We start from the raw sequence: 999,579 nt of genomic DNA on the forward strand, positions 1-999,579 counted from the left end.
GAGAACGGAAGAATGAGCGACACTGGCGTCATCTGATATTGTAGCCATCTTCCAAATTTTGTTCCAAGCAAATCATAAGAAGAAGAATTTGACATATGTTTTGGCTAAGGGTGTTGGCAGACTTTGCAAGTGAAATTATTTTTCCACTCGTTGGTTTTCGCAAGTAAAAACTGCAATATAACAAATGAATACGACACAAAATATGTTAACAAGTATTTTTGTTGTATAGGGAGAATGTTTACAACAGTGCTTCGCGAAATTTTGTATGTGAGTGGGCAAGTCGTAATAAACTTCAATTGCCAAGTCTGAAGTTACTTCATATTTACAAACGCAACATATTGGTCGATTGTGGCGATGTTACTGGAATGCATAAGCTTGTGTTAAACGCATCTATATAAAAATGTCGTTGTGTCACCGCCTTAAGGATATTCAATAGCCTAAACTATACGGCACGAGTGTTGTACGGCCAAGCCGAAAAAACATTCGAACGTTTTCTAATGTTTAATTGATTTGCTAACATTTTACATTGATATAGTAAAACGAAATAAAAGCAAGTAATTTACATATATAATATACTTGTTCTTATTTTAATTCACATACAAAACGTTTGACTCTGTCAATCATGAGCTTTAAGTTTACAAACTTGATTTACATGGGTTTCCGAAGCATTTACTTTTATGACTTCAAAGCTATGTCGTGAATCGGACTCAACAAGTTTTGCTTAAAAACAGTCTTTCAAGGTTGTTTAATGTAAAGTCTGGTGTGCCTCACGGTAGTCATTTGAGTCCGTTACTTTTTACCTTTTTTATAAATGACTTACCACAAACTCTCATATATTCCCGAACTCTTATGTATGCGGATGATATTAAACTTTGCTACTCATTCTTGCCTTCGAAGTCTTCCCGCATGGAGTTTCTTCAAGCAGACTTGGACTCATTTCAATGCTGGTGTATTGCAAATTTACTAGTTTTGAAAAGCTCAAAGTGCACACTAATGACATTTCACCGAGTGAAGCCAAGTTTGATATCGTATACCTTAAACAGCACGCCTTTGGAACGTATATCTGTTGCAAGTGATCTAGGCGTTCTTTTTGATCCAAATCTGATTTCTAATATGCATATTTCATCAATGGTAAGCAAAGCAACGGGTATACTCGGTTTCATGAATCGATGGGCTAAGGAATTTAAAGATCCTTATCTGAATAAGACCCTCTACACATCGTTGGTACGACCAATCTTAGAGTACTGTTCGTGTGTCTGGTGCTATATAAAGCGCATTGATTCGGTACAGAAGCAATTCATTATATTTGAACTACGTGGTGCCACCATATAGAAATAGGCTTCTCCTTATTAATCTGCCAACTTTAGAAAATCGAAGAACTTTACTCGGGGTAATGTTCATCCATAAACTCATGATGGGCGAGATTGACTCCTCTGATCTTGTTAGTCGACTAAATTTTGCTGTTCCTGGTAGAACGTCCAGGCACTTCGTGCCTTTTCATTTACCACTTTGCCGGCAAAATTTTGCCAAAAATAATCCACTCTTTGTCTCGTTATTGGCCGTTAGTATTTAGAAAAACTAAAATTTTTAGTTGACCTCAAGACCGGGTTTTCTTAAATAAAACACTTGGATGTGTTATTTTTCAATATTTCGACTTCAAAAATTTTAGTTTTTATAAATAATCCACTGCTTAACTGGTGTTCGCACTGCAACAACTTTTATAACTGCATCAGTTTTGAATGTTCGTTTTACGCGTTGCATAATTCAATACTCTTACGTCTGGCCTGATATTTTGTACTTCCTTTCATATGTATGGTTGAATTTAATATATACATTTGTACAAAAATAAAAATAAATAAATATTTACCTATATAAATAGTTCACGAAGAACTTTTCTGTCGAACACTCCCAGAGCCGCTTCATCTGATGTTGTCATGGTCCATGCTTCAGCACAATCGACGTAGAGTTGATGTGTGTGGCATTTTGGAAATCTGGTGCACGGTAGATTTGCCAGGTCTGCAGCCGCACAGATAAGGTACAATCAGCCGGTTCACGGTGGGCTTCAATCATTCGTTTAATACAATTAACAGGACGATATTAAGAAGGCTTTTTCCGCTATAGTTGGCGCAGATTGCAGGTTTATTGAATACTGCCCATTAGGGGGAAATGTTGAACAACAGTTTCTGTTGAATATCCAGAAACCTGGGCATCCCAACGGGCATCTGATTGGTGAGGCCACACCAGGCGGCGGACCTCTATGCCAGAAATTGCCCGGCGAATCTTGCTCTTAAAAAAAATTACCCAGAACTCGCAGAAGAGAAACGAACCCTCTCTAGGGAAATACGCGTCGCTCTAGCTCAACTTCGATCTGGGTACTGTAACAGGTTAAACTCTTACATATATAGAATCAACCCCGACATACAAAATGTATGGCCTGCTTACAATATGCCCGCACATGTCACCAACCATCTCTTCAATTGTAATTTGGAATCAACACCGCTAACACCATTCTCACTATGGTCCACCGATGTTGAAACTACAAGTTTCCGTGGACTCCCGCAGATATATACATATGGGGTATTCGATCCCATTTCAACCAATTTTGAACCCGACCCCTTTAGAATTGGCTGAAAGTTTTTCTTCTTTTTCTAGCTTACGAAATACGTTTTTCAGAATTTTTTCAAATTTTTTCATCCAACTCAAAAAAATTTATGAATTTTTAAAAAAACACCGTTTTTGTTTTTAAAATACTATAACTTTTTCAAAAATTTACCGTTAAGGATCTATTTTTTAAAAAAAATTTGTTTTAATGTACTTTTCGGAAAAAATACAAAAAAAAATATTAAAGTTTTTTTTTTTTTGTAATATTTCAGTTTTTCGAGATTTTTCGAATTTCGCCTTCTTTTTTTTCTCATAAAAAACTTCAATCCATTCTGCAATCATCCACACTAATCCCGGAGTGGGGCGATTTTTTTTTTTTTTTTTTTTTTTTTATTGAAAAAAAAACTTTAAAAATTTTTTTGTATTTTTTCCGAAAAGTACATTTAAAAACAAATTTAAAAAAAAAATCCCAAAAGGTCAATTTTTGAAAAAGTTATAGCATTTTGAAAACAAAAACGGTGTCCAACTCAAAATAAGTTATGAATTTAAAAAGAAAAACGGTGTTTTTTTCAAAAAAAAAAACTTTTTCAAAAATTTACCGTTTGGGATCTTTTTTTTTAATTTTTTTTAAATGTACTTTTCGGAAAAAATACAAAAAAATTGTTAAAGTTTTTTTTTTCAATTCGGCCCACTCCGGGATTAGTGGGGATGATTGCAGAATTGATTAAAAAAAAAAAATGGCGAAATTCGAAAAATCTGGAAAAACTGAAAAATTACAAAAAAAAAACTTTAAAAATTGTTTTGTATTTTTTCCGAAAAGTACATTTAAAAAAAATTTTTAAAAAAAAAAAAGATCCGAAACGGTCAATTTTTGAAAAAGTTATAGCATTTTGAAAACAAAAACGGTGTTTTTTAAAAATTCATAACTTTTTTTGAGTTGGATGAAAAAATTTGAAAAAATTCTGAAAAACGTCTTTCGTAAGCTAGAAAAAGGAAAAAACTTTCAGCCAATTCTAAAGGGGTCGGGTTCAAAATTGGTCGAAGTGGGATGGAATACCCCATATATATTCGTGTTTATTTATTTCACATTTATGTACTTGAATTGTGACCAATATTTATTGTGTATATATAGAAAGTAGGAAATTCAGCAATTAATGTATGATACTGGTAGTCGCTTTATGTGAAAATAAAGTAGTTAGTAAGCGTTACATAAGTATTTTAATTCATTAAGCACATGTATAAAAATGCAATGGATATGTTATGAGCATTTAAAATTAAATTTGTTTAATTTGGTTATAATGTACCAGAAAATTGTTATATATAAGTTGCTATTTATAACAATAAAACAAAAAAAAGACAAGCCTAGGATATAATTAAATAAAAAATTAATGTAAATTAAAAAAAAATAAAACAATTACTTAAAATGAAGATAAACCTACAAAAAACCTTAGGAAATATTTAAGTAATTGCTGCAAAATATTGTGTATGGAAATATAACCAAAGTAAAAAAAAACTAAAAAAACTACAAATTGAAATGTTGAAAACAATAAAATGTTATACATGCGATGGCAAAACTATGATAAAACAATAAAACTAAATATGTACTCATATAGATAATGCCAAATTAATTTGGAAGTGTGTTTTTATTAACAATGGAGTACAAATGCAAAGTAAGTACGGAAATGTGAATTAGGATGCAATTTTATTTCTAAGTAGTTATATGAAAGGTATTAACCAGCGGGTCTGCATAAAATCAGAAATATTTCTATCTGGAGCGATGCAGGTTTTGACCCATCACCTTCTTGTAACGAACGGCAGACAGCAATGGTTCTGCACAATGCAAAAAAAGGCAACACATCAGAAATCGGCGTATTACCCATTTAGCTACTCCAATATGAGGCATAAGAGTTGAACAACAAAAAATTAGAACTTTTTTTTGAAAACGCTACCAAGTAAACGGTTTTATTTAGTTTGACTCTATTGTTTACAAATTTTGTAAATAAGATTTAAGTAATTTCCCGATAAGCTAAAAACTTGAAATTTGGAATATAGTTCAGGACCCGATGAATAATAAGAAGAAAAAATGTAATAATAAGAAGAACCAAACTCCCGCTAGGTGGCGCAAGGATCGATATATTTAAAAAAAATCATATTCGTGGTTTCATTTGGCTCATATTAGGAACTTATATTACATACGGGTATAGAAATCGCTTTGGGAAATAAACTCCCGCTAGGTGGCGCAAGGCTCGAGATATTTAAAAAAATCGTATTTGTGGTTCGATTTGGCTCATATTTGGAACATATATTACATACAGGAATAGAAATCGGTTTGTGAAATAAATTCCCGCTAGGTGGCGCAGGGATCGATATAATAAAAAACAATCGTATTTGGGTTCGATTTTGTCCATATTTGGAACACATAATACATACATAAATAGAAAGCGACCCATGATGTCCGATTTGGCACATATTTAAACAAATATTACATACAGTCCGGTAGAAGTGACATCAAAATACTGTGGAGTTCGAGGAGGAACAAGCATACGTGGCGCTGAGTCGAGTAAAGTTTTTCGAAGGATTATATATTGAGGACTTAGATTGTAACAAATTGTAAGGAAAGAGTCCTTCTAATAATGAGTCACCAAATGATCTAAATAGAATGAGAAATAATAGGTAATAACTTGAAAATAAATAATTAAAAAAAAAAAATTTAAGTTAAACGGTTTATTAAAAACAATACTTACATTAAGTAATAATAATACTAAAAGCTAGAAAATAATTAGGTAGGTCCTAGGTACTAGTCTTCACACTCCTCATTAATCTAGGGCGTTGATCAGACAATTAACTAAAAGCGTTGGGCTCGTGAAATTTCCAAAAATGTGAGGTGTAGCATAACCTAAATAAGGTTCAGTTGGTCTTACTTATAACTGTTAATAGGAATTTTACGCGTCCAACGCTTTTATTTAATTTTTTAATCAACACCCTAGATTGATGAGGAGTGTGTTGATAATACCTAGGACCTACCTAATTATTTTCTAGCTTTTAGTATTGTTATTACTTAATGTAAGTATTGTTTTCTATAAAACCGTTTAATTGAAAAAAAAAATTTATTAGTTTTTTTTTTTTATAAAATGAACTACGTATACATAATTTTCGCTGAATATACTTAAACGGTTAAAAGTTTGAGCCTAATTTTAACACATTTTTGGGCTACATATATGATGAAATAAAAACACCAAGGCTATTTGGAGAACAACAGCGCTGAGATCGGTTTCCATTTTAAATATTGTGGTTTAAGATTTGAACGAAATATTTTCTCAATTTTAAACTAAAAAGTCTGAAATTCAAAGTAACCACTTTGGCCTAAAAGACTAAACTATTTTTCCATTAATAATTCAAAATTCAAATAGTTTTGAAAAACGCTCATATTATTTTATTTCTTTGGTAAGTTTTGAACAGTCAAAATATGCATTTATTATTGCATAGTCACAAGAGGTCTGCTTTGAGTACTAATAAAATTAGTGCACTTAGTCATGAGCCAAAAAATTGTGTCTAAATGTGTAGTTAGTCAAGTACAGACAAATACTATGAGTGAATAGCACATAAAATAGAAAATACATACTAGTGCCCCGCAACACATATGTCCCATACATATATGACATTGTTGAGTATAAACTGAAATCATAGTCGCTTTAACTCAGTAGCATATTGGTTTCGTGTGTAATACACTGTATACTTCATTTATTATCGGTTTTTCTTTTGCGCTGTATTCAGTTTAGTTTCGTGTACATCGTTGTGTTGATATGACTATATTCATTTTATTGTACTGTTAGTCATACTGATCCAAATTAGTGTTTTCGTATAACACAGTTGACTTTCTTGCTCAATAAGACAATTGAGTACTGAACTGCTTCGTGGCTTATGAGCGGTTATTCATTTTACGAAGCATGACTATGTAAATGTGTTTTAGTGGATATACATAAGTGCTTGATATTCTTTGCTTGTGTACGCACTAATACTAATTTTTTGGTTAGTCCACTAATAACCTTAAAACATTAATAATTGCAGCTCACTGATAGGCACATATGTTTACATGTATAAATGCAATGAAAAGGTCTTACATTTCTAATAAGAAATTTATTTATAATGCCCACTAATCCACACATACATTATGCACTTAGCAGTCCATATAAAGATTAAGTGCATATGTACATATGTACATGTAAAAAAACACAACTTTTGTTGATGATATTTTGTCTATAAAAGCAAGTGGAGTTAAGATGCTGAAGAAAGTTCAAACGGTGGCTGATGGATTATGAAATGGCTTTTGATGGATCGCTGCAAAATTTTCCAGTAGCTCTAGAATAGAAGGATTGATCAGAGATGGAGTAGGGGTCTATATCGAATGGTAGAGCATCAGCCGATTGTTGGCAACATTGCTCGCGGAGATAGATTAGTGACTGATGAGTCGATGTCCAACTAAAATAATAAATATATTTATTTGTCAGCTTGAATATACATATGTACATATAATTAACAGATGGCAATTACATATCGTCGATGCCTTTGCAAAACCGTCTATCTGACGGCATTTAAATGTGGCAGGAGATTAGAAAACCGTATTTTACACCCTTTTTTCTTTAGGAATTTTTTTCTTATTATGTAAGTTAGTCATATTTTTTTCTAAATATGTTAGAACATTAAGTTAAATGCAATTTAATAGACGAAACTCCATTTAACAATTTTTATACAAAATTGACATTCAAATATGAAAGTTATGATTTTTTTGAATGGAACCGGATATACTGAGACTATGTTCACATGCATAGAATGATCCTAGGGATAAAGATGACCAGGCCAGGTTTTTGAATTAAATTTTTGTAATAAAGTTGAATGAAATAATTAAACTTTCTTTGCCCGTTCCCAACATGTTAAAATTTTGATTTACATTTATTTACAATAAAATGGGTGATGTGTTGAACTTTATTACTCATCACAAGTTTTTGCCGTTTGATGAATTTCTAATTGTACCAATTTTTTATATTTTGATTTTGGCTCTTGCAGCATTGTGGATAAAACAATTGTGATAACTTCTGCACAGACGTCAAAATTACAAATAGAACCAATCACCTAATTTCATTGACTCATTCTGTATCTCTTTCTATCACCCGCTGAAGATAGATGGCCCTATGCGTCGCTATGTTGAACATCCTGTCAAAACGCTAAAAGGTGGCCATCTTGAATATAATGCAAGGCAGTTGACGGCTAAGATATCACACCTGTTTTATCAACAATTGCCGTCTTTCAGTGAGTTTTACAGCTCCGGCTCACGCTCAATTCTCACGGGAATGCTCTGGATCATTGAGAGACTTGAGAAGCAGATGTCGTGAAATTTTCGCACACGTGAAATGTGATAGGCAGATGTCGCTGCTGTTTTTCATTTAACTCAAACGGCGAAATGATAAGCAGCGACATTTAGTTTTGAAAAAGTAGGTATATTAAAGGCCGCGTTGCCAACCTAAAAAGAAGTAATTAACAAATTATCTGGCTCACAAATTGAACCAGACTTCTCTCTGGATTTATCTGACTCAAATCGTTGTTGTTGCATTTACATGCAAAATTATTTATCTGGCTCAGGATTTTGCCACCGGATGATAGCTAATATCTTGAAGCTTTTAAATTAAATATGTACATATGTACGTAAAACTTTTTGATTTCAAAATTCTTTTCTTCTGACAAAAAATTTTATTATTTTCATTTTGTTGATTTTCCGACAGGGTGGATAAATGATGTATATTGGAACGATTTTCCTTCATCCCAAACAATCGACACTGATAATGGCACAACGCTGAAACCGGTTTGTCTCGAAACAAAATTTGACAAGGGATGACGAAAAATCAATATACAACATTATTTTCACATCATTATCTTTTTCTTTTTTGATTCCACTGACTTCAATTACAATTAGAAACTTTTTCGCTTATACTTTAATTCATTTTCAGATCTAACTCGGCTTTACTCATAATTCTTACATTTCAGGATGAATTGCAAACCGACAATTAATCAAAAGACTTGTAGTACTTCCAAAGGTTTCAAACTTGGCACAAAGAAGTTTAAATTTTTCAGTATTCTAATCAATGGTTTAAAATTAAGGTTCAAATTTCTAACCGGGACCAGAAAGTCTTAGCAATTTATTATTTGGTATTAAAAATAAGTGAGCGAAAAATGGTCTTTACTGAAGGAGTCAAAACTTAGATAATATTGCTCTCTGTACAATGCTTGATATTTCAAACTACCACTTGAGCGTTCCCCGTCAAGTCCTTCCATAGTTTTTTTTTACCCCAGAAATGGAAATACTGAGTAAAGACAAGTCGGTAGACACCGCATTGCATAGGGTGGTAATAAGCATAGAGAAATCCCTGGAATATAAGGAATATGCTCTAGGCCTTCTTGGACATTGCCGGGGCTTTCAATAATGTTTCTAAATGGGCGATTATGGATGGTCTTAATTACATTAAAGTATATCCAGCCTTAACCAGATGGATCAGCTGCATGTTAAATTGCAGGAAGATCACATCACAATGGGTATTGTACGAGGCCACGAAATCAGTGGACAGGGGCAAGACGCAGGGACGGGTGCTATCACCACTGCTGTGGATGATGGTCATCAACCAACTGCTCTTCGACGAGGGACCCGTAAAACTTACGGCTTACGCAGATGATGTTGCAATTGTCATAAGTGGAAAGTGCCTTCCAACGATTAGTTCTTGGATGGATCGGGGGCTTCGTGATATTCATACCTGGGCATCTAATGTCGGGTTGAAAGTCAATGCGGAGAAGACGAAATGGTCTTGTTCCCAAATTGGACCAGGCCTAAGTTAGGAGGGGGGACCTTACACGAGAAATCTTGCACAAAATATCTAGGAATCATCCTAGACAGTAAGCTGGCATGGAAGCTCAACGTGGAGGAGAGGGTGAAGAAGGCATCAATGGCACTTTATGCATGTAAAGGAATGCTAGTGGCTTATCGCTCTCTCTCTCTCATTGGGATTTTACAGCAATTGTAAGCCCTATTCTATCCTTTAGAGTTCTTGTTTAGTGGAAAGCCACACAAAAAACAATATACCTCAAAAAATTAGAGGGGGTATGCAGACTATCGATGCTTAGCATTACGGGAGCCCTGACGGCTGCACTGTATGCCATTCTGCGCATTCCACCTGTAGACCTGGTAGCAAAGAACATAGCATTAACAACTGCAACCAGGCTCGGTGCCTCGGGGCAGCTTGACCGCCGACCATATGGCCATAGTAGTATAGCGTCATGAATCACAAGACGAACAGACTACCTGATTCCTTATCTGCGCTTGGAGGGAGATCTTAAGGCCACAATAGAGTTGGACGGTTGGCGCTAGGGCGCTCAAATGGCGGACGAGGCGATACATGTGTAAACAGATGGTTCCAAAGTAGTGGAAGGAGTAGGGCCTGCGGCATACTATGCTGATCCGGAAAAACGCAGATCCTACAGGCTGCGGGATTACTGTAGCGTTTTCCAAGCGGAAATATTAGCCGTAAGCAAAGCAGTAGAAATCCTGGAAGAGAATAGCTTAAGCTGCAACCGTGTTATCTTTTATATTGACAGTCAAACAGCAATTAAGGAAATAATCTCGCATAGCACAGCATCTAAATGCGTGTTAGAGTGTAAGCAGTCTCTGGAGAGAATCGGGGCAGGAAGAAGCATACATATATATTGGGTCCCAGGGCATATGGGAATAGATGGGAATGGAAAAGCGGATGAACTAGCTAAAGAGGACGCATCCCTTGAAGCTTACTCTGTAGACGTTCCAATTAGACTGGGCGAGATTAAGCGAAGGTGGGAGGTGCACATAATCGACCAAGCGGGAAAGACGTGGGTTCAAGCGCGGGGCTGTAAAGTGTCCAAGATTATGTGTAGGTCTTAAAAAAGAGAGGATTTTAGACTCATGACGGGTATTTGCCAAGAGGGCGGAGTTATTTTATAACATAGGTCCTGGTTTTTGATAGGGTTTTACGGACTCAATCAGTCTATATGAGGTCCTCATGGACCGGCCAGTTCAATCTAACCTTACCTACGTCAGCACCTGGTAACTACTTGATGCCTTTTGATAAAATATGAAAAATTGGTGGAGTGAGAAGAAGTGGAATTTGCAAGTGGTAGGCTCCATGAGGAAGTTAACCCTAGTACTGAGATAATTTTTCTTATAAAACTGGAAACCGTGTATTTACAAATGTTGTAAAAACCTCTAATCACCTTAAAAATATTAAACTTAATCTTAAAGTTTTTCCTCTTAATGTAAAATGCTGATTCACATATTGTAATGAAGTTGAAATAGCATGTTTTGAAAAAACTGTCAAACAATTGATTATTTACCACTCGAATTATTAATAAGAAAAATAACTCGTCTTTATTTAATGAACTGATTTAAATGCCAATTTATATAGGCCCTACATTTTTGTTATTTGATGTATCGAAAGTTATTAGCTTTGTCCCACCCGTGTCAAAAGACTAAAATTCTTTTTCAAAATTTTGGATTTGTACCTATTAGACTTCTCAGTACTATCGCGATTTCAACTAGATGACTCCAATCCCTCTTCGTGTCCCGATATCACATACAATCAATATCTCGATACATTCCCCTGTTACACAAATACATCTACAGCAGCAAATTCGCTGCGGTACACTTTTTTCGCATCACGCAAACGTTTGCTTATCCCGGCTGCCATAAAATAGTAGTCCGAGTCGATAGTGGGACCGAAACAAACTACGCACATAAAAGGGGACGAAATTTTGAGCCATCGGAATCAAAAAGCTGCATTCCATTAGAAGATGTGGCAAAGAATAGGAGCAAAAGCTTTTTCATTGCGCACCCGGTGGTTTAAATCACCAAGTTCTATTTATGTGTGTCTCTGGGTGCAGGGATAATAATAAACCCAACGGATAAACCACTATTGTTTACCTAACCGATATGAGGGGCGATTCCACATGAGACACAGCTTTTTTTTATACTCAGCGTGCAAATATTGAGATATATTATTAAAATTTGGCACTCATCTCCCATCGCTATTTAAAATTAGCTAAATCGGATGATAACCACGCCCACTTTTTACTTATATAACATTTTGTAAAACACAAAAACCCTGATTATTTATTAAATAATACAAATAGAATGTTGAAATTCGATGGTTGTACTGATATTGAGACTCTTGATACAATTTTTTAAAAATGGACGTGGCACCGCCCACTTGCGATAAAATCAATTTCATAAATATTATTAATCATAAATCAAAAACCTGTTAACCTATCATTACAAAATTCGACAGAAAGGTTCCTTTTACTATAAAGAATGCTTCGAAGAACAAGTAAGGAATGCTAAGTTCGGGTGTAACCGAACAATACATACTCAACTGAGAGCTTTGGAGACAAAATAAGGGAAAATACCATTTAGCAAAATGAACCTAGGGTAACCCTGGAATGTGTTTGTATGACATGTGTATAAAATAAAAGGTGCTAATAATGATTATTTAAAACGTAGTGAGCCTTAGTTCTATAGGTGGACGCCTTTTCGAGATATCGCAATAAGGGTGTACCAGGGGTGATTCTAGAATTTGTTTGTACGATACGGGTATCAAATTAAAGGTATTAATGAGGGTTTTAAAAAGGAGTAACCATTAGTTGTATATGTGAAGGTGTTTTCGAGATATCGACCAAAATGTGGACCAGGGTGACCCAGAACATCATCTGTCGGGTACCGCTAATTTATTTATATATGTTATATCACGAACAGTATTCCTGCCAAGATTCCAAGGACTTTTGATTTCGCCCTGCAGAACTTTCTAAAGTTATAGTTTGCGTCAATAGACCAATCCAATTACCATGTTTCATCTCTTTTGTCATATTTGGTACAGAATTATGGCATTTTTTTCATTTTTCGTAATTTTCGATATCGGAAAAGTGGGCGTGGTTATAGTCAGATTTCGGCCATATTTTACACCAAGATAAAGTGACTTCAGATAAGTATGTGAACTTAGTTTAGTTAAGATATATCGTCTTTTGCGCAAATTATCGTGTTAACGGCCGAGCGGAAGGACAGACGGTCGACTGTGTATAAAAACTGGGCGTGGCTTCAATCGATTTCGCCCATTTTCATAAAAAACAGTTATCGTCATGGAATGTATGTCCCTACCAAATTTCACAAGGATTGGTAAATTTTTGTTCGACTTATGGCATTAAAAGTATTCGAGACGAATTAAAAGAAAAAGGGCGGAGTTACGCCCATTTTGAAATTTCTTTTATCTTTGTATTTTGTTGCACCATATTATTACTGGAGTCGAATGTTGACATAATTTACTTTTATACTGTAAGGATATTAAATTTTTTGTTAAAATTTGACTTTAAAAAAAATTTTTTTAAAGTGGGCGTGTTCGTTATCCGATTTCGCTAATTTTTATTTAGCACCCATACAGTAATAGGAGTAACGTGCCTCCCAAATTTCATCTTGATATCTTCAACGACTGCCAAATTACAGCTTACAAAACATCTAAATTACCTTCTTTTTAAAGTGGGCGGTGCCACGCCCATTGTCCAAAATTTTTCTAATTTTCTATTTTTCGTTATAAGGTCAACGCACCTACCAAGTTTCATCGCTTTATCCGTCTTTGGTAATGAATTATCGCACTTTTTCCGTTTTTCGAAATTTTCGATATCGAAAAAGTGGGCGTGGTTGTGGTCCGATTTCGTTAATTTTAAATAGCGATCTGAGATGAGCGCCCAGGAATCTACGTACCAAATTTCATCAAGATACCTCAAAATTAACTCAAGTAATCGTGTTTACAGACGGACGGACAGACGGACGGACGGACGGACATAGCTAAATGATTTTATTTTTTCGCCCAGATCATTTTGATATATAGAAGTCTATATCTATCTCGATTAGTTTATGTCGTTACGGATTACCGTTATGCGAACAAGGTTAATATACTCTGTCAGCTCTGCTCAGCTGAGTATAAAAATGTATGACATCAGTTTAGGACCACGCCCACCTATTAATAAAAGTTTTTTAAAAGGGACGTGAACGAATAAAATAAGCTATATTTTTGCTAAAAGTAGTTTTGTATCAAAGATATTTTACTTACCAAGTTTTATTAGAGGCGTTGGTTCTACATTTCAATTAAAAAGTGGTTTGTGTCATGTGGGGACACGTTGAAAGCAGGCTGAGTTCGCACGCGTCTTAATTCCTCATATTGTTGCGGGGGCCTCTTCAATCAGATATGTTGGGTTTCCCAGGTTTCTGGGTATTCAACAGATACTGTCTGTTCAGCATTTTATTTCTCTCCGTAATGGGGAATACTCTCGCCTCGCTGTATAGGTGGTGTTCTGGGAACATAAGAAGACAGCGCATAGCGATTCTGAGAGCAGGGTTTTGGCAGTGAGTAAACGTTGGGCTGGCGACCGTTTCGTATAAACGCAGGAGATATGGGCTAGAAACCGAACCGTCTAGTCATTTCATAATAAAAATAATTCCAAGCATTTCCATAGGATGAGAAGCTTAATAAGTTTCTGAGAACTAGTATATAATGGGCAGATTATACAAGGAGTCCCATTTAAAATCACTTAACGCGAAAAGTAAGAACTGTTTCTGCACTGACTCAATTTATATCTTACTCACTTTATCCACCCCCTTCGCTTTTAATTAATTGCTTGCTTAAATTACTAATGGAATTCAGGGGTTTTATTTAAATTTCTATATAAACTGGATCACGCAAATCTCCTAATTAAGCTTAAACTTTTAATTAAAATGTTTAATTCCTTGTGCACAATTTAAAACGAGAAAATCGAACAGAACTAACAAACTAACCCAATTTTTCAATTAGCACAATATTTTTATTATTGATGGCATTTACGGATATCGAGCTATAACCGATAAAAGGATATAAGCAATGAAATAAAAATTTTGTTTAGTTACTCAATAGTATGAAGTTGAGGTTTGATGTATGTAAAGCTGCAACGGCAGATTACGAGCCTTAGAATATTCTCGCAATAGGCATGTCTTTTGTTAGAGGCGACTAAAATTCGCAAACCTGAAAGTTCTAGCGATCTATAAAAACCGCAGTTGGGCCGGTATTGGAGGAATGTACCTATAACAGAAAATACGGGATCTATATTCGAAAAAACCTGGGCCCGTATCGTATGTAACGAGCACGGATCGAAAAGCATATTCACTCAAACCACAAATAATGGAAAACGAGAACCAATTATATGTCCTAAGTGTTTGCGTAGTCAGTAGTTCGCATATGACTTTACCTCAATCAACCACTTCAGAGCTGCTGTGATTTAAAATATGGTTTTCTATCGCGGATCCCCAACATTATTGGCTATTGATTCCCCTCAAAAGTGGAAGTTTATTTTGCGGTTGTGTTTGGACTTTGAAAACAAAACAAAAACTTCATTATTATTCTAATTGTAAATAAATCGTTTTTAATCAATTTTCGCCATTAACGAAATGAAGTTTCTAAACAAATCGCAAATATATGAAATTCAATTGTGTAGATTTTATACAAAGTGAACCACAAAATAAAAGTTTTTATCCAAAATTGAAACAACTCTAAATTCAATATTCCAATTTGTGTGCATTAACTGCAAATTCATTTATGTTTGACTTTCGATAAATTTAGCTTCCAGCCTCTCGCAGACTTTACCTACAAAATATAATCATGAAATACATTTAAAATACAAATACAAATGCAAAGCGCTAAAACACATATTCAATGTCATTAATTAATCAACATTTCCGACACACTCAGATTAGGGAGGAGAAAAAAAACGATTATGCCAACTTCCGATACTTTCAAAATAACGAATAAAAATATCGATAATATCGACAAAATTTAAAAAGAATGTCAAATTCTTATATGAGTTGACGATACGTTATTTGCAATAAAATCACTTTGGTTGCATTTAGTCTATGCGAGGCCTTTTTTTATATTTCATGCGCTGATTGGAATATTTAAAGCTTCACTGCGAGGCTCTAAGAGTGTAGAACTCCTTTCCTCCTTTAAAGGGTTACCCGCTATAACTTACCACTCCACGGCTCTCGCAATTCCCCATATATGGAGCCACGTTTGGCATTTCTTAGCGTACGGGTGCGTGCAACGTGAGCTCCGTAACTACTCTCACGCTTCAACCATGTTCTCAGTTCGGGGATGGTTTTCGTAGTTCACTTTACTACATTACTGCTGCTCCACTGTTGTTAACGGCGTCGAATCGTTTCTTTTCGCGCTTTCGTCTCAACAGCATATCTACTCCATTGTGAATCATAACCAAGTGTAATATCTTCTGCAGAGACGTCAAAATTCCAAAGCGATTGGATCACCAGATTTGTATTTGACTATCGCTGTCTCATTCTGTATCTCTTTCTATCACCCGCTGAAGATAGGCGCCGCCATATTGAACACCCTGTCAAAACGCTAAAAAGTAGCCATATTGAACATCCTGTCAGGCATTTGACAGATAAGATATCACACTTAGTTATCATTCACAATGATCTTCTCGCTTTTTTTTCCGCTGTCGTCTATTGCTTTTTTTCCAGTGGCTTTTCCACAGTGGATAGTAAGACGATGGAGAGTTGGGTATGTAAGGTTTTTGTTGAACGTTAATTTCAACTTACGGGTGCCATGGCGGTGCCTCCTGTGAGTCCGGAATTTTAATCGGATTTTGAAAATTTGCTTTAAAGTCTCAATCTGTATACAAATTGGAAACCAAATCAGTGTAGGTATAAGGCAGACTTATCGTCATAAGCGGCGTTGTTAAACACTTACGTCTGACCATCTGTTCATGTTCCGTTGTATAGCCCCATCATGATTTTCGAAGCCTCATGATTTCATTATTTAAAAAAAAAAAGTAACCGAGAAGTTTTAACTTACGCGTGTCATGGAGAACGACAGTATATGAGTATAATATTGAAAATGTATATAATACCGTCCGCCAGAGCAGAACTCCATAGTTGACAATCTACTTGACCAGTGCAAGGCAACCGAAGCCCCCTCTTCCTGTATCTCTGAAAACACCCATACCCCTACTCACCTTCTTCTGAGTTTCAACTCTCCCCCTTCCCATCACCTGTGTCCACTCTGACCCTCAGCAGCCTTGTAGTAAAACCACATCCGCTTTCGAAAACCCATTTGTGATATAGTTCAATCTCAGACTATTGTCGTAAATTAAATTCAGCTAACTGTACAAAATACAAAATTATTTCAGGCAAGTTTGCTTTCCCCATGGAAGATGGCCCCATTCCATCATGCGAAGTTTTCACGGAAGGTTGCCCTGAAGCTTCGTTTGCTCGGCTCTTCGAAGTGCTTAAGTTTCGACTTATTTAAAGAACCCATATCGACTTCGTCAAAACATACATACAGATTTTCAGGAAAGCAAATAGTCATATAAGCATAAAAAAAATGGTACCAGAGCGTATAAGTAACATTTTTTTAAATCTATAATATAACAAGTAAAGAAGGCTAAGTTCGGGTGTAACCGAACATTTCATACTCAGCTGAGAGCTATGGAGACAAAATAAGGGAAAATCACCATGTAGGAAAAGGAACCTAGGGTAACCCTGGAATGTGTTTGTATGACATGCGTATCAAATGGAAGGTATTAAATAGTATTTTAAGAGGGAGTGAACCATAGATCTATAGGTGGACGCCATTTAGGGATATCGCATAAAGGTGGACCAGGGGTGACTCTAGAATGTGTTTGTACGATATTGGTATCAAATTAAAGGTATTAATGAGAGTTTTAAAAGGGTGTGGTGTTAGTTGTATATGTGAAGTCGTTTTCCAGATATCGACCAAAATGTGGACCAGGGTGACCCATAACATCATCTGTTGGATACCGCTAATTTATTTTTTATATATGTAATACCTGCCAAGATTTCAAGGGTGTTTTATTTCGCCCTGCAGAACTTTTTCATTTTCTTCTACTTAATATGGTAGGTGTCACACCCATTTAACAAAGTTTTTTTTCTAAAGTTATATTTTGCGTCAATAAACCAATCCAATTACCATGTTGCATCCCTTTTTTCGTATTTGGTATAGAATTATGGCATTTTTTTTTCATTTTTCGTAATTTTCGATATCGAAAAAGTGGGCGTGGTCATAGTCGGATTTCGGCAATTTTTTATACCAATACAAAGTGAGTTCAGATAAGTAAGTGAACTAAGTTTAGTAAAGATATATCGATTTTTGCTCAAGTTACGGTCGTGTTAACGGCCGAGCGGAAGGACAGACGGTCGAATGTGTACAAAAACTGGGCTTGGCTTCAACCGATTTCGCCCTTTTTCACAGAAAATAGTTATCGTCCTCGAGTCTAAGCCCCTACCAAATTTCACAAGGATTGGTAAATTTTTGTTCGACTTATGGCATTAAAAGTATCCTAGACAAATTTAATGAAAAAGGGCGGAGCCACGCCCATTTTGAAATTTTCTTTTTTTTTTTGTATTTTGTTCCACCATATCATTACTGGAGTTGAATGTTGACATAATTGAAACAAATTAAACAAATTTTTTTTAAAGCGACCACGCCGATCGTTCTCCGATATTGCTTATTTTTATTAAACGTACATATAGTAATAGGAGTAACGATCCTGCCAAATTTCATCATGATATCTTCAACGACTGCCGAATTACAGCTTGCAAAACTTCTAAATTACCTTCTTTTAAAAGTGGGTGGTGCCACGCCCATTGTCCAAAATTTTACTAATTTTCTATTTTGCGTCATAAGTTCAACTCACATACCAAGTTTCGTCGCTTTATCCGTTTTTGGTAATGAATTTACGCACTTTTTCGGAATTTTCGATATCGAAAAAGTGGGCGTGGTTATAGTCCGATATCGTTAGTTTTAAATAGCGATCTGAGATGATTGCCCATCAACCTGCATACCAAATTTCATTAAGATACCTCAAAATTTACTCAAGTTATCGTTTTAACGGCAGACGGACGGACGGACATGGCCCAATCAAATTGTTTTTCGATACTGATGATTTTGAAATGAAAGCTGTTGATGAGTGCTTTAGTAGAGGGTAAATTTCATATCCCTGCGTGAATAGGGTCTCGAGATATAGGACAACACGTGGACCCGGATATCCCTAGAATGTGTTTACAGAATATAGATGGGGTTTCGAGATATAGGCCAAAACATGGATCAGGGTAACACTAGGATGTGTTTTTACATTATGGATATCAAATTGAAGCTGTTGATGTGTGTTTTAGTACAGAGTAAGTTTTACACCGCTGGGTGACTAGGGTCTCGTGATATAGGCCAAAACATGGACCCTGGTACACCTATAATGTGTTTTTATATTATGGGTATCAAATTGAAGCTGTTGATGTATGCTTTAGTACAGAGTAAGTTTTACACCGCTGGGTGACTAGGGGCTCGAGATATAGGCCAAAACATGGACTCGGATACCCCTGGAATGTGTGTGTATTATGGATATCAAATGACAGCTGCTGCTGAGAGCTTTACAGAAATTTTCATTGTGATATTCGATTTAGTCGCATCAACCTGGCAAAACTGATAAATATGCATGCGAATCCGAAATAAAGACATGAGGTAATAATACCCACATACCTACTTACATACGTCCTATTCGATTTGCCAGAAATTTGGTATATAAATTTGCCTAGATGCTTTTTCCGGGAAGTATACCAGAGACGGACTGGGACTGGGATTAGGACTAGGACTGGGACTGGGACTGCGACTGAGACTCGGAATGGGACTGGAACAAAATACATACAGACCCAGTGGGTGAACTGGAAATAACATATGAAGAAGAATGGGATGGGAACAACTTGAGAGAAGAGAAAAGAGAGAAGGAGAAGGAGACTGAGAAAGAGATAGAATAAAACGAAGGTGGAGATAGATGAAGCGAAAAATACGGAGGGAGGAGTGAATACAAGGATTAGGAAAAACTATAGAGGGGCGATGGCAGAGCTAGACAGAAAAAGCTTATTAAAATGTATGCAGATAGGCCAAATTTAGGGCAGAACAACGTCTGCCGAGTCTGCTAGTTGGGTATAAAAGATTTATATACACACATGCCAACCTACAATTGAAACTTATACAGGCGTGTGAAAAATATCGATGTTTCTTCAGAAAAAAAAACGATTGATGCTATCGACCTTGCCAACAATTTTTCACATCTCTAAGTCACATTCACTGCGTGTGCCTAAGCTTACCAAAGCTGTCATACGCCACTAATGCCTTCCTCACGAATCATTTTCAAATTATGCTATGTTTGGATGCCATACCCAGCAAATATTTGGCCTACAATTGTTAAAATATGCAATTTTAATTTCCGTTAGTAAATTGTAAATTCCACTCAGTCTACAACATAATTTCAATGCTATATTCATTTCCTGTTAGCACCCCAGCCTCTTGATTTGCACATCCTTTTTTCGCTGCCATTCTAGCCCAATTGCGTATGTAGCATGGTGTAATTGCGCTCACTGGGATGTATAACAGACAGCCATTGACCGTTAACTAAAGTTACGCAGCTCACGATAAACAGCTGTTCATTAAAATTTGCTAATTTCTGATGATTTTCAATTGCACAAATTAAAATTGGCGTGAAAAAACGCATCGCGGTTGTTTGGGCAAAACCTAATTAAAAATTAAAATTTCTAACGCCATTTCCAAATTGCTGAATGATGAGCTTATTTTACGTATGTACGGAAATATGTGTATGTGCATGGATACACATTAGGGTGGGCTTATTTTGACACTGAATTTAACCTCAAATACCTACGTATATATCTATGTATTTATTTATTTGAGTCTTTGAATTTATAGATTCTTACAGACTATATTATGCAAATTTCTACATTAACTTAATCCTAAGAAAAATAAGATCTTAGATTATTATTAAGGCAGCGTAAGGAAAAGTATAGTCAGCACCTGAGGAGTTAAAAAACATATTCAGATCAGCACAAGCCCTAGAAATGGGAGCATTTATACCATAAATAGTTCTAGAAAAACCAATTTTTAAGGGTTCAAACTGTCGGAGGTTTATGCGTGGTACATTAAACTGAATTTTTTCAAGAAGTGATGGACAATCAACGGTCCCTGAAATTATGCCAATGACAAATGAGCAAGATAGAATGGATCGTCTATTTGCAAGCGTGTTTAGATCAATTAAGAGGCATCGAGATTCATATGAAGGCATTGGCTCAGAGAAGTTTAAAGATCGAAGAGCAAATCGTAAAAAAACTTTCTGAACACGCTCAAGCCGATTAGAGATGCCAATTTGATAGCGTCTCCATATGGCAGCCGCATACTCCAACTTCGACCTGACAAAGGCACAATATAGTGACTTCATAGTATAGGGACTGGTGAATGCGGAACAATTCCGTCGTAACGCAAACATTGCGTAAGAGCGAGTTATGACATAGTTTACATGCGTAGAGAAATTAAATTTAGTGTCAAAATGCGACCCCAGGTCTTTGATTTCTTCAACAGATTGCAATGTATAGCCAGCGATATTATAGCAAGTACAAAGGGTATTAACTGATTTTGAAAAAGTCACATGAAAGCATTTTTTAATGTTTAACGATAAACGATTTAAACTACACCATTTTTCGACATTATTAAGGTCCGATTGCAGACGTTCAGAGTCACCAGAACTATTTATAACAGCAAACACTTTTAGATCATCCGCATACAGCAGATATTCCGCAAACGAGAAGCATGAGCCAATGTCGTTTATAAAAAGTATAAACAAGAGAGGTCCTAGAATGCTATCTTGTGGGACTCCTGAGGATGCAATGAAGGGACGGGATGTGGTATTATCAACGTCTACGACACAGCGCCTGTTGGATAAGTAAGACTTAGTCCACATCAAAAAAGTAGAGTGAAAACCCAAAGCAGCCAGCTTCAATAAAAGTATTCTGTGAGAAACTTTGTCGAATGCCTTTGAGAAGTCAGTATAAATTGTATCAACTTGAAATCTATTCTGAAAAGCAGAAATGCAGTATTCACTAAACACTGTTAGGTTGCTTACAGTTGAGCGATTTGGTACGAAACCGTGTTGGTTGATAGTTATTAAACTTTTAACCGCAAAATACAATTTGTCATTAACAATAATTTCAAAAAGTTTGGACACCGAAGATAGCTTCGAAATCGGTCTATAATTGCGAACATCGTTTTTATTGCCGCTCTTAAATATAGGTGAAACCGTTGTCAATTTCCAGCCATTCACAAAAAGACCAGCGGCCAGAGAATTGTTGAAAATGATTGTGAGTGGCATTGCCAAACACAGACAGCTTTTCAGCAAAATGACCGAGAGGCCATCAGAGTCAGTCTTAGTTGACGGCTTAAGTTTCTTTATGCAGTTTATAACATCCGCAATGGATACACGCAGAGACCCGAAGTTAATAGAAAAATCCTTCGTGGAAGGAAAACTTGAATCAGAGAGCAAATCGGATTCAAAATTGGAGCAAAAAAATCAGCAAATAAATTAGCGGAATCTACAGCACTATTAGCAAATGTGCTATCGTAGAATACATTATTTGGAACTGTCGAAGAAGCCTTTTTAAATTTTATGAAGCCGCAAAAAGCCTTCGAGTTAGAAACTATATTTTTCTCAAAACTTAAAATGTAGTTTCTACACAGAAACTTATTCAAACAGTTGAACTCCTGCAAATAGTATTGAAATTTAGGGTGGTGTACTGGATTCCCAGTTTTTTTGTACAGCTCCCAAATTTGTTTTTTAGATTCCTCAAATGCATTGACCGCTTGAAATGCCGGGGTGTCTTGTATGGTTTTATTTTTACAATAGGAACATGCTGCAAGCACAACTCATAAACCTTATTTTTAAAAGATGAATAACATGATGTAACATCTTTGCCACAGAAAGCACCAATCAATGCTTGACAAAATTTCGTTTAAAGTAGATAGGTCACAAGCGCTATAGTTAAATTTTATACCAGCCTCAGGAGCAACGTCGGCAAATTCATAAAATTCCAACTCCAGAGAAAGAGGAACGTGATGTTTATCGGCTTGCGAGATTGGTGTGATGCATTCCGACAAAGTATAATCAATATTATTAGAAATGAATACTAAATCTGGAATTATATTTAAACAGTTATAGAAAAGATTAATTTGAACTAATTCAGTACTTAAAATTTTATCTATAAGGTGAATTTCGGCTGAAGAGTTGACATTAGTGGCCATAAGTGCACCCGTGCTATCAATTCGGGACCAATTCAAATGGCATAAATTAAAATCCCCGAGGACACAAAGATGGTTGTCACCAACAATATTTGATGCTAATGAAACAACATTGTCAGCATGTGCAAAGTATAAACCATCTGCACTATTCGGTGGAATATACGAGGCGCATACATAGAATATATCAAACGAACCATGCACACGTACGCAAAGCTGGTCAATGATTGTGCCCGAGTTGGTAAGTATTACCAATGCGGCGCGGAATTTCCTCCGAACAGCAATAAGAACGCCACCACCTCGGATGCAACCAGTTTTAGCAGGATCACGGTCTTTACGAAAAACGTTATAAAGATTAGGATCAAAAATTTCGCTATCAAAGAAGTTATCATTCAGCCAAGATTCAACAAACACGAATATATCATAATCTAGGTCAGAGCTATACTTATATACAGCCGAACATTTGGTCCGAAGGCCAGACATATTTTGAAAATATATTTTTAAGCATTTTTTAGCCGAATTTGATACAGCTACATTATGAGGAGGCGTCCTGGTTCGCACGAAAGGAACGAAAAGGTCGTACTGGGACATTAGCTGGCCAGAGTTCTGATTTTAAAACAGTGTCAGAAATTGCAACAGGAACGCCAAGCTTGAAATTAACCCATTTAAGGGGTTTTGGCTCAACGCCTTTTTTGACCAATTTGTAGCAATTTAGTTGACATTTATCAAGAGCAGCATGTAGGGCAACGTAATCTATTTTGTTTTCTTCGGTTATAGTGTGCAAAAATGATGATAAATGAAACCATTCAATTCACCTCACGGCGTCACGTCGCACAGCATCCAAATCTGAATTTATGCTTGTACCAACAACAATTTTTTGCATTTGTTTATTTTGCGTGATCGCCTTATTTGACTGAGTGTTCTTCTTCTTATTTTTGTTTCTGCGTTTGTCCACAGTGATCCACTCAGAATTGCCTTCTGACGTAGATGCTTCCACTGGGATGACGTCCGCAGTATCATTATTATCATAAGCAGATACAAAAACATTGCTATTATTATTGTCAACATAGCTAAGGGTAGCATCAGTTATAGCAGGTTGAGACCGAGCATTCATTATTGAGGTACTCTCGTTGCATTTGCTTTGGGTATTGTTCGTAGCATTAACTAAATTATTACTATATTGACTATTATTGTCAGTTTGAGCAGTTACGGAAGCACTCAAACACGAATTATTATTGGTCGGGCCAACAACAACCTCAATAGTAGCATTTGAACTAGCTACACGAGAATCTTTTATCAACGATTTCTCAGCAACAGCATTATCCAACTCATCACAAGAGCAAAAGCGCGAATCTAACAGCGGCAGATTTGATTTAATGAGGGCAAAGTCAGCTCTCAATTCTTTGATGCCATTAGTAGCAACACTGCCACTGTCACCAGCCAATTTTTTAACAGAGAGCAATTCTGCATGCAAGTCATTGACCTGAGCACGGAGAAATTTGCATTCATTGAGTGCCAAATCAAGCAAAGATGAACACACTGATTTAAAATCTAACTCGATAGCACCACCACTGCATGTTTTGTCAAATGAGCCATTGTAGCGATCGAATGAGTATAATTTCCGGACATTGTGTTTATCGAGAAAGGGGGCGAGCGAAGGGAGTTACGATGCGCCCTCTCACAAGTTGCACAATAGAAAGCAATGCTGATTTACTTAGGTAGTCAAGATCAGTAGGAAGAACATTAACACAGGAAAGATGAAAAATTCACTGCAGCTAACACACTCGATCTTAGGTTGATTGCGGTCAACCCTCTGCCCACAACTACAAGGCATTTTAATGATAAAACAAAACGAATGGAGATAAAAGATTCTCTCTCGCACAGATGATTTAAAAATCTTTAAAACTTTAATGCGAGCACTTAGCAAACACGTCCGAACAGCGCGACGGTCCGATGAGTATATACGTCGATATCTAGAAAGAATCGCGAAAGACAATGCTAGGATGCACGTGGGGCCTATCACCCAAACTCTCTCAATGGGTATTTACGGCGAAACCCATACTTTACTATGGAGTCCTTGTTTGGTGGACAGCTACAACAGTTACACCAAAAAATTATGGATGCCAAAGAACTTGAGACGGTATACAGAATATTAATGATTAGCATAACGGGAACCCTAAAAACTACGCCGACAGACCGAATGGTCAAAAACATCGCCTTAGCAACTACAACCAGGCTTAAGGCCTCCGGGCAGCTTGAGTACAGGCCATATGGCCATAGCAGTGTATCGCCATCTAATATCGGTCAAACGGAATATATGTTCCCGTACCTGAGCTTCGAAAGAGATCTGCGGGCCACAATTGGGCCGGAAGGTTGGTGCATAAATGACAGAAAATACTATACGTGTGTATACCGATGGCTCCAAAATAATGAAAGAGGTTGGGTCTGCCTTTTACTGTGTCCATCCAGGAATAAGTGGATCCAACAGGCTACCAGATTAAAACAGCGTCTTTCAGGCGGAAATTATAGCCGCGAAGAAAGCAGCAGAAATTCTGGAGGAAGCGCGTTTAAAAGCTGCAGTCGCGTCAATATTAATATTGATAGTCATGTGACAATTAAGGCAATAATCTCACACAATACTCCATCAAGAAGTGTTCTGGAATGCAAAAGGCATTGGAAAAACTTCGTTCAAGCCGAATCATACGTCTATACTGGGTTCCCGGTCATAAAAGGATAGAAAGTAACGAAAAGGCCGATGACTTGGCAAAGGAGGGTGCAGCACTCGCTGACCCGAGAATAGACGTCCCAGTCCGTTTGGGAGCAAATAAAAAAGACAGGAGCTGCATATCATCCATCAAGCAGGAAAGGCGCAGAAAAAAACGCGGGGCTGCAATATTTCTAAGATAATGTGCAAATCCTACGATATTAGACTCACAAAGTGGCTCATATCCCTGACGAGAGAAGACTTAAGGTTCACGACGGGCATACTAACTAACAGGAGTAAGAAGTCCGAACAGCTTTTAGGGGCGGCATAGTTGCCAGATCCCGAAGCAGCAATTAAGCCAGGGCCTAGAATACTTCTAGTATTAGCCAAGAGGAAGGAGTTATTCTATAACAAACATAAGCCCTGGTACCTGATCGGGGTTCTTCCGTTTGGTCGTCAAACAAACACTGTGGACACATTCAGTCTATGTGAGGTCTTTGTTTGCCGTCCAGTTCAATCTAACCTAACCTATCGCAAATATCGCGATACTCTCAATTATTTTGACAAATTTGTGTATATAAACATCATTAAGGGAGGTCAAAATTTTGTGTATTTGATGTTGAAAACGTTTCTATAGAAAATAAAAGCTGCAGATCGTGAATAACGTTTTTCGATTAAATATTTTATAATTTTTTTTTTCATATTTTGCTTTGTTTTGACAGTTGTTGACTACGGTTTTTAATGTTGCATATATGCCATGACGTATCAAATGCATAGCCGTGTGAATTGTTTGTGTATTGTTAAACATATGCCACACAAGTGCGCATCGCAATGAAGCTAAACCATTTGCCAAGATCCTGAACTCCTTTATTATAATTTGTAGGTTTGAAATACCTGGGAAATATTTTCATACACATAACTTTTTTATACGATTTATTAAAATACTAAATAAAACTATAATCTCTTGGTATCTAAACTATGTGCAACTATTTCCAGGAAAATCGTTCTAGTAATGTTGCGGACCATGCAAAATAATTAACCACTAAATTTTAATTGAGATTGCACTAGATGCTTCAAAAATTTGAAATATATATAGTATTTCATGTTACATATTTATAATATTCAATTAATCAATATGCTTTAATATATACCTTAGTTCTTTATATTAATTTCAATATTCTGCTGTTCTATGTAAAAAATTTATTTTCTGACTGATCAACGTTAAGAAAAAATGGCGAAATTAATATGAAGAAAACTAACGCAAAATACAATGGATATGCACGCATGATTGCATTTTTAGTGCATTTTAACAGAGTTGCTTTAACTGGTAACAAGTAGATTATGTATACATCCCAAACATATTTACCTTATCATAAAGAGTTTCTTGAGTTTTGTTACCTATAGAACTTTACGTAGAACCAAATCTGCAAGGAATGCTGTAGAAAAGCATATTGTCTAACATACCGACCCACCCTAATGTACGTGTATATGTGCGCCTATTTGTATACCTAAAATGGATTAAACTTCACAGACTTAAAATCAACTTAATTTAACAAACTTAGAATTTAAAACTTTAATTACATAAATTAACAGATGCAAGGCGCGATAACCCCCGAAAAGTTTTTTGGTCGATCTTCTATTCCAATTTGCGTACTGCTCCTTTTTAAATTTTCCTACAAATTGGGGGTACGGGATCTACATGTATTATGCTGACTCCGAACGGCATCTACAAGGCAGATGAATTTTCAGTGAGAAGCTTTTCATGACAGAAAAATACTCGGTGTGTTCGCCAAATCACTGCCGAGAGGCGATCGCGCTTAGAAAAACTTTTCTAATAGAAAAAACTTTTGTCTAAATTTTCGATTTGGCTTGAACTCAGGATCATCGCTGTGGTGAGCAGAGCATGCTACCGTCACACCACGGCGGCCGCTTAGCGTTTTAGTTATATATTTAACATAATATTGTTTCAGTTTTAGTTGGTTGCCTTTAAAAATGGCAATTATTCATAATCAAAAATCAGCTAAATTTCCCAGGATATGGATAAACGTTGCAAAGATTGTAGCTCTGGGTGTCATATGAATGAAAGTGTATAGTGTTTTTTTTTAATTGCAGTTTAATAATTTATAATTGGCGACTACCTTGCAGGGCGACCTTAACCGTTGCTTTACATATTAAAACAGTTATCCGTTTAAGCAATAACTGACGCCACAGCTAACAATGGGGAAGCCTATCCCTTTCTCTGCTGCAAAGGTTGGGATTCGATAACAAAAAAATTATCCATTGGCCTAACCTAACATTGCCATTAATCGGTTCGAAAGGTATGTGCAATAATATTAAGAGAAGAAGGCCAAAGTAGCAATCGTTGACGAGAATATTTCTCCGTTAGATTTATAGACTGATCATTTTTCACTGTTCTAAAAACACAATCCGTTTTGAATACGTGATTGGCTTTTTAAATAGTAACCGGTTTCGAAAACGTAGTGGGTTTAAAAAATAATCGGTTTCCAAAATGTAATTGATTCCAAAAACGTAAACGTTTACAGAAAAAGTATTCAGTCTCAGAAAGATAATATTGATGTACCTGATTCAAAATACTCAATCGAGGAATAATAAGCATACGTCTTAATTTCTTAGCACTAGATTCGATGGCCATTAAATTATTATAGAAATACATAAATAAATAAATGTAAGGCGCGATAACCTCCGAAGAGATCTAAGGCCGAGCTTCTCTTCCAATTTGCGTCGTGCTCCTCTTGTTTTCCCCTACAAATTGGCCGGACGGGACCTACATGTTTTATGCCGACTCCGAACGGCATCTGCAAGGCAGATGAGTTTTCACTGAGAGCTTTTCATGGCAGAAATACACCCGGAGCGCTTGCCAAACACTGCCGAGGGGCGACCCCGCTTAGAAAAATTTTCTTCTAATTGAAAAACCTTATTTCTAAAATTTTGATGTTGCTTTGCCCGGGAGTTGAACCCGAGGCATACGGTGTGATAGGCGGAGCACGCTACCATCACACCACGGTGGCCGCCAATATAATTATAGAAATACAGCTCTTCAAAAATATCTATGGACCTCTGTGAGTAAGAGTCGCTAGCCCTCGGGAGATTCTTTAAAACAGAATTTAACATTATAACAGAGTCTAACTTCGCGAATCACATGGTCGAAAATGAATATTTGCCAGCAAGCATCAATTAAACAGGGCCCTTCACATACAAGACATTCGACGGAAGAATAATAAGCGAAGAGATAAACACAATTTCTGACAAAATATTCGAGCCTTTAAAATTTCTTTACAAGAAACAAAGTACAGGTACAACAGGCAAACACACAACAACAAATATACACAAAAAAATTGACGCACCAAAACTACAAACCCACAAAGAAAAAGGAGAAACGGCTAAAATTACGGACTTTTACCTTCCTCAGTCAGCCACATAAATCGATCAGTAAACCCCACCCTCGGTTCTGATTGAGCAAACATCACATACGCATAACTAAATGTACACAAGCATCAATTTTGACAATACTTGCCCATGTACCTACGAAATGTAAATACAGGACAAACGACAACAACAGGTCAGAACGAAAATCGACACTGATGATGGCACAACGCCGAAACCGGTTTGTCTCGAAAAAACATTTGACAAGGGATGACGGAAAATCGTTCCAATATACATCCTTTAACTTATCCGTGTCAGTCGTAGAGTTTTAACGATCCCTCCCGGCCATCGAGATATCTGAAACCTCTATTGAAGCAAAACCGAAGAAATTTTGAATTAAGTAAATGAATTTTTTGTTGCTTTTTCAGAGTTATAACTTTCACTACGCCAAATTTGATATTTTGGAGTCGCTATTCAACCTAAAGTAAATTGTTCTTTGCTCTCGCAATTATAAGGAGCTTTTCGTAGTCATTGACATAACTATTCCAAATTTCACTCAATTCATTTGTTTCTCACATTAAAAAACGTTCTATCCCCATTTTGCAATATATTCATATTTAAACGGTTTTATTTAGCTTGAGTTGACAGGCTCCACGGCCGCATGCACGGCCGTTGTGAACGAATCTTGTAATTGAAATTTAAGTAACTTCGCGATAAGCTACAAGCTTGAAACTTGGAATATAGTTCAGAACCCGATGACAGTGCAATAAAAAATCGCCGCTAGGTGGCGCAAGGATAAAGATATTCGCAAAATTCGCATTTGTGGTCCGATTTGGCTCGTATTTGGAACACGTAATACATGCAAGAATATAAATCGACCTGTGAAAAAAAATCGCCGCTAGGTGGCGCATGGATCGAGATATTCGCAAAATTCACATTTGTGGTCCGATTTGGCCCATATTTGGAACACATAATACATGCAAGAATAGAAATCGATCTGTGAACAAAAATCGCCGCTAGGTGGCGCATGGATCGAGATATTCAGAAAAATCATATTTGTGGTCCGATTTGGCTCATATTTGGAACACATAATACATACAAGAATAGAAAGCGACCTATCAAAAAAAATCGCCATTAGGTGGCGCAAGGATCGAGATATTCACAAAAATCGTATTTGTGGTCCGATTTGATTTGGTCCATATTTGGAACACATAATAGAAAGCGACCTATGATGCCCGATTTGGCTCATATTTGGAACAAATATTGCATACAGTCCAGTAGAAGTGACATCAAAATATTTTGGAGTTCGGGGAGGGACAAGCATACGTGGCGCAGAGTCGAGTAAAGTCTTTGGAAGGATTATGTATTGAGGACTTAAGTTGTTACAAATTGTCGGGAAAGAGTCCTTGTAATAATGAGTCACTAAATGAACTAAATAGAATGAGAAATAATAGGCAATTAAATAAAGACTAAAAACTTGAAAATAAAATAATTAAAAAAAATTTTTTAAGTTAAACGGTTTTATTGAAAAAAATACTTACATGAAATAATAAAAATACGAAAAGCTAGAAAATAATTAGGTAGGTCCTAGGTACTAGTCATCACACTCCTTATCAATCTAGGGCGTTGATCAGACAATTAAATAAAAGCGTTGGACGTGTCATATTTCTATTGATAGTCATAAGTAAAACCAACTGAACCTTAATCAGGTTATGCTACGCCTCACATTTTTAGAAATTTCACGCGCCCAACGCTTTTATTTAATTGTCTGATCAACGCCCTAGATTGATAAGGAGTGTGATGACTAGTACCTAGGACCTACCTAATTATTTTCTAGCTTTTCGTATTTTTATTATTTCATGTAAGTATTGTTTTCAATAAAACCGTTTAACTTAAAAATTTTTTTTTAATTATTTTATTTCGTATTAAATCGTATGCGCATTTTACTTAGCTGATGAGGTTTTCTCTATAGCTAAGTAGTTTTAGATCTCGACGCTTAACAAACTTCAGCCTTTCAACGACTGGGCAAACGAAAATAACAAATCCGTACGTCATGCCGATGTGCTGTTCTTTGGACGGGCTCTGGCGGTTATTATATTAATTGCCTTGTTGTTGTTGTTAGTTTCCAGTTGATTGACATCGTTCACATTTTCCAATTGCGAAGTAGATGGTTTCAAATTCTTGTTGTATTCTATGTCAGTTCCCCTTATTTAATATTTAAGGGCTGGATTATGTATGTATGTATGGTGCCGTGACACTTTGCGTCGCAGTCACTCACTTTCACATTGACCACTATATAGCACCAAAAACTTCACAATGGCACTTAGGTTTTCTTGCATTAACTAAAGTGAACGAAGGCTCTTACGTACATATATTAAACGAATTTTTGTTCACACAAGAAAAAAGAATCGTTGCGTCATACATAATTTGCCCCTAAAATTTGATACATCTCCCCAAGTTTTCGAGATACATAAATAGATTTTACATAGAGATATAAGATATTATAAAACTAAGATAGATATAAAATATTTTGTATGTGAATACAGAAAAAAATCATGACTACCCAGTTCGTGTAGCTTCTATTAAGGGAAAGGAAGAGTAAAGTTATTTCAAACCTGTATTTATTATCTAGAGAGAGAGAAGGCTGAGAAAAATAAGATAGTGCGGTACCTGTCGTCAATGCAACGATTTTTATTGACAGCCAGGCCGCCTTAAAGGCATTAGAATCTAATGTGATACATTAGCATATCGTGCGAAGGTATCGATCCTCGCTGGTGTTCACAAGGTACCTAAATGTCTGTTGTTGTTGTTCTTGTAGCGATAAGGACACTCCCCGTAGGCATTGGGGAATGTTATCGATGTTGATGGTGCTTGCCGTATGCAGATCCGGTACGTTCCGGTACAGGCACCCGACCATCTCGGAAACGATTTGGTATGACCACGTAAAACCTTCTAGGCCATACTGCCCTCCCACCCCTTATTACCGGAAGGAACTTGGGGTCGCCAGAATCTCGGCTGTTAAACAAACAAGATTCGCCACGGGTAGGTGAGGTTGACAATTGGATTGAAGAAGCTATATATTGCGCTGGCAACCTCTTAAATCAATTTGGTATTTTAGTCGCCTCTTACTGAAATAAATTTGCAGATAAGGTGGCTAGGAAAGGTTCCGTAACGTACCAGCTCCGTAAGACTCCCAATGGGTTATCTTTTGAAGGAACTCGAAGAATATGAGATTAGGGCAACAGATTTGCTGTGAACCAACCTGGAAGATTGCGTTGTCTCGAGGTAGATATGGCGTTGTTTGGATAGGGAACGAACTAGCTTACTGCCTAAGCTAAGGAAATTTGCACTGAGAGTACTTACGAGTATCATCACAAGTAATCGTGCTGTTGCACCAATGCTCCGACGGAAGCGCATTCCAACAAGCTGCAAGATATGTATTAACATTTTTAAGTAACCAAACATGCTGGTCTTGTGTACGCTCCACGGGCAAAGCAACATCAAAATTTAAGAACAAGTTTTTTTTATTAGAACAAAATTTTTCCAAGCGGGATCGCTCCTCGGAAGTGATTTGGCAAACACTCCGAGTGTATTTCTGTCCTGAAAAGCTTTTCAGTGAAAACTCACCCGCCGCCAATTTTTAGGAAAAATTAATAGGAGCACGATGCAGTGAAGCTTGGCGTAAAAATCTCTTCGGAGGTTATAGCGCCTTACATTTATGTATTTCGTAAACATGCGGACATTCATTATTTCTGCATACATACGTATCAATTACTTTTGTAAACTATAACCTATATCCCCATTTGCACCTAAAAATGTCAGCACACCACGCCTCCTTAATGTTGAAATCACGCCAAAAATGTGAAGATTTCGTAACCAAAACAAAATTGCCGCACAAGCAAATTGAGTTAAAAGGAAAATGTCATTGCCGCAGCCACACGCATACACGGTTGCAACATAATACTTGTGTACAACATCTGCTTGACTGCTTCAAGCGTCGCATGCAACATACCGAATACGGAATACGGTACACCACGCATATCACAATCCACTCGCCACATGCAACACGCCACACAAGAGAATAAATGCATTGCGAGCTATTCGACACTGCACAGTGTGGAGCGAGTGAGTGCATTCACTTACACAACTGCGTACATATTTACATGTTATCGAGTTTCTGGCTTAATAAATATGTATGTAAACTAATTAAAATGCATAACAATAAAGGTGTTAATCCGCGCATACAACAAATGTGCTACAGAGCAATGCACGCAGACCAATTTCATGGTGCAGCTGTAATGAAGGGTTTGGTAAAACAAGCTGCTAGTCTTTTAAGGACTTGCATACGCATTCATAAAGGCATTCATTAAATATTTTTATAAAATATGCATTTTACGTTTTTCATTGGGCTTAAAAATTTGCGGTAAATATAACTTGACTTCATTTCATATTCATTAACTATGATATCGAACTTCTTCCAACAAGTTAATCAATTTTCAATAAATTTAAAAATCTGCATATTTTAATGACGTCATACTCAACAATTAAGGATGTCTAAGTTTGGTGGAAACCGAACATTACATACCCAGCTGTACATTTGAAATGCTGTTGTTGTTTGTTTTGTGTGCTTAATAGTGTTACAAGGCTGCGCAATAATACATATACATATGGTTCTATTCTGAACTAATTTTTCTTGGAGTTATGGCTCCCAAAACATAGAAAATTGCTTAGTCATAAAGGAGGCGGTGCCGCGGCCATTTTTTTAAATTTGAAATTTTTCCTATTTATTATTATAAATCCCCTTGGGAAATGAAATATCATCGATATAAAGCCCTTTTTTGCAAAGATATAGCTTATTTTATTCGTCCACGACCCTTTTAAAAATCTTATATAAAAGTTGCCGTGGTCCTTAACCCATTTCGTTAATTTTTCTTCAAAGCAATCCTTATAGTAAAGGCAACCTCTCTGCCGAATTTGTTACGATAGGTTTAACGATTTTTGATTTATGATTAATAATATTTATAAAATTGATTTTGTCACAAGTGGGCGGTGCCACGCCCATTTAAAAAAAAAATTATATCAAGGGTCTCAATATCAGTCCACGCGTCAACTTTCAACATTCCAGGTGTATTATTTACTAAATAATCAGGTTTTTTTGTGTTTTCGGAAATCTTATATATATAAAAAGTGGGCGTGGTTATCATCCGATTTCGCTCATTTTGAATACCAATCTCGCGTACCAAATTTGGTGTAAATATTTCAATATTTACTCAAGCTATCGTGTTAACGGACAGACGGACGGACAAACGGACGGACATGGCTCATTCAACATTTTTTTCGATAGTGATGATTTTGGTATATGGAAGTCTATATCTATCTCGATTCCTTTATACCTGTACAACCAACCATTATCCAATCAAAGTTCAGCTGGGTATAAAAACATATAACGTAGCACATGGTTTGTGTAAATTTTACAACCAGTCTCTCCACCGTAATTAAATTTTGCTCAGCCGCCTTTACGATTTTAGCTGACGAATTCCTTTTAGCGTTAACTGAAGCCAACACGTGATTTTCTTTGTCGAGACAGAACTTTACTTTTCATTTGGCTATTTAGTTCAACCTAGCATACCATAATTTGGAAAGATTAATTCTGAGTTGAACTGTTAATGCTAGTCCCCAAACCGACAAACTTCTCCATAGTTTGGAATTGGCATCTTTCAACAATGAAGTGGGTGCTGAGGCTCTAATACATGGGTCTCGCATATTCAAAGGGCCCACAAATGTACTGTGGAATGCAAACCCCTGCTTCAATGCACGATTTATCCTCAACAACATGATATTAAGAAGAAGTTACACAAAATGTGCACTCTTTCTGAAGGCTACTGCAGTTTACATACGGAGCTAATGGTACTGTTCAAATTCTTTCCGCAAAGTCGGGCTAATTTTACATTAAACCCAAATCTCGCTGTAAAATGCCGATCTGGAGTCGAAAAAAATACGAAGTGTATCGCTAAAATCTGGTAAAATGGCACAGGTAAAATCGCATTTAAATATCGGTACTTCACATAAGCCGCTTGATAGGACCAGGAGTTCTGTTGCAGTCTGTAGAAGCTGATCTGTGTGGCCGAATTGCTAACCTGGTCGAAGTTGAAAATTTCAGCGCAAGAGATTTCGGATGGGTCGACAGCGACTACGGGTAGGGAGAGCGCCTAGCAAGAAAGCATTTTAAGGTGGATGTTACTACAATATCGACCACTAATCAAGCTGAATCCCGACATATACATATTTGGGCGTACCAATATGGCCAACGCTTAGAAGACCCCTATGGAATAATAAAATTGCGGAGTTACGAATGTACAACTAGAATACAGCATGCGTGGCAGGTCTAATCATTCCAGTTCGTCGACAGCAAGTCCGTTGTCCTTATCTTTTATACCTTGATTTCCTTAAGAAGATAACCCAGCGTTGGTCGTGCGAAGCTTCCCACCCCGGCGGTGGAGGGCGATTTAGATACTACTGCTTCGCACGCGCATTTCTATTCGCTCCTTTCGGCATGCATCAATCACGTGATCACTAGAAACGCCATTATTCGCCATGTTCACAGCAGTCCATCAATGTGTTTCTCTTAACACTAGACGAACTAAAATCCCAATATAAGGCTACCCTCCAAAAACTCTGTGTACAGTGAATATTTTGCCGGAAAAACGGAGGCAATGACGTGTTCTTCGTTTTCTAATTCGATGGGAAAGTGTGGCCAGAATAGATTATCCTCTATCCTACGTTTGTGTAGATCCTCCTTGAAACTGTCGTGCCCACTCAATGAGGTGGACTAAACTACCGCCATGCTTCCGCTCGTACTATTTCACTATATTCCGAACTAACATGAAAATCCAGCTTCCTTTATTCAATTCTTCCCACCTTTCTTGCCAGCTAGACAATGTTCTTGAACTTGCGATTTTTGGCGATTGATTTCAATGCCATACTGATCGGTCATTTCACTTGACAGTAGATCTACTGGTACTTTCCGAGGTAAAACAAGGACCGCGTCGTTGGAAAACGTCCGATAATCGCATGCTATACTTATAGCAGTAAACGTTAAACTGCAACACTGGGTTATCTCGAATATATTTTTGGTGGTTCATTTAAGATCTGTGGCATATTTTTGCTCCATATTACATACATTATCGAGCTAGTTACGTTGAGTAATAGTGTAACGAATATTAGCAGCACTAAGGGATACTATCATCTTTAAGCCGATGCTAAGCAATGACTTGATGCACATCAATAATTCAATCATTATGTCTACACATATGTACGTACACGCAGCGGAGAAGAGACGCACAAACACATGCATATATCTTATCTGAGGTGCTCACAAGAGAGGGCAATAATTTGTACAAGTATTACTCACGCGCATATGAGAAGCTATAAACGTAGTTGCGGCTGGTGATTTTGTAGCTGATAACTAACTAGTAAGTTCTGGAATGGAAAAGCCTAGAAGTATGCAACGAGGAAATTAGACAGTATAAAAGGCGACAACAGGAGAGGCGCGAGAATCAGTTGGATTTAAGAAGATATCTAGCGAGCAATAGCAGTATTATCAGTTTCGTTTAAGCAAGCTATTAGTTGCGAGTTATAAGTTTATTGTGCAGTACTTTAATAAAGGTCATTTTGCGTTATTAAATATTGGAGTTATTTATTCAACTGTTTAGTGACTCGAACATTAGCAGAAGATTGCAAGTAAGGGGAATTGCAGTAATTCCGTTACAATAGCGTACGGGTAGCTTCACCTGGGCTGATGGTGTTGGGTATTATTCGCGTTAGGGCTCCACTAACTATACATACTTTCTCAGGCACCGCCCTAAAGTGCTTCTTAAAAAATTAGTTTGGGTCAATGTTTACTCCTAACTACTCATGGTTTATTAACAATTGTTTTTGTTTTTATCGGCCTATTGATAAATCATTCAATGTTCGAATCGAGCTCAAGGCCTGAACAATAATTTTTTTCCAATGATAATTATTGTTATTTTTTAATTTTTCTAAATTTGAAAAATTGTATTTTGTTTTTGGAATAGTAACTAGACAATTTTTCAGACAACCTGCCATAGCTGCGTAGATAGATCCATTTCGAAGGGTGCTAAACCGCTGTATAGCTAAATGGTTAGCGCAGCATGCCTAAAGCGTACTGATGATGAAGGCTTAGCACCCTTCGAAATGGATCTATCTGCGCAGCTATGGCAGGTTGTCTGAAAAATTTTCTACTTGCTATTCCAAAAACAAAATACAATTTTTCAAATTTAGAAAAATTTACGAATAACAATAATTATCATTAGAAAAAAATTATTGTTCTGGCCTTGAGCTCGATTCGTTTACTCCTAACTATTTCAAAAAATGGCTTTGACTTCATGTCGTAATCCCCTATGGTTAAAACTAACTCGTCAACAGTCCTTTTTGATGTCGCCAAAACCACTTCTGTCTCATTGCTAGGCATTTCCAGCCCCTTTCTCATCATCCATTCCTTAATTCTTCCTACGATGTCATTACATAATGCTTGAAGCAGATTCATTTTCTTGGCCCTGCTACTACGGCAATATCATCTGCATAGCTGACAGTTTGCGAGCCTCCGGGAAGGTCGATTTGTAACACACTGTCAAAGATCACATTCTATAGCGTTAGCCCTTTAACAGATCTCTGATCACAAGGTATTACCTTGGTAAGATATAGGGTCTGTCTAAACGCCTTACCATTTTATGGATTATGGGATCCGGTTGTAAGTCAAATCCATCTCCATTTCCATTACCATTCTTTTGTAAGCATAAATAATTCGTTGCATCATGTTCTGATCTTTGATACACATCCAGATACATGAAACATTTCCAAAATTTCAATGCGAGTAGATGTAAGCACCAGGATAACAATATTACATACTACGCCTGCAGTTACATTCAACATACATATTTTAGATATTACAAATTTCTTTGCACAATTTTCCAAATCTAATTATTCTATAATAAGCTCCGCTCAATCACACAATTTTCCCTATCAATTGCACTCTTATACTATGTTCAAACAGAAGAATAAATTGAGATAATTTCGACTTTAATTGAGTGGTGTTCATACAACTCAATTTAGCTTACACAATAGTAATTTGATATCTGGTTGGCTCATCTCTACAGCAACAACATACCTTTGTTCAGACTGTCAAAATGTGCGTGTTGGTATTAGGCGAATGAAATGGAATGAAAACATAAAACTTTGAAATTTTTGTGTGTTGTAAGAAAATGTGTTCAATGTTTTGGTTTCATTTTGAGTTTGCCATCATCTTTTGGCCATCCCTACTCCAGTGAAATGAAAAAATTAAATCAGCTGATGAGATGAGTCAATCATATAATTGAGCCATGCATAACTGACGTTTAAATCTACTCAATAAAAACACTTTTCAAGGTTTCATTTACAGTTTGAAACAATTTATTAGGCAATTTTTTTTAAATTGACAATTTATTATTAAAATGTATTATATTGTAACAAATTTAGGGAAACTCCGCTTATTTTACACCTTCTACTAATAACTCTAATATTCTGTAATGCATAATATCCTTTATTAAATTACTTCACAATAACACTGATACTTCACAACCAATAGCTTGCTTAAATCAAACTGATTGATTGTGCCTCAGCTGGTGCTGCTTTTATACTCTTCGGTTTCCTCGTTGGCATATTTCTAGGCGTTTCTATCTCTAGAATTTGCTACTTGTTTACCAGCTATAAACTTATCAGCTATAAACTACAGATGCACGATTATAGCTTCTCGCATAGCCATATACGCGTGTATATGTGACTGAAACTTCCACCGATTATTGCCTACTTTTGGGAGTATATCAGTTATATGCATGTGATTGTGCGTTTCTCTCCGCTGCTTGTATGGACATATGTGTAGCAGGCCGGGTCGATTTGTGGGGAGGCAAAAAAATCGCCCATTGCTCTGTGAAAATCATATTCTAGGGATCAAAATAAGAAACTTTGCCGAAGTAACCATACCTCTAAAAGAAATTATGATGTCCCCCCCACTTTGGGTCGTAGGGGCAAATTTTGAAAAATCCCACTTTGAAATGCCTATGTTTTTTCTTTTTGGAGTATATTTTTCTCTTTAGAAATTTATTTAGTCAGAACATATGTAAATGAAAAAATGAATTTAACTTAGTAATAGAAAAGAAATTTAAAAAAATTATTAGAAATTAGCGTTTTTACAACCCCCTTTTAAAACCAAGGCATCACTGTGATGCATTTGCATGTCGTAAACATAGTTGTGTGGGTTTTTTATTCAACCGTTTTAAAAAATGAAGGTATCACTGTGACACAATTGCAGATCGTAAAATTGCTTGTGTTGTTTTTTTAAGCCACCACAAGACACAGCAGGTAGAATTGAAATTGCCCCTACCCAAAAGTTCGACCCAAAGGAGGGGGGGGGGGGGGCATCAGAATTTGTTTTAGAGGTATGGTTCCTTCGGCAAACTTTCTTATTTTGATCCTTAGAATACGATTTTCATAGAGCAATGAGCGATTTTTAAATCGACCCGCCCTAATGTGTAGACATAATGATTGATTTGTTTATGTGCATACAAGTCGCTGCTTAGTATCGGCTTAGAGATGATAGTATCCCTTAATGTTGGCAATATTCATCACAATATGATAAATTGCGTAACAAATTGTCCAAAATGGTATAAATTGCCAATTTGGTGTGTGTTTATATATAGTATTACAATTTAATCACCACGCCAGCTACCTCTTTTGAAGATGATTTTATGGCAGACACTTAAAAGAATCTTCCACAAGCGGTATTGATATGATTCCCACGTGTTTTTTATAAAATTTTTAATAAAGCTTTTGACAAAGTATGTCACTCGTTACTGATTCATAAACAGGAGATGATGTGCTTTCAACTAGGTCTCACGCAATGGATATCGTCTTATCTTCTGGACAGAACTCAAAGAGTAATCTTTAAAAATGCTTTGTCTAATATCATTGATATAATTTCTGGAGTTCCTCAGGGCAGTCACATTGGCCCGTTTCTGTTCTTTCTACAAAAAGAATTTGATGTACGCTAATGATGTAAAAAACTGTCAAGCGAAAAAATGTCTTTGCTATAATCAGATCTGTACACATTGGTCAATTCGTGTGACATCAAACTTTAATGTCCCTTCCCGGTTTTCAAAACATTTTTAACCTCTCTACCTAAAACAATGTAGAAAAAAGATTTGAGGTAAATGAGCCCTTCCGCTATTTGTGTCAAAACTGCAACTACTCTAATACATCCGACATTTCGGAATCGCTTTCAAGCATTAAAAAATCTGTTCATTCCTCTCTTAAAAGCAAATTTTGTTTATTAATTATTATGCAATTTCTACTAACTCTCGCCATTTTTCTAATTACTTTTATATATTATTACTATGTAATAGTCGTTAGCTGATGAGATTTCCTCTGTAGCTGAGCAGTTTTAGATCTCGACGGTTAACAAACCACTGCCTTACAATGACTCGGCTTGAACAGGATTAGCCTGGTTCAATTGGACCACTTAAGGGCAGTATGCTCTCACGACGTTCATTAAAAAAAAAAAGATATACCCCATATAACATACCATTTACATAACTACTCTTACGCCTTCGCCTACACTTACACCTTATGGTCAGGACTCCCCCATACCGTGAGCAATATTAGTACATCAAAAAACCATGAACTTCTGCAAAGCAGTTAGGTATTTTATACTACACTGCAGCTACAATTACGATTCTGAAGAGACGTGGGCTTGTAGGTACATAAGCATCCATAGAAGCTCCGAATTCTTAGTAGAGAGTATGAGTAACCTATGCCACAACGATCTTCTCTACTAAAGCTGACGACGCGAGCAGCCCCCACACCCAAAAAGTCATCGTTGTACCATCTCAAATTTTATGTTTTGTTTAATAAACCATTTTTTTTCGCACAACAAATCGCACAACAATCGCAAAGGCAAATATTCTTAGCAAATTCTTCTTCAAAGCAGTGCGACCAGTTGGTTGTGCGCTAGTTGAGCCTTCAGTTTGCTCGCGGCATAAACCAAAAAAGTAAAAAAAAAATCAAAGAAAAAACAGGATGTACAAATTTGTGATTTCCACCTCTTGTAAATTTATTTAGCATTTCCACAAAAGCCCACCTCCAACACTTTAATCCAACAAACTCACATTTTTCTTGAGGCTGTCAGCAGTACAACGCAGCAACACGCGAAGGAGTGTGAAAATACTTAACTTTAAACCACGAAACGGTATATCTAGAGGATCGAATAGAATGTTTATACGAAGCTCCGAAGGGGCGGACGGCTTTCATGATATCCGTTTGCTCAAACATCTTCGCAATTCTGTCATTTCGTACACACCTCACTTTAAATTGGTCGGCCTCTTGCTTTGCCATTGACTTGTGTGGTTAGGCAAGATAAATACGAATTTTCTAGCTAGCCTCATTTTTTCAATTCCAATTTGCAAGATTCCTCCCACACGCTGATGAATCGTCCTTCTTCTAAGATAACACCATTTAACCTGAGCCTCTGTATTGTTATGAATATTTAATTATCATTTTGAATGAATTTTGTTGTTCCGTTTCTTGGTATATATGTAAGGCATCAACTAATGGTGCCAAGTTGTTGATGCCAACAACAACGACAACAAAGCAAACAAACAATTGCAATAAACTCATAAACATGAAGAAAGCAATAACAATTGAAACTAACAAAAGCCAAAGGCCAAAAGCAGTCAAAGTGGCAGCTGCACCAACAAACACTCAACAATTTGATATGCCAGACAAGATGTAAAATGCACATAACGACTTTACGCCCAAAAATATGCTTTATGGTTTTTCGGTTGAATGTACGCCGACAAAAATTTGTTATCGCCATAACTTCAAAGCTGTGCGACGTTTGCTTTTTTTCTTACCCAGTCATCCAGAATACGGGGGGAAACTATTCGTTTTCAAAATAATATTTTAACAGACAAAAGTGGTGTGAGATTAAAACTGGAAGTGGGCGGTGTAGGATGGGTGGAGTTGTAACAGCATGAAAAGAAAATGTTAATATGGTGAGAAAAGAATTTATGGCCTAAGGTCTACTGAGGTCGTACAAGGTAAATACTTTACTTTTGAAATGTGTGCTTATATGTTTGTGTGTGGTAGTGCAAGCTCCTGTTTTTCGCTCCGCGATTAACTAGAAAAGCGTGAATAAATTTAAGGTTTTGTTGTATAGCGTACTTATATTAAAACTACACAGCAAGACTGTGCCGTTTCGTGTATCCTTTAGTTCTAAGTCCATATCCTAAGAGCGATGCAGCTGATTCTAGCGAAAGGACGGATAACGCAGAGCTATAACCCGAGCGAGTTAGCGGGCTAAGAATATATCCGCGGCAGTTATACCTGTCGTAAGAGGCGACTAAAGTACCCAAGTTATTCAAGGGGCTGTGTAGCGCAACCCTTTGCAGGGGTTGCCAGTGCAATTTATAGCTCCTCCAACCCAATTTTTAACCTCACCTACCAGTGACGAACACTGTTTCCTTAGTAGCTGAGGCTCTGGCCACCCCTAGTTCCTTGGAACTATGGGGTGGGGGAGATATGGCCTATAAGTTTCAATGTGGTCACATTAAATCATTCCGAAAATGGTCGGGCTTGTACCCTAATGGTGCTTGTTTCCGGAACGAAACAATTTCCAGCAAAGGACCATAAACATCAATAAAACTACCCAAAACTACACCCCGAAGGTGTTTATCGCTACAACAACAACAACACAGAGCCTTCTTATATCGCAATGATCTGATTGGATAAAAAAACCCTGGAAAGTGTTCTTCTGCGTATCGAGCGTAGATAGCTAGCTAGACCGAGACAAATCGCAGTATGAGATTAAAAAATGTGGATGTTGTGGTAAGAAAGGGCAAGACGATGTACTTTCTTTCACCCAAGAAAAAATCAGCGCATTCGATACTGTTAAGCTTTTTCTATTAACTAGAAAACAAACGGATAATAGCTCTTGGCAATAAATACTACTTTAAACCGAGTACGCAATTGAAAAGTAAATAGGACTTTACAAAAAAAGGTAACGCCCCACAAATCGCTCATGATACCTGTCCGGATCTGTGCCTCGGAATCATGGACGGTGTTGGGAGAAGATAAGACCGCTCTTAAAGTGTTGGAAAGAAAATTTATACCGCAAATTTATGGTCCTCCCGTAATGCCGACAAAGAGTATCGAAGATGTATGATGAGCCTTGCGCAGCCCAAAGCTCCGCTGGCTAGGTCATGTTATGCGAATGGAAGAAGACGCTCCGGCCAAGAAAGTATTTCAAGGTACGATGTGGTTTGGAAGCACAGGGAGCTTCATGGTGTTGGGATATGCAGGCGGTTGAAAACTTAACCTCCCTTGGCGTCAGCTATCAAAAAACTTGTTATGAAACGGTCAAAATTGCTATGGCGGTTAGGCATCAACTAGTGATGATGGTGCTGATAAGTTATGAAATTTAACACGTCTCCTAGTCTCGACCGCGCTGTACTGTGCAATGTTCCCGCGACTTCAATATCTAAAAAAGAGAGCTCAATACCGGGTTGGGGAACTCCCCTTTATTCAACAACAAAGCGCTCCGCATTTTCAGGGTGAAATTGAGAGCAACAGGGGACTCAGAAATGAAGTTGCATGTAAAAATTCAGAGCCACTTTGCTCAAGTGGTCAACCGTTTTATATCCAAGAACTCTCAAGTAATCAAGCATGGACAATATAGATACATTAATTACCTGCCAATGCTATGTTGGTATATCTAGATTCTGACACTGCAGAAGGCGCAGCGTATCCTCCAATTTCATTGCGCATGGTATGCATACTTTGACTTTGACAATCCCAATCCTCGCGCTCGTACCCTTCTTTTGGGGTTAGGGAGAACTTTCCCTACCATCTTTACGCCATTTTACCACAACGCAAAATCAAAGGTTGAAAGACGCTTACTTGGTTCTTTCCGCTTACTCTTGAACACTAAGCTAATAAGCTCCCATTTTACAAATTTTCACCTTTCAGTAGACATATGTCCTAAAGGACTGCTACGATCAACGAGCTGACTCCTTGCCACATCAATCATACTCACCGGAACAGCTGGCTCTTCCTTTGGCCCCTTCGAGAAAAATCCGCGGTGTTATCGTTACTCGCCTTTGGTTTATCACATCAACCGTCATTAACAAATCGCCACTTTTCACGTCCTCCATCTGATTTGCAGCTTTGAGATTCAAAGTAGCTCCTCTCCCATTACTGAAGTACATCGCTCCTACAGTTGTAGACCCACTTGTCTTGCCAATGCGGTTGGTCAGCCCAGCGGCCCTGGGACTGAATACTTTCTGCCTCTTGAAAGCATACTTGCATATTAATTATACTGCCAGAAGCTTTTTTCTCCTCGAAACGGTTACAGTACCATGGGTTTCTAGCAGCAAAACTCTTGAACTGCTTTCAACTGACTTCTACCGCTTCACGGGCCCATTCCAACTGCTCGCAAGCATTATAAATTTCTTATTGCTGCACGGTTCTGCGAGAGAGCTTTCTTATTTCCTCTTCTCGGTACCGTGCTCCACTCTATTTCTCCGTTTGAATTCACCTGCTGTTCCATCACCGAACTCGTTGTCTCTCCATTAGTTTCACACCTCGAGTCCAACTCATCGTTTGTAGCACGTTAGTTTTGCTTTGCTTGAGACTCCACTCTCCCTCTCTCATTCTCTTTATTAACATAAGATCTTGAGTTGGTAATTTTATTCGTTCCAGCCCCTGCCCTATAATGCAGCCTCAGGGGTCTAATAAATATGGGAAATAATACTGTTCGCCACGGCAGCGCTCCTTACTTTGGTAAGGCCATCTTTACTTACTTAGTCGGCCTGGTATCCGGCAGGTTTCTTTCACATACAGCCAAGATTTTGTTGCAAAAGATCCAATAGGTATGGTCTACATAACACTCTCAATTAGGAGGATTGGCTTCTTGTACAAATACCAACGGCCTAGTGGACTAATTACTCACTCCTATACGCTCGTTTGTGCCTTTGGGATCTTTAGATTCTTCGTGAATATTTTCAGCGTGCTGTCATACAAAAGAACACTCCGTACCCAGTCAGATTTTGCAATATTTGTTAAAAGCACTTGAGTTTCATAAAATTTCGAAACAACGAAACACAAAAATGTGTATTCGCCATTGCCTCCTTGTTATGTGAACAGCCAACAACACGATGCAGGACACGAGAATAAAACAAGCTGATTTCACAGTGAATAGCAATAGCTGTGTTGGGACCATAACCCATTGGGAAAACAATAACAGCACTAAAATTGTTTTGGTAGTAAAACGAGCGCTGCTCTTAAATTCGTTCATTGAATTGGCTACAACAACACGAAAGACATGCCCACTAAACACTTATTGACGGTCGAATATATTAAGCCAATGTTAGATTTATCAAAGTGCACTTTTTGCACTACTTTTTGCTATAAATGATGCAGCACCACTCACACGCTCACGCTCACAAACCTTTATTATCGCGAACGACTACTTCAAAGTCAGCTAAATCGTGAGCGTAGCAAACAAAAATATAAAATTAAACAGCAACAATTGAACACACTAAAATTACAACGAAAACGCGATTTATGAACGAACACCAATGAGAAAACAACAACAAAAACGTAAATAAAAGCAAATGCACCAAAATGATCAGCGAATTGTAGCAAGAGTACTTTAGAGCGCATTTAAAGCTGTAAAAATAACAGCAAAAACAAAATCAACAAATGAAAAACTGTAAGTTGTTATGTGAAAAAAAAATAATGCGCGCTACGTTTGCTGCATTTAAAGGGCGTGGAGTGAATAAATTTTAAAACTCCTGTAAACATGCTATGCACCATGAAAAATATTTAGCGTTTTAGGTTTTTTACTCGAGAGTTTCTTTTACTGCTGTTTGCTTTCGTTAAGACTTCGCAGTGTTTTTGAAGTGAATACTTTTACCCTTTTGTTTAGGGTTTTTTGTCTACGAAAAGGAAGCATCGAAAGCCTTAAAGTCAATGGACCGCACTGAACTTCATACCGTCTGAGTACCATTTACGCCCTCCCCTTCTACTACCGTCAAGTATTCCGTCGGGAGTAGGTAGAGACCTATGCTCTACGTCTGTCGGGGTCACGTTGCCATACGGTCACAGTCGCACGGCGTGGACTGGAACCCGCGTGCGTATATGTCGATTTAATCGCCACTGCTTCGCCAGTTCGCAGTTGCCCTGGGGCCCGGAAGGTTTTTGGGGGCCCGGCAGGGCAAAGCAGTATTGAAAGTACTCTAACTAGAATTTCAGAGATACATACATATTTTGTTGCTTTTCGCATTATTCTAAAGAAAAAGTTTGTAAGAGGTTACACGACAGAATTTCTGAACATGAAAATAGTCAAAATCATAAAACTTGCTATATAGAGTGACGCCAATATGAAATGAGAATTCGAAATGCAAGTTCAGTGGATTTTCTCTTAGCGGAAACCTTTAAAAATGAAGCAGCTCGCTGGAGAGAGATACTGCGCAGAATTCTTGATGTTGTTTTATTTCTGGGAGAAAGAGGATTGGCATTTAGAGGGGATAATTCATTGATCGGAAATCCAAAAAAGTAATTAGAAAGATAGAAAGCGAGGGAAAGTCCGTCAAGTATTACACAGTAATAGTGGATGCAACCCCTAATTCGGCGCATATTGAGCAGACTGTTTTTATATTGCGTTATGTTTTATTAGACAGGGACTCCGGAAAACGGAAAATCCAAGAACCCTTTCTTAGAGTTTGTCGATTGTAACGCAAAAACAGGAGAGGCTATCGCTGAGCTGATTCGCAGCACTCTAAAAAAGCACAATATTCCACTGGATGACTGCCGTGGGCAAGGGTATGATAATGGCAGTAACATGAGCGGTCTTTACAAAGGAGCGCAGAGTCATATCCTGAGAGATAACTCCCTGGCAATATTTGCACCTTGTGCTTGTCATAGTTTAAATTTATGTGGAGTGCAAGCTGCTGAATGTTGTGCAGAAGTCATCAAATTTTTCGGTATTATGCAGAAATTGTATATTATACAATCTTTAGCGCAAGCCCTCAGAGATGGGAAATTCTCAAGGAAAAAAACTAATTGCTCCTTGCACAGCATGTCACAAACACGATGGTCTGCTCGCGTGGATAGTGAGAAACCTTTAGCAACTCACATTCCCCAAATATAGAAAGGTATTTATGAAATCAAGCTTTTGAATCTGACTTCAAGAACAGTAACAGATTTGAAAGGTATTGAAGAATATATGGGGAAATTTGAGTGTATCCTCTTAGCCTCCATTTGGCTCAAAGTGTTAACGGTAATCAACCATCGAAATCTAGTACTTCAAGCTAGAAATTCCACACTGGACGTGGAAAGAGAAAATATTCGCAGCCTGATTGGTGAGTTGAAGAAGTTCAGGGATCAATGGTCGATCATACTTCAAGAATGTAAGATACTGGCAGGGGGTATATGAGTTGTGAGTACCTTCGCAAAGAAAAGAAGGAAGATAAGAAAGCGCCAGTTCGATGAATTACCTGGCGAATCACCTGAGTGTGATTCCAAAACTCAACTAAAATAGCAAGTTTTTTACGTTCTTTTGGACTGCTTGATTGGTAACATGACCAGATGTTTCGAAGCCGTAAATGACATTGAGATTAAATTTAGTTTTTTGTGGAAGTATCAGGATCTGACGGGAGAAGAGCTCAGAGAAGAGGCAGCGGCATTCTGCATGATTTATGGCATCGATATTTCTACGGATATAATAGATGAAATAATCTCAAAGCCATCCACTTATCATATTTCGGATGTGATTTGCTGCCACAATTTCAACTTCTGAACAAATTTCATGATTCGGATTTTTTTAACATTAATGATCACAAATTGTTCTGCCGAACGATCCTTTCGCAATTAAAAAGAATCAAATCTGCTGAAAGAGCTACAACGCGACAAGAGCGACTCAAGATGTTAGGTATACTTTGCATTGAGTCAAATTTATTGAAAAAAATCGATATTGATGAATTTGCCGAAAATAAATGTAGAAAACGACATGTTTAAAATGTAGTACATTGTAGGCTATATCTCGAGACCCTAGCCTCCCAGTTGTATGAAAATTATCCTGTACTATAGCACCCATCAACAGCTTTCATTTGATATCCATATTGTATAAACACATTCTAGGGGTACCCTTTTCCACGTTTTGGGCTATATCTCGAGACCCTAGCCTCCCAGTTGTATGAAAATTATCCTGTACTATAGCACACATCAACAGCTTTCATTTGATATCCATATTGTATAAACACATTCTAGGGGTATCCGGGTCCACGTTTTGGCCTATACCTCGAGACTCTAGCCTTCCAGTTTTATGAAAATTATCCTGTACTATAGCACCCATCAACAGCTTTCATTTGACATCCATATTGTATAAACACATTCTAGGGGTATCCGGGTCCACATTTTGGCCTATACCTCGAGACCCTAGCCTCCCAGTTGTATGAAAATTATCCTGTACTATAGCACCCATCAACAGCTTTCATTTGATATCCATATTGTATAAACACATTCTAGGGGTACCCTTTTCCACGTTTTGGGCTATATCTCGAGACCCTAGCTTCCCAGTTGTATGAAAATTATCCTGTACTATAGCACTCATCAACAGCTTTCATTTGACATCCATATTGTATAAACACATACTAGGGGTACCCTTTTCCACGTTTTGGGCTATATCTCGAGACCTTAGCCTCCCAGTTGTATGAAAATTATCCTGTACTATAGCACCCATCAAAAGCTTTCATTTGACATCCATATTGTATAAACACATTCTAGGGGTATCCGGGTCCACGTTTTGGCCTATACCTCGAGACCCTAGCCTCCCAGTTGTATGAAAATTATCCTGTACTATAGCACCCATCAACAGCTTTCATTTGATACCCATATTGTATAAACACATTCTAGGGGTACCCTTTTCCACGTTTTGGGCTATATCTCGAGACCCTAGCCTCCCAGTTGTATGAAAATTATCCTGTACTATAGCACCCATCAACAGCTTTCATTTGACATCCATAATGTATAAACACATTCTAGGGGTATCCGGGTCCACGTTTTGGCCTATACCTCGAGACCCTAGCCTCCCAGTTGTATGAAAATTATCCTGTACTATAACACCCATCAACAGCTTTCATTTGATATCCATATTGTATAAACACATTCTAGGGGTACCCTTTTCCACGTTTTGGGCTATATCCCGAGACCCTAGCCTCCCAGTTGTATGAAAATTATCCTGTACTATAGCACCCATCAACAGCTTTCATTTGACATCCATATTGTATAACCACATTCTAGGGGTATCCGGGTCCACGTTTTGGCCTATACCTCGAGACCCTATCCTCCCAGTTGTACGAAAATTATCCTGTACTATAGCACCCATCAAAAGCTTTCATTTGACATCCATATTGTATAAACACATTCTAGGGATATCCGGGTCCACGTTTTGGCCTATACCTCGAGACCCTAGCCTCCCAGTTGTACGAAAATTATCCTGTACTATAGCACCCATCAAAAGCTTTCATTTGACACCCATATTGTATAAACACATTCTAGGGGTATCCGAGTCCACGTTTTGGCCTATACCTCGAGACCCTAGCCTCCCAGTTGTATGAAAATTATCCTGTACTATAGCACCCATCAACAGCTTTCATTTGATATCCATATTGTATAAACACATTCTAGGGGTACCCTTTTCCACGTTTTGGGCTATATCTCGATTCCCTAGCCTCCCAGTTGTATGAAAATTATCCTGTACTATAGCACCCATCAACAGCTTTCATTTGACATCCATATTGTATAAACACATTCTAGGGGTATCCGGGTCCACGTTTTGGCCTATACCTCGAGACCCTAGCCTCCCAGTTGTATGAAAATTATCCTGTACTATAGCACCCATCAACCGCTTTCATTTGATACCCATATTGTATAAACACATTCTAGGGGTACCCTTTTCCACGTTTTGAGCTATATCTCGATTCCCTAGCCTCCCAGTTGTATGAAAATTATCCTGTACTATAGCACCCATCAACAGCTTTCATTTGACATCCATATTGTATAAACACATTCTAGGGGTATCCGGGTCCACGTTTTGGCCTATACCTCGAGACCCTAGCCTCCCAGTTGTATGAAAATTATCCTGTACTATAGCACCCATCAACAGCTTTCATTTGATATCCATATTGTATAAACACATTCTAGGGGTACCCTTTTCCACGTTTTGGGCTATATCTCGAGACCTTAGCCTCCCAGTTGTATGAAAATTATCCTGTACTATAGCACCCATCAACAGCTTTCATTTGACATCCATATTGTATAAACACATTCTAGGGGTATCCGGGTCCACGTTTTGGCCTATACCTCGAGACCCTAGCCTCCCAGTTGTATGAAAATTATCCTGTACTATAGCACCCATCAACAGCTTTCATTTGACATCCATATTGTATAAACACATTCTAGGGGTATCTGGGTCCACGTTTTGGCCTATACCTCGAGACCCTAGCCTCCCAGTTGTATGAAAATTATCCTGTACTATAGCACCCATCAACAGCTTTCATTTGATATCCATATTGTATAAACACATTCTAGGGGTACCCTTTTCCACGCTTTGGGCTATATCTCGAGACCCTAGCCTCCCAGTTGTATGAAAATTATCCTGTACTATAGCACCCATCAACAGCTTTCATTTGACATCCATATTGTATAAACACATTCTAGGGGTATCCGGGTCCACGTTTTGGCCTATACCTCGAGACCCTAACCTCCCAGTTGTATGAAAATTATCCTGTACTATAGCACCCATCAACAGCTTTCATTTGATATCCATATTGTATAAACACATTCTAGGGGTACCCTTTTCCACGTTTTGGGCTATATCTCGAGACCCTAGCCTCCCAGTTGTATGAAAATTATCCTGTACTATAGCACCCATCAACAGTTTTCATTTGATATCCATATTGTATAAACACATTCTAGGGGTACCCAGGTCCACGTTTTGGGCTATATCTCGAGAGCCTTGCCTCCCAGTTGTATGAAAATTATCCTGTACTATAGCACCCATCAACAGTTTTCATTTGATATCCATATTGTATAAACACATTCTAGGGGTACCCGGGTCCACGTTTTGGCCTATACCTCGAGACCCTAGCCTCCCAGTTGTATGAAAATTATCCTGTACTATAGCACCCATCAACAGTTTTCATTTGATATCCATATTGTATTAACACATTCTAGGGGTATCCTGGTCCACGTTTTGGCCTATACCTCGAGACCCTAGTCACCCAGGGGTATGAAAATTATCCTGTACTATAGCACCCATCAACAGTTTTCATTTGATATCCATATTGTATAAACACATTTTAGGGGTACCCAGGTTCACGTTTTGATCTCAAGACCCTAGACACGTAGCGAAAAAAAAAGGTAGACGTTGGCCGATTCTCAGACCTACCCAATATGCTCACAAAATTTCATGAGAATCGGTTCGGGGGTTTCGGAGGAGTTCGGCCTCTAAAACCGTGACAGAAGAATTTTATATATTAGATTACATTGTGACAATAAAACTTATTTTTATTTATTTATTATTTAAAGTCGACGACAAACTATGGTCGATTGCATAATATAAAACATATATAAATATACAACTCAAAAGATAAAATTTAAGATATATCGAGATTTCAACAATGTTATATTACAAACAAAGAAATATTAATGAACATTACTCTTTAATTTCAGAATATAATAATAATAAGAAATATGAGCAGAAATAAGATCTTATGCCGAAATCTTATACTGGCGGAATGCATCAGATTCCAATCTTCCTGTTGGAATGCAACAAGATTCCAATCAGCATGTCATGGGAATCCGGCAGTGCTAAAAGTAGTGTAATGAGGATACGCCATCACAAGGCATAAAAAAGTAACATGACCTGTGTTGTTGGAATGCACCGGATTCCAATCAGCTCGATGCTTGACCCCTAAGATTATACTGCCGGAATGCATACGATTCCGGTCAGTGACTCATGAAAAAGCATGTTTTTTTACGTTGTTGGAATGCACCAGATTCCAATCAACACAGTACTGTCTTGTTCCTTCTTAATGATACATGTTGATAAATGTTCCTCCATCCTTAAGCGAGATAGTTCCTGTTATTTATGGAAGGAATAAAATACCGGCAAATTAAATTAGCTTGTATCTCTTAAATTAGATAGGCAAGTATTGCATTACGTATAGTGGCAAAAGTACATTGAAGACTGATACAGCTATACAAGTCATTGTAGTGCGCGCACCAGATAAGAAGAGGATTATTTTTAGCAAAGTTTCGTCGACAAAGGGGTAAATAGAAAGCAACGTAGTGTCTAGATACTCTAGGGGGGACCGCACAAAACAAGCGGCTGAGGAGGTCCGCAGAATGAATTTCTCCAATAATGAGCTTATTGATAAACAATACCCCCAGTAATATTCTCCGATTTTCCAGAGTGGGTAAGTTAATAAGAAGAAGTCTACTTCTGTATGGAGGAAGGTGGAGACTTGAGTCCCAATGAAAGATATAAGTTTATATTTCTTAATCGAGAAAATAAGGGAACGGACGTGAAAACAAGGGCCCTCAAATTGATGGTTGCCTAGGTCTCCGTTGAGGTTTAATGTAGCCCTGGCTCCCTCTCAGCATCTATCAGGCGTTTCATGACTATAAAAGCCATTTTGCTCACTGAAGCCCAGCATTGCTTCTTGTTGCACATTTGTGATACTAAATTTCTCGTAGTAGATTCCTCCCCAAAAACCTTATGCTAGGTGAAAAGGGGGCAGTGGAACATGACATGTTCTGCTTTTTCTAGCTCCGTGGTACACCTTGGGAAAAGAGGATCTTCCTCTATCCTAAGCTTCCATAAATACTCTTTGAACCCGCCATGTCCACTCAGTATCTGCGTCAGATCGCCGTGCTTCCGCTCATTCCATTGAGCTACGCCCCGAACTAACGTGAGGGTCCAACGCCCTTTACTCAATGCTTCCCACCGTTCTTGCCACCTAGCTATTGTTTGTGTCCTTGCTCTTTTCTTGGCGTCTTCAGATGGTCACTCGATATTAGTATTATACAGATCGGCCATTTCGCCAGTAAGTCCACTGTTATTTTCTGGATTAGGACCAGGATCGCGTCATCGGACACCATCCGATAAGCACTTGGTATTCTTATAGTCGGTATGCTCCTAATATGTCTTTGTTATGGGTCCGTTTAGATCCGTAGCACAATGGTGCTACATATAGTATTATCGAGCTGGTTAATGTGGAAAATAGGTGACGTGTAGCTTCATTCGGACCACCAATGTTAGGCATTATTCGCATATGTGCTCCATTAACTTTGGTAATTTTTTCTCCCACCGCTCTGAAGTGCTCTTGCGTATTACACGGGTCCTACTTATGGCTTCTTTTTTTTTTCTTTTTTTTTTTGCTTTTGATTTTATTTATTTCTTTTAGAATAATACATTTTTTTTATTATTATTTTTTTTTGTTTTTGTTTTATTTAATAAAAAGTTTGTTTTTATTTTTTTGCTTGAAAAAAGGCTGAGTAGTTTGCATCTCGAGCTATAGAATTTAGGACACTCGAAAAATACATGACAAAGATATTCTACTGCATCGCCCCCACAGTGAACGCATATTAGGCTCATGATAGAATCGGTGCAGATAAACTTTGAAACATCCATGGCCACTTAGAAATTGTGTGAGGTAGAAATCTACCTCGCCATGCTTTCTCGATATCCATATCTGTGATACATCGGTGTGTCAGGCGGCCTTTGGCTGAGGTACTTCACCTGGGTTGCCAGCTTATATCCGTATTCCCTCACGTCATTTTTGATCCTGAATAATCGTCGCTGTTCTTTTGCCAATATGTCCATAGGACATATTCCAGCGACGACTAGGGCTGCGTCGTCAGAGGCAGTTTTAAAGGCGCTACAAATGTGTAGCGCGCACAGACGGTAGATTGACTTTACCCCGCGAAAGTATGATTCGTAGTCCGTGGCCTGGTGCCAGACAGGATCCCCGTAGAATATTTGGCTTTTTACAACGTCAGCAAGTTGTTTGCCCCGTCGTTGCTTTGGTCCTCTTGCATTTATCTTATCCTAGATACTAGTGCCAGACTTTTCTTGAACAGCCTTCTCGAATAGTTGTTTATTTATTTCTCATTTATGTATCATATATGTTTTATTTTCCGCTTTTAGTTGATGTTTACATGTATGTCTAATAACATCTGAGCTCTTATACGCTCTCACTGTTGCCCTCTATGCATATGTGTATATGTGTGGCTGGTTTTTCTTCCAGTGGCAATGTTTCTTATCGTAACTGCCATTATTCGCCATACAATGTATAACCAAATAGATTGAACTATTTCGTGTAATCATTTTATTTAGTTATTAATGAAGAAAGGGCTAGCCAAGAGTGAATAGCCGTATTATATTAGGTACCAGATATCAACGAAGGTGACTCTGAGCTATTTTCTAAGGTCAAAGTGAATTGGAGCCAAGAAAAATCTTTGTGGGGCAGCGTAACTAACCAAGTAGGGCGCTGTAGCAGCATTCAAGGCCCCGAGCCCTTCCGTGAACTAACACAGGTACACAATAGAGAACCCGTAAGAAATTGGGAAACAAAGCAGTTCAGAGAACCCTGGATTGCCTGCCGATGGCAATTACGAGCCAAATTGTATATACTCCTAGCAATTAGAGTATCGGCCAAACTTTTTAATCTAAGCAAAGAAAACCTACGTACTCCCACTCGATACCATACCGGACACTGTAATCTTCGATATCACCTAAGTAAGTTAAATCTATCTGATACAAACATCTGGTACTTTTGTGAGCTGGAGAATGAAACGCCGGCTCATATTTGCTGCGAATGCGTCGTTCTGACAAGTCATAGACTTTCCCATCAAACATGAACTCCTAGGCAATTGAACTAGCTAAGAAGCTGTACTTCTGCTTCGCGTGGAGTTTACACACATTGTTACATTCTTTTGTTTAAACCTCATGTAATTATAGTTTTACTTGATTGTGGCTGCCCGCCTTAAAGCATGCAATGCAATTTAATCGTACAAAGGCTTAACATTTTCGATATTTGCGGTAAGTCTTCTGCATATTCGACATTTCTCTTAGTTCAACATATTTTAAGCGTTCTTATTATTGCTTTCGAACATATCAAGACAAGTTCATTCATCCATACACACAGAAAAATTCATTGCGGAAGTCAAATGTGTTAGGTCACGTAACTCAAATAGAGACTTCATCGTTACATGACAGGAATCGTGTAAATAATTGGTCTAAGAAAATGTAACTAAAGTATATTAGGCCTGTAATAAGCAAATGTGCTGGCATGCAAACTGATGAAGGCTGGAGGGGAAAGGATATGCAATGGAAGCATTCCTTTTTAAACAATAACTTTAGTCATGTTTTTTGTGGATTCAATGCCGAGTAAATTCAGATTTAATTACTCTTTGTACAAACTAATGGTTTATTAGCCTTAAGTGAACTTCACGCTTTTTATGCTAATTTCGTTTAGCAAAGAACAGAGGCTTTGTTTTTTGATCAAGCCTCAATAAATTGCTAAATTCAAACTATTTTAAGTTTGGCGAAACTGGAAAAAAACGATGACCATGTTGGGCCGATTACTTTGTACAACAAAAATTACCCTGAAGTTAACCCCAAATGCTGCTGGAAAATGATTGTGAAAATTTTGGTCCAGCACGAATCTGCATTCTTTATTTTCTGAAAAATTTTGAATAAATTAACTTGAATAAGAATTTTTCACATATCTTATATGTTGGGTATGGATCAATATATTTTCAAGCTTCAGTGGATGAAATGATCTTACAGGTCTCCTTTTCTCGGTAGTGATGATTGTCAACCATTTAGAGTGACATAATTCTAATTCATCAGTGGGAGCACTTTTTACACTTTAAAAAGCATTCCCAGCCAGCCTGGTTGAAGTTGAATAAGGTTTGGCTTTTTGTGATGAGGAAATGATGATCTGGCCTCCCGATTCAAAAGAGTATCTACAATCAGCTCCAAAAAAACCAATTTTTTAAATCTCCTAGATATGGCGAATAGTCCTGTTACAATATGCACATATTTAGCAGACGACACTCTTACTAACACAACTCCCTTCCTGAAAGAGTCGATTTGGGTGTGGGATGACGTAGATGGATCGAAGTATACATATCAAGAGGTGATTGGGCTAGCACCTTAAGGAGCTTACGGCCTTTTTTTCCAGAAAAGCAATATGGAGAATACTTTCGGATAGTGCCTTTATAATTACAACAACAAATATATTAGTAAGACGCTTTCAGTTATTTAAGGAATCGCTGCGTGGCAATGATATGGTAAATTCTTTTACAGTTACAGCGGCGGATATCATCTTATCTACCGCATCCCTTATAGCGGCGACCTTCACCGAAAAAGTGCTGCAGTTATCATCATTGGCGCTTAAACGCCTAAGCGATTTTGGTCGTTTTGTAACAAGTCGCACCAGATGTCCCTGTTTCGCTTTAACTAAACGCAATCGCGAGCAACAAGGGCAGTCAAGTTCCAATACATGCCTCTCCCAACTCGTTGAAAGTTTCCCCCTTCATCTGCTTCTAAACTGCTGAGTCTATTGAAATACTTTCTTGACCAAAGCACCTTCGTCCATTTTCATAACAAGACCTAGCCAGCGAAGCTTTGGATTTTATTCGCTGCACTATCGTCATATCTACGAAAAAGCTCATACAGCTCATCAATATACCTCCTTCTATACTCGCCTTCAGCATCGCGGACAGGAGCCATCTCATGTTCTCCCGACACCGGCCATGACTCTGAGCCATACATCAATCAGGACAGGTATGACGAGCAACTTGTAAAGCGTAATTTGTGTGCAGTAATGTACTTCTTTTTTCATTTTGGGGTAAGTAGAACTGACGGCACGGGTGTTTAGACCGATGAAATCAATGTCATCAGCATATGACAGTAATTGCACGCTTTTATGGAATATTGTTCCATAGCGGTTAAGTTCTGCAGCTAGTATAATTTTTCATGACTGAATACCCCACCTCAAATCCTCCCGTCAGCTTTGATTTATCGGGGAACAGGTTTAACAGACTCTCCTCCCATATTAGTTTCATTCATCCCTTGATGGAGTATGAGTTGTGAATGTAGCAATAGAAGCGTAACCGGCGCACTGCCGGAGATGAAACCCGGTTCCGGTCATTTAGCCTACGATGTCAGCAAGCTACAGATTTAGCTTCGCGTTCAGTGCCAGTATAGGTGTTGTACGAAAAGTAAGATCTGGCATAAAGTAACGGTTGCTTATAAAATAAATAGATTAAGTAGTCCTGCAATAAAGATGACCATATCGAAAGTAGAGTAATAGTTTCTTAATTCTAGAAGTAGTAGTAGTAGCTCAGCTGCGGCCCAGAAAATATTACTTTCGACTGTCGTCCTCTGTAACAGAAGAAATACATGTACTACTTTTGAAAACCCGGAAGGGGTGGACTTGTTCTCTCTCATTGCCCCAGACTGGCATACATTATTGCACGAATCATGCGAGTAACTTGCAACGTAACGCCAGAAAACTGATGATGGTCGAGGTCTTCGAAATTGCTGTCGCAATAAATCTATGTGGCCAAATGAAAGCTCGAACAATGTCGGCGTACCGACCAGATTGTATTGGGTACTAGAGAAAAGTACCTTGTTAGCTCCAGTGCAGTTTAAATGAACTAACTCTAGTACCTGCTAAGCACTTTGATGTCCGAAATAACCGAAAACCGTCCTCTGACCTGTAGATAGCTTGGTCTTAGAAACGCTGAAGTAGCTAAATTTCGGCCACTCCCTAATAAAACTTATGGGACTTGATGAAGTTACATGAAAGCTGTGACCTTTAGTTAATCTCAATATTGAAGTCTGTTACTTCCAAATTCAATGGAAATTGAAGTCATTCAATGCATACATATATACATATACTACTACATTGAAAAATATGTTTTATTAAATGTGACAGCCGTATTAAAAAGTATTTCGTACAACCTCAGCTTTGCTTTGTAAATATTTCCTCTAACAGAATAGCAAATCAAACTAATCGAACACTTCTTCCCCAACTGATCAAATCTCATATCTAACTCATTTTCCGCACTCGAAAAGCCATGCAATTCAAACACGTTCATCTTAACCAATCACTGGAAATGCTTATTTGAGCCTGTTGCATAATACACAATGGAACAGCAGCCGTCTGCGGTTGGATTATATTTTCTTTTAGGTTTTGCATGTTCATTTCACATTTCGATATTTTCAACACGTTCAAAATTAATGCGTGCAATAGCTATTTTATTCAAACTATGACACCTCAACGGTTGCATTCCACTTGTCGATCTCAACGATAGTGATGCAGAGAATTCACGTCATTTCGTTTATTTATTTGAGTCTATGGTTACAACGAGCTTACAGACTAGAATGCAATATTGGCTTAGTACTAAAGACTTGCTATCTTAAAATACATTTACAAAGTAATGAGATATAATCTTTGATAAAAATAAGAATCTAGGCATCGCAAAGTCTAAATCATGATCACTAAAGATTTTATTACACTCAGTTAAAGCCTCATTATGGGCGCAAAATTATAATAGTTGTATTTAGTGATTGTAATAGGGAAGGGTAAGTTAGATCTTAACATCCTATTAGGTGTATTGAAGTGTAGGAACGCGAGAAGATCCCGAGAATCAACTAAGCCACTATGAATGTCAAAAATGAACATAAGCATCTCTACAATCTAGAGATTTTACATCAATAAGCATACACCGATCTAGGTAAGATGGGATAGGCTCATTAAAATGAAATGGCTGCAAAGAAACCTAATGAAAGACCTCTGTACTGTTTCCAATCTGAGGGAGTGTGGGGCATAGATCGGGTTCCAGATTATGGAAGCATACTCCAATTTAGACCGCACTAAGGAATTATAGAGCATTTTCCTTGTATACGGATATTTAAAATCTTTAGCATATCGCTTTACAAAAGCTAAGTTAGAATATGCCTTAGGGATAATGTAGTTGACATGGTTAACGAAAGAATAACCTGATTCAATAAGCACGCCGAGATCCAGATATTCAATTACTGCACTGAGTTCAGTACTTAAGAGTGGGTATGCAGAGGGAAATCGAATTATTTATTTCGAAAATGTCACGTGGTAACATTTGTTGATGTTAAGAGCCATTTTGTTTCTTATACTCCACTCAGCAAACTCATTTAGGTCGCATTGAAGAGCAAGAATATCGGATGGACACGAAATTGTAATAAAAAGCTAAGATCATCAGCATATAATAGAAATTTGGAATGACTAAAACATTCGCCAATATCATTTATAAAGAACAAAAATAATATAGGACCAAGAATACTACCCTGAGGCTCATCAGAAGTGACCACGAGGGGGTATGATCTGGTACCTTCGATTTCTACAAATTCAGGAACCGTACCCATAAGAATAAATAGTGTAAATAGCATTCTGTTTTAAAAACCCAAAATATATATCTTAAGAAATGGAGTATTGATTGCAAACGACACGATACACGGATTAAGAATAACCTTAGATTGCTCACACCAGGCTCGCAAAGAAATTCAAAAGATCCTAAAAAACATCATTTCTCAAGGCTTGCATTACAGTTTCAACAGTAGAGGCTATCTCCGTACCATTGCCACTTTAGTTTAGATATATTACCATCCTCAAGATTAATATTGTCAACAGTGCTCTAGCCGTTCTTTTACTTGGACTTTTGTCAGCTCCGGCTCCAATTCAAGCAAAAAGGATCATTTTCATCTGCTTCACCAGCTGGCATCTATGGGCCAAACTTCAAAAAATCGATACCAATGAGATGTAACCCCACCATATTTCAGGCAGAAATTCATGCAATAGAGGTCTGTGGTAGAGAATGCCTGCGGAGAGGCTCAACATCGAAGAGCATCTACATTAAGTCGGATATCCAGGTGGCCCTGCGTGCCTTGCAATCCTACACAGTTACATCTAAGCTAGTGGATGAATGCACTGAAATCCTTAAAGCCCTGGGAGCCAAAAACAAGGTTTTTTTGGGATGGATTCCCGGACATCAGGGACATGAAGGTAGTGAACATGCAGATTACCTAGCAAAGCAGTGTGCTACATCAGCATTCTATGGTCCAGAGCCCTTTTGTGGACTCACAAAAACACACACCAGGGAAAATATAAGTAACTGGGAAACTAAACAATTCAGACGTCACTGGATTTATTGCCCAAGGCAAAGGCAGGTCAAACTGTTTATACTTCCGGCAACGAAAGTATCAGCCAAACTCATTAACCTAAGCAGGAAGGACCTAAGAACTCTTACTGGGTACTACTCGGGACACTGCGGTCTACGATATCACCTAAGTAAATTAAATCTATCTGATACCCAAATTTGTCGTTTCTGTAAGCTGGATGGTGAAACGCCGGTTCAGATTCTCTGCGAATGCGTCGCTCTATCTAGGCAGGGACTATCCCATCTAGGTGGTGGGAATCTTAATCCCTATGTGATATGGAGTAAAAAGACTGAAGAGGTACTTAGATACATCAGGAGCCTCCAGATACAAAGGCTGAAAGGTCTTGCACAATAAATCTGCACAAAAGTGGCAGTGCTTCCAGACCTATTAATAATAATAATAATCTGCTTCATCGTGTACGCATTTTTTATATTCGGTGCTTACCATTTTTTGTAGGTATTTATTAAAAAACCTGCGTACAAAGACCATTTGTTTCCTCTAACATTTGTAATTAGTATCGCTGTCCGTCTTCTTTGTAGCTCTTCTGGGTAGAGAAAATCTCTAGTTCAAAACTTGTGACGTTCTAGTGCATTCGGAACTACTACTAGTTCATCATTTATCTTTTTTCTATGCTTTCAGTTCGCGAATTTAATATGGCGATGTCCTAGGCGGTGGAAATTGTTCCAGTTGCATTACCTTTTCACTAGTTCCGAACTAGATAAAAATTTCCACTTTAGAACTAGTTTATCGGCGCTTTTTCGATAGTTCCTATAGTTAATGGCGCTATCAGAAAAGATAAGATATCCAGCAACACTCAGTGCCTTGTTTCATTTTGTATAAGATCGTAATATATTTGCTTCTGACAGGCAATGATCTGAAGATGTTAGAAGTACATGCCGTCAAACATACAGGGACTGACGTTCGATAATAATCTGCTTTTCGACGAGCATACAGCCGCAATTATACCAAAAGTTCACAGCTCTAACTAAATCCTCTAGTCCCGCGCTGGCAGCATTTGAGGCAAAGAAAAAGAAACTCCCATGGAGCCTTTTTGACAACCACTTTTATGATATGCATCATCTCAGCAATCTTTATGGAAATATCCAGCACATAATAACTCAGCTGTTTCAATTAAAAATGCCTATACATGCCCTCAACCTCTTTCAAAAAGTGGCTGAAGTTTTAACAGTAACCTCGTTCTTCCATCTTTCTCTGGTCAAAAACTATTGAATCTATAAGTGTTTCCCAAGACTCCTATAGAGGACAGCGATGAAGATTTGTGCGTGGTCTCACCCCTTCGATGAGACGAAGCACTGCCACGAGGGGAAGAAGATGAAGGAGAGGACTATATTCGCATGAAGAACTTTTTCCCAGTATGTTTGTCAAAAGCCTTACGCTCAAATATTAAACTTCATTCTTTGAGGCTACATTTCCAGACAAGATTTCGTAGCTTACTTCAAGCGGTATATGCGCTTTTGTGAGAAATATAATTTTTATTTTTCCTAGATAACTTTCCTTAGATGCGAAACGTTAATTGATCTCTATTCTGCTCCGCATATGAATTTCATCGTTTGAGGTTTGGCTTGTTAAAATGTTATCTCTGTGACAGCTTATGATCACTCAACGGGTTCGGAATCGTGAGGCAAACCATAAGAGATTCTAAACACCTACGTTTAGAAGAGCAAAACAGGACGAGCTGCTCGCTTAGCTACCTTTCGCACATGTGCGCTTAAAATTGTTAGCAGTTTTTTGGTACTACATGAGTCGATTGGGATTTCGAAAGCTGATATTCTTGGAATGGAGTATCGCAAGCCCTAGTATTATTTACCCGGGTCTTCTTATTATGTCTGATATTTTTATATTTAAAGGAACGCAGTATTCGGCACTTATAGGTAGACCTTATGTGACTGAAGCTATCATAGCTAAAATGTAACGGGTATTTAAATTTTGCAAGCACTCCAAGTGTATTTCAGCCATAAAAAGCTTCTCAGCGAAACCTCATTTGCCTTGCAGATGCCGTTCGGAGTCAGCATAAAACAAGTAGGTCCCGTCCCACCAATTAGTAGGAAAAACTAAAATCTCTTCCAAGGTTATTGCGCCTTACAATTAGTTTACTATTTATTTAAATTTTGAGTGAATTTTTATGAAATCTTGTTTTCCCTTAATTGATCCGACTACTTGAACCTGCTGTTGCTTACACCACGACCTTATTCACATTTGCTCAGAATATCTTATCTGTCGGGTTGCTCAATATGCTCACTCTACAAAAAACGATATATTGATTGCATTCATTTCATCATTATTGTACGTGTAGAATTGCAATCGCACCTTCAATCAAAATATTGCCCGAATGGATTTGCTGTGCTGGTTGCTCGTCCACCCTTATTATGAGTAACATCAGAACACACACACACACACATACATATGGCGATATCTACGCAGCACTTCAATTTCATTCACACAAAATCATGGCAGCAATATCAGCCGGCGTTATAGTCAGAGGGCTGGTAGCAGCAATTTTGATGAATTTTATAAAGGCCTTTAGTTTGGTGTGGCATTGTACATCATAAACCAGGAACTTTCAATGCCACAGGTAGGTGGGCACATTTTATATGATCCAATTGGTCTTGAAGAGAACTGAAGCAGTATTCGTTTATCTTTAAATGTCGTTCCAAGTGATCAAGTATAATTTTCTTCAAGAAGATGGAGCAATCCCTACTTCTTTACTCCAAATTTACATGTTCCCAAAATTTTCTTCGAATTTAAAAAACTTGTTGACGGCCGCTTGAATATCACTCCCATTATTTGTTGGTGCCAGAGTGTCGGTAGCATAATGCCATCGACGTGGATGTGCAATATTTTCGAACCTTACCTTGACAGCTAGATTATCATCGAGTGTTTAACTTGAGCTTGATTCTACTGAAAATTGAAGGAGTCTGCGCTTCATTAAGCGGCTATTGGTGAAGCGGCTGCTTTAACCTGATCTAGAGGTAATCAAAAAGCTCAACTATCTTAATATCCTGAAGCAATCTCCAAGTAGGTTCTTTTGTACTTTTCTATGCAAACTTTCGGCCAAGAATTTACATATTCATATAGCTATTCTATAAGACGTCTTAACGAATTGAACGATCCTTAAAGACTATGTATCAAAGCGAATACTTTAAACTCGGCTACTTTAACCTGATCTAGAGGTAATCAAAAAGCTCAACTATCTTAATATCCTGAAGCAATCTCCAAGTAGGTTCTTTTGTACTTTTCTATGCAAACTTTCGACCGAGAATTTACATATTCATATAGCTATTCTATAAGACGGCTTAACGAATGGAACGATCCGTAAGGACTATGTATCAAAGCGAATACTTTAAATTGATCCGGGTAAACTGGAGTATTGCGAAGACTCCCCGTTCTTCTTTGAATACGCTGAATTATACAAAGAAGGTTTTACTAAGTTAGCATTGCATACTGATTCCGAATAAGGCAGTTGATTTCTGACTAGCGTGTTGTATGCCCATAGCACGAATCAGCCAACATGAGCTCCACACTTCACTTTATAATGTTTACATACGTATGCTACATATATCCTAGGCTTCAAATAATCATTATATTACAGGTCTTTGTATGCGCCCATAGGCATTTGTTTGTGAGATTTGCTGCTACTGACACACGAACTCAGAATAACACATCCATTGATACTGAAATTGACATAAAGTAGTTCGGTATTTGACGTTTCGCATTTCGCACACAGCGGCCTTTGGTTGACTTTTGGCGGCTTTGACTAGGCAGTTGGCATTACTATTTGGCCATGATTACCAGCTTCCATCTGTCACTGCAACGTTTTGTATGGATGTGTGCATGCTTAGGTGCACTATTTGTGACATATTTTTATTTGAAAATACGTGATTGAGTATTTTGTGCAAGTCAAATTTAACAGTCATTCTCAATATAGCCTAGCTTAACTACTTTGAATAAGGATATATGCTAGGCATATTTATTTTCCTTTCGTTTGTGGTGTGAAGGGAAAAATTCGTGATTTGGCTTAACACACATTCAGATAGCAAAAGTCCGAGAACAAGTAGCATTAAAAATAACGCAATGCTTTCAATTTACTATTCTTGCTATCTTTCTTATGATACCTTGAACCTTGGAAGACCACCATAAGCTCTAATATCCGAGGGGCAACCCCGCTTAGAAAATCTTTTTTTTTTTTTATTTGAAAAAACGTTCTTCTAAATTTTTGATATTGCTTTGTCCGGGACGTGAGCCCAGGATCTGCGGTGTGATTGGCGGAGCATGCAACAACCGCACCAAGATGGCTTTTATTACTTCCTTTATATTAGGTCTGTTGAATGTTTGTCCGCTTTTCATACAAATCTTGCACTCGATTTTTAAGTAACTTCTCATTGAGCCACAAACGTGAACCTTTACACATAGGTTAGAACACCGTGACAATGCAACAAAAGGCTTTTAAGTAACCTTTCGATGAGGTAGAGGCTAAAAATTTAGAGCTTAATTCAGAGGTCGATGACAGCCGATGACACAATACAAAAAGTATCGCTAGGGGGCGCACGGTCTGAGATATTTACAAAAATCAAACGGAACGGAGGGAATTTTGGGATTGACTTTTGTGCAAGATCTCATTTAGCTACAAGCGTAAAACTTAACAGATAGGTTAAGACACCGAAAAAATGTAAGAAAAGGAGAAAAAATTCAGTTAGACGGCGCACGGATCGAAATATTTAGATAAGTACTAGCAGACCCGGCAGACGTTGTTCTACCCCAAATTTCGCCTACCTGCATATATTTTAAAAAGCTTTTTCCGTCTAACTCTGCCCTACCCCCCCACTTTTTTCCTACTCTTTTTATTCACTCCTCCCTCCGTCTTTTTCGCTTCATCTCCATCTTCGTCTCATTCTATATCTTTCTCAGTATCCTTCTCTCTTTTCTCTTCTCTCAAGTTTTTCTCCTTCTTCTTCATCTCTTATTGCCAGTCCCAGAGGGTGGTATGTATTTTGTTCCAGTCCCTTTCCGAGTCTCAGTCTCAGTCCCAGTCCTAGTCCTAATCCCAGTCCCAGTCCGTCTCTGGTATACTTCCCACAAAAAAGCATCGTAAATACTAATACAGGCAAATTTATATACCAAATTTCATGCAAATCGAATAGGACGTATGTAAATAGGTATGTGGGTATTATTAATTCATGTCTTTATTTCGGCTTCGCATGCATATTTATCAGTTTTGCCAGGTTGATGCGACTAAATCGAATATCACAATGAAAATTTATTTTAAAACTCCCAGCAACAGCTTTCATTTGATATCCATAATACACACACATTCTAGGGGTATCCGGGTCCATGTTATGGGCTATATCTCGAGACCCTAGTCACTCAGCGGTGTAAAACTTACTCTGTATTATAGCACACATCGACAGCTTCAATTTGATACCTATAATATAAAAACACATTCTGGGTGTATCCGGGTCTACGTTTTGTGCTATATCTCGAGACCCTAGCCACCCAGTTGTATGAAAATTATCCTCATAGCACTCATCAACAACTTTCAATTGACATCCGTATTGTATAAACACATTCTAGGGGTACCCGAGTCCACGTTTTGGGCTATATCTCGAGACCCTAGCCTCCCAGTTGTATGAAAATTATCCTGTACTATAGCACTCATCAACAGCTTTCATTTGATATCCATATTGTATAAACACATTCTAGGGGTACCCGGATCCACGTTTGATCTCAAGACCCTAGGCACGTAGCGAAAAAAAGTTAGGACAGCTTCAATTTGATACCTATAATATAACAACACATTCTGGGTGTATCCGGGTCCATGTTTTGACCTATATCTCTAGACCGTAGTCACCCAGAGGTGTAAAACTTGCTCCGTACTATAGCACTCATCAACAGCTTTCAATTGATATCCATATTGTATAAACACATTCTAGGGGTACCCGGGTTCACGTTTTAGGCTATATCTCGAGCCCCTAACCTCCCAGTTGTATGAAAATTATCCTGTACTATAGCACTTATCAACAACTTTCATTTGATATCCATATTGTATAAACACATTCTAGGGGTACCCGGGTCTACGTTTGATCTCAAGACCCTAAGCACTTAGCGAAAAAAAGGTAGACGTTGGCCGATTCTCAGACCTACCCAATATGCTCACAAAATTTCATGAGAATCGGTTCAGCCGTTTCGAAGGAGTTAAGCCTCTAAAACCGTGACAGAAGAATTTTATATATTAGATTTGGAAATTTGGTGTTTTGAGATCGATTTTAAAGTAACTTCTCATTGAGCTGCAAACATGAAACTTCACATATAGGTTAAGGCGCCGTGACAAAGGAGCAAACTGAGAAATTAAAAATAAAATAAAACAAGTAAGGAAGGCTAAGTTCGGGTGTAACTGAACCATATATACTCAGAGTGAGCTTCAATTGTACATTTCATTTCAGATAAATTACTTTTCTACATTATACGTAGCACCGCCCGTTTAAAAAAAAATGTCGCTCCATTTCTCTTACAATGAAACTTGATAAGAGAAATATCATTGACTCAAAACTGTTTTTTGCTAAGTTATAGCTTATTATTCTAGCCTACGACCCTTTTAAACTTGTTTTATATCTAAGTTGCCGTGGTCTTTAACCGATCCCGTCCATTTTTACTAGAAATATTTCCTGCTATAGGGAAAATTTGTGTACCCAATTTTATTACGACCCGTTAATTTTTGTTCGAGTTGTGGGTCAGGAAACATAGAAAATCGCTTAGTCATAAAAGGGGCGGTGCCACGCCTATTTTTTTTTAAATTTGAAGTTTTTCCTATTTATTGTTACAAATCCACTAGGGAAATGAAATACCATTGATATAAAGCTCTTTTTTGTAAAGGTATGGCTCATTTTATTCGTCCACGGCCCTTTTAAAAATCTTTTATATAAAAGTGGGTGTGGCCCTTAACCGATTTCGTTAATTTTTCTCCAAAGCATTCCTTATAGTAAAGGCAACCTCTCTGCCGAATTTTGTTACGACTTTTGATTTATGATTAATAATATTTGTATAATTAATTTTATCACAAGTGGGCGGTGCCACGCCCATTTTAAACAATATTTCCGAATTTTTATCAAGGGTCTCAATATACATTGGAGTGTCAAATTTCAACATTCTAGTTGTATTATTTACTAAATAATCAGGTTTCTTGTGTTTTCCAAAATTAATATATATAAAAAGTGGGCGTGGTTATCATCCGATTTCGCTCATTTTCAATACCAGATAAGCTCGTGTACCAAATTTGGTTAAGATATCTCAATATTTACTCACGTTATCTTGTTAACGGACGGACGGACATGGCTCAATCAAATTTGTTTTCGATGCTGATCATTTTAATATACGGAAGTCTATATCTATCTCGATTCCTTTATACCTGTACAACCAACCGTTATCCAATCAAAGTTAGTATACTCTGTGTGCAAAGCATGCTCAATTTTAAGCACTTCCTTTATATAAATGGAGAAAAATCGGCGAAAATGTCTCCTTATATAAAGACATATTCTTGCTAAACTTTGATTTTTAAATTTTGATATAGAAATTGCAAAAATATTTATGAGAAGTGAAAATATAAAGGTGGAGCGCACATTACTTGGAGTGGAAAGTTGCTAGGAACGGAGATATCTATATATATAAAATTCAAATTATGTATGTATGTAGGTATAGATCGGGTTGCGTCCTAAACGGATCAACTGATCACAACCAAATTTGCACAACCCACTTGAAACCTTGCAGGGATGGTCATAGGCTAAAAATAATTTCGATATATAAAATGGAATCTTTGATACTGCATAACTCTAAAGGTATTCATGGTAGAACATTGAAATTCAGTAAGGAGTTATATGAGGTCAATCCTTAACACGTCCAAGAAAATGTGGGGTGGGGGAGAAGGGGGCGTGGCACCTCCCATATAAATGGAATAATGGAAATTGGTATGGAGCTACATGACGTTAAGACAAATGGGGCTTTCAGAACTATGGCTGCCTTAAAAACTTAGGTTATTTCAACACGTAAAGTTGGATTGCAGAGTTGGGTTTGGCTGTTATTCCTTTAGTATTCTTTTATGTTATCTTTAGGGTTGGTATTTTTGGATACGCATAGAGGAATCGGAAAAAACATTTCTGTTTAATTTGATATTAACTGATGTAATTTTAAGGGGTAATGATCATTCCAAAGGCGGTGCTTTCCAGTTACTTGCTGGAACAGCCACAGTTGAAGTAAATGCGCGCTTTTTCGTCTATAGACGGCTTTACGTACAAAAATTCACTCTCTTTAGAAATATGAGAGGGCATTTTTGGCGGAAACACTTCAGCAGCAGCTTTTGCTAAACAACTTTTTGAAATTAATTATGGCGAAATTCCTATTTCTTTACTAACAGATTTGATTACTTTTCCTGCAAGTTTTTGGAAATTATGACATCACCTGAAGCTTTAATATCTAATGTTTCTTCCAAATATTGAATCTATCTTTACAAACTACAAATTGCTTTGAGAAAAGGCATTTTAGGCACCTTGAACTGAGGATGTTAATATCACTAGAACCAAGACACCTTATCACTCTATTAACACAGTCGTGGAAGAGTTCCAAGCTGATTGTCCGATTGAGTTTATTAGCTCTTTTGAGCCATCAGGAATTTCTCATCATCGATTGATCCTTAAAAAAGGACCCAAAATATCATAATATTTATGCTTCGTTATTTCGATTCTCCACGCTTATGTAGTGGGAAAGACAAAGCTTTTCATCACAAAACTTTTATGGATGTCATTGAAGCAATTCATTTTATCGGAAAATTTCGAAAACAATAAAGCTTAAAACCAAGGAATCCATTGATACCGATAGATTTGTCTTTTCAATTTTAAATGCCTCAAATTTCCTATCTCTATCAATGAAGCTCAACGACAATCATTATATGCGAATCAAGGGACTGATGAGCGCAATACAAACCTTTTTAGCTTCAGAGCCTCTGCAACTCAATTGTCAACCTCACCTACGCGAGGGGAATCCTGTTATAAATATGATTATATCATACAACAACAGTCATTAGCTGTAGCAGAAGTCAATCTTACCAACTCATGTTTTACCCATGGCCAGTTACGCGTAGCTTGCATATTTTTATAGAAACGTGGCGCAAAACCCACGGGCATAAGCTCGTTATTTATATTTTTACTTCTCATAATTATTTTTGCAATTTCTATGTCAAAATTTAAAACTCAAAGTTTAGCAAGAATATATCTTTATATAAGGAGACATTTTCGCCGATTTTTCTCCATTTATATAAAGGAAGTGCTTAAAATTTGTTACATAACATATATTTTTATTTTTATGTTCAACTTATAAAAAAGTTGCAAAACAATTTTTTTTTTTTTTTTAATATTTTATTTAAATTTAAATCATTATATTACTACATAGAATATTAGACTTAACATTTCAAAGAATTGACTTTTCTTTAATAGCAAATTAAATCATACAATAAAACTGAAATACACATATATCAATATTACTTACTTACTTACTTAATTGGCGCTTAACCGTCTAAACGGTTATGGCCGTCCAACAAGGCGCGCCATTCGCTCCTTCGCTCCGCCAACCGGCGCCAATTGGTCACACCAAGGGAGTTTAAATCGTTTTCCACCTGGTCCTTCCAACGGAGTGGGGGCCGCCCTCTACCTCTGCTTCCATAGGCGCGTTCCGATAGAAACACTTTCTTAGCCAGAGCATTATAATTCATTCGCATAACATGGCCTAGCCAGCGCAGCCGCTGCGTTTTCATTCGCTGGACTATGTTAATGTCTGCGTTTAGCTCGTACAGCTCATCATTAAATCTTATTCGGTACTCGCCATCGCCAACGCGTAGAGGTCCATAAATCTTTCGAAGAACTTTTCTCACGAACACTCCCAAAGACGCTTCATCTGCTGTTGTCATAGTCCATGTGCTTCTGCCCCATATAGCAGGACGGGTACGATAAGTGACTTGTAGAGTATGATTTTCGTTCGCCGAGAGAGGACTTTACTTTTCAATTGCCTGCCTAGTCCAAAGTAGCATTTATTGGCAAGATTGATTCTTCGCTGAAATTCAGTGCTGATGTTGTTGCTAGTGTGCTAGTGATGCTGGTTCCCAAATAAACGAAGTCTTTTACTATTTCGAAATTATGGCTGCCAACTGTAGCGTGGTTGCCAAGGCGCGTATGCGCTGACTCTTTGCTGGATGACAGCAGGTACTTCGTTTTGTCCTCATTCACCATCAAACCCATCTTTACCGCTTATTTTTCCAGTTTAGAGTAGGCAGAACTAACAGCGCGGGTGTTTAGGCCTATGATATCAATGTCATCAGCATATTCATCATATATCAATATTATTCACTTTAAAACGGCCAATGATATAAAATTAACACATTTAGCATATACAGCAAGAAGGTCTAATTAAATTTATGTAGTACTTCAAAAGGTGCTGTAACAAACACTTTACATAAATTTTCAATGTAATTAATTTCCATTATACCTATGTCGCTATGTAAGTATGTATATGTTAAGCTCATACACACACATATGCACATATGTACTACACGTGTTGTTACACCCGCCAGCTATGTATAGTACAAAAGACAACAACAACCAAAAACTATATGTAACAAGAGCAAGTTACAACAATTAAGTTTCAGTCAATTCAGCTTCTCGTCTCCACTCAATGGCATACGAGTGTGTCCTTAGAAATAATTTCAAGTATCGATGTTGCTGCAACAAGAAATTATCGATTTGCATAAATCTTCAAAAAGCTTAAGTATGCATAGTAAAATTACAAAATCAAATACACATACATATAAACACGCATATACAAGTATGTTATAAGCGTGTACTGCTCCTAAAATAGAGTATAAGTAAGCATAGCTAGCAAAACACAATGTGAAAGAGTCAAAATGGCGAGAAGTTCCTTTTCATGTCTTTGCACTTTTAACATCAGCCAAGTACTTTCGAATGTGCTCAGCCTTTCCATGCTGCGCGCCTCAAGATTTTGCAATGGCTTTTCATTTTCTTAAATGTTTATACCCAGCTGTACTACAAGCAAGAGCAGGAAAAATATTCGCCGGTTTTGCTGGGTCGCCGTGCATCATTATTTTCTGACGGCGCGTTACTACCACAGAAAAGAAGTTTTAATTTATTTTGAAAATTTTAAAAAGCTGTTATGTTTAGTTGTTACTTATGAACAATACTATCCTACTCTCCTCTTCCACTCTGTCAGGGACAAGATGCAGAATTTTCGGGGCAGTTGCGTCGCGTCATTTGTATAATACATCGTGGCCTCTTCCTAGCTTGTGCCACTTATGGGACCGCCATATAGTACCCAACAGTCTTGACTGCTCAAGGTCTGAGGCGCGTGCTGAGCGTACAGAAGTATGTGATGTTCCCGTGCTGGCCTCTGTTTCGCCCCGTGTCAACAGATGCAGTGCAGATGCTTCTTGGTGCAGCGCCTCTCGACATAGTAGTGATATACGTTACTGTTTCTTTCAGGGTGAGAAGGAGGGCAAGCATAATGCTATTGGAAGATCAGTGCGTCATCGACAATAATGTGGAGAATGTATTTTTCGCATGTAAACGTCGTTTAGAAGGGGTGGCAAAAGAGGGAAGTGGCAAAAGTATTGGGACAATAGTCTTAACGGCATGGTATTTTACGAGTACATCTTGGACGTTTCGTTTGTGGCAGAAAATCCAGTTTCAGATTTTATCTGAGTCTGAGCTTTCTGCTAACAGGTCATGGTCTTCTTAATGCATTTTTTCATAAGCGGAAGGTGAGCAAAACTCGGTGTTTGTATGTATTGCGTTGTGGGAAGACTGGCTGCATGTGTTGTATGAGTGTCCAGAGTACTCGGAAATCAGGGACATCTGCAGTCGAAGAATAACTATTGAGGTGGAACGGGTGGATAGAAGTGGGGCGCTCTTCACTTGTCAGAATATTGACTTGCTCAATAAGTATACTTTGAAGGTATTTAGACGAAGGAGACGGCGGGGACCATTGATGATCGCAGGGGGTATTTGTTTGTGTGTTCGCGAATGTGCGGTGGGTCCTAACCCCAGCACACCTTTAGACGGATGGTCCCGAATAGGTGAAAACTCAATCGGTGGACAAAGACTCTAAAGTGCTACCACGGGGAGCAGATAGCCTGCAGAGCTTGCTCCGTTTCTGCTCATTTGTGGTATACCCTTTTGGGAGCATCGTAATACTTTTGGTTGATATCCGAATACGGTAAGACTTGTTTAGCTTGAATGTGGAGTTGCATTGCAACTGGATGCAATGACCCCTAGATTGAAAAAGGTATTAGATAGGCCTCCAACCACACCAAGGTGATGGTGTGTCCACTGACATCATTGGCAATAAGGAAAGCGAGCCTTGAGGGCTTGTTAAACCTACTTTGTCTAGTTTACTATGGTGCATACGTGACGTTAGGCAGACGTCGGCAGGTATTCATATAAAACCTTACACTCTCCTATTCAACTCTCCTTTTTTAACTTCCTGGGTTCTTCTCAATCTATTCTAATACAGCTATCTTCTCCTTTAATTTTCCATTTTCCTCCCCCCCCTCGCCTTCTACCTGTTATCAGTAAACACCTATTTAAATTTGGGAAAGGTATATGTCATTTAAAGACTTGGATTAGGAATATCGGCCCAGTAGATAGTCCTTTTTGAATGAAAGGAATTTGCACTTTTTATTCTATATTATTAGTCTTAAAAAAATTAAAAATTAAAATTATTTTTTCCTTTAAACTTTATAAATAGAATAATAGTTACACAAGTTGCTGAGACTAGAGAATTTCTAAGCCGCAACACACTCTTTCCCCTCCATCCTTCCGCCTACGAAATAATTTCTGAGTTCTTAAGTGATCAACTTGATATATTTGTTTTGATATTGTTTCAGACTATTTGTTTTCGGGCTTATTTCAAGACTATCCTCCGATTTGATCTGAGATTTTTTCATCTTCATAGAGGCGGATGGTAGGTATTTGACTGTAACAAGCTTTAACTGCATATGACGGTAGCTGGTGCTTTATAATCCCAATAAATCAGCTTCTTTCCATTATTAGATACATCTACCAGGCAATACCTCGACAATATATGCTGTATAATCTCTTATAGAAAATTTAACCACGAGGTTCTTCTGTTCAACACACCCGACACTAAAGGTGACATACTTTGTTAGGCTTTGCCTGATGCTTTGCATTTTCTGTAGGTCACTGATTATATCCCTCGCATCTATCAATACGTCAACGTTGAAAATAGTTTAGTCCACAAATCTGACGCTTCGTACAGAATCCAGATCACAGGAATACAAATGATATTCAAACACATGTATATATGGAAAAACATTCAAATGTGGTGCACAGATATTCTTTGAAGCTTTAAACTGAGCATGCGGGAGTGGCCCAAAATACCACCCTCAAGTATGGGTAATTAAGCGCGAAAAAATAAAGTATTTCATACAGTCCTATTTTTAATGAATGCATATATCTTTGGCTTAGAGTATAAACCTGCTAAGTGACTTAAACCTAAGTTTAAAGGCCGACCAAAAAACTTTCTAATTTTTCATAGAAATCATAGAAAGCAAAGTGAATACAAAGTTTCCTTACTTTATTGAAAGCTACTATAGGATATTAACGTTTTGCCTGGTTGATCGTATCGAAGGTATCTATTATTTTCGAAAGTGATCGATATGTTTCCTAAAGTTATCGAATATTTAGCAAAGATTTGTTGATATTGTATCAAAATGTCATTTTGTTATCGGCATGTTGATAATTTTTTTTTGAAAAGCAACGATTTTTTATAGCTATCGATTAATTGGCGAAAAGTTATCAATTATTTATTTAAAATATTTTGATTTATAACAAAAAGGTTATCGAAAAGCTTTAGATTTACCATTAGAGTGTCACCAATTTGGTACTGGCGCACTATCAAGTCGTTAGCGGAAAGGATTTGTATGTTGAAGAAAATATATCGATTTGATGTCAACAACTTATCGAAAAATTATCGAAAAAGTTTTACGATTTGTATGTGGAGTATTACCAACCTACTATCGATTAGTTATAGACAATTTTTCGATATGTTTTAAAAAATTTGGCGATTTGTTCTCGGAGTTATTACCACCTTGTTACCAATTTGTTATCGACGGCTTGTTGTGAAAGAGATACAAATATAACATCAATATAAAATATATGACACATCTCCAACATATCCATACAGAATACACCACGCAATCGGCTTGGTGTAGCTATAAATTGCGCTGAAAACGCTTTGAAAGGATTGCGCTACACCTCCTAAAGCCGTACAAGATAGTCCAAAATATTATAAGCGCTCATAACCCGCTCCTTCTGCTACAAAGATTTTCGTATTAAGTATATAAATTAATATTAGTAGTTGGCCTCGATACAATGTGACCTTTATTTAGGTCAATTGTGCTTGACCTCTCAGCCTATTACTGGATGCGGATCTTTAAATATATTTAAGTACCTGTTCAGCCTCCATACCACTAAGGAATTAAGAGTCCAGCCACTTAGCGGGCAACATAACTGCCTTGCTAAAGCGATGCATTTGCAGAGAATCTTAGCCGTCATTTCATCCTTTCATCCTCCTCACAAAAGCGACAGATTTGTGTTTCGGAAAGATTTAACTTACTTGGGTGATATCGTTAACTACAGTGTCGTGTATAGTCCCCAGTGAGAGCCCGTAGCTTAGATAAATGAGTTTGCCTAATACATTCCGTGTTGGGAGCAAAAACAATTTGGCTCACCCTTTGCTCTGGACATTGAGTCCAGTGTCGTCCGAACTGCATTGAAATCTGATTACAAACATGATCCTTAGTAGTAGCTCAGCTTCACCGCTCTCTATCGAAATTTTTTTTCCTACCTATAAGCTTTTTAAATAAAGCCACATGTGGGTATACAATTTAGCTTAACTTTCGCAGATGAATGCAACTCATTTCTTAATGCCATCAATGCGGTTCATTCATTCCTTTATCCACAACCTCATCTATTTCCACTTTAACCCGCATACTTTGCACTTGGCAGTAGGATTATGAATAATGAGCACTTTTACTATGTAAGTAAGAAAAATAAAAATAAAATAAAAAAATGACAATCACTTCCTTTATATAAATGGACAAAAATCTGCGAAAATCTATATAAATATAAAGGTGGAGCGCAATTGATTGACTTCTCATAAATATTTTTGCAATTTCTATGTCAAAATTTAAAAATCAAAGTTTAGCAAGAATATGTCTTTATATAAGGAAACATTTTTCGTTGATTTTTGTCCATTTATATAAAGGAAGTGCTTAAAATATTTTTATTTTATTTTCTCCTTTTTTATACTTTCTCGGTGTCTTAAACTACCTGTTACGTTTTACGCTTGTAGCTCAATGAGAACCTACATAAATGTCAATCCCAAAATTCCCTCCATTCCGTTTGATTTTTGTAAATATCTCAGTCCGTGCGCCCCCTAGCGAAACTTTTTGTATTGTGTCATCGGCTGTCATCGACCTCTGAATTAAACTCTAAACTTTTAGCCTCTAGCTCATCGAGAAGTTACTTAAAATCCGGTTGCAAATTTCCAAGTTATTATCTAATTTTTTCGATCAATGCGCCACCTAACGGAATTTTTTCGCCTTTTGTTCCTTTGTCATGATGTCGTAACCTGTATCTGATGTTTCATGTTTGTAGCTCAATGAGAAGTTACTTTGAAATCGATCTCAAAACACCAAATTTCCAAATAGTTATCGAAATATTTCGATCCGTACGCCACCTAACGAAATTTGTTTTTCCTTTTCTTAAATTTTCTCGGCGTCTTATCCTATCTGTGTAGTTTTACAGTTGTGGCTCAATGAGAACTTACATAAAAATAAATCCCAAAATTCCCTCCGTTCGTACGATTTTTCTAAATATCTCATCGCGCGTGCCCATCGATTGCAAAATTTGTATGAAAAGCGGACAAGCATTCAACCGACCTAATATAAAGGAACTAAAACGCCAAGAGCAAGTATAAGCGTCCAGCAGAGTATACAAATTTTTATTGAATTTTGTCTACGGAATTTGGAAAACGTGGAAGCAAATCTGCTTCTTAGCATTCATGAAAAATATGAGTTTAAAGAACAAATAATATTAATGCTGATCATTTTTGAGATTCACTAAAGGACGCAAACGCAAGAAAGCATTTATTTGATAATCCAAAAGTATAAGCCACAACCCACACTTTGAGCCAGAAACTTGACGTTGGATAGTAAAAAATCGAAAAGATGCGAATATTGTCGCGCTTCCTTTTCTTCCTTCATACAGACACTCAATGCATTTTCCTTAATATTATGTCCACAAATATAGCTTTCATGTTTACAGCGGAAGTTTATGTGTCATTGCATGGCTTTGCAAAAAATATGCGCCGATGCTGCGTCTGTTGGTCTTCTTGCCCCTTGCACTCTCTCACATTGTTCTTCGATTTTGGCTGGTCGTCGAGTTGGTGCACTCAATTGAAAACTCATTGAAAACTAATGGAACGAAAGAGAATAATGACTCACATTGAAATTGCACACTTTGATGCGAACGCGTTTATTTTGCATTTTTGCGCCTAGATGCAGACTACGTACATATTTCTAACAACTAACATATACATACATATGTACATCTTTATATGTCTTCTAGCTTGTAGCATGAAAATAAATGTTTATATATACAAGTTCATTTATTAAGTCGATAACAAATGTCGCCCTTTATTGAAATGCAATAAATACTCAACGTCAACTGAGGCCTTTATTCATTCACATTTGGGAGCGTTAATTGTGTGCAGTGCAGTGGGGAGCATAAAATGTGTGTAAAGAAATACAGTTAAGCATCTAATTAATAATGAAAGTGTTATGATTTATGGTTCTTCAATTAAACACTGAGGGCGTTTAATTTCTATAGAATTTTCATGCTATATTCAAGTTATACCCTTGAGTCAAATGTTGTTAAGTTATATGAAAAAAGTTACTCATACGACATGTCGCACCTGAGTGAGCAATATTGTATGTACATATGACGTAAAGAGCAAACTAAGGGAAGACTTAATTTTTAGGAGACATTTACTAACTACTAAAGTGCACGTGAAGTGCTCCAAGGAAATATAACTCATCAGAGTTCATTTTATTAAACGGTTTTATTTAGCTTGACTTGACAGGTGCACGGCCAATTTGCAAGAATTTTGTAATTAAAATTTACCCTGCAAAAATTGTTGGATTACGTGTTCCATTTTGTTCATGTTGGAGTACTCTAACAATACTCCTTTGCAATGCGTTTGCGGACCACCATCAGCCGATCATTACTCGTTTTTTAATGACCGTGATCACGACACAAAGACGATCGAACAGAGTTGCCAAAAGTAAAATATTGCATACAAATAACTGATAATAAAATTTTACTATGGCAACTCTGATAAAATGCAACCGCGCACTGGTTTTATGTATACATACTATAGTATAGAGAAATGTTAGTTTCTTTATTCACTCACATGAGAATATTCGTAGTATAAAATATAAAAGTTGTATTGCCCCTCTTCATTTACTTTCATTTTAAATTAAATTCACTCCGATAATTCATTCCGACACAATTTCTCTTTAGCACTTTGGCATATGATCCTCTGTGGGTGCTCCATGGAGTACTACAGTGAGAGTACTTTGGAAAGTACTCTTACGTATGTACTCTATGGAATAATCACAAACAAAGCGAGAGTGGGATCACCTACTCCTCTCCTAGGACATCGCAATGTTAATTGGAGCACATTTTTTGTATGAGTACAGATTAGTTTTGGAACACTCCTATACTCCTAAAGGAGTATTCCTTACACTATTCATGGAGTACTCGTGTTTTTTGAAGGGTAAGTAACATCCCGATAAGCTGCAAGCTTGAAACTTGGAATATAGTCAAGGACCCGATGACTATGCAATAATATGAAAAAACTCCGATAGGTGGCGCATGGTTCCAAATATTTCAAAAAATCGTATTTGTGGTCCGATTTGGCTCATATTTGGAACACGTATTACATACAGAAATAGAAATCACTTATGAAAAAAAAATCCCGCCAGGTGTGGCAAGGATCGAGGTATTAAAAATACTCGTATTTTTGGTCCGATTTGGCTCACATTTGGAACACATATTCCATACATTCCGGTAGAAGTGACATCAAAATACTATGGAGTTCGAGGAGGGACAAGCATACGTGGCGCTGAGTCGAGTACTGTCTTTGGAAGGATTATGTATTGAGGAGTTAGATTGTAACAAATTGTCAGGAAAGAGTCCTTGTAATAATGAGTCACTAAATGAACAAATAGAATGAGAAATAATAGGCAATTAAATAAAGAATAAAAACTTGAAAATAAAATAATTAAAAAAAAAATTTTAGTTAAACGGGTTTATTGAAAACAATACTTGCATGAAGTGATAATAATACTAAAAGCTAGAAAAAAATTAGGAAGGTCATAGCCATCACACTCATCAATCTAGGACGTTGATCAGACAATAAAATAAAAGCGTTGGACGCGTTAAATTTCTATTGATAGTCATAAGTAATACCAACTGAACCTTAATCAGGTTATGCTACGCCTCACAGTTTTAGAAATTTCACGCGCAGAACGCTTTTCTTTAATTGTCTTATCAATGCCCTAGATTGATGAGGAGTGTGATGACTAGTACCTAGGACCTACCTAATTATTTTCTAGTTTTTAGTATTATTATTACTTAATGTATGTATTATTTTCAATAAAACCGTTTAACTAAAAAAATTTTTTTAATTATTTTATCCTTGCTTTACTTAATATTTGCAGTTAGGATAGGGACACATAATATTGGCAAAGAAATCTTTATTTTCAGCAGCTAGGCTGCCATCAAATCTCTTTGCACCTACTCGTTCAATTTTGAACTAACACTAAACTGTCGCGGATCTCATCAAAGGATGGCCCAACAGAACCATGCACACCACACATGGGTCCCGAGATATATGGACTTTGAGGGAAATGCATTGCATATAAACTCGCTAGGTAGGGTACAATCAAGCAGATTCATAGGTATGACCCTTGCCAGATGCAAGCTTTTTCTAAAAAAGCACATCCATCATCAGGCCAAGGAAATATGGCTACAAACACCGGGGTGTCGGACAAAAAAGGAAACCTAGCTAAAATGGGATCCTAAAAGATCTCTTCACGTATACAACCTAGGTATTTCCTTACAGGTAAGCATGCAGAAATATTAGGAGTGCTTTATAGTCAATGCTGCAGGATTTGTAAAGAGGATGAGGATGAAGAAACGGTGGTTAACCTCAACTGCAACTGGAGCATAATGTCAAGGACTTGGTAGCTCTTATTAGCTCCTCAAAATGGTTTTCGTGGTATCAAAGCGGGCCTAATATTACTGCCCTAAGTGCGCCCTCGGGTAGCCACTTCAATCTAACCTCGTATTTGCAACATCTGAGAGAAGCTTATATAGGCTTAAAACGGCATAAGGAATATCTCCCTCATCTGTTAAAGCAATGAAGGGGTACGGACGTTTGCTGTTAAGGAACATATTTTGGACGCCATTTTTTTTAAATGTGCTAAAATTTATATTAAATCACACCCGAGATGGTCGCGCTAGTACCTTAATGCTGCTCGTTACCAAAACGTACTGGCCTATATACAGCAGAGAACCATCAACATCGATAACACTCCCCAAAACCTTAGGGCAGTGACTTAAATGCTACAACAACAAAAATTATCTGGGATATACGCAAGAGTCTCCGCTGGCATTTAGCAAGAAGTAAACTTTTAACTTTCTCCATGTGTTCCCGTTTTTTTTTTGATTACCTTTGGGACTTGCAATTTCATTTGTAAAATTTCAGTGGGGCAGGACTGCTTTGAGACACTTATATATATGTAATTGAATCGGCTCTATATGATCTATGTACCTGTACCATTGTTCCAATATTTCAGAGATTATCGGACGTCTTCCAGAAATAGTGTCGCCTTTATTGGATATGTGATCCGTTGTTTTTCCCGGCCTTTCAAAGAAGGCTGTCAGGCCAGTTTAGCAATTTTTGTGTATTTTATGCTAGTATACAAGGGCAGACCCTGGTAGCTCTTGTTCCCGCTTGGATGAGCTTTGTGCTGTAAACACACATCATGGTCTCAAGTTGGTGTGGTTATTTTTGTTGTTTTAACAGTTCTTCGCTCTATTGACACAAGGAAGCTAGCAGTTTCAACAGGGGTGGATCATGGGGACATTGGTGTTAAAGGCGAAGGTTCCACATTACAATTTAAAAGCTAGTTGGTGTCATGTGGGAATACATCGAATATGGACATACATTACATATGTCAGGGTTGATTCTGGATGAATAAGTGTTTAACCTGTTACAGTATCCAGAACGAAATTGGGCCAAGGTGACTCGTGTCTTTCTTCTGCTGCAAGATTAGGATATTGCATATTGATAACAGAGTTCACCGGGCGCGTTCTGGCTAAGGCGTTTACCGATTTCGCCACATTGGCGTGGTCAGATCATCTGACGGTAGTGCCTTTCTTCTGAGCTCCTTTATTAAGTTTTGACAATATGGCTAACAAGACTTTTTAAACCGCTCTGTGACAAATCTACTAAAGTACTAATGATGGTTCTTGGTGTGTTCGAGAGAAAAATTGTTCGTATGATGTTTGGTCCAGCCCTTGATGGCAACTGCATGTATCGAAGTAGGTATAAAAATGTGCTGTATATATGAAGATGAAAAATCCAATAGAAGTCCAAAGACTTCGCGAGCTGTACAAATCATAGAATGCGAATGAACGGAAACGCTCCGACCAAGAAAGAATTTCAATCGAACCGGCAGTTTGGAAGCATAGAAAGAGTGGGACATCCACTGAGTTGGGAGAGGAAGGTGTAGGAAACTGGTGTCCCTGGCGAATTGGCATTGGTTATTGCAAAATAAAGGTGGCTAGCGTGAGTGGTTACATAACGGCCAAAATCGCTGAGGCGATCAAGAAGGGCCAATTAGTGATGCTGAAGTTCGAAACCAAGTTTTAACCCAAATCCCTTTTATAATCCGAAAGAATACTTTATGCCTTTTAAATTCTTTAAAAGAAATACTTTTAACAGCCAAGAAATTGATAAGCTCGCGTAAAAACTGACTCTACCAATTTCTTATTCAAATATTATAATATCTTTACCTCATAAACTCTGCTTCCTGGAAAAAAACAATATACTTTTATTTCAAATATTTATGTAGAAATGCATTTATCTCCTTCATGTATCCGTTTCCGATGGCGGCAGCCACTGTTGCATACCACAATTTTTGCTTTATCTGTATTGCAACTCATCACTGCCACTTAACTTTATCCACGATGCAACGAACCAACAACTTGGCTCGATAAGCGTCATTTACATCGCTTGCTATATACAAATGTTGCCAATGCTGTTCAATAAACCCATAATCACTTAGGAAAACTTCACTGGAAAAGCGATAAACAGAAACGACAGCAACAGTTGTACATAGAAGCAACAGCAAGCAATAACAACAACAGCAGCAGCAGCAGCGTCAATAATGGTAGAGATAAGCGTGCGCATTTACAGTTATAACGGCAATAGCAACATTGAAAATAGTAAGAAGAAGCATCAATTTTAGAATGACTGCGGGTAAGTACAACATGAAATAATTTTATATGCACTTAGATAAAGAGAATGCTCGAACGAACATGAAAGCCGGGACCATTTTTGTTCATTAGGGTAGAACCAATTCAGGTTTTTTGTGATGTTGTTTCGAACTAACGGATTCTGCTTCAAATTCTTTGAAGAATTAAGATTACAGGGCGAGTTGTCGAGTCTGCTGAAATTTGAAAGAAGCTTTGCATGCACAAGGGATTATTCAACGCTTTCACGCCGAAGTCACTAAAACCATCCTCCGTAGATTCAAGTATCCAAAACATTACATCAAATATTTCAACGCATAAAAAACAAATTTTTTATGAGGTGAATTTTTTCGAAGGCTAAGGTAGCGTTTTGTGGATGCAGGGTAAAGTAGAGGCACCACAAATCTGCAGTAAATAAAAGAATCGAGTACACGCGCACGGTCTTGAGAGAGCAGTGGCATCTCCATCGTCACCATCCTATTCATAATAATAAGCCAGTATTATTAGTATGAGTCAGACAATAACAGAGATTACCACTTACAGTAGGATAATCATTGCTCTGCAACAGTGATGAAACGATGGAGAGAGGAGCCGAACAACGGACAATAATAGCTGGTGAGTGGTATGATAGCGCGCGGCTCTATTTTAATAGCAAACATCCTAACATTCAGCAATCGATGATGGAGAGCGTACCAATAGCAGAACTGGAGAGGTGGTAGTGACGGTGATGCCGGAGAGGCTGCAAACATCGATGTTTACCCCAAGCAGTGGCTGCTTTTGCACAGGTAGTCGTGTGCGACAGATGCTTCATTCGGCAGGGTTTAATCTATAAAGAGAGCTGCAATTATTGAGGTTAAAACTGGCTATCGTAGCGCGTAAAGCGCTTAAGACAATATTGAAACTGTATCCGGTTAACATCGAGAGCAAAATTGCAGCAGAACAATTTACACTCCGGCATTTTTACTGGCATTTACTAGCGAAATAATCAACTATGCAGCGATTTCTGCCCCCTTCAACACTCATACTAACTCCATGTAGGAATGAAGTGCAGAACCAATCTGAAGTTCAAGTTCAGCTAAGAACTTTACGGAAGGATCAAAGGTGAATGGCAGGAGAAAGGAGATTCAGTTGGGGGGAAAACGGAAATATTTTGCTAGCAGCTCGAAATTAGTTACAAATATAGGCTAAACGATTGCTGCAGCGTATATTAGACGAAGGTCGTCACTGAAAGAAAAATGTGGATGGCGAGCAATCTACCACCTCCACTGCTATTAAATCTAATATTTACTAGAATAGCACCAAGTTTCTGCCGCGCACTTGCGAAATGACCGAATGTAGTTACCAGCAAAATTATTAAAATTCATTTGTCGCACGCTCTCTGCTTCTGGATAGGTGGAATTTGAGGTAGCTTAGAAAAAACTGGGAGACAGAATACCATACCAGGAATCAGATTTCGGATTTTTGTTGACTTCAGGTACCAGGCAGAACTATTTTGATAGTTGTATGGAAAACAAGGCGAAAATGCTTGCTTGGGGCTAGCTCAACTCTCCTAAAGAAATATGTACGAGCCGCCTCTACCTTATCTGACACTTTATGGTTGCTGCGCCATAATTTGCTACATAATTGAAAACCGTTATTACCGTTATTTAATGTGGATATTACAAGGCACCATTAAAATATCCAAGTGAGTTTTCTCACAACCTATGCGGCGATCACAAAACTTAACACTCAGAAGATCAAATGATATGCGCTAATGGTCCTGTTTCTTTCGAAATTGTAATATTATGACAAGAATGTCGAAAACTCATCACGGGCCAAAAAATTATCCACCCTAATATATATGTATGCATGAATGCATGTCCTTGTGGTGTGCTTATAGTCTAAGTACGCAAACGAAGTGTTTTGTAAATATTTATTATTATGTTGTTGTTATACTTCAACGTTGATGAGTGGGCAAAGGTTTAGTTCTTAATTATAGTTTTAGCATTGATTAAACGTGGTGATCTGCAATATAAAATGGGATGAGAATTAATTAATCAAAAATTAGACAAGAAATAGTTCTTTAAAACAGTCACAAATTCAAATGCATAATTTATTAGATGTTTACAGGTCAGTCGCCACATCTTCCATAGCTTTTACTCAAATGCGGAAAATTTTTTTCAGGTTACCACTAATAAAGATCCATTATATGTAAGACGCGATAACGTCCGAAGAGCTTTTAGGCGGAAATTCGCTTCCAACTTCCGTCGTGCTCCTTCTTAATTCTTCGTCCTATGAATGGGCGTGACGAGACCTACTCGTTTTATGCCGACTCCGAACGGCATCCAATAAGCAGATAATTTTTCACTGAGATATTCTCAGAAAAATTGTCTTCTAATTTAAAAAACCATGTTTCTTAAATTTTGTTGTTGCTTATCCTGAGGCGTGCACCCAGGATATTCGGTGTGGCAGACGAAGCACGCTACCATCACACCACTGCGGTGAGATCCATTACACAACTCAAGCAATAAACTTGCAAATTGCGCACCCTAATAATCATATTAATTGACGCTTAACCACCTAAGCGATTTCTCCTTCCTCTGCTTCTAAACTGCGGTGTTGACTGAAATATTTTCCTAGCCGAATACGATCCGTATTCGTCCATTCGCATAACATGACCTAGCAAACTAGGTCTTTGGGTTTTAATCGCTGCACTATCGTCATAACTCCGCAAAGCTCATACAGCTCATCACGTTTATTAACCTCCTTCGATACTTGCCATCGGCGTCACTGCCAGGACCATAAATGCTCCGGAAAATGTTTCTTTCGAACACTCCAAAAGTCATCTTCTCTCGACGCCGTCCATGATTTCGAGCTGTTCATCAGGACAGGTATGATGAGCGATTTGTATTGCATGCTTTTTGTTCCAAGAGGACTTTATTTTTGCATTGCCTACTCAGTTCAAAGTAGCACTTGTTGACAAGACTTTTTCACCGTTTGATTTCTGAACTGACATTGTTTTTGCTGTTAATGTATATTCCCAAATAGATGAAATTCTTCAAAATCTTAAATTTGTATCCTTCAACATTGACGTGGCTACCAAGGTGCGAATACGTCGATTTTTTCTTGTCTTGTCCTCATTTACCTGAAGACGCAATTTTATGCTTCCTTATTTTACCCAGAGAAGGTAGAACTCACAGTGCGTTTATTCAGGCGAACAACAGCAATATCGTCTGCATGCGCCAGTAATTGCACGGTCTTGTAATGGATTGTATCATCACTGTTTAGTTCTAGCTTTAATAATGCATCTACAAATAGTCAGTGAGTCTACATCTACAACTACAGCATTAAATACAGATACGTGAGCCGCAGCAGTAAGAATGCAGTCGCAGCCCACAGTAGTGTTACGCCGGTAAATACTCAACAGAGAATAAAGTGTCAGAAACCGTATTCGAAGTACACCGAATCAAGGCGCAACAGAAAACCACCGACGTAAGCTTCGTCACAAAAACGTCGTCGCAAACCGCAGTAGAAACCAGTGATTGCTTAATATAGACTGGATTAAATAAAGTACATAGTTTAAATAAGAAACAAAATGAGCTACACAAAGTGACAAAAAAGAGAAAAGTGCGAGTGCCTCATTCCATTTTCATATACAGCTTGAAGGTCTTAAAAAGGATTGCATATAGGATTTCCTCCGGACACCCATAAAACCGTGAGTTATGGGCAAAGCCCCGGTTTTTCGTACTTTGTTAGGCGGTTCTCGGATGGTATAAGAAGCGATTTAAACCATTCCAACGATATATGTATCAACTAAGAAAACATAATACAACTGTGAAAGGCTTAGGACGGTACCTACATAAGTAACGGTTATATTACTCTGCAAAGGTTGACTCTAAACTAAATGAGCTAATTAAACTTTCCTAGTCGTTTCGATACAACTTAATATTTTGTTTTTTGTAGCATCAAAGTTAGTAAAACCAGAAAATATTTTAAAATATGTTTCCATTGCGCAAATTTTTACAGTTTGCTTTGTTTCCTTCTTGATAAACATATCGTGGGAAAAGTCTAAGGGCCTTATTCTCTATTACGAAACGAACATTCGTGTCGCCTCAGCGACGAATCGATAGTGTATTTGCACTATGGTAAACGATGGTAACATATGAGTTGACTATTGATTTCGCCTTTCTGTTTGACATAAAGCAATAAACGTAAAGCCGAATGAAAAAGATAAAGAATAACATTGCTAGAGGAAATAATTTTTAAGCCAAACCGTTCGTCTGAGCTATCGTTCGCAATACAGAATGAAGCCCTAAGTCTCTTCTTAAAAGATTCGGGAAGATACTGCTTATAGCCGAGAAAGTTATAGGCTAGCAAGTGTCCAAAGGCACGAAAAACGTGTTTTTTGCCAGAACATCACGATTTTGGACATGTTTGCAGACAATTTTGTATGCAGTCATTCTTAGATTTTCAAATTCTACCAGAAAAATTGTATGAGTTCTCAGGTATTATTTGATGTCGCATAGTGTTACTGAACTCATTTATTAAAATAAAACCATTTTCAAGAAGCTCAGAAAAGGCTTTGTTATAAACGAATCTTTAAGTGCATACCAGCGACTATTGAAGAGCATCACTGAGGGAGGAAAAGATTTTTCATACCATGATAAACATTTATTTGCTCTCCTGAGATATAAAGATTTTTTTGCTGTTGTTGTTGTTGTAGTGATAAGAACACTCCACGAAGACCATGGAGAGTGTTATCGATGTTGATGGTTCTGTGCCGGATGCAGATCCGGTACGTTCCAGTAACAACCATCTCGGGAGCGAATTTGTATAACCACATGAAACCTTCTAGGCCATACAGGTCTCCCACCACCTAGATAAATTAGGAATTTAGGGTCGTCAGAGCCTCGGCTGTTAAAGAACAAGGATTCGCCACGCGTATGTAATGTTGAAAGTTGGGTTGGAAAATCTATATATATTGCGCTGGCAACCCCTTGAATGACTTACGCTACACAACCACTTGAATCAATTTGGTATTTTAGTCGCCTCTTAAAACTGGGGGAAGATTTTTTCATTAAAAACATTTAACGCAATTACCTTTCATTTTTCGACGATGGCGCGTGAGTGAATTTTAATCAGAATCTGCATATGCACCGCTTTATCTAAAATGAAGTCTTCAGCATTTTTCTTTCCAAAATGGTATTTATTGAAGTCTAAAAGAAGTATTTCACACACAAAGTACCACGCATCTACTCATACTCTTACATTCTAGATTTACTCATACCTTGATCAAAGCTGTTTATACATCAAAAACACAGCCAATATTATGTGTAAACCACTTCGAGAATGCCTTATAAGCAAATATATCACTCATACGCCATGGCAAACGGCTTCCTTATATATACGCCGAGCAGTGCTTTCAATTCGTTACGTTGGATTTATTATGTGCGAAACCTACTTTCTCTATAATTGTACTTAATAACATAACAAATGGTTGTTATGCCAAGTTTGCAAAGAAATTAAAATTCCGGCGCATCGAAGTGCAACTGGGAATACAAATTAGGACAATAACAAATAAACAAATGCAAATAAACAGTTACACAGCGGAAGTACGTACGCAACGCGAAAATATTTGTATACAAAAGCGTGCAATCAACACATTTTAATAGCATGGCAATTTATGTTATGCCATGTAAAATGTCATGCGAAATTTTATTATTATTAAGTTGATAAATTGATGAGGATGCAACAAATAAGTGAGAAGCTAATATTTCAATGGTGACGTTACATACATACAGTAACGTGCAAAAGTCTACATACACACCCTATTTCTGCTGGGTTCAAAGACTTCTATCTTATTTTAAAAATGTGTTAATACAGTTTCATTTTAAACCTTTTTGGTTATCATAATAAACCAAACAAATTTTAAATTATTATCGTCGCCCGCTTGCCAGAAGCATTAATGTGCCAAAATGAAAATGTTGGGAAATCGAGTTTCAAAGTTTATTGCTCTCTCAAAATTAGAAGAATTAGTTTCTAGTGTAAAAATGTACTTATATATTATACTAACACTATCCTCTTTTAACTGAGATAATTGTTCTGCTCGCATCCTTTCTATTCTCCGAGATTTAGCATATTAATTTTTCTGACACTACAAAAATTTAAAAAGCTGATATATTTTTCGTTAACACATCTATACAAAAAAATTAAAAGTAGTCGGATCAGGTTAATCTGCTCGTGCTTTCTATGTATTTTGATGTGCTGAATACGAATAAGCTATAAGAATTGGCCCAACTGGTCACGATATGGCCTTAACCTCAAAAGACGTAAAAAAATAACTACAGATTGATTTTAAATAACGATAGGGCCAAGCCAAGACCTGGTAGGCCAATTCCGTTGGCGGATTGGGATTCAGAGCATCACAGCACTTTGGAGAACATCCGCGGTTTTGACTTATCGAAAGTATGTACGTAAATGAAAAAAGTTACATATTCAATTCAATTTCATATACTCTAATGTGTTTTTATTTAAGATATTATTGCAAACATAGAACTAGTTCTTATTCTCATCAGAATAAGAAACTCCTAAAAAGGTGGGTTCGGGAAAAGCGTTGCCCTCAAGATTTTTATAAAAGGAATGATATTATTTTGGTTTAAGCCGTTTTTCACACAACTTTTCCAAGTATTTTAGTTTTTATTCGGGAAGAGGCAACGGTTTCGAATAAACCGGTTCGCCTTCAATTAAACAACTATTTTTTTTTTTTTTTGATATTAAGCTATTAAAAATTCTTCATCGTTATAATTTTTTTTTGAAGAATACCAGGCACCTATACCCGAACGATCGAACATACGAATATGTGCTGTTTTAATATTTTTCAAAAATTGTAAAAATTGTTTAGCCATATCAACGTATGTGTCATACAAATTTTTCTGGCACAATTTTGTGTGATTGAATTATAAATTCGTGAAAATGGACCTAGAGAATTAAAGGGTAATCCAAAGAGGCCTCTAAAACAAAATCGGAAAAATTGCACATTCATGTTTCTGGCTAGCGGACGACTATATGAAATAGGAAAGTTATGGGAAAGAAACCTAAAAACAGCGTAAACAAAAACCTACATACACTACACCAATAACCTGTTTTAGTACGAAGAACTTCACGCAACACTAAATAATATTGTTTTTAAGTATTAAGTCGGTCCATCCTGAGCATCAATAACAGCTTAAAACCATTGGGGCATTCAGACTACTAAATTTGCTAACACTGCTGCTGTTAGACTATATTAGAAACTTCTATGATGCGTTCTTTGGAAACTTGTTTTTTTTTCTAACTTTCCTTTCTTAAATTTCCCTAACTTGCCCAATATATAATATCTTTATTTAAATAGCGAGACATATTCATATTGCTTTATACAATTGTTTTTGTTATTGACATTAGAGAATAAAATAATTTAAAAAAAAAATTTTTGTTAAACGGTTGTATTGAAAACAATATTTAGACAACAATTTAAGACCAACTGAACCTTAATCAGGTTATGCTACGCCTCACATTTTTAGAAATTTCACGCGCCCAACGCTTTTATTTAATTGCCTGATCAACGCCCTAGATTAATGAGGAGTGTGATGACTAGTACCTAGGACCTACTTAATTATTTTCTAGCTTTTGTTATTATTATTACTTTATGTAAATAGGGGAAATGGTATCAAACAGTTTCATAAATTTTGTTTTGTTTTTGTAAATGTGGTATCTATATATATAAAAAGAAGTGTACATTTTGATTGTCACTCCATAACTGGAGAACGGCTCGACAGATTGCCATAAAATTTTTAGGAAAGATACAGGAAGGAGAGGTGATGGTTAGTTGATTTTGAAATCCCAAATCGGTTTAGCCATATATATATAAAACTCAAATTCTGTGTGTGTGTGTGTGTTCGCTATGTTCCATAGGTGGACGCCTTTTCGAGATATCGCCATAAAGATGGACCAGGGGTGACTCTAGAATGTATTTGTACGATATTGATATCAAATGAAAGGTGTTAATGGGTATTTTAAAAGGGAGTGATCCTTAGTTCCATAGGTGGACGCCTTTGCGAGATATCGACCAAAATGTGGACCAGGGTGACCCATAACATCATCTGTCGGGTACCGCTAATTTATTTATATATGTAATACCATGAACAGTATTCCTACCAAGATTCCAAGGGCTTTTGATTTCGCCTTACAGAACTTTTTCATTTTCTTCTACTTAATATGGTAGGTGTCACACCCATTTTACAAAGTTTTTTCTAAAGTTATTTTTTGTGTAAATAAACCAATCAAATTACCATGTTTCATCCCTTTTTTCGTATTTGGTATAGAATTATGTCATTTTTTTTATTTTTAGTAATTTTCGATTTCGAAAAAGTGGGCGCGGTTATAGTCCGATTTCGTCCATTTTTCGTACCAAGATAAAGTAAGTTCAGATAAGTGCGTGGACTAAGTTTAGTAAAGATATATTGGTTTATGCTCAAGTTATCGTGTTAACGGCCGAGGGGAAGGACAGACGGACGACTGCGTATAAAAACTGGGCGTGGCTTCAACCGATTTCGCCCATTTTCACAGTTACCGTCATAGAATCTATGCCCCTACCAAATTTCAGAGGGATTGGTAAATTTTTGTTCGACTTATGGCATTAAAAGTATTCTAGACAAATTAAATGAAAAAGGGCGGAGCCACGCCCATTTTGAAATTTTCTTTTATTTTTGTATTTTGTTGCACCATATCATTACTGGAGTTGAATGTTGACATAATTTTCTTATATACTGTAAAGATGTCAACTTTTTTTTTTAAATTTGGCTTTAAGAAAAATTTTTTTTAAAGTGGGCCTGGTCGTTCTCCGATTTTGCTTATTTTTAGCGTTCCTACCAAATTTCATCATGATATCTTCAACGACTGCCAAATTACAGCTTGCGAAACTTCTAAATTACTTTCTTTTAAAAGTGGGCGGTGCCACGCCCATTGTCCAAAACTTTACTAATTTTCTATTCTCCGCCATAAGTTCAACTCACCTACCAAGTTTCATCGCTTTGTCCGTCTTTGGTAATGAATTATCGCAATTTTTCGATTTTTCGAAATTTTCGATATCGAAAAAGTGGGCGTGGTCATAGTCCGATATCGTTCATTTTAAATAGCGATCTGAGATGAGTGCCCAGGAACCTACATACCAAATTTCATCAAGATACCTCAAAATTTACTTAAGTTATCGTGTTAACGGACAGACGGGCGGGCGGACGGCTTCTGATGATTTTGATATATGGAAGTCTATATCTATCTCGATTCCTTTATATCTGTACAACCAACCGTTATCCAATCAAAGTTAATATACTCTGTGAGCTCTGCTCAACTGAGTATAAAAATATTTCAAGAGCTATATTTTCGAAGCACCCTTAATTGAAAGTACTTGTCACTAACACCAAGTTAAGCTGCGCTTGCATGGCTCATACAAAATGCAGGTGCTGGCAAATAGTGACAGCTGCGTGTCGGTGTCAGTTTTAGTTATTCATAATTCATTGCACGATTTATTATGTAAATATAACGTATTAAGAATTACATACACTAATGTAATAATTTGGTATATTAAACTCAACTAAACGCATATATGTACATACGTGTACGTATTTAGAAATTTTGTGTTGGCATTTAAATTAAGCAGATTGTTTACGTTGGCTTTTGCATGCATTATTTGATGTTTACTTACTAAGCATTTGTGTGTGTAAATGTAAGTGTGCCTTTTAATATGTGTTTATGTATGTAAGTATTGAAATTTGTAAGTACATTCATTTATATTTAGTACCTGGGCGACCGACCTTTGCTCGGCAATCTTCGAGTATGCCGCATAACATACTTTGTTTTACATGTCACCATTAATCAAGCTCTACTTTTTTTAAAGATATTATATATTTTTACATACCAATATTTGGTTTCCTTAAAAATAGATTTCAAAAACATATCAAACACTAACCGCAAAATGAACTGGAATGAAAAATTTGAAATGAGTAATTCCAGCCTATAGTATAAGGGATTGGTATGACAATTAGTGGAATCGAGAACTAAGTTATTTAGGTCGAGTATCTTCATGCGCCGAATTATTAACTTTAAACATTTTTTTAGTTATACACTATGAAAATTCTCACAATTTTATTACATTCCAAAAACTTGTAAATTTCACGAATGACAACTACCAGTTAGTTTAATTAAATGTCAACTTCCCTAAGCGCCATCTGTTGGTAAGTATTTAAATGGTTAGATGTCGTTTTCAAATTGAACATATGCCTCTAGTATTCAACGGTAGCAAATTACCATGGTGAGATATCTTTTTGCTATGATGCGAAGTCTTTCTAATTGTAATCTGTGAGAAATTGCAATTATTAATTTCATATTTGCCAAAAATATGCATTTAAATATATTTTGCTAGAATTTGCCACGGTGCCTTTATATTGCATTTCTATTTTATTAGCGTATGTGAAATTAAGAAAATTAAGTCGAATAATGTGTAAGATTTTTTACGAAGATTTTTAACTTTAATGTTCTCCTTTAAAGCTTTAATAGAATATGAGTAAGTATAGTACCATTTCGTCTAACTACTCCAACCCTAAATGGCACTTACTTACTTACTTAATTGGCGCTTAACCGTCTAAACGGTTATGGCCGTCCAACAAGGCGCGCCAGTCGCTTCTTCGCTCCGCCAACCGGCGCCAATTGGTCACACCAAGGGAGTTTAAATCGTTTTCCACCTGGTCCTTCCAACGGAGTGGGGGCCGCCCTCTACCTCTGCTTCCATAGGCGGGTTCCGATAGAAACACTTTCTTGGCCGGAGCATCATCTTTCATTCACATAACATGGCCTAGCCAGCGCAGCCGCTGCGTTTTAATTCGCTGGACTATGTTGATGTCTGCGTATAGCTCGTACAGCTCATCATTAAATCTTCTTCGGTACTCGCCATCGCCAACGCGTAGAGGTCCATAAATCTTTCGAAGAACTTTTCTTTCGAACACTCCCAAAGCCGCTTCATCTGCTGTTGTCATGGTCCATGCTTCTGCCTCATATAGCAGGACGGGTACGATAAGTGACTTGTAGAGTATGATTTTCGTTCGCCGAGAGAGGACTTTACTTTTCAATTGCCTACCTAGTCCAAAGTAGCATTTATTGGCAAGATTGATTCTTCGCTGGATTTCAGTGCTGATGTTGTTGGTAGTGTTGATGCTGGTTCCCAAATAAACGAAGTCTTTTACTATTTCGAAATTATGGCTGCCAACAGTAGCGTGGTTGCCAAGGCGCATATGCGCTGACTCTTTGCTCGATGACAGCAGGTACTTCAAAAAAGGCCCTGCGGAGTGAAATACCTTTCGTTTGATACCCATATCGGCATATCTCATGCAATTTGTTTTAATTTCGATTAGTTGCAACTCTAAATGGCAACCCTACTCAAAAATGTCCCTATTATAATGCAGGGTGAAATACCTTTCGTTTGAGACCCATATTGGCATATTTCAAGGAATTTTTTTTAATGTCGAATATGTGGCAACCCTAAATGTCAACCCTGCTCAAGAATGTCCCTATTATAATGCGGAGTGAAATACCTTTCGTTTGAGACCTATATCGGCATATTTCATGCAATTTTCTTTTTTAATTTCGAACAGGTGGCAACCCTAAATGTCAACCCTACTCAAAAATGTCCCTATTGTAATGCGGAGTGAAATACCTTTCGCTTGATACCCGTATCGGCATATCTCATGCAATTTTTTTTTAATTTCGAATAGGTGGCAAACTTCCTGACCTAGGTAGCAAGTCTTAGAAGGTGATACATTATCTAGGTGCCAAATTTCATTTAATCGTTCGGCTATACAAATATACGAATATACAAGAATTGCTCGTTTAAAGTTGTAAGATAAGATACTATGTTCAGCTTAGTTGAACTCGATGTCTTCTCTCCATCTTCCCATATACTTAAAGTCCATTTGCAATCAGTCCCCTGACTTCGACTTTGGCTTCAACTTTGACGCACCATAAGTTTTGATAATTTCTACAAACTCTGTGTAGCAAGACTATATCTAAACCGGTATTGCACTTATCTACCAAAGGCAATCGCTAGCTAAAACGAATCATTGTACATCAGCTCCTATGTATTTGCTAAATATTTTACTGGTGTCATTGTCTTGTCGCATCCTTTTCAACTTTTGCATCTCAATGAGCTTAAATATGCTAATATTAATAGTGATTCATTGCAAAATGAGTAAAGTTTGCGGTAATTCTATATGGTATATTCTAATAGTGAAAATTGTGCAGTATTTCTTTACAACAATATTAGTACATGAAATTGAGAAGCATTCAAATTATTCAGCAAAGCATCAAACTATTGAATATAACCGTTTAAGATGAATAAGATAAATTTCTAATAATGAAGTGGCTTAATATTCCTGAAGTAATAATTAAAATTTATATGTATGGATGTTAGCATGGCTTTCTATTCAATGAAACATAGAAATATTGTGAGGGCTACGTACGATTTATTAATTACATAAATGCTTTAGCCTTTTATTCTTCATAAATATTGTCTAATTCAAAAACCAGAAAAAGTGGGAACATTTTTGGATCAGCAGGAGCTGTGGGGTAACAAAGCTTGCTGGAGCAGAATGAAAGTACATTGTGAAACCCCATAAGATAACGGCAGCGTCAGCCTTAATAGCACAGATAACCGTTGCGTAGCAATGATGAAATCAAAAGTGATATCGAGCTTGGGTTTGTTCATTCCGGAGATCTGAGCAAATGGAAACCGAAACAGTATTAGCTAGAAAGTCAAAGATTCTGTTATTCGATGATTCCTGCTCGTTCTTTTCCTTGCAAATCTATAAAAGGAAGGGGTTTTCTAGCTGTTTGAGATGAAAAGTTGCGCTGGATTAAAGTATGTAATTGGGCAATGATGACATGAATTCCTAAATAGTTTGAAGCAATATCGAATGTGGTCAGATACTTCCGCAAGAAGATTTTAAAATCTGTATCTTTAATAGATAACATCCTATCATTCATTTATTCATTACTTGGCGTTTAAGCACCTAAGCGATTTTGGCAGTTTCGTTACAAGTCACGCCAACTATCCCAGTTTCGCGATAACTGATGCCAGTTGGGAGTACCAGGATGAAGTCTTCCTCCAGCAGTCTCTGCCAATTCAGTTGAGTGATTCTCCTCCCTCCGCTTGTAAACTGCGTTATTTCTTAACCGAAGCGTCTTTGTCCATTCGCTTAACGAGACCTAGCCAGCGAATCCAGATATTGTCGTATCTGCGTAAAGCTCATACAGCTCACTATTATACTCGCTGTTGGACAGGACCATAAATCTTCCGGAGAACTATTGTCTGGAACATGCATCTCATGCACCGCATATTTCTTTGCGCCGACGTCTACTTGGAATACACCACCGTGATAGGGAAGATAGAACTTGCGATTTAAATGCTGCTCCTGGTGGAAATGCCTCCTCTTCCTCCTTCCATCTACCAACTTCAACCCACTCGTGAACTAGTTTCGCAGTCCACTGCCTCAAATAAGCCCTCAATAGAATGAAGGTGTTGAAGCTTGCACAGCGTAGGTAAAAAATTTTTCTGTCCTGCCTGGCATAAATTCGAAGCTGGTAAGAAGGTTAGAGTGTCCAGAATCGCAAGCTCACCATAGAGCCGAATAAGTTTGAATGCATTTAGAAAATAATTTCTTCATATTTAGGTTAGGTTGAACTGGCATATCAATAAAGACCTCACAAAGACTGAATGTGTCCCAAGTATTACCAGGATTTGTTTGACGATCAAACAAAAAAACCGCAATTAAGTCAAATACTAAAAGTTTCCGCCTCGAGGTCTGGCAACTCTGCCACCCCTAATAACTGGTGCCTTAATCTGGCGAGCGCCGGACATGAACACAGCATCTGCTCAACCGTTTCTTCCAACATCTCACACTTCCTTTACCTGTTGTTGGCGAGGCCTAACTTATAAGTATATGATGCCAGAAAGCAGGATCCAGTCAGTATGCCCATTGCAAGCCTAAATCTTCTCTCTTCCGAGATATGAGCCAATTTGTGAGTCTAATATCGTAAGCTTTGCATATGATCTTAGAAATTTCAAGATATATAGAAGATCTACTTCGAAGCTCAGACACGGGACCATATTGATATTTAGCTTTATAAGAAAGTTTCAGCGGACAAACCGTGGAGAATCAGCCTTTCACGTAATTTACATAGTGTGTCCGTTCCCTGCTCTCAATAAAAAAAGGAAAAAATATTCGCAACGTCGTTTACGACTTTGAAATGTGTTGTAGTGTTAGCCGTCATTGAAGTAATAGAAAGAATATGACTCCTAATATAGCGGGGTTTCTCTCCTTTTTTTGGCTTCGTTTTTCAAGTCCTTCAATTTTTCATAATTCATTTATGCGCTCAGTATGTTTGGCAAATCAGCGACGATGTGCCTTTCTATGTAAATTATATGCTGCGTGTACTTCTCTATCTCCATCTTTTTTTCTGTGTTTTTTCCACAGTCCTCTGTGGAAGTTCGTGCATTACTTGTCGCCATACATAAACAAATTACATACCTGAATTGAAAATACCCCTCATATTATTTACTTAATTGGCGCTCAACCGTTTAAACGGTTATGACCGTCCAACAAGGCGCGACAGTCGCTCCTTCTCTCTGCCAACCGGCGCCAATTGGTCACACCAAGGGAGTTTAAATCGTTTTCCACCTGGTCCTTCCAACGAAGTGTGGGTCACCCTCTACCTCTGCTTTCATAGACAGGTTCTGATTGGAACACTTTCTTGGCCGGAGCGTCATCTTTCATTCGCATAACATGGCCAAGCCAGCGCAGCCGCTGCATTTTAATTCGCTGGACTATGTTGATGTCTGCGTATAGCTCTTACAGCTCATCGTTAAATCTTCTTCGGTACTCGCCATCGCCAATGCGTAGAGGTCAATACATCTTTCGAAGAACTTTTCTTTCGAACACTCCCAGAGCCGCTTCATCTGCTTGTCATGGTACATGCTTCTGCCCCATATAGCAGGACGGGTACGATGAGTGACTTGTAGAGTATAATTTTCGTTTGCCGAGAGAGGACTTTACTTTACAAATGCCTACCTAGTCCAAAGTAGCATTTATTGGCAAGAGTGATTCTTCCCTGTATTTCAGACCTGATGTTGTTGCTATTGTTGATGCTGGTTCCCAAATAGACGAAGTCTTTTACTAATTTGAAATTATGGCTGCCAACAGTAGCGTGGCTGACAAGGCGCATATGCGCTGACTCTTTGCTCTATGACAGCAGGTACTTTGTTTTTCCCTCATTCACCATCAAACCCGTCTTTACCGCTTCTTTTTCCAGTTTGGATTAAGCAGAACTAACGGCGCGAGTGTTTAGGCCGATGATATCAATGTCATCAGCATACTCCTCATATAGAGCTTCCCAATACGCCACATAACAGCTCTCTAACAGTTGGCTAAAACAAAATTCTTCTAACCACAACCTCACTATGGTCGAAGCTTTAGCTTATAATTTTTTAGGCTTCCGTGAGAAATTCTTGATAAAATTTCAGAAGGAGAATAAATTATCTGTCTGCAAGGGCATTTATGGTGAATTTCTTCCTAGAATTGTTGAATGCACACACGTCCAACCAGGTATTTCTAAAAATACGACAACTATTCCCTTAGTTTATGTACTTAAGCGCTAGTGAAATATCAACCACCCATCCTCATTCTGTTTAATGTGTCACATTTCATTACAATGATCGAAGTTCTGCAACAACCACTCGTCTTCCTCCATATCCTAACAGCTACTTAAAAGCGCAGTTTTTGGTATATGACACCTTCTAAAAATCGGCCCGATACATCTATGACCTGTGATGATGACCGTAAGAATTCGCACTGTGAATTTGCTTTGAGAAGGGAACTGTAGAGATATTATCATTCATTCGACCTCGCAATCATTCACTTCATTCCCTAGCAATTTCGATGACCTAGCAATGCATTTCTCGACTTTTTTCACCCCCATTCAGTCGTCTCCTTCGATATTGTTGCGCGCAGTAAAAGGAGAAGTTTGGCTTTGACGCTCGATCTCCATACAATACTTTGGCTTTGAGTTGCAGTAGTCAGAAATCTGTAAAGATTCATCTGCAGATGCTTAAGTGTAGATACCTTCAAAGCTGCAGTGCCACGCCAGGCAAATACTACCGGATCCTGTGGCAACAGCGCCGACTTTCACTTACAAATTTTGTATTTATAATACTTAAGGACACTTAGGAAGACGATATTGTTGCGCGCAGTAAAAGGAGAAGTTTGGCTTTGACGCTCGATCTCCATACAATACTTTGGCTTTGAGTTGCAGTAGTCAGAAATCTGTAAAGATTCATCTGCAAATGCTTAAGTGTAGAGACCTTCAAAGCTGCAGTGTCACGCCAGGCAAATACTACCGGATCCTTTGGCAACAGCGCCGACTTTCACTTACAAATTTTGGATTTATAATACTTAAGGACACTTAGGAAGACAATAACATATTTTACCGTTATAATTACGTTATATCGACTATATGATGAACTCGAAACGTGTAACAGACGACACCACGGATTGTCAGAAAATTCTTGCCAAATTTGTGACGATACAAATGGGATTTGTTCTTGTAAAAGTTGCTTTTGTTGTTGATCAAACACGGTAATTTGTATTTTCTCTCTGTTTGTTACTCAATATTGTAATTGTTGTTTCTATTGTTGCAAATGCGGCTGTCGGTGTCCACTCATTTTGCAACATGAAATTTCAATTAGGCTGTCAACCGTTTTTTTTATAGGTTAACAGCATTCGATTTGTCTGTAAACCCTAACGCTACCACATAGAGGTTAAATTTATTTTGAATATTGTTGTTGTAAAGTTCATGCGCCTCGTTGTTGCCTGTTATAAAGTTGTAGTGCATTAAAAGTCTGAAAGTGTTTCATGAGTTGGGCCTATATTTGTATGTATTTATACATAGGGTTATTAGGGAGCGCCTATTTCGATTTCGAAAAATCGAGACATTTAGTTTGAGCCCCGATACGGGCTGAAACTGGGAACGTTATTAACAAAGAAACCGGGCGAAAACAGAAACCGTAACCGAGACAAAAGCAGCAACTCGAACCATAATAGAAAATAGAATCGGAATACGGGCCAAATGTAGGAAACGAACCGAAACAGAATTGAAACCGGATCCGTAACTGTACTTGCACTCAAACCGAATTGAACCGAATCGGGATCCGGTACTGAAATGGACACCAGAACGGAATCGGGGTGGAACCAACAACTCCAACCGGAATCGGGGGTGTAACTTGGATAGAAATCGGGCAAAATCTGAAATCGGTACTGAGGCGGAACAAACAACTCGAAACGGAATCGAAAACAGGACCGGTATAGGGGCCAGAACCGAAGCTGAAACTGGCATATATACCGGACCGAAACCGAAACGGGATCGAAAGTAGGAAATAAGCCGAAATCGAATTGATATCGGATCCTGAAATGTAACTGATATAAAACCAAATGAAACCCGAATCGGGGAATGGTACTGAGATGGCCACCGGAATCGGAGCGGAAACTGGGACAAAAGCGCAAGCAGCTCGAACCGCAATCGAAATGAGGACGGGGTACCGGGACCGAGAACGGAATCGAAATCGATACAAAAACCGGACAAAAATCAGAAAACGGAACCGAGACGGAAACAACAACTCGGAAACGAGATCGAAATTTGGGGCCAAAAATAGGAAATGATCCGAATCCGAACTGAAATCGGATCCAGAACCATAACTGAATTAAAAACAAATGGAAACCGAATCGGTATTCGATGCTGAGTTGGGCGCGGGCCGGAACCGAGGCAGTACTAACAACTCGTAATCGGAATCGTAATCAAACCGAATTGAAAACGAATCGGAAGCTGGAACCGAAACTGAAATAGACGCCGGGCCGAAGCCGCACCAAAACTAGAATATCCGGAAATAAATGGCAATAAGAGGGGACTGACTGAAACCGAAACCGAACCTAAAATCCGAACCTAAACTCAATTTAAGCTTAAACGGCAAAAGTTACTCAAATCGGCCCTGTTGCTATATAGCGGCCCGCCTATATGTAAATAAAAATTTAAAAATTCGATTCTGGTTCTGGCAAACTCACTTCCAGTACATGGCTCGCATATTACACGTACATACATATGCATCTACATACATGAACTTATCCTTGTTTCGAGGCGCCACAGCAACCGGTCGCTGAGAATTGTATGCCTCAACTCTGTAAATTCGATTCAAATTGTTCGTATAGCAAGCCTCAAAGGATTTTATTTAATTTTTTCATTTCATTGTTGATGCTGTTTTTCGGCTTTACCCACTTGCTTGCCAAGTTTGCCACACTTTGTTGTTATTTTTTTTGTTGCCACTATAAATGTGTATTTGTTGTTGATCTCCAAAATGATTGTATTACATTCAGTGGCTGTTAGTTGATATTCGGAGGCAGCGTACGGTCAGGCAATACAGCAGTTGTGGCAGCACCATCGACACCAACCGTTGTAGGTTTTATACTCACCGGACATACATAAATGTTTGTACATACAGTTATATGTGTGTATGTATATTTATTGTATATTTCCCCAATCGGGCTCAACGCCATCAAACCCATGCACTTACATATATACGCACAATGTGATTTACTGCCTACGAATTGCAAATGTGAAATGCTGTGACCCAATATGCCACATGCGTCAACAATGGTAATTATTGTTGCCACATTTGGTATCGTTTGGGAACCCCAACTTTGCATCATTGCATTGCAGTCTTTGAACTTGATGTTTTCTTATAACCAGCTGCCCTCGGATATACGGTGTAGTAACATCTTAACCATCTGACGTTTGGTCGAGTTCTATAAACTTCGGCAGTCATTTCACTTATGTGATGACATTATTCAATTCAATTCAGTTCAATTTTATTAAACATTTTGCTTACACCTATGTACATAGTGAATAATATTCCAAAAAACAAAAGTAAACACAATATTACAGTGAATATAAAAATACTACAGGTATAAGAAAAGTTAAGGCATTTTATATGTTAAGCTTAACATAGTGCTAAATGCCAATATCTAGTAGTTAAAAAAATACAGTGGGGTGGCTTTAAAAAGTTAAATAAATTGTAAAATTTAAATTTATTTAGTAATCTATATATAGAATAAAATAATTTTAAAAAAATTTTAGGTTAAACGGTTTTATTGAAAACAATATTAACATGAAACAAGTAAGGACGGGACTGTCTTCGGCTGTGCCGAAGACTTCATACCTTTCATGAATGGGGCTGAACAATAATCTTATCCTATTCGTAATCTCCGAATAATCGGATGTATAAGATAAGAAATATATAGTGAACAGATCTACATACCTAAACGATTTCTAAGATAAATATAAAATAAAAAATAGGTAGGTACTTTGTGTGAGGATGCAAAGTTTCAGGTTTTTTGTGGTCTGCGTGTAAAAACTATGACTACGAATCACGTATTTCAACAATATATGACGTAAACGTAACTATTTGATGAAATTTTATGAATTTTGAAGCTTCTAGCCGTAAAAAAGGGGCAAAAAAATACAGTTTATATGGGGTATATAATATATGTACCACCGATCTCTATGATTTTTTCAGACAACAATATATGCTATATACGTAAGCATTTGGTGAAATTTGAAGCTTCTAGCTGTTAAAATGGGGCAGAAATTTCGCAAAGTTTCTTATCTGAACAATCGGTTGTATGAGATATATAGTATATATACCACCGATCTCAATGATTTTTTCAGACAACAATATATACTATACACGTAAGCATTTGGTGAAATTTGAAGCTTCTAGCTGTTAAAATGGGGAAGAAATTGCGCAAAGTTTCTTATCTGAACAATCGGTTGTATGAGATATATACTATGTATACCACCGATCTCAATGATTTTTTCAGACATCAATATATACTACGTAAGCATTTGGTGAAAATTGAAGCTTCTAGCTGTTAAAATGGGGAAGAAATTTCGCAAAGTTTCTTATCTGAACAATCGGTTGTATGAGATATATACTATGTATACCACCGATCTCAATGATTTTTTCAGACATCAATATATGCTATACACGTAAGCATTTGGTGAAATTTAAAGCTTCTAGCTGTTGAAATGGGGCCGAAATCGCAAAAAAATATATATATACTATATATACCATCATATATATATTATATATATCACCGATCTCTATGATTTTTTGACACAACAATACATACTATATACGTAAGCAATCGGTGAAATTTGAAGCTTATAGCTGTTAAAATGGAGTAGAAATTGCGAAAAGTTTCTTATCTGAACAATCGGTGGTATGAGATATATACTATATATACAACCGATCTCTATGATTTTTTCAGACAACAATATATGCTATATATGTAAGCAATCGGTGAAATTTGAAGCTTATAGCTATTAAAATGGGGTAGAAATTGCGAAAAGTTTCTTATCTGAACAATCGGATGTATGAGATATATACTATATATACAACCGATCTCTATGATTTTTTCAGACAACAATATATGCTATATATGTAAGCAATCGGTGAAATTTGAAGCTTATAGCTATTAAAATGGGGTAGAAATTGCGAAAAGTTTCTTATCTGAACAATCGGATGTATGAGATATATACTATATATACAACCGATCTCTATGATTTTTTCAGACAATAATATATGCTATATACGTAAGCAATCGGTGAAATTTGAAGCTTATTGCTTTTAAAATGGGGTAGAAATTGTGAAAAGTTTCTTATCTGAACAATCGGTTGTATGAGATATATACTATATATACAACCGATCTCTATGATTTTTTCAGACAACAATATATGCTATATACGTAAGTAGTCGGTGAAATTTGAAGCTTCTAGCTGTTAAAATGGGGCTAAAATTTGCGAAAATATATATATATACTATATATACCACCATATATATACTATATATACCACCGATCTTTATGATTTTTGAAATTTGAAGCCTCTAGATCTTAAAATAGGGCAGTAATTACGAAAAGTTCCTTATCTGAACAATCCGTTGTGGGGGTTATATACTATATATACGACCGATCTCATCAATTTTTTCAGGCAACAATATGTGCAATATACGAAAGTATATGGTGAAGTTTGAAGCTTCAATCTGTTAAATTGGGTAAGATATTACAAAAATCCTCTTTTTCTGGAAAATCGGTTGTATGGAGGAGGCTATAGTGGTCCGATCCGGTCGGTTCCGACAAATGTCTAATCGGACACCCAAATACACCCGCTCACCAAATTTTATCAAGATATCTCAAAAATTGAGGGACTAGTTTGCATACAAACCGACAGACGGACAGACGGACATGGCTAAATCAACTCAGCTCTTCAACCTGATTATTTCGGTATACTTAATGGTGCGTCTATCTATTTTCCTTTAAGGACTTACAATTTTCGGTTTCGTGACGAAATTAATATACCATTTCATTTTCATGAAAGGTATAATAATAATAACAATAAAAGCTAGAAAATAATTATGTAGGTCCTAGGTACTAGTAATCACACTCCTCATCAATCTAGGGAGTTGATTAGACAATTAAATAAAAGCGTTGGGCGCTTGAAATTTCTAAAAATGTGAGGCGTATCATAACCTGATTAAGGTTCATTTGGTCTTACTTATGACTATCAATAGAAATTTTACGCGTCCAACGCTTTTATTTAATTGTCTTATCAATGCCCTAGATTGGTGACGAGTGTGATTACTAGTACCTAGGACCTACATAAATTTTTTCTAGCTTTTAGTATTATTATTATTTCTTGTAATTATTGTTTTCAATAAAACCGTTTAACTTAAAACATTTTTTTTAATTATTTTATTTTCAAGTTTTTAGTCTTTATTTAATTGCCTATTATTTTCATTCTATTTAGTACATTTAGTGACTCATTATTACAAGGACTCTTTCCTGACAATTTGTTACAATCCAAGTCCTCAATACATAATCCTTCAAAAAAGTCTTTGCGCCACGTATGGTTGTTCCTCCTCCAACTCCAAAATATTTGCATAAAATTTGTTCCAAATATGGACAAAATCGGACCACAAATACGACTTTTTGAATATCTCGATATTGGCGCCACCTAGCGGCGATATTTTTCATAGGTCGCTTTCTATTCTTGTATGTATTATGTGTTCCAAATATGAGCCAAATCGGACCACAAATATGATTTTTGTGAATATCTCTATCCTTGCGCCACCTATCGACGATTTTTTTCGTATCATTTCATTGGCATCAAGTTCTGAACTATATTTCAAGTTTCAAGCTTGTAGCTTATCGGTTAGTTACTTAAATTTTAATTACAAAATTCGTTCACAACGGCCGGCCGGGCAGCCGTGTGGCCTGCCTGTCATGTCAAGCCAAATAAAACCATTTAATAAAAATCAAACTCTGTGTGTGTGTGTGTTCGCTATGGAAACGTATTTCCCACACGTCAATCATCACCAAATTTTGGCTATAGGTTCCTTCGATCAACACTAAGGTTTTAGGCTAAAAATAATTTCGATATACATATAAAAGGGGCATGGCACCTCCCGTACAAATAGAATCCTTGTACTGCATAACTCTGAAGGCCTTACAACTTACGCCGGGTAAAGCTAGTACTTAATAAAGAGCGCTCAGTCCTTTAGCATCTTTATATATTCAGAAAGTAGCAAGTTTCTCTGTTCCTTTAAAAACAATGAAGGTTATCGAAATGAGCTCATTTTGTGAAAGAATATCTTAATACAACCATCAATTTCGGTCTAAATAGGTCATTTCTTGTTTAAGTATCTAAAGTCCTCTTTAGAGGTAGGTTACTAGGCTAACATTATTTCTAGTATCAAATTGATGGTTTAAGAGTAGGAAAGGTCCGGTAAACTTTCAGGCATGTTGTTTTCCGCAATTACAAGTTTGCCGAGGCGCATTTCAGCATAGCATCCTAATTATTTGACGTCAGAAAGTACTTTGTTTAATTTATTACCATATCGAAAGTACCAGGTTCAAGTTTTGGAAAAAGCAACAGAAATACTGCGCAAAATCTTTCCAGCAAAAACTTATCTGCCATGGCATTCGGAATCGCCATAAAACATGTCGCCTCCGCCAATTTGAAGAAAAAAATGTAAAGTACAACGCTTTATGCCTCCACATTATGTTATTATCACAGATAACGATAGTTTGTCGATAACAAACCAATAACGCGCCGATGCAAATTCGGTCATTCGTGACCTATGTTTTCGATCACAAATTTATAAAACTTCGATAACAGATCGATAACTCGTCTATAATATGTGCATATCATACCCATAACCCGTCTATAACAGATCGATAACTCATCGATAGCAAACCGTTTACACATCAATAACAAATTTATAACACGTCTTAAGGTTTCGGTTCCGACTTCCATTTGAAATGCTTGTATTTCCTTTCCTGCCCCCTCTTTTTCCGTTGTTTTTTTTTCTTTTCTTTTTTTTCTTTTTCTTTTCTTTCTTTTCTTTCTGCACTTTTCTTTCTGCTCTTTTCTTTTCTTTCTTCTTCTTCTCTTTTTTTTTATTTTCTTTTCTTTTTTTTTTCTTTTATTTTCCTTTCTCTTCTCTCTTTTCTTTCCTTTCCTTTGCTTTCTTCTCCTTTCCTTTCCTTTCCTTTCCTTTCATTGTTATCCTCAGCTGAGTAGAGCTCACAGAGTATATTCATTTTTTTCCCATAACGGTACCCCATAACGGCATAAACTAATCGTATATATATCAACACGATCTGTGCGAAAAAAGAAATTCATTTAACCATGTCCGTCCGTCCGTCCGTAAAAACAATAAATTGAGTAAATTTTGAGCTATCTTGATGAAATTTGGTATGTGGGTTCCTGGGCACTTATCTCAGATCGCTATTTAAAATGAACGAAATCGGACTATAACCACACCCACTTTTTCAATATCGAAAAATTCGAAAAACCGAAAAAGTGCGATAGTTCATTACCAAAGACAGATAAAGTGATGAAACTTGGTAGGTGGGTTGACTTTTTGGCGCAGAATAGAAAATTAGTAAAATTGTGGACAATGGGCATGACACCTCCCACTTTTAAAAGAAGGTAATTTAAAAGTTTTGCAAGCTGTAATTTGGCAGCTGAGTATGTAATTTTCGGTTACACCCGAACTTAGCCTTCCTTACTTGTTTTTCTTTAATTTTGTTACCTCACCTATAATACTTCAACTCTTACATTCTATATTCTGGCATATAGAATCCCACATCCAAAGGCTTCACTGATATTAAATCGCCCTTACGCATACCTTCTGAATTCCTCTTCAGAAACTCTACTACATGTGTGCTATTGTTGATGCTCACAGTGGGGTATATATAGTAAGATTTCACCCGCCGTAAGAGTACTTCACTTATTTCGCCTGCAATTTAAATACTTATACCTTAATTTTTGCCATTCACTTTGGGTCAGAATATTGCAGCAGTGCGCAAGCGAGTGGTACGGTGAGTTGATAGTACATTTTATGCATTCAAACACTCTAATTCCACAATGCAATGAGATATATTTACCAACTAATCGCCGAAATTTAAAAAAAATTCTTGCAAATGCATTTAGCAATGCGCACTGTCAGGGGCGATAGAGAGCTTGACTTGACTCAATGCGTAGCATTCATTCACCACCAAAAAGTGGGCATTCATTGTTTTGTTTAAATGTTATTGAAACACCACTACGGCCACCAATTCGGCTACCAATATTATTGTTACATTCTTGAACACGTTGTTGCTATTATTACTGCCATTGCTGGTTGATTGTTACTTTTTTGTTTTTGTTGTTACAACACTCGTTGATGCTCCGGGTATTTGCATAATGAATGAGCTGTTCGGTCGTTTGCCAATATTCAACATTCTTTCCCTCTACTTTACCTTTACTGATATGCCCTTTTACTACTTAGTAGAGCCAACTACTTTTCACATGAATATTGCAACAATTGGTTGTGCGTGCAACCGAAATGTGATGCGATCATTTACACGTCGTTGGACTTGCCGACCAGTGATTGTACGAAAATTGTTGAACAATGCATGCATACTTTTTTACATGCATACATTCAGTGGCTGGCTTGGTGTGTTGTTGTTGATTTTTCTCATGTAGTGAGTGTAGCCTATATTGCATTTTTTATACCCTCCTGCCCTAAGCAGTGGTGGCAGCAAAATAAATTTTTGTTTTCATGACTAATGGACGTAACGCCATGAGTTGTAGAGTGTAAAAAGAAGTCCAAAATGAGCCAAAATATGTATTTACTGTGGTAAGTTTATTTATTTATTGTTATCGGCCCGCTGCACTAAATAGAGAGCTTTATTCACCATTAACAATATTTAGCACTACATGTTGTTGTTGTTGTATTAACGATAAAGACACTCCCCGAAGGCCCGACCATCTCGAGAACGGTTTTTATGGCCACATTAAACCTTCAAGGCCATCGCTCCCTCACCACCCCCTAGTTCCATGATGAGCTTGGGGTCGCCAGAGCCTCGTCTGTTAATGAAACAGGATTCGCCGCGGGTAGTCGAGGTTGACAATTGGGTTGGAGAAGCTATATATTGCGCTGGCAACCCCTTTAGCACCACATATTCACACTTTGCGGTATTTTATTTAGCTCACTTACAACGACTTAACATTTAACTCTCGACACCTCGGATATGTTCGTCGCATTTTGTAAATCTGCAGAAAGATATTGCCTCACTTGATAGCTCTTATAAGCGTCTGGAATACTCTCATCTCATATTCTCGAATTTCTCTTATGTCTCCTCTTCACCTTACTTCTGCATACATTTTGGTTTTTGTTGTCTGGTGCTTATATTTTGGTTGTTGCTGTTGTAGAAGAGCTACCAAACTAATGTTGTGAGTTTTTGATTTGCATAGCTATGTGCGGGACCTGACCACAATATTCCAAATTCTGCATTATCCCTACCGTAGGTCTCGATTTAATCAACTCATGTTTGTGTTCTTTGATCAGAAGCCAGCAAAGTAACTTTGGCTTTTTTCATCTTGGAAGCTGGTTCCTACTTATGACCATATGTCAACTCGTTGGGAAATGTTTTAGCATGAAGGCTGAGCTTTTTCACTGAACTAAAGACTACTTCCTCAAAGCAGTTTTTATGTCAAAAGTGTAATTATTTATGTTGTTGTTATCGCTGTTGTTGTCGTTGTTTTAGTGATAAAGGCACTCCCCGAGTATTATCGATGTTGATGGTCCTTTGCCGTATATAGATTTGGTACAAGCCCGACCAACTCTGAAACGATTTAATATGACCACATTGAACCTCCTTGGCTATACCGCATACCACCCCCTAGTTCTATGAGGGGATCGCCAGAGCCTCGGCTGCTAAAGAAACTGTATTCGCCACGGGTAAAAATTTAGTGCACTACGTCCAACTTTGACATTAATACTAAAACATTAAACCTACACCCACGAAACAGTCCACACGAAGAAAGTACAACGTTAAATTGTTGCGGTGTAGTCACGATATGATGCTGAAAACACTTCCAGTATAGTCTAGAAAACCATCTTTTATCAGTCCTTCAAAGGTCCCTGAATTTACTACAGGGCACGCAACCACGAGATAAATAGACTAATGATAAAACCGCAATGAAAGGAAATAGTTTAGAAAACAATAACGTAATGATCCTCGATATGATTTCCGAACAGCCCCGAAATAGTTCCGAGAATAATCTCGAAAGCAATATTGAAACTGTACGGAAATAATCATGAAATTTTTACGAAAATAACCGAGAAAGTGATCCGAAACTATCAGTAGAAGATCTCGATTACAATTTCTAAACGGTGCCGAAATATTTCTAGAAAATCTTGAAATAGCTCCAAAAAGGAGCAAAAAATAATTCCGAAACAGTCCCTAAAAGTGCCGAAGTAACTTAGAAACAGGCCAAAAACCATTCCAAACCCAACATGTCTCCTCAATAATTCTGAAGTAACATAGAAAAAGTCATCAATAGTCTTATCCTAAATAATCTCCTAGTGATCAAGAAATAACTAGCCCCAAAATGACAAGAAACAACCTAGAGAAAATAATAAAATAAATAATAATCCGTTAATGATCCCGTAATGATCGCCGATACTCGCCGCTTCTCCTTAATTGCTAGACCACGACTTATGTTACCCGTCTGCAAAATATATTTGGTCTAAGTAACATAGACCCAGAGTAACGAGGGAAAGTCACTGTTCACTTTTTCATAGTTCTTTAGAACTTTATCTCTTTGTGTTAGATACCAAATATTATTGGTCTGGAACAAATACTCGAAACATTATAGTAATTTAAAATTATTGATCTAGAGAGGAGGAGCGGGGAAGGGCGTAATTTTGAACTTTTCTGAAACTGTTATAACTCTTTGTCAATGGGGTATGACTTCATATCACTGGTAAAAGTCAATATAATCAAAATTATAATATCAACGTAAGTAAAAAGTTATTGCTTCCATCCCACAGTGGTCGGTTCCATAGGCCAAAAATAAAGAAATGAAAGTGAAAAGTTTGTCACCAAATGTATCGTCGGTATCTCTTATTAGAACATCCTTTTAAAGGGTATATTTATTTTTGTAGTATTCGAACTGTACTCTTTAAGAATAGCTTCAAAAGTGAGGTCATTGTATTATTAAAATAAAGTGCAAACTTAAGCTATTTAAATATACATAAAACATCATTGTATTGAAATAAATAAAAATGAATATTGAAGTAAAAGGTATTTGCTTCATTTTGAAATAATTTTGAAATAAATAAAGGCTCTAAAGCTTGTTGCGTTTTATTTTTTTTTTTTATTTTTTTATTAAAAATTTCACCAGTGCCTTTATCAGTGTTTATTTGCACAAATATTTAAATTTCAGCTAAAGGTTAAGTTGGGTTCCTTACCGAACCCCACGTTGTGACTTATATCTTATTATTAGTCAAAGTTTTAAAATTTCTAAGTGTTAATATCAGCTGCCACTTTCTGCCACTAACTATGTTTTGCGACAGTTTTCTAATAGCGTCACCCTGATAAATTATTGTCGTATGTTATATGTGCTTACATGTAACATACGACATTATTTTATCCAGTCGACGATGTGCAAATGTAAACATTTGTGTGTGTTTGTTGTTTTGTTATTGTTATGTATGCAAGATCTTTTAATAACTTTACATTCTTTATGTATTCATATTAAACATTGTATTTGCAATAAACACATCTTACCTCTTCCCCCCCCCCCCCCCCCCCCACATCTATTTACTTTTTTTATGCATGCGGTGAAAGTGGGTGGTTGTGGGTCGGTATGAAAGTATCACCCGCACCAATTTTATTAAAAACATAATTCTCATATATTTGTAAAGCCGTTACCGAAGTTTCCAGTTGATATCTCTACTAGAAGCAAGTTGATCCGATAACGCTACGATTACGAAAAAATGTCATTGCAATAATTCTTTGGCCACAAGTCAAAACAGCCAAAGTCTAAAATAATGATGTCGAAGAGGTTGTTAAAACACACAATACACAATTATTATTCAATATCCAAAGTTCAAATATAGGCAATTATAATTCTTAAAAATTGGAATTCGTTGGTGCTTATTTAGTAGCTATTAAATGCTAACAAAAATAAACTTGGCTAAACCACTTATATTGACTTTGGCGATTATGAGTTGTGACCAAAAAGCAGAGCTGTGTATTTGGTAATCAAAAATGTAATTATCAAGTACAATTACTTTTTACTGGTACTTGGTAATGAATATATCTTTTTTCAATTACTGGTAAATTATTTCAATACTTTCAATTACTTTAAATTTATTTTATTTTTTCAAGTATTTGCTAATATCTGTCAAACTAAAAGAGACGAGGGAATTTGGGGAACGGAATGCTGATGATTTTGGGAAGCAGAAATCTGAAAATAATACTTTCATTCAATACAATAATAACCTTGAACTCTAAAATGGGTTTCAAAGTGGCATATGTATTTCATTAGGTTTTCTTAGTAAAAAAAAACGAATATTGGCCGCTTTGCAGGTACTTAAGTATTAAGCAACTATTGCGAACTGAACACTACTGAATACTTGGACGGTTATTCTTTATAATCCATGAAGTCGCATAGAAGTTTTATAAAAGCTCTGCTCAAGTTTTGAAGATCATGTTTAGGTCTTACAACCTTGAACTAACAAAGTTACTGCTATCATTAAAAAGAGGGTACTGCGTAATCATGGCGAGTAATTTGGCAGGGTACTGCCTTCTGGTCAGTGACAGAAGGCGTAGGAAGTGCGGGTTGGGTTAGGAAACGATCGCGCACTTTTTGTGCTCGTGTCCTGAGCTCGCTGTCAAATCTGGAGGCAGCAAGGGACATTAGTACTAGAAAGCTTCTAGTATATGCCAAGATGACGGAGCTATTTTATATTGCTATATATGATTTTGATAGGTGTTTTTTTTAGTGTGGTCGCTAAACAAACTTCTGTTCAGACTACGGACTCATTCAGCTAGTTCACCCTAAACCAATCTCTCCTCAAGCTGCCGAAGCGCCAATAGATGTCAAATGTATCCTCTCTTACTGCAATGCAACATCACGTGGATCAAACACCTTTTAAAAATATTTTTCATAATGCTAACTATTAAGAGGTGATGACCGCGACTTTCACGCATTTTTACAGTGATCATCGAATTTTCGCTGAATATTATAATTCCTGGAACTATACTCTATGAAAATAAAATTCACGAAACCGCTAAATTTAGGAACCTAGCGATCATCCCGACGTGATCTTTTGTGGAACAGACTCGGACGCACTTTCTATTACAGAAATGCAATCTTATGTGACAACTTTTTCACATTTTTCATATGTCCTCTTGCATTTTCCGCTACTCAGCAGTTTGAACATTGAACTCTTGGTTTTTTATTTCCTCAGTCTTTACCAGTTCTCAACATTTCTGAAACAATTTCATTTTACCTCTAAATTTCCACGCACCCTAAAGGTCTGGGATCATATCAAAGAAAAAATTCGATGACAGCCGATGACACAATACAAAAAGTTTCGCTAGTGGGCGCTCGGACTGAAATATTTTGAAAAATCAAACGGGACGGAAGGAATTTTGGGATTGACTTTTATGTAAGTTCTCATTGAGCTACAAGCGTAAAACTTAACAGATAGGTTAAGACGACGAGAAAGTATAAAAAAGGAGAAAATAAAATATAACATTTTAAGAACTTTCTTTATATAAATGGACAAAAATCTGCGAAAAATTTCTCCTCATATAAAGACATATTCTTGCTAAACTTTGCTTTTTAAATTCAGATATAGAAATTGCAAAAATATTTATGAGAAGTAAAAATATAAAGGCGGCCACCGTGGTGTGATGGTAGCGTGCTCCGCCTATCACACCGTATGCCCTGGGTTCAACTCCCGGGCAAAGCAAGATCAAAATTTTAGAAATAAGATTTTTCAATTAGAAGAAAATTTTTCTAAGCGGGGTCGCCCCTCGGCAGTGTCTGGCAAGCGCTCCGATTGTATTTCTGCCATGAAAAGCTCTCAGTGAAAACTCATCTGCCTTGCAGATGCCGTTCGGAGTCGGCATAAAACATGTAGGTCCCGTCCCGCCAATTTGTAGGGAAAAATCAAGAGGAGCACGACGCAAATTGGAAGAGAAGCTCGGCCTTAGATCTCTTCGGAGGTTATCGCGCCTTACATTTATTTTTTTTTTTTTAAATATAAAGGTGGAGTTTAATTGATTGACTAATAATATCTCTTTCCTACCAACTTTCCAATCCAAGTAATGTGCGCTCCACTTTTATATTTTTACTTTTCATATATATTGTAACGAATTTAGTGCAATTCCTCTTATTTAGAACCTTCTGCTAACGTTCGAATCACTAAACTGTTGAATAAATAACTCCACTATTCAATAATGCAAAATAGCCTTTATTAGACCACTTTCAAAATAACACTTCTATTGCTCGCCAGATAGCGTCTTAAATCAAACTGATTGTCGTCCCTCTACTGTTGCTGCTTTTTATACTGTCTGGTTTCCTCGTTGCATATTTCTAGGCTTTTCTGTTCTAGAATTTACTAGTTAGTTATCAGCTATAAAATTACCAGCTATAACTACGTTTATAGCTTCTCATATGCGCGTGTACATATATGTGAGTGATACTTGCACAAATTATTACCTTCTTTTGTGAGCACCTCAGATAAGATATATGCATGTGTTTGTGCGTCTCTTCTCCGCTGCTCGTATGGACATATGGGTAGACATAATGATTGATTTGTTGATGTGCATACGAGTCACTGCTTAGTATCGGCTTAGAGATGGAGTACCCTTAGTGTTGCTAGTATTCTTCACAATATTTTTGCCATTTCTATATCAAACTTAAAAATCAAAGTTTAGCAAGAATATGTCTTTATATAAGTAGACATTTTTCGCTGATTTTTGTCCATTTATATAAAATAAGTGCTTAAAATTTGTTCATTAATTTTTATTTTTTCATACAAAAATTGTAAAAATTTCAAATAATTGAAAGTAATTGAATGTAAATGTAGTTTAAAAAAACTAAAAAACATGCAAATATCGTGCTGTTTTAGTATCTACAATCCACTTATATGTTTGCTGTTGATAGCATCCCAGGATCCTCCGCTATTAAGCACAACTCGTTTTGCCGCTAATTGCCGCTAGATGGGTCTAACTCTCCTTGGAGCGCCTAGGCAAGAGAGTTACAAACAAGCGTCATACAAGTGAAGCTAATATAAGCGTGTTAATAAGGATAATGGGAAGCTGTTCTCAAATAATTACGTTGATAAGTATGCAAAGTTTCAAATTAATCAGACTTCTAGAAACCGGTGAAAATTAAGCTCAAAGATTCCGTTATATACATATATGGATACATAGATAGATACAGGCCAAGCTAATAAAAGCGTGTTAAAAAGAATTAGAAATGAGTGTATTGAATTACAATTACCAATAAAATGTACTTATACTGGGTGACTGGTGTTTTCAATTATGAAAGTATTTATAATGGTAATGGTAATCATACTTGATTCTACTAGCTCTGCCAAAAATTTATATAAATACAAATTTATTCGAATAATTTCCAACTCTGCGCGGATGCGATGTTGACATTGTACAAAATATCCTGGGTTTAAAAATCATTCATATGCAGTGGCATACAATTAACTGTCATCATAAAATTATTTATTTTTTCATCCAAAGTTTTATTGCGTTTGTCAATTCAAAGACTTGTGACCTTAGCAACTTTCTTAAAATTGCCCTATACTACAATTTGCTTTAAAAGCATGAAAGCAGCGGCATGATCTAGAAGCTGCAATGTGGTCATATTAAATCGTTCCCGAGATGTTCGGTCTTGCAGATTAATTGTAACCGGAACGTACCGAATCTATATCCGGCAAAGGACCATCAACATCGATAACACACCCTTAAACCTTCGGGTAGTTTCTTTTTCGCTACAACAGCAACAACATTACTAATTAAATCTTAAATCTAACTACAAATACAAATACCTATACGTACATATACATTAATATATTTGTCCTACCAATATTAGCATATTTACTCGTACCAAACATCTAAGTGCTAATATCTGCATAATTGATTTAATTTCAACTAGTTGGTCTCTAGCGTGCAGCTAGCAAAAGTAGACACTAATAATTCATGTGGCCATAGCATTGGGCAAAAGGCAAAACTTGACTTTCGTTGTAACTAAAATGTATAATACGTAGGTACATATGTATGTTACGAGCACGTAAATGCTGACAGTTGCCATTTTGCTTTTATTACACATTTTTTACTTGCTTAATATTAGTAGAAGTGTTCATGTTTGCATATGTACGAATGTGTCAGCATGCAAACATTTAAACATTTTTGCATTTTGTAATGGACAGATTTCAACTAATTGCTTATGTGAGCAACTCGTTATTGTTAAAGGCATGCCAACTTGTGCAGTTCTTTATAGTTGCACGATATGAACTTAATATATATACACACATACATACGTACTTACATATATAATTGAGTACACCCATACCATTAATTTTAGTAGCAGCGTGGTGAGGGTCTTACAAGTTACATCAGCTTTTTTTTCTAGTGTCCAATCCGAGTACCCGTCATGAGTCTACAGTCGTCTCTTTTTAATGATAAGAGTAACTTTGTTAGTCTAAATTTATAAGACCTACACATAATCTTCGACCCTTTACTGCCCGCGCCTGTGTTCACGACTTTCCCGTTTTGTCAAACATGTGCAACTCTCGCCTTCTTTTAAACTCGCGCATTCTGATTTGGACGTCTATGGAGCGAACTTCGCGGGATGCGCCCTTTTTGCTAGTTCAACAGCTTTTTCATTCCCATTTATTCCCCGAAATCCAATTTCCCCATCCCGATTCTTTTGAGGGACTGTTTACACGCTAACACATTTTAGGATGCTGTGCTATGCGAGATTATAGCCTCAATTGCTGCTTCACTGTCAATAAAAACGTTGACGCGAATGCAGTTTAAGCAATTCTCTTTCAGTGTTTCTACTGCTTTGGTTATGGCTAAATAACAATAACGCCTGAAAATCGCTACTGTGATTTGGCAGCTTTTAGGATCTGTTTATTTCCGGATCAGCACAGCATATCAAAGACCCTACTCTACGGAATAAGGTAGCCTATTCTTCCTGTGGATGCTTATTTATGACGCAATACTACTATGGCCTTGTTTTTGGCGCTGTGCTCTTTGCCACAAGGTCTACAGGTGGAATGTGCAGAATGGCAAACAGTACAGCCGCCGAGGTTGCTTTCAGGGCTCCCGTAATGCTAAGCCTTGCTAGCCTGCATCCCTCTTCTAATTTTTGAGTTGGGTCCTTTTTTGTGTGGCTTTCCACCAAAAAATGGCTTCAAAGCATTTTAAATGCTTTACAATCGCTGAAAATACCAAGTGAGGGAAATGAGGCGACCCCATGTATAATCCAGCATTCTTTTATATGCATAAAGTGCCATCGAGACCTTCCTCACTCTCTCCTGCATGAGCCGTAAGCTTGACGAATCATTTGCGAACCGCCTGAGCAGTTGTTTGGTGACCAGCGTCCACAGCAGAGGTGATAACACTCTACCCTACGGCATGCCTTTGTCCACTTATGTGAAAGTAGCAGACCCAGCAGGCGTTTTTCTGCCCTAAATTCGGTTTATTTGCATGACTTTTAAATAGTTTTGATCTCTTACTCCAACTCTCCATGTATCTCTTCCCCCTTTTCCCTTTGTCTTTTGCACCCTCTGTCTCTTCTTTCCCTTCTATGTCTTTTTCTCTCTCTTACACCCTCTCTCTCTCTCTGTCTCTATCTCTCGATCTATCTGTCACTGCGTCCCCCTTCCCTTCTCCCACTATCCCTATCTCTACATCTTCGTCTACTCTATATCTTTCTCAATCTCTCTTTCATTCCCTCGTTTTTCCTTTCTCTCGCTTCTTCTAGCACAATTTCAAGTAATCCGGTTTCTAAAAAAAATTTACGAAATATTAATGTCGGCAATTAAAAAAAAATCGCATAATAAATTTGATGTTCCCGTATTGATCTTTCTCTGGTCTAGTTCCAAGAAAAATAGTGTCCCAAATACCTCATAATCTAGGCAAGAAACTATGAAGGTCTGCAGTCACATAACCCGTATTTGCGTGTCTTTGCAGCTCTCTTGAAAAGGTTAACAAAATCGGTTGAGTATATATTAATATGCTTTCCCTAGCTGACCTTTTCCCTACTTGATCTAATTCAACAAAGTAGAGTGGTGGAATGCTTTTTCGGATACGTGTTTGTACGGATGGTTGACAGCGAACACACACACAAACTGCTATTTTTAAAAAAGCGTTCCTTTTTTTTTTGTTGACTACCTTATACCCTTAACTTTTCCCTGTCTACACGGTTCCGTTCCCCTCCGCTCTTTCCACGATTCTCTGATGATCTATAATTTGCTTTACCGCTCTCTTCTTTTTTTTAACAACTTCTGCATTTCATCTTTCCCCTTACTTATTGCACCCCTCCTTAATCGTGTTTCCTTTGCTTTTTTCTCTTCTATTTCCCTTTCTCTCTTCCTCTTTCTTTCGCTTTCCTTACATTTCTCTCACCCTCTCGCTCTTCCTTTATCGCTTCTCACTTTTTCCAACCCTTTTTCACTCCTTTCTATTTCCCCTTACTCTCTTTCTCACTCTCCTACTAGCTGCCATTCTCTCTTTGTTCCACCCAAATCCTACCAACAAATTACTTAAGAATTATCCTTCGACTCTACGAAATATTACTCTCCCCTGCGCTTTCCCATTCAAAAGCATTGACATTTGCTTTACGTCTGACTCAGTGTTGAATAATTTCAATCGAGTTAAATTGAGAAAGTATTAATTTATTATTGGTTTAGCGAATTAACATTCGAAACCATTACCATTACAGGGTATGGTCACCCCTTCTGGTGGTGAAGGAATCATCAAACCCAAGCATTCGCCCTAGTCAGTTCACGGAGCCCACATCCAGAAAAGAAGAAACATTCCTATGCAAAATGGTTAAGTGCTATTCGTTATTACACTAAACTGAAACTTATGTATTTTTCTCAGTCTAGTTTACATTCCTAGTACATAGTACATAGTACATAGTTCATAGTATAGCACAGATGGTCCACTGCATTCAAAACTAGCAGCATTTCCTTACAATGCATCCTGACTTAATTTTCGCTCTCGAACTTTAACTTCAACATGTTTTTCATGATAAATTCAAACGACAGACGTCACTCGACTTCACCTCAAAATCCAAAACTGTTACACATTAATACGGCAGCTCTTACAACTTTATTCACATTTGCCTTACTTGGTTGCATGTAAAAGACAACAACTACTTTCACTTGTTCTATGTCTTACAACAAAGGCAAACTTCAACTTTAGTAAGTCTATTGTTTTGCCGTAGATTTCCTAACCGCTTTATCTCCTTTAGGCTACTCTATATGCTTACTAATACTACTTTATATGTATATGTATATTCATAAATATATTTTCAAATTAAGCAGTTGTTATATAGTTTCATTGTATACTGTTGTTAGATACAGAATAGCAAATTTTGTGAGGATCCTTTAAACTTTGGCCGACCGCCCATACGACAAATGACTTGCAACAATTTTGTAAGCCTCCTTACATGCATATCATACATACATGACAAGCGTTCAAGCCTTTAAAAGTTACTCAGCTAGTCATTGTGTCAACCAGTTAGTTACTAAATTTTGCTGAATAGTCACATAAGCTTGTATAAAGGGTGTTTTATTAGAGGCAAGTCGCGGCTCCTTTAGCAAGAAGATTTTAAAGCTAAATCTAGATTCCTTCCACTTCGATCAATATACTTAAAAAAAATGTTAACAAAGGAGAATAACTCCGAAATAATATGGTGACATAATGTCAACGGCCGAAAGGTAAATTAGTTAATGATCAAATCAGTTAGCTTTATGACCACTTCAAATGGTCACGAGGTCAGCTAACGTTATGGCCGTTGAACTTATGTCACATTATTCCTCTGAAAACACCATTCAATAACTCAAACAACTTGAAAACGATGCCTTAAACTGTTCCGGAATGATCCCAAAGATATACTGGAAAAAATCCCAAAATAGTCCAGAATGATCCCAAAGCACTCGCAAAGTGATTCTCCAAACGACCCTTGGAACGTTCCCAAAAAAACCCGTAAAAGCCCTGAAAATATTGGAATTACGAAATGTTTGGCAAATTATCCCGAAATTATTCAGAAAACCGAGCTGAAATTTAAGCAGTTTTGAAATAATGCTTAAAGCATTGCTTAAAAAGGAAATTATCAACAACAAAAATCCCAAACAAGTCCTGAATCAATCCCGAAACGATGCCCCGAAAGAGTACGGTATAATCCCTAATACGGAGGTAATCCCGAAGTGATACCAAAATTATATTTATTATATTCAAACAAAGTGATCTTATACACCTGAAAGTCCGTGAGTTTCTATCTTTTAAAACCTTCTTAAGGTTCTTCTCCTTTTTCGATTTTAGAGAAGTACCATTATACGCTAATTAATTCCGGAAAAACGAGCTCAGACGCCAAGATTATTTGAAAATTTTAACGGTAAAATTATATCTAGCACCCTTTGCATGCAACGACCTTTTGTCTTCGACTAACATTAATAATAATTTGGTACTGGTTACATACAAATTCAAGCGCTTATATCCACATATTAAGACGTATGTTTTGATGCACTTTTGCCCACTGCGCTTTATTTTACCCTTTTTTGAGTGTACATCCCCAACCCAGCGGCTTCCTAAGTTCCTTTTGAAATACGTAAGAACTAGCTTTCAAATCCTGACCGCGTATTCGAGAATCTTGTTTCGACGACCAAACAGTCATATATAGAGCCGATATGCTACTGACAGTAGCTTAGGTTAGGTTGTGTTGAGAGAACGGGCATGAAGATTATCCACACAAAATATCCTTCGTGAGTGGCGAGTGGGGAAAAATTTGTCTACCTAAAGCTTACGACTTCTTCTCGAGCACAAGCGAGAATTTCAAAACTCGAAAAATCTTGATTTTGGCTTGTCTCGAGATACTCGAATCTTGTAATATGTAATACAAATAAAAACAAGCTTTTCGAGACTCGAAAGATCAGGATTTCGGCTTCTCGCAAGATTCTCGAATCTCGCAATACGTAATACTCGTAAAGCTCGCTTTTTTAATCTCGAAATAATCGTATAGCCTGCTAGCTAAGTATTTTATATAAAGCTTACGATGTCTTTTCGAAATTCTTCTGGACAGCCTACTCATGCTGACAACTTTTCTAAATGGAGCCTGTTGGTATACGCCATCGTGGATGCATCGCTACGATAACACAGTTACCTGTGATATTCACAATCACTGCAGACTTTTGAAGTTTTAGAGGCAAGCTCATTTCTTTCCAATCCATATATGACCATTGGGCACAGATGCCTTACCTATCTACCGGTGCCCTAATAGCGAATTTCTTGATTTCCCGTAGGAGATAACTCAGTGGAAATATTCTGAAGCTGTCAGCTTCATTTGTATCCCTGCTGGATATATATGCCTGGGGATACAACAAGCGGTAACATTAAAATAGGAGTTCAAATGAAGTTATGACCATCCGAAATGGCCATATTGCTTTCCCGAAATGGTCACAAAGTTATCTCATATTTTCTCAAGAGACTAAAAGGACTATTATTTTTTTTCCCCGAACGTATTAAAATGTTGGAAACTGGTGAATTTACAGTTGCTTTTATAAGTTTTGCTAAGCACTTATGGCAGTTGATCTAATGTCACCTCACCGTTAAAATAACACGTGGACGCCAGCAACATCACCGTGCGATATTCGATATCATCAAGTTCCTTCTTCGCGTTACTCGCGTACGGGATTTGAGTTTTGGTCTGCTCTTATGACAGGCATATATTACCGCAAGTATATTCTAATCCGTCATAACCCCGCTGGCGGTGCAAACATTTTTCTCAGTTTACATATCGCGCCCTAACAGCAACTTTAGCGTATCCAACAAAAATGAAATTTTACAGGAGAATGTTTTCAAGGTGCCGCCCGATGTTTGCAATGAGAAAACTACCGAGATAGGAGTAAGAAAGCTAAGTTTGGGTGAGACCGGACATTACATACCCAGTTGTGTACTTGAAACGCGAAACTAACTAAGTTAAGGTTAGACCTTTAGGAAAAGGGAACGTCGTCTTTAACCGATTTTGATTATCTTCACTCAGGATAGTGTCTCTGCCAAATTTCAATGTAATATCTTTGACGGCTTTTGATTAACGGCTTGTCCAACTTCCAAATTTTCTTCTTCTTAATGTGGGTGGGGCCCATATTCCAAAATATAGAGTTTATATTTTGCGTCATAAATTCAATACACGTACCAAATTTCATTAGCTTGGCGGTATTCGTTTTTGAATTATCTAATTTTTTCCATTTTTCTAAATTTTCGATATCAAAAAAGTGAGTGTGGCCTCTCGTCCGATTTTGCTCATTTTCAATACCAATCTATTCTTGGTCTAGATAAGCCCGTATACCGCCCGGGCATCGCTTACTCAAATTCTTTATACCCAGCTGTACTTGTACACAGGGTAGTATGCATAACTTTGATTGGATAACGGTTGGTTGTACAGATACAAAGGAATCGAGATACATAGATATAGACTTCCATATATCAAAATCATCAGTATCGAAAAAAAAAAATGATTGAACCATGTCCGTCCGTCCGTCTGTCTATCTGTTAATACGATAACTTGAAGAAATATTGAGATATCTTCACCAGATTTGGTACACGAGCTCATTTGGACCCAGAATAGATTGGTATTGAAAATGAGCGAAACCGGATGATAACCACGCCCACTGTTTATATATATAACATTTTGGAAAACACAAAAAACCTGATTATTTAGTAAATAATACACCTAGAATGGTGAAAATTGACGTGTGGACTGATATTGAGACTCTTGATAAAAATTTGAAAAAAAAAATTTTAAATGGGCGTGGAACCGCCCACTTGTGATAAAATCAATTTTACAACAACTAATAATCATAAATTAAAAATCGTTAAACCTATCGTAACAAAATTCGGCAGAGAGCTTGCCGAGGAATCTGCTTTGACGAAAAATTAACGAAATCCGTTAAGGAGCACGCCCAATTTTATATAAAAGATTTTTAAAAATGTCGCGGACGAATAAAATAAGCTATATTTTTCAAACGGGGCTTTATATCAATGTTATTTCATTTCCCATGTGGATTTATAACAATAAATACGAAAAACTTCAAATTTTAAAAAATAGGCGGGGCACCCTCCTTTTATGATTAAGTCATTTTCTATATTTCTGGAGCCATAACTCGAAGAAAAAATTGTTCAGAATAGAACCATATTTTAACGAATTTAGTGAAACTTCTCTAATTTCACACCTTCTGCTAACGTTCGTATCGCTAAACTGTTGAATAAATAAGTCCAATATTCAATAATGCAAAATGGTTTTATTAAAATACTTCACAATAACACTTATACTTCGCAACCAATAGCGTGCTTAAATCAAACTGATTGGTTGTGCCTCAGCTGGTGCTGCTTTTATACTCTTCGGTTTCCTCGTTGGCATATTTCTAGGCGTTTTTGTTTCTAGAATTTACTACTTCGCTGAAGATTGCATACTTTTGTGAGTAACTCAGAAATATATATGTGTATGTGTGAGAACTATTTTGCTGATGATTGCATACTTTTGGGAGTACCTCTCCGCTGCTGTATGTACATATGTGTAGACATAATGACTGATACAAGTGACTACTTAGTATCGGCTTAGAGATGATAGTATCCCTTAGTGTTGCTAATATTCGTCACAATAAGTATATGTATTATTGCGCAGCCTTGTAACACTATTAAGCACACAAAACAAACAACAACAGCATTTCAAGTGTACAGCTGGGTACGTATTGTACGGTTTCACCCGAACTTAGACTTCCTTACTTGTTTTCGATACTAATGATTTTGATATATAAAAGTCTATATCTAACGCCATTCTTTATACATGTACCACCATCCGTTTTCCAATCAAAGTTATAATACCCTGTGCACAAGTACAGCTGGGTATAAAAAGTTAAAATTATTTCACCTCCTGTAGAATGACATAATGCCAACTTTTTTCTTATAATTTTTCCGCCACTTCAAACACCTTCTGTTATACAATTCTTTTTGCTTCGTTGCACTTAAGGCTTAAAATTTTCGTAGCGTATAAATTTTATATGAAAAATTTTTGCTGCAATTTTTTGAAATATTTCAGCAGCATCACTGTTTTTATATTCATTCAAAATTTTTCATTTCATCATCAGCTGCATACGACATTTACCAATTTCAAATAAGTGACACATTTTCATACTGAACTTGCCTATTTCTTTTTTCACATAGTCCTCTTCCCCATTTTTTCGTGCTGCTAGAATAGCTTAATAATGGTTGACGTTTAGGTCGCATTTGATTGGATGATTTTGATATTGTACACCTTATGTTTCTAAATTTTTTTGCATATTACACAACTATTACTGCAACTGCAACTTTTATTGGTGACCTTTTTCTCCACTTCTCCAGATAAGGCTGAACACTTTTGACGTATATATAATGGATACTGCCAACTCAGAACTTTGGCGAAGTAACTCAGAATTTGCAGAAGTAAGCAATTTTATTTCTTATAGAAAATTTAATGCAATAATGAAGTTGTGTGGAAAAGAGTCCGATGTAGAAAAAGATTTTATAATATTTTTCCATAAAATCAAAAAAATAGATAAGAAGCACTTATGATACAAAATCATGGATATATCACGTATATACCAGGAAAGGCGTGGACAAAAGCGTGGTGCTGCAAAATTTCTCAGTTCATGCGCAAGGTCTATAATATTAGACTCACAAAGTGGCTCATTTCTCTGAAGAGAAAAGACTTAAGCTTACGATGGGCATACTAACTGGGCACTGCCCTATGGCGTCACATACTTATAAGTTAGGCCTCCTCAGTAAGAGCAGTTGCAGGAAGTCCGTGCTGCAGTAAGAAACAGTTTAGCATGTTCGGTGTTCGTGTCCTGCGCTCGCCAGATCAAAGTTCCAGATATTAGGGGCAGCATACATAGGTCTTAGAAAACTTCTAGTATTTGCCAATGAGACGGAGTTAACATAAGTCTTATCAGACGATTGGGTTTTAATGCGTTTGTTCGTCAAACAAAATCTGTTAACATTATGGACACATTCATTCTATGTGAGGTCCTTATTGACCGGCCAGACTAATGAAACTAACAGTAATGGTACAAACGTTCTTTCTTATTCCGCAGCACTTACATCATTATGCACGCAAGGATATACCAGGGAGTGCTAATAAGTTGCCGACTTTAGCTATGAATAATAGTTTAGCTTAGTAGTTTGCGTACCAGAGGTGCGTAGTAATGGCCACTTTATGAATCAAATTACCATCGACTCACCATTACAATTACTTCAAAAAACTAATCAATAACTGATTGAATTTGAATTCCTTTAAAAAAATGCAAAAAGTAATTTCGTGTTTTTGAGGATCAAATACAACAAATTTCCTTTTTTGTAATTGAAAATTGAAGTAAAGAAGTCTATGTTGGGGCAAAACCGAACTGTGTATACCTAACGTGAGCTCGTATATATATATATATATTTTAATAAGCTTTTTCCGTCTAACTCTGCCCTACCCCTCTACACTTTTTCCTAATTTTCCATTCACTCCTCCCTCCATCTTTTTCGCTTCATCTCCATCTTCGTCTCATTCTATCCCTTTCTAAGTCTCCTTCTCGTTTTTCTCCTTCTCCTTCATCTCTTATTTCCAGTCCCAGAGGGTGGTATGTATTTTGTTCCAGGCCCATTCCAAGTCTCAGTCCCAGTCCTACTCCGAGTCTCAGTCCCAGTCCTAGTCCTAATCCCAGTCCCAGTCCATCTCTGGTATACTTCCCGGAAAAAACCATCGTAAATACTAAAATTGGTAAATTTATATACGAAATTTCAGGCAAATCGAATAGGACGTATGACCTAGGTATGTGGGTATTATTAATGCGACTTAATCGAATATCACAATGAACTTTAGAGCTCACAGCAACAGCTTTCATTTGATATCCATATTGTATAAACACATTCTAGGGGTACCCGGGTCCACGTTTTGGGCTATATCTCGAGACCCTAACCTCCCAGTTGTATGAAAATTATCCTGTACTATAGCACTCATCAACAGCTTTCATTTGATATCCATATTGTATTAACACATTCTAGGGGTACCCAGGTCCACGTTTTGGGCTATATCTCGAGACCCTAGCCTCCCAGTTGTATGAAAATTATCCTGTACTATAGCACTCATCAACAGCTTTCATTTGATATCCATATTGTATAAACACATTCTAGGGGTACTCGGGTCCACGTTTTGGGCTATATCTCGAGACCCTAGCCTCCCAATTGTATTAAAATTATCCTGTACTATAGCACTCATCAACAGCTTTCATTTGGTAATCATATTTATAAACACATTCTAGGGGTACCCGGGTCCACGTTTTGGGCTATATCTCGAGACCCTAGTCTCCCAGTTGTATGAAATTATCATGTACTACAGCACTCATCAACAGCTTTCATTTGATATCCATATTGTATTAACACATTCTAGGGGTACCCAGGTCCACGTTTTGGGGTATATCTCGAGACCCTATCCTCCCAGTTGTATGAAAATTATCCTGTACTATAGCACTCATCAACAGCTTTCATTTGATATCCATATTGTATTAACACATTCTAGGGGTACCCGGGTCCACGTTTTGGGCTATATCTCGAGACCCTAGTCTCCCAGTTGTATGAACATTATCCTGTACTATAGCACTCATCAACAGCTTTCATTTGATATCCATTGTATTAACATATTCTAGGGGTACCCGGGTCCACGTTTTGGGCTATATCTCGAGACCCTAGTCTCCCAGTTGTATGAAATTATCCTGTACTACAGCACTCATCAACAGCTTTCATTTGATATCCATACTGTATAAACACATTCTAGGGGTACCCGGGTCCACGTTTTGATCTCAAGACCCTAGGCACGCAGCGAAAGAAAGGTAGACGTTGACCGATTCTCAGACCTACCCAATATGCTCACAAAATTTCATGAGAATCGGTTCAGCCGTTTCGGAGGAGTTAAGCCTCTAACACCGTGACAGAAGAATTGTATATATTAGATATACTAGCAGATCCGGCAGACGTTGTTGCGCTCTTACTTTCGTCTATCTGTATAACTTTTAAGAACTGTTTATCCCTTACTCTCCCTCCCCCTCCATCAGCTTTGTCCTTATCCTTTTATTCACCCCTCTCTCTGCCTTTCTCTTTCTCGGCAACTCTTTCCCCCTCTCCGTCCTTTCCCTCACTTCTTTCCCGCTTCATTTATCCCTATCTCCTCTATCTCCTTTTCAGCCTCTTTCTCTCTCCCTCTTTTGCCTTCTATCTAGTTCTTATTCTTTTCCGTACTTTGTTCACAGTTCCAGTCCCATTCCTAGTCCCAGTCCCAATCGGTCTTTTTATTCACTTGCGGAAAGCTTTTAAATTTTATTATTCCACATGAGCAGTGCAGAATGGAATAATTAGTCCGGACTATCGCATTCCGTAATATTCCTTAACAACTTTGAAAAGAAATAATTTTTGGTATTTTTCTTTCAGGAATTTAAACGAAATCAATGCCTTTGCTGCCGAGAGATGGAATTGCAAGACTCGACACAACAATTTTTTTCAAAAAACTGTTATCGCCAACGGTATACAAATTTGCATATATTAGTATTTACGATCCTTTTTTCCGCGAAGTAGACCAGAGACGGACTGGGACTGAGACTCGGAGTGGGACTGGGACTCAGAATGGGACTGGAACAAAATACATACCACCATCTGGGACTGGCAATAAGGGATGAAGAAGAATGGAAGAACTTGAGAGAAGAGAAAAGGGGGAAGGAGAAGGAGACCGAGAAAGAGATGGAGTGAAACGAAGATAGAGATAGATGAAGCGAAAAAGATGGAGGGAGGAGTAAATAAAAGGATTAAGAAAAAGTGAAGAGGGAGGAGGGCAGAGATAGACGGAAAAAGGTTATTAAACTGTATACAGATAGACCATATTTAGGGCAGAACAATGTTTGCCGGGTCTGCTAGTATGTATATCAGGCATGCTTAACGAACGAAACGATATCATTTCGTTACGATAATCAACGCTAATAAACGAAACGAAGTCACTTCGTTTCGTTTATTAACGTTAAGATCGTCAAATTAACGTTAATTTGACGTTCTTAACGTTAATAAACGAAACGAAGTGACTTCGTTTCGTTTATTAGCGTTGATTATCGTTCCGTTTATTAGCGTTGATTATCGTAACGAAATGATATCGTTTCGTTCGTTAAGCATGCCTGATGTATATAAAGTCTATATGCAGTAGTGTGAACGGGGGGCGATGCATTGCCACGCCAGAAATCGGGTTTCCGTACGTCTACAAATGCTTAAAAAATAAAAATGGGAGTTAACAGCTTCACTTACCTTTGAGACTTTCCATTTCGGTGTTTATGTAGCTTATTGATTCCGACGTTTCACTAATCCCTTAAGACTCTTCAGGGTTTATATTCAGACCCAATAGCAATATAAGCGTATATGCTACTCAGATCAACTTCTTGCATGCTCGATGTAGTTATGTGTTAACCTTGACAAATTTCAGTAACCGAGAAGCTTGTGGCGAAGAATCTGGTAAATCAGAAATATGCAGGTGTTTAGGTTTTGTAATGTTTCTCTCACACAATAAATTACATACAAGCTTATCATTCAACTCTCGCCTTCATATGCATTACATATGCAATGATTTAAGTTTGCTCGTAATTGCAATGCGTCAGGCATGAACCAAATAAACACATACTACTCAGGCTGTCAACAGTGACTGTTGTTGGTTGTTTACTGAATGGCAGCAAAATATGTTGGCACACTCTTTTCCAGTATTTCTCATTGTTTGTGCATCACTGATGTGTATGTTGTGCTTCACCTACGTCTTCATATACATACGGAATATTACTGCCTATTGCGACTATGAAAGTACAGTCGACCACGGAGCGAATGCGAATGCGGATGCCAGTTAAGTTTAAATTCTATTCGAGAGGTAATCTAGTATAGAATCGAAATAGTTTGTTCGCATATAGTTCCGATTACGCTATTATTACTAAGACATATTTCAACAGAAAGCAAAGATAACAAAAACATCTACTATAAATCGAATATGAACAACATCGATAAAATAGACACGTTGTTTTATTACAAGCCGACCGATTACACGCAAACTTAACGGTATCAACTGATAATGCGAGCACCGGGCGTATACGTAACATTTCTTGATGTGAAACTTCGCATGTGGACGCGTCGCCCCGCTTATATGATAGTATATAGATATGTACATATCAGGGGCGTAGCCAGGAAATTGCATTGGGAGGATTCAAAAAAAAATTTTTTTTTTTAGTTAAATAAAAAAAAAATGTTGTCTTTAGCTTTAACATTAAAGTACGTGTATTTAGAATATGATATGAAAAATGTTACATTAACAAGTAAGGAAGGTTAAGTTCGGGTGTAACCGAACATTACATACCCAGTTGAGAGCTATGGTGAGAACATAAGGGAAAATAACCATGTAGGAAAATGAACCGAGGGAAACCCTGGAATGTGTTTGTATCACATGTGTATCAAATGAAAGGCATTAAAGAGTATTTTATGAGGGAGTGGGCCATAGTTCTATAGGTGGACGCCATTTAGAGATATAGCCAAAAAGGTGGATCAGGGTTGACTCTAGAATGCGTTTGTACGATATGGGTATCAAATTAATGGTATTAATGAGGGTTTTAAAAGGGAGTGGTGGTTGTTGTATAGGTGGTCGCCTTTTCGAGATATCGCCATAAAGGTGGACCAGGGGTGACTCTAGAATGAGTTTGTACGATATGGGTATCAAATGATAGGTGTTAATGAGTATTTTAAAAGGGAGTAATCCTTAGTTCCATAGGTGGACGCCGTTTCGAGATATCGCCATAAAGGTGGACCAGGGGTGACCCTAGAATTTGTTTGTACAATATGGGCATCAAACGAATGGCGTTAATGAGTATTTTAAAAGGGAGTGGGCCTTAGTTCTATATGTGGATGCCGTTTCGAAATATCGCCATAAAGGTGGACCAGGGGTGACTCTAGAGTGTGTTTGTACGATATGGGTATCAAACTAAAGGTATTAATGAGGGTTTTAAAAGGGAGTGGTGGTTGTTGTATAGGTGGTCGCCTTTTCGAGATATCGCCATAAAGGTGGACCAGGGGTGACCCTAGAATTTTTTTGTACAATATGGGTATCAAAAGAAAGGTGTTAATGAGTATTTTAAAAGGGAGTAATCCTTAGTTCCATAGGTGGACGTCGTTTCGAGATATCGCCATAAAGGTGGACCAGGGGTGACCCTAGAATTTGTTTGTACAATACGGGCATCAAACGAAAAGTGTTAATGAGTATTTTAAAAGGGAGTGGGCCTTAGTTCTATATGTGGATGCCGTTTCGAAATATCGCCATAAAGGTGGACCAGGGGTGACTCTAGAATGTGTTTGTACGATATGGGTATCAAAGTAAAGGTATTAATGAGGGTTTTAAAATGGAGTGGTGGTTGTTGTATAGGTGGTCGCCTTTTCGAGATATCGCCATAAAGGTGGACCAGGGGTGACTCTAGAATGCGTTTGTACGATATGGGTATCAAATGAAAGGTGTTAATTAGTATTTTAAAAGGGAGTAATCCTTAGTTCCATAGGTGGACGCCGTTTCGAGATATCGCCATAAAGGTGGACCAGGGGTGACCCTAGAATTTGTTTGTACAATATGGGTATCAAAAGAAAGGTGTTAATGAGTATTTTAAAAGGGAGTAATCCTTAGTTCCATAGGTGGACGCCGTTTCGAGGTATCGCCATAAAGGTGGACCAGGGGTGACCCTAGAATTTGTTTGTACAATACGGGCATCAAACGAAAGGTGTTGATGAGTATTTTAAAAGGGAGTGGGCCTTAGTTCCATAGGTGGACGCCGTTTCGAAATATCGCCATAAAGGTGGACCGGGGGTGACTCTAGAATGTGTTTGTACGATATGGGTATCAAATTAATGGTATTAATGAGGGGTTTAAAAGGGAGTGGTGGTTGCTGTATAGGTGGTCGCATTTTCGAGATATCGCCATAAAGGTGGACCAGGGGTGACTCTAGAATGCGTTTGTACGATATGGGTATCAAATGAAAGGTGTTAATTAGTATTTTAAAAGGGAGTAATCCTTAGTTCCATAGGTGGACGCCGTTTCGAGATATCGCCATAAAGGTGGACCAGGGGTGACCCTAGAATTTGTTTGTACAATATGGGTATCAAAAGAAAAGTGCTAATGAGTATTTTAAAAGGGAATAATCCTTAGTTCCAAAGGTGGACGCCGTTTCGAGATATCGTCATAAAGGTGGACCAGGGGTGACTCTAGAATGCGTTTGTACGATATGGGTATCAAATGAAAGGTGTTAATTAGTATTTTAAAAGGGAGTGGACCTTAGTTCTATAAGTGGATGCCGTTTCGAAATATCGCCATAAAGGTGGACCAGGGGTGACTCTAGAATGTGTTTGTACGATATGGGTATCAAATTAAAGGTATTAATGAGGGTTTTAAAAGGGAGTGGTGGTTGTTGTATAGGTGGTCGCCTTTTCGAGATATCGCCATAAAGGTGGACCAGGGGTGACTCTAGAATGCGTTTGTACAATATGGGTATCAAAAGAAAGGTGTTAATGAGTATTTTAAAAGGGAGTAATCCTTAGTTCCAAAGTTGAACGCCGTTTCGAGATATCGCCATAAAGGTGGACCAGGGGTGACCCTAGAATTTGTTTGTACAATATGGGTATCAAAAGAAAGGTTTTAATGAGTATTTTAAAAGGGAGTAATCCTTAGTTCCATAGGTGGACGCCGTTTCGATATATCGCCATAAAGGTGGACCAGGGGTGACCCTAGAATTTGTTTGTACAATATGGGTATCAAAAGAAAGGTGTTAATGAGTATTTTAAAAGGGAGTAATCCTTAGTTCCAAAGGTGGACGCCGTTTCGAGATATCGCCATAAAGGTGGACCAGGGGTGACCCTAGAATTTGTTTGTACAATATGGGTGTCAAAAGAAAGGTGTTAATGAGTATTTTAAAAGGGAGTAATCCTTATTTCCATATGTGGACGCCGTTTCGAGATATCGCCATAAAGGTGGACCAGGGGTGACCCTAGAATTTGTTTGTACAATATGGGTATGAAAAGAAAGGTGTTAATGAGTATTTTAAAAGGGAGTGGACCTTCGTTCTATAGGTGTTCGCCTTTTCGAGATATCGCCATAAAGGTGGACCAGGGGTGACCCTAGAATTTGTTTGTACGATATGGGTATCAAATGAAAGGTGTTAATGAGTATTTTAAAAGGGCGTGGGGCTTAGTTCTATAAGTGGTCGCCTTTTCGAGATATCGCCATAAAGGTGGACCAGGGGTGACTCTAGAATGAGTTTGTACGATATGGGTATCAAATTAAAGGTATTAATGGGAGTTTTAAAAGGGAGTGGTGGTAGTTGTATATGTGAAGGCGTTTTCCAGATATCGACCAAACTGTGGACCAGGGTGACCCAGAACATCATCTGCTGGATACTGCTAATTTATTTATATATGTAGTACCTGCCAAGATTTTAAGGGTTTTTTATTTCGCCCTACAGAACTTTTTCATTTTCTTCTACTTAATATGGTAGGTGTCACAACCATTTTATAAAGTTTTTTCTAAAGTTATATTTCGCGTCAATAAAACAATCCAATTACCTTACCATGTTTCATCCCTTTTTTCGTATTTGGTATAGAATTATGGCATTTTTTTCATTTTTCGTAATTTTCGATATCGAAAAAGTGGGCGTGGTCATAGTCGGATTTCGTTCATTTTTCATACCAAGATAAAGTGAGTTCAAGTAAGCACGTGAACTAAGTTCATTAAAGATATGTCGATTTTTGCTCAAGTTATCGTGTTAACGGCCATGCGGAAGGACAGACGGACGACTGTGTATAAAAACTGGGCGTGGCATCAACCGATTTCGCCCATTTTCACAGAAAAGAGTTAACGTCATAAAATCTATGCCCCTACCAAATTTCAAAAGGATTGGTTAATTTTTGTTCGACTTATGGCGTTAAAAGTATCCTAGACAAATTAAATGAAAAAGGGCGGAGCCACGCCCATTTTGAAATTTTCTTTTATTTTTGTATTTTGTCGCACCATATATTATTGGAGTTGAATGTTGACATAATTTACTTATATACTGTAAAGATATTTAATTTTTTGTTAAAATTTTACTTTAAAAAAAATTTTTTTTTAAAGTGGGCGTGGTCCTTCTCCGATTTTGCTAATTTTTATTAAGCGTACATATTGTAATAGCAGTAACGTTCCTGCCAAATTTCATCATGATATCTTCAACGACTGACAAATTACAGCTTGCAAAATTTTAAATTACCTTCTTTTAAAAGTGGGCGGTGCCACGCCCATTGTCCAAAATTTTACTAGTTTTCTATTCCCCGTCATAAGGTCAACTTATCTACCAAGTTTCGTCGCTTTATCTGTCTTTTGTAATGAATTATCGCACTTTTTCTGTTTTTCGAAATTTTCGATATCGAAAAAGTGGGCGTGGTTATAGTCCGATATCGTTCATTTTAAATAGCAATCTGAGATGAGTGCTTAGGAACATACATACCAAATTTCATCAACATACCTCAAAATTTAATCAAGTTATCGTGTTAACGGACGGACGGACGGACGGACATGGCTCAATCAAATTTTTTTTCGATCCTGATTATTTTGATATATGGAAGTCTATATCTATCTCGATTCCTTTATATATGTACAACCAACCGTTATCCAATCAAACTTAATATACTCTGTGAGCTCTGCTCAACTGAGTATAAAAACTCAAGCGCATGCGTCGGATTTTCTTTGCCATTTCATATAAATCTTCATCAACGGTAACAATTTGATCACGGTGGATGCTTAGTGATTAACAGCCATTCTATCGATTTTCACTCATCGTGTTTCTCAAATAGTTTTTAATCAGCCTAAGAGTTGAAAAAGATCTCTCGTTCGTTGCCGTTGTTACTGGAAGCGTGCACAAGACTTTCAACAATATGTGAACATTAGGAAAAGCCCCAGAATTGCATTCCTTTAATATTAATTATAGATAAATTGATACCGAAGTACCTCCTTCAGGAATAAGTAGAATTCATGCTTTTTGAGCCTATGCATGAGATCTAACGTATACGTATATAAAATTCAAAAGAAAGAAATTGATCGAAAAAAGTTTAATTTAAAAAGTCATATCTACACGAAAAAAACAGTAATGTGTTTTTTACATTTTCACATTTTAAAATGTGAAAAACACATTATTTTTTCATTTATGAAATAATTTGAATTTTACAATTTTGAAATGTGTTTTTGATATGAAAAAATGTAGATATTACATTATAATAATGTGTTTTCCACATGGAAAATAATGTCAAATTTGCATTATATTTCAAAATAGGAAATGTGTACTTAGAAAAAATGCTGTAAATTTAACATTATTTAAATGTGGAGAATAAAATCAAAGCACGAGAATTAGTATCGTTTAGTTCGGCAAACAAACAGAACCGTAAGCGATGTTTATATGTATGTTTATATGTAGCTTGTAGCCGTGACGTAAGGGCAGAAGAATCATGCAAATATTCAGACGCATTTAGTTTTCATATTTGCCTTTTCATTCCGATGAATGTAATGGCGGTTGAGGCAAACGAGCAAACGCCTGAATTGATTATATTCACGCATGCAATAAGTTGGTTGATTTTAAATCAATGTCGATTATGTTCGTTTAAGCAAGTTGGATCATTAAACACGATCATGTTGCCGAATGTAGTCGAACGTTGTTGTGTTCGATTTTTGCTGTTCTCTGATATGTATGTAGATGGTCGTTAGGCAAATTTACAAAGAAACTTCTTTATGAAATTATAGTAAAAGTTAACGTGTACATTTGTATATTTAATAAATTGCAGAATTATTATGAAACAGAATATGATTAAAATATAAGTGTTCATTTCGTACATAAAAATGCTTGCATGTTAAAAATATAATATCACCAACAAAGTAAATACGTAGCAGAATTATAAAGAAATTTATTAACATAGACATAAAAATATCATGGGGGGTTAACCCCCAAAACTCCCCTCGTCGCTACGCCCCTGGTACATAAGCATATATAAGGCTACATGCAGTAATGTGTACGCTGCGACGACGGGTCGCCATGCCCAATGGACTGTGCGATTCTCTTTCCAGTCGATTCTGCGTTTAGCCACGGTCCTCCCGGGGTTATTTGGATGATTTGGGGATTTTGCAAGGGCTGTGTTAAGTAAGTGTGAGTTTTGAAATAAAGAGCTAATTTCGAGATGGTTTGGCAGCTCCCTCAAACTCTTCCAGGCGTCATTTGTATGTCAATTTGGGATGATTTTAGACTCCCTCGGATGCTTTATGGTACTCCCTATGGACTTTTGGGGCGCCATTTCGGGATGATTTCGGGGACTATCTCGGGCTCGTTTGGGGGTTATTTTATGATGATTTTTTGAACTCCTCGATATCTTCTCGAAGCCATTTCCGGATGGCTTTGAGGACTCCATTGGGGTCCTCCTGATGTTATTTGAAGGATTTTGGGTACTGTTTCTGGAACCTCCCGTGTTCATTTGAGTGTCATTTGGGGATCACTTCGGGGTCTTACCGGGTCATTTCGGAGGATTTTGGGGACTCTCCAAGATTCCTGCCAGGATATTTTGTGGTTCGTCTCGGGGTCATTTGGGGGTCAGTCCAGCATAACTTGGGGGCTCGCTCGCAATCCTTCGGGCGTAACTCAGGGATAGCTTGTAAGTTCTTAAAAGCTAATTTTGACGGCTCACTCGTAGTCCTCCAGGGTGCATTTGGGGGTCGTTTTATGATGAGTTTGAGGACTCCATCTGAGTCCTACCGGGTCATTTGGGGATCACTTCGTACAAAAATCGTAATATTTTATTTTACCACTGTGCCATATTTAGTTCCCATCGCAATCTGTTCTTTTATGAATATTACTTTTAAAAAACAATGTCAATGTTTTACATCTGCCAAGCGTCCTGTGACAGCTCACATTAGTTTGCATAAAAGTTTCTTATATATAAATATACCAGTGAGCTAATCTTTTCGTATTTAAAACTGAGAATTTCTTTTTGATTTTTCTGAATGCGAATATTCGTCGCTTCTCTAATGCATATTTTTATACTCAGTTGAGCAGAGCTCACAGAGTATATTAACTTTGATTGGATAACGGTTGGTTGTACAGGTATAAAGGAATCAAGATAGATATAGACTTCCATATATCAAAATCATCTGTATCGAAAACAAATTCGATTGAGCCATGTCCGGCCGTCCGTCCGTCCGTCCGTTAACACGATAACTTGAATAAATTTTGAGGTATCTTGATGAAATTTGGTATGTAGGTTTCTGGGCACTGATCTCAGATCGCTATTTAAAATGAACGATATCGGACAATAACCACGCCCACTTTTTCGATATCGAAAATTTCGAAAAATCGAAAAAGTGCGATAATTCATTACCAAATATGCATAAAGCGATGAAACTTGGTAGATAAGTTGACCTTATGACGGGGAATAGAAAACTAGTAAAATTTTGGACAATGGGCGTGGCACCGCGCACTTTTAAAATAAGGTAATTTAAAGGTTTTGCAAGCTGTAATTTGGCAGTCGTTGAAGATATCATGATGAAATTTGGCAGGAACGTTACTCTTATTATTATATGTACGCTTAATAAAAATTAGCAAAATCGGAGAACGACCAAGCCCATTTAAAAAAAAAAAAAATTTCAAAGTCAAATTTTAAAAGAAAAATTAATATCTTTACAGTATATAAGTAATTTATGTCAACATTCAACTCCAGTAATGATATGGTGCAACAAAATACAAAAATAAAAGAAATTTTAAAAATGGGCGTGGCTCCGCCCTTTTCCATTTAATTTGTCTACGATATTTTTAATGCCATAAGTCGAACAAAACATTACCAATCCTTGTAAAATTTGGCAGAGGCTTAGATTCTAGGACGATAACTATTTTCTGTGCAAAAGGGCGAAATCGGTTGAAGCCACGCCCAGCTTTTAAACACAGTCGACCGTCTGTCCTTCGGCTCGGCCGTTAACACGATAACTTGAGCAAAAATCGATATATCTTTACTAAACTCAGTTCACGTACTTATATCAATTCACTTTATATTGGTGTAAAAAATTGCCGAAATCCGACTATGATCACGCCCAATTTTTCGATATCGAAAATTACTAAAAATATAAAAAAATGCCATAATAATATACCAAATACGAAAAAAGGGATGAAACATGGTAATTGGATTGGTTTATTGACGCAAAATATAACTTTAGAAAAAAACTTTGTAAAATGGGTGGTCACCCTGGTCCACATTTTGGTCGATATCTCGAAAACGCATTCACATATACAACTAAGGGCCACAACCTTTTAAAACCCTCAATAACGCCTTTAATTTGATACCCATATCGCACAAACACATTCTAGAGTCACTCCTGGTCCACCTTTATGGCGATATATCGAAAAGGCGTCCACCCATAGAACTAAGGCCCACTCCGTTTTAAAATGCTCATCAACACCTTTCGTTTGATACCCATATTGTACAAACGCATTCTAGAGTCACCCCTGGTCCACGTTTATGTTGACATCCCGAAAAGGCGTCCACCTATAGAACTAAGACCCACGCCCTTTTAAAATACTCACCAACACCTTTCATTTGATACCCATATTGTACAAACGCATTCTAGAGTCACCCCTGGTCGGCGATATCCCGAAAAGGCGTCCTCCCATAGAACTAAGGCCCATTCCCTTTTAAAATACTCATTAACACTTTTCATTTGATACCCATATCATACAAACAAAGTCTAGAGTCACCCCTGGTCCACCTTTATGGCGATATCTCGAAAAGCGTCCACCCATAAAACTAAGGCCCACTCCCTTTTAAAATACTCATTAGCACCTTTCGTTTAATACCCATATCGTACAAACAAATTCTAGAGTCAGCCCTGGTCCACAGCTATGGCGATATCCCTAAATGGCGCCCATCTATAGAAGTATGGCCCACTCCCTCTTAAAATACTCTTTAATACCTTCCATTTGATACAAATGTCATACAAACACATTCCAGGGTTACCCTAGGTTCATTTTACTACGAGGTGATTTTCTCTTATTTTGTCTCCATAGCTCTCAACTGAGTATGTAATGTTCGGTTACACCCGAACTTAGCCTTCCTTACTTGTTATTTATAATATGCGTATGTTGCTGTTATTTGTGGCCTTTAGAAAATTGTTGATGTCAGATTGTTCTTTTTTTACTTTTTTCGTTTTGTTTCTTCATCATGTTTTGATTTTAATACACTTGCTTATTATTCAAATCATATAATTTCATTTTCTTCATCCTTTGTGTCAGCAACAAATGAAAACATATTTCACGCAGAGCTAATAAAGTAAAATTGAATTAGCACAGTAAGGTTGCACCGTGATGAAAATTGAATTTTATATTTGTTTATATACTAGAAAGTGTATTTTTTAAATATGAAAAACATGTATTTTTGCTTTTTTGTAAGACGTTAATGGATGACATTGACACGCATAAGGAGCGCCAAGAAAAAGAACTTCTTTCAGCGAACTAAATATTGATGATCCAGCACTTTTCCAGTATCTATGTAAACATTTTTACTTTTCACGCTTAGTCCTTGTTTTTCGGTACGAGTTTAAAATTCAGTTAAAGTCGACTATAATTTAGCCTTGCCACTTTGATCGATAATGTAAAGTTTTACTGCTCATCTCAGTTTTGCGGCCTAAGTTATTTTAGCCTTTTCCTGACAAGTCACGCTCGCTATCCCTTCTTCGCGATCACTGACGCCAATTTAGGGCACCAAAGTTACGGTGTAAATTAAAACACTTTCTTCGCCGTAATGCCTTCGTCTATTCGTATGATATGACCTATCCCTAGATCTTTTATTCGCTGCGCTACCTTTATAATTGCGTAAAGCTCATTCACGCCATCAATATACATCCTTCGATACTCAGCGGTGGCATCACGGACAGTACCATAAATATTCCGGAGAATTTTCTCTTGAATACGCTTAGAGGCATATGATCTTCGTCCACACAATCCATGATTCCTTGTCGTACATCGAACGACATGTAGAACGTGATTTTTCTCCGTCCCGAGAAAACTTTACTTTTCAGTTGCCTTATCAGTCCAAAATAGCTATATCCGGCCTGAGTAACGTGCCTGTCAAGGCGCGATCCGATCTTGTCGTGTTTACTAGGAAATATAAAGTCACGAATTGCACTAGGACTTAGCTAAGAGGGATAACCCTACAAGACAGCAGCATTGTATTCAATTTTGCACTTAACGCTTATAGACCTAAATGAAAATATAGTCTCAATAACTGCAACAAGAGACGAGGTATAAGGACCCCAGGGGATTAGGGGGTTAGAATATACCCGCGGTAGGTATGCCTGTCGTAAGAGGCGACTAAAATAGCAAATAGATTCAAGGGGTTGTGTAGCGTAACCTTTCAGGTTGCTAGCGCAATATATAGCTTATCCAAACCCAATTGTCAACCTCACCTATTCGTGGCGAATCCTGTTTCAATAACAGCCGAGGCTCTGGCGAACTCGAACTTCTCATGGATGTGGGGGGTGGGAGGGCGGTATGACCTAGAAGGTCGCATGTGGTCATAAAAAATTGTTCCCGAGATGGTCGTGTCCTTATTATTATGGGAGTGTCCTTATCGCTATAACAAAAACAACAACAACGAGGTCGCAGGGCAGCTTGAGTGCAGGCCGTATGGCCATAGCAGTATAGCATTGTAATTTGATAAAGGGCAAGGGTCCGTGCTTGAGCTTCGAAAGGGATCTTTGAGCCGTAAGGGCTGCAGGGCTAGCACAAGGTGCGGGAATGGCGCAACATGCGATACATATGCAAATCGATGGTTACAAATTGTAGGAATCGATTACGAAATAATTAGATCAAACAGGCTGCCAAATTTATTTACCTAATAGACAGGAAATCTCATAGCCAATCATCAAGAAGTGTAATGGTGTGCAAAGAAGCATTAGAGACTTCGTTCAGGCTGAACCGTATATATATACGGGCTCAAAAGGAGATAGGATATTGGGCTCACAAAATAGCTCTTATCTTTAAAGCTAGACAGATCCGGATGGGCGTACTTACTGGACACACACTCGGTAACCGTAGATGTAGGAAGTCTGTACTACAATAAAAAACTGCTAAACACCTTCGGTGCGCATATCCTGCGTTCGCTAGTTCAAGGCTCTAGCTGCTTGGCGAGGCAGAGCTGCTAGATCAAGAGGCAGCCATAAAAAAAGCTCCTAGAAAACTGGTACTAGTTTCCAATAGCACGTAGCTATTCTATTTCAAAAATCCTGCTACCTAATTGGGGTTTTCCCTTTGGTCGTCAAACAGATTCCGGTAACACCATGGACACATTCAGTCTCTGTAAGGCCTTTAGTGGCCGGCGAGATCAACCTAACTTAACCCATTTCATCATGATTCAGCAGCTTACACGGAAAATGCACAACCTTTTTTATGGTAGTTTAACCACTAGAACCATCCAAATTTCACTAATCAATATATCTTAATAACATTAACTAGCAGATCCGGTAGCCCAAATTTAGTTTATCTGCGTGACGTTTAAGATATTTTATCTTTTATTTCCCTCTCTTTTTCCTCTTTCTTTTATCCGCTTTTCTCTCTCTCTCTCTCTCTCTCTCTTTGTGTTTCTTTCTTTCCCTCCGTTTTTACTCTCTCATCCTCGGTCTCTTTGTCGAATAGCCCCTTTAACGAACAAAACTTACTCTTTGATATTTCAAATACTTTGCCTCGAACTTCCTTACTGCACCAACACTCATGCATGGCGCATACGTTGACTGGTACAACTTTCTTGAATATTCGAGACTTGAGTGTTAAGTATATGATCCCTGGTAGACCACAATCGGCAAAGCGGTTTCAGACTTAGTTCGTCATACAATAGAATACTTTACTGGCATCCCATTTCGTAGAAAAGAACAGCAAACAGTTGATGCCAAGCCAACACCTTGTACCGAATTTGCCTTTGGTATTATAGTTGCCCTTTTCGCCACTTCATCAACCTTTTTGATATCATCTTGTCACCTTAATATGTAAATAAATTTTAAAACCAAAAGCAATTACAATTCTGTCTAAAATTACTTATTATTTTTACTCAGCCTTGCCATTTATACTTGGACCGAAACGCGTTTTCACTGTGCTTTAATTAGCATTCATTATGCGTTATTGGTGGGGCGACAGAGCTCAATATTTTCAATATTCATCATCTCACTGATTATCTTTCATCTTTGCTCCGGGCATCATTTATGACATTCATAAGTCTGAATAACATGGCTTAAAGTGTAGGCTATGGGGGGAGCTGGAATGAAGTCGGTGCGTTTATTGAATGTATTCCGTTTTTTCATTACAGGGAAGGTATTGGCTAGCAACTTTTCGGAATTATTATAAATTTGACCGTGAATACATACAAATGTACGTATGTATATACATTAGGGTAGTTCTGACTCATAAGTTAAAAAAAATTTAAGCTTGTTTAGATACCTCATTTAAGTTTTAATTTGTGCTTTAGGGTCCATTTTGATAACACAGGCCGACAGCATCTCAGACCCAGAAACCGGACTATATATTTTCGAAGGATTTTGATGCGAGAATCGCAATCTCGCCTCAAAAGTGCTCTATCAGCTCTGGTTTTCGAGATATCCTAACCTAAAAGTGCAAAAAACACCGTTTTTGCCCATATTTGAGGTTATGTAGCCTTGCAGATGTTTTCTTTCACCAAAATAATAGGCCGGTATGTTTAAGCACAAGTCTTCTTCTTTCAAGTGGCGATGAGTTTGCTCAAATATCATTTCTTTTCACTGAAATATCATATTTTGAAATTTTCATGTTTCTAAATTTTCCTACACCTGAAAATCGATTAAGATAACATAGACATGATGTAGTCGATTACTAATTTTCTTGATTTGAGTCTTATTTTTCTTAAAATTTTGTCTCACACCATAAATGTGCTAACTCACCACACCCCTACACTATCTAACCTTCGGGTACCAAATCGCACACAGCCCTAACCCCTACAAACCATCCCTACAACACCACAAGCAGGCAAACCCACCTAATCTTGGGAACAGCGTGCTATCTCAGCGAAAAAAATGATATTTGAGCAAACTCAACGCCATTTGAAAGAAGAAGACTTATATTTGAAGATGGCATCCTTTAATTTTGGTGAAAGAAAACATCTGCAAGGCTACATAGCCTCAAGTATGGGCAAAAACGGTGTTTTTACTTTATGTCAGGATATCTCGAAAGCCAGAGCTGATAGAGCAATCCTGAGGCCAGATTTGGATTCAGCCCATCATAAACCTTGGGAAATATAAAGTCTGTTTTCTGCGTCTGAATGTTGGTTAAATTTTGTCGGCCTGTGTAATTTTTCTCAATAGACATTTAAGGCATAAAACTGGACTTTTTTATCTTTAAGATATACACATTAGGGTGGTTTTATCTTATAGTGTAAAAAAAGGTCAGAATTTTTTTGGGTGCACCCCGCTAAAATGTTTCATTTTGTTAAATGGGTATGAGCACAATTGGAAGATGTTAACCCGTGGCACTGGGGCCACTGTAAAGCCTGGTTTAACGCACCCAGAGGGTGTTTAGCGTCAAAATAAAACCTAGACCTCATTGAAAATTTATTATATACGAAAGCATAGACAAAGAAATATCAGAAAAAGGAATTAACAAAATACAGTAGAAACGCGAAAAAGTTAACTTTCGAGACAATTAAACGCTCGGCTAAGTTGACCAATCTTGGGCGTCCACGTAGCGCTCTAAATAGTTAATTATTGGTTAACTTTTCTGAGCCTTTTTTAAATTCAAAAGTTTGCTTGGCAATAAAAACAAGTGCGGGTATTCCCCTTTTTCTGTGTTATTGTCAAAGGTGGGTGGTGTTGACGACAGCATTGACGACATTGAAAATTGGAACGACGTTCAAATTACGGAAGATGACGATATGCAACAACAGAAAGTGAGTTCTTCGGAAGCAATTGGATGCACCAAAATCTTAATAAAATGGTATGAGAAGAATAATGATACAAATCAGATCTTATTAATATGCGGGCGAAAATTGTCAAAAGCTATTACACAAAAGAAAAAAAAAAACAAACAAGTATAGACTGCTTCCTTAAATTAGCTCTTAAAAATTAATAAGTACAAATCAACGTGCCATACGAAAAGTAACACTTAAAAAATTTTTTTCATAGGATTTCTTTGTAAAAAAATTTTAAAGTTTTATACTATGTTCAAACAGAAAAATAAATTTAGGAAATTTCGATTTGAATTGAGTGCTGTTCATACAACTCGATTTAGCTTGCACAATAGTAATTTGATAGCTGGTTGGCTCATCTCTACATCAAGAACATACCTTTGTTCAGACTGTCAAAATAAACACGCACACTGAAATGGAATGAAAACATAAAACTTTGAAATTTTTGTGTGTTGTAAGAAAATGTGTTCAATGTTTTGGTTTCATTTTGAGTTTTCCATCTTCTTTTGACAATCCCTACTCCAGTGAAATGAAAGACATAAAATCAGCTGATGAGATGAGCCAACCATATAGTTTAGCCATGCGTACTTGACGTTTAAATATACTCAATAAACACACTTTACAATGTTGCATTTGCAGTTTGAAACAATTTATTACGTAATTTTTTTTAAATTGGCAATTTATTATTACAATTTATTATATGACAAATTGCGTAATAAATTGCCCAAATAGTATAAATTGCCAATTTGGTGTGTGTTTGAACCTAGTATTACTTTTGATACGGCACCTCGATATTTACAATGTAAATAAATTAATATCTAGTATGTTCCGTGAATTTGAAATCAGGCAGTACAAATTAAATCTAAGTTTATGCTTTGTAATGATTAAAACTAAGTCATTTAAATAAATTCAATTTGTTATATCCCAAAAACTATATTTATTACTGCATTTTTTCAAATTTGGAAACCGCTTGGAAAAGTTAACTACCCTTGGGACGTTTTGGTTAACTTTTTCGCGATTCTACTGTGATAAATCACCTGTGGTATCTTAGTCCTGAACTTATTGCCTTGGCATTATTTGACCCGGCAGTGCAAAACACCGTAGTTATCTTGAATTCAGTACCACTTACGTATTTTTACTAACAGTGTTGCCTTTAATTTGATGTATCACACGGGCAAATAGCGTTAGCTCTTCCATCTCAGAGATGGGTTGCCGAAGTCGCCAAACCGCCAAAAAATTTAGATTTTCAAAACTTTGAGGTCCCAATGGCACGGGTTAACATCTTCCAATTGTGCTCAAACTTTGGTAAGCTTAAAATCGAACAAAATGAAACATTTTAGGGGGTTGCCCCAAAAAAAATCCGGCATCGATTTTTTAAAAGCACCCTAATATATATACATACATTCATTATTTCGCCTCCACGAAAATGCGGAAATTCTGTGTTCAGTAAACGTAATTTCATTGTTTTTGTCATATCTACCACCTGTCGTTGGCTTGGCCGATATAATGGTGGTCCATGTACGAGTATATACAATGTACATATGTATTTGTTTGTTTGTCATCATTGCCAATTTGGTTTCCTTTTCATTTCATCTATATGGCGACAACAGCGAAGTTGTATACAATGGCTGGCTATTAATGTCGTTCATTGTCACTTCCGGACTCAATGGATTCTTGGTTTTTGGTATTCATGAGCCTTGCTGCACGTAAAAATTAATTTAAGGATAATTATATCTGAAGGGACGTTACTTGCAAAGAATATGCGCAGAACATCGCTAATATCAATAATGATATACATATTATCGATCTTGGAAGGGGTCAGTTGATCTTATGATCTCTTCAAAAAGCCACAAAGTCATTTGAAGTTGTGACCATATTTATACCAACGTCAAACTTCAATTGAGTACAATGTCAATGATATTGACATTATGGCCATACTGCTTCCGAAATGGGCATAAAGTCAAACCCCTTTCTCAAATGGCAATAAGGTCAATTACATTTTTTAGCACCTCCACGTGTTAAAGTGTTAACAACCGTTGAATGACAGTTACGATTTAATATTTTCGCTATATTGTTGTTCAGTCGGATTAAAAGAAAAATTTCTTACTACTTTGTTAATTTTCCTTTGTCAGAACGAAAAATGGGACTCAAGATGGCACAACGCCAAAATTAGTTTTTCCAAATTTAAGCAGGGATTACGAAACATACATCCGGAAAGCCGGTAAGAACGCCTGTTATGGCCCAGGCTTCGAAATATGGGCTAACAGACTTCGAGCGTTTACGCCAACTTTTTCCTCAGCCCAAGCAGCACAGACTATTGTGTGCCGACAACTACTCCTGTACAAGCTTCAAATTCCATTCCGTCAAAAGGAGTTTAGAAAGAGAGCCTGACCTGAAACAGTTGACATATTAACTTGTTCGCGGTCGGGTTAAATTTTCTTTCAGGAACTTTGTTTTATCTTCCAAGAGAAAGTTGCCGCAATAAGGAAAGCGGTTTGCGTTCCATTGCTACTACGGCTAGAAGGTATAACTTCTATTCGGATATTCAAGTTATTATTAAAGCCTTTAGCACAATCAGGGTCCGGTCGGGAGGGGTCCCGCTGGCAGTTAAGCAAACCAGTTTAAGATTATTAAAATCTGGATCCGAGGCCTATCCTTTAGCTCGCATGGAACCATAACTATGCTGGGGTGAATTCAGCTACCTGTAACCCGATCTTGTACACATGGGCAGGCCATCTAAGCAAGCGCTGCGTAAACACTATTTTTTGCTAGGCGGAAGTGGATAGCATACCTGATCTATAGCGTTCACCAAAGTTCATCTATAAATAGTCATTTATATTCTGTCGGCGTACTTCATTTTGCGTGTCCGCTGTGGTTTGTACCAATGCCAGCAGTGCTTAGTACACTATTGTCTCCACTGTAGCTGTATCAAACAACTTTTTTCTTAATAACAAAAACTTTTTTCAAAATTTTTTAAGCTGCTTTTTCCGGGACTTGGACCTAGAATATTCGGTGTGGTAGGCATAGCATGCTACCACCACAACACGACGGCGCCGATAGGGCATCTCAATATCTCTCTTTGATTCGTTGTTGTTGCCTTTGTAGCGACGGACACTGCCCGAATTACCTGGGGAGTGTTATCGATGCCGATGGTCCTTCAGGCCGTTTTCAGATCCGGTACATTCCGGCAACAAGCACCATTAAGGTTCTAGCCCAACAGTCTCGGGAACGATTTGGTATGACCACATAAAACTTTCCGGGCCCTACCGCCCTCCCATCCCTTAGATCCATGAGGAACTTGGGGTCGCCAGATCCTCGGCTGTTAAAAGAACAGGATTCGCCACGTGTAGGTGAGGTTGACAATTTTAGTCGCCTCTTACGACAGGCATACCTCCCGCGGGTATATTCTAAGCCTCCTAACCCGCTTATTCGTCCCTGACAACAAAGTGATTGAAATTAATCAATTTGTTATTGAGATGGCCAGGAAAGGTTCCAAAATTAACAAAGCCGAGATGGATAGCTCCATGTGACCCCCCAGTGGAGAATCGAGGCACATGAGAATAGGGCAAAATACTTGCTGTTAACCAACCTGAATGATTGGCAGGTCTCTATGGTCCTTATGGCCATATTTGGATAGGAAAGGAACTAGCTTCCTTCTCAAAGTAAATAACTAGATAATAAGAGTACTTATGGACGTCATCAAAGATTAGTGCGCTATTGCACTTATGCTCCGACGCTGTCGCATACCAATGAGCTCCCTCTGTAGAAGTTGTCAGAACGAGGAGGAAGAGGGGACATTTCATCACTTTCTCTGCCGATGTCCATGATTGCAAACAAGATCACGCAGATTTCAGGGCACATGGTTTGTCAACAGTCTGGTGGAGGTTGGGCAGTTTGATCTTTTGATCCCAAATAAATTCACAAAAGAAAGCGGTTTAGGCCTCCTACGAGATAATCTGGTTGAACGAATGTGCATTCGCTGAGAGCATTCACCATGCAAATATGTATCTGAATGGAAAGTTCCCATGGTTTATGAAGGGAAGAAAAATGTTTCTCACACATTAATGGAGAGGCACCCTAACTTTGGCCAGTAAATGCATGTTCCGTTATCGATATACAGGCCTGTTCTGAATTCCGACTCGTTTTGAAAAGTAAAACGAGGCTGATTCCGAGTCGATTTCTCTTTGGTGTTCTCAATTCCGATTGAAACAAATCGATTCGATAAACAAATAGTCCAGGAAAAAGTTGGTATAAATCTTCCAACTAAAATGAATAATTTAACAAAACTTATTTGTGGGAAAAATAATGTAATTATTTGTGCTTAATAGGCTATTTACTTTCGATTCCAACTGCTCAGAGGCAAAACTTTTCAACTCGACCAAGTCTGGTCGGAGTCGATATCCAGAACAGGCCCGATAGGGTAATTAATCGCACTAGAAGTCACACGGCACGTAATGAAGGATATCGCCTGACAATGACCTACAAGTTTGTAAAAAAAAAACAAGGCTCATCCGTGTCAGAATAAATTAACCTTTTAATGCTGTCCGGCTATTTTTCATTACGCTAACTCAAACAAATTAAATAAAACAGTTAAGTTTTCAGCAAGCATATTCATTATGACGGGTATCATCTACTAATTACACACTGCGCCAGACAACACGCATCAACAATGTAAATAAATGAATATAGCTATCTCGCTATCAATTACTATCTATCTCTTTCTAACGTACGCTTGATTGATGCATGGCAAAATGTAATTTAACAAAGTTTTTATTTAAACTTAACGGAAAGTTTCATAAGTTAAGTAAGCCAAACCATTACGAGCCATTACAGGAACAACAACAAACAACAAAACCACTTTAGGTAAATAAAATATTTCAAAGGCCGTCCAATGCTATATTAAATCACTTCTGGCTAATTTCAGTCTTCGTTGTAACATCAACCTAATATTTCGTATTAATTAAACGCATTTTGTTTTGCTTTTTTCTCCAACACAAATTCTAGTGTAATGTTTGGCGGTTTTGTGTTGATTATCATTTTGAGATTTTCACTTCATCTAACGTTTGCTTCATTGAACGATATGAATATACCTCAAAGCGCTTGTAACTCAACTATAAGACCCAATGTCAGAGTCGCATTGTGGGATGTAATCGTCGAACATTTTGTGCCAAGCACCAGTGAATTTTTAATCTCGGTTCATGCGAAGCATATCGAGGCGTGGATGCTGATGCAAGATTTGCTCACTTGTACTCTGCCTTATTTGAATAAAAGTAAAATACAAATTGAAACTTATGAAGCAATACGCCTACCAACAAATACACGGCAATTTAATTTGTTGCTTATAGATGGAGTGCAGGCTTTAAAGTGAGTTGATATCTGTGTGTATGTGTGTATTAGAGATATACGCCGCCGATAAACGCCGCCGCCGCCGCCGCCGATTTTGGTCGTTTTTCGCACGCCGCCGCCGAATGTCAAAAATATCGGCGTGGCGGCGCGGCGTCCGGCGCGTTAATATATTTTCTACTCGTTTAAGACTGTTTAGGCTATTTATTGTTCATGTCGAAAATTTGGCGGATATGGTCGAAAGTGGTATCAACGGATGCGCATCACTGCCAGTTATAAGAAACTAATTGCGAAATTTAACTCTTTATAACTATTCAAAAGTTATTTAAAATAACAGGCGCTTTCTATATCAGCTTAACACGGACTTTCCATCACCCAATTCGGCAAGTTATTCAAACAAAATACTAAAAGAAAAGTTATATAATAAATTTATATGCTCACTTTGCATTTTTGAAAAAATTAATAATGAACAATTAATTCAAATAAAATGACCCATGGCGAACATGTTTTTAAATTGTCATCGAGAATAAGCGAAATCAGTGATGCAAAATCCTGTAGAAGGTTTTAGGGGCATAAACACCCCTTTGAAATTATTCTTACCTCATACTTAAGGTGAGGATATATGTACTTATGAGAAGGGTGTGAAAAATCACTTGGGCTTACATTTAAACATCTGTTGTTTATTTGCGAAACTATACAATACCGTCTGAAATGTTAATTTTGATTTTCACACTTCATCCTTCAATACCCAAGTCTCCCGGTTTGACATTTCCTAAAATTGGCGGCCCTATCCAAAACTGGTCCCTTGGAGTGAATCACATTGATTATAGCCTATCAACCAAGTTTAAATATCACCTACACGTTACGGCTCCTTTTACAATTGTGAATACGTAGGCACATATATCTACCGGGTGAGGTTTTTTCCTTCGCAAGAACACTCAAAGTGGTGAAGCAAAAGCTTTCCCAAGACAGTGGAACTAATGACTGTGTGTGATACTACCCTAACGTAGTGGACAGTCGAACTTGTCTGAAAACTGAAGCTACGCGGTCATCCATAATGAGCTCCTATATCGTAAGGCCGGAAAATAATAGTTAACAACTTTCAACTTAAAATCCGTCGACTTTCATTCTAAATTTGATTTAACGGAGACAATTGAAATCAATGTTGTGAACACAAACGTCTGCAATCTTTGGTCTACATTTTAAAAATTTTATCCAGGGTCCTTGTAAAATTTTAATTATGTAGATGCCCCGAGGATTATACGGATTTTCACCCATTACGCAATGACCTCCACTTAGATTGCTTATGATTTCGAAGGCGGCATCCTTGGCCGAATAGTCACTCCCTAACGTTTCATGGCGTTTCTCTGGTGTAGCTCGGCAGCATAGCACGACAAAAGCATCCGTTGGAAAGTCTTCGGGGCTACACCTAGAGCTTCTAGGAAAGTGAAGGCGACGAAGGTATGAGTTCGAAGTCGCAGTCCTATATCTTCTGTACTGGGATATGGTGTGAGGCTCAGGAGGCGTGGTAGCGACTGGTGGTAGGGATTCCTACTGTTCGCACATCGGAAATTTTAGCTCTTAAAAACAGCCGAAAAAACTGAAGGCGCCCTGTGCCACGATAGTCGTGAGTATTAATAGACCCTTCATAGCAACCCTAAGTCGCCTTTATGCGTGACCGCCAAGGAGCGACACATGATTTAAAGAAATTGTGTTCGCGACGATTATTAGGAGTTAACCCTAGGTGAAACTACGCTTTGCACGAGATATACAGGCAAAAGTTTGACTATTTTATGTATCTCTATTTCTTTTCAGCAGAAGCAGCAGTACCAATTCCAAAGACCAGGGTTAGGTTCGAAGCCTCTCTGGAGCATGCGAACGAGGGGCAATCCCTTCGCAAGGAGCTACTCCTGAAAATTTCTGAACGGTCTGCGAGATTTTGATGCAAAAACCGCGGATCTTTCCGAAATGGCCAACACGTTGATTTCCTTAAATACATATAAACAAAACCTTTCCTAAATATTATTTTTTTAAATAGAAAAATCAAGCTTTTAAAGTAAGAACACCGGCGTACGCCGGCGCGCCGCCTACACCGCCGCCGCCGGTATATAATAGAGCCTACGCCGCCGCCGCCGATAAAGTGATCGGCGTAAACCTCTAGTGTGTATGTGTAGTGTGTTTCCACCCCCAAATCATCCCTCGAAAGGCAAGAATCTTTCCTACTGTCCTACGATTTTATTTATTTAAAAATATAAAAATAAATGTAAGGCGCGATAACCTCCGAAGAGATCAAAGGCCGAGCTTCTCTTCCAATTTGCGTCGTGCTCTTCTTGATTTTCCCTACAAATTGGCCGGACGGGACCTACATGTTTTATGCCGACTCCGAACGGCATCTGCAAGGCAGATGAGTTTTCACTGATAGCTTTTCATGGCACAAATACACTCGGAGCGCTTGCCAAACACTGCAGAGGGGCGACCCCGCTTAGAAACATTTTCTTCTAATTGAAAAACCTTATTTCTAAACTTTTGATGTTGCTTTGCCCGGGGTTCGAACCCAGGGCATACGGTGTGGTAGGCGGAGCACGCTACCATCACACCACGGTGGCCGCCATTATATTTATTTATTTATTTAAATTCAACAACTAACACAACGAGTTCGACTACAAAAGTTAATATAATTCAATAACAAATATTTGTAAGTTTAAAAGCTACCATTAAGATTAAATACATAAGGACTTTAAGAATTAAATTTAACTCTGAACAAAAAGATAATTTTTTACGATTTATGTTCTTGAAATTATCTTAACAGTTGTGGTCGCAGTGGTGTGGAGGTCACGTCAAGCTCGTGTCCAACTGACGCTCTAAATCTACTTTTAAAACAGCTACGTCTGGACCTCAACATACGTGAAACTGTACAATTTTCGACAGTTGGTGGGTTGGTTAGTGTGGGGCCCGGATACGAAAGACCGGAGCACAAGTAATACACGGTATAATTTTAGCACGGCTAGTCGGCGGCCACCGCCTACCACACCGTATGCCCTGGGTTCACACCCCGGGCAAAGCAACATCAAAAAAAATTTTAGAAATAAGGTTTTTCAATTAGAAGAAAATTTATCTAAGCGGGGTCGCCCCACGGCAGTGTTTGGCAAGCGCTCCGGGTGTATTTCTGCCATGAAAAGCTCTCAGTGAAAACTCATATGCCTTGCAGATGCCGTTCGGAGTCGGCATAAAACATGTAAGTCCCGTCCGGCCAATTTGTTGGGAAAATCAAGAGGAGCACGACTCAAATTGGAAGAGAAGCTCGGCTTTAGATCTCTTCGGAGGTTATCGCGCCTTACATTTATTTATTTTTTATTTGGTGTGCTACCATTGAACCTGCTGATATCTTTAACAAAGGTTTTAGCTACTGCCCGAAGATCTATTGTTTCTTTGTTGCTTTCCTCGCCGCAGCTCCTATAAATGCTGTTGGTAAGGATTCTCATTAACTCAGTTTCAGGCCTAGCGGCCATTACCCCGTTATTGTGGCAGTGATCATAAAGTATTCTTGCCTTGACCTATTAAGTAGGTCCTCTGTTCTAATTATAATTAAATAAAGGAACTAAAAAAATACGCACTCACAACTCAAGTCGTGACCATTTAAATCTATCTAGATAGCTGTGTTCGTCAAAAACGAAGCTATTTCAAAAAAGCGCATTTATTCAATTGGTACTATAGGCTTTAATCGAGTCAATCTGTAAAAATATGTTGGGAAATCCCAAAAAAAAAACTTGTTGACAGGAGCTTTAAGGTACTTCTGTTCAAGAGCGACCTGGAGGGGACGGAGTACACAAGAAGGACACAATTTCGCTCTACACCAACCGGTCCAAAATGCACTGCGGGTTGGGAGCTATTGTTTTCTCCAAACAATTTAAAGTGTCGTTGTCAGTCCGACTTCCTGACTCGTTTATTATCTGTCAAGCGGAATTTCTGGATATAAGGAAGGTTTTGACGCTCATTTCGAAGCAGTAAGTGCGAAGGCGCGAGGTATGCATTTACTCAGCAAGCAGCACTTTTGGCGCTTACATCCGCCATCATTTTGTCCAAGGCCGTCAACAGCTACTAAAGATCGCCTCATGCTGCAGCTACCATCTTAAATATCATGCTTATAAATGTTCCTGGTCAAAGGAATATTGGGAGCTCCGAGGAGGTAGACGAACTTGGAAAGATACGAGCGCTGCTGGATACTGCGGAGACATTCGTAGCAGATTCCTGGAGATAGCAGTCCCCAAATGACACTCCTCGGGCACCTGCAACAAAACTAAGCAAACTTGACTGACTTATGGTAGGAGGAGAACAGATGAAATACTCTGTTTGTGAAGGAAGGGCATTATTAGGATCACAACGATAACCACGGAATACATGCAGCTTGGCCCATAAGTTGAAAAAATGGCGGTCACTTTTAACAAAATTAACAAGAGCTGCGTCGCGTAGCACAACAAGCAAACTCGCATTGTTTCATTTTTTCTATTTTAATAAATTTTGATAATCAAGCAAGTTCAAGAATACTTGTTTGAATATTTCTTACAATATTTACATGTTCGAACTAGCTCATTGGGAAGAGCTTAGCGCATAGACTAGAAGTACACTGCCGTGAAAGTTACATGATTTCACACACAAATTTTCCGAAATATCCTCTAACTGGAGACGGAAGAAACATCCAGTTTAAACAGGGGTGGACTAGAGAGAAAGGAGGGTTAGGAGTGAAAAGATGGCTGGTGTCATGTGGAGACACGTTACAAGCAGGACATATATTATGTGTGTCGGGGTTGATTCTGGATGGGTAAGAGTTTAATTTTTACAGTCTCCAGATCAAAGTTGAGCTAGGGTGACGTGCATCTCCCTAGGGAGGCTGATTTCCTCTATTGCCAGTTAAGGGTACTTTACTTTAAGAACGGAGTTCACCGGGCAATTTCTGGCATAGAGGTTCGACGCCTTGTGAATATCTCTAAGTATCTCTTTGTGCTTTTTCCACATACGGTTGAGTTCTCAAGTGCCGTATTTCCTCATAATGCTTGCGGTCCTGGAAGGCGAGGACCTTTAAATCAGGTGTCTGTTGGAATGCCCTGGTTTCTGGGTATTCAGCAGAAACTGTTTTATTGATAGATTACAAGCATGTTTCCGTTGACTGATAAAGATTTCGTTTTATGAACGTCGAATTAACCCAACTGACACCCAACCCTTTAGAATTGGCTAAAAGTGTTTCTTCTTTTTCTAGCTCACGAAAGACGTTTTTCAGAATTTTTTCAAATTTTTTCATCCAACTCAAAAAAAGTTATGAATTTTTAAAAAAAACACCGTTTTTGTTTTTAAAATGCTATAAATTTTTCAAAATTCCCCGTTTGGGAAATTTTTTTTTTTAATTTGTTTTTAAATGTACTTTTCGGAAAAAATACAAAACAATTTTTAAAGCTTTTTTTTTTTGTAAGATTTCAGTTTTTCGAGATTTTTCGAATTTCGCCATTTTTTTTTCTCATAAAAAACTTCAATCAATTCTGCAATCATCCCCACTAATCCCGGAGTGGGCCGATTTTTTTTTTTTTTTTTTATTTAATTGAAAAAAAAACTTTAAAAATGTTTTTTGTTTTTTTTCCGAAAAATACATTTAAAAACAAATTTAAAAAAAAAAGATCCTAAACGGTCAATTTTTGAAAAAGTTATAGCATTTTGAAAAAAAACACCGTTTTGTTTTTAAATTCATAACTTATTTTGAGTTGTACACCGTTTTTGTTTTCAAAATGATATAACTTTTTCAAATATTGACCGTTTGGGATCTTTTTTTTTAAATTTCTTTTTAAATGTACTTTTCGGAAAAAATACAAAAAAAATTTTAAAGTTTTTTTTTTTCAATTAAATAAATAATAATAATAATAGTAATCGACCCACTCTGGGATTAGTGGGGATGATTGCAGAATTGATTGAAGTTTTTTATGAGAAAAAAAAATGGCGAAATTCGAAAAATCTCGAAAAACTGAAAAATTAAAAAAAAAACTTTAAAAATTTTTTTGTATTTTTTCCGAAAAGTACATTTAAAAACAAATTTAAAAAAAAAAGTTCCCAAACGGTCAATTTTTGAAAAAGTTATAGCATTTTGAAAAGAAAAACGGTGTTTTTTTAAAAATTCATAACTTTTTTTGAGTTGGATGAAAAAAATTGAAAAAATTCTGAAAAACGTCTTTCGTAAGCTAGAAAAAGAAGAAAAACTTTCAGCCAATTCTAAAGGGGTCGGGTTCAAAATTGGTCGAAATGGGATGGAATACCCCTATACAAATTTATATGTACACTGAAACTTTTTAAATTGAAAAAAGAATATGAAATTTATTTTGAATGTTTAATAAATTTTGATGGTCCCTTAATGAATAAATTTTGAATTAAAATTTTTCTCAGTGCTACAATATTTTTGAAAAATTATTTGGTGTCAATTTGTGAGTGAAAATTTCAGTATAATACCGAAGTGCCTTGGCTTCATATGGAAGTGCTTTTCCTTTGCACTTTCATATGAAATTCAGGAACTTTCATATGAATTGAATTTATATGTATGTGTGGGCATATGCGAGTGCTATGAAAATTTTTTTTTTAATATTCAAAGTGTGAATTTGTATCTGTGCCTATGCTTCAGGGCAAAACAAAAACAAAAGTGCTACAAGTGTAAAGGGGTTGAGCAACTCTGTTAAATTAAGAAGAAAAATTTGTTTCTTAACCAACACTTAAACTTAATGATTATTTATTTTATTACGCACCCTAATTATATATTATTTACTTTTTTCTTTTATACAGGGAACTTGATCCAGCTTCCCTTACCAGTCAGTTTGATTTTCCCGAACATTATTTAGTTCTACTGATCGATACAGATACTACGCTAGTTCCGGATTTGCTTATTTCTAGCATTTTAAGTTACTTCTATCGTAATTATCTGGTCAATGTCAGTTTATTGTTTGAACGCAAACCAAATTATGTTGAAGTTTACACATATTTCCCATTTATGGCGAATGGTCCGTGTAAAAAGAATAATGTAAAACTTATAAATATTTACAATGGCAGTTGGCATCATCCATTGGCTACGCACATATTTCCAAAGAAGTTGGCTAATTTTCAAAATTGTTCGTTAACTATAGCTGTTTGGGATACGCCACCATATTTGAGCTATTATCCCGAAGAAAGTGGTTATGCGCGATTGGGTTCTTTCGAGGGTGATATGCTGGTAGAATTGGCCAAGAAGTTGAATTTTACAATGAATCTTGTTGAACCGGAACACAGAACGGAACGTGGTGAACAGTTGCCTGATGGCAACTTAACAGGTGCTATGCAGTTAGTAAGTTTGATACTTCGTATATGACTTTGCATGATATAAAAGTGAACAATTTTTCTAGAATATTTTAACTAAACGAAAACATAGCTAATAAAAGCTATCCATTTGTCAAATACGTAGCTGTAACATAAGGAAGATTGCTGAACTTTTTTTTATTATGAATAGCAAATCGTCACAGCCCACAATAGCCAAGAAAACAGAAAGTACTCCCCTAACCCCAACGGCAGTAAAAGATCTCTCAATCTGCCTCCCATGCGCATTACTCTCTCAGAAAATCGGCTTCAAGGAGTGTATGTGCTTACCTACGAGCTTGAATGAAACCGAATATTTAGTCTTATTCTCGCAATGGCGTTGCAATCGAGAAAGATCTGCTCTGCGGTCTCATATGCGTTGACGCAGAACCCACAAATACTGCTGGAACAGATGCCCGCCTGTCTGCATATGACTTTTGGGTGAGTGCCCATTAATTATCGTTGTTAACATTCTCAATTTGCTTTTAGATATTTTTATAGTAGCTCTGTATCGCTTAGTGTTGTACCCTCCAGAAATGCCTGAAGTAGTAACTCTGTCGTTTGGACTCGGTTTTGGTTTCTGTCTGCCTCCCCCTACTGATTTCATCCCTTATTGTGCAAGTTTCTTTTTCTATGTGCATGGCTGTTGTTGATAGATATTTCGGTCACCGGATACAGCAGTACTCCAACCAATATGATTGTTCTAACTTCAAGGGATATTTTCTTCGAGAAGGAAATGCTGGCTGCGTTTCTAGGATTGATATTATTCGTTAACCTTATTTTCCTCTGGGGAATAATCGTTGTAGTATGAATTTGTACCGTGACGTCCTAGACGATTTGGGTAATCTCGTACGAAGTAAAGTGCTTACCCACATTTTTATAGGTCGCTCAACTTCCCTTATTTTAAGCGTCCGACTTATGTTGTTGTGAGCTATGTTGTATAAGGCTCCCTCTATGCCAAGAAGGCGCAAAGCAGTACGACTCGGCACCACGAACGAACTTTGGATTTCGTTTTCAGCTGGTATAAGGTGGCGTACGTTTACCTACCCATGTATGTATTCACTGAAGCGTGTTCGCTCTGATCTCACTGTCTTTGGTCTTCTACATTACTTCCAGAACGAAGTTATATATACTGATTTGGTATAAAAACGATTTTCGAGATATGTTCCAGCTCAAGACTGTCCCTTATAATTTTCGCAAGACGCCTCCGAAAGTGGGCTGCTAGCAAAAGCCAATATTCAGACTATATGTACCAGTGACTCAGTGTCCATTACTCGCTTATGCAGAGCATGGAATTCTTCAAAAACAATATCGGAATGGTCAAGAGAAAGTCGCTGAATGTTTGAATCTAAATTGTGAAATAATCGGGAAAAAACTTTCAAAATTATGCCTAAAACAGCCACGAAATTTTTCCGAATCCAGTTCCAAAATTATGGAAAATAGTTCGGACATGATCCCGAATTAATCACTAAATAGTTACTAAATTATCCCAAAGTGGTACCAAACTAATATGAGCAGTCCCAAAAAAAATCCCAAAATGACCCCGATGTGATCAAGATTTAATCCAGAGAGCAACATCTAGATGAGCCTAAAATGATTTTCAAGGTATCCCAAAATGAACCCGAATACAATCCTGGTTTTCCAGAAAAATTCCAAAATGGTCATGGAAGATCCCGGAAGCGATTCTGAAACGAACTCGAAGTGAACGTCAATTTTTTCGAAAATTGTCTCGAAACAATCCGGAAATGATTCTGAAATGGTCTGCATAAGACACGAGTTGAACCAGATATTATTCCGAAATAATCCCAAAATGTTTCATATATAGCTATAAGAGATCATATATAGCCATAACTGATCCAACAAGATCAAATTTTCCCAACAGTTCCTAAATGACTAAGAACATTTGTCAAAAGATAGCGAAGATAGTCCCGAAACGATCCCAACGCGATTATTGAAATGATTGAGTGATAGTTCCAATATATTCGCAAAATATTCACAAATTGTTTCCAAAAATAAATTTCGAAATAGTCCTTAACTTATCGGAAAACGGTCCCTATATTATTCACAATGGTTCAAAAAGATCTCGAAATTGTCTCAAAGTGATCTCGAAATTTCCCGAAAATTTTCACGAAATAGCGCGGATTTGATTTCTTATATCATTTCCGAAAATCATTCAAATTGGTATTCAAATAATAGCGAAATAATCTCGAAAACCATTCCGAAATGACAAACACTTTCCCGCTATAAATAGAAGTATATATTTTCTAACGATCTCTTTTCTTTAGTAGCTCAAGATCTATTTTGCAATTTGAAGGGACTTATGCATACCATAATAAGTACTTTCACTTTATCTTGTTTCTCGTCTATATAGATGTGCCTCGCTAGCTAGCTGTTACCTAGCTGAAAGTAATCAAATATTGAGACTCACCCCAGTGGCGTGGTGAGGTTTTCTTGCGCCCGGGCAAAAATATATTTTGCAGTCACATTTTTCGATAAAAATGTATATTCCATCGAAATCTGTATTATAAAATTCACCCAAGTTCTTAAAATTTCTTTCTAAGTCGTTATTATCCTTGTTTAACAAATCCAAATCTAAAGTTAAGGCCATTTAGTCGTGTAAATCTTGTACGTATTTCTTGTTGGAGACGATCGAAAACGCTTTTCATAACGTTAGAAATTTCACATTCTGCGAAAAGACCAACAACATCTCCAGCCGATTCTCCGTACATTTTGCGGCGCCTTCTTACACGTTTTACTATATCAATATCCCATTTTTCACAAAGAGATTTCGCTTTTTTTATTGCTTCTTCACAGAGAGTGTCTCGAATTTCGGATAATTCAGTCGCTAATGATTTAAGATCATGGTACGTTTCCCTAAAATTTATCCCCGGATCTTCCAGTCTGAGCTGCACGCGATCAGTCCTCCTTAAGATTCCATACCAGCAATGAACTAATGTTATGAAATTAAAATTTAGTATATTTTGTAACAGAATTGTAGCTTCACTTCTGGTGTCACTTGTGGTGTTAGTGTTCTCTGCTAGTTGTTCTAAGAGTTCTACTACATTCTCTAGCCCATCGACGATAGAGCTAACCGCTTGTATTCTGGCGCTCCATCGTGTTTCAGACTCACGTTTAACAGTTTTAGTTAAAGCATTTTTTAATAATTCCCTTCGTAACTTTGAATGTGAGAAAAAAAGATATATGCTTTCAATTATTCCACAACCTGTCGCAAGTGTTCCGGATATATGCGTGCATTTTTTTGGTGCAGGAAATTTTTTCCAGAAATCAATATTTTCAAAAAATCAGTTATAATAAAAATACAAATTATCCAGGAGATTCTGCTATGCGGACCATTTGTCCCCCCTGTGTGTAGCGCTTGTGCAAGATGACCTCTTGCATCTCCCTCCCCCCCCCCCCCCTCATTACGCCACCATCTCACACTAAATCCACATCAAGTACACTGTATTCAAAGTAGAGCTAAAGACTTCTTCTCAAACACAAGCGTGTGCTTAAAGACTCGATTAATCGAGAACTTGGCATATCGCGAGATATCTAAATAATTAATTTTGAGAATTTTGGCTATTTTAACTTCCTATATCCTTTAGTCTGTTTGCAGAGCATCGACTTTTGTATCGTGCATTGTTTTAAAGCATCACAGATATAACACATATTTAAATATTTTCTTCTTCTCCTTTTTAAAGCTCTACGACCACATGGCCGACTTAAGTCTGGGTTGCTTTCGCTATACCGCTGAACGTTGCGAAATCCTCACCGCTGCATTACCCTACTATCAAACATGGCAAATTTTCGGCGTCGAAATAACCGGTCAAACCTACTCATCACTAGAAATATTCGGTTTTCCCTTTGATCTAACAACTTGGATATGTTTATTAATAAGTTTTCAATTAGTCTTACTTCTAGCCTATACCATACACAGTCGCTGTGATTATTCACCACTCGCTCGCATTATTATTGGTTATCCGCGTACACGTACACCAATAACAAATACCTATAGTTTATTTCTGGGTATACCAATTGAGGAACCACCACGTACAAATTTTGCACGTTTCGTTCTATGTTCTTGGGTCATTTATGGTTATTTGATGCGTAATTCATATCAAAGTTGTCTCTATAAACTTTTACAAACAGATATATTTCGCACGCCACCACAAAATATTTTTGAACTAATCGATCAGGGTTACTCCTTAGTTATGACAAAGGCTACGTATAACAGCGTTAAGGTTGCACCATTAATGCGTCAAGATCGCATACCAATTATTTTCAATAACGATACTTATGAGTGGAAATCTTATCAATTGGTGGAACGTTTAGGTGGAAAATTGGCAGGTGTATCACCACGTGATTTTCTCACTTACTACATAATGTCTACACGTCAACGTGGCGGATTCTATGTATTGAACGATAGATTTTTTGCTCAATATATAACGATATATTTTCCAAAGCACAGCTACTTGATTAATCGTTTCAATGATTTAATTTTGCAATTACGCAGTCAAGGAATGATCGATTTTTGGGCTCGAAAGTATTTGGATGTAAGTTATTATAAAATGGTGCCACCAACTAATAATGATGCACTCGACATGGAAGATCTTTGGGGTGTATTTATAGCTTATTTCATACTAATTGGCTTGACGATGGTGGTGTTTTTGGCAGAATTGATTTGGTATCAAGTGACATTGTGGATGGTAGGCTGGATTTAATCAATAGAGTAAATTTATAAATAATCTAATAAAATGTTGACTAAATTAAATGTATAATGTATATTTTGTATTTATTTGACTTTTTAAACCAAGCTTACTTTCCAAAACCTTATTTTTATACCCAGCTGTACTTGTACACAGGGTATTATGACTTCGATTGGATAACGGTTGGTTGCACAGGTATAAAGGAATCGAGATAGATAAACACTTCCATATATCAAAATCATCAGTATCGAAAAAAAAATTTGATTGAGCCATGTCCCTCCGCCCGCCCGTCCGTCCGTCTGCCCGTTAACACGATAACTTGAGTAAATATTGAGATATCTTCACCAAATTTTGTACACGCGCTTATATGTACGCAGAATATATTGGTATTGAAAATGAGCGAAATATGATGATAACCACGCCTACTTTTTATATATATAACATTTTGGAAAACACAAAAAACCTGATTATTTATTAAATAATACACCTAGAATACTGAAATTTGACATATGGACTGATATTGAGACTCTTGGTAAAAATTTGAAAAAAACTTTTTAAAATGGGCGTGGCACCGCCCACTTGCGATTAAATAAATTTTACAAATATTATTAATTATAAATCACAAATCGTTAAACCTATCGTAACAAAATTCGGCAGAGAGGTTGCCTTTACTATAAGGAATACTTTGTAGAAAAATTAACGAAATCGGTTAAGGACGACGCCCAATTTTATATAAAAGATTTTTAAAAGCGCCGTGGACGAAAATAATAAGCTATATCTTAGCGAAAAAGAGCTTTATATCAATGGTTGTTCATTGGATTATAACAATAAATAGGATAAACTTCAAATTTTAAAAATTGGGTATGGTACCGCCCCTTTTATGACTAAGCAATTTTCAATGTTTCGGGAGCCATAACTCGAAGAAAAATTTACATATCGTAACAAAATTGTGTACACATATTTCCCTTATAGCAGGAAATATTTCTAGTAAAAATGGATAAGATTGGTTAAGGAGCACGCCCACTTTTATATAAATGACTTTAAAAAGGGTTGTAGGCAAAAATAATAAGTTAAATCTTAGCGAAAATTAGTTTTGTACCAATCGCAGTTTGTGCCATTATAACAAGAAGTGAGAAAAAAATCATATCTTAAAAAATGAGCGTGGCACTGCCCCTTTCTTACAATGCATTTCCCAGCGTTTCTGGAGCCATAACTCGACCAAAAATTTGGTCCATATGTATGCCTTTTAGCAGGAAATATTTTCGGTAAAAATGGACTAAATCGGTTAAATTGCCTTTTTTTATATAAAAGACTAGCTTTACCAGGCGCACGTTGTAACGCCCGAGATCGAATGGATGTTGCGTTATTTTTGCTGTTTTGTTTGTTGATAATTTAATTTATTTTTCTGTAAATTGAATTGAATTTTGTACGCATATTTGGTGAAATTTTCTGTTAAAACATTTTATTCTTGTATCTTATTGTATCTTATTTTATATTATTGTATTGCTTTTACCGCCGATGATTGTTGCTTTGATTACATTCCGAAGAAGCATGACTGGTGAGCCAATTTGCAAAGTTGATATATGCGCAGGCATTCCTTTTGGTTCTAAGGAGTATAGAAATTCATTTGGATAATTCACAATTTTATCTTCATCTGTAAATGTGTCTATCAATTTATATTTCGTCACTTCACCAGGATATTGATTTTGAAAGCGATCATTGATTTTGTTAACATGATCATTTTTGGGAGCTAAGATAGTTCTTTCGCATAGCCAAAAAACAAAAACATTTAAATTTAAAATTCTTAATTCTGAAATATGAAAAACTTTCGTCTTGATCGAAGGAACCTCGAGCCCAAATTTGGTGATGATCGAAGTATAGCAAACACGTTTTCATAGGGAACACACACACAGAGATTTGATTTTTATAGAAGATGCAGATAGACTGAAGCTAAACAATTTTTTTAACAGCGGCAGATTACTAAACTTCCAAAAGGCATAACAGCTAAACTCAACAATGCTGTCAAACTTTAGGTGTTAAAATAACTTAAGTTTGTACGGCAGCCATAGTTTTTCCCCATTCCACATTTTACTGGAGGTTATAGGACTTAACGTCACATAGCTCCTTACCAATTTTAATTATTCTACCATTACGACATCCAGATATATGCAGTATAATATATTCCATTTGTATGGGAGGTGCCACGCCCCCTTTTTCCCAATTCCGCATTTTCTTGGTGGTGTTAGGGATTGACCTCATATAACTCCTTACTGAATTTCAATGTTCTGGCATGTATACCTTCAAAGTTATGCAGTACCAAAGATTCCATTTGAATGGGCGGTTCCACGCCCCCTTTTTCCCAATTCCGCATTTTCTTAGTGGTGTTAGGGATTGACCTCATATAACTCCTTACTGAATTTCAATGTTCTGGCATGTATACCTTCAAAGTTAAGCAGTACCAAAGATTCCATTTGAATGGGAGGTTCCACACCCCCTTTTTCCCAATTCCATATTTTCTTGGTGGTGTTAGGGATTGACCTCATATAACACCTTACTGAATTTCAATGTTCTGGCATGTATACCTTCAAAGTTATGCAGTACCAAAGATTCCATTTGAATGGGAGGTTCCACGCCCCCTTTTTCCCAATTCCATATTTTCTTGGTGGTGTTAGGGATTGACCTCATATAACACCTTACTGAATTTCAATGTTCTGGCATCTATACCTTCAAAGTTATGCAGTACCAAAGATTCCATTTGAATGGGAGGTTCCACGCCCCCTTTTTCCCAACTCCGCATTTTCTTGGTGGTGTTAGGGATTGACCTCATATAACACCTTACTGAATTTCAATGTTCTGGCATGTATACCTTCGAAGTTATGCAGTACCAAAGATTCCATTTGAATGGGAGGTTCCACACCCCCTTTTTCCCAATTCCATATTTTCTTGGTGGTGTTAGGGATTGACCTCATATAACTCCTTACTGAATTTCAATGTTCTGGCATGTATACCTTCAAAGTTATGCAGTACCAAAGATTCCATTTGAATGAGAGGTTCCACACCCCCTTTTTCCCAAGTCCATATTTTCTTGGTGGTGTTAGGGATTGACCTCATATAACTCCTTACTGAATTTCAATGTTCTGGCATGTATACCTTCAAAGTTATGCAGTACCAAAGATTCCATTTGAATGGGCGGTTCCACGCCCCCTTTTTCCCAATTCTGCGGAATTTTTGGTGGTGTTAGGGATTGACCTCATATAACTCCTTACTGAATTTCAATGTTCTGGCATGTATACCTTCAAAATTATGCAGTACCAGAGATTCCATTTGAATGGGAGGTTCCACGCCCCCTTTTTCTCAATTCCGCAATTCCAATACCTTCAAAGGTTTGGTACTGCATACCCATGGAAGGTGCCACGCCCCTTTTATATATCGAAATTATTTTTAGCCTAAAACCTTCCCGTTGATCGAAGGAACCCATAACCAAAATTTGGTGATGATTGATGTGTGGGAAATACGTTTCCATAGCGAACACACACACACACACAGAATTTGATGTATATATATATATGGCTAAACCGGTTTGGGATTTCAAAATCAACTAACCATCATCTCTCATTCCTGTATCTTTCCTAAAAATTTCATGGCAATCTTTCTATCCGTTCTCGAGTTATGGAGTGACAATCAAAATGTACACTTCTTTTTATATATATAGATTTTGTAAAAGTGCGTAGATGCAGGTAATAAGCTATTTCTAGTAAAAGTTGGAAATTTTCGTTACTGACCTGCCCTTTTTTGTAATAACGTTTTTTAGTACAATGGCACTTGTGTGTTTATGTTTATTGTTCTGTTATATCTTTACTTTAAAATAAAAAGTAGGGAAATCCCCATATCTGAAGGCAAACTGCATTATTACCCGCTCAAGGTTATTGGTGTTAGTCTCTGTATCTGTTTTTCTTATTTTGAGCGAAAATTAGTTCAGAATAGAACCGTATGTAAATGTATTATTGCGCAGCCTTGTAACACTATTAAGCAACACAAAACAAACAACAACAGCATTTCATTTCGGTTTCACCCGAACTTAGACTGCCTTACTTGTTATAACTCTAGTTAGTGAATATTAGTGAAATCAAGCTTAATATTTGTTTTGTCAACATTAAAATGCCGAAAACATTGAATCTACACATATAAACACATTTTTTAGCTGGCCAGGGTACCTCTGAATTAAATTTAACGATTTGTGTATCAAAGGAAAGGTATTGATGAGAATACCGATATGTCATTTTACGTAGAGCTGGTAGGTATGTGAATACGTTTCTTAAAAATATTCGAATAAATCATATAATCGAATATTCGATTGTTCGACTTTTCTTGGTTTGTTAATCGAATTTCACTATTCGAATAGTTGATTTATTTAGATTATTCGAATAATCGCAAACTCAACTATTCTTCGATGCTCAAAATCGAATTTCGATTTTGTGTGTTCATACAAAAAAGTTACGTAAACGTCATGCGTGTGCCAATTATTCCTTCTTCGTTGAATCTTTGTACATTTTATGGACTAGTAGATATGTAAATCTGGGAATCGGTTGTCTCCATTAGTTCAACCATTACTATGGCCATATTCATTATATGTGCACTAAAACAGAGTTATCCTGCAGTCAAAAGCCAAAGTAGCCAGCAAACATTCTAGTTCTTTGACTAGAATTTTGTGGGACTATTCATATTAGTTGGTGTTTGAATATTTCACTGACTAGATTTTTTGAGGTTAAACATACTACTCAGTTTTTGAATAGTTTATAGACTAGAATTTTGTGGCGTTATTCATAATAGTTAGTATTTCATTTGGATTTTGTTTGTCGAACTAGATTAAATACGACCTCACCGTTACTACTGCAGATTAAAGAAGCCATTAAAAGGGCCAAGCCATTTAAATCGATAGGCCCAGATGGAATAGCTATTCCGATGCTGAAACACCTTGGGCATGAGGGCATCAGTTACCTAACGCATGTTTTGTTCTTTTCATACGGCACCTTCGAACTCATCCGGTTGATCAAGATTAACATAAGGAGGTCCTAATCCTAGTCCACACTAATTTGGGAAGTAGCATCGCGAGGTCGCGCCCAGAGAACGCTGTTATCAATAACTATTGCTTAAACTAAGTAGTATGCCATCTGGTATAATTCTGGCGAGAGGCTGACTGGTGCATTAATTGGTATGCCCCTGATGCATATACTGAGTAGTATGTCATCTGGTTCGATTCTGAAGCATATAATGACTAGTTTGTCAACAGGTATGATGCCGATGCTGAGACTGGCAATTGATATTTTGTAGAACATCGCCGTGTTAAAAATACCAGTTGCTAATATGAAAAAGACAGAGCTCTAAATAGTTGTGATTTCTGACAAAGTAGTATTCTTCTAGTATACAAGTAGTTGGTTTGACTGCAGGGTATCTATCATAGGGTTAACTATACAAGTCTCAGGTAAAGTATAGATTTAATCTAATATATAAAATTCTTCTGTCACGGTTTTAGAGGCTGAACTCCTCCGAAACGGCTGAACGGATTCTCATGAAATTTTGTGAGCATATTAGGTAGGTCTGAGAATCGGCCAACGTCTACCTTTTTTTCGCTACGTGTCTAGGGTCTTGAGATCAAAACGTGGACCCGGGTTCCCCTAGAATGTGTTTATACAATATGGATTTCAAATGAAAGCTGTTGATGAGTGCTATAGAACAGGAAAATTTTAATACAACTGGGAGGCTAGGGTCTCGAGATATAGCCCAAAACGTGGACCCGGGTACCCCTAGAATATGTTTATACAATATGGATATCAAATGAAAGCTGTTTATGAGTGCTATAGTACAGGAAAATTTTCATACAACTGGGAGGGAAGGGTCTCGAGATATAGCCCAAAAAGTGGACCCGGGTACCCCTAGAATGTGTTTATACAATATGGATATCAAGCTGTTGATGATGCTATAGTACAGGATAATTTTCATACAACTGGGAGGCTAGGGTCTGGAGATATAGCCCAATACGTGGACCCAGATACACCTAGAATGTGTTTTTACATTATGGGTATCAAATTGAAGCTGTTGATGTATGCTTTAGTACAGTGTAAGTTTTACACCGCTAGGTGATTACGGTCTCGAGATATATGCCAAAACATGGACCCGGATAGCCCTAGAATGTGTGTGTATTATGGATATCAAATGAAAGCTGTTGCTGAGAGCTTTAAAGTTCATTGTGATATTCGATTTAGTCGCATCAACCTAGCAAAACTGATAAATATGCATGCGAAGCCGAAATAAAGACAAGAATTAATAATACCCTCATACCTATTTAAATACGTCCTATTCGATTTGCCTGAAATTTCGTATATAAATTTGCCTATATTAGTTGGGATTGAGACTGAGACTCGGAGTGGGACTGCAACAAAATTCATACCACCCTCTGGGACTGGCGATAAGAGATGAAGAAGAAGCAGAAAAACTTGAGAGAAGAGAAAAGAGAGAAGGAGACTGAGAAAGAGATGGAATGAGATGAAGATGGAGATGAAGCGAAAAAGACGGAGGGAGGTATGAATAAAAAGATTAGGAAAAAGTGTAGAGGGGTAGGGCAGAGTTAGACGGAAAAAGCTTATTAAAATATATGCAGATAGGCCAAATTTAGGGCAGAACAACGTCTGCCGGGTCTGCTAGTATTAGTATAAAATTAATGGCAACAAAAATTATTCAAATTTTATTTTACACCCACTTCCTCATTCTTAAATCTCACACACGGTGGATTTCGAATAAAACAATTAATCCTACTTTGTTTGTAAATTGAAATGCAGTTCACGCCATTAACAAATGCCATTATGAGCCGTTTAAGAGATGATTATCTAAAATTACAGACTGCTTACTGTTATTTTACACAAAATTATTTATATGCATGTGAAATTTTAACGTAACCAGGATATACTAAAATATTATCTGCATACATATGTACATATATATAAAAAAAAAACAAGTAAGGGTGTCTAAGTTCGGGTGTAATCGAACATTATATACTCAGCGTGAGCTTCAATTGTACAGTTAATTTCAGATAAATTACTTTTCTATATAACAAGTGGCACCGCCCATTTAAAAAAAAATGTCTCCCAATTTCCTCTTACAATAAAACTTGATAAGTGAAATATCTTTGACAGAATACTCTATTTTTCGCTAAGCTTATTGTTCTAGTTAAAATTTGTTTAAAAATTCTTTTTTTATGTGGGCGTGTTCGTCATCCCATTTTGCTAATTTTTATTTAGAACACATATAGTAATAGGAGTAACGCTCCTGCCAAATTTCATCATTATATCTTCAACGACTGCCAAATTATAGCCTGCAAAACTTTTATTTATTACCTTCTTTTAAAAGTGGGCGGTGCCACGCCCATCGCCCAAAATTTTACTAATTTTCTATTCTGCGTCATAAGGTCAACCCACCTACCAAGTTTCATCACTTTATCCATCTTTTGTAATGAATTATCGCACTTTTTCGGTTTTTCGAAATTTTCTATATCGAAAAAGTGGGCGTGGATATAGTTCGATTTCGTTAATTTTAAACAGCGATCTGAGATGAGTGCCCAGGAACTTACGTACCAAATTTCATTAAGATATCCCAAAATTTACTCAATTTATCGTGTTTACGGACGGGCATGGCTAAATGAATTTCTTTTTTCGCCCAGATCATTTTGATATATAGAATATAGTCTATATCAATCTCGATTAGTTTGTGCCATTACAGGGTACCTTTATGCGAACAAAATTAATATACTATGTGAGCTCTGCTCAGCTGAGTATAAAAATAATGGAGTCGCCAGTTAATGGAATTGGAACATCATCAGCGTGCAGCCAATTTTTTAAGCAAGACCACATTTCGTGTACGAAAACCCGTCAAACGCTGGTCGAAAACATGCAAAATGAAAATGAAATAAATTTTCAGCATTTATTGAAATATACAACTCGTTAGTTGAAATAGTTCGCAAATGGCATTGGTGCAAATCGGTTTATTTGCATTGGATCGCTAAATACAATAAAATTCGGTATGGATATAATATTGAGTAACCTTGACAAAAGTGGCATCGAAGGTAACGGAAATTATTCACTAGCATTAGCCCTCGCTTGGGTGATACTAAATGTCTATGAATATGCTGAATATCGTGCATTACCGTTAATTATATCGCAATATGCGAATGATCGTCAGCATCTCAGACTTCACGCGGATTTGATCCAAACATTGATGGTGCATTTGGAGCGTCGACATTATAGAGTTTACATTTTGGAGCAAGAGAAATTATTTGGTGATGTTAGACGTATCGAATGGGGCGGCTCCTCAAACTCAGCGATTTGGTTTGTCGATAGTTGGAACTCATTTCAGTAAGTATTTAATTCAGTTTTCTAAGTTTGTTTCTCATGTCTCAAATGTTTTTGTACGCACTGCTGAGTTGGCCCCGTTTTTTTTTTTAACTAAATGTGTACTTGTGATAAAAATACTTAAAACTTTTGAAAAATTTTAGTTGCATCAAAAATAAAATAATGTATAACTTGAATATGGATCTATCGTGGAGCTGATTTTGAAGAACTCTGATTTCATTGCTTTAAATGTCGACACAGATTTGTGACTTTTCTTGTGTCAGAATTTTTCAAAATAAAAGAATTTGATAGAAAGTAATTTTAGGTTTTTGTTCTGATAGTAAATAATTCCATCTGCCTTTAAACAATTTAGCGAAACTACTTTTAATGAGTCGCTATAACACGAATTACTCTTTAACCTAATTTTTGGATCATACGTTGACAGTCTTCTGAAATTCTGAAGAAGATGGAATTGTACCGTATATTCTTGAACCATTCTGGGACTACTTTGAGACTGTTTCATGGACATTTCGGAACGAAGTCAGAAGCACTTCGGAATTACATATTTTAAAGAGCACTTCAGAAAAACTTTTTGGGGCAATTTCAGGGTCAATTTTAAATTATTTTCGGAATATTTTCTAGGCTCTTTTGGGACTAACTTAGAACAAGTTCAGGATCACTTCAGGATTATTTAAGATACAAACTAGGGGCAATTTCTATATCGTTTCGTTAATTTTTTGAACTCATTTTGGGACAATGACTTCGGAATTATTTTGGGTATCATTTCGGGATAGCTTCAGATTCATTGCGTGGCTATTTCGGAACAATTTTGGAACATTTTTGAAATCATTTTGAAAAATACCGAAATAAATCATGATATGATACTACAGCTGATCCCGAAATAATCTTGAAATTAACACAAAAATACTCTAAATATTCTCGGAATGATACCGAAATTGTCTTAGTATGATATTGTTACGAATATTAGCAAAACTAAGGAGTGCTGCCATCTCCAGGCCGATGCTAAGCAGTGACGTGAATTCACATCAATAATTCGATCATTATGTATCTACATAAACGAATCAATAATTGCGTCTACACATATGTACACATTCCGACGAGCAACATTTACATACAAGGCAGCGAGAGATGAGATGTCACACACAGATGAATTTACTTATACGCTTATGTGTGTGCGGGAGACTGTAAACTACAAACTCACATACATCTGAGAGACGCTGAAAAGTAGAAAATTGTAAACAAGTAGAAACTATATAAGAACTATAAACACTCGAAATAGTTGGTAAGTTCTGGAAATAGAAGAGCCTAGATGTATGCAGCGTAAACTATAAAAGCGGCACGAGCGAGTGAAAAAGTTTTCAGTTTGATTTGAGTTGTCAAGCAGTTTGATTAAAACGATATCTAGCGAGCAATAGCAGTGTTATTTTGAATAGTAGAGTTTCATTGAGCTATCAATCAGTGTGGTTATTAAGCAAGCTATTCGTTGCACAGTTTGTTATTGTGAAGTACTTTAATAAAGGCCATTTTGCATTATTACAAATTGGAGTTATTTATTCAACAGTTTAGTGATTCGAACTTAGCAGAGGATTGCAAATAAGAGGATTTGCAAGTAAATTCGTTACAATTGGTGTCAGAAGAGGAATTGTTGAATAAATTCCGAAGACTTCGAATAAACTTGGACATGGCAAAGTTCAGGAAACTGCCTCCCTATTAAGTAAACCAGCATATAAGGCTCATCGTGTAGAAGTAGAAAGGCCAGAATGGGTAGACACAATTTTGGAAGCACTGAAGGGATCACAACAGAAGAATGCCGGAGTTATTAAATGTTTCAAGTGCGGCAACCCAGGTCACATTGCACGTCATTGCGATCTTGGTCCTAATAGTTCCAACAATGTGGGTGGCCGTAAACGCAAAGCTGGCGGAAATGAGCAAGAGCGTGTCGAATGTAAAGAACGAAAACTTGCCCCGGCTGTTGAATGTCCTGTGATATCTGTGTCGCAAATTGGAAGGAAATCAAGCAGTCTTACCGTCAGAGGGAATGTGGATGGTAAAGAGCGTGAACTGACTGTAGATACGGGGGCATCTCATTCCTTGATTCGATCTGATTTGGTCTACAGGAGAGTAAAGTCATTACCTGGAGCAAGGTTGCGTACGGTCACAGGCGAATATAATCAAGTCCAAGGCGAAGTGGTATGTGAGGTATTAATTGGGAAAGTCATGGTTCTACACAAATTCGTTGTGGCGGAGATCGTTGATGAAGTCATATTGGGAGTGGACTTCTTGGTTGACCATGACGTCAGGATCGATATGCGGAGAAAAATTATGCGCTATAAGAACCAGGACATATCACTTAACTTTAGTTTGGAAAAAGGGTTCAGCAGTAATCGGGTACTGGTGGAAAAGACTCGACAAAGACCACGAAAGTCAAAGGCAAAGGTTGATAGATCGAATGGGCCAAATAAATCAAAATCAAAAGTACCTGCGAGAGAAACACTGGCATTGACAAAACCTAAAAGACGCAGGAAAACGAAGCAACGAATTTCCGAGAAAGAATGCGAGGGTAGTTTCAAGCCGGAGCGCACTACTCTTGTGAAATGTGGGAACGATACCGATTATGCAAAGCAAATCCGTCCAGCCCAAGCTCTACGAAATGGTTCATTGACCAAACAACAGAGTGTGAAGGAACGGCCCAGGGTAATGAGTACTAAGATGAAACACTGGCATGACAAGAACTTTAATTCGGAAGATTTCTTGGCGGGAGATTTGGTACTGTTAAACAACCCTCACCGGCGGAAAGGTGTTCCAGCCAAATTTCGGTGCAGTTGGGAAGGCCCGTACAAAGTTGTGAAGAAGATCAGTGATACCATCTACCGCATACAAACCACTGGGAAACCACGGATTAGAAGGGTGGTACATTTGGAGATGCTAGCGGCGTTTAGATTGGGAGATTTGTCTGATCGGGACGATCAGACTTAGGTGGAGGGCAGTGTTACGAATATTAGCAAAACTAAGGAGTGCTGCCATCTCCAGGCCGATGCTAAGCAGTGACGTGAATTCACATCAATAATTCGATCATTATGTATCTACATAAACGAATCAATAATTGCGTCTACACATATTTACACATTCCGACGAGCAACATTTACATACAAGGCAGCGAGAGATGAGATGTCACACACAGATGAATTTACTTATACGCTTATGTGTGTGCGGGAGACTGTAAACTACAAACTCACATACATCTGAGAGACGCTGAAAAGTAGAAAATTGTAAACAAGTAGAAACTATATAAGAACTATAAACACTCGAAATAGTTGGTAAGTTCTGGAAATAGAAGAGCCTAGATGTATGCAGCGTAAACTATAAAAGCGGCACGAGCGAGTGAAAAAGTTTTCAGTTTGATTTGAGTTGTCAAGCAGTTTGATTAAAACGATATCTAGCGAGCAATAGCAGTGTTATTTTGAATAGTAGAGTTTCATTGAGCTATCAATCAGTGTGGTTATTAAGCAAGCTATTCGTTGCACAGTTTGTTATTGTGAAGTACTTTAATAAAGGCCATTTTGCATTATTACAAATTGGAGTTATTTATTCAACAGTTTAGTGATTCGAACTTAGCAGAGGATTGCAAATAAGAGGATTTGCAAGTAAATTCGTTACAATATATAAAACTGTCCCGATATGATTCTGAAGTTTTTCCAAATTTTTTTTAATAAATCCGAAGTTATCCGGAAATTATTGCAGATTGGTTCAAAATTGTTTTGAAATAATTCCGGAAATAATATCGAAACGATCCAAAAATAATCCTGTTACTGTCCTAAAATGAGTTCAAAATAATCCTTAAGTGATCTTGAAATAGTTCCGGATTGATCCCGGAATAGTTGAGAAATTTTTCCAAAAATTAAGTATAATTGATCCTGAAATTGGCCTAAAAGTACATGAAAATAGTTTCGAAATTATTCCTAATATAATCCAGATCGGCGGCCACCGTGGTGTGATGGTAGCGTACTCCGTCTATCACACCGTATGCCCTGGGTTCAACTCCCGGGCAAAGCAACATCAAAATTTTAGAAATAAGATTTTTCAATTAGAAGAAATTTTTCTAAGGGGAGTCGCCCCTCGGCAGTGTCTGGCAAGCGCTCCGATTGTATTTCTGCCATGAAAAGCTCTCAGTTAAAACTCGTCTGCCTTGCAGATGCCGTTCGGAGTCGGCATAAAATATGTAGGTCCCGTCCGGCCAATTTGTAAGGAAAAATCAAGAGGAGCACGACGCAAATTGGAAGAGAAGCTCGGCCTTAGATCTCTTCGGAGGTTATCGCGCCTTACATTTATTTTATTTTATAATCCAGAAGTACATGTCCACCTTTATTCAATTTTTTTAGTATGTGTGAACTGATACCTCGTCATTTTAATGGAAAAATCGATAACTCTCGTTTTATGATATATTTATAAGTTTCACTTTTCTTCACTCTTAATGCAAATTCCGTTTTTACTGGCGACCGCTCATATGTATATCTGTATCTTTCTCTGACACGACAATTTGTAACATCCGTTATGTCACAAAAAATAATCATAGTTCTTTAATAAACGAGATTGTTTTTGGAAAATGCCTCAGGCTTTTCAGATTCTTAAAATTGTAAATTTGTTACGTCGGATACACAAGAAACGCTTTGCCAAAAGCTTAAACTTTGACAGATAAGCGAGCCCTAAGTTAAAACTCTCCCAAATTTTTGCTTCACTTTACGTCTCACAAGAACACTTTAGGGATACTCCACTCAAACCATACATTGAACTCATCTATCACATTATAGGCAAAGCGAACTCAGCAACTCAGGATTATCATAATTCATCTCATCAACTCAGGATTACCATGATTCATCTCATCAACATCATCTCATCATTATATTCCATCCTTTATTACTTATTTAATCTTCCAACTACCCGTAGAGCCCTATCAAGAGACTTAGATGATTCACGCAGCAAATACAAACGCAATGGTTGGTTTATTCTCATCTATACCGGCACGGAAAAAGAACGTTTGGAAACCGTAAAGCGAATATTTACGAGATTCTTTGAGCTTTACGTAATAAATATAAATGTTTTCTTATTAATGGATATAACACCGTTTGCTTTTACCTATTTCCCGTTTACCCGCACGAAATGTCATTCCGCCAAACCGGAACTATTATTCTCATTTCATAATAATCGTCCAAAGTTCAAAGTAGGATACAACAAGTTTTTTCCAACGAAAGTAAACAATTTTCATGGTTGTGAATTATCTGTAGTAACATGGCATAGTCCGCCATTTATGATTTTCGATCGAGATGAAGAAAGCGGTGCAATCAAGTCATTGGGTGGTATCGAGGGTATGTTGATTGCTATTATATCGGAGTTGATGAATTTTTCCATTCGAACTGTCGATCCAGAAATGCATGAACGAGGCGATATTTACGAAAATGGTACGCTGACTGGTGTTACGAAAATGGTAAGTTTTCTGAAAATGAATTGAGTTATATACTTATACTAGTAGATCCGGCAGACGTTGTTGTAATCTAACTCTGGTTTGTCTGCATTACTTTAAAGCGTGCCATAGCTCAAATGAGCTAGACCTGCTTCACACATATTCTTACTCTCCACCGTTCAGTCGTTGGCCAGACAGCAACGAATAAACACTGCGCCCAGCTCAAGGTGGGGTTTTTGATCAATCTAGCTGGCCAAAATTAAAACAGCAGTTATTTCTGTTTCACTTCATTATTATGAAAGGAAATATTTGACAGTAAATTCACGGTGTTCCGCGCAGAATTACTATGGATCGGTCCCCCGGTTTCGGATGAACCCATGGCCATTTTTTGACATTACATACATAAGATATGTCAATATGGGTATCAAACGAAAGGTATTTTACTCCGCATTTCTATTTACATTTTGAAAAAGGGTTGCCACTTAGGGTTGCCACCTCGGCTTTTTTTCCTATATTTCTTTGTTTATCCACTACCACCTCGGAAACGGCTTAACCGATTGAATAAAATTTGGTACATCGATATATTATTTCATTTTAAAACTGTTTACCTAGGTGTTGGCACTGAGGATGGTTTCACAAGGTTGCTACCATTTGCCAATATGGGTATCAGTCTCAGTATCGTTTTTATTATTAAACTGTGAAGCAAACACAAGCTTATGTATTGCCAAAAAATTACTGACATGATATGCTATGAAAAAAAGATATATCTTTTTGTTTGCAAGGTTTTTAAAAAATTTAATATTGAAAAGTAGTAGTATTACAAGTAGAATAACTTAGTAAAAACATGCGGTATAAAAAATCTTACATATGAATTAAAAGCCCTTAAAGAAAATGTAACTAGATTTGATTAAGGCTAAACAAGTGAACAAGTATTTAGGTTAGGAGGGTATATTGCTTTTTAGTCCAAAAATACATCGAACTGCGCACAATTTTTATACAAATTTAGATGTCCGCGCTTAGCTCCGTTGATGTAGCAGATGGGTTTTTAAGTTATACTATTCATTGGACATCTAGGAAGTATATTTTAAGAAAATTGGAATATTTTGAAAAATCGACTTTTGGCCAGCTAGATTGATCAAATATCCCGCCGTGCGGCTGTGGCAGAAATGTTAAGATTCCCTGTGAGAAATATTATGATGGGGAAAAGCAACTTTTAAGACGGCCTTTCCGTAATTAACTCATGGTTTAGATATGTTTAGGGTGAAGTTTTACCTTTTTAGGTTTGTTATAGCTAAACAATATAATTTTTTTTTTTTTGATAAAAATGTTCACAATAGTAAACAGTCTTGCTCAATAGTGGTTTTCAAACATTTTTGTATACGACTGGTATATTGCATTACATATTTACATATTGTAACGAATATTAGCAGCACTAAGGGATACTATCATCTCTAAGCCGATGCTAAGCAGTGACTTGTATGCACATCAATAATTCAATCATTATGTCTACACATACGTACGTACACGCAGCGGAGAAGCAACGCACAAACACTTGCAGATATCTTATCTGAGATGTTCCAGAAGTGTGCAATTATAATTGTGGAACTGTCGCTCACAATTACACGCGCATATGAGAGCTATATATATATATATATATAGCAGTAACTAAGTAAATTCTGGAAGAGCCTAGAAGTATGCAAACGAGAAATCCCAGAGTATAAAAGGCCGCCACAGTAGAGGCGCGACAATCAGTTTCATTTAATCAAGCTATTGGTTGTGAAGTTTCGGTGCATTATTAAATATTGGAGTTATTTATTCAACAGTTTAGCGATACGAACGTTAGTAGAAAGTTGCAAATAACAGGAATTGCAGTAAATTCGTTACAATATTTTAAAATGTTTGCTTAATTGGATGCTCATATCTATCTGTTAACTAGATTTTGATAATGAATATTAACATGTAGTCTTATTTTCTGTAGACAGAAAAGTTAGTTTGAAACACAAATGGGAAATTCATGGCCCTTAAGTTTTTTAACCGTGAGAAAAAAAACAAACCATATTTCCATTCTCTGGCCATTCGCGACAGCCGTTCTCCCTGCCATTTATTATTTGGTAGGTATGGCAATGGAGGAATGGTTAGGTTTTTCACTTGTATGAATTCGCAATGGTTTAGAGTAACTTAGCAAAATTGTAAAAAAATTAACATGAATGAATCTTTATGTTTTTTTGTAAGTCAACCACATAATTTTTAAACATTCCGCATTATTCGAGAAGATATAATATTTTAAGGGAGTGATCGCTACTATTCTAAGCGCTATTTGTCGTGTCAAGCCGCTTTTACAATCCAAGTTTCATGTGCACGTACCGTAAATAAATACCGGCCACCCCTCGAAGCGACTACAACTTAACGAATAAAGGATCTTGAAAATATTTTGATGCATTTCTGAATAAAAAATCAAATTTTCCAAAAAGTTTGATAAAACTGTTTTTAATAAATTTAAGTTGCCATTTTAAATTTATTTTTCTGCTGGGATGCTCTTGCTCTGGCTCTCACTAATACACTTACATTCAAATTTTTTCCACCACTACTTTAAATTCGTATTTACTTATTACCCCCTCTCTTCTTTCTTCACTTCCTTTTAGTCGCTCCTCTTTTCCCTCCCTCTCTCACTTCGTTTCTCAATCTCTCAATCTTTTTCTCTCCTTGGCTCTTGCTGTACCCAACTTCCTCTCATTCTCCCGCCCTTTCCCGCTATGTAGTTCAACATCTGATTTTGTAGAATGCTCTCGTTAAACGAATGTTTTAAAGGATGGTTGACAGCGAACACACGCACAAAGTGCATATTTTGGAAAATGTAGTTTCAATTTAAAAAATTTTGGTTATATTAGAAAGCAATCAACTATTTTTGGTTTGATCCCTCCAACCTTCGGGTCTGTGGATTATATTCGCCTCTGATAAGTGTGTCCTATGCGACAAGCATGCCTTACTGCCGGTATAGCCCTTGTTGTTGTTGTTGTAGCGATAAGGACACTCCCAGACGGCCTTGGGAGTGTTATCGATGTTGATTGTGCTTTGTTCCGGATGCAGATCCGGTATGTTCCGGTACCACGCCCGACCGTCTCGGGAACGATTTGGTATGACCACATGTCACCTTCTAGGCCATACCGCCCTCCCACCCCCTAGATGCGTGAGGAGTTCGTGACCGCCGTAAATAGGTGAGGTTGACAATTGGGTTGGAGAAGCTAAATATTGCGCTGACAACCCCATGAAAGGGTTGCGCTACACAACTCATTGAATCTATTTGGTATTTTAGTCGCCTCTTACGACAGGTATACCTACCGCGCGTATATTCTAACCCCCTGACCCGCTGGGGCCGGTTAAGCCCTTCTTGGGTTGTCTATCAAACTAAATGCCAATTTAATCATCTCGGACTTATGCTGAAAGGCACTTTACTGACAGAAGTCAATTTAACTGCCCGATTGCGTTAACCGGAAATGGTAAAAGCGGCTCTAGAGAACAAACTTAAAGGCGGCGGCCGAATGACATTTTTCATATAGATGCGTTTAACACAAGCTTATGCATTCCAATAACATCGCCGCAATCAACCAAGATTTTGCGTTTGAAAATATGAAGGGACTTCATACTTGGCAAGTTATGTTTATTTCGCCCATTCACATACAAAATTTCGCGAAGCACTGTTATAAACATTCTCCCTGTATAACAAAAATATTTGCTAACATATTTTGTGTCGTATTCGATTGTTAAATTGCAGTTTTTAATTACGTAAAATGTTAGAAAAGTTACCAACCAGTAGGAAAAATAATTTCACTTGCAGAGTGTGCCAACACTCTTAGCCAAAGCGAATGTCAAATTCTTCTTCTTATGATTTGCCTCCAACAAAATTTGGGAGTTGGCTACTTTTCCATATCAGATGGCGCCAGTGCCGCTCAATCTACCGTTCTCCATAAAAATACGTGCAATCTACTCATAATGCATAAGGTTGAGTTAAATTCATCGATATGAAAAACTGCTTATTTGACGGAGATATATTAATATAAAATTTGTTTTCTACCCCTTAGATAAACCAAGCTGAAGCAAATATCACCATTATATTCTTTATGTACGAGCTAAAGCGGGCCAAAGTTATGGATACATCATTTTCTTATATGAGTTTTCCACTGCTCGTCGCCATACCACATGGACGTCCACTGTCACCGATTCAGCGCCTTTACCGGCCATTTAAATATATAATTTGGTCGCTCATTGGTTCTAACATTATTCTCGCCATTATAATTATTTATGCACTGAAACTTTTAGGAAGCAAAAAAATTATTTCATTTGTCTTTGGTAACAGCAATCGATATCCATTTAGTAACTTTTGGGCCTCAATTTATGGTGGCGTTATTCATACTCATTTGCCATATCGCAACTTTTCACGTTATATTCTTGGTTTATGGCTATTGTGCACTTTGGTCTTACGCGCAGCTTATACAGGGCAACTTTATACAATTCTGCAGGATGGACGTGCTCTAACACCTTTGCAAACATTTCAAGAAATCGTCGATAGAAATTTCACCGTCAATACGGTGTCAGTGTTAGCTGAATTACTAAGCGCAACATTTGGCAATGCCTCCCTTGGTTTTACGGATGGTGCCAGCAATTCAATGCCAAATATTATGAAACGAATCGCTCGCGGCAGCAAAGAATGTTTAACCATAGTTGAGCCGGCGTTGTTGTATTACAATTATGAACAAGAAAATGAGGACGAGCGCGTAGCAATTTTGCCACAAAAATTAATAATGACACCACTAACAATGTATATGTGTAGACATTCCTATCTAATTTGGCCAATTAATAGGGTTCTTCTAGAGTTAAGTGCTGTTGGTATTATAGATAAATTTAGAAAACGTTATATATTAAGTAATGAAGTACAGGAGTTGCAAGAACCGGTCAAATTGACATTATATTTGCTTTTTGGAATTTTTGGGCTTTATGTTGCACTAATGTTACTTTGCACTTTAGTTTTTATTTTGGAGCTTTGGACAACGCGATCGCATTTAGCTAAGTTGTTAGTCGATTTTTTGAATTATTAGAAATGCAGGAGCTAATTTGTTGTGGATGGCGAATGAACAAAAGCTTTGACAGACCACGCCACTTAATCTTGATTCGCTGAGCTTTTTTTTTTTTCGAATCAAATTCTATCATGTCAGATAAAAGTATTGTAAACTCAGACAGATCAGTTAAACATCAATACCTCAAAAGCAATGTAAATGATTTTATGGCAGAAATACAATTGGAATGCTTACTCGAGGGGATACCCTTTAATAAAAATCTTTCGAAATGCTTGAATTTGGGATCTTAGGATAGGTTGTGCTGACCAGTCCGTGAGGACCTCACATAGAGTATATGAGTAAACCAGTCCATAGGGTTACCAGAAGTTTGTTCAACGACCAAACTAAAAAAAACCCTATTAAAACCTAGACCTCTTGCCAAAAAATAAAAGTCTTCTAGTACGTATACTGCTTGCTGCTTCTAGATCTTACAGCTGTATCACTCCTAGAAGCAGGCGTCTTAGTTTGGCAAGCTTAGTGCACGAGCCCAAAGCGTACTCAATCGTTTTCTCCTCCAACCGAACTTCCTACAACTGCTTTCATTGGCCAAGCCTAATTTAAAGCGTATGACGCCAGAAGGCAGTATCCAGTCAGAATACCTGTCATGAGTCTACAGTCGTCAATTTTTAATGATAGCTATACCTTTGTTAATTTAAGGTTATAAAACGTACACATGATCTTCGACACTTAACAGTCCTGCACTTGAGCCCACTCCTTTTCCGCTTGGTCGGTCATGTAAGATCAAATGGCGTAGGAATTAGACGTTCACCTCGATGGCTACCCAACGCCGATCACCGAAAAATCATAGGTGTAACGTTCGACAAGACTCTTGTCTTGAAGGCAATTGCCTACGAAATTGTATATACAAAGTCGCAACAAAATTTTCAAGTAGCTCAGCGACAGCTCCTTGGGAAAGAGTAAAGAATCGCTGCTAACAACCTATAAAGCAATTGGCCGGCTGCTCATGTGCTACAAGTCGCCAGACAATGGAAAACACTACACTCAGAACTGCCATGGGAGCTCAATTTAAAGCAACATGAAGAAATGCTGAACAGACGGTTCCAGCTAAATTGTCACAAAATGACTTCCAGGAGGATAGCTGACATCTGCGTAAGCTTCTTGATGAGATTCGGCATTTACTAGCTCTGTCATTTGAGCCAGATAAACACAAAAGGGTCCCAACCCTTAGATAGTCAGTGCGTATTGTTTGGGATTTTGGCAAACGAGGATTAAGTATTCAAGTAGTTAGTTTGAGCGCATGAAATACTCCCAGCGGTTTACGGGGCTTAGAATATATCCGCGGCAGGTATGCCTGTCGTAGGGGGCGACAAAAACTTACAAGGGATTGCCAGTGCAATATACAGCTTCTCCAACCAAATTGTTAACCTCACCTACCCGTGGCGAATCCTGTTTCTTTAACAGCCGAGGCTATGGTGACCCCAAATTCCTCAAAGATATTTGGGGATTGAAGGGCGGTTTGGCCTAGAAGGTTTCAAGTGGTCATACTAAATCGTTCTCCAAATGGTCGGGCTAGTACCTCAATAGCTCTTGTTACCGGAACGTACCGAATCCTCATCCAGCAAAGGACCATCAACATCCATAATATTCCCCAAATGCTTCGGCGGTGTCCTGATCGCTACAACAACAACAACAACAGCGCTTGAATTGCCTTTAAGAAGTTTTGTTTCTAGGGGTAATATTAGTATATACCACTAAAAAATATATTAAAATTACTACTAGAGAATTTCACTTTCTTTAAATCAAAATGAAATATGTTACCACAATAGATGAGATAGTTTTTAAAGACATCTAGAAAAAATTTAAAATAAACAAGTAAGGAAAGCTAAGTTCGGGTGTAACCGAACATTACATACTCAGCTGAGAGCTTTGCAGACAAAATAAAGGAAAATCACCATGTAGGAAAATGAACCTAGGGTAACCCTGGAATGTGTTTGTACGATATGGGTAACAAATGAAAGGCGTTAATAGGTATTTTAAAAGGGAGTGGGCTTTAGTTCTATAGGTGGACGCCTTTTCGAGATATCGCCATAAAGGTAGACCAGGGGTGACTCTAGAATGTGTTTGTACGATAGAGGTATCAAATTAAAGGTATTAATGAGGGTTTTAAAGGGGAGTGGCCCTTAGTTTTATATGTGAAGGCGTTTTCGAGGTATTGACCAAAATGTGGACCAGGGTGACCCAGAACATCATCTGTCGGGTACCGCTAATTTATTTATATATGTCATACCACGAACAGTATTCCTGCCAAGATTCCAAGGGCTTTTGATTTCGCCCTCCATAACTTTTTCATTTTCTTCTACTTAATATGGTAGGTGTCACACCCATTTCACAAAGTTTTTTCTAAAGTTATATTTTGCGTCAATAAACCAATCCAATTATCATGTTTCATCTCTTTTTTCGTATTTGGTGCAGAATTATGGCATTTTTTCATTTTTCGGAATTTTCGATATCGAAAAGTGGGCGTAGTAATAGTCGCATTTAGGCCATTTTTTATACCGAGATAAAGTAAGTTCAGATAAGTACGTGAACTAAGTTTAGCAAAGATATATCGATTTTTGCCCAAGTTATCGTGTTAACGGTCAGCGGAAGTACAGACGGTCGACTGTGTATAAAAACTGGGCGTGACTTCAACCAATTTTGTCCATTTTCACAGAAAACGGTTATCGTCATAGAATCTATGCACCTACAAAATTTCACAAGGAGCCACGCCCATTTTGCAATTTGCTTTTATTTTTGTATTTTGTTGCACCATATCATTACTGGAGATTAATCTTGACATAATTTACTTATATACTGTAAAGATATTAAATTTTTTGTTAAAATTTGGCTTTAAAAAAAATTTCTTTTTAATAGTGGGCGTGTTAGTCATCCGATTTTGCTAATTTTTATTTAGCACACATATAGTAATAGGAGTAACGTTCCTGCAAAATTTCATTATGATACCTTCAACGACTGTCAAATTACAGCTTGCAAAACTTTTAAATTACCTTCTTTTAAAAGTGGGCGGTGCCACGCCCATTGTCCAAAATTTTACTAATTTTCTATTTTGCTTCATAAGGTCAACGCACCTACCAAGTTTCATCGCTATATCCGTTTTTTGGTAATGAATTATCGCCCTTTTTCGGTTTTTCGAAATTTTCGATATCGAAAAAGTGGGCGTGGTTATAGTCCGATATTTTTCATTTTAAATAGCGATCTGAGATGAGTGCTCAGGAACCTACATAACAAATTTCATCAAGATACCTCAAAATTTACTCAAGTTATCGTGTTAACGGACAGACGGACGGACGGACGGACATGGCTCAATCAAATTTTTTTTCGATCCTGAAGATTTTGATATATGGAAGTCTATATCTATCTCGATTCCTTTATACCTGTACAACCAACCGTTATCCAATCAAAGTTAATATACTCTGTGAGCTCTGCTCAACTGAGTATAAAAATTTAAAATAAACAAGTAAGGAAGGTTAAGTTCGGGTGTAACCGAACATTACATACTCAGTTGAGAGCTATGGTGACTACATAAGGGAAAATAACCATGTAGGAAAATGAACCGAGGGAAACCCTGGAATGTGTTTGTATGACATGTGTATCAAATGAAAGGCATTAAAGAGTATTTTATGAAGGAGTGGGCCATAGTTCTATAGGTGGACGCCATTTAGGGATATCGACATAAAGGTGGATCAGGGTTGACTCTAGAATGCGTTTGTACGATATGGGTATCAAATTAAAGGTATTAACGAGTATTTTAAAAGGGAGTAATCCTTAGTTCCATAGGTGGACGCCATTTCGAGATATCGCCATAAAGGTGGACCAGGGGTGACCCTAGAATTTGTTTGTACAATATGGGCATCAAACGAATGGTGTTAATGAGTATTTTAAAAGGGAGTGGGCCTTAGTTCTATAGGTGGACGCCGTTTCGAAATATCGCCATAAAGGTGGACCAGGGGTGACTCTAGAATGTGTTTGTACGATATGGGTATCAAATTAAAGGTATTAATGAGTATTTTAAAAGGGAGTAATCCTTAGTTCCATAGGTGGACGCCATTTCGAGATATCGCCATAAAGGTGGACCAGGGGTGACCCTAGAATTTGTTTGTACAATATGGGCATCAAACGAATGGTGTTAATGAGTATTTTAAAAGGGAGTGGGCCTTAGTTCTATAGGTGGACGCCGTTTCGAAATATCGCCATAAAGGTGTACCAGGGGTGACTCTAGAATGTGTTTGTACGATATGGGTATCAAATTAAAGGTATTAATGAGTATTTTAAAAGGGAGTAATCCTTAGTTCCATAGGTGGACGCCATTTCGAGATATCGCCATAAAGGTGGACCAGGGGTGACCCTAGAATTTGTTTGTACAATATGGGCATCAAACGAATGGTGTTAATGAGTATTTTAAAAGGGAGTGGGCCTTAGTTCTATAGGTGGACGCCGTTTCGAAATATCGCCATAAAGGTGTACCAGGGGTGACTCTAGAATGTGTTTGTACGATATGGGTATCAAATTAAAGGTATTAATGAGTATTTTAAAAGGGAGTAATCCTTAGTTCCATAGGTGGACGCCATTTCGAGATATCGCCATAAAGGTGGACCAGGGGTGACCCTAGAATTTGTTTGTACAATATGGGCATCAAACGAATGGTGTTAATGAGTATTTTAAAAGGGAGTGGGCCTTAGTTCTATAGGTGGACGCCGTTTCGAAATATCGCCATAAAGGTGTACCAGGGGTGACTCTAGAATGTGTTTGTACGATATGGGTATCAAATTAAAGGTATTAATGAGTATTTTAAAAGGGAGTAATCCTTAGTTCCATAGGTGGACGCCATTTCGAGATATCGCCATAAAGGTGGACCAGGGGTGACCCTAGAATTTGTTTGTACAATATGGGCATCAAACGAATGGTGTTAATGAGTATTTTAAAAGGGAGTGGGCCTTAGTTCTATAGGTGGACGCCGTTTCGAAATATCGCCATAAAGGTGGACCAGGGGTGACTCTAGAATGTGTTTGTACGATATGGGTATCAAATTAAAGGTATTAATGAGTATTTTAAAAGGGAGTAATCCTTAGTTCCATAGGTGGACGCCATTTCGAGATATCGCCATAAAGGTGGACCAGGGGTGACCCTAGAATTTGTTTGTACAATATGGGCATCAAACGAATGGTGTTAATGAGTATTTTAAAAGGGAGTGGGCCTTAGTTCTATAGGTGGACGCCGTTTCGAAATATCGCCATAAAGGTGGACCAGGGGTGACTCTAGAATGCGTTTGTACGATATGGGTATCAAAAGAAAGGTTTTAATGAGTATTTTAAAAGGGAGTAATCCTTAGTTCCATAGGTGGACGCCGTTTCGAGATATCGCCATAAAGGTGGACCAGGGGTGACCCTAGAATTTGTTTGTACAATATGGGCATCAAACGAAAGGTGTTAATGAGTATTTTAAAAGGGAGTGGGCCTTAGTTCTATAGGTGGACGCCGTTTCGAAATATCGCCATAAAGGTGGACCAGGGGTGACTCTAGAATGTGTTTGTACGATATGGGTATCAAATTAAAGGTATTAATGAGAGTTTTAAAAGGGAGTGGTGGTAGTTGTATATGTGAAGGCGTTTTCCAGATATCGACCAAAATGTGGACCAGGGTGACCCAGAACATTATCTGTTGGATACCGCTAATTTATTTATATATGTAATACCTGTCAAGATTTTAAGGGTTTTTTATTTCGCCCTGCAGAATTTTTCATTTTCTTCTACTTAATATGGTAGGTGTCACAACCATTTTATAAAGTTTTTCTAAAGTTATAATTCGCGTCAATAAACCAATCCATTACCTCACCATGTTTCATCCCTTTTTTCGTATTTGGTATAGAATTATGGCATTTTTTTCATTTTTCGTAATTTTCGATATCGAAAAAGTGGGCGTGGTCATTGTCAGATTTCGTTCATTTTTCATACCAAGATAAAGTGAGTTCAAGTAAGTACGTGAACTAAGTTCATTAAAGATATGTCGATTTTTACTCAAGTTATCGTGTTAACGGCCATGCGGAAGGACAGACGAACGACTGTGTATAAAAACTGGGCGTGGCATCAACCGATTTCGCCCGTTTTCACAGAAAACAGTTAGCATAATAAAATCTATGCCCCTACCAAACTTCAAGAGGATTGGTTAATTTTTGTTCGATTTATGGCGTTAAAAGTATCCTAGACAAATTAAATGAAAAAGGGCGGAGCCACGCCCATTTTGAAATTTTCTTTTATTTTTGTATTTTGTTGCACCATATCATTACTGGAGTTGAATGTTGACATAATTTACTTATATACTGTAAAGATATTAAATTTTTTGTTAAAATTTTACTTTAAAAAAAATTTTTTTTTAAAAGTGAGCGTGGTTCTTCTCCGATTTTGCTAATTTTTATTAGGCGTTCATATAGTAATAGGAGTAACGTTCCTGCCAAATTTCATCATGATATCTTCAACAACTGACAAATTACAACTTGCAAAGTTTTAAATTACCTTCTTTTAAAAGTGGGCGGTGCCACGCCCATTGTCCAAAATTTTACTAATTTTCTATTCTGCGTCATAAATTCAACTCATCTACCAAGTTTCGTCGCTTTATCTGTCTTTGGTAAGGAATTATCGCACTTTTTCGGTTTTTCTAAATTTTCGATATCGAAAAAGTGGGCGTGGTTATATTCCGATATCGTTCATTTTAAATAGCGATCTGAGATGAGTGCTCAAGATACCTCAAAATGTACTCAAGTTGTCGTGTTAACGGACGGACGGACGGACGGACGGACATGGCTCAATCAAATTTTTTTTCGATCCTGATTATTTTGATATATGGAAGTCTATATCTATCTCGATTCCTTTATATATGTACAACCAAGCGTTATCCAATCAAACTTAAATGGATTTCTGTGAGCTCTGCTCAACTGAGTATAAAAATCCGAGGAGATTTAGTGCGAGCTTTTTTCCAGTGTGCGTCATGATCCTTATAACTTTCCTTCAAATTGGCGGACGAGGACGTACAAGTTTTATGCCGACTACGAAGGGCATCTTCAAAACAGATTAATTTTCACTGAGAAGCTTTTGATGGCAGAAATACATTACGAATGATTACCAAATCACTTCCGAGGGGTAGGTTAGGTTAGGTTGAACCGGCCGGTCCATGAGGACCTCACATATACTGATTGAGTCCGTAGTGTTACCAGAAGTTTGTTTTAACGACCAAACTGAAAACTCCTATTCGAGGGGTGATCCCGATTAGAAAATGTTTCTAACTAGACACACGTTTTTCTAAATTTTTGACGTTACTTTGCCCGGGAGTTGAACCCAGGAGCATGGGTGTGGGATGCGCAGCACGCTACCACCACACCACGGCTGAATTTAATGTTGAACTCTATTAGTTTTATGCAGATATCAATATACTTGAGTCTCTGATATGGCTAGGCCTTGATATTTGACTAAATCGAGATGCTTCTCAAAAACAAGAAGAGAAAGTTACCCACTCTCAAGTCTCATACTTACACGGTGAATATGACAATTAATCTTGCCTTGTTTGTAAAACAAATCTGCAAATTGAGAGCCAGTTCACACCATTAAGAAATGCCATTATAATTAAATACATGAGCCGATTAAGAGATGATTATCTAAAATTATAGACTGCTTACTGTTATTTTACGCTCAATAATCTCTTTATCTGTGAAATCTGAATGTAACAAAGTAACTTATATGCTTATATACTATGTTTATAGCAACAATAACGTTGCTTGAGTTAATGGAATTGAAAGATCAGCAGCGTGCAGAAAATTAAGCCATCATTATTTGAAACGACATTTCGTTTTCGAAAAACAAAGGCTGGTTAAAAACATGCAAAGCGAAAATTAACAAGTAAGGAAGGCTAAGTTCGGGTGTACCGAACATTACATACTCAGTTGAGAGCTATGGAGACAAAATAAGAAAAATCACCATGTAGGAAAATGAACCTAGGGTAACCACGAACGAGGCCAATAGAGGACTAAAGCAGATACACTATCTGCCACCGCATACCCCAAACAAAAAAAAAAAAAAATTGTTTTTATTCATATACACATCCGAAACCTAAGTTGAAATTCAGCGCTCCACATCAACTGGACCAGCAAAGCGACTCGCGTAAAAATGTCATTAAAAACAATGGAGATGCCATAACGAAATGTAGCCATTGAGTACGTTAACTCATTTAATCCGTATGTACGGAACATACGTCTCCATTTAAGAATTTGTGGAATCGTTTTATATTTGGAATATTATGTGCATGCATACTTATTTGGAATATTCGAACCTCGCGAGGTAGCATCAGGCGAACGTGTGCCGAATATTCTAAATTAAAGTTTCTCCGCAACACCTCATTGAATACTTAAACGGGAAAGAGCTTTCCGAAGTATCAGAATAAAAAGGTAAATACCCCCGTGTAGCAGGACCGCACGAAATCTTAACTCTTCTGTCAAGATTAAGGCCGGAATATAACGATTAGAGTATCACCCCATCTCGGCTGGGAGTTCGAAATCATCCTATATCAAAATTACGTTCAAGAACGCCTTAGCTCAGAAACATTTTCATTAACTCGCTCTTATGTCAAAATGCATTTAACTTTTGCTCAAGATAGGGAGTTTTTGAATTCTTAAAAAAATTCTAACGGAATAACCGAACCAACATAACTCTCTTTCAAGTCACGAGATATTTAGTAGCGAATTATTGATTTCCCCCAAAACCTGTTTGCGTTTACAAAGTTATCATCACTACTAATATACTACTCCTGGTACCGTCAATATATTTTTCCTTGGAGGGGATTAAATGATTCCCCGTCTGCCTTACTTCATAAAAGCAACCCGTTCAAATTTTAGATTTTGGGAGTGTCGAAGGTCCGTTCGAATAAACCTCTAGTAATTGAATCATGTCGAACATCGGTGCAAATTTGGACTCAATTATTTATATATTTGTCGCGCATTCGATTTACAAAAAATTCTATAATAAGTTACCTGACACTTGATAATAGCTTTACAATATTCTTCCGATTCATATGGCCCAGCGCCGTAATATTTTCCTGTCTCAAAATTTAACAAGGAATTGACGTCGTTCATCATCAGCCAACTTCGGGCGACGTTGATATTGCGTACACCATTCAGTTGCAAGTATAGTAGCCATAAAATGAAATAAACCTTTAAATTGGTCAAGCTATAAGTAAATACACTATTATTTACAGTATAACAATTTGGAGGCAACTTCCCGAGTCCTTCGAAAATTTACTTGAAGACTTTCCTGTTACTAGATAGGTGAATCAACTACAAACGTACTCTCCTTGCAACCCAAAGTTGTTATAAAGCTATTTTGAATAACACTTACCAATGTAGAGAAACATCGTTATTTGAAGTTTCTACCCCCTTTCAAGTAGCTTCGGTTGCTGCCACGATGCATGCTGATTTATAATGACGAGTTCGCGTACTGTGTCTGTTGGTGGTCGAATATCCATCAATTGTTCACACCATAATTTTGGTAATTTTTCATCGGTACCCGGTATAAAAACAATCCCAATCCATTGAATCTGTAGCCAATTCCAGATAGTAAACTAAACGCACAAACTCTAACCCCGGTGCTGATATCTCTGGCATATCATGACGATATAAATGTTGCCGTAATACTGCGGCAATACGTAAAAATGGTAGGCAAAGTGTTTGTAATTGAGCTTCCATAGACTTTAGGTCAACCTCAACTTCAGAAGTTAAAACACAGCTACTAGCAATTCCACTCTCACTACTCGTCGAAGGATATACAGCAGGATTACTAAAGGCATTTGAACCAAGACATGCGCTCATTGCTGCAGCTGCTGTTGACGTACTTGGTATACTTTCACATCTCAAATGTGACATACGATTCGTATTAGTCAAAACCAAAGCCGTAGCATCGCCCAAATAAGAATAGCTCCATCATAGAATTAGGATTGAGCGAATTCTCATCATCGGCACATACTAGCAATTTAGCTTTGATTGAAATTTGTAGCACCTGTTTGAGATTTGCGTATTTTCTTGCAATTGTTGTAATGTGCACTTAGTCTGATCATTAAATTGTAAAAGTACAGCCATTTGGAAAGTACTTGCTTGCAATATATAACGATTACGGAAACAGTTTGTTACCAAATCACCTTTCCACAAATTATACAGCCAGTTAAGCTTACGACCTGAGTGACGATTTGCATAGAACTCATTAAGTTGCTGTACAGACCGTTCCAATTCGCATCCTTATGTGGTGATTTGATTAAATGACCACGAGCCCGATGACAACACTTCAATGCTAAAAACCATTTCTTGTGGGATTCTTGCATGAGCCAAATGTTGTTTGAAGCTCAAATTTTAAATCTTGAGCGAGACCTATATCTTGCAACACCTGGAATGTGGTTGTATGACATGTGTATCAAATGGAAGGTATTAAAAAGTATTTTAAGAGAGAGTAGACCATAGTTCTATGGATGGACGCCATTTAGGGATATCGCCATAAAGGTGGACCAGGGCTGACTCTAGAATTTGTTTGTACGTTATAGGTATCAAATGAAAGGTGCTAATGAGTATTTTAAAAGGGAGTGATCCTTAGTTCCATAGGTGGACGCCGTTTCGAGATATCGCCATAAAGGTGGACCAGGGGTGACTCTAGAATATGTTGTACGATATGGGAATCAAATGAAGGGTGTTGCTGAGCATTTTAAGAGGGAGTGGGCATTAGGTCTATAGGTGGAAGCCTTTTCGAGATATCGCCATTAGGGTGGGCCAGGGGTGACTCTAGAATGTTTGTACGATATGGGTATCAAACGAAAGGTGTTACTGAGCATTTTAAGAAGGAGTGGGCATTAGGTCTATAGGTGGACGCCTTTTCGAGATATCGCCATTAGGGTGGGCCAGGGGTGACTCTAGAATGTGTTTATACGATATGGGTATCAAATGAAAGGTGGTAATGAGTATTTTAAAAGGGAATAATCCTTAGTTCTATAGGTGGACGCCTTTTCGAGATATCGCCATTAGGGTGTCCCAGGGTGTTATTAATCCTTTAATTTGATACCCATATCGTACAAACACATTCTAGAGTCACCCCTGGGAGGGTTTTAAAAGCGAGTGGCCCTTAGATGTATATGTGAAGGCATTTTCGCGATATCGACCAAAATGTGGACCAGGGTGATCCAGAAAATCATCTGTCGGGTACTGCTAATTTATTTATATATGCAATACCACGAACAGTATTCCTGCTAAGATTCCAAGGGCTGTTGATTTCGCCCTGTAGAAGTTTTTCATTTTCTTCTACTTAATATGGTAGGTGTCATACCCATTTGACAAAGTTTTTTCTAAAGTTATATTTTGCGTCAATAAACCAATCAAATTACCATGTTTCATCCCTTTTTTCGTATTTGGTATAGAATTATGGCATTTTTTTCATTTTTCGGTTTTTGCTCAAGTTATCGTGTTAACGGCCGAGCGGAAGGACAGACGGTGGATTGTGTATAAAAACTGGGCGTGGCTTCAACCGATTCAGCCCATTTTCACAGAAAACAATTACCGTCATAGAATCTATGCCCCTACCAAATTTAAGAAGGATTGGTAAATTTTTGTTCGACTTATGGCATTAAAAGTCTTCTAGACCAACGAAATGAAAATGGGCGGAGTCACGCCCATTTTGGAATTTTCTTTTATTTTTGTATTTTGTTGCATCATATCATTACTGAAGTTGAATGTTGACTTAATTTACTTATATACAGAAAAGATATTAAATTTTTTGTTAAAATTTGACTTTTAAAAAAATTGTTTTTAAAAAGTGGGCGTGTTCTTCATCCGATTTTGCTAATTTTTATTCAGCACATATATAGTAATAGTAGTAACGTTCTGCCAAATTACAGCTTGCAAAACTTTTAAATTACCTTCTTTTAAAAGTGGGCGGTGCCACGCCTATTGTCCAAAATCTTAATACTTTTTTTATTCTGCGTCATAAGGTCAACCCATCTACCAAGTTTCATCGCTTTATCCGTCTTTGGCAATAAATTATCGCATTTTTTCGGTTTTTCGAAATTTTCGATATCGAAAAAGTGGGCGTGATTATAGTCCGATATCGTTCATTTTAAATAGCGATCTGAGATGAGTGCCCAGGAATCTACATACCAAACGGACGGACGGGCATGGCTCAATCAAATTTTTTTTCGATACTGATGATTTTGATATATGGAAGTCTAAATCTATCTCGATTCCTTTATACCTGTACAACCAACCGTTATCCAATCAAAGTTAATATACTCTGCTCAACTGAGTATAAAAATCATATATTTACCACTATCGACAAAGTGCAACTCGTTAGTTGAAATAGTACGCCCGTGGCATTGTTGCAAATCGGTTTAGTTGCTTTCGATTGCTTAAAACACGAAACAATAAAATGGAAACCCTTTTGAGTGAACTTACCAAGGATGGTATAGGTAATGGGAATTATTCACTAGCATTAGCCCTCGCTTGGGTGATAGTTAATGCCTACGAATATGCTGAATATCGTTCATTACCGTTAATTATTTCGCAATATGCGAACGATAGACAACATCTCAGACTTCACGCGCATTTAATCGAAATATTGAGGGTACATTTGGAGGGTTGACACTATCGAGTTTACATCTTAGAGCAAGAGCAATTATTTGGTGGTGTTAGACGTACCGACTGGGGTAGCTCATCAAGCTCGGCAATTTGGTTTGCCGATAGTTGGAACTGATTTCGGTAAGAGCAGATTTCACGTGTGAATTTGAATTGTTGCCCTTATTTAAAAAAGTTGTATTTTTTCATTCAGGCGTGTTTAGTTTTAGATATATTTATAAGTAAAACCGTTGTATAGAAAATCGTATCTGAATTCAGTTATCCCATTGACTCTGTACCTCCTGTGAAATAACTTGGCACAGAAAGTTCCGATTTGAAAACGATTTTTACATTTTAAAGCTAAGCTTGATTAGTTCGTTGATTTCGATACTATGTGAAGGAATATTTAATAGCGGCGTAGGAATTTGCCAAAACATGAAAAAAACATAGAATTGTAGTTTACATCACTACAAATCAACAAAGAGTTACTCAATTACATACTATTCACTTTCGAATTTGTAATATTTGCTTTCGTTCCGCGTCAAAAAAATAGTTTATGTTTTTTAGTATAACTGAATTGTTTAAACAAAAACAAGAAATTTCTAAAAATATCAGTTTGTTTGTGTGTTCGCTTTGAACCAAACGTTCAAACACGCGTTCAGCAAGCGTATTGCACCATATCATATGCATACTACATACATATAGAATTAGATCAACGCTTAGGGACCATTGTTATAACTGCACCGGCTTGTCTTCTTATGCCCCCAGAATACCATCTTCATATACAGTGAAGTGAGAGTACTGCATATAAGGAGAAATTAAATGCTGAACCAACAGGTTCTGCTGAATACCCAAAACCTGGGCGTGCCAACAGACACATGATTGAAGGGGCCCTCCACAGGTACTTTATGCAGCAAGCATTGTGAGGAAATACGGCAGCTAAGAATTCATCCGTTTATAGAAGAAGAGCATAATGAGGTCCGTAGTGATATCCACAAAAAGGCGTCGGACCTGTATGGCAGGATTTTCTCGGTGAGCCACGTTCTTAAAATGAAATACCATGAACTCGCAGTGGAAGAGAGCAACCTCCTCAGGGAGATGCGCGTAACTCTAGCTCAACTTCGATCTGGATACTGTAATATGTGAAACTCTTTCGTATCAAGAATCAAACCCGACATAAATACATACATATAATATGTCCTGCTTGCAATGTGTCCACACATGACACCCACCATCTTTTCAATTGCAATGTGGAACCAACGCCTCTAACTCGCCTTTCTCTCTGGCTCACCCCTGTTTAAACTTGCAGGTTTGCTTGGACTTCCATTAGAGGATTTTGATGACAGTTTGTGCGTGGTCACACCTATTGGATGGGGCGAAACACTGCCGCAACCAGAACAACAACATGAGTATGAGTCCGAGCTGCTCTTCCAGTTTGCGTCGTCATACTTTTTATTTTTTTCCTACAAATTGGTGCGGCGAGATCTATGTGCTTAGCCCCGACCGGTATCTCCAAGTCAGAAGAATTTTCGGTGAGAGGCTGTACGTGGCAGAACTACACTTCGTGTATTTGCAAAACCGCTACGTAGGATCGGTCTGGATTAGAGAACTTGTTGTCAAGTAAGTAAAGTTACTTTTCATAGAAATTGAACGCAGTACCTTCTGTGTGGTGGACGTAATATGTCTGTTTATCAGCTGATGTATATTTCTATGGAGGATTGGGCACAATGTGAAAATGTTGTTCTTATGACGTCACGGCGGCTCTGGTGAAGTCAAAATTTGGTTGATGATCCAATTTCTGATGTGTTGGGCTAGTAGTCAGTCCGTTCACACAATTGAAGATTTAAATTGATTTGCGTATGAACCATAACTTCCCGATTTTGGCTTATGAAGAGTAATGTATAGCTTCCCTTATTATTACAGAGAGAGTTAAAAGAATATTGTTGTTATCAAAAAAAAATGTTTATGGGGAACCTTTTTTATCAAAAAACCTGAAATCATAATCTGAAAATTTTCTGTTCCATCCAAACTTTTACTTATAAATTTTAAAATTATTTTCTTACAATCGGTAGAGCCCTATCAGGAGACTTAGATGATTCACGCAGCACATAAAAGCGTAATGGTTTTTTTCTTCTCATCTATACCGGCACTGAAAGAGAACGCTTGGAAACCGTTAAACAGATATTCACGAGATTCTTTGAGGTTTACGTAATAAATATAAATGTTTTCTTATTAATGGATATAACACCGTTTGCTTTTACCTATTTCCCGTTTACGCGCACCAAATGTCATGCTGCCAAACCGGAACTCTTATTCTCATTTCGTAATAATCGTCCAAAGTTCAAAGTAGGATACAACAAATTTTTTCCAAAAAAAGTAAACAATTTACATGGTGGTGAATTGACTGTAGTAACATGGCATAGTCCACCTTTTATGATTCTCGATAAAGACGAAGATAAAGGTGTGATCAAAAAAATTGATTGTATAGCGGGGATCATGAACTTTTCTTTACGAGTTATTGATCCGGAATTACGTGAACGTGGCATTATTTGCGAAAATGGTACGCTGACTGGTGTTACGAAAATGGTAAGTTGTAAGATGTGTCATTGAAACTTGCTTATTCTTATTCTATTTCAAATTATAGATCTTGTAGTGTAATTTAGGGGAGTTCTTATATATAATTTTTTGGGGGTTTTTCCAGTCTTACCCTTTAAAACGATGATACTAAGATCAAAAATATCACGTTTACATTTTGGTCCAGATTGGAGACGATTAAGGGGTGTCGCACAGTGGTTACAGTATATATTTTAATATATTAAGGCCCGGTTTCTCAATACAAGTTCGACCCAGATTGTCAGTTAGACTAAGTTCAAACTTATTATGCAGTTTTCCAGTTATCTTAAACTGAACTTTTGACTGTGCTTAAACAACCGATCTAGCAGGGTGAGCCTCTAGTTAAGCTATCAGCTGTTTGTGTTCTTTTTTGTTTCGATTTCAAACAGTTAAATTGAACACACTCAAAATTTGTATGGTGACCGCCGTGGTGTGATGGTAACGTGCTCCGCCTACCACACCGAGTATCCTGGGTTCACAAAGGCAAAGCAACTTCAAAAATATTAGACAAAGTTTTTTCAATTAGAAGAACATTTTTTGGAGAGCACTTTGAGTGTATTTCTGTCATGAAAAGCTCTCATGAAAACTCATCTGATTCATACGTCGCAGGCATTTCGGGAGTTTAATGTATCAATGATAATTGCAACATGCGGTCTAGCTCTCGCTATTCTCGTATCTGTCTTAGAAATTTTATCGAAACGATATGATGTTTTGAAACAAATATTTTTAAAACTTTAATGTTGCAATCGAAATTTAATTTAGAAAAGGCCAATTGTTATAAAATTTGGTTAAAGAGCCCAGAATCTTCACAAATGAAGCACTTTATTTTTATAATTTCAGCAACAAGTTTAAACTATTGGGTTTCGTTTTAAAACCAGAAGCATATAGATTTTTGAATCTTTTTACTTTATTTTAGGTCCAGAATGGTCTACAATTATCTGTTTATAAATATTTAAACTTTTTAGTTCTAAACTAATTGTTCAGTTAAGTTTAAAATTTAAACCGAATAAAATTCAAGAACATCGTACATTGAGTTTCTAATGCAGATAAAAAAAGTATGACATATTGCTTAAACCGACGAATAGCTTAGAATTTAGGCTCAAGTTTCTAATCGATCTAGTGGATTTGCACACTATACGATGTCCAAATATCGACTCTTGAGGCGGCCGATATATGAATGTGTGCAACGCAGAAGGTGCACGCAATGATGTGAAAGAAGCTGCTCACTAACCCATTGTTCATTATTTTACTCGGCTGTCACACCAGCTCATTGAAAGCAAGGTTTGGCCTGACTATGTAAATGATCATTTGGCGCAAATTTCTCCTTCACTTTGTCTCACTGCTGCGGACAAATAGCTCGACGAACAACTAGTGAAGAAGGAAAAAAAGGACCTTGTATGGTAACGCTGTCGTAACGCGGAGAGAGAAAATTACTTACAAGAAATAAACGTTAAAACGTCGTCGTGAATGTAAAGAGCTTCAGATTCTGGCTAATAGGAATAATGCCCGAAAATTCGATCAGACAATCCAGCGGATGGCGAAAGGATTCAAGACCGTGACGGCACCGCTGTTGTGGTGCGAAGAAGAAACAGAGAAACCGGCTTACAAGGAGGCAACTTCCGAGGGTTAGGGGGCTAAAAATTCCCGCAGCAGGTATACTTGTCATAAGAGGCGACTAAAATACCAAATTGATTCAAGAGGTTGCCTAGCGCAACCCTTTCAAGTGGTTGCCAGCGCAATTTATAGCCTCTCGAACCCAATTGTCAACCTCACCTACCCATGACGAATCCTGTTTCTTTAACAGTCGAGGCTCTGACCACCCCAAGTTCTTCATGGATCTAAGGGTGGAAGGGAGGTATGGTCCCAAGGCCTTTGGGGAGTGTCCTTAGCGCTACAACAACAACAACAACAATAACAACAACAGCAGAACTTCAGAAACTTGCAGATGGAAATAATGCCCGAAATGTATACCAATAAATCCGACATACGAAGAAAGGGTTCAAAACGGGGCAGATTTCTGCAGGAATGCTAATGGGGACTTGGCAACCGAGGTACAAAGTTTTTTAATTCCTGCTAATATGCTCTTAAGTTTTAGGTACAGTCGTTCTTACATAGTCACTTTTTTCTAAATGTCGTGAAACAGCTCGCTTAGCCGAAAAAACTATATGAATTCGGCTTGAGAGCTCAAAAGGACCATATAAAGAAAAATTCAGATTATGGCGACCGCGGTGATGTTGAGGTAGCGTGTACGCTTACTACGCCAACGAACCTAGATTCAAGTCCGGGGAAAAATAACATCAAAACACTAAAGAAAAAGTTTATTCCAAGAGGATTTGGACAATGGTTTGGCAGTAACTTCGAGTGTATTTCTGACATGAAGAGCTTCTATGCGAAAACCCATCTCGATTTCAGTTGCCGTTCGAAGTCGGCATAGTCGGCACTAAAATCGGCCCAAATATTCTTGTTGGTATATCGCGCCAAGTTTCGATATTATTATAGAGATCATGATGACTCAAAATGTCTGTCTCACTTTTCACATCAATTTACAAAATCTAATGTCAACTTACCAAGTTCGTCTGTGTTTCCACTGAGTGGAATATCCCCCTATTTCACCCACCGTTTTGAGAATATCCTATCTCAGAACGCCCTATATGAGCGCAAATTTAATATATTTTGTCATTAATGATAAAATTTCTAAGACAGGACGTTCTTCAGCCGATTTCTGTCTTCCGTCTTTGAAAAAAATTCTGGGACCGTATCATGTTCTACGATCCGGGATCGAAATCTATTTTTTAAATCACAACAGCTCTGTAATGGTGAATCTTTTGAATGACATATGTTTTCTAGTGACCTCATTAGATCCATGTTTTATTACAATTTTTATAATTCGTTGTTATATACAGAGTGTCGATTTGAATAGATCGTACAAAATATAAAAATAAAAATACAGGGACCCATCCAACATAAGCTTCAAATGTATGAGATGTACTTGTACACAGAGTATTATAACTTTGACTGGATAACGGTTGGTTGCACAGGTATAAAGGAATCGAGATAGATATAGACTTCCACATATGTATCAAAATCATCAGCATCGAAAAAAATTTGATTAAGCCATATCTGTCCGTTAACACGATAACTTGACCAAATATTGTGATATCTTCACCAAATTCGGCATGCGCACTTATCTGGACGCAGAATAGATTGGTATTGAAAATGGGCGAAATCGGACAATAACCACGCCCACCTTTTCGATGCCGAAAATTTAGAAAATTGGAAAAAATTAGATAATTCAAAAACGAATACCGGTAAGCTAATGAAATTTGGTAGGTCGATTGGTTTTATAAGGCAAAATATAAACTGCAAAATATTTTGGAATATGGGCGTGGCCCACCCACATTTAGAAGAAGAATATTTGGAAGTTTAACAAATCAGCAACTGTTCATACAAAACAAAATGTGTTAGGAAAAAATTTAATAAATATAGTTGAAAAACTAAAAAAACACGGAAATATGGTACCGTTTTAGTATCTAAAATCCACTTAGATATTTGATGTTAATAGCTACGTAGCACAGAGATTGATATTTAATAAAAAAACATATTTTTAATAAATTTTGTTAACTCATTTTCCGTAACGTCCGAACTTAATGAATTTTAAGAAGAAAAAATACAAAATAAGGTTTTATAATTTTAGTCATAGACAACTGTAACGGGTTGAACACTTCTATTCTTTTTCTGGCAGTCACCGGGGTGAAATATTGCATACATATTAGTAGAAATATCAGTGAGAAAAGAAAAAAAAGAAGAACAAGACAGAGAGTGTAGACCAACAGTAGGAAGTAGTTATGTATAATCGCACTCATTAACTCGATTTAAAGTAGTTAAGTATAAGTCCTTGTAGTTATTCCTATTTAGCACGGATTTAACAGACTCTGGGATGTTGTTTCAGAGCCTCACAGCGTTGATGAAAAACAGTCTGGATGATGTCAAGTAGTTGTATTTCGGTATAACCAGATTAGGAATCCTAACGGATTTTGTTGGATTTAACTTTTCATACAAATAGTTTGGGGACTTCCAGACTAGTAATTTGAATATGAACATACTTTTTCTAGCAGCAAGTTATTCATGAATACTACAACCCAGAATATCGTTCCTCCATTGTGATATGTGATCAAATTTCTTTAGACCATAAATATAATGAGTAACATTATTAAATTGGACATTAATTTTATGGGCGAAAATTGAATCAAGCTTGCTATAGACAAGTTGAGCATACGTTGTGTGGTGAATGATAAGCAGTTTAACTAATTTTCGCCTAGTTTCTAAAGGCGTGAACGACGCAGACATTCTCAAACTACGTAAGATACAATACACCTTACTGACAGTACTATTAATGTGATCAGAGCAGGTCAGCCTAGAATTGACGACAAAGCCTGAGTTTTTAATTTTGTTTGTAAACTGTAGAGCACTATTACCAATAAACAGCTCCGGAACATCCTCAACTTACACTACACTATTACATATTGGCAACACATATGACTTAGATGCATTAAGGTATAAACAGTTATCACTTGTCCATTAGGATATATCTACTTTAAAACATAAATCCTCAACAAGACCAATCTAACTAGACAATTAGACTTGGATATCATCAGCATATGCGTGCACATTAACATATTTACAAACTGAGAATACGTTTTGTAGCGAGTTATTTAACCACTGCCGCGAGTCTGCAATAATTGCCGCTAGATGGGTCTAACTCTCCTTTGCGCACCTAGCCTAGAGAGTTACACACAAGCATATATACAAGTGAAGCTAATATAAGCGTGTTAAAAATGAAAAAGTTGCTTTTGCAACTTTTACAATATCAAATGCACAAAACCTTGAACTACCTTATAATTTTTGTATTTTATTGAAACTAATTATATTTATCGTTTTAATTTTATTAAATATAGATATAACATATCGCACACTAACTACAAAAGAGTCACAACTTGAAAAAATGTTAATGTTCAGGAGAGAAGAAAAACGGTTTATGTGAAAACGTCTGTAATGTTATACTGAAATCCAGTTTTACAAAGAAGGATACCTTCATTATAAAATGAATTGACGAAATTTTGTTGTAATTATTTGTTTACGGACAAAATATATAGCAATTTTGAATTAAGACTATTTCTAAGAAAACTTACTACTCGTACATTCACAATTATTTCATCAAAAAAAAGCATATTTCACTATAATACAAGCAACTTTACTCACTATTTACGTTTAAAAAGACACAATTTTAATTAATACACAACAAAGTTAAAAGTTTTTTGCAACAAGATAGTCAGAATTTAAAATAATACACTTTATGCGTAAAAAAAACTGTTCACTTGTTCTTAAGCACATTGACACAACTAAAAATAGTACTCCTTACTTGATAGAGCGCAAACGATGCATTCAACACCAAAACTGGCATAACGGTAATTTTCCAGTTAAAAAAGAAAATAATGACAACGAAATTTAAGGGGCAGTTAGAGATGTGTACTGTGGATTGGTTTATGGAAAAAAACCGATTTTGAAAAATTTTTAGGTTGTGACTCTTTTGTAGTTAGTGTGCGATATGTGCTTGTTATTGAGATTTTCGTGGTCTTGAGACTTCACAACACTTATTCCTTTTGAAATTGATAACATTGTACTTAAGTTAGCTACAACATTTAACAACTCTCTATATCCAATAACGTTCTATTAGAAATACCAACAATGCAATCATCCACATACCATATTGAACAACAAAAATCCCATGCATTTGATTTATATTTAACGGTTTCTCTTTTTGCGTTGTGTCCATCGTGTTCTCCAATTTATTTTGTGCAAAAGAATTCCGCCAATATTTCACAATTCCACTTCCTTCCAATGTGAATAATACATCATTAATTGTCAGCAAAAGAAATGAATGTTTCGTTAAATATATGCAATTATGTTGCAAAAACATTTCATCTTTCAAAACATGAAAAACTCCATATTTACGATTTTGAATTACATAATATGCAAGAAAATCAAGTGGTGTAGATGTAGCGTATAGTTCATGTGGATACTCCTCCAATACAGCAAAAATATCTGAATCATCCTTATTCATTATTAACAAATGGATATGACCATCGCTTACGTCCTGAACTTCAGATAGAGTATCGGCAGTGGCACTACTCACAACGATTTGATATTTATTTTGAACCAATTGAGCCAATGTTGATGGTGGTGGAATATCTTTTTGAGAATTGAAGAAATCATAAAGTAGCCCTTGATAGGAGGAACGTAAAATTAACGTAAGTAATATCCACATCATTAATATGTAACGGGCAAAATTCGCGGTAGGTATTGATAAAGCAGTTTGCTGTAGAAGTATGCTCGTCCACATTGCAGTCATCTTATCAATGCTTGAAATACCAAAGATGAAACGATAAACTTGTCTATGAATTCTATGAAGAATATTAGCCAATATTATTGGAAATAAATAGAATATGATTAAGGAACACCACACATAAATATTGAAAGGATACAGTATAGTTTCGTAGGAGGACCAATTTTCTCGTTTCGCCAATACAGTGAGTACGTGTTTGTTTTGGTAAAAACTTGATGTCGAGGTGAGTATTGTTGAACGTTGCCTTGTACGACGAAAGCTGCCTAAACTTAAGTCGGCTACTTTTTCATTTAACTGCAATAAAATAAATGAAAATAAGGGAGCACAGAATTTTGTTGAAATGGTCTACCATAATTGTACTGCAAACTAACAATATTGTCACGGATATTAGAAGGAATTGACGTGGAAGAGTATGACTTTCATCTTGATGGCGAGGAAACAGCAAAAATGGAAGAGACAGTTACGCAGACAGTTACGAGCACAGACTTGAACATGATATTGGCTGCAATATCTGCACAAACATCGACAGTAGCATTAATGTCGTCACAAATGTCATCACAACTGGAAGAGCAGAAGACATATATGGCATCACAACTAGAATCACAGAAGACACATATTGCAGAAATGTCGTCAGAAATAACATCAAAGATTGAAGCACAAGAAACGCGTATTTCAGAAATGTCGGCACAAATTTCAGTACAGATATCATCTCAGATCTCCACACAACTAGAAGAGCAGGAAGTCCGTATATCATCTAAACTGGAAGCGCATATGGAAGAAAAACTAACCCAGTTTCATGAAGGCTTCAGTGGTCGACAGGATAAAATCGAGGCCGAGGTGGATGCTTTGAGAGAACGTATCGAGCAGTTACAACTAAATCGTCCAGCAGTTTCAGCGAGTAATCCAAAGGTAAAAACACCATCCTTTGACGGTTCTGTTCCTTTCCAGGTGTTCAAGCTACAGTTTGAGAAGACCGCAGCAGTGAACAACTGGAATGCGGAAGATAAAGTTGCTGCACTTTTCGTGGCATTGAAAGGACCAGCAGCGGAAATCCTACAGACGATTCCCGAAGGAGAGCGGAACAATTATGAAGCATTGATGGCTGCTGTAGAACGACGTTATAGAAGCGAGCATAGAAAACAGATATTCCAAATCGAGTTGCAAAACCGCTACCAAAAAGCAAATGAGACATTGCAGGAGTTTGCTTCAGATATTGAAAGATTGGCTCATCTTGCAAATGCGGACGCACCCGTGGAATACACTGAAAGGGTAAAAATCCAGAGCTTCATAAATGGCATACGAGATGTGGAAACGAAGCGGGCTACATATGCGAATCCAAAACTAACGTTTGCTGAAACGGTATCGCATGCACTGACTCAGGAAACATCCTCACTTTTGAGTAAGCCAGCGTACAAAGCTCATCGAGTGGAAGTGGAAAAGCCAGACTGGGTAGACGCAATTTTGGAAGCATTGAAGGGCAGAAGAATAATGATGCAGTCAAATGCTTTAAGTGTGAAAAGCCAGGGCACATTGCACGTCATTGCGATCTTGGTCCTAATAGTTCCAACAATGAGGGTGGCCGTAAACGCAAAGCCGGCGGAAATGAGCAAGAGCGTGTCGAATGTAAAGAACGAAAACTTGCCCCGGCTGTTGAATGTCCTGTGATATCTATGTCGCAAATTGGAAGGAAATCAAGCAGTCTTACCGTCAGAGGGAATGTGGATGGTAAAGAGCGTGTACTGACTGTAGATACAGGGGCATCTCATTCCTTGATTCGATCTGATTTAGTCTACAGGAGAGTAAAGTCATTACCTGGAGCAAGGTTGCGTACGGTCACAGGCGAATATAATCAAGTCCAAGGCGAAGTGGTATGTGGGGTATTAATTGGAAAAGTCATGGTTCTACACAAATTCGTTGTGGCGGAGATCGTTGATGAAGTCATATTGGGAGTGGACTTCTTGGTTGACCATGACGTCAAGATCGATATGCAGAGAAGGGTGATGCGTTATGAGAACCAAGATGTGCCACTTAACTTTAGTTTGGAAAAAGGGTTCAGCAGTAATCGGGTACTGGTGGAGAATACTCGACGAAGTTCACGAAATTCAAAGGTAAAGGTTGATAGATCGAATGGGCCAAATAAATCAAAATCAAAAGTACTTGCGAGAGAAACCCTGGCATTGACAAAACCTAAAAGACGCAGGAAAACGAAGCAACGAATTTCCGAGAAAGAATGCGAGGGTAGTTTCAAGCCGGAGCGCACTACTGTTGTAAAATGTGGGAACGATACCGATTATGCAAAGAAAATTCGCCCAGCGCAAGCTCTACGAAGTGGTTCATTGACCAAACAACAGAGTGTGAAGGAACGGCACAGGGTAATGAGTAGTAAGATGAAACACTGGCATGACAAGAACTTTAATTCGGAAGGTTTCTTGGCGGGAGATTTGGTACTGTTAAACAGCCCTCACCGGCGGAAAGGTGTTCCAGCTAAATTTCGGTGCAGTTGGGAAGGCCCGTACAAAGTTGTGAAGAAGATCAGTGATACCATCTACCGCATACAAACCACTGGGAAACCACGGGTCAGAAGAGTGGTACATTTGGAGATGCTAGCAACGTTTAGATCGAGAGATTTGTCTGATCGGGACGATCAGACTTAGGTGGAGGGCAGTGTCACGGATATTAGCATCACTAAGTTATCCCATCACTAAGGCGATGCTAAGGCCATGCCAAGCAGTATTTACGTTAATAATCAAATCAAGTATACACATATATAAGGCAGCCCAGAGAGATGTCACACACAGATGCATTTACTTATACGCCTATGTGCGCGCGAGATACTGTAAACTACAAACATTCACATCAATAATTCAATCTTTATGTGTCTACATAAACGAATAAATAATTGCGTCTACACATATGTACCATGTACGAATGCGAGCAGCGGAGAGTCAATGCGCAAACACATGCATATATCTGAGAAGTTTGAGAGCTACTGGACTAGTAGATTCTGGAAGCGCCTAAAAGATGTATAAAATTGTGCAATTTTAGTTATAGCTGAGAAGTTTGAGAGCTCATGGACAATGCTAGTACATTCTGGAAAAATGCGAACGAGGAAACCAAAGGGTATAAAAGGCAACGGATGAAGAGGCGCTGGAATTCAGTTTGAGTAGAGCTATCAATCAGTTTGATTAAGCACGCGATCTGGCGGCCAATAGTAGAGTTTCATTTGAGTTATCAATCAGTTTGGTTATTAAGCCAGCGAGTAGCAAAGTATAAGTGTTATTGTGAAGTACTTTAACAAAGGTCATTTTTCCATTATTCAATATTGGAGTTATTTATTCAACAGTTTAGTGATTCGAACTTAGCAGAGGATTGCAAATAAGAGGATTTTCAAGTAAATTCGTTACAATATACACGGCTAAGCATGTGCTAAAGAGCCGTTTAAACTTGATGTATCCATATACACTGGCGGCCACCGTGGTGTGATGGTAGCGTGCTCCGCCTATCACACCGTATGCCCTGGGTTCAACTCCCGGGCAAAGCAACATCAAAATTTTAGAAATAAGATTTTTCAATTAGAAGAAAATTTTTCTAAGCGGGGTCGCCCCTCGGCAGTGTTTGGCAAGCACTCCGGGTGTATTTCTGCCATGAAAAGCTCTCAGTGAAAACTCATCTGCTTTGCAGATGCCGTTCGGAGTCGGCATAAAACATGTAGGTCCCGTCCGGCCAATTTGTAGGGAAAATCAAGAGGAGCACACCGCAAATTGGAAGAGAAGCTCGGCCTTAGATCTCTTCGGAGGTTATCGCGCCTTACATTTATTTTTTTTATTTTTTTATCCATATACATATAAAACAGCTGATCGAACCAACCGTATGGAAATCAATGTAATTGGTCAGGCACCATTGACCATAACACCCCAGCCATAACCATACCATAGCCAATCTATCGGTCCATAAAAAATATTTGAGTTCGAGAATTTATTAACTGTTTTTAGATTTTATTTAATGTTTTGGATACGTTTTGACTAAGAAACTTATTTTTTGTGGTATATGTTAGTAATTGTTTGCGTTTTCTTCATTTTTATGAAAATGTCACGATTTTTAGGTTAAGGCACCAAGAACTGATGCCAGTTGATATGATAAGTAAAAATATGGTTATGAATATGGCGTTATGACTATGGCAACTTTGCCAGACCCTTAAGCATTGCAAATACGCAACATAAAAATCCGTATAGTTTTTTCAAAATTTAAAAGCAAAGCAGCAACTGTAAATACCAAAAAAAAATTCGGAAAGAAAAACTTTAATATAAAGAAAGTTGCTCACGATCCGTAGCTTATATTAGCTAAAGCAACGTTTACAACGTCAAATACACAAAATTCTGAACTCTCGTAATAATAGGGGAGTTCAGGATTTTTTTACAAGTGGTCTAGCATCTTTGCATTGCAAACTCCCAAAGCATACTTTTTAGAGTACACTAACAAAATACATGGCTATGCATTTGCTACGTCATTACAAAAAAAGCAACACCAAAAATCGTAGTTTATTTTTGCAATATTGAATAGCAAATCATCAAGTGTCAAATTAAAAACGATAATTTCTGATTTATCATTTTCCATTGCAAGACTCCTTCATAATATTTGCAAACATTTTGGATATGCGAATACTCGATTTCCAGTTAGATAACGCTTATCTCAAGATTTTTTTGAATGTATGCTCAGATATGTTGGGCATTTTTAAAACAAGTTGTCAGCAAGAGAATTTAGGAAAATGACTAAAATAGAGCGCTCTCAAAAGTTTTCTGACACAGACAGTCTTCGAAACGGAGGTCGAGATAAGGGGTGATATTCCGCTCAGAAGTCGACATATGGAAATCTCATGTGACAATGTAGGTGCGAGGTGTTATCCGAAACTAAGCAATCAACCCTCTGTAATCAAATTTGATAAATTGGACCGACTTAGACTACCGGGTACTTTTCATCTTAATTAACAAAAAAGGTGAGCGGTGTCATGCATCCGTGCAAAAAATTTATGATGAGAAAAATCAGACAACAAAAGGAAAGGATGGCAAAAGAAAGGAAGAAGAGGAAAGGTTAGAAATTAAAGCCGAAACCGGTCGACGTACTATCAACTTGATATCAAAGCGTTAACTGTTTATTATCTAAGTGTTAAGGGCTTCTTATCAACAAGTTATCGGTTTTCTATCCATTTATTATCGATAAGCGGTCGATTATTTATCGAAAATGTTATCAAAATCTTTTTGAAAAGTAATCGATTCGTTATCGGAGTGTAACACATTTGTTATTGGCATGTTTCCGGTTTGTTATGAAAAAGTTATCGATTTGCCAGCGTTATATTATCAAAAAACTATCCATCTTGCATCAAACATTTTTCGTTTTTTATCGAAAAGTTATCGGTTTGCCACGCAGTGTTACCAATTTTATTAACGACATGTTGTCGATTCGTCATCTACGACGGGAAATGAAGTGGGCGATTAATCGAAAAAAGGTACGCAATATTAGGAGAACAAAACTGTTAAGGGCAATGAGATGCAGAAAGACAGTGTGCAGCAATGAATTGAAGAGAGAGAGGGCAGGACGGAGGGCAATAAGAAGTGGAAAAGCTTGAAAGACTGAAAGAATTTGGTGTAGAAGAGTGGAAGGGGAAAGAGAGTGAGCTCTGGCAGGTAGCCTGAAAGCTAGAAGGAGGAGGATAGGAAGGAAACGTACGAAATCAAGACGTGACTGAAAAGGGGAAGGAGAGGTGAAAGGGAAAAGGAGCAGTGGAAGGTTAAGAGGGCTGTTACAGATATAGAGAAAGAGGGGAGAGAGGGGATGGAATGCACGAGAAAGGGGTGGGAGAGGGTAGAATGTACATACATATGTATATATTGCTATTTCGCATGGCATGACACTGCTTTTAACCATGATCACACCACAGTCTCCATATAAGCATTATTCAACATATCCTCAACTGCGCCTATAAATGAACATTTCTAAATTTTCCATTTTGTTCTATCATCATTGCCAATCAAACCTACTTCACCAATGTGGCTGCAAATTGGAGACACCAAAAGAGATCAGAACTTCCTCAACCTGTCTCTTCCAACTCAGTGGATATATTACCTTCCGCTGCTACTTAACACATGTGTCGGTAGGAACATTTTCTGGGCCAACGATAAATTTTCCGGAGAACTTTCCTCTCGAATACTACATGCTCCATTCCTTCTCAGTATACCAGAACGGGTATGATGACAGACTTCAACAAGCTAATAATCACAATAGTATCATCATATCTTTAGTCCAACTTTAACGAATGTGTTTAGTTTGAAGAACGAAAGCTGTACTAATTTCCAGGGGAAAAGGGTCTACCGATCTAAATTTTTCAACACTGGCGCCACATGGTTGTAAACTAGCCCTTGTCTGATACTCACTAAGACGACGAAAATATTTTAGTCCTGGTGCTTGGAATACTTTGTATAATAAATTTCTCGATGTGATGTTTTATCGTATCAGCGTTTTTAGTAACGACTGCACCACCGAAATATAAGAAATCATACGTCTTCATCATCTCCGGTTAACACTAACTGGCACTTGATTAACAGAAATGGTTCGGTGATCTATCAGGTGGGGCTCCAGTTAGCGTTAACCGGAGATAGGAAAAATGGCCTGAAAAGGCTTCTAGTAACTAATACAAATAATAAATGGTTATACTCACAAACTTTATGGCTCCTGTTAGCGTCCCATTTTCCAACACCAGGCCCCGTAGTTCATTATTAGGCGGAACAAAATAATCTACAGTAAAATTTATCTCATTAGCCAAGAGATGCAAAAGCTGTCCTTCCGTGCCGCCAAATAGCAATTCGCTTTGATTCGGTCGAGGCAAAATAATATAGGGTGGAACATTAAACAAAGCTACCGATAGCGGGCACCCATATAAATTTTTTACTTTATTGGGAAATAATGTTGATGAATGCATTTGTGGAATTGAATTTTTGGGGTTTATTTGTTTTGGCTCAACACTTTTACAATGATGACGTGAAAATGGAAAATATGTATAGAGTTCAATGTCGTTGGGATTTACTTCCACAAGTACTGCAACATTTATTATGTAATGGGACCAGCAATAATCAAAAATTTGTTGTAATTCAGAGTGTAAATTTTGGGGACTACTTGTCATTCTGTGCAAAATAATCAAATAATATTCGCTAAAATCCATCTGCATAGCATTCCAGCCTGGGTGGATCTCTCTATAAAGAAAAAATAGAATAGAAAAGTTAGTTAGTGTTATTAATGTGAACTAAGATTTTAAAAATGTTTAATCGGGCAACTTTTGGCTCTTGGAATAAATTTTGTATACGCCTTTCAGCTCACTGACTATATATCGCCGCTGTGGACATTATCAGATCTCAGTAAAAAGAAATGCTACGATGAGGAATCTCGTGTATCCTCGGAAAATTAAAGCGATACCTACTGGGCCACTTGCATTCGATCGCAGTAACGCGCAGTGTATCGTGAGTGCGAAGATCTTTAGAAGCTGATAAGGTATGTTTCCAAATAGTACAGCAGAGCTTTTAACTTCACGTGGCAATATACGTTTTAACTATGTATTAATGAATAGGAAAAGTCCAATACTAGTCCCAGATTTACCAGTAGACGAAATGGATACAGAAAGGAGTGTTACTACTAACACATAGACAAAAAGCAAGCAGTCGCACTTGCAACCACCTCTGTTAATACAAATCAGTCAAATGTTACGCTAAAAGAATTTATTCAATTTAGGCAATTGCTAGGGAACCTTCACGTCAATCAAGACACTAGGGCACTTTTAGTGAATGCAGCTTCTTTAATGGCGGAAGGAACACCAGTAAGATCGAATAATTCATAGCGACCATCCAAATATGTACATACATAAACACGCAGAGAACATATCAGACGAACGACAATTTCTTAGTTTACCATTCATTAGTTTACCGTATCCGCATAGTGCCAATTGAGTTACTTGACAAGGCATTTTCCCCTAAAACAAGATTACGTATTTTTCTGACATAGGTCAAGAAAAACAAAAGTTTTCCGAGCCCATTGACTCCTTTATACGCAGAAAAAATGCCAATTATTTGACTTTGATTTACTTCTGAAAATTCCAGAACGAGTTCCTAGAGAAAGCGTAAGAAGTTTTAGCGAATTGTTAGATATAGCAATTGAGGTTGAGTTGCTTCTTGTTGAGAACACAGAGGTTTACAAACCCAAAGAATTAACTGTCATAACTCCGCCCCGCTAATCGTATTGCAGAAAGAAAAACAATTTTACAAAGAAAAGTTATAGAAAATGTGAAAAAATACAGAAAACGCGAAGATAATAACGGAAAAAGTGAAGGGAGCTCCTGAAAAGTGTTATGATTGCGGTGCACCTGGGTACTACAGGTCGAATTGTCCAAAATGCAATCAATAGAACCCGTTACCTAGAATCGAAAAACTGGACTTTAACAGCTGATCGAACCAACCTTACGGAAATCAATGTAGTCGATTAATGGTACCATACCATAACGCTAACGCCATAACCATACCATAGCCAACGAATTGGTTTTTGGTTTTTCGCCACATCCATAACCCAAAAATATTTTAGTTCGAGAATTTATTAACTTTTTGCAGATTTTTTTATTGTTTTGGATACGTTTTGACTAAGAGGATTATTTTTTGTGGTATATGTTTGCAATTTTTTGCGTTTTCTTCATTTTTATGAAATTTTCAATATTTTTAGGATAAGGCACCAATAACTGATGCCAATTTGATATGGATAAGTAAAAATATGGATATGACTATGGCGTTAGGGTTAAGGAAGTCTAATTGGCCCTTAAATGCTTGCCATATGCAGAAAATAATCGAACCCTGCTGGGTACCGATTTTCTGGAACAGGCAGCTACAGTTAGGGATTCATCACAGCGGACGTAGCATTTTAGAGATGACCCTAACAGCATACAAATTATAAAATATCAATTAATAACTCGAAGTTCAAAGTGGATAATTTATTTTTATAACCGAAAGCACTTGCTTTTTCGGTGAGTTTCAAAACTAAAACTAAACTTACAAACTACTCGATTTTTAATCCTAACCTACAGCCGCCACCGTCGCAGTCGTTGCTGGTATCGCCGCTGGGAAGAGTTCCAGGAACGCAGCGCTGTGACTGGCTTGTGATGATGTTGTGGAATTTGCTGATGTTCGAAATACGATATCTGCATGAATTCACTTCCACGATTCCAGGAAGTTGTTATGATTGCTGAACATTAATACTGTAACGAATTTACTTGCAAATCCTCCTATAGGGCCTCTAACGCTGGTGTTTTTATACTCTGTGATTTCCTCGTGGCATCTTCTAGGCGCTTCCAGAATTTACTTAGTTATCGCCATATAATTATAACTACAGATGCATGTATATAGCTCCTCATATGCGTGGATTTGTGAGCGACACTTCCCCAATTAAAATTGCATACTTTTGGGAGCATCGCACTGTTTCTCATTGCGTGTACCGACATACATATGTGTAGACATACTTTATTGATTCGTTTGTGTAGATACATAATGATTGATTTATGGATGTGCATGCAAGTCAATGTTTAGCATCGGCTTAGAGATGGCAGCATCCCTAATATTCGTAACACTGCCCTCCACCTATTCTAGTACGGGGGCGAGGAGTTGGTAAGGCGCATGCAACAGCTTCTTAGCAAAATATGGGCGGACGAGTGCATGCCCGACGGTTGGAATCTAAGTGTTCTTTGTCCAGTCCCCAAGAAGGGGTATACTGCAAAATGCACCAACTATCGTGGAATCAGCCTTCTTAATATCGCATATAAGGTCCTTTCAAGTGTATTGTGCGAAAGATTGAAGCCCACCGTGAACCGGCTGATTGGACCTTATCAGTGCGGATTCAGACCTGGTAAATCTACCATCGACCAGATTTTCACAATGCGTCAAATCTTCGAAAAACCAGTGAAAAGAGAATCGACATACATCACCTCTTCGTCGACTTTAAAGCCGCCTTCGACAGCACGAAAAGGAGCTGCCTATATGCCGCTATGTCTGAATTTGGTTTCCCCGCAAAACTTATACGGCTGTGCAAAATGACGTTGAGCAACACCATCAGCTCAGTCAGAATTGGGAAGAACCTCTCCGAGCCGTTCGAAACTAAACGAGGTTTCAGACAGGGTGACCCCCTACCGTGCGATTTCTTTAATTTGATGCTGGAGAAAATTATACTAGCTGCAGAGCTTAACCGCACTGGAACAATATTCTATAAAAGCATGCAATTACTGGCATATGCTGATGACATTGATATCATCGGCCTAAATACCCGCGCTGTTAGTTCTGCTTACTCCAAACTGGAAAAAGAAGCGGTAAAGATGGGTTTGATGGTGAATGAGGACAAAACGAAGTACCTGCTGTCATCGAGCAAAGAGTCAGCGCATACGCGCCTTGGCAACCACGCTACTGTTGGCAGCCATAATTTGGAAATAGTAAAAGACTTCGTTTATTTGGGAACCAGCATCAACAATAGCAACAACATCAGCACTGAAATCAAGCGAAGAATCAATCTTGCCAATAAATGCTACTTTGGACTAGGTAGGCAATTCAAAAGTAAAGTCCTCTCTCGGCGAACGAAAATCATACTCTACAAGTCACTTATCGTACCCGTCCTGCTATATTTGGCAGAAACATGGATCATGACAACAGCAGATGAAGCGGCTTTGGGAGTGTTCGAGAGAAAAGTTCTTCGAAAGATTTATGGACCTCTACGCGTTGGCGACGGCGAGTACCGAAGAAGATTTAATGATGAGCTGTACGAGCTATACGCAGACATCAACATAGTCCAGCGAATTAAAACGCAGCGGCTGCGCTGGCTAGGCCATGTTATGCGAATGAAAGATGATGCTCCGGCCAACAAAGTGTTTCTATCGGAACCCGCATATGGAAGCAGAGGTAGAGGGTGGCCCCCACTCCGTTGGAAGGACCAGGTGGAAAACGATTTAAACTCCCTTGGTGTGACCAATTGGCGCCTGTTGGCGAAGCGAAGGAGCGACTGGCGTATCTTGTTGGACGGCCATAACCGTTTAGACGGTTAAGCGCCAATTAAGTAAATAAGTAAGCCCTGCACCTAAGTCTGATCGTCCCGATCAGACAAATCTCTCGATCTAAACGCCGCTAGCATCTCCAAATGTACCACTCTTCTACTTCGTGGTTTCCCAATGGTTTGTATGCGGTAGATGGTGTCACTGATCTTCTTCACAACTTTGTACGGGCCTTCCCAACTGCACCGAAATTTGGATGGAACACCTTTCCGCCGGTGAGGGTTGTATAACAGTGCCAAATCTCCCTCCAAGAAACCTTTAGAATTATTGTTCTCATCGTACCTGCGTTTCATCTTACTAGTCATTATCCTTGTTCTTTCCCTCGCACTCTGTTGTTTGGCCAATGAACTACTTTGTAGAGCTTGCTCTTGACGGATTGGCTTCACATACTCAGTATCGTTCCGACGTTTCCCAACAGAAGTGCGCGCTGGCTTGAAACACCCTTGCATTCTTTCTGGAAAATTCTTTCAGTAGTGTTAGTGCGTCCATTAGGTTTTGTCAATACCAGTATTTCTCTCGCAGGTACTTCTGATTTCGCTTTATTTGGCCCATTCGATTCATCAACCTTTGCTCGATCTACTTTCCTTGACTTTCGTGGTTTCTGTCGAATCTCCTCAACCAGCCCTCGCTTACTTCTGAACCCTTTTTTCAAACTGAAGTTAAGTGGCACATCCTGGTTCTCATAACGCATCACCCTTCTCTGCATATCGATCTTGATGTCATGGTCAACCAAGAAGTCCACTCCCAATATAACTTCATCAACGATCTCCGCCACAACGAATTTGTGTAGAACGATGACCTTCCCAATTAAGACTTCACAGGTCACTTCTACTAGGACTTGGTTATACTCCCCAGTGACCGTACGCAACCTTGCTCCAGGTAATGGCTCTACTCTCCTGTTGACCAAATCAGATCGAATCAAGGAATGAGATGCGCCCGTATCTACAGTCAGTACACGCTCCTTGCCATCGACATTCCCTCTGACGGTAAGACTGCTCGATTTTCTACTAATTTGTGACACAGATATCACAGGGCATTCAATAGCTGGATCTAGCTCTCGATCTCTACATCTTACTCGCTCTTGCACATCCCCTCCAGCTTTGTTATGAAAACCACCCATGCTGTTGCATCCACTAGGATCAAGATCGCAATGACATGGAATATGACCTGGGTTGCCGCACTTGAAACATTTAATAACTCCGGCTTTTTCTGTTGTGATCCCTTCAGTGCTTCCAAAATTGTGTCTACCCAATCTGGTCTTTCCACTTCCACACGATTAGCTTTGTGTGCTGGTTTACTAAATAGTGAGGCAGTTTCCTGAGTCAATGCATGTGATACCGTTTCTGCAAATGTTGGCTTTGGGTTTGCGTATGTGGCTCGCTTCGTTTCGACGTCCCGTAAGCCATTTATAAAGCTCTGAATTTTTACCCTTTCGGTGTATTCCACGGGTGCGTCGGCATTCGCCAAATGTGCAAGCCTTTCGACATCTGACGCAAACTCCCACAAAATCTCATTAGCTTTTTGGTAGCAGTTTTGCAACTCTATTTGGTGTATCTGCTTCCTGTGTTCGCTTCAGTATCGCCTCTCTAGAGCGCTCATCAATGTTTCGTAGTTGTTCCGCTCTGCTTCGGGAATAGTCTGTAGGATTTCAGCAGCATATTCTTTCAATGCCACGAACAGTGCAGCAGATTTATCTTCAACACTCCAGTTGTTCACTGCTGCGGTCTTCTCAAACTGAACCTTAAACACCTGGAAAGGAACAGAGACGTCAAAAGATGGAGTTTTTACCTTTCGATTGCTTGCTGAAACAGCAGGGCGATTTAATTGCAACTCCTGTATATGACCTCTCAAAGCTTCTATCTCAGTACCAATTTTGTCCTCGAGCTGCACAATTTTTGTATCCCGTGCTTCCAGCTTTGATGTTACCCTTGCTTCCTGTGCTTCCAACTGCGAAGACATTTGCGCCACCTGCAATGATAAGCGCTCCTCTTGTGCTTCCATCTTAGATTTTATACGTGTCTCTGGCGACTCCAGTTGTGATAACATGTTGGTGGATATTTGTGATGACATTTCGGACATTTGTGCCGATATTCCAGCCAATATCATGTTCAAGTCTGTGTTCGCCTTTGGCTGCGGTGTTTCATTTTTCTCCTCCAATTTTGTTGTCTCATCGCCATCAAGATGAAAGACATACTCTTCCACGTCATTTCCTTCTAATTCCATTGCCTCTCGTAGTCGTGCCTGAAGTTCGAGTTTAATGCCGGTTGTATTCAATCCACGGTTCTCCAACTCCTTCTTCAGTTGCGGGATCTTCAATTCACTTAACTTTGCCATGTCCTTGTTGTCCTCTGGAAAATATTCAACAGTCCCACTTCTGACACCAATTGTAACGAATTTACTTGCAAATCCTCTTATTTGCAACCTTCTGCTAAGTTCGAATCACTAAACTGTTGACTAAATAACTCCAATATTTAATAATGGAAAAATGGCCTTTATTAAAGTACTTCACAGTAAATAACTCTACTATTGCACGACAGATTGCGTACTTAATCAAAACTGCTTGTAGCGCCTCTACCGCTGGTGCTTTTATACTCTGTGATTTCCCCGTGGCATCTTCTAGACGCTTCCAGAATTTACTTAGTTACCGCCATATAACTATAACTACAGATGCACGTATATAGCTTCTCATATGCGTGTATTTGTGAGCGACACTTCCCCAATTACAATTGCATAATTTTGGGAGCATCTCAGATAAGATATATGCATGTGTTTGTGCACTGTTTCTCCCTGCGTGTACGTACATATGTGTAGACATAATTTATTGATTCGTTTGTGTAGATACATAATGATTGATTTATGGATGTGCATGCAAGTCACTGTTTAGCATCGGCTTAGAGATGGCAGTACCCCTTAGTGTTGCTAATATTCGTAACAATACGAACCGCCATGCAGCTGCATGTTGGTGTTGAATTGCAGATTCGCAGTAATTAGCGAATGCTGGCTAGCCGCTAGTGAATTTCTTATTTTGATCGCCAGCTCTAGGAGACAAATTTGCTGACTTTGTTTATGCTCTAGTTTAGCGGCTGGCCTTAGGCTGAAGGTGTTAACTTATATTCATTTAAGATGCAAAAAGAACAACTGAGTGAGAATTTATCATTAGCTTAAACGAATATGCAAACACAGAATATGAAAACCAATGAAATTGATATTTTTATGTCCTGGTTTGAAAGGATAAATAGTAGTGCGGATACACGCATATTCGAGGGCAGTATTTCACCGGAATAAAGTAATTTATTCCCAGGATTGAATAAAATAATTTTAAAAAAATAATGTTTACTTACATGAAATAATAATAATATTAAAAGCTAGAAAATAATTAGGTAGGTCCTGCGGCCACCGTGGTGTGATGGTAGCGTGCTCCGGCTGCCACACCGTTTGCGCTGGGTTCGCACCCCGGGCAAAGCAACATCAAAATTTTAGAAACAGGGTTTTTCAATTAGAAGAAAATTTTTCTAAGCGGGGTCGCCCCTCGGCAGTGTTTGGCAACCGCTCCGAGTGTATTTCTGCCATGAAAATCTCTCAGTGAAAACTCATCTGCCTTGCAGATGCCGTTCGGAGACGGCATAAAACATGTAGGTCCCGTCCGCCAATTTGTAGGGAAAATCAAAAGGAGCACGACGCAAATTGGAAGAGAAGCTCAATCTTAGATCTCTTCGGAGGTTATCGCGCCTTACATTTATTTATTTTAAGTATTGTTTTCAATAAAACCGTTTAACTGAAAATTTTTTTTAAATTATTTTATTTTCAAGTTTTTAGTCTTTATTTAATTACCTATTATTTCTCATTCTATTTAGTTCATTTAGTGGCTCTTTATTACAAGGACTCCCCCCTGACAATTTGTTACAATCTAAGTCCTCAATACATAATCCTTCCAAAGACTTTACTCGACTCTGCGCCACGTATGGTTGTCCCTCCTCCAACTCCAAAATATTTTGATGTCACTTCTACCGGACTGTATGTAATATTTGTTCCAAATATGAGCCAAATCGGATCACAAATACGTTTTTTTTAATATCCCGATCCTTTCGCCACCTAGCGACGATTTTTTTTCTCATTATTGTATTGTCATCGGGTTCTGAACTATATTTCAAGTTTCAATCTTGTAGCTTATCGGGAAGTTATTTAAATTTTAATTACAAAATTTGTTCACAACGGCCGTGCAGCCGTGCAGCCTGTCAAGTCAACCTAAATAAAACAGTTTAAAAAACTGAAGCCGAGTAATTAAGCCGAATGGATAATCAGCTGCTCGGTGGAAGTTAATTCTACTATTTTTGTACCGATTTACGAACTTAATATAAGACTGAGCTACAAACATCGATTTTGTCACAAAAAAAAAAGAATTGTTGAGTAGAGCAAATCACCATGGTCTTTCGCGTTGCATTACTAAATACCCTGGAAAGATTCATGAGTCAGGTTTTTGTGTAGCTTATAGGCATCTGGATGCCATAATAACAACAGATATTTATCCTCTATCAAGAATGGACGAGTTATTACACGCGACGGCCACCGTTGTGTGGTGGTTGCGTGCTCCGCCTACTACGTCAAAGTTCCTGGGTTCGCGCCCCTAGCAAGGCAGCATCAAAATTATAGGAATATGTATTTTCAGTTAGAATAAAATTTAATGACATAAGATCTTAAAATTTATAACGAAAAGACAAATTATCAAGCGCCAATCGTATCATTTATGCAGGCGTATTCATCTTATAGAGGGTTCATTCCACATGACAAAACCAAGAAGAGCAATGTATATTCAATAGTTTAAAACGATTGCTTTCGTATCCGCCAATACTGCAACAAGTGGAAGCATTTCGTCTTAAAAACGGATGCCAGCGGGTATGCACTTGGAGCTGTTCTACTGCAAGGGGCGAATGAACAAGAACACCCAATAGGAAGTGGTAGTCGCCTTCAGCTTCCAATAGAAATAAATTATTTAACTTAACAAAGAGAAGCGCTCGCAGTAGTTTGGACTCAACAGAAGTTTCGTGGCTATGTAGAAGGAACAGAAATTAAAGTTTTAATGGACCTTCAGCCACTTAAATAACCTTTTATCTTAAAAACTCGTATAAGACGGCTTACTGGCTCTGCAGCTCCAAATGTATAATTTAAAACTGAAGTATACAGCCCAAAAACAAAATGCTGCAGCTGATATGCGTTTACCCCGCCCTGCCATTCTAAGAACAGCGCCATTTTAAATTCGTTTGAAAGAATATTTCCCTAGAAGAAGTGCGGAAGAGCTTAAAAAGGAGCAGCTAGAAGACGATAATTTGAAAGAGATCATTCAGTCATTTGAAAAAGTAGTAGAGTAAAGTACGGAACCAGACATACAAAGCGATTTTATATAATGATTAATATTGTACGTTCTGCTCAGAAAAAGAATCCGAAAAGGGTCAACTGTTAGTAAACCGCAGGACATTATGGTATTGATTGTGCAGCCAATCGAATGACCCCACTTTATTTTTGGCCAGGTATGCGTTCCCAAATTGCTCAGTATGTGAAATCGTGCAACTGGCTTGATCCAAACAGAGTTGAGTAGCCATAGATTTGAAATTAATGCATATTTCCTCTGAGAGAAGCATCAGCATAAGATTGCGCTGCAGCTCTGCTAAATGATGTCATATTGAGGTTTGGTGTACCACGTCGTATACATGTTGATAATGGAATGCTATAAACCCAATGTTACTAAGCTTAGAGACCAATTGCTAAGCGAGCAGCACGGTATTCATATGGCTGATAGGATAAAGGTATCTGCCTTTACACTAGCATAAGATATGAATGTATGAGATTTCGAGTTCATTACTCAGCTCCCGAAAAGCTAGATGATGAAGAAGTGAACATGACCTAGCAACCATCAATAACAAAAACAATTGTATAAAGCAATATTAGCATGTTTCGCTAATTAATAAGGGAAGTCAGTTAATTTCAGGTGTATTGCAAAATCTAGCACATTGCATAGGAAAACTGCAAACATTTACATTTAAGGGAAGATTCTTCCTTTGCAATAACGTACTGAACTTGACTGTGTCACAAGCTTTTGACACGTCTATCGTAGCGAATGTTTTTCTGTGAAGGGCTGATTCTTGTTGTAGCCCCACCATGCAGTTGGCTGGAAAAACCTAGCCTAAAACTTTCGTTTGGGGTCCAAATTTAAAAACCCGTTCTAGTATTATCCCTGGCCCCAAAAAACATCTCCGGTACAACGTATGTTCTTGAAATAAAAACTAGCGCTTGCGATTGATCGAATTTGTTCGAGAAGAGATTTCCCGCGAGTATCTGCTTCCCTCGAGATTTTCCACATTCAATTTAATCGCTGCATTGGCAGTATTATATAGAGCTGGCGATATCTTCTGCAATACAAGCGGAGGTAATTCTTTCCTTTAGCTCACAACTGCTAAAACTCGACCAAAAATATCGGGAGAGGTGTCAAAAGACGCGTTTTGATCCCAGGACCACGAATCCGAAAGCGAAAATTCAACATTTTATTTCTGTCAAGAGATATTTGCAAAAAACCGAAAAATGGCTCCGGAGCGCTTTGAAACCAGGGGTGGGATCCATAGTATTTTTGCGCAAAACACCTTTCTGCATTGGCGGCCTTCGGCCGCGCTTATAAAAAATTACCCTGGGTGGGTCCAACACTGGTTTGGAGACCAAAACTATATCCGCGCAAAACACTTTTACCCACAGTTTTTCTTGTGGGTAAGCCAAAATCATCAAAATTACAACAACCACATGAAAATTTGCAACTTTGTCTGCAAATATCTCCGGAGCGAAGTAAAATTTTAAATTTCCGCCTTCGGATTCGTGATCCTGGGTCAAAAGCGCGTCACCTCTCCCGATATTTTTGGAAGAGTTTTAGCGGTTGTGAGCTAAAGTAAATAATTACCCAAGCGGAAATTGCCACATAACCAAAAGTAAAAAAAACAACGGCCACAGCTTAGAGTTTTCCAAAATCGTTTATTTTTCTCTTAACCCAGATAACCCTAAAAGTTGCTCAGGCGAAAACTTTTGATTTTTTTTGGAAATTTCTGTTTAAAACCTCTATAGAAAGAGGACTCTGATACTTTAAAAAAAAATGTTTTTATTATTTTAGAGGTGTCCTATATATAGGAATATAAGGGATAAAAACATATTTTTATTTATTGGAATGGAAGTTTACAAAACACTTGTTATGTACTCCAATATTGTGTTTTACACATCTTGTAGTGGTTTTTTGATGGCAATATCCACATCGGGATTGTTTTTCCTGTGGCTCTACAAGATGATCCATACGGTCATAGCGAATCTCGGCATCTTTGGAGCAACTTACATGGCCTTTTTGGTACGTTGATTGCTTTCGATGGGTAGTCAGCAGCATGGTAGCCACTGCACGCCTAAAGCTCAGTTGGTCAAAACTTCCACCCCGTTCGCAATGTATGGTCCGAGCGTTTTTGGATCAATGCAGTGGGCTAGCAAAGGCAGGTACCATTTTTTGCCCCTGATTGAAATCCTATACAGGCTTATATTTTGGTCAGAACGGTCCACTCCTCCCATGTCAGAGTTATATATGTAAATCAAATGCGGCTATTCTACATATATAACGGTATGTTATCGTCCGACTCATCGGATGAGCTTTCAGGCCCGGCTGCACTAAATTTTATTTCTGCTGGCGCTTGCAGTTGGGCAGATGGAAAATTATTCCTCAGGATCAGAATCTTCGTCGTTTGCATTAACTGGAGGAAACAAAACCACTTCATCGATGTCGCCAGTGTTTTCTTCACCATCTTCCAAGACAACAAGAACCTCATGAAGCGAGAGACCCCTGCAAAAAAATTGTTCTTGTATACACCTATCTTCCTAATGTCCTATATGTAGGACACGAGCATTTGCTCATTTTTACTACTAACTAATTTTCGATGTATTTAACTATAATTTTACACAATTGAAAGCTCATTTATTTCTCTATAATTTTTTAATAAAAAAAATATATTTGTTAAGTTTTATCATATAAATTTTAACTCACTTTTGAAATCGTTTGTGACGAATATTAGCAACACTAAGGGATACTATCATCTCTAAGCCGATACTGGGCAGTGACTTGTATGCACATAAACAAATCAATCATTATGTCTACACATATGTCCATACAAGCAGCGGAGAGAAACGCACAAACCATGCATATGTCTGAGATACTCGCAAAAGTAGGCAATCATCGGTGGAAGTATCACTCACATATACACGCGCATATGACTATGCGAGAAGCTATAATTGTGCATCTGTAGTTTATAGCTGATAAGTTTATAGCTGGTAAACAAGTAGTATATTCTAGAATAAGAAACACCTAGAAGTATGCGAACGAGACAGCAGAGACTATAAAAGGAGCGAAAGCTGAGTAAACAGCAATCAGTTTAATTTAAGCAAGCTATTGGTTGTGAAGTATCAGTGTTATTGTGAAGTATTTTAATAAAGGCCACTTTGCATTATTGAATATTAGAGTTATTTATTCAACAGTTTGGCATTACGAACGTTAGTCCCCCAGCGGGTTAGGGGATCAGAATATACCCGCGGTAGGTATGCCTGTAGTAAGAGGCGACTAAAGTACCATATTCAAGGGGCTGTGTAGCGGAACCCTTCAGGTTGCCAGCGCAATATTTAGCTTCTCCAAACCCAATTGTCAACCTCACCTATTCGCGGCGAATCCTGTTTTACTAACAGACGAGGCTCTGGCGACCCCAAGCTCCTCATGGAATTTGAGGGTAGGGAGGGAGGTAATGGCCTTAAGGTTTAATGTGGCCACATAAATCGTTCCCGAGATGGTCGGGCTAGCACCTTAATGGTGCTATGGTACCGGAGCGTACCGGATTTGTATCCGGCAAAGGACCATCACATCGATGACATTCCCCAAAGCCTTCGGGGAGCAACCTTATCGCTACAATAACAACAACAACGAACGTTAGTAGAAGGTGTAAAATAAGCGGAGTTTCACTAAATTCGTTACAGTATCTTATAATTTTGCCTTTTTCAAAATTAGTAATTTTCTGAATAAGACAATGTGCACTTCTGTCACTGAGGGACTGTAAACACTTACTAACGCTGTTGCGCAATTTCTACTGCATGCAAAAATACATTCCTATTATTTCCTGGCCATCGGTCGCGTGCGTCTGTCGACATGAAATTGGTGTCCTACATATAGGACATTAGGGTTACAACAATAGATCTCCCGCGACTATAATAATAATAAACCCAACGGATTAATACCCTCCAAAGCCCGCCCAACCGACACGTGGGGCGCATCCGCATGACGCACGGATTTGATTTGTTTTTGCCGAGTTGTTGATAGGCGGAGGTTTGTTAAGCGTCGAGATCTAAAACTGCTCAGCTACAGAATAAAAATCATCAGCTGAATATTATATACATAACAGGTAAAAATTATACATATAGTAAATTTAAATTGTTAAATAAGTTAACGCTTTTAGCATATAAAGATTTTTATTTCTATATTTTTATTTTGTTACGAGTTAAGATAGGATAGGACAGTTTTCCTTATAGTAAAAAGTGAATCCGTTATATCAAATGAATTCGAATGAGAGTTAAAATCATGACACACATACCGGAAAGGTTGATTTAATTCGAAATTAGTTCTGCCCTGCCTCAAAAGAAGAGGTTTGTAATGTCTTGATGTTCGTGATGGGATTCAAAAGAAATGGGCTAGAAATTAGTCCATTCAGTAGTTTAGCCATAAATAATATGCCTAGCATTTCTCTACGACTAGCGAGAGTTGGAAGATTGATAAGCTTTAACCGACTAGTATAAGGTGGAAGATTATATGCAGAGTTCCAATGAAAATTCTTTAAAGAAAAGAGTAAAAATTGCTTCTGTATTGTCTCAAGCCTATCTTCAATAGACGCATAGGACCTAAAAAGTTTTACATCATCAGCATACATTAAAATTTTGGAATATTTTATTATGGTACAGATATCATTAATAAATAGCAAGAACAGAATTGGACCGAGATGGCTGCCCTGTGGAAAGCCAGAGGGAACATTAATTACATCTGAAAGAGTATTTTTAAAAATTACTTGTTGCGTTCTACCGCAGAGTACGAAGATATCCACTGAGTAAGACCAGGTTGGAAGCCAAGTCGATCCAGCTTGTGGATAAGCAATGAATGAGAAACTTTGTCAAATGCTTTACTGACATCAGTGTAAATAACATCGGTGTGAAGATTTTCTCTAAATTCATTAGAAACATTAGTTGTAAATTCAAGTAGGTTGGTAATGGTAGATTTGCCTTTACAGAATCCATGGTGAGAGTCTGCAATCAATGCAGAAAGGGAAAATGTTAGCTGATTGGTAACAATGGCTTCAAATACCTTTGGGATGGCAGACAATTTTGCAATTCCTCGATAATTTTCTACACATGACCTACTGCCGTTTTTTGGAGGAGTATTAGAAAAGATGCCTTCCAAGCAGCAGGAAAAAGTCCATGTTTTAGGGACATGTTGCATAAATCAGTTAGGGGCTGATAAATGTGTTCTGCGCATTTTTTGAGAAAACATGTGGGAATTAGGTCAGGACCGTATTTATAAGATTCCTTCAAAGAAGTTAAATATGTAAGAACCTCTTCTGGAGATATTGATGGAATATTAATTGCGTTAAGTGAGTTAAGTTGATAGGGGTATTCACTAGACAAAGAAATTAATTAGCAATATCTTGATCGTCGCTAGAGAAATCATCACGCTATTTCATACTAGAAGGAAAGCCTTTAACCCTACGTTTAAAGTTCACGAAATCATAGAAAGCTTTCGGATTGCAAGTTATTTTCTTTTTCATCCATATTTGCAAAAAAAAATTGTTTGTCTCTCTTGAGTAATTGATTTTTTTTTTAATTTCGTGACTGTTTTTGGTTTAGAATGGGGTATTTTTAAACCAGCGATTGCGTACTTACGCCATTGCTTTAAAGGAATCTATCATTAGCACATTGTAATAATCAAAAGGTTTCGGTTCTCGTTGTTTTGAATCATCAACTTGAACATGCATCTTCAGCTTGGGTTCCGTGGTGAGCAGCAATGTAAGAATATCATTAAAATAATGTAGAGTTCTTTCGTCGTTTGTGCGTACAACAACCGATAAGCTATCAGTTTTATATCTAAAAAATTCCGTCTTGAAATGTAAAATCGCCTCCGACATAGCCAAAAGAGAAGTTGAAATATTTGAATTGAATAAAATATTATTCTTAACACTTTGTAGTCTGCAAAACGGCAGTAAGCAGCTTAGAATGAAGAGACGAATTTGCATCGACCACATCGCGTTTAGAACTATGAAATAAACTCTCAGAAGCAAATCATTTAAACTCGAAGACAGCTCAATTGGCTCAGAAACAAACGATTTGCTTATTTATTGAGCTATTAAATTGAAAACCTGTAATTATTAACGATATTTAATGTTAAAAGATATATAAACATCTACATACATACATACATGTACATATGGTAGGGCTTTAATAATGAAATAATGAATGGAAATCCATTAGAGAGGTGTGTTCATATGGGCAAATCAATTAATGGCTTAGCGTTTGTGGTTTAATCGTAGGTGACGAAAATTGATTCACCAAAATCGCCTGAAATCTCCACAACTTTTTACTCAACAAAAAGAAGTTGGGAAACATGAGGGGACGAAATAAGTAAGAGATGCTTCTAATATCCATATACGCAAAAGCGGAGCTTAGACATTACGCCTTTGTATTAAACCGTAACCGATTTTTTCAATTTAGGAGACCCCAAGCTCAAACACACTTGGGTTCAAACGATCTGACATTAGCTTTCTCGGTGAACCACAAACACTATCCAGTATTTGCAAGCAGCAAGAAGAAAAGCGATATTTCTTAACTGGCTTAACTTGGTCTGTTCAGTGGTTGTTGTTGTTGTAGCTGTAGCAGTGCTTCACCCCATTCAATTGATGTGCCTATTCACAAATTGTCATCAATATCGTCTAACGGTAGTCCGAGGAAGCTTGCAATTTCTGGCATAGAGGTCCGACGTCTTTTTGTGTATATCACTGAGGACGTCTTAATGCTTACGGAGATAACCCCTTAAGCCCCTGGGCGGTATAGCCTCATCAATCAGATGTCTGTTGGGATGCCCAGGTTTCTGGGTATTCAACAGAAACTGTTTGGTTAGCATTTCATTTCTCTCCCTAATGGGGAGTATTCTCGCCTCATTATGTAGATGGTGTTCTGGGGACATAAGAAGACAGCCCGTAGCCTTTAGGCTTGGCGAACATATCAGGGCCGCGTAGCATTCCATCGGCTGGCCAATTTCTTTGTAAGTGGTAATGAGCGTTTCTTTATCTTTACCCCAAGTATTGCCGGCAAGAGATTTGAGGATTTTATTATGCCTCTGGATTTTCGGTACAATTGCGGCTGCATGCTCTCCAAAATTTATATCCTGATCCCAAAATTTTGGGGTGTAAGACAGTCGGTAGCGTGGTGCCATCGACGTGAATGTTCAATATGCTCGACATTTGGAGTGTCCATTTTGTAAATAAGGTCGCCGATGATTTAGTCAGGTTGCGCGAGGCGAAGAAACTGAATAAATCAGGGAGTAACCGTTTTGTTACAAAGCTCATCGCTCTGTGGGCCTGGACTTGTGGCCGTTATTGTACAGTCATCGGCGTAGGAAACGATAGTGATTCCTTCTGGTAGTGAAGGTAGCTTCTATATGTAGAAGTTAAACAGAAGGGGGGATAATAAGACACCATCCTGTCGCACCCCTTGTGTAATTCTTCTTGGTTTGGATGTTACATTCCTGAATTGCACCGATGCTTGCCGTACAGACAGATAATTTGCGGTCCACCTTTTAAGATTTGGGGGAATGGGAAACCCTTCCAAGTCTTGCAGTAGCGTGCCATGGTAGACCGTATCAAAAGCTTTTGACAAGCCTAAGGCAACGAATACTGTCCTATGGTGGGGGTTTTGATTTAATCCGCAATTTATCTGAGTACTAATGGCATGTAACGCGGTAGTTATGCTGTGTAATTTTCTGAAGCCATGCTGATAATTGGCTAGTTGCAAATTTGCATTAAAGTAGGGAAGCAGAATGGCTTCAAGGGTCTTGGCTACTGGCGATAGGAGTGATATCGGACGATAAGAATCTCTTATGTTAGCTGGTTTCCCAGTCTTTAGTAGCGGGACCACCTTGGCCATTTTCAAATTTTCGGGGATAACAAAAGTGGAAAGGGACACGTTGAAGGCATGTGCTAGATAATTAAATCCCTCTTTGCCTAGGTTTTCAAGCATCGCCATGGCTATGCTACCTGGGCCGACTGATTTAGATGGTTTAGCATGAACAATGACAACCTCAACCTCTTTGGCGGTGATGGTAATTGGGGACGCGCTGTATTTATATTTGTGTGCGCGTCTGTTGGCCCGCCGTCTAACTGCCGTCTAAATTTGTCAACCGTAGAATGTATTATATATTGTCGGCAAAAAGTGCTCGCGCATTTTTTCGCATCCGGCAGCACTTTATCGCCAAAGGCGATGTAAACTTTGTGCTTAGACGGATTCGATAGGGACTTTGCGGTGGACCAAAGCTTACCGGAGAGAGGTTAAAATTCTTTAAATTCTTCCGCTTGTGTTCATCCACAAGCAATCTGATGCGTTGGCTTATATCACCGGGGGGTCGTGCTGTCTTATAAGGTCACGTCCACTCGCTAAATTTGATCGTAATGGGAATTGAAATCGCCAAAGATAGTGCGATTATTGCTGTGATATCAGGGCGGTATCCACTGGGATGTAGATGTTGATGATTTCTAGGTTTACATCGCCTGACCGGACAGATATGGCGCGACGTTTAAGGACACTGTTCCTGGGGCCGATGTCGGGATCAAATACATATATTGTATTGCACTGAGTGGTGTATGATAAACGCAAGACCGCCTCTATTTCCGCTCTCGCTATCTTTTCTGTGGACGTTATACCCAGAGCAAGACTGCAGAGCAGATCTTGCTGTGAATTTGGTCTCTTGAATCGCAGGAATGTTATGCCGCTTCATGAAATCGACTATCTCCGTGATCTTCCCATTTAATCCATTACAGTTTAACTTCAGAAATGGCCTACGGGACGCCATTGGGCGCGAACAGCAAGCAGCCGCAAAAGATTTATAAAAGTAACGAAGACGTCGGATTTTGGGGTCTAGCCCTGAACAACCTATCCGATGCAACCATTCCTTGCACGTGACACACTGACAAGAGTGTGACCGTCCTAAAAAGATAATTTTCCGGCAAACGCAGCAAAACCATTTCTCAGGACCGGGGTCTGGTGAAGGACCCGTAGCAGAAGAGTATGGCGCAGTCCCCCTGCAAGGATATGCTGGCAGGATGACAATTGGTGGGGGCGACGCAACAAATTAAGTGGGGTTACACTGAAATGACAGCCATTGGTCGGGAAAAATCCGAGTTGCTCCGGCACATAGAACCGGATGCCTTGGGAAACGCACGTTTACTGATGTTGTTGTTGTTGTAGCGATAAGGGCACTCCCTGAAGGCCTTGGTTATCGATGTTGATGGTCCTTCGCCGGATGCAGATCCGGTACGTTCCGGTACCAAGCCCGACCATATCGGGAATGATTTGTTATGACCACATGCGACCTTCTAGGCCATACCGCCCTCCCAACCCTAGATCCATGAGGAGTTCGGGGTCGTCAGAGCATCGGTTGTTAATGAAACAGGATCCCTGGCAACCCCTTGAATCGATTCGGTATTTTAGTCTCCTCTTACGACAGGCATTCCTCCCGTTGGTATATTCTAACCCCCTAGCCCCGCGTGTGGATTTTGTGCATATTACCTACTCAAGAGGTCAAGGAACTTTCTTGCGATCAAGAACACACCAAATTGGGTTTTATCTCCTTTCTTTATTCTTCTTATAAATATATAAACATGAATATGTCCAGCCCATAAGAGCGATAAGCACGTAATTGACCGATAGTAATATTTACAAATGTATGTACATAGAATTCTTGAATAAAAAGAAATTTTAATACATACACTCATTTAAATATTTTTTGCTTAAATCTATTTTTCTTAAAAGGTTAAAAAATAAATGCACTTTAACGGTCTATTAGGTTACTTGGAGCCGTTTGTTTTACAACTTCTGTAAAAGAATGGACGATGCACCGCCACCACCATTACAAATAGAAGCACATCCAAGCTCACCAGCCTTCAGAGCGTGCGATAAGTGTGTTACCAAACGGGCGCCAGACATACCAATAGGGTGGCCTAGGGAAACAGCCCCACCATGTATATTCACCTTGGCAGGATCCACATCCAATTTTTGCACATTAGCCAAAACTACCACCGCAAAGGCTTCGTTGATTTCCCACATTGACACATCTTGCTTATTAACGCCTCCGCGTTCCAATAGTTTGGGTACTGCTAAAGCAGGCGCAATTGGAAAATCAATAGGATCAGTTTCGGCATCTTGGAAAGCAATGATACGTGCAAGTGGTTGCAATTTTAAACGTCCTGCAGTCTCCGCTGTCATAATCACAGTGGCTGCACCGCCATCGTTTAAGGTGGATGCATTGCCCGCTGTTACAGTACCTCCTTCGCGCTGAAACACTGTAGACAGTTGACCAAATTTATCAAAATTAACGCGCTTATATTCTTCATCTTCACTGATAGTCACTTCTGGTTTGCGTTTTTGTTGAATTTTTACTGAAGCTATTTCAGCATCAAAAGCTTTTTCAGCCCACGCTTTAGCCGAGCGTTTATATGATTGTATGGCGAACTCATCCTGTTGCTGACGGGTTATACCCATTTTTTTGGCTGTATTCTCTGCGCAATTTCCCATATGAAATTTGTTGTAGACATCAGTGAGGCCATCATGTACAATGCCATCAATGAGTTGGACGCCTCCGTATGGTGTAGCACCTCGCTTCATATAATATGGCACATTCGACATTGATTCCATACCACCGGCAACTACAACTTCAGCCTGACCAAGCATTAGCGACTGCGCACCCAACATGACTGCTTTCATTCCCGAAGAGCAAACTTTGTTCACTGTTGTGCAACAAACATTCTTCGCTAGGCCAGCGAAAATTGCTGACTGACGCGCTGGTGCTTGTCCCAAGGCAGCAGACACCACATTACCCATAATTACCTCATCCACTTGATCTTTGCTGATGCCCGCGCGCTGCACAGCCGCCTCTATGGCTACAGCTCCTAGTTGTGTAGCAGTCAATGGTGCCAGTTGACTTTGAAAACTACCAATTGGTGTACGCGCAGCCGATACAATCACTACATCTCGTATTTTAGAGCTATATTTACGAAATTGAGAACCCAATGTACGCGTTGCTTGAAGAAAATTGACCATTTCAATTGCAAAATTGTTTAATTTAATTCTAATTAGAAGTAGGTAGTCCCAATCGTTCAACAGGTTTATTGGCAAGCAGATGTTGAAGAGCTGTCATATTTACATAACAGCTCAACAGTTAAATAAAGCAAGATTAAAGGTTCATGCACATTATACGACGCGACATATAGCGACACGTTCCGACTGTCGTGTCGAACGACTGTCGCTGGATGTGCATGGCTCCATAAGAATACATGTAAAGAATATTTTGTCGCTATATGTCGTGTCATATAATGTGCATGAACCTTAACAAAGAACAGTGGTGCGTTGACTCGCTTTCAAATCGGCGTCAGATAAAAGTTTACGTACCTAAGCCTTAAATTTCACAATAAAGTTATAGGTCCGACACATAAGCAGTTTTTCATATAGATGAGTTTAACACATGCTTATGCATTATGAGTAGATTGCACGTATTTTTATGGAGAACGGTAGAATGAACTACACTGGCGCCATCTGATATTGAAAAGTAGCCAACTCCCCAATTTTGTTCCAAGCAAATCATAAGAAGAATTTGACATTTGCTTTGGCTAAGGGTGTGTGCACGCTTTGCAAGTGAAATTATTTTTCCCACTGGTTGGTAAAATTTCTAACATTTTTCGCAATTGAAAACTGCAATATAACAATCGAACACGACACAAAATATGTTAGCAAGTATTTTTGTTGTATAGGGAGAATGTTTATAACAGTGCTTCGCAAAATTTTGTATGTGAATGGGCAAGGCATAATAAACTTCAATTACGAAATCTGAAGTTCCTTCATATCTTGGTTGATTGTGGCGATGTTATTGGAATGCATAAGCTTGTGTTAAACGCATCTATATGGAAAATGTCATTGTGTAACGGCCATTAAGGCATATGAATTTCGTGAAATTTAATAGAATGAATGCTTTGACTTAAGTACGGATAAAAGTTAAAAAAATTAAAAAGATATTAAAAATTTAAATTTTAACTCGTCCAAAAAATATTAAAGAAAAACGAAAAATTACCCGCGGGTCCCTCCGAAACCGGGGTGTTATTCAGAGTATTTTTGCGCAGAACACTTCTGCGATGGCGGCCTTTGGCCGCGCTTATAAAAAATTACCCAAGGTGGGTCCAACATCGGTTTGGAGACCAAAACTATATCCAGGCAAGCCACTTATGTTCATAATTTTTTTTGTGGGTACAACAACATTACAAAACCCACCTTCCGCCTTCGGATTATTGTTCTCGAGGTCAATACGCGTCTACGCAAAAATACTCTGAATTCCCCCCCCCCCCCCCCCGCATTCGAAGGAACTCGCGGGTAATTTTTCGGTTTTTCTTTAATATCTTTTGAACGAGTTAAAATTTTTTTTTCCGCCTGCGGATTATTAATACTGACATCAAGACGCGTCGTTTGACACCTCTCTCGATATTTTTGGTAGCGTATTAGCAGCTAGACTATTACCCGAACTTTTTTGGTTCACAGTATTCTTTTACAGAATCAGAATTTCAAAAATTACATAATTTCTTGTATACACTTTAAAACTCACAGTTAGCGAATAGGACCCCTGGCCTGTCATGCCATATACCCTAGTATTCTTGTTGGGTGCTACATAAAAAACTAACGGCTGAATTCTGTAATTCAGTCTCATCTCAAGTATCTAAATTTGAGATTTTCCTTTAGAGACAATTTTTGTGACTTGAGATGATTTCGGTATTCAGTAAACGAAAGTCACAAAAACAATTCACCATATCAACGAAATTCACCAAAATGACAATTTACTCATACATTGAACAAATAATATAGCATTGCATTTTGTCAACGCAATGTTGAGTGGTGTTTTGGCTGAGCTCGCTAAGACGCCGTTCACAAATTTTATAGAAAAACCAAAAGTGTGTATGTTCGAATCTCAGCGGCGCCACATAGAGTTCGATGTTTTTTTAAGTATTTTCTGTTTTTTAATTTTTTCTATGCTTATTTTAATTTGAGGAATAAAAAAAAAATATATTTAAAGCGTTTTTCGCAAATAATTTTCATACTTTTTCTGAAATTTTCACGTTTGTGATCTGCCCCGGCCCAGCTCACAAATTAGTGATTGCTTTTGTGAGGCTGGAGACGCGAGACAGCTTACAGAATGGCAAATTGTCTCAAAAGTGATTTTCACCCCAAATAGTCTCTAATAGTGACTAGAGACGGCTTACTGAATTCAGCTATAAATACATTTTCAATGTGGTATCACTAGCACATTCTTTCGTTACACTTCCCAAATTGTCAAATTTTTACAGACATAGTAGAGTGGAGCTGACATATTCTGAAGAAGAAGCATCTCAGAAAATTTGCAATTCACTCAACTCTTTAACAAAAATTTGTAAAAAGACGATAAAAGTAAAATACACATATTTTATTTAACAAAAATGACTACAGGAGCTGTGCCCGCAGAAGGAGCGCGTGAAAAGGGGTTGGTTGAATATAGAAAAAAGTTATTGGAGCACAAAGAAGTGGAGTCGCGGCTGAAAGAGAGTAAGTACTCGGTAGATTTATATACTCAACTTAAGCGGTGATACTTCCAGAACGTGAGGAGATTAAGGAACTTACCAAACAATATGACAAATCTGAAAATGATCTGAAAGCATTGCAGAGTGTTGGCCAAATTGTTGGAGAGGTGCTGAAACAGTTGACTGAAGATAAATGTAGGTAATATGTGAAAATTTGGGAAGTGTATATCTAACATATATTTTCTTTCAGTCATTGTTAAAGCTACTAATGGACCACGTTATGTTGTGGGTTGTCGCCGACAATTAGATAAGAGTAAATTAAAATCAGGCACTCGCGTTGCTCTGGATATGACTACACTTACTATAATGCGCTATCTACCACGTGAAGTCGATCCACTTGTATACAATATGTCACATGAGGATCCTGGTGAAGTTAGATATTCTGCTATAGGCGGTCTCTCAGAACAAATACGAGAACTACGTGAAGTTATCGAATTACCATTGTTAAATCCAGAACTGTTCTTGCGCGTTGGCATTACACCACCAAAGGGTTGCCTACTATACGGGCCACCTGGTACAGGAAAAACATTATTGGCCAGAGCAGTGGCTTCACAATTGGATGCCAACTTTTTAAAAGTTGTTTCTTCAGCTATTGTTGATAAGTATATTGGTGAGAGTGCACGTTTGATACGTGAGATGTTTAATTATGCACGCGATCATCAACCATGTATTATTTTTATGGATGAAATCGATGCCATTGGTGGTCGTCGTTTCTCTGAGGGAACATCAGCTGATCGTGAAATTCAACGTACTCTTATGGAGCTGCTAAATCAAATGGATGGTTTTGATTCGTTGGGTCAAGTTAAAATGATAATGGCCACCAATAGGCCTGATACTCTAGATCCTGCACTCTTGCGTCCTGGCCGTTTGGATCGTAAAATTGAAATTCCATTACCTAATGAGCAAGCACGGTATGGTTTAAATGAATAAAATATGTAACAAACCGTATATAAGAACTGTCTTTTATATTGCAGCTTGGAGATATTGAAGATTCATGCAGCTATAATTGCAAAGCACGGAGAAATCGACTATGAAGCTATTGTCAAATTATCGGACAACTTTAATGGTGCTGATTTGAGAAACGTTTGTACTGAAGCTGGTCTTTTCGCCATCAGGTAAGCATTACATAGACTTAAATGAATAAAATAGCTTATTCAAGGCGAGCGTTGCCTTTCCTTTTTATTCAGAGCCGATCGTGAGTATGTAATTCAAGAAGATTTCATGAAGGCTGTACGCAAGGTAGCAGATAACAAGAAATTAGAAAGCAAATTGGATTATAAACCCGTTTAACTAGATTTAATATAACATAAAAAAAAATCATTTTCTATTTTTAATAAAATTTCATAAAATGCAAAATAAACTGTATTGATTGTATTTCGCTAGGTATGCAAACTACGAGCTTACATAGTAATTTGTGAAGTGCCACGCGAAAGCGAAACATTCCTACACGATATCACTTTTGTTTTTCTTCTATGCGCCGTTTCTTGCGCTCCAAGTAGTCGGTAACATTATCATAGCGTTTTTTGAACCAAGAGGATATATCTTCAGGTTTCCACACTTGTGTCTTGAATAGTTCTTCGACCATTTCTGTCCAGTTTTCAGGCACTTTCGCACGGTTTCCTGATAAATCTAGCACTTTCAGCTTGAAGCGTTCATTCAGAATACCCGCAGCATAGAGATTTTGGTTGACAAAACATAAATTGCTAATAATTACCTCCGGAATATTAAATAACGTGCTTTCTGAAATCATCCACTTATCGGCATCGATTTTGTTCAGCTCGTAAATAAAAATGCATTCATCGGCCTGATATAGCAGCACAGCTAATTGAAATTTATCTTGATTATGAGAGCGTACTGCTATTCGTAACGCAGGCGCCGGCAATTCGATTTTAGATAGTTCACGTCCACTTATAAAATTCCAAACGCGTAACGTTTTATCGCCAGACACCGAAACTAAAGTTTCATCATCTAATAAAGCAAGTCCAGATACAAATTCCTTATGTCCCAAGCAATAACCATGTATATCATGTGTATCAGGATAGTTTGTTATACGAATTTTATCATCCCTATCGCAGGTGATGATATATTTTGTATTTCTAGTCCACAGCACATCGTAAACTATACTTAAGTGGCCGAGTAAGATGCGCGGTTCATCCTCAACATTAACACAATCATATTCATAGCAATCCCCTGACTTATCAGTGACTAAAAGCAACTTTGAATCTGCACTGAAAGTAAGTGCACTGGAAGCACGAGCTAGTGAACGCGCCGATATGAGTTTAGCATGCTCAGATCGACACTGATATAGCAGCACAGCCTTTTGACCGGCTGTGGTTACTGCACAAAGCTGTTGATCCGGAGCAAGTTTTACATGTAATATTGTTGGTACTTCTCCTTTCGCTTCTTTCGTTTTACTTGCCGCTTTCGCCGGTGCATTGCTACCACTAGTGTCATTCAATTCATTGGGATTGGCTAACTTCAGCCCGTGCTCAGTCAAGTCATCGGGTAATAAGATCTCCTTGAATACTTGTAAATCGTTTGGATTTACAAAAACAACTTTTCTATTCAATGCAATTACTAGCTCAGGATCAGCATAGAAAAGTGTTGTCATGGTTTACAACAATTTTATACTTTTTTGCATTGCAGAATCATTCAACGCCCATGATTAATTATGAAAGTCGACCACTTCGGATCAGCTGATACGGCATGTTACAGTGGTCCATAAACTTGAAAGGGTTTACGAAATTCGATAAAGTAAACGGAGTGGGTGTTTTGGATCACAATCGAGCGATAACTTTCTGAACGTACCGATGAGTATTTTTGATTAATTCAACGGGTTAGCGCTTTCAAATGAAGCAAAGCAACCGAAGCGGTTATGTAAGTTCACCTTTAAGGGTCCATTAAACTTCCTTAACCCTAACGCCATAGCCGTAAGCATACCCATATCCATAACCATCTCCAATGTGATCGATTAATGGTGCCTTAACCTAAAAATCGTGAAAAGTTCATAAAAATGAAGAAAACGCAAAAAATTACAAACATATTCTACAAAAAATAAGTCTCTTAGTCATAACGTATCCAGAACAATGAGTAAAATCTACAAAAAGTTATTAAATTCACCAACTCAAATATTTTTAGGTTATGGATATGGCGAGAAACCAAAAATCAATTGGTTGGCTATGGTATGGTTATGGCGTTAGCGTTATGGTATGGCACCATTAATCGATTACATTGATTCCCATAATACCTATATGACACTTCTTTATTTTCGTGTATTTTTTCTTGTATTTTATCTTCAATTTTTTGTCGCACTCCCTCCTAATACAGCTTCAATACTGGTGTAAGTGTGTAAACTATATTTCAAAAAACTAACGAAATACAAGGAAAATACAATCTAGTTCATTATAAACAAATGAGCCAGTTTGTATTTCGATAGGTTTTTTTGACATTCGGCCGTTTTTTCTTTATTTTTTTCTGACACATGAAAATTTTGTTTTTAGTTTGAAAATTTGGTGAACCATTAGAGACCGAAGTAATTTTCGCGTGTTATTTGCATTGTTTTTATTGTTAAAAGTGTTAGTGTAAAATTAAAATGTAAAACATAAACAATAATATGTCAAACTCACTAATTTTGGTGGAATGGTGGTCTCGCTTTTTCATGATAGAAATTGTTTTTGTGTTTTAAAGTTCCGATAAAGTTTCGTCAGTTTTTCTAGCTTGGAATCCAAGCAAAAATAAATTAGTGTCATATATGCTTAAGGTTGGCTCTATCAGCTGTACTATCTGGTTATGGTTTTATGGTTATAAGCATTATGAATGATAACTAAGTGTAATATCTTCTGCGTAGACGTCAAAATTCCAAAGTGATTGGATCACCTGATTTGTAATTGACTATCGCTGTCTCATTCTGCATCTCTTTCTATCACCCGCTGAAGATAGGCGCCGCCATATTGAACACCCTGTCAAAACGCTAAAAAGTAGCCATATTAAACACCTGTCAGGCTGTTGACAGATAAGATATCACACTTAGTTATCATTCACAATGGTTATAAGTTATCATTAATTGGCCCTTTATAGCCCAAGGTGTCAAAGCAAAGTAAAGGTCCAAACATATTCGATTTTTTTCGACAAAAACTTACGTTTTTCCATGTCAATCCTTTATTCCAGTCTCGTAAATTGTATGCGAAATCCATTAATTCTTACTTTTGTTTTGAACAATACTTCCATATACACGGGAAAACATTTTTCGTATTTAAAATTCAGTCAATGTTTTTTATCAAAATTTGAGTTTTCTTGCGTTCATTGTGTTCAACGTTTCACTCCAAAAATATCGGGAGTGGTGACAGACGATGCGTATGGTGACTACTCAACTGTGAGTTGAGATGACTTCTCAACATATGTGTTTCCTGAAAGAACATATTAAAGGTTCATGCTCATTATAGGACGTGACATGTAGCGACACGTTCCGACAAAATATTCGCGGCATTTTTGCCTAGTTGGCCGCCGACGGCTTGGTCGTGTCGTGTCGTTCGACTGTCGCTAGATGTGAATGGCTCCATAAGAATACACGCAAAGAATATTTTGTCGCGTCGTATAATGTGCATGAACCTTAATGTGATTACTTTTCGTTTCAAAACTTTTCGCACTGGCAAAGGAACACAACTATTGATAAATGTTTTATTGCGCGACAACTTTCAACACTTTTTTTATTAACATTCAAAATTAATGTGGAAATGAACTAATTTATAAATAATAAACAGAAAAACACAAATTGAAAATGTCCAACGATCCGGATTACTTAATTGCGCTGGAGATGCAAAAGCGCTGGAACGCAGAGTCTAGCGTGGACTTAAATAGCAGCATCAATAGCGATGGCAGTGTGAGTACGATTTCTTTTGCATATCAACTAACTTTTATTAATATTATATTGAGGCTGAATTTTCTCATAATTCGTTAGGAGCCTGAGATTGTAAATTTTAGCATGCCACCACCTTCGAAGAAACCAATACGTATCAAGCGCAGCAATCCGTCATCAAATCAAGATGAAGATTACCTAAATCGTACACAAAATCTGGTACACCCACAATGGGAAATGCTAGATCCCACACCTGATGTGTTTTCTCTCTTTACCGCTTTCGACGATAAGTTCTTTCAAAGCCGTTTGAAATGCGTAACTCTCGAGTGGAGTAAACGTATGTATAGTTGCGCTGGTATATGCTACTCTCGACGTAATCGTTTTGGTATGGATATAACAATACGTTTAAGTGAACCACTACTTAAATTAAGACCACGCAAAGATTTGGTTGAGACGATGTTGGTACGTCATTGTGGAAATAACCACTGTTTTATTGTGTAAAATAATTGTATATCATTGCAGCACGAGATGATACATGCTTACTGTTTTGTCCTGAATATACGTGAAGGAAATGGTGGACATGGTCCAAATTTTAAAAAGATCATGTATGCTATTAATAAAGTAGCTGGTACCAATATAACTGTACGTGTTTATGAGATTTTCTAGGTATTTTGTAAAAAAAATTGTATACTTTTATGTTTATTCTATAGGTCTATCACACATTCAACGACGAGGTGGACCTTTATAAGCAGCATTGGTGGCGCTGTAATGGTAGCTGTCAAAATCGTGCACCATTTTTTGGTTATGTTAAACGTACATCAAATCGTGCACCAGGTCCCAATGATCAATGGTGGGCAGCGCATCAAGAATCGTGCGGTGGAACATTTATGAAAATCAAAGGTCCGGATAAACCTAAGAAACAAAGTGCCCAGAAAGACAAAAGGCAAACGAGTGACAGAGATTTGCGTACATTCTTCCCTACTACAAATAACAATAAACAAATAAGCGCAACACCCAAACTTTCAGACGCAAATAATGTTCGAAGTCTTAATAATGGGGTGCCAGGCTTTGTTGGCATCAAAGGTGTGTTTTCTTAGCATGTTTCAGCCCCTTCCTGTGCGCCTGCTAAGCTTTCATTGCCATTTTGTTTCTTTTTTAATAGGGCCAATCAAAACTAATGGAGGCGGTACTCTGCTTATGAATCCCAAAACAAAATCGCCATTTACAAAGTCAAATGAACGACAGCCTTCCATTGCTACTGCCTTTCCACCCTCCTCTTATCCTGGACTTTCAACAGATCCCTTTAATACTAATAAAAGATTTACCCCAACTAGCACGCCTAAAAGAACCATGACATCAGGTGGGGGTAATCTGCGCAATGTTGTTGGCTTGGCCAATTTAAATGAAAGTAGTAGTAGTAGTGGATCTGGTGGACACGTAAATGTCAGCCCTAAGCATGCTGTGTTCAGTGGTAGTGGTTGCCTCGTAGGCGCCGTAACCAATTCAAGCGTTAATTCCAAAAATGCTACTGCAGGTAGAGAAGTAGATCATAAGCATTTGCGTGAAATATGGCTAAAACGATTTGACAATAATAATGTCAATTCGAATACAAAAGATGCTAACAACAAAAAGACGGCGCGTAATCTTGAAAGCGATGCAGAAGAAGCGCCTACAGGTGAGGGAGCATAGCTACATATTTTTTAATTCGATATTTATCCCTTAAATTATTTTAGGTGACAGTAAACGGAGACGCCTTTCAACTGAAATTCTACCAGAAAATGATGCGATGCCTGGTGGTGAGAGCAAATCTAAATCAGATGACTGGCTTGTATTAGATGATGAGATAATGATGAGAGAGCAACCTACCGAAACTATTGCCATATTATCTGACGACGACGAAAGTAGCGGTGAGGAAAGCGGTAATGATGTAGATGAAGATGGAGTTGATGCCCAACCAAAGAAGTCTTCTACGCCACTCACCGCCGGCGAGCGCCAAAAAGCAATCAAACAAGAAATACTCGAAGACACCGCTGATTTGTTGGATGAAGATATTATACTCATAGATGATGAATATGATGATAATGGAGATAATGATTTACAGAACATAACTGCTGCTGCCGAATTGGCTGATACCTCTGTGATAGATGAATTTTTTGGTGACGATACAATGTTGAAAGATTTCAATCGAGAAAATGATGTTAAACCATCTGGATCACGTTATTTTCCCAATCCAGAAGACGACATAATTACATGCCCTATTTGTCAGGGTAAAATGAAGCGTTGTTTATTTTCAGATCACATGAATGGTTGTACTGGTATTGCTATAAAAGTTGCTCCACCTAAAATCGCTCTAAAGAAGTTGGCGAATACATCGCGTCCGGTTAAACCGTCACGCAAAGCACGTCCATGTCGCAAGGATATCTTACGTAAAGCTGGTTACTCTGAGCAAGATTTACTAAAGTTTACATCGAGTAGTGATGATGAATTTTCAACCAGTAATAATAGCAGTGTAAATCTTGTTTCGCCCCCGCGCACCAACAATTCAACAACTACAGATTGGAGTCCAGAAGATATGGAAACCAGACTGTATCGTCAGAGAAATATACTAAAGACTACAATTCAATGTCCCAATTGTGGCCATGAGGTTGAGCAAGATTCAATCAATGATCATCTCGACGATTGTTTGTCGCCATAATCAGAGTTCATTAGTTTTCAAATAGTTTTGTTTACCGAAAATATATACAACACATGTATGTTTGTTATCCTTTTGTTAAATGTACTTATTTAAGCTTATCACAATATCATTTATGTTTGCTACATCATTAATTAAAATTCTTTGGCAGATATAATCATTAAATAAAACATCGCTTTCGTTCACATAATTGGTCCAAAATATTTTACTTTGCTATCATTTTTATAAATTGTTGCAAGCGCTGGCCATTGAACAACCAGTAAATCAACAAAGGGGCGTAGTAATCTAGCGCTAAGTGATAGTGTACGTACGCGACACCAACTTTCCACAAAAACGATTTTTGTGTTGCGTGGTAGACGCCGCGAAAGCCGCCAGAAATAAACTGCTAAGCAATAAGGTACACAGGTCCCAGGACCATTGCAGAGTATCATCTTTGGTTGATCTTTATATATTATCCAGAGAGCATGTAAAATTGCATATATTGTCGGAAATATGCTGTTTATCATACTCTGTCCCACCTTTCTTGCACGTGGAACATAAACAAACGATGTTTCGTCCAGAGCTACCCCAACCTTTTGCATGGTACTTGTGATTTTACTTCTTGATGTGGTATCATCTTGGGCGATAAGGAAACGCAGCGGATTGTAAATTTGCATATCTTTGTCGGCGCTTAAAAGCGCTGTACTTATGGTACACATTTCAGCCGTATGTCCACCAGATCCTAACACAATATAAGCAGGGTTCACGCAAAGATTTGTAGTTTTTGTTGAAATCATCGTTGGAGTTTTTGGTTTGTTACTTTTTTTGGGAAAAATTGGTGCTTTGTCAACATATAAAGTCTTGATAAGAGGTAGTGATAGCATCCATAGAAAACAGCTGATCGAACTAACTTTCATTGTGAATCAAACTAACGGCGTTATTATGTATAACCCAAAGCGCCGCGAAGAGTCACTTTCACCCAAGTGAAACCAAATTCGTATCATATAAGAGCATTCATTCACTTCGGTGACCCTCCGTGACTATCGGTGACTGTAGGTGATTGTCTTACGTCTTTTCGTATTATAAAGCGACGCACAATGTCACGAACACTCATTTTTGCTGTCAAAATATTCACTTGCTTCTGGCTCGCGTTTGAGGTATTCACTTGGGTGAATATTTGCTTATTATCGGCGTTATTATGTATAACGCACAGCGACGCGAAGAGTCACTTTCACCCAAGTGAAACCAAATTCGTATCATATAAGAGCATTCATTCACTTCGGTGACTCTCAGTGACTATCGGTGACTGTAGGTGATTGTCTTACGTTTTTTCGTATTAAATAGCGACGCAAAGTGTCACGAACACTCATTTTTACGGCGTTATTATGTATAACGCAAAGCGACGCGAAGAGTCACTTTCACCCAAGTGAAACCAAATTCGTATCATATAAGAGCATTCATTCACTTCGGTGAATCTCAGTGACTATCGGTGACTGTAGGTGATTGTCTTACGTTTTTTCGTATTAAATAGTGACGCAAAGTGTCACGAACACTCATTTTTACGGCGTTATTATGTATAACGCAAAGCGACGCGAAGAGTCACTTTCATCCAAGTGAAACCAAATTCGTATCATATAAGAGCATTCATTCACTTCGGTGAATCTCAGTGACTATCGGTGACTGTAGGTGATTGTCTTACGTTTTTTCGTATTAAATAGCGACGCAAAGTGTCACGAACACTCATTTTTACTGTCAAAATTATGATCTTTAGGCCCTTATTATGTATGTCACCGTGAATGTTTGCGTCGCATTCACTCACATTCACCCAGAATTCGTATTATATAACTTTTTACGTATTCGCGTTCGTTCTCTTACGTAGTCACTACGTATTCACTGCGTATTCACTGAGACTGTCAAGCCCAATACGTAGCCAATATAGCCACTTATTACTTTTGTTATTTCGGAAAAGTTTGCAGTGCAATTTTTTCGGAATAACATCATTTTAACGAGCTGGCAATATTACAGCGAACCACCTGACAAATGTTACAAACAATTGTAAACAATGGAGAAAACTTCATCTATGGAGAAAACAGTGTAAAGCAATAAATCAATAGATTATTAATATTGTTTGGTAATATTTTTATGTGAAGTGTTTATTATTGTTATTATTGACTTTTTGTGAACATATAAAAATAAATTTATAAAAGAAAACAAACATATGCCTGTGTGTATCAATTTAGCCTCCTTCAACCAAATTTTGTTTCAAGATTTCTTGTTCGAACTTCATTATAAAATTGCTTCAATGTTCCTTCAAATTGTATGTCGGGGTTGATTCTGGATAAGTAAGAATTTAACATGTAACAGGTATCCAGATTTAGGTTGAGCTAGAGTGACTCCCGTCTCCCTTCTGCTTTCCTTCTCAGCGAGTTTGTGTTATTTAACTTTAAGAATGGGGTTCGCCGGGCAATTTCTGGCATAGAGGTCCAGGAGCCGACATTGAATGTCATCAAAGGCATGTGCATCATGGACAATGATGGCAATCGCATTTTCGCCAGGTAGGTAGGTTGAACTGGCCGGTCCATGAGGACCTCACATAGACTGATTGAGTCCGTAGTGTTACCAGAAGTTTGTTTTAACGACCAAACTGAAAAACCAGGACCTCTGTTATAAAATAACTCCGTCCTCTTGGCAAATACTAGAAGCTTCCTAGGACTTAAGCCACTTGCTGCTTCTAGATCTGACAGCTGTATCACTCCTAATAGCTGGAGTCTTAGCCTGGCAAGTGCAGGGCACGAGCACAGAACGTGCTCGATCGTTTCCTCCTCCAACCCGCACTTCCTACACCTGCTATCACTGACCAAGCCTAATTTAAAGGCATGTGACGCCAGAAGGCAGTGTTCAGTCAGAATACCCGTCATGAGTCTACAGTCCTCTCTTTTTAATGATAGAAGCAACTGTGTTAGTCTAAGGTTGTAAGACCTACACATAATCTTCGACACTTTACAGCCCCGCGCTTGAACCCACGCCTTTTCTGCTTGGTCGATCATGTGCACCTCTCGCCTTCGCTTAATCTCGCCCAATCTAATTGGGACGTCTACGGAGCAAGCTTCAAGGGATGCGCCCTTTTTAGCTAATTCGTCCGCTTTTTCATTCCCATCTATTCCCATATGCCCTGGGACCCAATATAGATGTATGCTTCTCCCTGTCCCGATTCTCTCCAGAGACTGCTTACACTCTAACACGCATTTAGATGCTGTGTTATGCGAGATTATTGCCTTAATTGCTGCTTGACTGTCAATATAAAAGTTAACACGGTTGCAGCTTAAGCTATTCTCTTCCAGGGTTTCTACTGCTTTGGTTACGGCTAATATTTCCGCTTGGAAAACGCTACAGTAATCCGGCAGCCTGTAGGATCTGCTTAATTCCGGATCAGCGCAGTATACCGCAGACCCTACTCCTTCCACTATTTTGGAACCATCGGTGTACACATGTATCGCCTCGTCCGCCATTTGCGCACCCTTGCGCCAACCGTCCACCTCTATTGTGGCCTTAAGATCTCCCTCAAAGTGCAGGTAGGGAATCATGTAGTCTGTTCGTCTTGTGACTGAGGACGCTGTACTACTATGGCCATATGGTCGGCGCTCAAGCTGCCCCGAAGCATCGAGCCTGGTTGCGGTCGTTAACGCTTTGTTCTTTGCTACCAGGTCTACAGGTGGAATGTGCAGAATGGCATACAGTGCAGCCGTCGGGGTTGTTTTCAGGGCTCCCGTAATGCAAAGCATCGATAGTCTGCATACCCCCTCTAATTTTCTGAGGTATGTTGTTTTTTGTGTGGCTTTCCACCAAACAAGAACTCCATAGTATAGAATAGGGCTTACAATCGCTGTAAAAACCCAATGAGAAAGAGAGGGCGATAGGCCCCACGTACACCCCAGCATTCTTTTACATGCATAGAGTGCCGTTGAGGCCTTCTTGACCCTCTCCTCCACGTTGAGCTTCCATGACAGCTTACTGTCTAGGATGATTCCTAGATATTTTGTGCAAGGTTTCTCCTGTAAGGTCACCGCTCCTAACTTAGGCCTGGTCCAATTTGGGACCTTGTACCTCTTTGTAAACAAGACTGTCACTGATGCTACTGGCAAGTAAAAAATATATGTTTACTAGTTTTAAAATGAACATTTAATTTACAAGTCTTGAGCGTGTTACACTTTGTTGGCGTCATTGTAAATTTTACCAAGTAGCGCAACTAACAGCTGATCGGTGAAAATTCGCACATTCACACGAACAGTTCTCGACTCAGTTTCAAAACAAAACTTACGATTATTTAACTCAAATTTTAAAGAGAGATAATCTTTACGAATTTATGTACATAGAATATATAAGGCGTTTTTGTTGTTATTAAAACAGTAGTTTTATTTTTATTAAAGCTTTTATCAATTTTTTTTTTAATTTTGAAAAAACTCCGAACACCATTCCTTCATTTTATGACATTCGACTGCCTAGTCCACTGCCTTCCACTCTATTCGCAACATAACCTCTGTTTAAGTTGCCAAACTATATAGTAAACAATGGTTGGCGTCCAGTATTTAACTGAACTTATAAGTTACAAAGAAAAGTTAACAACGAATAAATTGAACGAGTGAAATAGAACAACATAAAGAAATATGATAAATATTCAGCAATACGAAATACAAGAAATAAAGAAATAAGGCAAATATTCAGCAATACGCAGGGTTGCGTTTGTTAATACGATAATGGAGCAGTTACATTCCACCCCTCCGTGAATCCATGGGGATTCACAGCGCTAAAGCGGCTAGCTTACAGGTCGGTCTTCGCAGGATACCGTGGCTTGTTCGCACCGTGGCGCTCCTCACGTGACCATCCTTTGCGGTAATGACTTCGGTTATGCGGCCTGTTTGCCACTGACTTCTTGGGAGCTGTGAGTCACACACCAAAACCAACTGGCCTACCTCCAATGGTCGAACTTCTTCACGCCATTTTTGCCGAAGGAGCAATTGGGGCAAATATTCGGATATCCACCGTTTCCAGAAACGGTTCTTTAAGTTTTGTGCTATACGCCACTGTTTACGTAAACAGACATTCTCCTCACTGGGAGCTGGGGTCTGTGTCGAATTCAGGCCACCTAATAAAAAATGATTTGGTGTCAATGGTTCAGGGTTGTCGGGCGTCACCGGGATGTCTGTCAACGGACGACTGTTTATTATATTTTCAGCTTCGATAAGCACGCTTCGCAATGTCTCGACTCGTGGTGCTTCGTCTTTGAGAACTCTTTGTAATATGCGCTTAACACATTGCACCAGACGCTCCCAGCATCCACCAGCGGCAGGATGACCTGGGCAGTTGAAAACCCATTCAATTCTATTTTTAGCGGCCTCCTGTTGTATTGCGTCGAAATCAAACATTTGCTGATCCTTTTCCAGTACCTTTTGGGCCCCAATAAAGTTGGTGCCGTTGTCGCTTCTCAAACGAATGGGCACGCCCCTACGGTTAACAAAGTTTCTCATACATATAATGAAGGCATCGGTTGATAAGTCCTCAGCGATTTCTATATGGACAGCTCATGTTGTCAGGCAAGTAAATAGCGCTACCCAGCGTTTTTCACGACGTCGGCCGATGGCGACAAGGAATGGCCCACAATAATCTACACCCGCATATGTAAATGGGCGTACATAGGGCGTAAGGCGGTACGGTGGCAATTGACCCATCCGCGGCACAATAGGTTTAGCGCTACTTTTAATACACACAGGACAGTTTCTTTTAACAGTTTTCAATAGATGACGGGACCGGGGTATCCAGAAGTGCTGTCTCATTTCGTTGATTATAAGTTGATCGTTATGATGATGCCGTTTTGTATGGTAGTAGTCCATTACTAAATTCGAGAGGGCGTGACCATTCGGCAGTATAATGGGATGACGAGCTGAGTATGGGAGACAGTAAGCTGCATCGATTCTGCCGTTCACCCGTAGGATACCCTTTTCATCGAGCTTCGGGGTAAGCTGGTATAGTGCGCTAGACTTCGGCACAGATTGGTTATTTTGTAGAGCGTAGATCTCTTTATAAAAAACTTCATGTTGGACCTGTTGGCACAGGTAGATTTCGGCCTCAGTCAGTTCCTCTGCTGTAAGTTCTCCGCGTCTGCTCTGTTTAGCCTTTACATTATCAACAAAACGTTTAACCCAGGCAATAACTCGCAACAGTCTCAAATATGACGAAAACTTGCTAATTTCCACAATGTGCTTTACCTTGTTGGCTGTGACCAGCAAAAATTTGTGAGTTTCTTCTTTGACGCAGTGCTCGGAATGCATGTGCAAGGGTTCCTCCGGCCACATGTCTTCGCTGACATGTAGGAAATCGGGACCTTTTACCCACGGTGAATTTGATTGGAGTATGGGTGGCGACTTTATTTTTGTTGCGGCATCGGCTACGTTTATTGCCGATGGTATCCACCGCCACTGTGAGGGTGCGGTGTTGTTTAGTATCTCTGCAATACGATTGGCGACAAACTGTTTGAAATTTCGCGTGGTAGAACGAATCCGTAATAATACGGTTTTAGAGTCACTCCAAAACGTTATACTGTCCATTTTTTGCTCAAGACATTCTTCTATGGAACTCTTTAAACGGCTACCCATCACAGCGGCTTGCAGTTCTAATCGTGTAACGGATATTTCTCGTTTAGGGGCGCACCGCGATTTTCCAGACAAAAATGCGACGTCGATACTGTCATCTTGCTTGATTCTTAAATATGCCACTGCAGCATAAGCTGTGTCGCTTGCATCTACGAAGATGTGTAACTGTTTTTCGCCTGCCGCTGAGTAACGGGGTGAGAGGCATCTGGGCACCGCGAACTGTTCCACGTTCTGAAAGGATGACCACCATATTGCCCACTGCTTGTTAAGCTCCGCTGGTAAAGGATCGTCCCATTCAATGCTTTGTTTCCAAGTAGCTTGGATAATTATCTTGACGGTAATGGTAACGTTCGCCAGAATGCCAAACGGATCATAGATAGACATAGCGATGGCAAGTAGTTCTCGTTTGGTTGGACCACGTACACAATCGATAACGTCTCGACATATTTTGTAGAACCTAAAATGAAATTCCAAAACATCGTTATTGCTGTTCCAATACATACCAAGAATTTTGTCGGTCTGTGATTGGTCCATATTGACGACATTTGATTTGGCTATGGTGTGTCCATTTAACTGTTGTTGCAGTTGCTTGGCATTGGATACAAAATTTCTCAAGTTAAATCCTGCTCTGGCATTGATGACTATAGTTTCATTAACAACTTCGGCCGCTTCTTGCTCATCATCGAAACTGATGACCAGGTCGTCTACGTAAGTGTTGTGTATCACTGCTTTGGCACCACGCGGCATGGATTGTACAAACTGATCAGCGTTTTTATTTTTCACGTACTCAGCACAACATGGTGAGCAAGTTGCACCAAATATCATGGACGACATTACGTATACTCGTATAGGCTCGGATTGGTTGCCATCCCTCCATAAAAATCGTTGCGCATTTATGTCTTCCGGTCTAACCTTTATTTGAGAGAACATGGCCTCGATATCCCAAGCGACAGCAATTTTACGTTGGCGAAATTTGTACATAATTGCCATTAATGATTGAGCATGTTCTGGTCCCTTCAATAGTGTAGAGTTGAGTGATGTATTTTCCACAACAGCAGCTGAATCAAATACGATGCGCATCTTATTCGGCTTGTTGGGGTTTATTACACCGAAATGAGGTAAATACCAAGTCGTAGATGTATGGTGTTGTGCTTCACGCATTGTCAACAGGTGTGCATATCCCTTATCGATATACTTTGTTATTTCTGCTTTGTAGGTGGCGGCATAGCTGGCATCCTTCATCATTTCGTTTTCGACACTAATTAATCTTCGCTTGGCCATATCATAGCTGAGGGGCAGTTGGATATGGTCCTCGCGCCAAAGCAATCCTATCTCATAACGATTCCCAAGATATCTGGTGGTTTCTTCCAGAATGCGCCTGGAACGGCTGATTTCATTTGACTCCAAAGTTGCGTTTAAATGCTTGACACCAAAGTTTTCGACACTGAAATAGTCCGCGAAAAGCTGATGTAATTGATTTTCTCTGACAGACTGGCGCACATGGAGCACCTTGGCTGTACTCACTGATCCTACTGGTCCGTACGCCAGCCAACCCAATTTGGTGGCGACTGCGATAGGCTGGTCCGGTCCGGCGTCAATCGTATCATTAGGTGTACATAGAAAGCTGTTATCAAGACCTATCAACAATGACGGCTGCGCGTTTTCATAATCTGCTACACATGAATGTACCAAATGTTCATGCGCATCTTTGCGAAACGACTGCGTCGGCAGATCGAGGTGTTTTACTGTTCGTACATTCTTAAGATGATACGATGCTGAATCTAAACCACGAATTTCTAGATTGACCATGCGTGACTTCTCGGTAGTTTGTTTTTCGTTGTACCACTGTAATGTGAGTGGGGCGATGCATCCTCGAACACCTAAGACGTTGGCAATATTTTCTTCCAAAAGTGTGACTGATGACCCTTCATCCATCACTGCGTAGATTTTAACACTTGCTTTCGGTCCATTAACAATGACTGGAAGGACTTTGAATAGGCATGCAGTGTTCTTATTTATTGACGTATTTAAAATATGTGCGTTTTCTTGTGGTGTGGAAACATTCGATTTAGCTGCAGCCGGTACTGACTCTGCATTATGGAGCAGCTCGTTGTGCATACGTCGACAAGAATCAATGCCACATACCCTTTTAAATTGGCAGTTACTTAAATTATGGCCAGCTTTGAGGCAAGAAAAACAAAGGGAGCGTTGTTTAACGAACTGCCATCTTTTAAATACCGACAATGTTTTAAATTGACCACAATTTTCTAGCTGATGCTCTTGATTGCATTTAACACAGGCTTTGGACTCACCTGATTCGGAAGTGTACAACATTCGACGTGATGTGCTAGGGCCAGAATTTGACTGACGGGACGAAGACTGGTGTGACGTCTGTTGTTTTGTTGGCGATCCATGCTGGCGCCACGACGTTGTGGTAACCGGAGGCTGAAGGGCTGTATAAATTGACGGCATCAGACTAACCACTTTCGCCAATTCACTTAACCAATCAGAAAAAACTTGAAGATTAGTCAGTGGCTGCTTTGCCACATCACTCATCTTCTCGGGAAAAGCAGGAGTCTTAGTGTTATCTCCCTTTGGAACCTCCGAGAACACCGGAGTCTTCGCGTTAATTCCCTTTAGCGCCTCCGAGAAAGCCGGAGTCTTAGCGTTATCTCCCTTTGGCTTATCTCCTACTTCCGTAGTTGGAACTTCCCTCTGACTGGCAGCTTTCGAGGTAGTTGCTACCTCGCTATTGGAACCCATCTGTCTTACAGCTTTGGGCCTACTTGTCTTGTCTATGCGACTGCCCTGCCTCGCGGCTTTAGGACTGGGTCCTTTCTGCCTCTTGAAAGCAGGCTTGTCGCCTTCTGCCGAACGTTGCCTCTTCATTCTGCCATTCGACGCTTCTTCCTCCTCGTACCGGTTGCAGAACCGAGGGTTTCTCGCAGCAAACCTTTTGAACTGCCTTCGACCTACTTCTACCGCTTCATGGGCCCATTCCAAGCGCTCGATCTCCACTTCTGTTGGGTCGACCACTGCTCCCAAGCGTTGTACAATTCTTAGTGCTGCACGGTACTGCGAGAGAGCTCTTTTACTTCCTCTGCTCCGTACCCTTCTCCACTCTTCTACTCCGTTTTCATTTGTGTGCTTCTCCAACACGGAGTTCATTGAATCAGCACTACTCTCGCTCCCCGAGTCCGACGCATCGCTTAATTCGTATTTGTCGTCCTTGGATTGCGACTCAGTCCTCCTCTTTACATCCTCCTTATTACATTCAGGTAATGAGTTGTTCATCTTGGTCGTACGACCACCTGCCCGACAAGGCGGGCTCAGCGGTCCAGTATTATATACGGGGAAAGAACCGTCCGCCACAGCAGCGCCCCTTACTGCGGTAAGGCCATAAATACTTCCCGAGATGGCCCGGTATCGGGAAGGCTCCGTTCGAATACAGCCGAATTTATCCCCTGGCTGCAAATCGTCCAATAGGCACGGTCCGCATAACACCCTGGATTAGGGGGTTGGCAGTTCTTGGTTACCGACATCCCGCCGCCCTCCTATGAGGCGAAACGGCGTAGATGTCAGTCCTAAACAGCTCCGCCTCATAGTCGGGCGCTATGGAGTTCGGCTAAGCCCTCACACCAACGACAAGGTGCCTACCCTAGTACTATGACAAAAACGTCCTTCCAACTGTATGTAGAAAAACGTTTGGTATTGGAAAATTTGGAAAATACGTGGTTACATCATTTTTAATCAGACTCGATATTAGGCTAACTGAAAGTGTAACAGCTCTTTATAAAGGTTCTTTGTTATACTAAACTAATACTGTAACGTTTTTGTTTTTTTTGAGACTTTTAAGGTGATGTATGGTAACGCAAAAGACTCTTGAAAGCACAGGGGTAAGGTTGCAGTATATCTGATCTTTAATTTAAAAACTGCAACGAAATGCTTAGCATGTAGTTCCTGTTGGGCAGGGATGCACCTTAACGTTAAGCTAATCGTTTATCAAAAAATTTCCACCGTTTCCGTTGAAACACTTCGAAATATTATCGATAAAGAAATTATCAAGATAAATTGTATCTCGTTTTTAACCGAAACGAAAAGCTTTCGTTAACGGTAAAAGCGTTAACAAAAACGTGATACTTAAAGTTTGAATTGTGCTGGCAATGCTATAGCCATGGTGAAGCCAGTAAGGTGCTAACAGCGAGCGGACATACACACGAACTCCATGTAATTTGTTTGTGTAATTCGTTGGTGGTAATGTCAAAATACTCTTGAGAAATGTTCGTACTGTCAAAATTCATGAGAAAAGTTGCAATCAGCTTGGCTAATGCCTTCACCTTTAATGATTCCGCCATCAATCAGCTTTGCCAGCATAGTTTGAAATTAATAATCAACATAAACGATTTGATTTCGTTTTGATATGGCAGAAAACGAAGCAAAATCACTTCGTTAATTTGACGTTCTTAACGTTAATAAACGAAACGAGATGACTTTGTTTCGTTTATTAACGTTAATTATCGTAACGAAATGATATCGGTTCGTTGGTTAAGCATGCCTGCTGTTGGGTTTTAACCATGTGGACACTTCAGGCAAATAGGGCGTCACCACCGCGTAACTTGTAATTCTTCGATAATACAGTCTTAACAAATAGCTGCTTAAACCACAACATTGTTTTAGCAATCAAAGATGTTGTTCTTTGCACTATCGAAAAAAACGAATACTTTGCATAGGCAAACGGGGCTGTGAACTGATGTTGTTGTTGTCGTAGCAGTGCTTGGGCCCCAACCAATAGGTGCGACCGATCACAAATATTCATCAATATCCTCTAACGGAAGTCCAGGGAAACTTGCTGTTTCAACAGGGGTGGATCATAATTAGAGGAGTGTTAGAGGACTTGGTTCCACAATACAGTTGAAGAGATGGTTGGTGTCATGTGGCGACACTTTACAAGATGGACATATGTTTTGTATGTCGGGGTTGATTCTGAATAGGTAATAGTTTAACCTGTTACAGTATCCAGATCGAAGTTGAGCTAGAGTGACTCGCGTTTCCCTGGGTAGTGTGCGTTCCTCTTCTGAAAGTTTTGGGTATTGTTCTTTGTGTACTGGATTCACCGGGCAATTCCTGGCATAAAAGTCCGACGCCTGTTTGTGGAGTTCACTAAGGACCTGCTTGTGTTTTTTGGCTTCATACGGAGGCCTGTAGCTTCTTCCAGTCAGTAGTCTTTAGGCTTGGCGACCATATCGGAGACGCGTAGGATGCAATCGGCTGGCCAATTGCTTTGTAAGTGGTGATGAGCCTTTCTTTATCATTACCTGAAGTGATGCTGGCAAGAGATTTGAGAATTTTATTACGGCTATGGATTTTAGGAATAATTGCGGTTGCATGCTCTCCAAAATTTAAGTGCTGATAGAACGTCACACCTAGGATTTGTGGGCATAAGACAGACGGAAAGTGACGCCATCGACGTGGATGTTCAATATGGTCGACATTTGGCACATCCATGTTATAAATAAAGTCGCCGATGATTTGGTCGGTGACAATGTCAGGGTTCGCGAAGCCAAAAAACTGGAGAGATACCGTGGCGGTGATGCACAATTTTTTTTTGTGGGTACAAACACAACAACAACCACATGGAAATCGCCAACTTCAACTGCAAATATCTCCAGACAGAGATAAAATTTCCGCCTTCGGATTGTTGTTCTCGAGATTAATACGCGTCTTTTGACACCTCACTCGATATTTTTGGTAGCGTATTACCAGTCGACCCCTCAACTAGACTATTACCCAAAATTGAAAATTTTCACGTGGTTGTTGTAATTTCGATGATTTTTTGTACCCACAAGAAAAACTGTGGGTAAAAGCGTTTTGCGCGGATATAGATTTGGTCTCCAAACCGGTGTTGGACCCACCCAGGGTATTTTTTATAAGCGCGGCCGAAGACCGCCAATGCAGAAAGGAGTAAGTGCAGGCCTCTAAAGAGGGAAATGGGGTGCTGAACAAGCAGTTCCAGCTAAATGGTTTCCAAATGGAGCATCTAAGCGAACTGCTAGATGCATCTCAATGAACCCTATTATTAAAACCGTGTATTAAGGCATAGCAAAAGAAGAATGGAAACGCGTCACCCCGGTCGATAAAGGCCCCTTGCATCAAAATTGTACCTTCAGACTTGGGGTCTATCTGGGAAAATAGGTGCCTTTAGTTTCATTGGCAAAAATTCAGCCTTAACGAGTCGGTTATTGCAAGGATGTTGTATTATCTTTGACAATTGTTGTGTTGCTACTGTTACAATGGCTCAGTTTTTACAGCCAGCAACACATTTTCCATCTGTAGAGGATTATTGCCAAAAAAAATTACAATTACCAGCAAATGGTACACATCAATCAAAAGCACTACCGCAAATGTAAAAGAAGCTGGGAAGAAGATATGAACATAGCCATATAACCGATTTGGGAATGATTAAAAACGGTTTTCCATTTATTTTGTATTAACCAGGCATGCTTAACGAACGAAACGATATCATTTCGTTACGATAATCAACGCTAATAAACGAAACGAAGTCATTTCGTTTCGTTTATTAACGTTAAGAACGACAAATTAACGTTAATTTGACGATCTTAACGTTAATAAACGAAACGAAGTGACTTCGTTTCGTTTATTAGCGTTGATTATCGTAACGAAATGATATCGTTTCGTTCGTTAAGCATGCCTGGTATTAACATTTGAAAAAGGAGGCTAAAGTGGTAGACTCAGGCACATGATCATTGTTTACTATATAGTTTGGCAGCCTAAATGGAGGTTATGTTGCGAATAGAGTGGAAGGCACTTGAATTCAGTGAAAGAGGCATCGAATGGAGTGGAATGAAGAACAGTAGGAAGAGCAGAGTTGCACTGGATCAATAATTGCATCAATATTAAAGATAAATTTAGAAAAAATAGTTAAATACTTGAGTATAAGCAAACATTTTCTTTCAATTACTGCAATTAAGGTGTCATGGATGCTATATATTCCAAAATTATAACATTTCATGTCTGTTTAAAAATTTAACTTCAATTTCCCTAAGATTTCCGTAATATGGCCATTAGTGATGTTTGTGTGTGTGTGCAAATTTTGAGCGATCAGCTGTTAGTTGCGCTACTTGGTAAAGTTAACAATGCACATGATTCAATTACTAGAGGTTTGTTCTTCAATGACGGCAGAGCTTTGACACTCCCAAATTGAAAAATCTGAACGGGTTGCTTTTACGAAGTAAGGAAAACGGGTAATAATTCAATCCCCTTTAGCAAAAATTGTAGTAGAAAAGTATCTTTAGTAGTATATTAGTAGTGATAATAAATTTGTAAATGGCAACAGGTTTTGGAGGAAATAATTCATTTTCTACTAAATATTTCATGAATTTATAAAGAGCTATGTTGGTTTAGAATTTTATTCAAAAATACACTATCACAATTTGTTTCAAAAACTCCCTATATGAGCACAAGTTCAATGCATTTTGACATAAGGGGGAGTTAATGAAAAGCATTCTGAGGCATTCTTCAATCTAATTCTAATATAGGGCCTTTTTGTGACAAATCATGAAATAGGAAGATTTGAAAAATGTTTTGAGATAGGACTATATTGAAAAGGCATCCGATATGGTCTGCCAAAAAAAATGTAAAAGAAAATGGCTTATTGTCTTAGAACTTTATATTCCGGTCTTGACTTTGACAGAAGAGTTCAGCGTTTATGCGGTCCTGCTACACAGGGAGTATTCACCTTTTTACTCTGAAATTTCGGAAAGCTCTTTACGTTGAGTATTCATGGAAGTCTTCCGTTAATTTAGAATATTTGGAACACGTTCTTTTCATACTACCTCACGGGGTCCGAATATATCAAATAAGTATATACTACATAATATTCCAAATATAAACCGATTTCCCAAATTCTTAAATGGGGACGAATTTTCCGAACATACGGAATGAATAAGTTAACATGTTCAATGAGTACATTTCGTTATGGCATCTCCGATATGTGCACGATTCCTTGATGTCCGTACTTTTCAAAAAATTACCTACGTTCAGCCACACTAATAGATCATGGCATAGTTAATAAATTCATCATAAAATTAAAATAAATGTTCTAAGGAATTATGCACTCCAGTACTTATCGGGGATTTGTTAACTGATTGCTTCCTATTTCTACTACTAATATTTTTCGAAAAATTGCAAAGAAACAACACAGTTAACGGATGTCAATTCGATTTGGGAGCAAAATGGCTGCAATTGTCAAAAAATTCGTCTGTCGAGCAAACCTCTTCTGATTGAATCATGACTCAGGCATATGTTAGTTTTATTTTTACATGTTCACAAAATGGGATTTCAGTTATTGAAATAATAAACACTGCACTTAACAACAATATTAACAACTATTGATTTACACCGTCTCTTATTTACAATTATCAGGTGTTTACCTGCAATATTGCCAGCTCGTTAAAACGATGTTATTTCGAAAAAACTGCACTGCAAAGTTTACCGAAAAAGTGTAAAAAGGTGAATACTCCCTGTGTAGCAGGACCGCATAAACGCTGAACCATGGTTCAATTATGTACAGGTTGGCTCATCTCATCAGCTGATTTTATTTATGTCATTGCATGGTCGAAGGGATTGTCAAAAGTAGATGGCAAACTCAAAATGAAACCAACACATTGGCAACATTTTACTTACGCATACAAAAACTGCTAAGTTTTATGTTTCCATTCCATACCATTCGCACCAACACCTATACACAGATTTTGACAATTTGAACAGACATATTTTGTTGCTTTACAGATGAGCCAACCTGTATATAGTTGAACCATGCGCTGAACTCTTCTATCAAAGTAATATGTGGTTATACTGGCTACGGATGGATTGACAGTCTCAGTGAATACGTGGTGAGTACGTACCCTGCAAAAACGCTCGCGTCAATCCACGTCATTTGACTAGTCATTTTACAGTCATAGGTTATATTCATAGTCACATTTGCATGGACGTGGGTAAGTTTTGTGACCAAATTTTTTGTAGGGTAATGACTACGTAAGAGGACAAACGCGAATACGTAAGAAGTTATAAAATACGAATTCTGGGTGAATGTGAATGTGAGTGAATGCGACGCAAACATTCACGGTGGCATACATAATACGGGCCTATGTTCAAAAACATGAAAAAGCAACATAAGTATCGCTGTAAAAAGTAAAAACTAGTAGTATCGTTTGGCACAGATAAGGTATGTTCAAACTAATAGCAGTTACAGGTTGAATTGCAACCCTGCTAGCTGTTGTTGTGTTGTGTATGTCCAATTAAAATAAGTGTGGGAAAACAATAACTGGAAGCCGGAGCAATTAAAGTTAAAATATTATTCAAAATTCAGTGAAAAACACAAAATAAAAAGAAATGAGTGACTTAAAACCGGAAAAAATGTAAGTAAATTTATAAGTTTGTTTACTTATATGAAGCGTGCATGCTAGGTAAAGGGCTACAACAGCGGCTGACTACTAATAACCGTCCATAAACATCGGTAGTGAGCGGAATACGACTTAAAATTCGTCAAAAATTATCGGGAGAGGTGTCCAAAGACGCGCTATAAACCCAGGAAAAAGAATCGGAAAGCGGAAATTTAAATTTTATTTCCTTACAGCGAAAGAACTTTGAAAATGTTCATGTGGTTGTAATTTTGATGTTTTTTGCCCACAAAAAAACAGTGTGTAAAAGTGTTTTGCGCGGGTGTAGTTTTGACGTCCAAACCGGTGTTGGACCCACCCTGGGTAATTTTTAAATTTTTGCAGAGAGGTGTTCTGCTCAAAAATACTATGGATCCCATCGGAGCGCTCCTGGGCAATTTTTAAGTTTTTTGGAAATATCTTTTGACAAATCAAATTTTTAATTTCCTCTTTCGGGGTCGTCGTCCTGGGCGCAAAACGCGTCTTTTGACAGTCATCCCGATATTTTTAGACGAGTTTTAGCAGTTGTGAGATAAAGTAAGGAATTACGCCCAGCAAATTTAAGGGTAATAGTCTAGAACGGGGTTGACTATTAATACGTATCCAAAAATATCGAGAGAGGTTTCAAAATACGCGTATTGTCCTCGACAAAAATAATAAAAATAATAAAGAAAATTTGTATCTCTGTCCAGAGATGTTTGCAGTTGAAGTTGACAGGGTATTTTTTAAGCGCATATTAGCAGTCGACCCCTGTTCTAGACCATTATCAATTTACGACTTGCAGTAATATGCTTAGACCGAAGAGTTTGAAATACACATGATATAATTTATAATTTTACAGGTATAAAAAAACTACTAATCAACAATTCGACATTCTCTCCAAGGAAATGGAAAGAAATGTTGATATAGCCCTGTGTATGGCGGTAGCAAAGCCGTCTTTGATCGGAAGTGGGAGGAGATAGCGGTGAAGCTAAATTCGGCCGGACCCCCAAGCCGAAGTGTGAATGAGTGGAAGAAGGTAAGTCATGCGTTTGTTGAGATAGAGAGTTTTGGAAAGGGCAGCCGATATAAGGTGATATTTAAATATAGAGCTTTGAAGTTTTTTTTTTTTTGAAAAATGAACGCGGTCATTAATCAATTTTTCTGAATTTTATCCTGTCTATTAAGTAATAACAACGCCAAACTTTTTTTAACAGCTAGTTTCCATACTATAAATCGAACGAAAAGAAAAATTTCTAAGAATAGAAATGAGATTCGCACTACTGGAGGTGGTCCATTTTGTGAAAGTCCGTTGACAGCAATGGAACAGACCATCGACCAAATTGTCAATTTGACCACATCGGTGGATTCAAGTAGTCGTAACTTTGGTGTGGAACCATCGCAAGCCGCTATTTCGGCGCAAAGTTCATCACAAATCGCCATTCAAATCTCGACCCAGGATGCAGTTCAACATGCAATGGAACGCGCCATTCAGTCGTCTGATCCTACAATCGAATGTGGACAGGCGTTATCATTGCACATACCAAGCAACGACAATAGTAACTTAACTCCACCAGAAACCCAACAAATCTATAACAAAAAGAAATCAGGACAGCGTAAACGGAGAAGAACGGAGTTATTAGAAGAAGCACAAGGACAATCGCTTACTGTTGCAGGATTAAATTTAGAGAGTCTGTGCTTTTCCCATGGCCAGCTATATGTTGCCTGCTCTAGAGTTGGAACGCCAAAAAAACTTGTTTATATTTGCACCGAACGAATAACTAAAAATATTGTGTACCCACATGCATTACAATAACATACAATAATAAAATGTTTTAAACGAAAATTTCAACAAATATGCGTACAAAATGCAATTCAATTTACAGAACAATAAACTAAATTATCAACAAACAAAACAGAAAAAATTACATCAGTATTAATAATCCGAAGACAAAATTTTAAAGCGTTCAAAAGATATTAACGAAAACCCGAAAATTGACCCGCGGGTCCCTCCGAAAACGGGGTGGGATCCATAGTATTTTTGCGCAGAACACCTCTCTGCATTGGCGGCCTTCGGCCGCGCTTATAAACAATTACCCTGGGTGGGTCCAACACCGGTTTGGAGACCAAAACTATATCCGCACAAAACACTTATGATCACAATTCTTTTTGTGGGTACCACAACATGACAACAACCACATGGTATCGCCAATTTCAACAGCAAATATCTTCGGACAGAGATACAATTTTTCTTTTCCGCCGGATTATTATTGTCGAGGTCAATACGCGTCTTTTTACACCTCTCTAGATATTTTTGGTAGCGTATTAGCAGTCGACCCCTCAACTAGACTTTTACCAACTTTGGATACAGTCAACCACGGCACGATACTGCAAGACTCGGAAGGCTCTCCTATTCCTCCTAGTCTCAAAAAGTGGACCGCCAATTATATGTCTGGCCAACAGCCTTCGATGCAATTCAGGAACGTAACCTAAACCCAAAAGAATAAAACAAGGGGTACACCAGGGTGGTTTCCTATCTTCGCTTTTGTCTATCTTCCACCTATCGAAACTCCCTTCGCCACATACATGTCCTCAAGAGAGATATCATATTGATAGTATATAATAATAATAATTTATTTATTTACGGTCTTTAAGACCTAGTTCAAGGTAAAAAAAAAAATATATATATATATATATATAAATAAATTGTATACATTAAATGCTTAATGACTTACAGTATAAAAATAATTTTGCTTTAAACTTATTAATATTTTCACAGTCTTTTATCGCATTTGGTAATTCATTGTACTTTTTATAACCTATATATTCTAAAGTCTTCTTCGCGAACACCGTTCTTACTCTAGGCAGTCTTATATTTCCGCTGCTTCTAGTTCCATAGTTATGTATTTCATGATTAAAATGTATTCTCCCGTTCAGATAATTCGGTGTTATTCCTAATTTCATATGATGTATAAATTTCAATGTGAAATAATATATCGACTGTTTTACACTGAGCCAGTTTAACATATTTAGCATTGTAGTTTTTGGTGTTCTAAGCGAACATTTTAAAATTAATCGCATTGCCTTGTTTTGTTGTATCTGCAGTTTTTTTATTTGTGTGTCATTTGCTAATAGCAGGATTGTTGGACAATAGATAAAGTGCGGTTCAATAATTGATCGATACACTAATAATTTGTGTCGTTGACTAATATATTTACAAGTTCTGTACATAAAACCAATTTTTTTTGCAATTTTGTTTTCTAAATAATTTATGTGTTCTCCAAATCTAAGGTTTTTGTCGATCCAGACTCCTAGGTATTTGATCTTGTCTACTTGCTGAATTTCAACATTTCTTATCTTCAGAGTAATATTGCTAAGGGTATTGGCACCCATAATGCTTTGATTTTTGCAAAATATCATACTTTTGGTTTTATCCACGTTCACTTTCAACTTTCTATGGCATAGCCATTTGTAAAGGGAGTCTAAGTCTTCTTGCATTTTCGATACCGCAAAGCCCTCACTTCTTTCACTAATGGTTATCAATGCATCATCCGCAAATAGTCGAATATTGCAATATTTCAAGCATTCTTTAATATCGTTAATATATATTGTAAACAATAGCGGTGCCAATACTGAACCTTGCGGTAGCCCAATATGTACATCAGCAACCGGTGAAACTGCACTTCCAATTATCGTCTTCTGTTTTCTATTACTCAAATAGCTTCTGAACCATTCCAAGGATTTTCCTCTTATCCCATTATTAAACATAACATTCAGCAGTTCCTCTCTATCCACAGTTTCAAAAGCACGTTTTAAGTCTAAAAAGACTGAGATCACAACTTTCTTATCAGTTATATCCTCTTTCCATTCCGCAATAACCATATTCAGTGCGGTTTCGCAAGAATGGCTTTTCCTAAACCCAGATTGTTCAGGTATAATAATTTGGTATTTATCTAGATATGCCACTAATTGATTTTTAACCACCGTTTCCATAATTTTTTCATCTGCGGGTAGCGTATTAATTGGGCGCAGTTCCTCTGGCCTTACTGTATTTTTGACTTTTTCCGCAGGTACTATAGTTGATACTTTCCAGCAATTTGGAACAATGCTACTGTTTATTGATTCATTTATTATATCTTTGTAGAAGTGAGCAATGTAAATCATGGCATCTTTAAATACCCCCTCCGACAAAAGCTTTTTTCCACCATATTTGTTTCTAAAAGATTTAGAAATGTTCATTATATCATCTAACTCTACGTCGGTGAATTGAAAAGTTTCAATTGCATTATTTACACTTGTTTCTGCCGCAATCGGAATTATTTCAATGCTATCATTAATTTCAGCTATGCTCTGTATAAAAAATGTATTTAGGGCATTGGCTATATCGTATTCCTTCTCGAGGCATTCACCGTTAATTACTATTTTGCTAACGACCTTTCTGTCATCGGTGAGCTCAGCAAGATGTTTTAAAGACTTCCACATCCGCTTCATGTCTCCTGCACTATCGAGCACTTTATCTTCCATATATTTCTTCTTTTTATACATAACAGTTTTTTTATATCTTTTTTTTATGCCATTATAATCCACCCAGTTGCCAGTATTTCTAGCAGTATTATAGAATTCAATTTTTCTTTTGTGCAGTTCCCTTAGCTCACGGTCATACCACTTATTCCTCAGTTGTATTTGGATCCTCTTCTCATACGTCAATGCTTGCATAGCTCCAGTTAAAATATTGTTCAGGATCTCAGTTCTACGTTCTATTCCTACATGAGACACAGAGCTAAAGTCGCACGTTCGCAGCAGATTTAAAAGATTTTCTGCGCTATAGTACTCCCAGTTGGTGACAGTAGCAACTTTTCTCATTTTGCAATATTTAGCTGTTGGTACTTTGAAATGAATTGTTTCATGATCGGAAATTTTATATCCACTTACATGTTCAGTTTTAACTTGCTCATTATTGCTGAAGAGCAAGTCTATTTTCGTAGAGGAGTGCTCAGTTATTCTTGTGTTGAAATTTATTCTTTGTACCATAGCCATTTGTGCAAATAAACTTATAAGCTGGTTTGAGTATGTTGATGATATATTCATATTAATGTTAAAATCTCCAACTATTATAATGTTGTCAGATTCCCTGAGGTGTTCATTGATGACATTGTTTAAGTATGTCATGAAGTCAGCATCACTGCTATTTGGTGAGTGATAGAGTACACCAATTTGCCATTTTAACGCATATTTTTTAAGTTTTATGACAATGCACCACACATTCCTGTCAATAGCTTTATTACACACTATGCTATATTGTAAATTTTCATGTACATACATTAGAACACCACCTGTATGTCTACTGTGGGAATCGCAGCGGATGAATTTATATGTGGAAATGCATAGCTCAGAATCCATGATTTTATCTGTTGTACATGTTTCCGCGCATAAAACAATGCTGGGTTTTTTTATTTCTATAAGATGTTCCAGCTCTAGCTTATTTGCTGTAATACTATTAATATTAAGATATATACAGTCCAAGTTGAGCACTTTGTTACGCAGGTTTGTTTTAGTTTTTGACTTGTGCTTTGTGGTTACAGATTCCCTCGTTGGTTGCTAATAGCCAATCTTCCTCTTCCTTGCTATGAGCTTTTGTTGATACACAGGACACATTCTGTCCATGGAATCGTGATTTTCGTCCAGTCCCAAATTTAATTCTTTATTTGCCCTGATGCAGTTGATGCATTTATTTATTGCTTCTTTATTGCATACCACATATTTGTGCTCACCCAAGCATTTCGTGCATACTTCTTTTTCTTTGCAGTCACTGGCTTTGTGATTGAAGCCTTTGCATTTGAAACAACATAGTACTTGCACTGCATCATATACTCTGCACCGCTCCCAGCCTACATTGAGCCTTTCTCCGGCTAGTATATTCATAAAAGCTTCAACCTCCACTTCAAGTACGGCATTATAGTAAATTTTCTCATTTTTTTTAACTTCATACTGCTTGACAATTTTTATATCTGTTTCGGATAGACAATTATTCTGACGTTTAATTCTCTGGGTAAGCTCATCATTATCATACTTGAAATTTATACCAGTTACAATAACGGTTGGTTTCACTTTCATAGGAATCTTCACATTGTAGTTATTTCCGAGGCTGTTCTCAATAGCATTTTTTATTTTCTCACGATCATGGTCATTTGCACTCTCTACAATCACTACACCGCTTTGTCTTGCTACTATATTTGTAATTTGTAGCTCCTTTGGATCGACATTCAAGTTTAGATCATTTTTGGTTTTTTCAGCTCCTTGCTTTGTATTTGGCTTAACTATTAAGGGAACAACTTTTCTAATCTCTGGCAACGCTTTTGTTACAGCTGCATACGATGCCTTGGCTTCAACATTGCTGTTTCTCTTTATTTCTGTGCATATTTTTTTATTTTCATTACTAATTGTTTCAATCATTTTCTTATTGTCATTTTTATTGCTTTTTAACTCTTCGCATACTTGCTCACTGCTTCGCTTGAACCCTTCTGCTATTTCACGGATTTTGTTTACTTCTTTCACACTTCTTTCGCAAGATTCTTGAGCTTTTTGCTTTGCTTTGATTCTTTCACTAAATGCAACTTCCACTGCTTTAAGTACTTGTTTAATCTCTCGCTCATTTTTCTTTAGTGAATTATCAAACTCACTTCTATACTCTGCTAATTGTTGTCCATTCTGCTTTACCACCATTTGCATGTCTTTAAGGATGTCATCAACGTTATGTACATACTGCACACAGTCAGTACACATAAACCTAAGCATCTCACATTCTTCAAGTTTGGTGACGCTGTATTGATCCAAGCCTGAGCATTTTGTTGTTAGGTGGTAATATTTACCACACACCCCTTCACACCGAATTTTTGACGCTTCTCCTCGTATATTACTTTTGCATTTGTCACATTTTTTCTCCATTCTTCTTTACACATATACAAAATTTATTATAAAAGTAGTTTACAATGTTTTTGCATCAAATAACTGCAGAACATTTATGTCCGCTAATTGTAGTTGAATTTTAGAGTTTTTATGTATATTTCTCACAAATATTTAGTGCGTATAACTAATTTAAAAAGATTTTAGAATATGCGCATATTTTTCACCGCTTTCTTTCACCGTTTCTTTCACGTATAATAGTGAGCAGAGATTTGGACATTTTCGTCCAGGTGTAATAAGTGACAAGCTACAGGCAGCACTTGGTTTAAACCGTGCAGAAATTCCATTCTTTTTCTATCGTATGAGAAAGCTCGGCTATCCGCCTGCCTGATTGGAGGAGGCTAAAGTGGAACACTCAGGCATATCACTTTTCAAAAAATTAGTAATATGTTTGTTTTTTTTTATATAAATTTATTTTCCCATGTTCACAAAAAGTTAAATATTGCAATAAAGATGTATGAAGTCTGAAGTTCCTTCACATTTACAAACGCATCATCTTGGTTGATTGTGGCGATGTTATTGGAATGCATAAGCTTGTGTTAAACGCGTCATTGTACTGCGGCCATTATGCGATTTAATTATTTATTTACACTGTTTTCTTTATTTTTGTCAGGTGTTTCCCTGCAATATTGCCAGCTCGTTAAAACGATATTACTCCGAAAAAATTGCTCTGCAAACTTTTCCGAAATAACAAAACTAATAAGTGGCTATACTGGCTACGTATTGGGCTTGACAGTCTCAGTAAATACGCATGTGATTTGTGAGGAAGCATGATGGAACTTTTGAAGGTGGCGCATTGCGCATGTAAACATTAGTTCAGCTGTTTTTATGGGCAATTTTTACGTCATTTTCCTTTAGCTCTTGTTTTTTTCTCTTTCTTTCATTCGCTGAAGCAGTCAAGTATGACGTAGATGTGCACTCCCCAAAGCCTTCGGGGAACAACCTTATCGCTACAACAAGAACAACAACAACGTAGATGCGCAGAACGAAGCAATTTAGAACTCATGAATGCACAATCTGTTAAATCTCTATTGGTATCTGGTTCACGTTTCATTGGAACACGAGGAATAAATCCGCAATAGATGCTTAATGCCGCGTCAGATGATTATCCCATGTTCATGAATTTTGATATAGAAACGATTATCGTCACAATCGCATCGTTTTAAGTGTTAATGGTTGAATTTCGTTTCGTTAATTTAGTCCTTAAACGAAACGAAACTATTTTGATAAGTTATTTTTGCGCTTTAACGAAACGAACAAGATTTGAATAGTTTGTTAAGCATCTCTGCCAGAAAGTGGTGCCGCTATATATCGGACGATACATAACGGTAGACTCCCTTGCCAAAAACGTAATGTACAAATAATTAATGACTTATGTTATTGAAACTAAGAAGACGGTGAAGTTCACCGTAACATTATATAATGGCAGTGCAATAAACATTACGGCCATGGAAGTACAAACTCATTTATAAACGTTTTTCCGTTTACGTTTTTGCGGTGAATATTTTACCAAATATAACCAAATTTCAGACTATGTGTTTATTTTTGGAAATCTATTTGAAAATAAAAAATCAAACACAAGCAAACAGAAAAACAGAAGGTCGAATACATTATAATTTAAAATTTTCTGACTGTTGCTTATCCAGAATTAACCTCGACCAAAATAAGGTAGGTATACCCTTTAAGGGCCCATTACTGATACTTAGCATAGATTTGAATTGACTTGGCGTAAACTTGGCAACTTATCCACGACTATACTCCACTTAGCGCATACAATCTGGTATCATAATCAGCTTTGAAATTTATTTTTAAATGTCAATTTGTATGACAAAATGTCAAAATGAAATGGAAACAAACAAACGGCATCTCATAATGTAAACGTCACTTAGAACTTACATAGAAAATCAAAATTCAACACACTTCCAAGTCAAGAGTTCCCAAGTTTTGAACAATTAATAACATGCAAAGTTCATTTAACAGAACTGTAAGTGACATTTCTCAAGTCAAATCAAGTCTATGCTAAGTATGAGTAATGGGCCTTTTACTCTCACATGACACCAACTTGGCCATTTATGGAACATCTTTGCCGATTATTCAATGGTTTGTCAATGTTCACTCAATGACTTGTCAATGTATGGCGGCTTGGAAGAATGTTTTGGAACTTTTCAAAATTTGTACACCACAAATTACCTTTAATTATGACCTCTTTGTGGAGGAGCAGAATTATTTTGAAGAAGCTTTTGAGGCCTATGAAAATATACTGTAACGAATTTACTGAAATTCCGCGTATTTAAAATCTTCTACTAACGTTCGAATCACTAAACTGTTGAATAAATAACTACATTATTCACTAATGCAAAATGGCCTTTATTAAAGTACTTCACAATAACACTTATACTTCGCAACTGATAGCTTGCTTAAATGAAACTGATTGTCGTGCCTCAACTGTTGCTGATTTTTATACTGTTTGGTTTCCTCGTTGACATATTTCTAGGAGCTTCTTTTTCTAGAATTTACTAGTAGTTATCAGCTATAAATTTCTCAGTTATTACTACAGATGCACGATTTTATAGCTTCTCTCATAGCCCATGCGCGTGTATATGTGAGCGATACTTGCACAAATGATTGCATACTTTTGGGAGTATCTCAGATATATGCATGTGTTTGTGCGTTAAGGCTCCATTACTGATACTTAGCATAGACTTGACTTGACTTGGCGTAAACTTGGCAACTTAGCCACGATTATACTCCACTTAGCGCATACAATCTGGCATCATAATCAGGTTTGAAATTTACTTTTAAATAAATGTCAATTTGTATGACAAAATGTCAAAATGACGTGGAAACAAACAAATGGCATCTCAAAATGTAAACGTCACTTGGAACTTACATAGAAAATCAAAATTCAACAGACTTCCAAGTCAAGTTAAGTGTTGCAAAGTTTTGAGTAATCAGTAACATGCACTGTTCATTTAACAGAATTGTAAGTGACAGTTCTCAATTCAAGTCAAGTCTATGCTAAGTATCAGTAATGGAGCCTTTACTCTCCGCTGCTCGTACGTACATATGTGTAGACATAATTACTGATTCGTTTATGTAGATACAAGTGACTGCTTGCTTTATTGTTGTTGTGGCTTCATTTGCTTAGCACCAAACTAGTGATGTGAGTATCACTTAGTGTCACTAATATTCGTCACAATACTTATTAGTCATTCAAGTGGCTAAACGTTCATGTTATTTGGAGTGCCTATTTGACCAAGTTTCTGAAACGTTATGACAGTATAGCGGCCTGGAGAATCGAGGTTAAGACTTGTGTTAATGTTATTTTCTCTTGCTTGATAAAGTGTAAAGTGCTCTGTACTGTAGACTTAATGTAAAATGGATTGCCCTTGCAATCATTGTTTACTACACCTATCCCCAGATTTACACGGAAGATCGGTTCCAGACAAAACCGTGTAAAGTGAAATCTTCGTTTTCCTATACAAAAACCGTGTAAAGCGTAAAAACTACCCGATTCAGTCATTTATTTAAATAAAACAATACTAAAACATCTTAATGAAGGTTCACGAAAAGATAATTTAATCCATAACTTACCAGTTCAAACCAAAAAAACTCTCAATAATAGTAAAAATTATGGCTTTTTGTTCAAATTTTCATCAAGCGATTTTCCTTCCACATGAACTACATATGTACTCTGCGTCTGGTTTTGTACATACATATTCACAATAAGGGGAATCCCTCAATATTGCAATCAGTGTTGCCAAGGGAACTCAAAAAGGTTTTTAATGATTTGTGAATCATCGGAGTTTTTCAAATTTTGCTGATTTATGAACCGTGTAAAAGCGAAATCGTGTAAAACAAGTACCGTGTAAATCGGATGATAAGTGTATAAAGTTTGGCAGCTTAAATTGGGGTTATGTTGCGAATAGAGTGGAAGGCAGTGAAATAGGCAGTCGAATAACATATAATGAAGGAATGGTGTTCGGAGTTTTTTCAAAGATAAAAAAAAAGTGATAAAAGCTTTAATATAAACAAAAACATTGGCCCCTATTATGAGCATCTTTCGATCTTCGACTGTGGTCGAAAGAGCTGATCGAACGAATTTTCATTCGGTATTATGACGCACGTTCGATGAAGGCAAGCATTATTGTGAATTTCGATAAATTCAAAAGTTCACAATAACACATTTCCTTCAGCTGTCAAATAAAATAAAATAAATAGACAAAAGCAGAACTAGTTATTAAATGCAAATATTGAAAATAAAAGTATGACTACGACGGAATTGTGGTTTTATGATTCGTCAGATGAAGAGAAAAGCTTACGCCACCACATAAGTGTAGCTTTCTAAATAAGTTGTTAAATTGTTGAAATTATAAGTTTTGTTTATAGATTTATTCAAAACTTCAGACTGCCCAAAGAAGCGTTCATGGACTTGTTGTCCAGCACAGATGAACTGCTTCAGCACTGCACAAGAGCCAATCATATTCCTAATATTCTAAAATATGCAACAGTTCTCCGATTTTGTGCTCGGGGATCCTACCAACTGAGCATTGGAAACGAAAATGCATTCGTACTTGCCCAGCCGAATGTGTCTGTGGTACTAACAGAGGTGTTGAATGTCTTGGAAAATTTTATTTGTGAAAGATGGATAAAATTCAATTATGAGGAGGCTGAGCTACATCAATCAAAGTTGCATTTCTATAATGTTAGCAGAATTCCAGGGATCATTGGCTGTGTTGATGGCACACACATTAAAATTGTTGCTCCCAAAAAAGAATTACAGAATTTATATTACAACAGAAAAGGATTCTACAGCATTAATGCTATGATTGTAAGTATACCATTTTGATATTAGTTTCAGGTTGTAAATACATAAGTTTACATCTTTATACAAATATTTTTTAGGTTTGTGACCATTCTATGACTATACGATACATAAATGCAAAATATCCGGGAGCAACACATGATTCTTGTGTGTTCAATATGCCGGCCTTGAAATCACATTTGGAACAGCAAGAGCCCTTCACTACACACCAGAAAAAGCAATACAAATTATAAACGTGTGTGCGGCTTTGCACAATACAAATTTCTGTAGAAGAGTTATCTAATGAAGAGGACGACCATAATATCCCATTCGCCGAAATTGAATCCACAACCAACTCGGAAGCAGAAGAAATCAGAAACTAAATATTGCGAGTTTTGTAGATACTTCATTTTATTGAAATAAAAAATTCATATACATGTATATATATAAAAAAATATTTGGTAAATTCATTGTGGTTCTTAAAAGCTAAAGATTTTCAGTTTTCATAATACAGTCTTAAATTTTATTATAAATTTGGTATAAAAAATATCACTTCAGTTTCATATGTTTGTTTAAAAAAAAAAAAATCAAGTATTGTTCAGCACTTAAAGCATAAATTTGTGATGACCTTATTTTTTCATTTGGCTTTTGTACAACTCCAGCTTTTCCTGTTTCAATTTCAAAAAATCGCGTTTATAATAGTACTCCAAGCTATACGTTCTGTTTGCATACTTTTCTGTCTCAAGAGCACTTTTTTTGATCTCTTCCAATGTTTTCAGCATCTCTTAAACATTTTTTTGATTTTCTGTCTGCTCTTGCAATAGTTTGAGCCTATCGTTTTTGCTGCACTTTTTCGATTTGCTTTTCGTGGCCTCTCCTCATCAGGTGCACCACTTTGTCCACTTACTTCCAAATTCTTATCCGATTCTAAGTTATCACTATATAATCGCTCCACAATCATATCTTCACATTCTTCATTCGCATTAGTACTAAGGCCATGCTTTTGTCCAGGTGGATCTACACTGGTCTGAAGACTTAACAAACCCATTATAGACTCTTCTGAATGCGTAAAGATATTTAACCTGTTTGGTCCACCACCAGTTGCACGGTATTCCACTATGTTCTCCGACAATTTTGTTTTTGTTTTTGACTTCATGTCAGCCCACACCTGAGACGACAAAAATAAAGTTGTATTATACAGAATTGACTTCTATGGTTCTTTAGTTCACCTTAATCCACTTTTCCGTCGTTCTTACTGGTGGTCCTAAACAGTTCAGCTCCACTTTTTTGTCACCTGAACCTTTGTGCAAGTTCATTTTGCTATATGGGAATTTTTTTCCATAATTGAAACCAGTCTTTCAAGCTGTTGTTTTGTACTCACGACCTTGGACCTATATAAAATTAATTCAAATATTTTAAAATTACTACTAGGTAGTAAAAAATTAGAACATAAATACAAAAAACTTACATTTTAAACAATTCTTTTTCTGTTCGATACAGCGTCGACAACAAATTTCTATTCGCTACAAAATTCGGTACACAACGAAAATTTCGACAGAGATGAAGTGTCATAATACCAACTTCTAATTCGATTTTCGATGTTCGATAGCCAACGAAGATCGAAGATCGAAAGATGCTCATAATAGGGGCCATTGTTTTAATAACAACAAAAACGCCTTATGTATTCTATATACATAAATTCGTAAGGATTATCTCACTTTAAAATTTGAGCTAAATAATCTAAATTTTTTTTGAAACTGAGTCGATAACTGTGCGTGTGAATGTGCGAATGTGTGAATTTTCACCGATCAGCTGTTAGCAAGGCGAATCTGTACTAGGTGGTGGCAAAGCGAATTCAATCATTTCGCCGTGCAGATGAATGTCAAGTCAAAAGAAAATTTTCATAGATTTCGATTACCTGACATTTTGCTGTACAAGTCTTTGTATGGAAAATTATCAAGAAGAAGCAATCAGCTGATGGGATAACACCACCTGGACTGAATTCGCCTTGGCTGTTAGTTGTGCTACTTGGTAAGATTTACAATGCTTCCAATGTTGGTCGCTGTGCGTACGTACCATTGTGAATGATGACAAAGTGTGATCTCTTATCTGTCAACTGCCTGACAGGCTGTTCAATATGGCTACTTTTCAGCGTTTTGACAGACTGTTCAATATGGCGGCGCCTATCTTCAGCGGGTGATAGAAAGAGATACAGAATGAGACAGCGATAGTCAAATACGAACCCGGTGATCCAATCACTTTGGAATTTTGACGTTTATGCAGAAGAGATCCCACTTTGTCATCATTCACAATGGAACGTACGCTTGAAAAAGAGGAAGAACAAGATGTTTGTTTGCATTTTTTTGTACGCAAATTTGTGTGATTAGTCAGCAAATGTTATTTTAGTTAATAAAAGTACGTGAAAGGTATATTACCAAAGCGAAAAAGTGTATTCAACACCATAAAAGCTTGGTCAGACATTGTTGAAGCGATTAAAAGGCTAAACAGTGTTGGAAACCAGAAATCACTTTTGGTAACGTTTTACAAGACGGTGCACCGCCTAATTTTTATCGAAAATTATCAAAGGTGGTATCAAAAGACGCGTCTCGACCTCCGTTTTAAGAATCCGAAAGCGGAAATCAAAAAAAAAAAACCGTAAAATAACAATAGAAAAATATAACACCTTTCTGCGTTGGCGGCCTTCGGCCGCGCTTATAAAAAATTACCCTGGGTAGGTCCGACACCGGTTTGGGGATCAAAACTAAATGCGCGCAGAACACCTTTCTGCATTAGTATGTGTGTGTGTACAAATAATCTGCCAAAAAAACAACAACCACATGAAAATGTCAACCGATGGTGCATCGTCTTGCAAAACGTTACCTTACTTTTTTCTTTAGTCCACGGTGGTGTAAAGTTGCCTTTCATAATTTACAAAGACACGGGGATGCAAACAACTTTTAATACCTATTTTCCTTTAGTTTCGGGAACGGACATACCTGAAAAAATTTAATTTCTTATTTTTTTCAATATTTCAATTTTTTCAAAATTATCAATTGTCTGCTTTTTGTAGTGACGTTCGAAGGTAGCTTCGTGGCTTCGTGTGCAGATCTTGAGTCGTACAGAAATCGTAGATACTTGTCATATCTTGTACGCGTCTATGAAAGTACGCTTCGTGTGCATGTTGCCTAAGTCTCAAGTTCTGGGGGTCGATTCCGGTTGAGCCTTATAGTGAAGTGAAAAAAAAATGTATCACTTTGGTTATCACTTAATGTTTTCATTTTTCATTTCACTGAGTTCGAAAATGCGATTCTTATAACTGCTGTGAAAACTGTTAGCTGAATAACATTTGAATTTACGATGTGTGAAGTTTTCTTTGCTGAATGATAAATTATGACAGATTTAATTTGCTTTTGTTTTCTTTTTGTTTGATGTTGTTTGTTTGACAATTTTTTTAAATTCAAACGTTAACACAAAATTTGTATCAGCGTTAACTTTGTTTTCACTACACTTCAGTTCGAAGTTTTAACGCAAAACGAGAATCAATAATCGTGGTGAATTGGTGTTAATACTTTTCACTTTACGATAACGCACTACCGGAATCGACCCCCTGTTGTATTTACAAACTCACCAACTTTCCCGATTATGGCGATATTTATTGTGAATTAAAACACTTGTGCCTTGATAAATTCGTTATGACGCAGCCATTAGTGCACAAATGTGATTAAACATGTTTTACGGTATGGTAGCGTTAAAACAGCCGACCCGAGCATGGCAATTATCGATTAATTCTGAACTGTCAAATATTCCATTCGTGGTGTAAAATTTTCAGATAAAGTCAAAGTTTTATTACTACAATTGTTAATATATTTTATTCATGGAAGCGCTTGTTAATTATGATAGCGACGACGATGTGGAGGAGATCATGGATCACACGACGGTAAGTACATAAATATCCATTTCTTTAATTGTAAAACTCCTCGGATGGTGTAAAAAAAGAAATGGAAAACTAAAAATGGCGACGATAATGAGTAGTTAGTGTGTATACGTCTATTTAAATATGGTGAAAAGAGAAAAAATATGTATTACTAAAAGAAATACTGCTAATATGCAATACGCTTTAACAAAAATATATAGTTCAATGAAAATAACATTGTTTGCTGTTTATGACTAGTTGAACACTTCCTTTAGGCTCAACGCGGTAACCGTGGTCCAAGTCCTGGAAAATCAAGGCATTCTTATGGCAATGAATTGACGATGAGAAACCAAAGCAGTGGTGGAGGTAGACGAGATACACCCACTGCACGCAACACCAATTACAGAGAAGAGGTAAAAATATATAAATACACATCTAGATATATATTATATTATGCACATACGTATTTTTGGGCTAGTTTTACTCTAATGATTATCAGTGGGAATGTCTATGATTGTGGGTTTTTCTATATTAGATAAATATCCCTGCTTTCATATGGGTGACGTAAAGGTAATTTATAATAAGCAATAAATTACGATATTTTACTTGAAAATCTTATCGAATTTTAACGAAATATCAGACTTTGAAAGCCAAGAACGTATCAGCATATTATGTTACAAGCTAATAACCGGAACATAAACAAAAATTCAAACATTCTCGCTAGTCTACACATATTCTAAATATACTGCATACCTAATGTGTTATTATCAAACATTATTTTTCATAAGATTAAATTCTAACAAGTTTTTATCCGCTATTTATACCCACCTCCAGAACATAGAATGCAGTACATTTATCGGTATAGAGAGATCTTGATAAAATTATGTTCGCACAAACCTTGAGAGCAAAAAATATATATTCAGCCGAATTCTAAATATTCCCTCGGAATTTTGTTCTCGCGGATTTTTTTATTCCCGCGAAAAAATTTCTCCAATTCTCTTCTCCTAGGGAGAACAATAATTGGGGAATAGGAATTTCCAATTTTCGAAGTCAGCTGTTTTGTCAATTGAAATTTCGTTGCGCATTTCTTATTTTGTTTAAAAAAATTTAAAAGTTTAAAATTTGTCTGAAATTAAGAAATAAAATATAAACAATGCACAGTATTGCATTTCATATGATATTCGCTGAAATGAGTGATTTGGCGCCACAGCAACATCAACAGAGGAGCATAAGAAGAAGAAGACGGCGGGATAACACAAATCCGCCAGAGTTGCCTGCTTCCATTCAGCAAAGCAATTTTCTGGTGGCCAATTCGAGTTGAATTCAGTTTTCGTCGTATGCTAAAATATATTTAAGCCTTATTAAAAAATCCTTGCGCAATTTCTGGATGGCTGCATCAAATTTGCTACGAACTCTTTCGTTGCTTTTGATATACTCTTCGACTTAAAATAAAGAATATTGTGGTAGAAGGTACATATTTTAGCACAAATTTTTACAAATAAGTGTACTTTCTTAAAAGAACCATTTTCCTTTAACTATTTTAATGCATTCCCCTTAATTTAACAAGTGAAAAAAACTTCCGTTTTTTCGAACATTGTTCAGAATAGGAGGAAAGGGAGAAGTGAAAAAACTCAAGGAATTTTTATTTAGAGTACGAGGAATGGAAAACGGGAAGAACCTCGCACGGAATTTTTGTTTAGAATTGGGCTGAACACCCTCATTTAATAATATTAATTTACAAAAGGTATACATTTAAGCATTTACCAGCTAAGATGAACGCACTTTATAAATTTGGGTGTGATTTCTGTCGAACGCTTCGGCTTGAACTTTTGGCCTCGTAAATTTTGACGGTTTTTAATGTTTATAAACTATTTAGTATAAGGTTAAATGAATGCCCTTTTATTATCATAATACATACAATATTTGGTGGTCACCTCCAAACTTGTAATGAAAAGGGCCTCAAATTCTAACAGGCCACGACAAGGTCATTACCAAACGGCAATTAAGACACCTTTTTCAATTTAAGTTCAGAAAGTTGCAATTGAAGTTTAAGCTCAGAATTTCCTTTTAAAGTTCAGAAAATTACAATTGAAGTTCAATTGAAAATTCTGAACTTCAATTGTAATTTTCTTAAATTCAATTTTAATTTTTTTGAACTTTACTTGAAAATCATGAACTACGATTGTAATTTTCTAAACTTCAGTTGTAACTTTCTGAGCGAAAATAGAAAAAGGTTTAGTACAAAAACGACTTCAGAGTAAAATTTACGGCTATCCCCATTCGCCTGGAAACTTCAGTACAAAAATTTCCGTTTTTTGTTGTTATTTGTTTATATCTGCAAGTCAGAGGAGTTTTTACTCGAAAGGTTTGCCAAATCACTGCCGGTGGACTACCCCGTGTAGAAGCAGTTTTTTCTAAAGTATTTTGATACTAATTTTTCCAAGACACGAACCTAGAACCTCCGGTTTGAAAGGCCGGCAGATACCTCTATACTAGGCAAAGTGCATAAAAAAATGACTGTTGTTGTTGGTTTAAACTCGGTTCACGGGATGTTGTGACTTGTAATAATGCTGTGGTATTTATTTTACTTTAAACCTTTATCGCGAAAATAACATAAGAGACAAAAAATTCATTTGACGGGAGACCTATTTTGTATACAAAATTAGTTTTTGACACTAATCTGAAGTCCGGAGGCCTTATCGTGATTCGAAAATAATTGTGATTCGAAAATTTATTTATTTTATATCGTATGTCAAAGAAAAAAAATTTCGCGATACAGAAAGTTCTACTTATGCGATGAATAAAACTAAATTAAAGTACACTGCTGGGTATATACTGTTCGGCTTAGCTTTAGTTTAACTGAAATCATATTAGTTATCCTTATACTAGCTCTAGCACCATAAATCAATTGAATTGAACATTTATTTAATATTGTTTCAATTTCAATACTCTTCTAAAAGGAACATTTCAAATTTTAAACGGTTAATTAGTTGGCTTTTGAATTATCTTTTCGCCCATAGTGAAGAATCCCACATATCTCTTGGAAGATAATTTTCAATTTCAAAATCATTTGGGACCTTGTTGTCGCCGCTTACAATCAGCGAACGTCAGTCAAACAATAAATATATCAACCAATTCTAAATAAAAATTCCTTATGAGTTTTTTCACTTCTCCCTTTCCTCCTATTCCGGTTATGGGAGAAAAGTAGCTATTATGAATTTGAGTAACTGAGATTTCTCTGCCATTTCTTAGGAGTTTTTTCACTTGTTAAATTAAAGGAAATGCATTAAAATAGTTAAAGGAAATTGGTTCTTTTAAGAAAGAACACTTGCTTGTACAAATTTGTGCTAAAATATGTACCTTCTACCACAATATTTTTTATTTTAAGTCGAAAAGTATATCAAAAGCTACGGAAGAGTTTTTAGCAAATTTGATGGAGCCATCCAGAAATTGCGAAAGGATTTTTTTTAAGGCTTACATTTTTTTTAGAATTCAACTCGACTTGGCCACCAGAAAATTGCTTTGCTGAATGGAAGCAGGCAACTCCGCCGGATTTGTGTTATCCCGCCGTCTTCTTCTTCTTATGCTCATCTGTTGATGTTGCTGTGGCGCCAAATCATTACTCATTTCAGTGAATACCATATGAAATGCAATCTGTGCATTGTTTATATTTTATTTTTCAATTTCAGACAACATTGCAACAATAATTAAACTTTTCAATTTTTTAAACAAAATAAGAAAATGCGCAACGAAATTTCAATTGACAAAACAGTGACTTCGAAAATTGGAAATTCCTATTCCCCAATTATTCTTCTCCGTAGGAGAAAAGAATTGGAGGAATTTTTCCGCGTGAATAAAAATATTCGCGAGAACAAAATTCCGAGGGAATGTTTAGAATTGGGCTGTATGTAAAATAGTACAAATTAAGAATCTAAGCAGTATTGCAGAGTTATTGATATTTAAAAAATGGCATTCGATCGCTTATCGTACAATACGGCCGCTGGTTGAGAATTTTACGACCCATTTTGATGAGTTAATAACTTTCCCTTGCTAAAAACTCGAAAACGACTTTTTCTACGCGTGCGATTCCATTCATTGAAAATACAATGAAAAAATCTACAGCGGTCTATAATTGTCTATTAATACGACAACAAGAAAAAAAAACCAACAGTTTTCGCTATTACAAAAAGATTAAAAAACGAACTCGTACGATGAGGCGAGATTGTAAATGATAATAAATACGTCTCGAAGAAGTCTAAATACTGATTATTCTCACACGTAAAAGGCTTGAAAATGACTCCTTTGTACGCTTGCAATGTGATGTATTGAATAGTAAAAAAAGTATTTTTGAGTAACTTTGATTAGATAACGGTTGGTTGTACAGGTATAAAGGAATCGAGATAGATATAGCCTTCCATATATCAAAATCATCAGTATCGAAAAAAAAAAATTTGATTGAGCCATGTCCGTCCGTCTGTCCGTTAACACGATAACTTGAGTAAATATTGAGGTATCTTCACCAAATTTGGTACACGAGCTTATCTGGATCCAGAATAGATTGGTATTTAAAATGAGCGAAATCGGATGATAACCACTACCACTTTTTATATATATAACATTTTGAAAAACATAAAAAACCTGATTATTTAGTAAATCATACACCGAAAATGCTGAAATTTGACATGTGACTGATATTGAGACTCTTGATAAAAATTTGAAAACATTTTTTTAAATGGGCGTGGCACCGCCCACTTGTGATAAAATCAATTCTACAAATATTACCAATCATAAATCAAAAGTGCTTAAACCTATCGTAACAAAATTCGGCAGAGGTTGCCTTTACTATAAGAAATGCTTTGAAGAAAAATTAACGAAATCGGGATTTTAAAAGGGTCGCGGACGAATAAAATAAGCTATATCTTTACAAAAAAGAGCTTTATAACAATGGCATTTCATTTCCCAAGTGGATTTATAACAATAAATAGGAAAAACTTCAAATTTTAACAAATGGGCGTGGCACGGCCCCTTTTATGACCAAGCAACTTTCTATGTGTCGGGAGCCATAATTCCAAGAAAAATTAACGGATCTTAATAAAGTTTCGTACACAAATTTTCCCTATAGCTAGAAATATTTCTAGAAAAAATGGACGAGATCGGTTAAAGACCACGCCCACTTTTATATAAAACAAGTTTAAAAGGGTCGTAGACTAGAATAATAAGCTATAACTTTGCAAAAAATAGTTTTGAATCAATGATATTTCATTTATCAAGTTTTATTGTAAGAGGAAATGGGGAGACATTTTTTTTAAACGGGCGGTGCTACGTGTTTTGTAGAAAAGTAATTTATCTGAAATGAAATGTGCAATTGAAGCTCACGCTGAGTATACAATGTTCAGTTACACCCGAACTTAGACACCTTTACTAGTTTGTATTACTCAAACAGGGTTTGCCTCATTGCTTTGTATGAAAACATTTATTTGAAGCAATTTTTAATTTTTTAGTTATTCAGGGCCTCATTATCTATTACGAAAGGGAACGTTCGTTTCGGCTAAGAGACGAATCTCTAGTGTATACATATATTTTGACAAATGCTTTCGTCTTCATGTTTGACAAAATGTAAGAAAAGTAAAGGCCGCACGAAAATGATAGAGAATACCATTGATAGACGAAATTGCTTGGAGGCTTTTCATTCGTCTGAGCTATCGTTTAAACAAGCAGCCCCTGATTTAGGAAAAATGAAAACGTGATTATTTCCCAAAATATCAAAAAAAAATTCCTGCAAAATAATTCCAAAGATTATTTATTTTTACATGGGTAAATGTATTATGCCTTCAGAGAAAAGAATACATCTCCTAGAAGAATATTGAAATAGAATGGTAGTAAATAAATGTTCTGCTACAGCGGCGCAGGGTGTAATTAATTGTGGGTTGGACTAGTAGCTAAGCACTTTTTTTGTAAATAAATAAGATTACTTTAATATAAATATTTTTTTTGTAATTAACAAACTATCCACTTTTGTTATTGTTAATATCAAAAAGTTACAAACTGCATCTCTACGTGCGCGCACCTACATACATACAAATCAATACAATAATCAAGCCAGGCTCCCTGGTTTGGTTACGCGACAAAAGCCAAGAATAATTGACCGGCAAACTGAATGGAGAGCGCACAGATAAAAAATGTGTAATTTAAAAATTTTCCGCCAGAAAGAAAAACCTTAACATTTTTTATAGGAATACGAGAAAAATACGAAGGCGATTCTTTATCTATATGTTGTATGTTCCCATTACATGCTTACATGCATAACTTAATTCATCTCTTAAACTGTTATTGAATGTAAGTATATACAATTTAACCAAAAAAAAAAAGCAAACAATTTATTTTTGTTACAGGCTATTTACTTAATTAACTACTTATGGCTAGCTTTGTTTCAAAGTAAACGAAACAATAAAAAATCAACTTATGTATGAGTAGCTAAACATTTATGTGGGCACGGGTATTATGAAAAAAAAAGCACTAAAATATTTTAGTACAAATAATTTTTTATTTATACATTTAAAATGAAAAAACGAGTTCTATAATATTAATATTACAGTTTGTTCGTAATAACATTTTTATTTCAGAGTTCTCAAAGGCAGATATCAAATTCCTATGGCAATAACAATAGATCAGAAACATCTACACACCATAGTCGAGACAGAGATAGTCAGAACAATCACGATAGTCGGGACAACCGCGATAGTCGAGACAGAGATAGTCGGAACAATCGCAATGGTCGGGACAACCGGGAAAGTCGGGACAACCGCGATAGTACGCGCGATAGACGTGATAATCGGCGAGAAAGTCGTGAGAATGCACGTGGTGATTCTCGAGATGATAAAGATCGCAATAGAGAGAGGGACAAACGTTACAGTGATTACAAGGTAATTCTTCTTTAAATCATTTAGAATTCTATGTAGCCGTGAATGCAGGGTATACTCACAGACATAAGGAAAGTCGAAAAAAGACCCATTTCAGAATTGGCTTGAGAACGCCCTACTTTAGACTCTGAGCATAAATTTAATATATTTTGACGTTAGACTGATTTCGCAAAGGCGTTTGACACTGTTTCTCATAACATATTATTGCTTAAGCTAGAATTGATGGGTGTCCATTCTAAATTTTTGTTCTGGATTAGATCATATATCTCCAATAGAATTTCTTTTGTTGAAATAGAGAATGTCAAGTCTTATTCCTTTGAATTCACTACTGGCGTTCCATAAGGAAGTATTCTTGGACCGTTTCTCTTTCTTCTTTTTATTAATTATATAGGCACCTGTTTCAGGAACTCACAGTATCTGCTTTACGCAGATGATTTGAAAGTTTTCAAAACGATTGCGAGCGTGTCTAACGTAATTCTTTTACAAAATGATCTTAATAATCTAACTAGGTGGAGCATTAAAAACAACCTACAACTGAATATAAAGAAGTGCTACCATATGACACATTCGAAAAACCTTTATACAATTGAGTCCACCTACACTCTTTTTGGTGATAACTTTTCTACCGTAACGAATTTGTTGATTTTGGTGTAATGTTCGATTCGGGCTTTATTTTTGCTAATCACATCAGCTACATCTTGCCCAAGACCTATTCGAATGTGGCCTTCATACGGCGATATGGCAAAGATTTTACAGATCCATACACAAGAAAAACATTTATATAACTCATTGGTGCGTTCAAAACTGCAATATGCCTCTATTATTTGGAAACCAAATTATTCTGTTCATTTACTAAGACTGAAAAGAGTACAGAAGAGAATCGTTCGATTCGCTCTTCAACCCCTTCATTTTTCTGATTCTATACCTTCGTATAGTGCTCGTTGCGCCCTCATAAGTATGAAGTCACTTGTGTCTAGACGGTCTAGCCAATTCCTCATGTTTATTTATGGTTAAGTTTGTGGTTTGATTGACTGCCCGGAACTTCTGAGGAAAATTACCTTCAATGTTCCGTGTAGAATGCTTCGTACGCAATATCATTTTCAAGTCAAAGTAATCAAAGCTAACTAACTTTAATTCTGACCCTATTTCAAGGGCACTCACAGTTTAACCAGATTTTCTCTACTCCTGATCTAGACTTCGCACTCCCGAGATCATGTTTTGGTACTAAAGTTGAATCATATTATACTTAATCTTCATATATTGGAATATATTTCTTCGTAAACATTAATTTAGAATTGCTAGTCTGTAAGATTTATGTAATCATAGACTTAATAAAGTGAATTGAATAGATAGGACGTTAATGAACAAATTTCAGAGATAGGGGTTCTTTAAACGGACTCTTAAATAGCGGGGTTTGAAATAAATCCTGCGGCGGGGCATTTTTGAAAAATATTCTGAGAATGAGGATTTTTGAACTGGCAGGCGAGATGGTTATATTCCACTCAGCAATCGATATGTGTTTATAATAAATGAAATGTATCGTGTCCTTATGAAAGGCAGCTCAGCAAAGATATGTCGTTACAATAACAACAAAACCGTTTGTATGTTAGGTGATTAGCCAAGTGAATTGATTACGTGGAGCCTTGCATTTGAACCCAGAAATAAATATTTCAGTCGAAGAGATTGAGAACAAAAGTCTTATAGTTATAATTTAAAGTGCCATTATAATATGAAACTCAGTTTAAAAATAAAATACTTTATTTCAGAATGATCGTACACGTTCAAGAGATAACAAAACTGATGATAACCGTGACCGCGACAACAATAATGACAACAAACGTCGTCCGCCACCTCGTGACGACGAACGTGCCCGTCGTTCCTCATCACCTTCATCATACAAAAGTAAGCGTTACTGCGGCAATGGACGTAGTGAACGTCCACGGTATGATTCCTCATCATCAAATGCTACTACCTCTTCAACTTTTCGTCCACCTAATCATCACAATCGTGCATACGATCAACGTCATTCAGATCGCGATCGCAACGAACGTCGTTCGAGTAGTCGCAATCGCATATGCAGTATTTCACCTTCTCCATCGCCACCACCTCAGCCACATCCACGCCATTCTTATTCTCATAAGCGTTCATATACGCGTACTGATAAATCTTATAGACAACACCGCACTAGATCTCGTTCGCGTTCCAGGACGCCTAAACGTCGTTCTGTTTCACGTGAACGCAGTGACCGCGAAAGTTATGCTTTAGAGCAAGCACGTAAATCTGCACTCGAGATGGAACGTAAAATACAAACAGATGATCAGCATGGAACTCAAAATGAGTCCCAAACATATGCCAGTGGCTCTAGTTTCCGTAGTCATACGCAACCATTATTGGCTCTGCCTCTCAGCGAAACAGCACCAAAGCAACCAAATGTGATTGCCGTTACACCAGCATCTTCTTCTTCTGCTGAACCTGCAGTAATACAACTTCCTAGTTACTATAATCCAAATGTTATAAATCCAAACAAATATGCTGAACAGGTGCAAAAACGTAAATTGATTTGGGGTGCTAAAAAGACGGAGGATACAGCGAAAAAGTGGGGTAATGCGCAATTCTCTCAAGATACCGATGGCAAGGTAGCATCGAAATTTATGCGTTTAATGGGTATAAAGGGTAATGTGCCACCACCAAAGGAAGATACTGCAGTAGTTGAACAAAAAGCTGTGCCATCTGTAGCGCCTGATGTGAAAACGCGTGAAGTAATGTTCACAAATTTACAGCAGCAATATGAAGTGGCACGTCAAGTTACACATACCATGCGTGGCGTTGGATTGGGTTTCAGTTCACAAGCTCGACCTTTTTGAATGCAAACCCGAAATGCACCTTGTTGGTTGCGTTGGTCTAATATTATTTCTCAATACGTTTGATATTTTTTGTAGAGTTTATGAAGCAGAATAAGTACGTACATAAGTATGTATGTGTGTATTTAAATATATTTTCTTTCGATTAATATGCATATAAGTGAGATCCTTATTTACTTGTTAAACGAAAAAATAAATGCATAAAGTAATAAAATACAACAGTCAATCTGGTTAAAGCCTTTTTGAAATGGGCTCAAATACAGTTTTTCTTTTCTTTAAATTTTGTTTCTAATAAATAGAAAATATACCTATACTGGATTCTCAATAAATAACTGCAAATTTTCAAAATTCCCTATTGGTAGTCTATGAAAACTAGCAGTTTTAACACGTGTGAACCAAAGAGGATTTGTTGTTAGAGGCAGAGGTTCTGCATTGAAATTGAAAAGATGGTTGATGTCATGTGGGGACATATGTTACGTCGCTTGATTATGGACAAGTAAGTTTAACCTGGTACAGTATCCAGAACGATGTTGCGATACGGGGACTCGGGTCTCCCTTGTTTGTCTGCTTTCTTCTGCCGGGAGCGATCTAGCAAAGGGTTAGCCGATTTTGTGTGGATTATTGCTACGGTTTCCTTATGCTTGTCTATTGTTGTTTTTATAGTCAAATATGTAATACATATGTATATGATAGTGTTTGAGATGTTTCCTTATCCAGCTTGGAGGAAGGCAAGATCAAGCAGTTGGACTCTTTAAAGTTTATTTGACCTTTTCATCACCAATTGCCCTTTACGTGTCTTAATGTCTATCCGCAGGTCGTATCGGGGCGCTATTAACATGGAAAGCCCCATCGGGTTAGGGGGTTAGACTAAACCCGCGGTAGGTATGTCTGTCGTAAGAGGCGACTAAAATACCAAATAGATTCAAGGGGTTGTGTAGTGCAGCCCTTCAGGTTGCGAGCGCAATATATAGCTTCTCCAAACCCAATTGTCAACCTCACCTATCCGTGGCGAATCCTGTTTCATTAACAGCCGTGGCTCTGGCGACCTCGAACTCCTCATAGATCTAGGGGGTGGGAAGGCGTTATGGCCTAGAAGGTTGTATGTGGTCATAAAAAATCGTTCCCGAGACGGTTGGGCTTAGTAACGGAACGTGCCGGATCTGCATCCGGCAAAGGACCATCAACATCGATAACACTCCCCAAGATATTCGGCGAGTGTCCCTATCGCTACAACAATAACAACGTTAGCATGGAAAACCTTGCTAGCTTATATGCTGCTGTCTGATTTTGAGATCCTGCAAAGCTTATAAGGTATTTCGAAATTATGTCTTGCAACACAACAAGCTCAATTCAGGTTAGGATGTACCTCTAGGAGCCATTCGAGACCAAACCAGGCTTCAGAGAAGGCGTTGGAGCCATTATCATGCTAGAACTTCAGAGAAGGCGTTGGAGCCGTTATCATACTAGAACTTCAATATGGACTATCTAATCCAGCTCTCGCTTTGCTTGTGAGCAGTATGCAGTATTGATTTTTTTGAAAGTACTCTCCTGTAGGTGTTTCATGGAATCTTTGTTAACAAAACTTTCAAGCTACGACCATTGTTATAGGGTAGGCCTTGTAGCGATAAAGACTCCAAATTTTTCGGGATATAGATCCGGTACGTTCCAGTAACTAGCACCATAAAGGAACTAGTCAGACCATCTCAAGAAAGATTTAATATTAGGAACACATTTAACCTAGGTCAAATATGCAGTTCTGCGTACGAGTTTGTCGATTCGCCCATCTCATAGAATAAGTTTATAAAAATGTAATTCTGTACGACAATTTAAATATACATTTTTCATTTCATTTCATTTATTAAAAGAAATATATATTAGTACAATAAGATCATGTATGATCTTTTATAGTACAACAGACAAATAACAGGATAATAATAAAACATTCAAGTTTTAAATTTAACACATTAACCTAACATATTTAAGGTATATAAAATAATATATGATGGAAACCAAAACAGATTCATAACAGAATATGCTCACTACAATTCATAAAGGAAAAAAAAAGAAAAGTTTTAACGTTAGCAAATATTCGCTCCCAACGCTTACGAACGCTTACGAAAAACGATTAGGAAAATAAAAACGAACTTAGTATTAAAATCGGTTATATCTAAATATACAGTAAGCCATTTTCGGAAACAGAATTGCTAGTTGGGTACCAGAATACTTAAGATAATAATAATAATAATTGACTAGAAGATATGTAGGTAAACTCTGTTTCAAATCAAGACATTCATTGACGAAAGAACGAATATATAACATTCTTCAAAAATATCGGAAGGGGTGCAAAAGACTGGTTTTGGACCCAGGATCGCGAATTCGAAAACGGAAAATAAATTTTATATAAATTTGTTATATAAAACATGGATCACTTTCCATTGAAACGTGGTTACTGTTTTCAATGCAATAAGTCGAACAGAGCAACATTTTTCATCAGCTGGCTGTTGACAGCTGCAATAAGAAAACAAAAACAAAAAGAGGGCAAAATTTTGCCAAGTTGTCAACGTACAAACGCAAATAAATAAATCAACTATTGAATATATACAAATAAATACATTAAATAAACAAAGCGAACATCATAATTAAGTAATTGTGCATAAGTAAAACAAAATAATATCATGTCTTGGATTAATAGCAGCCTCAATACACTGAAAGGTCAGCTGACGACTTTGGCCCAAGAAGTGCTTGCTGAAACAGCAGGTCCAGGAGATGATGAATATCGTGCACCAGAAAATGAAAACCCTATGCCAAGTGACGTACTTGCGGATACGCAAATAGGATATCAACAATTGGGAAAATTATGCAATGAAAAGGATAATGAAGTAAGTGCTCGCGGGGTTCAGGTGTAGGTCAAAAGTGTACACATTTGGTTTTCATTTCTATATTGAATTGTGAAATCGCGAATATAGGCAACTCTTCTTGCTTGTGATAACTGTCTTAATTAGCATTAAGGTTACATGACATACACACATATATACATATGTATAAAGTACTACCCATATTTTAACGGAGACCAGCCTTCCTAAATTAGTGCATCCTGTACACTTTGTATGCTACTTCTTTCTAAACAACAAACTAAGGCGCTGTTGTTGTTGTTGTTGTTGTTGTATTACCGATAAAGACACTCCACGAAGGCTTTGGGGAGTGTTATTGATGTTGATGGTCCTTTGCCGGATATAGATCATTAAACCTTCAAGGCCATCCCTCCCTCCCCACCCCCTAGTTCCATGAGGGGCTTGGGGTCGCCAGAGCCTCGTCTGTTAATGAAACAGGATTCGCCACGGGTAGGTGAGGTTGACAATTGGGTTGGAGAAGCTATATATTGCGCTGGCAACACAGCCCCTTGAATCGATTTGGTTTTTTAGTCGCCTCTTACGACAGCTATACCTACCGCTGGTATATTCTAAGCCCCCTCATCCGCTGGGGTTAATCTGTTCATTCTACGTCGTAAACAGAGTGACCGTGGATTTGGTCGGTGATAATGCCAGGTTGTTGAGGTGAAACTCGAAAGACTGGGGAGATAGCTGTTTATTTTAGAAGCTAATTCATCTATTGCCGTTATCGTGTAGTCTTCCTCAAAGGAAATGATTGCAACTCCTGGTGGGGAAGGGAGCATAGAAGCGCAGATAGGACACCCCCTGTGATACCCCCTATTTAATTCTCCTAGGCTTCGTTTCTAAATTGGACCGAAGCTTACCGAATATTCAGATAATTTGCGGTCCATCTCTTTAGACAAAAGGGAAAGGGCCAGCCTTCTATGTCTTGAAGTAGCGTTCCATGATTGACTGTGTCAAAAGCCCTTGAAGGTATTCCAGGCGGAACACTCGTATGGAACCAGAGGAATACTGCGCCCCCTGTCCCCTGGGAGGACCAGGTGGAAAGCGATTCAAAGCGCCAACTAATTAAGTAAGTAGTACCATCACGCAATAGATTTCAACCTTAACTAAAGTTCCTGGAAAATTTTCGCAGATAAGCTGATCTTTCAATGTTTGTTGGGAGACCGCATCACTTATCAGTTCGATGCTTTAAGTAAAGCGTAATCAGTTGATTGAGGAACGGTGACGGTTACACCTAACGTGCAGCATTTGCCAATGTCACCCCAAGTACCAACAGGATTTAGTTTCCCGCGTCAGATAGATGTCAAACTACTTATAACTCTTAAATCGGATTGCAGGCTCTAAGCACAGGAACGGTATTATCTTTTAACTGATCAGGAGTTGCCATCAACAAACTCGAAAATTTCAAAGGTATCGTTTTGCTGAATATCTATCATCTTGACGTCGATTTGAAATTATATCCTGGGTTTGACTGTGGTTTCACGCCACCACGTAATATTAGAGTAATTTTTACAGTAGGTCTGCCCTTAGTCGCGTATATTCAATATGCTTCTGCCAGCATAATCCAAGTGCTCTAACCGTCGACCTGTTACCATGAGTCAATCCAAATATTCAACATTTAAAATGATTCATGGAGTTTTGGAGCTCTTAGTACCGCAATTGTCGCTTTACGTGAGATTTCCGGCTTTTCCGAACTCTTTCATTTAATTAACAAATTTTTGCTTAGTTCATTGCCTGAAAAGCAGTGACATTTGGCTACCGCTAACATAAAACCGAACTACAAAAATTTTGTTAATATAATTTCAGATTGCATTGCTGCGCAAGCAAATAAATGAACTACAAACCAAAATAGCTGATACTGGTGGCGGAAATACAGCTAGTACATCGAAATCGGTAAGTGAAAAAAAAATTATTGAATAAGATATAGGATAGGATAGGATAGGTTAGGTGGTAGCTGCCCTGATAAGGATAGCGCACTTGGACAACACGAAGGTCCGTTGTGATACCACATACACCAAAAATAACGGTGACTTAGATCTAGCTACTTAGAGAATCGTTGGGTAGCAACGATAAAGCTCCGAATGATACCGATCTCAACTTTGGATATATCCTCGGGAGATCCAAGTGAGTCGCGACCGAAGTACTTTCGCCTAGTTCTGGCAATCAAGCATAAAGTGATTTGGTGATTCCACCTCATCATCCTCCATACAGCTGCAGCAGGATGGAGTTTGCAGTATATTGAGACGTACCGCATGGATACCCATGGGACAGTGCCCCGTCAAAACCCCAATGACCATTGATAGGTGAGCCTTAGTGAACCCAATTATTTCAGCAGACCTCCTGCCACCCACTTTTGGCCAGAAAGATCTTGCTACCCTGCAAGACGTGGTATCCGCCCAACGTTTGCTGAGCTGATTCGAGGCCCAGCTATGGAGGAGCAATCCACAGGTGGCCAGCGGGATCCCGAAATCCCTACAGCCATCTTCATCCGGTTCAGTTGTACCGATGCGGGCTAAGAGATCCGCTTGACAGTTACCCCGGATATCACTATGGCCCGGGACCCAGATAATCTTAATTGTAAAATAATTCGATGCAATCGCAAGCGAGGTCAGGCACTCCCAGACCACCCTCGATCGCACTGTAGTTGAGCTCAAGGCCTTGATAGCCGCTTGGCTATCAGAGTAGATGTTAAATTCCCTAACCGTGGAAGCACTGGATAGCATTCCATCCACCGCATCCTTAATCGCAGCAATTTCCGCTTGGAATACACTGCAGTGATCAGCCAACTTAAACTTGCGGCTTAAATTTAGCTCTTGACAAAAGACTCCCCCACCAACCTTTCCATCCAGCTTTGACCCATCCGTGAACAAGTTAACCGGTCCCATGTCCCAGATAATTCCACTTCCCCAATCCTCTCTCTCTGGAATAACTGGGGTGAAGGTTGTATAGGGAGCAGTTATCGGCATACAGTAGTCCGTTCTGTCCGGGATGAAGTCGAAACTGGTAAGAAGGCTAGAGTGTCCGCGGTCAGAAAGTCTATATCCCATATCACGAAGCCTGACCAACGACCTTGCCGCGGCCGCCTTTCCCGCAATATCTACTGGGTATATGTTCAGCATGATGTTCAGTGCCAAGGTAGGTGTTGTTCTGAGAGCGCCACTGATACCGATCAGCGCCGTCCGTTGCACTGACACTAACATTTTGTAGGTGCTCGCCGTGTCCAGTGCTTTCCACCAGACCAGCACCCCATATAGCAGAATCGGTTTGACCACCATCTCATAAAGCCAGTGTACTATTCTTCGCGAGAGTCCCCATCTCTTTCCGATAGCTCCTCTGCAGCAGTACAAGGCAATGGCGGCCTTCCTGGCCCGATCTTCCACATTGGGTCTCCAGGACAGTTTCTTGTCCAAAACAATCCCCAAATATTTAACCCTATCAGAAAGTACCAACGGTACCCCTCCAATCGAGGGCGTTCTGAAATCGGGCATCTTATATCTCCTTGTGAAAAGGACCAATTCCGTTTTTCCCGGGTTGACCGCCAACCCACATGACTCAGCCCACCTAGCCACAGTATCCAGGTAGCCCTGCAGAACATCGCGCAGGGTGCCCAGAAATTTGCCTCTGACTAGGATAGCGAGGTCATCTGCATAGGAAACCACCCGACAACCATTGGCTTCCAGCTCCACAAGAAGCTCGTTGACTACCACAACCCAGAGGAGAGGAGATAGGACACCCCCCTGTGGCGTACCACTGGACACCTTCCTCTTAATTATGGCCCCACCCCACTCCGCTGCGACAATTCTGCCGCATATAAGTTTGCTAATAAATTCAACCAGAGCCGCCTCGACTCCTAAACCGACCAGAACTCTTTCAATTGCCCCCGGTAAGACATTGTTAAAAGCTCCCTCGATGTCTAAAAAGGCACCCAGAGCATACTCTTTGTGTTCTAGGGACCCCTCTATTTGCTTTACAATCGAATGGAGAGCCGTTTCTGTCGATCTGCCCTTGCAGTACGCATGCTGTGAAGCCGACAGTAACCCCCGAGGTATCCTTTCCCGTAGGTACAGGTCAATCAACCGCTCAAACGTCTTAAGAAGAAACGACGAGAGACTGATTGGCCTGAAATCCTTAGGTGATACATGAGAGCTTCTGCCGGCCTTCGGAATGAAAATAACCCTAACCGTGTGCCAAGACTTCGGGATATAGTTAAACCTGAGGCAGTTAGTATATATGATGGCCAACCAGCGGCAGGAAATCCCCAAAGACCTTTGAAGCTGCGCAGGAATGATTCCATCCATTGCTACAACAACAACAACAACAACAACAATGATTCCATCCGGGCCCGGAGACTTATAGGGCTTGAACGACCTTATAGCCCAGGTTATTTGACTTTCCCGTATTGGAATGGCAGGCATTTCTGCATGGCCAACGACCGCCGACCCTGCAGGCGAAGATCCCTGCGCAACTGGGACATCGGGAAAATGATTGTCCAGTAAAAGCCTTAGGGACTCCTCGCTACTCATCGACCAGTACCCACCATCATCTCTCAGATACCCCATAGGAGCGGGGTTCCTAGAGAGTTTTTTTCTAAATCTCGCGGATTAATTGCAGCCTTCTACGTTTTCGTAGAAGCTTCGCCGTGCATCTCGCTTGGCTATCCTTATTTCATATTTATAAATCCCCAGACTCACCTTATAGAGCTCCCAGTCCGAGGGTAATTTACTCCTCCTGGCTCTGTTGAAGAGCCGCCGACTGGACGCTCTTAGGTCGTCAAGAGAATCCGACCACCAGGGCGGCTTGCCCTTCCCCCTGTAAGTTTTCAATGGGCATGACAGCTGAAAGGTGCTATTGCTTGCCGAGGTGAAGTTTTCCACCAGAACGTCTATCTCAGATTCGGACAGGCCCGAATTAATGATAGGCACCGCAGGCTGTAGCTCTCCCAGCTTCCTACAATATAAGTCCCAGTTAGTACTTTTAGGGTTCCTAAAAGATATTTTACCGGGACGTTCTTCGTTCACTGAGAACTGAATATATCGGTGATCAGAGGAGTGCTCGTTGAGAACCCTCCATCCAGATATCCGACCTTCCAGTTCTCTACTAACCAGGGTGAGGTCCAGGACCTCCTCCCTTACCGCAGTAATAAAAGTCGGGTCATTCCCCCTATTACATATACAAAGTCCCTCATCTACAATAAAAGTAAATAAAGACTCACCTCTAGTGTTGGTATCCGAGCTTCCCCAAATGCTATGATGGGCATTAGCATCGGCACCGATGATCACGCCAACACCTCTCCGCCTTGCTTCAGCGGTGATTTCACCCAGTATCGCAGGTGGTGGCCCCTCTACGTCCCCGTGGGTCATGTACGCTGAGACCACCCACATTTCATTACTTCCTCGCTCGAGGCAGACCGTGGTTACGTCAGCATTGCTGAAATTAGAGAGAATAAAAGCTTTAATCTCTTTTTTAACAAGCACACAGGATCTAGGCCTACTTGCCTCCCCATGCACCAAGGTGTTGAATTTTCCAGTCCTTAATCCAGAAATCTTACTGCAGTTACTACTCAGCCACGGCTCCTGGACAAGGACTATATCCACTCCGCCTTTTTCAAGGCAGAGCAACAAATTTGCGGAAGCCGCCTTAGAGTGCTGAAGATTGATTTGACGGATTTCCATCAAAAGCGCTCTTCTTCCGCACCCCATCCTTGGCGGATTCGTATTAGTCTTGTCCATTCTAAAAAAGTCCCCCCTCAAGGCCGCTATCCGGAGCCGATTGTGTAGTCGCCCTTTAACGGTCTCGTGGTTATCTATGCTACGCAGGGAGGCCACGCGAGGGTTGACGCATTACCTTATGAGTAATGCGTTCAGAGCCAGACCGGACGCGAAGCAGAAAAATCTTCAAGCGCACCTACACCACCAACTTAACGGCGACGGAGCCGGAACGTACCTTGAGGCCCGCCACGGTTTTAACGAGACGTGGGCAGGTGCAACATTAGCCTACCAGCCATTTCGGTAGGGTTTCACCCCGACCTACTAAAGTGGCAGAATACCGCACCTACCAGCCCAAAGTCATCAAGTCAAAATGTAATGTAAAATCAAAGCCCTAAAACAGTCCAGTTCGTCACCGTTGTGTACCGATCTTGACTTTTAAAGAGTCCTCCCTCCTCTGAGCTCGGCACAATGACTCAGGGGGTGTGGGTTTTATCGAGTTGTCCTGTCTAGATCCGCCATTATCAGTAGAAGCAGGGGCACCTCGTGCAGGACGTGATAACTAATCACGCGTGACATTCGTCACTATGGCCGGTCTAAAACTGATATCAGTCCCTGATCCAGAGCCTGAAACCACTTATGATATCCAAGCCAAGTATCTTAGCCCAGATAACATATGCATGGACACATTTTGGATGCATCCTGAGAGGATTACTTAAGTTTGACGCAACAAGTACATACTATAAATGCTTTAGGACATGCTGTCGGGTTGATATCAATTACACATTGCCACAAAAAGACAAAAGTGAAAATATCTAGGAGGTGGTACTTCTAGTAGATCTTGAAAATATCTAAGAATGATTTTCCCCGGACACCCCCAAAAACATGTGTTACGGGCAAAAAAACAGGGTTTCGCACCTTTGGACACCTGTGAGCCTATAACTTTGTTGGCTATGAACAGATTTCCAGTTTCTCTCCGGGTAACTTAAGAAGAGACTTTGATCTGTTCACTGATATATGTGTCAGAGTGGTCGTACCCTCCTAAATGGAGACAGCGATATACTGCACAGGGATGATGGACCCGATCCCGCAATCGATGATGATGGAATTAATGTTTCAGAGGTTCGAACTAGCTGCAGAACTTAACCGCTCTGGAACAATATTCTATAAAACCGTGCAATTACTCACGTATGCTAACGATATGCATATATTATGTGCCTGAAAACCCGCACCGTAAGTTCTGCTTACTCCAAACAACTGGAACAAACTGCAACAAGAAGCGTACAAGATGGGTTTGATGGTGAATGAGGACAAAACGAAGCACCTGCTGTCATCGAGCAAAGAGTCAGCGCATTTGTGCCTTGGCAACCACGCCACTGTTAGAAGCCATAATTTGGAAATAGTTGTTGTTGTTGTTGTTGTAGCGATAAGGACACTCCCCGAAGGCCTTGGGGATTGTTGTTGTTGTTGTAGCGATAAGGTTGCTCCCCGAAGGCCTTGGGAGGTGTTATCGATGTGATGGTCCTTTGCCGGATACAGATCCGGTACGCTCCGGTAACACAGCACCATTAAGGTGCTAACGCGACCATCTCGGGAACGATTTATGTGGCCAAATTAAACCTTCAGGCCATACCTCCCTCCCCACCCCCAAGTTCCATGAGGAGCTTGGGGTCGCCAGAGCCTCGTCTGTTAGTGAAACAGAATTCGCCGCGGATAGGTGAGGTTGACAATTGGGTTTGGAGAAGCTATATATTGCGCTGGCAATCTGAAGGGTTGCGCTACACAGCCCCTTGAATCTGGTATTTTAGTCGCCTCTTACGACAGGCATACCTACCGCGGGTATATTCTGACCCCCTAACCCGTTGGGGGTCCTTGGGGACTGTTATCGATGTTGGAGGTCCTTTAATTTAATTTAATTTATTTATTATTACGGCTGTTTAGGCCTAAAACTGAAACTATTAAATACAAATAATTATTAAAATCAAATGCCATGTGATTCCCATCAGCATATTTTTGTATTTGTATTGGTATTTTATAAATTTTTCCTAATACAACAATTTGCCAAATTTTTTTATAGTGCTAGTCAGAACAGTGACAGAACAAAGGCGAAAATTCAAAAATATTTTAATAACTTAGATAAACAATAGATAATTTGTAAACAAAGACATAATGGTTACAATAAATTTTATAGAGTTTAATCTAGGGACGCGGAACAGAAATAAGAATAAAGGGGACTTTGCAAAGGTAGGTAGTACAGTAATAATATTAGGTTCTATCCTTAGAGAAAATAGGAGGTGGCAAGAAAAACGGATAGAAGATCAGTAAAGAGAGTCAGTTGAAGAAGGAGAGGTGAGTCAATTATAGAACAAGATTAATTCTTTTTTGAAATGCAGTGCATTATTTATTTGTCTTATTATGGCTGGAAGGGAGTTCCAAAGACGGATCGAAGTAACGAAGAATTGTCGTTCAGAAATTAGCATACGGTGTTTAACATGTGCAAGAACCATTGTCCCCGTAGAATGAAAAAAAAATGAAGCCTTCGATATATGTAGGTAATAAGGCTCCCTTCGTGTAGATTTACTAGCATGACCAACGGACGAGTCTGGGAGTCTGGGAGCCACTCTTTTAAGGGAGGTTGGAAAGGACACGTTTCCAATCCTCCAGTACTCTCAGCATAAGGCAACAAAATTTTGAACATATATTTTCATTTATGACGCTGTAGGAATGCATGAAGATTCCGATCAGCACAGCTCAACATATAATAGGAGGTTGAAAAGGACGTGTTTCCAACCCCATATTCTCTTGCTCCGGGAAGGTATCGAACCCAATCCGGGTCCGTCTCCTGACCCCGGTCCTGAGAAATTTTTTTGCTGCATCTGACGGAAAACAATCTTTTTAGGACGGTCATACTCTTGTCAGTGTGTCTCGTGTAAGGGATGATTGCATCGGACAGGTTGTTCTGGGCTAGACCCCAAAACCAGACGTCCACGTAACTTCTATAAATCTTTTGTGGCTCCTTGCTGTTCACGTTCTAGGACGTCCCGTGGTCAACCCTTAGCAAATCAAGAAATCATCAATATCTAGATCCCTCCTGTCATCTGTTGCCGCCTTGATATCAGCGGCGTACTCACTAAAAACAATCGTATTGTCTTAGGCGATTTCAATGCCCATCACGATCTATGGCATTCAAACTTGGGGGTGGACAGTAGGGGTGAGATGTTAGCGGATCAAATAGAAGAAAGACGTTCTGCACATTAAACGGAGACGCCCCCACACGTATGGTAGGAAGCTGTCACAGTTCGCCGGATATTTCCATCGTGAGCGCAGAACTCGTAAACTGCGTCAACTGGTAGCCGATGGTAACATTGGCATCCGACCACCTGCCTATACTTATTTCGCTCGAGCGTTCCGCCGACTTCATCGTCGCAGAAAAACGTACTTTCATTAACTTTAAAAAAGGAAAGTGGGACGAAAACAAATCTTTTACAGACAACCGCTTGGCTGCCCTCCCTATCCCAACTGATGCCCGCCAAGAGGAGCGTGCTTTCCGCAAGGTCATTGAATCCGCCCGCCTCGTTTCATTCCCGCCGGTAGAATTCCCGAAATTCGGCCCCACTTCCCGGCAGAGGCCGCAAGTTTAGCGAGAGAACGTGACCTTATAAGACAGCTCGATCCCGGCGACCCCCAAATAAGGGATATAAACCAACGCATCAGATTGCTTGTGGATGAACACAAGCGGGCGAAATGGGAGGAGCACCTAAGCGGTTGTAACCTCTCTGCCGGTATAGGTAAACTTTGGTCCACTGTAAAGTCCCTATCGAATCCGTCTAGGCACAATGACAAAGTTTCCATCGCCTTTGGCGACAAAGTGCTATCGGTAGCGAAAAAATGCGCGAGCGCTTTCTGCCGACAATACATAATGCATTCTACGGTCGACAAAAATAGACGGAGAGCCAACAGACACGCACGTAAACATAAGTTCAGCGCGTCACCAATTACCATCACCGCCAAAGAGGTTGAGGATGCCATCGGTCATGCTAAACCATCCAAAGCAGTGGGCCCAGACGGCATAGCCATGCCGATAAAAGCCTAGGGAAAGAGGGTTTCAAATATTTAGCACATGTCTTCAACCTGTCTCTTTCCACCTTTGTCATACCCGAAAAATGGAAAATGGCCAAGGTGGTGCCGCTAATAAAGCCTGGGAAACCATCTAACATAGGAGAGTCACATCGCCCGATATCTCTCCTATCGCCAGTAGCCAAGACGCTTGAAGCCATTTTGATCCCCCACTTTAAAGCAAATTTGCAGCTAGCCTGTCATCAGCATGGCTTTAGAAAACTCCATAGCACCACCACCACGCTAAATGCCATTAGCACCCAGATAAATTGTGGTTTAAATCAGAAGCCCCACCCTAGAACAGTACTCGTAGCGCTAGACCTATCAAAAGCTTTTGATACGGTCAACCATGGCAAATTACTGCAAGACTTGGAAGGGTCTACCCTTCCCCCATGTCTTAAAAGGTGGACCGCAAATTATCTGGGTGGTCGGCAGGCATCGGTGCAATTCAGAAACGAAACATCAAAGCCAAGAAGAATTAAACAAGGGGTGTCACAGGGTGGTGTCCTATCCTCACTTTTGTTTAATTTTTACATATCAAAACTACCTTCGCCACCGGAAGGAGTTACCATTTGAACATCCACGTCGATGGCACTACGCTACCGACTGTCCTACACCCCAAAATCTTGGGTTTGACGTTTGATCAGGATCTACATTTTGGTAAGCACGCAGCCGCAATTGTTCCGAAAATCCAGAGCCGTAATAAAATCCTCAAATACCTTGCTGGCAGTACTTGGGGAAAAGACAAAGAAACGCTCATTACCACATACAAAGCAATTGGCCAGCCGTTTGCGTGCTACGCGTCCCCTATATGGTCGCCAAGCTTAAAAACTACCCACTGGAAGAAGCTACAGGCGTGCCAAAATACTGCGCTCAGAACCGCCACGGGCTGTCTTCTTATGTCCCCAGAACACCATCTACATAATGAGGCGAGAATAATCCCCATCAGGGAGAGAAATGAGATGCTAACCAGAAACCTGGGCATCCCAACAGACATCTGATTGATGAGCCAACACCGCCTAGGGACTTAAGGAGTCATCTCCATAAGCATTTTGAGGAAATACGGCACCTGAGAACTCAGCCGTATGAAGCAAAAAAACACAAGCAGGTTCTTGGTGAACTCCACAAACAGGCGTCGGACTTTTATGCCGGGAATTGCCCGGTGAATCCAGTACTCAGAGAACAGTACCCAAAACTTGCGGAAGAGGAACGCATACTCCCCAGGGAAACGCGAGTCACTCTGGCTCAACTTCGTTCTGGATCCTGTAACAGGTTAAACTCTTACATATCCAGAATCAACCCCGACATACAAAATGTATGCCCCGCTTGCAATGTGTCCCCACATGACACCAACCATCTCTTTAATTGTTATGTGGAGCCCACGCCTCTAACACCCCTTTCATTATGGTCCACCCCTGTTGAAACAGCAAGTTTCCTTGGACTCCCGTTAGAGGATATTGATGACAATTGGTGATCGGTCGCAGCTATTAGTTGAGGCGAAACATTGCTACAACAACAACAACAACCTTCTAGGCCATACCGCCCTCCCACCCACTAGATCCATCGTTCGGGGTCGCCAGATGAAGCCCCAACGGGCTTCATTGCGCCATGTTGCCAGGCCGCAAACCAAAATACACCGGGTACCCCAATGCTCACCCAGGGACGTCCAGTTCGAGGGCCACAACAGCAATTGCGTCCTAGCCTTTCACAACCCAGGCGTAGTCACCCGTCACTTACTCCTAGAGTGACGACGTCTCCCCCGCTAAACTTCAGAATTCTGCAGTTAAACTGTAATGGATTAACTGGCAAGATCACGGAGATAGTCGATTTCATGAAGCGGCACAACATCCGCATTACTGCGATTCAAGAGACTAAACTCAAAGCAAGATGTGCTTTGCAGACCTGTTCTGGGTATAATGTCCACAGAGAAGATCGCGAGAGTGGAAATGGAGGCGGTCTCGCGTTTATCATACACCACTCAGTGCAATATCATATATTTGATCCCGACATCGGCCGAAGGACAATGTCCTAGAACGTCACGGCTTATCTGTCCGGTCAGGCGATGTAAACCTAGAAATCATCAACATCTACATCCCTCCTGCCACCTGCTGCCCCAGTGGATAAATAAAAAAAAAAAAATAAATGTAAGGCGCGATAACCTCCGAAGAGATCTAAGGCCGAGCTTCTCTTCCAATTTGCGTCGTGCTCCTCTTGATTTTTCCCTACAAACTGGCCGGACGGGACCTACATGTTTTATGCCGACTCCGAACGGCATCTGCAAGGCAGATGGGTTTTCACTGAGAGCTTTTCATGGCAGAAATACAATCGGAGCGCTTGCCAGACACTGCCGAGGGGCGACCCCGCTTAGAAAAATTTTCTTCTAATTGAAAAATCTTATTTCTAAAATTTTGATGTTGCTTTGCCCGGGAGTTGAACCCAGGGCATACGGTGTGATAGGCGGAGCACGTTACCATCACACCACGGTGGCCGCCGTGGATACCGCCCTAATATTAGCGCCTCACTCACTGGTGATAATCGCATTATCTTAGGCGATTTCAATGCCCATCACGATCTAAGGCATACCAACTTGCAGGCGGACATCAGGGGTGAGATGTTGGCGGAAGCAACGACGTTCTGCACAATAAACGGAGACGCCCCCACTCGTATGGTAGGAAGCTGTCACAGTTCGCCAGATATATCGATCGTGAGCGCAGGACTCGTAAACTGCGTCAACTGGCAGCCGACTACCAGCCAATACGTATTTCGCTCGAGCGTACCGCCGACTTAATCGTCACCGAAAAACGCACTTTCATAAACGTTAAAAAAGGAAATCCCTTTAGAGACAACCGCTATGCCATGCCCTCTCTATCGCGACTGATGCTCGCCAAGGGGAGCGTGCTTTCCGCAAGGTCATTGAATCCGCCTCGGCTCGCTTTATTCCCGCCGGAAAAATTCCCGAAATTCGGCCTCATTTTCCAGCGGAGGCAGCAAATTTAGCGAGAGAACGTGACCTTATAAGGCAGCTCGATCCCGGCGACCCCCAAATAAGCGATATAAACCAACGCATCAGAATGCTTGTGAATGAACACAAGCGGTCGAAATGGGAGGAGCATCTAAGTAGTTGTAACCTCTCTGCCGGTGACCAAAGCTTACCGGTCCACCGTAGAGTCCCTATCGAATCCGTCAAAGCACAACGACAAAATTTCCATCGCCTTTGGCGATAAAGTGCTGTCGGATGCGAAAAAATGCGCGAGCGCTTTTTGCCGACAATATATAATGCATTCTACGGTTGACAAAATTAGACGGATGGCCAACAGACACGCACATAAACATAAATTCAGCACGTCCCCAATTACCATAACCGCCAAAGAGGTTGAGGATGTCATCGGTCAAGCTAAACCATCTAAAGCAGTGGGTCCAAAGGCATAGCCATGCCGATGCTTAAAAGCCTAGGAAAAGAGGGTTTCAAATATTTAGCACATGTATTTAATCTGTCCCTTTCCACCTTTGTCATTCCCAAAAAATGGAAAATGGCCAAGGTGGTCCCGCTACTAAAGCCTGGGAAACCAGCTAACATAGGAGAGTCATATCGACCGATATCTCTCCTATCGCCAGTAGCCAAGACGCTTGAAGCCATTTTGCTCCCCTATTTCAAAGCAAATTTGCAACTAGCCCGTCATCAGCATCATCAGCATGGCTTTCGAAAATTACTTATTACCACCGCGCTAAACGCCATTAACACACAAATAAATTGCGGATTAAATCAAAATCCCCACCATAGGACAATACTCGTTGCATTAGACCTGTCAAAAGCTTTTGATACGGTCCACCACGGCACATTACTTCAAGACTTGGAAGGGTCCTCCCTCCCTTCAAGTCCCAAAAAGGTAGACCGCAAGTTATTTGTGTGGTCGGCAAGCATCGGTGCAATTCAGGAACATAACATCCAAACCAAGGAGAATTAAACAACGAGTGCCACAGGGTGGTGTCTTATCCCCACTTCTGTTTAACTTCTACATATCGAAGCTACCTTCACCGCCAGAAGGAGTCACTATTGTTTCCTACGCCAATGACTGCACAATAATGGCCACAGGCCCAGGCCCACACATTGATGAGCTTTGTAACAAAATAAACAGCTATCTCCCTGATCTCTCCAGTTTCTTCGCCTCGCGAAACCTGACATTGTTACCGACCAAATCATCGGCGACCTTATTTACAACATGGACGCGCCAAATGTCGACCATATTGAACATCCACGTCGATGGCATACGCTACCGACTGTCTTACACCCAAAAATCTCGGGTATGACGTTCGATCAGGATCTACCTTTTGGACAGCATGGAAACGCAATTGTTCCTAAAATCCAGAGCCGTAATAAAATCCTCAAATCCTCGGATTTTTATTTTTTGAGTCCGATAGAACTAGTTAAACTCGGACTTTTAAAAATAAAAGTCCGGAAATAAAAGTTAAATCCGGACTTTTATTTTTTAAGGCCAAAATAAAAGTCCCGCTTGATAACAAAAACGGCTTATCCGAAACAAACAATTTTTTTTAATTCGGATAAGCCGTTTCTTTGTTATCAAGCCGGACTTTTATTTTGGCCTTAAAAATAAAAGTCCGGATTTAACTTTTATTTCCGGCTTTTATTTTTAAAAGTCCGAGTTTAACTAGTCCTATCGAACTAAAAAAATAAAAATACAGATTTTACTTTTATATGTAGACTTTTATGGAAAAAGTTCGAAAAATAAAAAGGATGCCATGATTCGACATGATATTGCTATAGGGATACCTGGGAACTCAAACATTTTCACCTAGGACAATTTTCTGACCAGGACTTTTTCGACTCCGAAAAAAAAATAATAATTATTTTCCGTCCCTGCTCAGAACCACTACGGGCTGTCTTCTTATGTCTCCAGAACACAACCTACACAATGAGGCGAGAGTACTCCCCATTAGGGGAGAAATGAAATGCTGAACAAGCAGTTTCTGTTGAATACCCAGAAACCTGCCCATCCCAACAGACATCTGATTGATGAGGCTACACCTCCCAGGGCCTAAGGAGTCATCTCCGTAAGTATTATGAGGAAATGCGGTACCTGAGAACACAGCCGTATGAGGCAAAAAAGCACAAGCAGGTCCTCAGTGACATTCACAAACAAGCGTGGGACCTCTACGCCAGGAATTGCCCGGCTAATCCAGTAATTAGAGAAAAATACACAGAACTAGCAGAAGAGGAACGCACTCCCCCTAGGGAAACGCCCGTCACTCTCGCTCAACTTCGATCTGGATACTGTAACAGGTTAATAAACTCTTACCTATCCAGAATCATGAAAATTTTACAATGAAATGAAAATTTTTTTAGAAGGTCATGAAAAAACCCTTAAAAATCAAAGTCGAAAAAATGTAAAAAAATGAAATTTCGCAGGCTCGAAAATGATTTTTTTGGGTATGCGTAGTGGAACTTTTTTTCCTGAGCCCAAATCCTATCGAAAAATCGATGGCGCGATATCGGTTAACTTTCGTCCATACAAATCGACCCACCCTAATAAGTATGTACTTATGTTACAGACACATACATATATATGTACATATTTACTTACTTAAGCCTATGAATGTGTGTATAAAGATATGCATATAAATGAATTTAATTCTGAAGTCAATATTTAAATGATGATATCGCCTCAATAAAAAAATAAAAAAAAAAATAAACAGTGCCGCTCTTCATATCAAATAAATAAGATAAAGAACCCTTATTACTTTGGTGATGGCATTGGCCCGTAACATAATGTTGTTAAAACGCTGCTTTCCAAGTAACTACGTTTCACTTTCCCGCTACTAAAATCAGTATCTACAAAAAAATAAATCATAAATCCACAAAATGATTACAACCACGTAGTGTTGTGCTCATCCTTAGCCTAACCATTGCAGTTATTATTTCTCTTAAGCGTCAGGTATTAACTTTAACCCTAGAAAGATAACGTCATTTTTATACCCTAGAAAGATAACGCACGTTTGAGAGACGTGTTCAAGTTTAAGGACCCTAAACATGTAAAAAAAACTAATATTTTTTTTTAATCATTTATTATACTCAGTTGAGCAGAGCTCACAGAGTATATTAACTTTGATTGGATAACGGTTGGTTGTACAGGTATAAAGGAATCTAGATAGATACAGACTTCCATATATCAAAATCATCAGCATAGAAAAAAAAAATTGATTGAGCCATGTCCGTCCGTCCGTTAACACGATAACTTGAGTAAATTTTGAGGTATCTTGATTCATTTTGGTATGTAGGTTCCTGGGCAACCATCTCAGATCGCTGTTTAAAATGAACGATATCAGACTATAACCACGCCCACTTTTTCGATATCGAAAATTTCGAAAACCCGAAAATGTGCGATTATTCATTACCACAGACGGATAAAGCGATGAAACTTGGTAGGTGAGTTGAACTTATGACGCAGAATAGAAAATTAGTAAAATTTTGGACAATGGGCGTGGCACCGCCCACTTTTAAAAGAAGGTAATATAAAAGTTTTGCAAGCTCTAATTTGGCAGTCGTTGAAGATATCATGATGAAATTTGGCAGGAACGTTACTCCTATTACTATGTGTATGTTTAATAAAAATTAGAAAAATCGGAGGACGAACACGCCCACTTAAATACAAAAATTTTTTTATGACAAATTTTAACAAAAAATTGAATATCTTTACAGTATATAAGTAAATTATGTCAACATTCAACTCCAGTAATGATATGGTGCAACAAAATACAAAAATAAAAGAAAATTTCAAAATGGCCGTGGCTCCGCTCTTTTTCATTTAATTTGTCTAGGATACTTTTAATGCCAATCCTTGTGAAATTTGGTAGGGGCTTAGATTCTAGGACGATAACTGTTTTCTGTGAAAAAGGGCGAAATCGGTTGAAGCCACGCCCAGTTTTTATACACAGTCCACCGTCTGTCCTTCCGCTCGGCCGTTAACACGATAACTTGAGCAAAAACCGATATATCTTTACTAAACTTAGTCCACGTACTTATCTGAACTCACTTTATCTTGGTATAAAAAATGGCAGAAATCCGACTATAACCACGCCCAATTTTTCGATATCGAAAATTACGAAAAATGAAAAAAATGCCATAATTCTATACCAAATACGAAAAAAGGGATGAAGCATGGTAATTTGATTGGTTTATTCACGCAAAATATAACTTTAGAAAAAACTATGTAAAATGGGTGTGACACCTACCATATTAAGTAGAAAAAAATGAAAAAGTTCTGCAGGGGGAAATCAACAGCCCTTGGAATCTTGGCAGGAATACTGTTCGTGGTATTGCATATATAAATAAATTAGCAGTACCCGACAGATGATTTTCTGGATCACCCTGGTCCACATTTTGGTCGATATCGCGAAAACGCCATCACGTATACATATAAGGGCCACTCGCTGTTAAAACCCTCATTAATACCTTTAATTTGATACCCATATCGCACAAACACATGACAGAGTCACCCCTGGTCCACCTTTATGGCGATATCTGGAAAAGGCGTCCACATATAGAACTAAGGCCCACTCCCTTTTAAAATACTTATTAACACCTTTCATTTGATACCCATATCGTACAAACACATTCTAGTCACCCCTGGTCCACCTTAATGGCGATATCTCGAAAAGGCGTACACCTAGAGACCTAAGGCCCACTCCCTCTTAAAATACTCAGCAACACCTTTTGTTTGATGCCCATATCGTACAAACATTCTAGAGTCACCTTTGGTCCACCTTTATGGCGATATCTCGAAAAGGCGTCCACCTATGGAACCAAGGATCACTCCCTTTTAAAATACTCATTAACACCTTTCATTTGATACCCATATCGTACAAACATATTCTAGAGTCACCCCTGGTCCACCTTTATGGCGATATCTCGAAAAGACGTTCACCTATAGAACTAAAGCCCATTCCCTTTTAAAATACTTATTAACACCTTTCATTTGATGCCCATATCGTACAAACAAATTCTAGAGTCACCCCTGGCCCACCTTTATGGCGATATCTCGAAAAGGCGTTCACCTATAGAACTAAGGCGACCACCGTGGTGTGATGGTAGCGTGCTCCGCCTATCACAACGTATGCCCTGGGTTCAACTCCCGGGCAAAGCAACATCAAATTTTAGAAATAAGATTTTTCAATTAGAAGAAATTTTTCTAAGCGGGGTCGCCCCTCGGCAGTGTCTGGCAAGCGCTCCGATTGTATTTCTGCCATGAAAAGCTCTCAGTGAAAACTCATCTGCCTTGCAGATGCCGTTCGGAGTCGGCATAAAACATGTAGGTCCCGTCCGGCCAATTTGTAGGGAAAAATCAAGAGGAGCACGACGCAAATTGGAAGAGAAGCTCGGCCTTAGATCTCTTCGGAGGTTATCGCGCCTTACATTTTTTATATTCTAGAGTCACCCCTGTTCCACCTTTATGGCGATATCTCGAAAAGGCTTTCACCTATAGAACTAAGGCCCACTCCCTTTTAAAATACTCATCATCACCTTTAGTTTGATACCCATATCGTACAAACAAATTCTAGAGTCACCCCTGGCCCACATTTATGGCCATATCTCGAAAAGGAGTTCACCTATAGAACTAAGGTCCATTCCCTTTTAAAATACTCATTACCACCTTTCATTTGATACCCATATCGTACAAACAAATTCTAGAGTCACCCCTGGTCCACCTTTATGGCGATATCTCGAAAAGGCGTCCACCTATAGAACTAAGGCCCACGCCCTTTTAAAATACTCATAAACACCTTTGATTTGATACCCATATCGTACAAACAAATTCTAGAGTCAGCCCTGGCCCACCTTTATGGCGATATCCCTAAATGGCATCCACCTATAGAACCATGGCCCTCTTAAAATACTCTTTAATACCATCCATTTGATACACATGTCATACAAACACATTCCAGGGTTACCCTAGGTTCATTTTCCTACATGGTGATTTTCCCTACCTTTGTCTCCATAGCTCTCAACTGAGTATGTAATGTTCGGTTACACCCGATCTTGGCCTTCCTTACTTGTTTATCTCCTATTTACCATGTACCTACCTCGTTGTCTATGAACTAATTTACTCTTTTACTGATAAGCGTTTAATAAACTCACACGCTAATTAGCAGGGCTCCCGAACTACTATGAATAAATTAAAGAGTTTTTACAATATTTTTCAAAAGGCTTCATTCATAGCTTATAAAACGTAACGGCCTTTGTTCATATAACTTATAAAACGTCAAAAAAATAGCGGCCGCCGAGGTTTCGTGGCAGCGGGCTCTGCCTACCACACCGACGGTCCTGGACACGATTCCCGGATTTAGGGGGTTAGAATATACCCGCGGTAGGTATGCCTGTCGTAAGAGGCAACTAAAATACCAAATAGATTCAGGGGGTTGTGTAGCGCAACCCTTTGAAGGGGTTGCCAGCGAAATATATAGCTTCTCCAACCCAATTGTCAACATCACTTATCCGTGGCGAATTCTGTTTCATTAACAGCCGAGGCTCTGGCGACCCCGAACTCCTCATGGATCTAGGGGGTGGGAGGGCGGTATGGCCTAGAAAATCGCATTTGGTCATAAAAAATCGTTCCCGAGATGGTCGGGCTTGGTACCGGAGCGTACCGGATCTGCACTGATCGATAGCACTCCCCAAGGCCGCTTCCCAAGGCAGTCGGTTCTATGTACCGGAGCGACTCGGGATTTTTCCCGACCAAGGACTGTCATTTCAGTGTGACCCCATTTAATTTGTTTCGTCCCTCCCACAAATTGTCATCCTCCCAGCAGCTCCTTGCAGCAGGACTGCTACATATTCTCTTACTCCGGGAAGGTATCGAACCCAACAACAACAACAACAACTCCCCAAGGCCTTCGGCAGTGTCCTTATCGCTATTAAAACAACAACATTCCCGGAAACCAACGTTAAACTTCAAAGTGGACAGAGAAAGGTTGAAAACGAACGCTAGGTATTTTAATCTTTCATAGCCAAGGTTTTAAAGCGTTGGCATGGCAATCCCGTCCGAGTCTACTGATTTAAATGGTTTAGCAAGTTCGATGGCTTCTTCAACCACTTTGGCGGTGATGGTAATCGGGTCAGTCTCGCCAATTCGTAGAAAAAATGAAAAAGGAGCACGATGCCAATTGGAAAAGCAGCTCGGCCTAAATCTCCTCGGATTGATTGATTGATTGATTTTTTATTAAAGGTCCGTATACAAAAGTTACAAATGCTTAAATATAACCCGCGAAGCTAGAGTGCTTGTCTGCAGGCTTTAATTACATATATAGTTACTAACATAGATACATAAGTGTCCACAAGTGACATTAAAAATTTGATTTTTGTTTTTGTTAAAATCAATCCCCATATACTTTCAAAGTAATCAACATTAATTTTGGATAATATAAGCATAAATATTATAAGAATAAAGATAATTAAGTTTAAGTTTCATTAATTTAATTTTGAAAGCTCTTTTTACAATAAACTTTTAATTTGATTTTTAACAAGATTTTTCCGCTTAAATGTGTTGAGCAGATTAGTTAATTCTAATGGTAGTTCATTCAGAAATGTGTACTGACAGAGTATTCTTGGTACAGTTGTTTGAAAACTTGGGTACTATGAGCCGATTTTCTAAACGTCTTCGAGTACCGTGGTTGTGAACAATCGTTACTTTAAGTGAGTTTTCATCATAAGACTCGTTTACAGCTGTTATTTTAAAAATTGACTTAACGTCTAGTAACTTTAACGCTCCGTTTAATTCAGTATTTGGAGTATATATACGCTTTTTCTTGGCAAGTATTTTTAAATTATAATTTTGAATTTTCTGAAGCCACCTACAGTATATTAATTCCGCTTATTTGCAACCTTCTACTAACGTTCGAATCACTAAACTTTTGAATAAATAACTCCACTATTCAGTAATGCAAAATGGCCTTTATTAAAGTACTTCACAATAACACTTCTACTGCTCAACAGATAGCGTGCTTAAACCAAACTGAATCCTCGTGCCTCAGCTGTTGCTGCTTTTATACTTTTTGGTTTCCTCGTTGACATATTTCTAGGCGTTTCTATTTCTAGAATTTGCTACCAGCTGTAAAATTACCAGCTATAATATAACTACAGATGCACGTTATAGCTTCTGATATGCGCGTGTATATGTGAGTGATACTTCCAAAGATAATTGCTTACTTTTGGGAGCATCTCAGATAAGATATATGCATGTGTTTGTGATTGATTCGTTTATGTAGATACAAGTGACTGCCTGCTTAATTGTTGTTGTGGCTTCATTTGCTTAGCATCAGACTAGTGATGTGAGTATCACTTTGTGTCACTAATATTCGTCACAATATGTGTGAACGATGTCTATACTTATGATACAGTTACAGGTGAATCGCTGCGAGTATTTTTTTAGTATTTTTAAATTTAAGTGAGCTAGTTCAATTTGAAAATATTTCTATGATAATTTTTTTTTTATGAAAGTACTAGCAGACCCGGCAGACGTTGTTCTGCCCTAAATTTGGTCTATCTGCATACATCTTAATAAGCGTTTTCCGTATAACTCTGCCTCCCCCTCTTATATTTTTATTAATCCTTTTATTCAATCCTCCCTCCGTCTTTTTCGATTCATCTATCTCTATTTCGTCTCAATCTATCTCTTTCTTAGTCTCATTCTCTTTCCCTTTTTCTCTTCTCTCAAGTTCTTCTCATTCTTCTGCATCCCTTATTGCCAGTCCCAGAGGTTGGTATGTATTTTGTTCAAGTCCTATTCCGAGTCCCAGTCCCACTCCGAGTCTCAGCCCCAGTCAGAGTCCTAATCCCAGTCCCAGTCCGTCTCTGGTCTACTTCCCGGAAAAAAGGATCGTAAATACTAATACAGGCAAATTAATACACCAAATTTCAGGCAAATCGAATAGGACGTACATATGTATATAGGTATTTGCGTATTATTAATTCATGTCTTTATTTCGGCTTCGCATGCTTATTTATCAGTTTTGCCAGGTTGATGCGACTAAATCCAATATGACAATGGAAATTACTTTAAAGCTCTCAGCAACAGCTTTCATTTGATATCCATATTACACACACATTGTAGGGGTATCCGGGTCAACGTTTTGCCCTATATCTCAAGACCCTAGTCACCCAGCGATATAAAATTTCCTCTGTACTAAAGCACTCATAAACAGCTTTCATTTGATATGCATATTACACACACATTCTAGGGGTTTCAGGGTCCACGATTTGGCCTATATCTCGAGACCCTAGTCACCAATAGGTATGGAAACTACCCTGTAGTAAAGCACTCATCAACAGCTTTCATTTGATATCCATATTGTATAAACATTGTCTCGGGGTATCCGGGTCCACGTTTTGGCCTATATCTGGAGACCCAAGTCACCCAGCGATATAAAAAATAATCTGTAGTAAAGCACACATCAACAGCTTCTATTTGATACCCATAATGTAAAAACACACCCTATTGTTACCCTGATCCACGTTTTTGCTATATCTCGAGACCCCAGTCACCAATAGGTATGAAAACTACCCTGTTCTAAAGCACTCATCAACAGCTTTCATTTGTTATCCATATTGTATAAACACATTCTAGGGGTGTTCGGGTCCACGTTTTGGCCTATATCTCGAGACCCTAGTCACCAATAGGTATGGAAACTACCCTGTACTAAAGCACAAATCAACAGCTTTCATTTGATATCCATATTGTATAAACACATTCTAGGGGTGCCCGGGTCCACGTTTTGGCCTATATCTCGAGACCCTAGTCACCAATAGGTATGAAAACTACCCTGTACTAAAGCACTCGTCAACAGCTTTCATTTGATATCCATATTGTATAAACACATTCTAGGGGTGCCCGGGTCCACGTATTGGACTATATCTCGAGACTCTAGTCACCCAGGGGTACGAAAAATACCCAGTATCAAAGTAATCATAAACAGCTTCCATTTTATACCCATATTCTACAAACACATTCCAGGATTACCTAGGTCCACGTTTTGATCTCTAGACCCTAACCAGAACGGAATAAAAAGTATCCTATGTCTGTTCCCTGGTTCTAGGCTACGTCTCCACCAATTTTCAGCCAAATCGGTTCATTCGTTTTTGAGTTATGCGTAGTGTAACTAACACGACTTTCTTTTATATATATTGTAACGAATTTACTTGCAAATCCTTTTATTTGCAACCCTCTGCTAGGTTCGTATCGCTAAACTGTTGAATAAATAACTCCAATATTGAATAATGGAAAAATGGCCTTTATTAAAATACTTCACAATAACACTTATACTTTGCTTAACAACCAAAGTGATTGATAGCTCAAATGAAACTCTACTATTCAAAATAATACTGCTATAGCTCGCTAGATAGCGCTTAATCGAACTGCTTGACGGTTCAAATCAACTAAATTACTTCTTACTCGCCTGCTCCGCTTTTATAGTATACGCTGCATACTTCTAGGCTCTTCGATTTCCAGAACTTACTAGTTAGTTTCGGCTACAAAATCGCCAGCCACAACTACGTGCACAAATTATTGCTCTCTCTTGTGACAACTCAGATAAGATATATGCATGTGTTTGTGCATTGCCGCTCCGCTGCTCGTATGCGTACATATGTGTAGACGCAATTATTTATTCGTTTATGTAGATATATAATAGGGCCGTTCCATTGGTTTATCGAGGTCTAGCTCTGGCTCAAATCTCATTGGAACGATCTAGATCAACTTTATGAGAGCTGGCAGCACTAATATAAAACATCTGTTTTGTAGAAAATAAGAAGAAACGTACACAAAATTTTAAGATACTGATAGAATTATTACCATTTAAATAGTTTCGCACGTAAGCAAACTGTTTATTTTACTTACATCATCTTCAAGTTGTTTACTCTTTCAGTGTTCTTGCTTTTAAATATGGCGAGATCTTTTATGTATACACAAATGTACACGTATTTAGTTCAGTGCTACAATGGCTCAACTATATGGTTGGCTCATCTCACCAGCTGATTTTATTTTTTTCATTTCACTGGAGTAGGGATTGTCAGAAGGAGATGGCAACCTTAAAAAGAAATCAACGAATTTACAACATTTTCTTACTACTTACAAATGCTGCTAAGTTTTATGTTTTCATTCCATTCCATTCGTCTAACACCATCACGCTAATTTTGGCAATGTGAACAAAGGTATGTTATTGCTGTAGAGATGAGCCAACCATATAGTTGAGCCATGAGTGCTACCAACTCAAAAGTGGTTAGCTGTCAAAAAATCTACTACAGAAAACGAAACGAACAGAACTGCTATACGGATCAGAAATTGAACCAGATAAATATCAGGATCACAACGTTGTTGTTGCATTTGCATGTTAAATTTCTATCCGTATCTCGCTCAAGTCTCAATGGAACGTAACTAATGATTGAATTATTGATGTGAATGTTTGTAGTTTACAGTCTCTCGCGCATACATAGGCGTATAAGTAAATGCATCTGTGTGTGACATCTTTCGGCTGCCTTATATATGTGTATACATGATTTGATTATTGACGTAAATACTGCTTATCGTGGCCTTAGCATCGCCTTAGTGATTGTATAACTTAGCGATGCTAATATCCGTGACAATATAGATTTTTGCATAGTTTTACAAAACAATAGCACCTTATAAAAAAACGGGTTAATTTTTATCATGGTATAAATATTACCTGGTAAAACCATTTACTCTTCTTGCGGGCATAATGGTTTTTTGATTTTTAAAAAAATTTTAAAATCACTCACTTAAACTCTGTGGAAATGCCAAACCAAAGTAAACACAAAAAAATTGGTTTAACATTTTCTTTTTTTTTTTAATACCCAAAAAAATAAAATGCTTATGAAATAAGTGAAAAAATATTTCGAAAAGTATTGAAATCGGTTTTTATGTACATATATGGTAAAAAATGAGTTACCAATATAATGGATGCCTCAACACGTGCTATTTTTGTAAATGGACAAAAGAAAAGTCCTTACTTCTTAACCTCTTCTAATTAAGAAGCGAAAGTTGGAGACCACCCCTATTGATTTTTCATTCATCCTTCTTCACTTGGTTGATACGTCTTTAACCCTTAAATATGCTGAAACTTCATTTTATAAGAGATCACCAGTCTCAAGTGTCGTCGCTACTGCGGAAAAAATGATATTGCAGATATTCTTTGGTTTGTTTTGGTCCTTTTCCTCGCGGTTGGAAGATAAATTTTTTAATCGGCGCTTAACCGTTTAGGATATGCTGGTCGTTGCGTAACAAGTCACTCCAGCTAAACATGTTTCGCGATAACTGACGCCCACAGGGGGCACCAAGAGAGATCAAAGTCTTCTCTCACCTGCTTTTCCGAACCTAGTGGAGATCTTCCCATAACTTGCCCACGTCAGCAAAAACGCTGTAGCTCTTCGCAGCTTAGCTAAACATCATCGTCCAGTTGGAATATGATAGTTCGTTTAGGCTGAATTTACCGACTGAATTTACCGCTGAACGGTCAAAGTCTGCCGCCGTGGTACAGAGCTAGTGTGTTGGCCTATCCATCAAAAATATTTAAGAAAATTTGTACAAATGGTATTGCTTGTCCCTCGGTATTACCTTGGCACCAAAAGTTCGTCCCAATTAGCAGATAAATTTTTGGGTAGGCTTAAAACATATATTTAGGTGAGCCAGTTCGTAGAAAAACGAATACACGATAAGTAGCATTCGAATTGGATGGAAAGCTAGACCTTAATATCCTCAGATATATACACCAAATTGTTATTATTAGTAGATATGTATCTCTTTCGTACACCTTGGCGGTAAGTCGGGTTTTTCTTCTCGTCGCGCAGACGCTGATACATTTCTAAACAATTTGTTGAAGAAAATTCCTCAGAAGAGGATCGTGGCCTGATTCTTCCTTTTGCGGGAAACCAGAATACAATTCTTGAATTGAAAATTCTGGAATGTAGTTGACCGTTGAGATTTGTTATTTTCTGGTTATATCCACAAATAAAAAAATTCGGTTTTGGATAAAATATCATAATATAGTTGTTAGAACGCAAAAATATATGGTAATTCTATACGACAGCAAGACACCGGTAATACGCGTCCAAAAATACCGAGAGAGGTATCAAAAGACTTCTCGATAACAATAATCCGAAGGCGGAAAATAAAAATTTTAGATCGTTCAAAAGATATTAACGAAAAACCGAAAAATTACCGGAGTGCTCCGAAACCGAGGGTGGGATCCACAGTATTTTTGCGCAGAACACCTTTCTGCATTGCTTATAAAAAATTGCATTGGGTGGGTTCAACACTGGTTCTCCAAGACCAAAACTATATCCGCGAAAAACACCTATGTATGTTCACAATTTTTTTTGTGGGTACCACAAAATCTTCAAAATTACAACAACCACATGAAATTTTTCAAAAATTCTTTTGCAAATATCTCTTGACAGACCCAAAATTTTTTAACTCCGCTTTCGGATTCGCGATCCTGCATTCAAAACACGTCTTTTGATACCCCTCTTGATATTTTTGGACGTGTATTAAGAGTGTCATGATGTCGTATAGAATTACCAAATATATTACAGTTTGTTATATTTTTGTTATGAAAACAACACCAAAATAGAAAAATAAAAATGTGAGAGTAGTAAGGATTTTAAAATTTTTTTAAACGTCATTTCGGCTCTCACCGGTTTTACCTTGTAGTATTTATACCATGATACCATGATACGGCCACCGTGGTGTGATGGTAGCGTGCTCCGCCTACCACACCGTATGCCCTGGGTTCGCAACCCGGGCAAAGCAACATCAAAATTTTAGAAATAAAGTTTTTAAATTAGAAGAAAATTTTTCTAAGCGGGGTCGCCCCTCGGCAGTGTTTGGCAAGCGCTCCGGGTGTATTTCTGCCATGAAAAGCTCTCAGTGAAAACTCATCTGCCTTGCAGATGCCGCTCGGAGTCGGCATAAAATATGTAGGTCCCGTCCGGCCAATTTTTAGGGAAAATCAAGAGGAGCACGACGCAAATTGGAAGAGAAGCTCGGCCTTAGATCTCTTCGGAGGTTATCGCGCCTTACATTAATTTTTTTATTTATTTTTATTTATACTATGATTTTTATTTTATTTTGTCACTACAAAAAAAGCGAAACTCACATCTGGCTTGTAATCAGTAGACTTTTACCTGTGCTCTGTTTATATAACCTATTTATTGGGCTATTCACAAAAGCGTCGTATTCGTTGTGAAGTCTAAATTTTTACTTACTTACTTAATTGGCGCTTAACCGTTTAAACGGTTCAACAAGGCGCGCAACTCGCTCCTCTCTGCTAACCGGCGCCAATTGGTCACACCAAGGGAGTTTAAATCGTTTTCCACCTGGTCCTTCCAACGGAGTGGGGGCCGCCCTCTACCTCTGCTTCCATAGGCGGGTTCTGATAGAAACACTTTCTTTGCCGGAGCATCATCGTTCATTCGCATAACATGGCCTAGCCAGCGCAGCCGCTGCGTTTTAATTCGCTGGACTATGTTGATGTCTGCGTATAGCTCGTACATCTTATCGTTAAATCTTCTTCGGTACTCGCCATCGCCAACGCGTAGAGGTTCATAAATATTTCGAAGAACTTTTCTCTCGAACACTCCCAGAGCCGTTTCATCTGCTGTTGTCATGGTCCATGCTTCTGCCCCATATTGCAGAACGATAAGTGACTTGTAGAGTATGATTTTCGTTTGCCGAGAGAGGACTTCACTTTTCAATTGCCTACCTTGTCTAAAGTAGTATTTATTGGCAAGAGTGATTCTTCGCTGTATTTCAGAGCTGATGTTGTTGCTAGTGTTGATGCTGGTTCCCAAATAAACGAAGTCTTTTACTATTTCGAAATTATGGCTGCCAACAGTAGCGTGGTTTCCAAGGCGCATATGCGCTAACTCTTTGCTCGATGACAGCAAGTACTTCGTTTTGTCCTCACTCACCATCAAACCCAGCTTTACCGCTTCTTTTTCTAAATTTTTAAGTATACATAAAAAACTGACCGGTAGGCGTCATTTATAAGCGATGTGCGAATGACTTTATTTACAGAGAGCGTTTTGTACGAGAAGGAGATGGAAAGGAAAGAGAAACAGAAAGTGGACGAGGGAGAGAGAAAGGAGTTAGAAGAGAGTGAGAGAAAGATACTAATAGTCAGCTGATTTTAATATACAAAAAACGTGGACTGCTTATCAGATTTCCTGTTATTACGGTTACGTTTTTAACTTATGCTCGGTTTTTCAGTGCGAGTTTAAATTCCAGTTAAAGTTGACTAAAGTTTTACCCTGCCACTTCGACCACTTAAGCTGAGATAAGCAGCAAAATTTTATGTTAACGAAAAAAGTGGAAAGGTCAACTTTTAACTGGATTTTGAACTCGCACTGAAAAATTTACAAAAAGTTACAAAAGAGAGGTAGACATAAAATGAGAATTTTAAGCAACACTTCAGCGTAATTTTGTCTGATATAAAGCTAAGAGGCAGGCCTGTTCCGATGTTCACCATTTCTAGAATATTCCGCCGAGATCTAAGAAAATATTATGTCACCTCAAATATTAAGTACCTTTACAGAACGGTCATATGCAAATATTTGAAACACTTATATATGCATGCGATACATTTAAGGATAGAAGTTGTGCACGTTATAATATTCAGACCGAATTTGTAAGCAACTTGAATTTCTTAATGTTCTTGTTGTTGTTCAGGTTGTATTGATAAAGATACTTCCGGAAGGTTTTGGGGAGTGTTATCGAAGTTGATGGTCCTTTGTCGGATGTAGATCTGGTACGTTCGCGTAACAAGCACCATCAATATGACCACTTTAACCTGATAGGCTATGTCTCGGTTACTAAAGAAATAGAGGATTCGCTACGGCTAGGCGAGGTTGAAAATTGGGTTAAAAAAGCTACAAATTGCAACCCTTTGAATCATTTGGGAGTTTTAGTCGCCTCTTACGACAGGCATACCTGCCCCGGGTTTCTCTAAGCCCCCTAATTCGCTGGGGGCTCTCAATTTTCTTCGTCACCTTTGTCTTTTTATACTCAGCTGAGCAGAGCTCACAGAGTATATTAATTTTGTTCGCATAACGGTACCCCGTAACGGCATAAACTAATCGAGATAGATATAGACAAAATGATCTGGGCGAAAAAAGAAATACATTTAGCCATGTCCGTCCGTCCGTCGGTCTGTCCGTAAACACGATAACTTGAGTAAATTTTTAGGTATCTTAATAAAATTTGGTATGTCAGTTCCTGGGAACTCATCTCAGATCGCTATTTAAAATGAACGAAATCGGCTTATAACCACGCCCACTTTATCGAAATCGAAAATTTCGAAAAACGGAAAAAGTGCGATAATTCATTACCAAAGACGGATAAAGCGATGAAACTTGGTAGGTGGGTTGACCTTATGACGCAGAATAGAAAATTAGTAAAATTTGGGATAATGGGCGTGGCACCGCCCCCTTTTAAAACAAGGTAATTTTAAAGTTTTGCAAGCTGTAATTTGGCAGCTGAGTATGTAATGTACAGTTACGCCCGAACTTAGCCTTCCTTACTTGTTTAAAAGAAGAATGTCCTAAGAACAGCATCATGCATATATAAGATAAGTTTTCGCAAGACCATCTTATTGTCTCATCTTGCACCTCATTTAAAACATTGAACAACTTCTTTCCGAGGGTAAATACAGTTATCCTTCAGATATTGAATGTAGTACCGACACCGTTTTCTTGATTTTCTCGCATAAGCATATTTCTATATAATACTTAATTTCCTTCGCTTCAAATGTGTATTTCCACATGAGTTACTTGAAAGCGTTTACATTGGCCTAATTAAAATTTCGTTTGAAGTTCCCTGCAAGACTGAACTGCCAGGACACCAATCCATCGCCAGAAAATGCTCTGACGTAATTGAGGAGTTGCTTGCAAAAAGGGAACTTCGTCGACGACGAAATACATAAATTGGGGATAGATGTTACCTCTTTCCATATAGTATTGAAGCTACAGTGGTACGTCAATGACATTTTTGTGTCTCCCACTTCCTCTGTAATAAAGAGTAAATATAAAATTTCAGCGAAATCGGGAGACAATTGCATAGCTTTTTTTGGGAGGCCCACTGTATGGGAGTATGAGTAAGTACAAAGCAAAAAACTAGCACAGAGCTTTATATTTTGCGATTTCAAGTTAGTTTCAGAAAAAAAAAAAAAAAAATGTGGTTTGAGTATAAAACTGGACCTATTATTCCTATTAAGCTGTTTAACGCAAAAAGGGAGTATCAACCCTTGACTTCTTTTTACAAAAAACTCCTTAATTGATTAAATAATAGTACGAGAAAAACAAAAGTATCAAAAAACACAATGCAATTTTTTGGTAAAATTGTCAGTTTGGCTTAAAAATTGGTGGAAAATTTTATCTTATCCGTCAATTGTCTGACAGGATGTTCAAGATGGCTTCTCGTTTTGGCAGCGTTTTGACAAGATGTTCAGTATACCGACGCTTATCGGGTGATAGCAAGAGATGCAGGATGAGACCATAATAGTTACTTTATAAATCAGGTGATCGGTTCTATTTGCGATTGTGACGTCTATGCCGAAGATATCACACTTGTCTTATCCATACATCGTTTAACCAATGCAAGCCAGATGAGATCATATAAGTCATTTCAGAAATGCAACTAATGTGAGGAAATTGACGCATTTGCAATGTAAATGTGACATAAGACTCAGGTAAAACCCTGTTTTGAGCTTTGACAACAAAGATATGCAAACTGTACCAGAATTTCTATTCCAAAGTTAACCCTTTTGTTGTATTATACAATATTCTAATCTGCATTTTTGTTAAAGGAATATTCTCATAGAAGACACCTAAGCGCCATTTTGAATATTAGCATTTACTACGAATGATTTTTTGAACGACATGCATATTTTATCTGTGAAATTGGCTTCCGCACCACCTCGATAAGCCCTTTCAACAGACCCCAGACTTATACTAAACATGCCAGTTTATCGTTCCCTTATCACTTCACGGCCTAAATATCATACAAACTAAGATAAGTCGATGTAAGTATTCACAGAAAAGCAACATTTTCAACCCTTCGCTGACACGCATATATAGAAGGGTGGGCGCCTAAAAGTATGCTTGTAATATTATTTATTTCATTTTGTATGCAAAGCATATCCTCTCACACCTCAAATTAACAGCTGCTCTACAACAAACATCGTTATCATTATCGATAATGTATTTAAGTATGCATGTTTGAAGCAAAATTAGATAAAATGATCCTAACTTAAATGAAATGATATCCCTTTTCTATGTCTTTATTCGTACATCTGTCGAACACCCACTCTTTAATGGATATGTGCCGTTATAATTGGTGAAGTCATGAAAAGGGGTGAAGGCGATATAAGCATTATTACATTTATCTATACTTATCAACAATTGTTCAGTTTTTGCGGACGTGCTCAGTGGGTATAAAAGGTGAACCACCTGCTGGATTTTGCTGCATAACAAGCAATTAATTCAGAACGTTGCCGCAACAGTTTTAGTTATTCTTCGCCGCAACAGCAATTCATACTTATACAATATTCAAAAATTCAACTTTAAATTGTTGCATTGCAAAACAAACGAGCCGTGCACCCGCATAAAGTGCAAATTTTCTTCACGGTTGCATTTAATGCCCACTTTTTCTTTATTTTCCCCCTTAAAGTGTTTAAGTTACAAAGTAAATAATTTGCATTTTAAATGCCGCGCCTTTGCGTTTACTGTGTGACTGAATTTGCTAGTAAGCTCGATTTGTAAATATTATTTCGCTGATTTACGGAAAATGTGTGAGACATATTGAAAAGCGTAATGGCATTGCAGCTTTAAAACTCCATTATTGGCTGACAGGTAAGAGCTAAAAATTTGTTTATATAAATTATAGTGCAAAAAATGAGTAAAAAAAATTTTTGACATAAAATGTATCCTTAATTATTATACTCAGATGAGCAGAGCTCACAGAGTATATTAACTTTGTTCGCATAACGGTAATCCGTAACGGCATAAACTAATCGAGATAGATATAGACTTCTTCTATATATCAAAATGATCTGGGTGAAAAAAGAAATTTATTTAGCCATGTCCGCCCGTCCGTCCGTAAACACGATAACTTGAGTAAATTTTGAGGTATCTTGATGAAATTTGGTATGTAGGTTCCTGGGCACTTATCTCAGATCGCTATTTAAAATGAACGAAATCGGACCATAACCACACCCACTTTTGCGATATCGAAAATTTCGAAAAACACAAAAAGTGCGATAATTCATTACCAAAGACGGATAAAGCGATGAAACTTGGTAGGTGGGTTGACCTTATGACGTAGAATAGAAACTTAATAAAATTTTGGACAATGGGCGTGGCACCGCCCACTTTTGAAAGAAGGTAATTTGAAAGTTTTGCAAGCCGTAATTTGGTAGTCGTAGAAATCATGATGAAATTTGGCAAGAGCGTTACTCCTATTCTTGTATGTATGCTAAATAAAAATTAGCAAAATCGGTTTGACGAACACGCTCACTTTAAAAAAAATTTTTTTTTTTTAAATCAAATTATAACAAAAAATTGAATATTGTCACGGATATTAACATCACTAAGTTATACCATCACTAAGGCCATGCTAAGGCCACGATAAGCAGTATTTACGTCAATAATCAAATCATGTATACACATATATAAGGCAGCCGAAAGATGTCACACACAAATGCATTTACTTATACGCCTATGTATGCGCGAGAGACTGTAAACTACAAACATTCACATCAATAATTCAATCATTATGTATCTACATAAACGAATAAATAATTGCGTCTACACATATGTACGTATACGAGCAGCGGAGCGGCAATGCACAAACACATGCATATATCTTATCTGAGTTGTCACAAGAGAGAGCAATAATTTGTGCACGTAGTTGTGGCTGGCGATTTTGTAGCCGAAACTAACTAGTAAGTTCTGGAAATCGAAGAGCCTAGAAGTATGCAGCGTAAACTATAAAAGCGGGGCAGGCGAGTAAGAAGTAATTCAGTTTGATTTGAGATTTCGATTAAGCGCTATCTAGCGAGCTATAGCAGAATTATTTTGAATAGTAGATTTTCATTTGAGCTATCAATCAGTTTGGTTATTAAGCTTGCTATTCGTTGCAAAGTATAAGTGTTATTGTGACGTACTGTAATAAAGGCCATTTTTCAATTATTCAATATTGGAGTTATTTATTCAACAGTTTAGCGATACGAACTTAGCAGTAGGGGGAAAATGGGGAATTTCAGTAAAATCGTTACAATATCTTTACAGTATATAAGTAAATTATGTCAACATTCAACCCCAGTAATGCTATGATGCAACAAAATACAAAAATAACATTAATTTCAAAATGGGCGTGGCTCCGCCCTTTTTCATTTAATTTGTCTAGAATACTTTTAATTCCATAAGTCGAATAATAATTAGCAATTTCTTGTGAAATTTGGTAGGGACATAGATTCTATGACGATAACTGTTTTCTGTGAAAATGGTTGAACTCGGTTGAAGCCACGCCCAGTTTTTATACACAGTCGACCGTCTGTCCTTCCGCTCGGTACTTAACACGATTACTTGAGCAAAAATCGATATATCTTTACTAAATTTTTTATTAATTTAATTTATTACAAACATTTTGATGTTGCTTTGCTCGGGGTGTGAACCCAGGGCATACGGTGTGGTAGGCCGAACACGCTACCATCACACCACGGTGGCCGCCGTGTAATAAAGTGTTTCGTGTAACAAAGTACATGTTATAAGTCGCTCAAAACTCGCATTGATTTTTGAAAATTTTTTTTCCGAGGGATGTTTGAGACTTTCTCCCATATCATAAAAAAGATTAACACTTTGTATAGAAGGAAATCTAGAATAATCTTCGGTAAAAAAATAATCAACATCAATGTGAATTTTGAAAGACCCTTTCTTTTACCAAAAGTGATTGGGCTACAAAATTGTATACTGAGAAAATTCCGGGAAGTTCAAGTAGAAAATCGAAATTTTCGTAAAATTTTCTACATTTTTTATATTCAGCTACAGTTAAAAATTTCATACCAGTTTTGTCTTAAAATATAGAAAAAAGAATTAATTTATGATTTAATCGGGGACTGCCCGTATTGCCTTTTTTTAAATGTATGAAAATATTTATTTGAAGCAATTTTTTAATTTTATAATTTATTTAATAATTTGGGAAAAATTTAAACTACGTGACATCAGGACGGACAAGGCGACAGCTGTTTCGATTATACCTTGTAAATTTCGTCAAAGCCTTTTCTCCCGGGAGTGGGAGTCGAACCCGAATAGAACAAAAATAGCAACAAAACCAAAGTTTCTTTGAAAACCGCCGTACCAAGCATAGCTTTAACACATAATTGCATACGAAGTATGCAGTGTTTAAAAGATTAAAATATACAAAAAGAAGGCAATTGGGAAAAAACTTTACAACAACTAAGGCATGACGTAGCTGAATGCGTTTGTAACCATTTCAACTGTCGTAGGAGTGCGTGTTCGACTCCCACTCCCGGGAGAAAAGGCCTTGAAGAGATTTACAAGGTATAATCGAAACAGCTGTCGCCTTGTCCGTCCTGATGCCACGTTGTTTAAATTTTTCCCAAATTATTTAAAGAATTAATTTAATTGACGAAGTTTCATAAGTAATTTTAGCTGAATGAATTAAGCGGGGATTGCCCTCATTACTTTTAAATGTATGAAAACATTTATTTGAAGCAATTTCTAATTTATAATTTATTTAATAATTTGAGAAAAATTTAAAAAACATGACACCAGGAGGGACAAGGCGACAGTTGTTTTGATTATACCTTTTTTTCTAAATCTCTTCAAAGCATTTTCTCCCGGGAGTGGGATTCGATTTTAGCTGAAAATTTCGGCTCAAAACTGCAGGGAAATACAAATAAAAAATTTTAAATTTCGTAAATTTTTCCCTAATTTCCGATTTTTTTCGAAAACGTTTTCGAGAATGGTTTGCATAGTTTTAGTTACAAAATTCATAGCAGCTTTTCAACAAAATACCGAAAATATAAAAAAAGAAGGAAACAATTCTCACTGATTTTGTTTTGTTCGCAACTATCTCAAATCGAGCAAAATGTGTTGATCCGTTACAAAATTCATAGCGGTTTTATCCGCAAATATCGAATGTACTAAGAAAATAAGCATTTAACTAACGAAATTTGCTTAAAATTCCCACAGCTATTATTTTGTTCGCTGCTGTAAGTACTCAGAACATTTCATAACGGTGTTGCGAACTGAGATCACATTTAAAGGGCAGTGAAAGAAACAACAGGAAACAAAATTCTTCTAAATGTGGGCTATGCCACGCCCATATTCCAAAATTTTACCACGTTTCTATTTGTGTAAAGTCAACCAACAAATCAAGTTCAAGCAAATTATCTACCAATGCTAATTAAGTACCACATTTTTTCCATTTTTCAAAATTTCGATATCGGTTTTTTTTTAAGTGGGTGTGGTTGACAACCGGATTTTTTAATTTCCATTAAGTGATTGTAAACTTCCATACCAAATTTAAACATTATATCTGCAACGGCCTAGGATTTATGGCTTAAGAGACTTATGGAGCCACGCCTACCTTCCAAAATTTGTGCAAATTTCTATTTCTTATCATAAATTCAATACACATATCAAATTTCCTTGGTTTACCGGTATTGGGTAATAAATTAGCGCATATTTTTCATTTTCGAAATTTTCGATATCGATCGATTTCGTCGATTTTCAATAGGGACGGATGGACGGACATAGCTTAATTAAAATCTTTTTCAATGCTGATAATTTTATCTTTATCTCCAAAAAGTTTCCAGTTACGTACCGCTTTTGAAATGTTTGTTACCTTCAGACTTTGATATCTTCAACAGCTGGCTGATTTATGGCCTGCAAAACTTAAAAATTGTATTTTTTTAAATGCTGTACCACGCCCATCGACCAAAATTTTACCAAGTGTCTATTTCTTCGTCATAAAGTCAACTAACATACATATGTATCAAGTTCAAACAAATTATCTATCTTTGCTAATGAATTACCACATTTTTTCCATTACCCAAATTTCGATATCGTTTTTTTTAAAAGTGAGCGGGCTGTTTTAAATTTACATGTAGTGAATGTATAATATCAAGGAAAACTTCCAAACTAATTTCATTTTGGGCGTAGAAGTCTCTCAGATTTTCCTCTTCTAAAAGTAGGCGGTGCCACGCCTATTTTCCTAAATTTTATTTTTTTATTTTATATTTTTTATCATCATCTCAATCCACATATAAAGTTTCCTCGGTATTTGGTAATTAATTATCGCATCTTTTGCAATTCCTAAAGTTTTTGATATCGATCGATTTCGCCCACTTTCAATAGGGATCTACTTTGGCCCAGATAAGCCAGTATACAAGTAAAGATATCTCAATTTTTACTAAAGTTATCGTGTTAAAGGATAGACAGACGGACGGACGAACGGACATGGTTTACTCAAAATCTTTTTCGATGCTGATAATTTTGATATGGAAGTATATATCTATCTCGATTCCGTAATGCCATTACGTACTACTGTTATCTAATTAAAGCTATAATACCCTTGTGCACAAGTACACGTTGGGTATAAAAGTTATCATTTTCTAAGAGCATACTTATTCTGCGGATATTTTTATGGTTTGATCGCTTTTCTTATGGATTACACAAAGCTCGGGTGGTATTCGACCGTGCGACCATATTTTGTAATGTACACTTTTTAGTAACTCTATCTCCAAGTTGTGCATAATTTCCTTGGCGAGTTTTATTTATCATCCCAAATATAAAAATTTATTCTTTATTTGTATGGATCCATCTTATGGAATTGGGAAATCGGCGCCATCATGTCCTTTGCTGATAGCAATAAGAAAAAGTGTTACCTCCATATCTTCGGTCTTGAAACCTTCCGTCACTCGCTGAATTTTATCATTGCATTTTCGTTCATTGTTCTGATTAGCCCCCAAATCATGCTCATGCGGAAAAATTATATTTGAGTTCTTAGTCCAAAGTAGAAATCGTTGGCGAGACTGGTTTCCATGGTGACACTTTACAAAACTTAAAGCTTATCACAGATAGTTTTGTTCATTACAGAGGTTGAACGCCACTTTAAATGAACTCATTCGGCAATACACTAAAAATACTAAAAATCTTCGAGAACATCCTCCAACTTTCTCAACATAACTTTTGATAGCTCGAAAACGAGTTGCTTATATACTGGTATTTCTTAAATTATCCGAAACACAGCAAATGGCAGTTCGGATAGGTGGTGTTCCATTATGTTGGGCTTTTCAATAAGCTTATTCTAGGCAGAGCTTGTTGACAGTCTTTGTTGGGGACGAACAAGGTGTCTCTACCCGCATTGTAGATTAATATTGTAACGAATTTACTGCAAATACGCTTATTTGCAACCTTCTGCTAAGTTCGAATCACTAAACTGTCGAATAAATAACACCACTATTCAATAATGCAAAATGGCCTTTATTAAAGTTCTTCACAATAACACTACTATTGCTCGCCAGATAGCGTCTTAAATGAAACTGATTGTCGCACCTCTACTGTTGCTGCCTTTTATACTCTGTGTTTTTCTCGTAGCATCTTCTAACTACAGATGCACGTGTATAGCTTCTCATATGCGCGTGTATTTGTGAGCGACACTTCCACAATTATAATTGCATACTTTTGGGAGCATCTCAGATAAGATATCTGCATGTGTTTGTGCGTCTCTTCTCCGCTGCGTGTACGTACATATGTGTAGACATAATGATTGATCTATTGATGTGCATACAAGTCACTGCTTAGCATCGCTTAGAGATGACAGTACCCCTTAGTGTTGCTAATATTCGTAACACTATTATGTCTTTTATTTTTTTTATTTTTTTTTTATTATGTCTTTGGTATAAATTCCTACAAGAAACATGTTTAAAAGCTCTAATATATACTACAAAAGATATCAAAATACAATTTTCCAGGCTGATGTAGTTTGTGTTAAGTAGAACTTTAAAACTTATGTAGTATCCATAATTGACCAATTATAATACAGCAGTACCAGCACTCTAGCAAATTGGGCTGATAGCGAGACTCAATGAGCTGACCGACAATTGGTAGCGTTTCAGCGCAATTTTAAAATATGAACGAACCTTCATAGTTGTGTTTTTTGTGTCACCGTGACGGTGATGATCAGTTAAGCTTGCAAAGCTGTGGTATTAAATACAAAATGTAAAGACGCGTTCGAAACTGAACTAACAATCTATATATATATATGAAAGTCTGTACGGGTCGGAACATCACGCCTAAACCACACCACCGCATAATGCGAAAATGTACACAGTTGTATATTTTGCCCTCAGAACGGTAAAGGCATGGGTATTTTCACAACAAATGTCAGAAAGTAGACCAGGGGCCGACCTATTCTAAACAAAATAATGTATGGTGAGATTTGCTTGAAATATGGTACAGGCATACTTCCTTGACTAGCTAGAGACCGGCCTATTCGAAACACTCTTATTAATGGAGCGATTTGCTAAAACTTTAGTACAGGGGCTCCTCTTCGAAAAGCCTTATATCTCTGGCCTTTTCCTTCTAGCAAGCGAACCAAGCAGTGCGCTTGTGGTTTGCTTGACATTTATTTTTTAGGCAGCCTTTCGAATAGGTTAATCTTATATATAAAAACTAATGCAAAATCAGTTGGTAACTTTATAACTCGAGATCGTAGATGGTCTGTAAGTGGATTCTGGTTCCATATATTAACCCATTTCTTAGATATGAACCAGGGTTATTTTGTGCTTTCACGATATGGTAAACAAATTGGATGTGTTAGTGAGAGTTTTAACAAGGAGCCCAGGTTAAGAAGACGGGGGAGAAAAGGGAGTTGTATGAAAACCTTCAGGTAAAAAAGAGTGGGAATTGGAAAGGGGGAATGAGATAAAAGCAAGAGGAAGATGATAGAGAGAGTGAGGGTGATGGAGAGGAAGTAAATAGGAGTAGGAAATTAGGCAATGGAGAAAGTGCGTGAGGTAAAAAAGAGGAAAAGCAAGAGAAGGGAGGGATGTTGAGGAAAGAAAGTGGGAATACAGGACAGAAAAATGGAGAAAATCAAAAGGCGAAGATACGAAGGAAGCACATGGATCAAACATGGAGAGAAAAGGGAGAGGTAAGAAGATACAATTTTTTTTTCAGAAGCTGAAAATCGCTCTGTTTACTGGGAGAGTAGAAACATCGCAGGGAGGAATATTACCGGGAAAGAGATCGTCGCAATTATTTATCTTTATCTCGGACAGGCCAAAGTCTGCTCGGTACTGTTGTACTCTATATAGGGATCATACGATAACAGAGATGGTGGATAGTTTGCTTTCAATACGAACTAGCTGAAGGCTGCCGAAATATACGACTTCGGACTGAATAGCTAATTTTGATTGAAAAATAACAAGAATATGAACGAGAAAGCACTGTGAGGTGATTGGTGCATAGGGAAGGCACGTCTTAGTATGTATACCAATAAGTGATCCATGCTTTACGTCCAACACTTACTCAAATAGCGACATTTTATTTCGATGCTAGCAGCCACCAATGTTATCGGTTGATTTTTAGATACAAGCGACAATATAACAACAACAAAGCAAAACCACGCTGTTGTGTATGTATGTCATAATATAACATCTACAGGTAGTAATAATTGTAATGCCATTAGAATCAATAACGCAGTTTTGAGGAAAGGAGGGGGAATCGTCAACAACCGATTCCAATTAGTTAATTCACTTTATGGGCTTTCGTATAACCGTGAACTACATACGGGTTAGTACTTACATACATATCTGATGTGGCGGCAATAAGTGACAATTGCGGCCAAACTTGCTACCACAAATTCATCTGTCGCTATTAAAACTAAATGCATACACCAATACTGCTATGCGGGCCGATTAGTAGAAGCAGTGGGCAGAAGAAGATTACACGTGATCGATATAGAAATGCCGGAAGTACGCTATGATGACGGCGTCAAACGAATTTCGGTATTTAGTTAGCAATTGAAATTATTTGATGACAAATTAAAAAGCAATGAGGGACAGAACGAAATTCAAGCTTGAATATCGAAGTATGTAAATTCGGTTCATGTGATCATGAAATGCTTTAGAATCATTTCCAGTTGTAAATGAGAAAAAATAGTTAAAGCATCATTTAGATATGAGAAGAGTCACATGTAAATAAAAACGCATTAAATGAAATTTCGAAAGCTTAAAGTTTTATTCAGAACAGTCAGTTGTAAATGAGAATATTCAATTGTAAATGCGAAATCATTTCTTCGATTTTAATATAGTCACAATGTAAATGAGAAAGCGCCAAATGGAATTTCGAAGGCGTTAATTGTACTTGAAAATAGTTGTAAATGAGAAAAGTCTATTGTAAATGAGAAATCGTCACACGGAAATGAGAATAGTCAGATGCAAATGCGATAGCGTCACTTCAATATGAGAAATTGTATTGTAAATGAAAATCAAATAAAAATGCGTAAACGTCATTTGTAATTGGGAATATAAAAAGGTTATAAATATATATTTGTTTGTGGCAGCGGATATATCCTGTAAGGATAATAACAGTTTATGTGAAATTTCCCATGCTACGACTGACATATTTTAAAGTAGGAGAGCATTTACATGGAACTATGTTGCATGCTGTAATGCTCTCGTGAAGTTGACTTCAGTTAAGGAATGTTAATGTGTTCCTCAACCTATGTTTTGAGGATCAGCGTTGTTGAGCTAAATACAGCATTCCAGTCGGGCCAATGGAAAAACCAGCTATCGCTCACCCGCATATGCTCATTCTAAACAAATCCCTTTGTCGGTCGATCGATTCCATACCATACACTGACATCACAACCGCTAAATGAGTGTAAAGGGCTCTCGCCATTACAAATAACTCTTTTGCATATTTAGTTTATGCTCTCTCACTTACATCTAACTATTCTAATTTCCTTATGACGCTTTCGTATCTAAACCTGACACTATTCTTAATTACAATTGTGGTTACGGAAATTCTATTCGGCGATTTTTCATTTACAAATGATTATTCTCAGATCGAAGTGACGCCTACGCATTTACAATTGACTGCTCGTATTTCCATATGAAGCTTTCGTGTTTACATTTGAGGCTTTCCCATTTACAATTGACTAATCTTACTAACAATTAAAAAATCTTATTTTCAATGACGCTTTCTCATTTACAACTGGGACTCGAAAAGCACTCAATAATACTTAATCGATCCCATACAAAACAAATTTTAAATAAATTGCAATATGAATCGGGGGTTTAGATTAGTCTGATTTTTCGGAATCGATATCGAAGCTCCGGCACATCCCTACTTCTAACCAAATTATGCACAGACGGCATTAAAACGCATGTGTGAAGCTTGGCGCCGAATTACGTTCGCGTTGATTGTACGATTAACTAAATCGGTTACAAAAAACGAAGCCTCCCAATTACATGTAAACAACATAATTTTGGCCTAATTAACCTACTTTTTAGAAGTGATGTTGAAAGAATCAAAAACTTTCAGCCACAAGGCAGCTATAGTTCAATGGGCATAAGCCTTAACAAGTTAATCAATCCCTTCCTATTGAAAGTGAGTACTTACTGTATTCTCCAATCAATTTTGTAAAGTATTGTCAAAATTTTTATCACAATTTGACAATTGGTGAGCCATTAAAAGCTTGGTATGTTCACTAGTCCAAGCAATAGTATAGAGGACGATAACCACAAATATATTGGCAACTACTTCAGCATAGCTGTGAAATACTTTGCATACCCAAAAATGGTTTAATTTGAAATGAAACAAGTAAAGGTGTTTAAGTGTAACCGAACATTGTATACTCAGCGTGAGCTTCAATTGCACATTTCATTTCAGATAAATTACTGTTCTACATAACACGTGGCACTGCCCGTTTAAAAAAAAATGTCTCCCCATTTCCTCTTACAATCAAACTTGATAAGTCAAATATCATTCATTCAAAACTATTTTTTGCTAAGTTATAGCTTATTATTCTAGTCTACGACCCTTTTAAACTTGTTATACTCAGTTGAGCAGAGCTCACAGAGTATATTAAGTTTGATTGGATAACGGTTGGTTGTACATATATAAAGGAATCGAGATAGATATAGACTTCCATATATCAAAATAATCAGGATCGAAAAAAAATTTGATTGAGCCATGTCCGTCCGTCCGTCCGACCGTCCGTCCGTCCGTCCGTCCGTCCGTTAACACGATAACTTGAGTAAATTTTGAGGTATCTTGATGAAATTTGGTATGTAGGTTCCTGAGCACTCATCTCATATCGCTATTTAAAATGAACGATATCGGACTATAACCACGCCCACTTTTTCGATATCGAAAATTTCGAAAAACCGAAAAAGTGCGATAACTCATTACAAAAGACAGATAAAGCGACGAAACTTGGTAGATGGGTTAACGTTATGACGCAGAATAGAAAATTAGTAAGATTTTGGACAATGGGCGTGGCACCGCCCACTTTTACAAGAAGGTAATTTAAAAGTTTTGCAAGCTGTAATTTGGCAGTCGTTGAAGATATCATGATGAAATTTGGCAGGAACGTTACCACTATTACTTTATATGCGCTAAATAAAAATTAGCAAAATTGGATGAAGAACACGCCCACTTTTTAAAAAAAAAATTTTTTAAATTCAAATTTTAACAAAAAATTTAATATCTTTACTGTATATAAGTAAATTAAGTCAAAATTCAACTCCAGTAATGATATGATGCAACAAAATACAAAAATAAAAGAAAATTTCAAAATGGGCGTGGCTCCGCCCATTTTCATTTAGTTTGTCTAGAATACTTTTATTGCCATAAGTCGAACAAAAATTTACCAATCCTTCTCAAATTTGGTAGGAGCATAGATTCTATGACGGTAACTGTTCTCTGTGAAAATGGGCGAAATCGGTGGAAGCCACGCCCAGTTTTTATACACAGTCCACCGTCTGTCCTTCCGCTCGGCCATTAACACAATAACTTGAGCAAAATCCGATATATCTTCACTAAACTTAGCCCACGTACTTACCTGAGCTCACTTTTTCTTGGTATAAAAAATGGGCGAAATCTGACCATAACCACGCCCACTTTATCGATATCGAAAATTACGAAAAATGAAAAAAATGCCATAATTCTATACCAAATACGAAAAAAGTGATGAAACATGGTAACTGGATTGGTTTATTGACGCAAAATATAACTTTGGAAAAAACTTTGTAAAATGGGTGTGACACCTACCATATTAAGTAGAAGAAAATGAAAAAGTTCTACAAGGCGAAATCAACAGCCCTTGGAATCTTGGCAGGAATACTGTTAGTGGTATTGCATGTATAAATAAATTAGCAGTACCCGACAGATGATTTTCTGGATCACCTGGTCCACATTTTGGTCGATATCGCGAGAACGCCTTCACATATACATCTAAGGGCCACTCGCTTTTAAAACCCTCATTAATACCTTTAATTTGATATCCATATCGTACAAAAACATACCAGAGTCACCCCTGTCCCACCCTAATGGCCATATCTCGAAAAGGCGTCCACCTATAGACCTAGTGTCCACTCCCTCTTAAAATGCTCAGTAACACCTTTCGTTTGATACTCATATCGTACAAACATTCTAGAGTCACCCCTGGCCCACCCTAATGGCGATATCTCGAAAAGGCGTCCACCTATAGACCTAATGCCAACTCCCTCTTAAAATGCTCAGTAACAGCTTTCGTTTGATACCCATATCGTACAAACATTCTAGAGTCACCCCTGGCCCACCCTAATGGCGATATCTCGAAAAGGCATCCACCTATAGACCTAGTGTCCACTCCCTCTTAAAATGCTCAGTAACACCTTTCGTTTGATACCCATATCGTACAAACACATTCTAGAGTCACCCTGGCCCACCCTAATGGCGATATCTCGAAAAGGCGTCCACCTATAGACATAATGTCCACTCCCTCTTAAAATGCTCAGTAACACCTTTCGTTTGATACCCATATCGTACAAACATTCTAGAGTCACCCCTGGCCCACCCTAATGGCGATATCTCGAAAAGGCGTCCACCTATAGACCTAATGTCCACTCCCTCTTAAAATGCTCAGTAACACTTTTCGTTTGATACCCATATCGTACAAACATTCTAGAGTCACCCCTGTCCCACCCTAATGGCGATATCTCGAAAAGGCGTCCACCTATAGACCTAATGCCCACTCCCTCTTAAAATGCTCAGTAACACCTTTCGTTTGATACCCATATCGTACAAACATTCTAGAGTCACACCTGGCCCACCCTAATGGCGATATCTCGAAAAGGCGTCCACCTATAGAACTAAGGATTACTCCCTTTTAAAATACTCATTACCACCTTTCATTTGATACCCATATCGTACAAACACATTCTAGAGTCACCCTGGCCCACCCTAATGGCGATATCTCGAAAAGGCGTCCACCTATAGACCTAATGCCCACTCCCTCTTAAAATGCTCAGTAACACCTTTCGTTTGATACCCATACCGTACAAACATTCTAGAGTCACCCTTGGTCCAGCTTTATGGCGATATCTCGAAAAGGCGTCCACCTATAGAACTAAGGATTACTCCCTTTTAAAATACTCTTTACCACCTTTCATTTGATACCCATATCGTACAAACACATTCTAGAGTCACCCTGGCCCACCCTAATGGCGATATCTCGAAAAGGCGTCCACCTATAGACCTAATGCCCACTCCCTCTTAAAATGCTCAGTAACACCTTTCGTTTGATACCCATATCGTACAAACATTCTAGAGTCACCCTTGGTCCACCTTTATGGCGATATCTCGAAAAGGCGTCCACCTATAGAACTAAGGATTACTCCCTTTTAAAATACTCCTTACCACCTTTCATTTGATACCCATATCGTACAAACACATTCTAGAGTCACCCCTGGCCCACCCTAATGGCGATATCTCGAAAAGGCGTCCACCTATAGACCTAATGCCCACTCCCTCTTAAAATGCTCAGTAACACCTTTCGTTTGATACCCATATCGTACAAACATTCTAGAGTCACCCCTGGCCCACCCTAATGGCGATATCTCGAAAGGGCGTCCACCTATAGACCTAATGCCCACTCCCTCTTAAAATGCTCAGTAACACCTTTCGTTTGATGCACATATCGTACAAACACATTCTAGAGTCACCCCTGGCCCACCCTAATGACGATATCTCGAAAAGGCGTCCACCTATAGACCTCATGCCCACTCCCTCTTAAAATGCTCAGTAACACCTTTCGTTTGATACCCATATCGTACAAACATTCTAGAGTCACCCCTGGCCCACCCTAATGGCGATATCTCGAAAGGGCGTCCACCTATAGACCTAATGCCCACTCCCTCTTAAAATGCTCAGTAACACCTTTCGTTTGATGCACATATCGTACAAACACATTCTAGAGTCACCCCTGGCCCACCCTAATGACGATATCTCGAAAAGGCGTCCACCTATAGACCTCATGCCCACTCCCTCTTAAAATGCTCAGTAACACCTTTCGTTTGATACCCATACCGTACAAACATTCTAGAGTCACCCCTGGCCCACCCTAATGGCGATATCTCGAAAAGGCGTCCACCTATAGACCTAATGCCCACTCCCTCTTAAAATGCTCAGTAACACCTTTCACTTGATTCCCATATCGTACAAACACATTATAGAATCACCCCTGGTCCACCTTAATGGGGACATCTCGAAAAGGCGTCCACCGATAGACCTAAGGCCCACTCCCTCTTAAAATGCTCAGTAACACCTTTCATTTGATACCCATATCGTACAAACAAATTCTAGAGTCAGCCCTGGTCTACCTTTATGGCGATATCCCTAAATGGCGTTCATCCATAGAACTATGGCCTACTCTCTCTTAAAATACTCTTTAATACCTTTCATTTGATACACATGTTATACAACCACATTCCAGGGTTACCCCAGATTGATTTTCCTTATTTTGTCTCCATAGCTCTCAACTGAGTATGTTATGTTCGGTTACACCCGAACTTAGCCTTCCTTACTTGTTTTATATCTAAGTTGCCGTGGTCATTAACCGACCCGTCCATTTTTACTAGAAATATTTTCTGCTATAAGAAAAATATGTGTACACAAATTCATTACGATATGTTAATTTTTCTTCGAGTTATGGCTCCCGAAACATAGAAAATTGCTTAGTTATAAAAGGGGCGGTGCCACACCCATTTAAAAAAATTTTAGTATTTTCCAATTTAATGTTATAATTCAATTTAAAAGGTAAACGTCCATTGATACAAAGCTCTTTTTCGCTAAGATATAGCTTATTATTTTCGTCTACGACCCTTTTAAAAATCTTTTATATAAAAGTGGGAGTGTTCTTTAACTTTCTAGAAATATTTCCTGCTATAGGGAAAATCAATTTTATTACGATCCGTAAATTTAACTTGGAGTTATGGCTCCCGAAACATAGAAAAGTTCCTAATCATAAAAGGGGCGGTGGCACGCGCATTTTTTAAAATTTGAGGGTTTTCCTATTTACTGTTTTAAATCCACTTGGGAAATGAAATACCGTTGTTATAAAGCTCTTTTTTGTAAAGATATAGCTTATTTTGTTCGTCTACGACCCTTTTAAAAATCTTTTATATAAAAGTGGGCGTGGTCCTTAACCGATTTCGTTAATTATTCTTCAAAGCATTCATTATAGTAAAGGCAACTTCTCTGCCGAATTCTGTTACGATAGCTTTTCCGATTTTTGATTTATGATTAATACTATTTGTAAAATTGATTTTATCACAAGTGGGCGGTGCCACTCCCATTTTAAAATTTTTTTTCAAATTTTTATCAAGAGTCTCAATATCAGTCCACACGTCAAATTTCAACATTCTAGGTGTATTATTTACTAAATAATCAGGTTTTTTGTGTTTTCCAAAATGTTATTTATATAAAAAGTGGGCGTGGTTATCATCCGATTTCGCTCATTTTTAATATAAATCTATTCTGGGTCCAGATAAGCCCGTTTACCAAATTTGGTGAATATATCTCAATATTTATTCAAATTATCGTGTTAACGGACCTCGGACGGACGGACGGACATGGCCTAATCTAATTTTTTTTTCGATACTGATGATTTTGATATATGGAAGTCTGTATCTATCTAGATTCCTTTATTCCTGTACAACCAACCGTTATCCAATCAAAGTTAATATACTCTGTGTGCAAAGCACGCTGAGTATAACAAGTTTCATTTCATTTGAAGAAAAAATTCATTTGATTTGAAGGAAGTTTCAGTTGATTTAAAAAAAGTTTTATTTGACTTGAAAAAAGTTTCATTTAATTTAAAAAAAAGTTTCATTCGACTTGAAAAAAAGCTCATTTGATATGAAAAAAGTTTTAGTTGACTTGAAAAAAGCTTCATTTGATTAAAAAAACGTTTCATTTGACTTGAAAAAAAGCTCATTTGATATGAAAAATGTTTTAGTTAACTTGAAAAAAGTGTCATTTGATTTAAAAAAAATTTCATTTGACTAGAAAAAGAAAGCTCGTTTGATTTGAAAAAAGTTTCACTTGATTTGAAAAAAGTTTCATATGATTTGAAAAAGTTTTATTTGACTTGAATAAAGTTATATTTAAACTGAAAAAAACTTCATTTGATTTGAATCTTGAACTTGGAAAAGTTTGATTTGATTTAAAAAAAAGTTTTATTTGATTTGGAAGAAGTTTCATTTGATTTGAAAAAAGTTTAATTTAATTTGAAAAAAATTTCATTCGATTTAAAAAAAGTCTAATGTGACTTGAAAATTTCATTTGATTTGAAAAAGTTTAATTTGATTTGAAAAAGGCTAATATGACTTGAAAAATGTTCATTCGATTTGATAAAAGTTACATTTGACCCGAAGATGCTATAATTAAAAAATTTTAACTAATGATTATTTTATTAAATGTTTGGGACAAATTGAAACAACTCGTGATCAGAATCGACAGCTGTCTCGATTACACCTTGTAAATCCCTTCAAAGCCTTTTCTACCGGGAGTGGGATTGCAATTAAATTAATGATGTTTGAACTGACTTCTTCTAGGATTCATTAACATTAAATCCCTGTTGATTGATATTGTACTAGATATTGTATGAACGCCGTCGGCATCAATATTGATATTTATACTGCAGCCAAGGCATTTCTCTAAGTAGTGAACAGGGCAATGGAAATTGATGTCGTCTATAACCAAATACGCTACTATAATATCTGGGAATTTTTTAAGGGCATTGTGCATTCAAATCGAACTTAAATTTGTTGCATTGAAAACAGACGGGATTTTTAAGTTGAACTGTTTTCTTTTAGACCTCCATATATTGTTGATGAAATATTGACACAGCTTTTTGTTAGGCTTAAAATTGCGTATAATTACAAATTTTTTAAATTTACACATGTATGTGCTAGGTTAGGTTAGCATGAACTGGCCGGTCCATGAGGACCTCACATAGACTGATTGAGTCCGTAGTGAAGAAGTTTGTTTTAACGACCAAACTGAAAAACCCTATCAAAAACCAGGACCTATATTATAAAATAACTCCGTCCTCTTGGCATATACTAGAAGCTTTAAGGATTTAAGCCACTTGCTGATTCTAGATCTAACAGCTGTATCACTCCTAATATCTAGAGTCTTAGCCTGGCGGGCGCAGGGCAAGAGCACAGAACATGCTCGATCGTTTCCTCCTCCAGCCCACACTTCCTACATCCGCTATCACTGACCAAGCCTAATTTAAAGGCATGTGACGCCAGAAGGCAGTGTTCAGTCAGAATAGCCGTCATGAGTCTACAGTCCTCTCTTTTTAATGATAGAAGCAATTTTGTTAGTCTAAGGTTGTAAGACCTGCACATAATCATCGACACTTTACAGCCCCGCGCTTGAACCCACGCCTTTCCTGCTTGGTCGATCATGTGCACCTCTCGCCTTCGCTTAATTTCGCCCAGTCTAATTGGGACGTCTACGGAGCAAGCTTCAAGGGATGCGCCCTGTTTAGCTAGTTCATCAGCGTTTTCATTCCCATATATTCCCATATGCCCTGGGACCCAATATAGATGCATGCTTCTCCTGTCCCGATTCTCTCCAGGGACTGCTTACACTCTAACACGCATTTAGATGCTGTGCTATGCGAGATTATTGCCTCGATTGCTGCTTGACTGTCAATATAAAAGTTAACACGATTGTAGCTTGGGCTATTTTCTTCCAGGGTTTCTACTGCTTTGGTTACGGCTACTATTTCCGCTTGGAAAACGCTACTGTAATCCGGCAGCCTGTAGGATTTGTTTATTTCCGGATCAGCACAGTATACCGCACACCCTACTCCTTCCACTACTTTGGAACCATCGGTGTACACATGTATCGCCTCGTCCGCCATTTGAGCACCCGTGCGCAAGCCGTCCACCTCTATTGTGTCCTTAAGATCGCCCTCCAAGCGCAGATAGGTAATCAGGTAGTCTGTTCGTCTTGTGATTGATGACGCTAGTAGTATATGGTCGTATGGTCGGCGATCAAGCTGCCCCGAGGCACCGAGCCTGGTTGCAGTTGTTAACGCTATGTTCTTTGCTACCAGGTATGTGCTATATTTGTCAATATATTCAAACTAACTGTGGACACTTGTAAACTTGAACAACAATTTCCCGTCAACAGTATAACGGAACCGAAGCTTGTCAACTATAACCCTAAGTGCGTAGCATTTAGCGTAACGCGGCGAAGTTGTGGCTTTGGGTGACCACTGACGTTGCCCTTCTTACAACGTAAAAAGGAAAATGGGAAATATTTATATTGCGAATAGTAAATTATTCAGTTTCACTTAACCAAATATGGTTGGACAGTTAAGCCTAAGGGTTTGGTTTGGTTTTACCGTTTCTTATGAAAATTTGACGAACTGATGTAAAAAAACTTGTTAAGGCAATTTAGGAGTTATTTGAATGGTTCAAATAAAAGGTTCCGGTATATAAAAATTTTAAAGTAAAAAAAAAAATTATGCAAAAATATTAAATTTTTTGGTAGGGTACATTTGAGATTTTTGAAAGCATTTGCTTAATAACTTAATTGGCGCTTAACCAGTTAGACAGTGCAGGGTGGAACCGTGAGTAGAAGCCCACGCAAAAGGGGAAAGGTTCTGGCCACCATTCACCTGGGAATGGACAGAGCGATTGTTTTGTATGCAGTTCAAGCAGTTCACTACTTCCGGTCGCTTGCGGCCAAGTATTCTCTGGGTAGATATTGAACATCCGTTTAGTGGTGAGCTAATGTGAAAAGGCGACAACCTGGCTAGGCTACTCTGACATATTCGGTTTAAGGGCTAGGGGGGGGGGGGTGGTTTTTTTTATCGAGAGCGTCTGTCCACCACAAGGTGCGGCTGCAAGCGGGCGTCTGTTTTGGATCAAGCGGCACCCTATATAGACGTACAAATAATGTTTTCATCCCCGCTGAGGAGATTGTGCGATGGGCTTGGGACTCGCCACGTCAAATCACACTCCAACGAAAAGCAACAAAAAGCCTCGTATACGAAGACAACCCTTAATTGATGACGACCATGGTAAACGGTTTAAGGACAATGATTTGAGGGCATGCACCTGGAACGTCCGTTCCATAAATGGGATTGGTGTAAATGCCCGGCTGGTTGATGTTCTCATCAAAGCAAAATCCGACAGCACCGCCATCCAAGAAATATGCTGAAAGCATTTGAATCCTGCAAAAAAATGCTATTCAATTCTAACTGTTTTCTCCAGAAATATGGACAGTGAACTACATTGGACGACGTAGTTGAGGGATGAGGTTTATCGAATTTTTTTTCGTAGACTCGTACTTCGAATATTCCGTAATTTTTGCAAAATATGAATCTCTACAAAACCTGATTTTATCTGAAATTTACAAGCCCTAAAAAATTGAAAATATAAATAAATTGATCACATGTGCCGCTGCAAAAGTCAAGGGTGTCCCTTCGAGGGGTACTTTTGACAAAAAACTCAATAATAAAATAAAATATTCTGCGACCTCTTCAATATCGTTTTTAAATATTTGGACAGTTGAGTGTCCGGTTTGTGGATTTTTGGTAGCGCAATCAGTGGAGGAGCCGAAGGGCTCAATTGGACCAATCAATGTGCCATGTTAGAATCTATTATATTTGTTGCATTTTTTATAGCAACTTTGATTTGTTTTTGGTATTCGTCCATGGGATCCTCTCTTATTCTACGACATTTGATTTCCTCTATGAGTTCTTCGGTTTTGGCTATATATTCATCTTTTCTTTTTCGATTACATGTTTTTCCTTAGTTTATGCTGTAGATTCTTTATTGTTTTCTCTTCTGCATTAGCTGTTTTTCCTTCCTGTGCTTTCACCTAATTTTTTGTTATTTTCCTGCCTATGGGTCTTGCGTTCCTCCTGTGGTATCAATGATATTGCGATCTCCGCATCTACTGTGGTACCTTTGACAATCATTTTACCCTTTCAAAAAGAACCAGCGGGAACGATGCCCGAATTGAGTGTTGTCGTAGTTCAGTAAACAGAACAAGTCCCGTTTTAGTTAGGCTGACAGCTAGTCCATAGAATTCAAACCAACTTGCCACAATTACCTTCGCATTTTTATACTCAGTTACGGTACCTCGTAACGGCATAAAATAATCAAGATAGATATAGACTTCTATATTTCAAAATGATCTGGGCGAAAAAAGAAATTCATTTAGCCATGTCCGTCCGTCCGACCGTTTGTCAAAAAATTGAGGTATCTTAATGAAATTAGGTATGTCAGTTCCTGGGCACTCATCTCAGATCGCTATTTAAAATGAATGAAATCGGACTATAACCACGCTCACTTTTTCGATATCGAAAATTTCGAAAAACCGAAAAAGTGCGATAATTCATTTCCAATGACGGATAAATCGATGAAAGTTGGTCGGTGGGTTGACCTTATGACGCAGAGTAGAAAATTAGTAAAATTTTGGGCAATGGGCGTGGTACCGCCCACTTATAAAAGAAGGTAATTTAAAAGTTTTGCAAGCTGTAATTTGGCAGCTGAGTATGTAATGTTCGGTTACACCCGAACTTAGCCTTCCTTACTTGTTTGATATAGAAAGCGTGTGAAACAAATTCTGCGAAAAGGCGGTATTAAAACAAAATTTGAGAGAAGGCTTTTTCGAGCCGGCACTCAATAGTACCTTCCCCACTTATACGTAAGACAATTGTTGAATAGCCCTATCAACTATCCAACTCTTGTTGGAAAATTGCATTTCAGAACATAATTTGCATAATTGCATTTGAAGGTCACATGAAAATTGTGTCAGCTGCAAGTATTATGCGCAGCGTCGAAAAATAGTGCTGAGAACTGACATGGCCAGCAAATTGGCGTAAAATATTGTTGCCAATACAAAAAAAAAACAACAAAAACCAAAATAAGCAAGTGAGGATAGAAGAGAAGAATCTAAAATAATATTTCGCACATGCTAACAAAGTTATGCGATTTCCAGCTGATACGAACATTCGCAATCATAGCACCCGCATTTGCAGCCGGAAATGCTGTGTTGGCGACATCTAAACGCATATACATACATACATATGCAAGTGTGTGCGCGCATGCGATTTGCGGGCGTGCTAAATGTACATTTGCTAACAATTTTAAATTATTTTTTAGCGTTTAAATTTATAAGTTTTTTGTTTGTGCTTTAATTTTTGTTTTTCGCATTCACTCTTGCTTGTTTGTAAGTTTTTTTGTTTGTTTCATTTTTATTTCCACAATTTGTTTCGGTTTCCACAATTGTGAGTATTGTGAAAATTTTGTTTTGCTATTTGCAATTGCACGTTTTCCAGTTGTGACCGTAATTTGACAATAATAACAAAAACAACAACTGCAGTTATTTGTAATATTTGTTGTTGTTTCTCAAAACGTACTTAATTATAATTATGGGTGTACGACAAAAATGCAATGCATTGCATGCAAAATTTAAAAAAACAACAAAAACAATCATACAGTAATATTCGAAAACGTTTATAACGATCGTCCATCCAATTTCATTCATTGCCATTGCAACTTAACTGCAATTGCTGACAGCATAATCTCTAACTAAGTGCCATAGAATGTGGAGCGAGAATTACATTTTTGTGCTGGTAAAGGTGGCGTTATGCTCTGAAAAACTTCTTAGCTGCATTGAAAACTAAGTTCTGGAAAACTTTAAACCATGTTTAAAATATGCCGCCGGCTTAATTTTGAGACTAACGGACCTCGCAGACTTTGGTCTGCTCGAGATTTCGCTTTCACATACTTGCAAATTTTACTCACTTTCATCTCTTTTATTTTTCTCTTCCGCCTCCCTTCGTCCTCATTCTCTATCTCCCTCGCCACCTCTTTTTACCAACCTTCAATTCGAAAACGTTGAATAGCTTAGCGTAAAGCGATTGCATTATTCCACCTTGTCGTCCTACATTAAAGTCTAGATTGATTTGACTTGAAACAAAAATGTTATCAGGATGGGAAAAAGGTGGGCAAGTAACCCCGCAGAAGTCCAAAATAATCCTTACAACTATCTCAAAACGTTCACAAAAACGTTCGCAAATAAAATAAAATGTAAAGCGCGATAACCTCCGCAGAGATTTTAGGCCCAGCTTCTTCTCCGATTTGCGTTGTTCTCCTTTTCTACAATTTGGTAGGACGGGACCTACATGTTATATGCTGACTCTGACCGGCATTTGAAAGCGAGATGGCTTTCCCTGAGAAGCTTTTCATGGCAGAAATACACTGGGAGTGCTTGCCAAATCACTGCCGGGGGGCGACCCTGCTTACAAAAACTTTTTTTAATTGAAAAACCTTGTTTCTCAAATTTTGATATTGCTTCGACCACGGGTTGAACCCAGGATCTTCGGTGTGGACACTTGAACACCTAATTTTTTTAGCTGAACACTTACTTACTTACTTAATTGGCGCTTAACCGTCTAAACGGTTATGGCCGTCCAACAAGGCGCGGCAGTCGCTCCTTCGCTCCGCCAACCGGCGCCAATTGGTCACACCAAGGGAGTTTAAATCGTTTTCCACCTGGTCCTTCCAACGGAGTGGGGCCGCCCTCTACCTCTGCTTCCATAGGCGGGTTCCGATAGAAACACTTTCTTGGCCGGAGCATCATCTTTCATTCGCATACCATGGCCTAGCCAGCGCAGCCGCTGCGTTTTAATTCGCTGGACTATGTTGATGTCTGCGTATAGCTCGTACAGCTCATCATTAAATCTTCTTCGGTACTCGCCGTCGCCAACGCGTAGAGGTCCATAAATCTTTCGAAGAACTTTTCTCTCGAACACTCCCAAAGCCGCTTCATCTGCTGTTGTCATGGTCCATGCTTCTGCCCCATATAGCAGGACGGGTACGATAAGTGACTTGTAGAGTATGATTTTCGTTCGCCGAGAGAGGACTTTACTTTTCAATTGCCTACCTAGTCCAAAGTAGCATTTATTGGCAAGATTGATTCTTCGCTGGATTTTAGTGCTGATGTTGTTGCTAGTGAACACTTACAAAGTTTAAAAAAAAGTGCGGAGCAGCTGCTACGCCTTATATATATTCATTGAGGGCGATCAGAAATTGGTTACGACTTGCGACCTGGTGGCGTTAAATCCGCGAAATGAAAAACGTCAAAGAAGAGAAAGCGAAAGAGAGAGGGAGAACTCGAGTATAGCGATCTGTATAAAAAGAGAGACTAGCTGCAAAACATATTATCGGAAAAACGTGACATACCAGCAAGTGCGCAATTCGAATACCCGTTACTATCTACGACTGAAACTGAAATGGAAGAAGACATTGATTTCTGCATAGTGTGTAAGCACCGAAGAACCACACATAAAGCACAGCAAACTGGATAGTTGCGTAACGAGAGTTTCACTTGAGTTGCACTGAACAAATTCAGAACTAATTGATCTGTGATTCAATGTTTTTTCTTTCGATTTCTTCCCTGGCCTGTGAGTGCGTCTGTAATTAGAAAGTGACTTATGAAATATTTTAAATACATTCCTTAAGTTTGTTATTTCATTCAGGGTTTTCCGCAGCAAAATAAGCTGGCTCAACCGTCAACCAATACCTCAGATCACAAGTGCTGTCCCCCAATGAAAACATATGCATGTATGAGGGGTAACAAGTGCTCCGCACTTCTTTTAATAAATCTGAAAGTTTGGATGGTTCTATATCCAGAATTTTTGGCTCTGGGAACCAATCACGCCAGAGCGGCGCCTCTGCTTGGGAAGTCATTTTTCTCTGATACCGATGATATTGGTTATCTAGGCCATAAGGATCAAGGTATTTACAATTTTTTGGAAGGTGGCAATGTCAGTATTGGTTTTCCGCGACAACCTAGAGTGCTTTGACTCATTTTCAGTTTTTTTTCGAATCGAAAACGTGAAACTTTGTTAACAATAAGGGCATTTTTTACCTTTATTTTAAGTCCCTTTCATGTTTGTCCCCTCATTTCCATACGAATTTTTGATCCACGGAAAAGTCTTTTTCGGTAACTTCCCGTTGAGCTAGACACTTGATACTTATAACATGGTTCAGATCTGGGAGACATTACAATACAAATAAAAAAATTCGCTAGGTGGCGCACACATCGAGATATACAGAAAATTAATTTTAAAATGGAAATTTTGCGATCGACTTTTAACTAACTTCTCGGTGATCCAGAGACCTGAAACTTAGCACATAGTTTTCGAGTCGATGGCACTGCAATTCGTGGAAAACAAAATGCCGCTAGGTGGCAGACGAACCGGGAAAAACGATAATCCCTGAAAAAACGCAGGGAATCTTGCGATCGATTTTTAAGTAACTTCCCGGAGAGCTGAAGACTTGAAACTTGGGCCGTGAGTCAGAAACCGGTGACAATGCAATATTTAATCAAAAAAATTTCGCTAGGTGGCGCATGGATCCAGATATTAAGAAAATTTTGATTTGGGAATCTTTCAATCCATTTTTATCTAACTTCCCGGTTACCTAGGGACTTGTAACTTAGCACATAGTTCGAGCCCCGGTGACAATACAATCTATAGAAAACAAAGTTCCACTAGGTGGCGTGCTAATTGAGATAACTACAAATCCTTGAAAAACGAGGGAAATCTTGCGATCGATGTTTGAGTAACTTGCCGGTGAGCTAGAGACTTGAAACTTGTGCCGTGGGTCAGAACCCGGCAAAAATGCAACATTTGATCAAAAAAATTCCACTAGGAGCCGCATGGAGATATTAGGAAAATTAATTTTAATTTACCTAGAGACTTGTAACTTACACATAGTTCGAGACCCGGTGACAATACAATTTATAGAAAACAAAGTTCCGCTTGGTGGCGTGCTAATTGAGATAACTACAAATCCCTGAAAAACGAGGGGAATCTTGCGATCGTTTTTGAGTAACTTGCGGTGAGCTAGCGACTTGAAACTTGGGCCGTGGGTCAAAACCCGATGACAATACAACATTTGATAAAAAAAAATTCGCTGGGTGGCACGCGGATCGAGATAGTAAGAAAACAAATTTTAATTTGGGAATCTTTCAATCCATTTTTAACTAACTTCCCGGTAGCCTAGAGACTTGAAACTTGGCACTTAGTTAGAGGCGTGGTGACAATACAACTTATAGAAAACAAAGTTCCGCTAGGTGGCGCGCTAGTCAAGATAACTGCAAATCCTTTAAAAACGGGGGGAATCTTGCGATCGATTTTCGAGTAACTTCCCGATGAGCTAGAGACATGAAACTTGGGCCGTAAGTCAGAACCCGGCGACAATGCAATATGTTATCAAAAAATTCCGCTAGGTGGCGCATGGATCGAGATATTTAGAAAACCAGTTTTAAATTGGGAATCTTGCAATCGATTTTTAACTCAATATCTAGAGACTTGAAACCTGAAATATAGTTTAATTTAATTGTCAGTGCAATATTTGATCAAAAAAATTTAGCTACATAACGCATGAGTCGAACTATTTAGAAAATTAGGTCATACCTTCATGGCTAGCCTCCTGAGTGTTGCAAGCGTTGTAGAATTCCACCTCGTTGAAGGCCCAACTCAATGCACTTCCTTGCATACTTTTAGGCATACGCGACTTTCACCACGATTCTTGTAGACTTTCAGGCGTATGCGAATTTCACCACGATTTTCAGCTGTGCAAACTAGGTAGCTGACAAACGAGGTGGAATTCCACTAATTCCCTTAAATCTTGCTATTTTGAACAAATAAATAAATATAAGAATTTTCACTTAGGAATTACTTAAATTATTAATCAAAGTTGCAATAGCCTTTTTGTAGGCAGTACTAAAAAATTGAAAATAAAAAGATGATAAAAAATTTTATGGACTACCTTTATATAAATGGACCAAAAAATAGAAGGCAATTTTTTCTTTAATACAGACATAGTCTTGTTGAATTTTGACTAAAAAACTTAACAATAGCTCTTGTAAAAGCATTTTGGGATTTAAAGTTATAAAGGTAGAGTGCTTGTTTAAATTTTAAATAATCAATAAGCTAATCCCAAGTACATGGTTTGCCTTAAATTGAAAGATTGCGCTCCACCGTATAGTTTTAAATCCCAAAATTCTTTTACAAGAGCTATTGTTAAAGTTTTTAGTCAAAATTCAACAAGACTGTGTCTGTAATAAAGGAAAAATTGCCTTCTATTTTTTGGTCCATTTATATAAAGGTAGTCCTTAACATTTTTTTATCATCTTTTTATTTCTGAATCATTTATTGTGTACCTTCGGATTATAATGGGGATAATTTTAGGAATCTTTTAGATCAACGGATCTCTTTTGGAATAATTTTGTGGTATTTTGGGACTGTTAGTGGCTCACTTAGAGACTGTTTTAGTTACAGTATCGGGACTATCTTCGCAACTATTTTGTAATAGATTTTAGAACTATTTCCGAATCATTTCCACATCCCTTTTACCTCGAAAATTTCACAATATGAATGTGTGAAACTATTTGTAAAAATGATAAATGATTATGAATCTTATGAGTACTCGTAGTCACTACTTCATGTGCTTCCTTAATCCGAATCACCATTTCAGTGCTATTGCAATATAAAAAATTGAATTCGGTCACGGGTCGTATTGCACAGTGCGTCCATCTTTTTTTAAATCGTTATAATTTGGAATAAATAGCCCGGTGACAACATTCTTTTAACCGATTAGGAAATTGGCAAGCAACTTTCCGTGTTCTGAGTGGAGATTATAACGTTACCAGCAAAACAGGCGGTGGCGTTTTGTTGCCACGCAAAAGTGTAGAAAAAGCAACAAAATCTATATCCATATTAGTGTACAAGAATTTACAAACAATAGCCGTGTTTTTATCATCACTTAGATAATGTTTAGGAGCCATATCTAGCGGCTATTATCGAAGACTCGTGGCAGGCGAAAACAACTCGCTACAAAACGGGTAGTACTGAATAGCGAAGACACGCACCTCTGTAGGTCATAGTGTATAACCTATAGCTGAATCCTTTGCGATGAATAGTGGAAACACACACAATTTTCGGCAATAAAAGTGGCGAATAGTGTAGAGACACATTTCAGTTGCAACTAGAGATTACGATTTCTTCTCGAACAGAAGCGAGATTTTCGAGACCCGAGAAATCGATAACTCGACTTCTCGCGAGATTCCCTCTCGCGAACTTCTCGACATTCTTACTTAATCGCTGTATGGACAGTATTTATACACTTGGTTTTTTACTTGTGACTGTTTTGTTGATTATATTGCTTCAATGACATTTAACTCAAAACATATTTATTATACATATAATTTTGTTCACAATATTTTATTTTTCAACAAGACATCAAGAACATAGCTTCTCGCGAGATTCTCGAATCTCGAATTACTCGTAAGGCTTGCAAGATTCTCGAATCTCGAATTACTCTTAAGGCTCGCGATCCTCTCGACTTTCGATTCAGTCGCTGCATTGGCAATATTCTATACATTTCGGGGTTTTCTACTATTGGTTTTGCGGACATTTTGGCTTGTGCTCCAGAAGAAATCGAAAGCTCTATATAAAACAGCCAATGAATCGATTAAGTTGAATGTCGAGAAGCTCGCGAGCCTTACGAGTAATTCGAGAATATCGCGAGAAGGCGAGACTCGCGAGAAATCTCCTCTCGAACATGTTCGAGAAATCGTAAGCTCTAGTTGCAACTGAGTATAAAGCATACTGAAATTTAGCTATACAAATTTTTTTCGCAACAATTTCATAAGTGTAGATAACGTTATGCACTTAGCAGTTCATATGAATTTTAAGTGCATATGTATATACCTGCAAATCAAAGCTAATATAAAAACTTGTTTACATATAATTAAGTTCACATTTTTATGTTATTCTCAATTGCGCATTTTTGTTATTCTACAGCACAACCGTGTGTTCCAGAAAAGCGGTTACATGAACTGGTAACTAACGATTTTCGGTTGCATAATACTCTGGTTACAAATTTTCCGGTAACGTTTAGAACATGGCCATAAGAAACAAATTTGTGTAAAATTAAAAAATATACATACAACTGTTCAAATTGTTTAGTCTCGTTATGGAGCATATGAATTATAGTAATTTTTTCTGCCTTGTTTGTGCCCCTTCCGGTGACATAAGTTCTATTTTCCCTGGCCTAAATGTGTCTTAACAATCTTAATAGATATAATAGTTGCTAGGTGCAGTTTTCAATATTTAAATTTCACACGAATTTGTTTTTTGGTATATGTTTGCACTTTCTTTCAACGTGAAGTGAACCAAAAGTTAATTCCTAAGAAACGAATGCCTCATAAAAATGAACAATGGCCGTATAAACAATATTTATTGTGTATAAATTGTCAAATATAGAAATATTCCGGCTTAATTAGTCATATCTTGATTAGGTACACCTTTATATCAAAACGCTTGTTGATGGAAACATTTCAAATGCTTTCCGAACTGCCACCGTGCTAACAAAACCAACAAGCGTAATTACTCTTTATCGTGTACATATACACACATATATATGTATGCAACATATGGTACGCATTTCAATTCCCAGCCAGCATTTTTTGAAAATTTTGATCAAAAAATATTTAAATATCATACCTCAAGATGATTTAAAACGTTCAAATTTAAAAGCATTTTCTGTTGGAAAATTAACGTATCGTCGGGAGAAAAATGTACCATAAATGTGATTATTCTTGAATAATCATTTATGATTCCTATTTCGAAACGCTTTTTATTCATATTTGATATCATTGCAAAATTGAGCTTTAATAGCTTTAGAGTAATATTTGACTGCTTTTCACAGTCATTTTCTGATCATATTCGTGAATATATTTCAATCGTTTTGGTTGAGATTTTTGAATCATTTTTGAATGCCATTTTAATGCATTTATTCTTCATATCTCATTCAAAACAAGATACTACATAGTAATCTTATTTCATCAGGGGAAGAAAGCATGCGAAAGTGAGCTTTTCGAACCACAGCTAACTTGCGAACAAACTTGACCGATATACACCTGCGACTACAACATCCAACATCAGCATTATTGTCTGCATCTTAAAATACGGATACGATACGGGATGTTGAAGCCGTATTCATGTATGTCAAGATAGTTTCACTTACCTGGCGTTCAAATTGCTCACAACCTATGTATTGTCCAATCATTATGTATTTTCTGGGAAGCTGAAGGGGAGAAATGGTTGGGGAATCTTCGTTCACGAGCAGCATTACATTATTTTTGTCTTGAAGAATATATTTTGCATAAATAATAAAATTTTTATATATTTATACTCAGATGAGCAGAGCTCACAGAGTATATTAACTTTGTTCGCATAACGGTAATCCGTAACGGCATAAACTAATCGAGATAGATATAAACTTCTATATATCAAAATGATCTGGGCGAAAAAATAAATTCATTTAGCCATGCCCGTCCGTCCGTCCGTCCGTAAACACGGTAACCTGAGTAAATTTAGAGGTATCTTAATGAAATTTGGTATGTAGGTTCCTGGGCACCCATCTCAGATCGCTATTTAAAATGAACGGAATCGGACCATAACCACGCCCACTTTTTTGATATCGAAAATTTCGAAAAACTGAAAAAGTGCGATAATTCATTACCAAAGACGGCTAAAGCGATGAAACTTGGTATGACACAGAATAGAAAATTAGTAAAATTTTGGACAATAGGCGTGGCACCGCCCACTTTTAAAAGAAGGTAATTTCAAAGTTTTGCAAGCTGTAAATTTTCAGTCATTGAAGATATCATGATGAAATTTGGCAGGAACGTTACTCCTATTACTATATGTGTGCTAAGGAAAAATTAGCAAACTAGGATTAAGAACACGTCCACTTTAAAAAAAAATTGTTTAAATGTCAAATTTTAACAAAAAATTTAATATCTTTACAGTATATAAGTAAATTATGTCAACATTCAACTCCAGTAATGATATGGTGCAACAAAATACAAAAATAAAAGAAAATTTTAAAATAGGCGTGACTCCGCACTTTTTCATTTAATTCGTCTAAAATACTTTTAATGCCATAAATCGAACAAAAATTTACCCCGTCCTTTTGAAATTTGGTAGAGGCTTAGATTTTATGACGTTAACTGTTTTCTGTGTAAATGGGCGAAATCGGTTGAAGCCACGCCCAGTTTTTATACACAGTCGACCGTCTATCCTTCCGCTCGGCTGCTAACACGATAACTTGAGCAAAAAACGATATATCTTTACTGAACTCAGTTCACATACTTATCTGAACTCACTTTATCTTGGTATAAAAATGGCCGAAATCCGACTATGACCACGCCCACTTTTTCGATATCGAAAATTAGGAAAAATGAAAAAAATGCCATAATTCTATACCAAATATGAAAGAAGAGATGAAACACGGTAATTGGATTGGTTTATTGACGCAAAATATAACTTTAGAAAAAACTTTGTAAAATGGGTGTGACACCTACCATATTAAGTAGAAGAAAATGAAAAAGTTCTGCAGGGCGAAATCAAACGCCCTTGGAATCTCGGCAGGAATACTGTTCCTGGTATTACATATATAAATAAATTAGCGGTACCCGACAGATGATGTACTGGGTCACAGTCGGGCGGACAGACGGACGGACATGGCTAAATGAATTTCTTTTTTCACCCAGATCATTTTGATATATAGAAGTCTATATCTATCTCGATTAGTTTATGCCGTTACGGATTACCGTTATGCGAACAAAGGTAATATACTCTGTGAGCTCTGCTCAGCTGAGTATAACAAGTAAGGACGGGTCTGTCTTCGGCTGTGCCGAAGACTTCATACCTTTCATGAATGGGGCTGAACAATAATCTTATCCCATTCGTAATCTCCAAATAATGCGCTGTATAAGATAAGAAATATATAGTGAACAGATGTACATACCTAAACGATTTTAAGATAAATATAAAAAAATGGCAAAAACCCCCTTATCTGACCGATCTGTTGTATGGGATATATACTATATATAGCTCCGATCAAAGTGATTTTTTCAGGATATCTTCTATGATATATTAGAATATATATCACCGAGTTTCACGTTTATACTTTCTAAATTGCGGCAGGAATGACTAAAATCGTCTTATCTATCGGTTGTATGGGAGATATATGTTATAGTGGTCCGATCCCACCGGATCCGACAAATGTCTAATATAATACAAAATTACATCCTTGTGCCAAATTTTATTGAGATATCTCAAAATTTGAGGGACTAGTTTGCGTTCAAACAGACAGACGGACGGACGGACAGACGGACATGGCTATATCAACTCAGTTCGTCGCCCTGATCAATTCGGTATACTTAATGGTGAGTCTATCTTCTATATTTCTCAACGTTACAAACATCGGACCAACGTTAATATACAATTTCATGTTCATGAAAGGTATAAAAATACAATAAAATAAAATAAATAAGGATCGCGGGTTCGAATCGAGCTCAAGGCCTAACAATAATTTTTTATCATTATTATTGTTATGATAAATTTTTTTCTTAATTGAAAAAATTTTTTTAAATTAGAATAGAAGAAAGAAAAAATTTAGACAACTGCCAAAGCTCGTTGTATAGATCCATTTCGGGAACTGCTAAATTCCTTCATCGGCAACGTTTAGGCTCCGCTGCCATAACCATTCAGCCATCACAGCGGTTTTTTGTTTGTCTTCATTAATCCTACTTCTATTCTGTTTCGTGCCAATTGATATTCACAGCAATGCGACATCTGTTGCAGAATGGATGAGAAAATTGGGCTTGTTTGATGGCAATGCTGCCATAGTGTCATATTTTATTGACACTTTTTTCCCCGTGCTCTGGGATGTATTAACAATTTTTGTTGTTATATCGGCCTACTGATTTGTAAGATCGCGGGTTCGAATCGAGCTCAAGGCCTAGCAATAATTTTTTTTATCATTATTATTGTTATGATAAATTTTTTCTTAACAACAAGAATTGTTAAAAGTGTTTATTTAAGATAATTTTAGCCTGACTTCGGGACTATTTCCGAGCTTATTTAAAATTTTTCCAGGATTAATTCGTTTTTTGGAGATAGTTTCAAAACTATTTAGGGAATTTTTTCGGGATAAAATTTTAATTATTTAGGTACTACTTAGGAACATTTCGAGACGGCGGCCGCAAAAAATAAAAAAAAAAAACACATGTTCCTAAGCGGACTCGCCCCTCCGCAGTGGTTTGCAAAGATTTCCAGTGTATTTATGCCACTAAAAGCTTCTCAACGAAAATTAATCTGTTAGCAGATACCGTTGGGAGTCGCCGTAAAACATGTATTCTCGCCAATTTATAGGAAAAATCAAAAAATATAATAATAGAAATATCTTCGGAGGAATATTGTAATTATATTGAAGTTGTATTTATTTTATTTATATGGTTTTTGTTTAACCGGCTTTACGTCAAATTTTTTAGTATTAAGACACCAAACAATTTTTTTCTTCAGCTTACCAATATATTTCGGTTACACATGGTAACCGTCTTCAGGGTCCAGGGAAATATATTGGTAAACTGAAGAACAAAAAAAACTTTGGTGTTTTAATACTAAACAAGTAGGGAAGGTTAAGTTCGGGTGTAACCGAACATTACATACTCAGTTGAGAGCTATGGTGACAACATAATGGAAAATAACCATGTAGGAAAATGAACCGAGGGTAACCCTGGAATGTGTTTGAATGACATGTGTATCAAATGAAAGGTGTCAATGAGTATTTTAAAAGGGAGTGATCCTTAGTTCCATAGGTGGACGCCGTTAATCGCCATAAAGGTGGACCAGGGATGACTCTAGAATGCGTTTGTACAATATGGGTATCAAACGAAAGGGGTTAATGAGTATTTTAAAAGGGAGTGGGCCTTAGTTCTATAGGTGGACGCCTTTTCGAGATATCGCCATAAAGGTGGACCAGGGGTGACTCAAGGATGTGTTTGTACGATATGGGTATCAAATTAAAATTATTAATGTTTTAAAAGGGAGTAGCGCTTATTTGTATATGTGAAGGCGTTTTCCAGATATCGACCAAAATGTGGACCAGGGTGACCCAGAACATCATCTGTTGGATACCGCTAATTTAGTTATATATGTAATACCACGAACATTATTCCTGCCAAGATTTCAAGGGTTTTTTATATCGCCCTGCAGAACTTTTTCATTTAATTCTACTTAATATGGTAGGTGTCACACACATTTTACAAAGTTTTTTTCTAAAGTTATATTTTTTGCGTCAATAAACCAATCCAATTACCATGTTTCATCCCCTTTTTCGTATTTGGTATAGAATTATGGCATTTTTTTCATTTTTCGTAAATTTCGATATCGAAAAAGTGGGCGTGGTCATAGTCGGATTTCGGCCATTTTTTATACCAATGCAAAGTGAGTTCAGATAAGTACGTGAACTGAGTTTAGTAAAGATATATCGATTTTTGCTCAAGTTATCGTGTTAACGGCCGAGCCGGAGGACAGACGGTCGACTGTGTATAAAACTGGGCGTGGCTTCAATCGATTTCGCCCTTTTTCACAGAAATAAGTTACCGTCCTAGAATCTAAGCCCCTACCAAATTTCACAAGGATGGTAAATTTTTGTTCGACTTAGGCATTAAAAGTATCCTAGACAAATTAAATGAAAAAGGGCGGAGCCACGCCCATTTTGAAATTTTCTTTTATTTTTGTATTTTGTTGCACCATATCATTACTGGAGTTGAATGTTGACATAATTTACTTATATACTGTAAAGATATACAATTTTTTGTTCAAATTTAACTTAAAAATTTTTTTTATAAGTGGGCGTGGTCGTTCTCCGATTTTGCTAATTTTTATTAGGCATACATATAGTAATAGGAGTAACGTTCCTGCCAAATTTCATCATGATGTCTTCAACGACTGCCAAATTACAGTTTCCAAAGGTTTAAATTACCTTCTTTTAAAAGTGGGTGATGCCACGCCCATTGTCCAAAATTTTACTAATTTTCTATTCTGCGTCATAAATTCAATTCACCTACCAAGTTTCAGCGCTTTATCCGTCTTTGGTTATTAATTATCGCACTTTTTCGGTTTTTCGAAATTTTCGATATCGAAAAAGTGGGCGTGGTTATAGTCCGATATCGTTCATTTTAAATAGCGATATGAGATGAGTGCTCAGGAACCTACATACCAAATTTCGTCAAGATACCTCAAAATTTACTCAAGTTATCGTGTTAACGGACGGACAGACGGGTGGACGGACGGACGAACGGACATGGCTCAATCAAATTTTTTTTCGATCCTGATGATTTTGATATATGGAAGTCTATATCTATCTCGATTCCTTTATACCTATACAACCAACCGTTATCCAAACAAAGTTAATATACTCTGTGAGCTCTGCTTAACTGAGTATAAAAATTGTACCTAGAGCCGGTTAAACAAATACCATATTAAAAGAAGAAGGTCGCCAAAGAGTTTCAATGTTTTATTTATATTTCGGAATGATTTAAAGATTATATTCAGGATAATTTTAGTGGCTATCTGCGAATCATTTAGGCATCATTTTTGTTATAAGTACTGCATTACTTTCGAGGCCATAGCAGGACTATTTCAATATTGCTTTCTGGATGAGCTCGGAACTATTTCATGACAATTAACAAAATTTTATCTTTTATTTGTCTTGCGTCGACAGAGACGCGGGTAAAGAGCGTTTTTATAACTTTTTTCTCCGAAACCACGCTCAAAACATAACCAATTTCAATCCTACGAAACGATATTCCAGTTTTATCTCCATTTCCACGTTTGATCCATGTCTTTACTAAAATGACTGGGTTTTATTGAAAAATGGCCCATTTCCGAGTACTCCATAGAAAACTTAGATTAAATAATATCGTTTAGATTTAACAACTTTCCAAAGTCTCTTAATATTGCATTTCATGTAATTTCATAAAAAATCGTTTAATATATATATGATCATACATACAAACAAACATATGTATGCAAATATTTACTTTGCTACTAAAAATGGTTTTCACACTTCGTCCTCGGACCACCATGTACTCCATACAGTACGAGCGGATCAACACAAATTGTATAAATCTGAAGTACATAGGTAGTTGCTATCGACGTTAGCTTCTTAATATTTTCAAACCCGGGTTTTTTGAAGCGCATATTTCGCTCTTAGGTTCTCATTGTCGTGTCACAATCAACTTTCTTATACAGAGACGTTGAACGCAATCTTATGCATGATGAGTAGATCGCACATGTTTTTATGGAGAATGGCATAAAACATAAAAGAGTTGGCAATATTCAACTTTTGCTACATGGAAAGCCTAAGAAGAAGAGTTCGACATTTGCTTTGACTATGAGTGCTTTCATACTTTGCAAGTGAAATTATTTTTCCCACTTTTGGTACTATGGCGTCATCTGCTTGGAACTAAATTTATTTCAATATTTTCTATTGCCATTACCATATCTTCCCTATACCTTCCCTTCGAATGCTCCAAAGGTCGTCGGAAAGATCTGGTGATGCAAAAAGATGAATTTTATAAGGGAGTAGAGTGGGAGAGTTTGTTGTGCCCTTCACCATCGGAGTCCCAAAGAGCGTTTATTGACATGAGTGATGTTTCGACGGAGTTCTAGACTTATAGGTTAGGTTAGATTGAGTAGTAGCTACTACGGTAGGAGGAGATCAATTGGACAGCATGAAGGTCTGCTGTGAAACCATGTAAAATAACCGTGATGTAAGCGCTACTTGAAAAATTATTGCGCAGCACTGACATAAATATTTTGACCGAAATATTTTCAACTTATTCTAACAAAAGCTGGACAGTTCAGCATGAAGTGACCGGATGATTCCTACTCACATCCAGCTGCAGCAGGAAAAATTGTAATAGTATATTAAGACGTACTGCATGGACTCGTATTGGTCATTGATTTATTAGAACACCATTCACCATTGATGTATGAACGTTACTGAACCCAATAACTTCTGTAGATTGTCTATACCCGCGTCCGGCCAGGAAAATGTTGCTACGCTGCGAGAAGTCGTTTATACAGGCACATCTCTACAGGAGTAGACCACAGTTACGCAGTGAACTCCCAATTGTCTGCTGCCTTCTATCGTTCAGTTTTATCTGTACGGGCAAAGATATAGGTACCACAGTTGCCCAGGAGACTGCCATTTTCCGACACCCGGATGATTCTAGCCTTAGAATAGTTCATACCAACAGCAAGCGAGCTCAGGTAGTCTCCGACAACGTTCGCTCGCGTTAAAGTTGAACTTGGGGCTTTAATTACCTATCCGAGTGGATGCTGAATACTCTAGCAGTAGTATCACTGGGTAACTAAACATCTACGGCAGTTCTCAATTCGAAATTCAATTCAAAGGCAGCTCTAAGAGCGCTGCTGATACCAACTAGCGCTGTCGGTTGTACTGTATCCAGTACGCTCCATCAAACCTGGTTTCAATTGAACAAAATCGATTTGACTATCACCTCATATGGCCAGTGTTCGTTTCTTCGCGGGACTCGATTACTCTTATCGATGACCCCGTGCAATATTACAAGACAACCGAGGCTTTGATAGCCCTATCCTAAACATTAAGCTTCCACAAGCGGTACTCATCCAACCAATGCGGTCATTGAAGCATTCTGATTCTGTCACACAAATCACATTGGGAAGTGGCATTGTCTGAAACCTCGTATGGTCTCAAACGACTTCAAGATTTTTTTCTCAATCCCAATGAAGGTGGTAGTATGACTTTACATTTCTGCAATGAAGGGCAACCAAATTCAAACACAGCGGCTAATAGGGATATACTTTTCGTCCTAGTGAAGCTCAGTAATGTACCAGGTCTTCTGTATTCGTTTTTGCTGTCCTCAGCATCATTAAAACATACATGCATACATGAGTCAATACCTCGTGAGTTTCAATATCCGGCTACTCAATATCGCTGTGTAGTTGCCGATTGAATGCTCCACTTCTGAGCTGCTCATGCATAGTTGTATGCAAATTTTTGAAGAGCTCCAACATTTTACAATTTAAATGTTTTCGTTTTGGTAAATATCTCCGCTGTTTCTTATTTCAGTCTATCATCTTTTTAGCGACAAAGTGTTAAATGATTTTGTTGCAGCATCGTGACGCTTAAACTTTACACTTGCATTTGAGCTTGTTTACTAGTGTTTGTACATATGTATGTATGCTGAGCGCTTTACCTATCTCAAACCAGAACTGCACACCAGGCGCCTGAGGTATAACAGCCCGTAAGGAAGTTCACCTCTTCCATTAGCTATGTATATAAAAAAGTTGAACAAAGTGGTGGAATTTCAAAAAGTCTGCGATGTTCAAGCCGCCTGTTGTGGAGTTCTGTCTTTAATACTTCTGTTTACTTCCTCTTATTACCCATTTGTGAGCACTTTTGAACGATGCATATGTATGCATGTATGTATTTATGTAAATTTGTAGGCATATATATATAAATTTATTCACTTATCCATAAATCATCATACTATTTACTCCAGTTTTATTGTAAATAGAGCCAAATTGAGCTCCATGTATATGTACATATAAACATTTTTGTATGTATGTGCGTATGTTCCCAAGAGAATTCGAAATCTCCAAAGTGATCTCTCGAATATTGAAAGAAGAACTTTGCTTGTGACCTTAATTTTGTATGTATCGAATGGTTGATATTTATTCAATGACACGATAAACGGATCGATTATGCCTTGTATTTTACAGTTTCCTGAGACAAGCCACAATACGTAGGAGCACCAGTTCCAAAATCGATATAAAGCTATTAAGACTTGTATACAATGTCTGAGATATTTTGCATTTATTAGAAAATTATCAGCATCAGCTACTTCCTGGAGTCAAACAATTTATATATCACCCTTATTTCGCGCTTCGTAAGATCAGGGTGTAGCTATTTCCCTCTCTGTTTTGTGTTTGCTTGCGCCGACTTAAATAGAGGTCATAGGTATACATACCGCAGCAATTTCTAAAATGATATAGAGAGTTATGCCCCTCCTAGTCAGCTCATCTGCTCTACAGTTGCTTCTAATACTCGATTTTTGGTATGCATATAAGGCTGATACTGAGGTGCCTGGTCATCTCAAAACTCCAAAACTTTTAATGTGACTTATCTGTCTGAGAAATAAACACACTTTCCCAGCCTTAGAAATATGCGTGAAATGATTTATAGCCCAGCGGATTGCTGAAATTGCCGCTTGATATACGCTACATAAGTCAGGAAGACGGGGAAGGATCGCTACTCTATGGCCCTTTGAAAAATGTACTTATTGCTTCCCGAACAGGTTGTTGTCTTTTGACCCCTTCGTGTCTTTTGAGAATATGTATGATGTAGTTCATAGCGAAGATGTTCCTAGACGTGTAAGGCAGTACTGGTATTGAATCTCGGGAATCGGCTCTTAAAATTGCATATTATTAATAATGCCATGTTCATTACCATACAGATCATTTCGGGGAACTTCACCTGCAAAATAATACAAATGTCGTTGGGCCCAGCCACCATCAGAGTCAAGACCGTGGCGACTGAAAACTCACATTCAAAAGTCTTTTTGTTTCCCAATCGCGAAATGTGCCACCTCATAGGCAGATGGCATGTAAAAATATTAAAAAATATTTGGAAAAAAGGGGAACTGCGTACCCATATACGAAAAAGAAGATAGAAATGAATTTAGGGAAGACCAGTATATCTATGTCCTATTACATACTTAATTAGCGCTTAACCGTTTAAACGATTTTGGTCGTCCAACAAGGCGCGCCAGTCGCTCCTTCTCTTTGCCAATTGGTCACACCAAAGGATTTTAAATCGTTTTCCACTTGGTCCTTCCAACGGAGTGGGAGCCGCCTTCTACCTCTACTTCCATGGGCGGGTTCCGATAGAAAGACTTGCTTGGCCGGAACGTCATCTTTCATTCGCATAATATGGCCTAGCCAGCGTAGCCGCTGCGTTTTAATTAGCTGGACTAAGTTGATGGCTGCGTATAGCTCGTACAGCTCATCGTTAAATCTTCTTCGGTACTCGCCATCGGCAATGCGTAGAGGTCAATAAATCTTTCGAAGAACTTTTCTTTCGAACACTGCCAGAGCCGCTTCATCTGCTTGTCATGGCCCATGCTTCTGCCCCATATAGCAGGACGGGTACGATGAGTGACTTGCAGAGTATGATTTTCGTTTGCCGAGAGGGACTTTACTTTGCAAATGCCTACCTAGTCCAAAGTAGCATTTATTGGCAAGAGCGATTCTTCGCTGGATTTCAGAGCTGATGTTGTTGCTAGTGTTGATGCTGGTTCCCAAATAAACGAAGTCTTTTACTATTTCGAAATTATGGCTGCTAACAGTAGCGTGGTTGCAAAGGCGCATATGCGCTGACTCTTTGCTCGATGACAGCAGATACTTCGTTTTGTCCTCATTCACCACCAAACCCATCTCTACCGCTTCTTTTTCCAGTTTGGTGTAAGCACAACTAACGGCGGGGGTGTTTAGGCCGATGATATCAATGTCCTCAGCATATGCCAGTCCAAGCGTGTCCTATGGAGAGCCTAATTGCGACTAATTATGCCTGAACTGGTCAAACTGACATCAGAACTGCCAGCAGTCGCATGCTTCTCTTACAGTTTACTGCTGGCTTTTTTTTAAATTTAGTTCGGTTTCAATTTGAAACTTAAGTCCAAAATTTCAAATTGTTCACACATTTTACACTGCGTTTTGATCCATTTATATAAAGGAAGGGCTAATTCTCTTTATCTCCTTTGGATTTTCCCCCTTTGCTGCATTGCCACGGTGCACAGTGTTTCGTGTAGAACAAGCTAGCTGGACAAAATTATTTTCTGAGATTTTCCGTTCCATATGCAGTCATCTATTACAACTACGTAATTTTTTTCGGCCATATTTTCTTTTTTTTATTTTTTTCCAAAATTTTACTTCATATGCATACATTTGCTTATTTCATATACAGTAACTCATGTGAATAAGTGACATAGATCCAAAAAAATTTAAAGGACTTAAGAATATTACTTTATTGTACTTAAATTGAACGGAATACTTGAGATTTGTATTCCGTTCAATTTAAGTACTCTAAAAAATTCTAAAAATTCGGAAAAAAAAAATTAAAATTTTTTATGAAAATTCGTCGAATTTTTTAAATATAATTTAGTTTTTGTTATAGATCGTGACAAATTTTCTTATGGGAAATGAGTTAAAATAAATTTGCGAAAGCGAAAATTGTAAGAATTATCCAAAAAGGGGTGTCTACTTATTTATGTGAGTGACTGTACATATGTACATACATATTTTGTATTTATTTGAGTATTTATCCTGGCACTACAATTTTTACAGAATTATTTTAAAGTACCAGTCAGGAATGTAAAAGTGAATTACAATAATAATAATAACAATGTAAATAATTAAATTAAATATGTGAAAATTACTTATTACAAAAAACTTAAAAGTAAAGTATCATACAAAGTAGAAAAGATAACAGATTTAAATTAAATAAAACCTGATCCATCAAAAAGTTGTAGGGTAGGTTATCTTTCATAATTATGTTATTATTCGCTATCATCACTTTCATTCGATGAGTCACTTGTGGAATAGTCATGAACATCAGCAACACTACTGTGAAAGCCTGAAACAACTGGGGTATTTATTGACTCCTCAACATTATCGGGGGACAGTAAATTTAAGACTTCTGAAGTCAGACTTTTAAATTTTTTCTTAGGTATCTCCCTAAAACTGTTAACTAAAGGATCCGATGTTATAAGCAACATATTCATAAGATCTCTATTCGTGGCTTCACGCTTTTGTGTGTTATAATCCCTGAATCGTCTCAAATCTTTGTTACGGGCTTCCTGTGCTTCCTCGGAAAGTTGACCAGTAGGTAAAATTGCTGATTTTATAATTTCAGTACTATGCACTAAGAATTTATGAACTGTAACAGGCATATTAAACCATGGATAGAGATTTATGTATAGTTTTTTAGTCTCGACCGCAAATTTTTCAAATCTTTGGATATTTATATTATACGCAGATGCTAACGCGCGAAGGAGAGTGTCGAATCTTTTGATGAGCGTTACATCCAATCCCGTATTCTCAGCACTAGCCTCAGAATTTTCGAACAACCTACTAGCAGTGTTGCCGTCATCGGTATTGCCGAAACCTGGTTTTGGTTTATCTACTATCAATCCAAGTACACTTTTAAATTTATTCTGGATTTCGTTGGAACGTAGCTTTACACTCTCTTTATATGCCTCATTCATAAGCTGCCATTTTTTTACTTCGAGGCGGTAACTTATGTGAAGCAAGCATTCAAAACATCTTATCCATGCATGGAGAGTAGACAAACCAAAACCAAGATTATCTAGGTTAGGCGTAAAGTCCCGTAACTCATTATTCATATCTTTTGGAGTGGCACCACAAATATAACACTTTTGTGCGGAAGAAGTTTCAGTCAAAGCATTGCAAACTTTTCTGTAAATCATTGTAAGAAGCATATTGTGATTTACGGAAACTTTGTATTCTTCGAGCATGTACTTTGTTGGCAACAACGCACTTATCTCCTCTAAAACTTTGTTCGTTTCAAAAAGAATAAAATCTTTTGTTTCTATAGAAAAAATAAATTTAATTGGTAGAAAAAGGTTGAGGTTCTGCCAAACAATGTTACCTTTTTCATCCTTTAATTGAAGAGGAACGAAAGAAAATATAAACAAAAACTCATCAGTGTCAGAACTGCATGTAAACTTTTGCTTATATGTGCTACGGCCAGAGCTTCTATCGCAACCCCACTTTCTGATTAAAGTATACGTCAAGTTCGTAGGTAATAAACTAACAAAAACTTCTTGATTTGCTAAAACTAAACGCTCAACAGTTTTATCTAATACGGACTGGACTTTAATTTCCGCACGTGTTTCACCCACATCAATTTCATTTGGATTGCATTCTGCCTTAGCTTTTCTTAGAGTATAAAATGATGGATAAACCTTATGGGCTGCCTTGATGCTCCACTTCCAAGTCGTTTTGTACCCATGAGTCGTCGACTTGCTATCTACGTATTATGCTAAGGCTTCTACATTGCTCAATTATCTTGCATCTGGCTCACATGTCATCTTTTTTCCGGATATTTGAGTGGTTTCCTGTGATTTTTTTTATAATGTTAGCAACATTTCTGTTGCCGGACATACGCGTTGATACTTCTGCCGCATAAAGTAACTCACCAGGACTTCTAGATTGCAAGAGGTCATCCACTCGACGCCGTTTGGTTTTGTCACTGCAGCTAACAAAGTCCTTCTTTCGTTTTCCGGGGTCGGGGTTACCTGAAGAAGTGGTTGGTTGGTCTGATGGCAACTTTGAATCCACCGTTATTGTAAATGTGAAGTCTGGAATCGAAAGCCACTCCGAGTTTTTATTCAAAAATCGCTCCTTATTGCTTCCAGAAGTGTTCCACTTTTGATCCACCTTCGACGAATATGCCGATATTTGTAAGCTTCAACTTTTTATCGAATACTCTGCTGCTTCGCTTAAATCGTACTTAAGTACAACAAAACTCAATAATTCTTTATATCTGGTTTCCTTCGAATGTTGAATCCAAATGTCAAAAAACTCCGTTCTTGGTACTGTTATAACTAAACTGTTTGTGTTGTTGATTTTCCGACAGGGTGAATAGCTGATGATTGTTGTGCTGCCATCTTAAGTGTCGTTGATCGTTCTGGTTTGTTATCAGTTGTGCAGTATTTATATTACATTCAGGTATTGGCGTAGATGCTACCAAATGGGGTTGTTTTGTGTAGCGTTCCTGTGTGGTTATACCTGCATTAGGATTGTTTTGTATGTACCTGTTTTTATGCCTTGGTGACTGGTGCGGTATGTTGTGGCAGGTTGAAGTCAATGATCTTCGCCTTTTTGCTTTTGGTGTGCTCTTGTTGACCTTGCGCGTTTATTTTTGTATGTTTTATGGCTACGTGTTTGTTCCCTGTACCAGGGAATTGGTTTTGCCGTTTGTTGATCAGCTTTAAAGGTTCAAATATCTCGTCGGAGCTGGTACGTACATACATCCTATTTGATATGTAGAGATAACTAAATCTACAAAAAAAAAAATTAAAAATAGATGTGCAAAGAATTCGCAATGGTTTTTTCTTTCGAATATTAGAGAATACTTGCGACTATAACATATGTAAAATTAAGCCCGGATGTCCGCGAATGTATGTAACTTTTTTGTCTCTAAAGTTAAAAATATAGGGAAAAAATACCTTTTCTTCTTAATAACGGAATGTTAAATATATTTAAAATACTCTAATTATGAAAGAATTACTATTAAAAAATTTTACTTACCTTCAAGCTTAGAATCCACCAAAAAAATTATGTAAAAGTGTTCACTTAAAAGAAATATGAATCTTAATATTCAACAAGAATTTTGCAAATTAATCAATGCATTTTACGGCCACTCCTGCCTTCTTACTTCAATTACTAAATATATATGAGCAAAAATCTCAAAAAAAAGCAAAAATCCCGTTATTTTGTTTGTTTTATTTCATTTCTCATTACACTTTTCTTGGAATAAGAACTTTGTTTTTGTCCAGCTAGCTTGTTCTACACGAAACACTGTGCGGTGATCTGAACTACTATGTATGAATCTCCGAGGTTTTCACGATCTTTCTAAATATATCGTGCACTCCGTAGCGGAACTTTTTGTGAGTGGTAGCGCACGACCTCGGCCTTTGAAATACTTTTAATATTTCAAGTCTCGGGCTTACCGGGGTGCTACTTAAAAATGTATCGCAGGATTCCAAGTTTAGTATGAGTTTTCTAATTACTTCGACCCCCGCGCCACTAGTTCATATTTTTCCCTTCTGTTGTTATCCCCTCTTCCCTTCCTTTTTGTGATAGGTTTTACAATCCCTTTCATTTCTGAAATACGTTTAAAATTACAAGTATCTATCTTGCCACAAAGTTACACAAGTTAGACTTCTCGTATTATCTCGACGTATTATTCAAACGAAGTTTCCAAAGACTTGGTAGCAAAATTCCGCCGGTTGGTCAACAATTTATAAATATCTCAGCCTAGGCGCCTCCTATCGAAATTTTTTTCCTTGCTTAATGTATTGCCATCGGGTTCTCAACCAGGTATGAAGTATTAAATTTGTAACTAAATGGAAGTTTCTCAAAAACTGATCGCAAAGATTCCATCCGGTCAGTACGATTTTCCTAAATATCTAGATGCATACGATACCCAGCGAAACATTTTGTCCTAAGTTACGCTAAATTGTTGCAGACTTCTGAACTTTATTTAAAATTTCAAGTTTATTACTCGCCCGGAAGTTGCTCAGTACTTAAACTCTGATCGCAAGATTGCAAATCTTGTCCGAGTTTTCTAATTATCCCAGCCCGTGCGCCACCTAGCGGAATTTTTCCCCACAGCATCTGTGTGAATTTTCTTAATATCTCCTCCAAATATCTCGACCCCTGCCCTAACTAGAAGTATTTTTTATCCTAAATACTGCAACTAAATGTGCTTATAACTTATGTTCAAACTTCCAGATCTCTAGGCAATATTTCAAAAACGATTTTTTAGGTATTACGATCCCCGCGCCACCTAGTGAAATTTGTTTCCCTCAAGTTGCACTGTCATCGGGTTCTGAAGACTCTAGCTTCACGGGAATGCACTCAAATTCGTCCCGAAATTTGTTCAAAAACATGAAACTGACCTTGTATAAAGGAAATGAAGATTTATAGACACTTGTGGTTAAAAAAAAGGAATAATAAGTTTAAAACAAGTAAGAACGGGACTGTCTTCGACTGTGCCGAAGACTTCATACCTTTCATGAATGGGGCTGAACAATAATCTTATCCCGTTCGTAATCTCCGAATAATCGGATGTATAAGATAAGAAATATATAGTGAACAGATCTACATACCTTAAAGATTTTTAAGATAAATATAAAATAAAAAACGGGTAGGTACTTTGTGTGAGGATGCAAAGTTTCAGGTTTTTTGTGGTCTGCGTGTAAAAACTATGACTACGAATCACGTATTTCAAAAATATATGACGAAAACGTAACTATTTGATGAAATTTGATGAATTTTGAAGATTCTAGCCGTAAAAAAGGGGTCAAAATGACAGTTTATATGAAGTATATAATATATATACGACCGATCTCTATGATTTTTTCAGACAACAATATATGCTATATACGTAAGCATTTTGTGAAATTTGAGGCTTCTAACTGTTAAAACGGGGCAGAAATTGCGCAAAGTTTCTTATCTGAACAATCGGTTGTATGAGATATATACTATGTATATCACCGATCTCAATGATTTTTTCAGACATCAATATATGCTATACACGTAAGCAGTTGGTGAAATTTGAAGCTTCTAGCTGTTAAAATGGGGTAGAAATTGCGAAAAGTTTCTTATCTGAACAATCGGCTGTATGAGATATATACTATATATAGAACCGATATCTATGATTTTTTCAGACAACAATATATGCTATATACCTAAGCAATCAGTGAAATTTGAAGCTTATAGCTGTTAAAATGGGGTAGAAATTGCGAAAAGTTTCTTATCTGAACAATCGGTTGTATGAGATATATACTATATATACAACCGATCTCTATGATTTTTTCAGACAACAATATATGCTATATACGTAAACAATCGGTGAAATTTGAAGCTTATAGCTGTTAAAATGGGGTAGAAATTGCGAAAAGTTTCTTATCTGAACAATCGGTTGTATGAGATATATACTATATATACAACCGATCTCTATGATTTTTTCAGACAACAATATATGCTATATAAGTAAATATTCGGTGAAATTTGAATCTTCTAGCTGTTAAAATGGGACTAAAATTTGCGAAAATATATATATATATATATACTATATATATATACTATATATACCACCATATATATACTATATATACGACCGATCTCATAAATTTTTTCAGGCAACAATATGTTCAATATACGAAAGTATATGGTGAAGTTGGTTTAAATTGGGTAAGATATTACAAAAATCCTCTTTTTCTGAAAAATCGGTTGTATGGAGGATATATGCTATAGTGGTCCGATCCGGTCGGTTCCGACAAATGTCTAATCGGACACCCAAATACACCTGCTCACCAAATTTTATCAAGATATCTCAAAAATTGAGGGACTAGTTTGCATACAAACAGACAGACGGACAGACGGACAGACGGACATGGCTAAAACAACTCAGCTCTTCAACCTGATTATTTCGGTATACTTAATGGTGGGTCTATCTATTTTCCTTTAAGGACTTACAATTTTCGGTTTCGTGACGAAATTAATATACCATTTCATTTTCATGAAAGGTATAATTACTGCTGAATATCTAACAATTAAAAATTTTTTTTTGTGGTGGGTGGTGTCAGTCATACATTCTTTTTCACAACATTTTACTATATCTACATATGAAGTGTCATGATATGATTGGTTATACAGATGTGATGGCTCAATAAATAGAGCTCACGAATCTGATCCAAAGCACTTCGACTAAGACTTACCGAGTTTAAAATTTAAACACATCTAGCAAACTCCATTTCACGAAAATCGCTATAATCAAAATTTTTAACAAAATCTATTCTGGTCATATACATATGTATGTAGTACAAAACAAGTAAGCATGGCACTGTCTTCGGCTGTGCCGAAGTCTTCATACCTTTCATGAGTGGGGCTTAACAATAATCTTATCCCATCCGTTACATCCAAATAATCGGATGTATAAGATATGAAATATATAGTGAATAGATGTACATACATACCTAAGTGATTTTTAAAAGAAATATAAAATAAAAAAAAATTAATAAAAAAATTTTAAGAAACGGTTTTATTGAAAACAATACTTACATTAAGTAATAATAATACTAAAAGATAGAAAATAATTAGGTAGGTCATAGGTACTAGTCATCGCATTCCTCATAAATCTAGGGCGTTGCTCAGACAATTAAATAAAATCGTTGGGTAAGGAAGGATAGATAATTTTAAAAGGGAGTGGGCCTTAGTTCTATAGGTGGACCTTTTTTCGAGATATCGCCATAAAGGTGGACTAGGGGTGACTCTAGAATGTGTTTGTACGATATGCGAAATTAAAGGTCTTAATGAGGGTCTTAAAAGGGAGTGTCCGTTAGTTGTATACGTGAAGGCGTTTTCGAGATATCGACCAAAATATGGACCAGGGTGACCCAGAACATCATCTGTCGCGTACCGCTAATTTATTTATATATGTAATACCTCGAACAGTATTCCTGCCAAAATTCCAAGGGCTTTTGATTTCGACCTGCAGAACTTTTTCATTTTCTACTACTTAATATGGTAGGTGTCACGCCCATTTTACCAAGTTTTTCCAAAGTTATATTTTGTGTTAAAAAAACAATGAAATCACCATGTTTCATCCCTTTTTTGTATTTGGTATAGAATTATAGCATTTTTTTGAATTTCTCGAAATTTTCGATATCGAAAAAGTGGGTGTGGTCTTAGTCGGATTTCGCCCATTTTTAATACCAAGATAAAGTGAGTTTAGATAAGTACATCAAGTAAGTAGGTAGGTAGGTTGAACTGGCCGGTCCATGAGGACCTCACATAGACTGATTGAGTCCGTAGTGTTACCAGAAGTTTGTTTTAACGACCAAACTGAAAAACCCTTTCAAAAACCAGGACCTATGTTATAAAATAACTTCGTCCTCTTGGCAAATACTAGAAGCTTCCTAGGACTTAAGCCACTTGCTGCTTCTAGATCTGAAAGCTGTATCACTCCTAATAGCTGGAGTCTTAGCCTGGCAAGTGCAGGGCACGAGCACAGAACGTGCTCGATCGTTTCCTCCTCCAACCCGCACTTCCTACATCTGCTATCACGGACCAAGCCTAGTTTAAAGGCATGTGCCGCCAGAAGGCAGTGTCCAGTCAGAATACCCGTCATGAGTCTACGTTCCTCTCTTTTTAATGATAGGAGCAACTGTGTTAGTCTAAGGTTGTAAGACCTACACATAATCTTCAACACTTTACAGCCCCGCGCTTGAACCCACGCCTTTCCCGCTTGGTCGATCATGTGCACCTCTAGCCTTCGCTTAATCTCGCCCAATCAAATTGGGACATCTACGGAGCAAGCTTCAAGGGATGCACCCCTTTTAGCTAGTTCGTCCGCTTTTTCATTCCCATCTATTCCCATATGCCCTGGGACCCAGTATAGATGTATGCTTCTCCCTGTCCCGATTCTCTCCAGAGACTGCTTACACTCTAACACGCATTTAGATGCTGTGCTATGCGAGATTATTGCCTTAATTGCTGCTTGACTGTCAATATAAAAGTTAACACGGTTACAGCTTAAGCTATTCTCTTCCAGAGTTTCTACTGCTTTGGTTACGGCTAATATTTCCGCTTGGAAAACGCTACAGTAATCCGGCAGCCTGTAGGATCTGCTTATTTCCGTATCAGCGCAGTATACCGCAGACCCTACTCCTTCCACTACTTTGGAACCATCGGTGTACACATTTATCGCCTCGTCCGCATTTGCGCACCCTTGCGCCAACCGTCCACCTCTATTGTGGCCTTAAGGTCTCCCTCGAAGCGCAGATAGGGAATCGTGTAGCCTGTTCGTCTTGTCATTGATGACGCTATACTACTATGGCCATACTATGGCCATATGGTCGGCGCTCAAGCTTCCCCGAAGCACCGTGCCTGGTTGCGGTCGTTAACGCTTTGTTCTTTGCTACCAGGTCTACAGGTGGGATGTGCAAAATAGCATACAGTGCAGCCGTCGGGGTTGTTTTCAGGGCTCCCGTAATGCTAAGCATCGATAGTCTGCATACCCCCTCTAATTTTTTGAGATATGTTGTTTTTTGTGTGGCTTTCCACCAAACAAGAACTCCATAGTATAGAATAGGGCTTACAATCGCTGTAAAAACACAATGAGAAAGAGAGGGCGATAGGCCCCGCGTACACCAGAATTCTTTTACATGCATAGAGTGCCGTTGAGGCCTTCTTGACCCTCTCCTCCACGTTGAGCTTCCATGACAGCTTACTGTCTAGGATGACTCCTAAATATTTTGTGCAAGGTTTCTCCTGTAAGATCACCCCTCCTAACTTAGGCCTGGTCCAATTTGGGACCATGTACCTCTTTGTAAACAAGACCATATCCGTCTTCTCTGCATTGACTTTCAACCCGCCATTAGATGCCCAGGTATGAATATTCCGAAGCGCCCGATCCATATGAACTAAGTATAGTAAATATATATCGATTTTTGTTCAAGTTATCGTGTTAACGGCCGAGCGGAAAGACAGACGGTCGACTTTGTATAAAAGCTGGGCGTGGTTTCAACCGATTTCGCACATTTTCATAGGAAACAGTTATGGTCATAGAAGCTATGCCCTTACCAAATTTCACAAGGATATGTAAATTTTTGTTCGACTTATGGCATTAAAAGTATTCTAGACAAATTAAATGAAAAAGGGCGGAGCCACGCGCATTTTGAAATTTTGTTTTATTTTTGTATTTTGTTGCACCATATCATTAATAAAGTTGCATGTTGACATAATTTACTTATATATTGTAGAGATATACAATTTTTTGTTAAAATTTGACTTAAACATTTTTTTTAAAGTGGTCTTGTTCGTCATCCGATTTTGCAAATTTTTATCAAGAACACATATAGTAATTGGAGTAACATTCCTGCCAAATTTTATCATGATATCTTCAACGACTGCCAAATAACAGCTTGAAAAACTTTTAAATTACCTTCTTTTAAAAGTGGGCGGTGCCACGCCCATTGTCCAAAATTTTACTAATTTTCTATTCTGCGTCATAAGGTCAACCCACCTACCAAGTTTCATCGCTTTATCCGTCTTTAGTAATGAATTATCCAATTTTTTTGGTTTTTTCGAAATTTTCGATATCGGAAAAGTGGGCGTGGTTATAGTCCGATTTGGTTCATTTTAAATAGCGATCTGAGATTAGTGCCCAGGAACTTACATGCCAAATTTCATTAAGATACCTCGAAATTTACTCAAGTCATCGTGTTAACGGACAGACGGACGGACGGACGGACATGGGTAAGTGAATTTATTTCTTCGCCCAGATCATTTTGATATATAGAAGTCTATATCTATCTCCATTAGTTTATGCCGTTACGGGGTACCGTTATGCGAACAAAATTAATATACTCTGTGAGCTCTGCTCAGCGGAGTATAAAAAACTACATTTGTTAGTACTTGTACCAAGGTTTGTTAAAATAACAAAAAAATTATTGGAGAACGTTTTTGTTTAAAAATTTAACTTTTTTTACGGGACACGTACGAAATTAAGATTATTTAAATTCCAATTTTCTCTTATACTATATAGAAAAATTTTTGCGTTTTCTATAACGGTCGCGAAACCATTTCTCTTAAGGCATTTCGTTTAAGCCGTAAATGCTTTCAAGGATTTTGAAATTTGTTACTTCGTAAAAAAACTTTCCAGCTAAATTATCTTGTTACTAATATCCAAATGCAAAAAAAATGTTAAATTATAATGGAGTAGCGTTAAGTGAATATATGTAAACGTTTTTGGATCATGCCAGATAGGTCAGATTTGGTGAAAACTCCCATATATCCCTGCAGGGTATTTTTAATTCTCCTCATCTTATGTCGCATACATAGCTTTGTGTATTGCACCAACACATCACAAGATATTTGACATGCATAAATAGAAACTTATAAGAGTACATACATACATAAGTAAGCATTCGGCTTTGGCAAAAAACGTATATATAATTCAAATTTCTCAGCTTGTCATCGATTGCATCGCATTAACCGAGTTTCATATGAGTTTCCTCCTCCGTTTAATGTAAATATTTGGTAGCCCAATCAATTCTTCGTTTATTTGAACAAATGTACGTGGTGTCTATAGTTACTTATGTATGTATTTATACACATACGGTGTATGCATATGTATGTATGTACATCCATATGCCTTGAGGTATAAATGTGGTGCCGATCATACCCTCATGGCACCACAAAATTTTGACGGCAGTAAGTGTTGACATAATTTAATGTCAGTTTTTGTTCTTGAATTGATTGAATGGAATATTTATTTCGAAAAATAAACATATCTATCAAAGACTTAGGATCAAAGCGGAGTTTAACTCAAACAAGAACTGTGTCAGGCTTTATTACTTCTATTAAATGAGCTCTATGTTAGAGATGGTATAGTCGACAATGTATTTCCCTGTAAGGAAAATCTCTACTTCAAAACTGGTGCGTCTCTAGTGCATTCGGAACTCCTCCTATTTCGACTTTTTCTCTTTTACATGCTATAAAATGGCGATATCCAATGTGGTAGAAATTGTCCCCGCTGCATTATCTTTTCTGTTCATTTATTGGTACTTAATTGATAGTTCGCAACTAGATAAGAAATATTTAGTATGGATCAAATTGTATTCTTTCGATAGTTCCGCACAGTGTAAAAATTTACAGTTTAGACCTAAGTCGTTTAATTGTTAGTACTATTTTGTTGGTTCCGAATCAGATCGAAATTCAATCAGCCCAATTCTAAATATTCCCTCGTAATTTTGTTCTCGCGGTTTTTTTTTATTCCCGCAGAAAAATTCCTCCAATTCTTTTCTCCTAGGGAGAACAATAATTGGGAAATAGGAATTTCGAATTTTTGAAGTCGGCTGTTTTGTCAATTGCAATTTCGTTGCGCATTTCTTATTTTGTTTAAAAAATTTAAAAGTTTAATTATTGTTGCGAATTTGTTTGAAATTAAGAAATAAAATATAAACAATGCACAGTATTGTATTTCATGTGGTATTCACTGAAATGAGTAATTAATTGGTGCCACAGCAACATCAACAGAGGAGCATAAGAAGAAGAAGACGGCAGGATAACACAAATCCGCCGGAGTTGCCTGCTTCCATTCAGCAAAGCATTTTTCTGGCGGACAAGTCGAGTTGAATTCGTCTTTCGTCATATGCCAAAATCTATTTAGGCCTTCTTAAAAAATCCTTGCGCAATTTCTGGATGGCCACATCAAATATACCAAGAGCTCTTCCATTGCTTATGATATACTTTTGGACTTAAAATAAAGAATATTGTGGTAGAATGTGCATATATTAGCACAAATTTGTACAAATAAGTGTTCTTTCTTACAAGAACCAATTTCCTTTAACTATTTCGATGCATTCCATTTAATTTAACAAGTGAAAAAACTCCTAAGTAATAGCAGAGAAATCTCCCTCTCACTCACATTCATAATACCTACCCATAACCGGTTTCCGCTTTTTCGTACATTGTTCAGAATAGGAGGAAAGGGAGAACTGAAAAAAACTCACACGCAATTTTTGTTTAGAATTGGGCTGAATATGTTCCTTCAAATTCGATTCTATTCCCTTCTTCTATAGTTCCGAACCTGCATGGGAAATATTAACTCCCATTTTTAAACAGCCCTGGTCCAGGAGAGAATGGGAAATGTTATACCCGATGCAATGTTAAGGACTCCCCAAAATTGCACTCTCAAGAACTTGAATTGAATTGACTCAAATATAAGTTGCATTTCATTATCATAATGTATTACTTGGATCTACCGCGAAATAACTCCCTTTTCTTATGTGCTATAGAGTTAATGTGAGGCAAAAACTGTGGGAATTGATGGCATACTCAAAATCGAAGCTTCTTGAAGCAGTTTACTTTATAGATATCATATTTATCAAAATATTTGTTAAATATGAGAACCAAAATTGTCGATTTTTGAACTAGAGAAGATCTATTTACTATCGAACTCGTACTAATTTGGTACTTTAGGTCTAGCTCTGAACCAAAAATTTGTATCACTAGATACCAACTTCCCTACAGGGTAAGTGCACATGCGTACAACTTCGTGAATATTCAGATATATTTTTCTCAGCAAAAACGATCTTGTTTATGGCGTTTTCTTTTCTGAAAATAATTCCGCCCTGTTGTTTCTTTTCCTCTTTCTCATGAGTTTGTGGGTCCCTTTAATAAAATATTTTCCACTGAATAAGAAAAGGGGTATCATTACCTACAAATAGAGCCATTTTGCGTAGCGCTAGGTGACCAAGTTAAAAGATAGAATTTAAGAGTACAACATGAGGGTAAAACTGTTTTCAATAAGAAAACGCCATTAGAATTAGTATTCTGTTCAAAGATGGTATTAAACTGGTGGATAGTTTTTGAAATCGAAAATACTTTATTCGGATATCTTTAGTAGGACGGTGTAACCGTTTGCTTCATAGAGTTTTACACTGAAAAAAAGAAACAAAGGTAGCACGCTTCCATCACACCACAGTGGCTAGGCGACCACCAGCCTCTGTTGTGTTAACGACCTGGATCTATGTATTTACATGTATTTCGGGGAGCTGATTCTGAATTTTTTGTGGGATTTGCAAATATACCCAAAATCTCGAAATGCTTGCAAACTGCGAGGCAGTATTCAGATCAGTTTTCTCACAGTTTGGCGTCCTGAATTCCCTTAACTATCGGTCAGTATTTGGCCGGATATAGATCTGGTTTTTTGGCGCTTCTGTAGTTTGTCTTCAGTTCGGGAAGTAAACTGTAAAAATGCGTACGATTTGTTGTGTACCAACCGTGGAATGCTCCAATAATGTTTCTGCTCTATTTCCGGATTCTCACCCGGTTTCGGTTATTTTCTCTCTTTTATTATGTTGTTAGATCGGTCCGATTACGCTCTCTGTTTTGAGCGGTTTGTTAGCGGTGTAAGTTTAGGATACGATTTCGAACTCGACTTGGATTCTGATTTCGATGGCATTTTCTGGTCATTTTTCGCTTCGATTTTGGCTTTCCCTTCGGTTCGCATTTGCCTATGGTTTCCGCCACAAGTTTAGAACAGCTAAATTTCGGGTTTTGGTTCCAGTTGTCCCGATTTTGATTTCCGCACAGTTTTAGTCCCGTTCTCGGCTACGGCTTCGGTTTCGGCTGCAGTTTAGATCCCGGTCCCATTCTCCAGTGCATTCCGGTTTCAGTTGCGGTTCCATTCCTTTTCTGATTACGGTTTCGCTCCGGCTACCGTCTCCGTTTCGGTCTCGGCTTTGATTCCGGTTTCAGTCCGGTTTTGGTTCCGATGTCATTCCGGTTTCGGTTGCGGTTTTATTCCTGTTCTGATTTTGGTTCAATCCCGGTCCCCGTTTCGGTATCGGCTTTGATACCCGTTTTAGCCTGGATTCGGTGGTGGACTCATTCCGTTATTTTACACGTTCCTTTGTCTTAGTTTCTTGTCCTTCTGCTTTTTCTTCTTTTCTTTCGTTTTTTTACTACCTTAACCTTGACTACAACTATTCTCGCGCAATAAGAGATAAAGGGAGAAGCAGAATCAGAGAGAGGATCATGGGAGACGTAAAGGGCGTTTCTACATAATATGAGCGTTCTAAATTTATTTAGTTGTAAAAAAGTATGGGTTGGGATAACATTGGCCGGGTCTTCTTATAATTTATCTCTGTCATAAAAAATTTAAGTAAGCGTACACGGATTATAATAATCTAGCTTAGCACTAACTTCATAAAGGCTTAGTTGTCAGTCATTCTAAGTGAAAATTTAACGATTGGCTACGTTATGTGATCGTTTGTATCCGTGCGTGTCTTACTGTTATTTGTTAATTAAAAAGAAATACAGTTATAAGTATGTAAATTATACATATGTACAGTATACATTTAGACATATATGTATTATTGAAAAATGTGCTAAAAAATTGAAAATTCTAGGTATTATACATATATATTTGGTACGTCTGTTTTTTAAAATGGTGAATGACTTCTTCTTCACAAACCTTATTTCATCATTGGTCATTCTGCCGTTACAATCAAATAAAACAAATGCAGATATAAACAAATGCAAAAACACTCGCAATATTGCTGGCATGAACGCAATCCCATTTCATCGATCGCTACTCGCACAGAAATGTATTAAAGTTGCACTGTAGAAATGCGTGCAGTGTGTAAAAATCTGTTTTTCTGCCTAAATATATATGTATGCAGGTATGTGTGAATGCTTCACAAAAAATAAAGGTGTTCATTGTGCGTGTACTATGTACTTGGCTATGCTGCGCCAACTTGACGTAATGTGCACCTGAGATCGTCAGCCATGACAAACACTTCTAGGCAATCAGTTAACGAACCCACAAGCCGACTATCGCATTGGCTGATATGACTACCAGTATGTGTGCAGCTTACAGCTAAGGGGCAATGTACGGTGTAACGTGCACACAAGGTGCGTAGTCAAAAGTGGGTTTGTGCAGTTCTTGGGGTTTAATTACTTTTATTATGAACAAAGCCTTTGTGCAGTTGTAATGGCAATTTTTTATCAAATTTCTACAGTTATAAATTTTGTAGCTGAAACTTTGTTAACATATTTGTTATATGGAAGAACGTCTCAAACACCTTTCGCAAAAAAAAAAAAAAAACAAAATCAATGCAAATTTTGAGAGATCTACGACATGTACTTTGTGGACTAAAATTGATTGGGCCACAAAACTATATACTAAAAAAAATCAGAGTATTAGTAATAAAAAGTTCGAAATTTTCGAAAATGTGCTTGAAATTAGTTGCATAGTTTCAGTTACAAAATTCCTTGGACTAAACCACACTGTTTAGACAATTATTTCGAATATTTATAATTAGCCTGCATTTAGTATTTTGCACGCACTTATTATGATCATAATGCCGCATTTATTTTCGCATTTTCCATAGAAGCTGTGACAGCAAAATGCGACTTAATTTGCCGCATTTCGGCATTAGCAATTCAAAAGCGGAAATAAACGATCCGTGCCTCGAAAACTTTCACGAAAAGAGTAACAATACTGGTTATGGCTCTTTCTTCCTGCATTCCTTGCCATTCTTACTTTATTTACAATTCTCGCGCTTGTATTATATTTTACCTATTGTGAATTACAAGAGTGTTGCATCCATGTACAATTTTAGGATTTGAGTTGTTTCCATGGTTTTCAATATAAAATTTGAGTGAAGCATGCCACATATGGCGAATGGGGACCTTGTGAATTACTTAATAATTTTGTAATATTACAATCGTGGATATATAATGACTTCATGTATTGAACAATACAGCTACAAAGTGTGCTTGCATACAAAATCTTACACTTACAAACAGCAATCAGTAGCCGCTTCATACAGTGTTGGCCATCCTCCTACTACCAGTCATACGTTAGTGGGTCATTGTTTTGTTTATTTAGTTTATTACATCATATATTCAATTTATTATGTTTTTATTACTAAAACAAAGGATATTTATCAAACATTTTTTATGTAAACGGTAACGTGGTTCTGTGAGCAAATAGCACAAGGTTCGAAAGTTGGTAAACAAAAAATATATCATTCGAACTTTGGAAAATGGCCATTTTCAAAATGCACTACCATGAATACATTTTCGAATCCTATGCTTGTCGCTTTTTGAAATGAATAAAAAAATTACCTCAACATAAACTTAAAAACGAGGCTACTGAAGCTCAATAAGCTTCAATTTAATATATCTTTTCAGGTCAAATTTATTTTATTTTATAAAAATTTTCCTTTCAACAATTTGATTTTAAACAGATAACTTATAAATTATTTTTTATATTTTTAGCGAGTTTTAAATTGAACAAGTTATAAAGAAAATATGAACACTACACTACTTACGTGCGAAACTTTAAACAAATACGATTTATTCCAATAGGTCAGATCGATCCCTAGTCCAATTTCGGGAAGAAAAACTACTAAATTTCAAACAAATCGCACTTAAATTACAAATTTTTCACTCAAACTTGGTTTGATAGTTTCGTTGCTTATTGGTGACAAAATGTGACTCAAAAGCTATATAAAAGAGTTTTTATTGTCCTGAATTACAATTCCGCAATACATAGTGAAGACGCGACGTATACCTGTCGTAACAGATGACTAAAATACCACATTGATTCTAGGGATTGTGTGGCGCAATTTATAGCTTATCCAGCCTAAGTGTCAACCTCAACTACCCGTGGCGAATCTTGTTTCTTTAGTAGCCGAGGTTATGGCGACCTCAAGTTCCTCATGGATCTAGGGCCACCCCCTATCGGGATGGCCTAGAAGGTTCCCTGTGGTCACACGAAATTGGTCCCGACATGGTTAGGCTAGTACCTTAATGGTGCTTGTTACCGGATCTATATACGGCAAGGAACCATCAACGTCGATAGCACTCCCAAAAATCTTCGGGTAGTGTCCTTATCGTTCCAACAACAACAAAAACGCGACTAATTACAGTTCCGATGCGACAAAGCTCAACTTTTCATAATTTTTAACAAAAATGGTAACTAAATATGACTATTAAGAGAAAATTTCTCCGGAATATTTCTTGCTTCTTGTTCTGTTGTGATTATGAGGCACGCCTTTGTTTTAAATTATTCTGAAAAACCTACTACACTAAGAGATAACCTTCTTCAATTGTGGTGGTCTACACTGAACAGACCGCCATACCGCCGTGATACTTCAAGATCCCATTTCAATCAATAATCATTTTGAGAGAATTGACGAAAAGTTCGTTTTTGGTGCAACCGATATGGAAATCGCCCGAAAAAACATATATTGCCTTTGAAAGATTACGGATTTGCATTGAAAGGTGATTTTCTTTCAAATTAATGCAATATAACAATGTTTTTGAAAATAATAACTAAAAAAATTAGTTAACTTCTTCAGTGCTTCAACAACAAAAGCTACGCCAAATTCAATTTGTATATATTGTAAATATTTTATTCTATATTTTTCTCCATTCCTGAACCACTGTGCACCTCCGACCGGCATATAGTGTGTGCAAACAAATGAGCCAAAAAGTCAAATAATCTAAGAGAGAATAAACAATTGCAAATAGTTTTGTGTGTATTGGCTTTATCGTTTGGACGGAGAGTGAGTGTTTGGCTTTGTAGTTTCGTTCAATTTCATTTATTTGTTTTGTCTTAAAAAGCATTTTTTGTTGTGTAGTTTCTATTTTGTTAAAGAGTATAAAATTAAGAACAAACATTAATAAGTAAAAGATACCTAAATAGTTAACCTTTTTCGAAAATTAATGTTCTTGTTTGTTTTTTATTGCGTTCAAAATTTCCAAAAAACAGGCGTTATTTACCTTCTTACTTGTATGTCAAACAGCATGATGTTTAAGATTTGCTGTTAGATGTATGAATATCTCAACTTCTTGCTTCTCTTTACGTCCCGAAAACGGAAGCTGTCGAGTTTAGCTCGGGCAGGCACGTTTTTATTGAAATTTCCTTTTTTTCGGAAGTGGACGAGGCAGTGACTCAGACTCATAGAAAGGGAAAGAGAGAGGGAAGTAGAGAAGGGCAGAGGCAAATAAAGAGACAGATATAGCGAGGAGATTGAGAACGAGGGAGCTCGAGATAGAAGGAAAGAGCGTGAGAGAGATAGTGAGAAGGAAGGGAGACGATGAAAGAAACAGAGGGAAAGAGAGAGAAAGGGAAGGCGAGAGCAACAAAGAGAGGGATAGAGGGGTAGGACGAAAGAGAGCAAGAGAGAGAAAGGCTGGGAGAGAGCAATAGAGGGAAAGATAGAGATATGGGGGAAGCAAGCAGTAGGGTGGGAAAGAGGCGGAGATAAAAGTAAAAATAAAGAGGGGGATGGTGGGGGAAAGAGAGAGAAAGAGAAAAGTGGAAGAGAGGGAAAGATGCCAGGAAGTAAAAGTACCTGTTCTCTGAGTAAAAGAAAGTAATAGAGAGTAAGTGGGGAGATGAGAAAAGAGAATATTAAGAGGATAGGATATAACAAAGGATTGAAGAGAAGGTAGAACATAAATAGAAGGTATGAGCGCTAAACACTTTAGAAGTCTTTTAAAATAATATAGATACACCAAAGAACGGACAGAACTATGTCTACTGGGTCTCCTAGAAGCCAAATAATCTTGCACTTAATGCACTTTATTATATCTTGAACAGCACGGCGGCATGGATGTTCTAAGCTCCCTTAGAAATGATACCGGTCGTATGTCTGTCTGCAGCACAACCTCTTGACTGGCACTTATAACTTAAGTAAGCCCTTAAGCAGGAGGGACCATATCGATGCTAATTCTCTTATTGCAGTGACCCGAAGCTCCAGCCGAAAAAAGTTCGGCTTAGGCACGTACCGAACTGAACCCAAGGAATCTCCTTCTCAAATTCCTGCCGGCTCCCAATATTCCACAAGGTGAGGTAACTTTATCTTGCACCAAGGCTGCTCACGTTGCCCAGAGTTTACAAACAAGGTGGAAAATTTTCCACCATGATCATGGTCGCATTATTGGAGCTGATAACCCACCATTACAACTGTATTCCCATGCACCACGTTAACATCCCGTCCCTTAAGCTTAGTTTGTTAGTTGTAGGTTTAAATATTTTATAGAAGAATCACGGGACTTTCTAGGGCGAAGACGTTTGTCAGGTCATGCACCACTAATATGGTCCACTTGTTTGACAAGGCTTAAGTATGCGAGTTTCTGTGCCTATAAGACATTCAGTTCTAGGAACTTCCCCAAAATAATAGGTACATAAGGCGAGGAGCAATATGAACTCACGAATTTCCATTGCCGAAAAAGTGAGGCTAAAAGAACGATCAGACTCGCCTCAATAGCCGATCCTTACAAGAGCAGTATTGTGACAGACCAGTTGCAGGTTGCGGATCTCTCTAAGCCACTTATCTCGCGATGTTTGGTTTCGAGACAATCCGACTTGAGTGTTGTGCTATCCGCAAATTTTTTGGTTCACGAGCTTTGCTTGGACTTTTCTTAAAAGGAAAAAAAAAAAAAAACACTTGATGGGACCTTCCTATACATCAGACTCTTGCATCGGCATGCAAAGATACAATTTGTCTTGCGCGGTAACGAGTCTCCGGTTTTGAATACCATCAAATGGATTGCACCGCAATAGAAGTCCCAATAGAAGTTGTCAAGACTTTTTCAGAAACTACTGGGGGTCATTAAAAAAAATGAATGCTTCGCTTGTGTTGATACAAATGGTCTTATATAAACTTTACCTTCCGAATTCGAACTAAATAGCTTAAAAACATTTAAGTGAAGCGTGGAAGATCACCTAACACGTATGTATCAAACTCACTCCGAGCTCGCGATTGTTCTATAGGCGTTCTTTCCATACGTTTATGCATCAGCAGCACAATAACAATAATAATAAGAATAATAAAAAAACAAGTAAGGAAGGTTAAGTTCGGGTGTAACCGAACATTACATACTCAGTTGAGAGCTATGGTGACAACATAAGGGAAAATAACCATGTAGGAAAATGAACCGAGGGAAACCCTGGAATGTGTTTGTATGACATGTGTATCAAATGAAAGGCATTAAAGAGGATTTTATGAGGGAGTAGGCCATAGTTCTATAGGTGGACGCCATTTAGGGATATCGCCATAAAGGTGGATCAGGGTTGACTCCAGAATTTGTTTGTACAATATGGGTATCAAAGGAAAGGTGTTAATGAGTATTTTAAAAGGGAGTGATCCTTAGTTCCATAGGTGGACGCCGTTTCGAGATATCGCCAAAAAGGTGGACCAGGGGTGACTCTAGAATACGTTTGTACAAAATGGGTATCAAACGAAAGGTGTTAATGAGTATTTTAAAAGGGAGTGGGCCTTAGTTCTATAGGTGGACGTCGTTTCGAAATATCGCCATACAGGTAGACCAGGGGGACTCTAGAATGTGTTTGTACGATATGGGTATCAAATTAAAGGTATTAATGAGGGTTTTAAAAGGGAGTGGTGGTAGTTGTATAGGTGGTCGCCTTTTCGAGATATCGCCATAAAGGTGGACCAGGGGTGACTCTAGGATGTGTTTGTACGATATTGGTATCAAATTAAAGGTATTAATGAGAGTTTTAAAAAGGAGTGGTGGTAGTTGTATATGTGAAGTCGTTTTCCAGATATCGACCAAAATGTGGACCAGGGTGACCCAGAACATCATCTGTTGGATACCGCTAATTTATTTATATATGTAATACCTGCAAAGATTTCAAGGGTGTTTTAATTCGCACTGCAGAACTTTTTCATTTTCTTCTACTTAATATGGTAGGTGTCACCACCATTTCATCCCTTTTTTCGTATTTGGTATAGAATTATGGCATTTTTTTTCATTTTTCGTAATTTTCGATATCGAAAAAGTGGGCGTCGTCATAGTCGGATTTCGTTCATTTTTTATACCAAGAGAAAGCGAGTTCAGATAAATACGTGAACTAAGTTCAGTAAAGATATGTCGATTTTTGCTCAAGTTATCGTGTTAACGGCCATGCGGAAGGACAGACGGAAGACTGTGTATAAAAACTGGGCGTGGCTTCAACCGATTTCGCCCATTTGCACAGAAAACAGTTAACGTCATAAAATCTATACCCCTACCAAATTTCAAAAGGATTGGTCAATTTTTGTTCGACTTATGGCATTAAAATTATTCTAGACAAACTAAATGAAAAAGGGCGGAGCCACGCCCGTTTTGAAATTTTCTTTATTTTTTGTATTTTGTTGCACCATATCATTACTAGAGTTGAATGTTGACATAATTTACTTATATACTGTAAAGATATTAAATTTTTTGTTAAAATTTTACTTAAAAAAAAATTTTTTTTAAAAGTGGGCGTGGTCCTTCTCCGATTTTGCTAAGTTTTATTAAACGTACATATAGTAATACGAGTAACGTTCCTGCCAAATTTCATCATGATATCTTCAATGACTGCCAAATTACAGCTTGCAAAAGTTTTAAATTACCTTCTTTTAAAAGTGGGCGGTGCCACGCCCATTGTCCAAAATTTTACTAATTTTCTATTCTTCGTCAGAAGTTCAACTCACCTACCAAGTTTCATCGCTTTATCTATCTTTGGTAATGAATTATTGCACTTTTTCGGTTTTTCGAAATTTTTGATATCGAAAAAGTGGGCGTGGTTATAGTCCGATATCGTTCATTTTAAATAGCGATCTGAGATGAGTGCTCAGGAACCTACATGCCAAATTTCATCAAGATACTTCAAAATTTACTCAAGTTATCGTGTTAACGGACGGACGGACGGACGGACATGGCTCAATCAAATTTTTTTTCGATCCTGATGATTTTGATATATGGAAGTCTATATCTATCTCGATTCCTTTATACCTGTACAACCAACCGTTATCCAATCAAACTTAATATACTCTGTGAGCTCTGCTCAACTGAGTATAATAACAGAGTTAGAAAAAAAAAATGCAGCTGTGTTCATGTACCTATTAACGCCACCAGTTGACGACGACGTCTATGGCCATTATAATGTCGCATTGCGATTGCGTTGCTAACGAACATTGGGTTGATAGCTGTGCTAGTGATGTGTTGGTGGAGCTAGAGAACACAGTAGCGCTTCAGTTGTATTGTATTGTTGTTGCTGTCGCTGCTGTTGCGTCGTCGTCAGTTAACAACGGAGTAGAGTGTGGCTAGCTGATGGGTATGACGTGTGCTGGCTTCACACTGTGACATGGCTTGACTCCCCTGCCATTCGTAGATCAGTTGCGGTGACGATCACACGGCTCATTTGCCGATTACTGGAACTTGTAAAAAAAGAAGAAAATTAAAAGTAATTTTTATTTATGTTACACAAAATGTGTGGAAAAGTAAAAAAAAATTGTTTTTCGTTGAACTAAAGCTCAAGTGATCGCGGCAGATTTAGTTAGTCTTGATCGTCGATGGCATTATAAGTGCAACGTGCAAAAATGCATAAAAAAAGTTAGTAAAAATTAAAAAAAACTTTAATTACAATAAATAAAAACTTGCATAGAAAAAAATAAACTTTGTTGCTTTCCGCTTCCATAAAGAAGGCGGATATTTTTGGTGCTGCAACGATCGTGTTAAATGCATGCCGGTGTTGTATCACGTCAAGTCAGCTAAAATGTCATTGCAACTTTCGGCAATTGCTGAGTTGACGATATTTTCTAAATTTGAAAATACAAATAATATATTTACAAAAACTACAAAAAAAAAAAAAAAAAAAAATTAATAAAAAGTGAAAATACAAACAAAGTAAAGAAGAACTTGTACATGTTGAATGGCAAAATGCTGAACGATCGTCTGGAGTTATCGCCTTACCGATTCATCGTCGTTTTTACAACGTGCAATATTCGCATAAAAAGGTGTTTATTCTTTATAATTTACACAATCATATTTTGATAAATGTATTTTCAATTGTATATATATACTCTTATATGACATACAAATGTACATACTTATGTAATAAGTACAGTGAGTATCAGTTCAAATTAGCCAGATATATTTTTTGGAAATTTTTGAGTTTGGATTACATTTGCCAAGCTTTATTAAAATGGATAAATTAGTGTATACATGTAAATTTTAATTAAAGCTTTTGATAAGTATTTAAGCGCACACATTTTTTTGGGTGTACATTTTTTTCGAAGTCCATTTTCGAAGTAAATTTACCACACTATCAATTCAGGACTGTGTAAAGTCTTTATGTGTCAAGGTTTTATTATTAAATACATGTTTTTATTTTTGAATTTCGTAACTTAAACTATGCAAACCAATATAAAAACGACTTCGGAAAAGTTCTGAAGTTCGAAAAAAATAACGAAACTTCGAACTTTCTATTTTAGATTTTTGTTTGTCAGTAAGCAATTCTATAGCCCAATCAACTTCAGTCTAAGAAACTACAAGTTATAGGCTTCACGAAATTCGCTTTCATTTCTGATACATTTTTTACGAAGAGCGTTTACATTATTAGTGGGGACACTGTAAGAGGGGGCGAGTAAATTGTCTATAAGACATTCAGTTCCAGGAACTTCCCAAAACAATAATCACATAAGGCGAGGAGCAAAATAAACTCAAGAACCTCCGTTGCCGAATAAGTGTGACTAAAAGAACGATCAGACTCGCATTAATAGCCAATCCTTACAAGAGCGATAATATCATAGATCAGTTACAGGTTGCAGATCTTTCTAAGCCAAATATCTGGCCATGTTTGGTTTGGAGACAATCCGACTTGAGTGTTGTGCCATCTGCCAATTTTTTGTTTCACGAGCATTGCTGGAACTTTTCTTAAAAGGAAAAACGCATTGGAACCTTGGTCTAAATCAGACTCTTGCATCGGCAATCAAAGGTAAAATTTGTCTTGCGCAGTAACGAGTCGCTGGTTTTTAATACCATCAAATGGATTGCACCCCAATAGAAGTTGTCAAGACTTTTTCAGAAACTACTGAGGGTCAAAAAAAAAAAAATTAATGCCTCGCGTGTGTTGATCCAAATGGTCTTATATAAAATTTACATTCCGAATTCATACTAGATATCTATTGCAAGTTAAAAAAAAAAACATGCTAATCAATCTAAGAACGTTATCGAAAAAGTTCTGAAGTTCGAAAAAAATTAACAAAACTTTCAACTTTCTATTTTAGTTTATTTTTCAGTAAGCAGTTCTATAGCCCAATCAATTTCAGTCTAAGAAACTACAAGTTATAGACTTCTCAAAATTCGCTTAAATTTTTTAAAAAAATTTTACGTAGAGTGTTTAGATTTTTAGTTGGCGAGTGGAAGGGGGAGGCGAGTCAATTAACGTTATAAACACTTCAAATGGTCATAAGAACAATTATCCTTATGACCACTTCAAACAGTAATGAGGGCAATCGACTTTATAATTTATGACCTTTCTTAGTTTGACTTTACGGCCATTTAAGAAATTTCGTCCGATTTTTTATTTAAAATTTTCTTTACGACTTTTATTTGAATAAGGCCCAGTTGCAGAACGGTAAGATAACTTTTTAACTTAGAGCTAACCTGACATAACCATAAATTTTTGACAAATTTTTTTAACTCTGAGTTAAAAAAATTACTTGCCGTTCTGCAAGTGGGCCTAAGTTTTACTTTTTATCTAAGAGAAGATTTCAATGTACCAGTTTTTATCCGATTTTTCACGAGAACAGTTTGCAAAATTGGAAATAACAAAATTTCGCTCATCATTCGATGCAGTAAAAATATAGCGAAAACAAAATAAATATAATATGTGAAGGTGCCAAACAAAATTATTGAGCCTTTGGAAACTTGAGAAAAAAGAATTGACTTTAAAAGATCTCGGATATTTCAATATCGTTGACATTGTAACCATTTGAAATATAACGTTGCGGCCATTTCATATTTGATGTTATGGCCGTTGACTTTATGTCACTTATCCTAGATTTTCGTCCATACACATGTAAAACCAAACTTCTACATTTCTGTTCGCCGTACATATTTTTCCGGTATTGCTTTCAGTGCTTCTTTAAAATTTTCGTTGAGACAGCTTTTAGATTTTTTGAATTTTACCAGTGAAACAAACACAAGGAAACGATAGGCAATTTTGTTTAAAGTGGTATTTATGATTTCCATGCAAAGCTAAACACAAAAAAATGGTAATGTGGTAGGTAGGTTGAACTGGCCGGTCCATGAGGACCTCACATAGACTGAGTGAGTCCGTAGTGTTACCAGAAGTTTGTTTTAACGACCAAACTGAAAAACCCTATCAAAAACCAGGACCTATGTTATAAAATAACTCCGTACTCTTGGCAAATACTAGAAGCTTCTTAGGACTTAAGCCACTTGCTGCTTCTAGATCTGACAGCTGTATCACTCCTAATAGCTGGAGTCTTAGCCTGGCAAGTGCAGGGCACGAGCACAGAACGTGCTCGATCGTTTCCTCCTCCAACCCGCACTTCCTACATCTGCTATCACTGACCAAGCCTAGTTTAAAGGCATGTGACGCCAGAAGGCAGTGTCCAGTCAGAATACCCGACATTAGATGCCCAGGTATGAATATTGCGAAGCGCCCGATCCATCAAGGAACTAATCGTTGGAAGGCACTTTCCACTTATGACAATTGCAACGTCATCTGCGTAAACCGTAAGTTTTACGGGTCCCTCATCGAATTGCCTGAGCAGTTGGTTGATGACCAGCGTCCACAGCAGAGGTGATAGCACCCCTCCCTGCGGCGTGCCCCTGTCCACTGATTTCGTGGCCTCGTACAATCCCCATTGTGATGTAATCTTTCTGCAATTTAACATGCAGCCGATCCATCTGATTAAGGCAGGATGTACTTTAATGTAATTAAGACCACCCATAATCGCACATTTTGCAACATTATTGAAAGCCCCGGCAATGTCCAAGAAGACTCCTTGAGCATACTCCTTATATTCCACGGATTTCTCTATGCTTATTACCACCCTATGCAATGCGGTGTCTACCGACTTGCCTTTGGTGTACGCATGCTGTGTTGTGGAGAGCAGCTTTTCATCCACGTTGGACTTTATGTACACATCTATCAGCCTCTCAAAGGTTTTGAGCAGGGTCTATAATCTTTGGGATACACGAGCAGTTCTCCAAGAGTGCGGTACATGATTCAGTCGTATGCACCCATCGAATATTATTTTAAGCCATTCCACGACCGCCCTACTTGAGACTTGTAGCATGGCCGGGAATATACCATATGGGCCCGGCGATTTAAACTTAGTAACCGTCTTCACTGTCCACTCGATCTTGGTATCGGTCACCAAGCCCGGCACTACTAGCTCCGTGATCGAAGTGTGAGTGATGTCTGCTGGCTCCTCTAAACCGTCTCCCGATGGGAAATGTGTATCGAGAAGCACCTCAAAGGATTCCTCACTATTACGTGACCATTCCCCGTTCTCTTTCTTTATTAGTTCCTGGACTATCCGTTTGCTAGGACTTTTTTCAACCGCGCTGTTTCGCTGGAGCGCTCTATGTCCGTACAGAAACTTTTCCATGAGTTTCTCTTCGCCCTGGTAATTTCACGCTTGTTGGTAATGCGGTAACCTGTCTTTATTCTACCACTTTGTAAATTATAGCGACCAAGTTAAAAGAGTCTGTGAGCAGCCTATTTGTTGATCAAATTTAACACTGTGGAAAAAGCTGCCAATAGATGGCGGTGTGTCCTGATCAGTATATGACCTTTCGCCACAGAAATACTTACCCAAAACTGGGCCCGTATCGTGTGTTACGATCCGTGATCGAAAACTATTTTTAAAATCACAATAGCTCCAAAATATTGAATCGAAATAATAATATATGTGAGATAATATCCATTATTTATTGCCATTTTCAAAAAAAGGGTGACCGTTTCATATTTATGGTTTGAGTGAAAATGGTTTTTTCTTTAATACAGACATGGTCTTGTTGAATTTTGACTAAAAAAAACTTTAACAATAGCTCTTGTAAAAGAATTTTGGGATTTATAATTATAAAGGTGGAGCGCAATCTTTCAATTTAAGGCAAACCATGTACTTTGGGTTAACTAATTGATTATTTAAAATTTAAACAACCACTCTACTTTTATAATTTTAAATCCCAAAATTCTTTTACAAGGGCTATTGTTATAGTTTTTTTTAGTCAAAATTCAACAAGACTATGTCTGTATTAAAGGAAAAATTGCCTTCCATTTTTGGTACATTTATATAAAGGTAGTCCTTAAAATTTTTTTTATCATCTTTTTATTTTCAATTTTTTAGTACTGCCTACAAAAAGGCAATTGCAACTTTGATTAGTAATTTAAGTAATCCCTAAGTGAAAATTCTTATATTTATTTATTTGTTCAAAATAGCAAGATTTAAGGGAATTAGTAGAATTTTCGCAAAAAAACACAGAATTCCACCTCGCACCATAACAAGAGAATTCCACCTCGTTTGTTAGCTACTTAATTTGCACAGCTGAAAATCGTGGTGAAATTCGCATACGTCTGAAAGTCTAAAAGAATCGTGGTGAAAGTCGCGTACGCCTAAACGTATTCAAGGACGTGCATTGAGATCGGCCTTCAACGAGGTGGAATTCTACAACGCCTGCAACACTCAGGAGGCTAGCCATGAAGGTGTGGGCTAATCTTCTAAATACTTCGACTTGTGCGTTACGTAGCTGAAATTTTTTGATCAAACATTGCACTGTCACCGAGTTTTAAACCTTTTTCAGGTTTCAAGTCTATAGATAAATCGATTGCAAGATTGCCAATTTAAAACTAGTTTTCTCAATATCTCGATCCATGCCCCACCTAGCGGAATTTACCTGATAAAATATTGCATTGTCACCAGGTTCTGACTTGCGGCCCAAGTTTCATGTCTCTAGCTCATCGGGAAGTTAATCGATCGCAAGATTCCCCTCGTTTTTCAAGTATTTGTAGTTATCTCACTTAGCGCGCCACCTAGCGAAATTTTGTGTTCTGTAAATTGTATTGTCACCGTGTCTCGAACTATGTGATAAGCTACAAGTCTCTAGGTAACCGGGAAGTTAGTTAAACATGGATTCAACGATTCCCAAATTAAAATTAATTTTCCTAATATCTCGATCCATGCGCCACCTAGCGGAATTTTATTGATAAAATATTGCATTGTCACCGGATTCTGACTTACGGCTCAAGTTTAATATCTCCAGCTCACCGGGAAGTTACTCAAAAATCGATTGCAAGATTCCCTGCCTTTTTTCAGGGATTTTCGTTTATCTCGATTCGTCTGCGACCTGGCGGCATTTTGTTTTCCACGAAGTGTAGTGCCATCGACTCGCAAACTATGTGCTAAGTTTCAAGTTTCTGGATCACCGAGAAGTTAGTTAAAAGTCGATCGCAAAATTTCCATTTTAAAATTAATTATCTGTATATCTCGATCCGTGCGCCACCTAGCGGATTTTTTTCACTTGCATTGTAATGTCTATCAGATCTGAACTATGTTCTAAATATCAAGTATCTAGCTCAACGGGAAGTTACCGAAAAATACTCATCCGTGGGTCAAAAATTCGTATGGAAATGAGGGGACAAACATGAAAGCAACTTAATATAAAGGTAAAAAAAATCTCCCGCAAATCAATGACAAATTGTATACAAAAATTAGAATTTCTTATAATTACATTGCAATTTTAGTCAATTTAAAGAATATTTTATAAGGAAATATTTTTACTCATTTTTTAGGTAAGTGTATTTTTTATGAGTGTAGCTTCCTGTAGCCTCTGATCATAGCACAGACTGTTCAATATAGGTTTGGAAAAGGATGCGGTAGACCCAGGCGAAATCAAATGAAAATTCGTCATAATTTGGAATCTGTTTGGAGCAGGCTGTCTTATAGGGCAGCTTCTCTTGGTCGATATGCAAAGTGTGGGTTATATAAAGTTTTAGGAAAGTACGAAGAGAAAAAGCAAATAAGTGGGAGATAGATGAGTTGGGGAACCAGCATCAACACTAGCAACAACATCAGCACTGAAATCCAGCGAAGAATCAATCTTGCCAATAAATGCTACTTTGGACTAGGTAGGCAATTGAAAAGTAAAGTCCTCTCTCGGCGAACGAAAATCTTACTCTACAAGTCACTTATCGTACCCGTCCTGCTATATGGGGCAGAAGCATGGACCATGATAACAGCAGATGAAGCGGCTTTGGGAGTGTTCGAGAGAAAAGTTCTTCGAAAGATTTATGGACCTCTACGCGTTGGCGATGGCGAGTACCGAAGAAGATTTAATGATGAGCTGTACGAGCTATATGCAGACATCAACATAGTCCAGCGAATTAAAACGCAGCGGCTGCGCTGGCTAGGCCATGTTATGCGAATGAATGATGATGCTCCGGCCAAGAAAGTGTTTCTATCGGAACCAGCCTATGGAAGCAGAGGTAGAGGGCGGTCCCCACTCCGTCGGAAGGACCAGGTGGAAAACGATTTAAACTCCCTTGGTGTGACCAATTGGCGCCGGTTGGTGGAGCGAAGGAGCGACTGGCGCGCCTTGTTGGACGGCCATAACCGTTTTGACAGTTAAGCGCCAATTTAAGTAAGTAAGTAAGATGAGTTGGGGAGAGAACAGGAATTGGACGAAGATTTTCAAAAACACGAAAAGCATTTCGGCGAGACCAAAGTCTAGCTAAATATAAAAAATTAATGCTGATCACTGACGGCAGCCGCTGTGGTGTGATGGTAGCGTGCTCCGCCTACCATACCAAAGATCCTGGGTTCAGGCCCCAGGCAAACCAACATAAAAATTGTTGAAACAAGTTTTTTCAATTAGAAGACAATTTTTCTAAGCACGATCGCCCGTCGGCAGTGTTTGGCAAGCACTCCGAGTATATTTCTGCCATGAAAAGCTTATCAGGGACGGAAAATAATAATAATTTTTTTTTTGGAGTCGAAATAGTCTGGGTCAAAAAATTGTCCCAGGTGAAAATGTTTGAGTTCTCAGGTATCCCTATAACAATATTATGTCGAATCATGCATCCTTTTTATTTTTCGAACTATTTCCATAAAACTCCACATATAAAAGCAAAATCTGTATTTTTATTTTTTGAGTCCGATAGAAGTAGTTAAACGTCTGACCTTTAAAAATTAATTTTTCTATCGGACTGTGGTAATAAAAATCCGAAAATAATTTTTATCTTGATCCAAATACATTAAAAGTCCAAAATTAATAGTTTTGCAAGGAATTATATTATAAAAGGAATAACAGTTTCCGCCTCTGCTTCTTAGTGAAAACTTATTTGCCTTGCAGATGCCGTTCGGAGTCGGCATAAAACATGTAGGTTCCGTCCTGCCAATTTGTAGCAATAATTAAAAGGAGTGCGACGCAAATTGGAAGAGAAGCTTGGCCTAAAATCTTCGGAGGTTAACGCGCTTTACATTTATTTTAGTTTAATGTTGATCATTTTTATTTAACTTTAATTGGAAGAGTAAAATTATTTTATGGCGGCCACCGTGGTGTGATGGTAGCGTGTTCCGCCTACCACACCGAATGCGCTGGGTTCACACCCCGGGCAAAGCAACATCAAAATTGTTTAAATAAGGTTTTTCAATTAGAAGAAGTTTTTCTAAGCGGGGTCGCCCCTCGGCAGTGTTTGGCAAGCGCTCCGGGTGTATTTCTGCCATGAAAAGCTCTCAGTGAAAACTCATCTGCCCTGCAGATGCGTTCGGAGTCGGCATAAAACATGTAGGTCCCGTCCGGCCAATTTGTAGGGAAAATCAAGAGGAGCACGACGCAAATTGAAAGAGAAGCTCGGCCTTAGATCTCTTGGGAGGTTATCGCGCCTTACATTATTATTAAATTATTTCAACCAGTTCTGTTCTCCCTAAAAAGTGCGATTTCATTGGCTAAGTTGCATTTCCCTTAGTTCACAATTTTAATACATATCATATATGCAAATACTTTTGCCGCTCGTTACCTATTTTTTCGACTCCATAATTTTTTAATGACATTCTTAGCATCGAATTGGAGGAAGAAATCTGGCATAGCTGGGAAAGTGCCTTGAGTTTGGCATCTCCTTTTTATTAATGCTAATATTTTTTGTATGTCCAAAAAGTCAAGAGCAAAAATTTGCTATAAATAAAAATCGTTGGGGTCCATGACCTTCATATGAAGAATCTTGCATCTTTTTTTCGAAGTTTTAAAAAAATGACAATATTACGTAGTAAATGTTGCAGTCAGGTAAAATAAGCTAAAAATGTTTGGAAAAAAACGAAAATTCTATAATTCAAGAAACGTCAAAACCATTATCGAAACAATTTTAAAACTCGAGAAAATTTCGCGAAAACTCTTAGTCCAATCATTTTTAGTGCAACAAATAGGTTCCTCAAAAATCGCATTGATTTTTGACAATTTTTTTCCAAAGGGTGTTTCCAGTTTTCTACGATATATAAATAGTTATGCGGCATTTGCATAAAAGAAAACATTAAACACCTTCCGGAAAAAATGTCAAAAATCCATATTGAGAGACCTATAACTTATACTTTGCTAGGCTAAAATTGATTTGGCTATAAAACTGCATATTCAAAAAAATTCAGAAAATCCTAACTAAAAAGTTCGAAATTTTCTCAAATTTCGAAAACGCTTTGGAGATTGGCTTGCATAGTTAGAGCTACGAAATTAATGGAAGTTCTTGCTTAACTTATCGAAATATAAAAAAAAATAATTAAACAATTTTTTTTAAGTTAAACGGTTTTATTGAAAACAATACTTACATGAAATAATAATAATACTAAAAACTAGAAAATAATTAGGTAGGTCCTAGGTACTAGTCATCACACTCCTCATAAATCTAGGGCGTTGATCAGACAATTAAATAAAAGCGTTGGGCGCGTGAAATTTCTAAAAATGTGAGGCGTATAAATAGAAATTTTATTATTATATTTATTATATTTTATATTATTATATTATTTTATATATACATATATATAATATATTTTATATTTATATTATTTTATATATACATTATATTAAGTTCATTTAGTGACTCATTATTACAAGAACTCTTTCCTGACAATTTGTTACAATCTAAGTCCTCAATACATAATCCTTCCAAACACTTTACTCGACTCCGCGCCACGTATGCTTTTCCCTCCTCCAACTCCAAAATATTTTGATGTCACTTCTACCCGACTGTATGTAATATCTGTTCCAAATACGAGCCAAATAGGGCCACATATACGATTTTTGTGAATATCTCGATCCTTGCGCCACCTAGCGGCGATATTATTGCACTGTCATCGGTTCTGAACTATATTCCAAGTTTCAAGCTTGTAGCTTATCGGGAAGTTACTTACATTTTAATTACAAAATTCGTTCACAACGCCCGGCCGTGCAGCCTGTCAAGTCAACCTAAACGAAACTTAATAAAAATTGCAACTACCATTTTCGTGTTTGCTGCTGTAATTAAAAAATGGATAAGAGTTATAAACACAACCATAAAGCAAATCGCGCGATGCAAATTCAAAATCGGCTCGAAATTTGTGACAAAACCCGAAAGAGTCCTTATACTTATCCATTATGAGGGAGGAGAAGGAAGTTGAATGAGGAAACTCTATATATACATAAGAAAGGTTTACACAGAACAAAGGCTGCCCGGCTTGCTTGATGTAATTAAAAATAAACACGCTTTATTATTTTAACAATAGCAAAGATAATCTCAAAATCTTCGAACCAGTTCAATTATATAAACAACCATAAACTTGTAGTATTAATCAGCTGAAGAATCAAAGTTTGAATATTGCGCTTTGCTCTCTAGTCTGGTCACTTTTAATTTCATTTGAGATGTTTATTTATATATTTTTTTTCTTTTACAATTTTACAAATGTGTCTGTTGTGTGTGGCATTCTACGTTTGCGTTTGCTGATGGGCATATAAAAATGCAAGTATTCAATTCAAGTGCACACACAATCTCATACACATATGTATGTAAAATTATAAATTTTTGTAAATATATCTTACACCAGACTTTGAACGAAAACAAATAACAGACTCATCCAACCAGTTCGCCCGGGTTCGATTAACGTTCTGCCAATCTTCGCATTTACTCATAAATATATATTAGAGAAAGTATATAGAAATTCATAATTATTTCCAGAACATATACACATTAAAAGCTTTAAAAATAGTAAAATTTATAGGAAAATTTGAAAGGAGCACGACACAAATTGGAAGACAAGTTCGACATACAATCTCTTCGGAGGTTATCGCGCCTTACATTTATTTGTTTTATAATTAAAGCGAGTATGGATCAAAATTTAAGAAATTATTGGAAGACGACTCGTGTACGAGTTGTGCGCTGGACATATTTTCATGAAAAGTCTCTCGCTAGGCCAACGAATGGCGCACTTGCTCAGGGCTATGATTTAAAAGCATGTACCTGGGATGCCCGGTACATTTGGCTTTCTGATTGATGCCCTCGTGCACTTAAAAGAAATTTGATGGACGAGGCATGAACCTTGCGCTGATGTGATGTTCAGTTTTTGGTCTAAACGCCAGCTTAACCCAAGTACTGTAGGCGAGTGTTTCTAAACGATTTGATGACTCGTAGAAAAGAAAAGAAAAGAGTCAGCTTGAGCTATTCATCCTTCCGTTTGATCAAATTTTAAATTTTCTTCTACAATTCCTAACGTCTTATATATCCACTTCTAACATCATCATTCATCATAATTAGTTGGCGCTTGACCGCCTAAGCGATTTTGGCCGTTTCGTAACAAGTCAAACCCTATTTTCAGATAACTGACGCCAAGAGGTCTAGTCTTCCTCCACCTACCTCTCCCAACTCAGTGGAAGTCTCCTTTCTCTGCTTCCAAACTGCACTCTCGGCTGAAATACTTTCTTGGCCGTCTTCGTCCATTAGCGTAACATGACCTAGTCAGCGAAGGCTTTATTTATATATTTATAATTAAGGTTAGGTAACCTCCAGTTCAACGTGCACTATGAATTTTAGTTTAAAACTAAGTCTAAAATTATTAATTGATTTTCAATAACTGCATTAGGGGCTAAAATTTACCAAACTCTCACTAGAGATCCTGAGATACGATGTATCATGGAGGCTCCCTGATGAAGCGTCAAGAAAGGAGGGAAAAGCGTAGCAGAACCAAGCAAAAAATGTTCCATAAACTTCAAGTTGTCAGAAGAAGTCAAGATGTACCGCTCCTTATTTCAAGGATTATAGCAAAAAATTCGAACTCTAATTTTAAGCTAATATGATGCCCACACGGCGGCTATCAATTATAATTCACGCTCTCCTGCCTCGGTATGTAGTAAGGAAATATTTCATTTGAAGGGTGTACAGTTTTATTCATGAATTACTAGGAAATTCTTTCGACCTTTACCTGGGGACTTTATGAAAATTAAAGATGCTCAAGAAGCGTTTAAATTGCACCTTTCTTAAGATCTTACGCAAGGAAGACTTCTCCTATATTAAACGCGGAAAATTAAGTAAATAAGATGCGAAAGATAAGTAATAAAGCCAATTTAATGATCCTCTTTACCACGTGCTTGAACGTACGTATATAAAGCAAGTAAGGAAGTCTAAGTGCGGGAGAAACCGAACATTACATACTCAGCTGCCAAATTACAGTTTGCAAAACTTTTAAATTACCTTCTTTGACCTTGGTAATGAATTATAGCACTTTTTCGGTTTTTCGAAATTTTCGATATCGAAAAAGTGGGCGTAGTTATAGTCTGATTTCGTTCATTTTAAATAGCGATCTGAGACGGGTGCCCAGGAACTTACATTTACTCAAGTCATCGTGTTAACGGACAGACGGACGGACGGACGGACATGGCTAAGTGAATTTATTTCTTCGCCCAGATCATTTTGATATATAGAAGTCTATATCTATCTCGATTAGTTTATGCCGTTACGGGGTACCGTTATGCGAATAAAATTAATATACTCTGCTCAGCTGAGTACAAAAATCATTGAGCGTAAGACTTTTGAAAATATATTTGTTAATTAAATGCATTCTCCATTCCATAATTCTTGTAATATGATTTGCAAGCAAACACCGATTATAACTTAACACGTTTTTGTTCAACACTTTTCACATATATTTAACATATAATTCCAATTAAATAAATTGCAGAAATGCACAATAAAATAATTGATTTTCTATTTAAATACAAGAACAGCTTTTAATAAGGAATTTTTATTTTTATTTAATATAATTAATTATCGATTTTTCTGAGGTAGCAACTTTAAGGTTTTTAGCTAACAGCAGTCAGCAATTTAGTTTTTATACTCAGTTGAGCAAAGCTCACAGAGTATATTAACTTTGATTGGATAACGGTTGGTTGTACAGGTATAAAGGAATCGAGATAGATATAGACTTCCATATATCAAAATCATCAGGATCGAAAAAAAATTTGATTGAGCCATGTCCGTCCGTCCGTCCGTCCGTTAACACGATAACTTGAGTAAATTTTGAAGTATCTTGATGAAATTTGGCATGTAGGTTCCTGAGCACTCATCTCAGATCGCTAGTTAAAATGAAGGATATCGGACCATAACCACGCCCACTTTTTCGATATCGAAAATTTCGAAAAACCGAAAAAGTGCGATAATTCATTGCCAAAGACGGATAAAGCGATGAAACTTGGTAGGTGAGTTGAACTTATGACGCAGAATAGAAAATGTGTAAAATGTTGGACAGTGGGCGTGGCACCGCCCACTTTTAAAAGAAGGTAATTTAAAAGTTTTGCAAGCTTTAATTTGGCAGTCGTTGAAGATATCATGATGAAATTTGGCAGGAACGTTACTCTTATTACTATATGTATGGTTAACAAAATTAGCAAAATCGGAGAACGACCACGTCCACTTAAAAAAATTTTTTTTTTAAAGTCAAATTTTAACAAAAAATTTAATATCTTTACAGTATATAAGTACATTATGTCAACATTCAACTCCAGTAATGATATGGTGTAACAAAATACAAAAAAAAAAAAGAAAATTTCAAAATGGGCGTGGCTCTGCCCTTTTTCATTTAATTTGTCTAGAATACTTTTAATGCCATAAGTCGAACAAAAATTGACCAATCCTTGTGAAATTTGGTAGGGGCTTAGATTCTAGGACGATTACTGTTTTCTGTGAAAATGGGACACGCCAAGTTTTTATACACAGGCGACCGCCTGTCTTTCCGCTTGGCCGTTAACATGATAACCTGAGCAAAAATCGATATATCTTTACTAAACTTAGTTCAAGTACTTATCTCAACTCACTTTATCTTGGTATAAAAAATGGCCGAAATCGGACTATGACCACGCCCACTTTTTCGATATCGAAAATTACGAAAAATGAAAAAAATGCCATAATTCTATACCAAATACGAAAAAATGGATGAAACATGGTATTTGGATTAGTTTATTAATGCAAAATATAACTTTAGAAAAAAACTTTGTAAAATGGGTGTGACACCTACCATATTAAGTAGAATGAAATGAAAAAGTTCTGCAGGGCGAAATAAAAAACCCTTGAAATTTTGGCAGGAATACTGTTCGTGGTATTACATATATAACTAAATTAGCGGTATCCAACAGATGATGTTCTGGGTCACCCTGGTCCACATTTTGGTCGATATCGGGAAAACGCCTTCACATATACAACTACCACCACTCCCTTTTAAAACCCTCATTAATACCTTTAATTTGATACCCATATCGTACAAACAAATTCTAGAGTCACCCATGGGCCACCTTTATGGCGATATCTCGAAAAGGCGACCACCTATAGAACTAAGGCCCACTCCCTTTTAAAAATACTCATTAACACCTTTCATTTGATACCCATATTGTACAAACGCATTCTAGAGTCATCCCCGGTCCACCTTTATGGCGATATCTCGAAAAGGCGTCCACCTATCGAACTAAGGCCCACTCCCTTTTAAAATACTCATTAACCCCTTTCGTTTGATACCCATATTGTACAAACAAATTCTAGGGTCACCCCTGGTCCACCTTTATGGCGATATCTCGAAACGGCGTCACCTATGGAACTAAGGATCACTCCCTTTTAAAATACTCCTTAACACCTTTCATTTGATATCCGTATCGCACAAACAAAGTCTAGAGTCACCCCTGGTCCACCTTTATAGCGATATCTCGAAAAGGCGTCCACCTATAGAAATAAGACCCACTCCACCCACTGGTCCACCTTTATGGCGATATCCCTAAATGGGGTCCACCTATAGAACTATGGCCCACTCCCTCATAAAATACTCTTTAATACCTTCCATTTGATACACATGTCATACAAACACATTCCAGGGTTACCTCGGTTCATTTTCCTACATGGTTATTTTCCCTTATGTTTTCACCATAGCACTCAACTGAGTATGTAATGTTCGGTTACATGCGAACTTAACCTTCCTTAATTGTTATATCTTTCATTCTTATGTAAAATCTGTTAGACTTGCATGTCTTTATGCCTAATTAGGAGATTTATCTATATCTGTTCATACATAGGAGTACAGCAGTGAACAGAAAAACAGGAGCGGCAATTTTTATCGAATTTTGTCAGTTTAATATTTCTTTTTCTCACAGCCTATAATTTAGGAAAAAGCGTCTATGAACTTTCTTACTGAAACTATGCAAATCGATCTCAAATACGTTTTCGGAAAAATTCGAAAAAAAAACTAAAATTTGTAATTTTTATTTTGAATTTTCTGATATTTTTTTGTATGCAGTTTGTAGCCCAATCAATTTAAGCTTAACAAAGCACAATTATGTCTCTCATATTTCAAATTGATGTTTGACAATTTATTTTTTCGTAGGGCGTCTCAGCTTTTCTTTCATATGAAACACTCTTCGAAAAAAAATGCCAAAAATCAACTTGTAACTTGTTAGACTACATTACATATTCAGCTGAGAGCTTTGGAGACAAAATTGTCTTTTTCATGGATATATACAAATGGTAATACTAAAAAGTGGAGCAACTTACCTTTGCTATCTTTCTTCAGCTATCAATTCGTTTTATTTGAATATTTTTTTTTAAATATGAAAATTTGGTCTAATTTGAACGCATTTCTTTATAATTTTTTTTAAATCACCCCTGAGATATTTTCGAAGAGCTCTTAATTAGGACTCCGAAAAGAGCACGAAATTGTAGACCAAGGGTGACGTGTTTTGGAACGATTTTCTTTCATGCTCTGTCAAATAAGGGAATAATTTTCCATGTAGGAAAATGAACCTAGTGTAACCCTGGAATGAGTTTGTATGACATGGGTATCAAATTAAAGGTATTAATGAGGGGTTTAAAAGGGAGTGGCCCTTAGTTGTGTATGTGAAAGCGTTTTCGAGATATCGACCAAAATGTGGACCAGGGTGACACAGAACATCATCTGTCGGGTACCGCTAATTTATTTATAATTAATATAATTTATTTATATATGTCAAACAGTATTCCTGCCATGATTCCAAGGGCTTTTTTTTCGACCAACAGAACTTTTTCATTTTCTTCTACTTAATATGGTAGGTGTCACACCCATTTTACAAAGTTTTTTCTAAAGTTATATTTTGCGTCAAAAAACCAATCCAATCACCATTTTTCATCCCTTTCTTCGTATTTGGTATAGAATTATAGCATCTTTTTCATTTTTCGAAATTTTCGATATCGAAAAAGGGGGCGTGGTCATAGTCGGATTTCGTCCATTTTTAATACCAAGATAAAGTGAGTTCAGATAAGTACGTGAACAAAGTTTAGTAAAGATATATGGATTTTTGCTCAAGTTATCGTATTAACGGCCGAGCGGAAAGACAGACGGTCGACTGTGTATGAAAACTGGGCGTGGCTTCAACCGATTTCGCCCATTTTCACAGAAAACAGTTATCGGCAGAGAAGCTATACCCGTACCAAATTTCACAAGGATTGGTAAATTTTTGTTCGACTTATGGCATTAAAAGTATTCTAGACAAATTAAATGAAAAACGGCAGAGTCACGCCCATTTTGAAATTTTATTTTATTTTTGTATTTTGTTGCACTACTGGAGTTGAATGTTGACATAATTTACTTATATACTGTAAAGATATTAAATTTTATGTTAAAATTTGACTCTTAGAATTTTTTTTTTAAAAGTGGGCGTGTTCGTCATCCGATTTTGCTAATTTTTATTTAGCAGACATATAGTAACAGGAGTAACGTTCCTGCCAAATTTCATCATGATATCTTCAACGACTGCCAAATTACAGCTTGCAAAACTTTTAAATTACCTTCTTTTAAAAGTGGGCGGTGCCACGCACATTCCAAAATTTTACTAATTTTCTATTCGGCGTCATAAGGATAACCCACCTACCAAGCTTCATCGCTTTATCCCTCTTTGGTAATGAAATATCGCACTTTTTCGGTTATTCAAAATTTTCGATATCGATAAAGTGGGCGTGGTTATAGTCCGATTTCGTTCGTTTTAAATAGCGATCTGAGATCAGTGCCCAGGAACCTACATACCAAATTTCATCAAGATACCTCAAAATTTACTCAAGCTATCGTGTTTACTGACCGACGGACGGACATGGCTAAATGAATTTATTTTTTCGTCCAGATCATTTTGATATATAGAACATGGCTAAATGAATTTATTTTTTCGTCCAGATCATTTTGATATATATAAGTCTATATCTATCTCGATTAGTTTATGCCGTTACGGATTACCGTTATGCGAACAAAATTAATATACTCTGTGAGCTCTGCTCAGCTAATTATAAAAATATTGTGAAGTTCTATAAAGAAATTTATAGAATGGGGTTAAAGTTAAAAGAACCAATTTTTTTCTTACCCCACGACAGGGAAGCACCAAGCTTAAAAAGTTCCCCACAAAGTAATTGGTATATACTACGACTGCGATGAGAACTGGGCGCTCATAAATGCTTGCTTTAAATTTTTATTACAGTGAAACACATGAATTTATTATTTGTTTTATAAAAAAGCGGCCATATAACAATTGAGTTATGAGTTACGTTTAAACAAATACAAAGCTAATTATGCATATTCACATTAAGCAATTTGTACAAAGCAATTAAGCAAAAGGCATGACATTATGTGCTTTTACATATTTTAACCTATGATTATCGCTTATGATTTAGCCATTTAAAGCAACATGGAAGAGCATTTAATATAGTACATTATCTACGCTTACGGGAAAAAAGGAGGAAAATGTTGTCCAATTTATGGCGTTTTTACGGTCACAACAGATACGTAACGAAACTTGTTATTTATTGTAGTTAACATCGATAATTCCTTAACCCTTATGCGGTATCTTAGGGCGAGAAAGTCCGTAGCAGTTTCGTAACAGCTGCTATATTTCATAAAAGAAATAGTTTTATTCTTGCAGAAAAAACCAACGAAAATTGTCTAAAAAGAGCAAATCATGCAAAATATGGAAAGCGTAGGCGGAGTACATTACAATGAATTATTTCTAAGGTTGTTCTGGACGAAATATATTGAATAGGTGCCTTTATCCACTCGTTATCGAAGAGGACGACCACGAAAAGCCAATAAACGCGTTGATAGGAATATTGTCATGATAGCTCTTCTGAATACATTTAAAACAGATCCAGAAACTTCCGCGGAATTAAAGAATAGTACAAACATGTCAACTATAATATTGTTGGTCCACCGTCAGTTAAGGCGATTATGAAAAAAATGTTTTTGAAAAATATTCCAAAATAGATGGCTTTCGAGACGGCAGAGAGGTAGGGTGATATTCCACTCAGCAGTCGATAAAGCATTTTCAAATAAAACGAAAAATTGCGACCGCCCTTCGGCACTGATTTGGCAAACACTCCGAGTGTGTTTCTGCCACAAAAAGCTTCTCAGTGAAAACTCATCTGCCTTGTAGATATCGTTTGGAGTCGGCGTAAAACACTTAGAGCAGCTCGGCCTAAATATCTTCGGAGGTAAATCGCTCCAAGGTTTTAATACCTTTCATGAAAATGAAATGGTATATTAAGTTTAGTGCGAGTCTCAAAATTGTAAGTCCATAAAAGAGAAGATATTGAATTAGTTTACCGAAATGATCAAGATGACGAGCTGAGTTGATTTATGGTCATATGTCTGTCTATTTGTCTGTGTGAAAGCAAACTAGTCCCTCAATTTTTAAGGTATCTTCATGAAATTTGGTGAGTGGGTATATTTGGATGTCCGATTAATCATTCGACCGGATCACCCCACTATAGCATATATCACCCATACCATCGATTTTTCCAAAAAAAAAAAAAAGGTTCTTGTCATTTATTCCTGATTTTAACAGCTAGAATATGTAAATCTCACAGGATGTTTAGTCATAAGGCATTCATTGTTGTCTGAAAATTTTTTAAGTTCGGTTATATAGATTATATACATAATCGAATGAGCCAAGATCCCGTATTCCGGAATTGTTTTGTTTGTAATCGAATTTAAAAAAAAAGTTTGATGACGTAGCGCTTTTGAACATCAAATTGATTTGGTCTTGGAAAACATTTCGATTGTGTTTTTGCATTGAAATGTTTTTCAGCAAAAAAGTTATCTGCCTTATCAGATGCACACGGAGTCGGCCTAAAACGTAGGATGACCAATTAATGCTCCCATTAGCACACCACATTCTATCTCCCCGGATATTTATCGTGAAAAAATATTATTATTATTATTTTCGGTTTACCATACATATTAAATGCTCTTTTAATGACAGAAGCTTTCAAGACTGGGGTAGATTCCTGTAGGAACGATAATGGCGACCTGGTAACTGACGTACAGAGTGTGGGGGAAGACGAACCCGATACTCCAATCTCCAATGACGAGAAACACTCCCCGGCATCCAATATCACGGCTAAAAAACGGCAAGGTGCCAAATAATAACGTGATACCCGCCGGGCTGTTCAAACATGGAGGCAAAGAGTTGGTATAAGATAAAGAAGTAAAAAAAAAAAATTGGGTCTTGCAGTAAATTTGCACAAGGCGAAGTACTTTCTGTCATCGTGGCCTATGTAGCCACGTCACTGTTCACGGATATAAATTCGAGACTGTGAGGGATTTCGTTCATTTGGGAAGCAGCATTAAAAGCAAAAACAATCTCGGCCTAGAAATCAATCGGAGAATAACTCTTGCCATCAAGTGCTTCTTTAGGCAATTGAAAAGTAAAGTCCTCTCTCGACGAACAAAATTCTCGCTCTACAAGTCACTCATCATACCTGTGCTGATGTATGGCTCGGAATCATGGAAGTTGTCGAGAGAAGATGAGATGGCTCTTGGAGTATTCGAGAGAACAGTTCTCCGGAAGGTTTAAGGTCCTATCCGTGATGTCGACGGCGAGTATCGAAGAAGGTATAATGATGAGCTATATGAGCTTTGTGCAGCGTGAAAATCCAAAGGCTTCGCTAGCTAGGGCATGTTATGCGGATGAACGAATACCCTCCGGCAGTTTGTAAACAGAGGAAAGAGAAGACCTTCACTGAGTTGGGAGAGACAGTCGGATGAAGATTTGACCTCGCTTGGTGTCCCCAATTGACGACTGTTATCGCAATGTACTTAATGTATTCCACAACTAACTACGAGTTTTTGCTCTCTCATTTATTGTTTCATGGATTATATGTATCCCACACAACCGATTGTCCAGATAAGCGATTCAATGTAATTTCTTCCGCATTTTAACCGCAAGAAGCTTGAAGTTTTACAAGATGCTTATATATACATATGTCATACGTTATTGACTGAAAAAATTTGTAAAGAACGGTTATATATAATATATTCCTTATAACGGATTGTTCAGATTTTATGAATTTTTGAAATTTCAACACATATTGTTCAGTTCCATTTATAGGAGGTATGAGGTCTTCATCAAAGCGGAAGACAGTCCCGTTCTTAATTGTTTTTTTTTTTTAACAGAAATATACGCAGACTCGCAGCATTTTATATACCTACTGTATGAAAAATATCGCCATATTGATATTTATTAGCGCAAAAAATCGGTATACAGTCTCGCACAAAAAATGTTATTTGAAACATGCGTTAAAGCTGTGATGATGTGTCAACTGTACTTGATTGCCCCGAAATTTATGCACTCTCTTTATTACCTTGCATTTTGAGTAAATATATGTAGATATTTATAACTTATAGACACTACTTTATATAGCAGTGAGAACAATATTTTGAATTTCATTTTTCCTTATCTCCCCCAACTTTTTTTGGGGGAGTTATGTGCGTAGATAAGATTACTTTTACTTTTGCGTTTGCGATAAGATAAGTCAACGTGTTTTTTTTGTGTAAACAGGTGAGAACGTATATCGAACATATACATACGCAGATTACATACAATTGTTTTTCTTATACACTGAAAGAAATGCTGCTAGTAAAATCAACAAATCGGTTCTGCTGTTCTTGATTTAAGAGATTCGGTGAAATTGATCGAATTATGGTTAATTCGACCGAGTTCTTTGTCAAGCGAACAAATTAGTTTAGTCATTTCAACAGAAGATAAATTGTCGCTCTTAAGTTGACATAAATTCTGTAAAATTGACAGATTCCTAATCAATCTAACTCATTTTTCTGTTAACACAACTGATCTCACTGGTCATTTCAACAGCGATCAACAGTCAATACATGAGCAAATTTCAGAGAGAATTTTACGCTCACTGCGCTCTCTACTTTGTACTTATGACGATGGTGCCACTTGTTAAAAAAACACCAAAATAAGAAAACCACCAAATCGACAAAACACACAAAATGGGAAAACAACAAAAAACTAGTTTTTCAGTTATCAATACAAAACGAAAAACCCTTTTTGAAATTATTGTGCAAAAAATTATGAGATACCGGGACACCTACTTATCGTGTACAATTTTGCAACTTCTCCTCCAAGCGAAATGCAAAATTGCGCCCTCTTGTTGCAAAAGTTTCGTTTGAACGAACAGGATTTTTCCAAAGTTATTAACATTTTGTTCAAGTTTTTACGAATTTTCACTCACGCGAACGAATCTAATAAGATAATAAAAACATCCTTTTTTAATGTTGATGTTTCCGACAACCTAAAAGTTTGAGCTGTTTTGGAGTCGTTTCAATTTAAAGTTTTACGAAAATTAAACTTGCCGAATTACATGTAAAGTTACTCCAGTGGTGAATTACCTTCTAGCGATTTGATTCTTTACTTTTCTATAACTTACAAGTCATGTCAAACATTTATACAAGTTTTGTTCGAAACAATCAAGTGTGGCAACTACATGCGAGAGAAGAAATTGAGAATGAGCTGAGCTGCAACTGAAAGAATTGAGAATCAGTTTTGTGACTACTATTCTCATTTCTATTTGCAAAGCAAAGTTCAAAACTATAAATTAAATAAATTATAAAATATAAAATTTGGTGAAAGTGCATTTAATAAAACAAAATAATAAAGGTATAGTGTTTAATGTGTGCCAGCATATTTGCTGTACGCCCAATTGAAGTTTGGTTAGTAAGTGCGTACATATGTATGTATATGTAGCAAGCATGAGTATTTATGTATTCACATATTTACGTATGTATGTATATGGCAACATAGGTACTTTCGTACAAAGCTGTCGCAACAACTTTTTTTGTTCATTTGACTACTAAAACGGTCAATTACGAATCAAAGATTTGATTCAACATCTTGTTGCTATGGATAAAAATTGACAGAAATTTCGGTTGAATTGACCCGTAATTCGGTTGATTTTACCAGTCTTTTTATTTCAGTGTAGATACAAATATTTTTCCTGGTATGCAACGCCGCATGTTTTATAATTAAATATTTGCTCACACAGCCAAATTTGCTGCGCCAGCTATATATTTTTTTGTGCTTTTCTTTTTTTTACAAAATGAGTCAAGTGATAATATTGTTTAGCCCCAAAAGGACGCCATTTTTAAAAAAATTCACCTAGAATGATTAATTTAAACAGCTACATAGTTAGAAATTTATTTGGTTATTTGCGTTAGCGCTAATTAATCAACTCAGGTGAAATTTAGGGTTGTGAGAAAATATACAAACATACATACCTATTCATTATAATATGTCATAAAGTTGCACTGCTTATGTGCTCAGTATGTATATATCGATATATGACATACTATGTAAGTACTATTTATCAAAAATTTCATATGACGAATACTTTTTAAATAAACTTCATTCATGAGCGTTAAATTATTATGGTTTATATGTAGAATTTTGTTTTCTGTCTACGTATGTATGTGTTTGCATTATCAAGTATGTGTATATATTATGTGTCCCCGTCAGGTGCTCGTGAGAACGATCGTTCCGAAAATTTTACTTACGTATCTATAAAACTTCAAGTGTCATTAATCGTTAAAAATTCATATATCTATTTAACTTTCAAGTACTAGAAAGATTTGAGGAATTAATTTAAGAAATGGCGCTTACAGTAGTGGTGCCAAAACTTTTAATTACGGATTGCTGATGACGTATTACGATATTTGAATAATATCAGATGCCACGCCCCTATATACATATTTCCATTTTCTACAGATTGAACATATTTCATGGAAATCGGCCAATAGCTGCGTTCAAAAATGTAGTTGAAACCTTGGTGCGTGGCGTATTTACATAGAAATATTCAATTTGAAAACAGTTTTTTGCTTTTTAAAGCTTGAACCACGTATGTATGTAGAAAATAAAAGATACAATTTGCTAACATGCAATTAAACTTTGAAATAATTACTTTCGGTCTGCTTTAAAAAAAAGTTGATTAACTTCTAATCATATAAATTATTTCTAATTGCTATTTTTATGTACGGATCCCTTTTTCGCTCTTATTTGAAATCCAAATCTATAAATAAAGTTTTGGTTGTAAAGATGGAGATTCGGGCTATTAGCGAGCTTTGGGCAATTTTGGTCGTAGTGCTTTTGTTTAGCTATATTTTATTAAAATAATTTATTAAAAATAAACGATTGTGAGCACAAAAAGAAATCTATTTGTACTATGGCACTATTGTGAATATTTGCACTGCATTACCGGCAGTTGCTATTGTATGATAGATGACAGCGCAAGCTGCAAGTATAAATTGATTAACGGCAGTTGATATTATACGCTAGATGGCAGCGCAGGCTGTAAGTTAATAGAACAGCTGATTTCTGTTGATATTTGATAAGAGTCTTACATATATTGGTTGCGCAAGATGCGCACGGGTCAGGCTCGTATAACTATAATTGCATTTTTCAAGCAGTTCGTGTGTTTGTTCGTTGTATTCAAATATGCCTTTAGGGGTGCATTCCACTACAACAGCCTTTGAGCTAGATGAAATGGCGAAGGCGTAAATATTAAGATGGTCAAAGGGGTCTTTTGATGAAACGTACAAAAACCTTTTTATAAACCTTATAAATTTATTCAGAGCTATAGCCTCACATCATTATTTCTTTATTATTTTCCTGTCCGATAAGTTAAAATCCTAGGTAGATTACCCTGAGCATTCCGTGGAAATGTTCACTTTTGATCGATTCATTCAGGTAACGATTCCAAAAAAAAAAACACGTTGTAATATTTCTGGCTGAACCCCGTTTTGTTTACGTATAACGAAATTAGGTGCTTTATCTTTCCTTCTTTAGTTGTAATACCGGCTTTCGATTTTTTGGCCAAATGTTTTTTTGAAACGGTATTTTTTTTTTTTCAGATAAGTCTGAGAAAGCTTTGACCTGATGTAGTGGTAGTGTGCTGGCCTAACTAACAATTGGTTCAAAGCTCAAGTGACAGGACAAATTACAACCAAATACTTTTGAAAAATTTCATAAAGCGAGGTGGTTCCTCGGAAGTGGTTTAGCAAGTTCTTCGAGAGTATTTTTGCCGCCAGTCAGGCATATTTTAATTTTTTTATTGGGTATCCCGACACTAAAACAGGAGCGATCGCTAACCAATTTCTTGGTCTGAGTCCAATGAAAGAAGGAAAAGGAGTCTACTGAGTAGGTTTATGATTTTAGATGGGTATTCTGCGTAATGACCACTGCAGAAGTTGCAAAGGCGTAACTACCAAAGAGACAGCACAGTTTATTCTGTGTTTCTAGCTAGAACACATCTAAGATCCTTGAAGGTAACTGTTTCGAAAATCTGGCACGATTATAAGAAATGGGGATTCCAAATGATCTTGATATTATCAACAATTCGGGCTGGTTGTATTACCTACATATGTTACCGATATGGCACTGAGTAGGCTCTGACGAGCTGTATAGTATACATTTATTTTGATTTGTTTTACAAAACAAGTAGGGGTCAACTCGTAACATCCGTGATCGTATAACTCGTCACGTAAAAATATGATTTTCGGATTATGACATACGTGCACGTACTACTTCGATCGTAATTTTGGATCGCAACATACGTGAAGAGTGTCTGAACGTACATTTTCCGTTCCACTTTCATTCGAACACAGACTGGCGATCGTAACTAAGACAGTAAGTAAAAGCTTCTTAAGTTAAGCGCAATCTCTTCAAGAAACTGCAATAATTTAAAGGGTTACTGCACTCTCTTAACTGCCTGTGGACTATCTTCTCATCGCCTTCGCTATTACTGGAGCTCAAAGAAAACAATAAAATTTGATCCATCGCAGTTATCTATTTTATTTTTTATATTTTGACAATCAATTTGACAGTTCAAAATCTATTGTGAGCTAAAAATACAATCCAATCTAATGTGGATCGTAGAATTTATTGTGAATTGAACTTAAATTACGTTCCGTTTGCTATCGTATGTTATAATCCCATTTTGTTTATACGTTTCACTTATTGCGTAATTTTATTTCGTATAGTTGCCGATCCGTGGTCATATGTTACGATTCGGGCCCAGGTTTTATGTTAGATTACGTCTCCAGAAGTATGTATCAACCTTCTGTTCAGCTCTTAATCTTATCTGGCAAAATTTAATTTTTATTTCTTTACCTTTTACGCATTTCCTTGTTTCATTAGCAAAACGTAAAATTATTATACAAGACGGAGATAAACAATTTCGATATTTTCAATGCAAAAGTTATTTCATATCTTTGCAATCCTTTCGCCATGTATTTTTGATTCAGTTCCTCTTATGAATACTTGTGTATTTTTGCTATTTGTCAGTTAACAAGGGAAGCAGAGCTTAAAGGTTCTTATTATACTATATTTACTATACTTCATTTAACCTTTATTTTGGATGTTTGAAACCTCGTTTTATGTTTGTAATAGATAGTTTTAGATATACCCGGAGCTTAGGATTGCCCAGCTTCAGCTTTCCGACTTGGGTCGTTTTGCAAGAAATGAAACTATTCGATAATTGCAAAGCTTATCTATTATTTACAAAAGCTTGGACATTATCACTATTACTACGCTTTGCTTTTTTAAGCGAATACATATTAAAATGCAAGTAGGTACAAATGAACAAACATCCTTTCTAAATGCCGCTTGTACACATAATAAAACGTTTGTTTTCGCTGCAGCTCTGCACCGGCACTACAACCGACTATAACAAACGCTAACACACCCACAAGTGTCATCGAAGCAAAGTTGCACAATTTTCGATCACTTTCATTTTTATACTCAGCGTGCTTTGCACACAGAGTATATTAACTTTGGTAACATAACGGTTGATAGTAACGGCATAAACGAATCGAGATAAATATAGACTTCCATATATCAAAAACCTCAGGATGAAAAAAGGAATTGATTTAGGCATGTCCGTCCGTTCGTCTGTCCATCCGTCTGTCTGTTCACACGATAACTTGAGTAAATATTGAGATCTCTTATTGAAATTTGGTATATGGGTTCCTTCGCACTCACATTCCATCGCTATTTCAAATCAGCGAGATCGGATGATAGGGCGTGGTTAACTTTTACATAGATAACAATTTGGAAAACACAAAAACTTGATTATTTAGTAACTAATACACCTAGAATGTTGAAATTTGATGTGTGGCTGATAGTGAGACTCTTGATAAAAATATGAATTTTTTTTGTAAATGGGCGTGACACCGCCCACTTGTGATAAAATCAAACCAGTTTTATATGAAAGATGCAAAAAAGAGCTTTATATCAATAGTGTTTCATTCCGAAGTGGAATTATAACAAGAAAAAGGAAAAAATAAAAATTTTTGAAAACGGGCGTGACAGCGCTCTTCTTACGACCAAGCAAATTTCTATGTTTTGGGAGCCATAACCCGCAGAAAAATTAACGGATCGTTATACCATTGGCTACACATATTTTCTTATAGCAGTAGATATTTCTAGAAAAATAGGACAAGATCCGCTAAGGTCCACGCCCACATTTATATAAAAGTCTTTTAAAAGGGTCGTAGACGAATATAATAAACTATACATTTGCGAAAAATATCTTAATATCAATGGTATTTTACTTTCTAAATGGAATTACAACAAAAAGAAATTAGAAAATATTAAATTTTTTTAAAATAGGCGTGTACTGCCCCTTTTTTGACTAAGCAATTTTCTATGTTTCTGGAGCCATAACTTAAAGAAAAATTAACATATCGTAATAAAATTGATAATACATACTTTCTTTATAGCAGGAAATATTTATAGAAACAAGTATGGATGTCTAAGTTCGGGTGTAGGTTAAGTTAGGTTAAACTGGCCGGTCCATGAGTACCTCACATAGATTGAATGAGTCCGTAGTGTTACCAGAAGTTTGTTTTAACGACAAAAATGAAAAACCCTATCAAAAACCAGTACCTGTGTTATAAAATAACTCCGTCTACCTGGCAAATACTAGACGCTTCCTAGGATTTAAGCCACTTGCTGCTTCTAGATCTGACAGCTGTATTACTCCTAATGGCTGGAGTCTTAGCCTGGCAAGCGCAGAGCAAGAGCACAGAACGTGCTCGATCGTTTCCTCCTCCAGCCCGCACTTCCTACATCTGATATCACTGACCAAGCCTCATTTAAAGGCATGTGACGCCAGAAGGCAGTGCCCAGTCAGAATACCCGTCATGAGTCTCCAGTCCTCTCTTTTTAATGATAGAAGCAACTTTGTTAGTCTAAAGTTGTAAGACCTGCACATAATCTTCGACACTTTACAGCCCCGCGTCTACGGAGCAAGCTTCAAGGGATGCGCCCTTTTTAGCTAGTTCATCAGCTTTTTCATTCCCAGCTATTCCCATATGCCCGGGGACCCAATATAGATGTATGCTTCTCCCTGTACCGATTCTCTCCAGGGACTGCTTACACTCTAACACGCATCTAGATGCTGTGCTATGCGAGATTATTGCCTTGATTGCTGCTTGACTGTCAATATAAAAGCTAACACGATTGCAGCTTGGGCTGTAACCGAACATTATATACTCAGCGTGAGTTTTAATTGTACATTTCATTTCAGATAAATTACTTTTCTACATAACACGTGGCCCGTTTAAAAAAAAAGTCTCCCCATTTCCTCTTACAATAAAACTTGATAAGTGAAATATCATTGATTCAAAACTATTTTTTGCTAAGTTATAGCTTCTTGTTCTAGTCTACGACCCTTTTAAACTTGTTTTATATCTAAGTTGCCGTGGTGTTTAACCGACCTTCAAATCATTCCTTATAGTAAATTCAACCTCTCTGCCGGAGTTTGTTACGATAGGTTTAACGATTTTTGATTTATGACTAATAATATTTGTAAAATTGATTTTATCACAAGTGGGCGGCGCCACGCCCATTTAAAAAATTTTTTTCAAATTTTTATCAAGATTTTTATCAAGATCAATATCAGTCCACATTTCAAATTTCAACATTCTAGATGTATTATTTACGAAATTATCAGGTTTTTTGTGTTTTCCAAAATGTTATATATAGGTATAAAAAGTGGGCATGGTTATAATCCGACTTCGCTCGTTTTCAATACCAATCTATTCTGGGTCCAGATAAGCTCGTGTACCAAATTTGGTGAAGATATCTCAATAATTACTCAAATTATCGTGTTAACGGACGGACGGACATGGCTCAATCCAATTTTTTCTCGATACTGATGATTTTGATATATGGAAGTCTATATCTATATCGATTCCTTTATACCTGTACAACCAACCGTTATCCAATAAAATTTAATGTACTCTGTGTGCAAAGTACGCTGAATATAAAAATGGACGGAATTTGTTAAAGAACACGCACACTTTTATATAAAAGATGTTTAGAAGGACCTTAGACTAGAATAATAAGCTATATTTTTTAATAAATTAGTATTGTATCAATAATATACTTACCAAGTTTTATTGTAAGTGAAAATTGGGAGACATTTTCTTTATATATGGGCGGTGCCACGCCCCTATACTGATCAAGCATTATACAACATTTCAAGAGCCTCAAAAAAAAAATAAAATAAATCGCTCGTAAAAAAACTCTAACAAGTAATTTATCTGAAATTAACTGTACAATTCAAACTCACGATGAGTATATAATGTGCGGTTACGTCAGAAAAAATTGTGTAAAAATGGTGAGTAACGTAGTCGATTTTTATTTGAAATCCCAGTGAGCTAGAGTTTCTTATACGGCATATTTATATAAAGGCAGTCTATTACAATAGTTGTTTTCTACTTTGTGTATTTCTGCCTTATTCTTCATTGACCAATAAAGTCTGTGTCCTTTTTATTGTGATTGTTTACGCTGATAATCTGATCGTTGTGCCAATGAGTATCTATAATAACCATTGAGACATCTTAAGATATACATGCATACCTTAGTACTTGTATGTAAGTATATTTTGCAAATAATAATCTTTTTTTAATTTTTTACTTTTCTATGTAAACCCCCGCCAATGTGAAGTGTTCAATGTTGGTGTTGCATTTTATTTGCAGCAACAAATTACATAAACGTGTCTTATGACAAGTAAAAAGTCTTACGCTGCAGGTGCACAATTCAATTATAATTCGATTTGGTAGCTTTCAAGTACTGATTAAATGATTTGCTGGTGATATAATAGTGAGCATTTAGAATTACATAGCTTAGCAAATTTTAAAGACTTATGGAAATATCACTCCGTTGTAATCTTAACACAATCTAATTTTTTGCTGGCAATGACCCACAAAGCGTAATCTGAAGCTATTGGTTAGCTTGAGTTAATTTAATTCTGTTTTGGCTCCTGTCTGCTTCTGTCTGTCAGCTGGATTAGTAAACTTCCTTTTATTCAAATCTGATAGTTCAATTTTAATTGCACAGCTGCTGTCTCATACTAACTGCTTTGGAGCTTGTTTGAAGTATCAAGTATCAAAAATTGTTTCTAAATGAAATGCGCTACAATAAGTCAGTTAAAAATTAAGATTAATTTAAGTTTTGTTGTTGCTAAAAAATAACTCTTTTATGTACGGTGAATAACCGTAAAATCTATGCGCTAGTTCGAAAATAGTGTGATTTGCCGCAGGGGTATTATCGATGTTTTATAATTTGGCTATAAAAGTTACCGATGATTTATTTGTATCTTATTGGCGATCTTTCGGGGTGTAATTGAATTTTTATCGATCTGTTATCGAAAATATTTTAATTAATTATCGGTGTGTTATTTATTTGTTATTGACGAGTTAATGGTTTGTTATCGAAATGTTATAAGTTTCTTATTGACAACATTATCGACGGCTCATCGGTATTTATTTTCAAAGGATCTCCAAATGATCGCTTAAGAGTTCAGACAACATTCTTTAAAAAAATTCTATACCAAACGCGAAGATAACAAATAAATAATGGCGAAAACCTGCACTGCTCTCTACATTTCACTGCCTATTTCGTACATCTGTACAACTTAAAAAATAAAATCATGAAATGTCGATTTAATCTAATAACACAATAGCGGACATTGTATTGGATAAAATTTTTGACGACAGCATAGCTGAATTAAAAACAAATGGCATATTTATAAAATATATAGCGAAATATGTAGACGATATATTTGCTATAGTGAAAACAAAGGACGTGGACACATACTTAAAGTACTAAATGCGCAACATACAAAAATTCAATTTACGGTGGAAAAAGAAATCAAAAACAAAATAGCCTTCCTAGATTTGGAAATACATAAAGGCCGCGACCTGCCATTTAATTAGTATGCCAAAGAAGTGGCATCTGGCAGAATAATAAATTATCATTCGAACCACCCTTGGTATCAAAAAAATAACACAGCGACTAGTCTCTTCAAAAAGATATTTTTGCTAAGTGACGAAATTTTTGAAGAAAGTAATAAAACGAAAATAAAAACCATACTTATGAAAAATAGCTATTCAGTCCCAGTAATCAATAGATTAATTAATACAACGATGCTTAAATTGCATTTTACTGGACCTAAACAACGTCGAGACAGCGCGGAGAAAAGATACATCGGTATAAGATATGTTCCAGGCCTAACCAACAACCAGTCGCTCAGCAAAGTGATAAAAAAAATGAAAAAATAAAATACGCGCACAAACCACACTTCACTTTAAATAAGGTGTTTACAAAAACAAAGGACACAATAGCCAAAGAACAACAAAGTAACGTGGTGTACGAAATAAAGTGCAATGGAAATAGAAACGAAAATTGCAACCAACGCTATATAAAACAACAAAGCACGCATTGGGGATACGACTTAGCGAACATATGGCAGACGCGAAAAATAATAAGACAAGAACAGCGCTAGCACACCAACTCACCAACAAAAAACACGAAGCAGATTTTTCAAACACCACAATATTAGACATCGGGAATAGAGGAAATGCGAGAATGACACTTGAAAGCCTACGAATACAACAACAACTACACAACGTTATGAACTTCAAGGAAGACTTGGAAAAAATAAGCTGCGCTCATACAGAAGTATTACAGTATGGTTTAAAAAGCGAAACAAGGAAGACGTAGATTAGGTATCTAATAATACCTGTGATTGTTCCCACCAAAAAAATTGTGAACCAATTTGATTGAGATGAAATTATTTATAAAAAATTGTTTATCTAAATGCGAGTTGATGTTTAATTGTGCAATTGTTTATTGTTGTTTATTTATTATCATCTTAAAAATAATAAAGAGATCTACTCCCTGAGGAAGGTGCGGTAGCGTCGAAACGCGTAGGAGGATAAAGGAAAATGTAAAAAAATGTTTGCCTTACATAATATGTTATTTATCGGCCAAAGAGCTCCAAAACCCAACAATCTAATAACTCCGATTTTTAATTGGTTTTTTATATTTTAAAGTTTTGCTATGTGAAATGGTTAATTTCGATATAATATTAAGGAACCTATGAAAAGGGAATGAAAGTTTGCTAACATATGGGAGAGGGAAATAGAAAGATAGAGGTAGAAAGAAAAAAGAAGTAGGGGAAAAAAGAGACACAGAGAGAAGAAGACAAAGGGAAGCGAAAAAAATTAAGAAAAAAGTGAGAGGGAGGGGAGTAAGGAATAAAGACTTCATAAGTTTCATGCTGAGAGATCAACGTTAGGACAGACAGATTAAGAAATGTCACTAGCTCTAGTTTTAACCACTTGCAGTATTTTCAAGTGACATTTAACATTGTGATGTCCTACAAAATAGCAATTGCCCCCCTTTGCAGACCATTTGAACACGTTCTTAACTGGCTCAGTCGTAGGTGGACCCGATGCATTTAGAACTAAGTGTTGTTGGTACAAGTGTGGCTATCAACTGTGCCGCTCTGCATCCGTTTAGCATTAGTCCCGAGGTAGTCGTTAAATTGGTAGTTCGAGACTGGTGCTTTGCGTGACTGTCCGTCATGTTTGATGCAGGACATCTATACCAATTCACTAACATGACAAAAACACATGGGTAACAAACCGATGCTTTCCTTTGCGCTTCTTACCTTTCCCTTCCTCACACGGCTACACTTACATTCTGTATTCACCCATAGTTATAACATACTACTTCCAAACATCACCTTACACTTACAATCACATTCACCTTAGGCCTACATTCTGAATTCCCTCATACTGTGAGCAAATATGTTTACACCTCAAAAAGTGTCGTGCAGTTAAACTGCATCTGTGGCAAACGTTTTTATCTTTAGGCATAATTAAGCCAAAAATTTACCCCAAAAATGTTCGGCAAAAGAAATTTCCACCATTTTTACATCAGCACAATATGACATCGTCGTTACCATGGAAGACTAGCACGTTTCACATCCCATGGAAGACTAACACGGTTCATGTTCGTGTTGGAAACTAGCACAGTTCCTTATTTCATCATTTCTGTTTCTAGACCGACAGATCTTATTTTTTCTTACACAATTTTTACGAAACTAATCCAATGAAACTGTATGTTAACATTAAGAGTGTTCAGAGTTTTGTGCATTTGATATTGCAAACGTTGCTATAACAAATCAATATAAGCTAGGGATCGTGAAAAACTTTTTTAATTTAAAATTTTTTCTTTGCACATTTGTTTTGTATTGACAGTCGCTGATTTGCTAATTGAAAAAAATAAAATTTTTTAACTTAAATTTTTGATGTTGCATATTTGCAATGTACGTCATTGCATAGCTGTGCATTTTGTTAGTGGCTTTGTAAAAATACTCTACATAAGTTTGCAATGCAATTTACACAAAATTCTGAACTCCTCTATTAGTTTTGGGAAAAAAGTATAAATACTATGGAATGGTCATGTATTGGCGCCAAGCGCTTCATTCAGATACGTCTATGCCTAATAACTAGTGTTTTTCAAAGAACATGGTCCGATGGGAGACCACGCATGATTTCAACATTCTGTGTAGAGGATGTTTGCCTTTGTAAATGATTGCTTTACTTCTACTCAGCTGCTTGGCATTGCCATTTCACGTTGGAGATATTTTGGCTTAGATGTCATAAAATATCTGAAATTTTTTGATATTTTTTTTTATATATATATTTTACAATAAAATTTATCGTCGATGCGCGGTAAAAGCTGCTAACTCCACTTTTCCCTCAAAATGTTTTTATAATACTGATGAAATGGAGGCCGATACATGTTCCATATATCAAAATGATCTAAGCGAAAAAAGAAATTTATTTAGCCATGTCCGTCCGTCCGTAAACACGATAACTTGAGTAAATTTTGAGGTATCTTGATGAAATGAGCTATAACCACGCCCACTTTTTCGATATCGAAATTTCGAAAAACCGAGAAAGTGCGATAATTCATTACCAAAGACGGATAAAGCGATGAAACTTGGTAGGTGGGTTAACCTTGTGACGCAGAATAGGAAATTAGTAAAATGGTCGTGGCACCGCCTACTTTTAAAAGAAGGTAATTTAAAAGTTTAAAAAGCTGTAATTTGGCAGTCGTTGAAGATATCACGATGAAATTTGGCAGGAACGTTACTCCTATTCCTATATGTGTGCTAAATAAAAATTAGCAAAATCAAATTTTAATAAAAAATTAAATATCTTTACAGTATATAAATAATTATGTCAACATTCAACTCCAGTAATGATATGGTGCAACAAAATACAAAAATAAAAGAAAATTTCAAAATGGGCGTGGCTGCGCCCTTTTCCATTTAATTTGTCTAGAATACTTTTAATGCCATAAGTCGAACAAAAATTAACCAATCCTTGTGAAATTTGGTAGGGGCTTAGATTCTAGGACGATAACTGTTTTCCGTGAAAAAGGGCGAAATCGGTTAAAGCCACGCCCAGTTTTTGTACACAGTCGACCGTCTGTCCTTCCGCACGGCCGTTAACACGATAAGTTGAGCAAAAATCGATATATCTTTATATCACGTACTTATCTGAACTCACTTTATCTTGGTATAAAAAATGGCCGAAATCCGACTATGAACACGCCCACTTTTTCCATATCGAAAATTACGAAAAATGAAAAAATGCGATAATTCTATATCAAATATTAAAAAAGGAATGAAACATGGTAATTGGATTGGTTTATTGACCCAAAATATAACTTTAGAAAAAACTTTGTAAAATGAGTGTGAAAGGCGTCCACGTATTAAGGAAGAAAATGAAAAGTTCTGCTGGGCGAAATCAAAAGCCCTTGGAATCTTGGCAAGAATACTGTTCGTGTTATTACATATATAAATAAATTAGCGGTACCCGACAGATGATGTTCTGGGTCACCCTGGTCCACATTTTGGTCGATATCTCGATACAACTAAGGACCACTCTCTTTTAAAACCCTCATTAATACCTTCCATTTGATACCCATATCATATAAACACATTCCAGGGTTACCCTAGGTTCACTTTCCTACATGGTGATTTTCCCTTACTTTGTCTCCAAAGCTCTCAGCTGAGTATGTAACGTTCGGTTCCACCCGAATGATTTTATCATAGCAATTAGCTAAGTATATTTTAGTGAGTTTAAGTGAAGACTAAATGTTAAGTGCTATACTGAATGTATTTACCGATAGATTTTATTATTCCATAATGATCTTACAGATTTGCCATTTGATAACTTCATTCCGTTTTATCTTTTTAATAAACATACATATTTTAAATGTGATACCTATTTCAAATTATCATCATTTTTACATGATCGCCACTTTAAAATGTTTGGCTTAACTTTTAATCAACTAGAAATTTGATTCTACATTACAGACTTGAAAAGTGTTGAGCATGAAAAATATAAGGAGCACCTTCTGTTTATAGTATTGAACTCAAAAACCCCTGGCGCCGTATCGTGTTATACGATAACGTATCGAAAATCAACTTCACTCACACCGATAACAATGAAAATGTCAAAAGATTCTTAAAAATGATAATAAGGTCTAATTATATAATGGGTACTGGTAGCCACCATTTTACACATTTCCCTTATCCGATTAACCATTTCAGAACTATTGCGATTTGAAAATTGATTTCGATCCCGTATCGCAAAACATGATACGGCCCCTGACATATATATTTTGATTCCAAATAGTGCATTTTTTATAATTAGGAAAAGCTCCTCCTTTTAGACGTTTGCCGTGAAATACGAGTCTAAACCGAACATTTTAGCATTAACATTGTTTTATAAAACCTTTTTCCGCAACAATCCTGAATCACAAGCAGCGGGTCAGTAACATGGCTGAGTGGATAGCAGCGCTTGTCCTCTACACAGTATGACTGTAAATGCTGAGGTTTATATATCAGGGCCTGTAAAGCTAGCTTATTCAGAATAGACTATTCGGAAACATTTATGTCATAGCAATTATTGCTGGCTATAAACAATTTTTTTACTTATATCAATAACAATTAAGTTGTATAAATAATGAGCTTTGTCCAATTTAAAATATTAAAACAACTAAGTTAAGAAAATTAGTACTAAAAAGTGAATAAAATTAATGGCTAATAATATTTATGGAAATTTATTAGCATTTTCATACAGAAACTTAATGGAGTCACAATTTTGTTTAGTAAAATAATTAAGTTTTCTTTTTCATACAGGGCCACTTGCTCCATTAAGCGAACATCTGTCAGACACCAAGCAAAAGCGACCAGATTTTTCACTCGCTATAATCTATGCTAGACGAGAAGCAATTTTTATTTTCATATATTTTACAAGCTTCAACCGATTCTGGGACTCTGACATCTTTTACAATTTTCCATAAGAAACAGTTTTCATAGCTTTCTATCTTTATATTATAGCAACACTTCTAGCTTCCACTATGGCGTCCACCTTTGGCATTCAGTAAAGCAATAATGAGATAATTAAGGTTGTGTATTTTGTATGGGAGATTGAGTTCGTTAAGGCCTTTAATGTAGAAGACTTGACCAATTAAAAATTATTTCATTAAAATTCTGTGTGAAATTGGCATAAGATCTCTGCCTTAAAAATATATATAATAATATTCACAAAAACCTGAAATCTTTACTATTGTGACGAATATTAGCAACACTAAGGGATACAATCATCTCTAAGCCGATGCTAAGCAGTGACTTGTATGCACATAAATAGATCAATCATTATGTCTACACATATGTACGTACACGCAGCGGAGAAGAGACACACAAACACATGCAGATATCTTATCTGAGATGCTCCCAAGAGTATGCAATTATAATTGTGGAAGTGTCGCTCACAAATTCACGCGCATATGAGAAGCTATGCACGTGCATCTGTAGTTATAATTATATAGCAGTAACTAAGTAAATTCTGGAAGAGCCTAGAAGTATGCAAACGAGAAATCACAGAGTAGAGGCACGACAATCAGTTTCATTTAAGCAAGCTATTGGTTGTGAAGTATCAGTGTTATTGTGAAGTACTTTAATAAAGGCCATTTTGCATTATTAAATATTGGAGTTATTTATTCAACAGTTTAGCGAACGTTAGTAGAAGGTTGTGAATAAGAGGATTTGCAGTAAATTCGTTACACTATATATAAAATTGAAGCAAAAAAAAAAAACGATCTACTGTGCCGATTTTTCTAAATAAAGTCTTGAAATGACGTATGTTTACCTTAGATTTACATGGGGCTAAACATACATCAACTTTAATTTTAGTTAGACCTAATTGAAAAAAAAAAAAAAACAAAAATCGTATTTACTGCTAGTGCGGGAGAGGGGTAGAGGGTGTGGTAATCTGAGCGAGATAATGAAAGGGAAAACGATATTGAATGGAATAGGAAGAAGATAAGAACGTGGAGAGCGAAAGGAAGGAAGAAAAAGGTTAGATGTAAGAAGGCGAAGGAGAAGGCAATGCGGCGAGTAATAACTAGTCGAAGATTCTGGATTCAAAACCTGGGCAAAGCAACCTCAAAAATTTAGAAAACAATTTTTTTTTTTTTTTTCAATTAGATACAAGTTTTTCTAAAGCTGAGTCGCCCTCGGCAGTGATTTGGCAAGTACTCCGAGTGTATTTCTGCCATGAAAAGCTTCTCAGTGAGAAAACATCTGCCTTACAGATGCCGTTCGGAGTTGGCGTAAAAACATGTAGATATCGTCCCACCAATTTGTAAGAAAAATTAAAATGGAGCACGCCGCAAATTCGAAGAGAAGCTCTGCCCAAAATCTCTTCGGAATTTAATGCACCTTGCATTTATTAAATAAATAAGCTAATATGGCCTTTTCTTTTCAATCAAATCTGTTTCAATTATTGAACACTCGCTCACATCACGCGTAGGCGTGTAAACTCCATTCACCAAATCTTTATTCAAATGACATTTGCTGCTATGGGAATTGCATGTTGTCAACAAAATATTCTCACACATTTAGCTCATTTACAATGTAACCGAATTTTCATTGGTGCAAAATCTTTGTATGGGATTTAATGTGGCCTTATGTACTTAAATACTCAAATTTGTATGTATTGGAAAATTCACGTATTTGCTGGTAAATGTTACGCTTGTAAGCTTTACAGCCTAATAAAAATGTTATATTATTCGTTGGCTGAATGACAGTTATTTGTATGTACATACATACATATGTATATATATTTTTTTTTTAATATTTATGTTTAGTTATATAAATATTATAAATAACACCTATATAAATCAAAAAGTTAAATGTCACTATTAATATTGTGTTTGAAATGAAATTCAATAAAGTGAATGGGCAATAAAGGCTTCGCTTCGGATATTAGTTCTAATATTAGCTTGAGTTTTTCTATGATAATTACTTACTCGAAGTTTTTAGAATACATATGACATATACATACCTTCGTGCTTAGAAGATCTTTCTTCTTAAAACATAATACTGACTTGGAAGAGAACCCCAGTAAATAAACGAAGTCTTGTTTAATTGAATGTTTGATTTTACCGGAGACTTGTTTAGCTTGTTGCTTGAAAATAGTGGTTGCAATTCCCGAGACAGGTTCGCATTTCAATTTACCTACATACATATATACATATATTCCATATTTTATTCGAAATTGTTTTCTCAACCTTTACCTTATTATATCAATCAATAAACTGTATATTATATAGAAATTATGCTAGCAAATAACAAGTGTTATTTAATTCAATACATTATACACACGTCACATATGTGTGCATGTATGTACAGCAGCGCACACGAAAATAGTAATGATTATTTTATTTTCAGCTGAGCAGAACTCACAGAGTATATATCAAAATGATCTGGGTGAAAATAGAAATGCATTTATCCATGTCCGTCCGTAAACACGGTAACTTGAGTAAATCTTGAGGTATCTTAATGAAATTTGGTATGTAAGTTCCTGGGCACTCATCTCAGATCGCTATTTAAAATGAACGATATCGGACGATATGAACCCCGCCCACTTTTTCGATATTGAAAATTTTGAAATACCGAAAAAGTGCGATAATTCATTACCAAAGACGGATAAAGCGATGAAACTTGGTAGGTTGGTTGACCTTTTGACGCAGAATAGAAAATTAGTAAAATTTTGGACAATGGGCGTGGCACCGCGCACTTTTAAAATAAGGTATTTCAAAAGTTTTGCAAGCTGTAATTTGGCAGTCGTTGAAGATATCATGATGAAATTTGGCAGGAACGTTACTCCTATTAGTATATGTGTGCTAAATAAAAATTAGCAAAATCGGATGACGAACACTTACTGACAAACACGCCCACTTAAAAAAAATTTTTTTAGTAAAATTTTAACAAAAAATTTAATATCTTTACAGTATATAAGTAAATTATGTCAACATTCAACTCCAGTAATGATATGGTTCCACAAAATACAAAAATAAAAGAAAATTTAAAAATGGGCGTGGCTCCGCCCTTTTTAATTTAATTTGTCTGAGATACTTTTAATGCCATAAGTCGAACAAAAATTTACACATTCTTGTGAAATTTAGTAAGGGCATAGCTTCTATGACGAAAACTATTTTCTGTGAAAAAGGGCGAAATCGGTTGAAGCCACACCCAGGTTTATGCACAGTCGACCGTCCGTCCTTCCTCTTGGCCGTTAACACGATAATTTGAGCAAAAATCGATATATCTTTACTAAACCTAGTTCACGTACTTATCTGAACTCACTTTATCTTGGTATTAAAAATGAGCGAAATCCGAATATGACCACGCCCTCTTTTTCGAAATCGAAAATTAAAAAAAAATTAAAAAAAAAAAAATGCCATAATTCTATACCAAGTACGAAAAAAGGGATGAAACATGGTGATTTGATTGGTTTTTTGACGAAAAATATAACTTTGGAAAAAACTTTGTAAAATGGGTGTGACACCTACCATATTAAGTAGAAGAAAATGAAAAAGTTCTGCAGGGCGAAATAAAAATCCTTTGGAATTATGGCAGCAATACTGTTCGTGGTATTACATATATAAATTAATTAGCGGTACCCGACCCATGATGTTCTGGGTCAGCCTGGTCCACATTTTGGTCGATATCTCGAAAACGGCTTCACATATACATCTAAGGACCACTCCCTTTTAAAACCCTCAATAATACCTTTAATTTGATACCCATATCGTACAAACGCATTCTAGAGTCACCCCTAGTCCACCTTTATGGCGATATCCCTAAATGGCGTCCATCTATAGAACTATGGCCCACTCCCTCTTAAAATACTCTTTAATACCTTCCATTTGATACACATGTCATACAAACACATTCCAGGGTTACCCTAGGTTCATTTTCCTACATGGTGATTTTCCCTTATTTTGTCTCCAAAGCTCTCAGCTGAGTATGTAATGTTCGGTTACACCCAAACTTAGCCTTCCTTACTTGTTTTAAATCAAATTTCGCATATCAAATTCGTATTTTTTTATTTGAAATAATTTATGAAAAAACTGCCATAAGTTTTGTAACTGAAACTATCTAAACCAGCAATCATCACCCCATAAGCGCTTTCACGCACTTGTTGGAAAACGCTTAGGCAAGCGCACCACACATCCCCGCGCGCATGCATTCTATCACCCCGACGACAACCGAAGGTAATCTATTGTTCCCATTAGGAACTAAAGTGCTATAATTTCGTGTAAAATGTTTTTTGAAGTAATATTTTTGGGTACTTTTTTGGTTCACCTGTAGTAAAACAATGAAGCTTTGTTTGATTTATTTAATTTTACGCATTAGACTGGGTCGATTTATTAACCGATATCGCGCCATCGATTTTTCGATAGGATTTGGGCTCAGGAAAAAAAGTTCCACTACGCATACCCAAAAAAATCATTTTCGAGCCTGCGAAATTTCATCAATTTTTTCGATTTTTTATGCATTTTTTTCATTTTCAAGGCTCCAAATCATTTTTTATGTTGGCAATTGCAAATTTGGTAAATGCAGTTTTTTGAAAAAAAAAAAAAAAATTTTTTTTTATTGAGATTTAGAAGAATTTTGGTCCAAAAATCCATACAAATCGACCCAACCCAGTACGCATGTAGAAGTATTTTTAAATGCATTCAAGAAAGAAATGCGATATTTGAAAGCTACCAAGTCCGACTGGGTTTGTGTGCGTGCCAGCGCTATCTCTGCTCGCTGATTGGGTGTCGCTATTTTTTTGAGAAATCAAAATGAAGAATAGACAAACTTTATTTCGTCGCACTTGAACTTAAAAATTGAATAGGGAATATATTAGTGAAAAGTTTGAAGGTTGAAGTACATGCATGGTTTGTTTCACCATTATTAACCGGAGAAGATAATTGAAGATTATCGCTCATTTATCTAATAGAATATAATAAATAATATAATAAAACTTGCTTAGGCGTTGATTGCTATATCGTATTTTTTATTAGTGCGTAAATGCGCAGAACGTAAACTATTTCGTCCATCTGTTGGCCAAATCCTGTGACGAACATGCGCAGACCGTATTTTTTTCTTCCTATCAGCCTAACCTTAGGTCAGCGTAGGATGAGCTGGCTGGTTCTGATTTTTGATGTAATTAGTTTTTGAATTTTGAAGTAATAAAATAAACTTAAATATTTCTAAAAAATAAAATATATATTAAAGTTTTTTTTACAGTGTACTTTTTCCTAGATGCGTCGCCATTTTATTTTATTGTTGGCCATCAATTTGGTTTCAGTGTAGTTGTGCTCACGCATCAGAAAAAGTTTCTTACGTACCATTTTTGGTGAGCTCTGGTGTGCTATTCATCTTTCTTGACATTAGGTCCCGTCCCGCCCATCTGTAGGGAAAATTAAAAAGTTGCACTGCGCAAATTGGAAGAAAAGCTCGTCCATAATGTTTTTGGAGGTAAATCGTGCCGAGTATTTTTTTTAACAGGTTCATCCTAAAAATGATTGCATGTTTTGAAATAATTTTCTTAGTCTAAGATATTTTGCAGGGGATACCGAAGAACTGTTGTGATAAAAAAAAACTTGGTCACACAAATGAAATGAGTCGTAAATACTACTAAGATTTTGACCGCCACTGTAGGGAGGATAATCTAGATCTCCCTTCGAAAGAAAAATTGTCAAAATTCAATTCATAAAAATAATTAAAAATTTTAAATTTTGCTAGTTTTCTCAAGTTTTCGAATTATTTGGAAAAAGATGGGATTGATTTGCATAGCTTCAGCAAGAAAATTGGTAGAAGTTTTATCTTAAATTAACGAAAATAAAAAAGAGGAATATAATTAACAAAATTTGATAAAAATTGCAACTGCTATTTTCGTTCTCACTGCTGTACATTAGAGTGATCCTCAAAAAGAAAATGAACGGTTCTTCAGTTTTATCCCTTTAACATGTAGCATTTAAAATTTTGGTCCACTTTAGGTATGTGCAGTGCGGTCATAGTTCAGATCCAGTTTGAAGACGGACCCCCTGGAAAGAGTCGCTCTGTTTTTTCTGGGCTCCCCTCTAATATACTGACTTTACAGACGTTGCTAATCTATTTATATAGTACATATACGTATTTAAACAAGCCGATATTTATCGACGTTTAAGCAAGTGTTTTGCCCGCAACAAAATAATGCATTCATGTGTATGTGTATGTGAGTAATTACTTTGGACGAAAGATATATATTTGAATTTATGCAGCTGCTTTTATACTAACTTATTATTATTACTAATACTGATATAAAATATAATATAAAAATATATAAAACTTTATACTTGACATATTTCCATAAATGCCTTAAAGCATATAAACAGAATTTGTTTTATATTTCATTGTTATTATTACTTGATAAAAAAAAATTTGCTTAAAATATGTACAGCAGCGAACACGAAAATAGCTGTGACAATTTTTGTAAATTTTGTCAATTAGATTCTACTTTTTTATTTTCGTTACTGAAACTATGCAAATCAATCTCTAAAACGTTTTCGAAAAAAATCGAAAATACCAGGAAATTTTGCGAAAATTTAGAACTTCTTATTTAGAGTTTTCGAAATTTTTTAATTAATTGTGCTTCATTTCGTACCTTTATCATATCAATGATATTATATAACTGAAAGGATTTTTTTATTGCGAACAACTTTATGAACCACCCTTTATAGCCAATATAGCCATAATTCACTTATGCGCATTTTGTGCTTGCAACAATTTTCGTGCGTGCGTGCATGCTGCGTTTTTGTCCAGCCGTTCCGCTATTTTCGAAGTCATTCTAGCGTTTCAAAATGCAAAGGCCTTGACGACAATTGGCATGCAATAACAATGCAACAACAATAGAAAATTGATGGCCACATGAGTTGATGCAACTAAAATTGTATTTGCTCAATAGCACTGAAAAACGTAGAAGCAACAACAGAATTTTGTAATTTGGTTCGTCATACGCCATTGTGCAGAATAATTTCACTTTGCTACTTAGCTAACGAGTTAGAATATGTGCTCACTTTATAGGTATGTACGTCGGTCTATGCATCCTAATAGAAATACCTTAATTTGAAAGTTTTGTTAACAAGGACGGATCTCATCGAAGTCTTATAAATAAAAATGGATGTTTAAGTGTGTGTCCTAGGGACGTCCAAACAAAACTATCATAGTAGATTACCTGGTCACTCGGTATTTTTCTGACTATATAAAATTTTGTAAAAGCGTAATTATTGTAACCAAGTGTCCAAAGTTTGGTATAGACATTCCATGTATGAGAAAATTTTGTTAAGAGAGGTAAGAGATTGGTAATGGCAGGGGGAAATTAGTGTGGGTGCGGAAGATGCATTTGGGAGTAGGATGGGCGGTGGGAGTTGAAGGGAGAATAAGAATGAGAGGAGAATGTTGATAAAGGGTAAAAGAGAAGGACAGGAATAAGGCATAAAACAGCAATTTCGATAAATCTCCGTTATTATTTGAAGGAGGGATCTAATTTTTGGAAAACGCGTATTAAGATGGAAAATTGTTACAAAAAGCTAACGAGGGTGGAATAGAGAAATACAAGGGGAAGGGAGGAACACTTTTCAAATTTAGCCAAATCAATTTGACGCTTTCGCATTTACAATTGACTATTCTCATTTACAACTGATTATTCTCAATTACGATTGACGCTTTCGAATGTTCAATTGACGCTTTCTTATTTAAAAGTGACTATTCTCATTTCCATATGTTGTTTTCGCTATTTACACTTACTAATCTCATTTCCATGTGATGCTTTCGCATCTACAATTGATTGTTCTCATATCCATGTGACGCTTTCACATTTACATTTGTCGCTTTCTCATTTCCAACCGATATTACGCTTTCGCATTTTCATTTCATGCTCTCCCATTTACAAATGACTCTTCGAATTTCGAGATTACAATTAAAAATTCTCTTTTCATATGACGTTTTCCATTTACCTTTGACGCTTTCCAATTTACAATTGAATAATCTAATTTACAATTTACAAATCTTATTTCCAACTGACGCTTTCTCATTTACAAGTAACTATTCTCATTATCATATGACAGTTTCTCATTTACAATTGACTATTCTTATTTCCAAGTGACGCTTTCTCATTTACAACTGGAAGTGGTGTAGATTCCGAAATATTTCATAAAAAATTTTTAGTAAAAATTATTTTTTTTTTTTTCATTACATATAAAGTTTATATTTATCAACTGTAGTGAGTTAAATTTTCTCATACAACTTTTTCTTTTATGCGTTGATTCAGTAGCACCACTCTGAATGCTCCAGCAGTAATCAGCTAACGTATGTGCGTTCCAGTGTCCTTGATATCGCTCTTTCATAGTGCGGAGGTCCTGGTGAAAACGCTTGCGCTGTTCTTCAATGAGATCGCCTAATTTTCAGGGAAATGGTCCAATTGGCTAAGAAGAAAGTACATCTTCATATCAGCTTTACAACCAGACGTTGAAAGTGTAGCCATAGTTGGTTTATGTGTTTCAGAACTCAGTTTTTGAAATTATTTAGAAATGTATTTGAAACATTCACCACTTTTGTCTAAGGCCTTTACATAATCAGCCCAATTCTAAATATTCCCTCAGAATTTTGTTATGGCGGATTTTTTTTATTCCCGCGAAAAAATTTCTCCAATTCTTTTCTCCTAGGGAGAACAATAATTGGGGAATAGGAATTTCGATTTTCGAAGTCAGCTGATTTGCCAATTGACGTTTTGTTGCGCATTTCTATTTTTGTTTAACAAATTGAAAATTTTCGTTATTGTTGCGAATTTGTTTAAAATTGAGAAATAAAATATAAACAATTCACAGTATTGCATTTCATGTGGTATTCACTGAAATGAGTAATGTTTTGGCGCCACAGCAACACGAACAGAGGGGCATAAGAAGAAGACTGCGCGATAACACAAATCTGCTGGAGTTGCCTACTTCCATTCAGCAAAACCATATTCTGGCGGCCAAGCCGAGTTGAATTCCTCTTTCGTCATATACCAAAATCGATTGAAGCTATCTTAAAAAATCCTTGCGAAATTTCTGGATCACTGCATCAAATTTGTTAAGAATTCTTCCGTGGATTATTTATATACTTTTGGACTGTAAGAAAGAGTTTTGAGTTAGAGTTTTAATGTATATTATGACATATTTGTACAAATGAGTGTATAAGAAACAGTAAACTTAAACTATTTTGATGCATTCCCTTTAATTCAACATGTGAACAAAGTCCTAAAAAATGGCAGAGAAATCCCCCTTACAATCACATTCATAATACCTAATTTTCTTCGTTAACCGGTTTTCCTTTTTCGAACGTTGTTCAGAATAAGAGGAAAGGGAGAAGTGAAAAAACTCGCAAGGATTTTTTTATTTAGAATACGAGGAATGCGAGAAGGGAAAAGACTCGCAACGAATTTTTGTATAGAATTGGGCTGATTGTTTCAGAAGACCAAATTTTATATGCAGGGGAGGTAATATTAGACGCCAGCAGTAAGTAGGTTGGAATAGTTGAGTAGTTGGTTAAGCTAAGCTTAAACTAAGTTTCCTTAAACTCTAGTCAAATTTAAACTGCAGTTAAACTACTGAGCAGTTTTTCAGTCACAGGCGGCCGCCTTTGGGGTTGGATTTTTTGCGCGGCAACATTGTTTTTTTATTATCTAGATAATTTGTAGATACAGCAACAGCTGGATTGTGTTTACCCAACAAACGTGGAAAAAACATTCTCCAGCGAAATATATATCTAGTTTCGGAGGTGATATCCAACATCATTATTTAATTATTTTTAAACCAGATAGTTCTCGAGTTGATATCCAACTTAATTCTCCAGTCACTACCAACATTTGAGAAATTTTGTAAATTTAGAGTTTTCGAGTTGATCTCCAACGTCATTAATATTATTTTATTAGTTACTATCCAACTTACGCGAGATTTTGAGAAATGTAAAGTTCTCAAATGAATGTTCAACACATTTCTCCAGTCCTACACTGGATATCGAATTGAGGTGAAGTTGAAAAAAAATCTGCAATATGGCACCACCAAAACAAACAGCTGTTTATTGTGAGAAACACCTGGTTATTAGCAGTCATGAAGCGTAATTAATTAAAATTGAATTATACATATTTTATTTTATTTTCGTGAAAATACTGTAGTATGGAATCTTACATTTGAGTCCAGTTAGAGAACCACAATTTGGGGATAAAAAGTTTTCAACTTAAGTAATATCATTTTTGGCATTATAAAAAATCCCATCTTTTGTGAGTACGCTATGATTCTTGAGTTGAGCCACTGTTTCCAAACAAATTTTGAGATTTTAGAAGTACACCTAGTTATCAACATGAGTTCTAATGGTACTCAACCCTAAATGCCTGGGTATATTCGACGCCATTTCGAACGAACGCAAATAACTGATAGGTTAACTAGAGTTTAACCCTGCCGATCGGCCATTTAAGCTAAGCTTAAACATCAGTTAAAGTTGACTGAAAAACTGCAGAATAAGTTTAAGCGTAGTTTAACTGACAAACTGAGTTGAACTTGTACTGAAAAACGGGCCTTAGAGCAATTTCTGCGGTTTATTCCTGTTATGTTTACCAAACAGAAATACAATTGCTGTGATGGTCCGACGGTTTACGCCATATCACGGGAATTCGGTACTTAATAAATAAATAATAAAAATAAAATCAAGGTTATACAAAATCAAACCTCATATATGTACATATATGTGATTCGACTAAAAACATTTTGTCTCAATATCACGCCCTAACAGCGCGCATCAGCTTTTCATTATACCCCTTGCGAAAATGCTAACCACTATTTACTATAACAAAAAACAACTAAACGGCAAATTAGCATTTTAGCCACACTATTATTATTGCCATTATCTTCTGGCTCGTTAAAGAAGATGCATTTTTGTTTCGTACATATTGAGTGCATAGTCAGAGAGCATTAAGTGAACCGCAAATAAAAACCATTGACTATGGAACAGTTTAAAGTATAAATAAGTTATACAGTGACAGGCAGCAATAGAAGAAGTCTAACCACAGTTGACCGAGTTCAGCTAATTATGAGACCATGATGTACCAGTTAATTTACCAATACACCAATACACATACAACAATTGTGCTTGCATATAAGTTGAAACGTAAATATGTACGCGCATGCGTGCGCTTCTGCATATATTGCAACTGGGTCAACTAGAATTGCATGCGAAGAAAATGAAATTGAAATGGTCAACTGCAATTACAATCCGAATACAAAAACAACTATTCGACTACAACGGAAAACTTGATGCACCTAAACTAAATAAGGCCCTTATTGTACTAACTTCTCAGTGAAACAAAAAAAGTTGTTCCTATTGTAGTAAGTAATTTAAGTATATACAGTAGCGCACAAAAAATTGCAGTGGAAATTTTTCTAAAATTTCGCCAGTAAAATTGTCTTTTTTTATGTTCGATAATTTAAGAAAAAACCTCTATGCACTTTGAAACCGAAATTATGCAAATCAATTTGTAAAAGGTTTTCGACAAATTTCGAAACTTCGAGAAAATTTAACAAAAATTTCGAGCATTTTATTTGAATTTGTCTGCATTTTTTAAGTATGTAGTTTTGTAAGCCAATACGTTTTAGGTTAAGAAAGTAAACTGCTGCAAATAGCAAAAATGCAGTAAATCGCAAAAATTTAAATCAGAGAAAATCAAATTTTTATTTAGAAAATTTAAAACTTTTCAAGTGCAGATCAAATTTGAAACCTTGTTTTATCTCGAGTAAACATTTTGACCGATTTTTTGTTTATATAACGAGTAGATTATAACCGCATAAAATTTCTTTAAAGGCGGTAAGTGAACTTCACTGCCTTTTTCGTATGGATGGCATTAAAGTTTTAGGTCTCTCAAAATTCGTATTGATTTTTGAAAATTTTGTTTCGAAAGTGGTTTCAAATTTTCTTCCATACAAAAAAATTGCTAAAACTCAGTATGAACTCTAAAAATTCCATCACTTGTCAGACAAAAATTGATTTGGCTACAAAACTGCATATTACAAGAAAAAATTCAGAAAATTCTAAATGAAAAATTCGAAACATTCGTAAAGTTGTCTCAAAATTTCCAATTTTTAAATAACATTTTAGAGACTAGTTTGCGCAGTTTCAGTTCCTTAAGTTTCAGTTTCTTAAATTATCAACAAAAAAAAAAAAAAACAGAAAAAAAAGTAAGGACGGGACTGTCTTCGGCACTTCATACCTTTCATGAATGGGGCTGAACAATAATCTTATCCCGTTCTTAATCTCCAAATAATCGGATGTTTAAGATAAGAAATATATTGTGAAAAGATCTACATACCTAAACGATTTTTAAGATAAATATAAAATAAAAAATGGCAAAAAACCCCCTTATCTGAACGATCGGTATGGGATATATATTATATATAGCTCCGATCGAAATGATTTTTACAGGAAATCTTCTATGATATATTAGAATATATCACCAAGTTTCGCGTTTTTATATTCGAAACTAAGGGAGAAATGGCCAAAAATCGTTCATCTGAACGATCGGTTGTATGGGATAGGTATATACTAAATACATATAGCTCCGATCAAAGTGATTTTTCAGGAAATCTTCAATGATATATTAGAATAAATATCACCAAGTTTTTATATTGGAAATTAAGGGAGAAATTGCCAAAAATCTTTCTATCTGAACGATCAGTTGTATGGGATATATACTATATATAGCTCCGATCAAAGTGTTTTTTTCAGAATATCTTCTAAGATATATTAGAATATATATCACCGAGTTTCACTTTCATACTTTCTAAATTGCGGCAGGAATGACCAAAATCGTCTTATCTGAACGATCGGTTGTATGGGAGATATATGTTATAGTGGTCCGATTCTACCGGATCCGACAAATGTCTAATATAATACAAAAATCCATCCTTGTGCCAAATCTCATTGAGATATCTCAAAATTTGAGGGACTAGTTTGCGTTCAAACAGACAGACGGACGGACAGACGGACATAGCTATATCAACTCAGTTCGTCGCCCTGATCAATTCGGTATACTTAATGGTTAGTCTATCTTCTATATTTCTCAACGTTACAAACATCGGACCAAAGTTAATATACCATTTCATGTTCATGAAAGGTATAAAAACACAAAAAAAAAAAAGAATTTCGCTATTTCGTACTATTTTCGTGTGCGCTGCTATATATGAATGTATGTACAATTGTTATGGCAATTATTATAAAAGTTGCTCACCATATTTTTATTGCTTGCGAAATTCACTTATATTTTATGGTGTTTGGAAAAAAAGAATAAAAAATATGCAATTTCTGATAAAATTGATAAAATATATGTGGCGTGTCTTTATGTTCATTGTGGTAAAAACAGCTGTTAATTTTAGTATTATACATGCATTTGTATTCACAAGATTATAGAGCATCCATTACTACTACTTCAACAACTTCAAATATTTATTTTCTGTGGTAAATAAAATTTTATTCAAAAAACAAAACAAACAAAAAATAATTGAAACCATAATGCAATAATAAAGGTGATGTCAACAACATAACCTCACTTTTTTTGGCAGCTCTATTTGCCAGTATTTACGTGCATTTCAAAAGTAATACATTTTTATTGCTTAATTTTGCGTGCAAATTCTTCAAAGAAATTAGTTTTCTGCAAAATTGTGTCTATATTCTGTTGGGGAATACAAAGTTACGTTCATCTTTTTGTATAAAAAATTCTGGTAGCGGCTTATATACATAGTTGATGTATATTGGAACGGTTTTCCGTCATCCCTTGTCAAATTTTATTTACCACAGAAATAATATATTTGAAATGGTTGGGGTATGAAAATTACCCTCTACTAAAGCACTTATCAACAGCTTTCATTTGATATCCATATTCTATAAACACATTCTACGGGTGCCCGGGTTCACGTTTTGGCCTATATATCGAGACCCTAGTCACCCAGTCACGTATCCTATATTTCAAGTTAGATAAATCTACGCACGGGGTGCAAAACAAATTCAAAATGGGTTCAGTAGTTTAGGAGTCCATTGGCCTCAAACATAGTGACACGTGTTTTTTATATATTAAGATATATGTATGTACAAATGTATTTATAATTTGTAAAAACAAAAAAAAAAAAAAAAAAAAATGTTCCGTGGTTTATCTGCAATGCAATGAATTTTGAATTTTTTTGTTATGTAAATACTATATTAATTGTATTTATAAGTTATTGCGTTGCACTGTATTTTCTTTAATGTACCCATTAAATATTTGTGAAATCATCAATATTGAAGTGTTAATTTGGAAATAGAATAAACATAAATATCCTTTTTCTGTGAGAAAATATTCAAATTGGGTTTAGTATTGGACTTTGTTAGCCAGTGTACCAGTATAGCTTGGGCACACTCAAAAGAACTCTCCACTAACCTGAAAATGAAATTACCAAAAGTCCAATCGTGATTGTCTTAATGCTTCTGCATATTAGGCGTGTATATAAAAATTTAAAAAATTCAAGAACCAGCGGCATACATAAGTTAGCCCAACAAAAAAAAAAAAAAAAAAAAAAAAAAAACAAAAAAACCGTTGGTTACGTCTAAAATTGCTAGGATTGACTCTCAGTGTCAAAAGGCGCTTGAAAAAATGTTAAAATATATAATATCTAGAAATTTCTCTACTGACGCTTCTTGTCGTACAGATTAGTTTTTTCCCTTTACAATTCGTATTTTTCTCAAGACTAAAAATTCACCTTCTTTGCGCTGGGTTAACTGCCGCAAATTGAAAAAACCAAGGGATATTAAAAAGTGTTTCTCTTGGTCCTTCCAGCGGCATGTCGGCCGCCCCCTCCCTTTGCTTGCATGTGCATGGGTTCCGACAAAAATACTTTATTAGCTGCGTAGTCACTGTGTTTTCATTCGCTGGACTATGTTGATAGCTCATCAATTATTAAATCCTCTTCGGTACTCGCCGTCGCTAATGAGAAGAGGTCCGTTAAGCTTTCGAAGAACTTTCTGATGCTGTCATGGTCCATATAGTAGGACGGGTACGATAGGTACTTGCCAGCTTCAACATATGTGCAAATCTTTATTATCTTCCTACCAACATGGTTTTGTGGGCCTAAAGTCAACCCCACCAACTTACTGGAGCTTACTTCCATAGTAAGGGATGGCTTCCTGTATAAACAACAAACAAATGAAATATACACCGATTTTGGTAAAGCTTTCGACTCGTGTCAACCATAAGCTACTGATTCATAAGCTTGACCTAGTAGGTTTTCCGAACCGATTATTATTATGGCTCGCAAGCTACCTTACAAACAGGACTCAATATATTCTGTATAAAAATATTGCATCTAAGATAATTAATGTAACGTCTGGCGTACCTCAGGGTAGCCATCTGGGCCCATTGCTTTTTACTCTTTTCGTAAATCACTTACCATTAATACTTAAACATTCCCGGGCTCTTATGTATGCGGATGATGTAAAACTGCGCAAAACATACCTGCACTCTGACTTGTTTAGTCGGAACCTCCTTCAAGTTGATTTGGATTCATTCCAGAGCTGGTGCACAGCGAACCTACTCGTTTTAAACTGCACAAAATGCAAGCTTATGACTTTTCACCGAGTAAAGCCATTTTTGACACTATATACTCTAAATTCTACACCTCTGGTGCGATTATCTTCCGTTTAATGATTTAGGTGTACTTTTCGACCCAAAACTACATTTTAATACGCATATTTCATCCATTGTAAATAAAGCAACGGGTATACTTGACTTTGTTAAACGTTGGGCGAAAGAGTTTAATGATCCTTGTCTCACGAATATCCTATACACTTCCTTGGTCCGCCCATTACTTGAATATTGCTCGTGCGTCTGGTGTCCTGGACACAAAAATCATATAACGCGTATTGAGTCTGCTCAGAAACAATTTTTAATATTTGCACTTCGCGGTCTTAATTGGGATTCTAGCATTCATCTTTCACCTTACAGAAGTAGGCCTCTTCTCATCAATCTGCCTCTGTCTTGAAAATCGTAGACTTCTACTTGGGGTGTTGTTCACCCATAAGTTGGTCATCGGTGAGATTGACTCTTCTGAATTGCTAGCTCGGCTTAATTTCGCTGTTCCCGCTAGGACGTCGAGACACTACGTACCTTTTCTTTTACCGTTATGTCGCCTGAACTTCGCAAAAAGTGACCCTCTGCGGATTTGGTGTGCGCACTACAATGACCTGTATAAATGTATAAGTATCGAATGTTCGCTTCCTGCATTAAATTGCCTAATACTTTCTAATTTGACCTGATATTTTATAGTTTGATATTCTCTCTGAATCAATTTGAATTGTTAAATGCATAAGTTTACTTTTATTTAATGTTAATCTTATAATTTATAAGTTTAATACTTTTTGTACAAATTTTATACTTTACCAGTCGACCGTTTTCCTTTTGTGTCGACTTTATATAAATAAATAAAAATAAAATTAAAATAAAAAATAAAAAATGAAACATGTTGGTCCCGTCCGGCCAATTTGTAGGGAAAATCAAGAGGAGCACGACGCAAATTGGAAGAGAAGCTCGGCCTTAGATCTCTTCGGAGGTTATCGCGCCTTACATTATTTTTTTGTATTTTTAAATCTTTGAGATTATGGTAATTATCAAAAATCATATATTCCTACATAAAACCAATAGTGAATTTCACAAAAATTTATAACGAAATTTGCTATCGCTAAACAACGAATCGGTAGAACGATTTTGGTGCTTAGTAGCCACTTTTCTGTTAATATACGTTAAACCTTTAGAACCTATTTTAAGGTTGTTAATGGAAAACACAGGCTAATTTCTTTTAAAAGAACACCAGAACATCCATAATTAGCTTTATGTTTGTAAAGCTGAAATACAACTTATGGGCATATATATCTTTTGCTTCTCATACAAACTAACCCTTATCCATGGAAGGTATACAAGATTTAAATTTTTTTACTTTCATATAACGAAAACATAGTGAACGAGAAGTTGACAACATTTCGTATGTTTTCAGATGTAGACTAATGAATTTCCCCAGTTAACAAGTTTTATTTTCAAGCATAAAATGTGGCTAAAGCAATTTAAATTTTGGATAGTAATAGTAAGTTTATCGACAGTAGCACCAGCCTAATTGTACCAACAATCGGTCTCGTATTCGTTGTCAAGTCTTCTTTTTTTAGTTGTTGTCATGGTTTCCAATATAAAATTTGATTGAAACATATAGAATATGACGAATAGAAGACGTTGTGAATTGCTAAATAATTTTTTCAATACTTCTACATTTCGATTAAAAGTATGTAGAGTATACCCCAAGTAACTGCTGATGCTTCTAACTAATTCAACTTTTGAAGGATTTAATACTCTACGAAAAAGATTATTCTAACCAAGGGCACCGTCAACAACACCCCTCATTAACTTAGCGATATTTTGTTGAGCGCTCCCACATGCAGATCAAATATTGAAATGCATGGACCTTTCAAAACAATTATTCTGCCGGGTGGCTTAGAACCGCGTACTTTCCAACCACACAGATAACGCAGCTGTAATTTTTTGCTTCATAGTATAACTTTGCTGCTCGAAATAGCGTCCATTCCAAGCAAGCATGAAGACCTTTGGTCACCAATAAAAAGTCTAAATTTTCCTTTTTCATGGTTCAATCGATATCTTTATTTAATACATTTTTAACACATTGAAGTCCACATCGATCTCGTTTCGTTTTTGTTACAATCGCGTGTTAGGCGAACCAAATTAATAAAAGTACTATGCATTTTTATATGTCCTATAAACACCTGCATTTGAAGATGCATAAAAGCGTTAATTGAAATGTGTATGGTTGCAAAAAGAATGGAGAAATGCCATTCTTAATTATACGAAATATAGCAAGGCTAAAAAATATGTATATATACACAAAAATTTAATTTTACTGCTGGGCCGAAGCACTTGTTATAAGAGCGTATACAGTAGCGACCATGAAAATAGCGGTGGCAATTTTTGTCTAATTTCGTCAATTAAATTTTTCTTTTTTTATTTTTGATAATTTGAGAAAAAGCCTTCAAGAATTTTGTTGCTGACACTATGCAAATCAATCTCAAAAAAGTTTTAGAAAATTCGAAAAGATTTTACGAAAATTAGAAACTTTTTATTTCGAGTTTTCTGAACTTTATTGCGCATGCAGTTTTGTAGCCCAATCAATTTTACTCCAACAAAGTAAATGTTATAGATCTCTCAAAATTCACATTGATTTTTGATATTTTTTTCCGAAGTGTGTTAGATTTTTCTGCATACAAACTGAGACATTTTTTTATATAGAAGAAAATGTAAACACTTTTTCGAAAAAAAAATTCTCAAAAATTGATGCAAATTTTGAGAGGCCTATAGTTTGCATCTAGTTAAACTGATTGCAAATAAAAGTTTCGAAACTTCGCGAATTTTCGAATCTTTTCGAAAAAGGGTTCGAGATTGGCATAGATTTCGTTACAATCTTCATAGATGTGTTTTCTTTAAATATCGAAAAAAAAAAAATTAAGAATTTGATTGGCGAAATGTGATAAAAAAGCAATTTTTCTTTTCGCTGCTGTATATACATATTTTATTACTAAAACTCTCCATTTTCATATTTTGTTTTTTTGTATATGCTAGCCGATATCGCTTTAGAGATATGACTTTTTGTTTCCCAAAACATTCCTAACAAAAACTACAATTATTACGCGTCTCATTATTTTTGCAATAAAAATTTAATATATATGCAAATAGGCATTGCTATTTTATCTCTAAACAGATAAATGTCGGCTTATAATGATATATATCAATATTTCTTTGTTCGAGTAAACTAACTGAAGCCTGACAATTCTGTATTTGCTTTATCTGCAAACGATTTGAAGCACTTTCTGAATTTATTTTATTATTTCGACTTAAAAAATTAAAAAAAAAAAAACCCCAGGAAAAAGTGAGAGTGTCTAAGTTTGGGTGTAACCGAAAATTATATACTCAGCGTGAGTTACAATTGTAAATTTCATTTCAGATAAATAACTTTTTCAAATTTTGTTACAAGAGATTTATTTATTTTTTTTTGAAGCTCTAGAAATGTTGTGTAATGCTTCATCGGGCAAAAAATGTCTCCCAATTTCCTCGTACAATAAAATTGTCAAGTGAAATATCATTGATACAAAACTATTTTTCGCTAAGATATAGCTTACTATTCTAGTCTATGGCCTTTTTAAAGATCTTTTATATAAAAGTGGGCGTGACCTTAACCGATCTCGTCCATTTTTACTAGACAGATTTCCTGCTATAAGGAAAGATTATTCACAATTTTATTACGATCCGTTCAATTTTCTTCGAGTTACGACTCCCGAAAAATAGAAAATTGCTTGGTCAAAAAAAGGTCGGTGCTACGCCCATTTTCAAAAATTTTAATTTTTTCATTTTTCTTGTTATTACTCCACTTGGGAATGAAACACTATTGATATAAAGCTCTTTTAAAAATCTTTTATATAAAAGTGGGCTCCTTAAGCGATTTTATTAATTTGTCTTCGAAACATTCTTTATAGTAAAGGCAATCTCTCTGTCGAATTTTGTTGTGATAGTTTTAACGGTGTTTGATATATGATTAATAATAATTGAGATATGGCGTTTTCAATCGAATTCTGAAAAAGGGCGTTATTCAAACGTTTTCTTAGAAAGAGCGATTTCGAAACGGCAGCCGAGACTGGGTGATATTCCACTCAGCCGTCGATTTCCAAGAGATGATTTCTAGACTTTTTGGGGATAGTTTTGGGATTATTTCGCGACTTTGTCATAGTAATGTTGGGATTAGTCCATGACTATTTTAAGATCATTTCGGGACTCTTTTGGATTTTTTTGGGATCATTTAAGAGAATATTTCTGTATTATTTCGAGATATTAAGGAATCTTTTTGGGATCATTGCGGTGTATTTCGAAATAATTTAAGCTTCATATTAGCGACTATTTCGGGATCATTTCGAAACTATTTTGGAGTCATATTGAAGTTATGAATACGAAAAGTTATAGGGCTGTTGTTATTATGCGATTCTTATCGGCATGTTATTGGTTTGTTTTCAACATGATATCGATAATAACTGTTATGGACGAGCTATAGGCTTATTATCGGCGAACTATCAACATGTTATCGGTTTATTATCGAAAATATGCCGATTCATTACCAAAAATATATCAAAAAAGTATCGATTTGTTATCGAAAATGTATCGATTTGTTAAAGAAAAGTTATCGGTCTGCCATAAAATTACTATTGTAATCGAAAACGAGTCGATAATAAACCAATAACTTTTTGACGAAAAAAATATATCGATAACTGTTCGATAACAAACGATGACAAGTTTATTTTACTTCGACAACAAATCGATGACTCGACCATTCCTTATGGATAGCAGGCCGACAATAATCCGAAAAAAATTTGATACATACCAATACTTTTATTTTCTTTGCATTTTCTTTGCGCACGCACACGATTGAAATACTTTCTTGGCCGGAGGGTGTTCGTCTATTCGCATAACGTAACCTAGCCATCGAAGCCTTTGGTCTTTTTTTCCATGATTCCGAGCCATACACTAGGACAGGTATGATAATCGACTTGTAGAGCGTGCATTTCGTTCGTCAATTGCCTACTAAGTCCAAAGTAGCACTTGTTGGCAAGGGTTCTGCTCCGTTTGATATCTAAGGTGACATTGTTTTCGCTGTTAATGCTGATTCCCAGTCTCGAATTTATATCCGTCAACAGTGCCGTGGCTGCGAAGGCTTCTTGGATGTCATTTCCTTCTTGAATGTGACCAAACACTTCGTCTTGTCCTCATTTTCCGTTTTACGGTTTCCTTAAGTGAATACACAATATGTCATTGTTGCCCTTTTTGCGTGACAACTCTACTATGTATTAATTTTTTTTCCTAATAGTATACCTATCGCATAACTGTATAGACTACCGATAAGAAATGGTACTTTCTAGGCATGAGCATAGTAATTTAGTCGCATGGCCTAGACAACATCAGAACGGATATGATAAAATCTTTATAAGAAAGTTTGTGCAGAGATAAGCTCGTTCCTAAATTGCCTACTAAATTCAAATTAGCAGTCTTTGTAAACTATCATACTTTCAAACGTAATAAAACCGTAAATGCGGTGGCCCTTGTTTTATGACATCCAGTGCCTTGTTTTATCTCGTTTAGCAGCATACTCCAAAAAAGATATTCTCTTAAGCTAGTATCAATATCATCACTGTTCGGCAGGAAAGCCGCGCTCCGCTTCCCAAGGCAGTCGGTTCTATGTACCGCAACGACTCGGGATTTTTCCCGACCAAGGACATTTAATTTGTTGCGTCCCTCCCACAAACTGTCATCCTCCCAACAGCTCCTGGCAGCGGGACTGCTCCATATTCTCTTGCTCGGGAAGGTATCGAACCCAATCCGGGTCCGTCTCCTGACCCCGGTTCTGAGAAATGGTTTTGCTGCATCTGCCGGAACAGAATCTTTTTAGGACGGCCATACTCTTGTCAGTGTGTCTCGTGTAAGGGATGGCTGGATCGGACAGGTTGTTCTGGGTTAGATCCTAAAACCAGACGTCCACGTAACTTCTATAAATATTTTGTGGCTCCTTGCTGTTCACGCCCTAGGGCATCCCGTAGTCTACGCTTTAGCGCCCTCCACTACCTTCCAGCAGCCCCACTGCCCAGCAAGCCACAACAAGTACCCGCTGCTGCTCGCGCCCCACGGCGCCACCAACTTATACGGCTGCTCCCACTCATACCTACAATCTCCGTAGTAGAGTCGGGAGCAATGCCGAGCATCAGCCCCTGCCCCCGTCTTCTCCCCCCTCTTTTCCGGCAGCAATTGTTTAGGCCAGGGAAACAGTCCCTACCTCCCTTTGCACCGTTTGCCAGCACAGAATATATATGTTTGCGACATCCGCCCAATGCAGCTCCTGCCATGGGCGGTGCCACTTTCCTAGATGTTCTGGTCTCCGCGATGGCAACCTCCCGACGGGTTTCATTGCGCCATGTTGCCAGGCTGCATACCCAAATACACCGGATACCCCAATGCTTACCCAAGGACGTCCAGTCCCAGGGCCCCAACAGCAGTTGCGGCCTAGCCTTCCACAACCCAGGCGTAGTCACCCGTCACTTACTCCCAGAGTGACGACGTCTCCCCCATGCACTTCAGAATTCTGCAGTTAAACTGTAATGGATCAACTGGGAAGATCACGGAGGTAGTCGATTTCATGAAGCGGCACAACATCCGCATTGCTGCAATTCAAGAGACTAAACTCACAGCAAGATCTGCTCTGCAGACCTGTTCTGGGTATAATGTCCACAGAAAAGATCGTGAGAGCGGAAATGGAGGCAGCTTCGCGTTTATCATACACCACTCTGTGCAATATCAGATATTTGATCCCGGCATCGACCGCAGGGACAGTGTCTTAGAACGTCAATCATCAACATCCACATCCCTCCTGTCACCTGTTGCCCCAGTGGATACCGCTCTAATATCAGCGTCTTACTCACTGGCAACAATCGATTATCTTAGGCGATTTCAATGCCCATCACGATCTATGGCATTCAAACTTGCGGGCGGACAGTAGAGGTGAGATGTTGGCGGATCAAATAGAAGAAACGACGTTCTGCAAAATAAACGAAGACGCCCCCACACGTATGGTAGGAAGCTGTCACAGTTCGCCGGATATATCAATCGTGAGCGCAGAACTCATAAACTGCGTCAAACGGCAGCCGATGGTAACATTGGCGTCCGACCACCTGCCTATACTCATTTCGCTCGAGCGTACCGCCGACTTCATCGTCAGAGAAAAACGCACTTTCATAAACTTTAAAAAAGGAAAGTGGGACGAATACAAATTCTTTGCAGACAACCGCTTTACTGCCCTCCCTATCCCGACTGATGCCCGTGAAGGGGAGCATGCTTTCCGCAAGGTCATTGAATCCGCCTCGGCTCGCTTCATTCCGGCCGGTAGAATTCCCGAAATTCGGCCCCACTTTCCGGCGGAGGCCGCAAATTTAGCGAGAGCACGTGACCTTATAAGACAGCTCGATCCCGGGCGAAATGGGAGGAGCTCCTAAGGGGTTGTAACCTCTCTGCCGGTGTAGGTAAACTTTGGTCCACCGTAAAGTGCATATCGAATCCGTCTAGGCACAATGACAAAGTTTCCATCGCCTTTGGCGATAAAGTGCTGTCGGATGCGAAAAAATGTGGCTTCTGCCGACAATATATAATGCATTCTACGGTGGACAAAGATAGACGGAGGGCCAACAGACACGCACATAAACATAAATTCAGCGTGTGACCAATTACCATCACCGCCAAAGAGGTTGAGGATGCCATCGGCCATGCTAAACCATCCAAAGCAGTGGGCCCAGACGGCATAGCCATGCCTATGCTTAAAAGCCTAGGGAAAGAGGGTTTCAAATATTTAGCGCATGTCTTCAACCTGTCTCTTTCCACCTCATTCCAGAAAAATGGAAAATGGCCAAGGTGGTCCCGCTACTAAAGCCTGGGAAACCAGCTAACAGAGGAGAGTCATATCGCTCGATATCTCTCCTATCGCCAGTAGCCAAGACGCTTGGAGCCATTTTGCTCCCCTACTTCAAAGCAAATTTGCAGCTAACCTGTCATCAGCATGGCTTCAGAAAATTCCATATCACCACCACCGCGCTAAATGCCATTAGTACGCAGATAAATTGCGGTTTAAATGAAAACCCCCACTATAGAACAGTACTCGTTGCGCTAGACCTATCAAAAGCTTTTGATACGATCAACCATGGCACGCTACTGCAAGACCTGGAAGGGTCTACCCTTCCCCCATGTCTTAAAAGGTGGATCTCAAATTATCTGGGTGGTCGGCAGGCATCGGTGCAATTTAGAAACATCAAAACCCAGAAGAATTAAACGAGGTGTGCCACAGGGTGGTGTCCTATCCCCACTTTTGTTTAATTTCTACATATATAAGCTATCTTCGCCACCAGAAGGTGTTACCATCGTTTCCTACGCCGATGACTGCACAATAATGGCCACAGACCCAGCCTCACAGATCGATGAGCTTTGCAACAGAATAAACGGCTACCTCCCTAATCTCTCCAGTTTTTTCGCCTCGCGAAACCTGGCATTATCACCGACTAAATCCTCCCAGACCTTATCGATGGCACTACGCCACCGACTATCCTACACCCCACGTTTGATCAGGATCTACATTTTGGTGAGCATGCAGCCGCAAATGTACCGAAAATCCAGAGCCGTAATAATATCCTCAAATCCTTTGCTGGCAGTACTTGGGGAAAAGACAAAGAAAGGCTCATTACCACATACAAAGATATTGGCCAGCCGACTGCATGCTAAGCGTCCTCTATATGCTCGCCAAGCCCAAAAACTACTCACTGGAAGAAGCTGCAGGCCTGCCAAAATACTGCTCTCAGAACCGCCACGGGCTGTCGTCTTATGTCCCCAGAACACCGTCTACATAATGAGGCGAGAATAGTCCCTATCAGGGAGAGAATTGAGATGCTAACCAAACAGTTCCTGTTGAATACCCAGACACCTGGCCATCCCAACAGACATCTGATTGATGAGCCAACACCGCCTAGGGGCTTAAGGAGTCATCTCCGTAAGCGTTATGAGGAAATACGGCACCTGAGAGCTCAGCCGTATGAAGCAAAAAAACACTTCTCTATTTCACTTCGTTTAAAGTTTTTTATTTGTTTTCTCTTCTAATTTCAGAACGCTCCTACGCCAATCGAGGATAGCTGGTGCTGGGAGCCAGACAATACCAAATCCGATAATGATCCCTCCTCAGAGTCATCGAGCAGCGGCAATGGCAACGAAATGGTTAATATCACACTGGAAGAGGTACCCCTGGGTAGCAAGGCACAATCGACCTCCAGAAAACGTGTACAACGCAATGATGATGAAGAAGCCACTGCACTCCGTAAGCGTAACAAACAATTGGAGGAAGAAAATAATCAGCTGACTATAGCGCTCGAAGAGCTGGACACTCAACATAATATTGCCATACAAAATGTGCTTGAGCTCAAGGCAGAACTACAACAAAAACTCACAGCGGTTACGAACAGTTATGAATCGTTGAAGAAAGAGCATGCTGACAAATTCATAAATAGTGAATTGGAAATGGCGCGTATGCAAAAACAGCTGGAAGGTTTAGTGAAAGAGCAAAAAGTTTTCGACACCGAGAAGCAGTTGTGGCAGGCAAAAACTACAGAGTATGAAGAGGAGATAAAGAAATCGCACGAGGACATGGCTGATTTGCAAATGCTGTTGGATAAGAAGTCACAGGATAATGTTGAATTAATTGAGAAGGTTAAAGCTGCTGGTAATTTGGCTGAGAAATCTGAAGCGAGCCTTAACGAGCTACAGCAACGCGTCGAGCAATTGACCAAGGAGCTGGAAGAGGCAAAACAAACAAAAGAGAAAAAGACATCAGAATCTTCGACGAGCTCAACAGGTAAACAAAGCGAAGACGAATTCATTGTGGTACGAGAAGCTGATGCCAATTCCTCAGGTCCAGCGACACCACCAACAAAAGAGGAACTAAAAGATAAGATTGTACAATTGGAGAATCGAGTATCGGAGTTGACATTGGAGAATGGAAGTCTTGCTTTGAAATTACAAGAAAGCGAAATGGAAAAGGAGCTCGCAACGACTGTGCTACGTGAGAATATACAAGCGCTGCAAATGCGTTGCGAAGAAACTGATGCGGCACTCAACGCGGCCACGGAACAATTGGAAGAACAACATGAGAAGCTGGAAGCTGTTAAAGAAAAGGCGGCAGAAGCTATCATAGCGCAGCAACAGTTAAAGACATTGGCTGAAGAAAAAGAGAGAATAGAAAACGAAATCAAAAATATGAAGAAGAGTTTGGAAAATGCGCTGGAGCTTGAGAAACGATTATTATTGGCTGAGAGTGAGAAAGAGAGTATGCAGATTGAATTGCAAACACTGCGCGCCACACAGGAGCGCATCAACGAGCTTGAGAGCAAAGTACAAAATCTGATTGCGGAGAATCAACAGTTGCGTCTGAATGTCGAAGCTGAAGGTGAAACACAAAACTATAGTACTGAAATGCAAGAACGTCTGAAGACACTGAATGATGAAAACGAAAATCTACGTGCTGAAGTACTCTCCATGGCACAAGCCAAATTTAGGGAAGCCATTGAAGAAGAGAAACAAGAAGTAACAGATTTAGATGCAGATGATGATGAACCGTTAAGTGTGGATAAAATAAGAGACCTACTGAGCGCACACATCAAATCAAAATTGACCAGCGATATGGAAGAAGCCTGCCGTGCTGTGCAGGAGCGTGTTACAAGAACCGTTAATGCAATGGAAAGGAATATATCGCGCATGTCTGACGAAATACTCGATTTGCAGGACAGTAAAGTGGTGTGGGAGCATGAAAAGAAAACTCTCGAAGCGGACATCTCACAGTATATACTACAATGTGACGAGCTGATGAAGAATAATGAAATATTGCTGAACGAGCTCGAGAACTATAAACGCAATAAACTTGAAACGATACACGAGCATAACGAAGAGACGGTGTACCACTTGGAGGCACAGCTAGAAGAGTCGAGTAAATTGAATCAATCACTCGAACAAGAATACGATGAATTGAATAAAAAGAACGATGAGCTCGAAAAAGAAAAACAAGAGCTCACAGAAGAGCTGAGAGCTACGCAACAGCGTTGCGTTGAGCTGAGTGCTGCTGATCACGATCTTAAGTTGCAAGTAGAGACTTTAGAACTTGAAAAAGGAAATTTATTGTTTGAGTTAAATGAACAACAATCGATGAATTCTAAACAAGCTGATGAAGGTAGTGCACTAAAGGCAGCAGAGGAGAAGTATAAAGATTTAGAAAACCAGTTGGCGCATTTAAGCAAAGATCATGCTGATTTGGTAGCTGCACTGCAGACACAAAAAACAGTATTGCAGGAAGCTATAAAAAAGCGAGAAGAAGCCGAAAAGCGTTTGCTAGAGAAAGATATGCTTTTGAAACGAATGAACGAGGATTTCAAGGCGCTGCAAATGCAGGACCGCGATGACGAAGTGCAAAAACTTGCCATACTCAATCAGCAGCTAAAACAAGAGCTAAGCGCGAAAGACATAGTGTTGGAATGCCAGAAGAAGGAGTTGCTGGAAATGAAAAACTCTCTAGAAATATTCAAGTTAAGTGAGGCAAACGAAAGGCGCGCTCTAGAAGAGGCGCTAGCAAATCATAATCAAGAGCGGCAGAATCTATTAGCAGAGCATGAGAAAGCAAAGAATGAGTTTCAAGAGCAGTTACAGCAACAAAAGCAAAAAGCTGAGCAACTGATACAACTCAAGCAAGAAAAAGATATGCTCGTAGCTGAATTTGAGGAGCTGAAAAAGAAATACGAAGCACATAGCGTGGAGCTGAAAGCATTGCAAGAATCCGCTGTCACATCCACTAGCACTGATGCTACAGCAATAACACGCATAGCACAGCTTGAAGCTGAACTTTTGGCTACTGCTGACTTGCCAAAGACCATCGAGATATTAAATTATGAGAAAGCTGAAATGATTAAGGCGCTACAACAAAAACATGCCGAGAATATGCAATACTACACAGAGATTCAACGCTTACAACCAATGGTACAACAATTGCAACAACAGCAATTGACCGAAGTAAAATCTTGCCAAAATTGTCCAAACCTCGAAAGCACATTAGCCGATCTACGCAAAGAGCTCGAGAAACAACAAGATCAAATAAAATTCCTTAAAGAAAAATCTGATATCCTCACCACTAATTTGCTTACCGAGCAAACAAATCAGCGCCTTATAAAGCAAGAGAAGGAAGAAGTTGAAGAGCAGAATGCATCTATTCGTAAAGACTTGGAACGATTGCGTGAGCATTTATTAGAAATAGAAGATATGCATACACAAGAGACGATCGAAATGCAACGTGAGTTGGAGGAGACGAAAGCAAAAATGGTTGCACTGCAGGACGATGTGGCCAGGTCGAGTAATGCATACACTTCAGCGAGGTAAGTAATTAGTTGTGTTGGGTGGTAGGGATATTATTCCTTTGATGGATACTTGAAGGCACTCAAAATCGATTTCTCTGGAAGGGTGACATAAGGTCAATGGCCATAACGTCAGTTGACCGTATGACAACTTCGAAGGGCCGCAAAGCCAACTGAAGTTATGACAATATGAAATGGTAACAAAATTTCAAATCGACCAATCCTAAAAGAAAGGTCGTAAAAGTTTTTTTTTTTTGTAACGCATCCGAAACATTATGTTAATAAGGTCGTATCTCACCGAAGTTATTAATAAAGTCGTATCTCAGGAGACAAGTTAAAAGGGTCGCACTGCACTCCAGTAAGCACCATAGTTGGTTTGACAAACGACGTGCGAGCGCGTTACGTGGGAAAAGTTAGACGCTACGGCAATCTTCCTATTGCCACGAATAGACTTTATCCTACAAGGGGAAGTCATGGATGAATCTGTCTCAACGTTCCACACCCGGACTTTACTTGCGGCCGCCCCATAAAGACAGTGGTGAGAATCACGACTGGTCGACACGACAGACCTGCTCCCCGTAGCCCATGCGTTTAAGGTGCTGAGCTTAAAGGACTAGGTCGTGAGCAGCACAGTGCATCATTGTTAAGCCAGGCTGCACAAGAAAGGAAAAGAAAGCCGGCAGTTCACATGGATATGACGAGATGTCTCTGCAGTGAGTCAAACCTGCTATGCAGTGAATGAAAACTCAAACTACTTATGGAAAGTGAGTAAGACATCGCTAAGGAAGAATGGAGTCCATCAAGGAGACTCGAAAACAGAAGCTAAAAAATATCAGCTTTTCTCTGTGCAGCTTTACTAAACAGTTATTTTATTTACTAGTTAGAGCTTTTGTTGATCGTTCAATTTAAGGCATGGTTAGGTTAGGTTGAACTGGCCGGTTCCTGAGGACCTCACATAGGTTGAATGAGTCCGTAGTGTTACCAGAAGTTGGTTTAACGACGAAATTGAAAAAAGACCCTATAAAACACCAGGACCTATGTTATAAAATAACTACGTCGTCTTGGCAAATACCAGACGTATGCCACTTGCAGCTTCTAGATCTGACATCCGTATCACTCCTTATAGCTGGCCTCTTAGCGTGGCAAGCGCAGGGCACGAGCACAAAACGTGCTCGATTGTTTCCTGCTCCAACCCGCACTTTCTACATCTGCTATCACTGACCAAGCGTAATTTAAAGGCATGTGACGCCAGAAGGCAGTGTCCAGCCATAATACGCGTTATGAGTATACAGTTCTCTCTTTTTAATGATAGGAGTACCTTTGTTAGTCTAGGGTTGTAGGTACTGCACATGACCTTTCCCGCTTGGTCGATCATGTGCACCTCTCGCACTTCTCTTAATCTCGCCCAAACTAATTGGGACGTCTACGGAGCAAGCTTCGAGGGAGGCGCCCTTTTTAGCTATTTCATCCGTTTTTTTTCATTCCCATCTTTTCCCATATGCCCTGAGGCCCAATATAGAAGTATGCTTCCTCCTGTTCCGATTCTTTACAGGGATTGCAAACAGGGAACACACTTTTAAATGCTGTGCTGTGTCAGATTATTGCCTTAATTTCTGCTTGGATGCCTATATAAAAATCGAGGAGGCTGCATTTTAAGCTATTTTCTTCCAGAGTTTCTACTGCTTTGGTTACGGCTACTAGTTCAGCCTGAAAACGCGTGATCTGGCAGCTTGTAGGATTTGTTAATTTTTGGATCAGCACAGTACACCGCAGACCCCCTCTGTCCACTACTTTGGAATCATCGGTATACACGTGTATTGCTACGTCCGCCTTTTGGACACCGTTGCACCAACCAACAAACTCTATTATGTCTCGATAAGCCCTTTTGAAGCGCAGTTACGGAATCAGGTACGCTGTACGACCTGTAATTGATGATATACTATTATGGCCATATGGTTTGCGCTCCAGCTGCCTCGAGGCACTGAGCCTCGTTACAGTTGTTAAGTCATATAAGTTATCTGTTTTTCTCCGGCTAACTTTGATACTGTGACGAATACTAGCAACACTAAGGGGTAGTATCATCTCTAAGCCGATACTGAGCAGTGACTTGTATGCACATAACCAAATTAATCATTATGTCTACACAAATTGTCCATACAAGCAGTGGAGAGCAACGCACAAACACATGCATATATCTGAGATACTCCCAAAAGTATGCAATAATTTGTGCAAGTATCACTCACATATACACCCGCATATGAGCTATACACGTGCATCTGTATAATTTTATAGCTAGTAACTAAGTAAATTCTGGAAACGCCTAGAAGTATGGAACGAGGAAATCGAAGAGTATAAAAGAGCGCAATCTGAGCAATCAGAATGAGTTTGATTTAAGCACGCTATCTGTCGAGAAGTAGTAGTATTGTGAAGTACTTGAATAAAGGCCATTTTACATTATTGAATAGTGGAGTTATTTATTGAACAGTTTAGTGATTCGAACATTAGTAGAAGGTTGCAAATAAGAGGAATTTCAGTAAATTCGTTACAATACGTTATTTTGTCTTCTTCAGAGAAACTGGGTATGAAGATTATATATTCGTTTTCGGCTTTAAACGGTTTTATTTAGCTTGACTTGACAAGCCCTTATGAACGAATTTTGTAATTCAAATTTAAGTAACTTACCGATAGGCTACAAGCTTGAAACTTGGAATATAGTTCACAACCCGATGACAATGCAATAATAAGATAAAAAAAATCCGATAGGTGGCGCATGGATCGATATATTTAATAAAATCGTATTTGTGCTCCGATAAGGCTCATATTTGGAACACATATTACATACATGAATAGAAAGCGACATATTAAAAAAATCGCCGCCAAGGATTGAGATATTCAAAAAAAAATCGTATTTGTGGCCCGATTTGGCTCATATTTGGAACAAATATTACATACGGAAATAGAAATCGCTTTATGAAAAAAAAACCCGCAAGGTGCGACAATGATCCAGATATTAAAAATATTCGTATTTGTGGTCCGATTTGGCTCATATTTGGAACAAATATTACATATAGTCTGGTTGAAGTGACATCAAAATATTTTGGAGTTCGAGGAGGCACAAGCATACGTGGCGCCGAGTCGAGTAAAGTCTTTGGAAGGATTATGTATTGAGGACTTAGATTGTAGTAAACTGTCAGGAAAGAGTCCTTGTAATAATGAGTCCCTAAATAGAATGAGAAATAATAGGCAATTAAATAAATAAATAAATAAAGACTAAAAACTCGAAAATAAAAAAAAATAAAAAAAAATTATTAAACGGTTTGTGTAAGCTTTGGTGATTCGGCGGGCCAATCGGTATTTTATATTTATATTATTGTGTTATTTTTAGTGGACGTCCGGCAAATTTGGAGGGAAAATCAAGAGGAGCACGACGCAAATTGGAAGAGAAGCTCGGCCTTAGATCTCTTCGGAGGTTATCGCGCCTTATATTTATTTATTTATTTTATTTTTAGTGGACTGTATATTATTTTATTGTTTAGAGTGAGGTCGATATGCGCCTGTTACACCTTGTATGTATTCATTGGGGGCGAGCACTGGGGACTCTAAGGTATTGGCTGCTGTTCGAGCCACCTTATTTTGCTTTGAAAAACCCCCTTTTGGGATAAAAAGTTATGTTTTTAGAATATTTCACTAACCAGTTGGGAATTACAAGCGCACTCAATGGCTAATAAAACAAACGACCGAACAGCCACCGTGGTGTGATGGTAGCGTGCTCCGCCTACCACACCGTATGCCCTGGGTTCACACCCCGGGCAAAGCAACATCAAAATTTTAGAAATAAGGTTTTTCAATTAGAAGAAAATTTTTCCAACGGGGTCGCCCCTCGGCAGTGTTTGGCAAGCGCTCCGGGTGTATTTCTGCCATGAAAAGCTCTCAGTGAAAACTCATCTGCCTTGCAGATGCCGTTCGGAGTCGGCATAAAACATGTAGGTCCCGTCCGGCCAATTTGTAGGGAAAAGCAAGAGGAGCACGACGCAAATTGGAAGAGAAGCTCGGCCTTAGATCTCTTCGGAGGTTATCGCGCCTTACATTTATTTTTTTATTTTTTTAAAAACGGTTTTATTAAAAACAATACTTACGTTAAGTTATAATAATATTAAAAGCTAGAAAATAATTAGTTAGGTCCTAGGTACTAGTCATCACACTCCTAATCAATCTAGGTCATTGATCTAGGGCGCGTGAAATTTCTAAAAATATGAGGCGTAGCATAACCTGATTAAGGTTCAGTTGGTCTTACTTATGGCTATCAATAGAAATTTGACGCGTCCAACGTTTAAATTAAACATTTTTTTTTAAATTATTTGTTCTAAATTGTTTAAGCTAGCAACGCTAATTGTTTAGGGAATAACGTGCATTATACATATGTATGTACATCATTATTTTATTTATATATGTTATATGCATTTATGTACATACATACATATGTAGCGGCGTATGTATATCCCACTGAACAAACAAGTACGGTACGCTGTACCACCTGCAGCGGTGCCATTGAGGTACAGTAAGCATTAAAAATGTAAAAAACGCATTTGAAATTGAAGTAAAATTATCACCTAATTACCGGGCAAACAATATGTTGTTCGTTCTCAGAGTCAAGCAGCAAGGCGGGGGTGTAGATAGGGCAAAAACAAAGCCAGTCGCGGTACAAGCAAATAAATACACTCATATAAATATATAACAAGGTCTATGTGTGTATGTGCCACATTGGCGGCACCATAAAATTGCTTCTAGTTTCGTCATCGCATCGCACACCTTTCTGCTTTAATTTTCTGTTTGTATTTCTTTAGTTTATACAATTTTCACTTTACTGCTTCCATTTTTTTTATAACGATAGCTCGCCGCGACACAATATAACACACATACAGTAGCCGTTATCGCTTTTAAGCCTTTCGTTAAGCTTCGTCACTACTCATGGCTATGAGTTTGTTAAGCGATAACGTCTCACAAAACATTTGAAATAACTATTCTTAGTTGCATTGGAAAGGTAGGTAAACCGAGAACAGTTGGAAAGGGCAAGCGGTGATATTTTAATGCGATCGTTGTCGCCATTGTTTGTGGGTAAGGCGATCAGGGCCACCACCACCTCCAACACTACAGTTAAACTCCAACCAATTTGCATTTGTAATGCCACAGCAAAAATTAGAACATTCGCACAAATGTAAGCGTCGCCGCGATCGTAAGCGTCTTAATATTGGCAAACGTTGTTGATAGCAAGCTCTCTTTGTGTACTGTTTACTGATTAGGGTGAACGTTGTTACGCTCCAAAATCAATTCATTAGTTTCGTGTTGGTAATAAAACAAATTATTTTTATGTTCGTCTTTATGTATGCATAACGTTTTTTGTAAGGCTTGTCATAATTTTTGAAAAGAATTTAAACTTTTTATTAAATAACATTTTTTAAAATTTCCACAGTATACGCGCCAATCAGCATGCCGAGACATTGCAGGCCCAGTATGCGCTTTTGTTGCAGCAGCGTGATGAACTAGTCAATAAGTTGAGCTTGGCCGAAGATCGAGAATCGAAGAATCAGGCGGCGTTGTGCAATTTACAATGTGCTCTCGAACAATTCCAAAATGGTGAGTTGGCAAATTTTTTTCTTATTAATAAAAAAACTAAATTCGGGATCTGAGTGGAATTTTTTTTTCTGTGAAACGATAAAGTTACAACAAAGTTTCAAAAGTTTGAATAAATGTTTGCAGAAAAATTTATTCATTTCACAGCATCACAGAAAATTTGGCATATTTATTAGTGTGCGCGAAGAAATTATGAATGACTTTTTGTTTATTTTCACTTTAAAAAATATGTTGGGAGTGATTGTGTATAACTTTTATTTAAATTTTACTTAAATTTTCAAATTAGTTTTGAATGTGTGAAAATTTGTGGTGCATTTAAGAGAAGATGGCCGACGTGTATAAGGACTCTTTCAAAAACAAACTTGAAAATACGCTGTCCTAACCATAGATAGACAAGCGGAAGTTTTTCGTACTACAGTGGGAACAGGTCTTTCATGATATTGTTTTTGTAACCACAAAAACACTCCTAGAAGCAGTACTTTGCCGGCTATGTAGTACTCGGATCATCATCTTGTGAAATCCAGTGGCCATCAGTAGCCTGGAAGAGCTGATTTAACGAAGTCCTAAGCTCGACTCGGGCCAACATCCGGTATCTGCTAAGGTATGCAAACGCTTCAGTGCAGTCGAAAGACTACACACGAATTTCTACAACAGGCTTTCGCGCCTGTTCTCTGTAAGCATTTTTCCGCCTAAAGATACACGCGAGTTGTGTGATCATGAGTAATGTGATCATGCTTCGCGGACACTTCTGATTTCGAGCGAGCCTTAGAGAAGAAACATACTGCATATTAGACCATCTTTAGTAAGATTGTAGCAAGCGATAATGTTGCGACGGTTTTAAATTCGGTACGCGCCGGGAGTAAATCTTCTGTTACTAACACGATCGCTCGAGGAGCGATTTGCTGACTTGTTCGAACTTGCGGATCGACTCGCTTTGCGCGTTTGGAGCTAACATGCCACTTAACGCGGAGAAAAGTAGGAGATAGTAAAAAGGCAGAGATTGAGAGTAATAAGTGACCGTTACGTGTGGTGCAAGTGAGTGCTTTCGTTATAAAGAGAGACGCTTAGGCTGAAAAAGGGAGCGAAAGAAGAGTGCGGTTACCAGGATCCTGAAATGGAAATAATGCCCGACAATTCTACTTAAAAGCCCGCGTATGACGAAAGGCATCAAGAACAGAGCAAATTCTTGCAATAATTTTATTGCCAACCCTGCAACCAACCTACGGAGCCTACTTAAGCTGTGAAGTGATTATCCATTATTCCTAAATAGCAAGGTGGATGATGAACCCATTGTTCCGCAAGCAAAATGAAAATGAAATGACGCTGTCAAAATCCGAACTAAATGTAATAAAGTACCAAAACAAGGACACACTTCCCACCGAGGCATTCAAATATTGTGGTGACGGGACGCTACACGCACTTTTGTTGTTGTTGTTGTTGTAGCGACACTAAACGAAGGTTTTGTAACAAGCAACATTAAGAAACTAGCCCGACTATCTCGGAAACGATTTAGTATGACCACATTTAACCTTCTAGGCCAACTCGGCCCCCAATACCTATTTCCATGAAGAACGTCTGGTCGCCAGAGCCCGCCTGTTACTATGTGTATGATAGATGCATGCATATTTGTAACAGGATTCGCCTCGCGTATGTGAGGTTGACAATTCGGTTGCGGAAGCTACACGCCATACTCACTCATCAATTTATATAGTAGAAAGATAGGTTTCCTAATCCATCCACAAACCGCGGATTTAGTTTGATTACTATCGTACATTAGATCTGACATACTTAATCAAAGACTGAAGCCCATCGCCAACAAACTGATTGGACCTTAGCACTACGGCTTCAGCGCAGAAACAAATGACCTGTAAGCTGATTTGTCCGAAGCAAAGCTTCCTGCAAAGTTTAAGCGACTTTGCCAATTTTTTGGATTAGAGGGAAGCTATCTTAGCAATGAAAATTAAGCTGGAGACAATGCAACTTTATTGGATACTACTTAATTTTATTGTATTAAATGTCACGGCACAAGTTTTGCCTTCATCGGGCTGAATAAAAGCGCAGTAAACGAGAACAAGGTAATGTACTTTCGGTTATCGAATATACTTTTATCATTAGAATTATTCTTGGCAACGCAAGTGCTACGTTTTACAAAATGGGCAAAAAAATCCGGGGGCCACATCTCAATATTTACTCAAGTTATCGTGTGCACAGACAGACGGACAGACGGACATAGCTAAATCAATTCCTTTTTTCATCCTGAGCATTTTGATATGTCTATATTTATCTCGGTTCGTTTATGCCGTTACGATAACCCGTTATGTTATGAAAGTTAATATACTCTGTGTGCAAAGCACATAAACTTTAAAAAAGGAAAGTGGGAAGAATATAAATCCTTTACAGACAACCTCTTTGCTGCCCTCCCTATCCCGACTGATGCCCGCCAAGGGGAGCGTGCCTTCCGCAAGGTCATTGAATCCGCCTCGGCACGTTTCATTCCCGCCGGGAGAATTCCCGAAATCCGGCCCCACTTCCCGGCGGAGGCCGCAAACTTAGCGAGAGAACGTGACCTTATAAGGCAGCTTGATCCAGGCGACCCCCAAATAAGGGATATAAACCAACGCATCAGATTGCTTGTGGATGAACACAAGCGGGCGAAATGGGAGGAGCACCTAAGAGGTTGTAACCTCTCTACCGGTGTGGGTAAACTTTGGTCCACCGTAAAGTCCCTATCGAATCCGACCAAGCACAAAGACAAAGTTTCCATCGCCTTTGGCGACAAAGTGCTGTCGGATGCGAAAAAATGCGCGAGCGTTTTCTGCCGACAATATATAATGCATTCCACGGTCGACAAAGTTAGACGGAGGGCCAACAGACACGCACATAAACACAAATTCAGCGCGTCACCAATCACCATCACCGCTAAAGAGGTTGAGGACGCCATTGGTCGCGCTAAACCATCCAAAGCAGTGGGCCCAGACGGCATAGCCATGCCGATGCTTAAAAGCCTAGGGAAAGAGGGTTTCAAATATTTAGCGCAGGTCTTCAACCTGTCCCTTTCCACCTTTGTCATACCCGAGAAATGGAGAATGGCCAAGGTGGTCCCGCTACTAAAGCCTGGTAAACCAGCTAACATAGGAGAGTCGTATCGTCCGATATCTCTCCTATCGCCAGTAGCAAAGACGCTCGAAGCCATTTTGCTCCCTTATTTCCAAGCAAATTTGCAACTAGCCTCCCATCAGCATGGCTTCAGAAAACTCCATAGCACTACCTCCGCGCTAAATGCCATTAGCACCCAGATAAATTGCGGTTTAAATCAAAACCCCCACCATAGAACAGTACTCGTAGCGCTAGACCTATCAAAAGCTTTTGATACGGTCAACCATGGCTCGTTACTGCAAGACCTGGAAGGGTCTACCCTTCCCCCATGTCTTAAAAGGTGGACCGCAAATTATCTGGGTGGTCGGCAGGCATCGGTGCTATTTAGAAACGAAACATCAAAGCCAAGGAGAATTAAACAAGGGGTGCCACAGGGTGGTGTCCTATCCCCACTTTTGTTTAATTTCTACATATCTAAGCTACCTTCACCACCGGAAGGAGTCACAATCGTTTCCTACGCCGATGACTGCACAGTAATGGCCACAGGCCCAGGCCCACAGATCGATGAGCTATGCAACAAAATAAACGGCTACCTCCCTGATCTCTCCAGTTTTTTCGCCTCGCGAAACCTGGCATTATCACCGACTAAATCTTCCGCGACCTTATTTACAACATGGACGTCCCAAATGTCGACCATTTTGAACATCCACGTCGATGGCTCTACGCTACCGACTGTCCTACACCCCAAAATCTTGGGTGTGACGTTTGATCAGGATCTACATTTTGGTGAGCACGCAGCCGCAATTGTTCCGAGAATTCAGAGCCGTAACAAAATCCTCAAATCCCTTGCTGGCAGTACCTGGGTAAAAGATAAAGAAACGCTCATGACTACATACAAAGCAATTAGCCAGCCGATTACGTGCTACGCGTCACCCATATGGTCGCCAAGCCTAAAAATTACCCACTGGAATAAGCTACAGGCCTGCCAAAATACTGCTCTCAGAATTGCCACGGGCTGTCTTCTTATGTCCCCAGAACACCATCTACATAATGAGGCGAGAATACTCCCCATCAGGGAAAGAAACGAGATGCTGACCAAACAGTTCCTGTTGAATACCCAGAAACCTGGGCATCCCAACAGACATCTGATTGACGAGCCAGCACCGCCTAGGGGCTTAAGGAGTCATCTCCGTAAGCATTTTGAGGAAATACGGCATCTGAGAACACAGCCGTATGAAGCGAAAAAACACAAGCAGGTCCTTGGTGAACTCCACAAACAGGCGTCGGACCTTTATGCCGGGAATTGCCCGGTGAACCCAGTACTCAAAGTAAAGTATCCAAAACTTGCGGAAGAGGAACGCATACTCCCCAGGGAAACGCGTGTCACTCTGGCTCAACTTCGTTCTGGATACTGTAACAGGTTAAACTCTTACCTATCCAGAATCAACCCCGACATACAAAATGTATGCCCCGCTTGCAATGTGTCCCCACATGACACCAACCATCTCTTTAATTGTAATGTGGAACCAACGCCTCTAACACCCCTTTCCCTATGGTCCACCCCTGTTGAAACAGCAAGTTTCCTTGGACTCCCGTTAGAGGATATTGATGACAGTTTGTGATCGGTCGCGTCTGTTAGGTGGGGCGAAGCACTGCTACAACAACAACAACTTTAAAAAGGTGCGACTGCGGGATTTACCAACGCCATGAAATTTTTTCTTAAAATCAGAGTGGCAGCGCCCACTTGTGATAAAATCAAGTTTACAAATATTATTAATCATAAATCAAAAACTGTTGAACCAATTATCACAAAATTCGACAAAGAGGTTGCCTTTACTATAAAAAATGCTTCGAGGAAAAATTAACGAAATCGGTTAAGGACTACGCCCACTTTTATATAACAGATTTTTAAAAGGGTTGTGAATGAATAAAATAAGCTAGACCTTTCCGAAAAAAGCCCTAATATAAATGGTGTTTCATTTCCCAAGTAAAATTGCAACAAGAAAAAGGAAAAAATTTAAATTTTTCAAAATGGGGCGTGGTACATTATATTTCTTTACAGTCAATTTATTTTTTACTTTTAAGTTAATTTTATTAACCAATAATGAAAGCTTATTTTTAAAAAAGTTGTTTTTTCTTTAATTTTATTTATATCATGATCCGAATATATTTGAGCATATTCATAATCGAAATAAAATGTGACTAAGTTAGTTGAAGCATTTTTGACAGAGAGCACATATAAAATTGTGTCAAACAGTATTAACTAACATAAAATCATATTTTATTGTGACTTTGCCTATGTCGCGTTCGGTTTACAACTACTCATTGCAGATCTCTGCTCTGTGGGTTAAATCTGTTTTAAAATAAAATTCCAACTTTCGCTTAGCTAAAATTCCATCGCCAAAAATCTGTAAAACAAAATCAAGTTCGCAGAAAAGTATGCAACATTTAGCGATAACAGCCTAACTACTACACAAACAAAGCAAAGTTACCTGCGTTCTTGAGCCGCTGTAGGTTATTCACCATCCCTCTAAACAAAGAACATGGAAGTAAACGTGGTAAGAAAATTTTCTCATATAAAATGGCATGGTGAATCCCATTCCCGCGTAGTAATGGCATGGAATTGCTACAGGGGTTCGTTTCCATGGTTCTCGCAGTTCGTTAATATGCAATATAAATATCTATGGTTACAAGCAACAATCGCCTAAGTCTCAGACTCCATGGATAGGCACCGCTGTAGTTAGGCCGGGTTTGTCTGGGACTTAGGCTTCTATTGCTTGTGAGCACAAATCTTTACCGATAACTCTGTTATCGATTAATTTATCGAACTCTCGCAAAGTAATATTGCATTGTCATCGGAGTTATACATGCGTGCAAAATTTCAGCTCAATCGGACACCGGGAAGTGTATCAACTTTAACTTGCAAGATTTGATTACAGATAACAGCCAAGTGAAACTAAATAGAAGCTTATAAAATGGCCGAGATCGGTTAAGGACCACGCCCACATTTATATAAAATACTTTTAAGAGGGTTGCAGACGAATATAATAAAAGCTTTAAAAAAATAAATCTAAGGCGCGATAACGTCTGAAGAGATTTTAGGCAGAGCTTCTCTTCCAATTTGCGTCGTGCTCCTTTTAATTTTTCCTACAAATTGGCGGGACGGACCTTCTTGTTTTATGTCGACTCCGAACAGCAGATGAGTTTTCACTGAGAGCTTTTCATGGCAGAAATACACTCGGAGTGCTTGCCAGACACTGCCGAGTGGCGACCCCGCTTAAAAAACCGTTCTTCTAATTGAAAAACCTTGTTTCTAAAATTTTGATGTTGCTTTGCCCGGGGTGTGAACCCAGGATCTTCGGTGTGGTAGGCGGAGCACGCTACCAATCACACCACGTCGGCAGCACAATAAAAACTATACCTTTGCAAAAAAGAGCTTAATATCAATGGTGTTTTACTTTCCAAATGAAAGTATAACTGAAAAATTTTTAAAAGTTTTTAAACTGGTCCTTTTATGACTAAGCAATTTTCTATGTTTCGGGAGCCATAACTCAAAGAAAAAATAACATATCGTAATAAAAACGCGAATACATACTTTCTTTATAGCAGGAAATATTTCTATGTAGCAAAAATGGACGGGATCGGTTAAAGAACACGCCCACTTTGATGTGAACAGAATAATTCGCTATATCTTATCGAAAAACAGTTTTATAACAATGATATTTCATACATACATATGTGTATATATTTGGTATAGATTTTTTTAAGGGCGGAGCCACGCCCCTTTTTCGATCAAGAATAACTAGAGATGGGAAATGGGGTAAATACCCAAATGGTAAATACCCGGTAAATTGGTTATATATTAGGCCGGGTCGATTTGTGGGGAAGCAAAAAAATCGCCCATTGCTCTATGAAAATCATATTCTAGGGATCATAAAGGATCAAATAAGAAACTTTGCCAAAGGAACCATACCTCTAAAACGAATTCTGATGTCCCCCCTTTGGGTCGTAGGGGCAAATTTTGAAAAATCCCACTTTGAAATGCCTATGTTTTTTCTTTTTGGAGTTTATTTTTCTCTTTAGAAATTTATTTAGTCAGAACATATGTAAATGAAAAAATGAATTTAACTTAGTAATAGAAAAGAAATTAAAAATAATTATTAGAAATTAGCGTTTTTACAACCCCCTTTTAAAACCAAGGCATCACTGTGACACAATTGCAGATCGTAAAATTGCTTGTGTTGTTTTTTTTAAGCCACCACAAGACACAGCAGGTATAACTGAAATTACCCCTACCCAAAAGTTCGACCCAAAGGGGGGGACATCACAATTCGTTTTAGAGGTATGGTTCCTTCGGCAAAGTTTCTTATTTTGATCCCTAGAATACGATTTTTACAGAGCAATGAGCGATTTTTAAATCGACCCGCCCTATTATATATGATAAAAATGGGTAAATACCCAAATATTTACCCAAAAGAAGTGTAATAATAATCTTTTCGAAAATACGGGAAACAAACACACAAATTCAATCCAAAATGTACCCAATTTGTCGTATATTGGTGGGTAGTCATCAATTACGCTATCGGTTGAATTAGTTTTTAATCTGTAATCCAGCGTTTTTCAAAAATGTTTAGCCAATAATGCATGCCGTTGCAAAAGTTTAAGTTTACCCACTAAACATTTTAAGTCAAAAAAGAGTCGAAAAAATATATAAATTGAAGCGTTTACAGTCGGTATGTGCTCATTTGGGAGGCCGAAACCAAAGCATTTTCCTTCTTGCAATGTGTGTCCTATATCAGCCTATTAACGTATATCATTTGAGCCTAAATAAGAGTCCGACATAAGTTTTAAAAGGCGCTTAACCACTCATATTATACTCTATGGAACTCTCCGGCGTCATATTTAACTCTAATAAATTCTGATTATCTGACACCTAAATATATGGCCTATTTATTAGGCATCGTCAGCGCTTATTGGGGTCATATATAGTTCGACACACCTGGACAGAGCGTGGCAGCTTTGCGGTCACAATAAAAATGTCGAGAAGCGTCCATGAGCGGAAAAACGTCGATGGTTATACAAAAAAAAAATAATAATAGCAAGGGTAACAATAATGTGCAAATGTAGATAATTCATTTTGTATTAAAATTAAAATTGTGGTAACTAAGTTTCAAAATTTGTTCCAAATCCGCAGTGACGTACATAAATAGTTGATGAATGATAATTTTTGCAAGCTAGGTTAGGAGCTTTAGGCCGTTAAATAAAAGGCAAAAATTAAATTTTCTTTTACCCTCCTACGCGTTTCGACGCTTCTCTGATTCCTACATTGCCGACTTATTTCGGACCCGTTTTGGATTCTTAAATTATGAGCGCCGTGAGCATGTTTGAGGAGTAGCTTTGTTTGCGTAAATATGTGTACCCTATAAACATTCTCCTAAAATTCTGAAAAATATCAGCTTCAAAAATGCTATCACCTTAGAGCCTTTTATGACTCCAATTTGATGAAATGATGAACAAACGAAAAATATTAAAATCAGTAAACTAGGCAGCTCCCGAATAAAAACTCAGAAATTTTTCTGCAACAATTTATTCTATATAAATAATTAATTCAACTAATACTTATTTCATTTCTATCTTATCGTCATGGGAATTTTATCACAACAATTTTCTCCCCTATGTTTTCCGCTTCGGATATATGTCAAAAATTCTTCCTAAAAGCCCTGAAGTCGTGTCATTAAAAGACTAAAAATTAGCAGTATATGACGCCAATAAGGCTCATATGTGATATCGGAAGGAGGCCTGTATAAGACTTATGTTAGGGGCAAAATATGAGCGTGCAAGAAGTGATATATGTAGCATTCGCTTTAGGCTCCTAAATGAGTTCATAACGAGTGGAAAGGATCCAAAGTTTTGACTCCTTTCAGACTAATTGTTGACTCCGAGTGTTTGCTGGGTTCTTTGTTTAAAATCAAAACGAATTTTTTTTAATTTCAAATGACGTATAAATTTAGTTGCTGAATTCTATTTCCAAGCAGCCTTGATTCAAATGATTTTTAAATACCCAAAAAAAATCCCTCGCAACCAAGTTCGAAAACGTAATTTATCTGAAATGAACTGTACAATTCAAACTCACGCTGAGTATATTATGTTCGGTTACACCCACCCGAACTTAGACATCCTAACTTGTTTTATTAGTAACTGCGAATGAACAGTGATTGCAATATGAACTAAGTCACAGTTAAGAATCACACTTGCTAATAATAGCTACTAAAGATTGTAGTACAACTCTTGTCACAGCAGGAAAATTAGCTGCGAAAATGTTTACCAAGTAAAGTGAATGTCATAGTAAGCTGTGAAGGAGAGTGTTTACTTAGCCCATACTTATATGGCGTGATCGGAGTTAAATGCTACATCTAGTGCTACTTAGTTGCACCACAAGGCACAGGCTCCGCGATACATATTGTCGTAGCTAATTGTACTTGTTACGACAATTGTGATTGCGTCTATGATAACTCTTATAGTTAAGCGTGATTGCGAGCGAGACCAATACGCCTTTACATTCAGTCAATCACGACAACTTTTTCGAAGCTATCACTGCGACATACTGTGACATTTCAGTCACTGTGATAAAATCACAAGTAGACATGAGAATTTGCTATCTGTTATTACAACGTATAGAGTTATCTAATGAGTGTTAATATTTGTATTATTTTTTTATCTTTCCCAAGACAAACAAAACGATATAAAAGCCGCCACGCATAGCATACGCAGAGAGTTGCAACAAGAGCAACAAAAACAAGCACAATTACAAGCGGAAATTGGCGCTTTACAACAACAATTGAGCGAAGCCAAACAAGGCTTATCTGCTGCATCGCGACTTTCCGATCAGTTAGAGGCGTGTCAGCCAACGATTGCAATACTACGTGAAGAAGGTAAATATAACACCTTAAAATTTTTATTACTGTTCTGTAAATAAAATAATGGTTCCAAGTGGGTTACAAAGCAAACAACAAAAATGGTGAAACATTGTACACTAACTTTCTAACAATAACTATAAAAACAACAACATAATGTTACAGCTATATTTAAATAAATAACTATGTATGTATATTTCAACATACAAAACAAGTGACTGGCAATTATTGTTACTAACTAACCCAACCCAACACAATGAAACGCACGTCAGCCATAAGGGAAATCTTCAATAGTTAACAGCATGAAAAGCTCACGTTTGGTATAATCGACAACTAATTCAAAATTCCTACGCATAAATGAATCAAAGTTGAGAAAAAAAGGAAAAAAATCATTAGCAGTTTGTTGTAATGTTTCCCTTAAACCACGCTGATTGATTCTTAAAGGTAAATATCAGCTGGTAATTCTGGGATTTTTTCAATTTTTATACACTCGGAATTTCAGTTGGTATCCGCTTTTACGAATTACATGTTTACACCAGAAAACCCGCAAATAAGGAAACGCAAAATAAAATATGCAATTTAATTATATGTATGCAATTATCATAGCTATCTATCTACACCAAAACTGTCAGCACCATATATAACAATCATAATCATCATCACCACCACCACTCTATTTTACCTTTACTAAATCTGTCAAAATTACAAATTCGAACGACAATAAATAAAACGAAAATATGAAATACCAAAACACAATCATATTACTATATTTATACAAACAACCCCCACTATTATATATGATAGCTAATAATCATCATAAAAACAATTTATTTTAATCAATCATTATCGCTCATCGCCATTCACCTATCACCACCACCTTACTAAAGCACACCTATAATTCAAACGAATCCATTCTTTTCCACATAGGAAATAGTCTATGATAGTACAGACATTGCACTAGTCGCCTTATTGGTTTGATTACGCTTAGTTGAAAGTCGATGATATATGTTTTTTCTCAAAAGACATTTTTTTTAACTCACACTCTAAGTGTAGGGTCAGCACTCTCAAGAGGACATCTAAGCGCGAGATATTCACTTAGAGGCTTCTCATCTTTTAAATGCTTTCCAAAATCTTCAAAACTATAAATGATAGCCTGAATGTCGATAATAACATGAACATAATACTAAAGCAGCGAAAAATCTAGGGACGTGATGTTTTTCATATTTAGCGTATAGCGTGCTGACGCAATGTGAGATATGTGCCAGCTGTATCGAAAAAGGGAAAACAGCTCATTGCAACTCTGGTTTAGTCGATTATCTGCTTTATAGCAGAAGCTTTCAGACACGAGATCGCCGCTAATGAAATAATTATTCGCACTCACTTCACAAATTTTATTGTTCTCTTTGATTTATTAGTCACTGAACAAGCAAAGTTTTAATTGCTTGATGTTAGCAATATATCTTGTTAAAACTTTTTTGTTAGACTCAAGCAATAAAATAATATTTTTGTAGCAGAGATGCGTGCACACGGTTTGCCTCGTTGCTCGCTAATCAACGACTAAACAACTTACAGTATGTTGATTTTACGCTTACCAACACAGCCACAGTTTAAATTTTGGTGAGCACTTTTTTAAAACCAACGAAAAGTCTCGCCAAAATAGAAACTCAAAACAAAATTAGATAAATTTTAAATGATTTTTGGGGAGTGTCCTTATCGCTACTTAGAAGAATAAAAGCAACGCTAAATGGCTTTATAACAAGTACATGGTTGACTTCTTGTAGCTAGGCGAGGTTGGACTGACTGGCGCGTGAGGATCTTACATAGGCTAAATAAGTCCATAGTGCTACCAGAAGTACAGAACGTCCAATTTGAAACCCTTTTAGAAACCAGTATCTACTTATGTTATAAAATATCTCGGTCCTTTTAGCAAATACTAGAAGCTCTTTAAGTCCTATACGCCTTGCTGCTTCTAGATCTGATAGCTGTGCCACTCCTAATAGCTGCAGTGTTAGTCTCGAGCACAGAGCACGAGCACAAGACGTACTCAATCTTTTCTTCCGTACTTCCTACATCTGCTATCACTGACAAGACCTAATTTAAAAGTATGTGACGCCATAGTTATTTTCCGGCATCCCTTAAAATAGTCAACTATGAGTTAGGTTGTTTTTAGCAATTGACTTAGATTTTCATATGCTTGAACGCACTGTAAACATTTGCGCATACTTACATATCTCCTTGCAAATTATGTCAGCTAACCGATCTGTTTTTAAAGGAAACCTCAGCTTGAAATTCGTGTCAAAGTTCAATGGGAGCGAGAGATAAATTGTGTTGTCGAGGTTCATTCTTAGGATACTGTGACATCTCCTTTTTGTTTCAGCTTCTATGCTCCCTAAGTCTAATGGCTGACCCTGTATCTGTCAGGCGTATGTGGAGGTCTAATGACATAAATTGCTTGTTCAGTACCGGCCACCACATTAACTCTCCGTAAGCTCCGTAAGTAAGGATGTGCTTTGTGACCGCTCTAAAGAGCCACATCATAAGTTTTGGCCCTAGGCCCCAGTTCCTACTACGGCTACGGCCATAGTCTCATTCTTTAGTACACACTTTCTGGGGCCATTGCAATACATAAAAATACAATTTTTTTTTTTTTTTTATAGAAATTTTAGTTATGTTCAGTGTTTTTATATAAATTTTTTTCTCTGCCGATACATTTTAAGTTATCGTTTATTGTATTGTTTATCTTATCTACTTTGTTTCTAATTTTTGCTTAGTTTTCCTTTATACAAATGATAAAAATGTAAATATATATATTTTTTATAATTTATTAATTAATATAATTTGTTTCTTGTGTCCCAAGTGTCCTTATGTAAAATTGGTAAATCTCAATTTGTAACTGTGATCGAAATTGATATGCTGAACTCACGTTGCATCTGGAGATTAACCAAGATTACATGCGTTTCTACATTATTGTTATATTTTGTTTTTTTTTTCTTCGTTGTTGTCGTTTTCTTGTTTGATGTACTGATTTATTTGAATATAGTTAATTTTAATTTTAACTTTTGTTAAGATTGAGCTAATTTTTTATTTTTTGTTTTCGCTTTCCATGCATATATCTTTGAAAAAGCAAAAAAATACATTTTTTTCCAAATCGCCGGCTTAAATAACTAATTGAGAAATTGTAATTTGTCCATATCAAAGCCTGCTCTGCCTGTTAATTTGCTTAGTTAAGCTTAGCCTTAAACCTCGCTAAAGAAAAAAACAATGCTCGCTCCGCTCAGAAGCATCCTAAAACCTCTATTAACTGCTTTCGTCTGGTTGAGTATTACATCAGGTACTGGTGTGCAATTGCGTTTTAATCTACCAGTACTTATGTTATACTAACCCTGACGATACGCCAAAACCTGCATGCAAAAAATAACAACGTTTGATGGACTTTTTTTGAATTGAGAAAGAAAAAAAAGTGTATAATGCCCGCATAATTGTACTAAAACGTGTTACAACAATTTAAATATTTTTCGCATATTTTTAAATAGAAATATGTGTATATATGTATATTTTAAATTAGTTAAAAACAATTTGTATTATATTGAAGTCATAAAAAAAAATATATGTTTCTTGATTAGTTTTCTTCTTTAAAAGATTTTCTTTATTTAAATTTTTTAAGGTCAAGCAGGTGTAAAAAAACAATAATTAAGAACAAACTTTCTTCATGAAATAATTTTCGGAAACATTTTTTTTAAGAACATCCATTTTTCAGAATTTTTCGATTTAATCCTACTTGTATTCCTTAGAACAAAAGACAAATATTGCCAAACTTAGTATTGTTTACCAAATTTTAAACGTAACTTTTTAAATAAAAAAAAAAAAACAACCAAACTCAAAGAAAAAATTAAAAATTTTATAAAGATATTTTAGAACTTAAAAAAAAAAAAGAGTTGAGTAAAGAAAAAACTTTTTTAAAAATATTAATTTTATTATTTACACAAGTTTAGTTTTGAAAATATTTTTTCTTTACTTAACTATTTTTTCTTTAAGTTCTAAAATGTCTATGTAAATAAAAAGTTGAATTAAATTTTTTCTTTAAGTCTTGTCAAAAAAGTGTTTTCTTTACAAATCTGGCTTCCAAAATATTGTTTTTATTTAGTTTTTTAATTTTATCTAATATTTTTTTTTTAAATTAAATTTGAACTTATAAACAAATAATTTTTTGTAAAAAATATTACCAACCCATGAAACTGAGGTCTTTTTCCAAAATGTTTCAAACACACAAGCTTTAAAAACTAAATTCTTTTAAATTTAAACAAATCTTTAGGACAAATAATACGAAAGTTTTAAGTGAAATAATTTACTTGTAATTATTTTTCAACAAAATATGCAACATATCTATAGCTAACATATTTCCAGTAAAAAAACATAAATAAATACAAATAAAATATATGGTAAATAAAAAAAATTAAAAAAATTGTCCCAACATATAAATAATTTTAAATTGTATGAAATAACAAAAGTGAAAGGCCCGCTTTTTTTAAATAAAGTAATTTAGTAGTAATTATTTTCTAAACAAAATAGAAAATATAAATAGAACAAAACCTTTTCAAATAAAAATAAAAAAAAAAAATAATTAAAACAAAATAAATAAATTTGTTGATAAATTATTGAATTTTATTATGATGAAAAAACTCAAAAGAACTTAACATACTGGCAGGTTTTATGCTATTTCTTTAGATATTTTTGTATTTTTAAATTGGAAATTATATTTTTTCTTCAAGCTGAGAGTAGAACTCGTGTCGTCAAATTTCTAATCCAGCAGGCCTCGCACTAGGCTATGACTGCATCTGTTGGTATGCGGCTTAGTTCCGTTTTTCTCGTTGTTGTTGTAATTGCTATTTTTATTTCATTTTATTAGCTCGATGCAGTAGAGCCTAACCAATCTTGTCCTATGTATTACCCTGTGCACGAGGCTTGTTGAGTTCTTGCTTTTTGTTAAGAAACAACTGTAAATTGAACTCTTTGTAAACAAATTATTGTGTAATACGTCCAAAACTCACTAAATTTTACGAAATTAATCGAGACAGATATAGACTTCTGTATATAAAAATGATCTGGGCGAAAAAAGAAATTCATTTAGCCATGTCCGTCCGTCCGTCTGTCCGTTAACAAGATACCTTCAGTAAATTTTGAGGTATCTTAATGAAATTTGGTATGAAAGTTCCTGGGCACTCATCTCAGATCGCTATTTAAAATGAACGAAATCGGACTATAACCACGACCACTTTTTCGATATCGAAAATTTCGAAAAACCTAAAAAGTGTGATAATTCATGACCAAAGACGGATAAAGCGATGAACCTTGGTAGGCGGGTTGTCCTTATGACGCAGAATAGAAAATTAGTAAAATGTTGGACATTAGGCGTGGCACCGCCCACTTTAAAAAAAAGGTAATTTAAAAGTTTTGCAAGCTGTAATTTGGCAGTCGTTGAAGATATCATGATGAAATTTGGCAGGAACGTTACTCCTGTTACTATATGTGTTATAAATAAAAATTAGAAAAATCGGATGACGAATACGACCACTTAAAAAAAATTTATAAGTAAAATTTTAACAAAAAATTGAATATCTTTACAGTATATAAGTAAATTATGTCAACATTCAACTCCAGTAATCCTATGGTGCAACAAAATACAAAAATAAAAGAAAATTTTAAAATGCCATAATTCTATACCAAATACGAAAAAAGGGATGAAACATGGTGACTGGTTTTTTGACGCAAAATATAGCTTTGGAAAAAACTTTGTAAAATGGGTGTGCTACATTATTAAGTAGAAGAAAATCAAAAAGTTCTGCAGGGCGAAATCAAAAGCCATTGAAATCATGGCAAGAATACTGTTCGTCGTATTACATATATAAAAAATTAGCGGTACCCGACAGATGATGTTCACCCTGGTCCACATTTTGGTCGATATCGCGAAAAAGCCTACGCATATAAAACTAAAGGCCACTCCCTTTTAAAACCCACATTAATACTTTTAATTTGATACCCATATCGTACAAACACATTCTAGAGTCACCCCTGGTCCACCTTCATAACGATATCTCAAAAAGGCCTCAACCTATAGAACTAAGGCCTACTCCCATTTAAAATAATCATTAATACCTTTCATTTGATACCCATTCCATACAAACACATTCCAGGGTTACCTTAGGTTCATTTTCCTACATGGTGATTTCCCTTATTTGACAAAGGATGAAGGAAAATCGTTCCAAAAACGTCACCCTTGGTCTACAATTTGGTCGATATTCGTCAAACGAACCAACGCAGCTATAATTATACTCATATGAGCAGAGCTCACAGAGTATATTCAAAGCTCTTAGCTGAGTATGTAATGTTCGGTTACACCCGAACCTAGCCTTCCTTACTTGTTTCCAATTAAAAAAAAAATTTATGTGAAAAAAATACATGTTGAAAAAATAGATAAAAAAATGTTTAAATGGTTCAATTCTTTTTAAATGGTTCAATTCTAAAAAATAATGGCCCGTAATAATAGTCGCTGACTAAAATACTCTTTAGTTAAAATCATGCCTAAATTAAAAATGGGATTTAAAATTTTGGTCTGTCATAGACATATTAAACAAAGTTTTCAGCTAAAACAAGCATGGACAGGGTATCCGCATGAAAAAAGGGTATTGATTGCCGCTATGAAGACATTTTTTAGAAATTTTAAAAGTTCACCCTGTTCCTTACAACCGTGGTTACTTGACTCCACGTATAAAAAATGGTAATTTTTTACTTGACAAAAACTCTTACAATAGCACAAAAATTGTCAAAGGAGTACCTGAAAACGCGTTTTGATCATAACCCGGTGGAAGATAATTATCATTCAATTCTATTTAAAAGTTATTAGCAAACGTTTTGTAAAAATTCGCTGTTTTTTATCAGCCGTCAATTTAAAATTGGGTGCACAATCTTTTAATTGAACATGAACACATTTATTTAAAGAAAATTTACTTAATTTCGTTCTTAAAAATTATTTAAATCTCGCAACATAAACGAAGATGTAGTTAAAGCGGATTTGGGCTCCTTAAAGCAAAGGAAGCAACAAGGCTATCCACTCATACACTCGTATTCATGTTGAATAGTTTATATAGCTTGTAAGAATGTTGTAAAGAAAAGTTGTTTTCATTAAGACAGATGTGACGGCCAAAATAATGCAAACCTTAAATGTTAGGTTGCCCTAACCGTTAAAGCAGATTAATTTAATATACCCGAAACCGAATAGGGATATCTCTAACCTCGATACTAATAAGTATGCAGGGCATTCAATGATAATCAGGTTAAATCAAATTTAGGTTTGTCTTAGCAAAGTCAGCATAAATAAAGGGAGTTTAGAATAGTTTTCTAAAGGAAAAAAGTGACCTAGAATGTTGAGCCATTGTACATAGACCTGCAAAGTGTAAGTCCCTTTTACATTAGAAAATCATTGAACTCAAGTCGATCATGACATATACTAAGAGGGTGATAAAGGGGGGAAGTAGTTCAGCAGCGTCCGTACAAAGCAGTTCTTAAAATTTTTGTTGCTTATTCCTGTTGTATGCCGTGTTTTATTTCACGCTTTCTTTTAAGAGCAATTGACAAATGTAAAGGAGAATAGAAGACACAAAAGGAAATGCCAGCAGAATTGAATTCAAGAATTCTGTAATGTAATTCAATAATTAATTACTTAATTGGCGCTTAACCGTTTAAACGGTTACGGCCATCCAACAAGGCGCGCCAGTCGCTTCTACTCTTTTCCACCTGGTCCTTCCAACGGAGTGGGTGCCGCCCTCTACCTCTGCTTCCATAGGCGGGTTTCGATTGAAACACTTTCTTGACCGGAGAGTCATATTTCATTCGCATAACATGGCCTAGCCAGCGCAGCCGCTGCGTTTTAATTCGCTGGACTATATTGATGTCTGCGTATAGCTCGTACAGCTCATCGTTAAATCTTCTTCGATACTCGCCATCGCCAATGCGTAGAGGTCCATAAATCTTTCGAAGAACTTTTCTCTCTTCAATAATTAGAAGTCGGAAGTAAGAAATTGTTCTTTTAAAAAAAATAAATGTAAGGCGCGATAACCTCCGAAGAGATCTAAGGCCGAGCTTTTCTTCCAATTTGCGTCGTGCTCCTCTTGTTTTTTCCCTACAAATTGGCCGGACGGGACCTACATGTTTTATGCCGACTCCGAACGGCATCTGCAAGGCAGATGAGTTTTCACTGAGAGCTTTTCATGGCAGAAATACAATCGGAGCGCTTGCCAGACACTGCCGAGGGGCGACCCCGCTTAGAAAAATTTTCTTCTAATTGAAAAATCTTATTTCTAAAATTTTGATGTTGCTTTGCCCGGGAGTTGAACCCAGGGCATACGGTGTGATAGGCGGAGCACGCTACCATCACACCACGGTGGCCACCATTGTTCTTTTATTAATAGATATTCACAAAAAACCGAATAATTACCCTGAAACGACTGCGAAACTGGTGAAAATTGTATCAGCGCAAAACACCTTTTTAGTTAGTTCTTTTCTGTGTACAACAATATCACCAAAATTACATCAACCACGTGAAAGTCTTAAACTTTTTCTCTTTGCAAAAATATCTTCACAAAGTACAAGTATTACTTTGCCGCCTTCGGATTATTGCTTGCGAAATTAAAACGCATCATTTGTCATGTCTCCCGAAATTTTTTGAAATGTATTAAAAATCGACGCCTGTGGAAAATAATTCCTTCCATTGAATATTTATTTCTAAATTTAATGCCAAAATCAGTTTGGATGCTACTTTTTCCTCAAAAGATACTAAAATAGCAAAACTCTCAAATATCATTGAATGCGGAATAGTCTTAATTAAAGATTTCGCATATGTGGAGCCAAGTAACCATCGCAGATTTTAAGATGGTGTAATTTTCGTCATAAACATGTTAATACGCATTAGCTCCTGACGTATATTTGCTTATCGGGGAAGTATTTTTTCACTTCCATTTAAGTTCATCGCGTTTAAATGGCAAATTGTTTAATTTCTCGCAACTTTTGACAGCAGACCACCAACTTAAAACCTATTTAAAAAATTAAAATCGAGCTCATGTCATTTTAAATTTAAAATACTTTTTTAGAGATAAAATAGTGTTTAAGTGGACTATAACAGACTTAAAATGATATTTAATTTAGAACCATGTTTAAACCAATAAAACTTAATTTTATTTCGACTATGATTACGGGCCAATAATTTTAACGTTTAATGAATTTTCTCATAAAAAATAAATAAATGTAAGGCGCGATAACCTCCGAAGAGATCTAAGGCCGAGCTTCTCTTCCAATTTGCGTCGTGCTCCTCTTGATTTTTCCCTACAAATTGGCCGGACGGGACCTACATGTTTTATGCCGACTCCGAACGGCATCTGCAAGGCAGATGAGTTTTCACTGAGAGCTTTTCATGGCAGAAATACAATCGGAGCGCTTGCCAGACACTGCCGAGGGGCGACCCCGCTTAGAAAAAATTTCTTCTCATAAAATACGTAATATATACAGAATTGTAACTAAAATTTTCCCAGTGAAAACAAAAAAAAAAAAAAATAATTTGACAAATAACATAGGTAACTAAAGATATAAATATAATAATAAATGAAAAAAATAAAACAAAATTAATATACATAAATATAAATAAAAACTTATAAAATAAATTAACAAATATTTAAAAAAATAACAATATGTAATAATAAAATAATACAAACTAATTAAAAGTAATATTTCTTTTTAAGTAAAATAATTTACTATTAATTATTTGCTATACCAAATAAAAAACTACTTAAAGCTATATTAAAAAAAAATAACAAATTAAGAACATAAATAAAAGAATCTATAGGCATAGCGAAAAAAAATAATATTTTTGACATCTCCTAACCTTTTCAAATAAAACACTTTGCGGAGATTAACTTTAAAATTAAAAAAAATTATTTTTAAAACAAAATTGAAAAAAACCAAAAATATTTTTTTAACTGTTTATAAATAACTTTTTATAAACTGAACTTGAAAAAATATTTCCAGTAAAGGAAAATATTTCTAAAATTAAGTATTTGTTGATAAAAAATTATAATTTTGAAACCAAACTTTGCTCGTGAAAAATATTTTACAAAACAACAATAAAAGTATAATAAATTTATAGTTTTAAAACATAACTTAAAAAAACATTTTTTTTTTTAACTAAATATTATCTAATAAGAATATATAAATAAATAGCAGCATAAATAAATTTTGTGAAAAAAAAGTATTTCTTGTTAATTAAACTTTTTCCACAAAAATAAATTTTTACATAAAAATGTACTTTCAGTGGGAATTGAATTTTTTTAATTAAGCTAAAAAAGATATTTGTAGAGCCTAATATTTGCATGCACATACACAAAAAAACTATTTTAGAACTAAGATTTCCTAGAAAAAAGAGCACATAAAACTCATTCTATTTGTATAAAATAAAAGTGATCCATTTTTTCTGAAAGAAAAAACTTTTTCAGTGAACAAAATATTTTCAGAACTGTGCCAAAAAACTATTTTTAGAACTTCATATTTTTAATCAAAAATTTAAAACTAAACTTAAAAAAACACACGAAAAAAAGTATTTTATTTTGATAACACTTGATTGTTTAAAAAAATATAATTAATAAAAATGAACTTTATTAAAAACCAGAACTTGTGTAGCTCTTAGTTTTGTAGGGATCTTAGATTTTGTTAACGAATTTAATTTAAATAAATTTTTTTTATACAAATTTATACTAATACCGATTTCAAAATACATTCCTCTCAGTTGATGGACTAAAAAAACAAAATGAACAACTCACGGCCAAGCTTAAAATTAGCGAATCTAATCAATCGGACAAAATCGAGAAGAGTCTTATCAAGAGCCTTTTGATTGGCTATGTTGTTAGCAGCAATCCGAATGATAAGACGCAAGTATTGCGCATGATTTCTTCCGTTTTGGACTTTACACAAAGCGAATCGGATAAAGTTGGTCTTAATAAGCAGCAATCGAGTTGGCTCGGTGCCATATTGGGCAATGGTCCGGGCGCGCAAGGTAAGAGTATAAATAGTATTTATTACATATACAATGTAATTTATTTTTTTCTTTTTCTGTTCCAAGGTGATCGCTCAAAGGATAATTTAGTGCAAGCATTTGTACAATTCCTCGAGCAGGAATCTCAGCCTCAAACAGATGCTAGTAATATGCCGAATTTGTTAAATATGACGCAACAACAGAATGTGCCACCAGGTGGTGCAGGTATTCTATCGACACAGCGTCGTATATCCACATCGAGCAATAGCAGCAATAGCGGTGGGAATAATCCTGCACCTATCCCCATTCAACCAATGATGTTAAACGAATTTGCACCTACACGCAATTCAAGTTCAATACTAAAAGATATTTTAAGCGATTCTTGATTATTGTAAATTAATATTATTTTTGATGTTTTAATTCCATGCTTTAGTTACCTTTATTTTACTCAGTTTAAATTTAAATGCATATCCGCAAATGTGTATGTTAATTTACCTTTAAATTATATTTTTGTTTATATAGATAAGTACCATTGTATATGGTTGAACTACATACTTTTATATTATGTATGTATATGCACATTATTCTTTAGACTCTTCTTGAACTAAAGTGCTTATTGTAATTGTCTTATAGCTCCATTTATATTGTCTTTCTTGTACGCAATTTAATTTATTATGTATTCGTTTGCCAATTGTATGTATTTCAATAGTGAACTATAACACATGTCTGTATGTATATATCTTTCCTAATTGCATTTTGTAACAAATGCCTAATAAATTTTTTGTATTCGGTGTTATGTTATGCTAGCTTCATTGATTGAGGGCCATATTATGTATAACGCAACGAGAAATATTTTATCGTGTGAACCTCAATTCGTATAATATAAAAGCATTCATTCACCTCAGCGAGTGACAGTAAACGTGATTGCCTTCGCGAAATTTTTTGTACATACATATATGTGACCCGGTCTATGACAAGGTAGCTTATGACTCAAAAAAGAAATCGCGAGAAACAGCTGTTAAAGATAAACAATGCATTTCTTCAGTTTCTTAGTAGGTTTTCTTTTGCCATATGAACAGTCATGTGCTTCTCGAAAGCGCAGTTAACTGCAAATTTATGTTTACTGAATTGCACTAAAATTTACTCTCAAATAATATATTTTTATGTATAATAAAATAATATTTATTATATTTAAGCTCCATTCTAAGATTAATAAATAAAATATTTTAGCAAATAAAAAAAAAAAAAAAAAAAAAAAACTACGTGAAAAATTTTTATTTTTGGGTAATTTTTTTTTTTTTTTAATATTTGAGATACTCCATGCCAACTCATCCAATCGCTGAAGCTCGATAATCTTTTTGCCCCATTGTGGATGGTAAATGGACATTCAATTGCCGGGTTAGGACAATTGAACGCATCATTTCGTCTGATTCGTTTTGCTGGTTTGGAGACAAACCTGTTTCGGCGTTGTGCCATCATCAATGTCAATTTTAATTCGAAAATCGAAGAACCAATATCGAATCTGATGGTGAAAATCGTTTCAATATACAATTATTTCGTCTTTGTTGAAAAAAAAAATATCTTTGGCGCGATAGCTTCCGAAAAGAGTTAACACCGATCTTGCCTTTAAATTTGCGTTGTTGTTGTTGTTGTAGCAATGCTTCGCCCCACACAATAGCTGCGACCGATCACAAATTGTCATCAATATCCTCTAACGGGAGTCCAAGGAAACTTGTTGTTTCAACAGGGGTGGACCATATTGAAAGGGGTGTTAGAGGCGTTGGTTCCACATTACAATTAAAGAGATGGTTGGTGTCATGTGGGGACACATTGCAAGCGGGACATACATTTTGTATGTCGGGGTTGATTCTGTATAAGTAAGTTACCGTATCCAGAACGAAGTGGAGTTGAGTGACTCACGTTTCCCTGGGGAGTATGCGTTCCTCTTCCGCAAGTTTTGGGTACTGTTATTTGAGTGCTGGATTCACCGGGCAATTCCTGGCATAAAGGTGCAAAGCCTGTTTGTGGAGTTCACTGAGGACCTCCTTGTGTTTTTTTGCTTGTTGTTGTTGTTGTAGCGATAAGGTTGCTCCCCGAAGGCTTTGGGGAGTGTTATCGATGTGATGGTCCTTTGCCGGATACAGATCCGGTACGCTCCGGTACTATAGCACCATTAAGGTGCTAGCCCGACCATCTCGGGAACGATTTATGTGGCCAAATTAAACCTTCAGGCCATTCCCTCCCTCCCCACCCCCAAGTTCCATGAGGAGCTTGGGGTCGCCAGAGCCTCGTCTGTTAGTGAAACAGGATTCGCCGTGGATAGGTGAGGTTGACAATTGGGTTTGGAGAAGCTATATATTGCGCTGGCAACCTGAAGGGTTGCGCTACACAGCCCCTTCAATCTGGTATTTTAGTCGCCTCTTACGACAGGCATACCTACCGCGGGTATATTCTGATCCCCTATCCCGCTGGGGGACTTTTTTGCTTCATACATGTTGGGATGCCCAGGTTTCTGGGTATTCAACAGGAACTGTTTGGTTAGCATCTCATTTCTCTCGCTGATGGGTAGTATTCTCACCTCATTATGTAGATGGTGTTCTGGGGACATAAGAAGACAGCCCGTGGCGGTTCTGAGAGCAGTATTTTGGCAGACCTGCAGCTTCTTCCAGTGAGTAGTTTTTAGGCTTGCTGACCATATAGGGGACGCGTGGCATGCAATCGGCTGGCCAATGGCTTTGTATGTGGTAATGAGCGTTTCTTTGTTTTTTCCCCAAGTACTGCCATAAAGGGATTTGAGGATTTTATTACGGCTCTGGATTTTCGGTACAATTGCGGCTGCATGCCCCCAAAACGTAGATCCTGATCAAACGTCACACCCAAGATTTTGGGGTATAGGACAGTCGGTAGCGTAGTGCCATCGTCGTGGATGTTCAAAATGGTCAACATTTGGGACGTCCATGTTGTAAATAAGGTCGCGGAGGATTTAGTCCGTGATAATGCCAGGTTCCGCAAGGTGAAAAAACTGGAGATATTAGGGAGGTAGCCGTTTATTCTGTTGCAAAGCTCATCGATCTGTGGGCCTGTAGCTGTGGCCATTATTGTGCAGTCACCGGCGTAGGAAACGATAGTAACTCCTTCTGGTGGCGAAGGTAGCTTAGATATGTAGAAATTAAAGAAAAGTGGGGATAGGACACCACCCTGTGGCACCCCTTGCTTAATTCTTCTTGGTTTTGATGTTTCGTTTCTAAATTGCACCGATGCCTGCCGACCACCCAGATAATTTGCGGTCCACCTTTAAGACATGGGGGAAGGGTAGACCTTCCAGGTCTTGCAGTAGCGGGCCATAGTTGGCCGTATCAAAAGCTTCTGATAGGTCTAGCGCAACGAGTACTATTCTATGGTGGGGGGTTTGATTTAAACCGCAATTTATCTGGGTGCTAATGTGATTTAGCGCGGTGGTGGTTCTGTGGAGTTTTCTGAAGCCATGCTGATGACAGGCTAGCTGCAAATTTGCTTGGAAGTAGGGGAGCAAAATGGCTTCAAGCGTCTTGGCTACTGGCGATAGGAGAGATATCGGGCGATATGACTCTCCTATGTTAGCTGGTTTCCCAGGCTTTAGTAGCGGAACCACCTTGGCCATTTTCCATTTTTCGGGAACGACAAAGGTGGAAAGAGACAGGTTGAAGACATGCGCTAAATATTTGAAACCCTCTTTCCCTAGGCTTTTAAGCATCGGCATGGCTATGCCGTCTGGGCACACTGCTTTGGATGGTTTAGCATGGCCGATGGCATTATGTGCGTCTCTGTTGGCCCACCGTCTATCTTTGTCGACCATAGAATGCATTATATATTGTCGGCAGAAAGCGCTCGCGCATTTTTTCGCATCCAACAGCACTTTATCGCCAAAGGCGATGGAAACTTTGCCATTGTGCATTGTGTGCGTCGTGCCACATTTTAATTTTTACTACAAATTCGCGGGGCGGGACCTACATGTCTTACGCCGACTCCGAACGGCATCTGCAGTGCAAGATGAGATTTAACTGAGACATTTTTCATGGTATAAATATATTCGGAGTGTTTGTCAAATCAATACCGCGGGGTAACCCCACTTAAAAACCTTTCTTCTAATTGAAAATACTTGTTTCTAAAATTTTGATGTTGCTTTACCCGGCGCGAGAACCCAGGAATTTCGTTGTGATAGGCGTAGCACGCTACCTCCAAACAACGGCGACGGCCGCCGCTTTTCTTCAAACATTCTGATAAAAATGGGTTTTTTGCTTCTAATAGAAAGTCCGAGACACTTAACATTCAGTTATAACTGTTATAACTGTATTCCATTTGCTACTCCAATACAACAGTAACAACGGAGAATATACTCTGCTATTGCTTCAGCTCCGAACACAAAAAGAGCAATCATAGTATAAAAAAGTGATAGTATGTATTTCTCTCACTCTGCTATGAGCTAGATATGTCGTGGTTTAGAGCGGAGCAAATAGCAAGATAGAAACTAGGAACGATAAATAAGATGGTTTCAGTAGATATGCGAGTACTTGTCGGCATTGGTTTAGGAACTATTTCGGGGTAGTTTTAGGGTATTTGGACAAATGATTTTGGGCACTACTTCGGTTCTTTCGGGGTCATTTCGGAGTCACTCCCAGATCAATTTGAAGTTACTTTGCGATACTTTTGGCAACTATTTCGAGATCCTTTGAGAATCACTTCGTGGTCATTTCGAAATCATTTCGGGCTAAATATTCCGGATTAGCTTTGGCGTCATTTCGGGGCCTGTTTGCAGTAGTTTTGCGTTGTTCTTGGGGTTCTTTTTACAAAATACAGATTGCATATGTAAATTATTTTCATTTTTTTTTATGAAATTGTAGTACAAAATTATTTTAGTTTTTTATTGGAAGTATTAAAGGTTTGCACTGATACGTTTTTATGAAAAAAATTAAAGAAACGGTTGAAAAGTTGCCTTAAAGTTTAACCTTTTTTAGCCTTAAACATTTTTATTTACCTTTTTAGCTTATTTTTTTCTCTAACTAGCCCTTTTTCTGAAAAAGTTCTGGCAACACTAATAATGATTGAGTCTTATTCGATAGCAAAAAACTCTGCGAAACGTACAGCCAAAAGTCTACGAAGATACTTACTTCATTTTCGTTTTGAGGTAAAAATTTAGAAAACACATCTTTTAGATATTTAGACACAAAATTTGTTTTAGTCATTTTATTTATTTCTTTATGTATTCGTCTATTTTTTTGTTTAATAACTTTCGCTAGCTTTTTTTTGTTAAATTGGTTTACTTAAAAAATATGTACATAAATACAAATTATGGAACTAAACTACGAAATAATTAATAAAGTATTGGTATAGTATATAATTCAACAATTAGGAAAAAAAATGTTCAATTGAACTATACAGCTTATTTATAATATTAAACCAAGTTAAATTATTTATAAATAAATTTGTTTTGATTAAATATAGAGAAAAGTTTTGGGCAATTTTCAAGGCATATTAGTTACAAGTAAAATATAACAAGATAATTATAAAGGGTTAAGTTTAATCCTAAATGTATTTTATATACAAACGTGTGTGTTGCCAACAAATTTATGCTTTGATAACAAACATTCTTGAATATCTATTATGTATAAAAAACATAATTTGTTTAACCATAAAATGTGATAAAAGTCGTTTTTATAGAGTAAACAATTTATAGGTTTGAATAAAGAATTTTCAGGTCAAATGAAATTTTTTCAAGTCAAATCGAACTTTTTTCAAATCAAATGAAACCGTTTCAATTCAAATAAAACCTTTTTTAAATCAACTGAACATTTTTCTCATTTCGAATGAAAGTTCTCAAGTCAAATAAAACTTTTTTCAATTCAAATGAAATAGATTTGAAGAACGCCTCACTTCACACTTTTACTCAAACAATTCCTATCTTAGATTTTTCAAAAACGTCCTTTTCCAGGTTGAAATAATTTTTCATTCGCATTAGTTATATTATATAATCGCGAAAGTAATGAAAAAAAAAAAATGATGTATATTGGAACGATTTTTCGTCATCCCTTGTAAAATTTGTTTTCGAGACAAACCGGCTTCGGCGTTGTGTCATCATCAGTGTCGATTTTCGTTATCGAACAAGGGATGACGGAAAATCAGCAAAACAAAATAAGTCAGAAAAAGAAACATTTCGGCAATTTTGCAAAAAATAATGCAACTTATATTCGAAATGTATTTGATTCTTTGGAAAATGTTACAGTTTGTAGGAATTTAGAGATATTGTGAAAAATATTTCAACATTTAAGTAAAGAATTAAATTTTAGTCGATTTAATTTATTTATAAAATTTAAATTTACTAATTTTAATTGACTTATAATCCGTTTATGTTTAATTGTAACCATGGTAAATATTCGTGTAAATAAAAAATCAAAAGTTGCTGAAATCCTTTAAATCGTCGTTTTATGAAGTTCGTCATTGAGGGAATGTTCCCGAAATTACTATATTGCCATCTTTATGGAAAACTTTATCCTCGCTATGATATAAAGCCAGTTTTTTCTTTAATTATGTACACCTGCCATGACTACCCACTTGCACTAAGAATGATACATGATTTCAATCTCGGTGTCTTCTAAATCAGCGTTTCCCGAAAAAATGCATTCATTTTTTACAGCATCTACCTTACTCATTTAATTTTAATTTTAGTATGATTCATCTTCTTAATGGAATCTGCGCCTTCAGTGAAAACAGTTTTGACATTTTTTTTCCGCGACGAACTTATACTCGGAGAATTTTTAAATCATACTCATCCCATGACGTTTTCCATTCATTTTTTGTATCTCAGTGAAAATTCATCTACCTGGAAGATGCCTTTTAGAGTCGGCGTATAACACGTAGGTGCCGTCCCGCCGATTTGTAGGAAAAATTAAAAGTAGCAAGATTGAAATTTGAAGAGAAACTCGACCTAAATCTCTTCGGAGGTCTTTTACAAATTTTTTCATGACCTTGTACCATAAATTCAATCCATTTTAACTGAAAAAAACTTCATCTGATTTGAAAAAATTTCATTTAGTTTGAAAAAACTTTCATTTGATTATTTTTTTTTATTTTAGAGTTTTATTTGAAATAAAAAAGTTTCATTTGCAATAAAATAAGTTTAATTTGGAATAAAAAATAGTTTAATTTGAAATAAAAAACTTTGATTTGAAATAAAAAATTTATTTTGATTTGAAAAAAGGTTGGTTTGGTTTGAAAAAAATTACATTTGAAATAAAAAGTTTCATTTGAAAAAACTAAAAGAGGTTGGTTTGGTTTGAAAACGCTTTCATTTGAAATAAAAAAATTTCGTTTGAATAAAAAAAGTTAAATTTGGAATAAAAATAGTTTCATTTGAAATAAAAAACTTTGATTTGAAATAAAAGAGTTAATTTTGATTTGAAAAAAGGTTGATTTGGTTTGAAAAAACTTTCATATGAAATAAAGTCTAATTTGAATAAAAAAGTTTCATTTGAAATAAAAAAAGTTTCATTTGCAATAAAAAGGTTTATTTTGATTTGAAAAAAAACTTCCTTCAGTTTGGAAAAACTTTCATATGAAATAAAAAAGTTTCACTTGAAATAAAAAAGTTTAATTTGGTTTGAAAAAAGTTTCATTTGACCTGAAGATGCATAGCTAATGGGGGATAGGAAAGTAACGTTTCGTGAAATTTTCTTTAAAACAACAGCGAAATGCCTTTCATAAAACTCACAAGTAACTTAAAAAATTTCCATATCAATTTCTTTTTTAACGTAAATTTTTATATACAGGAAACTTACAACAACTATACATGCTACATATGTACATAACCTTACTCAGCTACAGTTTATCTAATTTGCTTTTAGTTTTGTTAAACTATTTTATCACCAGAGTTGGGCAATATTAGTTCTTATAAAGATTATATATTATTGAATAAAGTAAACTTGAATATCTTTCTTAAGAACATTTTTATTCGAATAATAATTTAAATAACAATTTATTATTATTTATAATGGCCACGTCTGTTTTTATAAGAAAATTTTGTAAAATGTAATAAATATTTCGTGCATTTTTGCCATTGTTACTATTTATTTTATCCATTTGTTTTACAAATTTTAAAACCACATATATACACATACAAATATCGGCATATCTTTTATTATTTGTAAATTATATACACAATAATTATTACTTAAAATAAAAGTATAAACTATCGATGTTTGTGTCTGCTTTAGTTATTAATGCTACCAACAATAAATGAGTACATTCTGCGCCACTTTTGCAGACAACTTATTATTGAAAGGTTTGCCAATTTTTCTACATCTTTTCGAAAAGTTTCCGAAAATTGGAAAAAATATGCACAGAGCTTATAGTATACTAGTATCGCCATTCCAAATTCGACCAATCTTACATAAGGGATATTAAATATAGAGCTTTTATGGAGATTTCTATACAAGGGACAAATAAATTTCTGTTTATTTGAGATGTGCCCTTTCGCATAATTCTTATTACTCTATACAGCACGGTGTTTATGTGGAGTACCTCCAAACCAAATTTCAATAACCAGGAGTTGTTGGTATTTCAGCTATTTGTACAAAATTTTCAGCCTACGCAATGATGATGTTATTATATTGAAGTCGGCGAATAACTTATTGAAATAGGGTAAGCATGCGAATGGCTTAAACCAAAACGAAGTTGAAATGTCTTTGCGATATTGCAGACTTATGCCCGGTTTAAACTCTACATAGTTCGATAACATAAAATTTTGTTGCTCATCTCAGCTTAAGCGGCCAAAGTGGCAGGGTTAAACTATAGTCAATTTTAACTGTTGCTTAAACTCGCACTGAAAACCGGTCTTCAATCTACCACAATTTTAGTTAAGGCTTTGACATTACTTTGTTGACAGCTAAGTCAATTTCCAAGAATATGTAAAAGATATGCGATATACTTAGAAATTAAAACTTTATGGGAGGTGCCACACTACCTTTTCCAAATCCTCCACTAATACATCTGCCTGCTAAGTCTTAATTCCTCACTAATACTACTACTCTCAGAGATATTTAATTTTTTCATTTATTGCTATAAATATCACATGCCATGCCCCTACATTCTCCAATAACCACCTTTGCACTGATGAACTCTACTTTCTACAAATTGGTGCATATTTAATCTAAATCAGCTAAACGGTGCATCTAAAAAGGATAAGATTTGCATATAGAGTTCTGTGGGCGCACAAACCCTATGCAAAATTTACCATTCTTCGTTAAAAGTTTAATTTAATCAATAAAGTTATTGGTATGAAATTATTATATTATGTGTGATTTGAGTTTGTATGAGAAGTATCAGATACCCTTCTTCCTATATACTGAAACTTTCGTTAAAACCTTGGCTTTAGGAATATTGGTAGCTATGCCAAGTTTCAGTAATGTAACTTAAGCGGTTTAGAAGATATGTGATATGCATGGTAGGTACCACATCTTCTTTTCCAATTCTTCCTATTTTTTCCACTGAGATAATATCGATCCTGGGCATGTGCCTGCCAGGCATCACTGATCTAGTATTTTCATGTTAGTATATATATCAGATGCCACGCTGCCTTTATATCAAAATTACCCCCCTATGCACTGAATAACTCATATTTCCTACAAATTCGTGCATGTTTCATACAAATCGACCAATTGGTGTGTCCAATGTATGCGCTATGGAACTGCATTAGTTACGAATTTTTATGATACGAAAATTTAAGTTTTTATGAGACTAGATTCCTTCTTCCTATATACCAACATTTTCGTTAAAACTTTAGCTATAGGAATATTGGCAGCTATGCCAAGTTTGGTTCAGGAGATATGTGATTGGAATGAAAAATTTGTATGGGAGGTACCACACCATCCATTCGAATTATTTCCACTTTTTCTCCACTGATATGATCTCGATGTTGAGCATCTGCTTGCCAAGTAACATTTGCCATACTCCCACGCCCCTTTCATCCAAATCGGCCAAAAGGTTGAAAAAGAGTTGAAAAATTTGCGTGTGCCATATTTAAATAAATATAGATTTGTATTGCTCTGAACCAAAGTTTTTAAGTAAAAAGTGGCTTCTTTTAAATAAAATACCTACATTTTACTCAAATAAAAATCTAGTAGGAGCAAACGCTCCCTTTTTACACGTCAGGCCCATTGATTAAATATATTCTGTAAGAACAATGCAGAGTGTACGAATTGGTTGTGGGCAGCACGTTACTTAAGTGTAGAACATTTGTAGTCCCAATGCAGGTATATGTATGTATTTATGTATATTTTTAACATACTAATATATATTTTATATATAAAAATATAATTGGTGCGTAGGACTTAATTTATTGCTAAGGAGTATAGAAAAAATTATAAGTTTTTGCTGAGCGTACAAATATATAAAATTTCTATTTGGCATTTAGTAAAATATAAAAGACTTTTCGTTATGAAAGCATATTTATTATTAAGTTTTACATTAGTTTGCGGTTGTGTTTGTGGGTTTGTTAACTTGGCTAGTAAAGAAGAGGTGCTTTGTTATAATTTCAGAAATGCGATACGCAATTTCGGATTGTTTCTTTAGTTTGGTGAAAATGATTCCAAAAATAAACGGATTATGCTGTACTTAGTTGCTAATCTCACCGTGTGCTCTTAATTTTGTTTGCATTCAATTCAAGTCTTATACAGTGACGGTCAACTAAAATGCACACTTTTATTTTTAGACAGTATTCCCTTCAAACATTCACGGAGCGCTCTTAATTTAGGAATCCGATAAAAGACCGAAATATGTGAAAATTTTGAGCATCAGAAAAATTATCTTATAAGAGTCTTTTATAACTCTGATATGATCAAAATTATGAACTGTATGCCGAAAGTTTATATTTAACAAAGCAACTTTGGAACAAATGTTCATATTTTATTATGAAAATTTTTTCATTTAGTGAAAAATTCAATTACATAGAGCCATTGTGGATCAAACAAGTGTGATATCTTATTGGTCAACTGCCTGACAGGATGTTCAAGATGGCTACTTTTTAGCGTTTCGACAGCGTGTTCAATATGGCGGCGCATAGGACCGGCTATCTTCAGCGTGTGATAGAAAGAGATACAGAGTGTAACTCCATTGCAATTCGAAAGCAACAAATTTCACAATTCAAAAACGGTTTTTGGCTTTCGTGAATTGTAACCAAAAAACTTGTCAGAAACTCGCTGATATAATTTGCCATGAAATCCTATTAAAAGATTACCATGCACAAGGGTACGATAACGGCGCCAACATGAAAGGAGCTTACAACGGAGCACTACGTCACATTCTCGACAAAAACTCGAATACTGATTACACGCCTTGTGCAACCCGCAGTCTCAATTTATGTGATGTTGATGATGCATGCTGACGTTGTACGATTGCATTTTACTTTCTTCGGAGTTGTACAAAAATGTTTTACTATTCTCAGCAGCACTCCACAACGATGGGACATCCTCAAAAAATGTGTCGACAAAAGCCAAATTTATCTGCGCAAGCATACGGAGATGTTACCGGCATTCTCACGTACATCTACAAGTTCGAATGTATCTTGATGTCCTAAATTTGGTTCAAAATACTGACTACCATTAATGAAAGAAACGTGTTCCTCCAAGCTAGAGACGCCACCATTGATGTTGAGGTCCAACATTTAGATGCCTCATTAGCTGATTTGAAGTTGATGAGGAACCAATGGGAAACAATGTTAAAAGAATGCAAAACAGTTGCTATTCAATTGAGCATCTCGCCAAAGTTTCCGGACATTCGAAAGAGAAAACCCAAAAAACGTTCTGAAGATAATTTAAATGAGATGATTAGTGATAATTCAGAGTCTGATTTTAAAAACAATACATTCCTGGTGATCGTTGATTCGGTAATTACTGGAATTACTGGACGATTTGCAGCCATGAGAAATTTGAGCGCTTCGTTTTCTTTTTTTGTGGCAATTTGAAGACATGGATGAAACTACGATACGGGCGAGCGCAGTAAAATATGTCGAAAAATACAAGTCGGATATTTCTAAGCTTAGAATGCGAAATAATTCACTTGAAACCCATTTACGAAGCAAATTTTGATAAAGGTCAGTCACCATTGGAATTGCTAAATGCCATCTATGTTCAAAATCTGTATACAATTATCTTTTGCACTATACCTGTCACTGTAGCTAGTGCAGAACGTTCCTTCAGCGTCCTTTCAAGAATCAAAAACTTTCATAGATCGCGTTCATCTCAGGAGCGAGTTTCAGGACTTGCCACGCTTTGTGTTGAATCCGTTTTGGCAAGACAGTTAAATTTTGATATTATTATAAAAAATTTTGCAGCGAGAAAGGCAAGAAAAGCCACTCTTTGATATCCGAACCTTCTATATTGAATAATTAAAATATATAATCATCATTAAATTTATCAGAAATGTATTAAAATATTACCAAATAACTAGAAAAGATTACTTAAAACAATATGTGGCTATTAAAAGAGAATTTTATTTCTACGTTAAAATAAAATATTATAAAGAGTAAATATACTGTGTTAATTTTATTGTTAGCTCTTAGTCCAAAAATCATTTAGTTGATGTGGCACAATTTTTTTGATTTAATACATCAATAATGATTCATGAATGAGACGTCATTAATTCAAGTTAATCAAATGTATTAGTAGATTTTTTATAAGGCGCCCGTAAATTGTTTAGTCCAGGGCCCGGATTTTCTCTCTACGGCCCTGGGTACAAGTCAACATGTAGGGGCCAAACCATCATATACTTTTCGTGATCGATAACGTACAGTCAATTTGAACCGTTAAATATCTTTTCAAGCTAATATTTCACAAGAATTGAGAAGAATTTGTGTATTGGAAACTCTATGTAAATGGACTCATCAGGTCTTTCATTTAAAATATATTTTATATCTGTAGTTGTTGTACTTTAGTTGAGTTAAGCGTAATTTTTTAAGCTAATAAAATGTATGATAACACAGACTGAGAATTTTTTGAGCCAGAAATTACCCTTTATTTTGTTTTTTTTTTTTGGAGATATTCATGTCACAAAAAACATATCGCTCGTTTTATTGTTAACAGATGCAAATCAAAAATTCCATATTTAGAACGCATACAGTTCAATGTACCATCGCGAACCCTTCGATGACATGACTTTTAATCGGTTTTATTTAGGTTGACTTGACAGGCTGCACGGCCGGCCGTTGTGAACGAATTTTGTAATTAAAATTTAAGTAACTTCCCGATAAGCTACCAGCCTGAAACTTGGAATATAGTTCAGAACCCGATGACAATGCAATAATACGAAAAAAATCGTCACTAGGTGGCGCAAGGATCGAGATATTCACAAAAATCGTACTTGTGGTCCTATTTGACTCATATTTGGAACACATAATACATACAAGAATAGAAAGCGATCAATGAAAAAAAAAAAAATCGCCGCTAGGTGGTGCAATGATCGAGATATTCACAAAAATCGTATTTGTGGTCCGATTTGGCTCATATTTGGAACACATAATACATACAACAATAGAAAGCGACCTATGAAAAAAAGTCGCCGCTAGGTGGCGCAAATATCGAGATATTCAAAAAATTGTATTTGTGGTCCGATTTGGCTCATATTTGGAACAAATATTACATACAGTCCAGTAGAAGTGTCATCAAAATATTTTGGAGTTGGAGGAGGGACAAGCATGCGTGACGCAGTGTCGAGTAAAGCCTTTGGAAGGATTATGTATTGAGGACTTAGATTGTAACAAATTATTAAAAAAGAGTCCTTGTAATAATGAGTCACTAAATGAACTAAATAGAATGAGAAATAATAGGCAATTAAATAAAGACTAAAAACTTGAAAATAAAATAATTAAAAAAATTTTTTAAGTTAAACTCTTTTAGTGAAAACAATACTTACATGAATTAATAATAATACTAAAAGCTAGAAAAGAATTAGGTAGGTCCTATGTGCTAGTAATCACACTCCTCATCAATCCAGGTCGTTGATCAGACAATTAAATAAAAGCGTTGGGCGCGTGAAATTTCTATTGATATTCATATATAAGACCAACTGAATCTTAATCAGGTTATGCTACGCCTCACATTTTTAGAAATTTCACGCGCCTTATTGTCTGATCAACGACCTAGATTGATGAGGAGTGTGATTACTAGTACATTGGGTCTACCTAATTATTTTCTAGCTTTTAGTATTATTATTACTTAATGTAAGTATTGTTTTCAATAAAATCGTTTAATTTAAAAATTTTTTTTAAATTATTTTATTTCTGGTTAGATAGATTTAGAACGGCTTATGCTTCTAATTCTCCAATTGCTAGGGCAATGAGGGAGTCTAATTTGCTTTATTCTATAGATATTGATTTTTATTAAATAAATTTAGGTTTAAACTGCTATTGAATGCAGTAATTTTATTATTTAATATCTTTTAGTTAAGATAAATTTGTAAATAGTCTGTAACTAGGTTTTTGACTGTCATAGACTATAATATGAATAAATAAATAAATAAATAAATATTTTGAGATTTTACGATCTCCCAAAGAAGCCGTCTAGTGAAATTATGATCAACCATATATAGAATACTTAGATGGGCAAAATTGCCCGGCATAGCTGACCTTTAGTCTCATTTATAACACGCTTATACTAGCTTGTTGTTGTTTTTGTTGTAGCGATAAGAACACTCCCTTTGAGGAGTTCGGGGTCGCCAGAGCCTCGGCTGTTCATGAAACAGGATGCGCCACGGATGGGTGAGGTTGACAATTGGGTTTGAAGAAACTACATATATATTGCGTTGGCAACCTGAAAGGGTTGCGCTACACAACCCCTTGACTCTATTTGGTGTTTTAGTCGCCTCTTACGACAAGCATACCTACCGTGGGTATATTCTAACCCCCTAACCCGCTGGGGACTTATATTAGCTTCACTTGTATTTATGCTTGTTTGTAACTCTCTAGGCTAGGCGCGCAAAGGAGAGTTAGATCCATCTAGCGGCAATTATTGAAGACTCGCAGCAGTGGTTAAATAACTAGCTATAAAACGAGTTGTGCTTAATAGCGGAGACAGGAACCTATGTGCTACGGTGTATTTTTTAGTTTTTTCAAACTATATTATAATGAAACTGTATCGAAAAGTAGAACTTCATTTACGCTTTCCAAAAAAAAAAAAAAAAAAATTTGGATTACTTCCCTTTACGAAAAACGAGTGATTTATTGCTATCTTGAAATCCAAAAAAAAACTTGTAAATGCCGACTTCATATTGAAATTCAGGCAACTGAAGTTCCTTTGTAGAAATGATTCGAGATTATACGAACATCAAATGGACGCCAAAAACAACAAAGCAACAACAGCGCTATCTCAACAACCGATCGACAACAAACACACAGCTGATTTTGCGAACGCTAAAATTTTGGATGCTGAGAGAAGAGAAAAAAGACGGATGACACTGTAAAGTCTCCGAATTCAACAACAGCTGACAAACGCAATGAACTTCAAAGAAGACGTGGGCAACAAAAATAGCGCTTACACAGCTGTGATCAAATATACAAATAAACAATAATATAGTAACAATATGTGATGTTTTTGTAATTAAAAAAATTAATTAAATTAATTTGAGTTAAGTTGGGAATGTTAACTTTTGTGTCCATTAATTATGTTGTATTGTTACATGACATTTTGTATTTTCATGTTTCTGCTTTAAAATAAATGTAGACCTTCCTGAAGATGACGCGAAAGCGCCGGAATGCATAGGAGGAAAAAGTTAAAACTTTTATTTTTTCTTTATCAATCAATCGGCCGAAGCAGCTCCTACCCAGCAAATATCCCAGTAAGTCCATTTCTGAGTCTGAAGTATTTTTTTTTAATTTTCGCTGTGTCAATGTGACTGTTACGAGCTAATACAGTCCCTAGTGTACTTGGCAGGCAAATTCGTCTTACTATTCAACAGTTGTTGTGCTTAAAAAATGAGTTTTCGATCACGGAGTGTATGTACGATTCGATTTCGGGATTCCTTTTAAGAGCTTCAACATTTCCAATCATATAACAACCTTAACTGTTTCTATACCACCATAACCGCCAAATAGTTTTTTATACTCTTATGCATATATTACGTATTACTATCAAAATAACAAATGTTCTAACTTACTACATACATAGTGCAATCTAATAGTATTTCTTAAAAATGGTTCTGCAGTAATAACAAATACAAACCTTAAAATTCAGTTATGCTTATTTAACATTACTAGTTAATAGAACTAGAGCCAGCATTAAGTGTTGTCATTGTCTAAAAGTACACAATTATATTTATCAAGTTATGTTAAATAAGCATAATTGAATCTTAATACTTCATTCTTATTCTATATACTATTTACACCCACCAATGTGTGGAACATTATCACAATTTCGTTGCCTAATCAAACTTCAACGTTCATGCTACACCTTTGTTAAACACTTTTACTCTAAGCGTAAATGCAAATTTTGAAACCTTTATATTATTTCTTAAACGCATAAGGTTTTGCGGCGGCAAGATCTCCGAGTAACGGTTTATTTAACTGCAGTGGCACTTAAACTTTTAAACACTCAGCTAGCAAGTGAGTTGATTAAAGTTGTATTCACCATACTATAGTTTTATGCTTCCGTTTCTTCATGTTTTTTGTTGGCTCTCATGTTGCTTTTATTTAATCAGCCTCTGTTTACACTTTGCCCTTGACCCCATTGACCGCCATGCGACATCACAGCACGTATTTCTCTTCTTTTTTTTTCAAATAAATACATTTGCTTTATTTTCTTTTTTACTATTCACATAGCGCAATTTCGCTTACGTTTGCCGTGGCGGGTTTTAAGTACCTTCCTTGTTTGTGGTTAGCTCGTCGTCTAACTGTAAAGTGACATCACCATTTTCCGTATTCACCACGGAGCTTGATTTGGCTAGCGTTTCGTTTTTGCTGGCTGCTTCTTTTTCACTTTTCACCTTTTCTGTTGCGCTCTCACCGAGTTGCTGCTCACGCGTTGCTTCTGCACCTTCTTCAACTGCTCTACGTTTCGTATAGAGGTATACTTCCATGTGATCTTTTCCTTTCACGTACACGCTACCGCGTGGCTCAAACTCATATTTATCCTCGAGAAAAGGCAAACATTCTTTCCCTACTTGTATGCGATTTGGTACGCCCGTCGAGTCCATGCGTGATGCCACATTTACTGCATCACCCCAGATATCGTAATGCAGTTTACTCGTGCCTATGACACCGGCCGTAACATCACCGATGTTCATACCGATGCGCAAAATCAAATTGAACTCAAGTAGATCCTTGTTGAAATCGTCTACGACATTTTGCATTGCTATAGCGAAGTCCATTAGGGCGTGTATGTGTTCGTTTTTGTCACCACGATGTGAGGGATCAAGGCCGCTGGCGGCCATAAAAGTAGAACCAATAGTTTTAATTTTCTCCACACAACGAAATTCGGGACGCGAAAGTAGCTCATCAAAATCTCCAATCAATTCATTCAAAACACGTAGATATTCCTTACCCCCCAAATAACTTTCGTCATACATTTCGTTGAAATTTACAATAGAGGCGAATATGATAGCGACGTTATGATGATTTTCTGAATATTTTGCGGTATTTTTGAGATGTTCGGCTACATGCTTCGGTATGATGTTGTGCAGTAGCATATCTGCCTGATTTTTCATATTCTGCACACGTATTTTGTCCTGATTAGCCACAGCATTGCCGTAGAACGTCAGACGGTAGCCGATTTCGAACTCGCGATTTAAAAACCAAACCAATACCAAAATGAGCAAGAGATCGAGATAGATCTCAACATGATAATCTTGAAACCATTTAATTTCCTCGATGAGATAATTCGCCGCCTCACTGCCTGGATAGGGTAGGCGTGTGGCATTTTGCGCTAACGCTGCCGCTTCTGCGGCGTCAGCACGATTCGAGTAGACCATTAACTGACTAACGGCAATACCCACGAAGCACATTGCGGCCATTAGCGCCAACGTGTTACGCATCCAACAGTTGAGTTGCGTAAAATTACAAAAATGCACGATACACACGAAGATCAAGAAACCATAATGATATTCGAATGCCTCGAGCAAATTGAGATCGAGCAATAGAAAATTCGCAATAATCAAAATGACTGGCATAGCCATGAGCACAGCTAAGCATATGTGCCAAGGGTACCAGCTTGAGATGGCTTCAAAAATGCGATCAGCGCATGATTCTGTATCATTGACTTTGGTGGAGTGCGCTTGCGTATGACGTCGGCACATTTGACGCGTGAATAGGAATAAAGCGAAGATTTGTATAGCCGTAAAGACGGTGAAGAGTGAGACCCACAAGCGAAAGCTAGGCGTTACTGTGTTTGGCGTCATTAAAAAGAGCGAAATCGAAATGCAAAGATAGACGGCAATACCGACGAATATATCGATATATGTGTTGTAGCGTGGCGTCGCCAATGTCGGCGGACCTTCAGTCTCATTTTCATTGCCAAACCGATGCGCTTTCGAGCGGAAATCAAGTTCCATTTGACGCGATTTGAAATATAAACTGAAACGTTTGAGTGGCGGTTTCACTAAGTAACTACGCTGCGACTTGGCATTATCGCGTACGCAACGTATCAACTGAAGATCAGATTGCTTACGCAACTGCTGCAGACAAGCGCCCAGCGGATCAGCGACCTGCGCTGCTGGTTGTGGTATCGGTGGTAGTGGTATATGCGGCAATGTTGCAACATCACCAATATTTGAAATGCTCGACGTTGAACTGGTGAAGTAGCCGGATACGCGATGTTGCGAGATGGCGGATTGATTAAGCGCATAGATTTGATGTTGTATTGAGGAGCGGCGTGAATTGCTTTTAATGCCAGAATCTTTGCGTGAGATGGCCGATGGACATATGCTAAGACCATCTGGCCAAATGCCAGAATTACGTAAATGTCCTGACTGGGCATTGCCTGTGTTAGTTGTTGTTTGTGCAGTGGAGGAGACGCATGGTATAGAAACGGCACCTGCACCGCAAACTGTAATTCCAGCACTACCATTTGGGCTACTACATGTTATAAGTGGCTGTGCTGCAGGCACATCATCGCTTTTTTCGCTCATTGCAACCGAAGTTATTGTGGAAGCACGGGGACGTGGCAAAGGTGAAGTTTCCGAATTTCCGCTGCGTCCACACTGTGAACGATAGCTGCCAGAGCGTCCAAATGGTGATATATCGCTACGCGATTGCGAGATATAGGAACGTATGTCGATGATGTCGTCAAACATGGAGTATTGACCAGGTGAGCAACAGCTGCCATCTGGTGAACGTACATAATGATGAGAAATCCCCGACGAGGTTGCTGCGTGGTTGAGCAACGACTTTTGTGGTATTTCAAGTGTATGTGATGCTATTGAAGGTTTGTTACACGACTCATTAATCATAGGTCGAGGATGATAACCATTTGGTTCAATAAAGGCATCCGTCTCATCCGTATGTGTGCCCACCGACTTTGAGGTTGGTAAACGGTTTGTACCATTTTCAGCGACGTTTGATGATTTGTCCACATGCTTAACGATATCTTCGATTTTCTTTAGAAAACGTGGCACTTTACATGCCTTCAATAATATTTTCGTACGCCCACCTTCCTCAACCGAATGCGCTTTGGGTGCGCTACCATTGAGACCATTACAACAGCTATCATCTATTACTACTTTGTCTGGTTCATCGGCAGAATCCAAGCTGCCGGGCAAACTTTTAGTGGTTATAATTATCCTTGGTCTCTCACGCACCACAATAACTGGTGGCACGTCCGTGGCATGCACTATACGACGTTCAATATCACGTTCACGGCTTTGTGATTTTTTGCGTAATTTCATGCTCAGTGTGGTAAGACGTGGACGCATTGAAAGTATGGGCGAGGGATTGAGTGAGGAGGAGAGTTGACCAACAGGCGAGGCAGGTGGCACATTTGGATGTATTACTGAAATGTTCGTAGCACTTTGTGAAAGAGGCGTCGGTTGACCAGGTATGCCAGGAAGTTGTAAGTGACTGCCATCATAGTTGGGTGGTAGGCTTGGGCTGATACTGTTGGCGCGCGATATATCTTTTTGCCGCCCGACGACGAAGTATGTGCGGTGGCCTACAAATGAAACAAAAATTGGTTTATGTTAACTTTTTGTGCGCATAGAAAATTGGGGATAGAGACCAAAAAACCTGAAAACCATAGGCTCCTTGTAAATCTTACAGGGGCAAGAGCAAACCTACAAGGTGGCTGCTGGAACTAGTTGATATCAGAATCTTTAGCAGGACGATTTCCCCGAATGTAGAAGGACCGCCCGAACAGTGGAAAATAAACTTACGAAAACAAATTTTGATTTTTGGCGACCTTTAAATTTAATAATTATTTCTTCAAACCGGCTCACAGTGGGGGATTTTGGCCATAAATAAATTTAAAATTAAAGTGTTAGCAAATCTAAATTTTTTTACAGTGATCGACAGGCATACTATAGGATAAGAAAAAAAATTATAGGGCATTTCAAATTGCTTAAGGATAAGCGCCACCAGGATCTCAAAGTTGGGCAAAAATGATGCGATTTTATTTATGACATATGTATATAACCCCCTTCGAAATGCTCTATCTAATTTGTTTGTTTACGTATACACTTTCTCTTTATACCAGAAGATAGATATTGACTCTTTCAATTAGAAAAAGGATAATTCTTGTTGTTATCAATTCAATCTGAATTTCTATGATTTTTCAAAAATTGATAAAAAAATGATTAACATTTTTTTTTAAAACTTTAAAATTTAAAAAAAAAAAACAAAAAAAAAAAAACACCTCTCCAAATTTTTTTTTGTGTTTTGAAACAACATCTTTATAAAATTCGATAATCAGCAAAGAAGTCCACTTGCCCGACTTGCTGTAATAAGTTCTCTCCCATTAGACTTAAATTGCATTTGTGTAAACCCATTTTTTATGCATTATTTGTCATAAAAAAATTTATATATAAAATAAAAGGGTGTACTTCAATATTTCCGTATATTATAGAAAATAGCATGTTTTATGAAGTTCAGAAAAGAAATTGTAAATAACTTTACTACTTTTAACTTTATTATATTTACGGAGTAAAAAAAAATTGCGAAAAAATTGTAAATTTTTGGCATCAAATAAAAAAAAATAACAAACAAGTAAGGAAGGCTAAGTTCGGGTGTAACCGAACATTACATACTCAGTTGAGAGCTATGGAGACAAAATAAGGAAAATCACCATGTAGGAAAATGAACCTAGGGTAACCCTGGAATGTGGTTGTATGACATGTGCATCAAATGGAAGGTATTAAAGAGTATTTTAAGAGAGAGTAGCCCATAGTTCTATGGATGGACGCCATTTAGGGATATCGCCATAAAGGTGGACCAGGGCTGACTCTAGAATTTGTTTGTACGATATGGGTATCAAATGAAAGGTGTTACTGAGCATTTTAAGAGGGAGTGGGCCTTAGGTCTATCGGTGGACGCCTTTTCGAGATATCGCCATAAAGGTGGACCAGGGGTGACTCTAGAATGTGTATGTACGATATGGGTATCAAATGAAAGGTGGTAATGAGTATTTTAAAAGGGAATGGGCTTTAGTTCTATAGGTGAACGCCTTTTCGAGAAATCGCCATAAAGGTGGACCAGGGGTGACTCTAGAATATGTTTGTACGATATGGGTATCAAAAGAAAGCTGTTAATGAGTATTTTGAAAAGGAGTGATCCTTAGTTCCATAGGTGGACGCCGTTTCGAGATATCGCCATAAAGGTGGACCAGGGGTGTCTCTAGAATGTGTTTGTACGATATGGGAATCAAATGTAAGGTGTTACTGAGCATTTTAAGAGGGAGTGGGCATTAGGTCTATAGGTGGACGCCTTTTCGAGAAATCGCCATAAAGGTGGACCAGGGGTGACTCTAGAATATGTTTGTACGATATGGGTATCAAATGAAAGATGTTAATGAGTATTTTGAAAAGGAGTGATCCTTAGTTCTATAGGTGAACGCCTTTTCGAGAAATCGCCATAAAGGTGGACCAGGGGTGACTCTAGAATATGTTTGTACGATATGGGTATCAAATGAAAGCTGTTAATGCGTATTTTGAAAAGGAGTGATCCTTAGTTCCATAGGTGGACGTCGTTTCGAGATATCGCCATAAAGGTGGACCAGGGGTGTATCTAGAATGTGTTTGTACGATATGGGAATCAAATTAAAGGTGTTACTGAGCATTTTAAGAGGGAGTGGGCATTAGGTCTATAGGTGGACGCCTTTTCGAGATATCACCATTAGGGTGGGCCAGGGGTGACTCTAGAATGTTTGTACGATATGGGTATCAAACGAAAAGTGTTACTGAGCATTTTAAGAGGGAGTGGGCATTAGGTCTATAGGTGGACGCCTTTTCGAAATGTCGCCATTAGGGTGGGCCAGGGGTGACTCTAGAATGTGTTTGTATGATATGGGTATCAAATGAAAGATGGTAATGAGTATTTTAAATGGGAGTAATCCTTAGTTCTATAGGTGGACGCCTTTTCGAGATATCGCCATAAAGGTGGACCAAGGGTGACTCTAGAATGTTTGTACGATATGGGTATCAAACGAAAGGTGTAACTGAGCATTTTAAGAGGGAGTGGGCATTAGGTCTATTGGTGGACGCCTTTTCGAGATATCGCCATTAGGGTGGGGCAGGAGTGACTCTAGAATGTGTTTGTACGATATGGATATCAAATTAAAGGTATTAATGAGGGTTTTAAAAGCGAGTGGCCCTTAGATGTATATGTGAAGGCGTTCTCGCGATATCGACCAAAATGTGGACCAGGTGATCCAGAAAATCATCTGTCGGGTACTGCTAATTTATTTATATATGCAATACCACTAACAGTATTCCTGCCAAGATTCCAAGGGCTTTTGATTTCGCCTTGTAGAACTTTTTCATTTTCTTCTACTTAATATGGTAGGTGTCACACCCATTCTACAAAGTTTTTTCCAAAGTTATATTTTGCGTCAATAAACCAATCCAGTTACTATGTTTCATCCCTTTTTTCGTATTTGGTATAGAATTATGGCATTTTTTTCATTTTTCGTAATTTTCGATATCGATAAAGTGGGCGTGGTTATGGTCGGATTTCGGCCATTTTTTATACCAAGATAAAGTGAGTTCAGATAAGTAGGTGGGCTAAGTTTAGTAAAGATATATCGGTTTTTGCTCAAGTTATTGTGTTAACGGCCGAGCGGAAGGACAGACGGTGGACTGTGTATAAAAACTGGGCGTGGCTTCCACCGATTTCGTCCATTTTCTCAGAGAACAGTTACCGTCATAGAATCTATGCCCCTACCAAATTTGAGAAGGATTGGTAAATTTTTGTTCGACTTATGGCATTAAAAGTATTCTAGGCAAACTAAATGAAAATGGGCGGAGCCACGCCCATGTTGAAATTTTCTTTTATTTTTGTATTTTGCTGCATCATATCATTACAGGAGTTGAATTTTGACTTAATTTACTTATATTCAGTAAAGATATTAAATTTTTTATTAAAATTTGAATTAAAAAAAATTTTTTTTAAAAAGTGGGCGTGTTCTTCATCCAATTTCGCTAATTTTTATTTAGCACATATATAGTGATAGTGGTAGCGTTCCTGCCAAATTTCATTATGATATCTTCAACGACTGCTAAATTACAGCTTGCAAAACTTTTAAATTACCTTCTTGTAAAAGTGGGCGGTGCCACGCCCATTGTCCAAAATCTTACTAATTTTCTATTCTGCGTCATAGCGTCAACCCATTTACCAAGTTTCATCGCTTTAGCCGCCTTTGGCAATGAATTATCGCATTTTTTCGGTTTTTCGAAATTTTCGATATCGAAAAAGTGGGCGTGGTTATAGTCCGATATCGTTCATTTTAAATAGCGATCTGAGATGAGTGCCCAGGAATCTACATACCAAATTTCATCAAGATACCTCAAAATTTACTCAAGTTATCATGTTAACGGACAGACGGACGGACGGACATGGCTCAATCAAATTTTTTTTCGATACTGATTATTTTGATACATGGAAGTCTATATATATCTCGATTCCTTTATACCTGTACAACCAACCGTTATCCAATCAAAGTTAATATACTCTGTGAGCTCTGCTCAACTGAGTATAAAATCACCTCTCCAATTTATTGGTATTTGATAGATGATAGCCCCAAGTATGGTTTATATGAAATTAAACTAAGTTTTAACATTCACTTGCCCGATTGATTTTGGTAGATTTTTTTCGAATGGTGTATTCGTTAGGCATAGCTTTAGGAAAGAGACATTTCATGTGCAATTGTTTTTTTTTTTTTAACAGCTTACGTATTAACTAATGAAATATTTAATAGAATATGTGCATACATATATTCATACTGACTTTTCTATGTAAATTTATAAGAAAACAAAACAACAACCCAGTAAGCACAATGCCTTATCTTATAGAAATTCCGGAGGAGTTTCAATAAATTACACAAGTAAAAAAAATAATTCAAATTTTTTTTAGACATTGTTTTGAAGGTTGCGTTAGAGCAATTATTTTTTCATGTCGATAAATACATTATTATATATTAAATATTTATTTATTTAATTTATTTAATTCATCTATATATACAAAAAGAAGTGTACATTTTGATTGTCACTCCATAACTCGAGAACGGCTCGACAGATTGCCATGAAAGTTTTAGGAAAGATACAGGAAGGAGAGATGATGGTTAGTTGATTTTGAAATCCCAAATCGGTTTAGCCATATATATATAAAAATCAAATTCTGTGTGTGTGTGTGTGTTCGCTATGGAAACGTATTTCACACACATCAATCATCACCAAATTTTGGTTATGAGTTCCTTCAACGGGTAGGTTTTAGGCTAAAAATAATTTCGATATATAAAAGGGACGTGGCACCTCCCATACAAATGGAATCTTTGGTACTGCATACCTTTGAAGGTATACATGCCAGAACATTGAAATTCAGTAAGGAGTTATATGAGGTCAATCCCTAACACCACCAAGAAAATGCGGAATTTGGAGAAAGGGGGCGTGGCACCTCCCATACAAATGGAATCTTTAGTAATGCATAACTTTGAAGGTATACATGCCAGAACATTGAAATTCAGTAAGGAGTTATATGAGGTCAATCCCTAACACCACCAAGAAAATGTGGAATTGGGAAAAAGGGGGCGTGGCACCTCCCATACAAATATTATACTGCATATATCTGGATGTCGTAATGGTAGGATAATTAAAATTGGTAAAGAGCTATGTGACGTTAAGTCCTAAAACCTCCAGTAAAATGTGGAATGGGGAAAAACTATGGCTGCCGTACAAACTTAAGTTATTTTAACACCTAAAGTTTGACTGCATTGTTGAGTTTAGCTCTTATGCCTTTTGGACGTTTAGTAATCTGCCACTGTTAAAAAAAATTGTTTAGCTTCAGTCTATCTACATCTTCTATAAAAATCAAATTCTGTGTGTGTGTTCCCTATGAAAACGTGTTTGCTATACTTCGATCATCACCATATTTTGGCTCGAGGTTCCTTCGATCAAGACGAAAGTTTTTCATATTTCAGAATTAAGAATTTTAAATTTAAATGTTTTTGTTTTTTGGCTATGCGAAAGAACTATCTTAGCTCCCAAAAATGATAATGTTAACAAAATCAATGGTCGCTTTCAAAATCAATTTCCTGGTGAAGTGACAAAATATAAATCGATCGACACAGTTACAGATGAAGATAAAATTGTGAATTATCCAAATGAATTTCTATACTCCTTAGAACCAAAAGGAATGCCTGCGCATATATCAACTTTGAAAATTGGCTCACCAGTCATGCTTCTTCGGAATGTAATCAAAGCAACAATCATCAGCGGTAAAAGCAATACAATAATATAAAATAAGATACAATAAGATACAAGAATAAAATGTTTTAACAGAAAATTTCACCAAATATGCGTACAAAATTCAATTCAATTTACAGAACAATAAATTAAATTATCAACAAACAAAACAGAAAAATAACGCAACGCAGCATTTGTTTGTATTTAAAAATAAATTATTGTCTGCGCACCAACCGGCAAAAGAGTCCAGATCAGATTGCAAGTTAGTGCAGTCAGAGCTATTACGGATCGTCAGAAATAGTTCGACATCGTCCGTAAACATCAAACATTTTGCGAATTTGAATTGCTGGGGCAAATCATTTATAAAAAATTAAGAATAATAGAGGGCCACAATGGATACCCTGCGGAATACCTGACCAGGCGTTTATATGTAGAGATGACTTGTCGGCTCCAATTGCCACATAGAGCTTTCTGTTCGATAGGAAACTCGTGAAGAATTTCAACAAGTTTCCATTGATTCCATACTTGGCTAACTTGCGTACTGGGATAGTATGATCAACCTTGTCGAATGCTTTCGAGAAGTCAGTGTATATGACGTCTAGTTGCTCAGAGTTCTCTAAAGCACCCACAATTTGATTAGTAACTAAAGCTAAATTTGTGGACGTAGACCTGCCTGGGAAAAATCCATACTGACACTCCACTATAGCCTTGCCTACGTAATCGAACAATTTACGTTGAAGTACGTGGTCGAATATTTTTGCCAGAGTACTCTGTTTAACAATCGGTCTGTAGTTGCAAATGTCATTGCGGTTACCAGACTTAAATATGGGAGTTATGGAGCATAATTTCTACGAGTCCAAACAAATTCCGTTGTTCAAGCAATTTTGAAAGAGATGAGTTAATGGTTCTGCAATAGAGTTTACGCATATTTTGAAAAATATCGGAGAAAACCCCTCAGTATCTGGTTTTGCACTACTTGTCAATTTAGAGATTGACAGAAGAACATCATCTGCGGTAACAACGAAATTAGAAATTTGGCATTGGTACTCAGAGTGAAATATAGGATAAGGTGAAGAGGTAAACTTTGAATAAACTTTTTGGAATGATTTTGTAAATAAGTTGCAGTCATCCTGTAGATTACTGGGCTCTTCGCCATCATGCTCCATAGTCGTTGGAAAGCCATTGGTTTTTCTTTTGGAATTAATAACCGAACAGAAACTGGACGGCTTTGACTTTAGTTTTGATTCGAGTTTAAGCATATATTGCTTAAAAAGACCCTTACTAAGGAAATCGAAGTGCTTTTTAAGTCTTATATAGCTAAGTCGATCAATTTCTTTACAGCTCTTCCTATGTTTTTTAAAAGCTTTATTTTTTCTATTTTTAAGATTGTTTAGTTTTAGATTAAAACAGGGTGGCCTATTCAATAAGACCTTACTTTTTAGAGGTACGAAACTCGAAAGGGCTAGTAAAAGCCTCCCCCTAAAAATTTCATAGGAGGACTCCGGGTTTCCGGAGTAGTTAAGAAAGGCCCAATCAGTTGCTATGAAGAACTCGTTTATCGCCACACGATCGGCCTTGAAATAATTATATTCCAATGTAGATTCGGCAGGTTTTTTATAAAAATCATACAAATCAAAATTTATAGCCAAATCACTACTATTTTCCAAAATTGGAAATGGACACTCAAGGTATGATATTTTTAAATCAGCAGATCCAAAAACTAGATCTAAGAACCTACCATTCTTATTTGGTTGAGAGCTATATTGTTTCAGACCGTATGAAAATAAAGTACTAACAACTAGCATATCGATGTCGGATTTAATATATGAAGGTAAAGTATTACAATCATTAGACCAAGATATATTACTTAAATTGAAATCGCCTAAATATATAATTTCATCAGACGGATATATTATACATATATAAAAATTGTTTTGAGATGTTTATGATAACCTACCTCAGTGTTTGTTGGGTTACGGCTAAAAAGATTTGTGCATTCTACTGTTACTTAATAAACACAAAATGCATTAGCCAATGTCGTAAAAAAGTGGGGGCTGTGTTTGGGGGTCAAAACCACTAATGGTTAGTATGTAAAAATAAAGCATTACAATGAGTATCGATGTTTAACCGTATCCCGATATCATGAATATTGTTAAGAAGTTGAACAGCAAAGAAAAAATATGAAGGTTTCGTATTTGTATGTTAGTTACTTTTTTGTTCCATCACTTTTATTGTCTTACCCCCCTTTTATTATAAACAATTATGTGCTTCTGTCTTACTTTGGTTTTTAGAACGATGTGATCAGACCCGCTTATTAGTAGCTTACGCATTAAAAGAGATAAGCCATCTAAAGAACTGGCACCATAAGCGCTGGAAATGCTTATAAATTGAATATGTAGCTTTAAGCATATTTTGAAAAATATGTATAAATGAAACTAACTTATTTATGTAAGTAATGGTGCAGAAAACCAAATTTTGGTAATTTTTGTAAAGGACATTTTGAAAAAAAAATTATGAAAATGGTTTAACCCCTTTCAAAATATGATAATAAAACTTTTCTTTAATTTCATATACTATATGTGCTTATATATCAATTTTGAGCATTCTAACTTCATTGGTTTTGCAAATATTGCAATTTGAACGTTTTTCAAAATTACCGTTTTAGCAGGATTTACTATTATTCATCAAAGAAACATGTGTGTCAACTTTGAAGTATGTAGGTCGATTTTTACTATTTATGGTCAACTTTTGTATGAAGTGCCCCCACTGTGCGGCTCTAGGTCGAAAATGTATGGAAATGAAGTGTAGTAAAGTTTGCGAAAAACAACATCACGATAAGCAATATAAGATATTTGATAGAAGAGAGAGTAAACTGCCCGCGTATCGTGATTTACGCAGTAATCTTTTCATAGTGGTCTGTACCGTTTGGCCTTGGTAAGCATATCCCTGGATTATACGGCCTCTGGTTTTCTTCAGGTACTAGACGCCCTCACGACCCGATGCCACTATACGTAAACACGGATGTATGTAACTGAAGAACTACTGAAACTAGTTAGCTAGGTGTTTAGACTTTAGTCACGGTAGGCGATGCCCGTCATAAGATCTACAGACCCAGAAGGTACTAATACCGCAGAAGTTCGCATTAATAACCACAAAAGAACTTCCGTTATAAACAACACTCCCGGAGATCAATAACAGTGCGAGGTAGTACAAAAATACAACGCGCATAAGAATAGACATCGTATCAACAGGGTTTACAAAAATAAATATGGGTGTAAGAGGCATTGGTCCCACAAAGGGCGTGGTTGATTTAGTGTATGTAAGAGTTCTATTACAGTATCATGATCGAAGTGGTGGTAGAGTAAAATGCGCGTTTCCCTGGGCAGACTGCATTCCTCAAATACGAGTTTCGAGAATTTAGAATAGGGTTCTCCGGGTAATTATCGGCATAAATCTGTATCGACTCATTATGGATGCGACTGAGGACCTGGTTCTGCTCAGCAGGTTAAAATAGCACAGATCTTATTTCTTCATAGAGCTTACGGAGATGATTCCCCAAGTTGCTGGACAGTGGAATCCCATCAATTCGATGTCTGTTGCCATGTCCCGATTTCTGGATAGTCGACATAAACTGTTTATTCAGCATTTCGTTACTCTCCTTTGTTTGTGGGGAGCATTTTCGTCTCGCTCTATAAATGGTGCTCTGGTGTTTTCATGGCAGGCATATATTTTCCTCCAATTTGTTTCCTTAAGCTCCAACATCATACCGTCAAAAGGAGGCTTGAAAGTAGAAAGGGGACAAACCTCTCGTAAGATTTTATTGAGAAAAACGTGTCAGTCGTATAGTGTGGGCTTACAAATTGTATATCTCTCCAATTTGCAGTAAAGCAAGCTGGGTGGCAGTATGTCCGAGATGCCGGGGACACTGTCTATCGAGGGATATAGGCTAGGTTAGCAGATAAAAGAGGCATATTTTAGCACGATTGATGCTTTAAGCATCATTTCTGCGGATGGTAATGTCTTTAGACAAATTGTGGATGGGATCTTCTTGGATATACTGCACTCAACAGATTTCTATATACCCAAGCAGGGTAAAAGAGAATTCCGATGTAAAATGTGAGAGAAGAACTGCGTCTTCCAAGCTAAGCAAATAGCTGCTTACTCGTCCGAGGCCTCGATGGTCAAAAATTGTAACCGTGGCAGTCGGGCTGGTATCAGAAGATGCTAGTGCCGGGGCCCATCAAATTAATATACGCAACAGATCGACATAAACCAGTTGTTTGACTTGCCTTTCGGGCTGCGTATAAGTATAAGCTGGTGTCTGTATTCACTAAGAAACCTAAAGTCAAATGTTGATTGGAATCCAGATAAACTTAGCCTCGCACAATGAGAATCGAACTAGGCTCCTAGTGAATTGTTTGAAGAGAATAAGATAATACCAGCGAACAATTGCTGTTGAAGTTGGAAGGGGAGACGAGAAAATAGAAAGTGTTGATTATTTCTATCTCAGATGCTCTGCGTTATCTAGAACATATAAGCATTGTCCGAAAAAGCACTCTATCGATTGTTTAGGGGAGCTTTGCTGTGCCGAAATCGACGACAGCTTTGTAATTTTCGGAATGCGTCATGCGAGCTATACAAATACATCAACATAGTCCAGCGAATTAAAACGCAGCGGTTACGCTGACTAGGAAATGTTATGCGAATGAAAAATAACGCTCCGGCTAAGAAAGTGGAAAGAGGAAGAGGGCAGCCCGTCGCCGCTCCGCAGGAAGGACCAGGTTGAAAACGATTTAAACTCCCTTGGTGTGACCAACTGGGGCCGGTTGGCAGAGAGAAGAAGCGACTGGCGCGCCTTGTTGGACAGCCGTTACCGTTTAAACGGTTAAGCGCTAATTAAGTAAGTAAGTAATCTATTTATGAACATACCGAAAACTTCTTCACCTTCTTCGAGTAGATAGGCATCACCTAAAAAGTTTGAGGTTTCTTCAGAGATGTGCACCTGCTCAGGCTTGCCGGACGATTCCATCCTGTAATGAAAATGAGATGTATTTACCTATCTTTAAGATGTTATGTAATATTATCATAATTACTTACTTATTGGCCAAGGAAACATCATTACTCCAAACGTCAAATTTCACGCGCCGTGTGCCAACAATACCGCACAGCACCATACCGGTATGCACACCAACACGCATTTTCACACCTTCATGACGTTGAGCGTCAAAGCAACGCATAGCATCAATCATGCCCAGCCCCATCTCAACACAGCATATTGCATGATCTGTACGCGGCTCCGGGCATCCAGAAACGCAGTAATAACAATCACCCAAAGTGGATATCTTCTCGCAACCACTCAACGTGCAAAGATCATCGAAACGTTCAAATAAATCATTCAATATTTCCACCAGTTGTTCGGCTGTTTTGGTGGATGACATTTTTGTAAAACCAACAATATCCGCAAATAAAATGCTCACATTATCCATACTATGCATGTGAAATGGACGAAATAACGATTTGAGATCGTTGGATGTGCGTGGCCGCACATAATGTGAATCATGATCTATGACACCATCTTTTTTTTCAATACCACTAGCACCACCCTCATTTAGCAGCATATTAGCTACTTTCGGTGGCATTACTGAATGAATCATTTTCTCTTTGAGTTGTTTTTCCATTTCCAATTGGCGACGCACAAGCAAATTTTGTCCCACCTTCATAAACATGCCGCGCATGCGCACGACATTCATTATCAAAACATGAATGCCTACTAAATGTACGCATATATGAAGTAGAATACGTAAAAGCATAATTTTATTGTTGCCCTCTGTTGCCGAACCATGCGTAGCGCTATTGCCAACAACCCGGTGGGATGCCACTTCGAATAGTACAGAATAAGATACAGCAATCACGGCACTCATCCACAGTGGCATTGGTATTGCAGTGTATATGAGTAATATAATCGATAAACAAATCGAAAAATGACCGAGTGGGCTAAAAGCGCGTCCGGTGCAAACAAGAAACGCCAATGAGGTGGCACAAATCACAATCGCTGTAAGGGCAGAAGTGAATACGCGATAGCCACGGTAAATGTCCCAGTGTGTGAAGCACATAGCCATAAGAGTGATGAGTGAAAGCATTGAGAAAGCGCTGGATATGGGACGCCAATAATTCTCAGAACCGCCATCGATCAGAAAATACAGGAACCATGAGAGCGAGCAGAGTAGGATGTATGAGAGTGCGAATCTGCAAGTAAAAAGGAAGAGAAGATGTATGTATATTAGATAGCGACAGAAAAGGGTAGAACAAAATTTGATGTTCGAAGTTGTTTTTGTTCATTGAGGTTTTTGATTGTGACTGATTTATAAGTTTGCACTTGATTCGTTAGTTAATAACACAAGTTTTAAATTTCAGGTGATGATTCAACCTTATATCATTCTTCGCTATAGGTGTCAGATCATGTAATACTAAGGTTTCAGCAATTCTTTGAAGTGAGATCGAGCGGAAATGTAGAGAACTTATATATAATTTTGTTCTTTGTAAAGAAACACTTTCATATTTTTAGGTTAAGTGACTTGATTGAGTCGCTTCTCAAAACAACTGGTTCTAAGTACTCGAGCGACTCGGTATTTTTCCCGCCCAAGCGCTGTCATTTCAGTGGAACCCAATTTAATTTGTTGCATCCCTCCCACAAATCGTCATCTCCCCAGCAGATCCTGGCAGCGGTACTGCGCCATATTTGTTTGTGGCACCTTGCTATTCACGCCCAGGGGCGTCCAGTCGTCAGCGCCTCAAAGACATGATGCTCCTAAGAAAGTATTTTTTTATTGGAACCCGCCTATGGAAGCAGAGGTAGTGGGTGCCCCCACTCCGCTGGAAGAACCAGGTTAAAATCGATTTAAATTCTCTTGGTGTGACCAATTGGTGCCAGTAAACCCAGCGAATAAACGACTGGAGCGCCTTTCGGACGGCCATGATCGTTTAAACGGTTAAGCGCCAATTAAGTAAATGAGTAATGGCAAAGGAAGAGAAGCTCGGCCTAAAATCTTTTCGGAGTTTATCGCGCCTTACATTTTTTTTGTTTTAATTGCAAAGGTTTGTTTGTTCACTGTTCAATTTGCTTCGAAAGCTTCAGCCAATCGCGTGTTCTCAATTCTGTATGATAGCTTTCGAATAATGCCCACTGTGTACTCGTACTTTTTTATTGTGGACAACAATAGCACTATTCGTGGTAAGTATTTGGGAGCATTTGCAGTCTCGACTTTTTATTGAAGCGGTTTTGTGAAGTACGATTTCAAAGGACGACCAGTTCTGGTAGGAAACAGGACATTATTAGCTTTGTTTTGTTGATTATCAGACAGGGTGGAAAATTGATGAGTACTGGATCAGTTTTATGTCATCCCTTTATAAATTTGTTTTGGAGACAACGAAGAACGCCATATTCAGTGTAATTTTTTTTTCTCTCGGGATGACCGGAAATCGATTCAATTACCATCAACTGGGCATTACTCTAAGAAGGTTCTCGTAACAGTACGATGAGGCTGAGATAAATGAGGCATAGTACAGGCTATTATTGAACCTTCCTTGCTACACGACGTCATCATCACAACAGTGGTTATAAGTCCTCTGTAGAACTTTTCTCTTGCATAATCAAGTCCTCTCTGAACACCGTGCATACCTAATGAGACTTTTAGAGTGTAAATTTTGCTTGTAAGGGGAGACCGTTATTTCGTAATGAGTTCAAACTAAGTTCTATTGACAATACTTCAAACGAATCCGGTGACAAAGATCTTTCTTTTTGGAATGGTTTTCTGTTCTCTTGGGGTGACAGATCGAAACTATGGCCAAAGACCATGTGAAACCAGAGTCGTTTCTGTATGTAGAACCGTCTGCCATGACCTAAAGGATCTCATTCATCGAGTTCAACATCATCACTCTGCCATGCTTACAAACATAAAATTTGATACTGTGATATTGTATTCACAAGAATTGCGCCGACAAACCCATAAACGGCATCGGCGCTGAAGGTGTGTAAGAATCAATAACTAAAGCAAAGAATGTTGGCATACAAAGAAATAGTTGTGCTCAAATCAGTGGCGCTTTGTCATTTCCGGTAGCTTATAGGCAGTAAGTAATGAAAATACAGAGAAATGCACATATTAGAAGAAATACAAAAGTTTGTTGCTGACTTAGATTTTAGAAGCTTACTAAATCTTATCAGTTAAATCACGAACGAATGTGTCAATATCGTGCTGTGACTGTATGCGAAAGACGTTTGTCAAATAAAACGTTTGTCACATGTCAAAAAAGGACAGCGCTGCAGGATATCCAATTAAACTAATACGCCCCTGGTAAGAACTATTGACAGAAACAGTGTGGTGTACATTGAAACATTGATTAAGCAAGGACACTGCTAAGTGGGCAAGTGAGTGTCCGGTGGAAGGTGTGGAATTTATTTCAGTCTTTATTTCAATATGGTCTCACGCAATTAAATTTAATTTGACAAAGTTGTGGTTGGTAACAAATTGGATGAATATGGTCAGCCTTCTATATGATGTACTACATATTTACATGCACGTTTGTAGTTGGGGGAAATGCTTGCTGAGAATATCAAAAATGGCGTGTGTTGATTTGTATTGTTTGTAATGATATTAGAAATCGGTCAATAAATTCACAAAGCGAAATACAGAACTCTTGAAATTTAATGGAAATTAGCAGTTCCGGTAGAAGAAGAACACTCCAATAAACTTCAAATAGTTTCTATAGCTTACTCGTCATCTCCTGTTTTAATCCTCCAATTTATCTTGCTTTACCTCTTTCTTTCTCTCTCCCTCTTTCTCTCCTTATCCCTCTGCCTCTTTTCTCTCGCCCTCTCTGTCTCACTCTCCTTCCCCTCTCAAAGTATTTTCACGAAATTGACACTTTTCCTTCCCCTTTCACTTTCCCTTTCCCTTCCCCTCTCCCTCTACATTTAACTCTTACTCACCGTCTCACCGTTCATAGCATGATAAAAATATTACCAGGTAAAACCATTCACTCTTCTTGGCGGCCATAATGGTTTTTTGATTTTTAAAAAAAGTTTAAAATCACACTATAAAATTTTGTGGAAATGCGAAACCAAAGAAAACACACAAAAAATTGTTGGCATGACATGTTTCACTTTTTTTAATGCCAAAAAAATAAAATGCTTATGAAATAAGTGAAAAAAATATTTCGAAAAGTTTTGAAATCCGTTTTTACGTATATGGCAAAAAAATGAGTTACCAATATAATGGATGCCTCAACACGTCCTATTTTTGCAAAAGGACAAAAGAAAAGGCCTTGCTTCTTAACCTCTTCGAATTAAGAAGCGAATGTTGGAGACCACCCCTACTGATTTTTCATTCATCTTTCTTCACTTGGTTGATACGTCTTTAACCCTTAAATATGTTGAAACTTCACTTTATAAGAGACCAGCAGTCTCAAATGTCCTCGCTACTGCGAAAAACAATGATCTTTGAGGTATTCTTTGGTTTGTTTTGGTCCTTTTCCTCGCGGTTTAATTGGCTCTTAACCGTTTAGGAGATGCTGGTCGTTGCGTAACAAGTCACTCTAGCTAAACCCTGTTTTTCAATAACAGGGGGGCACCAAGAGAGATCAAAGTCTTTTTTCCCCCACCTGCTTCTCCGAACACAGTGGAGATCTTCACATAACTTGCCCACGCCAGAAAAAACGCTGTAGCTTAGCTAAACATCATCGTCCAGTTGGAGTATGATAGCTCGTGGAGGCTGAATTTACCGGTTGAACGGTCAAAATCTGCCGCCGTTGTGTAGAGCTAGTGTGCTGGCCTACCCATCAAAAATATTTAAGAAAATTTGTATAAATAGTATAGATTGTCCCTCGGCATTACCTTGGCACCAAAAGTTCGTCCGCCTTGGCAGATAAATTTTTGGGTCGGCACAAAACATGTATTTAGGTGAGCCAATTCGTAGAAAAATGAATACACGATACGTAGCCTTCGAATTGGATGGAAAGCTAGATCCTAATCTCCTCAGATATATATCCCACCAAATTGATATAATGTTATTAGTAGATATGTATCTCTTCCGTACACCTTAGCGGTAAGTCGGGGTTTTCTTCTCGTCGCGCAGACGCAGATAAATTTATAAACAATTTTTTGAAGAAAATTCCCCGATCGTGGCCTGATGCTTCTTTTTGCGTGAAACCACAATACAATTCTTGAATTGAAAATTCTGGAATGCGGTTGACCGGTGAGATTTCTTTCCCACAAAAAAAAAAAGATATTTCCACCAATAAAAAATTCGGTTTTGGATAAAATATAATATTAATGTTAGAACGCAAAAATATATGGTAATTCTAGACGACAGCATGACACTGGTAATACGCGTCAAAAATACCGATATAGGTGTCAAAATACTCGTATTGACCTCGACAACAATAATCCGAAGACGGAAAACAAAAATTTTAGATCGTTCAATAGATATTAAGGAAAACCCGAAAAATTACCCCGAAGTGCTCCGAAACGGAGGGTGGGTTCCATAGTATTTTTGCGCAGAACACCTTTCTGCATTGGCGGCCTTTCGCCGCGCTTATAAAAAATTACCTTGGGTGGGTCTAGCCCCGGTTTGGAGATCAAAACTATATCCGCGGAAAACACTTATGTTCACAATTTTTTTTTGTGGGTACCACAAAATTATCAAACATCCATTATCAACAACCACATGAACATTTTCAAAATTTCTTTGGCAAATATCTCTTGACAGACCCAACATTTTTTACCTCCGCTTTCGGATTCGCGATCCTCCAAAACGCGTCTTTTGATACCCCTCTTCATATTTTTGGACGTGTATTAAAAGTGTTATGCTGTCGTATAGAATTAACAAATACATATATTACAGTTTGTTATATTTTTATTTTGAAAACAAAACCAAAATAAAAAAATAAAAATGTGAGAGCAGTGAGAATTTTAAAATTTTTTTAAACGTCATTTCGGCTCTCACCGGTTTTACCTTGTAATATTTGTATCATGGTTCATAGTATCTTCACGAAATTGAAACTCTTCCTTCCGCTTTCATTTGACATTACGAAATATGAACATTTTTACGAGTTAGTCGGGGATTGCCCGTATTGCTTTAAATGTGTGAAAACATTTATTTGAAGCAATTTTTAATTTTATAAAGGCCTTGTTCGTCCTGATGTCACGTTGTTTAAATTTTTTCACAAATTATTAAATAAATGAACATTTTTCGGTTTTTACGCCGTCATGGACCGTTGGACATTAAAATTACGGAACCATGTTAAAATAACATCTCATCTTCGCCCAGGTCTGATTTCATGTATTTCAAATAAAAGCTGTTGTTGACAAGTACTGCATAGATAACCATCTCTGTTAATTTTTTGGTCATTGCTATACAAATTTAGTTAGCTTTTTTCTCCAAGAAAGAAAGAAACAGATAAAAGTCAACTTTGGTTCATTCGTAACCTCAGGGAGCTTGGCTTGGATGTGATAATGTGAAGAGAATGAGAGCAGAATACACCTACAGGTCGCAGTTCATTACCTTACAACAACCTATCTATCTACCATTGGTAAAAATTGTATTTAGCTTCCTTTCCTGCTGGGTATGGTTAAAATTCCCAATCAAATTCCATCAACATAATAAATACCAAAATACTTACTTAATTGGCAATTAACCGTTTAAACGATTAAAACCATCCAACAAGGCGCGCCGGTCGCTTCTTCGCTGAGTTAACGGTGCCAATCGGTCACACGAATTTAAATCGTTTTCAACTCGGTCCTACCAGCGGTGTGGAGATCGCCCTTTTTTTCTGCTTCCGTAGGCGTGTTCGGTAAAAGTACTTTCTTAGCCGGAACATTATCTTTAATTCGCATAAAATGGCCCCTGACTATGTTGATGTCTACGAAGAGCTCGTACAGCTCATCAAGCAAATCACTGGAAGAATTTTTTTCTCGGGCACTTCCAGAGCCGCTTTATCTGATGTTGTCATGGTTCTGCGCCATACAAGATGCAGGTACGATAGTTGACTTGTATAGAATGATTTTCCTTTGCCGAGAGAGGACTAAACTTTTCAATTGCCTACCCAGTTCGACGAAGCATTTATTGGCAAGAGTATATAATATCGAGGTAAGAACATCGACTGCTGAGTGGAATATTACACTATCTATTTCTACATATTAGCGGCTGCTTCAAAAAAGCAATATCGCAAAAAACGTTTGAGCAACACCCTATTTCGGATGAGGTACTCACTTAGGCGTGCTTATCAGGTCATCGGGTTATGTGCTTTTAATTTTAAACTCTACTACAACAACAAAAATAAAATACAGAAAACGAAAGTACTTTGCAAACAGATAATCGAAAATAATGGCGACATGAATAGACTAATAATTTGTTTCAAACGTTCATATAAAAAACACCGTATCTTATAATTTGTTTCAGAATTCCCTATCTGAACTTATATTCAATACAGACTTACACTAGCTGGAACTTCTATAAAAAAAAGTTTTAGATAGGGCGTCATTTATTTAAATCTCTCTTTTCGGTCATCACATTACTGCGTCGTCTTAGAGCGCTGGCAATTTCTGAGCAAGAGTTGTTATTGATGTTGTTGAAGTGATAAGAGCACTCCCCGAAGTCCCCAAAAAGTTCGATGTTGTTGTTCCATTTAATTTTAATATGACCAAGAGTTTACTCGAGCATATTAATCTTGCCCTTTCTTGATAAATAAGTGGTTAGTAAATTACTGGAAACCTTCCAGATGACCTTCAAATTTGGCCTGGACGTCCGCTGATCTCTAAACTTCATGTGCTTACAGAACAGATTGATTGATCATAGGGTATGGAAAAGAAACTGTATGGCTGATAACATTTTATCTAGAAATATTTAATTTTATTTTTATATTGTGATATTTTTATGTTGTTAATAGTGTCCTGAGGATGGCTACCGAAGTGTAACCGAAATATATTGACAAAAAAGACGAAACGTTTGTGTTTTAATTTGGACCTTGAGCCAGCAAAAAACATATATTAGAAATATTTAAAATTGTTTTAATTTCCTGCAGGGCATACATACACAAGTATAAATAGCCCTGCAAAGATCTTGCGATTAATCCCTGAAGAGATTGCTTTCCAATTGATCTATTTTGTCTACATTTGGTCATATCTGATCCCCTTTAGTCCCTTTCGGGTACAGTAGGGATTAGTCAGTTTGAAATCAATGGAGCCCTTTTTAAGAAAAATGAAAAAAAACCGCAGCGACATTAGTAAAATAAAAAAGATTACAGGTGATTGAATCGAATTAATTGAGAACAAGTATGGAAGGCTAAGTTCGGGTGTAACCGAACATTAAATACTCAGTTGAGAGCTGTGGAGACAAAATAAGGGAAAATCACCATGTAGTAAAAACAACCTAGGGTAACCCTGGAATGCGTTTGTATGACATGTGTATCAAATGGAAGGTATTAAAGAGTATTTTAAGAGGGAGTGGCCCATAGTTCTATAGATGGACGCCATTTAGGGATATCGCCATAAAAGTGGACCAGGGGTGACTCTAGAATGCGTTTGTACGATATGGGTATCAAATGAAAGGTGTTAATGAGTATTTTAAAAGGGAGTGGGCCTTAGTTCTATGGGTGGACGCCTTTTCGGGATATCGCCATAAAGGTGTATCAGGGGTGACTCAAGAATGTGTTTGTATGATATGGGTATCAAATGAAAGGTGTTAATGAGTATTTTAAAAGGGAGTGGGCCTTAGGTCTATAGGTGGACGCGTTTTCGGAATATCGTTATAAAGGTGGACCAGGGTTGACTCTAGAATGCTTTTGTACAATATGGGTATCAAACGAAAGGTGTTAATAAGTATTTTAAAAGGGAGTGGGCCTTAGTTCTATGGGAGGACGCCTTTTCGGGATATCGCCATAAAGGTGGACCAGGGGTGACTCAAGAATGTGTTTGTATGATATGGGTATCAAATGAAAGGTGTTAATGAGTATTTTAAAAGGGAGTGGGCCCTAGTTCTATAGGTGGACACTTTTTCGAGATATCGCCATAAAGGTGGACCAGTGGTGACTCTAGAATTTTTTTGTACGATATAGGATATATTTGTACGATATGGGTATCAAATGAAAGGTGTTAGTGAGTATTTTAAAAAGGAGTGGGCCTTAGTTCTATGGGTGGACGCCTTTTCGGGATATCGCCATAAAGGTGTACCAGGGGTGACTCAAGAATGTGTTTGTATGATATGGGTATCAAATTAAAGGTGTTAATGAGTATTTTAAAAGGGAGTGGGCCTTAGGTCTATAGGTGGACGCGTTTTCGGAATATCGTTATAAAGGTGGACCAGGGTTGACTCTAGAATGCTTTTGTACAATATGGGTATCAAACGAAAAGTGTTAATAAGTATTTTAAAAGGGAGTGGCCTTAGTTCTATGGGAGGACGCCTTTTCGGGATATCGCCATAAAGGTGGACCAGGGGTGACTCAAGAATGTGTTTGTATGATATGGGTATCAAATGAAAGGCGTTAATGAGTATTTTAAAAGGGAGTGGGCCCTAGTTCTATAGGTGGACACTTTTTCGAGATATCGCCATAAAGGTGGACCAGTGGTGACTCTAGAATTTTTTTGTACGATATAGGATATGTTTGTACGATATGGGTATCAAATGAAAGGTGTTAGTGAGTATTTTAAAAGGGAGTGGGCCTTAGTTCTATATGTGGACGCCTTTTCGGGATATCGCCATAAAGGTGTACCAGGGGTGACTCAAGAATGTGTTTGTATGATATGGGTATCAAATGAAAGGTGTTAATGAGTATTTTAAAAGGGAGTGGGCCTTAGGTCTATAGGTGGACGCGTTTTCGGAATATCGTTATAAAGGTGGACCAGGGTTGACTCTAGAATGCGTTTGTACAATATGGGTATCAAATGAAAGGCGTTAGTGAGTATTTTAAAAGGGAGTGGGCCCTAGTTCTATAGGTGGACACTTTTTCGAGATATCGCCATAAAGGTGGACCAGTGGTGACTCTAGAATTTTTTTGTACGATATAGGATATGTTTGTACGATATGGGTATCAAATGAAAGGTGTTAGTGAGTATTTTAAAAGGGAGTGGGCCTTAGTTCTATGGGTGGATGCCTTTTCGGGATATCGCCATAAAGGTGTACCAGGGGTGACTCAAGAATGTGTTTGTATGATATGGGTATCAAATGAAAGGTGTTAATGAGTATTTTAAAAGGGAGTGGGCCTTAGGTCTATAGGTGGACGCGTTTTCGGAATATCGTTATAAAGGTGGACCAGGGTTGACTCTAGAATGCTTTTGTACAATATGGGTATCAAACGAAAGGTGTTAATAAGTATTTTAAAAGGGAGTGGGCCTTAGTTCTATGGGTGGACGCCTTTTCGGGATATCGCCATAAAGGTGGACCAGGGGTGACTCAAGAATGTGTTTGTATGATATGGGTATCAAATGAAAGGTGTTAATGAGTATTTTAAAAGGGAGTGGGCCCTAGTTCTATAGGTGGACACTTTTTCGAGATATCGCCATAAAGGTGGACCAGTGGTGACTCCAGAATTTACTCTAGAATGCTTTTGTACAATATGGGTATCAAACGAAAGGTGTTAATAAGTATTTTAAAAGGGAGTGGGCCTTAGTTCTATGGGTGGACGCCTTTTCGGGATATCGCCATAAAGGTGGACCAGGGGTGACTCAAGAATGTGTTTGTATGATATGGGTATCAAATGAAAGGTGTTAATGAGTATTTTAAAAGGGAGTGGGCCCTAGTTCTATAGGTGGACACTTTTTCGAGATATCGCCATAAAGGTGGACCAGTGGTGACTCCAGAATTTGTACGATATAGGATATGTTTGTATGATATGGGTATCAAATGAAAGGTGTTAGTGAGTATTTTAAAAGGGAGTGGGCCTTAGTTCTATATGTGGACGCCTTTTCGAGATATCGCCATAAACGTGGGCCAGGGGTGACTCTAGAATGTGTTTGTACGATATGGGTATTAAATTAAAGGTATTAATGAGGGTTTTAAAAGGGAGTGGTGGTAGTTGTATATGTGAAGGCGTTTTCCAGATATAGACCAAAATGTGGACCAGGGTGACCTAGAACATCATCTGTCGGGTACCGCTAATTTACTTATATATGTAATACCACGAACAGTATTCCTTCCAAGATTCCAAGGGATTTTGATTTCGCCCTGCAAAACTTTTTCATTTTCTTCTACTTAATATGGTAGCTGTCACACCCATTTTACCAAGCGTTTTTCTAAAGTTATATTTTGTGCCAATAGACCAATACAACTACCATGTTTCGTCCCTTTTTTCGTATTTGGTATATAATTATGGCATTTTTTTCATTTTTCGTAATTTGCGATATCGAAAAAGTGGGCGTGGTCATAGTCGGATTTCGGCCATTTTTTACACCAATACAAAGTGAGTTCAGATGAGTACGTGAATTGAGTTTAGTAAAGATATATAGATTTTTGCTCAAGTTATCGTGTTAACGGCCGAGCGGAAGGACAGACGGTCGACTGTGTATAAAAACTGGGCATGGCTTCTACCGATTTCGCCCTTTTTCACAGAAAACAGTTACCGTCCAGGAATCTAAGCCTCTACCAAATTTAACAAGGATTGGTAAATTTTTGTTCGACTTATGGCATTAAAAGTATCCTAAACAAATTAAATGAAAAAGGGCGGAGCCACTCCCATTTTGAAATTTTCTTTTATTTTTGTATTTTGTTGCACCATGTCATCACTGCAGTTGAATTTTGACATAATTTACTTATATACTGTAAAGATATTAACTTTTCTTTTAAAATTTTACTTTAAGAAAATTTTTTTTTTAAAAAGTGGGCGTGGTCGTTCTCCGATTTTGCTAATTTTTATTAAGCATACATATAGTAACAAGAGTAACGTTCCTGCCAAATTTCATCACGATATCTTCAACGACTGCCAAATTACAGCTTGCCAAACTTCTAAATTACCTTCTTTTAAAAGTGGGCGGTGCCACGCCCATTGTCCAAAATTTTACTAGTTTTCTATTCTGCGTCATAAGTTCAACTCACCTACGAAGTTTCATCGCTCAATCCGTATTTGGTAATGAATTATCGCACTTTTTCGATTTTTCGAAATTTTCGATATCGAAAAAGTGGGCGTGGTTATAGTCCGATATCGTTCATTTTAAATAGCGATCTGAGATGAGTGCCCAGGAACCTACATACCAAATTTCATCAAGATACCTCAAAATTTACTGAAGTTATCGTGTTAACGGACAGACGGACGGACGGACGGATATGGCTCAATCGAATTTTTTTTCGATACTGATGATTTTGATATATGGAAGTCTATATCTACCTCGATTCCTTTATACCTGTACAACCAACCGTTATCCAATCAAAGTTAATATACTCTGTGAGCTCTGCTCAACTGAGTATAAAAATGCGGATTCTTATACCGAACCTAAATTACTAGGACTTAACGACTACGCCGGAGTTAGGGTTACATTTTGGGAGAATATTTTTTATTCATTTTTGAAAAGCGGACAAACAACTTACATCAAATAGATTTGGTGGCTTGGCAAACCCTTCGATTGTGTTTCTGCAATTAAAAATATGACTAGACCCTATTTGAGTCGTTGTTGAACCGAAAAGGGACTAGTCTCCACATGTTCCCATATGGGTACAAAGGAGATTGGTCCTATCGATACCTTTCGGGTATTAATGGGTCTAATTAGTCTCTTCATAGGACATGCTCAAACAGGGGAACAGTTCAACTCATAAAAAGAGATCAAAACTGGCATTTGTCGCATACTCCTTTGAGACTCAACCCGGATTCATCTAATCAGACTAATCGTATTTTTTGCAGGGAGGCAAAAGAATTTGATTGGTAAAATTCTTTTGAGGAAAGACGAGTGGCCACTGCTAATGCCTTCACATACCAACAAACATCTACGTACACTTTTCGTACATACTCTGCAAAAAGTGGCTCAAATTTAAACGATAGACATGACAAATAAAACCTCACTATCTTTATATATAAAAATAACGTGTCACAATGTTTGTCCGCGACGGACTCCTACACTACTGAACCGATTTTGAATTTGTTTTCCACTCCGTGTGTAGTTTGATCTAACATGAAATATAGGATAGTTTGTATCTCAGTTTATAGCCGCAATATTATTTTATTGCAATTTTTTTTAAATGTTTATATGTATTAACAAAATGTTACGTATTCCCACCGGCACTCATATTTTCAGGTGGTACTTCCGTGTAATTGGTTGGTGTTTAATTAAACAACGTGCTTATCAATAAAAAATATTATAGCGAATGGTATCAAGTATAGCACATCACCAGGCTTGTCGTGACGGGGGGGCGGGATTACCCCCAGGCCCGGGGTTTCTGAGGGGGCCCGCGGCTTAGAGGTACTAAGAAATTTTTTTTTTAATTCAGGAGAGCCTTTCGTTGTTCCATGTGCAATTTTTAATCCGAATTTCAAAAGCAAAGAATATCTGCCTTTCGTTTTAATATTATAGTGAAGTGTGAAAAATAAAAATCTATATATGTGTCCAAGCCTATGAAAAGGTGGCTTATGACTCAAAAAAGAAATTGCAGCAACAGTTAAAGATAAACAATGCATTTCTTCAGTTTCTAAGTAGTTTTCTTTTTTTTATTTTGAGTCATAAGCCACCTTTTCATAGGCCGGGTCACATATATAAAAAGAAAGGCTAAAATGTGTGTTAGTTGGTCGCCGGTGTTTGAAGAGATGTGTCAGTCGATTTTGTTCAAGCTTGTGTGAAAAATTGCGTATACCTCACGCGGTGGTTATTACATAGCTTTAGTTGCGATCGACGTACAGGGCTTAGAGATATAGGCTGAAAAATGGTCCCGGGTACCCATAGAATGTGTGCGTAATATGGATATCAAATGAAAGCCGTTGCTGAGAGCTCTAAAGTAATTTTCATTGTGATATTCGATTTAGTCGCATCAACCTGGAAAAACTGATAAATATGCATGCGAAGCCGATATAAGGACATGAATTAATAATACCCACATACCTATTTACATACGTGGTATGCGATTTGCCTGCAATTTGGTATATAAGTTTACCTATATTAGTATTTACGACCCTTTTTTTCGGGAAGTAGACTGGAAACGGACTGGGGCTAAAACTCGGAATGGGACTGGGACTGGGACTAGAACAAAATACATACCACCCTATGGGGCAGGCAATAAGGGATGAGGAAGAATGTAAAGAACTTGATGGAAGGAGGAGACTGAGAAAGAGGTAGAAAGAGACGAAGATGGAGATAGATGAAGCGAAAAAGACGGAGGGATGAGTGAATAGAGTGAATAGTAGAGTTAGACGGAAAAAGCTTATTAAAATATATGCACATAGGCCAAAATTAGGACAGAACAACGTCTGCCGGGTCTGCTAGTAGTCTATAAATTTTCATAGTATTTTAAAGGAAACTGGATTTTATCTGCTAAATGAATTTCCGGGTTGACCGAACCACTTCCGATAATTGTCGCAATTTAAAAAACTTAATGTTACTTGTCTCGTAACCAGAACGTAGGAAATAAAATGAATTTTTGATAAGAGATTGCAAATTTATACTTAAATACTGAGTATATGAAGCTATTGTTCTCAATGCATTTTGTTACTAAATGCTTTGCGTGGGCCTGATTTTTATTGGATGGTAAGCTATATATAAAATTTCCTAATACAACAAGTAGAATTTCAAAATCACAACTTGTGTAAGCCTTCTTTCAATTACGCCAAAAGCCTTTTAACATTGTTGTTATATTCTACCTTAATAGTAATCTTCATTTCATATGAGTTATAAAACATATACATAACATATAATCTTAAATATGATAACCTAAGTACACAAAAATAAGGAGTATTATAAAGAATACAACATACAACTTATATTCCGCATAGAATTAATGGCTATCAGGCCATAAGCCTTTTGGCCATACGAAATAAACCTTATACAAGTCCTAAATTTTTGCTGGGTAATTGAAAAAGCAAGAAAAACCAGCAATCACATAAAGCATTTCAGCCCACGAAAGAGCGAATGAATGGTTGAGTATTAAAGCGGATAAGGAATGTAATCAAATTACGTATGAAATTAACCGAAATGAATTTGATTGTCCTTCTACGTACGTCCGGTTATTATGTCGAATAAAAACGCTTTAATAAGGTTGGATTACATGTGGGACAAGGCTGTGGCATTATTTATTTGATTTAATGCATGTTTTGTATTATATCTTGCATAGTACAATGATTTGATATATTTTACGCTTGCACAGAAAAATAATTGTATAATATTTCATCACGAGAATATTAGGTCTGCTCGCGTTGATGAATTACTTGACAATATCCTTAGTAATATGTTCGTAAGCTGGAATTTAGAAAGTTTTAATGAGGATTTGAGTAATAGTAAAGATATCTTCGAAAGCCAATGAAGAAAACTCTGGTGCGTATTGTTTGTAATGGAAAGCATATATACGGAAGCATTAATCCTTTTGAACAATGAAGTTGATGGTGAGTCCATTTAGTGGTTCCATTAACTCCCGGGCATGATTATGGATCGAATAATTATATAGAGTTGGTGTACATCAATAAGCTTTTTGTGCAGAAGTTGTCCCGTAGAGGAAGAAGGGGAGCTACTTACTATTTCGTTTGCCAATGACCATTACTGCAGCATTTGATGTCCTCGTGCTATAAAAAAAATTCGAGATGCGGTCAAGCGCTGACCGAAAAGACGAAATATTAGGTTTTGTAGTGTTAAGAGACTTTACCCCAAATAATCTTTTCGTATTCTCTAGATATTTCTACACCATTAAAACTGCCGTCATACTGTTGTGTGCTTCAAACCGAGGTCCTCCTGATTTGGTAACACTGCAAATCACTTGAGACCCGGAACACAACTGCACAATACACCGGCTCCAACCTAGTATGGGTATGCAAATAACTTCTTAATGTTAATGCATATAAACCGACACTTTAGAGATACCTACTATATGGCTTCAGGGACCTAGGGAAATCGAAGAAAAAGGGATAGCTGATGAGCGGGCACCTAAAAGATCAGTGGAAGGAAATAAAGGAATAACCAATGTCGAAGTAGGCATACCTAGGCACAGCCAAGAGGGAATAAAAGGGGAAACTCCAAAGTCTTGCGTGTGCAATGCCTGCAAAAGTTGAAGATCAATACGAGTTTGGCAGTTTTATGAGCTACGTGGCCAGACTATAATAACAGAAGAACAAGAGGTGTACTGAGTAGATCTAGGACAGACACTTATCATTTTTTAGCGGTTTTCATCGGTCATTGGACTAAAGGCACGCATCAAGAAAAGATGGGTATTCCGCATAATGACCACTGCAAAACCTGTAAAGACGTAAATACCAAGAAGACTGCTAAGCACTTTATGTGTTAATTCCCAGCTCTAGCTGGAACATGTATAAGGTCTTTTGTAGTCCCCTTTTTGGAAAATCTGGACAGATTATCGGAAATATTAGTAGGTTAAGGCGAGCTTTATGTCATATAGAAAGAAAATTGCAAAGCGCGATAGCCTTAGAGGAGATTTGAAGCCAAGCTTCTATCCCAATTTGCGTCGTGCTCCTTTTAATTTTTCCTATAAACTGGCGAGGCGGGACCTACATTTTTTACACCGACTCCGAGCGGCACTTTCAAGTAGATGAATTTTCACTAACAAGCTTTTCATAGCAAAAATACACTCGGAGTGCTTGCCAAACCACTGCAGAGTTCCTTCCCCGCTTAGAAATACTTTTTCTAATTGAAAAAACTTGGTTCTAAATGTTTGATGTTGCTTTGCCCGGTAATCGAACGCAGGATCTTCGCTGTGGTAGGCAGAGCACGCCACCTACCTACTTTTGTTCACAGTTGATTTTGTTGTTGTTGTTTTCACTACATAAACACTCCCCGATGGCTATGGAAAACTTATGGGTTAAGAAGGTACTTTGCATCATTGAAAACGGTATTCTTCGGTATTACCAGACGATGTAATAGCTAGGCTTCGTCGGGAACTAATTTTTGTTGTCCCCTCGAACCTGAAGTCAGTGAATTTTAAGTGAGGTCTTTATTAACTGGCTCGGGCTAACCTATTTGGATGTATCCGGATCTTCTTCCAATGGCTCTCACACCTGCTATTTGAGACTAATCTTTAGCTAAACGGTAAAACTGAATAGTGTGATAATTTTTCACTCCCTACGTATCGGCGCTGTATATGTGAGTGGATATACAAAGAAATATAAAAAAGAAGGCGAGGTGGCAACCCTTCTTAAAAGTATCAATAGAAATGCGGAGTAAAATACCTTTCGTTTGGTACCCATATTGACATACATATCTCATGTTATGTCAAAAAATAACCCCGGGTCCCTCCGAAACCGGGGGCTCGATCCATAATAATTCTGCGCGGAATATCGTGAATTTACTGTCACAACAATGAAGTGAGACAACTACGTTTTTAACACAAATAACTGCTGTTTTAGTTTTGGACAGCTAGATTGATCAAATACCCCACCGTGAGACGTCCCAAGCCGTTTAGGAGAAATGGACAGAAGCACGGGTTGCAGAGTTTCTAACATCATGTTCAAATCCTAAGATATTAGACTTACAAAGTGGTTCATACCTCTGAAGAGAAGATACTCGAACTCATTATGAGCATGCTAACTGGACACTGCCTTCTAACTTCACATGCTTATAAGTTAGGTCTCGTCAATAACAGCATATGTAGGACGTGCTAGCTGCAGGAAGAAACGGTTGAGCACGTTCTGTGTTCGTGTCCTGCGCTCGACAGCTCAATGCCGCAGTTATTAGGGGCGGCATATATGTCAGATCTCGATGCAGCAATTAAGCTAGGTGCTAAAAACTTCTAGTACTTGCCAAGAGGATATGGTAATTCTATAACATAAGTCCTGGCACCTAATTGGTGCTCTTCCGATTGGTCCTCATACAAATTCTGTTAACAGTATGAACACATTCAGTCTAGGTGAGGCCTTCATTGACCGCAAAGTTTAAGCTAACCAGCCTAAACAAAACCGATTGAAAGAATTATAGAAATGCCTCATATTTAAAGTTTTCTAAAAAAAATAGATATTTCTACTCATTCCATAGAAATTTTCCTCAATTCTAAGAGTCCTTTTTTGGGAAATTAATTATAATTTAGCAAAAAAAATTATGCGCCCTTAAATTCATGTTTAAAGCTTATATTAGGCAGCTTGTGCACACTTGAATGTCCAACCATTTTTAATTGCTTTTCACGCCAATTAATTGTCGTAGGTTAATTTTCAACAAAATGTAAATAAAAAGTTACTTATACGCAACGTATTACCATACATACATCAGAAAGTAATAACAAAATTCTTCAATATATGTATGTATGTTGTTCATTAACACAGCAAACCAGTAATTTATTTTAATAAAGCCACGTGTTTGTTTTAATGTACATAACATATTTGAGAAATATATGATATTATTATTATTATTATTATTATTATTACTTATTAGGATAATATAAAATACTACACTAATTTAACAGCACACTAGCTAAATTGGCCTTCAGTGAAGGAATATATGATATACTTGCAAGCCATTAATTACTTTGACTAGTATCGCCTGTGGTCGAAATTCGACCAATTTGTATTTTTTCAATTTTCGATTCAGTCAAGTTGCATTTAAATAACAATAAACTAAGTTCAAATAAAAGAATATTTAATAAAATAAAATAAGAAATAAGATAAATTAGCATAAAAGACAATATAAAAAATTTAATGTTACATTTTTGTAGCAAATTTATTATTTTTTGTTCAATATAAGACGTACTTTATCTAAAATGAGGATTAAATTTGCAAATGCAAAAACGTTTTGGGTCAAATTTGCAATTAATTGTTATAAATAAATAAATTTAGTGAGTTTGAACAAAAGTTAACTCATTATTTGTGATTTCATGTTTTTTTGAAAGCACCTAAAATAAAAAACAAAGAATCTGTTAACTAAAGACCTATGTATTTACGTGTAAGTAAAATTTGTCCAAAAAATGGGCCGGTTAAATTATTACTTCTCTTTAAAGTTTTTTTGTGAGCTAACAATTATTTTGGAACAATTTTTTTAGTTTTTAGGATTTTGGTACAGAACAATATAGATAAGTGGCAACAATGGGGAAACAATATTTTATTCGAACTGAAAATGAGTGAGGCAGTAGTTCTCTCACCGTTTGCCGCGTACGAATATGTACATATATAGATGAAACATTTGAGCAACGCGACAATGCAGATTTTGGAATTTCGAATTCAGGGGGATTTGTGAACATGATGGGTCCTACAGATGGCAATTTCGATATCTGCATAGATTTTCGAATTTACAAAAAACTTTTTCTATTAATTATAAACAAATAGAGTAATATTTGTTAACAAAGATAGGCCTATGCACTGCGGCTGATCCATACGAATCGATTCATATAACTTTTATATGATTTTACGTACGCTAACTATGCGGAACAGCCTGTCAATTGATTGTATGGAAATTTTGTTAGCGTATTAATATATAGATATTCTATCCAAATTCTTTCATTTTATACGCCAGGTATACGTAAAGTGACCCATTTCAGTGTAGTAATACTACAATGGAAAAACCAAAATGTGCCATTGCATGGTTGAAGAACGCTATTTGCTTTCTTTGAATAACGAATTTCGAGAGGATCTGGGACCAATGAGAGTATTAGGAAGATAAAACTTTGGCAGGAACACAGTATCATATGCGAAATAGTTTAAGTACACAGGCCGACAAGAAATTTGACCATAAACCAGACCATACTTTCCTAAAGGTTTTCGATGCGCTGAATTCAAATCTGGACGCAGAATTGCTCTATCACGTCAGGATTTTGAGATATCCTAACCTAAATGTGCAAAAAACACCGTTTTTGCCTATTTTTGAGGTTATATATAAACGACAGACTTTTTTTTTGTAAAAGCACACATAGCATCTTAAAGAAGAAGTCTTTCTCTTACGAATGGCGTTGAGTTTGCTCAAATATCTTTTTTTTCGCTAAGATAGAGCAATTTAAAGTTTATAAATTTGCTAATTTTCCTATAGTTGAAAAACCACTGAATTAACGTAGGTATGATGCAGTAGAACACATACCACTGACGATAAGTCTTACGATAATTGCACTATTTTAGCGAAAAAATAGATATTTGAACAAACTCAACGCCATTCGTAAGGGAAATACTTCTTCTTTAAGATGCTATGTGTGCTTTTACAAAAAAAATCTGTCGTTTATATATAACCTCAAAAATAGGCAAAAACGGTGTTTTTTGCACATCTAGGTTAGGATATCTCAAAATCCTGACGTTGTAGAGCAATTCTGCGTCCAGATTTGAATTCAGCGCATCGAAAATCTTTAGGAAAGTATGGTCTGGCTTATGGTCAAAAAAATCAGTCTAATTTTGTCGGCCTGTGGTATTTATTCCACCATTTATCATTTATCGTTCATTCATTATTTGTTATTTGTCATTTGTCCCATATGCACAGAAAGATGAAGAGCTACAGGACAAATTTTTATTTTGATTAATTGTACCCACTATTCGAATAATCGATTAGCAAAAGTTGTTTTATGAAATAATCGATTAAACACATTGAATAGTTTTTTGCATACGGTTAGTGACATATTCGACTCATACGTTCATAATTCCCTAGTTGTATACCAATAATATACCGATAATTCTGCGATAATAGCTTTTACCGATGACAAGCCAATAATACGTCGATAAGAAACCAATAAAATGCCGATTAGAATCAAATAATAATAACAGCCCGATTACTTGAAATAAATTTTCCTGAACCTTTCTAAATTATTCCGAAATAAATCCGAAATGATAACGAATTAGCCGCTAACATATTCCGGAGGTGGATCCGGAATGATTCCAAGACGATGCAATAACGATTTCGAAATTATCTAGTAACGGTCGTGAATAGCTATGAAATATTCCTAACACGTTCCCAAAATTAACTGGAAATAGTACCTAAATCAACCCCGAAAAAACATAAAAAAATTATACAGAAATTATCTCCAAATAATCACGGAATTATCCCAAAGAACTTACAAAAAGTCTCGAAATACTCCAGAAACTATGCCAGTATATTACTTGTATATAACTAGGGAATTATGATCGTATGAGGTCCGATAAGTTTTCGATTACTAATTGCTTTTTTTTTTATCGGCATTTTATTGATAAATGATTCAAGGTTCGATGCGAGCTCAAGGCCAGAACAATAAATTTTACAAATTGTATTTTGTTTTTGGAATAGTAAGTAGAAAATTTTTCAGACAACCTGCCATAGCTGCGCAGATAGATCCATTTTGAAGGGTGCTAAACCTTCATCATCAGTACTCTTTAGGCACGCTGCGCTAATCATTTAGCTATACAGCGGTGGTTTGTTTGATTGATAAATTGCTAATTTTATTCCTTGTTACCAACTATATTTAATCAGCACAGCGCCATCTGTTGCAGATCACTGATAATGCTGGATTTGTTTATTGTCAGTTATTTTGTTTGACATTCCCATCTGCTCTTGGTTTATTAAAAATTGTTTTTGTTTTATCGGCCTATTGATAAAGCATTAAATATAGTTGGTAAAAAGGAATAGAAGTAGCAAAATTGCCAGTCAAACAAACCACCGCTGTATAGCTAAATGGTTAGCGCAGCGTGCCTAAAGCGTACTGATGATGAAGGCTGAGCACCCTTCGAAATGCATCTATCAGCGCAGCTATGGCAGGTTATCTGAAAAATGTTCTAAGTAATATTCCAAAAACAAAACACAATTTTTCAATTATAGCAAAATTAAAAAAAAAAAAAAATAAAATAATTATGTTTATGTATATTTAAAGCTAGGCAGATCTATTGTGTTGGGTGCAAATAAAACAAAGATTATTCCACCTTTCAGCTCGACGTTTCGCCAATTTTCCTTGGCATCTTCAGGAGCGTGACACTGTATTTATTTAATAAAACAACAAAGAACACAATCAGATACATATAAAATTAAAATTCAAAATATTGCAATTAAATATTGTTTGTACAAGAAGTATTTTCTTACTTACAAAATTGGAATTAAACGAAACACATAATTGTCACTAAAACATTTAAACATTTAAAAATATTTTAATATTAAAAAATTGTGTAAAGTTAATTGAATGGAAAAATCGATACCACCTACATGCGGGAAACTTGTCATACTAAAAACTAAATTACAAACATAATAGGTACGCGGCGGCGATATTGTCTGTATCTTCTTTTTTGTTTATTGTGTTTCCTCTTTTTTGCAAAATTCTTAGGCTTTCTGAGGTGTAACGCGCTTTTTCTCTCCTTTCGGTGTCTATTATTTTTATGTTTTCAAAATCAGCTGTGTGTTTATTTTCTATTGCATGCTGTGCCAAAGCTGTGCTTTGTTTTTGTTTACGTATATCGGATTCGTGCTCAGCTACCCGTGTGCCGAGCGCCCGCTTTGTGGTCCCAATATACACCTTATTGCAGCTATCTTCTTCATTCCCTTTACATTTAATTTCGTAAACTACATTGCTACGTTGTTGGAGATCTATAGGTGTTTTTGTTTTTGTAAACCACGTTGCCAAAGTACAGTTCGACCTGTATGCTAGTTTAGTGTTTGTGTTTGATGTTTTTGTTAAGTCATGTGTGAAATGTTCTGTGAGCCTAGGAATGTAAGTGACACTGAAGTATCGCTTTGTCTGGTTATTTGTATCTGAAGACTGTGTTTTTTGGGTTATATTTTCTAATATTAATGAAGAAGATAGCTGCAATAAGTTGTATATTGGGACCACAAAGCGGGCTCTCGGCACGCGGGTAGCTGAGCACGAATCCGATATACGTAAACAAAAACAAAGCACAGCTTTGGCACAGCATGCAATAGAAAATAAACACAGCTGATTTTGAAAACATAAAAATAATAGACACCGAAAGGATAGAAAAAGCGCGTTACACCTCAGAAAGCCTAAGAATTTTGCAAAAAAGAGGAAACACAATAAACAAAAAAGAAGATACAGACAATATCGCCGCCGCGTACCTATTATGTTTGTAATTTAGTTTTTAGTATGACAAGTTTACCGCATGTAGGTGGTATCGATTTTTCCATTCAATTAACTTTACACAATTTTTTAATATTAAAATATTTTAAATGTTTAAATGTTTTAGTGAAAATTATGTGTTTCGTTTAATTCCAATTTTGTAAGTAAGAAAATACTTCTTATACAAACAATATTTAATTGCAATATTTTAAATTTTAATTTTATATGTATCTGATTGTGTTCTTTGTTGTTTTTTGTTTCATTAAATAAATACAGTGTCACGCTCCTGAAGATGCCAAGGAAAACTGGCGAAACGTCGAGCTGAAAGGTGGAATAATCTTTGTTTTATTTGCACCCAACACAATAGATCTGCCTAGCTTAAAATATACATAAATATTATTCAAACAGATCGGAAGGAAATTATATATAAAATAATTATGATTAAATAAAAATTATTGTTCTGGCCTTGAGCTCGAATAGAACCTTGAATCGTTTTCGATTACTTATTGAAAACATATTGATTTGCTATCTAAGAAAAATCGGGTTTTTATCGAAAATGTATCGAGAATATATAGATTTTTTATTCAAACGAAACCAGATTTGTTTTCGAAAAAATATCAGATTTTTAATTGAGCAAATATTGATTTGGTATCGAAAAAATATTCATTTTTATTGATTTGTTACTGAGAGTTTTCGTTGCGTTGTCTCGAAGTTTTCGGCGGGTTTGTTATCAATAGCAAACTTAGCGAGAGCACATCGGTTTGTAATCAAACATGTACCGATAACGCTTTAAAAAAGACTGGTCCAGCGATTGCTTAAGCGTTCAGACGAAAAATTGATGATTTTTTGATACAAAATAAATAAAAAAACATTAACGGATCGAAAGTTTGTCGATAACAAATTGCAATTTTTCCCTTAGTAAATCGATGATTTTTCGATATCCAATTTTTTATATTTTTTGGTTATCGGTTGTTTACGTTCAGTGGCCATTTCCTTTATTTGGCTTGCAAAACGGTCGTCCTCTGTGAAAAACTGAAAACAGCAGTACCGGCTTTCCGATTTAAAGAGCGGTCATTAAGAAACTGCTTTAATTAAAAAAATCAGTTTCGGGAACTGTTATTTGCGATCTCTGGCGTTATTTGTGCAAATCAATATCTTAATTTGCCAAATATGTGAATTAAACTTCACAGTTCTGCTTTAATTCCTTTTCATGGTCAACCAAATGTGCACCGAATTAAGTGATGCTGTGAAGTGAAGAATATCTAAAATTTGCTTGCCGTCGTTGACGTAGTTCTATCATAGATGAGTATATTTCTTCAAATACTTACATATGAACTTATGTTTGTATACTTTCTTGAATCTTTGACAGCTGTAAGCTGCAAATATTGTCATCTCAGAAAGTTTGTTTCAAATTAAATTTACTCACATAACTACAGTTCCTTATTGACGCATACATATCACGTATACGCCATGTCACACACTTGGGCATTCAGTGTGATAAATGGCGTAATTAAAGATGTGAGAAGCGTGACAAACACACAATATTAATTTTCCTCTACAGTAATTAAAATACTTCTTGTAGCAGTGCTCTATATTAGAAGCTTATTTAATGTGTTTAAAGTTTTGAGTTTTAATACGGTTGGGATGCAAAATCAAAATCTGTTTTTCTATGTAGCTTCCTTCTAATATTTTATTTATCTACATTAAGTGTCCCTAAGTAAGTTTCCAAAATCTTATTTGATATATGGCTAATACATTTATGTTTCGTTTTGCTGCCACAGTTTTTATTAGGATTCTTATACTGAATCGATTATCCAGATAATCAGTCAGTCAAACCGTGTGCTGCCAAAGGTCATGGAAGAAAAAGAATGAACTACTTATCTTCTTGTTGCAGCGACAATGAAACTAAATTAAAGTTTTTGATGAGTGTTGTCGGCGGCCGCCGTGGTGTGATGGTAGCGTACTCCGCCTAGCACACTGAATATCCTGCATTCACGCCTGGGCAAAGCAACATAAAAAATCTAAGAAACAAGTTTTTCAAATAGAAGAAAATTTGTCTTAGCGGACTCGTCCTTCGGCAGTGAGTTGGCAAACAATCCGAGTGTATTCCTGCTATGAAAAGCTTCTCAGTGCGAACTCATCTACATACCTGGCAGATGCTGTTTGGAGTCGGCATAAAATAGGCCCCGTCCCGCCAATATGTAGGAAAAATTAAAAGGAGCTCGACACAAATTGGAATAGGAGCTCGCCTTAAATATCTTCGGTGGTTATCGCGCCTTACAATTATTTATTTATCTTGTTCTTCTTCCTGGAGCAATTAAGACTCTCTCCAAACTTCTCGAAAACAAACTGATATTACCACATTGAACCTTCTTGGTTAAAATACATGTCGAAATCTGTGGTAGCCCGAAAAGTACAGCGGTTGTACACCATGAAGTGCGGCTGCAAGCGGGCGCCTTGGATAACATGATTTGCTATTTAAATATGTAGATAAGACAGAAAGGCGCATGGGAAATTGTTGAGATATGTGAGAAATATACATCGATAAGAGGTAAATATACTTCGATCACGGCTGCAATCTAAATAAAGACGAAGCTTACCCACAGGGTATTATTGTATCTGCACCATCGCGTCAACATATAAAGTTGCCGAATAGCGAAAATACTCTTTTTATGATAAACTAATAAAAATTACCTGAATCAAAAGCAAACAACTGATTGACTTCCCAATATACGACAAAGAAATTTTTAGTTTTTATCGAGCCCTCTCGACTTAGCTCCCTTTTTGGAGTATGTGTGCGATATAACAGCTGGCGCCAACTTATGTTTGAACTATGCTTGTCAGCCATAACCACAGAATTGTTAGGAAAAAATGGGGCTTTGAAGTGAACTCAATGTTGACGATTATTTTATATGGATATATTTGATTTCTTTTTTTTCAATTATAGGTGTATTTTTTATATTATATTTAGTTTTTTCTACTTATATGTTTTGGACAATTTTATTTTTTTTGTTTTTTTTTTTTATTTTATTTTATTTTCTTTATTTTTTTTTATTTGATGTTATTTTTTATTTCTTTCTTATATTTATTTTCCTTTTGTTTTATTAAATTAAAATTGAATTATTAAATTCTTATTTTATATTGTTTTATTTTATTTCAATTTGTTTTATTTTATTTTATTTTACTTTATTTTATTTTATTTTAGTTTATTTTATTTTATTTTATTTAATTTTATTTAATTTTATTTTATTTTATTTCTTTTTATTTCATTTTATTTTATTTTGTTTTATTTTATATTATTTTATTTTATTTTATTTTATTGTATTTTATTTTGCTTTATTTTATTTTATTTGGTTTTACTTAATTTTTTTATTTTTTTTATTTTCATTAATTTTATTTTATTTAATTTTTTTTTATATTATTTTATTTTATTTAGTTAAATTTTTATTTATATTATTTTATTTTATTTCTTTTTATTTCATTTTATTTTATTTCTTTTTATTTCATTTTATTTTATTTAGTTTTGCTTTATTTTAATTTAGTTTTATTTTTTTGTTTTATTTTATTTTATTTTATTTTATTTTAATTTATTTTATTATATTTTATTATATTTAATTTTATGTTATTTTATTTTATTTTATTTTAATTTAGTTTTATTTAATTTAGTTTAAGTAGATTTTATTTTATTGCGAGCTATTCTTTTTTAATTTTATTTTATTTCGTTTTGTTTTATTTTATTTTACTATATTTTATTTTATTTTCTTTTTTTGTTTTATTTATTTTTACTAAACGAGGCTTTTTCATCAATCGAAACAAGCTCACATACATATATGAATAAGAAGTGCAAAGTTTTTTTTTCAGTAGTTGTTATTACCTAATCCTATATCGAACATCTCTAACTGTAGCAATTTCCAAAGCCAATAATTTCCCCACACTTATACCAACGAAAACAACAACAGAAACAAAATCCAGTTATATTCACTCACCTGTATCTCATACGTATGTGTGGAAATACGCTGGTTTGAAATTGACCTTCCAGCACTGCTGAATCGAATTTCGGATCCAACCATGACTTTGATGCGGCTCGTTCAAATGCTACCGGTAACATGACGCTGCAACATGAATGGCGACGACCCGTCTGACTTAGATAAGTTTGTATGTGTGGAGCTAACGCAATTTGTATGTCATCGGTGGAATTGCTGCGACTGTCGTTGACTAGAACGCCCGGAGGCATGGCGGTGAAACTAACCGATTGACGGCGTGACTGCAAAGACAGAAAGAGAGTGTGGAAAATATATGAATTAGAATGTTGGAAAATGAACAAATAAACTGCATATGTAGGTATGTAGTAGATATACTAGCAATTGAATTACAAAGCAATAAAATGGAGAAGCGTTGATGTAATTAAAAAGACGCTGTATTAAAATCAAAATCAAAGGAAATAATTGAAAAACTGACGAAAGAAATTAAAACAAAAAGTTGTTAAAATTTAAATCGTCATTGTGGCGCTATTACATTGGGGGTCGTCGCGTTGGCTTTATAGCTTTAGTCGATTACAAAAACAAAATTTGCTAACTGCTCTAATTTTGCTGTGCAACTTTAATTAAACTCAATTGTTCATAGTTGTAGAAACGTGATTGCATTAAGTGCGTCGCTGAATAAGACTGGCAATTATTGCGACTATTGTGTGTAGGTGCTCGTGTGTCCTCGCAGTTAAGTTGCCCAGCTTAGACAATTGAATACAAAGTGATAGTCGGTAACGCATTTAGTTTGGGAAAGGTATTAATTGTTTTTTCTTAAAAAAAAAATATATGACAAAGCTCCCCTTTGGGGATGTCAGCTTTTCTTGCCTTTTTTATAGTAAAGCGGAAAGATGATTTGGCGTGGTGGATGTATTGTTGCATCGTAGACAAGCTCGAGAAAAAGCAAATGAGACATGTCCTGTGGGGTGGACTCAATCAACTCTCCTTATAATATGAAAAAATGTAGACATATCCTGGGCAGTATTTGGATATGCTCTATGATAGATATCTCTAGCTCTATAATTTGCGTGAAGAGCATGAACAGCAAATTCTGTAAAGGTGGCGTTTGGGGGATACCAAGCTTTTTATAGATTATTCTGTATTGATACGCTGTTTTACTCTTTGAATTATAATAAGCAATTAAGTTAACATTTAATTAAATCATTAGCATACCCTACAGACTGGGTTTCAATTGCTTTAGTTTACACTTCAACTAGATTAAAACAAGAATTTAAATATTTATATTGGGTATTCCATCCCATTTCGACCAATTTTGAACCCGACCCCTTTAGAATTGGCTGAAAGTTTTTCTTCTTTTGCTAGCTTACGAAAGACGTTTTTCAGAATTTTTTCAAATTTTTTCATCAAACTCAAAAAAGTTATGAATTTTTAAAAAAATACCGTTTTTGTTTTCAAAATGCTATAATCTTTTCAAAAATTTACCGTTTGGGATCCTTTTTTTTAATTTGTTTTTAAATATACTTTTCGGAAAAAATACAAACAAATTTTTAAAGTTTTTTTTTAATTTTTCAGTTTTTCGGGATTTTTCGAATTTCGCCATTTTTTTTTTTTATAAAAAACTTCAATAAAATCTGCAATCATCCCCACTAATCCCGGAGTGGGCCGATTTTTTTTTATATTTTTTTTTATTTAATTGAAAAAAAAAATTTCAAAAATAAAAATTTTTTTTTATCCATTTTATTTATATAACAGAAAAATGTAAGAAAATGATTTTTAAGTATTCTTTTCTTTATTATTAATGACTGACACAGTAAACATGCCATTTTAATCGTAGATTACCATAATATATAAAGAAAAGAATACTTAAAAATCATTTTCTTACATTTTTTTGTTATATAAATAAAATTGATAAAAAAAAATTTTATTTTTGAAAAAAAAATTTTTATATTTTCAATTAAATAAAAAAAATATAAAACAAATCGACCCAATCCGGGATTAGTGGGGATGATTGCAGAATTGATTGAAGTTTTTTATGAGAAAAAAAAATGGCGAAATTCGAAAAATCTCGAAAAACTGAAAAATTTAAAAAAACAAACTTTAAAAATTTGTTTGTATTTTTTCCGAAAAGTACATTTAAAAACAAATTAAAAAAAAAAGATCCCAAACGGTCAATTTTTGAAAAGGTTATATCATTTTGAAAACAAAAACGGTGTTTTTTTTTAAATTCATAACTTTTTTTGAGTTGGATGAAAAAATTTGAAAAAATTCTGAAAAACGCCTTTCGTAAGCTACAAAAAAAAAGGAGGAAAAATGTCAGCCAATTCTAAAGGGGTCGGGTTCAAAATTGGTCGTAAAGTTTTCCCGATTTTTCGAAGTTTTTCGAAAGCGATTAAAAATAGGTGTGTATAGTTTCAGTAACAAAATTCTTTGACGTTTTCTCTTAAAATGTCGAAAATAAAAACTTAATGCACAAAATGTGCTACTCTTCTGTTGTCCGCTGTGCATTTAAGCACTTCAATGCATAAATTTATAGATAGTTTAATTAAATTCTTATGCACAAACCCAACAAATTACTTAGGCTTGAGTCGACAATATGCAAAGGAATGTGTAAAACAATAGAAATAATTCAAACCATTGTACACACTTACATACATATGTCCACATGCACATTAGGGTGGTTATAAAAAAATCAAAAGGATGTTTTCAGTCTCACCCATTTTAAATGACCGTTATCAAAGATATTATATATAAATTTTTGTCCCCTTTGAAACGGTTAGGGTGTGAGACATAAAACTTAAAGTTAAGACTTGGACACTAACCAAAGCTTTAAAAACATTTTTCACTGAAATACTGAAATATATGTATAAAATTTGTAAAACTACTTGAGTACTCGGCAGACTTTATTCTGCACGAAAATTGGTTTGTCTACATTTAAAAAGTGGGCGTAGCTTCTCTTCTTCACTCTACATACCGTTCCTCTCTACTTTATTTTCCATTTTTCCTCTTAATAATTTTCTTACTCTCACTTTCTTTCCTCTCTCTCATTATTTTCCTACTGATCTTCTTCCTTTTTTTCTTTGCTTGATATATCACAGAAGTTTTCCAATAATAAGCTTGCCAAGGAAGTACCCCTGTAACGAATTTCAAGTAAATCGCACCCTATATTAGATTTTTTATAATAGCTCGGTCCCTGGTCCACTTCTCGGAATTGAAAGTTTCTCAAATCTTATCTTGTTCAAAGAGAAACCCCTGTACCGAATTTTAAGCGCATCGCACCATAAATAAAGTTTTTTGGAATAGGTCGGTTCCTGGCTCAATTCCTGGAATGAATTTAGGCATCTTCGAATCTTCTTGAACATACACAAACAAGTTTCACCAAAATCGGTCTATTCGTTTAGAAGAAGTTCAGTCACAAAACACGTATATACGAAATATTTATATTAAGGACATAGTCAAAGATATGAAATCCAAATTTTTGTCTCGATTGTAGACGGCTACAGCTTGTTACGTAGGAGTCAAACTTCAGTGCGGCGCGGACCACCTTTATATTATTACTAAGGTATGATTAATTTGAGGGAGTTGCAAATGAACTAGTTGTCTTGGAACCTTGTCGATGGTCTGATAAGTTCCATAGAGGAATAGTAAGGAAGACGATAATTATTTTATCATATGTTATCTAAAGCTCAGTATATCCATATCGAGATGAAGAAGAATAGAGAAAATATAGAGAAGAATGCACTCAGCTTGAATCATAACCTGGGTTTCCCGAACAAGAGTAGTGAGACTGGCATCCAAGTGCAACGGAGGAGGAAAGCAGACGGAAGCGAAAGCTGTTATCGACCGCTGAGTAGATTGCCGACTGGAAAGCGCTTTCACTCAGAATTTGTTTGAAGAGTGCCATATTTTAAAATTTTATTTATAAGGTGCAGTTTCGTTAAGAGTTTCGATACTCTAAGGGTTTCGATGATAATTTCACGGTCATAGGCACGCATGCAAATGCGCACCACAATGCACGAGATGATCAGATACGAATGAGAGAGGTCAGTTTCTATTTCATTACATCCTGCACGCAACCAGGGAAGGTGTCCCCACATATGTTGGTCCAACATCCAGCAATGGTTTTGATATTACATAGAACTGTGAACGTGATACATCCTGGTATTTAACTTCCTGTTGAGCTGGAGTCTTTGAATTCGGAGCATGCCCCGATCACAATGCAACATGTGGAAAAACTTTCGCAGAGATCTTGAAACTTAGAATTAGTTTTTTATAACATTCCAATAACCTAGGGACCAAGAATTTTCAGAATAGGTCAAACAGTTATTCTAGATGGGGTATGAATTGAAACAATAAAGGATATTTAGAAAATTCATTCAGAGCATGTGTTCAATTTTCAAGTAATTTCTCATTGAGCTAGGAACTTTAAACCTCACACATAGTGACAGGACACCGTGACAATGCAATAAGCGGGAAAAGATGTTCGCTAGCTAGTGCGCGCGCTGTTGTTGTTGTTGCAGTGGTAGCGACATTTCCTATAATTTTTAGGACCTTCTAGCCCAGTTCTATGGCGAAATTGAGGTGTCCAGAAGTTCGCCTGCTGAAGAAACAGGACTCTCCGCGGGTAGGTGAGGTTGACAATTGGGTTGAAGAAGCTATAAATTGCGCCTGCAACTCCATTGAAACGATTGCGCTACACAACCCGTGAATCCCCTGGCGCATGTGCCGAGATTATTAGAAAATTCATACAAGATTTGAAATTTCGGGAACTGTTTTTGAAGTTACTTACCGGCAAGCTAGGGATCAGAAATTTAAACCTGCTTCAGTGTACAATGACAGTTAGGCATATATGATAAAAAAAATTCGCTAGTTCTCTTACGAACTTAGAATTTTCGAAAAATCGCACGGAGCGGATGGAATCTTCCGAAAAAATTTTGAGCGATTTCTCGTTGAGCTACAAACTTGGTACCTGATATAGAGTTTAGATGCCGATGGCAATTTATTTAGTAAAGGGGAAATTCCAATAGGTTGCACCCTGGGGGAGACATTTAGAATGTTTCTTTCCAAACGTGCGAATTTTGCATTCAAATTTAAAGAAACTACCCGTTGAGATTTAAAATTGCAAACCAAAAAAAATGCAAGAAGCGGAGAAAAAATTCACCCCCAGTTGTTTAGGGGGCATGTCGTAAGAGATGACTAAAATACCAAAATGAAGCAAGGGGTTGGGTAGCGCAACCCTTCTTCTCAAACCCAATTGTCAACCTCACCCACCCCTGGCGATTACTGTTTCTTTAACTCTGGCGACCACAAGTTCCTTACGCAACTATATACGGCAAAGGACCCTCATCAATACTAACACCTTCGAAAACCTTAGCTAAGCGTGGGGCAGTTGAGGGCGAGCAGTTTAATATGAGTTATAGGGGAGTAATTTGATGCGCTTGTAGGCGTAAGAGTCGTGGCACAGTGGATGGCGTACCCGACTCACACGTTTGGGGTTGCGGGTTCAAAGCCCACTGCAAGCAAGCATTTTTTAAATTTATTATCTTTTTTTATTTTATAAATTATTATTTTAATGGACTGTATGTTATTTTACTTAGAGAGAGGTCACTATGTACCTATTACACCTTGTATTTATTCATTGGGAGCGAGCACTGGGGGCTCCAAGGTATTGGCTGCGGGATGAGCCACCTTGTTTTGCTTTGAAAAACCCCTATTACACCTTGTATTTATTCATTGGGGGCGAGCACTGGAGGCTCCAAGGTATTGGCTGCGGGATGAGCCACCTTGTTTTGCTTTGAAAAACCCCTATTGCACCTTGTATTTATTCATTGGGGGCGAGCACTGGGGGCTCCAAGGTATTGGCTGCGGGATGAGCCACCTTGTTTTGCTTTGAAAAACCCCGCTTTGGGATAAAAAATTTAAACTATGTCTTTAGAATATTTCACTAACAAGTTGAGAATTACAAGCACACTCAATGGCTAATGAAACAAACGAAAGAAAACAAAGTCATAGTTTAAGTCGCTTAAACAACCTACCGGGAGCGTTTTTATAGCTACACAAAGAACAACAATGACAATAAAGTTTTAAAAGGCTTAAAATTGCCTTGAATGAAAGCATGGCAAAAGCAAGTCGAAAATAAAAATGAAACAAAAGGAATCAACAAAAATAAATCTGCAGAAAATAATTAAGGAAACCTTTTTGCTGCTGTAAGTATGCATTACAGTTATTACTCGTGGTAAAAATGCTCACAAGGAACGTCTATGTGGCTATTAAAGCGCTGTGCTATGCAAGAACATTGCTGCACTTAAAATATGGATATAAATAAGAGTAAATATATTAAAAAAGGAGATTTGCCAACAAAAGTGAAATTCTTGTTGCTGTCATTTTTTGTAGTGAACTGCGATGTGTTGTTAGTTATTATAAAATATTTTTGTTGTTTTATGCTATTTTACTTAAATAGAGATTGGAACGGACGGGAAGAAGGAAGCACTTTCAAGTATGCCACGTGATAAAGAGCTACGAACAGAGCTGGCAGCATTTTTGTGGTCTTTTTTGTGGATTTTTAGTAGATAAAAAAGAGATAAAGCAATGTTTATGAAAAGTGGTGCCAGCGAGTCAAATATGTTTGGGTTGAATAAAATATAAAGTAGCAAACAAGTGGCGGCGGCTTTAGGTTTTAACAAAACAAACAATTAGGCAGATTTACATTTTATCTTTGTTTAAAAATAGCTTAAGTATTCTTAGTAACATTTTCGAGTATGTTAAGCATAATTTTAGTTTGGCATTTATTTTGATATGTGAAGTACCCAAATGCTTACTATTTTCCGCACTCCAGCCGGCTAACCATCCAGAAACAGTTGTAAGTAATTTCTTATATCTTTTAAGCTGGCTCGAGGTCAGGTGTAATAAAAACAAAAACAGTTCTTGTATAACCGATATATTTCAATTACCTTCGGCAATCGTCCTCAGAGCAAATTTATTTGCATGCTTGCACCCTCTGAGTAATTTCTTATAAATAAAATAATAAAAAATAAATTTTAATTTTACATTAAGAAATAATAATACTAAAACCTAGAAAATAACTAAGTAGGTCCTAGGTACTAGTCATCACACTTCTCATCTATCTAAGGCGTTGGTCAGACAATGCAATAAAACTGTTGGACGCGTCGCATTTTTATTGATAGTCATAAGTATGACCAACTTAACCTTAATCAGGTTATGCTACGCCTCATGTTTTAAGAAATTTCACGCGTCCACGCTTTTATTTGTTTGTCTGATCAACGCCCTAGATAGATGAGGGTTGTGATGATTAGTACTTAGGTCCTACCTAATTATTTTCTAGCTTTTGGTATATATATATTTTAATACGCTAACAAAATTTCCATACAATCAATTGACAGGCTGTTTCGCATACTTAGCATACATAAAATCATATAAAAGTTATATGAATCTATTCGTATTGATCAGCCGCAGTTTATAGGCCTATTTTTGTTAACAAATATTACTCTATTTGTTTATAATTAATAACAAGTAAGGAAGGTTAAGTTCGGGTGTAACCGAACATTACATACTCAGTTGAGAGCTATGGTGACAACATAAGGGAAAATAACCATGTAGGAAAATGAACCGAGGGAAACCCTGGAATGTGTTTGTATGACATGTGTATCAAATGAAAGTCATTAAAGAGTATTTTATGAGGGAGTGGGCCATAGTTCTATAGGTGGACGCCATTTAGGGATATAGCCATAAAGGTGGATCAGGGTTGACTCTAGAATGCGTTTGTACGTTATGGGTATCAAATGAAAGGTGTTAATGAGTATTTTAAAAGGGAGTAATCCTTAGTTCCATAGGTGGACGCCGTTTCGAGATATCGCCACAAAGGTGGACCAGGGGTGACCCTAGAATTTGTTTGTACAATATGGGCATCAAACGAATGGTGTTAATGAGTATTTTAAAAGGGAGTGGGCCTTAGTTTTATAGGTGGATGCCGTTTCGAAATATCTCCATAAAGGTGGACCAGTGGTGACTCTAGAATGTGTTTGTACGATATGGGTATCAAATTAAAGGTATTAGTGAGGGTTTTAAAAGGGAGTGGTGGTTGTTGTATAGGTGGTCGCCTTTTCGAGATATCGCCATAAAGGTGGGCCGGGGGTGACTCTAGAATGCGTTTGTACGATATGGGTATCAAATGAAAGGTGTTAATGAGTATTATAAAAGGGAGTAATCCTTAGTTCCATAGGTGGACGCCGTTTCCAGATATCGCCATAAAGGTGGACCAGGGGTGACCCTAGAATTTCTTTGTACAATATGGGTATCAAAAGAAAGGTGTTAATGAGTATTTTAAAAGTGAGTAATCTTTAGATCCATAGGTGGACGCCGTTTCGAGATATCGCCATAAAGGTGGACCAGGGGTGACCCTAGAATTTGTTTGTACAATATGGGCATCAAACGAAAGGTTTTAATGAGTATTTTAAAAGAGAGTGGGCCTTAGTTCTATAGGTGGACGAATTTTCGAAATATCGCCATAAAGGTGGACCAGGGGTGACTCTAGAATGTGTTTGTACGATATGGGTATCAAATTAAAGGTATTAGTGAGGGTTTTAAAAGGGAGTGGTGGTTGTTGTATAGGTGGTCGCATTTTCGAGATATCGCCATAAAGGTGGACCAGGGGTGACCCTAGAATTTGTTTGTATAATAAGGGTATCAAAATAAAGGTGTTAATGAGTATTTTAAAAGGGAGTAATCCACAGTTCCATAGGTAGACGCCGTTTCGAGATATCGCCATAAAGGTGGGCCAGGGGTGACTCTAGAATTCGTTTGTGCAATATGGGTATCAAACGAAAGAAGTTAATGAGTATTTTAAAAGGGAGTGGGCCTTAGTTTTATAGGTGGACGCCTTTTCGAGGTATCGCAATAAAAGTGGACCAGGGGTGACTCTAGACTTTGTTTGTACGATATGGGTATCAAATGAAAGGTGCTAATGAGTATTTTTAAAAGGGAGTGGGCCTTCGTTCTATAGGTGTTCGCCTTTTCGAGATATCGCCATAAAGGTGGACCAGGGGTGACTTTAGAATATGATTGTACGATATGGGTATCAAATAAAAGGTGTTAATGAGTATTTTAAAAGGGCGTGGGGCTTAGTTCTATAGGTGGCCGCCTTTTCGAGATATCGCCATAAAGGTGGACCAGGGGTGACTCTAGAATGAGTTTGTACGATATGGGTATCAAATTAAAGGTATTAATGAGAGTTTTAAAAGGGATTGGTGTGAAGGCGTTTACCAGAAATCGACCAAAATGTGGACCAGAGTGACGCAGAACATCATCTGCTGGATACCGCTAATTTATTTATATATGTAATACCTGCCAAGATTTTAAGGGTTTTTTATTTCGCCCTGCAGAATTTTTCATTTTCTTCTACTTAATATGGTAGGTGTTACAACCATTTTATAAAGTTTTTTCTAAAGTTATATTTCGCGTCAATAAAACAATCCAATTACCTTACCATGTTTCATCCCTTTTTTCGTATTTTGTATAGAATTATGGCATTTTTTCATTTTTCGTAATTTTCGATATCGAAAAAGTGGGCGTGGTCATAGTCGGATTTCGTTCGTTTTTCATACCAAGATAAAGTGAGTTCAAGTAAGCACGTGAACTAAGTTTATTAAAGATATGTCGATTATTGCTCAAGTTATCGTGTTAACGGCCATGCGGAAGCACAGACGGACGACTGTGTATAAAAACTGGGCGTGGCATCAACCGATTTCGCCCATTTTCACAGAAAACAGTTAACGTCATAAAATCTATGCCCCTACCAAATTTCAAAAGGATTGGTTAATTTTTGTTCGACTTATGGCGTTAAAAGTATCCTAGACAAATTAAACGAAAAATGGGCGGAGCCACGCCCATTTTGAAAATTTCTTTTATTTTTGTATTTTGTTGCACCATATCATTACTGGAGTTGAATGTTGACATAATTTACTTATATACTGTAAAGATATTAAATTTTTTGTTAAAATTTGACTTTCAAAAATTTTTTTTTAAGTGGGCGTGGTCCTTCTCCGATTTTGCTAATTTTTATTAAGCGTACATATAGTAATAGGTGTAACGTTCCTGCCAAATTTCATCATGATATCTTCAACGACTGCCAAATTACAGCTTGCAGAACTTCTAAATTACCTTCTTTTAAAAGTGGGCGGTGCCACGCCCATTGTCCAAAATTTTACTAATTTTCTATTCTGCGTCATAAGTTCAACTCATTTACCAAGTTTCGTCGCTTTAGCTGTCTTTTGTAATGAATTATCGCACTTTTTCGGTTTTTCGAAATTTTCGATATCGAAAAAGTGGACGTGGTTATAGTCCGATATCGTTCATTTTAAATAGCGATCTGACATGAGTGCTCAGGAACCTACATACCAAATTTCATCAAGATACCTCAAAATTTACTCAAGTTATCGTGTTAACGGACGGACGGACGGACGGACATGGCTCAATCAAATTTTTTTTCGATCCTGATTATTTTGATATATGGAAGTCTATATCTATCTCGATTCCTTTATATATGTACAACCAACCGTTATCCAATCAAACTTAATATACTCTGTGAGCTCTGCTCAACTGAGTATAAAAAAAGTTGTTTGTAAATTCGAAAATCTGTGCAACTATCGAAATTGCCATCTGTTGGACTCATTATGTTCATAAACCCCCCTGAGTACATAGCTACAAAGTCTCAATTGTCGCGTTGCTCAAATGTTTCATCTCTACATATTGTAACGAATTTACTTGCAATCCTCTTATTTGCCCTTTTGCTAAGTTCGAATCACTAAACTGTTGAATAAATAACTCCAATATGTAATAATGTAAAATGGCCTTTATTAAAGTACTTCACAATAACACTCAAACTGTGCAACGAATAGCTTGCTTAATAACCAAACTGATTGATAGCTCAAATGAAACTCTACTATTCAAAATAATACTGCTCTTGCTCGCTAGATAGCGTCTTAGTCGAAACTGCTTGACAACTCAAATCAAACTGAATTCCAGCGCATCTACAATTGCCACCTTTTATACTCTTGGATTTCAACGTTCGCATCTTCTAGGCGCTTCCAGAATCTATAGTCCAGCAGCTCTCAAACTTCTCAGCTGTAACTGCAATTGCACAATTTTATAGTTTTTCTCATTGCATACTTTCAGGAGTATCTCAGATATTTGCATGTGTTGTCCCGTCCCGATCAGACAAATCTCCCGATCTAAACGTCGCTTGCATCTCCAAATGTACCACTCTTCTACTCCGTGGTTTCTCAATGCTTTGTATGCGGTAGATGGTATCACTTATCTTCTTCACAACCTTGTACTGGCCTTCCCAACTGCACCGAAATTTGGCTGGAACACCTTTCCGCCGGTGAGGGTTGTTTAACAGTACCAAATCTCCCGCAGAGAAACCTTCCGATTTAAAGTTCTTGTCATGCCAGTGTTTCATCTTACTGCTCATTACCCTGGGCCGTTCCTTCACACTCTGTTGTTTGGCCAATGGACTACTTCGTAGAGCTTGCGCTGGACGGATTTGCTTTGCATAATCAGTATCGTTCCGACGCTTCACAACAGTAGTGTGCCTTGGCTTGAAACCGCCCTTGCATTCTTTCTCCGAAATCCTTTCCTTCGTTTTAGTACGTCCGTTAGGGCTTTTCAATGCTAGTGCTTCTCTCACAGGTACCTTCGGTTTTGATTTGTTTGGCCCATTTGTTCCATCAACCTTTACCTTTGAATTTCGTGGTCTTTGTCGAGTCTTCTCCACCAGTACCCGATTACTGCTGAACCCTTTCTAAACTAAAGTTAAGTGGTATATCCTGGTTCTTATAGCGCATAATTTTTCTCCGCATATCGATCCTGATGTCATGGTCAACTAAGAAGTCCACTCCCAATATGACTTCATCAACAATCTCCGCCATAATGAATTTGTGTAGAACCATGGCTTTTCCAATTAATACTTCACATACCACTTCTCCCTGGACTTGGTTATACTCGCCAGTAATCGTACGAAATCTTGCTCCAGGTAATGGCTTTACTCTCCTGTTGACCAAATCAGATCGGTTCACGGAATGAGATGCGCCCGTATCGACACTCAGTACACGTTCTTTGCTATCCACATTCCCTCTGACGGTAAGACTCCTCCGTGCGACACAGATATCACAGGACATTCAATAGCTGGGGCAAGTTTTCGTTCTTTACAACTGACACGCTCTTGCTCATCTCCTCCAGATTTGCGTTTACGGCCACCCACATTAATGGAACTATTAGGACCAAGATCACAATGACGTGCAATGTGACCGGACTTTCCGCATTTGAAGCATTTGATCACTCTTCCACTCCGCTTTTGCGCGGACCAAACTGATTCATAGCTCAAATGAAACTCTACTATTCAAAATAATACTGCTCTTGTTCGCTAGATAGCGTCTTAGTCGAAACTGCTTGACAACTCAAATCAAACTGAATTCCAGCGCCTCTATAATTGCCGCCTTTTATACTCTTGGATTTCAACGTTCGCATCTTCTAGGCGCTTCCAGAATCTACTAGTGCAGCAGCTCTCAAACTTCTCAGCTGTAACTACAATTGCACAATTTTATAAGTTTTCTCATTGCATACTTTCAGGAGTATCTCAGATATATGCATGTGTTTGTGCATTGACTCTCCGCTGCTCGTATACGTACATGGTACATATGCGTAGACGCAATTATTGTTTCGTTTATGTAGATACATAATGATTGATCTATGGATGTGAATTCACGTCACTGCTTAGCATCGGCTTTGAGACGGTAGCATCGCTCAATGCTGCTAACATTCGTTACAATATGTATATATTTGTACACGCCAAACGGTGAGAGAACTACTGCTTCGCTCATTTTCTGTTGAAATAAAATATTGTTTCCCATTGTTGCCAATTACTTATATTGGTCTGTACCAAAATCCTTAAAAATTGTTCTAAAATAATTGTTAGCGCACAAAAAAACTTTAAAGGGAAGTAATAACTTAACCGGCCTATTTTTTTGGACAAATTATATTTACACGTAAATGCATAAGTCTTTATTTAACAGATTCTTTGTTTTTTATTTTAGTTACTTACCCTTAACCTTACTGTTATGGCCGTCCAACAAGGCGCGCCAGTCGCTCCTTCGCTCCGCCAACCGGCGCCAATTGGTCACACCAAGGGAGTTTAAATCGTTTTCCACCTGGTCCTTCCAACGGAGTGGGGGCCGCCCTCTACCTCTGCTTCCATAGGCGGGTTCCGATAGAAACACTTTCTTGGCCGGAGCATCATCTTTCATTCGCATAACATGGCCTAGCCAGCGCAGCCGCTGCGTTTTAATTCGCTGGACTATGTTGATGTCTGCGTATAGCTCGTACAGCTCATCATTAAATCTTCTTCGGTACTCGCCATCGCCAACGCGTAGAGGCCCATAAATCTTTCAAAAAAACATGAAATCACAAATAATGAGTTAACTTTTTTTCAAACTCAATAAATTTTTTTATTTATAACAATTAATTGCAAATTTGACCCAAACGTTTTTTGTGTTTCCAGATTTTATGCTCATTTTAGATATATCACGTCTTATACTGAACAAAAAATAAATAAATTTGCTACAAAGATATTACATTAAAATTTGTATATTGTCTTTTATGCTAATTTATTTTTATATTTTTCTTTTATTTTTTATGAAGGTATTCCCTTTTCTATTCGAAATTTTCGTTTTCGTTTACATACTACATATGTATTTATAATTAATTTAATTAATTATAATTTAATATAAGTAATTATAAATACATATGTAATAGTAAAGCGCCAATTGCATACCTAACCAGTGGTGTGAAATAGGTTAAATTCCTTTAGCACATTTCTTCGTTCTTAACTAAAAATTCGTGTTTTTTGAATTATGACGCTATTGAAGTAAATGGGCGATAATGTATATGTAGTTTATATTGGTGAATAGGCCTACTGGGGAACCGAGCACCCAAAACTAACTCCGGTAGCGCGCCAACGGCGTATCTCCCGGGTGGTGTGGAAAAAGCAAATTTTCAATTCAATTTCAAGTAATTTCACCACAATTCTATGTAAATTTCATTTGATTTTACATATTTGTTATATTTTTTTTAAGAGCTCCATACCAAAACTTATAATTACATTTGAAAAGTTTGTAGAAAATTTAAGAAAAGACAATCAAAGATTATAACGTCTTAGGTCAAATTCAAAATTTTAATGAGAACTTTAAGTAAGATAGATCAGTTTGCTATATTTCCACTCACTGCTCAACTATTAACGCATTATTGCACTACCCAAACACCGGATGCATAGAGTGAGTTGAAAAAAATACAAGTTGGTTGAATTTCGACCACGGGCGACACTAGTTATTATTATTTAATGTAAGTATTGCTTCCAATAAAACCGTTTAACTAATTTTTTTTTAATCTGATATAAACCCAAATTGACCTGGATCTTTACGCATGAAAATCAACAACACATTCAGTTTCCACTAACGTCTTTTACTTGCAAGCCTTGACGGCTCAATCTTAAAAGTGAGGCATGAGACCTCTCCACGTATTTTGTATTTGTACTTGAGAAAAAAAAGTAGGGGTTGATTTTTTGCTCAAATTCGCCCTAAATGGCGAATGGGTAAATTTTTCGACCAAAACACTCCCCAAAACCCAAATAATATTTTGGCGATAACAGTTTTTGAAAAAAAATTAAATAAAATAAAATGAGCATCACTATGCTGTTAGTAAATATTCGCAACAACAAAAACAGCAAGAGGCCACATTTAAGCGCATGTATACATAAAAGCAAGCAGCCACACTTATGTACAAGGCAACGATCAATACTCCATACACATAACCAGCAGCTTGAAGTAGAGATATAATGCAGCCAGCAGCTAAGAGCAGAAGTTGCTACTCACACATAAACACGCATATGACTAGAAGAAAAAAACATAAACTACAGAGATACATGTATATAATTAAATAACCAAGCATGAGCTATAACTGTTCTAGAAGGTGAAACATCTAGACCTTAGGAACGAGGTAACTGATGGCATAAAAACACCGCAAGCTGAGGAATGAGTAATCAGTTTGATTTAAACACACTAGTAGTGAAGTGTAATTGATTTTGTGAATACTACTAGCAAAGTAGTCCACATAAAGACCATTTTGCAATACTGAATATTGGAGTTATTTATTCGACAGTTCAGCGATTCGAACATTAACAGGCGGAGCAAAAATAATCGGAATCCCCTAAAATTCATTACAATATTTTTTGCAAGCAAATTTAAAATTTTATTTTATTAAGTATTTGGGAAAAAATTGAAATAACTCGACATCAGGATGGACAAGGCGACAGCTGTTTTGATCCCCGCTTTCAAATTACAACCGGTTATCATGGTTATTTGTTGTTGGTCCTACTCAATATAAAAAACGAAAAACCTGTTTTAAACGAACCCTCGCTAATGTTTATCTTTCATGGAAGTAACATAAAAAATTCTTTTCTATATTGAAGTATAAATAAATGAAGCAGAAGACAAATGGGAAAGAGTCGTATAACAGCAAGAAGTGGTGATGGTCGGATGCATTTGAAAATAGGCCGATCATCGCAGGAGTGCGAGTTCGAATTCCATTCCGGAAGAAAAGGCTTTGAAAAGATTTACAAGGTATATTCGAAACAGTTTGGTTTCATAATGTGACAGTATTTCTCAATTACGACCGTGATACAATGTACCGTTTTGCTTGTTAGTTTGAACATACCAAACTTATTTATGGAATATAATTTTTGATTGTAAAAAGGTTAAAGCGCAAGTTTCCATTGTCATCACTGATTTTCATAGTATGTTACGAACCAACTGACCCCCAAACTGGGTCAATGCAAATATTCCAAAAAAAGTACCTTTCAAATATTTATCTAAGTATCACTGCATAAGTCTCGCTGCATCACGTATGCTTATTACAAGAGACTAACAAGCAAGATAAAAATAATGGAAACACGGAATTTTAAGTAATAATGACCTCTTTAAAGAGGCATTAAATTTAGCAAATAAGCCACACGCAGGGCTGGATTAACAAGCATGCAATATAGGCAGTTGCCTGGGGCCCCCGAAAAATGAAAAAGAATTCTAAAATTTTCTTACATACATAAAATTCTAGAGAGTGAAAGAAAAATATAATCAGAACCGAAAATAATTTTTACTCAAGTAAATAAAACTCAATTGACCGCATTAAAAAGGCGTCGACCGACGAACTAGACAAGGTTCCTAAAAAGGCATTTCCGACTTATTTAACAAATTGTCTTAGCGTACAAAGAAATGTATCGAAGTTAAAGGAGAGTATATTGAATAATCTGGAACAGAGGGTGTATAAGCTTTCCACTCTATTTCGACTGCTATGCGTTCAGTGAGTAAGTGATTGCAAAGTGAAAAAGCAGATTTGCAAACGTGTTTTTTTTTGTACCTTTCGTTAGAAGAGAGTTTAGTTTCATTCCGTGAAAAGTTCAATGATTTCGAGGTTATACAGAAATCGTAAAACGTAGTCGTCGTAGAAAAAAACAAGCTAATGATGAAAATGCTCCAAATGCATTTCCGCCCTGCGATGATTTTAGACAAAAGGTTTCCTCGAAATCATCGACAATCTTCACAGTTAAAGTATATGGAAGTTTCAGAGAAATTTGCATTTCTCATCAACTTTTCTCTAAGCGATGGAGACCTCCACGAAGCTATAAACAACTTTTAGTTATTTTTTATTCTAGAGATTTGGAAAAATTTTCCATTGAAATGAAACAATTCCAAAGTTACGTGAACTCCAGATACACTGATGCACAAAAAACTCATTGTCATTTGTATACGATTCTAATTGAAGATCAATTAGCCGATGTATTTCCCAACACAGTAATATCTCTTCAGATTTTTTTAACATTAATATTCACAAATTGCTCTGCCCAACGATCTTTCTCGCAATTAAAAAGAATGAAAGCTGCTGAAAGAGCAATAGTGTGACAAGAGCGACTCGAGATATTAGGTATACATTGAGTCAGATTTATTGAACAAAATCGATATTGATGATATAATTGATGAATTTGCCGAAAAAAAGGTAGAAAGCGACATGTTTAAAATGTACATAGTAATTTTTTGATATTATTAGATACAATAAAATTTTTATGAAAGATATAAGTTTGTATTTTTTAATCGAAAAAAGAACGGAACGGACGTTAAAAAAGGACCCCCAAATGGATGGTTGCCTAGTTGAGGGTTAATCCGGCCCTGGCCACACAAATACTTGCGCACAAACACTGATAGCAGGCCTAGCCACGTTTTGGTAAGTAATTGAGCCTAGGATAATGTACCATTTGTCTTTTTGTTACTATAAAAACCATATTATTTACATTGAACCTGCGAGTGGAAAAACAAATAGAAAACATGTACAGAAATAACTGTAGGGGCTCTGCTCTGCTGCGTGTATGCTGCTGTTCCTTTCGTTATGAATATTTGTTGTTGTGGCAACTGTGATTTATACTAATGGTTTTATCTACTAACATGTGTGTTTTACAGTTGACTCAAAAAATTAGCCGCATACTTAATGTGTGCACACATTAAAAAGGAATAAAAGAAAATGAAAATGCAATGTTTTTTTAGTAAAATAAATTTATTGCATCAAAGGCCACATCCTGGAGGCTTAGCAAGTCACGTGCGTAGGTCAATACATTGCAATATATTAATTAAGTTTTTAGAAAAATGTACCTACGGCGTAAAGAAGGTATATTGGTGAAATCTAATAATCCACTAGACAGACTTAATTGCGTATAATTCATAGGAGATCATATTGTGATTAGAGGGAATTCTTGATGTTATAGCTCAAAGAGAAGGCTGCGTTTTATTTTATGGGGACGAACGAGTCCATAGTTTAAAACGAAGTTTTCTCAACGACCAAATCGAAAAACTTTATTAGAAACCATATATTATAAAAAACTCTGTCTTGGCTTTCTAGGACCGACGCTACTAACTTCTGGTTCTTGTAGTTGTGTCACTCCAGATAGCTGGAATCTTAGCTTAGAGAGCACATAATATAAAAGCATTTGAAACAAGAAGGCAGTGTGCGGTGTTAGAGTACCCACCATGAGTCTACAATGATAGCAGTAATTTTTTCAGTCTAAGGTTGTAAGACCTGTACATGATCTTCGACACTTTGCCATGTGTTTGTTTCCACACCTTTCTTGTTTGTTTGTTATGTTAAGCTTTCGCCTTCGTTTAATCTCGCTTAATCTGTTGGGTCCGTCTACGGTGCAAGCTTCGAGCGATGCACTCTGTTTAGCTAGCTTATACGCTTTTTTATTTCCATCTATTCCCATATGCCCTGGAACTCAATATTGATGCATATTTCACCCTATCTCGATCCTTTACAGGGTGTGCTTACACTGTCACACCACAATTTTAAATGTTGTGCTATTGGAGATTATAGTCTTAATAATAGTAATTAATATATTTATTTTGGGCCAATTTTTTGTTACAATTGTAATTATTTGGAGCTTTTGAGCCGATAAAATAAAGACAAAACACAAGATTTCTCTTTTCCCCTTACGCGTTTCGATGAAATTTTATCATCTTCATCAGGGAGACTGTATATTTATCATAAAATATGACATAAAACAAAACAAACATTAACACATTAGTTAGAATCATAGATGTTAAATAATGATTAGATAATGCTAATGATTGCTAATTAACCTTCATTTGCGAAATTCTCTAATTCATTAAACAATTAGAAATAGTCAACTAATTCCCATTAGATAATTGAAATTTTTATTCTAATGGTAAATCTAATTGCAATTAGTTGCCATTAGCAAAAAAAAGTGGGTTAAAAAAAAATAAATGTAAGGCGCGATAACCTCCGAAGAGATCTAAGGCCGAGCTTCTCTTCCAATTTGCGTCGTGCTCCTCTTGATTTTTCCCTACAAATTGGCCGGACGGGACCTACATGTTTTATGCTGACTCCGAACGGCATCTGCAAGGCAGATGAGTTTTCACTGAGAGCTTTTCATGGCAGAAATACAATCGGAGCGCTTGCCAGACACTGCCGAGGGGTGACCCTGCTTAGAAAAATTTTCTTCTAATTGAAAAATCTTATTTCTAAAATTTTTGATGTTGCTTTGCCCGGGAGTTGAACCCAGGGAATACGGTGTGATAGGCGGAGCACGCTACCATCACACCACAGTGGGTTACCTTTACAATTAGAAATGTAGTTGACTTCTGCTAATGCAATTAATTGAATATCTAATTGCATTAGCAGAAGTCAACTACATTTCTAATTGTAAAGGTAACCCAATTTTTTTTTGCTAAGAGCAACTAACTGCAATTAGATTTACCATTAGAATAAAAATTTCAATTATCTAATGGGAATTAGTTGACTATTTCTAATTGTTTAATGAATTAGAAAATATAAACCAATTGCATCAATTACTAATTCTAATTGCAATTTAACATGTATGTTTAAAATTACACAATTCACATCACTCTGTTGTTAACATAATACTTACATTCAATTTATAACATTGAAACTTTAACATCTAACACATAAATTAATGATAATGACGGCATTATCAGCCAATGGACGAAGCAGGAAACATGAATGGAGGCAGTAAATTAAATGTAAAGTTTTCTTAATTTATGTGTTAGATGTTAAAGTTTCAATGTTATAAATTGAATGTAAGTATTATGTTAACAACAGATTGATGTGAATTGTGTAATTCTAACTAATGTGTTAATGTTTATTTTGTTTTATGTCACATTTTATGATAAATATACAGTCTCCCTGATGAAGATGAAAAAATTTCATCGAAACGCTTAGGAGGAAAAGAGAAACCTTGTGTTTTGTTTTTATTTTATCGGCCAAAAAGCTCCAAATAATTACAATAGTAATTAATAATTGACTTTCAATATGCCGCCGCTACAGTTTAAACTATTTTCCTCCAGTATTTCTACTCCTTAAGTCACGGCGCCTAATTCCGCCGGAAAAACACTACAATAATGTGGCAGCTTGTAGAGCTCGGCCCAGCAACTATGGAAAAGCGAACTGTTGCATCCAATCTTCTTCTGGGAACTTTTTCTAAAATAACTTGACTTAGGTCTGTAACATTTGGTCTATAGGTCACATAGCTCAAAGCCTGTAAACTATGAAGAAATGATCAATTGCATTTTTCAGATTGTTTTCTGTATCCATACAGGACCATTTCAATGTGACTTCGATTGCTACGGGATTATCTCCGTATCATTCTGGCATTGTTTTCGGGATCATTTCAGGGGTAAAAAAAAAATAGTTAAGATATATCTCCGAGGAGAGGAAGGCCGAGCTTCTCCTTCAATTTGCGTCGTACTCGTTTTAACAAAATGTCCCTACAAATTGGCTGAATAGGACCTACTTGCTTTACGTCGATTCTGAACCGCATATGTTTTCACTAAGATGCTTTTTATTGCAGAAATACCGTCGGAGTGCTTGTTAAATCACTGCCGAGTGGTGACCGCGCTTAAAAAACTTGTGTCTAATTGAAAAAACTTGTTTCTAAATTTTTGAGGTCGCTTTGATAGGGACTTGAACCCAGGAATATCGTTGTGGCATGTGGAGTACATTACCACCACACCACGGTGGCCGCTGTCCTGTGCATTTGCTTCTTTAGATACTCGAATATCGCATGTTTTGCGCGGAAATTTTTATATACAGAAAGAGGCCGATTGCGCACATTTTTTTTTTAAGCTTTCCCATCATAGCAGAATGCGGTTCACCAATTTACACTCTAATAGTTGTATTGAAACGAAATTTATTGCAAAAATCCACTGCAAGTTCACTATTTATACTACGAGATTTTCGATATAGCTTGTTTATGATAAAGTTCTAGTATTATTAACATAAATTTGCAAAAGTCGATAAGGTTTTAAATTTTAGGAATCCAGGAGAATCGATTGGTACCAAATTATTTTAATTTAGATAAGCCGGTTCATTGTTATCAAGTCCCGATTTAACTTTTATTTCCGGACTTTTATTTTTAAAAGTCCGAGTTTAACTAGTTCTATCGGACTCAAAATATAAAAATACAGATTTTACTTTTATATGTGAACTTTTATCGAAGAAGTTCGAAAAATAAAAAGGATGCATGATTCGAAATGATATTGCTATAGGGATAGCTGGGAACTCAAACATTTTCACCTCGGACAATGTTTTGACCCGGAATTTTTCGACTCCGAAAAAAATTTCTGTCCCTGTCTTTAAGCATTCACAAAATGGAGTCTAGATGTAGAAATAACAGCAAGCGGCCACAGTGTTAATCTAAGCAACAACAAACTATCTGTTACCCTTATTTGCCTCGTAAGACGGAATCTCTACCTATGGAAATTGAAATAAAAAAGACTGCAGTGCCCGAATAGCTGAAGATGGCTTTAGTTATCCGTCTAAAAAACCCTACAATTTTATCGAAATGATCCAAAAATTATCTCCAAATGATCCTGAAATTGTTCCAAATTGGTCTCGAAGTACTCTCGGAATTATATCAAAAATAGAAGTTATCCTGCAATTCTTCAGAATTGCATCGAAATATTTTAATAATGATCCTTAAAATAATCCAGATTTTGTTCCTGATTTCATCCCGAAATGATCCAAGAATACATGCTTACCGGGTTCTTCGGTGAGGCCTCAGTTGGAAAACGGGGTTCTTTAAATCTCTTGTTCGATATCCAATATAAATTTCTCTAAATCTCTCGTTTTGCCGTCTCATCATAATCTTTCATCACTAGAGAATACTTTTGCTACTACTTTTCAGCATACGGGGCGTATGAGCAACATCATGCAAGTGGTTAAATTTTGATTTGAATTTAACGACTAAAGAAGTTTTAGAGGAAATATAAATCATTAGTATACGAATGCAATAACCTTGACAATAAGTACGCGTGTTTATCAAGAAGCAGCATTTTGTACTTGAAGGGTTAAGGCGTCTGTGTCCGACGAAGGTTGAACGCCAGATACGTTTACGTTTACCATATTAGTATAAAATGCAGTTCTTCAATATCTATGCATGTACCTTGAAACGAAAAAAAAATTATTAAAATTGTATTACTTGATTTACGACTCATTTACTAGCAAAAGAAATTTCAACAATCAACACAACCAATGTTGTCAATTTGTCGAAATAAGACGCGAATACCATTTCTAGCAAAGTTAATTATGTGCACCCTCTGACAAATCAAAGATAGCAGCTAACCTCGAGTAATATCCTCGCTAACAAGGTGAATAATTGAAGAATAGCATATCGCAGAGGGAATCAAATCCCAGTAACGCAAATAGCTATGAAAAAAAAAGAACAACTTTAATGACCGAAGCCAAGCTAATGCAAATTGAGATATCTAATTAAGACAATCTACAACTTGTTGCACCGCTACTCTTACTATGATTTGTTACACGTGCATTTTCGCAACGGAATAGATTTTTGCACCGCACATGTTGGGTATTTCCTGCTATCAAATTTGTTCGCAATGCTCTCGCTTCAAATGACAACAATTAGCTGTTTTATACTCACGTTTATATGTATGTATGCATGTCTTCGAACATAGTCGCACAAAATTACTTTTGGCTACACACAAGTGCGGAAAAGCCCTTGTGTAAATGTATATGAAAATGGCTAGTGTGTAAGTGTGTGTATGCAAATGCATCTAAATTTTTTGTTATGATGTATTTCAATGTCCGCCGCTTTGAGGTTTTAAAAGGTTACGAGATTTTCACTTCAATGTATGCTTGTACAATGTACATACAAAAAGTGTTGTTGTTGTTTGCGGCTGTAATGATACAGTATTATGGAAGAGCTTGCGGTCAATCATTTCCTTTCCCTTATATGGCGCAAACTCTGCTATGACACATTTTGTGCATAGAAATGTCAATCGATATTCAAAGACATACATTTGTATCCACGTCGAAAGGGGTAAAGTTTGCGGGTTAAGAGCCTTGAATATAGCCGCGCCAGGTATGCCTATCGTAAAAGTATCAAATCGATTCGAGATGTTTTGTAGCGCAACCCTTTTAAAGGATTACCAGCGCTATTTACAGCTTCTCCAACCCAATTTTTAATTTAGGTAGTGGGAGGGCGGTATAACCTAGAAGGTTCTATGTGGTCATACTAAATCGTTCCCGAAATGGTCGGGCTAGTACCTTAAAGGTGCTTCTTACCGGATTTATATTCAGTAAACTACCATCAATATCGATAACACTCACCACAACTTTCGTGGAGTGTCTTTATAGCTACAAAAACAACAACAATACATACAGTACTTAACGTTTTGGAAATTTTTGATTTGCAAACATGTGTATTTGCTCATGGTATGGGGAAGTCCAGAATGTAAACGAAAGGTAAGTGTAAGAGTAACTGTAGTTTTTGAAGGTGGTATGCTATTTAGGGGTATAAAAAAAGTACACTTATACTTAATGCGTGGGACTGGTCGGCTGTATGGCGTATTATGTAGCTTAATTGGGAATAATGTACCTGGTGGAGTTGACATCAGCGAAATCGGACAGCGAAATAAGGCAAGACGTGTTTTCCGTTTGATATCTCAATGGGGAAAAATTGTGATCGGTGAGATATTGCTTTGTTTGTGGGCTATGGGCGTTCTGTATCTTTTCTATCGACGCGAAATCAGTTTGTTATAGGTGTATTATCGACGAGGTATAGATTAGATATCGCAGTGTAATAAAAAAATTGTTTAATCGGGGTCACCCTTCGGCAGTGGTTTGGCAAGCACTCCGAGTATTTTTCTGCCATGAAAAGCTTCTCAGTGAAAACTCATCTGCCTTGAAGGTGCCGCTTGGAGTGGGCATAAATCATGTAGGTCCCGTTCCGCCAATTTGTAGGGAAATTGGAAGATAAGTTTGGCCTAAAATCTTTTCGGAAAATATGGCGCACTGTATTTGTTTATTTATTTTATCTAAAATAAGCACTATTTATTATCTATCGATTATGCTATCGATTTGCAATCAAAATGCCATCGATTTGTTAGTGAAAATTTGTCGATACCTTATCGTAAAGTGGTCGATTAACTATAGAAAATTGGTGGATTATATATCGAAAACTTATCGATATGACACCACAAGGTATAGATTTTTTGTCGAAAAAAATTCGAAAAATTATCTATTTACTATCACAAATAATTTAATAAGTTATAACTTATCGATTTATAATCAGTGTTACCTATATACCTGTTATCGGCGTTCTATCGGCTTGTTGACGATTCAGCCGTTTTATAAAACAGATAGCGACAAAACTTCTTTATAAAATCGATGTCAGATCTGTAAAAGGTATTTTAATAAGCCGAAAAGGAACCTCAAAAAGCTGATTAGTCGGCAATAACAAGCAGAGGCATTAACAATTCACTATCCATCCTTTATTTTAATTTGTGAAATTCACACCACTACGACCTAAATTAAAACAACGCTCACAATATTTGCGGCCTAAATCAAGGTCATATATATGATATGAGACAATTTTTAATTTCTTCATCTTCCTTCTTTACTGAAAGGACTACGCCAGCGGGTTACGGTAATTACATATTCCCGCGGACGGCAATTATATGGTCAGTCGACAAAAATGTACAGATGCGAAGGCTAGAGGAGTAAACAAAAAGTTATTCCCGACGTAGTCAGACTAGTACCAGAAGGTGCTGGTACAAAAGCGTATCAGATTCATATCCGGCAAAAGACTGTTCACTCCAGGACTCCTAACCTTACGGCAGTGTTTTTGCGGCTACAAAAATTACTATAAAAAGAAGAAGTAACAATGTTTCTTGTCTCACCCTGTCGTAAGACGTGACTAGACCCACAGACCCGAAAATGCGATGGGTCAAACAAATCATTTCCGCGGCATTCGGGCTAATCCCACATAGTAATAGCACCACAATGTACCGGAATAAAGACTGCCCTCATCCGAAATACTCCCCCAAACCTTTATGAAGTGCATTTGCAACAACAACAACAACAAATGTAAGTAACCGCCTCGAGCCCTTCCTTTGATGACTTATGCTCCAAAATAAATTTTTTGCTACCTAGGCTTTAAAGCCTTTTTCGATTTCTGTAATTCCATATTAACACTGATTACGACCACCATATTCACATCGTGGAAGTGCTGAAGACTATATTATAAAACCTTCGGCGATAGCTTATACGAACCAAAAACTCGTTCCCAAGATGTTCAGGCTAGTACCGTAATGGTGCTTATTACCGAAACGTACCGGATCTATATCTGGCAAAAGACCATCAACATCATAATACTCCTCAAAACCTCCGGGTAGAGTTTTTATCGTTAACATAACAACAGCGCCCCCAAAAATATTGAGAGTAAATTTGATAGCGGTTTCGGATTCCAAGAACATGGAAGAAATGGATTCATGTTGAGTACGATTCATAAAACACGACGCATGCCCTGGAAAAAAATAGCTTCTACCACAATCTTCGATTTCCATTCAAAGAATATAAAAATAAGTCGCCCCTTATCGATTTTTTTTTTGTACAGAAACTTCTACTTCTTCATCTGCATTTAAATGTCATTTTCAGTGAAAGCTGCAATTAATAGCCACGGCATGACTTTTTGCTATACAATATTGATTGCGTCTAAATTTTTTTTTTCCATCTGCTACAAGCTCATTCTGCTATAATATCGTCTTTTGGTTTGCTATTTTGGCATCTGCATCATCATAAATTGATGACTCTAATAAAGTTACTGCACATTAATCATACTGCTTATTGGTACTCAAAGAAGTTCTGCGTAACAACAACAACACGCAGCTGGTGAACGTCCTTAACTAATACAGAATCACTGGGCATGGATAGGCCATGTATTGGGTAGCACAAATCTTAAATATTTTTAGATGGGTATGCCGTTCACATTTAAACGGAAAGCCAATATTTTGGCTGGTTTTGCTCAAAAATGGAGTATAGGAATTGTTAAAGCGTATACAACAACTCCTATGAAAAATTGGGCTTCACTACTAACAAAACACGTGTCTCTACCAGGTGCTTTGATTTTTCCAAAATCAATTTTAACAATTTAAATAAAGAGCTTTCTGAGATAACGTGGCCTCGATATAAAGAGGATGCAGAGCAAAACGTTTTACATTTTAATAAAACCATTTATACTTTATTTGAAAAACATGTGCCCAAACACACATGCTCGTACATTGAACCAATGCAAGCCTAGTTTACTAAAGAGCTGAACGCTTTAAAAAATAAGAAATCACGTTTATTCAAATTATATAAGATAATCGGTTTACATTCAGATTATGCATAGTACACTATTTTCCGTCATAAGTATTTTGAACTTAAAAAAAAGTGTTATAAAGCTTACATATGTAAAATTAAAAGAAATCTTATTTGCAACCCGAAGTCTTTTTATGATTTCGTAAATTCTAAACGCAGAACTAACGGGTTTCCTTCTGCCATGAAGTTTAAATATAGCATTTCCAGCGACAATCAAGAGATTGTAAACTTCTTCGCTCAATTATTTCACTCTAATTACTCTGATGTGGTTGATTCAACACGTACAAATTATCCATATGAGCTCCATTCTAGTAACTCAATATATGCCCCACTTTTGTTGCCTGAGGATGTTCTACTACATCTAAAGACCCTAAAGCAATCCTTCAAATACGGTCCCGATTTGATGCCGACATGTTTTCTTAAAAAATGTGCGGAATACATTTACCAGCCCCTTACTGATCTGTTTAACCTCTCTTTAAAAAATGGCATTTTCCCCACGGCTTGGAAGGAATCTTTTCTTATCCCACTCCATAAAAAAGGAAGCAAGTCGTCTATTGAAAACTATCGTGGAATAGCAAAGCTCTCCGCTATCCCTAAGCTTTTCGAAGCAATCGTTACTAATCACCTTACATTTTCGATTTCTACATTGATAGATAGTTCTCATCATGGCTTTTGTAGAGCCAAATCAACCACAACCAATTTGCTTGAATTTATAACTCACGTCTTTAATGGGTTTAGAAACAATCATCATACGGACGTTATATACACTGATTTCAGCAAAGCATCCGAAAAAGTACACCACTCATTACTTGTTTATAAACTCGAATTGCTTGGTTTTCAACCTGGCCTAACTCGCTGGATCTCCTTCTATCTTTGCGGTAGAACTCAGAGAGTCATTTTTGAAAACATTTGTTCGAATGTCATCGATGCTCCTTCCGGTGTACCTCAGGGCAGCCATCTCGGTCTATTCTGTACTCCAGGCCGATTTAAATCGTTTAGTTACTTGGTGTAATGCGAATTTTATGCCTCTCAACATAGAAAAATGTCAATCTATGTGTTTTTCACGTGGAAACATACAGCCAGCTTCCTACACAATTAATGGCAAAACTCTGGTTTTGTCGACTTGGGAGTTATAATGAATTGCAAACTTAGTTTCAACCCTCATATTAATTCCACAGTCAATAAAGCGAGAGGAGTTTTAGCATTTGTGAAAAGATGGGCAAAAGGGTTTAGTGATCTTACGTTACAAAAACCCTTTTTACATCATTGTTGAGGCTGATATTAGAATATGAATCGATAATTTGGAATCCACGTTATCATGTCGATAGATTAGAATCAATTCAAAAACAGTTTTTACTTTTTGCGTTGAGAAATCTTCAATTAGACTCTCCGTATAATCCGATTTCAAGCCCATTTCTTTTGAACGAAGTAAACTTGAATGTTCCATGCCGATTTGGGGCAGGACAATATTTGCCGGGTATGGTAGATATACTTTTCAAGCAACTTAAAAAAAATACCATTTTACTTCTAGATTAAATAAAAATAAGTAAAAATTTCGTCATTACCTTGGCGACCAAAATTTGGGCGTACAGGGAGGTGAGAAGGGAGATGCCAAATTAAAAGAAAGACATAAATAATTTTCTCTGAGCCACTGAACTGTGTACATCCATGTGAACCGCCGCCGCGAAATGCTAGTATATTTTGAAATTTCGCGTAGTGGATCATTTCAATGCTTCCTCTTTTATTAGAAAGGGCTGTACTGCCAAAAACTTTTAAAATATCTAGATTGACAGCTGTGCCTGGGCATAAAGATATCCTATAAAGCTGTCACTCTGATCGCTTGGCCCGAGCAGGCACTTGTAAGCTGAACGTGGCTACCATGGAAAACTTTGGAGTTTCGATGATCAGTTAATCTTAGGTACATGAAAGGTTGATCTCGAGCCGGATGAAAAAACGCTGAGCGGCAACACCCTTCATCAGGTATCACGGCTTATCTGTCACCACTTCATCAGTATTTGTTAAACCATTTTTGAAAGGGGACGTGGATAAACCTGAATTCGACCATTTTCAATACCATACACCAAAATTTCACACTAGACGAGAAATCTCTAACAAGACAAGTTAAAATAAATTGAAATTTTATGGAGTTACCAGCTTTTCATAAATTTTTTGGAGTAGGTGATTCTGGAAAATAAACACATACTTTTTTTTACCACCATATGTAGAAATCGTTTCTCTTTTCACCATTATCAAAAAGTCGGTTTAAGTAAAATGCGGAGCGTTTGCGTATCGTGGACGATCCCTGTTTATGCTCAAGTTACTGTGTTAATGAACTGAACTTTGTTGATCTTAAAAATGTAGACCATGGCACTTGGTAACATATCGGGGACAAGTATCGACGTAAAGTGTTGATACTTTACTCAGTACTTGGCAGAAAGCATCGGGTGCGAAATACACCAGTGGTTTTTGCAAATGTATCGATACTACTTATTCAGTACTCGTATCGTTCTATCACTAGACGTAGCACTCCTAAAACAAAGTACAGTCAGGTACCATTCTTTTATTGTAACAACCGTTGTCTACGTGCAGTCATGCTACTTGCTTCTTGCAATTTTACTTAATGTAGTATTTGAAAAATTTAAAAATATATTTATGTAATAAATTATAATGCCACATACTTGTGACACGTGTACACTTAGATAAAATAGCATTAAGTTAGAAATAAGCAAATGCGTAATAATAACCTTTTTTTTTTTTGTAAAATGAAAACAAATCAAGTAAGGAAGGCTAAGTTCGAGTGTAACCGAACATTACATACTCAGCTGAGAACTTTGGAGACAAAATAAGGGAAAATCACCATGTAGGAAAATGAACCTAGGGTAACCTTGGAATGTGTTTGTATGACATGGGTATCAAATGGAAGTTATTAAAGAGTATTTTAAAAGGGAGTGGGCAATAGTTCTGCAGGTGGACGCCTTTTCGAGATATCGCCATAAAGGTGGACCATGGGTGACTCTAGAATGTGTTTGTACGATATGGGTATCAAATTAAAGGTATAAATGAGGGTTTTAAAAGGGAGTGGCCCTTGGTTGTTTATGTGAAGTCGTTTTCGAGATATCGACCAAAATGTGGACCAGGGTGATCCAGAACATCATCTTTCGGGTACCTCTAATTTTGTTATATATGTAATACCACGAACAGTATTCCTGCCAAGATTACAAAGGCTTTTGATTTCGCCCTGCAGAACTTTTTCATTTTATTCCACTTAATATGGAAAATGTCACACCCATTTTATAAAGTTTTTTCTAAAGTTATATTTTGCGTCAATAAACCAATCCAATTACCACGTTTCATTACTTTTTTCATATTTGGTATAGAATTATGGCATTTTTGTAATTTTCGACATCGAAAAAGTGGTCGGATTTCTGCCATTTTTTATGTCAACACAAAGTGAGTTCAGATAAGTACGTGAACTGAGTTTAGTAAATATATCCATTTTTGCTCAAGTTATCATGTTAAGGGCCGAACGGAAGGACAGACGGTCGACTGTGTATAAAAACTGGGCGTGGCTTCAACCGATTTTGCCCATTTTCATAGAAAACAGTTACCGTCATAGAATCTGTGCCTCTGCCAAATTTCACAAAGATTGGTTAATTTTTGTTCGACTTATGGCATTAACAGTATGCTAGACAAATTAAATGAAAAACGGCGGAACCACGCCCATTTTGAAATTTTCTTTTATTTTTGTATTTTGTTGCACCATATCATTACTGGAGTTGAATGTTGACATAGTTTTATATTCTGTAAAAATATTAAATTTTTTGTTATAATTTGACTTAAAAAATGTTTTTTTTTAAGTGGGTGTGTTCGTCATCCGATTTAGCTAATTTTTATTTAGCACACATATAGGAATAATAGGAGTAATGCTCTTCCCTAATTTCACCATGATATCTTCAACGGCTGCGAAATTACGGCTTGCAAAACTTTTAAATTACCTTCTTTCAAAAGTGGGCGATGCCACGCAGATTGTCCAAAATTTTACTAATTTTTTGTTCTAGTCATAAGATCAACCCACCTACCAATTTTCATCGCTTTATTCGTCTTTGGTAATGAATTATCGCACTTTTTGAGTTTTTCGAAATTTTCGATATCGAAAAAGTGGGCGGCGTTATAGTCCGATTTCGTTCATTTTAAACAGCGATCTGAGATGAGTGCCTAGGAACCTACATACCAAACTTCATCAAGATATCTCAAAATTTACTCAAGTTATCTTGTTTACGGGCGGACCGCCGGACGGACGGACATGGCTAAATAAATTTCTTTTTTCGCCCTGATCATTTTGATATATAGAAGTCTATATCTATCTCGATTAGTTTATGCCGTTACGGATTACCGTTATGCGAACAAAGTTAATATACTCTGTGAGTTTTGCTCAGCTGAGTATAATAATTTTCTTTTAATTAATGATAACATACCAGCTCAGAAACGCGTGCGTCTGCAACATATTAAAAGGCATCATGTTGTGTTTTTTAAACAATAACATAAACAATAAACAAACAAACGCGTGCATTTAAAGTCAGCACGTCGCAAAATGTTTCGAGTTCGGAAGCTGTTGATGTTGATATATGAGGTTTTACTTATTCATCAATAGCGAGTGGTGGTAAGATAATTCAATTTTTTTTTATTTGTTTTACTTGTATATTGTTGTACTTTAATCGCATTTAACAACTTCACATTTATGTGGGGTCTTAATTTAGTTTGCGTATAATTAAATCATTCTAAGCAAGCTTATCAGCCCAATTATTTTTGTTGGAATTTGGTGCACTGACAAATTATTTGGTATTTTGTTTTTTATCTGAAAACAAAACAAAATAATTTAAATATAACCACACACACAGTTTATTTGCTTTTCGTTCACTACTAATTCGTTTTAAAGAGGAATATATAACAAAATTCGCCACGCCCGTCCAGTAAAGTCAGCCACAACCAGACGACCGAGTTAACGCGACAAAACTGATTTCGATTCATATTTTTGCAAAAATTTTCACCGGCCATAACGGCGACACTCCAGCCCAGAGAATATTATTCTGGCGACGAATTCATAATATACTTGTATGAATGTATGTATGTATGTATGAATGTACATATTTACATATATGGGTGTCTCAGTTATGCCCTTTATTAGGCAAATAAAAAATGCAAACAAAAATAGCAAAAATAATAATAAGAATGTAATAATAAGTAACAAAACGACTAGAACTTTAGCAAAATGAGAACAAAGTAGTGCAGCAATTGCTTGGTTTTTGTTCTAGAAAATTGTTTGTAATTAAACAAATTTTATAATAAAGAAATTATATAAGTTTTTGAAGTACTTCCTTTATATAAATGGACCAGAAGGAACGAAACATTTCTCTTTCAAAGGTTACCTTAACAATGCAAAAAAAAAGGAGAAAATAAAAAGAGTGTACAAATTGTTTAAGTAATTCCTTTATATAAATTGACCAGATGAAACGAAAAGTTTCTCTTTAAACAAAAACATTATCTTGCTGAATTTTATATAAAAATTTTCACGTAACCACAGTAAAAATTTGTACGAGGAACAAAAAAAATAAATGTAAGGCGCGATAACCTCCGAAGAAATTTTAGGCCGAGCTTCTCTTCCAATTTGCGTCGTGTTCCCCTTGATGGTCGGACGGGATCTATATATTTTATGCCGACTCCGAACGGCATCTGCAAAGCAGATTAGTTTTCACTGTGAGCTTTTCATGGCAGAAATAAATTCGGAGCGCTTGCCAAACACTGCCGAGGGGCGACCCCGCTTAGAAAAATTTTCTTCTAATTGAAAAACCTTATTTCTAAAATTTTGGTGTTGCTTTGCCCGATGTGTGAACCCAGGCCATAGGGTGTGGTAGGCGAAGCACGCTACCATCACACCACGGGATCCGTGAGGAACAAAAAAAAGGTGGAGTGCAAGAAATAGACTTTCAATATAAATTTTACCCAAATACGGCAACTCAACCTTTATATTTTCCTTCCACATAAAAATTTTTGCAGTGGTTATGTTAAAATTTGTATATCAAAGTGCAACAAAGTTATGTTTAAAGATACATTTTTCGTTTCTTTTTGTCTATTTATATAAAGGAATTACTTAAAAAAATTGTACACTCTTTCTGTTTTCTCTCTTTTTTTGCATTGTCAAGGTGAAGTGAACTATGTGTAAGGTTTCATGTTTCTAGCTCAATGCTACAATGCATAAGCTACTTAAAAATCGATCCTAATATACCAGAATTCTAAACGGACTTTTTAATACTTCTAAATATCTCGATCCCTGTCGCATATAGTAAACTAATTCATCTTAAATATTATAATCTAATAAAGCCAAAAGTTTGAGATTTCTGGGTTATTGGCAAGCTCCTTAAAACTCGAAAGCAATATTTCGAAGTTCGGAAGATTTTGTAAATGTTTCTGATCCCTGGACCACCCATCATAGGATATGTTTATAATTTCAAGAATCTAGCTCTGCGGAAAGTTCTCTCGCAGAAAAAAAAAAATAAGATTTTTAAGGTAGCCACTATCGACTTAATCGGTGGTAACGCTTGGCGATTTGTTTCATGTCCTACTTAAGTCAATCCAAAAAAGTTTATGTTAGCATTGCTGAGCCATTCATCGATCTATGCAATTTCAGATAATAATAAATGGAGTGAGAAGGATCGACTTCGCTATTTCCCGAAATATTTTTATATCCATCGCAAACCTTATATATTTAAAGAACCAAAAAGCTACACGCCGATCGAAAAATATTACCGAAAAATTCGACGAAAGTTGGAAGGTTTCAAACCCGGCTCAAATTTCTGCCAGAATGAAAAGCGGTACCTAGTAACCAATGTTGAGGAAGTGCTCAGATTCCAGAAGGAAATCGTCTACGTCTACGTAAAAGGAGGCAGCATTAAAACACCCAGAGATGTTGATAATGTTAAACCCGCTCTTCACAATAATTGCTAATGGAGCATTCCACGGTTGGTACGGGATAAATTGTACAAATTTTTTTCGTCTTTACGCCTTAACTAAAGAAAAACTATAACTCTTTCAGACAAAGTTTTTATCGCATTAGGATTTTATGGTACATGTGTAAATAAAAATAGAAACCTGCTCTTGAAGAATTTGTATATGTGTGTGAAAACAGCAAAAAATCATCAGTTTGCACGGGACACCAGTCAGTCAGGTGAAACTGCAGCGAAACTAATAATATTAAAAAAAACCAAATATGTACATCTGGTAGTAGTTGTACCAAGGTTTGTTAAAATAACAAATAAAGTTTAAATACGTTTATTCGAAAACAAAAAAAAAAAAAATGAAAATTGTGCTTAATAATAAATTGTTTTTACGGGACACCTGTGCAATTCACTTTTAAAATTTCGATTTCCCCTATACTATATATTGTAGCGTGCTACACATCATCAAAAAATTCTGAGTTCAAGCCTCAGGCAAGCAACTTCAAAAATTTCGAAACAAGTTTTCTCAATTAGAAAAGTTTTTCTAAGCGTAGCCGCCCCACGGCAGTGATTTCGAATGTATTTCTCCCATGGAAAATTTCTGAGTGAAAATTCATCTGTCTTGTAACTGTTGTTTGGAGTCGGAGGCGTAAAACATGTAGGACCAGGTCCACCAATTTGTAGGAGAAATTAAAAGGAGCACGACGTAAATTGGAATAGAAGCTAGGTCTAAATTGTCTCCAGTTTACTTAGGGCCTAATTTTCTATTACTTAGCGAGCATTCGTTTCACCTCAGAGACAAATCGCTAGTGTATTTGCACTATGCAACTGTGCTACATAACAATTGACAGTTGCTTTCGCCTTCCTGTTTGGCATACAGAAAGAAACGTAAAGGCCGATCAAAAATTATACAAAATACCATTGCTAGACGAAATCGTTTGGAGATGAATCGTTTGTCTGAGCTATCATTCGCAATACAGAATGCAGTCGTTATATATACATACTTCAGGTACAGGCCTAGTCTATGTACAGAACTGAACATTCTGTATTTTTTCAGCTAATTAATATGAACAACTAAAAAATGCTTGCTAAGGAATTTTCAATAATTATTTGATTTTTCAATTTAATTTTTCTATACCATTTTTTTTAACTTTTTTCCTCAAGCTAATACTAATTTCAATTTCTTTACTGAGGAGTGATATACGTATGTAAAATATATTAGCACTGAACATGGAATGCTCGTACTATATACCTTGTCGTTATACTCTCCCCCAAATTTTCAAGTTCGAACATTTTTTTGACATTTTTACGATCCATGTACCGCCCAGCGAAAAATTTGTTTCCTTTATGATGATCCTCGTTCCATGTAGAACACTCATTTATCCTTAATATTACCACTAAATAGAGCCCAAAGCTTCGTTTAAAGTCTCATGTCTCAGGGTTAACGGGAAGTGCTTGAAACCTCGAAAGGAAAATTTCCAAGTTCGGGCCATTTTTTAAACTTTCACGGTCCCTACACCATCTGACAAAGTTTTTTTTTTTCCTCTAATGTTAAATGATCATAAAATTTCGAAGTGTGTTATATGTTTCAAGAATCTAGCTTTTCGGAAAGTTACTCAAAAATGTGTTGGAAGATGTTCCAATTTTGTATGGAATGTGGCGGAAAAACATCAAACGAAACTAATATAAAGGAATAAAAAAATGATGTTAATGAGTAAAAGGAAAATAAAACAGGGATCCCAAATAGGTGTTTTGCAAAATTAATTAACTTAGAGGGGAAAAAATTACTTTAAAAAGCTTATATCAATGTCTTGGGCCAAATATCAGAAATAGTTACATTTGGCAAACTTGGTTAATCTAAGGAGATTGTCACAATAGTAGAGTTATAGGTGCCCTGTAACATCGCAATAAAACTCCGCCTTCTGGGAAAACAAGACCAATCCGGGCCAGGTGTATTGCAAAAGCAGGTTAGGGATATTTATATGTAAGAAAATGTCGTGGGGTGCGAGCGGTGCTGGGAAAAAACAAGTTCTATGAAGACATGGAGAACTGCAGCGAAATGGCACCAGCGGCATAGGTGGCTTAGAATAAACCCGCAACAGATATAATTTCCGTTAAAGGCGACTAAATTACCCAAATGATTCAAGAGACTGTGTAGCGCACCCCTCACAAGGGGATACCAGCACAATTTATAGCTTCTCCAATCCAAGTATCAACCGCACATACCCGTGGCGAATTCTGTTTCTTTAGAAGTCGAGTCGCTGGCTACCACAAGTTCCATGGAACAAGGACCGATGGCCTAGACATTTAGTCGTTTCAATAGACATGGTTCTTTGATCAACTTTCATTTATTAGGTTCTCTTCCGAGCTAAGAATTTTGCAATGTGATAAGACCTTCTTCATGATTTGATTTGCAACCTTCGCCAAGTTCAAGGAAGTTCCGAGCAAAAGGCGCGCACTAGCCATCATTGTAATATCTAATTGTATTACTATTTAAAAATTGAGTAAAATATCTTTCATTACTACCACAGATAACGGGTTAAAGGAAAATATGTCGCTAGCCACTGACATCAGATGAAGCGGCTCTGGCAGAGTTCGAGAGAAAAGTTCTTCGAAAGATTTATTTTTTTGGGTATGCTTAGTGAAACTTTTTTTCCTGAGCCCAAAACCTAAGCGATGGCGCGATATGGGTTAGCTTTCGTCCATGCAAATCAACCGAGCTTAAGGTCTATACTTCCAAAAAAAGGAGAGGAATTTACTTCGCTGAAATCAGATGAACTCATATTAAGTATATTTAGTGGAAAAAGGGAGACACTTGATTAAAAAAGATTAAACGTATTTAGTTTTCATTAGTCATTACCACTATTTTGAGAAATTTCGTCCAACTTTCTCTACAATTTAAATTTCATGAGATGGTGGGTGTGTCTGCTAAATGGTGAATCTTACCAGTTCGTGGAAAACATAGCAACAGCAAAACAGAAACAAAAACTAGGCTAAAGAACAAACCACCGCTTGGATTGCCGATGATTGATAGAGCCGGGCAAAGCTTATCTGAAGATGGAATGGCCCCTGCAAACGGAGAAAAACCATTTTTTATCAATATAATGGGTAAAGTTATTGCTAATACATTGCAGAGCTTGAGATCGTTTTAGCAATGCAGCTTTGATTTTTTTTAATGGAAATTTTCAGTTCTTGCTCCGTTTGTAATATATATTAAGAAAAGCCTTTGAAATATTTTGTATTAATAAGTTTTTAGCTGCGTTATCAAGATGAGCTTTATCTATTGTTTTTGCTCGTGAATATGCACACAAGAACACGTAAAAAATATTTGTAACTATCAAATACATACACACCCGGTAGTCGAGTAAAAAATAAGCAAAACAAGTAAGGAAGGCTAAGTTCGGGTGTAACCGAACATTACATACTCAGCTGAGAGCTATCGAGACAAAATAAGGGAAAAATCACCATGTGGGAAAATGAACCTAGGGTAATCTTGGAATGTGTTTGTATGACATGGGTATCAAATCGAAGGTATTAAAGAGTATTTTAAGAGGGGGTGGGCCATAGTTCTATAGGTGGACGCCATTTAGGGGTATCGCCATAAAGGTGGACTACGGCTGACTCCAGAATTTGTTTGTACGATATGGGTATCAAATGAAAGGTGTTAATGAGTATTTTAAAAGCGCGTGGGGCTTAGTGCTATAGGTGGACGCCTTTTCGAGATATCGCCATAAAGGTGGACCAGGGGTGACTCTAGAATGCGTTGGTACAATATGGGTATCTACCAAGACAAAGTGAGTTCAGATAAGTACGTGAACTGAGTTTAGTAAAGATATATCGATTTTTGTTCAAGTTATCGTGTTAACGACCGAACGGAAGGACAGACGGTCGACTGTGTATAAAAACTGGGCGTGGCTTCAACCGATTCCGCCCCTTTTCACAGAAAACAGTTACCGCTCTAGACTCCAAGCCCCTACCAAATTTCACAAGGATTGGTAAATTTTTGTTCGACTTATGGCATTAAAAGTATCCTAGACAAATTAAATGAAAAAATGCGGAGCCACGCCCATTTTGAAATTTTCTTTAATTTTTGTATTTTGGTGCACCATATCATTACTGGAGTTAAATGTTGATATAATTTACGTATATACTGTGAAGATATTAAATTTTTTGTTAAAATTTGACTTAAAATTTTTTTTTTTTTAAGTGGGCGTGGTCGTTCTCCAATTTTGCTAATTTTCATTAAGAATACATTTAGTAATGGGAGTAACGTTCCTGCCAAATTTCATCATGATATCTTCAACGACTGCCAAATTACAGCTTGCAAAACTTTTAAATTACCTTCTTTTAAAAGTGGGCGGTGCCACGCCCATTGTCCAAATTTTACTAGTTTTCTATTCTGCGTCATAAGTTCAACTCACGTACCAAGTTTCATCGCTTTATCCGTCTTTGGTAATGAATTATCGCACTTTTTGTGTTTTTCGAAATTTTCGATATCGAAAAAGTGGACGTGGTTATAGTCCGATTCCGTCCATTTTAGATAGCGATCTGAGATGAGTACCCAGGAAACTACGTACCAAATGTCAGCAAGATACCTCAAAATTTACTTAAGTTATCGCGTTAACGGACAGACGGACGGACGGGCGGACATGGCTCAATAAAATTTTTTTTCGATACTGATGATTTTGATATATGGAAGTCTATATATATCTCGATTCCTTTATACCTGTACAACCAAAGTTATTATACTCTGTGAGCTCTGCTCAACTGACTTATTACATTATTTATTCAGTTATTTTTTTATTTTCTCTTTATGATTATTTTTTCAGAAGTATGTTTTATATTTTCTTCTGTAAAAAAAATACAAATATAAATAAAATAATAAAAAAAATTGTTTAAGTTAAACGGTTTTACTGAAGACAATACTTACTGAAGTATTAATAATACTAGAAGCAAGAAAATAATTAGGTAGGTCCTAGGTACTAGTCATCAAACTCCTCGTCAATCTAGGGCGTTGATCAGACAATTAAATAAAAGCGTGGACGCGTCAAATTTCTATTCATATTCATAGTTAAGATCAACTGAACTTTATACAGGTTATCGTATGCCTCACATTTTTAGAAAGCGATTTTTTTGATAGGTCGCTTTCTATTCATGTATGTATTATATGTTCCAAATACGAGCCAAGTCGGACAACAAATAGAATTTTTTGAAATATTTTGATCCGCACGCCACCTATCGGAGTTTTTTTTCATATTATTGCATTGTTATTGGGTTCTGAACTATATTTTATGTTTGAAGTTTGTAGCTTATCGGGAAGTTACTTAAGTGTCAATTACAAAATTCCGTTTAAAAACGAATCCGAACGGCATTTGCAAGGTAGATGATTTTACACTGAGAACATTTTAATGGCAAAAATACACTCGGAATACTTGCAATGCACTGCCGAGGGGCGATCTCGCTTATATAAACTTTTTTTGTAATTGAAAAAACTTGTTTCTAAAATTTTAATGTTGCTTTGCCTATGACTAAAACCTAGGACCTTCAGTATGGCAGGCGGAGCACGCTACCACCACATCACGGCCGCCGCTCCTGCAAAATTGTTATAAATCAATTCGAATTTCGAGAGACTTATTACTTTCACTTTCTTCAACTAAAACGAATTAGGTTACAAAACTGCAAACCCAAAAAAATTCCGAAATAATTGAATAAAAATTTGGAAAATTTCAAAAACTTTTCCCAAATTTTTCGAACTTTTTCAAGAAAGTTATTTGTGTTGGTTTGCATAGTTTGAGTTTCAAAACGGTTATTTTGTTAATTATCAAAAAAAAAAAAAATGAATATTTGAAGAAACTTGATAAAAACTGACAATAAAATATATTCGAAAATATTTTCGAAATAATTCGAAAATTCATGTGTGCAAAAGTTTAATTCAAACCTGCAAACTGGAAGTATAAAATCTCTGAAAACTCGCATGGGTTCTTGAAAATGTTGATCCGATTCATTGAATTCGAAAACATTTTTAAGATGTTTTGTTAAATAATTTATTTTTGTTACATTATTTATTAAAATAATAATAAAATTTTAAAATGATGGTTACTGCTAAGCTTTTAATCGCAATTGTAGATTGATACATATACATTTATATAAGTTTATATTTAAATTCTTGTCAAAGAATACGATACATGAAGGAACTCAAAATATAACCGTTATTAAAGTCATTAGGGTTAGAGGGAAGAGGAAAGGAATTATTGGAAACCTATTCCCAAGTTTTAACGGTTTGTTATCGATGAGTTATTGGTTCGCTATAGGATTAGTGTTGACAAAGTAAAGACGAGTTATCGAACTGTTATCGAAGTGTAGTAAATTTTCTATCGATAACAAAGATTACCAATGGGTTATTGCTTTTTTATTTTCGAGTTATCGATTATTTATTATAAAGCTACCGATATGCTAGCAAAAAGTTATCGATGTGTTATTTAAATATTATTTTTAAATATTCCACTGGTTATCAAAAACTGATCGAAAAGTTATCGATTTATTATCGAGGAGTTGTAGATGTTGTATCGCTGAGTTCTCAAAAAGTTGTCCAAAATTTATCGGAATATCACCAATCCTAATTAGCGTGTATTCGCCTTGTTACTGAAAAATTATCGATGAGTAATAGTATTTTATATCGAATGGCTTGTGATTTCGATAGCTCATCGGTGTGTTATGAAAAAGATACCGATAAAACCTAAATATAAAGACGATATTCGAGGGATTCAAGGGGTTGTTAGCGCAATTTAAGGCTTCTCCAACGCAATTGTCAACTTCACTTATAAGTGGCGAATTCTGTTTTTTTAGCAGGCGGCGCTCTGTCGATCCCAAGTACGTTATGGAGTTAGCGGGTGGAGGCGCGATGGCCTAGAAGGTTCAATGTTCTGATATTAAATTGTTCCGAGATGCTGGGTTTGTACCTTAATGGTGGCCGTTACTGGAACTTACCGGAGTTATATTCAGCAAAAGGACAATCAACATCGATAACACTCCCAAAAACCTTCGGGGAGTTTATTATCGCCACAACAACCACTATAAAGTCAATGTCACATCTGTAACCTGGATATAACAACCCGAGTAGAAACCCATTAAAAGCTGATGACTTGGCGATAACAAGCCGGTAAGAAACCAATAGCTCGACAATAATTATTCGCTATCTAAGTTAATCGATTACTTCGCTCCTTCACATGTGTTTTGTTGTTAAACATTTTATTTCGATAGAGAGTGAATCATTCAAATATTTACAAAAGTATTATGGGAAAGCCCAAAGTATGCAGATTTTAAATGAAAAAATTTTCTAAAAACATAGTTTGGCTGGATTTAAGAATTTTAGTGTTAATTTAAATAAAAGGACCTGGAAAATCTTATAAAATTTCTGTGTTTTTTGATATATAGAAAAAAAATTTGAAATTTTTGCATGAAATTTGGAATAGAATAATAATATTTTAGAATTCGCATATGTAAGTCAAGTTTCTGCAAAATGCATCACAGTGTGCTGCTCATACTATAATTACTATGTTAATTATTTGTATAAAATGAGCAGCAGCTAGATAAACAACAGAAAAGAAAATGGACAGGTAACAAGTAGCTAACAGCTGATGATGTATAAGCAAAAATAAATTGAAAGCAAGAGAACAAATAACAAAAGTTGAAACAAAAATATTATAATAAATGCAAAAAAACCGAATAAAGTAAAACAGATAAGCTAGGTAAAGTGATTACATTAAGGCATTCGAAGGGACTAGAAGAAGGAAAGTGGAGGAGAGAAAAGTTAACAACGAGATAGTGGTAACCAAAAAAAAAGGAATATTTGAGGTTTGGGATAAGATAGAAGATAATATCTATTTGTATGTGAAAAGTAGGTGTATCTACTTATTAATCATTGAATGGTAGATTTCCGTGGAAATTACGACCTTCAATTTACGTTCCCTGTTATCAAGTTGACAAGCAGACGTTGTCTGCAGTTTCGTTTTGCATTTAAGTGTGCCATACATAAATGATTTAAAGTGGTTATGGCTTGTTGTCACGGACAGTTGCATGAATTTTTTAATAAAATACTTAGATTCAAATCGGGTTCTAATATAAATAAAATTAATACAAGACGCGATAAATTCCGAAGAGATTTTAGGCCGAGCTTTTCTTCCAATTTACGCTGAGCTCCTTTTAATTTTTCCTATAAATTGACAGGATGGGACCTACATGTTTTCCGATGTCTCTTTTTATGACAAAAATACGCTCAAAGTGTTGCCAAATCATTGCCGGGGGCGATCCCGCTTAGAAAAAATTGTTTCCAATTGAAAAATATTGTTGATGTTGTTTGAATCCATAGTCTTCGCTGTGGTAGGTAGAGCGCGCTACGGCGACCGCCATGCCTTAGGTAAAGATTATATCGAAAGTTTATGCATTTCACTCCACCTTTATATTTTTGTTCCTCATAATAATTTTTACAGTGGTTATATTCAAATTTGTATATTAAAGCTCAACAAAGATATGTTTAAAGAGATATTTTTCGCTTCTTCTTGTCCTTTTATATAAAGGAAGTATTTAAAAATGTTTTTCTTTCTTTTTATTTTTATTTTTTTGTTGCACTTTCAAGGTGACCTGAAATATGTGTAAAGTTCTATGTTTCTAGCTCAATGTGTAGCTACTTAAAAATCGATTGCAAAATTCCACAATTCTAAATGAATTTTTTAATATCTTGATCCCTGTACCATATAGAAAATGTTTTTTCCTAAATATAGAAACCTCAATAAAGCACGAAGTTTCAGGTTTCTGGGTTATTGGGAACCTTCTTAAAACTAGAAAGCAAAATTTGCAAGCTCGAGCGATTTTTTACTTTTCGCTCGACCCCTTAGAGAAAATTTGTTTTTTTTTACCTACAATGGCAATGTATTTGGGTTCTGAAGCATGTATCTTTAGTTTCAAGAATCAATCTCAATAGGAAGTTACTCAAATAGCGGTCGTAAGATTCCGCATGTTATAAATGAAATTCCTATATATCTATGACCATCTCGATCCCTGCCTTATCAAGAGTACACTTTTATCCTAAATATTACAACCTTATGGAGCTGAAAGTTTGTGCGATTTTCTTTATTTAGAAGATCCCTGAACCACCTAAAAAATTGTTTTCCCTCATGCTGCACTGTCATGGAAAGTTACTCAAATAGCGATCGCAAGATTCCACATGTTGTAAATGGACTTTTTAAGTATCTCTAAATATCTCGATCCATGTCCGATATCGAAAACTCTCTTATCCTAAATATTATAGTCTAATAGAGTCCAAGGTTTTTTTTTAAGTTTCAGGTCACAGGGTTATCGAGAAGTTAATTTAAACTCGAAAGCAAAATTTCCATGTTCGAAAGTTTTTTTGGAATTTTCACATACCTGTGATCACCAAGCAAAGTTTTTTTGGCTCCTGTTAAATTGCCATCGGGTTCCGGTGTGTGCTCTAAGTTTTTCAAGACTCTAGCTCTCCGGAAAGTTGCTGAAAAATGAATTTTAAGATTCTCCAATTTTGTATGGAAATTGGCGGAAAATTATTAAACGAATCCAATATAAAGGAAATAAAACACGCCTTGTTGCACTACAGGTAAATTTTCGGAACCGGACCATTCTTCGGATCTAGCTACTTTTCCATGATCTGGTAGTTTTTCAGATCTGGATACTTTTTTACCTTCTGGAATCGAGTACTTTTGGAAACCACTTACGAACGCAGTTAAATTTATGGGAAATACCAACAAAAATGTTTATAGGAGTTCTCATAGTCAAGTTTAAAGTGATATTTTTGTATCGCAAAATATCAAAGAGGAATACTAATATGATTCGAAACACGATTTTAAATTATTCGAGGCCATTTTAGATTTCTGCTTGACTTTTACTTAAGTATAAAAAAAGGAGTTCCAAATTTAACTTTCGTATAGAACATAACTCAAATTAAAAATAAAAATAATAAAGCCAATAAATTATCAAATTTAAACTTAAGTAAACGCGCCGCATTCAAAGGCCCTTCATCAAATTTGCTTAATCCAAGCGTGTGTAAGTAAACTTTTAGAAATCTGATAACAATAAATTTCCTGTAAAATAGAAACTTTGTTAAACCCAATTTGACATATGATAAGATTATTATTTTACTTTCAACAGACATTATGCAAAACGTCCAGAAAGAAAAAACACAAAGGGAAAAAAGAGAAAAGGGCGATAACGCATTAAAATGAGAGAAAACAAGTAAGGAAGGTTAAGTTCGGGGGTAACAGAACATTACATACTCAGTTGAGAGCTCTGGTGACAACATAAGGGAAAATAACCATGTAGGAAAAAGAACCGAGGGAAAACCTGGAATGTGTTTTTATGACATGTGTATCAAATGAAAGTCATTAAAGAGTATTTTATGAGGGAGTGGGCCATAGTTCTATAGGTGGACGCCATTTAGGGATATAACCATAAAGGTGGATCAGGGTTGACTCTAGAATGCGTTTGTACGATATGGGTATCAAATGAAAGGTGTTAATGAGTATTTTAAAAGGGAGTAATCCTTAGTTCCATAGGTGGACGCCGTTTCGAGATATCGCCATAAAGGTGGACCAGGGGTGACTCTAGAATGTGTTTGTATGATATGGGTATCAAATTAAAGGTATTAATTAGGGTTTTAAAGGGGAGTGGTGGTTGTTGTATAGGTGGTCGCATTTTCGAGATATCGCCATAGAGGTGGACCAGGGGTGACCCTAGAATTTGTTTGCACAATATGGATATCAAAAGAAAGGTGTTAATGAGTATTTTAAAAGGGAGGGGGCCTTAGTTCTATAGGTGGACGCCTTTTCGAGGTATCGCAATAAAGGTGGACCAGGGGTGACTCTAGACTTTGTTTGTACGATATGGGTATCAAATGAAAGGTGTTAATGAGTATTTTTAAAAGGGAGTGGGCCTTCGTTCTATAGGTGTTCGCCTTTTCGAGATATCGCCATAAAGGTGGACCAGGGGTGACTTTAGAATATGTTTGTACGATATGGGTATCAAATGAAAGGTGTTAATGAGTATTTTAAAAGGGCGTGGGGCTTAGTTCTACAGGTGGACGCCTTTTCGAGATATCGCCATAAGGGTGGATCAGTGGTGACTCTAGAATGTGTTTGTACGATATGGGTATCAAATTAAAGGTATTAATGAGAGTTTTAAAAGGGAGTGGTGGTAGTTGTATATGTGAAGGCGTTTTCCAGATATCGACCAAATGTTGACCAGGGTGACCCAGAACATCATCTGTTGGATACCGTTAATTTATTTATATATGTAATACCTGTCAAGATTTTAAGGGTTTTTTATTTCGCCCTGCAGAACTTTTTCATTTTCTTCTACTTAATATGGTAGGTGTCACAACCATTTTATAAAGTTTTTTCTAAAGTTTTATTTCGCGTCAATAAACCAATCCAATTACCTCACCATGTTTCATCCCTTTTTTCGTATTTGGTATAGAATTATGGCATTTTTTTCATTTTTTCGTAATTTTCGATATCGAAAAAGTGGGCGTGGTCATTGTCGGATTTCGTTCATTTTTCATATCAAGACAAAGTGAGTTCAAGTAAGTACGTGAACTAAGTTCATTAAAGATATGTCGATTTTTGCTCAAGTTATCGTGTTAACGGCCATGCGGAAGGACAGACGAAGGACTGTGTATAAAAACTGGGCGTGGCATCAACCGATTTCGCCCGTTTTCACAGAAAACAGTTAACATCATAAAATCTATACCCCTACCAAATTTCAAAAGGATTGGTTAATTTTTGTACGACTTATGGCGTTAAAAGTATCCTAGACAAATTAAGTGAAAAAGGGCGGAGCCACGCCCATTTTGAAATTTTCTTTTATTTTTGTATTTTGTCGCACCATATCATTACTGGAATTGAATGTTGACATAATTTACTTATATACTGTAAAAATATTAAATTTTTTGTTAAAATTTTACTTAAACAAATTTTTTTTTTTAAAGTGGGCGTGGTCCTTCTCCGATTTTGCTAATTTTTATTAGGCGTACATATAGTAATAGGAGTAATGTCCCCGCTAAATTTCATTATGATATCATCAACGACTGACAAATTACAGCTTTCAAAAATTTTAAATTACCTTCTTTTAAAAGTGGGCGGTGCCACGCCCGTTGTCCAAAATTTTACTAATTTTCTGTTCTGCGTCATAAATTCAACTCATTTACCAAGTTTCGTCGCTTTATCTGTATTTGGTAATGAATTATCGCACTTTTTCGGTTTTTCGAAATTTTCGATATCGAAAAAGTGGGAGTGGTTATAGACCGATATCATTCATTTTAAATAGCGATCTGAGATGAGTGCTCAGGAAACTACATACCAAATTTCATCAAGATACCTCAAAATTTACTCAAGTTATCGTGTTAACGGACGGACGGACGGACGGACATGGCCCAATCAAATTTTTTTCGATCCTGATTATTTTGATATATGGAAGTCTATATCTATCTCGATTCCTTTATATATGTACAACCAACCGTTATCCAATCAAACTTAATATACTCTGTGAGCTCTTCTCAACTGAGTATAAGAATATAATTAATAAATATAAATGAACTGCAGGAGCTTAGAAAAACGTGAGTATATTATGTCATGTACATACATACATACATATTTATGCCTAGTAGGTACAACTATTAGAATCTCATACGTATGTATGGATGTATATTTATCCTGCACACAAATCAAGTAGTTGCAGAGCACTTCACAGCTAGTAAGACACACGCCAGTAGCTGTAAGATATTGTGGACATTAGCAGGTTAGACCCCTCACTATGCTGCAAGTAAGTAAATATTGTACAGCAGAAACAGTAATGTAGGCAGACAATTTTAGAGTAATTTCAGCACAACAAGAATGTAAGCAGGCTAAATAACAACAGCTGCACACACAGAAAAGATGTATATAAGACCAGGTACTTACACAGCAACTAAAAGCCCTTAAGACGACGCTAAATAAACTACGTACACACATGTACAGATGTACAGCTAACTAACATAAGAAACAGAGTAGTGCAAAGTAAATAAGCAACTATTCGAGATGGCTGTTCGCGAAAAGTTTAGACCTTAGGAGAAAACAATGACAAGGCTACTGAGGGGTATATAAGTGGCACAGCTCAAAGAATAGGCTAATCAGTGTGACTTAAAATGTTGTGAAACAAGTAAGGAAGTCTAAGTTCGGGTGAAACCGATCATCACATACCCAGCTGTACACTTGAAATGCTGTTGTTGTTTGTTTTGTGTGCTCAATAGTGTTACAAGGCTGTGCAATAATACATATACATATGGTTCTATTCTGAACTAATTTTTCTTCGAAATATGGCTCCCGAAACACAGAAAATTGCTTAGTTATAAAAGTCGCGGTGCCACGCCCATTTTTTTAAATTTGAAGTTTTTCCTATTTGTTGTTATAAATCCCCTTGGGAAGTGAAATACCGGTACTTTTCCGGGAAGAAACCAGGGGCCGATCTTTTCGAACAAATTCTGTTCTTGGTTCGATTTACCTGTATTTGGGCATATAGGCAGTCCTTTGTTTAGATAAGTATTTATGACACGGGAAATGGAGCAGGGAATGACTGGGACTGGGACTTGGACTAGGGCTAGGACTGCGACAGGGGATTGGGCTGAAGCTTGGATTGGGACTGAGAATCTCGGCCTAAACCCTCTTCGGAGATTAACGCGCCTTGTATATATATTTTTCATATAAATTTGAATTAATCAAAATTTGTGGCTATTTCAGAACCACCTACGTATGTATTCAAAAGGTCTGCCCCCCTGCACCATTTCGTAGGACATCACAATACAAAATTTGTAAGTTGAAAGTAATGCGAGGAGGCAGAAATAGAACTAGTACCATACATTGAAGTTATTGTCCTGCGCTTGTTTATAACTAGTGCGATTTGCTGCAGGGTAGACGGGCTTATACTAGTTCTAATCATGCAACAAAATAGTTCTATCTTGGTAGGTGATGACAGAAGTCATAAGATGGAACAGTAGATAATGACAGAAACTTTTAATCGAACTTCCACTCGAACTTTTTAACTGCAGATTCTTGAGTAAAATTTTAGATTGATAAGCCTTTTTATCTATTTCAAACTAGTTCAATTTGAATTAGTTGGAAAGTGATGCTTTTCTGACCAGCCTTGTTTTAACTGTAGGGTAGCTTCACGTAGCTGTAAAGGCGAGCAGTGAATACTCCAAGCAATTTTTTGTGATTTGATAAGAAAAAATGATAAGGAAAGGCGAATGCTGTGATTTCCAAATTAAGCTGTCTTAAAAGAAGACTGATAGGCCGCAATGAGATGAATTTAAATTAATTGCATACGGGCGTGACTGAATTGTGGCCAAGCTGGTGCTAAAACGTTACTCTGGCAAGTGTTGAAATATGTATTATTATGATATAATTATATTTATCTTTGAGTGTACTGCTTGCTCTGAATAAATTATTCGCGCATTTGTTTTTGTGGTGGGTTTTATTGCATACAATTTTAGTGCCAACTTTGTTGTTGAAGCTTGAACTTTGATTTAAAGCAAAATATATGTTTACCTATATAGAAATACGCACAATCGACTTTTGTTGATATGCGAATAATAGTGAAAGAGATAATCGTCTCTGTTTGACCTCTGGTGCTTTAAATTGTATATACTTACGGGGTTTCAGTCCTCTCTAGCGCTGATAGACTTAGCTACCAATTCGTGGGAAGTTTTGCGTGAAACCTTGCGAGAATAGTGGAAATAAATTAGTGAATATAATTTTCCACTACAACTGTGCCTCGTCTATGGTGTAAAGCACGCAACTGGGGGCAAAAAAAGATGACTGTGGTAACAGGATCTATAGTTACTTCACTTTGATAGGGGATAAAGCACACGACTCTACCTCTCTATCCATATCTTCGGCTGAGGTGTTCGGTTCCAGGTAGAATTTCTTTCATACATAGCTAATTCACTCAAACCGAAGATGATTCATACCAGCATGACGATGGTTTCTAGACCTATGTTTAAGAGACTTTGACTTTCCAGATGCCTTCCATAATACATTCATATATGCGATTGTGATTACATCTGGTGCGCAGCAGTCAGTTGGCTAAAATGTTGTTATTGTCTGTGGAATGATATAAAAGTATTTAAGGATTCCTGGTTTAGGAGTCACTAGCTTTGTATGGTACACGTTCTACTGGTGATCCTCTTGCATTGACTGTGATATTTGGTATTACACCTGAACCTATACAGCTAGAGGGATTTGAGCTTTTGAAATGCTCCGTATCGTACAGAAGGCAAAGAAGAAGCTTTCAGGTTTACAGAAAGACTCCCAAATCTATTGACGATAGTAAGGCAAACCAAATTCCATCCTCTCATTATGTACGCAACTGATTTGGAGATGTGATCTTGCCTATACTTTTGCCCCTTCTATAGCACCAATGCCAATGATACATCATCTTACACAGTCAACATCGAGTTGCATGCTAAGGCTTAATTTGGGACCGCATCGAAGGTTCAATGTGAGGATACTAAGTCCTTTCCGAGATGTTCGGAATTGTGCCATCAGAATCGCTAACATTCCCCAATACTCTTAACCCTTTAAAGAGGTTTCCAGCACTGTTAATAGCTTCTCCAACCAAATATTTATATTCACCTACCCGTTGTAAATCACGGTTTTAAGGCTGGAAAGGTTAAACAAAGTTAAGTCACATCATTTCCTAGGTGGTCAGGCATAAATATCCTGCAAAGGGCCATCAACATTGAGACTTTGGAATGCAATCTATGGCGGTGTACTAAAGATCAACCTCAAATAAGACCCATACATTTTCTTCGTACGATATCCTACGCTGAGATCCTTGCCTTATTATAGAAAATGTGAAATGGTTGATCTCTTTGACATTGAACCACCTAAAGACGTGCAAGAAACGCAAAGTTGTAGTTAAGTTAGGTTAGGCTAAGAAGGCTGGTATGGAAACTTCCCACACTTCCAATCGGAGGAATTTTGTCCATTGTGAATGATCTCAGTGACCAGACTGTTTATTAGTAGTCCTCAAAGCACCATTTGTTTTCTGCCTACACACAGACTGTCGATAGCGATAGAGAAAGTGGTGAATCGACCTCCCTACCTTATCATCCTGACATCCTGGTAGAAGATGCTTGTTGATATAGCATTGTTGTTGGTTGGAGAGCTAGCACCATAGCGCAATGACCTATGATATCAGGCGTAATTACTCTCGCTGCAAATTTATTTAGCTTGAGAGAGATGTTTATTCATTTCTTATTCAAACGTGGCGGCCACCGTGGTGTGATGGTAGCGTGCTCCGCCTATCACACCGTATGCCCTGGGTTCAACTCCCGGGCAAAGCAACATCAAAATTTTAGAAATAAGATTTTTCAATTAGAAGAAAATTTTTCTAAGCGGGGTCGCCCCTCGTCAGTGTCTGGCAAGCGCTCCGATTGTATTTCTGCCATGAAAAGCTCTCAGTGAAAACTCATCTGCCTTGCAGATGCCGTTCGGAGTCGGCATAAAACATGTAGGTCCCGTCCGGCCAATTTGTAGGGAAAAATCAAGAGGAGCACGACGCAAATTGGAAGAGAAGCTCGGCCTTAGATCTCTTCGGAGGTTATCGCGCCTTACATTTATTTTTTTTTTATAAGGAAATTGAGACCTCGCAATCATATCAGTTGTTCCACAGCAATTCCGTTGTCTTAATCTTACATTCTTCGTTTTGCAGCACAAGATAAACCAACGGTGGTCGGACGGTGCTGTCCGCCTCGCTTTTGTAACTTTATCCCCTTCAATATCGCTGTGCCCAGAGGCCACTCAAAAGAGGTATCTTAAGGACGCAAGCGGGGCTCAACACTTCCGACCTTATAATGTTTGAATCTAATACTTTTGAGGTGGCCTGTCTGTCGATAAAGATTTTTACATTGAAGCCTGAGACCGTACTATCCTGGAGCTGTCTGCGTGCTCCTCAATGAATAAAAAAATCTGCTTGGAAGGCAATGCCTGAGTCGAGAAGCTGATACGACTGATTTACTTGCAAATGTTTAGAGTAAATTTCCAGTTTTCTTTTTCATTTTCGAGCAGTCTGTGTAGATTGTACAGCCCCTACCACTGTCTGTGCCTTTCTCCCAAGGTTGTGGTTTCTAATGTGGGTTAAAAACTCTTTCTTCTTGGAAGAAATTTTACTCAATAATCAGTGATTGCAAATTTAAAAGTTTCCTTCAGAATTGTCACAAAAAATGTCCTTAAACAAACCAAATATTGGTTAGAAAGCTTTTAGCATTTAGTAACCGTTATGCTTCACTTAATGTCCAAAACGAACCGACAAAATGACTTTCTGCGCAAAAATTTAAAAGGCAACTCCTTAGCAATGTGACACTAATACAAATACACATGTTAGAATGTTTATGTTTATAAGGCAAGTGTCTACTAAATTGCCAAGTTGAACGTGCCAACAACTGCAAACTCGTCCAAGGACAACACAGCAAGAGCTTTATAGCAGTTTACAAAACACATTCGCTGTTGCTGGCAGGATGACAGTATTTTGTAGTCGCAACATCAAAAAAAAAGTATCAGCAACACTCGTTAGCTCGCGAACACGACAGCTGTCACTGGCGATAAAAAGAGAAAAATTCTAACATCAGCAAAACATTTTTGGGAGAAAAAAAAAATTACCGAAAATAACTTCTTTTTTTTAATGAGAATTTTAATTTGTTATTAATATGCTCGCTGCTTGGTTAACCCGCAGAGAACGTAAAGCTAGCGAACGTGTGCAAAATATGATCAGATGTCAGCATGTCCCGGTGCTTATGAAAAGCTCAATACAAATTGTAACGTGGGTCGGAGCGTATTCTTTATGTGGGTATGTACCATGCAGTCGAACCAACTAGTTGTATACTAGAAGAATACTAGTTGGCCAAATTCCCAACTAGTATGAGCATCTGCAACAGCATCATACCAATTGACAAACTAGTTGTTATATACACCAACATCGTACCAGATGCCGTACTAGTTAGCATACCCATCAGGGTTATACCAGTTAACATACTAGTCAGCCTTTGCGCCGGCCTTATACCAGATAGCATACTAGTTATTATACATACCAATATCATACCAACTGACATACTATTTAGTGTATTCAACATCAAAATGCCAGTTGGTATACTACTCAGTCTATGCATCAGCATCCTACTAGTTAATATACTAGTTCTAGTCGGGTTGAAAAATTACTTGAAAATTGCTAAATTAGCTCAAATTCATTTTATTCATTATGATTCATATATACAAAAAGTATGTATATATGCATATACATACATCACTTTACAATTTATCACTACAATACATTATACTTAGGAAGAAATTTTAATAAAAATACGTAAATATATTGTTACGAATATTAGCAACACTAAGGCGTATTGCCATCTCTAAGCCGATGCTAAACAGTGACGTGAATGCACATCAATAATTTAATCATTTTGTCTACACCTATTTACGTACACGCAGCGGAGGAGAGATGCACAAACACATGCAGATATCTTATCTGAGATGCTCTTTAAGGTATGCAATTATAATTGTGGAAGTGTCGCTCACACATACAAGCCGATGGGGTATGAGAGAAGCTATAAAAATTATACATCTGTAGTTGTAGCTGAGAAATGTATAACTAAGTAGTAAGTTCTGGAATTAGAAAAGCCGAGAAATATGCAACGAGGAAATCAGACAGTATAAAAAGGCGACAACAGTAGAGGCGAGTATCAGTTTCATTTAAGCTATCAGGCCGTTTGGTTACTAAGCAAGCTAAATGCAAAGTATAAGTGTTATTGTGAAGTACTTTAATAAAGGCCATTTTTTCCATTATTCAATATTGGAGTTATTTATTCAACAGTTTAGTGATTCCAACTTAGAAGAAGGTTGCAAATAAGAGGATTTGCAGTAAAATTGTTACAGTATATAAAAACTTAAAAAGTATAATTTAAAATTACTAAACTAGTAGCGTAGCAGCTAAAAAAGGCTTGCACTGATATGAATGTTGGAGACTCGAGTTCAACGCTCAGCTCCCGAAAAGCTAGCTGATGAAGAAGTGAAATTCAGAAACATGTCCTAGTAACCATCGCCGTTTGTAAACTTACAATTTTTCTCTAATATCAATTACAAAAACCATTGTATAAAGCAATATGAGCAAAGCTCGCTAATTAAATACATATGATCATATTGATATAATAGTAACAGCGGAAGTATTAAAAACAAATACTGTAAATATCCGAACAAATGTTACTAAGCTTTCAAAAGCACGCCTAAAAATCATATCCACACCATTAGGAATAAACTACATACAGAGTGTATGTGCCTACATGGTGATCAAAAGGAATATAAACAAAAAAGGCAACTCTTAGAGACCAATTGTACAGCGAACAACGGAACATTCATATGGCGTAGCAGCTAAAAAAGGCTTGCACTGATATGAATGTTGGAGACTCGAGTTCAATGCTCAGCTCCCGAAAAGCTAGCTGATGAAGAAGTGAAATTCAGAAACATGTCCTAGTAACCATCGCCGTTTGTAAACTTACAATTTTTCTCTAATATCAATTACAAAAACCATTGTATAAAGCAATATGAGCAAAGCTCGCTAATTAAATACATATGATCATATTGATATAATAGTAACAGCGGAAGTATTAAAAACAAATACTGTAAATATCCGAACAAATGTTACTAAGCTTTCAAAAGCACGCCTAAAAATCATATCCACACCATTAGGAATAAACTACATACAGAGTGTATGTGCCTACATGGTGATCAAAAGGAATATAAACAAAAAAGGCAACTCTTAGAGACCAATTGTACAGCGAACAACGCAACATTCATATGGCGTAGCAGCTAAAAAAGGCTTGCACTGATATGAATGTTGGAGACTCGAGTTCAACCCTCAGCTCCCGAAAAGCTAGCTGATGAAGAAGTGAAATTCAGAAACATGTCCTAGTAACCATCGCCGTTTGTAAACTTACAATTTTTCTCTAATATCAATTACAAAAACCATTGTATAAAGCAATATGAGCAAAGCTCGCTAATTAAATACATATGATCATATTGATATAATAGTAACAGCGGAAGTATTAAAAACAAATACTGTAAATATCCGAACAAATGTTACTAAGCTTTCAAAAGCACGCCTAAAAATCATATCCACACCATTAGGAATAAACTACATACAGAGTGTATGTGCCTACATGGTGATCAAAAGGAATATAAACAAAAAAGGCAACTCTTAGAGACCAATTGTACAGCGAACAACGCAACATTCATATGGCGTAGCAGCTAAAAAAGGCTTGCACTGATATGAATGTTGGAGACTCGAGTTCAACCCTCAGCTCCCGAAAAGCTAGCTGATGAAGAAGTGAAATTCAGAAACATGTCCTAGTAACCATCGCCGTTTGTAAACTTACAATTTTTCTCTAATATCAATTACAAAAACCATTGTATAAAGCAATATGAGCAAAGCTCGCTAATTAAATACATATGATCATATTGATATAATAGTAACAGCGGAAGTATTAAAAACAAATACTGTAAATATCCGAACAAATGTTACTAAGCTTTCAAAAGCACGCCTAAAAATCATATCCACACCATTAGGAATAAACTACATACAGAGTGTATGTGCCTACATGGTGATCAAAAGGAATATAAACAAAAAAGGCAACTCTTAGAGACCAATTGTACAGCGAACAACGCAACATTCATATGGCGTAGCAGCTAAAAAAGGCTTGCACTGATATGAATGTTGGAGACTCGAGTTCAACCCTCAGCTCCCGAAAAGCTAGCTGATGAAGAAGTGAAATTCAGAAACATGTCCTAGTAACCATCGCCGTTTGTAAACTTACAATTTTTCTCTAATATCAATTACAAAAACCATTGTATAAAGCAATATGAGCAAAGCTCGCTAATTAAATACATATGATCATATTGATATAATAGTAACAGCGGAAGTATTAAAAACAAATACTGTAAATATCCGAACAAATGTTACTAAGCTTTCAAAAGCACGCCTAAAAATCATATCCACACCATTAGGAATAAACTACATACAGAGTGTATGTGCCTACATGGTGATCAAAAGGAATATAAACAAAAAAGGCAACTCTTAGAGACCAATTGTACAGCGAACAACGCAACATTCATATGGCGTAGCAGCTAAAAAAGGCTTGCACTGATATGAATGTTGGAGACTCGAGTTCAACGCTCAGCTCCCGAAAAGCTAGCTGATGAAGAAGTGAAATTCAGAAACATGTCCTAGTAACCATCGCCGTTTGTAAACTTACAATTTTTCTCTAATATCAATTACAAAAACCATTGTATAAAGCAATATGAGCAAAGCTCGCTAATTAAATACATATGATCATATTGATATAATAGTAACAGCGGAAGTATTAAAAACAAATACTGTAAATATCCGAACAAATGTTACTAAGCTTTCAAAAGCACGCCTAAAAATCATATCCACACCATTAGGAATAAACTACATACAGAGTGTATGTGCCTACATGGTGATCAAAAGGAATATAAACAAAAAAGGCAACTCTTAGAGACCAATTGTACAGCGAACAACGGAACATTCATATGGCGTAGCAGCTAAAAAAGGCTTGCACTGATATGAATGTTGGAGACTCGAGTTCAACCCTCAGCTCCCGAAAAGCTAGCTGATGAAGAAGTGAAATTCAGAAACATGTCCTAGTAACCATCGCCGTTTGTAAACTTACAATTTTTCTCTAATATCAATTACTAAACTAGTTCAAATGCATTTTTGATTAAATTAATTCAATTAAAAAAGTATTTATGTATAGGTATCACTTCATAATATTTCACTTCAAAATATATAAACTTATGAACTAATGTAAATTAACATTACTTATATATAAAAATTAAAAAATTATAATTCAAAATTCGTTAAATAAACTCAAATTCATTTCAAATCAAAAATACATCGTACTTATGCAACTAGGTTAGGTAAGGCTGAACTGGCCGGTCCATGAGGACCTCACATAGACTGAATGAGTCGGTAGTGTTACCAAAAGTTTGTTTTAACGACCAAACTGAAAAAACCTATCAAAAAACAGGACCTATGTTATAAAAAAACTCCGCCCTCTTGGCAAATACTAGAAGCTTCCTAGGACTTAAGCAACTTGCTGCTTCTAGATTTGACAGCTGTAGCACTTCTAGTAACTGGGGTTTTAGCCTGGCAAGCGCAGGCACGAGCACAAAACGTACTCGATCGTTTCCTCCTTCAACCCGCACTTCCTACATCTGCTATCACTGACCAAGCCTAACTTAGAGTCATGTGATGCCAGAAGGCAGTGTCCAGTCAGGACACCCGTCATGAATCTACAGTCCTCTCTTTTTAATGATAGAAGCAACTTAGTTTGTCTAAGGTTGTAAGACCTATAGATAATCTTTGACAATTTAGAGCTTCACGCTTGAACCCACGCCTTTTTCGCTTGGTCGATCATGCGCACCTCTCACATTCGCTTAATATCGCCCAGTTTAATTGGGACGTCTACGGAGCAAGGTGCAAGGGATGCGCCCTTTTTAGCTAGTTCATCCGCTTTTTCATTCCCATATATTCCCATATGCTCTGGGACCCAATATAGACGTAAGCTTCTCCCTGTCCCGATTCTCTCCAGAGACTGCTTATACTCTAACACGCATTTAGACGCTGTGCTATGTGAGATTATACAACTAAATATCTACACCTTTTTTTAGTTTTAGTTGAGAAAGTTGCAGTTGAAGTTCAGGTTTCAATTTAAGATCAGAAAACTGAAACTGAAGAAGTTCAAATTTGAAGTTCAGAAAATTATAAATGGAGTTCAGAAAATTAAAATTGTAGCTCAGAATATACATATGTATATTTGTGGTTAAACCACTTTTGAAGTTTTTTTTTTTTTTAATTTTAACGACTTTGCTGGCCACTCAAATAGTTTGAGGTCAATCTACTAAACCAACGGAGAAGGAACGAGCCAGTCGTAGTTGACTGTGTAAAAACAGGCCAAGCTGCACGAACACCGTCCCATAATGAGTGTTAATGGAGTTCAGAACGGTGGTGGTGATATGCACTTTACGAAAGTCATGCTGATGGCTGGACAACCGACGAATTTCATTTAAATGAGGGAATCGTAACGGCTTTAACCTTAGTTCGGCCGATGATTTTTACAACTATTTGTGGCCGACGCAGTCACCCCGGTGACTGCCAGAAAAAGGATAAAAGTGTTTAACCCGTTACAGTTGTCTATGACTAAAATTATAAAACCTTATTTTGTATTTTTTCTACTTAAAATTCATTAAGTTATGATGTTACGGAAAATGAGTTAACAAAATTTATTAAAAATGTGTTTTTTGAGGGGAGAATATGAAAAAGTCACCCTAGTGACTCGTCGGCCGAACTAGGGTTAAAGTTTTCGTTACTGCCTAAAGGAATAATATCGATAGATACTGGCTTGGTTTTCGGTATTTGGTAGTGTGTTCATCCTTTCCGTTCTCCGTTATTCTGGAATGGCTAGTATGAATAACCCTCAAAATTCTAGTCAATGAACTAGAAAGTTTGATGACTACTCTGGCTTTTGACTGCACTGCAGCGCGGGTTGGATAGCAACAGTAAATGCTTATGTGTCGTTGTTATTGTCAAAATTTGTTGTGTTTACGTTTATGATTTATTAAATAATGCTCTTTGTTGTTGTAATTATTGTTGGTTTCATGCTTTTTAATTTTAATAAAAACTCTTACCGTTTTCCATTCACGTCGAGTTTACTTTTGCGAAAATATGGAACGAGGCTGGGTAGTGTTTTTACGTGTGTGTGTGTGTGTGTGTGTGGTTGCTGTATTTTCTCTGTAATTTCTGGCAGGTTGTGTGGCTTATTTTGTTGTAGGTTTAATTATATGAAGTTGTTTTCTGACTTGTTAATATCTCGATATTTCGCGGTATGAGGCCATTGGTTCAGTGAGTCTGTATTAACCGCATATTCTGTGATATTTTAAGCTCACATGACTTTATTTTTAAAAGTTATTAATATTTCAGATAGCAAGTAAATGTGTTTTTGTTTGGGAAGGAAGCTGAAATATCAGAATGAGATGTAAATATAAGTTTGAAGAAGAATTTCAATAACGGCAGGAAGGAAGACTATGTTATACATATATGGCGCCTTAGTAATCAAGAGATTCGGTATAGGCGTGGTGGAATATCAGACTCCGAGTTGAGCTCCAACGTTAAAAAAATGCATCTGTTTTTTTTTACTAGAAAGTCTAAGATAACGAATTGGACTTAGCCTAAAGTAGGACACGAGACCTTGTAAAAGAAATACAGTAAAATATTTATAGGTATTATTTTAGACAACAAGTTTGATGGAAGCTTACTGTGGAATCGAGAACGAAGAAAACATCTGTGGCAGTAAATGCATATTGGGATATTTTGTCGGTACCTTCCGGTATCCTTTCCTCATTTGGCCTTTAATAATAATAATAATAATAATACCCAACGAATTAATACCCTCCGAAGCCCGCACAACCGCATGACGCACGGATTTGTTTCTGGCGAGTTGTTGATAGGTGGGGGTTTGTTAAGCGTCGATATTTAAAACTGCTCAGCTACAGAATAGAAATCATCAGCTGAGTATTATACATAACAGTTAGAAATTATACATATACTACATTGCTAAGTAAGTGAAAATTTTTAGTACGTTAAATTTAAATTTTTATTTGTTGTGAGTTAAGAAGGGATAAGACAGTTTTCTTTATGGTAAAAAGTGAATTTGTTATATCAAGTGAATTACAATAAGCATTAAAATCATGACACAAACACCGAAAAGGTTCACGTAATTCGAAATTACATCTACACTGCCTCAAAAAAAGAAATGTCTTGACACTCGTGATGGTACGTTAAAGTTTACTTCGTTCAAGAGAATTTGGCTGGAAATGAATCCATTCTGTAGTTAAGCCATAAATATTACACCTAGCATTTCTCTACGGCTTGCAAGAGTTGGGAGATTGATAAGCTTCAACCGACTAGTATAAGGGGGAAGATTATACGGAGAGTCCCACTGAAAATTCCTTAAAGAGAAAAGTAGAAATTGCTTTTGTATTGATTCAAGTCTATCTGCATGAACTCGATATTGTGGATTCCAGACTATTGATCCGTATTCTAGTATCGGTCTAACTAAGGTGATGAAAAGGGCTTTAGTTACATAAGGGTCACTAAATTCTTTGGACCACCGTTTCACGTATGAAAGAACACCTCTAGCCTTATTGACAGTAGCATTAATATGAAGGTTGAAACTAAGTTTAGCATCTATCGTGACTCCCAAGTCCTCAAAATAGTTTACTGATAGAAGACAAAAATTATTGATTACATAAGAGGCTACTAGAAAAGATCTTCGAGAGAGGCACACGAATTTGCATTTTTTGAGGTTCAGCGGCATTGAATTTACGTTGCACCAAGCAAATAGGCAGTTTACATCCGCTTGAAGCAAGGGGCGTTCTTCTATAGACGCATAAGACCGAAAAAGTTTACATCATCGGCATACATTAAGACTTTGGAATATTTTATAATGGTACAGATATCATTAATAAATAGCAAGAACAGAATTGGACCAAGATGAATGCCCTGTGCGACGCCAGAGTAAACATCGATCGCAGAGATACGATAAGATTCACTGGGTGAGATCAGGTTGGAAGCCCAGCTGATCAAGCTTGTAGATAAGTAAGGAGTGGGATACTTTGTCAAATGCTTTACGGAAATCAGTATAAATAACATAACAACATTTTCTCTAAATCCATTAGAAACATGAGTTGTAAATTCAAGTAGATTTGTAATGGTAGATTTGCCTTTACAGAATCCGTGTTGGTGTTCTGCAATCAAAGTAGAAATGGAAAAAGCTAGCTGATTGGTAACTATAGTTTTAAATCATTTTGGCATGGCCGACAACTTTGCAATTTCTCGATAGTTTTCTACACACGACCTACTACCACTTTTGCGAAGGGTATGAGAAAATATTCCTTCCAAGCAGAAGGAAAAACTCCACGTTTTAGGGACAGATTGAATAATTCAGTTAAAGGCTGATAAACGTGTTTAGCACATTTTTTAAGAGAGCAAGTGGGAATTAAATCAGGACCGTACTTGTGAGATTCCTTCAAAGATGTTAAATATGAAAAAACTTCATCAGGAGTTATCGCTGGAATATTAATTTTGTTAAGTGAGTTGAAATGGATATTCATTTGAAAAATAATTAAGTTCATCAGAATAGTTCGATTTGAAAAATTGTGCAAAGAAATTAGCAATATCTTGATCGTGGCTAAACAAATCTTCCTGGTATTTTAAAGCAGAGGGAAACTCGTTCACCCTACGTTTAAAGTTCACGAAATCATAGAAGGCTTTCGGGTTGCAAGTTATTTTTCTTTTTATCTTGCAGATGTATATATGTATTATAGCACTTTTTGTTTAATTAAAAATATTTATGACGCAAAATAGAGTACTGCAAGTAATCGGGGTGAGAGCCAGAACTTTTGAATAATTTGAAGAAGCGCGATTTTCTGTTTTATAAAGACCTCAGCTCTTTAGTGAACCACATTTAGACTGGTAGACACACATTTTCGCTTAGGTACGTGTTATTCCAAAATACCGTAAATGATGGTATGGTAGGTAGGTTGAACTGGCCGGTCCATGAGGACCTCACATAAACTGATTGAGTCCGTAGTGTTACCAGAAGTTTGTTTTAACGACCAAACTGAAAACCCCTATCAAAAACCAGGACCTATGTTATAAAATAACTCCGTCCTCTTGGCAAATACTAGAAGCTTCCTAGGACTTAAGCCACTTGCTGCTTCTAGATCTGACAGCTGTATCACTCCTAATAGCTGGAGTCTTAGCCTGGCAAGAGCAGGGCACGAGCACAGAACGTGCTCGATTGTTTCCTCCTCCAACCCGCACTTCCTACATCTGCTATCACTGACCAAGCCTAGTTTAAAGGCATGTGACGCCAGAAGGCAGGTACCAGTCAGAATACCCGTCATGAGTCTACAGTCCTCTCTTTTTAATGATAGGAGCAACTGTGTTGGTCTAAGGTTGTAAGATCTACACATAATCTTCGACACTTTACAGTCCCGCGTTTGAACCCACGCCTTTCCCGCTTGGTCGATCATGTCCACCTCTCGACTTCGCTTAATCTCGCCCAATCTAATTGGGACATTTACGGAGCAAGCTTCAAGGGATGCGCCCTTTTTAGCTAGTTCGTCCGCTTTTTCATTCCCATCTATTCCCATATGCCCTGGGACCCAATATAGATGTATGCTTCTCGCTGTCCCGATTGTATCCAGAGACTGCTTACACTCTAACACGCATTCAGATGCTGTGCTATGCGAGATTATTGCCTTAATTGCTGCTTGACTGTCAATATAAAAGTTAACACGGTTGCAGCTTAAGCTATTCTCTTCCAGGGTTTCTACTGCTTTGGTTACGGCTAATATTTCCGCTTCGAAAACGCTACAGTGATCCGGCAGCCTGTAGGATCTGCTTATTTCCGGATCAGCGCAGTATACCGCAGACACTACTCCTTCCACTACTTTGGAACCATTAGTGTACACATGTTTCGCCTCGTTCGCCATTTGCGCACACTTGCGCCAACCGTCCACCTCTATTGTGGCCTTAAGATCTCCCTCGAAGCGCAGATAGGGAATCATGTAGTCTGTTCGTCTTGTGATTGATGACGCTATACTACTATAATGGCATACAGTGCAGCCGTCGGCGTTGTTTTCGGGGTTTCCCGTAATGCTAAGCATCGATAGTCTGCATACCCCCTCTAATTTTTTGGGGTATGTTGTTTTTTGTGTGGCTTTCCACCAAACAAGAACTCCATAGTAGAGAATAGGGCTTACATTCGCTGTAAAAACCCCAATTAGAAAGAGAGGGCGATAGGCCCCACGTATACCACAGCATTCTTTTACATGCATAGGGTGCCGTTGAGGCCTTCTTGACCCTCTCCTCCACGTTGAGCTTCCATGACAGCTTACTGTCTAGGATGATTCCTAAATATTTTGTGCAAGGTTTCTCCTGTAAGGTCACCCCTCCTAACTTTGGCCTGGTCCAATTTGGGACCTTGTAGCTCTTTGTAAACAAGACCATATCCGTCTTCTCCGCATTGACTTTCAACCCGACATTAGATGCCCAGGTATGAATATCGCGAAGCGCCCGATCCATCAAAGAACTAATCGTTGGAAGGCACTTTCCACTTATGACAATAGCAACGTCATTTGCGTAAGCCGTAAGTTTTACGGGTCTCTCATCGAATTGCCTGAGCAGTTGGTTGATGACCAGCGTCCACAGCAGAGGTGATAGCACCCCTCCCTGCTGCGTGTCCCTGTCCACTGATTTCGTGGCCTCGTACAATCCCCATTGTGATGTAATCTTTATGCAATTTAACATGCAGCCGATCCATCTGATTAAGACAGGATGTACTTTAACGTAATTAAGACCATCCATAATCGCCCATTTTGCAACATTATTGAAAGCCCCGGCAAGAAGACTCCTAGAGCATACTCCTTATAATCCAGGGATTTCTCTATGCTTATTACCACCCTATGCAATGCGGTGTCTACCTACTTGCCTTTGGTGTACGCATGCTGTGTTGTGGCGAGCAGCTTTTCATCCACGTTGGACTTTATGTACACATCTATCAGTCTCTCAAAGGTTTTAAGCAGAAATGATGTTAAGCTAATGGGTCTATAGTCTTTGGGATACACGTGACCGATCTTCCCCGCCTTTGGTAGAAAAGCTGCACGAGCAGTTCTCCAAGAGTTCGGTACATGATTCAGTCGTATGCACACATCGAATATTATTTTAAGCCATTCCACGACCGCCCTACTTGAGACTTGTAGCATGGCCGAGAATATACCATCTGGGCCCGGCGATTTAAACTTAGAAAACGTCTTCACTGCCCTCTCGATCTTGGTATCGGTCACCAAGAAATGATGGTATAAAAGTTAGAAAAATTTTAGTCAGTGTCTACACAATATTTGGGTAAATTCACTGTAGATAAATTTTGATAAAGTTTGCTAAAATTAGCCTTCGCAAAGTCAAATCTGAAATTAGAGTCGTATTTAGAAAAGCGCTACTCACGGAATTTCTTTCGAAGTCGTATGCTATTTCCAGGGAAGGATGGTAAGGATCTTCGGGTACAGTTAGAGGTTCACCCCGGCTAAGAGTACATTTTGACGTATCGTCTACAAATACCAAATCAAGGGCCCACCCGAACATATTAGGAACGTGTGTTAAGAGTATAGAGGTGTCATTTATTATATGATTGATCAATAATTCGGGAGCAGGTAAAGCCACCCCAAATTGCAGCACGTCATGAACTCCGTTACGATAAGTGTAAACATATGTGCTTTAAACCAATCGAAGTCATATTGTCTGCTATATGTTATGCTAATGCGGTTATAGGCACACGTTTCAATATGGTATAACAATGAAGTGTCTTTCCGAACCGGGGATATTTGTGATCAAAGCAACGGAGACTCTGCAGAGAAACTGAATGGGAATCAGCCGCTTAAAATTTTAAAGTGCCAGTCAGGCGGCTATTGAGGCAATAATGTCGCATAGTACAACAACCAAAAGTGTGCCAGTGGTAAAAAAGTGCGTGAGTATCAAGAACTCTGAAAGATCGATGTATAATAAATAAATGTAAACAAAAGACTACATACGTTTAGAAAACCAATTTTTTTGAATAACCTAAAGTAATACCAGAGTTGGTAAATTTACCAAAAATTTACAAATAGTTTCACGCTATTTGAGAAGAGCTTTGCCTGCTTAATATTTGTAGCTGCCGGTAACGACAAGTTATTGTTTTGCTATCGGTCTATAATGATAGCGAAATTTTTGTGGAGCTATCAGTTTTTTATCGGCTTGTTATCGCCGAGTCGTCGGCTTCTTATTAGTTTCTTATGGACTTATTATCGGCGGATTACAAATGTGTTATCGTTTTTATATATAAGTTTAATCGGTTTCTGATACATCACAAATTGATGATTTCTTACTTAACTGGCGCTTAGCCGTCTAAACGGTTATGGCCGTCCAACAAGGCGCGCCAGTCGCTCCTTCGCTCTGCCAACCGGCGCCAATTGGTCACACCAGGGGAGTTTAAATCGTTTTACACCTGGTACTTCCAACGGAGTGGGGGCCGCCCTCTACCTCTGCTTCCATAGGCGGGTTCCGATAGAAACACTTTCTTGGCCAGAGCATCATCTTTCATTCGCATAACATGGCCTAGTCAGCGCAGCCGCTGCGTTTTAATTCGCTGGACTATATTGATGTCTACGTATAGCTCGTACAGCTCATCATTAAATCTTCTTCGGTACTCGCCATCGTTAACGCGTAGAGGTCCATAAATCTTTCGAAGAACTTTTCTCTTGAACACTCCCAAAGCCGCTTCATCTGCTGTTGTCGTGGTCCATGCTTTTGCCCCATATAGCAGGACGGGTAAGATAAGTGACTTGCAGAGTATGATTTTCGTTCGCCGAGAGAGGACTTTACTTTTCAATTGCCTACTTAGTCCAAATTAGCATTTATTGGCAAGATTGATTCTTCGCTGGATTTCAGTGCTGATGTTGTTGCTAGTGTTGATGCTGGTTCCCAAATAAACAAAGTCTTTTACTATTTCGAAATTATGGCTGCCAACAGTAGCGTGGTTGCCAAGGCGCGTGTGCGCTGACTCTTTGCTGGATGACAGCAGGTACTTCGTTTTGTCCTCATTCACCATCAAACCCATTTCTATCGCTTCTTTTTCCAATTTGGAGTAAGCAGAACTAACAGCGCGGGTGTTTAGGCCGATGATATCAATGTCATCAGCATATGCCAGAAATTGCACGCTTTTATAGAATATTGTTCCAGTGCGGTTAAGTTCTGCAGCTAGTATAGTTTTCTCCAGCATAAAATTAAAGAAACCGCATGATATGGGGTTACCCCATCAGGGAGAGAAATGAGATGCTGACCTAACAGTTTCTGTTGAATACCCAGAAACCTGAGCATCCCAACAGATATCTGATTGATGAACCAGCATCGCCTAGGGGCTTAAGGAGTCATATCTGTAAGCATTTTGAGGAGATACGGCACCTGAGAACCCAGCCGTATGAAGCGAAAAAACACAAGCAGGTCCTTGGTGAACTCCATAAACAGGCGTCGGACCTTTATGCCGGGAATTGCCCGGTGAATCCAGTACTTAAAGAAAAGTATCCAAAACTCGCGGAAGAGGAACGCATACTCCCCAAGGAAACGCGTGTCACTCTTGCTCAACTTCGTTATGGATACTGTAACATGTTAAACTCCTACCTATCCAGAATCAGAATTTCTTTTAATTGAAAAATCTTATTTCTAAAATTTTGATGTTGCTTTGCCCGGGAGTTGAACCCAGGGCATACGGTGTGATAGGCGGAGCACGCTACCATCACACCACGGTGGCCGCAACCCGACATTCAAATGTATGCCCCGCTTGCAATGTGTCCCCACATGACAGCAACCATCTCTTTAATTGTAATGTGGAATCAACGCCTCTAACGCCCCTTTCCTTATGGTCCACCCCTGTTGAAACGGCAAGTTTCCTTGGACTCCCGTTAGAGGATATTGATGACAATTTGTGGTCGGTCGCGGCTGTTAGGTGGGGCGAAGCATTGCTACAACAACAACAACATAGGGGTCACCTTGTCTGAAACCACATTTAGTTTCGAACGGCTCGGAGAGGTCCTTACTAATTCTGATTGAGCTGATGGTGTTGCTCAACGTCATTTTGCTCAGCCGTATAAGTTTTGCGGGGAAACCCAATTCAGACATAGCGGCATATAGGCAGCTCCATTTCTTTCTATCAAAGGCGGATTTAAAGTCGACGAAGAGGTGATGTGTGTCGATTCTCTTTTCACGGGTTTTTTCCCAGATTTGGCGCATTGTGAAAATCTGGTCGATGGTAGATTTACCAGGTCTGAAGTCGCACTGATAAGGTTCAATCAGCCGGTTCACATTGGGCTTCAATCTTTCGCACAATACACTTGAAAGGACCTTATATGCGATATTAAGAAGGCTTATTCCACGATAGTTGGTGCATTTTGCAGTATCCCCTTCTTGTGTACTGGGCAAAGAACACTTAGATTCCAATCGTCGGGCATTCACTCGTCCGCCCATATTTTGCTAAGAAGCTGCTGCATGCGCTTTACCAACTCCTCGCCGCCGTACTTGAATAGCTCCGCTGGCAATCCATCAGCGCCCACGGCCTTGTTGTTTTTCGATCTGATTATTGCTATTCTAACTTCGTCATAATCGGGCGGGGGGACATATATTCCATCATCATCGATTGCGGGATCGGGTTCGTCATCTCTGCGCGGTGAATTACTGCCTCAATTTAGGAGAGCAGAGAGGTATTCCCTCCATAATCAAAGCACTCTCTGGACATCAGTTACAAGGTCGCCGTTTTCGTTCATACAGGAGTTTGCCCCGGTCTTAAAACCTTCCGTCTGTCGCCGTATTTTTTTGTAAAATTTTCGGGCGTTACTGCTAGTGGCTAGCAGCTCAAGCTCCTCGCATTCACGCCTTTCTGCTTCTGCTTTTTTCTTCCTGAAATGACGTCTTGCTTTCCTTTTCAACTCACGATAGCGTTCACACATTCCTCCTGTTGCGCTCGCTTTTAACGTAGCCCTGTAGGCAGAGTCTTTTCTTTCGATTGCAACGCGGCATTCTTCCTCGTAGCAGTGGTTTTTTCGTGGCCGCCGGTAACCAATTTTTTCCTCGGCGGAGTCTGAGTCGATGTTAGGTCCTCGGATCGTATGCACATCTAAAACACTGGAGGCATGCCGTCCGTCTATCACAACGTGATCGATCTCATTGCGAGTATTTCGATCAGGAGACAGCCATAACATATCGATAACTTTTCGACCAAAAAGTTGCATTCAAGATAGATCAGGGTTTTGTACATCGTTCGGCTTACGATTTTTGCTACGGTGTTGCTTGCGGGACGAATTTCAGTTGGGTGTCATTTGAAGTTTTGTCTCGGTTTCGGACTCATTACTAATTGAAGCTAAATTTTTGGTCTTTATACGTTTTTACGGCCACCGTGGTGTGATGGTAGCGTGCTCCGCCTATCACACCGTATGCCCTGGGTTCAACTCCCGGGCAAAGCAACATCAAAATTTTAGAAATAAGATTTTTCAATTAGAAGAAAATTTTTCTAAGCGGGGTCGCCCCTCGGCAGTGTCTGGCAAGCGCTCCGATTGTATTTCTGCCATGAAAAGCTCTCAGTGAAAACTCATCTGCGTTGCAGATGCCGTTCGGAGTCGGCATAAAACATGTAGGTCCCGTCCGGCCAATTTGTAGGGAAAAATCAAGAGGAGCACGACGCAAATTGGAAGAGAAGCTCGGCCTTAGATCTCTTCGGAGGTTATCGCGCCTTACATTTATTTTATTTATTTATACGTTTTTAGTTTTGGCTATGGCTCTTATTTGCAATTACGTCCCAGTTCAAGTTCCGGTTTACTTACGGTGGTATCTCTGTGACCCGTGGAATTGGTCGAAAGTTTTGGGGAGTATTACCGAAGTTTCGGTTACAAGCACCATTAAAGCGTAAGCCCGACTATGTCCGAAACAATGGTGCCTTGTTCCCGATACGTATCGGATCTGTATCCGACAAAGGTTCACCAACTTTTTAATTTGCGAAATTTCATTTTTTTGCCTTTTTTCGACTTTGATTTTTAAGGTTTTTTTCATGACATACTAAAAAAATTTTCATTTGATTGTTAAATTTTCATGTATACCCAGTCCGACCCAAAAATGTCCGCTAAAAACGTTTTCGATAACAGTTTTTTGAAAAAAAAATAATTTTTTTTTTTCAAAAAACTGTTATCACCAAAAAAATTATTTTTTCAAAAAACTGTTATCGGCAACGTTTTTAGCGGACACTTTTGGGTCGGACAGTGTATACATATGAAAATTATTTTAATAGGTCATGTAAAAAACTTTAAAAATCAAAGTCGAAAAAAAGTAAAAAAAAAATGAAATTTCGTAGGCTCGAAAATTATTATTTTTGGGTACGCGTAGTGGAACTGCTTTTTCCTGCGCCCAAATCCTATCGAAAAATAGATGGCGCGATATCGGTTAATTTTCGTCCATACAAATCGAGCAAACCTACTGCCTAGTTAAAAATACATTTGTAAACACTAGCAAATTTAAATTTTTATACTCAGCTGAGTAGAGCTCACAGTATAACCTAATGGAGATAAATATAGACTTATATATATCAAAATTATCTGTGCGAAAAAAGAAATTCATTTCGCCATGCCCGTCCATCTGTCTGTCCGTGAACACGATAACTTGAGTAAATTTTGAGGTATTTTAATGAAATTTGGTACGTAAGTTACTGGGTACTCATCTCAGATCGCTATTTAAAATGAATGAAATCGGACTATAACCAAGCCCACTTTTTCGATATCTAAAATTTCGAAAACCCGAAAAAGCGCGATAGTTCATTACCAAAGACGGATAAAGCTTGGTAGCACTTTTTAAAAAAAAAGTTTTAAAAGTAAAATTTTAACACAAATAAATTATGTCAACATTCAGCTCCAGTAATGAAAAAGAAAAGAAAATTTAAAAATGGGCGTGGCTCTCTTTTTCATTTAATTTGTCTAGAATACTTTTAATGCCATAAGTCGAACAAAAATTTACCAATCCTTGTGAAATTTGATAGGGGCATAGCTTCTATGACGATGACTGTATTCTGTGAAAATTGGCGAAATCGGTTGAAGCCACACCCAGTTTTTATACACAGTCGACCGTCTGTCCTTCCGCTCGGCCGTTAACACGATAACTTGAGCACAAATCGATATATCTATATATATAACAAGTAAGGAAGGTTAAGTTCGGGTGTAACCGAACATTACATACTCAGTTGAGAGCTATGGTGGCAACATAAGGGAAAATAACCATGTAAGAAAATGGACAGAGGGTAACCCTGGAATGTGTTTGTATGACTTGTGTATTAAAAGAAAGGTATTAAAGAGTATTTTAAGAGGAAGTGGGCCATAGTTCTATAGGTGGACCCCATTTAGGGATATCGCCATAAAGGTGGATCAGGGTTGACTCTAGAATTTGTTTGTACGATATGGGTATCAAATGAAAGGTGTTAATGAATATTTTAAAAGGGAGTGGGCCTTAGTTCTATAGGTGAACGCCTTTTCGAGATATCGCCATAAAGGTGGACCAGGGGTGACTCTAGAATGCGTTTGTATGGTATCAAATTAAAGGTATTAATGAGGCTTTTAAAGGGAGTGGTGGTAGTTATATATGTGAAGGCGGTTTCCAGATATTGACCAAAATGTGGACCAGGGTGACCCAGAACATCATCTGTTGGATACCGCTAATTTATTTATATATATAATACCACGAACAGTATTCCTGCCAAAATTTCAAGGGTTTTTTATTTCGCCCTGCAAAACTTTTTCATTTCATTCTACTTAATATGCTAGGTGTCACACCCATTTTACAAAGTTTTTTTCTAAAGTTATATTTTGCGTCAATAAACTAATCCAAATACCACGTTTCATCCCTTTTTTCGTATTTGGTATAGACTTATGGCATTTTTTTTGTTTTTCGTAATTTTCGATATCGAAAAAGTGGGTGTGGTCATAGTCCGATTTCGGCCATTTTTTATACCAATACAAAGTGAATTCAGATAAGTACGTGAACTAAGTTTAGTAAAGATATATCGATTTTTTCTCAAGTTATCGTGTTAACGGCCGAGCGGAAGGACAGACGGTCGACTGTGTATAAAAACTGGGCGTGGCTTCAACCGATTTCGCCCTTTTTCACAGAAGTAAGTTACCGTTCCAGAATCTTAGCCCCTACCAAATTTCACAAGGATTGGTAAATTTTTGTTCGACTTTGGCATAAAAAGTATCCTAGACAAATTAAATGAAAAAGGGCGGAGCCACGCCCATATTGAAATTTTATTTTATTTTTGCATTTTGTTTCACCATATCATTACTGGAGTTGAATGTTGACATAATTTACTCATATACCGTAAAGATATTAAATTTTTTGTTAAAATTTGGCTTAAAAAAAAACAATTTTTTTTTTAAAGTGGGCGTGGTCGTTCTCCGATTTTGCTAATTTTTATCAAGCATACGTATAGTAATAGGAGTAACGTTCCTGCCAAATTTCATCATGATATCTTCAACGATTGCCAAATTACCGCTTGCAAAATTTTTAAATTACCTTCTTTTAAAAGTGGGCGGTGCCACGCCCATTGTCCAAAATTTTACCAGTTTTCTATTCTGCGTCATAAGGTCAATGCACCTACCAAGTTTCATTGCTTTATCCGTCTTTGGTAAAGAATTACCGCACCTTTTCGGTTTTTCGAAATATTCGATATCGAAAAAGTAGGCGTGGTTGTAGTCCGATATTGTTCATTTTAAATAGCGATCTGAGATGAGTGCTCAGGAACCTACATACCTAATTTCATCAAGATACCTCAAAATTTACCCAAGTTATCGTATTAACGGACAGACGGATGGACGGACATGGCTCAATCAAATTTTTTTTCGATCCTGATTATTTTGATATATGGAAGTCTATATCTATCTCGATTCCTTTATACCTGTACAACCAACCGTTATCCAATCAAAGTTAATATACTCTGTGAGCTATGCTCAACTGAGTATAAAAATCAAATTGTGTGTGTTTGTGTGTGTGTGTGTGTTCGCTATGGAAACGTATTTCACACACTTCAATCATCACAAAATTTTGGTTATGGGTTCCTTCGATCAACGGGAAGGTTTTAGGCTAAAAATAATTTCGATATATAAAAGGGGCGTGGCTCTTCCCATACAAATGGAATCTTTGGTACTGCATAACTTTGAAGGTATACATGCCAGAACATTGAAATTCAATGAGGAGTTATATGAGGTCAATCTCTAACACCAACAAGAAAATGCGGAATTTGGAGAAAGGGGGGTGGCACCTCCCATACAAATGGAATTTTTGTAATGCATAACTTTGAAGGTATACATGCCAGAACATTGAAATTCAGTAAGGAGATATATGAGGTCAATCCCTAACACCACCAAGAAAATATTGAATTGGGAAAAAGGGGGTGTGGCACATCCCATACAAATGGGATATATTATACTGCATATATCTCGATGTCGTAATGGTAGGATAATTAAAATTGGTAAAGAACTATGTGACGTTAAGTCCTAACACCTCCAGTAAAATGTGGATAGGGGAAAAACTATGGCTGCCGTACAAACTTAAGTTATTTTAATACCTAAAGTTTGACTGCATTGTTGAGATTGGCTGTTATGCCTTTTCGACGTTTAGTAATCTGCCGCTGTTAAAAAATTGTTTAGCTTCAGTCTATCTACATCTTCTATAAAAACCAAATTTTGTGTGTGTGTTCCCTATGAAAACGTGTTTGCTATACTTCGATCATCACCAAATTTTGGCTCTAGTTTCCTTCGATCAAGACGAAAGTTTTTCATGTTTCAGAATTCAGAATTTTAAATTTAAATGTTTTTGTTTTTTGGCTATGCGAAAGAACTATCTTAGCTCCCAAAAATGATTATGTTAACAAAATCAATGTTCGCATTCAAAACCAATTTCCTGGTGAAGTGGCGAAATATAAATCGATCGACACAGTTACAGATGAAGATAAAATTGTGAATTATCCAAATGAATTTCTATACTCCTTAGAACCAAAAGGAATGCCTGCGCATATATCAACTTTGAAAATTGGCACACCAGTCATGCCTCTTCGGAATGTAATCAAAGCAACAATCATCAGCGGTAAAAGCAATACAATAATATAAAATAAGATACAAGAATAAAATGTTTTAACAGAAAATTTCACCAAATATGCGTACAAAATTCAATTCTATTTACGGAATAATAAATTAAATTATCAACAAACAAAACAGAAAAAACAACGCAACATTCATTCGATCTCGGGCGTTACAACGTACGCCGGGTAAAGCTAGTCTTTACTAAACTTAGTTCACGTATTTATCTGAACTCACTTTACCTTGGTATTAAAAACGGGCGAAATCCGACTATGACCACGCTTACTTTTTCTATATCGAAAATTTCGAAAAATGAAAAAAATTCCATAATTCTAAACGAAATACGAAAAACGGGATGAAGCATGGTGATTGGGTTGTTTTTTTTTTGACGCAAATATAACTTTGGAAAAATCTTTGTAAAATGGGTGTGACACCTACCATATTAAGCAGAAGAAAATGAAAAAAGTTCTGCGGGGCGAAATCAAAAGCCCTCGGAATCATGGCAGGAGTACTGTTCGTGGTATTACATATATAAATAAATTAGCGGTGCCCGGCAGATAATGATCAGGGTCACCCTGGTCCACATTTTGGTCGATATCTCGTAAACGCCTTCACATATACAACTAAGGGTCACTCCTTTTAAAGACCCTCATTAATTCCTTTAATTTGATACCCCTATCGTACAAACGCATTCTAGAGTCACCCCTGGTCCACTTTTATGGCGATATCTTGAAAAGGCGGCCACCTATATAACTATGGCCCACTCCCTTACCTAACTGCACCTAATAATTTAAAAAATTTATGAGCTTTGATGTCGGTTCTGCTCCAATTTGATTTTACAAAATTGTGTCTAATTTACTATTACTGTGTGAATATTAAATTTGATGTTGGCAACTTGCGGTTAGAGGCACTTGTGCATTTCAACATGAGTTACGCGGCAGACGATGTGTGCCGTGTGTAAGTATTGTGGCAGTAGGACACGCATACCCACACAAAACCACATGGCATTCCATAACAACAAAAACAAGAATCATTTGTGAGGAATTGCTGTGTCTTTGACCTCGTACTTGTTCTTGTCTTTGTCCTTTTGACTATCATTTGGTGTGGCTTTTTTATTGCTGCTGAAGTGATTTTCATAAAAAAATATAACAAGAATACAAATATTTGCGAAAATTACCATTAAGGCATAGTTTGAAGTACAATGAACTTTCATAATATTAATCATTTAGAAATAAAAGAACAAATACCAGTCTAGCATGTAGATTCATTGGAGTTTTGCGCTTTTTAGTTTTTGAATGATTTCTTAGAGATAGTGGAATTTCCGGTAGGTAGAGGCAAATGTGGACCTCTACGCGTTGGCGTTGGCGAGTACCGAAGAAGATTTAATGATGAGCTATACGAGCTATACGCAGACATCAACATAGTCCAGCGAATTAAAACGCAGCGGCTGCGCTGGCTAGGCCATGTTATGCGAATGAAAGATGATGCTCCGGCCAAGAAAGTGTTTCTATCGCAACCCGCCTATGGAAGCAGAGGTAGAGGGCGGCCCCCACTCCGTTGGAAGGACCAGGTGGAAAACGATTTAAACTCCCTTGGTGTGACCAATTGGCGCCGGTTGGCGGAGCGAAGGAGCGACTGGCGCGCCTTGTTGGACGGCCATAACCGTTTAGACGGTTAAGCGCCAATTAAGTAAGTAAGTAAGAGGCAAATGTTTCTTATTGTAGATATAACATTAAATCCATGGAACTTAAAAGCGATATCTACAGACACATCCTTTATAAATAATATAGAACTGCCCTTTATTTCATTGTTTAATAAACCCGGCATATAAAAATTGAAAATGCCTGTACTTATAACAAACTCAAATAGCTTTATGTTATTCGACTTGCTGAATGCGAAAAACTGGTAAACAATTTTGGAGATTTTTAATAGTTCAGTAAAATTTTTTTCGAAATATTTAAATATATTCGATGTCGGCTCTTTATGCAAATGATGAAACGATTTTCTTGGCATGTCAATATGTTACTCATACGCCCAGCTGGCCTTTGTAGAAAACAAGTATATCTAAGTTCGCAAAGATATAGCTTGTTATTCTAGTCTATAGATGTGCGCGCGATCTTTAACCGATCCTGTCCATTTTTACTGGAAATATGCTATAAAGAAAGTATGTACTCCTAATTTTATAACGATATGTTAATTTCGAGTCATGGCTCTCGAAACATAGAAAATTGTTTAGTCATAAAAGGGGCGATGCTACGCCCATTTTAAAAAATTTTAAATACTTCCTTATTTTTGCTATAACTGCACTTGGAAAAAGAAATACCATTGATATAAAGCTCTTCTTGCAAAGATATAGCTTATTTTGTTCGTTTACGACCCTTTTAAAAATCTTTTATATTAAAGTGGGTGTGGTCCTTAAACGATTTCGTGAATTTTTTTCGAAGCATTTTTTAAAGTAATGACAACTTCTCCATCAAATTTTGTTATAATAGGTTTCACAGTTTTTGATTTATAATTTGTAATATTTGTAAAACAGAACTTTATCACAAGTGGGCTGTGCCAAGTCCATTTTCAAAATTTTTTTTAAATTTTTATCAAGTATCTTGATATTAGTCCACACATCAAATTTTAACATTCTAAGTGTATTGTTTACTATATAATCAGGTTTTTTGTGTTTTCCATAATGTTATATATGTAAAAAATGAGCGCGGTTATCAACGGATTTCGCTCATTTTAAATAGCGATTTGAGATGAATGCCAAGGAACCAATATACCAAATTTCAATAATGTGTCGTAATATTTACTCAAGTTATCGTCAACACAGACAGACGGACGGATAGGTGGACGGACGGATAGGTGGACGGACGGACATGACCAAATCAGTTCCTTTTTTCATCCTGAGCAATTTGATTTGGGGAAGGCTACATCTATCTCAATTCGTTTATGTCGTTACGATATACAACATAACTGTCATCAAAGCAGATATACTCTGTGTGCAAAGCACGTTGAGCATAAAAACCAGTGAAGTTCGATGTTTAAGGCTAGGTTGTTTGTGTGCTAACATACAGATGCACATCTAGAACACTAATGTTTTTCAGTTAACTAAATTTCGCCTAGAGTCTGAAACTAAACGCCAACAGCACTTTACCAGAAAGATCTAATTTCAGGCCTTTTGGGAGCAGTTTGTTACCGATATCCCATACCAACAAATTATTATTGTATTTTCGGCTTATAATCGAAAGCGAATTATAATTGTCGAGTTATCTATCGGCAATGTTAGTATGCTATCGGCTTGTTAACACCTGGATTCAGATATTTCATCGATTTTATATTGAAGTTATATCGACATCTGTTTTATAAAAAAACAATAAATTGTTGTTGCGACCAATGAGTCATCGTAACACGGCTTTGACAAATTGATAACACTCAGAAAAGATACAGAAAACTTTTCGATACATCTTTTGGTAACAAATCGATAAATTTTTGATGAATAGTCGATAGGTTTTCGATAATTTATTGGTAGCACATCGATACATTTTTGATAACAAAAAAATATTTGTTTGATAACTTTTCGATAAATAATTGATAATTTTTCGATAGCAAACCGTTAATTCAAATGAGAAAAAAAGTTCAGTACAATATTTTATAATATACTGATAAGTAGTCGATAGCTGCTCGATAATGTATTGGTAAGTTTTGGACAACAATTCGGTAACTTATGAAATTGTCATTAACAAATCGTAACACGCTTTTGTCAAGATAAAGAAAAGATATCGAACACTTTTCGACACACTTTTTAGTAAAAAATCGATAGCGTTTTGATAAAAAATCGATAGCTTTTTGATTTTATATCTATCACTTTTTGATAACAATCGATAATTTTTTGATAACAAACCGTTAACTCAAATGGGATACAAAAACCCGATAAACTTTTTTATAACAAATCGATAAATTTACTATAAATAGTCGCTATCTTTTTGATAATATATCGATAATGTTTTGATAGCAATTCAAACATTTTTAATAACGTATCGATAAACCAACAAAAAATTGAGAACTCGTCTATAAAATATCGATAAGTAATTGATAGCCTTTGTTAACGAGAGGAAATTTATACCAATCTTACATCAAATTGGCAACCCGTATATGCCTCGTCACTAACACACCTAAAAGAAATCGATAACTCGTCGATTAAAAATAGATAACACCCCCATAATCCGTCGTTAACAAACCGATGGTTTGTCAATTACAAGCCGTCTGGTTAAGTTCAGGGTTTGGACTGAGCTTCTAATCTTTCCTTTTCTCTCCAAATATTTCTTCGTTCTCTTTGCTTTTCTTCTCTCTACCTTGATACAAATGTCATCCTATCGGCTCTCGACACCGTAGATGTTTTTGATGCATACATCATGACAGATATGATGAGTGACTTGTAGAGCTTGATTTTTGTTCGCCGAGAAAGGTCTATAATTTTTAAATAGCCAACTCAGCTAAAAGTGGCATCTCTTGGCAATAATCATACTCACATGGATTTCTAAGCTGGTATGGCTGTAGCTGTTAAGGCTGGCTCATAGATTAGTAAGTAGGTTTCTATGAATTTCAACTTTCTTTTGGATCCATTGTTCTTTGGTTTAAAGATAGAAGAACTTCATCACACTCTCGAATTTATGTATAGACGCTTTATAGACTCTTACATTGATATCAGCCTTAATAAATGAGTTGCACGTTCTGCCCTCTCCAGCCTAGCTAAAATAGCGGAAAGGTGGACATTCAGTAAAAGACAAAGATGACTGCATCAATACAACTAACAAGTGCGCTTTTCAAAATTAAGAAAACGTAATTCGGTTCGATTTTTTTATAATAATAATAAGAACATATTTCTTTGCTTTGTGCATATACCTTAACAAGCCGGATGATTAAAAAATGACAAAGTGTTTGGTATCTGAATATTTTTATACTTAGTTGCACAGAGCTCATAGAGTAAAATAACTTTGATTGGATAACTGTTGTTCTGTTGTTTGTACAGGTATAAAGGAATCGAGATAGATATAGACTTCCATATATTAAAATCATCAGTATAAAAAAAAAAAAAAAAATTGATTGAGCCATGTCCGTCGGTCCGTCCGCCCATTAACACGACAACTTGAGTAAAATTTGGGGTATCTTGATGAAATTTGGTACGTAGCTTTCTGGGCACTCATCTCAGATCGCTATTTAAAATAAACGAAATCGGACTATAACCACGCCCACTTTTTCGATATCGAAAATTTCGAAAAACACAAAAAGTGCGAGAATTCAATACCAAAGACGGATAAAGCGATGAAACTTGGTAGGTGAGTTGAACTTGTAACGCAGAATATAAAATTAGTAAAATTTTGGACAATGGGGGAGGCACCGCTCACTTTTAAAAGAAGGTAATTTAAAAGTTTTGCAAGGTGTAATTTGGCATTCGTTGAAGATATCATGATGAAATTTGGCTGGAACGTTACTCCAATCACTATATGTATGCTTAGTAAAAATAAGCAAAATCGGAGAACGACCACGCCCGCTTAAAAAAATTTTTTTTTAAAGTCAAATTTTAACAAAAAATTTAATATCTTTACAGTATAAAAGTAAATTATGTCAAAATTTAACTCCACTAATGATATGGTGCACCAAAATACAAAAATTTAAGAAAATTTCAAAATGGGCGTGGCTCCGCCCTTTTTCATTTAATTTGTCTAGGATACTCTTAATGCCATAAGTCGAAAAAAATTTACCAATCCTTGTGAAATTTGGTAGGGGCTTAGATTCAAGGACGATAACTGTTTTCTGTGAAAAAGGCCGGAATCGGTTGAAGCCACGCCCAGTTTTTATACACAGTCGACCGTCTGTCCTTCCGCTCGCCCGTAACATGATAACTTGAGCAAAAATCGATATATATTTACTAAACTCAGTTCACGTACTTATCTGAACTCACTTTATCTTGGTATAAAAAATGGCCGAAATCCGACTATGACCACGCCCACTTTTTTGATTTCGAAAATTACGAAAAATTTAAAAAATGCTATAATTCTCTACCAAATACGAAAAAAGGGATGAAACGTGGTAATTGGATTGGTTTATTGACGCAAACTATAACTTTAGAAAAAACTTTGGAAAATGGGTGTGACACCTACCATATTAAGTAGAAGAAAATGAAAAAGTTCTGCAGGGCGAAATCAAAAGCCCTTAGAATCTTGGCAGGAATACTGTTAGTGGTATTACATATATAAATAAATTAGCGGTACCCGACAGATGATATTCTGGGTCACCACATTTTGGTCGATATCTCGAAAACACCTTCACATATACAACTACCACAACTCCCTTTTAAAACCCTCGTTAATACCTTTAGTTTGATACCGATATCGTACAAACAAATTCTAGAGTCAGCCCTGGTCCACCTTTATGGCGATATCTGGAAAAGGCGTCCACCTATAGAACTAAGGCCCACTCCCTTTTAAAATACTCATTATCACCTTTCGTTTGATACCCATATTGTACAAACGCCTTCATATATACAACTACCACCACTCTCTTTTTTAAACCCTCATTAATACCTTTAGTTTGATACCGATATCGTACAAACAAATTCGAGAGTCACCCCGGTCCACCTTTATGGCGATATCTCGAAAAGGCGTCCACCTGTAGAACTAAGGCCACTCCCTTTTAAAATACTCATTAACACCTTTCATTTGATACCCATATCTTACAAACAAATTCTAGAGTCGCCCCTGGTCCGCCTTTATGGCGATATCTCGAAAAGGCGTCTACCTATAGAACTAAGGCCAACGCCCTTTTAAAATACTCATTAACACCTTTCATTTGATACCCATATCGTACAAACGAATTCTAGAGTCACCCCTGGTCCGCCTTTATGGCGATATCTCGAAAAGGCGTCCACCTATAGAACTAAGGCCACTCTCTTTTAAAATACTCATTAACACCTTTCATTTGATACCCATATCGTACAAGCAAATTCTAGAGTCGCCCCTGGTCCGCCTTTATGGCGATATCTCGAAAAGGCGTCTACCTATAGAACTAAGGCCCACGCCCTTTTAAAATACTCATTAACACCTTTCATTTGATACCCATATCGTAGAAACGAATTCTAGAGTCACCCCTGGTCCGCCTTTATGGCGATATCTCGAAAAGGCGTCCACCTATAGAACTAAGGCCCGCTCCCGTTTAAAATCCTCATTAACACCTTTCATTTGATACCCATATCGTAGAAACGAATTCTAGAGTCACCCCTGGTCCACCTTTATGGCGATATCTCGAAAAGGCGTCCACCTATAGAACTAAGGCTACTCCCTTTTAAAATACTCATTAACACCTTTCATTTGATACCCATATCGTACAAACAAATTCTAGAGCCGCCCCTGGCCCACCTTTATGGCGCTATCTCGGAAAGGCGTCTACCTCTAGAACTAAGGCCACTCCCTTTTAAAATACTCATTAACACCGTTCATTTGATACCCATATCGTACAAACGAATTATAGAGTTACCCCTGGTCCACCTTTATGGCGATATCTCGAAAAGGCGTCCATCTATAGAACTAAGACCAATCCCTTTTAAAATACTCATTAACACCTTTCATTTGATACCCATATCTTACAAACAAATTCTGGAGTCGCCCCTGATCCGCCTTTATGGCGATATCTCGAAAAGGCGTCTACCTATAGAACTAAGGCCACTCTCTTTTAAAATACTCATTAACACCTTTCATTTGATACCCATATCGTACAAACGAATTATAGAGTTACCCCTGGTCCGCCTTTATGGCGATATCTCGGAAAGGCGTCTACCTATAGAACTAAGGCCCACGCCCTTTTAAAATACTCATTAACACCTTTCATTTAATACCCATATCGTAGAAACGAATTCTAGAATCACCCCTGGTCCACCCTTATGGCGATATCTCGAAAAGGCGTCCACCTATAGAACTAAGGCCCGCTCCCATTTAAAATCCTCATTAACACCTTTCATTTGATACCCATATCGTAGAAACGAATTCTAGAGTCACCCCTGGTTCACCTTTATGGCGATATCTCGGAAAGGCGTCCGCCTATAGAACTAAGGCCCGCTCCCATTAAAAATCCTCATTAACACCTTTCATTTGATACCCATATCGTAAAAACGAATTCTAGAGTCACCCCTGGTCCACCTTTATGGCGATATCTCGAAAAGGCGTCCACCTATAGAACTAAGGCCCAATCCCTTTTAAAATACTCTTTGGTACCTTTAATTTGATACCCATATCGTACGAACGCATTCTAGAGTCACCCCCGGTCCACCTTTATGGCGATATCTCGAAAAGGCTTCCATCTATAGGACTATGGCCCACTCCCTCTTAAAATACTCTTTAATACCTTCCATTTGATACACATGTCATACAAACACATTTCAGGCTTACCGTAGGTTCATTTTCCTACATGGTGATTTTCCCTTCTTTTGTCTCCATAGCTCTCAGCTGAGTATGTAATGTTCGGTTACACTCGAATTTAGCCTTCCTTACGTGTTACTATGTAAAGAAGTTCCGCTACACCGTAAAGAGCGTATCTTCACTAAATGCGATGACTTGCTGTGACTAGACGAAATGCATCTGTCTTTATAAATCAATTGACATACATGATTTCTTGAGGGTTATTGATTTGGGTGAGGTACGGTGCAGAGAAAAGTGCGCAAAGACTTTTAGGGCTGGGTAAATATCCTCCACACAATATCCACTCTATTTCACGCTATGTTGGTTTAAACTGACATCAGTAGCAATAAAGTGTTTACATAAAACTACTGAAGTTTATTTGATTTGATAGCAAAAATTGTGACAACTAAGTAAAGAAGGAGAATAACTAAAGTTTGTCACGCCAAGCGGTAGAGAAAGAGTTATGCAATTTTAGCCAGTATTTCTGTTAGACATGACATCGAAATCGGTAGTTCGTTACTTGCAACAGTGTTCAAAAAAAAATCGTTAACGTGAAATAAGCCATCAAACTAATTTTAGATCAATAAAATTTTCAAATAAAATAAACTTAAAATCATCTTTTTTTTGAGGCATTTCCGTTTTTTTTTGTCAACCGCATACAATGCAACCATGCAATACCGTATTGATTTAATTTCATGAGTCAATCCAATAATAACCCAAAGCGCTCAAACTTGGCAATGACATTGCATCATCAGAAAGCTCAAGTAGTCAATGAATTTAATGTGTGGTACATGTCGTATGAGTAATATTTCCGGCACTTTTCGTTTTTGTATGTTGCATTATTACATGCATACATACTTATCACTTAACCTTTTAGCCATTAGGACTTGCAACGCTGCCATAAAACTTTCTGCACAATGTATTGTTGGGCAGTGTAAGTTCAGAAAGTACCAGGAACCGATTCTGAGTACTGCAAAGTACTTAATCGAAAAGGAATAAGTACCCATTAAGTACTCAGCATTCGAAAAGTATTAAGTATCTAAAACATGTCGATGCTCGAAAAGTACAAAAAAAAATTAGAGCTCTTACTTTTACTTAGGATAAATATTAGTTGTTATCACAGCTCCTTACTGCTTTATGGGGTAGATTTTCAGATTTTTGATTTCAAAATTACGATAATTTAAATGTAAGCTATTTACCAAGGAAAAAAAATAATTAATTGCTGGCACCATAATATGCATGCATACATAAATAATAATACTTCAAAAGAACTTGAAGCCCCGCTTGATACTTTGAATGATACCCAATATCAGCAGGTATACAAAAGACCTCGATATCTGTCAACACGAACATGCTGTAATAAGCGTTAGACGGGTTCGGTCCGCGAAAGAGAAAATAATTTTCCTAAGTTTTTAGCTTATATTGAGAGATTAGCGCATCAAATTTATTTTTTAATTTTATAGTTCTTTCCAATTAGTTATGAAATGGAAGTTTTATTGTAACTTGGTTATTCGAAATCCCATTTTTAAATTTGATATAACAGTTTTTAGCCTTTCGAAGCCCTATATTACTTTTAGTGTCCTTTTGGGCTTTGCAACCGCTTTCATATATTCGTTTTCCAATAATTTGGTTTAACGAGAAAAATTCTACTAAAGATCAAAACAATGACATAACAACTTTAAAATGTTATGTTTAAATTCGCACGGTAATTAACCAAGCTCCAATTCAAAAGGAATTTCAGGAGTATTAAGAAGTTTCAAAAAGGCATGAGTACCATGTAGTTTTGAAGTTCGTTGATTTACCTCTACAAAACTAATATATTTAAACTAAGCAAAGCTCGGCTAGAGGTTGTGGGTAAACAATAATAGAGCTAGGTTGAACTGGCCGGTCAATAAAAACCTAACATAGACTGAGTATGTCCATAGTGCGAGCAGAATTTGTTTCACGAACAAACATTATAAGTCCCAACTAGGTACCAGGACTTATGTTTTAAAATAACTCTGTCCTCGCGAATACTCAAAGTTTTGTAAGCCAAGCTTAATAGCTGACTCGATATCTTTTAACTCTACTGTTCCTAGTAGCTGGAACTGGCAAGCTCAGGACATGAACACAAAACGTGCTCAACCGTTTTTATTTCCTGCAGCTCGCACTTCCTTCATCTGCTGGTACTGACGAGGCCTAACTTTTAAGTATACTTATGTGTCCAGTTAATATACCCATCCTGAGCCTTGATTTTCCTCTCGCCAGAGAGACATTCAGTTTAACGTCGTAATCAAAATTTTAGAAAAAAGTTTTTTCAATTAGAAGAAAATTTTTCTAACAGTGTCCCGCCCGGCAGTATTTGACAAGCACTTCGAGTGTACTTCTGCCATGAAAAGTTCTCTGTGAAAACTCAGCTGACATGCAGAATCCGTTCGGAGTCGGCATAAAGCAAGTCAGTCCCGTCCCGCCAATTGTTAAGAAAAATAAAAAGGAGCGTGACCCAAGTTGGAAGAGAAGCTCGGCCTAAAATATATTCGGAGGTTAAGGCGCCTTACATAAACTTTTTTTTGTATTCTTCACGGCTTAAATGTCCGGCTGAAAGACACTGCAGTAATCTGGTAGCCTGTAGCATTTACTAATTTCCAGATCGACCCAGTGAACAGCAGACCCTACCCCTTCCGTTTAGTTGGAACCGTCGGTATACACGTGCATAGTGTCTTCAAATAAAGGTAAATTTGCTATAAATAAATAATTTCGGACTATTTGAGAAGAGCTGGTCGGTCAGTTACTATTTTTTTCGGCTTATTAGCGATCGTTGGAAAGCTCTAAGTCTCTTCTTATTTGACGCGGAGAAATTTGAAAATCAGGTTACATCCAACAAAGGTAAAGGCTCGCCTGTAATTTCTGATTTTGGGGGTATCCGGGTTAGTTTTTAGATTTTGGAGATCTAAGAGAAAAACGGTATGACTTCCAAGATATTTTTCCTTATGTCTTGTTTGTAAAATTATGTAATAAATTGATAAATATTCGATATTGAAATCTGCCTACTTTAATTTCCGTTAACTCTATCACGTACATTATTCCAACACTATGTTTACTGCATAAAACTTGTTCCGATATCATCTTAATGTGAGCTACACATTTGGGGACGGTCGATTGTAACTTTATTTTATTTAGTCTAATTTGCATACATTCCTACATTTTTAGTAAGTAAGCTGATTACGTGAATATATGAATAAGTTTGTATCTTTAAGCTGATACATACATCAAATATGCATACATATATGGATGTTCTTTAAAGCCATTGTCAAGGCAACTGACGCGTCAGCCTCTTTATTGTCTTAAAAAATTATATCTCAAAACTGTATAATACTTGAAATTTTCTTGTAAGTTTCCCGGTATATACATTTCAATGTAAATGTGTGTGAATGATTCATACAAAGGACTTTGTATTCTTCTGGTTGTGAAAAAAATGTGAGAAGGGAAATGTGAATATTAACTAAAAGATTTACGCTTTTAAAGATTTAACTGATTTATTTTGTATTTATATTTGAGCATGAGCTTCGGTAACTAAAGAGCGCAATAGATCTTGTAAGGCGTATAAGAAAAATAAATCAAGCTGAAGCTTCATCAGATTCTTTTCGGCTATGTTTTGTAGGTGCGATAGTAGTCCTTTTTGACGCTTCCAAAGGCAGCCGACTTCGGGTTTTTCCCCACCAAGATCTGTCATATTGGTGTAACTACCTTACCCCCTTTCGGCTACAATTTCCAGGGATTGTGAAGTGATTTTTTCGCTTTTTTTGATCAGGTCAAAGCCAGGAATCTTCATTGATTGGGTAGGCCAGAAAATGGAAGTACGAGAGAAGGAAAAATAAATCAACTCTGTTCGTTAGTTTCAAGCTTCAAGCAGTACGGACAGTTTTTCAAATAGTGGTCGCAGGATTCTACATATCGGCACGATTTTTTGAATTTTCACAATTGTTTTGTTTTACCATATGTTGCATCGTCATCGGGTTCTGAAGTAAGTTCTTTGTTTCAAGAATCTAGCTGGCCTGGTCGCAAGATTCCAAATTTTGTAAAGAGACTCTCTAAATTTCTCGGAGGCCATCCAGTCTTGAAAACTCTTTTATCAAAAATATTACAATCTAATAAAATCCGAAGCTATGTTCAAAATTTTACGCCACTGGGTTATCGCAAAGTTCCTAAAAACATGAAAGCCAAATTTCCAAGTTCGGAGGTTTTTAAGATTTTTTCACGATCCCTGGACCAACTATCAAACTTTTTTTCCCTTATGTTAAATTGTCGCCTAGTACCAATATTTCTTAGTTTCAAGACTCTAGCTTACCAGGAATTAACTCAAAAACGGATTGCAAGATTCTTAAATTTTGTATGGACATTGGCGGAAAAGTATCATCTTAATATATAAAAAACGCGTGTCACAACATTTTCGGCCTCGATGGACTTCTAAAATACTGCACCGATTTTGAATTTGTTTTGCGCCCCGTGTGTAGTTTGATCTAACTTAATACATAGGATAGGTTATATCTCAGTTTATAGTAGCGATATTATTTTATTGCACATTTTTTTATTTGTTTATACGTAATAATAAAATGTTACGTATACGCAGTGGTGCACCTCTTTTCAGTTGGTATGGATATGTTTGTGCACGTGCTTATTTAACTTTACATACATACATATATATATATATATATATATATATATATAGCACATCACCAGGGCCGTCGAGAGGGGGGCCCGGGGTTTCTGAGGGGGCCCGCGATTTGAGGTACTAAGACATTTTTTTTAATTCAGGAGAGTCTTTAGTTGTTCTATGCGCAATTTTTAAGCCGAATTTCAAAAGTAACGAATATCTAGTTAGCCATGTCCGTCTGTCTGTTTGTATGCAAACTAGTACCTCAAATTTTGAGATATCTCAATGAAATTTGGCATAAGGATGTATTTTTGTATTATATTAGACATTTGTTGGATTCGGTAGGATCGGACGACTATAACATATATCTCCCATACAACCGAACGTTCAGATAAGACGATTTTGGACATTCCTGCCGCAATTTAGAAAGTATAAACGTGAAACTCAGTGATATATATTCTAATATATCACAGAAGATATCCTGAAAAAATCACTTTGATCGGAGCTATATATAGTTATATTCCATACAACTGATCGTTGAGATAGAAAGATTTTTGGCCATTTCTCCTTTAATTTAGAAAGTATAAACGTGAAACTCGGTGATATATATTTTAATATATCATAGAAGATTTTCTGAAAAACACACTTTGATCGGAGCTATATATCCCATACAACCGATCGTTCAGATAGAAAGATTTTTGACCATTTCTCCCTTAGTTTCCAATATAAAAACGTGGTGATATATATTCTAATGTATCATAGATTTCCTGTAAAAATCATTTCGATCGGAGCTATATATAATATATATCCCATACAACCGATCGTTCAGATACGGTGGTTTTTTGCCATTTTTATACTCAGTTGAGCAGAGCTCACAGAGTATATTAAGTTTGATTGGATAACGGTTGGTTGTACATATATAAAGGAATCGAGATAGATATAGACTTCCATATATCAAAATAATCAGGATCGAAACAAAATTTGATTGAGCCATGTCCGTCCGTCCGTCCGTCCGTCCGTTAACACGATAACTTGAGTAAATTTTGAGGTATCTTGATGAAATTTGGTATGTAGGTTCCTGAGCACTCATCTCAGATCGCTATTTAAAATGAACGATATCGGACTATAACCACGCCCACTTTTCGATATCGAAAATTTCGAAAAACCGAAAAAGTGCGATAATTCATTACCAAATACAGATAAAGCGACGAAGCTTGGTAAATGAGTTTAATTTATGACGCAGAATAGAAAATTAGTAAAATTTTGGACAATGGGCGTGGCACCGCCCACTTTTAAAAGAAGGTAATTTAAAACTTTTGCAAGCTGTAATTTGTCAGTCGTTGAAGATATCATGATGAAATTTGGCAGAGACGTTACTCCTATTACTATATGTACGCCTAATAAAAATTAGCAAAATCGGAGAAGGACGACGCCCATTTAAAAAAAAAATTTTTTTTTAAAGTAAAATTTTAACAAAAAATTTAATATCTTTACAGTATATAAGTAAATTATGTCAACACTCAACTCCAGTAATGATATGGTGCAACAAAATACAAAAATAAAAGAAAATGTGGGTGGCTCCGCCCTTTTTCATTTAATTTGTCTAGGATACTTTTAACGCCATAAGTCGGACAAAAATTAACCAATCCTTTTGAAATTTGGTAGGGGCATATATTTTATGATATTAACTGTTTTCTGTGAAAACGGGCGAAATCGGTTGATGCCACGCCCAGTTTTTATACACAGTCGTTCGTCTGTCCTTCCGCATGGCCGTTAACCCGATAACTTGAACAAAAATCGACATATCTTTAATGAACTTAGTTCACGTAATTACTTGAACTCACTTTATCTTGGTATGAAAAATGAACGAAATCCGACAATGACCACGCCCACTTTTTCGATATCGAAAATTACGAAAAATGAAAAAAATGCCATAATTCTATACCAAATAGGAAAAAAGGGATGAAACATGGTAATTGGATTGGTTTATTGACGCGAAATATAACTTTAGAAAAAACTGTATAAAATGGTTGTGACACCTACCATATTAAGTAGAAGAAAATGAAAAAGTTCTGCAGGGCGAAATAAAAAACCCTTAAAATCTTGACAGGTATTACATATATAAATAAATTAGCGGTATCCAACAGATGATGTTGGTCGATATCTGGAAAACGCCTTCACATATACAACTACCACCACTCCCTTTTAAAACTCTCATTAATGCCTTTAATTTGATACCCATATCGTACAAACAAAGTCTATAGTCACCCCTGGTACACCTTTATTGCGATACCTCGAAAAGGCGTCCACCTATAGAACTAAGGCCCCTCCCTTTTAAAATACTCATTAACACCTTTCGTTTGATACCCATATTGCACAAACGAATTCTAGTGTCACCCCTGGTCCAGCTTTATGGCGGTATCTCGAAACGGCGTCCACCTATGGAACTAAGGATTACTCCCTTTTAAAATACTCATTAACACCTTTATTTTGATACCTATATTGTAGAGACAAATTCTAGGGTCACCCCTGGTCTACCTTTGTGGCGATATCTCGAAACGGCGTCCACCTATGGAACTAAGGATTACTCCCTTTTAAAATACTCATTAACACCTTTCTTTTGATACCCATATTGTACAAACAAATTCTAGGGTCACCCCTGGTCCACCTTTGTGGCGATATCTCGAAACGGCGTCCACCTATGGAACTAAGGATTACTCCCTCATAAAAAACTCATTAACACCTTTCATTTGATACCCATATCGTACAAACAACACATTCCAGGGTTATCCTAGGTTCATTTTCCTACATGGGTATTTTCCCTTATGTTGTCACCATAGCTCTCAACTGAGTATGTAATGTTCGGTTACACCCGAACTTAACCTTCCTTACTTGTTATTTTATATTTATCTTAAAAATTCGTGTAGGTATGTACATCTGTTCACTATATATTTCTTATCTTATACATCCGATTATTTGGAGATTACGAACGGGATAAGATTATTGTTCAGCCCCCTTCATGAAAGGTATGAAGTCTTCGGCACAGCCGAAGACAGTCCCGTCCTTACATGTTTTATGAACACTTCATACAAAATCGAATAATTGTTGAGTTGCGATTATTCGAATAAACGAAATAAAGCAATTATTCGAATAGTAAAATTTGAATAGTAAACGTATATAAATTTAAAATCGTATAATCGATTAATTGAATTATTCGCCAAGGTTCCCTTTCTCTTGGAACCATTAAGAACTTTAATAAAAATTGCCACAGCTATTTTCGTGCTCGCTGCTGTAGGTGCTTTAATATTTTAGTATTTCGAATTTATAATAAAACGCTTTAGTTCATCACTGACATGGAATTTTGTTTTCCGCTTGTGCTTTAACATTTCCCTTAACAAATTAATTAAATAAAACTAAAGTTAGGAACTTTGTTGTGGCTGATGTCAATCAACGCAAAACTGTAATTTGGTTGTTTCGTTTTTTGATACTGCAATTTGAAATTAAATAAAAATTTAAAACATTTACGCAGATGGTAATTCATAAGTTTTATACACTCTGAAGTTTACTAGCGAGAAAAATTTTGCTCTGCTCTTGAATGATGATGGCAACTTACGAAATTAATTTCTATTCTTCTCTGCTTGCACTCATTTTCTCCTTCTCAGCTACCAATTTCACTAATTGTTGCTTCCGATCCATTTGTTATCAACAATAACCAACGGAAATGTGTCAGTCACTCATCATAGCTGTCATTCGAAGTTTGTCATGTTACAACATTATAAGCAATTTCACAGAACATGTTTATTCCATCAATGTACTACTTGCTAAGACTTTAATGATGCTATTCGAAATTTACGACAAATTTGTTATGGTGTGTGGGTGTGCTGTGCGTAGAGAAGGTATCGCGGAAAACTGCAGGCGTGTTTTCGCCTTGTGTGCATAGCCTCTGAAATGGATGTGAATTTATCGAGGTGGCTTTTCAGATTGTTTGAATGGATATTTGTGTAAGTATTAACGTAAATGAATGTGAAGTATTCGAAGTTTGCATTAAAGTTAAAGGTATTTTGTGTTCTGGTAATTTTACAGATCTTGAAAAGTTTAGAGCACAATTCCCAACCATGGGCGAGAGCTTAAGTTTTACTAAGATAATAAATATGAACTCTCCCTCACGTTACATGTTGCTAGACCTTGGTTGTAATATTGTATATAACACGTAAGTGCAGACGGTGAGAGCTATGCCCAAATTCGTACTTTGCTCCACCGCATCACATCTGAGGTAAAATATTAGTATAATTTATTGAATTTTTTTGTAACGATAGACATAAAAATATTATTTTTTTAAATTGTCAAGTGATTATGTAAATTTTCACTAAGTGCAACGAAAACCTCCCTGCCAAATTTTTAAATATGACATCCCTAAAGAATTTTAATCTGCAGACAGTGCAAATTTCATTTTCAAAAATTTTACCAATTTTTAGTTTGCGTCATAAATAATCGAATTTTTTCCATTTTTCAACATTTTCGATATCGAAAAAGTGGGCGTGGTTTTGCATGATTTTTCAAGTTTCAATACCCATCTATTCTAGATTTAATTGTCAAGTGCAAAAGATTTTGTGAATATATCTTAAATTTTACTTAAGGGAGGACTTACGAATGGACGGATCGACATGGTTCAATCAAAATCTTTTGTATTGCTAATAATTTTGATATAAGAAAGCCTATGTATATCTCCATTATCGGTATCTATCTGATTCGGTGATAACAAGCCGATAACAAGTTTGGTAATACTTTTGCAAAAGTTGGACAGATTTTCAAAAATAAATCGACAGCTTTTCAATAACAAATCGATAGCACACCAATAACAAAATGATAGGGCTCGATAACAAATAAATATTTTTTCAATAACGAATAGATACCTGTTTGGCAACATATCGTTTACTTTTTGATAATTAATTGACAAATTTTTGATAATTAACCTATAAGTTTTCGATAACATAGCGATAACTCGTCGATGAAAATCGGTAGCACATTGATAGTATTTGTTATAGATACCAAGTTTATAACATTTCGATAACTGGTCGATAACTCGTGTAAACCTCGTCTCAATAAAAATTTGTTATCATTAAAATGCCCACTCGATGAGTTATTGGCTTTTTATCAAAAAGTTATAGATTTTTTATCTTCCTCTGCTTCCATAGGCGCATTCCGACAAAAACACTTTCCTAGACGGAGCATCATCATTCATTCGCATAGCATGGCCTAGCCAGCGTACAACGTTTTAATTCGATGGACTATGTTTGTGCCTGAGCAAAGATCTTGCCGCTCACAATTAAATCTTTTTCGGTACTCGCTGTCGCCAACACGTAGCGTCGCGTACATCTTTAAAATATATTTTCGCTGGATCACTCTCAGATTGCTTCATCTGATATTGTCATGGTCAATGCTATAGCAGGATGGCTACGAAAAGTAACTTTTAGATCATGATTTTCGTTTGCCAAGAGAGGACTTATTATTTTCCAATTGTCTACTTAGTCTAAATGACCTTTATTGGCAAGAGTGATCCTTTGCTGGATTTCAAAGCCGATGTTGTTGTTTATTGACACTGGTTCTTAAATAAACGAAGTATTTTACTATTTCGTAATCTTCGTTTCCAACAGTGGCGTGGTTGCCAAAGCGCAAATGCCCAGACTCCTTGTTCGATAACAGCAGGTACTTCGTTTTCTCCTCATTCACCATCAAAGCCATCGTTTCCGCTTCTTTTTATACTCAGCTGAGCAGAGCTCACAGAGTATATTAACTTTGTTCCCATAATGGTAATCCGTAACGGCATAAACTAATCGAGATAGAAATAGACTTCTATATATCAAAATGATCTGGGTGAAAAAAGAAATTCATTTAGCTATGTCCGTCCGTCCGTCCGCCCGTCTGTAAACACGATAACTTGAGTAAATTTTCAGGTATCTAGATGAAATTTGGTATGTAGATTTCTGGGTGCTCATCTCAGATCGCTATTTAAAATGAATGAAATCGGACTACAACCACGCCCACTTTTTCGATATTGAAAATTTCGAAATATAGAAAAAGTGCGATAGTTCATTACCAAAGACGAATAAAGCGATGAAACTTGGTAGGTGCGTTGACCTTATGACGCAAAATAGAAACTTTTGGACAATGGGCGTGGCACCGCCCACTTTTAAAAGAAGGTAATTTAAAAGTTTTGCAAGCTGTAATTTGGTAGTCGTTACAGATATCATGATGAAATTCGGTAGGCACATTACTCCTATTACTATATGTGTGCTAAATAAAAATTAGCGAAATCGGATGACGAACACGCCCATTTTAAAAAAAAAATTTTTTAAAGTCAAATTTTAACAAAAAATTTAATATCTTTACAGTATATAAGTAAATTATGTCAAAATTCAACTTCAGTGATGACATGGTGCAACAAAATACAAAAATAAAAGAAAATTTTAAAATGGGAGTAACTCCGCCCTTTTTCATTTAATTTGTCTAGGATACTTTTTATGCCATAAGTCGAACAAAAATTTACCAATCCTTGTGAAATTTGGTAGAGGCTAAGATTCTGGAACGGTAACTTACTTCTGTGAAAAAGGGCGAAATCGGTTGAAGCCACGCCCAGTTTTTATACGCAGTCGACCGTCTGTCCTTCCGCTCGCCCGCTAACACGATAACATGAACAAAAAACGATATATCTTAACAAAACTTAGTTCACGTATTTATCTGAAGTCACTTTATCTTGGTAAAAAATATGGCCGAAATCCGGCTATGACCACGCCCACTTTTCCGATATCGGAAATTACGAAAAATGAAAAAAATGCCATAATTCTATACCAAATACGAAAAAAGGGATGAAACATGGTAATTGGATTGGTTTATTGACGCAAAATATAACTTTAGAAAAAAACGTTGTAAATTGTAAAATTAAGTAGAAGAAAATGAAAAAGTTCTGCAGGGCGAAATCAAAAGCCCTTGGAATCTTGGCAGGAATACTGTTCGTGGTATGACATATATAAATAAATTAGCGGTACCCGACAGAAGATGTTCTGGATCACCCTGGTCCACATTTTGGTCGATATCTCGAAAACGCCTTCACATATACAACTAAGGGCTACTCCGTTTTAAAACCCTCATTAATACTTTTAGTTTGATACCCATATCGTAAAAACACATATAATATCAATGTCGTCAGCATAGGCCAGTAATTGGACGCTTTTTTTATTGCTCCGGAGCGGTTAAGTTCTGTAGTATAATTTTTCCATCATCAAATTAAAGAAATTGCACGATAGCGGTCATCCTGTCTGGAATTTCTTTTAGTTTCGAACGACTCGATCAGACGTCCTTCCCATTTCTGACTTAGCTGATGATGTTGCCGAACGTCATTTTGCACAGCCGTATAAGTTTTGCGTGGAAACCAAATTCAGATATAGCGGCATATATCTCCTTTTCCTGTTGTCGAAGGCGGCTTTAAAATCGACGAAGAGGTGATGTGTGTAAATCCTTTTTTTCGGGGTTTTTCAATATTTGGCGCATTGTTAAAAAATCTGGTCTATGGTAGATTTACCAGGTCTGAAGCCGCACTGATAAGGTCCTATCAAGTGATTCACGGTGGGTTTCAATCTTTCACAATTGATAGGAGCTCATATCCGATATTAAGAAGCCCGATTCCGCCATAATTGAAGCAGTTTGCAGTATTCCCTTTCTTGTGAACTGGGCAAAGAACACTTAGATTCCAATCGTCGGGCATGCATTCGTCCGACCATATTATGCAAAGACGCTGAAGCATGCGCCTTATCAACTTTTCGCTGCCGTAATTGAATAGCTCCATATGCAATCCATCAGCACCGCCGGCCTTGTTGTTTTTTAATGTGGTTATTGCTATTTTGACTTCATCATAATCCGGTGGGGGAACATTGATTCCATCATCGTCGATTGTGGGATCTGGTTAATCATCTCTTAACCGTACATGGCTGTCTCCATTTGTGAGAGTAGAGAAGTGTTCCCTCCATAATCTAGAGGTACTTATATATATACATCGATTACAATGTCGACATTTTAATTATCACAGTAGTTTGCCGGGAATTAACACCTTCCATCTCTTACCGACTCTTTCTGTAAAATTTGCGGGCGTTGAAAAGGTTAAATGTTATTATTCTGTGCCCTGAATAGCTTGTGGGTTAATATTATGTACATTGTTTTGAATGACTTTTCCATTTAAATATACAGTTACGTTAGCAATCCAAATATTTGTATATGCTACATATTTAACAACTCTGATACCCATATCATCTATTAGCTATATACTTATGTAATTGATAACACAAATCACTCATTTACGTGGTTAAATATTTTCACTCGCTAGGTTATTTTTTGTCGTTAGCAAAAAAAAAAAAAAACTTGCTTCTGTTTGCAAATTGTTGATTGTCGTCGTAACTTTGTATCACGCATTTTACCACATTATACATGTATGTAGATACCATTTAACATTTTGCACATAATGCATTACAGGAAATTCTAATTCCTTTTTATACTCAGTTGAGCAGAGCTCACAGAGTATTTTAACTTTGATTGGATAACGGTTGGTTGTACAGGTATAAAGGAATCGAGATAGATATAGACTTCCATATATCAAAATCATCAGTATCGAAAAAAAATTTGATTGAGCCATGTCCGTACGTCCTTCTGTCCGTTAACATGATAACTTGAGTAAATATTGAGATATTTTCACCAAATTTGGTACACGAGCTTAGCTGGACCCAGAATAGATTGGCATTGAAAATGAGCGAAATCGAATGTAAACCACGCCCACTTTTTATATATATAACACTTTGGAAAACACAAAAAACCTGATTATTTAGTAAATAATATACGTAGAATGTTGAATTTTGAAGTGCGGACTGATATTGAGACTCTTTATAAAAATTTGAAAAATTTTTGTAAAATAGGCGTGGCATCGCCCACTTGTGATAAAATCAATTTTACAAATATTATTTATCATAAATCAAAAATCATTAAACCAATCGTAACAAAATTCGGCAGATGTTGCCTTTACCATAAGGAATGCTTTGAAGAAAAATTAACGAAATCGGTTAAGGACCACGCCCACTTTTATATAAAAGATGTTTAAAAGAGTCGTGGACGAATAAAATAAGCTATATTTTAGCGAAAAAGTGCTTTATATCAATGGTATTTCATTTTCCAAGTGTATTTATAACAGCAAATAGCAAAAAATTCAAATTTTAAAAAATGACACCGCCCCTTTTATGACTAAGCAATTTTCTATGTTTCCGGAGCCATAAATCGAAGAAACCTTAACGGATCGTAATAAAATTGGGTACACAAATTTTCCCTATAGCAGGAAATATTTATAAAAAAAATGGACGAGATCGGTTAACGACCACGCCCACTTTTATATAAAAGATTTTTAAAAGGGTCGTAGACGAAAATAATAAGCTATATCTTGGCGAAAATAAGCTTTGTATCAAGAGAATTTTACTTTTTAAATTGACTTATACGACGAAAAATTAACATATCGTAATGAAATTGTGTACATATATTTTTCTTATAGCAGAAAATATTTCTAGTAAAAATGGGTGGGATCGGTTAAAAACCACGGCAACTTAGATATAAAACAAGTTTGAAAGGGTAGTAGACTAGAATAATAAGCTATAACTTAGCAAACAATAGTTTTCAATCAATGATATTTCACTTATCAAGTTTTATTGTAAGAGGAAATGGGGAGACATTTTTTTAAACGGGCGGTGCAACGTGTTATGTAGAAAAGTAATTTATCTGAAATGAAATGTACAATTGAAACCCACGCTGAGTATATAATGTTCGGTTACACCCGAACTGAGACACATTTACTTGTTTTTTGTTTGCTAAGTTATTTGTTTGCCATTTTGTTTACACGCTGTATATGGACCCACCCAATAAAGATAAGAATAGCCGTACAGACAAACATATGTACTTAAGCCACACTGATAAAATAATATTTATCAAACCAAATATCATAACAAATTTGCTATCAAATAAATATGTTAAAAAGATTAACAACAAATTGTTAACAATATAGAGTTAATTGATTAATTTATGATAAAATAATATTTATCAAATCAATATCAAACCTATAGGGTGCTTGCCTTTGTCAAACCATCATTATTTACAACTAAAGAAATCATGAGAAATAGGCTAAGTCATTGCCCGCGACTTAAACTTATGAGCCATTGTAATGTTAACAACTAGCACTACGACTTTAGTTGCGATACCATTACAACCTTCAGGACCTGGGAAGATACAATAGCTTTTTTTTATGAGTATATATGAGGAGTTCTAAGCCAAAACGCAAAAAGTGCACCCCTCACTCCTTTCGTGTTTTGGATGAGATTTAACTTCACTATCTGAAAGCTATGTAATAACCTTATGAGAACTAAAACCACACTATTAAGTCATTCTAGAACATTCCAAAATATGCGTTGCATAGGAAAACTCAGTAATTTCAGAAAATTTTTACATTTTTTAACTGAAAATTTACGTTTATTTAACTATATGAGTGAAGATAAGTTACAAAGTACTCACATATTCCTTAAGGTCGATTTGAGGAGTACTTTAAGGGGTCCCCATAATTGATCCTCATACTCTGTAGAGAAAATCTCTAGTTTATAAGTGGTGCGATTCTAGTGCATTCCGAACCACTACTAGTTCAAAATCTATCTCTTTTACATGCTTTCAACTGGTGAATTTAACATGGCGATGTCTTAGGCGGTGGAAATTGCCCTCGTAATAGCACGTTGCACTAGATACGAACTTGACATAAATTTATACTTTAGAATTAATTCTTTATTAGCACTTTTCCATAGTTTTGAACTAGTGTAAAAATTACAACTTCTTGGTACTATTTTGTAACATTCGATCCGAACCCAAATGTTACATGTTACTTCTAGTACCATATAACCCCTTTTTTCGGTAGTTCCGAAATGGTGGAAAAGTGTGGGGAAAAAAGGCATACTAATTGTCAAAGCTTCGTAAAGATGGTAGACGTTTTTTTGTTGGTGGACTATTTGAGAATATATGTTAAATATTGCAACGAATTCTGGGAATTTCTGATTATTTTGCACCTTCTACTAACGTTCGTATCGCTGAACTGTTGAATAAATAACTCCAATATTCAGTATTGCAATATGGTCTTTATTTAGTGTACTTTGGAAGTAGTACGATTATACTTCGATATCACGTAATTCACAAAAGCGTATTTAAATCAAACTGATTACTGATTTCTAAGCTTGCGTTGCTTTTCTACTCTCGGTTTTCTCGTTCAACTAGAGAACACCTCAGAAAACTCCTTGGAACACTTTACGGCAAGAACTTTCCAAGATGTCCTAAAAAATTGCTTAATGGACTACTCACAAGCATCGCTATAGCAGGACCATATTCTTCTATTCGAGTACTAATATGACCAAAATGGTACACATATGTAGTTCAATCCTTTTCTTCCATAATCGCTGAAATAATGGTAGCAAACCTTCTTTTCTATAAATAGCCAAAACTATTCACACCAAAATGAGCAAAATCTAAAAACTTTCAAACCAAATTATTAAGTTTTTCTCAGACCAAAACACAATATATACAAACAATTATCAGACTTAATTTATTGAGCTGTAAAGTTGTTCTTCCATAACTCCTGTAATATCTTAAGCATCGTATGAAAATATGCCTCCATTTAAGATTGGAAACTTTTTCTCATTTGCCTAGAAACTTGTTATGTGTTACTTATTGCGTTTTGGTTTGGATATCCTCATATGTACATATGCACCAATAATCAAAGGCAAAGAAAACAAAAAAGGCAAGGAAGGGAGAACAAATAATAGGAATGGACAGGAAAAGAAAGATGAGGAGTCAAAACCTAAGCCAGAACCGAAACCGAACGGCCCGTTATAAAATTGTTATCGAAATGTTAACGGTTTGTTACAGGTGTGCTATCGACACGAAGACGAGTTATCGACTTGTAATCGTAATGTTAAAAATTTGCTTCCGGTAGCATAGTTTATCAATAAGAAACCCTCCAGCGGGTTAGGGGGTTTAGAATATACCCGCGGTAGGTATGCCTGTCGTACGAGGCCACTAAAATACCAAATTGATTCAAGGGGCTGCCAGCGCAATATATTGCTTCGCCAACCCAATTGTCAACCTCACCTATCAGTAGCGAATCCTGTTTCATTAACAGTCGAGGCTCTGGCGACCCCAAGTTCCTCATAGATCTAGTGGGTGGGGAGGGCGGTATGACCAAGAAGGTTTAATGTGTCGTTCCCGAGATGGTCGGGCAACTGCTTTAATGGTGCTTTCTTACCGGAACGTACCAGATCTATATCCGGCAAAGGACCATCAATATCGATAACACTCCCCAAAGCCTTCGGGGAGTGTCTTTATCGTTAATACAACAACAACAACAACAACAACAACAACAACATCAATAAGAAACTACCTTTTTTATCGACGAGATATCGGTTGGATATCGATTTACCTATCGGAAAGTTATCGATTATTTACGCAAAAGGTATCGACATTTCATTCAAAAGTTATCGACAAGTTATAGATTTGTTAGCATAAGTTAAGGATATGTTATCGAAAATCTATCTGCTTGTTATCGAAAATGTATGGTTTTGATATCGAAGATTTATCGATTATTTAGTCGAAAAAAGCAGATATAAATATATATATCCAAAAATCACGATGGCATCTCAAATGATTTCTGGAGATAGTCTCATTCGCAGTGGACCCACAACAAGCGCGTAGGGCAGACACAAGCAGATTCACGTGCAGATGATACGTGTCGACAGAAAATAGTAAAGAAATAATTGCTGTTATTCGTAAAATAGTGCGACTGCTACTGTTATTTCATCTTACGCCTTAAACCACACTACAATAGAGTAGCACTGAAAACAGCAACCAACTGGGAAATTAAGTGAGTGAGCATCAGCTGAATATCTATTGATCAATTGAAGTGATTGAAAAACCCTCGAAACCTTTCCACTGTAGCCCCCAAATCAACACGAAATAATCATCAACACTGTTGCCGAAAACAGTCCCAAGATCACTCGATGATGATCCCGATATAATAAAGATACTGAGAAATTACCGTTGTGATCCTTAGAACAGTCGCAAAGGGATTTCAAAGTAATTCTGCAATTATCTTAAGATCCTCCCGAATGTGACATTGTTCTCCTATCTACAATTTATTAGCCCCCTATCTGTATGGCCATATACCAACTATTATTGTTCTGAAGTAAATACACTCAGACATACGGCGATTTATAAGAAGGTTCCAAGGGGATGGGAAGGGGAGAGATGGCAGCGTGTCACTGCTCGCTTATACAAAATTGCCTTTAGCGATATCTGTATGGCCCAAATACCAAATACTACTGATCTAAAAGAAGTCTTTCTTTTTTCCCAAAAAAATCCACTCTATCTCGTAAGCCTTGAATTACTAATTCATTAATTAAAGGATACAACTAAAGAATAAATAACGCAGAAAATGCAACAGCCACCCAATAAACACTAAACTTCGGAATCGTGCACTTCGCATGTCTAATAAATTTAATAAAAGCATCCGTTCAAGGCGCGACAAACATTTTCAGGATTTAGTATTGCCAGCACATGGTGACACTAGAACATAATGGGACGCTGTTAATAGAATTATGTACAGGAAGTCAAAAGCTAAGCCTGACCCACTTGTGTTGAGCTTGAATAGTGTGGACGTCTCGAAACCTCTGGAAGTTGCTGAAGTTTTCAATAACTTTTTTGTAAGTATCGAAACATCCCCTGCTACAAGGAGTAACTCAATGCCTTGCATGAGTAACTCTGACCCAACGCTCTTCGGTTTCCCACCTCCTTTTTTTTTGATCCGATTTCAGATTCTGAAATACTTAGTATAATCAATGCATTGAAAAATTCCGGCTCAAGTGGTTGGGATAATATACCAAATCGAACGTTGAAAAGTATATCCCTTTATATTGTCGACATTTTAAAATATTTATTTAATTCAATTATAGCCTCTGGGGTTTTTCTAGAAGACTTAAAATGTGCCCCTGTAAAATAATAAATAGCCCTGTATATCTCTGCTATCTTCTATCTCAAAAGTCTTCGAGAAGGCAGTCAAAAGCAGAATATTAGCCTAGAGAAAATAAATTACTTTAGCTCAATGCAATTTGGCTTTAGATCCGGTCTTTCTATAGAATACGCTCTCTTAGAGTTTGTTCATTTATTTATAAGGAAATTGATGATAGCAAAAGTTGTACAAGTCTTTGTGTGGACATCACAAAAGCATTTGATATGGTGGACCACAACGTTCTAATCAAGAAGCTTAATTCAGTTGGTTTTCGAGGTAACCTCCTCAGTTGGTTGGAATCCTACCTTACAAATAGAGTTCAAAAAGTAAGAGCTGGTAATAATCTAAACAAACCGAGGCTTATAACACTAGGCGTACCCTAGGGCTCGGTCCTTGGACCAGTTTTGTTTTTAATCTATATTAAATCTATATTTTCGTTACCATTTATTGGTAAAATTACAGCCTTTGCTGATGACCTTGCCATCGCATACGGGCCTAATAACTCTTTTAACCTTTTTGCTGATATAAATTATGATGTTTATTTGTTAAGCTCTTGGTTTGAAAGCTATAAACCCGTGCTAAGCAGCAAAACTAAGTTAATGTATTTTAGTCCTTGCGGTAAAGAAATACCTAGATCGGAAATAATCTCTTATGCATCACATGGCATGCGTCACAGGTTGTGCTCAACAAATTTTACTCAGCCGAACTATTCTTTAATTTTTGACCAGATAGCAAGATGCGACAAGAAATGCTTCGAGATCGAAATTATTTCTAATTTCAAATATCTGGGTATTATAATAGATCAAAATCTAAGTTGGTCATCGCATATCTCTGCTGTCAATCAATATATGCTATCAGCCGTACGTTCTTTCTACACTTAAGAAAAAGTATGCTCTAATAGATTACTGACATTGGTGTATCATGCATTAATCCACTCAAAATTGCAATACGGGGTCAGATGTTGGGGTGGTGCCTACAGCATTAAGATTAGATCTCTGTTAGTCCTTCAGAAGTGCCTTATTTGAAGCATTTGCAACACTGGTCGTCTAACGCACCCTATGGATTATTTCAGAAAACTCAATATCATTCCCTTACGTCACTTATATTATTTTAAAGTTGTAAACATTTCCTTTAATAGAGGCGGGTATACACAAAACCCTATGTACAATCGCTACGGTCTAAGAAGCAAATCGTAATTTCACATAACCGTGCCTAGCTTTCGCTTCACTCTTTTTCGTAACTTCTGCAGCACAATATTATGTAAATTATTTAATAAACTACATACAGAGTTACAAACGATTAGAAGGCAAACTGTGTTCCTGAGGGAAGTGAAGCAGTGGCTTCTTGGTTTCAATCATGAGGATATTGAAATTCTGCTGCGACCTATAATGTAATTTCTCGCCATCTTTAAAATATAACCTTCAAAATATAGTAATAACTAATTATATGAAAGTATTTTTGTTTTGCACCTCCAGTTTTTTATATTCAATAGTTATATTAAGCTCACTTAAAGATATTTCCCTTTTTTGGTTTTGTTCTTTTTAAACGGTTTTATTTAGGTTGACTTGACAGGCTGGCTGGTTGGATGGCTGGCACGAATTTTGTAATTGAAATTTAAGTAGCTTCCCGATAGGCTACAAGCTTGAACCTTGGAATATAGTTCAGAACCCGATGGCAATGCAATAATAAGAAAAAAATTGTCGCTAGGTGGCGCAAGGATCGAGATATTCACAATAATCGTATTAGTGGTCCGATTTGGCTCATATTTGGAACACATAATACATACAAGAATAGAAAGCGACCTATAAAAAATCGCCGCTAGGTGGCGCAAGGATCGAGATATTCACAATAATCGTATTTGTGGTCCGATTTGGCTCATATTTGGAACACATAATACATACAAGAATATAAAGCGACTTATGAAAAAAATCGCCGCTAGGTGGGGCAAGGATCCAGATATTCACAAAAATCATATTTGTGGTCCGATTTGGCTCATATTTGGAACACATAATACATACAAGAATAGAAAGCGACCTATGGAAAAAAATCGCCGGTAGGTGGTGCAAGGATCGAGATATTCACAAAAATCGTATTTATGGTCCGATTTGGAACACGTAATACATACGAGGATAGAAAGCGACTTATGAAAAAAATCGCCGCTAGGTGGCGCAAAGATCGAGATATTGACAAAAATCATATTTGTGGTCCGATTTGGCTCATATTTGGAACACATAATAAATAAGAGAATAGAAAGCGACCTATAAAAAAAAAACGCCGCTAGGTGGCGCATGGATCGAGATTTTCACAAAAATCGTATTTGTGGCCCGATTTGGCTCATATTTGGAACACACCATACATACAAGAATAGAAAGCGACCTATAAAAAAATCGCCGCTAGGTGAAGCAAAGATCGAGATATTCAAAAAAGTCGTATTTGTTGTCCGATTTGGTCCATATTTGGAACACATAATACATACATGAATAGAAAGCGACCTATGATGTCCGATTTGGCTCATATTTGGAACAAACAGTCCGGTAGAAATGACATCAAAATATCTTGGAGTTGGAGGAGGGACAAGCGCACGTGGCGCAGAGAGTAAAGTAATTGGAAAGATTATGTATTGAGGAATTAGATTGTAGCAAATTGTCAGGAAAGTCCTTGCAGTAATGAGTCACTAAATGAACTAAATAGATTGAGAAATAATAGGCACTTAAATAAAGACTAAAAACTTGAAAATAAAATTATTAAAAAAAAATTTTAAGTTAAATGGTTTTATTGTAAACAATACTTACATGAAGTAATAATAATACTAAAAGCTAGAAAATAATTAGGGGGGTACTAGGTACTAGTCATCACACTCCTCATCAATTTAGGGCGTTGATCAGACAATTAAATAAAAGCGTTGAACGCGTAAATTTCTATTGATAGTTATAAGTAGGACCAACTGATCACATTTTTAGAAATTTCACGCGTCCAACGCTTTTATTTAATTGTCTGATCAACGCCCTAGATTGATGAGGAGTGTGGTGACTAGTACCTAGGACCTACCCAATTATTTTCTAGCTTTTAGTATTATTAGTACTTGATGTAAGTATTGTTTTCAATAAAACCGTTTAACTTAAAAATATATTTTTTAATTATTTTATTTATATATATAAATATATTCTTGCATTATCACTATGCGCCCCACAAGCATCTATAATACAAAATGTAGGATATGACATTTCCACTGTTCTTAAAATGAACATTTAACGCCATTTCTTATTGTTATTATTTAAGTAATATTTTATGAAAATTGTTAACTATTATAATGAAAATAATGAATAACAAACAAACAAATAAACAATATACTTAGGGTTATCACGATTTATAACAAGTAAGGAAGGCTAAGTTCGGGTATAACCGAACATTACATACTCAGTTGAGAGCTATGGAGACAAAATAAGGGAAAATCACCATGTAGGAAAATGAACCTAGGGTAACCCTGGAATGTGTTGTTTCTACGATATGGGTATCAAATGAAAGGTGTTAATGAATATTTTAAAAGGGCGTGGGCCTTAGTTCTATAGGGGGACGCCTTTTCGAGATATCGCCTTAAGGGTGGACCAGGGGTGACTCTAGAATTTGTTTGTACGATATGGGTATGAAAACAAAGGTGTTAATGAGTTTTTTAAAAGGGCGTTGGCCTCAGTTCTATAGGTGGACGCCTTTTCGAGATATCGCCATAAAGGTGGACCAGGAGTGACTCTAGAATTTGTTTGTACGATATGGGTATCAAATGAAAGGTGTTATTGAGTATTTTAAAAGGGAGTGGGCCTTAGTTCTATAGGCGGGCGGCTTTTCGAGATATCGCCATAAGGGGGACCAGGGGTGACTCTATAATTTGTTTGTACGATATGGGTATCAAATGAAAGGTGTTAATGAGTATTTTAAAAGGGGTTGGGCCTTAGTTCTATAGGTGGACGCCTATTCGAGATATCGCCATAAAGGTGGACCAGGGGTCACACTAGAATTTGGTTGTACGATATGGGTATCAAATTAAAGGTGTTAATGAGTATTTTAAAAGGGAGTGGGCCTTAGTTCTATAGGTGGACGAATTTTCGAGATATCGCCATAAAGGTGGACCAGGGGTGACTCTAGAATTTGTTTGTACGACATGGGTATCAAATGAAAGGTGTTAATGAGTATTTTAAAAGGGAGTGGGCCTTAGCTCTATGGGTAGGCGCCTTTTCGAGATATTGCCATAAAGGTGGACCAGGGGTGACTTTAGAATTTGTTTGTACGATATGGGTGTCAAATGAAAGGTGTTAATGAGTATTTTAAAAGGGAGTGGGCCTTAGTTCTATGGGTGGACGCGTTTTCGATATATCGCCATAAAGGTGGACCAGGGGTGACTCTAGAATTTGTTTGTACGATATGGGTAACAAATGAAAGGTGTTAATGAGTATTTTAAAAGGGAGTGGGCCTTAGTTTTATAGGTGGACGCCTTTTCGAGATATGGCCATAAAGGTGGACCAGGGATGACTCTAGAATGCGTTTATACAATATGGGTATCAAACGAAAGGTGTTAATGAGTATTTTAAAAGGGAGTGGGCCTTAGTTCTATGGGTGGACGGCTTTTCGAAATATCGATATAAAGGTGGAACAGGGGTGGCTCTAGAATTTTTTGTACGATATGGGTATCAAATGATAGGTGTTAATGAGTATTTTAAAAGGGAGTAGGCCTTAGTTCTATAGGTGGACGCCTTTTCGAGATACCGTCATAAAGGTGGACCAAGGGTGACTTTAGAATTTGTTTACGATATGGGTATCAAATGAAAGGTGTTAATGAGTATTTTAAAAGGGAGTAGGCCTTAGTTCTATAGGTGGACGCCTTTTCGAGATATCGCCATAAAGGTGGACCAAGGGTGACTTTAGAATTTGTTTACGATATGGGTATCAAACGAAAGGTGTTTATGAGTATTTTAAAAGGGAGTGGGCCTTAGTTCTATGGGTGGACGGCTTTTCGAAATATCGATATAAAGGTGGACCAGGGGTGGCTCTAGAATTGTTTGTACTATATGGGTATCAAATGAAAGGTGTTAATGAGTATTTTAAAAGAGAGTGGGCCTTAGTTCTTTGGGTGGACGCGTTTTCGATATATCGCCATAAAGGTGGACCAGGGGTGACTCTAGAATTTGTTTGTACGATATGGGTATCAAATGAAAGGTGTTAATGAGTATTTTAAAAGGGAGTGGGCCTTAGTTCTATGGGTGGACGCGTTTTTGATATATCGCCATAAAGGTGGACCAGGGGTGACTCTAGAATTTGTTTGTACGATATGGGTATCAAATGAAAGGTGTTAATGAGTATTTTAAAAGGGAGTGGGCCTTAGTTCTATGGGTGGACGCGTTTTTGATATATCGCCATAAAGGTGGACCAGGGGTGACTCTAGAATTTGTTTGTACGATATGGGTAACAAATGAAAGGTGTTAATGGGTATTTTAAAAGGAAGTGGGCCTTAGTTTTATAGGTGGACGCCTTTTCGAGATATGGCCATAAAGGTGGACCAGGGATGACTCTAGAATGCGTTTATACAATATGGGTATCAAACGAAAGGTGTTAATGAGTATTTTAAAAGGGAGTGGGCCTTAGTTCTATGGGTGGACGGCTTTTCGAAATATCGACATAAAGGTGGACCAGGGGTGGCTCTAGAATTTTTTGTACGATATGGGTATCAAATGAAAGGTGTTAATGAGTATTTTAAAAGGGAGTGGGCCGTAGTTCTATAGGTGGACGCCTTTTCGGAATATCGTTATAAAAGTGGACCAGGGTTGACTCTAGAATGCGTTTGTACATTATGGGTATCAAATGAAAAGTGTTAATGAGTATTTTAAAAGGCGTGGGCCTTAGTTCTATAGGTGGACGCCTTTTCGAGATATCGCCATAAAGGTGGACCAGGGGTGACTCTAGAATTTGTTTGTACGGTATGGGTATCAAATGAAAGGTGTTAATGAGTATTTCAAAAGGGCGTGGGCCCTAGTTCTATAGGTGGACGCCTTTTCGAGATATCGCCATAAAGGTGGACCAGGGTTGACTCTAGAATGCTTTTGTACATTATGAGTATCAAACGAAAGGTGATAATGAACATTTTAAAAGGAAGTGGGCCTTAGTTCTATAGGTGGACGCCTTTTCGATATATCGCCATAAAGGTGGACCAGGGGTGACTCTATAATGTGTTTGTACAATATGGGTGTCAAATTAAAGGTATTAATAAGAATTTTAAAAGGAAGTTGTGGTAGTTGTGTATGTGAAGGCGTTTTCGAGATTTCAACCAAAATGTGGACCAGGGTGACCCAGAACATCATCTGTCGGGTACCGTTAATTTATTTATATATGTAATACTACGAACAGTATTCCTGCCATGATTCCAAGGGCTTTGGATTTCGCCCTGCAGAACTTTTTCATTTTCTTCTACTTAATATGGTAGGTGTCACACCCATTTTACAAAGTTTTTTCTAAAGTTATATTTTGCGTCAATAAACCAATGCAATTACCATGTTTCATCCCTTTTTTCGTATTTGGTATAGAATTATAGCATTTTTTTCATTTTTCGTAATTTTTGAAATCGAAAAAGTGGGCGTGGTCATAGTCGGATTACGATAATTTTTTATACGAATACAAAGTGTGTCCAGATAATTATGCGAACTGAGTTCAGTAAAGATATATCGATTTTTGCTCAAGTTATCGTGTTCACGGCCGAGCGGAAGGACAGACGATCTACCGTGTATAAAAACTGGGCGTGGCTTCAACCGATTTCGCCCTTTTTCACAGAAATAAGTTATCGTCCTAGAATCTAAGCGCCTACCAAATTTCACAAGGATTGGAAAATATTTGTTCGACTTATGGTATTAAATGTATCCTAGACAAATCAAATGAAAAAGGGCGGAGCCACGCCCATTTTGAAATTTTCTTTTATTTTTGTATTTTGTTGCACCATATCATTAATGGAGTTGAATGTTGACATAATTTACTTATATACTGTAAAGATATTAACTTTTCTTTTAAAATTTGAATTTAAAAAAAAATTGTTTTTAAAAGTGGGCGTGGTCGTTATCCGATTTTGCTAATTTTTATTAAACAGACATATAGTAATAAGAGTAACGTTCCTGCCAAATTTCATCATGATATCTTCAACGACTGCCAAATAACAGCTTGCAAAACTTCTAAATTACCTTCTTTTAAAAGTGGGCGGTGCCACGCCCATTGTCCAAAATTTTACTATTTTTCTATTCTGCGTCATAAGTTCAACTCACCTACCAAGGTTCATTGCTTAATCCGTATTTGGTAATGAATTATCGCACTTTTTCGATTTTTCGAAATTTTCGATATCGAAAAAGTGGGCGTGGTTATTGTCCGATATCGTTCATTTTAAATAGCGATCTGAGATGAGTGCCCAGGAACCTACATATCAAATTTCATCAAGATACCTCAAAATTTACTCAAGTTGTCGTGTTAACGGGCAGACGGACGGACGGACATGGCTCAATCGATTTTTTTTTCGATACTGATGATTTTGATATATGGAAGTCTATATCTATCTCGATTCCTTTATACCTGTACAACCAACCGTTATCCAATCAAAATTAATATACTCTGTGAGCTCTGCTCAACTGAGTATAAAAAGCGTGAATTTAATAAAATTTAATAAGTTAAACTTATTCAATACACACAATATTGACAGCGTGATTTATCCGATATGTGTACCCAAGTTCTAACTAGGAAACTATTTTTGTTGATATGATCAAAGTATGCGTGTCAGCAGCAAGTGTCAGCAAACTTTATTGAATTTCCCATTGAGACTGTTATTGCTGTCAAACAAAAACTCTGCATCCCTATTCCTTTCTATCTTCTCTTTCATTGTTGACGCCAGGCGTCCCATTTGCTGCTGATTGGTTTGTGCAAAGTTGAAAAAAAAAAACAACTTAATTGTGCACTTGTGGTTTATGTCAGTTGAGTCCTGCTATGTTAGAATTTTATTTTACAAGGGATAAACAAGTCCCCGGAGGGCGCTACATTGACGCACATGCTATATAGGAAAATGCACAAACTCGCATATTCTTCCCCGTCCGTTTGTTATTTTGCCAGTTTGTCACTTTCATCGCTAGTTTGATTTACCAGTTTGTCTTCGATCGTGATAATTTCATTTTGTTATCTAACTACCCTCTTTCAGGAGTTCTTTGCTTATCCTTTAGCCGCCTACAATTCATTTAACACTTAAATCGACCAAGTGCGTACGCCATTATTAATTTATATCTTTTTGTTGGTTCACTTTTTTATTTATTTTCATTCTATAATAATAAATTGCTTCATTTATTTGATTTGCTTTTGTTCCGTTCTCTAATGTGATTGTGTGAACTTCTGCAACCTACTAGCATTGTTGTATTACATACTTATAACCAGCTGTGCTTGTACACAGAGTAGTATAACTTTGGTTGGATAACGGTTGATTGTACAGATATAAAGAAATCAAGGTAGATATGTTGTTGTTGTTGATGTAGCGATAAGGACACTTCTCGAATGCCTTGGGGAGTGTTATCATGGTTCTTTGCCGGATGCAGATCCGGTACGTTCTGGTAACAAGCACCATAAAAGTACTAGCCCGACTATCTCGTGAACGATTTGGTATGACCACATGCAACCTTCTAGGCCATACCAGATGCTATCCTTGCCAAATTATATTGATTGAGTGAATCAAAATCGTTTAAAGATCACGTCTTCTTTTCCTAAAGCTCTTATAACTCATCCTTATAACACTACAGCCGCACAAAGCACAAAAAACAGCGTTTTAAGTGCACAAATGGGTATGTCGTGTTCTGTTTCACCCGAAATTTGACTTTCATCCTTACTTATTATTAACGAAGTGTTGAAAGTGAGTCCCATCCTGTAGTTATATATGGGTACATGTGTACGCATTAGTGTTAGATATTGTTTAACGTACGTAAATTCCTATGCGGTGGATTTGTCTATGTATTTATATAGATGTACATTATGTATATTTATTTTTGATGCTTAGTTTTTATTAAATGTTAGTGCACAACGCACATAAACACCCAACACAAAAATAGTACTGGCAAAATATGTTGAATATAGTGAACTGGACAGTTCTCTCTTCTATGTAGGAGCTCTTGCGTAAAAAAAAAAAAAATGAACCCATATACATTTTTTTGGAGATTTAAAAAGTGTGAATAAAAATAACAATATTAATTATTGAAATACAACGTCACTAATAACGTATGTTTATACACCGCACAGATAATGTATAATATTTGCAAAAGTTTCAAATTTTAGTCGCTCCACCCGCAATTTCTGACAGATTGCGTATAAAAAACAATATGCGTGAAAAAATCTGGACATACATATTTAGTGAAAAAATTCCATGCGGAATCGACTTACAGGCTGAAAATGCACCAACAAGAATATTGTTTCCATGACAACAACTGTTTTTAAGTTTCTTACGTAGAACGATATTTGCCTATGTATAAGTTAGAGCTCGCACTAATCGGTTAATCGCTTAACCGAACAACACTATTATGACAGTAGTCGACTTCTGTTATTCGGTCGGCAATATTCGAGTAGTCGAAAGCTTTCGACTAATCGGTTATTTTCGGGTAATCGATTACTTTGAACTCGATTTTATACATATGTGCACTAAAATCATATAACTCTCTAATAAATCTTGACTTTTCAGCTGCTTTACACTTCAATATAATTTGGGGTGTAGACATATTCCAACTGATTCAGATGGATTCTCGAGGTCAGTGATTTGGCGCCAAGCCTGCTCGGCGGTCTCGGCCTTTGGGTCGAAAATCTACCCAGCTGTGCATTTCCTCTTCACCGCGATACGGGTCTTCTAATTTAGCCTCTATTTTCACCCCTCACTCTCAGAATGGATCTAACTTTTGCTAACCTGAATTTGCTCCACAGTGTTATGAGGGCCGTTGTTGTTGTTGTATTACTACTACTGTTTGGTTTTATTGCGTCATGCATATCATAAAGAAATTTCGAATGCATAACGGCTACTGAATTCGATGTGCTACAGTAGTGGAGTAGTCGACATAATAATCAAGGAATGTTCCGAGCCCTAGTACAATTAGTATATATCATCTTTCATACCGTTTAAAGTTCGTGACATTTCCTTTTGAATGTATCCCTAATATATATATATGAGTATGCGAGCACACAGCTGGGTATATATTGTTCGGTTTCGCTTTAACTTAGTGTTCCTTGTTGGTTTTTATTGCTAGCACAGATTTATAACTTACATGACTTTAAACATTTTCAAGTGCGGATGTATAAAAGTAAAACCATTGACTTACCTGAAACGAAAAAGAAAACAATTATTTTATTCTGAAATAGATGTATCAATATTCTGCAACGCCGTAGGCTTTTCTGCTGTCAATTTTTATTTTCAGCAGATGTAAAGTTAATGCTATTAGGCGACTCCACGCAGTGATTTTGTCCTTCATCAATTAATTTGCAAATGAAAGCTGAGTATCTAAAAATAACTTCACGCGAAAAATTGTACAAAAATGCAGAAAAGTTGGAAATTTATAACATTTTGTAGGCGAACAAAAGTCGAATGATAACCCTAAAGTCAAATCTACAGAAAAATTGGCAAAGGCAGGCCCAGTGCACAGCGAAGCAAAAAACTTGCCTAATAGACTGAGCAAGAAAAGGATGCAAAATACGGTACCTTAATTATAAGCTTTCTGTAAAAAGGGCCTCTTTAAAGTTTTCTAATTGAATTTTTTTTATTTTTGAAGTCCTATTTTTTAAATTGATGTCATTATTAGAACGAAGCAAAGCTCTATAATTCCTTCTAAAGGCCTTCGAAGTACCTGAAATTGTTTTCACATTATTTAGTCAGCTATTTTTGTTTTAATCAGCAAATTATTATTAAACGACTTTGTATTTGAAAACAAGTGGTGCGCTCCAAGGAGCATCAGAATTCATAGCAAAGCCTCTTAAGACCTTAATAACGATAAATGAATTTCAAGAATTAGATTTCAAAGAATCATAATAATAAGAAAGTGATTCTAGTTGATTCTACAAGCAAAAAACCCAATACTTTGTTCGGACACATAAATCTCAATGCCTTAGGGGCGGTCTTTTGCAAAAAAAAAAAAAACAAGTAAGGAAGGCTAAATTCGGGTGGAACCGACCATTACATACTCACCTGCCAAAATACAACTTGCAAAGCCTTTAAATTACCTTATTTTAAAAGTAGGCGGTGCCACGCCCATCGTCCAAAATTTTACTAATTATCTATTTTTCTATTTTGCGTCATAAGGTCAACCACCTACCAAGTTTCATCGCTTTATCCGTCTTTCGTAATGAATTATCGCACTTTTTCGGTTTTTCGAAATTTACGATATCGAAAAGTGGGCGCGGTTAGAGTGCGATATCGTTCGTTTTAAATAGTGATCTGAGATGAGTGCCCAGGAACCTACATACCAAATTTCATCAAGATACCTCAAAGATTACTCAAGTTATCGTGTTAACGGACAGACGGACGGACGGACATGGCTTAATCAAATTTTTTTTCGATAATGATGATTTTGATGTATGGAAGTCTATATCTATCTCGATTCCTTTATACCAGTACAACAACCCGTTATCCAATCAAATTTAATATACTCTGTGAGCACTGTTCAACTGAGTATAAAAAGTAGGCTTCGAATATCGAAAATTTCGAAAAACCGAAAAAGTGCGAAAATTCATTACCAAAGACGGATAAAGCGGTGAAACTTAGTACGTGAGTTGAACTTATTACGCAGAATAGAAGATTAGTAAAATTTTGGACAATGGGCGTGGCACCGCCCACATTTAAAAGAAGGTAATTTACAAGTTTTGTAAGGTGTAATTTGGCAGTCGTTGAAGATATCATGATGAAATTTGGCAGGAACGTTACTCTTATTACTGTATGTATGCTTAATAAAAATTAGCAATATCGGAGAGCGACCACGCCCACTTTAAAAACAAAAAATTTTTAAGTCAAATTTTAGCAAAAAATTTAATATCTTTACAGTACATAAGTATATACTGATATAATCAACATTCGACTCCAGTAATGACATGGTGCAATAAAATACAAAAATAAAAGAAAATTTCAAAATGGGCGTGGCTCCGCCGTTTTTCATTTAATTTGTTTAGGATACTTTTAATGCCATAAGTCGAACAAAAATTTACCAATCCCTGTGAAATTTAGTAGGGGCTTAGATTTTAGGACGATAACTGTTTTCTGTGAAAAAGGGCGAAATCGGTTGAAGCCACGCTCATTTTTATACACAGTCGAACGTCTGTCCTTCCGCTCGGCCGTTAACACGATAACTTGAGCAAAAATCGATATATCTTTACTAAACTCAGTTCACGTACTTATCTGAACTCACTTTATATTGGTGTAAAAAATGGCGGAAATCAGACTATGACCACGTACACTTTTTCGATATCGAAAGTTACGAAAAATAAAAAAATGCCATAATTCTATACCAAATAGGATAAAAGGGATGAAACATGGTAATTGGATTGGTTTATTGACGCGAAATATAACTTTAGAAAAAAACTTTGCAAAATAGGTGGGACATCTACCATATTAGGTAGAAGAAAATGAAAAAGTTCTGCAGGGCGAAATCAAAAGCCCTTGAAATCTTGGCAGGAATACTGTTCGTGGTATTACATATATAAATAAATTAGCGGTACTCGACAGATGATGGCCTGGGTCACCAGGTCAATATCTCGAAAACGCCTTCACATATACAACTACCATCACCCCTTTTTAAAATACTCATTAACACCTTTCATTTGATACCCATATCGTACAAAAAATTCTAGAGTCACCCCTTGTCTATGTTTATGGCGATATCTCGAAAAGGCGTCCACCCATAGAACTATGGCCTACTCCCTCTTAAAATACTCTTTAGTACCTTCCATTTGATACACATGTCATACAAACACATTCCAGGGTTACCCAGATTCATTTTCTGACATGGTGATTTTCCCTTATTTTGTCTCCATAGCTCTCAGCTGAGTATGTAATGTTCGGTTACACCCGAACTTAGCCTTCCTAACTTTTTCATTACTAAAAACGTATAAGGAATTCTAAACTTTCAAGACTTTCTTCACCAGTCCTTCATGACCAGTCCTTAGATAAATGGTTAGCGCAGCGGGCTTAAGCATACTGAAGACGAAGACATAGAGCAATTTTGAAATGGATCAATCTGCGCAGCTATGGTAGGTTGTCTCGAAGTTTCTTTCTTCTAAACCAATTAAAACATAATTTCTCAATTGTAGAAAAATGAAAAAACAAAAATTATCACAAAAGTTATTGTTAAAGGTCTTGAGCTCGAATTCGAACCAAGAATCTTTTATCAATAGGCCGATAAACGCAAAAACCGTGTACATTTATTTGCACTTTGGCCTTGCATATAACGGAAAGTCGATGTCTTAGTAAGCATGGAGAAAACGACTAACTGAAGATTATTAAAACGGCCTTTAGCGTCCAAAAGCGCCCATACTTTATATCGTCAAAACCTCCTGATTACTCCACTCTGCGAAACAGATAATTAATCATAGTAAACTCCTTAAAATGACGCAATCGCCTTTTAAATTTTTTTTGCAGCTCTCCACTTTCTACTTGTACTCTTTTCCAAGGAAAGTATTCCTGAAAGGTTGACGTAATCTTTATATTATACAGATGGCCAGCGGCTGACAAAGATTTACTGTTATAAGAAGAATACAAAAAACAAAAAAACACACACACACCTACATACAAACAATAAGAACACAGACAACAATAAAATGTAATGCAAATGTAATCAAAGTTAAAGAGTGAAACTGAATAATATTAACGATGGCATTGACCATAAAAATTTGCAACCAGTGGCAGTACCAACAACAATGAATCGCAAGCAGAAACGCAATATTATGACAAATAGTAATGCTGAGACCGATTGAAACGCAGATACCACAGGGAAAATAACAAATAAAACAATTAAGGAAAGTTAAGTTCGGGTGTAACCGAACATTACATACTCAGCTTAGAGCTTTCGAGACAAAATTGTCTTTTTCATGTATACATACAAATGGTTATACTAAAAAGTGGAGCAACTTGTCTTTGCTATCTTTCTGCAGCTGTCAATTCGTTTTATAATTATAGCTGCGTTGGTTTCGTAGGTTTCGTAGTTGTTTTATATGTGTAGACCAAGGGTGACGTTTTTTGGAACGATTTTCCTTCATCCTTATTCAAATAAGGGAAAATCACCAAAGGGAGTGACCCTTAGTTGTATATGTGAAGACGTTATCGGGATATCGACCAAAATGTGGACCAGGGTGACCCAGAACATCATATGTCGAGTACCGCTAATTTATTTATATATATAATACAACGAACAGTATTCCTGACATAATTCCAAGGGCTTTTGATTTTGCACTGCAGAACCTTTTCATTTTCTACTGGAGTTGAATGTTGACATAATTTACATATATACTGTAAAGATATACATTTTTTTGTTAAAATTTGACAAAATTTTTTTTTTTTTTAAAGTGGGCGTGTTCGCCATCCAATTTTACTAATTTTTATACAAAACACATATAGTAATAGGAGTAACGTTACTGCCAAATTTCATCACGATATCTTCAACGACTGCCAAATTACAGCTTGCAAAACTTTTAAATTACCTTCTTTGAAAAGTGGGCGGTGCCACGCCTTTTATTCAAAATTTTACTAATTTTCTATTCTGCGTCATAAGGCAAGCCACCCACCAAGTTTCATCGCTTTATCCGTCTTTGGTAGTGAATTATCGAACTTTTTCGGTTTTTCGAAATTTTCGATATCGAAAAAGTGGGCGTGGTTATAGTCCGAATCCGTTCATTTGAAATAGCGATCTGCGATGAGTGCCCAGGAACTCAAATACCAAATTTCATTAAGATACCTCAAAATTTACTCAAGTTATCGTTTTAACGAACAGACGGACGGACGGACGGACATGGCTAAATTAATTTATTTTTTCGCCCAGATCATTTTGATATGGAAGTCTATATTTATCTCGATTAGTTTATGCCGTTACGGTGTATGCTTATGCAAACAAAACTAATATACTCTGTGAGCTCTGCTCAGCTGAGTATAAATACGTACATACAAAGGGTATAAATACGCATCTTGCATGGCTACCTAAATTTTAACACAAAGATGCTGAAGCAACTATGATTTAAGCAGCGACGTTGTGTCACAGTTCAAGGAAAGCGAACGGATCTAAAAGGTTTTCGTTAAAAACAAAGTCTTTGACTTAAGTTAACATTGAAATAGTAATAAAATGAAATGACAACACATACATACATATTTGAAATAGCATTTGCAATGACGATCGAAAATGACAATAAAATTGTCATATATTAGTATGAGTGGGCATAAAAGGGCATATCGAGATATGCGTTTACTTCAGTGCTTTTCAGAAATTATAAATCAAAGAAGGGTAGCAAACAATCGTTAGTACTATCGAGGCTAGATATGGTGTTTCTTGACCAATCGACGACTTATACCAAGATAGAAAAGGACAGGTAAAGAAAAAAGGGAAGAAAAGGAATTGAAAGGCAAAAAAACGCGAGGGGGGAAGGAAAGGAAAGGAAAAGAAGGGAAACCGAAGGAAACGAAAGAAAGGGAAAGTAAGGGAAAGAAAAGGAGAAGAAATTAAAGGAAAGAAAAATATAGGACAGGAAAGGAAACAAAAGGAAAAGAAATTAAAGAAAGGGAATGGAAAGGAAATGAAAGGAAATGAAATGAAAGGAAAGGAAAGGAAAGGAAAAGAAAGGAAAGGAAAAGAAAAGCAAGAAAGGGAAAAGAAGCGAAACGAAACGAAAGAAAGAAAAGTAGGAAAACGAAAGGAAAGAAAAGGAAAGGAGAGGAAATTAAAGGAAGGAAATTGAGGGAAGGAAAGGAAAGGAAATTAAGGTAAGGAAATTAAGGGAAGGGAAGGAAAGGAATGAAAACGAAAGGAAAGTAAGAGAAAGAAAAGGAAAGGAATGGAAATGAAAGGAAAGGAAAAGAAAGGAAAGGAAAGGGAAAGAAAGGAAAGGAAAGCAAAAAAAGAAAGTGTTATAAGTGTTATTCATTTTTTCGTTAAGCTATCAGTATTTCATCAAAAAAATATCGATGTATTACCGAAAAGATGTCGATATGTTATCAAAAAGTTATAGAAAAGTCATCGATTTATTATTTGAGTGTTATCACTTTGTTATCGCCTTGCTATCGTATACGTAATTTAAAGTTTTAGATTTATTTGCGAAAAATTATTGACTTGCTATTGAAAAGTCGATTATTTATCGATAAAAAACGTAGAATGATATGTTATCAAAAGCTATCAAGAATTATCGATTTGTTTTCGAAAAGTTTACGATTATTTATTGGAGTATTGCAAGTATCTTTTTTACATGTTTTCGATTTGTTATCAAAAGGTTAGCGAATTTTTTTTGAAAAGTTTTCGATTTGTTACAAATTATTTATCGGAGTGTTATCGATTTGTTTTCAACAACTCATCTGTTTGTTATGAAACTGATATAGATTAAACTACAATATAAATTACATCTCTTAAAATACGAAATTATTTGTTTCTGGTAAAGTTACTAATGTTGTGACACATCGATGGTCATGAGGGCTTGAAGCACTGTTACAACAACAACAACAGGACTTGACACTTCGCGATAAGTACAAACTAGTTTATTATTTTCACAAATTACAACTTTTTATTTTGTTTTGTTTGGAGGTCTGTACACCACCAAAGTTCTATTCTTGACCGTATGCAATATTTAAATCTTCCATTGATACTCAGTGCTAGAATTGTAAATTGTAAAATATGCTGCCACTGATGCATTTTCTTGTTACCGTTGACACCGGTGAATATATACATATTTAGTTTTTCTAATGTTTCGCATACCAATTATTAAAAAGAAATTCTCTTTAGAGGTTTACAAAAACGTGTCTTTACTTTACCAAGTGAAAAAATAAGAAGAAGAAATAGCGGAAAAAATTAAAGGTTTCATAAAACTAAAATGTTAAAAGGTATTAAATGAGTGTTGCTGGTTTTCTCCTACGCTCAGCTGAATAGCGTTGCCACAGTATCCCCCCTTAGACTGGGTGAACCGTTTATTGTGGTTTGTAGGAACAAATTTTATCCGCCCGTGGTTCTGATCCAGTCAATAAAGTTCGACACATTTTGCTTTGTGGCGATACATCTTCTGTAGGCAAGTACGCTGGCTTCAGTCTGTCGATGGAAATGTTGACTGGTTTCCCTCTTACGATGATCTTATAGTATTTATTTGATTTCGACATTACCTTGTAAGGTCCTTCGTCGTACGGTTTTGAAAATGATGGACGTACTGGATCGTTCCGCATAAATACGTGCGCAGAAGTTGATAGATCCGGATGGATAAACATTTTCTTTTTTCCATACCACGCTGTTTTGGTGGGACTGATGGAGTTCATTACCTCTCTAAGCTCGGCAACGGAGTCCGATTGCGTTTTAATTTGACTGTTGTATGTGAAAAATTCCGATGTAATTCGCAATACTGTAGCACAGTGCGTAAACCTAGTAGAATAGTCGGTAGGAAATCAGTCCAGCGTTCTGACTTGATACAAAGGATATCAGCTTTTAATGTTCGGTGCCATCTCTCCACTATCCCGTTAGCCTGCGGGTGATAGGCTGTTGTTTTTAAATGCGTTATTCAGAGTGATTTAGTTAGTTCTTTAAATGACGTTGATGTAAGTTGTCGCCCTTGATCCGAAGTTACAGTGGTAGGTCCCCCGAACCTGGTCATCCAATTAGTTATGAGTGCTTTAGCAATAGTTGTTGCTGTCATCACGTCAGGGTCACCACTTTAGTCTTACCAATGTTTCTCGTACCAATTATTAAAAAGAAATTCTCTTTAGAATTTTAAAAGAACGTGTCTTTACTTTACCGAGTGAAAAAATAAGAAGAAGAAATAACGGAAAAAATGAAAGGGTTTCATAAAACTAAAATGTTAAAAAGTATTAAATGTGTTGCTGGTTTTCTCCTACGCTCAGCTGAATAGCGTAGCCACACATATATAACTCATAAAACAGAAACAATGCAAATGCATGCAAAGCTCTTTTAGTGATGGATTTTATGCAAACATCTGGAGACATACATAAATATTAACTTAATACTGATAGTGAAATGCAAAAATGTTGAAAATGATAGTTAATATTGAGACAGACACTCTCGATGATAGGTTAAGACCCTTGACTAGTGTATGAGCATATCCATAGAAGTTATGAAGGCAATTGTACAATTTTGCGAAAAAGAATTTCAAAAATGGTTGACTGCCACGCTTTCGAAAAACCACTATTTCAGACATCGCATTCTTTTTAGTTCGAAAATTGGAAAATCGGAAAATTTAAAAGTTAAGTTAAGTAAAGAGTACCGAGGGGTTTGGCTTAGCTACTCAAAAAAATATTGGTTCTATAAAATGATTAGTTTTTAACCATTTTGAAATGCCACCTTTTTTTGCTTTTAACAATCTTCTTAAACTTTTCTCGTAGGCATCGAAAAGTTTTTGGAAGCTTATGCAACATGTTACTAGAGATTTTTTTGGCAGTTATATTTCTCGGACAAAGAGTGACGGAGGACTTATGGTGGAGGACACCAAAGTTGTAACTATTTAATATTTCGTACGAGGCTATTACTGACTCCAAATATTTAAATGCAAATAAAAGCTAACTCAGACGCGCTGAAATATCAGTATGTCGAGTGAAAGTGTATGTAGGGTGTTTGCCGCTATCAAAGCGAAGCTTCAGTCCGCTCGTATACGTGTAAGCCATGGCGTATACGGAACTTTTTGATGCGTTCACGCTTTACTCGTGCGTTCTAGGAATAAATGAACAACATCTATGTAAATAAATACGCTGTCCATTGAATATCATGATATAATAATATAAAAGGTGTGCCGTCTTTCAAATTATGTCAATTTTCTTTCATTTCCTGTCTAAGGAAAATGTCCAAATATCTTATTAGAGGCAACTTATTCTAATGTGACATTTTTCAATACAAATTCAAACGCTGTTTAAATGTATAAGCAAATATATATAATGCATTTTATTATTCCACTTCAGTTCATTTATTTAGAATCCAACATGTAGTAGGCACCCTAAAATAAGGGACGTTTAACAGGGACCCTTTTTCCTCATAAGATATTTAAGATATTTGTTATTGGCTTTTTATGTTTTGGTCTTCTATTTTTTTGTTTTTATTGGACGTTGGAGTAGCGCACTACCCTCAAGTGGCCTAATGAAACCAGGCTAATCTTGTTTATGTGTCCGCAACCCGTGGGACCGCCGTTAGGCATAACGTCACGCTGGAAGGGGGGGGGGGGGGGTGATTTAGTCGCCACTACTTCGTATGTACTTTTCTCTGCGCTCCCTTTCACCATGCATCAATTTCGTCATAACTATACAGGCGACAGTGTGGACAGAAAGATTCCTTTTCTATCCCACGCTTATGTAGACATTCCTTGAAGATGCCGTGCCCGCTCAATATCTGTTTGAGGTGGTAATTTGGTTTGCCATGTTTTCGCTCGTACCATTCTGGTATATTCCGAACTAGCATGAATGTCCAGCGCTCTTTTCTCGATTATTCCCACCGTTCCTGCCACCTAACTAGTGTTACTGACCTTGCGCTTAGCATCTTCATATGGTCGGCAGATTCCAATGCCAAACAGATCGGCCATTTAACCTGAGGGTAAATCTATTGAATTTTTATGGATAAAATTTGGATAGCTTCGTCGGATACCGTCCGAAAAGGACATGTTATTCGTATAGCAGTAATACTGCAGGATGCTAGTATATCTTTTTGGTGGACCATTTTAGATCCGTGCCATACTGGTGCTCCATATAATATTATAGAATTGGATACTAGTTGATGAGTAGCTTCGCCTGGGCCGCCGATGTGGGGCATTATTCGCGTTAGGGCTTCACTAACTCTAGAAACTTCTCCCCACCGTCCTGAAGTGCTCCTTAAAATTTAGTTTTGAGTCAATGATTAGTCTTAGATATTTCAAGGAACGCTTTGAATTAATCTGATAATCTACTATGGTCAGGACTAACTCATCCACAGTCAGCTTTGAGTTGTCTTTTTTACTAGCCATCTCCAGCCCCATGCTCGTCAGCCATTCCTTCATTCTTCAAACGACGTCATTATATAATGCTTGGAGCATATCAAGTTTCTTGGCCACCGTTACTACGACAATATGATCTGCATAGCCGACAATTTCCGTGCCTCCGGAAAAGTCGATTTGTAGCACACCGTCATATGTCGCATTCAAATGAGTTGGACCTTTGGCCTTCTATATACATGTACTTATGTATGTATGTATGTACTTGAGTAAGGTTTCTGCATGTTTCTAAAAGAATTAGACATTGCTTTTTTTTAAAATAGTGAAATAGAAATGGAAACTTGAATCAAAATTAACAAAATATACGCAAAAATTCAGATAATTTCACTTTCTGATTGAAGCAAGAAAAATGCTCGTTTTAAAATGAAAGAGGGAGAGCGACGAAATAACAGCAAAAGCTAAAATTAAATATTAAAAAACTAAGCAGTCTTTGTTAAAATATTTCTTAAAATTATTTAACATACATACATATTCGTAACTGTATCCACGGATTTTAGTTTTCAGATAGCCACATCAGCAAACGCAGCGCCTTAGATGCCAAGTATATATGTATGTAAATATGTATGATATTTTTCAAAACCACTAGTTGCATGCATTTTCAATGATTATAGAAATTTTCGCATATCATGTTTTTCTTCCTAATACCTTTAGGATGTTGTTGAATAACTTTTCCTTTAACTGACTTGTTTCACACATTTATGAGCAGACATGTACATACATATATATGTATATATATTTTCTAATTAAAAACAAGCGCTCATGCTTAAGGCATACAAAATAGCATAAAACAGTTTACTGCAATATGCATGATACAAATTTTGAATGAAGATGTGATGCCCTGAAAGAAATTTTAAAGAAACAAGTTTAATTTTTCCGACTTCCAATTGTTTAAAATTAACTAAAAGCAATCGAGAGCCGTTAGGTGCAATTTGGTAAAATTTTCAAATAAAGACGATATATTCAGGTTATGAGCGCAAAAATGAAGACTACAGCGGTTTAAAAGCATAACAATCTGAGAAGATGATGCTGTTATAGGAAGAATAGATAAACGTTGGTACTATAAAAAATGTAATAAATTTGGATTTTAAAGAAGAACGAGGATTCGAAGATAGCGCCTAGGTCCTTTCTAGGAACCGAAGAAGAGCACCCGAGATCGTTGTTAAGACATTACGAGTTTTAGCAAATTTGCCATGAAAACATCTGCTAAGATTTAGAGATATATGCGAATTACAACAACTGAGTGTTAATCTATCTAAGTCTTCTAGAAAACGCTGATTGTAAACGCTGCCAATGCCTTTAGTACTTGAAAAACTTTTCAGTCATCAGTATTTAATATGAAATTCGCGCGATGAAAAAACTGAAACAATATCATAAATAAATAAATTAAAAAGATGAGGCTTTGATATACTTCCTTCAAGTAAGCCAGAGGTTGTAGTAAGAAGTACAATGGATATACCCTCAATCGATACCATGGAGCATTTATTAGTTAGACAGCGGCACAGCTAACTGCGGAATGTGTAGGAAAATCCAAACGAAGCCAACTTTATATTAACGTTAGTATGAAAATGATATACCCTGTCGAATACCTTGGGGAAACGCAATGCAAAGATGGCTTGAAGAGAACGCATCAAAACAACATTCGCTTAACAAAGTCAATTTAGTCACTGTAGATCAACCAACAACAAAACCATGCTGATTTGGCGGTACATATTTTTTTAGGGTTATAAACATTTTATCATAAACAATCTTTACGAGAAGCTAAGAAATAAAAAAAGCTAAGATTTTAGCGATAAATAGAAATGACATCCTTTGTGTCATTTTTAAATATTGAGATAATATCGAAAATGTTTCAGTCATCCGAATTTACTCCATAACTAAGAGGTGGGTTAAAAATAACTATTAGAGGAGCACCAATAGCAGGTAATTTTATAGGAATACTACGCTAAGCCATTTCCGATCAATCACGTTTGACATAGGTCACCAAAGTTTCAACTTGTTTGATGGTCAGACGACCATCTCGGTGTTGTCTCCTTCAAATTCCATTAAAACTAACAAAACCTTAATTGTGTAGCAAGTAGATTCATAGTGGTTGTAGTAATAAGTCTAAAGAAAAATATATACCACTTTCCTAGTTACCTGATTGGAGTAGCGGGGGTTAATTAAGCCAAAATTGCACTGCTGCGTAGTTCAGAAACCACGCTTTGCGAATTAAATCTCAAAAATACTTACAAGAAGAATATTGAATGTCTTGATTGAGATAAAATACATGCGCAACCTCCAATTCAAATACTTAAACATTTCTTAGCCCAGTTGAATGCCCTTGAATTCTAAGAGGAAAGCTAAGTACTTTCCAAGCAATTCCATTCTTTTTAAATGAAACTACGAAATTGTGTATTTAATGTGTATCCCACAACGCCACATGAAGCTTTAGAGACCTGAAATATCGATCACACAGGCCACCAAATGTTGGGCCCAGAAGTAAGCCTCTGTTTTCCTTAAGACCCTGCTGTACTTAAGGACTAGTAGGCCGGGCTTTACTACAGATCTAAGGAGTGATACAGCTAGTATATCCATCACCAGCAAGTAAAAGGCCCTAGAAAGCTTCTAGTAATCGAAAGAAGAGAACAAATTTATTCTGTGACCTGGTTTCTGATAGGGTTTTTAATTGGTTCATTGAACAATCTTCCCATTAAAGCTCTGTAAGGTTTTCACGAACAGGCCAGTTTAACCTAAACTAGCCTTTCTAAAGGCCTGAAGGAGTCCGATGATAGAATTTTTGATTAAATTCTGGTTTCGAAGTAAATGTACCAAGGAGTGTTACGTTTTTGCTATATCCCCTACACTTTTTCCTCAACAAAACATTCTTTTATTACAAGACAATTTAATCAATTTGAAAAAAACTATTTTCTTTGAAAATGTAAACTTAATTTTTGTAATTCTTCTTTGGATATATGGTTATTTAAAGTATATTAGGTTTGCGTTATTTCCTCCATATAAAATTTTTTCACAAATTTGAAGCAACTACTCCAGTCACGCGTATTTAGCAAACCCTGTATGCTCGTCGTAAATTAAAAATAAATGAAAATTATGATTTGATATTCAGTTTTAGTAAACCGAATATCCTTCGAAAAGTGTTAGCTCATTTTTTTTTCTTCGCAATAATGCTTTGAAGGACTTGTCACATTTGAAGTTGGAGTTTTTTAAACTAAAGCGTTGCGAATAGCAAATAATATATTACCTTGACCATATGTATATTCTCTCCCGCATTGTAACTTTCCAACCCTTATCACGCCCTTGTATATTGCTGATATTATTTACGCTGTGAAGCATAATCTAGTCGCATCTGTGATATCATCACAGGCAACTAGTTGAACTTTAGTCAATAAGATATCTATGTAGCTCATCCTGTCAGCTATACCGTTGACGAAGCAAGCAACATATATCACAAAGACCGATCAATATTGGCCAGATATCGTCCTTCGAAGTTTCCTCCCACAAATAGAAGTGTTAGATATGCAGCCGCCTGCTTGCCGCTCAGAATCCGTAGTTTTTTATAATTTTGCTGTTGAAATTTTCTAGTGGGTTTTTTATACCCGTGTTACTACCACTTGTGCAAATATTATGAGTGGAGCTGTATGAAATTAGAAATGCAAATAAACTCACACAAAGCCATGTAAAAGTGATCTATTATTTTGCATACCGAAAGGGTAGACAAAATATTTGTACGCTGAGTATTTGCATAATTGAAAAAGTTCAGATTAAAACGCGAAAAGCTGATAAGTCAAAAAAAAGCATCATAAAAATTTTGCATAAAAATAAGTAAATATGTTAGACAAAACAGCTCTCTGTTATTAAAAAAAAAAATATGGTTCATGTGCAGTCGTAATAAAAATATCACATTTTCTTATTAAAAACCAAACAATTACACGCAAAAAACCCGCACCACCTGAAAAGACGGGAACCGGTGCGTATACGTAACAGGTTTTTATACTCAGCTGAGCAGAACTCACAGAGTATATTAATTTTGTTCTCATAACGGTACCCCGTAACGGCATAAACTAATCGAGATAGATATGGACTTCTATATATCAAAATTATCTGGGCAAAAAAAGAAATTCATTTAGCCATGTCCGTCCGTCCGTCTGTCTGCCCGTAAACAAGATAACTTGAGTAAATTTCGAGGTACCTTAATGAAATTTTGCATCTCAGATCGCTATTAAAAATGAATGAAATCAGACTATAACCACTCCCACTTTTTCGATATCGAAAATTTCGAAAAACCGAAAAAGTCCGATAATTCATTATCAAAGACAGACTAAGTGATGAAACTTGGTAGGTGGATTGACTTTATGACGCAGAATAGAGAATTGGTAAAATTTTGGACAATGGGCGTGGCACCACGCACTTTTTAAAGACTGTAATTTAAAAGTTTTACAAGCTGTAATTTGGCAACTGAGTATGTAATGTTCTGTTACACCCGAACTTAGCATTCTTTACTTGTTTAAAATACAAATAAAGGCGCGTTACATCTCCGAGGGAATTTGGGCGAATTTTCTATCACAATTTGTGCCGTGCTCCTACAAATTGGCGGAACATTATGCACTTGGTTTATGTTGACTTCGAATCGGATCCGCAAGCGTATGTATTTTCGCTGAAGAGTGTTTTTCGACAGAAATGCACTCGGAGTGTTTGTCTAATGCCGGCCGCTAGTATATCCATGCGTGTTAGAGATAGGAATGATATTTGGATACATAATTATGTTAACGTAACGACTTTTGTATCTTATCTTTCTTACGTGCAAATATATTTTTCTGTTCCTCCTTGATTAAGCACAATTTGTTTTGCCCGTACTCTCTCCATTCTCCATCTTAGTCTTGTTTTCATTCTGTTTAACCTTTCCCCTTCTTTTCCCATAACTCCCTCTTTTTTAGCCTTTTTTCAACCACCCTTCAAGCTCCGCTGTACCATCTTGATCGTACAATCTCAGCCAACTCCCACTCCCACTTCCTTTTCCATATCCATCTCCGCTATCAATGGGAAGTGGGGTGATTCCCATTGTACATCAATTTCCACTTCCACTTCTATGTCTACTTTCACTTCCACTTTCACTACTAATCCCCCTACTACTCGCACTCTCATTCCCACAGTTTTTTTTAATCGGTTTTATTTAGCTTGACTTTCTGTAGCGTGTGGCATATTGATAGTCATAAGTAAGCTCAACTGAACCTAGATCAGGTTATGCTAGGCCTCACATTTTTAGAAATTTCACGCGCCCAACGCTTGCATTTAATTGTTTGATCAACGCCCTAGATTGGTGAGGAGTGTGATGGCTAGTATCTAGGACCTACCTAATTATTTTCTAGCTTTAAGTATTATTATTACTTAATGTAAGCATTATTTGCAATAAAACCGTTCAACTTAAACATTTTTTGTTAATTATTATAACTTTTTTTTTTTTTTGAGGAGCTGCTGAGGGATTACCCACTTTAAGTGTTTCCGTATGATTAACTGAGGAACATTTTTTCTGATTCAAAATCATTCGAACTTTAAAAAGATACGAACTTTTTTGTCTTAAATCAAATGAAAATTTGCTTAAACATAATTTGAGTTCGTGAGAAAAACATAAACCAAGTAGATTTAATAATAAAGCATCACAATTCTAAACTTCAAAGATAAGGCAACAATGACACTCCCAGCGTTACAAAGAGATGATGTTTACAACATATTTGGCATTGTCAAGGGCGCCTTACCGTAATGCTACTTAGATCACACTCCCTTTTCCAAACACGTTCTATAGTGGCAAAAAAATAAAAAATTCTTAAAATACGGTACATTAAATAAACGATAGACAAGGCTTTTCGTATTTGTATTTGCAGTTATTTTGTCCTTTTTTCGGCTTGCCTCTAGGAAATGGAAGTCAAACGCAAATTTAAATATATTCGAATAAAACAAGTAGGGAGTCTTAGTTTTGGTATTACCGAGCATTACTTATTTAAACAGCTTTAAGCTTCTACAAGACACTCGTATAAGAAATATTTTTTGGATTTAAACTGCCCTTTGTATTCGACCACGATTCGACTGAAAATCGTTTATATAGAAGGAAAACGTATGTACCGAATTTTTTCATGATACGTCAGAGTTTCTTCGAGTTATGGCTTCCTAAAAGCAGAAAAACGCTTTCTTAAAAAGAGGACGATGCCACACCCATTTTCTATAATCTTTAGATACATGTCTTAAATAAAAAACTGTTCCTTTTTTGCAACATTTAGCTCTACAAGAATTGTAATGGGTGGGATTAAGCATTGAATAATGAAAATTAAACATTATTGTCACTACGCACCGGCCAATTTCTTTTGCTATATCCCCTACACTTCCTTTTATTATAAGCCAATTTAACCAATTTTAAAGTAGAACAATTTTCTATGAAAATGTAATTTTAAATTTTGAAATTCTTCCTTTGAGATATTGGGTTTGCGATATTTTCTCCATACAAAATTTGTTCACAAATTTGAAGCAACTCCAGTCACGCGTAATTAACAAACCCTGTATGCTCGTCGGAAATGAAAAATAAATGAAAATTATGATTTGATATTCAGATCTATTAAACCGAAGATCCTTCGAAAAGTGTTAAACCATTTTTTTCTTCGCAATAATGCTTTGAAGGACTTGTCACGTTTGAAGTTGGAGTTTTTTAAACTAAAGTGTTGCCAACAGCAAACAATATATGACCTTAGCCGTATTTATATTTTCTCCCGCATTTAAACGCTACGAACGACCGCAAATTCATTAGTGTAGAAGCAAAAAGTGTAATTGTGTGAGTCGTAAATCAATGAACATTCATTTATTTCGCTTACGAATTGTTTTCATTCCAGATTTCCCAGTAAAACGCACACCACTAAGGCACAACTTTGATCTGTATACTTTAACACGTCAAACTCTTACTTATCTGGAAGCAACCAGGACACGCATGCCCTTCATGTAATTGTCTGTACACGACACCAACCAACTTTTAAATTTTCGAAATGTGGAACCAACGCCTCTTTCTTTAGCGCAATTATATTGAAACTGCAGGTTTCTTTGGTCTTACGTTAGAGAATATCGAATGCAAGTTGTGAGTGATTTCTTCTGTTATATGAAGCGAACCTCTGCTACAAGAAGAAGAAGAACAACAAGTCCATTTCCAAACATGGATCAAATATGTTGTGATATTAGTTTCTTATGGCACTTGTCCTTATAGTGTGGGACTCCGTTGAATTTGACGTTGACTCCGTTCAATTTTCAGGTCATGTTACTGTTGTTATTTTTTCGCAAAGCTTGAAGGAAAGCATCGTATTTGTGGGATGACAATGTCAATATCAGTATCAGTTGAAGTGTCCAATCACTTAGTATAGAAAAGGGTTGTTCATTCTTGTGAGTGCTTGAAGTAAACTATTACATCCTTTGTCCCTTGGAATATTAGCACAGTTCATTGTTGGCGTGGAAGACTAACACATTTTTTACAGTTTTTTTTTAGTTATCACATACATGGACACCCTAGAAAACAACTGCTTAATCTAGCCCCGCCTCCAAGAGCGGCAAGGGAACATCTCCATAAGCAATGTGATGAGATCCAGCACCTGTCAACAAAGTTGTTTTATACAGACGAGCATAGGCAGCCTCTATGCGAAATTTACACAGAATTGGTAGATGAACTTGCCAGGACGGGCCAGCTGAAACCCCGTTATCAAATACACTATCCTACTCTAGCAGAAGAAGAAATCACACTGCAGGGGAGACACCATATAGCTTGGCCCAATTTCGTTCTGTATACTGTAACAGGTAAGACTTTTACTTCTCCAAAATCAACACCGACACAAGTAATGTATGTTCTACATGCGCCTCTAACACCAACTTCCTATGATTTGATGACAATTTGTGAGTGGCCGCACCTAATGAATGCGGAGAAGCATTGTTAACAGAACAACAAAAACAACAAAATAGTGCTGCAAATACTTCACAGCATACAAATGAGACGTGGAAGTGTCAACAAAGCTTTTATGTTTTCTTCTTTTTTTCTAAATTTGTTTAAAAGCCACAACGCTTTAAAATGGAAATAAATTTTTCCATACAAAAGTATTAGATAGTATAAGGGAATTCGTATAAAAAATATATATCTATCAGTTATACGTATATACATAAATATGTAATTTCATTGTACTCGAAGCAACTTAGCCGAATGATGGCATTCTTATTAAAAATGCATTGAGGCCAACAACATAAATAAAAAATAAATGTACGGGTATGACATTATGACATATGTGCCAGCATATTTGAATAAAATCAATATATTTACGTTGATCCAAAGCGGCACTACACAATGAAACGGCAAGGAAATGGGAAATGAGGAGATGGGGGGAAAATAGAAAATATTTGTATAGAGTGAATGCTACGTAAAAAGGATGCACGAGTTTACGCAAATTATGGTATATTGCAAAGGTATTGTATGAATGGATATGTAAAATAAAGAGATATATATACATACACATACCTACCTATTTATATTATTATATGTACTTATCTATATATAAAATTCAAATTATGTATGTATGTAGGTATAGATCGGGTTGCGTCCTTAACTGATCGACCGATGACAACCAAATTTGCACAACCCATTGGAAGCCTTCCAAAGTTGGTCGTAGGATAAAAGTAGTTTCGACACATAAAAGAGGCGTGGCGCCTCCCACACAAATGGAATCTTTGGTACTGTATAACTCTGAAGGTATTCATGCAACAAGAAAATGTGGGATGAGGGAGCAGGGGGCGTGGATGGATGTAGTAATTGTAGGATAATCAAAATTTGTAAGGAGCTAAATATATGACGTTAAGTCCTAATACATCCAGTAAAATGTGAATTGTGGAAAAGGGGGAGTGACACCTTCATTACAAATGGGGGTTTTCAGAACTTTTGATGCCGTACAAAGTTGGGTTATTGTAACAGCTAAAGTTTGACTGCAGAGTTGAGTTTGGCTGTTATTCCTTTTGGACGTTTAGTAATCTGCCACTCTTAAAAATTGTTGTTAACTTCAGTCTAACTATATCTTCTATATCTATATAAAAATCAAACAACCGGGACAACTTATCTATGCATTGACACACTCGTGGAAGAATAGCAAGCTGCGCATTATCCGGTTGAGTTCTTCACTCCTTGGAGCCATCAGGAATTCCTCCTCATCGATTGATCCTTAAAAAAAGGGTCCATAATAATTATGCTTCGTAATTTAAATCCTCCGTGCTTATGTAATGGGACAAAGTTTATCATCCCAAAACTTTTACCGAATGTCATTGAAGCAATGATTTTATCGGGATATTGCGAAAACAACAATGTTTCCATACCAAGGATTCCATTAATACCGACAGATATGCCATTCAATTTTAAACGCCTCCAATTTCCTATTAAGTTGGCTTTCACAATGTCTATCAATAAAGCTCAAGGACAGCCATTAACTATAGTAGGAGTCAATCTTACCAACTCATGTTTCACCCATTACCAATACGTAGCCACCTCAAGTGTGGGCTTATCGAAACATCTTTTTATTTATACTCCAATTAATATTACAAAAATATTGTATATCCTATGGTTTTTAGCAGTACCTAAATTCTTAAATAGGGAACCTTAAAATAAGATTAAAATTTGTGTTATTTATTTTGTATATTTTTATTGGAACGTGGGGCGAAACCCAGGGGCATGAGCTAGTATATTATATAAATACTAGAAGACCCTACAGACGTTTTCCTGCCCTAAAGTTGGCCAATCTGCATACATTTTAATAAACTTTTTCCGTCTGACTCTGCCCTCCCACCCTACCACTTTTTCCAAATCCTTTTATTCACTCCTCCCTCCGTCTTTTTCGCTTCATCTATCTCCATCTTCGTCTCACTCTATCTCTTTCTCAATATCCTTTTCCTTCTCTCAATTTCTTCTCATTCTTCTGCATTCCTTATTGCCTGTCCCAGAAGGTGGTATGTCCCAGTCTCACTCCGAGTCTCAGTCCCAGTCCGTCCTAGTCCTAATCCCAGTCCCAGTTCGTCTCTGGATAATATATTACTCTGTACTAAAACACTCATCAACAACTTTCATTTGATATCCACATTCTATAAACACATTCTAGGGGTACCCGGGGCCACATTTTGGCCTATAGCTCGAGACTCTAGTCACCCAGGGGTATGAAAATTACCCTCTACTAAAGCACTCATCAACAGCTTTCATTTGATATCCATATTCTATACACACATTCTAGGGGTACGCAGGTCCACATTTTGGCCTATATCTCGAGACCTGAGACACCCAGGGGTATGAAAATTACCCTCTGCTAAAGCACTCATCTACAGCTTTCATTTGATATCCATATTCTATAAACACATTCTAGGGGTACCCGGGTCCACGTTTTGGCCTATATATCGAGACCCTAGTCACCCAGGGATATGAAAATTACCCTCTAATAAAGCACCCATCAACAGCTTTCATTTGATATCCACATTCTATAAACACATTCTAGGGGTACCCAGGTCCACGTTTTGGCCTATATATCGAGACCCTAGTCACCCAGGGGTATGAAAATTATCGTCTACTAAAGCACTCATCAACAGCTTTCATTTGATATCAATAATCTATAAACATATTCTAGGTGTACCCGGTCCACTTTTTGGAATATAGCTCGAGACCCTAGTCACCCAGGGGTATACAAATTACCCTCTGCTAAAGCACTCATCTACAGCTTTCATTTGATATCCATATTCTATAAACACATTCTAGGGGTACCCGGGTCCACGTTTTGGCCTATATATCGAGACCCTAGTCACCCAGAGATATGAAAATTACCCTCTAATAAAGCACCCATCAACAGCTTTCATTTGATATCCACATTCTATAAACACATTCTAGGGGTACCCAGGTCCACGTTTTGGCCTATATATCGAGACCCTAGTCACCCAGGGGTATGAAAATTATCGTCTACTAAATCACTCATCAACAGCTTTCATTTGATATCAATAATCTATAAACATATTCTAGGTGTACCCGGTCCACTTTTTGGAATATAGCTCGAGACCCTAGTCACCCAGGGGTATACAAATTACCCTCTGCTAAAGCACTCATCAGCAGCTTTCATTTGATATCCATATTCTATACACACATTCTAGGGGTACGCAGGTCCACATTTTGGCCTATATCTCGAGACCTGAGGCACCCAGGGGTATGAAAATTACCCTCTACTACAGCACTCATCAACAGCTTTCATTTGATATCCATATTCTATAAACACACTCTAGGGGTACACGGGTCCACGTTTTGGCCTATATCTCGAGACCCTAGTCACCCAGGGGTAAGAAAATTACCCTCTACTAAAGCACTCATCAACAGCTTTCATTTGATATCCATATTCTATACACACATTCTAGGGGTACCCAGGTCCACATTTTGGCCTATATCTCGAGACCCGAGACACCCAGGGGTATGAAAATTACCCTCTACTAAAGCACTCATCAACAGCTTTCATTTGATATCCATATTCTATAAACACACTCAAGGGGTACCTGGGTCCACTTTTTGGCCTATATCTGGAGACCCTAGTCACCCAGCCACCTATCCTATATTTCAAGTTAGATCAAACTACACACGGGGTGCAAAACAAATTCAAAATCGGTTCAGTAGTTTAGGAGTCCATTGGCCTCAATTGTGTGACACGTGTTTTTTATATATTAAGATGTAGAGTAAGTGCGGGTAATGTGGTATAACCATTTCATTTTCCTACGTAATATCAAGAATTTGCACTAAACCATAGCTTTACAGTTGAGATTTTGAAAAAGATATCTTAAAACTCATAAACGGATTCTTGAAAAAATTGTAGGCTAATGTGGTATAGGTATATCACAATACTCACCTTTAAATGATGAAATGGTTATAGATTGAAAAGTATAATGTCCCTGACTCAGAGGTCTGGTTCACGGATGGATCGAAATTCGATGACAAAAGAACGGAGCGGGCATCTATGGGCCGAACTTCAAGAAATCGATACCACTGGGCTGCTTACTTACTTACTTAATTGGCACTTAACGGTCTAAACGGTTATGGCCGTCCAACAAGACACGCCATTCGCTCCTTCGCTCCACCAACCGGCGCCAATTGGCCACACCAATGGAGTTTAAATCGTTTCCCACCTGGTCCTTCCAACGGACTGGGGGCCGCCCTCTACCTCTGCTTCCATAGGCGGGTACCGGTAGAAACACTTTCTTCGCCGGAGCATCATCTTTCATTCGCATAACATGGTCATCCAGCGCAGCCGCTGCCTTTTAATTCGCTGGACTATGTTGATGTCTGCGTATAGCTCGTACAGCCCTGCATTAAATCTTCTTCGGTACTCGCCATCGCCAATGCGTAGAGGTCCTTAAATCTTTCGAAGAACTTTTGTCTCTAGCACTCCCAAAGCCGCTTCATCTGCTGTTGGCATGGTCCATGCTTCTGCCCCATATAGCAGGATGGGTACGATAAGTGACTTGTAGAATATGGGCTGCTACCCTACCATATTTCAAGCAGATATCCATGCAATTGCGGTAGATAATGTCTACGGAGAGGCTCATCCTCGAAGATAGATACTTTAGATCGGACTGCCAGATTTGTTAGGATTGGTTCCTGGACATCAAGTACATGAAGGTAATGAACATGCAGATTTGTAGCAAAGCAGGGTGCTACAGCAGCATTCTATGGTCCAGAGGACTTTGTTGGAGTCGCAAAAGTTCACACCAGGGAATTTATAAGTACCTGGGAAACAAAACAATTCAAACATTACTGGATTGACTGCTCAGGGCTAAGAGAGGCCATATATTCCGGCAACGAAAATATCAGCCAAACTCAGCCAAACGAACTCTCACTGGGTACTATACGGGACTCTGTAGTCTACGATATCAGCAAAGTAAGTTAAATCTATCCAATACTCAAATTTGTCACTTCTGTGAGGTGGAGGATGAAACGCCGGTTCACATTCTCTGCGAATGCGTCGCTCTCGCAAGGCAGACACTCTCCCATCTAGGTGGTGTGATTTTTAATCCATGTGCGATATGAAGTAAAATACCTGAAGAGGTAATTAGATAAATCGAAAGCTTTCACATACAAGATTAGGCTGAAATGTCATGCACAACAGATCTACACAAAGATCGCAGCGCTTCCAGGCCTAATCATAGTCATAATATATTGAAAAGTAACTTTTTATTTGAAAACTGAAAAATTAAGAAAGAAATGTTTGAAAACATTAAAAATTAACTGCCTGATAAAAATTTTGCTTGCCAAAAAATATATGATTAAAGGGCACATAGATTTTACAGTTCACATAAGTAAACGGCCGTTAGTCTGTAAGATAGTTCCTTACCAGCAACGCAAAGAAAAATTTACGTCTTTTCAAAGGCCGCTGCTAATAAATAAATGCACAAAAACAATAAAGCAAGCAGCCTCACTTATGTACATGTACACGTTAAAGCAAGAAGTCACACTTATTTACATGATCACACCAAACAAGCAGCCACACATACACATAACCAGCAGCTTGAAGCAAAGAGACTATTTAACATATAAATCCCATTATCATCAACCGAGAGCAGACGCTTTTACTTATACATACATAGTTAAATAACCAAGTATGCGACGTTCCAGAAGGTATGTTTTAGAAAAGTGCAGACCTTAGGAGAAATATGCGAACAAGAGAGTATGAAAGCAGCGCGGTGCAAGCGACAATCAATCAATTTGATTTTAACACGCTTTTAGCGAAGTAAGCGAGTATTGTAATTGTGAAGTACTACTGCTATATTAAAGTTGTAAATAAAAAACATTTTGCCATACTGAATATTGGATTTATTTATTCGACAGTTCAGCGATTCGAACGTTAAAAGAAGGTGGACAGTAATCATAAAACCCCAAATTCGTTGCAATAATTTATAGTTATATATATAGTTATATAGTTTATCCGAACCCATGATGAAATGAATACTCAGGTGTTCTCATCCTGTTGACGTTTTCCCTTATTCGACAAGTTGTCTATCATACAGAACAGCCTTTGCGTTCTACTGCGATCGGAGTAGATTTTACTATACGTTTAGAAATATTATAGCTATATAAGCCGCTACTAGAATTGTTTAGCCAAAAAGATTAACGTAACTTTGTGTTCCACAAAAAAAAATATAGAAAAAATTTTGCAGATCTCAAATTTTTTGGGGAAATTTGTACGAAAAATGAAATAATCAAAATTTAATACCTTTGTAGTACAAGTAAATACTGCAAAATAGAGCTACCGAGGATATGTTGGTAACATCACCATTATTATGCCAGACGGCAAAAACACATCAACTTTGGCGCAAAATTTTGACTTATGAAATTTTTTTCAGCCGTCTCGTTTTCCCGAAATATTGGTTCATGGTTGTTTTTCCGATTTGCCAATAACATTTGAAGACATATCCAACCATTAGGGCTGCAATCAAGTTGTAAAAATTGTGCAATTTTCGCGATGAAATAGAAATTTTTATTAGCTCTTGCATTTGTTCATTCGGATTGATATCCAAAATGGAATTTTATGTACAAATCGAAGAAAAGGAATATAATTCCGAAACAAAACTTTTTGAGTTATTTTGAGGTAACAAATATTGGATTGCCACTTCCTGGAAAACAGCAACGGAGAAAGAAGGCGGGTTATATCCAAACCAATTATGGGATATATATAATATCAACGAATTAGGTGAGGTCCGAATATATAGTTTCATCGACGGGTGACACAACGCCATTCGAAATGCGTTTGGGACACACCCTAACATATTTAATTTCATAAATAAAATAAAAAATGAAAGCACACTAACAGAAAGAAAACTTCTGCAATTTTCAGAGGCGAGCCACATCGCATTGTATTACTTTTTATTTATACATAAACACCCTACAAATAAAAAAAAAACGTTTCTGAGTTTTGAGAAAAATTAAATGTTATTGATATTAGAGAAAAATTGCAAAGTTTACAAACGGCGATGATTACAAGGGCATGTTTCTGAATTTCACTTCTGCATCAGCTGAATGTTGGAGATTCGAGTTCAATACTCAGCTCCCGAGAAGCTAGCTGAAGAAGAAGTGAAATTCAGAAACACGTTTTAGTAACCATTGCCGTTTGTAAACTTTGCAATTTTTCTCTAATATCAATAACAAAACAATTGTAAAGTAATATGACCAAGTCTCGCAAATTAAAATACAGATGAAAAATGAAATGTTTTTCCTACCGTCTGACTACTTTCTGAAATTTGACTTATGAAATTTTACTTTTGAAACTCGACTTCTTAATTTTGACCTCTGAATTTTGTCGTTCTGGAAAAAGGGTTCTGACTATTGATTTTTGCCAAAATGTGATTCTGCATTTTTATACTCAGCGTGTTTTTCAGAAAGAGTATATTAACTTTGCTTGGATAACGGTAGGTTGTACAGGTATAAAGGAATCGAGATAGGTATAGACTTCCATATATCAAAATCATCAGTATGGAAAAAAATTTGATTGAGCCATGTCCGTCCGTCCGTCCGTCTGTCCGTTAACACGATAACTTGAGTAAATTTTGAGGTATATTGATGAAATTTGGTATTTAGGTTCCTGGGCACTCATCTCAGATGACTATTTAAACTGAATGATATCGGACTAAAACCACGCCCACTTTCTCGGTATAGAAAATTTCGAAAAACAGAAAAACTGCGATAATTCATTACGAAAGACCGATAAAGCGATGAAACTTGCTAGGTGGGTTGATCTTATGTCGCAGCATAGAAAATTAGTATAACTTTCGACAATGGGCGTGGCACAGCTCACTTTTAAAAGAAGGTAATTTAAAAGTTTTGCAAGCTGTAATTTGGCAGTCGTTGAAGATATGATGAAATTTATTTACTAAACTCAGTTCACGTACTTATCTGAACTCACTTTGTATTGGTATAAGAAATGGCCTAAATCCGACTATGACCACGCCCACTTTTTCGATATCGAAAATTACGAAAAATGAAAAAAATGCCATAATTCTGTACCAAATACGAAAAAATGGATGAAATATGGTAATTGTATTGGTCTATTGACGCAAAATATAACTTTAGAAAAAAACTTGGTAAAATGGGTGTGACACCTACCATATTAAGTAGAAGAAAATGAAAAAGTTTTGCAGGGCGAACTCAAAAGCCCTTGGAATATTGGAAGGAATACTGTACATGGTATTACATATATAAATAAACTAGCGGTACCCGACAGATGATGTTTTGGATCACCCTGGTCCACATTTTGGTAGATATCTCGAAAACGCCTTCACATATACAACTAAGGGCCACTCCCTTTTAAAACCCTCCTTATTACCTTTAATTTGATACCCATATCGTACAAACACATTCTAGAGTCACCCCTGGTCCACGTTTATGGCGATATCTCGAAAAGGCGTTCACATATAGAACTAAGGCCCACTCCTTTTTAAAATACTCATTAACACCTTTCATTTGATACCCATATCGTACAAACAAATTCTAGAGTCACCCCTGGTCCAACTTTATGTCGATATCTCGAAAAGGCGTCCACCTATAGAACTAAGGCCCACTCCTTTTTAAAATACTCATTAACACCTTTCATTTGATACCCATATCGTACAAAAAAATTCTAGAGTCACCCCTGGCCCACCTTTATGGCGATATCTCGAAAAGGCATCCACCTATAGAACTAAGACCCACTCCCTTTTAAAATACTCATTAACACCTTTCATTTGATACCCATATGGTACAAACAAATTCTAGAGTCACCCCTGGTCCACCTTTATGGCGATATCTCGAAAAGGCGTCCACCTATAGAACTAAGGCCCACACCCTTTTAAAATACTCATTAACACCTTTCATTTGATACCCATATCGTACACAAAAGTTCTAGAGTCACTCCTGGCCCACCTTTATGGCGATATCTCGAAAAGGCATCCACCTATAGAACTAAGGCCCACTCCATTTTAAAATACTCATTAACACTTTTCATTTGATACTCATATCGTACAAAATATATTCTAGAGTCACCACTGGTCCACCTTTATGGCGATATCTCGAAAATACGTCCACCTATAGAACTTAGGCCCACTCCCTTTTAAAATTATCATTAACACATTTCATTTGATACCCATATCGTACAAACAAATTCTCGTCCACCTTTATGGCGATATCCCTAAATGGCGTCCATCTATAGATCTATGGCCCACTTCCTCTTAAAATACTCTTTAATACCTTCCATTTGATACACATGTCATACAAACACATTCCAGGGTTACCCTAGGTTCCTTTTACAACATGGTGATTTCCCTTACTTACTCTCCACAGCTCTCAACTGAGTATGTAATGTTCGGTTACACCCGAACTTAGCCTTCCTTACTTGTTTTTCTTTGGCTTTACTTAAATATGAGCATTGCATTAAATTCCTAAAAAAATTTTAACTCACTAACAAATATAATTTTATGAAAACGATTTCAAATATTTTTCCACTTGATATCTTTAAATATTTCAATGAATACCTTTTGTTATATTTAGTCATTTCCAACATTTTATTCATTCACCTGCAGTTTCTTACGGCCCTCATAGTCTACATTCTGTTTTTTTTTTTGAGGTCAATTCACGCATAATAAAATGTTCTGTTAACTAAATACTAAGGGACAAGAACAACTAACTTTCTTATTTATATGTGCGCATAGCATTAGACTGTGCCAAGAAGCAGTTGTCCCTTCTACAAAGCCCATAATTAGGGCAGTCCAAAATGTGCAAAAAAATACTAATTTTAGGCGCTCATAAAATGCGTTTTAAATCTTTATTTATGCTTAAAAATATGTACTAAAGGTCCTTATGAGCCGTAAAATATGCTTTTACAGTGCTAGTGGGCCAAAAGTAATAAATCTATTTAAAATCGCCACATATTTTTCCAAATGGCGCAGTAAACAAGTACAAAATACAATTCTGGATAAACTGGTTTCCTCATCAAGAACGTGAAATATTCTGAAGAAAGTATTTTACCGACTCGAAATTTGTTTATGTTTTCTTTTTTTTATGAAGTCGGAGATTATGTGATTAAAAACCGCAGATTCTTTAATCTCTGAAGATATTTATTTGAGCAGAATGATTAGACCTGTCGCCTAAGTTCTAGCAAGGTGAAAGAATCACTACAAAACGAGCCACCAAGTCTTCCGTATCTTTTTATCCGAGAAAAAAAGGCGTAGTCAATGTTTAGCAACATGTTGGATCAACACCTGGCAACTTTATGATGATTAGTTTTGTTTTGTTGACCACCCCGACAGGGTGAATGATTGATGTATATTGGAACGCTTTTCTGCCATTCCTTGTCATATTTTGTTTAGAGACAAAGCGCTTCTGACGTTGCGCCATAATTACTGTAATTTTGCGTTCGAATTAAATACAGAAACATTCAATTTGACAATACCTATAAATCGTAACAACAGATTTGAACGAAAAATTACACTGATGATGGCGCTGCGACGAAATTAGTTTGCCTCCAAAGCAAATTTGACAAGGGATGACGAAACATCGTTCCAATATACATCACTTTAAGATGCCTTAACAAGTGAGGACGTGACTTCATACCTGTCATGAATGGGGCTGAACAATAATCTTATCCTATTCTTTATATCCAAATAATTGGCTGTATAAGATATAAAATATATAGTGGACAGATGTACATACCTAAGCGATCTTTAAGATAAATCTATATATAGAAAAGAAAGTGGTGTTAGTTACACTATTTATAACTAAATAACGGATGAACAGATTTGGCTTAATGTTGGTGGAAGGTAGCTTAGAACCAAGAGACGGACATAGGATACTTTTTATGCCTTTCTGGTTAGGGTATTGAGATCAAAACGTGGACCTGGGTAATCCTGAGAAGTGTTTGTACAATATGGGCGTCAAATGGAAGCTGTTTAGAAGTACTTTGATACGGGGTATTTTTCGTGCCCCTGCGTGATTAGGGTGTCGAGATATAGACCAAAACGTGGACCTGGGTACCCATAGAATGTGTTTATACAATATGGATATCAAATGAAAGCTGTTGATGAGTGCTTTAGTACAGGGTAATTTTCATACCTATTGGTTACTAGGATCTCAAACCATAGGCCAAAACGTGGATCAGGGCAACACTAGGATGTGTTTTTGTATTATGGGTATCAAATTGAAGCTGTTAATGTGTGCTTTAGTACAGAGTATTTTATACCGTTGGGTGACTAGGGTCTCGAGATATAGGCCGAAACGTGGACTCGGATACCCCTAGAATTTGTGTGTAATATGGATATCAAATGAAAGCTGTTGCTGAGAGCTTTAAAGTAATTTTCATTGTGATATTCGATTTAGTCGCATCAACCTAGCAAAACTGATAAATATGCATGCGAAGCCGAAACATAGACATGAATTAATAATACCCACATACCTATTTACATACGTCCTATTCGATTTGGCTGAAATTTGGTATATAAATTAGCTTATATTAGTATTTACGATCCTTTTTTCCAGGAAGTAGACCAGAGACGGACTCGGACTGGGATTAGGACGAGGACTGGGACTGACACTCGGAGTGGGACCGGGACTCGGAATGGGAACAAAATACATACCACCCTCTGGGACTGGCAAGAAAGGATGAAGAAGAATGAGAAGAACTTGAGGGAAGAGAAAAGAGGGAAGGAGAAGGAGACTGAGAAAGAGATAGATTGAGACGAAGATAGAGATGTATGAAGCGAAAAAGACGGAGGGAGGAGTAAACAAAAGGATTAAGAAAAATTTAAGAGGGGGGGGGGGGGGGCAGAGTTAGACGGAAACAGCTTACTAAAATTATGCAGATAGACCAAATGTAGGGCAGAACAGTGACTGTCGGGTCTGCTAGTATAAAATAAAAAATTGGTAGATACTTTGTGTGAGGATGCAAAGTTTCACAATTTTTGTGGTCTGCGTGAAATAGCTATGACCATTGATTACTTACGCCAACAATATATGACGTAAACGTAAGTATTTGATGAAAGTTGAAGCTTCTAGCCGTAAAAATGGAGGCAGAATTGACAGTTTATATGGGGTATATTCAAAAAATTTCTAATTGGACACCTAAATATATCCGCTAATCAAATTTTAGCGAGATATTTCAAAATTGTAGGACTAGTTTGCATACAAACAGACAGGCGGACATGCCTAAATCAACTCAGCTCTTCATCCTGATCATTTCGGTATATTTACGGTGGGTCTATCTCTTCTCCGTTAAGGACTTACAATTTTGAGATTCGTGACAAGCTTAATAAATATTTAGTTTTCATGAAAAGTATAAAAAGTGGTGGAAGGGTAAATGGCGGTATTCAAAAATATTAGTAGAATATGTTAACAGCCTTCCCTTCTTTGGATGATAAGTTAGTTTGGAAAAAAAAAAATGAATGTGCGAGCTCATCTTATATAAAAATTCTACGATCATTTTGTAACACAGTGTTATGTTATTTTACGTGCAGTTTTTGGGTCGACTTGGGCATAGTTAATATTTTTTGGACACTCTAATGCATGTATCTGCATGTATATACATATGTATGTATAATTTAATAAAAGTACCTTCATGGCTGCGTGCTTTTATGCTATGAAATGAAATGCAGGCCAATACATACACTACAAAGATAAAATAAGCAACAGGCTGTCTCTCATTCGTTAGAATACAAGACATCGCTTTGGCTCAAGATATGCACAATACTATTTTGCTTTTTTCTTCACTTTAATGAGAATATTGTGCATTGCGTACTCTTAAGTTTTTGACCCACTTTTACTATTTAGTTTTTTGTTTACTTCACCCTTAGTATATTTACTTTCTTACTTGTTGAGAATGTATACTTTTCTCTTTATTCCAACAAGTTTTGACAATCATTTTGTGCTTAAATAAAATATACTTAGTATTTGTTGGTAGGGAAATTGCTGGAGGGCAGTAAGGGGTAGCTAGGGATAGTTTTTTTCAGGGACACTACTGTTATAAGAGAACCGAATAAACGGGCTTATCTAACCATTATAAACGATATACTGATATATTGGTTTTGAAAAAAAATTATGAAAAAAAAAAACTATTTTATTTCGGTCACGATAACCAATATATCTGATAAAAAAATATGCTCGATCACTCGCTCGGTGCAACCGCAACTGTTCTTAAAAGCCAGATTCGTAATAAAATAGTGAAAATCTCTTTCAGGCAGCACTTGGAGTAAAGACAAAGAGATGCTCGTTACCACTTATAAAGCTATTGAACGACCGCTTTCACGCTACGCATCCCTGATATGGTCGCCAAGCAGAAAGGTTACTCACTGGGGGAAATTACAGGCCGATTTGGAAACTCAAACAGAAAGCACTTTCGAAACCAGCTTTCGCAACGAGAAAATTTGAGACATGGAAATAAGGATCGAGGGTTTATATTTATAAGCTTAAAAATTTTAGCAAATGTAGTGCTGGAAGTGGGAAGATAATTAATGCGAAAAAGCATAAATCTGGGGGAATTGAATACAAACATATAAGAAAGAATAAGTTCGGGTGAAAACGCCAAATTTCATTCGGATTGGAAGAATTTTGTTCGATTTGTGGCATTAAAAGTATTTTGGAAAGAGTAGCAAAAAAAAGGGCGAGTCACGCCCATTTCCAAAATTTGTTTGCGTTTTGTTCTTAGGTCAACCATACCACTACTGATGTATGTGAATGTAGTTAAATAACATAGATTTATTGCAAACTTTGTTAAGGTTAGACGTTTAGGAAAAGTGGGCGTGGTTTTTTAACGATTTTGATTATGTTCACTCAGTCTATATAATTTGGCAAGGAAATTGTCTCTGCCGGATTTCAATGTATAAACTTTAACGCTTGTTGTACTTCCACATTTTCTCCTTTTAAATGTGGGTGGTGCTACGCCCATATTCTACACTTTTTTTGAATTTATGTTTTACGTCATAAACCAATCCAATATATTCTGGGTCCAGATAAGCCCTTATACCGAATTTATTCATTTATTTATTTGTCATGTTAACAGACGGAAAGATGGCCGGACGGACGGATATGGCTTAATCAAATTTTGTTTCGTATTGATATTATAGAAAAATTACAAAGTTTACAAGCGGCTATGGTTGGTGGTTGGTTGTTTGGAGTGGCGAGTCCCATTGACTCCAATTAGCGCTCATGCGCCGTTTCGATACCACAAACTCGTGAGTTAACCAATGAAAGGGTGTTGTAAGGAGACTAATAAATATTTTCCAAGCGCCTCAGGGAAACCCGTCCCTATATATCCATCCCGTGGAGTTTATAAATTTGAGAGCTCTCCCGGCCTAACATCTTTGAGTTCAGGAAGGCTTTCGAAAAAGGGCTTTCCAAGAAACTTCCTTCTGCTTCGATAGTGTGCTGGGCATTCGCACAGCAGATGCTCAACCGTTTCCTCCGCCTCCGGATGCTTGCAGTTGCGACAGGAGGTATTGTGTTCCAGTCCCATCCGTGTCCCATGTACCCTAATTGTCCAATGACCCATGAGCACCGCAACTACTCTGGATATATCCCTTCTGTTCATCTTAAGGACACCTATAGGTCGTTTTTCGTTATATAATAGCCGCATGCTCTTGGAAACTCTGCAGGTCCGCAACCGATTCCACCTATTGTTGGCCTCACTCAACCAGTGCTGGGAGATGCGACCCTTGATGAGTCCCAGGGGTGCAAGTACCTCCTTCGCTCCACGCCATGCCATCTCATCCGCCATCTCGTTACCCTGTATGATTCGATGCCCCGGCACCCATATCAGCGTAACGATCTGCCGGATCGCCAGAATCATGGCGCTCTCCTTAAACTGCTCAACCAGGTTTGATGATATCGTCTCTGACCCGAGAGCCCCAAGAGCCGCCTCGCTATCGAAGAAAATGGCTACCCTGTTACCGTTACCAGTGATATCCATTAACGCTTTACACGCCTCTTGGATAGCGAAAATCTCAGCTTGAAATATGCTTGCCGACTCGAGAAGCCGCATACATAAGGATGTGGGCGGAACAGCCGCAAATACTCCCGCTCCCACTCCGCAAGCCATTTTAGATCCGTCCGTGAAAACCGAGATGTCGAATCTCTGAGTGATCCCACCGTCTTTCCAATCTTTCTTTGTGGGGAAGAGAATTGTGTAGTGTGTGTCGAAGCCTTAGTACCCCTTGAGATTCCGTTTCCTTGATAAAGAGATATACCGGTGGAACATTGCATATCACGTTTAAAGCCTCCCAGGGGCACGACCTAATTGCCCCCATGATCGCTCCGCAGGCAGATCGTTTACCTAGCATGTTGATTATGTATTTCACCTCTACCGACTTCCACCATGCGAGTGCCCCATATGTCAGAATTGGTCGAATAACTGCCTTATACACCCATGCCATGAGGGCTGGCCTCAGACCCCACTTTTTACCTAGCATTCCTTTGCAGGCACACATAGCCCCGTAGTCTCGTTTGACTCTGTCTTCTGTGTTAAGCCTCCAGTTCAGCTTTGGTGTTAAAAAGACTGCTAGGTATTTGGCCCTATCAGAAAGACTCAACTCATGGCCATCAAGAGCGGGAAGGTTAAAACTTGGGATTTTCGTCCTGGTGGTGAAGAGCACTAGTTCTGTCTTTGAGGGATTAAAGCTTAGTTCGGCGGTCTCCGCCCAACTACTCAGTTTCCTCAGTGATCCCTGCATGATCCCACTAATCAAATTGGGACACAGACCAGATACCAGTATTACTACGTCATCAGCGTAGGCCACCACTTTAACCCCATCCCTGTTGAGTTGACGAAGTATGTTGTCTATAACGCAAAGCCAGAGCACTGGTGACAAGGTCCCGCCCTGAGGGGTCCCTTTCCACGGATGTGCCGTGGTCTCACTAGCCCCCAGTTTAGCGCTTATCACTGTGGACCGCAGAGCCGTCCCTATCCAGTCTACGATAGGGTCGTCTATACCGAGTACATGAAGGGCGCCTTCTATTGCTTCCAGCCGGACATTATTGAAAGCTCCCTCTATGTCCAAGAATGCAGCCAGGGTAAATTGTTTTTTTCGAAGGACGACTCTACCTTGTGGACCTCTATGTTGAGCGGCCCCTGAGATATGCCTGTTGGGCTGTTGATAGCCCCGCGGCTATGATTACTAGGATATGTTTCTGAATTTCACTTCTTCGTCAGCTAGCTTTTCGGGAGCTGAGTATTGAACTCGAAATCTGCAACATTCATACTTTATACTCGTGCAAAGACATATGTCTTTATCCACTCACCCATATGAGTGCCCCGCTGTTCGCTTTGCCATTGGTCTCTAAGTGTTGATTTTTATTGCTATTCATTTATTCACCATTTTAGGTATGTAAATACTTATTCTATATGCTTTTTAAACCTAATTGTGTGGAATAATTATAGGCGCGCTCCAAGAGCTCTGTTATATAAATGGACGGTTTGCAAACATATATATATGTTTCAATTTTTAGCAAAATACATTTTTAATATAATACCAGATATTCAAATGTAACTTGTCTGTTTAGTTTTATTGAAATAAGTACGGTCGGTGTTGAATTTCTCATATTCTTTTCTTAGTAGTCACAATTTACATTTGTTTGACAAGAGAATCATATTCAACTGACAATTACACTTTGTTAAATTCACACAAGTTGGAAGAGAAGCGCTATCAAATTCTCCTTGAAAATATACTGACCCAAGTTTTATACTCAGTTGAGCAGAGCTCACCGAGTATATTAACTTTGATTGGATAACGGTTGGTTGTACAGGTATAAAAGAATCGAGATAGATATAGACTTCCAGATATCAAAATCATCAGGATCGAAAAAAAATTTGATTGAGCCATGTCCGTCCGTCAGTCCGTCCGCCCGTTAACACGATAACTTGAGTAAATTTTGAGGTATCTTCATGAAATTTGGTATGTAGGTTCCTTGGTACTAATCTCAGATCGCTATCTAAAATGAACGTTATCGGACTTTAACCACGCCCACTTTTTCGAAATCGAAAATTTCGAAAAACCGAAAAAGTGCGATAATTCATTACCAAAGACGGATAAAGCGATGAAACTTGGTAGGTGAGTTGAACTTATGACGCAGAATAGAAAATTTGTAAAATTTTGGACAATGGGGGTGGCACCGCCCACTTTTAAAGGAAGGTAATTTAAAATTTTGCAAGCTGTAATTTGGCAATCGTTGAAGATATCATGATGTAATTTGGCAGAAACGTTATTTCTATCACTATATGTATGCTTAATAAAAATTAGCAAAATCGGAGAACGACCACGCCCACTTTAAAAAAAATTTTTTTTAAGTAAAATTTTAACAAAAATGTAATATCTTTACATTATATAAGTAAATTATGTCAAAATTCAACTCCAGTAATGATATGGTGCAACAAAATACAAAAATAAAAGAAAATTTCAAAATGGGCGTGGCTCCGCCCTTTTTCATTTAATTTGTTTAGGATACTTTTAATGCCATAAGTCGAACAAAAATTTACCAATCCTTGTGAAATTTGGTAGGGGCTTAGATTCTAGGACGGTAACTTATTTCTGTGAAAAAGGGCGAAACCGGTTGAAGCCACGCCCAGTTTTCATACACAGTCGACCGTCTGGCCTTCCGCTCGGCCGTTAACACAACAACTTGAGCAAAAATCGATATATCTTTACTTAACCCAGTTCACGTACTTATCTGAACTCACTTTGTCTTGGTATAAAAAATGGCCGAAATCCGGCTATGACCACGCCCACTTTTTCGATATCGAAAATTACGAAAAATGAAAAAAAAAAATGCCATAATTCTATACCAAATTCGAAAAAAGGGATGAAAGATGGTAATTGGATTGGTTTATTGACGCAAAATATAACTTTAGAAAAAAACTTTGTAAAATGGGTGTGACACCTACCATATTAGGTAGAAGAAAATGAAAAAGTTCTGCAGGGCGAAATAAAAAACCCTTGAAATCTTGGCAGGAATACTGTTCGTGGTATTAAATTTATAAATAAATTAGCGGTATCCAACAGATGATGTTCTGGGTCACCCTGGTCCACATTTTGGTCGATATCTGCAAAGCGCCTTCACATATACAACTAACACCACTTCCTTTTAAAACCCTCATTAATACCTTTAATTTGATACCCATATGGTGCAAACACAATCTAGAGTCACCCCTGGTACACCTTTATGGCGATATCTCGAAAAGTCGTCCACCTATAGAACTAAGGACCACTCCCTTTTAAAATACCCATATTGTACAAACGCATTCTGGAGTCACCCCTGGTCCACCTTTATGGCGATATCTCGAAAAGGCGACCACCTATACAACTACCACCACTCCCTTTTAAACCCCTCATTAACACCTTTAATTTGATACCCATATCGTACAAACACCTTCTAGAGTCACCCCTGGTCCACCTTTATGGCGATATCTCGAAAAGACGTCCACCTATAGAACTAAGGCCCACTCCCTCATAAAATACTCTTTAATACCTTTCATTTGATACACATGTCATACAAACACATTCCAGGGTTACCCTCGGTTCATTTTTCTACATGGTTATTTTCCCTTATGTTATCACCATAGCTCTCAACTGAGTAAGTAATATTCGGTTACACCCGAACTTAACCTTCCTTACTTGTTATTATTGTTATTGTTTTCAAATATATTCGAAATATAAATGTGCTAAATCTAAAGGTTTAAATTTAATTGGTGTTTGGCCAAAAGTGTTAAATTTCATGCAAAGCTGATACTTAACAAGCTGAGTGACGCCATTGTAATTAAATTCATTACTCAAATTCAACACGACAACGATAAAGAGCTAAATATAGAAAACCAACTAAGAATTGCAAGTTTTAATAATAACCACAAATACCTAGAAGTTGGGGTCAAAGCCAAACAATTCTTCTCAAATAATTCAATAAATAACACAAATGATAAATACTTACATAATATGAAATTTGATTGTCTGAAGGTTGGCCAGAACAACAAATAATCATAGCTTTGAAGGCTTGAGGTAGATGATTAGAAATGGTTTCGTAAGCCTACGTACATGCAAGAGAAATTGGAAGGATTAAGGCGCTTATTTTAATATTCCTTACATGAACGTGAAAAGGATTCTCTTCATGGTGTTATATTTAGATTCCATTAACTTACAGGCTCAGAGTCATGCAATTAATCAATTCGAATTTTGTGCAAAAGCTCTGTTAACATATATATTTATATATTTATTTACCTCAAAGTGTGTGTAAAAACAGACAACAACGACGTGCGTGGTAATCGTGATCAAAATATAAATTTAATGCAGAAGCTCTTTTTCAATATAAGGTAATATGACCTGAAACAAGAAATTTCCATTGTTTAATTTATTAACATAGAAGTAGCAAAGCAGGTTAACATCAAAACTTGGCCAGTTAACGTCGTCGCCATCTTGAATGTTATTATGAGGGCTGACTTATAGAATGTCAACTGCGATGCAATTTTCCACCTTTAAATGTCAAATGATGCATTCTAAGTTGGACAAGGCGATGAAATTGCAAGAGCTGGAAAAAATACAGCAGAAACGCGAAGAAAGCTCAATCAGCTCATTAGACAGCAGCTTGTGATCACTGAAGCATCTAAAACTGAGATAATTATTATAATGGCAAAGAACGTACAATTTGCAGTTAGGTTCTAGACCTCCCTTGCAATTATAGCCTCTTCGAGAATCCAGGCAGGTTGCTTAACATTTTATCTTATTTAATTTATTAACAAAGGGGAAATAGCTTTAGTAGTTCTTCTTCTTTTTTAAATTGTTTGTATTTGTATCATTGTTGTCAAACACTAACACTAGATTTGGTATTTACACTCAGGGCCGGCTTAAGAGAATTTGTGGCCCTAGGCGAGTTATAATTTGCGGCCCCTTTCTCCCGTATTTATAGAAAGAAATTAGAGATTAGAAATATTAAATTCAAACTTAGTGTCAATGAAACAAAAACGTATTTCTTTAGCATATTAAATATATTTTTTTTTTTCAACAAACGAACGAAAATATAACACACAAAAGTATTTTTAATTATCTTAGGATTTACTAAAACTTCATTTTCCGCGCCTTCAACACAGAGAAAGTTGACATAATTTTACTTAAATCTAATTTTTGCGCAATTTCCTGCTCTATTGATAGCAATGCTAAACATACAAGCCTTTCTTAAGTCATGGTCGAATGTTAGTACGTTTTGATTAATTTCAGTTTCGAAAAGCTACGCTCGCCACTCTCAACCGACATTGGTATCGTCAACAAAATACGTATAGTTACAACTAAATTGGGCATGAGACCAGACAAGTTGTGCTCTAAAATATAATTAAGAACATCAAGAGGGTTGAATGACTCTGAACCTCTTCGTGCGATAGCTTGTAATTCAGCACATAAATCTGCAGCATCTATATCTTTCGATTCATTGAAGCTTTTTCTAGATTCTGGCAACTATTCAAAATTGTTTCTTTACTCTCATTCAACAAATTGTGGACATCGTTCAATAATCCAAAAACAGGGTTCATATTTTTCAGTTGCAGAAATCGCTCATCGATGGAATTGATAGCAGTATCCAAAATAGAAAAATAAAAATTTATTTTGAATTTTTGCTTTTCATCTACAATTTGTTTGTCATCTCCTTCATACGAAAATTGTTTTGTCCTTTTCCGTGGTGTTGAGGCGGTTTGCTTGACGCAGTGGACTGTATGCGGGTAGCGGCTTACCAAATTCCAAGAAAGAATAGCATTGGACACACTTGCTGACTATTTAATTACATAACTTAACATTTATTGAGCTTTAATAGTTTTTGTTGAGCACAGAATGTTTTGGCGGTAGTTGCACTGAAAATTTAATAAGCAAGTAAAAAGTATAACAACGAACAAAAAGATATAAGCAAATGTCAAACATATGTTTCGTGCTTTCGCATTAACCCCTGTAGGAACTAACTTATAACATTATAGATATGCAAAATTCATTTCTTTAGACTGAAGAAGTTTACTCCTAATATTTATTTCGAACAAAATATCGTACCAAACAATCAATGACACAACAAAATTGTAATTTGAAATTTTGCTGGCGAGAGATTCACTTTCTATTCGCGTTGCATTTCCGGTTGAACCTTTCAAATTACAGTCAACGGCTATATCTATGAGAACGTCGTATACACTGCTGAGTTGATACCGAAGAGATTTTAGGGCGTCAATAAGACTTTTCCATCGCGTAAAACTAAGCGGTTTCAAAGTTAAATTAAGTACGTGGCGTAGTAAAACTGACCAACGATGGGTGGACCCAAAAAAAAAAAATTGTATATAGCTTGTACAAGCATGAAAAATGATTTTGCTTCCAAACAATCAGCAGCATCATGACGACGAGATTTAATGAATGAGAATTGCATGGCACGAAAAATGCTCGAGGGTTGACGTCTAAAAAGGATTTTTGACGTCTGCAAAAAGGAATTTTAGTACAAAAGTGTTTATCAAATTTGGCGCCCCTAGAACTTGGTGCCCTAGGCGGGTCGCGTAGTTCGCGTTATGGTAGAGCCGGCCCTGTTTACGCTGGTAGGCCAATCAACCCACACAAACTCAAAATTGGAACCATTATCTGAATAAATACTCGCACGCACATTTTGATTACTATTAATTGTGGGAGTCCACACCAAAACGCTACATTTACATATTTTCAAAAAATTTACCCTTTTTGCAGATCTCTTCCACTTTCAGACTTCTATCAAAATTTCGAATTGCGAATTTATAAAATATAATGAAACCTGTTGTAGGACTACTTCTCATTAGTTTCCATTTAAGGTATTTATTTCAAATACAAGTAACCCCTTCATCTTATGGTTATTGAGGCAAACTTAGTTAAGGTTAGAATGAACTGGCCGGTCCGTGCGGATCTCATCCCTGAAAACCCTATCAAAAATCAGGATCTATGTTATAAAATAACTCCACCCTCTTGGCAAATACTAGACACTTTCTAGTTGGAGTCTTAGCCTGGCAAGCACAGGGCACGAGCACAAAAGATGCTCGATCGCTTCAACTTCCAACCCAGATTTTCACAGTCAACACACCTCCCTTTTAACATACTTTTATTAACTTGACCTGTATGTTTGTTTGTTTGTATGTAACCGACTCCTAGGGACTGGGTTTTTATTCACTTTAAACGGACAGATTTTATAGTTTGATGATGGGTTGCAATAAGGCTGAAGCTAGTTTCTTGAGGAGAATCTACTGCTTTGGTTACACGCAGTATTTCCACCTGAAAACCCCTACAGACATCTGACAGGTTGTAGGATCTTCTTATTTCCGGATCACTACAGAATACTGTAGACTCTACTCCTTCCAATTCTTTTCACACATCGTTGTGTACGTGTATCGCCTCGTCCACCATTTGTGCCCCTTATCCTGTTATTGATGACGACATACTACTATGGCCGTGTGGTCTGCGCTCAAGCTGCGCCGATGAACTAAGACTCGTTACAGTTGTTAACGCCAATTTCTTTTTCACCAGGTCTACAGGTGGAATGTGCAGAATGGCATACAGTGCAGCCGTAGTAGTTGTTTTCGGGGCAACCGTAAAGCTAAACATTGATAGCCTGCATACTACCTCCAAATATCTGAGGTAGGTTCTTTTTGTATAACTGTCCACCAAACAAGGACTCTGTAGTATAGGATAGGCGTCACAAAATCTGTATATATCCAATGAGAGAGAGAGGGCGATATACCCCTAATAGACTAAAGCATATTTTAACATGCGTAAAGTGCCGTCGAGGCCTTTTTCACGCTCCACTCCACATTTGGTATCAAAAAAATAAACTTGGCCAATTTTCTAGTAATTACTTATAAGGTATATTTCATTTTGGTGTGGACCTCCACAATTGAGTAAACAATTTCATTATTTAATTTTATTTAAACAAACAATGGATTTGATTGACCGCATGCTTACTCAGGCATAATCAACGAAATATCAAGGTCGGGTAAAGACTTTTGTGTGTAGAATGGCCTATTGATATGTAATTGCAATTATATTGATATAAACATATATACATGTACAGGTATATGTACATTTATAATAATAGAAGTACAATGAAAACTATATATAATGAAAGAAAAAGTGTGCACTATATATACTAACTAACCTTTTTTAATCTAAACAAATATCAAACAAAAAACAAAATAAATAAATGTAAGGCGCGATAACCTCCGAAGAGATTTTAGGCCGAGATTTCAACTTGCGTCGTGCTCTTTCTAATTTTTCATAAAAATTGGCGGAACGGGACCTACTTTATGCCAACTCCGAACAGCATCTGCAAAGGCAGATGAGTTTTCACTGAGAGCTTTTCATGGCAGAAATACTTTCGGAATACACTGCCGAGGGGCGACCTGGTTTAAACAAGTTTTCTTCTGATTGAACAAACCTGTTTCTAAAATTTTGATGTTGCTTTGTCCCGGGCATGAACCCAGCATTTTCGGTGTGATAGGCGGAGCGAGAATGGCCGCCGTTCTTTAGTGCGTCTATGTATACATAGCTCCTATTTCTATTGAGACGAAATACTAGGGCAGCAAATCCCATAAAAAGGGCAGGGATCCATATATATTTAGAGACATCTAGAAAAATTAAAGAGATTATTCGGAATGTCGCAATCAATTTTTTAGAAACTCTCTAATGAGCTAATAAATGTAATAAAATAGTAATAAAATAACCTAAATAAGAGGGAAAATCGCGATAGGTAGCGCTCAATAGTTCAGAAGCAGAAAAGAGTATTAATATAAAAATTGTAAAACCAATTTTTGTCATATTTTTTTTATTAGCTAATTCAATGGGTGTTTTGAAAATGTTACTTAATTGGCGCTTAAACGTTTAAACGGTTGCATCTTCGTTGAGTTAACTGGCACCAATTTGTAACACCCACGGAATTTATGACGTGTTTCAGCTTGCCCCCAGCGAAGTGGGTGTGCCCTCTTCCTCTAATTCCATAGGCAGGTTCCGATAAGAATACTGTTTTGCAAGAGCTTCATCTCTCAATTGCATAACATGACCTAGACAGCACAGCCCCCGCACGGTGGGGTATTTGATCAATCTAGCTGGCCAAAAGTCGATTTTTTAAAATATTCCAATTTCTTTTAAATATACTCTCTGGCATTCCTAGATGTCTACTGAATAGTATACATACCCTAAAACCCATTTGCAGCGTCAACGGAGCTAACCGCGTACATCTAAAGTTGTATAAAAATTGTGGGCAGTTCGATTTGTTTTTGGATTAAAAAGCAATATACCCTCCTAACCTAAACACTTGTTCACTAGTTTAGCCTTAAAAAAATCTGGTTACATTTTCTTTTAGGACAGGTAAATGTGTTTTTAATTCATATCTTAGATTTTTATACCGCATGTTTTAACTGAGTTATTCTACATGTAATACAACCACCTTTCAATATTAAATTTTATAAAACACTTGCAAATAAAAAGATATATCTTTTTTTCATGGCATATCATGTCGGTAATTTTTTGGCAATACACAAACCTGTGTTTGTTTCAAAGTTTAATAACAAAAACGGCTGCGCATACCCACGAATTTTTGAGTGGTGATCAATTTTTTAAGAGAATGGTGCCCTTATTGACAAAAGGTGGCAACCTTGTGAAAACATCCTCAGTGGCAACACCTGTGTGAAGAGTCTTAAAATGTATTACTATATCGATATCGAAATTTGATTCAAATCGGTTCAGCCGTTTCCGAGATGGTAGTGGATATACAAAGAAATATTAAAAAGAAGGTGAGGTGGCAACCCTAAGTGGCAACCCTTTTTGAAAATGTCTATAGAAATGCGGAGTAAAATACTTTTCGTTTGATATCCATATTGACATATCTCACGTAATGCCAAAAAATGAACCCATCCGAAACCGGGGGCCCGATCCATAGTAATTCTGCGCGGAACACCGTGAATTTACTGTCAAATTTTTCCTTTCATAACAATGGAGTGAGACAACTACTTTCTGAACAGAAACAACTGTTGTTTTAGTTTTGGCCACCTAGATTGATCAAATACCCCACCGTGCGCCGCTATGTTTTGATTGCCCACTCAGCCCCCAGTAGCATTTATTGGCAAGATTGATTCTTCGCTGGATTTCTAGACTGACGTTTTTTTCAATACTGGTTCTAAAATAAACGAAGTCCTTTACTATTTCGAATTTTGCTCTTATAGAATATTGTTGGCTCTTATAGAATAGAGTTTTTCACCTATCATAATTTACTCCAGCATTAAATACAGGAAATTGCACGATAGGGGTTCTTTTGGTTAAGAACAGCTCGGAAATATGATTCATAATTTTAGCTAAGCTGATGGTGTTGCTCAACGTCATTTTGCACAGCCAAATAATTTTTGCAGGGAAAACTAATTCAGACATAGCGGCATATCGGCAGCCCTTTTTCATTCTGTAGAAGGCGGCTTCAAAATCTACGAAGAGGTGTGTGTCTTTTCTTTTTTCCCGCCGTATTTGAATTCCTCCGCAGGGAATCAATTAGCGTCAGCTGTCTTGTTTTTTAATCTGGTTATAGCTTTTCTTACTTCATCATAGTGGATTGGGGGAACATTTATTGCATTATCAACAATTTCAGGCTCGGGTTCATTTTCGTTTCCACAAGAGGTTGCACCGGTCTTAAAACCTTCTGTCTATGATTTATTTGGTAAAACTTGTTGGCGTTATTCTTGGTGGTTACCAGCTCAAGCTGCTTGCACTCATGCCTTTCTGCCTATACTGTTTTTCCTGTAAAATCAGCCCGCACTGCAGCCGCGTCAACTTTTATATTGACAGCCAAGCACCAATTAAAGTGTTTTAGAGTGTAAGCAGTCTCTGCAAAGAATTTGAATAGGGAGAAGAATACATCTATATTGGGTCCCAATACAACTACACTGGGCGAGATTAAGAGAAGGTGAGAATGGTACATGATCGACCAAGCACGAAAGGCCTGACTCCAAGTGGGGGCTGCAAAATTATACTAAAAAGTTACTCTTATCATTAGAATGAAAGTACTGTAGACTCATGACGGGTATTCTGACGGGACACTGCCTTCTGGCATCACATGGCTTTAAATTAGGTTAGGTGAGTGATAGCAGATGTAGGAAGTGCCGGTTGGAGTAGGAAACGATGGAGCACGTTTTGTGCTCGTGCTCTGTGCTTTCCACGCTAGGGCTCCATCTATTAGGAGTGTAAAGTTGTCAGATCTAGAAGCAGCAAGTGCCATAGATCCTAGAGGGCTTTTACCATTTGCCAAGGGGATTTAGTTATTTTAAAACATAGATCCTGGTCACCTAGGCGAGGGGAATACTGTTACAAATATGAATGTATCATACACATATTTAGCAGGCGAGGCTCTGACGACCCTAAGTTCCTCATGCAACTAGGTGGATGGAGGCGGGATGACGTAGAAGGCTTAATGTTGTCACATTAATCGCTAGTACCTTAATGGCGCTTTGTTACCGGAAAGTACCGGATCTGTATCCGGCAAGGGAGCATAAACATCGATAACACTCCCCAAAATCTTGGTTAGTACAACAAAAAGTTAAGCTAATCATCTCACGAACACACTCAATTTTAAATAAGAGTAAAAGGCGGATATCACATGAAAGACACAACATTTCAAAATTTTGTACCACCATTTTTTATTTGTTATCAAAGAAATATATTTATTTACTAGAAGACCCGGCAGACGTTGTCCTGCCCTAAATTTGGCAAATCTGCATACATTTTAATAAGCTTTTTCCGTCTGACCACATTTTGGCCTATATCCCGAGACCATAGTCACCCAGGGGTATGAAAATTACCCTCTAATAAAGCACTCATTAACAGCTTTCATTCGATATCAATATTCTATAAACACATTCTAGGTGTACCCGGGTCCACTTTTTGGCATATAGCTCGAGACCCTAGTCACCCAAGGGTATGAAAATTACCCTCTACTAAAGCACTCATCAACAGCTTTAATCTGATATCAATATTTTATAAACAGATTCTAGGGGTACCCGGGTCCACTTTTTGGCCTATATCTCGAGACCCTAGTCACCCAGGGATATGAAAATTACACTCTAATAAAGCACTCATCAACAGCATTCATTTGATATCCACATTCTATAAACACATTCTAGGGGTACCGGGGTCCACGTTTTGGCCTATATCTCGAGACCCTAGTTACCCAGGGGTATGAGAATTACCCTCTACTAAAGCACTCATCAACAGCTTTAATCTGATATAAATATTCTATAAACAGATTCTAGGGGTACCCGGGTCCACTTTTTGGCCTATAGCTCAAGACCCTTGTCACCCAGGGGTATGAAAATTAACCTCTACTAAAGCACTCGTCAACAGCTTTCATCTGATAGCCATATTCTATACACACAATCTAGGGGTACCCAGGTCCACGTTTTGGCCTATATCTCGAGACCCGAGTCACCCCGGGGTATGAAAATTACCCTCTACTAAAGCACTCATCAAGAGCTTTCATTTGATATGCATATTCTAGGGGTACCCGGGTCCACGTTTTGGCCTATATCTCGGGACCCTAGTCACCCAGGGGTATGAAAATTACCCTCTACTAAAGCACTCACCAACAGCTTTTATTTGATATCCATATTCTATATTCTATAAACACACCCTAGGGGTACCCGGTTCCACGTTTTGGCCTATATCTCGAGACCTTAGTCACCCAGGGGTATGAAAATTACCCTCTACTAAAGCACTCATCAACAGCTTTCATATGATATCCATATTCTATAAACACACTCTAGGGGTACCCGGGTCCACGTTTTGGCCTATATCTCGAGGAAATATGCTGTTTTGAGTATTTTCCGGCAAGTAATGGAATTTTTCTCACCTTTTAAACCTTCCCTAGACCTCCACGAATAATTCAAGACCAAGATAAGATAAATCCGTTCAGCCGTTCTCGAGTTTTAGCGAGACTAACGAACAGAAATTCATTTTTATATATATAAATAATTACTTTTTAATTACTGTTTACAGATAACTTAAAAGGTCGCCTCGCTCCCCTCTGAGTAATGCCGGTAAAAGCAGAAATATTTCGTTTACGCAAATTAACTTAGTACCGTCAGTTGTGAATTGGTTAGAATGAAAAAAAAAAAAAAAATTACTTTGCTTACTCTTTGTCAGTTTTCAAATTTGTTGTTTAGCTAATTAGCTGTTGGTCATAACTTTTTAATTTAAATTGTTTTCAGTGTCTTGACTTATCAAGTTATTTTTTAATAAAAGTGTTAGTGTTGAAAGTTGAATGACATGAACATTTTCTAAGAATTTAGAAATATTGTGGAGAATATTGGAATTCCGTTTCAACACTATGCTGCTACTGAATAAATGCACAACAACAATAAAGCAAGCAGTCACACAATTGTAAATGTAAACATCAAAGCTGACATCGAAGACAATATTTCACATACATATATGTATGTAGCCGGCATATTAGAGCAGAACTTGTTACTCATACATGCACACGTATATAGCTAGAAGAAAAACATAAACTACAGATATACATAAGCCGTTTATTTTGAAAGTGGAATAAGTCATTTCATGTCGTTTAGGTTCAGTGATAATTTGTTTGTATATAGCTAAATAACCAAGCATGAGATACACCTGGTCTAGAGGGCATATTTTTGAAACGTCTAGACCTTATGACAAATGGGCGAACGAGGTAACCGAGAGCATAAAGCAGCACAAACTGAGGAATCAATCAGTTTGATTTTAACACTCTTTAGTGAAGCGATAATTGTAATTGTGAAGTATTACTCCCAAAGTAGTCTAAATAAAGAACGTTTTGTTATACTGAATATTTGAGTTATTCATTCGAGATTCGCACGTTAACAGAAGCTAAAAAATGATCAGGAATTTATCAAAATTCGTTTAAATTTTTAACCATAGCAAAAATAATAAAATTCAAAAAGTTAAACCTATAAAGATGTTATAGATACAGTCGTTTCCACAAAACATCAAAAGCAACGGTATATTGGCCTACAGCGTCGTCAAACCTCATTACGAATACTGGAACCACATATTTTGTAAGCGATAAAATGTTTTCGTACTTTGCTACGTAATAAATAATGTTCATGAAATTTTATACGTTATACTTTTCTTGTTCAGTTCATAACATGTTGGAACCTCAATCCTGTCGAAATATTTGGATGAAATTAAATTTAAATTGGTACATGGTTGTGCTGCTGGCCATGTCTTATACGTATATTAAAGTCGAAATATCTTGGGAAAATTTTAGAATTATTTTCGAAGATATTTGATACCATTTCGTTATGGTTTTAAGGATGCACTTGCAACTATTTTAGAATCATTTTCGGAATTATTTATTGACTATTTCATTACCATTACAGGATTCTGTTTAATATATTGTCGCGTTTCCTTATATCGTTTCGGTTAGGTCTAAGTTTATCATATCGTAGCCCTAGATCGGAAGGGCAATAGAACTGATTGACTTCCTCATAGGAACCAATGAATTTGTATGGTTTTGCTAACCACTAGAAGTAGTATACCTATAATATTTAATAAAGCAGGTATTGAGTTGGGGAAGCCGTTAGTGTGCATAACTTAAAAATTATCAATTTGGAGCTCATTTCGTAAACTTTTCGGGATTGCAGAACCGATTAATTCGGAACTATTTTCGGGATTCTTTCGAGTAAGTTTCGGAAATGTGTTAGGCTGATTTCAGTACTATTTAAAAGTAATTTCGGGACTATCTCCGAATATGTTTAAATTATTTTCGGAATCATTTCATTATATTTTCCATATAGTTTTCAGATACTCAGATTCGGGATCGTTAGTAGGATCGAATTGGTATTGTGTTTGATGTGGATTCCTATGTAAAGATCATTTTGAAACTATTTTAAGACCGTTTTGGGAACTGTTTAAAGATCAAATACTTAGGAACAACTCCGTAGCTATTTTAGAGCAATTTACTGGATTATTTTTCAACTATTTCGTTTCTTTTTCGCCATTGTGTTCGATTTTATGTCGATCGTTTTGGGGCTTTTTCATTCTTGTTTTAAGGACTATATTGCTATTGATCGGATCGGATTAATTTGGTGATTATATTGAGGGATTTTGGAGCAGGTTTAGAATGGTGTTGTGATGATTTGTTTTTGGGATGGTATTTGAAATTTTTTTGAAATCATTCAATGGCGTTTGAGACCGGTTCGGTATTTTGGTTAAGGGAATTCGTGATTATTATGGATATAACTTCGAAACTGTAGCAACAGAATTACGTTGGTGATCATGTCGGCACTATTTCGAAAACATTTTCATACTAGAACTATTTTGTGTTTATTTCTAGCTAATTTTCTGAAGTAATTCATTACTGTTTTTGAACACTTTTGGAAAAGTGTTCGGGTTCACTTCAGAACATTATGTTTTGACTTCCGTACTTTTTCGATGTCACTTCCGAATATTATGACACTACATATTTTTGGTATTATTTAAATAATATTTTGAAAGTATTCCAACTGCATCCCGTTCCAATATAATCGTTAAATTATACCCTAACCAAGAGGAAGTATAAGGTTAACTTACAACAACAAGCAGAGACACATGTTTTAATGAAGGGCAAGTACTTGAATCGAGCGTTAAAGCATCAGCTTCCATAATTATTCAGTGTATGCGGCATTTCGACATGACCTTAGATTAACTCAGCATTTGATTAAATTCGCCTTATAAAATCCACGTACATAGCTTCTACCGAATTATGAGAACAAATTTTTATCTATGCTACCATGGAGCCTAAAAGTAGCGGCTGCCTATCGAGCCAACGAGGAAACAATCCTCGGCTTTCAAATAAAGCTAAAGACACTTGATTTACCACAAATTTGCATTAATACATTTCATTAATCAGCTTCAGTCGCTTGTGAATTTATTTTCGACTTCATGCGATATCGTATGACATCTTTACAATACTTTGAAAAACAGAAAAAGCCATAACAACATAAAAAATATGAATTTTTTTTTGCAGTACGCATACACAACAAATCGTTTGTCTTTTATAAAGTCCTCCACTTCAATACAATTTGCGAATACATAGTTCAATATTTTCTCTGTCGAAAAATTTCTAAAAGTCTGCAAAGTAAATAAAGTCAAGATAAGTCAACTTTTTATTGACTTAAACCTTTTGGCCTTTTATTAGTCACTTTCATTTAGGCATTGTGTTTTTCACTCTTACTGTGTTGGAAATAGTCGTTCAATAAATTTTTTTTTCAGGAATGAAAAGTTCTCTCTAGAGATTTGTTTGCAAACAAACTTTTGTGAGACCAAAGGCACAAAAATTGAGTCATGAAGCCGACAAAAGGAATTATTTCACGTACATATGTATATGTGTGTGAATTGTAAGATAAAGTTGCTGAATGTAGAGAGATGAGATTCTGCTAAGGGAAGTTATGGTAACTTGCAATGTATAAGAATACGAGGTAAAATCACTCTATGACGTAGGCAGTCATCTAAACCGTTTGAATTTAGCTGGAGTGATGACATTTTTTGCCACCAAAGTAAATATCAACACATTAATTTTGGTATGTAAACCGACGTTCGAAGCATAACAAAAAATAAATAATTATTATTAAAGTAAATTCAAACAAAAACATATAGGAGAAAACGAAAATATTGTGATAGTTTATCAAGAAAGGAGTCACATTTCCTATGTGTGTGAAAACACTGTCGTTTTTTGCAAGCGCTTGATTTTATAAAATGCTATTTCAAATATGCTCTGCTTATGCATGAGATTATATCTTCTGTTGTGGTATTCGCCTAGGACATGGCTTCATCTAGCTTTTGCGCTAAATACTTGCCCAGTTTCGGTTCAGTCACATATTGTTAACTATTTCACTTAATGTCATTGCTATCATTCTTCTTGTAACAGTGATTCACTTCAACCAATAGGTACGATCATTCACAAATTGTCGACGTTATCCTCTTACGGATTTCCAAAGAAACCTGCATTTTTAATAGGGTTGAACCAAAGAGATATTTGAAGGTACTAGAGACGTGGGTTTCAAATTACAGTTGAAATATGGTTGGCATCACAGCATTACATGCATGACATATTTCGTGGAGATCAGTACTGATTTCACCACAGACTTGGTCGGTGATAATGGTGAAGTACAAGGGACAAAAAATTGCAAATACTAAGGAGTTATGTAGTTGCTAATATTACAATGTAGCTCATCTATAGAAGTGCCAAAATTTGTTGCCATTATAATGCAGTCGTCGGTGGGAAACAGTAGTAACTCCTTCTGGTAGAGGAAGGGAGCTTCGATATATACAAATTAAAAAAAAAGCGTTGAAAAGACATCGAGGTATCCTTGTTTAATCCGTCTTGGCGGGGTGTTTCCTTACTAAACTGGACTGATGCATGGCGACCGTTCAATTAGTTTGCCGTCCACCTTTCCAAGTCAATCAGGTAATTTATTTATTTATGGCATTCAGCGATTTGGTAGGGCTATATGATTTCAAAAGCCTTGGTTGATGTTTAGTTACCTGCACGTTGTAGAGAAATAAGGCCGAAGCGATTTTGATGTTTTTTGAAGTCGGCTCAGCAAGAAGTAAAACCCCATAAAAATTGCGACAAATTCCCTTCTTGAAATTTAGCCAATACGCCAAGGTTAGTCGTAATGTATACAAACAATAAGATTTGAAAAAGGTGATTTTTCTGTCAACAATTTCCAAAAGAATTCGCTTTAAAATGCTTGTATTTTCAACGGTGAGAAGAGCGTACAATTTTAGGGTTGGAATAGGAAATTAAATACCTTGCTAAAAAAGCCACTACAGAAACTGTTTTTTTTGCAGGACCAGGGCGCGTTTCCATTACTTTTAGCATCGAATAAAAATAAAAAATTCAATTTGGCTACTTAAACTGTGATGAGCAGTAAAATTCAATTGATGTGGCCAAATCAAACTGACCTAATTTTCAACTGTAGTTGAAACTTTCGTTGAAAAACCGGACCTAAAAGGTTTAGTATTTAGTTGAAATTTACTGCCTTTTGCGGCACTTAAATGGGCTTTGGTTTCGATGAAAAGTTCTTAAGCCACACTTGAAACTGATCGTAATTCTTCTAAATGTGTTTTTATCCCTAAAAACTCATTGCAATTTCTATCTGCTCTGTTAATTTGTCGTTTGAGATTCTGAGGAAAACCCTTCTAATATATTAAATAAACTTAATCAGAAGATCACCCAAAAGCTTTTGACAGTTGAATTCATGATGTATTACTAATGTAACCTAGTTATTAATTACTTAAACATATCAGAGGATAGACTAGCATAGCGACAGTCGGCCTAGAACCAGAAGATGCCGATCCGAAGCGAGCCGGATTCGTTCATTCTAAATTACAGCCTATAAATGCAACATTGCTCTTATCTTAGTGGTCTGATTTTTAGGGTAAAATAACAACAGTGAGGTAAAATTTTTTGTAACTTTGTAATTGTTTTAGGAAAGTCTTTATATAAATAAGATATATACGACAATTTTGGTATTCTTGTTGTAGGAATGATAAAAAAATTCTTAGTAGCGCTTCACAGGGGCAAGTCCTTGGTTGGATATGACGTGAATACAAATAGATTATTTTAACAAAGACCTGTTTAATTTGTTTTGGGAACAAAATAAAATGGAAACATCAACAGTATGGACGAAATAATTTAGCATGGCCTTACTTATGGAAGCCAACGTCAAAGGTACCCGATATTCACCTAATATTTTTTGTGAAAAAGTTTTAAAAGTGGCATATTTGACTCTATAAAAATAGAAAAAAAAAGAAGTTAGGACAGGTCTGTCTTCGGCTCTGCAGAAGACTTCATACCTTTCATGAATGGGACCGAACAATAATCTTATCCCATTCGTAATCTCTAAATAATCGGCTGTGTAGGATAAGAAATATATAGTGAACAGATGTGCATACATAAACGGATTTTAAAATAAATATAAAATAAACAAGTCAGGAAGGCTAAGTTCGGGTGTAACCGAACATTACATACTCAGCTGAGAGCTTTGGAGACAAAATAAGAAAAAATCACCATGTAGGAAAATGAATCTAAGGTAACCCTGGAATATGGTTGAATGCCATGGGTATCAAATGGAATGTATTAAAGAGTATTTTAAAAGGGAGTGGGCCATAGTTCTATAGGACGCCTTTTCGAGAAATCACCATAAAGGTGAACCAGGGGTGATCCTGGAATGTGTTTGTACGATATGGGTATCAAATGAAAGGTGTTAAGGTTAAAAGGGAGTGGCCCTTAGTTGTATATGTGAAGGCATTTTCAAGATATCAACTTGATCAAGATATCAAATGGGGGCCAAGGTGACCCAGAACATCATCTGTCGGGTACCGCTAATTTATTTATATATGTAATACCACAAACAGTATTCCTGCCATGATTTCAAGGGCTTTTGATTTCGCCCTGCAGAACTTTTTCATTTTCTTTTGCTTAATATGGTAGGTCTTACACCCATTTTACAAAGTTTTTTCTATAGTTATATTTTGCTTAAAAAACTAATCGAATCACCATGTTTCATCCTTTTTTCGTATTTGGTATAGAATTATGGAATTTCTTTAATTTTTCGAAATTTTCGAATCGAAAAAGTGGGCGTGGTCTTAGTCGGAATTCGCCCATTTTTAATACCAAGATAAAGTGAGTTTAGATAAGTACGTGAACAAAGTTTAGTAAAGATATATCGATTATTGCTCATGTTATCATGTTAGCAGCGGAGCGGAAGAACAGACGGTCGACTGTGTATAAAAACTGGGCGTGGCTTCACCAATTTCGCCCATTTTCACAGATAACAGTTATCGTTATTGAAGCTATGCCATTACCTAATTCCACAAGGATTGGTAAATTTTTGTTTGTTTTAAGGCACTAAAAGCATTCTAGACAAATTAAATGAAAAAGGGCGGAGCGACGCCCATTTTGAAATTTTCTTTTATTTTTGTATTTTGTTGCACCATATCATTACTGGGGTTGAATGTTGACATAATTTACTTATATACTGTAAATATATTCAATTTTGTGTTAAAATTTGACTTTTAAAAATTTTTTTTTCTAAAGTAGGCGCGTTCGTCATCCGATGTTGCTTTTTTTATTTAGAAAACATATAGTAATAGGGGTAACTTTCCTGCCAAATTTCATCATGATATCTTCAACCACTGCCAAATTACAGCTTGCAAAAATTTTAAAACACGTTTTTTTAAAATAAGGCGATGCCACGCCCATTGTCCAAAATTTTACTAGTTTTCTATTCTGCGTCATAAGGCCAATGCACCTACCAAGTTTCATCGCTTTAGCCATCTTTGGTAATGAATTATCGCACTTTTTTGGTTTTTCAAAATTTTCGATATCGAAAAAGTGGGAGTGGTTATAGTCCGATTTCGCTCATTTTTAACGGCGATCTGTGATGACTGCCCAGGAACTTGCGTATCAAATTTTATTAAGATACGTCAAAATTTACTCAAGTTATCTTGTTTACGGACAGACGAACGAACGGATATGGCTAAATGAATTTCTTTTTTCGCCCAGATCATTTTGATAGATAGAACTCTACATATATTTATATCGATTAGTTTATGCCGCTACGGAGTAGCGTTATGCGAACAAAATTAATATACTCTGCGAGCTCTGCTCAGCTGATAACAAAACTTTTTTCGGGCACAACATTGGTGAAAAATTTTCAGATAGCCGAATGACAGAACAAAGAAGAATTTAGAACAAGACATTGGTCGGCTTAATTCGCCTGGTTATTCCATCATAGGTAACCTGAGTGAAGATATGAACATTGACAAAAAACCTACGCTGCCATCGATGGTTTAACTATATGGTTGGCCCATCTCTACAGCAAACACATACCTTTGTTGAGATTGTCAAAATCTGCGTGTTGGTGTTAGTCGAATGGAATGGGGAATAAATATAAAACTTTGCAATGCTTGTGTGTTGTGGGAAAATAATGCGCAAAATTAGATGCATTTATTGAAAAAATAACTGAAAGAGATGTGAAAGTATTATTTCCAAAAAATTTACCACCACTTCAGTAAATTATTGTCAATGTGTTGGTTAGATTTTACGTTAGCCATCTCCCTGATAATCTGATAATCCCTATACTAGTGAAATGAAAAAAATAAAATCAGCTTGTGAGATGCGCCAACCATATAATTGAGCCACGGCTGCCATCTAAAGAGGGACACAATAAAAATAATATTGATATACAAAAATGTGTTTCATTTCCTGTTCGATTTGATTATACATACATTTTCATAATAAATCACAAAAGAATAAAGAGATAACAAATATTTCTACTTACCTCAGACATTTTTCGTTTCTTTTTCTTCATGCAGCTTTTGAGGTGTTTATATTATTTTTTTTCGCCAAAGTAGCTCTTTTGTGTTTAAAGCAAGTTGCTTGAAGTATGTGCTTTACGCTATTACATTTGCCAAATATTGTATTGCTCGCTTGGTTACCATTTATAGGCAAATTCCCCGCATTAGTGGAGGATCACACGGCGTATGAGCAACTTCTATGGGCGCACGTATGGCAGGTACTTTGTATGGGTTCGACTTTTTTTTACTCACACACCTGAAGCAGCAAATGCGCGAATTATGTGCAGACACGTTTTCTTTACAAAATTTTGGTTATTGTGCAGATTTCATTATTTATTTTTAACAAAATCTCAAATATTCGTTTTAATATTTAGACCATGTTTTATTAATATTTCGAGCTCGTTGTGTTTGTTTTGTTGTATTAAGTGCTTGAATGGATAAAGTAAACATATTTAATATTTGTATTAACTCTTTGTTGATGTTGGTTTATTTTTGTGGCTTTCTTGAGAAGTCTGTAAAGAAATAAAACGTAAATTTCAATTAGCGGTTAGGTTAAAAACAATGAGTCTTTGTTTCACGATAAAATTTTATGCACATATTTGTATTCGCAAATAATAACAGCTTAAGCCCTTAACTTTTATATTGGATGTAGGCGGTTAACTCTTGTGAGAACGGATACGTGCATTAGACTGGGTCGATTTATTAACCGATATCGCGCCATCGATTTTTCGATAGGATTTGGGCTCAGGAAAAAAGTAACACTACGCATACCCAAAAAACATATTTTTCGAGCCTGCGAAATTTTATTTTTTTGACTTTTTTCGACTTTGATTTTAAGGTTTTTTTCATGAAGTACTACACAATTTTCATTTGATTGTACAATTTTCATGTATACCCTGTCCGACCCAAAAATGTCCGCTAAAAACGTTAAAAAAATATTTTTTTTTTCAAAAAACTGTTATCGACAACGTTTTTAGTCGACATTTTGGGTCGGACAGGTTATACATATGAAAATGTTTATAGCAGGTCATGAAAAAACCTTACAAATCAAAATCGAAAAAAGTAAAAAACAAAAAAATTAAATTTCACAGGTTCGAAAATTATTTTTTTGGGTATGCTTTGCACTTTTTTTCCTGAGCCTAAATCCTATCAAAAAATCGACGGCGTGATATCGGTTAACTTTCGTCCATACAAATCAACCCAGCCCAACGTGCATGCTTGAGTAGATAAGTTAATATATCATTTAAAATTTAAGTTTGTGATCCAGTTGATAATACAATTTATCTATTAAACCATGGATGGATGTGTCTATAAATTAAGGACAAAATTCAAGTATTTTGGGTGTGTTATCAATGTTGATAATCTTTTGTCAAATATAGATACCGTAATCTCCATAACTATAACATTAAAGTGTTCGCTCGACTATCAGGGTACGCTTTCAAATGCCTACGTCGAGCTTTCTAGGGAATTCCACGACTCTTTTCGCAAAGAGTTAGGGTTGCTAAAGCCCAGAACGCTAATTATTATTAACTAATCATGCTTATACATGGGTAGAAGTTTGAGTTGAGATCTAAATTTAGATTATAACGCTTTCTATAAACTAAGTGCGCAGAACTGGATTTCAGTTTTATACTTAAGAAGTCTGCATTTTTAGTTACAAAAAAAAAAAAAAAAAAAAAAACATGTAAGGAAGGTTAAGTTCGGGTGTAACCGAACATTACATACTCAGCTGAGAGCTTTGGAGACAAAATAAGGGAAAATCACCATTTCGGTAAATGAACCTAGGGTAACCCTGGAATGTGTTTGTATGACATGGGTATCAAATGGAAGGTGGTAATGATTAATTAAAAGGGAGTGGGCCTTAGTTCTATAGGTGGACGCCTTTTCGAGATATCGCAATAAGGGTGGACCAGGAGTGACTCCAGAATGTGTTTGTACATTATGGGTATCAAATTAAAGGTATTAATGAGGGTTCTAAAAGGGAGTGGCCCTTAGTTGTATATGTGAAGGCGTTTTCGAGATATCGACCAAAATGTGGACCAGGGTGATCCAGAACCCTGCAGCCTGCAGCCCTGCAGAACCTTTTGATTTTCTTCTAATTAATAATGTAGGTGTCAAACCCATTTTACAAAGTTTTTTCCAAAGCTATATTTTGCGTCAAAAAACCAATCCAATATCCATGTTTCATCCCTTTTTCGTATTTGGTATAGAATTATGGCATTTTTTTTTTTCATTTTTCATAATCTTCGATATCGAAAAAGTGGGCGTGGTTATAGTCCGATTTCGTCCATTTTTTATACCAAGATAAAGTGAGTTGAGATAAGTACGTGAACTAAGTTTAGTAAAGATGCTCAGGTTATCATGTTAACGGCCAAGCGGAAGGACAGGCGGTCGACTGTGTATAAAAACTGGGCGTGGCTTCAACCGTTTTCGCCCATTTTCGCATAAAACAGTTATCGTCATAGAGTCTATGCCCTTACCAAATTTCAAATCTGGTAAATTTTTGTTCGAATTATGGCACTAAAACTATTCTAGACGAATTAAATGAAAAAGGGCGGAACCACGCCCATTTTGAAATTTTCTTTTATTTTTGTATTTTGTTGCACCATATCATTACTGGAGTTGAATGGTGGAATAAATTACTTATATACTGTAAAGGTATCGAATTTTTTGTTAAAATTTAATTAAAAAATTTTTTTTTTATAAAGGTGGGCTTATTCGCCATCCGATTTTGCTAAATTTTATTTAGCACAAAAATAGTAATATGAGTAACGTTTCTGCCAAATTTCATCATGATATCTTCAACGATTGCCAAAGTACAGCTTGCAAAACCTTTAAATTACTTTATTTTAAAAGTGGTCGGTGCCAAGCCCATTGTCCAAAATTTTACTAATTTTCTATTCTGTGTCATAAGGTCAACCCACCTACCAAGTTTCATCGCTTTATCCGTCTTTGGTAATGAATTATCCCATTTTTTCGGTTTTTCGAAATTTTCGATATCGAAAAAGTGGGTGTGGTTGCAGTCCGATTTCGTTCATTTTAAATAGCGATCTGAGATGAGCGCCCAGAAACCCACGTACCAAATTTCATCAAGATACCTCAAAATTTACTCAAGTTATCGTGTTTACGGACGGACGGACATGACTAAATAAATTTCTTTTTTCGCCCAGGTCATTTTGATATATAGAAGTCTATATCTATCTCCATTAGTTTATGCCGTTACAGATTGCCGTTATGCGAACAAAGTTAATATACGCTGTGAGCTCTGTTCAGCTGAGTATAATAAGTTAGCCAATAGGGGGAGGCATGCTTCCGAACGTACGCGTCGTGCCCCAGATTGCAGTAGCTTGACTCCCTACCAACTGTGCTATTACATATGTAAGGCAACACAAATCAAGACACCTTATATATGTAACAAAATGAAAAAAAAACTATGACTTGCAGCACTTTTTATAGTTAACATTTTTGTTTTTAGATTTTCAGCAATAAATTTAAGCTCTTGGGGTTTGTTAGTAAACCGGATATATTAACAAGTACCTATCATATATTTTCGACGTATTCTCCAAATAGGTTTAAAATTAAATAAATTTAGAAAGCAGAGTTGTAAATTAAAAGGTTTGAATTTAGGTAGAAAAATTAGAAAAATTGTTGAAACCGATGAATGGTTTAAAATAAGGACTCAAATTGCTATCCATGTGATCATTATGAAGCCTTTTTGTCTCCAAAATACCTCCATATAAAATACGCTAAACAATTGGACCTATATAGCCCTGCTAGAATATTACTTAAGATGTGTTGTTGTTCTTGTAGCGATAAAGATATTCCTCGAAGGTTTTAGGGATGTTGCCGAAATTAGATCTGGTAAATTCCTGTAACAAGCATCACTAAGGTATAAGCCCGACTCTCTCGAGAACGATTTGATATGATCACATTGCACCTTCGTGACTATTCCTCCACCTACCGCTAGATCCATGAGGACTTTCACCGTCTTCTTAGTTTCCACATATTACTTTTACATTGCAATGTTTTTAACAACGTACTCTACCTTTCTGTAACGGCCGCTATATACCGGCAACGCCTTCGAGGAAACCAAACCTTTAGTTGATAAATACATTTGTAAAAACAAAAAGCTGTTGGGTGCTTTATAAACGTGGTATCGGGGAAATATCCTGATATCGGTTCATTATTCGAAAGTTATTGAATCCATTGATATCCCCTTTTCATCGAGAAGTTATCGACTTGGTGTCAAAAATTATCGATTCTACATCAAAAAAGAAGTCGATTTCTTATGAAAAATTACGAATTTCTGATCGGAGTTCTATCGATGTGTTATCTACTGTAAGATAGTATTCAGTCAGCTTTCATATCGTTCTGGTTTATTTAATTAGTTATTTTAACGTCTTATAAAACATAACCTCGTATACGAGTCATATTAAAACAAAAGTTTGAAGAATCTTTTAGATACATATTTTAACGAATCTTGGGGAGTTCCTGATAATTATGCACCTTCTGTTCAATTCTACTTGACAACTAGTAGCGTGTTTAAATCAAACTGATTAGTTATTCGTCAGTTTGAGCTGCTTTTAAACTCTCTGTTGCCTCGTTCGCATCTTTTTCCTAAGGTCTATACTTTTCATGAAATGGAACAGTTGTATCGGTTATTTAAATATATGCGTGTGTATATGTGAGTAACAATTTCTGCTCTTAGCTGATGACTACATATGTGTATGTGAGATATCTCTTCGCTTCGAGTTTCTGAACATGGGTGTGGAATATTCTTTGCTGCCATGTATATAAGTATGGCTGCTTGCTTTAATGTGTACATGTACATAAGTGTGACTGCTTGCTTTAGTGTGTTCATGTACATAAGTGTGGCTGCTTGCTTTGTTATTATTGTGCAATTATTTAGTAGCAGCATAGTGAAGTTAATATTCGCCACAATATATATAAATAAACTATTGTAGATGACTAAATTTTAATATGTATTCACGGTTCTCACGCTGTGGTCGATATGGAAACGCTCGAACTTCCATCCACGAAATCAGCGAAGGGAGGTACCGTTTCCGATTTAGACCCAATTAGAACATTACCTGGTAAGGAAAGTTTAAAGTTCTGTTGTGAAATATTACATTTGCTAACTGTGACCTGAACTATGTCCCTAATTTGTAATTGCAGTCGTAATATAGAGCAGAGCTATAAGCATATCAGGCCATGACAGCGGTAGTTTACCATTTAATTAATATATTTATTAATGTTTCGATTTAAATGTTTAAAAAGTTGTTTTATTTTTATGTGCTGAATAAAACTTTGTTTTTTCAAAAAATATCTAAGCTTTTCTAAGCTGACGCTTAAACTTTGCTTTACATCGCTCACAAGAAAAACTGAAATTTTTTTTTTAAATGACCAAAACCTATTATTAAGTATCGTGAATACCACCAAAAAAGTAACAATAATCATAAATATTCTGCCCTCTGAAAAAAGTAGCTCATTTTAAAAATTTTACGCCTATAACAAATAATTTAAAAAATGTCAAAAAAAGTTACGAATCCAAAAAACAAAAAAAAAACACACTCAAGACTCACTTCTCTGCCAAATACGATAGCTCATGCATGCTCAATTGACAAAACCAAAACAAAAGAAACAAAAAGCCGGAAAATAATTTGTCAGCAACAGATAAGAACAAATGCGTTCCAACTTTACTTAACAAAAACAAAATATACAATACAATATTGGCATATGTGTATATATGTATGTATGTACATGCCCAATACATGGTTGTAAGTGCAATGTTACAATACAACAACAATTGCAGACTTATAGATACAAACGCAAAACAATAACAATGACACAAATATTCATATTTACTTTATAAAGTTTAACAGACATATTTATCTTAAACAAAAAAAAAAAAAAAAAGAAAAAAAAAAAGTTTATAAAAAAATAACACGAGTAAGAACATGATGTTAAACACCAAAAAATTTACAAACAAATTTGAATAAATTCAAAAATGGAAAAAAAAACTTTCAAATGGAAAAATATCTACATATGTTTGTATATTTCGGAGCAAGCACGGTGAATTCCGCAATGGCAGCAAAAAACTACTGTTCAACAAATTCAATAAATGCAAAACACAATTAGCAACCGCGCACAAATTTGCTCATTAGGGTGTCCATTATTTCTCGAGTTTAGTATTTTTTGGTACAACTTCATCGATCTCGGCTGTTGTTTTCTTTAGCGTAGCGTTCAATTTGTCATAGTTCGGTTTTTTTCGAGTTTTAAAATATGTTAGAACTAAAAACTATTTTGAATAATATTTTTTTTTCATCAAATACATTTTTATTTATAAACTTTTTTTATTATTTTTAGCAGAGAAATTTGGAAATTAAAACCTTACACACATACATATGTAGCAAATAATGTTAACACAACAAAAATGCATTAACAGAGTTCAGGATTTTGTGCAAATGGTCTAGCATCATTGCATTTGTAAACTGGTCTAGAATATTTTTAAACTACACAAACAAAAAATACGGCCATGCATTTGATATGTTATTTTAAAAATGCTACTCGAAACTTCATAGGTTATATTGACCAAATTGCAGAACAATGATAGAATTTCAATATATGTGACCCGGTATATGAAAAGGTGGCTTATGACTCAAAAAAGAAATTGCGAGAAACAGCTGTTAACAGTCGTTTTTTTGAGTAATAAGCCACCTTTTCAAAGACCGGGATACATATATAAAAAAAAATAGTATACTAAATCCATACAAATTGCAAAATCTAAAAAGTTTTGAAGTTATGGAAGATTTGGTGCATTATAGGTATCAAAGGAAAACGTATATTAACTTTGCAGTCAGCTAGGGGTGATGACTAATAGTGCCAATGGAACTAATGTCAATTGGCAATAATTCGCTTTTGAAAGAGCAATGACGTTAATTCCAAATCCGAAAAAGAACTGAATGCAAATGACTTAAATGCACTTTGGAACCGTTTAACGCCGACCACGCAAAAAGCAGCTGGGAGAAATAAAATTGTGAATTGCTTTGCGATTGTCAAACCGTTCAAATCTGTCATTGAACAAATTAATATTTTTTTTATTCGGTTTAATCTCCATAAAAATTATGATACGAGATTTAACTATTACCCCCAGCCGGTTAGGAGGCTAGAATATAGCCGCGGTAGGTATGCCTGTCGTAATAGGCGACTAAAATACCAAATAGATTCAAGGGGTTGTGTAGCGCAGCCCTTTCAGGTTGCGAGCGCAATAAATAGCTTCTCCAAACAAATTGTCAACCTCACCTATCTATGGGGAATCCTGTTTCATTAACAGCCGATCCTTCGGGGAGTGTCCTTATAGCTACAACAACAACAACAACAGATTAAAATATTTTTCGAATTAACTTCCCTAAACAACCTTCACCCCAGTCATTCCACCGAGAGAGGAGTGGGGAGGAGGAATTATCTGGGTCATGGGACCGGTTAACTTGTTCGCGGATGGGTCGAAGCTGGACGGAAAGTTTGGGGGGGGGGGGGGGGGCTTTTTTCTAGAGCGAAATGTAAGCCGCAAGTTTAAGTTGGCTGATCACTGCAGTGCATTCCAAGCGGAAGTTGCTGCGATTAAGGATGCGGTGAATGAAATGCAATCCAGTGCTACTACGGTTAGGCAATTTAACATCTACTCTGATAGCCAAGCGGCTATCAAGGCCTTGAGCTCAACTACAGTGCGATCGAGGGTGGTCTGGGAGTGCCTGACCTCGCTTGCAATTGCATCGAATTATTTTGCAATTAAGATCTGGGTACCGGGCCATAGTGATATCCCGGTAACTGTCAAGCGGATCTCTTAGCTCGCATTGGTACAACTGAACCGGATGAAGAGGTCTAGGGATTTGGGGATTCCGCTAGCCACCTGTAGATTGCTCCTCCATAGCTGGGCCTCGAGTTAGCTCAGCAAACGTTGGGCGTACACCACGTCTTGCAGGGTAACAAGATCATTCTGGCCGAAAGTGGATTTCAGGAGGTCTGCTGAAATAATTGGGTTCACTAATGCTCACCTATCAATGGTCATTGGGGTATTGACAGGGCACTGTCGCATGGGTATCCATGCGGTACGTCTCCATATAGTGGAAACTCCATCCTGCTGTTGATGTATGGAGGATGATGAGGCGAAATCACCAAATCACTTTATGCTTGATTGGCCAGCTTTTGCCAGAACTAGGCGAAAGTACTTCGGCCGCGACACACTTGGATCTCCCGAGGATTTATCCAAAGTTGAGATCGGTATCATTCGGAGCTTTATCGTTGCTACCCAACGATTCTCTAAGTAGCTAGATCTAAGTCACCGTTATTTTAGGTGTATGTAATATCACAACGGACCTTCGTGTTGCCCAAGTGAGCTATCCTTATCAGGGCAGCTACCACCTAACCTAACCTAACTTCCAAAAATTAAAAAAGTGCGTAGGCGAAAATTTGGATTAAAAAGTCGCGCGATTTTTCCAAATTTTCATTTCATGTTATGTTGGCTGATATTTACTAGCATTAAGTTTAAAAATATTACAAAAATCGCTCTTTTAAGCTTTGGAAATTAATTCCACACATCATTGCATAATATGCATGGCGGAACCATACAGGTGATCACTGGAAATTAGCTGATTTGTACTTTTTTAATATGATTTGACGCGTCAAGTTTCGCCGCAGTATAATTTTGACATTAGTCCATCGAATTACAAAAAACAAGTCAAGGCGAAGCAAGGTGGTGGTAAAGCGAGTTCAATCAATTCGCCGTGCAGAAGAATTTTAATTGATTTCGATTACTGACATATTAAAGTACAAGGCGCTGTATGGAAAATAATCAATAATCAAGAAGAAGCAACCTGCTGTTGGGATAACAACACCTGGTACTGTATTCGCCTTGAACCAAGTACATGGAATTTGTATGAAAATTTTGAAATAAAAATCGCTCGATTTTTATACTCAGTTGAGCAGAGCTCACAGAGTATATTATGTTTGATTGGATAACGGTTGGTTGTACATATATAAAGGAATCGAGATAGATATAGACTTCCATATATCAAAATAATCAGTATCGAAAAAAAATTTGATTGAGCCATGTCCGTCCGTCCGTCCGTCCGTCCATCCGTCCGTCCGTCCGTCCGTCCGTTAACACGATAACTTGAGTAACTTTTGAGGTATCTTGATGAAATTTGGTATGTAGGTTCCTGAGCACTCATCTGAGATCGCTATTTAAAATGAACGATATCGGATTATAACCACGCCCACTTTTTCGATATCGAAAATTTCGAAAAACCGAAAAAGTGCGATTATTCATTACAAAATACCGATAAAGAGACGAAACTTGGTATATGAGTTGAACTTATGACGCAAAATAGAAAATTAGTAAAATTTTGGACAATGGGCGTGGTACCGCCCACTTTTAAAAGAAGGTAATTTAAAAGTTTTGCAAGCTGTAATTTGGCAGTCGTTGAAGATATCATGATGAAATTTGGCAGGAACGTTACTCTTATTACTATATGTACGCTTAATAAAAATTAGCAAAATCGGAGAAGGACCACGCCCACTTATAAAAAAAAATTTTTTTTAAGTAAAATTTTAACAAAAAATTTAATATCTTTACAGTATATAAGTAAATTATGTCAATATTCAACTCCAGTAATGATATGGTGCAACAAAATACAAAAATAAAAGAAAATTTAAAAATGGGCGTGGCTCCGCCCTTTTTCATTTAATTTGTCTAGGATACTTTTAACGCCATAAGTCGAACAAAAATTAACCAATCCTTTTGAAATTTGGTAGGGGCATAGATTTTATGGCGTTAACTGTTTTCTGTGAAAATGGGCGAAATCGGTTTATGCCACGCCCAGTTTTTATACACAGTCGTCCGTCTGTCCTTCCGCATGGCCGTTAACACGATAACTTGAGCAAAAATCGATATATCTTTACTAAACTCAGTTCACGTACTTATCTGAACTCACTTTATCTTGGTATGAAAAATGAACGAAATCCGACTATGACCACTTTTTCGATATCGAAAATTACGAAAAATGAAAAAATGCCATAATTCTATACCAAATACGAAAAAAGGGATGAAACATGGTAAGGTCATTGGATTGTTTTATTGACGCGAAATATAACTTTAGAAAAAACTTTATAAAATTGTTGTGACACCTACCATACTAAGTAGAAGAAAATGAAAAAGTTCTGCAGGGCGAAATTAAAAACACTTAAAATCTTGGCAGGTATTACATATATAAATAAATTAGCGGTATCCAACAGATGATGTTCTGGGTCACCCTGGTCCACATTTTGGGCGATATCTGGAAAACGCCTTCACATATACAACTACCACCACTCCCTTTTAAAACTCTCATTAATACCTTTAATTTGATACCCATATCGTACAAACTCATTCTAGAGTCACCCCTGGTCCAGCTTTATGGCGATATTTCGAAAAGGCGGACACCTATAGAACGAAGACCCACTCCCTTTTAAAAATACTCATTCACACCTTTCATTTGATACCCATATCTTACAAACAAAGTCTAGAGTCACCCCTGGTCCAGAAAGGCCCACTCCCTCTTAAAATACTCATTAACACCTTTCATTTGATACCCATATAGTACAAACGCATTCTAGATGCACACCTGGTCCATCTTTATGGCGATATCTCGAAAAGGCGTCCACCTATAGAACTAAGGCCCACTCCCTCTTAAAATACTCATTAACTCCTTTCGTTTGATACCCATATTGCACAAACGAATTCTAGAGTCACCCCTGGTCCACCTTTATGGCGATATCTCGAAAAGGCGAACACCTATAAAACGATGGCCCACTCCCTTTTAAAAATACTCATTAACACCTTTCATTTGATACCCATATCGTACAAACAAAGTCTAGAGTCACCCCTGGTCCACCTTTATGGCGATATCTCGAAACGGCGTCCACCTATAGAACTACGGCCCACTCCCTCTTAAAATACTCATTAACTCCTTTCGTTTGATACCCATATCGTACAAACGCATTCTAGAGTCACCCCTGGTCCATCTTTACGGCGATATCTCGAAAAGGCGTCCACCTATAGAACTGTGGCCCACTCCCTCATAAAATACTCTTTAATGCCTTTCATTTGATACGCATGTCATACAAACACATTCCAGGGTTTCCCTCGGTTCATTTTTCTACATGGTTATTTTCCCTTACGTTGTCACCATAGCTCTCAACTGAGTATGTAATGTTCGGTTACACCCGAACTTAACCTTCCTTACTTGTTTATTGCAAATTTTTCGCCTGCCGCGCTACTTTTTATTTTACTAATTAATGCTATTAAAAGTTTCTAAATCTTATCGTTATAAACAACTAATATTTGGAATCAAAATTTGTGCGACTTGTGTTCCAACATTCGGTGATGGTGTCCATAAGAAGTTCCAAAATGTTTAGGTTAGTTTATTCAGTCTATGATCACAGATACGGAAATAAATAAAAAAAATTTAAACAAAATACAACAAGTATGTAAATAACAAATTTAACAGCAAACATAAATAGAAGATAATGTCAAATTACGAAAATATTAATAGCTGACTTGAAGGTATCCAGGGCCCGTATTACGTGTTACGACCAGTGACTGAAACCCGTTTTCACTCGGACGATAACTATGCAACTGTCAGACTATTTCAACAAATTTTAATAAGCTATGACTATTTGTCCCTACTTCGCATATGCGATTAATCCGACCCACCATTTCAGAGGTATTCTCATTTAAAAAATTAGTTTCGATCACGGATCGTAACACGTAATACGGGCTCTGGATAAAGAGAAATCAATATTTATAACCTTTGAGAGTCTATTAAGTTCGGTGAGGACACGGAAGATTGAAATAAATTGATAGCAATTGGCCCGACTAGCAGACAAATAAAACAAGAGGAATGAGAGAAGAGCTCTTAAGGACACATTAAACGCTATGTTGCCAGGAAAAGCTGGACCGTTCAAAGAGCCTGCAATGAATTCATAGAAAAACATGACAAGCTGCACCGTTCTCCTTGTTTCAAGTGATTGTAGTTTGATAAGTTTGCAACGAGAGGAATAATATGGCAACGGAGCATCAAAATTTAAAGAGCATAAGCCAAAGCGAACAAACTTTCTTTGAACTATTTCTACTCTGGCCGAATGACTGCTATAGATATGGTTCCAAATAATGTAAGCATACCAAAGAAATGTATATGTTTTTCCTGCTATAAAGATCTCAAACATCTTTTTCATATCTGCAAAGCAAAGCTAGATTTCTGTAGGCAAGATTGGCAGGACTTAGCAGATGTGGTTATTGAAGGTGAAGTTCGAATCAAAGACAACACCTTGATCAACGTATTCGATGACTGCTGCTGCCTGGCCGCCTGAAATGTCATCAAATTAGGAATGGGAGCGTGATGATTTCGAGAATGACATAGTGAAGCACTTTTTTCACATTAAAGAAAAGATTGTTGGTACACTGCACCAGTCAACCAGATTGTTAAAGTCGTTTTGCAGAACGGAGGCATCCTACGGATGAGTTTAAGATCGTTAGCATAGAGAAGGAAACTGGAGTTTTTGAAGCAGAAAGCAATATAATTAATAAAAAGCGCAAACAGGAGCGGACCAAGAATACTGCCCTGCGATATTCCAGATGTTGCGACAAAAGAGCGAGACTTAATATTTTCCCTTTAATCGCCCATGAGCCTATTCGTTACGTAGGGATCTAACCAACGAAAGAACACATAGTTGAAGCCAATATACTGAAGCTTACCAGCAACTAAACTATGTATGTTGATTGGTTTCAACAATAGCAGAAAAAAAGAAGAAAGTTTCTCCTTTATAATTTTTTCGAAAAGTTTCGAACAAGCAGTAAGTTTTGCAATAAGTCTATAATTTGAAATCAATTCGCTTTTGCAGCGAGAATAAATGTTATAAAATTCGCTTTTTTAAATTAAATTAAAGAGAATTAATGTCAATGACGTTGATTCAAATATAATTCTGATATCAATTCTCTTTCGGATTTGGAATCAAGGTCATTGACATTAGTTCTCTTTTAAAAGCGATTTAATGTCAACTGATGCTGGTTCCATTGACACTATTACACGTCGTCCAGCTCGGATATGCTTCTAGGCTTCATTTTGTTTTTGTAATTTGCGGACACCCTAAGGTTTATTTGCTTATCTGTGCTTTGTCATTCAAATGCATTTTTATATGAACCGTGAATTATGTACATAACATTTGTTTGTTTTTTGCAAAATTTATTTTTATACTAGCGTTTTAAATTTCATTCGAATTAATTCGTAGAATTTGATTGTGCAAATGAGTGCCAAACAATGATAATATAATTGGTTATATTAACTAATTTGCAAGTAATTTTTTGATTATATTGACGTGACTGTGGTTTTGTATTTGCCAAAATTGTCAATTATTGTCTTTTATTAAAATTGTATTGGTTATATGCGACGTATTCATGTCATTAACAACATATGTAAATAGAATTTCCATTAAAAACGGGGAAAACAATTTTCATTATTAATTAACGTGATATTATTTTCAGATATTTATATTATTTAGGCGAATAAAGATAATGAAATGCAAGACAATACTGCATAATTAAACATGATTTGAACCACTCATTGCCCTGAAATTCGTCACACTTTTTACTTCCTTTATATTAGTTTCGTTTGACGTTTTGCCGCCGATTTATATACAAAATTGGAGAATACAACAATCCGTGTTTTAGTAACTTCCCGGAGAGCTATGTAGTGTCTTGAAACTTGGAGCACATATCGCAGCACAATAACACGAGGAAAAAAAGCTTTGGTTGGTAGTATCGTGAAAATTCTTAAGAACTTCCTACTACTAGCAAATTTTGCTTTCGAGTTTTAAGAAACTTTCCGATAGTCCAGTGACTTGAAACTTTGGCCATAGCTTCGGGCTTTATGACGCATGCTTTATGGTCAATCACAAGCCCAGGGCCGCAGAGAGCCGAGCCGAGCCCCTGGGACAGTTCGCGTTTACGGGCCCCCTAAAAAATAAACTCAATCCAGTAAAAAAAAATAACATAACATACATAAATTTTTCAATTCACATTGTCAATTTTATGTCATATAATATAAGATTTACTGGAGCGCTTACGCACATGCATAAATGAAATGTTAGATTTCATTGTTTGATTTGCTTACATTAACTCTTTCTAAATATGTACATTTTAAGAGCTTGAATCAACCAAGGAAAACCTTCCGTCCTTTTTGGTCTGCAAATATGAAAATTATCGATTCAAAACTAATGCTGCGAGCAAAGCTGGACTCCAACGCCAATGTTCCAAAGTTTGTGAAGCGATTTTGGCTCATAGTAGAACGTAAAAAATTTTTCACACGAGACAATAGACTAAAAGAACGCTTCCCTTCAGCCACACTGACTGGAAGTGTGTAAAATATTCTTAATGCTATGCAGATGTTAGGAAATAATACTTCCATCTTCAAGTCATGAAATTTGTTCAGAAGTTCAAATGGTGGCAGTGAATCATATCCATTAATAGTTGAAGCATTTTTGACAGATAGCGCTTATAAAATTGTGTCAAAAACGTTTATCTAACTTAAAATCACATTTTATTTCGACTATGACTATGCCCCATAGTATTTGATTGGATGCTTATGATTTTAGTTTAGTGATTTTCAATTTTAAGACAATTTTTTATAGCAACAAAATATGTATGTATCTATGAAATCCTAGTTCGCGTACTGTCAATATTGCTTTGCCTTGCCGGGCCCCAAAAACCTTCCGGGCCCCAGGGCAGTTGCCCTGCTCTCCGCGGCCCTGCATAAGCCTTTTATTTTTCTCAATTGACTCCGCAGTCCGAAGTAAAATTTGCACTCAGCAAAGAGCATTTACCTTTTATGGGAAATCATTTTTTAAAAAATGTCTTTAAGTTCTTTGAACATTTTAAAAGAATGAGTAAGAACTTCTATTCTTGTATAACTGTGTTATTTGAGTAGTCTCAGAGCACTCCCTTGCGAGAAAGGGGCAACTTCGCTACACTCAAATCACTTCTGAGAGAAGGCATGCTCTTTTATGCCCTCACTCTCAAAACTATAAGTATTTTCTGGGCGGGAGAACCCTGGATAATGAGGGAGTTTTTATTAATAATTTTGTATAACTCTCAAACAAACAATAGATGAGTGGTAAGGAGCCCCTAAAAAACCATCCAGAAGAATAATCAGGGACTTATTAAAATAATGCATTTTGTGTATTTAATTAGCGAGACTTGCTCATATTGCTTTATACAATTGTTTTGTTATTGATATTAGAGAAAAATTGTAAAGTTTACAAACGGCGATGGTTACTTGGATATGTTTCTGAATTTTACTTCTTCTTCAGCAGTGCTAATAGAAAATGCAATGCTGTGAAAGTCCATTGTTAATAAGCTTTTAAGCGCGCCTAAAAATTGCATACCATTAGGATTAAACAGCATATACATTAGACTGGGTCGATTTATTAACCGATATCGCGCCATCGATTTTTCGATAGGATTTGGAATAAGGAAAAAAAGTTCCGCTACGCATACCCAAAAAAATAATTTTCGATCCTGCAAAACAAAATGGCCAAAGGGTAAATGTTTCGGCCAAAACACCCCTCAAATCCCTAAAAATATTTTTTTATTTTTTTTTTTAAAACTGTTATTGCCAACGTTTTTATAACAGTTTTTTGAACAAAAAAAATATATATTTTTAGGGCTTTGAGGGGTGTTTTGTTCGAAAAATTTACCCTTTCGCCATTTTTTTTGCAGGCTCAAAAATAATTTTTTTGGGTATGCGTAGTGAAACTTTTTTTCCTAAGCCCAAATCCTTTCGAAAAATCGATGGCGCGATATCGGTTAACTTTCGTCCATAAAAATCGACCCAGGTTAATATACATACAATTATATGTACCTAAATGGTGAATAAAAAGGAATAACAACAAAGGAAATACTTAGAGATCGATTGAAAAGCGAGCAGCGGAGCATTCATATGGGTGAGTGATTAAAGACATCTGCCTTTACACTGGTATGAATGTTGGAGATTCGATTTCAATACTCATCTGCCGAGAAGCTAGCTGATGAAGAAGTGAAATTCAGAAACATGTCCTAGTAATCAGCGCCTTTTGTAAATTTTGCAATTTTTCTCTAATATCAATAACAAAATAATGCATTTGGCTTGTAAGTGTAATAAAAAGATGTTTGGAAACATCAACCCTCAAACCTTTTGTACTTCCCTCAGTATATACTTTCAGTCAACATAATAACCTTAGCTCCGGTAGTAAATTTTTACGAACAAATTTAAAGGCGATTTCTTCGGAGAAATATCGCACCGCAATCGAAATTCGTAGTTAACGACAGTGAGCAGTGCAAGTGGTCAAATTAGTTGGCATATATATTTATGTATGTATATTTAGGTACGTTTTTACCCATAGACCTAAGGAAGAAAATCATAGTTCTACGTTTCAGGTCTTTTTCAACCCGAATATATTCCACATGTTTCCTGATAATGTGAATTTATTCTAATATCTGTACGATTATACCCCATCTTTAAGTATTTTTAATATTAAGGTTTTTATATTTAATTGTAACTATTATTTAAGAATTTACAATGAAAAGATATAACAAAAATTCAATACAGGTCAAGGCGAATCCATACCAGGTGGCGGCAATCCTAATTTAACCAATTCTCCGTGCAGACGAATGTCAAGTCGAAAGAAAATTTTAATTGATTTCGATTGACTGACATATTAAAGTATCAGGCGTTGTATGGAAAATAATCAGTAATCAAGAAGAAGCAATCAGCTGTTGGGATAACAACACCTGGTACTGAATTCGCCTTTGTGTGGGTCGAAAACGATCCAAAGGCTGAAATAAAGGCGAATCTATACAAGGTAATGACAAAGCGAATTCAATTCAATTCACGGAGCAGAAAAATGTTAAGTAAAAGAAAAAAAACAAGCATTGATTTCAATTAATTGATATATCATTGCACCAAGGTGTTGTATAGAAATTAATCAAGAAGAAGCTATCAGCTGTTGGGATAATAACACCTAGTATTGAATTCGCATTGGCCTATGGTTACAAAAAATAAATCAAATAATTTTAATAAAATTCTTACAAACTTTTTACTGAGTTGTGTAAATAACTGCAACCATGGCGATAAAAATATGATTCTTAAAGGTTTCATTCTCTATTACGAAACGAAAGTTCGTTTCGCCTCAGAGACGAATAGCTAGTGTGTTTGAACCATTTTAAGCAATGCCAGTATAACATTTGACAGTTGCTTTCACCTTCCTATTTGATATAACGTAAGACACGTGCCAGCCGAACGAAAAGGATGGGAATACCATTGCTAGAAGAAATCGCTGAAGGCGACTAGTTCGTCTGAGCTATCATTTGCACTGCAGAATGAAGCCCTAAATCTTTGTTTTATTTTTTTTTTTAGGTTTTGTAGATAACATAACAGTAAAGTACAATGTGTGGCACCAAAACAATACCTGAGAAGTCATACCATTTCTTTAGTAGATCGCGAAGATCTAAAAATGAATGCATACTGCATTTTTTCCCGGAAACTCTAATTAACTAGCCTTTGGTGGTTCGAGTTCCACTGACCCCGTTTTAAAATCGAGCTAATGTGCTCTTCAACTTTTAGTTTTCTTTTTGTTAAAAATACATCTCAAGAAAAAAAAAAACTGACTCGAATAATGGAATAATTGCGTGTAAATATCGATCAGATTTTATCACAGGCTGAAATATACAACTGACGAGATTATACTAACATTTATAGAATACTCGAAAAGATCAAAATAACGTACATATGTACATGCCTTTCAATCTCATTTTAATAATGGAATTACATATATGAAAAAATTTAATTTTGGTTTACATCTGTTTACAATAAAACGTACGATAAAAAAATGTTTTAGAAAGAAAGCAGGAAGTCGGGCAGACTCAAAGAATGCTGTTTGGTATTTTATTTTAAGTTATTTTTTCTTGTTAATGATAATGATGCTGTGAAAATTTTTTAGTGAGGTTTTTTTTGCAATTGAAGTTGATAGAGTGGCCGATGTGTGAGTGTGAAATAGAAGCACAACTGAAAAAATAGCAAAAGCAGCATCGGCAACAGAAGCAATGCCAAGTGCAAATTTTATGTAAACTGAGCCGGCACACTACTTAACACACCCACAGCCATATTTGAACATACTTATGCAAATAAAATTGCAAAAAAATTCAAAGAGAATATCAAGACCATTTTTTTTATTTAAAAATGTAGAATTAAAAGACGATAAAAAAACGCATAAGACTGCGTTTATATAAATGGGTCAACGAGCGTATAAAGCAATAAACCAATCAAATAACTACACAAAAAAATACTTAAATTACTGACTTCTACCTTCCTCAGCTAAGCACACAAGTTAATCAGTGAAACGTACACAAACATTCAATTTGACAATACCTGCTCATGCACCTACGAATTACAAATATAAGATAAATGACAACAGCAGGTAAGAATGAATAAGTACACTGATGATGGCGCAACGCCGAAAACGGTTTGTCTCCAAACTTAATTTGACAAGGGATGATTGAAAATTGTTCCAATACTTAAAAAGAAGGAACCTTGTTGATCTGAAGCTAACAATATCCTGTAAAAGTGTTAGATTATCAATCAATCTAACAAATTTTTCTGTTGAAAGAGAATTCTCTGTAATATCAACACCCACTGTTATATTTTAAATATTTTCATTGGCATATTTAGTGTAACCCTAAATAATTGTGTCAGCTAACAATTACAGAGGTTACACAGATTCGGTTGATTATAACAGTATTCTTCTTTTATTTAATGTCTGCTAAATTTATTTGATTTTACCAGCATTTTTTTCATTGAAGATCTGCTAATTTTGTCAATTGGCAAAACTTCGGGAGATGATGAAAGCATAGTTCATTTTTGAAGTGAAAACATCCTTAGCGTCGGAAACAATTTGAAGATTGATGACACGATAAATGAGACAACTATAGCAATAACCACACAAAAATATTCCGTAAAGGTCAATAAAATATTTGTAATTTATATTGTAACTATTATTTCTACTATCTTAAAGCATCGGCAGATTCCCAAATAAGTAATCCAGGCATGACCGTGCTTAAACATTTGCGAGTTACAGCAGCGAGCTGAAAATTGGCAGTGGCAATTTTCATCAGATTTCTAGAATCAAATTCTTGTTTTTGTATTTTCAGTTTTTAAAGAAAAAACTTCAATGAAGTTCGTAACTGAAACTATGTAAATTGAGCTAAAAATTAGTTGAACGTAAATTTCGAACAATTACACTTTGTATGGCGGAAATCGAAAACACCCCTCGGAAAGAAAATTTTTAAATATCAATGCGTATTTACAAAGATGTATATCAAGGCGAACTCAGTATCAGCTGTTGTTATCCCAACAGCTTATTGATTCTTCTTGATTATTTTCCATACAACACCTGGTACTTTAATATGTCAGTTATTCGAAATCAATGAAACAATTTTTTTTTGACTTGACATTCTTCTGCATGCGAGTTAGTTGAATTCGCTTTACTATCACCTTGTTGGGATTGATCTATATGTACACTCGAAACAAATTTTGTAAAATTTCCTAGAATTTTTGAAAACATTTTTGAAAATGTTTGAGATTGCTTTGCATAGTTTCTGTAACAAATTAATAGATAACAAGTAAGGAAGGTTAAGTTCGGGTGTAACCGAACATTACATACTCAGTTGAGAGCTGTGGAGATAAAATAAAGGAAAATCACCATGTAGGAAAATGAACCGAGGGAAACCCTGGAATGTGTTTGTATGACATGTGTATCAAATGGAAGGTACTAAAGAGTATTTTAAGAGGGAGTCGGCCATAGTTCTATGGGTGGACGCCATTTAGGGATATCACCATAAAGGTGGATCAGGGTTGACTCTAGAATTTGTGTGTACAATATAGGTATCAAATGAAAGGTGTTAATGAGTACTTTAAAAGGGAGTTATGCTTAGTTCCTCATGTGGACGCCGTTTCGAGATATCGCCATAAAGGTGGACCAGTTGTGACCCTAGAGTTTGTTTGTACGATATGGGTATCAAATTAAAGGTATTAATGAGGGTTTTAAAAGGGAGTGGTGGTAGTTGTATAGGTGGTCGCCGTTTCGAGATATCGCCATAAAGGTGGACCGGGGGTGACCCTAGAATTTGCTTGTACAATATGGGTATCAAAAGAAAGGTGTTAATGAGTATTTTAAAAGAGAGTGATGCTTAGTTCCACAGGTGGACGCCGTTTCGAGATATCGCCATAAAGGTGGACCAGGTGTGACCCTAGAATTTGTTTGTACGATATGGGTATCAAATTAAAGGTATTAATGAGGGTTTTAAAAGGGAGTGGTGGTAGTTGTATAGGTGGTCGCCTTTTCTAGATATCGCCATAAAGGTGGACCAGGGGTGACCCTAGAATTTGTTTGTATAATATGGGTATCAAAAGAAAGGTGTTAATGAGTATTTTAAAAGGCAGTGATGCTTAGTTCCACAGGTGGACGCCGTTTCGAGATATCGCCACAAAGGTAGACCAGGGGTGAGCCTAGAATTTGTTTGTACAATATGGGTATCAAAAGAAAGGTGTTAATGAGTATTTTAAAAGGGAGTAATACTTAGTTTCATAGGTGGACGCCGTTTCGAGATATCGCCATAAAGGTGGACCAGGGGTGACCATAGAATTTGCTTGTACAATATGGGTATCAAAAGAAAGGTGCTAATGAGTATTTTAAAAGGGAGTGATGCTTAGTTCCACAGGTGGACGCCGTTTCGAGATATCGCCATAAAGGTGGACCAGGGGTGACCATAGAATTTGCATGTACAATATGGGTATCAAAAGAAAGGTGTTAATGAGTATTTTAAAAGGGAGTGATGCTTAGTTCCACAGGTGGTCGCCTTTTCGAGATATCGCCATAAAGGTGGACCAGGGGTGACTCTAGAATGCGTTTGTACGATATGGGTATCAAACGAAAGGTGTTAATGAGTATTTTAAAAGGGAGTAATCCTTAGTTCCATAGGTGGACGCCGTTTTGAGATATCGCCATAAAGGTGGACCAGGGGTGACCCTAGAATTTGTTTGTACAATATGGGTATCAAAAGAAAGGTGATAATGAGTATTTTAAAAGGGAGTGATGCTTAGTTCCACAGGTGGACGCCGTTTCGAAATATCGCCATAAAGGTGGACCAGATGTGACCCTAGAATTTGTTTGTACAATATGGGTATCAAATGAAAGGTGTTAATTAGTATTTTAAAAGAGAGTAATCCTTAGTTCCATAGGTGGACGCAGTTTCGAGAAATCGCCATAAAGGTGGACCAGGGGTGACCCTAGAATTTGTTTGTACAATATGGATTGTCGGAGATATCGCCATAAAGGTGGACCAGGTGTGACCCTAGAATTTGTTTGTACGATATGGGTATCAAATTAAAGGTATTAATGAGGGTTTTAAAAGGGAGTGGTGGTAGTTGTATAGGTGGTCGCCTTTTCGAGATATCGCCATAAAGGTGGACCAGGGGTGACCCTAGAATTTGTTTGTATAATATGGGTATCAAAAGAAAGGTGTTAATGAGTATTTTAAAAGGCAGTGATGCTTAGTTCCACAGGTGGACGCCGTTTCGAGATATCGCCACAAAGGTGGACCAGGGGTGACCCTAGAATTTGTTTGTACAATATGGGTATCAAAAGAAAGGTGTTAATGAGTATTTTAAAAGGGAGTAATCCTTAGTTTCATAGGTGGACGCCGTTTCGAGATATCGCCATAAAGGTGGACCAGGGGTGACCATAGAATTTGCTTGTACAATATGGGTATCAAAAGAAAGGTGTTAATGAGTATTTTAAAAGGGAGTGATGCTTAGTTCCACAGGTGGTCGCCTTTTCGAGATATCGCCATAAAGGTGGACCAGGGGTGACTCTAGAATGCGTTTGTACGATATGGGTATCAAACGAAAGGTGTTAATGAGTATTTTAAAAGGGAGTAATCCTTAGTTCCATAGGTGGACGCCGTTTTGAGATATCGCCATAAAGGTGGACCAGGGGTGACCCTAGAATTTGTTTGTACAATATGGGTATCAAAAGAAAGGTGTTAATGAGTATTTTAAAAGGGAGTGATGCTTAGTTCCACAGGTGGACGCCGTTTCGAGATATCGCCATAAAGGTGGACCAGGGGTGACCCTAGAATTTGTTTGTACAATATGGGTATCAAAAGAAAGGTGTTAATGAGTATTTTAAAAGGGAGTAATCCTTAGTTCCATAGGTGGACGCCGTTTTGAGATATCGCCATAAAGGTGGACCAGGGGTGACCCTAGAATTTGTTTGTACAATATGGGTATCAAAAGAAAGGTGTTAATGAGTATTTTAAAAGGGAGTAATCCTTAGTTCCACAGGTGGACGCCGTTTCGAGATATCGCCATAAAGGTGGACCAGGGGTGACCCTAGAATTTGTTTGTACAATATGGGTATCAAAAGAAAGGTGTTAATGAGTATTTTAAAAGGGAGTGATGCTTAGTTCCACAGGTGGTCGCCTTTTCGAGATATCGCCATAAAGGTGGACCAGGGGTGACTCTAGAATGCGTTTGTACGATATGGGTATCAAACGAAAGGTGTTAATGAGTATTTTAAAAGGGAGTAATCCTTAGTTCCATAGGTGGACGCCGTTTTGAGATATCGCCATAAAGGTGGACCAGGGGTGACCCTAGAATTTGTTTGTACAATATGGGTATCAAAAGAAAGGTGATAATGAGTATTTTAAAAGGGAGTGATGCTTAGTTCCACAGGTGGACGCCGTTTCGAAATATCGCCATAAAGGTGGACCAGGTGTGACCCTAGAATTTGTTTGTACAATATGGGTATCAAATGAAAGGTGTTAATGAGTATTTTAAAAGAGAGTAATCCTTAGTTCCATAGGTGGACGCAGTTTCGAGAAATCGCCATAAAGGTGGACCAGGGGTGACCCTAGATTTTGTTTGTACAATATGGGTAAATTCATGTGTTTTTCTCGGAGAGTTTCGCCACCAGCTTCATATACAATTAACAACTATAGTCTAGAAACTGTAAATAATTTTATTGACTTGGGAGTCATGATGGATTCCAAACTTAGTTTCAATCTTCATATTAATGCTACAGTGAATAAAGGTAAAGGTGTTTTTGCATTTGTTAAACGGTGGTCAAAAGAATTTAACGACCCTTACATAACTAAAGCACTTTTTACAACATTAGTTAGGCCAATATTAGAATACGGCTCGATAATTTGGAATCCGCGTTATCAAGTCCATGCAGACAGTCTCGAATCAATACAAAAACAATTTTTACTATTTGCCTTAAGAAATTTCCAATGGGACTCTTTAACTAATCTTCCACCTTATACTAATCGATTAAAGCTTATCAATCTTCCAACTCTTGCTAGTCGAAGGGAAATGCTTGGTGTGATATTTATGACAAAACTTTTAAATGGATCAATTTCGAGCCCATTCCTTCTGAATGAAGTGAACTTTTGCGTTCCCTCTCGGACATCGAGACACTTCAAACCTCTTCTGCTGAAACAATGTAGAACGAATTTCGAACAAAATGAACCTTTTCGGCGTTTATGCCAAGATTATAACTCTCACTCAAACACATTTGATAGCTCGGACTCCCTTTTTTCTATAAAAAAGATTGTTCTCACCTCTCTAAATTAATGTATAATACGTTTGCTTCTGTTCTCTTTAAGGATTACGCTTGGCTGATGAAATTTCTTCTGTAGCTGAGCAGTCTCAGATCGTGACGCTTGACAAACCGCTGCCCATCAAAGACTCGGCAAAATAAAAAAAAAAAAAAAAAAGTTATTATATATATGTATAAATCGATCGCGTGAACAGGATTAGCCTGGTTTCATTGGGCCACTTGAGGGCAGCGCGCTGCCACAACGTCCATTAAAAAAAAAAAAAAAAAAAAAAAAAAAAAAGAAAGGTGTTAATGAGTATTTTAAAAGGGAGTGATGCTTAGTTCCACAGGTGGTCGCCTTTTCGAGATATCGCCATAAAGGTGGACCAGGGGTGACTCTAGAATGCGTTTGAACGATATGGGTATCAAATGAAAGGTGTTAATGAGTATTTTAAAAGGGAGTAATCCTTAGTTCCATAGGTGGACGCCGTTTCGAGATATCGCCATAAAGGTGGACCAGGGGTGACTCTAGAATGTGTTTGTACGATATGGGTATCAAAAGAAAGGTGTTAATGAGTATTTTAAAAGGAAGTGATGCTTAGTTCCACAGGTGGACGCCGTTTCGAGATATCGCAATAAAGGTGGACCAGGTGTGACCCTGGAATTTGTTTGTACGATATGGGTATCAAATTAAAGGTATTAATGAGGGTTTTAAAAGGGAGTGGTGGTAGTTGTATAGGTGGTCGCCTTTTCGAGATATCGCCATAAAGGTGGACCAGGGGTGACTCTAGAATGTGTTTGTACGATATGGGTATCAAAAGAAAGGTGTTAATGAGTATTTTAAAAGGAAGTGATGCTTAGTTCCACAGGTGGACGCCGTTTCGAGATATCGCAATAAAGGTGGACCAGGTGTGACCCTGGAATTTGTTTGTACGATATGGGTATCAAATTAAAGGTATTAATGAGGGTTTTAAAAGGGAGTGGTGGTAGTTGTATAGGTGGTCGCCTTTTCGAGATATCGCCATAAAGGTGGACCAGGGGTGACTCTAGAATGTGTTTGTACGATATGGGTATCAAAAGAAAGGTGTTAGTGAGTATTTTAAAAGGGAGTAGGCCTTAGTTCTATAGGTGGACGCCGTTTCGAAATATCGCCATAAAGGTGGAACAGGGGTGACTCTAGAATGTGTTTGTACGATATGGGTATCAAAAGAAAGGTGTTAATGAGTATTTTAAAAGGAAGTGATGCTTAGTTCCACAGGTGGACGCCGTTTCGAGATATCGCAATAAAGGTGGACCAGGTGTGACCCTGGAATTTGTTTGTACGATATGGGTATCAAATTAAAGGTATTAATGAGGGTTTTAAAAGGGAGTGGTGGTAGTTGTATAGGTGGTCGCCTTTTCGAGATATCGCCATAAAGGGGACCAGGGGTGACTCTAGAATGTGTTTGTACGATATGGGTATCAAAAGAAAGGTGTTAGTGAGTATTTTAAAAGGGAGTAGGCCTTAGTTCTATAGGTGGACGCCGTTTCGAAATATCGCCATAAAGGTGGAACAGGGGTGACTCTAGAATGTGTTTGTACGATATGGGTATCAAATTAAAGGTATTAATGAGGGTTTAAAAAGGGAGTGGTGGTTGTTGTATAGGTGGTCGCCTTTTCGAGATATCGCCATAAAGGTGGACCAGGGGTGACTCTAGAATGCGTTTGTACGATATGGGTATCAAATGAAAGGTGCTAATGAGTATTTTAAAAGGGAGTAATCCTTAGTCCATAGGTGGACGCCGTTTCGAGATATCGTCATAAAGGTGGACCAGGGGTGACCCTAGAATTTGTTTGTACAGTATGGGTATCAAAAGAAAGGTGTTAATGAGTATTTTAAAAGGGAGTAATCCTTAGTTCCATAGGTGGACGCCGTTTCGAGATATCGCCATAAAGGTGAACCAGGGGTGACCCTAGAATTTGTTTGTACAATATGGTCATCAAACGAAAGGTGTTAATGAGTATTTTAAAAGGGAGTGGGCCTTAGTTCTATAGGTGGACGCCGTTTCGAAATTTCGCCATATAGGGAGACCAGGGGTGACTCTAGGATGTGTTTGTACGATATGGGTACCAAATTCAAGGTATTAATGAGAGTTTTAAAAGGGAGTGGTGGTAGTTTTATATGTGAAGGCGTTTTCCAGATATCGACCAAAATATGGACCAGGGTGACGCAGAACATCATCTCTTGGATACCGCTAATTTATTTATATATGTAATACCTGCCAAAATTTTAAGGGTTTTTATTTCGCCCTGCAGAACTTTTTCATTTTCTTCTACTTAATATGGTAGGTGTCACAACCATTTTATAGTTTTTTCTAAAGTTACATTTCGCGTCAATAAACCAATCCAATTACCTCACCATGTTTCATCCCTTTTTTCGTATTTGGTATAGAATTAGGGCATTTTTTTCATTTTTCGTAATTTTCGATATCGAAAAAGTGGGCGTGGTCATAGTCGGATTTCGGCGATTTTTTACGCCAATACAAAGTGAGTTCAGATAAGTACGTGAACTGAATTTAGGAAAGATTTATCGATTTTTGCTCAAGTTATCGTGTTAACGGCCATGCGGAAGGACAGACGAACGACTGTGTATAAAAACTGGGCGTGGCATCAACCGATTTCGCCCGTTTTCACAGAAAACAGTTAACATAAAATCTATGCCCCTACCAAATTTCAAAAGGAGTGGTTAATTTTTTTCGACTTATGGCGTTAAAAGTATCCTAGACAAATTAAAAGAAAAAGGGCGGAGCCACGCCCATTTTGAAATTTTCTTTTATTTTTGTATTTTGTTGCACCATATCATTACTGGAGTTGAATGTTGACATAATTTACTTATATACTGTAAAGATATTAAATTTTTTGTTAAAATTTTACTTTAAAAAAAATTTTTTTTTTTTAAAGTGGGCGTGGTCCGATTTTGCTAATTTTTATTAGGCGTACATATAGTAATAGGAGTAACGTCCCTGCCAAATTTCATCATGATATCTTCAACGACTGACAAATTACAGCTTGCAAAAGTTTTAAATTACCTTCTTTTAAAAGTGGGCGGTGCCACGCCCATTGTCCAAAATTTTACTAATTTTCTATTCTGCGTCTCAAATTTATCTCATCTATCAAGTTTCGTCATTTTATCTGTCTTTGTAATGAATTATCGCACTTTTTCGGTTTTTCGAAATTTTCGATATCGAAAAAGTGGGCGTGGTTATAGTCCGATATCGTTCATTTTCAATAGCGATCTGAGATGAGTGCTCAGGAACCTACACACCAAATTTCATCAAGATACCTCAAAATTTACTCAAGTTATCGTGTTAACGGACGGACATGGCTCAATCAAATTTTTTTTCGATCCTGATTATTTTGATATATGGAAGTCTATATCTATCTCGATTCCTTTATATATGTACAACCAACCGTTATCCAATCAAACGTAATATACTCTGTGAGCTCTGCTCAACTGAGTATAAAAAGGAAGTAATTAGCTGACGAAATTTGAAAACAGTTGCCCCTGTATTTTTATGATTGCTGCTGGGATCATTAATTCGAGTTTTCTAAATTCATTGAGTCATTTCAAATTTAAAATCGGAGGCTCAACGGAGAGATACATAAAAATTAAAATATCAAAATTTTGCACCGGCATTGACAGACAAGAAAGAAAGCAACTTAATATAAACATAGATAGTTAATAAAACGTATGCGCGTGTGTGTATGTGTAGAAGTTTAAATAAAATCAAAATGCGTCGCCAGCCTGCTTGACTGCGATTGCGTTGGAGACAAAAGCGTTGACAAACGCAATGATGCTGTAAGTTAATATAACCAAGATTATGAAAAACATGTTTGGTAGTATGTATCTACATATATACTTACATATGTATGTATGTATTGTGTGTTGCTGGTTATGCGATACAGCCCGTACGCAATCAAGAACAAGTTTTGACGTCAACAGCTGATGCGTTAAGTTAATTTTTATACTCAGTTGAGCAGAGCTCACACAGTATATTAACTTTGATTGGATAACGGTTGGTTGTACAGGTATAAAGGAATCGAGATAGATATATACTTTCATATATCAAAATCATCAGTATCGAAAAAAAAATTCGATTGAGCCATGTCCGTCCGTCCGTCCGTCCGTCTGTCCTTTAACACGATAACTTGAGTAAATTTTGAGGTATCTTGATGAAATTTGGTATGTAGGTTCCTGGGCACTCATCTCAGATCGCTATTTAAAATGAACGATATCGGTCAATAACCACGCCCACTTTTTCGATATCGAAAATTTCGAAAAATCGAAAAAGTGGGATAATTCATTACCAAATATGGATTAAGTGATGAAACTTGGTAAGTGAGTTGAACTTATGACGCAGAATAAAAAACTAGTAAAATTTTGGACAACGGGCGTGGCACCGCCCACTTTTAAAAGAAGGTAATTTAGAAGTTTTGCAAGCTGTAATTTGGCAGTCGTTGAAAATATCATAATGAAGTTTGGCAGGAACGTTACTCTTATTACTATATGTCTGCTTAATAAAAAATAGCAAAATCGGAGAACGACCACGACCACTTTAAAAAAATTTTTTTTTTTAAATTCAAATTTTAAAAGAAAAGTTAATATCTTTACAGTATATAAGTAAATTACGTCAACATTCAACTCCAGTAATGATATGGTGCAACAAAATACAAAAAAAAAAGAAAATTTCAAAATGGGCGTGGCTCCGCCCTTTTTCATTTAATTTGTCTAGGATACTTTTAATGCCATAAGTCGAACAAACATTTGGTAGAGGCTTAGATTCTAGGACGATAATTGTTTTCTGTGAAAAAGGGCGAAATCGTTTGAAGCCACGCCCAGTTTTTATACACAGTCGACCGTCTGTCCTTCCGCTCGGCCGTTAACACGATAACTTGAGCAAAAATCGATATATCTTTACTAAACTCAGTTCACGTACTTATCTGCACTCACTTTGTATTGGTGTAAAAAATGGCCGAAATCCGACTATGACCACGCCCACTTTTTCGATATCGAAAATTACGAAAAATGAAAAAAATGCCATAATTATATACCAAATACGAAAAAAGGGATGAAACATGGTAATTGTATTGTTCTATTGACGCAAAATATAACTTTAGAAAAAAACTTGGTAAAATGGGTGTGACACCTACCATATTAAGTAGAAGAAAATCAAAAAGTTTTGCAGGGCGAAATCAAAAGCCCTTGGAATCTTGGAAGGAATACTGTTCGTGGTATGACATATATAAATAAATTAGCGGTACCCGACAGATGATGTTCTGGGTCACCCTGGTCCACATTTTGGTCGATATCTCGAAAACGCCTTCACATATACAACTAAGGGCCACTCCCTTTTAAAACTCTCATTAATACCTTTAATTTGATACCCATATCGTACAAACACATTTTAGGGTCACCCCTGGTCCACGTTTATGGCGATATCTCGAAAAGGCGTCCACATATGGAACTATGGCCCACTCCTTTTTAAAATACTCATTAACACTTTACATTTGATACCCATATCGTACAAACAAATTCTAGAGTCGCCCTGGTCCACCTTTATGGCGATATTTCGAAAAGGCGTCCACCTTAAGAAATAAGGCCCATGCCCTTTTAAAATACTCATTACCACCTTTCATTTGATACCCATATCGTACAAACAATTTCTAGAGTCACCCCTGGTCCACGTTTATGGCGATATCTCGAAAAGGCATCCACCTATAGAACTAAGGCCCACGACCTTTTAAAATACTCATTAATACCTTTCATTTGATACCCATATCGTACAAACAAATTCTGGAGTCATCCCTGGTCCAAAAGGCGTCCACCTATAGAACTAAGGCCCATGCCCTTTTAAAATACACATTAACACCTTTCATTTGATACCCATATTGTACAAACGCATTCTAGAGTCACCCCTGGTCCACTTTTATAACGATATTCCGAAAAGGCGTCCACCTATAGAACTAAGGCCCACTCAGTTTTAAAACACTTATTAACACCTTTCGTTTGATACCCATATTGTACAAACGCATTCTAAAGTCAACCTTGGTCCACTTTTATAACGATATTCCGAAAAGGCGTCCACCTATAGAACTAAGGCCCACTCCCTTTCAAAATACTCATTAACACCATTCATTTGATACCCACATAGTACAAACAAATTCTAGAGTCACCCCTGGTCCACCTTTATGGCGATATTTCGAAAAGGCGTCCACCTATAGAACTAAGGCGCACGCCCTTTTAAAATACTCATTAACACCTTTCATTTGATACCCACATCGTACAAACAAATTCGAGAGTCACCCCTGGTCCACCTTTATGGCGATATCCCGAAAAGGCGTCCACCTATAGAACTAAGGCCCACTCCCTTTTAAAACACTTATTAACACCTTTCGTTTGATACCCATATTGTACAAACGCATTCTAGAGTCAACCCTGGTCCACTTTTATAACGATATTCCGAAAAGGCGTCCACCTATAGAACTAAGGCCCACTCCCTTTCAAAATACTCATTAACACCATTCATTTGATACCCACATAGTACAAACAAATTCTAGAGTCACCCCTGGTCCACCTTTATGGCGATATTTCGAAAAGGCGTCCACCTATAGAACTAAGGACCACGCCCTTTTAAAATACTCATTAACACCTTTCATTTGATATCCATATTGTACAAACGCATTCTAGAGTCACCCCTGGTCCACTTTTATAACGATATTCCGAAAAGGCGTCCACTTATAGAACTAAGGCCCACTTAGTTTTAAAAAACTTATTAACACCTTTCGTTTGATACCCATATTGTACAAACGCATTCTAAAGTCAACCTTGGTCCACTTTTATAACGATATTCCGAAAAGGTGTCCACCTATAGAACTAAGGCCCACTCCCTTTCATTTGATACCCATATAGTACAAACAAATTCTAGAGTCACCCCTGGTCCACCTTTATGGCGATATCTCGAAAGGGCGTCCACCTATAGAACTTAGGCCCACACCCTTTTAAAATTATCATTAACATATTTCATTTGATACCCATATCGTACAAACAAATTCTAGAGTCAGGCCTGGTCCACCTTTATGGCGATATCCCTAAATAGCGTCCATCTATAGAACTATGGCCCACTTCCTCTTAAAATACTCTTTAATACCTTCCATTTGATACACATGTTATACAAACAATTCCAGGGTCTTTTACAACATGGTGATTTTCCCTTACTTTGTCTCCACATCTCTCAACTGAGTATGTAATGTTCGGTTACACCCGAACTTAGCCTTCCTTACTTGTTTCATATACAAATTTCTTTTTATTTTATACCTTTCATGCAAATGATAGGGTATATTAAGTTTATAACGAATCTTTAAATTTTAAGTCCTTAACGGAGAAGAGGTAGACCTGGTGGGTCTTTCCTAATTGGTATTTTATACTTTTCGAAAATGTCGCTTATGTACATCTGTTCTCTATATATTACGTATCTTATACAGCGGATTTTTCGGATATTACGAATAAGATAAGGTTATTACTCAGTTCCATTTATGAAAGGTTCGAAATCTTCCGCACAGCCGAAGACAGTCCCGTTCTTACTTGTTTTTGTAATAAGACTGTAATTTTTGTAAATACAAAGCCAAATCTTCCGCTTAGTTGCAATAAAATATGAGACGGAGTGGATATAAAAAAAAACTAAAACAAAGTGTATTATTGGCATAAGTGATGCCGTAGTTTCATATAATTAGTGACAAACTTTTAATTTAATTTGCACCTTAATATTGACTATGCAGGCAGTATTCAATTGATATGCGATACGCTTGTGAATGAGAAGGTACATACTTCTAAATATATATATATATAAAAGTATTCGACCTTTTGTGCAAAAATTAAGAGTTGTTCATCATAAGAGTAATCCGAAATTATCAAAGAAAAGACCACTAATAATCATATTGCAGCGCTTCATAGCTTGCAATACACCAGAGAATATCATCTCTGAAGTTTATTAGTTTAAACAATATAAATATAAAATGTACCTGTATTGGTACTATTTTTGGGTACAGGTTAGTTTATCAGTTTTTTTTTATGTTTTAAAAGTAAATCCAGCATCATCATCAGCCTCATTAATTGGCGCTTAGCCGCCTTAGCGATTTTGGCCGTTTCGTAACAAGTCACGCCACATATCCCTGTTTCACGATAACTGACGCCAATTGGGAACACCAAGGGTTATACAGTCTTCCTCCATCTGCATCTCCCAACTGAGTGGAGCATCTCACCCTTCCTCTGCTTCCAAACTCTGAAATACCATTCGCATAACATGTCGTAACCAGCGAAGCCTTTTGGGTTTTTATTCGCTGCACTATCGTCATATCTGAATAAAGCTCATGCAGCTCATCATTGAACCCTCTTTGATACTCCCCGGACTCCACACGGACAGGACCATAAATCTAAGAGCAATTCCATCTTCTCTCGACATCGTCCATGATTCCGAGCCATACATCAGCACAGGTATGATAAGCGACTGTATATTTATTTACTAACCGTGGTGTGATGGTAGCGTGCTCCGCCAACCACACCGTATGCCACGGGTTCAACCCCCGGGCAAAGCAACATCAAAATTTTAGAAATAAGGTTTTTCAATTAGAGGAAAAATTTTTCTAAGCGGGGTCGCCCCTCGGCAGTGTCTGGCAAGCGCTCCGAGTGTATTTCTGCTATGAAAAGCTCTCAGTGAAAACTCGTCTGCCTTGCAGATGCTGTTCGGAGTCGGCATAAAACATGTGGGTACCGTCCGGACAATTTGTAGGGAAAATCAAGAGGAGCACGACGCAAATTGGAAGAGAAGCTCGGCCTTAGATCTCTTCGGAGGTTATCGCGCCATACAATTCTTTTTTTTTAATAGTTTTTGAGCCTGAGGGCTGCAAAGTTGAAATTTGTATATAAAAAATATAAAATAGGAAAATAAAATGAGGCTTATTGCATTTTACCTCTAACTTTACTGCGGCTTTAAGAAAATAACGTGTTTTTTAGCTTTTTTTAATTCTATATTTTTGAGTATGATAAAAACTAAAAATATGTATATCTGAAAATGGAACACTCTCCACTCATGCCGATAAAGTCACGTATTGACTATGTGAAGAAAAGGGGGAGGAAAGGTCATACTCCTATTAACTTAGATGGGACTTAAGTGACTTGTAGAGTATGATTTTCGTCTGCCGAGAGAGGACTTTACTTTTCAATTGCCTACCTAGTCCATAGTAGCCTTTATTGGAAAGTGTGCTTCTTCACTGGATTTCAAAGCTGATGGTGTTGTTGTGTTAATGCTGGTTCCCAAATAAACGAAGAAGTTATGGTTGCCAACAGTAGCGTGGTGGACAAGGCGCATATGCGCTGACTTTGTTATTGATTTGATTACGAGCCGACATATGTAACTGGGTAATCGAAAGTTTCTCCTAGCTACCACATCCACTCAATTCACTACAAGTATTGTATGCATTCTGAATTAATAAAAGTAAGTTTTTCTCCTTGTAATAAATAAGGCACTACACTTTTCCACCTAGCACTGAAAAGTAGAAAATAAAAAAATTTTAAGCACTTCCTTTATATAAATTGACAAAGAACAGCGTCCTTATACACAGACATATTCTTGATGAAATTTGATTCTAAAATTTTGATATGGAAATTGCAAAATCATTCATGAGAGACAAGTACAAGACAAGTACGGAAGGCTAAGTTTGGGTGTAACCGAACATTACATACTCAGCTTAGAGCTTAGCTGCGTTGCTTTCGTAGGGTTTAGTATATGGTTTATAAGCAGTTTTTAATTCCATATCACATAAGTTTTGGAAATATCGACCAAATTTTAGACCAAGGGTGACGTTTTTTGAACGATATTCCTACATCCTTTGCCAAAGAAGGGAAAATCACCATATAGGAAAATGAACCTAGGGTAACCCTGGAATGTGTTTGTATGACATGTGTATCAAATGGAAGGTATTAAAGAGTATTTTAAGAGGAAGTGGGCCATAGTTCTATAGATGGACGCTATTTAGGGATATCGCCATAAAGGTGGACCAGGCCTGACTCTAGAATTTGTTTTGTACGATATGGGTATCAAATGAAAGGTATTAATGAGTATTTTAAAAGGGCATGGGCCTAAGTTCTATAGATGGACGCCTTTTCGAGATATCGCCATAAAGATGGACCAGGGGTGACTCTAGAATTATTTTATTATTATGGGTATCAAATGAAAGGTGTTAATGAGTATTTTAAAAGGGAGTGGGCCTTAGTTCTATAGGTGGACGCCTTTTCGGTATATCGTTATAAAAGTGGACCAGGTTTGACTCTAGAATGCATTTGTACAATATGGGTATCAAATGAAAGGTGTTAATGAGTGTTTTAAAAGGGAGTGGGCCTTAGTTCTATGGGTGGACGCCTTTTCGGGGTATCGCCATAAACGTGGACCAGGGGTGACTCTAGAATGCATTTGTACAATATGGGTATCAAATGAAAGGTGTTAATGAGTATTTTAAAAGGGCGTGGGCCTTAGTTCTATAGGTGGACGCCTTTTCGAAATATCGCCATAAAGTTGGACCAGGGGTGACTCTAGAATTTGTTTGTACGATATGGGTATAAAATGAAAGGTGTTAATGAGTATTTTAAAAAGGAGTGGGCCTTAGTTCTATATGTGGACGCCTTTTCGAGATATCGCCATAAACGTGGACCAGGGGTGACTCTAGAATGTGTTTGTACGATATGGGTATCAAATTAAAGGTATTAATGAGGGTTTTAAAAGGGAGTGGCCCTTAGTTGTATATGTGAAGGCGTTTTCGCGATATCGACCAAAATGTGGACCAGGGTGATCCAGAACATCATCTGTTGGTTACAGCTAATTTATTTATATATGTAATACCACGAACAGTATTGCTTCCAAGATTCCAAGGGCTTTTGATTTCGCCATGCAAAACTTTTTCATTTTCTTCTACTTAATATGGTAGGTGTCGCACCCATTTTACCAAGTTTTTTTCTAAAGTTATATTTTGCGTCAATAGACCAATACAATTATCATGTTTCATCCCTTTTTTCGTATTTGGTATATAATTATGACATTTTTTTCATTTTTCGTAATTTTCGATATCGAAAAAGTGGGCGTGGTCATAGTCGGATTTCGGCCATTTTTTACGCCAATACAAAGTGAGTTCAGATAAGTACGTGAACTGAATTTAGGAAAGATATATCGATTTTTGCTCAAGTTATCGTGTTAACGGCCGAGCGGAAGGACAGACGGTCGACTGTGTATAAAAACTGGGCGTGGCTTCAACCGATTTCGACCTTTTTCACAGAAAATAGTTATCGTCCTAGAATCTAAGCCTCTACCAAATTTCACAAGGATTGGTAAATTTTCGTTCGACTTATGGCATTAAAAGTATCCTAGACAAATTAAATGAAAAAGGGCGGAGCCACGCCCATTTTGAAATTTTCTCTTATTTTTGTATTTTGTTGCACCATATCATTACTGGAGTTGAATGTTGACATAATTTACTTATATACTGTAAAGATATTAACTTTTCTTTTAAAATTTGAATTAAAAAAAATTTTTTTTTAAAAGTGGGCGTGGTCGTTCTCCGATTTCGCTAATTTTTATTAAGCAAACATATAGTAATAAGGGTAACGTTCCTGCCAAATTTCATCATGATATCTTCAACGACTGCCAAATTACAGCTTGCAAAACTTTGTCGGATATCGTTCATTTTAAATAGCGATCTGAGATGAGTGCCCAGGAACCTACATACCAAATTTCATCAAGATACCTCAAAATTTACTCAAGTTATCTTGTTAACGGACAGACGGACGGACGGACGGACGGACATGGCTCAATCGAATTTTTTTTCGATACTGATGATTTTGATATATGGAAGTCTATATCTATCTCGATTCCTTTATACCTGTACAACGAACCGTTATCCAATCAAAGTTAATATACTCTATGAGCTCTGCTCAACTGAGTATAAAAATTTAGTCAGTGGTCATCGAAAGCAATGCTTATACATGGAATTTACTCCAGTTTGCTTATATTACGCGAAATTGACATATTCCAGGTACAGAGATGAACATTCAGGGGCCAAATCGTAACATCAGTGATCGCATACACACAAATTTCATTGAAAATTTAAGAAAATCCTTAAAATATTTGAATAAAAACAAAATATAATAAATTTCAAACTCGTATTACATATTAACAAAGGTCGGATTCAAACAAGCTTAATCCAAGCCAAAAGCAAATATTGGCGGAATTCATGGCGAGACACCCGCTTTGGTATCGGCTTGCTTCAAATTTAACTTCTCAAGAAAGTAACTAAAAGCTTCGTAAGTTAAGCGAAATATCTTCAAGAAACTGCAATAATTTTTTGTTACAAAGGAATAATACATAAATGATATGCTTACGCTTTTTTCCATAAGTCCAAATTGTTAATACACTTAATACACTCTCTCTATTTTTTCATCGCCTTCGCTATTACTGAAGCTCAAACAAAACAATAAAATTGGGTCCACTGAAGTTATTTACTTTTTTTTATATTTTTGGCAACCAATTTGACAGTTCAAAATCTATTGCGAGCTAAAAATGCAATCCAAACTAATGTGGATCGTAAAATTTATTGTGAATTGAAAAGAAATTACGTTCCGTTTGCTATCGTATGTTATAATCCCATTTTGTTTATACGTTTATACGACGTATCACGTAATTTTCTTTCGCATGGTTGCCGATCCGTGATCGTATGTCATGATTCGAGCCCAGCATTATTATTATTTTTTTTTTTCTTTTTTTCCAGTTTTGGGAATTGAATCTCTCAATTCCAATAAATGGCAAAAGGACTCTTAAATTGCCTCTTAAATCGCCAGGTTAACAAACGTATAAGGGTAATATACTTGAAACATATAGACGTGCATAAGCAGCTAACATATGTCGCAAAGTAAAAACCCGTCGCACAAATTTTCTGGCTTGTTGCCATGTGCTTTTTCAAGATTTTCTATTCATCGTGAATTATATTTCAATATATGTATCATAATTTCACTCCCATCCAGCAAGTGGTACCCCCATCATGCCCAAACCAGTGGCTTCAGACATCCTCCCGTTGTAATATAAATATTAATATAGTCATCATATGTTGTTGAATAATTCAGCTTTTTGGGTAATTCCCAGTGGTGACTTGTTTTCTTAATGTAGATTATTAATCCTTCAATTGTAAAGTTGTAATTCCAATCATAGAAATTTGTTTAATTGTAAAGTTGAGACCGAGTTAGACAAGGTATTGTAATGCGCTTGTTATAGTTGTTATGCTATGCTTATTTGCTAATATTTACACTGCAATGCGCTTGTAATAGTTATTATTTTATGCTTTTTTGCCAATATTTACTTAAACATATTTTTGTAAATGTAATCGTAGAAATTTGTTTAATTGTTTTACAGTTTGTAACTCCGTTATGTCATGAACTTATGATAATTTTACCACTTTGTCACTCCATTTTATCATATGATGATGATCGTAGAAATTATGTTTATTTGTATTTTTGTCCAACTTAATTTGTTTATATTTTTCATAGATATCAAGTCTTAATTAACCATTTAGCTTCATCCAAAGACTGGGAAGTTAAAATAAATTTTGTATTCATAAGTCATGTTGCTATGTCTATAACTTTGTCTCACTTTCCATTATTCTCAATGTCTCCGAAACTTAGTTAAAACTTAATTTTTCCTTTGATTTACGTATTTAAGTTTAGTAATTTTAGGTTATGTAGTCACATGTTAATTAAATTTTTTGTTAAAATAAGCATAATGCATGTGCATGTATCCATATATATATCATCTCATGTTTGTGATTACTAATGTCATTTTGATTTGTTAAATACTCTAGCTGGTGTCATTATTTTCATATTTCATATTTTCTTTATTCAGTCTATGATTTACAATAATCTTACATACTAGATTTTCAAAAATGTCTTACATATAAGTAGAAGGTGTTAGAAAATTTACATAATATAGAGAACTAGCAGACCCGGCAGACGTTGTTCTGCCCTAAATTTGGTCTATCTGCATATACTTTATTTATTTATTTAAATTTGAAATACAATGCTTCTTACAGACTACATAACGAATTAAATATATTTACAAAATAATTAAAAAAAAAAAAATAAATGTAAGGCGCGATAACCTCCGAAGAGATCTAAGGCCGAGCTTCTCTTCCAATTTGCGTCGTGCTCCTCTTGATTTTTCCCTACAAATTGGCCGGACGGGACCTACATGTTTTATGCCGACTCCGAACGGCATCTGCAAGGCAGATGAGTTTTCACTGAGAGCTTTTCATGGCAGAAATACAATCGGAGCGCTTGCCAGACACTGCCGAGGGGCGACCCCGCTTAGAAAAATTTTCTTCTAATTGAAAAATCTTATTTCTAAAATTTTGATGTTGCTTTGCCCGGGAGTTGAACCCAGGGCATACGGTGTGATAGGCGGAGCACGCTACCATCACACCACGATGGCCGCAGCAAAATAATTGTTTAAGTTAAAAATTCATTTAATTGTAATGTGAATTTAGATTTTCCAATTGAGAAATCTATATTCAAAGAATTTGAGAACAAATTAAACTCTCGTAAGGTTCTGATGAGAGGAGCATAATATGCATAGTTAGTCCTCACGCATTCAATAAAAAACAAATCATTACTTCTTAGGTTCCTCTGTGGAACTAAGAAGTTAATTCGTTGTAAAAGAGTCGGAGCGTCTACTATGCCTTGAATGATGTCAAACACAAAGCTAAGCGAAAGCAAGATTCTTCTGTTATCCAACGTCTTCAGGTTAATAAGGAGACATCTAGCATTAAAAGACGGAATAGGCTCTTCAAAGTTTAATGTCCGCAGAGCAAATTTTATGAAGGTCTTTTGTACCCGTTCTAGCCTCTTTATATGGCAATTGTAAAATGGTCTCCATACAAACACAGCGTATTCTAACGTGGAACGAACCATCGAGGTGTAGAGAAGTTTTAGAGTGTATGGATCAGTAAAATCAGTACTGCAACGGCGTATAAAGGCAAGCATTGCGTATGATTTAGCAATTGCATGATTTATATGATCATGAAACATAAATTTGGAGTCAAAACTTACTCTTAAATCTCGTATTTTAGACTGCGTAGCCAGTTTAGATCCATTAATATCATATGATGAAGGAATTAATGAACGGTATTTTGAAAAAGTTATATGAAAACATTTAGTAATATCGAGTTGCAGGTGGTTTATGTCAATTAATAATTTTTATAAAATATTTAATGTAATTATTTTAAATATTGTATTAAATTTTGCATATTTATTAATCACTTAATTTATTTTCTTCTATTTTCATTGCTCCGTTAGTCATCCAATAATTTTCGTTTTACGGTTCTGTAGCTCCGTTATATCATGAACTTATGATAATTTCACCGCTTTGTATCTCCATTTTATCATACGATTATGATATTAGCAAAGTAAATTTGGTTTTAGTCTTTCACATAATGACAAAATTTTGTATTAATAAACGAAAGTTTATTTGAATATCTAAAACATAATTCTTTTATTTAACACAAAACATTTTTTCTTTACACAACGATACTACATACAACGAATACTTATTATATATAACGTACTTATTACGCAGACATTTCTAAAAAACGATGTTGCTTCTTCGGCTGAGTATTTGCAAGTGACCGGCATTATTTCATCTTATTATTATGAAGCAGTTATGATAAAAATATTATAAGGTAAAACCGGTGAGAGCCAAATGACGTTTAAAAAAGTTTAAAACTCTTACCGCTCACATATTTATTTTTTATTTTTTTTCGACAACGAAAAAATAATAAGTAGATATTATTTATAAATGTTATTCAGTCAAATGTTTATTCCATAAAAATTTGTTATTTCTTGCAGAACGAATTTTATATCGGTTGACTTTTAAGACGGTGCGTTCCGAAAATTGGAATGATATGATATTAGCTCGACCATCTCAGGAACGGTTTCATGTGACCTTGTCTAAGCTTCTAGCTAAGTGGATTTTAGTCGTCCTTGCTTATCGTTATGCTTATCGCGGAAATATTCTAAGCCCCCTAAGGCGCAACGAAATCCTTGAGTCGATTACTATTATTCAAAACATTTTTTGATTTGTTTGTGTTTTTTTTTTTTTAATTTTTTTTTTATCTGACATTTGGAAAAGACAAACATACAAAATTTGTTTGTTTGTTTCCTTTGATTTGGTATTCCCACCAAGTATTGGGGAGTGATTTAAAAATTGTTTTAAAAATTAAAAAAAACCATTATCGCCACCGAGAAGAGAGAATGGATATACCTTCTTATAGTTTCATGATGGAAGAAAAAAATGGTTGCTAAGGAAATTAGGGTTGTTGCTTATTTGATTCTTAATTTGTTTAACTCTACCAATTATTGTGAATATTTATATAAAGTAAGTGTTTAAACATTTTTTATTTTCTTTTTATTATTTCTGTATTTATTTGAACAATCCTAGTTGTTAATGACAATTTCAATTGAATATGACTAAAAGCATTCAAATTGTTTGACTTTTATGTAATTTTTAGTTATTAGCTCGAACAGAATTTATTGAACGCAACCACAGTTACTGCAATAATTTGCGCTTGTTCGATTTTACAATTTCGAATTTTTATTTTATATTGACAAATATAAATATTTTACAATGCCCTAAATTCTCGTCGCAAATTATGGGTGTCCACTAAACAATGTACAGTTAATAATGTCATATTTGCATTGCAAGTAATTAACGGAACAAAAACGAGAGAAAAGTAGCGCAATACAGGTGTAATTTTCTAACGAGCATACATACAGAAGTATTTCCTTGTTTTCCAATGAGACAATTATTAAGAATGACATGATGAAATTTAGATACGGCAAGAGTTATTAGAAAATAGTCGCGGAAAGTCAATACAGTGTAAACGGACACCTCTCTTAAGCGGACACCTCTCATAAACGGACAATTTTTTCAGTACCAAAAAAATTCTTAAGCATTTTTAAGTTTTTCCCTTTTGAGCGGGCAAACCTCCCATAACAGGACGCGGACACTTGCTTTTTACCCCAAAGGGCTTTTTAATTTCCCATAACCGAACAGCTTACAACACTTTTTTTCATTTACTCTTTACGATATTCGTACAGTTGCTGCTTATTCACTAATACGGGCATGGATGTAGGGGAATCCCCTAAATACGAAGAACCTTTTTTCAATACAGTAAAAAACATAAAAATGTATGTACCTATTGCAAACACGTAGTTAGTATCTTCTTGGGTGTACGTACGTGAATCGTAATGCCTAAAGTAGTGTTGAGTATTAAAGACAAAGTTAATGTCATTGAAATTCATAAAAAAGAAAAACTAAGTGTACGAGAGTTGGAAAAGAAATGTAAGATCAGCAAAACGCAAGCTGCTAGCATTATCAAAAACAAAGATTAAATTTTAAGTTTGTGGGACACTGACGTCAACCCAGAGAGAAAAAGGAGTCTGCTGAAGCCCAAAGCCCTTAATATTGATAAATTGTGCTACGAATGGCTTGTGAAGGCTCGAAATAAGAGCATTCCTCTGTCAGGCACACCTATAAGGAGCAAAGCTAAAGAAATTGCAGTGGGACTCAATTACGACGATTTTAGTGCATCATCCGGCTGGCTGGAAAGGTTCAAAAAACGTCACAACATAACCTTCCGTACAATTATTTTGAATATTTTGTACACAAGACTTTATTTTTTAATTTATGAACAAAGTTTTATGACCCTCCTAACTCAGTCTTATTTGTATGTATTAGCATTCTTGTTTTGGAAATAAAACTGTTTAAACATTCATCAATAATACTTTTCTCATAAGCGGACACCTCTAATAAGCGGACAAATTTGTCAGTCTCTTAGGTGTCCGTTTAAGAGAGAGTACACCGTACATGTACTAATTGTTTTGTCTTTTAGTTCAATACATGCTTCGTTATTTGTTTGTACATATTAGAGGTTTACGCCGATCACCTTATCGGCGGCAGCGGCGTAGGTTCTATTATATACCGGCGGCGCGCCGGCGTACGCCGGTGTTCTTACTTTAAAAAGCTTGATTTTTCTATTTAAAAAAAATATAATATTTTGGGAAAGGTATTTGTTTGTATCTATTTAAGGAAATCAACGTGTTGGCCATTTCGGAAAGATACGCGGTTTTTGCCTCAAAATCTCGCAGATCGTTCGAAAATTTTCACGAGTAGCTCCTTGCGGAGGGATTGCCCTCATTCACTTACTGCAGAGAGGCTTCGAACCTAACCCCTGTCTTTGGAATTGGCACTGCTGCATCTGCTGAAAAGAAATAGAGACATAAAATAGTCACAGTTTTGTCTGTATATGTCGTGCAAAGCGCAGTTTCACCTGGGGTTAACTCCTTATAATCATCGCGAACACAATTTCTTTAAATCATTTGTGGATCCTTGGCGGTCACGCAGAAATGCGATTAACGGTTGCTATTAATGGTCTTTTAACACTCATGACTCTAGTGGCACAGGGCACATCCAGTTTTTCGAGCCACAATCCCGACCACCAGTCGCTACCACGCCTCCTGACCATCACACCATATGCCAGCACAGAAGCTATAGGACTGCGATTTCGAGCTCATATGTACCTTTGCCAACGTTAGTTTCCTTGAAGCTCTAGGTGTAGTTCCAAAGACTTTCTAACTGATGTTTTTGTCGCGCTATGCTCTCGAGCTACACCAGAGAAACACCTTGAAACGTTAGGGAGTGACTATTCGGCCAAGGATGCCGTCCTCGAAATCATTAGCAGTCTAAGTGGATGTCATTGCGTAACTCATGTGTGGAAATCGTATAATCCTCGGCGCATCTACATAATTAAAATGCTACAAGGACCCTGTATAAAATTTTTAAAATGTAGACCAAAGTTTGCAGGCGTTTGTGTTCACAACATTGATTTCAATAGTCTTCCTTAAAGCAAAACGAAATTTTAGAATGAAAGTCGAACGATTTTAAGTTGAAAGATGTTAACTGCTGTTTTCCGGCTTTATGATATAAGAGCTCATTATGGATAACCGCGCAGCTTCAGTTTTCAGACTAGTTCGACTGTCCACTACGTTAGGGTAGTAGCACACATGGTCATTAGTTCGACTGTCTTGGGAAAGCTTTTGAGTGTTCTTGCGAAGGACAATGCCTCACCTGGTAAATATACATATGTAGTATTCACATTTGTAAAAGTAGCAGTAACGTGTAGGTGATATTTAAACTTGGTTGATAGGCTACAATCAATGTGATTCACTCCAAGGGACTAGTTTTGAATAGTGCCGCCAACTTTAGGAAATGTCAAACCGAGAGACTTGGGTGTTGAAGGACGAATTGTGAAAAACAAAATTAATATTGCAGACGCTATTTTATAGTTTCGCAAATAAACAACAGATGTTTGAATGTAAGACTAAGAAATTTTTCAAACCCTTCTCATACGTACATATATCCTCAAGATAAGAATCATTTCAAAGGAGTGTTTATGCCCTTAGAACTTACTACAGGTTTTTGCATCACTGATTTCGCTTATCTTTCAGCCAATCGCAACATAAAATTTTTAAAAAAATTGGCACCTTTTTTGGGTAATTTGCTTTTTTTTAGCAACTTGACAATTTAAAAACACGTTCGCCTTGGGTCATTTTATTTGAATTAATTATTCATTATTAATTTTTGGGAAAAAATATACAAAGTGAGGATATAAATATATTATATAACTTTTTTTAGTGTTTTGTTTTACTAACTTGGTGTACCCGAACTACAAAACTACATACTCCAAAAAATTTTAAAATTTCCAAATAAAAAGTTCACAACTCGTCAAATTTTCACGAGTTTCAGGATTTTTTCGTAAATATATTTGTGATTGGTTTGTATACCCTGCCAAGAATTGTTTGATAATTTTATCGTCTTTCGCCAAGATTGAACTAGTTCGATACGTTTTGTAGTTAAGTTGTGTCTTATGCTCAGAGTTAATTAAAACAAGTAAGGACGGGACTGTCTTCGGCTGTGCCGAGGACTTCATACCTTTCATGAATGGGGCTGAACAATAATCTTATCCCATTGGTAATCTCCAAATAATGCGCTGTATAAGATAAGAAATATATAGTGAAAAGATTTACATACCTAAACGATTTTAAGATAAATATAAAAAAATGGCAAAAAACCCCCTTATCTGAACGATCGGTTGTATGGGATATATATTATATATAGCTCCGATCGAAATGATTTTTACAGGAAATCTTCTATGATATATTAGAATATATATCACCAAGTTTCAGGTTTTTAAATTGGAAATTAAGGAAAAAATGGCTAAAAATCTTCCTATTTGAACGGTCGGTTGTATGGGATATATATTATATATAGCTCCGATCGAAATGATTTTTTCAGAAAATCGTCTATGATATATTAGAATATATATCACCAAGTTTCATGTTTTTATATTGGAAATTAAGGAAAAAATGGCTAAAAATATTTCTATCTGAACGATCGGTTGTATAGGATATATATTATATATAGCTCCGATCGAAATGATTTTTACAGGAAATCTTCTATGATATATTAGAATATATATCACCAAGTTTCAGGTTTTTAAATTGGAAATTAAGGAAAAAATGGCTAAAAATCTTCCTATTTGAACGATCGGTTGTATGGGATATATATTATATATAGCTCCGATCGAAATGAATTTTACAGGAAATCTTCTATGATATATTAGAATATATATCACCAAGTTTCAGGTTTTTAAATTGGAAATTAAGGAAAAAATGGCTAAAAATCTTCCTATTTGAACGATCGGTTGTATGGGATATATATTATATATAGCTCCGATCGAAATGATTTTTTCAGAAAATCTTCTATGATATATTAGAATATATATCACCAAGTTTCATGTTTTTATATTGGAAATTAAGGAAAAAATGGCTAAAAATATTTCTATCTGCACGATCGGTTGTATGGGATATATACTATATATAGTTCCGATCAAAGTGATTTTTTCAGAAAATCTTCTATGGTATATTGGAATACATATCACCGAGTTTCAGGTTTAGACTTTCTAAATTAAGGGAGAAATTGCCAAAAATCTTTCTATCTGAACGATCGGTTGTATGGGATCTAACTATATATAGCTCCGATCAAAGTGATTTTTTAGGATATCTTTTATGGTATATTAGAATATATATCACCTAGTTTCACGTTTCTGCTTTCTAAATTGCGGCAGGAAAGACCAAAATCGTCTTATATGAACGATCGGTTGTATGGGAGATATATGTTATAGTGGTCCGATCCTACCGGATCCCTCAAATGTCTAATATAATACAAAAATACATCCTTGTGCAAAATTTAATTGAGATATCTCAAAATTTGAGGCACTAGTTTGCGTTCAAACAGATAGACGGACGGACGGACGGCCATGGCTATATCAACTCAGTTCGTCACCCTGATCAATTCGGTATACTTAATGGTGAGTCTATCTTCTATTTTTCTCTACTTTACAAACATCGGACCAAAGTTAATATAACATTTCATGTTCATGAAAGGTATAAAAATGTGTCAAAAATGTATGAATTTAACCCTTCGTGTCAGGTTAGCTCTGAGTGAAAAATGTTTACCTGCCATTCTGCAAGGGGGCCTATAACTTCATTTCGTTAATAAAAAAATATTTTGACGGAATTTTTTCCTCCAAGCAGATATTAGAGCGATAGCTGCAACGTTTTGAACTTCACTTTATTTCAATAGTTTTTTAGAATTATTTTATCAATTAAACGATTTGTATTTTCTGAAGACATTGTTATGGCTCATGACCCAAACAAAGATTTTTTTTTTTATATTGAAAAGGTGGGCAAATCTCATTAGTTTTCTCTTCTCTATTATTTTGCAAGAACATACATTGTAGTCTTGTTTAAGGGGTACGAATTTCTTCGCATTTTTAGATTACCTGACTTCCCAGTGGCACTTCCTTTTAAACCAGCAAGACATTGGCGACGATTTCTCTCTTTGTCTTAGAAATGGCAACTCTCCATAGAAGTCTTCTCTTCAAATTTCAACTTCCCAAAATATCCTATCGAATTAGTTACTTTCGCGATACAAAAATACTATCTTCCTCGACACTTTTCGTCTTATCGCTATAGTTGCTTTTATTCCTATCGGAATAATTTCTAAATATTGTAACGAATTTACTGAATTCCTCTTATTCGCGACCTTCTACTAACGTTCGAATCACTAAACTGTTGAATAAATAATTCCACTATTCGATAATGCAAAATGGCCTTTATTAAAGTTCTTCACAATAACAATTATACTTCGCAACTGATTGCTTAAATCAAACTGATTGTCGTGCCTCTACTGTTGCCAGAATTAACTTAGTTACTGCTATAAAATTATAACTACAGATGCACGTGTAGAGCTTCTCATATAGCCCATGTGTGTAAATATGTGAGTAATACTTGCACAATTATTGCATACTTTCGGGAGCATCTCAGATATGTGCATGTGGTTGTGCGTTGCTTCTCCGCTGCGTGTACGTACATATGTGTAGACATAATGATTAATTTGGTTATGTGCGTACAAGTCACTGCTCAGTATCAGCTTAGAGATGATAGTGTTGCTAGTATTTGTCACAATATTGTGTCGCTTTCGGAAATAACTGCCTTTTCGCTTTGGAGGGCAGTTCTTCGGCAATATATCCAGTGATCATTTCTTCAGAAATTTGGTATCAAATAGGTGATTTGCGTTATAGATAATATCAAAATTCATAGAAACTTTTTCTTAAAATATGTAAATGAAAACAAAGTAATATAAGTATAGTATTTGGTTAATCCGTTGTAGTTCTATAAATAGAACAAAAACAGCAACAAGACCAAGTTTCTCTGAAAACCGCCTTACCATGCATAACTTCAACACATAACTACATACGAAATATGTGATGTGTAGAAGATAATATATGCGAAAGACGGCAATTGGGAAAAGCTTTACAAAAACTAAAGCATGACGTAGCTGAATGCGTTTGTAACCATTTCAACTATCGCAGGAGTGCGGGTTCGACTCCCACACCCGGGAGAAAAGGCTTTGAAGAGATTTACAAGGTATAATCGAAACAGCTGTCGCCTTGTCCGTCCTGATGTCACGTTGTTAAAATTTTTCCCAAATTATTAAATAAATTATGAAAACAAAGTTATTTTATTAAGAAACTTTTATACAAATTTCCGCTGTTATTTAAACGTGTTCAGTTATATCCAAGCTAAGGTTGAGCTGGCTGATCCGTGAGGACGTCACATGGACTGTTTGTGTCCATAGTGTTAACATAAGTTATCCCAGCGAATAAACTTAAAAACCTTATTAAAAACCTCTGTTATTAAATAACTTCTTCTTGGAAAATGCTAGAAGCTTTCTAAGACCTTTGCTACTCGCTGTCTCTAGATCTGATAGCCGTATCACTAGTTAGTAATGACTGCATTCTTATCCTGGCAAGCGTAGCATACCGAAACATAATATGCCCATCATTTCCCCAGCAGCACGCACTTCCAAAAGCCGCTACCACTGGCAAGGCCTAATATGAAAGCAAAGCATGCTATGCCAGGGGGCAGTATCTAGTAAGAATTTACAGCATGCGTCTACAGTTCATTCGTTTTTATGGTATGAGTAACTTTTTTTAGTCTAAAGTCGTAACAACTGCACAAAATCTTCGACATTTCACAGCATCGCGCTTGGTTACACTCTTACTTACTTTTAATCTCGCCAAATTGGGGCATATATGGTACAAGCTTCGAAGTATGCACCATTTTAAGCTAATCATCTAAATCATCCACTTTTTCTTGTCCACCCGCTCGCATATGCCACTAAATATATATTGTGGTGATTATTAGCAGTTTTATACATCACTATGCTGCTACTAAATAAATGCACAACAAACAGTAAAGCAAGCAGCCACATTTATGTATATGAACACATCAAATCAAGCAGCCACACATGCACATAGCCAACAGTGTTAAGCAAAGATATTATTTCACATACACATCACGTTATCATCAGCTAAGAGCAAAAGTTGTTACTCACAAACATACGCACGCATAGAGCTAAATAACCAAGTATGAGATACAACTGTTCCAAAGGGCATTTTCGTTAAAAAGTTTAGATCTTAGGAGGGATATGCGAACGAGGCAACAAAGAGTATAAAAGCAGTGCAAGCTGAGGAATAATAATCAGTTTGGTTTTAAAACGCTTTTAGTGAAGCACGCGAGTAATTAATTTGTGAAGTACTATTCCCAAAGTAGTGTAAATAACGCACATTTCGCTATACTGAATTTTTCGACAGTTCAGCGAGTCGAAGCTTAACAGAAGGTGCATAACAATCAGGAATTTCCCAAGATTCGTTACAGTATTTTTCTCCCTATTCCGATTCTTTCTGGGGATTGCTTACTCCATTCCAAATCAGCACAGTGTTCCACGAAATTTACCCCTTAAGTTAGTTTGCAACCATCGATTTGCACGTGTATCACATGCCCCGCTAGTTGAGGGCGCTTGCGCTACCTTTCTGCTTGCTAACTTACCGAATACAGGAGCAGTGAGCTCACTAAGTTATTCACGACTTAGGCAAAATCTTTATCCAAAACCGGAAGTGAGTTTAAGGTCCGTTAACATAATTTCAGCCCCATATTCAACACATGAAAAGGTCAAAATAACCTCTCAATTCAAGGCAAGGGCATGTGGACCGGCTACCCGATAACTTCCACCTGTAAACCTGATACATGAGCTTCATCTTATTGACTAAATAATCCACTTTAAAGCCCACCCGGATGCTAATTAACTTGCATTAAATGTAATCCATTCCAATCATTACAATATGATGTTTTAAACGTTTTGAGAAATAATTCCTAAGAGCTAACAAATTAAATTGTAAAGCACACATTTCGTTTTGTATCAAAAGATTAAATTGTTCTCAAAAATTTATCTCCAGGAAAACATTTAAAATGAATAAAGACTTGCAAATTTATCTGTTTGACAATATTTGCATATGAAAAATGATTAAGAACACAATGCTTAAATCCAGTGCAACAACAACAAATATATACGTACATGCACATGTACACAGCTTTTACGCACATAAATTATTACCTAGTTTACATTGAAGGAAGCTATACATGTACATACATATGGCTGAGTATGTATGTAAAATCTACATTGTAGATATGTAAACATAGTGACAGAGAAGTTGAGTGTAAAAAACAATTTGTCTGGGTTGAACGCAATCAGTCAAATCAAAATGCAAATATTTACGCCCAGGCTCTCGTGGATAATATATGAACAAATTCTAGCTTACACATAAGACTGTTTAAGAAAACATGCCTTTTTATACTCAGTTGAGCAGAGCTCACAGAGTATATTAACTTTGATTGGATAACGGTTGGTTGTACAGGTATAAAGGAATCGAGATAGATATAGACTTCCATATATCAAAATCATCAGTATCGAAAAAAAATTTGATTGAGCCATGTCAGTCCGTCCGTACGTCCGTCTGTCCGTTATCACGATAACTTGAGTAAATTTTAAGGTATCTTGATGAAATTTGGTATGTAGATTCCTGGGCACTTATCTCAGATTGCTATTTAAAATGAACGATATCGGCTATAACCACGCCCACTTTTTCGATATCGAAAGTTTCGAAAAACCGAAAAAATGCGATAATTCATTGCCAAAGACGGATAAAGCGATGAAACTTGGTAGATGGGTTGACCTTATGACGCAGAATAAAAAATTAGTAAGATTTTGGACAATGGGCGTGGCACCGCCCACTTTTAAAAGAAGGTAATTTAAAAGTTTTGCAAGCTGTAATTTGGCAGTCGTTGGAGATATCATGATGAAATTTGGCAGGAACGTTACTACTATTACTATATATGTGTTAATAAAAATTAGCAAAATCGGATGGGGAACACGCCCATTCTTTAAAATAAAATCTTTTTAAAAGTCAAATTTTAACAAAAAATTTAATATCTTTACTGTATATAAGTAAATTAAGTCAACATTCAACTCCAGTAATGATATGATGCAACAAAATACAAAAATAAAAGAAAATTTCAAAATGGGCGTGGCTCCGCCCTTTTTCATTTAGTTGGTCTAGAATACTTTTAATGCCATAAGTCGAACAAAAATTTACCAATCCTTCTTAAATTTGGTAGGGGCATAGATTCTATGACGGTAACTGTTTTCTGTGAAAATCGGCGAAATCGGTAGGAGCCACGCCCAGTTTTTATACACAATCCACCGTCTGTCCTTCCGCTCGGCCGCTAACACTAAACTTAGTCCACGTACTTATCTTGGTATAAAAAATGGCCGAAATCCGACTATAACCACGCCCACTTTTTCGATATCGAAAATTACGAAAAATGAAAAAATGCCATAATTCTATACCAAATACGAAAAAAGGGATGAAACATGGTAATTTGATTGGTTTATTGACGCAAAATATAACTTTAGAAAAAACTTTGTAAAATGGGTGTGACACCTACCATATTAAGTAGAAGAAAATGAAAAACTTCTACAGGGCGAAATCAACAGCCCTTGGAATCTTGGCAGGAATACTGTTCGTGGTACTGCATATATAAATAAATTAGCAGTACCCAACAGATGATTTTCTGGATCAGCCTGGTCCACATTTTGGTCGATATCGCGAAAACGCCTTCACATATACATCTAAGGGCCACTCGCTTTTAAAACCCCCATTAATACCTTTAATTTGATACCCATAACGTACAAACATATTGTAGAGTCACCCCTGGCCCACCCTAATGGCGATATCTCGAAAAGGCGTCCACCTATAGAACTAAGGATTACTCCCTTTTAAAATACTCATTACCACCTTTCATTAGATACCCATATTGTACAAACACATTCTAGAGTCACTCCTGGCCCACCCTAATGGCGATATCTCGAAAAGGCGTCCACCTATAGACCTAATGCCCACTCCCTCTTAAAATGCTCAGTAACACCTTTCATTTGATTCCCATATCGTACAAACACATTCTAGAGTCACCCCTGGCCCACCCTTATGGCGATACCTCGAAAAGGCGTCCACCTATAGACCTAATGCCCACTCCCTCATAAAATGCTCAGTAATACCTTTCATTTGATTCCCATATCGTACAAACATTTTAGAGTCACCCCTGGCCCACCCTTATGGCGATATCTCGAAAAGGCGTCCACCTATAGACCTAATGCCCACTCCCTCTTAAAATGCTCAGTAACACCTTTCATTTGATTCCCATATCGTATAACACATTCTAGAGTCACCCCTGGTCCACCTTTATGGTGATATCCCGAAACGGCGTCCACCTATGGAACTAAGGATCACTCCCTTTTAAAATACTCATTAACACCTTTCATTTGATACCCATATCGTACAAATATATTCTAGAGTCACCGCTGGTCCACCTTTATGGCGATATCTCGAAAAGGCGTTCACATATAGAACTAAAGCCCACTCCCTCTTAAAATGGTCAGTAAAAGCTTTCATTTGATACCCATATCGTACAAACACATTCTAGAGTCACCCCTGGTCCACCTTTATGGCGATATCTCGAAAACGCCTTCACATATACAACTAAGGCACACTCCCTTTTAAACTACTCATTAGCACCTTTCATTTGATACCTATATCGTATAAACAAATTGTAGAGTCAGCCCTGGTCCAACTTTATGGCGATATCCCTAAATGGCGTCCATCCATAGAACTATGGCCTACTCTCTCTTAAAATACTTTTTAATACCTTTCATTTGATACCCATAATAATAAAATAATTCTAGAGTCACCCCTGGTCTATGTTTATGGCGATATCTCGAAAAGGCGTCCACCTATAGAACTAAGGCCCACTCCCTTTTAAAATACCCATTAACACTTTTCATTTGATACCTATATCGTACAAACAAATTGTAGAGTCAGCCCTGATCCAACTTTATGGCGATATCCCTAAATGGCGTCCATCCATAGAACTATGGCCTACTCTCTCTTAAAATACTTTTTAATACCTTCCATTTGATACACATGTCATACAACTACATTCCAGGGTTACCCTAGGTTCATTTTCCTACATGGTGATTTTTCTTATTTTGTCTCCATAGCTCTCAACTGAGTATGTAATGTTCGGTTACACCCTTCCTTACTTGTTCCATTTCTTTTTACTCGAAAAATCCACTTCAAAAAATTGTCCTAGGTGAAGGCTTATGGAATTGCGCGAATAAAAGTAAAATCCGGACTTTATTTTATAAGTGAAAAAATAAAAATTATACCCGGACTTTTAGTTTTTAAGAACAAATAAAGTCCGGCCCTGTAAATATGGAACAGCTCATCCAAATGAAACGAAACGAATTGAGTTTCCAAAATATCTGAATTTGAAAACTATTGGGAATTTTTAAAGTTTTTGTTACTAGTTAGTAAAAATGTGTGATAGAAAAAGCCATAAGGTTTGATAAAATTGAGTTATTGCACCGCTTTCTGGTGAAACAAGAATGCCTCTGTATGAAAAAAAAATTCGATTCGTTCCATAGTTAGAGGCCGGACTCTTAAAATTAAAGGTAGGATTTAGTTTTTATTTTCGGACTTATAAAACAAAACTCCAGATTTAATAACTTTTTTCCGACTAAAAAATGAAAAGTACGGAAATATTTTTTTCTGAAGAACCTTTGTTAGAAAAGAAATAACAGCAACGTGAACTTCTTCAGCTAGTTCTTCTAAACAATTTAGGTCGATTTAAACAAAGCATGACAGTCACACCTATTCCCCAGTTGGTTATATTCCCTTTGCTATTTTAATGTTAAGGCGAGAGAGAGTGCTTCTACACTGGTAAGAATTTCTTTATCTGGGTGCAGTTCTTTACTCTTTTCTCCCAAAACGATAAGTAAGAAATTGCACTGCCACTACTTTTTATATATTGTGCATGAACAGTTGAGATATGCTGTTTATGCTTTCCCGCGTAGAGGTCCATGAGTTGGTCAGCCGTAACGCTCCTAACAGACACTCCCTTCCTATACTCGAGTATGCAGTGAAATAAGACTAAATGCTGTATTGGGCATTAGCCTGTAAGTATCCTGCCCTTTGGCGGTCAACAGTCTTTGGCATCATCGATGAAAATTTCACTTAGATAATACAACTCACAACCTTTTTCTAGAAAATACTCTGGCCTTACAGTTAACGATCGTACGCGCGAATAATTTCAAACAAGGTTATCTAATCGGGAGATAAATATAAAGATAGCGAACCATTGCAACGTCTTTAAACAGTCATAAGAGAGGCTGTTCAATGATTTTATCAAGAAACGCACTGCTATTGCGATGTACTCTGATAGCATATGCCCTGCCCTAGCCCCGAAATATGCATGGAATGTCTAAAGAAGCATTTCATCGAGTGTTAAGCGGTTCTGCTGAAATCGATATGATTTCGTTGTTAGTTAGACGGACAAACTGGGTTAACTTTTTACAAATGGGAGTTTCGTCCAAACGAATTCCTTCCTACACCCAAAAATTTTAAATAAAAATCTCTCAAGTTTGGCTTACAAGAAGAAAATTAAAAAAAAATTGGGCGTTTTCTTGTGATCTGGATAACGCGCTTGCAGATGAATTGCTGCAGCAATGCATAACAACCAGGTCTTTTCCAAACATTTTAAAATTGGCAACAGCTCTCAGGAATAATACGATCTGAGCCTTGGGAAAGAGAGCGCGCTTGGACTTTTTTTACCGACTCACCTTAGTGCAAGTTCACTTTCCTTTAAGCTGATTTTGTTCCATTATAGAGACCTTGCTTGAAAGCTGTTGCTATGTACACACACCCTTGGACACATATAAAATTAATGCAAATAATTTAAAATTACGATTATTTTTTATTTCAACAAACTTCTCTTCGTTTCAAAATAAGATACACAACGCAAATTTTGACAGCGATGAATTGTAATAATATTCAAATTCATATTCGATAGCCAGCGAAGCTCAAAAGATGCCAATCATGAAGGCGGATAACTTGCCGGTATCGTTTTTTCCTCAAAAAATTCGAAAGTATTTGTTCCTGGTCATGTTATATCTGTTGTGCGAGTTCTATTTAACTTAAAAATATTAGTTTTTTAGGTGTTATCCTGAACTTCAAGGGTATTTGGCACTCACGCTATTTTTTCTTACAAACGGTCTAATGTGCTTATAATCTGTACCGTATTTTGAATGCAAATCAAAAAGTAACACACAAATTTTTACATTTCTTGTTTTTGTAGCGGTACATAGTAAACTGGCACAAGGTTCTACAACCGAAATCGTAATAATTTGTATGATTTGTGTAATTTGTATATTGATGCCTAAATTTGTGTGCAACGCCACTACAACTCGTGGATGGGGGTATAAATCAAAAGGGCTGCTGTAGATCAGCGATGGTGACAAGAAAACAGAAATTAAGAGAAGGCTAAATATTTGTATAAATATCGCTATGATAAAAGTAATATCGTGACTTACTCGCATGCTGCACAAGATTAATTAGCAAATCTATTTATATGCGCATAGAGAATCGAAAAGGAAAATTTGATAAATAAGCAGGCCGGGTGATAGGTGACTTGTGGAGCATGATTTTCATTTGCCGAGAGAGGACTCAACTTTTCAATGCCTACCTAGTTCGAAGTAGCATTTAATGGCTACTTCTACTAAGCAACTATTAAAATTTATCACAACTACTAGCTTTACCCGGCGTACGTTGTAACGCCCGAGATCGAATGAATGTTGCGTTATTTTTTCTGTTTTTTTTTTGTTGATAATTTAATTTATTGTTCTGTAAATTGAATTGAATTTTGTACGCATATTTGGGAAAATTTTCGTTTAAAACATTTTATGATTGTATCTTATTGTAATGCATGTGGTTACACAATAGTTTTGGTTTATTCGTTCGGTGCAAAGATAAACACATTTTTTGGTGTTCCAACTCTAGAGCAAACAACATATAGCTGGCCATGGGAAAAGTTTCCTCGAAAACGGTGCCGCTATATAGCGGCCGTTACATAGCGGTAGAGTATATTGTCAAATGTTTTGCAGTGTAAAAGTAATTATGTGGAAACTAAGAAGACAGTGAAGTTCACCGTAACGTAATATAGCGACAGGCCATAAAATATTACGGCCGTCACGACGGTAGACACTCTTTCATTGCAGTTTTTTGGAACCGCTATTGCCAAATCGGTGAACATTTTGTCAAATAATTGAAATTATTTATAAAAAAAAAAACAAATTTTTGAATTAAAATTTTTTTCTTGTACGTTTATTTAAAGAAAATAATAAAAAACACGCAAAAATACAAAATTAAATTCGCGAATCGTCTGCCGTAACCGTTCGTAGTTTAAAACAAAGCGGTGCCGCTGAAAACGGTGAGTATACCGGCCGCTCTTTAACGGTCGTAATTTTGTGTGCTGATTTCATAAATCATTTTACTTTTTTTGTAACAGCTCTCGTTTTCGAGATATTATACACAACAAATACAAAAACAAATATGTAGTTTAAAATGAAATGAAATTGAAGTTTGCGTCTTTCGATTTTGCACTTTTCAATTACTGTTCGTTCGTATTGGCTTTGACTAGGAGCATTTATTGTGTTTTCTTATAACATCTCCAATTTTTTTCGTGACTTTTATTTTAAAATTAATACAATTAATTCTGCTTCTAACAATGGCCACAAAAAGATGGCGTTATTTGAATAATGCAGATAGTTTCTGTGTTGTTTGTGGTGAATATACCTTCAAAAAGTTTCGTAAAGTCATCACGGACTTTGTTAAAACAGGATATTTTAATTACTTTTGAGTGAAAATCTGCGATGAAGAAAAGCCATGGGTGCCAAAAACTGCATGCCAAAATTGTGTTGTGTCTCTGCGACAATGGTCGAATGGAAAAAGATTAGCTCTCAAATTTAAGACACCAATGATTTGGCAGGAACTTACGAATCATCATGATGATTGCTATTTTTGTATGGTAAACATTACTGGAATAAACACGGCGAACAAAAACAAATGGTCCTATCCGACATTGCCTTCTGCTCAGCGGCCACTTCTGCACTCAAACGAATTATCAGTACCGCACATGTCATCAGCGATACCAAGAAAAATGGATGCGTGTTCCATACGCGGTAAATCATTCATTTTTGTAAGAATTTAACACCTATACGTAAATTAAAAACTAGAGCTGCTAGAAAAAAACGAATTATTTTTTCGTAATCAGCACCCTTAAATTTACTTAAAACGACTAAAAAAGTCTGGAAAATTTTTCACTGTTGACCATTGTAATCGATAGTTCGCCAAAGAGAATAAACTTTAACCCATTCAACGGGTTAAGGCACTTTTTAAACTTTTTTATACAAATTTGAAACTTTTAATTTACTACTGTGTTTTTTAATTTTATTCGTTTCAAAAATCTAAATATAGAAAGTTGTATACACGTGTGGGCCCGTTTCGTGTGTTACGATTCTTATCGGAATCCATTCACCAGTCAATTTATAAATATGAAACTGCCAAACTATTTATACAAATTATGATAAATTATAAATCTAACTAGTACGCGAAGTCTATAGTTCACATATGTCGTTATTCGGACTCACGATTTCAGAGCGATTCGTAACAGACGACATGGGCCCTGGTTTTAAAGCAAACCCCAACAGTAAAAATTTGGTGCTGAAAATTTCAAAATAAAAAATAAGTAGATTTTCTGTATGAGTATTGCTTTAAATTCCAGAAAAATGTTTTTAATTGCAAACAAAATAAATATTTCCATATGTTTATTTTATTATATTCTATGGCCACCTTATTGTGTTTATTTGTGTTTAACGAGCTTTAACCCATTTTCGGCCGCTGGTCGATTTTTCGACCACCAATTTGGACTCTCATATCTCTGAGAATAAGAGTTAATTTATTGATCCGTTTTCAGGTCTAGAAGATTTGGAGTTTAGTTAGTTCCTAAAACATGGATTAGTTAGGAAAAATATTAAAATGTGGATTTTCGTAAAAGAATGAAATTATCACTATTTTTAAGTGTTTTTTGTGCAGACAAAAAAATAAGGAAAAACAAAAAAAAAAAAAACGAAAAATTATTACTAATTTATTGTGAAGAAAAAGGATGAAATTAAAATATTCAAAAAAGTGCCACATGAATATTGCAATAATTCTAACCTTTTCATGTGCGTAAACTTTAGTGGTCGAAAAATCGACCGCTGACAAAATCGTCAACTAGGGTGGAACAAAATATAGCAATATGCTTTTTATTATTAACAGAGATGCAAGTGAGCATCTTCACGATATTGACAATGTACTTACTTTTGCTTTCGAAATTTCTAATTCTCTACTTGTTTTGTTTGAAGTTTTTGGAAATACGTAGATTTATTGGAATTTCGTACGTCTTGGGGTGCCATACTTTACCACATATTGACCACTATTGGTCTATTCGACCAGACATGGGGGTTCCAATTGTGAAACATGCGATGAGTCGCAATCGGTTTAGAAAATTAAACAGTTCTTTCATCTCGCTGATAACAACAATTTAAATGCAACAGACCGATTTGACAAAGTTCGCCCTCCTACTGACGCGCTCAACAAAAGGTTTATGCAATTCAGAGCCATATTCTCTCTATAGACGAACAGATTTTTCCGTACCTTGGCCGTCACTCATGCAAAATGTTCATCAAAGGAAACCCGATTCGTTTTGGATTCAAGTTATGGTGCTTATGCTCTGAAAGTGGATACTTATTTCCTGGTTCATTGTACGGTGGTGCAGCAACCCCTCACAATCAGAAGTTATTCAACAGTATAATCACGGCATGGATGGTGTGGACTTTCATAGTTATGCGGTGGCAAATTACAGAATATGTATACGAGGAAAGAAATGGTGGTGGCCAATATGGACAAACGCTCTTTGTAACGCAATAATCAATGCATGGAAGCTCCACTGTATGATATCAAAAATCGAAAAGACGAAACCACTTTCACAAATTGATTTTCGTTCTAAAGTCATAACCGAATTATTGACTTACGACAATAACGAAGAGGATAAGGGTGAGGATGGAGATGAAGATATACGTCATCCGTCAAATCGTCCTCGCAGCAACGAAAGAGTAAACGAATGGTGATTTCTTTTCTACACGAAAATGTCGCCACTTTCAGCGGCAAACATTTTTAAGATTCTCAATTCGCCTTGTCAAATTGTAGCCACTTAAAATGTTCAGTGCCAACCCATATCTAAAAAAAGGTTGGTCGGATTTTTTTTTTTTAATTTTTCTTGATTATGGTCATATAAGCCCTGCCTTAATTGAAAAATTACAGCGGGTTCTTGTAGCGGCCGAAGATGGGTTAAAAAAATGTTTACAAAAAATAAATAATGCACTTGAATATGCAAACATTTTCCATATGTTGTTAATTGAATGTAAGCTTAATTGCAGTTTTTTTTATTTTTGTGAGAAAGTTTGCAAATATCTGAAGAGTAATTTATTTGCATGAGTCTGCTGAGAAGTAAGTATATATACATACATATGTAGATATCTGCGAACTAGCATACACAATTTTATTCCTCAAAATATTCTATTCTAGTGTAATAATAATGGCTATTTGCATGGAAATTGAAAAAGCATTTTAATATTTCCTACACACAAAAGAATTTCATTTCATTGACCACTTAAGCACGTGTGCAACAGATGTCATAAATCTTTTGAGTAAAGTATCTGCAAAAGTTGAAATAAAATTTAGTTTTCCATTTAATATAATAAGCTGACTGAAACGATTAGCAAGTTATGAACTTATACTAACACACACGTAGTGATATAACGATACGAGTACTGAGTTAGTAGTATCGTTACTTTCCCAAAAAATACTCGAGTATTCCATACCCGATGCTTTTTTCCAAGTAATGAGTAAAGTATACCTCGATACTTTTCCGCGACACTTTACCAAGTGCCAATGGTATACATTTTTAAGATCAAAAAAGTTCAGTCCATTAACACCATAACTTGAGCATAAACTGAGACCCCCAGCGGGTTAGGGGGTTAGAATATACTCGCGGTAGGTATGCCTATCGTAAGAGGCAACTAAATTACCAAATAGATTCAAGTGGTTGTGTAGCGCAAGCTTTTCAAAGTGTTGCCAGCGCAGTATACAGCTTCTTCAACCCAATTGTCAACCCTAACTACCCGTGGCGAATCCTGTTTCATTAACAGCCGCGGCTCTGGCGGCCACGAACTCATCATGGATCTAGGGGGTGGGAGCGCGGTTTGGCCAAGAAGGTCGCACGTGGTCATAACAAATCATTGCCGAGATGGTCGGGCTTGGTACCGGAACGTACCGGATCTGCATCCGGCGAAGGACCATCAACATCGATAACACTCCCCAAGGCCTTCGGGGAGTATCCTTATCGCTACAACAACAAAAACAACAACAGGATAAAATGAGATCGTCGACGATGCGGCTTAGCTCTACGCATAGCTTAAACCGACTTTATGATAATGATGGAATGGGAAACGATTTCTGCATGTGGTGGTAGAAGCAAAATATGTGTTTATTGTCTAGAATCACTAACTCCAACAAAATTACGAAAAGCTGCTAACGCCATACAATTTTAATACCATTTAACTTGTCATTCAGTACAGATTTTTTCATTCTACTGTGAAATTTTGGTGGATGGAGTTATCAAATTTTACAGTATCTCCGACGAAAAAGGTCAAAAGTATTGCAAGCTGTAAATCAAAAGCCGTTGATATCACTTCGTAATTTGGCGGAAATATGGTCCTTGATATTATATACATATATATGGATTCGATAAAAAGGAAATAAGGACCACGCCTACTTTAAAAATAGGCTAACAGTTTTAATCTTAACAAAATACTACCAGTAAAGATATGGTAGAGCAAAAAACAATACTTGACTTGATTTGCGTCGTTCTATTTTTATTTTCGCTACAGTGTAAGGGGACGAGGCCTACATACATATTTTATTTATATTCCGAACGGAATCTGCAGGGCATGCTTTGCATGGGATGCTTTTCATAGGAGAAATATACTCGGGGAGCTTGCAAAACCACTGTGGTGGGGCGCCCCGTTTAACAAAACTTTTTCTAACAAATTTTTTTTTTCTTTTATTAATTCCTTGGGAAAAAAATTTCAACAACTCGACATTAGGACGGACAAGGCGACAGTTGTTTCGATAATACCTTGTAGATCTTTTCAAAGCCTCTTCTGACGGGAGTGCGAATCGAAAAATATTCTTCACCTTTGGTAAAAGCTACGAAGTACTCACTTGGATCGAGTATACTCGATACCTTTTACTGAGTATGAGTACTAGCATCGATACCTTGATCCGAGTGTTTTATATGAGTACAGGTATCGATACTTTTCTAAAAGTTTTATCACTACACACATGCCTTTGAGTGTATGTATTTATTTATTTAGTTTAATAAACCTTTCAACACCTGCTAAATGCACTTAGTTTGTATTTCCTATATCAATAGTTGTAATTAAATGATTTTAAATTTTCTTAAATTGGTTTTAATATTTCGTAAACTTAAAGTAAATAATTATTGTGTAAACAAACTTGAGTGTTAACATTAGGACTCAAATGCATGAAGTCTCAATTATCTGGCATGTGAATTGTTTTTAATGATTTTGTGAAGGTGAAACCATTAAAACAACCAGAATACAGTTTAAAAATTAGTCGCGAAACCATTCTTAAGAGAATCCTGCTGAAATCATTAGGAGAAACCCTCGAACTGATTACATCATGATACCAAATAAAAATAAAATAAATGTAAGACGTGATAACCTCCGAAGAGATTGTAGGTCGAGATTCTCTTCCAATTTGCGTCGTGCTCTTTTTAATTTTTCTTACAAATTGGCCGGACAGGACCTACTTGATTTATGCCGACTCCCAACGGCAACTGCAAGGCAGATGAGTTTTCACTGAGAACTTTTCATGGAAAAAATACACTCGGAGTGCTTGCCAAACACTGCCGAGGGGCGACCCCGCTTAGAAAAATTTTCTTCTAATTGAAAAGCCTTGTTTCTTTAGTGTTGTTTCGCCCGGGGCGTGAACACAGGTGTGGTATGATACCAAAGCCATTCCAAAAAAAAAAAAAAATTATATATAGCAAACTGACTTAAGTACGATTCAATAACAATCCGAAAATGATCCTGAACTTAAATATGATCTCGACATGATATCATGAAGGGATCCTTTAAAAGTGATTAAAAAAATCCATACACGGTCAAAAACCTGGGAAAGGTAACTGCTGGCTTCAACGTTTTTATACCCAGCTGTACTTGTACACGTTCCTGTTTCTACACAGCACCCAGATTTAAAAAAGTACCCGGGTCTGATAATGTACCGGGTTCTTATACAAATATGTCGCCGTTTCACTTCGAAGGTATCATGATTTATACAACGAACTTAATATGCAGGCTGATGTTGTACAAAAAACGTTTTATTATCCGTTAAAAAGTGAGTACTTCAAATAAAAATGAAAAGCTGCCTTCATAGGCCCAATATATGGGAGTTGAAGTCTTTAAATGGCTTCTGGAAAATTATGGTTTTCGTGAGTTGTGATACTATTCAAGTAAATTAGCGATCTGTCCTCTTAGCATATTTTAGCCGTTTTTTTACATGTGTATACATCTACATTTGCGGGTAAAAAAAACGCTTACCATCATTTAGATAATGTTTAGGATACCTATCTAGCGGCATGAAGACTCGCGGCAGTGGATAAATAATTCGCAGCAAAACGGGTTGTGCTTGATAGCGGATACACTCACCTCTGTTGGTCATAGTCTGAAACATATAGCTGAACCGGTTGCGATGAATCGTAGGCACACATTTAGGTCATAGAAGAGGAAATAGTGTGGAGAGAAAATGGAGGGAAACACTTCATGTGCAAGTGAGTATAAAGCAATTTCAAAAGTGTAGATAAAACCCCAAAGAGGCACGTATTGGATAACGCTCCTAACCTAGACCCAGAGTGCCATTCACCATCTTCGCGGGTGACTCCAAGCTCAATGGTAACGTGGGTAGTGGAATCTATTCAGAGGATCTCTCACTTTCCCTAAGCATAGCGCTGCCCAGCCACTGCAGCGTCTTCCAGATGGAATTAACTGCAATAATGGTGGCCGCCCATTGGCTGCTATCTAAGAATCCCACATCAGTGGCATTTACTCTGAAATTCCAGCGGAAATAAAAGCCCTCCAAGGCAAGAACATTCATCGAAATTAACAATAGAATGCAGACAGACCCTAAACGAACTTGCATCGCGGTGCGAGACAGCTGTTGTAAGAAGGCAAATTCTAGTTGGACGCTGGAACCCACATGCGAGGTGTACAAACAAACCTGGCCTCGCGAAAATGAGAACCGAAATAGGTTCCTTATTAACCTCAACTGTCTCTCCTTAGGGTCACTGATCCGGATACTAACGGGCCACTGCCTGATGGGAATACACGGCGAACGCATGGGAATTACAACCAACGATTTTTGTCGGAGTGGTAGGGATGAAGAGGAGAGAGAAAGCGTCGAGCACTTCCTCTGTATTTGCCCTGTTCTGGCCAGTATACGTATGGATATTGTACGCTATATCAGAAGCACAAATTGGTTCAAATTCTTACATATTTAAAGGAGGAAGGGCTATAGCCCACACAGTGGTATCACAATGGGCCAGCTGACCTAAGTGTGTCCTTCGCTTTGCGGGGGGGGGGGGGGGGGCAGCCACTTTAACTTAACCTAACATAACCTGACCATAGTAATCGATCGTGATTGTCAGCCGATTTACAATTAATCTTTTTAGACTTATTCCTACCAAAAGTCGAAGAAAAGCTTTTTAAAAAGGTTAGAGCGACCTAAGTAGGTGTGGCTATGTCCATTTTATAAGCTTTTATTTACTTTCACTTGGCTGTTGTCTGTAATCAAATCTTGCAAGTTAAATTTGATGCACTTTCCGGTGTCCGATTGAGCTGAAATTTAACACGCTTTTTATTAGAACAATTAGGACTGTGATATATCAAAGAGATTAAGTTTTAAAGGGCACAAGAACGCTGAGAACGCAAAAAGATCTGGTGGCGTGATTTGAGCTGTTTTCCCTTCTCGCGCAGTTGCAAGCTCTTTGGATTTATCAACTAGATTTTTATTTGAATGATTTTCTTCTGTAAAGCGTTTGTAGTTATGTAGTCTCATCGAGATTTTTTGTGCTAGCGGTTGAAACAAGGTCTATAAAATTACTTTTAAAAACACAATTTATGACGCCGAGTGCCAAAAGAGGGCAAATCACAGAACCGAATTCGTTGCCAGAAAATTAGAATCTTTCGTGGTGCTCATAATATCAGCAATTCTAAGGCTTCTCGAGAAAACAATCGTGTAACACCATGAGCATATTTTATCGGTGAAGTCAACTTAACTAAATTTGTGGCCTGCATTGTTCTATCCAGAAAATATTAAACTTTTGTTTCCTCCACTAATCGAGATACCGTCTTGTGTACATATAGAAGCGAATAGAAAAACAGCTGTGTAAGTTTTATCAATTTTGGTTAAATAACTTTTTATTATACCTTTCATGAACATGAAATGGTATATTAACTTTGGTCCGATGTTTTTAACGTTGAGAAATATAGAAGATAGACTCACCATTAAGTTTACCGAAATGATCAGGGCGACGAACTGAGTTGATATAGCCATGTCCGTCTGTCCGTCCGTCTGTCTGTTTGAACGCAAACTAGTCCCTTAAATTTTGAGATATCTCAATGAAATTTTGCACAAGGATGTATTTTTGTATTATATTAGACATTTGTCGGATCCGGTAGGATCGGACCACTATAGCATATATCTCCCATACAACCGATCGTTCAGATAAGACGATTTTCGTCATTCCTGCTGAAATTTAGAAAGTATAAACGTGAAACTCGGTGATATATATTTTAATATATCATAGAAGATTTTCCGAAAAAATCACTTTGATCGGAGCTATATATAGTATATATCCCATACAACCGATTGTTCAGATAGAACGATTTTTGGCAATTTCTCCCTTAATTTCCAATATAAAAACGTTAAACTTGGTGATATTTATTCTAATATATGATAGAAGATTTCCTGTAAAAATCATTTCGATCGGAGCTATATATAATATATATCCCATACAACCGATTGTTCAGATAAGGGGGTTTTTGCCATTTTTTATTTTATATTTATCTGAAAAATCGTTTAGGTATGTACATCTGTTCAATATATATTTCCCATCTTATACATCCGATTATTTCGAGATTACGAACGGGATAAGATTATTGTTCAGCCCCATTCATGAAAGGTATGAAGTCTTCGGCATAGCCGAAGGCAGTCCCGTCCCTACTTGTTTTTTATTTATTTTTTTTAACTTTCTGAGAAAACTTGTATTTATTTTGTAACTGAAACTATGCGGGAAAATTGTACGAAAATTTCGAATTTTATGTTCGGGATTCCCTTATTTTTTTTTTAGGTGTAGAGTTTCGCAGCACAAGCAGTTTTAGTGTAACAAAGTAGTTGTAATAGGTCTCTTCAAATTCGCACCGATTTCTAATATACTTCCTTTCTTTTTGGAAATTGTAACAGGATCTTATCTAGTGTAATAAATCGCAATTATTTTGCGAACCCGGAGATTGTTCCTGTAAATTTTCTTTCCGGAAAGTGCACCAGAGACCGATCTATCCGATCAATCTCTATTCACTGTTCGATTTTCCTGAAATTTAGTATATATGTTGGTAGCCTTTATTTCCGGGAAGTGGAAGCATAACTTCTCACGCGCATACATAACTACACGTACTCTTTTTTAAACGGTTTTATTTAGCTTGACTCTGCGAGCGTTGGTTACAAATTTTGTAATCGAAATTTATGTAACTTCCCGATAAGCTACAAGTTGTGAACTTGGAATATAACTCAGGACCCGATGACAATGCAATAAAAAGAAGAAAAAACTACGCCAGGCGCATGGCTTGATGTATTTCAAAAAATTGTTTTTTTATACTCAGTTGAGCAGAGCTCACAGAGTATATTAAGTTTGATTGGATAAGGGTTGGTTGTACATATATAAAGGAATCGAGATAGATATAGACTTCCATATATCAAAATAATCAGGATCGAAAAAAAATTTGATTGAGCCATGTCCGTCCGTCCGTCCGTCCGCTAACACGATAACTTGAGTAAATTTTTAGATATCTTGATGAATTTTGGTTTTTCATTTAATTTGTCTAGGATACTTTTAACGCCATAAGTCGAACAAAAATTAACCAATCCTTTTGAAATTTGTTAACTGTTTTCTGTGAAAATGGGCGAAATCGGTTGATGTCACGCCCAGTTTTTATACACAGTCGTCCGTCTGTCCTTCCGCATGGCCGTTAACACGATAACTTGAGCAAAAATCGACATATCTTTAATGAACTTAGTTCACGTGCTTACTTGAACTCACTTTATCTTGGTATGAAAAATGAACGAAATTCGACTATGACCACGCCCACTTTTTCGATATCGAAAATTACGAAAAATGAAAAAATGCCATAATTCTATACCAAATACGAGAAAAGGGATGAAACATGGTAAGGTAATTGGATTGTTTTATTGATGCGAAATATAACTTTAGAAAAAACTATATAAAATGGTTATTAACATATACCTACCATATTAAGTAGAAGAAAACGAAAAAGTTCTGCAGGGCGAAATAAAAAAAGCTTAAAATCTTGGCAGGTATTACATATATAAATAAATTAGCGGTATCCAACAGATGATGTTCTGGGTCACCCTGGTCCACATTTTGGTCGATATCTGGAAAACGCCTTCACATATACAACTACCACCACTCCCTTTTAAAACCCCCATTAATACCTTTAATTTGATACCTATATCGTACAAACTCATTCTAGAGTCACCCCTGGTCCACCTTTATGGCGATATCTCGAAAAGGCGTCCACCTATAGAACTAAGGTCCATTTCCTTTTAAAATACTCATTAACACCTTTCATTTGATACCCATATCGTACAAACAAAGTCTAGAGTCACCCCTGGTCCACCTTTATTGCGATACCTCGAAAAGGAGTCCACCTATAGAACTAAGGCCCACTCCCTTTTGAAATAATCATTAACTCCTTTCGTTTGCTACCCATATTGCACAAACGAATTCTAGAGTCACCCCTGGCCCACCTTTATGGCGATATCTCGAAACGGCGTCCACCTATGGAACTAAGGATTACTCCCTTTTAAAATACTCATTAACATCTTTCTTTTGATACCCATATTGTACAAACAAATTCTAGGGTCACCCCTGCTCCACCTTTATGGCGATATCTCGAAACGGCGTCCACCTATGGAACTAAGGATTACTTCCTTTTAAAATACTCATTAATACCTTTCTTTTGATACCCATATTGTACAAACAAATTCTAGGGTTACCCCTGGTCCACCTTTATGGCGATATCTAGAAAATGCGACCACCTATACAACAACAACCACTCTCTTTTAAAACCCTCATTAATACCTTTAATTTGATAGCCATATCGCACAATCACATTCTAGAGTCACCCCTGGTCCATCTTTATGGCGATATTTCGAAACGGCGTCCACCTATAGAACTAAGGCCCACTCCTTTTAAAATACTTATTTACACCTTTCGTTTGATGCCCATATTGTACAAAAAAATTCTAGGGTCACCCCTGGTCCACCTTTATGGCGATATCTCGAAACGGCGTCTCCCTATGGAACTAAGGATTACTCCCTTTTAAAATACTCATTTTCACCTTTCGTTTGAAGCCCATATTGTACAAACGCATTCTAGAGTCAACCCTGATCAACCTTTATGGCTATATCCCTAAATGTCGTCCACCTATAGAAATATGGCCCACTCCCTCATAAAATACTCTTTAATGCCTTTCATTTGATACACATGTCATACAAACACATTCCATGGTTTCCTTCGGTTCATTTTCCTACATGGTTATTTTCCTTTATGTTGTCACCATAGCTCTCAACTGAGTATGTAATGTTCGGTTGCACCCGAACTTAACCTTCCTTACTTGTTTTTTGTTCAATTTGGCTCATATTTGGAACACATATTACATACAAAAATAAAAACTTCTCTATGAAAAAATTCCCGCTAGGTGCCGCGAGGATCGAGATATTCACAAAACTCGTACTTGTTGTCCGATTTGGCTAAAATTTGGAACAAGTATTACACACAGTCGGTAGAAGTGCATAGGTAGACAAGCGTACTTGGCACTGAGTCGAGTAAAGTATTTGGAAAGATTATGTATTGAGGAGTAAGGTTGTAACAAATTTTCAGGAAAGAGTCCTTTTAATAATGAGGCACTATATGAACTAGAAAAATAATAAGCAATTCAATAAAAACTAAAAACTTGAAAATAAAATGATTTTAAAAAGTTTCAAGTTAAACGGTTTTACTGAAAAGAATACTTAAAAAAAAAAAAAAATTTAATAAATGTAAGGCGCGATAACCTACGAAGAGATCTAAGGCCTAGCGTCTCTTCCAATTTGCGTTGTGCTCCTCATGATTTTCCCTACAAATTGGCCGGACGGGACCTACACAAATTTTATGCCGCCTCCGAATGGCATTTGCAAGGCAGATGAGTTTTTACTGAGAACTTTTCATGACAGAAATACACCCGGAGTGCTTGCCAAACACTGCCGAGGGGCGACCCCGCTTAGAAAAATTTTCTTCTAATTTAAAAACCTTATTTCTAAAGTTTTGATGTTGATTTGCTCGGGGTGTGTACCTAGGGCATACGGTGTGGTAGGGGAGCACGCTACCATCACAACACGGTGGCTGCATAGAATACGCAAAGAATACTTACACTAACTAAAAATAATACTAAAAGCAAGAAAATAATTAGGTAGATCCTAGGTAGTAGTCATCACACTCCTCATCAACCTAGGGCGTTGATCTGACAAATAAATAAAAGCGTTGGGCGCGTGAAATTTCTAAAAACGGTAGGCGTGGCGTAACCTGATTAATGTTACGTTGGTCTTACTTACTTATACATATATGAAAATATCATTTGTAAAGATATGAGCGGCTGAATATCAATAGAAATTTGACGCGATCAACGCTTTTATTTATTTGTCTGATCAACACCCTAGATTGATGAGAACAGCGATGACTAGTACCTAGGGTAAACCTAATTATTTTCTAGCTTTTAGTATTATTATTACTTAATGTAAATATCCTTTTCAATAAAACCGTTTAAATAACATTTTTTTTAATTACTTTATTTTAAACTTGTTCTCTGTTAGACTGAAAATAGTTGGCTAAAAATCTGCATATACTCAAAAATTTTCAAGTACCTTCAAATAAAAATTATATATATTATCAACCCAATTCTAAATATCCCCGCGGAATTTTGTTCTCGCGGATTTTTTTATTCCCGCGGAAAAATTCCTCCAATTCTTTTCTCCTAGGGAGAACAATAATTGGGGAATAGGAATTTCGAATTTTCGAAGTCGGCTGTTTTGTCAATTGAAATTTCGTGGCGCATTTCTCATTTTGTTTAAAAAATTTAAAAGTTTAATTATTGTTGCGAATTTGTTTGAAATTAAGAAATGAAGTATAAAAAATGCATAATATTGGATTTCATATGGTATTCACTGACTTGAGTAATAAATTGGTGCCACAGCAACATCAACAGCGGAGCATAAGAAGAAGAAGACGGCAGGATAACACAAATCCGCTGGAGTTGCCTGCTGCCATACAGCAAAGCAATTTTCTGGCGGCCCAGTCGAGTTGAATTCGTCTTTCGTCATATGCCAAAATCTATTTAAGCCTTTTTAAAAAATCCTTTGCAATTTCTGGATTGCTGCATCAAATACATCAAGAGCTCTTCCGTTGCTTATGATATACTTTTGGACTTAAAATAAAGAATATCGTGGTAGAATGTGCATATTTTAGCACAAATTTGTACAAATATGTGTTCTTTCTTAAAAGAACCAATTTTCTTTAATTATTTTGATGCATTCCCTTTAATTCAGGGATGCACCTTAACGTTAAGCTAATCGTTTATCAAAAAATTTCCACCATTTCTGTTGAAACACTTCGAAATATTATCGATAAAGAAATTATCAAGATAAATTGTATCTCGTTTTTAACCGAAACGAAAAGCTTTCGTTAACGTTAAAAACGTTAACAAACACGTGATAATTTATGTTTGAATTGTGCTGGCAATGCTATAGCCATGGTCGAGCCGTAAGGTGGTAACAGCGAGCGGACATACACACACAAACTCCATGTAATTTGTTTGTGTAATTCGTTGGTGGTAATGTCAAAAATACTCTGAGAAATGTTCGTACTGTCAAAATTCATGAGAAAAGTTGCAATCAGATTGGCTAATGCTTTCACCTTTAATGACTCCGCCATCAATCAGCTTTGCCAGCATAGTTTGAAATTAATAATCAACATAAACGATTTGATTTCGTTTTGATATGGCAGAAAACGAAACAAAATTATTTCGTTAATTTGACGTTCTTAACGTTAATAAACGAAACGAAATGACTTTGTTTCGTTTATTAACGTTAATTATCGTAACGAAATGATATTGGTTCGTTGGTTAAGCATGCCTGCTTTAATTTAACAAGTGAAAAAAACTCCTGTGAAATGGCAGAGTAATCTCCTTCTCCCTCACATTCATAATACCTACTTTTCTTCCATAACCGGTTTCCGCTTTTTCGAACATTGTTCAGATTATGAGGAAAGGGAGGAGTGAAAAAACTCACAAGGAATTTTTATTTAGAATACGAGGAATGAGAGAAGGGAAAAAATTCGTACTGAGTTTTGGTTTAGAATTGGGCTGTATATATACGAATTAAATAAATGTATATTTATTCCAAACCTCTTGAATTGATTTCGTTGCGCGCGTGAGCAATATTAGGAAAATTTGAAAAGCCAAGGCCGCAAAACCAACGACCAAATTTTTAAAAATGAATAAACAAATAAATTAAACAAATAATTCGAATTTTCTATTTACACACGCCATAAATTAGAACTCAACAGCATTAAACATATTTCAAAGTCATGAGTTGTCAGCATTTCGTTAGTCCGTCCAGCCACTCAGTTGAAGTGGCGACAATAATTGCCTTAAATAAGTGTCAAAATAAGAGCGGATATCAAATATTGTTGTTGTTTTTGCGCTTTGAAGTACTGCTATTTAATTGCCATTTGACGTGTATGGAAGCCAAATCAAATATTGGGTAATAAAATTTCGGACATAATTGACTTTTTTTATTATTTAATTGTTCTATTGCCTCTTATTCTGAATAAATAAATATTTATTTTATTTGTAGCATTTCGATTGTTGAGCAAACAACTTTTAAAATAATTTATTATTGTGGTAGCTTGCGGGTAAACAATTAATAAAAAACAAGTAAGGAAAATTAAGTTCGGGTGTAACCGAACATTACATACTCAGTTGAGAGCTATGGTGACAACATAAGGGAAAATAACCGTGTAGGAAAATGAACCGAGGGAAACCCTGGAATGTGTTTGTATGACATGTCTATCAAATGAAAGGCACTAAAGAGAATTTTATGAGGGAGTGGGCCATAGTTCTATAGGTGGACGCCATTTAGGGATATCGCCATAAAGGTGGATGAGGGTTGACTCTAGAATTTGTTTGTACGATATGGGTATCAAATTAAAGGTATTAATGAGGGTTTTAAAAGGGAGTGGTGGTAGTTGTATATGTGAAGGCGTTTTCCAGATATCGACCAAAATGTGGACCAGGGTGACCCAGAACATCATCTGTTGGATACCGCTAATTTATTTATATATATAATACCTGCCAAGATTTCAACGGTTTTTTATTTCGCACTGCAGATCTTTTTCATTTTCTTCTACTTAATATGGTAGGTGTCACAGCCATTTTACAAAGTTTTTTCTAAAGTTATATTTCGCGTCAATAAACCAATCCAATTACCATGTTTCATCCCTTTTTTCGTATTTGGTATAGAATTATGGCATTTTTTTCATTTTTCGTAATTTTCGATATCGAAAAAGTGGGCGCGGTCATAGTCGGAATTCGTTCATTTTTCATACCAAGATAAAGTGAGTTCAGATAAGTACGTGAACTAAGTTCAGTAAAGATATGTCGATTTTTGCTCAAGTTATCGTGTTAAGGGCCATGCGGAAGGACAGACGGACGGGTCGTGGCTTCAACCGATTTCGTCCATTTTCACAGAAAACAGTTAACGTCATAAAATCTATGCCCCTACCAAATTTCAAAAGGATTGGTAAATTTTTGTTCGACTTATGGCATTAAAAGTATCCTAGACAAATTAAATGAAAATGGGCGGAGCCACGCCCATTTTGAGATTTTCTTTTATTTTTATATTTTGTTGCACCATATCATTACTGGAGTTGAATGTTGACATAATTTACTTATATACTGTAAAGATATTAATTTTTTTGTTTAAATTTTACTTTAAAATTTTTTTTTTTAAAGTGGGCGTGGTCCTTCTCCGATTTTGCTAATTTTTATTAAGCGCACATATAGTAATAAGAGTAACGTTCCTGCCAAATATCATCATGATATCTTCAACGACTGCCAAATTACAGCTTGCAAAATTTTAAATTACCTTCTTTTAAAAGTGGGCGGTGCCACGCCCGTTGTCAAAAATTTTACTAATTTTCAATTCTGCGCCATAAGTTCAACCCACCTACCAAGTTTCATCGCTTTATCTGTCTTTGGTAATGAATTATCGCACTTTTTCGGTTTTTCGCAATTTTCGATATCGAAAAAGTGGGCGTGGTTATAGTCCGATATCGTTCATTTTAAATAGCGATCTAAGATGAGTGCTCAGGAACTTACGTACCAAATTTCATCAAGATACCTCAAAATTTACTCAAGTTATCGTGTTAACGGACGGACGGACGGACATGGCTCAATCAAATTTTTTTTCGATCCTGATTATTTTGATATATGGAAGTCTATATCTATCTCGATTCCTTTATACCTGTACAAGCAACCGTTATACAATCAAACTTAATATACTCTGTGAGCTCTGCTCAACTGAGTATAATAAAAGAAGAAGAAGTAATTTCGAAAAAAGTGGGCGATAAATAAAAAAATTTTTAAAATCATTGAAGGGTAAAAAATATTCACAATAAATTAATAGTAGAATAAGCAAATATTTAAACACGCTTGCAACACAAACTAAAAGTAAATAGGTGCGCAGTGTCTTCGACTCTATCGAAAACCTTATACCCTTAACGAAGTCGACTTGAAGCCATTAAATATTATAACACTACCCCATTGTGCACACAATTTTTTTATTGTACTGAAATATAAAACTTAAGTATGTTCCGCAAAAATGTTTATATCCCGGTCTCGAATCGAGCTCAAAGCCTAACAATAATTATTTTATCATTATTATTGTTATAATAAATGAAAAAATTTTAAATTAGAATAGAAGAAAGAAAAAATTTAATCAACTGCCAAAGCTCGTTGTATAGATCCGTTTCGGGAACTGCTAAGTTCCTTCATCGGCAACTTTTAGGCGCCTTTGCTATAACCATTCAGCTATCACAGCGGTTGTTTGTTTGTCTTCATTATCCTGTTTCTTACCAATCGATTTTCACAGCGCTGCGACATCTGTTGCAAAAACGATGTGATATGGATCTATACAACGAAATTTGGGAGTTGTCTATATTTTTTCTTTCTGCTATGGTATGGTTAGGTTAGGTAGTAGTGGCTGCCCCATGGGCACACATAGGCCAGTATCTGTTGGCCCGTTGTGGTACCACAGAAAGATACCATTAGCCCTCGTCTTCGAACCATTTCGAGGACTTGATAGAGCTACTAAGTCCCTTATATCATGCTCCCAGACCTGGCGTAGATCGGTCAGGGAGCTCCCAGACAGCATTGTCTGTGGCCACTTAACGCCGGGCAGTTGCAGATGAGGTGCATCACCGTTTCCTCTACCACGTCTTCTTTGCAACTTCTTCAGCATGGTCGGAAGGGCGCTCCTAGTCTTTCCGCATGCCTTCCGATGAGACAGTGCCCAGTCAGAACTCCTACAAGTGAGGAGATTTTGTCCTTGCTTAGGGTATAGACGTGACGGGATCTCTTAGTATCCCATATAGGCCATGGTTTCTTTGATATTCTACATCCCGGGGTTAGTAGCAATCTTTCGTTGGCTTGACTGTAGGTATACTCTTTTAGCATTAGCTTGCAAGTGGCAAAAGGCATACCTAGGCGTTCTTTGTCATAAAGAATCTGTCTGGTCGTACCCTGCCTAGCAAGTTCGTCTGCAGCGCAGTTTCCCTCTATGTCCCTGTGTCCCGGGACCCATGTGAGGTGTACACGGTTCTGTTGGGCCATCTCCTGAATAGATCGGCGACAGTTTAGTGTCAATTCGGAGTTCAATGAATAGGAACCAAGGGATTTTATTCGCACACCACTTCCTTCTATTCTTATTTAAATTTTTTTTTCATTTAAAGGAAAATTTATCATAACATTAATAATGATAAAATAATTAATTTTAGGCCTTGTGCTCGATTCTAACCCGCGATCTTACCAATCAGTTTGCCGAAATAACAACAAAAATATTTTCCTTCGACGAATAATAAACACGCTCTACAAGTCGCACATCATACCTGTCCTGACGTATTACTCCTAGCCATGAACAGAATCAAGAATGGATGAGAGGGCCCATGAAGTAGTCGAGAGAAAAGCTCTCCAGAGGATTTTCGGTCGCGTCCTTGATGCCGACTGCAATTATCGAAGAAGTCATAGTGATGAGCTGTATGACCTTTACGCAGATATGAAGATAGTGCAGCGAATAAGAGTCCAAAGGCTGCACTGGCTAGGTAGTATACCTCCCAATAAAGTACTTCAATCAACAGCGGTGAACCGTGGACGCAAAGGAAGTGGAGATCTGCAATGAGTTCAGGTTGATGAAGATTTAATCTCCCTTGCGCTCCGAAATGGCTTCAGCTATCGCAAAACAGGGATAGCTAGCGTCACTTATTACGAAAGGGCCTAATTGACTTGGGCGGTTAAGCGCGAGCTATTGATGATGATAAGAGATTTGGCAGCTGCTTTTATGCAACGGGCAGACGCGAAAAGTAGCGTTCGGTCTTTTTGCAAAATGAGTGCTACTGTGGCTCACGATTATATGTATGTCCCTACACTTCCAATCAGGCTGCTGAGTTTGCTTGTCCGAAAGGGGTTTACTCCACCAAGTCGACTTACTCACAAACCTTTAGCAATAATTATGATAAGAAAGAGAAAATGGCGTCGCAAGCCGGTGAAGAAGAAATCGCGAAAGGGATTATTCGGGCGCCTGGCACCCGAGGGAACAGTGCAGTCACTAAGGACGGTTAGAGATTTGTATGCCAGCCAGGTCATGGGCGCGTAAGAGAGTGGAGGTAGCTCAACTTAGCAATCAGATTTGCTAGAAATCTTCAATTCTGCAACAGGACTTTAATATGGCCGCAGGGAACTATACCAGATCTCCACAGGCAAGGCAGTAGGCACCGTTTCAAGGGGTCAATAAAGCAGTAAAACGAGGGGCATTAAAAGCCAATGTGGATATAATGTGCGGTGAAGTCGGAAAACGCGCTAAACCAGTTGTTATCTGCACCTCATAAAGATAAGTCTTAAGGGGAACAACTAAAATAAGCTAATAGCTGGGAAGATAGAAAGTAACCTAAAATCCTTGTAAGTTCCGGCACAAAGTGATAACAAGGCAAAGAGTCGGATATATTGAAGATGTATAAACAGCACAATGACACTGCGAGTCTTGCAGATAAACCCCTGCATAGTAAAGTTGCGTCACAAAAACTCCTCCCTACTCCTGAGGTGGGCTCGTTGGAAGTGACGCTGATACAGGAGCCAAGTCTCATATCTAGACGAGAGGTTAATGTACTCAGTGCGCGCGTAATCAGCGTTTATCACGCGAAGTCGGAGGGCAGTGTAAGTATTGCAGTCATTTATAGCCGGAAAGAGAAATGTTCCATATGCTGGCATCCTGCTACGTGGCTCTTACTGCAGAAGTCTAACCAGAACAGTTCAAATGTTGGCAAAACAGGACGCAACACTTGATGCATACACGGTTTGCGTCCCAATCTATCCACATGAGCTGCATATCGTAAATTATTCGGGAAAGATATGGAGTCAAATTTGTAGGCTTAAAATCTTTATGATCATATGTAAGTTGTATCATATTAAGCAAACAAAGTCGCTCCTAACTCTATGGAGAGATGAGAAGCTCTTGTTGAATTACGGTTTGTCAATGAAAGCAGGCGTAGAAAGTGCTGCCAGCAGAAAGTAATTTAAGTAGAGTTATTCGTTTGGTCTTCAGTGATACCATTTTAGCTTTTTTCAAGTTTTTTTGTCTCTTTTTATCTTGAAAACTTAAAGTTAGGTTTTAAGCATTTTTCAGATTTTTTTAGAAAGTTTTTAGCTCTTTAGATTAGCAGCTTTATGTAGATTCAATTTTTAAAACATTGAATCAATTTGGGCTAGATTTATAAAATTTGAGGGGCTAAGGAACAGATAGTGTTGGCATTATGGTATGCAGAAATAGAGGCGTATGGCAACATCAATCTGATATCATTTTCGTTCCGTGTATTTGCCACTCGATTCTATGACTGTTTCATCTGCTTCGAAACCGCTTCCGAGGGAAATTGAATTTTTGATTTCAGAAACATTTAACTGGGTTTCTAAGTCCACATGTAGACAAAAGCGCTATGCAATGATACATATAGGCTGCGTAAAACGACGGACTCGACCCGTTGCAAATCGCATCCACACGAATGGTATAAGTCCTTGTTTTTCTGTACTTATGTCAACAGGAATAATATTTATTTGAAAGATACCATTGTCTGTAAGACTTATAACTCATATAAGTTAAAACTTACGTAAGGAATTTTTATAAGCCATAAGGTAGAATATAACAACTTTATTATAAGGCTTATGAACCAACAAAAATCAGGCTTACTTACATAAGGCCTCATTAAAAGAAACTACTTGCTCTATTAGGACATTTTATATAAGGCTTATATATAGCTCATTTCAAATCTTTATCTAACCGGGGGTCACTCATCGGCAGTGGTTCGGCCAGCCCAGAAAGTGCCATGAAAATAATCTCTCCATAAATACATTTGCCAGATATCGTTTGGAGTCGGAGCAAAACACACACCAAAAACTTAAAAAACTGTTATCCCTTTTAAATTAGAAAAACCGATCGTACGCATCTGCTAACAATTTTTTTTTATTTTTTATCCTGTTAGGTCTTTTATGAAAAAAATTAATAAAACGCATAGAAATTTGCCTTAAACTTTTTGTTTTTTTTCTTAGCTTTAAACATTTTTATTTAGCCTTTTTAAGCTTTTTATTTTTGTCAATCTAGCTTTTTTTCTGAAAAAATTCTGGCAACACTGTTGGTTTTCAACACGAATACTATGTACATATTCAATGCAGGTGAGGTCTTTTATTACCAACAACTTCAACCTAATCTAACACTTTTTATACTCAGCTGAGCAGAGCTAACAGAGTATATTCATTTTGTTCGCATAACGGTAATCCGTAACGGCATAAACTAATCGAGATAGATATAGACTTCTATATATCAAAATGATCTGGGCAAAAAAAGAAATTCATTTAGCCATGTCTGGCAGTCCGTTTGTCTCTCCGTTAACACGATAACTTGAGTAAGTTGCGAGGTATCTTATTGAAATTTGGTATGTAAGTTCCTGCGTACTCATCTCAGATCGCTATTTAAAATGAACGAAATTGGACTACAACCACGCCCACTTTTTCGATATAGAAAATTTCGAAAAACTGAAAAAGTGCGATAATTCATTACTGAAGACGACTAAAGCGACGAAACTTGGTAGGTGGGTTGATCCTATGACGCAGAAAAGAAAATTAGTAAAATTTTGGACAACGGGCGTAGCACCGCCCACTTTTAAAAGAAGGTAATTTAAAAGTTTTGCAAGCTGTAATTTGGCAGTCGTTGAAGATATCATGATGAAATTTGGCAGGAACATTACTCCTATTACTATATGTGTGTTAAATAAAAATGAGCAAAATCGGATGACGAACACGGCCACTTAAACAAAAAAATTTTTAAGCCAAATTTTAACAAAAAATTTAATATCTTTACAGTATATAAGTAAATTATGTCAACATTCAACTCCAGTAATGATATGGTGCAACAAAATATAAAACAAAAGAAAATTTCAAAATGGGCGTGGCTCCGCCCTTTTTCATTTAATTTGCCTAGACTACTTTTAATGCCATAAGTCGAACAAAAATTTACGAATCCTTGTGAAATTTGGCAAGGGCATAGCTTCTATCCCGGTAACTGTTTTCTTGGAAAATGGACGAAATCGGTTGAAGCTACGCCCATTTTTTATACGCAGTCGACCGTCTGTCCTTTCGCTCGGCCGTTAACACGATAGCTTGAGCAAAAATAGATATATCTTTACTAAACTCAGTTAATGTGCTTATCTGAAGTCACTTTGTATTGGTATAAAAATTGGCCGTAATCCGACTATAACCACGCCCAATTTTTCGATATCGAAAATTACGAAAAATGAAAAAAAAATGCCATAATCCTATACCAAATATGAAGAAAGGGACGAAACATGGTAATTGGATTGGTTTATTGACGAAAAATATAACTTTAGAAAAAACTTTGTAAAATGAGTGTGACACCTACCATATTAAGTAGAAGAAAATGAAGTTCTGCAGTGCGAAATAAAAAACCCTTGAAATCTTGGCAGGAATACTGTTTGTCGTATTATATATAAATAAATTAGCGGTACCCGATAGATGATGTTCTGGATCACGCTGGTCCACATTTTGGTCGATATCTCGAAAACGCCTTCACATATACAACTAAGGGCCACTCCCTTTTAAAACCCTCATTAATACCTTTAATTTGGTACCCATATCGTACAAACACATTCTAGAGTTACCCCTGGTCCAGCTTTATGGCGATATCTCGAAAAGGCATCCACCTATAGAACTAAGCCCCACGCCCTTTCAAAATACTCATTAACACCTTTCATTTGATACCCATATCGTACAAACATATTCTAGAGTCACCCCTGGTCCACCTTTATGGCGATATTTCGAAAAGGCGACCACCTATAGAACTAAGGCCCACTCACCTTTTAAAATACTCATTAACACCTTTCATTTGATATCCATGTCATACAAACACATTCCAGGGTTACCCTAGGTTCATTTTCCTGCATTGTGATTTTCCCTTATTTTGCATCTAAAGCTCTTAGCTGAGTAATGTTCAGTTACACCCGAACTTAGCCTTCCTTACTTGTTCTTATCTATATTTCTATACACTTTTTATGTAATTAAATAAGTGGAGCAAAAATTTCGTGCCCTATGCCCAACTCTGGATGGTGATGAGGTGCCTACATACATAAAAAATTTGTTTTCATGTTTCGTTTTACGCTTTATATAAACACAAAAAATAACTCTGCTCAAATAATGGTCAACATTTGTGATATACTTTTTGCTTTTACCGCATAACCATCACCAATGGTAGCCAAAGTAGCGCGTCAACTTTTGTATCATTGTTTTTTCAACTTTTTGCGTTAATTTTTTTACTCTGTTAATATTTGTATATTCGTGAACACCAACAAACATACTATACAGCTATACAAATATTTAGTTAAATTTTTTTTGTTCCTTTGTTATGGTTGCGTGGGCCTAGTGCAAGTATCTATTTCAGTAGAACAAAATGGAAATGGATATCAAACAAGTAGCCGCAAACAGCAGCCGCAAAACCATAGAATTAAAAAAAAAAAAAAAAAAAACAACAACAACAAAGCGAATTCACTTTTAAGCTTCGATTAGAATTACGTCACCTTGAGTTGTGGTACTGAAGCAGTGGAAGACGTTGGCGCGTGTTGATTTTTATTACTACTCAAAGCATTCAGCATTATACTACATTAAGCTTATAACACAGTGCAACAAAAAAAGAAGGTATACGAGAATATAGAATGTAAGTAGAGAAAACTCATTGGTTAAGTAAGTGTATCTTTTAATTGCATGGTTAGGTTAGATTGAACTGGTCGGTCAATACAGACCTGACATATACTGAATGTGTCCATAGTGTTACCAGAATTTGTTGGACGAGCAAACGGAAGAAGCCCAATCAGGTGCCAGGACATATGTTATAAACTAACTCCATCCTCTTGGTTAATACTAGCAGTTTTCTAGGAGCCAGCTTAATTGCTGCTTCGAGATCTGGCAACTCTGCCGCCCCTTATAGCTGGATCCTTGACCTAGCGAGCGCAGAACATCAACACAAACGTGCTCAACCGTTTCTTCCTGCAGCTCGCACTTCCTATAATTGCTGTTACTGGCGAGTCTTAACTTATAAACATGTGACGCCGGAAAGAAGTGTACAGACAGTATGCCCATCGTGAGCTTTAAGTCTTCTCTCTTCAGAGATTTGAGCCACTTTGTGAGTCTAATATCGTAGGCTATTAATTGCATAAACTTAAACCTAGTTTACATATAACGAGATTGTCTTCATTTAGGTATCAACCCTTAATCGATAATTTTATAACTAAGTTTCTCATATTAATTTTCCTTTATATATGAGCGAAATCAGATAGCAAACTACGGAAAGTAAAGGAAAACAAAGGAAAAGAAAGAAAGAAAGGAGAGGAAAGGAAAGAATACAAGTAAAAACCGAAATCGAAACCGACATTGGACGACTTGGCTTCAATTTGTCATCTAAGTGTTAACGGTTTGTTGTCGATATGTTATCAGTTTGTTATCGAAGAGTTGTTAGGGAGGAGCTGTCCATTTATTAACGATGAGTTTTCATTGTTTGATGGGTGCGTTATCGACCAGGTATTAGTTATAGACATTTTATCGATTTATTATCAATAATTTATCGATATGCTATGGATTTACAATCGAAAAGTGATCGATTATTTATGCAACACCTCAAAATCAAACAAGTTATATATTTGCTTTTGGCGTATTATTGATTTGCTGTCGAAAAGTTAATGATTTGTTATCAAAAAGAAATGGATTTGTTATCGAAAAGTTGTCGAAGACTCGTCGGCTTACTAAAAAAGAGATACATTAAAAACTTGAAAATAAAATCGATGACATACATGTATGTTACCCGTCGATAACAAGCCGATAAGGAACCAATAAGAACCCGATGATCCGGCGGCAACTAGTCGATAGCAAACCAATAACTCGATGATAAAATTTACTATAGAAAATGAGCTGATAATAATGTAATAGCTTATCGGTATCGGTTGTTACCGATAAGATGCCGGAAAGCTCTTCTTAAACAGCCCGAAATTATTTGATTCTTGTAAAGTTATATCTGTTGTGATTTTACCTCCATTCCAGTGCGGGCTTTGGTTAACGTGAAAACATTAGTTTTTAAGACGTAAGCCTGGGCTCATATCGTGTTATGCGATCACGTATCGAAAACCAATTTCACTCAAAAGATAAATAAAAATGAGAACACATTATGAATTTCATAAGTACTGGAAGCCTTAATTTCACTAACTACCTCAATCCCGATCATTATTTCAGTGCTATTGCGATTTAGAAAATTCAATTTGATCACGGATCGGATAATACGCTACGGTCCCTGTATGCTTACACACCAAACATCACGGGGACTTGGTACTCACGACTTTGTTTAAGTAACGAATAAAAAAAATATTCTTTTAAGGTTTAAGCGCTTATTATTTTGTTAGCACGTTAGGTATACACAGCTAAGTCAATATTTAATACTACTAGAACATCGGCTTAAGATAAAAGTAAAGTATGAAGAACTGTCAATATTAAAGTCACTTTAACAAATATAATATACAAAAGAACTAACCATAAATGAGCAGTGAATATATAGGCAGCCCGCTCATCTTTTGTTACTAGGTTCATATCACTGGAATATTATGAAAGTTCTTTTTTCTTAGCCGTTCTAGAAGACGATAACAAAATCGGACCCCACTTATAAATAAAATAATTTAAACAATTTTTTTAAGTTAAACGGTTTTATTGAAAACAATACTTACGTGAAATAATAATAATACTAAAAGATAGAAAATAATTAGGTAGGCCTAGGTACTAGTCATCATGTTGTTGTTGTTGTTGTTGTAGCGATAAGGTTGCTCCCCGAAGGCTTTGGGGAGTGTTATCGATGTGATGGTCCTTTGGCGGATACAAATCCGGTACGCTCCGGTACCATATCACCATTAAGGTGCTAGCCCGACCATCTCGGGAACGATTTATGTGGCCACGTTAAACCTTCAGGCCATTCCCTCCCTCCCTACCCCCAAGTTTCATGAGGAGCTTGGGGTCGCCAGAGCCTCGTCTGTTAGTGAAACAGGATTCGCCGCGGATAGGTGAGGTTGACAATTGGGTTTGGAGAAGTTATATATTGCGCTGGCAACCTGAAAAGTTGCGCTACACAGCCCCTTGAATCTGGTATTTTAGTCGCCTTTTACGACAGGCATACCTACCGCGGGTATATTCTGATCCCCTAACCCGCTGGGGTTACTAGTCATCGTCCTCCTCATCAATCTAGGGCGTTGATCAGACAATTAAATAAAAGTGTTGGACGCGTCAAATTTCTATTGATAGTCATACATATATAAGACCAACTGAACCTTAATCAGGTTATGCTACGCCTCACAATTTTAGAAATTTCACGCGACCAACGCTTTTATTTAATTGTCTGATCAACGCCCTAGATTGATGAGGAGGGTGACGACTAGTACCTAGGACCTACCTAATTATTTTATAGCTTTTAGTATTATTATTATTTCATGTAAGTATTGTTTTCAATAAAACCGTTTAACTTAAAATTTTTTTTTAATATTTTTATTTTCAAGTTTTTAGTCTTTATTTAATTGCCTATTATTTATCATTCTATTTAGTTCATTTAGTGACTCATTATTACAAGGACTCTTTCCTGACAATTTGTTACAATCTAAGTTCTCAATACATAATCCTTTGAAAGACTTTACTCGACTCTGCGCCACGTATGTTTGTCCCTCCTCGAACTCCAAAATATTTTGATGTCACTTCTACCGGACTGTATGTAATATTTGTTCCAAATATGGACCAAATCGGACCACAAATACGATTTTTTGAATATCTCGATATTTGCGCCACCTAGCGGCGATTTTTTTCATATGTCGCTTTCTATTCTTGTATGTATTATAAGTTCCAAATATGAGCCATATCGGACCACAAATAAGCTTTTTGGGAATATTCGATCCTTGCGCCACCTAGCGGCGCTTTTTTCATAGGTCGCCTTCTATTCTTGTATGTATTATGTGTTCCAAATCTGAGCCAAATCGGACCACAAATACTATTTTTGTGAATATCTCGATCCTTGCGACACCTAGCGATGATTTTTTTTCGGATTATTGCATTGTCATCGGATTCTCAACTATATTTCAAGCTTGTAGCTTATCGGGAAGTTACTTAAATTTTAATTACAAAATTCGTTCACAACGGCCGGCCGTGCGCGCAGCCTGTCAAGTCAACCTATATAAAACCGTTTAAAATAAGCAAATGCAAGGCGCAATATACCTCCGAAGAGGGTTAAGGGCGAGATTCTCTTTCGATTTTCGTCGATATCCTTTAAATTTTTCCTTCAACACATGTTTCTAAATATTTGATGTTTCTTTGCCCAGGATCTAAACTAAGGATCTTTGGTGTGGTAGGTGGATCACACTACCACCACACCATGGCAGACCTCCCTTACACCAAAAGCATGAGAGGCCTACAAGTAAGAACACGTAACTCTTTGAAATATTATGAGGTAAAACTAGACAACAAGCTCACCTCCTCGTTATACTTCCGAGTATTCGGAAAAGGGCTGGATAATTACTAATCCGAATGGATTAATGACAAGCATTGTCGACCAATAACCTTGTATAAATAAGGTACCAAAAGATCGAATCACTATCAACTAGATCAAACTCAGAGCAGCGCACCAAATTGCTTCAGTAGCGCAGTAAAGTATTCAAAGATCCTATTCTGATCTTTACGGAAACCATACCAATATATCGTCTCGATGAGTTAGGAAAAGTATTATACTGTAACGAATTTGCTGCAAATCCTCTTATTTGCAATCCTCTGCTAAGTTCGAATCACTAAACTGTTGAATAAATAACTCCAATATTGAATAATGGAAAAATGGCCTTTATTCAAGTACTTCACAATAACACTTGTAATTTGCAACGAATAGCTTACTTAATAACCAAACTGATTGACAGCTCAAGTGAAACTCTACTATTCAAAATAATACTGCTATAGCTCGCTAGAAAGCGCTTAATCCAAATCTCAAATCAAACTGAATTACTTCTTACTCGCCTGCCCCGCTTTTATAGTTTACGCTTCATACTTCTAGGCTCTTCCATTTCCAGAACTTACCAACTATATTCGTGTGTATATAGTTCTCATATAGTTTCTACTTGTTTACAATTGTCTACTTTTTAGCGCTTCTCAGATGTACATATGTGAGTTTGTAGTTTGCAGTCTCCCGCACACACATAAGCGTATAAGTAAATTCATCTGTGTGTGACATCTCATCTCTCGCTGCCTTGTATGTAAATGTTGCTCGTCGGAATGTGTACATATGTGTAGACCCAATTATTGATTCGTTTATGTAGATACATAATGATTGAATTATTGATGTGAATTCACGTCACTGCTTAGCATCGGCCTGGAGATGGCAGCACTCCTTAGTTTTGCTAATATTCGTAACAATACTACCTTGTCATTACGATGTTGCAGCCATATAGTAACACGACGAAATATCGATCCAATGTTGGCAACAGAAATGGAGCGGCAATACTGCTGAAAATTGCTTCAGGGAATAAATCTTCAGAATGATAAAGGCTGAAAACCTGTGCTGACTATATTGTATATTGGAATGATTTTCCGTCATTCCTTGTCACATTTGGTTTCAAGACAAACCGGTTTCGGCGCTGTGCCATCATCAGTGTCGATTTTGACAAGGAATGACAGAAAATCGTTCCAATATACATCATTTATCCACCCTCTCGGAAAATCAACAAAATAAGTCTGCACTGACCATATTGTAAAGATATAGACTGAGGCAATGAAGGAGGATAGAAGAGAAAATTGGCAGAGATGACAAATATGAAACTGCCAGTAAATATACCTGGCACATACTAAAAAGAAAATAGTTGTATGCCTTGTCCATGTGCTCATAAGCTGTTAAACACACTCCCCTCCAACATCAAAGCCGATATACAATCTTTGTGAAACTCTAAATCGATTCTGTGAAGCACCGAGAGTCTGTCTAAGCAAAACTTATGATGATATAAGTCTCAGAAGGTTTGGCTGACAGTCCACACACGCGACAGGATTTAAGCACCTGAATGTGATCAAAATACATGAAAGATCAAATGGCCGTTCCAAGACCAGAACCGACTGCTTGGTTTTGCCAAAGGGCTTACTAGATTTACTAATTTAATATGACAAAAAAAAATTGTGAAAACTATTTTCATAAAATGGTCCATAATTGTTAAAAATGTGTCGTTAAGCAAAGGGAGTGTTACAAATTTTTATACTCAGTTGAGCAGAGCTGACAGAGTATTTTAACTTTGATTGGATAACGGTTGGTTGTACAGGTATAAAGGAATCGAGATAGATATAGACTTCCATATATCAAAATCATCAGGATCGAAAAAAAATTTGATTGAGCCATGTCCGTCCGTCCGTCCGTTAACACGATAACTTGAGTAAATTTTGAGGTATCTTGATGAAATTTGGTATGTAGGTTCCTGAGAACTCATCTCAGATCGCTATTTAAAATGAACAATATCGGACTATAACCACGCCCACTTTTTCGATATCGAAAATTTCGAAAAACCGAAAAAGTGCGATAATTCATTACCAAAGACGAATAAAGCGATGAAACTTGGTAGGTGAGTTGAACATATGACGCAGAATCGAAAATTAGTAAAATTTTGGACAATGGGCGTGGCACCGCCCACTTTTAAAAGAAGGTAATTTAAAAGTTTTACAAGCTGTAATTTGGCAGTCGTTGAAGATATCATGATGAAATTTGGCAGGAACGTTACTCCTATTACTATATGTATGCTTAATAAAAATTAGCAAAATCGGAGAACGACCACGCCCATTTTAAAAAAAAATTTTTTTTTAAGTCAAATTTTAACAAAAAATTTAATATATTTACAGTATATTATGTCAACATTACATTACAGTAAATTATGTCAACATTCAACTCCAGTAATGATATGGTGAAACGAAATGCAAAAATAAAAGAAAATTTCAAAATGGGCGTGGCTCCGCCCTTTTTCATTTAATTTGTCTAGGATAATTTTAATGCCATAAGTCGAACAAAAATTTACCAATCCTTGTGAAATTTGATAGGGGCTTAGATTCTGGGACGATAACTTATTTCTGTGAAAAAGGGCGAAATCAGTTGAAGCCACGCCCAGTTTTTATACACAGTCGACCGTCTGTCCTTCCGTTAGGCCGTTAAGATGATAACTTGAGCAAAAATCGATATATCTTTACTAATCTCAGTTCACGTACTTATCTGAACTCACTTTGTATTGGTATAAAAAATGGCCGAAATCGGACTATGACCACGCCCACTTTTTCGATATCGAAAATTACGAAAAACGAAAAAATGGGATGAAACATGGTATTTGGATTAGTTTATTGACGCAAAATATAACTTTAGAAAAAAACTTTGTAAAATGGGTGTGACACCTACCCTATTAAGTAGAACGAAATGAAAACGTTCTGCAGGGCGAAATAAAAAACCCTTGAAATCTTTGCAGGAATGCTGTTCGTGGTATTATATATATAAACGAATTAGCGGTATCCAACAGATGATGTTCTGGGTCACCCTGGTCCACATTTTGGTCGATATCTGCAAAACGCCTTCACATATACAACTACCACCCTTCCCTTTTAAAACTCTCATTAATACCTTTAATTTGATACCTATATAGTACAAACATATTCTAGAGTCACCCCTGGTCCACCTTTATGGCGCTATCTCGAAAAGGCGTCCACCTGTAGAACTAAACCCCACGCCCTTTTGAAATACTCATTAACACCTTTCGTTTGATACCCATATTGTACAAACGCATTAAAGAGTCCCCCTAGTCCACCTTTATGGTGATATCCCGAAAAGGCGTCCACCTATAGAACTAAGGCCCACTCCCTTTTAAAATGTCCATTAACCCCTTTCATTTGATACACATGTCATACAAACACATTCCAGGGTTACCCTCGGTTCATTTTCCTACATGGTTATTTTCCCTTATGTTACCACCATAGCTCTCAGCTGAGTATGTAATGTTCATTTACACCCGAACTTAACCTTCGTTACTTGTTTATTTTGAGATTTTGACAATATACGTTGTTACAAAGTCTTTTAATCTTTAGGTGTTATTTTATTCTGTTACTGTAGATAGTCTTGTTATATATAAACTAGGTCTAATTAAAACAGGTTAAAGGAATACGAAAACAGTACAACAAACGGAACACCAATATTTTGAGTGTCGTTTTTCTGTGCGTGTTGCAACTCTTAAATTTGACTTCTCTAAAAATATTTTTATAGTCAGCTGAGCAGAGCTCACAATGTATATTAATTTTATTCGCATAACGGTACCCCGTAACGGCATAAACTAATCGAAATAGATATAGACTTCTTTATATCAAAATGATCTGGGCGAAAAACGAAATTCATTTAGCCACGTCCGTCCGCCCGTCCGCCCGTCCGTAAATACGATAACTTGAGTAAATTTTGAGGTATGTTAATAAAATTTGGTATGTATGCTCCCGGGCGCTCATCTCAGATAGCTATTTAAAATGAACGAAATCGGACTATAACACGCCAACATTTTCGATATCGAAAACTTCGAAAACCTGAAAAAGTGCGATAATTCATTTCCAAAGACCGAGAAAACGATGAAACTTGGTAGGCGGCTTAACCTTATGATGCAGAATAGAAAATTAGTAAAATCTTGGACAATGGGGGAGGCACCACCCACCTTTGATGTAATTTAAAAGTTTTGCAAACTGTAATTTGACAGTCGTTGAATATATCATGATAAAATTTAGCAGAAAGTTACCCCTATTACTTTATGTGACGAACACGCCCACTTTAAAAAAAATTTGTAAAGTCAAATTTTAACAAAAAGTTGAATATCTTTACATTATATAAGTAAATTATGTCAACATTCAACTCGAACATTTGTTTCCAAAGCTCTCAGCTGAGTATGTATTGTTCGGTTACACCCGAACTTAGCCTTCCTTATTTGTTAATGTTAGTTTCATACCCTTTTCTCTAGATTTTTTGCTCAATTCTGCTAAAACTGGCATAACAAGCATATATAATTCTAAAAAAGGTAAAAACCGAGAGCTGATTAACTTCAAAATTATTTGAATTATGCTACGCCAATTACGCTAAAAAAACAACAACAAAATTTTTGGTAAAATAAAGTTGCAAAAACGCAAACTGAATGCTTCAATTTATTTTTCTTTTGTTTTTATTTAAAGTATCACAAAAAAGATTGAAGTCCATTAGCGGCACCGTAGCTCATTACCTCACACTCGACTTCACATATTTGGTGGATAAGGTGTTGATTTTGGCAAAACAACTCACCGCAATTACACCGTATGTATTTAAAATATATAGCAATGGTTTTGTTTCGCTTAATTGATTAACTTGCTATGTATTGTATGTTTGTTTACGTTAACATGAAGAAAATTTAAGAGTTGTTGGTCAAAGCTACATACAGCTGCATATACAAAAATAGCAGTATAAATTTGTATCAAGTTTTTTCAATCAGACTCCTATTTTTTTAATTTCAATAGTTCAACACGTAAAGAACACGTATTTTGTCACTTTAACTATGCAAAACCATGATGCAATAAGTCAGAAAGGTGAAGGCAATATTACACCATGGAGTCCCATTTGACAATACTCGCCCTCATAAGTTTAAGTGTTGCTTTTTGACTTTTCAGTATCATAAACAAGTAAGGAAGGCTAAGTTCGGGTGTAACCGAAGATTACATACTCAGCTGAAAGCTTTAGAGACAAAATAAGGGAAAATCGCCGTTTAACAAAATGAACCTAGGATAACCCAGGAATGTGTTTGTATGACATGGGTTTCATATGGAAGGTATTAAAGAGTATTTTAAAAGGAAGTGCGCCATATTTCAATAGGTGAACGCAATTTCAGGATAACGCCATAAAGGTGGACTAGGGCTGACTCTAGAATGTGTTTTGTACGATGTGGGTATCAAATTAAGGGTATTAATGATTTTTTTAAAAGGGAGTGGCCCTTAGTTGTATATGTGAAGGCATTTCGGAGATATCGTCCCAAATGTGGACCAGGGTGAACCAGAACATCATCTGTCGGGTACCGCTATTTTATTTATATATGTCACACCACGAACAGTATTCCTGCCAAGATTCCAAGGGCTTTTGATTTCGCCCTGCTGAACTTTTTCAGTTTCTTCTACTTAATATGGTAGGTGTTACACACATTTTACAAAGTTGTTTCTAAAGTTATATTTTGCGTCAATAAACCAATCCAATTACCGTGTTTTATCTTTTTTTTTCATATTTGGTACAGAATTATGGCATTTTTTTTATTTTTCGGAGTTTTCGATACCGAAAAAGTGGGCGAGGTCATAGTCGGATTTCGGCAATTTTTTATACCAAGATAAAGTGAGTTCAGATAAGTACGTTAACTAAGTTTAGTAAAGATATATAGATTTTTGCTCAAGTTATCGTATTAAACGCCGAGCGGAAGGACAGACGGTGGACTGTGTATAAAAACTGGGCGTGGCTTCCACCGATTCCGCCCATTTTCACAGAAAACAGTTATCGTCATAGAATCTATGCACCTACCAAATTTCACAAGGATTGGTAAATTTTTGTTCGACTTATGCCCTTAAAAGTCGTCTAGACGAATTAAATGAAAAAGGGCGGAGCCACGCCCATTTTAAAATTTTCTTTTATTTTTGTATTTTGTTGCACCATATCATTATTGGAGTTGAATGTTGACATAATTTACTTATTTACTGTAAAGATATTAAAGTTTTTGTCAAAATATGACTACAAATTTTTTTTTTTTTTTAATAAAGCGTGTTCGTCATCCGATTTTACTAATTTTTATTTACCACACATATAGTAACAGGAGTAACGTTCTTTCCAAATTTCATCATGATATCTTCAACGACTGCGAAAATACAGCTTGCAAAACTTTTAAATTACCTTCTTTTAAAAGTGGGCGGTGCCACGCCCGTTGTCCAAAATTTTACTAGTTTTCTATTTTGCGAAAAAGTGGGCGTGGTTTAGTCTGATTTCGTTAATTTTATAAAGCGATCTGAGATGAGCGCCCGGGAGCCTACATACCAAATTTTATTAAAATACCTCAAAATTTACTCAAGTTATCGTGTTTACGGACGGACGGACGGGCGGACGGGCGGACGGACGTGGCTAAATGAATTTCGTTTTTCGCCCAGATCATTTTGATATATAGAAGTCTATATCTCTCTCGATTAGTTTATGCCGTTACGGATTACCGTTATGCGAACAAAGTTAATATACTCTGTGAGCTCTGCTCAGCTGAGTATAAAAATACTACACTCATGACTTTATGAAGTAACGTGCAGAAAAATACCTCCTGCGGTCTGTGTTTCCCTTCTTGGAAGGGTTTATTTCCTTTTTCTAAGAGGAAATTGCAAATTTTAGTCAACGGTACTGAAGGTAAGCTCATTGAGCATAAAGTGGTGGCTGGTGTAATAATATCTGGCAACGGAGGCTTTACAGCAACGATGCATCAACAAATCAGGGCTCAGAGATTTAGCTGACGGCAAAACAAAAAAAAACTTGGGCTTATCAGAACACACTTTTAAATAGCTCTGGCTAACCCTGGAAACCTTTAGACACACATGAAATACTTCCAGCGGTATGATCACACCTGACAGACATTGTCATGAAATTCTCTATCTATCCACCTGCCTCTCCTCTGTCTAACCCTCTTCTCCCCTTATTTCGTCCCAAATGTATTTTCAAGCTCACCTTAATCGATTTATTCTATTTCCCTGTCTCTTTCATTTATTCGTAAATCTTCCCGCTTTTCTCTTCACTCTTCCCGTTCTTGCTCTTATGGAAGTCTAACTCTCACTATTATTCTTAATCTTATCCTTATTCTTAATCTTCCTAATAAACCTCCTTTTACTACTTTGTCTCAAACTTCTCATCTACTTCTTTTTCTGTTTATTTTTCCGGCTTCCCTCCAATTTTCTCTATTTTGTCTTCCTATTTCCTTCTTTCATGTCCCCAGTTTCAATGTGGAGATATATCGAGTTAGGCTTTGTCCGCTCATTACACTTCTAAGGTAGTGAAAAAGTAGTAAAATTTTACCAATATTTCCCTCGCTTCTACTTTATAATTCATGACTGGATTATGAGGGCCTTCAAATTTTTGTTGTTCTACTGACTTCACCTGTCTCGTTTTATTGCGTCGTGGTGCAAATCAATACCTTTGATATTTTCGAAAAAATTCGGAAATTCCATAAAAGTTTACGAACTTTTTTTAGATTTTTCAGAATTTCTTTAAGTATGCTGCTTTGTAGTCCCATCAATTTATGTTTAACAAAGCACATTCGTGCTAGATTTTAACAATTTTTTTTGCAGAAGGCAGAGCTTAACTTTTTATATGAAACAAAATCTAAAACAAACTTTAAAAAAAAATTGTCAAAAATCAATACGAGTTTTTAGCGACCTATAACTTGTAGTTTATTAGAGCAGAATATTTTATATATACTCCCAAAAAAAAATTGAAAAATCAAAAAAAAAGGTCGAAATTTTAGTAAAATTTGCACAACTTTTCGATTATTTTCGAGAAAGTTTGTGACATTGGTTTGCATAGTTTTAGTTACAAAAATCAAGGACATTTTTTTTAAACTGTCGAAAATGAAAAAAATAAGAGTTTGACTGACGAAATTCGATTAAAAAATTGATACTGCTGTTTTCGTGTTCGCAACTGTACATGTTGAGTCAGTGGCGTTGCATATCTAAGTATATGTATATGTATGTGGACTGGATTAAGAAGGATCGTGTTTATAGTGTGACCCTGCACTCAAGCAGTTTACAGCTTAGCTGAGATGGGCCCTGGAGAAATCGAGATACAAGTTATCTGAAAATTTATTACATTTTATAAAGCCAATTAGTGAAACCGATTTAAACATGCGTTGAATGAGTCGAGTAAAAAAACTCCGCTTTAGTATAATCAGATGACGTGGCACATTTCTTCGCTTTGAGCTTCCAATTAGCATCGATTGCAGTGGACCAATGATTTGAACCTTTTCAGAAGTCATCAAGACGCTTAAGCGCCAATTACAAAAATTAAAGTATAAGACAAAATTAAGCTTTTAAAATTCTTGCGCTAATCCCATTTAGTACATCGAAAAATGTTTTCCAGATCAAGCGCCTATGACACTTACACTAGAAGTTATTGACCTTATGAATGGATTAAAATGTGGATGTCTGGTAAATTTTATCTAGAATTCCATTAAACCAACAGCACACATTTTCAATTTATTTAAGATAAGTCAATGTTGATATTTAAGACGCGTAATACTTAGTTTAGTAGCACTCCATAAATTTGTTTATAAATATTAAGTTTTAATTATTTACACTTTAGTTTATTCAATACATCAAAACATTCAATACACAAGCATTTATGTGTATAAGTGTCCTGTAAAAGTACTGTGGACATCGTATGGATATGATGGTAAGTAAGATTTCTAACGCTGATGATGATGTCAGAGTTACTGTAAGTTTCGGCACCCATGGCGGAACAAAGAACAGGTGACCTCCGGAAATCAGTTGATTGATATTTTTTAATATGATTTGACACTTCAACTTCCTGCGCAGTACGATTGTGACATTAGTTTATCGATTTACAAAAACAAAGTACATGGAATTTTAATAAATGTATGCCACCACCGTGCTGCCACCACCGTGCTGCCACCTTATCTACTTCCACCATTCTACTGCCCTAGAAGATTGATACAGAACACTTCCCTTAATTTAGCTACCCTACAATCAAAAGATGACGTCGATCCTCCAACCTATTTCACTCTAGGACGCTATAAAGAGAGGGCGAGCATGGGAGCTTCACGCGGTTTCAATGCTCCAATGAATGCTCTTGATAAACGCCGCGTGAAAATACGTTAGTGCAAATACTTTCCGTTTAGTTCCCATGAACTAAGTGGGAGTGAATGATCCACCTTTCTTGCCCTACTTCAATGGCAGATTCCTTTATTTGAAAAGAAAGCTTATACATTTTCCATTAAAACAGGGCCAAATAGAGCTTGAGACATCAAAATCTTCCCAGCTGTTCCAAAGCAGCTTTCGTCTTCTCATAATATATGTGACCCGGTCTATGAAAAGGTGGCTTATGACTCAAAAAAGAAATTTCGAGAAACAGCTGCTAACAGCTGTTTTGTTTTTTTTTTTTTTGACACCGTTTTTGTTTTCAAAATGCAAGAACTTTTTCAAAAATTGACCGTTTGGGATCTTTTTTTAATCTGTTTTTAAATGTACTTTTCGGAAAAAATACAAAAAAAATTTTAAAGGTTTTTTTTTCAATTAAATAAAAAAAAAAAAATTCTCGGCCCAATCCGGGATTAGTGGGGCTGATTGCAGAATTGATTGAAGTTTTTTATAAGAAAAAAAAAATTCGAAAAATCTCGAAAAACTGAAAAATTACAAAAAAAAAAAAAAAAAACCTGAAACTGAACTTTGAAAACAAAAACGGTGTTTTTTTTAAATTAATAACTTTTTTTGAGTTGAATGAAAAAATTTGAAAAACTTCTGAAAACCGTATTTCGTAAGCTAGAAAAAGAAGAAAAACTTTCAGCCAATTCTAAAGGGGTCGGGTTCAAAATTGGTCGAAATGGGATGGAATACCCCATATACATGCGCCACCTGCTAGAATTGCTTTCCTTTTCTGTCGCTTTTACATCGACTTCTGAACTGTAGCTAGTTCAATCTGAAGTTTTTTAAAATAAATATATAAATTTTCCCTAAATTTGTAGGGAAAATGCGCAAAAAAGAGAATCAACTAAATATAGAAATGTTGCAATAATAACTCAAAGAGCTTCAAACCTTTTTTTGTATGGATGTTTTAATGCTTCATTGATTGTTGAAAAAAAAAAAAAAATAATATTTAGAATTTGTACTAACTTTTCATATGCTTGCAATATTTAGATTTTTTTTTATTTAAAAAAAAATATTTGAGAACGTGTCGTTCTTAAAACTTATCTTTCAAACAAATTTCGCATTAATAGAGCAACAAACCAGCTGGTGACATTTTACAGCAAGCAGAAAACGTCAATGGCGATAAGAGAAACACACCTAGTCACATACGGGACTGTTTGTTGCACATATGTACACTAGGGTGGCACTTATTTTTCAAAGTGTTATGAATCTCGATCTCACCCGCCAGAAATATTGAAATAGCCTTAAAATTTATATGGACAAAATTTTAGGCCAATAAAAAAACATTCAAGGGTTACGGAAGGAGCTTGAAATCATAAAAGGGCGTACATTTCACTCGTCCACACTTATGCATTTTTCGTGGACGGAATTGTCTCTTGCTTGTTATCAATGACCTCTACAGAATTTGTTAAAACGCATTTAAAGTTAAAAAAATTGGGGAAATAGTAAAAAAGTTATCAAATAAAAGAAGAGATTTCGATTGCGAGCAAAGTTTTCAACTTTTATTATGAATTAAAAGAAAATTTTCTATTTCGAGTAAGTAGGTTTGTAGCTCATTCAATTTGACTTTAACAACGTGCAAGTTTCAAAACGCTATCGATTTAATTAATTGAGAATTTTTTTCGTGACGGATGTTGGTCATTTTCTCCAATACAATGAATGAAGGAAAACTTTTTTCATTTATAGTCGTTGGCTCTCGTAATAAGGGAACGGCTTCTAAAATTAAAGACATAAAAACTGCTTTGAAAAAGAGTAAACGTTTCTAGGATAAAGAATATGAACATTTGAATTGTTTAAAATGTGTCCCTTTTCAGAACTTCAAGTTCCTTGCGCAACCTCTTAATCTTTATAAATTGGCATTAGACATTGTATATGTTCGTTTTTGTGCTTTTCGCCTTTTTATTGGGGGGTAGGTCGAAAACCCAAACAATTTTTTTTCTCCATACAATTAAGGGCTACCCTAATGTACACACATGACAGTGATGATAAATAATGATTTTGATTAAGAACCAAATAGGCGTACAAAGTATACCAAATCAGCTGAAAAAGTTTAAAATTACGAACATGTTTTCAACTGTTTCATGGTTTTTTCAAGTCAAATTATAAATCTTTATGAGGTATTGTTAAGTATGTGATTTTTGAAAAGCTACTTACGCACAGTACTACTGCTATAAATTCCCTATAGTGACTCAAAATAATTACAGTTCTTGGGCTAGACATTTGGTATCTCATCCTGCTTCGGTTACAAAAGCGGTAGTTAAAATACACTTCGAACTATCAAGATTCATTAATAGGACGGGTCGACACGGAGTTACGGAGCAATGTACTAGTGAAAATTACCATCGATAATCACGCACTAACAGCCAGCATTTGCTGAGAGACCATTTTTCCAGTAAAAGGTAGGTTTCGTATGCGTAAAACCTCTTGAACTCGCTTGCTGTTGCTCAGCACGTGAACACGATCTCACAAATCCAGTTTGGACTCACGTCTAAAAATTATTCTTAGTTTGATCGCAAGTTCGTATGTATAATAAGAAAGCAGTTTCCCGCTCTGTCGAGATCGGTGAGCCAAATCGGAACAATTTCGAGATCAGTTCCCGACTATTTTAGGTATCGTTCATCAGGATCCTTTCAAGACTACCTCGAAACTAATTCGCGACAGTACAGGATCACTTCAGAATATTTTGTAGACTATTTTGGGACCGATTCGGAACCCTTTCCGCCTTTTAAAATGACATTTCTAATTTTTATATTTCGAATTATTGGAGCTTTGTAAACCTATTTTTTATAAATAAGGTGGATAGACTATATATATTTGTAAAGTGGATTATAAGTTATTTCTGTGGGAATGTGGCAGCCTCTTACGTAATTGATAATTTTTGTCTTGCATCAGTAAATTATTTTGTTGACTTGGGAGTTACGATGGATGCTAAACTTAGTTTCAACCTTCATATTATGACTACTGCCAATAAGGCTAGAGGTGTTCTATCATTCGTGAAGAGATTGTCTAAAGAATTTAGTGACCCTTATGTAACCAAAGCCCTTTTTACCACATTGGTTAGGCCGATACTAGAATACGGATCAGTAGTCTGGAATCCGCGATATCAAGTTCATGCAGATAGGCTTGAGTCAATAAAGAAGCAATTTTTGCTTTTTTCTTTAAGGAATTTTCATTGGGACTCTGCATATAATCTTCCACCTTATACTAGTCGGTTAAGGCTTATCAATCTTCCAACTCTCGCTAGCCGTAGAGAAATGCTAGGAGTATTATTTATGGCTAAACTACTGAATGGACTAATTTCTAGCCCCTTTCTTTTGAACGAAGTAAATTTCAATATCCCATCACGAGCGTCAAGACATTACAAACCTCTTCTTTTGAGGCAGTGTAGAACTAACTTCGAATTAAATGAACCTTTCCGGTGTTTGTGTTATGATTTTAACTCTCACTCGAATTCATTTGATATAACGGATTCACTTTTTACTATAAGGAAAACTGTCCTATCCTATCTTAACTCGTAACAAAATAAAAATAAAAATAAAAAATAAAAATCTTTATATGCTAAATCCTTAACTTATTTAACAATTTACTATATGTATAATTTTCTACTGTTGTGTATATAATACTCAGCTGATGATTTTTATTCTGTAGCTGAGCAGTTTTAGATCTCGACGCTTAACAAACCTCCGCCTATCAACAACTCGGCAAAAACAAAAACAAATCCGTGCGTCATGCGGATGCGCCCCTCGTGTCGGTTGGGTGGGCTTTGGAGGGTATTAATCCGTTGGGTTTATTATTATAATATGCTGTAAAAAGAGGTATAACCTACTTCTACAAACCAAGTAACTGGGGAGGGACATGAATGGATTTAATTTCCATTCACAAGGGAAGTGACTAAATAAATAAATAAAACCGAACACGAAAACGGAAATGAACAAAAACCAAATGAGATGCTTACTGATGTGGATGTACTATCTCGGGTTCGGCTTCTGACAAATCGGCTTAAGCTAACTCTCCTAGGCCGCTTCCCGTTGCTGAGTTTTCACATATTTTTCTCCTTTTTTTTTTAGTATATTGAGGAAAGTCTCTTTATGATGTTCAGACTGTACTCAGTTTCGTAATTCACTTTCCCATTCGTTTTATGGTCCCCAGTTACGTTCTACACAAACTCTGATAGCCGATCATCTGCACCAAATCTATTTTACTTAGAATAATGTGGTTAGTTATGCTCAATTCAGTGCCACCTCTAACTCTTATTTAGTCGCGTCGCTGATGATGGACAGCAGGTCTGTCCGAAATGCATTTGATTAAGTTAAATAAAAAATAAATTGTGTTGTTTTACGATTTATTCATAAATGTACCATTGTTTTTATTTGACTAAATAATTTTGTAGTCAATAAGGAAAGCAATTTATAATTAATTAATTTAATAAAATACACAAACAAACAAAGAAGTTTAATTACAGTAAAATTGGATTGGCGGCGTGCTCCGCAAATTAGTCAAACGAATAAAATTACTGATTTCTACCTGCCTCAGCTAATCACACTAGTGAAAACCACCACTGTTTCTGAATGAACACAATACGCACACACACATACACAAACATACAAAAACCTAATCATGCAGCTACGAACTATAAATATAAGAAAAACGGCAACAACAGATTAGAGGGAAAAATAACACTGATGATGACGCAACGCCGTAATCGGGTTGTCTCCAAACCAAGTTTGACAAGGGATGACGATGAATCATTCCAGTATAGCTATATGAGCTTTACGGAGATATGAAGATCGTGTATTGAAAGAAAAACCAAAGCTTCGTTTCCTCTGCGAATGCACGACGACAAACCAGATTGGAAGCAGAGGACGGGGGTAACCTCCAATGTGTTTGGAGAGGCAGGTGGAAGCGGACTTGACCTCTCTTAATGCTCCCAGTTGGCGTTAGTTATCGCAAAAAAAGGTTCGCTGGCATGACTTGTTACGGACTGGCCAAAATCGCAAAGATGATGAAAAGGAAAGCAGGGCAGAATCAAGGTTCAAGGTCAAGAAGGTTTCTAGATAATTTACGTTGTCATCTTATGACAATTTTGGCTAATATTTGTGGTAATCTCGCGTCTCAGAAGTTGTCTTGAAATGATACCTAATATAATTCTGATTTGACAACACTCCGAGTGAATTTCTGCCATGAAAAATTTCTCAGTGAAAATTCTAGATATGCACGAAATAGTTTCGAAGGGATTTTAAAATAATCCCGAATTGATCATATAGCAGCTCTTAAATGGTTTGGAAAAGTCTCGAAATGAAAACTATATTTAATATCGATATTAGAGAAAAATTGTAAGTTTACAATCGGCGATGGTTACTAGGACATGTTTCTGAATTTCACTTCTTCATCAGCTATCCTTTCGGGAGCTGAGCGTTGAACTCGAATCTCCATCATTCATATCAGTGCAAAGGCTGATGCCTTAAATACATATGGTCATATTGATATAATAGTAACAGTGGAATTATTAAAAACAAATACTGTAAAAATCCGAAAAAATGTTACTAAGCTTTCAAAAAGCGCGCCTAAAAATCATATCCAAACCATTAGGAATAAACTACATACAGAGTGTATGTGCCTACATGGTGATCAAAAGGAATATAAACAAAAAGGCAACTCTTAGAGACCAATTGTACAGCGAACAACAGGACATTCATATGGCTTAGCAGCTAAAGGCATCAGCCTTTGCACTGATATGAGTGTTGGAGATTCGAGTTCAACGCTCAGCTCCCGAAAAGCTAGCTGATGAAGAAGTGAAATTCAGAAACATGTCCTAGTAACCATCGCCGATTGTGAACTTACAATTTTTCTCTAATATCAATTACAAAAACCACTGTATAAACAATATGAGCAAAGCTCGCTAATTAAAAACATATGATTATATTTAATATTTTTGAAAACTGAAACAAAGCGACATATGTTTCGAATGTATGTTGCAAATCTCATCAAAGTCTCTTCCCCCGGGAGAGAAATTTGAACCCGCAAAACTGCGATGATCGAAAATAAACAGGCTCGATCAAAGCCACTTTTTGTTGCTGAGGAAAAAATAATAGTTTTTTTTTTTCCTTTTTACTTTTTCAGGAGCCTGAGAACTATCGGGTTCTTTTTTCGTATGCCAATTTCTCAGGCATTTCATATTTTTGTTTTTGACAATACAATATCAATGTACTTCTTGGCAATCAAAATGTACCAAAACATATACAAGTGTAAGAAAATTATCATCACTGATATACACATATATATATTTCAATACTTATGACATTACGCGTGCAGAAGTGTACTGACAACTACGCGAAGTTACTCACACATAAAATTGTTAATTATTTTGAGATTAAGGGGCGTAAACGAATTATAAATTGATTACTCTTGAACCTATGGGACCTGTCCGAAATGAAGTAATGCTTGTGAGATTTGGTTTTTTTTATTTTTTTTTTTTGAAGATAAGATTAGATAAGATTTGATTTAGACATGATTTAAGAGACGCACTTTTTGAAATAGAGGGCTATAAATTATATCGAAATGATAGACTGAATAGAAAGGGTGGCGGAGTGGCGGTGTACTGCAAATGTCGTCTGAGGACTTGCATAGTTTCCCATTCTGTTGGAAGTACAACTGAGTTTGTACTTATTGAAGTGTCTAGTTCTGCGTCAAAAATCCTTGTGTCATGTGTGTATAATCCTAATAGGTGTTCTAGTGCAAGTGATTTTTGTAGCATGCTATCTGCATTCATAATTGACTTTGATAATATCGTCGTGCGTGGTGACTTTAATGTTAATATATTATGTCGTGACATGTATAGCTCCTGTCTGTTGGACGATGTGTCTGATGTTGGTCTTTCGCTAGTCAACTCATCAGTACAAACAAGGTTCGCGAATAACTGTTGTCCTAGCCTGCTGATTATTTCTTTGTCCCCGATCAATATGCATGGAAGCTTGCAATAATTCTTCCGGTAGCAAAAAATAAAAGTGCTAGTAGTCCATCTGATTTCCGTCCCATTAGCATTCTTCCCGCTCTATCGCAGACACTTCAGTCCCTGTCATCTGAGCAAATCCACTCGCATATAACTGTATACGAATTACTTTCACCGCTGCAGTCGGGGTTTAGATCTAAGCACAGCTGCACTACTGCTGTTATAAAAATTCTGGATCACATACGTCTATCCTATGACAAAAATCAATTAACATTGTTGTGTATGCTCGACTTTTCAAAGGCATTTGAATCAGTTAACCATAGTTTGCTAAGTATGAAGCTGAAAGCCTACTTCGGATTTAGTGACTCCGCGGTAAAATTAATGATGAGCTACCATGGGGGTAGAGGGCAGCGTGTTAAGATTGGATCGGAATTATCTGACATTAGACCATTGCCCGCTGGTGTACCCCAAGGTTCTATATTGGGACCGCTATTATTTTGTCTATTTATGAATGACATCTTCAGCACCTGTCAGCGTACGCAAATACATGCCTACGCAGATGATATCCAGATCTAAATGGCAGCGATGCTCGGGCAAGCTTCTGAACTTTGTGCGAAGTTTAACAGTGACCTTTCATCCTTATTCCACTGGGCATCTACGAATCTCCTTACCCTTAACAGTGCTAAATCATATGTGCATCCCATTTGAAAAAAGCATATTAACTTTCAGGATCTACCAAATTTTTACGTTAATGTTAACTGTCTGAAATATGTTTCTAAAGCGACGAATCTGGGGTTCGTCATAAATTGTAGTCTGTCCTGTATTGATCACGTTAATTCTGTCATCAGTAAAGTTTACTATACCATACGAAACTTAAGAGTATCGGCGGCCTTTACCCCGCTAGGAATAAGGAGAAAGCTGGCTATACAATTAATATTGCCAATTATTTGTTATGCGGAATGTGTATACAGCAAACTAGATTCCAGGTCTGCACACAAACTTGATGTAGCCTTCAATCATGTAACGTGATATGGTTTTGGCTTAGCACGATTTGACCATGTATCTGAATGGAGTACTCGTCTGTGAGGTTGTGAGGTCTCCGATTACCTTAGAGCGGGGAACTGCATTTTCCTTTATCGTATCATGGCAGATAAAACGTTCAGTTACTTATATAACAAGTTGATTCTCTCGAAATCTACTCGCATATGTGACATAATTTTACCAAACTATAACTATTTGAACTCTGCAAGGCTATTCTTTGTGAATGCTATCCGCATATGGAACTCCATCCCGAACTCAATTCGTAATAGCTTAAGTAAAGGCAACTTTAAGAATGTTATATATTCGAATGTCTTGATTCGAAACTGAATTTATCTACATATCTTCTAGTCAATTATTATTATTATTATTTTAAGTATTCTGATACCCAACTAGCAATTTTGTTTTCGAAAATAGCTTATTGCAAGCTTTCTGTGTATTTACATATAACCGATTTTAATACAAAATCATTTTTATTTTTCTAAACGTTTTTCGTAAGCGTTGGGAGCTAATATTTGCTAATATTTAACTTTTTTCCTTTTTGAATTGTAATGAGCATTTCTGTTATGAATCTGTTTTGGTTACCATCATATCTTATCTTATAACTTTAAAAGAGCAATTCTTGTATATTCGTATATTTGTATGTTTGTATAGCCGAACGATCTCGGTAACGGCTCAACCGATTTAAATGAAATTGGGCACAGAGATAATGTATCACCTTCTAAGACTTATTAAAAAAAATTGCATGAGATATGCCGATATGGGTATCAAACGAAAGGTATTTCACTCCGTATTACAATAGAAATATTTTTGAGTAGGGTTGCAATTTAGGGTTGGGGTAGTTAGACGAAATAATACTATATTTACTCACATAATATTAAAGCTTTGAAGGAGAACATTAAAGTTAAAAATCTTACACATGATTCGACTTAATTTTCTTAATTTCACACACGCTAATAAAATTGAAATGCAATATCAAGCCAGCGTGGCAAATTTATACATATATATAATATATTTAAATGCATAATTCTGGCAAATATGAAATGAATAATTGCAATTTTTCACAGATCACTATTAAAAAGATTTCTCGCCATAGCAAAAAGATATCTCACCATGGTAATTTGCTACCGTTGAACACTAGAGGCATATGTTCAATTTGAAAAGACATATAACCATTTAAATACTTACCAACAGATGGCGCTTAGGGAAGTAAACTGACATTTAATTAAACAAACTGATAGTTGTCATTCGTGAAATTTACAGTTTTGTGGAATGTATTAAATTGTGAGAATTGCATAGTGTATAACTAAAAAAAAATTTTTTGAAATTAATAATTTGGCGCATGAAGATACTCGACCTAAATAACTAAGTTCTCGATTTCACTAATTGTCATAAAAATCCCTTATACTATAGGCTGGAATTACCCATTTAAAATTTTTTATTCTAGTTCATTTTCCGGTTAGTGTTTGATATGTTTTTGAAATCTATGTTTAAGGAAATCAAATATTGGAAAGTAAAAGTAAATACTTAATATATCTTCTATCTATCTATCTATATCTATATAAATCTTATAAAATAAAGTCGCTAAATGCAACACAGAATGCTCCGATTTTAAAACGGTTTTTTTGCATTTGAAAGCTTAGCTACGTGAGATGGTACAGTTAATATAATTTGAAGGTATGTGTGAGAGTGGCGTGGAAAATTGCAAAAATGTAGTAAAAAATCATAAAATTTTTGTTTACACAGCTATAACTCATAAACGGAGGGATGGATTTAAAAAATTCTACTTTTCAGTAAAACTTTGAAATATTTACCTTCGTTCTGCATCAAAAAAAAAATACTTGATTCCTTTCTTATATCAGCCAAATTGTTTAAACAAAAGTAACATTTTTACCAAAAAATGCGTGTGTGTGGTTGTTCGGTGTCAACTGTGCGCGAAAATTGCTCTTGAGTGAGGCGACACATAGCATTGGCTGCGTTATTTCACTTCGGGAGTACATTTATATGTATGGATGTATGTATGTATTTTCATACCATATCAGCTTGACATATGTATGTACATACATATTTATGCATTGTTGCCAAGTTAATGCAACATAAATGGTTAAGAATGCAAACATCTCTTGAAAAATACTCTTTCGTAAAAAATATTGAACATTTCCATACAATTCTTAAACAAAAGTTGTATTTGTTGGTATTTTTGCATGTATACGCTAATATTTGTGCACAAAGGAAATTTAATTCTTCAATATATTTTTATACTCAGTTGAGCAGAGCTCACAGAGTGCATTAACTTTGATTGGATTACGGTTGGCTGTACAGGTATAAAGGAATCGAGATAGATATAGACTTCTATATATCAAAATCATCAGTATCGAAAAAAAATTTTATTGAGCCATGTCCGTCAGATCGCTATTTAAAATGAACGATATCGGACTATAACCACGCCCACTTTTTCGATATCGAAAATTTCGGAAAACTGAAAAAGTCCGATAATTCATTACCAAAGACGGATAAAGCGATGAAACTTGGTAGGTGAGTTGAACTTATGACGCAGAATAGAAAATTAGTAAAATTTTGGACAATGGGCGTGGCACCGCCCACTTTTAAAAGAAGGTAATTTAAAATTTTGCAAGCTGTAATTTGGCAGTCGTTGAAGATATCATGATGAAATTTGGCAGGAACGTTACTCATATTACTATATGTATGCTTAATAAAAATTAGCAAAATCGGAGAACGACAGGGCCCATTAAAAAAAAAAAAAAATGGGCAAAAATCGATGTATATTTACTAAACTCAGTTCACGTACTTATCTGAACTCACTTTTTATTGGTGTTAAAAATGGCCTAAATCCGACTACGACCACGCCTACTTTTTCGATATCGAAAATTACGAAAAATTAAAAAAATGCCATAATTCTATACCAAATACGAAAAAGGGGATGAAACATGGTAATTGTAGTGGTCTATTGACACAAAATATAACTTTAGAAAAAAACTTTGTAAAATGGGTGTGACACCGACCATATTAAGTAGAAGAGAATGAAAAGGTTTTGCAAGGCGAAATCAAAAGCACTGGAAACTTGGAAGGAATACTGTTCGTGGTTTACATATATAAATAAATTAGCGGCACCCGACAGATGATGTTGTGGATCACCCTGGTCCACATTTTGGTCAATATCTCGAAAACACCTTCACATATACGACTAAGGGCCACTCCCTTTTAAAACCCTCATTAACACTTTTAATTTGATACCCATATCGTACAAACACATTCTACAGTCACCCCTGGTCCACGTTTATGGCGATATCTCGAAAAGGCGTCCACTTATAGAACTAAGACCCACTCCCTTTTAAAATACTCATTAACACCTTTCATTTGATACCCATATCGTACAAACACATTCTACAGTCACCCCGGGTCCACGTTTGTGGAGATATCTCGAAAAGGCGTCTACCTATAGAACTAAGGCCCACGCCCTTTTAAAATAATCATTAACACCTTTCATTTGATACCCATATCGTACAAACAAATTCTATAGTCACCCCTGGTCCACCTTTATGGCGATATCTGGAAAAGGCGTCTACCTATAGAACTAAGGCCCACTTCCTTTTAAAATACTCATTAGCACCTTTCATTTGATACCCATGTCGTACAAACAAATTCTAGAGTTAGCCCTGGGCCACCTTTATGGCGATATCTCTAAAAGGCGTCCACCTATAGCACTAAGGCCCACGCCCTTTTAAAATACTCATTAACACCTTTCATTTGATACCCATATCATACAAACAAATTCTAGAGTCAGCCCTGGGCCACCTTTATGGCGATATCTCGAAAAGGCGTCCACTTATAGAACTAAGACCCACGCCCTTTTAAAATACTCCTTAACACCTTTCATTTGATACCCATATCGTTCAAACACATTCTAGAGTCAGCCCTGGGCCACCTTTATGGCGATATCTCGAAACGGCGTCCACCTATGTAAATAAGGATCACTCCCTTTTAAAATTCTCATTAACACCTTTCATTTGATACCCATATCGTACAAACACATTCTACAGTCACCCCTGGTCCACGTTTATGGCGATATCTCGAAAAGGCGTCCACTTATAGAACTAAGACCCACTCCCTTTTAAAATACTCATTAACACCTTTCATTTGATACCCATATCGTACAAACAAATTCTATAGTCCCCCCTGGTCCACCTTTATGGCGATATCTGGAAAAGGCGTCCACCTATAGCACTAAGACCCACTCACTTTTAAAATACTCATTAGCACCTTTCATTTGATACCCATATCGTACAAACAAATTCTAGAGTCAGCCCTGGGCCACCTTTTTGGCGATATCTGGAAAAGGCGCCTACCTATAGAACTAAGGCCCACTGCCTTTTAAAATACTCATTAGCACCTTTCATTTGATACCCATATCGTACAAACAAATTATAGAGTCAGCCCTGGGCCACCTTTTTGGCGATATCTGGAAAAGGCGTCTACCTATAGAACTAAGGCCCACTCACTTTTAAAATACTCATTAACACCTTTCATTTGATACCCATATCGTACAAACAAATTCTAGAGTCAGCCCTGGGCCACCTTTTTGGCGATATCTGGAAAAGGCGTCTACCTATAGAACTAAGGCCCACTCCCTTTTAAAATACTCATTAGCACCTTTCATTTGATGCTCATATCGTACAAACAAATTCTAGAGTCAGCCCTGGGCCACCTTTTTGGCGATATCTGGAAAAGGCGCCTACCTATAGAACTAAGGCCCACTGCCTTTTAAAATACTCATTAACACCTTTCATTTGATACCCATATCGTACAAACAAATTCTATAGTCCCCCCTGGTCCACCTTTATGGCGATATCTGGAAAAGGCGTCCACCTATAGCACTAAGACCCACTCACTTTTAAAATACTCATTAGCACCTTTCATTTGATACCCATATCGTACAAACAAATTCTAGAATCAGCCCTGGGCCACCTTTTTGGCGATATCTGGAAAAGGCGCCTACCTATAGAACTAAGGCCCACTGCCTTTTAAAATACTCATTAACACCTTTCATTTGATTCCCTTATCGTACAAACAAATTCTATAGTCCCCCCTGGTCCACCTTTATGGCGATATCTGGAAAAGGCGCCTACCTATAGAACTAAGGCCCACTGCCTTTTAAAATACTCATTAACACCTTTCATTTGATACCCATATCGTACAAACAAATTCTATAGTCCCCCCTGGTCCACCTTTATGGCGATATCTGGAAAAGGCGTCCACCTATAGCACTAAGACCCACTCACTTTTAAAATACTCATTAGCACCTTTCATTTGATTCCCTTATCGTACAAACAAATTCTATAGTCAGCCCTGGGCCACCTTTTTGGCGATATCTGGAAAAGGCGCCTACCTATAGAACTAAGGCCCACTGCCTTTTAAAATACTCATTAACACCTTTCATTTGATTCCCTTATCGTACAAACAAATTCTATAGTCCCCCCTGGGCCACCTTTTTGGCGATATCTGGAAAAGGCGCCTACCTATAGAACTAAGGCCCACTGCCTTTTAAAATACTCATTAGCACCTTTCATTTGATACCCATATCGTACAAACAAATTATAGAGTCAGCCCTGGGCCACCTTTTTGGCGATATCTGGAAAAGGCGTCTACCTATAGAACTAAGGCCCACTCACTTTTAAAATACTCATTAACACCTTTCATTTGATACCCATATCGTACAAACAAATTCTAGAGTCAGCCCTGGGCCACCTTTTTGGCGATATCTGGAAAAGGCGTCTACCTATAGAACTAAGGCCCACTCCCTTTTAAAATACTCATTAGCACCTTTCATTTGATGCCCATATCGTACAAACAAATTCTAGAGTCAGCCCTGGGCCACCTTTTTGGCGATATCTGGAAAAGGCGCCTACCTATAGAACTAAGGCCCACTGCCTTTTAAAATACTCATTAACACCTTTCATTTGATACCCATATCGTACAAACAAATTCTATAGTCCCCCCTGGTCCACCTTTATGGCGATATCTGGAAAAGGCGTCCACCTATAGCACTAAGACCCACTCACTTTTAAAATACTCATTAGCACCTTTCATTTGATTCCCTTATCGTACAAACAAATTCTATAGTCCCCCCTGGTCCACCTTTATGGCGATATCTGGAAAAGGCGCCTACCTATAGAACTAAGGCCCACTGCCTTTTAAAATACTCATTAACACCTTTCATTTGATTCCCTTATCGTACAAACAAATTCTATAGTCCCCCCTGGTCCACCTTTATGGCGATATCTGGAAAAGGCGCCTACCTATAGAACTAAGGCCCACTGCCTTTTAAAATACTCATTAACACCTTTCATTTGATACCCATATCGTACAAACAAATTCTATAGTCCCCCCTGGTCCACCTTTATGGCGATATCTGGAAAAGGCGTCCACCTATAGCACTAAGACCCACTCACTTTTAAAATACTCATTAGCACCTTTCATTTGATACCCATATCGTACAAACAAATTCTAGAGTCAGCCCTGGGCCACCTTTTTGGCGATATCTGGAAAAGGCGTCTACCTATAGAACTAAGGCCCACTCCCTTTTAAAATACTCATTAACACCTTTCATTTGATACCCATATCGTACAAACAAATTCTATAGTCCCCCCTGGTCCACCTTTATGGCGATATCTGGAAAAGGCGTCCACCTATAGCACTAAGACCCACTCACTTTTAAAATACTCATTAGCACCTTTCATTTGATACCCATATCGTACAAACAAATTCTAGAGTCAGCCCTGGGCCACCTTTTTGGCGATATCTGGAAAAGGCGCCTACCTATAGAACTAAGGCCCACTGCCTTTTAAAATACTCATTAACACCTTTCATTTGATACCCATATCGTACAAACAAATTCTATAGTCCCCCCTGGTCCACCTTTATGGCGATATCTGGAAAAGGCGTCCACCTATAGCACTAAGACCCACTCACTTTTAAAATACTCATTAGCACCTTTCATTTGATTCCCTTATCGTACAAACAAATTCTATAGTCCCCCCTGGTCCACCTTTATGGCGATATCTGGAAAAGGCGCCTACCTATAGAACTAAGGCCCACTGCCTTTTAAAATACTCATTAACACCTTTCATTTGATTCCCTTATCGTACAAACAAATTCTATAGTCCCCCCTGGTCCACCTTTATGGCGATATCTGGAAAAGGCGCCTACCTATAGAACTAAGGCCCACTGCCTTTTAAAATACTCATTAACACCTTTCATTTGATACCCATATCGTACAAACAAATTCTATAGTCCCCCCTGGTCCACCTTTATGGCGATATCTGGAAAAGGCGTCCACCTATAGCACTAAGACCCACTCACTTTTAAAATACTCATTAGCACCTTTCATTTGATACCCATATCGTACAAACAAATTCTAGAGTCAGCCCTGGGCCACCTTTTTGGCGATATCTGGAAAAGGCGTCTACCTATAGAACTAAGGCCCACTCCCTTTTAAAATACTCATTAGCACCTTTCATTTGATGCCCATATCGTACAAACAAATTCTAGAGTCAGCCCTGGGCCACCTTTTTGGCGATATCTGGAAAAGGCGTCTACCTATAGAACTAAGGCCCACTCACTTTTAAAATACTCATTAACACCTTTCATTTGATACCCATATCGTACAAACAAATTCTAGAGTCAGCCCTGGGCCACCTTTTTGGCGATATCTGGAAAAGGCGTCTACCTATAGAACTAAGGCCCACTCCCTTTTAAAATACTCATTAGCACCTTTCATTTGATGCCCATATCGTACAAACAAATTCTAGAGTCAGCCCTGGGCCACCTTTTTGGCGATATCTGGAAAAGGCGCCTACCTATAGAACTAAGGCCCACTGCCTTTTAAAATACTCATTAACACCTTTCATTTGATTCCCTTATCGTACAAACAAATTCTATAGTCCCCCCTGGGCCACCTTTTTGGCGATATCTGGAAAAGGCGCCTACCTATAGAACTAAGGCCCACTGCCTTTTAAAATACTCATTAACACCTTTCATTTGATTCCCTTATCGTACAAACAAATTCTATAGTCCCCCCTGGTCCACCTTTATGGCGATATCTGGAAAAGGCGCCTACCTATAGAACTAAGGCCCACTGCCTTTTAAAATACTCATTAACCCCTTTCATTTGATTCCCTTGTCGTACAAACAAATTCTATAGTCCCCCTGGTCCACCTTTATGGCGATATCTGGAAAAGGCGTCTACCTATAGAACTAAGGCCCACGCCCTTTTAAAATACTCATTAACACCTTTCATTTGATACCCTTATCGTACAAACAAATTCTATAGTCACCCGTGGTCCACGTTTATGGCGATATCTCGAAAAGGCGTCTACCTATAGAACTAAGGCCCACTCCCTTTTAAAATACTCATTAGCACCTTTCATTTGATGCCCATATCGTACAAACAAATTCTAGAGTCAGCCCTGGGCCACCTTTTTGGCGATATCTGGAAAAGGCGCCTACTTATAGAACTAAGGCCCACTGCCTTTTAAAATACTCATTAACACCTTTCATTTGATTCCCTTATCGTACAAACAAATTCTATAGTCCCCCCTGGTCCACCTTTATGGCGATATCTGGAAAAGGCGCCTACCTATAGAACTAAGGCCCACTGCCTTTTAAAATACTCATTAACACCTTTCATTTGATTCCCTTATCGTACAAACAAATTATATAGTCCCCCCTGGTCCACCTTTATGGCGATATCTGAAAAAGGCGCCTACCTATAGAACTAAGGCCCACTCCCTTTTAAAATACTCATTAGCACCTTTCATTTGATACCCATATCGTACAAACAAATTCTAGAGTCAGCCCTGGGCCACCTTTTTGGCGATATCTGGAAAAGGCGCCTACCTATAGAACTAAGGCCCACTGCCTTTTAAAATACTCATTAACACCTTTCATTTGATTCCCTTATCGTACAAACAAATTCTATAGTCCCCCTGGTCCACCTCTATGGCGATATCTGGAAAAGGCGTCTACCTATAGAACTAAGGCCCACGCCCTTTTAAAATACTCATTAACACCTTTCATTTGATACCCTTATCGTACAAACAAATTCTATAGTCACCCGTGGTCCACGTTTATGGCGATATCTCGAAAAGGCGTCCACTTTTAGAACTAAGACCCACTCCCTTTTAAAATACTCATTAACACCTTTCATTTGATATCCATATCGTACAAACAAATTCTAGAGTCAGCCCTGTTCCACCTTTATGGCGATATCCCTAAATAAAAAAAATCTAAGGCGCGATAACCTCCGAAGAGATCTAAGGCCGAGCTTCTCTTCCAATTTGCGTCGTGCTCCTCTTGATTTTCCCTACAAATTGGCCGGACGGGACCTACATGTTTTATGCCGACTCCGAACGGCATCTGCAAAGCAGATGAGTTTTCACTGAGAGCTTTTCGTGGCAGAAATACACCCGGAGTGCTTGCCAAACACTGCCGAGGGGCGACCCCGCTTAGAAAAATACTCTTTAATGCCTTCCATTTGATACACTTGTCATACAAACACATTCCAGGGTTACCCTAGGTCCATTTTCCTACATGGTGCTTTTCCCTTATTTTGTCTCCACAGCACTCAGCTGAGTATGTAATGTTCCCCGAACTTAGACACCTTTACTAGTTTATGCTAAGGTAATCCTGAGATATGTTTGTGCAATATGGTTATCAAATGAAAGCTGTTGATGATGCTTTAGTAGAGGGTAATTTGCATACCCCTGTGTGACTAGGGTCTCGAGATATAGGCCAAAACGTGGGCCCGGGTACCGCTAGGATGTGTTTATACAATATTGATAAAAAATGAAAGCTGTTGATGAGTGCTTTAGTAGAGGGTAATTTGCATACCCCTGGGTGACTAGAGTCTCGAGATATATGCCAAAATGTGGGCCCGTGTACCCCTAGACAGAGTTTATACAATATGGATATCAGATGAAAGCTGTTGATGAGTGCTTTAGTAGAGGGTAATTTGCATACCCCTGTGTGACTAGGGTCTCGAGATATATGCCAAAACGTGGATCAGGGAAACACTAGGATGTGTTTTTACATTATAAGCATCAAATTGAAGCTGTTTTTGAGTGCGCATTAATAATACCCACATACCTATTTACACACGTCCTATTCGATTTGCCTGAAATTTGGTATATAAATTTGCCTATATTAATATTTACGATCCTTTTTTCAGGGAAGTAGACCAGAGACAGACTAGGACTGGGATTAGGACTGGGACTGGGACTGAGACTCGGAGTGGGAATGGGACTCGGAATGAGGTTGGAACTGGCATTAAGGGATGAAGAAGAATGAGAAGAACTTGAGAGAAGAGAAAAGAAGGAAGGAGAAGGAGAAGGAGGCTGAGAAAGAGATAGAGTGAGACGAAGATAGAGACAGATGAAGCGAAAAAGCCGGAGGGAGGAGTGAATAAAAGGATTAAGAAAAAGTGATGAGGGGGGAGGGCAGAGTTAGAAGGAAAAAGCTTATTAAAATACATGTTTTAAATTTAAAGCTTGAATGTTTTATTATTATCCTGTTATTTAGTGTCTGTTGTACTATAAAACACCACACATGATTTTATTGTGCTAATATACATATGTTTGTTTTATTAAGTTAAATGAAATGAAAAATAATTTACAGTTTTAAATTGCGCATACAAAACGAATTGTGAATGAAACGAGAAAACTCTTACATATCGCGATAAGAGTAAACCAAAAGAAAAAACGACAAATATTCAATAATAAAAAAAAGCTTTGTTAAATTTTGTAATGTCCAAACCGATATAGTATATCTAAGTCAAATGACTCTCAACTAACCGTTTTGTTTTATAAAGCTAAATTATTCAGCCCAACTCTTGGGTCACAATAACGGTCCATGGTGATGCCTTAATGGTCTCTATATCTTGCTGACTTCGAGCAACGCATGAATTAACCCATCGCCTTTATTTCGAGTTTGAACAAGATTATCTAGTGGTATTCTATTGAGATTCGTACAAAGACATGGTTTATGTCGGACGCTTTTATTTTTCTGGCAGCGTAAGTGGCCTTTATAAAGTGTCCACATAAAGACCTTGTAGTGCCGACATCCCCATTTATTTAGAGGATGCTAGAGGAAAGTGGAAATACATATTTAAGCCCAGATCTCATATCTTCTCCACAATACTAGAGCTATCGGTCAATGTGTTGATGGCACACTGACCACAATTTTGTATTAGCCTATTCTTGTAATCGGGGAATATTCACTGTGTAGTTTCTAATGAGCATTTTGCAAGATGTGCAATAAGTCTGTGGGTATTGGTATTTAGAATGGATCATTTAAGGTCAACATCATTGCATACGCAATGCGAGCTTTTCCCAAGCCAGCTTTCTCTGACTCACGGAGTTGAGGCCACCAAGTGATGTAAGGTGTGGTAAAGTGTTGAGTTCCTTTGTCAGAGTGGAGATAAGAGCGCGTTAATGCAGAGTCCCGCCTTTGTTTTGGTGTTTCTTTCATGTATTTGCTGTTTGTTTTTTTTTTTTTTTTGATTAATAGTTAGATACGAATGTATTTTTCACCGCATATTTCCATGTTTTCCAGTACGTTTCGATAAACAATCGATAACTTTTCGATAACAGGTCGATAACTTTCCGATAACATACCAACAGCTGTTTGTTAATAAATCCGTAACTCATTGATAACTTGTGTTTTGGATGGCAAATTTTTAACAAATCGATATCTCGTCTATACCTCTTCGATAATACAACTGTAACAACCCGATAGCTCATCGATAGCAAACCGTTAACAACTCGATAGTAAATAGATAACACGCTGTTCAGTTCGATTCCAGTTCCGGTTTCGATCTTCAAATCTTGCTTTTCCTTTCCCATTATTCTATTTTTCACTTTCCTTTCCTTTTCTTTCTTTGCCTTGCCTTGACTTGCTGTCTGATTTCGCTGATATTAAATCTTACATACTTAATAAGCGCCTAGCCGTTTAAGCGATTATGGCCGCCGAACAAGGAGCAGCAGTTGCCTCCTTGTTGGGTCATCTGGCGCCAATTTGTCACACCAAGGAAATTTAAATCGTTTACCACCTGGCCTTTCCAATGGAGTGGGTGCTGCACACGTCGATGTCTGTAAATCATTCCAAGCATTCGTATCTCATACTTTCCCAGGGCTGCTTCATCTGATGTTGTCATGGTTCATGCTTCTGCAGCAGGGCGGTTCCGATAAGTGACTTGTAGAGCAGAATTTTCGTTTGTTCAGAGAGGAGTTAACTTTTCAATTGTCTACCCAGCAGGGCATTTTTTAAGGATTTTTCACTAGGTGGCCAAAAGAAAAATATCTCCTCGACATGACTGACCATACCGGTCAGCTTTTGAATATTGCCATTTTTGGTAAAAAAAAAAAAACATGCTGTGGCAACGGTGGTTGTGACTCACTCATACCAAAACATTTGCAATAAAACAAGTAATCCTAGGAATAGTTATTTTTCATATCCAACTTATTACATACTTTGCCAAAAATTTTTTATTATATGCTGACAAAAAACCCTCGAGCACGTGCAGAATTTGTAGAATTTATATATGTCACGGAAGTCGTGAGTACCTATGTTCTTTTCCATATAAATCCTCATTGATAGTATATTTGATGAACTATCATTAGAGTTGGGATTCTACCGGGTATTTACCATTTTTATGGGTAAATACCGGGAAAATACCCGGAATATTCCTTTTTTGTATCTTTTTTTGCGTATTTAAAAATCGTTTGAATCGAGGCTGCTTGGAATTACAATTCAGCAATTAAATTTATACGCCATTTGAAATTAAAAAAATTTCGTTTTTATTTTAAACAAACAACCCAGCAAACACTCGGAGTCAACAATTAGTCTGAAAGGAGTCCAAACTTTGGATCGTTTGCACTCGTTATAAACTCATTTAGGAACCTGAAGCGAATGCTATATGCTTATATTTTGCCTCTAACATAAGTCTTATACAGACCTTCTTCCGATATCATATATGAGCCTTATTGGCGTCATATACTGCTAATTTTGAGCCTTTTAATGACACTACTTCAGGGCTTTTAGGAAGAATTTTTGACATATATCCGATGCGGAAAACATAGGGGAGAATGTGATAAAACTCACATGAGGATAAGATAGAAATGAAATAAGTATTAGTTGAGTTAATTATTTATTTAGAATAAATTGTCGCAGAAAAATTTCAGAGTTTTTTTCCGGAGCTGCCTAGTTTACTAATTCTAATATTTTTCGTTTGTTTATAATTTCATCAAATCGGAGTCATAAAATACTCTAAGGTGATAGCATTTTTGAAGCTTTTGAACCATATTAAACTCCAGAACTGTAAGAGAATATTTATAAGGGACACATATTTACCCAAACAAACAGGCTCACGGCGCTCATAATTTAAGAATCCGAAACGAATCCAAAATAAGTGGACAATATAGGAATCAGAAAAGCGTCGAAACGCGTAGGAGGGTAAAAGAAAATTTAATTTTTGCCTTTTATTTAACGGCCTAAAAGCTCCTAATCTTGCATGCAAAAATTATCATTTATCAACTATTTATGTTCGTCACAGCGAGTTTGGAACAAATTTTGAAACTTTGTTACGATCACTGTTCATTTTAATACAAAATGAATTACATTTGTACATTATTTTTACCCTTCCTATTCTTTTATTGTATAATAGGCCGGGTCGATTTATGGGGAGGCAAAAAAATCGCCCATTGATCTGTGAAAATCATATTCTAGGGATCAAAATAAGAAACTTTGCCGAAGGAACCATACCTCTAAAACGAATTCTGATGCCCCCCCCCCCCCTTTGGGTCGAACTTGCAAATTTTGAAAAATCCCACTTTGAAATGCCTATGTTTTTTTTCTTTTTGGAGTTTATTTTTCTCTTTAGAAATTTATTTAGTCGGAACATATGTAAATGAAAAAATGAATTTAACTTAGTAATAGAAAAGAAATTAAAAAATTATTAGAAATTAGCGTTTTTACAACCCCCTTTTAAAAGCAAGGCATCACTGTGATGCATTTGCATGTCGTAAACATAGTTTTGTGGGTTTTTTATTCAACCATTTTAAAAAATGAAGGTATCACTGTGACACAATTGCAGATCGTAAAATTACTTGTGTTGTTGTTTTTAAGCCACCACAAGACACAGCAGGTAGAATTAAAATTGCCCCTACCCAAAAGTTCGACCCAAAGGGAGGGACATCAGAATTCGTTTTAGAGGTATGGTTCCTTCGTCAAAGTTCCTTATTTTGATCCCTAGAATACGATTTTCACAGAGCAATGAGCGATTTTTAAATCGACCCGCCCTATTGTATAAGCATCTTTTTTAGGCTCAAATGATTTACATTAATAGGCTCATATAGGACGACCATTGCGAGAAGGAAATACACTGGTTTCGGCCTCCCAAATGAGCACATACCGGCTGTAAAGGCTCCAATTTAGATATTTTTCCGACTCTTTTTCGACTCAAAATGTTTACTGGGTAAACTTAAATATTTGCAACGGCATGCATTATTGGCTAAATATTTTTGAAAAACGCTGGATTACAGATTAAAACTAATTCAACCGATAGCATAATGGATAACTACCCACCAATATAGGACAAATTGGATACATTTTGGAATGAATTTGTGTGTTGGTTTCCCATATTTTCCAAAAGATTATTTTTACCCTTAAAAATAAATAAATAAATGTAAGGCGCGATAACTTCCGAAGAGATCTAAGGCCGAGCTTCTGTTCCAATTTGCGTCGTGCTCCTCTTGATTTTCCCTACAAATTGGCCGGACGGGACCTACATGATTTTATGCCGACTCCGAACGGCATCTGCAAGGCAGATGAGTTTTCACTGAGAGCTTTTCATGGCAGAAATACACCCGGAGCGCATGCCAAACACTGCCGAGGGGCGACCCCGCTTAGAGAAATTTTCTTCTAATTGAAAAACCTTATTTCTAAAATGTTTGATGTTGCTTTGCCCGGGGTTTGAACCCAGGGCATCCGGTGTGGTAGGCGGAGCACGCTACCATCACACCACGGTGGCCGTCGTAGGTATTTATTTTGGGTAAATATTTGGGACTTTACCCATTTTTACCATGTATAACCAATTTACCGTGTATTTACCATTTGGGTATTTACCCCTTTCCCATCTCTAACTATCATTCATTCGTTGATAAATTTCTTCGATTAGTACCAAAAATTTCATTAGAATTAGCAAGTTATATATTTTTTGACATTTTGGGGAAATCATGTATGTTCAGAAAATTTCTGACATTATTTCAGTTAGGTGTTGTTCACACATTTTCGAAATTTAGTTGTGGCCAGATTATGATTACTACGTGGCCACGGCGGACTACTACGTGGCCATTTGGCCACGTTCGTATTACTTAAAAAATGCCCTGCTACCCAGTCCAAAGTATCATTTATTGGCAAAAGTGATTCTCCGTTGGATTTCAATGCTCATGGTTCTATTTGTGTTAGTGCTAGTTCGAAAATAAAGACTTTTACTATTTCAAAATTATGGCCGCCAACAGTGGCGTGGTTGCCACGGGTCAAAGCGCTGGCTCTTCGCTCGATGGCAGCAGGATTTCATTTTGTCCTCATTCACCATCAAGTCCATATTTCCCGCTTCTTTTTCCAGTTTGGAGTAGGCAGAGGGTGTTCAGGCCGATGATATAAGTGTCATCAACATGCGTCAGCAATTGCCCGGTTTTATAGAATATTTTTCCAAAGCTTAAAGCATCGCTATCTTATCATGTTCCTTAAATACTGTACTGCGGGTAGCAGGAAAAACCATTTGTGATCTGTTTGTTTTGTATAATTGATACTTGCTTACAGGTCCCATCTCGTGTCCTTGGGTTCGGTCCCCTAGTGGGAGAGTATCGGGGGCTGTTGTTTCATCTGTTCAATTTTGACGAAATTAACAGTAAAGGGTTATCAATGGAGCTATGAGGTCTATTCTCCGCTGGTTAAGAACATGACGCATGATTATTTGAATGGTATTGGAACTCACGGTGAATTGCCATGAATGGCATTACCAATAAAATAGAAAAAAAAAAATTAGATAGAATTTTTATCTTACCAAGGTAGGATCTGTCCTGTAGACCTGGTAGCGGAAATAGTAGCCGCAACCTAAGCAGTAGAAACCCTGGAACAAAATAGCCCAAACTGCAATCGTGTTAACTTTTATATTGACAGTCAAACAGAAATTAAGGCAATAATCTCGCATAGCACAGCATGTAAATGCATGTCAGAGTGTAAGCCGTCCCTGCAGAGAATCGGGACAGGGCATATGAGAACAGATGTGAATGAAAAAGCGGATGAATTAGCTAAAAAGGGCGCATCCCTTGAAGCTTGCTCCGTAGACGTCCCAATTAGACTGGAGGAAATTTAGCGAAGGAGAGAGGTGCACATGGTCGACCAAGCAGGAAAGGTGTGGGTTCAAGCGCGGGGCTGTAAAGTTTCGAAGATAATGTGCAGGTCTTACAACCTTAGACTAACAAAGTTGCTTCTATCATTAAAAAGAGAGGACTGTAGACTTATGACGGGTATTCTGACTGGACACTGCCTTTTGGCGTCACATGCCTTTAAATTAGGCTTGGTCAGTGATAGCAGATGTAGGAAGTGCGGGTTGGAGGAGGAAACAATCATGCATGTTCTGCGCTCTTGTCCAGGCTAAGACTCCAGCAATTAGGAGTGATACAGCTGTCAGATCTAGAGGAAGCAAGTGGCTTAAATCTTAGGAAGCTTCTAGTATTTGCCAAGAGGACGGAGTTATTTTATAACATAAGTCCTGGTTTTTGATAGAGTTTTTCAGTTTGGTCGTTAAAACAAACTTCTGGTAACACTACGGACTTATTCAGTCTATGTGATGTCCTCATGAACCGGCAAGTTCACACTTACCTAAGGTAGGATCTTATGATTGTACAATCGGATGTAGTTAGAATGTTTTGGACTAAAGTGTTTTGGCGTGAACATGGTGCCTTCGTTGAGCCGTAGATCAACGGCTCATTTTGATCCGTTGTGTGTTTGATACCGTGAGGTTGAGCCGTAATATGGCAGGTACTCACGTTAAGTATATATTAATAGAAGCACTTGGTTCCCTAAGGCCCGGTTTTTCAGTACAAGTTCAACTCACTTTGTCAGCTAAACTACGCTTAAACTTATTCTGCAGTTTTTCGGTCTACTTTAACTGAGGTTAAAGCTGAGCTTAAGCAGCCGATCTGCCATGGTTAAACTCTAGTTAACCTATCGGTGATTTGCCTCCTTTCGAAATGGCGTCGAATATACCCAACAAGCATTTCGGCTTGAGTACCATTAGAGCTAATGTTGATAACTAGGCATGCTTCTAAAATCTCAAGAGTTGTTTCGAAACAGTGGCTCAACTCGAGAATCATAGCGTACTCAGCAAAAGGGGAATTTTTTATAAGAAAAAAATGCTATTACTTAAGTTGAAAAATGTGTATTAATATATTGTTGAGGGTCTTGTGGTTCTCTAACTGGGCTCAAATGTGAGATTCCATAATACAGTATAGTCACGAAAATAAAATGAAATATATATAATTTAAAAAATAAATATATGTAAGGCGCGATAACTTCCGGAGATATTTTAGGCCAACTTGCGTTGTGCTCCTTTTAATTTTTCCTACAAATTGGCGGTACTTGTTTTATTCCGACTCCGAACGGGCATCTGCAAGGCAGATGAGTTCTGACTGAAAGCTTTTCATGGCAGAAATATACTCGGAGTGCTTTTCAAACACCGAAAATGTTTCTATAAATTGAAAAAGCTGGTTTCTCAAATTTTGATGTTGCGTTGCCCGGGGCGTGAATCCAGGATCTTCGATATGGTAGGCAGAGCATGCTACCACCACACCACGACGGTCGCCTATATAATTTATTTTTGATTAATTACGCTTCATTACTGCTATCAGCCAGGTGTTTATTTCTCACAATTAACAGCTGTTGGTTTTGGTGGTGCCACTTTGGAGGTTTCTTTCAACTCGACCTGAACTGGATATGCAATGTGGGATAATAATTGGAAAATATTAATGACGTTGGAGATCAACCCGAAAACTTCTAAATTTACAAAATTTCTCAGAGGTTGGATAGTGATTGGAGAATGAAGTTGGATATCAAGTCGAAAACTATCTAGTTTAAAAATAATTAAATAATGTTGTTGGATATCACTTCCTGAACTAGATATATATTTCGTTGGAGAATATTTTTCTGCATGTTTGTTGGGTAAACAAAATACAGCTGTTACCGTATCTACAAATTATCTAAATAATGAAAAAACCAATGTTGCCGCACAAAAAAGCATACCCCAAAGGCGGCCTTAAACTGTGACTGAAAAACTGCTCAGTAGTTTAACCTTTAACTTATGAGGTAAAATTTGTCAACATACATTTGGAGGTGGTAGTAAATCTGATACCACTTAATTTATTTGAAAAAATTATTCATTTTTTTACTATAATGATTTCATATTGAATAAAAGCTATCGCCGTTTATAAACTTACAATTTTTCTCTAATATCAATTTCAAAAAGCTATATGAATTGTCTCGAGCTATAGTATTTTGAAGGAAAAATACAAAACTTTGTAGCGTTGTTAGAAAAATTGGTAGTTTATTATAATGTCTTTTTCTATACAAGCAAAATATATAGTTACTCTTAACAAAGCCATGAGCAAAATAAATATAAACTTAATGGAAAATTTAACGGCATTTTTTTACATACCACGGCGGCCACCGTGGTGTGATGGTAGCGTGCTCCGCCTACCACACCGTATGCCCTGGGTTCGCACCCCGGGCAAAGCAACATCAAAATTTTAGAAATAAGGTTTTTAAATTAGAAGAAAATTTTTCTGAGCGCGGTCGCCCCTCGGCAGTGTTTGGCAAGCACTCCGGGTGTATTTCTGCCATGAAAAGGTCTCAGTGAAAGCTCATCTACCTTGCAGATGCCGTTCGGAGTCGGCATAAAACATGTAGGTCCCGTCCGGCCAATTTGTAGGGAAAATCAAGAGGAGCACGACGCAAATTGGAAGAGAAGCTCGGCCTTAGATCTCTTCGGAGGTTATCGCGCCTTACATTTATTTATTTATTTTTTTTAAATATATAATTTAATAAAAAAAGGCAAATGTCTTAAATCTCTTTAAGTATAAAAAATAACAATCAGTATATCAGGTAATATTTATGCTACTCATCATATTCAGTATTCGTACAGTTGATACACAAGCGTTTAATACAACCCATGCACATTGGTTTTTTACAGTTTAGACAAGAGTGTGTTGTTCTCCTATTTAATTTATTAGGACATATGTAACATAATTTGCTTGATTTGTTTTGATTTGACATAGCATTTTCCATGACAGGTTCTGGAAGAGAATCGGAATCCAATATAATATGAATCAAATCCCGTAAGGAGCGAGTTGACCTTTTGTTGTATTCTCTTCTCTGTAAATGCGGAACAATTCAATTTCTAGCAAGGGTTTTTAAAAAATTGGCTCTTAAAATCTCATATTAGTTACGAGAAGACTGATTCAAAATATATGCATTAACTGCACTTATATCGACTAGCCTGAAGAATACAGCTAACGGCCAAGGTCGTGTACGGCGACTAAATGAGTAAATAGAAACATTTTGTTCGAGCTCGTCAACTCCTCCTTTAGTGTTATTGTAATAGGTAATCATTTCTGGCTTATTGGTTATTGGATCATTTGCCTTATGATTATGCATCGAAGAAATTAGAATAGCGGATCGATTTTTTCTGGGTACATAAGATAAAAGCGTAATGTCTTTCGTAAATCCGTATATTGAACTTTCAACGGGTCTTTTTTTTTGCTTGGCAAAAATTCTGCAGTCATTTCCTTTTTATTCGTTCTAACAGTACCCAAATAAGTAAGTTGACGTTCTTTTAGCACTTGTAATAATTGAATGGATGAGAACCAATTATCGGCAGTAATGTTCCTGTTACTCCCTTCTATAACACCGCATAATTTCAATATCGATTGAGTAGGAACTGCAAGCCTTTTTTCAGAGTTTGAAAGGTTTAAACCATCTGAGTTCTTTCCAAAATAAATATAGGCATTTATAAGGTAGTTTGTACGTGCATCCCTTAAAGCCATTATTTTTATACCATACTTTGCCGGTTTATGTGGCATATAAACTTTAAACTTACATCTGCCCTGGAATGGCACTAGCATTTCCTCAATACAGGAGTGAGTGCCTATGGAATAACTCTTTTTATAATGCTCAATAAATAATTATTAAATACTTCTGAAATTGCTGCTAATGGATCGTTTGGCAATCTTTCTTTTCGATTAGAAGAATTGTCAAAGCGTAAGCACGAAAAGATGTTGAGAAATCGAAGGCGTGACATAGTAGCCCTAAAATACATCTGCCTGTTCCATTAGTCGCAAATATTAGTTCTGTGGATTCTCGATTAGATTTAAAAACAGTTGAATAAAGTAATAGGCCTAAAAATGCCCGGAATTCAATTTTAACCAAAGGTTTCGCTTCAAGTGAATTTGTAGACTCAAACTTTGATGCTAGTTTTCTATTGGTGTGTTCAATGATTATATTTTCGACCTCTTCATCATATTTTCTTGTCCATCTAGATAGCGTGTACCACCAACTGAAGTCGGAAGCCTTACAATATTATGTAAGGGAGTCCTATTACATCTTTGTGGTTCTTTGGCGGACCACTTAAAACGATTTTTTCCGTAGTAGTGACCACGTTCAGAATTATTATTACTTACACCAACTTCGTTCCGTTCAATGCCATCAACATTTTGCACTTCTCCTTCAGAAGAGGCTTCCTCTATTCATTCCTCATTATCCATTTCGGATACTTCTGAGTCACCATTACTGCATATCTCAGATAAAAAATTTTGATCAACAGCCTCGTCATAAAGTCACTTGCATCACCATAAATTTCGTCACCGTAAAACTCGTCATCCTCTAACACTCTGGTAGTATCATGTATGTATGCTCATATTTTTTGAACTGGCCATTTTTAACTTATTAATTAAAGTTGACCTAGAAATCACCAAAATACTAAGAGCTGTTTTCTGATTTGCTGTTTTTTTTTTTCTTACCAAAAATAACGCTAACGCAGACTTGTAGTAATTTTCTCTTCTATGAATAACATACGATAACTCTGATGTGGTAGTAAAACATTTTCTATGAAAAGATTCCACTAATGATGATGTGTGGTTAATTTTACACCGCCACTCTAATTTCTACGCGTTACTCTTCATCACCACAAGCGAAACAACACTGACAATAAAAGTGTAATAAAATATGAGGGTACTGAAAGTATAAAGTTATGCTAGCGAAAAAGAGAGCGTTTATGAGAGAAAGACAAGGGAGAGTGTAAAATTCACTACCACGTCGTTAAATTGCTAATTTGAGTTTAATTGAGTTTAAATTTGATTTGAGTTGAGTGAAATGGAAAGTTCCTGTTTCACAACCCACCAACCAACTAGAAGTTTTACCATTCGGGACAGTCTACATATCTACCTAGTAGACAAAGTAACGCACAGGTCAAAATAAAATGTAGTAAAATAAATATTAAAATTACAATAAAATATGTAAATTCATGTGCTGTTAATGCCCTGATTCCCTTACTACATGCAATTTTTGTGTTTTAAGTGCAACGCGAGTGGTAATAAATGCTGTGGCATGTCCTCGAAAAATAACTGTAACAACGCAAAAAGCTGCATACCGCCACTATATTCACGAAATACCTAACATGCAATCCCAAGGCTTTGGAATTTCTACGGAAAAAATACTTACGCGCATGAATGAATGCACAGTAAAACTTTGATATAATGAACATTTATAAAATTAAATATTAATTTTCGTAAGTTGGGGTTGAGGAATTTATTTTAAGAGAAAACCGCAAGCAAAATAAAATTTATTCGAAAAATATGCATCAGCAAAGCCCAGAAGTATCCTGAACTTTTTTTCATATTTTACTAAGCTTGCTAGCACCATCAGGGGTTATTTATTTAATTCACAACAACAATAATTCAGTATCACTTAATTTAAACATTTCTCTGAAAAAGTCTCGAAATATTACGTATTCACCAATTATTTATTTGGTTTATTTGTTTTATAAAGTTTTTACTGTGTAAATATCACGAGTCCCTCTACAATATATTTATTTTAGTGGATGCAAACGTTATGGTGTAACTAAATACATGGGGAATTCACTGCAACAATTCTCAATATTAAAATGAAGAAACTTTTTGACTCAGCAAGAAAGTGTTGGATATTATTGTTGTAGTGGAGTTCAAATGACGATTTTTCAAATCGGTTGGCTTTGGACTTTTGTACTAGGAGGGACAATGTGGTCTTTAATGAAACTATTCCCAAAATTGTCAGGCTAGTACCTTAATGGTGCTTGTTACAGCAAAGAAACGAATCTATATATATACGTATATCCGACAAAGAACCATCAACATCGATAACACTCCCCAAAAGCTTCGGGGGGTGTTTTTATCACTACAGCAACAAGAACTATAACAACGCTAACAATTCGACAGGTTTTTGATAATATATCGATACTGTTTATATAAAAAATCAATAAAAACCCGATAACTTTCCGATATCATAGAGATAGCTAATCGATCACTTTTTGATAACAAAATGATAACTTTTATATAAAACATCAAAAACAAACCCATAACTATTCAACTATAACAACCCGACAAAACATAGTCTATAACAAATCGATGAAGCGGCTCTGGGAGTGGTCGAGAGAAAAGTTCTCCGAAAGATTTATGTACCTCTACGCGTTGGCGATGGCGAGCACCAAAGAAGATTCAATGATGAGTTGTACGAGCTTTACGAAGACATCAACACAGTCCAGCGAATAAAAACGGTACAGCTAAGACAGTGCTTTTATCGGAACCCGCCTATGGAAGCAGAGGAAGAGGGAGGCTCCACTCCGATGGCATTACCAGGTGGAAAACGACTTAAACTCCCTTGGTGTGACCTATTGGCGCCAGTTGGCAGAACGAAGAATTGACTGGCGCACCGTGATGGACCGTTTAAACGGTTAAGCGCCAATTAAGTAAGTAACAGTGTTTGGCAAGCACTCCGATTGTATTTCTGCCATGAAAAGCTTCTCAGTGAAAACTCATCTACCTTGCAGATGCCGTTCGGAGTCGAAATAAAACAACTAGGTCCTGTCCCGCCAATTTGTAAGAAAAATTAGGAGCACGACGCAAATTGGAAGAGAAGTGCGGCCTAAAATCACTTCGGAGGTTATCGTGCCTTACATTTATTTTTTATTTACATATGCAAGTATTTTATTAACAATAATTTTACCTTCCACTAGTATATAGAGCATATCATATGTATGCAAAAAAAAAAAAAAAACAACAAAGCATGCTTGTAAGCACACATAATGCATTTCCATGTAGTCGCATACTTCTACAATAATGCAAAAAGTGCACATAATTTCCCGAAGGATATTTGGTAGAGCGAAACTTGCCATGACATACTGCCAAGCAGCACAACCCCAAGTTTTTATACTCAGTTGAGAAGAGCTCAAAGAGTATATTAACTTTGATTGGATAACGGTTGGTTGTACAGGTATAAAGGAATCCAGATAGATATACACTTCCATATATCAAAATCATCAGGATCGAAAAAAAATTTGATTGAGCCATGCCGTCCGTCCGTCCGTCCGTCCGTTAACACGATAACTTGAGTAAATATTGAGATATATTCACCAAATTTGGTACACGAGTTTATCTGGACCAAGAATAGATTGGTGTTGAAAATGAGCGAAATCGGATGATAACCACGCCCACTTTTTATATATATAAAATATTGGAAAACACAAAAAAAGTGATTATTTAGAAAATAATACACTTAGAATATTGAAATTTGACATGTGGGTTGATATTCAGACTCTTGATAAAAATTTGAAAAGAAAAAAAATTTTAAATGAGCGTGGCACCGCCCAGTTGTGATAAAATCAATTTTACAAATATTATTAATCACAAATCAAAAATCGTTAAACCTATCGTTACAAAATTCAGCAGAGAGGTTGCCTTTACTATAAGGAATGCTTTGAAGAAAAATTAAGGAAATCGGTTGAGGACCACGCCCAATTTTATATAAAAGATTTTTAAAAGGATGGTGGACGAATAAAATAAGCCAAGAGCTTTATATTGTAACGAATTTGCTTGTAAATCCTCTTATTTGCAATCCTCTGCTAAGTTCGAATCACTAAACTGTTGAATAAATAACTCCAATTTGTAATAATGTAAAATGGCCTTTATTAAAGTACTTCACAATAACAAACTGTGCAACGAATAGCTTGCTTAATAACCACACTGATTGATAGCTCAATGAAACTCTACTATTCAAAATAACACTGCTATTGCTCGCTAGATACCGTCTTAATCAAACTGCTTGACAACTCAAATCAAACTGAATTACTTCTTACTCGCCTGCCCCGCTTTTATAGTTTACGCTGCATACTTCTAGGCTCTTCCATTTCCAGAACTTACCAACTATATTCGTGTGTGTATAGTTCTCATATAGTTTCTACTTGTTTACAATTGTCTACTTTTTAGCGCTTCTCAGATGTACATATGTGAGTTTGTAGTTTACAGTCTCCCGCACACACATAAGCGTATAAGTAAATTCATCTGTGTGTGACATCTCATCTCTCGCTGCCTTGTATGTAAATGTTGCTCGTCGGAATGTGTACATATGTGTAGACGCAATTATTGATTCGTTTATGTAGATACATAATGATTGAATTATTGATGTGAATTCACGTCACTGCTTAGCATCGGCCTGGAGAGCACTCCTTAGTTTTGCTAATATTCGTAACAATATCAATGGTATTTCACTTCCCAAGTGGATTTTAACAGTCAATAGGAAAACCTTTAAATTTTAAAAAATGGGCGTGGCACCGCCCCTTTTATGACTAGGAACTTTTCTATGTTTTGGGAGCCATAACTCGAAGAAAAATTAACGGATCGTAATGAAATTGTGTACACATATTTTCCCTATAGCAGAAAATATTTCTAGTAAAAATGGTTAAAGACCACGCCCACTTTTATATAAAACAAGTTTTAAAGGGTCGCAGACTAGAATAATAGGCTATAACTTAGCAAAAAATAGTTTTGAATTAATGATATTTCACTTGTCAAGTTTTATTGTAAGAGGAAATGTGGAGACATTTTTTTTAAACGGGCAGTGCCACGTGTTATGTATAAGAGTAATTTATCTAAAATGAGATGTACAATTGAAGCTCACGCTGAGTATATAATGTTCGGTTACACCCGAACTTAGCCTTCCATACTTGTTTTACTTGGGATTATGGCAACTCTACTGCAGTGGCGTTACCCCAACTATCTTACTTGGATTTATGACACAGTTTATGAGGTCTCATAACCCTAACTGGGATAGTGTCACTCTTCGGCCTTAAAAAAAATTAAAAAATTGTTGGAATAAGATTTAGATAAACGTCGCGAAGGCGGCCAGGGTAGTTTTATGTGTAATTCGTTTTCCTGCTAAAGATTTGGTTTCGAAATCCACTAAAATCCTTTAATTCAAGATGGGGAATTTTTTTCAACGGAAAAACTTTTTTGTAGACAAAATTAACTTATTTTGGTGAAAAATTATGATTTTAACGTTCATATATAATATTTGCGCCTGTCGTAGAAATTGAATAAAAATTTTTGAAATAAATTGATATTAACGGTTTTTGATTTTTATTATCATAAAAATTTTTTATTTATCTGTGGTCACAAGCGTTTACAACCTAAGTCGACTTAGGAAATTTGATTTATTGCCTGTTTGTTAGTAAGAAAACCTCATATTTTTATGAAACATTTTATTCCTTATAATATTTTTTCTATGAGTTGTTATATGAGGTTTTGTATGCAAAATTCCCAGAAAAAAAGTTATCTCTTCTCTTGTTTAGTGACATAAGGTCAACTTTTTTCCTAACTATTAGGCCACTTTTTTTTCGACTTCAAAGCAGCCTCTGACATCACGCAAAAAGCTGCTTGTATGCTGCCTTGTCTGAATTTAAGTTCCGTGCAAAGATAATAAGGCTCCGCCAAATGACGTTGAGCAACACCACCATATCCGGAAGGATTACGATGGATCTCTCCGAACCATTCGAAAACATGCGAGGCTTCAGACAAGGTGACTCTATTTCGTGCGATTTCGTTTACGTAAAGCTGGAGAAGATAATTCTAGCAGTAGGACTAAACTGTGATGGTGCTATATATTATAAGGGTATTAACAGCAAAAACAATATTAGCTTAGAAATTAAATGGAGAATAAGTCTTGCCAACAAGTGCTACTTTTGACTGAGTAGGCAATTCAACGAACAAAAATCACGCTCTACAAATCACGCATTATACATGTGTGATGTGTGATGTATGGTTCTGTCCGTAATGCTGGCGGCGACTAGAAGGTGTAGCTATGAGCTGTATGAACTTTACGCAGATATGACGATACTGCAGCGAATAAAGCCCAAATGGTTCACTGGCTAGCTCATGTTATGCGAATGAACGAAGACGCTCCGGCTAATAAAAGTATTTCAGTCGATACCGCACTTTAGAAGCAGAGAAAGGGGTAAACCTCGATTGAGTTGGCAGAGGTAGGAGGAAGAAGACTTGACCTCCCTTGATGCTCCAATTTCGCGTCAGTTATCGCGAAACATAGCGGTACTCGTTGCGAAACGGTCAAAATCATATAGGGGCTTTATACCAATTAATAACGATGAATTCCTTCACCCCCCGAGCTGATGCGTTACACGATGCCTTAGTGATGGAGGCTATGCGCTTAAATTTCCGTTGCTTATTATCACGCGCACTAAAGAAGTCGATCAAATCATCGATTGATCTCCCTTATTCGGCCAATATATTATCACTAGCTAATAACCTTAGTTCCCTCATAAGTTCGTTTGGCGTTTAACGTATAAGCATCTGTTTGAGCTTTGCTGTCGCAGAAATTCTGTCTTGGTCTGTAGTATCTGGAGACGTTCCTGACGTACATGACCTCCGCTCGCTTCGATTTTGTCAGCGTGGGCAACGAAATATTTTGACTTACGCTCGATGGGAGAGAGAGGTGGAGGAAGACTTGACCTTTCTTGGCGCTCTCAGATGGCATCAATTATCAAAAAACAGGGATAGTTGGAGTGATTTGTTTCGAAACGGCCAAAATCGCTTAGGCGGTTAAGGTCAAATTAACGATGATGATGATAAGGCCACTTGGAACTATTTCGTGGTCCTTAAATCAGCTTGTCTTGTAAACATTTTTTTGTTTTGGCTGGATACATTAAAATTGCTGTTGGGGCTTGAGAATGAAACAATTTTGGGCTTATTATTTTTTCAATTTAAATGAAACCATAAAAACACCTTATTTTGGATACAGGTATTAAACCTTAATTTGGTATGTAGGTATGCCTTTGGGTTGATTAGTATTTACGACACTTTATTTCCGGGAAATGGACCAGGAGTCGCTATATTCGAACACTAGGGCTGGGGCTGGAACTGGAACTGGGAATAAGGGATGGAGAAGAATAAAACGAACTAAAGAGTAAAGAAAAGAGGGAAGGAGAAAGGGATAGAGTTAGACGAAGATAGAGAGATAGGGATAGATGGAGCGGAAAAGAAATGAGGGAAAAGATGAAGGGGACAAAAATACGTAGTGAAAGGGAAAGGCTGAGGGAGGAGTGCATAAAAGGATAAGAAAAAGGGAGAGAGAGGCGGAGGGAGAGTAAGAGGTAAAAACTTCTCAAAAGTTATGCAGATAGACCAAAGTTAAGGCTAGTTAAAATTATAAATTTTAGAATATATAACATTTAATTTAATACTCACCATATTAATCCCTAAAAACGCCAACACGATCGTTACATAAACCAAATATTATATTCGCGTTGCTCACTTAACTCTATTCAGCACAATTTAATTCATTGATTCAATTCGTTTACTACATTATTTTTCAATATCTACTCTTAAATCATTGAATGAATTTTTCAGCAAAATTACAAAAATTCAGAGTAATTTGCCTTAATGCAGCAGACAACAACAAAACAACAATACCAGATAGTAAGTAGTAAAAACTGCAATGGAAAAGTGAAAAAGAAATGAATAAATAAGTCAATAGATATATTTTATTTTGTATGTATATATGTACGTATGTATATATGTATGTGGGTATTATACAATCATTGAATGAATATTATGGCTCAAAATGCATAATTAATGAAATTGTTGGAATCTTTAAATACCATATATTTATATGTCTGAATGTGGAGTAAGTAGTTGAGCACAATGGTCAGCTACGCTTACAGCTACAGTGTTGTGCAAAACAAATGCCCAAAATTCAATGCCCTAACATTATTTGGTACATTTTTTCTGTACGTCTCTTCAAAGCACCTTCTTCCGGGGAGTGGGACTCGAACCCGTATCCTGCAATGGCCGACCTGTTGACAAACTGACTCGACCAAAGCTACGTGTCGTTGTTGTTCAGGAGAAGGTTAGACTGAATGTGACCAGAGTGTTACCACAATTTGTTTGACGCCAAAAGCGGAGAAACCCCAATCAAGTGCCAGAAGTAATGTTAAAGATTACCCCCGTCCTCTTGGCTAATATTTGAAGTTTTCAAGGACCTAGCTTAATTGCTTCCTCGAATCAGGCAACTCCACCGCCCCTAGTATCTGCAGCCTTGACTTTGCGAGCTCAGGAAATGAACACAGAACGTGCTCAACCGTTTCTTCCTACAGCTCGCACTTCCACCATTCGCTGCTACCTACAAGGCCTAACTTATAAGCATGTGATGCCAGAAGGCAGTGTCCAGTTATATATGACAAACTTTGTGAGTCTAAAAACGTAGGATTTGCATATTACCTTGGGAATTTTGTAGCCTGGGCTATTGTCCACGCCTTTCCTGCCTGATGGAATAGGATTTTGCCAACTCGTCTGCCTGGTACCCGGTACATATGTATGGTACAGCCAGAGCGAAGTCTATGTAATGCTTCATTGCATTCCAGGGAACTTCTTCATGAAATACTGTGTAAGTTGATTGCCTTAATCACCGCCTGACTATCGATATATATATTAACGCGACTGTAGCTTAAGCATGCTTCCTCAGAATTTCTGCTGCTTTCTTCACGGCTATAGTTTTCGCCTGAAAGGCACTGCAGTAATCTGTCAGCCTGTAGGATCTACTTATATATGCATCGTTTTAAAAGTGTATAGTATTTTCTGCCATTTGCGCAGACTTGCAGCAACTCTGTAGCTTTATTGTGGCCTCAAGATCTCTTTCGAAGCTAAGGTACGGACTATGTAGTCCATATACCGTGTGCTGGAACCGCGCTGAACTCAAGCTGCACCGAGGAGTTAAGACTTATTGCAGTTGCTGACGATTTAGTTTGACCGTTATGCCTGCAGACGGTAAGGCATGCTCAGCAGGAAAGCTGAATTCATTTGAAACTCGCCTTTACTCGCGACTTCGTCCTCATGAATAAAATAAATCAAAAAATTTCTTGGGATAAGTTAGTTTTTATAATGTTCCCTATAATATTCTCAAAACAATCCTGAAACATACCGAAAACAACTTCTAAATTGAACCGATTGGATCCTGATATTGCGCCGTGAATAATCTCAAAATAATCACGAACCGATTCTATAAAAGTTGTGAAATATGTTCGCAATAGTTCCGAAATCGTCGCTAAATTGAGTTGAGATAATGCAAATATTCCCCGTTAAAAATTCCATAAATAAACCGAAAACAATACCGAAATAATTCATAGATGGTTCAAAAAGGACAAAAAGACGATCCCGGTACAATACTGAATTAATCCAGAGAAAAATATTGAAATTATTCCGAAAAAAATTTACAACTGATGATCCACAAATGATCTGGAGTTATTAGCAACATGTCTCTGAGATGGTTTTGGATAGGTCGTTAAACAATCACCGAATGATACCGAAAATATTAATAAGATGAGTATGAGAAAATTATTTCGCAGAAAAATATTTCGAAAGTAATCCCGGAATAGTTTTGAAATGATCCCGATTTAACTTTCAAAATGATTTTGTTCAATTTTACCAAATTTTTTTAGACCTCGATCTATGCTTCTTATGTACTTACTTAATTGACGCTTAACCGTTTAAACGAATATGGCCGTCCAAGAAGGCGCGTCAGTCGTTTATTCGCTGGGTTAACTATTATGCCAATTGGTCACACCAAGGGAATTTAAATCTATATCGATCTATATGGCCCCCATATAATAAACATCATTGGTCGAGTTCCATATATGTAGAATTGTAACGCTAAACACAAAAATTAAAAATAACTTTCCCCTTCTTTCCGAACTTTTGCCAAATTTCCTCCAAGTTTAGTACCTACGGAGATTCAAAAGGATATGTTACCAGAAGTAGTGGGATCACTTAAAAATAAGGTCACTACCTATATCCTTTCAAACCGAAGATTTCAAAGCTATATTTATGCTATGGTGTTGTAGTAGATCTATCATTTATTATGTGGTGTTGACCTCCAGTCATGTAATTACCTAAAGTTAGTGAATTTTTTATAATCAGTCTAATTGCCATACATGACTTTTTCATCTATAGAAAAAATCTTTACCGTGAATCAAAAAGTACAGTTTTAAGCTTTTGTTTATTGCTTTTAGCTTGCGCAATACTGTTCATACCTATGAAGCAGTGGTGCACACTACAGCTTACAGGAGCTGCGTAAGCTCCTCCAAGTCACCAAACATAACCAATATATGTTCTTGAGAACAGGGAGTAGCTTTTGGATATGATTACCGGTGATCCACTGGCAGACAACGTGTTAAAATAACAAGTAAGGAAGGCTAAGTTCGGGTGTAACCGAACATTACATACTCAGCTGAGAGCTATGGAGACAAAATAAGGGAAAATCACCATGTTGGAAAATGAACCTAGGGTAACCCTGGAATGTGTTTGTATGACATTGGTATCAAATGGAAGGTATTAAAGAGAATCTTAAAAGGGAGTGGGCCATAGTTCTATAAGTGGACACCATTTCGGGATATCGCCATGAAGGTGGATCAGGGGTGACTCTAGAATTTGTTTGTACGATATGGGTATCAAAGAAAGGTGCTAATGAATATTTTTAAAGGGAGTGGGTCTTAGTTCTATAGGTGGACGCCTTTTCGAGATATCGCCATAAAGGTGGACGAGGGGTGACTCTAGAATGTGTTTGTACGATATAGGTATCAAATTAAAGGCCACCGTGGTGTGATGGTAGCGTGCTCCGCCTACCACACCGGATGCCCTGGGTTCAAACCCCGGGCAAAGCAATATCAAAATTGTTAGAAATAAGGTTTTTAATTAGAAGAAAATTGTTCTAAGCGGGGTCGCCCCTCGGCAGTGTTTGGCAAGCGCTCCGGGTGTATTTCTGCCATGAAAAGCTCTCAGCGAAAACTCATCTGCCTTGCAGATGCCGTTCGGAGTCGGCATAAAAATCATGTAGGTCCCGTCCGGCCAATTTGTAGGGAAAATCAAGAGGAGCACGACGCAAATTGGAAGAGAAGCTCGGCCTTAGATCTCTTCGGAGGTTATCGCGCCTTACATTTAAGGAGTGATCCTTAGTTCTTCTTGTGAAGGCGTTTTCGAGATATCGACCAAAATGTGGACCAGGGTGACCCACAACATCATCTGTCGGGTACCGGTAATTTATTTATATACGTAATACCACGAACAGTATTCCTGCCAAGATTCCAAGGGCTTTTGATTTCGCTCTGCAGAACTTTTTCATTTTATTCTACTTAATATGGGAGGTGTGACATCCATTTTACAAAGTTTTTTCTAAAGTTATATTTTGCGTAAATAAACCAATCGAATTACAATATTTCATCCCTTTTTTCATATTTGGTATTGAATTATGGAATTTTTTTCATTTTTCGTAATTTTCGGTTTCGAAAAAGTGGGCGTGGTCATAGTCGGATCTCGACAATTTTTTGTGCCAAGATAAAGCGAGTTTAGATAAGTATGTGAACTAAGTTTAGTAAAGATATATCGATTTTTGCTCAAGTTATCGTGTTAAGGGCCGAGCGGAAGGGCAGATTGTCGACTGTGTATAAAAACTGGGCGTGACTTCAACCGATTTCGCCCATTTTCACAGGGAACAATTATCGTCACAGAATCTATGCTCCTACCAAATTTCATAAGGATTGCTTAATTTTTGTTCGACTTATGGCATTAAACGTATTCTAGACATATTAAATGAAAAAGGGCGAAGCCACGCCTATTTTGAAATTTTCTTTTATTTTTGTATTTTGTTGCACCATAGAGAGTTGAATGTTGACATAATTTACTTATATACTGTAAAGATAATAAATTTTTTGTTAAAATTGTACTTAAAATTTTTTTTTTTAAAGTGGGCGTGTTCTTCATCTGATTTAGCTAGTTTTTATTTAGCACATATACAGTAATAGTAGTAACGTTCCTGCCAAATTTCATCATGTTATCTTCAACGACTGTCAAATAAAGGCTTGCAAAACTTTCAAATTACATTCTTTCAAAAGTGGGCGGTGCCACGCCCATTGTCCAAAACTTTACTAATCTTCTATTCTACGTCATAAGGTCAACCCACCTACCATCGCATTTTTTGAATTTTTCGAAATTTTCGATATCGAAAAAGTGGACGTGGTTATAGTCCGATTTCGTTCATTTTAAATAGCGATCTGCCCAGGAACCTACATATAAAATTTCATCAAGATACCTCAAAATTTACTCAAGTTCCCATATCATTTTGATATATCTATCTCGATTAGTTTATGCCGTTACGGATTGTCGTTATGCGAACAAGGTTAATATACTCTGTGAGCCCTGCTCAGCTGAGTATAAAAATATTTGGTGCTTTGAAGCCGCTGTTAATGCTGTGCACCACTGTGCTTGAGACACAAGTGGCGAGAAAAATATTTTACAACACATTGTTTGGTTTTATTTTGTTGCCGTCGACTGCAATTTATGTTTATCGTAAAGTGTTTTGTTGTTGTTGAACAAGTAATATATAGCAACCAAGCGCGATGCAAAGGCCACATTGAAAGCGATTTACCTGCATTGCTGCAAATGTACATACATACAAATTCACAAATAAATAAGATGTAATACAAATTCAATTGCTGCAACAACTGAAAAGTAATAAAAGCACGCAATATGTACCTAAATACATACATAAATGTGTGCGAGTTATGGGAACTTTAAAAGACCTAAGTATTTAAACTTCGTATATCGGTAGCATAAGCAAGAAAACAATGCCAATAATAATATAGGTAGCGGTAGCGGTATAGGCAGAAGAAGAGGTAGCGGTAGCGGTATAGACAGAAGAAGAGGTAGCGGTAGAGGTGGGGGCAAAGGGGGTCTTTGCCGGCAAACCGTGAGCGGCCTGTTATTTTATGATTGCTGCAAATATTCAATTAAGCAGGCACCGATCATGAGCGGTTAGCGAGGAGACTTTGACTTAATAGGCTTCATGCATCCTATTGAAGCCCCAGTGACGGTGCATTAGATGCCGCCCAGAATTTAAGCATGCACAACCAACATTTAGGTTGCTCCGAGGGAATACGTACTCAAAAATAGGGAGACAACTACTCTGATCGGGATACATATCCAGGAAGGAAGAAAAAATAACTAAAAGAAAATAGCAAACTGTTGAGGTAAGAAAGCTTATATTTGATAACATATTAAGACGGAGCTTAATAAGGTATTAATTAGGGATACTTGAGAAATGCTGGGTATACTTGAGAAGGGCTGGTGAGTGCGAAATTCGGAAGCCTTAGTACACGGCGTGACTCCCCGCCCAAATGACTTTACGGGTAATGTTGCAATAGTATCCGCTCCATCAAAACCTTCGCAGAAATTGTGGTACGTTCAAAGTCCATCATCATAAAAGTTGTGGGGTAGATTCGGTTAAGATCGTTTCGATTCAAACTGTTCGGGCTCTGAACGCAGTCTTCATGGGGGACAGCGTCAACTTTCACGTGGCCTCCCTGCCTTCGCGTGGACAACCTCGGTATCATTCAAGATGACTGTATATTCGGATTAAAATAGCGGTCACAAACAAAAAAAATTATGATTCAATATATAAATCACAAAGGAGATGCACTTCAATCCATTTACAGGACTAAGGCTAACTCGCTTTCTCGAAAAACCTGGCCACACGCTGACAAAATCGAAGGAAGTGGAGTTCAAAAGCGTGAAAGCAACGTCTCCACCTACAATCAGAGCAAGGCAGGTGAACTGCGTCCACAAGGCCGCAAACATGCGTTTTTATGTTAAGCGGCAAACCTGAGAAGAGAATAAGGGTAGGCTAGTGAAAATATGATGGCCAAATTAGGGAAATCGGTCGATGATTTAATAGGATTAGTTGGCATAATAATAAACAACGGAAATGAAGCGTTTGGCCTGCATAACTAAGGCATCGTGTATCGCATCGGCTTTGGGAGTAAAGGAATTCGTCATCATTAATTGGCACTTAACCGCCTGAGTGATTTTGACCATTTCATAACAAGTCACGCCAGCTAGCCCTGTTTCGCGATAACTTGCGCCAAATGGGAGCACCAAGGGAGGTCAAGTCTTCTTTCACCTACCTCAGCCAACTCAGTCGAGGTTTCCCCCTTCCTCTGCTTCCAAATTGCGGTGTTGATTGAAGTACTTTGGCCGGAGCGTTTTCGTTTCCATTCGGTGCACTATCATCACATCTGCGTAAAGCTCATATAGCTCATGAAGATAACAGGATCAATAATTTTTTTGGGGGAACTTTTCTCTCGAAAAACACAAGAGCTATCTCAACTTCTCTCATACATCTCATCAAGAAGACAGGATCATTAATTTTTTTGGGAGAACTTTTCTCCCGAACAACCCAAGAGCCATCTTAACTTCTCTCACTACCGTCCATGAGTCCAAGCCGTACATCAGGACAGGTATCATGAGCGACTTATAGAGCGCGATTTTTGTTCGTCGAGAGAGGACTTTACATTTAAATTGACTTATCAGTCTAAAGAAGCACTTATTAGCAAGAGTTATTATCCTTTTTATTTCTAATCTCACATTGTTTTTGCTGTTAATGCTTGTTCCAAAATAGACGGAATCCTTCACAGTTTCGAATTTATTTCCGTCAATAGTTACAGTGTGGGGGAAACGTGATCCGCTTACCACAACGAAGATTGTGGGTTCACGCCCCGGGCAAAGCAACATAAAAAATTTAAAAACAAGTTTTTTAATTATAAAAAAATCTAAGCGGGGCTGCCCCTCGGCAATGATTTGGCAGGCGCTTCAAGTGTATTTCTGCCATGAAAAGCTTCTCAGTAAAAATTTAACTTCCTTGCAGATGCCGTTCGGAGTCGGCGTAAAACATATAGGTCCCGTCCCGTCTGTGTGTAGGAAATATTAGAAGGAGCACTACGAAAATTGGAAGAGAAGCTCTGCCAAAAATTTCTTCGAAGGTTATCGCGCTTTGCATTAATTTTTTCTATTTTGTAACTCGTACAATTTTTTACTATTTTACTTTAAGCTTCTAGTTTAACTCCACTTTCATCTTAAATTTTTATTGAAAAATAAGAAATAATATTTTTTTTTTTTGAATTCGGGACTCAAGTCTCACTTAAATAGGATTTTTGCAATTTCAAGAATGCATTTGAACTGGAATGAAACTGAAACTTGTAGAATGTCAACACAAAAACTTCATAGAGACACATTAACGAAAATCCACACAGATGCATTTGTTTGTATATTTACTTTTGCCTGATTCTCACATACATATGTAGTAGAGATATACGCCGTCGCCGCCGCCGATTTTTGTCGTTTTTCGTACGCCGCCGCAGAATGTCAAAAATATCGGCGCGGCGGCGCACAGTGGACCGAAATTGAAAAGTTGGGACTTCGGACTTTAAATGTACATGTTCTGTGATCTTATTCCATAATTTATTTTAATATAATATTTTTTCGTAAAACCTAATTTAAAAAAGTTATGACACTTTTAGTAACCGGGTTTCATATCGACATACCCTAATGAGCATATGGTATATCTAGGTATTTTTTCCAATTTCCAGCAATTTTGGCTTCACTAAAATAATTTTTAATATTTCTCCATAAAAAAATTTATCATGGTCTAACCCACAAGCTTTCAATTTTATTTTAAAAATGCGTGCAAAATTCGCGAAAACTCGACGAATCTTAGAGGTTATACAGAGTTAATAGTTGGCCATGAAATCAAAGTGACGCTTAGATTTACTTGCTATAAAAAAGGTTACAAAGAGTTGATAGTAGGCCATGAAACAAAACTATATGAATAGTATTACAAGCCTTCAAGTGTGCATAAAATATTAGTACACGGAGCTTCAATAATAGAGCATTTTGGTTCCATTCCTATTGGAAAGTTGTCCGAAGAAGCCGCTGAATCCATGAAATAAAGATTTAAAAAAAAATTTGTCGCAAAGCCACAAATGAGAACATTTTAAATAATTTGTTAGTTGCTTCTGACCCATTTATTTCATCGAGGACATCGAAATTACCTAGTGAGCATGAGGAAATATCCGAAGAAGTAAAATCTCTACTACTCCTATCGCAAAACCTCGACTATGATACAGAAAACTAAATATTTTAGTTTATCAATTTTAATTGGGTACGAATATACATACTACATATGAAATGGAACATTTACTTAAAATAATAGAAATTGTTTTTTTTTTTAGTTTTTTTTGGTCATATACCTATATGTATATTTGGAGATTTCATGGACTATTCGAATAATTTTTGCTTTTAATTACTCTTTTGGCACTAACGAACAAGCTGGAATAGTAAGCATCATATAAACAAAAAAAATTTACGAACAAGCTGGAATAGCTAATTTTTTGATTTGCACCTTTTCGGATTGTTAAATGTAAATTCAATATAAAAAATTAAATGTATAATATGAATTATCAAATATTTTTAAACGGTTTTATTTAGCTTGAGTTGACAGGCCGCATGGCCGCATGGCCGCATTCACGGCTGCACGGCCGTTGTGAACGAATCTTGTAATTGAAATTTAAGTAACTTCCCGATAATATACAAGCATGAAACTTGGAATATAGTTCAGACCCGATGACAACGCAATAATAAGAAAAAAATCGCTGGTAGGTGGCGCAAGTATCGAGATATTCACAAAAATCGTATTTGTGTTCCGATTTCGCTCATATTTGGAACACATAATACATACAAGAATTGAAAGCGACCTATCAAAAAAAAAAAAAAATCGCCGCTAGGTGGCGGAAGGATCGAGATATTTACAAAAATCATATTTGTGGTTCGATTTTGCCCATATTTGGAACACATAAAACATAGATACATGAATAGAAAGCGACCTATGATGCCCGATTTGGCTCATATTTGGAACAAATATTGCATACAGTCCGGTAGAAGTGACAACAAAATATTTTGGAGTTGGAGGAGGGACAAGCATACGTGGCGCAGAGTCGAGTAAAGTCTTTGGAAGGATTATGTATTGAGGACTTAGGTTGTAACAAATTGTCAGGAAAGAGTCCTTGTAATAATGAGTCACTAAATGAACTAAATAGAATGAGAAATAATAGGCAATTAAATAAAGACTAAAAACTCGAAAGCAAAATAATTAAAAAAATTTTTTTAAGTTAAACGGTTTTATTGAAAACAATACTTACATGAAGTAATAATATTACGAAACGCTAGAAAATAATTAGGTAGGTCCTAGGTACTAATCATCACACTCCTTATCAATCTATGGCGTTGATCAGACAATTAAATAAAAGCGTTTTTATTTGCTTTAACTTTTTTGTTTAAGACTTTATGAAGAAATACTCATATATAAAAACGTCATGTAATGAGACTTAAAATCGATCCCCATTAAAGTTTTTGTGTTATTAACAAATAAAGCCAAATCCAGACCACTGTGCGCCGGCGTCCGGAGCGTTACTATATTTTCTACTCGTTTAAGACTGTTTAGGCCATTTATTGTCATGTCGAAAATTGGTCGCATATGGTCGAAAGTGCCATCAACGTATGCGCATCACTGCCAGTTATAAGAAACTAATTGCGAAATTTAACTCTTTCTAACTGTTCAAAATTTATTGAAACAAAACACTAAAAAAAAAAGTTTGATAATCAATATTTATGCACACTTTGCATATTTTTTTCAAAAAATTAATAATGAACAATGAATTCAAATAAAATGATCCAAGGCGAATATGTTTTCAAATTGTCCTCAAGTTGTTAAAAAAGCAAATTACCCAAAAAAGGTGCCGATTTTTTAAAAAAGTTTATATTGCGATTGCCTGAAAGAATAAGCGAAATCAGTGTTGCAAAATTCTTTAGTAGGTTCTAGGGGCATAAACACTCCTTTTAAATGATTCTTACCTCATACTTAAGTTGAGGATATATGTACGTATAAGAAAGGTTTGAAAAATCACTTGGGTGGGCTTACATTCAAACATCTGTTGTTTATTTGCGAAAATATGCAATAGCGCCTGAAATGTTAATTTTGATTTTGACACTTCATCCTTCAACACCAAAGCCTCCCGGTTTGGCATTTCCTAAAGTTGGCGGCCCTATTCAAAACTAGTCCCTTGGAGTGAATCACATGGATTCCTATCAACCAAGTTTAAATATCGCCTACACGTTACGGCTCCTTTTGCAAATGTGAATACGTAGGCACATATATTTACCAGGTGAGGCTTTTTACCTTCGCAAGAAGTGGTGAAGAAAAAGCTTTCCCAAGACAGTCGAACTAATGACCGTGTGTGCTACTACCCTAACGTACTGGACAGTCGAACTAGTCATCCATAATGAGATTTTATATCATAAGACCGGAAAACAGCAGTTAACATCTGTCAACTTAAAATCGGTCGACTTTAATTCTAAAATATCGTTCCGATTTAACGAAGACTATTGAAATCAATGTTGTGAACATAAACGATTGCAAACTTTGGTCTACATTTTAAAATTTTATCCAGGGTCCTTGTAAAATTTTAATTATGTAGATGCGCCCAGGATTATATGATTTTCGCCCATGAGTAACGCAATGATATCCACTTAGACTGCTTATGATTTCGAAGACGGCATCCTTGGCCGAATAGTTACTCCCCAACATTTCAAGGGGTTTCTCTGTTGTAGCTCGGCAGCATTGCGCTACAAAACATCCGTTAGAAAGTCCTCGGAGCTACACCTAGAGCTTCTAGGACAGTGACGTCGACGAAGGTATGAGTTCGAAGTCGCAGTCCTATAGCTTCTGTGCTGGCATATGGTGTGAGTGTCAGGAGGCGTAGTAGCGACTGGTGGTCGTGATTGCTACTGTTCGCACATCGGGAATTGTAGCTCTAAAAAACTGGATACGCCCTGTGCCACGAGAGTCATGATTATTAAAAGACCATTAATAGCAACCGTAAATCGCCTTTGTGCGTGACCGCCAAGGAGCCTCAAATGATTTAAAGAAATTTTATTCGTGACGATTATTAGGAGTTAACCCCAGGTGAAACTACGCTTTGCACGAGATATACAGACAAAATTGTGACCATTTTTGGTATCTCTATTTCTTTTCAGCAGACGCAGCAACTCCAAAGACCGGGGTTAGGTTCGAAGCCTCTCTGGAGTAAGTGAACGAGGGACAATCCCTCCGCAAGGAGCTACTCCTGAAAATGTTTGAACGATCTTCGAGATTTTGAGGAAAACCCCGGATCTTTCCAAAATGGCCAAAACGTTGATTTCCTTAAATACATACAAACAAAACCTTTCCTAAATATTATTTTTTTTAAATAGAAAAATTAAGCTTTTTAAAGTAAGAACACCGGCGTACCCCGGTGCGCCGACCACGCCGCCGCCGGTATATAATAGAGTCTATGCCGTCGCCGCCGATAAAGTGATCGGCGTAAACCTCTAATAGGTATTGTGGCGATTTCAAACGGCAATGGCAGAATCTTTTATAACCGATATTGTCACCTGCAATTGCATTGACCGGAATATGCAACAGCGACCACGTGCAACACAGAAAATAAAACAATATAACAAATTTGGAAAATGACATTGATAAACACTTTGAAGTGCGAAGCTAAAATCGCAATAACGGTGTTTATCAAAACAAATAAAGCCTGCGCGGTGTGCTGAACAAACTTTTAACACGAAGTCGTAGCACATTCAATTTTTATTAGTCAGTACATTTTATGCAGATAATTAAAACCAAAACTAAAATCGTCTCAGTGCCTTACTTAAAAAATACCGATTTTAAGACAAAAAGTTTAATTCTTGATGCTGCTTTTTTTCGATTTCTGCGGAATAAAAGAAAAACATCACATATTAATAACTTCTCTTATTCTTATGGCCGGTCGTTGTGTAATTCAAACAGCCGTCATATTGGTGTGTGTTTCAAGCAGAAATCCTCGCGCCTGCAAATCACTCGAGGTTCTTCGGTATGCCTCACCATGCAACGGGTCGAGCAATTGAGACTACTCAGCTCAGCAAAAATTTGTGAATTTTAGAAGTGCAATTTGGTTCCATGTCATACATATAAAATTTCTTGTTCATGCCAGTTAAGGGAAACATAATTTTAACTACTCGATTAGGCTATTTTAAACTGTCAATTAGGTCCATGACGACCTTACATCGACTGAATGACTCCGTAGTGTTATCAGAAGTTTGTTCAACGACCAAACTGAGCCCCGCTATCAAAAACGAGGACGTTACAAAGTAACTCCGTCCTCTTGGCAAATACTAGAAGCTTTCTAGGACCTTTTCCACGTGCTGCTGTAGATCTGACAGCTGTATCACTCCTAATAGCTGAAGTCTTAGCCTAGCAAGCGCAGGGTATGAGCACAAAACGTACTCGATCGTCTCCTCCTCCAAACTGCACATCTTACATCTGCTATAAATAAGTATTATTTAAAGGCACCCGTTATGAGTCTACAGTCCTCCAAACCTACACATAAACTTCGATACTTTGCAGCCCCGCACTTAAGTCTACGCCTTTCCCGCTTGGTCAATCATGTGCATCTCTCGCCTTCTCTTAATCTCGCCTGATCTATTTGGGAAGTCTACGGAGCAAGTTTCAAGGGATGCACCCTTTTCAACTAGTTCATCCGATTTTTAATACCCATCTAGTCCCAGGGCGTACCCAATATAGAGTTATGCTTTTCTCTGTCCCGATTCCTTCCAGGGATTGCTCGTAGTGTAACACACTTTTAGCTGCTGTGCTATGCGAGATTATTGCCTTAACTGCTGTTTGCAGTTTAAGCTATTTTCTTTCAGTTTTTCTACTACTTTGGTTGAGTTTAATTCCTCCGCCTGAAAAACGCTATAGTGGTCTGGCAGTTTATAGGATATGTTTATTTCCGCAGACCCTATTCCTTTCATTAATTTGGAACCATCGGTGTTCACATGTATCGCCTCGTCATCCTTCATCCACCTCTATTGTGGCTGTAAGAGCCTCTTCGAAGCGCAGAAACAGAATCTGGTAGCCTGTTCTTCCTATAATTGTTTAATTGGTGACGCTATACTAATTTGGCCGTATGGTCTGCGCTCAAGCTGCCCCGAGGCACTGAGCCTCGTTGCAGTTTTTAACGCTCTGTTCTTTTCTTTGGCATACAATGCAGCCGTCGGGGTTGTTTTCTGGGCTCCCGCAGTTCTAAGCATTGATAGCTTGCATACCCAATCTAATTTTTATACTCAGCTGAGCAGAGCTCACAGAGTGTATTAATTTTGTTCGCATAACAGTATCCTGTAACGGTATAAACTAATCGATATAGATATAGACTTCTATATATCAAAATGATGTGGGCGAAAAAAGAAATTAATTTAGCCATGTTCTTCCGTCCATCGGTCTGTCCGTGAACACGATAACTTTAGTAAATTTTGATGTATCTTAATGAAATTTGGTATGTAAGTTCCAGGGCACTCATCTCAGATCGCTATTAAAAATGAGCGAAATCGGAATATAACCACGCGTACTTTTTCGATATCGAAAATTTCGAAAAACCGAAAAAGTGCGATAATTCATTACCAAAGACGGATAAGGCGATAAAACTTGGTAGGTGGGTTGGCGTTTGACGCAGAATAGAAAATTTGTAAAATTTTGGACAATGGGCGTGACACCGCCCACTTTTAAAAGAAGGTAATTTAAAAGTTTTGCAAGCTGTAATTTGGCATTCGTTGAAGATATCATGATGAAATTTGGCAGGAACGTTATTCCTATTACTATATGCGTTCTGAACAAAAATTGACAAAATCGGATGGCGAACACGCCCATTTGAAAAAAAAAAAAATTTATGTAAAATTTTAACAAAAATTTTTATATCTTTACAGGATATAAGTAAACTATGTCAAAATTCAACTCCAACATTTGTCTCCAAAGCTCTCAGATGAGTATGTAATGTTTGGTTGCACCCGAACTTAGCCTTCCTTACTTGTTTGAGATTAATTCTTTTTTGTGTGGTTGTCCACCAAACAAGGACTCCATAGTATAGGATAGGATTTACAATTGTTGTAAATACAGAATGAGAGAGAGAGAGAGAGGGGGATAAGCCCCACCTACACGTCAGCTTTTACATGCATAAAGTGCCGTCAATGCATTGTTCACTCTTTCCTCCACGTTGAGCTACCACAACTGCTCATTTTATTTAGATAAAAATCGCACCGGTCTAATGTTAATAGTAATGTTCGCATACAATTAATACTAGGTATGTCGGAATAGAATGTCATAACGAAGATGAGAAAACAAAAATTGTTAACAACCAAACGAATCAATAGAGATCCATTTGACTAGTAGGTACCTACATACATACATGTGCACTCCATACTTATAGGTACTAGATATGTATCTAAGTACACAAATAAATACTTGTAAACAAAGCCAAAACAAGAGTCCAGAAAAGACGTTCATCAGTATAGCGAAAGGCAAACAAAATATCAAAAAATAAAAATGCCCACCCGACCAGACTAAAAAGATGATGTGGAATGTAAAAGGAGTTTTATGACTGAGTACAAAAATAACTTGAAAGCCACTACTGCATTTACAAAATGCATCGAATGACGTTAGCTGTTACAGGAGAATACCCTTAAAAATAAACAAACAAAAGCAGCAAATCAAGAAAACAATAAAAAGTGCAGATACCTCTCACGATTCCGGATAAAGGCAGAAAAGTATAGCGATGTAGGTAAGTGTATAAAGCGGCAGTTACCCACCGACGTGTGCCGTACGTACGGACGTTTGTCGTACGAAACACGTTTGACCGAACCCTCAAGCCCGTAGGAATCAATGTGTGCGTCTGTGTACATGTACATAACATATTTAGGTGTATTGTTTACAGCAAAGCACTGTTGCCATTGACCAGTTTGCCTGCATGCTTATGCAAACATCAACTTTTGGAGTTAAAATTGTTCATGGTGCAAATGGCAGAAACAAATACTGAATAAGAATTTCTAGTTGATTTATTTGTAACCTCCAATTTTATATAATAATTTAAGGATATTTCAACAAAATTTTAAACAATCATTAGGCATTTTTGTATAATAACTGCAATTGGTCCAAACATAGCACACAAAATATTAATATGCAACTCTGTGTTGTGAGAGAGCGAACAGCTGACACGTTCTTACAGAAAAAATTAAAATTGTTTTGATTTCTATGTTCCGGGTTAGTTTTCGTTTACATTGCACACTCATAAGATAGGTCGTGTCAGCTGACACGTTTTTTGTACGTACGTTCGTGGGTAACTGAGGTATAATTTGCGAACTAAAAGACTGAGAGTGGTTGAGCGAAATATCAAAAGTGACTGAGAAAAGTGCATTGAATGGCCTGAGCAAGAAGGTTGCCACTACACATGTGAAATTGACCAAAATTCACTATGAAAAAATACTAAAGTTTTCAAATTACAAGCAATGAGTAACGCGGTATATGATGTGGAAAGTCTGTGCTATGTTCTATTCCCGGTATCCAAATAAATAACTGTTTTAAGGAGCCTTTGAGTAGCGGCAAATCCAAAATTTCAGACAAACATTTAGACCAAAGTGCAAAGGTTTTCATGCTCTAAGGTCACAATTATCTTAAAGTAGCAACCGGATTTTGAAGGTGGCCAAAGCTAAATCTTCTATAATCTTTATGTGTGGGTCTTTTTTTTTTTTGCACATTTTAGCAATGAACGAATGAGTAAACTATGGATGGGCAAATTAATCAGATGCCATAATCAGTTGGTTTTAACAGAGCATTTTTTTAAATTGTGATTTTCGTTTTTTAGATAAATACAAGACTTAAAAAATTGGCGAAATTAAGCTGTTGCTAAAATAATGACTAAAGGTAAAATATACGAAATTTTTAATTCCTTTTATTGTAAGAAAACCTTATTTATGGAACGATTTGCTTGACTCGCGAATACTTGCGAATGTAAAAATTGTTACTGTGCGATTTGCTTAAATGTTGGTACAGAGTATTTCCTTGACTAGATTAGTAGTTGAAAAGCTTTTTTTCCGAAAAGTGGAGCAGAGCCCGGTACTTTTCTAAAATAAAGTAAGGAAAAGAGATGAGCGGGGAGAAAATCGGAACACAAGAGGTAGACATTTTGCTTGAAAAGTCCAAAAATGTCGGCAAAGATCAATATATACGCTTTTAGTTTGATACTAATAATCGGGAGGGGGTTTAACTGGCTGGTCCAGTCTGAATGAATTCGCAATGATGCAAAATATAGTCCCTTACCGATTAACCGGGACCCATAACATCTCCGCGCGGAACTTCTTTCAACATTTACAGCCTTCAGGCGCTCTAAAAAAAAAACTATGCAAACTGCCATTTAATATTTTTCCATAAGTGCTGGGGTCATTCTCGGAGCGTTCGACAATAAACAAATAAAGCTATTTAATCGGATTTTTGCGGATTCCAGTTAACTTGTTTTATCACAATCAGAAACACTTTTATAAAAAGTACCAAAACCAAAGGAAAGGAACCGGTGCCCAAAGTGGCAGACGTGTTAGGAGAATGTACTCTTGTATACATATCTATATATAAATACAGTAATATAGGTAAAGCAAGTAAGGAATGTTAAGTTCGGGTGTAACCGAATAATACATACTCAGTTGAGAGCTATGGTGACAACATAAGGGAAAATAGCCAAGTAGGAAAATGAACCGAGGGAAACCCTGGAATGTGTTTGTATGACATGTGTATCAAATGAAAGGCACTAAAGAGTATTTTATGAGGGAGTGGGCCATAGTTCTATAGGTGGACGCCATTTAGGGATATAGCCATAAAGGTGTATCAGGGTTGACTCTAGAATGCGTTTATACGATATGGGTATCAAATGAAAGGTGTGAATGAATATTTTAAAAGGGAGTAATCCTTAGTTCCATAGGTGGACGCAGTTTCGAGATATCGCCACAAAGGTGGACCAGGGGTGACCCTAGAATTTGTTTGTACAATATGGGCATCAAACGAATGGTGTTAATGAGTATTTTAAAAGGGAGTGGGCCTTAGTTCTATAGGTGGATGCCGTTTCGAAATATCGCCATAAAGGTGGACCAGGGGTGACTCTAGAATGTGTTTGTACGATATGGGTATCAAATTAAAGGTATTAATGAGGGTTTTAAAAGGGAGTGGTGGTTGTTGTATAGGTGGTCACATTTTCGAGATATCGCCATAAAGGTGGACCAGGGGTGACTCTAGAATGCATTTGTACGATATGGGTATCAAATGAAAGGTGTTAATGAGTATTTTAAAAGGGAGTAATCCTTAGTTCCATAGGTGGATTCCGTTTCGAGATATCGCCATAAAGGTGGACCAGGGGTGACCCTAGAATTTGTTTGTACAATATGGGTATCAAAAGAAAGGTGTTAATGAGTGTTTTAAAAGGGAGTAATCCTTAGTTCCATAGGTGGACACAGTTTCGAGATATCGCCACAAAGGTGGACCAGGGGTGACCCTAGAATTTGTTTGTACAATATGGGCATCAAACGAATGGTGTTAATGAGTATTTTAAAAGGGAGTGGGCCTTAGTTCTATAGGTGGATGCCGTTTCGAAATATCGCCATAAAGGTGGACCAGGGGTGACTCTAGAATGTGTTTGTACGATATGGGTATCAAAATAAAGGTATTAATGAGGGTTTTAAAAGGGAGTGGTGGTTGTTGTATAGGTGGTCGCCTTTTCGAGATATCGCCATAAAGGTGGACCAGGGGTGAATCTAGAAGGCGTTTGTACGATATGGGTATCAAATGAAAGGTGTTAATGAGTATTTTAAAAGGGAGTAATCCTTAGTTCCATAGGTGGATCCCGTTTCGAGATATCGCCATAAAGGTGGACCAGGGGTGACCCTAGAATTTGTTTGTACAATATGGGTATCGAAAGAAAGGTGTTAATGAGTGTTTTAAAAGGGAGTAATCCTTAGTTCCATAGGTGGACGCCGTTTCGAGATATCGCCATAAAGGTGGAGCAGGGGTGACCCTAGAATTTGTTTGTACAATATGGGCATCAAACGAATGGTGTTAATGAGTATTTTAAAAGGGAGTGGGCCTTAGTTCTATAGGTGGACGCCGTTTTGAAATATCGCCATAAAGGTGGACCAGGGGTGACTCTAGAATGTGTTTGTACGATATGGGTATCAAATTAAAGGTATTAATGAGGGTTTTAAAAGGGAGTGGTGGTTGTTGTATAGGTGGTCACATTTTCGAAATATCGCCATAAAAGTGGGCCAGGGGTGACCCTAGAATTTGTTTGTACAATATGGGTATCAAAAGAAAGGTGTTAATGAGTATTTTAAAAGGGAGTAATCCTTAGTTCCATAGGTGGACGCCGTTTCGAGATATCGCCATAAAGGTGGGCCAGGGGTGACTCTAGAATTCGTTTGTGCAATATGGGTATCAAACGAAAGGAGTTAATGAGTATTTTAAAAGGGAGTGGGCCTTAGTTCTATAGGTGGACGCCTTTTCGAGGTATCGCACTAAAGGTGGACCAGGGTTGACTCTAGACTTTGTTTGTACGATATGGGTATCAAATGAAAGGTGTTAATGAGTATTTATAAAAGGGAGTGGGCCTTCGTTCTATAGGTGTTCGCGTTTTCGAGATATCGCCATAAAGGTGGACCAGGGGTGACTTTAGAATATGTTTGTATCAAATGAAAGGTGTTAATGAGTATTTTAAAAGGGCGTGAGGGTTAATTCTATAGGTAGAGGCCTTTTCGAGATATCTCCATAAAGGTGGACCAGGGGTGACTCTAGAATGAGTTTGTACGATATGGGTATCAAATTAACGGTATTAATGAGAGTTTTAAAAGGGAGTGGTGGTAGTTGTATATGTGAAGGCGTTTTCCAGATATCGACCAAAATGTGGACCAGGGTGACCCAGAACATCATCTGTTGGATACCGCTAATTTATTTATATATGTAATACCTGCCAAGATTTTAAGGGTTTTTTATTTCGCCCTGCAGAACTTTTTCTTCTACTTAATATGGTAGGTGTCACAACCATTTTATAAAGTTTTTTCTAAAGCTATATTTCGCGTCAATAAGACCATCCAATTACCTTACCATGTTTCATCCCTTTTTTCGTACTTGGTATAGAATTATGGCATTTTTTAATTTTTCGTAATTTTCGATATTGAAAAAGTGGGCGTGATCATAGTCGGATTTCGGCCATATTTTATACCAAGATAAAGGGACTTCAGATAAGTACGTGAACTAAGTTTAGTTAAGATATATCGTTTTTTGCTCAAGTTATCGTGTTAACGGCCATGCGGAAGGACAGACGGACGACTGTGTATAAAAACTGGGCTTGGCATCAACCGGTTTCGCCCATTTTCACAGAAAACAGTTATCGTCATAAAATCTATGCCCCTACCATATTTCAAAAGGATTGGTAAATTTTTGTTCGACTTATGGCGTTAAAAGTATCCTAGACAAATTAAATGAAAAAGGGCGGAGCCACGCCCATTTTGAAATTTTCTTTTATTTTTGTATTTTGTTGCACCATATCATTGCTGGAGTTGAATGTTGACATAATTTACTTATATACTGTAAAGATATTAAATTTTTTAGATTTATAGATTTAATGTAGATTAAAAACAAAACTGGTCCAAGAACCGAGCCCTAGGGTACGCCTAGTATTATAAGCCTCGGTCTATTTAGATTATTACCAGCTCTTACTTTTTGAACTCTATTTGTAAGGTAGGATTCAAACCAACTGAGGATGTTACCTCGAATACCAGCGGAATTAAGCTTCTTGATTAGAATATTGTGGTCCACCATATCCAATGCCTTTGTGATGTCCACAAAAAGACTTGTACAACTTTTCCTATCATTAATTGCCTAAAAAATAAATGAGCAAACTCTAAGAGAGCATTTTCTCTAGAAAGACCAGATCTAAAACCAAATTGCATAGAGCTAAAATAATTTATTTTCTCTAGGCTAATATTCCGCTTTTGACTGCCTTCTCGAACACTTTTGAGATAGAAAATAGCAGAGATATAGCCCTGTAATTATTTTGGTCCTTTTTGTTTCTCTTTTTGAAGAGCGGTATTACAGGGGCACATTTTAAGTCTTCTGCAAAAACCCCAGAGGGCAATATAAAGGGATATACTTTTCAACGTTCGACTTGATATATTATCACAACCACTTTAGCCGGAATTTTTCAATGCATTGATTATACTAAGTATTTCAGAACCTGAAATCGGATCAAAAAACGGGAGATGGGAAACCTAAGAGCGTTGGGTCGGAGTGACACATGCAAAGCATTGAGTTACTCGTTGTAGCAGAGGATGATCCAGCACTTACAAAAAAGTTATTGAAAACTTCAGCAACTTCCAGAGGTTTCGAGACGTCCACACCATTCAAGCTCAACACAAGTGAGTCAGGCTTAGCTTTTAAGTTCCTTTTATTTAAAAAAAAATTGTTTTAAAAGTGAGCGTGGTCCTTCTCCGATTTTGCAAAAATTTTAAATTACCTTCTTTTAAAAGTGGGCGGAGCCACGCCCATTTTCCAACAGTTTACTAATTTTATATTTTGCGTCATAAGCTCAACTCATCTACCAAGTTTCGTCGCTTTATCTGTCTTTTGTAATGAATTATCGCACTTTTTCGGTTTTTCGAAATTTTCGATATCGAAAAAGTGGGCGTGGTTATAGTCCGATATCGTTCATTTTAAATAGCGATCTGAGATGGGTGCTCAGGAACCTACATACCAAATTTCATCAAGATACCTCAAAATTTACTCAAGTTATCGTGTTAACGGACGGACGGACATGGCTCAAACAAATTTTTTTTCGATCCTGATTATTCTATATCTATCTCGATTCCTTTATATATGTACAACCAACCGTTATCCAATCAAACTTAAAATACTCTGTGAGCTCTGCTCAACTGAGTATAAAAAAAAAACCAGTAATTATTCAGCATATGTAAACATTACGTTTGCTTTGCCAGACAGTACAAAGTTCGAAATATGACGATGCAAAAACAGGGTACCTTGTTTTGATTACTTATGACTGAGCTGTTACAACAACAATTTAAGTAATTATTTTAATTTACTGATGCATTATGTTCGAAAATATTGGTACAAAGGAGTAACTGGCTCATCTATATACCACTCCAAAGATTTTGGGTTCAGCTACCGAAAAAGCAACTTCAAATTTCTTTATAAATATTTTCTAAACACAACGCCCCTAGGCAGTAGTTTAGCCAGGACGCCGAGTGTATTTCTGCCATTAAAAGATTACTATTGAAATATCATCTGCCTTGCATATTTCGGTGTCGACATAAAACATGTAGCTCCCATTCCGCCAATTTGTGAGAAAAATTAAAAAGTGGCATGCCAAATATTTAACAGAAGCTCGGACAAAATCTCCGCGGAGGTACATTTCACCAAGCATTTATTTATAAATTGTTATGGCTCTGTTACTATACCTAGTAAAGCACACGTTTTTCGCTGATAAACTTTTCGGTGCAGAAATACACTCAAACCCAAAATACATTGCAGCAATATTTCTCAGTGTTCGTGAAATAAATAGTTACAAAGCTAATATCCAACAGCGTTCTCCAATCACTATCCAAATTTAGGGAAGTGTTGACAAAAATATGTAGTTTACAAATCTATATCCAAAACATTTCTCCATTTGATATCCCACAGTGGATATCATGTTGGGGGGAAGTTGAAAATAGCAATGTTCTCCGAAGTGACGCCACCAAAGCCAACGGATTTTAAATGTCATTAATGAAGCATAAAAATTACAAAATAATTTATACACATTAGGGTGGGTCGATTTGTATGGACGAAAGTAAACCGATATCGCAACATCGACTTTTCGATAGGATTTGGGCTCATGAAAAAAAGTTTCAGTACGTATACCCAAAAAAATATTTTTCGAGCCTGTGAAATTTCATTTTTTTTTACTTATTTCGACTTTGATTTTTAAGGTTATTTTCATGACGTACTAAAAAATGTTCGACCCAAAAATGTCCGCTAAAAACGTTGTCGATAACAGTTTTGTGCAAAAAAAAAAAAATATTACAGGGTATACATGAAAATTTTACAATCGAATGAAAATTTTTTTAGTAGGTCATAAAAAACTTAAAAATCGAAGTCGAAAAAAAGTAAAAAAAAAAAATGAAATTTCGCAGGCTTGAAAAATATTTTTTTGGGTATGCGTAGTGGAACTTTTTTTCCTGAGCCCAAATCCTATCGAAAAATCGATAGCGCGATATCGGTTAATAAATCGACCCAGTCTAATACATATATTACATTATTATCATTCCCGTTAGAGAATCACACTTGAGTACAAGTTAAAAAATATCCCTTTCTCAACTAGAGAAAGACAATTTCTTCATCATATAAAAAACATGCCTTTTTTTTTAGAGTTCTGTGATTATCAAGTGGAGCCACTGTTCACAAACAACTCTCGAGACTTGAGAAGTATGAGACTTGAGCTCTAACGTGATTTAATGCCAATGACCGAACTCGTTTTGTAAAACTGTTCCAAACCATTTTTGTGTTTTATATTTGCTAGCTGTGAAATTTGATCCTTCATAAAGCCGCGCATGATATATGAATACGCATGAACAAAATTCTATTGCAAATTTTTTAAACTTTTTACTTCACATTTCTATTGTAAAAATATGCAGCTCAAATTATAAATTTATAACATTTTTAGAATAAAATACCTCAGTTTTAAATATATGCAAATGGAATTACATGCAAAAGGCAACCCTGGTAGCAGCATCTGTAAATGTCACTTAGCCGATAACCTTTTACACATGCTGAATCACTCATACATTCGCAAATCATTGCATTCACTTGACCGCTTACTTATTTTATTTGTTGTTGCGGATGTTCGATGGTCAGCGTGAGTTTAAATTAAAGTTGAATATTTTTTATTCTTTTTGTTGTGATATTTTTATGTGGTTATTTCAGACACCAATTTTGGGCTGACATGAATGAACTAACACATTTCACTAATAATAATTTTATTATTTTATATGCTTGCACTAATTTTTATAAACATTAAATCTTATTTCCGTTAAAACAATTCAAAATACTTTTTCTTTTTTTTTTGTTGCATACTCATACGTTTACATATGTATTTGTGTTTGTATTTGTTTGCACTTAATTTTAGTTTATTTGCAGTAAGTGTCGAGCTTCTTATTCTTACGAAGTCGAATTCTTAAAACTCGACCACAATATCTACACTATCTAGCTCAACTTCTGCCCATAACAATTTGAATAAATTCGTTTATTTTTATTTTATATCTAATTTTAGGAATTTATGCACATTTAACACATATTTTTTTTGCTCTTTTGTGTATAAATTAATTATTATTTACTTGCTTACGAATCTTTTATATATTTTTTAGTCAAGTTATAAACATTTCACGTTTCATTCTGGTTTTCATATTGCCGTCGACTCGCCGCTGTAGCGCACTGCTAAGATAAAACCTTTGCAAACGCCGCACAAAACACAACTGAAAATCTTTTTTAATTTTTGTTCGCCGCAGTGCTGTCGGCACTGCAACCATACTCACAGTGAGCTCCTACCAAAACGTGTGCAGCTTATATAAGGTTTACTTAGTAACATGATGAAGAAGTGATATTCAGAAACAATCCAAGAAGCCATCGCCGTTTGTAAATTTTGAAATTGTTCTCTAATATCAATAACAACAAGTAAAGCTGTCTAAGTTCGGGTGTAACCGAACATTATATACTCAGCGTTAGCTTAAATTGTACATTTCATTTCAGATAAATTACTTTTGTACAAAACACGTGGCACCGCCCATTTAAAAAAATAATGTCTCCCCATTTCCTCTTACAATAAAACTTGATAAGTGAAATATCATTGATTCAAAACTATTTTTTGCTAAGTTATAGCTTATTATTCTAGTCTACGACCCTTTTAAACTTGTTTTATATCTAAGTTGCCGTGTTCTTTAACCGATCCCGTCCATTTTTACTAGAAATATTTTCTACTATAAGGAAAATTTGTGTACCAAATTTTATTACGATCCGTTAATTTTTCTTCGAGTTATGGCTCCCGGAACATAGGAAATTGCTTAGTCATAATAGGGGCGGTGCCACACCCATTTTCAAAAATTTTAGTGTTTTCCAATTTAATGTTATAACTCAATTCAGAAAGTGAAATTATATTGATACAAAGCTCTTTTTCGCTAAGATATGGCTTAATATTTTCGTCTACGACCCTTTTAAAAAACTTTTATATAAAAGTTGGCGTGGTTTTTAACCGATCTCGTCCATTTTTTCTAGAAATATTTCCTGCTATATGGAAAATTTGTGTACCAAATGTTATTACGATCCGTTAATTTTTCTTTGAGTTATGGCTCCCGAAATATTGAAAATTGCGTAGTCATAAAAGGGGCGGTGCCACACCTCTTTTTTAGTTTTTTCCAATTTAATGTTATAACTCAATTTAGAAAGTAAAATTCTATTGATACAAAGCTTTTTCTCGCTAAGATATAGCTTATCATTTTCGTCTACGACCCTTTTAAAAATCTTTTTTTATAAAAGTGGGCGTATATGAATTGCATAAAGCAATATGAGCTTGTCTCGATATTTAAGTACACCTAAAATATTGTTATTATGCATCTGAAGCGCGCCTGTAAATATTCCACACAATTTGGATTAAATAAGATATGTTAATATACACAAACATATGTATATATATATATATATATATATGTATATATATATATATATATTAATTTTACTATTTTGAATTAGCTAAAAAGGCTGTTTTCGTGGTTGTTGTTATACCCTTATCATCACTTATCCAATAATACTACTACAAACAGGTGCATGTTCATTTAAACGCAGAAACTGCATTTTTAAATGTTATTACGTTTATTAAATTTTTACCAAGTAATTGGTCCTCCATTTTTATAAATGGCTTCATATATTCGATTGGGTATCGACTTTGCTAAATTTTGCAGCAGCATACTGCTTAAATCTTCCCAAGCTTCTTTAATAGCCAACTTCAACCCTAATAGAGTCCTGTAGAGGTGTCCTTGTGCTTTTTCTTCATAAATTTTGCTCTACAAAGATTTTCTACCGGATTCGTATCCGGACTGCATGCAGGCCATTTCATAAGTGGATTGTTGTGTTCTGCAAGCCATTTCAAAAACCCCTCACAAACATGAATTTCAGCGTTATCCTGTTTGAAAAATGCTTTCTTCGTCCATTTCATCACAAACGAGAGCATCGTCCAATAATTCCTTAAAAACTTGGAACTAAATTTGGGGTGCGAGGAAAATTTTTGCTTTTCCTCTCGATGAAAATGTCGCCCACACCATAACGATGTCCCCTCCAATGTGTTTTCTTAACAAACGGTCGTCATTGTTACGGGGAAAGGCAAAGCAATATCAAAATTTTTTTTAAGCGCAGTCGCCTACCAGGAACGCTCTGCAAGAAAATTCCCTCACGAGTTATTACAATAAAAGTTCCGTCTCGAACTTGTTGAAAACCGGAGATCGATATATTTTTTGTTCTTTTTGAGCTACGTGCAGTCAAAATCGGCAGTCGCCGTATAGGAGTGATGAAGCGAAAGGTAGCGTATACGACCTAATATACCTGCTCTTCGTTTGAGATCAACGGCATCGGAGTTAGTTGCATTTTCTCGCGGAGCATCACATATACATAGATATATCGGTCTGTTTAAATATACAGTTACTTTCTTTGGGTGCCGGTCGGTTTCCGTCATCACTACTTAAACATTGTTTTCGTTAAACACATAAATTCCGAAACTGGTTCAAGAAATTTGGTACACAATTTTCGTGACTATCATAGAGATGAAATCTCTGGATATTTTAAAATCACATCCAGATTTGCATAGGACCTCTAACGAAAACCTTCTATTAAGCATTGACTAATCTATAGTCCGCTCCAAAGGTTACAATTTAGGACGGGAATGTGTTTTATAAATGAGAGGCTTTTAAACAGTTAGCACCAACAATTGAATGGTCGACTCGCATACAATAAATAAATCTTTGTTATGAAAAAGAACACACCATCTTTTTGCAATTTTTTCGTTGTATTCACAAACTATGATTTATGGTGAAAAAATTGACTTGTGATTTTTATTTAAATAATAAAAGCGTACAATGTTAGCGGCACTCTGCAAGAAGTTTAGTTGTGCAAAAAATGTTGCTTACAACGAGCTGGCCATTGAATTCCTGAATACAAATTTACAATAATTTAGCAATTTAAAAAAGTTACACAAAAAATCAGCGACCATGCTCGGTAAACCATTCTAGAGTATTTAATGTTGCTTTTCGCGGGAATTGAACCCAGGACGTTCAGTATGGTATTCGAGCATACTACCCTCACACCACTACGACTGCAAGTATTAAATATTTTAAATAGGTATTTAAAATCATTGGACTTTGGATTTTTTAGAAAAATGTAAGTCTAGGGGTTTGAGCAATTTTAGTCACAGCACATTAAAGTCCGTAATATTCATTAAGAGCCCGATGTTACAATAAACTTATTTAAACACGATCCTCTTCGCGAGGATTTGGCATGTCAACTTTTTCAAAAATTATTTTTGTTGTGTTCTATAACATCAAAACTGTACTGTACAAAATATATTACAGTTTTATCAATTAATTGTGAGGATTATAGAGAGAACTACATTGATTAAAATTACCATATTTCTGAATGGAAAAATCTGCGCTGCCAAAGTTTTCATTATTGCCTACACAATTTTTTGCATATGTTTGTATGCGCGTGCTTGTTCTGTTGGTTCATATCGAAAAACTCGAAATTCACAGGTTGTTGGGTTTGTTTGTGTGCTCCAATGCTCCACCACCACCTACCGATGTTCACTGGTAATCCCAACTTGTTCGACTTCAAACATAACACAACATTGGCAGAAACAAAAATATCTAGATTTATTTACATGTGTATATAAAGCGGCGAATCAATAGAAAGTATGTATGTATGTGTGAATGAATAATGTTGTCACTGCGTTGTTGTACGCAACATTATTTTGTTGCTAACAAACATTTGTGGATACATATATTTCACTTATGTATGTTATGTGAAGTCCACACGGAACCTCTCATTTGTAGTGCATCGCTCGCCATCCAGCCAAGTATCGACTCCTTTGGACTAAATGAAGGTCAGCTGCTATATAATATTTATATTTTTATTCGCCCTATGAAAAAACCTTCGCTTAGTTCTGGCAACATCTCGACACTCAAACCGAAGCGACTCGAAGATTCCACGTCATCATTTTTTTTTTCTTGTAGCTTCAGCAGGAAGGATTTTCCAATATAATAAGGATTGACATTGTACAGTGACCCGTCCGAAATGCAATCACCGTTAATATGTGAATCTTGGTTAGCTCACTAATCTAAACAGGAGATAGTGCTCACCGAGTACTCAAGCCTCATCTCTACACAAGCAAACCATATGTGGATCCGCTTGAAAGTTTCCCAGAAAACTGCTATGGCGTTATGGCCTTGGAAATAAATGATTCTAAGCTGCAAATACTTTGATGCATTCGCAAGCAATGTTAAGCACTAAGCAGCATCCTTAATCGAATTGCTGAATAATAGTCTTGACGATCATCTCATAAAGTCAGTGTACGACAATGCAAGTGGCCGCCATTCAGCATTACAGACCCCCAATACCTTCCTAATCTGGACCTCTACATGGGGCCTCGAAGAGAGTTTCGGCTTCAAAATAATATCTAGATGTTTATTTTTATCAGAAACTACCAGGGGCATTCCAGCGCGAATCCTGCCAGATAGACCAAATAAGGATTTTAGCACCATAGGAAGCTCGTTTACCACCACAGCCAGGTGGAGACAGAACACGGCCTGATCGCCCAAGGCAGGATATTGTTAAACAAAAAAGTGCAAGTACCAATTTTGAGGGCTTTCAAAAAAATAGGCTCCATTGATTGCAAAATAATAGCCCACATGTAAAATGTGCTATATTTAAGGATATGAACATATGTTATTATTTCAGTTTTGTACGTACATATAACTTTAGTTGATTATAAATTGAATGAGCAGCACTTGAACAATTTTGACAAGAATTCCCATATGAACTAATTACTTATTACACCGTTATTATTTTTACATATGTTCTTGTACTATATGTTTGTGTTTTCCCTTGAGAACAACATTCTTACTTTTTTGTTGTTGTAATTTCCAGCAATATCTAAACCGATAGCATAGCATATGAATATTCAATAGAAAACTGTCATGATGTTTAATTAACATTCACGAAGAAAAATGACTTTGAAAGTTCAGTAATTTTTACATTGCTGTGCATTTTTATACCCTTCTAGAACATAAAAAGAAAAGAGAGGAAGCACGAAAAGAAGCTGGAACAGAAACAGGACAGTGTCTTCTCAATTTGTTATCGATGAGTTATCGATTTATAATGTGTGAATGTCCTATCGACGAGATAAAAAGAGTTATCGACTTGTTATCTAAGTGTTAACAACTTGATATGTATAACAAACCTTAGCAATGAGTTAACGATTTTTATCAACGAGTTATCGCTTTTGCATTCCAAAATTATCGATTCTTTATGGGAAAGTACTCGATTACTGATCGTCATCGTGGTGTGCTGGTATCGTGCTCACCTACTACACCGAAGGAAAAGTTTTTTCAATAAGAAAGAGTTAATATGTCCACATGAAAACCTTCAAGGCTATCGCACATACAGCCGCAATTGTGTCTTAATTCCAGAGCCGCAAAAAACTCTCAAGTCTTTTGCCGCACTTAGAACAAAAATAAAGAAACGCTATTAACTCCCTATTGAGCAATTGAACAGTTGCTTATGTGCTACGCTACTCCAATGTGGTAGCCGAGCCGCAAAGAAACCCATTGGCGGAAACTTCAGACCTGTCAATTCGCCGCGTTTATAATTGCAACGGGATGTCTTCTTATGTCCACTGAACATCACATACACATAGAGGCGAGAATACTTCCCATAAAATAGAGAAATAAAATGCTGAACAAACTGTTTCTGTTGAATACGCAGAAACCTGAGCATCCTAACAGTCATCTGGTTGAAGGGGCCGCGTCTCTCAGGAACTTAAGAAGTCATTTCCGCAAGCATGACAAGGCCCTCAGAAACATCCATAAAAAGGAGTTGAAACACTATGCAAGGGATTGCCCAGGGAACCGCGTTTTTGAAGACATACACCCTAAGTTCGCAGTTGAGGAAAACAACCTTTCGAGGGACATGCTTGTCACTCTACCTCATCTTTGATCTTTATACTGTAATGAGTTAGACTCTTACTTATACAAAATCAACGCCGACATACCCATAGTATGGGTAGTAAATTTCCTTGATGTGACCAATTGGCGCCAGTTAACCAACGAAGAAGCGACTGGCGCGCCTTGTAGGACGGCCATAAGAATTTAAGTAAGAAAGATGGGTTTGAGTTGAAATAAGCAGTTAAAGGACGACTTAAGACCATGTGGATACCACAATTAGTATCAGTTATGGCAGAGAAAGAATGAATTTTTGAAAGTTAAGCGCCAATTAACGAATAAAGGAATTATTAAAAGCCAACAGGAGAGTATATAATGTTTGGTTTCATCGGTTTAGATTTCCCCACTTTATTTTACAAATATCTATAATTTTATTTGTTAATTATATTTACTTACAAAAAAATAATTAAAAAAAATTTTTTTAGTTAAACGGTTTTATTGAAAACAATACTTACATGAAATAATAATAATACGAAAAGCTAGAAAATAATTAGGTAGGTCCTAGGTACTAGTCATCACACTCCTTATCAACCTATGGCGTTGATCAGACAATTAAAATAAAGCGTTGAGCGCGTGAAATCTCTAAAAATGTGAGGCGTAGCATAACCTGATTAAGGTTCAGTTGGTTTTACTTATAACTATCAATAGAAATATGACGCGTCCAATGCTTTTATTTAATTGTCTGATCAACGCCCTAGATTGATGAGGAGTGTGATGACTAGTACCTAGGACCTACCTAATTATTTTCTAGCTTTTCGTATTATTATTATTTCATGTAAGTATTGTTTTCAATAAAACCGTTTAACTTAAACATATTTTTTAATTATTTTATTTTCAAGTTTTTAGTCTTTATTTAATTGCCTATTATTTCTCATTCTATTTAGTTCGTTTAGTGACTCATTATTACAAGGACTCTTTTTTTATAATTTGTTACAATCTAAATCCTCAATACATAATCCTTCCAAAGGCTTTACTCGACACTGCGTCACGCATGCTTGTCCCTCCTCCAACTCCAAAATATTTTGATGTCACTTCTACTGGACTGTATGCAATATTTGTTCCAAACATGAGCCAAATCGGGCATCATAGGTCGCTTTCTATTCATGTATGTATTATGTGTTCCAAATATGGACCAAATCAAATCGGACCACAAATACGATTTTTGTGAATATCTCGATCCTTGCGCCACCTAGCGGCGATTTTTTTTCACAGGTCACTTTCTATTCTTGTATGTATTATGTGTTCCAAGCATGAGCCAAGTCGGACCACAAATACGATTTTTGTGAATATCTCGATCCATGCGCCACTTAGCGGCGATTTTTTTTCACACGTCGATTTCTATTCTTGCATGTATTATGTGTTCCAAATATGAGCCAAATCGGACCACAAATGCGAATTTTGCGAATATCTCGATCCCTGCGCCACCTAGCGGCGATTTTTTTTCACAGGTCGATTTCTATTCTTGCATGTATTATGTGTTCCAAATATGAGCCAAATCGGACCACAAATGCGAATTTTGCGAATATCTCCATCCTTGCGCCACCTAGCGGCGATTTTTTTCTTATTATTGCATTGTCATCGGGTTCTGAACTATATTTCAAGTTTCAAGCTTGTAGCTTATCGGGAAGTTACTTAAATTTCAATTACAAGATTCGTTCACAACGGCCGTGCGGCCGTGCATGCGGCCTGCCTGTCAAATATAATAAATGTAAGGCGCGATAACCTCCGAAGAGATTGTAGGCCGAGCTTCTCTTCCAATTTGCGTCGTGCTCCTCTCGATTTTCCCTAAAAATTGGCCGGACGGGACCTACATGTTTTATGCCGACTCCGAACGGCATCTGCAAGGCAGATGAGTTTTCACTAAGCTCTTTTCATGGCAGAAATACACTCGGAGCGCTTGCCAAACACTGCCGAGGGGCGACCCCGCTTAGAAATTTTTTCTTCTAATTGAAAAACCTTATTTCTAAAATTTTGATGTTGCTTTGCCCGGGGTGTGATCCCATGGCATACGGTGTGGTAGGCGGAGCACGCTACCATTTCACCACGGTGGCCTGCCTGTCAACTCAAGCTAAATAAAACCGTTTAAAAAACGCACACAGGTTTATCGCTAGTAATATGATATTTGTGTTCTTTTCAATTTACATACATGCATACATACAAAATAATGGCAAAGAAAACAAAGCTCTAGTTTTCCAAGCCCAAATAAAGATATATATCAGCTAGTAAAATTGGAAAATAACGCAGCTGGTATCTATGTTCTATTTCAAGATAAGCTACATATAAGATACATATATAATTTAGAATAGAAAGAAAAATACAAAATAATAACAGTTATTGAATTCAGACTCAACAAATAAATAATTCTCTTATCTACATATCGTAAAAAGGAACTCACATTAAGAAAGTAAGCAGTGCGATACTCTGTCAAAAGCTTTGGCTAAATCAGTATAAATACAATCAACTTGACAGCCATCCGTGAATAATGAAATGCAATAATTAGAAAATACAGTGAGATTGGACACTGTGGAACGTCCTGGAACAAAACCATGTTGACAAGAACTTAGGTAACGATTAACCATGAATGATATTTTAGCCATAACAATTTTCTCAAACAATTTAGATATAACAGGAAGTTTAGAGATAATTTTTATTGCCACTCTTATGAATTGGTTGAATGTACGAAATTATCCATTCATCCAAAAAAATGCCAGAATTTAGTGATAAATTAAATATGTACATTAGAGGTTCCGCAACAGAAACCGCACATTGCTTTAAAAAGAAAGCTGAGAATTGTTGATAATTGCATTGCTTTGAATTTTTGATAGCCTTAATACCCAAAGTAATGTCATCAATATCGAGAACTGATGAGCACAAATTGAGATAAGACGGTATATTATTGAACATATCACCATTGTCATTCAGTGGTTCATCAATCACGAAATTCGCCTTAAAAAATTCAGCAAAATAGTTAACTGTGTCGAAAGACGATGTGGAATTCTTACCTTGGTACGACACAGACACGGGAATTGCCGAAGATGAGCGTTTGGAGCGAATGAAATTCCAAAACGATTTTAGGTTCGATTTAATATTCGTTTCAAAATTATGAATATATTGCTTATATAAAAATTTGTCAAGGCAATTAAACTCCTTGGCATAACTTAAGTATAGTTGCTTGTACTGGAGGCTACCAGATCCTTTGAAGAGCTTATGCAATTTATTACGTAAGTTTTTAAGTCTCTTTAGATTCTTGGTATACCAAGGCAACTTATACACTCTTTCGGGAAAACGCGGGATATTATTATTTACTATTTCTGACACATAGTTTTTAAATAACGCAAAACAATCCTTGAGATTACGCCCTTTAAAAAGGAGTTTCCAGTCAAAATTGGAAATCAAACTATTTATACATTCGTATCGCTAAACTGTTGAATAGGTAACTCCAATATTCATGATGCAAAATAGTCTTTATTAGAGTACTTCATAATAACACTTATACTTCGCAACCAATAGCGTGCTTAAATCAAACTGATTACTGCTTACTCAGCTTTAACTCCTTTTATACCCTGTGATGTCTCGTTCGCATACTTCGAGTTTCTTCTTCTAGAATTTACTACTTGTTTACCAGTTATAAACTCACCAGCTATAAACTCACCAGCGATAAACTACAGATGCACGTTTATAGCTTCTCATATGCGCGTGTATATGTGAGTGATACTTACAGAACTGATTGCCTACTTTTGTGAGCATCTCAGATATATGCACGTGTATGTGTGAGAAATACTTTGCTGGTGATTGCATACTTTTGTGAGCATCTCTCCGCTGCTGGCATGTACATATGTGTAGACATAATAATTGATTTGTTTATGTACATACAAGTCACTGCTTAGTATCGGTTTAGAGATAATAGTATCCCTTAGTGTTGCTAATATTCGTCATAATATTATTTCTTATTACGTATAGATATTCGCCAATATTTTCGATGATAAATCTTTGAACATTGCTAAAGGAAATACATTTGTGAGAACGAAAAACTCACGAGTCTTTGATATGACTGGAATCCGTAGAATGTGGCGTGCACATTTAACAAAACCCATGTACGTATATGTATTTCTGGCCGATTTTTTTGTCAGATTTGCCAATACACGCTCAAAACCTTGAGATGACAAGTTCAAAACTTGGGATATGGAAATAGAACTAACATCTAAAGAAGCCGTAAAGTCCTCACAAATATTTTTAAAGGATATATTTAAAGAGCAATATCATGAACATTTAATGATATGAGAGCTTAAAAATTAAACTCATACATATGCAAATGGCATATTCTGTAGAAGCTACAAAGCCACAGCTTAATTCGCGCTTAACCGTTCGTATGGTTATGATCGTCCAACAAGGCGCCCAAGTCACTGGGTTAACTGGCTCTAATTGGTCGCACCGAGGCAATTTAAGTCGTTTTCCACCTGATGTTTCAAGTGAAGTGGGGGACGTCCTTTTCCTCTACTTCCATAGGCGGGTCCCGACAAAAATACTTTCTTAGCTGTAGCATTATCTTTCATTCATATAACATGGCCTAGCCAGCGTAGCCGCTGCGACAATATTGGTGTCTGCATAAAGCTTGTACAGCTCATCACTAAATCTTCTTTGGTACTCGCCGTCACCATTGCTTTGAGGTCCGTAGATCTTTCGTAGAACGTTTCTCTCGAACACTGCCAGAACTGGTTTATCTAACATTTTCAGGCTTCTTGCCATGCTTCTGCACCATATAACAGGACGGGTACGATAAGTGGCTTGTAGAGCATGATTTTTGTTTGCCGAGAGAGGACTTTATTTTTCAATTGCCTACCTAGTCCAAAGTCGCATTTATTGGCAAATGTGATTCTTCGCTGGATTTCAGAGTTTATATTGTTGTTTGTGTTAATGCTGGTTCCCATATAAACACAGCCTTTTACTTTTTTACAGGGGATCAGAATATACCCGCGGTAGGTATGCCTGAAAGGCGCTGTGTAGCGCAACCTTTCAGGTTGCCAGCGAAATATATAGCTTCTCCAAACCCAATTGTCAACCTCACCTATCCGCGGAGAATCCTGTTTCACTAACAGACGAGGCTCTGGCCACCCCAAGCTCCTCATGGAACTTGGGGGTGGGGAGGGAGGGAATGGCCTGAAGGTTTAATGTGGCCACATAAATCGTTCCCGAGATGGTCGGGCTAGCAAATTAATGGTGCTATGTTACCGGAGCGTACCGGATCTGTATCCGGCAAAGGACCATCACATCGATATCACTCCCCAAAGCCTTCGGGGAGCAACTTTATCGCTACAACAACAACAACAACTATTTCAAATGCGCTAACTCTTTGCTCCATGACAGCAGGTACTTCGTCCTCTTTTCTTTTTCCATTTCGGAGTAAGCAGCACTTACGGCGCGGATGTTCGGGCTGATGATAATATTGTTCCAGAACGGTTAAGCTCTGCAGCTAGTATTTCTTCCAACATCAAATTAAAGAAACCGCACGAAAGAGCTCACCCTGTCTAAAACCTCGTTTAGTTTCGAACGATCGGAGAGATTCTTCCCAATGCTGGCTGAGCTGATGCTGTTGCTCAACGCCATTCTGCGCATTTAGCGAATGCATACGCACAGGTGGAATACACTGAAAGGGTAAAGATTCAGAACTTTATAAATGGCATACGGGACGTCGAAACAAAGCGAGCTACATACACAAACCCAAAGCCAACATTCGCAGAAACGGTATCACATGCTATGATTCAGGAAATAGCGTCGCTTCTGCGTAAGCCAGTTTTCAAAGCACGCCGTGTGGAAATAGAAAGGCCAGAGAGGGTAGACGCAATTTTAGAAGCTTTAAAAGGAACGCAACAGAAAATAATGGTGCAATCAAATGTTTCAAGTGCGGTAATATCATGTAATATCATGACGAGCAATATCATTGCTGCACCGGTCCTGGTAGTTCCAATTTGGGTGGCCGTAAACGCAAAGCTGGAGGAGATAAGCAAGAGCAAGTCAGATGAAAAGGTCGAAAACTTGCCCCAGCTGTTGAATGTCCTGTGATATCTGTGTCGCAAATTGGAAGGAAATCAAGCAGTCTTACCGTCAGAGGGAATGTCGATGGCAAAGAACGTGTACTGACTGTAGATACGGGCGCACCTCATTCCTTGATCCGATCTGATTTGGTCAATAGGAGAGTAAAGCCATAACCTGGAGCAAGGTTGCGTACGGTCACTGGCGAGTATAACCAAGTCCAAGGAGAACTGGTATGTGAGGTATTAATTGGAAAGGTCATGGTTCTACACTAATTCATTGTGGCGGAGATTGTTGGTGAAGTAATATTGGGAGTGTACTTCTTAGTTGGCCATGACATCACGATCGATATGCGGAGAAAGGTTATGCGCTATAAAAACCAGGATATACCACTAAAATTTAGTTTGGAAAAAGGGTTCAGCAGTAATCGAGTACTAGTGGAGAAGACTCGACAAAGACCACGAAAGTCAAAGTAAAGGTTGATGGATCGAATGTGCCAAATAAAGCGAAATCAAAAGTACCTGCGAGGGAAACGCTGACATTGACACACCCTAATATACACACCTAAATGACTAAAAGAATTTTCCAGAAAGAATGCAAGGGTGGTTTCAAGCCAGCGCGCACTACTGATGTGAAACGTCAAGACGATACTGATGATGCAAAGTCAATCCGTCAAGAACAAGATCTACGAAGTAGTTCTTCATTGGCCAAAGGACAGAGTGTGAAGGAACGGCCCAGGGTAATGAGTAGTAAGATGAAACACAGGTACGACAAGAACAATAATTCGGAAGGTTTCCGGGAGGGGGATTTGTTACTGTTATACAACTCTTACCGGCGGGAAGATGTTCCATCCAAATGTTGGTGCAGTTGGGAAGGCCCGTACAAAGTTGTGAAGAAGATAAGTAATACCATCTACCGCATACAAACCATTGGGAAACCACGAAATAGAAGGGTGGTTCATTTGTAGATGCTAGCAGCGTTGATTTGTCTGATCGGGATGATCAAACTTAGGACAGTGTGACGAATATTATCAACACTAAGGGATACTATCATCTCTAAGCCGATGCTAAGCAGTGACTTATATGCACATCATTAAATCAATCATTATGTCTACCCATATGTCCATACGAGCAGCGGAGAAGAGACACACAAACACATGCATATATCTTATCTGAGATGCTCACCAAAGAAGGCAATAATTTGTGCAAGTATCACCTATATACACACGCGCATATGAGAAGCTATAATCGTAGTTACAGCTGGTAATTTTATAGCTGATAACTAACTAGTAAATTCGAGAACAAAAAAGCCTAGATATATGCAACGAGGAAACCAGAGAGTATAAAAGGCAGCAGCGGTAGCGGCACTACAATCAGTTTGATTTAAGACCCTATCTGGCGAGCAATAGAAGTGTTATTTTGAAAGTAGTCTAATAAAGGTCATTTTGCATTATTGAATAGTGGAGTTTAGTGATTCGAACGTTAGTAGGAGGTTGCAAATAAGAGGAATTGCACTAAATTCGTTACAATACCCTTGTGTTACAAATTGGAATATAAGAAGGGAACTTTAAGGCAACTGCCAGTGTTGGTTGTATAGATATGTTACGAGGGTTGTTAACCTAAAACCTCACCAGCAAACTTTAAGCCCCGCTGTTTTAATCATTCGTCTTTCATAGCGGTGATTTATTGTCTTCGGAATTTTCATTTCTTCTCCGCTTCTTGATATTCAATCTTTGCGCAAAGCAACTAGCCACATAGAAAACGTACAACTTTACGTCAGTTGAAATAATTTTCTAGTTAGTCATGACTAATTATCGTAAGCGTTTTCTTCTAAACTTGTCGGTATTTGCGTAAAGGATTTGCACGCAGGGATCTTCAACGATTATTTTAATTAAAAGTTGTCATAGCGCGTGTCACTTGAATGTTGTTGAGTAATCACTAACTTCAAATATTAAATAAATATTAATAAGCAAACGAAAAGCATCAGCGAGAAATCAGCAAAATTATAATAACTTTTTTAGTATCAGCATGAACCGTACGGAATGAGTTTAGTTACATTGAATACCCTGCAGATAAAAATGGGAGACGGGCACACAAAGCGACGTTTCGAACTAGTGCTTTAATGACTACCTTCCAACTAATAAAGTTCATAGATCACACTCGGTATTCAACATAAGTACTGATTTCTTTACAATACAAAATATTGTATTATTCCGTAGCTAATAATTTTTGAGTACCCACTCTAGTTCTGTGGCACATGGCGTTGTATATAGTTGGTTTTTTATGTATATCTACTGTAAAGTATTGTCTCTCAAGGGAACTTTAGCTATGCTTCTATGGCGTGATATGTTTCTTTAGTGTCCTGCACTATTATAGAATCTGGGCGCATGTCACGTGTTACGATCAGTGACTGAAAACCATTTCCACTCAAGCGATAATTATGCAACTGTCAAATTATTTTTAAAAATTATGACAGTTTATGTATCCAACGAGTACTCTTTATCGCTAGTGCGCATATGACATTAATCCAATCCACCATTTCAGAGCTATTGTGATTTAAAAAAACAGTTTCGATCACAGATCGTAACACGTAATACGGACCCTGAACTGACATGAGATATCATCATCATGACATTTTATATACTTCGCTTTATTTAGTTTGATATTATATCATATCATGTGGCCTATACAACAAGCTAAATGCCAAGTAAAGGTGCAAGAATTGTTAAAATCACAGAACTCAATATAATGGCATTACTTTATGTAAACATTTTGGACTAAACAAATGATGATGAATGCAATTATCGCCTAGTACATATTTAGCTATTAAGTAAACTGAGGATTTATGTGAGATATATACGTTTATAATTTGAGCAGGCGCCTGCTTAGAATAAGCAGCAATTTGCTGACTTTCGAATACGCTTAATAAAAATATGTATCCAATTAAATTAAAATGAAGTCTCATACGAAGTATTCTATTTTGATGACGTGTCCTGCAAACGTGCCAAGGATTACAATTTGAGGTAAAGTTCCTTTCTCCTGCTGGTTGATGTCACAGTAAGAGCAAAGACTGACATCTATAATGAATGTGATAGATGAGGAATGCATCCGCACTGAGGGAATTGCGAGTAATATCTGTGAGAGTTTAACGCCTAAGTGTGCTGGGAAGAAAATCGGTTGTTTTCTGGCGACTGGCGACGATTAAACTAGGCTCAAATTTTATCGCAAAGACATATATCTCTCAGCACCCCCACCCCGCAAGACATGCTCATGCTCAGCGACTCCTTTTGCTGAAATGCGAAAACGCACATTAACTGAGCCTTGAAATCTTACTAGTTGTTAATTAGATTACAACTAGTTGGCCTGACTGCAAGGTAGTTGCTCACTCATACACGTTTTCACAGGATTTATCTAGCATTTTACAAAGCTGATTTGCGGAAACATGTTACAGCGTTTCACTCTGTAGTTAATGAGCTTAAATTTATGACACAACCGCTAATGCAAATATTATAAACACCACGACGTAGTAGGCAGTTCATATTTTCTGTTGGTTTCAGCTTATATTTATGTGGGTATGTGTGTTGTCAGTATACTCAGTCATCATAAAATTGGAGTGAGAACATTATGCCACCCTACATAATTAAGTTTTTGTTTTTGGTAGCCATGCAACTGTTTAATTACAACTCATCACCGCGGAACATCTTTAATTGAAAGAGTAATTGGCGAGTAATTTTGGTTTATACTAATTACTCGCTTGCTTAAACCAACTTACCGTTCACAACTCTGACAAAAATGCTTCGGGGAACTTAGTTCTAGGAAAATTATAAAGTTTAAAAAGTATTAAGACAGTTATATTTAAATAGCAGATAATTGTGCCTGCAAAAGTTTCTGATTACTCATGGTGCGAGTGTGGTTAAGGCAACTCATTTCTATAAAGCTTTCTTTAACATTCAAATATTTGCTACCACCACTTCGATGAGTCTATGTTATATGTATGTAAACACAAATGTATGTGGGCGTGTGTTTTATGGGCGTTCAAATTTCTGAAACGGGTTTTTTTGAAATATTCAAAGCAAGTTAAGGTAGGCCGGTGATAGGGGAAGGCGGGGGACTGGAGGAAGAAATAGAGAAGGAAAAGGAGATGTTAATCATGAACTTAATGGAATAAATAGGAGTATATTTAAGTCCAGGGTTTCTCACGATATCATCAAAAAAGCTCTTCCAAGAGTCTCTTCATCATTGAACAGCTTTCTAGCGTAAGTCAAGCCACTAAACTTTGGAGTAGTGTGGGAACAATGCACGTGATAAAGTTGATACGAAAGCAACCGTGTGATATCGACGAGTTATCGGCATGTTATAGATGGTTTTCGACCACCGAAGTGTCTAAATTTCATATCGATAACACAGACCAGCTATGAGTTATTGTTTTTTTCGATGAATAACGATTTGCTATGGAAATACTATGCATTTATTATCGAAAACTTATCGAATATGTATCGGAAAATTTGGAAATCTTATCGTTGTTTACAAAATTTGATAATAGCGCGTTATGGATTTGTTATCGAAAATTTTTCGATTTATTACCGAAAATTTATCGAATTTGTACCGAAAAAGCATCGATATATAATAATTGATTTGTTATCAACAAGCTATCGATTTTATTTTTGAAAAGTTATCGATTATTTATAGAAAGTAACTTATATATTACCAAGCAGTTATTAAATTCATCATTTGAAAGCTACTGATATTTTATAGAGATGTTATAAACTTTATGTTAACTCTATTTTATCAAAATGTTATATATTTTCGAAAATTTATCGATTATTTATAAAAAAATTTGCGATTCGGTATCCAAAGGTTATCAGTTTTCTTCGTGGAGTTAGCAATTTGTTATGGATGAAACTTCTCTAACGCGTCGATTATAAGCCGATGACTCGGCTATAACAAACCGATAACACGATCATATTAATTCGCTATCGATAGTAATCCAAGAATAAAACAATAACTTGTCGGTATAGTTTGTAGCCGATATAAAGCCGAAGAAGCTCCACTCAAAAGGTTTGAAATTATTTAGTTTCTGTTAAAGATACCTTTATTATGATTTAACTGCAACCGCTAGGCGAGCTCTAGTTAACTTATAATTATTAGTTTTCTAGACGTACACCTTTATGTTTTCACATTCAATTTATCGACTATTTGGTACTCACGCCTTTTTTAGGGCAATGAAATTTCCGTATTTCTTCTTGCGAAAAGGCTGGACAGGATGGCCAAATGGCAGCGAGAGATAGAGACTTGGCACTACGAAGGGGTGTTCATGATCGCGTAAGCTCGACATACCACAAGAAATAAAAGTATGGATCGGGTACGACCGCACCTATTTTTATTTGGTTCAGGCAGTCTTTCTCCTATACCTGTAAATAGTAAAAGTGATATGCAAAATCTCCTTCTTGTCATAGGTGACAAATGTGGGTTTGCAGGTATGTATGTTATTTAGTAAAATTAAATTAAAAATAAACCCAAATACAGGATTAGTATTGCAACAGCTTCATAACATGCTAGATTAACTATACAATGACAACGGATACAATGACAACTTGAAGCTTTTATAATACTATTTGCTCATGAAAATTAATAGAAAATATTGTAACGAATTTACTGCAAATCCACTTATTTCTGCTAAGTTCGAATCACTAAACTGTTGAATAAATAACTGCAATATTTAATAATGCAAAATGGCCTTTGTTCAAGTACTTTCAAAATAACACTTCTATTCCTCGACAGATAGCGTGCTTAATCGAAACTGATTGATAGCTTAAATGAAACTGATTCTCGCGCCTCTACTGTTGTCGCCTGTTATACTGTCTGGTTTCCTCGTTGCATACTTCTAGGCTTTTCCATTCCAGAACTTACTAGTTACTTATCAGCTACAAAATCACCCGCCACTACTACGTTTATAGCTTCTCATATGCGTGTGATTAATACTTGCACAAATTATTGCCCTCTCTTGTGAGCACCTCAGATAAGATATATGCATGTGTTTGTGCGTTGATTCTCCGCTGCGTGTACGTACATATGTGTAGACATAATGATTGAATTATTGATGTGCATCAAGTCACTGCTTAGAGATGACAGTACCCCTTAGTGTTGCTAATATTCGTAAAAATACTTTAAATTTTGTTTTGGTTTTAGAGAAAATGTGATTTTGATCAAAAAGCTTTTTTTCGGTTTATATTATCTACTCAGCCTTATTTTATAAAATTAAATTTTAAGAATAATGATAATCAACGTAAATATATAATAACTAATTGCCTCTATTCTATCATATATGATATTAAAGTCAACTTTAAAACTTAGCAAAATCCTCTATCAAGGTTTGTGCTTAGGTACAATTGTAAATAGGATGATAAAGTCTAAATCGGAGATCGCTGAGATGCCATGGCTTTTATTACTGAGTCTAAAATTTTACTAACTATTACAAGGCTTCGTATTCAAAACTTCAACATAAACTCTTTTTGCAAAAATGTAATATTTTTATTCGAATAGCAAAAAACTCGATCTTATTTCTAAAATAAATTAAACTAAGCTTAAAACAGGAAGATTGGGAAGATTTTAGCAGTCACTGGAGTACTTCATATTATTAGAACTTAATAGCACAGCTGTTTTTTTTTTTTCTTGATTTTTTCCTGTACGGCAGAGAAATTCTGAAGCTTTAAATCTCGTAGAAAAAGAGAAAACAAATCTCTGTATAGGTAATTAACCCGGAACGGATGAAATGGTGATGGAGCCTAGAACTCGATGACAAAAGATAACAGGCTTTTGTCTGATAGTTGGCAACTACTTAATTTCTATCAGTATTTTTTATCTTTTCAAATTGCTTTAAATTTTCTGTTTGTTTATTTTCCTGCTGTTGATTGACTTTGCACAACAACTTTTATAATTCTTACCTGTATTAAGTTCGTCAATTCTAAACTTTCCTGTACAATACTTCACCACAAAGTGTTTACACTTTTACTGCACTTAAGTCATTACAAACTAACTTAATTATGGCCAACAATAAAGAAACGATCAGACCACTTGCTTCCACTGTCAATAAGTAAACCGACCAACCATCGACACCAAGGCGAGTAAGACCGCAAAGTTGACGTTCAATTTTCTGTGCAAATACGATTTTAAATCTTTATAAAACAATTGAAGCGGACCCGCGAATAACGTTGTAAATGACAAAATCGTTTTTTTTTACAGGAAAGAAAAAAACGTTTTTTGGAGGCTTTGTGATTGTTTTTTGTTCCTGTATTGTTTGCTTGTCCAAACAATGACATTAATAACTTATATGCAAAAAATTGGGGAATCTCAATTTCGAATTACAAGTAAGCGGTCATTTTAAAACTTTTTTCAGTGGAAAAATGTTTCATATCCCAATCGCGACAGCAGTTAAAACGTTTTTCCATTATACACAGCATCTGTACTGATGACTTTTAAAACGTTGTTCCACTGATCTATAAGGTTTGTAAGAACGGATTTAAAATGTTACTATCGCAAAAAAAAAAATATGTATTGGTTTGTTTTTTAAATAAAGAGTATATTATAGAATGCTTACAGTTTATTTATTTCATACAAAAAGTAAATTCGGCATCAAAAAAAAAAAAAACAAAACAAAAATTTGTTCAAAACAGAAATGAAAATATTATAGAAACTGTAAATAAAGCTTGGTTTGCTTTGAGCCCATTTACACAATAACTTCCCAAACTATCTTTTTTGTTTACTTCTTTTTAAATATTAATTTCCGAGTGTTTTCACGGTCACTTTTACATAAAGAGGACGAAAAACCATGGTGTAAGGGTGCTCTTTCAAGTAAGAGATTTATATACTATATTTATTTACTGCAGATCGATTTATAGAACTCTGCGTACTTCTCAGGCCAATAGTCCTTCATTTAACCAACACTAACTTTTTGGCAATTGAAATAGCAACGACAATCACAAACCTAAATATAAACAATAAATAAAATAAAAACAAGTAAGGAAGGTTAAGTTCGGGTGTAATCGAACATTACATACTCAGTTGAGAGCTATGGTGACAACATAAGGGAAAATAACCATGTAGGAAAATGAACCGAGGCAAACCCTGGAATGTGTTTGTATGACATGTGTATCAAATGAAAGGCATTAAAGAGTATTTTATGAGGGAGTGGGCCATAGTTCTATAGGTGGACGCCATTTAGGGATATAGCCATAAAGGTGGATCAGGGTTGACTCTAGAATGCGTTTGTACGATATGGGTATCAAATGAAAGGTATTAATGAGTATTTTAAAAGGGAGTGGACCTTAGTTCTATAGATGGACGCCTTTTCGAGATATCGCCGTAAAGATGGACCAGGGGTGACTCTAGAATGCGTTTGTACGATATGGGTATCAAATGAAAGGTGTTAATGAGCATTTTAAAAGGGAGTAATCCTTAGTTCCATAGGTGGACGCCGTTTCGAGATATCGCCATAAAGGTGGACCAGGGGTGACCCTAGAATTTGTTTGTGCAATATGGGTATCAAACGAAAGGAGTTAATGAGTATTTCAAGAGGGAGTGGGCCTTAGTTCTATAGGTGGACGCATTTTCGAGGTATCGCAATAAAGGTGGACCAGGGGTGACTCTAGACTTTGTTTGTACGATATGGGTATCAAATCAAAGGTGTTAATGAGTATTTTTAAAAGGGAGTGGGCCTTCGTTTTATAGGTGTTCGCCTTTTCGAGATATCGCCATAAAGGTGGACCAGGAGTAACTTTAGAATTTGTTTGTATGATATGGGTATCAAATGAAAGGTGTTAATGATTATTTTAAAAGGGCGTGGGGCTTAGTTCTATAGGTGGACCCCATTTCGAGATATCGCCATAAAGGTGGACCAAGGGTGACTCTAGAATTCGTTTGTGCAATATGGGTATCAAACGAAAGGAGTTAATGAGTATTTCAAGAGGGAGTGGGCCTTAGTTCTATAGGTGGACGCCTTTTCGAGATATCGCCATAAAGATGGACCAGGTGTGACTCTAGAATGCGTTTGTACGATATGGGTATCAAATGAAAGGTGTTAATGAATATTTTAAAAGGGAGTAATCCTTAGTTCCATATGTGGACGCCGTTTCGAGATATCGCCATAAAGGTGGGCCAGGGGTGACTCTAGAATTCGTTTGTGCAATATGGGTATCAAACGAAAGGAGTTAATGAATATTTTAAGAGGGAGTGGGCCTTTCTGGACCAGGGGTGACTCTAGACTTTGTTTGTACGATATGGGTATCAAATGAAAGGTGTTAATGAGTATTTTTAAAAGGGAGTGGGCCTTCGTTCTATAGGTGTTCGCCTTTTCGAAATATCGCCATAAAAGTGGACCAGGGGTGACTCTAGAATGAGTTTGTACCATATGGGTATCAAATTAAAGGTATTAATGAGAGTTTTAAAAGGGAGTGGTGGTAGTTGTATATGTGAAGGCGTTTTCCAGATATCGACCAAAATGTGGACCAGGGTGACCCAGAACATCATCTGTTGGATACCGCAACTTTATTTATATATGTAATACCTGCCAAGATTTTAAGGGTTTTTTATTTCGTCCTGCAGAACTTTTTCATTTTCTTCTACTTAATATGGTAGGTGTCACAACCATTTTATAAAGTTTTTTCTAAAGTTATATTTCGCGTCAATAAAACAATCCAATTACCTTACCATATTTCATCCCTTTTTTCGTATTTGGTATAGAATTATGGCATTTTTTTCATTTTTCGTAATTTTCGATATCGAAAAAGTGGGCGTGGTCATAGTCGGATTTCGTTCATTTTTCATACCAAGATAAAGTGAGTTCAGATAAGTACGTGAACTGAGTTTAGTAAAGATATATCGATTTTTGCTCAAGTTATCGTGTTAACGGCCATGCGGAAGGACAGACGGACGACTGTGTATAAAAACTGGGCGTGACATCAACCGATTTCGCCCATTTTCACAGAAAATAGTTAGCGCCATAAAATCTATGCCCCTACTAAATTTCAAAAGGATCGGTTAATTTTTGTTCGACTTATGGCGTTAAAAGTATCCTAGACAAATTAAATGAAAAAGGGCGGAGCCACGCCCATTTTTAAATTTTCTTTTATTTGTGTATTTTGTTGCACCATATCATTACTGGAGTTGAATCTTGACATAATTTACTTATATACTGTAAAGATATTAAATTTTTTGTTAAAATTTTACTTTAAAAAAAAATTTTTTTTAAAAGTGGGCGTGGTCCTTCTCCGATTTTGCTAATTTTTATTAAGCGTACATATAGTAATAAGAGTAACCTTCCTGCCAAATTTCATCATGATATCTTCAACGACTGCCAAATTACAGCTTGCAAAAATTTTAAATTACCTTCATTTAAAAGTGGGCGGTGCCACGCCCATTGTCCAAAATTTTACTAATTTTATATTTTGCGTCATAAGTTCAACTCATCTACCAAGTTTCGTCGCTTTATCGGTCTTTTGTAATGAATTATCGCACTTTTTCAGTTTTTCGAAATTTTCGATATCGAAAAAGTGGGCGTGGTTATAGTCCGATATCATTCATTTTAAATAGCGATCTGAGATGAGTGCTCAGGAACCTACATACCAAATTTCATCAAGATACCTCAAAATTTACTCAAGTTATCGTGTTAACGGACGGACGGACGGACGGACGGACGGACGGACATGGCTCAATCAAATTTTTTTTCGATCCTGATTATTTTGATATATGGAAGTCTATATCTATCTCGATTCCTTTATATATGTACAACCAACCGTTATCCAATCAAACTTAATATACTCTGTGAGCTCTGCTCAACTGAGTATAATTACAGCAAGTGCACTTAACACGTTTTTTCACATTACTTGTTCTGGAGCGTTTTTTGAGGGATACTTTTGTTTTTCCTGGTTGTTTATGTATTTCCATGTAGCGATTTCGGGATCCCGCTGTCCACCTGTGGATTGCTCCTCCATAGCTGGGCCTCGAGTCAGCTCAGCACAAGTTGGGCGGACACCACGTCTTGCAGGGTAGCAAGATATTTCTGGCCGAAAGTGGATGGCAGGAGGTCTGCTGAAATAATTGGGTTCACTAATCAATGGTCGTTGGGGTTTTGACAGGGCACTGTCCCATGGGTATCCATGTGGTACGTCTCAATATACTGGAAACTCCATCCTGCTGCAGCTGTATGGAGGATGATGAGATGGAATCACCAAATCACTTTATACTTGATTGCCCAGCTTTTGCCAGAACTAGGCGAAAGTACTTCGGTCGCGACTCACTTGGATCTCCCGAGGATTTATCCAAAGTTGAGATCGGTATCATTCGGAGCTTTATCGTTGCTACCCAACGATTCTCTAAGTAGCTAGATCTAAGTCACCGTTATTTTTGGTGTATGTGGTATCACAACGGACCTTCGTGTTGTCCAAGTGATCTATCTTTATCAGGGAAGCTACCACCTAACCTATCCTATCCTATATGTATTTCCACTATTTCTTAACCTTTTGTTTTTAATATCTTTCCAATTTTCAACATTACATTTCCTTTTTGTACCTCTGTTACACTTATCAATTACCTGCGACAACTGCGATCGTATCATTTTGCGTGTAACTTACAACGTTCTTCCACGGACTGACTCCTTCTAATTGCTTTTTAATTGCCCTTTAGTACGTAACTTTAACTTATTTCATGCCTTAGAGATGCAACAGAGTAACAGTAACGGAAATCTGCAAAAAAACACGTTTTGCAAAAATTGGCTTTTAAAACGTTATTCGCGGCTTCGCTTCAATTGAATTTAATTTAAGTTTTGAGTTTATGGCGGCCGCCGTGCTGTGATGGTAACGTGCTTCGCATACCACACCGAATATCCTGGGTTCACGCCCCGGCCAAAGCAACATCAAAAAAAGTTGTTTCAATTAAAAGAAAATTTTTCTAACGGGGTCACACCTCGGCAGTGTTTGGCAGGCACTCCGAGTGTACTTCTGCCATGAAAAGCACTCAGTGAAAACTTATCTGCCTTGCAGATATATTTCGGAGTCGGCATAAAACAAGTAGGTCCTATCATGTCAATTTGTAAGAAAAACTAAAAGCAGCGCGACGCAAATTGGAAGAGAAGCGCGCCCTAAAATCACTTCGAAGGTTAGAGCGCCTTATATTTATTTTTATTTTATTTGAGTTTATAACCATAAACATCCCATAAGTTCATAAGTAATTTGTCTTTATTATTATTATTTTATTTTTTTGCATTTTTATACGTGGCACCAGTTTCATAGTTCTTTTATTCACTGTAAATTAGTTTAGTTGGAAAGAAAATCGTTTGAACTTTTAATTATTTTTCGTCTAGATATGCATTCTTTTCTCCGGACAAGTTTTATGCATGAATCAATGAGTGAATGCGTACATGAATCAGTTAAAGCAGAGAAACAAATGGCGTGGTAAAAAAATTATTGGATATCCTAGATCCAAACTGGTTAAACGGTTAAGTTCTTATGAGATTTTGGCTGAATAACAAATAAAATAATTTAAAAAAAAAAATGTTTAAGTTAAACGGTTTTATTGAAAACAATACTTACATGAAGTAATAATAATACTAAAAGCTAGAAAATAATTAGGTAGGTCCTAGGTACTAGTCATCACACTCCTCATCAATCTAGGGCGTTGATCAGACAATTAAATAAAAGCGTTGGGAGCGTGAAATTTCTAAAAATGTGAGCCGTAGCATAACCTTATTAAGGTTCAGTTGGTCTTATATATGACTATAAATAGAAATTTTCAGTTGAGCAGAGCTCACAGAGTATATTAAGTTTGATTGGATAACGGTTGGTTGTACATATATAAAGGAATCGAGATAGATATAGACTTCCATATATCAAAATTTTCAGGATCGAAAAAAAATTTGATTGAGCCATGTCCGTCCGTCCGTCCGTCCGTCCGTTAACACGATAACTTGAGTAAATTTAGAGGTATCTTGATGAAATTTGGTACGTAGGTTCCTGAGCACTCATCTCAGATCGCTGTTTAAAATGAACGATATCGGACTATAACCACGCCCACTTTTTCGATATCGAAAATTTCGAAAAACCGAAAAAGTGCGATAATTCATTACAAAAAACCGATAAAGCGACGAAACTTGGTAGATGAGTTGAACTTATGACGCAGAATAGAAAATTAGTAAAATTTTGGACAATGGGCGTGGCACCGCCCACTTTTAAAAGAAGGTAATTTAAAAATTTTGCAAGATGTAATTTGGCAGTCGTTGAAGATATCATGATGAAATTTGTCAGGAACGTTACTCCTATTACTATATGTACGCTTAATAAAAATTAGCAAAATCGGGGAAGGACCACGCCCACTTTTAAAAAAAAATTTTTTTAAAGTAAAATTTTTACAAAAAATTTAATATCTTTACAGTATATAAGTAAATTATGTCAACATTCAACTCCAGTAATGATATGATGCAACAAAATACAAAAATAAAAGAAAATTTAAAAATGGGCGTGGCTCCGCCCTTTTTCATTTAATTTGTCGAGGATACTTTTAATGCCATAAGTCGAACAAAAATTAACCAATCCTTGTGAAATTTGGTAGAGGCTTAGCTCCTAGGACGATAACTGTTTTCTGTGAAAAAGGGCGAAATCGGTTGAAGCTACGCCCAGTTTTTATACACAGTCGACCGTCTGTCCTTCCGCTCGGCCGTTAACACGATAACTTGAGCAAAAATCGATATACCTTTACTAAACTCAATTCACGTACTTATCTGAACTCACTTTGTATTGTTGTAAAAAAGGGCCGAAATCCGACTATGACCTCGCCCACTTTTTCGATATCGAAAATTACGAAAAATGAAAAAAGTGCCATAATTATATACCAAATACGAAAAAAGGAATGAAACATGGTAATTGTATTGGTTTATTGACGTAAAATATAACTTTAGAAAAAAACCTTTTTAAAATGGGTGTGACACCTACCATATTAAGTAGAAGAAAATGAAAAATTTCTGCAGGGCGAAATCAAAAGCCCTTGGAATCTTGGCAGGAATACTATTCGTGGTATTGCGTATATAAATAAATTAGCGGTACCCGACAGATGATGTTCTGGGTCACCCTGGTCCACATTTTGGCCAATATCTCGAAAACGCCTTCACATATACAACTAAGGGCCACTCCCTTTTAAACACCTTTATTCCTTTAATTTGATACCCATATCGTACAAACGCATTCTAGAATCACCCCTGGTCCGCCTTTATGGCGATATCTCGAAAAGGCGTCCACCTAGAGAACTAAGGCGAACTCCCTTTAAAAATACTTTTTATACCCAGCTGTACTTGTACACAGGGTATTATAACTTTGAGTGGATAACGGTTGGTTATTAATCATAAATCTGAAATCGTTTACTATAAGGAATGCTTTGAAAAAAAAGTAACAAAATCGGTTAAGGACCACGCCCACTTTTATATAAAAGATTTTTAAAAGGGTTGTAGACGAAAATAATAAGCTATATCTTAGCGAAAAAGAGCTTTATATCAATAACATTTGACTTTCTAAATTGAATTATTACATTAAATTGGAAAACACTAAAATTTTAGAAAATGGATGTGACATCGCTCCTTTTTTGTCTAAGCACTTTTCAATTTTTCGGGAGCCATATCTCGAAGAAAAATAAACATATCCTAACAAAATTGGGTACGCATATTTTCCTAATAGCAGGAAATATTTCTAGTAAAGATGGATAAGATTGGTTAAAGACCACGCCCACTTTTATATAAATTACTTTAAAAAGGGTCGTAGGCAAAAATAATAAGTTTAATCTTAGCGAAAAATAGTCAATATAACAAGAAATGAGACAAAATTTAAATCTTGAAAAATGGACGTGGCACTGCCCCTTTTTTATAATGCATTTCCCAATGTTTCTGAAGCCATAGCTCGACGAAAAATTTGTGCACATGTATGCCTTTTAACAGGAAATATTTCCAGTAAAAATCTACTAAATTGGCTAAATCGCCTTCATTTATATAAAAGATTTTGTAAAAGTGCGTAGATGCAGGTAATAGGCTATTTTTAGTAAAAGTTGGAAATTTTCGTTAATTATCCTGCCCACTTTTTTGTAATTATTTGTTCCATCCTAAATCCCCTGCTCAAGCAAAATGATTTATTGAAAGTAATAGCAACACATATTTATATCCCCGCCAATACAATAAGTGTCAAACGCCTATTCTATGGTAAAAATGTAGGCCAATATCCCCAAACCTAAGTGGGTTTTTGAAATAATAACCCTCCCATATTGATAACCTCTTCAATACCTTTGATTGATATCCACAGTGTCACATAAACTCACAACACATTTTTCGAAACTGCGTTTTTCACAGATTTGATATGGGTGCAATTTAAAGACGAAATATAGATAAAAGCTTCATAAAAACTTTAAATTGCCGACTAAAGAAAGTTTGAGAGTTAGTAATGAGTCGGATTAAAACTATACTCATTAAAAAATTCAAAATTTTATTGATATTGAACAATGAAATTATACTATACAATATTAAAATGGAAAAAAGTCGAATCACAACTAGACCTTCCCTTCCTTATTAATAGGAACAGAAAATATTTTACCTCTGAAAGCAGTCGAGGTTCATGTGTATATATAATGATTAACCTTGATAGATTAGATGACCTGCAAAGAAAAGAAACATTTGGACCAATTTTTATGTATGTAAGTCAGCACACATGCTAATTTCATCACTGCGATGTTTATTAAATCTTATTATCAAAGTCAACCTTTTGTATGTTGTAATCACTAGTTAGTACATTTTTTATTTTTTTATTTTCAATACAATACACTTAAAGCTTTAATTTCGATTAAAAAGTTTATATTTACTTAAAACTAAGGCTTCTCTTATTTGTGTAAATTAATAATATTGATAATATAATAGATCTTAAGAATCAGAAAAATATGTACCGAATTAGCTACAGTATATAAATATCTTAATCTATCTTAGTTAGTTTCACTATTTTCATAAAAAGAGGCGCAGATGCTATCGTGGTAGCTATATACCGTTTCATAAGTGGTAGCTTTAACATGGGTTGTATTAATATTTGAAAATGCCCAGTCAATTTGTGTACCTGCAGGTGTGGTGAAATACTGGGGGTCTAGCAGTGAATTAAAGTTATTATCTCTCAGCAGATGTTGAATTCTATTATCTCCAGACTTAAGGCATAGATTTAAAGTCACCCAAAATTAATACATTTTTTTCATGCAGATCTGTCGTGAGAATTTCTCGCAGTTCGGATTCAAAATGCCTGATAGGAAATGTGGAATTCCTATAAAGCACCAATATGTGATAATCTTTGCATTTTAATACAACGATTTCTAAAACCTTGCGACCAGAGCAAATTTTGTTCACCTTACATAATTCGATTGCGGAAGCAATGTTAGGTCTCGCATACACTACAACGCCTCGCTAATTTCTGTTTTCCGTTTCGGTGCTATCTATACGTAAAGCATTTAGTGAAATAAACCCAGGAATTTCAAAGTGTTCAGATGGATAACTCCATGTCTCGACAAAGCACAGGATATCCGAAGATAGCTTCAAGATGTCATTATTTATATCATTTATGTGGGCATGAAGACTCTGGACGTTATGAAATATAATTTGAAGGCTCGATGTTCGAGAAAGCATAAAGTTAAATGTTGGGGCCAAAGCTTTTGTTGTGGTCAAATCAGTCAACTGCCTAAAAACAGGATCAGATTCACAAAAGGGATTGGGTGGAATGAAGTTACCTAATATAAATAGACCATCAGCACTAGTAGCTCGACTGCAGGCTACATATAAAGATGATCTAGGCATTCTAGGTCGGGTGTGAACAACCATTTTGTTATACGTAGCACCCTGACTTTTGTGAATTGTTATTCCCTCAGCGGGGACAATTGGAAACTGGTGTCTCTCAATTGTTATCTGCTCATTTCTTTTATACTGAAATGCTCTAACAGTCTTCTCAATGGGTGTCCACGAAGTTTCGTTGGGATGGGTCTTTTTCGATCTAGCCATCAAACCAACAGAAGGCTCCAAAAATTTTACCCACAATGTTATTGGAACCGATGAATCTAAATCTATCTGCATAAGCTGGCCAGTTGCACCATTGACCAAACCGTCGCCTGTGTTGATATTCACTGTCATCATATATTTGGCCGTGGTTTTTAGTGTTAAGCTATACATAAGACCCTGCTTTCCGAAGTTTTGAATAACTTGACCCGTTCTAAGATATTAGCATTTTGGCCACTAATGGCAATTCCTTTAACGACATCTTTCGCAGTTGAGAAAATTGCTATAGAAGGAATTTGTCCCAATTTAAGGGCATTATAGTTGGCAAATTCCTCATTTGACCAAAATAAGTGAATTGCTTCTTCAGGAACCTGGTCAGAGTTAACGACCCTACTTGCAATCAAAGATATGTCATCACTGGTCATAGTCCCGGAGGCCATATTATTCAAAGCAATAGCAAACGGTTGATCTCCACGCTGTCTCATTATTTCATTCAATTCATAATATTTAAAGAGCTCCCATAATGGCGAACCGACTAAGACGCTGTAATTATCGCTCGGATTTGGTGAAAAAATCCATCTATCGCCTACAGGAGACAATTGTTTCAAGTCTCCAAAAACAATAACAGGTATACCACCAAATGGAATATTACTTTTGAAAATCTGCTTTAGTCTGGCGTCAATAAAGCTAAACATTCGAGCGCCAACCATTGAAATTTCATCTATAATTATCAACTTCAAATCACATAGTCTAGTATACATTGAGTTGATAATATCGTTGCTAAGCGGTCGGAGTTCTCTATTGGACTGATTCACAGGTAGTGAAAATATAGAATGCAGTGTCAAGCCGCCTATCCCAAAAGCTGCTTTTCCCGTAGGAGCACAAAGAAGTACCTTCAAAGAGCTTGGATTTGATCCAGGTATGCAATTAAAACGGTAATTGAGAGTATGATATATTGATGATATAAGCCGGCTTTTTCCAACGCCTGCCCCACCACCTACAAAGTCATAAAATGGCTGATCCTTTTTGAAATTGTGTAGCAAATGAGTTAAGTACATTCTCTGCCTCATATTCAGCATCCGAACGGATGCAAGCAGGTCCTCAACGGGAACTAAGGGAGGAAGTTTAATGAGCCTAAGAGTGCCATTGGAGTCATTCTCATTTATTTCGGGATCACTATCGTGAAGGTTTAATAAATTTATATCAGGGTTTATTTCGGGAAGGGCCAGTACCCTGAATTCATTGTCAACAATATCCGGCCTATCCATTTCAGCTGGTATGAAAACTTCCTCCTCCCTTAATCTATTCAGAACATTTTCGAGCTCCCTCTGTTCAAACACGTCATATTTTTTTTCGATTTTCCTCTATAGGAACTCGATTTTCTACGCAGGTTTGCTCATTATTATTATCTATAATATCCCGTTGTTCATCCCGCCACGGTTGGTAGAGCATCACCATTTCCCTGAAATAATCATCTCTGGCAGTGTCTGGACTAAACCTTCTTGACCGAACTACACACGGTCTGGTACGTTTCCTTACATAACCACTACCATCCCTCAGTGGAATTGCTACTCGTCCAACTAAAGAATTATCGTCTTCTATATCTTCTTCATTATCGGAGTCACCTTGTGCCGTTCTAGCTGATTTTACAAATGTAAACATAGCTGCGAAATCAGCTAGACAAACATTCTCGAGAAGAGAAGGTCTTTCAGCATAATGCTCTAACAAACCCGCCACAAAAATATCGGTAGAACCTTCAGAAAGATTCTGAAGTTGTGCCCTGGGTTTCACCATTCGCACTCGTTCTTCAGGTCGAGAGGTATTAATAAATATTTCTGCATTGCTAGCTTCCGAAAGATGAAGACCAATGCAGCAATAAACTGCCTCTTGGGCGGATATTTCTGTTCCGGAAATAAATTTGTGACCTATATGCTGAAGTTTCTGCTTGACAGTGTAGTTTCCTGCATTAACTTCTATCATTGCTTCATTTAAAAGCCTAGAGATACCCCTATTTGACTTATTTATATAATTTATTATGTAGGAACAGCAAGCGTATGCATCCAATATGAACTGAATATCCATATTGGCCCTATGTAGTTCTAAGATAACGGGGCTATAAGCATTAATTGAGCGGTCTTGGAACTTTCTTTTAAGAAAAACTTTAGGTTTGGTTAAACTTGATCTGAGAGCAAGTAAATATACATCGAAAGACAAATTTATTCTCGTATCAGAGAGAAAAGCCTCAAAATCATTTAAACAGGAAATATCTGAAGAAGTTAAATTAGCATTTAAGAGATTTTGAATCTTTGAATAGTTCTCCCTATATGTTTCTAAATTTTCAATATCATCTGGAAGTGGCAATAATATTTGGGTGGAAGGCATGGGCGGATATGGGATACCAAATCGGCAAACTTGCTGTCCTCTTATTTCCCTGGTACAGGACCGACTATGGTTATGTCTTTGGTACTCAATGAAGTTTTCTAAATGACTTGTGGATCCATCTGTAGAGACATATTTGTCAATGAAGCTAATAGCATTTGGAAAAGACTCAGGTTCGCTAAGATCGATCTTAGGAGCATTCTTGAGCCAATACATGCCATGCACGTGAGGTGAGCCCCTTTGTTGGAATTCAATTTGCCAGTAAAAGTGCTCAACAAAATGCTCGTCGAAAATACCTCCATTTTCTTTAAAAATCTTTAGCAACTGACGGTAACGATAGTCGAAATATCTAGCGCATGTGACTGCATCTGATCGAATCAGACGATATCTTTCTTGTGTAGGTAAATTACTGGCCTCTTCTTCAGAAATACTTCTTGAGTCCACAGTTTTAGCCAAAATAACCAGTAATTCTATCCAATGAGATTCAGCAGCAGATAACGTTATAGAAAAGGTTGGAAGACCGAATTGGCGAATCATGGCAATTGCTTTTTTTTTTTCTGCCTCCCAGTGAGCTGGGGAAGATCTTACACCTTTAAGAACCCTATATCCATCGTCACGCTGTATCAAATTTTGAACAAAATTTTCATTTAAAATATTTTGGGCCGTAACTCGATTACTTCCAGAAAATTTTCGTAGACAAATCGATGTACTATTCTTAATCTGAAGCAGTTCTAACTTCTTGTAATTATAGAAAAGCTTAGGAATAGTACAAGCCCTTCTATCGTAGCGACGAATCTCAGAGCGAACAATCTTGCCATATGTCTCTTTACAAGTTCGCTTCTGCCCAGCGTAGATGCTTGCGAAAGAGAGTTCCTCAGAGTTGTTATCTTGAATGATATCCAGGGGTCTTTGGCCTTCACCTGGTGCAATAATCAAGCGATTAATGTCCAAATTTTCTACTGGAACATTATCGAGAAGAGTCTCAAGGCCACCTGGATTTATTTCTTCAATTGCAGGTTCTCCTGCGCAATTTTGAATATTTTGAAGAACGGGTACATCTTCAATAGATGAAATAAACGGAATTTCTTCATTATCACTAAAACCTGCAACCCACTCTTCGTTAATTTGAATATTGTGCTCTTGATATAATGGGGTATTCACTAAATATCGCAAGGCTTCCATAATTTTCGCAGGGCGTATGGTATCAGTCATATAATCATGATTATACTCCATACGTCTTCTTAAATGGACTTGAATCACATGCGCTTGATCGAATGATCTTGGGAGAGAAGTAACAATTTCGTTAACTGAAATAGGAATGTTTACTACCGCCCCCCTTAATGAGCTCTGTCCTTGGTATCCCAAAGGTCGAATAGTCATAAAAGGTAATCTGGGCATTATTAAGCGTTCTTCTAAAGGCGTAAGATCTTTTAGACATTCTGGGAGCTCGGGAAAATCTAAACCATTAGACAAGCATATCTTTAGAAGAGTATTTCTTTTAACTGCGTTTCGACAAGTAACACAGAATTTATATCTACCATCTTCGGCGGGAAATTTATCAGATAAATAAAAGGCAGATGCAACGTCTGGATGACTTTGAGAAATTAAATTGAAATTTAAGGACTGTACTTGGTACGGAAACCATAGCCCACCACAGCAAACGCAAATCTCTGTCGGTCCCTTCTTAATATTCCTAAAATATATTTGTCGAAAATCTGGTAGTCCGAATTCATTTACTATATCTTCGTTCTCCCGACCCTCATTTTCTCTCATTGAGCGATTTCTCACAGCTTGCCTTTCATTTTCATTTCTTCTATTTTGTAAATTTATTCTATGGCGATGTATTCGGAATTGACTTTGACGTCTTTGTCTAGAATTTTCTTCATGAGCTCTTCTACGGACTGTTCTACGAGCAAGAGTATTTCTAAGTTGTTCTCGATGTCTATTCCCTGGATTTCTACGGCGGGATCGGTGCTCACAAGTATTTCAACTTTGCTCGATAGAGCGATTGGAGGAGTTCTCGCGACGTGATCTATGTTGCCGTGTATTGATTATTCGCTCAGCTGACCGAAACTCTGGATTTTCACGGCGAGACCTATGTTCAGAAGTATTTCTACTTTGCTCTATAGAGCGAATTTCTGAGTTTTCGCGACGGACTCTATGTTGCCGTGTATTGATTATTCGCTCAGCGGCGCGAATCTCGGATTTGTCACGGCGAGCCCTATGTTCGGAGGTATTACGACTTTGCTCTGCATAGCGAATTTCTGAGTTTTCGCGACGGACTCTATGTTGCCGTGTATTGTTTATTCGCTCAGCGGCGCGAATCTCGGGATTGTCACGGCGAGACCTATGTTCGGAGGTATTACGACTTTGCTCTGCAGAGCGAATTTCTGAGTTTTCGCGACGGACTCTATGTTGCCGTGTATTGGTTATTCGCTCAGCGGCGCGAATCTCGGGATTGTCACGACGAGACCTATGTTCGGAAGTATTACGACTTTGCTCTGCAGAGCGAATTTCTGAGTTTTCGCGACGGACTCTATGTTGCCGTGTATTGGTTATTCGCTCAGCGACGCGAATCTCGGGATTGTCACGGCGAGACCTATGTTCGGAGGTATTACGACTTTGCTCTGCAGAGCGAATTTCTGAGTTTTCGCGACGGACTCTATGTTGCTGTGTATTGGTTATTCGCTCAGCGGCGCGAATCTCGGGATTGTCACGGCGAGACCTATGTTCGGAGGTATTACGACTTTGCTCTGCAGAGCGAATTTCTAAGTTTTCGCGACGGACTCTATGTTGCCGTGTATTGATTATTCGCTCAGCGGCGCGAATCTCGGGATTGTCACGGCGAGACCTATGTTCGGAGGTATTACGACTTTGCTCTGCAGAGCGTATTTCGGAATTTTCGCGGCGGTTCTGTGGTCTAACGTATTTTGGGTTTGTGACTGTTGTCTATATTCTTCGTCTCCACGAAGAACATGCATTCCCCTCCTAGCTGCGACTCGTCTCAGATTAATAGATTTTCTACTTAGCCTAGGCATGGTTTATGAAAAATATTTATATATATGGTTTAATGTCACTAAATATAAAATGTATGTATTTAAAATATTTATTAATAAATTTTGTTTTACTTAATTCAAAATTTCTGGTGATGGTGGTAAATCCGTTCTTCCTTTTGCCTTCTTCCTCACGATGTTGATAATAACGCACAAATATATTTATTAATTATTTTTTGGTTTTTATACGTTTTGAAAAAAACGCATTTGATTTATTATTTTATTTAACTATTAACCGTTAACCGTTCTTCCTTTTGCCTTCTTCCTCACGATGTTGATAATAACGCACAAATATATTTATTAAATATTTTTTGGTTTTTATACGTTTTGAAAAAAACGCATTTGATTTATTATTTTATTTAACTATTAACCGTTAACCGTTCTTCCTTTTGCCTTCTTCCTCACGATGTTGATAATAACGCACAAATATATTTATTAAATATTTTTTGGTTTTTATATGTTTTAAAAAAAACGTATTAGATTTATTATTTTCTTTAACTATTAACCGTAACTACTAAGCGATCAAACAATACTAAACTAAAATTTTACTTTTCACTCAAACAACTGCGTCGCTCGTCACACATTTCCATAAACATTTAACAGGTCAATGGCTACCAACAATTTCAATTCCTCAGTTAACAAAAGCCAAAATTGTTCACTACCTGCTACTATGAAACACACAGTACTATTGCAGCGATGCTGTTTTAGTAAGTGCAGAGCTAGGTAAAAAACAACCCTTAGGGAGCAATAACGCTTTTTAGTACAATGACACTAGTGTGTTTGTGTTTATTGTTCTCTTATATCTTTATTTTAAAATAAACAGTAGGGAAATCCCAATATCTGAAGGAAAACTGCATTATTACCCGCTCAAGGTCATTGGTAGTAGCCTCTGTATCATTTTTGCTTCTTTTAAGCGAAAATTTGTTCAGAAAAGAATCATATACATATGTATTATTGCGCAGCCTTGTAATTCTATTAAGCATACAAAACGAACAACAACAGCATTTAAAGTGTAGAGATGGGTATGTAATGTTCTTCATCCTATCGGACTTTTTTCTTATTATTGCATTGTCATCGGGTTTTGAACTATATTCCAAATTTCAAGCTTGTAGCTTATCGGTAAATTACTTAAATTTCAATTACAAAATTCGTGCCAACCAGCCAGCCTGTCAAGTCAAGCTAAATAAAACCGTTAAAAAATAGGGTTCTATTTTTGAATTTAAAAACAAGTAACGATGCTGTGGATTTTTCGAATGACTATGGCTAAAAGTTTTAACGACGATGCCAGCAATACGGAGAGGTTCACACTTTGTTAGCTTTAAGGCCGTCAGTAGAGTTTCGAGGAATAGAAACTAAAAGAAAGGAAGGCAAATGAAAGAAAAGGAAATTAAAGGAAAGGAGGGGAAATGGAAGGAAAGTAAAAAAATAAAAGAATGGAAGAGGTATGATTAGAGGTGAAAACCGGGGCCAGAATCGAATCCAGACGGTGAGCCACCAATTGGTTATCGAAGCGTTAATGGGTTAGCTATCTATGAGTTATGGATTTGATATTGATGAGTTATTATCCATTTCTTAGGCATAAGAAACATAAGTTATCTATGACTTATCGATTTTTATCTACAAGTTATCAGTATATTATCGACTTATCATCAATTATTATCAATAATTTATAAGAAAGTTATCCATGCTTTATTGAAAAGTTATCGATTAGTTATCCAAAAGCTATTGATTTACGAAATAATGCATTGTAAATTTTTTCCGCATATTAATATAAACTTTTTTTCGGATTCTAAAAATCCTATACCTACTACAAACGTAAAGCATAGCGTGTTCTAGACCGATAAACTATGTTGATGTGTGTGTAAAGCTTGTAGAGCTCATCATTAAATCTGCTTCGATATTCGCCATCGTCAACGCGTAGAGATTCGTAAATATTGAATACTCCCAGATTTGCTTAATCTGATGTTGCCATGGTCCATGCTTTTGCATTCTTTAGTAGGACGGATACGGTAAGTGACTTGTAGAGCATGATTTTGGTTTGCCGAGAGAGAACCTTACTTTTCAATTGCCTCCCTAGTTCATAGTAGCATTGATTGGCAAGACTGACTCTTCGCTGGATTTCAGAGCAGATGTTGGATTTTGTGCTAATGCTTGTTCGAAAATAAACAAGTTCCTTTACTTTTCGAAATAATAGCTGTCAACAGTGGCGTGGTTGCCAAAGCGCCCGATGACAGCAGGTACTTCGTTTTGTCCTCATTCACGATCGAACCCATCTATATTTACGGGTTCTCTACGCAAATTTCGTTGTCGTTGGTAGAGTGTGGATCAAATCACAGACGCTGGAGTCCCCGAAGTAAGATTTTCCTTAAAATAATCTACTTGAGTTAGACTTACAGAAGATGCCTAAATGTACAACCACAAATGAGAAAACGTAGAGTTTAGATATAGGTATAAAGATATGACCTGTGTGATATAAGGTATAGAAACACTCACCCGGATTGCCGTTGGTCGAAAAAGGCCGATTACAAGGTATTTTTACAACCTTTTTCGGCTCTACAGAGGGTGGCCAGATAATGAATCCGTTTAATAGGGCTCGTGCACAAAGAAAGAACGCAACTTGTCGTGCCAACGAGTGACTACCAGCGATCTTTTCAGGCATATGCTGAAATGCGGACTTTTACAAACATATTTTTCCAATTGAACATTTATAAATACTGTCTAGTGCTTTTATCTAGCTGAGTTAAGATATTGTAACGAATCTTGGGAAATTCCGCTTATTTGAAACCTTCTGCCACTTTCCAATCGCTAATAAATAACTCCAATATTCACTAATGCAAAATGGTTTTTATTAGACTACTTTGAGAGTACTTCACAATAACACTGATACTTCACAACTAATTGCGTGTTTAAATCCAACTGATTGCTGATTTCTCAGCTTGCGCCGCTTTTATACTCTCAGTTTTCTCCTTCATCCATTTCTCCCAAGGTCTAGTCATTTCGCGAAACTGTATTCCAGAACAATTGTATTCTGTGCTTGGTTATTAGCAATGTACATGTATACCTATTTGTAGTTTATGTTTCTCTTATAGCCATATACGTGTGTATGGGTGCGTAACTACTTCTGCTGATGACTACATGTGTGTGCGTGAGTAATGTGTGTAAATGATGATTAATGTGTTTATGTAGCTTTAAGGTTTTTATACCCAGCTGAGCAAAGCTCACAGTGTATATTAACTTTATTGGCATGGTGGTAATCCGTAACGGCATATATATATATCAAAATGATCTGGGCGAAAAAAGAAGTTTATTTAGCCATGCCCGTCCGTCCGTCCGTAAACACGATAACTTGAGTAAATTTTGAGGTGTCTTGATGAAATTTGGTATGTAGGTTCCTGGGCACTCATCTCAGATAGCTACTTAAAATGAAAGAAATCGGACTATAACCACGCCCACTTTTTCGATATCGAAAATTTCGAAAAACTTTAAAAGTGCCATAATTCATTACCAAAGATGGATAAAGCGATGAAACTTAGTAGGTGGGTTGACCTTATGACGTAGAATAGAAAACTAGTAAAATTTTGGACAATGGGCGTGGCACCACCCAATCTTGAAAGAAGGTAATTTGAAAGGTTAGCAAGCAGTAATTTGGCAGTCGTTGAAGATATCATGATCAAATTTGGCAGGAGAGTTACTCTTATTCCTATATTTGTGCTAAATAAAAATTAGCAAAATCGGATGACGAACACACCCACTTAAAAAAAAAAATTTAAGCCAAATTATAACAAAAAATTGAATATCTTTACAGTATATAATAAAAATAAAAATAAAAATAACATCAATTTACAGTATATAAGTAAATTATGTCAACATTCAACTCCATTAATTATATGGTGCAACAAAATACAAAAATAAAAGAAAAATTTAAAATGGGCGTGGTTCCGCCCTTTTTCATTTAATTTTTCTAGAATACTTTTAATGCCATAAGTCGAACAAAAATTTATCAATCCTTGTGAAATTTGGTAGGGGCATAGATTCTATAACGATAACTGTTTTCTCTGAAAATGGGCGAAATCGGTTGAAGCCACGCCCAGTTTTTATACACAGTCGACCGTCCGTCCTTCCGCTCGGCCGTTAACACTATAACTTGATCAAAAATCGATATATATTTACTAAACTTAGTTCACGTACTTATCTGAACTTACTTTATCTTGGTATAAAAATGGCCGAAATCCCGCTTTTTCGATATCGAAAATTACGAAAAATGAAAAAATGCCATAATTCTATACCAAGAATGAAAAAAGGGATGAAACATTGTAATTGGATTGGTTTATTGACGCAAAATATAACTTTAGAAAAAATTTTGTAAAATGGTAGAATGGAATGGTAAAATGGTAAAATAATTAGAAGAAAATGAAAAAGTTCTACAGGGAGAAATCAAAAGCCCTTGGAACCATGGCACGAATACTGTTCGTGGTATTACATATATAAATAAATTAGCGGTACCCGACTGATGGTGTTCTGGGTCACCCTGGTCCACATTTTGTTCGATATCTCGAAAACGCCTTCACATATACAACTAAGGGCCACTCGCTTTTAAAACCCTCATTAATACCTTTAATTTGATACCAATATCGTACAAACACATTCTAGAGTCCACCTGGTCCACCTTTATGGCTATATCTTGAAAAGGCGTCCACCTATAGAACTAGGGCCCACTCCCTTTTAAAATACTCATTAATACATTTCATTTGATAACCATATCGTACAAACACAATCTAGAGTCACCCCTGGTCCACTTTTATGGCGATATCCCGAAATAGCGTCCACCTATAGAACTAAGGCCCACTCCCTTTTAAAATACTCATTAATACCTTCCATTTGATACACATGTCATACAAACACATTTCAGGATTAATCTAGGTGCATTTTTCTACATGGTGATTTTCCTTTTTTTTTGCCTCCAAAGCTCTCAGCTGAGTATGTAATGTTCGATTACACCCGAACTTAGCCTTCCTTACTTCTTGTTGTTGTGCATTTATTTAGTGATGTTAAAATATTTTAAGCGTAAGCCATGGCGTATGAGTGATATTATGGTAAATCGTGTAAATATCAGGGCTGAAAACCGCCTCGAAAATCGAAGCGGTTCGTTTCAGTGGTTCGAACCACACACACAGACAAAACTTGAACCGGTTCGTGAACCTGTTCGCGGCTACCTCTGAGCCGCCGAACGGGTTCGTTTCAAGTGGTTCAAACGTTTAATACTAAGTTTTTATAGTCAACAAAATTTGAAATTCGTCACTTGGGATCTGTGTGCACCCAACCATCGATATGTACCTATTAAGCATACAAATAAAATACAGTTATTGAGATCAAATCAATGTATGTATTTATTTATAAAACTTATCAAAACGGTTTGTTGATTATTATAAAATGTAAGGAACGAAAATGGTAGAATGCATGACTGTACCTATGGGGAGTATTTACAACGCTTATATTCTGCTCGTAAGAAAGTAGTCGTATTTTTAAGAGAAGAAAAACAATTCAATTAGCTGCTTTCAATATACATACGTATAAAACATACCTACTAAATTTTAAATGCGTGATTACTACGCAAACTAAAAGATACTCATGAAAACGTAAATATCTTCTTTGCTTTTCTTAGGTATTAAGCTTATAAACTTTTATATACGGTTATTTGAAAAACGGTATTGTTCGCAAATTATGTTTATTTATTAGTTTTTAATAATTCCAATTTAAAATATTGTTCTAACTATAACACAAACTATATATATATATATATACATTTCAAAGCTTACACAAAACTACCAACAATTAATGAAATTTTCATCAGTTTTCCAGACTTATTAAAAACTTTAGAAAAATTTCTGAGTGTGCAGTTTTGTAGCTCATCTAACTGTAGTGTAGTAATGTGCAAGTTTCAAGAGGATGTCCGCATTTTTTTCCATACACCGCATGAACAAAATTTGTTTTTATATGGAAGATGTGGGCAACACCCTCGGGGAAAAAAATTTATAAAAATTAACGGTAATTCTCATCTACTTGAAACTTGCACACTATTACACTACAATTGAATGAGCTTCAAGACTGCACATTCAGAAATTTTCCAAAAACCTGCTAATAAAAATTTTAGAAAATTGATAGAAATTTTATTAATTTAACTTAAAAAATGTTATAATTATACAAATGTATGTGGTTTGTGTTATAGTTCAGACTATGATATAAATGAAAAAATGTTATAAATGATTAATGAAAAAGCTCTGTCATATACAAAGTTGTTATGCACGGGGTTTGAACTCATTATGTAAATTGTTTATTTTTTCATAAGCTTTTGACCAAGTAGACGATACTACTATCAAAAGTGACAACTCACGGCGTTGCCATCGAGAAAAAATATGTGCAATTTTATCTTAGAGTTATATTTCCAACCAAAGTAGTGAATTAAATAAGTTAAGTGATTTTTGTTGAAACTTTATTTGGCACCGAACTGAACCATTTGTTTTGGGTGGTTTTCGGTTCGGTTTTTGGAGTTAAGAAAAAAACGGTTCGGTTCGTGGTTCGGTTCAAAGCCCCAAAATAGCTGGTGGTTCGGTTCATGAATCGGTTCGGTTCGAACCGGTTGTCAGCCCTGGTAAATATGCGTCGAGAAAGTTTTACAGACTCGCTTAAGTGTTGTTTGTCAAAGAGGTGAAATAGTTGGTCAATCAACCGTTAAAATATTGTCACAGAAATAAAATATTCGTGTTGTTTTGTAAACTCATACAACTGCCAGCTACAGTTTGTTTAACACCACTGTGCCACTTACGACATCTGTGAAGTATTCAGAAAAAATTTAAAGCGCATTCATGAACTTTCATCGCTACTCCCTTTCATCAAGCAATCAGCATTAGCAAAAGACATTCAAAGTCAACTAAGTATGTCGGCTATTATCACAACTATCATCGCTGTGTTCGGTGTTCTTTTTTATTCACTTCATATAGAATGTTTTGCTTTTAAAGCAAACTCTGCAAAGGTACAAAATTAGGTCAATGTGAAATTGTAATGAGCCGAAAATAATCGAAGGCAATAAGGACAAGGTTAGTCAATGCAAGTCAAAACTGTCAAGCAGTCAACAAACCAAACAAGCTTTTGGATGTATGTATGTATGTGTGTACATATTAACTTTCACTTTGATATCAGCAGCACATTAGCACCGACCGATAAAATAATGAGTTTGCCAATGGGTTTACATGAAAGTACTAACGTCACTATTTGATATTCTGCAATAGGAAAAGTCGAGCAGAGTGCATCATACCATTATCTATCACATAAATGTATGTATGAGTGGATGTGCATGTGCATATCATAACCTTTTGTGATTTTTGCTTTTGAAGTAGCTGCCATTCGATTTGTGCATTAAACTCAAACTGTGCTGCACAAAACCTGCCATGAAAATATATACCCACCTATATATATAGAAATTCCAACGTTTTACTTTGTCTTTGCTTTTGCCATTCTATGTTGATGTGCTGGCAATGACATTTACCGTTGCCTTGCTAAGTTTTTGTTTGTGTTAAGCTGCAAATTTAATTTGTTGGTATTGTTTTACGTTAATGGCGTTGATGATGCTGCGGCTTGCATACACTTCAACAAATCAACCACAAATTACATTCATAGCGAAATGAAGTGTAAGAAATATTTTGTGCTCTATATAAAATTTATTCATGGCACATTTTCTTTCTTATTTGTTGTATGGAATTTTAATTGGTTTTTGCTATTGCTGTCTCTACGCCGAGAATCCGGCCACGTGGGAATACTTAAGTGAATTATATGGCGATAACATGCTTGCCTACCATGCCGAAGGTCCAGGGAGCAAGTCCCAGGAAAAGCAACATGAAATACTGAAAGCAAAATTTTCTGACCCAGGTCACTCCTCCACAGTAGTTAGTGTGACTATAGGTTTAAGTTTCTTCTTAACGGAAATATATGCCATGTTGATCTCGCTCCGAATCGTCGTAACACCAGCAGGTCCCGTCCCACCAATTCGTAAAAAACATTTAAAAGTAGCACGATGCAAGTTGGAAGAGAACCTCAGCCTAAAATCAATTTTATTTATATATAAAAATGTTATAACTCAGGAACTATCCATTAATTTGGCGTTGAGGTATCCTTTTGTAGAACGTAACATTTCCCATTAGTTGCTTTCGGCTAGGTTAGGTTAGCTTAGGTAATCTTAGATTAGTTAAGGTTGGGTAGCAGCTGTTCAATAAAGGAGCATTTGCTTTGACATTTTTATGTTGGTCCGTTCTGTTACCATATATTCTAATGGTAAGACTAGCATTACATATCCCATTTGTTGGTTTTGGTTAGGTTAGGTTAGTTTTGGTAAGGTTAAATAAGGTTAGCTTTTATGGTAACTGTTCAGTAATGGAACAGACAGCTTTGGCATTTTTATGTTAGTCCGTTGTGTTACCACTTACTCTAAGAGTAAGACTCGCTTCCCGTTATTCAGCCAACCGCTGCGTGAAAACGATAAAGCTTCGAAATAGGCACCAATCGATTATGAAAATTTCAGCGGGAGAATCGGATACAACCCAACTGCATAGGCATTTGCGAGGATGTGGGTCATCCAGTATATTAAGACGCATCCTATGGACTCACCATTGGCCAGTCAATACTCCAATAATTATAGATAGATGAGATATTGTAAGCCCTTATAGCTCCACCGAGCGCTTTAAATCAACAATCAGCCGGAACGATATCGACACGCGGCAGAAGGTGGTTTAAGCACAGCTGGTTCAAGGCCAATTGTGCGAATGCCGAGCACAAGTGGGTAACGGAAGCCGCAAAGTCTTCACTGCAGACAAGTTCAGTTCACCAGTGTCTGCGTGGGCCAAAATATCAGAGTAACAATGGCCAGGGATAACCTTTTGCTTTGTAACACAAATGATTTCAATAAGAAGTAAGATGCCACCGTGAGGTCAAACAGCTCCTCGCAGCTCTTGACCTCACGATGCCATAATTCGGCATCTTGATAGCCGCCTGACTATGAGAATACCATCCCATCTACCGTATCCTTCATAGCCGCGATTTCCACATGGAAGAGGATGGACTGACCGGGCCGCTTAAATTCCAGGCGTACACCAAACTCACAGCAGAATATTCTGCCTCAAACCCTTCCGTCCAGCCTAGAGCAATCCGTGGACAGGCTCACCAGACACCCGTCCCATATTAATTCTACAATCCATTCTACCCTCGAGGGAATATGAGTAGTGAAAGTGGAAGCAAGTCGAAAGCCGACGCTGGAGTGTCCATAGCTCGCAAGCTTGTATCCCGCTTTAATCTGCGGCCATTTTTTCAACGATGTCGAACGGACGCAGATTCAGCATTGTGTTTAGTGTCAGTGAAGGTATTGCACGAAGAGACCCGCTCATTCCACCCGCTGTCAATTGCCGCACGACCCAAAGTAGGGTAATATTTGACAAAAGAAAAGTAAAGGGAAGACTGGGCTACCCTCGATGCTGCCAATTGGCGTGAGTTATCACCAAAAGATAGCCGACCAGACTTTTTACGAAACGGCAAAAATCACTCAGGAGTCTAAGCGCCAATCGTGTACAAATAACTTATCCTTAACTTGAAGAACGAAAACGTGAACTGTCCTCATAGAGTACGATACATGCTTCGGTTGTTTCAAACGTTTTTTTTATGAGGTTTTATTAGTAATAATAATAATAACTTGCAGCAAGGGTTAGATCACCACTTAGTTGGAGAGGTAGGTGTAGGAAGACTAGACCTTCCTTGATTCTACCAAAATCGAAATAGATAGTTCCACCATTAAGTATACCGAAATAATCAGAATGAAGAGCTGAGTTGATTTAGCCATGTCCGTCTCTCTGTCTGTCTGTCTGTCCGTCTGTCCGTCTGTCTGTTTGTATGCAAACTAGTCCCTCAATTTTTGAGATATCTTGATAAAATTTGGTGAGCAGGTGTATTTGGGTGTCCGATTAGACATTTGTCGGAACCGGCCGGATCGGACCACTATAGCATATATCCTCCATACAACCGATTTTTCAGAAAAAGAGGATTTTTGTAATATCTTACTCAATTTAACAGATTGAAGCTTCAAACTTCACCATGTACTTTCGTATATTGCACATATTGTTGCCTGAAAAAATTGATAAGATCGGTCGTATATATAATATATATCCCCCACAACCGATTGTTCAGATAAGAAACTTTTCGTAATTACTGCCCTATTTTAAGAGCTAGAGGCTTCAAATTTCAACGAATGCTTACGTATATAGCATATATTGTTGTCTGAAAAACTCATACAGATCGGTGGTATATATAGTATATATATGGTGGTATATATAGTATATATATATATTATATATATATATTTTCGCAATTTTAGCCCCATTTTAACAGCTATAAGCTTCAAATTTCACCGATTGCTTACGTATATAGTATATATTGTTGTGTCAAAAAATCATAGAGATCGGTGATATATATAATATATATATGATGGTATATATAGTATATATATAGTATATATATATTTTTTTTTGCGATTTCGACCCATTTTAACAGCTAGAAGCTTCAAATTTCACCAAATGCTTACGTATATAGCATATATTGTTGTCTGAAAAAATCATATTTATCTTAAAAATCGTTTAGGTATGTAGATCTGTTCACTAGATATTTCTTATCTTATACATCCGATTATTCGGAGACTACGAACGGGATAAGATTATTGTTCAGCCCCATTCATGAAAGGTATGAAGTCTTTGGCATAGCCGAAAACAGTCCCGTCCTTACTTGTTTTAACTATTTTTACTTTTCTACTGCACCTGCATAATCTAATGCAGGCATTTGTCTTCATCCCGATTATAATATAATTGTATCCCTCCAACTCTGATAAGATGAAGATGACTGTAGGGATTTCGGGATTTCGCTGGCCACATGTGGTTTGCTCCTACATAGATGGGCCTCGAGTCAGCTTAGTAAGCGTTTGGCGGACACCATCTCTTGCTTGATAGCAAAATACTTCTGGCCGGAAGTGGATGATAAGGCTCATCTATCAGTGGGGTTTTGACAGGACACTGTACAATGGAAATCAATGCGGTACATCTCAATATGTGGTATCACCACGGACTTTCATGCTGTCCTAGTGAGCTTCCCCTACCCCTAACCACCACCTAAACTTACCTTTAAAATACTTATTCTAACAAAGTTGGAAAAAGATCAAAACTTAATTGATAAAAAATAGTATTTTTTTGCTTGCTTGTAACTTTTTTGTGGCTTTAATGAATATTTCCCCTTTTTTAGTTTATTGACTAAATTTAAATACCGTTATTTTGGCACCGAATGGCTAAATTAAATGCACATTACTTACTTACTAAATTGGCGCTTAACCGTCTAAACGGTTATGGCCGTCCAACAAGGCGCGCCAGTCGCTCCTTCGCTCCGCCAACCGGCGCCAATTGGTCACACCAAGGGAGTTTAAATCGTTTTCCACCTGGTCCTTCCAACGGAGTGGGGGCCGCCCTCTACCTCTGCTTCCATAGGCGGGTTCCGATAGAAACACTTTCTTGGCCGAAGCATCATCTTTCATTCGCATAACATGGCCTAGCCAGCGCAGCCGCTGCGTTTTAATTCGCTGGACTATGTTGATGTCTGCGTATAGCTCGTACAGCTCATCATTAAATCTTCTTCGGTACTCGCCATCGCCAACGCGTAGAGGTCCATAAATCTTTCGAATAACTTTTCTCTCGAACACTCCCAAAGCCGCTTCATCTGCTGTTGTCATGGTCCATGCTTCTTCCCCATATAGCAGGACGGGTACGATAAGTGACTTGTAGAGTATGATTTTCGTTCGCCGAGAGAGGACTTTACTTTTCAATTGCCTACCTAGTCCAAAGTAGCATTTATTGGCAAGATTTATTCTTCGCTGGATTTCAGTGCTGATGTTGTTGCTAGTGTTGATGCTGGTTCCCAAATAAACGAAGTCTTTTACTATTTCGAAATTATGGCTGCCAACAGTAGCGTGGTTGCCAAGGCGCTATGCGCTGGCTCTTTGCTCGATGACAGCAGGTACTACGTTTTGTCCTCATTCACCATCAAACCCATCTTTACCGCTTCTTTTTCCAGCTTGGAGTAAGCAGAACTAACAGCGCGGGTGTTTAGGCCGATGATATCAATGTCATCAGCATATGCCAGTAATTGCACGCTTTTATAGTATATTGTTCCAGTGCGGTTAAGTTCTGTAGCTAGGATAATTTTCTCCAGCATCAAATTAAAGAAATCGCACGATAGGGGGTCACCCTGTCTGAAACCTCGTTTAGTTTCGAACGGCTCGGAGAGGTCCTTCCCAATTCTGACTGAGCTGATGGTGTTGCTCAACGTCATTTTGCACAGCCGTATAAGTTTTGCGGGGAAACCAAATTCAGACATAGCGGCATATAGGCAGCTCCTTTTCGTGCTGTCGAAGGCGGCTTTAAAGTCGACGAAGAGGTGATGTGTGTCGATTCTCTTTTCACGGGTTTTTTCCAAGATTTGGCGCATTGTGAAAATCTGGTCGATGGTAGATTTACCAGGTCTGAAGCCGCACTGATAAGGTCCAATCAGCCGGTTCACGGTGGGCTTCAATCTTTCGCACAATACACTTGAAAGGACCTTATATGCGATATTAAGAAGGCTGATTCCACGATAGTTGGTACATTTTGCAGTATCCCCCTTCTTGTGGACTGGGCAAAGAACACTTAGATTCCAACCGTCGGGCATGCTTTCGTCCGACCATATTTTGCTAAGAAGCTGCTGCATGCGCCTTACCAACTCCTCGTCGCCGAACTTGAATAGCTCCGCAGGCAATCCATCAGCGCCCACGGCCTTGTTGTTTTTCAATCTGGTTATTGCTATTCTAACTTCGTCATAATCGGGCGGGGGGACATATATTCCATCATCATCGATTGCGGGATCGGGTTCTTCATCTCTGCGCGGTGAATTGCTGCCTCCATTTAGGAGAGCAGAGAAGTGTTCCCTCCATAATCTAAGCACTCTCTGGACATCAGTTACAAGGTCGCCGTTTTCATTCCTACAGGAGTTTGCCCCGGTCTTAAAACCTTCCGTCTGTCGCCGTATTTTTTGGTAGAATTTTCGGGTGTTATTCCTGGTGGCTAGCAGCTCAAGCTCCTCGCACTCACGCCTTTCTGCTTCTGCTTTTTTCTTCCTGAAAAGGCGTCTCGCTTCCCTTTTCAACTCACGATAGCATTCACACACTCCTCTTGTCGCGCTCGCTTTTAACGTAGCCCTGTAGGCAGCGTCTTTTCTTTCGGTTGCAACGCGGCATTCTTCATCGTACCAGTTGTTTTTCGTGACCGCCGGTAACCAATTTTTTCCTCGGCGGCAGTATGAAGTGCTTTGGAGATATGCTCCCACTGCTCCTGTATTCCTTCAGGATGAGTTGTGCCCTCAGAGAGCAGGTGTGAGAGTCGAGTTGCGTAATCATTGGCAGTCTGTTGTGATTGAAGCTTTTCGACGTCTAGCTTTCCTTGTGTTTTTTGTTCCTTGTTTTTAGCCGCGTTGAGGCGGGTGCGTATTTTGGCTGCAACGAGATAATGGTCCGAATCGATGTTAGGTCCTCGGATCGTTCGCACATCTAAAACACTGGAGGCGTGCCGTCCGTCTATCACAACGTGATGGATCTGATTGCGAGTATTTCGATCAGGAGACAGCCATGTAGCTTGATGTATCTTTTTATGCACATTTGGTCCTTTTAAATAATACAAGTAACTGAAACAAAATTTTAATCAATTTCACATTAATTAAGATTTAACAATAGTTATTCCAACAAAATAAATAAAAAATTACTCTTGGCGCATTGAAACAATGAAAAGCGTGTAATTGGCAGCAGGTGTTGCCCCCAATTCCAGCGCCGAGAATGGCCATAAATAAATATTTTACGGCGTATTTTAGTTGAACTTACAACACTTTATGGATGTAAAATGAAATGTGCAATTCATTAAATTGAATTAATTAAATTCATAATGAAATTGCTTGTATGGAAAAGTATAAATAAATTTATAGCCGCTAATGCGGTCGATGGCAAATGGGTGTAAATTTTTAATCAAGATTCATAAATTTGTGCTTTTATGGAATAAAATTTCTAAAATATTCGTGTGAAATTCATTAGCTATTAATATTGCAAGGCAGCAGATAATTTTGTGCATAATCAAGTTATATAATTATTTGCTAAATACATAAGCAGTATTAACACATAAATAAATTTTGTATAGAAAAGTAAGAAAGTTTAAGTTCGGGTGAAAACGAACATTACATACCCAACTGTGCACTTTAAACGCTGTTGTTGTTATTAATATTGTTATAAGGCTGCGCAATAATCTCGCTTGTTCGCACATTTTCAAAATTTCTTTAAGTTTCGTTCTTAGCTCAACCATACCACTACTGAGGTAGAATAGCAGTTAAATGTAGTTAAATATCATAGAGTTATTGCAAACTTTGTAATAGAGATATACGCCGCCGCCGAATGTCAAAAATATCGGCGCGGCGGCGGCGGCGGAGGCGTTCGACGCGCTACTATATTTTCTACTTATTGTGACGAATATGAGTGATACTCACATCCCTAGTCTGATGCTAAGTAAATGAGGTCACAACAACAATAAAGCAGACAGTCACTTGTATCTACATAAACGAATAAAACATTAAGCTGCAGACATTGGTGCTTTATCGGTAACCGTATCGATAACCTTATAACAGCTGATTCGACCAACCTTATGGGAATCAATGCAATCGATTATTAGTGCCGCCAAGGTCGTAACCGTATCGTAGCCAACTAATTGGTTTTTGGTTTACCGTCGTAACGATAAACAGCTGATTACGTTAGGGATACGATTACAGCGATACGACATACGGCACCAATGACTCCCGCTTTATGTCTACACATATGTACGTACACGCAGCAGAGAAGAGATGCACAAACACATGCAGATATCTTATCTGAGATGCTCCCCAATGTATGCCATTGTAATTGTTGAAGTGTCGCTCCCAAATACACGCATATGAGAAGCTATATACGTGCATTTGTAGTTATAATTATATGGCGGTAACTAAGTAAATTCTGGAAGCGCCTAGAAGATGCCACGAGGAAATCACAGAGTATAAAAGCACCAGCGGTGGAATCAGTTTTTGATTAAGCACGCAATCTGTTGGGCAATAGTAGAGTTTCATTTAAGTTTGGTTTTTAAGCAAGCTAGTTGCAAAGTATAAGTGTTATTATGAAGTACTTTAATAAAGGCCATTTTTCCATTATTCAATATTGGAGTTATTTATTCAACAGTTTAGTGATGCGAAATTAGTAGAAGTTTGCAAATAAGGGAAATTCAAGTAAATCCGTTACATTATTTAAGGCTGTCTGGGCCATTTATTGTTCATCTCCAAAATTGGTCCGATATGGTCGAAAGGGGTATCAAGTGATGCGCATCACTGCTAGTTATAAAAATTCAATTGGGAAATTTAACACTTTTTAACCGTTCAAAAGTAATTTGAGAAAACAGGCGCTTTCAATGCCAGCTTAACATGGATTTCGCATCACTGAATTCACCAAGTTATTAAATAAAAGCACTTAAAGAAAAGTTATATAATACATTTAAATGCTCACTTCGCATAATTTTTTTCAAAAAATTATTAAAGAACAATGAATTTAAATAAAATGTCCCAAGTCGAACATGTTTTCAAATTGTCTTAAAGTTGTTAAAAAGCAAGTTACCCGAAAAGGGGGCCGAATTTTATATTCCGATTGGCTGAAAGAATAAGCGAAATCAGTGATGCAAAATTCTTTAGTATGCTCCAGTGTTTTAAATTCTCCTTTGAAATGATTCTCAGCTTATACTTAAGTTGCATATATCTTCCACACGTATGAGAAGGGTTTGAAAAATCAATCTATTTGCTTAACTTTAAAATAGCGTCTGAAATCTTAATTTTGATTATCACACTTCACCATTCCTCACCCAAGTCTACCGGTTTAACATTTCCTAAAGTTGCCGGCCCTATCCCCAACTAGTCCCTTGGAGTGAATCACATTGGATAAAGCCTATCAACCATGTTTAAATATGACCTATACGTGACGGCTCCTGTACAAATGTGAATACGTAAGCACATTTTTTAACCAGATTAAGGTTTGTCCTTCGCAAGAACACTCAAAGTGGTGAAGCAAAATCTTTCTGAAGACAGTCGAACAGTTGACCGGGTGCTCTACTACCCTAACGCAGGGGATAGTCGAACTAGTATTAAAAATGAAGTTGGTCATCCATAATGATCTCTTATATCATAAAGCCGAAAAGGAAGACTACTGAAGTAAATCTATCGAACACAAACGCCTGCATAGTTTGGTCTACAACTTTTATCCACGGTCCTTATAAAGTTTAAATTATGTAGATGCGCCAAGAATTATACGATTTTCACCCATGAGAACGCACTTAGATTGCTCATGATTTCGAGGACGGCATCCTTGGCCGAATAGTTACTCCCGAACGTTTCAAGGTGTTTTCTTGGTGTAGCTCGGAAGCATAGCGCGACAAAAACATCCGTCAAAAAGTCTTCGGATCTACACCTAGAGCCTCTAGGAAAGTAAACGAAGGTATGAGTTCGAAGTCGCAGTCCTATAGCTTCTGTGCTGTCATATGGTATAAGGGCCAGGATGCGTGGTAGCGACTGGTGGTCGGGATTGCTACTATTCACACGTCGGGAATTGTAGCTCTTAGAAACAGCCGAAAAAACTAAAGGCGCCATTTGGCGCGATCAACAATAAGCCAGCATTGATGCTAATCGTTAAAACTGTGCCACGACAGTCATAACCCACACAGAGCCAAAAATGATTTAAAGAAATCGTACCGACGACGGGTATTAGAGTTAGCCCAGAATATCTCCTTCGGTGAAACTACGCTACAAAAGTGTGACCATTTTAAGCATTTCCCTCTCACTCCGTAAGGAGCTACTCCCGAAATTTTTAAACGATCCTCGAGATTTTGAGGCAAAAACCGCGGATCTTTCCGAAATGGACGAAACTTTCTTAAATATATATAAACAAAACCTTTCCAAATAGTATTTTTTTAAATTTTCGCATTACAAACCTTCCAGATACTCATCCTTAAGTTAATGATATTGTTCCAGATCGTCAAATATACCATTGACGTCAGCAGTATGTTTCCATATTCATTAGTTGTGGACAATGTGATACTCTAAATTCCAGCCATTCAATTCAGAGGTTTAAGCCGATCGCTTTGTCGGCGCGCAGATCACGCCGCCACCGCCGGTATATAATAGAGCCTACGCCGCCGCCGCCGATTAGGTGACCGGTGTAAACCTCTACTTTGTAAAGATAAGACCTTTAGGAAAAGTGGGCGTGGTCTCTCACTCAGACTATATAATTTGGCAAGGATAGTGTCTCTGTGAAATTACAATGTAATATCTTTTGCGGCTTTTGATTTAGGGCTTGGTATACTTCTAAATTTTCTTCTTCTAAATATGTTTAGTACCACGCCCATATTCCAAATTTTTTTGGAATATATGTTTTGGGTCATAAAACTAATCCACGTACGAAATTGTATTAGCTTAGATGTATTCGTGTTCGAATTATCTAATTCTTTCCATTTCTCTAAATTTTCGATATCGAAAAAGCGGGCATGACTGTCGTCCGATTTCGCTCATTTTCAATACCATTCTATTATGGGTCCAGATAAGCCCGTACACCGAAGATACCTTAATATTTTCTCAAGTCATCGTGATAGGGGGCAGACAGACGGACGCACGAACATATCTTAGTCAAATTTAATTTCCATACTGATGATTTTTATACATGGAAGTCTATATCTGACTCGATTCCTTTATACCTGTGCAACCAACCGTCATCCCCTAGCGGGTTAGGGGGCTTAGAATATGCCCGCGGTAGGTATGCCTGTCGTAAGAGGCGAATAAAATACCAAATTGATTCAAGGGGTTGTGTAGCGCAATCCTCTCAAAGGGTTGCCAGCGCAATATATAGGTTCTCCAACCCAATTGTCAACCTCACCTATCCGTGGCAAATCCTATTTCATTGAACTAGGGGGTGGGAAGGGCAAGATGGCCTAGAAGGTTTAATGTGGTCATATAAATCGTTCCACAGATGGTCGCACTACTACCTTGATGGTGCTTTTTTACCGGAACATACCGGATCTATATCCGGCAAGGGAACATCAACATCAATAACACTCCCCACATCCTTCGGGAGTATGTTTATCGTTAATACAACAACAACAACAACCAACCGTCATCCAATCAAAGTTATAACACACTGTGTAGAAATACAGGTTGGTATAAAAATTAGAGCTAATAAATTGGGAGTATATTTCTAAAAGTATTAAAATGCAATAAGAAAATCTCTCCAAAATAACTGACACTATAAAATTTCCTTCTTATATCGAAGAACCCTTAGATGACAAACCGACAACTCGATAACTCTTCGATAAAAAATCGGTAACACTCCGAAATAAATCGATAATATTTTGATAAAAAATCGATATTATTTCGATAACAAACGAAAAATAGTCAATATAAATTCGATACCGAATCAAAACTCATTTTATTCTCGCTGGAAGAATCCCGGAAATACGGCCATCCTTTCCAACGGAGGCCGCAACCTATTCAAAAGAGCGTGACCTTATAAAAAAGCGCAACCCAGGCGACTCTCTAAGAAGGAACGTTAAGCAATGCATTAGACAGCTTGCGGACAAACGTAAGCAGGTGAAACGGGACCAGCATTTAAAGAATTGTGGCCTCTCTGCCATTGTAGGTAAGCTATGGGAGAAGCTATATATTGCGCTACACAACCCCTGGAGTCAATTTGGTATTGTAACAAATTCTGGGGGTTTCGGATTATTAAGCACCTTCTGCTAACGTTCGTATCGCTGAACTGTCGAATAAATAACTCCAATATTCAGTATTGCAAAATGGTTTTATTAGACTTCTTTGGGAGTAGTACAATTACACTTCAATATCACGTACTTCTCAATAACGTGTTTTAATCAAACTGATTAGTCATCCCTCAGCTTGCGCTGCTTTTATACTCTATGTTGCCTCGTCCGCATATTTCTCCTAAGGTTTCACATTCTTGAACTGTTGTATCTCCTGTTTGGTAATTTAGTTATATGCATGTGTATGTGTGAATAACAGCTTCTGCACTTATCTGATGACTACATATGTGTATGTGAGATATTCTGCGTCGCCTTGTATGTGTACATGTACATAAGCGTGATTGCTTGCTGTTTTTGTTGGTGTGAGTATTTACTAACAGCATAGTGATGCTAATATTTGCCACAGTATTTTAGTCGCCTCTTACGACAAGCATACCTGCCGCAGGTATATTCTAAGTCCTCTAATCTGCTCGTGTAAACCCAAATGCATGCTTATAAGCGAAAAGAAAAAAACGAAAAGTGTACGCTTATTAAATGTGCCTGAAAGTCGAACGCTTAATGCATTACTAATATTGCTGATATCATCTTTTTACTTTTTGACATGTTCTAAAATATGATTAAGCATTTTCGTTTCCTTAGCTTTTCACAGAATTTGGACAGCAGTCTTTCTGTGTCGTCATTATAGTAAGAGAGTCAAGTCTCAAAAAAATGACAAGTGGTCCTCCATGGCGACACATATACATTTACATACATATGTATTTTATGTTCAACAAATTGAAGCACTTATTATCACGTGCTACCGTTTAGATAGTGACATGTGAAATTTTGCTACTTTACAGTGAACAAAAGCATTGCCACATCTGGCTGACTCATTTTTAGTAAAATCGCTGCTTGGTAAAGCAAATGTCAAAGGACGATGACTATATAACTTTATTACATACTTCCTTCATTTCTATAGGCGGTTATTATAACGAAGTACATAAAATACTTACAAACTTACCAAAAGGTTTTAGAATGGCATTTGTTTTGTTTGTTATGCAGGACTGTTTGAATTATACCTCCATGTAAAGTTCTATTGAAAACGATTTACGTGTAAGCTGTTAGAGGCTGAGATATTGCGTTCTCTTAGCTCGTACGTAATATTAGTAATAATTTGGAAGTTAGAGGAGATATAGGCCAAACTTCTGTTTCAATTTGTGGTGTGCTGTTTTTTTTTCACTTTTAGTGTGTCAACATCTTCGCTCACGGTATGGGGGAGGTTTGTTATAGGTGTGTTATCGACGATAAATAATCGATTTGTTATCGAAGCATTACATATTTGTTATCGATAACGAAGTTTTAAAATGTTTAGTAAATAGATTAAAGTAGCTATTCTTTTTTTTTCAAAAATATATCGGTTTGCTATCGAAAACTTATCAATAAATTATCAATATGTAATTTACAAAAACATTTATCGATATCTTATCGGGGTCCCATGGGCATATGGGAATATATGGGAATGAAAAAGCAGATGAACTAGCTAAAAAGAGCGCATCCTTTGAAACTTGCTCCGTAGACGTCCCAATTAAATTGGGCGATATTAAGAGAAGGCGAGAGGGCACATGTTCGACCAAGCGGGAAAGGCGTGGTTCAATCGCGGGACTGTAAATTGTCGAAGATTATGTGTAGGTCTTACAACCTGAGACTAACAAAGTTGCTTCTATCATTAAAAAGAGAGGAGTTTAGACTCGTGACGGTCATACTACCCGTGGTATATACTGGACACTGCCTTCTGACATCACATGCCTTTAAATTAGGCTTGGTCAGTGAAAGAAGATGTAGGCAGTGCGGGTTGGAGGAAGAAACGATCGAGCACGTTTTGTGCTCATGCCCTGCGCTTGCCTGGCTAAGACTCCAGCTATTAGGACTAATACAGCTGTCAGATCTAGAAGCAGCAAGTGGCTTAATTCCTATGAAGCTTCTAGTATTTGCCAAGAGGACGGAGTTATTTTATAACATAGGTTCTGGTGTTTGATAGGGTTTTTCAGTGTGGTCTATAAATGAAACTTCTGGTAATACTACGGACTCATTCAGTCTATGTGATTGAGATGGCTCTGTTTAGTTTCAACACCGGGACGAGCTCTCGTTAGTTTAAAAATTCACCTTTCTAGAGGTATTCAACGAACTTCACGAGTACTGAGAACACACATCTTTCTGTGCAACAAAACTGTGGACATACAAACGCCGTTTATGCCGACTCTGAACGGCGGATATAATTTTTTGCTGTTAATGTTTTTTTATTGTAGCCGCAAAAATAGTTATAAAAAGTTTAGGGATTTCGGCAGTACGTTGCTGGGTATAAATCTTATAAATGACGCGTTAAGGATTGTTTTACCCTCGAAACCTTCAGGTCTGTGGGTTTGTGTCACGTCATATGACAGACATATTTTACCGCTGAATCACGTGGACTGACTCTAAAGAATTGTTTATGTTCGTTGTCCCGTCTTGAACTTGAGACCTTCTCTTTGTTAGACCAGCAACCCACCTGAATAACATGGCCGCTTCGATTGTTTTCTTTCAGTAATTGATAATTGGGCCGATAATGGCGGCTGGCGAACAGAGTGTGCTTAAATTAACTCAGGCAATCTGACGGATGGAAGTATGCCCACAGTATCTTTATTTTACTGCTGAAAGACACAATTATCTCCGCAATCAGTTTTTATTGTCGCAAACTAAAGTATGAGTCCAGCAATAATACTATCCTCCAAAGTAGGAATTATTAGAAGAAAGCTACGTTGAAAAGCCGGAAATTACTTCAGGTTTTGTCTTCGTAACTGGTAAAGTATGAAAACATCTTATCTGGTAGCTAGGCAACTATAAGAGTCTAGCTCTAACGCATACCGCTTAAATAGTTTTGGCCGTGTAACAAATTGCACCAGTCGCTTCTTTGCTGGGCTAAATGGATCCGATTGGTAAGACCAATCTTTTTCCATCTGGAGTTCATCCTCGTTCTCTGCATCCATAAGCGGGTTCCGAAAAGATTACCTCCATGGCCGGAACATCAGTTTTCATTAGCATAACCGATTTGTTTTTTTATTCGTTGGACTATGTTGATGTCCGCCGTGGTGTGGTCGTAGCGTGCTCCGCCTACCACACCGACGGTACTGGGTTCAAGTCCCGGATAAAGCAACATCAGAAATTAAGAAAAATGTTTTTTTTTTCAGCTAGAAACAATTTTTTCTAAGCGAGGTCGCCCCTGGGCAGTGATTTGGCAAAGACGCCAAGTCTATTTTTGCCATGAAAATTTTCTCGGTGAATATTCATCTGCCTTGCAGATGCCGTTCAGAGTAGACGTAAAACATGTAGGTCCCGTCCCGACAATTCGTAGGGAATATAAAAATCCGCACAACGGAATTTAATTTGAAGAGAAGCCCGGCCTAGATCCCCGCCGGGTAAATCATATTTATTTATTAGATTTTTATGCTGATGTCTGTATAAAGCTTGTACATTATATGATATGGGATATCGATAGAAATGCGATGTCTCATGAACTGGCACTTAGAGCTTTAGCATTAAAAAAATATGGGAAACCAACCTAATTTTGAGAGTAACCAATGGCAACATTGCAGTTTTTAAGTGAATAAAATAAACCAAAACTATGTTAAAACCACGAGTTTTTCAGGCTACAAAGAAATACGAGAAGGAGTCGTATGGATAGGGTTAGAACCGACACTCATGAACTTAGACCAGTCCGCACCAGTAACTGGAAAAGGTCCGCTGCCATAAATATTGTATTTCGAATTATGACAACTGAAGAAACTGTTAAAAAGAATTTTTTATAATTCAGTGTGGATTTCAGGTTCTACCTGCAACACGTCTAAGATCCTTTAGCAGTCCCTTTTTCGTTAACAGCTCTGCATGCATTTAGCATAAATCTAATCTAACAGTTTGTTTAGATGAGCTTAAAGCGTTTGCAATAAAAGCAGTTTTTAAAAAGGTATTTGGAAAACCTGAGACGCAGTCACTTATTATGAAACAATGCTGACGGATTGATATTGCGATGCAACTGTCAAAAGGCCCTGGCCGGTAAAGCGTTTATGAATCTTGATGATGATAGCAATCGCGTTCATCGGTTGCCTGTACTCTCGGTAAATTTTGGTGATGCCCCATGCGCTTAATATGCCCCATATGCTCCTTTTGAACAAGCTGCCACAACGAGAATACATACTAATATTTATTCTGATCTATGTATCAAGCTTAAGCTACAAGTATGTTCGAAAACTCCGATATTTGTGGGATATGACTTTAAAGAAGTTAGGGTTGCTCTCAAAAGTCGACAGGCCTTTAAGTCGGCAGGCATACTTAGCCACAGCAACACCAAATAAAATTCAAAACACACCAAATAGTATGACCCGATTTTGCATCATATCTTTATATTTTTGTTGCTGAATGCTAAACACCTTCGAATAGGTCTCAGAAGTTATTTTCCAGAGTTTGGATGCGAATCTCGAAAATTGACCCGATGCGAGTGTCCGTTTTTAACGAGTTTTGGCCACTCCATTTTAGAGCTTTCTTGCAGAGAAGGCGGGGATAGTAGATGATAAAAAAATGTATCCGATAATAGGCTAGCGATATGTTTTCGAGGTCGCTGGACACGATGCCGGTATAAGTTTTTCTCTACAAACAATATATCCCGCAAAAATCACGAACAATTTACAAAAAAAGTACAAAAAATATGAAATTATCACTTTGAATGCTAAATTAAAAATATTCGAAGGATTTTAGCATTCAACATCAAAAATATAAAGATATGATGCAAAATCGAGTCAGTCTAATACATATATGTATGCACATATATGAATTTATTTACTTTGCACTACACTACTAAAAGTGTTATGGTTATTTTATTTTTGTTTTCTTAAAACAAATTTCATCAATAATAAATAAATGATGGAATCAAAAGAAAAGAAAATGAAATTTATTTCGACGCATAAAAGGTGATAAACAATTTAAGTGGTCTCCATATACTATTTTCTCTTATATTAGTGCACTAATGTGTACATACATATGTAAATATTATTGCTCTACTTTGATCAAATCGATAGAGTCGCTTTGTTTATTAAAACTTTTACAATTTATCAGTATAAACTTTTGCATTTGATAAAATTAGTTTTAAGTTCTATGTGACACTATGTTTTCTGATATATGGGGTAAAGTATATCAACGGTTCCACTTAAACAGCTTCATCGCTTCGACTTCAATGGTGAAATTGCTATGCTATATAGTAGTGTTAGTTTCACTTAAGTTCGCTCCTAAATTTTGGATGGTTAGGGAGATATAAGCGTCTGAATTCTCAATTTTTTTTGTGGAAGCCTTTTTTCTATAAATCATAAGTCGTGTAATTGACTTTCTAAGAAGAAATGAATAAAACGGTTTTTTAAAGTATTTTTTCCATTCTTTTCGAATATAAATATAAAAAAATTTTTTAGAATAATTTTAGTAAAAATTTGATTTAAAAATTTTTTTTTTAATTTTTTTCAAAGAGGGGCATTTTTCATATTTTGATTTTTATTTGTAAATAAAAGCCTGATATTTGTCCTTTAAAATGATACCTATTTTATTTTGGCACGCGAAAATTTCTTTAATACATTTTTATTTTAAACATATAGAGTTCCAGCTAAAATTCACCAATAAATTTTATAATTTTTATTATACTCAGTTGAGCAGAGCTCACAGATTATATTAAGTTTGATTGGATAACGGTTGGTTGTACATATATAAAGGAATCGAGATAGATATAGACTTCCGTATATCAAAATAATCAGGATCGAAAAAAAATTTGATTGAGCCATGTCCGTCCGTCCGTCCGCCCGTCCGTTAACACGATAACTTGAGTAAATTTTGAGGTATCTTGATGAAATTTAGTATGTAGGTTCCTGAGCACTCATCTCAGATCGGTATTTAAAATGAACGATATCGGACTATAACCACGCCCACTTTTTCGATATCGAAAATTTCGAAAAACCGAAAAAGTGCGATAATTCATTACAAAAGACAGATAAAGCCACGAAACTTGGTAGATGAGTTAAACTTATGACGCAGAATAGAAAATTTGTAAATTTTTGGACAATGGGCGTTGCACCGCCCACTTTTAACAGAAGGTAATTTAAAAGTTTTGCAAGCTGTAATTTGGCAGTCGTTGAAGATATCATGATGAAATTTGACAGGAACGTTACTCCAATTAATATATGTACGCTTAATAAAAATTAGCAAATCGGAGAACGACCACGCCCACTTTTAAAAAAAAAAATTTTGTTTTAAGTAAAATTTTAACAAAAAATTTAATATCTTTACACTATATAAGTAAATTATGTCAACATTCAACTCAAGTAATGATATGGTGCAACAAAATACAAAAATAAAAGAAAATTTCAAAATGGGCGTGGCTCGGCCCTTTTTCGTTTAGTTTGTCTAGGATACTTTTAATGCCATAAGTCGAACAAAAATTAACCAATCCTTTTGAAATTTGGTAGAAGCACAGATTTTATGACGCTAACTGTTTTCTACGAAAATGGGCGAAATCGGTTGATGCCATGCCCAGTTTTTATACACAGTCGTCCGTCTGTCCTTCCGCATGGCCGTTAACACGATAACTTGAGCAAAAATCGACATAACTTTAATGAACTTAGTTCACGTCTTTACTTGAACTCACTTTGTCTTGGTATGAAAAATGAACGAAATCCGACTATCAGACCACGCCCACTTTTTCGATATCGAAAATTACGAAAAATTAAAAAAATGCCATAATCCTATACCAAATACGAAAAAAGGGATGAAACATGGTAAGGTAATTGGATTGTTTTATTGACGCGAAATATAACTTTAGAAAAAACTTTATAAAATGGTTGTGACACCTACCATATTAAGTAGAAGAAAAAAAGTTCTGCAGGGCGAAATAAAAAACACTTGAAATCTTGGCAGGTATTACATATATAAATAAATTAGCGGTATCCAACAGATGATATTCTGGGTCACCCTGGTCCACATTTTGGTCGATATCTGGAAAACGCCTTCACATATACAACTACCACCACTCCCTTTTAAAACTCTCATTAATACCTTTAATTTGATACTCATATCGTACAAACACACTATAGAGTCACCCCTGGTCCACCTTTATGGCGATATCTCGAAAAGGCGTCCACCTATAGAACTAAGCCCCACGCCCTTTTAAAATACTCATTAACACCTTTCATTTGATACCCATATCGCACAAACATTCTAGAGTCACCCCTGGCCCACCCTAATGGCGATATCTCGAAAAGGCGTCCACCTATAGACCTAGTGCCCACTCCCTCTTAAAATGCTCAGTAACACCTTTCGTTTGATACCCATATCGTACAAACATTCTAGAGTCACCCCTGGCCCACCCTAATGGCGATATCTCTAAAAGGCGTCCACCTATAGACCTAATGTCCACTCCCTCTTAAAATGCTCAGTAACACCTTTCGTTTGATACCCATATCGTACAAACATTCTAGAGTCACCCCTGGCCCACCCTAATGGCGATATCTCGAAAAGGCGTCCACCTATAGACCTAATGCCCACTCCCTCTTAAAATGCTCAGTAACACCTTTCGTTTGATACCCATATCGTACAAACATTCTAGAGTCACCCCTGGTCCACCCTAATGGCGATATCTCGAAAAGGCGTCCACCTATAGACCTAATGCTCACTCCCTCTTAAAATGCTCAGTAACACCTTTCGTTTGATACCCATATCGTACAAACATTCTAGAGTCACCCTTGGTCCACCTTTATGGCGATATCTCGAAAAGGCGTCTACCTATAGAACTAAGGATTACTCCCTTTTAAAATACTCATTACCACCTTTCATTTGATACCCATATCGTACAAACACATTCTAGAGTCACCCCTGGCCCACCCTAATGGCGATATCTCGAAAAGGCGTCCACCTATAGACCTAATGCCCACTCCCTCTTAAAATGCTCAGTAACACCTTTCGTTTGCTACCCATATCGTACAAACATTCTAGAGTCACTCCTGGCCCACCCTAATGGCGATATCTCGAAAAGGCGTCCACCTATAGACCTAATGCCTACTCCCTCTTAAAATGCTCAGTAACACCTTTCGTTTGATACCCATATCGTACAAACACATTCTAGAGTCACCCCTGGCCCACCTTAATGACGATATCTCGAAAAGGCGTCCACCTATAGACCTCATGCCCACTCCCTCTTAAAATGCTCAGTAACACCTTTCGTTTGATACCCATATCGTACAAACATTCTAGAGTCACCCTTGGTCCACCTTTATGGCGATATCTCGAAAAGGCGTCCACCTATAGAACTAAGGATTACTCCCTTTTAAAATACTCATTACCATCTTTTATTTGATACCCATATCATACAAACACATTCTAGAGTCACCCCTGGCCCACCCTAATGGCGACATTTCGAAAAGGCGTCCACCTATAGACCTAATGCCCACTCCCTCTTAAAATGCTCAGTAACACCTTTCGTTTGATACCCATATCGTACAAACACATTCTAGATTCACCCCTGGCCCACCCTAATGACGATATCTCGAAAAGGCGTCCACCTATAGACCTCTTGCCCACTCCCTCTTAAAATGCTCAGTAACACTTTTCGTTTGATACCCATATCGTACAAACACATTCTAGAGACACCCCTGGTCCACCTTTATGGCGATATCTCGAAACGGCGTCCACCTATTGAACTAAGGATCACTCCTTTTCAAAATACTCATTAACAGCTTTCATTTGATACCCATATCGTACAAACATATTCTAGAGTCACCCCTGGTCCACCTTTATGGCGATTTCTCGAAAAGGCGTTCACCTATAGAACTAAAGCCCATTCCCTTTTAAAATACTCATTACCATTTGATACCCATATCGTACAAACACATTCTAGAGTCACCCCTGGTCCACCTTAATGGCGATATCTCGAAAAGGCGTCCACCGATAGACCTAAGGCCCACTCCCTCTTAAAATGCTCAGTAACACCTTTCATTTGATACCCATATCGTACAAACAAATTCTAGAGTCAGCCCTGGTCCACCTTTATGGCGATATCCCTAAATGGCGTCCATCCATAGAACTATGGCATACTCTCTCTTAAAATACTCTTTAATACCTCCCATTTGATACACATGTCATACAACCACATTCCAGGGTTACCCTAGGTTCATTTTACTACATGGTGATTTTCCTTATTTTGTCTCCATAGCTCTCAACTGAGTATGTAATGTTCGGTTATACCCGAACTTAGCCTTCCTTACTTGTTTTTTATTTATTTTTTTTTTCAAGTTTAAACATTTTATGTATTTTTATTTCTATTTTTAAATAAAAGTTTGATACTTTTCCTTTAAAATGATACCTATTTTATTTTGGCACCGGAATATTTCTTTGATACTTTTTTTTTAACATAGAGGTACAGATAAAAATTCGCCCACATAATGCCATTATATTGTAACGAATTTACTGCAAATCCTCATATTTGCAACCTTTTTCTAAGTTCGAATCACTAAACTGTTGAATAAATAACTCCAATATTTAATAATGCAAAATGGCCTTTAGTAAAGTACTTCACAATAAATAACTCTACTATTGCCCGACAGATAGCGTGCTTAATCGAAAACTGACTCTAACGCCTCTACCTTTGGTGCTTTTATACTCTGTGATTTCCTCGTTGCATCTTCTAGGCGCTTCCAGAATTTACTTAGTTACTGCCATATAATTATAACTACAGATGCACGTGTATAGCTTCTCCTATGCACGCGTATTTGTGAGCGACACTTCCCCAATTACAATTGCATACTTTCGGGAGCATCTCAGATAAGTTATATGCATGTGTTTGTGCACTGCTTCTATCTGCGTATACGTACATATGTGTAGACATAATTTATTGATTCGTTTGTGTAGATACATAATGATTGATTTATGGATGTGCATGCAAGTCACGCCTTAGCATCGGCTTAGAGATGCCAGTACCCCTTAGTGTTGCTAATATTAGTGACAATATTTATTTTATAATCACTTGAACGCCTGTATATTATTCTGTGTATAAAACCATTTTATTTATTTCATTCTACAGGTTGTACTTACAGACTTTTACTAGTTTAGTGAATAAATTTAATCTAAAATTATACATACTGCATTAAAATCTACTCAGTTCAAAGTCAATATAGTAGAATGGTACATACTAATGTTTTTTTTTTGCTTTTGGGAAATTCTTGGCTGCTAGTATGAAGGAAAAATCTGTTTACTTCAAGCTGTATTGTAGAAGCAGGAATAAATGAATGAAATTTTTGTGTTCCAGGTATTGGTTCAGTTGAATGAAAACGATCTTTTAATTCGTTGCCTGTTTTTGCATCACTCTCCTTAGAACTGAACAAAATCTCTGTTTGAAGTAAGTTTCTTTTTGCCCACTGATAAAAAGAATCGCAGTTATGAATTTGAGTATCCGGCGAAGCTTGTAAACTGGCACGCCTTGCAAGTCTTTTCAAGTTTCCACCAACTCCATCACATGCGCCTTTGCCATGTGCACTAGCATGGAAATGCCATTCTGCTGGAATACTGAAATCATCCTCTTGATGTACAAGATTTTGAAAGTTATACTTGTTTTTAAAATATTGTGCTGCCCCGTCAGTAAAATATATAATTCTGGTAACTTTGAAGTTGTTATTTAAATACTTCATCAGTAGTTGTTGGAAAGCATATACAGCTACTGTGTCATGTTTCAGACTATCTGATAAAATTGCCATACTTTTATGTGAATCAGTATTTCCTTCCTTATAATAAAAAACGACAGTGAATATCGTCATCTGGTCATTATTCCAGTGAAAAGATTGTGCAGCATTTTGAACGATGAAAGAGTAATTTTCAGCAAAGTCACATGTTACGAGAAATTCGCCTTCTTTTAGGTTTTCTCTTTTATCTTTGAAAAAGCTCGACTGTTGTTTGGCAATATATGAATGAGGCTTTAACTTGTAAATGCGATCGCATAGTTCTTCCACTTAATACTTAGTGAACACGTGAGTTATATTTATTTATTTGTACAAAACTTTATTTTTATTACAATTTATGTAAAAAAAAAACTATTTAAAGCGCGCATAAAAAAATTAATACATTTATCTGTACCTCTATGTTAAAAAAAATGTATGAATGAAATTTTCGGGCAGCATAACAAGATAGGTATCATATTAAAGGAAAAATATGAAGCTTTTATATAAAAATAGAAATAAAAATACTTAAAATGTTCAAACTTTTAAAAAAAAATAAAAAATAAAAATTATAAAATTTATGGGTGAATTTTAGCTGGAACTCTATATGTTTAAACTAAAAATGTATTAAAGAAATTTTCGCGAGCCAAAATAAGATAGGTATCATTTTAAAGCAAAAATATCAAGCTTTTATTAAAAAAAAATATGAAAAATTAAAATAAAAATTTTTTTAATAAAATTTTTACTAAAATTTTTCTAAAAAATTTTTTCATATTTATATTCGAAAAGAATGGAAAAAAACTTTAGAAACCGTTTTATTCATTTCAATTCATTATTCAAAGCCAATTACACGACTTATGATTTATAGAAAAAAGGTTTCCACAAAAAAAATTTTGAATTCAGACTCTTATATCTCCGTAACCATCCAAATTTTAGGAGCGAACACCGAACGAAATTAACACTACTATATAGCACAGCAATTTCAGCATACAAATCGAAGCGATGAAGCTTTTTAAGTGGAACGGTTGATATACTTTACCCCATATGTCCTATGTTATCATTGGCATAGTGCACGCAAACCACGTTTACGAAACATGTTATCATAGTCAAAATAAAATAGATTTGAAATTTAGTTGCAACTATTTTGACAGATAGTTCATGGAAAATTATGTCAAAAAACTGCAAATAAGGAATTTAAGTGTCTTATTTATTCTATATATCTATAACTAAGCGCCATAGCTTTTGATGCATTAAACTGTGCTAGACTTATCAAAAGCTATTGATACAGTAAATCACGGCATGTTACTGAGAGTAGAAGGGTCCCTCTTCCTCCTAGGAGCAAAGAGTGGACTGCAAATTATCTGGCCGGTCGTCAAGCATCGTTGCACTTCAGAAACTAACGTCTAAACTAACATATATGTATATATCAAAACTCTCTCCACCACCAGAAGCAGTTACCATTGTATTCTACGACAATGACTGCACGAGGAGGACAACAGGTATCGGCTCACCCTTTGATGGGCTATACAATAAAATAAACAACTATCTCCCTAGTCTCCCCAGTTTCTTCGCCTAACGAAACTTGACATTGTCACCGACCAAATCCTCGGCGACCTCATTTACAATGTGGGGAAGACAAAAGTCGACCATATTGGACATACACGTCGATGGCATTACAATACCGACTGTCTTACATCCAAAAATACTGCGTATGACATTCGATCAATATCTACATTTTTGCGATCATGCGTCCGCAATTTTACCTCAAATCCAGAGCAGTAACAAAATCCTCAAATCTCTTGTCGAGAACATTTGGGGTCAATATTAAGAAACGCCTATTACCACTTCAAAAACAATTAGCCGGCCAATAGTATTCTACGCGTTCCCAATATGGCCGCCGAGTCTAAAGGATACACAGTGGAATAAACTACAGACCTATCAAAATACCGCACTCAAAATCGCGACGTGTGGTCTTCTTATGTCCACAGAATACCTTCTCAACATTGATGCGAGAGAACTCCGCATAAGGGAGAGGAATGTATTGTGCATCCCAACGGAAATCTGATTGAAGAGGACCTGCCCCCTGCCCCAGCAACATATGCCCACATGACACCAGTCATCTTTTGAATTGCAAAGTAGAACCAATGCTTCTATTCGATTAATTGAACTAAATGATTAATGTTTCTCATCCATTGATCAATGGATTTAAGTCGCCTCCTACGACAGCCACGAATTTTGTGTTTATATTCGGAGCGCCTTAACCCGCTGTGATATGCAATCCTTGGTTGGTTTGGCACATACATTTCAACTGCTAAGTGGAATATCATCCTCGGCTGCTGTTGAAAAGTCGTATCTACAAAAACCTTGAATAACATCCTATTTCAGACTTTGTTCAAAAGCATCCTATTTGAGCCCAAATTCGGTTCATTTTGACATTAGCTGGGGTGCTAATGAAACAATATCTAAGATAGGTCGTTCTTTAACAGAACTTTGAGATAGGTCTTTTCGCAGCAAATTCTGAGATAAGGAGTTTTCGAAACGGCAGCCGAGTCAGGGTGACATTCCACTCAGCATTCGATTTGGCAGACCGAATTCCACATAAACAAACCTAGTTATTATAAAACACGTGGAAAATATATTTTACAATTGTACCAGCATGAAACCGCAAATTAGCAATTAAGCTTGCAATTCAAAAAGGAACATGAACAAATTGGCATCGTACTCGTAATGAAATCATTTTATTTATATCAGCACATAAATGTCACGCACTTGTCAATACTAACATCATCATTATTTTATTTAAATTTTCGTAGTTTTCCTTTGACGATAAGATTATACTGATGTTATTGAAATATTAAGCTCTTGAGGCAAGCTTCCTTTTGTTGGAGCTACATAATAATATCAAAATAATTTAAAACATCATTTAAAATATTGACTTTAAACTTAGTCTAATGCTTAAGGAAACTCAAATGTCATTGTAAGTAGGCGAAATCTTCAATTTACCTAATCTCTATAGTACGTTGGGCATAATTCAGGGAAAAAGAGAAGTAATGGCTATTGACAAGGTGGTTTCCGCAATTCTCGATTTCGATTTCTTTCCGTGAGGAAGCAGCTACCCATAACAAACTCTATTAATGGACGAAAATCTATATCTTCCCTCTCTATATATGAAATATATCTCCGTCATTATAATTCAATTTTTATTGACAAACGCTATTTGGCATATTTGCATACTTCATATGTACATCGTTTGCCGTTTACAACCATGCAAAAATATTCTAGTAGTGACAACAAAGTAAAATTGCTAAGTTAGTTCAATAATAAACTTAATATGGCTTTATGGCAACCGACTCCTCTGCAAGCAGATACGTTTTCGAGGAAAAGCGATTTCGTGGCAAAAATACATTGGAAGTATTTGCCGAATCACGGCCGAAGCACGGCCGGGGGGCAACCCTGAATAGGAAAACTTGGCTAAAGTATTTGTTGTTAATTTTCCTGGTCCTCGAACTCAGGAACTTGGTTTGGTAGGCAAATACCCTAGGTAGTATCCTTAAATAAAAAATATTTTTTAGCATATGACTAAAAATACCTTTTGAGACATCTCAAATTAATTTGTTTAAAAAATATGGGAAACAATATTACTTTTTATGAATCCAGGATAAAAGCCAAATCGATTTGGCTTTTATTTGGATGAGAGCACTCCAGATCGTAAATGTTTTTTTCATATCAGCTAAGTATAACAGTTGGAAACAAGCTGTACAATCTCGTGGTGGCAACGGCGCGCATCCACGGAATTGTAGCTGAGTAGATTTAAGCGGAAAAAGGAGGAAATAAGAAAACGAAAAACTTCAAATTAATATTCAGGATAAAAAATAGGTTTATTGAAAGGTATTGCAAACAAAAAGTGTTAAGTAAAATTATAACAAAAGTTGTGGAAATTAATTTAGATATCTCGGAATATTCAAATGAAATAAATTTGGAATATTGCTTACCTCACGTGGACGTTGGCAGGATGCTTTCGCTTAGATGGCTGGATCAAAAGAGACCGCGCGCTTGGCAGAGAAAAAGCTATGAGCCCATAGTATAGTCCGTCCATAGCAGTAAAGTAAAAAAGGTTTAAAGTAATGTGTATAAACAATTGCAGCTTATACATATGAATGTGTGTGCGTATTTGTGAACACACCTTTATGAATGTATTGGTTAACTAAGTACATTGCTACGAGGGAGGGCAGATATATTTAGGCCTGTGGCCTAAACACACGCTAAGTTATTTTTTGACCCAAACGAGCTGACAAGTAATGCAGAAAAAACCATCTCTGAATATTTTCGGCCATGATAATGCAATAGTAGTCAGATTTTTTTCAAAGATTTACTGATTTACAGAAAGCCAACTTTTAACAAGCTCGAAGTTATCTCCTATTCTTACTGGCTACTATCGATCTATCGAGTTTCATCCAAACCGGTTGAGCTATTTCTCTTAAGATAGCGGATATGCAAACGAATATACAATATATAAATAACAATGCTAGGTGGCAGCCCGAGCTGAAAAGGATTTTGATTGGGCCCTGTTCGTCCGTCCCTTACCATTATAGCTTGAGTAACATTTAGGATATCTTCACGAAATTTGGTGTGCGGGCTTATCTGAAAGAGATTGTTTTTGAAAATAGGCGAAATGAAACAATAACCACGCCCACTTTTATGGTGTCACAAAATTCAAAAAATGTGAAAAATTAGATAATTCATGATGATGGGTTGGTTGAGTTTATGACGCAAAATAAATATCAGGTTTTATTTGGAAAATTAGATAGCGACGCCGAAATTAAAAAAAAAAAATAAAGTTTAAAAGACGTAAATCAAAATACGTTAAAGGTATCACGTAAAAATTTGGCAGGGAGACTTTTCTTGTTTCTATTTATATATTCACTTAGAAAAATTTGGCAAAACCGGTTTACGAACGCGGCCATTTTAAAAATAAACAAGTAAGGAAGGCTAAGTTCGGGTGTAACCGAACATTACATACTCAGCTGAGAGCTATGGAGACAAAATAAGGGAAAATCACCATGTAGGAAAATGAACCTAGGGTAACCATGGAATGTGTATGTATGACATGCGTATCAAATGGAAGGTATCAAAGAGTATTTTAAGAGGGAGTAACCCATAGATCTGCAATTACTGGCATATGCTGATGACATTGATATCATCGGCCTAAACACCCGCGCTGTTAGTTCTGCTTACTCCAAACTGGAAAAAGAAGCGGTAAAGATGGGTTTGATGGTGAATGAGGACAAAACGAAGTACCTGTATCATCCAGCAAAGAGTCAGCGCATATGCGCCTTGGCAACAACGCTACTGTTGGCAGCCATAATTTCGAAATAGTAAAAGATTTCGTTTATTTGGGAACCAGCATCAACACTAGCAACAACATCAGCAATAAAATCCAGCGAAGAATCAACCTTGGCAATAAATGCTACTTTGGACTAGGTAGGCAATTGAAAGGTAAAGTCCTCTCTCGGCGAATGGAAATCATACTCTGCAAGTCACTTATCGTGCCCATCCTGCTATATGGGGCAGAAGCATGGACCATGACAACAGCAGATGAAGCGGCTTTCGGAGTGTTCGAGAGAAAAGTTCTTCGAAAGATTTATGGACCTCTACGCGTTGGCGATGGCGAGTACCGAAGAAGATTTAATGATGAGCCATACGCAGACATCAACATAGTCCAGCGAATTAAAACTCAGCGGCTGCGCTGGCTAGGCCATGTTATGCGAATGAATGATGATGCTCCGGCCAAGAAAGTGTGTCTATCGGAACCCGCCTATGGAAGCAGCGGTAGAGGGCGGCCCTCACTCCGTTGGAAGGACCAGGTGGAAAACGATTTAAACTCCCTTGGTGTGACCAATTGGCGCCAGCTGGCGGAGCGAAGGAGCGACTGGTGCGCCTTGTTGGACGGCCATAACCGTTTAGACGGTTAAGCGCCAATTAAGTAAGTAAGTAAGCCCATAGATCTATGGGTGGACGCCATTTAGGGATATCACCATAAAGGTGGACCAGGGCGGAATCTACAGTATGTTTGTACGATATGGGTATCAAATGAAAGGTGCTAATGAGTATTTTAAAAAGGAGTGGGCCTTAGTTCTATAGGTGGACGCCTTTTCGAGATATCGCCATAAAGGTGGTATCATGATATCTTCAACGACTGCCAAATTACAGCTTGTAAAACTTTTAAATTACCTTCTTTTAAAAGTGGGCGGTGCCACGGGCATTGTCCAAAATTTTACTACTTTTCTATTCTGCGTCATAAGGTCAACACACCTACCAAGTTTCGTCGCCTTGTCTATCTTTGGCAATGAATTATCGCACTTTTTCGGTTTTCCGAAATTTTCGATATCGAAAAAGTGGGCATGGTTATAGTCCGACATCGTTCATTTTAAATATCGATCTGAGATGAGTGCCCAGAAATCTACATACCAAATTTCATCAAGATACCTCAAAATTTACTCAAGTTATCGTGTTAACGGACAGACGGACGGACGGACGGACGGACATGGCTCAATCAATTTTTTTTTCGATACTGATGATTTTGATATATGGAAGTCTATATCTATCTCGATTCCTTTATACCTGTACAACCAACCGTTATCCAATCAAAATTAATATACTCTGTGAGCTCTGCTCAACTGAGTATAAAAATTATTTAAAGTAATGGTAACAGAAACTTCACCAGCCTTACGGGTTATAACTAAATTATGTATATAGATTTTTCACCCCAGCAGTGACATGGTGCAGAAAAATAAGAGTATAAAAATATTTTCGGAAATGGGCGTGGTCCCGCTTCCTTCATATTTAATTCCTCTATAGTACTATCAAGCCATAAATCGAACAATAATCGATCAATCCTAATGAAATTTGGTGAGAGTATTGTATATAACAATAATTGAAAATAAGGGCGAAATTGGTAAACATGCACTAAACAATTGGAAACGATGTCCACTATTTATAACTTACCTTCCATTTGTTCTTCCAGCAGTCCATTAATTTGAGCAAAACTGTACTCAAAATAAATTGGTATTGAAAATTCTCGACATTAGATTATAGCCACGCCAAAGCTAATATGAGAAAAACAAACGAGAAATAAATAAGAGACGGCTGTTCGCGAAACGTCTAGACCCTGGGAGAAATAGGTGAACGAAGCTAACTGAGAGTATTAAAGCAGCGTATTGCTAGTGATGGTGAATAATTTTGACTTGAATCGCAGGAAGTTAATTACGCGTTAGTTATGAAGTAGTACTGCCATATTAGTGTTTTATGTAAAGAACATTTCGCTATGCTGAATATTTGAGTTATATGTTCAACAGTTCAGCGACTCGAACGACAACAGAAGGTGTAGGATAATCAGATGTTTACTAAAATTTGCTACAATATTCCTGTTATTTAACTATATTACATGTAGTGCTTTGATAGGACAAAGTATATAAATTAAAAAAATGCAATGGGCGTGGCCCTGCTTTTCTTTAGCTAATCTCTCCACAACACTTTTAAGGTTATAAGTCGAACAAAATCCGACCACCTCTAAATGGTAATTTGGTAACACCATAGTTTTAAGGCGGCCGCCGTGGTGTGATGGTTGCGTGTTCCGCCTGCCACACCGAAGACGCTGGGTTCACGCCACGCGCAAAGCAGCATCAAATTTTTAGAAACAAGTTTGTTCAATTAGAAGACAGTTCTTCTTAGTGAGGTCGCCCATCGGCAGTGTTTCGCAAGCACTCCGAGTGTACTTCTGCCATGAAAAGCTCTCAGTGAAAACACATCTGCCTTGCAGATACCGTTCGGGGTCGGAATAAAAGAAAGCAAATTTCTAGGCAAAATTAAAAGCAGCACGACGTAAGGACTACTTTCCTTCAATACCCACATTGGCATAATAAATTACAGTAGGTGCTAACAGCCTCAGTGGTAGCACCAAAAGTTATTTGTTTGGTTTGGAGCTTCTTTGCTGATACAGATAGAGTAAACACGTAAATATGTTGGCTGCCACATTTGGGATTGTTGACGTTTTTAGTGGTCACATTCATATTTACAGTGTTATATTACAGGTATATCTCGAACACAATTAGCTATGGCTACACCAGCTCTTACCGGTAGTGTAGGCGACTCGTTGACTATCCACACGCACATTCCAAAGGTTATTTTAGAACAAAATATGTCTATAAAGCATTTTGTAAAGTGGTATATATTTCTACGAAAACGAAAAAAAGTGACAATGACCTACTGCTGTGGCGAAGGCTAATGAACTCAAGCAAATGATTGCCATTTCGTACATTAATATTATTTGTATGATAAAGATTAGATTAAAGGCTGACTTAAATTAAATATGAAAATGAAAATCATTACAAATTCTTTGCATATGCTAGCATCATCATCCTCGACATTAAAAGGAGCTTAACCGTCTAGACAATAACAGATACCTGTTAAAACAACAAGAAAAGCCAATAATATTCGACCAGCTTTTTTTTTTTTATTTTCGACGCATTAGTTGCCTTCCATGTCGGCATGCAGGTCGTAAAACTCAATATAGACTTTTCTCATTTCAAATTAGCACTTGTATGCAAGAGTATGGGAATAAGAGGTTTGGATGCGGTTTTTTGGTGTGGAGCCCGATTTGAGCCGCAAGTTTAGCTTCCCCATCGCTGTGTAGTAGAGTTTGCCGCATTTAAGGATGTTGTGGATGGGCCTACTTCTATATAAGCAAACGCTGGAGGAACACACCCTCTTTCTTCTAGCAGGGAAATGGATAGCAGGAGATCTGCTGATATTATTTGGTTCACCATAGCTCATCTTCTGATAGTTGTTGGGCTTTTTATGGCTCACTGCTTTATGGGGCTCCATACGATGAGTCGTAACATAAAGGAGAACATCTCTTTCTGCAGCTACATGGCAAAAGATGCGGTAGAATCAGCGAGACACTCCATGCCTGACTATTGAGCTTTTGCCAGAACCGAACTAATGCAATTTGTTCTCTGTTCACTAGGATCTCCGAAGGTCTTATCCAGAGTTGAAATCGTTCGTATTTGATTCTCTAAAAAGCTTTAGTGTACATCGGCCTTATCTTATGTTGTCTCACAACAGACCTTTTCCAGCTGAACTTCCACGGGTAGTATGTGTAAGGAAGACAGAAAATTTCTCAATATTCGTGGTGACAATCCTCCACTACATCATTTGAGTCTAGCCAAGCATCCATGAAAAGGGTTTTACTAAAAATTCCATTCTGATTGGACAGTCCACTGGACCGGCCTCCCCTTTATAAGATTGCAACTGAAAAGTGATGTATTGTGTTCTAATCCAAACCTAATCGCATAAGCATTGGTTTTTTGTGCTTGATGGGTACTTAACCTATCTGAATATATCACTACTACCTTATTTTAAAATTCCTCAGATCTCTTTTGGTGTATGTTAGCCATATGCTTTGGAACTCCTACAATACTGCAATCACTTCAACCTTGTTAATCGCGCTAAGCCTATGCTGAAAGATGTCATCGCAAGAATACAAGGAGCTCATTCGCTTCTGCGACAGCGAAAACAGTTGACCGCCGTGTTAAGTCTGTGGCTATATCGTTGTCCTCAATGTTATGATGCCTTCCATATTTTTCATCTTTCTTTGCAGCAGAGAGCAGCTTATATTTTCTGTAGAGGACTGTTTATCAAATATTTACTTCTTGTGTGTTTTTCTGGTATATAAGTGATAAACATTGAGAACAAGAGGGATCAGTCGTTGGAATGAGATCGATCGGTGGCATATTTTATATCAGACTTGCAAGGTATGCCTGCAATTAAGCCTACAATTCAGATAGATTAGGTTTCATAAGTAGCCCCGGCTTTTGGTACTATTAGAAAGACTTCTCTGTTGACCATTAAGACTAGGTAAGTTCCACTTCGTTCATTCCATTTCCGTCGTAATTTTTTCACGAGCTTTGTGACCAGCGATAACAATTCTGGGCTCTCGCCACTTTACAATACGAACTTTTTTGCCAGCCGAAGATCTCTCTATGTCCAAGAATAAAGCAAGACTAAACTGTGGGTTTTGAAGTGATTTTGGGGTTATAACTATATATGAAAAATAGGTTCCCTGTGAGAGCGCTGTTAGCTGCCTGCATCACGGAAATCTCATCAGCTGTTTTGTTGTGATGGAATCGCAAATATCATATCTTTTAAATAAACATAGATATGTGTGTATCCTAAGGGTATCCAGAGGTCTCAACCGATGTATACGAAATTTACGCAAAATTTCTTGTGGTCACTCGATATTTTTCTGGCAATCTGCATTTTGGTAAAAGTTTGTGGGACCACGCCTCCAAGCAATTTAAACTTTATTTTGGCAAAAATCCGAGTCTCCTTAGCTCAACCTATTTATGTTTGAATATATGTATCTAGTTCTATATAATAATCTGTGTAGAATTTGGAAAAAGCAAACGATGCCAAGCCCCTTTTAGGAAAAATTTAATTTCGGTATATCTCCAAAAATAATTGACGCAAAAAAATTTAGCTGGGTGATGTAAAGGGGATAGAAGCAAAAGTTCCGGTGGAAGTGGGAGTTTGAATGTGATTGGAAGTTCGAGTGAGAGTGGAATAAGAATAAGATTGGGAAGTTAATGGAGATAAATGTAATAAGAAAAGGACAAGAAGAAAAAGGATAAATCTAATATAAAATAGGCGAGTGTGAGATAGAGAGTGAAAGCAGAAAGGAAAGACACATTTTTAAATATAGGCAAAGCTATTTCTAGATAGGACAACATCTGCCGCGTAAACGGTGCTGAATAAGAATCTCATCAAGCCTACGGTTCAAAATAATAGATGGTATGGAGGGGTTATAGCATCAGCACCAGCCGAGAGAAAACTTCTCCTGAAAAGTAAATAATTTTGCTTTTATGAGTTAACGGGGGATTGCCCGTATCGCTTTAAATGTATGAAAACATTTATTTAAAGCAATTTTTAAAACTTAAGCAAAATTTTAATTCGTAGTAGTTCTATAAATAGAACAAAAACAACAACAAATACCAAGTTTCTCTGCCTTACAAACTGGCATAACTTCAACACATAACTACATACGAATTATGTGATGTGTGGAAGATAATATATGCGAAAGAAGGCAATTGGGAAAAACTTTACAACAACTAAGGCATGATGTAGCTGAATGCGTTTATAACCATTTCAACTATCGTAGGATTGCAGGTTCAACTCCCACTCCCGGAAGAAAAGGCTTTGAAGAGATTTACAAGGTATAATCGAAACAGCTGCCGCCTTGTCCGTCCTGATGTCACGTTGTTTAAATTTTTCCCAAATTATTAAATAAATTTTGCTTTAACTTCATACAAAATTGAAGCGGACAAATGCAATTTATACTTTTAGGCACTAAATGCTACAATGAACTATCAAACGATGTTAAATCCAGTTGTTGTTGTTGTTATTGTTGTAGCCATAAGGACGCTCCCCAAAGACCTTGGGGAGTGTTAGCGATGGTGATGGTCCTTTGACGGATACAGATCCTGTATGTTCCGGTAACAAGTATCGTTAAGGTACCAGCCCTACCATCTCGGGAACTATTTATTAAAACCACATGAAACCTTCAAGGCCATCCCACCGTCCCACTCACAGATCCCGGCTGCCAGAGCCTCGGCTGTTAAAGTAACAGGATTCGCCATGGGTAGGTGAGGTTGACAATCGGGTTTGAGAAGCTAAATTTTTGCGCTAGCACCACCTTGAAAGGTTGCGCTGCACTACACCTTAACCCTTTCGATTCGAAAAGCCTCTGAGGTAAACAGAACTTGTTAAAGGTGTTCAATCGGTACAATGGGCAAAGTAAAAGCATTATATCACATCAAACTGAAATTCGGGTAAAAAGGAGCTGGGATACATACGTCCGGTCAGTATTTTTGTATGGGACTTATTTGTCCGGATTAGTATTTTATGATCCCTTATCTGAAATATAATGGCATTGGTTTTTAATAGAAAATTAATTTTATTTCAAATTCAACGAATAATTTCGGTAAAGAATAAAAGAGAAAATAATAGAGAAAAAATACAGTACAAAAAGTAGGTTTTTATTTATGATAAGGTGCAAAGCAATCCTTACAGAGAGGAATTCTTCTTGATTCTCCTCTCTTTGTTTTGTTCCGCGCAGCCTGTGCAAACGCCTTCGCTTAGGATTTGGAATAGGTAGGTGACCTGCGGCTAGTTTCCTTCTTCTCCCAAACATGCCACTTCGACGAACAGCTACTCCCTCCTTCCCTTCAGCTATCATATTTTCCGCCAGAGCTATCATGAACTCAATGAGTGGGTTTTGTCTTTGTCCAAGTTAAGAACTGATTACCTAACAATTGCCAACTGACATCATCAATAATTGGTAAAAGGTTTGTTTTGAAAAATTTGCGCCCAAACTTGTGTTCTTATTTTAACTAAAAAGCGCGAATTTACCATTGAATGCCAAATGACGGAAAGGAATAGCATTAAGAATACAATAAACTACCAAATGGAATCAGCTAAACCGATTTTAGTCACTTAATTTCCAGGCTTGGCATCCTCAAACACATACCGGGACACATAGGTCCCGTTCGGATGGAAAGGGTTAAATCAATTTGGTAGTTTAGTCGCCTCTTGCGGCAGTCATACCTGCCGCGGGTGGGGGCGTTTAATCTAGTAATGTAAGGGAGTTTAAAAGTATATTATATGGTTATTGCAGAACATTGCCTTTCTAGTGTGGGATGGACCAACTTCCGAATTACATTTCAAGTATTCTGCGCTGAAAGTTGGAAGCATACAAAAAATCAGCCAAAGCGTAAACAGCATCTAAACCAGATACAACTGGCTTAGTCTGCTTTGGTCTCATAAATAAATTATTTTAATTAGACTAAGTATTTATTATAGTAAATTGGTTTAAGCTAGAATTTTTATCTATAAGCTGTAAGAAAAAAAATAAATTCGGTCCTTCATGTGATGTATGAGCATTCTATGCGAATGGATGAAGACGAACATATTTCCATCGATAAGGTGTTGCGTAGCATAAAAGGTCGAGCCTTTCACTGCATTGAGCAAGGCTGGAGGTTGAAAAGCATTTACTCCTTTGGCGTTTTCAAGAAACAGCTGTTAACGGTAACGCAGTAAACTATGCCGAGATGTCACTCGCGCATAGGAACCCCTTAGGTACTCTCCTACAGAATTACTTAAATTGCCAATTTAAAAGACAAACAACAAAAGGGAGAAATTGTATAATCTATTAAATTTGTTTTCGATCTATTGTGTTACTTAGAGATATGATATTTAGTAAAAGCTTAATTGCTATATTATTTGATACTTAAATAAATCCATCACAACAGCAAAAATAGTCTTTCTTTCCAAAATCAAAGTACATTTAATACCATCAATCATACAATTCACATTTCAAGTGCTCTCTACACATGCCACACTTTGTTTACTTTATTTAAACAAATATTTTCAAATGGCTGATTGATAAAACAAAGTGTCAATGCTAGCCAAAAAGTCAAAGGTCAACAGATTTGGTGAGACGTCGAATGGCTTTCAGTGTTACTAAATTTAAATAAGAAGTTGACGTGAATCAGTGAAATCGAATAGTTTAAATGTTGTACCAAAGCATAAAATGAGAGGTTGATATAAATGTTTTAAGTAGTTGACATTGTTACTGTTGACGCAATGGCTAAAGTTGCTGATGCGCTCATTCTTTTATCGTGATAGCAATGACATCATTAGATGTGATCATCCTGTGAGTGACATTTAGATGCGCTGTTAACGACACATAACAGAGTTTTGTGGTCTACGTTGGAAATACAAAAAGTTTTAACTAATGGAAATCTTTATACTCAGTTGAGCAGAGCTCACAGAGTATATTAAGTTTGATTGGATAACGGTTGGTTGTACAGGTATAAAGGAATCGAGATAGATATAGACTTCCATATATCAAAATAATCAGGATCGAAAAAAAATTTCATTGAGCCATGCCCGTCCGTCCGTCCGTTATGTAGGTTCCTGAGCACTCATCTCAGATCGCTATTTAAAATGAACGAAATCGGACCATAACCACGCCCACTTTTTCGATATCGAAAATTTCGAAAAACCGAAAAAGTGCGATAATTCATTACCAAACAAAGCTAAAACGATGAAACTTGGTAGATGGGTTGACTTTATCACACAGAATAGAAAACTAGTAAAATTTTGGACAATGGGCGTGGTACCGCCCACTTTTAAAAGAAGGTAATTTAAAACTTTTGCAAGCTGTAATTTGGCAGTCGTTGAAGATATCATGATGAAATTTGGCAGGAACATTACTCCTATTACTATATGTACGCTTAATAAAAATTAGCAAAATCGGAGAAGGACCCCGCCCACTTTTAAAAAAAATTTTTTTTTAAGTAAAATTTTAACAAAAAATTTAATATCTTTACAGTGTATAAGTAAATTATGTCAACATTCAACTCCAGTAATGATATGGTGCAACAAAATACAAAAATAAAAGAAAATTTCAAAATCGGCGTGGCTCCGCCCTTTTTCATTTAATTTGTCTAGGATACTTTTAATGCCATAAGTTGAACAAAAATTTACCAATCCTTTTGAAATTTGGTAGGGGCATAGATATTATGACGTTAACTGTTTTCTGTGAAAATGGGCGAAATCGGTTGAAGCCCCGCACAGTTTTTATACACAGTCGTCCGTCTGTCCTTCCGCATGGCCCTTAACACGATAACTTGAGCAAAAATCGACATATCTTTACTGAACTTAGTTCACGTGCTTATCTGAACTCACTTAATCTTGGTGTAAAAAATGAACCAAATCCGACTATGACCACGACCACTTTTTCGATATCGAAAATTACGAAAAATGAAAAAAATGCCATAATTCTATACCAAATACGAAAAGAGGGTTGAAACATGGTAATTGGATTGGTTTATTGACGCGAAATATAACTTTAGAAAAAACTTTGTAAAATGGTTGTGACACCTACCATATTAAGTAGAAGAAAATGAAAAAGTTCTGCAGGGAGAAATAAAGAACTCTTGAAATCTTGGCAAGTATTACATATATAAATAAATTAGCGGTGTCCTACAGATGATGTTCTGGGTCACCCTGGTCCACATTTTGGTCGATATCTGGAAAACGCCTTCACATATACAACTACCAATACTCCCTTTTACAGCTCTCATTAATACCTTTAATTTGATACCAATATCGTACAAACACATTCTAGAGTCACCCCTGGTCCACCTTTATGGCGATATCTCGAAAAGGCGTCCACCTATAGAACTAAGCCCCACGCTCTTTTAAAATACTCATTAACACCTTTCATTTGATACCCATATCGTACAAACATATTCTAGGGTCACCCCTGGTCCACCTTTATGGCGATATCTCGAAAAGGCGACCACCTATAAAACTAGGGCCCACTCCCTTTTAAAAATACTCATTAACACCTTTCATTTGATACCCATATCGTACAAACATATTCCAGGGTCACCCCTGGTCCACCTTTATGGCGATATCTCGAAAAGGCGACCACCTATAAAACTAGGGCCCACTCCCTTTTAAAAATACTCATTAACACCTTTCATTTGATACCCATATCGTACAAACACATTCTAGAGTCACCCCTGGTACACCTTTATTGCGATATCTCGAAACGGCGTCCACCTATGGAACTAAGGATTACTCCCTTTTAAAATACTCATTAACACCTTTCATTTGATACCCATATCGTACAAACAAATTCTAGAGTCAACCCTGATCCACGTTATGGCGATATCCCTAAATGGCGTCCACCTATAGAACTATGGCCCACTCCTTCATAAAATACTCTTTAATGCCTTTCATTTGATACACATGTCATACAAACACATTCCAGGGTTTCCCTCGGTTCATTTTCCTACATAGTTATTTTCCCTTATGTTGTCACCATAGCTCTCAACTGAGTATGTAATGTTCGGGTATACCCGAACTTAACCTTCCTTACTTGTTTTAAACACATCTGTTTGTATGTATATATATCTCTTCAGAAGTAATTTGTATGTAGGGATGTGCAATGTTTATAGGTGGCCTTTTTTCTTTAAGTTCAAAAAGTTAAATATTGTACATATACTCAGAAAATGAAACATAAAGAGGAGTATGGCAGATACTTAGAATGGCACTGGTGCTTTTTTGATAGATAAAACTGGACATTTAAAGGATATAGTTTCAGGGTCTAAAACCGATACTTTCGAAACCCTTTCAAATAAATATGGCGATGGCCTTAGTAAAGCAATCCCTGGCATCACCGCTATACATAAAATACGATACACGGTGCAATACATGAAGACTTTCGTGGCGATATCTACTTCAGTTAAGAGAACGTGCATGGAACTTCTTACACTTTCACTCGGAGACGATTTTGCTTTCTGTAAATTCTGGATGGCAACAAATTCCTACAACCAAATTACTTGTTAGTAGTACTCAAAGAAACGACTTGCTTTATCAGATGAACTTAAGTAGGAACTAATGACCTACCTTCCCAAGCTCTGCTACACTGTCGAAAAACAGTATGTCCAGAAATCTGAGTCGTATTGATTGCAGTCCTGAGGATAGGCAGAGAAGTTCATGAATGGACTCCGTTTCCTCCTTCTCTTGAGAGCTTCTTCAATGCGAGCTTTTTTGTATGTGCCACCATCAAAGCATCACTGCAATATCGGAAAAGTCTGTGATGACTCGCGCAAGTGTTGTCACTTCAGATCTATTTAGCTGGAGAAGGAAACTAGATTTTTTTTATTCAAAAATGACCATAAGCACTTCGAGCCCTCACAATAGCTCCAGTTGGCCCACAGTAAGTGTGTTCTTCTAACTTCATATTCCTCGATTTTCCTCTGGAGATAATCTAGCAGTGGTGGTACGCAGCTGCCCGCCTAGCTGATATCCATTTCGGAACCTTTACGAAACATCTCATCTGCAAATAGATTTTCTTCAACATCGCTGTGATCAGAGATCCAGCAAAGTACAAAATTGAGATGTCCTATAAACGCCAGCGAGGCTTGACTCCTTCGTACGATATAATTTGCATTCTTATACCAGACTGTCAGCAAAGATAATTACATTGATGTCTGGGACCGTTCTATCCTAGAGGAATCTGGCCGCTCTCTCTCTATGGCATAGAACTCCGCCTAAAAAACACTGCATGAGTCAGGAAGTCGATACAACTGATCTACATGTAGAAGATTCGAGTACGTTCTAGCTGTTCATCCTTTTTTCATTTTCGAGCCGTCTGTGTATTCTCTAATGCCACTGTTTCCGTCTCGGCCTTATTCCCATTCCTCCCTTGAAGAATATCTTATGTTCTGCATCTGGTGTCGGACGTTTGATCAGTTATGATCCCGTTTAAACATTCCCTTGCCATTTCATCTTATATCGTCGTGTGCCTGTATTCTGTTGATTCGTCTGAGCCTGAGGTTCGCTTCTTGCACTGCACCTGACCTTCCCAACCCTCAGTTCATTGTTCTGTTTTTTTTTAGTATGGGCCAAATGACTTCGTTGTACATACCATGGATGATTTGCGTTGACAGAGTACTCAGTTCACGAAGCCCTTTTGCAGGTGCAGTATGCAGCCAGAGCTTTCTCTGATCATACGTCAACGTTTCTTTACCAGCTTCATTTATAGCCGAAAAACATACCAAGTCTTGTATTGTAACATTAACAAAAATAAATACTTGGCATTAGTTATCGCCGAGGTAACTTAGACCGAGCTTCTCGTCCAATTAGCGCCTTGCAACTTTTGAATTTTCCCAAAAATCGGCGGAACGGGACCAATATGTTTTATACCGAACGGCATCTACAAGCAGATGAATTCACTGAAAATCTTCTCATGGCAGAAATGCACTCGCAGTGGGTGCCAAATATCTGCCGAGGGCACCACTTTGTCATGGCACTTAAATTCTTTTTACTTATTAGTTAAAATTTCTCTTAGGGCCCGACTTGGCTACATTTGTGTGTGTTAGGGATGATTTTTCGTTTCTACCACATTAAAAGCCAATCCGCGGAGTTCTGAGTCAATAGCCAATTCATTTCCCTAAATGTTACGATGCTCAAGCACCTAAATTAAATAAGCGTCATGTGACTTTCAAGTCATTTTACTACCCTCTACGGAGATTAAATAGACTAACCAGTTAAGGATACTAATTTCGATACTGACAGGCCATTTTATATCCGTCATCGAAAACTAAGATGTTGAAACTCTGAGTACCCAATAATAAAGTGATTGGTTCAGCTGGTGTAACGGTTTCATTGTGATAAAGGATTTTATAACCTTAATCATAATACGGTCTTCTCCGCATGTACGCCTCTTGCAGAGTTACAACTCCCGAAGCCTAAAAGATTCCTGCCATGCAAATTCCTTTACAGTAAAATCGGTCGATGGCTTCAAAACAGTGGTCTGCATTCTGTAGCACAATTGCGCTCTCATTTTGTAGACCCATGCTTCAGAGCGTCATGTAGTTCACCTCGACTTCCCTCCACCACACTAGATCTACCTAGATCAGGATCGCCGAAATAATCTTCTTGTACATCCTCGCCTTAAATTCTGGCCTCAGGCCCACTTGATTTTATTCTATGCATTTGACATACAGTTCAGTGGTGTGGTTCTTTTTGTGGTTCTTTTGAGAGGACTTTAACAAAACTTATTTACTTGATAGTTTTTGAATTTATCTCTTTGGATGAAAAAAGTTAATCAAGCGCTTCGCACTGCGTATACGTAATATTTCACTTTGTAAGAAAGTGGCGATGTCCGAACGCAACACAAAGGAAAGTTTCCCGTATATATAGTTATATATATTTTTTTTTTTTTTCGAAATTTGATACTATTGACTCATTGTTAATGTTAACTGAATTCAATACTTCATTTATTTTGAGAAGCCTTCACATATAAGTTGTGCTCTATTGGTAGTAATCGCTGGTGTCCCATATCTTATAAGGATACATTTGCAGACGGTATAAAGTATCTGACGTAAATAGCAATCCACCATTATTTAACGTTGACTTTCCTCTACCCTTAAAATTTAACTCATACAGCTTTTGTTAGGAAGCTTTTTGGTCACGATTTCGTGCTACACAATTGATTAAAGTCGCCCACTGGGTTCGTGCAATGGAATTCTGTATGGTGATTTATGAACTTGCTTGCTGTTGCGTATATATATATGCATGTACTGACATACATATGTTGACCTTGTATGTTTTAAAAGATACTTGTAAACAGCAGCTGTGGCAAAGAGTTGTTTTTGATGGACTTCCACCAAAAATATCAGATTCAGAGCACAGGACAAGTAACATCAATAATACAGAACATTTTTTGGTGGATAAACCTATTTACACTGAGGATGGCACAATTTTGAACCGGGGTTTTTTCAAAATTTGACAGTGACTGATGATCGTTCCAATATACATCATTTATCTAAGATATTTTAATATTGTTTTTCCGGCTACATGAATAGCAACAAGGATATGGGAATACTTCCGTCAGTCGACCATATGACTATTTTTTAATCAGACAAGTCAAGAAAACTTTAAGGAGTATTCCATGTATATTAGTAGATATATTTGCCAAAGACGACAGAGTTATTCTATAACATAAGCCCTGGCATATGATTGGGGTTGTTTCGTTTGGACGTCAAACAAATTCTGGTAACGCTATGGAGACACACAATTTATGCGAGATCTTTATTGACCGGCCAGCTCAACCTTATCTAACTTTAGCCAGTTTTTATTATTGATATTAGATTAGCAAGTTTTTATATTCTGCATTGTCTATGCATGAAATTTTACTTCCGCTTGCTTATTTTAAGTGAAATTAACACATTCCAGATAAACACAGGCTTGATCTATTCCCAGAAGCGAACACTCTGGGAATAGATGGCTTTTAAACAGGGACGGAAAATAATAATTATTTTTTTTTTGGAGTCGAAAAAGTCCTGGTCAAAAAATTGTCCGAGGTGAAAATGTTTGAGTTCCCAGGTATCCGTATAGCAATATCATGTCGAATCAGGCATCCTTTTTATTTTTCGAACTTTTTCCATAAAAGTCCAAATATAAAAGTAAAATCTGTATTTTTATTTTTTTAGTCCGATAGAACTAGTTAAACTCGGAGACTTTTAAAAATAAAAGTCCCGAAATAAAAGTTAAATCCGGACTTTTATTTTTTAAGGCCAAAATAAAAGTCCGGCTTGATAACAAAGAAACGGCTTATCCGAATTAAAAAAAAATTATTTGTTTCGGATAAGCCGTTTCTTTGTTATCAATCAGAACATTTTTTTTTTGGCCTTGAAAAATAAAAGTCCGGATTTAACTTTTATTTCGGGGCTTTTACTTTTAAAAGTCCGAGTTTAACTAGTTCTATAGGATCAAAAAAATAAAAATTCGAAAATAATTTTTATCTTGATCCAAATATATTAAAAGTCCAAAATTAATAGTTTTGCAAGGAATTAAATTATAAAAGGAATAACAGTTTCGGCCCCGCTTTTAAATAAATTAATGTTACTATTCATGTACTTTTAAAATTGGATACCTTTACTTTTTATACCATTTTTTTGCTTTTATGAATTTACTAGCAAACCTGGCAGATGCTTTTCTTACCTAACTTTGATCTAGCTCCATAACTTTTTAGAAGTTTTTACCTCTTACGCTCCCTCTCTCCTTTGTACTTTTTCCATGTATTCACTCCTATCTCTGCATCTCTTTCTTAGTCTCTTTTCCTTTCCTCGTTTTTCTTTTCTGTAGTTCTTTTTGTGCTTCTCTATTCCTTAATTACAAATTCCAGTCCCAGTCCCAGTCCCAGAGGGTTGTATGTATTTTTGAATGTTTTTTCATAAAAAATAAAAATATAAAGTTTTGTTAAGAAAAACCATTTTGTGGTATGAAAAAAAAAAATAATAATAATATCCGATTTTCAAACCTACTCAATATGCAACTTCATGAGAATTGATCCGGCCGTTTCGAAGGAGTTCAAGCACAAACACTTTTATATAAAAATTTTTATACCTTTCATGAACATGAAATGGTATATTAACTTTGGTCCGATGTTTGTAACGTTGAGAAATATAGAAGATAGACTCACCATTAAGTATACCGAATTGATCAGGGCGACGAACTGAGGTGATATAGCCATTACCGTCTATCCGTCCGTCCGTCTGTCTGTTTGAACGCAAACTACTCCCTCAAATTTTGAGATATCTCAATGAAATTTAGCACAAGGTTGTATTTTTGTATTATATTAGACATTTGTCGGATCCGGTAGGATCGGACCACTATAACATATATCTCCCATACAACCGATCGTTCAGATAAGACGATTTTGGTCATTCCTGCTGCAATTTAGAAAGTATAAACGTGAAACTCGGTGATATATATTCTAATATATTGTTACGAATATTAGCAAGACTAAGAGATACTGCCATCTCTAAGCCGATGCTAAGCAGCGCCTTGTATGCATATCCATAAATCAATCATTATATATCTACATAAACGAATCAATCATTATGTCTACACATATGTACGTACACGAAGCGGAGAAGCAACGCACAAACACATGCAGATATCTTATCTGAGATATGCAATTATAATTGTGGAAGTGTCGCTCACAGACACACGCGCAAATGAGAGCTATACATGTACATTGTAGTTATAATTATAGCAGATAACCAACTAGTAGATTCTAGAACAGAAGCGCCTAGAAGATGCAAGAAGGAAATCAAAGAGTATAAAAGGCCGCGACAATAGAGGCGCTAGATTCAGTTTTGATTAAGCACGCTATTTGTCGAGCAATAGTAGAGTTATTTATTGTGAAGTACTTTAATAAAAGCCATTTTGCATTACTAAATAGTGGTGTTATTTATTCAACAGTTTAGTGATTTGAACTTAGCAGAAGGTTGCAACTAAGAGGATTTGCAGTAAATTCGTTACAATTGGTGTCAGAAGAGGAATTGTTGAATAAATTCCGAAGATTTCGAATACAACAAGGACATGGCAAAGTTAAGTGAATTTAATATCCAGCAACTGAAGAAGGAGTTGGATAGCCGTGGATTGAATACAAGCGGCGTTAAACTAACTCCAGGAACGGAAATTGCTCAATTTCAGGCAGAAGTCGATGATTTGAAGGGTCGTATGGAGCAGTTACAACTAAATCGCCCAGCTATTTCAGCTAGTAATCCAAAGGTAAAAACACCATCCTTTGACGGTTCTGTTCCTTTCCAGGTGTTTAAGCTTCAGTTTGAGAAGACCGCAACAGTGAACAACTGGAATGCTGAAGATAAAGTCGCTGCACTGTTCATGGCATTGAAAGGGCATGCAGCTGAGATTTTACAAACCATTCCAGAGGGGAATGGAACTGTTATGAAGCATTGATGGGCACTCTAGAGAGACGATACGGAACTGAGCATAGGAGACAGATATATAAAATGGAGTTACTGAACCGCTTCCAGAACCCTAGTGAGACATTGCAAGAGTTTGCTTCGGGTGTTGAAAGGCTGGCGCATTTAGCGAACGCGGACGCACCCGTAGAATACACTGAAAGGGTAAAGATTCAGAGCTTTATAAATGGCATGCGGGACGTCGAAACAAAGCGAGCTACATACACAAACCCAAAGCCAACATTCTCAGAAACGGTATCAAATGCTCTGATTCAGGAAACAGCGTCGCTTCTGTGTAAGCCAGTTTTCAAAGCACGCCGTGTGGAAGTAGGAAGGCCAGAGTGGGTAGACGCAATATTGGAGTCGCTGAAAGGATCGCGAAAGCGGAGTGGGAGAGTTACCAAATGCTTCAAATGCGGGAAGCCCGGTCACATTGCACGTCATTGCGATCTTGATCCTAGTGGTTGCAGCAGCATGAGTAGGTTTGATAATAAAGCTGGAGGGGAATGATCAAGAGCGAGTAAGATGTAGAGTTTGAGAGCTATCTGTAGCTATTGAATGTCCTGTGATATCTGTTAGCAAATTGGAAGGAAATCAAGCAGCCTTACAGTCAGAGGGAATGTCGATGGCAAGGAGCGTGTACTGACTGTAGATACGGGCGCATCTCATTCCATGATTCGATCTGATTTGGTCTACAGGAGAGTAAAGTCGTTACCTGGAGCAAGGTTGCGTACGGTCACTGGCGAGTATAACAAGATTGATATGCAGAGAAAGGCGATGCGTTATGAGAACCAGGAAAGACCGCTTGACTTCAGTTTGGAGAAAGGGTTAAGCAGTAATCGAGTACTGGTGTAGAAGACTCGACAAAAGCCACGAAAGTCAAAGGTAAAGGGTGATTGATCAAATGGGCCAAATAAAGCGAAATCAAAAGTACCTGCGCGAGAAACACTGGCATTGGCAAAACCAAAGGGACGCACAAAAACGAAGAAAAGAATTTCGCAGAAAGAATGCAAGGGTGGGTTCAAGCCAGGGCACACTAATGTTGTGAAGCATCTGAACGATACTGATTATGCAAAGCAAATCCATCCAGCAAAAGCTCTATGAAGTAGTTCATTGGCCAATCAACAGAGTATGAGGGAACGAACCAGGGTAATGAGTAGTACGATGAAACACAAGTACGACAAGGACAAGAATTCGGAAGGTTTTTGGAGGGAGATTTGGTACTGTTATACAACCCTCATCGGCGGAAGGGTATTCCATCCAAATTTCGGTGCAGTTGGGAAGGCCCGTACAAAGTTGTGAAGAAGATCAGTGACACCATCTACCGCATACAAACCATTGGGGAACCACGAGGTAGAAGCGTGGTAAATTTGGAGATGCTGGCGGCGTTTAGATCGAGAGATTTGTCTGATCTGGACGATCAGACTTAGGTGGAGGGTAGTGTTACGAATATTAGCAACACTAAGGGGTACTGCCATCTCTAAGCCGATGCTAAGCAGCGCCTTGTATGCACATCCATAAATCAACCATTATATATCTACATAAACGAATCAATCATTATGTCTACACATATGAACGTACACGCAGCGGAGAAACAACGCACAAACACATGCAGATATCTTATCTGAGATATGCAATTATAATTGTGGAAGTGTCGCTCACAAACACACGCGCATATGAGAGCTATACACCTACATTGTAGTTATAATCATAGCAGATAACCAACTAAAAGATTCTAAACAGAAGCGCCTAGAAAATGCAAGAAGGAAATCAAAGAGTACAAAAGGCCGCGACAGTAGAGGCGCTAGATTCAGTTTTGATTAAGCACGCTATCTGTCGAGCAATAGTAGAGTTATTTATTGTGAAGTACTTTAATAAAGACCATTTTGCATTACTAAACAGTGGTGTTATTTATTCAACAGTTTAGTGATTCGAACTTAGCAGAAGGTTGCAAATGCGAGGATTTGCAGTAAATTCGATACAATATCATAGAAGATATCCTGAAAAAATCCCTTTGATCGGAGCTATATATAGTTATATCCCATAGAACCGATCGTTCAGATAGAAAGATTTTTAGCCATTTTTCCCTTAATTTAGAAAGTATAAACGTGAAACTCGGTGATATATATTTTAAGTTATCATAGAAGATTTTCTGAAAAAATCACTTTGATCGGAGCTATATATAGTATATATCCCATATAACCGATTATTCAGATAGAAAGATTTTTTGCAATTTCTCCCTTAATTTCCAATATAAAAACGTTAAGCTTGGTGGTATATATTCCTATACTAGAAGACCCGGCAGACGTTGTCCTGCCCTAAAGTTGGCCAATCTGCATACATTTTAATAAGCTTTTTCCGTCTGACCCTGCCCTCCCCCCTTTTCACTTTTCCCTAATCCTTTTATTCACTCCTCCCTCCGTCTTTTTCGCTTCATCTATCTCCATCTTCGTCTCTTTCTATCTCAATCTCCTTCTCATTCTCTCTTCTCTCAATTCCTTCTCATTCTTCTGCATCCCTTATTGCCTGTCCCAGAGGGTAGTATGTATTTTATTCCAGTCCCAGTCCCAGTCCCATTTCGAGTCTCAGTCCCAGTCCTAGTCCTAATCCCAGTCCCAGTCCGTCTCTGGATAATATATTACTCTGTACTAAAGCACTCATCAACAGCTTTCATTTGATATCCATATTGTATAAATACTGCTTAGGCATTCCCCGGCCCACGATCTGGCCTATATCTCGAGACCATAGTCACCCAGCACTCATCAACAGCTTTAATTTCATATCCACATTCTATAAACACATTTTAGGGGTACCCAGGTCCACGTTTTAGCCTATACCTCGAGACCTTAGTCACACAGGGGTATGAAAATTACCCTCTACTAAAGCACTCAGCAACAGCTTTCATTTTATATCAATATTCTATAAACACATTCTAGGGGTACAAAGACAAAGTTTCCATCGCCTTTGGCGACAAAGTGCTGTCGGATGCGGAAAAATGCGCGAGCGCTTTCTGCCGACAATATATAATGCATTCTACGGTCGACAAAGATAGACGGAGGGCCAACAGACACGCACATAAACACAAATTCAGCGCGTCACCAATCACCATCACCGCTAAAGAGGTTGAGGACGCCATTGGTCGCGCTAAACCATCCAAAGCAGTGGGCTCAGACGGCATAGCCATGCCGATGCTTAAAAGCCTAGGGAAAGAGGGTTTCAAATATTTAGCGCAGGTCTTCAACCTGTGTCTTTCCACCTTTGTCATACCCGAGAAATGGAAAATGGCCAAGGTGGTCCCGCTACTAAAGCCTGGTAAACCAGCTAACATAGGAGAGTCGTATCGTCCGATATCTCTCCTATCGCCAGTAGCAAAGACGCTCGAAGCCATTTTGCTCCCTTATTTCCAAGCAAATTTGCAACTAGCCTCCCATCAGAATGGCTTCAGAAAACTCCATAGCACTACCTCCGCGCTAAATGCCATTAGCACCCAGATAAATTGCGGTTTAAATCAAAACCCCCACCATAGAACAGTACTCGTAGCGCTAGACCTATCAAAAGCTTTTGATACGGTGAACCCTGGCTCGTTACTGCAAGACCTGGAAGGGTCTACCCTTCCCCCATGTCTTAAAAGGTGGACCGCAAATTATCTGGGTGGTCGGCAGGCATCGGTGCTATTTAGAAACGAAACATCAAAGCCAAGGAGAATTAAACAAGGGGTGCCACAGGGTGGTGTCCTATCCCCACTTTTGTTTAATTTCTACATATCTAAGCTACCTTCACCACCGGAAGGAGTCACAATCGTTTCCTACGCCGATGACTGCACAGTAATGGCCACAGGCCCAGGCCCACAGATCGATGAGCTATGCACTAAAATAAACGGCTACCTCCCTGATCTCTCCAGTTTTTTCGCCTCGCGAAACCTGGCATTATCACCGACTAAATCTTCCGCGACCTCATTTACAACATGGACGTCCCAAATGTCGACCATTTTGAACATCCACGTCGATGGCTCTACGCTACCGACTGTCCTACACCCCAAAATCTTGGGTGTGACGTTTGATCAGGATCTATATTTTGGTGAGCACGCAGCCGCAATTGTTCCGAGAATTCAGAGCCGTAACAAAATCCTCAAATCCCTTGCTGGCAGTACCTGGGGAAAAGAAAAAGGAACGCTCATGACTACATACAAAGCAATTAGCCAGCCGATTACGTGCTACGCGTCACCCATATGGTCGCCAAGCCTAAAAATTACCCACTGGAAGAAGCTACAGGCCTGCCAAAATACTGCTCTCAGAATTGCCACGGGCTGTCTTCTTATGTCCCAGAACACCATCTACATAATGAGGCGAGAATACTCCCCATCAGGGAAAGAAACGAGATGCTGACCAAACAGTTCCTGTTGAATACCCAGAAACCTGGGCATCCCAACAGACATCTGATTGACGAGCCAGCACCGCCTAGGGGCTTAAGGAGTCATCTCCGTAAGCATTTTGAGGAAATACGGCATCTGAGAACACAGCCGTATGAAGAGAAAAAACACAAGCAGGTCCTTGGTGAACTCCACAAACAGGCGTCGGACCTTTATGCCGGGTATTGCCCGGTGAACCCAGTACTAAAAGTAAAGTATCCAAAACTTGCGGAAGAGGAACGCATACTCCCCAGGGAAACGCGTGTCACTCTGGCTCAACTTCGTTCTGGATACTGTAACAGGTTAAACTCTTACCTATCCAGAATCAACCCCGACATACAAAATGTATGCCCCGCTTGCGATGTGTTCCCAAATGACACCAACCATCTCTTTAATTGTAATGTGGAACCAACGCCTCTAACACCCCTTTCCCTATGGTCCACCTCTGTTGAAACAGCAAGTTTCCTTGGACTCCCGTTAGAGGATATTGATGACAGTTTGTGATCGGTCGCGTCTGTTAAGTGGGGTGAAGCACTGCTACAACAACAACAACAGGGGTACCCGGGTCCACTTTTTGGCCTATAGCTCGAGACCCTAGTTACACAGGGGTATGAAAATTACCCTCTACTAAAGCACTCATCAACAGCTTTCATTTGATATCCATATTCTATACACACATTCTAGGGGTACCCAGGTCCACGTTTTGGCCTATGTCTCGAGACCCGAGTCACCCAGGAGTATGAAAATTACCCTCTACTAAAGAACTCATCAACAGCTTTCATTTGATATCCATATTCTATAAAAATACTCTAGGGGTACCCGGGTCCACGTTTTGGCCTATATCTCGAGACCCTATTCACCCAGTCACCTATCCTATATTTCAAGCTAGATCAAACTACACACGGGGTGCAAAACAAATTCAAAATCGGTTCAACAGTTAGGAGTCCATTGACCTCAATTGTGTGACACGTGTTTTTTATATTGTAACGAATTTTCTTGCAAATGCTCTTATTTGCAATCCTCTGCTAAGTTCGAATCACTAAACTGTTGAATAAATAACTCCAATATTGAATAATAGAAAAATGGCCTTTATTAAAGTACTTCACAATAACACTTATGCATACTTTGCTACTCGCTGGCTTAATAACCAAACTGATTGATAACTCAAATGAAACTCTACTATTGGCCGCCAGATCGCGTGCTTAATCAAACTGATTAATAGCTCAACTCAAACTGAATTACTTCTTACCCGCCTGCCCCGCTTTTATAGTTTACGCTGCATACTTCTAGGCTCTTCGATTTCCAGAAGTTACTAGTTAGTTTCGGCTACAAAATCGCCAGCCACAACTACGTGCACAAATTATTGCTCTCTCTTGTGACCACTGAGATAAGATATATGCATGTGTTTGTGCATTGCCGCTCCGCTGCTCGTATACGTACATTTGTGTAGACGCAATTATTTATTCGTTTATGTAGATACATAATGATTGAATTATTGATGTGAATGTTTGTAGTTTACAGTCTCTCGCGCATACATAGGCGTATAAGTAAATGCATCTGTGTGTGACATCTTTCGGCTGCCTTATATATGTGTATACATGATTTGATTATTGACGTAAATACTGCTTATCGTGGCCTTGGCATCGCCTTAGTCATGGTATAACTTAGTGATGTTAATATCCATGACAATATATTAAGAAGATATCATAGAAGATTTCCCGTAAAAATCATTTCGATCGGAGCTATATATAATATATATCCCATACAACCGATCGGTCAGATAAGGGGGTTTTTTGCCATTTTTTATTTTATATTTATCTTAAAAATCGTTCACACCGTCCTTACTTGTTTTTTTTTTTTAAATTTAATTCAAATTTTATATTCTTCTCTCTCTCTAAATGGTTATTTGATGTCTTTAAAATATCTTGGCATTAAAAATTACTGCAAACTTTACAATTTTTCATGGAACGCTCGACTTGTGGAGCACATGTCCCTTTTAGGTCATTAACCAAAGGGTTGCATAGCTTTATTCAAGCGCAATTGATTTTCTCAGTGATCCTCATAAAAACTAAACCGAACAAATTCTCTGTTGCATACAAATTTTATTCCATGGTATTTGACTGTTTTATTGTAAATTCAATATTTTGTATTCTTTATATCTAATCATAGCGATGTTGATCATAACAACTTTTGTTGTTGCATCTGCAACAAAGTTTCGTTTTTGTTGTTATTGGCGCTCGTTTTATAAATATCATTGTTATTATTATTATTCTTATCTGTCATCTAGTTTTTGCTGCTGCTTGCATTCATTTTGGAGTCAAAGCCATGGAAGATTTCCCCTTTGGTCCAATATTGTTCTATCGTTTTTCTTTATGCTTCTGTGTGAAATGCTTTTGTAATGGCTTTGAATGTCGTTCGCTGTCTATTTGTAAAACAAAGTAATAAACATCGCATGAAAGTACTCAGATTAAAACTAGCTTACAAGCGTATAAACATACTCCCACTCCTAATTCCAATCCTATGGGGATACATATGAATAAAGATTGGTAAACAAAAAGTACTTGGCACGATTAACCTCCGAAGAAAATTAGGCCAAGCTTCTCTGCCTATGTGCTGTGCGCTCCGGACCTACATATTTTATACCTACGCCGATCGGCATCTACATGGCAGATGAATTTTGGCCGAGAAACTTTTCGTGGTAGAAATACACTCCGGTGTTTTCCATGCTATCGCTCATAATTTGAACTTCTTTTCCAGTGATTTGAACCTAGGACCTTCGGTATGATAAATAAGCGCACATATTTTATAAAAAAGGGACAATTGTGTTACATAATATCACAGAAAAAATAAGCAGTCTCTAATACGATTCAAGAAGGAATAGCAAAAGTGAAAAGTTCGCGAAGGGCTTCGTATTTCGAAAGATCCCTCAAAGATTGCAACACGCTAATATGGGTTCACAGTAACATTGAGGAAAACAAGAGGTCGTTATAGCTGTTGGAATGCCGAGCTCTAGCAAATACAAGGCTTCAGACTATGGCCAATTATTTACAGATGGAACTTCAGGAAGTTCCCAAATGCTCCGTAAAAGATATCATTAGTTTCATTGATGGCTCCATTCCATCCACCAACTAGTACTCTTTAATACAAAAACAATTGGCTCCAGGAGAAAGAGCATCAAAATAGCGCTCTGTGTGCTACTTGTACACAACGTTCCTCATGTATCTACGCGTATGTCATTAAAATTTTCCGTAACCAATTTCCAGACTTGGGTGTAGTACAATCAAAAGCTCTATCTTCACACCTGTGCGTAAATATTTGCTGTAATTTGTGTGGCTAACAAAGTGCACGTGAACAATTGAATCGTTTGAAAGTACATGTGCTGTTGAAAATATGTGTAGGTAATTATGATATTATGTAACATTGCTATAGCAGGCCATTTCAAAAGCGTCATGCCAGAAATATCACACGCATGCCATTGTAAAATTTAACGAGTTGAAGCTAAACCATGGGAGGGGCAACATTACCTGAAAGAATTAATTTCCGGACTTTTGAGAAGACCTTCGTCGGCTTCTTATCTCTGACATCCGATAACAGCAACTTATTGTTTTATTATCGGCTTATTATGAACAGCGAGATATTGTCGTTGGTTTATCGGTTTGTTATCGGCTATTTATCGGCGAGTCATCGACTACTTAGTGGCTGGTTATTAGCTAGTTATAGGCGGGTTATCAATGTGTCAGCGAGTTTATATACCAATTTCAGGTCAAATGAAACTTTTTTCAAGTCAAATGAAACTTTTTTCATTTCAAATGAACCTTTTTCATTTCAAATGAAACTTTTCAAGTCAAATGAAACCATACTACTAAGGTAATTGTCAATATATTTGTATCGTACTTTATAACGCTAAGTATATATCAAATTTTTCTTTAAGACAACTATTTCTAATTAGCCACATTGAAGGTAAAATTTTGCTTAAATTTTCTTTGTGAATTTAAGCTGCAGCTAAGGTTGGTTTAGTTTAGCCTTGCCTTTTGGTCGTTTAAATTTTTAGTAAATAAAGTAGCAGAGTTATACGCTAGGCAACTTGTATACTACAGTTTAACCACCCATTCAAATAAGCACCTATATTTTTTACTTGTATCTACTTCTCTTATATATAAAGCACATTCTTCTTCTACATATACTTCGATAACAACGTAGGAATAAAGTAACGGAGAACAAAGAGAAGGAACCAAAGAACATGATGTGAGCGTATTTCCTATTCACTGTCTGACACCAACTAACACATCGGTTGAATCCTCTGTATTATGCTTTTCTCTTTGGCCAACGTCTTACCAAACAACATAGAACGATAGCAAGGTATTGAGAGAAACATTGCTTTTACCAACTATATAGTAGAGCATGTGGACTGTGGAGAGATCTATTTTAACTATGCTGAAAAACATAACGGTAAAAAGTGATCTTTTCTACTCTATGGCGTAGTTACATTGCACTTCACTCGTTTGGGCCTTTGAAAACATATATATTTGTTTTTATTCCATTATTTTTCATTGTATATTGTATTTAAATGTAATACTTAGAATATATATATTGGAATGGGTCGATTTATTAACCGATATCGCGCCATCGATAGGATTTGGGGTCAGGAAAAAAAGTTTCACTAAGCATACCCAAACAAATAATTTTCGAGCCTGCGAAATTTCATTTTTTTTTTACTTTTTTTGACTTTGATTTTTAAGGCTTTTTTCATGACCTACTAAAAAAAATTTGACTTAGCGTTATAAAGTACGATATAAATATGTCGGTGCAGTATCTGATTTAGTTCATAAAATGTAGAACATACTGTATGTTCACTTCTACTTTGCTAAAACTACTTTGTCCATTCAATAAAGGTTGCATGTAACTATGATCGTAGTAGTATTTGCTTTAATGCAATGGCGTCTTTGATTGAATTTTCTGATTCGTTGTTCCAATTATACTATGAGAGATAGTATTTCATTACTCTTGATGTACCTACTTTTCACTGTACAATATTTTCTGCTGTGAGCGAGGTAAGAGCTAAAGTGCTCTACCGAGTGTGGTCCTGAACGCTTTGATATGGCTGAATAGAGTTTTCACTCAAGTGTAGATATGAAACAATCTAGTAGTTCTTGAGATAATGATTGAGAAAACTATAAAATTGTGTCAACCATTTTCATTACTTGAAATTACGTGAAGTCAAACAGAGCGTTCAGGAACTCACTGCGCATATCAGCAATTGTGAAATAATTTTATTGAAATTATAAAAATGTCGTGTGAGGAAAATTCTATTAATAAAGGAAATTACATTTTGAATGGTGAGCATTCCTCGACAAATGGTGAGCATTCCTCGACATCAGAAGTGGGATGGATCCCGCCTGAAGAAACCTCAAATGAATGTTGGCGCGCGCTTCTGGAGTCGCAAAATCGAAACTTCCAGGAGTTAATTAGAGCAATGCATAAACCTAATATTATAGAGCCAAAAGTTATCTCGTTGCCGAAGTTTAATCCAGATAGTCCTGGCGCTGACCCAATTTCGTGGTGCACTACAGTCGACATGATTTTTGCGGAAAATTCATTAGTGGGTAGTGCGCTAATCATATCCTTAAGTAAAGCTTTAGAAGGAGGTGCTTCGCAGTGGTTGTCACAAGTTTGCTTTGTTGGCATAACGTGGCAGCAATTTAAAGACTTGTTCGTGCAGCGATTCGTGGGTGTTGAGACTCCAGCGGCCGCATTGATACACATTTTGAATGGTCGTCCGAGTGATGGTGAATGCCTTTCTCTGTATGGAAGTCGATTGGTAACTTCCCTTGTGTCAAGATGGAAGTCAATGAACATTGAGGAGATCGCCGTGTCTGTCGTTCTTGCGCACACTGCACAGTTTGATAACAGATTACAGCGTTTGCTTTTCACAACTGATATGAAAACTAGAAATGAGCTTCAGCAAAACCTTCAAGCTTTTGCCTTTGGAAAGCGAAAGGAGTCGTCTACTTTTGCTGGTTCTACGTATCCTGAAAATAAGAAATCAAGGTTGTCAACAGTTGTAAAATGTCATTACTGTGGTAAAACGGGTCACAAAACTGCGGATTGCCGTTTGAAAAGAAATAATGTGAGCCACGCTTCAAGAGGAAATCAATCGCAGAGCAGTTCATCGCTGGAAAGAAAACGGCCAACGATTACATGCTTCAAATGCGGTGAAGCAGGTCATGTAGCGACTGTGTGTCCAAAGGGAAGCAGCACATCTTTGAGTGGCATAAAGGAGAACTCGTACGGGAAGAAGGTGAACTTATGTGCAGTAGCTGAGCCAAAAGGTATGCTGTTTCAGTCTGGTGAGTCGTATCCATTTTATTTTGATTCTGGGGCTGAATGTTCGCTTTTAAAAGAGTCTGTATCAAAAAATTTGTGGGTAAAAGAATAAATAATAACGTTGTGTTGAAAGGTATCGGTAATGCCACTGTATGTAGCACACTACAAATTTTATGTGATGTTGTAATCGGTGGGCATGCCTTAGAAGTTTTATTTCATGTAGTTTTAGATTGCCATTTAACGTACGATGTAATAATTGGTCGTGAAATTATAAGCCAAGGTTTCGGAGTTGCCATGTCGGTTGATAGCTTTGATATTTTTATTTCGAAAAGCGTAAATACGTGTTCGGTATCCGAAAATTACAAGGATCTTATAAATAAAGACGCAGAGCTTGATGTATCTGATAAAGAGTGTTTGTTGCAAATTTTAAAAGAATTTTCAAATTGTTTTATTGATGGAATTCCGCGAACTCGGGCTAATACTGGTCAGTTAGAGATACGGTTGGTTGATCCAAATAAAACTGTACAGAGGCGACCCTATAGACTAAGCTCTGAAGAAAAAGAAACTGTTCGAAATAAAATAAGTGAGAAAGTTTAATATTATTAGGCCAAGCTGTTCACGTTTTGCAAGCCCGATGCTTCTTGTCAGGAAAAAGAATGGTACTGATCGCCTCTGTGTGGACTATCGCGAGCTGAATGCTAATACTGTGTCTGACAAATACCCTCTACCACTTATTTCCGATCAGATAGCTAGATTACGGGGGGCAAAATATTTTTGTTGCCTTGACATGGCAAGTGAGTTTCACCAGATTCCCATACATCCTGATTCTATAGAGCGTACAGCGTTCGTTACACCGGAAGGCCAGTACGAATATTTGGCAATGCCATTTGGCCTAAAGAATGCACCATCAGTGTTTCAACGCGCTGTTATGGTAGCTTTAGGCGAACTTGCTCATTCGTTTGTTGTCGTGTATATGGATGATGTCATGGTAGTTGCTAAAACAAAAGAAGAAGCTCTGGAAAGATTGAAAATAGTTTTAGATGTTCTCACGAAAGCAGGTTTTTCATTCAATATAACAAAGTGTTCCTTTTTAAAGACCAGTGTTGAATATCTTGGCTACGAAATAAAGTCATGTGAGATTCGACCTAATCCACGTAAGGTCCAAGCATTAACCGCTTTACCCCCGCCTCAATCTGTTACACAGCTAAAACAGTTCATAGGGTTGGCATCGTATTTCCGACAATTCATTCCTAAATTTTCACAAGTGATGAAACCTTTATATTTGCTTACCTCTGCTAAACATAGTTTTGTCTGGTCAACTGAAAATGAGCAGGTACGACAGAACATCATTTCAATTCTAACAAATAAGCCCGTTTTAGCCATATTTGACCCTCAATTTCCAATAGAGCTACATACTGATGCTAGTTCTGACGGTTATGGTGCAATTCTATTGCACAAAATCGAAAATAAGCCGCACGTAGTTGAGTACTATAGCAAAAGAACGTCGCCAGCCGAATCCAAATATCATTCATATGAATTGGAAACATTAGCAGTTGTTAATTCAATAAAGCATTTTCGCCATTATTTGCAAGGCAGAAAATTTATAGTATTCACAGATTGTAATTCCTTAAAGGCGTCACGAAATAAAATTGATTTAACTCCAAGAGTTCACCGTTGGTGGGCCTATTTGCAGTCATTTGACTTTGACGTACAATATAGAGAAGGGAAACGTATGGCCCATGTAGACTTTCTCTCCCGTAACCCATTACCATCTGATCAAGCTATTGTTAAAAAATGAAGAGCGACACCAAACGAAATTAGATCCTAAGTTCAGAGGTCCATTTTTGGTTGCAGAGGTATTAGACGGAGATAGGTATGTGTTGAGTTCATTAACAAATAAAAGGACGTACAAGTACTCCCACGAGCATTTAAGGAAGATGCCAGAAGGACAGGTTACCACAGAATTGTCTGGTGAGCTTAGTACTGATAAAAGTGTTGATAAAGAAAACGTTGAAAGAGACGTCCATGCAAAGTAAAGACAGTAGATCGCACCACAGTCACTATAATTGCAAGCTCAAGTGCGAACACAATTGTTTGATCATGGCGGGTGGCGCAGTTGGTGTTGTGGCGGGGGTCTATTAATACTGTAAATATAAAAGATATACCCTGTTACTTCAAGATGTATAAGAAGCTTTAATTGAGAATTACTAACTGAAGTTTTAATAAGAACCTAGCCTGTGGTAACTGTTGTTTGAGCATATCTAATATAAAAAAAAAAAAAAAAAAAAAAAAAAAAAAAAATTACAGAACATCCTGTCAGAAGTCTCTACCTTCACACCAAATATGGAAACCTGAATTAATTTATTTATTTCTAAAGGCTTATGTAAAAAAAAAAAAAAAAAAAAAAAAAAGAACAATGTTAATAAATTTGTAAACCACGCAAATTGTAACATCCAGTCTTTAATTTTTAGACAACCACGAGGACGTGTGATCGTCAGGAAGGCCGTGTCGGTGCAGTATCTGATTTAGTTCATAAAATGTAGAACATACTGTATGTTCACTTCTACTTTGCTAAAACTACTTTGTCCATTCAATAAAGGTTGCATGTAACTATGATCGTAGTAGTATTTGCTTTAATGCAATGGCGTCTTTGATTGAATTTTCTGATTCGTTGTTCCAATTATACTATGAGAGATAGTATTTCATTACTCTTGATGTACCTACTTTTCACTGTACAATATTTTCTGCTGTGAGCGAGGTAAGAGCTAAAGTGCTCTACCGAGTGTGGTCCTGAACGCTTTGATATGGCTGAATAGAGTTTTCACTCAAGTGTAGATATGAAACAATCTAGTAGTTCTTGAGATAATGATTGAGAAAACTTTAAAATTGTGTCAACCATTTTCATTACTTGAAATTACGTGAAGTCAAACAGAGCGTTCAGGAACTCACTGCGCATATCAGCAATTGTGAAATAATTTTATTGAAATTATAAAAATGTCGTGTGAGGAAAATTCTATTAATAAAGGAAATTACATTTTGAATGGTGAGCATTCCTCGACAAATGGTGAGCATTCCTCGACAAATACATTGACAATTATCTTAGTAGTATGGTTTCATTTGACTTGAAAAAAGTGTCATTTAAAATGAAAAAAGGTTCATTTGAAATAAAAAAAGTTTCATTTGAATTGAAAAAAGTTTCATTTGACCTGAAAATCTATAGTGAAGTTTTATCGGTATTTCTTTCATAACAAATCGATGAGTCGTCCATAACATTCCGATAAAGATTAGATATTAAATTGATATTTTTTTGATTACAAATCGATAACGGATCGATAAAATTTCGATAACTTTTCATAACCTACCGATAGCTTTAAGCAAAAAGGTCGATAGTAATTCGATAGCTTTTCAGAAACATACCGATCACTTTTTAAAAACTTGGGTAACATATCGATAACTTCTCGAGAAATAATCAACAATTTGTCGATAATAAATCTAGAACATTCCGATAAAAAACGTCGATATGAAATTGATAGCATTCTGATAAGGATTCGATAAAAAATCGATTTTTATAAAAAATCGATAACATTTCGATAGCTAATTGATACTTTTTTCATAATTTATCGATAGCTTTAAGTAAAAAGGTCGATAGTAAATCGATAGTATTTCGGTAACGTATCGATAACTTTTCGATAAATAATCAATAATTTTTCGATAATAAATCTACAACATTACGATAAAAAAAAAACCTTGTTAGGAAATTCATAACATTCCGATTCGATAACAAATCGATTTTTTTATAACAAATCGATAAGATATCGATAATATATCGATAGCGAATTGATAATTTTTTCAAAACTTATCGATAGCTTTAAGTAAAAAGGTCGCTAGTAAATCCATAGCTTTTCTGTACACATACCAGTCAATTTTTAAAAATAAATGTATGTATGTCGATAACGTTTGGGTAACACATTGATAACTTTTCGTTAAATAATCAATAATTTGTCGATAATAAATCTATAACATTCCGATAAAAAATAGATAACTCGCTGATAAAAAATTATTGATAACCTTTGTTATCGATAGCAAATTTATCAAAATTCGACAACGCATCCCGATATTTCATCGATGACAATACTTCTTTTCCTTTCTTTTTTCCCCTTTCCACTCATTTTAAATTTCATCCTTTGGCGCATGTACGATTTTGACATTAAACAAGAAGTTTGAAAAAACAAAATCTGGAACGAATTGTGCGTGGGATGAAATGTCAAAATTATTAAATTAGTATGGCACAAAGATGTAACGTTCTTTACAGCGTACATGCACGGTCCTTTTATAAAAAAACAAAAAAATAAATGTAAGGCGCGATAACCTCCGAAGAGATCTAAGGCGTCGTGCCCCTCTTGATTTTCCCTACAAATTAGCCGGACGGGACCTACATGTTGTATGCCGACTCCGAGCGGCATCTGCAAGGCAGATGAGTTTTCACTGAGAACTTTTCATGGCAAAAATACACCCGGAGCGCTTGCCAAACACTGCCGAAGGGAGACCCCGCTAAGAAAAATTGTCTTCTAATTGAAAAACCTTATTTCTAAAATTTTGATGTTGCTTTGACCGGAGTGTTAACCCAGGGCATACGGTGTGGTAGGCGGAGCACGCTACCATCACACCACGGTGGCCGCACGGTCCTTTTATTTAGTTAAAATTTGGACCAATAAGTTTAATCTTCAGTCCATTATTTCATTACAAAGAGCAGCAAAATTTAAAGACTATTAAACAGATATTGCATAATTTGAGTGTAAATACCACACAAGCGTGTTGTTTGCTGACATATTAAGCAAATTATTTGAACAAACCAACAATTGGTTGTAATTAAGTTATTACAAATTCACCGTAATTCGTTCAATTTGCATAAACAACTTTTTACAGCCAATCGAAATAAACCTAAATATAATTGAAAATATTACTTGGTAAGCTTTAAGCCTCTTCATTGTGCAAAAATTCGTTATAAAATGAATATTCTCGCAAAAATATTTATGTAAATATATACATACATACACTGGTGTCTAGATGCACGTGTATTTGACAACTCAAAAAATACTGGTCTTGCATCACCACATGAAATGTATTTTAGTTAATCTTATTTAAATAACGCGCAGCTTTCTCACTTTGATGTCAACAAATGGAACTGACTATAATTGGCAATCTTTGTCACTCACTTACACAATTTTTATGTTGCTGTCACATCACATTTAATGTTAGCACATTTTGCAATTATTTTAGCTCATATAAGTAGATTGAAATGTTTTTGTCTTAATGACTTTTGCTAAATGGGAAGTTGAAAAGCTTTTGTTTAATGCAGATTTGTTATATCTACTGTTATAAGGTGAATACTACTCACTTTATTAGAAAAATAGTATACCTAAAACTATAAAAAGTGGTCGAAGGCGCCTCCAAATTTTGAGGGTCTATTGGAAACTCTGAGTATGCAGATTTTGTATATTTGTATAGAACTATAACTTGATACATGTCTCAAAAAGTATGTATGCATATATTTTAATATATAAAAAACCCGTGTCACAACAGTTTTGGCCGCGATGGACTCCTAAACTACTGAACCGAGTTTGAATTTGTTTGCACCCCGTGTGTAGGGTTTCTGAGGGGGCCCGCGATTTAGAGGTACTATGATATTTTTTTTAATTCAGGAGAGTCTTTAGTTGTGTAGAGGATAATTTTCATACCCCTGGGTGACTAGGGTCTCGAGATAAAGGCCAAAACGTGGGCCAGTGAATGCCTAGACAGTGTTTATACAATATGGATATCAAATGAAAGCTGTTGATGAGTGCTTTAGTACAGAGTAATATATTATCCAGAGACGGACTGGGACTGAGACTCGGAGTAGGACTGGGACTGAGACTCGGAGTGGGATTGTGACTGGGACTGGAATAAAATACATACCACCCTCTGGGACAGGCAATATGGAATGATAAGGAATTGAGAGAAGAGAAAAGAGAGAAGGAGATTGAGGAAGAGATAGAATGAGACAAAGATGGAGATAGATGAAGCGAAAAAGACGGAGGGAGGACTAAATAAAAGGATTAGGAAAAAGTGAAGAGGGGGGGAGGGCAGAGTCAGACGGAAAAAGCTTATTAAAATGTATGCAGATAGGCCAAATTTAGGGCAGGACAACGTCTTCCGGGTCTTCTAGTATATGTACATATTTTTTTTTGCTACACAAAGTCATCTATATGTAGGTTAACCTAACCATCTATGTGTATTCTCCTAATCTCTCATGCTATCAAATAGTTTATTACTCATACGCCACGGTATCGCATACGAATAGCAATTTTAATATTTCGGAATACTTGATCATGTGAGCTCATTTCCTTTGGACATTGCAGCAGGGAGATATATTTAAACGGCTCCTAAGATACGTTGGTTGATGGAAATGCTAAATGTGTAAACATCTTTGCGCTCAGTAGGGGGGAATACAGAATGTAAGCAAGGCGTGAACACGCATAGAAAGGAAAGAGAGGAGAGGATTATATTATATAATATTGTAACGAATTTGCTGCAAATCCTCTTATTTGCCCTTTTTCTAAGTTCGTATCACTAAACTGTTGAATAAATTACTCCAATATTGAATAATGGAAAAATGGCCTTTATTAAAGTACTTCACAATAACACTTATATTTTGCAACTAGCTGGCTTACTAAACAAACTGATAGGTTAAATGAAACTGACTTTCAAAATAATACTGCTCTTGCTCGCTAGATAGCGTCTTAATCGAAACTGCTTGATAGCTCAAATCAAACTGAATTCCAGCACCTCTACATTTGCTGTCTTTTATACTCTCAGATTTCAACGTTCGCATCTTCTATGCGCTTCCAGAATCTACTAGTCCATCAGCTCTCAAACTTCTCAGCTGTAACTACAATTGCACGATTTTATAGCTTTTCTCATTGCATACTTTCAGGAGTATCTCAGATATATGTATGTGTTTGCGCATTGATTCTCCGCTGCTCGTATACGTAAATGGTACATATGTGTAGACGCAATTATTGTTTCGTTTATTTAGATACATAATGATTGAATTATTGATGTGAATTCACGTCACTGCTTAGCATCGGCTTATAGATAGCAGCACCCCTTAGTTTTGCTAATATTCATAACAATATTATTATAAATTTTTCAGAGGAAAATGTAGGGAAAGAAATCTGAATAAGCTGATACGCATAAAAGTTTTCATGTTGAGCTGGATGGGCTATTTATGAACAATGCGCAGAAACAGATGTGATTGGACACTAAAGGCCATCTGCAGCCTCGAAATGAACATGAAACGAGACGAAATCCTCCACCGAGGAAGATTTGATCAAGGGTCGAAGCCAGGTATCCGCAATATACCAGAAGCTTCCCCCAATTATGTTTCCATTGTTTTTACATACATATCGCTCATTTACTTCAATAGTGTCATAACTAAAAAAATACAATTTTCCAGGAGAGTCATTCAAAGATTTTAACTGCCACATGTTGCGCATATAAAGGCATATTTTCATTTGTATAGCACGTGGTAAATTTGCAACGGATCACAAAGATTTTTTTGTACAACATAGATCATATTATTGGGTACGTTTATATGTTATTAACTCAAAAGTCATGTTTTTTGCGTTGTGACACGATTGAAGTAAATTAGCGATATCTTCTACAGAAAGCTCCGGGGCTATGGAACTAGGTTGTTGTAGGAGCAGTTGCAAAGTATGAGTTTTTGTTGGAATCAGGGTTGCCCGATTTTTATTTCAATGACTCACGAACCCAAAAATAAAATATATTTTTTATTTGAAAATGTTTTCAAATCAAAGATATTTTTTAACTTTTATTTGATTCAGCATTCAAATAAAAGGGACTTTTTATTTGTCATTTCATTATTCAGCCAAATCAAAGATACTTTTTAATTTTTATTTGATTCGGCAATTTATATAAATAATAGCTTTACTAATTATTATAGAGCTTTGTTCTTAGCTGCTAGTAAAGTAAAAAGGGAAAAAAGAATAAATATTTATGGTTCAACAATTCGAAGCTTTTAATGAAAAAAAAATGAAAATGAAAGAGCTGTTATTGTAAAAACTCTCGATGATCTTCTTGAATTTAGCTAAACTAAATTTATTATTTCGTTTATTAAGTTTACGACTAGTTAAATTATGAACACAAGATCAGTTTTTATAAATAATAGCCCTATAATAAATGTTGTTTATGACCCTCATTTATTAGCAACAAAGGACAACCAATTCAATTTTTTACATCAGAATGTGAGAAGCCTGACGCGGAATTTTGACTCCTTAGTTTATAATCTTGAATTTATTAGTAACCTTCTTTGACCTATTAAGAACTAACGTTTTATTAGATAGCTATCTTGCGCTTCTAGCAGACCATGATTTAGTTTCTTTCATTCAAGAGCCAACACGTCCAGACTCAGGGACCTGTATTGATCATCTATATGTTAGAGGGAATAATATGGATGATAATATGTATATTGGAATAAACCTTGATCTTGGAATTTCCGATTATTGCATGACTGGTGTTCAGCTAAGGAATCTTAATGTAAATAGGCGAGTTAACAATACTATATTATAAGCCACAAGAAAAATAAATTTCAATGTCCTAAGTGAATCTCTTCGCCATGAAAATTGGGGAGCTGTTTTTGCTGAAAGCAGCGTAAGCCGGGCTTGCAATTTGTTCACAAAAACACTCACTGACTATATAAACTATGCAAGTATTTCATTTTTTCCTAACCGAAACACTTTACCTCTCAAACCTTGGATAAATCATACCTTAGTAAAAAAGATTAATTTGAAGAATATGTTAAGGAACAAAAGCAATAAACATCCGATGAACACCAAGCTCAGGAAACGGGTACGTCGCTTGACATATAGATTAAATAAAGATATACGCAAAAGTCGCGATGAATATTTTCACGTATAATAATTGCAGCAAATGGCAACTCAAAAAAGGAATGGGATGCTGTGAATACAATTATAAACCCTAGCTCTAAGAGAAAGCCTGACTCTATTGTGTTAAGTGTGTATGGTGTTGATGTCTCTGACTCTCTCGCAATTTCAAATGTATTTAATAACTTTTTTGTGAATGTAGGTACCGTCTCTGAAACGTTAAGCGATACAAATCATTTCATTTGCCAAGTAGATCCTATGTACGCAGAGTTCATACCTCCTAGTAACAGCTTTTTCTTTGATCCCATCTCAGGTTCAGAAATTCTTAATATTATCAAGAATTTAAACAATTCCGGTTCAAGTGGTAGTGACAACATTTCGAGTCGCGTGCTAAAGAACATAGCTCTTTATATTGTCGATATTTTGAAATATTTATTTAACTTAAGTATAACTTCTTAAGTTTTTCCAGAAGACTTAAAATGCGCCACCGTGATACCGCTTTTCAAAAACGGTAACAAAAAAGACAAAAATACCTACAGGCCCATATCACTACTGTCGTCAGTATCAAAAGTTTCTGAAAAAGCAGCGAAAAGTGAGATTTTATTTTATTTAAGTAACTTTAACTGACTTTTTTTCTTCTATTTACAAAGCAATTGACGAAAGTAAAAGCTGTGCTAGTCTTTTTGTAAATATAACAAAAGCGTTTGATATGGTAGATCACAGTATTTTAATGAATAAGCTCAGTTCGGCTGGTTTTCGTGGTAACTTTCTTAGTTGGCTTGAGTCATACTTAACGAGCAGAGTTCAGAGAGTTAAAGTTAATAATATTCTAAGCGAACCCAGATCTATAAACTTAGATGTGCCACAGGGTTCGGTTCTTGGGCCAATTTTGTTTTTAATTTACATAAATTCGGTATTCTCATTGCCATTAATTGGTAAAGTTACAGCCTTTGCTGATGACCTAGCCATCGCATATGGTTCAGAAAATTCTTTTAATCTTAATGCTTTTTGTTAAGAACTTGGTTCGCAACCCATAAACTCGTGGTAAGCAGTAAAACAAAGTTAATATATTTTAACTTAAGTGGAAGGGAACCAGCAAGGAACGATATTATCTTTCATGCTTCCAATTGCAAGAGACACAAATTGTGCGATAATAATTGTTCTCAACATATCACTACACTCAGTTTTAACGAGGCAATAAACTGTGTCAGTAAATGCTTTAACATCGAAATTGTCTCAAATTTCAAATATTTAGGAGTTATAATTGACCAAAATTTAAGTTGGTCATCGCATATATCTGCTATGAAGGTTTATATGCTGTCAGCCGTACGCTCTTTTTATAATTTAAAAAGATTGTGCTCAAATAGGGTTTTGGCTATGGTTTATTATGGACTATTTCACTCAAAATTACAATATGGTGTTAGTTGTTGGGGTGGTGCCTATGCTTGTAAAATTCATTAACTTTTAATTCTACAAAAATGTCTTATCAGAAGAATGTGCAACGTTGGTCGTCTAACGCATTCTATAGATCTTTTCAAAACACTGAATATTCTTCCCATGAGACATTTATACTATTATAAAGTTCTAAAAATATTTTTTATAAAGAGCGGGTTTGCACAAAGTCCGATATACAACATTAACAATCTAAGAAGGGCATTGCTGCCTCTAGTAAGAGTTCCTAGATTTCGCACCACACTTTTTCGTAACTTCTACACCATTGTCTCGTGTAAACTATACAATAAACTACCTGCTGGGATACAGCTTATTGGAAGGCTATCAGCGTTTCTGAGGGAAGTGAAGAAATGGCTTCTTGGTTTCAATCATGAGGAGATAGAAATTCTGCTGCGTCCTATCTCATAATTCTTTGATGTTTATTAAGATCTGATGTACTCTTATAGTAAAAAAAAAAATAAATTACTTTATATCTCTAATTATTGTTTGTATTTATAATAGTTGTATAATTGAATATATCTGCTCATGCTTATCTTATATATTGTACCTTTTTATTGTAATGCGCCCCACAAGCATTTTAAAAAATCGAATACCGAATGGAAGAAATCGCATTTCCACTGCTCATAATATGAGTATTTAACGTCATTATCTAATTTCTTATTTAATTATTAACTTAGATTGTAATACTGTATAATTATAAATGTTTATAAGAAAATAAAGAAAGCAAACAAAGCAAACAAGATTCTTTTTATTTGTGATTTGACTCTTCAGCCAAATCAAAGATACTTTTTATATAATGGTAATTTCCGATCAGTTTTATTAATTTATATGTAGTTTTTCAGCTTTACTGATCTATTAGGGTCAAGTGCAAATAAAATGTGATTTATTCCACCATTTAGCCCAACGTTTCGATAATTATCCTTATCTTCTTCAGGGGCGGTCTATATTTGTTTATAACAAAATAAAAAAGACAAAAACAACATTAGAAATAAAATTGCACGATCTAAATTACATAGTTTCAAACAAAAACTTTTTATATTTTCGTATTTATCCGATTAGTTAATTTATCTAATTTTATATATAATAAGCTGGTCTGATCTATTTATGTGGGGTGCGAATAAGACAAAGCTTTTTCCACCTTACAGCTCAACGTTTCGCTAAGATTTTCTTAGCATCTTCAGGAGCGTAACTGTAAGTTTATTTAAAAATCCATAAAAAGAGCAAAAATACAAAAACAACATTAGTAGGTGTTACATATAGGTGCACAAAGTTTAAAACACACATTAAAAATTTATATCTAACTTACACTAAATATGGTAGCTTTTTGTTACATTAAATATTTACGTTAAAAAAACACTAAACAATGATATTGTTGCATTTAGTTTTACAAAAACATAAACATACAATGTTGATACCATCATTCGTGGTACTCTTGTCATACTAAACTAAACTATAAACATAACAAATAAGTCACGGCTATTTCATCGGTGTCTTCTTTCTTGTTAATCATATATTCCCTTTTCTGCATTATACGTAGGCTCTCCAAAGTATATCTAGTCTTTTCTCTTCGTTCCTTATCTAGTATTCTTGTGTTGACAAAATCAGCTGTGTGGTTGTTTGCCATTGCATGCTGTGATGGTGCTGTGCTGTGTTTTTGTTTTCTTATATCAGCCTCGAGCCCTGCTAGTCTGGTGCTTAAATTTCGCTTCGTAGTCCCGATATAAATCTTGTTGCAATTCTCGTTGTTGTTGCCTTTGCAAGTTACTTCGTACACTACATTACTTTGTTGTTGCTGATCTATTGGGCTTTTTGTTTTTGTGAAGCATGTCGCTAGTGTGCAATTTGATTTGTAGGCTAAGCATAAGTTTGGTTTTTGTATAATGTTTGTGAAATTTTCTGAGAGCCTGGGAACGAATGTGACGTTAAAATATCTTTTGGGTTCATTTGTCATATCTGTTGTTGGTGATGGATTTATTATATTTTGCATTTCTATTATTTCTTGTTGAATTAAGTTATTGGTTAAGTGATCTGGGTAATTATTTTTCTTTAGCGTTCTTTTAATTAATTTAATGTTGGCGTCATGAAATTTGGGGTGACTTGTTGTCAGTATTTTGTGTTGAATTTTCTCGCAGTATTTACTTTATATTTTTTAGGCTGTGAGGATAGGAAGTTTATTAGGCTACCAGATGATGTAGGTTTGGTGTACCAGTCTAATATTATATTGTTGTTGTTCTTTTGTATTCGGAAATCGATTTTTATTTTTTATTTGATTCGAAATTCAAATAAAATATACTTTTTATTTGTGATTTGATTCTTCAGCCAAATCAAATATACTTTTTGTTTCTTATGCTTCTTACTTGATACGTGTTACAAATAAGTGCACGTGTATATCAACTAATTTTGAGCTATGTATGTGTCACCTTTGTCCATCCTTAAAGGCTTGATTGACTCCTATCAAATTTTGAAATGATGAAACTTTATCATATATTCTAAGGTTATTTGTAGTTAATGAAACAAATAGCGAGCACCGAAAAAATTAAAAGGAATTTTTTTTTTATTCCGTCAGCAATGTTGACAATTATGTATTTAATGAAGGCTTTCCTTTATTATTAAAGGATGAGTCTGAGTTCAGACACTTCTTCAATCAAACTTCAACTTCGCTTAATAATCTTAATGACTTTTTTGCAGTAAAGAACTTCTTCTGAAATGTAATACAGCTCTACCTTCCTCAGTGCAGGTTTAACGGTTATTCTCGTTTGCAACTTTATTGGATTTACCAAAGTACAACCGGATGGTAGATGCACAATTTGAAAAAAGAGTCTTATATAAAGCAAAACTGTTTAAAAAATCATAAATTTTACAAACTCATAGACTATGTTATTTAATACATGTAAATAAATCAACCAGACTATGCTAGAATTCTTTAGTATTATGAATGTATTGTCCATTCTACGGATAATGTACGACACTAGTCTTAGTAGAAATGAGGACATTTTAACTGGGTATATGAACAGAGTTTTGTTCCTTTCGACAGTCCCGTACTGTGCCATATGACGAGTTATGGCATCTCGTATATGAATTGATAATTTTGTTCCATAGAGTATGTGTGAAATAGGAAGTTTTCAGTTTATGTTGCTTTTCCATTAAAAAGAGTTTTACGTCACCTGTTGGAGGCAGATTCAGGTAAAAAACCAAGAGCTTAAAACTCAATCCCAAGCTATGTATAGCAGACATCCAGTCTGCCAAAGATCAGAGGCCAGAAAGCTCACCAAGGAACATATAACATAGTGGTCCTATACGGTCGGTTCCGACAGAGTTCTAATCAGAAAGCAATATACATATACTCGCCCGTGGCTAAACACATTGCGATCATCATCATGATTATTTCCGTATTTTTATCCGTGGGTATATATCTTCCTTTTTAAGGACTTACAATTTTGAGATTCGGACCAAACTTAATGTACCAGTCCATTTATATGAAAGGTGTAAAAATATATTTGATTTGGCTGAAGAATCAAATAGCAAATAAAAACTATTTTTTATTTGGACGCCGGGCAAATAAAAAAAAATTATCTTTGCCTTGCCTGAAGAATGAAATAACAAATAAAAAATATTTTGTTATTTGTACGCCGAGTAAATAAAAAATAAAAAGTATATTTGATGATGAAGAATCAAATAACAAATAAAAAATATTTTTTATTTGGATGCTGAATCAAATAAAAAATAAAAATTTGGAATAGAAGTTGGATTTTAAATCAAAAAGGATTTAGAATCACGCAACCGTGGTTTGAATCAAATTCCGACAAGAGCAAGTACCACTCTAGAATGACTTTTGGCTTTGTAACAGTCCGAGCCGAATAGTATGGAGGCTATGCTGAAATAGTAGTCTTCGCCCAATGGAGGCCAGTTCTTACCTGTATCAAGAGTAGACTGGCATGAAAGTGAAGTCAGTCTGTGTTTTTAATGCAGTATTATCTGTCATTTTGGTTGGGGTAATTTTTTTAAAAGCCATCAATAGTGAATCACTCTAGTGTCACGTTTATGACGCTCAAAAACAAAATCAAAATTTAATTTTCTACGATGGCACAGCATCGAAAAAATAAGATACGGGTCCACCATGACATATCTATATGTATCTTATCTTCTTATCTTATCTTTTCTTATCTTCTTAAATCTTATAAAAAAAAAAGTCGCTAAATGCAATGTACGCACATAACTTCATAAAGAATGCTCCGATTTTAAAGCGGTTTTTTGCATTTGAAAGCTTAGCTACGTGAGATGGTACAGTTAATATAATTTGAAGTTATATGTTAGAGGGGCGTGGCAAATTGCCAAAATGTAGTAAAAAATCATAAAATTATTGTCTACACAGCTATAACTCTCAAACGGATGGATAGATTTAAAAAATTCTACTTTTCATTAAAACTATGAAATATTTACCATCAAAAAAATACTTGATTCCTTTCTTATATCAGCCAAATTGTTTAAACAAAAGTAGTATTTTTACCAAAAAATGCGTGTGTGTGGTTATTCGGTGTCAACTGTGTGCGCACATTGTTTTTGAGTGAGGCAGGCGACACATATATATGTATCATTCGCTGAGTACATTTATATGTATGGAAGTATGTATGTATTTTCATATCATATGAGCTTGACATATATATGTACATACATATTTATGCGTTGTTGCCAAGTTAATGCAACATAAATGGTTAAGAATGCAAACATCTCTTGAAAAATAATCTTTCGTTAAAAATATTGAACATTTCCTTAAAATTCTTAAACAAAAGTTTTATTTTTTGGAATTTTTGCATGTATATGCTAATATCTGTGCACTAAGGAAATTTAATTCTTCAATATATTTATTATGCTAAGGTAATCCTGGGATGTGTTTGTACAATATGGCTATCAAATGGAAGCTGTTTATGAGTACTTTGATACGGGGAATTGTTCGCACCCCTGGGTGACTAGGGTCTCGAGATTTAGGCCAAAACGTGGACCCGGGTACCCCTAGACAGTGTTTATACAATATGGGTATCAAATGAAAGCTGTTGATGAGTGCTTTAGTACAGGGAAGTTTTCATACCTATTGGTGTCTAGAATATCGAGATATAGGCCAAAACGGGGATCAGGGTAACACTAGGATGTGTTTTTACATTATGGGTATCAAATTGAAGCTGTTGATGTGTACAGGGTAGTTTTCATACCTATTGGTGACTACGGTCCCGAGATATAGGCCAAAACGTGGACCCGGATACCCCTAGAAAGTGCGTGTAATATGGATATCAAATGAAACCTGTTGCTGAGAGCTTTAAAGTAATTTTCATTGCGATATTCGATTTAGTCGCATCAACCTAGCAAAACTGATAAATATGCATGCGAAGCCGAAATTAAGGCATGAATTAATAATACCCACATACATATTTACACACGTCCTATTCGATTTGCCTGAAATTTGGTATATAAACTTGCCTTTATTAGTATTTAAGATCCTTTTTTCCAGGAAGTAGACCAGAGACGGACAGGGACTGGGATCAGGACTAGGATTGGGACTAAGACTTGGAGTGGGACTGGGACTCGGAATGGGACTGGAACAAAATAGATACCACCCTCTGGGGTTGGCAATAAGGGATGAGAAAGAATGAGAAGAACTTGAGAGCAGAGAAAAAAGAGAGAAGGAGACTGAGAAAGAGATAGAATTAGACGAAGATAGAGATAGATGAAGCGAAAAAGACGGATGGTCGATTGCATAAAAGGATTAGGAAAAAATTAAGAAGGGGAGGGCAGATTTAGATGGAAAAAGCTTATTAAAATGTATGCAGGTAGACCAAGTTTAGTGCAGAACAACGTCTGCCGAGTCTGTAAGTAGTAAAATAAAAATAAAATTACCTACTTACTTACTTAATTGGCGCTTAACCGTTTAAACGGTTATGGTCGTCCAACAAGGCGCGCCAGTCGCTTCTTCGCTCTGCCAACTGACACCAATTGGTCCCAACAAGGGAGTTCAAATCGTTTTTCACCTGGTCCTTCCAGCGGAGTGAGGGCCGCCCTCTTCCTCTGTTTCCATAGGCGTATAACATGGCCCAGCCAGCGCAGCCGTGTGTTTTAATAACTAGGTTGATATCTGCGTAAAGCTCGTACAGCTCATCATTAAATCTTCTTCGGTACTCGCCAACGCGTAGAAGTCCCTAAATTTTTCGAAGCAATTTTCTCTCGAACACTCCCAGAGCCGCTTCAACTGATGCTGTAATGGTCCATGGTTCTGCACGATATATCAATACGGGTACAATAGTTGACTTGTAGAGCATAACGTTCGTTTGTCGAGAGAGGACTTAACTTTTCAATTGTTTAGTCCAAAGTTGCATATATTGGCAAGAGTGATTCTTCCCTAGATTTCAGATCTGATGTTGTTATTAGTGTTAATGCTGGTTCCCATATAAACGAAGTCTTTTACTATATCGAAGTTATGGCTGCTAACAGTAGCGTGGTTGCAAATTGCCCTCAAAAATTTGGTTGCTATAAATTAAAAGGTTTTAATTATTTCAGAAGTGGACATAGTTTTTTGATTTTATTTATGTACGAACTTTCATGCATACAATTCCATTAACAGCTCATACGAAACACTTCTTTCATCACGACATTTACATAATTACATGACAAACACTCTCACTTCCGCTTCAATTCAAGTTAACATCGTCACAAAATTCCATCCTCTTTTTGCACCTCTCCTTCTATAGTAACTTTCACACATTTCAACAAAACAATAACGTTTTTGTTATGAATTTTGTGTGTGTGTGTGTATGTGTGAAATTTTATGCTTTTAACTTTAATTCTATTAAGTTCTATGTATATGAGTTCTTATTGAATTTTATTATGTCGTTGTCTGGTCTCTGGTACTCGTACGTGAGTGAGCGATGATGGCGATGTTGCTCTCATGCAAATTTCTGGCTGGCAAAAAAAATATGCTTTTTGTTCTACTTGCCATTTGTGTTTTATGGATTTTTCATACTTAGTTAGAGTTGCTTTTGGTATGCAAAATGTTTTATTTTTTCATCTCACTTATTGCACTTCCTGTTTATGTTCATTTTGATTATGCGATGGCATTCACCGGCATGCGACAGCGTAGTTGAATCCTGTTTTGATAGTTTCTAAGTGATATCGGGACTCATCATCATTAATTGGCGCTTGACCGCATAAGCATTTTGGCCATTTCGTAACAATTCACGCCAGTTATCCCTGTTTTGCAATAACTGATGCCATGTGGGAGCATCAAGGGAGGTCAAATTTTCCTGTACATGCCTCTCCCAACTCAGTGCAGATCTTCCTCATCCTCTGCTCCCAGACTGCAGTGCCGACTGACATATCTTCTTGGCCGGCGCGTCTTTGTCCATTCGCATAACATGACATATCTAGCAAAGCCTTTGGGCTTTTGTTCGTGGTACGGCCGGGACAATCGATTTTCGGGAGAACAGTCTCGAGTTTAAATCTATCCACATTGACGTGGCTTCCAAGGCGCGAATGCGCAAATTCTTTTTTGGATAACCCCAAGTACTTTGTCTTATCCCTATTTACCACAAAGGTTTTATTTAGCTTGACCCTGTGTAGCTAGCGTTACGAATTTTGTAATTGAAATTTAAGTAACTTCCCGATAAGGTACACGTTTGAACCTTGGAATATAGTTCAGAAACCGATGATAATGCAATAATAAGAAAAAACTCCGGTAGGCGGTGCATGGATCGAAATATTTAAAAAAAATCGTGTTTGTAGTCCGATTTGGCTCATATTTTGAACATATAATACATACGTGAATAAAAAACGCCACCAGGTGGCGCAAGGATCGAGATATTCAATAAAATCATATTTGGGCACCGATTTGGCTCATATTTGGAAAACATATATGACATACAGAAATAGAAACCGCTTTAGTAAAAAAAAATCACGCTAGCTGCCGCAAGAATTGAGATATTCAAAAAACTCGTACTCTTCTGTCCGATTTGGCTCATTGAACAAATATTACTTACAGTCCGGTAGAAGTGACATCAAAATACTTGGAGCATAAGTTCAAATTTTGTAAGCGTAATTTAAGTACATTGTTGCCAAATTACAGTACTTTGCTCCCCAAACATCATACCAATCCCCTACACTTCGCCTACACTTTATTTCTATGTTTACCCATATAGCATATCACATATCAAAACTGTGCTAATTCTACCACTTACCTAACGCTTACATTCTCTATTCCCTCATAAAAAGAGCATAGATGTTTAAACATAAAATTAGTCAGAGCATTCGTAACGCTGGAAATGATCTTGCTTAAGTTATCCCTTGGATCTACATAGCTGTCAGATATAAGCAAGATTCGCCACATCAACTTAGTTACATGAACTTGACACTTAAGTTAAAGTCTCTTCATCTCTTCTCTTTCACAGCAACTATAAAATTCCCATCATGAACAGCTATGCAAATACAAAGCAACTTGTAATTATGTACATATGTAAGTACAATTTTCACAGCAGTTGCATCATAATTTTGCATCAAGAGATATTCGCATGTATGTATGCCCATATGTACCCATGTAATCAACATCTTCCCATTGCTCTGAATGTCTGCACAACTTCCGGTTTGTTTTTATCACAAACATGCGTATGACAGACTGATTGAAACTGTTACCAGTAATGTGCTATGTAAAGAATATTAGCTGTGTTTTTTTCACGTCTATATACGTTTACGCTTGAACTTTATATGCGCTGCTAAGCGACAAACTTTAATACACCTCTGAAATTACTACGCATAAAATTAGTACTACTAAATTTCAACACGCATTATACTCAGATGTAACTGAAATATGTGTCTATGTTTCACCCTCTGCACTAATTCCATGTATTCTATGCGCGTCCACTATCTATCACAACTGATTCAGCTATATGTTATACACAGAAATACAACAGAGGGTTGTGTCTCCGCTTTTCGGTACACCCTGTAGCTGTAGCTAGTTGATTAACCACTGCCACCCGAAGGGTCTCCTAAGCATTATCTAAGCGAGGATAGACTTTTTTTCACGCGCAAACGAAACGTATACGCGTGTAAAAAAAAAAAACACGGCTATTGTTACCAAAATGTGTAACCATTTTTTTTCTGCGGTCTTTTTAATCACAACGAAAATGCGAACGAAGTTCAATTTAAAAAAGTTTTAATGTTTTTTTTTACAGAGCAGACAAAATTTTCAAGCTGTAGACAAAAACCCCAATTATAAACTATGTATATATGAAGTACGAATATGCAACTTGTAACTACTATTATTTTTTTTTTTTTCACAAAAATATATACATATGTAGTAGGTACCATAATATTAAAGTGCAATTTAATTTAAATTTTCTACCTTTAAAGGCAACTGCAAAATTTAGGCAGATACTGGTTTCTTGTCACTTTTGCTACCAGTAACAAAACTGGGGCTGACGGTCTGGAATGAAGGCTTTGAGCGAAATATGCAATGACTACTAATATGTCTCATGCAGTAAGTAGATCTTCTGGTCGTGATTATTTCATGTTAAGTAATCAAAACTGAAGTCACGCATGCGCTATGTCAAACGGATTCTTATAAGTTGAGAGGTAACTGAATATTTTACCTTAGCACACCGTTAATCAAAATTAACATATGTAAATAACGGAAGCAAATAAAGGAAACTGAAAAATAGTTAAGCATAAAATTGGAATATTACATCAGTATTTCCTTAGTGCCAAAAACGTGTACGTTTAATGTATGAGTGTTTGATTTGCCCTCGATATCGACATGAAACTTGATGTTTAAAGTTAAATACAGGGGAGTTCTTTTTTATTTTTTATCTATAAAAAATTCAGACACCCAAAATAAAAATTATTTAATTTCCGAGTTTCAAAAAAGTCACAGAAATATCAATAAATATGAAAAAAAAATATTTCAAATAATTTTGCCCAATAAATATTTTTTTAAGCTATCCAAAATTATTTTTAAAAATTTTTACTTCTTTTGAATCTTCAAAAACAAATATTTTAGATTTTTATTTAAAAAATTCTTCATATAATAATACTTAATTTCAGACACCCAAAATAAAAATTATTTAATTTCCGAGTTTCAAAAAAGTAACAGAAATTTCAATAAATACGAAAAAAAAAATATTTCAAATAATTTTGCGCAATAAATATTTTTTTAGCTATCCAAAATTATTTTTAAAAATTATTTTCTTCTTTTGAATCTTCAAAAACAAATATTTTAGATTTTTATTTAAAAAATTCTTCATATAATAATAACGGGCAATGAATTTCGTTTTTATATCCTAAAAATTTGTATTTTTCGACTTATGTTACATTTAAAGGTCTTCGAAAATAATTAGACTTCGAGTTGAAATATGACTGTAACATTGATTCGAAATCCATAGACTAGACTACGTTTTTGTTTCATTGAATATGTGCTAGCACCGAAGTCAATGCAGGAGATAAAGATGGACAAGTAATAGGTAAATTTGATGTATATTGGAACGATTTTCCGTCATCCCTTCTTAACTGTTTCTTTTGGTTTTGGGACAAACCGGTTTCGTCGTTGTGCCATCATCAGTGTCGATTTTCATTCTGTAAATTTGTTTTGGGTAGCATATCTTGTTGTTATCGGTACACTCAGAGAAAAAATACTGTAATATTAACCAAACTAGGGGTTGAGACAACAGATTTCACAGGTAAATCACATCCAAAGGATTTATTTGTTGAAACAACAGCTGCTTATCGGTTGCCCAAATTTCAACAGTTTTACTGTTGTATTCATAAAATTAATGTTCACTTAACTTTTTTGTAACTAGTTTGTTCAACAATTCATTTGGTAATTGTTCACAGTTTAGACGGTTATTTTGCCACATTTTTTTGTGTAAATAAAAGTTTAAGCTGTTCATTTAACTACAAAAAATGCAGTTGATTTAAGAGAAAATGTGTTTTTGTGGAAAGTCAAAACTGGTTTTTTTAGTTTACAAAATGATTAAATACACGGGATGGATATATGTAAATTTTTTCAGTCATTTATTTTACATATTTTTAGTTATGAAATATGTATATTTAAAAATAAAACTTAACTGTGTTTAAAATAACTTATACACACTGGGTGGCTATTGAACAAAAACTTGTATCAATTTTAAAATTGCATTTTACATTTTAAATACTTAAATGAATCATTAAAATAGCGGTGCTTGCAAGTTTGTCCAAATCGTTAAAGAAAGCTTAATTCAGGAAACCAAATAACGGTCAATAACACAATTTGAGATACTTTGCTGGTGGTATGGTGTAAGAGTTTGTTGATCTACGTAATAATCGAGAGCGTACTTTTATCGAGGATAATGTTCCAGGCTATTTTGAATGTCTACCTACATTATAAAATATAAAATAATAATGCCACAGATCCAAGCATACTTATGTATGTATATTATTACCTTAAAATTCATGCGAAGTTTGTGATGCACTCAACGCTGTAGAGCTGAATGAAACACCCTCGTTCTCCTTAATCCATTAGTTAAATTTTTGCATCGCAGACGTTATACCTTAAAAAAATATGAAAATCAGAGTGCATCGACAGTTGAAATAATGACAGAAATGATGTACGTCTTGTCGTTTGTTAAAATAAAGTTGGAAAAGTATAAACAAAAAGGTGTTATTAAAAAATGTATTCATACCTCCCGTTTTTTCCACAATTTGAGTTTTTCACGCAATTTCGCTTTACTGCCTACTACATCAACTGACGGAAAATTTTGTCCAAGTCGATTTCAGTGAAGTACCTCAACTCTTCAATTCCAAAACTGGCGTCTATAAAGAAGTATATACATGATTAGAAAAGGTTCAATAAATAATTTTATTGGAAATTAAATATGCACTTTCACTTGATCCCGTTTAGTTTGCATATGAAAATAATTAGTTTCGCGAGAGGTATTAAAATATGCGTTTTCGCCCTGGTATCAGTAATTCGAAAGCAGAAAGAAGCAAAATTCTTTTACAGGAGATATTTGCAAGAAGCAGTTGCAAGTACTCATCCATTTGTTGTACTGGCAGGCACAGAGTCACTGTAGCTCTTTTTGCAAATATCTCCCGTTTTTTATATAAATCGCAAGTATTATGAACACTCAATAAACTCTATATTTTTAATGTGTAGATATCGCAAACTTTAATATTAAATTTGCAGTTAGGCACACACTTAAGTTTTTTCCAATTCCCATTCCGTTAGCAAAGTTAAAAGTCTTTCGTCTGCCTGCACTTATTTGCTTTCACATATAAATATATTAAGATCACTATCTCGGACACGTCCATATTATTATTAACAAGTAAAGAAGCTTAAGTTCGGGTGTAACCGAACATTGCATACTCAGCTGAGAGCTATAGTGGCAACATAAGGAAAATAATCATGTAGGAATATGAACCGAGGGTTACCCTGGAATGTGGTTGTACAAAATGGGTATCAAACAAAAGGTGTTAATGAGTATTTTATGAGTTATTTATCTTATTTACGGCAGAGCGGAATGACAGACGGTCGACTGTGTATAAAAACTGGGCGTGGCTTCAACCGATTTTGCCCTTTTTCACAGAAGTAAGTTATCGTCCTAGAGTACTTTAAACATTTTTTTTAAAGTGGGCGTGGTCGCTCTCCGATTTTGCTAATTTTCATTAAGCATACATATAGTAATATTAGTAACGTTTCTGCCAAATTTCATCATGATATCTTCAACGACTGCCAAATTACAGCTTGCAAAATTTTAAATTACCTTCTTTTAAAAGTGGGCGGTGCCACGCCCATTGTCAAAAATTTTACTAATTTTCTATTCTGCGTCATAAGTTCAACTCACCTGCCAAGTTTCATCGCTTTATCCGTCTTTGGTAATGAATTATCGCACTTTTTCGGTTTTTCGAAATTTTCGATATCGAAAAAGTTCGTGTGGTTATAGTCCGATTTCGTTCATTTTAAACAGCGATCTGAGATGAGTGCTCAGGAACCTACATACCAAATTTCATTAAGATACCTCAAAATTTAATCAAGTTATCGTGTTAACGGACGGACGGACATGGCTCAATCAAATTTTTTTTCGATCCTAATGATTTTGATATATGGAAGTCTAAATCTATATCGATTCCTTTATACCTGTACAACCAACCGTTATCCAATCAAAGTTAATATACTCTGTGAGCTCTGCTCAAATGAGTATAAAAAGTTATAAATTATCCGCGATCCGAAAACACTTGATACATTTTTCACAATTCACTGAGTTTCTTACTACGCGTCTGTCTTCTGCCAACAAAAATATGTCTTTATTTCAACAGACTCGAACCCAAATTGATTCATTTTTAAATCAGCTGCAAATTCTATTAGTTGTTACCAGATAAAGGGAAATAACAGATGTACGATTTATTTAACAGTGACAATTGGTAATTTTATGGAGGGATTTGTGTATCTAACAGTGGTAATTGGGAAATCAACTGCGATTTCTGTTAGTAATCAAGAGATTTATTTGTTGAATTACCAGTCACACCAAACAGCTTAAATTAACAATTTTAGGATTCAAGTCTACAGGGAGACAGTTAATTCAACAGTGTCAGTTGTTATGAGAAACATAATTTCTGGCAATAATTTATTGTAATAAGCTGAACAGGTTTATTTGTTATAGAAACAGTTTTTTACAGTTCCTTTGCACCATAAATCCGTCAATTTAACAAAAAATTTGTTGTTTTAGCGGTTTTTAAAAGCAACAACAGAGAACTGTTAATATTACAGTGTTCTTTCTCTGAGTGTATCCTAAACCGATTTTTCATCGAAAAACTCGGTAGGCCCAACCGAAGCAAATTAAATGTTAACAATGCTCAACCATCCATTCGAGTAAGGTTCATAATAAAAATAGCCATAGTCGGTATATAATCACGCCCACTTTTTATACATCCAACATTTCCTATAAATTGATTTATTCGATATTCCTTTGTCTAATTAAGCTATTATCGTAAAACTTAGCATTCAGACTGACTACATGATGCTAGGTTAGTTTGAACTGGCCCGTCAATAACGACCTCACATAGATTGATTGTGTCCATGAGGTTAGCAGAATTTGTTTTACGAGCAAACGGAAGAACCCCAATCAGGTACCAGGACCTATGTCACAGAACAAATCCGTCCTCTTGGCTAATTTTAAAAGATTTCCAGGACCCAACTTAATTGCCGCCTCGATATCTGGCAACTCTGCTGCCTTCAACAACTGGAGCCTTGACCTGGTAAGTACAGGATACGAGAACAGAACGTGTTCAACCGTTTCATCCTGCAGCTCGCATTTACTACACCTTCCTGTCACTGGCGAAACCTAACTTAAAAGCATGTGACGCCAGAAGGCAGTGTAATATGGGGATATGAAACGCTTTGTGAGTCTGACATCCTGGGATTTGCACATGATTTTTGAAATTTTGCATCCCCGCGCTTTTGTCCAAGCCTTTCCTCCTTGATGGATCATATGCGTAATGTTGGATTTTTGTATATTGTCAATTACTTTTTGACATTTCCATGTTTGGTTTACTAACGTTAGGTTTTGTTTTATCTGCCTATTAATTTCGTTTATTTTTCTAGAATTTTATCAATTCTTAGATTTGTTCCAAAGTTCCCAAGAAATGATTGAAAATGTCTACTGCGAACCAAATTTACTCAAAAAGCTCCGTTTCTGGTCCAAATAAAACAAGTTGGCAGCTCTGCTTACAATTGCAATTCCTATTATATTTTCGTACTCTAGAGCGCAAGTAGATAGCTCACATTGGTTTTCATTCAAATACGGCTAGAGCTAAGAATAATATTACATAACAAGTAATATATATATAACAAGAACATAATTATACGCTGATATGAATACTACAGCCATCCTAAAAGAATATTTAAAGTTTTCACATTTGTGAATGGACGCTATTACAAGTGCGACTGTATTATTTTCTGAATACGAATAAGATTTTGGCATATATAATATTACATATTTACTTCTGGTGAAGCACAAACAGGTAGAGTGAACATGGAACAATGTGCACACACGCATTTTGTCTGTTTCAAGGTCGCAGCAGAACTGATTACTTCTTAATTATTTATGTTCTTTATTTACTTACAACTATTGCCCACAAATCGATTGTTTTTAGCGCGCTTACTCTAAGAACTGTATAGAATAGATATGTGTGTTTGTTTGTATTTCTGCAATTACTGTTCTGTTTAATAATTTTCATGTTCTGGCATATGTTCGACCTGTTAACAATTCAAATCTATGAGATGACTAATTTTTAACAAATCCAATTAGAATTGATTCAGCTTAATAACACCAAAGTCAGGTGGAGTGCTTTTTCATTTATTATGCTTCTTAACTGTTTCTTTTGTTAATATTTTAAATGTTACAAAACTTCCGGTATATTAAACAAACGTTATATCAATATAAAAATGTGAGTGTCTACCATAATAATCCAGGGAAAGGTCGGCCCGCGTAAGCTGGATACCATATAGATTTTAAACATTTGTACCCTCTAATTTTCTGACCAAACACCTGATAGTAGCATAGGCGGTGATGCGATGCCAAACTGAGCAAAAGTTATCACTCGATGCAGTTAATAAAGGTAGAAATTTATGCAAAGCCTCTCAATCTTTTCAGACCTTGTACAATTTCATCTCGCTTGTCAACTGTTTCATTTACAATGTTCATGAATTTGTAGCTTAAGTTCCGCGCTGACAATGGAAATATCCGCAGGGCTGTCAAGGATGCCTGCTATTATGGTGAGGGCACCTTTATTCACTGCCATCAAAGTCATAACCTATTTAGGTATATTTGCTTTGCTAAGTAGTCCCTGTAACTTGCCTAGGCCATGGTCAACATCAAAGGTATTAAGAATAGAGATATGCTAACATACTTCTAACAGATTAATAGTATATTTTAGGGAAAAGCTGAAATGGTTATCAATAGATTGACGTATCTTACAAGAACTAAGTTAGAATCGAATTTCAGTGTCTGACGAGAACTTGGCTATATCAAATTGATAAATATTATATAGTTCAGGAGTTACGTACAAAAACCGAACTTGTGTGAATATACTGTTTTGATATTTTCGTGTTTTAAACATTTTGAAGGGTAACACTACAAACTCATTCAGTCTATGTGAGATCCCCACAGCCTGGCTAGTTCAACCATAACATTTGAAGTTATGTTGTTGTGTATTTGGAAAATTTTCTTATTATATATTTTGTTTCACTGAGGCCCACTTGCAGAACGACAGGTTATTTTTTTGGCTCTGAGTTAAAAAGTTAAGTTGCCATTCTGCAGGTGGGTCTAATAGCATTTCCAATGTATATGTTCACAAAATGCATTATTCACAATTTACACCAATAATGGCGAAATAAATTGAAGATAGATGTTATGTATGTAATAGAAATAGGGTGAAAATGACCAAAATTTTGCTTTAGTGCAAGTCAAAGGACTCCACTATTCAAGCCCTGCGTTTCGTTAATCTCCTTAGCTTCCTCAGGGGCAGACTGCATTTATTAAATAATTGTATTAAATACTGCAAACGACAACGTTGAACATGAAAATAGAAAATTATAAAACTTAAATCTGAAGAGCAAAATTTCGGTAAGCTTAATCAAATCTACGATAGATGTTATGTTTTTAAACGGTTTTATTTAGGTTGACTTGACGGCTGCACGGCCGGCCGGCCAGCGCGAATTTTGTAATTAAAATTTATTTGTGGTCCGATTTAGCTTAACGGCTAATGTTTACCAAGCGTATATAGGGAGGCACACTGTATGGGAGTATTACCAATTTCACACAAAATTTTAATCCAATCACAATTTTATTTAGAAATAATTAAGTTTTCCTTTTCACACAGGGTCACTTGCTTCATAAAGCGAATATATGCCAATAGCCCCAAAAATATATGTATAACGCTTTTATAAAAAATAGTTACATTACATTGTAGCAATTTTCTCCTTAACTATACAGGCAATCAAAATAAAATGCATTTGCAACTACTCATAGAGGTTTGCACTTAACCAAATATGTGCATATTTTTGGAAAGGCCATATTAACTTTTGCAGCAAATGCAGAAAAAAAAATTTGAATTTTTTCTTAAATTATTGAAAATAATTCATTTTTATTGCCATTTGTAACATTGACGATAAAATACGAAACACGAAGCAAAGCTGACTAGATTTTTTATTACATTAGGTATTCAATAAAGTAATAATAAGATAATTAGGAATTTGTATTGTGTATGGTAGATTGAATTCAATAAGGGCTTTAATGTAGCAAACTTGACTAATTATTACATTAAGCCTCTGTGTGAGATTGACTTATGAGTAACTAAATTTTTTTTAACAAAGCAAAAAATTACCGCAGAGCTTTACATGTCATGAAATGAGTTTCAGAGGTATAAAAAAATATTTGATATGGGTAGGAAACTGGACGTACTCTTCCTATTGAGTTGTTTTCAGCAAAGAGGGAACATCGACCCTTGACCCCTATTTACACAAAACCCCCCAATTGCTTTACCTGGCAGAGCGATTACAATTTTTTTTTTATTATAAAGTTCTACGAAATTATAGATACAATTTTTAAAATCGCATTAGTTTTTATATATAGAGACGTTCTATATATATAATATATCTCTTAGTAAATAGCTGCATTCATCATATTGTATCTTCGACAAAAAATCATGTGTATCTACTTTCCTCTCCCTTCTCTCTCCATGTTTTATCCTTTTCTCTTTCCCGTTTCTTCCCTTACTAACTTTCTCACTCTCCATTGCAATCGTGTTTTTTCCTCTTCCTCAACCTGCCTCTATTTTTCTCAATCTACTTCCCTTCTCTTTATTGTTCTCCTTTCCATCTTCCCCCACGCGCTTTCTCAGTTTCTAACTTTTTTTCCTACTACCACTCTCTTCTTCCTCCTCCTCATTTCCTACTACTTCCATCTCTTTTCCCCCTTTCTCTCGTTTTCTGCCCATGACTTTGCATATAATACTTCTTTCAATCTCGCCCCTGATCTTAACCGCCAACCCTCCCTAATCACATTCTTTTATTACATTATTTTATACAAACATATTCTAGGCTCACACCTAGTCCTAATTTTGATGGATATATCTTAAACGACATTAAAAATCAAGCTTCGAGATGCTACTTCATATTAATCTACGAGACCACTAATTTGCCTTCATGCAAATCTACACCAAATCCGTTACCGAACACTTGTCGCTTCTGTCACAGTTTTTGTTATCACATGTGCCCCACTGGTAACTCTTCTAAAGATTAACTCGCTCATCGAGACATTACCATGAGATAGAACTCATACCGAAATCACCAACAATATCCGTTGTTTCCTACCGCTACATATGTAAATATATGCGATAGCATTATAAACATGTAAGTTTTAATTAAAAAAATAAATTTTGTTTGTATTTTAAACTAGCTTATTTATAGCTTAACACCTTTTGTTAGCTTTGTGACTGCACATTCTAAATTTGGAGCTACATATTTGCAGTAGACTTTAATGAAAGATAATTTGCTGTAAAAATAAGTGCACATAGATATAAAACTTATTGCTTGTATGAGCACAATGGCTAAAAAAAATTTGTTGGAATCATAACACAAATATTCTGATTTCGAGACTCCAGCAGGAAAATACGAACAAATTTTACTGAACTGTAAATTGGTAATAAGGTGGTATTTCGATGGGTGCTAAACCTATGATCAAACTGTTATATATTTATAAGTACAAACATACATAAATACATTCATATATCAACATTCAGTTGCTATAAGCTTGGCCTAATATTCGTTAGAGTGTAATTTGCACAAAATTATAATCGTCAGGTATGTATTGCACTTCATAATTTACTCTTGAAGTTATAAAAAAGGAAACACATTCATTGATGCAGTCAAATAAACTAGTCGTACACTAATTCATTACAAGTACCCTGCAGTCAAAAGCCAAAGTAGTCAGCAAACATTCTAGTTCATTGACTAGAATTTTGTGGGTATATTCATACTAGTCAGCTTTTGAATAGTTCATTGCCTATAATTTTGTGGTGTTATTAATACTAGTTAGTATTTAAATAATTCATTTGACTAGAATTTCGTCTGTCGGCTCGAGGAAATGCGCAAGTGCTTTCTGTAGCCAATTTGCAATGCATACTTCAGTTGACAATGCTAGATATCGTCCAAATCAACTCGCACATAAACACAAGCATGACGAGTCAACCCTCACCGTTACCTCAACAGAGGTCAAAGAAGTTATTGAAAAGGCCAAGCCTGCGATATCAACAGTCCCAGACGGAAGACCTATACCGATGCCAAAATACCTTGGCCAAGAGGGCTCAGTAGCTTAGGACAGCTTGGCCTGTTTTGACACAGTCACCCACTACTGGTTCGTTCCTTCTCGGTTAGATAGATAGATAATTTATTGAGGATTGCACTGCGACCATTGGTCAGCACCTCATCCCATCCGACTTCCATGATGAACCCTAGCAGTTCTCTTGGCTTGAGGGATTTAATGTGGGAATGTTCTGGCCATGGTGAACCCATAAACTTAGCCCTGCGTCTTGAGATTGCATCACATTCGTGTGTTAGTCCGTTACTTTTTAGTTTTCATATATATGTACGTATTTTTATTAAAATTTATTCCAAAGTATAATGTATTAAAGTGATAAATTTTAAAGTTATATACATATGTATATATATACATACCTTTTATATATATGATTATATTGGTATGATATTGGTGTATATAATAACTAGTATGCCATCTGGTATAATGCTGGCGCAAAGGCTGACTAGTATGTTAATTGGTATGAGTCTGATGGGTATGCTGACTAGTATGCCATCTGGTACGATGTTGGTGTATATAATGACTAGTTTGTCAATTGGTATGATGCTGATGCAGAGGCTGGCAATTGATATTTCGTAGGACATCGCCGTGTTAAAAATACCAGTTGCTAATATGGAAAAAAGACAGAACTCATACTAGTTACGATTTTTGGCAAACTAGTATTCTTCTAGTATACAACTAGTTGGTTTGACTGCAGGGTATGAACCAGTCATTTTTACATTTTGACAAAGTAACCTACTATTTGACGCGTTTTGGCGTTCGAGATCATGGACCATCAAAAAGCTAATAAAAATCCTGGTTTAATTATTGTAAGTGAAAATACGTAGTTGAAGTGCGGCCAGTCTCGATGGAGACTTCTGCTCACTTTTTAATTTATTTTATTTAGTTTGATTTTATTATTTTTTTTTTTATTTTATTTTATTTTATTTTATTTTGTAAAAAATAATAAGAGCAAGATTAAGGGGATTTTTGTGGCGTCCGCCGTGGTGTGTAGGTGGCGTGCTCCGCCTACCACACTGAGGACCCTGGGTTCACGCCCCGGACAAAACAACATCAAAATTTTGGAAACAAGTTTTTTCAATTAGAAGAAAGTTTTCCTAAGCGGGGTCGCCCCTCGGTAGTGATTTGGCGAGGGCTCCGAGTGTATTTCTGCAATGAAAAGCTTCTCAGCGAAAACTCATCTGAATTTCGGATACCGTTCGGAGTCGGCATAAAACACGTGGGTCCCGTCCTGGCAATTTGTAAGAAAATTTAAAAAGGAGCACGACACAAATTGGAAGTGAAACTCGGCCCAAAATCTGTTCGGAGATTATTGGGCCTTACATTTAGAATAAGGTTTTATTTTTGCAACGTAATGTTCTAAAAAATAAAGTAGAAACCTTAAAAATAAAAAAGCTACAAATTTGGTGTTTTCATTAATAATGTAGTATGTTTTATGCCACTCGTGTGATTCGATGTATTTAAAAATACTTACTTTATATAATACAAGCAGACCTGTCAGACGTTGTTCTGCCCTAAATTTGGTCTATCTCCATACATTTTAATAAGTTTTTTCCGTCTAACTCTGCCACCCCCCTCCTCGCATTTTCTTAATCCTTTTATTCACTCCTTCCTCCGTATTTTCGCTTCATATATCTCTATTTTCGTCTCAATCTATCTCTTTCTCAGTCTCCTTCTCCTTCTCTCTTTTCCCTTCTCTAAAGTTTTTCCCATTCTTCTTCATCCCTTATTGCCAGGCAAATCGAATAGGACGTATGTAAATAGTTAGGTGGGTATTATTAATTCATGTCTTTATTTCGGCTTCGCATGCACATTTATCAGTTTTGCCAGGTTAATGCAACTAAATCGAATATCACAATGAAAATTACTTTAAAGCTCTCAGCAACAACTTTCATTTGATATACATATTACACACACATTCTAGGGGTATCCGGGTCCAGGTTATGCCCATAACTTGAGACCCTAGTCACCCAGCGGTATAAAAATTACTCTGTACTAAAGCATTCATCAACAGCTTTCATTTGTTATCCATATTGTATAAACACTTTCTAGGGGTACCCGGGTCTACGTTTTGGCCTCAATCTCGAGACCCTAGTCACCAATAGGTATGAAAATTACCCTGTACTAAAGCACTCATCAAAAGCTTTCATTCGTTATCCATATTCTATAAACACATTCTAGGGGTACCCGCGTCCACGTTTTCGCTTATATCTCGAGACCTTAGTTACCCGCGGGTACGAAAAATACCCCGTATCAAAATACTCGTGAACAGCTTACATTCGATACACTAGATTACCCAGGTCCACGTTTTGATCTCAAGACCCTATCCAGAACGGGATAAAAATTAGCCTATGTCTGTCTACTGGTTCTAAGCTACCCCTCCACCAATTTTCAGCCACATATGTGCATCCGTTACTTCCTTTTCAATCACTCTTTATCTATTAAAAAAAGCGCATCAAAATCCGTTGCGTATTTTTAAAGGTTTAAGCATTCAAAGGGACATAGGGACAGAAAAGGCGACTTTGTTATATGTACGTATGTATGTGTCGCATCAAGCCTCACTCAAAAGCAATTAGCGCGGACAGTACACAGCGAACAAACACACATACGCATTTTTTGATAAAAATGTTACTTTTGTTTAAACAATTTGGCTGATATAAGAAAGGAATCAAGTATTTTTTTTTGATGCAGATCGAAGGCAAATATTTCAAGGTTTTACTGAAAAGTAGAATTTTTTAAATCCATCCTTCCGTTTATGAGTTATAGCTGTGTAAACAAAAATTTTATGATTTTGTACTACATTTTGGCAATTTGCCACGCCCTATAATATATACCTTCAAATTATATTAACTATACCATCCCACGTAGCTAAGCTTTCAAATGCAAAAAACCGTTTTAAAATCGGAGCATTCTGTGTGAAGTTATGTGCATACATGGCATTTAGCAACTTTATTTTATAAGATTTATAGATAGAAGATATTACTATATATGTTTTTATTCTGTTTTAATTGATTTTATTTTATATTTGATTATTTTATTCTAGTTTATTTTGCTTTTTTTATTATTAGATTTGGTTTTGGTTTATCATATTTTATTTTATTTCATTTTGCTATATTGTATATATATTGTTTAATTTTCTTTGGTTCTATTTTTTTTTTTATTTATTTTTTTTTTATACTCAACGTTCTTCGCACACAGAGTATATTAACTTTGATTGGATAACGGTTGATTGTACAGGTATAAAGGAATCGAGATAGATATAGACTTCCCTATATCAAAATTATCAGTATAGAAAAAAAATTTGATTGAGCCATGTCCGTCCGTCCTTCCGTCCGTGAACACGATAACTTGAGTAAATATTGAGATATCTTCACCAAATTTGGTACACGAGCTTATCTGGACCCAGAAAAATTAGCGAAATCGGATGATAGCCACGCCCAATTTTTATATATATAACATTTTGGAAAACACAAAAAACCTGATTATTTATTAAATAATACACATAGAATGTTGAAATTTGACATGTGGACTGATATTGAAACTTTGGATAAAATTTGAAAAAAAAATTTTAAATGAGCGTGGCACCGCCCACTTATGATAAAATCAATTTTGCAAATATTATCAATCATAAATCAAAAATCGTTAAACCTATCGCAACAAAATTCGGCGGAGAGGTTGCCTTTACTATAAGGAAGGCTTTGAAGAAAAATTAACGAAATGGGTTAAGGACCACGCCCACTTTTATATAAAAGATTTTTAAAAGGATCGTGGACGAAAATAATAACCTATATCTTAGCGAAAAAGAGCTTTATATCAATGGTATTTTATTTCCCAAGTGGATTTATAACAGTAAATAGGAAAAACTTCACATTTAAAAAAATGGGCGTGGCACCGCCCCTTTTATTACTAAGCAATTTTCTATGTTTCGGTAGCCATAACTCGAAATTAAAATAACATATCGTAATGAAATTGTGTAGATTTATTTTCCTTATAGCGGAAAATATTTCTAGTAAAAATGGACGGGATCGGTTAAAGACCACGCCCACTTTTATATAAAAGATTTTTAAAAGGGTCGTAGACGAAAATAATAAACTATATCTTAGCGAAAAAGAGCTTTGTATCAATAGAATTTTACTTTCTAAATGGAATTATAACATTAAATTGGAAACACTAAAATTTTTGAAACTGGGTGTGGCACCACCCCTTTTATGACTAAGCAATTTTCTATGTTTTGGGAGCCATAACTCGAAATTAAAATAACATATCGTAATGAAATTGTGTAGACATATTTTCTTTATAGCGGAAAATATTTCTAGTAAAAATCGACGGGATCGATTAAAGACCACGGCAACTTAGAAATAAGACAAATATCACTTATCAAGTTTTATTGTAAGAGGAAATTTGGAAACATTTTTTTAAACGGGCGGTGCCACGTGTTATATAGAAAAGTAGTTTATCTGAAATGAAATGTACAATTGAAGCTCACGCTGAGTATATAATGTTCGGTTACACCCGAAGTTAGACACCTTTGCTTGTTGTACTTTATTTTTTTTTATTTTATTACATGTTATTTTATTTGGTTTATATTTTATTTTACTTTATTTTCTTTTATCTTGAGTTTCTTTATACTTCATTTTATTTTATTTAGTTTTATATTATTTGTTCTTATTTTATTTTGTTTGCATTTTTTAGTTTAATTTATTTAAATTTATTTAATAATTTGGGAATAAAGAAAATATGCAAAGAAGGCAATTGGGATAAGGTTTCCAACAACTAAGGCATGGCGTGGCTGAATGCGTTTGTAACACTTCAACCATCGTAGGAGTGCGGATTCAAATCCCACTCCCTGGAGAAAAGGCTTTGAAGAGATTTACAAGGTATAATCGAAACAGCTGTCGCCTTGTCCGTCCTGATGTCACGCTGTTTAAATATTTTCTCAAATTATTAAATAAATTACAAATTAAAAATTGCTTCAAATAAATGTTTTCATACATTAAAAGCAATAAGGGTAATCACCGTTTAAAGCTCATTAATTTATTATATTTTATTTGATTTTATTTTATTTTATTTTCTTTTATTTTATTTTATTTCGTTTTACTTTATTTTATTTTATTTTATTTCATTTTAACAATTTTTGTTGTTATATCGGCCTACTGATTTGTAAGATCGCGGGTTCGAATCGAGGTCAAGGCCTAACAATAATTATTTTATCATTATTATGCCTAAACGTGGCCGATGAAGGAATTTAGCAGTTCCCGAAATGGATCCATACAACGAGCTTTGGCAGTTGTCTAAAATTTTTTTCTTTCTTCTATTCTAATTTAATAATTTTTTCAATTAAGAAAAAATTTATCATAACAATAATAATGATAAAATAATTATTGTTAGACCTTGAGTTCGATTCGAACCCGCGACTTTATTTCATTTTATTTTATTTTATTTCATTTTATTTTAATTTACTTTATATAATTTTTTAATTTTAATATATTATATTTTATTTTATTATATTTTATTTTACCTCATTTTGTTATATTTTGTCTTATTTTCTTTATTTTATTCCATCTTATTTTATATTCGGCGGCCACCGTGGTGTGATGGTAGCGTGCTCCGCCTATCACACCGTATGCCCTGGGTTCAACTCCCGGGCAAAGCAACATCAAAATTTTAGAAATAAGATTTTTCAATTAGAAGAAAATTTTTCTAAGCGGGGTCGCCCCTCGGCAGTGTTTGGCAAGCACTCCGGGTGTATTTCTGCCATGAAAAGCTCTCAGTGAAAACTCATCTGCTTTGCAGATGCCGTTCGGAGTCGGCATAAAACATGTAGGTCCCGTCCGACCAATTTGTAGGGAAAATCAAGAGGAGCACGACGCAAATTGGAAGAGAAGCTCGGCCTTAGATCTCTTCGGAGGTTATCGCGCCTTACATTTATTTTTTTTTTTTTTTTATTTTATATTCCATCTTGTTTTATATTTTATTTTGTTTTATTTTATTTTATTTTATTTTATTTTATTCAATTTTATTTTATTCTTATCTATTTTATTTTATTATTTTTTTTTTTTTCTACTTTATTTTATAAAATTTTATTTTGATATTTTTTTTCATTTTATTATAATTTATTGTTTGTTGTACTCTTTTAGTTTTTGTTTATTTCTTTATTTTATTTTATATAATTTATTAGTATATTCCCCACTACAAGTTTGTTCTTTTTAGAGCTAATTCGATAACATTCAGAAACTTCTATTTGCGATCTAGTTTTTTTTTGAATAGTTAAATATTTTATTGCAGGGTATTTACTTAAGTGTTTGGAGATGTATGTAACTCACAGAGTTCTAACTCATTAAGCATATAAAATATTTCACGCGTGATGTTAGTTTACATTCATGCTAATTTGCAAACATTTACATATTTAGAGAAATTACCAGACATTTGTAAGCACAGATATAAATAAACACTGAAGATGTCGCTAAATGTTAGGAAAAATATTTTCAGCACGTTACGTTATACCCAAAGGCACATTCACGCTTAACAGTTAGGTACATATATATATATATGGGGTATTCCATCCCATTTCGACCAATTTTGAACCCGACGCCTTTAGAATTGGCTGAAAGTTTTTCTTCTTTTTCTAGCTTACGAAAGACGTTTTTCAGAAGTTTTTCAAATTTTTTCATCCGACTCAAAAAAAGTTATGAATTTAAAAAAAAAACACCGTTAAAACTTATTTTGAGTTGGAAAACGGTGTTTTTTTCAAAATGCTATAACTTTTTCAAAATTTGACCGTTTGGGATCATTTTTTTTTTTTTATGTTTTTAAATGTACTTTTCAGAAAAAATACAAAAAAAATATTAAAGTTTTTTTTTTTCAATTAAATAAAAAAAAAAAATTGTTGGCCCACTCCGGGATTAGTGGGGATGATTGCAGAATTGATTGAAGTTTTTTATGGGAAAAAAAGGGCGAAATACGAAAAATCTCGAAACACTGAAAAATTACAAAAAAAAACTTTTTTTTGTATTTTTTCCGAAAAGTACATTTAAAAACAAATTTAAAAAAAAAAGATCCCAAACGGTAAATTTTTGAAAAAGTTATAGCATTTTGTAAACAAAAACGGTGTTTTTTTTTAAATTCATAACTTTTTTTGAGTTGGATGAAAAAATTTGAAAAACTTCTGAAAAACGTCTTTCGTAAGCTAGAAAAAGAAGAAAAACTTTCAGCCAATTCTAAAGGGGTCGGGTTCAAAATTGGACGAAATGGGATGGAATACCCCATATATATATGTTTTTATGTATGTATGGTATATTATTAAAAATACTATGCCGAAATATATGCAAGGAAATGCCGCCTTGAAAGAAATTTTCTTCAACATTAAGATGCAAACGCAATTGCCCTTATTCTTACATATTCAAATTTACATTGTAGATGAAAATGGATAGAAGGAATAAGGATATTATACGTTGCTCGCAAGAATACAAATAGAATTTGTTATACAAATATATACAAAAGTACTATTTGTAATTTAAATTTTTCGGAATATGTTCGGCGTTGTTACATACCTATATTAAGGCAGTACATATGTATAAACTCTATATACAGTACTGAGGCATTTATACTTTTATACGAATGTCAAAATTTATATTCTAAAAAATACATATGTAAATGTTTGCCTAAATATTTACATAGATACACGCAATGAATATTTGAATTTTGTCTGTTTTAGGTAAAGCGTATTTCAGCAAAAAAAAAAGAATTTATGCGATTTGTTTGTATTCAATTTTAATTTACATTCCTTAGTACTTTAAAAGCTATAATCTAAAATTTGTATGCAGCACAATTTCGCACGCTTCATCGTAAACTGATTCAACTCAAAATTTTAATTTTTTTAGATTTTATGACACACCAAGATAACCAACTGACGAGTTTATTCTGATATTTATAGAATACCCTAATTGACTAAAAAAGTGGACATATCGTTAGCTTAATGTGAAAATGTGCTAAGTCACTTTTTACAAATTTTACAGGAGACGAAAAAATCCGAATAATTTTTAACATAATCTTTTTTTTCAAAACTGTGAATGAGGATAATGTAGTTGCAATACTTTTGAGTGTAGAAGTTTGAAAAAGGTAAATAAAAATCATGTATGCTAACCCAGCAGCTATTTTATGACTTAGCACAATTTCCTCACTCAAAACTAATTTTTTCTCCTAACTTAGCACTTTTTACTCAATATGTATCCCCATCACTCCTCCCCTTTAATGATTGAAATATAGCACTAAAACTATATATTTATTAAAAAATACTATTTATTTGTCAAACTGTTTCTAACTATTGGCGGCCACCGTGGTGTGATGGTAGCGTGCTCCGCCTACCACACCGAATGCCCCGGGTTCACACCCCTAGCAAAGCAACATCAAAACTTTAGAAATAAGGTTTTTCAATTAGAAGAAAATGTTTCTAAGCGGGGTTGTCCCTCGCCAGTGTTTGGCGAGCGCTCCGAGTATATTTCTGCCATGAAAAGCTCTCAGTGAAAACTCATCTGCCTCGCAGATGCCGTTCGGAGTCGGCATAAGACAAGTAGGTCCCGTCCCGCCAATTTGTAGGAAAAATTAAAAAAAGGAGCACGACGTAAATTGGTAGAGAAGCTCTTCGGAGGTTATCGCGCCTTACATTTATTTATTTATTTTATTTCTAAGGGTTTTTGTCTGGACTCTTTTGTCGGATGGTCTGCAGACAATAACTTATTTTTAAATTCAAACAAATGTTGTGTTGTGTCTTATTCCATAAAGACAACTGCCACATACTTTATCTACAAACTAAATGCTAAATCTCTTAATCGTTGTCAAGAGGGTAAAGACTTGGGTATAATTTTTGACTCCAAACTCTCTTTTTCTTGTCACATTGATTTCGTTGTTTCAAAATTTGTTGCAATGGTTGGGTAGTAGACGTAACACCTGTGACTTTAGGCACAATATGACGTTGAAGGCACTTTATATATCCTTGGTCAGAAGTGGTATTGAATATTGCTCAATAATATGGAATCCTTTCTATGAATCTAAAAAAAAAAAATGTAAGGCGCGATAACCTCCGAAGAGATCTAAGGCCGAGCTCTCTTCCAATTTGCGTCGTTCTCCTCTTGATTTTCCCTACAAATTGGCCGGACGGGACCTACATATTTTATGCCGACTCCGAACGGCATCTGCAAGGCAGATGAGTTTTCACTGAGAGCTTTTCATGGCAGAAATATACTCGGAGCGCTCGCCAAACACTGCCAAGGGGCGACCCCGCTTAGAAAAATTTGCTTCTAATTGAAAATCTTATTTCTAAAATTTTGATGTTGCTTTGCCCGGGTGCGAACCCAGGGCATATGGTGTGGTAGGCGGGGCACGCTACCATCACACCACGGTGGCCGCCCTATGAATCTAACTCCTATAAAATTGAGATAGTTCCAAAAATGTTTACAAAACTGCTTTACGTATGTTTCACTGGCCAGACGGCATCTTTATCTCACTCATGCTTGCCTATAATGTAATAAACTATAGCACGAATTGCTCTGATTTATCTACTTTGTTCATTCCATATATTCCACTGCGTGATCTTTGGCATAATAGATTATTTATCGAAATAACTAATAAAACGAATTATGCTATGAATGAACCTATAAATAGGACTATACATCTAGCAACTCGATTCAGTAATGTTATTAATTTTAATAACAGCTTATATAAGTTTAAGCTTGAATTGTTTTCTATTTTTAACTAGTCTGTAAGAAAGCATGTAGTTATCGACATGTAAGAATTGAAGTAGATTAAAGTCAGCGCAAAGCATTTATCAAACACTAAAGGCATGTCTCAATTAGGTGAATCCAATTTCAAGAGGTTGTGTTCGCAACTCTCCCAAGGGGTTGCCAGCGCAATATATAGCTTCTCCAACCCAATTGGTGAATCCTGTTTCATTGACAGCCGAGGCTCTGGCGACCCCAAGTTCCTCATGGAACTATGGCGTGGAGAGGGCGGGATGGCCTAGAAGGTTTAATGTTGTCATATAAATCGTTCCCGAGATGATCGAGCTAGTTGTACCTTAATAGTGCTTTGTTACCGGAACGTACAGGATATATATCCGGCAAAGGGCCATCAACATCGGTAACACTCGCCAAAACGGGGAGTGTATTTATCGTTAATACAACAACAATAAAGCATGTACTTTTAGACTGAATAAATTAAATAAATAAATAAAATGCGCGCACAAAGGAATGACTAGTAATTCAGATTTATACTATTGACAAATTGACTTAGCACATTTTTTTTAACAGCTGACGACTTAGCACATTTACACATCATTGCCCACAGCACGTAAAAATGAAAAGTTTAAATATTTTTTTTTGTGATCGATGTATTTTCAATTCAGTTTTAAAACTGCATTAAAATACAATTTTTCAAAAAAAGTGACTTAGCACATTTTCACATTAAGCTAACGATATATGCTTTTAAATCAACTCAATTTCTATGAAAAAAAACTGCGTTTTCCCAAAAAAAAATTTAATTTTGGATTACATCTGTTTACAATAAAACATGCGATTTATTAAATATTTTTTCCATAAAACACTTAAAATCAATAAGGCGGCAAGCTCTAAAGCAATGGTGCTCACCACATAATGCTATCAAATTCACCAGTGAGCTGGCCACTCTTTCGCATACAACTGCAATGTGTTCATGTACACTTTGTAGCGCGGTGCCCAGTCATGAGAAAACGCGCAAGAACTTATTTCATTTCCCCGAATTTGAAGTTATTTTATTTGGAAATATCTATCCTTTATATACTATTATAAATCTTTTTGTTTATAAAAATGGTTTCAAATGCTTTCTGCGTGCTCGCGAAATGCTTCTGGGCTTAAGTTTTAGTTGCAGCACCATGATGCAACAAAACCAGACAGGTGAATTCAGTAATACAACAACAAAAATTTTACGGCCCTCATAATCCGGTCATGAGTTTTAAAGTAGTAGGTAGGAAAAAGAATAGGAAAAGGGAAAAAAAGTTGGGGAAGTTGGAGGGAAGTCGGAAAACTTTAAAGAACAAAGAAAGATGGATAGTGAGATTAAAAGTAGAATAGGGCTTTAAGAAATATTGTAAAAAGAAGCTAACAGGAAGATTAAGAATAAGGATAAGATTAGGAGTAATAGTGTGACTTAGGGTTCCCCCCATATTTCAGAAAACAAAAATTCAGAAACACATTTGTTCTTTCAGAACTCTTTTTTCAGAAAACCAAAATTCATAAGTCAAATTTCGGAAGTCAAAACGCAGAAAGTAATCAGAGAGCAAATACGGACCTACAGACGAACGGACGGACTTGGCTAAATCATTTTCTTTTTTCGCCCAGATCATTTTGATATATAGAAGTCTATATTTATCTTGATTAGTTTATGCCGTTATGGGGTACCGTTATGCGAACAAAATGAATATACTCTGTGAGCTCTGCTCAGCTGAGTTGAAAAATATTGCTCTTAAAAAGCAGCTGAGAACTTAACTGCATTACTTAGAATATTCGTAGCTACACTGACCCGGATTTTGAAGTCCGAGTTATTTTGAAAACTGTACGACCGAAAACAACTTCGGACCCAATATTCTCCCTATTTAAATGTATTGTTGTATATTTGTTTACATACATATATGATTTTGTATTTCGAATGTATCATCAAACCCGTCTATATCTCATTTACCTAACCAATCACTTGCCTAATGAGACATAATCAATATGATAATCGTATAACAAATCTAATTATTTTCATATATGTATTATTAGTTCTTTTTTCATTCTCATTAAGTAGCCTAATCAAAAAGCAGTTACCTACATTTCAAAAGCTCATGATTAACATTCACTTATTGCTAATTGTATTTAATTAGAGGCTATTTACTCATTCTGAAGTTATTAATATTACTCGAAGTGCTTATTGGTCTAGAGATTTGCATATTTCAAGATATATCAAAAATGAAAGAAAAACTTGAAGTGAATTAAGTGATTTAGCAACAGCTGTCGGTGCGCATTAAGTACAAATTGATTTGCATATTTACTTATAAACATAGAACAGTGATGCACAACATTGGCACACTGAAAGAAATGGTGCTAGTAAAATCAATAAATCGGTTCTGTTGTTCTTGACTTAATGGAGATTCGGTAAAATTGATCGAATTATGGTCAATTCGACTGAGTTCTTTGTCAAGCGAACAAATTAGTTAAGTCATTTCAACTGAAGAGAAATTATCGCTCTAAATTCGGTAAAGTTGACAGATTTCTAATCAATCTAACTGATTTTTTTGTTAACACAACTGGTCTCACTGGTCATTTCAACAGCGATCAACAGTCAATACATGAGCAAATTTCAAAGAAAATTTTACGCGTACTGCGCTCTCTACTTTGTACTTATGTGTACTATTTGTATGCCCATATTTACGTATGTATATGGCGGCCGCCGAGTTGTGATGGTAGCGTGCTCCGCCTACCACACCGAAGACCCTGGGTTCACACCACGGGCAAAGCAACATAAAAATTTTAGAAATAAGGTTTTTCAATTGGAAGAAAATCTTCCTAAGCGGGGTTGCCCCTCGGCAATATTCGGTAAGCACTCCGAGTGTATTTATGCCATGAAAAGGTCTCAGTGAAAACTAATTTGCCTTGCAAATGCCGCAACATAGTTACTCTCGTACAAAGCTGTCGCAAAAAATTTTTTTGTGCATATGACTACTAAAACGGTAAATTACGAATCAACGATTTGTGCGCAGTTGATTCAACATCTTATTGCGATGGATACAAATTTACGGAAAATTTCGGTTGAATTGACCCGTATTTCGGTTGATTTTACCAGTCTTTTTCTTTCAGTGCAGTGCTTCTAAAATGTATAAAACAATTTTTTCATAGAACAGCGGACAATCAGAAACCTCCAAATCTCCAGCAGCAAAATGCGTAATGGTGCATCGTACTTTTTATTTTTAAGACCAACAGAGCTCGATCCCATTTGATTGGATCTCGCGGACACACTGTTAGCTAATCCCAGATTATAAATGTTGTATATATGCTTGTATTTTTTGTCAAAAGTATTGCTTCAAAGCAGGGATGCACCTTAACGTTAAGCTAATCGTTTATCAAAAAATTTCCACCGTTTCCGTTGAAACACTTCGAAATATTATCGATAAAGAAATTATCAAGATAAATTGTATCTCGTTTTTAACCGAAACGAAAAGCTTTCGTTAACGTTAAAAACGTTAACAAAAACGTGATACTTTATGTTTGAATTGTGCTGGCAATGCTATAGCCATGGTGAAGCCGTAAGGTGGTAACAATGAGCGCACATACACACACAAACTCCATATAATTTGTTTGTGTAATTCGTTAGTGGTAATGTCAAAAACACTCTGAGAAATGTTCGTACTGTCAAAATTCATGAGCAAAGTTGCAATCAGCTTGGCTAATGCTTTCACCTTTAATGACTCCGCCATCAATCAGCTTTGCCAGCATAGTTTGAAAATAATAATCAACATACACGATTTGATTCCGTTTTGATACGGCAGAAAACGAAACGAAATCATTTCGTTAATTTGACGTTCTTAACGTTAATAAACGAAACGAAATGACTTTGTTTCGTTTATTAACGTTAATTATCGTAACGAAATGATATCGGTTCGTTGGTTAAGCATGCCTGCTTCAAAGGATAAAAAATGTTCAAATATTGAAAACAAAAACGATCAAAATGGAGTCAGAAAAAAATCCAACAAAGTTTCCAAAGTAGTTATAATACGGTTCGCTCATTGGAATTGGATGCATTTCGGACCTTCTTTTATGAATACTTTCGGTGCGCCCGCGTTGAGTGATTGATCATTTGGAGTTTCGAAAAGAGCTCTTTTACTGAAAATTAACAAATTGAGCGTTATGTCTTCTGTGATAGTATTTTCCTCTCCTTTTTTCTTGGTGGTTAGCTTTTCCAAAAGCTCGCTCCTAACGCATAGAGAGGAACATTGACATTATAGTTTTTTTCTAGATAAATAGCCAGAAATAGCAAACTAGCAAAGGCATAATATTCTTTCCTGAAACCGGAATTTGAGCCAGGAACAGAAACCGGAATCGGAATTAGAATCGAAAGTGGAATTAAATTCCGAATCGAAACCGAAACTGAAACAGACGCCGAAAAAGCGGAAACGAAAGCAGACCTGCAACCAGAAAATGAAAACAAAATAACGCAATCCGAAACTGGAACTGGAACTTTAACCGGAGCCGAAGGCAGAATCGTGTTCTCAATCGCCACTGAATCTTTAGGCGGAACAGGAACTGGAACTATAACAGAAATAGAGTTCAGAATCAAAACCGAAACCAGTACCAGAACGAGGCCAGAATCGAAGCCAGAATCCGAAACTAGAAAAAAACTGAATGGGACTCCCAGTCGAAACTGGATCTGAAACCGAAGCCAGAAAAAAAACTGCAATTAAACTTTCAATCGAAACCGGAACTGAAACTGAAACTGAAACCGAAGCCAGAAAAAAACTGGAATTGAACTTCCAATCGAAACCGAAACTGAAACCGAAACCAGACCAGGAACTGAAACTGAAGCCAGATAAAAACTGGAATTGAACTTCCAATCGAAACCGGAACTGAAACCGAAACCAAATCCAGAATTGATATCGAAATAGGAGACCAAAACTGAATCGAAACATGAACCAAATATTTAACCGGCACTTGAAGTAGAGCTGTAACTGGAAGCAGGAATTGAAAGAAGTAGTGAGCAGAACAAAACTTATATTGCATCGGCACTAACTGACAGTCGCCGTGGTGTGGTAGTTTCTCGGCCTACCACATTGAAGGTCCTGGGTTCAAGTCCCGTTAAAAGCAACATTAAAGATTAAGAAACAAGTTTTTTCAATTGGAGATGAGTTTTTCTTAACGGGGTAACCCCTCTGATGTGGTTTAGCAAATATTTTGAGTCTCAGTGAAAGCCCATCTACCTTGCATGTGACATTCGGAGATGGCATTAAACATATAAGTGCCGCCCTGCCAATTCATGGGGAAAAATTAGAAAGGAGCATGTTGCAAATTGGATAAGAAGCTCTGCCTCAATATCCGCGGCGGTAATTCGCGCCAAATATTTATTATTATTATTATTATACATTTTATGAAAATGAAATGGTATACTTAGTTTATCACTAATTTCGAAATTGTGTGTCCTTAAGGCGAAAATATAGACTCACCAGTAAGTAAACTGAAATGATCACGATGACGAGCTGAGTTGATTTAGCCCAGTTCGTCTGTCTGTCTTTCAAACTAGTCCCTCAATGTTTGAGATATCTTGATAAAATTTGGTGAGCACGTATATTTAGCGTTCCGATTTGACATATGCCGGAACCGGCCGGATCGAACCACCATAGCAGTTGTGTGGGGAATAAGGAATTTCTCAGAAAAGAGTATTTTTATCATATCTTTCTCAATTTATCAGATTGAAGCTACAAATTTCACCACGTGCTTTCCTTTAAAGCACATACTGTTGTCTGAAAAAAAATCAAAGATATCGGTCATATATATAGCATATATCTTCTGCAACCGATTGTTCAGATAAGATTCTTTTCGTCATTTCTGCCATTTTAATAGCTAGAAGCTCCAAACTTCACCAAATGCTTACGTATGATGTATACGTTATACATAGGTATGTATATCATGGTAAAATCCATCTCTTAAATACAGCACGAAAAGTGAAACTTTGTGTGAGGACTACCGATCTATTGTTTAATTTATATTTATCGAAAATGTCGCTTATGAACATCTGTTCTCTATATACGCTTAAAAATTTTGGGGTTTAATCTTAAACTTTTTGGTCTACATATGTATGTGACCAACTTGTTTTTGATACAGATCATACGAAATTTAAAATGAAACGAGTTCATATGACTGTTTTTGAATTGAAACATTTTGGTTTAAATTTTAGCCCAGAAATTTCTATTTTTTAAACTTCTCGGCTAAAATTTATACCCAAATATATTAAAAATGGCGTTTATCCTCTCAAAGTTTATATAATAGTTTTCAAAAATTTTAAAAACGTGGTACGGTTAAAACTGTTTGGTTTTAATTTTAAACTCTTGATCGGAAATTATAATTTTCAAGGGTCTGGACTAAAATTAAAACCAAGATAACTTAGAAATTGCGCCGTCGTGTGATGCTAACGTGCTCCGCTTACCACACCGAATATCCTGGGTTTACGCCCCGGGCAAAGCAGCATCAAAATTTTAGAAAGAAGTTTTTTCAATTAGAAGAAAATGTTGCTAAGCGGGGTCGCCGCTCGGTAGTGTTTGGCAAGCACTTCGAGTGTGTTTCTACTAGGAAAAGCTTCTCAGTGAAAACTCATATGCCTTGCAGTTGGCGTTCGGAGGCGGCCAAAAAAAACCAAGTAGATCACGTCCTACCAATTTGCACGAAAAACTAAAAGGAGCTCGACGCAAATTGGAAGAGAGAAGCTCGGCCTAAAATCTCTTCGGAGTTATCGCGCCTTACATCTATTCATTTACTTGTTTAGTGGTTTTAAAAGCAGTATACAAAAGTTTAAAATCAGCAATAAATTTCAATAGGTTTAAAAAATAAACTAAAGTCTTAGACCGTGTAGCCGATTGTTCGATATTACGAATGGACTAAAGGGTCCATTACTGATACTTAGCATAGACTTTACTTGACTTGACTTGGCGTAAACTTGGCAACTTAGCCACGATTATACTCCACTTAGCGCATACAATGTGGCATCATAATCAATAAATGTCAATTTATATGAAATGTAAACAAACAAATGGCATCTCAAAATGTAAACGTCACTTAGAACTTACATAGAAAATCAAAATTCAACAGACTTCTAAGTCAAGTTAAGTGTTGCTAAGTTTTGAGTGATTACTCATGAAATGTTCATTTAACAGAACTGTAAGTGACAGTTCTCAAGTCAAGTCAAGTCTATGCTAAGTATGAGTAATGGGCCCTTAAGGGTATTTCTCAGCTTCTTCATTGGAAGGTATGAAGTGTTCGATACAGCTAAAGACAATCCCGTCCTTACTTGTTATAACTTTCATGAAAATGAAATGGTATATTAATTTCGTCACGAAACCGAAAATTGTAAGTCCTTAAAGGAAAATAGATAGACCCACCATTAAGTATACCGAAATAATCAGGTTGAAGAGCTGAGTTGATTTAGCCATGTCCGTCTGTCCGTCTGTCCGTCTGTCTGTTTGTATGCAAACTAGTCCCTCAATTTTTGAGATATCTTGATAAAATTTGGTGAGCGGGTGTATTTGGGTGTCCGATTAGACATTTGTTGGAACCGACCGGATCGGACCACTATAGCATATATCCTCCATACAACCGATTTTTCAGAAAAAGAGGATTTTTGTAATATCTTACCCAATTTAACAGATTGAAGCTTCAAACTTCACCATATACTTTCGTATATTGCACATATTGTTGCCTGAAAAAATTGATGAGATCGGTCGTATATATAGTATATATCCCCCACAACGGATTGTTCAGATAAGGAACTTTTCGTAATTACTGCCCCATTTTAAGAGCTAGAGGCTTCAAATTTCAACGAATGCTTAGGTATATAGCATATATTGTTGTCTGAAAAAATCATAAAGATCGGTGGTATATATAGTATATATATGGTGGTATATATAGTATATATATATAGTATATATATATATATTTTTGGCAAATTTTAGCCCCATTTTAACAGCTAGAAGCTTCAAATTTCACCGAATACTTACGTATATAGCATATATTGTTGTCTGAAAAAATCATAGAGATCGGTTGTATATATAGTATATATCTCATACAACCGATTGTTCAGATAAGAAACTTTTCGCAATTTCTACCCCATTTTAACAGCTATAAGCTTCAAATTTCACCGATTGCTTACGTATATAGCATATATTGTTGTCTGAAAAAATCATAGAGATCGGTTGTATATATAGTATATATCTCATACAACCGATTGTTCAGATAAGAAACTTTTCGCAATTTCTACCCCATTTTAACAGCTATAAGCTTCAAATTTCACCGATTGATTACGTATATAGCATATATTGTTGTCTGAAAAAATCATAGAGATCGGTTGTATATATAGTATATATCTCATACAACCGATTGTTCAGATAAGAAACTTTTCGCAATTTCTACCCCATTTTAACATCTAGAAGCTTCAAATTTCATCAAATGCTTACGTATATAGCATATATTGTTGTCTGAAAAAATCATAGAGATCGGTGGTATATATAGTATATATCTCATACAACCGATTGTTCAGATAAGAAACTTTGCGCAATTTCTGCCCCGTTTTAACAGCTAGAAGCTTCAAATTTCACAAAATGCTTACGGATATAGCATATATTGTTGTCTGAAAAAATCATAGAGATCGGTGGTATATATAGTATATATCTCATACAACCGATTGTTCAGATAAGAAACTTTGCGCAATTTCTGCCCCGTTTTAACAGATAGAAGCTTCAACTTTCACCAAATGCTTAAGTGTATAGATTATATTGTTGTCTGAAAAAATCATTGAGATAGATGGTATATATAGTATATATCTCATACAACTGATTATTCAGTTAAGAAACTTTGCGCAATTTCTGCCCCTTTTTAACAGCTAGACGCTTCAAATTTCACCATATGCTTACATATATAGCATATATTGTTGTCTGAGAAAATCATAGATACCGGTGGTATATATAGTATATATCCCATACATCCGATTGTTTAGATAAGAAAATTGGCGCAATTTCTTCCCCATTTTAACAGCTAGAAGCTTCAAATTTCACCAAATGCTTACGTGTATACCATATATTGTTGTCTGAAAAAATCATTGAGATCGATGGTATATATAGTATATATCTCATACAACCGATTGTTCAGTTAAGAAACTTTGCGCAATTTCTGCCCCTTTTAAACAGCTAGACGCTTCAAATTTCACCATATGCTTACGTATATAGCATATATTGTTGTCTGAAAAAATCATAGAGGTCGGTGGTATATATATTATATACCCCATATAAACTCTAATTTTTGCCCCCTTTTTACGGCTAGAAGCTTCAAAATTCATCAAATTTCATCAAATAGTTACGTTTACGTCATATATTGTTGAAATACGTGATTCGTAGTCATAGTTTTTACACGCAGACCACACAAAACCAGAAACTTTGCATCCTCACACAAAGTACCTACCTGTTTTTATTTTATATTTATCTTAAAAATCGTTAAGGTATGCAGATCTGTTCACTATATATTTCTTATCTTATACATCCGATTATTCGGAGATTACGAACGGGATAAGATTATTGTTCAGCCCCATTCATGAAAGGTATGAAGTCTTCGGCACAGCCGAAGACAGTCCCGTTCTTACTTGTTTATTTTATATTTATCTTAAAAATCGTTTAGATATGTTCAAATTTCACCAAATGCTTACGTGTATAGCATATATTGTTGTCTGAGAAAATCATAGATACCGGTGGTATATATAGTATATATCCCATACAACCGATTGTTCAGATAAGAAACTTTGCGCAATTTCTTCCCCATTTTAACAGCTATAAGCTTCAAATTTCACCGATTGCTTACGTATATAGTATGTATTGTTGTGTCAAAAAATCATAGAGATCGGTGATATATATAATATATATATGATGGTATATATAGTATATATATATAGTATATATATATTTTTTTTACGATTTCGGCCCCATTTTAACAGCTAGAAGCTTCAAATTTCACCAACTGCTTACGTGTATAGCATATATTGATGTCTGAAAAAATCATTGAGATCGGTGGTACACATAGTATATATCTCATACAACCGATTGTTCAGATAAGAAACTTTGCGCAATTTCTGCCCCGTTTTAACAGTCAGAAGCTTCAAATTTCACAAAATGCTTACGTATATAGCATATATTGTTGTCTGAAAAAATCATAGATATCGGTCGTATATATATTATATACTTCATATAAACTGTCATTTTGACCCCTTTTTTACGGCTAGAATCTTCAAAATTCATCAAATTTCATCAAATAGTTACGTTTTCGTCATATATTTTTGAAATACGTGATTCGTAGTCATAGTTTTTACACGCAGACCACAAAAAACCTGAAATTTGCATCCTCACACAAAGTACCTACCCGTTTTTTATTTTATATTTAACTTAAAAATCGTTAAGGTATGTAGATCTGTTCACTATATATTTCTTATCTTATACATCCGATTATTCGGAGATTACGAACGGGATAAGATTATTGTTCAGCCCCATTCATGAAAGGTATGAAGTCTTCGGCACAGCCGAAGACAGTCCCGTTCTTACTTGTTTTTTAATTCAAATATGTAACTCACTTCTACTATTTCATAATAAAATTATGTAAAATGCTACTTATTCTTTCTTTTGTTACGCTGCAAAAATCGCGAGTACTCCATGCGTGTATGGAGTACTCGCTATGGACCAACCGAGTGCTCCAAAATTAACCACAATTTATACAAAAAATATGGTCCAATTACCCTGCAAAAATCGTTGGATCATGTGGTCCACTGGAGTACTTAACATTATACTCCACTGTAATGCAGCAATGGGCCAACTCATGTTTCTACACGAACATATTGTAAGCCGATGATTGCTCGCTTTTAACGATTGTAATCACTACACGATGTTTATTGGACTGTGGGTACTCCATGGATTACTCTGATGTAATGCGGAGCTGGAGTATATGGTCCAGTCCTATGACATAGCAATGTTAATTGGACCATATTTTTTGTATAAATTGTGGTTAATTTTGGAGCACTCGGTTGGTCCATAGCAAGTACTCCATACATGCATGCATGTAGTGCTCGCGATTTTTGCAGGGTAACAATCATCGGCTTACAATATGTTAGTGTAGAAAAATGAGCTGGTCCATTGCTGCACAACAGTGGAGTATAATGGTAAGTACTCCAGTGGATCACATGATCCAACGATTTTTGCAGGGTACGTCAAAACACATCACGTGTAACAAAGCGGTTTTCACTTATTATCTTTTCTTGGATGGGTTTTATTTTATTGTCCATAAAAATTAATTTTGAAACACTAAAATATTAATTTGAAAAAAAAAACTAGGTATGTATGTTGCTGTTATTATAGCAGTGGTATATTAAAGTACAGTTGTTGCTTATGATATTTGCTACATTAAATTATTTATTTACCTCTATTACAGGTGTGTATAACTGTCACAAATGCAGAGTGTGAATATCAAATGACTTATTTCAAAAAGAAAACTGCTAATGGATGAATTTACAATGCATTCAATAAAAGTATGAAGTATCAGTTTACTGGTAAATAATAAATTATAAACAATTACTGAGCTAATTTATAAATTGAATAGATGAACAAAAAAAGTGTAACATGATATGATATGAAGAATCTAATGTTTACGAAAGTATAAAAGATGATGTCAATGGGAAATGATGTTGGTTACTTGCAAGTAAATGTGAAAATATTTTTTCGTTATACCGTACGCATCATTCGGAAATGGGAAATAGAATTAAAGTTGTATTGAGGTTAAACATAGATTGTACTGTTCTCTACCTTTCCAGAGCGATGCATTCGCAGAGAATGTGAACCGGCGTTTTATCCTCCAGCTCACTTAAACGACAAATTTGAGTATCAAATGGATTTAACTTACTTAGGTGATATCGTAGACCAATGTGTCCCGTGTAGTACCCAGCAAGAGTTCGTAGGTCCTCCCTGCTAGATTAAAGAGTTTGGCTTATATTTTCATTGCCGCAAGTATAAACAGTTTGGCCTGTCTTTGCCCTGGGCAGTCAATCCAGTGACATCTGCATTGTTTTGTTTCCCAGTTACTTATAGTTTCCGTGGTGTGTGCTTTTGTGAGTACACAAAAGGGCTATGGACCATAGAATGCTGCTGCAGCACCATGCTTTGCTAGGTAGTCTGCATGTTCATTACCTTCATGTCCCTGATATCCGGGAACCCATCCTAGCCAAAGCTTGTTCTTGGCTCGCAGGTCATTAAGGATTTCAATGCAGTCATCCACTAGCGTAGATGTAACTATGTATGACTGTAAGGCACGCAGGGCCGCCTGGCTGTCCGACATAATCTAGATGCTCTTCAAGGATGAGCCTCTCCATAGAAATTCTCTACCGCAAATTTCTATTGCATGGATTTCTGCCTGAAATATGGTGGCGTAGCATCACATTGGAATCGATTTCTTGAAGTTCGGTCCATAGGCCATAGGTTCATCGAATTTCGTTCCATCCGTGAACCAGACCTCTGCATCAGGGTAATTATAAGGATTCCCTGTTTCCCAGTGGGTTCTGTCCACAATGGACACTTCATAGTTCCGTTGTAATATGGGATTTCCTATGAATTTTTTTATTACTTTCATATGCCCTATCATGTTTCCAAGCTTCAATTGCGAAATATTTTGAAGTCTTAGTGCGCCTAGTGTTGCCTCTTTCTCTATCAGAATAGGAAAGGAAGGTATTCCCACTTAAATGCATCAGCAGGGGACGTTCTCATCGCACCCGTTATGCTAATGCAAACTAGTCGATGCAGTTTGCTTAGTTTTGCTGTTGCCGTTCTTTACGTGCCGATCTGCCACCAAACCAGAGAAGCATAGGTGACTAGTGACTTTACAACAGTATTAAATGTCCAGTATACCATTTTTGGAGATATTCCCCATGTTTTTCCGTAGAGTCGACTACAGGCGAAGAACGCTCCTGTTGTTTTGTTTAGGATAGCATCTAAATGAGCATTCCACGTGAGGGTTCTATGCAGTGTGACCCCTAGGTATTTTACCTTCATTGAACATTGTATTTTAGTTCCACCCAGGGATGGATCTGGGATGGATGCATTCTTTCTCCGGGTGAAAGTCACTACGACAGTTTTTTTAGGTATCGCACTACCTCCCTAAGATGCGAAGGGCTTGTTGCATGCGATCTGACATTGTTTCCTCGTGCATCCCTGTGATGCCTTAGTATAATAAGTAGCGAAGTGTAAAGTCGGGTGGAACCGTACAATATATACAAATTTATATAAATTTTATTAGAAACAAGTAAGGAAGGTTAAGTTCGGGTGTAACCGAACATTACATACTCAGTTGAGAGCTATGGTGACAGCATAAGGGAAAATAACCATGTAGGAAAATGAACCGAGGGAAACCCTGGAATGTACTTGTATGACATGTGTATCAAATGAAAAGTATTAAAGAATATTTTATGAGGGAGTGGGCCATAGTTCTATAGGTGGAGGCCATTTAGGGATATAGCCATAAAAGTGGATCAGGGTTGATTTTAGAATGCGTTTGTACGATATGTATATCAAATTAAAGGTATTAATGAGTGTTTTAAAAGGGAGTGGTGGTTGTTGTATATGTGAAGGCGTTTTCCAGATATCGACCAAACTGTGGACCAGGGTGACACAGAACATCATCTGTTGGATACCGCTAATTTATTTATATATGTAGTACCTGCCAAGATTTTAAGGGTTTTTTATTTCGCCCTGCCGAACTTTTTCATTTTCTTCTACTTAATATGGTAGGTGTCACAACCATTTTATAAAGTTTTTTCTAAAGTTATATTTCGCGTCAAAAAAACAATCCAATTACCTTACCATGTTTCATCCCATTTTCCTTTTTGGTATAGAATTATGGCATTTTTTTCATTTTTCGTAATTTTCGATATCGAAAATGTGGGCGTGGTCATAGTCGGATTTCGTTCATTTTTCATACCAAGATAAAGTGAGTTCAAGCAAGCACGTGAACTAAGTTCATTAAAGATATGTCGATTTTTGCTCAAGTTATCGTGTTAACGGCCATGCGGAAGGACAGACGGACGACTGTGTATAAAAACTGGGCGTGGCATTAACCGATTTCACCCATTTTCACAGAAAACAGTTAGCGTCATAAAATCTATGCCCCTACCAAATTTCAAAAGGATTGGTTAATTTTTGTTCGACTTATGGCGTTAAAAGTATCCTAGACAAATTAAATGAAAAAGGGCGGAGCCACGCCCATTTTGAAATTTTCTTTTATTTTTGTATTTTGTTGCACCATATCATTACTGGATTTGAATGTTGACATAATTTACTTTTATACTGTAAAGATATTAAATTTTTTGTTAAAATTTGACTTTATAAAAAATTTTTTTTAAAAGTGGGCGTGGTCCTTCTCCGATGTTGCTAATTTTTATTAAGCGTACATACAGTAATAGGAGTAACGTTCCTGCCAAACTTCGTCATGATATCTTCAACGACTGCCAAATTACAGCTTGCAAAATTTTAAATTACCTTCTTTTAAAAGTGGGCGGTGCCACGCCCATTGTCCCAAATTTTACTAATTTTCTATTCTGTCATACGTTCAACTCATCTACCAAGTTTCGTCGCTTTATCGGTCTTTTGTAATGAATTATTGCACTTTTTCGATTTTTCGAAATATTCGATATCGAAAAACTGGGCGTGGTTATAGTCCGATATCGTTCATTTTAAATGGCGATCTGAGATGAGTGCTCAGGAATATACATACCAAATTTCATCAAGATGCCTCAAAATTTACTCAAGTTATCGTGTTAACGGGCGGACGGACGGACGGACATGGCTCAATCAAATTTTTTTTCGATCCTGATTATTTTGATATATGGAAGTCTATATCTATCTCGATTCCTTTATATATGTACAACCAACCGTTATCCAATCAAACTTAATATACTCTGTGAGCTCTGCTCAACTGAGTATAAAAACTGATATGAATGATAGAGACACGCGGCGATGAAACGTGTAAAAAATATGAATTAATAATTAGTATCTGTCATAAAGAAAAGAGAAAATGAAGTCAATACATGTAAATGAAGTGAAATAGATGACGATATTAAAATTTATGTACATTATAAATATTAAGGATGTATACCCTGCAAAAATCGCGAGTACTCCATGCAAGCATGTAGTTTGGTCCATTGCGAGTGCTCCAAAATTAACCACAATTCATACAAAAAATATGGTTCAAGTAACATTGCGATGTCCTAGGACTGGACCATATACTCCAGCTCAGCGTTACATCAGAGTACTCCCGTATGACACAAGTGGACCACATTATCCAACGATTTTCGCAGGGTAAGGGCTGAAGTTATTACTCACACATATACACTCATATAACTAGGAGGCAGACGTAAATATCAGATACATAAAGGAGATATAAATAAGCAGATGTTCACAAAAAGTCTAGACCTTAGGACAAATATGCCAACGAGGCAAGAGAGAGTATAAAAGCAACGCAAGCTGAAGAATAATGAATTAGTTTTATTTTAACAAGCTACGAGCGAGTACGTGGGTATTGTAATTGTGAAGTACTATTACCACAGTAGAGTTGTAAATAAAAAAGATATTTCTATACTGAATATATGGGTTATTTAATCACCAGTTCAGCAATTCGAACGATAGCAGAAGGTGAAAAATAATCAGAATTTCCTAATTTTTTTTAGAAATTAAAGTAAATACAAGGCGCTATAACCTCCGGAGATTTCAGGCCGAGCTTCTCTTTCTATTTGCGTCGTGCTCCAGTCATTGAGCATTTAGAGATTTTTAAGGATCAAAGCAAGTATTTTGAAAATTGTCAGTTGGCTTGAAAGGGAACGTTCAAACAAGACCTTTGGAAAGCTAGCAGGGCTACTTACTGCAGCTGTTGACATTCTTTTAGGTAGCGCAAAGTAGAAAAATGGCAGATTAGTAACTAGTTGAAGTGTTAATCAAAAAAAAAACAATACTCGCAGAGAAAATTACCTTGGAAATAACAAACATATAAATCGCAACAGATAGATACTACTCCAGTCAGAAGGCCCAAGAATTTTGGAGCAAGGACTCGCGAAATCTGCACTGCTTGCAATCGACTCGCTTACACCCCGTCCAAATGGCAGAAAGCAAGAATATTTTTCGAAAGTTGGACAGAAAGAAGGGGTGAACTTGTAAAGCATATTCGCCTTTACATCTTTCAATTTTCACTGCCTTAATTCAAAAAGCATTTCAGAAGTTCTCAAAAATAAACAAACAAAAGAGAATATCTTGAGGTATTCGGAGATTATCGGAGGTCATTCTTCAATAAGTAGTGTTAGTAGAATAGTTAACTCCTTCTGCACAGGCAAATCAAGTATTCAAAAACAACAGCATGGGCGCGAAAAATGCTTTCAATAACAATGTACTCTACATAATCCGATGACAATATGGAAGGAGCTGAATGAATAAATAAGAAATTGATAGCAACTGAGCTAAAGCAAAAACAGTTATAAGCATATATATATGTAGAGGCATACTGCGAGGGTAGCTGCTCTCATCTCAACTGTGTTTCATTACTAGTGTACGACGATTGTGCCGTATGCTCACAAAGTGGCGACTATAAATTCGGGTCCCTCTCCTTCATTGCACTGTTTTGCGATGCGTCATTTGCATACCTACTCTTCAAAGTTCTGGTACATACCAATATATATTTCAAACAACCTTGAGAAAGAAAGCTAAGAAAGCACTGTCCTTTACCTCTTATCCAACAGAGACATGTAAAATTAGCTTGGGGGTAAACCGGTTTCGGTGCTGTGCCAAACCGAGTTAATCAATGAATGACGCATAAAGATAAGCAAAGATGTTTTGTCTAAAATCTGTGAGGAGTCTATTTATTTTTCTCTAAATATCACTTGAGGACATAAGCTTGACTGGCAAGGTAAACATGTTTTCTGAAGGCCAGTCCGCAAATATTTATCTGCACTACCTACCCACCTCTAATAAAACTGGATCACAAATTCCAACCTTTTTTCTGCACCAGAGACGCCATTATAAAATGTGTATGTCAAATCACACCCTAATTGTGAAAATCAAGATTATTTTTAATTCTATGGTGAGATAAAAAAAAAATTTGCTCCACTTAATCATATATATCTCAAGAACGAATTGAGCAATTCCAAAACGCTAGACCCTGCAGATTCAAAGATAACGAACAATCATTACGGATTTTTTCAATTTTTTTTGTAAAAATATTTAAAAAAAATTTACTTTGCGAGGAAGGATCTCGCAATTTTTTATTTTTTTTGTTGCAGATTTTTTTCTCTCTAAGCTCTGTTTTATTACAAAAAAATAAGCTTTCATTCAACAAAATCGATGGACTAATACAAAAGTTATAAGCATTCAAGTAAATATATCCATTTAATACTTAAGTACCCTACTGGCACATATGTATGTGTTAGTATTCGTATGTCAGGAATATTAACACATATGTACCAGAAGGGTACTTAAGTATTAAATGGATATATTTACTTGAATGCTTATAACTTTTATATTAGTCCATCGATTTTGTTGAGTGAAAGCTTATTTTTTTTTTGTAATAAAACAGAGCTTAGAGAAAAAAAAAATCCGCAAACAAATAAAAAGTTGTCGAGATCCTTCCTCGCAAAGTACAAATTTTTTTATATTTTTACAAAAAAAATGAAAAAAATCCGTAATGATTGTTCGTTATCTTTGAATCTGCAGGGCCTAGCAAAAAGTGTTGTATGCACAGTTTAAAGCAAATTTTATTACCTTTTAAAAGCTTTGAGCCGTTTTGGAATTGCTATATTCGTTCTTGAGATATATATGATTAAGGGGACCCAATTTTTCTTTTTTTTTTAAACGGTTATTCGTAAGTATCTCAAAAACATTACCATATAATTAAAAATAACCTCGCAATCAGGGGTGATTTTACATAGGAATTTCATAATGGCGTCTCTGGTGCATTTTGGCTGTAAACCAGTGTATTCGGCAAACTGGAAATATTCCTTTGCTGTTGCCCAGGTCAGAGAGGAACCAAGGGTCAACCTGTATTCTGCTGAGCACGAGCTTTTCAAGAAAGACTAACAACTAAAATAAATGCAATGATTTAACTGTATTTCAGTTCTTTTTTTTAATAGAAATGGATTAAATTGTTAACACAAATTCTCATATTTGCGTATTTTTTTTGTTATTCCCTCAAGCTATTGTACAGTTAGAACAGCAGAGCAAATGCACAAATAGCTGAAAGTTATCATCAAACTTTAAGCGCGAGACTACCCAGCCCCACCCAATCTCCATTTAGTACACAGAGTAAATGTTTACTTAGTCGATAAATATGTTGTTTGCTCCTGATGTGCTACAATCGTTGCTAACAACATGTAAACCAAAAACAACAACAATCACATAAAATATGCACGCCTTCAAAGATGAATGTACATATAAAACTTGAAAAGTTGTTCAGCAGAAGCGACATTAATAACTGATCGATTAGGTAATGCCCCCAGCTTTGCTTGTGTGACTGACCTCTCCCTTTGCATGTCAGGGGAATTATTATCACTCTTCATACATTCCGAGCGTGTGATAACTAGGCAATCAGTCCCCCTCCCCCCCCCCCCCCCTTCCGCAGGGGACGCCTTTATCAGAGATTTACTCCCATTTAAGGAGACGCAGGCTCAGCTCTTATCTGAAAAAGCTAGTCCCACATAACATAGTGTAGTGGAGTGACTTAGGTAAAGCTGTTATATAAGAAAGTTCTATTCTATAAGTTTCTTTTAATACCTGTTCGAAACCATAGAAGTATCAAAAAAACTCGAATGCACTGATAATCATACGAACCATAGACACTTCCTCTTCTGACCGGATTTGACTTCTTGATAAGCAACAAAGACTACTGTGCACCATCATCCACCCGAGTTGCTACAATCATACCCTAAGGGCCTTTTTGTCATGTCTATTTTAAAATTAATCTGCCTTTAAATTCAAACTAAGAAAATTACCCATAGTCCTCAAGGGAGAAGTGGGATGGGAAATTAATATGTAGCGTGAGTGTGGTGAACTGGTTTGCGGATGAAATCATGATGGAAATGAAGTGTTGCATCAGCATTTCCCTAATAACTGTATTGCTTATATTTTGTCCCGATCGGGCACTTGCATACTGAACGGAACTGCCAGTAGAGACAGATAGGATTCCACCGGCTATTTTCTTCTTACGCGTAGACAAGGGGATTTAAGTCAGCTTAATATGCGCTTGTTGAATCCAAGCGCTCTGTGGGCGTTTGATTGGCCAAATGTTTACCTATCCAAGGTAATAGCCGTATTAACAGGTCACTGCTCAATGGAAGTTCATGTGGGGAATTCCCTAGATCAGGGATGGGCCTATTTTCGGCTCCTAAGTCAGTTTCAGTGCCAGCGAGTGCTTGGAGGGTCATTTGTTTTTTTGGGGTGTTGGGGGGAAAAATACATTGAAAATATCGTACGCTTTGTCTGAAATGATATTCATCGCAAGAAGGTTGCGGACACTGATGACCTGATATGAAACTTCTCGCTCTCTGAGAGCGCATGAAAATGTGCATTTTTTATAATATTGGCTATAGATGCCATCATACTCAAAATCAAATTTGGGCATTTCAGAATAACTTTGGGGTATTTTGCATCGTAAAGGTTAAATTTATGATTTTCACCGAAAATTTACTCAAGATTGTCAAATGGGATATCAAAAAACTCGAATTTTTGTCAGAATTACAAATCCGATGAAAAAAATAACTCTTTTTCACATGTGGAAAATTTATCAGTGACAACACCTTTCATCGAAGGGCTGCACACGAAACGGGTTTTGGTAGCAACTTTCGATTGATATAAAAGTCAGCTTCTTAGTCTTCGCATTAATGTAAATGGATGCATAAAGGCCTTTTTTTTTTTGTGGAGCGTTGCGACATTCCATTTTTGACAGCTGAGATAAATTGTAGGTATACGTATAGGTTAACGCAACATGTTTAATTAATGCGAAAACGCAGATACTTCACCAAGTGATATAATTTCGTAATTTCTTATACATTTTTTGCGTTTTTTATTGTATGTGGATATACATATGTATGTACGTAAACGTTTTGGTCGCATCAAAGTGAAAAAGGGGCTAGCCGCTTATTGTTATATTATGGCGGTGTCAGAGCAACAAAGCAAAGCAGCGCAATTGAAATATATTATTTCATATTTTTTCACTTATCTACCACAAAATATTTCTACAAAACTTTAACCTTTTTATAAATTTTAATAAGTTTTTATCAGCTTACTTGCTGATTTATTTGAAAATAATGAAGCCGAACGGATTTCTTGGAGAATTTTTTTTTGCGTATTTTAGGCAACTCTATAGCCATCTGATTTCAAGCCCCATTCTTGGAAACGAATGAACTTTTGTTTACAATTGAATGAACAGACAGCTGATTTCAAGCCCCATTCCTGGAAACGAATTGAGAGAGAATGAATATTTCGTATCAGGTCATCAGTGGTTGCGGAAACACTAAAAAACTGAAATGAAAATATTCTCTCTCAACCTCAAAAACCAATTCCCAAACTGTGTTGCAATAGTACGAAAACAAAGGCATACATTTTTTGGCAAGAAATACGAAAAAAGGAATAACCATAGACTGAAGTCGACTTTATGTTAAGCAGCGCATTATTGACATTCATTTCGCCTTCACATACATTTAATTATATGCAAGCCGATTCATTTTGCAATATATACATAGAAGCATTTAAAAAAGTATTTTTAAAGTAGTAGCGTTAGAGGCAGTAGTAGTAGAAAAACGTACTAATGCACGTTTCGTATACAATCATGGGAAAACGAAACCCTTTTCAGACTTGTTGGCAATGTTTCCGTGAGCCTAGAAAGAAATGTATCAGTTTACAAATAAAAAAGGTACCAATCGCATAAACAACGACCAATTTTACCAGTTTTATTATAAACATAACTGCTTTCATTTATAAATTTCAAATTATGCAGGAATTTTCAAATTTCTTCAGCTCACATACATATATCGTTAAATCCACACTGCAAAATTTTTTGGGGCATGTGTTGCATGTGTGTTTAATTTACGGCGACCATTTTTCTAATTTTAAAATTTGCTTTGTTTATGATGTGAATCATAAAGGAACTTTTAAAATTACAACTGAAAATTCAGTTCGAGTTGTGAAATACAAAAGCAACATTACATATTTGTGACCTATAGTGCGAGCGAAGCCGCCGGTAAATAAAGGCTAGTTTATCCTAAAACGCTTAATAATTTGAACATAATAAGAGCGGTGGCAGCTCTATTTTCCACATATATATAAGGCCAAATACTCTCTCTTTATGAATCTTAAGGCCCCATTACTCATACTTAGCATAGACTTGACTTGACTTGTCGTAAACTTGGCAACATAGCCACGAATGTACTCCACTTGGCGCATACAACTTGGCATCATAATCAGCGTTGAAATTTTTTTTTTAAATAAATGTCAATTTGTATGACAAAATGTCAAAATGAAATGGAAACAAACAAATGGCATCTCAAAATGTAAACGTCACTTAGAACTTACATAGAAAATCAAAATTCAACAGACTTCTAAGTCAAGTTAAGTGTTGCCAAGTTTTGAGTAATCAGTAACATGCAATGTTCATTTAACAGAACTGTAAGTGACAGTTCTCAAGCCAAGTCAAGTCTATGCTAAGTATCAGTAATGGGCCCTTTACAGTTCCGACACATAAGCAGTTTTTTCATATAGATGAGTTTAACACATGCTTATGCATTATGAGTAGATTGCATTTATTTTTATGGAGAATGCTAGAATGAGGGACACTAGCGCCATCTGATATTGAAATGTATCCAACTCCCCAATTTTGTTCCAAGCAAATCATAAGAAGAATTTGACATTGCTTTGGCTAAGGGTGTTAGCACACTTTGCAAGTGAAATTATTTTTCCCACTGGTTGGTAAATTTTCTAACATTTTTCACAATTAAAAACTGCAATATTACAATCGAATACGACACAAAATATGTTAGCAAGTATTTTTGTTGTATAGAGAGAATGTTTACAACAGTGCTTTGCGAAATTTTGTATGTGAATGGGCAAGGCGTAATAAACTTCAATTGTCAAGTCTGAAGTTCCTTCATATTTACAAACGCAACATCGTGGTTGATTGTGGCGATGTTATTGGAATGCATAAGCTTGTGTTAAACGCATCTATATGAAATATGTCATTGTGCCACCGCCTTTAGAAGTCTGTTGAATTTTGATTTTCTATATAAGTTCTAAGTGACGTTTACATTTTGAGATGCCATTTGTTTGTTTCCATTTCATTTTGACATTTTGTCAAACAAATTGACATTTATTGATTATGATGCCAAATTGTATGCACTAAGTGGAGTATAATCAAGGCTAAGTTGCCAAGTTTACGTATAGTCAAGTCAAGTCTATGCTAAGTATCAGTAATGGGGCCTTTATGTGTGTTTGTATATTATTCTCTTCCTGTGTTCTTCGCCCCACATACCTGCACTTGATCGTCCCTCACCTAGCACTTAAATGTGCAAAGCGTGCCCGTATGAGCAAAAGGCTCATACGAGCCGTTTTGCCCATCGCTGCCCTAGATAGTCCAGCTTTATACGCTGTATGATTTTAATACCCGATTACCGACTTAATTCAAAGAAGCTAGTAACTTGCTTGCAAGCGCGATTCTCCGTTGAAGTTCTTGGCTGAAAGAACTACCATTTGTGGTGTTAAGTCAGGTTCCCACACCAAAAT

General features: G+C 36.8%; 11 protein-coding genes and 1 long non-coding RNA gene across 21 annotated transcripts; 7 read left to right on the plus strand and 5 right to left on the minus strand.

The window, feature by feature from the left end:
- The first annotated feature begins 146,892 nt into the window (after window positions 1–146,892).
- On the plus strand, window positions 146,893–159,304 carry LOC137248780 (glutamate receptor ionotropic, kainate 5-like). Its single transcript, XM_067779683.1, has 3 exons — window positions 146,893–147,248; window positions 154,041–154,575; window positions 158,285–159,304. The coding sequence occupies exons 1-3, from the start codon at window positions 146,893–146,895 to the stop codon at window positions 159,302–159,304; spliced, it is 1,911 nt and encodes a 636-aa protein (XP_067635784.1).
- An 8,058-nt stretch (window positions 159,305–167,362) lies between these two features.
- On the plus strand, window positions 167,363–178,242 carry Ir7c (Ionotropic receptor 7c). Its single transcript, XM_067780219.1, has 3 exons — window positions 167,363–167,694; window positions 172,636–173,173; window positions 177,229–178,242. Exons 1-3 carry the CDS (start codon window positions 167,363–167,365, stop codon window positions 178,240–178,242), a joined length of 1,884 nt encoding a protein of 627 aa, XP_067636320.1.
- A 20,575-nt stretch (window positions 178,243–198,817) lies between these two features.
- Window positions 198,818–207,153, minus strand: LOC137249068 (uncharacterized). Its single transcript, XM_067780220.1, has 2 exons — window positions 206,631–207,153; window positions 198,818–200,212 (listed from the first exon to the last, which is right to left on the minus strand). The coding sequence occupies exons 1-2, from the start codon at window positions 207,135–207,137 to the stop codon at window positions 199,226–199,228; spliced, it is 1,494 nt and encodes a 497-aa protein (XP_067636321.1). The 5' UTR covers window positions 207,138–207,153; the 3' UTR covers window positions 198,818–199,225.
- Window positions 207,154–225,955: 18,802 nt separating this feature from the next.
- On the minus strand, window positions 225,956–227,533 carry Acat1 (Acetyl-CoA acetyltransferase 1). Its single transcript, XM_067780221.1, has one exon. It carries the CDS (start codon window positions 227,436–227,438, stop codon window positions 226,206–226,208), a length of 1,233 nt encoding a protein of 410 aa, XP_067636322.1. The 5' UTR covers window positions 227,439–227,533; the 3' UTR covers window positions 225,956–226,205.
- Window positions 227,534–229,705: 2,172 nt separating this feature from the next.
- Rpt4 (Regulatory particle triple-A ATPase 4) lies at window positions 229,706–231,444 on the plus strand. The gene is made up of 5 exons (XM_067784811.1): window positions 229,706–229,958; window positions 230,009–230,128; window positions 230,184–230,904; window positions 230,968–231,108; window positions 231,181–231,444. The coding sequence occupies exons 1-5, from the start codon at window positions 229,853–229,855 to the stop codon at window positions 231,281–231,283; spliced, it is 1,191 nt and encodes a 396-aa protein (XP_067640912.1). The 5' UTR covers window positions 229,706–229,852; the 3' UTR covers window positions 231,284–231,444.
- Window positions 231,268–232,734, minus strand: wuho (tRNA (guanine-N(7)-)-methyltransferase non-catalytic subunit wuho). The gene has a single exon (XM_067784812.1). It carries the CDS (start codon window positions 232,602–232,604, stop codon window positions 231,447–231,449), a length of 1,158 nt encoding a protein of 385 aa, XP_067640913.1. The 5' UTR covers window positions 232,605–232,734; the 3' UTR covers window positions 231,268–231,446.
- Window positions 232,735–234,647: 1,913 nt separating this feature from the next.
- On the plus strand, window positions 234,648–237,730 carry mh (maternal haploid). 2 transcript variants are annotated; one of them, XM_067780222.1, is made up of 6 exons: window positions 234,648–234,872; window positions 234,951–235,310; window positions 235,371–235,490; window positions 235,559–235,931; window positions 236,011–236,523; window positions 236,582–237,730. In XM_067780222.1, the coding sequence occupies exons 1-6, from the start codon at window positions 234,771–234,773 to the stop codon at window positions 237,541–237,543; spliced, it is 2,430 nt and encodes an 809-aa protein (XP_067636323.1). In that variant the 5' UTR covers window positions 234,648–234,770; the 3' UTR covers window positions 237,544–237,730. The 2 variants fall into 2 exon arrangements, with proteins under 2 accessions (XP_067636323.1, XP_067636324.1); XM_067780223.1 differs by lacking the exon at window positions 236,011–236,523.
- Alg14 (ALG14, UDP-N-acetylglucosaminyltransferase subunit) lies at window positions 237,609–238,388 on the minus strand. Its single transcript, XM_067780224.1, has one exon. The coding sequence runs from the start codon at window positions 238,314–238,316 to the stop codon at window positions 237,723–237,725; it is 594 nt and encodes a 197-aa protein (XP_067636325.1). The 5' UTR covers window positions 238,317–238,388; the 3' UTR covers window positions 237,609–237,722.
- Window positions 238,389–253,477: 15,089 nt separating this feature from the next.
- Window positions 253,478–255,596, plus strand: LOC137249072 (uncharacterized). Its single transcript, XR_010952246.1, has 3 exons — window positions 253,478–253,603; window positions 254,466–254,642; window positions 254,821–255,596. It is a non-coding gene; the product is annotated as an uncharacterized lncRNA (long non-coding RNA).
- A 13,552-nt stretch (window positions 255,597–269,148) lies between these two features.
- LOC137250997 (arginine/serine-rich coiled-coil protein 2) lies at window positions 269,149–279,326 on the plus strand. Of its 2 annotated transcripts, none has more exons than XM_067784813.1 (4): window positions 269,149–269,307; window positions 269,559–269,696; window positions 275,907–276,206; window positions 277,970–279,326. In XM_067784813.1, the coding sequence occupies exons 1-4, from the start codon at window positions 269,245–269,247 to the stop codon at window positions 279,065–279,067; spliced, it is 1,599 nt and encodes a 532-aa protein (XP_067640914.1). In that variant the 5' UTR covers window positions 269,149–269,244; the 3' UTR covers window positions 279,068–279,326. The 2 variants fall into 2 exon arrangements, with proteins under 2 accessions (XP_067640914.1, XP_067640915.1); XM_067784814.1 differs by having other exon boundaries at window positions 269,173–269,307; window positions 269,542–269,696.
- Window positions 279,327–281,592: 2,266 nt separating this feature from the next.
- Window positions 281,593–468,190, plus strand: Gmap (Golgi microtubule-associated protein). 2 transcript variants are annotated; one of them, XM_067784815.1, is made up of 7 exons: window positions 281,593–281,943; window positions 283,765–283,851; window positions 436,936–440,237; window positions 445,687–445,850; window positions 455,672–455,875; window positions 466,686–466,952; window positions 467,019–468,190. In XM_067784815.1, exons 1-7 carry the CDS (start codon window positions 281,740–281,742, stop codon window positions 467,315–467,317), a joined length of 4,527 nt encoding a protein of 1,508 aa, XP_067640916.1. In that variant the 5' UTR covers window positions 281,593–281,739; the 3' UTR covers window positions 467,318–468,190. The 2 variants fall into 2 exon arrangements, with proteins under 2 accessions (XP_067640916.1, XP_067640917.1); XM_067784816.1 differs by lacking the exons at window positions 281,593–281,943; window positions 283,765–283,851 and adding an exon at window positions 375,715–376,521.
- Window positions 468,191–472,117: 3,927 nt separating this feature from the next.
- Ac13E (Adenylyl cyclase 13E) lies at window positions 472,118–840,038 on the minus strand. 7 transcript variants are annotated; one of them, XM_067784819.1, is made up of 7 exons: window positions 839,418–840,038; window positions 815,966–816,210; window positions 687,920–688,447; window positions 524,932–525,209; window positions 497,925–499,073; window positions 497,757–497,857; window positions 472,118–487,090 (listed from the first exon to the last, which is right to left on the minus strand). In XM_067784819.1, exons 3-7 carry the CDS (start codon window positions 687,947–687,949, stop codon window positions 483,801–483,803), a joined length of 4,848 nt encoding a protein of 1,615 aa, XP_067640920.1. In that variant the 5' UTR covers window positions 687,950–688,447; window positions 815,966–816,210; window positions 839,418–840,038; the 3' UTR covers window positions 472,118–483,800. The 7 variants fall into 7 exon arrangements, with proteins under 7 accessions (XP_067640920.1, XP_067640918.1, XP_067640919.1 ...); XM_067784817.1 differs by having other exon boundaries at window positions 839,273–840,038; XM_067784818.1 differs by lacking the exon at window positions 815,966–816,210 and having other exon boundaries at window positions 839,273–840,038.
- Window positions 840,039–999,579: the final 159,541 nt, after the last annotated feature.

The sequence above is a fragment of the Eurosta solidaginis genome, chromosome 4 (genome assembly GCF_040869045.1).
Source record: "Eurosta solidaginis isolate ZX-2024a chromosome 4, ASM4086904v1, whole genome shotgun sequence".
Classification (NCBI taxonomy): domain Eukaryota; kingdom Metazoa; phylum Arthropoda; class Insecta; order Diptera; family Tephritidae; genus Eurosta; species Eurosta solidaginis.

Coding starts and splice junctions, on each gene's coding strand:
- LOC137248780 (XM_067779683.1), top strand. CDS start 146,893: ATGTTTGGCGGTTTTGTGTTGATTATCATTTTGAGATTTTCACTTCAT. Junction 147,249..154,040: donor GATGGAGTGCAGGCTTTAAA/GTGAGTTGATAT, acceptor TCTTTTATACAG/GGAACTTGATCCAGCTTCCC. Junction 154,576..158,284: donor TAACAGGTGCTATGCAGTTA/GTAAGTTTGATA, acceptor TCCTTTTTAAAG/CTCTACGACCACATGGCCGA.
- Ir7c (XM_067780219.1), top strand. CDS start 167,363: ATGGATATAATATTGAGTAACCTTGACAAAAGTGGCATCGAAGGTAAC. Junction 167,695..172,635: donor GATAGTTGGAACTCATTTCA/GTAAGTATTTAA, acceptor AACTACCCGTAG/AGCCCTATCAAGAGACTTAG. Junction 173,174..177,228: donor TGACTGGTGTTACGAAAATG/GTAAGTTTTCTG, acceptor TCTACCCCTTAG/ATAAACCAAGCTGAAGCAAA.
- LOC137249068 (XM_067780220.1), bottom strand. CDS start 207,137: ATGCAGATGGATTTTAGCGAATATTATTTGATTATTTTGCACAGAATG. Junction 200,213..206,630: donor TAACAGGAGCCATAAAGTTT/GTGAGTATAACC, acceptor ATTTTATTGCAG/TTAAATGAAAAAGTAGCCGA.
- Acat1 (XM_067780221.1), bottom strand. CDS start 227,438: ATGGTCAATTTTCTTCAAGCAACGCGTACATTGGGTTCTCAATTTCGT.
- Rpt4 (XM_067784811.1), top strand. CDS start 229,853: ATGACTACAGGAGCTGTGCCCGCAGAAGGAGCGCGTGAAAAGGGGTTG. Junction 229,959..230,008: donor GGAGTCGCGGCTGAAAGAGA/GTAAGTACTCGG, acceptor TGATACTTCCAG/AACGTGAGGAGATTAAGGAA. Junction 230,905..230,967: donor TTACCTAATGAGCAAGCACG/GTATGGTTTAAA, acceptor TTTATATTGCAG/CTTGGAGATATTGAAGATTC.
- wuho (XM_067784812.1), bottom strand. CDS start 232,604: ATGACAACACTTTTCTATGCTGATCCTGAGCTAGTAATTGCATTGAAT.
- mh (XM_067780222.1), top strand. CDS start 234,771: ATGTCCAACGATCCGGATTACTTAATTGCGCTGGAGATGCAAAAGCGC. Junction 234,873..234,950: donor GCATCAATAGCGATGGCAGT/GTGAGTACGATT, acceptor ATAATTCGTTAG/GAGCCTGAGATTGTAAATTT. Junction 235,311..235,370: donor ATTTGGTTGAGACGATGTTG/GTACGTCATTGT, acceptor ATATCATTGCAG/CACGAGATGATACATGCTTA.
- Alg14 (XM_067780224.1), bottom strand. CDS start 238,316: ATGATTTCAACAAAAACTACAAATCTTTGCGTGAACCCTGCTTATATT.
- LOC137250997 (XM_067784813.1), top strand. CDS start 269,245: ATGGAAGCGCTTGTTAATTATGATAGCGACGACGATGTGGAGGAGATC. Junction 269,308..269,558: donor AGATCATGGATCACACGACG/GTAAGTACATAA, acceptor CACTTCCTTTAG/GCTCAACGCGGTAACCGTGG. Junction 269,697..275,906: donor ACACCAATTACAGAGAAGAG/GTAAAAATATAT, acceptor TTTTTATTTCAG/AGTTCTCAAAGGCAGATATC.
- Gmap (XM_067784815.1), top strand. CDS start 281,740: ATGTCTTGGATTAATAGCAGCCTCAATACACTGAAAGGTCAGCTGACG. Junction 283,852..436,935: donor CAGCTAGTACATCGAAATCG/GTAAGTGAAAAA, acceptor TTCTAATTTCAG/AACGCTCCTACGCCAATCGA. Junction 455,876..466,685: donor TGCAATACTACGTGAAGAAG/GTAAATATAACA, acceptor CATTCCTCTCAG/TTGATGGACTAAAAAAACAA.
- Ac13E (XM_067784819.1), bottom strand. CDS start 687,949: ATGAAGAAAAAGAAACGAAAAATGTCTGAG. Junction 499,074..524,931: donor CACATACGTATGAGATACAG/GTGAGTGAATAT, acceptor TTTTACTTGCAG/ATTCGCACTCTCATACATCC. Junction 487,091..497,756: donor AGAAGGTGAAGAAGTTTTCG/GTATGTTCATAA, acceptor TTTCATTTGTAG/GCCACCGCACATACTTCGTC.